The sequence below is a fragment of the Canis lupus genome, chromosome 24, assembly GCF_003254725.2.
Source record: "Canis lupus dingo isolate Sandy chromosome 24, ASM325472v2, whole genome shotgun sequence".
Taxonomy (NCBI): domain Eukaryota; kingdom Metazoa; phylum Chordata; class Mammalia; order Carnivora; family Canidae; genus Canis; species Canis lupus.
The window spans coordinates 3,458,056-4,577,209 of record NC_064266.1 but is presented as its reverse complement, the minus strand read 5'-3'; the positions used below and the strand labels follow the sequence as shown (position 1 = coordinate 4,577,209).

Here is a 1,119,154-nt window from a genome sequence, read left to right as displayed (position 1 = left end):
TTGTTGAGAAGACAGACAGATGGAGAGCAGAGCACAGTGGCGAGTGCTTCCGTACAGGGAGAAACAAGGGCCTTACTGGATGGCTAAGCAGGCACTCTGGAGCATCCAGGGAAATGACATTGGAGAGGCATGCTGCGTCTCCACGGGCATCCTGCTAACTTCAATTTTTGGGTTATTTTTTGGCACACATTGATGCAAGTGTTGCTCAACAGGAAAACAGAAATTCCACATGGATAACTGGTAGCAAAGAATGTTCTCTTCATATTTCTCACTACTTTCTGAAGAAGAGATGCTTCCAAATAAGGACAGGAAAAGAAGATGCCCTCCTTGTCCAGTGGGGGTGTCCCAGAGAGAGCCAAACCAAGCTGTGCTTTGCTTGAGAGCAAGGCCTGAGGCATAATTGTGATTCTCCAATCCCAGAAATCATTGACCTCTGAATAGTGAGGCTGGTCTCCTTGACACACAGTATTCTAGATGCCCCTCTTTCTCCAAGATGGCAATAATCCATTTTAGTAAACTCACCCCTCTGAAAAGCAGTCTATATTACCAAAAAAATAAACTATATTTTGGCATTTTGGGGCCAGTGATACAAAGATACTAGAAATATGGAGAAAAAAAATCCTTGGATTTCCAGGAATGTAGAATTACAGCCTATTATTATAATATGGGGTTTAAAGGATTACTTTTTTAAAGTTTTTTATTTGGAAATAATTTCAAACTTAAAAGTTGCAAAATAGTGCAAAAAAAACACCCTTATATCCTTTTTCCAGATTTGCTTGCTGCTGCTATTTGCCCCATTTGCTTTATCATCCCTCCCTGTGATATATATACATATATATATCCTCAGCTTAATGCTCTTTCTCTAATTTATTGTCCTTATTCTAATTTTGTTTAATGACCCGATAATGTCCTTGTTGGTGCATTTTACCTTTTAGTACTGGATTCAGTTTAAGATCAGGCTGCCTTTCTGTAGCTTCTTTTTCCTCCAGAGTAGCTCACAAGCAGAGCACTCCCCCACTGTTTCCTCATCTCTAAGATAGGGGCCAGAGTGGCTGCCATCTGTGTTCTGTGATTATCTCATAGCCTGGGATGCCCAACAGTGCTTTATATGACAGGTGTCCTTTAGATGTTTAATGGAAATCCTGCTTTCCAGAAGGACTGGGAGTACCTTTCTATTTGAGGAAGCTTTTGTCTCCCCTCCCTCTCTAAATTAGTACTGCTAGCATTGGAAACAAATCTAAAGGCTCTGTCCTGGTCTCTGAAAGATCACAAAAGTAACTATTTAAAGTAATAATGGTAATAATGTATTTGGTGATTGTAGCATATGGATAAGTGAAATGAACAACAGCAATGTCACTAGGCCTGGGAGGGAGAATACTCTGTTACAATGTACCTGAACTACATGTGAAGTGGAATAGTGGTTTTTGAAGGTGGACTTAGATTCACTAAAATGTATATTTTACTACTTATTTATTTACTTGTTTACTTTCTTAACCAGATTGTTGGTTTGTTTCAAAAGTATATAACTCAGGAACAGCCAAATGGCAGAGATGCATAGGGCAGGTGTGGAGAAAAGATACAGTGCTTCTGTGCCCCTCTGTTCCTGGTACCACCACAAGTTCACCAACCAGGAAGCTCTAAAATGTGCATTTTAAACTCTAGGGCAACTACCATATGTTTTCTTTCTTTCTTTCTTTCTTTCTTTCTTTCTTTCTTTCTTTCTTTCTTTCTTTCTTTCTTTCTTTTAATAATAAATTTATTTTTTATTGGTGTTCAATTTGCCAACATACAGAATAACACCCAGTGCTCATCCCGTCAAGTGCCCCCCTCAGTGCCTGACACCCAGTCACCCCCACCCCCCGCCCTCCTCCCCTTCCACCACCCCTAGTTCGTTTCCCAGAGTTAGGAGTCTTCCATGTTCTGTCTCCCTTTCTGATATTTCCTACCCATTTCTTCTCCCTTCCCCCTCTATTCCCTTTCACTATTATTTATATTCCCCAAATGAATGAGACCATATGTTTGTCCTCCTCCGATTGACTTACTTCACTCAGCATAATACCCTCCAGTTCCATCCACGTTGAAGCAAATGGTGTGTATTTGTCGTTTCTAATGGCTGAGTAATATTCCATTGTATACACAGACCACTTCTTCTTTTTTTTTATAATAAATTTATTTTTTATTGGTGTTCAATTTGCCAACATACAGAATAACACCCAGTGCTCATCCCGTCAAGTGCCCCCCTCAGTGCCTGACACCCAGTCATCCCCATCCCCTGCCCTCCTCCCCTTCCACCACCCTAGTTCGTTTCCCAGAGTTAGGAGTCTTCCATGTTCTGTCTCCTTTTCTGATATTTCCCACACATTTCTTCTCCCTTCCTTATATTCCCTTTCACTATTATTTATATTCCCCAAATGAATGAGAACATACAATGTTTGTCCTTCTCCGACTGACTTACTTCACTCAGCATAATACCCTCCAGTTCCATCCACGTTGAAGCAAATGGTGGGTATTTGTCATTTCTAATGGCTGAGGAATATTCCATTGTATACATAAACCACATCATCTTTATCCATTCATCTTTTGATGGACACCGAGGCTCCTTCCACAGTTTGGCTATTGTGGACGTTGCTGCTATAAACATCGGGATGCAGGTGTCCCAGCGTTTCATTGCATCTGAATCTTTGGGGTAAATCCCCAACAGTGCAATTGCTGGGTAGTAGGGCAGGTCTATTTTTAACTCTTTGAGGAACCTCCACACAGTTTTCCAGAGAGACCACATCTTCTTTATCCATTTATCCATTTCATCTTCCATCTTTCTTGTTTTCTACAAGAAACCTATTTTTTTCTTTTTTTGAAAAAGAGAACAAGCACAAGTGGGGGAGGGGCAAAGGGAGGAGAGCATCCGAGGTAGACTTCATGGACATCACAGAGCCAAATGCAGGACTTGATCTCATGACCCCAAGATCATGACCTGAACTGAAATCAAGAGTTGGACACCTAACTGACTGAAGCACCCAGGTGTCCCTATAAGAAACCTATTTTAAAAATAAAGACTGATAGGTTAGAAGTAGAGGTATGGAGAAAGATGTACCATACTAAGAGTAATCAAGAGAAAGCTGGGGCAGCTATATTAATTTCAGACAGAGAAGACATCTGAACAAGGAAAATTATTAACAAGGATAAAGAGGGGCACTACATCATGATAAAAGGGTCAGTTCTCCAGGAAAACATAACAATGTATGCACCTAATAATAGATCATCAAAATATGTCAGGCAAAAATTGATAGAGCTAAAAAGAGAAATAGGCTATTCCACTATTGTAGTTGGGGACTTCAGTATCCCCCTGTCAGTAATTGATAGATCAAGCAGGCAGAAAATCAATAAAGATAGAGTTGAGCTGAACAGCACTATCAATCAACTTGATCTAATTGACATTTATAGAACATTCAATGTACCTGCCGCAGAGGACATATTTTTCTCAAGCTAATATGGAATGGTCACCAAGATACACCACATCTGGATAATGAAACATACTCTAATAAATTTAAAAGATTCTCAGTCACACACAATCATTTGTCAGACTGCGATGGCATTAAACTAGAAACTAGTAACAGAAAAATATTTAGGAAATCCTTGGTCAAAAAAGGGTCTTAACAGAAATCTAAAAATATTTTTAATTAAATGAAAATGAACATACAGCTTACTAAAATTTGTGGCATGAAGCAAAAGCAGTGCTTAGAGGGAAATTTATAGCATTAAATGCATATAATAGAAGAAGGAGCTAAAATTAATGACCTAAGCTTCCATCTTAGGAAAGAAGGAAGAGTAATTAAAACCTAAAGCAAGTAGAAGAAATTAAAAATATATTCAGTACCTGCCTCCCCACGTGGAAAGATACTAAACAGAGGTAGTTCCACTCTTAGAAGAATAATTGTTATAATAATAGTAGTAATGGGGATCCCTGGGTGGCGCAGTGGTTTGGTGCCTGCCTTTGGCCCAGGGCGCGATCCTGGAGACCCGGGATTGAATCCCACGTCGGGCTCCCAGTGCATGGAGCCTGCTTCTCCCTCTGCCTATGTCTCTGCCTCTCTCTCTCTCTCTCTGTGTGACTATCATAAATTAAATAAAATAAAAATTTTAAATAATAGTAGTAATGACATCGATGATGGGAAATACTTCCATAGTACCCTTTATGTACCAGCTTCTCTTCTAAGCAGTTCTCATGTACTTACACATTTAATACCCTACGAGGAAAGTACTATTAGAATCCCCATTTCACAGATGAGCCACTGACACACAGAGCCAGTAGGTAACTTGTCCAAGGACACACAGCTTCTCAGGGGAGGAAGAGGACCTGAATGAGGCAGTCTAGCTCTAGCAGAGGCAGAACCACTCAGTTCCTTTTCTGTGTCTTCTCCTGAAGAACAATGACTAGTCTTCTAGGACAATTTGTGTAGGCTAGAAGTATGTATAGAAGGGGAAGGCTAAGATGCCATCATGGGGTGTACAAGAAAACCAGATGCAGTTATGGCCCTAGGAAAACTTATTAATGTCTGAGAATTCATAGAAGATAGGAATGCTGCTGGGAGGTTTGTGGCAGATAAACTCTCCACAGGAATTTGTCTGGGGAATGCCACAGGGCTGTGCTCCAAACAGCACATTTATCAATGCCTTGGATGAAGTCAAGCTCATCAAGTGGCAGATTCCAGAGTTGAAAGGAGAGCCTCAAGTGATGCCAGCATCTAGAGCCCACTTTGAATTCAAAACCATTCAATGAAATTTGGGTAAAGCAAAACTTGCAAAATATAGACTATGCAGGACCTAGGTGAAGAGCAGTTTCTGTGAATACGAATTTGGGTTTTAGCAAACCACAAGCTATAAATGAGTTGCAAGTGTGATGCAGCTGCCCAAACATCTGGTTCCATCTCTAGCTGCACTGAAAGGGATGTGGTGTTTGTGCTGGAGGCTCCTTAGCTGGACAGCACAGCAGCATAATTTAAAAATTTCAGATGCCTGGGCCCTGCTCCCAGAGATGCTGACCTGATAGATCTGTATTGAGAATGTTGAAAAGCTCTTGAGGTGTTTGGAATGGCAGTGGGATTGAGAGCTACTGGTCCCACAGGTCTAATAGTTGTTAGTTGCCTGCCAGTTGTTCCAGAAACAAAGTCCAGGTGGTTCTGAGCATCAAAGTGGGGGGAAAGTATGAGGAGCCAGGCCTTCCAGGGTCAGTCTGTTTCATGGCAGAGGCTGGAGGCCACACAGGTATTAGCAGTCTGTGTCCAAAGATGCCTTTCAAAGCTACTTCACTTCAGTCTTGGGCCTTCAAAGTGCTCTTAACTTTAGTCAACTCCACAAGCTAGTGGGTCCTTCCTTACTTCTGGCTTTTCCCAGCTTTTATCAGAGATGTCAGGAGACGGTTGACTTGTGGCAAAGTGGAAAGTATCTCAAGGGGAGCCTGACACACAGAAGGTCCTCCCCTTGGAGCCCTGTCTGCCTTGCCTTTCATTAGCTGTTCAGATGTGAGGCATGCACTGTAGCGATGCAGCCTTTTCTAGTGGTATGGTAGTGAGCTTCAGTGATGGCCCTTCAGTATCATCACCTCCTGGTATTCAGGCTCTTGTGTCTCTTGTGTAGTCCTTCTTTCACTGAATCAGGGCTGACCTACGTGAGCAGTAGAACACAACTCTATTGCATGGGACTGCAGTAGTAGGTCAGTAAAAGCATTGCAGCTCCAACCCTGATGCCTTAGGTTGCTTGCTCTCAGGGGAAGCCAGGCACCATGTTATGAAGACACTCAAGCAGCCCCATGGAGATTCCCCACAGTACAGGAACTGACTATAGCACTAACTTGCCAGGCATATGAATGAACCACCTTGGACATAGATCCTTCCGCTCCCAGTTGAGCCTTCAGATAACTGCAGCATCAGCTAGCAACTTGCCGAATTGTCACCAAAACCACAAACCTAATGCCTTTTAATTACATGAAAAAACAAAAACACACAAAACCAAAAACCTTGCTAATTTGTCTAAGCCAGGGGCTGTCAAACTATACCCCATGGGCTGGTTACCTGCTTTTGTAAATAAAGTTTTACTGGAACACAGCCCCATGCATTTTTAAATGTATTATGTATGGCTGCTTTCACATTACAGTGGCAGAGATGAGTAGTTGTGACAGAGACTGTGTGTCCCATAACCTGAAATATTTACCTTTTCTTCCCCTGTTGAGAAAAAGTTTGCCAACTCTCTAAGCCATTGCTTTTTTTTTTTTTCTTCCTACCAGCAGCTGAACATAATACCTAAGTGATAAATGGTCCGAAATCCACAGAACATTTGTTGTTGAATATTCAGGTGACTTCAAAGATCTGGAAACTCATGAAGAATCTTGTCAGAAAGACTATCTGGCTTTCTAAGCTCTACATTGACCAAAGGTTTAGTTCATGAATAGCACCATTCAGGAAGTGGAATCCATCTTAACTGCTTTAACAGACTTTAATGAAAGGACTTATTACAGAGATGAGGGAAGGTCAAGAGAGAAACACAGGATATTGGGGCACCCAGAAACCAGTGGGAAGCTATTGACTCCTGCAGACCTCACAGGAACAGGGAGGAAGTGGTATTTACCAGAGCCCATTGTGTACTCTCGAATCCCACTGGTACATTAGAATCAAGTAATAATTATGACTCAAGCTACTCTAAGAATTCAGATCCAGTTTGAACCAGCTATGTTAGAACAAAATTGGGTGCTGGAACAATCACCCAGAAGAGGCAGCCTCTGGGGATCCCTTTTTACTGTGAATCTACCATCTGAGTAATTATGCAGAATAGCTTGTGTCCTCATTGGTCTATACAATTGTTTCCTCTTGACTTGATTTTCATTGATAAACTGTTTTTTTTTCCATCTTAACCACAAATGCCCAAACTATGTTTTGGTTGTCATTTTTTGGCAGATTTTTTTAAACCATGAGTATTACCTATAATTAAAGGGGAATCTGAGTTTTTGTGGCATTTTTCACCCCAAGAGAGGCTCAAATTGTTCAAACTCTCTCCAAAGTACAAGTAGTTTTTTGTCTAGAGATTTTTGATTTTATGTTTTATGTGTCAGGATAAAAGAGGTCTTGACAAACAGAACCAGACAGAGTCTTCTCCCATTGCCTTCCCCAGTGGAGCAGAGCCAAACCCTCAAAGTGGTCTCACCTCATGATTTGAAAACATTGCCATGCTGATTCTTATTTTGGGTGTATTAGTGGTCTTACCAGGTAGTACATGCTACAGTGGGACAGCCATCTTCCTTTCTAGGTGGTAAGACCCAAGCCCAACCTCTATGACAGTTCAGATGTTTCAAAAGAGGGGCCATAGATTTCTCCCCCTAAGGTACTCCCAAAGACTCTGCCGCATTACAAGAGGAACTTCAAAGTACCACTCTGCTATATACATATGTTTGTACTGTAACTTGCCATTCAGTTATGATTGCTATTTAACAAATTACCCACAAACTTAGCTGCTTAAAACAACCATTTTATTGTACTTAATGGATTTAGTTGGTCAAGGAATCAGACAGAACATGCCAGGGATGAGTTGTCTCTGCTCTGTGATTTCTAAGGTCTTACCTGGGAAGATTTCAGTGCTGGTAATGACTCAACATTTGGGCGTTGGAATCACCCAAAAGCTCCCTTGATCTTATGTCTAACTAATGCCTAAGATGTAAAGACTTGAAGTCTAAAATTAGAGCATTCACCCATAGCTTCTCTATGTGGCTGTGCTTCCTCACAAGCAGCTTGACATGGCTGATCTTCTTACATGGCAGCTCAGGCTCCAGTGCTGGTGTTCCAGTGAACAGGGTGGAAGCTGCATGGACTTTTTTTGGGATCCAGTCTTGAAAGTCATGCAGCATCATTTCTGCTTTTGTTTTTGCTCTAAGCAGTTACAAGCCCACCTATATTCAAAGGAAGGAGAAATACTCTCCCACCCACTCTCCATGAAGGGAGTGTCAAAGAATTTTAGAATTTTAAAACCACCATACTTACAAATGGAGGAGCAGTTTCATTTGCCTGGTAGAAAGTGACATAAAGTTAAACATAACATTTTCTCATCTGAAGGTTGGAGAAACCCCACCCAGATATATGCACAGGCCAGGCTGAGTGAAATTTTTAACTGGACTGCAGAGGCCAGAACTTTAAACTCCCAATAATGAATGTGTGGCAATGGTAGTGGTGGTATGGTGGAGTGTTACTAAAGAACTATGGGTTGCATTAATAAAAAAAAGATAGGAACCATATGATCCTCTCAATAGATGCAGAAAAAGCATTTGACAATAAAACATCCTGATAAAAATCCTGAACAAAGTAGGGATAGAGGGAACATACCTCAACATCATAAAGGCCATATATGAAAGACCCACAGCTAATATCATCCTCAATGGGGAAAAACTGAGAGCATTTCCCCTAAGGTCAGGAACACAACAGTGATGTCCACTCTCACCACTGTTGTTCAACATAGTACTGTAAGTCCTAGCCTCAGCAATCAGACAACAAAAAGTAGAAGGCATCCAAATTGGCAAGAAGAAGTCAAACTTTCACTCTTCATAGATGACATGATACTCTATGTAGAATACCTGAAATACTCAGCCCCAAAATTGCTAGAACTGATACAGGAATTCAGCAGTCACAGGATACAAAATCAGTGCACAGAAGTCTGTTGCATTTCTATACACCAACAATGAAGCAACAGAGAAACCAAGGAATTGATCACATTTGTAATTGCACCAAAACCCATATAATATCTAGTAATAAACCTATCTAAAAAGGTAAAAGATTTATACTCTGAAAACTATAGAACACTTATAAAAGAAATTGAAGAAGACACAAAGAAATGTAAAAACATTCTGTATTCATGGATTGGAAGAATAATATTGTTAAAATGTCTATACTACCCAAAGCCATCTACACATTCAGTGTAATTCCTATCAAAATACCACCAGCATTTTTCACAGAACTGGAACAAACAATTCTAAAATTTATATGGAACCACAAAAGACCTCGAATAGCCAAAGTAATGTTGAAAACCAAAGCTGGAGGTATCATGATTTTGTACTTCAAGCTGTATTACAAAGCTATAATCATCAAGACAGTATGGTAATGGCACAAAAACAGACACATAGATCAATGGAACAGAATAGAGAACCCAGAAATGGACCTTCAACTCTATGGTTAACTAATCCTCGACAAAGCAGGAAAGAATATCCAATGAAAAAAGTCTCTTCAACAAATAGTGTTGGGAAAGTTGGACAGCCACATACAGGAGAATGAAACTGGACCATTCTGTTACACCATACACAGAAGTAAATTTAAAATGGACCTAAATGTGGGACAGGAATTCATCAAAATCCTAGAGGAGAACACAGGCAGCAACCTTTTTGACCGTGGTCACAGCAACTTCTTGCTAGACATGTCTCTAGAGGCAAGGGAAACAAAAGCAATAATGAACTATAAGAAGCTTTTGCACAGCAACAATCAACAAAACTAAAAGGCAACATATGGAATGGAAAAAGATATTTGCAAATGACATATCAGATAAAGGGCTGGTATCCAAAAACTATGAAGAACTTATCAAACTCAACACCCAAAATAAAAAATCCAGTCAAGAAATGGGCAGAAGACATGAACAGACATTTCTCCAAAGAAGACATACGTATGGCTAACAGACACATGAAAAAATAGTCAAGATCACTCAGCATCAGGGAAATAAAATAAAAACCACAATGAGATACTACCTCACACTGTTCAGAGTGGCTAAAATTAATGACTCAGGAAACAGATGTTGTTGAGGATGTGGAGAAAAGGGAGCCCTCTTATAGCACTGATGGGAATGCAACCTCGTGTAGCCACTCTGGAAAACAGTATGGAGCATCCTCAAAAAGTTAAAAATAGAGCTACCCCATGACCCAGCAACTGAACTACTAGGTATTTAGCTGAAGAATACAAAAATAGCGATTTGAAGGGGCACATGTACCCCGATGTTTATTGTATTAACAATGCCCACAATAGCCAAACCCTGGAAAGAGCCCAGATGTGCATCATCAACAAATGAATGGATAAAGAAGATGTGAGATATATGGATATAGATATAGATATGTATTACTCAACCATGGAAAAGAATGAAATCTTGCCATTTACAACAATGTGAATGGAACTAAAGGGTGTTATGCTAAACGAAATAAATCAGAGAAAGACAAATACTCATATGGAATTTAAGAACAAAACAGATGAACATGTGGGAAGGGAAGGAAAAATAAAAGAAAAAGAAAAAGAAAAAAGAGAGGGAGGCAAACTATAAGCGACTCTTGATTCTAGGGAACAGACTGAGGGTTACTGGAGGGGAGTTGGGTCGGGGGATGAGGTAACTGGGTGATGGGTATTAAGGAGGGCACTTGATGGACTGAACACAAGGTGTTATATGCAACTGATGAATCACTAAATTCCACCCCTGAAACTTATATACACTACATGTTAACTAACTTGAATTTAAATAATTTTTTTTTTTAAAAAGAACTGTGGCTTGGCCATTTCTGTGCCTTCTTTCTCTTCTGCCTAACATTTGAGATCCATTGCAACCCTGACAGGAGAAACTTAGGTGATCATATAACTGTATCCTGTTGGGGTAGGGTAGATGGAAGAGCTGAGGAAGAAGGACAAGATTCTGAATAAGGTGTCACCAATTGCTGGTTCCTAAAGGAGATGGGGCTGCCGTCAAGCTGAGCAAACCATGAAGCAAGGAGAAGGAAAAGACAATGTCCAAAGGAGGCTGAAGGAATTTAGAACAGATTGAAAGAGAAAACCAGGTCAATGAACAGGTCATAAAGGGAAACTATGGTTTTGGTTATAGGAAGGAGGAGGAATGCATTTAATGGAGGCCATGGCTCACAGTTAAATGAGGAAGAGATTTAGAGACCCTCAATACAATCCCATGAACAATAGTGCTAGGGTATTGCTCTTGGTGTTTCGGGAGCAAAACAGAAATTTCACAGCTGACCATGTGACCAGCATGGACATTAGACATTTTCCAGGTATTCTAAGGGAGGAAACTGGTTATAAATATATATCAACAAGGTCATACTTTTGCCATACAGCATCTCTGCATCCCCAAGAGATAGAATTGGCCTTCCGGATACTGGCAGAAGCCCTTCTAATGATGTGGTTTGTAATTGTTTTCATGTCTGCTAATATTCTGAGTATAAATTAAGATCCAGTGATTTCTAGATGTTACATGACTAGATGGTCATAGCAAATTGGCTGTTAAGTTTACTTAGGGCTTTTACATTCATTGTCTCATTCTCTCTTATAAGCTTGTGAAGTAGGCAGGGAAAGTGATATCATGCCCATTTGGGGGATGAAGAAACTAGAAGGCTAAGTGACTTCTCCAAAGCAAGCAGCAGCAGGGCCAGAACTAGACTCCAAGTCTCACGCGTCCTGATATTGCCAGGGCCTCTGGCCTCTATCCTGCCACCTCCAATGCTGGGCCTGGTGTTTAGTTGTGCTGTCAGCTGGCCTCTTCCAGGGGCAGATGCAAGCAGTAATGTTTGACTGCTTCTTGTGGGTGGAGTCCATTTCAACTTCAGTCTTCTTTCCTTATGTGCATATACAGTCACTTTGAGCCCCACACATGACATTGCTTTTGCAGGTGGCAGAGTGTTTCAAAGGCTGCAAGGTCTGTGCTCCTTTTCTTTCCCAATTGATCTGGTGTCTACTGCTTTGTAATAAACCATTCCAAACCCTAGTGGCTTGAAACAATATCATTTGTTATTTTTCATATTTCTATGGGTTATCAGTATGGGCAGTTCTTCTGTTAGTCTCACTTGGACTCACGTATGTGGCAGAGATCATTTGATGACTAGATCAAGCCTGAAGAGCCCAAGATGCCCTCCCTCTCCGGATGTTGGCAGGATGCCTTGGTTTTCCTCTAAATGGCTTGTAATCCTTCAGTAGGCTAGTCCATGCTTCCTCACAGCATGGTGGTCTTAGGGTTCCAAGAAGGTGCAGGTGGAAGCTGCAAGTCCCTGTAAAGGCCTAGATTCATGAAACTACACAATTTCACATCCACCATATTCTCTTGGTCAAAATAAGTCATAAAGCCAGCTTTGATTCAAGAGGGATAGAGAAAGAGATTCCAAGGATGGAGTCTTGATGGGAGGGGTAGCCATGTCCTACTGCAAAGGGGAATGGATTAATTGAGGGCCATTATTATAGTGATCTACCACACTCCATGATCTGCTGAATGAGGATGAACCAAAACATGCCCCAATAGGAAAAAAAGCAAACCTCTCTCTACTATAGCATTTGCATATCAGCAACTTGTGTCCTTTGGTGACAAACAGAAACAGACTCTAGTTAACTTCAACAGAACAGTCCTATAGTAGGAGGGCATCAGGAAGCTTACCAACTCAGTGGAAGAGTCTTACAATGAGACCTCAAAAAGTGATAGGAGGAGAGCAGCTCTGGGTGGGGGGTGGGAGTCTCTGAAGCAGGGATTGATGGACTGCCTCTGTCAGGAACCACCACTAGAATAACTTAGTTCCAGCTGATTTTTTTTTCCTGGTCTTTGTGTCATTTGGCTTAAGATTCAGATTCCTTGAGGAGCTGACTCGTGACACGTTCGCATTGCTTGGGTGGGTAGTGGTGGCAGGGCAAGCTGATGGGTTGGACCACATGGAGTAGGGGACATGGGTGTCCCAGAGGAAGAGAGGAATGCATGAAAGGTGGGAGAGAATTTAGGCAGGCAGAAGTGCCAGTGGTCTGCTGATTCCTGACCACTCCCGTGGGTGCTTATTTGGATCTGTTGGGCCCAACAGTGACTTCTGTATGAATGACATCATTCTACCACAGGGCCTCTGCTTCCCCCTCCCCATCCTGCCCCCAAGAAGGAAAGCAATAGGTAATAAACTTTTTCCTCCTTCATGCAAAATGTAATGTCAGGTTAACTTTTGCCCTACTGGGCCTAACTTCTTAAATGCAAGTGTTCCCCAAGTTTCTATCATTCACTCTCCTTTGTTCTCAGCATCCTCTCTGAACTATTTTAGTCCCCATCTCCCTGAAGGTGACTCCTTGATCTAAGTCTTCACTATTGCTCATTTTCAGTTTTCTGTGGGAATCCTTCATCCAAATTCACTGGCCTCAGCCTGCTTTTCCTCCCAAAATATGCTATGGCAGATACCATATTGTGGCTCACTCAGCATCCATTCCAATCCCCTTATGCATGTCTCCCCTGCACTGCAGAGTGGAAAGATAAAAGTGATGTTTCTTAAACTCTTGTGCATCTGGTGAGCTATGCTTGATTGTCTTTCACCAAGCAGGCCCTTCCTCATGAGACATGTGAGGTAAGTGGGTGATGTGAGTGATGAGGCTCTATAGAAGCCACATGGATGGTCATGTGGGTGCCACATCTTGTGTCAGAGGCATCTGGTTCTTCTAGAGAAGCACAGGAGCTTCTTCTGTCCAGTCCTCTAGAGTCACAGGTCATGGACAGTGGCAGCAGTGGGGTTTCTGCTGGAACATTTCCTCTGGGGAAGTTTGTACATATCTCCTGGCTACATTACTCCAGCCATGTAGAACCCAAGCATGGTTCTTAGATTTGGAAATTTTGTGTAATACCTAATGGAATAAACCTTTTTCTGTTTCTTAGAGTGAATTCTCTTGTCTGCAACTAAGAACTCTGCTTGATATAAACATTCCCTATCTCTGCCAGTGCTGTAGTATAGATACTGAACAATAGGCTCTGTGGGGGGAAAAAGCCTGGAACAAGGGCACTCTTGGTTTTGGCTCAGGTCATGATCTCAGAGTTGTGAGATCAAGCCCCAGTGCATGGGACTCTGCTCAGTGTAGAGTCTGCTTGAAATTCTCTGCTCTCCCCCTGCTTGCCTTCTCTTTTTCTCTCTCATAAATAAATAAATAAATAAACAAATAAATAAATAAAAGCTAAAACAAACAAACAAACAAACAAAAAAACAGGGCACCTGGATGGCACAGGCAGTTAAGCATCTGCCTTTGGCCCAGGTCATGATCTCAGGATTCTGGAATAATCAAGCCCCATGTTGGGCTCCCTGCTCAGCGGGGAGCCTTCTTCTCCTTCTCCTTTTGCTCCTCCCTGATCCCCCATTTGTGGTCTCTCTCAAATAAATAAATAAATAAATAAATAAATAAATAAATAAAATCTTAATAAGAGAAATCCCTGAACCATTTTTTATTTTCACCAGCAGTGTGTGAGTCTCAACTGCTCTTTCTTCCTGCCAGCACTTGATATTGGTAAAAGAAACAGTATAATTTTAAAAAATGTTCCAATATCATAATGTAACATTAGGTAGGAGGTAAGATAACACACACATACACATCTTACATTGCAGTGAAAAAAAGCATTTTTTTTTTTTATTAACACTGGCTAGGTCTTTAGAGTAACTGGGTGGATAGGCATTAAGAAGGGCACATGATGTGATGAGCACTGGGTGTTATACTATATGTTGGCAAATTGAATCTAAGTAAAAATAAAAACCACTGTTTAGGTCTTTAGAGTACAGCTTTTTTATTTTATTGACTTACATTGTCACAGATCAAGAATCTAGGCAGGGATCCCTGGGTGACTCAGCAGTTTGGCGCCTGCCTTTGGCCCAGGGTGTGATCCTGGAGTCCCGGGATTCCTGCATGGAGCCTGCTTCTCCCTCTGCCTGTCTCTGCCTCTCTCTCTCTCTCTCTCTCTCTCTTTGCCTCTCATGAATAAATAAATAAAATATTTAAAAAAAGAATCTAGGCAAGTCTTTAAGGTATTGTTTTATTTTTTAAAAGATTTTATTTATTTATTCATGAGGGACACACAGAGAAAGGCAGAGACATAGGCAGAGGGAGGAGCAGGCTCCCTGTAGGGAGTCTGATGTGGGACTCCATCCCAGGACCCCAGGATCATGACCTGAGCCAAAGGCAGATGCTCAACCACTGAGCCACCCAGGTGCCCCATATTGTTTGATTTAAACTAGAACCACCTCTCCAAATTTATAAACATAGCTTCCTTTAATGTTCCTGTCTTCTCCCTGGTGGGTGGATGGATTGGGCACAGAGCTGTTTCCACATTAGCCCAGGACAAGTTTCTTCACACCCTGAATTGTCCTTGGAATGGGAGAGGAGATTATGCATAAAATGGCTCAGGTACCAAAGTTCAGTCTCTGGACCAGTCTGTAATTTAGTTGTTATCTTCATGTTGAATTAGGAGGCACATTCAAAGACAAGAGGCATACTGTTAGCAGCGAATTAACAGCCTTGATGGAATTCTTATCAGTTCAGGGTTGTGCTAATTTGAAACCATTGCTGGCTTCCTCTGTTTATAAGCTGTGCTCTGTACCCGCCCTCCCAGGTGTCTTCCCTGATTCCTAAAGTGTGTCGCAGAGCTGGGTGAGGATTTCCACCTGCACACCAGCCATGACCTAAGTCTTGCTGAGGTTGGAATCTGACCTCAGGACCCCAATTTTAGTTTTGTATCTGCAGGGAATTTTCTCATTTCACCTTCCAAGGCAATGTTCAGGACACATGATCCCTGACATCCACAGAAACCTTTGGTTATCAGTGTTGGGGTCTTTTATAGAGAGACTAGGGCCCAATGTTGCATTGTGTTCATGGGTGTGTGTGTTGCAGGGAAGATAGAGAATAAGATGGGTGGGGAGGGAGGTGGCAGAGGGAGGGGTGGTGAGTTTGCAGAGTACCAAATAAATTATTTCTGCATAGTCTATCATTTCAAAATTTCCTGTGGCACGAACTGAACTGCTCAGGTCAAAGCATCTCATACTCTTTGCCCCTTTGAAAGTAGATACAGGAATTGAATTCATTAACTTGTGCTCCACGGTTGAGCCTTCCAGAAATAGGAACTTTGCTGTCAGGTCTTAGTGCAGGGAATCCTTTCCTTCAATAAGGAAGAAACTAAAGCAGCACACAGTGGGGACTAAACTGTGTTGTTCTCATAAAATACCAGACCCAACCTGTTGTCTGGTTCAACTAAGTGCCAAAGTATAGGTGTAACTATAGGTATAACTCTGTAACTCACTCCTGAATTCCATGACTGCTGTATTATTGTCTGTTTTTTCATTTATGTATGTGATTCTGAGGTGACAGATATGTAATGAGCCTCCCCCAAAACTTAGTGGCATCGAATAACACATATTTTTAATAGACTTTAGTTTTTAGAGAAGTTTTAGTTTCACAGAAAAATTACATGGAAAGTACGAAGATTTCCCATATACTCCCACCCACCCTCTCATGCACAGCCTACTGTGCAAACATTCCCCCAAAGTGGTACATCTCTTGCATCTGATAAACCTACACTGACACATCATTACCATCCAAAGTCCATAGTTTACCTGAAGGGTCACTCTCCGTGTTGTACATTCTGAGAGTCTGGAAAAATGACATGTGTCTACCATGATAGTATCATACAGACTAGTTTTGTTGCCCTAAAATTCCACGTTCCACCTGTTTATCCCTCTTACCCACCTCCTCACCCCTGACAACCAGTCTTCACTGTGTCCATAGTTTTACCTTTTCCAGAATGTCTTATAGTTGGGATCATACAGTATTTCACCTTTTCAAGTTGGCTTCTTTCACTTAGTAATATGTACTTAAATTTCCTCAGTATCTTTTCATGGCTTGATAGCTCACATCTTTTTATCCCTGAGTAGTATTTTACTGCCTAATGTACCACAGGTTTTTGTCCACTGCCTTTGGCCCAGGTCATGATCTCAGGATTCTGGAATCGAGCCCCATGTTGGGCTCCCTGAAGGACATCTTAGTTGCTTCCAAATTATGATACTGAAGGACATCTTAGTTGCTTCCAAGTTATGACAAGTATGAATAAAGCTGCATTATAATATCCATATGTAGGTTTTTATATGGACATAAATTTTCAAATCATTTGGGTAAATACCAAGGAGCAAATTGCTGGATTATATGGTAAGAATATGTTTAGTTTTGAAATGGCCATTTCTACTATTAATGAATGAGAGTTTATGTTGCTCCACATTGTTGCCAGCATTTGGTGTTGTCAGTGTTTGGGATTTTGGTCATTTTATTAGGCATGTGGTGGTGACACATTTCTAAGCTCTTGATATTCTGTGGGTTGCTAGGTGGCTCTTTGCACATGGGCAGCTCAGCTGGGGCTGGATAGCCTAGGGTGTTCTCATTTTTACTTCTGGGGCCTTGGTCAGGATGGTGGGAGACCTCACTCCATATGATCCCTTATTCTCCAGCAGGCTAGCCCACCCTTCCTCACATGGTGGTGGAAGGGTTCTAATAGCAAGAGACAGCATGTCCAATTGTGCAGCACTTTTGAAGTCTCTACTTTCTTATGTTTGGTACATCCTCTTGTCTAAAGCAGTTCACATGGCCAGGCCCAGATTGTAGGGATAGAGAGATGAACCCCACTTCTTGCTGGGGGGAGTTGGGAGGAGCTGGGAGGAAGAAATTACCACAACCACATTTTCACATCCACAGTAGTCAGTGACTGTGATGTCTATCTAACTCAGCAAAGGAATCGTCTCTGACATTCATTTAAATCACTCTAAATAAATCCCCACCCCAGAAAAACAGTTTGTTCAGTTATGCAGGGAAGCATTATGGAAAGGAGATGAGATAATCTCATTCTTCTTTTCTAATTACCCAGTTGGTATTGTTCCAAAGGGGCAGTTATTGTTTCCTCAGACCCCAGAATTAGGAACTCACAGCCTCTGGTCCTATCCTAGTGTCCCATATAATAAAAGCAACACACTTATTCTTAACTGCTGGGAAAGAGGTTGTTGAGGTTTAAGGGCTAATAATTAATCATGCCTCTTCCTCTTCCATCTTTGGAATCAGTGGAGAAATAGATGCAATCATGGGAATTGGAGGTCAGAATAGCATCCCTTCACTGGCAGTGCTGGACCAGAGAATGTAGTTTGGGCTATGGCCAGACAGAGCTTCCTGCTTCTTCCCTTCAGGACAGACCTGGGTTGCCCATTGAGGGGAGTGTGGCTCTGCAGAGTGGTCGACTGGCCTGGACAGACAAAAGGAGAATTGTTGCCTCCTACTTTCAAGTCATGGCAGTCAAGACTGAGGGATCAGAGCAGGGCTCAGGAGCAGGGGGATGAAGGGCCATCCAGGCTGTGGGTGGCTTCCGCTCCTTCTCCCTCCTCAACAGCAGTCAGTGAAGAGGAAGTGGACAGAAGGTTAGGTGGAAGTTGTCTCCAATACTTTCCATTAGGACTTTTTTTTTGCAATTTTCCTTTATGTATGTATTTCTTAAACTTCTTTTTTGAAGCATAATGTACATATAGAGAAGAGCACAAATCATAAGTGTATGGCTCAATACATTTTCACAAATTGAAAACTTGTAATCAACATCTGGATCAAGGATTAGAAAATTACCAGCTCTGGGAGGCGGGGCAAGATGGTGGAAGAGTAGGGTCCCCAAGTCACCTGTCCCCACCAAATTACCTATATAACTTTCAAATCATTCTGAAAACCTACAAATTCGGCTTGAGACTTAAAGGGAGACCAGCTGGAATGCTATAGTGAGAAGACTTCACGCTTCTATCAAGAGTTACAAAATTTGGATTACAATTCAATGTCAGAAAGCCAATTCAGAAGCACAATTATAAAGCTACTGGTGGCTCTAGAAAAAAAGCATAAAGGACTCAAGAGACTTCATGACTGCAGAATTTAGATCTAATCAGGCCGAAATTAAAAATCAATTAAATGAGATGCAAACCAAACTGGAGGTCCTAACGACGAGGATTAATGAGGTAGAAGAACGAATGAGTGACATAGAAGACAAGATGATGGCAAAGAGGGAAACTGAAGAAAAAATAGAAAATCAATTAAAAGATCAAGAGGATAGATTAAGGGAAATAAGTGACAGCCTCAGGAAGAAAAATCTACGTTTAATTGGGGTTCCCAAGGGCGCCGAAAGGGACAGAGCTTCAGAATATGTATTTGAACAAATCATAGCTGAAAACTTTCCTAATCTGGGAAGGGAAACAGGCATTCAGGAAATAGAGAGCACCCCCTAAAATCAATAAAAACCGCTCAACACCTCGACATTTAATAGTGAAGCTTGCAAATTCCAAAGATAAAGAGAAGATCTTTAAAGCAGCAAGAGACAAGAAATCTCTAACTTTTATGAGGAGAAATATTAGATTAACAGCAGACTTCTCCACAGAGACCTGGCAGGCCAGAAAGGGCTGGCAGGATATATTCAGGGTCCTAAATGAGAAGAACATGCAGCCAAGAATACTTTATCCAGCAAGGCTCTCATTCAGAATAGAAGGAGAGATAAAGAGCTTCCAAGATAGGCAGAAACTGAAAGAATATGTGACTACAAAACCACTTCTCCAAAAAATATTAAGGGGGACTCTGTAAAAGAAAGAGGAATTCCAAGGGAACAATCCACAAAAACAGGGACTGAATAGGTATCATGATGACACTAAACTCATATCTTTCAATAGTAACTCTGAACGTGAATGGGCTTAATGACCACATCAAAAGGCACAGGGTGTCAGACTGGATAACAAAGCAGGACCCATCCATTTGCTGTCTATAAGAGACTCATTTTAGGCATAAGGACACATACAGCCTGAAAATAAAAGGTTGGAGAACCATGTACCATTCAAATGGTCCTCAAAAGAAAGCAGAGGTAGCCATCCTTATATTAGATAAACTAAAATTTACCCCGAAGACTGTAGTGAGAGATGAAGAGGGACACTATATCATACTTAAAGGATATATCCAACAAGAGGACTTAACAATCATCAATATATATGCCCCGAATGTGGGAGCTGCCAAGTATATCAATTAATAACCAAAGTTAAGACATACTTATTAGATAATAATACACTTATACTCGGTGACTTGAATGTAGTGCTTTCTACAATCGACAGGTCTTCTAAGCACAACATCTCCAAAGAAACGAGGGCTTTAAAAGATACACTGGACCAGATGGATTTCACAGATATTTCCAGAACTTTACATCCAAATGCAACTGAATACACTTTCTTCTCAAGTGCACATGGAATCTTCTCCAGAATAGACTACATACTGGGTCACAAATCAGGTCTTAACCAATACTAAAAGATTGGGATTGTCCCCTGTGTATTTTCAGACCATAATGCTTTGAAAATAGAACTAAATCATAAGAAGAAGTTTGGAAGGATTTCAAACACATGGAGGTTAAGGACCATTCGGCTAAAAGATGAAAGGGTCAACCAGGAAATTAGAAAAGAATTAAAAAGATTCATGGAAACTAATGAGAATGAAGACACAGCCATTCAAAATCGTTGGGATAAAGCAAAAGCAGTCCTGAGTGGGAAATACATCGCAAAACAAGCATCCATCCAAAAACTGGAAAGAACTCAAATACAAAAGGTAACCTTGCACCTAAAGGAGTTGGAGAAAAAACAGCAAATAGATCCTACACCCAGCAGAAGAGAGTTCATAAAGATTCGAGCAGAATTTAATGAAATAGAGACCAGAAAAACTGTGGAACAGATCAACAAAACCAGGAGTTGGTTCTTTGAAAGAATTAATGAAAAAAAAAAAGAATTAATGAGATAGATAAACCATTAGCCAGCCTTATTAAAAAGAAGAGAGAAAAAGACTCAAATTAATAAAATCATGAATGAGAAAGGAGAGATCACTACCAACACCAAAAATACAAATGATTTTAAAAAGATAGTATGAGCAGCTATACATCAATAAATTAGTCAAACTACCAAAATGGAACAGGAAGAAATAGGAAACCTGAACAGGCCAATAACCAGGGAGGAAATTGAAGCAGTCATCAAAAACCTCCCAAGACACAAAAGTCCAGGGCCAGAAGGCTTCCCTGGGGAATTCTATCAAACGTTTAAAGAAGAAACTGTACCTATTCTACTAAAGCTGTTCGGAAAGAAAGAAAGCGATGGAGTACTTCAAAACTCGTTCTATGAGGCCAGCATCACCTTAATTACAAAACCAGACAAAGACCCCACCAAAAAGGAGAATTACAGACCAATATCCCTGATGAACATGGATGCAGAAATTCTCAACAAGATACTAGCCAATAGGATCCAACGATACATTAAGAAGATTATTCACCATGACCAAGTGGGATTTATCCCCGGGATGCAAGGCTGTTTCAACACTCGTAAAACAATCAATGTGATAGATCATACCAGCAAGGGAAAAAACAAGAACCATATGAACTTCTCAATAGATGCAGAGAAAGCATTTGACAAAATACAGCATCCATTCCTGATCAAAACTCTTCAGAGTGTAGGGATAGAGGGAACATTCCTCAACATCTTAAAAGCCATCTACGAAAAGCCCACAGCAAATATCATTCTCAATGGGGAAGCACTGGGAGCCTTTCCCCTAAGATCAGGAACAAGACAGGGATGTCCACTCTCACCACTGCTATTCAACATAGTATTGGAAGTCCTAGCCTCAGCAATCAGACAACAAAAAGACATTAAAGGCATTCAAATTGGCAAAGAAGAAGTCAAACTCTCCCTCTTCGCAGATGACATGATACTCTACGTAGAAAACCCAAGAGACTCCACCCCAAGATTGCTAGAACTCATACAGCAATTTGGTAGCGTGGCAGGATACAAAATCAATGCCCAGAAATCAGTGGCATTTCTATACACTAACAATGAGACTGAAGAAAGAGAAATTAAGGAGTCAATCCCATTTACAGTTGTACCCATAAGCATAAGATGCCTAGGAATAAACCTAACCAAAGAGGTAAAGGATCTATACCCTAAAAACTACAGAACGCTTCTGAAAGAAATTGAGGAAGACACAAAGAGATGGAAAAACAGTCCATGCTCATGGATTGGAAGAATTAATATTGTGAAAATGTCAATATTACCCAGGGCAATTTACACGTTTAATGCAATCCTTATCAAAATACCATGGACTTTCTTCAGAGAGTTGAAACAAATCATCTTAAGATTTGTGTGGAATCAGAAAAGACCCCGAATAGCCAGGGGAATATTAAAAAAGAAAACCATATCTGGGAGCATCACAATGCCAGATTTCAGGTTGTACTACAAAGCTGTGGTCCTCAAGACAGTGTGGTCCTGGCACAAAAACAGACACATAGATCAATGGAACAGAATAGAGAACCCAGAAGTGGACCCTCAACTCTATGGCCAACTAATATTCGACAAAAGAGGAAAGATTATCCACTGGAAAAAAGACAGTCTCTTCAACAAATAGTGCTGGGAAAATTGGACATCCACATGCAGAAGAATGAAACTAGACCACTCTCTTGCACCATACACAAAGATACACTCAAAATGGATGAAAGATCTAAATGAGAGACAAGATTCCTTCGAAATCCTAGAGGAGAACACAGGCAACACCCTTTTTGAACTCGGCCACAGTAACTTCTTGCAAGATACATCCACGAAGGCAAAAGAAACAAAAGCAAAAATGAACTATTGGGACTTCATCAAGATAAGAAGCTTTTGCACAGCAAAGGATACAGTCAACAAAACTAAAAGACAACCTGCAGAATGGGAGAAGATATTTGCAAATGACGTATTAGATAAAGGGCTAGTTTCCAAGATCTATAAAGAACTTAGTAAACTCCACAGCAAAGAAACAAACAATCCAATCATGAAATGGGCAAAAGATATGAAGAGAAATCTCACAGAGGAAGACCTAGACATGGCCAACACGCACATGAGAAAATGCTCCGCATCACCGGCCATCAGGGAAATACAAATCAAAACCATAATGAGATACCACCTCACACCAGTGAGAATGGGGAACATTAACAAGGCAGGAAACCACAAATGTTGGAGAGGATGTGGAGAAAAGGGAACCCTCTTGCACTGTTGGTGGGAATGTGAACTGGTGCAGCCACTCTGGAAAACTGTGTGGAGGTTCCTCAAACAGTTAAAAATAGATCTGCCCTACGACCCAGAAATTGCACTGCTGGGGATTTATCCCAAAGATACAGATGCAATGAAATGCCGGGACACCTGCACCCCGATGTTTCTAGCAGCAATGTCCACAATAGCCAAACTGTGGAAGGAGCCTTGGTGTCCATCCAAAGATGAATGGATAAAGAAGATGTGGTCTATGTATACAATGGAATATTACTCAGCCATTAGAAATGACAAATACCCACCATTTGCTTCAATGTGGATGGAACTGGAGGGTATTATGCTGAGTGAAGTAAGTCAGTCGGAGAAGGACAAACATTATATGGTCTCATGCATTTATGGAATACAAAATATAGTGACAGGAAATAAAGAGGAAAGGAGAAAAAATGAGTGGGAAATACCAGAAAGGGAGACAGAACATGAGAGACTCCTAACTCTGGGAAACGAAGTAGGGGTGGGGGAAGGGGAGGTGGGCCGGGGTGGCGGAGACTCGGTGACGGGCACTGAGGGGGGCACTGATGGGAGGAGCACCTGGTGTTATTCTATATATTGGCAAATTGAACACCAATAAAATATAAATTAAATAAAAAAAGACAGATTAACAACAACAACAACAACAAAAAGAAAAAAAAAAAGAAAAAAGAAAAAAGAAAATTACCAGCTCCCTAGAAGCTCTACGGAATCTTTTGTGGTCTGGCTTCCTTTGCTCACAATTATGATTGTAAGGTTCACCATGTTGTGTATAGATTTATGTTGTTAATTTTCATTGGTTTGTAGTATCCTATTCTGTGAATATCGTATAATTTATTTCCATTCTATGCCCATGATGGACATATGTGTAGTTGCCAGATTTGGCTGATTTGAAACATTCTAATATGTGCCTTTTGTGAAAATACACAGTTATTTCTGGTTGATGTATGCTTAGAAATGTCCCCTGGGGCCCAGTGATTCCAAGAAAAATGCCTAGTGATTTTAGATACTAAAACTGTTTTTCAAAGAGGAACTGTTTGGCACCCTTGCTGGCAGCATCATGAGAGTTCCAGTCGCCCACCTCCTTGCCTCTTAATACTTCAGAAGAGGCCCAAGTTCCTGTTGTACGGATGAGGGTGAAATACCAGGAGAGGGAGGAAATGAGTTCCCCCATAGAAGAAGAATGAGAAGTGAAGACTTTTACAAATAATTTTTAAAAAAGAACTTCTAAAAACGTGTCAATTCATCTGATTTTTTAAAATGCATTTCAAACCAAGTTGCAGACAATTAACAAACGAGGTCTTTTTAGGTGCAAAAAACTACCCTATCAAGCAGGAGAGTGATTTATGATCTAACTTTAGAAACTCTAGATGCTCTCAAAGTCTCACGCAGCTCTGTGGAGGAAGGGTTTGCAGACAAAATGTTCCCTCCACAGAAATTGTGATAAAACACCAATTAGTGACTGCAGCAACGAAGTGGGAGTGTTTAACCTTTCAGGCGTGCCAACAATGTGCTCCTTAATTTGAAAATAGGGTACAAAGTGTTAGCAAGTGTAGAATAGTAATCGTTCATCACTCAACTTGACATATCTCTTTTGCAGCAGAGGCAGGAGAAGGAATCCTCTCTCCTCCACTTATTCTGGCTTTCGTCTAACTTCTCTAAGAAAGGACCAGATGCTCTAATGAGGGGTACCAGACACTGATAATATCCAGAGATCAGGAGAAAACAGCCTGACAGCTTTCCCCTCGAGAAGCCTACCTTCCGTCTGAGCTCCTCAGCGCACTTTATATGCATTACCCAGCAGCAAGTCTTATTATCCCTTTTTGCAAACGGTAGAAGAGTGGTGCAGGGAGGCTAAAAAGCTCACTCGAGGCTACAAGGGAAGCCAAATGTTCAGCTCAAAATAGAAACTGAGATCTCTGGGAAATTCAGACAGCCTGAGAGGGTCCTTTAATCTCTGGACCCTTCCATGTCTTTTTAGACAATAAGCCTTTCCTTGAAAGAGTTTTTATTCCCCTAACAACAGAGCTGCCAACTCTCCCTCCAGGATGTTGTAAAAAGGTGACATTTAACAGTGGAAATTGAAACTCTAATTGACTTCTCTTAAAACAGAAAAACAAGTGCCCTGTATTCCTTCTCTTGGCCAGATGTTTGTAATTGTCCCCTTGGGATTCTACCTTGAGGGAAGCTGAAGAGGCAAAATAGAACAGTTCACAGGAATTAGTATAGTTACACAGTCAACAATTGTTTTTACTGCATGGTGGAAGACATGGAGATCCCAACCAAGCAGAGAAAGGCTTCAGGAAGAGGGTTCTAGCCCACATCACTAGACCCTGGCAAAAAAAGAAGTCCCAGAATCTCTTGCAGTGATAAGTAAAGAGCTAGCTACAGGTGAACGCTTCATTTCCAGATCTGGGTGAATGATTATTTAGATTAACTGTGTTACTTGCCTTAGCCTAATGGAATTTTAACAGAGATCATGTGAGCAAAGTCTTAAAATGTACTCGTGCAGGAGGTCTTCCCTTCTTGCATTTCAGTCATCATCATGAGAAGAACATGCCTCAGGGAGTCTGCTGGTCAAGGAGGATGAGACACATGGATGAGAACTTGGAGCTTAGCCCAACTGAGCTCAGCCTAGACCAGCCAATCTAGCCTCTCTGCAAACATGTAAGCAAGAGACAATTGCTTACTGTTGTGAGTCACTGAGTTTTTTGGTGGTGCTATAACATAGCACACTGTATTATAGCTCACTGATACAGGCCCATTGAAAGGAGGATACACAGAGAGAGATTTTTAGAGACAAAATTTGCAAAAGCACTCAGCTTGGGGCAGTCATATAGCAAACACCTCATTACTGTGAGAGGAGCTGATTCAGTGGGGTGATTGTATTTCAGATATCTGGAAAAGAATAGAATGAACTATACTATGCATTCTGAATGTCTGGCCTGCTGGCTGATATTGTCCACGTAATTGTAATTTTTATTAATCCTTCTCTACTGCCTTCATTCTCATCTCTTCTCCAGTCAGTATGACTGAATCTTTATGATTCAGTCCTGGGCAGAACCATGAATACCCATATAACTGCTGCCTAGATGCTACAATTAACATTTTGTTGTATTTGTTTTGTTGCATGCCTGTCTATCCATCTTTCTTTCCATCCATCAGTCCATCTTATTTTTTGGTTCATTTTGAAGTAAGTTGCAGACATCAGTACACATCACCCTGATGGTGAATTTTGACCAAGGCATGTACTCATCACCCTTGAAAGTTTCTTCATGTCCCTTCCCAGTTAATCCCATCCTCACACCCGAGGCTAAAGACTATTTTGATTTTTTTCTAGTATAGATTAGTTTTGTCCGGGTTAGTGTATAAATGGAATTATACACTATGTAATCTGTGTCCAGCTTCTATTTGGCATAATATTTTTATATTCACACATGTTGTTGTATCTATCAGTAAGGATCCTCATTTTAAAACGAATAATTAGACAAAATATTTGCAGACTTTCTTACCTTAAGACTTTGGGCTTCTGTGATGTGTATAGTTATAGTAAACCACTGTTAAGTAATGCACTTGAACCAAACATCCTTCTGAAACAGGCATCTCTCCTGCTGTCTGTCAGAGATCTGGTCCTTTGGTATTCATTCCCTCCCTGCACTCCATATCCATATCTTTAGGGTTGGTAAATCTTTCAAAACTGCTGAGGGAATTTTTTGAGATTTGTCCCACGGGTACAGTGCGTTTGATTTACTGAGCTGAGTAAAATGTAGGGGCTGACTGAGCTCTTAGGATTAAGTAGCATCTGACTTTTTCCCCAAGGGATCGTCAGCAGTTTATCCTTCCCAGGACTCCCAACAATATGTCCAAACCGTGGGTTAGTGGGAATGACTGAAAGACTTGGCAAGTTGTATTTCTTTGCTGCAGTCTGGTTGGGCAACCAGAGTCTATAGCAGTGACTGGGGGGAAAATGAAAGAAAATGAGAAAAAAGTGACAATTTTCCTCCATAGTAGCTAAAATCCAGCGTTCATCCTATTCAACTACGTTATCCCTTATACTTAACCTGAGGAGTTAACTAATTTAACTAAGGATTGAAGCCACACTCAGGGTGGCTTGCTTCCGGCTTAGTTCCGTGTCAATTTGGCCAACCTGGAACTACATTTCCCAGAATTCCACTCCCAGATTTCCGGGGTTAGCGCGGACCACTGACCTCGCGAGCCTGAAGGCGGAAGTGACGCTACACTGTAGCCTTTCGACCCTTGAAAGGCCGGTTTGCGGGCCACGTGCCGTGGCAGGTCTTGGGGTTGGCGCCGACCTCTGGCTCCCCGGCGGGCTGGCGGGCGGGCGGCGGGCGGCCGTAACCCTCGAGCGGCCCTTCCGCGAGATGAGCCGGCGGCGGCGGGCCTGCAGCAACGTCCGCTCCCTTCAGCTCCTCGACCGCTGCCCGCTGGCTGGGCTCCGGGCACGGCGGCGACAGCTGTGCCACCAGCTCCCGCCCACAGGTGTATTACGTATCCCGGATTCCATGTTATTCCCAGTGGAGTTCCCAGCACACGGGCGGTGCAGCACGCACCGCTGGTTCTCTCTCCTGGCCCGCGCGCCCGGGCTCGGTTCCAGCAGTCACGCTGGTCCCCGCCGCTAGGCATTCTGGGAGAGCGGGCTGACCCCGGCGTCTCCCAGACGGTGCCTTGATGAACCCGAGGCGGTGCTGCTACGGGTGATGGGCCCAGTCCTAGCCCCTGAGGTGGAGGAGGAGTCACTGGGGGCTTCCGAAGAATCAGCCCTTAGAGTAAAGGGAGAAGCATGGGAGGAGGCGGCTTTTTGTTCTACTAGATGTTGCCCAAATTAATACTCCCACAAGGGACGCTGGCCTTAGGAGAACGTGTCGCAGAACAATGGCAGGACGGACCTCGGTCTGTGAAGCCCATTGAGCTGCCCAAGGGAGCAGCCCCGGAAGGGCCGGCTTCTTCCTGGTTCTCCGCGGCGGCGTCCTAGGTCTGTGAAGCACTGAAGGTGCAGTGCCCGGGGCCTGAGCGTGCCCAGCGGGTGGTCACTCTCGCCCTGCCTCGGGACGTGAATGGGAGATAAGAACTCCTCTCACTGTTTAAGCCCCGTGAGTTGTGAGTGCTCTGGGTGTGTGTGGCCGGAAGGATTCCCAACGGCACTGGGCAGTACGAGAATGAGCCTTTTGTTTCTGGCGGCAGTTGTAAAAGGAGCTCTAAACAATGTCTTGGGTAACGTCAACATCATCGGAAACGTGCTTCACTTACCTCAGAGACTCTAAGTTTTGTTTGTTCAAGGTCACTTTCACTAATCTGTGGGCAGGCATAACCTAATCCGTTTAACTAATTTTAAAAAGAGTTACCACTTGGGCATGCACGTGATATATTAAAAGATAAATAGGACGATTTTATTTTGGGTCCCTGCACGTCTTTACCCTTTCTTTAGCTTCCTCTTAAAACAGGAATGCCCTTAAAGCCAATGAAGTGATGTCTTTGGGGTATAGAGGGAGGGTGTGATCTCTGTTCTTTATGTTTAAAAATTTTAAATACTTTTAAGACTTCCTGGAACTTTAAGAATATATTTACAGATGAATTTGGTGGCATTCACTTGATTTTTATTTTTCCAGAAAGGCTTCCAGGACTTGACACTCTCCTTCTGTGGGTGTGATAGATTAATCGCATTATTGATTTTTACCCTTTCGTGTTTCTACACCTGTCTTAGCGTGGGCTACTATAACAAAAATACCATCCCAGATGGCTTATACATAACAGGAATTTATTTTTCACTGTACTGGAGGCCAGAGGTCCCAAGGTCAGGATGCCAGTAGGGTGCCAGCTCTGGTAAGAGCCCTCTTCTGGGTTGCAGACGGCCAGCTTCTCATCTTAGCCTCATATGGTGGAGAGCAGAGAGGGGAAGCAAGCTGTCTTATGATTGTAGTTATAAGGACACCAATCCCATTGATGAGGGCTCCACCCTTGACCTCATCTAATCCTCATTAGCATCCACAGGCACCATTTCTTAATACTATCACATCATGGGGGTGAAGTTTCACCATATGAATTTTGAGGGTACACAAACATTGAATCCATGACAATACCCTCTACCATGTAGCATGTGCCCTCCCACTGTGACTCTGGGTTTGCCTGTGTGTTGTTCTTTGGCCAATAGGTGCAAGCAGAGGCTGGAACAATAGTCAGTCACATAGTTGAGATTATTCCTGCTCTGCTTCCTCTTTGACAATGTGTGTACGTTAGCCGGCTGGAGAATGAGTGTCACATGGCATAAGCACATCAGTTGATAGACAAACTTCCAGGTGTGAATGAGCCCAGAGAAGATAGAAGAATCACTCAGTTGAACCCATCCCAAACTCATGAGCTAAATAAATGCTTACTGCTTTAAGCCAGGGAGTTTGGGGGTGGTTTGTTACACAGCATTATTGCAGCAATAGATAACTAGGACATCTTTTATCCATCAGGAACAATTCGGATGGGCTGTACGAAAGAGCTAAATATGTTGGTTTTACAGACAGTCATACCTTATAGAATTTAAATTGGAAGTTGCCCAGTAATTTCCCATTTGGGCATATTTTTGTCCTAGTCAAAGATAAATATAACAGTACCATTTGAAGTATGTATGTTGTCTTTAGGCCTTGAGCTTTGTCCAAGAATGGAGTGTCTTCACATGGGCCAGACCTTACCAATGGGAGCTGGGCTCTATTCCACATGTATGGTAGCCTCGAATGAGTTATTGGGGATTTTTGAATGAGTCTGGTGTAATTCAGCAATTAAATTCAAGAGCAGCAGCTACTAGATACCCATGTAACTTCCATATGGTGGTTAGGACAATAGTGAGGTTGTTTCCCAGGATGCTGATGTGAAATCATACGTGATCATTTAAATTTAAATTCCTTGTAGGGGCAGCTGGGTGTCTCAGTTGCTTAAGCATTTGACTGTTGATTTTGGCTCAGGTCATGATCTCAGAGTGGTGAGATCAAGCCTCGAGTGGGGCTCCGCACAATCAGATGGAGTCTGCTTGAGATTCTCTCTCTCTCCTTCTGCCCTTCCTCTTATAAAGGAATAAATAAAATCTTTTAAAAAAATTTAAATTCTTTGTAGCTAAATAAAGTCAATTCAGTTCTTCAGTCATACTGGCCATAATCATCAGCTCCACAGCCACAGATGGCTGGCTGTTGGCTACCGCTTTGGACAGCACACACAACATTTTCATTATCTCCAAAAATTTGATTGGGTAGTGCTGGGCTCCGTGCTTGTGTCCACATTTCTTATTTACAGCTTCTTTTCTGTCTAAACCTTTAGTTTCGGGATCCCTGGGTGGCGCAGCGGTTTGGCGCCTGCCTTTGGCCCAGGGCATGATCCTGGAGACCCGGGATCAAATCCCACATCAGGCTCCCAGTGCATGGAGCCTGCTTCTCCCTCTGCCTGTGTCTCTGCCTCTCTCTCTCTCTCTCTCTGTGACTATCATAAATAAATAAAAAAAAATTAAAAAAAAATAAACCTTTAGTTTCTGCTGACTACTTGATTCTGACAGCCCCTCAATCTATACCATTTGGGAAAAATGAATTATTGTTTTCTGGATTATTTAATAAAACTCAAGCTAACCTGTTTTGACATTTACAACATTCACTGTTCTCTTCATTCACAGGTCACAAAGCTAACTGACAGAAGGAGTATTCGTGCTGCCAGAGATGGGAGGCTTGGGGAGGAGTGAGGGCAGTTGAGAAAATTCCCCCAGTTTGAGTTGTGAAATCCCCAACAAAACTTGAGGGGGAAGGAGAATAAAATGAAGCATGAAGACAGACTATTGGGCAAAATCGTGCCCCACTGGTCAGGCTCTTCTGAACCTGCCCTATCCACACCCACGTAGCTGAGCTAGTGTTTGCTATGAGACAGAGCTCACAGCTTGTCTCTATCCTCTTTTCCTCAAGGAGGGATTTCTCCCCCAAAGCAACTTCTCAGATCACTTCTGGCCTCTCTTTACCCCTTTACTCGCATACATTAGATGACTTTTTAAAATTGTTGTGATTTTATTCTTTATCTTGAAACTATCTCAATTACAGAGAAAATTTGCAAGTCCCCTAATTTCCTGAATAATTTTTTTAAAGATTTTTATTTTAATTCTGGTATAGTTATCATATAGTGTTATATTAGTTTCAGGTTTGTAATATAGTGATTTAACAATTCTATACATCACCTGGTGCTCATCATGATAAGTGTACTCTTAACCTTCACTTATTTCATCTCTATCTCCCTCCACATCCTCAGCGGTAATCATTTGTTTTCTAAAGTTAAGAGTCTGTTTCGTAGTTTGTCTCTCTCTCTGTCATTTTTTCTTTTGCTCATTTGTTTTGTTTTTTAAATTCCATGTATGGATGAAACCATATGGTATTGTCTTTCTCTGACTGACTTCACTTAACATTATATTCTCTAGCTCCATCCATGTTGCAAATGGCAAGATTTCATTTTTTAAGGGCAAATAATATTCCACTGTATATGTATAGCATGACGTCTTTATCCACCATGGACACTTGAGCTGCTTCCATAATTTAGTAATTGTAAAGAATGTTGCTATAAACATAGGGGTGTATGTATCCCTTTGAATTAGCATTTTTGTATTTTTTGAGCATATTCCCAGTAGAGTGATTACTAGATCATAGGGTAGTTTTATTTTTAACTTTTTGAGGAACCTCCATATTGTTTCCTACAGCAGCTATACTAGTTTGCACTCTCACCAGCAGTGCACAAGGGTTCCTTTTTCTCTACATCCTTGCCAACACTTGTTTCTTGTGTTTTTGACTTTAGCCATTTTGACTGGTGTGATGTGGAATCTCATTGTGGTTTTGATTTGCATTTCTTTGATGATGAGTGACATCTTTTCATGTGTCTGTTGGTCATCTGGATATTGTCTTTGGAAAAATGTCTGTTCATGTCTTCTGCCTATTTTTAAATTGGATTTTTCATTTTGGGGTGTTGAGTTGTATCAGCGCTTTATATATTTTAGACACTAACCCTTTATCAGATATGTCATTTGAAGATATATTCTCCCATTGAGTAGGCTGCCTTTTAGTCTTAATTGTTTCCTTCACTGTGCAGAAGGTTTTTATTTTGATGCAGTCCCAATAGTTTATTTTTGCTTTTGTTTCCCTTGCCTTAGGAGACATATCTAGAAAAATGTTACTACAGCCAATGTTAGAAAAACTACTGCCTGTGCTCTCTTCAAGGATTTTTGTGGTTTCAGGTCTCACATTTAGCTCTTTAATCCATTTTGAGTTTATCTTTGTGTTTGGTGTAAGAAAGTGGTCCAGTTTCATTCTTTTGCATGTTGCTGTCCAGTTTTCCCAACACCATTTATTGAAAACACTGTCTTTTTCCCATTCAATATTATTTCCTGTTTTGTTGAAGATTAGTTGACCATAGAATTGTGGGTTTACTTACGGATTTTCTATTCTTTTTCATTGATTTATATGTCTATTTTTGTGCCAGTACCGCACTGTTTTGGTTACTACATCTTTGTAGTATAACTTGTGATGCCTCTAGCTTTGCTTTTCTTGTTTAAGATTGCTTTGGCTATTTGAGGTCTTTTGTGGTTCCATATAAATTTTAGGATTATTTGTTTCAGTTCTCTGAAAAGTGCTATTGGTATTTTGATAGGGATTGCATTAAATGTGTAGTTGCTTTGGGGTGTCTGGATGGCTCAGCCAGTTAAGCATCTGTCTTCAGCTCAGGTCCTGATCTCAGCGTTCTGGTATTGAACCCCATGTCGAGTTCTCTGCTCAGCAGGGAGTCTGCTTCTTCCTCTTGCACTTCCTCTGTGTTTTATCTCCCTCTCTCAAATAAATAAATAAAAATCTTTTTAAAACTATGTAGTTACTTTGGGTAGAATAGATATTTTAATAATACTTATTCTTCAATTCATGGGCATGAAATATCTTTCCATTTCTTTATGTTGTCTTCAATTTCTTTCATTGGTGTTTTATAGTATTAAAAGTATGGGTCTTTTATCTCTTTGATTAATTTTATCCCTAGGTAATTTATTGTTTTTGGTGCCGTTGTAAGTGGGATTGTTTTCTTAATTTCTCTTTCTGCTGCTTTAGTATTAATGTATAGAAGTGCAACAGATTTCTATACATTGATTTTGTATACTGCAATTACTGAATTTGCTTATCTGTTGCAGCAGTTTTTTTGCTGGAATCTCTAATGTTTTCTCTGTATTGTATCACCTCATCTACAAATAATGAAAATTTTACTTTTTACTTACCAATTTGGATGCTTTTTAATTTTTTTGTTGCTTTTGTCTGACTGCTGTGGCTAGGACTTCCAGTACTATGTTGAACAGAAGTGGTGAGAGTGGATATTATCTTGTTCCTGACCTTAAACAAAGGGGGAAAGCTTTCAGTTTTTTCCCATTGCATAGATGTTCCCAGTGAGTTTTTCAAGTAAGGCCTTTATTATGTTGAAGTATGTTCCTTCTTAACCTACTTTGTTGAGGGTTTTTTTCATGATGTTTGTGATGACTTTTTGGGTGGTCAATCTGGGAAGTATAAGCTGAACTCCTTCATGTCCATAACTTTCCCTTAACGGGCCCCTCACTACCAGTCTCATAGGCAGAGGCCCCCCAGGATGGAGGCTGATAGGTAGTTGGATAACTCTGCCTTGTATTATGGGATGTAGTTGGCAAGTTCACTGGGGCCTCATATTAAGTACTTTCATTCAACTATGCTTCCTTTAGTTATCACTTAAGTTTTATTTTTTTAATCTCTACACCCAACATGAGACTCAAACTCACAACCCCAAGATTATGAGTCCAGTGGTCTTCCAACTGAGCCAGCTAGGTGCCCCTCCCCCTTAGTTATTACTTAAAGGGAGAATTTTGGTTTCCATCTGCCATTCCTTGTCTTGGTTCTCAATTTTGTTATAATTCAGAGGGGGAAGAAAAATGATTTATTGGATTTCCCACTGACCCCATAGTCTTAGTAAAATGTTTTCTGGTTCTTTCCATGCTTGATTTGGGCTAAATCTATGCACCTGTCCCCCATTTAGCATGTGTCTGACCCCCAAAACCTGACATATATCTAGCTAGTTGTTTGTGCAGATTTTACTGCACAGGGGGTGGGGCTCGATAGAGGCTGATGTGGTTTAAACTGAGGTGTGAAGGAAAGACAGAATTTTGATGGAAATAGAGGGCAGATTGCACAAACCTAGAGGAAGGAAGTTCAAGGAATGTTCAGGAGGGAAGTGTAAAACCATTTGGTCTCCAGGGCTCCTATAGGTACATGATGAAAGAAAAGTCTGGAGAGATAGACAGGGATCATCAACTGGTGATATTTCTCTTCATCTCAAAGTCATCAGTATCTTTGCTCATTTTCCTTTGCTTGCTCTTTGTTGGACAGGAGCAAGGATCCTCTATGCCTCTTTGAGGCCCATCTTCCCTTTCCCACTACTTCCTGCAGGATCTTGTTTCCTTTTGTATCTCATCTTCTGAGAAGAGCTAACCTTGAAAAGCATTTATCTGTGCCAGACACTTTCTACAGATTATCTCACTTCATCCTTACAGCAAAAGCCTTGGCACTTGTATGCTGTTGTCCTCACTTTGTGGTGGAGAGACAGAAATACCACATGGATGGGCAGCTTGTCCAGGGTCCTACTGCTGGGATCAAAACCCAGGCTGGAGGGAAGTTCCTAGCTGCACTATAGCTTCCTCCCATTTCCCTTGCATTTTCCTGCTCATTTTCTACTTCCCTTCTGCATATTAGTGTGTTCATGCCTCCCTTCTCCTAAGAAACACTTCTTTCTATTGTCCTGTCTCCTTACTTTCCTTCCTGATTCTCTCCCGCCCTTTCCAGTGGAACCTTTTGAAGGGTCTGCTTAGGGCCAATGCTTTGCTGCCATCGCTGACACTTTGCTTCTGAAAGATGCAGCACACATTAATGGCATTTGTCTGGATTCCCACTTTGGCAGTTATTCTGAAGCTCAGACTCTTTTGACCATTCCTCTTCCTTTCATTCCATCTTAGAGTCTGTCTTGGGATTGCAATTGAGATGTTGGCCAAGGGCCAGTCATCTGAAGGTTTGAGTAGGTCTGGAGGATCTGCTTACAAGACGTCTCACTCATGTGGCCATAGGCAGGAGGCCTGAGTCCCTCAGCACATAAACCTGTCTGTAGAGCTGCTGGGGTGTCCTCACAACATGGCAGTGGTCTCACCTAGAGTGAGCAATTCCAGAGAGAGCAGATAGGAAGTTGTAATGTGTTTTGACTGTGTGAACATATTGTAAAACCACTACATGTCTCTTTCTTGGGCAGTTTCAATAGTTTGCATTGTATATTTATGTGTATGTTTTTCTCTCCTAAGCTAAACTGCTTTCTAGACATACTTATTTTTCTTTGTGTGTTCTTTTTTATGTGTTAAAAAATAAATGACATAAAATTTACCATTTTAACCACTTTTAAATGTGCAGTTAGGGCCATTAAGGATGTTCTCATTGTTCTGCAACCATCACCACCGTCCAGTCTTCAGCACTTTTTTTATCTTCTTGGGTACCTGGGTGGCTCCATCGGTTAAGTGTCTAGCTGTTGGTTCCAGCTCTGGTTGTGATCTCATGGGTCGTGGGATTGAGCCTTGCATTGCGCTCTGCACTCAGTGGGGAGTCTGCTTAAAGATTTTCTCCCTCTGCCCCTTCCACCTGCTTGCACACTTCCTTTCTCTCTAAAATAAATAAATGAATCTTAAAAAAAAAGAGAGAACTTTTTATCTTCCTACACTGAAACTATGTGCCCATTAAACAGGAATTCTCTATTTCTTTCCTCCTTTCAGCCCCTGGCAACCACTATTCTTTTTTTCTGGTTCTGTGGATTTGACTATTTTAGGTACTTAATATAAGTGGAATAATACACTATTTGTCCTTTTGTGTCTAGCTGATTTCACTTAGCATAGTGTCTTCTATATTGTAGCATGTAGGGGGATCCCTGGGTGACGCAGCGGTTTAGCGCCTGCCTTTGGCCCAGGGCGTGATCCTGGAGACCCGGAATTGAGTCCCACATTGGGCTCCCGGTGCATGGAGCCTGCTTCTCCCTCTGCCTGTGTCTCTGCCTCTCTCTCTCTCTCTGTGACTATCATAAATAAATAAAAAATTAAAAAAAATAAATATATTGTAGCATGTATAGGAATTTCATTCCTTTCTAAGACTGAATAATATTCCATTGTGGGTTTACCACATTTTTAAAAACATATAAGTGTTTTTATTATTTTTAAAAATTTAATTCCAGGAAGGAGGGGCAAGATGGCGGAAGAGTAGGGTCTCCATATCACCTGTCTCCACCAAATTACCTAGAAAACCTTCCAATCATCCTGAAAATCTATGAATTCGGCCTGAGAATTAAAGAGAGAACACCTGGAATGCAACAGTGAGAAGAGTTCGCGCTTCTATCAAGGTAGGAAGACGGGGAAAAAGAAGTAAAGAAACAAAGGCTTCCAAGGGGGAGGGGCCCGCGAGGAGCCGGGCTGAGGCCGGGGCGAGTGTCCCCAGGACAGGAGAGCCCCGTCCCGGAGAAGCAGGAGCTGCACCGACCTTCCCGGGCGGAAAGGGGCTCCCAGGGAGTTGGAGCAGGACCCAAGAGGGCGAGCATGCCCTCGGGCTCCCTGGGACACTAACAGACACCTGCGCCCCGGGAGAGTGCGCCGAGCTCCCTGAGGGCTGCAGCGCGCACGGCGGGACCCGGAGCAGCTCGGAGGGGCTCGGGAGGTGGCTCCGCAGAGGGGGCTGCGGGGCGGGGGCAGCTCGGGGGGGCTCGGGGGCGGCTCCGCGGAGGGGGCTGCAGAGGGGAGCAGCTCGGGGGGGGGCTCGGGGGAGGCTCCGCGGAGGGGGCTGCGGGGCGGGAGCGCGAATCCACCAGCGCAGGCCCCGGAGCACAGGGCGCCTGGACACAGCCCAGGATCCGGCCTCCCCCGGGACAGGCAGAGGCCAGGAGGGCCCAGGACAGCAAGGACGCTCCTGCCTGGAGCTGAGCAGATCAGCGGCCCCGCCCCGGAGCCTCCAGGCCCCTGCAGGCTGAGAGCTCCTTAATTACTGTGGGAGCTGAATCAAGGTTTCCAGAGCTGGCCGGCGACACTGTGGTGGTTCCTCCTGGGGCTTCACGGGGTGCACAACCCCCACTGAGCCCTGCACCAGGCAAGGGGCAGAGCAGCTCCTCCAAGTGCTAACACCTGAAAATCACAACAGGCCCCTCCCCCAGAAGACCAGCTAGAGGGACAAGTTCCAGGGGAAGTCAAGGGACTTAAAGTATACAAAATCAGAAGATACTCCCCCGTATTTTTTTTTCTTTTTGATGTCTGATTGCTTCCCCCACTCTTTTTTTCTCCTTTCTTTCTTTTTCTTTCTCTTTTTCTTCTCTTTTTTCCTTTTTTTCTTTTTCTCTTTTCTTTCCTTCTTTCTCTCCTCTCTTTTTCTCCTTTTCCCAATACAACTTGCTTTTGGCCACTCTGCACTGAGCAAAATGACTAGAAGGAAAACCTCACCTCAAAAGAAAGAATCAGAAACAGTCCTCTCTCCCACAGAGTTACAAAATCTGGATTACAATTCAATGTCAGAAAGCCAATTCAGAAGCACTATTATACAGCTACTGGTGGCTCTAGAAAAAAGCATAAAGGACTCAAGAGACTTCATGACTGCAGAATTTAGAGCTAATCAGGCAGAAATTAAAAATCAATTGAATGAGATGCAATCCAAACTAGAAGTCCTAACGACGAGGGTTAACGAGGTGGAAGAACAAGTGAGTGACATAGAAGACAAGTTGATAGCAAAGAGGGAAACTGAGGAAAAAAGACAAACAATTAAAAGACCATGAAGATAGATTAAGGGAAATAAACGACAGCCTGAGGAAGAAAAACCTACGTTTAATTGGTGTTCCCCAGGGTGCTGAAAGGGCCAGAGGGCCAGAATATGTATTTGAACAAATTCTAGCTGAAAACTTTCCTAATCTGGGAAGGGAAACAGGCATTCAGATCCAGGAAATAGAGAGATCCCCCCCAAAATCAATAAAAACCGTTCAACACCTCGACATTTAATAGTGAAGCTTGCAAATTCCAAAGATAAGGAGAAGATCCTTAAAGCAGCAAGAGACAAGAAATCCCTGACTTTTATGGGGAGGAGTATTAGGGTAACAGCAAACCTCTCCACAGAGACCTGGCAGGCCAGAAAGGGCTGGCAGGATATATTCAGGGTCCTAAATGAGAAGAACATGCAACCAAGAATCCTTTATCCAGCAAGGCTCTCATTCAAAATGGAAGGAGAGATAAAGAGCTTCCAAGACAGGCAGGAACTGAAAGAATATGTGACCTCCAAACCAGCTCTGCAAGAAATTTTAAGGGGGACTCTTAAAATTCCCCTTTAAGAAGAAGTTCAGTGGAACATTCCACAAAAACAAGGACTGAATAGCTATCATGATGACACTAAACTCATATCTCTCAATAGTGAATCTGAATGTGAACGGGCTTAATGACCCCATCAAAAGGCGCAGGGTTTCAGACTGGATAAAAAAGCAGGACCCATCTATTTGCTGTCTACAAGAGACTCATTTTAGACAGAAGGACACCTACAGCCTGAAAATAAAAGGTTGGAGAACCATTTACCATTCGAATGGTCCTCAAAAGAAAGCAGGGGTAGCCATCCTTATATCAGATAAACTAAAATTTACCCCAAAGACTGTAGTGAGAGATGAAGAGGGACACTATATCATACTTAAAGGATCTATTCAACAAGAGGACTTAACAATCCTCAATATATATGCCCCGAATGTGGGAGCTGCCAAATATATAAATCAATTATTAACCAAAGTGAAGAAATACTTAGATAATAATACACTTATACTTGGTGACTTCAATCTAGCTCTTTCTATACTCGATAGGTCTTCTAAGCACAACATCTCCAAAGAAACGAGAGCTTTAAATGATACACTGGACCAGATGGATTTCACAGATATCTACAGAACTTTACATCCAAACTCAACTGAAAACACATTCTTCTCAAGTGCACATGGAACTTTCTCCAGAATAGACCACATATTGAGTCACAAATCGGGTCTGAACCGATACCAAAAGATTGGGATTGTCCCCTGCATATTCTCAGACCATAATGCCTTGAAATTAGAACTAAATCACAGCAAGAAGTTTGGAAGGACCTCAAACACGTGGAGGTTAAGGACCATCCTGCTAAAAGATGAAAGGGTCAACCAGGAAATTAAGGAAGAATTAAAAAGATTCATGGAAACTAATGAGAAAGAAGATACAACCATTCAAAATCTTTGGGATGCAGGAAAAGCAGTCCTGAGGGGGAAATACATCGCAATACAAGCATCCATTCAAAAACTGGAAAGAACTCAAATACAAAAGCTAACCTTACACATAAAGGAGCTAGAGAAAAAACAGCAAATAGATCCTACACCCAAGAGAAGAAGGGAGTTAATAAAGATTCGAGCAGAACTCAACGAAATCGAGACCAGAAGAACTGTGGAACAGATCAACAGAACCAGGAGTTGGTTCTTTGAAAGAATTAATAAGATAGATAAACCTTTAGCCAGCCTTATTAAAAAGAAGAGAGAGAAGACTCAAATTAATAAAATCATGAATGAGAAAGGAGAGATCACTACCAACACCAAGGAAATACAAACGATTTTAAAAACATATTATGAACAGCTATACGCCAATAAATTAGGCAATCTAGAAGGAATAGACGCATTCCTGGAAAGCCACAAACTACCAAAACTGGAACAGGAAGAAATAGAAAACCTTAACAGGCCAATAACCAGGGAGGAAATTGAAGCAGTCATCAAAAACCTCCCAAGACACAAGAGTCCAGGGCCAGATGGCTTCCCAGGGGAATTTTATCAAACGTTTAAAGAAGAAACCATACCTATTCTCCTAAAGCTGTTTGGAAAAATAGAAAGAGATGGATTACTTCCAAATTCGTTCTATGAGGCCAGCATCACCTTAATTCCAAAACCAGACAAATACCCCACCAAAAAGGAGAATTACAGACCAATATCCCTGATGAACATGGATGCAAAAATTCTCAACAAGATACTGGCCAATAGGATCCAACAGTAAATGAAGAAAATTATTCACCATGACCAAGTAGGATTTATCCCTGGAACACAAGGCTGGTTCAACACCCATAAAACAGTCAATGTGATTCATCATATCAGCAAGAGAAAAACCAAGAACCATATGATCCTCTCATTAGATGCAGAGAAAGCATTTGACAAAATACAGCATCCATTCCTGATCAAAACTCTTCAGAGTGTAGGGATAGAGGGAACATTCCTCGACATCTTAAAAGCCATCTATGAAAAGCCCACAGCAAATATCATTCTCAATGGGGAAGCACTAGGAGCCTTTCCCCTAAAATCAGGAACAAGACAGGGATGTCCACTCTCACCACTGCTATTCAACATAGTACTGGAAGTCCTAGCCTCAGCAATCAGACAACAAAAAGACATTAAAGGCATTCAAATTGGGAAAGAAGAAGTCAAACTCTCCCTCTTCGCCGATGACATGATACTCTACATAGAAAACCCAAAAGTCTCCACCCCAAGATTGCTAGAACTCATACAGCAATTCGGTAGCGTGGCAGGATACAAAATCAATGCCCAGAAATCAGTGGCATTTCTATACACTAACAATGAGACTGAAGAAAGAGAAATTAAGGATTCAATCCCATTTACAATTGCACCCAAAAGCATAAGATACCTAGGAATAAACCTAACCAAAGATGTAAAGGATCTATACCCTCAAAACTATAGAACACTTCTGAAAGAAATTGAGGAAGACACAAAGAGATGGAAAAATATTCCATGCTCATGGATTGGCAGAATTAATATTGTGAAAATGTGAATGTTACCCAGGGCAATATACACGTTTAATGCAATCCCTATCAAAATACCATGGACTTTCTTCAGAGAGTTAGAACAAATTATTTTAAGATTTGTGTGGAATCAGAAAAGACCCCGAATAGCCAGGGGATTTTTAAAAAAGAAAACCATATCTGGGGGCATCACAATGCCAGATTTCAGGTTGTACTACAAAGCTGTGGTCATCAAGACAGTGTGGTACTGGCACAAAAACAGACACATAGATCAGTGGAACAGAATAGAGAACCCAGAAGTGGACCCTCAACTTTATGGTCAACTAATATTCGATAAAGGAGGAAAGACTATCCATTGGAAGAAAGACAGTCTCTTCAATAAATGGTGCTGGGAAAATTGGACATCCACATGCAGAAGAATGAAACTAGACCACTCTCTTGCACCATACACAAAGATAAACTCAAAATGGATGAAAGATCTAAATGTGAGACAAGATTCCATCAAAATCCTAGAGAAGAACACAGGCAACACCCTTTTTGAACTCGGCCACAGTAACTTCTTGCAAGATACATCCACGAAGGCAAAAGAAACAAAAGCAAAAATGAACTATTGGGACTTCGTCAAGATAAGAAGCTTTTGCACAGCAAAGGATACAGTCAACAAAACTCAAAGACAACCTACAGAATGGGAGAAGATATTTGCAAATGATGTATCAGATATAAAGGGCTAGTTTCCAAGATCTATAAAGAACTTATTAAACTCAACACCAAAGAAACAAACAATCCAATCATGAAATGGGCAAAAGACATGAAGAGAAATCTCACAGAGGAAGACATAGACATGGCCAACATGCATATGAGAAAATGCTCTGCATCACTTGCCATCAGGGAAATACAAATCAAAACCACAATGAGATACCACCTCACACCGGTGAGAATGGGGCAAATTAACAAGGCAGGAAACAACAAATGTTGGAGGGGATGCAGAGAAAAGGGAACCCTCATACACTGTTGGTGGGAATGTGAACTGGTGCAGCCACTCTGGAAAACTGTGTGGAGGTTCCTCAAAGAGTTAAAAATAGACCTGCCCTACGACCCAGCAATTGCACTGTTGGGGATTTACCCCAAAGATACAGATGCAGTGAAACGCCGGGACACCTGCACCCCGATGTTTATAGCAGCAATGGCCACGATAGCCAAACTGTGGAAGGAGCCTCGGTGTCCAACGAAAGATGAATGGATAAAGAAGATGTGGTTTATGTATACAATGGAATATTATTCAGCTATTAGAAATGACAAATACCCACCATTTGCTTCAACGTGGATGGAACTGGAGGGTATTATGCTGAGTGAAGTAAGTCAGTCGGAGAAGGACAAACATTATATGTTCTCATTCATTTGGGGAATATAAATAATAGTGAAAGGGAAAATAAGGGAAGGGAGAAGAAATGTGTGGGAAATATCAGAAAGGAGGACAGAACGTAAAGACTGCTAACTCTGGGAAACGAACTAGGGGTTGTAGAAGGGGAGGAGGGCGGGGGGTGGGAGTGAATGGGTGATGGGCACTGGGGGTTATTCTGTATGTTAGTAAATTGAACACCAATAAACAATTAAAAAAAATTAATTCCAGTATAGTTAACATACAGTGTTATATTAGTTTAAGGTGTACAATATAGTAATTAAACAAGTCTATATATCACCCAGTACTCACAATGACAAGTACACTCCTTAGTCCCCATCACCTATTTCCCCCATCTCTCCACCTACCTCCTCTCTGGTAACCATCAACTTTTTTTTTTCTATAGTTAAGAGTCTATTTCTTGATTTATCTCTGTCTTTTTTCCTTTGCTTCTTTTATACCACATTTTATTTATCTGTTAATATGTTGATAGACACTTGAGTTGTTTCCATCTCTTGGCTGTTGTGAAGAATGATGCTATGAACATGGATGTCCCAATATCTGTACAAGTGCCTGCTTTCACTTATTTCAGGTATGTACCCAGGAGTGTTACTGCTGGATCATATAGTAATCCTATGGCTAATTTTTTGAGGAGCTGCCATACTGTTTCCCACAATAATGTACCATTCTCCACTCCCGCCAGCAGTACACAAGGGTTTGGCTCTCTCCACATCCTCCTCAGCACTTGTTTTCCATCTGTGTGTATTGTTAACAATGCCAGCCCAGGGCTTTCCATGATCGATGCTCAGCAAATATGTTGAGGGGATGGATATGATGACAGACTTGAGGATCCCTGATACTCACATTGTCCAAATTCTTGTAGAACTTTTGGTGAAATTTAGTGAGGAAAAGATCTCAGGAATTCTGGAACATTTCCTCAGAACACCTGACACCTAGAAAAGTGTTATCCTGATGATAATGCTGACGGTGAATTGTGGGGAGCCCTTCCTGCCTGTAGTGAGCTGCCTCTCCTTTCTACAATGATGGCTAACTGTTGCCAGATAAAGATGTGGATCCAAGGTTGTGGATTCTTCCATGCATATGGAAAGCCACAAATCTAGATCTTAAAATGTGAACGTGTACGTCAGTAGCTGTGGCAGATTGCATTATCAGTCCCAGTTTTTCTTGTCTCCCTGCCTCTTGCCCTGTCATGGCCTCTTCAGGGGTAGGGCGTGCTTCCCCAACCTTTGACTTTGCGCCCAGCTCTGAGAGTTGCTTTTGCTGCTGGTTCATGGACAAGAGTGGCATTGAGTCAGGGCCAAGTCTGGGCCTTTCTAACTTGCTGCTCTTGTACTTCTGCCATTACCACAGGAGGGACATGCCTGGCTGGCCCATAGGTTGCAGACAGAAGGTGGGAGATATGTGTCTAGTAGAGCAGCCTAGCCAGTCTCAGTCCAGGGCAGCACACCCCAGCCACCCAAAAGACATTTGAGAAATAACCATTTAATGTTATATGCTGCTAAAACTTTGAGGTGGTTTATTTTGACACATAATACACATAGCAAGAGTTACTGGATATAAGAACTAATTAAAGCTTAAAGTTATGTATCATAGTGCAGTAATAGCAACTGATAGATATAGGAACTAATAAAAGAAAAAAGATGCAGTATTTCAGGTTTGACTTGTGCCCTCTGCTTTAGACAGAGCTCATACCAGTAGCAATGTGGAGCTGCCCATGCCTCTTTTTTTTGTTGTTGCATCTTTTTGTTTTTAAAGCCAGACTTATTGAGGTATAATTTACACATTTAAATGCATCCCTTTTAGTACATAGTTCTGGATTTTGACAAATGTATACAATTGTGTAACTACCACCATTCTCCCATCATTCTCCCCTACCCCCACAAAAAAAAATTATTCCCTTTGTAGACAAACTCACTTTCTACCCCCAATCCACTGGTCATTTTTTTTTTTTTTGCAGTTTTGCCATTTTTAGAATGTCATATGAGTAGAATCATACAGTATGTCATCCTTTGAATCTGGCTTACCATAATGCATCTGAAGTTCATTTGTGTTGTGGAGTGATTCAGGAGATTATTCCTTTGGGTTGCCAAATAGTGTTCCATTCTATAATTATGCCAATTAGGTTATCTAATCTTCAGTTGATAAACAGAAGATAAGGACCTAAGAAAAGATTTGGATTTTCTTCTGTGTTTTTGCTTTAATGGACAATGCTTCTGGGAATACTTATTATTTATTATTCTATTTCTCTTGCATAAATACCCAAGAGGAGAACCTATGAGTTGTGTGCTGAGTGTATGTTTGACTTTTACCACCCTACTAAGCAGTCTTCCACAGCAGTGGCAGCATTTTGCACTCCCACCAATCCTGCCACAGGAGCTCCAGTTGCTCCACAGCCTTGCCAACGCTTGCCATTGTCAGTCATTCCAGTATTAGTGAGTTTGATGGGTGGGAAGTGTTGTCTCATTGTGTTTAAATTTGCATGTCCTTGGAGACTCATGATGTTGAGCACCTTTCCATGTGTATGTTGGCCATTCATACTGGACTTCCTTTAATGGTAGAAATACTTATAAAAGATCGAATTGCATAAAAAGGACACATGTGGACTTAGAACTGTGTTCCCATTCGACATGCTGAGGCAGGAGTGGCAGCCTAGTTGGGAAGCTGTCTGAATAATTCAGAAGGAACAACCCTGCCCTGAGGAAAAGCAGATATGGGTAGCTGGTGATGATGGGGCTCAGTTTGCTTTTGGTGACTCACAGCAATTTTATCAAGGATTTCTCACCTCTTCATTTAAAATTCTTCATGCAGATGTCTATACCAGGTGGCTTCAGGGTAAAGTCTTGGTATTGGGAACCACTGGGTTTTGTTTAACTGCTCCATGTTGATCATACCAGCTCATCCATCAGGTACCAAAGGAAATAACCATACCAGATCTTTTTTTTTTTTTTAAACCTGACTACACTGCTTACTAGTTGTGTGACTTTGGGTAAGTCACTTCATTTCTTCTTGCCTCGGTTTCCCCATCTGTAAAATGGGAATAAAAAGAGTACCTACTTCAGCAGGTTATAATAAAGGTTAAAAGTGTTAACACATGTACAATGCCTTCAACAGTACCTCAGCTCAGAATAAGGGCCATGTTATTATATACAATTATCATGTGAGGCTAGCAGCATCTTCTGTTGATCTTAGGGATATTCCTTTCCTCCTACTCTCTCACTGTGTCTCTGAAGCTTTCTGATGCAAGTCCTGGTGCTGATTCTTTTTCCAGTAAGCATTTTTTCCCAAAAGCATTTCCTGTTCCACCAGCAGCCAGGTAATGCCAAATCTAGCATCAGGATTTGTGCCTTAAGGATTATCCACTTTTATTTTTTTTTTGTTTTTTTTTTTTAATTTTTATTTATTTTTTTTGATTATCCACTTTTAAAGGAATCAGAATAGCTGCTCTGAGTTAGGATTATTACCGGGATAGATCTGCATTGGAAAGACAGAGTTCATATCACCAAAGAACCTTCTGGAGCCATTTCCTCTTATTCCCAACATGGGGTCCAGAACTTTCTGGGCTTATGAGACCAACAGCCCTGATTGGTTTGGGGTGGTGGTGGTGCGGATCTGCCTCACAATTACCTGAGACCTCATCCCATGTCACATTTTAGTATTTGTTTGACCAATAAGACTGCAGCACACACACCAGCCTCATTCCCTACTTGGGCCTTACCTTTGATGTCACAATCTGACTTGTGGATATTAATCTGGCTACAGCTGCTGACAGACCAGACGGGAAGGTCAAGAGGACCAGCACAGTAAGATGTGGAAGAGAATCGACCATCAACACAAGATCAAAGCAGGGGATGGACCTCAGGCAGGCCAGTTCAAGGAACTGGGTGCAGCTCGGGAACCTGCTGTGCCACACCCTCTAGAGCTGTCAGAATTCCAGAGCTTCCCTGTGTTTGAGGACATTAGCCATCACATCAAAGAGGTGGGGGCCCAACTGGTAAAGAAAGTCAATGCCATCTTTCAGCTAGACATCACCAAAGATGGGAAGATCATTCTGCAGTGGACCATTGATCTGAAGAATGGTTCTGGAGACATGTATCCAGGATCTGCCAGGCTCCCAGCAGACACTGTCTTCACAATCCCAGAACCTGTCTTTATGGAGTTGGTTTTGGGCAAGATGAACCCTCAGAAGGCTTTCCTTGCCGGCAAGTTCAAAGTGAGTGGCAAAGTTCTGCTTGGTCAGAAGCTGGAGAGGGTTTTCAAAGACTGGGCTAAATTTTAAGCATGTAAAATACCAAGGAAATGATCAGAACTTCTCTCCAATTATAATGTTGAGTGGAAATCATGCTTAAGCTGAAGATTAAAACAAAAAATACCCAATATTTTTACTCAAATTCTTCCTGTTCAAGTTTGATTAATTTTCCTGCTGATGTGTTAATTTTCAGTAAGGGTTCTAGAGCAGTAAAGAGTGTTGGAGTGTATCACCTAAAATCTTTGTCTTTTTCTTTTTTTTAGATTCATGTATACTATAACATGCTTGTTTGAAAGCCACACATAGAGAAATGGGTGGTTTTGACATTCAGATTTAAATGCTTTCATGATTGAGTTCCTAAGAATTTTTTTTTTTTTTTTTTGTGCTTTGGGAAAGAAGTGCCAACCATTATTGTGTTGGTTTGCATTCCATTTGGTAACTTGGTTCTTTGAAGAGATTTTACATTTGCAGAGCTCTAAGAGGGTGGGCTCCACAGCTATGTGGGTGGAACAAGGCATAGAGGGGATGAGTTCTTTGTGTATCATGACTTTGGATGGATTTAATTCCAAGAGAATCCAAAGGCTTAGAAGATGTTCTAGGCTACTGGATCTTAAACTAGAGCATACATCACACCACCTGTAAGAATAGTGAAAGCTCAGGTTGCTGGGCTCCACCTCAGGGTTTCAATGCTATAGGTCTGGACTGGGGAGAACGTGCATTTCTAACAAGTTCCCAGGTGATGCTGATGGGATCACCCCTGCTGAGCACCTGCCCTAGTTCATGTTGCAGCTTTCAGTATTGGTCAAAAGTATTCTGTTCTAGACAAATGAAATGTCACCATTATTTAAATGATATGTTGCTATTATTTAAAGGATCTCCTGGAATCTCATCCTCGCATGGGCCTTTTCTGAAGTGTCAAGAGCTTGTGCTCTGAGTGTGTTTCAAAACGATAGGTCATCCTGGGAGATATTCCCTTCTGGGAGCCCTGTCCATACATTAGGAGGACTTAAATGAAGCCAGCTGCAGCCTGATGTGACCTCTGTGGGTGAGTGTGATGCTTGTTCTCGTGTGACCTGTGCATACCTTTACCTTGTATACCTTTATACTCTGAAACCCACATGGAAGGGATTCCTTAAAACAGCCATACTCAAAACACATGCCTACCAAATGATCCAGCTATTCCATTCTCAGGTATTTTCTCAGGAAGAAAGCAGGCATAGGTACAAGTACAAAAATTTGTACGTGAGTGTTCACAGTAGCTGTATTTGTGATAGTTCCAGACTGTAAATAAACCAAATGTCCATCAATAGGTGAATGGATGAACCAATGGTGCTGTGTCATACTCTGGAGTACTACTTGGCAATAAAAGGGAAGGAATTATTGTACATACAACAGCATAGGCAAATGTCAGATTATGCTGAGTGGAAGAAACCAGGGAAAACCAAGTATGGACTGTGTGGTTCTATTTATGTAAACTAGAAAACCCACACACGGGACTGAAAGATCAGTGGTTGCCAAGAGACAGGGATGGGGAGTGGGGAGGGTTGGGAGGAGGGATTATAATTGACTATGAGGAAGCTTAGGGCTGATGGATAGATTTCATTATCTTGATTGTAGTGATGATTTCATAGGTGTATGTATAGGTAAAACATCAAGTTGTATACTTTACATACCCATGGGCAGCTCATTATGTGTCAATATAAACTCAGCATCACTGGAAAACCTGCCACATAGTGCAGACTTTATAAAGAAGATTTAAAGCTCTATGTCTTTCTCAGCATGAATCCTCTGACCTCATCGTGTGCCTACAAGTCCAAGCTGTTAACTGATTTCGATGGCTCTGTAGAGGCCTTCCTAAGTTCCCCCTGTCAGAAAAAGGTAGAGTCGAGGCTTGTTGCTAACAAAATCTCCTCTCTCAGAGGAAAACAAAGAGGCCCTTTGTTTAGTCCATGTTCAATTCTCTGGGAAGGGACTGAGGGTCCCTTACTGGGGGTTTATGAGTGGGGACATGGAGCACTCCCTGGTATCTTTCCTCATCTGGTCATTAGATGTATGATATGTGTGGTGTTTCTGCTAATGTCCCTGCCCAGGGGAGCAGTGGGCATCTCAGAATCTTCAGATTGATGCTGAGTACTCTTTTTTTTAATTTATTATTTTTTTATTGGGGTTCAATTTGCCAAAATATAGCATAACACCCAGTGCTCATCCCTCCAAGTGCCCCCCTCAGTGCCCATCACCCAGTCACCCCAACCCCCCGCCCACTTCCCCTTCCACTACCCCTTGTTCATTTCCCAGAGTTAAGTGTCTCTTATGTTTTGTCACCCTCACTGATATTTTCACTCATTTTCTCTCCTTTCCCTTTATTCCCTTTCACTAATTTTTATATTCTCCAAATGAATGAGACCATATAATGTTTGTCCTTCTCCAATTGACTTATTTCACTCAGCACAATACCCTCCAGGTCTTTCCACATCGAAGCAAATAGTGGGCATTTGTCGTTTCTAATGGCTGAGTAATATTCCATTGTATACAGAGACCTTCCTTATCCATTCATCTTTCGATGGACACTGAGGCTCCTTCCACAGTTTGGCTATTGTGGACATTGCTGCTAGAAACATCGGGGTGCAGGTGTCCCGGTATTTCACTGCATCTTTGTCTTTGGGGTAAATCCCCAGCAGTGTAATTGCTGGGTCGTAGGGCAGGTCTATTTTTAACTCTTTGAGGAAACTCCACACAGTTTTCCAGAGTGGCTGCACCAGTTCACATTCCCACCAACAGTGCAAGAGGGTTCCCCTTTCTCCACATCCTCTCCAACATTTGTTGTTTCCTGTCTTGTTAATTTTCACCATTCTCCCTGGTGTGAGGTGGGATCTCATTGTAGTTTTGATGTGTATTTCCCTGATGGCAAGTGATGCGGAGCATTTTCTCATGTGCATGTTGGCCATGTCTATGTCTTCCTCTGTGAGATTTCTGCTCATGTCTTTTACCAATTTCATGATTGGATTGTTTGTTTCTTTGCTGTTGCTGTTGAGTTTAATAAGTTCTTTATAGATCTTGGAAACTAGCCCTTTATCTGATACGTCATTTGCAAATATCTTCTCCCATTCTGTAGGTTGTTTCTGTAGGTTGTCTTTTAGTTTTGTTGTCTGTTTCTTTTGCTGTGCAGAAGCTTCTTAACTTGGTGAAGTCCCAATAATTCATTTTTGCTTTTGTTTCTCTTGCCTTCGTGGATGTATCTTGCAAGAAGTTGCTGTGGCCAAGTTCAAAAAGGATGTTGCCTGTGTTCTCCTCTAGGATTTTGATGGAATCTTGTCTCACATTTAGACCTTTCATCCATTTTGAGTGTATCTTTGTGTATGGTGCAAGAGAGTGGTCTAGTTTCATTCTTCTGCATGTGGATGTCCAATTTTCCCAGCACCATTTGTTGAAGAGACTGTCTTTTCTCCAGTGGATAGTCTTTCCTCCTTTGTCAAATATTAGTTGATCATAAAGTTGAGGGTCCACTTCTGGGTTCTCTATTCTGTTCCATTGATCTATGTGTCTGTTTTGTGCCAGTACCACACTGTCTTGATGACCACAGCTTTGTAGTACAACCTGAAATCTGGCATTGTGATGCCCCCAGCTATGGTTTTCTTTTTTAATATTCCCCTGGCTATTGGAGGTCTTTTTTGATTCCACACAAATCTTAAGATGATTTGTTCCAACTCTCTGAAGAAAGTCCATGGTATTTTGACAGGGATTGCATTAAATGTGTAAATTGCCCTGGGTAACATTGACATTTTCACAATATTAATTCTTCTAATCCATGAGCATGGACTATTTTTCCATCTCTTTGTGTCTTCCTCAATTTCTTTCAGAAGCGTTCTGTAGTTTTTAGGGTATAGGTCCTTTACCTCTTTGGTTAGGTTTATTCCTAGGTATTCTAAGCTTTTGGGTGCAATTGTAAATGGGATTGACTCCTTAATTTCTCTTTCTTCAGTCTCATTGTTAGTGTATAGAAATGCCACTGATTTCTGGGCATTGATGTTGAGTACTCTTGTGAACACTTACCTTGCCTGGTCCAGGCACCTCCATTACAGCCATATTTACAAGTGTCAGGCATTGTTGGGCAGGTGTTTGGGATGTTGTGTTTATGGAAATGGCTTGCCCAAGTGCCTTTCCTGAATTGGTCCTAGCCTCTGGGGATTGGCCTTGAGATGGCGGTTGCTCAGAGACGGGTTGGAGGTGAAAAGGGGTGTGAGGCAGGGAAGGGTTGCAGAGGGACACATCTAGGCTGCCATCTGACCAAAGGGAGGCCATCTAGATAGGCTGGCCAGTGACATGACCCTTTATGGCTTGTGACAAAAACGTGACCAGAGCCAGTTAGATCCTTTTCTCCGGAATTTGGACCTGGGGGGCAGAGAGACTGAGCTACAAGTGAGCAGTGGGAACAGAATCTGTCTGAAAGGCTGGGATGTGGTGTGTGTGTGGGGTGGCTGAGGGAGGTGCTGTGGGGGGTGGGCAGCCACCCTGGTAGGAGGTGGAGTGGGAAGAGCCAAAGCTTGAATAAGGAGAGAGATCTGGTTCACATCTGAGAGAAGATTCCAGACGTTGGGAAACAACAGCAAACTCTTTTCAAAAGGAACAAAATTGCTTGGTGCTAGGATGCCATGTGGAGCAGCTGAAAGGACTCAGATTTTGGAATCAGAAACAGAGTTTTGAGCCCTGGGTTATAAGCACAGGGAATTAGCACACCACTCTGTACTTCAGCTGCCTTACCCAGGAATGAGGCCAGTAGCTCTTATGATATCAGGTTGTTGGGATGCTTCTAGTAGGTCATGCCCAGTCTAATCCCTGGCCCAGGGGCTTTCCATGCATATGAGTGAGTTCCTTATCTCTTCTGGATGAGAAGGAACAGGGGACTCTCCTTGGCTCCCTACTGCCTCCCAAGAAAGTCCACACTTGGGGCTTTTGTGTTCTGCTCTGGGGACCTTCTTTCTGCCTTTTCATTGACACTCAATTGGGGCCCCAGCGGGTCCATCTGGTTCAAAACACACATCTGCATGTTGCTTAGTCTGCACAAGTTTGGTCAGTTTGAGTGAAGATATTTTATATAAAATTGGATTTCTGGATTTTCTTGAAAAATTGGATTATTTGGTCATAGTAAGCCTGTACTCCAGACAATAGCTCGGAAAGCAGGGAATGGGGTGGACTCTCTGGCAACCTGGGGCCTCATCCTCCACACTGCCTCCTTGACTCCCAAGCTAAATTTGGGGGCCCTCTATCCTTGAGCCTGCACTATTGTCTCTTTCAGTAGGCCCTGCTTTGCTGGGGCCCCAGCAGATCTTTGCCTTCATGACTGCACCCCCCACAATACACGGTCTTACTCTTCCCCCAACAGAAATACCCTGTGTTCATTTTCTATCACTGTGTGACAGATTACCACAATTTAATGGCTTAAAACAAAACCCATTTATGATCTCACAATTTCTGCAGGTCAGAAGTCTGGGTGGGCTCAGCTGGGTTCTCTGCTCTGGTCTTGTCTCACAAGGGCTAAAATCAAGGTGTTGGCCAGGCTGGACTCTCACCTGGGTACTTGGGGAAAGAATTGGCTCCAAGCTTATATCGTTGTGGCCTTATACAGTTCTGTGTGGTTGTAGGACGGAGGCCCAGCTCCAGGCACCCAAGAAAGCTCTCAAACTGGCAGTCAGCTGGAGTAGACAGTGATAGTGAGACCCGAACCTGGACCATAGCAGGTGCTGAGTTTGGCCACTCCAGGAAGGCTCTAATTTGTTGGGGGTAAGAGCTTGGACTGTGGGACCAGACTGCCTGGGGTTGGGTTTTGTCCCAGCCTCTTCCTAACTGTGGGAACTTGGGCATGTTGCTTTTATTTTCTTCTCTTCTCCTTTCTTTTCTTTTCAGTTTGCCAGCATATAGTATAACACCCAGTGCTCATCACATCACGTGCTGTCCTTAATGCCCATTGTCCAGTTATCCCATCCCCCCCCACCTCCCTTCTGCAACCTTTCGTTTGTTTCTCAGATTCAAGAGTCTCTCATGGTTTGTCTTCCTCTAATTTTTCCCTCGGTATATATTTATTTTTTAAAATACACTTTTTATAGAGGAAAGCCTACACCTAGGAAACCCTAGGTGTGCACCTGGCTTGGGAAATAGGACATGACCAGCACCCAGGAACCCCCCTCTCATGCCGCTTCCTCCCTCCTCACAGGTGCTCACCATTCTGGCTTCTAACATCATAGGTTTCAGTGTTGCCTATTTTTGTGTTTATATAAATGACTTCTTCCACAGCATTTTGTGTCTGAGACTCATGTCCTGTCATGTGTAGTTACAGTTCATTCACCTTTGAGTGGTATTTTGTGGTATTTGAATGGTTTCCAGTTGAAGGTATTTCGAACAGTGCTGCTGTGAGCCTTCTTGTAGGTCTGCGTGACCGGAAGCTCCTTTCTGTCACTTAGTATCTGGGTTTGCCCTGACAGACAGCCATGGCATAGCATCTTGCACGCAATAGGTGCTTTGAGAATGTTTGCGGTGAGAATCAGGAGGCAGGACGAGTCCAGAGGTAAGGTAACAGCCCATGTTGGGGTTGGGTGTGTGATTCCCCCAGCCCATGTTGGGGTTGGGTGTGTGATTCCCCCAGCGTCTGACCTGCTCCATGGTCACAGACTTTGGACCCTGCTATGCTGGGTTTTGGAGGGAGACCCTCACAGCTGGAAGGAATTCTTCTGGGGCCTGTGCTGTCCCACCTCACCAAGAACCCACAAACAGCTACTGAAGATTGTTTTTCTTATTTTTCTTTGGCAGAAAAAAATTCTTCCAGACCTGTGACTTGGCTAATCACAAGAAACATCTGTGACCTCCTAAAAATATCTGCTTTGTACCATTTTGTGGAGCACAATATCTATATAGCCCAGCAGTATAATTAAGTTGATGTTTAGTCAATTCTTGAAAACAGTTGGGGGCTCCTAAAGCCCAGCACTAGATTTGCAGGCAGCCAGTGAAACAGGCTGGGAAGGAGGCCCCTGGGGATGCGCACATGACTTTGGTGGGAGAGGAACCTGGAGTGGCCCTGGACATGGGGGCAGGGTGAGGAGTCGTGGGAAATATTGTGATGGAGGGCTGTCGGGCCCACTGGGGCGCGTTGAAAAATGCTTATTTCCATGTCTCTGTCTGGCAGCCTCTGGAACATTTCCTGCTGAGGAAGATTTCCCTTAAAGAACTAATCGGAAAGTGTCCCATCCCAACATACCTTTTTTTGTCCTTTTGTAGCCAGAGTAGATTAAATGGGGGTACTCATAGATTTTTCTGGAGATGTTCATGCTTTTTTTTTTCTCCAGGAAACCACATATTTTAATCAGGATTTTAGCCAATAAGGGGGAGGAGTTGTGTGTACTCTCTTCTCTCACTGATAAAGAAAAGAACATGGCTGAAGAAATTTTTTAAACAAAGGAATCCCCCAGCTTTTCAAGTTTCTTTGAGTCCCTGGTGCCCTCCAAGGCAAGATTGGAAACTGTATGGGCAAGTGATCTCAAAGTTCTCTGAAACCTTGAGGACCCCATTCAAACATGGGTGTTTTCAGGAATGCCTTCAAAGCAGAAGCTGATTTGAGGCATGGCATTCAAAGGGCCTCTAGGGGAGTTTGATGAGAAGTCTGGAGCTAGGAAGACAGTCCAGAGACTGCACCTCTCCCTTTGACCACCTCCTGTCTTTGGAATCCTGATATTTGCATGAGGAAAAGGGACAACTCATTGATATTGCCAGCCCCTAAGCATGTATTCATTCATTCAGTGATAATTACTGAGCATCTACTCTGTAATGTGTTTACTCAGCCTTGTACTGAGTGTAAAGGATACAGTGGTAAGCACTGGATGGACACCTCCTGTCCTCAAGAACTTCCAATATGGCCCCTGGCTACACATTGTGGTGAGGGCTCATAAGGAAAAGCCAAAGGGGTTCTCATAGACTGATTGGGGGCCAGGGCAGGCTTCCTGAAGAATGAGATCAGAGAAGTGAGTGGGAGGTAACTTGAGGTGGGGCAGAGATGAGGTTATTCCAGGCAGAGGAAATGTGCAAATGCTCTGTGGCTAGCAGAATAGGATACGTTCCAGGAACAGAAGACCAGGCCCAGTGGGCCAGAACATGATGGTCAGTGATGGTTATTGTGAGAAGCCTGGTCAGGCACAAGAGCTATCCAGAGCACTGCCTTCTAGTCTGGGGACAGGACTTTGCTTGTCCTCCTCATATAATCTGAGTCTGAGAAATGCCTGGAAAGATCTGGACACCATGTTGGCTGGCTCTATTGATTGGAAGAGTAGTTTCAGGTGGGGGTGATTCTCCAGGTTGGGTCCAAAGACTGATAAAGCTGGGATTTCCAGAGGATTTAGTTTCTTCCCCTGTCTTAAGATCTGTGACCCCAGACTCCTCTAGGCTCTGTAGTCAACCCTCATGATGGAGGTGGTTCTGTGATATCACTGAAAGGACAGTGATCAAAGACCTAAATATAAGACTCTGCTCCAGGAAACTGAGGGTTTCCTATCAGTGTCTGTAGTCTAATGAATAAGTAAATAGATTCAAGAGGAGAAACAGCTGAAGGAAGAAGGAAATCTACCCACTCTACCCACTTGTATTCCCAGTGGCACCATCTTTTCTCCTAAGTCCAAAGGAATCCCGAGGCCATGAATCTGTGGCCATCCAGTGGTGTGCAGTGGGCAGGCCAGGGGATGTGGGCAGTGGAGGCTCAGAGAATGCTGAGGATTCCTGGTTCTATGGCTAACCAGGTGTATGATGTCATCCTTTCTTCTCCAGTGGGCTTCTTTCTCTTCAAACCCACCATGGGAGTGATGACCCAGAAGATCCCAATTTGCCTTGGATATTTATCATTCTTAAAAAAATGAGTTGATATTTGAAAATTAACTGGAAAAGGGGTGGTCAGCTCAGTGATAAGAGTGAGGTGTCATCTTGTGAACATTTATCTAGGTGCCAGACACTGCATTAAGTACTTAACGTGTAACATCTTAGTTCCTTGTCACCCCCACTGGGAGACGTCCTGAAATTATTCCCATTTCTACTGGGAGGGTGAATATCTGACAAGGTCTAGGCCTCAGAGACATGATGGTGCTTCCCCCCACCATTTCCAGCACATGTGATTAAAAATAATGTGCTACTGTTGGTGGGAATGTGAACTGGTGCAGCCACTCTGGAAAACTGTGTGGAGGTTCCTCAAAGAGTTAAAAATAGACCTGCCCTACGACCCAGCAATTGCACTGCTGAGGATTTACCCCAAAGATTCAGATGTGGTGAAACACCGGGACACCTGCACCCCGATGTTTATAGCAGCAACGTCCACAATAGCCAAACTGTGGAAGGAGCCTCGGTGTCCATCGAAAGATGAATGGATAAAGAAGATGTGGTCTATGTATACAATGGAGTATTACTCAGCCATTAGAAATGACAAATACCCACCATTTGCTTCAACGTGGATGGAACTGGAGGGTATTATGCTGAGTGAAGTAAGTCAGTCGGAGAAGGACAAACATTATATGGTCTCATTCATTTGGGGAATATAAAAAATAGTGAAAGGGAATAAAAGGGAAAGGAGAGAAAATGAGTGGGAAATATCAGAAAGGGAGACAGAGCATGAGAGACTCCTAACTCTGGGAAACGAACTAGGGTGGTGGAAAGGGAGGTGGGTGGGGGGTGGGGGTGACTGGGTGACGGGCAGTGAAGGGGGCACTTGATGGGATGAGCACTGGGTGTTATGCTATATGTTGGCAAATTGAACTCCAATAAAAAAAATAAAGTAAAAAGAAATAATGTGCTAAACCATGAATCAAGTGCGAGATAAACTGACCAAGTTCTGGGTTTTTCTCCATGATGACTAGTTTGATGTCTTTTGAAATGTTATTATATATAATCTTAGTTATATTTTTTTAATTTTTAAAATTTATTTATGATAGTCACAGAGAGAGAGAGAGAGGCAGAGACATAGGCAGAGGGAGAAGCAGGCTCCATGCACCGGGAGCTCGACGTGGGATTCGATCCCGGGTCTCCAGGATCACGCCCTGGGCCAAAGGCAGGCGCTAAACTGCTGCGCCACCCAGGGATCCCAATCTTAGTTATATTTATTTATTTTTATTTTTATTTTTTTTCTTAGTTATATTTTTAAAGATATTTATTTATTTTAGAAAGAGAACATGCAAGTATGAGGGGGCGGGGCAGAGGGAGAATCCTTAAGCAGACCCCCAGCTGACGTGAAGCCCAATTAGGGGCACGGTCCCACTATCCTGAGATCATGACCTGAACCAAAATCAAGAGTCAGCCACTTAACTGACTAAACCACCCAAGAGTCCCTAATTTTAATTAATTTTTTAAAAATTTTTATTTATTATTTATGATAGTCACAGAGAGAGAGAGAGAGAGGCAGAGACACAGGCAGAGGGAGAAGCAGGCTCCATGCACCGGGAGCCCGATGTGGGATTCGATCCCGGGTCTCCAGGATCGCGCCCTGGGCCAAAGGCAGGCGCCAAACCGCTGCGCCACCCAGGGATCCCTTTAATTAATTTTTAAAAAAGATTTTATTTATTTATTTATTTATTTATTTATTTATTTATTTATTTATTTATTTATTTGAGGAGGGGAGAGGCAGAGAGAGAAGGAGAGATTCTTGAGCAGACTTTGTGCCAAGTGCTTCAAGGCTCGATATCATGGCCCTGAGATCATGACCTGAGCCAAAAGCAAGAGTTGGATGCTTAACTGGACTCAGCCATCCAGGTGCCCTTAATTTTATTTATTTTATTTTTTTATTGTTTTTATTTATTTTATTTTTTTTTAATTTTTTTTTAATTTTTTAAATTTATTTATGATAGTCACACAGAGAGAAAGAGAGAGAGGCAGAGACACAGGCAGAGGGAGAAGCAGGCTCCACGCACCAGGAGCCCGATGTGGGATTCGATCCCGGGTCTCCAGGATCGCGCCCTGGGCCAAAGGCAGGCGCCAAACCGCTGCGCCACCCAGGGATCCCGGTGCCCTTAATTTTAGTTAATTTTTATGAGAATTTGAGTGATGTGATTCTGAAATCATTTAATATTAAATAATAAATTCTTAGTTTATGATACAAATATAAAATAGAGTATCAATAAATTAAAATTGGTTGGGAATTGCAAAATTTGAAAGCTGCCAAGATAGAAAGGTTTGTAAGTTGTGTTTAAGATACTGCCCATGGCAGGGGTCAGGTTGAGCTGGTGAAGGGAAAACCCACCATCCTTTGTGAGGGTCTTGCCTTATGTGAGCTGGGATTTACATGGGGTCTTCAGGAAAGCATCTTTCCAATAAATACAACTTTCATGTAGCAAATTATTTTTAGGGAAAAAAAGAACCCAAGTGCCTGCCTCTGAACTGCATGTGGCCATGCTAGGGACTCACTTTGCCTGCTGGATCATCTAGGGGAAGAGAAACTGAGTAGGGGTATAAGGCTATATAAGATCAGGGTGGGGCCAGGATTTGAAAACAGGGTTATTTGATTCCAAGCGCCTTGTCGAGATTGGTTTAGGGTTCTTGACTTCCTCCCATATAATTGTTTAAAAAATAGCAGTGCCAGGTAGACCAATTGGTTAAGCCTCGGACTCTTGGTTTTGGCTCAGGTCAGGATTTCAGTTATGAGATTGAACCCCATGTCAAGTGTGGAGTCTGCTTGACATTCTTTCCCTGTCCTCCCTCTCCCTCTCTCTTTACTCCTCCCCATGCACCTGCACCCACTCTCTCAAATTAAATAAATAAATAAATAAATAAATAAATAAATAAATAAAATCTTTAAAAACAAATTGTTTAAAAAAACGAAAATCAAAGAGCTAGACAGGACTTTGAAATTTACCTGGGCTTACCTTTTGGAATGGAATAAATTGAGATCCAGAGAACTGAAAGGAAGCAAGGTCATGGGGTAATTCCAAGGGGTTTACCATTCTTCCAGGGAATCTTCTGAAAGTGGACCTAAGTTCTATTTAAAGCTGGTTCCCAGCCTCTCTGTGTGCCATTAGGAGGAAACTTGCCCTCTCTGGGATTCAGTCTTGCCTTTCTCAGGGAATCAGATGAGTTGGATTAGGTGGACCCCCATTTTCCAGGCAGCCTCAGAGTTCTTTAACTCCAATCCAGGTGCTTCTTCATTGAGCTACTTCCTGTGTCTCTTGGGAAGAAAACTAGGGTGGTGGAAAAAGGCAGACCCCGTAAGTGATGAGGTGGTGTACACAGTAATGCAGAGGTGATCACTTTTTAAAGGGAAGTTTAATAAAGATCCAATAAATATTTCTTTCGCCTCTTATTTTAAAAAATAGCCAGTGTCCGAGCTCAAGAAAATGGACTAGTGACTGATGAATTTGTTCCTCATTACAAAGAATCATCCAAAGATGCTGTCTCATTTTCTTTTTTTAATAATAAATTTATTTTATTTATTTTATAAATTTATTTTTTATTGGTGTTCAATTTGCCAACATACAGAATAACACCCAGTGCTCATCCCGTCAAGTGCCCCCCTCAGTCCCCGTCACCTATTCACCCCCACCCCCCGCCCTCCTCCCCTTCCACCACTCCTAGTTCATTTCCCAGAGTTAGGAGTCTTTATGTCTCATTTTCATATCCAACATACAGAACACAAAATGGACTTGCACGGACCGATGCATCCCACACCCTCTGGGGGCTCAGGCATCACAGTTAGTGGGTATCAGTGAACTGGTTCAAGGCATCCAGTTCTGAGCAGGACTCAGGCAGTGGCTTTGATGGGAGCCTCTGGACAAATCCATCCTGTGGGTTCATGGGCACAGGACCTTGGAAAACATTCTAGAATGTCATTGGCCAGCTTGGCTGACATATTAATTTGTCTTCTATTTATGTTTTCTTCATCCTGAGCAGTGTTGTCGTATACCATTAGTCATAGAGCTTTCTCACATCTCCTAAATATTCTTTCTGAAATGAGTCCAATGTTTTTGCATGGCAGTGCACCCTTTACTTATAGCCATGAAAGCACAGTGTTACAAGGCATCTCAACATTCTGTGGCTTGAGAGATGCTGAATTATTCTGCCCAATCTGCAGGTTGGCTGTTGGTCCTCTAATCTAGGGTGGGAATGGCTTTGGTCCCTATCCCTTCTTCCTCCTCTGACCAGGGGGAGGGGGGCTGCTCCTGCCAGGTGTGTTTCTCCCATGGTGATGGCAAGGAAAGCAAGCCAGCTTTTATAAGCCTGTTCTGATCTCACATGCACATCACTGTGCTAACAGTCCGCTGGTCAGAGCAAGTTGCATGGTCCTACCCAGAACCAGAAGGTAGGGAAGTATAATACCCTATTGGAAGTGGGGGAAAGAGAGTGAAATATTAGGACAAAGATTGTTGTCAATATTCACTATTATAATGTACAGATTGTGCTTTTTTTTTTTAAACCATGCCTACAAATTCTTCAACATTCCTCCCATCTAAGAGGTGGGATCTAGGTCCCCTGTCTTTGAACCTGTTTGCGGGGATGGGGGGGGGGTGCTGGTGACAGCCTTGATGGATAGAAAATAGCAAAAGTGATGCTGCATACTTTTGCCAGTGTCTTGAGAACACATACTCAGCCCGTGTGAGAGGTGCTCCCACCCAATGTTGCTACATAGAGCCACCACATGGGGAGACCAGGGAGACCTGCCTGAGGACTCCAGACCCCCAGCAAAGAGTCTGTGGAGATGAACGCAATCACGTTGCATCTCTCTGCAAACGCATGGGAGACCTGGAGTGAAGACTGTTTGGCAGATCCAGTTAACCTCCAGACTCTGAGCAAAACAAATGACTGTTCCTGTTTTAGCTGCTGTTTTGTGGTGGGTGATTATGCAGCATGAGACAACCGGAAAATCACGGTTATAATTCACAACAAGGAATGGAACTCGGGAGGAATCACAGTTCTTCCACTTGCCACCTAGTCTATGCTTGGATAAGGTCTGCGAACCCTCTGTGACTCAGTTTCTCCATCTGTAAAATGGTCGTGTTTCCAGCCTCACGTGCTTGCCGTCAGATTACATCAAACACCTAGCACAGGCCTGCATCATAGCAGGTGTCAGTTAATGTTGACCAAATAACTACTTGCTGTTAAATTTGGCTCACTGGAAGGAGGGGGAAGTAAAAACTGCCAAAGAAGATTGGGAGCCACAAAATGGACAAACGGAATGACTGTAAAAGAGCTATGATTATGGCTACCAGAGGTTGTGAGTGCATTATGTGTGTGCGCATGTGTGCATGCATATGCTTCAAGTCTTTAACAAGGAAGCTAATAACAGTAGATTTTAAAAGTTCTCATCACAAGAGAAAACTTCATAACCATGTGAGGTAACGGGTGTTAACTTACTGTGGTAACCATTTCAAATATATACATACATCAAATTATCATGTTGAACACCTGAAGCTAATAAAATGTTATGTCAATTACAGCTCACTACAACTGGGGTCTGGGGGAAGGAAGCTGACACCTTGACACCTTTCAAAGCCTTGATTGACACATGTGAAATGTGTTTCCCAGGGCTGTCAAGGGAGCTCTTTTTTGTTTGCTGAGCCTTGTTTCATTAAGTTGTGGTGACATACAATATATAATTTGAGCATTGATGCTTTAGTTTCGATGCAGTCTGATGAAGGTGGAAGCCAGTGAGTTGGGATTGTCTCCTTTCTCTAGATCCTATAGTCAGCCTGTTTGGGTTTCTCTCTAGTCTCAGCAACCAAAGGAATCTTCCCTTTAAAAAACCTTTTTATTTAAAACTAAGATGACCAACCATAAGACTCCTAACTCTGGGAAACAAAGGGTTACAGAAGGAGAGGAGGATGGGGGAAAGGTGTAACTGGGTGATGGACACTAAGGAGGGCTCTTGATGGGGTGAGCACTGGGTGTTATACTATCTATATATGTTGGCAAATTGAATTTAAATAAAATATTTTAAAAATAAAAATAAATAAAACTAAGTTTTAAGACTTAAAAAATACCTTTAAACATACATGCAGAAGGTGCATACATTGTAAATGTAGAGCTCAATGAATTTTCACAAACTGAACATATCCATGTAAATGCACCCAGGTCAAGAAACAGACTATTCACAGCATCCTGGATGTCCTGCTTATGCCCCCTGATTTCCTCACCAAGAGAAACCCAAATCTCAACTTAAAACAGCATTGTTTAGTCTCCCCAGTTTTTGCTTTTTATATAAGCAAAATCATGCACTCTTATGCTTTTGTATCTGGATTTTTTTTTAACTCAATATGCTATCTGTGCAGTTCATGAGTTTCTTGCACATTCTTTGGCTTGCCTTTCCTGCGTGCTGCACCATATTTCATTTTATGACTATACTGCAATCTGTTTATCCAGTCCACTGTTGCTTCCTATCTACTTATCTCCCTAAACAGATTATTTAACAGATATTTGCAGATTATTTAACATTTTCTGAAACACCTACAACATTTACTTGGAACCTGAGGGTAAGAAGGAAGGTTTTTTTGTAAATTCAAATCCATTCACCACCTCCCCTTGCCCACGCTGCCCATGTGTCTTCATTGGCTCACTTGCTTGGCCAGATTTTAAGGAGTGGTATGTAAGATTCATTTCCTCACCTCTCCCAGCTTTCCCTTCTGACTGCTGACTGGCAGTACCTGAATCCCATTCATAGAGGCTCTTTTCTTCCCCCCTGCAAAAATGCAAGGATGCTATAGGGAAGGCATGTTCTCTTGAGCCTTCTGTGTCATCTGTCTGCCAGGGAGGAGAAAGGAACTGTGCTTTTCCTGAGAACTGACCCAGGTGAGGGACCCAATGGCGCTTGATATCTGAGGGAAGAGGTTTTTCATTTAAGAAGGAAGAGAGAGGGAAAGTACCATAAAGTGAGGATAGGGATGTGGACTACGAACTCAGTCTGGCTCCTGATTCTGCCTGTGTCTGGCCCATTTTGGGGCACTGCAACTGGAATGAGAGATTAGATCTGGGATCTGGTAAAGCCCAGTACAAAATACTGTCTGGGGACGCCTGGGTGGCTCAGTGGTTTAGCACCTGCCTTTGGCCCAGGGTGTGATCCTGGAGACTCAGGATCGAGTCCCACGTCGGGCTCCCTGCATGGAGCCTGCTTCTCCCATTGCCTGTGTCTCTGCCATTCTCTCTCTCTGTCTCTCAAGAATAAATAAATAAAATCTTAAAAACAAAAACAAACAGACAAACAAAATCCAAAATGCTGTCTGTAGCCCCACCTGGTCTTAAACTGTACTTTTACTACTGTCTCACCAAGGAGGAAAAGCATTGCAATTAAAACTGTGGCATCCTACTTTCTTATCATTTGGAATTTATCTTTAACTTATTGAAGGAGCTCTTTCAGTCTAATTACATGAAGATTTTATCATCTATTCCTCTTGGGTGAACATAAAAAAAATGCAAGCTCAACAAATTGGTTAACATATTCTAGATTTCTCAACATTTAGAGTCTGATGATTCTGGCTCACTTTTGACTACAAGTTGATTCCTGTGGTTCCCTCTACCTGCCCAACAGTACTGTCCTCAGTATCATCAAGAGCTATGCTGTAGCATCAACTGCTATGGTGTAGCAGTTCTAGGTGTAATCCAGACAAGGATTAAGAGCCCTTGGCTTTGCACTCATAAGCTGGCTTTGCCATTATGGAAGGCTAACCTGCTTTCAATTCTTGCTTTGCAGGGGCTGCTACACCCAAATTTTACCTTCTCCCCATCCCCACCCCAATCAGGTGCTCTGCTGTCAGCTGCCACTGCTCTGTCAGTTTCGATGCTGGTACTTTTGATAGTCAAGCATGTGCAGACCACAGTTACTACATGACTACTTGCTAGAGGAGCTGGTTTCCAGGAACCTTTGATGATAAGATGAATCCCATCCTCAGGGCTGTTAGAATGGGAAAACAAGTCTGTCTCAGAATCAGTGCTTCTCGTGGCTGCCTCCAGGCTGGCTCCCTGGCCCCCCAATCCGAGACCTTCCAGAAGTCTGCTGCCTTGTCATGATCACAGCCTGTGTCTGCACCCTTGACTTTTCTACATCTTCTGAAAATATCATCCATAGACAGATTATGTCACTCCAGTCACCACACTCTTCCAAAGTGAGCCTAGTAACACAACTCAGTGATTGTTCTGGAGCAAAATAGAAAGGCAATGTCAGCCTTCAGACCCAGGGGAGCTGTGGGTGTGTTCATTATCTAGCTGTGAAATGAGTCAGCATCATTTCACAATCAGAAGTGCCCCTGGAGGGTCAAGGGCAGCACTGCTTCCCGCTCCCCTCCTAGCGTTCAACACACTGACCCTCCTTGTAGGGTGAGCCCAGTGTGCACTGATGAGGGATGGAGCCTGGGAGAGGAGCTAGAGCACAGGCTGAATTTTCTGCTTAATTTTCCAGTTTGCCCGGAGATATGCTTTAGGACTGGCAGATGGAGGTTCTGTTCTTCAGTGCTGCTCCATTAAAGCATTGCCCCTGAGACTCTTGTAAAAACAGTTTGTGTTGTTTGTATTTTTGGACAGAGGTTCATTCAGGAACAGACTCAGGCAACTCCCCAGGGGAACTTGACTCTTTATTTTGAATGGCTTGGGAGCCTGGAAATTCGATATTCATCTCCCTGACTTCAGAGCTTGCCAGAGAAAGGGTTTAGAGGGTGGAAAGGTGATAGCTTATTTTTCTTTGTAGAGTTTTGTAGTTGATGGCTCGGCAGCATCAGAGCCACAGATGGAGAGGGGCCTGTCTATGCTACGTGTACATTTTAGGCAAATTTAGTTTCTGAGCAAGCTTTCTGGAGACGTGTGGGAGAGGTTCACTTTCACTGAGGAGAGGCACTGAGCTTCTGGTCCCAATGAAAGGGAAACCATCCTGCGGAGATGAAGAGAAGGCTTTTCCTGGAGCCCTGGAGAGACATAAGTGCAGAGAGGAAAAGAAGGAGATGATATGAGGCTGGGGGATGGCGGGAGACTCCACAGTAGGAGTTTGAATAACTGATCTCAGTTCTCCCCTCTAGTATTACATACCCATACCCTTGCCATGGCCTCATGGATTGGGGGGCTGAGTATTTGCCCTACCCCTTGACTTTAAGTTTGCTCACTTAACTTGATTTGGTTGATGAGATGTTAGCAGATATGACATGAATGGCTTAAAATGCTCGTGGGCAGGGATTTTGCTCTGTTGCTCTCCTCCTGTTCACCATGGTAAAAACATGCCCAGATATTTGCAAGATCAAAGGAACATGCAGAACAGACCTGGACCCAATCTACAATATGTGCCACACCCACCCAAAGTCTACACTCAATCAGCCAAATCCCAGGCAATCCACTGATATGTCATCAGGGAATAAATTCTTATTGTATACTGCTGTGTTTTGGGATTGTCTGTTAGACAGCATGTTGTGACAATAGCTGACTAATATGAAAATTCATTTTTATGAATTTAAAACTCAAAACTTTAGTAAAGTCAATAAACTCATGAAGGGCTTGAGACAAATTATTTTTTAATGGAAACCAGGGAGGGGTTGGGCTTAAATATGAATTACAAGACAGTATTAAAGGAGAAAGAAGCATTTGGAAAAAAGCTCTAGATGAAGAGAGGCCTTAGGGAGAGCTTTGGAACCTCACATGGGCATGGAAATTGGGGCTGAACAAAGTTTTGCCAGCTCCCCAAGAGGCATAGACCACTCAGCTGTCATCCAGTTTAATAAGAAAGAACACAAGGTAGGCACCAAAAATATGGGTGTATTAGTTAGGGTTCTCCTTTTTTTTATTTTTAAAGACTTTACTTATTTATTCATGAGAGACAGAGAGGCAGAGACATAGGCAGAGGGAGAAGCAGGCTCCTTGCAGGAAGCCTGAGGTGGGATTCCATCCCCAAAATCACGCCCTGAAAACAACAACAACAACAACAACAACAACAAAAAACAAAATCACTCCCTGAGCTGATCACGCTAAACCGTTGAGCCATCCAGGCTGCCCAGTTAGGGTTCTCCTGAGAAACAAAATGAATAAAATGTGTATATGGAGACAGAGAGAGAGAGAGAGAGAGACAGGGGTGTGTGGGGGTGGGGGAGAAAGGAAGAGAGAAAGAGAGAAAGAGAGAGAGAGAGAGAGAGAGAATATTAAGGAATTAGCTCACATGATTATGGAGGCTGATGAATCCAAAATCTGCAGGGTGGGCCAACAGGCTAGGACTCAGGGAAGAGCTAAGGTAGTTCATGTCCGAAGGCTTTCTGCTGGTGACATTCCCTCTTGCTTGGGGGACATCTGTATTTTTTCTATCTAGGCTTTCAACTGATTGGATGAGGCCCACCCACATAGAGACCAATCGGCTTTACTCAAAGCGCACCAATTTAAATGTTAATTGGATTAAATGTTAATCTTATCCAACAACACTCTCACAGAAACATCCAGAATAATGTTTGACCGTATATCTGGGCACTGTGGCCCAGCCAAGTTGATACATAATTGTAACCATCACAGTGGGCTTTAATCTTTTTCTGGCACTGAGGAAAAAATCCCATTGGCTCCATGCTGACAAGTTGTAAGTTAGTGATAAGAGGGCCAGCATCCAACCACAGTGCTTTTATTCACCTTAGGATCATATATTCCAGTAGAAGTGACGGGTTATTGTTGAGGAAGCTTTGGATTGGACCCACTGAATTCACCAAGCTTTGTCAAAATATCATTCCTTACATTCTTAAAAATATCTCTTACTGAATTATAGTATACATCCACAAAGTGCACAAATTATGTAGCTTGATGGATTTTCACAAAATGAACCAGGGCTGGATAAAAAAATAAAACATGAACACCCTGGCACCTCCTCTCATGTTCCTGTCTAGTTACTACTCTCTTCCTAAGGGTAACAATTGTCTTTCCTTTTAAAACCTCAGATTCGTTTTGCCTGTTTTGTACTTTATGGCAGATGTATTTTTCAAAGATGTCTATACTAATAATGTATCCCATCATGCCTCTTCTGAAAAGGTGATGCTGACCTTTGTCCATTGAGAGGTAGGTGGAGTCTCCATTCCCTCCTTTTGAATATGTGTGGACCTGTAACTATGGTAGAACCATGTGGCTTCTGGAATAAAGTTGTAAAAGGCAATATGACTACATTTCTGATTCTTTTGGGATACTTACCCTTGGAACCCAGCGACTCACAAGGCTATGTGTATATGTTCCAACCATAGCCCCAGTTGAGGTTCCATCATCAACCACCACACATATGAGCAAGGAGCCTTCAGATGGTAGGTTTCAGCTTTCCAGTGTCCCCTTTGCCTCAGAGTGAAGCAGAGATGAGCTGCCTTATGGAGCCCAGCCCAAATTCATTAGCAAACAAATGTTTAAAGCCACTAACTATGGTATCATTTGTTACACAGCAAGGCATAATTACAACGTGATTTATGCATATGGCATCATACAGTATGAATACTTTACTTACATTCAACATTATGTCTGTGAGACTCTTCCATGTTGTTGCATGTAGTTGTAGGTTGTTTATTCCTATTGCTTTATAGTATGTGATATTATATGAATACGGTGCAATGTATATATTCACTGTGCTGTTGCCAGACACGAGTTGTTTCTAGTTTGGGGGCTACTAACAAAAGCCAAATATTATAGTACATGTCTTTTGGTAAACATAAGTATGTATTTCTGTTTGGGTATGTACTTGGAGTTGGGATCATTGTGTCCTAGAGTATGTGTATCTTCTACTTTAGTGGTTACTGCTAAAAGGTTTACTAATACTTTTTCTGAACAAAATATTAAAAACAATTTTCTGCACTTGTTTATAGACCAACCTGAAGTTTCATCCACATCCACTATAGGGAGGGAGGTCAGATCAGAGGTGTCCTTGTTATCACTAGAAAAGGCTCTGGCTCAAGACTGTTTGGTTTATTCAATCTGAAACCCCAGGGCCTGGTAGACTTGCAAGGAACATAAACTTTAATAGCATCGATTTGCAGAATGGGAACCTCCCTGTGTAGCATGACCTTGGGGTAGCCCTTTCTGATATTCCTTCTTTGCTTTCCCTTTAACATATCTGTGAAGACACAGAAAGTCTAAATGTTGTCTCATCTTTGGAAACTGTCATTGCCGCAGTCCAAGGAAGTTAGTTGTGGGTGTTTCATGATTAAGAAGATTTCTGAACCACATACCACAGGCTCTGCTCTCTAAAGCAGATTAGTCCAGAGAGATCCTATTGAAGTAGAAAAGTCTACATTGATCTTCTATGTGCCCCTTAGTGTGCATTTTAAATGCAAATTATACTGGGGGTCTCTGGCTGGCTCAGTCAGTAGTGCATGAGACTCCTGATCTTGGGGTTGTAGGTTCAAGTCTCATATTGGGTGTAGACATTATATTAAAAAAATCTAACTAGTAAAAAAATAAAAATATATGAAAATTATAACCAGCTGGCATTGAACCCTCAATGCACAATTGAAGTGATGGCAATGGGAACCCTGACCAAGATCACACAGGCACAGGCAATGACTATTAACACTATTGCCATCTGGCCAGTAACAATTGTGAAGATGCCACAGAATGGTGGCTTTGATTTCAGGGGTGATGAAATGTGAAAAGAAGTGCATGTTAGAAGTGGTACAACATAGCCCTTTCAATATCACTCCCAGCCACAGCTCCTCACTAGGAGGGCAACTTACCTGTCGTACATGTTGGTTTTTACCTTGATCAGCTTATGATGATTAAAAGATTAAGTTGAACCTTATTTCTGATTCTATTAATGGCTTAGAAAAAGTACCAGACCTTCTTAATGTCTCTGTGTCTGAATTCATCAAGTTGGCAGATAGGGATTTTCCTGAAAAGTAACAGGAAGAAGCATTCCTTGTTCCTTACCACCACCAAAGAGCCTTTGGGATGTTACCAGCAGGGACTGTACCCTTGGGTTTTAGATTTAGGTTATTTGGGTCTGGATATCACCCCCAGGTCTAATAATGCCCAGAGAATTTCCCAAGCGATGTGAGCTATGGACAGGAGAGACAGTAGGACCAGGAAGTGAGAGGGAGATAAAGATTGAGAAGAGAGAAGGTGTGAGAAAGCAGTAGGCCAGGATGGAAGGAAAGAGGAGAGAAAGCTATCTATAATAAAGATTGGTGGAGGCCTCAGTGGTCACATAGCATAAAATAATGAACTTAAAAGATTCCTGTGAGCTTATAAAATGGGATGATGATGATCATCATCATCAACATCCTCCTCCTCCTTGTGTTATTATGAGGATTCATTGAGGTAACAACTATAAGGTTCTTACCTCAGCATCCCAGATGTGGGGTAGAGGGCTAGGGAGACAAATGCTTAATTAATGTAGTGAATGTTAAAATTCTACACAGACAGTGATCTAGGTAATAAAGAACAAATATTCCTCTGATAAATGAACAATAAGTGTTTTCCTCTGGGAAATATTCTGGTTAATTTTTCCATACTACCACATATAAATGATCATTTTTCAAAATAGACTATCATCAGGTAAATGTAATTGAAGCAAATACAATGACATATAAACCACCTTGGAATTTTGCAACACCCCAGGGCACTGTTAGGACTTCCATTTGCGTGGGTAGTACAGTCTGTTGCTCAGAAGCTTGTGCTCTGCCTGAGTTTGAATCCCAGCTCTGCTACTTACCATCTGTGTGCCCTTGGATAAGTCCTTAACCCCTCTGAGCCTCTGTTTCTTATCTGTAAAAGGAAAATAATGGTTGTGTCCATTTTACAGAGTTGGTGTAAAAGCTAAATGTGATTAGATAGGTAAAAACTTAAGCAGGCCTTGGGCACATAGTTAGCACTCAGTACTTACCAGCTTTACATTTGTAGTGGAGGGGTAGGTTAGGGTCAGCTTCCTAAGGCATCCTGGTTAAATGAGTGCTAAAAACCATTTATTCCAGTTCAGACTAAAGGGGATGGAATGCAGATTCTAAATTAGCCCTCAAAGTCAGCCCTCATTGCTGATGCCACGTGTCAGGATGAGGCAGGGGACACATGGCTCATCTCGGAGAAGTTGTAATGAGCACTGAACACAGTCGGCAGGCAGCAGGAAGCAAGTTGTCATGCCAGGATTTGGTCAACAGAAGCAGCAGCTTCCTGAATAGCCACATCAGGCAAAAGATGAACATGTTCTGGTTTCCCAAGGGCCATGTCACTCTAGCAGAGTGTTACATAATTACTTTTATTTCCTTAGCTTTCCTATCAAGAGACCATTTGTATTTCCTTTGAAGGGCAGCTGCTCCCTCCTGCCTGCAGCCCTGCTCTCACTAGTGCAGCCAAGTGACTTACAGATGGTAAGGAAGTGGGTGTCTGCAGATAGGCTTGACCAAGGAGCCACTATCCCAGGCTCCATTGTCCATGTGAGACCTCAAGGTTGAGGTGAAGGGAAAAGGTGGGCCTGGCCTACTACACACAGCAGACATGCAGCTAGCTGCTCAAGGGAATTGTATAGAGGCCTTTCTTGTCTGTCCAGCATTAGTGTGACTTCTTTTCTGGGTTTGCAGAATGTTCCACCTGCTTCCTCTGTCCTGATGGCTCTGTTGCTTTTTCAATGGAAGCAGCTGCTCCTGTGCTTATGGTATGTCTGCATTTCAAAGCTAGTGCTGAGCTAGTGCACAAAAGGCAGATTCCAGAAGCAAAGACTTTCCATGTCTTGACTGTTCAGCTGTCTTCTGAGCCATCCAGGAAGTAGTGGGAACCTGCCTCGGTGTTGCTCTAAATGGGAAATTAGCAAACACAATATGATAAAATTGGCTTAAATTGGGAGGATTAGTGTTAAGGATATGAGATGGAAGGGAGCAAAAACTGTAATCAGGAACAATGGCAGGCAATGAATGGAGGGAAATGAGAACCCCCTGGTGGTGCCCAGAGCCCAGTCCTGCTGGTCTTCCCCCACAGATTCCTCTTCTCCAGGCTTTGAAGCTGATTTTGTTTATCAAACACTTGCTGCTGGCTTCCTTGCACCAGACTCTCAGCCACAGGACTGGGTAACTTGCGGGGGCAATCAGTCCCACTGGGCTCTGGGTGGCCCAGACCCATGATCCTCCATGAAAGGATGGTGCAAACCCAGTCTGACTGCCCACTGGTCCCCACTTCTTCCCCCAGATGACCTGACTGCTCTTGAAATCCACCATCTGTGCCCATAGGTATCCTTAAGATGGATGCAAGGTTGGTGTGCCTGTGTTGTCTGTGAGATTGGTGAACTGGCAAACTAGCAGACTCAACTGAGAGGGAGGGAGAGGGGAGAATGAGCCTGCAGAAAACAGTGGGATTGGAGCAAACAATGAAGAGTTCTCTTTTTGGCAAGTTTCTGTACTTGGGGAGTCCTGAACTCAATGATTGCCCCTGGTCAGAAAGATCCCCAAGAAGCCAGGCCTCACCTCAAAACTAGTATCATCACATGAGAAACTGCCTTAAAAGGAATCTAGTTACAACTCTGAAAAGTCATTGAGCTCAGTACTCCCTGCCTTGAGTCAAACACCTCATTGTGGGCAGTTAAAAAAATACCCTTCTGATTGAATCAGAATAAGTAGGACAATGTTGTTTAGTCAATTGACCAGGAAGTGGAAGTGGGTAGAGAGGTTAGCTTTGCTGCCCTCTGATACACTATTCAGGGTTTACTACTTGCTTCAACAGGTATAATTGGAAGGAAAACACTATATAAAGAGGTAATAGCTCCGTGAAGAATAGAGTTCTTATTGGTTTTCTATGGGTTCTGTGAAAAATCTTCACAACCAGAGTGGCTGAAAATAACACAAAGTGATTCTCTTAGATTTTTGGAGGTCAGAAGTCTGAAGTCAGCCTTACTAGGCTAACATCAAAGTGTCAGCGGTGCTGGTTCCTTCTGGAGGCTCTGAGGGGAAAATCTGTTTTCTTGCCTTTTCAGCTTCCAGTGGCTGCCTATCTTCCTTGGCTTACAGCTCTTCTGTCTTCAGAGAAAATCACTCCAGTTTCTGCTTTCATCATCATATCACCTTCTTGGACTCCGGCTCTCCTGCTTCCCTCTTACAGGGACCATTGTGATTACATCTGGATCCATGCAGGCAGTCTAATCTCCCCATTTCACACATTTGCTAAATCCCCTTTGTCATGGAAGGTAACACACACAGGTGCCATGGATTGAGATGTGGACGCATTAGGGGGTAATTATTCAGCCAACTATAGGATCACTTGATCAGCCTTTTGGAAAATGAATTCTACATTCAGTTAAGGCTAATGGTTCCAAATAGACCATTTCTCTCAGGACAGTGGTGATGTCTTTAAATTTGAAATACATTTCCTGATTTATGAGGGAGAAATGGAAAGCAGCAAGGTCCTGAAACAATGTCTCTTGGCAGCTTCTTATAGGTTGCACATTTTAAAAGCCAGTGGACATATTGGTAGAGGTAGAGGTCATGCACCCAAGCAGATGGCACCATGGGGTAACATATGTGCAGAAAGAAAAACAAGTTCTCCAAAGTCAGATAAGTCACAGGTCACAAAGAAAGCAGTAGAAGACAGGCCCCATGTCATTGTGGGTAGCCCAAGGTGAGCAGCCAGATGGAAGCCCTCAGAGCTCCTGGAGGAGACTTTCTGCTTTTCCTTGAACACAGCTGGTGGGGTTTTCAGAGGTCTGGACTGATTTGTTTTCTCTCCTAGCTTTAGAGCACTAGTTTTTCTTCTTGTGTTCTGTCACTTGCTCTACTGTCTGCAAATATGTAGGAGGTTTTGTATAATCCATGTCAGAGGGAATTTCACAGCTGTCTGTGCTTAGTCAACAGCCAGCAGACTGGAGAGGAGTGACACAACTGGCTCCTTCCACACTACCAATGCTTTCATGTGCATGACAACAGAGTTAGCAGATGGCCAAGGAGGGACAGTGCAGATCTGCTTCCTTAATGGGGAGGACCTGGAGGACCTGCTGATTCAGGGTGGGACAGGGAAAGCCCAGATCCTGCCCAGATAGATTAAAAATAGAAAATGCAACCACTATGGAAAACAGTATGGAGGTTCCTCAAAGATTGAAAATAGAGCTATCACAGAAACAGACCCATAAATACAGAGAACAAACTGGTGGTTGCCAGAAGCAAGGGAGGTGAGGGGGAATGAGCACAATGGGTGAGGGGGAGTGGGAGGTACAGGCTTCCAGTTATGGAATGAATAAGTCATGAGGATAAAAGGTTCAGCACAGGGAATACAGTTAATGATATTGTAGTAGTGTTGCATGGTGACAGATGGTAACTACATTTGTGGTAAGCAGAGCATAACACTGTAGGCTTGCTGAATCACTATGTAGTATCCCTGAAACTAGTGTAACATTGTGTGTCAATGTCACACATGAATAAAAAAAAGAGCTACCATATGATACAATTCTACCCCTGGATATATCCAAAGGAAATGAAATCACTATCTTGAAGAGACAGACACTCCCATATTCACTGCAGCGTTATTCACAGTAGCCAACATATGGAAACAACCTAGGTGTCCATTAATGGATGAATGGATAAAATGGTATATATATATATATATATATATATATATATACATACACAATGGAGTATTATCTAGCCATAAAAAGGAAATTTTTGACAGCATGGATGGATCTTGAGGGCATTAGACTAAGTGAAATCAGTCAGACAGAGAAAGATAAATACTGTAGGATCTCACTTTTATGTGGAATCTTTAAAAAAAAACCCTTATAGATATGGAGAACAGATTAGTGGTTGTCAGAGGTAGGAGGTGGCAGGTGGGCAAAATGGGTGAAAGTAGTTAAAGGCACAAACTTCCAGTCATAAAATAAGTAAGTCCTGGGGATGTCATGTGCAGCAGGATGACTATTGTTAACAGTACTGTACTGTGTATTTGAAAGTTGCCAAGAGAGCAGATTTTAAAAGTTCTCATTACAAGAAAATAAATTAGTAACTATGGGGTGATGGATGTTAACAAGACTTAGTGTGGTGATCATTTTGCAATATATACATGTATTAAATCATTACATTGTGACTTGAAACTGATACTATGTTGAATGTTAATTATATCTCAGTTAAAAAATATATGCTTTGGGTAGGAAGTGAAGCTCCCAAGACTCCATTTGGGGCATAAAAAAGAAAATCCTGGGGGAACTGACCAAGTGGATGGTCTCCTCTCTTGTTCTGTGCCCCCACCAAAATCACACACACACACACACACACACATACACACAACCCTTTTGACCATGCAAGTGGATTCATGGCCATGATTCAACATACGGCATCAGGAAACTATTACTTTCCAAGTGGCCAATATGAGAGAGTGAAGGTCTAGGAGATACTATTTCTGGTCTGAATTGCCCTTATTAAGACCCCAAGCTTTAAGGACCATCTCTGAAATGAAAGCTTTATCTAAATCAGTGGGTTTTGATATTTTTGGGTGTCAGGACCTCCTCAGGAATCCCATTCTCATAGCTGCAGTGTTCAATGGAAAGGGTGTATAAAACCATGATGTTCTGCTTATATCCCACGAAAAGCAGACACTCCAAGACAAGGACTTGAATGCTGGGGGTTTAACTGGGAGGTGAGTCAAAGGAAGTCCAAATAAGGGAATGGGGAAAATTAGACTAAAAAAGAGAGAGAAGCCACGGAAGTGTGTGCTAATGAGCAGGAGTGCCTCTGTAGCAGAAAGGGCTCTATGCCCCTGGAGACCCCTGAAGAACTGTTTCTCACGGTGTGATCCCTGGACCAGCAGCATGGGCATCATCTGGGAGCTTGTTAGAAATGCAGATTCTCCAGTACCCACCCAAGACCTACCAAACTGTCCCAGTGGTGGGGCTCAGCAATTCATGTTATGAAGCCTTCCAGGTAATTCTGATGTATATTGAAGTTTGAGAGCCATTAATATAGGACATGCCACAGAATTGTCCTATGGAGAGGTTGAAGGGTGGGGAAGCTGGCATGATCATCCACCAATCCTCTCTGCTCTTACTGGTTGAGGTTGCTTGGTGACCTGGATCCCTTACCACTCTGAGTCGCCCTGTGCATGACCTGAGCAAAGTCCCCTGATGCTTTCTCTAGCTCTCAGGTACAGAAAGATACAGATGCTTCAGGTGTATGCTGCTAGTGTACACAGGAGCTCTGCACCACAACTGCAGTCAAACTCTAGAGGTTAGCCAAGGGGCTCTGGATCTACCCCACATACTAAGAATTCAGTGGCATTATACATGTTTGCAAATAGAGGTGCAGGTAGTGTGCACATACATATATAAATTAGATTCATGGTAAGGGCCTAGTTAGATGTCGAGAGGATACTTATGCTCCTTGCTTATTGAAATTATTATAGAGTGTACCCATCCATTGATTACCAGTCTCATGCTGTATCATAACATCATTTTGCCTCATCATCCATGCAATAATTTGTGTAGAGAGACATACATTTTATTTTTCTGTGAAAAATGGCTCAAGAAGGAGTCATCAGCTAATGTTTGTCATGTAAGTGGAGACAAGGTTATTTTTTTAAAAAAAGATTTTATTTATTTATTCATGAGAGACACAAAGAGAGAGAAAGAGAGAGAGAGAGAGAGAGAGAGAGACAGAGAGGCAGAGACACAGGCAGAGGGAGAAGCAGGCTCCATGCAGGGAGCCCGATGTGGGACTCAATCTCGGGACTCTGGGATCATGACCTGAGCCAAAGGCAGGTGCTAAACTGCTGAGCCACCCAGGGATCCCCAAGGTGAAAGTTATTAGCTAGACAAGAGAAATACTATCAAGAAATGGTAAGTAATGGTGTCATCTGTGTGTTATTTGGGGTGTTGGGTACAGAAAGGTGTTGCACTGTGGCTTTCCCACAGCGTCAAAATATGCTGCACTGTATCCTTGATGGTTCTCATTTACTCTTCCTATCTAGCATAGGGAGGGAGGTTGGTAAGAATTAGGCAGGGTGCTGGCTCAGAGAACTGGCATACAAGGCACAGTAATTGTCTCAATAGAATTGAGTCACTAAAAAAGAAGCTGAGGCAAAATCCAGCTGTCTGGTCTGAGCCATGTGACAAAGACTAGGTGAAGGTTGGTGGACATGGAGATCTGGACGGCTCACCCAGTAGGACACCTTCCAGGCTTACAATTCCACAACAAATTGCTAGCCCGCTTGGTAGATGGTGGGGCAGGAGTTTCCCAAAGGCTAGATGGTAGCAGAAGTGACCCATGCAGTGTTTCTTGTTGCCTCACATCAATCTTCATGCCAACCTTTGTCTTCCACTGTGGTGGCATTTTGCCTTCTCTGGGAAGCAGGTACTGGGCCTGAGGTAGGAGTGCAGAAGGTTTACTGCAGAGTAACAACTTAGAAAGGAAAAGGAAGGAAGCAAGATTGAATAGGGAGCCGTTAGAGCCCAGTGCAGACCTGGAAAAGTCTATACCAGCCAAGACTGCCCATCAGAGGAGTCCCATATTGGATGGAAATGTCTAGGCCCTTCCTTGTATCACGGCCTTGCTCAGTCATTGGCTGGGCATTGACCCAAGAACAATGTGAATTTGACTTGATAGTCAAGATGGACCCCTGAGTAGTTAAAGCTTGAGGCTGTTAGTAGGACCAGGGACATACTTTGCAGGGCCTGTAAAGTGTAAAATGATAATGTGTAAAATGATAATGTGTAAAATGATAATGAAGGCCCCTTGTTCAAAAACTACTAAGAATGTCAAAATGGTGGTAGTATGGCATTAAGCCAAGGGTTGAACCCTTCCTTCTAACTATGGGATCCTGTGCAACTATGGGGTCACACACCGATGAAATTAGCTCTGGCTGTAGCTGACCATGCTGCTTGCACCTGCATAACATGTCCTACTTTCAAGGGGATCTGAGCAGTGTACCCTCACTTTGTTGCAGATCAAGACTTTTCTGTGAAGTCAGGAGAGGTAACTCAGCCTGTCCCTGGGTGCTACCCACTACACTACAAAGGCAGCCCTCAATCTGTAAAGGGACAGTTCTGCAGTATGTTCTAGGTGGTTCCTCAGAGGGATCCCAGCAAGGCTGGTCTGCAGTTACCCCACAGCAATAATCAACTCAATAAAATGCATTTTATGGGCTTCCTCTTCTTCCATGTTCTATTCTGTCCACTCAATCACCCTGGTGTCCTAAGGTCACCTCCCTGATAAACCCCTTGCACCCAAGTCCTTGTCTCTGGCTCTAAAATATATGCCCTTGTTCAGGACTAACTCAGGAATTAGTGCTCCTGGCTGAACGTAGCTAGAGAAGAAAGAAGCTGATGTAATTCACAGAATAAGTGATATTTTTTCAAATATGTGAAGGAAGAAACTAAGAGAAGTAAGTTTTTTTTTTTTTTTTTGAGAAGTAAGTTTTGATTAATAGACTACACTCATTGCTGGGAGCAACAAGGCCTCTCATTTGCTTTGGCTACCATGAGGAAAGCACCTGCCTTCTGAAAGACCCACATTGTCATGGCCAGTCGTCCTTGAGACCATGGGACAACCTTGAATTGAGGCTTTATTGCCAAGTATTGACTATCCCCTCTATGTGATGGGAGAATAACATTTTCTTTAGAGAATGGAAATTGAAATGGGAAATTGAGTAATTTGCAGAATGAAGGAGGGTATTTCCAAAGAGCTCTTAAAATTAGGACTATTGTGGATTAATTTTCCCCTAATCTTATTGAGATATAATTGACATATAATATACTAGTTCTAGGTATATTACATAATGATTTGATATATGTGTATATTGCAGAATGACACAGTATGTCTAGGTAACATCCCTCAGCTCACATGGTTACAAATTTGTTTCTTGTAATGAGATTTTTTTTTTTTTTAAGAAGTGGAGAGGATTAGAGAAAGACAGAGAGAATCCCAAGCAGGCTTCATGCCCAGTGCATAGCTTGACACAGGGCTCAATTCCACAACCCTGAGATCATGACCTAAGCCAAAAATCAAGAGTCAGATGTTTAACTGAGTGACCTGCCCAGGTGCTCCATGATGAGAACTTTAAAGAACTACTATCTTAATAACTTTACAATATACAATACATATTGCTACCTATAGTTACATGCTCTATATGACATCCCAAGAACTTATTTACTTTATAACTAGAAGTTGGTATCTTTTGACCACCTTCACCTATCTTGCCCACCCCCTTATCTCTAGCAACCACTAATCTATTGTTTGTTTCCATGAATTTGTTTTTTAGGATTCCACAGGTAAATGTGATCATACAGTATTTGTTTTTCTCTGACAGATTTCACTTAGCATAATGCCCTCAAGGTTCATCCATATTGTCACAAACAGCAGGAGTTCCTTCTTTTTTATGGCCAAATAATATTCCTTTGTGTGTATGTATGTGTGTATATATCACATTTTCCTAATCTACTCATCAATGGACAGTTAGGTTATTTCCATGCCTTGGCTATTGTAGAAATGCTGCAAATGAACATGGGGACACGGATATCTCTTCAAGATAATGATTTTGTTTCCTTTGGATATAGTCCTAGAAGTAGAATTGCTGGGTCACATGGTAGTTCAATTTTTCATTTTTTAAGGAATCTACATACTGTTTTCCACAGTGACTGTACCAATTTGCATTCCTACCATTGGTGTATGAGGGTTCCCTTTCCTTTACATCCTCACCAACATTTGTTACCTCTTGTCTTTTTGATGACAGCCATTCTAACAGGTGTGAGATAACATCTTGCTTCTAATTTGCATGTCCCTGATGGTTGATCTGGGTTTGTTATTTTCAATGTGTGTGTATACGTTGATCATTCATGTCAGAGTGAATACTATTATTCACAACAAGAATATAGGTCAAGGAGAGTGGGGCTGGGATCATGCTAAAGAAATGAGGCAATTATTGTTATAAATGAATTTTTGAGACTGTGGTGGGTTCTCTGATGAGCTGTCCAGATCCATCTTGTGAAAAGCTAATTCTCACAGCTTCTGGGCGTGCTGCTGGCCAATAGCCTTTAGCTGTCAGCCCTTGTGGGGACTGGCTGATTCAAGGTCAGTCTTCCTGCCAGGGCCAGACTTCATCCAGTGATTGTTCAATGTAGGGTATGAATGCCTGGCCCTCTGGTTCCTGAGGAGTCAGCTCTGAAGGCCACTTGAGCACTAGAGTTCCCCATGGGATTGGCTGAATGTGAAGACTGTATTACAGCTCAGCTTTTCCCTCTGCCCCATCCTGCTTCCATCTCTTTTCTACAAACATTGACCTCAGGAGCCCTCCCTAGAAAGCCTCCTGCAAGCTAATATTCATTCCAGAGTCTGCTTTCCAGGAAACCCAACCCTTAACAGTGACATTATCCATGACATCATGTGTTAATAGCAACTTTCAGCTAGAGAAGTGCTCTGTTTCATTTGCAAATTGGGTTTGTCCTAGGGTCAAACTTTGCTGTTCAACAGCCTTTCTTCAGTGGAAATTCCAAGAAACCTTGATGTTTAGAACACTGCTCTTCTTAAGTTTTCAGAGAGAGGGCTGACGTACACTTCCCAGTGACACATCTGTTCTGCAGCTAGGGAGAGAGTTTGTTTTCTTTTAAATTGAGGTAGAAATTATATACAGTAAAATGCAGATTTTAAATGCATAGTTTAATGAGTTTTGACAAATGTTTATGCCTGTGTAACCAATACCCCCATCATGATAGGAAACATCCCCCTTGCCCCCTCCCCCCACAAAGTTTACTTGTGCCCCTTTCCAGTCAATAACTTTACCACCCCTTTCAGAGGCAACCCCTATACTGATTCTATCACCACAGCTTTGTATGTCCCCTTATGCAATTTTATGTGAATGAAATCATATGGAGTGTACTCTTTTGTATCTGGTTTCTTTCACTTAACATAATGATTTTGAGATTCATCTATTGTCTCAGTCAGTTTGGGCTGCTTTGCAAAAATTCCTTTGACTGGGTGCCTAAGTAACAGACAGTTATTTCTCACAGTTCTGGAGGCTAGAAACCTAAGATCAAGGTGCCAGGGTGGTGAGTTCTGGTGAGAGCCCTCTTCCTGGCTGTCTTCCTGCTGGGTCTTCATATGGCAGAGAGAGAGAGAGGAAACAATGCTCTTTCTCATGTCTCTTCCAGCAAGGGCACTAATCCCATTATGAGGGCTTTATCCTCAGGAACTAATTACCTCTCACAAGTTCCATTTCCAAGTACCATTACATTGGTCATTAGAATTTCAACATAGGAACTTTTAGGGGACATCAACATTCAGTCACTAGCATTCAAGTCATTGCATATATTATTAGTGCCATCCTTTTACTGCTGTGGAGTATTCATTGTTGGGATGTCCTGTAGCTTATCCATTTTCCTGCTGATGAACATTTGGGATATTTCTAGCCTTTGTATATTTAAGCACTCCTGTACAAGTGTTTGCGCAGGCATGTTTTCATTTCCTTTGGGTAACAAGGAGAGGAATTGGTGAGTTATAGGCAAATGAATGGTTGACTTACAAGAAACTGCTGAACAGTATTTGAAAGTGGTTGCATTTATTTACCCTTCCCAGAGTCAGAGTTTGGCTATTTGATCATCTCTTGTTTTATAGGCTCCATTTAATGCTGGAACAAATGGTGATCTTGTTGTTTGGTTGCACTTTTCTGTCAGGCCCCTCTAATGTTAGAAGAGAAAGTCGTACTTTGGAAATGGAGAGTGGCCTGAAGTAGCTCACCAAGCACTGGTGAGTCTCATGGTTTATCCTAAAGGTTCATGGAATCTTGAATTCTACTCCGTGGTGTATCTGTATTTTTTTTTAAAGATTTTTATTTATTTATTCATGAGAGATACAGAGAGGACAGATACATAGACAGGGGGAGAAGCAGGCTCCCTGGGGGGAGCCTGATGTGGGACGCCATCCCAGGACCCCTGGATCATGACCTGAGCCAAAGGCAGACACTCAACCACTGAGCCACCCAGGTGCCCCTTCATTTTAAGCAAAAGTATTGGAGCTACATTCCCTGTCCCCCACCAGATCCTCTGAGGTATACTCTGGAAATTTAACCTGTTCTTGATAAGCACCCATCTAGCCACCTCCTTTGTTTTACAGATTGCAACTTACTTGCAGGAAGGTCAGGTAGTTTCTAAGGTCACACAGCCATCTAATGAAAGAGCCAATTACTAGAACCTAATTTTCTTAACCAGCAGCCAAGAAAAATGAACTTCTACAGAGCTGGGTCACTCCTTATACCCTTGTCACTCCTTCTTCCTCAAGTAGAGGCAGTGAGAGATTTGGCTGAATGTTCTTTTCTTTGCCAAGGAAAGTTTTGTAGTGTTTTAGATCCATTCTCCAAACTGATGAGGTCATTGCCCCAGTTCCTCTGAAGGGAGAAAGGGCTTTAGTTCTCCAAGCAAATAAAACTCACCTTTCCCTTTAAGCAGCTTCAGGATGCAAGCACATATGGAATTCACATGGAATTCATGTTAATACACCAAAGGGGATGCCAGCAAGTGGCAATAGTGATTAGAAACACAAGCATCAAACTATGGGAAACTGCCCAGAAATAGCAGCTTCCTCCAACCCCCTGATGGGGAGATTAGCATGTAAGCAGGAGTTAACAGTGAAGTGGGAAACATCTGGCTCTGTGTTCTATCTATTGTTGGAGCAAGTGTCTCTTCTTCCCATTGTATACAAGAGTTTAGCAGGAGCTAGCCAGACTCACACCTTGGATGGATTCATATCATGGCAGCTCTGCCGATAGGACTGTGCTGTTTAAGTAAGGGCTCTAAGCTGGCCAGTAGGTGTCCCTGGCAGACCCAGTGTACAGAGGGGTGAGTGCCATGCCACGATGCTTTCATCATGAAGCATCTTGTGATGACGGAGAAGATGGGAATTCTATTTGTGAGTCTGCCATGAATCGTGTGACTTTGGGCAAGTCATTCTACCTCCCTGGAAGGGTTTCCTCATCTATAAAATAAGAGTTATTTATTTACCCATTCATTCTTCCTCTTCTGAACTCAAAAGACAGTGATTAAGCACATGCTGTGTACCTGGCACAATGATAAGCTCTGGGGACACAAAATAAGTAAGACAGGGCTCATAACCACGGGAACCTCATTACATTACATTATATTAATGCCCTAATTCTTCTTCCCACCCTGTATCTAATCTATCCCCTTCATGTTTGTATTTTTAGCTCCTCCCACCTCCCTCTTTAGAGATGGAGCCTATTTCCTTAACCATTGACTTTGGCTAGATCATGGGACTTGCTTGGGGTCACAGAATGTGGTAGAAGTAACAGTGTGCCAATTCAGAGCTTAGGCCTTAAGATGCCTTGGCATCTTTCCTTCTTGCCTCTGCTATTGCCATGAGAAGTACATGCCCAGGCTAGCCCACTGGTTCCAGGAGGAGGATGAGAGACACATGGAGCAAAGCCATACCAGCTGAGGCCAATCTGATCAGCAGACCCTCAGCTTACAAAGAAGCAAGCCAAGCCAGGATCAGTAGAGCCCCTCAGCCCAGATCAGCACAATATGCCTACCTGTTGGTGGCCATAGTTAGCTGTGCAGAGCTCTTGGGCCATCAGACATGCTCATATAGTGAGATTGTTCTCTGATAGAGGGAAATGGAATGGTGAGGAGGTGGAGGTGGGCTATGTAGGTACAGAGGGGCACTAAGCCCTAGGTGGGACTCAAGGAAGGGCCAAGGAGAAGATACAGCCTTTACTCAGTCCTGGATATAATAAGTAGAACTTAGATGGAGTGGAGGGAGAGGGAACTGGATCAAAAACTGGTTGCTTGAAGTGTGAATACAGTTCAGTTGTATTTTATTTGACCTGCACCGCATTTTGGAATTTTTAAATTTGTTGCCAACATTTAAAAATAGGAAGGTTTCTTATTAAAATACACATTTTAGGGCAGCTCGGGTGGCTGAGTGGTTTGGCATTGCCTTCGGCCCAGGGCATGATCCTGGAGACTGAGGATCGAGTCCCACGTCAGGCTCCCTGCCTAGAGCCTGCTTCTCCCTCTGCCTCTCTCTCTCTCTCTCTCTGTCTCTCAAGAATGAATAAATAAATAAAATCTAAAAAAAAATACAGATTTTACCTTTTCTAGAAAAATGGAAAAATCTGGTGGCCCTGAGCCTGCTCCCTTGCTTGGCAAAAATGTCTTGGAGGGGAGTACTGAATGCCTCTTTAAAAAGGTTGTGTCCCCTCTCATTCTATAGTCCCTTTGTCATCCCACTTCACTCATTTATGAGACTTCCTACTCCTGTAGATATCTGAGTCTGCATATCCTTGACATGATCATCTTCATGGTCCCTGCTGGTTCAAAGTCACTTATTCCCTTGACTCTGTCCATTTGAGGCTATCTTTGTGCTTTTCGCCATGGGTTTATCTTTTTTTTTTTTTATTTCCAAGATTTTGAATCAGTCTTTTTACATGTGTCTGTTCTTTTTTCATATCTTTTTAAAATTAAAATTAAAATTTTGAGGTAAGTATATATTCACATGCCATTGTAAGAAATAATACAGAGAAAGTTTGTGTACACTTAATCCAGTTTCCAACAATAATAATGCCTTGCAAAAATATTACAATCAAGATTTTGATACTGATACAACCTACCCACTCACCCATCTTCTTTAGATTTTCCCTGTTTTGCTTGTACTCATTTGTGTGTGCGTGTATGTAGTTCTATGTAATTTTATCACATGTGTAGGTCTGTGTATTTACCACTGCCATAATGATACGGAGCATTTCCATCTCCACAAAAACTCCTCATGTTGCCTTTTACAGCTATACCTATTTTCCTTCTGTTCCCTGACCCCACCCCTCCATCCTTACCTCCTGGCAAACATTAGTCTGTTCTTCATTTCTATAATGGGATTTTATAGTATGTAATCTTTAGGACAGACTTTTTTCACTCAGTATGGTTTCCTGGAGACTTGTACAAGTTGAGGTGCATATCAATAGCTCATTCTTCTTTACTGTGAGTAAAGAAGTTTAACTGTTCATGTTGAGGACATCTGGGCTATTTTCAGCTTTTGGTCATTATAAATAAAGCTGCTGTGAGCATTCATGAGCAGATTTTTGTATGAACATATATTTTCATTTCTCTGGGAGAAATGCTCAAGAGTACAGTTTCTGGATCATATCAGTAATTGCATACTTAGTTTTATATGAAGCTATCAAACTGTTTTCCAGAATGGATGTGCCATTTCACATTCCCACCTGCAACATGATCCAGTTTCTCCATGTCATTGACAACATTTGATGTTGTAACTCTTTTTCATTTTAGTATTTCTAGGTTTGTAATGATATACATGTGGTTTTGATTTATGTTTCTCTGATTGCTAATGATGTTGAACATCTTTCAACATGTGCTTTTCAGCGTGTGCTTTCTTTGATCTGTGTATGCTCTCTGGTGAACTGTCTGCTTTTAAGGAAGCAAGTGACTTGATTTGGCTCCTGGAGTCAAGGTGGATTCAAATTTTTCTACCTTCTTCCTCCCTAAAAGCCATAATCCCAAGCAGCAGCAGGCTGCTTTCTTTTGGGCAGTCTGCTTGGAAGCCCCATTCTTTCTCCTGCCTTCAAGCTATGAACCTGGAATCTTGTCTCTGAACACCTTTGTTCCAATTACCCCAGCTGGGAAGTCCCAAACTGTGCCTGGGAAAGCCCATACTGAAAACACTTCCTCTGCATTCATCAGGGCTCCTCAATTCTTCATTCCATGTGCATCCTTGTTTTCCAGCAGAACATAGATATCATGTTCTCAACTCAAAATCGTGCTTATGTGTGTTTTTTTGGTTCTGTGCCTGACAGCCCTTTGGGTGATAAAAGGTTGGGTGGGGATGCTCTGCATGGAGAGTGGGAGTTAGGTTGGGTTACTCTAATGGCAGACTGAAAGTGTTGGGGAGTTTATGTCCAGAAGCAACTCTCAACCAAAGAGCAAATGTTGGTGAATTAATACCCCCTACTTCCTCCCCTCTCAGTAGTACAAGTTTGAGGAATGTTCTTCACAGACATTGAGGTTCCCTAGCAGGACTGAGTATCCCACCATGTTTATACACAAAGGCCCAATGCCCCAAATGTATATATCAATATACATTTCCCATAAAAACAAGAAAATCCTCTTACATAACCACAGTAAAATTTTCTAAATCAGGAATTAATATGGTTATAATATTGTTGGCTAATCTGCAGATCTTTTTCTTTAAGATTTTATTTATTTATTCATTCATGAGAAACACAGAAAGAGAGGCAGAGACATAGGTAGAGGGAGAAGCAGACTCCCTACGGGGAGCCTGATATGGGATTCAATCCCAGTACCCAGGGATCATGACCTGAGCCAAAGGCAGATGCTCAACTACTGAGCCACCCAGGTGCCCCTAATCTGCAGATCTTTTTTTTTTTTTTAATCTGCAGATCTTATTCAAATTTCTCAATTTTCAATAGTATGCTTTACATCAAAAGAAACATTTTCTGAATCGGGTTCCATCCAGGATAATGCATTGTGTGTAATTGCTGTGTCTCTTTAGTCTCCTTTAATCTGAAACAGTTCTTCAGTCTTTCTTTGGCTTTCACAGATGAACTTGATCTTTTCTTTCTTTCTTTCTTTCTTTCTTTCTTTCTTTCTTTCTTTCTTTCTTTCTTCTTTCTTTCTTTTTCTTCTTTCTTTCTTTCTTTCTTTCTTTCTTTCTTTCTTTTCCTTTTCTCTTGACATTTTTAAGAATATAGGCCAGTTATTTTGTAGAATGTCCCTCAATTTGGGTTTGTTTGATGTTTCTCATGATTAGATTCAGTTGATGTGCTTTTGGGAGGAACACCCCAGAAATGATATATGTCCTTCCACTGCATCCTATCAAGAAGGAGGTGATATCCATTATTTCTATAATTTTAATGTTAAAACTGATTGTTTTATAGAGTAGGATCTTACAAGGGAGTTACCAAGTAGGACTTCTGTATTTTCTGTTGACTGAGGATTCAGGTGCTGTAGCCTGGTGGAATCAGATTTCCTTTAGAAATTCTCTCATTCTCTCATGCATAGCATGCAGATTATTTGTGCCTTGAGGGCAGGTCTATGCACATGGAAGGTGATGGCTAAGCCCATGTATTAGGCCTGAGCTCTGGTCTCAGGAATTGTGTAGAATAAGAATTCTGCTCTCCTCTTCAGCCTCTTGGATTCAGAGGCAGCTGGGGAAAGAGGTGATGGGGTAGAGACAGTAATGCTATGTCCCTAAGGCAATTTCTGTTCCACTCAGCTCTGGTCTAGGCATATTAGGCTCACAAATTTGATTGGAACTATGCCTCTCCATGTAGGTTTTAGCTTCTTTGACTACAGACCAGGCATTCCTGCTGCTATGTCACAGTGGTTTTCTTTTCTTCTTCTTCTTCTTCTTCTTCTTCTTCTTCTTCTTCTTCTTCTTCTTCTTCTTCTTCTTCTTCAAGATTTTATTTATTTGAGAGAGAGAGAGAGAGAGAGAGAGAGAAAACAAGAAGGGGGAGGGGCAGAAGGAGAGGGAGAAGTGGACTTCCCACTGTGCAGAGAGCCTGATGTGAGACTCCATCCCAGGACCCTGGGATAAGGACCTGTGCTGAAGGCAGATGCCCAACCGACTGAGCCACCCAAGCACCCCTGTTTGTGGTTTTCTAATGCAGTGTTGGGTGCAGCCATTCTTAGCAGAATATCATGTGAGTTTGGACAATTTACTTAAACCCTTAAAATTCAGTTTCTTCATCTGTAAAATGATAATTCTAATATATACCTTCTAGAGTAACAAGGTAAAGGTGATATAATTGATATAAAATGCAGCATAGATCTGGAACACATAAATGCCCAATAAATGCTATCTATTATTGCTAATGATGATAAATAAAAAAAGCCCACACTGGGAGTTAGGGAATCTGGGTTTGAATCCCAACTCAACCTTTTTCCCAACTTTGAGACCTTGCATGTCTCCTAACCTCTGAGCTTTGATTTTCTTGTCTGTAAACTGAGGATAATCCTCTTTCCTGGTTGCCTCATTGGGCTACTGGAAGGATGAAGTGGGCCACTGTGTGTGAAAGCCATTTATCCAATGAAGAACTAGGTAAACTGAGTAGACCCTGGAATTTCCTCTTCTACACCAGTCTAGGCTCTATACCCATGAGGAGGTGCTGGGCTGTGTCATAACTAGATATGATTGTTGGTCTAAGGCCCATCAGTGAAACCACTGAAAATCTTGCCTTGTCCCTTCCCTGAGCCCTGATTCTCCCTAAGTTTAGCCCCAAATGGCCCTGAGGACATCTTTTGTGGTCCTTGGCCCCTTGGTCACTGGCTAGTTGCTTACTCTGGCATTGTGTCTCGGTAGGCTCATTTCCTATGTGGGTGGCTGCTAGATCACTGGGGGGCCTTGGGCCATACAACTGAAACTGTTCTGGCCATTTGGCTGCCCCTGGAGTAAAGCAGACTCCTCCTTTCATTTCTGTAATTGATACTGTTAAGCTTTTTCACAATTTTTTACAGATCATTATATCAGTTGTTCTTAGACTCCACTACACATTGCTATCACCTGGGAACTAAAAAAAACCACTGGGTAAAACCCAGACATGAGTCTTTAAAGCTATCCCAGTGCTTAAAAATGGAGGACTACTGCTTTAGACTAAATTTTTCTCCAAACCAGAATTTTAAGGCTGTGGGGACTCAGAGGCAAACTGCCCCACATGGATTTGGACCTTCCTCTAGTCCAGCTGCAGTTAGATTATCTGGGTAGCCAAGGGACCAGCATATAGTGGAGTGGGACATCCCCTTAAGGGCATTGCAAAACATTTTGTAAGGACATTTCAAAACAATAACTACTATTTATCAGCCTTCAGCCAGTTTTGACTCTACATGATTTGGGCCTGATGGCTTGAACTGGGAATCTTCCATGTATAAAAAGTATGACTCTGCTCTGCAAAGTGATTTCATAATTCATTCAATCCCCCGTGTGATTCTGTGAGGTGGGGAACTCATATAAAACTAGCTTAGCAACTGGAAAGACAGACTTGGGTGATGGTGACTCGATCAACAGCATTAATTGCTGAGTGGTGTCATGTCCAAATTTAGGTCCTGTTATTACAGTTTTTACTCAGCTACTTGTGTCTCCAACTTTTGTCACATTTTCTATAATTTCTAGCACAAGACTGGGCATATAGTGGGTATCTATTATGACTGTTAAAATAATTTTTATCAAAATGACCAACATTTGTAAAGCATCTTATGGATTGCAAAGAACATTCATATCCATCCTCTTTCTATTAAAATGCTTGCTGACAGGGTGCCTGGGTGGCTCAGTTGGTTAACTGTCTGCCTTTGGCTCAGGTCATGGTCCTAGGGTCCTAAGATAGAGCCCTACATTAGGCTCCCTGCTCAGTGGGGAGCCTGCTTCCCCCCCCTCTACCCTTCCCCCTCAGCTTGTGCATGCTCTCGCTCTATCTCTTAAATAAATAAATAAATAAATAAATAAATAAATAAAATCTTAAAAAAAGATAAAATGCTTACTGAGGAGTTATGAATAAGTGAATGGATATATGGTTTGAAACAGTGGTTAGATGTTTGTACCAGCATCTTTTCCAACTCCCTGAATATTCAGAAGGGCAGTTTCATGGTTCTTGCCCATGGATGGCCTGCATCTCTAGTCCAGTTAAGTTCATGTCTTGGTTCTTCCTTCTTAATGCTCATTCTTCCCAGCATTCATCCTGTAACATCTCGTGGAGTGGTAAACCTACATCCTAACTGGCTGCTCAGAAAACACTTAGGTTTAATCATGCCTCTGCCTCTGACTACCAGCATGAAGTTAGGCAAGTCATTTCTCTGGGCTTCAGTATCTGCATGTGAAAAAGAGGAGAGCTGGACTAGATTGGTGGCAAATACAAGGCAATTATATGCATCTCTCCTCACCCAGGCACAAGCCAGACACTGCTAATTGATTGTACAACTTCTCGCCTACTGTGTTTGGATACAGGCTCAGATCTTCTGAACCAGAATGCCAGGCAGCCATTGAACTGAGTTAGCTTTGAGGATGAAAACAATTAGCCATTCTGGCAGTGGATGGTTTCTGAGTTCCCTTCTATCTATTCTTTGTTCTCTGGTTTTAAAAGGTCGAGACTACAGGGAGAGCATCCTGTAAGCTGTTATGATGCTAAGGGTGGAACTGGCAGCTAACTTAGGATGTCCAGGGCATTGACGGGGCTCAGTAATTTCTTTAAAGCAGTGTTTCCCAGGTTTGGTTGAACATTAGAAGCATCTTGACAGCTTTAAAAAAAAACTGAGGTAGAGGTATATCATGCATATGGTAAAGTGCATACATTTTAGGTGTGCAGCTAAATGTATTTTTTACATGCATATATAAATGATTTTTACATGCATAAATATCTGTGTAATCACTATCCTAATCAAAACAGAACATTTCAAGCAACCCCAAAGGAGACCTTCTATCCTTTTTCATTAATACCCCAGGAGGAACCACTATTCTGCTTTCTCCTCCACAGTTTAATTTCTCCTAATTTTGAATTTTATATAAAGTGTGTAGCCTTGTGTCTATCTTCTTTTGCTCATCTGAATGATTTCAAGATTCACCCATGTTGATTGCATTGGTAGCTAGCTTAGTTATATTGCCAATTAGTATTTCATTGCATGAATATATCATGCATTATCTATTTTTCTATTGATAGGTTTGGATAATTTCCAGGTTTGCACTGTTGTGAGGAGAGCTGCTCTGAGCATTCCATACTTACCTTCTGGTGGACATATGCTCTCATTTCTCTGGGAGTGAAGTAGCTTGTTGGGTCTGATGGCACAGGTAACAACAGCTAATGTTCATTATTATTTGTAGATTCTGTATTACAAATTTGCCTATTTGCTAAACTATATTTGTAGCTCCAAAAGTTGATACCCCCACACTTTGGCAGTCATTTGTGGGCATGTGCAGAGTGGCAGATAATTTGAGTTGCTCTTCCCAGCCGAGGTTAAACAAGGGACCTGCCTTCTTGTTTCAGCTCTCATTCTGAAAGCAACTGTCATTTTCACTATATATTTAGTGCCATGTTTTTTTTTTTTTTGCATTTCTGTGCTTTTTTGTTGGTAATTTCCATGTTTAAAATGGCCCCAAGCCAAATGCTGAAGTTCTGTCTATGTTCCTAAGATCAAGAGGCTGTGATGTGTGCCTTATGGAGAAAATATATGTGTTAGATAAGTTTCATTCAGGCATGATAGGGCCATTGGCCATGAGTTCAATGCTAATGCATCAACTATATATAAGTTGTCTTTATTTTATTTTTTTTATTTATGATAGTCACACACACACACACACACAGAGAGAGAGAGAGAGAGAGAGAGAGAGAGAGAGAGAGGCAGAGACATAGGCAGAGGGAGAAGCAGGCTCCATGCACCGGGAACCTGACATGGGATTTGATCCCAGGTCTCCAGGATCGCGCCCTGGGCCAAAGGCAGGTGCCAAACTGCTGCGCCACCCAGGGATCCCTATAAGTTGTCTTCAAACAGAAACATGCATAAAGCAAGGTTATGTATCAATTGGCTGACAAAAATGTTATGATGAGGCTCATGGAAGCCTAAGCCTGTATTTCCCCCAAGAACAATGGTTCAGGATTTACTAACTCAGCATTCATCAAGACTTTATATAATGTAACTACCACAAAAAATGAGAATTTACTGTATGTTCAACTTTAATAAATACCATTCAATAATTTGCTAAAGTGATTATATCATCTGAGGAGCTTTAAAAACTCCCCTTCGTCAAGCCACATCTAGACCAATGACATTAGTATCTCTGGTTGGGGGACCCAGAGACAGAGATCTTAAGGCCAGTCACTGTCAGTGATAGAAATATTAGGAGAGAAGACAGGGTAGTCACAACAGGGAACGCAGCCTGTATGTATAGCTGTTATCAGATGAATAGTTGTTGCTTTCACCTGCATGTATTCTTTTGGGTTCTCTTTATTAAATGTTTCACACTCTGTATGGTTCATGCATTTAAAAACATACAATCATGGGAAAAAACCAATCACTCGCCTGGAAAATAAATGACAAGAACCATCCCCATAGCAAGGTGCAACTCTAACTCACAGGCCTGGGCTTGATTATAAAGAGCAAACAACTGCTTAGCCAACAGAGATAAAGAATTACCCACCAGGCATACATGCATTTTGAGCAAAGGGAGAACAGTGAAATCATGTAGCATTCAGAAAGTTGCTGCAATGGGAAGCCAAGGTGAGGATTCATTTCCAAGTGCTAAAGAACAGCTCTGTGTTAATAGGAAACCAATATCTCCTGTCAAAGCTAGCAGTGTCAATTTCCACCAGAGTCTTCACAAACTTAGCTGAAAAAAAAATCAAACTTAATCCCAAGAGGATTAGCTATTGTTGAAATACTTGGGTTAAATGGTGCAAATGTAAGATCCACTCCTCCTTTACCAAGACAACCAATAGCTGCTAAAGTACTTTCTTTAGCTGGGTTTCTGGTACCACCTGAAGATATCCAGGTATCTGCATCAAGGGTGGGAAGCCCCAATCATTATACTCATGATCGAATTGGAAATTGCTGAAGGCGTGTCTGAGTTGTCTAACAGTTCTCAAAGTGTGGTTCCCAGGCCACCACAACAGTATCACCAGGGAACTTGTTAGACATGCAAATGTTCAGGTCCTACCCCAGTAGGGTTGCCAGATAACATACAGGATGTCCAGTTAAGTAAGAACTGCAGATAAATAATAATGATTTGTTCAGATAACAACGACTTTTATTTTTTTAGTATAAGTATGTTCCAAGAAATATTTGAGATTGAATATTTATAATATTTGGGATGGGGTTACTGAAATTCAAATCTAACTGGGAGTCATGTATTTTTATCAGCAAATCCTATGACCCGACATACTAGACCTATGGAATCAAAAACTCTGGGGGTGGGGCTCAGCACAATGTATTTTGAGGAACCTTCCCAGTGATTTGTTTGCATGTTAAAATAAAGCTTAAGGACTGAGGGGGAGGTGCAAGACGGCGGAAGAGTAGGGTCCCCAAATGACCTGTCCCCACCAAATTACCTAGATAACCTTCAAATCATCCTGAAAATCTACGAATTCGGCCTGAGATTTAAAGAGAGAACAGCTGGAATGCTACAGGGAGAAGAGTTCGCGCTTCTATCAAGGCAGGAAGATGGGGGGAAAAAAGAAATAAAGAAACAAAAGGCCTCCAAGGGGGAGGGGCCCCGCGAGGAGACGGGCTAAGGCCGGGATGAGTGTCCCCAGGACAGGAGAGCCCCATCCCGGAGGAGCAGGAGCTTCACCAATCTTCCCAGGCAGAAAGGGGCTCGCAGGGAGTTGAAGCAGGACCCCAGGAGGGCGGGGATGCCCTCGGGCTCCCTGGGACACTAACAGACACCTGCGCCCCGGGAGAGTGCGCCGAGCTCCCTAAGGGCTGCAGCGCGCACGGCGGGACCCAGAGCAGCTCGGAGGGGCTCGGGTGGCGGCTCCACGGAGGGGGCTATGCACCCGGGAGCACGAATCCAACAGCACAGACCGAGAGCACAGGGTGCCGGGACAAAGCCCAGGATCCGGCCTCCCCCGGGACAGGCAGAGGCCGGGAGGGCCCAGGACAGCAAGGACGCTCCTGACCAGAGCTGAGCAGATCAGCGGCCCGCCCCGGAGCATCCAGGCCCTGCAGAAGGAAAGCTCCGGAGTTCCTGCGGGAGCTGACTCCAGGGCTGCAGAGCTGGCCGCTGCCACTGGGGTTGTTCCTCCAGGGGCCTCACGGGGTGCACAACCCCCACTGAGCCCTGCACCAGGCAGGGGCAGAGCAGCTCCCCCAAGTGCTAACACCTGAAAATCAGCACAACAGGCCCCTCCCCCAGACGACCAACTAGACGGACAAGTTCCAGGGGAGGTCAAGGGACTTAAAGTATACGGAATCAGAAGATTGACTTACTTCACTCAGCATAATACCTTCCAGTTCCATCCACGTTGAAGCAAATGGTGGATATTTGTCGTTTCTAATGGCTGAGTAATATTTCATTGTATACATAAACCACATCTTCTTTATCCATTCATCTTTTGATGGACACCGAGGCTCCTTCCACAGTTTGGCTATTGTGGAAAGGTAATATAAGGGAAGGGAGAAGAAATGTGTGGGAAATATCAGAAAGGGAGACAGAACATAAAGAGTCCTAACTCTGGGAAAGGAACTAGGGGTGATGAAAGGGGAGGAGGGCGGGGGGTGGGGGTGAATGGGTGATGGACCCTGAGGGGGGCACTTGACGGGATGAGCACTGGGTATTACTCTGTATGTTGCTAAATTGAACACCAATAAAAAATAAATTTATTATTAAAAAAAAAAGAATCAGAAGATACTCCCCCGTGTTTTTTTTCTTTTTCATTTGTTTGCTTCCCCCACCCCTTTTTCCTTTCTTTCTTTTTCTTTCTCTTTTTCTTCTCTTTTTTTCTTTTTTTCTCCTTTTTTCTTTTTTCTCTTTCTCTTTTCTTTCCTTCTTTCTCTCCTCTCTTTTCTCCTTTTACCAATACAACTTGTTTTTGGCCACTCTGCATTGAGCAAAATGACTAGAAAGAAATCCTCACCTTAAAAGAAAGAATCAGAAACAGTCCTCTCTCCCACAGAGTTACAAAAGCTGGATTACAATTCAATGTCAGAAAGCCAATTCAGAAGCACTATTATACAGCTAATGGTGGCTCTAGAGAAAAGCATAAAGGACTCAAGAGACTCCATCACAGAGGAATTTAGATCCAATCAGGAAGAAATTAAAAATTAATTGAATGAGATGCAATCCAAACTAGAAGTCCTAACGATGAGGGTTAACGAGGTGGAAGAACGAGTGAGTGACATAGAAGAAAAGTTCATGGCAAAGAGGGAAACTGAGGAAAAAAGAGACAAGCAATTAAAAGACCATGAAGATAGATTAAGGGAAATAGACGACAGCCTGAGGAAGAAAAACCTACGTTTAATTGGGGTTCCCGAGGGCGCGGAAAGGGCAGAGGGCCAGAATATGTATTTGAACAAATCATAGCTGAAAACTTTCCTAATCTGGGAAGGGAAACAGGCATTCAGATCCAGGAAATAGAGAGATCCCCCCCCCACCCCCTAAAATCAATAAAAACCGTTCAACACCTCGACATTTAATAGTTAAGCTAGCAAATTCCAAAGATAAAGAGAAGATCCTTAAAGCAGCAAGAGACAAGAAATCCCTGACTTTCATGGAGAGGAGTATTAGGGTAACAGCAAACCTCTCCACAGAGACCTGGCAGGCCAGAAAGGCTGGCAGGATATATTCAGGGTCCTAAATGAGAAGAACATGCAACCAAGAATCCTTTATCCAGCAAGGCTCTCATTCAAAATGGAAGGAGAGATAAAGAGCTTCCAAGACAGGCAGGAACTGAAAGAATATGTGACCTCCAAACCAGCTCTGCAAGAAATTTTAAGGGGGACTCTTAAAATTCCCCTTTAAGAAGAAGTTCAGTGGAACAGTCCACAAAAACAAGGACTGAATAGATATCATGATGACACTAAACTCATATCTCTCAATAGTAACTCTGAATGTGAACAGGCTTAATGACCCCATCAAAAGGCGCAGGATTTCAGACTGGATAAAAAAGCAGCACCCATCTGTTTGCTGTCTACAAGAGACTCATTTTAGACAGAAGGACACCTACAGCCTGAAAATAAAAGGTTGGAGAACCATTTACCATTCGAATGGTCCTCAAAAGAAAGCAGGGGTAGCCATCCTTATATCAGATAAACTAAAATTTACCCCGAAGACTGTAGTGAGAGATGAAGAGGGACACTATATCATACTTAAAGGATCTATTCAACAAGAGGACTTAACAATCCTCAATATATATGCCCCGAATGTGGGAGCTGCCAAATATATAAATCAATTATTAACCAAAGTGAAGAAATACTTAGATAATAATACACTTATACTTGGTGACTTCAATCTAGCTCTTTCTATACTCGATAGGTCTTCTAAGCACAACATCTCCAAAGAAACGAGGGCTTTAAATGATACACTGGACCAGATGGATTTCACTATATCTACAGAACTTTACATCCAAACTCAACTGAATACACATTCTTCTCAAGCGCACATGGAACTTTCTCCAGAATAGACCACATATTGGGTCACAAATCGGGTCTGAACCGATACCAAAAGATTGGGATTGTCCCCTGCATATTCTCAGACCATAATGCCTTGAAATTAGAACTAAATCACAACAAGAAGTTTGGAAGGACCTCAAACACGTGGAGGTGAAGGACCATCCTGCTAAAAGATAAAAGGGTCAACCAGGAAATTAAGGAAGAATTAAAAAGATTCATGGAAACTAATGACAATGAAGATACAACCGTTCAAAATCTTTGGGATGCAGCAAAAGCAGTCCTAAGGGGGAAATACATCACAATACAAGCATCCATTCAAAAACTGGAAAGAACTCAAATACAAAAGCTAACCTTACACATAAAGAAGCTAGAGAAAAAACAGCAAATAGATCCTACACCCAAGAGAAGAAGGGAGTTAATAAAGATTCGAGCAGAACTCAACGAAATCGAGACCAGAAGAACTGTGGAACAGATCAACAGAACCAGGAGGTGGTTCTTTGAAAGAATTAATAAGATAGACAAACCATTAGCCAGCCTTATTAAAAAGAAGACAGAGAAGACTCAAATTAATAAAATCATGAATGCGAAAGGAGAGATCACTACCAACACCAAGGAAATACAAACGATTTTAAAAACATATTATGAACAGCTATACGCCAATAAATTAGGCAATCTAGAAGGAATAGACGCATTCCTGGAAAGCCACAAACTACCAAAACTGGAACAGGAAGAAATAGAAAACCTGAACAGGCCAATAACCAGGGAGGAAATTGAAGCAGTCATCAAAAACCTCCCAAGACACAAGAGTCCAGGGCCAGATGGCTTCCCAGGGGAATTTTATCAAACGTTTAAAGAAGAAACCATACCTATTCTCCTAAAGCTGTTTGGAAAAATAGAAAGAGATGGATTACTTCCAAATTCGTTCTATGAGGCCAGCATCACCTTAATTCCAAAACCAGACAAATACCCCACCAAAAAGGAGAATTACAGACCAATATCCCTGATGAACATGGATGCAAAAATTCTCAACAAGATACTGGCCAATAGGATCCAATAGTACATTAAGAAAATTATTCACCATGACCAAGTAGGATTTATCCCTGGGACACAAGGCTGGTTCAACACCCGTAAAACAATCAATGTGATTCATCATATCAGCAAGAGAAAAACCAAGAACCATATGATCCTCTCATTGGATGCAGAGAAAGCATTTGACAAAATACAGCATCCATTCCTGATCAAAACTCTTCAGAGTGTAGGGATAGAGGGAACATTCCTCGACATCTTAAAAGCCATCTATGAAAAGCCCACAGCAAATATCATTCTCAATGGGGAAGCACTGGGAGCCTTTCCCCTAAGATCAGGAACAAGACAGGGATGTCCACTCTCACCACTGCTGTTCAACATAGTACTGGAAGTCCTAGCCTCAGCAATCAGACAACAAAAAGACATTAAAGGCATTCAAATTGGCAAAGAAGAAGTCAAACTCTCCCTCTTCGCCGATGACATGATACTCTACATAGAAAACCCAAAAGCCTCCACCCCAAGATTGCTAGAACTCATACAGCAATTCGGTAGCGTGGCAGATACAAAATCAATGCCCAGAAGTCAGTGGCATTTCTATACACTAACAATGAGACTGAAGAAAGAGAAATTAAGGAGTCAATCCCATTTACAATTGCACCCAAAAGCATAAGATACCTAGGAATAAACCTAACCAAAGATGTAAAAGATCTATACCCTCAAAACTATAGAACACTTCTGAAAGAAATTGAGGAAGACACAAAGAAATGGAAAAATATTCCATGCTCATGGATTGGCAGAATTAATATTGTGAAAATGTGAATGTTACCCAGGGCAATATACACGTTTAATGCAATCCCTATCAAAATACCATGGACTTTCTTCAGAGAGTTAGAACAAATTATTTTAAGATTTGTGTGGAATCAGAAAAGACCCCGAATAGCCAGGGGATTTTTAAAAAAGAAAACCATATCTGGGGGCATCACAATGCCAGATTTCAGGTTGTACTACAAAGCTGTGGTCATCAAGACAGTGTGGTACTGGCACAAAAACAGACACATAGATCAGTGGAACAGAATAGAGAATCCAGAAGTGGACCCTGAACTTTATGGGCAACTAATATTCGATAAAGGAGGAAAGACTATCCATTGGAAGAAAGATAGTCTCTTCAATAAATGGTGCTGGGAAAATTGGACATCCACATGCAGAAGAATGAAACTAGACCACTCTCTTTCACCATACACAAAGATACACTCAAAATGGATGAAAGATCTAAATGAGAGACAAGATTCCATCAAAATCCTAGAGGAGAACACAGGCAACACCCTTTTTGAACTCGGCCACAGTAACTTCTTGCAAGATACATCCACGAAAGCAAAAGAAACAAAAGCAAAAATGAACTATTGGGACTTCATCAAGATAAGAAGCTTTTGCACAGCAAAGGATACAGTCAACAAAACTCAAAGACAACCTACAGAATGGGAGAAGATATTTGCAAATGACATATCAGATAAAGGGCTAGTTTCCAAGATCTATAAAGAACTCATTAAACTCAACACCAAAGAAACAAACAATCCAATCATGAAATGGGCAAAAGACATGAACAGAAATCTCACAGAGGAAGACATAGACATGGCCAACATGCATATGAGAAAATGCTCTACATCACTTGCCATCAGGGAAATACAAATCAAAACCACAATGAGATACCACCTCACACCAGTGAGAATGGGGAAAATTAACAAGGCAGGAAACAACAAATGTTGGAGAGGATGCGGAGAAAAGGGAACCCTCATACACTGTTGGTGGGAATGTGAACTGGTGCAGCCACTCTGGAAAACTGTGTGGAGGTTCCTCAAACAGTTAAAAATATACCTGCCCTACGACCCAGCAATTGCACTGTTGGGGATTTACCCCAAAGATACAAATGCAATGAAACGCCGGGACACCTGCACCCCGATGTTTCTAGCAGCAATGGCCACGATAGCGAAACTGTGGAAGGAGCCTCGGTGTCCAACGAAAGATGAATGGATAAAGAAGATGTGGTTTATGTATACAATGGAAGATTATTCAGCTATTAGAAATGACAAATACCCACCATTTGCTTCAACGTGGATGGAACTGGAGGGTATTATGCTGAGTGAAGTAAGTCAGTCGGAGAAGGACAAACATTATATGTTCTCATTCATTTGGGGAATATAAATAGTAGTGAAAGGGAATATAAGGGAAGGGAGAAGAAATGTGTGGGAAATATCAGAAAGGGAGACAGAACGTAATGACTGCTAACTCTGGGAAACGAACTAGGGGTGGTAGAAGGGGAGGAGGGCGGGGGGTGGGAGTGAATGGGTGACGGGCACTGGGGGTTATTCTGTATTTTAGTAAATTGAACACCAATAAAAAATAAATTAAAAAAAATAAAATCATGAATGAGAAAGGAGAGATCACTACCAACACCAAGGAAATACAAACGATTTTAAAAACATACTATGAACAGCTATACGCCAATAAATTAGGCAATCTAGAAGAAATGGACACATTCCTGGAAAGCCACAAACTACCAAAACTGGACAGGAAGAAATAGAAAACCTGAACAGGCCAATAACCAGGGAGGAAATTGAAGCAGTCATCAAAAACCTCCCAAGACACAAGAGTCCAGGGCCAGATGGCTTCCCAGGGGTATTCTATCAAACGTTTAAAGAAGAAATCATACCTATTCTCTAAAGCTGTTTGGAAAGATAGAAAGAGATGGAGTACTTCCAAATTCGTTCTATGAGGCCAGCATCACCTTAATTCCAAGACCAGACAAACACCCCACCAAAAAGGAGAATTATAGACCAATATCCCTGATGAACATGGATGCAAAAATTCTCAACAAGATACTGGCCAATAGGATCCAACAGTAAATGAAAAAAATTATTCACCATGACCAAGTAGGATTTATCCCTGGGACACAAGGCTGGTTCAACACTCGTAAAACAATCAATGTGATTCATCATATCAGCAAGAGAAAAACCAAGAACCATATGATCCTCTCATTAGATGCAGAGAAAGCATTTGACAAAATACAGCATCCATTCCTGATCAAAACTCTTCAGAGTGTAGGGATAGAGGGAACATTCCTCAACATCTTAAAAGCCTTCTACGAAAAGCCCACAGCAAATATCATTCTCAATGGGGAAGCACTGGGAGCCTTTCCCCTAAGATCAGGAACAAGACAGGGATGTCCACTCTCACCACTGCTATTCAACATAGGACTGGAAGTCCTAGCCTCAGCAATCAGACAACAAAAAGACATTAAAGGCATTCAAATTGGCAAAGAAGAAGTCAAACTCTCCTCTTTGCCGATGACATGATACTCTACATCGAACCCAAAACCCAAAAGCCTCCACCCCAAGATTGCTAGAACTCATACAGCAATTCGGTAGCGTGGCAGATACAAAATCAATGCCCAGAAATCAGTGGCATTTCTATACACTAACAATGAGACTGAAGAAAGAGAAATTAAGGATTCAATCCCATTTACAACTGCACCCAAAAGCATAAGATACCTAGGAATAAACCTAACCAAAGAGGTAAAGGATCTATACCCTAAAAACTATAGAACGCTTCTGAAAGAAATGGAGGAAGACACAAAGAGATGGAAAAACAGTCCATGTTCACGGATTGGCAGAATGAATATTGTGAAAATGTGAATGTTACCCAGGGCAATATACACGTTTAATGCAATCCCTATCAAAATACCATGGACTTTCTTCAGAGAGTTAGAACAAATTATTTTTTTTAAATGTTTATTTATTTATGATAGTCACAGAGAGAAAGAGACACAGGCAGAGGGAGAAGCAGGCTCCATGCACCGGAAGCCCGATGTGGGATTCGATCCCGGGTCTCCAGGATCGCGCCCTGGGCCAAAGGCAGGCGCCAAACCCCTGCGCCACCCAGGGATCCCTAGAACAAATTATTTTAAGATTTGTGTGGAATCAGAAAAGACCCCGAATAGCCAGGGGAATTTTAAAAAAGAAAATCATATCTGGGGGCATCACAATGCCTGATTTCAGGTTGTACTACAAAGCTGTGGTCATCAAGACAGTGTGGTACTGGCACAAAAACAGACACATAGATCAATGGAACAGAATAGAGTACCCAGAAGTGGACCCTGAACTTTATGGTCAACTAATATTTGATAAAGGAGGAAAGACTATCCATTGGAAGAAAGATAGTCTCTTCAATAAATGGTGCTGGGAAAATTGGACATCCACATGCAGAAGAATGAAACTAGACCACTCTCCTGCACCATACACAAAGATACACTCAAAATGGATGAAAGATCTAAATGTGAGACAAGATTCCATCAAAATCCTAGAGGAGAACACAGGCAACACCCTTTTTGAACTCGGCCACAGTAACTTCTTGCAAGATACATCCACGAAGGCAAAAGAAACAAAAGCAAAAATGAACTATTGGGACTTCATCAAGATAAGAAGCTTTTGCACAGCAAAGGATACAGTCAACAAAACTAAAAGACAACCTACAGAATGGGAGAAGATATTTGCAAATGATGTATCAGATATAAAGGGCTAGTTTCCAAGATCTATAAAGAACTTATTAAACTCAACACCAAAGAAACAAACAATCCAATCATGAAATGGGCAAAAGACATGAAGAGAAATCTCACAGAGGAAGACATAGACATGGCCAACACGCACATGAGAAAATGCTCTGCATCACCGGCCATCAGGGAAATACAAATCAAAACCACAATGAGATACCACCTCACACCAGTGAGAATGGGGAAAATTAACAAGGCAGGAAACCACAAATGTTGGAGAGGATGTGGAGAAAAGGGAACCCTCTTACACTGTTGGTGGGAATGTGAACTGGCGCAGCCACTCTGGAAAACTGTGTGGAGGTTCCTCAAACAGTTAAGAATAAACCTGCCCTACGACCCAGCAATTGCACTGTTGGGGATTTACCCCAAAGATTCAGATGCAATGAAACGCCGGGACACCTGCACCCCGATGTTTCTAGCAGCAATGTCCACAATAGCCAAACTGTGGAAGGAGCCTCGGTGTCCATCGAAAGATGAATGGATAAAGAAGATGTGGTTTATGTATACAATGGAATATTCCTCAGCCATTAGAAATGACAAATACCCACCATTTGCTTCAACGTGGATGGAACTGGAGGGTATTATGCTGAGTGAAGTAAGTCAATTGGAGAAGGACAAACAGTATATGTTTTCATTCATTTGAGGAATATAAATAATAGTGAAAGGGAATATAAGGGAAGGGAGAAGAAATGGGTACGAAATATCAGAAAGGGAGACAGAACATAAAGACTCCTAACTCTGGGAAACGAACTAGGGGTGGTAGAAGGGGAGGAGGGCGGGGTGCGGGGGTGAGTGGGTGACAGGCATTCAGGGGGACACTTGATGGGATGAGCACTGGGTGTTATTCTGTATGTTGGTAAATTGAACACTAATAAAAAATAAATTTATTAAAAAAAAAGCTTAAGGACCAATGCTCCTGTTTCAGCTTTCTATCCTACCTAGCTGATCTAAGAAATGATTAATTTCATTGTAGTCTTATCTCAGTGGTTGGATTTTACCTGTAAGAAATATCTGAGAGCTAAGTCCAGTTTTTTTCCCTCTCAACCTGGAGCTAAATAACTTATTATCTGTGTCCCTTTGTAACTTACATTGGGCAGGTTCTGATAGCAGTCTCAAAAACTGACTTTCTCTCTAGGTATGGGTGGATGCTTCAGGAGGAACATTCCCTGGGTTTTGGTGGCTGAAGTCATTGCAGTTTGCTGTTGTATGGGATCTCTGACCAGACAGGTGTCAAGTTTGTCTGTGTCTGTGATCTATGTAAGACTGAGGTACTTCTTTGTCTCCACTGCTGCCACACCACAGTAGCTATTGTACTTTTTTTTTTTTTTTTTTTTTTTTACTTCTGGGAGCCCACCCAAGGCTTGTCTCATCTGAATAAGGTGACAGTTAATATGATGCCATCCATACACTTCTTTTCACAGCATCACCTACCTTTTCACTATAGGAACCCATTATTACAGAGTGTCTGAGCAGGGTAAGTCCATGGCAAAACAACTAGAGTCTGAGCAATGGTGATAACTAACAATAACCACAATTTATTGAGCACCTACTATATGCCAGGCAATGTCTTAAGTGCATAACATATAACATCCCCTCTTCATTATATCCCTGTGAATTCAGAACTATTTTCCTCATTTTAAGGTAAGGAAGTTGAGATTTAGCAAGGTTTTGTAACTTGCTCACATTCTCACAGTGAGGGAATGAAATTTTTAAAACTGCATCTGCCCAACTCCACAGCTAGTGCTCTAAACCATAATATCCATTGCTTTCCCCTTGGGAACTTTGTATTAGTTAAAAGCCTCTGTGCTAAACACCACATTCATTGACCCATATCAAGCCCCTACTATCAAGCAGGTACAATGCTAGGTGCTCTGGGAATCAAAGTACCTTAGATATAGTCCCTGTACTCTGAGAGTCATACGTGGATGATTGGGCAATATATTTGAAAATATAACCATTATCTCTCCTGTGTATTTATCCTCCCTTCTGGAGCCAGCTCTTTGCACACATGCAAGAACCGGGGCAGCAGAAAATACAAAAGAAAGGAATCTCTCTTCTTGGCTCTTGAAATTCAGAAGTTTAATACTTTGGAGAATGGGAAGGACTCCCAAAAATGGATAAAATATTTAGGAGAATACTTCATAAAAGGAGAAAGTCTTTCCCATCTTAGACTAGAAAGGGATTTCCAGGATAGAAGAGAGGGAGAGGTGGCTCACAGAAAGTGAGGGTTCTTGGTCCTGTGTCCTGAGTCATGTCCTATGATGGTGATAGACACCTCCATCGCTCACTCACTGATGCTTGTGTGGACTACATGAACAGGGTGGCCTTGAACACTACCACCAGAGTGGGGCTCAGAAAGATGGCAAATTCCAGAGTAGAAATGACAATACTAGTGTCTGGGTAGGCAAGGCTTTGGATGTTCTTCCAGAGTTTCATACACTTCAGCATGGCACAGTCTCAGACGATGAGCTTTTCTGTACCCCAAATGGGCACTGAAATAACATAAAAAAACTTCTAGACATAAAAGAGTCACAGATGGGGGATCCCTGGGTGGCGCAGCGGTTTAGCGCCTGCCTTTGGCTCAGGGCGCGATCCTGGAGACCCGGGATCGAATCCCACGTCGGTTCCCGGTTCATGGAGCCTGCTTCTCCCTCTGCCTATGTCTCTGCCTCTCTCTCTCTCTCTCTTTCTCTCTCTCTGACTATCGTAAATAAATAAAAAATAAAAAAAAAGAGTCACAGATGGGAACTAAAGATGTCTCCATGGCAATGTATATGGACCAATGCCTACCTTAGGACTCTTCAGTGTGGAAGGATGACACTGAAGATCAGATGGTCCTTCCCCAGTAATGGCTGTAATGACAATACAGTAATGACCAACCTTAACTCCCTCAAAATTTAGATACCATCCTTAACTGAGGTTAAGTTAACTGAGATAAAGTTTCTGCTATCCAGGCTGGATGGGGACTTGAAATAGAAATTAAGACTACTGATAAGAAAATAGCAACAGTTGTCTGGATCAGTTGTGCCAGAAAATTTGTGGAAGACTTTGGAATTGGTGAAAAAGATCACTGGGTATCCTGTCCAACGCATCCTTCCAGGCTATTTTAGCATTTCATTGCTTTTGAGCCATTTTTACAGTTCTGTATACTATAGCAAAACTATAGTGATTCAAGTGATCCTTGTCCATAGAAATATAAATAGTGTCAATTAATTGCTATTCATGCAATTGTCAATGTAATTAATTATTGCCCAGTGGGTATTGGCCAGTTTTGCATCTGTTTATAGATTCATTTCAGCATTTTTGATTTCCTGCATATGTGAATGTTTTTTAAATTATCTTTGAGCTGGTTACAGCATCTTACTGGTTCCCTCATTAATTGATGAGTTAAGTAAATTCTTGATGTGTATTCATTTTATAACTGTATGAGAATCATCATTTTACCTTTGAAAAAAATGACCTTTGACTATGTGAGGAGCTTAGGAGTCTTCACTCCCTCTAAACAACCAGTAAAAAATCTGAACAAGATGAAAAATCAAAAACTCTTCTTAGATTTGTCAGAGAAGTGAGGTCACAGGGCATACTGGTACACCCCAAATTGGGGAGATGGACAGGTGGATACAGAGAATCACCACTTGCTGATTCAGAAACCCTCAAGCAAAAGCCTGAATTATAATTGATGATTTGCTGAAGGCTCAGTGTGGACAAGTCTGAGAGATAAAGACATCAGGGAGGCACAGGCATTTGGGAGCCCCCACGCTTTTGCAAGTTTTATTTCCAGGAGCTCTACAAGGTTCTCACAGTGAAGAAGGAGAAGAATCTCCTCAGGTTTCCCACTGGAGGAGCCATTTTGAAATCCCAAGAGCATTCTGGTTTTTTTTTTTTTCAAGAAGGTTTAAGCTAACAGAAACTATTTCATCAGAGCCTAATCTATTGGGATTTTATCAGAACCTAAGCAACCTGAAGGAAGCAAAATACCCAACTCCAGGCCCCTTTAGCCATCCTATGCCATGCAAAGGGTTGGGGAAAAAAACAGAGAAGTACTTCTAAATTTCACTGACAATGATTGTAGAAATGAAATGAATAACAATGATATGAGGGATTGAAAGGAGGAATTAAGAGTGTTTTGTTATTATAAGGTACTTGCACTACCTATGAAATAGCACAGCATAGTATCATTTGAAAGTAGACTTGGATTAGTTATAAATGTGTAGAGCAAATTCCAGGCCAACCGCTTAAAAGAAAAAAAAGTAAAAAGGAATTATAATGAATATGTTATGAAAGGAGAGAAAATGAAACATATAAAATGCTCAATTAAAACCACAAAGGTAGGGCAGCTGAGGTGGCTCAGCAGTGTAGCATCACCTTCAGCCCAGGGCACGATCCTGGAGACCTGGGATCAAGTCCTGGGATCAAGTCATGTTGGGCTCCCTGCATGGAGCCTGCTTCTCCCTCTGCCTGTGTCTCTGCCTCTTTCTCTCTTTCTGTGTCTCTCATGAATAAATAAATAAAATAAAAAACCCCACAAAAGCAGATGGAGTAGAAGACAAAAAAGAAACAATGAACAAAGTCGCTGACTAGAAAACAGTAACAAACATGGTAGGTATTAATCCATATATTATTGATATCAATACCAATAATCACATTAAATGTCAATGGTCAAAATACACCAATTGAAAGACAGAGATTGTCAGAATGGATCAAAAAACAAGACCCAAATATATGTTGTCTATAAGAAACACACTTTAAATATAAAGACACATATAGATCAAAAGCAAAGGGATGGAAAAAGATATGCCATGCTAACATTAATCAAAAGAAAGATGGAGTGGCTATATTAATTTCAGATACAGTAGACTTTAGAGCAAGGAAATTTATCAGGGATGAAGAGGGGCATTAACATAGTGACAAATGGGACATAATGGTCCTTAATGCACATACATATGACAACAGAGTGTCAAACTACATGAGGCAAAAACTGATAGATTTGCAAGGAGAATTATATGAATTCATTATTATAGTTGGAGACTTCAAACCTCTCTTTCAGAAATGGACAGATCTATCAGGCAGAAAACCAGTAGGTATTACTGACCTCAACAGCATGATCAGTTAATTGGATATAATTGACACTTATAGATCATTTCGTCCAATACCAGCAGAATATACATTTTTCCAAGTTCATGTAGAAATTTCACCAAGATAGACCACATTCTGGGCCATAAAACACATCTTAACAAATTTAAAAGACTAGAAGTCATGCAATGTATATTCTCAGACCAGAATGGAATTAAACTAGAAATCGATAACAGAAATATAGCTGGGAAATATAAAATTACTTACAGATTAATCAACACACTTCTAAATAATGCATGAGTCAAAGAAAAAAATCTCAAGAGGAGTTAAAAAATACTTTGAACTAAATAAAGATGAAAATACAACTTTGCAGATTTTTTGGGAATCAGGGAAAGTAGTACTAATATTGAAATTTGTAGCATTACCTATTTATATTAGAAAAGAAGAAAGATCTAAGCTGAATAATCTATGTTTACTCCTTAGGAAACTAGAAAAAGAAAAGCAAACTAAATCCAAAGGCAGAAGAAAAGAATAATAAAAATAAAAGCAAAAAGCAATGAAATTGAAAACGGGAACTCAATATAGAAAATGAATGAAACCAAATGTTGATTCTTTGAAAAGCCTCGATGTCCGTCGAAAGGTGAATGGATAAAGAAGATGTGGTCTATGTATACAATGGAATATTACTCAGCCATTAGAAACGACAAATACCCACCATGTGCTTCGACATGGATGGAACCGGAGGGTATTATGCTGAGTGAAATAAGTCAATCGGAGAAGGACAAACATTATATAGTCTCATTCATTTTATAAAAAATAGTGAAAGGGAATAAAGGGGAAAGGAGAAAAAATGAGTGGGAAATATCAGTGAGGGAGACAGAACATGAGAGACTCCTTAGTCTGGGAAGCGAACAAGGGGTGGTGGAAAGGGAGGTGGGTGGGGGGTGGGGGTGACTGGGTGACGGGCACTGAGGAGGGCACTTGATTGGATGAGCACTGGGTGTTATGCTAAATGTTGGCAAATTGAACTCCAATAAAAAAATAAAATAAAATAAAAAAGTATCAGTAGAAGCCCCCCCCGCCCCCATAAATAAATAAATAAATAAATAAATAAATAAATAAATAAATAAATAAAATCAATAAGCCTCGGGCAGCCCCGGTGGCTCAGCAGTTTAGCGCCGCCTTCAGCCCAGGGCCTGATCCTGGAGACCTGGGATCGAGGCCCACGTCGGGCTCCCTGCATGGAGCCTGCTTCTCCCTCTGCCAGTGTCTCTGCCTCTCTCTCTGTGTCTCATGAATAAATAAATAAAATCTTAAGAAAAACTTCATCTTTAAAAAAAAATCAATAAGCCTCTTCTAGGCTAACTAAGGGAAAAAAAGACACAATTAACTAATATTAGAAGTAAAAGAGAGGACAGACATTAAAAGGATAATAAAGGAATACCATGAACAACTCAATGCCAAAATGAAATGGACCAATTCCTTGAAAGACACAATCTGCTCAAACTCACATAAAAAGAAATAGATAATCCGAATAGTCTTTATTTTTTTAATAATAAATTTATTTTTTATTGGTGTTCAATTTGCCAACATCAGAATAACATCCAGTGCTCACCCCATTAAGTGACCCCCTCAGTGCCCGTCTTTATCTATTGAATCAATCAATTTATCAAATTGAATCAATACTTAATAACCTTCCAAAACAGAAAGTGCCAGGCCCAGATGGATTCACCAGTGAATTCTATCAAACATTTAAGGAAGAAATGATACAAATTCTCCATAATCTCTTCCAGAAGATAGAAGCAGAGGGAATATTTCCTAACTACCTTTACGAGGTCAGCATTATGCTGTACCAAAACCAGACAAAGACATTACAAGAAAAGAAAACTACGTACCAATATGAACATACATGCAAAAAATCCTCAAAAATATTAGCAAATTAAGTCCAACAATGTATAAAAAGAATTATTTATGATGACCAGATGGGATTTATCACAGATACATAAAGCTGATTTAACATTTGAAAATCAATTAAAGTAATCCATCATATTAACAAACTAAAAAGTACATGATCATATCAATAGGTGCAGAAAAAGCATTTGGCAAATCTAACAGCTATTCATGATTTAAAAAATCTCACCAACTAAGAATAGAGAAGAACTCTATGTTCCTCAAAACATATTCCTCAAAAGAACATCTACAGAAATCCTACAGATAACATAATATTTAATGGTCAGAAATTAGAATTTTCTCAATCAACTTAGAACAAGGCTACTTCTTTTCAACAGCAAATTGGAGAGCCTTTATAGTGCAATAAGACAAGAAAATGAAAAAAAATTATACAAATTGAGAAGGAAGAAATAAAATTGCCTTTGCTCACAATTTACATAATTATCTATGTAGAAAAATCTAAAGACTTGCCAAAAACATAAGAAAACCAAAAAATCTCCTGAAAAAATAAACAGTTACAGCAAGGTGTCAGGATACAAGATTAATACACAGACTTGATTACTTTCTTCTATACCAGCAATGAACAAGTGGAATTTGAAATTAAAAACACATTGCCATTTACATTAGCACCCCCAAATATTAAGCTTATATAAGTTTATCAAAATATGTATTAGACCTATATGAGGAAAACTATAAAGCTCTGATAAAAGAAATCAAAGAACTAAAGAAATGAAGAAATATATATTTATGCATAGGAAGACACAATATTGTCAGATGTCAGTTATTTCCAACTTGATCTTCTTTTTTTAAAAAGATTTTATTTACTTATTCACAAGAGACAGAGAGAGAGAGGCAGGGACATAGGCAGAGGGAGAAGCAGGCTCCCTGTAGGGAGCCCATTGTGTACTCCATCCCAGGATCCCAGTATCATGCCTTGAGCCCAAGGCAGATGCTCAATCACTGAGCCACCCAGGTGCCCCAACTTGATCTTTAGATTCAAGCCAATCCCAATCCGAATTCCAGCAAGTTATTTTATGGATATAAATAAACTGATTCTTCAGTTTATATGGAGAGGTAGAAAACCCCAGAATTGGCAACACAATATTAAAAGAGAAGAACAAAGTTAGAGTACTGACACTACCTGACTTTGAGACTTACTGTAAAGCAACAGTTGTCAAGACAGTGTGCTATTGATGAGATAATAGACAAATAGAGGGATCCCTGGGTGGCACAGCAGTTTGGCGCCTGCCTTTGGCCCAGGGTGATCCTGGAGACCCGGGATCGAATCCCACATCGGGCTCCCAGTGGGTGGAGCCTGCTTCTCCCTCTGCCTGTGTCTCTGCCTCTCTCTCTCTGACTATCATAAATAAATAAAAATTAAAAAAAAGACAAATAGATCAGTGAAAGAGACTAGAGAGTCCAGAAATAGACCCACATAAATATAACCCCCCCCCTTTTAAGACTTATTTATTTGAGAGAGAGAGTGAGAGACCGAGCAGCAGGAGGGGCAGAGGGAGAAGAGAGACAAGCAGATTCCTTCCTCATTGAGTGGGGAGCCTGATGTGGGGCTCAATCCTAGGATCCTGAGTTCAAGCCAAAATCAAGAGTTGGACTGTTGGAGGGAGGGGCAAGATGGCGAAAAAGTAGGGTCCCCAGTCACCTGTCCCAACCAAATTACCTAGAAAACCTTCAAATCATCCTGAAAATCTACGAATTCGGCAAGATTTAAAGAGAGAACGCTGGAATGCTACAGTGAGAAGAGTTCGTGCTTCTATCAAGGTAGGAAGACGGGGGAAAAGAAATAAAGAAACAAAAGGCCTCCAAGGGGGAGGGGCCCCGCGAGGAGCCGGGCTGAGGCCGGGGCGAGTGTCCCCAGGACAGGAGAGCCCCGTCCCGGAGAAGCAGGAGCTGCACCGACCTTCCCGGGCGGAAAGGGGCTCACAGGGAGTTAGAGCAGGACCCAGGAGGGCGGGGATGCCCTCGGGCTCCCTGGGACACTAACAGACACCTGTGCCCCGGGAGAATGCACCGAGCTCCCTGAGGGCTGCCTCGTGCACGGCGGGACCGGGAGCAGCTCCGGGGGCGCGGGCGTAGGAAGAGGCTCCGCGGAGGGGGCTGCGGGGCGGGAGCGCAAATCCAACAGCACAGGCAGGGAGCACAGGGCGCCGGGACACAGCACAGGATCCGGCCTCCCCCGAGACAGGCAGAGGCCCGGAGGGCCCAGGACAGCGAGGATGCTCCTGCCCTGAGCTGAGCAGATCAGCGGCCCTGCCTGGAGCCTCCAGGCCCTACAGATGGAGAGCTCCTTAGTTCCTGCCGGAGCTGACTCCAGGGCTCCAGAGCTGGCCCCGCCACTGCGGTTGTTCCTCCTGGGGCCTCACGGGGTGCACAACCCCCACTGAGCCCTGCACCAGGCAGGGGCAGAGCAGCTCCCCCAGGTGCTAACACCAGGAAATCAGCACAACAGGCCCCTCCCCCAGAAGACCAGGTTGACGGACAAGTTCCAGGGGGAGTCAAAGGACTTAAAGTATACAGAATCAGAAGATACTCCCCCGTGTTTTCTTTTTTTCTTTTTGATTTCTATTTGCTTCCCCCATCCTTTTTTCTTTCTCTTTTTCTTCTCTTTTTTCTTTTTTCCTCCTTTTTTCTTTTTTCTCTTTCTCTTTTCTTTCCTTCTTTCTCTCCTCTCTTTTTCTCCTTTTACCAATACAACTTGTTTTTGGCCACTCTGCACTGAGCAAAATGACGAGAAGGAAAACCTCACCTCAAAAGAAAGAATCAGAAACAGTCTTCTCTCCCACAGAGTTACAAAATCTGGATTACAATTCAATGTCAGAAAGCCAATTCAGAAGCACTATTATACAGCTACTGGTGGCTCTAGAAAAAAGCATAAAGGACTCAAGAGACTTCATGACTGCAGAAATTAGATCCAATCAGGCAGAAATTAAAAATCAATTGAATGAGATGCAATCCAAGCTAGAAGTCCTAACGACGAGGGTTAACGAGGTGGAAGAACGAGTGAGTGACATAGAAGAAAAGTTCATGGCAAAGAGGGAAACTGAGGAAAAAAGAGACAAACAATTAAAAGACCATGAAGACAGATTAAGGGAAATAGACGACAGCCTGAGGAAGAAAAACCTACGTTTAATTGGGGTTCCTGAGGCCGCTGAAAAGGACAGAGGTCCAGAATATGTATTTGAACAAATCATAGCTGAAAACTTTCCTAATCTGGGAAGGGAAACAGGCATTCAGATCCAGGAAATAGAGAGATCCCCCCACCCCCAAAATCAATAAAAACCGTTCAACACCTCGACATGTAATAGTTAAGCTAGCAAATTCCAAAGATAAACAGAAGATCCTTAGAGCAGCAAGAGACAAGAAATCCCTGACTTTTATGGGGAGGAGTATTAGGGTAACAGCAGGTCCACGGAGACCTGGCAGGCCAGAAAGGGCTGACAGGACATATTCAGGGTCCTATATGAGAAAAACATGCAACCAAGAATACTTTATCCAGCAAGGCTCTCATTCAGAATAGAAGGAGAGATAAAGAGCTTCCAAAACAGGCAGGAACTGAAAGAATATGTGACCACCAACCAGCTCTGCAAGAAATTTTAAGGGGGACTCTTAAAATTACCCTTGAAGAAGAAGTCCAATGGAACAATCCACAAAAACAGGGAATGAATAGATATCATGATGACACTAAACTCATACCTTTCAATAGTAACTCTGAATGTGAACGGGCATAATGACCCCATCAAAAGGCGCAGGGTTTCAGACTGGATAAAAAAGGAGGACCCATTTATTTTCTGTCTACAAGAGACTCATTTTAGACAGAAGGACATCTACAGCCTGAAAATAAAAGGTTGGAGAACCATTTACCATTCAAATGGTCCTCAAAAGAAAGCAGGGGTAGCCATCCTTATATCAGATAAACTAAAATTTACCCCAGAGACTGTAGTGAGAGATGAAGAGGGACACTATATCATACTTCAAGGATCTATCCAACAAGAGGACTTAACAATCCTCAATATATATGTCCAGAATGTGGAAGCTGCCATATATATCAATCAATTAATAACCAAAGTGAAGAAATACTTCGATAATAATACACTTATACTTGGTGACTTCAATCTAGCTCTTTCTACGCCCGATAGGTCTTCTAAGCACAACATCTCCAAAGAAACGAGGGCTTTAAATGATACACTGGACCAGATGGATTTCACAGATATCTACAGAACTTTACATCCAAACTCATCTGGATACACATTCTTCTCAAGTGCACATGGAACTCTCTCAAGAATAAACCACATACTGGGTCACAAATCGGGTCTGAACCAGTACCAAAAGATTGGGATCATCTCCTGCATATTCTCAGACCATAATGCCTTGAAATTAGAACTAAATCACAACAAGAAATTTGGAAGGACTTCAAACACGTGGAGGTTAAGGACTATCCTGCTGAAAGATGAAAGGGCCAACCAGGAAATTAAGGAAGAATTAAAAAGATTCATGGAAACTAATGACAATGAAGATACAACCGTTCAAAATCTTTGGGATGCAGCAAAAGCAGTCCTGAGGGGGAAATACATTGCAATACAAGCATCCATTCAAAAACTGGAAAGAACTCAAATACAAAAGCTAACCTTACACATGAAGGACCTAGGGAAAGAACAGCAGATAGATCCTACACCCAGCAGAAGAAGAGAGTTAATAAAGATTCGAGCAGAACTCAACGAAATCGAGACCAGAAGAACTGTGGAACAGATCCAGAAAACCAGGAGTTGGTTCTTTGAAAGAATTAATAAGATAGACAAACCATTAGCCAGCCTTATTAAAAAGAAGAGAGAGGGATCCCTGGGTGGCGCAGCGGTTTAGCGCCTGTCTTTGGCCCGGGGCGCAATCCTGGAGACCCGGGATCGAATCCCACGTCGGGCTCCCGGTGCATGGAGCCTGCTTCTCCCTCTGCCTGTGTCTCTGCCTCTCTCTCTCTCTCTGTGACTATCATAAAAAAAAAAGAAGAGAGAGAAGACTCCAATTAATAAAATCATGAATGAGAAAGGAGAGATCACTACCAACACCAAGAAAATACAAACGATTTTAAAAACATATTATGAACAGCTATACGCCAATAAATTAGGCAATCTAGAAGAAATGGACACATTCCTGGAAAGCCACAAACTACCAAAACTGGAACAGGAAGAAATAGAAAACCTGAACAGGCCAATAACCAGGGAGGAAATTGAAGCAGTCATCAAAAACCTACCAAGACACAAGAGTCCAGGGCCAGATGGCTTCCCAAGGGAATTTTATCAAACGTTTAAAGAAGAAACCATACCTAATCTCCTAAAGCTGTTTGGAAAGATAGAAAGATATGGAGTACTTCCAAATTTGTTCTATGAGGCCAGCATCACCTTAATTCCAAAACCAGACAAAGACCCCACCAAAAAGGAGAATTACAGACCAATATCCCTGATGAACATGGATGCAAAAATTCTCAACAAGATACTGGCCAATAGGATCTAACAATACATTAAGAAAATTATTCACCATGACCAAGTAGGATTTATTCCCGGGACACAAGGCTGGTTCAACACCCGTAAAACAATCAATGTGATTCATCATATCACCAAGAGAAAAACCAAGAACCATATGATCCTCTCATTAGATGCAGAGAAAGCATTTGACAAAATACAGCATCCATTCCTGATCAAAACTCTTCAGAGTGTAGGGATAGAGGGAACTTTCCTCGACATCTTAAAAGCCATCTATGAAAAGCCCACAGCAAATATCATTCTCAATGGGGAAGCACTGGGAGCCTTTCCCCTAAGATCAGGAACAAGACAGGGATGTCCACTCTCACCACTGCTATTCAACATAGTACTGGAAGTCCTAGCCTCAGCAATCAGGCAACAAAAACATTAAAGGCATTCAAACTGGGAAAGAAGAAGTCAAACTCTCCCTCTTCACCGATGACATGATACTCTACTTAGAAAACCCAAAAGTCTCCACCCCAAGATTGCTAGAAGTCATACAGCAATTCGGTAGCGTAGCAGGATACAAAATCAATGCCCAGAAATCAGTGGCATTTCTATACACTAACAATGAGACTGAAGAAAGAGAAATTAAGGAGTCAATCCCATTTACAATTGCACCCAAAAGCATAAGATACCTAGGAATAAACCTAACCAAAGATGTAAAGGATCTATACCCGTCACACATCCACCCCCACCCGCGCCCTCCTCCCCTTCCACCACCGCTAGTTCGTTTCCCAGAGTTAGGAGTCTTTATGTTCTGTCTCCCTTTCTGATATTACGTACCAATTTCTTCTCCCTTCCCTTATATTCCCTTTCACTATTATTTATATTCCCCAAATAAATGAGAACATACAATGTTTGTCCTTCTCCATTGACTTACTTCACTCAGCATAATACCCTCCAGTTCCATCCACGTTGAAGCAAATGGTGGGTATTTGTCATTTCTAATGGCTGAGTAATATTCCATTGTATACATAAGCCACATCTTCTTTATCCATTCATCTTTCGATGGACACCGAGGCTCCTTCCACAGTTTGGCTATTGTGAACATTGCTGCTAGAAACATCGGGGTGCAGGTGTCCCGGCGTTTCACTGCATCTGAATCTTTGGGGTAAATCTTCAACAGCGCAATTGCTGGGTCGAAGGGCAGATCTATTCTTAACCCTTTGAGGAACCTCCACACAGTTTTCCAGAGTGGCTGCACCAGTTCACATTCCCACCAACAGTGTAAGAGGGTTCCCTTTTCTCTGCATCCTCTCCAACATTTGTGGTTTCCTGCCTTGTTAATTTTCCCCATTCTCACTGGTGTGAGGTGGTATCTCATTGTGGTTTTGATTTGTATTTCCCTGATGGCCGGTGATGCAGAGCATTTTCTCATGTGCGTGTTGGCCATGTCTAAGTCTTCCTCTGTGAGATTTCTCTTCATGTCTTTTGCCCATTTCATGATTGGATTGTTTGTTTCTTTGGTGTTGAGTTTAATAAGTTCTTTATAGATCTTGGAAACTAGCCCTTTATATCTGATACATCATTTGCAAATATCTTCTCCCATTCTGTAGGTTGTCTTTTAGTTTTGTTGACTGTATCCTTTGCTGTGCAAAAGCTTCTTATCTTGATGAAGTCCCAATAGTTCATTTTTGCTTTTGTTTCTTTTGCCTTCGTGGATGTATCTTGCAAGAAGTTACTGTGGCCGAGTTCAAAAAGCTTGTTGCCTGTGTTCTACTCTAGGATTTTGAGGGAATCTTGTCTCACATTTAGATCTTTCATCCATTTTGAGTTTATCTTTGTGTATGGTGCAAGAGAGTGGTCTAGTTTCATTCTTCTGCATGTGGATGTCCAATTTTCCCAGCACCATTTATTGAAGAGACTGTCTTTCTTCCAATGGATAGTCTTTCCTCCTTTATCGAATATTAGTTGACCATAAAGTTCAGGGTCCACTTCTGGGTTCTCTATTCTGTTCCATTGATCTATGTGTCTGTTTTTGTGCCAGTACCACACTGTCTTGATGACCACAGCTTTGTAGTACAACCTGAAATCTGGCATTGTGATGCCCCCAGCTATGGTTGTCTTTTTAAAAATTCCCCCGGCTATTCGGGGACTTTTCTGATTCCACACAAATCTTAAAATAATTTGTTCTAACTCTCTGAAGAAAGTCCATGGTATTTTGATAGGGATTGCATTAAACGTGTATATTGCCCTGGGTAACATTCACATTTTCACAATATTAATTCTGCCAATCCATGAGCATGGAATATTTTTCCATCTCTTTGTGTCTTCCTCAATTTCTTTCAGAAGTGTTCTATAGTTTTGAGGGTATAGATCATTTACACCTTTGTTTAGGTTTATTCCTAGGTATCTTATGCTTTTGGGTGCAACTATAAATGGGGTTGAGTCCTTCATTTCTCTTTCTTCAGTCTCATTGTTAGTATATAGAAATGTCACTGATTTCTGGGCATTGATTTTGTATCCTGCCATGGTACCAAATTGCTGTATGAGTTCTAGCAATCTTGGGGTGGAGACTTTTGGGTTTTCTATGTAGAGTATCATGTCATCAGCGAAGAGGGAGAGTTTGACTTCTTCTTTCCCAATTTGAATGCCTTTAATGTCCTTTTGTTGCCTGATTGCTGAGGCTAGGACTTCCAGTACTATGTTGAATAGCAGTGGTGAGAGTGGACATCCCTGTCTTGTTCCTGATCTTAGGGGAAAGGCTCCCAGTGCTTCCCCATTGAGAATGATATTTGCTGTGGGCTTTTCGTAGATGGCTTTTAAGATGTCGAGGAATGTTCCCTCTATCCCTACACTCTGAAGAGTTTTGATCAGGAATGGATGCTGTATTTTGTCAAATGCTTTCTCTGCATCCAATGAGAGGATCATATGGTTCTTAGTTTTTCTCTTCCTGATATGTTGAATCACGTTGATTGTTTTACGGGTGTTGAACCAGCCTTGTGTCCCGGGAATAAATCCTACTTGGTCATGGTGAATAATTTTCTTAATGTATTGTTGGATCCTATTGGCTAGTATCTTGTTGAGAATTTTTGCATCCATGTTCATGAGGGATATTGGTCTGTAATTCTCCTTTTTGTTGGGGACTTTGTTTGGTTTTGGAAATAAGGTGATGCTGGCCTCATAGAATGAATTTGGAAGTACTCCATCTCTTTCTATCTTTCCAAACAGCTTTAGAGAATAGGTATGGTTTCTTCTTTAAACATTTGATCGAATACCCCTGGGAAGCCATCTGGCCCTGGACTTTTGTGTCTTTGGAGGTTTTTGATGACTGGTTCAATTTCCTCCCTGGTTATTGGCCTGTTCAGGTTTCCTATTTCTTCCTGTTCCAGTTCTGGTAGTTTGTGCCTTTCCAGGAATGTGTCCGTTTCTTCTAGATTGCCTAATTTATTGGCGTATAGCTGTTCATAGTATGTTTTTAAAATTGTTTGTATTTCCTTGGTGTTGGTAGTGATCTCTCCTTTCTCATTCATGATTTTATTAATTGGAGTCTTCTCTCTCTTCTTTTTAATAAGGCTGGCTAATGGTTTATCTATCTTATTAATTCTTTCAAAGAACCAACTCCTGTTTCTGTTGATCTGTTCCACGGTTCTGGTCTCGATTTCATTGAGTTCTGCTGGAATCTTTATTAACTCTCTTCTTCTGCTGGGTGTAGGGTCTATCTGCTGTTTTTTCCCTAGGTCCTTCATGTGTAAGGTTAGCTTTTGTATTTGAGTTCTTTCCATTTTTTGAATGGGTGCTTGTATTGCAATGTATTTCCCCCTCAGGACTGCTTTTGCTGCATCCCAAAGATTTTGAACGGTTGTATCTTCATTGTCATTAGTTTCCATGAATCTTTTTAATTCTTCCTTAATTTCCTGGTTGGCCCTTTCATCTTTCAGCAGGATGGTCCTTAACCTCCACGTGTTTGAAGTCTTTCCAAACTTCTTGTTGTGATTTAGTTCTAATTTCAAGGCATTATGGTCTGAGAATATTCAGGAGATGATCCCAATCTTTTGGTATAGGTTCAGACCCGATTTGTGATCCAGTATGTGGTCTATTCTTGAGAGAGTTCCATGTGCACTTGATAAGAATGTGTATCCAGATGAGTTTGGATGTAAAGTTCTGTAGATATCTGTGAAATCCATCTGGTCCAGTGTATCATTTAAAGCCCTCGTTTCTTTGGAGATGTTGTGCTTAGAAGACCTATCGGGCGTAGAAAGAGCTAGATTGAAGTCACCAAGTATAAGTGTATTATTATCTAAGTATTTCTTCACTTTGGTTATTAATTGATTGATATATATGGCAGCTCCCACATTCTGGACATATATATTGAGGATTGTTAAGTCCTATTTTTGGATAGATCCTTGAAGTATGATATAGTGTCTCTCTTCATCTCTCACTACAGTCTCCGGGGTAAATTTTAGTTTATCTGATATAAGGATAGCTACCTCTGCTTTCTTTTGAGGACCATTTGAATGGTAAATGGTTCTCCAACCTTTTATTTTCAGGCTGTAGATGTCCTTCTGTCTAAAATGAGTCTCTTGTAGACAGCAAATAGATGGGTCCTGCTTTTTTATCCAGTCTGAAACCCTGCGCCTTTTGATGGGGTCATTAAGCCCATTCACGTTCAGAGTTACCATTGAAAGGTATGAGTTTAGTGTCATCGTGATATCTATTCATTCCTTGTTTTTGTGGATTGTTCACTGAACTTCTTCTTAAAGGGGAATTTTAAGAGTCCCCCTTAAAATTTCTTGCAGAGCTGGTTTGGAGGTCACATATTCTTTCAGTTCCTGCCTATCTTGGAAGCTCTTTATCTCCCCTTCCATTCTGAATGAGAGCCTTGCTGGATAAAGGATTCTTGGTTGCATGTTCTTCTATTTACGAACCCTGAATATATCCTGCCAGCCCTTCTGGCCTGCTAGGTCTCTGTGGACAGGTCTGCTGTTACTCTAATACTCCTCCCCATAAAATTCAGGGATTTCTAGTCTCTTGCTGCTTTAAGGATCTTCTCTTTATCTTTGGCATTTGCAAGCTTAACTATTAAATATCGAGGTGTTGAACGGTTTTTTTTTTATTTTAGGGGGGATCTCTCTATTTCCTGGATCTGAATGCCTGTTTCCCTTCCCAGATTAGGAAATTTTTCAGCTATGATTTGTTCAAATACATATTCTGGCCCTCTGTCCCTTTCGGCGCCCTCGGGAACCCCAATTAAACGTAGGTTTTTCTTCCTCAGGCTGTCATCTATTTCCCTTAATCTATCTTCATGGTCTTTTAATTGTTTGTCTCTTTTTTCCTCAGTTCCCTCTTTGCCATGAACTTTTCTTCTATGTCACTCACTCGTTCTTCCACCTCGTTACCCCTCGTCGTTAGGACTTCTAATTTGGATTCCAGCTCATTCAATTGATTTTTTAATTTCTGCCTGATTGGATCTAATTTCTGCAGTTATGAAGTCTCTTGAGTCCTTTATGCTTTTTTTCTAGAGCCACCAGTAGCTGTATAATAGTGCTTCTGAATTGGCTTTCTGACATTGAATTGTAATCCAGATTTTGTAACTCTGTGGGAGAGAGGACTGTTTCTGATTTTTTCTTCTGAGGTGAGGTTTTCCTTCTAGTCATTTTGCCTAGTACAGAGTGGCCAAAAACAAGTTGTATTGGGAAAAAGAGAAAAAGAGAGGAGAGATAGAAGGAAAGAAAAGAGAAAGAGAAAAAAGAAAAAAGGAAGAGAAAAACGAAAAAAGAGAAGAAAAAGAGAAAGAAAAAGAAAGAAAGGAAAAAAAGGGTGGGGGAAGCAAACAAATCAAAAAGAAACAAACAAGCAAACAAACAAACAAACAAAAAAACACGGTGAGTATCTTCTGATTCTGTATAAAGTCCCTTGACTTACCGGGGATCTTGTCCGTCTAGCTGTTCTTCTGGGGGGAGGGCCTGTTGTGCTGATTCTCATGTGTTAGCACTTGGGGGAGCTGCTCTGCCCCTGCCTCGTGCAGGGCTCAGTGGGGGTTGTTTACCCCTTGAGGCCCCTGGAGGAACAACAGCAGTGGCGGGGCCAGCTCTGGAGCCCTGGAGTCAGCTCCCGCAGTAACTCCAGAGCTCTCCCTCTGCAGGGCCTGGAGGCTCCAGGCGGGGCCGCTGATCTGCTCAGCTCGCGGCAGGAGCGTCCTTGCGGTCCTGGGCCCTCCCGGCCTCTGCCTGTCCCGGGGGAGGCCAGATCCTGGGCTGTGTCCCGGTGCCCTGTGCTCCCGGCCTGCGCTGTTGGATTCACGCTCCCGCCCCGCAGCCCCCTCCGCGGAGCCGCCCCCGAGCCCCTCCGAGCTGCTCCGGGTCCAGCCCTGCGCGCTGCAGCCCTTAGGGAGCTCGGCGCACTCTCCCGGGGCGCAGGTGTCTGTTAGTGTCCCCGGGAGCCCGAGGGCATCCCCGCCCTCCTGGGTCCTGCTCCAACTCCCCGCGAGCCCCTTTCCGCCCGGGAAGGTTGGTGCAGCTCCTGCTTCTCCCGGACGGGGCTCTCTTGTCCTGGGGACACTAGCCCCAGCCTTAGCCCGTCTCCTCGCGGGGCCCCTCCCCCTTGGAGGCCTTTTGTTTCTTTATTTCTTTTTCCCCGTCTTCCTACCTTGATAGAAGCGCGAACTCTTCTCCCTGTAGCATTCCAGCTGTTCTCTCTTTAAATCTCAGGCCGAATTCGTAGATTTTCAGGATGATTTGAAGGTTATCTAGGTAATTTGGTGGGGACAGGTGATTTGGGGACCCTACTCTTCCGCCGTCTTGCCCCTCCTCCCTAAAGTATATTTTTAAAAAGTCACCCCACATGAACTCTTATACTGTGTTAAAATTGTTTTATCTCGGCCCTTGGAGTATGGAAGGCTTGTTGGACCCTTGTTGATATTTTCAAGTTTGAAATCTAAAATCTAAAAGTGTTTACACCCATAAATATGAGGACAGTAGCATGTACTTTCTTTCACTATTCATTTGTTCCAAAGGAAGCTCTGATAGAAAACTAAAACAAGGAATCATCTAGTATGCATGCATCTGATTAAGGCATCAGAAACAGACTTGTTGGATTGCATGGTTTATCAGTTTATGTGGACAGAGGAGACAAGGTTGGGAATTGACATTACGAAGACATAGCATCTACTGTAGTTTTGTTTTCCCCAGAGGATGAGTCTGAGACAGAGGGTTAAGTCCAAGTCCTTTATTTGGACAATGAAGGGAACCCCAAAAGGAGAGTTGAGAAGAAATGAAAGAAAGGGAAATCAACCAACAGAGTGTGTCATCAACTCAGCCAGTCCTCTGGGCAATTGGGGCTGGAGTCTGCTGAAGCAGACTGGGGTCTGCACAGGGTTCCAGAGCCCTGTGGTAGGTCAGGAAAACAAGGATGGTGATGCTGAAGGGCCTCAGGGGAAGTTTTGTGGGTAAGAGAAGAAGGGTCTTTCAGACAGAGCAAATGGTATGCTGAGAGGGTTGGAAGTGGGGAACAGCATGGTGAGTCTGGGGGATGATGTATTATCTGGTCACCCCATCATCCTGTGGAATCATGGGCTAGAGAAGGGGCAGGGGACAGAAGGACAGGCCACTGCTGGTCAGAGGGTCTTACGTGTCTGGACTTTGTTCGGGAAGCAAGGGGGGGATGGAAGGTTTTAAATAAGTTCAAATTTGCCTTTTAGAAAAATCATTTTGGCCAGTGTGGAGGTGGCTGGGAGGGGCAGTGGTGGGCTGGCAGTTGGGGTAGAGTATTGGAGGGACACAGGGGGAGGGAAGTCAGCAGGAGGTCACGGAAAAAGCCCTAGGTGAGCGGGTGGACGGCAGCAAGCAGAGGAAAGGATGCAGGGTTTGCTGAGTGAGAAGGACTCTGGGAGAGGGGGGTGGTTGTAATGGCTTCACTTTTAAAGTAACAGCAACAAACACGGCGAGGTGGCTATTGTTTTTCTGACTTTTTCATGTTGGTGCAATTTCAGATTCATTGAAAAGATGTAAGAATTTTTTTCTCTGGCTGTTGAGAATAAGTTACAAATGTGTTGTCCCTTTGCCCCTTTATTCTTCACCCCTTTAGTCTTCAGAGTGTATTTCCCAAAACCCAAAACCCTCTTATAGGACTACCATGTAATGATAAAAATCAGGAAATCAACCATTTGTAGAATACTATTACATGCGCTATAGGTATTATTCGGATTTCAGTTTTTTAATATAACAAACCAATCCTGGCTCAAACATTGCCTTCAGTGGTTGTGTCTCTTTAGTTTCCCACAGCCAGTAACAGTTCCTCTGACTTCGTCTCTCATCACCTTGACATTTTTTGAAGAGAATGGACAATTATATTTAGAATGTCTCTCATTTTGAGTTTGTCTGATGTCTCCCATGCTGAGATTCAGGTTGTGCATTTCTGGTATGAATGCATGGAAGTGCTTTGTGTCTCCCCGAGGATGGTGGTGGGAAGCCCTGATGCTGACCTGTCCTATTGTGGGGAGTGATCACGTTGATCACTTGGTTAAGGTGGTGCCCGCCAGGTGCCTCCATTATGAAGTGGCTATTTCCCCCTTTACATTTCTTACATATCTTGTGGGGAGATACTTTGAGACCAGGCAAGTGTCCTGTTAGTCCTTACTGCCCCTACCCCCATCTTGGGATTACATTTAACACGCACTTTACAGAGGCTGAAATGAATGTTTGGAGAAAGAGCAACTTGTCCAGCTGGTGAGGTTAGCAAGTAAAACTCAAGTGCCAATTTGCTGACTCCAGATCACACTTCTTTATCTTCTCTTCTCCTGGCTTAACTCTCAGACTCTAAAACCATCCCTAGAATAGCAGATCTGCTAGGGCCTCAGGCCCTCTCCCCTCAGCTCTTACACTTGAACCTCATTTCCAGAAGCCAGCTCTCAGTGCTTTGTGCAACCACCAGCACCTGCTCTGCCACCCTGCGCCCACCAGAAGTGCCAGGGGAATAACACCCCTAGGAGCAGCCCTCAACTAGTTCCTGACCACTTGAGCACACAGGGGGTTGCCGCACGAGTTCCTCAATGACCCTGCCCATTAGGTGGAGAGCTCTGGGGGATGAGTTCTGTGCTGTTTCTCAGATGTTCCCAGCAGGATCAAGCTGTAGGTGCCATGGCAGTGACCTGCTCAGTAACTTAAACTTAGTGGCTCCCTTCATCTACCTGTATCACCACCCCCATTGTTTCCAGGGGTCACTTCCTAAATAAAGTATTTGCACTTAAATCTTTGCGTTGGGGTCTGCATCAGGGGGGATCCAAACTAAGACTCCCTGTGAAGTGTTCTGTTCCCTCACCATTCTGGTCCTCCTCACAACCTCCTCTCAGTGTCCCTTCAAAATCAGAATAATTTTTTTTTATGGAGGGGAGGAGCTGAGGGAGAGGGAGGGAAAAACAGATTTCATGTTGAGTGTGGAGCCCAATGTGGGGCTCAGTCTCAGGACCCTGATCCAAAACCAAGCGTCAGATGCTTAACCAACCAACTAAACCACCCAGGTGCTCCCAGAATAATATATTTTTTTAATCCTCAAGAATGGACACAGCTTCTGGAATGGGGTTTGAGCAGGCTAAGGTGGGGCATGCTGAGATCTCAAGAAGGGACTGGGAGTGTAACAGGGCAGTTTGTATCCTTGCTAACCTCCATGGAGCTGATCCAAGGCTAGATCTGCTTGGACAGTCAAACTGAGACATGTTTGAGAACATGAGTGTGCAGGCAACTGGGACCAACTGAGACCACTCTGCCCAACAGACTGGCCCTTGTATTTCCTTTTAGGAAAAAGTAGTAAGCAGAGTATTAAATATCAACTTGGCTTGAAGCTCTGATGTGGGAGTGTACATGTCCTTTGGGACAGTTAGGTGGGGCTCCCAGGAAGCAGGCCCTGAGATGATAATCCGCACAAGTGTTTCATTCTGGCAGGATTCTGGAGAGAAATTGATAAGAGTTAAGGCAAGGCGGGGAGGGAAGAAGTGAAGGTGTAATTTTGGGTTATGGCCAGCCTCAGCTTGATCCTGTGGTTCCATCTCAAGTGGGGCTTGCATAATTTACACCAGGATGGGCGCATAAACTCTAAGGCCCTTCTTACCTTTTGCGTGTGGGCAGTGGTTCTAGTCATATACAGGCCCTGAAGTAGGTTGCAGGTGTGAGCAACAAAGGTAAAGGAACAGAAATGGGAGCTGGGCACAGAGAAATTATCTTTTAGCTCAGGCTGTCACAGCAAAATACCACAGACTGGGGAGCTTAACCAACACAAACCTATTTCCTGTTCTGGGGACTGGAAGTCTGAGCCTAAGGTGCCAACAGGTTGGTTTTCAGTGAGCTCTCTCTCCTTGGCTTGCAGACATCTGCCTGCCTGTGATATTCTCGGTTGCCCTTTCCTCTGTGGCCATGTGCCCCTGGGATCTCTTCCTCTTCTTACAAGGGACACCTGTCTTACTGGATGACGGCTTCACCCTAATGGCCTCATTTAACCATAACTACCTCTTTAACAGTGATGTCTCCTAATTATAGTCACATTAGGAGTTAAGGCTTCAACCTGTGGACTTTGGGTGGCACAGTTCAGTCTGTACCAAATGGTGAGAAACATTTGAAACCATCTAGTTAAAGTCCCAACAGTGTCTATCAGTAAACACCTCATGGTGCCTTCTTTATTGGTACTTTACATTGTGATTGTGGAGTGAGCATCTTGTCATTGGGATTCCCCAATGCAAGAGCTGTCCCACTCCATTCCTGTACAGTTGGCCATTAGCGTGTTCTCAGTCTTCAGTCATCTACAGGGCTGGGTTAATTTGTTAGAGTGGATACGACCTCTGAAAAGGCTGAGGGCATGGTCTCATTTTGCAGGTGCAGGAAACTGAGGTCTGAACATGCCAAATGCCTCCCTGGAAGTCTACCATACTCATGATAGAGGAGGCTCACAGTCCAGGCCTTTAGACTCAGCAGGGGATGAAAAGCCGTAGTTTCATCGGATGGTGCTTCTTTTTCTGTGTAGAACATGTGGCTTGTCTTCCCCCATCAGATTTGGGAATTTGCTTCTGGCTGCCAGGGATGCAACGTTTTTCTCGGTGTTAAAGGTATTTATACCAGTATGTGACACCAACTGGCACTCTAGACAGTCTCTGCAAGTAAGGTGCTGCATAAGCAAACAGGAGCTTGTGGAACTTTCTTGACAGGTTGAATATTTATAAGCAGGTTTATCTTAATTGAGATTGCTGAGTCACCAAGTTGGAAGTGTGTTTTGTTCTCTTACACAATGTCTTTGAGCTGGGAGGTAACTGGAGGTCAGATTTCTGGGGCTGCAGATGGGAAGAGACTTGATGATTGGGTGAGCTGGCTGCACAGGGTGGGGCAGGGTCAGCAGTTCATTCACAGGCAACCCAAAGGACACCTCTTGAGAAATCCTTTTCCCTTAACCAGCTGGTTCACACTCAGCCTGGGGCCCAGCACTAGCCCCCCCTCTTGAAAGAAGCAACTTGTATGATAAGCAACATGCTCATAGGGGCTGTGGTTTATGGGGGCTTCTGTCTTGTGGGGGTAGAGGGATGTCATCTTATCAGAGAGATCTCTCCTTCAATCCTGTTGTCCATGGCCAATACTCAGTGGGAACTTTTTTCAATGATTTATTTATTCATTTGAGAAAGAGAAAGAGAGAGAGAGAGAGAGAGAGAGAGAGGGAATATAGGAGGGAGGGGAGGGGGAGAAGGAGAGAGAGTCTTTAAAATTTTTTTAAAATTTAGATTTAATTAGCATATACTGTATTATTAGTTTCAGAGGTAGAATTCAGTGATTCATCATTTGCATAAAACACCCAATGCTTATTACATCAAGTGCTCTCCTTGATACCTGCCACCCAGTTACCCTATCCCACAACCTCACTCCCCTCTAGCAACCACCAGGTTGTTCCCTATAGTTAAGAGTCTCTTTTGGTTTGCCAAAGACTGTTTTTGTCTTATATTATTTTTCCTCCCCTTCTCCTATGTTCTTCTGTTTTGTTTCTTAAATTCCACATATGAGTGAAGTCATATGGTATTTGTCTTTCTCTGACTGACTTATTTCACTTAGCATAATACCCTCTAGTTCCAGGGTTCTTGAGTGGCTCAGTCAGTTACACATCTGCCTTCAACTCAGGTCATGATCCCCTGATCCTGGGATTGAGCCCCGAATTGGGCTCCCTAATCAGTGAGGAGTCTGCATCTTCCTCTCCTTCTGCCCTTCCTCCTGACTTGTACTCTCTCTTACATGTGTGCTCTCTATCTCAAAATAATAGTTTAAAAAATACCCTCTAGTCCCATCCACATCATTGCAAATGGCAAAATGTCATTCTTTTTGATCGCTGAGTAATATTCCAATATACATATACCACATCTTTATCCATTCATCTGCATTCATCTGTTGATGGCACACCTGGGCTCTTTCCATATTTTGGCTATTGTCCATATTGTGCACATTGCTGCTATAAACATTGGGGTGCATGTGCCTCCTCAAATCACTATGTTTGTATCCTTGGGCCGTTTGTATATCTTCTTTGGAGAAATGTCTGTTCATGTTTTCTGCCCATTTCTTGACTGGAGTTTTTGTTTTTTGGGTGTTGAGTTTGATAAGTTCTTTATAGATTTTATAGATGTCATTATCTGATAGACATTTGCAAATATCTTCTTTCATTCTGTGGTTTGCCTTTGAGTTTTGTCTACTGTTTCCTTTGATGTGCAAAACTTTTTATCTTGATGAAATCCTAGTAGTTCTTTTTTTGCTTTTGTTTCTCTTGCCTTTGGAGATGTGTCTAGCAAGAAGTATGGAGAGAGTTTTAAGCAGACTCTGTGCTGAGCCTGGAGCCAGACACAAGTCTCTTCCACAACCCTGAGATTACAACCCTAGCCAAAACCAAGAGTCAGACACTCAACCAACTGTGCCACCCAGGTGCCCCCACAGTTGGAATTCTTTACAGGATGAGTTGGTCACCTACCTAAAGAATTGGGACTTTCTTGGTTTTAAACTATAAATTCCTACATCCTAGAAACTCCCCAGCCCTGATTGGTCACTCTATTTAAGCCAAGAAGAGGAGTACCTTCACATTGAAATTATATTGCATTCCATAGTAGCCCATTACATCTCCAGTGATCTCTAGTTTACAATTTGGCTGGAGGTCAATTCTAGAGTATGGCCACCTTTACCTTTCCATGGCCATTTTCTTCATAGAGTCACTTGTCTCTTCCCAAAGAAAACTCTTTCCCTTCCATCTTACTTTTCTCTTCTACCCCAAGCCCAGGCTAGGGCTTCTCTGGGCAGACAGAATCCAAGATGGGTTCTCACAGGGCTGCCATCTGGGAGCAGAGCTGGGTTGGTGGCTTCTTTGGAGTGGTGGTCTCAGGGTAGGCGACTTCTTAGTTGGTGGCTATCTCCCAATCCATTAAGAGGACCTGTGGAGCTGCAAGACCTTTTCCGCTTGCCTGGAAGTTACTCAGCAACTCTTTTGCTGCATTCTGTTAACAAGATGAGTCCCTGAGGTAAGGTTAGGCTCAACAGTAGGGAATGCAGACCCCACCTCTATAGGAGTAGTGCTGAACAATTTGCAGACATGCTCTCTAACCATACCAGGAATGTCACATGAATTTTTCACATTTCCTATGTTTATGTAGATATTTTGGTGGAAACTTGGGAGAAGCCAACTAGATGCTACTTTTAGCCAGTGGAGAATCCAGTGTTATCATCATACTTAGGGGAAGACTCTCCTCTCTGCTGGTTGTTTGTTGGATCCTGGTGTGTGCTCTTGAAAGCAGAAGGGAAGCAGAGTGCAGGCCACACCAGAGGGCTTTCCATTAGCCAGTTAGACACACTCCCAGAGAACAGAGGGAAGTTGGGTGCATGGTCTACACGAGGACTTATTTAAGTCTGGAGTGGACCTGAGATTTTGCATTTTAACAAGCTATAAGGTGGTATTGATTTTGCTTGTCCACTGACCACACATTGAATAGGAAGGGGCTAAACCAAGGGTCAGCAGACCTTATGTCTTTGTGGGCCAGATCCTGCCAGGAGTATGGGCCATAGGCTAAGAATGTTTTTTTTTTGTTTTGTTTTATTTGTTTGTTTGTTTGTTTTTCAAAGGTTATAAAAAAACCAAGAAGAATGTGTGACAGAGACATAAGTAGTTTACAAAACTCTTCGGGTCTTTGCAGAAAATGTTTGCAGACCCCTGATCTAAGCCATACAGTTTTCTCTGTGATGGAGGCATGCCTTTTCTGCTCTTTGGTTTGTTCCAGCATGTGGTGGGGGGTGCTTTAGTCTTGGACCCTTGAGACACTCTGCATTAGGCTACCAACTCAAAGATGGCTGAGAAAACTCTTCTCCATTTCTGCCCCATGATCCTTGAACTTCCACCCTGTGATTTTTCTCATCATAGTCTTTCTCTTAGTACTAGGTCAGCCTTCAGTGGGAGTGTCCAGCCACTCAGCTCCTCCAGGTGCTGGAAAGGGGCTGGGTTGGGCCAGGGGTGTGGGTGGAACTTCTAGGACCCCCAGGGTGGAGGAGGCATGGGGAAGAGGTCCTTCTGAACTTGAGATGTAGTTTCTGAATGACAAAGCTAAACTTTCACCCTGCCAGGATTAATTTCCAATGCTTCTATCTCCTATATGTAGCTGTGATAATCGTAAAACAAGGTTCCCAAATTTTTTTTGATACTCCTCACATTGAGAGGTAGGTTTATGTTCCCCTCCCTTCTATCTGGTTCTATCTGGTCAGAACACAGTTGACTTCACTTCAGTTTTACAGCCCAGGGAGTTCTCTCTGCCTCTTGGGATATTCCCTGTTGGAATTCAGCTGCCATGCTGGAAGGAAGCCCACATGGCCTTGGAGAGGCCAAAAGGAGAGAACCAAGGCTCCTAGCCACAAGGGGCTGAGCTCCCAGCTGACAGGCAACCTCACCTGGAAACAAGGGGAGTAAATCATTACAGTGGACCCTCCACCTCCGACATGCAGCAGAGATGAGCTGTCCCACCACACCCTGCCCAAATTACAGATTTGTGAGCAAAACAATTGGCTGTGGCTGTTTAAGTCACCAAATTCTGCGGTGTTTTGCTAAGCTGCAATCAATAGCCAGTAGATTTAAACTGAAAGATCATCTTTTTATGGGCCTAAGATCACATGACGGGGCTCCTAACTGCTCCTAAACCTTGAGATGTCAGGACCCAGGAAACTTAGGATGACAGAGAGAAAACACAGGCCTGCAACAACAACAGATGGTTGGGTAGAGATCACTTTGATTAGCATGCACATTTTGTAATTTCCTGCCTGCTTTTGGGCTGGCTTACTTAAAGACAAGTGGAAAATGCTCTTGTCACAAAAACAAGGCAAAATAACCTCCTAACAATGTGCAACACTACATAGAGAACATTAGAGGAGATTCCATCTGCCAGTATCTCCACCAGGGGCAAATAATTTCATATAGACTGTTTTCCCTTTATAAATGGAGTTGTGTAATGGTTTTCTCCCTCCTAGTATTCAGAGATTTGAAGCATGCTTTATCATATCCTAGTGTTCCTTGCTCTGAAACTGATCTTTGGGTATTCATTTGTAAGAGATCTGTTGTACATGCATTTTAGGGGTGTGTTTTCAGTTCAAAGTGAATTTCCTAAACTATGCTCCCTCACTGAGGGGTGAACTGTATTCACCCATATGATCCCACCTGTCAGGGCACAGTTGATTGGATTGGTGGATGCAGGGAGGCATTGAGCCCAAACTGTGTTTGTATCTCTGAGGGTGGCAGGGAAGGGGGTGTTCAAAGAGAAGAAAGCAGTCATGTACAGAGAGAAGCAGGAACTGGGAATGAAGAGAGAATCCTGCCAGGGCTCTCTAGGACTCCATTTCAGCTGTTCCTGGCCTGACTGCCATTCTTGCTCAGGATGCTCTAGTTCCTAATGCTGAGCCCCCTGTGTTACTTGAATCCATTTCTGCTATTTTTCACCACATTGTTGCATACAGAATTACTTCCCTAGGGTCATTCTCCTTTATAGATACAAAGTGGGCTATGAGACATGATCTGGGATCACATTTCCCCATATTTGCTGAGCCCTTGGCTAGGTTCAGGGGAGACAGAGATGGCACAGCATCTGCTGTGTGTTCCATCTGCTCAGTCCCTGTGAGTGTGCAGAGAACTGCATTGTGGGAAGATCCTCCAACCCTCACAGGACAAGATACCATAGCAACCATGGATGCCTGGTCCCAAGTGTACCAAACATTATTGTCTTTAGTTCCAAAGAAGAAAATGAAAAAGCCCCCCAAATTTGTTGTATCCCTTCAAGGGTTGTTGTTGTTTTTTTTTTTTTTAATTGAGGGAAAAATAATAGCACAGTAACTGAGTTCTTTTTTGTAAGGTAGATTTGGGGACTTAGAGACCTTTTGAGTAGACGGAGAAGCCCAAATAAAAACACAAAAATGTAACTAAAGTTCTAAGACTGGTGCATGAGGCCCAAGTAATACTTTACCAGAGGGGAGGGGGGTAGGGGTATGAGTTAACTAGATGATGAGGATCAAGGAATGCATTTGTTGTGATGAGCATAGGTGATGTATGGAAGTGTTGAATTATTATGTTTTATACCTAAAACTGATATAACACTGTATGTTAACTGGAATTAAAATAAAACTTAAAAAAAAAGGTTGCCATCAATGCCAAGGGCAGAGGTTGATGGATAAATTAATTAATTCACCAAACAAGTGCCTACTATATCCCAACAATAACCAGGCCAAGGGAGTCTAGGTATGTAGACACAAGTGTCTGCTCTGTGCATCTATGTGGTCTCACCTTCCATTTTCAGTGTCAACAAAAATGCATGTACTTGCCATCCCTTTGCTAGGAGCTTAGAGAAGCAAAAGGAAGTGTGAGATACTGCTCATCTCCTCCAGGGCCTATCATCCCAATGGGCTAAGAAAGCATATATAAAATAATGAGCTCCAGCACAAAATGGTGTGTTCAAAGTCTGCATGGGTGATGCAGGTGAGACCTTTCTGTGGGACTCAAGAGGGAGGGCCCAGTGGGCTGGAGTGATCTGGGAAGGCTTCATGAAGGAGGAAAGTCTTGTCCCTTAAATGAGGGAATTTTTGCTGGACAGAGAGATGGAAGGAGGGTGTTCCTAAGGGAGGGTATTGGAGATAACACAATTTATTCCTGTCTCAGCAGCCAGTTTGGCTGGATCCTGGCCTGGGGTTGGCAGAATGTGTGGAGTGCTAAAAGCTGGAGCCCTATATAGAGGTATAGCCATAGTTAGAGTGAGAAGTGCTAGGTATTTTCATGAGTGTTAGGGCATTCTTTAAATGACCTAACAAAAAAAGCTGCAATTGAAAGTCTGGAATCACCTTGCCTTCTGGCTCTGCAGGGTTTTCTTCCAGGGAACCAATTTTATTGTTTGATATGATGGAGCTCAGGACACGCTAACCCAAAGTATGGCGCCTTGGCGTATGGAGTACCTCAAGCTGAAGGAGTCTGAGAAAACAGTAGAAGGAGGGAGGTCACTGTGACCCCCCAACCCTACCCACCCCTCACCCTTCTTCCCTGAAATATGTCATAAAACTTCCATGTGAAACATCCTTCCTGTATCAGGAGGAAGCAAGACATTCTTATTACCAGAGACTTGGATTTAGGGAGTCAGGAAATCTTACAAACAGATCTTAAACTTACCCTTACCTTTTTAAAAAATTTTTTTATTGGAGTTCAATTTGCCAACATATAGCATAACACCCAGTGCTCATCCTGCAAGTGCCCCCCTCAGTGCCCATCACCCAGTCACCCCCCCACCTCCCCTTCCACCACCCCTTGTTCATTTCCCAGAGTTACGTGTCTCTCACGTTTTGTCACCCTCACTGATATTTTCACTCATTTTCTCTCCTTTCCCTTTATTCCCATTCACTAATTTTTGTATTCCCCAAATGAATGAGACCATATAATGTTTGTCCTTTTCTGATTGACTTATTTCACTCAGCATAATACCCTCCAGGTTCATCCACGTCGAAGCAAATGGAAACTCACCCTTATCTTCATGATTACCTCTTCACCATTTACTATCCCTAACCTAAAACCCCGTATCTTGTCAATTCCTCACAAATTTATTGTTTCTTTGTCTAAAAGGCATAAAAGCATCCTGTTTCTGTCATTTCTTCAAGTCTTCATTCTCTAGGGAAGGTTCCCATGTACACGTAAAAATTCAATAAAATGTGTATGCTTTTCTCTGTTAATCTTTGTCAGTTTAAATTTTGGACCCATCCAGGGACCCTAAGAGGGCTGAGAAAAATGTTTTCCTCCCCTATAGATGCCAATACTATTTAAAGACATCTCAGTGACTGAGGATATATGAATGGGGAGGCTGTGGAAGAGCAAATGAACCTGGCCTGAGCAAGGCCACAGTAGTGTCCAAGAAATGGTGTTGAACTATATTCACCCAAGAGAGGAGACCAGGGTAAATATATTGCTCAGGGGGCTCAGAAAACCCAACTGTCAAAGTTCACAAATCTAACCCTATCTGCCTCTGTGTTCACCATTCATTGCATCCTGAGGGCTTTTTACTGCAAGTACCTTCAGCTCTCCACCTGAGGGCATTCTCTGGTATGCTTGGTCAAAGATGGGTAAGTGGAAGTTAATACCCCTGGAAAAAGCCCTCAGCAAGCTATGGTGGTATTTGATAGGTTAATGCCCCCACTTCCTCACCACTGTCCCAAGGGTGGGGCAGCTCTGTGCCATGTTCTACACCACCTTGATTGATCCTCAGTTGCCCATAGTAGTGTCCTGATCTATCTCACATCCTTTATTCTGGCTGGCTTATTTTCCTGCCTCATTTCTCCATTCCTTTAGTGGTACTTTTGGAACTACCTCCCAAATAAACTATGTGCACTCAAATTCTCATTTCAGGGTCTGTTTTTAGGGACTCCAACCTAAGACAAATCAATCAAAATCACATAACTGGTATTCTGCATCTAGACATTCTCTTTTAGCAGAAGGGAAACTGGAATCACTGCTTATTGGACCATGAGCTTTAATTCTTAGCCTTTATTGGGGAAAGGACTCTTTGGTCTACTTGTCCAGATGTAGATGGTGGCTTGTTGTGGGATGTCCCTCAAGTCCCGTCCTTGCTCTAGGCCACCACCTTCATTTTGAGTGTTGTAGTATCTTCAGGTTTCTATCAATCAAGACAACATGCAGGGACAGTCAGCTTTGCATTGTTCGGTAGCTCTGCAGATGGAAGAGGGTGCATGGTCACTGTGTAGCATTTGGAGGTAAGGCCAGATCTAGGGATAGAGGATAGGTGGCAGCAAAGTCTTGGTCATATATGTTGGAACTTAATATCCTCTCTTCCTTATGTTGGAAATGAATTTCAGGCTCACCACTCTAAAAGTTTTAGGTTTTTTTCTAGTCATGACTGTTTTTGAACAAGCTGACATCTGCATCCTTGAATTCAGCACGCTCTATGGCCATAATGTTTCTGAAACTGTTTATGCAGTCAAGTTGAAAAATGTAAAGCCAGGAAAGAGATGATTCCAATAAAAGCAAATTAGGGAAGACTCTTAAATCTTACAAATCCATTTGTCTGCCAATAATTTTTAGTGCATGTGAGTAAAGTCATTGGTTAACTCTCAGTGACTTTTCTTAGATCCTTTTTCTGAGCCTGACTCTTCTGTGGCTCCTTACAAAGAGAAGTCAATGGGACTAAAATGGTTTCTAGTAACTGATCCCCAAGTAGGCAAATTAGACCAAACCAGAGAGCCTATAAAACATCAAATGTGCATCAAAAAAATAGGAAAGATGTAATTATCGATTTTAAAGATCAATAAGTGATTCTGAATAACTGATAATATTCATACTATTGTCCTTTAGGTAACACAGTCAGTTGTAAAAAGAGCTGTGAGAACATTTTTCTTGGGCAATTTTATTTCCGCTAATGTTTTACAATTTCTCTGTAATGTCACAGTTGAGCTCCAATCGCAGCTTGTTTGAGTGAGATGGGCCTTCATAACCACAACCATCATTATGAAGTCTTTCTTCTTGTTATGTTCTCTCTGGACTTATGCTTATTGAAAGGATGACTTTGAGGACAAAGCTAGCAGTGACATAAGTAACCAGTCTATCTGTAATTAGTTTTCATGGTGAGTCAAGGGAGCTTAGGCAGACAAGTTTCATCCCAGACAACCCAGACGTTCTAGAGTTAGAGAATGTGTCCGGCACCAGAAGTTCTTGATACCATACTAAGAAGACAAAGGAGTCTCCCCTTGGGGGTGGTGGGAACCTTTGATAAAGGATTGAAATGACTTATCTGGTAGAGGAGGGGATTGGATCAAGGTACCAGAAAGAGCACACCTGCAAACCATGCCCCCATCTGCACTAAATCTCTAGAAATTATAGAAAAGACATAAAACACATCCATTTTGCCTCTGTAAAATGTCACGTATTGCCTTTGATGGACCTGAAATTATAAGGAATGCACAAAAGCCAGTAAGGAGATGAGATCAGGTTGAAAGTGAAATTCACCAATCAAAACATGTGCAGGTGAAGATTCTTTAGAAGATGAGAGCAGTCATGGGTATTGCACGAGGGCTCCAGCAGAGCTCAGAGCTTGAGGATATCAAGCAGAGAGAGAGGCCCTTGGGGTCTGCTGACCAGTAATTGATAGGGTATCGCTAGAGCAGCCAGATGGGTTGCCACTTATCTTTGCAAGCAGCAGCAGGCAGGTGGGAACAGTAAGCATACGTAATTGGGAAAGAGGACAGTGTGCCAGGTAGATGCTGCTGCCACAAATTGACAAACTACTGACACATACCATCTTGATATGAAGTATCTCCCAAACACCTTTAGTATTTCCATCAAATTTGTGATCAAGGCAAAGATAGCACAGACATCACTACTATCGAAGGTTATACTAGAGGCTAATGCAATAAGAAGTAAAAATGAGATATTTGAAGATGATATGATTACGGAGAAAAATCAAAGAAAATTGAGTGACAAGTTATTAGAACTACTTAGATTTCTATAAAGTGGTCTGATGTATGATCCACCTAAAAAGTCAAAAGAAGGTGCCTGGATGGCTCAGTTGGTTAAGCATCTGCCTATGGCTCAGGTCATGATCCCAAGGTCCTGAGATTGAGCCCTACATCAGGGTTCCTCCTCAGCAGGGAGCCTGTTTTTCCCTTTCCCTCTGCCCCTCCCCCTGCTTGTGCTCTCTTGTGCCTGCTTTCTCAAATAATTAAATAAAATCTTAAAAAAAGAAAAAAGTAAAAAAATTTCATAGACATTAGTAATAATAAATTAGAATATGTAACTCAAATTGTGATTCCATAACCACAAAACTAGGAAATACCTAGTAATAAATATAACAACAAATATGTAAGATCTACATGAAAAAATTTACAAATCTTATGAAACGTCACTGGTAGAGATCTGAGTTAGTGAAGAGCCATATTGTATTTCTATACTATTTGTCAATTCTCACTAAATTAATCTATAAAACACAAACGGATTTTTAAAAAGCATAAGAGGGAGTGCATTATAGATTCTTGCTGTATCCACTATAAAAAATATATCATGATATGTATTACATATATATTATATACAATAAATTAAAAGCCAAATGCATAAGTTGAGCAGAAAAGTATTAGAAGAATATATGAGAGCATTTGCTAATAATCTTGGGATAGAGAAATTTTCTTAAGCAAGACACAAAATGCAAGGAGGGGGAAACATAACTGATAGATTTTAATAGATTACATCAAAATGAAAACTCCTGTATAAAGAGTGGTATCATAAATCCATTCAGTTGCAATAGGGTAACAACCAGCAAATATTTGTAATATATGACAGTTAAATGATTAATATCTGGATTATATGAAGCACTCAAAAAGCAATCAGAAAAAATATAAAACAGTGCTATATAAAAATGAGCATGTCTGAATCACAGAATTACCATACACTTAGAAGTGCAGACAAAATATATTTTACTTAATTTCTCTATGCTTGATCTTATCTCCTCCATTGGAATCCCATAATTTTGTGCACTCTAATAAGCTTACCATGAACTGATACATTAAGTAGTTTATTTAGGTAGATGCCAGTCTCATTTGGATAAGTTGCCTAGGCTTTCTGATTTCTATCTCTCCCGCCTTGCTCACTAAGATGCACCTGAGTGTGGGGTGAGTCTGTGGCTTGTGTGGCCTTGTGATGATAAGACAAGTAGAGGATTTACAGGGTGCCTGTGTGGCTCAGTCAGTTAAGTGTCTGACTCTCGATTTCGACTCAGGTCATGATCTCAGGGTCATATTGGGCCCTGTGCTCAGTGGGGGAGTCTGCCTGAGATTTTTTCTCTCCTTCTCCCTCTGCTTCTCTCTCTCTCTCAAATAAATAAATAAATCTTAAAAAAAAAAAAGAACAAGTAGAGGATTCATATGTTGACTTCTGCATCCTCTCTCATGTTGCCTCTGTTTGTGGATTGTGACAGTCCTGGTGCCACCCGTCCCATGACCAAGTCTTTGATTTCCATTTGCATCTGTGGCTAAACTCTGCATTGATGTCTTGGGTTCTGGTCTCTCTCTCCCAGCTGGGTCAACACCTGTGGCCCATTCTGGCAGACCAGACCTCACTGCCGCCTTCATTACGGTCCCTCTGAGGTCTACCTATGTCCCCAAGCCCTGTGGCCCATCCTGTAGCTCTTACCTATGAATAAAGTACTTCCCCTCATCAGTGTCCTCCTCTCCCTTTGGCATTCTCCCCAGCTAGGCACCCAGATTCCTTGGCCCTCAGAGAGGCTGTAAGAAACTCTGGGTTCCATCAGTGCCACAGGGAGGGTTGCCAGATAAAATACAGGCTATCAAGTTAAATTTGAATTTCAGATGAACAAAAAATAGTTTTTAGTATAAGTATGTCCCAAATATTGCATGTCTTAAAAATTGTATGATGCATAGTCACACTAAAAAATTATTCATTCTTTATCTGAAATTCAAAGTTAACTGGGCAGTCTTTATTTTGCCTGGCACTTCTTCTGACACCTTGCACACTGGGTTGAATTGGTTGTGCCAACCCCTGCTGGGACTGGGGTTGAGCATGAAACCAACCCTTTCCACAGCCTGGAAGGGAAGGGAGGTTGAAGTTCTCACAGCTTTTGCTTTCTCCCCAATTTATACACACTTTTCTACTCCTTTACCCCAGAGCAGTTGAACTACACACAGGCACCTCTTGACAAGCTACTGGCCTCTCCTTTGTTCTCTTCCAGGTCTGCACCTCTTTTCCTTAAGCCCTCCAGGCTCTTGATAAGTTAAAGGAGGGAGATAAAGGGGTTGAGTAAAATCTCTTTCTCTCTGCCCACAGCCTGACTTTAGAACCCATTATCTTGCTGTGAACTCCAACCTTACTTTGAATATCAGAATATGAATATTAGTTCCTGGTATCTCTGCTGTAGATAATTCTAAAATCCCTCCCTGGAGTCCCCAGGCCCAAGTGTGCCTGAATTCCTCAAGCTCACTAGGGAAAGTCCACTAAGGTATAATTTCCAAGAAGTTAGAAACATGACTCATACAAATATAAAATGAACATATGCCAAAGGTTTTATTTAACTCATTAATTCTTAAAGGAGTTAGTCAGTTGTTACAGCAAGTTCAAATCAGAATTTGAGTTATAGAAAGTTATATCCTCTCTGGGACAAAATCCATTTATACTGTTACGGACAGGAACCATTTACATTGCTACTACTTGTCTTCGATTTCACTGCTACCCTTACAGGTCTGTAAAATAGCCTAACCAATGGAAAGTTAGCCAGAGGAACACACTTCTATAGAATTAGATAATCCTTGGAAGGTCCCCTTGGCTATGTCCAAGTTGCCACTGAGAAGATATCCAGTGATTTCTTGCTCATTCCCAAATCCTGAGCAATTTTTCCTAAAAAAATAATATTCTCAAAAAAATTAAATATTAAAAATATTTAATTTAAAAATATTTAACTTAATAATAAATTCAAAGAAGAGGAAATATGAATGGCCAATTAATATAAGACTTTTGTATTATGCTCAATCTCACCAGCATATGCATTGGAAATCCATAATAAAACAGCATAAGAATATTCATCAGTTGATATCCAGTTAATATGGAGAAGCAAAGATTCCCATGCATTGATGTTGGAAGTGTAAATTGGTTATGTTTCTTTGGGTACAGTTTGATAGTGTCTACTGGAATTTTAAATGCATGGGTGTTTAACCCAGCAATTTCACATGTAGGTATATTTCTTAGACATTCACAAACACGCAAATAAACAATCATGATAATAACATCATTCATTCATGCACCAAATATTCATAAAGTGCTTATACTGTATGACAAGCTCAGAGATGCTAAAGATAAATCAATGAGCAAACCAGGCAAAAATCCCTGCCCTCGTATTCTCATGGGGGGAGATGGACAGTGATTAATTAATATAAGGAATATGTAAAATCTGTAGTATTTCAGAGGATAATTAATATAAGGGAGGAGGAAGTTTTCCTTGATCCTCTTAGGTTCCCTGGCTGGTCTGAAGATTAAAGTGACAAAGGTTAACAGGAGAAAAAGCATATGTATTTATTTAAAATAAATTTTATGTGACATGGGAAACTTCATTAGGAAATGAAAACCTGTGTATTTTTTACGTTAGGTTTGATGAAGAGGGGATGGTCATGGAGGAATATGGTAGGTTAAGGAGTAGGAGCTAAGCATAGTAAACTGAGGGAAAAACATTGTTAAATTCAGATGCTTCTTGCTATTCCTCTGTCTTTGGAGATAAGAATGCTCCTTCCTCTGGATATAGGGAGGGTACCTCTCGTGTGAGGATTTATGACCTGTTCCAGGGGAGAAGGTCAGAGTGACCTTCCTGCTTTACTGTTATCTCAGACTCATTCAACTTAACATATTCAAGATGTGAAGTTGCCTTATCTGGGGTAATGTGTCCTGAACCCCATCAGGAGAATTAGAAGCACTTGGGGCGGGGGTGAAAGTTTAATTTATTCAAAATTAATCAGGAGGTTGGCATGGATCTCACTGAGGTGAGATCTGAGAAAGCCTTGGAGGTGAAGGAAGGAGTCATGCGGGTATCCAGGGGAATAGCAAGAGGAAAGATGCTGAGCTGGGAGTGGTAGGCTTGGCATCTCTGAGTAATAGCAAGAAAGCCCATATACTTGGAGCAAGGTGGATGCAGGCAGGGCACTTCTTGTTTCATTAAAAAAAAATAGCATTTATTTTAAGAAGCTAAAAATAAACTAAAAAATTTTTGATAACTATGGTCATTGACTTTCTCAAACTCTACATGATAATGCTTCCATCTCATTTTTTTTGTCATAAGAAGCAATTTGTTGTACTGATGTACAACAAAATTTTAAAGGTTCCAAAAAGTTTAAAGTCAAGTACCACTTAGAGATAATTATTATTCACATTTCAGTGTATTTACTTCCTACCACCCCCTCATGCATATGTTGTTAAAGAAAGAAATTATTCTGACACTTTTTTAAGATGGTAGAGAAGATTCTATTCAGGACTAGTGTAATAGGTGACAAGGCTATTGCCATAGCAGACAGAGATTGGGCTCAACTCCAAATACAGCAAGAACAGGTAATGGTTTCTCACTAATGAGCAGAATGTGAGGGGTCAGTGGGTGGAAAACATCTGGAGGAGAATCAAAGGTAGAGTGACTCTTATGACAGGTCAGAGTGATCCCATATCACAATTCTTGCTAAGAGTGGGCCATGCAGGCCCTTGCAAGGACAGGGCCTGATGTCAAGACCTAATTGAGAGGAGCCCAACTGAAGTTTGCTCAAGGAGAGCCTTGTTAGTGCAATGGAGAAATGAAATATTTATTTGGAAAGACCCCAGCCCCTCTTCCATCTCTTGCCATATGAGTGCTCTTTGGCAGAATGGGGAAAGCAGAGAAACAGGAGGACAGGGATAGTAGATTCTGAGTAAGCCAGTGAAGGTTAAGTAAGCTGAACAGAAGGTAAACCCTACATGCCCTAAGGGAACAGGGGAAGGTTGTGTCAGACAACAAGGATGGGAGCTTGGATATTATATGCAATTTCCCCATAATACTGCATAATAAAAAGTGAAGCTGTAACATTAGGTACTGGGAAGCACTGATTTTGACAGATAACCGAGTAGGGAGCTCTTAATTAGCACCTAATGAAGTTAGCCTGACTGTTGAGACACAAGATCAACTTTGTGCTGTGAGGCAGGCAGCTTGGTGTTTAGTTTGCTATTCAGGTACCACTCTATTGTGTAACCTTGAATAAGTCACTCAACTTGCCCAAAGCTTTACTTTCTGTATCAGAGGGTAAAGTGAATGAGTGGAATTGGTTCATTTGTAAGCATCTATGAGTCTATAAAATTAAGGTTGTTGTGAAATAAGATCTGTGCTTTCCCCTTGTCTCGAGCAGCCTCATCCCATTTCACTTTGGCAAATGTATGTGTCTTCCCATTTCTTCAGAGTGGTGGCTGGCTCTTTGGCATCTGTTTGTTCCTGTGGTCTCTAGAAGAGTTCTTTCTGTTGTCTCATTGCACCAACCTCAGGGTGCTCAGAAAGAGCAGACTAGTGATTACCAGGATGTGCTATGGTGGTCAGAATATCAAGTCTGGTCTAGGGTGAACCTGAGGGAAAGGATTTTTTAATGAGTTTGTGTGGGCAGCGAGATGATCCATGTGGTGGTAAGTAGAATTTAATGGAGATGTTTCCTCCTTTCTCTTCTTCCATTCTACACTCTCCTCCAGCCCCTGCTCCTCACCAGAATTGTACTACTTAACTATCCTTGCTGATAAAGATTAATCGTAATCATTCAGCTTGTGAATGATTACAAAGAGAAATTGCATGTGAGTCACCCAAGGTCTTCTTCCAAACCTTGCTGGAAACTAAGCTGTGTTTTTATGACTTCCGTGCTTTGCAGGAACTCTAATTATACCCCCTTTGGTGACCATTACGGTGCTTTATATAGAACAGTAAAACAACATGGTGCATTAATCTTTGCGAATGGCACAGTTCAACACCACCTTCATAAGCAGCAGGCTCTGATGCAAACATGGGCAAATGAAACACAACTTAAGCTTACCTGCAACACTATTGTTTTGCATAGCTTTCCCACTGTGGCCCACACAACACTTTTGAAGCATCATGGACAATGCCAGCTTTGTCCCTAACTCCTGGAGGTAGGGAAAAGGGGCTGTCACAAATAGCCAGTTTAGAGCAGGATGTGGACATTTGACCTATAATCATGGCCCCCTCTGCTGCCCTCTGCTCTGGGCCACCAACTTTCTGCTGGATTATTGCAGTAGATTTGTGACTGGGCTCCCTGTTGCTACAGCTGCCCCTAGAGTATATTTTCAAATCAGCAGTTAGAGGAATCCTTTGACAATGTAAGTTAGATCATGTCACTGATCCTCACTCCTCAAGGCCTACTCAGGCTTCCCATCCCATTCTGAGTAAAAGACAGTCTTTACAATGCCCCAGTTACTTCTCTGCCCCCTTTCCTAGCTCACTCTGCCTGGAAGAGTCTTTGCATGGCTGTTCCCTCTGCTGGGAATTCTCCTTCCCTCCCCGCCTTCAGGCTTTTACTCAAATGATGTCATTTCAGTGAGGTCTTTTCCACTATAAAGATGCACAGTTATCCCTCACACTTCACTACTTCTTCCCTAACACCTATCAACATCTAACATGCTGTTTTTACATTTAAGGCAAACAATTCATTGGTTATGGTGATTTTCAAAATTGTGCATTTTACATACTATATTTAAATAAATAAATAATATATCTATATTTATCTCACAATTGACTGTTGAATAACATGGAGATTAGGGGTGACAACCTGCTATGCAGTTGAAAATCTGCATATAACTTTTAAATCCCCCCAAATTAAACTACTAATAACCTATTATTGATTGGAAGCCTTACCAATAATGTAAATAGTTGATTAACAAATATTTTGCACATTATATGTATTCTATATTTTATTTGTAGAGTAAGGTCAGCTAGAAAAAAGAAAATACTATTAAGAAAATCATAAGGATATATATTAAATCATTGTTTTCTATCTAAAACTAATAAACTATTATATGTCAATTATATTTCAAAAAAAATAAATGGATATCTTAACAAATCAGAAGGAAGAGAAAATGTTTATAGTACTGTGTTATATTTATTTTAAAAAATGCACATATAAGTGGACCCATGCAGTTCAAATCTGTGTTGTTCAAGGGTCAACTGTGTACTTACTACTATTATTTACTCTTTGTCTTCCCCAAGTGAAATAAGCTACCTGAAGTTGGGGCTTTTTGTCTGTTTTGTTCCCTGTTCTTGGGATTATACCCTTTCAAACAGAGCTCCACAAACTTTAACATGCCCAGGAATCATCTGGAGATCTTTCTAAAATGTAGATTCTAATTTGGTAGCTTTGGGATGGGAACTGAGAATCTGAATCCCTAATAAGCTTAGGTGGCCCACATCTGGAATAGCCAGTCTGGCATCCATGTAGATTCCCACCTACAGGCAGGGCCACCAGTTATTTTCTTTCCAAAGCCAACCAAGTTCAAACTCCTTGGGTTGGGTTGATAGTATAAGAATCATTGGGAGATCTTTCAGCTGGATTCCTGAGTGCCTACCTTGAGGCTGTGTGATTTAGTAGGTCAGAAGTAGGGCCTTGAGATTTTGTTTTGTAAAGCTCTCTAGGTGACTAGAATGTGCAGCCAGCATGGGTAACCACCAATATAGAGAAATGAAGAACTTCTTGCATGTACAGATGTGATTCTGATTTTGCCAAATTGTCATCTAGAGAATACAAAATGAATACTGATGTCTTGATTGAAAATTTAAAAATTCTCTTTTTTCTCATTTGCATCATTTGGTTGGTCTCCAAAAGAATCTAATGATTTCAACAGAGAAAAAAGGAAAATGTGGGATGCCTGAATGGCTCAGTGGTTGGGCAGCTGCCTTCAGCTCGGGTCATGATCCCAGGGATCTGGGATCGAGTTCTGCATTGGGCTCCTGTGAAGAGCCTGCTTCTCCCTCTGCCTATGTCTCTCTCATAAATAAATAAATAAATAAATAAATAAATAAATAAATAAATCTTTTTTTTTTAAAGAAAATGTGTGTAATCAACTCCAAATATACCCATTCCTTCCTTTAAAGTTCTATTTAGTATTATGAAAATAACACAAGCACATGGTAAATAATTCAAACGATAAAAAGGTATGCAATGAAAAGTAAGCTCTTCCATCCTGGATTTCAAGTCTCATTCCTTGGGGGAAATGATTTTCAACTGTTTCTTGTGAATATTTACAGAAAGTTACTAGACATATACCACCCACACACTTTTTTTTCTTGTTAAAAAAGGGGAAAGCACTTTGTGCCAGGCTTTTCCTTATCACTGTGTATCTTGGTTGGCCACATTTGCTAATTGTATTTCCTAAGACGGCCACAACCCTAAGTTGCCCCTGATGCACCACCCACTGAGATGTGGGATTTGTGATTCATTCCTTGGAATCTGAATGGGCTTGTGACTATGTTGGGAGTGACACTATGTTGTTCTTAAGGCTAGATCATTGAGAGTGATACAACTTCCCCCTGCTCCTTTGGGATGCTCACACATGGAGCCCAATCACCAAGAGAGAGCTGTAGAAGCCATGTTTAGGTTTTCTGGCCAACAATCCTAGGCCTAGTCTGAACCAACAGCTAGCATCACCTTCCAGAAATGTGTGAGAGTGAGTGTCAGATGATTCCAGCCCCCAGCCTCAAGCCACTCCAGCACAAAGCAGAAAGGAACTGCAAAAAAATTGGAGATTTTTTTCCTGATCCTGTTTAAGGGTGACAAAGTAAGAATTACAGAAGGATGCTATAACTTGAGTGACATTTGTGGGTGATCTTGAGTAAGTCATTCTGTGTGAGTTATGCTAGGTTAGGCAGTGCAGCAAAAGCAAACAAATTTCACATCTTAAAACTTCACATCACCAGTGTTTATTTCTCACTCACATGACAGTTCGAGGAGGAGTATGTGGCTCTCTTCCACATCATGACTCAGGGATGGAGTTTCCTTCCATATGGTGGCTCTTTTACCTTTGAGAGCCTCCTTGGAATCCTTTACTGAATCCTCTTTGTTCAACTGGCCTATAAGTAAAGAAAGAGAATATGGAGGATCACATAGGAAATTGTATGGCTTGACCTTCAGTGAGCTCTACCATTTCTGCCAATAATCTACAGCCCAAGACCCAAACATATGGCCTTGTCCTAGCTGCAAAGGAGTCTGGAAAATATGGTCTTCTTGACTACTCAGGGAGCGCATCTAGCTGGTTTCTGACACATAGTGCCTCAATTTCCTCTCTGTGGATGAGGATAATAATAATACTCACCTCACCAGCTAGCTGTGAGGACCAAAATGTAAGAAGTTGTTTTAATTCTCAAGAAGTTGAAAGGACTGTACACATTTTAAGTGTTATGGCATTTCGCATCAGAGAAATTACCTGAGGTGATAGACACTTTACATCACCATTCTGGGGTCCTTGTGGATAATGGGCAATGATAAGCCATTGCCCCTGCCTCAGGCTGTCTTATATCCTCAGGCTGTCTTATATCTAGCACTGGTAACTATTGCCCTATACCAACAATTGCTTCTCCCTGGTGGAGAAACATGTTATACAAAGCAGCTCAACAACATGCTATTTAAGCTCAAAGAAAGAAATATCAGGAACACAGTTGGTCCCTCACCAGGCAACATTCAAGTAGGACATTAAGCAAAGATGCACTTGTTCTTTCTATCTTCAGCTTTGTACTATGCTGATGGCCACCAAGGCTCTGTTTCCATAGCAGCATATAAACTTCACATAAACAGGAGCATGAGAAAGATTAAGTAAAAGGAGCTGAAAACAAATAACATCCACAAGTCTTTCTTGCCCACTTCTTCAGTAAGGTACTTAAACTGGGGGAAGCCCAGTCTTTTCATCAGTATAATGGAAATAATAACTGAGCTGCCCAGCTTAAGCACTGTTGAGAGGATCACTTAAGGAAACGCTCTGGACAGAGCCTTACAAACTGCATACAATGTATAGTGTAGGGTGGTGCACAATGTGCTTCTCCTACTATTGCTTGAGAAACAGTGGGCAATGGCCTTATTGTATAACTCTAAAAAATTATGGCCATTTTACTGATTATGAATTTTCCATATAAAACTTGGAAAACACAGGAAGGTATCATTATACCTTCTGTTACTGAGTAACTTCTATGTCCCATTGATTCACCTTCATGGAATGGGCAGTAGGATCCTGTCTTCCTGTTTGAATAACAAACAGCTGAGCAAGCTTATTAGATTTGAAGTACTAATGCTGCTTGCATTATCTGTTTATTTCCAAAGCAAGGAGCTCAGCAGTTTCATGACATGTGTCAGGGTCTGAAAAGTGTTCATTTCCTTTGGCCCTATATGTTTCTTCCTAAGAATCTTTACTGAATATATAAGCACAGCCCAGATTTAAATATCCAAAGATGGCTGCTGCAGGGTTATTTACAAAAGTGAGAAGTTGAAAATGTAAACACCTGTCATTAAAGCAATGATTAAGTAAATCATGGAGCATTCCTGCAGTAGAATATAATGGGATTCCCTAAGAATAATGTTTAAGTTATACTTATAGTGATATGGGAAATTGCTTATTACATAAATATTCACAAGATGGTGAATGCTATATAGTTTTATCTCCACTGGGTTCAAAATGTGTGGAAAAAGGATGGGGAATAAATAGATCAAAAGGAACTGCATTACTTCTAGATGGTAAAATTATGAGAAAGTTTCTTTTTTTTCTTTCTTTTTGTGCATTCGTTATCCCCACCAACTGCTTTGTCATAGTACTTTTAAAAGTTGCTACATGGAAAAAAGAAGTTTCTACTTGAAGCAAGATTAGAAAAAAAAGTAAAACATTGAGTTAACTTTAAAACTCTGCAAATTATAAATTCCTCTCAAATGGACATTCCCTATCTCAATTCCTTTTGTCTCACTTGTTTACAGTTACATTTGCCTTTTCTTATAAATGCTTATGTAGCCATTGGTGCCATCAACACTAGGTGAAATTCAATTCCAAATATGTAAAGACTGGAACCAGCCACTCACCAAGCTTTCATCTACGGAGCAGATCTTCAAAGGAACTAAGAAGTAAGTGGTTCTCATATTGAATTTCCACCTTCAGGCACGGGTCAGAAAGCACAATCAAATGTTTTCCATAATGGCAAGCGTATCTTTCACAAACAAGATTAAGAGGAAAAGGAAGTATTAACATGGATCCAATTATAGCTGCAGCCTGTTGGAGTAATTAACCCTCATGAAGAATCAGGTCAATTTAGAGGACAGGTTTGTTGAGGATGCAAGCAGACTTGGTTTCCTTTAAAATTTGGTAATCCCTGTGAAGGCTCACGGGAATGAGTTTCATATGAATGGAGACTGATTATCCTTTTGAGGAGTTTGCAAGGAGGACAGTCAATGAAACAACCTACAAGTGAGATTTCCATCATCAGAAGTGTACTGTCCATATGGGACAAAGTATTTCCGGGATCATCTTGCCTACCTCACCTGTTCTTGCTGGTTTCCCCTAAGGGCCTCTGGAAGATTAAGTCACATATGGAGTGACTTCTGAGTAGAAGCCAATAAAGTCTGATGCGTACTATCCTTTTGTGTCAGATATAAACACAAGGATATTATTTGTTCTGAATGTATTTCATGAGACCTTGCAGAACTCTTAACAACTAGAACCCTACAGATATTCACCTTGCATCTTTCCTGGTGAGGAAGAAGAGTCAAGCACAGATTTCTCTTATTAGAAATTTCTTTAAAACTCAAAATTTGGGTTGTGCTTGGAGGGTAGAATTAGTGAATGCAATGGCGTTTGCTGATTTTAGGAATCTCAGAGATATCCACACTTGAAAGGGATCTTTAGGTTGAACACATTTTGTTGTCCTCTCATCTTTTGTGACTGTCTGATGTTGGTTCATATATCAAGTAAGGCTAGTATTAAGTCTATCATCATGTGGTCTTGAACTTTTCTGGGAGTATTTGTTAAGAAGGATGTTATACATGGGTTAGTTTAGTTGTGCGACCCGACCACAATTTATTAGTGCCAATAAGACTTTCATTTCCTTGTCTCTCATGATGTGGTTCCTGGCTGTTCGCTTTGCATTTCTCCCCCTTTGTCCCCATGAGGAATTTACCAGCTCCCCTTATCTTCCTGGGCTTGTGCTCAAACTTCCCTTGTATCTGTCTGACCAATTCTGGGTAAAGGTCCTGCCCTTCTTGTTTGGATCCCAGAGCTTCTGCGCACATAAGTTCTTGCCAACCACTCCTGCCATGTCTCCTGTCATGAAGTCCCTGCATGGTGACCTGACATATACCCCTGCACCCTCCAGATCCTGGAGACCAGCTCTGCTTTTTCAGGATCCGTGCCAAATATTAGAGCCCTGACTTTGAGCCCAAGTCTAGCCTTTATTGTGCCAACCAATTCTAAATCTCACTATTTTCCTATCCCTCCTGGTCGGGGTACCTACAGAATGGTTGTCATCTCTGCTATTTCACTCTGTCTCTCCAGCTTTCAAATATTTTTCTGAAATTCAGCATAGCCTTGTTTTGCTGGGAGGGAGATACTTGCCCCTTGAGTAGAAGCTTTACAGGTGACTCAGTTTCACCCCTCAGATCTAAGAGATGAGGAAAACTAACTCAGTATACTTCCACCCAGAAAAGTAGATCAAATTGAAGAATGGATTTTCTGAGGTAGAAAACCTTTCTCAATGACATCAATTTCTTGCCCCCAGCTTTCTTGAGGTATAAATGACAAATAAAATTATATATATTGAAAGTATATAATGTGATGATTTGATACATAGATACATTGTGAACTCATTACCATGATCAGATTAATTAACACAACTGTCACTTCATATACTTATCTTTTTTTTTATGGTGAAAACATTTAAAATCTACTCTCTTAGCCAATTTCCAGTATACATTATTATTATTGTGGTCACTATGCTGTACATTAGATCCCTAGAATATATGCATCTCATAACTAAAGTTTTGTACTCTTTGACCAACATCTCCCCATTTCCTCCACTTCCTAGCTTCTGGAAATCACCATTCTATTCTCTGTTTTTTTTTTTTTAATTTTTATTTATTTATGAGTCATAGAGAGAGAGAGAGAGAGAGAGAGAGGCAGAGACACAGGCAGAGGGAGAAGCAGGCTCCATGCACCGAGAGCCTGACGTGGGATTCGATCCCGGGTCTCCAGGATCACGCCCTGGGCCAAAGGCAGGCGCCAAACCGCTGCGCCACCCAGGGATCCCCTATTCTCTGTTTTAATTAAACTTTTTTTTCTTTTTGTATTCCACATATAAGTGATACTGTTCAGTATTTGTCTTTGTCTGGGTTAACATTAGCTTTGCTCACTCTGTGTGAGCAAGACTGAAACCAGATTTAGAAGCAGATAGATCTCCTTGCATGACAGGCAGGTCATTCAGGAAGGCAAGACCAAATTACAAGGATGGCCTTGCAATCTCTGGTGTTTGGAGTTGTACTATCGAAATATCCTCACCAACATCACGTGGTTTCATAGTCAACAGTGAAACATGTGCTCCTTCCTAAATAGAAAAATGAAGCCCATATTATACAGGGAGAATATCCTTCATGTGTGGGGTAACTGGATCACATAGCTCAGATCTTGTCCTCAAATGTGACCTTTATCTTGAAGATTTCTTACTCATGTTCTGGCCTGAGTAGGGACACAGCTCTTCCCCTTAATAGTATAATTGGAAAAGTCTGACTCTCAATAGAGTTTTCCTAAAGTTTTCTGGATTGCAGAATGGAAATATACACTGAAATTAACCACAAATTAGATAATCTGGCTATAAAGTACAGAGTTTTCTTGTTTTGTTTGATTCTTGGGATGCTTTGCAGGGGATATATTCTTGTTGGACCCCAGCTATCTGATGTATCAAATGATGGGTAGATGTTGAGAAAGTCAGTGGATGAAATTCAGCAAGGTCCATCAATACTTTGAAATTGCAACTGAATGTGTGCCTGTGCATTTTTCTGGGGATTGAATCTACAACTTTCATGAGATTCTAAAAGATTCCTTTGTATCTCTAAATGGTAGGTACTATCTTAGCCTCTATAACTGAGTCCCACAAACCTGGACATCTCAAAGTTAAGAGATTAAAAGTAGGAGACAACGGATAAATCCTCTCTCCAGTTTCCTTCCTTGGGTGGTTGGCCCCAAGAGCAACCATCTTTTTTAAGGGGGACCAAACCACACTGCTAGCCAATTCAAAACACAACTTCATCTGAAACAGTACCCTAACATTTGGGATCATGTTTATTCTATTTATTTTTATTTTTTTATTATTTTTTTAAGATCTATTTATTTATTTATGATAGACAGAGAGAGAGAGAGAGAGAGAGAGAGAGAGAGGCAGAGACACAGGAGGAGGGAGAAGCAGGCTCCATGCCGGGAGCCCGACGCAGGACTCGATCCCGGGACTCCAGGGCCAAAGGCAGGCGGCAAACCGCTAAGCCACCCAGGGATCCCCCGGATCATGTTTATTTTAGAGCCAGCCTCTGCCTGGCTGTCAACAAGGTCCCATACAGACAAAAGTTTCTTATTTTACGCCTGTAAAAACAGGAAATGGTTGTTTAAAGATATCACATCTTTTTCTCCCTGGATTTCAATTGAATTGGGTTTTTAGAATGTTTAGCAAATTTTGTTTTTATAGACACCCAGTGGGGAGAACTTTAACTTTAATCCATTTTACATCCTCAGAAGGTTAGAACAATTACTATTGTGGAAACAATACCACATATAGTCAAAGGGATAGCCATGAATATAAAATGATACATTAGTTTAATTCCACCAATGAATGGCTTATTGTTTATGTCAGCAAATGTGGCTTCGTGGATAATTGGCAAAATTACACAGATGCTTTCCCAAAGAATCCACATTGGGCAAGGAGGGGATCAGTGGCAAAGTAACTAGTTCTGACTTTATTGATTAAATGTTGATAGTGACTGATAGGGTCCTTGCAAACTAAAATAACACTTTTGAGTTCCCATTGGAAGAATGCTACCCTTGGGATGGAGAGGCCAGAGTTATGCTGTTGTACTGGGTACAAACAAAGTGTGTAAACTTAGGTGAGTTACCTGGTCTGTCTGGATTCTCACCTGGGTTCTCATCTGAGAACAAGGCTCTCTAAAATCCAGTGCCGGGGATCCCTGGGTGGCTCAGCGGTTTAGCACCACTTTAGGCCCAGGGTGTGATCCTGGAGTCCCAGGATCGGGTCCCACATCGGGCTACCTGCATGGAGCCTGTTTCTCCCTCTGTCTGTGTCTCTGCCTCTCTCTCTCTCTCTGTGTCTCTCAAAAATAAATAAATAAATAAATAAATAAATAAATAAATAAATAAATAAAATCTTAAAAAAAAAAATCCAATGCAGCTCTGACCTCCATGAGTCTATTGACTGTACAAGTTTGAGTGGTCCTGAAAAGGCCTTACTTAACACATGGCATTAAGTATGGGCAAAAGGAGCCAGGGACAGGGCACCAGAACTACAGGTTGGGGTGATGCTAAAACAAATTTCAATGGTTGAATTGAAAAATATTGGGACAATGATGATTTTTTAAAAAATTTTATTTATTTATTCATGAGAGACACACAGAGAGAGGCAGAGACAGGCAAAGGGAGAAGCAGGCTCCTCGCAGGGAGCCTAATGTGGGAATCTGAGGATCCCAGGATCCCAGGATCATGACCTGAGCCAAAGGCAGACACTCAACCACTGAGCCACCCAGGTGCCCTGCAACAATGATGATCTTATTTCACTCTCTGGGTTGTTCAAGTGGACAGTCCAAAATTTATCCGATAATTATATAATTTCCCATCTCTCTTTGGCTTCATGAAGGCAAGCAAACTTGAGCTGATCTCCAGAAATAAGAAACAATAAGCACAGTTGTTTATTAGGGCCAGATTTTCACTTCCACTATCATCCATTTGCCCCAGTGCACTCTCTCCTTTACTCATGGTAGTGATCTGAAATTGAAATAACAATTATATGCTGGACAACTATGGAATGAACATAGACTAATATTTCTCAGGAGGACTCAGATTCACTCAGTGTCTGCCTTCAGAGACAAGGCACAAGGTCCCAAGCTAGGAAAGTATTGTCTTTCTAAATAGCTCTACATGGGACCTGGGTAATGGACATGCAGAATGGTCTTCACTTGAAGACATTAGTCAGCAGTTTAAGCAGCTTGCACATAGTCCAGTAACAAACCTGCTTCTCTCAGTTCTCACTTGATAATTGTTTGTAAAACCTGTGGTGATTGAGCAAAAGCTGAGTGTCCCCATTTGCAATGCCTACTAGCAAACTCAGGTTTGAACTTCAGAAATGTTTTTGATAGAGGAAATTTACAGTGATCCCATTAAGACTGCGAATCAATAGAAGGCACCATTTATGAATATTTCCCAATGGGGCAAAGGAGAGCTGAGTATAGAGCAGTGAAGAGACATCCAGATGAAAATAAAGCTCAATAATTTTATCCCTCATGTATTGAATATTTTGCTTAAGCCTAGCCAGTGACCTAGAAAGTCATGGCCAGAAAGGTGATATTTCAGAATGATTCAGAATGAAATGATTTCTAGTATATACTACCATCAAAGACAAGTTTTATGATAAGCTTGACACAAATGCAAATCAGATACAGAAAGCCTATCCTAAATGACTTTAAAGGGAAGAAGAGTTCATAAATAATCAGGGTATGTAGTGATATGGGTAGAGATATTTGAGGAGGTGTGAAGAGAAGGGGCCATGATACAGTGGTGGAAGTTGCCAGAATCTCCATAAGATATTGCATAGGAAACTATAAGCTCAGCTTGGTTGGAAACAAGGTTGAAAGGGTAAATTGGACTCAGGACCTGTTAGTGATATTTTTGTTGTCACAGGCTGGGACAACTTTAACCGTTTTAAAACTAACATGGTGGCCTATTGTCTCATGGAGAGCTTTGGGGCTGTTAGAGGCCCCTGTGGTCAGGGGGCTCTCAGGAGGCCATATCCCAACTGGACTGTCTTTTGAAATTTTCGAGATACTCACTGAACCTCCTATATAAAAAAAGCCCTACAAGGCATTACAAGAAATCCTAGGAAGGATCACTTCTAAGAATCTTGGGGTGTAGCAACAATTGTAAGTATCTTAAAAAAGATGTAAAGATAAAGAAAATAGATGCTGAACAGGCACTTGAATGTTAGTAGTTTCTGATAAAACTCTTTGAACTAGGATAAGAAGGATGAATACTTAATTTGATAAAGAGGATTACAAGGGACACTTACTGTTTGGGGTCACTCCATGCCTATTTTCTAATTGGCTTAAGCCAATTAGTTTACCCTGTCTTCTTGGCCATAGTGACTTGTTTAGGAATGAGTAAGTGACTGTCCATTGGGCCAATGTGACATAAAGATGTTTCTTCTGGCCCCTGGGAAAGCAGCTACCTGGAAGGATGTTTTTTTTCTGTGAACAAGAATACATACAGCCCTGAGAGGCCTGTAGCGGCCATCTTGGGACCAGGAAGGACTGGGCCTTGGACCTAAGACTGAGGAGAGGGATGATTGGTTGGAACAAGCCTCCCCTGAACCCTCTGTAGCTTTTCATTTGTTTCATAGGCCAATTTGAGTTTACTTTTCTGTTACTGAAAACAGCTGAAAAATTGCTAATTGATTAAACATCAATCTTAAATTAAGAAGAAACGTCACATTCCATGGAGAAAACTTAGAGACATTCCCACTAAAGTCAGAAACCAGAAAAGGTTCCCACAGTCCATTCTGTAATTCAACATTGTTTTACACTGCATTAGCCAATGAAGTACAACAGATTACGGAGAATGAATTTTGGAAAGGAAGACTTACAGATGATATTATCATCAGTTACACATCAAACTATTTCCATTTAAAAAACTTAAAATAAGCAACCAGAAAACTATTGCAAGGGAGTTGACATATATGGTGGGAAATCAAATACAGGAGGAACAATCTATGATTCTCCTCTCTACCAGTAATATTCATCTATAGAATATAATGAAAAATGAGTTCATAATTGCAACAAATAATATGTGGAACCCATACTTAAAAATTACAGCATTTAACAGAGGCAGACATTTTAGAAATATATTTGAATAATACACAATGTTAGTGGGAGTGCAGGCCCACCAAACATTGCTATCAATTTTAACAAAAATGGTATATTCATTTTTGGAACTCAGTGAGACAATGAATACCAAAAGCCTTAACAGCTTAAGAAACAAAACAAAGTACTTTGTTTCTTATCATTTATTTGCCCAGAAACTTATCCAAAGAAAATTATAAGATTTGTTTAAAGATTTAATTCCAAGGAAATGTTTTAAAAATACAAGAAATAATTAAAATTTAGCACAAAATGGATTAGGCAAATTAATCCTGATGTATTCATACACAATGGAATTATTGAAAACATGCTATAAAAGCGTGTTTGTTGGTTTAGAAAGATATATATGATACAGTAAATGAAAAAGCAGTTTGCTGAGCAGTATGTACAGTGTAATCTCATTTTATTATTTTTTAACTTTTTGCAGTTTTAAGTTTTTATTTAAGTTCCAGTTAGTTACCATATAGTATAATGGTTTCAGGAGTAGAATTTAGTGATTTGTTCACTTATATATGACACCCAGTGCTCATCACAAGTGCACTCCTTAATACCTATCACCCATTTAACCCATCTCCCTCCCTACTACCCCTCCAGCAATCCTCAGTTTGTTCTCTATAGTTAAGTCTGTTTTTTATGATTTGCCTCCCTTTTTTTCCCTATGTTCATCTGTTTCATTTCTTAAATTCCACATATGAGAGATATCATATGGTACATATATCTCTCTGACAAACTTATTTCACTTAGCATAATACCCTCTAGCTCCATCCATGTAATTACAAATGGCAAGACTTCATTCTTTTTTGTGGCTGAGTAATATTCCATTGTATCTATACACCACATCTTCTTTATCCATTCATCTGTCAATGGACATCTGGGCTCTTTCCATAATTTGGCTATTGTGGATAGTGCTGCTGTAAACATCAGGGTACCTGTATCTCTTTGAATCAGTATTTTTGTATCCTTTGTGTAAATACCTAGTAGCGCAATTGCTAGATTGCGTTGTTCTATTTTTAACTTTTTGAGGAATATTCATACTGTTTTCCAGAGTGGCTGCAGCAGTTTGCATTCCCACCAACAGTGTAAGAGGGTTCCCCTTTCTCTGCATCCTCCCCAACATCTGTTGCTTTCTATATTGTTAATTTTAGCCTTTTGACAGGTGTGAGATGATATCTCATCATTGTTTTGATTTGCATTTCCGTGATGTTGAGTGATGTTGAGCATCTTTTCTGTCTGTTAACCATCTGAGCCATCTGTATGTCTTCTTTGGAAAAATGTCTATTCATGTCTTCTGCCCATTTTTCAACCAGATTATTTGTTTTTTGGGTGTTGAGTTTGGTAAGTTCTTTAGAGATTTTGGATATTAATCCTTTATCTGATATGTCATTTGCAAATATCTTCTCCCATTCTGAAGATTGATTTTTAGTTTTATTGACTGTTTCCTTTGCTGCTCAAAAGCTTTTTATCTTAGCATAATACCTTGACGAAGTCCCAGTAGTTGATTTTTTGCTTTTGTTTCCCTTGACTCAGGGAATGTATCTAGTAAGTAGTTGTAGTTGATGTGAAAGAGGTTGCTGCCTATGTTCTCCTCTAGGACTTTGATGGATTCCTGTCTCACATTTAGATCTTTCCTCCATTTTGAGTGTATTTTTGTGTATGGTGTGAAAAGTGGTCCAGTTTCTCTCTTTTCCATGTTGCTGCCCAGTCTTGCCAACGGTATATGTTGAAGAGCCTGTAATTTTTCATTGGATATTCTTTCCTACTTTGTAGAAAATTAGTTGACCATATAGTTATGGGTCCATTTCTAGGCTTTCTGTTCTGTTCCATTGATCCGTGTGGCTGTTTTTGTGCTAGTACCATATTGTCTTGATGATCACAGCTTTGTAATAGAGCTTGAAGTATGGAATTGTGATGCCTCCAGCTTTGGTTTCCTTTTTCAAGATTGCTTTGGCTATTTGGGGTATTTTGTGGTTCCATATAAGTTTTAGGATTGTTCTAGCTCTGTGAAAAATGCTGTTTTGATAGGATTGAATTGAATGTGTAGATGGTTTTGAGTAATACAGACATTTTAACAATATTTGTTCTTCCAGTCCATGAGCATGGAATGTTTTTCCATTTCTTTGTGTCATCTTCAATTTATTTCATAAGCATTTTATAGTTTTCAGAATACAGATCTTTTACATCTTTGCTAATGTTTATTCCTAGCTATCTTATGTTTTTTGATGTAATTGTAAATAGGATCAATTCCTTGATTTCTCTTTCTGTTGCTTCATTATTGGTGTATAGAAATGCAACAGATTTGTGTACATTGATTTTGTATCCTGCAACTTTACTGAATTCATGTATCAGTGAAAATCTGACTTCTTTCTTTCTGATTTGGATGCTTTTATTTATTTTTGTTGTCTGATCACTGAGGCTAAGACTGGTGGTACTATGTTAAAAAGCAATGGTGAGAGTGGATATCCCTGTGTTGATCCTGACCATAGAGAAAGAACTCTCAGTTTTTCCCCATTGTGGATGATCTTAGCTGTGGGTCTCTTGTATATGGCCTTTATGATGCTGAGGTATGTTCCCTCTATCCCTACCTTGTTGAGGGTTTTTATCATGAATGTTAAGGGGTTTTATACTTTGTCAAATACTTTTTCTGCATCTATTGAGAAGATCAAATGGTTCTTACCCTTTCTTTTATTAATGTAGTGTATCGCATTGATTGATTTGTGAATATTGAACCACCCTTGCAACCCAGTAATAAATCCCACTTGATTATAGTGAATGATTCTTTTAATGTACTGCTGCATTCTATTTTCTAGGATCTTGCTGAGAATTTTTTCATCCATGTCTTTTGGGGATATTGGCCTGTAATTCTCTTTTTTAGTGGGGTCTTTGTCTGGTTTTAGTGCTGGAGTTTGGAAGTTTTCCTTCCATTTCTATTTTTTTTGGAACAGTTTGAGAATAGATATGAACTCTTCTTTAAATGTTTCGTAGTGCTTGCTTCGGCAGCACATATACTAAATGTTTCATAGAATTCCTCTGGGAAGCCATCTGGCTATTGACTTTTGTTTGTTGTGAGATTTTTGATTACAGATTCAATTTCTTTGCTGGTTATTGGTCAGGTCAGGTTTTCTATTTCTTCTTATTTCAGTTTCAGTAGTTTATATGTTTCTTCCAGATTGCCCAATTTGTTGGCTAGTAACTTTTCATAATATTCTCTTACAATTTTTGTATTTCTGTGGTGTTGATTGTGATCTCTCTCATTCATGATTTTAATTATTTGGGTCTTTTCTCTTTTCTTCTTGATAAGTCTGATTGGGGCTTATCAATCTTATTAATTTTTTCAAAGAACCTTCTCCTGATTTCATTGATCTGTTCTCCTAGGGTCCTTTGTTTGTTTGTTTCTATATCATTTATTTCTGCTCTAATTTTTATTATTTTCCTTCTTCTGCTGCTGGCCTTAGGCTCTATTGTTGTTCTTTTTCTAGCTTCTTTAGGTGTAAGGTTAGGTTGCATAAATGAGATTATTTTTTGCTTCCTGAGATAGGACTGTATTGCTATATAATTCCCTCTTATGACTGCTTTTGCAGCATCCCAAAAGTTTTGGACCATCATGTTTTCATTTTCATTTGTTTCCATGTATTTTTAAAATTTATTCTTTAATTTCCTGGTTGGCCCTTTCATTCTTTTGTAGGATGCTCTTTAACCTCAATGTATTTGTGTTCCTTCCAATTTTTTTCTTGTAGTTGACTTCAAGTTTCATACTGTTGTGCTTGGAAAATATGCATGGTATGACATCAGTCTTTTTGTAGTTATTGGGGCCTGATTTATGACCTAGTATGTAATCTATTCTAGAGAATGTCCCATGTACACTCGAAAAGAATGTGTATTTTGCTGCTTTAGGGTGAAATGTTCTGAATATATCTGTGAAGTCCATCTGGCCTACTGTGTCATTCAAAGTCATTTTTTCCTGGCTGTTATAGCCTTTGGTTTAAAATCTAGTTTGTCTGACAGAAACATTACTATTCCGGCTTTCTTTAGACAGCCATTTGCATGACAGATGTTTCTCCATCCCCTCACTTTCTCTTTTTTTTTCTTCCAAATAATATTTTATTTATTTATTTATTTATTTATTTATTTATTTAATAAATTTATTTTTTATTGGTGCTCAATTTACCAACATACAGAATAACACCCAGTGCTCATCCCGTCAAGTGCCCCCCTCAGTGCCCGTCACCCATTCACCCCCACCCCCCGCCCTCCTCCCCTTCCACCACCCCTAGTTCGTTTCCTAGAGTTAGGAGTCTTTATGTTCTGTCTCCTTTTCTGATATTTCTTACCCCTTTCTTCTCTCTTCCCTTCTATTCCCTTTCACTATTATTTATATTCCCCAAATGAATGAGAACATATAATGTTTGTCCTTCTCCGATTGACTTATTTCACTCAGCATAATACCCTCCAGTTCCATCCACGTTGAAGCAAATGGTGGGTATTTGTCATTTCTAACGGCTGAGTAATATTCCATTGTATACATAAACCACATCTTCTTTATCCATTCATCTTTTGATGGACACTGAGGCTCCTTCCACAGTTTGGCTATTGTGGACATTGCTGCTAGAAACATCGGGGTGCAGGTGTCCCGGCATTTCATTGCATCTGTATCTTTGGGGTAAATCCCCAACAGTGCAATTGCTGGGTCGTAGGGCAGGTCTATTTTTAACTCTTTGAGGAACCTCCACACAGTTTTCCAGAGTGGCTGCACCAGTTCACATTCCCACCAAGAGTGTAAGAGGGTTCCCTTTTCTCCGCATCCTCTCCAACATTTGTGGTTTCCTACCTTGTTAATTTTCCCCATTCTCACTGGTGTGAGGTGGTATCTCATTGTGGTTTTGATTTGTATTTCCCTGATGGCAAGTGATGCAGAGCATTTTCTGATGTGCATGTTGGCCATGTCTATGTCTTCCTCTGTGAGATTTCTGTTCATGTCTTTTGCCCATTTCATGATTGGATTGTTTCTTTGGTGTTGAGTTTAATAAGTTCTTTATAGATCTTGAAAACTAGCCCTTTATCTGATTCGGCCACAGTAACTTCTTGCAAGATACATCCACGAAGGCAAAAGAAACAAAAGCATAAATGAACTATTGGGACTTCATCAAGATAAGAAGCTTTTGCACAGCAAAGGATACAGTCAACAAACTAAAAGACAACCTACGGAATGAGAGAAGATACTTCAAATGACTTATCAGATAAAGGGCTAGCATCCCCTCACTTTCAATCTGCAGGTGTCCTTAGCTCTAAAATGAGTCTTTTATAGGCAACATATAGATGGGTCTTGTTTTCTTATCCATTCTGACACCCTATGTCTTTTGATTGGAGCATTTAGCTCATTTACATTCAGAGTAATTATTGATAGATATGTATTTAGAGCCATTTTATTACTTGTTTTGTCATTATTTTTGGAGATTTTCTCTTTCTAGTCTTTATTGCTTTTGGTCTTTCTTTCCTACTCAACGAGAGTCTCCTTTCATATTTTTTGCAGGGCTATGTACAGAGTAATCTTATTTTAAAGCAGAGGTGGCATGACAGAGGTAGGAATGGGAATAGAGAGACTGGACCACATGTCCTAGGGGATGTCATATGGCAGGGAGGCCACACGTGAGTCTCTAGAAGGTGACAATTCTAAGAGGGAGGACATGAAGAGAGAGCCAACAAAAAGGAAGCTACCACTTGCTTCTGTTTCATTCTTCTCCCTTGAGGCTCCACACATGTTCATTAAAATACATCTGTTGTCACTGGATTTCCTGTAAAAGGCACATGGGACTGAATTTTGCACTATTTCCTCATCTTCCTACCAGCATTGGTTTGAGACACTTTCCTGAATTCTGAAAAAAATGTAGATTTCCATAAAAATTCAGTGTTTGTTTGGTTTGGGGCGGATAGAGGAGTTTGTGCAAGGGAGGGAAAGCAGTCTGATGCCTGGAAATCTGATGAGGAATAATTATCCTCAACGGGGCCTGGGTATAGATTAATCAACAGTGGACAACATGTAGTCCAGATGCAGAGCTGATTACCTGACCTTCAAATCACCCCTCCACACTCTCCACCAAAAGTGTCAAGGGATAGGTTGGGGTCCCCAAAGCTGAGTGCGTGCATGCATCCGCCTGACACATACCAGTTGCCCACACACATACTCACATGCACATGTACATGCAGACAGAGACAGGTGGTATACATGATAACCTGGGGGTAATTTTTATTTTATTATGTAATCTATACATAAGATCCAGGACCTTCAATGGCCCAGTCTCAGTACTTTGTCAATTCAAAGAAACACAGTCTAGCAAATAAACATAATACAGAAATAAATGTAATCCTAATCTTTGTAAGCATCTGCCAAAAGAACGTTACAGGGCATCTAAGTCTTAATTGATAGAAATTTTTAGAAATTCCTTCCGTGCTCCTCCGTCTTTGTCTCTTACCCCAAGATCATACTCCTGACCCCCTTTTGTGCAAACTCTCTTCTCTTGTCCTTTCTTTCTCTATTTCCTTCCCATCCCCTACAGGACTGTGTCTTTCTGTCCTTCCTTCTTATTAAAAGAAGTGAGAAGTTAAAGAGTGGCATTGGGGATGTTCTTTGAAGAATGCGGTGATAGAGAAAGGGAGAGAGGGTATGAGCAAAGAGAAGAGATGGGGAGCTCACAAATTGCCTCAGAATCCCAGAACCATGGGCTTTGGAGCCGGAAGGGTGATCAGGAAGGTGCAGGGCCACAGTGCAGCTTGAACAAAGCTCACCAAAGTGCATGTCATGGGACATACTCTCTAATATCTCATGTGAACTGGACATAAACTGCAGTGTGGCAAGGACACTCTAGAGGCATGAACAGGGTGATTTAGGAGGTGTGCACAGAGTGATTTAAGAACACAGAAGACAGAAGAAGGACTAGTGGAGGTCAAGGAAGGTTGCCTAGAGGAAGGTAACATGGAGGCAAGACAGAGATGTATGACATTAATTAGGCAACTGGGGTTTTTTCCAGGTAAAGGTAGGAAGATGAGGATGTTCAGGGCAAGTATTATTTGAGTATAAAGTATAAAGAAGGTAGTGATGGGAAAGGTCCCCAGAGAAACAAGCTTACAAAACAAGGGAAAGTCTTGTCAGTCTGCTAAGTAGTTCAGACTGTGGCCTGCGGGGGACTTTTGGAGATTTTCCACAAAAAGGAGTGTAGCTAGACTTGCACTATACACACAGCTATCCAGGGACATGTGGGGAATGCAATGGGCAATGGGAGAGGTGTGAGAGAAGCATGGAACAGCATACAGATTTAACTGGGGGGACAAACTCTCAGGGCTTGGAGGCAGAAAGTAAGAGAGTAGGAAGGCTCAGGGATAAATCTCAGGTTTCCAGTTGGGGGCACAAGTGTATAGTGAGGTTTTCAGTGAAAGGCAGGGAAAACAGGGCAGGTCCAGCTGTGCAGGGCAATGTGGGTTTGGTTTTGGCCATGTTGGCAAAGGTGTGGCACAGTGTCAGGTGCAGAGTCTAGCAGAGTGCAGAATATGAGCACAGGGAAAAAAGAGAGTGACAAACCAAGAAACAGACTCCTAACTAGAGAACAAACTAATAGTTACCAGAGGGGAAGGGAGTGGAGGGATGAGTTAAATGGATGTTAGGTATTAAGGAGGGCACTTGTGATGAGCACCAGGTATTATATGTAAGTGTTGGATTACTAAATTGTATACCTGAAACTAATATTATATTGCAGGTAAATTAACTGGAATTTAAATAAAAACTTAAAAGAAAGAAATAAGGAAAGGAAGATAGGAAGGAAGGAGGGAAGGAAGGGGGGATGGTGGAGGGAAGGAAGGAAGGTCAGCTGGGGTCAGGCTGGCCATGGGGATGCAGAAGCAGCCATTGTTGTTGAGTCCAATAAGGAGTATGGAGGAGCAATGGGTAGCATGGGTTGCAGGAGAGGACCACAGGGACACCAGCATCTAGGTGTGGGTAGAAGGAGAGCTACCCACTGCAGGGCAAATAAGAAGTGTGGCAGCTGGGTGGGCAGTAGGGTGAGGAGGAGTGGAGAAGAGGCACCATAACGCTGTAAGGGCTGCTGGTTCAGCATTCAGAGAAGCTTCAGTTCCTGGGGGAGGATCAGGGTAGGGCTGGGACTCAGTCTGGCTATGGTGGAATATGACTGGGAGGAAGATGGGGGAAGAGCTGTTTTAGTGTCTAAACATGGACTAGAGAAGAGGGACCCTAGTGGGACATCCCCTGATGTTAAGAGTCCAGGTGCTAGAATTGCACTGCCTGAGTACCGGCCCTGCCACTTGCTGGCTCCATGACCTTGGGCAAATCCTAGTTGTGCCTCAGCTTCCTTGTCTGTAAAACTGCAGTAAAAGTACTGTTGTAATGAGGGTAAAATGTGTCAATAACTATATGTTATGACAAAATACATAGTAAGTGCTACATCAAAACAGCTATTACTGTATTACATATGGCCTGTGTAGAATATATATATATATAGTATATAGAATATAAAGTATGTATTAAGCAGTACATATAGTATATATATGATATATACTATAAATATGATTATATATGTAATTATAATAAATACTACCATTATAATGTACTATTTACAATATTATCATTATAATATAGCATATTATACACAATAATAGACGTAATATATAATATATTATGTATAAGATATTTAATATCTTATACATAGATAAATTGTATATGTTGCTGGTAGAGACACACTGCATATACTGATATCATAACAGGGATTATTATTGTCATTATTATAATTATTGTTAAAATCTAGTCAATGGTATAGATGCTGAGGTAGATAGAAAAATAGAACAACAGAACTTGAGAGCCCAGGAGTCTGGCAAATGTTGATGCGTGATATTGTGACTAGGAATAGATGATCTGACGAGTGTGTGTGTGTATGTGTGTGTGTGTGTGTGTGTATGTGCACATACAGGTAAGTAATGAATTTGGCTTTAAACATGAAATCATAGAAAGAGTTGATAGAGATATATAAGCTAGCTGGTTCAACCTGCTCATTTTACCAATGAGAAAAGTGACTCCAGTGCTTCACTGAGCCACCTGGGTCATTGGGGGAGGTCTCCTGCCTCCTCTCTTTTTGCAGGAGCTGAATTTGGATAGAATTCAGCAGACATGGTAAGCCTGGAGGTGAGGGTGTAGCCCTGCAGGAGGCTCCTCCACTGGAATTTTTGTTGTTCTTCCTTTACTTAAGATCCAGCCCAACCTTCTCTCCCGCCCACCTTGCCCTTCTCCACTTTCCCTTACCTTTTTGGCATTTAAAGATCCTGTCCTCTGTCATCCAGGGTTGCTCATATTTGCCTCTGGAGAGACTCCTGATAGAAGGCTCTGAGAACTCTTAAAAATAGTAACAGATGAATGCTTCAAAAATCTAACATAATACAAGAAGGAGCCAGTCTTGTCCTCTAACTTGGAAATGGGGAGTCACTGTGTCCTCATGGTCAATTTCCTGGGAGAAATCACCTTTGAAGATGCAGGCAGATGATGAGCTGCAAGAGCTCCAGAGCTGTTTTCTTGGCCCAATGAGTCCCAGGGATTGTTTAGTATCTCTACCAAAGACCCTATAGATGACCAAAATGTATTCTCCGTGAATTTCTCACACCATCTTGGCTTGAAAGAAAAGAGTAATTTCAGGTAGTTTATGATTCTAGAAGTGTTATGAAAGACGTCATCCAGATTTTGGGATATTGTCAGAATAAATTAACCATTGCCTTTTCTTTTCTTTTTAAAGATTATATATTTATTTATTAATGAGGGTCAGAGAGAGAGGCAGAGACATAGGCAGAAGGAGAAGTAGGCTCCCAGCGGTGAGCCTGATGCAGGACTTGATCCCAGAACCCCGGGATCACGACCTGAGCCAAAGGCAGACGCTCAACCACTGAGCCACCCAGGTGCCCCTAACCACTGCCTTCTCTTCCCTGGTACATTGTGAGGCAACATGTGATGGCTGCGCCTTTGTCCTTATGCCATCTTGACCTTCCTCGCCATGCCCTGTTCTTCTCAGGGACCAGGGGGCTTTTGTATGCAGTCCAACAACTGAAGTGAGAGCCTAATGAGTCTGTCCCATCTATTCAGGCTCTTTTCTCTAAGAGTGAAAGCACCAAAATCTTGACTAATTTCCCATTCAGTCCTCCCAATATGGATACCTTTTCAAACTTAGGAGTTTATGGAGCATTAGTTTGGAGTGATGGAACCTGCTTCAAAATGTACTAAACAGTTAACTAAAAATACAGCTACACAAAAACCTGAGGAATGCTTTAACCATAATGAAATTGAAAAATAAAAAATTTCAAATTTGATTAAAGTTAAAAAAATACAGCCATACACGACAATGTAATATTCAGTTTAAAAAGCCTCAAAATTGTGTACACTGTGACACACTTTTAATAAAATTAAAAACAACTAAAATGAAACAACAAACTTTTAGAAATACATATGTGTTAAAATGGTATGTAAAATAAAGTAGATGTGAAACCGGTGGCTACAACAGTTGTGAAGAGGTAGGGGATGGATTGGGGGAGAAGCATGTGGATAGATATGTAAATTATTGTATTTTGGGTCTTATGTTCATGATGTATTCACACCTATGAGTTATAGTCTATTATTAAAATAATATAAATTATAACAATATAAATTAAAATGTACCAGACCAATTACAAAAATGTTGATTGATCTAGTTAACACTCGTATGCCAGATATTGTTCTAAGCACTTTATGAGTAGTTGATAATACTTAAGTCACTGAATTCTCAAAACAACCCTATACAGTAAGTATTAGTATTATTTCCATTTCCATGAAGAAACTGAGGCACAGAGAGGTCAAGTAACTAGCCCAGCATCACAAAGCTGAGCTGGAATTCTAACTCAGGCTGTGCATCTCCAGAGTCCTGCTCCTAACACCAATGTTATGATTAATGTACTTGTATGAACTCAAAGTCTATAAAGAAAGGCGAGCAAGGTAACTGAAGGAACCAGTTTCTGGATGAAGCAGGTGTGAATAACCACAGGAGGGATTCCTGGCTTTAACCTGGGCACAAAGCAGATGGTTTCAAGTAGGACCATCATTCAGTTGGTTACTGTCTCCACGTTCCCAGGCAGAGTATTTGCACTTTACAGGTCCTTTCTGGATTGATTCTAATAGTGGGAGTTTGGGCAACATGGCTGGCTAATGTGGCAATGTATTGATTGGATTTCCTTCATGTCCCAGTGCTGAGCCAGCTGCTGGTTAGATGGAGTTAGTGCTTTTCTTTGTTTTGCCTCAAGATTTATCATCTATTGAGCAAATATTGACTTCTTGAATTAACTTGTAATGTCTCCAGCAACAGAATTCAGTATTTGTTTGATAGCATATCTAGTGACTGAACACAGTGAATAGTCTGCCATCAATAGGAAGACCCATGATGGAAGCCTCCTTTTCTCTTATTTTCTTAATGTTAATAATATATTTTAATTCATCATATACAAAACACCATTTCAACATGAAACCAGTATCAAAATTATTAAGATATTTTACATTACATTTTGAATTAAATCTTTCAAATTCGATGTATATTATATACTTTTATATCACGATTTCTTTTAACTTTATTGAGGAATAATGAACACGTATAATTGTATACATTTAATGTGTACAATGTGATGATTTGCTATACACATACGTTGTGGAATGGTTACCAAGATCAAGATGATTAACACACCTGTCACCGCACACAGTTAACTCTTGTTTGTGTGGATGTGGTGAGAATGTTTAAGATCTACACTTGGCAACTTTCAAGTACACAGCATCATATGATTAACTGTAATCCTCATGCTGTGCATTAGGTCCTCAGAAGTCATTCTTGTTATAACCAAAAATGTGTACCCTTTGGCCTATATCACCCATTTTGTCCTCTACATGGCCCTTGGCAACACTCGGCAACCATTCTATTCTCTTTTTGTGAAACCAACCTTCTCTCTCTCTCTTTTAGATTATTTTTATTTTTTAAAGATTTTAAAAATTTATTCATGAGAGGTACACAGACAGAGGCAGAGACTTAGGCAGAGGGAGAAACAGACTCTCTGCAGGAAGCCTGATGGGGGACTTGATCTCAGGACTGTGGGATCACGACCTGAGCCAAAGGCAGATGCTCAACCACTGAGCCAGCCAGGTGCCCCTCTCTTTTAGATTCTACATGTAAGTGAGATCCTGTAATATTTGTCTTTCTCTGCCTGACTTATTTCACTTAGCATAATGCCTTCAAGGTCCACCCATGTTGTTACAGATGGCAGGGTTTCCTTCTTTTATACATCTGGGTAATACACACACACACACACACACACACACATACACACACATTTTTAAATCACATTTTTAAGCCATTTGGTTGTTGATGGACACAGGTTATTTTCATGTCTTGGGTATTGTGAATAATGCTGGGTATAGTGAAATGAACATGGGAGCGCAGATATGTCTTCCAGATATTCATTTAATTTCCTTCAGATAAATACCCAGAAGTGGAATTACTGGATCATGTGGTTTTTAATTTGTTTTTAATTTGGGGGGAAGTTACCTCCATACTGTTTTCCACAGTGGCTGCACCAATTTACATTCCCACCAATAATGCATCAGAGTTCCCTTTTCACCACATGCTCACCAACACTTGTTATCTTTTGTCTTTTTGATGAAAGTCCTTCTGACAGGTGTGAGGTGATACCTCATTGTGGTTTTAAGCCTCCTTTTCTTTTAAGTCAGAAGTTCTCTATTCTCTAAGAGTGATCTCCAGAACAGCAGGGCTAGCATTCTTGGGGATTTTTTTAGAAATGCAAATTCTTGGGCCTTTCTTTAGTTGTGCTAAATCTAGAGCTCCAGAGGTGGGGTCCAGCTTCCAGCTGGTAGTGTGCAGGCAAATGACTCTCTGGAAAAAAATGCATATATTTATGTATGCAAATTTATTATAAGTTTTACTGGTAAATAGAATATGTAGCACATGATTTACAAATAATTATAATAATAAAATAGTCAATACTCATTTTACTTTTGAAGTAGGAAATTGATTTTCACAGAATACTTTCAGTGGTCTTTGCCACACTTCTGTATCAGAGACGACTTATGGTTGCAACTGATGAATGAGTGTAGTTCCAACATGAATGTTTGCTGGTATTTTTGTTTACATTACAGGGTAAGATCAAAGCAAGACAAAGGAAGATATATGTCAGACTATTTCCTTAAAAAAAATTTTTTTTTTTGGCTATTCACAATGTAATAGCTACAGGCTGACATACATCTAAGCTTAATCTGTATTTTTAAGCTTTTCTCCATCACTTTCTTAAGTCTAGACAATCAATGAAATAACCCAAGTCCAGACGTGTAGCATTTGCCTACTGCTGTGGTGTAAATTCTTCTACCATGGCCAATTTGAAGCCACATGACACCGCAAAATAGGAGCTAGGAAGAGAGGTGTAGCAGCTTGCCATGTACCCTGTTTCCTTCCTATAGAAACAATAGACATAGACATCCTCCAGGACAGACATAATAGAAACATGAAGAAGTTCTTAGGAAATGTCTTTTTTGTTAGTTTTTTAAGACATAAATTTTAATCATAAATTTTTATGATTTATTTTTTAGTGACAGTTGTGTTTCACAATTGGCTTGCAATATTCCTGAAAATTTAACCATCAGCTCTCATGAACTGTTATGAGTCATTCTAGTAAACCACTGAGCCCAGTATTGCATGTTTCAATAAGCCCTTCAGGTGATTCCAATGATGCCAAATTCTTTTTTTTCCTCTTTTTAAAAATTCAAGGAAAATTTACATACAATTTCAGGTGTACAATATAGTGATTTGACAATTAGATACACTACTTGGTGCTCATCATAAGTGTACTCTTTTTTAAAAGATGTATTTTTTTTATGAGAGAGAGAGAGAGCAGTGGGAAGGGTAGAGGGAGAGGGAGAGAAAGAATCTCTAGCAGACTTCTTATTGAGTGAGAAGCCTAACATGGGACTCCGTCCCATGGGTACTGAGATCCTGATATCATGACTTGAGCTGAAATCAAGTGTTGGAATCTTAACTGACTGAGCCACCAGACACCTGATAAGTGTGCTCTTAATTTCCTTCACCTATTTCACCCATCCACCTCCCCTCTGGCAACCATCAGTTTGTTCTCTACATGTAAGAGTCAGGTTTTTTTTCTCTTTGTTCATGTGTTTTGCTTCTTAAATTCCACATAATGAGTGAATTCATATGGAATTTGTCTTTCTCTGACTTGCTGTTTTCACTTAGTGATGATGCAAAATTTTGAGACCCACTGGCTAAGCTTTGACGAGGACAAGACATGCAGTTAGCTGTAATTAACCTGGTGCCACCTGCTTGGGTCTGGCCAACCAAATGTTGTACTTAAATGTTTAAGCAAGTTCAGATTTTGGGAGGAAGTATGTCTAAAGAATAAGATAGGAATGAGAAAAAGTTCTAAGTTTGAAGTTTTGATTTCTTTCTTTCAGATGTGGCCCAGTTTGGTAAACAATTAATAGATATCCAAATAAACCTTAAACCAAATTATAGCTCAGTTTATCCTCTTGAGCCAAAACAAAATGATAGCCAATGCAACTGTTCGAAAGACATTTCTCCTAGAGTCTTAAAGTATTGATTGATTGATTGATTGATTCAATAAGTATTGATTAAACTTCTATAATGTGCCAACCACTGTTCTGGATATTAGTGATGCAGGACACAGAACAAGATAGATAAGGACCCTCATCTCAAGGAGTTTATATTATAGGAAGTAGAGAGTAGACAAACAAGACAAGTAAAAGATAAGCAAGGTAACTACTAGAACTATTTCATGCTACAGAGTAAATAGAAGAAAATCATGTTGTGGAGGGTGATGTGTGAGAAGGTACTATTTTTTGGCTCGAGTAGTCATGGAGGGTCTCTTTGAGGAGGTGACAGTTCAGTGAAGAAGAATCCAACCTTGGAACTACCTGGGTGAAGAGCATCCAGGCAGAGGGTATGATAACTGTAAAAGTCTTGGGGTGGGAACAAGTTTGATGTGTCCAACGCCTGCCTGGCAAGGAAGACAACATGTCTGGAGAGGATGATAGGAGATGTGTCAAGAGGCAGGCAGGCAGGGCCAGATTAGGTAGAGCCTTTTAGGCGACAGCAAAAGTTTGGGATTTTATTCTAAGTAGTGTTTGGGAGGCTTAAAGCAGGGCAATGGTTGGGTTAATATCTGCTTTAGAAAGATCACTGGCTGCTGAGGGGAGAATGAGCTGTGAGAAGTAAGGGTTAGAAGCAGTGAAAAGCAATGGGAGATTGTTGGAAGAGTCCAAGGATCAGATAACATGGCTTGGAGTGAAAATAGCCAGGTTTGGGAGGCATTACAGGGGACAAGCAGATTGCCTGGCTAAGAGGTTGTGACAAACTCTAAGAACAAATGGGATCATAAATCTTACCATCTTTAAGGAAAGTGGACTAGAATTTTTTCTAGCAGTCGATGCCTGCTAATCTCTTACCCACTTTGGTCCACTTATGAGTTTCTACCTTCTTTACAGAATCATAGGCACAGTGTTTAAAAAGGGGTGCCTTCTCACTTGGGTGGGACACTGAGGGAGGAGGCATCCATCCAAACAGACTCCATGGAGATGAAGTATAATCTTAAATCTATCCCCAGGAGCTTAGGTCGATAAGGGCCAAGCAGGAGTTAAGAATGAGATCACCCCAATAGCTCCTTGTGCCTGAGTGTGTGTGTGGGGGATCAGCTGTTACCAGTATGTATTTGCAGCATCCCCACCCTGCTTATAATGGGAGGGAGTGCCCTGCATGGGTCTAGAGAACTTCACCTTTCCCGTGCAACCTGGCCAGGTTTGTATGTGCATTTTGCCCCCAGTGGGTTTGGAGGCTCTGTCCATCAGGTTGCTTACCCTGTGGTTGACCATAAATATCCTTTTATATATAGGGAATAGGTGTTGTCATTGGGAGATTCACAGGTATTCTCAGTCTGATGCTCAGGCCTTTACTATGGTTCACACTCTGTCAACTATTCAGCACATACTTTGTATTCACTGATTGAAGAAAATTACGAACACTGGAACACCTTGTTTATCCAGGATTCTCTGAGAAAATGCCATTTCATATAAATGCATTTTTCATATATGCCTTTAAATGTCAAGGCAACTTTTTTTCTTTACTTATTTATTTTATTTTTATTTATTTTTTAAAGATTTTAAATTTTTTTTATAAATTTATTTTTTATTGGTGTTCAATTTGCCAACATATAGAATAACACCCAGTACTCATCCCATCAAGTGCCCACCTCAGTGCCCATCACCCAGTCACCCCCACCCCCTGCCCACCTCCCCTTCCACCACCCCTAGTTCGTTTTCCAGAGTTAGGAAGCTCTCATGTTCTGTCTCCCTTTCTGATATTTCCCACTAATTTTTTCTCCTTTCCTCTTTATTCCCTTTCACTATTTTTTATATTCCCCAAATGAAGGAGACCATATAATGTTTGTCCTTCTCCGATTGACTTATTTCACTCAGCATAATACCCTCCAGTTCCATCCACGTCGAAGCAAATGGTGGGTATTTGTCGTTTCTAATGGCTGAGTAATATTCCATTGTATACATAAACCACATCTTCTTTATCCATTCATCTTTCGATGGACACCAAGGCTCCTTCCACAGTTTGGCTATTGTGGACATTGCTGCTAGAAACATCGGGGTGCAGGTGTCCCGGCGTTTCATTGCATCTGTATCTTTGGGGTAAATCCTCAGCAGTGCAATTGCTGGGTCGTAGGGCAGGTCTTTTTTTAACTCTTTGAGGAATCTCCACACAATTTTCCAGAGTGGCTACACCAGTTCACATTCCCACCAACAGTGCAGGAGAGTTCCCCTTTCTCCACATCATCTCTAACATTTGTGGTTTCCTGCCTTGTTAATTTTCCCCATTCACACTGGTGTGAGGTGGTATGTCATTGTGGTTTTGATTTGTATTTCCCTGATGGCAAGTGATGCGGAGCATTTTCTCATGTGCGTGTTGGCCATGTCTATGTCTTCCTCTGTGAGATTTCTGCTCATGTCTTTTGCCCATTTCATGATTGGATTGTTTGTTTCTTTGGTGTTGAGTTTAATAAGTTCTTTATAGATCTTGGAAACTAGCCCTTTATCTGATACGTCATTTGCAAAAATCTCCCATTCTGTAGGTTGTCTTTTAGTTTTGTTGACGATATCTTTTGCTTTGCAAAAGCTTCTTATCTTTATGAAGTCCCAATAGTTCATTTTTGCTTTTGTTTCTCTAAAAGTCAAGGCAACTTTTATGTCATGAACATTTTGAGCATTTTGGAAGGAAGGCTTTCTAAAGCAGATGAGCCTCTTAAGCAGAGTGTCTACATGATTTACCTTCTCTTGGTGACTCATGTTCACCCATTGTGACCATCAATCACTCCTTCATACTGTACTGCGGTGACGCAGTGACTCCATGCCCAATGAAGCTAACTATTGTGTGAATTCCTTCACTCCCTTACTTCCTATGTGAAGAACTAGACCTCTGTTGAGGGTTTTATGTCATTAACACTTATTAATGGTACCCACAGTGAGGGTACAAGCAAACCCTTCACTGTTTGTTAGAAAATTGGTGCTTTTAAGGAGATAAGATAGTTTTTATTTGGGAGGTTTTTGTCTAAATTAGGTAGCTTGCTGTACTGAAAACAGATGTCTCCAAAAGCCATGCTTATGTTTTTGTGAGTAGTGTGCACTATAAGTGACCATATTTCTGTGCTATTAATTAATACAAAAAATTTTAAGCGGGGTAGGGCAAGATGGCAGAGGAGTAGGGTCCCCAAGTCACCTCTCCCACCACCTTACCTAGATAACTTCCAAATCATCCTGAAAACCTATGAATGCGATCTGAGATTTAAAGAGAGAACAGCTAGAATGCTACAGAGAGAAGAGTTTGCGCTTCTAACAAGTACAACTCGTTTTTAGCCACTCTGCACGAGCAAAATGACTAGAAAGAAGAACTCACCACAAAAGAAAGAATCAGAAATGGTACTCTCTCCCACAGAGTTACAGAATTTGGATTACAATTTGATGTCAGAAAGCCAATTCAGAAGCACCATTATAAAGCTATTGGTGGCTCTGGAAAAAAGCATAAAGTATTCAAGAGACTTCATGACTTCAGAATTTAGATCTAGTCAGGCCGAAATTAAAAATCAATTAAATGAGATGCAATCCAAACTGGAGGTCCTAACGATGAGGGTTAGTGAGGTAGAAGAAAGAGTGAATGACACAGAAGAGAGGTTGATGGCAAGGAAGGAAGCTGAGGAAAAAAGAGAAAAAACAATTAAAAGACCATGAGGAAAGGTTAAGGGAAATAAATGACAGCCTCCCAAGGAAAAATCTACATTTAACTGGGGGTCCAAGGGCACCAAAAAGGACAGAGGACCAGAAAGCATATTTGAACAAATCATAGCTGAGAACTTCCCTAATTTGGGGAGGGAAACAGGCATTCAGATCCAGGAGATAGAGAGGTCCCGCACCTAAAAAATCAATAAAAACTGCTCAACACCTCGACATTTAATAGTGAAACTTGCAAATTCCAAAGATAAAGAGAAAATCCTTAAAGCAGCAGGAGACAATATCCCTAACTTATATGGGGAGAAATATTAGATTTTTTTAACTATAAGCTTACAAATGCGGTTTATTTATTTACTTTTTGCATATATATACAATAAAAAATTTTTTTATTGGAGTTCAATTTGCCAACATATAGCATAACACCCAGTGCTCATCCTGCCAAGCGCCCCCCCAGTGCCCATCACCCAGTCACCCCAACTCCCCACCCACCTCCCCTTCCACTACCCCCTGTTCATTTCTCAGAGTAGGGTGTTTCTCATATTTTGTCACCCTCACTGATATTTTCACATTTTCTTTCCTTTCCCTTTATTCCCTTTAACTAATTTTTATATTCCCCAAATGAATGATACCATATAATGTTTGTCCTTTTCCAATTGACTTGTTTCACTCAGCGTAATACCCTCCAGGTTGCTCCATGTCGAAGCAAATGGTGGGTATTTGTCGTTTCTAATGGCTGAGTAGCATTCCATTGACCACATCTTCTTTATCTATTCATCTTTCTTTTTTTTTTTTAGATTATTTATTTATTTATTCATAGAGACACAGAGAGAGAATGAGAGGCAGAGACAGAGGGAGAAGCAGGCTCCATGAAGAGAGCCTGACGTGGGACTTGATCCTGGGTCTCCAGGATCACGCCCTGAGCTGCAGGCGGCGCTAAACCGCTGCGCCACCAGGGCTGCCCGTATCTATTCATCTTTCGATGGACACCGAGGCTCATTCCAGTGTTTGGCTATTGTGGACATTGCTGCTAGAAACATCGGGGTGCAGGTGTCCTGGCGTTTCACTGCATCTGTATCTTTGGGGTAAATCTCCAGCAGTGTAATTGCTGGGTCATAGGGCAGATCTATTTTTAACTCTTTGAGGACCCTCCACACAGTTTTCCAGAGTGGCTGCACCAGTTCACATTCCCACCAACAGTGCAAGAGGGTTCCCTTTTCTCTGCATTCTCTTCAACATTTGTGTTTTCCTGCCTTGTTAATTTTCCCCATTCACACTGGTGTGAGGTGGTATCTCATTGTGGTTTTGATGTGCATTTCCCTGATGTCCAGTGATGCGGAGGATTTTCTCATGTGCTTGTTGGCCAACGTCTTCCTCTGTGAGATTTCTGTTCGTGTCTTTTGCCCATTTCATGATTGGATTGTTTGTTTCTTTGCTGTTAAGTTTAATAAGTTCTTTATAGATCTTGGAAACTAGCCCTTTATCTGATACGTCATTTGCAAAAATCTCCCATTCTGTAGGTTGTTTCTGTAGGTTGTTCTTTAGTTTTGTTGACTGTTTCTTTTGCTGTGCAGAAGCTTCTTATCTTGATGAAGTCCCAATAATTCATGTTTGCTTTTGTTTCTCCTGCCTTCATGGATGTATCTTGCAAGAAGTTGCTGTGGCCAAGTTCAAAAAGGGTGTTGCCTGTGTTCTCCTCTAGGATTTTAAGGGAGTCTCACATTTAGATCTTTCATCCATTTTCAGTTTATCTTTGTGTATGGTGTAAGAGAATGGTCTATTTAATTCTTCTGCATGTGGATGTCCAATTCGTAGGTTTACAGGATGATTTGAGAGTTATCTAGGTAAGTTGGTGGGACAGGTGACTTGGGAACCCTACTCTTCCTCCATCTTGCCCCGCCTCCCCAGAAATATTAGATTCACAGCAGCCTTCTCCACAGAGACCTGGCAGGCCAGAAAGGGGTGGCAGGATATATTCAGGGTCCTAAATGAGAAGAACATGCAGCCAAGAATACTCTAACCATCAAGGCTCTCATTCAGAATAAGGGAGATAAAGAGCTTCCAAGACAGGCAGAAACTGAAAGAATATGTGACCACCAAACCAGCTCTGCAAAAAATATTAAGGGGGACCCTGTAAAAGAAAGAGGAAGCCCAAAGAAATAAGCCACAAAACAGGGACTGAATAGGTATTATGATGACACTAAATTCATATCTTTCAATAGTAACTCTGAACGTGAATGGGCTTAATGATCCCATCAAAAGACGCAGGGTTTCAGACTGGATAAAAAAGCAAGAGCCATCTATTTGCTGTCTACAAGAGACTCATTTTAGACCTAAGGACACCTAGAACCTGAAAATGAAAGGTTGGAGAACCATTTACCATTCAAATGGTCCTCAGAAGAAAGCAGGGGTAGCCATCTTCATATCAGATAAATAAGTTTATCCCAAAGACTATAGTAAGAGATGGAGAGGGACTCTATATCATACTTAAAGGATCTATCCAACAAGAGGACCTAAGAATCATGAATATTTATGCCCCTAACGTGGGAGCTGCCAAGTATATCAATCAGTTAATAACCAAAGTAAAGACATACTTAGATAATAATACACTAATACTGGGAGACTTCAACACGGCACTTTCTGCAAATGACAGATTTTCTAAGCACAACATCTCCAAAGAGACAAGAGCTTTAAGTGATACACTGGACCAGATGGATTTCGCAGATATTTACAGAACTTCCATCCAAATGCAACTCAATACACATTCTTCTCAAGTGCACATGGAACTGTCTCCAGAAGAGACCACATACTGGGTCACAAACAGGTCTCAACAGATACCAAAAGATTGGGATTGTCCCCTGCATATTTTCAGGCCATAATGCTTTGAAACTTGAACTCAATCACAAGAAGAAATTTGGAAGAAATTCAAACACGTTAAACATGTTTAAAGAGCATCCTGCTAAAAGATGAAAGGGTCAACCAGGAAATTAGAGAAGAATTAAAAAGATTCATGGAAACTAATGAGAATGAAGATACAACCATTTAAAATCTTTAGGATACAGCAAAAGCAGTCCTGAGAGGGAAATACACCGCAATACAAACATCCCTCAAAAAACTGGAAAAAACTCAAATACACAAGCTAAACTTGCACTGAAAGGAACTGGAGAAAGAACAGCAAATAAAACCTACACCCAGCAGAAGAAGAGAATTAATAAAAGTTAGAGCAGAACTCAATGAAATAGAGACCAGAAGAGCTGAAGAACAGATTAACAAACCCAGGAGTTGGTTCTTTGAAAGAATTAATAAGATAGATAAACCATTAGCCAGCCTTCTTAAAAAGAAGAGAGAAAAGACTCTAATTAATAAAATCCTGAATGAAAAAAGAGAGATCACTACTAATACCAAGAAAATCTAAACGATTTTAAAAACATATTATGAGCAGCTATATGCCAATAAATTAGTCAATATAGAAGAAGTGGATGCATTTTTAGAAAACCACAAACTACCAAAACTGAAACAGGAGGAAATAGAAAACCTGAACAGGGAGGAAATTGAAGCAGTCATCAAAAACCTCCCAAGACCCAAAAGTCCAGGGTGAGATGGCTTCCCAGCTGAATTCTATCAAACGTTTAAAGAAGAAAGAATACCTATTCTATGAAAGCTGTTCCAAAAGATAGAAAGGGAGGGAATTTTTCCAAAATCGTTCTATGAGGCCAGCATCACCTTAATTCCAAAACCAGACAGAGACCCCCCCCCAAAAAGGAGAATTATAGACCAATATCCCTGACAAATACAGATGCAAACATCCCCAACAAGATACTAGCCAATAGGATCCAACAGTACATTAAGAAGATTATTCACCATGATCAAGTGGGATTTATCCCCAGGATGCAAGGCTGGTTCAACACTTGTAAAGCAATCAACGTGATAGATCATAACAAGAGAAAACACAAGAACCATATGATCCTCTCAATAGATGCAAAGAAGCATCCATTCCTGATCAAAACTCTTCAGAGTATAGGGATAGAGGGAACATTCCTCGGCATCTTAAAAGTCATCTATGAAAAGCCCACAGCAAATATCATTCTCAATGGGGAAACACTGGGAGCCTTTCCCCTAAGATCAGGAACATGACAGGGATGTCCACTCTCACCACTGCTATTCAACATGGTACTAGAAGTCCTAGCCTCAGCAATCAGGCAACAAAAAGAAATAAAAAGCATTCAAATTGGCAAAGAAGAAGTCAAACTCTCCCTTTTTGCAGATGACATGAAACTGTACATAGAAAACCCAAAAGACTCCACCCCAAGATTGCTAGAACTCATACAGCAATTTGGTAGTGTGGCAGGATACTAAATCATTGCCCAGAAATCAGTGGCATTTCTATACACTAACAGTGAGACTGAAAAAAGAGAAATTGAGTGAATGCCCTTTACAATTGCATCCAAAAACATAAGATACCTAGGAATAAACCTAGCGAAAGAGATAAAGGATCTATACCCGAAAAACTACAGAACACTTCGGAAAGAAATTGAGGAAGACACAAAGAGATGGAAAAATATTCCATGCTCATGGATTGGAAGAATTAATATTGTGAAAATGTCAATGCTACCCAGGGCAATTTATACATTTAATGCAATCCCTATCAAAATATCATGGACTTTCTTCAGAGAGTTGGAACAAATCATCTTAAGATTTGTGTGGAATCAGAAAGACTCCGAATAGTCAGGGGAATATTGAAAAAAAAAAAAAAAACAGAGCAGGGGGGCATTACAATGCCGGATTTCAAGTTGTACTACAAAGCTGTGATCATCAAGACAGTGTGGTACTGGCACAAAAATAGACACATAGATCAATGGAACAGAATAGAGAACCCAGAAATGGGCCCTCAAGTCTATGGTCAAGTAATATTCGACAAAGCAGGAAAGATTATCCACTGGAAAAAGGACAGTCTCTTCAATAAATGGTGCTGAAAAAATTTTACAGCCACGTGCAGAAGAATGAAACTAGACCATTCTCTTATGCCATACATAAAGATAAACTCAAAATGAATGAACGATCTAAATATGAGATAAGAATTCATCAAAATCCTAGAGGAGAACACAGGCAACACCCTTTTTGAACTTGGCCACAGCAACTTCTTGCAAGATACATCTATGAAGACAAGGGAAACAAAAGCAAAAATGAATTATTGGGACTTAATCCAGATAAAAAGCTCCTGCACAGCAAAAGAAACAGTCAACACAACTAAAAGACAACCTACAGAATGGGAGAAGATATTTGCAAATGACCTATCAGATAAAGGGCTAGTATCCAAGATCTATAAAGAACATATTAAACTCAACAGCAAAGAAAAAAGCGATGCAACCATGAAATGAGCAAAAGACATGAACAGAAATCTCACGGAGGAAGACATATACATGGCCAACAAGCACAGGAGAAAATGCTCCACATCCCTTGCCATCAGGGAAATACACATCAAAACCACAATGCGAAACCACGTCACACCAGTGAGAATGGGGGAAATTAACAAGGCCGGAAACCACATATGTTGGAGAGGATGTGGAGAAAGGGGAACCCTCTTGCACTGTTGGTGGGAGTGTGAACTGGTGCAGCCACTCTGGAGAGCAGTGTGGAGGGTCCTCAAAGAGTTAAAAATATAACTACCCGATATCCAGCAATTGCACTGCTGGGGATTTAACCCCCCAGAGATACAGATGCAGTGAAATGCCTGGACACCTGCACCCCAATGTTTATAGCAGCAATGTCCACAATAGCCAAACACTGGAAGGAGCCTTGGTGTCCATTGAAAGACAAATGGATAAAGAAGATGTGTTCCTGCTTCTCTTCTTATATACAGTAGAATATTATTCAGCCATTAGAAATGACAAATACCAACCATGTGCTTCAACGTGTGTGGAACTGAAGGGTATTATGGCGAGCGAAGCAAGTTGATCGAAGGACAAACATTATATGGTCTCATTCATTTGGGGAATATAAAAAATAGTGAAAGTGATTATAGGGGAAAGGAGAGAAAATGGGAAATATCAGAGAGGGTGACAGAACATGAGAGACTCTTAACTCTGGGAAACGAACAAGAGGTAGCAGCAAGGGAGGTGGGCAGGGGATTGGGGTGACTGGGTGACGGGCACTGAGGGGGGCACTTCAAAGGATGAGCACTGGGTGTTATGCTATATGTTGGCAAATTGAACTCCAACAAAAAAACATACAAAAATAAAAAAAAATTAAATTGGTTCTGATTCATATAAAGCAAAAAGTAAAGAGGAGTCCTCAGGATGAAAAAGTAAGATGCCTTTTGGATCACCCAAGCAGAAACCAAGTAAGAAATTTGACTAGAGAAGACCAGGAAACTCCAGTATGTAAAATAATGTCAGAGAGACCCCTTTCCCAATGTTGGGCCCATCCACTCTCTCCCAGCCATGAGTGGACCCTGATGGGGAGCTTTGGGGCAAACAGTCACAGCTGCAATGCACACAGATTTTTTTTTAGAACTGGTTTGTGTACTAAAGAGAACCTGGCTGATAGAGGAGGTTTCATCATGGATTCTTCTAGAGATCTTACTTCCTGCTACAGTGTTAAGATCTGCCTTCCTCTAGAATTTGTGGTGGGAAGAATTTGATACAGTTATTTACATGAAACCATAAGTGGTGTCTTTCTTTCTTTTTTTTTTTTTTTAAAGATTTTATTTTTATTCATGAGAGACACACACACAGAGAGAGAAGACATAGGCAGAGGGAGAATCAGGCTCCCTGCGGGGATCCTCATGCAGAACTCCATCCCAAGACCCTGGGGATCACGACCTGAGCCAAAAGCATCTGCCACCCAAGTGCCCCAGGGGTGTCTTTCTTACAGTCCCCGGACCTGGCAAACAGAAAGCTACTCCAGTACACTGATGATGTCCTTATCTTTAACAACAGTTAATCCTCCATCAGTAAAATCACAGGCAGCACAGAAAGAAATTTCTTCTGATAGTCCAGATACTGGAAGTGTAGGTGGGAAGGTTCAGGGCTGCTTTTTGAACCAAAACAGAAGAGAGTTGAACCAGAAAAGTGTCCACATTTGGCCTCTTGTTTTGTTTCCTTTGTTTGGGGAAATAATATGATTATTTTGTAACTATTTATACAGAGATGCAGGTAAGATTGTCACAGTCTATGTCACATCAAACTGAAACAGCTTCAGCCTCTTCCTCTATATTTCTGTGATAATTAGCTCCATGAGCTACAAACAAAGCACACAAGGGTTGAATAGGATGAGGCCATCTGAGCTTGGGTAACATGTGCTTTTCTAGGGGAGGGAAGGAATAGGGCTGCCTTGGGATGTTGGCTCTTACTTGAAGAGAAATCCATGGTCCAAAGACTTTTCCTTTGTTCCTTGTTTCTTCACCTAGACCCAGGGGACATGTACTCTGCTTGTCCTGAAGGGGAGGCTGTTGGCAAAGTCTTTGTGTCTTGTAAGTGGTCAAACTGAGCCTTCTGGGTCATTATTGACAAAGATTTGTGGACAGCCTCTTGGGTAAGATCCTGTGCTTGGCTGGGAGGATGATGCATAAGATCTATGGGGCCATCCCCTCAAGGGGTTAGTTTGGTTAGACAAACAAAGAGGAATCAAGACAAAACCCAAACAACCAAACAAAATAAAAAACCCTAGAACAGCCATCAGCCCACCATTCCTTTCCCTCTTACCCCTGCCATGTAAGCATATTCATTTCATTGCTGATCTTTTTTCTTTTACATGAATGTTTGTTTGGGGAGGGCACTGTGGATTTCTTGAGTTGGAGATTATTAGCACTTTATGACCAATGAATATGGTCAGATCTCTCTGTTTTCTAGGTGTAGGGAATGCTGTCTATAAATCACAACCATCCAGCAAATGTTTTACAAAGAGCTTTCTGAACACCGCATTTCATTTGTGGAGGGGAAAAATGCCTGCATTTGACTTCTGGCTCCTAATCTTTGGTTGACAGAAACCAGGAAACTGCTCAATTTCATATGTTTACTTCAAAATACCCTATCTCAGCCAACTGTCTGGCTGCCTCATTCTATAAATGCAAGGCACCACCATCATGCCTTGTATTTCTTTCCTCTCTCCCTATGTTGGCTGATGCTTGTGTCCAAAAGGCAGGCTTTCAACAAATTGCATTCTGAGTGACTGACCTGGTTTTCTCCTGGGGAGCTGAACACTAAAGCCAAATGGATTTGACCAAGACTTGCTTTGCTGGTTTTTTAAAGTCTCTTTCAGAAACAGCCTTGGACATGTTTTATGAAGAGATGAAGAATATTTTTTAAAGACAATGGTACAAGCCAGAGTCACAGCAAAGAGGTTTTAGAGTTGGGTGAAATCTCAGGTTATCTGTCTGAAGCTTTTAGCTATTCAAGAAGACTCTTTTGCAGTATCTGTTGAGACCAAGCTTCTAGGTTCATAAAACCACAGACCTCTGAGTGATTGGAGCTTGTCTTTTGATTATACACCTTGATATTTGTTTTGAGCTTGAGTCTCAGAGAGCCATTTTAACCTGCCTAAGCAAGGACCCTGGTATCCAAAGTGAGATATAGTCCTGTGGATTTCGTAATGATACTTGATGGTGCTGGGGTAAAATACGGTGATCTGTAACTTCCTGATTGTTCTCAAGGACACCAGTCAAGACCATTACCATTTCAGCTGACCTGGCTGACCTCAATGGCTTTCAGATGATTTCTTGGACTCTAGCCATTTCTTATTCCAATACAACCACAATGGTTTTCCAAAGCCCCCCAGGATTATCATGATACTTTCCCCAATATAAGCACTTTAATGGCTTCCTTTTATTTTTCTAAGTAAACTTTTATTTCAGAATGGTTTTAAATTTAGAGGGAAACCACAAAGGTACAAAGTTCCCAAATAGTCCAAGCTCTATTTCAACAGTCTCCTTAATCTTCTCTTAACTGTGGTATTTTGTCAGAGTCTCCTTGTTTTTGATGATCTTGACAGTTTTGAGGAGTGCTAATAGGGTATTTTGTAGGATACCTCTCCATTGGGATATGTCTGATTGTTCTTCCTCAGAATTAGCCTAGGGTGATATGTTCTTGGGAGGAAGCTCACAGAATAAAGGGCCATATTTTTTCACATCATCTCAAGGGTGCATACTATCAAAATTGTTGACATGAGCCTTGATCACCTGGCTGAGGTAGTGTTTGTCAGTTCTCTCCATTGTGAAGTTCCTCTTTTCTTTATTTAGAAGGAAATCACTGTGTGTAGTCCTCACTCAAACAATATATAGTTAAGCTCCATTTCCTTGAGGGCAGAATGTCTATGAAAATTAATCAGAATTCTTTTGCATAAAGATTTGTCTATTTTTCTTTTCTTTTCTTTTATGCAATCATTTATTTGTATTAGTATGGACCCCTGGATATTTTATACTTTTGGCTACAATCCAATGCTAATTTATTTTGTTCCTCAAATAGATTATTAGAAGTTGTTTCAGTTGGCTCCTGTGTCCCTTTCACATATGCTTATCACTGTGGGGATTATTTTGGAAAGCATTTCCTCCTTTTATGGTACAAAGATGCTCCAGGTTTGTCTTAAAATTTTTCTAACTCAGTCCTAGAACCAGCCATTTTTTCAAGGAGCTCTGGCTCTCTTTTTAATTCTAAAGCTACTCAGATATTTTTTCTTCCACCCCCTTTAGTGAGGTTGCTTCATACATTTGTAACAGTTAGATTGTTTTATCACATTCTGCACTCCATCCTGGGATCTCTTGACATCCTAAATAATACTTAAAAATTTGCATAACTAAAGTTTACCTTTGTGCTGTAAAGGCTTATAGGTTTTGGAAAATGCATAGTGTCACATATTTACCATGAAAGCATTGTGGCTGTCTGAATAATGAGCCATTGAGGATGTCTACATACTAATCCCTGGAACTTATGAGTATATAAATTTATGTGGTAAAAGGAACTTTGCATATGTGATTAAGTTAAGAATCTTGAGATGGGGAGATTACTTGGGGTTATCTGGATGAGCCCAATATAATCACAAAAGTTCTTATAAGAGGGAGACAATTAGTAGTTGGAGATGAGATGGAAGCAAAAGGTTAGAAGGATGTGACCAAAGGAATGCAGGCAACCTTGGGAAGCTGAAAAAGGCAAGGCATGGATTCTAGCCTAAAGCCTCCAGAAGGGATATAGCTATTCTGACCTGTTGATTTTAGGCTTCTCACACCAGAACTGTAAGAGAGTAATTTTGTATTTTAAGCCACTAAATTTGTACTAATTAATTGCAGCAGCAATGGGAAATTAATATAGATTTTAGTGCTTGAAATGGGAAGCTGCTGTAACAAATACCAAAAAAATGTGGAAGTGGTTTTAGAATTGTGTAATGGGTAAAGGCTGGAGAATTTTTGAGGACTATATAGAAAAGGTCAAAGTTGCCTTGAACTGACAAACATGGACTTCTAAAAAATTTTTAAATTTACATTTGATTTGCCAACATATAGTATAACACCCAGTGCTCATCCCATCAAGTGCCCTCCTCAGTGCCCGTCACCCAATTCCCCCATCCCTCCATCCACCTCCCCTTCTATAACCTTTTGTTTCCCAGAGTTAGCAGTCTCTCATGGTTTGTCTCCCTCTCTAATTTCCCCCCACTCAGTTTCCCCCCTTTCCCTTATAATCCTTTTCACTATTTCTTATATTCCATATACAAGTGAAACCATATGGTAATTGTCTTTCTCCAATTGACTTATTTCACTCAGCATAATACCCTCCAGTTCCATCCACATGGAAGGAAATGGTGGGTATTCAACCTTTCTGATGGCTGAGTAATATTCCATTGTATATACACCACATCTTTTTTATCCATTCATCTGCTGAAGGACATTGAGGCTCCTTCCATAACTTGGCTATTGTGGACATTGCCACTATTACTTGCACTTGGGGTGCAAGTGTCCCAGCATTTCACTACATCGTATCTTTGGGGCAAATTGCTGGTTGTCTATTTTTAACTTCTTGAGGAATCTCCACACTGTTTTCCAGAGTGGCTGTACCAGTTTGCATTCCCACCAACAGTGCAAGAGGGTTTCCCTTTCTCCACATCCTCTCCAACATTTGTTGTTTCCTGTCTTGTTAATTTTAGCCATTCTGTCTGGTGTGAGGTGGTATCTCGTTGTGGTTTTGATTTGTATTTCCCTGATGGCGAGTGATGCAGAGCAGTTTTTCATATGCTTGTTGGCCATGTGTTAGTCTTGTTTGGAGAAATGTCTGTCCATTTCATGACTGGATTGTTTGTTTCTTGGTTGTTGAGTTTAATAAGTTCTTTATAGATCTTGGATACTAGTCCTTTATCTAATATGCCATTTGCAAATATCTTCTCCCATTCTGTAGGTTGTCTTTTAGTTTTGTTGATTGTTGCCTTCACTGTGCAGAAGACTTTTATCTTGATGAAGTCCCAATAGTTCAGACAAATATTGATGTTTGCCTGGGTGGGTTCAGGAGGAAGTGAGGAACATGATAGAGAAAACCTGTATTGCATTAGAGAATGCCTATATTGTCATAAACAGAACATAAAAATATGGACATTAAAGGTGCTTCTGATGAAGAATCAGAAGGAAATGAGATCATGGTATTGGAAACTGGAGGAAAGGAGATCCCGGTTACATAGTGACAGAAAACTCAGTTGAGTTTTGTTCTACAGTTGTGTGGGATGCAGAAAAGCAGAACATGTAAGTGAAGAATTTAGATATTTAGCTGAAGAGATTTCCAGGCAAGTATTTTAAGTGCAGCCTAGTTCCTTCTTGCTGAGAAGAAAGAGATAAATTGAAAAAAAAATTTTTTATTAAATAAAAGGGACCAAAGGCTTGAAATTTGGGAATTTCTTAGCCTATCCAGATTGTAAAAGACATCAGAATTAGGAGATCCACTGTTGGGAATGTGTACTTTGGAGAGAAGTCAAGGTGTAGCTGGACAAACTTTTGCTACTGTTTCAGAGGAGAAAAATAAGAGTACAGGACTTAGCCACCCATAGGGCCCTCTGAAAAGATTAGGTTTGTGACTTATGGATCTCCTCAGTCATCTTAACAGAAGCCAAAAATAAAGATGAAATTATCCAGGAGAGATCTACGGAAGAATCTCTTGTCTAGTGAAGTGAACCCCCATGACATAATGGGAGACCCACTGTTTTTTTTAATGTTATGCCAGCAGAAACACCATCAGCCATTGTGTTTGTGATAATTTGTTTTATAGCACTATAAAACTAATACACCTACCCAGCATCCATGTTTCCTTTCTTCATCAAAGTATCTTGTTTTTATTTTTTGTTTTTTAAATACTTTTTTGTTTAGAGCAGTTTATTTGCAGCAAAATTGAGAAGACACAGAAATTTCCCATATATTCCTTGCATTCTTGCTACACATGCACAGCCTCCCCCGTTATCAACATGCCCCCCAGTATAGTACATCTGTTACAATCGATGAATCTGCACTGACACATCATAATTACCCAAAGCCTATAGTTTGCTTCTTGGTTCACTCTAATGTCGTACATTCTATGGCTTTGGATGAATGTATAATGACATATATCCATCATTATGGTATCATACAGAGTATTTTCACTCCCTAAAAATCTGATGTTGTCTATTCATCCTTCCCCTAACACTCCAACCTCCGGCCATCACTGATTTTTGTAAAAAAATATAGTAAATATATTCATAATTGCTTTTTTTCAGAATGTTTATATAGTTGAAATTATATAGTATGTAAACTTTTCAGATAGACTTCTTTCATTTAGTAATATGTATTTAAGTTTTCTCCATGTCTTTTAATGGTTTGAAGCTCATTTCTTTTCTTTTTTTTTAATAATAAATTTATTTTTTATTGGTGTTCAATTTACCAACATACAGAATAACACCCAGTGCTCATCCCGTCAAGTGTCTCCCTCAGTGCCCATCACCCATTCACCCCCACCCCCTGCCCTCCTCCCCTTCCATCACCCCTAGTTCATTTCCCAGAGTTATGAGTCTTTATGTTCTGTCTCCCTTTCTGATATTTCCCACACATTTCTTCTCCCTTCCCTTATATTCCCTTTCCCTATTATTTACATTTCCCTATTATTTACAATGTTTGTCCTTCTCCGATTGACTTACTTCACTTAGCATAATACCTTCCAGTTCCATCCACGTTGAAGCAAATGGTGGGTATTTGTCATTTCTAATGGCTGAGTAATATTCCATTGTATACATAAACCACATCTTCTGTATCCATTCATCTATCCATGGACACCGAGGCTCCTTCCACAGTTTGGCTATTGTGGACATTGCTGCTAGAAACATCGGGGTGCTGGTGTCCCGGCGTTTCATTGCATCTGTATCTTTGGGGTAAATCCCCAACAGTGCAATTGCTGGGTCGTAGGGCAGGTCTTTTTTTAACTCTTTGAGGAACCTCCACACGGTTTTCCAGAGTGGCTGCACCATTTCACATTCCCACCAACAGTGTAAGAGGGTTCCCTTTTCTCCGCATCCTCTCCAACATTTGTGGTTTCCTGCCTTGTTAATTTTCCCCATTCTCACTGGTGTGAGGTGGTATCTCATTGTGGTTTTGATTTGTATTTCCCTGATGGCAAGTGATGCAGAGCATTTTCTCATGTGCGTGTTGGCCATGTCTATGTCTTCCTCTGTGAGATTTCTTTGAAGCTCATTTCTTTTCAGTGCTGAATAATATTCTATTGTTTGAATGTACCACAGTTTACTTATCCATTCATCTTCTGAAGGGCATCTTGGTTGCTTCCAGTTTGACAATCATGAATAAATATGCTATGAACATCCATATGCAGGTTTTTGTGTGAATATAAGTTTTTTACTCCTTTGGGTAAATACCAAGAAGATTGGTGCATTGTAGGATAAGAGTGTATTTAGTTTTGTATGAAACCACTACTCAAATGTCTTCCTAGGTGGCTGTACAATTTGCATTTCCTACAGCAATGAATGAGAGTTCCTGTTGTTCCACATACTCATCAGCATTTTTTTTGACTCAGTGTTCTGGGATTTGGCCATTCTAATAATTGTATTTTGTTTTAATTTGCATTTATCTGATGACATGTGATGCGGAACATCTTCCCATATGCTTATTTTTTATCTGTATCTCCTGTCTTTTTAAAAATATTTTATTTATTCATGAGAGACACACAGAGAGAGAGGCAGAGACACAGGTAGAGGGAGAAGCAGGCTTCCCGCATGAAGCCTGATATGGGACTCAATCCTGGAACCCCAGGATCATGTCCTGAGCCAAAGGCAGACACTCAACCTCTGAGTCACCCAGGTATTCCGATCTCTTCTTTGGTGAAGTGTCTGTTAAGGTCTTTAGCTCATTTTTTAATCAAGTTTTTCTTTTTCTTATTATTGAGTTTTAAGAGTTCTTTGTATATTTTGTGCAATAGTCCTTTATTAGATGTGTCTTTTGCAAATATTTTCTCCCAGTCTGCTGCTTGCTTTCTCATTGTTTTGACAGTGTCTTTCACAAAGTAGAAATTTTATTCTTAATGAATTCCAGTTTATTAATGATTTTTTTCACAGAAATGTGTTGGTGTTGTATCTAAAAAGTCACTACCACACCCTAAATCATCTAGGTTTTGTCCTATGTTATCTTTTACCTTTAAGTCTGTGATCCATTTTGAGTTCATTTTTGTGAAGGGTATATGGTCTATATCTAAAGGCATTTATTTATTTATTTATTTATTTACTTATTGATGTCCAGTTTTTCCAGCACCATTTGTTGAATAGACTATCTTTGCTCCATTCTTTTGCTTTCACTCCTTGTCAAAGATCAGTTGATTATATTTATGTGGACCTATTTCTGGGCTCTATATTTTGTTCCATTGATCTGTTTGTCTATTATTTATTTCACTAATACCACACTGTCTTGATTACTGTTGCTTTATACTAGGTCTTAAAATTGGGTAGTGTCAGTCCTCCAACTTTGTTCTTTTCTTTCCATGTTATATTGGATATTCTGGGTCTTTTACCACTCCATATATACTTTAGAATCAGTGGCAATATCCACAAAATAACCTACTAGGATTTTTATTTGGATTGCATTGAATCTATAGCTCAAGCTTGGAAGAATTGACATGTTGAAAATTTTGAGTCTTCCTATCTATGAACTTGGAATATTTCTCCATTGCTTTCATTCTTCTTTGATTTATTTCATTAGAGCTTTGTAGTTTTCTTTATATAAATCTTGTTCATTTTCCTTAGATTTATACTTAAGTATTTAATTAAGGAAAGTGCTAAAGAAATAGTAGTGTTTGTTTTTAAAATTTTAAATTCCACTTGTTCATTATTGATATATAGGAAATCAATGGACTCTTACATATTAACTTTGTATCACCATATTCTCCAATCTTGCTGTAGTTGCTTATTAGTTCCAGAAGGGTTTTTGTTGTTGTTGTTTCTTTAAGATTTTCTATGTAAATAATAATGTCACCTGTGAACAGAGACAATACAATTTCTTCTTTCCCAATCTGCATATCATTTATTTCCTTTTCTTGTCCTTGTCCTTGTATAATAATATTAGCTAGAACTTCCAGTATGGCATTGAAAAGAAATGGCGAAAGGGAGTATCTTTGCCTTGTCCTTGATCTTAGTGTAAAGTTTAGAATTTCTCAACTTTAAAAATGATGTTAATTGTGGATGCTTTGCAGATATTCTTTATCAAGTTGAGAAATATTCTCTCTATTCCTAGTTTGCTAAGAACTTTTTTTTTTCAGCAAGAATGAATGTTTGTTTCTAAGAGCAGCAAGTGTGTGCAGATACATTTCCCAACCTCCTTCCAGCTAGATATAACCATGTGAATAAGTCCTGGCTATTGAAAACTAAGCAGAAGCTATGAGGTAAGATTTTTAGAATTGTTCCTTGAAGTAAAGGAACAGGGGATGTCTTTTTCTCTTTTTTCTCCTTCCTTTTTCCTATGTCTGAAATGTAGATAAGATGACTGGAGATTAAGCCATCATTTTGGATCATGAAGATAAGCCATATATAAAGATGAAGGTCATCTGATAAGAAAGTGGAACAGAAAGAGCTAAGGAACCTATGTCTTCAATGATTTTATACCACATCTGTTATACTCATTGTAGAAAACCAGTCTTCTGGATTAGGGTCTGTAATGGTTCTTCATTGTTATGTAATAGATTACCACAAATGTACCAGCTTAGAACAATTTATTATATTACAGTGTCTGTGAGTCAGGAGTCCAGGTATAGTTTAGCTCATCTCAGGGTCTTGTCAGCCTTCAGGCTGTCATAAAAGTGTCGGCTGGGGCTACAGTCTCATCTAAGGCTTGGTTAGGATCCTCTTCCAAGTTTATTGGTTTTTGGCAGAATTAATTTCCTTATGTTGTGGGACTTAAGTTCATATCAGCCAGGGACCACTGTTAGTAACTAGAAGCTACTTTCAGCTCTTTGCCATGTAGCTACCACAGGTAGTTTGCAACATGGATGCTTGCTTTCTTCAAGGACAGCAGGAGCAAGTTTATGACATCTAATCTCTCTTTGGTCTATTATGATGGAGGCTTACATAATCTAACCTAATAAAGAGAGTGATTGTACTATCATATTCATACTAAAGGAGAGGGGGTTATACAAGATGTGTATGACATGAGTGGGAAACTTGGGTCCATGTTAGAATTCTGTCCATCACAGTTGACAACCACCAGTATGCCAAAGAGTGCTTAAGAATACTTGTTGGTTGGTTGGAAAGGTGACTTTTTTGTCTTAGACCTGGCTTTCTGGCCATTCTATTGCTCCTTTGCTGCTGGAATTGTTATAGTCACGCTCCTCAGCTCTTCAGAGAAAGGGTGCTACAGGCAGAGTAAGAGTTAGAGTTTTCTCATATTTATGAAGAATTTAGACAGGTCAATAAGAATAATTATAAAAACAAGAGCCATTAAAATCTTCCAAATTCGTTCTATGAGGCCAGCATCACCTTTATTCCAAAACCAGACAAAGACCCCACCAAAAAGGAGAATTACAGACCAATATCCCTGATGAACATGGATGCAAAAATTCGAAAAGATACTAGCCAATAGGATCCAACAATACATTAAGAAAATTATTCACCATGACCAAGTAGGATTTATCCCCGAGACACAAGGCTGGTTCAACACTCGTAAAACAATCAATGTGATTCATCATATCAGCAAGAGAAAAACCAAGAACCATATGATCCTCTCATTAGATGCAGAGAAAGCATTTGACAAAATACAGCATCCATTCCTGATCAAAGCTCTTCAGAGTATAGGGATAGAGGGAACATTCCTCGACATCTTAAAAGCCATCTACGAAAAGCCCACAGCAAATATCATTCTCAATGGGGAAGCACTGGGAGTCTTTCCCCTAAGATCAGGAACAAGACAGGGATGTCCACTCTCACCACTGCTATTCAACATAGTACTGGAAGTCCTAGCCTCAGCAATCAGACAACAAAAAGACATTAAAGGCATTCAAATTGGCAAAGAAGAAGTCAAACTCTCCCTCTTCGCAGATGACATGATACTCTACATAGAAAACCCAAAAGCCTCCACCCCAAGATTGCTAGAACTCATGCAGCAATTTGGTAGCGTGGCAGGATACAAAATCAATGCCCAGAAATCAGTGGCATTTTTATACACTAACAATGATACTGAAGAAAGAGAAATGAAGGAGTCAATCCCATTTACAGTTGCACCCAAAAGCATAAGATACCTAGGAATAAACCTAACCAAAGAGGTAAAGGATCTATACCCTAAAAACTATAGAACACTTCTGAAAGAAATTGAGGAAGACACAAAGAAATGGAAAAATATGCCATGCTCATGGATTGGCAGAGTTAATATTGTGAAAATGTCAATGTTACCCAGGGCAATTTACACGTTTAATGCAATCCCTATCAAAATACCATGAACTTTCTTCAGAGAGTTAGAACAAATTATTTTAAGATTTCTGTGAAATCAGAAAAGACCCCGAATAGCCAGGGGAATTTTAAAAAAGAAAACCATAGCTGGGGGCAGCACAATGCCAGATTTCAGGTTGTACTACAAAGCTGTGGTCATCAAGACAGTGTGGTACTGGCACAAAAACAGATACATAGATCAATGGAACAGAACAGAGAACCCAGAAGTGGACCCTCAACTTTATGGTCAACTCATATTCGATAAAGGAGGAAAGACTATCCACTGGAAGAAAGACAGTCTCTTCAATAAATGGTGCTGGGAAAATTGGACATCCACATGCAGAAGAATGAAACTAGACCACTCTCTTGCACCATACACAAAGATACACTCAAAATGGATGAAAGATCTAAATGTGAGACAAGATACCATCAAAATCCTAGAGGAGAACACAGGCAACACCCTTTTTGAGCTCGGCCACAGTAACTTCTTGCAAGATACATCCATGAAGGCAAAAGATACAAAAGCAAAAATGAACTATTGGGACTTCATCAAGATAAGAAGCTTTTGCACAGCAAAGGATACAGTCAACAAAACTAAAAGACAACTTACAGAATGGGAGATCTTTGCAAATGACGTATCAGATAAAGGGCTAGTTTCCAAGATCTATAAAGAACTTATTAAACTCAACACCAAAGAAACAAACAATCCAATCATGAAATGGGCAAAAGACATGAACAGAAATCTCAGAGGAAGACCTAGACATGGCCAACATGCAGATGAGAAAATGCTCCGCATCAGTTGCCATCAGGGAAATACAAATCAAAACCACAATGAGATACCACCTCACACCCGTGAGAACGGGGAAAATTAACAAGGCAGGAAACCACAAATGTTGGAGAGGATGCGGAGAAAAGGGAACCCTCTTACACTGTTGGTGGGAATGAGAACTGGTGTAGCCACTCTGGAAAACTGTGTGGAGATTCCTCAAAGAGTTAAAAATAGACCTGCCCTACGACCCAGCAATTGAACTGCTGTTGATTTACCCCAAAGATACAGATGCAATGAAACGCCGGGACACCTGCACCCCGATGTTTCTAGCAGCAATGTTCACAATAGCCAAACTGTGGAAGGAGCCTCAGTGTCCATCGAAAGATGAATGGATAAAGAAGCTGTGGTCTATGTATACAATGGAATATTACTCAGCCATTAGAAATGACCAATACCCACCATTTGCTTCAACGTGGATGGAACTGGAGGGTATTATGCTGAGTGAAGTAAGTCAATAGGAGAAGGACAAACATTATATGTTCTCATTCATTTGGGGAATATAAATAATAGTGAAAGGAAATATAAGGGAAGGGAGAAGAAATGTGTGGGAAATATCAGAAAGGGAGACAGAACACAAAAAATCCTAACTCTGGGAAAAGAACTAGGGGTGGTGGAATGGGAGGAGGGCGGGGGTTTGGGGTTACTGGGTGACGGGCACTGAGGGGGGCACTTGACGGGATGAGCACTGGGTGTTATTCTGTATGTTGGTAAATTGAACACCAATAAAAAATAAAAAAATAATTTATTATTTAAAGTAAATAAATATTTATTATTAAAAATCATTTATTTTTAAAATATTTATTATTAAAAAAACAAATTTAAAACTGATATGAAGCTCAGGGGCATGGCATTACAGGATGGTTATAAGTGAAAAATGAGGAAGCTGATTTATAGCTGATTTGCAATGATTGACTATTATAATGGGATTTCCATATAGCAGAGGATTCATTGAAAGTGACTATCTCATCCTAGTTTTAGGAAGATGATTTAAGCTTCTTTTATGATGATCACAAGCATATACAAAAAAAACAACAACTAAGTTTTGCTTTTGTTGATAAAATAAGCTCGATTTAGTTTGTTTATATGGGCAAAATAGTTTTGTCTTCTCAAGGAATTCTTACACCTGGTCTCCATTTTGTACTTAATTTTAACAGGATACAAAGAGACATCTAGACAGGTAAAAAATTTAACAAAGGTCCAAAGTGTGTTTTTTCTATAGAATGAGTCACCTCAAGTTCTACCCAGGTTCCTGGGAAGCCCCAATCTAAGAAAGCACTCCTATGTATACAGTGAGGCCAAGCCTGCATCTTTGTCTTCTGCTGTAGGTGCACAGACTGGCCTATAAATGCCCAGGGGTCAATTTATTTAACATACATTTGTTTGCTAAGGCTGTGGGACCTGGGTCAAACCCTGATCATGACATTACCTTTAAAAGCCATGAAACTCTTCTAAAAAAGAACTGAACCTCAGAGAGATGCTTTGATTAAAAATAGGATGAAATCTAGACTTTCTCCTTCTTAACCATAAGGATAGCCCCCAAGACACCCCAAAATGTTTATTCACATCCACCTGGGTTTTTACAATCTTAAATTATTTCCCAGTTCCAAGATCCTTTACCTCAGCACATTCTCAGGCTGAGATGAATTGGAGAGGGCTGCACATTTCTCAACATTCATCTCATGGAAAGGTAAGGTCTGTGCTCTGCCCCTTAAATCTGGGCTGGCCTTAGTGACTTGCCTATCCAAAAGGATGTGGCAAAAATGATGTTCTGAGAATTCTGAGCCTCAGTCATAAGAAGTCTTACAGCTGTTGCCTAAGGCACTAGGAACTCTCACACTTGGGATGCTCTTACTTAGAGGTAGCCACTATACTGTGAGAAGCCCACACCGCAGGGACAAGCCACATAGTGCTTCAGTGACAGCCCCAGCTGACAGCTGGCATCAGCTGCCAGCCATGTGGACGAGGCATCTTGGACGTCCAGCCCAGTTAAGCCCCCAGATAACTACAAACCCAGCCACCATCTGACTGCAACTGCAGAGGAGATCCCAAGCAAAATCTGCCCAGAATAACCTAGCCAACCCCAACCCACAAAAGCCTGAGAAATAATAAATTACTGTTTTAAGCTACTGTATTTTTGTGTCAGTTTTAACCAGTATATGGGTAACAGGAGTATAAGCACAGGGAAACCTAATGAAAACCAAGTTCCCTGACCACAGTGAGGGGCTAGTTCCCCTAATCCAGCTGCCCCATCATTTGTGGCTCTTCATATCTCCTGGGGACTTGTGGGATTCTTAGGGACTCAGGCTGTACATTAGGGTCAGGAGTGCCTGTGGAGACTCTCAAATCCAAGAGCCTCATTGTACAAAGATCCTGAAGCTCAGTGAGACAGAATGAAAAGTTGGTGACAGAGCCAGAGCTACAAATGGGCTCTCTTGTCCCATGATCCAACTATATATGCTGCCTCTCCATCTATTCTGGAACAGAACAGGCAAAATCTCTAGCAGATTCTGCCAAGCATAACTCCTTTCCTGGGAGAATTACTCTGAGAACCACAGGAATGCTGCTTGCATGAGACCTCTGAATTAATCTGCTCTCTACAAGCTCATCATATTGCCTAGAAAGGAGGATTGCCAAATGATGCCCTTTAACATTCACTCATTATACCTGTTTTGAGCATCTACTTTATGCCAAGAAATGAGTTAGGCTTAGATATAAGGGATACAAGCATGAATAAAATAAGGTCATTTCCCTAAAGCTATCAGCAAGGTCAGATCACAGACACAATCTGCTACAATGCTATGAAACAAGTTTTCTAACAGTAATACCATGAAGTACTATTCAGTCATACATGGCACACTTCTAAGTGGTGGCACTTGAGCCAGCTTTGAATAATCAGTAGGAATTGACAAAGCAGGTATGGCATAAAAATCCAGGCAGAAGGAAAGACAAAACAAAGGTATGAGGGAATCAAAGTCCAAATCATCTTCAAACCTTCAAGTATTCTGGATGGTAATTGAGTCAGAGTCATGGTAGAGTGAGATGGAAATAAGAACCTGAGGTTGGGCAAGGCAGGGCTTCCACGCCAAATGTTTATCCACGCCAGGATAAACATTTGGAATTTTATCCTGCAGGAAAAATCAGATGCTGTATACCAATAACAAGATAGAGCTATATCTCACAATGGAGACTAGGCAGTAAGGAGAACAGATGGAAACTGTGTATTAGCCTGCTTTTGTTGAGTAACAAACACTCCAAAATCACAGTGGCAAACAGCAATAAACATTTACTTCTCACTCTCACACCTGTGTTTTAGCTAAGTATAAATGACCTCAGCTGGGATTGACTAGGCTTAGCTCCAGACTGTGAATGGCGTCCAGGTCTACCTCATGCATCTCTCATCCCTCTTGGACCAGAAGCTACCCAGAGCATTTTCTTCCCATAGTGAAGGCAGAAGTGCAAAAAAGGAATCCCAAAGGCACAAGAACTTTCCAAGCCTCTGCTCAAATCACTCTTGTAAAAATCCCAGTGGTCAAAGCAAATCACATGACCAAGCCTTACTTCAAAGGCCATCCACCTTGGTGGCAGAAGGATAGGTGAATGATTCTATTACAGAGGAGTAAAGAATTGGGACCAATGATGAAATCAACCACAAGCCAGGAGAAGCAGAAAGAAAAGAGACTCGATGGGAAGACCATTGGAAAGGCCCAGGGAGGTATAGAAGAAAGAGCACACAGAAACAACAAGGTGACTTCCAGCTAAGCAACCAGGTAGTACCTGATCAGCTGGATGAGGTCAAGAACCCAAGCAGAGCTCAGACACGAGATGGGGTTAGTAAGGCATTCTAGATGTAACTCATTTGGTCATTGAGGTCAGGCAATGTTCAGTAGTCAAATGAAATTTTATGTGGAGGCTCAAGGGAAAGACCTGGGTTGGTGGCAGCAATGTGAGAGTTGAATCTAGATCTACCTTTTACAATATGGTAATAACCAGCCACATGTAACTATTTAAATTAATTAAAACTCAATAAAATTCTAAATTCAGTTCCCTAGTTGCATTAGCTACATTTCCAAGGCTCAATAGCCACATGTGGCTAATGGCTACCATGTTAGGCAGCATGGATATAGGACATTTATATCATCACAGAAAGCTCTTTGGATGTGGCTGCATAGTGACTGAAGCCACGAGGAGTTAAGATAGAGGAGGAAGAGACTGGATGGCTTGAAGGAAGAGTGGTGATATTTGAGTCAAAAGACAAAATGGTTTGGGTAAAGAGAACATCTACAGAACGTTGTTGGAACGCTGGGGAGCCAAGCTACTCTCTCTTGCCAGGATATCCCTCCTTCAAGCACTCAGTAAAATATAGATGCTAAAGACCATGTTAAATTCACTCCCAATACCAAATATAGCTAACAACTGAACTAAATCTGAACACTCACTCACTTGACATTAGATGAGCACCTAGCTTATACTGGGAGCTCATATTACAGAGAGAAATAGAGCAGGGTTTCTGCCCTCAGAAAGCTTACTGTTTGACTAAAAAGATGAGATAAACAAGAAAATATGAGCGCTTCCAGAGTTAGCTACCTGAGATCTTGGCTAGGGTCCAGTCTCTGCCTGCCCTAGCCTCTTGGATAAATCCCCCCAACTTACTAAGCCACAGTTTTCTCACCTGGGTAAAACAAGAATGTTTGTCCCCATCTATTAGGGTAGAACTATAGTTCAGCAAACAGACTTCAGAGATACAGGTTGAGATTTAAACCTTAATCTCACCATTTACTAGCTTTACGATCTTCAGCAACTTTCTTAAGTTTCCTGTATCCAATTTCTCCACATGTAAAATGAGGATTGTACAAGGCATAGATGAAACAATGCACCTAAAAGTCTCTGGGTTAATGGTAAATACTTAATACATAATACCGTCATTGTTTAGCTACATTCTTTTTTGCTTGCCCATGTTGGGGAGTGCTGCTGGCTAACTGGGGAAAGACCTTGGAATCAAAAGAATGTAGGTGCCTGTTTGCGTTGGCCAGGTTCATCTATTTAAATTCCACCTCCCATCTATCCCTTAAACAAACCAAAAGAAATCAATTGAGAATTGCATTCTCCATGGGAACCACTTTCTCTTCTGACTCTCACTACACGGCTCACCCCCTCTCAGATGCAGCCCAACCACACTGAATGAAGCCTCTCTCCTTTCTCTTTCACCACCTTTCATCCATCTCAGAGTTTTTAGCAAGTTCACAACTCACACCTGACTAGTAGCTGGGAGCAGCTCACTCTCCTAGGCTCTGATCCCTGAAGAGCCACCCCTAATTTAATCCACTTGACCTGAGAAAGTTTATGATCTCCCAGTTCTAAGGCTATAAGCAAAACCATAATAACTGCTCCCACACCCACCATCTGAGGGTACACATCTCTGCCTTCCCCATACGTCATCCAGGCCACAGGCAAATACTGTGGACCTAGCTTATTCCTGGGGGTATTCTTGAGATATTTCTGTAAAAAGTCTGTGTCTAGTAGATTTGAACAACCTGGGAAAGTGGAAGACAAGAAAATCCAGAATTGGCACTTCCTGAAAATCTAAAATCCTAAAAATTCCTCTCTGTCATGACTCCTTATATACTTAAAGCTCAGCTCCCAGTATTCACTCCTACATCTCCCATCTGGAGAATTTGAGGATGTTTGTATCAATTTCTACATTTACAGGTTCTACTCCCACACTCAACATCAGAGTTTGACATGCCCACAACAAATGTTGTTGGACAACAAAACACAGCTTAACAGTTTATATACCCTTGCTACTCTAAGTGTGGTCCTTGGATCTGTATCATCTAGAGCTGGTTAGAAATGCGGCATCTTAGGCCTCACACTCAATAACTTTTTTTTCAAGACTGTGTTATAAAGATTTTATTTATTTATGTGAGAGAGAGACCACGCACACATGGTGGGGGAATGGCAGAGGGAGAAGGAGATGCAGGCTGCCCACTAATCAGGGAGCCTGACACAAGGCTCAATCCCCAACCCCAGGATCATGACCTGAGTGGAAGGCAGATGCTCAACTGACTGGGCCACCCAGGTACCCCAAACTGAATTAGGGAGACTGGGTGTCTCAGTTAGTTAAGAGTCTGACTCTTGAGCTTAGGGCTATGAGTTTGTGTGCCACATTGGACTCCATGCTGGATGTGGAGCCTACTTTAAAAAAAAAGAACTTCTGAATTAGAATTTGTACTTTAGCTCCCAGGTGATTCATGTGCACATTAGCATTGGTTTGAATACAGGCATCAACTTCAGTCTATCTGGGTTTAAAACCTGGCTCTGCTACTTGCTAGTTGTGTGAACCTGAGAAAGTTATTGGTTTCTCTGTTTCTGTTTCTTTTTTTTTTCATCTGCAAAATGGGGATAATGATAGTACCCACTGCTTAGATTTATTATGAGGATTCAATTAGTTCACACATGCAAAGTATTCAGCAAACCACCTCAGTTCTTGGTAAATTTTATTTTCTTTTTATTTCAGAATTCTTTATTTTATAATAAATTTACTTTTTATTGGTGTTCAATTTGCCAACATACAGAATAACACGCAGTGCTAATCCCGTCAAGTGCCCCCCTCAGTGCCCGCCACTCAGACACCCCCACCCCCCGCCCTCCTCCCAATCCACCACCCCTAGGACTTTTCCCAGAGTTAGGAGTTTTTATGTTCTGTCTCCATTTCTGATATTTCCCACACACTTCTCCTTCCCTTATATTTCCTTTCACTATTATTTATATTCCCCAAATGAATGAGAACATATAATGTTTGTCCTTCTCCGATTGACTTATTTCACTCAGCATAATACCCTCCAGTTCCATCCACGTTGAAGCAAATGGTGGGTATTTGTCGTTTCTAATGGCTGAGTAATATTCCATTGTATACATAGACCACAGCTTCTTTATCCATTCATCTTTCGATGGACACTGAGGCTCCTTCCACAGTTTGGCTATTGTGAACATTGCTGCTAGAAACATCGGGGTGCAGGTGTCCCGGCGTTTCATTGCATCTGTATCTTTGGGGTAAATCAACAGCAGTTCAATTGCTGGGTCGTAGGGCAGGTCTATTTTTAACTCTTTGAGGAACCTCCACACAGTTTTCCAGAGTGGCTGCACCAGTTCACATTCCTACCAACAGTGTAAGAGGGTTCCCTTTTCTCCGCATCCTCTCCAACATTTGTGGTTTCCTGCCTTGTTAATTTTCCCCGTTCTCACTGGTGTGAGGTGGTATCTCATTGTGGTTTTGATTTGTATTTCCCTGATGGCCAGTGATGCGGAGGATTTTCTCATGTGCGTGTTGGCCATGTCTAGGTCTTCCTCTGTGAGATTTCTCTTCATGTCTTTTGCCCATTTCATGATTGGATTGTTTGTTTCTTTGGTGTTGAGTTTAATAAGTTCTTTATAGATCTTGGAAACTAGCCCTTTATCTGATACGTCATTTGCAAATATCTTCTCCCATTCTGTAGGTTGTCTTTGAGTTTTGTTGACTGTATCCTTTGCTGTGCAAAAGCTTCTTATGTTGATGAAGTCCCAATAGTTCATTTTTGCTTTTGTTTCTTTTGCCTTCGTGGATGTATCTTGCAAGAAGCTGCTGTGGCCGAGTTCAAAAAGGGTGTTGCCTGTGTTCTCCTCTAGGATTTTGATGGTATCTTGTCTCACATTTAGATCTTTCATCCATTTTGAGTGTATCTTTGTGTATGGCGCAAGAGAGTGGTCTAGTTTCATTCTTCTGCATGTGGATGTCCAATTTTCCCAGCACCATTTATTGAAGAGACTGTCTTTTTTCCAGTGGATAGTCTTTCCTCCTTTATCGAATATGAGTTGACCATAAAGTTGAGGGTCCACTTCTGGGTTCTCTGTTCTGTTCCATTGATCTATGTATCTGTTTTTGTGCCAGTACCACACTGTCTTGATGACCACAGCTTTGTAGTACAACCTGAAATCTGGCATTGTGCTGCCCCCAGCTATGGTTTTCTTTTTTAAAATTCCCCTGGCTATTCGGGGTCTTTTCTGATTTCACAGAAATCTTTTTTTTTTTTATTTCACAGAAATCTTAAAATAATTTGTTCTAACTGTCTAAAGAAAGTCCATAGTATTTTGATAGGGATTGCATTAAACGTGTAAATTGCCCTGGGTAACATTGACATTTTCACAATATTAATTCTGCCAATCCATGAGCATGGAATATTTTTCCATCTCTTTGTGTCTTCCTCAATTTCTTTCAGAAGTGTTCTATAGTTTTTAGGGTATAGATCCTTTACCTCTTTGGTTAGGTTTATTCCTAGGTATCTTATGCTTTTGGGTGCAACTGTAAATGGGATTGACTCCTTTATTTCTCTTTCTTCAGTATCATTGTTAGTGTATAAAAATGCCATTGATTTCTGGGCATTGATTTTGTATCCTGCCACGCTACCAAATTGCTGCATGAGTTCTAGCAATCTTGGGGTGGAGGCTTTTGGGTTTTCTATGTAGAGTATCATGTCATTGGCGAAGAGGGAGAGTTGACTTCTTCTTTGCCAATTTGAATGCCTTTAATGTCTTTTTGTTGTCTGATTGCTGAGGCTAGGACTTCCAGAACTATGTTGAATAGCAGTGGTGAGAGTGGACATCCCTGTCTTGTTCCTGATCTTAGGGGAAAGGCTCCCAGTGCTTCCCCATTGAGAATGATATTTACTGTGGGCTTTTCGTAGATGGCTTTTAAGATGTCGAGGAATGTTCCCTCTATCCCTACACTCTGAAGAGTTTTGATCAGAAATGGATGCTGTATTTTGTCAAATGCTTTCTCTGCATCTAATGAGAGGATCATATGGTTCTTGGTTTTTCTCTTGCTGATATGATGAATCACATTGATTGTTTTACGAGTGTTGAACCAGCCTTGTGTCCCGGGGATAAATCTTACTTGGTCATGGTGAATAATCTTCTTAATGTACTGTTGGATCCTATTGGCTAGTATCTTGTTGAGAATTTTTGCATCCATGTTCATCAGGGATATTGGTCTATAATTCTCCTTTTTGGTGGGGTCTTTGTCTGGTTTTGGAATTAAGGTGATGCTGGCCTCATAGAATGAATTTGGAAGTACTCCATCTCTTTCTATCTTTCCAAACAGGTTTAGTAGAATAGGTATCGTTTCTTCTTAAACGTTTGATAGAATTCCCCTGGGAAGCCATCTGGCCCTGGACTTTTGTGTCTTGGGAGGTTATTGATGACTGCTTCAATTTCCTCCCTGGTTATTGGCCTGTTCAGGTTTTTCTCTAGCTCCTTTAGGTGTAAGGTTAGCTTTTGTATTTGAGTTCTTTCCAGTTTTTGAATGGATGCTTGTATTGCGATGTATTTCCCCCTTAGGACTGTTTTTGCTGCATCCCAAAGATTTTGAACGGTTGTATCTTCAATCTCATTAGTTTCCATGAATCTTTTTAATTCTTCCTTAATTTCCTGGTTGACTCTTTCATCTTTTAGCAGGATGGTCCTTAACCTCCACGTGTTTGAGGTCCTTCCAAACTTCTTGTTGTGGTTTAGTTCTAATTTCAAGGCATTATGCTCTGAGAATATGCAGGGGACGATCCCAATCTTTTGGTGTCGGTTCAGACCCGATTTGTGACCCAGTATGTGGTCTATTGTGGAGAAAGTTCCATGTGCACTTGAGAAGAATGTGTATTCAGTTGAGTTTGGATGTAAAGTTCTGTAGATATCTGTGAAATCCATCTGGTCCAGTGTATCATTTAAAGCTCTCATTTCTTTGGAGATGTTGTGCTTAGAAGACCTATCGAGGGTAGAAAGAGCTAGATTGAAGTCACCAAGTATAAGTGTATTATTATCTAAGTATTTCTTTACTTTGGTTATAAATTGGTTTAAATATTTGGCAGCTCCCACATTCGGGGCATATATATTGAGGATTGTTAAGTCCTCTTGTTGGATAGATCCTTTAAGTATGAGATAGTATCCCTCTTCATCTCTCACTACAGTCTTCGGGGTAAATTTTAGTTTATCTGATATAAGGATGGCTACCCCTGCTTTCTTTTGAGGACCATTTGAATGGTAAATGGTTCTCCAACCTTTTATTTTCAGGCTGTAGGTATCCTTCTGTCTAAAATGAGTCTCTTGTAGACAGCAAATAGATGGGTCCTGCTTTTTTATCCAGTCTGAAACCCTGTGCCTTTCGATGGGGTCATTAAGCCCGTTCACGTTCAGAGTTACTATTGAAAGATATGAGTTTAGTGTCATCGTGATATCTATTCAGTCCTTGTTTTTGTGGATTGTTCCACTGGACTTCTTCTTAAAGGGGAATTTTAAGAGTCCCCCTTAAAATTTCTTGCAGAGCTTGTTTGGAGGTCACATATTCTTTCAGTTCCTGCCTGTCTTGGAAGCTCTTTATATCTCCTTCCATTTTGAATGAGAGCCTTGATGGATAAAGTATTCTTGGTTGCATGTTCTTCTCATTTAGGACCCTGAATATATCCTGCGAGCCCTTTCTGATCTGCCAGGTCTCTGTGGAGAGGTCTGCTGTTACCCTAATACTCCTCCCCATAAAAGGCAGGGATTTCTTGTCTCTTGCTGCACTAAGAATCTTCTCTCTCTCTCTCTCTCTTTTTTTATCATTAGTCTTTGTCAATTTATTTATTTATTTTTTAAAAATAAATTTATTTTTTATTGGTGTTTAATCTACCAACATACCGAATAATACCCAGTGCTCATCTGGTCAAGTGCCCCCCTCAGTGCCCGTCACGTCATTCCCACCCCCCACCGACCTCCCCTTCCATCACCCCTAGATAGTTTCCCAGAGTTAGGAGTCTCTATGCTCTGTCTCCCTTTCTGATATTTCCCACACATTTCTTCTCCTTTCCCTTCCACTATTATTTATATTCCCCAAATGAATGAGAACATATAATGTTTGTCCTTCTCTGTTTGACTTACTTCACTCAGCATAATACCCTCCAGTTCCATCCACATTGAAGCAAATGGTGGGTATTTGTCATTTCTAATGGCTAAGTAATAGTCCATTGTATCCACAGTAGCTAAACTGTGGAAGGAGCCTCGGTGTCCATCGAAAGATGAATGGATAAAGAAGATGTGGTTTATGTATACAAGGATCTTCTCTATATCTTTGGAATTTGCAAGTTTAACTATTAAATGTTGAGGTGTTGAACGGTTTTTATTGATTTTAGGGGGGGATCTCTCTATTACCTGGATCTGAATGCCTGTTTCCCTTCCCAGATAAGGAAAGTTTTCAGCTATGATTTGTTCAAATACATATTCTGGCCCTCTGCTCCTTTCGGCGCCCTCGGGAACCCCAATTAAATGTAGGTTTTTCTTCCTCAGGCTGTCATCTATTTCCCTTAATCTATCTTCATGGTCTTTTAATTGTTTGTCTCTGTTTTGCTCAGTTTCCCTCTTTGCCATCAACTTGTCTTCTATGTCACTCACTCGTTCTTCCACCTCGTTAACCCTCGTCGTTAGGACTTCTAGTTTGGATTGCATCTCATTCATTTGATTTTTAATTTCTGCCTGATTGGATCTAAATTCTGCAGTTATGAAGTCTCTTGAGTCCTTTATGCTTTTTTCTAGAGCCACCAGTAGCTGTATAATAGTGCTTCTGAATTGGCTTTCTGACATTGAATTGTAATCCAGATTTTGTAACTCTGTGGGAGAGAATTGTAATCCAGATTTTCTAACTCTGTGTTTCTGTTTTTTTCTTTTGAGGTGAGGTTTTCCTTCTAGTCATTTTGCTCAGTGCAGAGTGGCCAAAAACAAGTTGTATTGGGAAAAGAAGAAAAAGAGAGGAGAGAAAGAAGGAAAGAAAAGAGAAAAAGAAAAAAGGAAGAAAAAAAAAGAAAAAAGAGAAGAAAAAGAAAGAAAAAGAAAGAAAGGAAAAAAAAGGGTGGGGGAAGCAAACAGAAATCAAAAAGAAAAAAAAAAAACACGGGGAGTATCTTCTGATTCTGTATTCTTTAAGTCCCTTGACTTCCCCTGGAACTTGTCCATCTAGCTGGTCTTCTGGGGGAGGGGCCTGCTGTGCTGATTTTCAGGTGTTAGCACTTGGGGGAGCTGCTCTGCCCCCTGTCTGGTGCAGGGCTCAGTGGGGGTTGTTTACCCCCTGAGGCCCCAGGAGGAAGAGCCCCAGTGGCGGCGGCCAGCTCTGGAGCCCTGGAGTCAGCCCCTGCAGTAACTCCAGAGCTCTCCGTCTGCAGGGCCTGGAGGCTCCGGGGCGGGGCTGCTGATCTGCTCAGCTCGGGGCAGGAGCGTCCTTGCTGTCCTGGGCCCTCCCGGCCTCTGCCTGTCCCGGGGGAGGCCAGATCCTGGGCTGTGTCCCAGCGCCCTGTGCTCCTGGTCTGCGCTGTTGGATTCGCGCTCCCGCCCCACAGCCCCCTCCACAGAGCCGCCACCCGAGCCTTCCGAGCTACTCCCACCCTGCAGCCCCTTCCGCGGAGCCACCCCCGAACCCCCCGAGCTGCTCCCGCCCCCCAGCCCCCTCTGCGGAGCCACCTCCCAAGCCCCTCCGAGCTGCTCCGGGTCCCGCCGTGCGTGCTGCAGCCCTTAGGGAGCTCGGCGCACTCTCCCGGGGCGCAAGTGTCTGTTAGTGTCCCAGGGAGCCCTAGGGCATCCCCGCCCTCCTGGGGTCCTGCTCCACCTCCCTGTGAGCCCCTTTCCGCCCGGGAAGGTCGGTGCAGCTCCTGCTTCTCCCGGACGGGACTCTCCTGTCCTGGGGACGCTCTCCCCGGCCTCAGCCTGGCTCCTCGAGGGGCCCCTCCCCCTTGGAGGCCTTTTGTTTCTTTATTTCTTTTTCCCCCCCGTCTTCCTACCTTGATAGAAGCGCGAACTCTTCTCACTGTAGCATTCCAGCGTTCTCTCTTTAAATCTCAGGCCGAATTCATAGATTTTCAGGATGATTTGAAGGTTATCTAGGTAATTTGGTGGGGACAGGTGATTTGGGAACCCTACTCTTCCGCCACCTTGCCCCTCCTCCTCAGTTTTAAATTTGAAAGCTCCAGTTCACAAATTGTTCTTATATGCCCAACAAACTCTTACTAAATACTATTCATTGACCTGATAGGTTTAATTTTATCATTTTTGGATTTTTTACATAATTTTTTTTTATTTTTTATTTATTTATTATTTTTTAAATTTTTTATTGGTGTTCAATTTACTAACATACAGAATAACCCCCAGTGCCCGTCACCCATTCACTCCCACCCCCCGCCCTCCTCCCCTTCTACCACCCCTAGTTCGTTTCCCAGAGTTAGCAGTCTTTACGGTCTGTCTCCCTTTCTGATATTTCCCACACATTTCTTCTCCCTTCCCTTATATTCCCTTTCACTATTATTTATATTCCCCAAATGAATGAGAACATATAATGTTTGTCCTTCTCCGACTGACTTACTTCACTCAGCATAATACCCTCCAGTTCCATCCACGTTGAAGCAAATGGTGGGTATTTGTCATTTCTATTAGCTGAGTAATATTCCATTGTATACATAAACCACATCTTCTTTATTCATTCATCTTTCGTTGGACACCGAGGCTCCTTCCACAGTTTGGCTATCGTGGCCATTGCTGCTATAAACATAGGGGTGCAGGTGTCCCGGCGTTTCACTGCATCTGTATCTTTGGGGTAAATCCCCAATAGTGCAATTGCTGGGTCTTAGGGCAGGTCTATTTTTAACTCTTTGAGGAACCATAATTAACTCAGTTTCTCAATTGAAACCAGGGTCCAGAGATGCACCCTGTCACTTCTATCATCTAGTTTTTATGAGATTTGAAGGGAGATACAAACTGAAGCCCCCCCTTTTTTAAATGCTTGTTTTTTATTTTTTTTAAAGATTTTTATTTATTTATTCATGAAAGACACACACAGAGAGAGGCAGAGACACAGGCAGAGGGAGAAGCAGGCTCCACACAGGGAGCCGGACCTGGGTTTCGATCCCGGGACTCCAGGATCACACCCTGGGCCAAAGGCAGATGCTAAACCGCTGAGCCACCCAGGGATCCCCAAACTGAAGCCCTTTTTGAAAAAGCCCAAGAGCCTCATCTTCCTCTGTCCTTAATTGTCATTTGCCTCATTAGACTGAAATCTCATTGAGGGTAGGAAGTGAGTTTTCCTCATCATCTTTATGTCCCCCTGCCATCCTATTTGTACAGAGGAGACTCTCAATGATGTTTATATCTGGGCTGGATGAACTTAAAAGCTCCAAGCTGATCTAATGACTGTTTTCTTGGGAATCCCTTCATGAATCTCTGAATGGCCTTGAATTCAATGCTCCGATGGAAATATTTTGCACTTAAAAAGGAGAGGGCTATCTTTTCTCCTTTGATGGATTGGTGTCTGGGCTAGGGTGAAGAAAGATGACTCACTACAGAGGTCAGGGTGGACAGGGAGGGGAGGAAGTCTTGGCTGGTCATGCTGCTTGGGGAACTACTCCAAGGCTGGGCTAGTCTTTCTCCTTGTCTGCTTGTAGTCACTGGGGTCATTAGGTTCGGTTGCACATGGCCCTGACTCTCAACTCTTAGAAGCGTGGAAAGATGGTTTGAGAATAATCCAGGTCCAAAACTTGCCATAAATTTGTCATGGTTCAATTTCCCTTTTCAGGCACCACACTATATATGTATATTTGTGTGTATTTGATGGAAGCCTGGGAATTAGATAACTCTAGGGCAGTTGGCTGTTCAACCACATGTCCTTGGCCCCACTAGGGTGTAAATATCAGTGGGAAAAAATGGAAAAGCAATAACTAGCCACTGTAGAGGCAGCACTAACCCTGCCACTGACCTCTCCCTCAAACTAGTGGTTGGTTCATCTCTTAAGAATGACCAGATTTGCTGACACGTTGTGTTTCGGTGACAGACAGACAGGCAGACAGAAAGAATGACCAGATTGAAGGGTTCTTCCGTGTGTGTGTGTGTGTGTGTGTGTGTGTGTGGCTGTTCACTGGTGAGGACTTGCGGCAACAGGACTGAATATTTCTGGACTGATGAAGCCAGAAAAAATGGAGGTCCTGAGCCTTCAGTAATGGAATCTGTCTTCGTTTGCGTTTCCTCTCAAGAGTAGAGTTTGAGACTAGGGCTTGGGTGCAGGTAGTTTTCAGGTAGGTGATCTTAGGAGGCAGGAGGGAGGAACCAAGGAAGATGAGATGAGGAAGAGAAAAAAATTAAAATGAAGGTGTATTACTGTGAGCATCAGGGCTCTGTTTTGCAAAGACCTCTGAGAAGCATAGGGAATGCCCCCCTGAAGGATAAGTGCCTGGGGCACTTGTCCACTGGTCTCTTGCTTCCCCATTGGTTGTGGGTAACCCTTGGAAGGTTGATGTCCCTGCCATCTTGGCTGCTCTTGTGCTGAGCCTAGAAAGGTCCCACAGTGTTTTAGAAGGCTCTGGGAGAAGAAAGTGGACATACAGGTGGGATATGCTTGAGGATATGTTTGTCAGTGAGAGGTAAAACTCACAAGGAACTGCCCACCAAGAAGGTTAGAATCAGGGGTGAGCTAAGCAGATGTGATGGAGGAGATCTTCCACTTTTGACAGGGGTGACTTCTGATGTTGTCTTGAACCATAAGGATTAATGGGTCCCTACAACTTACTCATTGAGAAGCAACAGGAGCAATGGATTAGGTGGTAGACTTGATTAATTCAGGAATGTTTAAAATAGAATTGTTGCTAATTGGAAGACCTACCACTATTTGTCTACTCCTGGCTCTACTTTTGCCAACTTGAGGTATTTTCTCATCTGAGACCAAAAATATACTATTAAAAACACATGCTTTATATTTACCTTAAAAAAGTTTTACCATTTTTCCACTTCATTTCTATAAGTGGAAATATTTGAAGAGATAATGGCCAAAAATTATCTAAAATTAATGAGAGACCATAAGCAAGAGGCTCTGTGTACCAAACTGGGATAAATATAAAACATACATACACACATACATGTGCACACCATAGTCAAACTGCTGAAACCTAGAGATAAAAACTTGAAGGCAGCCAGAGATAAAATAAAAATTATATAAAGAAGAATAAAAATAAAAGCATTTCTTCTGTTCCATTCTCTCTCTCTTCTTCTCCTCTTGGGACTTCAATTTATATGTATGTTAGACTGCTTAGTGTTGTCCCACAGCTTTTGAAAGCTTGTTCTATTTTTCACTCTCTTTTTTTCTTTTTGGGATTGAGTCTTTATAATTTTTATTGACCTATCTTTAAGTTCATTGATTTCTTGGTCAGCTGTGTGCAGCCTGTTGATAAGGCCAGAGGAAGAATTAATCTCTAAAATTGCATTTATATTTCCAGCATTTCCATTTAACTCTGACTTACTGCTGAAATTCCCTGCTAGTTCATGTTTCTATTAAATTCATCAGATTCATGTTCAGTGTTTCCATTAGATTTCTTAACATAGTAATCAGTTATTTTAAAATCTCTGACAGTCCTAACATTTGAGGCATGTGAGTCTGGTTCTGTTGGTTGTTTTATCTCTCTACGTTTGTTTGCTTTTTTCTTACCTTTTTTTTTGTGTGTGTGTGTATCTCAAAATTTTTTGTTGCATGCCAGATATCGATTGTAGAAAAACAGAGACTGAAGTAAACAGTATTTATACCCAGAAAAGGATGTGTCTCTTCTTTCAGGCTATCAGCATGGGTGGTTGAGTTAGTTTACATAGGAAGTGAGCTGGGTTTTGATTTTGTTTCTGCTGTCATTTCCTTCAGTACACCATAGACTTCATATTCTTCTATTGGTGAGGTGCTGTTATCTTGTGCTTAGTGTGGGGATTCAAATGCTTGCAGTGGGGGAAGGGGTGGGGGGGTTGTCTTAGTGTTCCTGTTTCACACTCTGCTTTCAGTAGTAACTATGTGGTCAATTTCTCCAAGATCTTGACCTCCCAAATAATAGACACTTTGTTGCTTATTACTTGATGCTCTTGACAGGAATTGGGGATGGGAGGTGTCTCACTTTCCTAGTCTAGCCTCAGGCTTAGGCAGGGGCTGTGTACCTGAGTCTCAGAGATAGGGGATTTATCAGCATACCTCCCACTTCCATGGAAACCAAGCTCTGCAGGGTTTATCTGTGTTGGATCTTGGTTGGGAGGGAGTTTTTTGCCCCTCTTCAGCAGTAGCAAATATCAGGTTTATATTGGTGTAGTATTCTGAGCTCAAGAGCATTTCTTTCCCATACCTCAGCAGCTTAAGACTGTTGTTTTATCTGAAGGAGGGTCTGGGAAGTGTGTAGGGTATTATGCTTACACTGTAGTGGTAGCAGATCATTACTTGCACACATGCACCAGGTTGGGGGCATTCATTCTAGTATCTTCTTTTGCACTGGTCTTTCCATGTGCTTCTGGTGAAGGCCCATGACAAAGAATTTGTGAGCAACTTGGAACTGTTTGTGTCTGGGACTCCCAGTATTTCTAAACTGATATTTTGGCCCACACTTGACTTTTTATGATTCACTAAAATTTTAGCTGATTTCTTCTTACCTACTTTTGTGGTGACCTCCTTTGTCAGTCTGTTGTGAGCTGACAAAGGCTAAACAGTTCGTGTGATCTTTCTCTCCTTGGAGGGGTTTTAATCCTTTGGAATTTAGTTCAGTTGTTTGCCTTGTGACCTTAACTCTTTGATGAGCTCAAAAGAGTTATGTTTTTGTAGATTTTCTGGCTTTTCCTTATTGTTAGAGTAGAAGAAGTGTTCTCTTGTGACTTTATACATTTTTTTGTGGAAGTGGGGCAGCTATTATTTGAATGTCTATTATATGCAGGAAACTGGGCCAGGCTCTGTTTGTTGACTTTGCACCATGACTTGTCCTTTTTGACATATCCCTCTTGATGGACAACTTTTTGATTTGTGGAAAAGCCACTTCCTGGGTTTCTCCCTCAACTTCAAACATCACAGTCTTTGTGAGAGCAAGGACCCACCCTGATTCTGTACCCAACATTCTGGGATACCACCCTGGCCCTGGCCCAGCATCACTTGTGTGGGAGGAGATGGTGGGCACATCTATTTTACTATCTAAGGGTAGTGTGGCAGAGTAGGAGGAGATCAGGTATGTTGTCAGAACTGCTAACTCCATGAGAATGTTGACCAGATGTTGGGGCTGAATTCAAGCAAATCTCAAGTTCTCATCTCCTTAACATTAGAGGTTGGACCAAATTTCCTTAGAATTGATACCCCCGAGACAATGGTGGACTAGTGATTCCTGGAGTTTGGGATTTATGTGCACATGCATGTCTTCTCACTCAAGAGGGGCAACTGCTGTCATGTGGGGTTATAAGAAATGCTCTGTGTTAAAAGTGGTGCTCAGATTTGGGAAGGAGGAAATCATTCCTGAGATTCTGTGGTTTTCAAGCAGGACACCCTTGTCCTCCACCATTTCATCCAGGTCATCTCAGACTTCACATAGCTTATTTCTTGGGCATATCAGTAGTTACCTGGGGTCCAGGATTGAAGGGAAGGAGGTGAGAACTTTTTGGGAGATGTAAGTGTTCTGCATCTTGATTGTGGTGATTATTACATGCACATTGTGTGTATTTAGCAAGACTCATCAGACTCTTCTTATTAAAATAGGTGAAATGTGTGGGGTGCCTGTCTGGTTCATTTGGTAAAGTATGATCTTAGGGTCACGAGTTCAAGTTCCATGTTGGATGTAGAGTTTATTTATTAAAAAAATAAAATGGGTGAAATGTGTTGTATGTAAATTATACTTCAATACAATTGATTTAATAATTGAAAATTGCTGCTTCATATTAGTGTTTCTTAAATTTTAAAATATCCATGCTCCTTTTGATTAGGCTAGCACCCTCACGCTGTCCTTTAATTACTTAGAATTTCAAAATATTATTTGTAATGGGAAAGAGCAAATAAAAACAATAGTAATTTTAGAATATGCTCTGTAAATTTGGAGGTAAGACTAATAAGATCTAGGTGCCCTGCTTCAAATTACTCAGAATTTGTATTTGCTTTTTATTGTTTTTACTTAATTTTGTGTGTGCAAGTGTGCATGCGTATGTATGTGTGTGTGTGTAGGAAATACATAGTATTGATATATTTGAAGTTCCCTTGGCTATAACCATTTCATCCCAATCTCACTCTGACCTCTGTCCTTGCCTTTGTTCCCTTTCTTCTTGGAGGTAATAGTACAAAAGTTTGGTGGACATTCTTCCTGTCTATTTTTTGACATCTTTTTATATACTTATATACACCTAGCAACAACTCATAATATTGTTTTGAACTTTTGTCAATATACACCTAGCAACAACTCATAATATTGTTTTGAACTTTTGTCAATTTGTGCATTCAGTTTCAGAATATATAGATCATTCTGCAATTTGCTTCTTTCAATCAAAATTGTATTTTTGAGACCTACTCATAATGATATGTATCTAAACCTAGGCAATTTCTCTTATTGTTGTGCAGATTTCCATTATACTAATATACCACAACTTAGTTTATAATTTTCCTTTTTTTGTTATTGTTAGAAACATGTAACATGGCCTTCCTTTTACATGCAGAGGGTTTCTCCAAGTTATACATACAAATGGATTTCCTTGGTTATGGGACTAGTTGCTTTTCTAACTACACAGTGCATCCCAAATTCCACCCAAAGATCCTGATGTTCACAATTTCCCCTTTCATTACTTTGACTCTATTGAAAATCACTATTCTAGAACAGGTGTTGGCAAATGTTTTCTTAAGGGGCGAGGGCATAAATATTTCAGGCTTTGCTGGCCAATAGATAAAACTGAGAATATGCTGTGGGTATTTATATAACCATTTTTTTAAAAAGCCAGTAGAAAAAGTAAAAACCATTGTTAGCTCATAAACTCTGAAAAAGCAATGACTTGGTAGGATTTGGTAGGATTCATGCACTGTAGTTTGCTGATCCATATAGACGCTTACAGTTCTAGATAATTTTCCAGTTCTAGTATGAGTTTACTACTTAATAGATCAATTAATCCCTGTGTTAGCCACACACACACACACACACACACAGACAGACACACACTGTAAGAAGTTAGGTTGTTGGCATATTGGCATATCTGAACTTCTGATTGAGGAAAACCCTGGGGGAAATGGTATCTTATTTCTTGCAAAGTTGCAGTTGCCTTTGGTTTTTAGAAGCAACAGTTCTAAGAGTGGCTTCATTTTCTACCTCCAGGATGTTTCAAGTTTCTGTGCCCCCTCAGCTGATGGTGACTAGACACACAACAGTGATGCTTCTGTTTTCATGGCTGTTTGTAGTTGTAGGAACAAAAAGGTACAATCTCCTTCACACCCTGTGACTCTCTTACAAGGAGTGTGGTGTATGTACTGGGCAGGGTCTCCGTGATCTCAAGGACAAAAACCTGTGAGGTGTCTGGAGGAACAGTAGAAGGCAGAACCACACAAATGGGCAGAATTCTGGAAAGCACAGACATTAGGAAGCATCAAAGGGTTTGACTTCCTGTTTCTTTTTTGACCATGATGTTCTGAGGGGGTAGGAATGGGGTCTAGGCAAGATTGATCTGGGGGAAACATCTACCCCATGTTGTTCCCCAAGACAACTAGGAAAGCAAGATTAATGGAATAGATGACAATAAAAAACGACTCAGATTAAGTCAGTTTTTCATAAGACCCAAATCCTAAGTAGAATTTGGCATAGCCACTTTCTGTCCTTTCAGTAGGACTACATTGAGATTCACTATGACAATTGACCTCCAATCTGCTCTACCCTATTTGGGCAAGGCATCCTTAGAGTTTCTTTCTCCAGTGACCTTGAAGGCATTCTCTGGGAGGTGGGGGACTATGTAATGTTCCTTACCGGCACAAGAATAACCATTTTGTGTGTTGGGCAAGGAGATAACAGGGAGGGGCAAGGAGGGAATTTGCTTGTGTGTGTACGTATATATTGGCAGTGGGAGGGGCAGATAGAGAAACTGTCCCTTTTCAAAATGCCAAACACACATAGAAAACACTTTCAGATCCCAGTGCCCTCTCCAATTCTATCAGTCCACCTAATTTGGACTGGCCCAGCACTGCAGTCTTCCACTTCCACCATTCCCTGCCTCTTATTAAAGGTATCTATCCATCTCTCCACCCTCCATTTCACTCCAGCAAACATTCTCCCCACTTCTGTGTCAACCACTCTGATCAGACAGAACCCAGAGAAGATAGGATGATAAAGAGGAACAATTTATTGATGTTTAGGATCTGATTTCCCAAAGGGGTGCCCCTACCCACCGAATGTCTTCCAGGCCCTGAATCTGAACGATGAGGCTTATGCTGTGGCTGAGGTAGGCAACCCCATGAATAGATGAGTGGAAATAGGAGAGCTAGTAGATGAGGTAAGGCTCCATGCTTTGTTTTCCAGAACTACCTGTGCCTGGGGCAGGTAGCTGTCAGAGCTGGTAATCAGTGCAGGTTTTCGACCACTGGTTTTATGATCTATTGACTCAAACATGCTACCTTTTATCTGGATCAAATAGCTCATCAGTAAAGCCCCACAAGCCCTGGAGCTCCAGTTTGCTGCAGCCCACACAGAGGGCTGCATCAGACTGTTTGTACCTCTGCGATGTCTTCTAAGTGGTTCTGTGGATAAAGGTATCTATCCCCTGCTGAGATGGAATGATGCAAAAGGAGGAACTCACAGGTAGGATTCCATAAGAAAACAAAGCTCGCTAGTGAACCAACCATCCACAAGTTTAAATATTTAAATCCAATTTTCAGCTGAGAGGAGAATGTGCCATGACATATTGCCAGGCTCTGGTGTTAATTCCCCGCTCTATAACATGGAGTGTCTCTTGTCCCCTCTGACCTCTCCACACACTGCTCCCTAAACCACATACATGCATCTCCCTCCTACTCTTCGGCCAGTGAATGCTCATTCATGGCTGGGGCACCACTCTTAGTGCCTTCCTGTGCTATCCTGCCACTGGACTCTCTCTCCTGCCACACGAGTTGGAATTGCTCATGCATTCACCTGAGTCCTCCACTAGTTCAGAAATAGTGTCTTCACTACTGTCCTCACAGCCCAGCACTGTGCTTGGGACAAGGTTGAATGGAGCCTAAATGACCTCTGGAATAGCCAAAGGCACAAAGACTCAAAGAGAAGACCCCCCAGAACATCATGGTCAGAAAAGCAAGAGTAATCATCAAATGAGGAGGCACAATGTGCCATGGTGAGGAAAGGCAGGAGGTCGGAGCTGAGGACATTGAGGACTGGCCTTGGGATGAGTTCTGGGGACTGGAGTTCTAGATGCAGACTGTCAAGAAGACTGTCAAGGTGTCTTCACTCATTCCCTACTGGCTGACTGAGGATGAGGAGGTCAGGGAGGGGGTTCAAGGTGTTGGGATGGCCAAAGGCTCAGTACGGGGCATGTAGGATTCTAAGCTGGTACTAGAAGCTCAGGGGTTCTGGGCTTCCAGGACAAGTCCAGAGGGTATGCAAACCCAAGAATAGCTCCAACATGGACTTTCCAATAACTCAATCATGTGGGACAGAGTAGGGGATGCTGGACACCAGGCATGTTCAATTCCTGACAGGGTTTATCCAGGGCTGGTAATGTGCAATGCAGGATCCAGGACCCCTACGGTGGAAGAAGATGAGGATCAGTGGGTTTCAGGGTCCAGGTGAACCTGGAGAGAAAAAATAGAAGGCTTTTTTTTTTTTGTATATTTTTTTATTGGAGTTTGATTTGCCAACATATAGCATTACACCCAGTGCTTATCCCATCAAGTGCCCCCCTCAGTGCCCGTCACCCAGTCACCCCCACCCCCGCCCACCTCCCTTTCCACCACCCCTTGTTCGTTTCCCAGAGTTAGGTGTCTCTCATGGTCTGTCACCCTCACTGATATTTCCCACTCATTTTCTCTCCTTTCCCCTTTATTCCCTTTCACTATTTTTTTATATTCCCCAAATGAATGAGACTATATAATGTTTGTCCTTCTCCGATTGGCTTACTTCACTCAGCATAATAATAGCAAGGCTTTTATTAGCTAGGTTACCCCAGACCAGAGTCGCTGGGACAAGGACACCCTATTTTGATTCTTCTACATTCCCTTGTCTCCCAGGCCTGCTATGAAGAAGACCCTGAAGAAGTTTTGATTGAACAGATCTAAAATACAGTCCAAGAGGAGAGGAGGCTGATTGAATGCCCAAGGACCCTGAGGCTGAGGGCACCATCAGTGACCGGTATTCCCAGGTAGATGCCTGCCTCACCTGAGCCCCTATGAGCAGCAGTAGCCGACATCCACAGAGGACTTTCTACCTGCTAGGCACTGCACTCCAATCCTTACATACTTTCTTTCATTTAGTCACCAGTGTCTTTGGAGGTAGGTACTAGAAACATCCACATTGTACAGATGAGGAAAACTTGAAAGTCTGAGGATGTAGTTTGTCCCAAACGTCCGTTCTTTGAGATGGGGTCCCTATGGGATGCTGACCTTCATTTTACCTCTTCCTGTGAATGGGCAGCTTGTCCCAAACCTAGTGCTGGTCATACTGGGTGAGCTCACAGCAGGATCTGTGTACTTTGGAGAGCAGAGCTTCCCAGATTCAAGACCTCATGGAACCCAGCCTTCATTTTACAGCTGGTTTCTCCAGCTAGGTCTAGAGCCCCTCTAGGATTCTAAGACCAGAGATGCATTCATTTCATCACACTGCCTCTCCTGCTGACAGAAAAGCAGTTTCTAAAATAATTTTGCAGGCAGCCCTGGTGGCTCAGTGGGTTTAGCGCCATATTCAGTCCAGGGCGTGATCCCGGGGACCTGGGATCGAGTCCCACATCAGGCTCCCTGCATGGAGCCTGCTTCTCCCTCTGCCTGTGTCTCTGCATCTCTCTCTCTCTGTGTCTCTATGAATAAATAAATAAAATGTTTAAAAAAATAGAATAAAATAATTTTGCTTATGCAACCCATTTTCTAGGTTGTATTTTCCCAGATGAATATTTTGTGTGTGTGTGTGTGTGTGTGTGTGTGTGTGTATAATGGATGCCTTATAGAATTGTTATACAATGTTTAGTCTAGGACAAAAAGCTAATTTTTGGCAAGAATTCTATAACTATTAGAAAGAACTTCTTGGTTGGACCAAGGGCTGGGCCTTGGGAAAGAAGGCTGAGGGAGACTGAGGCAGCCCCGCCTTCCAGATCTGTAGCTGCCCATGAGCCTGAGGTGAGGTCAACCTGACAGTGGTTTCAGAAGGCCTGCTCTGTCTGATTCTTTGGGTTCACAAATTCTACATACTTATTCCAATATTTAAGGCATTGTCCAGTAAAATGATTTTGACTGCTGCTAGAAAGACCTCTTTCTTTCCTAGAGTTTTGGATGTATATAATTTTCCAATTTTAAAAAGTGAGAGTGATATTTTCTCAGCAGGGTCTGTGGAAGGAAGGAACAGGGTCACGGTCACTCTCTGGCTGTCTGTCCTTTCCTTCTGTCCCACATATTCATCCCTGCTGTTGGCCTGGGAGAGCCCAGGTCCTTACCTAGCTCTCAACCTTCTCCTTCATGGCCCTAGGATGTGGTATCTCTGTCCCGTCAGATTCGTCCTCTCTCAGCCTCTGGTTTCCCAGAAACAGAAAACTTGATTGTCCCATTTCTTCTAGTTATCCATATATGACAGGGAGCCATTCTGAGGTTTTTATTCTGAGTATTCCCCAGTGTCATCTGTCTCTGCAATTAACCTGAGAAATGCCCAACCTCTCTGTCATTTTCTGACCAATGTTTCCAGGCCAGGTCTCATTCTGTCTGGGGCCTGAGATTGAGTGGGTATAAGGCAGGGTCCTCCCTGGGGACATCCCTCACAATAATGCCCCACTCCTCTGCAAAGCCACAGTGGTGCCCACATAATAACACCTACAGAAAAAGGCAGCAGGAGGCAGTGGTGATAAAAGTAAACACGTCATGGGTTTCCAGACCTGATTGCACCACCAGATACACCTGCAGGGCTTACAAAAATACAGAATACTGGCTCTAAATCAGTTAGCTTTTGCTGTGTAACAAACAGCTTCAAACGCCTGGACACCTGCATCCCGATGTTTCTAGCAGCAATGTCCACGATAGCCAAACTGTGGAAGGAGCCTTGGTGTCCATCGAAAGATGAATGGATAAAGAAGATGTGGTCTATGTATACAATGGAATATTCCTCAGCCATTAGAAACGACAAATACCCACCATTTGCTTCAACGTGGATGGAACTGGAGGGTATTATGCTGAGTGAAGTGAGTCAATCGGAGAAGGACAAACATTATATGCTCTCATTCATTTGGGGAAAATAATTAATAGTGAAAAGGAATATAAGGGGAGGGAGAAGAAATGTGTGGGAAATATCAGAAAAGGAGATAGAACATAGAGACTCCTAACTCTGGGAAACGAACTAGGGGTGGTGGAAGGGGAGAAGGGCAGGGGGTGGGGGTGAATGGGTGGCGGGCACTGAGGGGGGCACTTGAGGGGATGAGCACTGGGTGTTATTCTGTATGTTGGCAAATTGAACACCAATAAAAAATAAATTTATTATTTAAAAAAACCAAACAGCTTCAAAACTTAATCCACTTAAAACATCATCCACTTTTTAACTCATGATTCCATGGGGGGTTCTTTTGGTCTATGCTTGCTCACCTGATGTTGGTAGGGTTCCTTTAGGCACTGTGGTCCACTGGCAGGTTGACTGAGGTCTGGCTTATCTAGGAAGGCCTTCCTTGTATCCACTAGGGCAATCAAGGTTACTGGACCCCATGTCTCTCAGCTTCTGGCCAGCCAGCTCAGGCTTGTTCACATGGAGCCACAGAATTGTGAAGCACAAGCTCCTTTCAAGTCTCTGCTTGTGTTATTTGCTCATGTCCTATTGGTAAAGCTCGTTACATAGAAAAGCCCAGAGTCTTTGTGGGATGGGACTGCTCAAGGTCATGGATATGAGAAGTGTGAACAAATGGAGGGAATTGCTGCAAACATCTACCACAGACTTACTGAATTTTGAGGGTGGCCCCAGGAATCCCTAGTTTTAACCAGTGCCCTGGGTAATTCTCACATAGGAAGTCATTTGGAAGTCGTTTGGAATTCTCACATAGGAAGTCAACCACTGAACACAATGATGAGTTGTGAATTCAGAAGCCTGCTGAGACAAGGAGAGTAACATAAATGTTTGACATCACAGGTGTAGGGCAATAGGAGACGTTCAGTCTGGGCAAACTGGATGGTCCCTGAATGGGAGGAATTAAAATTCAGTTTCCTTAACATACTGACTAGGCCAAACCACTTAGGTCCAAGTGGCATATGGCTGTAAGGCGGTGGCCCTGTTTTATCATGATGACTTCCCAAAACTGTTAGGAAAACAGGTAGCCCTAGAAGAAGGGGCCCCACATCAATCCACAAAGACCACTACTGGCCTCCCAGTTGTCCACTTATGCAGAGTAGCTGGCACTCAGGAGGCCTCCCTCTCTCACTCTCATCTTAGACTCAAGCTCACCCTCCTGATGAGATATTCCCCAAGCAGCTCCCACTTTATTTCCCCTTACAGCACTTCTCACCATGTGTTTTCTGTTTATGGATTTCTGCCCCTCTCTCCCAAAGGAACATAAGTTCCAGGGACTATTGTCTGTTATTACCACTTCATCTTTGTATCTTTTTTCTTTTTATTTATTTTAGAGAGGAGGGAAGTTCAGAGGGAGAGAGAGGATCTCAAGCAGACTCCACACTGAGCCCAGAGCCCAATGTGGGGCTTGATCTCATGACCCTGAACATGAGCTGGAACCAAGAGTCGGACGCTCAACTGATTGAGCTTCCCAGATGTCCCCTGTATTGTCCACTTCTGGACCCTCGGAGCCTGGCACTCAGCAGGCACTTAATGAATTTTCTTCAATGAATGGAACTCCCTTGCTCTCATTTTTCATTTTAATTATCACTGTTTGTTGTTCAATGTCTGGCCTCAGGAACAGTGTCAGCATGGCCTCCAGTGTCTCTCCCAGTGCTCTGTGCTTGCCTGTGGATTGAAGTGTGTTGGAGAGACAGTTTCCTCCCACATATGCCCTTCTTCCCCCCAAACCATTCAGACTGTAAGAGTTTTCTCTTGAAGATTCCCAGATATGGATGAAATCTCCCCATTCTCTGTGAATCAGGCCTCATCTGGAGGTGGAGCCAGGAGGATGGGAGGGACTGTGAGACTGGGGAATGAGCAGATGTTTGGAGACCTTTGCTTTAAGTGTTCCTCCACTCAGAATTTATTATTATTATCATTATTATTATTATTAATTATTATTATTATTGTTGTTATTATGGTGAGGACATTTAAGTTCAACTCTCAGCATTTACAATTATACAACACAATGTTATCAGTTGTAGTTGCCATGTTATACATCAGAGCCTCATCTCAGAGCTGAAAGTTTCTACCCTTTTACTAACCTCTCCCTCCTCCTTCATTCCTCTAGCAGAGGCAACCACTTTTGTACTCTCCATTTTATGAATTTGTCTTTTTTTTTTTTTTTTTTAGGTTCCACATACAAGTGATACCATGCAGTATTTGTTTCTCTATCTGGCTTATTTAATTTAGCATAATGTCCTCAAAGTCTATCAGAATTCCTTCTTTTTCAGGTTTAATAGTATTTTGTTGCATATATGTACCTCCTTTTTATGCATTCATCCCCTGATGCACACTGAGGTTGTTTCCATGTCCTGGCTACTGTGAATAATTCTGCACCACCTGGTCTTTAGAACACAGACCATTAGGACCAGAAGGACCATACTTATGAGAGAAATGGAGGGGGAGATGTGTGTGTGTGTGTGGCCAGCACGGAGCATGCAGCTCAGTGCATCACGGTGCCTCTTACTTACTTGGGGAGCATCTGACTTTGCTCCCCCAGATCTTACAGGGGAGAAAATAGAGCTTCAGAAATGTTAGAAATTCTACCCACGGTCTCAGAGCAATTTGAGACCCCACCTTCCCACCTCTCAGCCCATTGAAATCCTACCACCCTGCCCCCTTTTATCCTAAAGGGGTGAGCAAACTAGATTTTTCCTTACCAAACCAAATTCCATCTTGACTGTCCCTGAAGTAAACAATATATATGGGCCCCAAAATGCTTTTAGAAAAAGAGAAAAAGATTTAAGCATTGTATAAATAGAAACTCCCAAGAGGCTGAGGATTGAATTTTTCAAGAGTGAGACAGAACTGCTCCCCCCCACCCCAAATGGGCTTTTGATGAGTTTGTTTAAAATACAGGGGAGCAGGAGAACAATGTGGCAGGACCCAGTCTCTTTAGAAATGTGGTGTTGTTGGAGCTCCTGTAGGGTATTTGGAACGAATCTCCTGCAGCACATATCTGGCTCTCTGTTATTGCTTAGACAAAATCATTCAACCACTTGGGTTTGTATCTCTCTGGAAGCCGGAGGGGAGCAGCCCAGGCTGTTTTAGATCACAGTTTATAGGCTGGAGATATGGCACTTTTTCAAGGGCCAAACGTTCGAGGCAGATGAACCATGTTCCCACTTGGAAATGCAGGACTTATTGAATGAGAAATCTCACATAAAACATGAAAATAGAGCAGTTCCAAGTATCATAGGAGTTGCAGATCCAGGTCTTTTTCTGATATGCCTCAAAACATGTCCAGATGGTTCACTGGAAAAAGCATATTGCTTTGTGATGCCAAGAGATGGGCCTGTAGGGGTCTCCTTTAGTCCAGTCCAGGTGGGGTGGGTGGCATCACTAACTGGGCCTGGACCCAAATGACACTTTTTCAGAGGAGATGCTCTGTGCTTCATTTGTGGGACAATGGGTGTTCCACCCCAGCCCCATCTCTTTCCTGAGGATCTGGCAGGAGAGGAGGCCTGTCTGTCCCTGTCAGAGCATCCCAGAATGTAACCCAATCAGCCTGTGTTGCACCAGGAGGACATTTGCTCAACCCAGCTTCCCGAGTGTCTTAGCTTTTAAGGCCAGTGCCCAAGGCCAATGAGATGCTGATTCTCCAGAGGAGTTGGTGGGAGATAAAGTAGCCTTTTATAGGTGCCTCTCAGAGGTGTCAGGCATCTAGTGGCAGCTCTTGAGAGGCAAGGCTGGGAACAAGAGACCAATAGGGGTAAGCCAAGGATAAACAGTGGTATGAGTGAAAGCCCAGCCCTACATCCAGTAATTTGGGAGCTGAGCAGAAATTGGAAATGCTTCTCTACTAAAGGAAGTCTACTTCATTGTCTGAAGAGCTGCCAATAGGACTCATTGTCAACTTCAAAAACAACTTTCTGAGCCCAGTGACGATTACCAAGGGAGGCAGAGGCACCTTCCAGCTTAATGGGGTTATTTCCCATTTTTACCTTCCAATTTATACGTGCAACCAGACCATGGTTCTGAATTCCAGGTCTACCTTTCCAACTGCCTATTCGGCATCTCACATTTGCCATATCCAAGACAAGTTCCTAAGCCTTTTTGTCCACACCAGACCCTTTCTGTCTTTCCCATCTCAGTCAATGGCAATTCTACCCTTCCAGGAACTTGGACAGAACATCTTCCATTCACTCACGACTCTTCTCTTGTTCACACTGTACACACAGTTCATCAGCAAGTACCAGTGACTGAACATTTGAAACATACCAGAGTCTGCTCATGTTTATGGCCCCTACAGCCACCATTCTGGTCTGGGCCACTGTCACCTCTTGTCTGAAGTATTGTGGCAGTCTCCTAACTGCTCAACCATGTATTTCCATCTTTCCTCAGCAAGCAGAGGGATTATCTTAAAAACATAGGTCGGGGCACCTGGGTAGCTCAGTCAGCTTAGCATCTGCTTTCAGCTCAGGTCATGATCTCAGGGTCCTGGGATTAAGGCCCAAGTCTGGATCCTCGCTCAGTGGGAGAGTCTGCTTCTCCTTCTCCCTGCTCGTGTTCTTTCTTGTCTCTTTCAAATAAATAAGTAAGTAAGTAAGTAAGTAAATAAATAAATAAAATCTTAAAAACCCCTCTAGGTCAGATTGTGCCATTCTGTTCCAAATCATCCATGACCTTTCTTTCTTTTTTAAATTTTACTTTTTAATTTAAATTTAATTAACCAACATATAGTATACATCATTAGTTTCATTTTCTAACCACAGTAAAATCCAAATCCTGACTGTGGTCCTGTATGCTCTGGCTTACCACCTCCTCTCTGACCTCCTTTCCAACCTGCTTTCCAAGTCCCTACCTCGGGACCTTTGTTCTTGCTGCATACTTCCCATTGAGCTAACTACATTGGAGCAGTTAGATGATGACACTGTGGTGCCTGTCCATACCTTGCCCCCTGTATGCATTTTTCTCATGTGGGTTGATGGCTTCCTGGTGGGGGCACCTCCCACCCCAGGTGGTGTGCTCAAGGCTTGCATGAGATAGGCTGGTGATTTGGAAAGTACCTCAGCTTCCTCATCCCCAGGATATGGCAACTCTGAAGCTTCTAATCTGCAAAAGACACTTCTGCAGGCCACCAAGGGCATTGGCCAATAATGGTGTAACGGGGATCTTGGCTGGACTGGAGCTGGGCCATGTTCTTCTGCAGGGAGGTCAGGCTACCTCCCAGCCCAAGTGTTTGCGTGAGTTCCTAGACATACATTGCGTGCTTGAAGGAAGTTGGAGGGAGAAGGAGAGACAGAAAGACAAAAGCAGGAAGGCAACAGCAGGGGGCTGGTTCCCTGTCTGGCATACGGGACTATTTGGGACCCTGGTGGGAGACCCTGAGACAAAGGTACAAGTAGCTGTGCTTCAGGGTTCAGGTGATGAGGTGCAGTCTGGCATTGAGGAGCATGGAATCTTGCCTGTTCTGGCACCTTGGGCATGGGGCTCTAGGAGCCCTGAGAGGTGAGGTGTACCTGGGTATGTCCACGGAGGGCATTGACAGTGACTGCCAGGAATCTTAAGAAGGGGCTGGAGAAGAACAGGGGGATATTTATTCCTTTGCATCTGTAAACACCATTCTGGGCACATCCCAAAAGGATGGGAGGAGATGGGGGAGAACCTGTGTCCTTGTGTCACCAGTTACAGAGTTACAGAGTTGGAGCTCGGAGGAGTCCGGGAGTGACATGAGTGTGCCCTCCTCATGTTCATGGTCAGGTTGTTTGGGGAGGGTTATAGTATGGTAAAGAGACAGTCGTATCATAGCCATGTGCAATGAATTGTGGTGGCAGTTGTGTGTGCACATGAGCAAGTGTGTGTGTGTCTGCATGTGCATAGCTAAAAAATGAAAGTCAAAAGTGGAGTGGGTAAGGTCAACATGTTTACTGAGTGCCTCAGTTGTTTGGCCGCACACTTTGATACAAACGACCACTCTTCCATGCTGTGGCTACTACACTAAAGAAGTAGTCATTTCCGGGGCTGGTGGGCGAATTTCAGGAAAAGAAAACAGGATGGGGGGATCCCTGGGTGGCGCAGCGGTTTGGCGCCTGCCTTTGGCCCAGGGCGTGATCCTTGAGACGCGGGATCGAATCCCACGTCGGGCTCCCGGTGCATGGAGCCTGCTTCTCCCTCTGCCTGTGTCTCTGCCTCTCTCTCTCTCTGTGTGACTATCATAAATAAATAAAAAATTAAAAAAAAAAAAAAAAAGAAAACAGGATGGGAATTTTTAGTTGAAAAGAGACCATAGGGCTTCAGTGTTTCACTAAGGAAGACATGACACTCCTGGAGACATCCTGCGGACCTCGGAGCAGTCCTGGGCCTACTGGGAAGGTACTCACTATTTCAAGGGCATGAATTTTTAACAACATTCACGGGCGACTTTGTAATTTCTTCAAGGCAAGTCATCAGACTTCTAAGTGCTACAGTGTCCCATGGATTTTATCATTTAAGAAAAACCTTTCCCTCTTTATGTGGAAAAATACTTATTTACTTTTGAAAATCTAAGAAAAATCTGAATAGGCAAATAAAATAAAATTACCCCAAATCTTTTTTTTAAAGATTTTATTTATTTATTCATGAGAGACAGGGAGAGAGAGGCAGAGACATAGGCAGAGGAGAGAAGCAGGCTCCATGCAGAGAGCCTGACGTGGGACTCAATCCCAGGTCTCCAGGATCACGCCCTGAGCCAAAGGCAGACGCTCAACTGCTGAGCCACCCAGGCATCCCAAATTACCCCAAATCTTAACACTCAGATATGTCCAATATTAATATAATATAGTATTATAATATGGTATAATAATATAATGGTATAGTATAATAAATAATATATAAATAATATAAAATCATATATTAAATATTTTAAAATATTAGATTATAAATACTTTTCTCCCCTCCTTTCCTGAGAAAGGAAGCCTTTATTATGCTGGGTAGGGAGATATGGGGGAAAGAAATTTGGACAAGTGAAAGAGGCCAAGCTGATCTATATATGGAGGGACATGGAGATACCCTAAGGAAGAAAAGATAAGAGATGGGGAGGAATTTTGAAAGAGAAAGAGAGAAAAGGAGAGAGCTAGAGAAGGTAGGGAAGGAGAAGGTGGGAAGGAGGAGGGGAGTAAAGAGGAGAGGAAGAGAGAAAGAGAGAGGGAGAAGGGGAGAAGAAGGGAATGGGGAGGGAGGGGAAGAGGAGAGGGTTAGCAAGGAGAAGACACAGTGGTGAGTGAGGAGGAAAGGAACAAAGGCTGTGAGTTTCGGGGGGATGAACAAGATCAAAAAGAGAAGGAGAGGTGTGTATGTAGCTGTAGCGTGGAAGCAAATGTTGAGGAAAGGGTGGTAAAAGAAAATTTTTTAAAGAAATATTTGTCACCATACACCATCAGAAAGCTTTAGTAAAGAAATGCATTCCTCTTCAATTATGGCTTGATAATTGAAGACTTAGTTTTTAAGTCTGAAGATAAGCCAGTTTTATTTGGGATATTTATATCCATCTGTATAATCCCATATCATTAAAAAAATCAAAGTAAGGTCTTTTTCTACATGTTATTTTATAACCTGCTCTTTTCACTTAACGGTATATATAGAACATAATTCTTAATGACCACATAATACTCCATTGTGGGAATGTACCATAATTTAACTCCTCTCTCAGCTATTTGAATCATTTCCAATTTTTCTTTTTATATTCTAAGCAATATAGCAATGAATAACTTTATAAACTAATCTTCATGCACTTTTATGGTGATTTACATATATGATGATGTCCTTAGGATATATTTCTTTTTTTAAATTTTTTTTTCTTAGGATATATTTCTTGAAGAAGATTTGCTGAGCCAATTGGAATATAAAATCTTATTGCTTTTAATACCCATTACTGAACTTCCTAACAGAAAGGATAACTAATTACTCTCTTATTGGGTGGATAACTTCTGAACTATTGATCCTAAACCATCTTCCCTTTGTTCTGTAACTACATCCTGAGGGTAATTCAACTAGAATGTAAGCTACAGGAAGGTAGCAGTCCTTTGTGGCTCTATATAGCATGGATCTCAGTAAATACGTTTGAAAGAAAAAATGATTGTTGGACAGATGGATGGACTCAGACTCTTCAAGGTCAAGGTTTCTACTTGTCTAAAGCCCTTTGATGTCTGATATACTGCCAAGCACAAGGTAGGTGCCTAGTACTAAATACCCTAAGGAGGATGGTCTCAGTCTAACCAAACTGCTAATCTGGAAGTAAGTAATTTCTTCCAATCTAAGAAATCAGATTATTCACTTGAAGGTCCCTGATTCCAAAAGAAATAATGAACCCAAGAAGAAGTTGTAATCCCTGGAAGATTGGGTCCTAATCTTCACACATCCTGCATCCTAATGACCTCTACTGATAAATTTCTTTTTCGGTGGACCCAACCTAAGTAAATCCTTATCGTCTTCCAAAAACAGATCAAGCCACCTTTTGGACATTCTTTTAAAATGTTGAGCTCTGAGGGTGCCTGAGTGGCTCAGTTGGTTGAAGTTCTGACTCTGGATTTCTGCTCAGGTCATGATCTCAGTTGTGAAATTGAGGCCCGCGCTGGCTCCTTGCAGGATGTGGAGCCTACATAAGATTCTCCCTCTCTCTCCGCCCCTCCCACCTGAAAGAAAAGAAGGAAGGAAGGAAGAAAAATAAAATGCTGGTTGTGAAGACTGAGGAAGAAGATGGATGGGAGGCATCTGGCACAGTGCCAAGCACAGAGTTGGCTCTCAAAAATGGCAGCCATTCCTGTGATTAAATCATTACCATCACTCTTCAGCATCACCTCCTGGTCTCATCTACTGAAGGAAAAAAAAAGTAGATAATACTGTATTAGTTTTTGAGTTTAATCTACTCTGTGCTGCTATGAGTTTGGTGTACTTTTTCCTTTTTTTCAGTTCCAGAAACTGGGGTTGGAGAGGTAAAGTGGCATTCCTGCTATCTCACAGTTGTTAGTGGTCCATCTGACTCTAGGCCAGAATGTGTGCCAGGTCAGTTTTAGTCATTGGGCAAACTCAACCCTTTGACCAATCTGCAGAGATGAAGCGCAGGGCTGCCTGGGTGCTTGTTATGTTCCTGAGGAAGGCGGTGGGCATTTTCGTTAGAGTCCCTCTGACAACAAAGGAGGCAGAGGCCAGCTAGGTTTAAGAAACTCCACTGAGGTCAGCCAGACAAGTTGTGGTAGCTCAGGCCAGATGCTGTCTATGAAAAGGAAGCCAGTACCTAAAGATTCTCTTGCCAACATTGGGAGGAAGGACGTTCCTGTGAGGAAAGACAGTGTCAGGATTTGCTACATCTGGTTGGAAGTAAGATGAACAAGTGCTTGTGGTGAAAGTGAAGCCATACAAAAGAGTCTAGGTTTTTGTTTTGTTTTGTTTTTTACTTGATTTGCTTCAAGGTGTGGATCTGGCACATCATTTGGTCTGGATTCTTGTGCTTCTCAATCAACCCCTGTGCTGAAAGAATGCAGGGAGCTTATCTGGCTGGGCACAAACATGAATTATGTCCTCCCAAACCCCACCACCTGGATCCCCTTTCCATTTTTGTAGTTATGCCAGTGGCAATGGAAAAGGGAAGTAGTTCAAATTGATTGGGTTTTACTTTGAATGTGCAGATTTTTGCTATTGGGGCCTTTGCTGTAAACCTGATCTCAAAGTTTAAGCAGGGCTGTGCCTACCCTGGTGTGCAGGATAAAGCTTGGTATCTTTAGTGGGGGAAAGGGCACTTTGGTGTCCTCATGTCAGCACTCAGATCTTGGTTGCTGTGGGGGGAGATTACATATGGCATCACTGGTTTGTCTAGAAGACTGTGATATGGCCCCAGCAGACCAAAGCTGGGATGTAAGAGGGGCATGCACGTATCCATGCAAACACCACAGGCTGGTTTCTTTTCACAACTCTTCAAGCCTGATCTTTGTGTGTCTAGATACTTGAAAGATGGCATCTATGTGGCAGACACCATGCTTCCAGGCTTTCCAAGACTGCCAGTGTGACTTTGAGTGAGTTATTTGACTCTGTGGAACTTCATTTTCCTAAAGTATAAAGGGAGGAACAGTGGTGTCCTAAGTTATGATAATACCTGGAAAAGTAGCCAGCATTTAGTAGGTACATGATACGTTCCTAATTCCATCTTTATTTCTTTAGCATTAGTTTCCTTTCCAATGCCCTTGACCACCTAACATGGATGCCTTCCAGATAGCTGATTGTAAGGACAGTCATTGCAATCTGTGTTGGCTTGACTTGCTCTCTTTCCTAAGGCATCCAAGGTCATCTTCTTAGGAAGTCTGAGAGACAGACCTCAGACTGTGTTCATTCTTTTCCAGATGGAAAATGGAAAAATGTGGTCAAGCATCCAAATGTTTGGTCTATAAAACACTCAAAACGTTCAGATGTTTGGTATTGGGAGGGCTGCATGCCATCTAAGCATGTGAGTGTCATAAAGTCACGACTGGCCCAGCCATTGGAATCTTTGGTTTTAATCAGGTAATCCAGGAGAAGTAACCCAGGCTTTGTGGTTTGACTCATTTCTTCTTTTCCCTAGAAAAAATTGTATTTTACCCTTACTCCAGAGGTTAAAAAAGAAGATTGCTTTGAAATTAGTTGATTTGTAGTGGCTGGATAGGATTCTTAGAAATTATAAATATCTGCCTTTATGAGGATTCAAATTTGGATACTGGCTGCTTTTTTAGACCAAACTTGGTCCAAAGGAAATTCTGAATTTACCCTAGAGAAAAAAAAATTATTTGTTTTCAAGATGATATAGGGTCTTTTTTTTTTTTTAAAAGCTAGATCTTTGTGTGTACATTAAGTGAGAAACTTTCTTTTTTTCTCTTCCTTAGAATATAGTCTTAGTTTCGATGCTGTTCACAAATGAAAATTATAATATATTTTTTAAAGATTTATTTATTTATTCAGAGAGAGCGAAGAGAGAGGCAGAGAAGCAGGCTCCATGCAGGAAGCTCTACGTGGGACTCGATCCCGGGTCTCCAGGATCACACCCCGGGCTGCAGGCGGCGCTAAACCGCTGCGCCACCGGGGCTGCCCTGAAAATCATAATATTAAATATTTCTCTGAAAAGCAGAAACAGAATGAAAGTCCTCGCATCAAAGCTGCCTTCAACCATGGAGTGGAAAGAGTGCTAAGAATGTGAGATCTACCTGTGGCACGTTGCTTGCATTGGTGGTCTCAAGCTTTCACTCCTGTCATTGTGAGCATTCTGCCCCAATCCTTAACTCCTGGGTCTGCCATGTGACTTGATTTGGCCTGTGGGATGTTAGCACGTATGACATAGTAGAAGCTTGAAAAATGCTTATACATTGGGGCTTGCTCTTTTGCACCTGAGCTAGCTAAGTGGAATATTACACATGAAATATAGTCACATCTTCCCTCATCCCAGCTGATGCCATAATGACAGATATGGGAGCCTAGCTGAAAGTAGTCACAGCTAACCAGATGCATAAGCAGGACTGATCAAGACTGTCATAATACCCCAGATGATCCACAGAGTCAGAAGCAATAATAATGGTATAAATAAATATTAAAATAATTATTAATGATAGTAATAGTTATTATTTTAAGCTATTGCTTTTTGGGATATTTTGTTATAGAGCATTATTGTGGCAATTGAGAACTCATACATTGCTGTACACACAGCCCTGTGCTCTGAAAACAAATGGACCTACCTGCTTCAGACTAGCTGTGTCACAAGGTGCATATTAATTTATCTTTAAGGTCACTATTTTCCTTACCTGAAATATGGAGAAAATAAATCCTGTCTTGCTGAATTGTTGATCAACTATGAACTATTGGTTCATTGGTATGAACTACTAATAAATAGTCTCATTAATTAATAGGGACTCTTGCCCTGCTTTTATCTTTATCAAGACCAAAGGGAGTCAGCAAGGCAGTTGATGTCTCATTGGGTCAGCGTATGGTTTTTACAGAGATTCTTTTTAAATCCTTGGGATGAACCCTTCCAGAGTTCTCTCAGTACAATGAGATGTACTGCTTGGAAAACAAAAGAAAATTTTCAGCCAAGAAATAACCTTTAAATCTGGAATACCATTTTGACCGCATATATATATACATTTTATCTCTGAGAGCCGATAGGGTAGGTGCCAAGGAAATCCAGCAAAATATCTAGACTAGTTTTTTTTAATCCTGAACTTCTGGTTAACCATGCAAGATCTACTGACTGTCTCTTAAGCAAGGATATTTGTGTTGCAGAGGACAACTTACATAGTTTTGGAAGATAATTTCCATTGTCTCAGTGGGTTTATTGAAGTGGACACAAGGAATGAAGCATCTAGAGCTCAATGCCCAGTTAATAGAGTTATGGAACTGGGCCTATTTTTGGGCCCCTTCTAGATTTGTGTTTCTGGCTAAGAGATAAGAGAGCTGACCAGTGAGAAATAAGGCCATATCTCCACTATGTTCCACTATATTTCCATGCGATGAGAGCTCTTTATTCCATAAATACTGTTCAACACAAGTTTCTATACCTCCATGTTCTGTAGAATTTACCCAGCATCAGATCCTGCCTGAACATGCTTAATGAATGACTGTTGGATGCATAAATGAATGGATCAATGAATGAATGAATTCTCCCTTGCTACAAGATGGTGGTCTTGGGGTGCCTGGGTAGCTCAGTCGCTTAAGCATCCAACTCTTGGTTTTGGCTCACTCAGCTCATAATCTCAGGGTTGTGACGTCAAACTCCACGTTGGGCTCCATGGTCAGGGGGTAATCTGCTTGAGATTCTCTCTCTCCTTCTCCCTCTGTCCCTCCTGCTGCTCTAAATAGATACATACATAAATAAATCCTTTAAAAATGGTAGTCATCCATAGAAATGGATGAGATAATTAATCTTAAGGTATATACACAGAAAGGGGCTCTAGCCTCCACTTTGTCCAGTTCTCTCAAGTGATGAGGATGTTGGAGAGTTGATGTAACTTGCCCTGGGTCACCAGGCAGGTATGTGCAGACTTTGAAGATATACCTAGGTGCAGGAATCCAGCACTCCTGTGCCATGTTGGCACTCTTGCCATTCTGGTCTGCTGGTCCCTCTCCCGATATTCTCTTTTTATATAGCCAAGTTATAATGTGTGGCCCAGGCAGTGTGCTGGGCAGGTAACCAGATTCCTAGCATTTTAACTTCACCGTATACTGTTTCCTTTGGAAAGTTCCTTAAGTTATCAGAGTTTTCCTAAAGTCCTGGATTTCATAGTTATATATATTTGTATACTTATAATTATCATAATACAATATATAAGATATGAATGTGTATATAATTATTACATAGATATTAATACAAATATGTAGACATAATATCTAACCATTGCTCAAAATGACTTTCTGTGTCAATAGTTAAACTACTCTCATCCCACTGGTGTGCCCATTTCCATAGTAACTAATGCACTACAAAGTGGGGACACAGGGAGGAACATGGTGTGGAGGATTAAAAAAAACAACACCACATATGAGCATAAATAAAATGTACCATTGGATGGGGCGCAGGAGAGGTCCATAATGTTTTTATTTGATGCCTGCCTAGGAAAACCCTTGTATCTGACTTACAGCTTTGCTCTTCACTCATAGTAATCAGAGCCTCTGTAGCGTCCAGGGCACCAAATCCTCTCTACAAACGATGCAGGGGAACAGAGAGGTACTGGCATAGGACTTGAACTGAAATGTTAGGATTTTAAATTTTCCATTTGTCTGGAGTCTTAAAAGAATGCAAAGAAGTTCCAGTTTCCCTCTTTGAGCAGGTGCTTGCCTGGTAACTAACTCTGCCTTGCAAATTAGCACCTGCCCACAAGCCTGGGCCTTGTTGGAGAGTAGGCCAGACTCAAGGAATGAACTGGGGAACTACCATGACTATAAGGAGCTGGGGTCCCAGCTAGCCCCATCGGGACTTCTTTCTTCTTTTCCTTTCTTTTTTTTTCTGTTATGTTTGGATTTTTCTCTCTGTCAGTCTGCCTTTTTTTCTTTCATTTCCATCTTCCGTTGATTTTTCTTTTCTGTGAACGCTTCTAGCACCCCTTCTTGTGACCCCTTACTTTTGGGCTGCCCAAATGGCTGTTCTCCCTGGTATTCTGCTGTGGCAAGCACTTGCCTCACCCTCCCTGTGACACCACAGCTCCCGGAGAACAGCAGCTCTGCCTTCTCCCAGCTCCCAGCACATGAGCAATGGCTGCCTCATTTGTTAGTCTGTCGGTGGTCCTCAAATTTCAGCATGCCTCATAAACTCCTAGGTTTCTGGGCTCCCACTGGATAACTTCTGATTCAGTAAGTCCAGGGTGGGTGGAAAATTTGCAATTCTAATAAGTTCCCTAGGTTATGCTGCTGCTGGTGTTCCAGGGAGCACATTTTGAGAACCATTGGTTTGAGTCAAGCATAGACTCTTGATCAAATGAATCTTGTGATTCTCTTTATCTCTCTCTCTCCTTTTTAAAATTAATTAATTAATTTGAGACAGTGTGCATGAGAAGGAAGGGCAGAGGGAGTGGTAGAGAGAATCTCAAGCAGACTCTGTGCTGAGTGTACAGCCCAATGTAGGGCTTGATCTTACAACTCTGAGATTAACAACCTGAACCCAAACAAAGTTGGACACTAAACTGGCTGAGCCACCCTTCTCCCTCTCCTTTTTAAGCAGTGCCTCCCAGACTCATCTTGCTGACAACCCATCGAGGGTCCTGGACAGTCCAGTCCTCCACCCTAGAGCATGGAGGAGCTGGAGGTGGGGAGTCATCAGTGTTGATGTGTGAGTCAAGGTTTAAAGAGGCTGGAATGAGTATGGAGACTTACCTCCTCTGTTTCAAAAGTACATCCACAGGATGGGTGTTTTTGCATGAAGAAAGTGCTGAAAGAGTCTCATCTCAACTTTCCATGGAGTTTTCGGTAACCAAGTATGTGATTTTACGGGGATCATCTTATCCTCAAAAGAGAGCCCTATGGCATCTCCGAGAACATCTCCTTTATGAACATCTTCATAAAGGCTCATGTCTGATTTCAGCCACTGTTGTGGCTTCAAGGATATATGTGCATCCCAGATGCATGTGCGTGCATATGTACATGTGTGAGCATAGTGTGCATGTGTGTGTGTGTGGGGGGGTAGTTAATGCCCCTAGAGCAACTCTGACTCCAGAGGGTCCAAAGCTGGTGGATAAATGCCTAACTGCCTCCTTTCAGGTAGATAATTCTGGGGGGCACTGTGTATGGTTCCCAGTGGGATTGAACCCCTGTTGCTAGCAACAACCTCAGTATATACCCTATCATTGACCTTTCCTCCCTCTCTTGTCTCACTCTTAAGATTACTGCCTTAAGTAAATAATCTGTGTCTAAGTCCTTGTCTCAAAAGCCCTTACTTCTAGAGAACCCTAAATTCAGATAGGGGACAGGGTTTGTTCGACTTCTCTGGCAAACAGCCATGAACCTCCATTCTGCTGCCTTTAGACATATCCCCAAGCCCCCCAAAAGCCACTGAATGATAGAGAAGGGCGGCAAAGACCACAACAGTGGTTTGAACCAGGTGTCATGGAAACCAAGAACTCCATGCAAGGCACAGGGGCTTCTGTGCATGTGAAGGAAGGAGAGGCTACAGGAAGACCCTATCTGTTTAGGGTATGGGATTTCCAAGTAAGAACTTTGTAAACATGATTCTGCTGCTTAAAAATGCTCCAAAGTCACTGGATTAGGGTCTAGAGCCCTCCTTAATGAGGGTGAAAGCTTTTATCCAAAGCTGTTGTGAACAGCACTCTCCTCTTCATGTTTCTGCTCAGTATTTGTATTGCCCTTGGCCATAGGAAGTGGGTGGCACATCTTTGGGGACAGGTGGGAAGTTGAGCCTTTAGCTTCATATACTACCATTCTTTGTGATGGAGCAGGTGAGCAGGTGGGAAGATATGGGTCCTGATGATGGCCATACACGGAGCCAGCCATCCCTGTTGGGTGAGGCCAGGAGAAAAACCTTGCGATGCTGCCTCCCCAGTATGCTTGTTCACCTAAAACCAGGTTAAAGCAATTGTCAGGGACAATAAGGAAGAGGTAGAGAAGTCACAAAAATGTACTACACTGCTGGAACTGGGCTTAGAGAAAAGTCTGAATCCATAAGGTAGAGAAGGATTGGAACTTTGTCATGGTGGATTTGCTTTGCTTACTTAGAAATGTGCACACTAAGGTTAAAAATATATACCTCACAAAAAATATGTAGAGGATGTGAATGAAATTGGAAAGCATTGGCCAAGGAGGACTTCTGGGAGGTAGATCTCAATGTCCTTCCATTTCTAGATATCAAGTTCCTTCAGGGCAGTGCTTCTCAGAAATTAGCAGAAGGGTATTGGCCTGGCTGCCTGGACTCCACTCCTGGATAGTCTAATTCAGTATGTCCGGGGTGGGTCCTGGCATGTAAATGTTTCTTCTATGTTCCCTAGGTTATTTTGAGGTGCATCCAGGCTTGAGAATTTGCACTACATTAGGGCATACTGGTTTCATTTGTAGGTCATTCATGTCAGGAGCCACTGTGGCCAATTCCAGCATCTTGAAGGCTGTGGGGCAACCAGCTGCATGTACCCTTCATCCTCTGGTGCCTGGGAGACACAGCAGCCCTCGTGCTCACAATGCAGGGAAGGGGCCAGAACTCTCTGATGGGAGCTTCCTGTGATGGGGACAGAAGAGCTGGTTAAAGCCCAGCTGGACTGAAATAGCTGCCAGTGACCTTGCTTGCAGTTCTTTCATGTCATTTGAAATGTCTCAAGTTCTAAAGTTTCTCAGGGGAGTAATCAAGGCAACCTGCTCTCCTTTCTTCTATAAAGCCATGTACATAACCTCCTCCCTGATGAGATGTTCAAGGACATGTCTGCACTTAGTCCTGTTTCATTTTGGAGAAAATAGAAGCGTGGACCAGGGAAGGCTTTGCTCAAAGTGGAGGTGAGGTCCCAGGGCATGAAGAACCAAGAAGGGAGGGGGAGAGGAAAGAGGTCTGTGACGAGAGGGAAAAGGGGTGTGGAAGGAATGAAATGGATAGAGAAATGGAAAAAGAAATGAAGGAAAGGGAGCATGAAGAATGGAAAAATGGGGGATGCCTGGGTGGCTCAGTGGTTGAGCATCTGTCTTTGGCTCAGGGCATGATCCTAGGGTCCTGGGATCGGGCTCCCCACAGGGAACCTGCTTCTCCCTCTGCCTGTGTCTCTGCCTTTTTCTGTGTCTCTAATGAATAAAAAATAAAATATTTTTTAAAAAAAGGAATGGAAAAATGAAAGGCAAGTGACACTGGTAGCTTATTCTAGATTCCACAGGCAGGAACTACAGGGCAGGTACTTTTCTTCTGTATCCAGGTAGGATATGATATCTGCCATTTCCTCTAATTCATGGGGGTGGGTAGAGCTCCAAAAGTGCCACTGACTAGCTGGATCACAGTGGAAAGTACTTTGATCCTTGCCTGCTATATGCAATACCTAGATACTGGGAGACAAAATGGAAGGAGAGATGTGGGCACCCTGCTTTTTAAAGAAAGGACTGAAATAAAACCAGAGTACAGCTTTCAGTCATTGCTGGTGCCATTATGAACCCAGAGGATGGCAACTCTATGTGGACTGTGGATAGATAGCTGCCCTCTGTCAGCTATTTCCTTTTGGGACTGTGTTTCTCTCCTGGTATTTGATTCATTGCAGGCTGAAAGATATTTTGCTTGAGATTAGCCATGGTAGCCATGGTTATCTCTTTAGCAATGACTTATTCCTTTTTTTTAAATTAAATTTTTTATTTAAATTCAATTTGTCAACATATAGTATAATACCCAGTGCTCATCCCATCAAATGCCTTCCTTAGTGAGCAGTGAATTATTCCTGACTGCTGACTCTCTACATGTTCCTCTGCTCTGAGGGGGTATCCAACTGGCAACCTGGTTCATCAAAGGTTTTGGGTCATTGCTGTTCATTCAACGCATATGTATTAAGCATCTCTGTTGGGCCAGACACTGTGTTGTTACTGAAGATGGAATGGTAAACACATTCTTGCTCTTTTGGAACTTATGGTCTAGCACATCAGTTGCCAACCCTGCATGTAATGTACATGCACCTCAAATGACTGTAATGTACAGTCACCTCAAAATACCCCTGCCCAGGCCCTGTCTCTGACTTACTGTATCAGAATCTTCAGTGGAAAGCCAACAAATTCCAAGGCTCACCCAGCCTTAAGCTCCACTGAGAAAGGATGCTCTCTAAGCATTAGTAATAATTCTAGGATCCTAGAATTCTACCTTAGTCCCTCAGTGGGGACATGAAAAACAGCTGATTTCCCATTTTTGCTCCTATTGATGCTGAATGCTCCTCCTTCCATTGACCTAGACTCAGTGCTCAGACCAGCCATGGGTTCAATTTCTGCAGCTTCAACACCATTTCCTGGGTTTAGCCTCCTAACCCTGAGGCTGGAGTGACCTCTAGCTGTAACTAATTTTTGTGTGGTTTATCAGCTGTTCCATCACCCATGTAACTAACTCCCTGTAATGAATTCCTTGTTTGAAGTGTCTGGGGTGGCTTCTGTTTCCTGAAGGGACACTGACATACACAAAGTAAAATGTAATGGAAAGCATCTATAAAGTGGCAGATTCTCCCATCCCTTATGAGTGAGGCATTTGGTGTACAGGGATGCAGAGACCAAGGTTGCTGGGAAAAGGGTGTTCATATCCTGCATCTGAAGCATATGGCACAGAACTTCTACCAGGTGGTCTATGGCCTACCTGCATCCAAACCACTTGGGGAGGGCTTCCTGGCTGCCATCTCCAACCTGCTGAGCAAAATTATCTGGCTGGGTTCAGAATTTGTCAATTTAAGGAAGTTTCTCCAGAGGTTGATACATTTAGCTATGCTGCTGTAGAAAGCTACGAATGACCTGAACCTCTCAGAGTCAGCTGTGCTTCTTCAGGGTCCAGTTTCAGTTCCACCTCTAACTTGTCATCTCTCAGAGCAGAATATCTTCTCACCATATGGGACAGCTCCACGAGGAACAAGTGACCTGTGTTGGCAAAACACCAACTACCGTGCATCTCTCTTGAAAATCACGGCATTTTGGAACCGGAGGAGAGGTTCAGTATATGAAAGCAGTGTGGCTTGTCAGAGAGAAAAAGACGTGAAAACTTCAACTCTTTCGGGTCTGCCTTACAATCCATGCTCAGGAAACTCAGCAGCATATTGACAGTAACCTTTTCTTGTAGAGTAGCTGTGAAGAGTAAATGAGAGAATAGCTTTCAAAATCCCAGCACATAGGAATGCCTGGGTGCCTCAGCGGTTGAGCGTCTGCCTTCGGCTCAGGGTGTGATCCCAGAGTCCTGGGATTGAGTACCGCATCCGGCTCCTGGCATGGAGCGTGCTTCTCTCTCTCTGCCTGTGTCTCTGCCTCTCTCTCTCTGTGTGTGTGTGTGTCTCTCATGAATAAATAAATAAAATTTAAAAAAATCATAGCACATAGTAGACATCAAAAGCAGTATATCCTTTCCCCCTTTTCTTCTTTCTTCCTTCAAATTGATCTAAGAGTCCAGCAGAGGAGACTGAGTTCAAGAACTACCTGGGCTTCCACTTGGCTTAGTGATTCCTACTTCTCCTTCCTGTCATGGCAAACTGAGAATTCTGTTGCTTACTATGGATATTTCCTTCTTGTAAACTCCAATGACCCTTATTACTTACCATTATTGTTTTCCTTAGGTATTTATTGCTTCTTTTCCCAAGCATCTGTAAGATAGGAACTGCGCTCCCCATAGCTTGAAAGCATCTTGCTGGGGGGCGCCTGCATGGCTCAGTCGATTACTGCAGCTGGCTCTTGGTTTCAGCTTAAGTCATGGTATCAGCATCCTGGGATTGAGCCCCACATTGGGCTTCACACTCAGCAGGCAGTCTGCTTGAGTCTCTCTTCCTCTCCCTCGGCTCCTCCCCCTGCTCATGCTCTCTCTAAAATAAATAATCTTAAAAAAAAAAAACATCTTGCTGGGAACATTATATATTTTCACTTATAAATACGGATTTATTTCAGTGACTCACTCAGTGATGAATACAACCTCTCATATAGGGTTCAATTTGCAAAATGTGTGTCCCTGGAAGTGGAATAAATTATCAGATATTATGCCTGCAATTCAAATAGCTGCCAAGAGGTTACAGTGTAGTGCTGTGGGATGCTGTTGACATAACTTGGCCTCTCATCAGGCTTAGGGCACTGATGTGGCAATGCACTTGATCTGATACTGGGGGAAAAGACCCTTTATTAAAACAACATTGTAAAGCACTTACCTAATTATCAATTAGCTGCATACCCTATGATTTCTTTGCCCACTTTTTTGCCCCTGGCTCGCAGTTGGTATTTTAAATTACATCTTTTCACTCTTTTCTTCATTTATATTCCATCCACATCTCCAAATAACTCTTGTCGTGCTATGGCCCTTAAATCTTTATTAAATGCCTGAGTTCACTTACCTTTTAGAGTGAGGTATTTTTTCCTATATTTTTTTTAAACCGCATGAATCATTTACTAAAGTTCTCTTTTTTTGGAATAAATGCCTAATCAATACAGTAATATCCTTTCATTTTCCTACAAGAAAATTCCAGACTTTGTATGTGGAAAAGCTATAGCCATTCGGTACTACTAGGCTGTTTTTATTCTTTTTTTTTTTTGGTGTATTTTTTATTGGAGTTCGATTTGCCAACCTATAGCATAAAACCTAGTGCTCATCCCGTCAAGTGCCCCCCTCAGTGTCCGTCACCCAGTAACCCCACTGCCACACCCACCTCCCTTTCCACCTCCCCTTGTTCGTTTCCCAGAGTTAGGAGTCTCTCATGTACTGTCACCCTCACTGATATTTCCCCCTCATTTTCTCTCCTTTCCTCTTTATTCCCTTTCACTATTTTTTATATTCCCCAAATGAATGAGACCATATAATGTTTGTCCTTCTCCGATTGACTTACTTCACTTAGCATAATATCCTCCGGTTCCATCCACGTTGAAGCAAATGGTGGGTATTTGTCATTTCTAATGGCTGAGTAATATTCCATTGTATACATAGACCACAGCTTCTTTATCCATTCATCTTTCGATGGACACTGAAGTGTGAACACACTTTGGCTATTGTGAACATTGCTGCTATAAACAACGGGTTGCAGGTGTCCTGCCATTTCATTGCATCTGTATCTTTGGGGTAATCCCCAACAGTGCAATTGCTGGGCCGTAGGGCAATTCTATTTTTAACTCTTTGAGGAACATCCACACTGTTCTCCAGAGTGGCTGCACCAGTTCACATTCCCACCAGCAGTACAAGAGGGTTCCCCTTTCTCCACATCCTCTCCAACATTTGTTGTTTCCTACCTTGTTAATTTTCCCCATTCTCACTGGTGTGAGGCGGTATCTCATTGTGGTTTAGATTTGTATTTCCCTGATGGCAAGGGATGCAGAGCCTTTTCTCATGTGCTTGTTGGCCATGTCTATGTCTTCCTCTGTGAAATTTCTGCTCATATCTTCTGCCCATTTTATGTTTGTTTCTTTGCTGTTGAGTTTATAAGTTCTTTATAAATCTTGGATACTAGCCCTTTATCTGATATGTCATTTGCAAATATCTTCTCCCATTCTGAGGGTTGTCTTTTAGTTTTGTGTCTTTTAGTTTTTTTTTTCTTTTGCTGTGCAGAAGTGTTTTATCTGGATTAAGTCCCAATAATTCATTTTTGCTTTTGTTTCCTTTGCGTTCATAGATGTATTTTGCAAGAAGTCGCTGTGGCCAAGCCAAGTTCAAAAAGGGTGTTGCCTGTGTTCTCCTCTAGGATTTTGTTGGATTCTTGTCTCACATTTAGATCTTTCATCCATTTTGAGTTTATCTTTGTGTCTAGAGTAAGAGAATGGTCCAGTTTCATTCTCTGCACATGGCTGTCCAATTTTCCCAGCACCATTTATTAAAGAGACTGCCCATTTTTCCAGTGGATAGTCTTTCCTGCTTTGTCGAATATTAGTTGACCATAGAGTTGAGGGCCCATTTCTGGGTTCTCTATTCTCTTCCATTGATCTATGTATCTGTTTTTGTGCCAGTACCACACTGTCTTGATGACCACAGCTTTGTAGTACAACTTGAAATCCAGCATTGTGATGCCCCCTGCTCTGGTTTTCTTTTTCAATATTCCCCTGGCTATTCAGGGTCTTTCTGATTCCACATAAATCTTAAGATGATTTGTTCCAACTCTCTGAAGAAAGTCCATGGTATTTTGATAGGGATTGCATTAAATGTGTAAATTGCCCTGGGTAGCAGTGACATTTTCACAATATTAATTCTTCCAATCTATGAGTATGGACTATTTTTCCATCTCTTTGTGTTCTTCCTCAATTTCTTTCAGAAGTGTTCTGTAGTTTTTAGGGCCTAGATATTTTACCTCTTTGGTTAGGTTTATTCCTATATATCTTATGCTTTTGGGTGCAATAGTAAAGGGGATTGACTCCTTAGTTTCTCTTTCTTCAGTTTCATTGTTAGTGTATAGAAAAGCCACTGATTTCTGGGCATTGATTTTGTATCCTGCCACACTACTGAATTGCTGTATGAGTTCTAGCAATCTTGGGGTGGAGTCTTTTGGGTTTTCCATGCAGTATCATGTCATCTGCAAAGAGGGAGAGTTTGACTTCTTCTTTGCCAATTTGAATGCCTTTGATTTCTTTTTGTTGCCTGATTGCTGAGGCTAGGACTTCCAGTACTATGTTGAATAGCAGTGGTGAGAGTGGACATACCTGTCGTGTTCCTGATCTTAGGGGAAAGGCCCCCAATGCTTCCCCATTGAGAATGATATTTGCTGTAGGGCTTTTTGTGGATGGCTTCTAAGATGCTGAGTAATGTTTCCTCTATCCCTACATTCTGAAGAGTTTTGATCAGGAATGGATGCTGTATTTTGTCAAATGCTTTCTCTGCATCTAATGAGAGGATCATATGGTTCTTGTGTTTTCTCTTGTTGATATGATCTATCACGTTGATTGCTTTATGAGTGTTGAACCAGCCTTGCATCCTGGGGATAAATCCCACTTGGTCACGGTGAATAATCTTCTTAATGTACTGTTGGATCCTATTGGCTAGTATCTTGTTGAGAATTTTTGCACCTGTGTTCGTCAGGGATATTGGTCTATAATTCTCCTTTTTGGTGGGGTCTCTGTCTGGTTTTGGAATTAAGGTGATGCTGGCCTCATAGAACGAGTTTGGAAGTATTCCATCTCTTTCTATCTTTCAGAACAGCTTTAGTAGAATAGGGATGGTTTCTTTAAATGTTTGATAGAATTCTCCTGGGAAGCCATCTGGCCCTGGACTTTTGTGTCTTGGGAGGTTATTGATGACTGCTTCAACTTCCTCCCTGGTTATTGGCCTGTTCAGGTGTTTTATTTTTTCCTGTTCCAGTTTTGGTTGTTTGTGGTTTTCCAGAAATGCGATTATTTCCTCTAGATTGACTAATTTATTGGCATATAGCTGCTCATAATAAGTATTAAAAGTCATTTGTATTTCCTTGGTATTGGTGATGATCTCTCCTTTCTCATTCAGGATTTTATTAATTAGAGTCTTTTCTCTTTTGTTTTTAAGAAGGCTGGCTAATGGTTTCTATCTTATTAATTCTTTCATAGAATCAACTCTTGGTTTTGTTGATCTGTTCCACAGTTCTTCTGGTCTCTATTTCATTGAGTTCTGCTTGAATCTTATTAATTCTCTACCTCTGCTGGGTGCAGGTTTTATTTGCTGTTCTTTCTCCAGTTCCTTTCAGTGCAAGGTTAGTTTGTGTATTTGAGTTCTTTCCAGTTTTGTGAGGGATGCTTGTATTGTGATTGTATTTCCCTCTCAGGACTGCTTTTGCTGTATCCCAAAGATTTTGAACTGTTGCATCTTCATTCTCATTAGTTTCCATGAATCTTTTTAATTCTTCTCTAATTTCTTGGTTGACCCTTTCATCTCTTAGCAGGATGCTCTTTAAACGTGTTTAACGTGTTTGAATTTCTTCCAAATTTCATCTTGTGATTGAGTTCAAGTTTCAAAGCATTATGGCCTGAAAATATGCAGGGGACAATCCCAATCTTTTGGTATCTGTTGAGACCTGTTTGTGACCCAGTATGTGGTCTCTTCTGGAGACAGTTCCATGTGCACTTGAGAAGAATATGTATTGAGTTGCATTTGGATGGAAAGTTCTGTAAATATCTGTGAAATCCATCTGGTCCAGTGTATCATTTAAAGCTCTTGTCTCTTTGGAGATGTTGTGCTTAGAAGATCTGTCATTTACAGAATGCGCAGTATTGAAGTCTCCCAGTTAGTGTATTATTATCTAAGTGTGTCTTAACTTTGGTTATTAATTGATTGATATACTTGGCAGCTCCCACATTAGGGGCATAAATATTCATGATTGTTAGGTCCTCTTGTTGGACAGATCTTTTAAGTATGATACAGTCCCTCTTCATCTCTTACTACAGTCTTTGGGATAAACTTTAATTCATCTGATATGATAATTGCTACCCCTGCTTTCTTTTGAGGACCATTTGAATGGCAAATGGTTTTCCGACCTTTCATTTTCAGGCTGGAGGTATCCTTAAGTCTAAAATGAGTCTCTTGCAGACAGCAAATAGATGGGTCTTGCTTTTTTATCCAGTCTGAAACCCTGCGTCTTTTGATGGGATCATTAAGCCCATTCACATTCAGAGTTACTACTGAAACTGCAGAGCTGGTTTGGAGGTCACATATTCTTTCAGTTTCTGCCTATCTTGGAAGCTCTTTATCTCTCCTTCTATTCTGAATGAGAGCCTTGCTGGATAGAGTATTCTTGGCTGCATATTCTTCTCATTTAGGACTCTGAATATATCCTCCAGCCCTTTGTGGTCTGCCAGGTCTCTGAGGAGAGGTCTGCTGCTTATCTAATATTTCTCCCCATATAAGTTAGGGATCTCTTGTCTCTTGCTGCTTTAAGGATTTTCTCTTTATCTTTGGAATTTGCAAGTTTCACTATTAAATATCAGGGTGTTGAATGGTTTCTATTGATTTTATGGGGGGATCTCTCTATCTCCTGGATCTAAATGCCTGTTTCCCTCCCCAAGTTAGGGAACTTCTCAGCTATGATTTGTTCAAATATGCTTTCTGGTCCTCTACCCTGTCGGTGCCCTCTAGAATCCCAATTATACATAGATTTTTCCTTCTGAGGCTGTCATTTGTTTCCCTTAACCTTTCCTCATGGTCTTTTCATTGTTTTTCTCTTTTTTCCTCAGCTTCCTTCCTTGCCATCAACTTGTCTTGTATGTCACTCAGTTTTTCTTCTGCTTCATTAACCCTCATTGTTAGAACCTCCAGTTTGGATTGCATCTCATTTAATTGATTTTTAATTTTGGTCTGATTAGATCTAAATTCTGCAGTCATGAATTCTCCTGAATCCTTTATGCTTTTTTTCCAGAGCCACCAGTAGCTTTATATTCATGCTTCTGAATTGGCTTTCTGACATCGAATTGTAATCCAAATTCAGTAACTCTGTTGCAGAGTACTCTTCTGATTCTTTCTTTTGTGGTTAATTCTTCTTTCTATTCATTTTGCTCAGTGCAGAGTGGCTGTATGAGCAGCCTGAGTCAAGAATATCAACCATTACCTAAGTAAATTTCACCCTGGATGATTCTGCCAAGGTCAGAGACCAGAAATTAAAAACAAAGATCAGAAGAAAATAAAACAGAAGGACCACTAAAGTGGAAAACAAAATTTAAAACAAGTAATAAAAAATAAAAGGCCAGAATCCTAAAGAAGTAGGGAAGATAAAAAAAGAAAGAAAAAGAAAAAAGAAAACAAAAAGGGAGAAGAAAGATGTGGGGGAATGGGAATTGGTGGTGGTGAAGAAGTTGTAGTGGAGGGAGAATGCAGTCTACCTGAGGGGTTCTAGAGGGTACTACTCTTGTTTTTGAGTATTTTAAGTTCCGTATTTTAGAAGATGCTCAGTCCCAAATTTATTTAAACCAGAAATACTTGTAGAGGACTCCAACATTGACCACCAAAACATAAATGAGAGAAAAGAGGGGGGCAGAATGGGAATGAGGAATTTCACAGAATGAACCCGCATGGTATACCACTTAGTTCTGGGTGCACACTGGTCATGTTTTAGAAGGTATTAACTTCATCCATTGTAGAACAAAATAAGGCAGAGAAAACAAAAAACACAAAACAAACAAACAAAAAACCCCTATGTCTTGTATATCTCCCAAAATTAAGCTGAGTACGTTGAAGGGAATCTAGAAGTGCAAAATGTATCTAGGACCTGTAATTGTAGAAACATGAAAGTTAAAAAGCAAGAATCTTAAAAATGAAGAGGTGGTAAAATATTATAGTTAAGGTGAGAAAAAAAGTTAGGAATTGACAGTCTGATATAAAAATGAGTTGTACTGGAAAAAGGAAGAAAAGGAGGGGTACCCTCTGGTTCTATATACCATAAATCCCTCGACTTCCCCTGGAGCTTTCCAGCACTGCTGGGTCAAGAACTTGCTCTTCCCCTGTCTTTCCAGCTGGTCTTCTCGGGGGAGGGGCCTGTTGTGCTGATTCTCAGGTGTCTGCACCTGGGGGTGATGCCCCGCTCCCTGCCAGTGTGAGCTCTTTACCCCATGAGGTCTTTGTTCCCTGTCCCCCCCCCCCCCCAGGCACAAGGTGACACCAGGAGGAACGACAACACTGGCGGCGGCCAGCTCTCCAGCCCTGGAGTCAGCTCCCGCAGTAATTACCACAGCTCCCAGTCTGCACTGGCCTGGATGCTTCCAGGGCGGGGGGCGCTGATCTGCACAGCTCAGGGGTCCTGGTGGCAGGAGCGTCCCCACTGTCCTGGGCCCTCCCCGCCTCCGCCTGTCCCGGGGGGAGTGCAGGATCCGGGGCTGTGTCCCCCGGCACCCTGGGATCCGGGCCGCGGAGCCCCCTCTGTCCAGGGCCCCCTCCTGAGCTGCTCCCGGGGCCCCGCCGGGCGCTCCAGCCCTTTACCGCTCTCAGCCCACGGTGTGCGGCGCGCTCGCCCAAGGGCGCACCTCCTCTGCTAGTGACCCCGGGAGACCGGGGGCTCCAGGCCCCTCCTGGGGTTCTGCCCGAGTACCCTGCGAGCGCCTTTCTGTCCGGGAAGAATCCGGTGCTGATTCTTCCTGCTTCTCCGGGGCTGGGATTCCCTGTCCCCGAGGCTCTCACCTTGGCCTTAGTCGGCTCCTCGTGGGGGGCACTTCCCCCACTTGATTCTTTTTAATTTATTTTTTTTTTCCGCCTTCCTACCTTGTTAGAAGTGAAAACTCTTCTCTCTGTAGTGTTTCAGCTCTTCTCTCTTTAAATCTCAGGTCGAATTCGTAGGTTTTCAGAATGATTTGAATGTTACCTAGGTAAGTTGGTGGGGACAGGTGACTTGGGGACCCTACCCCTCCACCATTTTGCCCTACATCCTGTTTTTCTTCTTTAATATTTGAAATGGAGCAAAATAGAGCATATAGAGAGAGAGCATGCACTTTTTGATATGTGTGACCAAGGGTTTCTTCATAGTGGCCTCACAAGAACTTTGGATTAATGAGACACACAACTGTAATGGTTTTCCTAAGACTTGCATATAATATTATTACAAGGAAAACCTCTCTATCAAAATGCAGTCTGAAAAATTTTTGAGTGTGAGAAAGTGTGTGTGTGAGTGGGGGGATGAAGTTCAAATACAGAAGTCAGTGTCTGCCCATAAATGCCTTCATGCCTTATGGAGCTTATTCCTTATCCTACCATCCTTGAGTTCTGAAGCCTGATCCTCTCTCCGCCTATTTATTCCTTGGGACATCATCTCTAAGAGAAGAGAGAGAATCCATTTCTAATTCATGAAAACACAAACATCATTTACATGGTGCTTAATAGAAAGCCCCAGCTTTGAAAAGGTTCCTTTCAAGGGAAGGCTAGTGAAAAATACCAATAGGGGTACTAATAGTGGATGCCATTTTGTGGCAGCTGCCCTAGGAGTTTTGTATACATTATATCCCCCCATTTACCATCCCGTTCTCTTGTTATGTAATAAATCATCCCAAAACTGAGTGTCTTAAAACCCTAAAATAAGTTTTATAAAATTTAAAAATCAATTTTATTATAGCTCATAATTTTGTGGATCAGAAATTCAGGTGATGAAGTCCCAATAGTTCATTTTTGCTTTTGTTTCTCTTGCCTTCATGGATGTATCTTGCAAGAAGTTACTGTGGCCAAGTTCATAAAGAGTGTTGCCTGTGTTCTCCTCTAGGATTTTGATGGAATCTTGTCTCACATTTAGATCTTTCATCCATTTTGAGTTTATCTTTGTGTATGGTGTAAGAGAATGGTCCAGTTTCTTTCTTCTGCATGTAGAAACAGTCAGCAAAACTAAAAGACAACCTACAGAATGGGAGAAGATCTTTGCAAATGACGTATCAGATAAAGGACTAGTATTCAAGATCTAAAAAGAACTTATTAAACTCAACAGAAAAAAAAAAACCCTCAACAGCAAAGATATAAACAGTCCAATCATGAAATGGGCAAAAGACATGAACAGAAATCTCACAGAGGAAGACCTAGACATGGCCAACACGCACATGAGAAAATGTTCCGCATCACTTGCCATCAGGGAAATACACATCAAAACCACAATGAGATACCACCTCACACCAGTGAGAATGGGGAAAATTAACAAGACAGGAAACCACAAATGTTGGAGAGGATGCGGAGAAAGGGGAACCCCCTTGCACTGTTGGTAGGAATGTGAACTGGTGCAGCCACTCTGGAAAACTGTGTGGAGGTTCCTCAAAGAGTTAAAAAAAGACCTGCCCTACGACCCAGCAATTGCACTGTTGGGGATTTACCCCAAAGACAAAGATGCAGTGAAACACCGGGACACCTGCACCCCAATGTTTCTAGCAGCAATGTCCACAATAGTCAAACTGTGGAAGGAGCCTCGGTGTCCATCGAAAGATGAATGGATAAAGAAGATGTGGTCTATGTACATAATGGAATATTCCTCAGCCATTAGAAATGATGAATACCCACCATTTGCTTCAATGTGGATGGAACTGGAGGGTATTATGCTGAGTGAAATGAGTCAATCAGAGAAGGACAAACATTATATGGTCTCATTCATTTGGGGAATATAAAAAATAGTCAAAGGGAATAAAGGGGAAAGGAGAGAAAATGAGTGGGAAATATTAGAAAGGGCGACAGAACATGAAAGACTCCTAAATTTGGGAAATGAACAAGGGGTGGTGGAAAGGGAGGTGGGCAGGGGGTGGGGGTGACTTGGTGATGGGCACTGAGGGGGGCACTTGATGAGCACTGGGTGTTATACTATATGTTGGCAAATTGAACTCCAATAAAAGATTATTAAAAAATAAAAAAGAAAAGAAATTCAGGTAAGGCTCAGGCAACCAATTATGCACGATACCCATCAGTTCAAGTCATTTGATTGTTGTCAAGGGGTGGATGGCCTGATCTGGAGGGTCTAGGTGGCTTCATCCTTTGTCCAGGGACTTGATGGTATGGCTGGAAAGCTGGATGCAGCTGGATGGTTGACCAGAGCACCTACACAGCACCAGTGTGTAGATTGGGGCTCTCAAAAAGAATGTTCCAAGATATCCAGAAGGAAGCTGCTATGCTTCTTCTGATCTCACTTTTCCATGGAATCCCCAGAACATCTCTCTCTGCCATGTTCTCTAGGTCAACAAGTCACTAAGAAAAGCCCTGTTACAAGGAGGTGGGAATTAGTATGCAATTCTCTCTGGGAGGCATAGCAAAGGGTATGTGGACATTCCTTTCTCCCTACCCTTTTTACATTTCCTTTTATGTAGCAATTATCACCTCTGACATACTATATAATTTACTTATTTATTAGGTTTACTGCTTATTGTTCATCTACCCACACTTAAACATGAGCTCCACAAGGGCAAGTGTCTTTGTCTGTTTTCTTCACTGGCATGTCCTAAGCACCTAGAATAGTGTCTGAAACATAGTAAGTGCTCAATTAATAATTGTTGGATACAGAATGATTTCATTTAATCTTCTTATTGCCCTTCAAGAAAGGAACTAGTATTATCACTATTTCTCAGATGAGAAACTGAGGCACAGAGATGGGAAGTCACTTGTTCGAAGTCTCACGTAGCTAGTGCATGGAAAAGCCAAGGCTTGAACCTCAATCTCTCTGATGTACTTTTAGATCAAAAACTAATTCCACATCAGGAAAGAAATCCAGCACACAAGAGAGCAGGCAAAGAATTGTACTCGTGGATTTTCCTTACTTCTTAAGCCAAATCGATGACTGGCTTAGGGTCCATGGTTTTCCCTTGAAATGGTTTATCTGTGCTGGCTTCACCTTCTTTTTACCAGAAAGACCTATGGGAAGACTGCTGTGGAGAATTGAGTGTGGGGTGAGCTTGTTGCCTCTCTCCCAGCATTGCTGGTACTGATAGTCCAGGACTCTTGGATGTGGAAAAGGCTCTTCATTTGACTGTGAAATCAAGCCAGCCTCAACTGTGATGAGCAGCAGCTTTCTGCATTCCTGTTGAATAATTCTGTGTAATATCCTCCTGGCTATATTTAGACATGACACACGGTCTCTGTTGGTTAAGACAATGAGACAAACTAGAGGACAATGTCACAAAAGCCACCCCATGCAGGCAGAGCCCAATGTCTACAGTCATACTGCCTTTCTTGTCCCATCCCCCCTCTTCTCCCATTGCAAATTTTATATTCTGCCCCCCACACCCCTTCCCCCACCCAGACATCTCCAGGGAAAAGCCAACCTCCCTGGACACTTTTATTTTGTCATCTCTGGAACCGCTTCAGTGAAATGACATCATATGACCTTGTCAAATCCTATGAAATCTTTTCCTATCTAAATATAAGTATTTTGATACATGTAATTTCTTTCAGGATGGAGGGGCCGGATTCTGGCAGTTGGAGAAGCTCTCTATGGCTTGTTGTGTGGTTCTCCTTTGTCCCAGCTCTGTCCTCCCACCCCCATCCCCATTGTCTCCTTTGCTAGATGTAGCCCCGTGTGGGGGCCAGCCTGAAAGTGATGCTTGGTGATGTGGGGCCCCTGTGGGCAGAGCAGAGCTGGGCCATACCAAGTGGAAGATGAGAAGCATGGCTGAATGGGGTGTGTGTGTTGTAGCTGGGGTCGCAAATAGGGCCTGCCCTAGGGTGGAGCCCTCCCCTGAGGGCAGAGCCATGGGTCACATTTTTTTTTCTGTCACCATATTCCTCTTGGCCCACTTAAAAAAAATTGAGGTAAGATGAAATTCACCACCAACCATCACCACTATTTCTAGAACATTGCTCTCAGCCCATGGAGGATCCTGTACCCATTAGCACTCATTCTCCTCCCCTAGCATGTGGCAAACCCTAATCTGTTCTCTGACTGTGTGACTCTGCCTGTTCTGGACGTTTCATGCAAGTGGACTCATAGAGTGTGTGTCGGCCAGTTTCTTGTTCCCTCTGTTAGGGTGACAGTGAGCTCAGGTTAGGGGTGATCTGCTGATATTTTCTGTCAGCTGTATGAGGCTTCCCACGAGCGACACTGGAAGCCACTCAGCTCTCCTGATGCTCAGGAACAGGGCCTAGGGGAGGATGCTCCCCTCCTCCATGTTTTGGATGGACAAGTCAAAGGTACTTGGTTGCTCATGGCAGTGACCAGCTCAATAAGGCACCATTGGGTGGCATTCATCCCCCCTCAGGGCTGCCAATCCTCTTCCATTAGCTGACTGCCTCACCTCTGCAAACAACAACAAACTGAACAACAAAAACAACTTCCTGCCTGTGAGCCCTTTCTCAGGCACTGCTTTTTTGGGGGTGATGGGGAGGCAGGCCCCAGAAAGGAAAACTCCCAGAAAGAGACTTTGCAGCCTTTGGACACAGCTGTCTGGGCCAGTGTGGATAGGCAGAGGGGGTGAATGCAAAGGCACCGGGGTCTTTCTTGCTTCTAGCCTAGCTCTGCTCCTCAAGGGACTCTGCATAGCCTTTCCCATCCCTGTGCCTCAGTCTCCTTATCTGTAACATGGATCAATAATACGTACTACCCTATAAGGATACAGTGAGGTATCTGTGACCAGTGATGCATGCAGGGCCTGGTCATAGCAAGCGCTGATGGAATTGTCAGGCCCCTTGAGCTCCAATACTCTACTGAGCAAAGCAGATCTCCAGCCTCGCCCTACTTGAACCCTCCCTGTACCCAACCATCTAAAGCTGTGCTGTCCAGGCGGTAGCCACATGTGCCTCTTTAAATAGCAATTATTTAAAATTAATCAAATAAAAAATTCAATTCCTCTGCAGCATTAGCTGCCTTTCAAGCACTCAATGACCCCACATGGCTAGTGGCTCTCACATTGGTTGGCACAGATACAGGGCATTTCAGTTATCGAAGAAAGTCTTTTAGACAGTGCTGCTCCTGATGCTCTGAGCTATTCATTCTTTAAATCTTTCCTGTCCTTTCCCACCCCCATGCCTTTGTTCGTGGCCTTCCTCCTGTCTGGATTGCCCATCCATTGGCTATTTCCTCTCCCCCAAATGTCAATATCCCTCTGGAAGTTGAGGGACCTCCGCGCTCTGATCAGCATCAGCCCTGGGCTGTCAGGGTCAGCTGGCAGCTGGCCCTGCTCCATGCTGCCTAACCTCAGCTGCACTGGGGTCCTGGCTGCCACTGTGGCTCACGTTCTGCTCCACATGGGTTTGTTCTGTGTGCCAGGCTGGGGTACAGCAGCTGTCTTTGGGAGGGTACTGTTCTTACAGTGATGGTAGATGTCCAAGAGGCTGGGGACAGACACACTGTCACTTCTGCTCATATCCCATTGAGTAAAGCAAAGCTGTGACTGAGCCCAGATCAGGGGCAGGAAGTCTCCTCTGCCTTATGGGAAGCACTTGAAAGTTGAAAGACCAGGGGTATGGATACAGGGAGGAACACAGAATTGGAGCCAATTGCTTTATCCATGATTTAGGAAGCCACTTTCCCTCTTTCAACTTAGTGACTCAGCTGTCAGTTCTCGGACTTCCAAGGGGCTCCTAATTCTTTTCCCCCCAACTCTGGTGGTGCCCCATGGTCACGATGACTCTCTGCATCTCCCTCCACATCACACTTCTGTGAAAACCACTATCTGTTTGATTGTTGGGCTCTCAGCTTCCAGGAATGCATTGCCTAAAAATATGAATCGCTGAGAATTAATACTTCCATCAAGATATTTGCAGGCTGACCCAGGATCATATTTACTCAGATCAGGGAGTCTTTACCGATGTGTTATAGGTGATCTGAGAGGTATTTGGGGGCTCTGTTTATCGTCATCTCTTTGTTGATAAACAGGAGCTCAGGCCAAGGACATTTCTCTTGCAAGGAGCTCATTAGGGCACTGGTCTGGGAGTCAGGAGACCTGGAGTGGGCTCCAGCCCTGTCAGGTCACCTTTGGAAATGTTTCTCCCCATCTCTCAGCTCCAGTTGTCTTATACGAAGAGTAGGTAATCAAGCTAATGGTTTCTCTGTCCCCTGATGGCCCTGAGATATTATGGTCTTGAATCCTCATTCTGTCCCTGGTTGGGCAGCAGTTGGCCTTGAGAGGATGTGCCCTGCTTTCTGATTGCTGTGTCTACAAACTTTTCCAGCCTCTGACTCTTGTTCTCTGCCAAAGAAGCAGACTTCTATCAAAAGAATTTCAGGGTCTACTTTTCCCAGAAGGTGTGGCTGTAGAGACCCCAGAGGGGACTGGGCCATGCATGGACACTACTTGACCTAGAATTCATTGACCTTCATCAGAGTGGGAGAAGACCTCACTGAGCATTGGTGCCATATTGCAAACTGAAGTCCAACTCAATCAGATCCTAACCATGTTCCCAGGGCAAGTTCAGGATTACCCCCAAGGCACTGGGCTTTAGCAATACAGAAGGCCCTGAAACTGGCTTCCAGGCCTTGTGCCCATCCCTGCTACACTCACTCAAGTTTCAGAACAATAATGTTTCATTTTTTGCAGACAAATCCTGGACTTTTCTTTCCCAGGAATCAAACTGACTATCATCCAGAATGATTCGCTACTGGTTTAGAAGTTCGTATTTGGAGACAAGGATGTTTCTGAAAAGGGCCCAGAAACAGCTGGAGAAAATAATCTGTTTCGTTGCTTGCCTTGGACAATAATGGAAGCAGGCAGAATGACCCATGGCTTCTGGGGAAGACTGCTCCCTGAAGGACCCTTACCTAGGCAGCACTTCTCCAGCAGCATTTGTCTGGATCAGGGTGTCTTCATCAGGCTGGGAACTAGATGGGAGGTTTGGAGAGGGAGGTTGGGGGAAAATAGTTTGGGGGATGCTGAAGGATGCAGGTGCTCTGGTCAGACAGGTGGATGCCAAAGCGGGGTACATTCAGACTGAGACCACTGGAAGGAGCAGGAGAGGAGAGGAAGCAAAGTATTATCATCTCAACATGTAATCTATATAAAGGTTTTTAATGAGCTATTTTATTCTTTCTTTTTTTGCACAAAGTTATTGAAATTTGGTGTGCATTTCACCCTTACCAACACATCTCAGCTGGGACATGTCACATTTCAGGTGCTCAGCAGTCACATGTGGCCAAGGCCTTCATACTGGACAGTGTAGTTCTAGAGGCACCCATGGAGTTTGATGGAGGCTGGGTGGGAGCACTCCAGAGAAGCCCCTTGGTCAGAGTTGACTTCAAGGACAAAGAGCCACCAGAGCTGGACCTCCAGACACAAATGCTGCACCACCAAGTTTAAACCCCAGGGGGTGTTCTTTTCCACAAAGTGCTTTCAGGGAGCATCTGGTGACCCTGGGGGTTAGGCAGGCAGAGAAGGAGGGAAGGGTGTGCCTGCAGAGGAAATTATCATAGGGTAAGGGCACAAATCCTCCAGCACTGCCACCTGTTTGATGGAACTGCAAGCACCTGCCATGGGGGATGAGGGGGCCAGTGGGGGTTGGACTGGGGAGAAGGGAGAGCAGGTTATGGCAGGCTTTGTGTGCCACTCCAAGGAGACTGAGTTTCATTCTGCTGCTGATTTGGAGTTGTGATGAGGTAACATTGACCAGGGCTTGCTTTTCAGTGGACGACTCAGGCAGCCACAAGCAAGCTGGGGAGGAGCCGAGACAGAGGGAACTCTCAGATAAGCAGGAGAGAAATGTTGAGGGGCTGGGCTGGGGCAGAGGGTGAAGGGGAGCATGGGTGTGCAGCAAAGAGATCCAGGACCTGACATTGGGGAGGTGGATATCAGATTAGAGTGAAGCTGAAGGAAGAATCCAGCAGGCTCCCATCTGCAAGGGTATGTGACTTTCCTGCAGAAATCCCCAGCTGCCTGGGGCAGAAGTAGAGGGTCAGGACTTTGGGGCACACCATGTCTGCTTCATAGAAATAAAGGCGCTGATTTGACACCAAGGGGCAGCTAGAAGCACCTCAAATCTCCTTGCCACCTGCGTTATCTGCTCCCAGCACAAATGATCTGCCTTCCTCTGTCCTCTCATCTCCCTGAAGTTCCAATGAACATGCCGGTTTCTTCCCATTTTTAGTTCTCCCTATGGCCTGCTGTTGTATTGGGAACATCTTTCCATGGAGTCACCTGGAGGTACCCCTTCCAGAACACCTGTGGCAACAAGAAGCATGCAAGACAGCTCCAGCATGGTTCCTTCTGGCTGAATTTGCCACGTGTAGTGACAGTCCTGGTTCCACTCACATCAAAGCACTCCCCTGCTGTGAGGGGTTTGAGATTCCACATTTCCAACAAACTCCCGGCAGCCTTTGCTGGTGGTTCATGAACCACACTTGGAGTATTAGGGGCCAGAGCCAGGATCCTCAGCCTTGGCTGTTCATCACAGAAGCAGCTGGAGAGACTGAGATGCCCAATGCCTGGCTGCACTCCACACCAATTAAAGCAGAATATCTGGAAATGGGACCCAGCCTGAGTCATTTTTAAACATTTCTACTGCTCCCTTGGAATCCAGCCATATGGGAAGAAGTGTACAGTCTCTAGCTGGAGAGAAAGGGGCTGGAGTGTGAGACACCAATGTCAAAAGAGAGGCCACAGAAAGGAGAACCCAGGCCCAGATGTGAGCCATTGCAGCTAAGGGCTCAGAAACAATTGAGCCTGATCAGCCCCAGGCCAGCTGCTCCAGCCAACACCACATGGAGCAGGGATGAGCTGTCCCCACAGAGCCCTGCCTGGATTCCTCACCCATAGCATCGTATTTTTAAGTCCTTAAGTGGTTTGTAAGCCACTAAGCTTGGAGCAATTTGCTACACAATTGATAACTGATACAACATGCAGGACCCTGGGTGTCTTCCTTGAGAGTAGGACCTTGGTTTATAAGCCCTCCATGCTTAGCATTTAAGTTGAAATTCGGAGAATACTGGAGAAATGCTGAATGCCAGGGAAAGGCCAAAGTGAAAATCATGGTGTTGTCCAGGCCAATTAAAGTCAGGAAGTAGTTTGTTGTTTGGACATATATTCAGTGAAAATCAAAGCAAAATAGACGAGGCTCCCTTCCTTCCCTTGAGGAGCGATCATCCTTCTGCTGGCTTCAACTGACTCTTTCTGTTTCTCCCCATTTAGTGCATTCCTCATGGTTCCAGCTTCCAGACATAGCCTGGCCATCGGAGCAGTGATCAGTGAGAGGTAAATGGCTTCGGGGTCCACAAGATGCTCAGCTTGGCTTCTTGTGATGAGGCTTTCCAGAACTCAACTCCATCACAGTTCTGGGTCCTGTGCTTTTCCCAGGGCCTGTGGCTCACCTGTCATTGCCAAAGATGCCAGGACTGGTGGCCTCAGACCTCCCTGAAGGTGAGGGATTGGTGAGTGCCCCAGGTGGCCCAGGGAAGGAGTGGGCAGCAGAAGTCCAGAAGAGGAGCATTACCACATCCCAGGCAGATATGGGAGCCTTTGAGGGTAGCAGCTCCTGGTCAGGCAGGCCTGACCCTGCTCTGAGACATAGGCACAGCTTGGCGATGTGGTATTGGAGATGCGGCTTTAGCTCCTCTCGGGGGGGGTCTTGTCAGGGCTCTTCTCTCAAGCCCCAGTGCCTGCTGCTGCCTCCAGAAGCATCTCTGTTAGCCATGAAGAATGATGGCCCAAGGGCTGGGCTTAGGGATGGAGGGGTGGGATCTGTCCTGCCCTCTACCCCAGGGTGGATCTGAGGCTGCAACTTTCCTTTGTATTTTTCCAGCAGGTTCACATTTTCTTCCAGAGAGCAGTCCCAAAGAAAACACCCACTTGGCACCTCACTGGCCTCCAGCCAGTACCAGGCGCTGGGCTGTGTTCAGGGTGGACGTGTGAAGACCTCTTGGGAACATGGAAGCTACTGGGCAGTACTGCTCAAAGTGGCCCATGGGCTGGTGCCAGGCCATGAGCTCTTTGGTACCAGCTGGTGACAAGACGAGCATTTAGAAACTTTCATGGCACTTAAACATTGCTGTGACATCTGTGACTGTGGCTTTGTATTTTACAAAAGTATTAGTTCACGATGGACTGGGTGGAAATGGAATAAAACAGATCAATCACTGCGGAGAAGAAGTGGTGCCCCAGGAAACTTGGGCCATGAGGACAGCAAGAGAACTGTTTCCGGGAAGCTCCCATCCACCACATGCCCTGGGTTTTATGCTTACGAAGCAGTGAGGAAGGTGTTCAGTTCCCCAGTATTTCCACTGGCTCCGGGGTCAGCCCTCATTCTCTGAGGTCCTGCCATCTCTGTGGCTCTCACCATATGGCTTTCAGGCCAGCAGTGTCAGCAAGACGGGAACCTTTAGAAAAAGGCACATTCTTAGGTCCCTCCTGAGACCCACTGCATCAGGACCCCTGGGCCCAGCAGCCTGCTTCCACAAGCCCTCCAGAGCATTCTGGTGCTTGCTTAAACGTGGCATTAGAGACGCTTTTATGCTGTGCTTCCTTTGAATGGGTCACTCTTCTTCACAACTATATTCTAAGCTCTTTGAAGGCAGAGGTCCAGAATTCTCCTTCTGCTGCAACTCCCACAGCTGCTAGCCCAGCATTGAGATTGGAACTGAATAGATCAACCAGTGATATATTCTTTGTCTTCAAGTTCATCGCAATGGCTGTGCCCATTATACAACTGGGCAAACCAAGCAATGAAAGGAACTCTATAAGACTGATTTTAGGGACCACACAGTGGAAGATTTGGGGTGATAATTCTCTTCTCCTTTCTTCTTGGCATTGCTTCTGCCAGGAGCCAGTTTTGGCCCTTTATAGGGCCTGCCAGGTCTTCTAAACTAAAACAAAATATTGAGGGTATACTGGAAGGAAGTGACTAGCTCTGTTGGCAGTTTGTGCACCCAGAGAACCCTGACATCCGTGGACGTCATTGCTCTCTACAGGCAAAACAGGCAGCTTGGGGCATTTCTCATGTGAAAGGATACTGAAACCATCTGTTCTAGAACCTCCCACTGGCCCCGAGGTCATTAAGTGGTATTGTGGCACATCTCTTCAGAGCACTTAAGGAGTGGGACCTCCCAATCCTGGTGGTGGCAGGGACTCCAATGGCAGGGTGGGAGGTGGGCCCCCACGGCCTTGCTGCCCCCCTGGGGTCAGATCTGGGGGAGTGAGCGCACCTTCTTGATCTGGGTCTCTAGCTCTGTCCTGCTGATGGCCTGCTGAAAGGAGGGACAGAAAGAGGGGTTTGGAAAGAGTATATCTGAGCTGGAACATTTCCTGTACTTACCAAAAGACAAGTTGTGGTAATATGTCAGGAGAGGTCCTGGGACAGACCTATGGCAACAGCTGGCTTCTGTGTTGAGGACTCTGACACTGCACTGGGGCCTGACCCCGAGTTCTCACTTCTTCTTCTCATAGAAGACGGCATTGGACTTGGGCATGTCATGGATGTTTCTAAAACAAGGCCTTTTTGGCTCCCCAAACCCGCATGGTCAGCATGGGAGAGTGGGCTGTCTCTGGCAGAACTTGGGGGAAAGCTCCATGCAAACCGGGCCTCTTGGCAGGGCGGCTCTCATGTCCTCCACCTCTGCACTGCTTCCTTCTATGAAGATATGATGCTCTTGGGGCACCTGGGGGGCTCAGTCAGTGAAGCGTATGCCTTCAGCTCAGGTCATGATCTCAGGGTCCTGAGATCCAGCCCCACTTTGGGGGAGGGGGGGGGTCCCTGCTCAGCGGGGAGCCTGCTTCTCCTCTCCCTCTGCCTTGTTGCTCCCCCTGCTTGTGCTCTCTCTCTCTCTGTCAAATAAATAAATAAAATCTTTATATATATATAAATAAAATAATGCTCTGTGGCTCCAGACAACTGTTCTGGAGGGGGTAACACCCAAAAGCAAGTGTCCCTCCGACTCTGTGTTTGTCCCTCCTGCTCTGTGTAGTGTGGGGAACAAAGTCAGGACATCAAGTATTGCAGGGCACTTGTGACTCACTGCTTGCTTGACACTGTTTTCTTAGAATAAAAGGCAACTCCTACTCTGTCTCTAGCTGACATCCTACGCTCACCTCCCCACTGGGTCCTTGCTGATGTGCCGGTGGTGATTTCTGCAGAGCACCAGGCTCCTGCCTGCCTTGAGGCTCCACAGGGCTGTTACTTCTGCCTGGGTCATCCTGTGCTCATCTTTCTATGCCTGGATTCTTTGTCCTATTTCAGTCTGAGCTCACACGTCATCTCCCCAGAGGTGACCACATCTTGTGACCACCTTAGTGTCACTTGCCTTCCTTCATCTGCCTCTTCCATTGCCCTAGCCCTGGGCACTCTCATATCCTTCTTTATTTTCTTCACAGCGCTTGCCACACTCTACCTTTTCTTCCACATTTGTGAGAATGCTTACTGCTGTCTACCTCCCTGGGATAAATACTCCAGGGAAGAGGGACTGCATCTGGTTTATTCCCTCCTGGATCCCAGTGATTTCATCCATGGCTGGCATCCTGGGATTGTTGCTGGAATACATGATGAATTTGGAGATGAGAGGCTGTATTAGCTTTCTGTGGCTGCTGTAACAAATTACCACACACTTGATCACTTTAAATAAAATAAATGTATTCTCTCATGGTTCTGGGTCCAGAAGTCTGAAATCAGTTTCACTGGGCTAAGGTATTGGCAAGACCATACTCTCTCCAAGGACTTCCAACATGCTGTCTGCCTCTTCTAGCTTCTGATGGCTGCTGGTATCCTTGGCTTAGGGCCTTTCACTCCAATATCTGTCTCCATCTTAACTAAATTGCCTACTCTCTTGTAAAGATCCATATGATTGCATTTAGAACCCACCATAACCCAGATTAGGTGATTCCTCTCAATATCCCTAATTTAATCATACCAGTTGCCACATAAGTTCATCTCCACAAGTTGTAGTGATTAGGAGCTGGAAATAGGATTGAAGTCAGCATTGAGCTCACGATGGATGGAAATCACAATGTGGCCTAGCTCACTGCACAAAATTGTTGGCAATACTCAAGGACATTTGCAATAGGATATGCATTGAAATGAACGATTCCTTTAAAAAATTCATTCTTAGTGACTTCTAGAAGAATGCAAGATGCAACACACAAGTGAGTTATTGCACTGCCAACCAAGGGTGCTTGTATATGGAATATGGAATGGTGCAAGAGAAATTTGTTCTGGCCTTGGTCTCCTGGGTGTTGCTGGGCTGATGGCCTCTGCTGGTGTCACAGCCATGCTTTGACAGCAGCAGCTGCTTGAACTTATGGGTGTTTTGCTGAAAAATTAGATAAAACTAAAACAATCTGAGGGTTGTAGCCTGCTCACAGTTTTGCAAGTTCAGCAAAGATAACCAAATTTGCTTTGTGTGCAGAATACCATTCCCTCTCTGACAGGAAGCTCATGGTATCTTTCCAATAGAAGAATCCAGTGTCTAACTTAATGACAGAGGTAAAGGATGGACGGGCAAGGAACCGAAGGCTCCTTGGGAAGGCGGTCAGGGGAGAGAATATGGAAGATTACTGTAGGGCTCTTCCACCCTGAATTGCCTGTGAGTCTGGGTGTTCTCTGGGCAGCAAAGATATTTTAAAGCTGCCTTAGTCATTCTAGTGTATAGGCCATGCACAAGATCTCTATATAAGGCTCTGGCTAGGACCAGGCTATGATTCCATCCAGGCACACTGGACGTGATGGTCTCGGGTTTGAGGGTTCAGCCAGGTCATTGGATGGGGAGAGCAAATGTTGGGGATCTCCTTCAGTGATTTTATGTATAAAACACACTGCTCCAAAAAAACCTACACAGCTCACCAGGTGGTTCATGTATAAAACAGTTGCACCTCAGATTCCAGGGCTCTCTGGATTTGGGGAGCTGATGATATGGCCCCCAGAAACAACCTTGGGCTTGAGCAGGTTTTGCCTCCCAGCCCCTACCAAGGTCCCACCGCAGATCTGTGCTTTTGAAATGTTAAAGTGCACATGAATCATCAGGAGATGTTGTTCAAGCACAGATTTGGATTTGATAGCTCTGGGGTGGCGTCTGAGATCTGGCATTTCTCAAGGTTCCCAGTGTGGCTCCTCATCCTCAGGCCCCACTGTAAGGAGTAAGGAACACAAATGTGGTTTGGTTTTGTAGATCACTGCCGTCAGGCTTTGCCCAGGAATCTTCTGGATCTCAGTGCTGCTACTTCTACTTGGGATTGAGTGGCTTCTGGAGAGGTCGGTGAGGCCCACTGTCTCTACTTCCTCATCAGTCACAATGTTACACTGCCTGGTGCTGTGCCCTATTTTTCCCCAACGTGCTCTCTTGACTCCCCAGAGCAGCAGGTCTCAACTTTGGCTGCCATTTGAATGATCTGAGGAACTTAAAAAAAAAAAAAAATACAGATGCCCGGGTCCCACTCCCATAAAATCTAGTTTGATTCATCTAGAATTTGGCCTCCCCGCGGGGATTGTTAAATCTCCCCAGCCCATTCTAACATAAAGCCAAGGCTGAGAACTGCTGGCCTTGAGCAATGGCTGTTAAGTGCAGAACCCAGGCAGAAGCAGCAGGATCTCCAGGGAGTTTGTGATAAATGGGAATTCTCAGGCCTCACCTAGACCCACTGAGTCAGGGATCTGGGGTGAAATGTGGCAATCTGTGGTCTATCATCATTCCTTGTTATTATGATGCACCTTGACTTTCTGGATATCCAGGTGGCATAAATAAAGCTTGTTTCTTACCCACCCACTGCTGAGGAGCACAAAAGGTGAGCACCTCGGTGTTCTCTTGGGAAGCCCTGAGCAAAACCAGTTGTTCCCGAGGAGGGGGGCTCCTGGGACTCTGAGAAGCCAGGAGTAGGGTGATTCTGTAGGGTGATTCAGTAAGCTTCTCAGGCCCCACACGTTTGGGGGCTGGCTGCTCTGGCTGCCTCCACAGGCCACCTTCCAGCCCCAGATGCACCAGCTATTTAAAGTCTCAACTGAATAATATTTTCCATCTTGTGGCATATAGACTTTACTTAGGAGTCCTTTGGGGCTTCTAGGGGGTTCATGTTTCTCAGCTTATCTATGACTGTCTGGACTCGAGTCCCCGTGACAGATCACTTGTTTCTGTTTTCTCTTCCTAATTGGGGCGGGGGGGGTGGTGGTGGGAGGAAGGAGAAGAATGACCTGGAATGTCCCCTGCCCTTGCAGGAAGCCTCCCAAAGTACATGAGGGAGGGTGAGCCATTGCCCAAATTCACAACACTCATCCGTGACAAACTCAAATCTTAAGTATAAATCTTGGGCCCAGCAGACTCATCGTCCCGGACCCAAATGTGGCTAGGGGAGGCCTCTTGACCTCCTCTACATTTCTCCCTCATGGGCTGTGAGCCTGCCACCTTGGGGATTCATTACAGACTTAAGGTCAGGTGATTTAACTGCTGAGTGACAGGAGGTCCCTGCCTGCTAACTAAGGTGTAGGGAGTTGAGTCTGCAGAACACACCCTGTCAGGAGTGGCACCCATCAGCCTCCCTGGGCAGGACAGGAAGAGGCCCAGAATGCCCCTTAGGCTCCCAGCAGACCTAGCTGATGAGCCCTGTTCCCAGATCCTACTAGTCTGTTCAGGCACCTGGGGGAGATGGCCTGCTTTCCAGACACCCTCAAAGAGGGATCATCTGCTTTCAGGATCACTGTCTTCGGGTAGTACCTGGGACAGGCCCTGAGCTGGAGATGAAGTCTTAGGTATAGCCCCTGGGGGAGCAGGGTAGGCAGAGGGGGCAACTGGCCTTCTACATCATCCACAAAGTCCTCAGCAATTCTTGGTAAAAGCAGAGGGGCTGGGCTTTATATTCCCTCCATTGCCAATTTTGGGAAGGGTGTGAATGTGGGTGAGGCACACAGGTGGGAGCTGCCAGCCAGTGCTCAAGTGGCTGGGTAAGCAGGTACCTTGGCCTGATGGAGGGGTCCAAGTGGGAACACAGCACCCACCACAATCACATGCCAGTTAGCCAAGCTCAATCAAGGCTAAGAGTGGGCTTTTCCTGAGGGGCTGTGTTGTGGGAGGGAGCAGAACCAGCATGGCCATGAACAGAGTCTAAAAGTACCTGTGCTTGACTCAGTCTCACTATTCATTAGCTGTGGGACCCAGGGAAGGCTACATGATCTTTCTATTACTCAGTTTCTTCAACTGTAAAATGGAAATACTATTGGCCTTTATTTCATTGTGAGGACGGAAGGAATTATCATCATGTGGAGAGAATTTAACTCAGTGGTTGGCAAAGTGCTTAACAAATAGCATTTTGTTCCTGGAGAGGGTTTGGTGTGCTGAGGAACCTCCCTGAGTATAAAGAGTGCTGAGTCTGAGGACAAGAATGACTTTGGGGTAGGAGAAGATCAAGAGAGTGTGCCACGTGATAGAATGAGCACTGGGTGTTATATGCAACTGATGAATCACTAAACTTTACCTCTGAAACCAATAATACACTATATGTTAATTAACTGAAGGTAAATAAAATACATCTTTTTAAAAAGAGGAAGTGTCCCTGCTTGGCACACATATGCACACGCACACACACCACCCCCAGGGAAAGACTGCCATGCCATGGCAGGATTGTGGAGAATAGTAGGCATCTGTGCTCAAAGTTTGAGTTTCTACATGAACTTGTGAACCCCATGAAGTGACTAGAACTCTCAGGGCAGGGCAGGGCAGGGCAGGGCAGACCGAACAGGCTCCCTGCAGGTAGGGCACCAGCGAGGCTCTTCAGAAGTTAGGCAGATGTATGGAAGGGTTCTGAGGCCTCCTGGAACTTTTCTGGGCTCCTGAGATAGATGCAGATTTGATAGTACCCCCAGTGGGGAGGACATGGAGAGTTTGGGCTGTCAACCTAAGTCTGCTAGGGACATGGCAATGGCTGAGAACCAGATGGGGATGTGTAGCTCTGAAGACACCTAGATGCTATGCCCACCTCCCCACCCCTTTGGCCACTGATTTTAGAAGCTCCCCAGAAAAGAGGAAGGTGAGGGAGAAATTCAGCTTCAATCTGGAATGACTGAGTGAGTTTACCTTGTAATGTAGATAAATTAAGTTTTCACCCTTGGCAGGAGGAAGGGGGGTAAAAAGTAAGGACTAAGTTACATCATTACACTGTTGTAGAAAGAAGGTTGCTTTGGTGTCCCTTCTGGACTGAGGGTTCATACCTGCCACCTTTCGGTCCTCTTTGGATCTCTTGAAACCTGTCACCCACTTGGCATTCCCATTTCTGAAGGTTTCTGCAGACCCCATCCAAAGGACAGGGGGCAGTATGTTTTGAAGTCACATATGGAAGGACATTTTACCAATGGTAATGCACTGTACAAATCTAAGAGATGGGGATAATGAAAATGCACAGAATTTGTCCAGAAAGAGAAAAGCATTAAACTTAGTAGGGATTATCCTGAGAGGAAATTCCTAGTGCTACTTCAGATTGTCTCAGTCACCGTGCCACATAAACTCTTAAAAATCACTTCCAGTCGCTGTTACATATGGCATAATGCGGTTGTTAAGTAGATCTTGAGCAAGTCATATTGGCTAATTCTAATGTCTAGAGCTTTTCTTTTCTGTTCTTCTAAAAATTTAAAGCCCATGGACATTGCCTTGGGAAGCTTCCAGCAGGTGATAGGCTCCATATCCAACATAAGCCTGTCAAAAATCCCATGCCTACAATGTTAGAGCTCATGTTTCCAAATGTAACCTTCCTTTCATTGGTTGATTGTTATTTGGGTTGTATCCATATTTTTGCTGATTGTGAGTAATGCTGCTGTGAACATTTTTGTACAAGTGTTTGTGTGGCTATGTTTTCACTTCTTTGGGTATATACCTAGGAGTGAGATTGTTGGATCACATGGTAATTCTGTGTTTAACCTTTGAAGAACTTTCTCAAAGTGGCTGTACTGTTTTACATTCCCTTCAGCAGTGAATGAGAATTCTGATTCTTCATGTCCTTGTCAATACTTATCTGACTTTTTAATTATAGCCATCCTAAGTGAGTATGAAGTGGTATCTTATTGTGGTTTTGATTTGCTTAATGATTAATGATGTTGAGTATATTTTCATGCGCTTGCTAATTGTTTGTACATCTTCTTTAGAGAGATGTACAAAGAGCCTGTTCAAGTTCTTTGCTTATTTTTATTTTTTAAACTTTTTTTTTTAAGATTTTATTTTTAAGGGACGCCTGAGTGGCTCAGGGGTTGAGCACCTGCCTTTGCCTCAGGGCGTGATCCCGGATTCCCTGATTTTAGTCCCATGTCAGGCTCCCTGCATGGAGCCTGCTTCTCCCTCTGCCTGTGTCTCTGCCCCACCCCTCTGTGTGTGTGTCTCTCATGAGTAAATAAATAAAATCTTAAAAAAAGATTTTATTTTTAAGTAATCTCTATACCCAACATGGGGCTTTAACTCACAACCCCGAGATCAAGAGTCACATGCTCTACCAACAGAACCAGCCAACCCTTTTTGCTTATTTTTTTTAAGATTTTATTTATTTATTCATGAGAGAGAGAGAGAGAGAGAGAGAGAGAGAGAGAGAGAGAGAGAGGCAGAGACCAGGCAGAGAGAGAAGCAGGTTCCACACAGGGAACCCGATGTGGGACTCGATCCCGGGACTCCAGGACCACACCTTGGGCCAAAGACAGGCGCCAAACCGCTGAGCCACCCAGGGATCCCCTCTTTTTGCTTATTTTTAAAGTTAGGTTGTTTCCCTTTTGGTGGTTGAATTGTAAGCATTCTGGATACAAGTTCCTCATCAGATAAAATGAAGATGACCTTTGATGCACAAAGTTTTTAATTTTGACAAGGTTTGATTTATCTATTTTTCTTTTTTGCCTGTGCTTTTGGCATCATATTTAAGAAACCATTGTCAAATCCAAGGTCATACAGATTTGCCCTTATGTTTTCTGATATGAATTTTATAGACCTCTTACATTTAGATCTTTGATCCATTTTGAGTTAACTTCCATATACGGTGTGAAGGATCCAACTTCCTTCTTTTGCATATGGATATCCAGTTGCCACAGAACCATTTGCTAAAGACTAGTTTTTCCCTGTTCACTAGTCATGGCATCCTTGTTGAAAATCAGTAGACTGTAGATGTTTGGGTTTATTACTAGACTTATTATTCTATTCCATTGATCAATATCTCTGCCTTGATGCTAGTACCACACTTTGTTTTCATTACTGTTGATTTGTAGTAAGTGAGAGTTCACAAAATTCTTATCCCCCTCCAAAGATCATTTTGGCTATTCTGGGTCTCTTGCAATTCTATATAAATTTTAAGATCAGATTTTCCATATTTGCAAAAACACTCCTTGGAATTTTGTTAGGGATGGCACTGAATCTGTAGATCACTGTAGGAAGTATTGCCATTTAATCTTCCAATCCATTAACATGGGATTTCTTTCTACTTATTTAGGCCTCCTTAAATTTTTTCACTTTTATTATCTTTTACAATTATGTACTAACCTTTATTGGTGCTTTTTATTTGGATAAAAATTACTGTGTCTGTGGTCACTTGCATTTGGTATGAAGAACTATCATAAATATTTTCTGTAAGGTAATCTACTAACAACAACAAATTTGCTCAGTTTTTAATCTGACAATGCCTTCATTTTGTCTTTATTTTCTAAAGAAATCTTTGCTATCTTAGGATTCTTGGTTGACTGTTTTGTTTTGTTTTGTTTTGTTTTGAGTACTTTGAACACATTATCCTACCACCTTCGAACTTCCATGTTTCTAATGGGAAATTAAATATTAATCTTATTGTTTCCCTTATAAGTAATGAATCATTCTTTTCCTACTTGCTGATTTGTCTATTTCTGGATCTCTTTGTATTTATCCTATTTGGAGTTTAATATTCTCAATGCATAGGTCAGTATTTTTCAATAAATTTGGGAGCTTTTTCAACCTTTGAATATTTTTTCTACTCCTTTCTCATCTTTTTCACTTCTGGTCCTTCTATGACATGTATGTTGGTGTCCTACATTTCTCTGAGATGTTTATTTTTCTTCATTCTTTTTCTCTTGTTCTTCTTCAGATTGCACAATCTCTATCAGTCTATCTTCTTAATTCTTTCTTCTGCCAGTTCAAAGATACTGTCAAGTCCCTCTGCTGAATTTTCATTTCAATTATATCCTTCAGTTATGAATTGCCATTTGTTTTTTTTATGATTTCTATCTCTTGATTGTTATTTTTTTATTTGATGCAACATTGTCATCATGCATTCCTTTAGCTCTTTAATAATCGTAGCTTCCTTTAGTTCTTGAACATATTTAAAATGGCTAATTTGAATTTTTTCTCTTAAATATGACTTCTGGTCTCTCTCAGGTAGTTTCTATTGCCTGCTTTTTTTTTTTCCTGGTGTATGAGTCCTATTTTCTTGTTTCTCTGTATATTTTATCTTTTTTTTTTGTTGGACACTGGACATCTTAGATAATACATGGCTGCAATTCTGGATATTGGTCTCCCCTTTCCATGGCTTGCTATTATCATTACAATTTTTACCTGTTTAATGATTGGCTGTATTATTTTAGTGAAGTCTATTTCCCTCTCCCTCCTCCCTGCTACAGCTTGAAGCCTCTGATGGTGCTTCTTGGGAACATATCCTGGGGGAAGCCCACAGTCACTCTGGAATGACACCAGTTTTGCATAATTTCAATTATTTTTTAACATTTGTTAGGTTTGTTATATAACTCAGGTTTTGGTGTACCTATATGAATGTTCCTTGTGCTAGAAAATAATGTTGTATGGGAGTGTTCTATAAATATCTATTAGACCCAGTTGTTCAATGGTGTTTTTCTATTCTTCTCCATCTTTGGTGATTTTCATCCTAACAGTTTTATCAGTGACTGAGAGAGGAGTGGTGGAGTCTAAAACTATAGTGTGTCTATTTATCCTTTCTGTTCTGTTTTTGCGGATAGGTATTTTGATGCTCAGTTATTTGGTGTGTACACATTAAGAATTATTATGTCTTCCTGATGAATCTACCTTTGATCATTATATAGTGTTCCTCTTTGTCCTTGTAAGTTCTTTGTTCTAAGGTCTACTTTGTTTGATATTAATAGAGACATTCCTTCTTTCTTTTAATGTTTACATTAAATATCTTATTCCATCCTTTTACTTATATTCTACTTATATCATGTTTGAAGAGAGTTCCTTGCAGACAGCATATAGCTGTGTACATGCTTATTTGTTTTTCCTATATATTCTGACAGTATCTTTCACTTTTAACTGGTGTGTTTGAACCATGTATACTCAATATCATTATTGGAATGTTGGATTTAGGTCTATCATTTTATTATTACTTTTTATTCATTCCTACTCTTTTTCATTCCTCTTTTCTGATTTCTTGCCTTCTTTTGGGTTATTTGAACATTATTTAATACGCTATTTAAATTTATCTATTTTGACTGTGTCTTCGCTTAGATATTCTAGAGGCTGCTGTAGGATTACAATATACATATTTAATTTTTCACAGTTCACTTAGAATCAATATTTATTACTTTTAGTGAAATATAGAACTCCTTACTACTAAATAGATCTTCCTCTTTATGTGATAGTTGTCTTATGTGTTACATCTACATACATTGAGAATCCCTTGAGAAAATGTTATAGTTAGCTCAATTCCCAAGGTCTGTGAAATACTTTCTATGGTCAGATTCATGCATGTACATCTTGTGGCTGAGCTCAAGAATCAGAACCAAACTATGCGGTCACTTTCCTGAGCTCTACTCTCTGTGACCTCCTTAGTAGTTTCTTTTCTCCTAGGGGCTCCCCTATTTTAGTCCTCCAGACAGAAACCTAGGACTTTATCTCACTCTGCCACACCCTTTCCCCAAATGCACCCTTGTCTGGGGTCAGGTGGCAGGAGGGCAGAGAGAAAAGAAGTAATAGGGGTTCACCCCTCCCACAGGATTACAGTCCCTCCAGTTGGTGAGAAAAGCTCTCTCCCTCAGAGTCGTGGGCTCCTGTGGGCCCTCACTGATGTTTCTGTTGGTGCCACCATGGGCACCAGGCCATTTAAAGCTGGTATTTAAGAGAATGGAAAAAAGAACAAAAAGGGATAGTTTCCATGCTCTCTCTGACTGTTAGAAGATTCCTTTTCCACTTTAAAGCCAAAACTAGAGGTTTCTTCTAGAGCTGTCCTGTCTATACCTATGCCCACATCCAGGTTTTAGGCTGCAACTTAAGTCTACGCCTGAGAGTACTGGAGGAAAATAAAATGGAAAATCACTGCGAGTTCAATGACATTTGAGTTCTGTACTTCTTCCCTCATCTCCTTGGCAGTGTTTACTTTTTGTGGTTCTCAAATAGCTGCTCCTTGCATCTGTACAGATTATAGCTGCATTCAGTGGAGGCAACACACTGGAGTATACCATACCACCCCTCCATCTTACCCCAAACTGGAAACTCCTCTGGGTTATTTATTTATTTATGTATTTATTTTTGCCTTTTGGGGGACACTTCCATACCTCTCTCATCACTGAGAAGTACTCTTGTGACCCCCTTCCTCTTATACTGCTCCTTTACTCCTGAGGCATCCTCCAACAACTAATACATTCTAGTACAAAAATCTGTGGTAAAGCTCAACTGAAAATATCATCAACCTTAGAAACTCCTCTGCCCACAATGCAATAAAAGATCCAGGCCCCTTCTCCTGTGATGGTTTGTTAGCCAGGTTCTAACTCAAACATTTGCTGATCAAGAATGACATAATTGGCATGATACTAAAGATGGAGGCCTTATTTACCATTGGACATTTACCACTTCTTTATACAGACAGTACAAACAAGATAAAGATGATGATGGGATACAGTTGAAATCCACCCAATCAAAATGATAGGAGAGAAATATTCAACCAATATTTGTTAAATTAAAGCCCCGATGTTTATAGCAGCAATGTCCACAATAGCCAAACTGTGGAAGGAGCCTCAGTGTCCATCGAAAGATGGATAAAGAAGATGTGGTTTATGTATACAATGGAATATTACTCAGCCATTTGAAACGACAAATACCCACCATTTGCTTCAACATGGATGGAACTGGAGGGTATTATGCTGAATGAAGTAAGTCAATCGGAGAAGGACAAACAATGTATGTTCTCATTCATCGGGGAATATAAATAATAGTGAAAGGGAATATAAGGGAAGGGAGAAGAAATGTGTGGGAAATATCAGAAAGGGAGACAGAACATGAAGACTCCTAACTCTGGGAAATGAACTCAGGGTGGTGGAAAGGGAGGAGGGCAGGGGGTGGGGGTGAATGGGTGACGGGCACTGAGGGGGGCACTTGACGGGATGAGCACTGGGTGTTATTCTGTATGTTGGTAAATTGAACACCAATAAAAAATAAATTTATTAAAAAATAAAGCAGTGTAATTGGTATAACCTTCTTAGAAAGGAATTTGGAATAAAACCAAAAAAATGTTAAAGCATTTGTACATACTTGGGAATTTATCCCAAGGAAATAACTCTAAAAATGAAGCTATATACTAAAAAGATAAATAATTATCTCTAATAGCCAGGCATTGGAAATAACCCCAATGTACCCAGACTAGGGAACATTTCATTAAATTATGGTACATGAATAGTATGTCATGGAATATAGTCATTCAAAATGAATATTTTGAGCATTATGTAGGTGGATACAAAAATGGATCAGTTATCTATTGCTGTGTAATTTTAAGACTAACTAGACCAGATTAAGCTTCTTGGTCCTGAAAGGGACCAAAAAGCTATGGATGCTACCCAAATGAAAGGGAGAGGAAAGGAAGTTTCAACAGAATATTTTTGAAGCCTGTAATTAAATAAAAATACATTTCATGTTTATATTTCACCCAGCATGTTAAAAAAAACCAAACACCTCCACTAGTAACATGTACTTTTCTATTACCACTTTATTCAATCCTTATTAGAGGTTAGTAGAGGTGTAGTAGAGGTTTTTTTTTTTTTGCCGGAGGAGGTTGGGTGTTTCTAAGTATGCAAGCATATAATCTTCAAGTGAAATAGATTTTGCCTCTTTAATATTAGTCCTGAGTATTTTATCTTACAGCATTAGGAAAAACCTCTAAAATAATGTTTAATAGCAGTAGTGTTATAATTTTCTATATCAGAATCCTTAACATAATTTATTATATGAATAATGCAAAGAAGAAAAAAATATGATTACAGCAAATGATATTTAGCAAATGTTAAAACGGTAAAAAATTCCACATTCAATCTTTAGGAAAGATCTAAGCATAATTAGAATAGAAGGGTACAAAATATGATATTTTCTCAAACTAACACTATTTTGTACACCACTACAAAAATATGTTCAAAATAGTAATTTAAAATATCCCTGGTAGTGTTTGGGTGGTTCAGTGATTTAGTGTCTGCCTTTGGCTCGGGTCATTATCCCAGGGTCCTGGGATGAAGTTGCACGTCAGGCTCCCCACAGCAAGCCTGCTTCTCCCTCTGCCTGTGTCTCTGCCTCTCTTCCTGTGTCTCTCATGAATAAATATATAAAATCTTTAAAATATATCTTTGTACCATAGCATAATATTTATGTATCATAATTTGATGAAGTTAGTTCAAGGATTATTGTGTTAAATTGAATATCCTTAGAGTTCTCAATACCTTTCTTTTCCCTCCCAGATTCATCTTTGATGCCATGTCATGAACTCTGCTTAACCTCAGATCATAAAGACTTTCCTCTATAGTTTCTTCTAAAAGTTTTATAGTTCCATGTTTTAAACTTAGAATTATGATCCATTTTGAGTTAATTTTTATTAATTAAGGTATGTGACTTAGGTTAGTATTCAATTTTTTTGCATGTAGATGTCAGATTACCGCTTTTTGAAGACTGTCCTTCCTCCATTGGATTGCTTTTGCAATTCACTATTGCTTCTCTCAGTTTCCCAGAAATTAGCGGCCATTTTGGTGAGTCTGCTTTTGGACTCTCATTTTGATCTACTGCCTTAATTACCATAACTTTATTAAACATAAGTCTTTTTTTTTTTAAACATAAGTCTTAAAGTCAAGTAGTATGAATCCTCTAATTTGTTCTTCTAAAAAATAACTTGGCCATTCTAGTTCCTTTGCTTTTTTCTATGCATTTTAGAATCAGCTTGTCTATATCTGTAAGAAATTCCATTGGGATTTTGCTTTATATTGCCTAAATTCCATAAGATATCAACTTATCCACCAAAAGAATATATTCAATTGGGAATTTAATCATAATTCCTAGAATAAATCCTCCATAGTCATGGTTCATATCCTTTTAATATACTGATGAATTCAATTTCTCAATGTTTCATTTATAATATTTTTGTCTCTGCATTCATAAATAAAGTTGACTTAGAGTTTCTTTATTTTGTTTTATTTATTTATTTATTTATTTATTTTAATAAATTAGCCAACATACAGAATAACACCCAGTGCTCATCCCGTCAAATGCCCCCCTCAGTGCCTGTCACCAATTCACCCCACCCCCCGCCCTCCTCCCCTTTCACGACCCCTAGTTCGTTTCCCAGAGTTAGGAGTCTTTATGTTCTGTCTCCCTTTCTGATATTTCCCACACATTTCTTCTCCCTTCCCTTATATTCCCTTTCACTATTATTTATATTCCCCAAATGAATGAGAACATATAATGTTTGTCCTTCTCCGATTGACTCATTTCACTCAGCATAATACCCTCCAGTTCCATCCACATTGAAGCAAATGGTGGGTATTTGTCGTTTCTAATGGCTGAGTAATATTTCATTGTATACATAGACCACATCTCCTTTATCCATTCATCTTTCAATGGACACCGAGGCTCCTTCCACAGTTTGGCTATTGTGGACATTGCTGCTAGAAACATCGGGGTGCAGGTGTCCCGGCGTTTCATTGCATCTGTATCTTTGGGGTAAATCCCCAACAGTGCAATTGCTGGGTCGTAGGGCAGGTCTTTTTTTAACTCTTTGAGGAACCTCCACACGGTTTTCCAGAGTGGCTGCACCAGTTCACATTCCCACCAACAGTGTAAGAGGGTTCCCTTTTCTCTGCATCCTCTCCAACATTTGTGGTTTCCTGCCTTGTTAATTTTCCCCATTCTCACGGGTATGAGGTGGTATCTCATTGTGGTTTTGATTTGTATTTACCTGATGGCAAGTGATGCAGAGCATTTTCTCATGTGAATGTTGGCCATGTCTATGTCTTCCTCTCTGAGATTTCTCTTCATGTCTTTTGCCCATTTCATGATTGGATTGTTTGTTTCTTTGGTGTTGAGTTTAATAAGTTCTTTATAGATCTTGGAAACTAGCCCTTTATCTGATATGTCATTTGCAAATATCTTCTCCCATTCTGCCCATTCTGTAGGTTGTCTTTTATTTTATTTTATATGTTTAATTTATTTTTTATTGGTGTTCAATTTACCAACATACAGAATAACCCCCAGTGCCCGTCACCCATTCACTCCCATCCCCCGCCCTCCTCCTCTTCTACCACCCCTAGTTCGTTTCCCAGAGTTAGCAGTCTTTACGTTCTGTCTCCCTTTAATTTTATTGACTGTATCCTTTGCTGTGCAAAAGCTTCTTATCTTGATGAAGTTCCAATAGTTCATTTTTGCTTTTGTTTCTTTTGCCTTCGTGGATGTATCTTGCAAGAAGTTACTGTGGCCGAGTTCAAAAAGGGTGTTGCCTGTGTTCTCTAGGATTTTGATGGAATCTTGTCTCACATTTAGATCTTTCATCCATTTTGAGTTTATCTTTGTGTATGGTGCAAGAGAGTGGTCTAGTTTCATTCTTCTGCACACAAAAGTCCAGGGCCAGATGGCTTCCCAGGGGAATTCTATCAAACATTTAAAGAAGAAACCATACCTATTCTACTAAAGCTGTTTGGAAAGATAGAGATGGAGTACTTCCAAATTCGTTCTATGAGGCCAGCATCACCTTAATTCCAAAACCAGACAAAGACCCCACCAAAAAGAAGAATTATAGATCAAGATTCCTGATGAACATGGATGCAAAAATTCTCAACAAGATACTAGCCAATAGGATCCAACAGTACATTAAGAAGATTATTCACCATGACCAAGTAGGATTTATTCCCGGGACACAAGGCTGGTTCAACACTCGTAAAACAATCAAAGTGATTCAGCATATCAGCAAGAGAAAAACCAAGAACCATATGATCCTCCCATTAGATGCAGAGAAAGCATTTGACAAAATACAGCATCCATTCCTGATCAAAGCTCTTCAGAGTGTAGGGATAGAGGGAACATTCCTCAACATCTTTAAATCCATTTACGAAAAGCCCACAGCAAATATCATTCTCAATGGGGAAGCACTGGGAGTCTTTCCCCTAAGATCAGGAATAAGACAGGGATGTCCACTCTCACCACTGCTATTCAACATAGTACTGGAAGTCCTAGCCTCAGCAATCAGACAACAAAAAGACATTAAAGGCATTCAAATTGGCAAAGAAGAAGTCAAACTCTCCCTCTTCACTGATGACATGATACTCTATATTTTGTACATCCTGTATAATGTTTTGCCAGTATGGCTAAGGCAGCTTCATTGAATGCATTTGGAAATTTTTTCATCTTTCTATGGTTTGGAATAGTTTGATATACAAATTATCTATATTTTTATAGTCTTTCTGAGGCTCTGCATATCTACAAATATTTTTTTCTTGACAGGTGATTGATTTTGTGGCTGCATATAAGATTCTTGGAATATTGTCCTCATTCAGTCATCTTAAAACATTTTCCCACAGTCTTACCTCTGGTGTTGCAGACAGAGTGTCTGATGCCAGCCTTTTTCCCTTTGAAAGGAATCTGTCATTTCTTTCTATAAGCATGTAATATTTTCTTGAATTGGAATTCAAGAATGTCATCAGGAATTGTTACTGGAGGTCTGGATTCCTTTTTTTAAATTATGATTAATTTTACTTGGGACTCTGTCATTCCTTTAACCTGAAGATTCAACCTTTTTTTCTACCCTAACTTTCTTTTATGATTTCTTTATTACTTCCTCATCTGTTCCCTTTTTCTCTCCTAGTAAAACTTTATTATTCACATTCACGTATCCTGGTCTGTCTCCCAAGTCTCTTTTCTTAATTCCTTAGAATTCTACATCATTTATAAAACACTTCTAACACTTGACAGTCCAAAATAGTAAGTTGGTTCCAACAAAGAATATTCTTGTCTCCATTAATTTATTGAATTTGTGATTTCAGAAGTAAGTATTTTATTTTTTTAGAGATTTTATTTATTTAGTTATGAGAGACACACACACACAGAGAAAGGCAGAGACACAGGCAGAAGGAGAAGCAGGGTCCATGCAGGGAGCCTGACCTGGGACTCGATCCCGGGTCTCCAGGATCACATCCTGGGCTGAATGCAGCGCTAAACCGCTGAGCCACTCAGGCTGCCTGGAAGTAAGTATTTTAGTCCTAGATATTTTGTTGTTGTTGTTCTGTGTTAAATTGAATGCCCTTGGAAGTTCCCATTTGCCTTTTGTTTAAGTTCATCTGCTTCTCCTATTAGCTCAATTTTAATCATAGTCACGTGTTCTCCTTGTGAAACTTAGTCTTCTCCCCCAGGTTGCTAAATTTCCTTAACTCAGAGATTCTTGACCTTGGCCAACATGATAATCACTCCAAGAAGGATTTTAAGATCCCAGTGCCCAGGGTGCAGAGAAACCAATTAATGAAGAACCTCTGGGGATGGGATTCAGGTACCAGGAGGTAGCTTTTTAATGATCCTCAGGGGACACTACACTCTTAAATGGTTCTCATTTCATTCATCTATTTATAAGTGTATATTCCCTTAGAATTTGTAGAGGTAATAGCTTGGTGTCTCAAGCACAGTTTTTTCTCTCATGGGGTGGTGGTGAAAAACCTGGAAAAGTGTTCACACTGCTGGAAAATGGGAGGAAACTCTATTCCTAGGTCTCTTTGGAAATGAGTGACAGCATTTCCCCATCTACAGGGACTTCTGTCAGTGCATTTCAGTGTGCACCACCCCTCTAAGTTCACAATAATCTGTGGACTAGAGAGGCTTTTGAAAGACCACAAGCATCAAGATGAGCAGGGACAGGCAAAGTCCTTTTGTTTAAGGGTGATTTTTGGTTTCACCTTGCTAGTTGTGTCAATCCAGATGGAGAGATGGAAGAGAAGTAGACAGGCATGCATGTAAGCAGCCATCTTGCCAGAATCTCCATTAAGATTCTTCTTGGTAATTAAAACTTTATTACAATTTAGATTTTTAGGATCAGATGGTTAATGTAAATGTCAAATATCCATAGACTTAAATTGAGCTAAAAAAAATCTCATGTATACACATAATGTGGATGAATCTCCAATGCACTATGCTGAGTGAAAGAAGATAGACACACAAGGTAACATGTAGTGTGATTCCATTTATATGATTCTGGGAAAGACAAAGACAACCCATAGGGACAAAACTGATCCGTTGTTGCCGGGGGCTAAGAGTCAGAGGCAGCGATTGTCTACAAAGGAGGAAAACTGAGAGGGGGTGGAACTCTTTTATATCTTGATGGTGGTAGTGATTACATCATTACATGCATCTGTCAAAACTCAGAACTGTGGACTAAGAATAGTATATTTTACTGCATGTGAATTGTACCTCAGTAAATCCTCCTGGAAAAAAACCTAACATACCTCTCCCACAGTACTGAACATTGTTCAGGTCCCCCAAAGGCTCAAAGACCTCTCAGCCTTTGTCCATTCTATTTGCTCTGCCAAGAAATTCCCATTTAATCTTTATGACTTGGATTAGATGTTACCTTCCCTGGGAAGTCTTTCCCAAGACTCCTCCTTGTGCTTCTCTAATGACTCCTACTCTCCTAACCCTCCTCTTGTGGTATTGCAGGAGCTTATCTATGTATTTTTATTCCCTGGTACGTTGTAAGTCAACAAAAGCAAGGATTTCATCTTATTTATCATTGTGCCCCCATATATAACTCAGTTCTAATTATTGAACCTGTAACTTGGCTAAGCAAGGTAGCTGCCAGCCAGCCCATGTACCTGTTCACTAGGAACTTATGTTTTCAGGAAACTTCCAGGAAGCATCTAAAAAATCAGGAAATGTTCTAGAAATTACTTGCAAAATCCTTGCACTAGAGCATGTGTGCTCATCTGTGGAGCTCACAAAGCAGATAGCCATGCCACTGAGTTTTCAAACATAAAAGGTACGTGTCTAGAGGAAGATATTTTGAGAAGACGGAAGTGAGTTCCCTGAAAATCCATGGTCCATAACACCTCATTCATTTTTATAGCTGCAATCAACAAGAAAGCTTGTTCTATTTGCCTTCTTTGCTTGACAATATAATTTCAGAGACTGATGAACAATGTTTTTAGCACTAGAATCAATACTTCTGATTACAGCTGCTTTTGTGCTAGTGTCTCGCCAGTGGAAATATTGCCAGGCAAGATGGGAAGATCTATGGGAGCTCCATGATCATGATTTTTTAGCTCTCAAAAACTGTCTGTTCTAATCAAAAGCTGCATTTATTTTGAAAATTTTTAAGTCCTGAATAGGGGTAAGAGAAGAGAATTGATAGCTTTGAGACACTCATAATAAAGCTGTTGTGCCTGAAAAAATAAGGGCCCATCCACCCAATTCTGCTTCAGAATCACATTTCTTTTGCTTGGTTCCAAGCCAAAGGTGTCTTGTAAAAGCTCTTAGAGTAGTTGTACTTTCAGTCTGTGCTCCCAAGGGATTCTTGCTCAAGATGGAAGATAGAACACCTCCATTAGGATGAGAAGCCTTTGTAGCCTCAAGCACGCTACCAAATGAGCAAGAAATGCAACATTGCTTGCTTGTCTTTAACTGAATTAATTTCTCTTTTTTATTTGGCTCTGTGGTGGAACCTTTCAATTGATCATTTCAGGGTTTCTCCTCCTTTTTACCTCCTGCATCTAAGTTCTAGGAGGCTGCAGAGGGCCAACGTATCCAGAGGTGAGGGGGAAGGAAGACTGTGCTATTGTGATTTATAATAAGAAATACACATATTGGTTTTTGCTCCTGGTTCCTGGCATGGAGCAATAACCCTTGTTATTTCCTAAGTGATAAGAGCACTAAGAGTATCTTTTACTCTAATATTTGGTCTTTGAGCTTGGTTCTTGTTCCTGATGTGTTGTGATTTCCTGGGTGATAGGAATGTCTTTTGTTCTATTGAGGTGACTCTGGGTGGGCTCCTGGATGGCTCCTGAATGGGGGGCTGGTCATTAGAAAGAACAAGCCATGATTAGAAGCTTGGAATTCTCAGCCTTACCCACCATTCTCTTGAGAAGGGAGAAGGGCTGGAAGTGTAGTTTATGATCCATCACACCTATGTGAGGAAGCCTCCCTGAAATCCCAGTAGTATAAAGTTCCAAGAGCTTTCAGGCTGGCAAACATGTCCACACCCGGAGAGTAATATACCCCAACTCCAGGGGAACAGAAGCTTCGGCACTCAGGCCCCTCCCAGCCCATGCCTTATTTCTTTATCTGGTGGTTCATCTGTACCCTTTATTATATCCTTTTTTTTGGTATAATTTTATTGGAGTTCAATTTGCCAACATATAGCATAAGACCCAGTGCTCATCCTGTCAAGTGCCCCCCTTAGAGGGGCCGTCATCCAGTCACCCTGTACCCCTCTCCCCTTCCACTACCCCTTGTTCATTTCCCAGAGTTAGGAGTCTCTCATGTTCTGTCACCCTCTCTGATTTTCTCCACTCATTTTCTCTCCTTTCCCCTTTAATCCCTTTCACTATTTTTTATGTTCTTCGTATGAGTGAAACCATATAATGTGTCCTTCTCCGATTGACTTACTTCACTCAGCATAATACCCTCCAGTTCCACCCACGTTGAAGCAAATGGTGGGTATTCGTCCTCTCTGATGGCTGAGTTATGTTCCATTGTATACACAGGCCACATCTTCTTTAGCCATTCATCTTTCGATGGACACCGAGGCTCCTTCCACACTTTGGCTATTGTGGACATTGCTGCTATAAACATTAGGGTACAGGTGCCTTGGTTTTTCACTGCATCTGTATCTTTGGGGTAAATCCCCAGCAGTGCAATTGCTGGGCTGTAAGGCAGGTCTATTTTTAACTCTGAGGAACCTCCATACAGCTTTCCAGAGTGGCTGTACCAGTTCACATTCCCAACAGTGCAAGGGGGTTCCCCTTTCTCCACATCCTCTCTAACATTTGTTGTTTCCTGTCTTGTTAATTTTCCCCATTCTCACTGGTGTGAGGTGGTATCTCATTGTGGTTTTGATTTGTACTTCCTTGATGGCAAGTGATGCAGAGCAGTTTTTCATGTGCATGTTGGCCATGTCTATGTCTTCTTTGGTGAAATTGCTGTCCATCTTTCGCCCATTTCATGATTGGATTGTTTGTTTGTTTTTTGCTGTTGAGTTTAACAAGTTCTTTATAGATCTTGGATACTAGCCCTTTATCTGTATGTCATTTGCAAATATCTTCTCCCATTCTGTAGTTTGTCTTTTAGTTTTGTTGACTGTTTCTTTTGCTGTGCAGAAGCCTTTTATCTTGATTAAGTCCCAATAATTCATTTTTGCTTTTGTTTCCCTTGCCTTCGTAGATGTAAGTTGCAAAAAGTTGCTGTGGCCAAGTTCAAAAAGGGTGTTTCTTGTGTTCTTCTCTAGGATTTTGATGGAATCTTGTCTCACATTTAGATCTTTCATCCATTTTGAGTTTATCTTTGTGTCTGGTATGAAAGAATAGTCTTGTTTCATTATTCTGCATGTGGCTGTCCAATTTTCCCAGCACCATTTATTGAAGAGTGGATAGTCTTTTTCAGTCCTTTTTTTCAGTGGATAGTCTTTCCCGCTTTATCATATCCTTTTATAAACTGGTAAATGTAAGCAGTTCCCTGAGTTCTGTAAGCTACTCTAGCAGATTAACTGCATCTGAGGAAGGGGTCCTGAGAACTTTTGTTTTGCAGCCAAATCAGACAGAAGCTATGGGTAACCTGGGGATCTACTCCTTGAAACTGGCATCTGAAGTAAGGTTGGAGCAGTCTTGTGGAACTGAACGTTTAACTGGTGGGATATGACAATTTCTCCTGGTAGATTGTAGTTATGTTGTAGGACACCCAGCTGGTGTCTCAGAGAATTGCTTGATGTGGGAAGAAACCATAGATTGGTGACCAGAACTGAATTGTTTTATGTGAGTAGTAAAAGAGAGACCCAGGAAAGAAACACTCAAACGGGAAGAACTGGGTTTTTGCCTACATCGGTGGCTGAGTTTTCCCTTTTTTAGAAGCATATTTCATTTTCCATTTCTCATATCTCTGCCACACACTTCATCCCATCTGGCGCCTTGATCACTGATTCATGCAGGTTATTGCCTTCCCATTCCTGTTCCTCCTTCGTCCTGTTCCATCTCTGTATTCTCCTTCAACCAACTACTTGATCTCTTCTGTGTCTCCCTTTGCCATACAGAAATATTTTCAATTTTCCTATCATTGTGCAAGAGATCTCTGAGGTTTTCTTGGTCCATCTACTTAGATACTCTGTGAGAAAGCTCTGTGTTTCTTCCTCTTCTTATAAGAGTGCCAATCCCATCAGAGTGTCCCAATCTCATTACCTTATCTAAAATTGTTAGGCTCCCAAAGACCCCACTTCCAAATGCCATCACAGCATCTCCTCTGTCTTAGGTCCTAGATGCATGGAACAAATCTGTGTAATTCCCAGATCCATGAGAAATGAGGCACAGTGTTCTTGGCTCCCTGAGGTTCCAGCTACTACCCCTAATTCCTAATTTACTCAAGTGGAGGCAGATGATAGATGGATTGTGGGATCCAAGTCCATGTCTCAGGGCAGCCATGAGATTCTATCTAGGCCACTAGATGCCACACAAATATATATATATAGTCAAACCATGTATATGAAATAAAAAACTAGTTTAATGGTAGCAATTTCATGCTAAATGGAATTAAATTGAATAAATACCTACCAAATCACAATCCACAATTTTCAATCTGCCAACCTTTCAAAGATTTTTGTTAAAATATTTCTAGCAAATTGTATTTCTCCTTGGTGACCTTTAGTTGTTCTTGTGAACTAATCAAAAGGTATTATGTTTGTATATTTTGAGCAAATTGTTTCTAAGGCACTGACACTCTTCATTTGGAAGACTGTTTAACAGATTATAAAATGTTTCCAAGTCTTTAGAATGTGGACAGAGTAGACTTTTTATAGATAATATACATGATTTTAAAAAAATCATATAACGTTGAGAATGTATCCAAATATCTTTTATAAAATGCTGTCTTCATGATGCACATTTCTTTAAAAAAATTTATTTTCCCTCTTTATTTAAGTGTCATCTTCACCTTGAATGGACAGGTATGGCACTTCTTTTAAAAAGAAATACTCGTTAGATAGCAGAACAGTGACAGTCACTTGTCATCTCAGGAAAGGGCAGCAAATTTGAAACTCTCGTCTTTTTGTAAAAGAAAAGTATATAACTCATCTTAAATCTGTCACATCTTTTAAGTACTTTTCTGTGACATAATTTATAAACTGTATGTGGCAAGAAAAGTTTCAGTCAGCTCCTTACTTTGCTCAGGATACTATATGACAAGATGCCATGGACTGGGTGACTTAAACAACAGAAATTCATTTCTTACAGTTACAGGAGGTTGGAAAGTCCAAGACCAAGATGCTGGCAGATTCAATATCTGATGAGAGCCTACTTGCTGGTTTGTAGATGGCTACCATCTTGTTTTGTGCTTACATGGCGTCTCCTTGATGTATGCTCATAAAGAGAGATAGAGATAGAGAGATACATACAGAGAGAGAGAGAGAGAGAGAGAGAGAGAGAAACAGAGAGACAGAGACAGAGAGCTCTTACATCTCTTGCTTTTCTCACAAGCACACTAATCTCATCATAGGGGTCCCACCTTCCTGACCTCATCTAAACCAAATAGTCTCCCAAAAGCAGGCCCTACCTCCAAATATCACATTGGGGGTTTATACTTCAACACACGAATTTTGGGGAAGAACATTCACTCCTTAACAGTCCCCTTCTATTATAAATAAAGTATTGTCAGAATTCTACGTGATATTAAAGGTCTTAATCTTATAAATTTGCCAACATCCTTGATAGTCTATAGTCTTTGGCACACTTTTGGTTGCAACATATTTGCTGCAAGAGTTTGGTTGTGAATGAGGCAGTGAGTGAATGTGTCTCACATCTTCCCAGAATTTTTTTTTAATTTCACAAATCCTTGTATTTAATAAAAGAATTCAATTGTTGAGATTATATCTTTCCTTGCTCATCTTTACTATAGTGACTCACCAAAAGTACTTTCTGTGGATTTCATTATTGAAGCCAATCTGGCAAATCCCATAAGGTAAAACTTGTTAGAAACATCTGTACTTAATCTGCTCTGCATGCTTGTTTTTTTAAAAATATTTTATTTATTTATTCATGAGATACAGAGATAGAGAGAGGCAGAGACACAGGCAGAGGGAGTAGCAGGCTTCATGCAGGGAGCCCGACGTGGGACTCAATCTTGGGTCTCCAGGATCATGCTCTGGGCTGAAGGCGGCGCTAAACCGCTGAGCCACCCAGGCTGCCCTGCATGCTTGTTTATTTATTTATTTTTTTAATAATAAATTTATTTTTTATTGGTGTTCAATTTACCAACATACAGAATAACACCCAGTGCTCATCCCGTCAAGTGCCCCCCTCAGTGCCCGTCACCCATTCACCCCCACCCCCCGCCCTCTTCCCCTTTCACCACCCCTAGTTCATTTCCCAGGGTTAGGAGTCTTTATGTTCTGTCTCCCTTTCTGATATTTCCTACCCATTTCTTCTCCCTTCCCTTCTATTCCCTTTCACTATTATTTATATTCTCCAAATGAATGAGAACATTTGATGTTTGTCCTTCTCCGATTGCATGATTGTTTAAATGCTTGTTTCTTCCATAGTATTTTCTTTGAGTATTCCAGTGGTGTTTGCTGACAAAGGGATGCATTTTAGCTTACCATATTGTATTCTGTGCATTATTTCAGTCATTTTTTTTATCACTGTAGGAAGACAAGTGTTCTTCCAAAGCTATGTGACTTTTTGTCCATCACTAATAGATTTTTGAAATTTTCTATGGTACTGGGCACGGACTTTAAAAATCAATGAAAAATTAATATTTGTCTTCTCAGTTTTGATACTATTAAAAATGTCTTGCAAAACATGATGGCTTCATTCAGCCATTCTCAAATTAATGAAGCTCCACAGACAATGATTTGAGTGATTTTTCTGAATTCTTCTAGGGAAGGTGCAGAGCTAGTTAGTACCTACCATTCTAGATGCATAGGGAGAAAGTAATCTATTACCTTCAGTGAATGTTTTAGGGAATTAATTTATTTTCTTGGAACTCCAGCCAATAAATACTGAAAAAATCTTAAGACAAAAATATAATTTAGGGTTAATCCATCATTAATAATAATATATATAAATGTTTATTTTAAACTAAATAAAAATCACTACTAACCCTTCTGCATTATAGAATTCCCATCCTTCCTTCTGGATCCCTGGGGACATGGCTGGCATATGGATCTATTCAAGACCTCATGTCATTCCATATATTAACTATTAGAAGGCTAACATATTTTCTATGTTTTTGAAAAAAAGAAAATACAGGTTTAAGTATAAGTTAAATATTTTATTCCCGTATCTCCAAGGAAGTATCTCATTTTGGAGATCAATGGTTTAGGAGCACAAATATCACTGTTTTGTATTTATTTAATCTTTTTTGATTCATCATGTCAGTTTGCAGTGAGAATTAGAAATTGAGAAGAAGAGGGTGATTATGACATCTAATTTACATAATAGCAAATGCAAAAGCTAGACGCGAAATCCCAGGAATCTGAGGTTGATTGTTCTATTTATTATGTAACATTGTTGCGACAGAACTAATTCATTGGGGATGCCCCTGTAAAACAGCTGTAGCTCCTTTATTCAGGTAACAGAATGAAAGGCCGACAAACCCAACTTGGCACCTGGAGCTGAGCCCTGAGGAACTCACCACAGGCACAGCTGGCCTGCAGATCCAGGAGTAGTATCACAGCAAAATAATGGGAAATAAACTTCTGAATGGAGTGTATGAGTGTGCTCAGCATTGATTTCAGCCTCCAGCCTCTTGTTTTCTTCTACCCTAAGTTCTATGAAGACATTAACACAGAGCACTCAGGTGCATATATACATTTTCTGAGCAGTTTTCAGAATTATTTGGTTATGACTTAGGTCCAAAATATATTAGTGTTTGGCAACCATGCTGGACTATGAGCCAGTCCCCAAATACACCTTAAAAAGTTATTTATTTATTTATTTATTTATTTATTTATTTATTTATTTATTTTAAAGGGAGCGAGAGCTTGAGTGGGGGAAAAAGCTTGAGTGGGCAGAAAGAGAGAGAGAATCTCAAGTAGAGTTTGTGCTGAGTACAGAGCTCAATATGGGGCTCTCCTCATGACCCTAAGATCATGACCTGAGCTGAAACCAAGAGTCAGACTCTTAACCAATTAAACCACCCAAGTACCCCCTACCACTTGCAATACACCTTATTATTTCTCATTATTCATGTCTTTGGGATGAAAAATATGTCATTCTAGGTTTGGTGAGTAAAACAGACTCATTATGTTACAAGAAACAGGAATTGGGGTTCATGTGAATGTGGAAGTAGCTGAGGGACCCTGAAGGCTGTAGAGGAAAGATGAGAGAGATAGTCATTTGTCACTCACAGCTGGAAAGACTGGAATTCTCAGAGGTGTCTGAGAAATCACTATGTGTGCCTGCCAAAGTGCAAGCTTGAGATGAGGTCTGCTAGAGAGCCCCGTTCTACAAAACTGCTGAGTTTAACAACATGCCTTCCTAGGAACTACTACCTCTGCTTTTACTTCTGCCTTCCCATGCAGCTCTTCTTGGTAATGAGATTTTCTCATTCAAACCAGGAGCCTCTCAGAGAACAGAGTGCTAAGAAACATGGCTGCTGATCTTAGGTGGGATTCCTGGTGGTGCCAGTTGTGACCACAGACAATTCAACAGAAAGACTGATGTTTGTTGTGTGTTTTCTCTATGCCAGCTACCAGCTGAAGACTTTGCTTACCCAAGTCTGTTTAATTCTTGTAATAACATAGAGGAGTAGCAATTCTTCCAGATACTCAAATGCTAAGTGACTGAGATAGGATGGGAGCTCCAAAGTCTATGCTCTTAGCATCATAGCTCAATGTAGTTCATAACCACCCATGTGATTCCCTCCTTGCCACATGGTGTTATCAAGGGTTTAATGTGTCTCCTCTGCTGGACTCCAGGTTCCTTGGAGAGGGGGATCTCTCATCTTTGGTTTTTCAATTAATTGGCATTTTTTTGTATATTTCAGTATTGCATCTGTGTGTAGTAGGAATTCAATAAGTATTTTTTAAAATTTTTATTTAAATTCAATTTGCCAATATATAATATAATATCCAGGGCTCATCTCATCAAGTGCCCTCCTTAATGCCTGTCACCCAGTCACCCCATCCCCCCCCCCACCTTCCCTTCTACAACCCTCAGTTTGTTTCCTAGAGTCAGGAGTCTCTCATGGTCTGTCTTCCTATCTAATTTTTTCCCCACCAGTTTCCCCTCCTTCCCTTATAGTCTCTTTCACTATTTCTTAAATTCCACATATAAGTGAAACCATATGATCATTGTCTTTCTTCAATTGACTTATTTCACTCAGGATAATACCCTCCAGTTCTAACCATGTTGATGTAAATGGTAGGCATTCGTCCTTTCTGATGGATTTTAAAAATAAGTATTTTTATGGACACCGAGGCTCCTTCCACAGTTTGGCTATTGTGGCCATTGCTGCTAGAAACATCGGGGTACAGGTGTCCCGGCGTTTCACTACATCTGTATCTTTGGTGTAAATCCCCAACAGTGCAATTGCTGGGTCGTAGGGCAGGTCTATTTTTAACTCTTTGAGGAACCCACCATTTGCTTCAACGTGGATGGAACTGGAGGGTATTATGCTGAGTGAAGTAAGTCAATCGGAGAAGGACAAACAGTGTATGTTCTCATTCATTTGGGGAATATAAATAATAGTGAAAGGGAATATAAGGGAAGGGAGAAGAAATGTGTGGGAAATATCAGAAAGGGAGACAGAACATAAAGACTCCTAACTCTGGGAAATGAACTAGGGGTGGTGGGAGGGGAGGAGGGCGGGGGGTGGGGGTGAATAGGTGATGGGCACTGAGGGGGGTACTTGACGGGATGAGCACTGGGTGTTATTCTGTATGTTGGTAAATTGAACACCAATAAAAAAATTAATTTATTAAAAAATAAGTATTTTTAAATTAGATTGTTTAGATCTAGAAACAAAAAGCCAAAAATGTGGATAAGAAGGTGGATAGTTGTACTCACCAATAAACACCATGCTTTCTTCTTGCCATTTAGGGTATGTGTATTTTGAATCAGGAATTCTTGCCTCATTCCCCAAAGCCATTTTCTTGAGAGATATGCATCTGGTTTGTCTCCTGGACTCCATGCAGGGTTCCATTCCAGCCAAATGTAAGACCATCTTTTACTTACTCATTTAATTAATTCATTTTAAAAGTCTCACCGTCTCTCCTGAATTTGCTTAGGAATACGGAGAAAAGAACTGCAATGGAACTGAGCATTCTCGGTTGTGGTCCATCCTCAAACAGCACATAACTTCCCTATGATTTGATGGAATATTTGCATTTAAGAGAAGCATCTGTTAGCTGGTTTCTGGAATGTGCTTTCAATCTCAATTCATCCAGTCTGTCTCTCCCAGCTTCTAAAAATATGATCTTATTTTTACTCTCCTTTCAACTTGAAACGGACACAGAATACAGACATCTCATACCATTTACACCCAGAAGGCTGTCAGCAGAGGCGCTTGGGGGAAAGCATGTTTAATCTTGAGAAGGAAACAGAATGTATACACACCCAGCAAACTGACATGTTTTACCTTGGCTCTGGCTTCTTCCGCCTCCACGTGTGGTAGCAGCTACCAAGATTTAGCTATGAATCTCCATCATCGTCAGAGTCCTGTTGATGGGAATAATTGCTAAGGTTTTCCTGCTTTGTAGACTCAGGGCCAAGCCAAGTTACTAAGTCATCATTAGCCTGGGCTGCTGGTTCAAACCTGTTTGCTGACTCCACTTGGCGTAACTATTTCATGGCCAGTTTACTGGGAGGGTAGTAATCGAAAGTACAACCTTACTCCTTGTTATTCTCTTCCCTTTTTCTGGTCCCTTCCATCCTTACTCTTTGGTCTTTGGTGCATGACACAGTCACCCCAGCTCCTGTTGGTCCTTGCAGTGGCTGGGAGGTCAATGGACATCAATCACAGACAAAGTCATCCCTTCTTAGACTGTGGACCATATCATTGATGCACCCGGGCTTCTGTCTAAATCGCATGTCAGAAGGAATCATTGGCATCCCTAAGGGCAGAAGTGCATGCTGCCTTGGGCTCTAGGGGTTGTCACTTGCAGGCGTGACATGTCCTTAGTAGCGTCAGACAATTCAATAACTATCAATATCCTCCCCACACCCAAAAGCCAGACCCCTATAGCAAGAAATTGTGCGTGTGCTTTTCCCTCATAGCCTTTGAGAATGGCTAAAGCACTCACATTTTCCAGTGACCTGAAGAAGGAAGAGAAGCCATTTTTACATTTTTATAGAGTTGCTGCTACTAGTTATTCCTCCTTCTCCTCTTCTTCCTCCATCCCTCTTTTCCTTCTTCCTCTTTTTCCTTCTCTCTTTCCCTTCCACCTCTTTTTTCTTTTTTAAATGACTTCTAGGTTCAAAACTAAAAAGCCCACAGGTTTTCATGCATAGGTGGAGGTGCATTTGGTATGACCACTTTGGTATGCCACTGTTTAATTACATCTAACAAAATGGCACCAGTAATGGATAAGATTCTGTGGCTTTTTTAGTTTTTATTTGTAATATGATCCAGGAATTTCACTCCTAGGAATAAACCCAATAGGAATGCATACATTTGTGCATCAAGAGACATGTACTAGAACGTTCTTAGCAGAGTTATTTATAAGAGCCCCAAACTGGAATAACACAACTGTTCATCAAGGGTAGAATTGATGATTGATTTGTGTGATATGCACACAGTGCCATACAACAGCAGTGAGAATAAATAAAATACAACTATTTAAATAACATGAATGAATCACACAAATGTATTGTTCAGCATAAGAATCCAGGCACAAAAGAGTGCATATATTTTTGCTGAGTCCAGTTACATAAAGTTTGGAAACAGGAAGCATTAATGTATGGTGTTAAAGGCAGGACGGGGGTGGTCTGAGTCTGGAAGAGGTAGAAGGAGGCTTGGGGGTAGAGGCTGGCAATGCGCTATTTCCTCATTGGGGGCTGGTTCCAGTTGTATGTTCAGTCTGTGTGGGTTCACTGAGCCATACACTAGTCATTTGTGTACTTTCCTGTATATATGGATCTTACTTCCATAATTTTAAAAGATATGAAAAACAAAAATGTAAAGTCCATGGAAACAAAGTTTATGTATGTGTTGTTTCTCCCCACCAGCCCGTGACAAATTAGCTATCTGCAGAGAGGAGTGGTTGGCAAGCACCCCACTCATTCTCTGGACTTGGCAAGGTCCTCTAGCTGGTGGGTCCCAGCTCCTTTCGCCGGTCCTCCACCCCAAACTCACATTTCCCCCCTTCTGTCTAATCCACTTCACAGATGTACATCAGCCTCTCCTCCAAATTTCCCCTCCACCGGGATCCCAAAGGGTCCTGATTCATTGCCCTAACTGCTGTCCCCTGCAGTTCTGGGCCTTAACAGGTCCAGCCCGATGCATCAGTATCTCTGGGTACATGTTGAGGGCCTGGAAGCAGAAACATAGCTCTCTCTGTCTCTCCATATCCATGTGCTATCTGAAATCCTCATGTTACTTAACTCTTTTGGGTGATGGCATTGAACGTTCCTACTTACATGTTAAAATGGAAGTAGCATATTTATACTGTTTTATAATCCCCTCATCAATAAGACTTTTCTTAAGGCTTCCTGTGAGCTAGAGGACCTTCAACCAACACTTCTTGGGGAAAGGTCATCAGATATTTGACCTTAAAGTTTTGAAGAATGGACAGAACATTTTGTTTTCCTTTGTGTTTAATAATTGTATTCTGAAAAAAAAATAATTGTATTCTGTCCTTTCTTGACATAAAGTGTGGGCATCAGAGATTTACCTAGTGCAGTGATTTTTCAAACTGCTTTTTTATCTGGCAAATTCTTCAAATGCTATCTAAATTAGAAGCATAAGCATTGGGATCCCTGGGTGGCGCAGTGGTTTGGCACCTGCCTTTGGCCCAGGGCATGATCCTGGAGACCCGGGATCGAATCCCACATCGGGCTCCCGGTGCATGGAGCCTGCTTCTCCCTCTGCCTGTGTCTCTGCCTCTCTCTCTCTGTGACTATCATAAATAAATAAAAATTAAAAAAATTAAAAAAAAAAAAGAAGCATAAGCATTAAGCAGATTAGGGTAGAGTTCTTGACCTTTCTGGGGGTTTCTGTGTTCACATCAGTATGGAGGCTCTGATGTCTCTGGTCAAAATGGCAGAGCCATATCAAGAGTCCCCTTCCCAAACCAGAGCTCTTATACCTCTTCGTCATGAAAGGGGTCCTGTTTTCCTGTTTTGCCTCAATGGCTGCAACTGGCATCTCCTTCTGTGAGTTTTGAGTTCTTGAAGCCTGGTCCCTCCTCAGATTTTGTAATCTTTGTTTTAGGCCTAGGATTTTCCTGCTAGAGCCAAGTGCTGGGAAATTAGGGCTTTCTACAAGGAACCGGCTTCAAAGTTCAGAGATCCTGGAGGACGTTCTGTGCAGATAGGGGACAGAAAGACCAAAGGGGCTTGGAATCTGGGAGAGTGATCCAGGCTTCCATCTTCTGAATTAGTTGCATGAAGTGGGTAAAATTGGTGTACAGTGAGTTTCATCTTTGAATACTCTATTTAGTCCATTAAAGCGTATGTATACATATGTGTGTGGGCGTGTGTGTGCGAGTGTGTGTGCGTATGTGTGTGTGTGTGGTCAAAGCCCCACTAGCCAAAGACTCCAGGAACACGTTTGGAGGAGCAAAGTCAATTTCTTTTAACTTTCTACAGCAGGAGAAGGGGAAGGCCCACATTGGAAGACCTGGGGTATCTCAGGAAGAGGAAACTGAGAGAAGCTTCCCATGGGATATAGGGCTTGTTGGGTGATTCTTTTTTTTTTTTTTAATATGTGTTTATTGGAGTCAGTTAGCCAACATATAGCATAACACCCAGCATAACATCCTGTCAAGTGCCCCCCTCAGTGCCCATCACCCAGTCACCTGTCCCCCCGCCCACCTCCCTTTCCACTACCCCTTGTTCGTTTCCCAGAGTTAGGAGTCTCTCATGTTCTGTCACCCTCACTGATATTTCCCACTCATTTTCTTTCCTTTCCCCTATAATCCCTTTCACTATTTTTTATATTCCCCAGTGAATGAGACCATATAATGTTTGTCCTTCTCCGATTGACTTACTTCACTCAGCATAATACCCTCCAGTTCCATCCACGTTGAAGCAAATGGTGGGTATTTGTCATTTCTAATGGCTGAGTAGTGTTCCATTGTATACATAGACCACATCTTCTTTATCCATTCATCTTTCGATGGACACTGAGCCCCTTCCACATTTTGGCTATTGTGTACATTGCTGCTATAAACATTGGGGTGCAGGTGTCCTGCCGTTTCACTGCATCTCTATCTTTGAGGGGGTAAATTCCCATCAGTGCAATTGCTGGGTTATAGAGCAGATCTATTTTTAACTCTTTGAGGAATCTCCACACAGTTTTCCAGAGTGGCTGCACCAGTTCGCATTCCCACCAAAAGTGCAAGAGGGTTCCCCTTTCTCCACATCCTCTCCAACATTTGTTGTTTCCTGTCTTGTTAATTTTCCCCATTCTCATGGGTGTGAGGTGGTATCTCATTGTGGTTTTGATTTGTATTTTGTTGGGTGATCCTAAAGATAGTTTAGGGAAGTGGAGGCTAGTTTGAGGTGGGGTGTTTTTAGGATGTAGGAACAACTCTGTTGTTGAGTGTCTTGGCAATTGTTATGTAGGAGGCAAAAGGATTAAAATGGAGCTAAAGTTGTCACTGGTAAAAGAACAAAGGCGAATTATTAATTACTTTTGTGGTTGCAGAGTATCTTTATCTCTAATGATGTTTAGATATGATTATGGAGAGGTCTTGTTTCATGTAGTATCTTTGTCTGAATATTATTTATATTCTGCAAAAGCTGTTTACAGTCAGTTGGTAGCTCTAGACCCTATTTGCTGCTTGATGTCAACTGGAATGGCTGCTCTTTAAACACACACAATACACTCATACGTATAGTTATGTCCAGACCCATATTCATATTTATATAATGTGGGCATCATTAATTGAGGTAATATATTTCCAAGTACCTGGCATGGTTGTCTGAGATATGCAATCTGGAGAGACTGTCTTGCACAGAGGCTAATCAGAGGCAGACCTGGGGTTCTACTCCCTTAACTAAATTTCTTCATCAAAGTCTCAGCTTTCTCATCCATAAAATGAGAATAATAATAATATCTATGACATAGGTCTATGAGAAGTTAATGGGCATATACCTACAAAATGTTAGAACATGCCTGGGAATAAAATGAGCATATACCTGGATAATCACTAAGGTGGGGACTGGGATGACTGGGCCCGAATTTTGGCAGTGGAGCATGATGCCAGAGCCTAGTTCTCACAATTACATATTGTTCCCTGGTACTTGGCAGGGAAAGCAGACGCCCAACAGAGATGTGTGTGTCCCTATGAAGGCAAAGCACTGCTCCCACCAAGACAGGAAGGTCCAATGCAGTCAACTTGTCATGGGGTAGCTGACTATTATCATTGGATGAAGCCAAATGTAAGCCAGAGATGTATTAAGGTCATCATTGCTGTCCAAACATATCACTTTCTAGGGAGAGCTATTTAGAAAGGGTAGAGAGTCACATGTTGGATTGTGAAGTCCCTAAATCCAGGACCCCTGCTCTGAGATTTTCTTACTAGTCTGTGATATTTTCACAGTTCCATGCTCCTCTCCTTCTGTCACAGTGGAGCCTTCCTAATAGTCTTTTCCATCTTGGTGAGAAAGTAAGCTGCTCCATGCCCTTTCCAGGAATGTTTGCATTTTAACATTATTGTTTAAAGTGCTACTGTGTCAAGCATGGCTCATTCCTCTGGGACCACAAAGTTGGAATTGTAGGAGCTGAGATCATTATTTGATTTGACTTCATGACTCTTGAGAACCACACCTGGAGTAGCTGGCTTGCTTCCTGGGTGGATGTAGAAGCCCTGTGTTGATTCACAGAGAAATTTGGAGAAAGCTTGATTTGCAATAATTCTCAGCAAATTTCCATAAGATAAGCTGAGGAAGAAGAGCATGGCACTGAAGTCTGGAAATCCTGGATTCAAAGTCAGGTTCTACTAAGTCCTAGAGAGAATGATTTTAGGCAAGTTACAAACACTCAGAGTTAGCTTCCTTCCTCTGTAAATTAGGAACAATTTAGAGTGACTACCCCCAAGGTTGTTAGGAAGTTAAATTTGATTGTGCACATCTATCACAATAAAGTTCCTGTGGACATCAGCTATGCTCCTTCAGTCCCACCCATAGCCCTGTGATGCACCAGACCCCACCAGCCACCTCTGCATCATACTTGTCCCTTGTCAAAATACAGAGTTGATAGTTGATATCTTGTTAAGGGGTCTCAAGGTCTGAGCCTCCCAAGAGGAAGCCAGACATAAAAAAGTAGAGATGTTAGGTAAAGCTGTGGTTTTTTGCCAGTGAAGCCCACTACATCAATCTGCAAATATGTGGTTCATTATTGTCAGGATGATGCAAATAGTCTTAATGACATGGCAAGGACTCTGAGCAATGATTCTTAATAAAGTTTCCAGGGCTAGGGTCAAAACCACCCACTGCTTGGGTTTATTCATCTCCTTCCCAAGCTTAGCCATGCATATCCAAACTGTATTTGTGGTTCCTAAATCCATCTGAAGGGGGGATTGTTTCGTGATTTTCTATCATGAGCATGCTGGCCTGTAGCTAAGACATGGGCCTGCCTCCTCCAGCAAGAAAAACAGGCCAAGGTGGAGAGAAAGCAATGAGCTGGTGTTCCTCAAGGAATACGAGCTAATGGCCTGAAATAGCTTGAACTGAATGATTTCTTTGTGCACCACCCACAGTTTATTAATGTGTTAAGAGGATTGGTTCTGTGCCCCTTCTAAGGAGTTAAATGATCGCAAACTTACTCTGCCATGAACCTGTGTCTGACTAGCAGAGCCTCATGGAAAGCTCTCTACTTTAAATATTTATAATTCTCTTCGTAGGTTAATAACTGATACTATGCCTAGCCAGCGGCCATCCTCTGTCTTTTTTCCTTACTGGAAGAGGTATCACTCCAACATCTGCAGAAGGCCAGATGCTCACTTTCCCAGACATCCTTTTACTCAGACATGGGCATTGACCCAGCCTTGACCAATGGAACCAGAGGGTTTGGGAGAAGGGTTTTTCTCTGTATTCAAAGAGTAGCACAGGGGAAGAATCACCCTGCTGCCTGCACTGAGATTGTATATGTGAGGATGCAAAGTCAAGTGTCAAAGTGTCTGAGAAGGAAAAGCCAAGATAATCAGAGAAGTCACACTGGAGCCTGGACATGAATGAACCAGCCTTGGAGCTGCCTACCCCCAAATTTCCTGCCGCATGAGCTTATCCACACACTTTCAGTTAATTGTGGCAGACACTGCTATTTATGTAAAAGTATTCACCCACATTCCTTGCTAAACGAATCACAATTTTATTTATTTGGAAGGAGATTCCCTTAGCCTCTTTGCTGGGTGGGTGGATGGGGGCGCGGTATCGCACATACATTATCCTGAATAGTAGGATGTAAAATAAAGACTTCTGGAGGGCTCTGAGAAATATTTTTTTCTAATAAGAGAAAAATATGTGAGCAGAAAGGTCTGCCACCTTCTTCCCTTTTGAAAACAGTTATTTGAGGTCACATTCATTGAGATTGTAGCCATTCTCTTAGGACTGACAGAAGGTCAGAGAGAACTGTGGAGGAAGCATCAATGAGTGGCTGAACTGACCCCCAGCCAAGTGCATTTAGAGTTTTCAATAAAAACAATTTAGTATTATTTGATTTGTAGCCATGGGTTGGGCATTTCCCTGGTAAAGAAGTGTTGTATTACTTAGGCCTACCCCAGGGCCCCAGAAGACTGGTGAAGAGGAAGGGATAGATTTTAGGAGTGATGCAGATTAGTTTTCAGGTCCAAACAAAAGGGATGCACACCATGTTCTTAAAGAGGAAGGGGGAACTGGAATAAACCAAAATGCCTAGTCAAGTGACAGAACGGTCCCCTGGGTTCAGGGACCTGAAACCCAAGGCTGCCTGGGACTATGGCCTGGCCATGTAATGTGACACAGAATAAGAGACTTCCCAGAGGACCACTAGAATGGCCAAGGACAGGAAAACTGGGGTTTTAGCACCGCCAAATCTGGGGCTGGGCACCTAGTGACCTGTGGGCTGCATCACAAATGGTGGGAGACTGGAAGCAGCTGTTGTTTCCAACAGGCTGGACACAGCCACCTTTAAAGGAGTAGATCAAAGTTGAGGTGAATTTCAGTGAATTGCTGATGAAGGCTAAGTCAGTGACCATTTTATCACCCAAATCCATAGCCCTGGACTGTGCCACCAGACTAGTATGATCTGGGAAAGTGATGGATGCCCCTGTGTTTATCTTCACCTCCCCCACTAGTTTGTAAACATCTTGGAGGCAGGAACTTTAGTTATGTTTCTCTGATTGCCCTGTGTGTGGGCATCAAATACTTGACTTTTTAATTTAATCAACAAATATTTATTGAGCCCATACTCTGCCCCAGGCACTAGGTCACATGCTGGGGATTCAGGAATGAACGTTCATCGCAGACAGGTTTGTGCATCAATGCAGGCTAACAGATAACCCCTAGTGGTGCACCAGGGGTGCCTCTGCACTGATCTGTCTTGACCCATAGAGGCCAGAAGAGGAGGCCCTTTTGAAAGAGGGTACCATCCATCCATGGAGGCACTGCAAGGAGTCTGAGGGGCCAGGCTCAGGACATCATAGACCTCAGGACATCTAAGACCTATGGGGGAGGCAGAGATGGGAACACATCTCTTTGTGATTATTTCTGAGTGGTATGCTTGGGGCCGGATTTTGTTTTTTCTTTCTTCCCAAGGCATTCTGCAAATTGGAAAATCACTCAGTCATGCTAATTTTGACAGCGTGAGACCCTGTCAAATTACTGCAGTGCCTGTGCTCTGGGGAACACTGCCTTTTAAGTTGCAAAATGTCTTCTTTTACAGTAATGAACAACTTTACCAGCATAAGAATGCATCAGAGGGTTCCCAAGAAAATGGAATAGGCTCTTTCCCAGGGGCAGCTTTCTGCCTCTTACTTGTTCTCCACCTACCTTCGTCTAGAGGAATTATACAATGATTGGACTTTCCCTAGTGATGGAGGTGGTGGAGGGTGGGATCTACTCAATATATGAGCCAGAGCCTCAGATCATAACCAGTTTCTCAGTCCTTAAGCAATTATGGCTAAAGAGCTGATTAAACAGTTCTGGGTGTTGAGAAATAGCCACACTCTTTTATTTCCTTCTCAGTTTTGTCAGTCTTTTACATTAATTAACTTCTGTGCTTGGTTGCTTTATAATGAATAGGAAAATCAGGAGCCTGTTTTCCCCCTTTTGTTTGTGGGATTTGCTACCTGCAGTGGGATGAGCCCAACTTTGCCAGCGGGGACTAACTGGCAGAGGTTCTGGAGTTCCTGCATGATGTAGAGGACTTGATAGTACTTGTTAGTACTTGTTAGCGTTTGGACCAGGAGCAAGTGGAGTTATGAGGCTTATAGGTATGAGCTCCAAAAAGTCAGAGACAGAATTAACAGTCCTGTGGTCTTATTTACATGAGGCCACATGATTTGTTGTTTAAGCTTCTCATGGAATTGTCTCCTGTGAGTGACTGGCTACATTATTTCGGAATTATATCCTAAATGTTTAAGGAAAACATCAAAAGCAATACATTTAATGGAAAACCACTTCTCTCCAATCATTAACTGTTCAGTTAATAAGATTTTATTGAGCATCTGTTAAGTGCTGGTCAATGTCTGTATCCGGGAAAAGTAGAAGGCAGACTGGCCAAGAGTATGGGGCTATGCTAAAATCAGAAACACAAGAAACAATACATGTTGGTGAAGACGTGAAGAAAAAGGAACTCTTATCCACTGTTGGTGGGAATGCAAACTGATGCAGCCACACTGGAAGACAAAATGGAAGTTCCTCAAAAAACGAAAAATAGAATTGCCATATGATCCAGTAATTCCACTATTGGGTATTTACCCAAAGAATATGAAAATACTAATTTGAAAAGATACGTGCACCCTATGTTTATTGTAGCATTGTTTACAACAGCCCAAATATGGAAGCAGCCCAAGTGTGCATTGATAGATGAATGGATAAAGAAGATGTGGAATACGTATACAATGGAATATTACTTGGCCATAAAGAGGAATGAAATCTTGCCATTTGCAATAATGTGGATGGAGCTAGAGGGTACAATGCTAAGCAAAATAAGTCAGTCAGAGAAAGATAAACACCACATGATTTCACTGATATGTGGAATTTTAGAAGCAAAACAAATGAACAAAGAAAAAAAGAGACAAAAGAGACAAAACCAAAAAACAGACTCTTAACTATAAAGAACAGGTTGGCAGAGGGGTGGATGGGGGAATGGGTGAAATAGTGAAGGGGATTGCGAGTACACTTATCATGATGAGTTTTGAGTAGTGTAAGGAATTGGTGAATCACTATATTGTACACCTGAAATGAATATAACACTGTATGTTAACTATACTAGAATTTAAAAATTAATATTTTTTTAAAAAAGGAAAAAAAGAGTACAGGGCCATGGAGTTAGACATGATTATGAATCTTCACCCCACTACTTCCAGCCTGTGACCTTGGGCAATTTATTTCATCTCTGTCCCTGCTCCTTAGTGACCCTCACCACAGGGTGAAGGATTCTGGATCATGAGTCACCCCACAGAGAGGAACTGCTCAGAGAGCCAGTTGACTTATATCACACTGTGGTGTGAGTGAGAAGCAAAATGTTGTTATGCTAAACCACTGAGATTTTAAGCTTTGTGTGCTATCACAACAGAATCCTAGCTGACAGTAGCTGTAATGGCCATTCTTGTTCTCCTGACCTCTGCCTATCTGTTGCACACTCCTCCTCCAGCCCTCCTCACTGCCCCAATCCTCTCCCAACTATTACCCATAGTCTACCTCCTCTGCTTCTTCTCTCATTTCCCTACTCTTCTATCCATTTTTCATTGCTGTGAGCACCCTGGTGTCTCTCATCCTACCATATCCTGGCACTCTCTATGCCAGGCAGACACCCAGGTCGCAGAGGTGATACTCAGAGGACAGAGGTTAGAGTTGGGTAGGGCCAAGGAAACACAAGGACATACCCCACCTTCTGTCTCACAGTCTCTGAATCAGAAACCAGGCTTTCCCAGAAGAGGCAACCTTGCATAATCCTACAATGTCATGAAACATGGTGGCCTTGCATGGTGGAGCTAGCCCAAGGTGGAAAGGCCTTCATTTTACAGACCTTTTGAAATAGAAAAGGATTACTTCAAGTGTGTTCTAATAGGCTTCTAGGCACCCAAGGTGCTCTGTGAAGGTTGTGGGGGCAGAGTTAGCCTGGACAATATCATACAAAGCATTCCCATTTTGAAATTTCCCATGCACATCAGCACAATAGGGTTTTGACAAGTCCTATGATAAAATCACCTCTTTAACATGGTTTAACCAAACTTATTCTACTCTTAGACACATCCTCTCCTTTTGCTCATTAGCATTGATAGGAACAAATTTATAGAAATGGTGAAATGAAGCATAAACACTTATTTTCACAGCCTATGACCTTCACAGCATTGATTGGAGCTATATTCCAGGAATTCTATATAGATTGTTGGGACAGTAGAGAAAGAATAATTCTTTAAGATTCCTATTTTAATTTAAGTGATTTTTACAGTTTTACACTATTGTCTCCTAATGATGATTAATATCACATCATATATCTAAATTCAGTAATTACCAATAAAATGAAGCTATTTTTCTTAATGTAAGAGTATCAGAACTTTTCATTTGATGGGGAAGGGGATGGCTTACTTTTATGCACCTAGTTGTACTTTACTTTTCACAAAAATGGGCTCTGAGAATATGTATAAATCAAACTTTTAAAAATAGCATCTCCCTTCCTCAATGGTTTACATTATCAGTATTGCTTTAATCTTAGTTGATACCAGTCTATTTTAATTCATTTTTTCTGTCTTTGGCTGCCTAATATTTTAATCCATTAGCTAATAATCACTAAACTGCTAAATACACACACACAAAAAAAAAACCTAGCAGGTAATCGTTAAATAAGTGATCATTCTCTACAGATGCCTTTTGTAGCTTCGGATACAGAACCTTTTATATTATAAACATTTAATAAATACTATCTAAATGAATAAGTAAATTTGTTCTTAAACTTAGTGCCAAGTATATCTAAATATAGGACTATTTGAGCAAAACCCAAATTTATGTCTGTAGTCAGAAATGTATATCCTGGTTGGAAATTACTTCATATTTTTAGAAGAAGTGAGAATATATGCAGAAAAAGTAGACATAAAATTTTACAATGATTGCTAAAGTAGTTCTGGAAAACAATTTTAAGTAGAAACGGTGTTATGTGGTGATGTTGGGGCAAGAGAAATGAATTATACCAAGATCTGTGTAGAGAGCAGAACAAGAAAGATAAGTTGCATTTCTCTGAAGCAACAAGACGTGCTGCAATGTCCTGTTTTAAATCATTTTATTCTTTGTGTTAACTCTACATTGCACAATGCATCTGCCTCCTGTTGTGTGTGCCCAGCTCAGAATCATTTGGACAGGTCCTGGTGTCCATCAATAGCCTTTGGTGTTGTGTGACACCATGCAGCACTGGCCTGCTGCCCCAATATGGCCCTTCCTGTCAGCTGTTGACAAATCCTGCCTCTCCAGGTAATGCCCATCCTCATGCAGGGTGGGAACAAGGGCAGGCATCACTAATGGCTTGGCTGTGACAACTGGCAGAGGCTCTCTTGCCCTGCTCTGCCCTGCCCATCAAACCTGGCCACTTCTCCAGCCTCCATTATCTGAGGGAAATGGAAGAGATTTCCTGCTTGCACAGGTACCAGCAACCTGCTAGGTGGTTGGAAGGAGGTCCCTGCTGGCATATGCCATGTTACATGGGAGTTGCTTATCTAGACACAAAGTCTAGATAGATACAGGAGAGGCACTAGAAACTAGGCACTAAAGGCTATTTACCTGGCTCAAGTATTTCTCGCCAATGATGCCTGGAAGGATTCTTTTATTTTATTCTTTATATTTTCTATTAGGATATAGCGTACACAATGTGCCCAAGGTACATTTAAGAGTGTATGGCTCTGTTAAACTTTACATGTTGTATTCTGTAGAGTCAGCTCAGGCTGCTGTAACAAAGGACCACAGGCTTGGGGCTTAAACAACAAGAGTTTATTTTCTCACTGTTCTGGAGACTGGAAGTCCGAAATCAAGATGCCAGCAGTCAGTATCTAGTGAGGCTCTCTCTTTGGGTTGCAGATGGCCATCTTTTCATTGATTCCTTGCATGGACAGAGAGAAAGAGAGAGCCAGTGGCATCTCTTCTCATAGAGATGCTAATCTTATTGGGTCAGTGCCCCATTCTTCTGATCCCTTTTAACCTTAATAGCTTTATAAAGGTTCTATCTCTGATGCAGTCACATCATGGGTAGGGCTTCAAGATATGAATTTTTTTGGGAAACACAACACAGTCCATAGCACAAGTATATATCCCTGTGTAAACAAAACCCAGATAAAGATTCAGAACCCTGGGACACCTGGGTGGCTCAGCGGTTAAGCATCTGCCTTTGGCTCAGGTTGTGAGCCTAGGATCGTAGGATCCTAGCCTAGGATCGGAGTCCTAGGATCAAGTCACTCATCGGGCTTCCTGCATGGAGCCTGCTTCTCTCTCTGCCTGTGTCTCTGCCTCTCTCTCTCTCTCTCACTGTCTCTCATGAATAAATAAATAAAATCTTTAAAAAAGAAAGATTCAGAACCCTTATAGCTACCCAGAAGTTCCCCTAGTTCCCCTCCTTGTCACTCACCCCCACAAGTAACCACTATTCTGACCTCTATTTCTATCAAAATGGAATCACATCATATATGAACTTCTGTACCTGGCTTCTTTCTCTCAACATTATGTCTGTGAGATTCATCTGTATCATCGTGGGTGTTCACAGTTGATTCCTTTTTATTGCTGTGTAGTATTTTGTTATACAAATGTACCCCAAGGTATCCATTCTTCTGTTGATAAAGCTGATTTGAATGCTCTTAGGTATGTCTTCTGTTGGGCATGGATGCACTTTCTTTGGGTACATACTAAGAGTGGAATTACTGGGCCATAGAGTTAAGAATTGATTTTTAATTCAGTTAACTTAAGCATATGTGAGTTGGCATGAGTGACTTTTAGCTATAAATAAAACATGAGTGTCCCAGTTTCAATCAATTGCAAGTATAAATGGAAGTTCATTAACATCTCCGAGACATGATCCCCATAGACTGCCTGGCCTTGAACCTTTGCTCTGCCACTTAAGCAAGGCTACTTAGACCTCTGTGCCTCAGCTTCCTCATCTATAAATGATTGATAAGGATAATAGTAGTTACTTACCAATAGTAGTCTGTCTATTTGATGCCCAGAGAAGATTGTTTTAATATTCCCTCTTCTAGATGACAAATTAGATCCCAGTATCAGCTATGTCATCATCAATAATAATCATTCATTCCTTAATTTATTCTTCAGTTTTTAAAATAATTAACAATTTAAAAATAATTAAAATTTATTTTAAAGGTGTTATTCAAATTTGAAGACATATTTCACGGATGAACTAACATTTTCACTCAAATAGAACTAGTGAGTCTTAAATGCTGCACTCAGTTTCACCGTTTTAAGTTTTAGTCATAAGTAGAAACCCCATCTGGACACAGAGGATGGAATTGACTCATGTTCTGTCTCCTCACAATCACTGTGCCATTCTTGTTTCATTAGAATCTTCTGGCTACATGCAGGCACATGCAGGACCTCAGGAGTCAGAGACACAAACAGACCCCCAAGCCCCAAGCCCCCAGAATCCCCAACAGTTATGGACTACTCTTCGAAGTGAACACGTGGCTGAGTCTGCACATGTCAGAGGCCAGCTCTAACACTGGGAACTCTCCAAATTACTTTCCTATGGAAAACAATGTTTATTAAAAGGCCAGTAATGAAAATGTGCTAATTTGAAGCTTACATGTGTAATATTAAAACTCAGTGGCAATTATTTTGGACACAGACAGATATTTGGAGAGAAGTGTTTTATTGTGGAAACTCTTTTGGATGGCTAGTTCATTGTAATAATTAAAAAGGAGGTGAAGGGGGCACCTGGGTGGCTTAGTGGGTTAAGTGACTGACTCTTGATTTCAAGTCAGGTTGTGATCTCAGAGTTGTGAGATTGAGCCTCTAGTTAGGCTCCATGCTCACTGAGCAATCTGCTGGAGATTTTCTCTCTCCCTCTCCTTCTGCCCACCCCACCCCCCACTGTGTTTCTCTCTCTCTCTCTCTCTCTCTCTCTCTCTCTCTCTCTGAAAAAAAAAAGATGATGAATCTCTGGTTAGTGTTATTTCGGCTTAACATTCTCTTATGACAATGTATTTGCTTAATTTTGTGCACCTGGGGCAGAGTTCTCTACCACTATGTTCTTGGGACTCTCTCCCATGGCCACCATGAGTCATTCAAAAAACATGTACTGAGCACAATGATATATAAGGCATCACTGGCGACACAGCCCAGAGAAGTGGGGAAATAAGGGCCCCTGACCTCAAGGAATTCACGTTCTGGGGAGTAGAGAGAAGATAATAAAAAGTAAATGAATAATTATATCATTTATCAGGAGTGATAATGTGGTTAACACTAATCAAAAAGGTTAAGGAGGACAGAGAGAGATGGGTGGTTGTCCAGTTTTTGGTGGATAGTCAGAATGCTTCTCTGAATAAGTGACATGTGGGCCATACGGACTTCCAGGTAGTACAGAGGCGTAGGCCAAGGGCCCAGGACGTGCCAGACCCTAAGGGGGAGTGTTCTTGGGGACAACGAAGAGACCCATGTGACCAGCCTTAGGTCAGAGGACAAAGAAGTGGAAGATGAAGTCATGGAAGCAGGGCTGGGCCAGGGGCAAGTCCTTGTTGCCACAGTGGGGACGTCGAATGCTACTCTGAGGGAGGTGGGAACTCAGGGGCTGAGATTGGAGAAGAGGAAGGACATGTTCTGACACACTTTAGCAGAATCACTCTGGCTGCTGTGTTGAAGACAGATGCATGGCTAGATGAGAGGGGAGGTCAAGGACAGGAGTAGATGTCTCTCGGCAACAGCCCAAGAATGACCAAGAGAAATGAAAGTGGCTTGGACCAAGGACTAAGGATGGATGTGGGAGAAATGGATTGCTGCTGGTGTGTGTGTGTGTGTGTGTGTGTGTGTGTGTGTGTGTATGTGTGTGTGTGACAGAGACAGATGACTGGTTAAGGATGATCATCTCTGAGACCTTTGGCCTTGCCTCTGGAAGGATGAGGGCACCATTGACAGATCTGAAGAACACCAGAATAACGTCTGCTGGACGTGTTGGTTTGAGGTGCCTCTTAGCTATTCCAGCAGGGGAAGCTCTGGGCTAGGGGTAAGATCTGAGCTGTTGTCACTTTAGTCCGTTTATACACTGTGCATAAAGCCCTGGGACGAGCAGCGGTCACCTCAGAAGTGATGAGAAGGAGGGGCCCCAATGTTTAGAGAATTAGGGAGGGGAGGAGGAGCCAATCCAGGCAACTTAGAGGAGTGGCCAAGAGAGGGTGCCATCCCAGATGCTTGGTGAAGGAGGAAAGAGTGGCTCTGTGTCAGGTGCTGATGGGGCAGAAGGAAAGGAAAGAGGTGACACCTGACCACAGGGTTCCGGAGGACTGAACGAAGTGGTGCATCTGAGATAGGACCCGGCCCACACAAAACTCAGCGATCATCACCATCCCCAGTATGGCCTAATGATTTTATGGTTCTTAACATTTTAATAAGTGTTAGTATAATAATGTTTCTCTATTGTTTACAAGTCTTGGGATGTCATAAGGATGCTGGCTGTTAGGGGGATGATTAAAGCCTTTCTACCATTTGAACAAGACAGAAGAATTTGGGTACCTTCTTTACCGTGATTATTTCTAGTGGCTCATTACGCACTGGCAAGGGCTCACTCCCTCCAAGTATAGCAGCTGAGGTTCTGTGTTGCTGGTATGTTTAGCTCTTGTGTCCTCTATGTAAGCACATTATGTGAGCACATTTCCGTGCTCTTTATGTTTTGTATTGAATGTGGTCTACCTGGATAAACTGCGAAGTGCACCTCTTTTCCTTGGCTGCCTCTTCTCAGCACTGATTTTTCCTGTCAGATGAGTATGCTCATTTATTTGAGGACATGGAGGTAGCCCCGACAAAAACAAATACTCAGGTGTCAATGACGCATATCACACAAATACTCCAGGGGCAATGTCCTTGGAGGGCCTTGGTCCCTTGTATGGGGCCATGAAGAGTTACTCCTGATGCCTCACAGCTGGGACCCTGCATCCACCAGGTACAGGGAATGGTGGACAGCAGGCTGGTCACTTATTTCCATCAGACAGGGAGAGCAGGGGGTATCTTGGTGTGAGAGTAGAGTCAAACTTTGCTGTTCCCTCTTCCTGTGAGCACAACAAGCTACCCTGCTTGGCTCTGTCTAGGCTTCTGGCCACTGCCATGCTCAACACCATCTCCACTGGTGCATCTTTAGAACAAAGAATATGGATGAACCCATATCCTCTCAAGCCCAGGGGACAATCTCGACTCTTGAATACAGCCTTTGGAAGCAAATAATAGGCGTCATGGCTATTGGCTGCAGTAACACTTTGTTATTTGAGATCCAGGGACAGAAACACCGACCAGTTGGAGCCCGTGACATAATAGAGAGAAGCTTTAGGTCATTTATCTGTTCACGTGTGCTTCTGTACCTGAAACAGACTGCAGAGACTCCTGGCCTGCATACTGAACGTGACTCTGCACCCAAATGTCTGCTTCATATCCCCACATGCGTGTTCAATAGTCATCTCCAAGCAAACATGTCCACAACTGACCTCTTGGTCTCCCCTACTCTGGAAGTTCTCTCCCTGTGGCCTTCTCTGGCTCAGTAAATTGCAACTACATCACTGCAGTGGGTCCTGCCCAAACCTTAGAGTCACTATTGACTCCTTTTTCACTTTTCTCATAGACTGCAGAATAAATCCAGAATCTAGTCATGTCTTAAGATGCCTGAGCTACCTTTCTCGCTCACCTGGAAGTTTCAGTATCTTCATAACTAATCTCACAGCTTCCATCCTTGCTTCTGTCCACCTGTGCTCACCCCCCCCCTTGTCCATTCTCCAACAAACAGCCCCAGAATGATCTATTTTAAATATAACAGATAATACCCATTTCCTGTGTAAACCCCTCTGATTGTTCTCATCTCCCTCAGACAACCTCCAAAGTCCTCACTGTGACCTTCAGGCTCTATGTGACCTGGCTCCATTACTCCCCAACTTCATCTTCTGGTCTCCTTCCCCTTCGTGCCAACTCCATCCTGGCCACCCTGCCCTCCTTGCTGTTCCTGGAGCATGTCAGACACAGCTGGCCTCGGGACCTTTGCTCCTGCTGTTCCTGGTTCATGGAGCACACTTCCCCACTATTCACATGGCTCACTTCCTCTCTTTTGCTGGCACCTTCTCAGTAGGGACTTGCCTTACACCTGATGTCCAATTCAGCCTCTGGCTGGATTTCATTATAGAGCAGCTGAGTAACCTTGGGAAAGTTGGCTATCCTGTGTCTCAATTTCCTCATCTGTAAAACAGGGATACTCGTACCTAGGTCATAGTGAGTTAAGATGCATATAGTCTTGTATAAGTGTTGGCTATTCTTCTTATAATTATTAATTTTTTAAATTTTTTTATTTATTTATGATAGTCACGCACACACACACAGAGAGATAGAGAGAGAGAGGCAGAGACATAGGCAGAGGGAGAAGCAGGCTCCATGCACCAGGAGCCCGACGTGGGATTCGATCTTGGGTCTCCAGGATCGCGCCCTGGGCCAAAGGCAGGCGCTAAACCGCTGCGCCACCCAGGGATCCCTTATAATTATTAATTTTTAAAAAGATTTTATTCAGCATAATACCCTCCAGTTCCATCCACGTTGAAGCAAATGGTGGGTATTATGCTGAGTGAAATAAGTCAGAGAAGGACAAACATTATATGTTCTCATTCATTTGGGGAATATAAATAATAGTGAAAGGGAATATAAGGGAAGGGAGAAGAAATAGGTAGGAAATATCAGAAAGGGAGACAGAACATGAAGACTCCTAACTCTGGGAAAAGAACTAGGGGTGGTGGAAGGGGAGGTGGGTGGGGGTTGGGGGTGAATGAGTGATGGGCACTGAGGGAGACACTTGACGGGATGAGCACTGGGTGTTATTCTGTATGTTGGCACATTGAACACCAATAAAAAATAAATTTATTATTTAAAAAAACAATACTTCCTAAATATGTATAAGACATATTTTCAAATATATTAAGATACTACTGTGGATGAAGAAATATAAATTCATATATTGTGGGACTCACACACAAAAAAAGATTTTACTTATTTATTCATGAGAGACACAGAGAGAGAGAGGCAGAGACACAGGCAGAGGGAGAAGCAGGCTCTATGCAGGGAGCCTGATGCGGTACTCAATCCCAGGACCCCAGGATCATGACCTGAGCCAAAGGCAGACGCTCAACCACTGAGCCACCCGGGAGCCCCCTCTTCTTCTTATAATTATTAATTATTTGTATTGTCTATCTCCACTCATGACAGTGTAACCTACCATGAGGGCAGGATGTTTTGTCTGTTTTGCTCACGGCTGTATTCTTCATGCTTAAAATAATGCCTGGCATATGGTAGGTGACCAATTAATATGTATGGAATAAATTAATAAATGAAATACATAAAGGAGGCAATTCATTATCTGTTACTTTGTAAATAAATGTCTATTTTATGATGTGTTTCTCTGTGGTGTGTCTTTCATATTTTAAAAAACTCCAAGTATAGTAGAATAGGGCATCCTAATTGAAATTCAAAACAATTCAGCAGAATTAACAATAAAAATAGTGAAAATCCTTTTTCATATTATCCTCCTCCTTTCCCCAGAAGTATATCCAGTGAAGTTTGCTTTGTATCATTTTTGAGACTTTTTATCTAATTATATATATATGTGTTGTAAATAAATATATGGTTTTACTTCATTTCAGGCTTAAATAAAATGGGAAACTGCAGGAATGTGTAGTCTTATGTAGTCAAGTACGTCAGTCATTTCCTTCATGGCATTGGGGGTTTTGTGTCTGGCATAAGATCTTTATAGCTTCATATTTTTTTCTTTTCAATAAATTTATTTTTTATTGGTGTTCAATTTGTCAACATATAGAATAACACCCAGTGCTCATCCTGTCAAGTGCCCCCCTCAGTGCCCATCACCCAGGCACCCCCACCCCCCACCCACCTCCCCTTCTACCACCCCTAGTTCGTTTCTCAGAGTTAGCAGTCTTTCATGTTCTGTCTCCCTTTCTGATATTTCCCACTTATTTTTTCTCCTTTCCCCTTTATTCCCTTTCACTATTTTTTATATTCCCCAAATGAATGAGACCATATAATGTTTGTCCTTCTCCGATTGACTTATTTCACTCAGCATAATACCCTCCAGTTCCATCCACGTTGAAGCAAATGGTGGGTATTTGTCGTTTCTAATGGCTGAGTAATATTCCATTGTATACATAAACCACATCTTTTTTATCCATTCATCTTTTGATGGACACCGAGGCTCCTTCCAACAATGAAATGCCGGGACACCTGCACCCCGATGTTTATAGAAGCAATGTCCACATATTCTTATTTTTAAGACATTTTTTCCCTTCAGAGCTTTTAGAATTTTCCTCTTTCCCTGAAGTTTAGAAATTTACCAGTAGAGGCCCGTGATTTTAAAATTATCATGCTTTGTAGCATGATACAATCTCTGAACTAGTGTGGGCTACACTAGTTACAATCTCAAGATGCATGCCTTTCTTCAGTGCAAATACTCTTATTCACATTCTTCAATTTTTTCTTCCTTTCTGTCTTCTCTGATGCTTCCTTCTGGAATATCAGACCAATGTTATATCTTCTGCATGTCTCCTGCAATGTTTCTCCTGTATTTTCCATCTGGTTGTGTCTTTTGGCTCTTTGTTTTGGCTACAGAGACTATGATAAAGAAAGGAAGTCCGTGAGTAAAAACATTTCCTGGTCTGCAACATGGCTTATCTGCTAACATATAATGTCTTCTGTGGGATGAGTGTTACTCAAGAAAATAGTCATCTTTCCATCCCAGGGAGACTTTATGTCAGTCGGGGCTTCTTAGCCCTTGAAACTTATGTAAGATTGCCTTGAATCCCCAGTCCTTGGCCTGTTGATCCCAGGATGTCTGAGTTCCAGGGTGTGCTCATGCGCTGATAGCCTCCTTGGTCTGGGCTCATTGTTTTGTTGCCTAAAATACTGTTCTTCCATGTGAGTGAGCAGTCGAGAAACTAAGCCCTTGCTTCAGTTTAAAAGTTATCTTTTTGCAAAATTGTCAGATGTTACTAAAGAACTGGTGGAGGGGAATTGCCTGATGGATGACGCAACAAATGATTCAACCCTTCACACCCTAATCTCTTTCCTTGAAAGTCCATTCCAGACATTTAGCCACCTAGGGGTCCTCGGTGACCCATTCTCTCTGCAGCTTCACTGACCCCTCAACCCTCATTCTCTCCAAATTTTCCCCTGTGTAGGCAGGGTCACACAGCCGCCTTCAGCTCCTGGTCACACAGCAAGCATAACCAAGTGCTTCCACATCCAGGGCAGACAAAGAGCTTCCCCTAATAGGATCTCTTCTCTTTATCAGGCATTTTGGGTTACAAAGACAGTATTTTTTTCTGTTTTATGTGACTAGAAGCTATGTCTGGTGATTCTAAATGAATGATTTTAGCATTTCAAAGATAGAAGAGACCTTACAGTTTTCTAGCAACTGTAATGTAATTAATTACTCTTCTAAGTTCTATGTTTGTTGCCTTGTAACTTCCCACTAAGTACATTTTTTACCTATCAGAGAACCCCTCCATGCATAGCTGACATGTTTAGACAGTTTTCACTGTTTATATTCCACTGAAAATCTGGCTTCCTGTTGCTTCTAGTTTTTTCCCCAGATGAGATACAATCAATAGTATGTGGCAATTGATCAGTGATGGAGAGTGAGTCTGTGGGAAACAGTAAGAAATGGTAAAGTTCTCTAGTTGACCGGAAAGCTGGTATATCTGTTAGGAATTTGGCTACAAGTAATGGTAGATTTAAAAAGTAGAGGCCTGTCTGTCTCATGTAACAGAAAGTGTAGAGGTGGACAGCCCACACTAGTTCAGCATACTGAGACATCATCATTGACCGAGTATCCTTTATGCTATTCCCTCCTTACTGTGTGGCCAACTAGAGCCACAATTGCAAAATGGCTGCAGCAGCTCCAGCAATCACCTGCTTATCTATCATTGGCCAAGGATGTTTGCATGAACCTCTTAGCAGTGAGAGAGCCTAGGAGATTCAGTTTTTAGCTTTCATAGGTTCCATTGTAGAGGCAAGAAAATGAGAGACGATTGTAAATAGAATCTGGATGAACTAATACACAAGGTCTGCCACATATTGTAATAGCTTCTAGGGACACAGGAGGAAGGAAGCATGTACTCTAGTGACGAAGGAAGATTTGGTTTGGGGCATATTGAATTTGAACTGCTGGCAAGGTTATCCCAAAAGACTGGTGATTAGATATGCTCCAGTTTGACCATTCCTTACCATTTAGTATTATTTAATATTTAAAAAGTGGTACAGCTAGAAACCATTGAACTGTGGCTGCTTATTTATAAACAGTGCACAGCTGCTTATTTATAAACAGTGCACAGGACACAGCCAGGAAGTAAAGAAAGAAGTCGAGACACAGTTGAAGCTGACTAGCTTGTTTCATGTCCTTGGCCTTTGTAATTGGTCAAGGTTACGCATGAACCAAACTGGACCAATAAGACTAATTTCTAAGACTCTGATGGGGACTGTTGGGAAAGGGAAATGTATTTTACACTTAGATTGTTGATAGAGCTGCAGAAGGCCACTTGGCTAATCTATGGCAAGACGATGCTAAAATGGTACTGTAGAGATGGCCCTGCATTCACCACATAGCCAATGGACCAGACCAGATGGTACATGAGACAAGAAGGTAGCTTCTCCCAGGCACAAGTAGTCACAGCAAGACGGGGTTGTGAGTCTCTGTGGTGCAGAAACTTTCCTAATGCAGTGATGTCAAAATAACAAGAATGAATATGATTTAATTAGAAATTTTATAATCTCTTACAAATGTTTGACCATTTTTACAGAAGGCAGACTCCATGCAAGATTTGAGAAAAATAATACACAACAGTATATATTGTGGTATTGCTTTTAACAGTAAAACTTGGCAAAATGTGAACATCCAACAGCAGTATTCAAAATGTGAATATCCAATTCACATGTAAAGTGATGGATGAATTATGGCATGTCCATGGATAAGCATGTTAGGTAGCCTTTAAAAATTATGTGCCAAACAATTTTTAGTGATAATGGAAAAATGCTCATAATGTTGATACAAACAGTATAATTCTAATTTTTTTTTCTAAAAAGCCTTAATTTGCGGACAAAAGAGATTGGAATGAAATATATCAACATATAATGTTTTTCTGGATGAGGAGACTATGAATAATTTTAATTTTCTTCTTTATCCTCCTGGTATTTTCCAGTGCTTGCTTTCTTTTTCTTTCTTTCTTCCTTTCTTCTTTCTTTCTTTCTTTCTTTCTTTCTTTCTTTCTTCTTTCTTTCTTTCTTTCTTTCTTCTTTCTTTCTTTCTTTCTTTCTTCCTTTCTTTCTTCTTCCTTTCTTCCTTCCTTCCTTCCTTCCTTCCTTCCTTCCTTCCTTCCTTCCTTCCTTTCTTCTTTCTTTCTTTCTTTCTTTCTTTCTTTCTTTCTTTCTTTCTTTGAAAGAGAAAGAGGGAGAGAGAGAATCCTCAAGCAGACTCCACACTGAGTATGGAGCCTGACATGGGGCTTGATCCCAGGACCTGGAGATCATGACTTAAGCTTAAATCAAGAGTCATTATTTCAAATTTATCCCCACAATTCAGCTGTCTTTCCCTAATTATAGCACATGGAATTTTCCACAAGGAGTCAGGGTTGACTCATGTGAGATTCATCTTCATCGCTGGGCTTTAGACTCTTTAAGTGGGGCCCTGGGCCTTCATCTTTCCTGACCCCATGCTGACCTATCTGGGATACACTTGAAATCTGAGATGTAGTTGCTAAGTTGAATTACAGTGTGCAGCCCAAGTCTGGTGTTAAATCTGGAGCTGGAAGAGAAAAAAAGAAACAAAAAAGAAGCCAAAAAGTTATCCTATAGAAAATTATCTCCAGGCAGGATGTGAGAGTATTTTGTTTTATCTCTCTGTGCCTCACTCTGTGAAGTGGAAACAACAGCAGCATCTTCCTTATGGTGTTGATATGGAGATTTCATGAGTGAGTGGAGGTGAGGAGGTCCTCTTTAAGGGCTCTGGGCACATAGGAAGAGCTGCACAATCATTTGCTCTTTCTGTTAGATGTTCCAGCTCATTTGGGCTCTTCCCAAATCCCTGCCAGTCTTACTGTGGGAACTGTCTTCTCCACACTCCATACCTGTGTACCTGAGGCTGTGCTTGGGCGCCTCAGTACCCTCTCCATCAGCTCGCAAACTTCTATATCCTCTGGGATCATGAACCCCCAGAAAGTGGGGATTTCTTAAACTTTATATTCCCTTCCCTACATTGCACCTGGCAGGTACTAAATAAAGCATATTTAATTAACTTTGAAATAATGTGTTTCCTTCTCCTTTCAGGTGCCCTGATTGTTCTTTTTAAATCATAGCATCACACAAACTTCAGTGTGAACATTCCCTGCTCTTTATAGAGCCAGTTCCCAGAGAAAGGTAGACTCAACTTCCTGACTAGGGGTAGGACTTTGGGAATGGAACAAGAAGTCATTGATCCCAGGCACGCAGTTGGGCCATGCGAAGGACACACTGGAAGGCAGACCCAAAGCTGGGATTCTCTCATTGCTACCCCTCCACCCAAAAGCTAATCTTCCATGTAGAGAGGAAGGTGTACACTTCTCCATTCTTATTTCCAGCCTGAATTATTTTCTATGATCCACATGAGGGTGGATTAGCCATGTGTGCACACAGCTCCTGGTCACTCAGCACATGTTCTCATGAATGAATATTTATTAATCATAAAATTCTTTCATGGCCCGGGGCTGCTCAGTTACCCTCACCGCAGTTCCCCGGCAGGTTTATAGGGAAGTGAAGCCAATTTTTTAAATTATTCATAGCTCTAGAGTCCTATTTGAGGTCCTTTTTTAGAGTCATAGTTGGGGAGACTTACATGCTGCATTCTAGAGCTGGAATCAGGAGTTCTTTTGGTATCCATGCTCGACACTACTTCATACAGGTCATCACACAGGAGGTGTTCAGGAAGCAGAGAGCCAGCCCCCGATTCGAATTCTGTCTGTCCAAGTCAGTTGCCAGGTTACATCAGGCAACCCCATTCATTTGCTCGGTCTGAATGTTGTCCTCCAGCCTAGGGAGAAGTCAATCTCTGTTGTGATCTGCCTTCTCCCTTCCTGGAGCAAAGTGAGAATTCACATGTAAATGATTCCTAGCATTTTTCAAGCATAAATGTGAATTGGCAATAACCCTTTTGCCATATTGATTTAGGAGCCTCTGGAGAAAGCTTCCTGTTTAATCTGCAAGGAAAGCCTCCACGTTTGATCGTGGGGTTGCTCGTCATTTCATAATGGCATTGGGGCATATGTCTTGCTGACATATGACTCACAGGCTGAATTGCCTGCTACCGGCTATCACAAGTAATACTGCTATTCAAAAGAGGAGGGATGCTATCGGCAGGGCTCAGTAGAGATTTTTAAAATTAAAAACCTTATTTATGTGTCCTCCAGAATATTCCAAGCCCCTCCAGGAGGAGATACAATACTCTTTGTTTAGCTGCTGAGGCGAAGGAAACAAAAACCACATTATGTATAATATCCCTGAAGCTAAATTACAATATTTACCTCCGCATGTTAACTTGACATGCATAATTATCTGTGCTTAGAACAGAAAATGGAAGAAAAGGTTCAGTGAACACCCACCTGGGTGTTGTGAATGATGTTGTTCCAACAGAAACAAAAGTTGAGGAGGGGGATTTAGAGAATGAAGGAAGCTGTGGTACTTGAACATCCTTAAAGTGAAGAAGGAGCAAGACCTCAGGAGAATCATTTGGAGCATAAGGATCTCTCTTGTCTATCCCATCGGAGATGACTTGTGTCATTATTTCCCCCCTCTGAGCCACCAATGGTGTCTTGAATGCTCCTCTATCAAAGATCAGGAGAAAATAGCCCTGATCCAATGAGACAAGCTCAGAAAGCAACCGGAACCTTTTGGCAAAAAACTGAGGCCAATTCAGTGGGCTTTGTGATCAGCTTCAGTTGGGTTGGGCAGCTGGGGCCTATGGCAGCACATGATGTAGTGCTTCACTCACACCCCCTTCTCATCCTGGTAAGGTTCACTCCCAGCAGCCAGCACCTGTACCTCTCCCATGATAGACCATCCTAACCTCATGTCAAGGACACATGGGAACACATAGTACCTGGGAATTTAACTTCTGTAGTGGCAGTTCTCAACCTATGACCAATGGTGTACATGTGTAGATTCTCTGGTGCTCTTGTCTTACCCTCCTTAGACCCACAAATTGGACAACCCTGATGCATCTCCTGAGCTCCCTTGTGAGAGTGAGCCAAAATCCCACCATAGGACTTTGCTGGATGCTGCGCACAGGTCTCAACTTCCCATTTCCTTACCAGGTTTCCTGGAATTCTTCTTAGCAAATCACTTTCACATGAATCCATGGATCGTTGCATGAGAAGCATTCCCATGTGCAAGAACATGAGACTGGACTATTCTGGCCATATATGGTTGGAGCAAGGAAGAGGGTCTGATTCAAAGCAGCCAATTAATAGAATGACTAAGCCTGAAGAGGTCTGCCTAATGGTACGAGTCCTTGATGTCAAATGGTTACCCCAGTAGTATTTGTGCTTATTCAATTCAAATGGGAGATGTACAATTAGTTGATAACCCTAGGAAAAGCAGAAGCAGCAATGGCAAGCAGTTGTCTCACCAAAATGGGGAAGCACTGGACTAGTGATCTGAGGAGTCATGGGACAGCATTATATTGTTTGAACTCATTTTACCCTGAATGGCTTCGATCTTGTGTTTTTCTAAGGCCAGTCTCTAAGGCCTGGTTGTGGGGAGACTGCAACTATTTTCTATCCTCTTTACTTGCTAATACATTTTTTCATACCCTTTCATTCCCTACCCCACCTCTCACTGACCAATATGACCATGTTTCTGAAAAAGCTTAAATAAGTACAAAGAAGGATATGAAAGAAAATTCCCACAATTCTAGGTCCTAGAAATAGTCCATAGTCCCTATTAACATTTTAACATTAAAAAAAAGATTTTATTCATTTATTCATAAAAGCACAGAGAAAGAGAGGCAGAGACATAGGCAGGGGCAGAAGCAGGCTTCCCGAGGGGACCCTGATCCAGAACTTGATCCCAGGACCCTGGGATCACAACCTGAGCCAAAGGCAGACGCTCAACCACTGAGCCACTCAGGTGCCCCGCCCCCCGCCGTAAACATTTTTAAACTTATATAATTATGTGTACATATTTTACAAAGTTAAGGTTATATATCTCCAGAGAATATTCTGATGCCCTGAAATATTCTTTAAGTACACGTCTACCATATTACATAATATCTCAAAGCAGGATAAATCATAACTTACTAAACCAATCTTCTATTGGACACTTACGTTGCTTGCAGATATTTACTAGCATAAATATTGCCGCAATGATCTGTGCTTATTCAATTCAAATGGGAGATGTACAATTAGTTGATAACCCTAGGAAAAGCAGAAGCAGTAATGGCAAGCAGTTGTCTCACCAAAATGGGGAAGCACTGGACTAGTGATCCAAGGAGTCATGGGACAGCATTATATAGCTTGAACTCATTTCACCCTTACACGTGAACCTTGATACTCATCTCTGAATGGTAGACTTACAGGCTCAGGAAATATGAATTTTCTATGAGTCTTCTTTTTTTTTTTTTTTTGAGCCTTCTTTTTTTTTAAAAGATTTTATTTATTTATTCATGAGAGACACATGGGGGGGGGTGCAAGAGAGAGAGAGAGAGAGAGAGAGAGAGAGAGAAGCAGGCTCTATGCAGGGAGCCTGACATGGGACTTGATCCCAGGACCCCAGGATCACACCCTGAGCAGAAGGCGGCTCTGAGCCACCCGGGCTGCTGGTCCTATGAGCCTTCTTATGGCCCAGTCCATGGTTCCTACATCAAGCTACACACTGGGGTCCCTGGAGGCCTTCAGAAAGTACAGAAGCTAGACCCTACCCTCAGAATTCACGACTTGATGTTTTTTTTGGGGGGGGGCAGTCAGGGCTAGGAATTTAAAGATTTTTAAGGAGCTTCTCAGGTAGTGCTAAGATGTGGGACTTACCCTGCTTCATTGTTTTGAGGGCTGCTTTTAGCCTTAGAAAGAGAGAGATTTTATTTTATTTTATTTATTTTATTTTATTTTATTTATTTTATTTTATTATTTTATATTATATTATATTTTATTTTTTTAATAATACATATATTTTTTTATTGGTATTCAATTTGCCAACATACAGAATAACACCCAGTGCTCATCCCGTCAAGTGCCCACCTTAGGAGAGATTTTAAATAGAAAAGAAGGCCTGATGTGTGTAAGGAAAGAGAGTAACTGAAACATTTCCTTTGTTTTATGCTCAGATTTTGCGGCCAAGGCTGATGCTGGTGACTGGCTTGAAGGTGCCACATGCTAGGGAGCATCCAGGTACCGACTTCCTGCTCCATATGATCTCTCCGCCCCCGCCTCCTGCCCCTGCCATCCACCCATTCTCCCAACCTCCCTGTCTCCTGCTGCAGGGCCAGTGGCAGCTCCATGGAAGTTGATCTTCTAGCAGTAGGTTGCTGTAGGTCATTCAAACAATCATAGAATCTTGATGACACACAATAGCAACCTGCACATGGGCTGAGGTGGCTTGGAGAACCCCAGCTGGGCTCATTCTTGGATCGGCTGGTGTCCCCTTTGCTGCTATTCAGTCGGCCCAGCTGCCCCAAAGGAAAGGGAATGATTTCTTCTGGGTTGGATATCCCCCTTACACTCTCCCCAGGTCCCAAGCTTTCCCATGGTTTAAACCTTGAAGCCAGCTCTGATGTTGAGGTGATTTTGGAGGCATGCCTTCACAGCCCAGTCAGATCTGCTTCTTCACTCCCATGCCTGGTCCTCCAGGAGGATATCTGGAGTTGCTGGTGACTGGCTGGACATCTCTCTCTCTCCATGCAGCTAGCCTGCACTGCCAGACAGCACCATGTCTCAGGGTAGTCAGAATTTTACCATCTTGGCTGGCTTCCTCCACAGCATGTGTCCCAAGAAACCCAAGTGGAAGCTGTGAGACTTTTTGTAACCTAGTCATGGAATCTGCATAGTGTCACTTCCATCACAGTCTGTTGGTCAAAAGGTGAGTCACAGGGCCAGCCCAGATTTAAGGGGTGGGACTACACAAGAATGTGAACACAACTGGAGAGCCATCTTTGGAGATGACTTAACCACAGCCACCTCACAGGATTGAGTGAGGTTATTAGAGGTGTCAGGAGAAGGTAGCTCTCCCTACAGGTGATATTCACATCATTCTCCTTTCCTTTCTTCCTGTTCACTGGACTGTCATTTTTCCAGCAAATTCTCTTACACATTTCAGACGGAGTGGTAGTAGGATGAGGTTTAGGCAAAAAGCAAGAGTGACCTCACCCAAAAGTCAGGGAAAGAACCTCCTTTGGCCCTGAAATCCAGTGCTTCTTTTTCAGTACCATGTCCTCCCAAAACAACCCACTGGCTCCCTGATGCCTTATGAGTGAAGGCTGAAGTTTCTGAGACCTGATATACCCAAGAAGACAGAAATACCAGGGGCCTAGGAACCAGACTCCCCTATAAGCCAATAAGGCTTCTGAAAAAACAGTATCCAAGGGAAGTTGCCTTTGTGGAATCCAATGACCATGTTATTAATGGTGGGTTAAGGCAAAACTGTGACTTCTGAATTATCCAATGGGGCACATGGGAGATATGTTCTTCAGTAAGAGTGCAAAAATCTTTTTTAGGAGCAAAAAAACAATTTCTAGCTTAATCACTCACTCCCTAATCTCCCAATCCATTCCCTATTAGAGGCCCTTAAGCCTTTTGTGTATGTCTAGTCATTCCAACGGAGCCAGAGACCAGACCTGGGTATATTTCAAACTTCTCAGAGTAAGAAACCCATTGAGTGTGGTACTTCCTGTCATAGAGGTCATGTTTGACCTTGAGTGAGCGTCTGGTTAAGACCACTCCATGGACAGTTCCAGGGGGGACATCTAGAGTCCTGAAGAGCTTAAAACCTCTGGTCACCATCTTCAAACTTGGCCCCTAAACCTGAGCCTTGGAGATCTTGCCAAGTACTTCTAGTTCAAATTTTAATCACGAACCCAGATTTTAAATCACAGTGCCAACCACATGGCCAGGGTGACACACAGAAGGCAAGCAAAAAATACTTGTTGCATCAATGAATGAATGAATGAATGAATGAATGAATGAATGAAATCTGGAGATATAGTGACTTGGGTAGGTTCACACAATGAAATAGCCAAGTTGTTTCCTTTTCCCTCTCGTTGTCCCTTGGAAGTACTTAGTGTGAGGTTGATATAACTCTTATGATGCTGATCTCTCTCGTATCCCTGCAGGTCCCTTACTTTTCCTGTCAGGCAATACGCTCCTCAAGGGCAGATGTTTGCCATGTGCTCCTCCATACCAGGTACGGAGCCAGGCTGAGCATCTTGCATATAGTAAGAGGTCAACAATGTGTGTTGCCTTTGACGCCATAGGTTCTGGGACTTTGAGTTGGTATCTAGGCATACACATGCACACACACACACAGAGTCAATTCTTATTATTTGTGGTAGTGGCTATGTTCTATAAAGTCATCATGTGTGCTGAATTGGCCACTACTAAACCGCTGCAGGAAATACAGAGTTAGGTGCCTGCCAACCTTTGGTCACAACACAAAACAATCTAGAGCCAGAGGCAGACAGTCTGAGGCCTGACAATGTGGTCCAAACCTGATCTACCGCCTTGACATTTTAACTTCCTGAGCCAGCAAATAAGTCAGTATGAGTGAGTCACCTTTTTTGCCATTTCTATGTGAACCAGTCCTGATTAATTTACCCACTTAATAAAAAAGAATGCCTTTTATTACATTCTAGAAATGAGATACAACCAATGTTGCTTTATCTCCAATGATAAAAAGCTCTCTACCTAATGAGGCATTTATAAAGATAACACTTAAGCAGTCAACCTCCCTGACACATGGGCATACGGAAACATTTATTGTGCTCCAACTGTGCACTGGGCACTGGAGTATGCTTTGGAGATTACAAAATGAATACAAAAAGCCTAAATCTTAAAAGATTTTATGGTTTAAACTCTTTTAAACATCCAAGATTTTTTTCTTATAATGAATAAGGAAAAGATAATTTTCTTCTTATTGCTTGTTTCACTTAGTTATTGCTACAGGAGGAAAACAATCATAGAATCTTGATGACACACAATAGCAACCTGCACATGGGCTGAGGTGGCTTGGAGAACCCCAGCTGGGCTCATTCTTCTGTCTGAGGTTGACTGGAGTTTGACTGGAGGCTAGACTGAGCTTCACTGGGTAGCTCTACTTCTTGTAGGTAGATGAGCATGTTTCAGCATCAAGCTACAATGGCTCGTGGTGGGAATATGTGGGAAATACTCTACACATTTATCATACTCCTTAGACTAGTGGTCTAGCCAGGAATGTTCTCATGGTGATAGCTGAGGCCTTCTAATCCGTAGGTTCACTTTCACCTTGTTCTGTTGGCTAAAGCAAGTCATATAGACAGGCCTAAAGTCAAGGGGGGGCAGGAAAATAATCTGCCCTTTTAGTGGAGAGACTGTAAGGACCTATAAAGTGAATGTTGAGGGGTGAAGAATTGGAGCCAATAATGCGATCTACCACACTCATTTATTGGTCTTAGATCTGCCTCCAGAAATCCACTAGAGCTTAACACAAGGGAGAATTGTTCACTTAGAGTGACTTCTACATCTGCTTTGGGGTTGCCCCTCAGATGAACTTAGAGATCTTGCTAGGGCTCTCTCCTTTCTGGATCTCACCGTCCTTGAATGCGAACCACGGCAGAAGCCATCTGTCTGTGAAAGGGCCAGAAAACTGTCGCTGGTGCCTTCCTGATGTGCTTTTATCATGAGCTCCCTGGAGGTGGGGCTCTGCATCATTCCAAGCTGCATTCTATAAATTGCTAGGCTCCAGATGAACCAATATTAATGGCAGTGCATTAGGTATGAGGTTACCTTGAATTTGTGGACTCCTTTCCAAAACTATCCTGAGAAACTGTTTGCATCAGGTTGGTTTTGCTCATTCCTTTGGTAGGACTGTGATCTGGTAATAGGATTAGACAGGCTACATTATTGCCTTTAATGTCTTGCTAGAGAGAGATTGATTTTCTTGAAGTGAAGAACGAGGCATCCTTTCCATTAAGCAAATTAAACTACTTAGGTCAGAAAGGCTATAAGAAGGGCCAGTGGTGTGCTGATAAATGTTTAACAACCAATTCTCTGGATGAAAAACCCCTAATTTGTAGTATTTGTCAATTTCTGTGGTCTAAGCACTCCCACGATGGCTGCTTTCAAGCTGCCAACATGGTAATTTCCATGAACACAGCCTTGAGAGGAGATGCACCTGAGCGGGTGTGCTCTGCCACCCTGCTGCCTGCATGGCTGTGCTGTTGAGATGGGAAAATGGGTTCATTTCCCTAGTGTTCCTTGAGGGAGAGGAGGTGGTATTTGTGTCCTGTTTGTTTAACTTTCTTAGAAGTTAAAGTCAGCACCAAATCAGTCAGGATGAATCCAGAATGCTGACAAAAGGGTTTTGCTGGGATGGGGCTGCAAAAAAGTAGTAGTAATACTGGCTACCTTTTTTCCCCCTGGTGTCTACACACCCAGCACTGTTCTCATTACTTGGTGTGCATCAGCACCATTTTCACCACAACCTTATTGGAGAATCTGAGGCACGAATAGTTAAATGGCATGCCCCAGGGTATGCTAATTAAGTAGAGACTGAGATTTGAACCCATAGTCCTTGTTTGGTCCTGAAGCTCTCCTGACACCCTCTGAGGAGCCGAGGAGCTTCAGGATGGGACTGGTAGCTCCTGCCCGCCTTCACATGTACTGCTCCCTTCTTCAGCTGCCCTAGTCCACTTTCTCCATTTAGCAAATGAATACTTCTCCTGCAAAATGCAGGAACGAGAATCATCCTCTCCAAAGATGAGTGAGTATCTGCCTGCCTCTGCTATGACTCATACAGGCCCAATCCCAGGCTACATCCAATGATGAGCAAACTGGGCTCATACTAGCCAGCTCACAGGAGCAATTTGGCAAATCCTCAGGAATTCTGCATGCCATTATTAAAACTCAATTATATAAACTTACAATGAAATGTATTATGTTAAAAATAAAGAGAACAAATACTGGTCACTTGTCACTTCCTAATTATTTTACTATAACCTCTTGGGGTTCTTTACATCTATAGTATCTACATAGTAGAAAAGCCTATCTCATGGTGGCTAACTATGCATCTCTTCCTGACCCCGTTGAGTGACATCACATTGGTATCTTGAAATCATTTATGGCGGGAATATTTATACAATGGAAATGAGCAAATGCTGCAAAATAGGGTTTAGTTTGCTGTTTTGTTGATTGGCTAGGCTCTAACAAGTGGTGGAGAAAATAGTAATGAGGCAGATTAAACTTAAAAGCGTGTCACAGGGATCCCTGGGTGGCGCAGCGGTTTGGCGCCTGCCTTTGGCCTAGGGCGCGATCCTGGAGACCCGGGATGGAATCCCACATCGGGCTCCCGGTGCATGGAGCCTGCTTCTCTCTGCCTGTGTCTCTGCCTCTCTTTCTCTCTCTGTGACTATCATAAATAAATAAAAATTAAAAAAAAAGCGTGTCACATTTGTAATTGCTATGTTGTAAATAGCAAAAAAGCTTAAAAAGACATTTTTTTCCAATGTTTGAAACCTATTATTCATTTCAGGAAAGAAGTCGCTCATATCATTGATGAACAAAATGGCATTCCAGCATATAGCTTTGTACCACATTTGTCTTATTAATGTGAACAAAAATATCAACTAGCAAGCACAATAGAACTGTATTCATATGTCAATTGCAACCACAGGTACAAGAGTTAGACAAAAATCAATGAAAGCAGCTTTCATTTTTATTCAAGATGGGGGACCAGGGACCAGATTTACCCTCCCACCTAAAACAACCACCAAAAAATGGATAGCATATGTGCAAAATGGTTCATTGTACATCAGAAAGGATAGTGAAAAAGAGGAAACATATGATTACCCACTTTGCTGTCTGAAGAGATTTCATGGCAGTGAAACAGAGGAAGGGGCTGGTTGTCAGGGCTGGAGAGACACAGAGCCTGTGGGCTCTCTGAGTTGAAGAGATGGAGGTAGAAGTCTGGAGAGGCCAAGGGAGTGGTCCTTGCAGAGTACCAGGGAAGAGAGCTGTCAGCGGGAGCCCTGAGGACATCGTCAGAGAGCGTCCCTCCAGTGTTCAGCTGCCTGCTGGTCAGCATGATAGCTGTGCAGGACCTGGCCTTTACCAGAGTTGGGTTAAAGCCCGCAGGGTTATCCATAAATAGTTGTTACAGACTCTCTACCTTGGTATGATGGACTAAAATTTACATATGATTAGTTTCAGGTTGGCTGTCTCCTTGCACATTATAAAATATGGTAGATTAGGTTTATGTATCAGTACATGCCCTTTAGGCCATGAAAAAGCCACAACACATCTGAGATGCAGCATTATTAAAGAGATAGGTAAAACAACATGCAGTAATTTGCAATATATCAACAGCTAAAGGAAATATATATATGCAAGATGCAGGTGTCTATAAACATACAGATGTGGGGGGCAGCCTGGGTCAGGTAGCTGGACATGAGGCTGCTATTCCTCTGGATTCAGAGTCATGGACAAGCTGGACAGAATTCTTATTTCTCCATGGCACTTATTTAAAAGCACTTACTGAGACTTGTGATGATGATATTAGTGTGCACAGGGATAGACATTGCCACCCAGGTTGGGAGCACAGAGTCCCAGTACTCCAGCCTCTGAGCATGGGAGGGAGTAAGTTGGCTTTTATCATTTCCCTGGAGTGTCACTCTTAGTTCTTGGCTGCTAGAAATTATGTTTATATAATGCCTCTAAATTCCAGTCATCAAATTTGTGTGTAAAGCCACAGAGTCACACAGAGACTGTAAATCCTACTGCTACCAAAACTACCTTTTTTTTCTGGACTATGTGTCAACTGTGCCATATGCTTTTCCACCATACATCATCTCAATAGGGGTGAAAGGTTACTCCAGGCTGAAAATACAGGCTCAGAGGGAAAGTTACTTCCCAAGATCTCCCACAATCTCCCAGTGATGTCTATCTTATTCCAAAGCTTTCATTTTTAACTTTCATATTGCATAATGGTTCTTAAGGAACAACACTAGAAAGAAACCATTATTATTTGTATAGTCTTTTACTGTTAATCATCTACACCATCTGATTTAGTCATTTACACATGCAAAACCAAACTGTTGTGTAGGTACCTCTAACCCCACTGTATAGGTGAGGAAGCTGAGGCAGGTTATGTGTCTTGTACTTTTAGGGGTACATGGGATATAGCAGAGCTAGGAGGAGTGTTCTTATATAAAAGCCTGGATCAAGTTTGGTGTGGTTTATTCAGGAGAATATTAGAATACAGAATTGTTCTCAACAGCAGTTGGAGAGAAAGGGGAGAGGTTATCTCAAACTCTGCGATGTCCACAGTGCTGTTGTCACTCCAGTGAGCCACTTGGAAAGGACTCTTATTTTACACCATATTCAAAAATCAACTCAATAGATTAAATACTTAAATATAAGTATAAATAAATAAAACTCTTAGAAGAAACAATGGAGAAAAACTTTATGACACTAGTTTTGGCCATAATTTCATGGATATGACACTAAAAGCACAGGCAACTAAAACAGAAATAAATATCAAACTAAAAAGCTTCCATACAGCAAAGGAAGTAATCAGTGGTGAAAAGGGAACCTATGGAATGGGAGATAATATCTGCAAACCATCTATCTGATAAGGAGTTAATTTCCAAAATATATGAAGAATTCATACAATAAAAAACTAATAACCCAATTAAAATATGAGCAAAGAACTTGAAGAGACATTTCTTCAAAAAAGACAAATAGCCACATATATGGCAGATGAGAATACCACTGAATCACCAACGCTCCAGCTGAAAAGTGGCCGAGTGTATGAAAAGATGCTCAACATCACTCGTCAAGAGAAAAATGCCAATCAAAACCACAATGAGGGGGATCCCTGGGTGGCGCAGCGGTTTGGCGCCTGCCTTCGGCCCAGGGCGCGATCCTGGAGACCCGGGATCGAATCCCACATCGGGCTCCCGGTGCATGGAGCCTGCTACTCCCTCTGCCTGTGTCTCTGCCTCTCTCTCTCTCTCTGTGACTATCATAAATAAATAAATTTTAAAAAAAATTAAAAATTAAAAATAAAAAAAAAAACCCACAATGAGATGCCATATCCTACCTGTAAGGATGGCTATTATCAAAAAACAAAAGATGGCAAATGTTGGCAAAGACGTGGGAAACTGGAACCCTTGCACACCATTGGTGGAGATGCAAAATGGTCCATCAACTATGGAAAATAGTATGGAGGCTCATCAAAAACTTAAAAATGGTGCTATCATATGATTCAGACATCTCACTTCTGAGTACTTATCCAAAAGAATTGAACTCAGGGTCTCCAACAAGATATCAGCACTCTCATGTTCACTATGGCTGGGAAGTGGAAAGAAACATTCATATCCATAGACAGATATACAGATAAAGAAAAGGCAGCATGGACACACAATGGGATACCATTCAGCCTTACAAAGGAAGGAAATCTGCCATTTGCAACAACATGGATGGATCCTGAGGCCATTTTGCTAAGTGAAATAAGCCAGTCACAGAAACACATATCTGTGTTTATATTTATAGGATTCCATTTATAGGAGTTATCTAAAATGGTCAAATTCCTAAGGTCAAAGACCAGAATGGTGGTTACCAGGAGCTGGGTGGAAAGGGAGATGGGAAGTTGCTAACTGATAGGCATAGAGTTTCAGTTATGTAAGATGAGCACATTCCAGAGATCCACTAACAGCATTGTATCTGTCATCCACAGTAAGGTAATTGCTCCCTTAAAATTTAAGAGGATAGAAGAAGGAAACACAAAGACTCACCTACTCAGATCTGGAATATTTTCTTTGGCCTCCTGCTTAAAAGAGCTGGGCCTCCAGGTTCAGATGGTCTGGGTTACAGTTTTATCATTGCCTCTTCTGGGCTGAGTGTCTTGAAGCAATGTACTTAATCGCTCTGAGCCTCAGTTTTTCCAAATGTCAACTGGGAATAACTGTGCCTCATAGGGCTGTTGGAGGTTTAAACGGATGATCCATGAGATCAAGCATCTAGTGTGGTCACTGTTTGGGGGAGTGTTGTTTCCACACTGTGTTTGGGCTGAGCAGGCTCTGCAGGCCAGAGAGAGCAGAGTCACCTGCTATCTTGTGCATGGCGTCCATGGGAATGGTGAGTTGCTGAGGGGCCATGGGAGGGGTGCCAGCAGCTGGCAGTATCTTCTCTGGATGCATTTCTCTGATGGATGATGGGGGCCTGTTCTCAGAAATCTGTATCAGGCGATGGATGATGGGGCCCATTCTCAGAGGTCTGTAATCCTGGGAGGTGAGACATCCTACAAAGCTGGCATGTGTGGGTGTGGAGGCACGTGAGCTATTAGTGCCAGTGTGTCCCCACCATCTTCCTGAAGGTCTGACCGTGTGACACCCCAACTCCACTTCAGTGACAGTGTGGTGTGTTTAGAGCTCTCCTCTTTCTCAGTGAATATAGCTCAGCGAACATTCTCTACCCCATTAAACATCCAGGCTTCCATTCTACCTTCTGCTTTTTCAATATCACATGTGGTCCTTGATTATTTTAAGGAGTGAAATTATTCAGCTGAAATTTCTTTGAAGAATACTGCAACTCAGAGGTGTTGGAAGAACTGAATAGGGAATCCCAATTATTTTTACTCAAAAGTAATAAGGCTTTAGGTATTAAAAAAACTCTAAGCTTAATCATTTCCATTTTGATTGGCTTCACACTCCTACACAAACACATCACAGACATTTAGAACCTGCCAGGGAGTACCTTAGCATCATCACATAATATTCTGGGAATCTGGATACCTGAGTTCTGATTGTGGCAATGATTCACTCCCTGGTGCTCTTGGGAAAAACACATTATACCTCCCAACTTACTTAAGAGGAGGGACTTGGGAGCACCTTTTGTTCAATCTCTCTTAAGTTTTTAAAAAATTAAATAAATGCAAAATATTTTTGTAAGAAATGGAATGAAAAATGCATGAGGTCTTATACTCACTACCCAGTTTAAGAATTGAAATCTTAACAATTTATTTAAAGCTCCTGCAGATGCTCCCTTGTTCTACCCACCTCTGACCCCTACCCAGAGGCAAATCTTGAATTTTATGCTTATGGCTACTTTGTTTTTATTTATATTTTTATTGCATATGTAAGTATCCCTAAGCAATGTTCCGTTCTGCATGCCTTTTTACTGTACAATTTGATTCATATGTACATGTTCTGCTGAGACTTGCTTTGCCCCCTCAACATTATGTTTTTGAGGTTTTCCCATTTTGTTTTGAGTTGCTGTAGGTCACTTGTTTGCATTACTCTGTAATTGTCTGTTGGATGGCTATGTCATTTGCCATCTAATTTTAAGTTTTTTTGTTTGTTTGTTTGTTTTTTGTCCACTGTTTTTTTTTTTCTTTCTTTTTTTCCCCTTTCTTCTTGTATTTTTTTTTTCTGGATTATTTTCCTTCCCTGGCCTCACTCCACTCCTTTCTAAAAACTCCTTCAATTGATTTGGAGGTTCTGAACTCCACATTTATTCTCTGTGACTTCCTGTTTTTCTATCAGTCAGAGAAGTCTTTCTGGTTCTGAAGGGGCCAAGTGATTAGATCAGAGACCTGGATAATCTCCCTATCTTACGGTCAACTGTGGCATCTAATATGACAGGATCATAACAGTGAGACCTCATCCTCACAAGTTCCATGGATTAGGGCAGAACATCTTTGGGGTGTCATTTTAGAAATTATACCAATACAATGCTTGTGACAATTTGACTGATAGAGTAGGTCAGAAAGGCTCTATATCACATCTAGGTCAAGAGAGATGGCCCAGTCTTCCTCCTCGCGCACTGGTATACCATTGCTTGGAGCCCTGGGGTACTATGTAAGAAGCCAACTATCCTGAGGCCACCATGCTGTGAGGAAGCTCAGCCACACATAGCGATTCCAGGCAGGCATTCTGGCTAGCAGTCCTAAATTCTGTGGCAACCCAGGCCAGGCCCCAGACCTGGCAGAAACTGGCCTTAGGTGACTCTAGGGCCAGCTACTGAGTCTCTCCCAGTCTTCAAGTTCCCCTGGTTGAGGTCCTGGACATAGAGGAGCCAAAACAAGATACCACTTCCGCACTTTATTCAAACTCCTGACTCATGAATTGGAAAACATAATAAAATGATGGTGTTGCTCTCTACATTGGGAGTAATCTATTATGCAGGAATAGTAACGGGGCAAATCCGAAGGTAGAAAAGACATTCAAAAATTCTCACTGACCGTTACTAAAGGGCTAGATAGGGATAGGGAGCACTGCTGACCAGAACCTCTTCCTCAGGAGTTCTAATATGTGGTAGAAAATTCCAGGAGCTAAACTCATTTTTAAAATATTTGTTATTTACAGTTACTCTATGCTGGACACCAGGAGAGGTCCTGGGGGTGTGGGTGCTAGATAGCGGGGGACACTCCCCTCACGGGGCTTGAACATTATGAGGAGGAGCTGACTGTGAAAATCCAAAACATATCCATTCAAGATAATTTTATGTAATCGCTACAGGGCAAATGAAACCTTCAGGTAATGATAACTCCTACAGCGTTGAGTGAGCCTGAAGGAGATGAAGAGGAGGCCACTTCTGATTGGGCGGTGAAGGAAGGTCTGTCTAAAGGGGTAGCAGGTGGGCTCTGAGTGTGTCACTTCTGCTATCACACTTGTTTTGAAAATGTGAATTTGTGGGGCACCTGGGTGGCTTGGTGGTTGGTTTCCTCTGGCTTAAATTCTCTTCTTTCATGTTGCATCAGGACCTAGTCAAGTCCTCAATGGCTGACTAGAAGAAATGTGGCATTCATCATGGATGGCATCTTCACCATTACCGGATCCCACCCCCACTCTGAGAGGGGAAAGTTTTACCCATATTCACAGTGGTGAAGCTGGGACTGGAAACCAAGTCTAATTTTTAATTGATTGATTGGCAGTGTGGATAAAGGCACACATTTTCAATGTTCTGGGATGGGGGGAGCAATGTCTTAGTTACTAAATATTTAATAATACCCACATTGAAAAAAATAAAAAAAATTAAAATTAAAATTAAAAAAAAAGAAAAAAAATAATACCCACATTGAAGGAATTTGAAGAAAACATGGTCTTTACTGCTAATATTTGTTCATAATCGTTACAAACTCCTTTGGCTACATACTGGAAATTTTCCATTGTGGTGTGATTTCCACTCAGAAATGTTTAAGTCCTTGACTTTCTAATGATCTGAAGGACAAAGCGGTGCTCTCTCTTTGATCTCTCTTTGATTGGCATTCTGTAGCAGTCCTGAGAATTTTTTTTTCTCAGCACTAGGATGAAGTTTTAACAGGATTGATAGGTAATTGGTAGAGGGACTCCTGATGACCCACAAATGGTTGAAGACGAATAACAATAGCTTTATCTTCTAGATGGGGGAGGTGAGGCAATGGGAAACAGGGAAATGATTGCACAGTAGAGTTCCAGGTGTCCTATGATGGCTCAGACATAATGCATTACCTCTATTCCTATTCCTTCCTCCCCCCCGATTCACTTGCGAGGCTACTCCTTACCCAGATTGACAGAGACCAGCATTCTCCAGGGTTAGCTCTCTGTTGAAGCAATAAAAGATGCTGATGAGCTCTTCCTTGAGCATTTAGTTTCTTCACATTCTATGGTTACCGTTCAGAGTTTCCATGATGAAACAGAAGTCTCTCTTGGTCTTCACTTGCTCTTGCTCCTTAACTGTTAATATCTCTCTTTCTTCAGAAGGGTGGGAACTCATAAGGATCTTTGCTCAGATCTGCCAAGCTCATTCTGTCATTACAGCTTGTCTTCCTGCTCATCCATCATCTGAATCCCACATATCATTTAAGGCCTGAATATTTCCTGATTTCTCCATGATTATTCCCCCAACTATTCCAACACACTGACTCCCTCATCCATGCATTTCTGTAGCCCTTATATTCAACTTAGAAATTTTTCATTTGGAAAGAACAGACTGACAGATGAGTTCAAGAAAAACAAAATGCAAGTGGTATATGGGAAATTTATATAAGAATACAGAAAGGAATGGCAGAATAAATGGGCTTCAGGATGGGTGTGAACTGGTCAGTTCTGAGAATGGGGTCCGCCTCTACTGCCTCTCCAACTCTTTTCCCTCCTTCATCCCCCTCCTTCTCTACCTTTCTCTGTTATCTTTACTCAGTCCTTCCTTCCCAATATCCTGCCTCTGAACTTTACTTTGTCATATCTTTGATGTGCAAATTGCCCCAGATGGCTCCCCTGTCCTCAACTCTCTATGTCCATTGGCACCTACAACTGACCAGGAATCCACCTCTTGTTCTCTTATTCTAATTCTTGGGACAAGAAGATTTTAGTTGACCCAGATCATTCTTTTGAACAAGGGCCCACAGACCATGAGTCTGGACAGTCAATGGCTCACTTCTCTTGGGTCAAATGTCCATCCTGGTTCAGTTAATTGTGACCCCCAAAATTAGGGTGCACAGTGTGATGCCCATTGATCTGGGAAAGTGGAAGGAGATTTCACTAAAAAAGTGTCTGCAGAGTGGGGGATAAACTGGCATCTTTAATACAACTTAAATTCTGTTTCACAGACTGTAATACTTAATGGTCCTTGTAATGCTTCATATGTCTTAGTCCTATCTCCTTTATGAGATGGGTTCCTGTTGTCCCATCTATCAAACAGTCCCTATTTGACCCACATTCTTCACAGTATTGTTGGAAGGAGCAGCAGAACTGGTGTCTGCTTTAAATATGAAATGTCAATCTGAGTGTCCAATAAAGAGCACTGATGAAATAAATTATGTCAGGACAGTACAATGGAAAACTGTTCTACCATTAAAATGTAGTAGCATCAGAATATTTATGTGGTGAGATGTTTAAGACACTGTTAAATGAAAAAAATGAATTCCAAAAGTATATACACTTAGGATTCTATTTTTGAGTGCACATGTACACACACACATATTCATTCTCATAATTAGAAAGATGCTCACCAAAATATCAACAGTATAAACTGGGTGGGGAAATTATTGATGGTGTAAATTTTACCTTGTTTTCTGAGTTATATTTCTAAATTTTCTGCAATAAGCATTTATCACTTTTGCAATAAGAGAAAGAAATAATAGTTACCAAAAAGAAACTAAAATGTAATGCAAGACTGTTGTTTCCTTAAGGATAAACTTGTTTTTTAAAGATCTCACTGCAATAAATAATTTTGTGTCCCTTTAAATTCTATGTGGAAAGGTTGTATGTACATATATACACATCTATGCCTGAATGTGTGTGCATGTAAAAATATGATTACCTGTCACATTACATTGAATGGCTTTCTTAGGCTGAGCTTCATGGAAGGCAGTAGTTTACATGAGAAGCGATCCCAAGAAGCACTGGTAGGACAGGAGGAAAACAGAGAATGGAGAGAGCAAGCAGCATGTGTATTCAGTGAACACTGAGCATTCCATCCCCCTGAGGACCTCTGAGAGTGGGACAGATACACCTCAGAGTCACCCTGCCTGAGGAATGAGCGAGCTCATGCATTTACCCACTGCTCCTATGTGCTATTGGTTTAAAGGCCTCTCCCAGAGAGTGTCCCTCTGGCACTTCTGGTCTCCACGTACCCAAGCAGAACAGGCTCCGGGACCAGGGAAGCCCTTTGGTTTGGCAGACATACCAGTGCCTGCAGTTGGAAGGCATTGTGTTGACATGCACAAGAACAATATGTGTCAAGGGCATGTGGCCTGGGTCCCAGCGGCAATGACATTCTGCTTTTTTTGATAAACATTACCCCAGCGGATCTTGCTTGCATTTCTGTCCTTGTCGGCCTAAGACCACAGCAGGAAGGGAACGCAAGTGTTTGAAATGTAGAAAGTCTGCAAGGGAAATCCCATGACTGTGCTGGTTTGCTACCCTATCACCCACCAACCAACCGCCTGAATGTTCATGTAGAAAGATGGCCACTCTGGTGATGCTGGGAATATTCAAAACAAAAGTAATGAAATCCAGATTTCAACATGAAGCCACTATGGCCAGTGAAATTGAAGAATGCACTATGAAAACATGGTATCAGAATGTAGATATCTTTACTTATGAGTTGGGCAAGGCCTTTTCATTTTTTATGATGTGTTTGAACTCTTCTGTGTATAAGGCAGATTCCATCAACCCCAGTCTATAAAATCCTTCACTGATGGGGAAATACAAATCAAAACCACAATGAGATACCACCTCACACCAGTGAGAATGGGGAAAATTAACAAGGCAGGAAACCACAAATGTTGGAGAGGATGTGGAGAAAGGGGAACCCTCTTATACTGTTGGTGGGAATGTGAACTGGTGCAGCCACTCTGGAAAACCGTGTGGAGGTTCCTCAAAGAGTTAAAAATAGACCTGCCCTATGGCCCAGCAATTGCACTGTTGGGGATTTACCCCAAAGATACAGATGCAATGAAACGCCGGGACACCTGCACCCCGATGTTTCTAGCAACGATGTCCACAATAGCCAAACTGTGGAAGGAGCCTTGGTGTCCATCAAAAGATGAATGGATAAAGAAGATGTGGTTTATGTATACAATGGAATATTACTCAGCCATTAGAAATGACAAATACCCACCATTTGCTTCAACGTGGATGGAACTGGGGGGTATTATGCTGAGTGAAATGAGTCAATCGGAGAAGGACAAACATTATATGTTCTCATTCATTTGGGGAATATAAATAATAGTGAAAGGGAATAGAAGGGAAGGGAGAAGAAATGTGTGGGAAATATCAGAAAGGGAGACAGAACGTAAAGACTGCTAACTCTGGGAAACGAACTAGGGGTGGTGGAAGGGGAGGAGAGCGGGGGCTGGGGATGAATGGGTGACGGGCACTGAGGGGGGCACTTGACGGGATGAGCACTGGGTGTTATTCTGTATGTTGGCAAATTGAACACCAATAAAAAATAAATTTATTATTAAAAAATAAAATCCTTCACAATTCATTTTATGATGTGTTTGGAGTAGCACAGGCTGAATTACTTGTTGATGATTTGTCCTTTCTTTTCAACACTTCAGCTGGGGATCATCCTCCTAGAAACAGAATTGTTAACTTGTTAGAGACTTGTGACCACTGTTTGCTAGCAACATCAGTATGTCAGGACAAATAAAGTATTATGTATTGGGACCAAAGGAGTAGACTCTGGACATCAGAAGCTCTAGGAGAAACATTGACCTTAGAACTAGAACCATAAACTTCTCATTTTATGGTTGAGGAAACTGAGGCTCAAGAGCACCCAGCTAGCGTGAGGTGGATCTGGAGTGAAACTCTACTACCTCCAATGTGACGGCCTGGGCACGAGAGGTGGCAGGTGGCACATACTGGTTTGCTGGTACTTAATACTGACCATATCTTTCTGTGACTCACGTGATTTGTCCCATCAGACTCTAGTGGTGGACTCTGATGGAATCTCCCTCTCCCTGGCCACGGGTGCTTTGGCAGTGATGTCACCCTCTCTGGCATTCCTGGGTGTGTTACTCTTTTAGATTCTCCTTCTTTGTCTCCTTCAGGAAAAACTAACCATTTTTTTTTAAAGAATATTGCCAATCATGGCTCCTGGGTGGCTCACTTGATTAAGTGTCCAACTCTTGATTTTGGCTCAGGTCATGGTCTCATGATCTTGAGATTGAGCCCCACACTGGGCTTTGTGATAAGTGTGGAGTCTGTTTCTCTTCCTTTCCCTCTGCCTCTCTCCCAACTCATGCTCATTATGTGTGTATGTCTCTCTCTCTAATTTAAATAAATAAGTCTTAAAAAGAAAGAATATTGACAATCAGCCAGAACAAGTTGTTCTGGGTTCCTTATATAATATTTTGGAGTGCAGGGGAGAGAGAGAGAGAGAGAGAGAGAAGAGAAGGAGAAAGAGAAGAGATGGTTGGAAGCCTGCACACTTATGCTCAGGCCCTGGCTTCTTTCCATCCCATTGAAGGCACTTGTGAAGACATATGCAATAACGTGTATGAGGAAACCACACCAGAGTGAGGTTGAACTCATTGGAGATGAAACGTTCAAAGAAAGAAATTCATCAGAGATTAAATGTTCAAAGAAAGAAAGGGGAGTTGGTCTCTTTGAGGATTCCAGCAGGATGTCAGAGGTCTAGGTGCAATGTGTCAGGGCTAATATGTGGGCTTGTGGAGGGAGACAGGGGCCTACCATCTGGAAAGGACAAGATGGATGAATAATCTAGAGCCTTTGCTTGGCTGCATGTGTGTGCAAATGGGGCTCAGAACTTTTAGGTTATTAACTAAGAAAATAACCTTTCTCAGCCTCCATGCATTCGTTGGAGAAATTGAAATGATTTGCCCTGCCTTTTATTTCTGGTTGGATTAATTAGGACAAAATAGAAAAAGCACATAGGACAGTACCAAGATTGTAGTACATGTTCAACAGATGTTGTTTAGCTCTCTGTATTTATTATCTATCCATTTATTTCTCTAATGCATCTATCTTCATTCATCACCATCAGCAATAAATAAAGTTATGACCAACAGACACAATTTCCTGTTTCATCTCCTCCCTGAGGCTCTAAATTCTCCTCTTTACATCATGCTGTGTGCTTGTGCTCCCCAGAGCATTTCAAGCCGAGTTTTGGCTCACCTCCCATGGCTGCTCCTTCACTTGCTCTGCACCCATGTAGCCATGAGGCTCAGTCCCTTATTCTGGCTTCCACCACCCAACCACTCATGCAAAGTCTCTCAATGCAGACTTTACCGAAGGTTCAGGGGAGCTAAGGGGGCCTGTGCAGTGGCAACACTGGGGCAGACTGCTTAGTACCTAGTAGCTGATACCCTTTTTTTTTTTTTTTTTGTTAATTACAGAAACCCAATTTTATGTATGGTGCTCACATGCTTAACTAAGAGTAATCATTTCCTCAGACTTCATAGCTGGGAGTGTGGTACAATTTGTCTAGCAGGGCAAGACTTGGCTTTCCTAATACAGACTTACTCCTTTGCTTTTCCATGTTCTTTCTTCCTGGAAGGTGAATGTAATGTGGGGAGGTACAGCAGCTACTTTGTGACCATTAAAAAAATAAAAATAAAAAAGCACATGGGAAGGAAGACAGAAAGATCCTTTGTTCTTGTGGACATTATACAACAGCCAAACCATTTCAGAATTGTCAACTGTGCACTTACTGCCATGAGAGAGAGAGAAAAAAATATTCCTGTCTGTTTAAGCCTGCGTCAAATGCTATCCTAATAAAGACAAATACTCTCCTAAATCAAAAGCTAAGCTTCCTCTTCTGTTACACTGGCCTCTGGTTGTTTCAGTGAGGGGTCCAGTTTCCCAGTACTTTCCTCATCCTATTCCTCATACAATTTCTCTACGATTCCTCATCCTATTTCCTCCACCCTTTCTTCATACTATTTCCAGTTCCACTCTGGCTAGAAATTCCAAAATTTCCTTGTGCTTTGTTATCCAGAGAGATTCAACACTTTTTACACTTTATTTCCCAGTCTCTTTGTTTCCTTAAAGCTTTTGGAGACTTTCAAGGAAAAAGAGCCATACTACCATGCATGGGAACCCTTTGGAAGAGAGAGTTAATTAAAGCCAGTATTATTCTATATTATATGTATTAGATAAACTGGTAAGATGATTTACTATGATCATATTTTTTAAAAATATTTATTATTTATTTAACAGAGAGAGAGGAGAGCGAGCAAGCACAACAGGGAGAGCTGCAGAGGCAGAGGGAGAAGGAGGCTCCCTGCTGAGCCGGGAGCCTGATGCGGGCGGGACTCCATTCCAGGACCTTGAGCCAAAGGCAGACGCTTAACCAGCTGAGCCACCCAGGTTTCCCCATGCTCATATTTTTAATTTTTAAGTGAACTTGCTCCCTGATTGGACAGTTAGTGTGCAGAGGGGGCAAAGAGGATTCACGTTCAAAGAAAAGGACTAAGGAAGGATATCAATTCTTGGCTCTGATAGACAACCAAGGAAATAAAAAGGTGTTTTTTTTTGTTTTTGTTTTTTGTTTTTGTTTTGTTTTTTTTTTTTAGTAAGGAAAAGCAAACCCTCTGTTTCCTTATGCAAAACCTGACAATAATTGTGTTTGAAAACAGAGATATATATTCAGGGATCTATACTACTTTAGACATTGCTTTATATAGCTCCATTTTGCATATAATTAGGAATTATAGTTATCAATATACATGATTCTTTTATTTTATTTTTTAAAAGATTTTATTTATTTATTTGAGAGAGTGAAAAAGAGTATGATCAAGGTGGATGGGGAGAGGGAGAAGCCAACACCTGCTGCGTAGGGAGCCCTAGGTGGGGCTCGATCCTAGGACCTCGGGATCATGACCTGAACTGAAGGCCGATGCTTAACCGACTGAGCCACCCAGGTGTCCCTGGATTCTTTTAAAACAAAGATTTTCAGGCTGCTAAATTCATGGTAGATGATATATCTGTTTCTCTTGGTTCCACGCTTGACAAAAAAATCGTCTAATTTCTGGACACACGTGAAGGTATTAGATGTCTCTTCTCCCAGGATGGGAGGGAATTTGGGGGCAGAAGGGCTGGGCTGCTGTCAGAAGGTGGGCTCTGTGTGACTCCTGAGGCTGAGGACCTTGCGGCCCTTGTTTACCGCTGCTAGTAATGGACAAGCTGGCTTTTCCTGAGCACCTCCTCTGGGCTGCACCTCTGGTCTTGGCAGTTCTGCCCTGCACCCCCACACAGAGAGCACCCTTTGTCCTGGCCCACCCAGATCCCAGAGGGGCCATTGACTTTTCCAGGTCATTGGTAAAGTGGCTCAAACCCAGGCATGGCAGACTCCAAAGCCTTTTAATCGCCATGGTGGGATGACCTGTTTGTCTTTTAGTTTTATTTTCTGACCACCTTTTTTATTTCAGAATACTTTGATGTATGCAGATGAGCTATCATAGCTCGGTCCCCATAGGCTTCTCACTACTGGCCTCCCCCTCACCGTTAACATCTTACATTGCCATTCTTTCTTTCTTTCTTTTTTTTTTTTTTTTTTTTCTTTTTTAGCATTTCTTCCCCACTTTGAATTCTAGGTTTCACCTTTTGGTCTATGAAAAATAAATAAATTCTCCGTTTTCAGGGTCTGGTTTTTTCTTTCACTATAGCCTGTCCCATCCCTTCTTTCAAAGGAGAGGCAGAACTTGAAACATGGAAAACTTACTTCTTTCAAGAGGTGCACTCGGCCTGGCCCGGGGACAGAGAAGGGTGATGAGGTGCCCAAGCTGCTGGATGCCTGGCCTCCTGTGGCCCTGTTGGCACCTGGGGGAATGCACACAAGTCTCCACCATCAGCAGGACCTGTGCAGAGTTTTCCAGGGGGAATGCCAAGGAGCTGCTTTTCTGGAACAACTTTGTTTGCTTTAGACTTGTTTGTACCAGCTTTTCAACCCAAGACAAAGTTGTGTTCATGACCGCTAGAGTAACACCACTTTGTTCTTGCACTGTTTATTTAAAATGGCAAAGCTCTCCCTAAGGGCATGGGGACCCTGGGTCTCCTGATGAGGCCAGTATGCCAAAGACCCTGTGCAGTCTGCCCTGTCCCTTGTTTAACAAACTCTGGAAGAAGGTAGAAAACTGCCTTCATCCTGGTTGCTGGTTCAGCTCATACAGCTCCGGTAGAGAGAAGCCAGAGTGTTGTTACATTGTACTGTCCCCACGCCTCCATATATCAGTTACCTCCCCCAAGGACAGCTCTGATTTTTTTTTTTTTTTGCCAGGTTGCAATTTCGCACAATCACACATCCCAGCAGAGGCAGTGGGTCTGGAATCCATCCTTTAGCTGGAAATGCAATCCATATCCTCATGCCTTAGCCTGGCATCCAAGCTTTTCCCCATCCTATGGGGTGTGTTCCACACCCTTCTGTGTATATTTTGACTCACTTGGGATAAGGAGGTAGGGTCTAATGCCTTGATACCAGGGCCTGGTAGCAGGGATGACCATGGGAGGGGTTGTGGGAAGGGCATGCAAAAATAGGAGATTCTTACATACGTGGGTGCTTTGAGGCACAAAAACACCTTCAGAGAAAGCAAATCTGTAGGGCTTTGTGGACTGTACTTTCATAGAGCATTCACATAAAAAGAGCAAGAAAAGTTGGGAGATTATCCAGTGTATTTTCTCCTTCCTAATCACACCTAAACTCTTTATTTTTTTATTTCTTAAAAAGATTTTATTTATTTATTCATGAGAGACACAGAGAGAGAGAGAGGCAGAGACACAGGCAGAGGGAGAAGCAGGCTCCATGCAGGGAGCCCGATGTGGGACTCGATCCGGGGTCTCCAGGATCACGCCCTGGGCTGAAGGCAGTGCTAAACCCCTGAGCCACCTGGGCTGCCCACACCTAAAGTCTTTAAGCTCTTCCCAGTGCAGAACCCTATTCAGGGTTTGATTTCACGACCCTGAGATCATGACCTGAGCCAAAATCAGGAGTTGGACGCTTAACTGACTGAGTCACCCTGGCACCCCCAAAGTCCTATTTTCTTAACAGTTCTGTAACAGGAAGATTCCACTCTCTCCTCATCCCACTTTGTGGCATTAACAGTTCGCTAACAGTTAGCCAAACCAAAAATGGCTGAAAGCTTTCATTGGGCAAACACCAGAACTCATACTCTGTAGGGTGCACAGGGAAACCTTCATGATTTGAGATACATGACTTCCACCAGATCCTTCTACTTCCTACTGAAAATAGAGCTTGCCCTCTTAAATAATAATGGTAATGTTAACCTTAAAAATAAAACTTCCAGGTATTTTACCAGCAGAAGATTTTATTTGGGAAGAACAAAGAACTACAATCCAGGACAAACTAGCTACAGTGAAGCCACAGGCAAGTCTGACAAACAAAAGAGAGGAACATTATTTTATGGAGAAGAAAGAAGAAATTGGGAGGGGTTGAACAAAAGTCCATTGGAAAGAAGCAGGAATTCAGGGTGATGATGATTTTTCATTGGCCAAATTGCAGGGATGGTTGATTTCTTCTAGGAGATGCAAGGTGAAGTGCCTGGGTGGCTCAGTCAGTTAAGTGTCTGCCTTTAGCTCAGGTCATGGTCTCAGGGTCCTGGGATGGAGCCCTGCATCGGGCTCCCTGCTCAGTGGGGAGTCTGCTTCTTCCTATGCCTCTCCCCCTGCTTGTGCTCTCTCTCTGTGTCAAATAAATAAAAGGAGATGCAATGTACATAATTCCCTGTTGGGGCCTGTAATTGGGTCTTTCCTATTGAGATTCTCTTTTTAGGGGTCTGTAGTTGATAATTCTTCCTGTAATTGATGTAGAGTAATATGCTTCCCCTGCCAACCTCTGCCTTTAGCATATTAGGTCCATACCAGGCTTCCAGATAAATGGAAGTGTGTGTGTGGGTGTGTGTGCATGTATGGGCACAGGTGCACACATATATATGCATGCATGTGTATATGCAAGTGGCACTCGTCTCCAAATGGCATGTTTTGGTGAAAGCATGTGAAGAGGCAACAAGACTCTTGAAAGCAGATATACTTGTAGAGCATATGATCATCACTTAAGAGTATCTGCTACATGCCAAAGAATTAATCAGTGGCTGGAATCCTCACACAGCCTTCGGAGTGGGCATTGGTGGCAGGTGATATTTGAGGGCTTGACCATAGCAGATGCTTCTGTCAGTACTCCACCCACCACCTGGAAGTTTTGTTCACCTTTTTCATGCACACCCAGTGTACATTCACCTCCATCAAACAGTCCCTGTGTGTCTGTTGAAGGACTTCCCTCCAGCTGCTAGGACACACTCTCCCTGCATGTGGAGACTTGGAAGTTCTTGGAAAGTGTATTTTATTTTGTAATCTCACAACAAGTGGGCAGATTTGACAAGAAGCAGTGAGATGGCAAATTCAGACCATTGCATTTTAAGACAATGAGACAATCTATGTTCACCACAGCTTGCAAGTCTGTATTGTGACAAATGTAGACACCTGCAAAACTCACACCCCCGTCAAGATAATGAACATGTTTCTCAACATAAACCTTTCTTTGTATGCATCTTTCCCAATCACTTCTTACTCTCCAAGACCACAGACAACTGCTTTCTGACTTGTGTTAATATCATTTAATTTAGCCTGTTTTACATTATGTTATCCCTTGTGTCTGTTTTCATTCTTCCAACATTTTGTTTGTAAGATTTATCCACCTCATTGTGTGTAGCAATAATCCTACCATTATCATGGCTGCATAGTATTCCATTGTATGAACCCCCTACAGTCTGTTTATCCATTCTTCTGTTAATGGACATTTGTGTTGTTTCCAGTTTGGACCATCATGAATAAAGCTATTATGAACATTCCCATACAAATTAGCCTATAGACCAATTATTTTCTTCCATATCATTTTTCTTCCTTTCTCCTCTACTCCATTATGTGCTTGGGGTGTTCTTTTGACAATTCTAAATCAGAGTTTCCTTGACTTGACTTCAAAAGGTCCTGCATTTACATTGTAGCATGCTGAAACATTTGCAGCTTAGAGGAGATGGGACTTCCTCTGCCTAGACTCTGGAAGACCTGCTTAGGAGTGAGTGGTGAGGAGAGAAAGAAAAGGCAGAGATATGCAAGGGTCAATGGACCCCAGAGGAAGCAGACAGGACTCAAGGCGGCCACAGGGCCAGGAATGAATGAAATATGAGCAAAGGGCCTTGGAATTGGTCCAGAGTCTTGGTTACAAACAGAAACTGAGCTCAGTTAAATTAAGCAGCAGAAGAATTTATTGATTGGATATTGAGTAGCCAATAAAATTTAGAGAAAAGCTATGAAACTACAATCAGAAAGTGGAAAGAAGCTAATAGAAGGCTACACACTTAGCTACAGTCATATCAAAAGAGCAGCCAGGACAGGATGAGATGTGAGTCCTGAATGTTGGAACTGACACTATGACCTTTGCCACCTATTTGGATCCATGCAAGGAGCTGATGCCACTGCCATCTACACTGGAACTCAGGTTGCTAGATGCCGGAGCTTTCTTATCTGGAGTTATCACTGGCACTGGAACAACATAGAATGCTCCCTCACCCTTGTATTGGCTAGAATGGCTTATAAGGAATCCCTGCCTCCTTGAGACTCCATCTCTAGACCCTAGAGCTGACTTTTCTGAGGTCAGCTCCACACATCACTTAACAGAGAGTGAGCACCTGATCTTCTATAATTTACCTAGTAGGAGACAAGTGCTATCATACAGTATGGATTTCCATATAGAATGTGGGGTGCAGATGCTTGTCAGAGCAAGGCAGTCCAACACCCAGCACAGTCATCTTAAGGGGCCTTGTTCGAGCACTGGGAACTGTGAGTATGCCACTCATGTCCGACTCCATTCAACAGGCACCACCCATGACCAGCACCAGGGTTTTCGTTGACTGTACTTGGATGTCCAGTGAGAACTTACCCTTAACAGCCAGTGGGTCCCCAAGTACCTGCTAATCAGGACTGATGTCTGCTTGGTATATTTTAGGCCACCCACATGGATCCCTCTCCACCTGTAAATCCAATATTTGGCAGTGGGGCTCAGAGGTCCTAATGGAATGGTGGAGACAGAAGGGTAAATCTCTATTACTTAAGTTGAAGGGGTTTGCCTGAATAGAGTAGCTAAATTATTTAAACATTTAATGATAGGGGATATTAAACACACAAGGACCTTCAATCTGTGGATAAGTCTGCTCCTTCTACACCCCTAACCATATACCTCAGGCATTATATCATCTCATTTATAAATAATATAGTATATATCTGTGATATCTGAGGGCACACAGTATGCCCAAGACCACCTTCACTTTGGACACCCATTACAAAATTAGAGAGGGCACCGGTTTATTACAGACAAAGGATTAAAATCAGCCAAGGGTAGAACTACATAGATCAGAGTCCAGGAGAGTTCCAAACATGGAGCTTCCAACTGTCTTCTCCATGGAGTTATGGACAGCCTAATATTCCACAAATTGATGTGTGACAATATATACAGAGTGCTGGCAACCAGGGTAGTCCACTTGAGCCTTGGAGTCCAGAATCTTTACTGGGGCACCCTGGTCAACTGCCCATATGGCTGACCTCAGTCTTCAGCCCCTCAGGAGATGAGTTAATACAGCATGCCTCAAAGCTCCATAATAATTCATATTGTTAGACTTGTTAGTGTGGCCAGCCCAAACCCTAGACAAAGACCCTCCCATTTACCCATGATATTCAAGGGCTGAGAGATTATCTTTCAGAAGCTGAGGGCAAAAGCCAGATATCCCTTAGGGCAAAGTTAAATTCCTGACTACACAGTATCTCTGAATAAATATAACTTGTGAAAAAAAACCATAACCATGATATGATTATTGAACCTAAAAAATGTCCAATTATCCCTTAATAGCATCAAATATGTAATCAGTATTCAGATTTCCCTTTATTTCATGAATTACAATTTTTAACAATTGTTTTTGTTTGAATTAGGAACCAAATTAAGGACTACATGCTGGTTGATAGGAATTTATTTATTTAATTTTTTTTCTTATTAAAATATTTTATTTATTTATCCCAACCTCACTGAGCTTCTCTCCAGTGGCAGAAAGAATGGAGGTCTGCTTAACTCTACCATTCTGCTGCTGTATGGCTGAGAAACTAAAGACATAGAGAGGCTGAATGACTTGCCCAAGGTAACACAGCTGGTAAATAGTGAAGCTGCAATTTAAACTCAGGTTTGTTTCTTCCCAAAGTCCATACTCATTTCACTCCAACCTTTTATGTAATGAGTTATAGACCTGTAATTAAGAAGGAGAAGGAGATTGTAGGTCAAAAATTTGACTTAGTGGGTTTTTTTTTTTAGATTATTTATTTGAGAAAGAGGGAGAGAGAAAGGGAACAAGCTGGGGGAGAGGCAAAGGGAGAGGGAGAGAGAGAGAAGCAGACTCCCCACTGATCAGGAAGCCAGATGCAGGGCTCCATCCCAGGGCCCTGGGATCATGACCTCAGCTGAAGGCAGATGCTTAACCAACTGAGCCACCCAGGTGCCTGTGGTGTGTGTGTGTGTGTGTGTGTGTGTGTGTGTGTGTGTGTGTGTGTTTTACCGTCCAATTAAAAGGCAGACTCAGGGGCAGCCCTGGTGGCCCAAGTGGCTTAGCGCCGCCTGCAGCCCAGGGCATGATCCTGGAGACCTGGGATCAAGTCCCACATCAGGCTCCCTGCATGGAGCCTGCTTCTCCCCCTGCCTGTGTTCCCTGCCTCTCTCTCTCTCTCTCTCTGTGTGTGTGTGTGTGTCTGTCTGTCTGTCTGTCATGAATAAATAAAATCTAAAAAAAAAAGGTAGGCTCAGGGCACAAGTGGCCTGGGTGAAATGAAACAGATGGCTGAAGCTGATGCTGCATAAAGTGCTGCTTCTCTAGGTGAGTGAGCCATTTGCAGAATGACCACCATGAAGCTTCAACAGGACACACAGCAGTTAGGACAGAGAGGTGAACTCTGTACTCAGCTGGACTTTGGTGAAAGGTACATTTTTAAAAATTTGTAGCCAGGGAAAACTGGAAAAACAAAAACTAGGAAATTCAGAATTACCGAAGAGTGGTAATCCTTTTCTGTGGTGACAAGTGACAAAAAGAAAAGTGCAGGTGGGCCTCACACTTATTTAGCTGTATTGCCAGTGTGAATCTTGAGAACCACTGGACACTCTGGGCTTTAGGAACACCTGGAAAATGTACTCAAACCTTAAAACATCCTCTGTAGGCTATCCTGGGTACTGGTCCCCTAACATGGGGACTAGCCATCAGGCTGGGGACCTGACTAGCCTGACTGCCCCATAAAGCCCATGTTCTGAGGGTGGGCAAAGTACCTGGTGTCGGGCAGAGCCTCTGCCTCTGAGCAGATATGAGCAAGTGAAGACAGCCAACTGTTGGGGTGGCAAACTGTCTGAATTACCTGCATAATTACAGGTCTCCTGTAGCACTACATGGTTGAGGGAGTCAGTCAATGGGTTTGTATTTGTGCTAAAAAATGCTATATTTATCAACATAAAAATATTGATGGGAATAAATCATTCTTTCCATGGTAAAATGATCAGTCTTTGGTCTAAGCTTCATTGTCATCAATATGCTTCTGGGAGAGGAGCACCTGGGTGGCTCAGTTAAGGGTCTGACTCTTGATTTAGGCTCAGGTCATGATCTCAGGGTTGTGAGTTCAAACCCCCTATTTAGTCCCACATCAAGCCTGGCGCCTAGCCTCCCATTGGATTCCATGCTGGGCAAAGAGCTGCTTAAGATTCTTTTCCTCCCTCTCCCTCAGCCCCCATCCCCTACTAAAAAATATGCTTCTGGAAGAATAATGTTTTGAAAGTAAAAAATCAGTAAGATTTTTATTTCTATCCCCTGTATATCATTCAGCAGACATTTTGCAAAAACAACCAGGTGAAAGGGGAGGGGGAGATGCCCCTCCGGGAAGCAGGCTTTGATATAAAGATGTCCTGGCTGACAGGAAGTGGAAATGGGAGCCCCCCAGGGACTTGTGGGAAGGAGAAGAGGTGGTGATGAGGATGATAGTGAGATATACTTCTTTTTCTTTTTAAAGATTTTATTTATTCATGAGAGATTTCATTTATTCATTCAGAGAGAGAGAGAGGCAGAGACATAGGCAGGGGGAGAAGCAGGCTCCATGCAGGGAGCCCGATGTGGGACTCAATCCCAGAACTCCGGGATCACGCCCTGGGCCGAAGGCAGACATTCAACCATTGAGCCACCCCGGGGGGCCCAGTGAGATACACATCTTGACCCTCCTCCTGCCCAAAGCCAGGTGGTTATTTAGAAGCAGAGGGACATTGGTCATGTTTCTCACTTGGAGCATTAGGTCCTTTGATTAAGCAAAGGGGGAAAAGAGACTTCAATATGAGTTTAATTACTACAAGCTAAAAACTGCAAGCAGGTAATCAGCAAGCAGTGTATATTGGCCAGAGTGAGGCATTGAGGACTTGTGGTAACTATGGCAAACTAAAGACCATGTGTCCTGTCCTGCTCAGATTTATTTTTTAAAAACAAAGCAACACATTGTGCTTACCAAACAGAGGTGACTATGGCAACATTTAGGTTGCCAGTTTGCAGCCTCACTTTAATAGCCAATGTTTTAGAATTTTTGAGGCGTAAAATGTACACATAATTTTAAAAATGATTTACTGTTGGGCAATAACTTCTTTTTATATTTGTCCTTTCATGTCCTTATACTTTTTTGAAACTCTCAGAGGTTGTAGGGTCATAAGAACCCCAGACTACCTTAGGAAAGAATTAGTTACTATTAAGAGATGGGCCAAAAGAGAGGTGAGTTCACAGCCTTTGAAATTTCAGTCTGGCATTTTCATTCACCAGGAGACATGGGCTGAGGGTCAGTTTTGTGGATATTAAACTAAAGTGCTTCCCTGTTGATCCTTGAATGAAATAAAAGGCTGAAAGACAAGCACCACGAAAAAGTTAGAAATTGTGTGTAAAAGACTCTCAAGATCAGAGAGGCCAGTTGGTGAATATAGGCAGTCTGTTTCCACACAGAGGCCACTTTGAGCTCTGTAGCTGTCAAGGCCCTGGTCTGAAACTACTTAGAAATGGGTACAGTGGTCCTGGACACTTTGGGTCTCCTCATCTTAGGGAGAGGGTTGAGCATCTGAGTTGTACGAAGTAGTTGCAAATTTTTAGTTGGACACATGGAGTTCTCTAGCTGATGTACAGGATATATTCAGGGGGCTGTGTGTGGATGCTGAGTAGCTAAAGGGGTGGACTGTGCCAGCCACAAAGCTGTTGTGTCCCAGATCCCTTCTATAGTCTGCTCTGTGGGTTGGGCCGAGACCCATCTCTACCCAGTCAGCTCTTAGGCTTTGTCACGAGGGGCATGAGCGGGAGACTGCAAGGCTGGGGGGAAAAGGAGTTGCTCTTCCCTATGTGCTTCTTGCTCCTGTCAACAATGTTCCACCCTTCTCTCCACAGCACCATCAACAGTTTGTTCCTATAGCAGCTGTGTCTAGCTGGCAGTTTGCCTGATGCCCACAGAAGCAGATTTCTCATGTCCCTCTCAGAGATGTGGACACCGGTTGGTCATTGTCCTCTCCTCTGAGGTCTTGGCCACACGCCACAGGGACACTCCTCCAAGATCAGAGACATGAACGCCACCTACCTGATGTCCCCTCCTGAGGAGTATGAGTTTCACCTTTGTGGGATCTCTCCTTGAAGCATTTACATTTTAGTAATTCCAGCCTCTTCCCTGTGCTCCTCCAGCTCTGGGGGTGTTTGCTGCTTCCTGTGGGTGTTCCTCCATGCCACTTCCATGATCTTTTTGCCTTTTCAGTTCTTCAATACCTAGTAAACAAATTCTTTATACTAAGGTCTCCTTGTGAAGTGAACCACTTTAGTTTCTATCTCCTGACTGGACCATGATTAATAAGATGAGCATTCAGAGTTAGGGAGTGATGAACAATGCAGAATTGTTTATGATTGCAATTCTGCATGTATCTATGCCTAGAGACATCTGGCTCCAGGGTAGTTCCTCTGTTAGGGGTATTAAGGATAAGCACAGAATACAGACTGGATTTTAGAATTCCTTGAGCAGACAAAACCACCTAAGCCACATAAGTGAAATTTAATTTAGCTTTTTGTCAAAACAAGTGCAACTTAACTTGGGCCACTTATTGTAAATGTCTCTGATAATCAGAAAATAAGCATAAGTCAGTCTATAGACTTGTTGAGTCACTATGTTGCACCTGAACCTAATGTAACATGGTGTGTCACCTATATCTCAATTTTAAAAAAATTGAGTTGTGCTGTAAGCAGAAAATACATACTAGATTTCACAGATCTATCATGAAAAAATGAAAAAAAAATCTCATTAATAAGGACTCCTGGGTGGCTCAGTTGATTAAGCAGCTTTGGCTCAAGTCATGATCTCAGGGTCTTGGGATTGAGTCTGGTCTCCAGCTCACTGCTCAGGGGAAGTCTGCTTCTCCTTCTGCCTTCCCCCCTACTGCCCCTGCTCTCATTCTCTCTCTCTCAAATACATAAATAAAATCTTTAAAAAATATCTTTAATAAATGTTGAAATCATAGTTTTGCCAAATAGGTTTAGCTAAAATGAGTTATTAAATTTACTTATATAAAGAAACTTAAGTCATCTTCCTAAAAAGGGTGATCACTACCATAAAGAAATTCTGTTTTAATAACTGACCATGCAAAGGTTAAACAACTTTCTCATTTTCATTTAATAAGCTATCCTGCAACATTCTGTTCTGAGCTTCATATTGGTTTTAAACTTGAAAGCTCCCAGCTTTTCAAGTTTGCACAATTAACTCTTAATAAATACTATTTATTGATTTGGTGGATTTAATTTTACCATCTCTGGGTTTTTGACAGGGGTGATGCTGGATGTTTGCCTGCCTTCCTTCCCATCTGCTGCCAACCTTAAGGGGGGTAGGTCAATTCTTCCTAGTAGGAATGCCCTCTACCCTGCTCAGCCTCAGGGCGCCAACAACCCCATCACCCCAGACAGGGAAGACACTTTTCTTTTCATCTCAGTGTAAAACCTATCTTCCCAGGTGATGCGTTCCATCCAATACAGACCTCTTTGCAGTGATTTAGAGTATAAAGACTCTCCAGATAAACACTCTACGTGCTAAAGTGTGAGTTTGTTGCCTGCCTGTAATAAGACAGTTGTACTAGAATATAGTGAACCAGTATCCAGATGCACTGTGTTATCAAGGCTTTAGGATATTAGGGGTTGGATGGACCATCCAGATTATGCTGGGTTCTCCCAGCCCAGAGAGATTGTCATTTTCACATTAAGTGTGAAGTAAAAACAGGTTTCCTTATTCCCACTCTTTCTGACCTGCTCATAGCAAACTATACATACCTTCAGAAGTACAGGCAATGTTATGGAGCAGTTTCAATTCATACTGGGAATATGTGCATTTATCCAGAGTAAGCAACAAATTCTGTAAGCCCAGTTCTGCTAGAAGTCAACTTTACATTCCCTAAAAGAATACTTAGCCCCTCATTCCCAACAGCATTCAGGTGAAAGGTGATCCCACCCCTATGCCAGAGAATACCAGGTGAACATTTGACTTTTACACACCCTATTTACAGGGTCACAGTGTTAATTTTCTCTAAGAGTAAAATCGTGTTCTACTACTTCTTACAGAGTGGCTGAGACCTTTAAATAACTTTTTTTTAGGGTTAAAGAATGAAGAAAAGTGTTATTCTCAAGACTGGCTATAGTTTGAGCCACCTAGTATGGGTTAAAGACAGAATTCCTTCCAGGGGGAGTCATTCTGCAATTTAGGTAAGTAATTGTAATGAGTGTGTGTACTGGGTTGAATGGGGTCCCCCAAATTTATGTTCACCAGAACCTCAGGATGTGACTTTACTTGGGAATAGGGTCTTTGCAGATATAATTATTTAAGATGAGGTGATAATGAATTAGAATGTAGACTAATTCAATAAATGGTGTCTGCATAAGAAGGGAAAACAGAGCCACAGGGAGAATGGTGTATGACAACAGAGGGAGACTTTGGAGTGTTGCCTGCAGAAACTGGAAGAGGCAAGAAAGGACTCTCCCTGGATCCTGGAAGAGGCATGGCCCTGCTCATACCTCAATTTTAGATGTCTACCCTCCAGAACCATGAGAGAATAAATGTTTATTGTCTAAAGCAACCCACTTGATCATCATTTGTTACAGCAGCCCTAGGAAACTAATATAATGTGTTGATTTAAAATTTTTTTTATTAGATTTCAATTTGCCAACATATAGCATAAATCCTAGTGCTCATCCCGTCAAGTGCCCCCCTCAGTGTCCATCACCCAGTAACCCCAATGCCACAGCCACTTCCCTTTCCACCACCCCTTGTTTGTTTCCCAGAGTTAGGAGTCTTTCATGTTCTGTCACCCTCACTGATATTTTCCCCTCATTTTTTCTCCTTTCCTCTTTATTCCCTTTCACTATTTTTTATATTCCCCAAATGAATGAGACCATATAATGTTTGTCCTTCTCCGATTGACTTACTTCACTTAGCATAATACCCTCCAGTTCCATCCACGTTGAAGCAAATGGTGGGTATTCGTCATTTCTAATGGCTGAGTAATATTCCATTGTATACATAGACCACAGCTTCTTTATCCATTCATCTTTCAATGGACACCGAGGCTCCTTCCACACTTTGGCTATTGTGGAATTGCTGCTAGAAACGTTGGGGTGCAGGTGTCCCGGCGTTTCACTGCATCTGTATCTTTGGGGTAAATCCCCAGCAGGGCAATTGCTGGATGTAGGGTAGTTCTATTTTTAACTCTTTGAGGAACCTCCACACAGTTTTCCAGAGAGGCTGTACCAGTTCACATTTCCACCAACAGTGCAAGAGGGTTCCCCTTTCTCCACATCCTCTCCAACATTTGTTGTTTCCTACCTTGTTCATTTTCCCCATTCTCACTGGTGTCAGGTGGTATCTCATTATGGTTTTCATTTGTATTTCCCTGAGGGCAAATGATGCAGAGCATCTTCTCATGTGCATATTGGCCATGTCTATGTCTTCCTCTGTGAAATTTCTGCTCATATCTTCTGCCCATTTCATGATTGGATTGTTTGTTTCTTTGCTGTTGCTGTTGAGTTTAATAAGTTCTTTATAGGTCTTGGATACTAGCCCTTGATCTGATATGTCATTTGCAAATATCTTCTCTCATTCTGTACGTTGTCTTTTAGTTTTGTGGACTGTTTCTTTTGCTGTGCAGAGGCTTTTTATCTTGATGAAGTCCCAATAATTCATTTTTGCTTTTGTTTCCCTGGCCTTCGTAGATGTATCTTGCAAAAAGTTGCTGTGGCCAAGTTTAAAAAGGGTGTTGCTTGTGTTCTTCTCTAGGATTTTGATGGATTCTTGTCTCACATTTAGATCGTTCATCCATTTTGAGTTTATCTTTGTGTCTGGTGTAAGAGAGTGGTCTAGAGTCATTCTTCTGCACGTGGCTGTCCAATTTTCCCAGCACCATTTATTGAAGAGACTGTCCTTTTTCCAGTGGATAGTCTTTCCTGCTTTGTCGAATATTAGTTGACTATACAGTTGAGGGCCCATTTCTGGGTTCTCTATTCTCTTCCATTGATCTATGTGTCTGTTTTTGTGCCAGTACCACACTGTCTTGAGGACCACAATTTGTAGTACAACCTGAAATCTGGCATTGTGATACCCCCAGCTATGGTGGTCTTTTTTAAAATTCCCCCGGCTATTCAGGTACTTTTCTTATTCCACACAAATCTTTTTTTAAGGATTTTATTTATTTATTCATGAGAGACACAGAAAGAGAAAGAGTGAGTCAGAGACACAGGCAGAGGGAGGAGCAGGCTCCATGCAGACAGCCCGATGTGGGACTTGATCCCGGGACTCCAGGACCATGCCCTGGGAAGAAGGCACGCACCAAACCGCTGAGCCACCCAGGGATCCCCTAATTCCACACAAATCTTAAGATGATTTGTTCCAACTCTCTGAAGAAACTCTATGGTATTTTGATAGGAATTGCATTGAATGTGTAAATTGCCCTGGGTAGCATTGACATTTTCACAATATTAATTCTGCCAATCCATGGACTGGCACACAATATTAATTCTGCCAATCCATGGAGCATGGACTGTTTTTCCGTCTCTTTGGATCTTCCTCAATTTCTTTCAGAAATGTTATGTAGTTTTTAGGGCCTAGATCCTTTACCTCTTTGGTTAGGTTTATTCCTATATATCTGATGCTTTTGGGTGCAATTGTAAAGGGGATTGACTCCTTAATTTCTTTTTCTTCAGTCTCATTGTTAGTGTATAGAAATGCCACTGATTTCTGGGCATTGCTTTAGTATCCTGCCACACTGCTGAATTGCTGTATGAGTTCTAGCAATCTTGGGGTGGAGTCTTTTGGGTTTTCCATGTACAGTATCATGTCATCTGCAAAGAGGGAGAGTTTGACTTCTTCTTTGCCAATTTGAATGCCTTTGATTTCTTTTTGTTGCCTGATTGCTGAGGCTAGGGCTTCCAGTACTATGTTGAATAGCAGTGGTGGGAGTGGACATCCCTGTCATGTTCCTGATCTTAGGGGAAAGGCCCCCAGTGTTTCCTCATTGAGAATGATATTTGCTGTGGGCTTTTCGTAGATGGCTTTTAAGATGTTGAGGAATGTTCCCTCTATCCCTACACTCTGAAGAGTTTTGATCAGGAATGAATGCTGTATTTTGTCAAATGCTTTCTCTGCATCTATTGAGAGGATCATATGGTTCTTGTTTTTTTCTCTTCTTGATATGATCTATCATATCGTTGATTGCTTTGCGGATGTTGAACCAGCCTTGCATCCTGGGGATAAATCACACTTGATCATGGTGAATAATCTTCTTAATGTACTGTTGGATCCCACTGGCTAGTATCTTGTTGAGAATTTTTACATCCATGTTCGTCAGGGATATTGGTCTATAATTCTCCTTTTTGGTGGGTTCTTTGTCTGGTTTTGGAATTAAGGTGATGCTGGCCTCATAAAATGAGTTTGGAAGCATTCCATCCCTTTCTATATTTTGGAACAGCTTTAGAAGAATAGTATTGTTTCTTCTTTAACCGTTTGATAGAATTCCCCTGGGAAGCCATTTGGCCCTGGACTTTTGTGTCTTGAGAGGTTTTTGAGGACTGCTTCAGTTTTCTCCCTGGTTATTGGTCTGTTCAGGTGTTCTATTTCTTCCTGTTCCAGTTTTGGTAGTTTGTGGTTTTCCAGAAATGCATCCACTTCTTCTAGATTGCCTAATTTATTGGCGTATAGCTGCTCAGAATGAGTTTTTAAAATCGTTTTATTTCCTTGTTATCTGTAGTGATCTCTCCTTTCTCATTCATGATCTTATTAATTAGAGTTTTCTCTTTTGTTTTTAAGAAGGTTGGCTAATGGTTTATCTATCTTATTAATTCTTTCAAAGAATCAACTCCTGCTTTTGTTGATCTGTTCTACAGTTTTTCTGGTCTCTATTTCATTGAGTTCTGTTCAAATCTTTATTAATTCTCTTCTTATGCTGGGTGTAGCTTTTATTTGCTGTTCTTTTCCAGTTCCTTTAGGTGCAAGGTTAGTCTGTGTATTTGACTTCATTCCAGTTTTTTGAGGGATGCTTGTATTGCAATGTATTTCCCTCTTAGGACTGCTTTTGCTATATTCCAAAGATTTTGAACAATTGTATCTTCATTCTCATTAGTTTCCATGAATCTTTTTTAATTCTTCTCTAATTTCCTGGTTGACCCTGCTCTTTAACCTCTCCGTGTTCAAGTTTCTTCCAAATTTCTTCATGTGATTGAGTTCAAGTTTCAAAGCATTATGGTCTGAAATTATGCAGGAGACAATCCCAATCTTTTGGTATCTGTTGCTACCTGATTTGTGACCCAGTATGTGGTCTATTCTGGAGAAAGTTCCATGTGCACTTGAGAAGAATGTATTCAGTTGCGTTTGGATATAAAGTTCTGTCAATATCTGTGAAATTTATCTGTTCCAGTGTATCATTTAAAGCTCTTGCTTCTTGGGGATGTTGTGCTTAGAATATCGGTCTTTTGCAGAAGGTACCATGTTGAAGTCTCCCAGTATTAGTGTATTATTATCTAAGTATGTCTTTACTTTGGTTATTAATTGATTCATATACTTGGCAGCTCCCACATTAGGGGCATAAATATTCTTTTTTAAAGATTTTGTTCATTCATGAGACACACACACACACAGAGAGAGAGAGAGAGAGAGAGAGAGAGAGGCAGAGACATAGGCAGAGGGAGAAGCAGGCAGAGGGAGAAGCAGGCTCCATGCTGGGAGCCCAACATGGGACTTGATCCCAGGTCTCCAGGATCACGCCCTGGGCTGAAGGTGGTGCTAAACTGCTGAGCTACCCCGGCTGCCCTAGGGGCATAAATATTCATGATTGTTGGGTCCTCTTGTTGGATAGATCCTTTAAATATGATCTATTCATAGATCATCCCTCTTCATCTCTTACTACAGTCTTTGGGATAAACTTTAATTTATCTGATATGAGGATTGCTACCCCTGCTTTCTTTTGAGGACCATTTGAATGGTAAATGGTTCTTCAACCTTTCATTTTCAGGCTCTAGGTGTCCTTAGGTCTCAAATGAGTCTCTTGCAGACAGCAAATAGATGGGTCTTACTTTTTTATCGAGTCCAAAACCCTCCATCTTTTGATGGGATCATTAAGCCCTTTCATGTTCAGAGTTACTATTGAAAGATATGAGTTTAGTGTCATCGTAATACCTATTCAGTCCCTGTTTTTGTGGATTGTTTCTTTGGGCTTCCTCTTTTATGGAGTCCCCCTTAGAATTTCTTAAACAGCTGGTTTGGTGGTCACATATTCTTTCAGTTTCTGCCTATCTTGGAAACTCTTTATCTCTCCTTCTATTCTGAACGAGAGCCTTGCTGGATAAAGTATTCTTGGCTGCGTATTCTTCTCATTTAGGACCCTGAATATATCCTGCCAGCCCTTTCTGGTCTGCCAGGTCTCTGTGGAGAGGTCTGCTGCTAATCTAATATTTCTCCCCATATAAGTTAAGGATCTCTTGTGTTTTGCTGTTAAGGATCTTCTCTTTATCTTTGGAATTTGCAAGTTTCACTATTAAATGTCGAGGTGTTGAATGGTTTATATTTATTTTTTTGGGGGGGGAGCCTCTCTATCTTCTGGATCTGAATGCCAGTTTCCCTCCCCAGATTAGGGAAGTTCTCAGCTATGATTTGTTCAAATATGCTTTCTGGTCCTCTGTTCCTCTCAGCGCCCCCTTGGAACCCCAATTAAACGTAGATTTTTCCTTGGGAGGCTGTCATTTATTTCCCTTACCTTTCCTCATGGTCTTTTCATTGTTTTTCTCTTTTTTTCCTCAGCTTCCATCCTTGCCATAAACTTGTCTTCTATGTCACTCTTTCTTGTACTTCTTAACCCTCGTCGTTAAGATCTCCAGTTTGGATTGCATCTCATTTAATTGATTTTTAATTTCGGTTTGATTAGATTCATTTTTTTAAAAGATTTTATTTATTTATTTATGAGAGACAGAGAGCGAGAGAGAGAGAGAGAGAGAGAGAGAGTCAGAGACACAGGCAGAGGGAGAAGCAGGCTCCATGCAGGAAGCCTGAGGTGGGACTCGATCCCAGGTCTCCAGGATCACACCCTGGACTGAAGGCAGCACTAAACCGCTGAGCACCCGGGCTGCCCTCCGCTTGATTAGATTTAGATTCTGCAGTCATAAAGTCTCTTGAATCCTTTATGCTTTTTTCCAGATCCACCAGTAGCTTTATAATTGTGCTTCTGAACGGCTTCCTGTCATCGAATTGAATCCAAATTCTGTAAATCTGTGGCAGGGAGTACTGTTTCTGATTCTTTCTTTTGTGGTGAGTTCTTCTTTCTAGTCATTTTGCTCAGTGCAGAGTGGCTAAAAATGAGTTGTACTGGAAAAAGGAAGAAAAGAAAGAAAAAAAAAGGACGTGTATCCTCTGGTTCTATATACCATAAATCCCTAGACTTCCCCTGGAGCTTTCCAGTATTGCTCAGTCAAGAACTTGCTGCCCCCTGTCCTTCCAGCTGGTCTTCTGGGGGAGGGGCCTGCTGTGCCGATTCTCAGGTGTGTACACTTGGGAGCTGCTCCCCCCCATGCCAGGTGCACGGCTCAGTGGGAGCTATTTAGCCCTTGAGGCATCTATTCCCTGGCAGCCCCGCTCCATCCCAGGCACAGGGTGACACCAGGAGGAACGACAACACTGGCAGCAGCCAGCTCTCCAGCCCTGGAGTCAGCTCCCGCAGTAACTACCGCAGCTCCCAGTCTGCACTGGCCTGGATGCTTCCAGGGCTGGGGGAGCTGGTCTGCACAGCTCGGGGGTCCTGGTGGCAGAAGCTTCCCGCTGTCCTGGGCCCTCCCCGCCTCCTCCTGTTCCAGGGGGAGCACAGGATCCTGGGCTGTGTCCCCCGGCGCCCTGGGATCCAGGGCCACGCAGCCCCCTCTGCCCAGGGCCCCCTCCTGAGCTGCTCCCGGGGCCCGGCCGGGCGCTCCAGCCCTTTACCGCGCTCAGCCCGCGGAGTGCGGCGCGCTCGCCCCCGGGCGTACGTCTTTTGCTAGTGACCCCGGGAGACCTGGGGCTCCACGGCCCCTCCTGGGGTTCTGCCCGAGTTCTCTGCTCAGTGCCTTTCCGTCTGGGAAGAATCCGGTGCAGATTTTTTAAGTTCCTGCTTCTCCGGGGCTGGGCTTCCCTCTCCCCGAGGCTCTCGCTGCAGCCTTAGCCTGACTCCTTGCAGGGACCCCTCCCCCACTTGATACTTTTTATTTTTATTTTTTTCCTGCCTTCCTACCTTGTTAGAAGCACAAACTGTTCTGTTTGTAGTGTTCCAGCTGTTCTCTCTTTATCTCTCAGGTTGAATTTGTAGGTTTTCAGGATGATTTGAAAGGTATCTAGGTAAGTTGGTGGGGACAGGTGACTTCGGGACCCTACTCCTCCACCATCTTGCCCCCCCCCCCATTGTGTTGATTTTGAAGATAATGTCCCCTTGGGAGTAGTTTAGTTTAGTTTTTTTTTTTTTAATAAAACTTGGAACTTAAGTGGTTTTAAAAGTTTAAAAATACAAATAAGAAATATACAAAAAACAAAACAAAACAAATAGTTTAAAAGTAGAGCTCCGAATAGTAAGACAGGAATTTTGAAGGTTTCTTTTGCTGGTGATTCAATGAGGAAGGTGAGAGTTCAGGCAGAGGAAAATGTGGAGGGACAGGTGAGCACAGGAAGATAAATGCCAAGAGAAAATCTTAGGGTTCACTTTCTCCTGGAATACTCCCTGACTTAGGATACAAAAGTAATGCTTTTTAGTTAATGAACTAAAAACTGAAGAGTTATGATATCATGCTCTCATGTCAATGATCAGAATCAAGGATATGCCATTGAAAAGAAACTAGCAAACCAAAGTTGCTAACTCCAAGTATTATGGGACCATGTACTACACAACCATGTCTAGAGGGGGAAAATGTCTGGCCAGACCATCTGTGTTCCTTCTCTTTGTCTGAGTGTGTTTGCTGCAGAAGAGATATTGTTACACAAGTGAAATGAAATAGAAGGCATGAATCTCTCTTTCTATGTACTTATTGCATGTTCTGTCAGAGTCCTTGACTCAAGTCTAAACTGACTCATCTGGGCCCTTAGGTAGGAAGAGTAATGGCCCCACAAATGTGTCCATGACCTAGTACCCAGGAACTGTGAATATTACTTTACATGTCAAAAGGGACTTTACAGATGTGATTAGAGTTGTGGACCTTGACATGGGGAGATTATACTGGATTATATCCAGATGGGCTCAATCTAATCATGCAAGTCCTTAAAAGTAGAGTAACTTTTCAGCTGTGGTTAGAAAGATGCAACATTGCTGGCGTTGAAGTTGGAGGAGAGCCATGACCCCACAAATGTGGGCAACTTCTAGAATCAGGAAAAAACAAAACAAAATAAAACAAACAAAAAAGCATTTTTCCTATATTAGTCTGCTGAGGCTGCCATAACAAAATACCATAGACTGAGTGGCTTATACAACATAAATTTATTTCTCACAGTTCTGAAGCCTAGAAGCCTAAGATAAAGGTGGCTGCCAGTTAGGTTCCTGGCTTATAGGTGGTGTCTTTTCATTCTGTCCCCATTTGGCCTTTCCTGGGCATGTGTGCATAAGGTGAGAGATCTCTTCTTCCCTTCCTCTTCTTATCAGGTCACCAATCCTATTGGATTAGGAACCCACCCTTATGATCTCATTTAACTCTGCCTTCTTAAAGGTCTATCTCCAAATACAGTCACATCGGGAGTTAGGGCTTCAATATATGAATTTGGAGGGAACACAGTTGAGTCCTTATCATTCCATAAAGGAGCCCTATTCACACCTTGATTTTAATCCAATGTTTTTAAATTTTTTTTAATTTTTATTTTTTAGATTTTATTTGACAGAGAAGAGGGGGAGAGAGAGAGAGAACAAGCACACAAGCAGGAAGAGTGACAGGTAGAGAGAGAGAAGGAGAAGCAGGCTCCCCACTGATCTAGGAGCCCAATGTGGGTCTCAATCTCAGGACCCCAGGATCATGGCTTGACCTGAAGGCAGACACTTAACCAACTTAGCCACCCAGGTGCCCTAGCCCAGTGTTTAGCCACTTTGTTTGTGGTCATTTGTTATAGCAGCATTAGAAAACTAATACAGACTCCTATCCATCTATTTGGCATCCTTTCATCTTTCATAGACTGTGTTTGCAAAGCAAACTGAATTACAATGTGCCAGGCATTGCATTATACAAAGTGCTCCTTGTCCTTAAGCACCTACTGGGGCTGTGATTATCCTTACTATGGATCAGTACTATAAGCCCTTGGAGGGTGAAGATTCTGTTGGTCATGACTCTGCTGGTTCAGTCTAGTGCCTAAAACATAGTAGATACTCAGTAAGACTTTGTCAAATAGAACAAGGAAGGAGATTGATGTTCAAAGAGATCAGAAAGGATGGCTTTCTCAGGATCATGGGATGATATGGATCCAAACCATGTAAATGGAGATCATACATTTTCTACAAGATGTAAGCCCTCAAATTGCAGTACATACATATAAAGCAAGAAAAGATATATTCAGTCAGTTCCCATTGTTGCAGATTGTTTTCATGCACTATTTCATGTAGGTCTTGAGAGGAAGACATTAACAGTATTCACTAGATGGATGAGGAATCCAAAGCTCAGAGAGGTTAATAAATGTTCTCAAAGTTTTGTGAATTGTTGTGGCAAAAATTATTTCAAAACCCAAGTCTTTTAGGCTTTTGCAAAGTCAACATTTTTCCAACTGCCTCACCCTGGAAATATATTATTTATTTTCATTTGTCTGCGTTCATGAGTTGCCTAGGAAGGCAGGATCTATTGTTCTTTTTAGATCTTCTGACTGTTCATTGCAACCATGATTTTTTTTTTTGAAGGCAGGAGCTACATCTCCTTCTTTTCTTTTACTCCCTGTGGCAGCCCATTCCATGTAGCATATCACACATGCAGATTCTATTATTAACTGGCAGCAGACTTCCAGCTTCTGGATCTCAGAGGTATGCTTATACTAATTAGAGCTATTTCAAAATTTTAGAACAGCTGGAAGTATTTTGTTCTCAAGAGTCACTCAGTGAAGACATTTTGTGTGTGTGTGTGCTTGTTATTCAAGAGATGCGATGTAGGGGCTAGAACAAAATCTACCTGGAGGCACTGTGTATGGCCTGGTGGTTAAATGCATGGGCTCTAAAGTCAGGCAGATTTGGCTTTGGATTTCTGGATTGCCATTCACTAGCTGTTGGGCTTTGGCAAGTTATACCACCTCTCTGCACCTCAGTTCCACACCTATAATCATTGTTATTTCCCAGGTTTGTTTGCTTTTGCCTTGTTTTTGTCCTCTTTTGGGTACAGATGAAGCAAAATGAATCTGATAAATCCAAAGAGTAATGTATGATGGATCTAGAAACCAGAAGATATGGATGGGCAAGGGGAATGGATGTCTGAAACCAGTGGGATAAGATAAATAAGTGTTTGATGCAGAGACCTCCTCGAGATTTTGATAATGTTGGAGAAGTAGCTTTTACTTGAAAAGCAAACTAGAGAGGTGGAAGAGAATGCATTCTGGATGGTGCTGAATGCTATGTGTGTATGGAAGATCTGATTGTGTGCTTACGTAGTATGCATTCTTCCCTCCTCTTATTAACAAGCTCTCATTTTGTTCTGATTTTGGCTGACTGTTTTTGTGAGGTGCGGGACTCCCCTCAGACCCCTGGGGGTGCATTTCTCCACATCCTTGCCAACACTCGTTATTTCTTACCCTTTTGGCCGAGGCTGTTCTAATAGGTATTCACTCAATAAGCAGCACAGAATAGCTACACTCAAAGGGATTCTCTTGCTTTTCAGACTCACTTTAGAACCTTAAAAGATGTCTTGATATTTTTTTCTTAGCAGTTTTATGTATGCCATACTGAGAGATCATCTATCTACCTAGGAATTGGAGAGCCTGAAGAAGGCAGTGTAGAGAAAACTTGGAAAATAGAGGAGAATGTGGTGGGGGAAGTGACAAGAAGGGGAGAATGAAAAGAAGGGTCAAAGATGGAAAGGCAAAAAGAGAGAAAGTAGAGCAGAGAAGAACATGCAAGAACTGGGAAATGATGACTTCTTGACTTTCCTGTAGATTGCCAGACCCTTGCTCCTGGGACTGTGACGTTCCTGTCCTTGGAATTTGGGAGACAACCTGAATCTTTAGAAACATCCCCATATTTACTTGTTCAGGCATCTCAACTTAATTCCTATTATTTCTCACAAAAAGGACTTTCTGGATACTCCATCAGCTCACTTTGGGGACTAAGTAGACTGGCCTTCTCTTCAGGTGGTTGGCTCTCTACTTTCTTTTAAGACACATAGGACTGTAGTCAACAAAAAAATGTAGGGGCTTTCCAAGTCCTGGCCACAGTGTATAATCTCAAATTCATAGTCCAGTTTAGAAAAAAAATACCCAGTGAAGATTGCTAAAGAGTAGACATCGTTTCAGTTGTTCTAAATTTTTACTCCCTGATTAAACCACAACTAAAGAAAGTAAGGTTCTGGGTGGCATCATTCAGGTTCCTCCTAATATTTATTTTGCTACATAGCATGTTGATTTGATGCTACCAATCTATACCTGTGTATTTTTTACTTAAATAAGAAATAGGGTCTATGTGGTTGATGGGTACCTTGCTTATTATTGTGGGTTCGATTGTACCTCCCCATTCATATGTTAGAGTGCTAACTCTGAGCACCTCAGAATGTGACCTTATTTAGAAATATGATAACTGCAGATGTAACCAGTTAAATTAATATGAAATCATTAGGGTGGACCCTAATCCAATATGCCTGGTATCCCTATAAAAAAAAGTGAAATCTGGACACATATAAAAATGGAGGCAGAAATTGGGGCTATATATCTACAAGGCAAGGAACACCAAAGATTGTCCACAAAGTACAAGAAGCTAGGCAAGAGGCAAAGGACATTCTTCCTCACAATTGTAAGAAGGAAGCAACCTTGCCAATACTTCAATTTAGGACTTCTGGCCTCCAGAGCCATGACACAAGAAATTTCTGTTATTTAGTACCCACTTTGTGGGTACTTTGTTAGAGCTCCCCTAGCAAACTAAGACTGTGAGTCCAACACTGGCTCTTTACACAGGGATGGCTAATGGTGGTCTCTAGTAGAGACTACACATGCATATTGCTGTGCTCAGTCACAAGTGTTCATGATGACAACTTCTCATGACCTGTTCAACTTGAGCTTAAGTACAGTCGTGAGTGTACTTAATATTGCATTACTGCCACTCACTCACTAGGAAAGAATGGCTCAGGTGTGACAAAAAAAGCATCAATCACTCACCTGAAAACTTTTATTCATTTAGAAATGCCAATGGGAGGCTGCCATCTAGAAAAAATCCAGTCATGCTTGAAGTGGGGCCTGTTCAAGAAAATGGTTGAAAGGTCACCAGATTTCTCAGTGGGTTATTTCCCTCTCTTTGATTTTTATCCAATAGTCAGAGTAGACTTTTTCTATCTTCTCACATAAATACATGGCAAAATAATTCTTTGCACTAGAGAGGGACTTCCAGCAGCCCTCAGAGGGTCAGGGGCTTGGACTTCCTATCACAGTAGAACACAGCCCTCAGCGTGCCCCTGGTGTGGAAGAAGTATACTGCTCTCACATCTTGTGATAAGGGCAGACCCAGCCATGTTCCTGGGTGGTATAATCTGTGGTCTCAGCCAACCACTATACTGCTCCTCCAGTGCCTTCCATGCAGTGGACATTTTTGGTTACTTTTCTTAGGGTGGGCCTTAATTCAATTTGACTACAGTCCTTAGAAGAAGAAGAAGAAATTAGGACATAGATGCACAGAGGGAAGACCATGTGAAGACACAGGGAGAAGATGGCCATCTACAGGCCAAAGTAAAAAAAATAAATTTCTGTTGTTTAAGTCACCCATCTGAGGCACTTTATTATGGCAGCCCTAACAAAGTGATAGAGTGCAAATCAACCAGTAGCTTTAAGGAGTAGGGTTTTAACTGGTTCTTATCAATTAGGGTATTCATATTCCCATGAAAGCAGTGGCTGGTTTACTTGTGAGAGTAATAGATTGAGTTTTTGACTTTAATTTTCACTTGTATTTACACCTTTGTTATGTCTTCATTGTGTGCAGAATGTACTTTCCTGTCCCTTGATGGTGGTCTTGGTCATGTGACTTCTTTGACCAGTAGCTTTGTGGGTAGAATTAACAGGAGATCAGTTTCAAGCAGAGGTCTTAAGAAACTTTCTGTTTTCACTTCCCCTCTTGAACCCCTGTCATTTCCATAACAATAATGAATTCAGCTAACCTCAGATCCTAGGAGAATCAAGGACAGTGAGGCAAAATCTCCCTAGCTTGAAGTAGAGCCACCTAGGCCATCCCAGCCTAAATCATCAGTACACCCCTACCCAGCCTATAAGCATGTCAATGAGCCCAGATGACATTAGCAGAAGTTCTAGACAACCATCAAACACATGAGTAATACTTAATATTAAATGGCAAGAGATTCTGTAGTTGTTACACAGCATCTGTCCAATAGTTAACTGATACAATGAACATGTGACCTGAGATGCTCAATCAAAATTGAAGAAGTTTTTTTTTTTCAGTGCTGGGAAAAGTCAGAAAGTTTTTTCTCTCTGAGATAATGTGGCCATGGAGTTTTGGCTGTGATACTCAGATTGTAGATGATACTAAGGAGATAGAACAGAGAAATGAAAGGAAATTGTGTTCTTATTGGTGTTTTTGAGCCATGGATCAAGCTATATATAAGTCTTGGATTACCTCTGAATTTCCCAATTATATGAACAAAGAAACTCCCTTGTTGTTAGATTTTTCAATTACTCCAAAAATGCGGATACAGAACTTCTGATTTCAGCTCCAACATGTAAGGACCTTGGAAGTAATCCTATACTTACAGTGCGAAAAATTCTGAACAAATTGAAAATAAACAAAATTTTCTTGGAACCATCAAGGATTTGAGATCAGAAGGGAATCCACCACCCCAAAATATAGAGAGATAGTAAATAGAGAAGCTTCTCACCTGGAGCAGAAGCCACTGGAGCCATAAATAGGTAGGAACAATTAAGTGATGATTTTTATGAGTTGCTGGAGGCTGAGGGTGGACTAGCTAGAAGGTGAAAAACTACTGGAGTCTAAGGTCTTAGGGAACCCACCGCACCCTTGTGGATCTACTTCCAGGAACTCCACCAGGATCTTAATGGTGAAGATCCAAGAAAGATCCCTCATGGCTGTGGCAGAAGGAGAGGAGAAGTAAACCTTGTGAGATATGCCCAGAGAGTCCTCCATAGCAAATGCTTACTCTCAAAACCCAAAAGGAAGAATTCTGCCAGAATATGAGGGGAGGAAGAGAAGCTAAATAACACTTGTGAAAGTCAGGGCACAGGAACATGGGCCTACTAACATTTTTGTGTGTGTGCAGATTTATTTGTTTATTTTAGTGGGGGAGGCAGGGGCAGAGAGAGAGTCTCAGACTCCCCACTGAGCATGGAGCCAGAAGTGGGACTCGATCCCAGATCCCAAGACCATGACCTGAGCCAAAATCAAGAGTTAGATGTCCAACTGATTGAGCCACCCAAGCACCCCAACATAGACCAATTAAAAGCCTGAGATTTAATCCAACAATTATGGCATGCTTTGTCACCACATCAATAGGACTCTAGTCTAACAACACTGGATTATAGCCAAGAAAGCTTCAAGGCAGAGATTCTATTTAAGGAGCCCAAAGGCAACAAGAGAGACAAAAACAAAAACATTAGACATTTGAAGTCTCTGACATCTACAGTTACAACAAACATTAAACACAGCCGAACTCTTAGATGAACAAAAAACCTTACACTAAAGGTTTTACCTCAGTACTTATTACCCAATTCATCATGCCTGGCTTTTAATAAAGTATTACAAGCCACCATAAAAGGCAAGAAAAAAAAAAAACAGAGCCTGAAGAGGAAAAAGAAGCATTAGAACCAGACTCAGATATGACACAGATTTTAAAATGGTTAGACAGGGAATTAAAAATAACTATGATTAATATGTTAAAGTCTGTAATGGAAAAAAGTAGACAACACATAAGAACAGAGGGATAATGTAAGCAGAGAGAAGGAAACTATAAAAAATAATCAAAAGGAAATCTTACAAATAAAAAGCACTGTAATAGAAATGAAGAAAACCTTTGATGGGCTCATCAGTATACTCACAATAGCCAAGGAAAGAAGCAGAGGTTAAAGATAGACCAATAGAAAGTTCCCAAAATTGAAATATTTGCAAAAAGAAGGCAGAACAAGATATCCTAGAACTGTGGGGAAATTTCAAAATATGTAGCATATAAACAGTTGGAATACCAAAAGAAGAAAGACAATGAAGATAAAAAATCGGAAGTAATAATGACAAAGAATTTTCCAAAATTAATGACAAACAAAACTAGAGATGCAGGAAGCTCAGACAACACCAAGATAAATACCAAAGAAATCTACACTTAGGTATATAATATTAAAACTACAAGAAAGCAATGAAAAATCTGGAGAGAAGATGGGGGTGTGAGAAGGACCTTGTCTCTGGAGAAACAAGGAGAAGTACAGACAACTTCTTATAAGAAACCCTGCAAGACAGCAGAAAGTGGAGTGAAATATTTTAAATGTTGTAAGAAAAATGTGTAGAATTCTTTGTGTGTGTGTCTCACATATTTGAGTTTATTTTTTTCCTGCTTTTCTTTTTTTTAATAATAAATTTATTTTTATTGGTGTTCAATTTGCCAACATACAGAAAACACTCGGTGCTCATCCCGTCAAGTGCCCCCCTCAGTGCCCGTCACCCATTCACCCCCAGCCCCCGCTCTCCTCCCCTTCCACCACCCCTAGTTCGTTTCCCAGAGTTAGGAGTCTTCATGTTTGTCTCCCTTTCTGATATTTCCTACCCATTCCTTCTCCCTTCCCTTCTATTCCCTTTCACTATTATTTATATTCCCCAAATGAATGAGACCATATAATGTTTGTCCTTCTCTGATCGACTCATTTCACTCAGCATAATACCCTCCAGTTCCATCCACGTTGAAGCAAATGGTGGGTATTTGTCATTTCTAATGGCTGAGTATTATTCCATTGTATACATAGACCACATCTTCTTTATCCATTCATCTTTCGATGGACACTGAGGCTCCTTTCACAGTTTGGCTATTGTGGACATTGCTGCTATAAACATTGGGGTGCAGGTGTCCCGGCATTTCATTGCATCTGTATCTTTGGGGTAAGTCCCCAGCAGTATATCCAGCCAAATTATCTTCCAAAAGTGAGAGAGAAATAAAGATTTCCCAGTAAAACAAGAATGGAGGGAATTCATTGCCAGCACACCTGTCCAGAAAGAAATGTTTTAAAAAGTTCTTCATGTCTCCCTTTCTGATATTTCCCACACATTTCTTCGTAAAGACTGCTAACTCTGGGAAATGAACTAGGGGTGGTAGAAGGGGAGGAGGGCGGGGGGGGGGTGGGAGTGAATGGGTGACGGGCACTGGGGGTTATTCTGTATGTTAGTAAATTGAACACCAATAAAAAATAAATAAAAAAAAAGAAAATATCAATGAGGGTGACAAAATATGAGCAACTCCTAACTCTGGGAAATGAACAAGGGGTAGTGGAAAGGGAGGTGGGCGGGAGGTTGGGGGACTGGGTGATGGGCACTGAGCGGGGCACTTGGTGGGATAAGCACTGGGAGTTATGCTATATGTTGGCAAATTGAACTCCAATAAAAAAAAATAAAACTCTTAGGTGAAAAAAAAAAGTTCTTCATGGAGAAAGAAAGTTATAGAGATCAGAAATTTGAATCTTTATAAAGAGAGGAAGAACAGCATAGAAAGAATACAAGAAAGTAAAATTCTTTAAGATTATATTTCTCATTCATTTTTCTCCATTTTCACCTACCCTTATGCCCAGCCTCTGGCAACTACCAGTCTGTTCTCTGTGACTATAAGTTCAACTATTTTTTGGGAATCCAAATATAGGTGAGATCACATAGTAGTTCTCTATTTCTGCCTGACTTATTTCACTTAGCATAATACCCTCCAGGTCCATCCATTTTTCTCAAATGTCAGGATTTCCTTCCTTTTTATGACTGACTAATATATATATGGCACATCTTCTTTATTCATTCATCCATCAATGGATAGTTAGGTTGTTTCCATGTCATGATTGTTGTTAAGTAATGCTGCAGTGAGCATGGGAGTGCAGATATTTTTCAAAACAGTTAATTAATTCCCTCCAGATAAATACCAGAAGTGGAATTGTGGATCATATGGTAGTTATATATTTAATATTTTAAGGGTCTTCCATACTGTTTTCAATAGTGGCTGCATCACCTTACATTCTTACCAATTGTGCACAGGGGTCCCCTTTTCTCCACATCCTCATCAACTCTTATTATTTCTTTTCTTTTTGATGATGACCATTTTAACAGAGGTGAAGTGATATCTCACTGTGGTTTTGATCTACATATCCCTGATGATTAGTGATGTTGAGCACTGTTTCATATACCTGCTGTTTATCTGTATGTCTTCTTTGGAAAAATGTCTATTCAAATTCTCTACCCATTTTTAATCAGATTGTTTGTTTCATATTAAGTTGCACAAGTTCTTTATATATTTTGGATATTTGAGCCTTATCAGATACATGATTTGCAAATATTTTCTCCCATTCTGCAGGTTGCCTTATTTTGTTGTGATTTTCTTTGCTTTATCCAGAGGCTTTTAAGTTTTGTATAGTTCTTATTTTTCTTATTCTTTTTTTAAAAAATATTTTATTTATTTATTCATGACACAGAGAGACACAGAGAGAGAAAGAGAGGCAGAGACATAGGCAGAGAGAGAAGCAGGCTCCCCATGGGGAGCCTGATGTGGAACTTGATCCCAGGACTGCAGGATCACGTCCTGAGCCAAAGGCAGACACTGAGCCACCCAGGTGCTCCCCTATTTTTCTTATTTTTAATTGATCTAAAAGATAACTGTTTAAAGTAATAATAACAGTGTATTGAGTGATTGTAACATATGGATACATGAAAAGAATGACAACAATGCCAGAAAGGATGAGAGGGAAGAGCTGGGAACACTCTGTTGTTCTAAGGTAGCTGCACTACATATGAACTTGATATAGTGTTATTTGAAGGTGAGCTTAGATTAGTTGTAAATGTATATTGCAAACTGTAGGACAACCATTAATTTTTTTTGATGAAGTGTAATTTGTATGCTAAGAGAGGAAACAAAATGGAATCATAAAATGTTCAATTTAAACTGGAGAAAGGAGGAAAGAGAAGAAAGAAAAGAAACAAAGAGTAAATATGTTGAACAGAAAATTGTTACAAACATGGTAGATATTAATCTAACTATATCAATAATCAATAAATGTGAGTAGTCTAAATACCCAAATGAAAATACCAAGATTGTCAGTGTGGATCGAAAAACCAAACTCAAATATACCTTGTCTACTAGAAACCCTCTTTAAGGATAAAGACTTGGATTGGTTGAAAGTAAAGGGATAGAGAAAGATATACCATACCACACTAAAACAAGAAAACTGGCAACTACATTAATTTCTGACAAAACTGACTTCAGAACAAGGAAAGTTATCAGAGATAAATTGGGGGGGGGGTGGATTACAGAATAATAAAGGGCTGAATTCTCCAGAAAATGTAACAATTCTAAATGTGTATGCACCAGCAATACAGCATCAAACTATGTGAGGCAAAACTAATAGAACTTCAAGGAGAAACAGACACATCCACTATTATAGTTAGTGACTTCAACATCCCTCTTTCAGTAATTGATAAACAAAGCAAGCAGAAAATCAGTAAGAATATAGTTGATCTGAACAGCACTATCAATCAATTTGACGTTTATAGAATACTCAATCCAACAATAGCAGAATACACATTCTTCTCAAACTCCCATGGCTCTTTCCCCAAAACTGACCACATTCTGTGTCGTAAATCACACCTTAACAAATTTAAAAGAATAGAAATCATATGAAGTATGTTCTCAGACCACAATGGAATTAAACTAGAAATTAATAACAGAAAGATGGCTGGAAAAATCTTAAAATAGTTGGAAATTTTTAAAAAGTACTTCTAAATAACACACAGTTCAAAGAAGTCTCAAAAGAAACTATAAATATGAAGAATGAAAAACAAAGTATAACTTATCAAAAATACATACTCCTCACTGCCCATCAAGTTATATTCCCAGAGAGTTGCTTGTGAGAGATACTTCTTTTATCTGTTTGTCTATCTATCATCTATCTATCTATCTATCTATCTATCTATCTATCTATCTATCATCTATCTATCCATCTATCTATTTTTTAAGTAATCTCTATGCCCTTTGTGTGGCTCGAGCTAACTACTGTGAGATTGAGTCACATGCTGTACCAACTGAGCCAGCCAGGTGCCCCAGGAAAGATACTTCAATGAAACGGTACTTAATCTAAATGTAAGGATATGATTCAATCAAAGACATGATAAGACCCCTCCAAGATGGCTAAGGGCATTCAGACAGGCTTTGATGGGTCTTAGGAGTAGGTACACTGTAGCTGAAGACTTCAGAGAGCTCTTGGAGAGTGAAGGAACGCATCTAGCTTGTTCCATACAGAACGTTCAAATGCTGTCTGTTTTTGATTATAAACACCCCAGCAAAGCTGTAAAACTTTTCAGATCATAAATTTAAAATATTCTAAAAATGACATCGCGTTCCTCAAAAGATCTGAGCCTCTGGTTGGCTAGTCCCCACTTGGGAATTTTGTAGTTTAAATTGGGCTTACTAGTAAGTGCTGGCACAAAGCGTAAGGATGCATCATAGTTTAGCTTTGACTTCAATATTGGGCTGTAATCTACTATTTGGTTTTGCCTTATCTCAATTTTTGAAGTCTAACTAGCCTAATTTGTCTATTTCACCACTCTATTTTGCAACCTGATCTTCTATTTGATCAATGATCATCTGATTGCACAGGGAACACATATCTAATTGGAAACAATGCCAGGAACAGGAAAAGACATGTCCTTTAGATTGATCTTTAATATTTGAATATTTATTTCCAAACATAGGCATTTTAGCATAACTTAGAGTGAAAAAGTCTCCAAAATTTGGAATTCTGTTATTTAGCTAAAGTATATGTTTATTTTTTTAAGACTAAAGTGTTATACTAATTAATGGTAATTGTGAGGCATTACATCTATGTATAAAAGTAATTAGTGTCTTCAAGTATTTTAACAGGAAAGAGATAAATAATTATTATGAAGTTTTAAAAAGAGAAGGTACTACTAGCTAAATTACTTTAATATATGACCAGCCATCTCATCCTTCCTGAGCAGACAAATGTTAATAAAAGTTTGAATAATATTTGTAATTGGTCTGCTTGAGCTGCCATAACAGGATACTAAAGATAGTGTGAATTAAACAACAGAAATTTATTTATTTCTCACAGTTCTGGAGCTGAAAAGCCAAGATCAAAGCACCAGAATAATTGGCTTCTAGTGAGCCCTCTCTACCTGGCTTGGAGATGGGCATCTGCTCATGTGTCCTCTGTGCCCATGCTCCTGGTGACTCTTGCTATCTTATAAGGACATCAGTACTATTGGATTAGGGTCTCATTCATTACCTCATCTTAACCATAATCACTTTCTTAAAGATCCTATATTCAAATATAGTCATCTTGGGGTTTAGAGCTTCAACATAGGAAGTTGGAGGGAGGGACACAATTCAGTTCATAACAATAATGATAAGGTAAAACAATAAATAATGTAAGTGATATACTAACATCCATAGCATTAAATAAGATTAACTTTGTGAACTATACTATTTTTCAGCTATTTCATGCCACATGAGGTATCAGAAAAGTCTTATGTGGAACTTCTTCAAATCTTATGATGTTAAAAGCAGAACTTCAACTTTGCTACCTTAAGATTCCACAAGGAAGAAAAAGATTCAAAACCCTGTAATAAACCATCTTCACTCAAAATGTAATTTTAAAAAAGAGAGAGAATGAAGAAAAATACTTTGAAGACTGTAAATAAAAATACCAAGTAACAGAATTCCAAGTGCTTTACGAAAACAACTCTTTATAATTTTTAGTTAATAGGAGCTTAAGGTTAAAGCAAAAATAGTTCACAGTAGTTGTTTTGGATGGAATTCATTCTCAGTAATAGAAGAAGCTATGGATCCTATGTGCAATGTTGTTTTTAAAAATTGGTTTTAAAAATATTTTACTATTCAAAAGGGGTCATAATATTATTTAATGTGCCATTTCTGTACCTTGCATCAGGCATTTGGATATATAGGATCACAGTCCCTTCTTACATTTGATAGCAATGGTGAATAGTTTACTAAAGATTTTCAGTTTCTGCTAGTTAACATATGAATCTGCTGAAGAACTACTTATAAAATAGAAATTTGATGAAGGAAAGGCCCTGCAACCAGTGATGGAACATACGTGGCCAAGGTCAGGAGTGACGAGGAGCTCACAAGCATGCCAAGTTTTATTCACATCCTCCAGTTGTGTGTTCAAAAAGCAGTAAAGCAGTGTAATGAAGGGAGTTACTGGTCAGTTGTAGACAGATTGTGGGCCATGTCCACCGTCTTCTTTAATCGCAGGCAGACTACAAAATGTGCAAGAGATTACAGGACTCTTGTTGAGTTTTAAGAGTTTATGTATAATTTGCATGACAGTGTTTTATCATGAGTTTTGCAAATATTTTCTCCTAGTCTGTGGTTTGTTTTCTCATTCTTTTGACAGTGTCTTTTGCAGAGCAGACGTTTTTGATTTTAAGGAAGTTCAACTTATCAAGTATTTTTTTCATAGAATATACCTTTGATATTATATCTAAAAAGTCATACCCATAACCAAGATCACCTAGATTTTCTTCTATTTTATCTTTTAAGAGTTTTATTTCCTTTTTACTTAAGTCAAGGATCAATTTTGAGCTATTTTTTGCAAAGAGTGTGAGATTTATATCTAGATTTCTTTTTCTTTCTCTCTCTCTTTCTTTTTTTCATGTGGATGTCCAGTTGTTGCAGCACCATTTGGTGAAAAGACTATCTTTAGTCCATTTTATTGCCTTTGCTATTTTGTTAAAGATCCATTGAATGTATTTATATGGGTCTATCTCTGAGTTCTATTTTTTTCCTACTGAAACATTTCTCTATTCTTTTGCAAGTACTGCACTATCTTAATTATCATAAATTTATAGTAAGTCTTGAAGTCTGGTATGATCAGTCCTCCAAATTTGTTCCCTTCTAAAATTATGTTGGCTATTCTGGGTCTTTTACCTCTGTATAAGAGGTAAGCTTTAGAATCAAAATTTCAATATCCATGACATAACTTATTAAGATTTTTTAAAATTGGGATTGCATTGAATCTAAAGATCAAGATGGGAAGAATGGATATCATGACAATATTGAGTTTCCTATTTATGAACATGGGCTAGCTCTTTATTTATATAGTTCTTTGATTTCTTTCATCAAAGTTTTATCATTTTGCTTGTATAGTTCTTCTACATATTCTGTTAGATTTATGCCTACTTAATTTTTTGAGTGCTGTAAGTGTATCATGCTTTTAATTTCACTTTCCACTTATTCATTGTTGGTATGTAGAAAAGTGATCAACTTTGGTATATTAATTTTGTATTCTGCAAATTTGTTGAAATTACTTACTAGCTCCAGGAGATTTTTTGGCCTATTCTTTCAGATTTTCTCCATAGACCATCATGTCATCTGCAAAACAAAAACAATAACAAAAACAAACCTGTTTTATTTCATCCCAATCTGTTTACCTTTTTATTTCCTTTTCTCATTTTATTACATTAGCTAGTATGTCTATTATGTTGAAAGTAGTGAGAATGGTGAGAGGGGACAGACTCGCCTTTTTTCTTATCATTGTGCGAAAGCTAGTCTCTCACTTGTAAGTATAATGTTAGCTGTAGGGTTTTTGGTAGATATTCTTTATTGAGTTGAGACAGTTTCTTCTTTTCCTAGAAGGCAGAGTTTTTATCAATATCATGTGTTGGATTTTGTCTTTTTTTCCCTCTGCATCCATTGAGACAATCATGATTTTTTTTCTTTAGCTTGTTGATGTGAAGGATTACATTCATTGATCTTTGAATGTTGAACTGGCCTTGCATACTTGGAATAAATCCCACTTGGTCATGATGTATGGATCTGCTTTGCTAATGCTTTTTGAGGATTTTTGCATCTATGTTCATGAGAGATATTATAGTTTTCTTGTAGTATCTTTGTCTGGTTTTGTTATCATGATAATGCTGGCCTCATAGAATGAGTTAGAAAGTCTTCTCTCTCTTTCTATCTTTTGGAAGAGATTTTAGAGATTTTGTATAATTTCTCCCTTAAATGTTTCGTGGAATTCACCAGTGACTCTATCTAACTTTAGTGCTTTCTGTTTTAGAAAGTTATTAATTATGTATACAGTTTCTTTTATAGATGTAGGCCTATTCCAGTTGTCTATTTCTTCTTGTGTGAGTTTTGGCACATTTCAAGGAATTGGTCCATTTTATCTAGGTTATCAAATTTGTGAGCATAGAGTTGTTCATAGTATTTCTTTATTCTCCTTTCAATATCCACGGGGTTAGTAGTGATGACCCCTCTTTTCATTTTTTGATATTAGTAATTTGTCATCTTCTTTTTAAAAAGATCAACCTTGCTAAAAGCTTATGGATTTTTGAAAAATTAGCATTTTATTTTGTTGATTTTCTCTATTGATTTCATGCTTTTAATTTCATTTTTTTCAGCTGTCCTCTTTATTATTTCTTTTCTTTTGTTTACTTTTGATTTAATTTTCTTTTTCTAGTTTCCCAAGGTGGAAGCTTAGATTATAGGTTTTAGGTCTTTCTTATTTTTTAAATATATGCGTTCAATGCTATAAAATCTCCTCTAAACACTGCTTTCCCTATATCTTACAAATTTTAATAAGCTGCATTTTTCGCATTCATTTCATTCCAAATATTTAAAAATTTTTTTTCTTGAGATTTCTTCTTGACCCATATGTTAATTGGAGTTGTGCTGTTTAATCTCCAAATATTTGGGGGATTTTCCAGCTTTCTGTTATTGATTTCTAGTTTAATTCCGAAAGTATACTTTATATGACTTCCATTCTTTTAAATTGATTAAGGTGTGCATTATGGCCCAAAATGTGGTCTCTCTTGGTGAATGTTCCATGTGGCCTTGAGAAGACTGTATATCCTGTTGTTAGATGAAGTAATCAATGGATGTCAATTATATCCAGTTGATTGATGGTGTTGTTGAGTTCAACTATGTCTTTACTGATTTTCTGTCTGCTGGGTCTGTGCATTTCTGAGAGAAAGATGTTGAAATCTCCAAGTATAATAATGAAATAATGAACTCATCTCTCTCTCCTTGCAATTCTATCAGTTTTTGTCTCATGTATCTTGACACTCTAGGCATAAACACATTAAGACCTGTGATATCTTCCTGGAGTATTGACCCCTTTATCATTATGTATGTCCATCTTTATTCCTGGTGACTTTCCTTGCTCTGAAGTCTGATCTGCCTAAAATTAATATAACTACTCCTGTTCTCTTTTTGTTAGTGTTACCATGGTATATATTTCTCTATCTCTTTATTTTTAAATCTCTATGTATGTATCCTCATATTTTAAGTGTGTTTCTTAAAGACAACACATAGCTGAGTCTGGCTTCTGATCCTCCCTGACAATCTTTGTCTTTTAACTGATGTATACCATTGATGTTTAAAGTGGTTATTGATACAGCTGGATGGATATCTACCATATTTTTTTATTGTTTTCTACTCACTGCCCTTGTTTTTTGTTCTTTCTTTCTTTTTTTTTTTTTTTGGTTTTCCACTCTGTTACTGACATTTGTGATTTTTATTTAGCATTTTAGATGATTCCATTTTCTTTGCTTTCTTAGCATATCAGTTAATACATTTTTCCTCATTATTCTAGAGGTGAACTATACATTTATAACTAATTCAAATTTATTTTCAAACAATGCTATATGGTTAGTGCAAATATCTTATAATAACAAAATTATACGAATTCTTCCTCTCCATCCCTTGATCCCTTGTATCATTGCTCATTGCCGTGGTTCATATATATATATATATATATATATATATATATATATATATATCAGAAATTGGATCTACATACAGATATAGCATCAAAGAAGGAATAAGAGAAAGTAAAATAAACCCTTCTTTCTTATTCTTAATTGATCTAACAGGTGACAGCAATTTCTCCTTCCAGAAATTTGGAAGTCCTCGATAACTGTGTATCACTATGAGTGAGGATGTGATAACTCTTTATCTTGGAGAGAGAAAAGAAACTGTTTTTTTTTTTTTTTTTTGTAAAGGAGGAAATGAAGGCACTTGGGGGTTGTAACATCCTCCTAATCCTGCAGATGAGTGGAAGGGCCAGAAATAACTCTGGTTCCTTTGAGTCCTGGTTTTAGGCTCAATTCACTTATAGTTCTGGAACCAGAGACTGTTGATTAGGAAGGAATAAAAGTGATTTGCTGTGCCCTTGTTGTAACTTCAGGGTCTCTGAAGTTTCTTTTAAGAACAATGAGAGAAGAACACATGTTTTAAGAACAAAAGAAAACAAAACACCTTTGCACCATGACATTTTGAAGTTGGTGGTCACCAGTAGCATCATATCCAAAAGATCTGACCAAAGATTTCTTCATGGAAACCATTTGAAGTAATTAAAGACAAAATTATATCTATCAAATACTTTGTTAATACTAATAGAATATGGATGACTAAATAAAAAACACAACCTGTTTGATTGTAAATAAATACCTGAGCTTGAGTTATGTACTTTACTAACACTAGGTTTGGGATCATATAGACAGTTATTAGTTCTTCTTCCCCTCTTATTTTTTTATTAAATTTTTAAAATTATTATTTTAAAAGATTTTATTTATGTATTTGAGAGACAGAGCATGAAACAGTATGAGCTAGGGGAGAAACAGAAGGAGAGGTAGAGGCAGACTCCCCACTGAGCAGGGAGCCTGATGCAGGGCTCCATCCCAAGATGCCAGGATCATGACCCCAATTGAAGGCAGATGCTTAACCTACTAAGCAACCCAGGTGCCCCTCCCCTCTTTTATTTCTTAAGCATGCTTGTTCTTTTAAAGACACAACGCTGAATTATAAGCCTGTATTCTTTGACTGGCAGAATCATATCTATGGACAGGTTGTGAAATCTGATCTAGGAGGTCTTGAAGTTGGGTGCTGCACTCCATAAGTAGTTCCCTGGGATACCAAGACAAGATGGAAGTGCAACTTGTCTTCCTCTCTCCTCCCCTCCTGGTTTGTTTGAACACAGCTCGCCTCCCTCCTCAAATTCCCACTTTACTCACAAACACTCAAGTCTCCTCTGATAATTATTCAAGGCTTCAGGGAGATGGTAAGTAACTTTTAGATAAAAGTGGTTAAATAATGGGGTGCCTGGGTGGCTCAGTGTTTGAGTGTCTGCCTTTGGCTCAGGTCGTGATCCCAGAGTCCTGGGATTGAGGCCCACATGGGGCTTCCCGCAGGGAGTCTGCTTCTCCCTCTGCCTCTCTCTATGTGTCTCTCATGAATAAATAAAATCTTAAAAAAGTGGTTAGATACCGCACTAATCATTATAGTGGATAAGATCCACCAATGGATATTAAAATGAATAGGTAAAAATTTGAAGTGAAACAAAATTTCACCTCAAAATAGTTTTCACCTTCAAAATAGTTGTTTTTTAACACATTAAAAAAATTCATTTATTTATTCATGAGAGACACACACAGAGAGAGAAGTAGAGACACAGGCAGAGGGAGAAGCAGGCTCCATGCAGATGCCTGACATAGGACTCAAACCCGGGTCTCCAGGATCACACCCTGGGCCAAAGGCAGCGCTAAACCGCTGGGCCACCTGGGCTGCCCTCAAAATAGTTTTGAAGTATCTCCCCCCACCCCCAGATATTAACTCCAAGTGATTAAGGTTTACATCACCAGGAACAAAACACCTTGACATCATAAACCCCTGATAGATTCAATATCATTCCCTTGCCAAAAATGTATAAACTCATGCAAATCATGAGAAAATGTTAGACAGACCTAAATTGGGGAACACTCTGTAAAATAAACCATCAGTACTTTCCAAAAGTGTCAAAATCATGAATGATAAGGAAACACTGAAAAATTGTCATAGATTGGATGAGATTAGGGAGACATAATTAAATACAGTGTAGGATCCTGAATAGGATACTGGAACAGAAAAAGAGCATTAGAAGGAAAAGTGATAAAGTTTGAGCAGGGTCTGTAGTTTACTTAATAGTGTTGTATCTGTGTTAATTTTGTAGACTTATTTCCATAGTGTAGGTAGACAGTAAAATGATAACATTAGAAGATGTTCATGGGGATCTTTTTGTACTGTTTTTGCAACTTTCTGTAAGTTTAACATTAGCTCACAACAAACAAGCAAAGGAAAAAACAGAGAGAGAAACCAGAAAACAGACTGTTAACCGTAGAGAACAAGCTGCTGGTTACCAGAGTGGGGTGGGTAGTGAGTAGGGGGAAATAAATGATATGGATTAAGGAGGGCACTTATCATTTGAGCACTGAGTAATGTACAGAATTGTTGAATCACTGTGTTGTACACCTGAAACTAATATAACCTTGCATGTTATCTGTACTGGATTAAGATGAAACAACATCAGAAAAAAACTAGCTCAAAACAAAAAGTTAAAAAATTCATTGCACTCAATTTTTAACACTCAAAGGATTATTTTTTCCGTTCCTTTAATTATTTTGTCATCCTACTCAAAAACTTGGTATTTTCAGACATAAGATTCTAATGAGAATGTGACTAATGAAAATGATGGATGGAAACATTTTGAAAGAAAATAAAAAATATTATACCAAGTCAGGGTTGTATTCTCAAATTCTCATGCTGCTTTTTGAAAGTTTAATTTATACCCTGTTTTGTGTTTCAAATGCATTCTAGTGGTGTTATGAACTAACATAGTTTATGATAGGTATGGGATTTAACTTAGAAATTCTTCTTTTGAATATTTTCTGGAATGGAAGGACTTACTATTTACAGCTAAATGTTTAATGATGTGGCTGAAATTCTTATTCCTTGGGGACTTAAGAATATCTTGCTTGTAGATTACTTTAAATGTTTAACCATTTGGAATTTGGCTTTGTTGGTTTTCCTTTTTTAAGAGGTGTTTAAAAGCAAATGAGAAACTGCAAGTTCAAAAAATAAAATCTTGAGTGTTATAATTTGTAATAAGCCACAAATTCGGGTAGTTTTGAAGTCCTAGAGGAAGTACCGACCAAATCCATGTTTCTCATCTTTCCTCCGCATAGGAATCTTGAGTGGATTCTGTTAAAAAGCAAATTTTGATTTAGCAGGTGTGCAGTGGGCCCTGAGATTTGCATTTCCAAGCAGCTCCCGAGGGATGCCATGTTCCTGGCCCATGGGTGACATTTTGGGTAGCAAGGACTAGAATGGTTGGAAAGGAGATGGTGCAGATGAGTCCCGTCTACCTCAGGTATAAATTTTCAAAGAAAGGATCTAACATTAAACAAGTGACATTTAAGTACCTGAAGGCAGTACAACCATAATAAAAATTTGAGGAAATCTCTCCAGTGAATCCAACTCTGGAGACAGAGTGTGCTACAGGTGACTCAGCAGTCACTTCAAAGTCAGATGTTGCCTGAGCAGGAAGGGTGGAGACTGGATTCAGTCTGAGATTAAGTTGAACCAGTCAAGGGCAGATCCGGTGGGAAGGAACCACTTCTTTCAGGCGGTCAGAAATCCCCCCAATGTCTACCACTGCCACCAGGGGGCACGCTGCCACCGCTTTTCAAGGTCAGCTTGCGGACTGTCCCCTGCCCTTGGGGTGGCTGGTAGCCTGGGGGATGAAATGAGAAGAGGAAATGGATTCAGTGCTGTACCTCGTGGCCCAGCCCACTGTCTTAGAGCCTGACCTCGAGTCTCTCTGGTGACAAGGGCTTGGTGATGGGTCATGCGTTTACAGCTCTTAGGGTGTTAGACTTGGCAGTTGAGCTAGGCTTGAAGTGGACTCTGATCCACAGTTAGATTTCTGGTGTTGGGGAAGAGGGGGTTGCTGTGATTACTCTCATTACAGATAACATAGGGTTACTCTAGTGTGAAGAGCGACAGACTTTGGCGTTTCTTTCTTTGGGCTGTTCTGGATTTTCAGAAGGCTCCCTTGCTGCCAACACCCTTCGGAGGAAGGGTTGGCAGCATCTTTCTAGTTATCAGCGAGGACACGGAAGAAGAAGGAAGAAACGCTTGCACATTATTAGGTCTGTGGCCAAGTTAGAATCTCGAGTCCAGCTTCCTACCCCAGCCAGCTAAGGCCGAGCACCTGGGTGGGCTGCCCCTCCTCTGCCATCCTTGGGCTGCTCAGATATAGGCCTCAGGTCATAGGGCAGCCAGGAAATGCTGGGCAATGCCTGGAGCCCCCCACCTAGCCTTCTGCTGGGTACCCCAAAGTCAAACCATGTCAATTCCTCTAATTTAAGTCAACTGTCTTAACTACTTACTCACAGATTAATTTTTCCTTATTTTTTTTAAATTAGAAAAGAATAGGACATGCTGATGCCCAAAAAATAATTCCAAAAACATAAAATGGTATGATATAAAAAGTGAAAGTCCCTCTTTATTCACTGATCCCCACCCAAAATCATGTAATCCCACCTCCAGAAGTAACCATTGTCAACCATCTAAAAAATAGATATATTTCATATTATAGAAGAGTAATTTTTATATAATACAAGTATATTTATATTTATATTTATATTTATATGTTTATCTATTTCATATATTTGCATCTCTCTATATAAGTATAGAGTGACCTATATATTTTATATCCATGTATATTTGTATCTCTATATATTTTGACATCTATTTGTCTATGCAGAGACACATATGGTTTTACTTAACTTGATAAAAATGACATAACACAATACATAATACAGCTTGCTTTTGCTACTTAAGATGTACACCATATCTATGGGGATGAGGTCTTGAAATGTAAAAATGATAAAACCTTTTGTAGATCTATTTTCTTGATTAAAAATATGGGACTGCTAAGCCTAGTATTTACATGTTAACAAAAATAAGCCCCCTGAGCCCTCCCTGCTATACTTAGGGTCCTATGTGCCCAAGTTTATATCAACAAAATACAAAATAAAACTAGTGGGGTTTATGTGGGTTTTTTTTTCTGAATGATTCTATTTCTTTCTTCTTTCTTTCTTTCTTTCTTTCTTTCTTTCTTTCTTTCTTTCTGAGAGCGAGTGCACTCATGGGAAGGGGCAAAGGGAGAGGGAAAGAAAATCTCAAGCAGACTCTGGGCCAAGTGCGGAGCCCAGTGTGGGGCTTGATCTCATGACACTGAGATCATGACCTGAGCTGAAATCAAGAGTCAGCCACTTAACTGACTGAGCCGCTTAGGCACCTGTGTTTCTAAATGATTCTGATAGAACTAGCAAATTGCTCAAATTGTGAATACTCAATTTTTGTTCTCTAAGGATTTAAAATTTGGAACTCTCTCTTATGTCTATGGCTCTGGATTATTTTTATTTTATAGGAATCACTTTCAGTTTTGATACCACTTGTGTGAAACAGAAGATAGATATACCCATAGCTATAGGGTATATTTGTATACCCTGTCTTTGTTTTTTCCAAATATCCAAAACAAGTCAATTAAAAATATTGACAAAAAGGGGTGAGGTAATATACTTTTCACTTTCAGATTTACCCTCCAAGGTCCACCAGAAATACATGCCAACCTGTATTGTCTAGAACAGCAGATCTCAAACCTTAACGCAGAAGAACCCCTGAAAGCTTGTGAATACTGCAGATTTCCAGGCTTCCTGAATCCCATTTCCCTTGAATGGGACTGAGAATTGACATTTCTAACAAGCTCTCTTGTACTTTTTAAGTCCACTGACATTTGATTGAAAAGCAACTCCATGGCTCTGCCACAGACTGAGTGGGAATCTCTCTTGATGGTACCTATTCTACTTTACTCTCAGAAGAATCAGATGGTTGAATGAAGGCACGAGAAATGGGTTGTGCTTTTTCCATTAAAAGTTGCATCCAAATCTTAATGCACATCTGAGGGATTCTTCTAGGCTTGTCTTTAAAAGCTTGGCCCCTGAAGTTTGCTGGTTGACCTGGTGTCCTGCAGCTACCCTGGGGTGGTGTAACCGGTTTGAGAAGCAGCCGGTGACTGTTTCAATTTCAGCTGAAGTTCCTTATAAAACTAGCCAATCTGGGAGGTCATTTGTCTCTGATCCAGAGGCAGTTGTTTGGTTATTCTTGGCTTACACTAAACTTGGAAGGGAACTGAAGCATCAGGTAAAAAAAAATCTACACCGACTCAGCATGAAAAAAAAAATCACAGCTCTACACACCAGTGTGGACGGATCCCATAGAGACAAGCGTCCATGTACCTGAAGTTCAAGGACAGGCAGCAATGACCTGCGAGGGGTTATTTTCAGGGGTTATTGTCTGCTGGAGGATTGGTGCAAGGAGCCTTCGGGGGGTGGGGTGGTCAGGAAATGTTCTAAGTCGTGATGTGGAACCCATGTAGGCTGTACATACATATGTACAATCATTGAACTCAATGCTAAAGCTGAGTGTATTTTACTGTGTGTGTGTATATATATATGTGTGTGTGTGTGTGTATATATATATATATATAAAATACCTATTTAAAAAAAAAAGGATGGATGGCACAGTCGGTTTAGCATCTGACTCTTGGTTTCAGCTCAGGTCATGATCTCAGGATCGTCAGGTTGAGCCCCATGTCAGGCTCTGTGCTCAGCTTGAGATTCTCTCTCCATTTCCCTCTGCCCCTTCCACTTGCACGTTCTCTCTCTCTCTCTCTCTCTCTCTCTCAAGTAAATAAACAAATCTTTTTTTAAAAAAGGATTTTATTTATTTATTAATGAGAGACACACACAGAGAGAAAGGCAGAGAGACACAGGCAGAGGGAGAAGCAGGCTCCATGCAGGGAGCCTGACGTGGGCCTTGATCCCAGGTCTCCAGGATCATGCCCTGGGCTGAAGGCAGTACTAAACTGCTGAACCACCCGGGCTGCCCTAAATAAACAAATCTTAAGAAAAAAGGATAATGGGCAGCTGTGAACATGTAAACTTTTTTCCACAAGGGGAAAAAATCTATAGCCATATCCATGTAGCAAGTCAAAATTGACAAACAAATGCAGACAGTTGGGCAAAAGGAAAATAAAAAAAAAGGAAACCATCATACAATAAGCTGTTTCTTTTAACTCCGGTTGTAAACTGAACTCTTAAAATAATGTGAGCCCTGCCTTGCAGACTTGGTGCTCTGAAATGCCTCAGGATGTGGAGTGTGGATTCACACTCTTACAGGGGTGATTATTTTGTTTTTCTTCAAAACGCTGACAGTTCAGGGAGAGTCTAAAGGAGCAGTTTTCCTGGCTTTCAAGAAAGGCAGCTGACAAAAATGGAGAGGGAAACAAGAGTCAGGCTTTCCAGGAGAAAGTTGGGGTTTTGTCCAAATCTGGGTGACTGCATTGTGCAGGGTGACACGTATGCAGGTGAAGAGCAGCGGGTCAATTTGCTCAGTGCTGTAGTTTGCCATGGTCAAGCAGTGGCAGGAGGCCTGGGTGGTTGTCTCTAGGCACATGGAAGGGGTATTATACCTGAAGACTGTTCCAGAAGCATTGCACAGGAGAGTTTCTCTCCCCATCTGCCAACATTTGGCCTTATGGTATTTAAAAGTTTTCTGTGAGGGGCACCTGCCTGGCTCAGTTGGTAGGGCATGTGACTCTTGATCTCAGGGTGGTGAGTTCAAGACCCTCGCTGGGTGTAGAGCTTACTAAAAAAAAAAAAGAAAGAAAGAAAAGAAAAGAAAAGAAAAAAAAAGTAAAATAGATGTAAAAAGCTTTTCTGTGAACATCTAGTGGTTGGTCTTTTGTCTTTGCTTGGGCCATGTCTCCCTGTGTTATGGTGTAGCCGTGGTGAGCACCTCACCTGCACTTGGCTTTCTTCTTGGATTTTCTCATTTCTTCTCTTCCTTCCTTCTCAATAGGTGGTTTGTCTGACATAACTGGCATTGTTTGGTGTTATGGAGATACAACCTTGTTTTATTGTGGAGCTACTCTGCCAGGTCTGGGTGCTGTGGGCGGGGGAGGGGGGGGTAGGCTGGAGACCTGGAAAGAGCACAGGGAGGCCCAGATAAGGTTGTCTGGGCACAGATAAGGCCCCACTCACTGGCTGATGTAAGAGGTCTCCCAGGCTGAGCATCAGCGCATGTGGTCACAGGAGGCTTTTAATTCTTTGTTATAAAGGCAGAGCTGGGAGAAAGATGAATCACTTCTATGACCCCACATCAGGCCCAAAGTCTCTGCACAGAACGGAAACTGGAATGTCGACGGGAGGTAAGAACAGGGGATATGCCTGGTGACCCCCAACACATAGCCCAGGGTGAGGAAGCCCCTGGCTCATTCCTGGAGGGATGAAGGCCCCAGCACATCTTGGGCAGATGCCCCTCTTTCCAAGTAAGCTAATCCTCAGACTGATGATATAGCAGGGCCTGGAATTTTCTCCCTATGGCTCCTTGCACAAAAATGTGAGATCAAAAACACACAGATTAGGAAATAGAAGGCAAAAGCCACCTCAGGATTGATGATGGTCCTGATGGTGAAAGATAAGTAGCACATTAGTTGTTTCAGTTCCCTGCCTTGAGCAAAATTCAGTTTCAAGATGAGACAGCAATAGGGCGGGGGGGTGTGTTCTGAAAACTAGGAGAGACCAGGTAGGACAAAAATAATAACTGTTTTTCCTGGGAAGAGGAGCCCCTGGGGTCTGCCTTCCTTCCCTGGTGGTGCTGATTGAGGACCTAGGAGTTGGCTTTCCCCCCACCCCCAAGTGTGCCTGTTGAGAAGAGGGGCTTCCCTGACTCAAGACGGAACCTTCCTTCTCCTTCCTTCAGAGAAGCCATCCCCTCTTGGTAGAGTGCAGCAAGGAACCCACCTGCTGAAGGCCTTATCAGGCTGGGGAAGAGATCTCTCCATTTTTCCTCCCCAGGTGGCAACTGGCTGCTCAGGGGCCTTTTTGTTTTATCTCAATATCCTCTTTGCTCTGAAATGTTATAGTGAATTTTTTAAAAGATTTAATTAATTAATTAATTAATTAATTAATTAATTAATTAATAAGGGACACACAGAGAGAGGCAGAGACACAGGCAGAGGGAGAAGCAGGCTCCCTACAGGGAGCCTGATGCAGACTCCGACTCCATTGGACCCCGAGATCATGACCTGAGCTGAAGGCAGATGCTCAGTCACTGAGCCACCCAGGTGCCCCTGTCACAGTGCATGTTAACTGAAAAGTCATTTCTGTGTGCCCCGGGAGTCGTCTCTTTGTCCCCAGCTCTCCCTCCTGTCCTGTTTCTTTCTCTCACTGCAGGTGCTGGGAGAATCTCTGGGGAAGAGCCAGTTCCTGGTTTCTCCTGCCTTGCTCCTTCTTCGATACCTCTCCCATCACCAGATTACACAATTTCTTGTGCCTGTGGCCATTTCCCCCTGAGCTCATGTTCTTCCCTAATTCAATTAGTTCTGGGTTCCCCCTTTCACTTTTATTTTCCCTATTGACACTCAGTACGTTCCCCAGTTAGCTGAAGGAAAGTCAGTGTGTTCTGCACTCCTAACTTTCCATGTCTGTGTCTCTGAATGTCTGAGGGAGGTAACACCACTGGAGGATTCGCCCCACACTCCAGCCAGGAGGAACTTCCATAGTTGTAAATCCTCCTCAGTACCTGGGAACCAGAGCAAAAGGACAACCAAACTGGCATTATAGGGACGGCTCCGTGTGTCTGGGAAGATGCCAAGCTGAGAACAGGGGTGAAGACATGACGCGCCCAAGGAGCAAAAGTCTTCCAGTCTCCGTGAGTGAGATGGTCCATCTGTGGAAAGGAAACCACCTTTGAAGGTTTGCTTTGTCCTCTCCTGTGACCCTGCTGTCCCCAACTGCTGTTTGGGGTGATCTGAGAGGCTGTGGGCTAGGAGATCACCCACAGGTGAGGACACACTTGGACACTGGGTGCTCCCAGGTCTAGGAGTGGAGAAACCTCCTTCCTGCCCACCTGTCTAGGTGTCTGCGGCAGGATAGGATTCCGTGGAGACAGTCATCCAGACAGACCTCGGGTTTCTGAGTGATCCTTTTCTGACCCTGCCCTTTGTTTTCAGCATCTCCTTAGGGCCCTTTATCAGTCATCCCGCACACAGACCCAGGGAGGCACCTGGAAACGCGAGGAGGGATGGTGGGCGGTTCTGAGACCACTAGGTGTCCTCTGGAAGTGAGCAAGCACCTTCTGCATGGCTGGGGGCCGGGCTGGACTCTAGGACAGTCACCACCTTAAGTAGGTGAGGGCAGGAGCAGAACTGGGGACAGGGGAATGGGGGAACTAGGTTCTGTGACCTCAGGGGGTAGAGGCAGGCTGATGCTCCCTTCGGAAAGCCAGGGTCCTCCTCCTGGGGCTGGCGACCCTCAGGCCGCCTCACTCAGGGACAGTGCGGCGGCACCGCCCCTCCCCCCCCCCCCCCCCCCCCCCCAGCTCCTTCCTTCAGCCACAGCACTGGATTGGGTCCAGCGCGATCGGGGAGTGAAGTGTGAGCCGGGTGAGCCGGGCCAGCCAGAGCACCCGCACTGAGCCAAGAGCCTCCAGAGAGTCGGGTTCCAGGTCCAGAGCCTGGCGAGGGGATCCCCGCAAGGGGGCGGAGGGAAAGCCAGGAGGCCCGCGGGAGGAGGCGCGGCCGCCGGCTGGGCGCGCGCAGCGGGGCGCACTCGCGGCTCCTCGGCCCCGGGCGGGGGGGAGGGGGCCGAAGAGACCCTCGGTTTCTCCGAAGTTTCGGACGATCCCTCCCGCCCGGAGACCCGCCTCTCGGCGGCGCGCTCCCCAGAGGGGGCCCTCCACGCCGCCCCCTCTCCCTGCAGCGCACGGCCGGAGGATCGCGCGCGGGGCTCGGCCCGCAGCTCCGTCTCCTCCTCACGCGCCCCCTCTCCGCCGCGCCGGCCAGCGCGGGCTGCATCCCCGGCGCTGCCCCCCGCCCGCGCCCGCGCCCGCGCCCGAGCCGCCGAGCCGCCGAGCCGCCGAGCCGCCGAGCCGCCGAGCCGCCGCAGGCTGCGGGAGCTGCGCCCGCCGTGCTGCAGCCTCGCCCGAGCTCCCGGCGCGCTCCGGCCCCGCTCCCCGCTCCCCGCTCCCCGCTCCGGCCCCGCTCCCCGCTCCCCGCTCCCCGCTCCCCGCTCCGGCCCCGCTCCCCGCTCCCCGCTCCCCGCTCCGGCCCCGCTCCCCGCTCCCCGCTCCCCGCTCCCCGCTCCGCGCGCGGACAGGACATGCAGTGAGGGCGCGGGCGGCCCCGCGACGCGCTCCCGCAGCCGGAGAGGCCGGAGCCAGCCCGGGTGGCCTCGCCAGCCCGCGGAGTTGCCAGCGGCGGGCCCTCCTCCCGCCGGTCCTTCCCCGCTCCTCCTCCTCGGCCGCCGCCGCCCCCGCCTCCCGGCCGCCCCCGCCGCCCCCGCCGCGCCGCCGCCCGAGGCCGAGGCCGAGGCCGAGCGCGGACGCCGAGCGTGGGAGCCATGGCGCGCGAGGAGGACCGGGACCCCGAGCGCCGGGAGGCGGCGGCGCGGGCCAGCGGCGAGCAGGAGGAGGAGGAGGGCGGCGAGGGACTGAGCGACAGCGACGACGAGGACGAAGACGCCGCGCCCGGCAGCGGCCGGGAAGAGGCGGCGGCGGCGGCGGCGGCGGCGGCGGCGGCGGCGGCGGCCGAGCGGGAGCGCAGCGAGGACGCGCGGCTGCAGCGCGCGGGGCTGCCTCCTGCCGCCGTCCCCGCCGCGGCCGCCCGCGACAGGAGCGGCCGCCGCCCGCCCGGGCCCCCGCCGGGGCCGCTGCCCTGCCGCCCGAGGATGCCGTCGCCCGACGACGAGGACCGCGAGCGTCGCCGGAGCCGCCGGAGGGACCTCCTGCTGAGCCAGCTCTGCTTCCTGGCCTTGGTGGCGCTGCTGCTCTGGTCGCTGTCGAGCATGCAGGAGCATAATGGTGAGTGCCCGCGGCTCGCCCCGAGTGGGCGCTGCGGCTCCGGCAGCTCGGGGCTCCCGGGCCGCGCGGGGCGAGCAGGCTGGCGGCTGGGGGGGGGGGGGGGGGGCGGGCGCCACGGCTCCCCGCTGCCGTCCCGAGGGGCGCGGAAGGAGGGAGGGGGCCCAGGGGCGAGGACCGCGGGGCGGAGACGCGCCGGCCCGGGGAACCCTTACCTGCGCCCCTTGGCTCTAGCCCTCTTACCCACCGGCCCGCGGCGGGTGGGGGGCGGGCGGTGGTAGAGGCGGAGGGGACCCTGGCCCTGAAGAGGTCCCCCACGGCCAGCAATAAAGTTGTCCTGGTGAGATTCAGAACCTGTGCAGGTAACCAACCACCTGTACACCTTTGGCTTGTTGAGGCCCGAGGGGGACTGGTTGACTGGTGAACACGCTATTCTGCAGTGTTCCCCGAATAGAACAGGCGGTATGGACCAGATAGAGAGCTCCGTACTCGCTTTTCCAGAACAGGTGCCCGGAACTTCGGGTGGGTAGGAAAAAAGTGTCCGCCACCTGGCTAGGGTTTAGGAATGTGCTTGTTGGCTCTCACTGGCCACTCACTGGGAAGACCGATTCCTTTTGTGCACTTGCATTTCTGGAAGAAATCTTTTAGATTCCACACCCCCCCCCCCCCCGCAGTGGGTCTGCCCTTTACCCACAACTTTTGTCTTATCTTTGTCCTTGGCTTTTCTTGAGCTAAAATAGACCTTGTGGAGAAATGTGCTCAGAACACTTGTCCACCGAAAACAGTTTGGATTTGGGGGGGCAGCTGTCTAAATAGCAGAGGGGAAGACTTGGAAGAATAACTGTTGTAAAAACGGTTTTATATCCCAGCCCTTCAAGTGGCATGGTTCGTGGGAAAACAGCCATAAAAATGGTTGTGAGAAAAAGCCGTTACAAATACGTGCCTTGGTGTTAAGATCGATGCAGCTCTGCTACCAGGCGTTATGAAGTGCAGAATAAAAGCATTTTGATAGTGACAGTAAGGGGGTGGCATCAGTTGCAAAAGGGATCTCCCCCAAATTTGGCTGGTCTCAGGCTTCATGGGGAAAACAGATGGTCGGTCTTGGTTCAGGTCTTAACAGACCTCTTGACAGCCTTCCTCATATATGGTAATATGAGAGAGTCTGCCCGGGTCTTCCGTGGAGCCGTCGGGACTCCACAGCTCTCTCCCTTTCTCTTGAATCCCAGCTCATCTGGTGATGGGGAGTGACATCAGGAAGTGGGCTGTGCTAGGGAGGGAAGCTGGACCTCTCTCAGAGGGCAGTGCCAGACCTGCCAAAAGCAACTATTGACTGATTCTCACGAGGAGGGCTTTATTTAACCCCCTTTTAATCTTGATTTTTACAAGTGCAAAAGCCAGTCTGTACTTGATGCCACCTTTGGAAAGGACCATGCCAAGTCAATTACGTGCCAGCCATTTTTCCTGCGTGCCAGGGCTCTGTGAATCTCAGAGTTCCTACCGCTGTTGGGGTATAAAAGACATTTTTCTGGATGGAGATATAGTTAAGTCCATCATTGGCAGGGGAGTGCCTGGGCCCTGGGAAAGCCGGGATGTTCAGGGGAAAGGGGGGGCGGGCAGAACTCTGCAAACTTGGAACCTGGTGACTCAAATGTCATTTTGAAATGGTTTCCCAAACAAGTGCCACCAACGCAGTTCCAGCTCTTTCCCCGGTCCCTTCCCTTGATCTCTCTTCTCCCATATTCTTTCTGCCCCTCTCTCCCCTCCCATAAATGTAGGGCTTCAGAAGATTCTCCCCCACCCCAGCAACTGGAGGGGAACAGTGAAAAGCCAGCAGTGGGAAGAGGGGATGCCATCCAGCCATTCCAGTTGTAATTCTGTCTCCAGTCACCTTTTCTTCAAGTAGATACTCATAATTTCATTACGTGATACCTAGCCAACTCTCAGCAAGGCCCAGGTTTTTTGAGCTAATTTTAAGATAGAAATTAGCGTGTGTGAAATCTGCAAGTGATCATTTAGCTTGGGGGGTTGTCATTCAGCATACTTAAGCATCTGAATAGTGACTTTTACCTGGGTGCTCTTCTATGTAAGGGTCCTTTTCAGTATGGATAAAAAGTTTAGAATTTAGCCTTGTTTTAAAGACACTCTGTCTGGGAGAGGCTGAGTGATCCGCTTAAGGTCACACAGCAATTGAGGAGTAGAGGTGGCCTGGCTCTTTGATCCCACCCTTGTTCCCTGGTATTCATGCCACCATCTGCCTGCAGCTCTGTAATGTTTATATAACCACTTGGGGGGTACCTTCCTAATGATCAAAGGAGATATTTTTATTTATTCACCTTGAAATCCATGCAGTGATTAAATGTAACTTCTCAGAAGCCTGTTTTCTAGCACATAATTGATTTTCTTTCTTTCTTTCTTTCTTTCTTTCTTTCTTTCTTTCTTTCTTTCTTTCTTTCTTTCTTTCTCTTTCTTTTCTTTCTCCTCCTCCTTTTTATAAGGAGGACAGTTCTTTGACCAAACCAAAATAGAGTGTGGTGTGGCAGTTGGGTTACATGGTGTTGTATAACATTTCCGATCATATGGAATATGAGCTCCCTTTCTTCACATCTGATCAAACTCCAGTATAGATTCCTTTCTGCTGAAATGGGTCACCAGCATTATTAAAGGGAAGGTTAGCGCTGGAGTCAAGACAAGGGTTAACTCTCACGGTAACAAAAGCAGTAATAATAACTGGAACTTGGTGGACCTTTAAGTGCCAGGCGCTGTGCTAAAGTAACTACACTTTATGCGCATGGCTTTATTTAAGCCTGCATATACTCTGTGTGAACGCTCAAGCCTTCAGCGGTAGAGAAAGCAAGAGGTCCTAGATGCTCTAGTTAGTTGTTGCTGATAAAAATCTCATTTTTGATCTGTTTTCAGAGTCAATTGAAATAAGGCATCAGATTTGCTAATGAGGGTTTTCTTTTTTTCTTGTTTTTGCAGCGAGAATGGATTGCTTTTGTATGTTTCGAGTGGTTCAAAAGTGTTTTTCTTTGAAGTAAGGAACCTGGTCCTCTTTTTATTCCAAAAGTCATGTGAATCAAGCCCAGAGATTCTAACTTAGGAGTGATTATAGACATCTTCTCTAGGAAGTTCCTAGGTAGGTGAATAATGAATAAGGGGGAAAATATGTAATACATATAGCTTAAAGAAGTTTATATATATACTCTGGCCCAGTTACTATTGCTAATAAGAAATCATCCCACCCAAATGTAGTGGTATAAAACTACCTTTCTTTCTTTCTTTCTTTCTTTCTTTCTTTCTTTCTTTCTTTCTTTCTTTCTTTCTTTCTTACTTCTCATGGATACTTTGGGTCAGGAATTTGGACAAGTAGGGATGGCTTGTCTCTGCTCCATATCTGGGGCCTCAGCTGGAAAGAGTGAAAGGCTGGGTGACTTGACAGCTGGGTCTGCAGTCATCTGCAGGCAACATTGCTCCCATATCTGAGGTTGATGCCAGCTGTTGACTGGACCCTTAGCTGGGCTGTCAACCAGAACACTTATGTGTGGCCTCTCCATATGGCTCTGTGTGCCTTAGTTTGAACTTCCTCGAGCACAGCAGCTGGGTTCCAAGATGATGAAGTGGAAGTACACCGCATTTTCCTGCCTTAGCCCCAGAAGTCACATGGTCTCACTTCCACTGTTTTCTTTCCGCCAAGGCAGTGGCAGATGTCAACCCAAAGTCAAAGAGCTTGGGGCGGGAGAGCATAGATGCCACCACTTACTCAGTGGAGGAGCATCCGATTATGCTGTGAAGAGAGCATGCGGGCATGTGTGTTGATGTTTAATATGGGTATACGTGTTGTGGCCGTCTTTGGAAAGCCAGGGGTCCAAGGAATAATAACTTAGAGATCAGAGACATTTCCCAAGGTGGTAAACAGTGAATAATACACACATATTTGAAATACCTTCCAATCATGATAACATTGCAGTGCATTTGAAATCAGGTGGTATTTGGAAAGAGGGCTGCGTGCATGTGGGAACTGCAAATTTCAGTTACAGTTGCAGATCTGAGAGGCCATCTTTAGCTTTGTGGCTTCCTTTTCCTCAGAGAACAAAGGTCACGGCCTCTTAATCTCTTGTGTGGGTTACAGAAATGCCTCGCTGGATTCTCCAGCTTTATCTTCCCTCTCCACCCTCCCTTCCATGCTTCACTGCCTGGGTCTTCTGCTCCTCAAAGGGGTGATATTTCATCTGGCCCCAGGCCTGCCACACCTGCTGGTTCCACGGTCATCATCACAGCTAGTTCATCCTTCACTGACAGGTCCAAGATCTTCCTGACCTCAGAGAGCCCCCGTTTGGCTCTCTGAACACCCACAATTTTCTCTTCATAGCATTTATCACAGTTGGTTATTATGTATTTATTTGGCTGTGGTTTGAGTAACCTGTCCTGCTCACCAGATGCTAAGCTCCAGAAGGTTAGGGACCCTTTGATCTTTGCTCACCTTTGTCATCTGTGTCACCTGCCCAGAATAGATGCTCAAAAGACACTTGTTAGGTAGAGAAGCTGTTTTGATTTCTGATCTACAGTACCCATGGTAAAAACTAGCTACCATGTGTCAGGAGCTCAGTCACTGGCATACATTTTAATTTCATGATTTATAATTCTTCCCCCCATCCATCAAATTCAATATTGTTACCCATTTTTCATAGGCTACCATGGAGCTGTAGGTTGAGTGCTTTGCCTAGTGTCACCTACTTAAGTGGTAGGATTTGAGTGCAAGCCCACTTGTATCTGAGCTGTATGCCACTGCCTTCCCTAGCCTCAGCTTAGGAGGACATGAATAGAAAATGGGAATCACGCTGCCTTTTTCAGTCTTCTGGGGAGAGTAAAGGAGTAACAGAAGGTTGCTTTCATAGAAGCAGTATTTTAGAAACACATTGCTTTTCAACCTTTTCTATTTTCTGCCTAAGCATATATAGATGTGTCTCTCCTGGCTTTTCTTAGCTGCTCATCAACCCAGATTTTTCTCAAAGATTTCCTGTACTTGCAGGCCTTGAATCCTTGTGGGAAGATTTCTTTTTTCTTTCTTTCTTTCTTTTTTTAATACCCCAGAGGGTTGGCAAAGCCAAAAGAATTGCAAAACCAGCCATTTGCTGAGAATTTCAAGGCTTGGTGGAAGTTGGCTGATAGGACAGGATTTTGGCAACTCTCTTTTTCCTTGAGGAGATTCCTTTTCCTTGAGTGATACAAGTTTTCTGGGGGAGTAATAGTACACAGACTCTTGTATTGGGAAGACTGAGGTACAGAAAGTTCAGAAGGCATCCTTGAAATCACATGGCAAACGAGTGATCCCACTAGGAAGGTAATGCAGGTTTTTCTGCTCTTTCCCTGCCTTCACTTTCTGCCTTCAGAGCTTGTTTGGTATTGACCTCTGTTTATCTTTGCAATGGTTTGAAGCATGGTATTCTTCTGTAGGATTTGAGAATTTGATGTATTAAGGGTCCAGTGGAAGAAGGTTTTCTCTGAATGAAGTGGTTGGTGGTGGCACTGTCTAGCCAGTTATAATTATAGAGTCATAAGTTCTTAGACATGGATGGCATCTCTTGGACTCTCTCCTGGAAGGTGCACTTGTCCTGTCCTTGTCCTCATCCATGGGGGCAGTGATGCTCTTCATTGTTGGGAGTCCTGGGGGCTTCATCCTCCCTTGTTGGTTTTCCCACCCCTACCCCCACCTTTGTAAGTAGTCCTTTAAGAAACTCTTCAGTGGCATCTCTAGAATGAATTCCTGCCTGGACCCTATTGGTATAAGACCCAAGGGCCTCCATTAATTCACTGAGTACACATGTGGCAAGCTTTTTGTGAGTTATTGGGGTAATAGTGGTATCTGATCAGAATACTGTCCTTGTGGTAGTTTACACTTTAGTGGGAAGAGAGGTATTGAACAACTGATTTTCAAGAATTATGGGAGAGATGAATGAGAAATATAGAGGAGGCGTTGCTGGTAAGGAGAAACTGGAACTTGGAAAATAAAAGGAATTAGGTTGCTAATGAATGGGGGACAAAACAAAATTATAAAAAATGGGCAAAAGATATGAGCAGGCAGTTCACAAAGCAATTGCAAATGATAAGTAGAAAAAATCCTTAGTCTTAACAGTAATAAGAGAAATCTAATTTTAAAGATTTATTTATTTGGGGGGGTGCTGAGGGAGAGAATCTTCAAGCAGACTCCCTGCCAAGTGTGGAGCCTCACATGGGGTTAGATCTCATGACCATGAGATCATGATCTGAGCCAAAGTCAAGAGTTGGACACTTAACCAGCTGAGCCATGCGGGCACCCCTCAGGGAAATTTAATTTTAAAAATGATGAAATACCATTTTTAACATCAGATTGGCAAGAATGAAGATGTATGATAATGTCCAGTGTTGGCAAAGGTGCAGGAGAGGTGGCTTCTTTCATTCACTGCAGGCGAAAACATAAATTGGTTATATAAACATCATGGGGAATTGCAGGGTGAGGACCTTTAGGGACAGACCCCAAATGAAGCCTTGGCTAATTTTTAACGAGATGTATAGAAAGGGGAATGTTGGGATTAGAAAGGCAGTGCATAGACTTTGGAGCCTTGGATAGATACTCGACTTTCCCAGACTCATCCATGACTGTGGAGCATGTTGGTCATGATCTAGACTAAAGACATTAGGTGGGAGTTCCAGCAAGCAGGGGAAAAGGCCTTTGTCATATCTGGAGGCGTTTTTACCATCGCAAATTGCTTATTTGAATATGAAATCTAGCCATTATTCCTTGCTTCTCAATCACACTTTATTTCTATGAGAGTGAGAATAATTATTGTCTGCTCATTTGTGACCTAGTTGGTGAAATTTCACATTTGCAACCTGACTCATTTCTCTCTTCATGTTTCCCTCTGTGCTTCCACATTGTTTGACCACAGCAAACATCATTTTCACTTGAGTGACATACCATGGACTCAGAACCTATTGCAGGATAGGAAGTAACAAGCAGGTTTCTTGAGGAGGACTTTGATGTAAGAACAAAGGGGGTGGGGAGGATGGGCCCCCAGGAGAAAGGGGGTGCCACAGGTTGACATCAAGAAGTCAATGGCACCATTTTTGAGGAACACGAGATAATCACTTTTGGATGTTTTGATTTTGATTACTGGTAGGACATCTAGGTGGAGTATAGCTGATCATTAAAGGTCAAGGTTCAAAGCAGTTGCTACAAAGACCAGAGAAGAGTATGCATGAGGGTGAAAATTGTCTTTTTTTTGCGTAGCTCCGTGGGTCTCAATCTTCTCTGCACATTGTAAATACTGGGGAACTTTAAACTCAACTTAGGTCTGGGTCCTGCCCCAAAGATTCTGACTTAATGCTTCAGGGTGTAGCATGGGTATTGGGATTCTTTACAAGTGAGGCACACGGTTCCAGTGTGTAGACTGGGTGCCCTGGGTTAGATCAGTGGTCAGCATTTACCTTATCACGGCCACGTCATAGCTGAGCTGTGAAGTCCACTGGGCTTAATTTTTCTGTCCTAAGCATGAATGAGTATTTGTCTGCTTTGTTTTTTAAGCCTTCACCACTAATTTAAGCCCAAACTTTCCTCTGTCGTCTTCATTTTCTCTGCCTATGTTCACTGCCATTGGATAGTCTATCCAGGTCTCTTTTTGAAGAAATCTTTCTTGGATTCTTCCGGCTTGTTCAAGTCTGGACAGGTTGCTTGTTAAATCTGCTGCCCAGCTGTCATTGTGTGATCTCCCTGCCTGTGGGTTTTTTCCCCCAGTTCCCTCTATATTGAAAGGATCCCATGTAAGTTTCCTGTCTTTCTTGGCTTATCCCTTCATTTGTGGTATGTTTCTGGCGATCACATACTCCAGGTGCCTTCTAAGACGGGGGATGTGGAAATTACAATACAAAGGTTTGAGACATTGTAAATTTGAAAATACATTAACACTGGCCCCACATTTTGAAGGTGGGAGTGGATCAGGAATTCAGATTGGAACACAATTTCCACACAGTTTTGAAAGCATTGCTTTTATAACTGGAAGGCATTGTCTTATAACTCTTATAACTTGCCCCTGAGAAGTCTGATGCTATTCCACTTTTAATTCTTTCTTATGAAACCCCCCCCCCCCAAAAAAAAAAACAGAAAAGCATGTGTGCTTTTTGCCCCTCTCCTAATGTTCAGGTGTATCACAGTTAATTCGGTGGTGTGGTTCTGTTTTCACACATTTTCCTGGGCACTGACCTGGTCCTTTTAATCTGAATGCTAATGTCCTTTGGATCTGGAGATCCTAAACTCTGCATCCTAAACTCTCTCTTCTCTCTGAATTGTCTGTATTTGGGTGTTTTACTCCTGAGATTGAGCTTCTGATTTTCTTATCTCTTCTCTCCTGTTATTTTTCTCATCCTCTTACTCTAATTCCCATAGGTTGGCTAACCACATCTTTTAATTCTACTGAGCTTTTAATTTCTTCCATCATGTTTTTATTTTTTTTTAATTTTATTTTTTTATACTTCATTTTAAAATATTTTATTTTCCAACATACCTGCCTTTTTTTTTCTTTTTACAATATCTGGTCCTATTATGATGATTTTTAAAAGGATTTCCTTTTTTATTTTATTTTATTTTTTATAATAAATTTATTTTTTATTGGTGTTCAATTTGCTAACACATAACACCCAGTGCTCATCCCGTCAAGTGCCCCCCTCAGTGCCCGTCACCCATTCACCCCCACCCCCCCCTTCATCATGTTTTTAGTTTCTAAGGGCTCTTTTTTTAAATCCCTGTGAAAGATATTTTTAGTAGCAACCTGTTCTGGTTCATCAATACAGTATCATTGCTTATATCCTGACTTGGTTTCTCCAAGTTTCTGTTGTCTATTTGTTTCATTTTCCATGTTATGTGCTTTCTGTGAAAGTCAAGTGATTCTTAGTGTCTGCTCGTATTTATGTGAAGCCATTGACATGATGCTTGGAAACTGTGCAAGGAGAAGGATCTGTTGACTGTTTCTCTGTAAGGTGATCTGGCTGCGCCATGTCACTGGGTAGTGCTCCCATGTCTCTAAGTTCTGGATCTTTATCATTGAGTGGTCAGATTTCTCAGACAGGAGATGGGTCACCCTGTGTCTGGAGGGAAATCCAGTGGGAATCCAGTAGGAGAGGAAGCGGGGTTTTAAGGGGTGTTGTTCAGTGGAAACATTTTCCAAGGCTCAATGTGTTGTCTCAGGGTGGTTATGAGTATGACAGAGCTGAACAATTTATTTTGATACATTGCAGGACCATCCTGAGTTATTTCAGGCTCCCTTCCTCCTGCCCTCCTCCCCTCCCTTCCTGCCTTCTTCCTTTCTCTAAACTCCTGTACACTCAAAACTGATAAAAGTTGTTGCCTCCTGGGAGGGCTTATCCTCAGGGGCAGGGGGAAGGCATAGTTTTCACCATCTTCTTAATTTTAACTGAAATTTTTATGGAGATAGCTGTAGATTCACATGGCAGTTGTAAGAAATAATGCAGAGACCCCTCGTAAATTTTCCCCAGTTTTCTTCAGTGGTAACATTCTGCAAAACTCTATTATAATATCATAACCAGAATAGTGCCATTGATGCAAGCTACTAACCTTATTCAGATTTTCAAGTTTTACTTGTACTTATGTATGTATATATGTGTGCAGTACGTGTGTGCATTGTGTATGTATACAGTGTGTGTGGTATGTGTTTATGTGTATACAAGTGTATATGCCTGTGTGTAGTATGTGTGTACCTGTGTGTGTGTATGTGCTCTATACAGCTTTATCACCTGTGTTGGTTGCCATAACCACCACAATCAGAATATTGCACAGATCCATCATCCTGAGGGTAACTTGCATTGCCCTTTTCATAACCACACAGACTGTGTACCTTTTTATGTGGAAGGAAGAGTCTAAGTAACTCCTGTCACCTACTCCAAAAGTAAAGTTAAAAGATTATAACTTCTTGAATTAAAGGCAATTTCACTACCAGTCATGTTGCTCTACACCAAAGGCTGCTTGTAAGTTGGGGGGTAGGGAGAGGAGTGTGAGGTCAGTGGACATTCATGAGATTGGGGAGTAGAGATCTTGCTCAGTTGTTGCATTCTTTTCTTCCAGGGATGGCAGTGTGTGCTAAGTGCCAGATAAAGGCCGCTCAGGGCTGGTGACCCATTTCTCTGGTGGATAATGTTGTGAGCACTCTGTGCAAAGTTTATCCAAGACGCTTGTTCATTCAGGCGGGTTAGCCAAGCTTTCTGAAATACTGTTTCACTGTTATGTGTCCCCTAAAGTATCAGAGATGGAGATCTTGGGGACCGTGGTCTCTTAACATCTGACTTTATGTTTGAGGAACCTGATGTGAAAGAGAATCACAGTCAGGGCCAGGACCCCGGTTTTCTGACTCTTTGCTTAGTAAGTACTTAACACCCCCCCCCCCCCCCCAGAAAACTGAGGTTAAAAATATATTTAATGCAGATGGACTCAGTGGAATTATTTCAAATTCTGAAATATTTCTGAAGTGTTGGAATCTTGCTGGGAATTATCTGGCATTCAATGTAGTCACTAAAAGGGGGAAAATTAGGGAATTTCAGGGGGAGCTACTTCTTTTAACAAAAGATTTGTTTTTTTCAGAAAATACTGGCTCTTAGGACACTTGTAGCTTGCTTCAGGAGAAAATGAACATCTTTGGTTTACCTTCCATCTGGGTAGTCACCTCCTACAACCTTGAGAATGATTGGTCATTTCAAAGATGAATGCCCATGAATTTTTCTTGTTGGGAGCTTTGAATTGACAAGATTTCAACATTTTTCATACCTAGTGTTGCAATTTTAGTCTGTGATCTGAACACCACTTCCAAACAAAGCAAAGCTTCCTAGGACCTTAACACCTTAGGTTTTGAAAATCCAATGATCATCACCTTCTTAGTGGGATTTCAGTGTGGTCATTTGAAATTGCAAGTGTTTGTTGGGGTCAATGCAGAGAGAAAACTCATGGTACCTACTTCAATAAATCTGGATATGAGGACAGGTCAATTGCGGTATTTTCCAACATTGTGGTATACTTCCTCCCATATACATTGCAAAAGTTGATAGACTCCTATATAAAATGTCTTGGATACTGCTTTTGAAACTAAAAAAAAATTAATATACAATAAAACTGATTGACAGTCAGGATGTGGAACGAAATGTCACCCACCCCCAGAAACATTCTCAAACTAACCCTTTGTAATTATATACTTCCTCATCCCTAATCCCAGATCCATTCTCTGTCAACATGGTTTTGTCTTTTTGAGAATGTCATACATATAGAATCCTCCAGGAAGGAATCTTTTGATTGGCTTCTTTCACTTGGCAGGATGCCCCTCAGATTTGTCTACATTGTTCCATGTGTAGGTAGTTCATTCCCTTTATGGCTGAATAGTATTCCATTAAACAAGATGTACAACAACTTGTTTATATATTTGCTTGTTGAAGAACATTTGGATTGTTTTTAGTTTGGTAATTATGAATATAGTTGCTGTAAACATTCAGATCCAGTTTTTTTTAATTTCTTTTTCTCACCTTCCAGTACAGTGTTGAATTTGAGTGGATGTGCTTCCCTCATCCTTGATCTTAGGGGGAAAGCCTTCAGTCCTTCATCATTAAGTATGATGTTTGCTGTAGGACTTTCATAGTTGAAAAAGTTCTCATCTGCTTATAGATGGATATTGAAATTTGTCAGGTGCCTTTCCTACCTCAATTGATATGATCCTATGATTTTTCTTCTTTAGATAGTTAATATGATGGATTACATGGCTTGACTTTCAAATATAGAATCAGCCTGTGTACCCTGGAGAAGCCCCACTTGATCATGGTGTGTTTTTTATTTTATTTTCCTGGATTTTAATTGGTCACATTTTGTTGAGGACTTTCACATCTGTGACCACCCGAGATATTGGTCATAGTTTTCTTTTCTTGTACTATCTTTGTCTGGTTTTGCTGGCCCTGTGAAATGAATTAGGAAGTATTCCCTTATTCTCCATTTCCTGAAAGAGATTGTGTAGATTTAGTGGATTCTTCTTTTTAACTTATAATAAACATTTCTTCATGGCATCAAACTTCAAAAATAATTTTTAGTGTCTGTATAATAATCATACTAAAAATCATGATATTTTTCTTAGTATTTATAGCAAGCTGTATTTATTGAATACTTTGCATGCTTGAGGCGCCATTTAAGTGCTTTCATCTGTATTGGCTCCTTGAATCTCCACAATATCCAGTGGAGTAGGTACCATTATAATCTCCATTTTACCAACAAAGAAAAATAAGACAAAACATGTAAGTAACTTGCTTAAAGTTTCTATGTGTCCAGATAGTATTTGAATTCAGGCTGTCTGAATCCAGACCCATGGTCCTATTACATTGTATTCTCTGGTGATACAATAATTTATTTATTTAGGTCTCCATTTGGGATATTTAGGTATTTTCTGTCTTCACTTTGAGAATGTTCTTGTACTGAAGTCTTTGATAATCAATGACAATTCCTTTAGGCTGGATTCCTAGAAGTGCTATGTCAGTGTCAAAGTGCATGCCTATTGTAAAGGCTAATATCCTGCTATGTAATTTTCAAGGAATTTGAACAAATTAGAAGTTCCAACAGTAGGCTTTGAGAGTGTTCAATTCAGTGTTCTCTGACAGAATTGAATATTATGATTATTTTACATATTTTAAATTCAGTTTGATTGGGAAGAGATAGTATTTCATTGCTTTACTTTGCTAGCAAAGCTGAATGTTTAAAAAATCTTTTTGGCCATTTATATATCATGTAAGAAAAACTACATCTGTTCTCCATTTTTTTCTAATGGGATAACTGTTTTTCTTAGTGATTTGCAAATCTCTTTATATATTCTATATATTCATCTTTTATCCCTATGAAGTTTTGCCCCCTTTTTTTGGCATACTGAAAATTGTCATTTTTATCTGGTCAAAACTATATCTCTTTTCTTTTGTACTTTTTCATTGTCTTATTCTTACAATCAGAATCTCAAATGTGTGTTCATTCCACATAATCCTTTATGTCTTTTCCCTCCTATTTGTATGATTTAATAGGAAAAACCCCATCTTTGTTTCATTTGGAACTTATCTGAGTTAAGATGAAGATTTAACTTGAACAGATGAACAGATTTAACAGTTAAATTGTTTATTCAATAATCTTTCCTTTACCCGCACGTTTGTGGTCTGACCTTTATTCCATGCTTGTTCTCTTATGTGTCAGAAGCAGTTGTTGTGATGTCTGTTTTGTTCTATTTTCTCATTAATTAATTGTTGTAGTTCATTAACATATTAATTATCTGATAGGGCAAAACCCCTCTCCTCTTGTTCTAGGAAAAAAAAATTATTTGCTGTTATCACTTGTTTATCCTTCCAGGTGAACTTTAGAATCTCTGTCGAATTTTGCTCAAAAGCCTCTGGGTTTTGACAAATCTATAAATAATTTGTGGAGGAATGACATTTTATAGCATTGATTCTTTTCATTCCTATGTGCTTCTTCATTTGATCAAGGCTATAAAACAAATCTGTCAGGGTTCATAATTATTTCCCTATTTCTTTCTTACGTTTATTTGTTAAAACTATTCTATTATTATTTATTGTGACTGTTGTTTCATTCTTTCTATCTTTTCTTAAAATATTTATTCTTTATGATTTATTCTTAATTCTGTTCTTTATGTTTTATTCTTAAGTTTTGAACTTGTAAGTAATAATAAACACAAATTTGTAATACAAACCAATACCTTATATTTTCCAATAATATTCTATTAAATGGAATTTTTGTTTTTTATTTTTTCAATTAATGAATTAATTTTTTTTATTTAAAATCGATTTGCCAACATAGAGTATAACACCCAGTGCTCCTCCCATCAAGTGCCTTCCTCAGTGCCCATCACACAGCTAACCCATCCCCCCCACCTCCCCTTCTGCAACCCTTCGTTTATTTCCCAGAATTAGGAGTCTCTCATGGTTTGTCTCCCTCTCTAATTTTTCCACTCTGTTCCCCTCCTTTCCCTTATAATCCCTTTCACTATTTCTTATATTCTGTGTATGAGTGAAACCATATGATGATTGTCCTTCTCTAATTGACTTATTTCACTCAGCATAATACCATCCAGTTCCATCTGTGTCAAAGCAAATGGTGGGTATTCATCTTTTCTGATGGCTGAGTAATATTCCATTTTTAAATAAAGATTTTTATTTATTCATTAGAGAGAAACAGAGAGAGGCAGAGACACAGGCAGAGGGAGAAGCAGGCTCCCTGCGGGGAACCCGAAACCTGATGTGTGGCTCCATCCAAGGACCCCAGGATCATGCCCTGAGCCTAAGGCAGATGTTCAAACACTGAGCCACCCAGGCATTCCTGGAATTTTTATTTTTTAATTTTTTTTATGATAAAAGTGCTCAACAAAGTGGGTTTATTTTTTCTTTTCTGTTAAGTTTTTATTTTATTTTTTAAAAATGTTTTATTTATTTATTCATGAGAGACACACACACACACACAGAGGCACAGGCAGAGGGAGAAGCAGGCTCCATGCAGGGAGCCCGACGTGGGACTCGGTCCTGGGTCTCCAGGATCACACCCTGGGCCAAAGGCAGGTGCCAAACTGCTGAGCCACTTGGGTTGCCCCAAGTTTTTATTTTAATTTAGTTAATATACAGTGTGATATTAGTTTCAGGTGTATAATTTAGTGATTCTACACTTCCATACAGGTGCACTTGGAGGGGATTTTTATTTTTTTATTTTTAATTAATTTTTGAAGAGAGAGAGAACATGAGCACATGTACAAGTGTGGGGGCGAGGAGCAAAGGGAGATGGAGAGAGAGAATGTTAAGCAGGCTACATGCTCAGTATGGAGCCTCATGTGGGCCTTGATCCCATGACCTTGAGATCATGATCTGAGCTGAAATCAAGAGTTGGCTGCTTAAAGGACTGAGCCACCTGAGGTCCCAGATGGAATTTTTAGATTCATGTTATAATTGGGGAATTTTTACTGGTGGTTCTTGGTAATGTTAGTTGCTTTTCATTATGCTATGGAAGTTTCCTTTAATTAATTATTTTCTGAAAGTTTTTTTTTTTAATCAGTCATGGTTGTTGTATGCGGTCAAATGTCTTATTAACATTTATTGAAATGTTTAGCATAACATATCATAAATGTCCATGTGAAGCTGCTCCTGTGGTAAACCTCAGATAGCCATGATATTTTTTCGTTTAATAGGATATCAGATTTGATTTGTTCATGTTCATTACAGAATTTTTGCTGTTATATTCTTGACAGATATTGACATACAGCTTCTCTGCCAGGTTTTGGTATTAACAATACACTAACTTCAGAAAACTCATCGATGATTTCCAAGTTCTCCTATGTTCCAAAATATTTTATGAAGCATGGAGATTATTTGTAACTTTAAAATTTGAAAGAACATTTATATAGTACTGCCTGGCTTTTACTTGGCCTGTAGCAATCTCCTTAAAATTAATTTGGAGAAACTTTTCAGTTTCTACCACTACTTTTCCAAGGAGCTACTATGTTTTCTCAGAAGTGTCCATTTCATTAAGATCTTTTAGATGAACCAAATTATGCATTGCATTTTAAAATTTCAACTTGTTCTGTAATTGTGATTATGTAACACTTTCTAATTACTAACGTGCGTGTTTCTTTTTTCCTTGATCAGAGCTGACTGTATTTGGCTTATTTTATTATTTTTGGAAGATCCATTTTGTGTATCTTTAACAGCTTTGCTTTCTCCCTGTTTTCTGAATCAATTATGGATTTAATAGTTCTTTAAAAATCTTCCTTAATTAGTTTGTTTTCTAATATCTTGAATTAAGTGCTTTATTTACATATTTTTATTCCTTCTTGCTAATGGTGCATTTGCCTTTGAGGGCAGCTTTAGACTCTCACCTTATGAGTTTCAAAGTGTCAGGTAGTGATTATTGTACTTTTCAAATAGTCTTGTCATTATAGTTTTATTTTTTTCTGCAATTAATTATTTAGGAGAGTGATTTTTAATTTCCAAGTTGTCAGGGTGCTTTTTGTGTGTATATTTTTAAAATACCAATTTCTTTTTTTTTTTTACAATTTCTTTTTTTAAAAGATTTTATTTATTTATTCATGAGAGACAAAGAGAGAGAGGCAGAGACATAGGCAGAGAGAGAAGCAGGCTCTATGCAGGGAGCCCGATGTAGGACTTGATCCCAGGACTCCAGGATCACGCCCTGGACCAAAGGCAGACGCTCAACCGCTAAGCCACTCAGGCTTCCATAAATACCAATTTCTAATTATCCTTCAGTTTGTCTGGAGAATGCGACCTTTGATTGTGGTTTTTTACTTGCTTCAGTCGTTTTTCTTGGTACATGAACTGTTTGTGATCGGACAGCTATTTGTCTGTCTTTCATGTCTGTCATCCTCTTGTTTTATCATTTACCTCTTTTTGTCATTTCCTCTTCATTATTCAAGAGTCTCTACATTTTCCCCCTCCTCTTCATTGGTTTTATTTTCAGCACTTTGGGTTCCATTTAGGTTTTGTTTGTGTATTTTCATCTTTTTAATGATTTCATATCGTGTCCATCCCCATATTAGCTAGCTGCTATTGTAATCTTAGCCTTTCTGTTCATTTTAAATTTTCTTTTGCATAGCCCATGTTTTCTTTGCATGCTATTGAGATTACAAAATATATTCTTTCTAAAATTTACTTCTACCTCCTTTAACAAATTATTTTTGGAAGCAAAGATCCAGGCCCTGTATGTGCCTGTGAAGGGGCTCTTTTATTTCTCCAGTGGACTCAGCCTGTCATATGGTATAGTGTACGGTTAGTGTTAGCATGTCTTCAGCTGAAAGTCTAGTTGCTGTTTGTTCATGGTCTTGGCCAAATTCCCTGTGTTTATGTGAACTTTTCTGAGGTGACTCAGCTTGCCTGAGAGGAGATCTCCTGGTAGTTTGAATATTTAGATGGAGCTTTATTCATATACTTTCAAAATCCACTGCCTACTTCGTATCTTCCTGTGGTTTTGTCTGTCTCCTCTCTTTTTTGTTTTTCTGCAGAAGGCAATATTCCCCCATCCATCTACTCTTTCCCCTGGTTGCGTTGCATTTCCAGGAATTGGATCTCTGCATGGGTGGATATAGAAAGATACCTTCATGGGGTGGGGGTATACTTAAAAGCAATTCCTTTCAGCAGCATGGTTATGAAATAGGGGTTCACACCTGGTTTCAGTGTGCCATAGCCCAGCTCTCACATCCCACAGCCCACCTGTCGTGTCCCATTCTTCTGTTTCAGGGGCTCATCCACACTCCATGAATGTAGGAAAGGGTGAACCATGTATTATTGACTGATGATCATAGCATCCCAGGATACCTGTTGAAATTTCAGCTTTACATTTTTAGTTTGTTACCAAGAAAAATAAATTTAATTTATGGATGTAGGGATTCAGGAACAGCTAATCTATCTAACATTAACTTCCTGATCAGTGTTTTTTCTATGTCACATCTCTTTCACATATTTTATCTCACTTAATTATCTTCGCAGAACAATGGATTATATGATATTATCCTCTTTGGTTTAAGATGACTTACTCAGAGTCACTCAGATAGATGATGGTAGTTTCCACTGTGCTGAACATCTCTGAGGAATGTTTCCTTCCAAGGAGTTCAACAGAAGCTATCCTAGCTTGGTAGACAGAATATGGTCCCATTCCCTGTCGAAGATGCCTGTGTCCTAATCTTGGGAACTTGTGACTCTATGGTGCATGGCAAGGGGGAATTAAGTTCACTAATAAGCTGCTTTTGAAATGGGAGAGTATCCTGGATTATCTAGGTGGGCACATTGGTTTTTTAATTTTCCAGATTTATTTATTTATTCATGAGAGATAGAAGCAGAGACATAAGCAGAGGGAGAAGCAGGCTCTTCATAAGGGAGCCCGATGCAGGACTTGATCCCGGACCCTGGGATCATGTCCTGACCCGAAGGCAGACGCCCAACTGCTGAACCACCAGGCACCCCGGGGGAGCCCATTGTGATCGTGGGGCTCCTCATAAGTGAAAGAAGGAGGCAAAAGGGGCAGAGTCAAGGAAAGTGAGGGCAGAAGCAGAGGTCAGGGTGGTACATTTACTGTCTTTGAAGATAGAAGGGGCCATGAGCCAAGGAATGTGGGCAGTTGCTAGGAGCTGAGAAAGTGAGGGATGGGATTCTCCTGTGGAGCCTCCAGAAGGAACACAGCCCTGCTAACACTTTGAGTTTAGCCTACTGAGACCCCTGTTGGATTTCTCACTTTTAGAATTTTAAGATTTTGGTTTGTTTTAAAGCGACATAGATTGTGGGAATTTCTTTTTGTTTTTTAAAGATTTTATTTATTTATTCATGAGAGATACAGAAAGAGAGGCAGAGACACAGGCAGAAGGAGAAGCAGGCTCTTTGTAGGGAGCCCAGTGTGGGACCCCATCCCCCGACTGGGATCATGCTCTGAGTCGAAGGCAGATGCTCAGATACACTGAGCCACCCAGGCATCCCGATTGTGGGAATTTCTTGCCACAGCATTGGGAAACTAATACACTTTGAGTATCAGACTTTGTGGTCTGACTTTTTGCTTTTTTTTTTTTAAGTTTTGTTTAATTATTTGAGGGGAGGAGAAGGACAGAGGGAGTGGGAAAGTGAGTCCTAAGCAAACTCTGTGCTGAGTGTAGAGCCCGAGGTGGGGCTTGATCTCATGACCCTGAGATCATGACCTGAGCCAAAACCAAGAGCTTAACCAATTGTGCTGCCCAGGTCCCCTGTGGTCTGATTCTGAGAGGCAAAAACAGGAAGTCCTGGCGTGATCCACTCTGTGTGCACATCACACAGGCATTTACCTGGGCAGTTAATGTGTCATCATTTGATATGCCGTGTATTTATCTTCTCACCGTGCTGATGCTATCCTCCTAGGGAGAATTTCAGCTCCTGGGAGTAAGAACTTCATCAGTTGTGTTCACCGTTTTATGCCCAGTGCCTGGTTTGTAGGAGAAGCTCAATAAATATTTGTTAGATTATTCCTTTTTGTCCAGATGATACTGTGCCAACAAAATGGCATCTCAGTTGCTTCCTTGATGGAATACTGCCAAATGTATAAATAGAAACAAAAATAAAAAGAAGAAACTGAGTAAAATGATTAATGTTTTTAACCTAGTGTTTTTTCTAGTGTTTAGTTATATGTATAGTTTTTTTTTTAGAGTTAGCAGATACTCCTCTCACTCTCATATGATCCTCTCATAAAATAAGTGGTCATCATATGATAAATACAGTGTTGTATGTTACATTTTTGATTGATAAGTATGATGTTCCATGTTGCATTTTGTCACCTAATGTATTTTAAATAATGATAATTGTTAGTTCTTGTTAAGTATCATTTCATGGGCTGGTTGGCATTCCATTGAATATTTAGGATATTCTATTGAATATATAAAATATATGTATTTAATTGCTTATTGTTATTTAAAATATTATAGGTTACTTAAAGTATCTAATTGTTACTAATTAAACACCCTTGTGCCTGAGTCTGTTACAAGTCACTGTACTCTCTAGTTATTATTGTGTTCATAGTAATCGGGTAGATCTGCCAGAGCCACTGGCAATGTCTATGGTTATGGGGCTTCCACATGTTTCTGTATAGAGCTCTGTCCACTAGGTTGCCTGTCTTATTTTTTTTCAAATGATTTATTTACGAGAGAGAGAGAGAGAGAGAGCATGAGTACCAGTGGGAAGGGCAGAGGAAGAAAGAGTCTGAAGCAGATTCTATCTATACTGAGCAAGGAGCCCAAGGCAGGACTTGATCCCAGGACCCCAAGACTATGACCTGAGCCAAACCCGAAAGTTAGACACTTAACTGACTGCGCCAACCAGGCGCCCCTGTCTTAGAGTATTTCGAATAGCTTTTTAATTTCTGTTTACTCTGAGGGCATTCTCTGCCTGGTATCAAGTGTCCCCGCCTTGTCTCTTCAACCTCAGATTGCAGTTCTTTGTAAAGTTGTTCCTTGTTGGAAAGCCCTAGAACCTCTACAACAACTGGAGGCAAAGAGACTGTTAACATGTCAGTGATGGCAAGGAAGTACCAACTTAGAAAACACATCAGGAAGTTCTGGGAATCCAGTGTAAGCATCTCTTTAAAATACATCACCTGATGACCTTCCCTTTTATAAGTAGACATTTAGTTTTTCTTTCTCTTCCCTTCTTGACAATCTCTTTGGTTTCCCAACATGCTGATTTCTTCTCCAATAACAAAATAAAAAGGAAAAAATGTTAACCATTGACTCCATTTCACAAGAGCTACAAAAAAATCCAGGGATGGGGGAGGGGATCTCTCCAGACTTCTTTTGATTGTACAAGCCAGCAGTGTTAACTGAATTACAAACAACAGCTCTCAGCCTGGGGGTGGAGGGTGGGAGTCGGGGGGAGAAAGATGTCTACCCTGAGGCTGATCTGGAAAGTTGTTTTGCCTAAGATGGCAAAAACATCATCTTTCGATCTTGAGCCAAGAAAGCCATAAATGGGCATATCTTTGTCCTGCCTGGCAAGGGATGCTCCTGGAAGGTTCTGGGGTGCCATAGTGTTTCTTGATGATCCTTCCCTTTCAGTGTTTGCTTTTTCAGTGTTTTCTCAGTCCATTGGGAAGTTGAGTAGGACGAAGGGAAGATAAGAGGAATGAATGCTTGTTTGGGATCACTGTCTTCCGATGCACATTCTGAGTATCAGCGCAGAATGAGGGTTTATTTTAGGAGACACCAGGAATGATATCTTTTATGTTGATATTGTACAGGACTGATCTGTATTGTTCCACCATGATGGACAGTAAAACTTCATGATCCTCCTGCATCTTTATAGTTTCTGCCGTGAGAACATTCATGGGTAAGAAACTTGGCTCATCCTGTCCATAGTAGGAGTACTGGACAGTAAGTCTGGAGATGGTTTCTAGTTTCACTTCTGCTAACTTGCTTGTTCCGTTTCCCATCTATAAAATGTGGGCGTTTGTGCTACATTGTCTTTGCATTGGAAAACACTAAAACTCTCAAATTTTATCATTAATTTCAAATTGCTAGCCTCCTGGAAGATGTTGGAAACCTGCTTCCTTCTAAGGCTGATTTACAGCCAGAGCAGTATAGTTTTGCTTCTGAGCATGCCCTGAATCATTATTCATTTTTATTTCATAGAATCACTCTTATAAATGTGATTTTCTGTTGGTTTCACCGAGCCATTGAGATTGCACAGCTCGATGGATTTCTTCAGCATGTCATAAATTTTTGCTTGAAGTAGAAGCCAGTGGTGTTCAAAGCAAGATCCTCAGATCCCTTTGAGCTTGCTAGATATGCACAGTGAGGGGCCCTAGCCCAGCCTCTTGAATCGGAATCTTTGGGGATGGGAGCCAGGAAACTTTGTTCTAACAAGGTTTCTTACTCTATGTGAAAGAAGGTTGAGAAGCATCTACAAGCCAGGGCAGCAGATGGGTGCTATGGTTTTGCCCTGTGCATATGAACATACCCCAAGCATGTGGTCTGCTCCTTGAGTGATTCTGCTTCCGACAGACCTAATAGGCTTTATCTGAAATGCCAAGATAGAGACCTTTGTATTTGTGGAGCTCGGGCTGCTCTGTCAAGGGCCTGTGGGTGTTGAGAGGGAAATACAGACTTTCTTGGGGTAGAGAGGAGGATGCCTTTTCTTTAAGAGGTGGCACCCATTGTCCTTGGTACCCCAGGCTTACCTCCACATGTGGAGTGCTGTAAAAAGAACCATAGGATTTTTAGAAAGGGGACAGCAGCTCTGACTGGTAGGGTTGGGATGCAACACACACCAGAGGTGGCTCATGCATTCACCTTTTTAAATTAGTGGTTATTCCTAACTCTGGGAAACGAACTAGGGGTGGTGGAAGGGGAGATGGGTGGCGGGTGGACAGACACTGAGGTGGGCACTTGACAGGATGAGCACTGGGTGTTATTCTATATGTTGGCAAATTGAACACCAATAAAAATAAATTTAGAAAAAAAATAAATTAGTGGTTATTAGGAAAGTAATTCATGGTTACTTCCTGCTTATGAAAACTTAAGACCCCACAGATAACAGTAATGTCTACTTTGAGCACCCTGTCCCTGACCCCAATATTTATAGCCCTGTTCAGGACCACTGATCTGGCTCATCCTACTTATTCTTATTCAACAATGTGTGTTGGGGATTGACCCACCTCCTCCTTTTCCATGCCAGGATGGTATCCCAGGATATCCTGTGCATGCTATGATCCATTTCTTACCCTTCCCCCGCCCTCCTCTTGTCACAGAGAGCTGCTTTTCCCAGCCTCAGTGCCCTTTAATTTCCAGGCACTCTGGCCACTGAGTACAGGATGGAGAGAGAAGAGCATCTCCTTTGCCTGCCCTTCCTTCCCCTCCCACTGTACTTCAGGCGGCCTCTCTCCATAACTGCATTCATGCTGGAAGCCGCTCCTTTCATGGGCTGGCTCCCGACCTCTAGTAACACCTCCTATTCCCCCTTGCCCTTCCTATCCCCTCTTCTCTAATCACTTCCTGCCATCGGCCATCTCTGGGTTGCCCCACCAGCCTGTTCAAGCCTCTAATTGTATAGTCTGTACAGCCTGGGTTCCCCTGTATGACTTTCTCTCCATCTGAAATACCCGATGTGCTTGTTCTCCTCACTGTCTCATTCACATGGGTATATCAGAAATGATTTTGCTTTTTGGCTCTTCCCGCTGTATTGGACATATCATTGAGGTGTTTCATTATTTTTCCCATCAGAAGAAGTGCTGGAGTTGAACATTCTTACCCATAGCTCCTGTGCGGAACTGGGGCCAAGTAGTGAGATCACTACGTCAGTTACTCACCTTTGGTATCTCTTTGAATACGTTCTTGATCTCAGGTGCCTGTACAACCTGGCAATACATAGTGAACTGCTCTGTAGAGAGGAACTTACTAATTGTTAAGTGAATGAATGAATGAATTCCCATATGCCAATGGAGAAAGCATTGCCTCATTGACTTCACATGAAATACTCTCCAGGCCTTTTGGCTCTGTTCCATGGCCTGTTCACTTTGAACAGAGTACAGGTTATTTTGGGGTCCCCTTCCATGGAGAAGCCAATCCAGACTCCAGCTAAGCATGGATCTCCAGGTGCCCTGTCTTGGTTTGGGTGAAATGACTGCTACAGAAAAAGTTCCTCAGTTTCCTTATGATAGGGTTTAGGAAACTAGGCATCTGTTGATGATTCTGGAGGGTATTGTGACTTTGAGGGTGGGTGTAGATGTTGATAATGAGCGATGGGGGTTAAGAGGAAAAAACGGGGGAAGTGAGCAGCTCATGCCCACAGATGATTGGGGTCTTCCTTGCTCCCCAAAGAAGCAAAAGGCTGGCCCATATTTCATTGTACACTTCTTTACTCCACCCCAACAGTGTTTTTAGACAAGAAGAGAACTCAAAATGAGCATCAGGGGCCATATTGAAAGGTCAGCAGATGTGACAGACAGAGATGTGTGTGTGGAAAGGAAGAAGGGAGGGTCCTCTGGGGATGGTGGATGTTTACAGCTCACTGTCTCCAGGTTTATAAACCTGCCTTTTCTCTGTTTTTAACAGTCAAGCTGGTAGAGTTTCCCCTCTTCTTCCTTAGGCTGCCATTCCCCAGGGAACTAACTGCCCAGACTTCAGACACTTCCAAATCCTGCAATTAACTTGAAAAAGTAAGATTAGTTCTACTTTATAGTGCTTGGCCTATAAATGATGATAATGAGGAGTTAGGGCCACACAATGCACAGTTGATGAGCTCAAGTCCTCGTAAACACATTTGGCAGTGACCACACTGTGCCTCCTTCTCCGAAGGATCCTTTACGTTTTGAGTTGAGAGACCCTCCCAGTTGCAGAAGCTGCATCTGCTACTTACGTTCCTCCCAAAGCCAAGCTCTTTCTGCAGTGGAAGGGGATGGCATGACACGGGGACTCAAAGTGCCCTCTGTCACAGGCCTGGTGTGGCACTTTGGGGTTTGGTGATGGATAGAGTGGTCAGGATTTGGCCTGCCAGCAGCACTGTCCACTCCTCTCCTGCCTTCGCCCACTTTGTCATCTGGAGGTCATCGTGGAAAGGGATTTCATGAGAAAGTACCTTATAAGGAGGCTTATGTCCCGTGCAAGCTGCTTGCATGTCCCGTGCAAGCTCAGCCTGGTTCCAGGCTCTGCAAGACATCAGAAAACCAGCAGGGCCAGGCTGGAATTTGGGGTGCAGATTCTGTCCTGCATATACTCTCCTTACACAGTGCCCTGACCTCTAGTTCTGTGTCACGTCACTATGCACGCATTGTCATTTGAAGGAGACATTGACAGACTGAGCATCTGTGTGTGGCTGGACTCAGATTGTGACTAGCCCCCAGTGAGAGGAAAATTGGTAGAGTGGAGAAATGTGAATCACACAGCTGTCCCTCAGGACTCTGGTTTGGTCCCCTTTTCACCAAATCGCACCCACAGCTTTCTCTCCCAGCCTCGCCTTGCTCTCTGATGTAAGCCAGAACCTGTGTCTCTCTGGCGTTGATTGATCCCTAGAGCCTGAGCCCCTCTGACGTTTTCTTGCTGACTTTTCTGTTTTCGACCTCAATAGAAATGACAGGGATGGTTTCCGTGCAGAGAGAATAGGATTCATGTGGTTACTTTTAAAAACTCTTTTGGAAGTTTAATGTATACACATACATACATATACACACATACCAAGGAAAGTGTATCTATCATAAGTGTTTAGCTTGATGGATGTTTACAAATGAACAGCAGCTGTCAGATCAAGAAGCAGAGCAGTGCCTGCACCTCTGAAGCCCCCTCGTGGTCCTTCATAGCCACCCCCCCAAGAGTGACTGCTGTCCCAGCTCCTAATGACATAGATTAGTTTTGCCTGTTTTTGTATGTTACCTTCATGTAACCTGTGTAAACATTCTTTTGCTGAATATATATTTGTGAGATCCATCTACATCATTTTAACTGGTCGTAGATTACTCACTATTGTTGCTGTTGCATATTTTATTATGAAAATTGATGGGCATTTGGGTAATTCTTAGTGTCTATCTATTGGTCATACTGTTCAGTGCATTCTCAGATCTGCCTGTGATCACGTGTGCACATTTCAGTGAGGTCCATACCCCAGCGTGGAATCACTGGGTCTTAGGATGTGCCTACATTTGCATTTTGCAGGTCCTAATAAATAGTTTTCCAAAGTGGGCATACCTATTTAAACTATACCTTGGATTTTAAAGCAAAAAGGATAATTGAGTTTAAGCTTCATGGTCACATCTGGTTGAATTAAAGGTTTTGTGGCAAATCATAGCTAAGAGAGAGTACAAACCTTTGGGATGGAGAAGTTGCTGGCATCGTGGCATCTTTATGCTTGTTTGGTGTTGGGTCCCTGCAGCAGGCAAGAGGTGGCCAGACAGGCACATGTCTTGCCCTCTCTGAACTGAAATAACAATAATTATTATCGTTTTTAACCATTCTCTGCACCTCCCTCTTCCTGCCCCTCTTCTTCATGGACTTTTCTTCTCTGCTCTCAGAACATTTTCAAAAAGGAGTTGTATCTGCATCCTTGACCACCCATGCTCACATTCGTGCACACACAGCCCTTGCCTGTGGGAGGACCAGCTCCTAAGGTAGAAATGCAGTCAGGGGAAACAGCATGAAGAAGAGTGTTAATTCTACTGGAGAAAGTGTGATCACAATAACTGCAGCTCTTCAGAGAAAAGCTTATTTAAGAAAAAAAGTAATAAGAACAAGTCTTCCCAAAATTACTGTGCCTGAGGCCAGGCCTGTATGAGGCAGCCCTGCTCTTGCTCTCATGCTCTCCTCGCATGTTCGTGAAACAGCAAGCCTGTGTGAAGCAGGCTGGCCTGCAGAAGCAATCCAGAGACGCACACATGAAAATAACAGGGCGGTACATTCTCTGTATAGTGCATTGCCTTTCTAGCCAGCGCCTCCTGTGATTGGGGATTGCACAACCAGCTTGCTCCCCAACCTTGGGTCTGGCCTGAGAACCCACCTCCCACCAACCGCTGTCGCATGGCTTGGAGTGAAGGGCCAAGAATCTGGGCGCCCATCTGGCTGCTGTCCCCAGCTCTCCTCAGGGTACCTGTTTGGGGGAATGGAGTGGAGGCATGTCCAGGGACCTCTGCAGAGACCCAGCTGTCAGCCAGATGTCAGGATCCTACTGCCAACTCTGGAACTCCAGTGTCTCTGTCGTGGTGGCAGTGTCTCCTGGGAGCCAGTGCAGTGAAGGCTTCTGTGCAGAAGCTGACTGGACACCACCCAGGGGGCCTGTGGGCAGCCTTGGCACTAGTCCAGTGGCTGTAGGTGCAAAGGGATGTCCTGGGGAGCGGTACCAGCCTGGTTGAAAGTGAACATGCTAAGCAAAGGCAGGTGACCTGGTGGAGTTGTGTATCACTGTCACTGGCTCCTCTCTGCCCCCTGGTCTTGCAAAGCCCTCTCTCCTTGACCACCACAAAGCCCAGGGCTGTGTGGCCACCTCTCTGAGTTCTGTGTCCTGCTCTTTGAGCATTGTAGGGTACCTTGGGGGTAGAACGACTGGGACCATCTTTTCTCTGCCCCCCGAGGACTAAGAGAGACAGCCACTCTAACAAGGTGTGAAGATGGTAGTTTTGGTACCTCCTGTTACCATTTTCTTCTATCCTTAGAAGATTTGTTGACTCATAAAGCCGTATTCATTAAGTACCAATCTGTTCATTTTTCCCTGAAAATCATCAAAGACTCATGTGACTGCTTCTGGGGGCTGTGGTCACCTTGCAGTACCTGGGCTGCCACCCGGGTTTATATAATTGCTGCTGAGAGCAGAGGCTCGTGGCATTTCCATTAGCCATCACAGCCTTAATTGGAGTGGATGTGAGGGTTCTGTTCTGACAAAGCACAGTGACCCTTAGTACCACCTCGTCCTACTGAGAGACGAGGGCGGGCTCTGCAGTATGAGTGTGCATTGTGAAAGCAGAGTGTTCCCAGTGTGCTGGGGGCTCCAGGGCCAGTGACACTCTGTTCAGGGTAAATGGAACTACATGTATGCAGATGTGTAGACCCGCCCGGGGAGACCAGGGAAGCCAGCATAGGTGCTACTTGCCTGCGGTAGCTTGTCCTCCTTGGGAAGGACTAAATGGATATGGGGTCCTAGACCTCCTTCCACAGGGTGTCCACTGTCTCTGGTCGGCAGAGCCTGGTTCCTGGGCAAGTGAGTCACTGAGGCGGGGAGGCAGGATAAAGCAGAGTAAGCTGGGGGGAAGGCCAAGCTGGGATACAGTCTCTGCTGGGGTCCTCTGATCCCCCAGAAAGCCCCCCAGCACAGCTCCGTCCCAGGGTCGATCCTGTCTGGGTCAGGGTCAGCCATTCACTGGCCGCTGGCTGCCGCTGGCATGAGAGGAGCAGAGGTGGCCTGCCAGGCAAGGCGGCTGCCCTGGAGGAGAGGGAGGTGTAGCCAGCACTCGCAGCAGCTGGGGTGGTGCCTGTGAGGTGCAGGGGGTCTGAGTGGGCACCAGCGAGGAAGCGCCATGCTGCCCATGGGTCTGGCCGGTGATGAGCTGCTACTGGGCTTGGCTCCTTGGCCCCACTGATGGCAGAAATGAGGCCGGAGCACAAATGTAAAGGCACAGGCAAGGCTTTGTTGGGGCAGCAGCTGCAGCTGAAGGGAGACACAGTGAGGACAGTGGTGCCAGGCTGGCACTCTGGACGACAGCCCAGGAAGTGCTAAAGAGGTTGAGGGGGGAAGGAGTGATGCATAAGCACATAGAGGGCGTGGAGTCCAGGAAGGTGGGCGCACAGGTGCAGGGGGCACACCTCTTTTTTTTTTTTTAAGATTTTATTTATTTATTCATGAGAAACATACACACACAGAGGCAGAGACACAGGCAGAGGGAGAAGCAGGCTCCAGGCAGGGAGCCCGATGTGGGACTCAATCCCGGGACTCCAGGATCATGCCCTGGGCTGAAGGCAGGCATTAAACCGCTGAGCCACCCAGGGATCCTTGGGGGCACACCTCTTATATTTCATTTGTACGAACCTCTGGGTGTTTCTTTTAGCAGGAAAGTGAGGGAAAAAGTTGATAAAAGGTCAGATTTGGCGGCTGTCCTGTCTCAGTTCACTTTGAGCCTGTTTAGGCTTGTTCCATGGTCTGTGCTTGGCTTTGCCAGAAAAGTGATAACAGCCAGCAGGGAGTGCCCCAGGTGCATGGGGACTTGTTCTCAAGGTTCCTGTCTCAGGGCCACTACCTCTCCCAACCCCATCCCTGGGAATGGGTCCCCTCTGGACCTGCCAGTTTGGATTATGCCAGTTGGACAGGTCTGTGTGGCCCTGCCAGCACTTTGCAGCAGATTTTGGCAAAGCAAACAGCTTTATGTGTTTGGATCCAAGAAGACCATGTAAGTGGGCAGAGCCAGGCTTCCAAGATGTGACTGTGAGAATAAGGGTTTGGGGGCTCCAGATGTTTGGAGAGGTGTTCCTAATTGAGATCAGAAAAAGATAATTTTTTTATTGGTATTTTTGGGCAGCCACATGTTCTTGCCTTGTCTGTGTGCTCTGGGGCACCAGGATCCATGCAGATGGTCAGTGGGGCCTGGAACCTCCTTCCGTTCTCAGCACACCCACAGCTCTGTGCTGTTCGTCCCTACCACCTCTGTTCTGTCCCTGCTCAGGCCAGGGACCCTTTCTCAGAATTGTCTGGCTTCTCCACAGACCACTTCATTTCTCTGTTTCTCCATTCTTGAGGTGGAGTTGTTGGTTAGGAAATTCTCTCCTGGTCTCACTGGGGTGGAGGCAGGCAGGCCAGGTCTGAATTCCAAAAAATGAAAATATGCTTCTAGATTGATTTGCTGAGCACATCTGGGGGATTTCCTAGGGCTGGCATTGACGAGTAGATAACAGTGATTGAAAACTAGCACTTCCATTGGTCTGTGTTAGTGGCTTGTGGAGACATAGTGGCATTTTGAGCTGTGTCCCTTTTTGGCCAAGATGCTTCTTCCAGACTTGTAGTGGTGGCTCTGAATTCAGAGCTTTTGGCACACTTAGCTCTCATTCAGGGCAATTGCAAAGAATAGTGAATCAACATCCCCAGACAGTGAGGGTCATTTTACTGCAGAATGGCTGCCCTTTGTCTTTCTGGCAAAAGGGTGCTGAGAAATGAATGTTCAGGGCTATAGAAATGCTGAATAATAAGTGAACTTGATCCCATCAGGCGGCAGGGGCTGAAAGGCTCCCTCTGATTGACCCAGTTATACCTTCAGGGTCCCTAGACTGGTGCTGTGGAAAAAGTGATTGGCTTAAGTATATCTCTCTGTGCCTTGATGTTATCAGATTCCCCACTGTGGACTTTCATCTCATTAGTGAGTTGTAGGTTTTGAGAATAACTCAAAGGATTTCCTGCAAAAGTCAGAGGAGAGTCGGTAGGCTGTGGGATTGTGAATGGGTGTACTGGAGACCCAGATCCAAGAGGAAGATTAATTTACATATAGAGGGAGGGGTGCTGGCCCCTGATGGGAATAAATAAAAAATCCAGTTCTTATAGGCAGTTCACCTTCATTTATTCTTCCATTCATTCTTCATCTGTTGAGTCAACAGCCAGTGAGGGATGAATGAGGTCAGTTTTGCTGGCATTGTGTTTGAGAAGGCCAATATAGATTGGGGTTTGGACAACAGAAGTTTGGGCTCTGGGAAGGAACAGTTCTCCACTCATTTCCCAGGACCAAATTGCAGGTGGCTGGGATTGCAGCTGACATTTTCTAAACATTTCCATGTTATCAGAAAACAAGGTCAGTTTTTTTTTTCTCTAAGATTCATGGGGGCAAGTTCCCTCACTGCTTACTGAATGATTTTCAGAAATGGTAAACCTCAGCTCTCATACAGATATAAAATGAACATATGTTAAAGATTTTATTTAACTTATGGAGGAGGAAACTGGTAAGATGTGAGGAACATTTTAAAGGGGAATCCAAAGAACAGACAACTTTATAGATCAGGAATATTGAAATGAATATGCAAGCAGAGGTAAAATTGGTTTCTTCCACAGTAGGGAAGAGAAATCAATTTGCACATATAGATAATAGATGTTGTACATCACTGTCAATTTACACAATTGTAAAATAGCTCAAGGGCCATGAAAAGTGAGAGATGACTTGGAAAGATGTATTCTAGACAATGCTTGGTTTTCTGTTGAAGTGCAGATTTCCCCCTATACTCTTCTTAGAAAAAGTCCAGTGTTTTAAGCATTAAACTTGCTCCCAAAGTGTCTTTCTTTCTTCTTTTTGATATACAAGTGGCAATGATAAAAGTTTTTTTTTTTCATTTTTGGATGCATTATGGTTGTTTTTATGATTCTAAGGCCAAGCTCATTACTTTCCAAATAACTTCAAGAGTTATTTTGAAAGAGAATTACTGACCTCTTACTCTGTGTAGTTTCCTAAGACCTATATTAATGAGTAGAAGGTAGGATTTATAGGAATTATGTATATGATTTGTAAGATATTGGGTATATGAGTAGCATGGAAACAGTGAATCTGTGAACTGGAGATGAATTGGCTCAGACAACTGGGAATATTCAAAAGCACAGTGGGGGATGGGAAGCAGGGGATGAGGACACTCATAGAAGCATCTAGATAATTCCAGAACACAGTTCCTGAAAAAAATACTTGGGAATTTCTTCATGCATTACTTCTCAAGGTCTGAAGACTTTTAATGGAATTTAATGGAATTTAATATTTTTCACAGTTCCAAAGAATCTAAAATCCTAGATGTTTCTGTCTCGTTTGCCTTTCTGAAGTTTATCCTGAAATGATGTGTAGTTGTTATGAAAAATGGAAGGACTACGAAATTTATGGTGGGATTTAGCTTATATAGCCTCTTCTGGTTTATTGTGAAAGTATTTCTCCATGACCCTGTGGTAGCCCTTGACATTGCTGACCCACCTCTCATTGGAAACCTGTCCCTCCTTTTCTTGACCCTCTATAGTCCCTGTTTTCCATTGCTGGGGTTACTGTCTGTTTTTCACTGCCCTCCCACCCTTCTGACCCCCTCTCCCTTTGTTTGTAAGATGCCACTGAAGGCGCACTGTACTCCTCTTTTCTAGCCGCCTCCCCCTGGACACTGCATCCTCATCTAGAGAATGGGTTCTCACCTTGGTTCAGATGGTCATGATCCTCATTCCACTCCAGGACACCATACACATTTCCACCTGCCCTGGATGTTTCCACCCAAATATTCTTACACATCATACTCAGTATGTTTGAAATGCAAGTAATCAGATTCGTTTTAATGAAATGTAGCTCTTAAAAAAAAAGAAAGAAACTTAGCTCCTTTTTGACTTCTTCTCCCAGTCACTTGCCAAACACTGTCAGTTCTTTCTTCTCAGTATCTCTATAATTGAACATATTATGTATGTCCATATAAATGGACATATTCTTTCATGTCCATTTTTACACCATAATCTAGGCCTTTATCCTCTCATCACTGAGTTGTTACCCCCGCTTCTACATTATCTTAATTCAGTCAGTATCCCTTTAGTGCCTTGTGAGTAGATACCGTGAGCCAGGTCCCATTGCAGCTATCAGGGGTCCAGTGTTTCTCAGTCTCCAGAAAAGATGGATGTCAATTAGATGCTTACACTACTAAGTGTATGATTATAAGCTGAGATAAGTGCTAGAGGAAAGTGGTGTAAGAGCATGTGATGGGAAACCCTAAATTAGCCTTCAGGGCCAGACAAGCCTTCTTGGAGGAAGTGATCACTGAGAGCATTGAGGAATGAACAGCAGCTAAGTACATCAAGGCAACGTGAAGAGCATGAGTTTATCAGAAGAACCTAGTGTTTCCCAAGTCTTGGAGGTGGTTGGAGGCCTGCTGTATTAGCAAGACTGGTCCTGAAACACCCATATGCTAAGGTGAAGTGAGTGAGGACAGAATGATGAGGGATGAGCTGGGGGCAGGGGGTGGCAAGGGCAGGTGGATACTAAGTCATCCTACAAATTCAGGTGTCTACATGGATGAACGTTGAGGGCATAGGCTAAGTGAAATAAGAGAAAGACACTGCATGATCTCACTTATATATGGAATCTAAAAAAAGTTCATAGGAATGGAGAGTAGAATGGTGGTTGACAGGGGCTGGGGAAGGGGGCAATGGGAAATGCTGGTCAAAGGGTACAGACTTCCAGTTATGAGTAAATTCTGGGGATCTGATGTGAGTATACTTTACAATCCTGTATTATATACTTAAAAGTTGCTACAAGAGTAGATCTTAAATGTTCTCACCACACAGATACTTAAGGTAATTATGTGAGTTGATGAAGTATTAACTAATGTTATTGTGTGGGAAGCATTTTATAATAATACTAGTAGCAAATTATTACTTTAAACTTCCACAATGTTATAAGTCTGTTATATCTCAGTAAAGCTGGGAGGGGGGGAATCAGGTGTCTATCTTCAGAACCAAGGGGAGTCTTTGAAGGGTTTTAAGCAGGAAGGGAATGGCATAACCAGATAAGCCTTTTCAAAAGGTCATTATGACTGCTGTTTGATATCCAGAGATGTCCAGAAGACAAGATAACCTGAAAATCTTCTTGATCCAAAACAACAGGAAATGCTGGATAATATCATACTGGAGCTGCACTTATTAGGAAGTAAGAGATATCACTGGATCTGTGAATAAAAGGGAAGCTGCATACTCAAGGAGCATGCTGTCCCTGTCTGCTTCATCTTCCCTAGTGGCATTTGCCCAAAATGCCACTAAGCAAAAGATGTGACTTTGTAACTACGCAGGGACAATAGACAAAGCAAGGAGAGTAAATGGATTGGGGAAGTAATCTGAGACTCTGACATGAAGGAGGAACCCTTTGATCAGTGAAAGGGGGACCATGCACTAAATCTGTTCCCCACAAAAGAAAATGCTAGGAAATTTATCTTTTTTGAGCTGGGCTCTGGTTGAGGCTGGGATAAGTCTTCTGCAAAGATCTCTTACTGTGGACAGTGCCCCAAATGGGTGTGGAAATCTTTTTTATACTATTTTCATGGTCCTGGAACCCCATGGCCAAGAAATTAACATAGTAAGAAGTCCCACACTGGTAATTACCTGGGGATTCCTAGAAGAAGCATGACAGTTTTCTTTGATATTATAAGTAGATTTAAGCCTTGAAGATTTTCATGTGATTGTATTCTTTTATATATGTGGCTGTATATATATACACACAGATATGGATACATACACAGATGTATACACACATGCATATATTCAATATATATACATATACATATGAAATTTGACCATATTTTAGATTGTATAAAGCAATTTGATTGTGTAAGTACATGATCAATTTGGGAAGGTGATCAGTAAAGCATTTTAACTTATTGTACTTTTGCTGAAGAGAGTGATGTATTGATTACAACTTAATTTTATTAAGTTAAATGTATATGTTAAATGTGTATGGGGAGTTACCAAAATACTATGAATAGGGTATAAGATTTCCTACCCAGTAGAGGAGAAAATTGGCATGTAAAACCCTTTCAGTCCAAATATGGGAGAAAAGAATAAATAGAAGGAAAGGGTAAGAGTAAATAAAAGATACCAAATGAGATGGTAGAAACATCTAAAATATATGAATAATAGTAAATGAAGACGGACCAAATTCATGACAGATTGCTAGTTAAAAAAATTTCACCTTTATGCTGTTTTCCCTAGGGGACACATCTACAACATAAAGGCACAGATGGTTGAAATAAAAAAGGATGGGAAAATATGAAGGCAAATACCACCTAAAAGACACCATTGGGTTGTATAAGATTGGATATTATTATCCAATAAAATATATTTAAAGGCAAAAACTATTATTTGGGATAAAGAGATAGTATTTAATGGTAAATGATACAGTTAACTGGGAAGATAGAATAATTCTAAACTTCCAAGCAGTTAAAAACAGTCTCAAAATAGCATAAAGCAAAACTGATGGTTTTTCAAGATGAAACAGACAAAAATGACAAAGTTATAATCATATTGAGGGATAGTAACACAATTTTCTTAGTAACCCACAGACCAAATAATAAAAGAATCATTAAAGATACAGAGGATTTGAACAAAGTTTTGATCTGATGGACAGAATGTTATAATATTCTATACAATATGTAATACATACTATTTGCAACATGTATAAAATGGAACATAAATAAAAATTCACCTTGCAGCAGGCCGTGATACAAATCTCTTCCGTGTCATGGAATTGATATCACACGGATTAAATTTTTTGATTACAGAGAGACATTTTTAACCTTGTTAAATATACAATATATTACATTATATCATAATACATTGCATTTTATTATATTATGTGAGAATAAAGGAATATTTTTATAAATTTTTTTTTTATTTATGATAGTCACATACAGATAGAGAGAGAGAGGCAGAGACACAGGCAGAGGGAGAAGCAGGCTCCATGCACCGGGAGCCCGACGTGGGATTCGATCCCGAGTCTCCAGGATCGCGCCCTGGGCCAAAGGCAGGCGCCAAACCACTGCGCCACCCAGGGATCCCAGAATAAAGGAATATTAAAATGAAGTATGTTAACTGTCAGTTTAAGAAGGAGGAAAGAACAAGAAGTGTACTCAAATTAAAAGGAAAGAAATAGTAAAAAAAAAAAAAAAAAGAGTAGAATATGAGAATATGTATGAAATAAGAAACTGAGTTATAATCAATAGAATTACCAAAACCAAACTTTAGTTCTTACAAAGAACAGTAAAATACACAGACTCGTTGACAAGTCTGGCCAGCACAAATTAATGGTGGTAGGCATGAAAAGGAGGACATAGGGGATCCCTGGGTGGCTCAGCAGTTTAGCGCCTGCCTTTGAGTCAGGGCATAGTTCTGGAGTCCTGGGATCGAGTCCTGAGTCGGGCTCCTGGCGTGGAGCCTGCTTCTCCCTCTGCCCGTGTCTCTGACTCTCTCTCTCTCTCTCTGTGTCTATCATGAATATATAAATAAAAAAAGATCTTTAATTTTTGTCCTTCTCCGATTGATTTATTTCACTCAGCATAATACCCTCCAGTTCCATCCACGTCGAAGCAAATGGTGGGTATTTGTCGTTTCTAATGGCTGTCATTTGGGGAATATAAAAAATAGTGAAAGGGAATAAAGGGGAAAGGAGAAAAAATAAGTGGGAAATATCAGAAAGGGAGACAGAACATGAAAGACCCCTAACTCTGGGAAATGAACTGGGGGTGGTGGAAGGGGAGGTGGGTGGGAGGTGGGGGTGACTGGGTGGCGGACACTGAGGTGGGCACTTGATGGGATGAGCACTGGGTGTTATTCTGTATGTTGACAAATCGAACACCAATAAAAAATAAATTTATTAAAAAAAGATCTTTAAAAAAAAGGAGGACATAGGTACAGCTATGGCAGAAATGAAAAAAAGTGACTCTCAGTATAGTGGGAAACTCAAATGAAATTGACTTTCTTTAAGAAAGATATAACTTAACAACATGACTGACGAAGAAATTGAAGACCTGAAGAGATTTGTTATATCAAACATTTTAGTATTATTTAATCAGTGTAAGATGTTTATTTATCTGTTTAGATAAATTAATGTAATTTTCCTCATGAACGTATTAAAAAGGATTTAAAAAGTGACCATCTCAACAGATACAGAAAAATATTTAAAAACTCACACCACTATCTACCACCCTTTCAGTTTCTCTCTTGGGAAATCAGACCAAATAGGCAGTAAAGTATATCAAAACCTAACAATAAATAGGTGATCGTTAATTAAGAAACATTAAAAACCTATTCTTTAAAGTCAAAAATAAGCAAGAGTTCTCTTTATCTTTTGTGGTCAATATCTTTTCTGAGTTTCTGGCTAATTGTAATAAGTAAAAAAAATCATATTAAAAGTGGTAGAGGTAGTCCAATGCAAAAAATAAATTTATTTACAAAGGCTATGATTTTCTAATTAAAAAAAAACAGAGATTATTATAGATTTTTAGAATTAATAGGAAAGTTCTTCCAGATTGCTGGATATGGGATCAATATACAAAAGTTAATTCTGTATCTGTACATTGGTCATATCTCAGTAGAACACTGTATACTACTTAGAAAGCAAAACCAGTGATGATCTCATTCAGGTACCATCTCTCTCTGTGGGGTGGCCCCTGATCATACAGTCTTCCTACTTAGGTCCAGAAGCCATTCCTTGTACATCGGTCTGTCCAACCTCCTACCCATCCTTACCAGAGTTACTTCCTCGGTTGCCTGGCTTAATAGTTTTCTGACTAAAAAAATAAAAAAACCTAAAAAAAGTTAAATCCAATTTCTGAAATGTCTTCAGCTCTTTACGCAGATCTACGGCTTTCTCAGTACATTCTCTGCAGGCAAGGAAGTCATTGCCAAGGTAATAATTTTATGGTTGAGAATATGAGGTCAGAGCTATTGAAAATTTCATTCCTCAAGGCAGAAGGCAGTTACCAACCCCATTCCACATGGTAGCCAAGGGCCACATGCAATCTGACGAGCACTTGAGATGGCCTTTGAGTGTGAAGCACCCACTGGATTATGAAGACTTAGTTCAAAGGAATGTGAATATCTCATTCATACTTTTATATTGATTATGTGTTAACAGTAATATTTTTGATATATTGTGTTAACTAAAATGGATTATTAAAAATTAACTTCACCTTTCTTTTTTTACTTTCTTTGTCTGAATGCTAGGAAATTTGGCATATATGTGACTTGCATTTGTAGGCATTTTCTTTTGGCTTTTGAGCAGGGTTCTAGGTTTCTCATTCTTACTGGTGTGGTTTGGGATGAATGCTTCATTTTCTCTGAGTGCTTCAGTTGTCTTCTTTGTAAATAGGGGTAATAAGTGCCTTATGTACCTTGAGTAGTTGAGAACATTCAGTGGAGAAACCCATTCCCCAAAGAAGTACTTGATAAATGACAAAGCTCTATAGCTTTGGATGGATGATTTTATTTCTTGTTTGGCAGTCCATCTTTGTTCCAGAGCATAGCATAGTTCCAGAAATAGAAAAAAAAAAAAAAAAGGACTTGGAGAAAATTGACCACATTGCTGGTACCTTGCCTATTTATTGAAGCCCCAGGGATCAGGACCAACTTCTAGGCAGAAGTTTGCTATTTGTCTTCTTTATGGGCTTCTGCTTTTAGAGAGAATTCTGTGTGCCTGACATCCTTTTAATCCTGCCATGGTTGTACAAAATCTTAATACTCAATAAAAAATTATGATGGTTTTGTAAACTTTGAAATTTTTTGGTTACATCATTAAAATGTGTCAGTATCAGTTATATGTGTAAAATGAAGTGAAAAATAATAAAACTAAAAGTTGTGTAGTACACTTAATTTGTTTTTAGAAATATCAATGATTAAAGTGCTTTATTTTTTATAAATAAAAAACTTACCATGAGAAGTTTAAATAGTGCTTAGGATACAGCGAAGCATCTTTTCTGGACCATGGAAAGTTGTCCTATTACTTTCTAAATTTGGATCAGCTTCCAACGTTTTATCCCTTCCCTCCTTTCCTTCCTCCCTCTCTCCCTTCCTTCCTTCCTGTAGAGAGGAAGAGAGAGAGAGAGAGAGAGAGAGAGCAAGCGAGAGTGAGGAGGGGCAGAAGGAGAGGGAGAATCTTAAGCAGGCTCCATGCTCAGTGTGAAGCCGGACACGGGGGCTCCATCTCACAACCCTGCGATCATGACCTACACCGAAATCAAGAGTCAGATACTTAACCAACTGAGCCACCCAGGCACCTCTTTATCTTCTGTTTTTAAACTGAAGTACAGTTGACACACAATGTTACATTAGTTCCAGGTGCACAGCATAGTGATCGGACACACTGGTATGTCACTTAGTGCTTGCCACGAGGAGTGTTGTCACCGTCTGTCCCCATACATTATTATGTATCATTGACTTTCCTGGGCTGTACTTTTCATCTCCCTGACTTACATATTTTATAACTGGGAAAACAGATAAAAGAGATTAAGAGGGACAACATTTTATCTTTTGAACTTCCACTATTGCAGAGTATCTCTAAGAGCTCCTTCAATGTGAAGGTTTTTGCCAGCATTACTTCCTTAGAATCATCTTCATCCTTTTGGTCATAACCACTTTCTTCATTTGTGCTGATGAATTTATTTGCACTGAGCTCCTCTGGCTGCGCATCTGGAGTCTCTGAACCACACTACTGCTGAGCCACTCTGAGGCTGGCTGTTCCTTCTACAATGCCCTTTTATGCTCTGGCCACGTTTGCCTTCCAGCGCTATCACTTCTCATTCCTTTGCTGCATTTTCATCTTATTGGCCAGTTCCATCTTTCAGTTATTCATCTTACAGAATGTCATGTGGGTTTATTACTGGGAGACAGGGGGAAACACAGCCACATGATTTGCAGTCTCTTGGCAGACCGAGTCACCAATGCAGTGACCAGTCATGATGGACTTCAAAAGCCTTGATGTGTTGGTCACTGATCATGGTGTGTGTGATATTTACATAGCGGTCACGGACAGGAGAGCTAGCAGTGAAGTTTGCACTTTTAGTAGTTCCTCATAGTCTAGTATGTCATGGTAACAGAAACTTAAACTGTTGTTGGGTCACTACTGGTTTTCAACTAAACTCTGGTACCTAGAACTAGCGCCTCTCGTAACTATGCATAATAAGGTCTTCTGTTCTGTTCTGTTCACCAACCCCTCAACTTTTGTCTCTTGTCCCTTGTCTGATCTGAAAGACTACCTTTCCTATTTGTAGGTCTCACATGTTACCTTGAGGTCATGCCAAGTGTGCAGGGGGAAATGTGCCGGGCTCAGTGTTCATTAGGTCATTGGACAGCTATGCACTCTGTAACCGTCTGTGCTGGGCACTGTGCTAGGCTCTGGCATATTTGCTGGCAACTGAAAGTGCCTTAAATTGCTCTCATTTTTGGTTTTTGGCAGCTAACTTTCCAGCATATTTTTCAGACCACCACTTATACCACTTTCACAAGGTTTTAAAGTGACTTCTTCCTTGCACAAGTTTTCACTGTCTGGATTGTCGGGATACACATGCTATCAGGGCATCAGGTTCCTGAGATTAGTATATGGTCTGCATCTTGGCATGCCAGATAGGACAGTCCCTTTCTAAATACAACAGTCAACTAATAGACATAGTCTAAACTTGCATAGTTGCTGCTTAATTATTCAAAGCATGTTTCATCAAAGCCAGTTTCATTTCTCAGCATCTTCTTTCTTCAGTGCTTTTAATTCACCTGGGAATTATGGCTCCTCTACTCTAAAGTGTGTGTGAGGGTTTATTTAGAATCAAATGTCTCTTCCTGGCGTGTTAAATTCCACTGAATAACTGCTTCAGCCGGAAGAGAGGTGTGGCCAGAGGGAGAGGTTCATGATCTTAGAGCTTTAAAATGTTTCTAAAATCTTTTTGAGATTCTTTGCCATTAAATGCATTGAATAGTTTTGGCAAATAATATATTTCTTAAGAAATCCAAAGAGGGTTTTTAAATTTTATTTATTTATTTTTTTAATAAAACAGCTCTCTGGCTCTAGTGGTGATGGGAACCAAACACTTACTGAGCTCACAGTGTGCCAGGAACTTTTCCATATCATCATTCCTAATCCTCATAATAGCCTTATAGGATGGGAACCATTTATCTGCATTTATGCAGTTGAGGGACCTGAGGCCTCAGCAGGAAAAAAAATTAAGATGCCCAAGACTTAACATCTGTTAAGTGTTAGGGTTGAATTTTGAGTTTTGAGTTTTTCTGATTCCAGGGTGCTTATCACTTTCTGTATAGAAATGGTTGTAAATGCCTGGCATATTGACCACCACTGACCTAGCCAGATCCCATTACAGACATTACCAATTGATAACCTATTTATTCTCTCTGCCTTATTCTCTCCTGCTGCCCATAAAGATGCTGAATGATACTGAGAATGGAAAAATTCTTCTTATCCCTTAAATGAAAGGTCATATGAGTAAAAATATTTTAAGGATGCTTAGACTTAGGCAGGCACTTGTACAGCTGGTGGGCAGCTTTCAAACCAGTTTGGCCACTCACTACTAAGGACCAGAGAGAGGTGTTCCCCCCTCCTTCTAGCATTTTCCCTGTGTTTTCTATATTTGGGATTCTAAGAGAGAGAGCTAAAGTGTTCCCTGTGGAATAGGCACAGACAGGAAGAAAAACAATTATGAATTTAAATTCTGTCTCAGTTTGGGTTTTCTTAAAAGTAGACCCTCACACCAGGACTTGGGCTCAAGAGGTGATCCAGGACTTCTTTCCAGAGAGGGCATGAGGAAAGTGAGACAAAGTGGGGGAAGAGCCAACTCAGGGTGTCTTCTTAAAGCAGAACATTGCTGTGGGCAACTGGGGTCAACCCTAAATTTCTGGGAGGCTGTGTGGGACAAGCCACAAAGGCACGAAGCTGGGATATTTATCCACCATATCCACTCCCCTGCTGGTGGACAGCTGCTCACACACACTCTTCTCCCCCAGAATTAAACCTTCTGCACCTCTCAGTGGCCTCTGCTGAGCAGCCTCCCTTGGTGCTAGGGAAAACCCTCAGGCCAAGAAGCTGGCAGGTGCAGTGCTGCAGGTGGGAAAGTTTTGAGTGGACCCTGCACTAGGATACTCTATCCACACAAGGGCCCTGGGGCCGGCCTGGAGTGGAGCTTCTCCAGTACCTGCTCCAGCTGATATCAGTTATGTCATTTCCCCACATGCTGGGTTGAAAGTTAAGCTGATCCCACTTCTCTCCCTTTAGAAAGTCTCCCAGATTCTTTATATTCCAAATGCCTAATGTCATGGGATGGATGGACCCCAAATGGCCTATCTCTGTGGCCAGGCTGCATTCTTAGTGGTTGTAGTCCAGCAGTGTGGATTTGAAATTTATGGTGGTGGTTGATTCCATCAAAGACAACACAGAGTGCTGTGTGTAGCTCCTAATAAATTCCTTATTATCTTTTACAACCGTCTCCGGCAAGCATTGTTCCTCTTGATGCAGCAGGCCGTGTCAGCCAGGGCGAATGTTATCCCAGACAACCATGAATCAAAGACCAGTGTTGAGGCCAAAATAAGTAGTTTTGAAATGGAGCCAAACAGTCTTTCACCAGTGGCAGGGGCAGATCCAAGGCCCTGCAAACTTTGCCCTGATGGGACCCTTAGCTTTGAGAGGCTTAAGAAGTTGCAGGTAGCAAAAATCTCTGCCCCCAAAGCTTGGAGCAAGAAGAAAAAATGTCATGGTGGTGACAGGGTAACGATATATTTGCGGTAATAGGCGCTAATTAACCCAGACAGCTGATTTTAATCATTGCTGTCATCTGGTGAAATCAGCTAGCTGACAGAGTGGTTCAGTTTCATCTTTTCCAATAGGCAGATACTCAAGAACTATTCTAACTCTCTTATTTTAGCTTAAGAAAAACCAGCCTAAAATGAGAATGAAGAGTACATTTTCAAGAACCCCCTTACAGTTTCACTTGAGTTGTCTTGGGAAATTTTTTGCTGTGTGGCTTTGTCTCACTGGATCATGTGAACCAGGCAGAGAACAATTACACGTTTCCTGTTTGACTGTGTGTGTGTGTGTGTGTGTGTGTGTGTGTGTGTGTATGTGTGTTTAATGGAGATCCCAGGATAAACTTCTTTGGATCCTCTAGTAGAGCCTCCAAAATGGGGGAAGGGTCAATGTATACTCAGAACTAATGTGTTGTTAGCTGTCTGTTAAATTCTGAAGAGATCCATGAAGCAGTGGTACTTGATTTCACAGTCTCATGGTAGGATGTGTATATGCATTTAAATTTATAGAATTATGCAATGGGTGCTTTGCCTCTCGGAGTGAAGCAAGATCATGTGGAAACATCTGGAGCAATTCATGTATGCTTGGTCTTCCCATGGGATTAGGCAATAGTGCTGGTTCAAATATGCCCCCAGGCAGTGGACAGAATGGTATCATTTATAGAAGGCATCCTGGCATTTGCCTGGCAATCTGTGGGCTCATCTGCCTTTTCCTATAGGAATGGGTGGAGGCAGGAGACAGACCTGAAGCTTCACATCTCCAGCTTCCATCTGGATATCCTGGGGCCCAGATCATGTCCTGGAAATCTCCATCAGTGGCCCAACATGTTAAGTGTAAATGACCTGCCACTGTTAATGTTAGAAGTTTGTCATTTTTAAGGCATTTCCACTATTGGAGAGGTATGGAATTATTTCAGACCCCAGGATGTGATGACTGTGTATGTGGTACATACTAATGAATCCCTTGCCAAGCATCACCCTGACCCAGCCCCACTGTTGCCGCCAGGGCCTGAGCTCTTCTGAGCACTCAAGTTGGAATCCTCTGAACTTCCCAGACCCTTAAGCCACGGAGTCTGGCATTCACTTCTCTGTTTCATGGTTGTGGATTTTGAGTCATCAGCATCTTTACTTGTAGGAGCCACGTCTATACATCCTTCATGGTCTCCCGAGATGCTGTGTAGAGTTGTGCCTCTCTGCCCTTTGTCCTTCCAGGCTCTCCTTCTCATGCCACATTACACTTGTTGGGTATCTACCACAGGCCCAACCGAATTAGTCAGCGAAAGGAATCAAGAGAAGTGTAGGAAATGTTCCTTTCCTCAAAGAGCTTCTGGCGTGGCTGGAGAAATGAGGCATTCACATGTGAGAAAGACGCAAGATCTGACATTCCAGAATTAAATGTGAGCAAGAGCAGCCTGGAAGTGGGAGGGCGAGGAAACAGGGCTTGGGGGCAGAGAGGGAAGGTGTCACAGACAAGGAGGGAGGCAGGCTGACCATGGCTCTAAGTGTGGTATGAATGTAGAGGATGGGTAAGAACGTGTGGTTTGATAAGCCAGGGGCCTCGCTGTCCTGCCAGGAGGCAGGGTGAGTGACAGTAGGGCTGTTGGGAACTCTACTGAGGGCCAGGGAGCTCTCCTTGCCCAAAGTGGAATAGATACTCTCCTAGGTGTCCACAGGGTAGAACTTTAGGCTCATTTTGCTTGCCAGGTCTTCCAATTTTTCAAGAGAAGCTGGAAATCTGGCTTTTTCAATGACACTGGATGACTTTTCTAACACTTTCTGAACTTACATGTCTGTGCTGCCCTCTGGCTCCACTATAAATCTGGCCTTTGCCATCACAGTGTGCAACTTCTTCAGGGTGACTATGCCTAGGGGCCTGGTATCCCCCCATAGCCACCTGGAACCAGAGCCTGGCTGCCTATGTATGGCCACCCGTAGTGCCCTGAGAGTTCCCAAATGGGTCATGGGATCCTGACTTCATCTTCAGTGCAGGGGGAAGAGAGTTCCCTTGTGGGGAAGCTGCCTTTCCCATACTCAGTGGGCTGCTTGCTCTCTTGTTGTAATGGGATTTCAGGAAGCGGGGGTGGGGGTGGGGGTGGGGGTGGGGGAGCATAGTTTTGGGGACAAAAGCAGTGAATCCAAGTGTTGTAGTCTGTCATTCCTTAGCAACAAACTCAGCATGCCTCCCACTTTAATAAATCTAGACCTTTGTGGCTCATATGACAAGCGTGATGACAAGTAATAATAGCTCATAAGAAAAAGGAAGTTTTTTGTTTGCTTGTTTGTTGGGGGGTCATTCCTGACTAATGCCTCTAGAAATCTAGGCAAGGGTGGCCACAAATATTCTCTGAAGCTGGAAGGTGTGAACCCAGAGGTGGTACCTCATTGGCCAGGAGGTCTGAGGGAGTCCATTGAGGAGGAGGAGGATGCTCCACAGGGAGGGCCTTGGGCTTCTTGGATGTCCCAGGCTTCTCGAGGGCACGTGGTTGTCAGGAGCCCGGACTGGAGCCAGACTGCCTGGGTTCAGATGATTGCTATACTACTTCCTAGCTCTGTGACCTTGAGTAAGTTACTTAAACTCTTTGTGCCATCTATTCATCTTCAGCTGCAAATAATAATAGTAACAATAATGATACCTCCCATACACGGTTGTGGGAATTAAAGCTGTGGGGAAATTAAAGCTGCTCTATGTGAACCATTTAGAAGACTGTCTGGTGGGAATCCCTGGGTGGCTCAGTGGTTTCGCGCCTGCCTTCAGTCCAGGCATGATCCTGGAGTCCCGGGATCGAGTCCCACATCGGGCTCCCTGCATGGAGCCTGCTTCTGTCTCTGTGTCTATCATGAATAAATAAACAAAATCTTTAAAAAAAAAAAAAAGAAGACTGTCTGGTGCAAGAAGTGTCTGCTATTATTTTTGTTACAATACCTATACACATACAGAAGAAAGATGCACCTACCCTTACCTGTAAGTAGTAAATGCCTTTGACTCCCTGAGTGGGGACCCACGGGGCAACATTATTTATAAGCGATGGAAGATCCCTGACTCTCATTAACCCAGCAGACCTCTCCTCCTCAGATATGCCTCTGTCTCCTCTCCTGAGCACCCCATAAAGTGGGGGATGTATGTACCATCCCTCTGTCAAGGAGTTTTGGGGAAGTTGAGTAGCTTATTCACAGTGACCTGTCAGTTTAACCTTTGTCGCCTTTCACAGGTTGTTGCTTTTGGGAATCAGCTCATCTGGAGGGTGGAGACGGTGGGTTTGAGCTCTAGACATCTCAAACCTAAGTGTTCCCAGGCCCATCCAATGGCACTGTGCTTCCTTCTTCTCGCTGACACTTTGGGCCACATAGGACAGAGATGAAAGCCCAGCGGGCTCTTCTCTCAACAACACTCCAAACCCAGCTGACCATCATTCTGTTTTCAGCCAGGGTACAGGCCCAGAGGGACAGCGGCTGGGCATCCAGCCCCAGTAACCCCCCAAAGAAAGCAGAGTCTAGCCCTGCACAATACCGGAGTCACCAAGCGCTTGAAATGTGGCTTGTCCCAATGAGACATGCCGTATGGGTAAAATACACAATGGCCTCCGAAGGCTTAGTACAGAAAAAAGAATGTAAAAATAGTTCACTAACAATTTTTATCCACACAATGGAATATTATTCAGCAATTAAAAGCAAGGCAGGCCTGGTGTGGCAGTCTATAACATGGATGAGCCTTGAACACATTTATGTGAAGTCAAAGAAGCCAGTCACCAAAGACCACATACTGTATGATTCCATTGACATGAAATGCCCAGAGTAGACAGATCCTTAGAGATGGAAAGTACATAGTGATTGCCTAGGGCTAGGCATGAGGGTAATGAACAGTGACTGCTAATGGGTGCAGGGTGTCTTCTCCGGGTGCTGAAAATAATCTAAAATTACATCACGCCAATTGTTGCACAACTCTGTAAATGTATTAAAAACCATTTAGTTGTACACTTTAAATGGGCGAGTTTTATGTCAGGTAAGTTATATCTCAAAAAAGGTGGTAAAATAGCTTTCATATTTATTACAGGGTGAAATGATAATATTTTTGATGTATCAGGTTAAGTAAAATATATTAAAATTAATTTTGCCAGTTGCGTATACTTTTTTAATATGTTTGGGGAAAAATGTGAAATTGCCTAGGCAGCTCACAGTATATTTCTGTTGGACTGTACTAAACTGCACATTCTCGAAGGACCTTCCCAGTTCCAAAATTATATTCTTCCACAAAATGATCCCCAGGTTTGGACTTTCTGATGACTCATCTGGTACTGTGGCTAAAACCCAACTTGAAAGAAAGTTCATTTGGGTCTTTTTTTAAAACCATTTGCAAAAATAGGTTTTTAAAGAGAAATCCTGGAAGGAGGCACAGAGTCACATCAGGTGAGCCTGAGCACTGAGATTGTCACTCTGTCCTGTCCCCATGAGCCACCAAAGCCATCTATAACTGTGGATGGGGCTGTTTTAAAAAATTTACAGTCTAAGCTGGAACAACAGTTTTCTCAATCGATCCTCCTCTTGGAAAGTTGACTCTGGGACCAGGGTGGCCCAGAGGAAGAGGTTTAACTCCCTGATTGGCAATAAGGCTTAACGGGAGCCAGTGCCTGGATTCCTCACACCCTTATGGCCCAGCTGGAGACAATGGGAGTGTCTTTCATTTCCCCAAAGTCTCAGTGTCAAAACACAAACCTTGGCCTCCAGTGTCATCTACAAGGAGGGCTCTAGATGACCTCAGGAAGTGTCTTTTTGCTTTAGTTTCTCCAGGAGCTGTTATTCACCAAATGCTGGTTGTCCAATGCCCTCATCAGCCATCACTTACTCAACGAGGAGCCTATCCGCCTCGCCTAGGGCCTTATGGTTGTGCTCCTTCCACACTGCCCCTCACTGCCTGAGGGCTCCTTCTGGCTGCTGGATCCTGCTGGCCCCATCAGAGGCCACTTTGCTGCCTTTTTCTGGATGCTGTAGGGAAATGCCGACTTCCAAGTAATTGTCTTTGTGGGAATACTTGACTCCTGCAAAAACAGGGAAGTATCAGAGTGCACTTTTAAAAAAAGCCCCTGGAAGTGGCTTGTATTACCCCTGTGAGGTGGTCTTTCCCTTTTGCTCCATCAGCTGACCTCTGGAAGACTGGCAGTCTCTGAGCCCTTGTCAATTTCTGCATTCTTCAGCACCCAGTCTTGCGTGGGTCCTTGTTTGGAATGTTATCCCTAAACTCCTTTACCTCTCTTTCCATCTCTTTTCCTTTAAGTGGTAACTGAAAGGGACCCAGCTGCTGGAGGCTGGTACCCCTGTCCCACCTGTTCCTACCTGTCACCCCTGTCTGCGATGGGCTGCTTTCTGCACGCTGAGCTCTTGCTCATTGCAGCATCTGGGCAAGGGCATACGGAAACAAGAGCTTTCCATAAAAACCTGTTTTGACATTTCTCCAGGGAGCAAGGTAAAAGCAAACTTCTTTAGTTCCTGGGCTTTTTATGAAATAATCGTGATCACAGAGAAATAGTAATAGAAACAGTAATGATGAGGGGGCTATAAGAACAAACACTTTCTTCTAGCTTTTCCACTGAGTATGAGCTTCCCAGAGATCCCCAGAGAAGAATAAGCAGACACTAGAGCTTGCACAGGGGGATAAAGCACAAGAGACAGAAAATTCGGCAAAGGCCAGTGTCTATAGAAGTCCATAGAGTGGTTTCTGGGATGCTAGGCAGATCATATGGAGGCCTTATCCTGTCTTGGCAATGATGCACCAAAGAAACCTGTCCTGTCACCAGGTTTCCATTTTAATATTAGCATAGGGAAGGGACCCATATCATGATTAAATAAGAGTCAGGTACATTTTATTGTAACAGGGATATCCAGAGGAGGGATTGAAAATAGAGCTGCTTAAAGATAATCTGCCTCTGGGTTTCCCAGGAGAGGACACTCTGCCAATGTGGCTTCGCTACTGAGGGAAGGCCTCTAGCCCTTTGATGAGAAGATACACCAGACTGTGTGTCCAGAAGAAGGAAGGAAACAAGTATGTGGCCAGCCAGGCAGTGAGCCTCTGGGATGTCCTCCCTCTGATGCCTGGATGTCTCAGGAGCCAAGGCTCTGGCATTCACAAGTGTTAGTTCTGGAACAGATGGCTTCCACCCACTGGACACCACCAGGACATTCTCTTCTTTGTGACAGGTGTTTGCAGTGCATTTGGCCACTGTGTCGGTACCACACCAGTCTGGTGGTGACAGTGAGGTCCCCGAGGACTTTTAAGCTTGGGGGTACTGTTTTGGAGGCAGAGCAGTTCTGGGCTGCAGCACTTCCATCATGCTTCAAAAACAGCAAGGTATTGTGATCACAGCCCCCTGCCTTGTCCACATGGATCTTGGCCACATTGCCATTATCTTTCTTTTTCTCACACCCAGATACTATTAAGGGATGGTGTTAGTATTCATGTGTCTCTGGTACCTTCTTTAACATTATTTCCCTTCTAAATTTTATATGAAAATATGCAACCATAGAGCAACATGGAAAGAACACTTAGATACCACCTTGACTCTACCATTAACTTTTTACTATAGTCACAACTTTTTTTTTTTTCGGCCATGGTGAAACAAAACAAAACAGAACAGCACAAACAGCCCTATCCCTCCCATGTCTCAGATGGAAACCTGGATGGGAATATAATGCAAAAGAGCACCTTAGTGAAACTCAGGCAAGAATCCAGGTGTTCTGAGTTTAGGGCAGGCCTAGAGAAAGGAAAGGTTCCCAGAGTGGGAGCTAGAAGGTGTGGGTGCCAGGGCAGGCTCTGCTGCTAAAAAGCCTGCGTCTCCCAGGGGATCACTTTCATTCTGCCAAGACAGTCTTCATGCTGACCTTGGACGAAGTGCTCTCTGTAGTCTCATCCAAGGCAGGGGCTACACGTGTAGCGTGGGACCTTTGGCAGATTATTGGCTTTGATTCTGAGCTGTTGGTTTCTCATTTGGGAAGTGGAGATAACAATACCCACTTCACAAAGCTGTTGTAAAATTAAGTGAGGTATTGAGATACTAAGAAAATGCCCTGAATGATTCCTGGCATGCACAGGGTTGCACATATATCATGAATATAGATACATGTACACCTTTGTATGGTGTCCAGCACATGTTGCTCACAGGAGGCCCATTTATTATATCAGTGAAGGTACCTCTGCTCTGTATTTAGAAACAGCAGTAGTAACAAGAGCAGTAGTTATTGTAGAGTTAAGGAAACCTGAACCAAAGACAAAAAGCGCAGAGAGAAAAAATTTCTCAGTTCAAACCCTGAGCATCCTCTGCATACATCTGTAGAAAGAGCTGTTACACTTGCCTGTGTGGATGAGAATTTTCTGGTTTATTGCTTCTCATAAAAGACAGAAGCCTTGGGAGCACTGTTCCCTCCAGCCCTTTGGAGAAGCCCTCTGGGATGGATGGACACATTCCCCTTACTCAGTGACTTTCCCGTTTGTCATCTGGCCGTAGCAACAGCTCACGCCTGTCATTGGAGGGGATGGGACCGACTCGAGAACACACACTGCAGTGTGTTCCTAATTGAACACTGAGTCAGGGTGGCCCTGGAAGCAGGAGGTGGTGGAGAAAGGCTTTCCTATAAGTACTTCTGGAGCCTCCCACCCCTCCTGAGGCTCATCACATGCTGCCACCTCCTCGTAAATTAGATGACACCATTCACAGCACCTTTCATGGCTTCACTGAACTTTCTGAGGCAAGGAATCCTCTCAGAGAGGCGGAAATTTATTCCAGGACTACTCCTGTCTACTGTTTGGGGCTGAGAGGCAATATTGCTGACTGTTGTTAGGCTGTCGTGATGGGCGACAAGGAAATGGGTGGGAATGTGCCAGTGCCACCACTTACTCCATCAGGTGGTTTGACCCGATGGATAATGGAGCCCTGAGGCGGGGAGGCAGGACTTTGCAATGAGCTTTCACTGCTTTTATTAGGAAGCTTTGTGTCTAGGTAGGCTCCTTTATAGAGCAATTCACATGTGTAGGGCCAGCTTCCAGGAAGAAGTTCTTGAGTGGTTAGAAAGTTGCACAGCTATGGTTTGGATGAGTTTGGTATTTCTCATGATGGTCATTATCTTCTTAACAAAAGGCTTAATCCAATTTATCAGTCATGGCACTTCCTGCTGTTGGAAATAAAAAATTGAAATGCCTAACATGTCAAGGGATATTTTTTGGAGGGTGTATCTGCAGATAGGCCTATCGGTGGACCTGTGATGTCATCAGGGCCCCACTCTTTCCCTTTCCCTTTTCTTCCCTTCCTTATGTGAGTTTCATCCTAAGGCCAGCTTCTCCCTGGCAGAAAATGGCTGTAGAGGTTCAAAGAGTTGCCTCTTCACCCAGAGGGGGAGAGAAATAGGACGTGAGCAGCTCTATCTGGAGAGTGAGAGGCCTTCCTTCCCAGAAGCTGCCAGCATACCTCCCCTCACATCTCACCAATCTCAGTAGGGCGAGCACCTACTGAGCACCAGTCCTTTTAGTTGTGGGCACCCCCGCCTGCCCGAGATGAGGTGGGGTTAAGCTACCCTTTCTCTGTAACTTGCTACTGCTACCCAGAGGGGAAGAGTGGAAGGGGTCTTGAGAAAAGGACCACCGTGTCTCCATGATATCTAACCTGAGGAGCATTTACTGACCTCACCTGCTGTGCTGGTGACCCATCTGCCCTTCCATGGCCCACTCATCCTTCTGCCACGGGGTGACTTGTACGTGATTCTGGGAGTGAAGGGCATGTTCCTCTGTTCCGAGAATCCCTCGCTCCATCACCACCTCTCCACCTGTGTGCATACATGTGTCCTTTTGTTCCCCTCCTGTCTCTTGTTTTCTACTTCCTTCACTTTGAGAAACAGTGGAAGAGGCCTTTTCTTTTTTCTTTCTGGCACCCTTTCAGAAGGCTTACTGACCTTGGCTTATGGTGGCCATGACAGAGGAGGTCTCTCTAAGTATTTGACCTGGAAGGGCCTGGTGTCAGGCAGAGTGTGTGGGCTGGACAGGCGGGGCGCAGACAGGCATGCATGGAGCAAACTGCAAGGAGTGTGGTGAGAGGCCACTGGGTAGGTCCTCAATACTGAATCTTTTTTTTTTTTTTTTTAAGATTTTATTTATTGATTCATGAGAGACACAGAAAGAGGCAGAGACACAGGGAGAAGGAGAGGCAGGCTCCCTGCAGGGAGCCTGATAAGGGACTTAATCCCAGGACCCCGGGATCATGACCTGAGCCAAAGGCAGATGCTCAACCACTGAGCCACCTAGGTGTCACCTAAATACTGAATCTTGATTGTCCTCGCCAGCGAGCATTTCCAGGGGGGAAATTATTGGCACTCTTCTTTGGTCATGACACTAGAACAAAGCCTGATTCTTGAGGCAAATCCCCAATCCTTGGACGTTAGTTGGCGGGCTTCGCTGGGGATAGGGTGAGGGAGGTGTTGCTCTCTGGCTGGAAGGTGAGAAGCCATCTTGCCCATTCCTCAGGTAGCAGGTGGAGGCCTGAAGGTCCCACATGTGTCAGCCTGTCCTAGTCTGGCCATTCATGTGTTTCCTCCCTGTCTTTCCTTTCCTGGTGCTGGATCTCTGACTCAGGACTGAAACCTGAGAGGGAATGAATGGATCCTATCTTTCTTTCCACTCAACCTTAGAGCCATTTCTCTCTGATGGCTGGCTTTAGTTTCCAACTTGGAAAGGGACAAGCTGTGGGCCAGCAGATAGGAAAAAGTGAGCAGAACCAAGTGGCTTTGTGCTTTAGTGAAAACCACCCTGGCCGTCCTCTCTTTGGTCCTGTCCCTCTCATTGTGAAGCATCAAGAGAATATTTTAGTTCTGGTGTCAAGTTCTCTGATGTGAGAAGAGGGGAGAAAAGGAAAACAATTATTGGCACATCTCCATGTCTATGGCTCTAGACCAATCACATCTTCCCACTTGCTTCAGGAGGCATTCTTTCCAGGATGCGGCCAAGGTTACCTTCGGTAGCTGACATAATTTGGTGTCCCTTGAGACATCCCTCAGCCTTCCTCAGGTTCTAGCCACAGCTTGCAGTGGGCAGTTCAGCATGACTCCAGACTCCTGTTGTGACGGCCCTCAAGCATGGCCTGGGGTCTTTCCCACTAGGTGGGAACTGACTTGGCCCACTCAAAGGTGCAGCCCAGAATTTGCAGGGTTTCATGGTCCTGGGGCAGCCCTCAGCTGGTGGGCCATGAGAATCACAGCCCTCTTTCTTCACGTAGGCATCTCAGATGCATCTCCAAACTTCTAGTGGGTTTGTGCCCTAGTTGCCAGCAGAAGCAACCTCTATAAGTGTGTCCTTGTATATCTTATGTCCCTTCCCCTGCTTTGCTTTCCACCCTCCCTTGCTCCTCCTACCTGGGATCCCTTTCATAGGAAACTACTTGCATTCAAGTCTTTATTTCAGACTTAGCATTTGGGGAACCCAAACCAGGACATCTCCCAACATGGTAAACACTGCATTGCCTTCTAAAGCATTACTGTAGTGTCACAACAATATCTGAAGCTTTTGTTTGTTTGACTATCGTCTGGCCAAAAGTGACAGGATATTCTGGAGGGTGACAGGCTCCCTCTTTCCACCATCAGTGGCCAGCCTTCATCCCTTGCAGCCTGCACTTGAACCCCTTATGCTCCAAAGCCATCTCAACTCCCAGACAATTTCATGGTGCTCCTATTGCTTTATTAATCTGGTTCATAGAAACCTTTGGGAGACTCCATTCATGGTGAGATGAAAGACACTTACACAGAGAAAGGAACGGGCTCTCCATTTGTCAGTACACCCCATGGACACCATGAGGATGAAGGCCAGGGAAGTTTTGAGAACTGGTGTGTGATACAGATGTGGAGGTTTTCATATTTCCTTCCCACCCTTCAATAAGTCATACAGCCCATCTTCTAAGAGGGCATGACTCTGAAGGATTGGGACAGATGTACTATGGGGCTCTGTCAACTTTTGATCAGATGACTCTACCCTGGATTTAAAAACATCCAAGCTCAAGGAACTTTATTTTTTTAATTTATTTTTTATTGGTGTTCAATTTGCCAACATATAGAATAACACCCAGTGCTCATCCCATCATGTGCCCCCATCAGTGCCTGTCACCAGTCACCCCCACTCCCCGGCCCACCTCCCTTTCTACCACCCCTAGCTCGTTTCCCAGAGTTAGGAGTCTCTCATGTTCTGTCTCCCTTTCTGATATTTCCCACTCATTTTTTTTCTCAAGGAACTTTAGAGGTTGGATCATTCACACCTTTCAATTTTTAGATGCAGCAACTGACATAAAGTGGCTTACCTTTTCCACCAGCCTAGAGCTAGTTACAGAACTGGCACTAGAATCTCAAGTCACTAAATGCCCAACATGGTGAATTCCTAGGACCACAAGCCTGGGGTCCTTGGAACAGACCCACTTACTTTATTTAGTAAGCAATGGAAGAAGATGGAGCAGTTTTGAAAAAAGAGAACTCTGAGACCAGCTGCTGGGGCTGGATCTTTAAAGCTTTTCAGAGGATTCTGAAGATGGATGTGGGGAGGCAGATGTGGCAGGAAGCATCTCAGGGTCCCCGCACAGCACCATGGAGGCCAAAGCACCACCTCTGGCTGTGGCTTATGTAGTGCTTACAGAGGGGCTTTTCTGGTCTCTGAGGATGTTAAGAAGTCCCTGCATTTCTGACTTCAGAGGTGGTGAGACCAATCTGGAAACCGTGTACTGGGAGCCATGCCAGCACACAACAACATCTGTGAATGAGTTAGAGTAGGAGATTGCACACAAATCACCTGTATATTTATTTATTTATTTTTAAAGATTTTATGTATTTATTCATGAGAGACACAGGGAGAGGCAGAGACATAGGCAGAGGGAGAAGCAGGCTCTTCACAGGGAGCTGAATGTGGGACTTGATCCCAGGGACTCAGGATTGTGCCCTGAGCTAAAGGCAGATGCTCAACTGCTAAGCCACCCAGCCATCCCCAAATCACCTGTTTAGATGCAGCCTTTCATTCAGTGTGAGTCTGAGTGGGGGGTCCTGGATTCTGTATTTCTAGCAAGCTCCCAGGGGATGCTCATGTGGCTGGTCCCAGGACCACTATGAGTAGCAAGGCTATTATGAGAACAGTTTTGTCCAGGAACCTGGAAGACCTTAATTTCTGGTTCAGGTTTGCCACTAAAATTCTCAGTGTGTCATTTAAACATGACCCCCTCGTCAAAGGGCATGACCCCTGAGGGATGATACAGAATCACCCGAGGGTCTTTCCTGGGGATTCATTGATTACTCCCAGTCCCACCCAGTGGCCTGACTGAGATACTATGACACTGTGGCTATCCAGCATCTCCTGAGTTCTAGGCCAGGCAGATATGGTGAGGAGGAAAAGACAGAAAGGCTGGATATTCCTGGACCTTATGTATGGGTTGGAGGGTGAGGAGGAGCAATAAAGACAGGTTATGATTCTGACTGTGACAGGTGATCTGAGGGAGGAATGGGAGCTTGTGGTGAGAGAGGCCCAGGAAGGTCAGGGAAAGCTGCCTGGAGGAAGGGCTTCCCTCTGGAAGCAGTGAGGGACTCAGAGTCTCACAGCCAGGCCTGCCTTGTTTGCACCATGGCAGAGTCTATATCTGGGGCCGGTTTGGACTCTTGGCTCATGCCTTTGGGCTGGGTGCCCTGGGCCATCCTTTGTCCCCATGGGCACTCTTGCAGGGGCTCAGCCTCTGTGGGCCTGGGGTGGGTGTGTGAGCTGGGCTGTGTAGGGCTCGATGTGAGAAGGGAAGAGGGAAGGTGCAGTAGTGGTGGGGACTTTGCAGGGGAGTAGAGGGATGGCTGGGTTTTCCTTTCTCCTCCTGTGGGTTAGTTTGCACCAGGACTGGTCATGGGACCAGTCTTTCTGATGCAGGACATGACTGGGCAGCAGTCTGCTGTGTGCTCCGTGCCCTCCTTTTCTCTGTTGGAGGCCCCTGCTTTCCTGCATCCTCAGTCCTGCAGGGGCAGACAGGGTCGTTTCCTATGCCCTGCAGGTTCCCTGTGTGTGTTGCCAGAGGACTGCCCCTTTGGGCATGGATGCAGTGGCTTCGGCTCCAGTGTGCCCCATGCAGCTCCTGATTCTCCCGGGCCTGAGATTTGCATTACCGTCCAGCCCTCAGGAGGTGCCCATGCGTGGCAGGAGACCTCCAGAGGACAGGGCATCAGCGGCAGTGCCCATGTTGGCATGGCAGGTGGTTTGGGGCTCCTCTTCCCCTCTGAGTGAAAAGGAGGCCCAGGAGAGGTACTAGAAGGCTTCAACTCTTGGAGAGGTGTTGTGCCTCGGCGCTGGGAGGTTTTAATTCAGTGTGAAAGCTACAACTTGCGAATGCCATGCGTGTTTGGAGCGCAGGAGAGGGGAGAACTTGACCCAGTGCACCAGGTTTTCAAAGTCCCCCACCCACCGGACAGCGTGTGTAAGCAGCTAGAGAGACGAGGAGTTTATTTTTTTTATTTTTTATTTTTTATTTTTTTATAATAAATTTATTTTTTATTGGTGTTCAATTTGCCAACATACAGAATAACACCCAGTGCTCATCCCGTCAAGTGCCCCCCTCAGTGCCTGATACCCATTCACCCCCAACCCCCGCCCTCCTCCCCTTCCACCACCCCTAGTTCGTTTCCCAGAGTTAGGAGTCTTCATGTTCTGTCTCCCTTTCTGATATTTCCCACCCATTTCTTCTCCCTTCCCTTATATTTCCTTTCACTATTATTTATAGTCCCCAAATGAATGAGACCATATAATGTTTGTCCTTCTCTGATTGACTTACTTCACTTGGCATAATACCCTCCAGTTCCATCCACGTTGAAGCAAATGGTGGGTATTTGTCGTTTCTAATGGCTGAGGAATATTCCATTGTATACCTAAACCACATCTTCTTTATCCATTCATCTTTCGATGGACACCGAGGATCCTTCCACAGTTTGGCTATTGTGGACATTGCTGCTAGAAACATCGGGGTGCAGGTGTCCCGGCATTTCATTGCATCTGAATCTTTGGGGTAAATCCCCAACAGTGCAATTGCTGGGTCGTAGGGCAGAGTTTAAATAGTATGTGGGCTCCCTGCAGCAACGAGGTGCTTGGATCTGCTCTTCTCTGCCTTTCTGGAAGCTTTGAGGCAGTGGAGAGGACCCGGTGCACAGCCCATTCAGCCTCTGGCTTCTTCCTCTGCTGGTGGTTTTGGAGAGCTCGCAACCTCCCCGCGGTTTGTGTTCCTTTCCAAGGACCAAGAACAGTGCAGAGACACACTCTTCTTTCAGCTGGAAGATCCATGTGAAAATCCATGTGCAGAAGGTGGCGCCTCCTTTTCTTCCTCTTCACCCCCAGAGGGTGAGAACCACTGGGCTCACCCTCGAAAGACTCTGGGACTGGGGTCAGGAAGGGGGCCATGTGGATGATGCTGCTGGGGGCTGGCACATTCGCCCCTGCTCACCCGAGTGTGCAGAAGGCGGTCTGCTGGCTGCGGGCTTATGCAAACCTGACCTCCAACCCTGGGGTGAAGACCCAGGGCGCGGAGAGTGGAGACAGCTGTGTAAACTGCAGGGTGGGGTATTTATAGCCATGGTGAGGAGCGCTGAGCCAGCCTGGAGAGCCAGAGCCAGCCACTGTGGCCATCGGCTCTTGTTCTCCGTTCAGTGAGCTTTCTGGAGGTTATTTCTTCAATGTTGCATTAGACATTCCAGACTCAGTTTCTTCATCTGCAAATGAGGGCGCTCTTGCCCTGATCCTCTGGATGTTTCAGAGTGGTGGCTCTCCCCATCCAGTGTTCAAGAAGAAATGCAGTATTCCAGTTTTCAGGGAAGGGAGAGTTAACACAGCCTCTCAAAGGGAGCCTGCTGACCCCTTGAAGCTGTGTCCCCTGGGCTCCCGGAGCTCCTGGGACCAGGTGAGATGCTCTGGGCTTTGGAGTCAGATCTGGGATTAATTCCCCGCTTGACCTCCAATGCCATCAGCAACAGCAATGAGACAGTGGAAACGCCCCATGAGAGTTCGGAGTGCCTTGGTGCCTAGGCAAGGGGCACACAGGACAGTCGTGATGCTGCTGCAGCAGACCCCTCCCATCTGTTGCCTGTCTGTGTGTCTGCGGGAGTCCCTCCCTCAGAGAGCAGACAGGCCCCCCCTCTCCAAGGGGCCCAAGGCCAGTATTTGGAAAGGATGGAAGCTGTGTGGGATCAGGGTACACATAGGAGAAAGCGTGTCCATCTTAGGGGGAATGCCGGGATGTGGGGCACCCAGGGAAATCCATTCTTGATTTGGGAAAACTTTGAGTTCTCCAAGACCCCGTCCCAGGGAGGAAGAGGGGGGTGCAGAGAGAAAGAGAGAGAGGCGGTAGTGGGGGAGGTGGTAAGAGCAGGAGAGGGTGAACACACAGCTCTGTAATGGAAACTTGGCACCCAGCCTCCACTTCTTTCCTTCCTTAGTGCAATGTGGCTTGAGTCTCGGGTTGAGAACGTCTTCCCCTTTAGGCAGGCTCCTTGCCGGATCGCCACAGTCTGAGCCTGTCCCCCCTTCTCAGAGCCCGCGGTCCTCCAGGCTGCCTCTGCTGGTGACACAGGACCTGTGAGCCTCCTGCCTCCCTCCTCACGCGCCCCCTTCCCCCCACCCCGACTAATTAGGCCAACATGCAGCTTCCAGGGCTTGGCAGAGTAGGAGCCAAGAATGTGGTGGACAGGCGCCAAGTGTTTTTGTTGACATTGCTCAAGTGCAGTTTTGTGGAGCAGCCTCTGCCGGAGCAGAGAAGCGCAAGCAAGCTGGAGATGAGAAGGGAGTGCAGTGAGAAAGCCAGTGTGGGTGCCTCTACCAGCGCCCTCTGCCTACCCCCTTCCCATCCCCGGGCCACCCTCTGCCCCCCTGGTCCTGAATTCAACAATGGAGCCCCCCAGCTCCTGACCCACAGGCCTGGCTTCAAGCTATAAACCAGCCAGCCACACCAAGTGGGGCGCCCCATGTTCACTGGGGTTTGGGGAACCATTCTCTTTTCTGTTGGTGGTGGCTTCATGCAGTTTAGGGAGCCTATCTTCACCCCTAACCTGGAAGAAGGTGCAGGCCGCATTGTTGATCTGCCTTGCAGTAGCTGAATGCTGCAAGCAGGTACACTTCATCCTCTCTAGGATCACCAGACCTGGGTTCACATCCCCATTCTGCCCCTCGTTGCCTGCTGTGGGACCTTTTAACCTCCTCTTTCTTTAGTTTCCTTATTTGAAAATGGAGCTGATAGTTCAAAATAAGGCTGCTGGGATGCCTGGGTAGCTCAGCGGTTGAGCACCTGCCCCTGGCTCAGGGCGTGATCCGCAGTCTCAGGATCCAGTCCCATGTCAGGCTCCCTGCCTGGAGCCTGCTTCTCCCTCTGCCTACGTCTCTGCCTTTCTCTCTCTGTGTCTTTCATGAATAAATAAATAAAATCTTAAAAAAAAAAACAAAAAAGAAACAAAATAAGGCTGCTGTTAAAACGAAACATGAATGGAACAGAAAGTTCTTTGCACGTGATAGACATTCAGTAAATGGAAGCCATGACAGCTATTAAATGGTAGTTGATGTGGCTGGCTATGGATTGGCTCTGATTTTAGGCCAATTTCTTCTCCTGTGACTTATTTGCTCCAACTGTAAGTCTAGCACCAACTGCCCCTTCCTCCCTTACCAGGATTTTGTGAGGACAAACAGAATGGAGTATAATATTGTCACACTTGGTTCTCCGTGGGAAGGAAGTGAATGCAATGATTGCTGTCATCACTCTGATTTTCTCAGACTCTGGTCTCTGCATTAGCAGATCCATGGTTAGTGGTCAAATATATTTTGGTTAAGATAAAAATTTGTAGGTTTTGGAATCTGGAGGTGCCACCTTAATAGTCTCTAATGCCTGAAGATATTGAATCATTGTGTAAAAAAAATCCTCTAATTTTCTGCTACAATAGCTGGCTTTACTTTTACATCTCTTAATTGGTATCAGCTTTTCTTTCAGAATTAGAGAACCATGGAAACTTGGCTTAAGAAAGAACTTTGGAAGTCATTGGAAGGGACACTTGCTTCTTTGCAAATCTTTGGAGTCTTCCTAAACATTCGGATTGCAGTACAACCAAGCACTTTTCTTTGACCCAGATTATGAGAACAGCAGAGTGGCCAATCGGTTGGTCCATAGCCACTCTATCTTTGGATCATGCCCTTCCCGTATCTCTTCATTCTTGCCTCTTTAGTGCTCATGGGCACCGTTCAACTTTTAGCACCTGTGTCTCATTGTCTAAGGCCTTTTACTGGGTGCTAGAGCCCACCTCAGACACGTAAGTGGTAGGTTAGAAGTGCCAGGGAATTCACGTCCCCTGGGAATAGCCTTCAACCAGTGGCAGACCAGGAGTAGGTGGATACCTACCTAAGCTTCCTCCCCTCCAGTGGCTGAGATACTTGTCTACCCTGACCCCTAGAGCTTTCCAGGGGAGTCAAGCTCTGGTTTACATTTTAGCGACTGGTTCGAAGTGTACCACCTGTTGGCTGGCTCCCAGTTCCCCATCCTATTTTCCTGTCCCCCTACATGAGCTTGCTGGGACCACCCCCACCCGCCATAGGAAACATCTGTGTTTAAATCTGCATTTCAGGGGCTGCTGTAGAAACCCAGCCTGAGACAAATGGGATGTCTTTTTCCATGCTTATAGATAATTTGTGACAATACGGGACTGTATTCACATTTCAGGGCTGCTTGTTGGATTTTCAGGCCACTGACCTTACTGTTTCTTCATAACTTTTTGAAACATTTTTCTCTGCTTTTTCTCCATTCCTAATCCTAAGAATTAATTATGGGGGTGAACCAGATAATGACACGAATGCCTTGCTTTCACCTTGAATTGTCTTTGGTATTGTCCTCTCAGTTGTGACTGAACTGATGTATGTGGCCATCACGTAAGCTTTTGCCTTTCAGAATCTAAACATATTTAGATTTAGATGTAGAATGTGGAGCATTCTACATTTTTTTGTGTGAATATGGCCAGAATAGCTGTTCTGGCTAATATGTATAAGTTGTAGTGAGATATGTTGATAATTTAATATCTGAGAGCAGATTCCCTTTGATTGAGGAAGACTGCAGTGCGTGAATTGCTGCTTTTACCTGTGTCTTATGGCTTAGGTGAGATGCCTACAAACATTGTGACTTCCAGAAACTTCCATGAGTCCTACTTTATCCATCCCCAAAGCGGGAATAGTTATTTCAACACATACTTACTGAGCACCTCCTCTGAGTGATTTGGTGTTAGAGAGACAACAGCGGACAAAGTGGACAACATCCTTGCATCCTCTTGCTTTCCCAAGCAGTGTCATGAGGTTCAAATCCAATCATGAAGGTGGAATCATTTGGGAACCTAAAGTCACTGTGGAAATAGAGGAATGAGTATGATGACATTCAGCTCCTCATTGCCTGTTTCAGAACACCACACTGATGTGGCTGGGTGGGGTGCACTCTTTGGCCTTTTATGAAGACCACTTGGCCCCTGAATTAGGCCCTTATCTTGTACTTAGATCCACTGTCTGGCCACTGCAAGTCTGGGCGCTCAAGGGGCATCCCTTGCCTCATGCCACATCTTACTTTAGTTCCTGGGAGTGAAGAATTAAGGCAGGGAAGGACAGCAGGTCATAAATTGTGCTTTATCAGGAAAGTTATACTGTAGACAATTGGAGCCTAATACCAGTGGAGAGAACTCTGTGATCCAGTTTAGAATACACACCTCATAGTCATCCCACTGGGGCGGTGAGGTGATTCTGAACCACTTCCTCCCAGTCCATGGCTGAGGGTAGCATCTGTTGGGCCCAGTAGGATCCAGCAGTCAGTGGAAGCCCTCAGGCAGTTAGAAGTAGTGTGGATGGAGTATAATGATAAGTTCCAGGGTTGGGGTTGGGAGGTGGGTAATAGGCTCACCATTGAGCAAATGATGGCTAATTAGGGCACCGGACACCCAGCATCGGTAAAGGCTAAACCCCGGCTGTTAGTGATGTGTGGTTGTGATCTTTTTCTCCCCAGACCTTGACTTCATGGACCTCCTAGGGGAAGACAGACAATGGACGGTGGGGAGGAAGTTAATGCAGGTGAATGACACTCTGACTTCAGAGGATGCAGGACCCCGGAGCAGCAAGAACTGCACAGAACCAGGTAATGGGAACAGCTGTGTTGTGGGCAGTGGCTGCCGTTTTCTCTGCTGTGGCTAAGGAAGAGCTGGATGCCATGCCTTCCCTTGGAGTTCTCATCCAGAGAGATAGTTAGGGCAGGCATCTAAGAAACCAAAAGGTGACATTCCTGGGGACAATTCAGGTGTGATTCTACCTTTGTATTCTTTTTCTACAACAGGAGTGAAAAGGTAAGTCAAAGTCACTGATCCTCCGGACTCTGTGCTGATATCAATCGTGGAGCCTAGTGCTCTCTCAGGTGGGAAACTAAGTCCGGAGCATACTGGGTGAGGATGTTCTGTGGCCATCTTTGCTTTGATCCCTAGAACCCACTCTGGCTGGTTTTTAAGCAGGAGCCTTGTGTCTGTCTCAGTAAAGACATATAGGTTAAACCTCCTTACCTATGTTGTTGGTCTTCTTGGGAGAAGTGAAAACTCATTTCTTAGTTGTTATATTTGATATGTCATGTCTTTCCTCAGAAATATAGGGTACATTTTATCTCCAGTGTATTAAACTTAAAAGGAAAGCAAACAGAAAAGGAGTGAAGGGGCTTGGAATTGTACCAACTAGCTCACCAAGTCTTAGGAAATGGTGAGCACCTTCTGCAGGGATGAGGGTCTTGCTAGTTTAGATCAGAGCTCAGCAACTTTGTCTCACAAATGGCCAGATAATAAAAATTTTAGCCTTTGTAGGCCATATGCCATGTCTATAGTTTTTTTTAAAACACCTTTTACAATCCTTTATACATTTAAAAATCATCCTTAGCTCACAGACGGTACAGAACAGGCACTGGGAGGTATTGGCCTGTGGCTCTGCTTTGCCAACCATGACTTGGACTGCTTGGCTCTCTGGGGCTTACCTTCCGTGTGTGGTGGGGACTTGGGCCCTATGTGTGCCTGCTCTGAGGGGTGAACAGCTCAACCATGTGTTGATCTCACATCCAAAGGCCAGTCTTCATTTTTAGGGTCATGCTGGAAAGATAGAAACAGTCTTCATTGCAGCCCAAGGAACCTTAGACCTTTGAAAACAGAAGGTGCTCTGTGAAGTTCTGTGCCTACTTTTTTTGGGGAGGAAGGTGGGTAGAGGTATCCTTTATCAGCATACTGAGAATTTTAACAGTCTATTCCCAAGCAGAGCTGGAGAGAATTAAAAATAGATTACCAGCGCCGCCTACCCCCCCCAAACCCACAAGAACCCACAATGCTACATAATCTATGTTCCTCAAGCTGGAGAATTCAGGGGTCACGGTACCTATTATTAAATGCTCTGAAGAAACACTCTTGAAGGTTAGCGAAGCACATGACTGCAACATGAGCTAGAAGCCAAAATGGGTGTGATGGGTTTGAGCACCACATTGAGCACACAGAGTCCTTTGTAGAGAGATGTGCCAAGAGCCCTGGTTGCTGATCTGGTTGTGTAGCCAAATATTTTTCAACATCCTCCTATAACTAAAAGACAGATGGTGAGTGAGATATCAGAAGTCAGGAAATACAGCATTAGGGAGTCCAGTCGTTACCTTTGGTATACCTTTGGAATGAGAAAGAACGGAGTCACACACTGGACAGTGACTGGTTGAGTTTAGCCACCATGCTGTTCCCTGTTGGGAGATGAGTGTTGGGGGAGGTGATGCTGTCTCTGTGAGTGGCATTGCTCACTGTACCAAGAAGTGTCTTTCTCAGAATGATAGGTATAAAAGAATAAAGCACATTAAAAGCCATTGCAAAAGAGGAAATGACTCAGCTTCCAGATAGAAAGGAAGATGTTCAGGTTTTTAAAAAGAACACAAGCCCAGCACCTGCTGGTGTTGGCAGGGAAGGCAGAGGGGGAGAGGGGAGGGAGGGCTTCTAGAAGGCAGCAGAAGGAGTGAATAAGAGCTCATAATGCTGCTTAGGGCTAGTCCAGAAAAAATAAAGACCCAGAAGAAACATTCTTGATTTGTTTGCAGGCTATGGGAACTGGACTTGATTTCTGAGGCCCTTGACTCTGAGCCAGATGCTACAAGGAAGGTGATAGTGTCCCAAACAGGAGGGGGTCTTTTTTAAGTTCTGACACATCAAGGGCCTGCCTGGAGTCTCTGTTGTTCACCAAGCCTGCTTTGACCACACCAAACTGCTGTGACCATTTTGTTTGCCAAATGTTTTTGATACAAAATGTCTCTAACTGTGCTGTCCAATATGGACACTCAGTGGCGACTTAAATTCAAATTAATTCAAATTAAATAGATTAAAAGTTCAGATTCGCACCTGCACTGGCTACATGTCAAATACCTAATAGCTGTATGTGGCTCATGGCTACCATATTGGAGAGCACAGATCATAGAACATTTCTATCATCATAGAAAGTTCTATTGAACAGGCAGGTCTAGAACTTCCATGTATCTTTGCACATACCTCCCATCTCTCCAGTTTAATTGCCAACACCTCAAAGATATAAAGCGGGCATGTAGATTTTGAGAGTCCCATCTCTTCCTGGGTTTTGGGGTCACCCTCACCTGGATTTCACTCCCAGCTTAGAAGCTGTGGGCCTGGGCAAAATAGGCTTTCTGAGCCTCTGTCTGCATCTGTGAAAAATTGAGATAATCATTCTGATCTTTCATGACTGCTGTGAGAATTGGTAATGAAGTAATAAAGTATGACCAGCCTAGTGCCCTTGTGTGGTAGTTCTATAGTTAGAGCTCGCTCATGAATTTCTCACTGCTGCTGTCTCTCTATTACAGGTGGGTTGTGGAACTGCCTTCTCCAGCCCCTCCTCACAGGACTGGGCACACTCAATCCATCTGGTTCTGTCAATAGACCATGTCCTCAGGTGGCCTGGGTCTGAGCAGTCAGGAAGCTGGGCTGAGAGGTTCAAGCACTATTTTCTAATACAGACAAACTTGAAAGGTCTCACCACGGTAATGAGCACAGCACCTCTGAGGAATGCTCTCTTTCTACAAGAATATGGTCAAAACATGACCACACACACACATGACCCCCGGTAGCCTTGGTGCTCTTTCCAGAATGCTGTTGGAAGTCTGCTTCTCTGTCTGCATGGAACAGATACTTTACACAAAAATGTTGAGAGCTAAAGCACTCATAAGGTCAGGATTTGGAATTTAAATTCAGTAATATTCATCTTCCCTACCTTTAACGTACTGAGAGGGCGGAACTAAACTGGACTGAGCCAGGGCTCAATTGCCAGAGAATAGCCTTAAGAGGTCAGAGCAGCCCTGTAGGCAGTGAATATTGCTTGTCCTGGTTGAATGCAGTGGTGTCTACTCTCAAAAGTCTTAAGTGTATGGTCTAGGAAGTGAGCCATGTGGTTTCTGGACCAGTTTCCCTTCTGCTTTGTGATGATGTCAGCAGAGCAAGAGTCTACTTCCAAAGATGATGCATTGGGGTTCCCTCTGTGTTCAGAGGGGGTGATTACTTACTTGGGGACCCGAACATTTAGGGTGCCAGCATGCGCCATGGCCATGTGAGTAATGGTACCAGGGTCATAGGCAGGAGTTAACTGGGCTCTTGTCATAAGGTACACCTGGTGCTACCTGTGATGTCACTGAGCTTCTCAGACTGTGTCCTTGGAACCCCTGGCTTTGGGAGCCATTAGAGTAAGTATATTCAGATCCTGGAGATGCAGTGACCTCCATCCTGGTTGTATCCTCTGTGCAGGATAGGGGGCTGGTTTGCCTCTCAGACATCAGCTTCCTCATCTGTCAACTTGACCTGCAACTAGTTCATCCTTACTACTCCTTCTACTGGACAAATCCAGTAGTTCCACGACACTTCAAAAGAGAGATTAATTTTCATGAAAACCTCCACTCCAAGATTCCCTGCTCCTCTTTCCTGAATAATTTCTTTGCATTTGCAAAATTCCATGTCATACCTCACCCCTCCTTGGACCCTCTTTCCCCTTTCCTATTCTCCTCTGCCCCATCTCCCTCTCTCTTTTCCTTCCCCTGAAAACCAGGTGCCCAGAACCCCCAGCCAGGGGTGAGGATGCAGGGTGCCCATTATAGGGTCAGTGCTGTCTTTGGTTGGTATGACAACACGAAATGACACACTCTTCATATGATAGCTGCCACTTTAAAGATGTGTGTTTTGCAATATTTTGGATTTTTAAAAAATGGCATTCTCCTCTTGCCCTTCCAAGACATGGTTTTGGTGGAAATTGGTAAATTTTTTTTGTCTCCAGAACTGCAGGAAAGAGACTAAGCTCTGGGCTCTAATTTTTCTGCAACTATTCCAGTCCTCTGCAAAATTTTAAGGTTGTTTTCTTAGCCTGACACTGCCGATTTCATCTAGAGCCGGGAAACATATTGTTTTTTGGCAAAAAACACTTGAAACTGTTTACTCAGATGACCTATTAAGTGAAATTTAACTTTGAATAAAATTTATCCATGGAAAATTAAGTTAGCTAAATGTAATATTGAGAGTGGTGGACAACTGTAGCAGAAATGAACTCTTTGTAGTATTTATTTGTAAACTTCGCAGAATTTTATTTATATACTTCTCTGTCTCCAGAAAAATCTATCATCTTTTGGTTTTTTAGTTCTTTGATGTTTTAAGGAAATGAGCTTTTCCTCAGAGTGCGTCCTTCAAATAAACTTTGAAAGAAAGAGCTATTTAAAATGATAGCCTTCGGCGTGGGCTTCACTCTCAGATCATTGGATGTTCGTTTGAAAAAGAGCTTATCTCCCCCCCTCTACCTGCTTAGTTGGGTCTGAGATCCTTGGGCCTGTGCTGTAGGAACCTATGGGGCCTTCCAGGAGTGTTTACTGGATCAGGTGTCTACTGGATTGTCCAGAAACTACACAATCTGAGTGTCAAATATGAATTATAGTAGAGGAGGGAAGCCAGAGGTCCATATAAGAGAAGCAATATGGGATAAGTTCAATGGGTGAATGTGGCCACAGATCAACCAGCAGCAGACTAGTTCGAGGTACAGGTCATGAAGAAAGTTAAGTTTGGCGTTCTACTGTTTTTTTTTTTTTTTTTTTTTTTTTTTTACTTTAAACCATAACATCAAGGCCAGTTGGTCTAGGGAAGTGGCCTGGGAGATGGGTGAAATAGGTGATGGGGATTAAGGAATGCATTTGTCGTAAGCACTGGATGAATATGGAATTTTTGAATCGATATAGGTACACCTGAAATTAATAATATACTGTGTGTTCACTAACTGGAATTTATTTTATTTTATTTTATTTATTTTTTTTAATTATTTTTTATAATAAATTTACTTTTTATTGGTGTTCACTTTGCCAACATACAGAATAACACCCAGTGCTCATCCCCTCAAGTGCCCCCCTCAGTGCCCGTCACTCATTCACCCCCACCCCCTGCCCTCCTCCCCTTCCAGAGTTCGTTTCCCAGAGTTAGGAGTCTCTATGTTCTGTTCTCATTCATTTGGGGAATATAAATAATAGTGAAAGGGAATATAAGGGAAGGGAGAAGAAATGTGTGGGAAATATCAGAAAAGGGAGACAGAACACTAACTGGAATTTAAGTAAAAACTTAAAAAGATAAAAGGCCAGTTGGTGTATAATTATAGGGCTGGGCCTGACCAATCTATAAAGCATGGAAAGTCCAAATTTCTCATCCTTCACATGAAAAGAAAAAAAAAGATCCAGAGGGGAATAATGACTTGCCTGAGGTCACAGCACTTGTCAGAGCAGAGTAGAGGCCCCCCACTGTAATTGCTATATGTAGATACTCAATATATAATGATAATTAGATTGAAAGCCTGACATCTGCATGATTTAGAGTAGCATTGTCCTGTAGAATTAGAATACAAGCTACAGATACAGTTTTAAATTTTCTAGTAGCTACATTAAAAAATAAAAAGAAAGTGAAATTAACTTTAATTACACATTGTAGGGGTGCTGAGTGGCTCAGTGGGTTGTGTTGGACTCTTGATCTCAGCTCTGAAAAAAGTCCATGGTATTTTGATAGGGATTGCATTAAATGTGTAAATTGCCCTGGGTAGCACTGACATTTTCACAATATTAATTCTTCCAATCCAATTCAAATTGAAATGAGCATGGAATATTTTTCCATCTCTTGTGTCTTCTTCAATTTCTTTCAGGAGTGTTCTGTAATTTTTAGGGCATAGATCCTTTACCTCTTTGGTTAGGATATTCCTAGGTTTATTCCTAGGTATCTTATGCTTTTGGGTGCAACTGTAAATGGGATTGACTCCTTAATTTCTCTTTCTTCAGTCTCATTGTTAGTGTATAGAAATGCCACTGATTTCTGGGCATTGATTTAGTATTCTGCCACACTGCAGAATTGCTGTATGAGTTCTAGCAATCTTGGGGTGGAGTCTTTTGGGTTTTCTATGTACAGTATCATGTCATCTGCAAAGAGGGAGAGTTTGACTTCTTCTTTGCCAATTTGAATGCCTTTGATTTCTTTTTGTTGCCTGATTGCTGAGGCTAGGACTTCTAGTACCATGTTGAATAGCAGTGGTGAGAGTGGACATCCCTGTCGTGTTCCTGATCTTAGGGGAAAGGCTCCCAGTGTTTCCCAATTGAGAATGATATTTGCTGTGGGCTTTTTGTAGATGGCTTTTAAGATGCTGAGGAATGTTCCCTCTATCCCTACACTCTGAAGAGTTTTGATCAGTAATGGATGCTGTATTTTGTCAAATCCTTTCTCTGCATCTATTGAGAGGATCATATGGTTCTTGTTTTTTCTCTTGTTGATGTGATCCATCTATCATGTTGATTGCTTTATGAGTGTTGAACCAGCCTTGCATCCTGGGGATAAATCACACTTGATCATGGTTAATAATCTTCTTAATGTACTGTTGGATCCTGTTGATAAGTATCTTGTTGAGAATTTTTGCATCGTGTTCATCAGGGATATTGGTCTATAATTCTCCTTTTTGGTGGGGTCTTTGTCTGGTTTTGGAATTAAGGTGATGCTAGCCTCATAGAACGAGTTTGGAAGTGTTCCATCCGTTTCTACCTTTTGGAACAGCTTTAGGAGAATAGGTATGATTTCTTCTTAATGTTTGATAGAATTCCCCTGGGAAGCCATCTGGCCCTGGACTTTTTTTCTTGGAGGTTTTTGATGACTGCTTCAGTTTCCTCCCTGGTTATTGGCCTGTTCAGGTGTTTTATTTATTCCTATTCCAGTTTTGGTAGTTTATGGTTTTCCAGAAATGCATCCATTTCTTCTAGATTGCCTAATTTATTGGCTTATAGCTGCTCATAATATGTTTTTAAAATCGTTTGTATTTCCTTGGTATTGGTGGTGATCTCTCCCATTTCATTCGTGATTTTATTAGAGTCTTTTCTCTTTTGTTTTTAAGAAGGCTGGCTAATGGTTTATCTATCTTATTAATTATTTCAAAGAACCAACTCCTGGTTTTGTTGATCTGTTCTACAGTTTTTCCGGTCTCTATTTCACTGAGTTCTGCTTGAATCTTTATTAACTCTCTTCTTCTGCTGGGTGTAGGTTTTATTTGCTGTTCTTTCTCCAGTTCCTTTAGGTAAGAGGTTAGCTTGTGTATTTGAGTTTTTTCCAGTTTCTTGAGGGATGCTTATATTGCAATGTATTTCCCTCTTAGGACTGTTTTTGCTGTATCCCAAAGATTTTGAACATTGTATCTTCATTCTCATTAGTTTGCATGAATCTTTTTAATTCTCTAATTTCTTGGTTGATCCTTTCATCTTTTAGCAGGATGCTCTTTAACCTCCATGTGTTTGAATTTCTTCCAAATTTCTTCATGTGATGGAGTTCAAGTTGCAAAGCATTATGGCCTGGAAATATGCAGGGGACAATCCCAATCTTTTGGTATCTGTTGAGACCTAATTTGTGACCCAGTATGTGGTCTATTCTGGAGAAAATTCCATGTGCACTTTAGAAGAATGTGTATTCAACTGCATTTGGATGTAAAGTTCTGTCAATATCTGTGAAATTCATCTGGTCCAGTGTATCATTTAAAGCTCTTGCTTCTTGGGAGATGTTGTACTTAGAAAATCTGTCATTTGCAGAAAGTGCTGTGTTGAAATCTCCCAGTATTAGTGTATTATTATCTAAGTATGTCTTTACTTTGGTTATTAATTTATTGATATACTTGGCAGCTCCCACATTATGGGTATAAATATTCATGATTGTTAGGTCCTCTTGTTGGATAGATCCTTTATGTACGATATAGTGTCCCTCTTCATCTCTTACTACAGTCTTTGGGATAAACTTTAATTTATCCGATATGAGGATTGCTACCCCTGCTTTCTTTTGAGGACCATTTGAATGGTAAATGGTTCTCCAATGTTTTATTTTCAGGCTGTAGGTGTCCTTAGGTCTCAAATGAGTCTCTTGCAGACAGCAAATAGATGGCTCTTGCTTTTTTATCCAGTCTGAAAACCTGCGTCTTTTGAAGGGCTCATTAAGCCCTTCATGTTCAGAGTTACTATTGAAAGATATGAATTGAGTGTCATCATAATATCTATTCAGTCCCTGTTTTTGTGGATTCTTTGGGCTTCCTCTTTCTTTTACGGGGTTCCCCTTAATATTTCTTGCAGAGCTGGTTTGGTGGTCACATATTCTTTCAGTTTCTGCCTATCTTGGAAGCTCTTTATCTCTCCTTCCATTCTGAATGAGAGCCTTGATGATAAAATATTCTTGGCTGTGTGTTCTTCTCATTTAGGACCCTGAATATATCCTGCCAGCTCTTTCTGGCCTACCAGGTCTCTATGGAGAGGTCTGCTGCTAATCTAATATTTCTCCCCATATAAGTTAAGGATCTCTTGTGTCTTGCTGTTAAGGATTTTTCTCTTTATCTTTGGAATTTGCAAGTTTCAGTATTAAATGTCAAGGTGTTGAATGGTTTATATTGATTTTTTGGGGGGGACCTCTCTATCTCCTGCATCTGAATGCCTGTTTCCCTCCGCAAATTAGGAAAGTTCTCAGCTATGATTTGTTCAAATATGCTTTCTGGTCTTCTCTCCTCTCAGCACCCTCTGGAACCCCAATTAAACAGATTTTTCCTTGGGAGGCTGTCATTTATTTCCCTTAACCTTTCCTTTGGTCTTTCAATTTTTTTCCCCCATTTTCCTCAGCTTCCTTCCTTGCCAACAACTTGTCTTCTATGTCACTCACTCTCTCTTCTACTTCATTAACCCTCATCATTAGGACCTCCAGTTTGGATTGCATCTCATTTAATTGGTTTTTAATTTCGGCCTGATTAGATCTAAATTCTGCAGTCATGAAGTTTCTTGAATCCTTTATGCTTTTTTCCTGAACCACCAGTAGCTTTATAATGGTGCTTCAGAATTGGCTTTCTGTCAGGAATTGTAATCCAATTTCTGTAAGTCTGTGGTAGAGAGTACTGTTTCTGATTCTTTCTTTTGTGGTGAGTTCTTTCTAGTCATTTTGCTCAGTGCAGAATGGCTAAAAACGAGTTGTACTGGAAAAAGGAAGAAAAAAAAAAGAGAAGAAGCGGTATCCTCTGGTTCTATATATTGTAAATTCCCCGACTTCCCCTGGAGCTTTCCAGCACTGCTCAGTCAAGAACTTGCTGCCCCCTGTCCTTCCAGCTGGTCTTCTGGGGGAGCGGCCTGCTGTGCTGATTCTCAGGTGTGTGCACCTGGGGGAGCTCCCCTGCCCCCCTCCAGGTGCACGGCTCAGTGGGAGCTGTTTACCCCGTGAGGCCTCTGTTCCCTAGAGCCCCGCTCCATTCCAGGTACAAGGTGCCACCAGGAGGAACGACAACACTGGCGGCGGCCAGCTCTCCGGCCCTGGAGTCAGCTGCCGCAGTAACTACCGCAGCTCCCAGCCTGCACTGGCCGGGATGCTTCCAGGGCGGGGGGCGGTGGGGGGCGCTGATCTGCACAGCTTGGGGGTCCTGGTGGCAGGAGCGTCCCCCGCTGTCCTGGGCCCTCCCCGCCTCCGCCTGTCCCGGGGGGAGCACAGGATCCTGGGCTGTGTCCCCCGGCGCCCTGGGATCCGGGCCGCGCAGCCCCCTCTGCCCAGGGCCCCCTCCTGAGCTGCTCTCGGGGCCCCCCCGGGCGCTCCAGCCCTTTACCGCACTCAGCCCACGGTGTGCGGCGCGCTCGCCCCCCGGGCGCACCTCCTCTGCTAGTGACCCCGGGAGACCGGGGGCTCCAGGCCCCTCCTGGGGTTCTGCCCGAGTTCCCTGCGAGCGCCTTTCTGTCCGGGAAGAATCCGGTGCCGATTTTTAAAGTTCCTGCTTCTCCGGGGCTGGGATTCCCTGTCCCCGAGGCTCTCGCTGCCCGTCCTTAGCTTGGCTCCTCGCGGGGCCCCTCCCCCACTTGATACTTTTTTATTTTTATTTTTTTCCTGCCTTTCTACCTTGTTAGAAGTGCAAATTGTCTCTGTAGTGTTTCAGCTCTTCTCTCTTTAAATCTCAGGTCGAATTCGTAGGTTTTCAGGCTGATTTGAAAGTTATCTAGGTAAATTGGTGGGGACAGGTGACTTGGGGACCCCACTCCTCTGCCATCTTGCCCCACCTCTCTCCTCAGCTCTGGTCTTGATCACAGGGTTATGAGTTCAAACCCAACGTGGGGCTCCACAGTGGGTATGGATCCTATGTAGGAATATATATGTATGTGATACCTATATTATGTATTTTATATATAATAAGTATATATATTTAATAAAGATGTTAAATTATATATATTCATATTAAATTACTTAAATATATATTTAACCAAATATATACAAAATATTAAGAATGAAAAACCTCAAATCACCTGGTTTGAACCCAAGAAAGAACTAAAATTTTTTTAAAAAGTCTTAAAATCTGTTCTTTATGTACTAGCTTACGTAATTTCACCAGTTTATCTCTGTAGTTATGATTTTCATAATGAGTCAGATAGTAGCTGTTGACACTCTTAAGTGCAACAAGTTAGCAACTTACTGTTATCTGCTCTTTAATTTGTATCAAAGTCTTTACTGAATTAATTAGATAGGGAATTAGTAGCTGTTGTTAACAAATAAGTGCTGCAGATTTGGTAGTTTAACATAGAAGTTTATTTCTTTCTTGTGGAAGGTTCTGGTCTTTGGGTGGCCCTATTGCAAGAGGTGGTCTGTGTACTCTGAAGCCTTCCATTTTGAGGCTTTCCCATCCTTATGCTTGTTTCCCAAGGGTGTTGTGTTTCTCTGCTTTCAGAGGCAAAGCGATAGAGGATTGTCTATAGCTGAGTTTGAGCAACTAGAGTCTCACTTCTACTCACATTCCACTGGCCTGGGCTCAGTCACATGACAACTCCTCACTCCTAGGGAGGCTGGGATTTCTATGTTACCAGAATGACCTGGAAGAAGAGAGAGCAGATCTGGTGAACAGCTAGCTAGTCTCTGCTACCTCATTTCCCCTCAGACTTATTTCTTTCTGAAAAAACAGGCTTCCAGTTTTCCTTTATCCTTATCTTATTACAAAAACATTTTTAAAGCTTCTACAGAAAACTCAAAACCTAGACTGATATCTGCTGAGGTGGACTTAGCTCTTGGTTTGACCTTCATGATGCTCACTTGGTCAAGGTGACTCAATTCGACTCTCTTCTCTCCTTGGGAGGGTCACAGGTGAGGTAGGAATTGTCCCAGTTGTGCTTGTTTGCAGATTACATCTCTTCTTTCTAAATATGAGAACCATAGGGAAAATGATGAATGTTTGATGCATGAAGTCATTGGCAATAACGCGAGGACTCAGGTTTCAGAGGAAATCCTAGATCTCAGTTCCATCACTTTTGTCCTTTGGGATGCCAGGTGAATGTCTTAAATTCTCTGAACCTCATTTCCACCATCTGTAAAATGCAGATTAAGATGCCTACTTCACAGAGTTGTGGTAATCATGAAGCCAAGTAAGCTCCATAGGCAGCTGAAACCTCAGTCATCGTATGTGCTTATTAAATTCTAGCTGTGTTATCTTTGATCCCAGAAATATAATGGAAGGCAGGCCAACAGAGGTCACTTGTAAGGACTTTGCCACTCTAAGGCACACTAGGACTGGTGGGATTATGAAGACTATTTGAAGGATGGATGGCTTATTGAGTGCAGTTCTATCCCAGATGTGTGAAGGAGACATGTCAAGAGATTAATCAGGAGGCTTCTGACTAATGCCATCTCTAGGCCTCAGAGGCCACAATATAGACACACAGATAAAGAGTACAGAATTTTCTACTTCACACTAATGAAGGGTTTAAAAGTCTCCAGTTCCAGGAAGAAAGGGCCAGACGCTATTCATTTCTTCTGGCTTCGGCATCCCTTTAGGACTTATTTCTTGAGACTTTCTTAAAAGCCCCATTCTTTAGAAGTAGCCCGGGCAGATCAATCTGGTGAATGGTGTGTAGAATCCTCCCAAAGCAAGTAAAGAATGATAAGCTCTGCTCTTAGATGCTTTTGTGGGTCTGCCTATTTGCGTAGGGCTTTAGATCTTCAAAGCATTTTTACGTTAACTAGCATAATCAGAACATGTTTGGCTCTTGAAAGAAGAACACCTGAAGGCCAGGAATGACTGTATTGTTGATAGATAAATTAGACCTAGATGGAGGCAAGTTGGGTTAAAAGAATTGAGCATTCATGGTCATAAATGTGGAAAGAAGCTTAGAAATTCTTGATTCCAAACCTCTGTTCTCAAGCCAGGGCTCAGTGAACGATGGTCTTAGACCTAATGTGGCCTGTTGACTGTTTTTGTAAATAAAGTTTTATTGGAACCCAGCCATACACATCCATCTGTGTGTTGTCTGTTGGCTGCCTTTGCTATATGAAGGCAGAGCTGAGTAGTTGCAGTACAGACCTCAGGTCCCACAAAGCTTAAAGTATTTACTTGGTGGTCCTGTACCGAGTACTTGGTGGTCACTCCCTGCTCTAGGCCCTGGGACTGGTGTCTCATGTGGCTTAAAAGAGAGGTGAAGGCAAGGATGATATCCCCACTTCTCTTTCTGCTCTCCCTAACCCCTCCCCTAGATGATGCCTATGCCATATTAAAACTAATATCCTATTAAATATTTTTTTTCTATTAAATATTTTTAATATCACTCCTGGGCTGGGGGCCTGTGACTCAGGTACTCCCTGCTTTCTGTTTTCCCTCTTATGCATAGACATGTAATCAACAACCTTCAACGTTGTCTGTCCACATGTTAGGGATCTGTTTAAAGTAGAAGAGTGAAGGAGTCTTGAAAAAACCACTGGTCTGGACCACCTTCTTGTTCCAGGGTGCCCGGGTGTCTGGACCACCTGCCCAATCTTTATTATACTTCGAATTGCTTCCCTTCTGGGTCAGAGGCTGAAGAACCCATGGGGGCAGGCTGCTGATGAGCACCGTCAGCCCACACCACATGCAGGCACTTTGCCCAGGGGTTGCAGGTACACCCTAAGCAGTGAGCAGTGAGCTCATGTGTGTGTGGAGGCCACGGGCATGGGATGGGGTGGCTGGGAACACCTCCCGTGGGGTCAGCTCCAAGGGCAGTCACCTCCTGAGACTGGTGCACCCGTTGGCTATACCTGCATGGCCTTTGAACAATGACAGAAATAGCCACTTCTTGTGGTTGAGGAGCCCATGGGCCATGGCTCCCTCTCCAGTGCTGAGGAAGTTTATTCCTGCCTGCCCCCCAATTTCTCAGTGGTGCCACAGTACCCCTGAGGGTGACCTGGTGACTTTTTTCTTGGATTCCACATTCCAAAGTGATCGTGTGCCACAGATAGACTCATTTCATGCATGAAGCCAGGACTAGAGTCTAGGGGCACGAAGGGACATCTCCAGGGGCCACCTCTAGTTGGCAGTAGAGTGAGGACGAATGCTGGAAAGCTGGCCTGGGAACCTGCTGGAGAGGAAGAGAGCTGGACTGAGGAGCCCAACCACCAACCAACCAACCAACCAACTAACCAACCAACCAACCAACTAGAGGGAGGATATCAGCCAATTTTAAGACACCAAACCTGTCTTGCTATAGGTTCTTCATTCCTTCTACATTCCTCGTGAGCCACACAGTTGTTCATTTTTAGACTCCGTCTTGGGGGTCCCTGGATTTTGTTTCTAAGATTTCTTTCCCTGAGAAACACCAGGATGGAGTTTCACCTAGCTGTATTTTAAAATGTACATCTGGGGTGCCTGGGTGGCTCTGTAACCTAAGCATTCAACTCCTGATTTGAGCTCAAGTCATGATCTCAGGGTTGTGAGGTTGAGCCCTGCATCAGGCTCTGCATCTCTGGGATATGATGCTCTGCATCTCTGGGATAGCCTACATAAGATTCTCTGTCTCCCTCTCTTTCTATCTCCACTCTCTCTCTCTTTCTCTGAAAAAATAGAAAAAGAAAATGTATGTCTGCGGGGATTGGGTGGGAACGTACCTGCCTCGCCTTTCAGGGGATCTAATCTTGTGTTGTAGACCTTGGTTGGTTGCTGAGTGTTTGCCTGTCTCATCCACTCCTTCCCTCCTTCTCAGACCCCTGGGCTCTCTGACACCCCTGGGCTGACCTAGGGCTGATGGTGGGCCTGAGGCCAGGGCCTTGAGATGCTGACAGCCCCTCCCTGGGCACTCTAATCCTGACCTGACTGAGACACACTCAGGCCTGGAGTGGACTCAGAGCTTCAGGGTAGGATGAGGCCCAGGCGAGACCTCTTCCCAGAGGCTCACAGAAGCTCCTCTGGACCTCAGATATTTTAAAACAGGCTCTGTGGACTAATCAGGGCAGTGTGGTTGAGGGCTGTAGTGAGGGCATATCTGGGTTGTGCACTGAGTGTGCCTTCCACAGGCCGCACACTTGGGTGTCAAGGCACCCAGCCTTTTGCTTCCTCCTACCTTCTACCTGGGCTGATGGCCACCCTGCCAGTCTGCATTCACTGGGATAGGCCCCATCTACGCCCATTACAAAGTTGACATTCCACCTTGGAGAGTAAGGTTAAGTAAGTAGATGTCTGGATTTTCATTTTGGTGCTTCTGAGGTTCCTGATATAGTTTCAACCATTAGCTTGGCTGAAACTTCTATAATGGAACAATAAAATCCCTAAATTAAAGATTAGCAGCCGTTTTTAGAAGCGGACTCTGAACAAAATAGACATGAGCCCAGCTCAGAGGCTTGTCCAGCCCTGCCAAGACCTTGGTGCACAGAGCCGAGCCTGGCTCCACAGCCTGGAGCCAGCAGTGGAGTCTGGGGGCTCACCCAGTGTCCACACCATGGGAATCAGGGGCACTGAGCAGAGAGAGGAAGAGAACAAGAGGCAGAGGATGAGAGACAGGCCATTCTAGAAGGAGCACAGGACTGGGGTCTGAGGAGTCAGGCTGGACTCCGTTAAGCTTCCATCACCTCAGTCACCAAGAAGGCACTCAGGATGCTCACCCTTCCCTGGGATCATTGAGAGAATGGGGAGATAGGGGGTACCCAAGTTTTATAATTAGAAAGTACTTCTGGGTAGAGGGTGGAGGTGGGGATGCAGACCAGGATTCCTCAGACCTAGAGATGAGTCCTGCTTTGACGCCAGTGGGCTAAGGAACCCTAGACCAGTCATGAAACCTCTCAAAGCCTTGGTTTCCTCCCTTGGGAAGTGGGATAATTCAAACAGAAAGGGTTGCCGTAAAGAGTCCTTGGAATAAAGTATGTAGAGTAACATACAGCGGATGCTCAACTCATGAATGGATGTCCATATTTCGAGTACCCACTATGTGCTATGGGGTTTCACACACGGGGCCTCAATCAGTGATGCATAGGAGATTGTGGTTATTAATCATGCATTGATTTAGTGCATTGAGATTTCTACCGTGGGAGGAGAGTGAATGGATCTGACACATACTAATATCATGCAGGTGCACCTCATTTGATTGTACTTCAGTTTATTTTACTTCACAGATACTGTATTTTTTTTTTAATTTTTTTACAAATTGAAAGTTTGTGGCTTGGATGCTGAGCAAGAAGTCTATGGGCACCATTTTCCCAATGACATTCACTTGTTTCATGTCTCTCTGTCACATTTTGGTAATTCTCACAATATTTCAAACTTTGTAATTATTATATTTGTTATGGTGGTTAGTGATTACAACTAGCTAAAAGCTCAGATGATGGTTAGTATTTTTAAGCAATAAAGTATCTTTTAATTAAGTTACACATTTTTTGGCATAATACTATTGCACAATTAATAGACTACAGTAGAATATAAACATAGCTTTTGTATACACTGGGAAACCAAAACATTCACATGACTCACTTTACTGAGACATTTGCTTTATTGCGGTGGTCTGGAATTGAACCTGCAATATCTCTGAGGAATGTCTATAATACCTAGGCAGAATGTAAAAATATTCTTAATTGTCAGGTCCTCCATACTGGTACATGAACAGCCTGTTAGCATCAGCCTCAGTCTCCCAGTGGGTCTTTCTTGGGGAATGGGAATTCCAATTAGCTGCATTCTTGTTGATCTGTCCTGGGAAAATCCAGAGAAAAATCACTGGTAATGGGAATTTTGGTCTTAATACACTGAGATGTGAGGTTGGCTGTACAGAATGGACATCATAGGAGGAAGGAAGAGGGAGTGAAGGGCAGTAAGAAGGTGGAAAAGAAGCTGGACTTGTTCTCTGCTTCATTCTTGTCTGAGTTTCACCAGGCGAGTCTGCCCTTTGCATGTAACTTTAAGTGAAATCATGAGAAAAGAGGTGACCCATGTTCCACAGGCAATGATCCTTCCATATTCCAGAAACTGCCTATGCCATATTCCACTGCCTGGGCCATTTTAACCACAAGTATTAGACCAACTTATTAAATTAAATTCTAGTTTAATACTGAATTTAAAGTAAGGAAGATCATAACACAGCTTTACCCATCCCTCTAATCAGATGTTTTTATCCACTGACCCTAGTTTCATGCAGAACATTGATTCCCCTTTGCAGGAATCATTTTGTGTTTGTGGCTCACAAAAGAGGTTTCCTTTAATGAGACTTAGCACACATACTTTGACGCCTGGTGTTTCTCAGGGATGCACAGTCTCTCAATAGTAGCCATTATGAATCTAGAATGATTGTCTTTTCAATGCCACAATTTCATGTGCTGTTTTTTGACAAATTTGCATGCCCTCTCTCCCCATCTAGGCTCAAGAACCTTATCTTCAGGTACTTTTTTTTTTCTACTCTAGCATTTTATTATAAAAATTTGCAAACATACAGAGAAATGGAAGAGAAATTTACTGTGAACACTCACAGACTCAGCACCTAGGTTCTGTAACTTGTGTTTTACTCTACTTGCTTTCTCACATGTTTACTCATCTGCCAACCCTGTATCCATCCATCAATCTGTCCTATTTCATATGAGTGGATTTCAAAGTAATTTGCAGAAATAAATGCACCCCCTCTCACATAGTTTAACATGCATATCATTCACTAGAGTTTATTGTTTGTTTGCCCTTCTTTTGGGGTAACATACATACCCAATGAAGTGAGTTCTGACATATGCATATGGCTGTGCTCTCAAACTTTATCAAGATCTAGGACATACATCATCCCAGGAAGTTCCTTCATGCCCCTTCTCGGGAAAACCTTAGCCTACCCCTCCCATAACCACTCTTCTGATTTCTATTACCATAGATTAATTTAGGCCTGTTCTAGAATTTAACTTACAAGAATCATAAAATATAAACATTTTGATATAAGGCCTCTTTGTTAGCACACTGTTTTTGAGATTAGTTCATGTTTTTGTGTGTAGATACATCCTTTATGTGCACACACACATGTTGACAAACCTCTCTGTATATGGATTATACATACTCACATGACAAACTTACGTAAATGTTAATATGTTGGGTATATTTCTCTCTAGGAAATGCTTTGCATATTCTGGTCACTTTTCTTACAAATTTATTTTAGATCAACTTTCAAAGAGAACTTTATGATGTCTGGAAAATTAGTAACAATTTTGGTTGACCAGGTGCTGGTTATAGCCAAAAGCCAGTTATCCCTAATCCCTCTCTCACTTCCCTCCAGAGGAGAACCCTGGACTGGCCTCAGAAGCCTTCCGGTTGTAGGAAGACAAGGGGGAGGGGGCGGGGGGGCATTTCCCTGTCTTTAAGGCTTATGGATTCAGTACTGCACATTCAGTTACTCAGTTACAAAAAGAAGTGGGAGAAGCAGAAACAAGAAGGTGGAAAAAAACGGTCTGGCTCACTGAGTAAACAGCCATGTGTGTTCTGCTGTGGCAGCTGCTTCCAGGAGGCCTGTGTGGCATTCTTTCTTGCTGAAGCTGGGCATGCTCCTCTTCACAAACAGCATCAGAAAGAGGCATTCTCTTTCCAAGTATCTCCTTGGGGACTAGATGTCTAGTTAGGGAACAGGATCAGCCCTGCATTAAAGTGGGATCTGTGCGTGTGTTAGTGTCTTTGGAAAAAAGGTGAGGCAGTCATTTTCCCAAACAAGTTCTGTCTCTGTAGAAATCTTCATTTGTTTGTGTTCCTTGTCCGCTTATCTGTACTTCTTGACACATAAGTTGATTTGGAGTGGGTAATTGAGTGGCACAAGCGAATGTAAAACAAGGAACACCCTTGGTGATCGTTAATTTCATGTCGTAGGCATCAACTGCCTTGACTTAGTTCTGGTTCCCTCAGAAGCCAATGCTGAGACAAGAGTCTGGGTACCTGTAGTTTATCTGGGAGGTGATCCCAGGTAGCACCAGTATGGAGTAAGGGAAGTGATCCAGGGGAGGGAGGGCAAGGAGGCCAACCACCGAATGTCAGTCAGTTATCACTGGGGACAACAGAGTATAGAAGACACCTCTGAGCTCTCCCACCCCAGGGTGAGGGAGCTGGGCTATATATATTTCAGCTCCCACCATTTGTACCCAGTCTGCCCCTCACCCAGGTGTCCATGACCAGAGACAGGCCTGAGGTGAAGGGGAGCAGATGCAGGCTGCTGGAGGTTGGGCCCCGTGCACCCAAGTGGTGAGAAGAGGGAAGGTGAGTGGGGCACCAACCATGGTTGCTAAACACTGACTTTCTTTCTTTCCAACTACACAGTTTTGTGTTGTAAAACAGTCTGGAAAACAGGTTGGAAAGCTCATCCTAAACCAGGAAGAGTGTGTAATGGCACTTTGTACTTCCTCTGGGTATGCATGGGTCTGTCTCACAAGATGCAGGCACTCAGATTCACACCGTTAGTTTTCACTGTGTCATAATGTGTGTTTGTACAAGAACTGACTGCTTGCCAACCCCTGGTGCCCCAAGCAGCAGCTCAGCTGGATGAACCAAGGAAGCATTTCAGGCCTGGGTGGGAGAGCAGAGGGCCTTCATGAAAACCAGGAAACATGCCTTCCTTCCTCATTCATCTTTGATTGCTTCTACACACATGTTAGACTTCTAAGGACCCCTGGGAAGCTCAGAACATGTCAAAATCAAAAAGAGTAACCCACCAAGGGAATCCTGCCTAGGCTCCTTCCATAAGAAAATAGAACCTTTTCTCACCAGGCAGATCTTTTTATTTTGCAATCAATTAAAGTAAAAGAGTTGTTTCTACAAGTGTTGCTGGGGCCTTGGGCCTGGAACTTATGTAAATCCAGGGAGAAGACTCAGTTTAAACTCTGAATAGAAATGGGAAACATGGTGTCACTACCAACATGTGGCCCAACTTTAGTCTCTAGCATGTGTATTATTTTGGGGGAATACATTGGCTTTTCTGGCTTTGGAGAAGAAAAAATATATCCATATTCTCAGGCAATCATTTAATCCCTCACTGGGCTCTATCTTGTGTCAAATGTAGTCCACATTTCACACCAAATCATCTTTCAAAGTGACTCAGTATGTTTAAAGTAGAGAACCTTTTAGCCCTGGTTGTTAGGGCCTTTATGCTTCATATTTCAGAGCCCCCAAAAAGTGAGATTTCCAAAGTCTTCTGGAGAAAACACATCCAAATATGTAAGGCTCTTAAACCCAAAGCCTGGCACAATGGGAGGTAGTTCCCACCTGGAATTGGAGGTACTTATTTTTTTTTAATAATACATTTATTTTTTATTGGTGTTCAATTTACCAACATACAGAATAACACCCAGTGCTCATCCTGTCAAGTGCCCCCCTCAGTGCCCGTCACCCATTCACCCCCAACCCCCGCCCTCCTCCCCTTCCACCACCCCTAGTTCGTTTCCCAGAGTTAGGAGTCTTTATGTTCTGTCTCTCTTTCTGATATTTCCCACACATTTCTTCTCCCTTCCCTTATATTCCCTTTCACTATTATTTATATTTCCCAAATGAATGAGAACATATAATGTTTGTCCTTCTCTGATTGACCTACTTCACTCAGCATAATACCCTCCAGTTCCATCCACGTTGAAGCAAATGGTGGGTATTTGTCATTTCTAATGGCTGAGTAATATTCCATTGTATACATAGACCACATCTTCTTTATCCATTCATCTTTCGATGGACACCGAGGATCCTTCCACAGTTTGGCTATTGTGGCCATTGCTGCTATAAACATCGGGGTGCAGGTGTCCCGGCGTTTCATTGCATCTGAATCTTTGGGGTAAATCCCCAACAGTGCAATTGCTGGGTCGTAGGGCAGGTCTATTTTTAACTCTTTGAGGAACCTCCACACAGTTTTCCAGAGTGGCTGCACCAGTTCACATTCCCACCAACAGTACAAGAGGGTTCCCTTTTCTCCACATCCTCTCAAATATTTGTGGTTTCCTGCCTTGTTAATTTTCCCCATTCTCCCTCGAAGGCTATGGGATGCAGTTTTTAGCCAGGGAGGAAGGATTGTACCTTATGGTGTTTTAAAGCATGATCACAAGTTCTTTGATATTTCTTTGGGTATGGGATAGGATCTCATTCTCCTGCTCTTGAGTATGACTGGCCTTCATGACTCACTTCTAACAGATAGACTATGGCAGAAGTTGTGTGGCTTCCAAAGCTACATTATAAAAGGCAATAAAGCTTCCCCTCAACTCTCTCCCTTGGGACAGTTGCTCCTGGAACTGAGAGGAGGCCTGGGCATCTTGGAGACCACTTGCAAGTGCTCCAGGTGAAAGCCCCAGCCATGGTGCTGTCTGATTGCTACAGCCAACATTGACAACCAGACATGTGAGTGAAGACACCTTCTGGATGACTCCAGTCCTAGCCACTGTCAGACTGCAAGCACATGACATCCCGAGTAAGAACTGCCTAACTGAGCTACGTCATCCCCAGAACCACAGAGATAAAAACAGTGATTGTTGTTTGGAATTGCCAGTTTGGGCTGGTTTGTTATGCAGCCATGGTGACTGGTACACTCATATGCTTACAGCCATGTTGTCAAAGAAGTTACAGGGCCAGAAGGATCTCTGCTATTCACTCACTTCTTTCATCTGGTGCTGTGACTCACTTCTTGCTCCCTGGGAAATCAGTGTCTGGGGAGAAAAGACAAGAGTGGGCATGTTTCTTGGAGTCTCCAGCTTACTACTAGCTTGGCAGCCTCAAGACACATGAGGTTTCCAGCTGTTTCAACCTCAGTAGGTTGGGGATTGAGGGCCTGTTCTAGGTCTGGCTGTAGGCACTGGGGCAGAGTGGTGAGAAGCAGTGCTGCATGTCCTCCTGACGCTCTGGGAATCTGTGGCTGCCTCTGCACACCTGATTTGCTTTTTTGTCATAATCTCCCTAACCTGGCCTCCTCCAAGGGAAGGAGCCTGATAGAGGGTGCATGGCAGCACGGCCCTACCGTCTCTTCCAGTGTTTAGTCCTGTGGAGGGTGGGTCCCCTTCCCACTTCTCTGCACTTCTCCTTCAGCCAGGAATGGCACTGCCATTTCTTCACTGTCTCAGGAGTGATGTGAAAATGCATGTGGGAGAACTTTGAAAGAACTTTGCAAGGTCTTAAGAAACCAGAGGGTACTATTAAGAGATTTGCAAACAATTACTAGGTCAGGCAGGAGCAGCACACCTGTGTGGTGGTTTTATCTTCTCCAAAGACCATAAGTTAAGAGCCATAAACTCTCAACACTCAGAGACTCTAAAAATTTATGTGGCCCGTATAACATTCGTGTTCTCTTTATGGCCTTGCCTGAAAGTGGTTCTCTGTCTTGTCCTTAGATATCTTCAGTCAGGGAGCTCATCCCCCACCTCCTTTTAGAGGCCTTTTATTCCCTTGGGCTGCTGGGATCATTAAATTTGTCTTCCTTATGCTGAACGGAAGTGATCTTCCTCTTAGTCATTCAGAGTTCTGTAAAATAAATCCTCTTCCTTTACTGCTTGGCAGCCCTGGAAGGTTGAGTATCAAGGCCTTTTTTGCTCAGGCTTTGGTCTCTTTAGTGTTTTTAGCTCCTCCTTCCCACCCCCACTTCATATGGCATGACTTGAAGACACCCCCCCCCCCACCATTCTGATTACTTTCTAGACCAACTCTGAAAAAAATCAGTATCCTGTCATCGTGTTTGAACAACATGTGAAGAATGGGACTTGATTCAGTCCATTCTCAGCTGTGAGGTGGAATTATTTCAGATGCACATCCATCTAATGAAAACCCATTTGCAGAATTGCTAAGCTAGGATTTACATCCATAGGTTCCTTCCAGAGACAGAGTCGAGTGTCTGCTTGGATTCAGGGCTGGGCTAAATGCTCTGCCTACAAGTCTCCTTAGTTCCAACCCCCTTATGAATCAGGTATTCCTTGAGCCCCTAGGGATGGCTCCCGAGCCGGAGTTAAAACCCAGCCTCACCCAGGTGCCCCTTCCCAGCACCGAGCTCCCCTCTACGCTAAACGTCAGGCACAAATGTTGAGTTGCCACATGATTTCCACAAGTACTAGTCCTTGCCTGCAGGTGCTAAACCCTGTGTGGGCAGGCACCAGGGCTGTTTTGCTCACTCTTCTATCTCCAGGGTCTGCAAAATAGCCCAGACCTGGTGGTTGCATCTCAGATATTTGTTGATGTTAAATCTTAGTTGAATGAATGAATGAATGAATGAATCTTTGTACTTGTAACTTCTCCTTGGCAGTTGTTTTTCACTCTCCCCTATCACCCAGTATTTCATTTTGAGACAATAAAAGATGAGTACAGGTCACTGAAAGGGGATATACAACAAACTTCAGTGTATTTACTGTTAGAATTAATAAATGTTAACATTTTTATTTACTTCTGATCTCTTTCTATGTTTAGGAAATACAACATTGTTGTATAAGATCAAGTTAACATTCTTTTTTCTGCATCATCAGGTCTTCTTTTTTTATTTTTTAAATTTATTTTATTTTATTATTTTTTTTTTATCATCAGGTCTTCTACCTTCAGAAGCAACCATCATCCTTATTTTGGGCATGGTTGACCTGTGTTTAGTGTTTCTATTTCATGTAGATACTTGTATGCAGAAGCAATAGCGTGCTTTCAAATGCACATGAGTGTTATTTGACTATATTAATATTCAGTGATGTTTTTTCCCACTCATATATTTTTGAGATCTGTGTGTACATATGCACTGGTCCATTCATTTTAACTCCTTTTTTTTTTCCATTGTAAGATTCTATTGGTGTTTATTTAGCCATTCCCCAGTAATGCATATGTGGCTCGTTTTTAGTTCCTGGCTGTGGGTAGTTCAACTCATTATCCTGAGTTGTCAGGCAAGGAGATGTAGAGGCAGTGGTGAAATGACCCATCTAAAGTGCCGCAGTCTTAATAGGTAGTAGAACCAGAGGACTGGGCTCTATCTTCCGACCTCAGGCTGTGGTCTTTCTCACTGCACCACAGCTGTCTCCCTTTGGGAAAGGAGATGACATGTCATAGGAAACGTGGGAAGGCTCTATATCCTAAAAGCTCCAGGAAGGGAAATGACCATTTTTAGAGATAAGCGTAAGTGTCTGATGCAAAAGGAGGTCACCACGACGTGTTTCAAGGAAGAGAAAAGAACTGTGTGTGATAGCCCTGATATTGGCTCTTGTGTCTTTTGTCAGGCATCTGGTAGCCTCCTGAAGAAACAGGTCAGGATAAGTGTTACAACCACCTCAGAGTCGGCCAAATTTCACAAAAACAGCAAAAGGCTGTGGGTGGCTTTATCTCCCAGCTCAGAGGGTTCTAGGGTGTGGGACCACTTCTGTCCTAGGGGTTAACATCCTTTTTTTTTTTTTTTTCCATTTCAAGTGAGAATATATAGTGTCACTGTAGAACCAGTTTTAAAACCAGTTAACATAAAAGGACACTTTTCTGTCCTCGTTTCTCTCTAAAAATTTGGTCTTTGAAAACAATCAAATTTTACAAGTTTAGTAAAAGATGTTCAAGTTTCTGAGACAACAAAGACCTTCTTGTCCTTTCTCCAGAAATGGCATAATGGCCTTTAGGCCACCTGGCTCTGAGACTCGCAATAGAAAGCGAGCCTCTGGGGCAATTTGTGTAACTTCTCGGTTTCCTCATCTTTCAAAGAAGATGATGTCTATAACTGCCTCATTGCCAGTACAAATTTTTAGGGAAGTGGGAGCCTCAGGGCTCCTCACTTGCAGGAGCCATTCCAAGACCTTCTGTATAATTTTTATTCATAATTCGGTATGCTTTTTCATGAAGAGGGTCCACCAAGTTGTGAGAGCTTCAGCCCCATGTGCTCTGGATTCACCTCCTTGAACATCAGATGGTTATAAAGATGCCCTATTGCATCATTAGTACACAGTGATTGTTAGCTATGATTAGGATAATTATTTAATTAATAGCATGCACCTTGAATGTAACCTCATGCCTGGAACTGAGTGGGGCTCAATTAGTAGCAGCTTTAGTTATGCTATTCTCAAATTTGGCACAGTTTGGTTTTTATAGTGTCTTTCATCTTCAAGGACAATGTGAGGAGGACCAGAGGTAGCCAACCTGCCTGGCCAGTGGCCCCAGATTCTCTGTGATACAATAAACAAAAATCCCTTTAAGGCCTTAAAAGTTTTCTGCCCATCTTCTCCATCACTTGGCTCCCCTGAATGGTCTAGTTGACCTCTGTGTACCACGGTAAGATGAGCAATCAGCTTGGCAGAGACACCGAGAGGTTGACCTCATCTTCTCCCATGCTTTTTTCCTCAAAAGACCATGAACATGAAAGTTCCTCAACTAAAAACCAATGGCAAACAATTTTACAGCAGAAAAAAATGCTTATAAGAGAATGCTGCTCGCTAAACAAAAGCTGAGAAAAAGAGTGTCTTCAAAGGAGATAAGATTGTTAAGGACAGGGCAGCAGTGCTGAAAGTCTAGTCTTAGACATTCTCAGAGCTTTGGTTTGTAAATCCTCCACACTCTGAACCCTTGGACCAGGAGACACCTGATTGAGCATCTGCCTTTGGCTCAGGTCATGATCCCAGGGTCCTGGGATTGAGTCCTGCCTCAGGCTCCCTGCAGGGAGCCTGCTTATCCTTCTGCCTGTGTCTCTTCTTCTCTCTGTATTTCTCTCATCAATCAATAAATAAAATCTTTGGGGAAAAAAAAAAAAAACTTGGATCAGGGTATTTGGGCCCCATCTGAATTTTATGACCTGATGAGTTATTTTGTTCTTTCCTTCTAGAATGCAAATTTAGAAACACAACTGTGTTTCTAAATTTAACTTTTCCTGTTTTGGCTGCTTGGAATATTTGTTCACAGAAGACCTGTGTGGGATGAGAGCAGCCCTCCCTGGGGCATTAAGCCCACCATGGGCTGTCACATCCCTGGGGAAAGAAGCCTGGGAGGCATGGCCTCACTAGCCCATGGGGTTAATGGCTTGTGGATGTCACCTTTCTTTTATTGGGAATGACATAAGTATATGTGACATAAATAATAAATATATTTATGTCCCCCCCCCCAAGGTTAGTTTCCTTGGCATTCTGTTACTCAGTCTTCTCGTGGCACCCATTTTTCTTAGGAAGTTCTGAACACTGACTCTTTCATGAGGAAATGTGAAAGATGGTTGCTCTCAAGGCATAATTCTGAAAGCCATGTCTGGAATCTTCTTCCAGTTTCTAACCTCTTTAAACTTCTTCTCAGAGTATTTTTTTTAATAAATTTATTTTTATTGGTGTTCAGTTTACCAACATACAGAATAACACCCAGTGCTCATCCCGTCAAGTGCCCCACTCAGTGCCCGTCACCCATTCACCCCCACCCCCTGCCCTCCTCCCCTTCCACCACCCCTAGTTCGTTTCCCAGAGTTAGGAGTCTTTATGTTCTGTCTCCCTTTCTGATATTTCCCACCCATTTCTTCTCCCTTCCCTTATATTCCCTTTCACTATTATTTATATTCCCCAAATGAATGAGAACATACACTGTTTGTCCTTCTCTGATTGACTTACTTCACTCAGCATAATACCCTCCAGTTCCATCCACGTTGAAGCAAATGGTGAGTATTTGTCGTTTCTAATGGCTGAGTAATATTCCATTGTATACATAAACCACATCTTCTTTATCCATTCATCTTTCGATGGACACGAGGCGAGTCAGAGTATTTGTAATTGAGGCACCTGAACTACAGAGAAGGTGAGGGATTTGTCCAAAGTTACGCAGCATGCAGAGAGCTGACGTGGTGGCATTACTGCTCTTGCTTGGACTTCTAGCCTTGGATAAGCTTGGCTGTTTGCCCCTGCTACATCTACTTTTGGCTAGTGGGGTCAAAAAGGATCCCATGTAACACATGTAGCATTGGTGCTAACGGAGGTGCTTCCCATTGACCGTTCATTGAGCTTTCCTTTGAGGGGGTGGTATCTGGACCTTCCAATGACTGGAAGTTTCCTGAGCCAGGCTCCGTCTGTTCTCTGCCTTGGTGAGGACTTTGGTTGGAGCAAGCTGGCTATAATGAGGGGAAGGATTTACAAAACAGTTTGGTATGGAAACAGCAACTTTGATTTCTGTAAACTGGATTTTGGTCATTGTGGGAACTCGAGTCCTCTCATCTCAAGATGGGGATATAAATGACATAACTGTGTTGTAGTGAAGAGTAAATAAGATCATATTTGTAATCACACCTTCTATTCATGGTATAGCAGGTGTACAGTAAATGCTCAGTCAGTGGTCACCCCCTTTGAGCTCCCCATTCTTTGTCTCTGCAATGCATGGAGTAGACTGGGTGATCCTTAAAGTGCCTCCTAGCACTAAAATGGAATGATTTTATTGTGAGGAGATGTGAAATCTGTCCTTATGTAGATGAAGAGCTTCCAGAAATGTGAAAAGATGGCAAGCCCCTCAGTAAAACAATGCATCTCATTTGTGAGGTACTTTGCACAAGATGATTCACCCCAGGACACCCCCTGAGGTCTTGATCTTGCAGTTTATTTTCAGTCCTCAGGGCCTACAACAGGCCTTGGCACAGTGTGGGCTCTAGTTGGATATTGGGTGAATGAGTGAATGGATGGCATGACTGTCTTAGTAGCACATGAAACCCCAGCACCATGATGTCCACAGAGCTGGAAAGAGAAATGGCTGGCACCAGTGAAGGGCAGGGCTTTTGATGAGGAATTGGCTTCAGTTATCAATTCTCCTGCTCTAGGATCCACTGGTCTAACTTAAATAAAACAAAAAGTTAACACTTGCATTATACATCCTGAAAATGTGTCCCATTTTGCAGCAGTCTGGCTTGTTTGGAAAACAAAATTAGGAGGAGAGGCTTCCATGACCACCTAAGATTGGGAGACATAGCATCATATTCTTGAGGGACCTAAGACAGTCCTATCAAAGCCTCAGAGAACTGAATGAAAGCTTGTCTGAATTTGCTTAAGCTCATGTTTTCCAGACCAAATGGGGAACAGAACCTCATTCTGGCAATTTTTGTTAACTTCCTAGGAATCTAGGATTGGGGAAAACACACCTGGGGAAATGCCCATGTTGGTGAAGATGAATTATGTTGCAAGTCATACTTTTTATGCAAGACATGCAGTTCCAAATTTTCAAAACCAGGTGGTGGTTGGTCCTCTGACACATCTCATGTTGGGCAACCAATTAAAATTGTAGATGTGCATCTTCAGTGCCCTGGGGAACTCTGAACCAATCATACATCTGTGGTGACCAAGCAGATGCTGGTGTACTTAACTGAACACAGCACAGGAATATTTGCATTTTTTCCTGTGCCTGGTCCTACCAAATTAAAAAAACCAAACAAACAAAATACAAGTTTTGAAAGTGAAATATATACAATGGAATATTACTCAGCCATCAGAAAGAACAAATACTTAGAATTTGCTTTGATGTGGATGGAATTGGAGCGTATGATGCTGAGTGAAATAAGTCAATCAGAGAAGGACAGTCATCATATGGTTTCACTCATACGGGGAATATAAGAACTAGTGAAAGGGATTATAAGGAAAGGAGGGAAAACTGAGTGGGGAAAAATGAGAGAGGGAGACAAACCATGAGAGACTCCTAACTCTGGGAAACAAAGGGTTGCAGAAGGGGAGGTGAGTGGAGGGATGGAGTGACTGGATGACGGGTACTTGATGGGATGAGCACTGGGTGTTATACTATATGTTGGCAAATTGAATTTAAATATATTTTTTTTAAAGTGAAATAGCACCATCTTTCTTTACTATACTTCATCTCATATCTACCTAACACAGAGCTTTCCCCACAGGAGTATAAAAAGGGGCCTTGGGAAGCTTTCAGATGGGGGTGCAGGTACATGAATACCCAGTCAATCCTTTCCTCCCTTCAAGCTTGGCCATTGTTTACATTGAGGGTGGATTATATTAAGCCGATCTGACTTCCATGCTGTGAGATTTTCCAATGGGCAGATAAAGAAATGCTTTGAAAAGAGATCTCTTTCAAGGTGTCTTGGCCCACTTTGGTGTCACCAGCCCCTCCATCTTTAGCTTCTTTGACTCCACAGCTGTTTTGTGTCGCTCAGATGGAAAGCAAGAAGAAAGAAAGAAGAAAGCTCCTACTCAAACTGGGAATGGCTCCATTTTGAAATTGCAAAAGGCTGAAGATGCTTTTGTTTGCAGTCCCCAGACACTAGCTGATGGCAGGTGACATCTGTGGTATCTCCCAAAAGCAGATGTTAGAAAACCAAATCACATGGAGTCCCCCTGGCCATTTCATTTGCCTCATTGGCTGGGGGTTTATCAGGGTAGATTTGATTCATGATGCACTCTGTGAACCTTTATTAAGTTATATTTTGTAATTAAAATGTCTAAAATCAGCCGTGTCATTTGGGATATGGGCAAGAGAACTATTAAACAGGACTGCAGTGGGGGGCTTCACTTATTGTTAAGGAACCCGTGTTACAACCTTAACATCTCATTTATCTGTATCATTGAGAAATCTTTCCATCTCAGTGGCTACTGCTGATAGCAGGCTTGCACATCTAGAAAGTCAACAAATGTTTGTTGAATATGGTTGAATGAACTAAATGAAACATCCTTTCAAATGCCAGTCATTTAAACAAGTGGTAAGCATGTGATTGATGTCTTCCTAAAGTAAATTCTGTACATTCTTGCCTCTTAGACACTGCACTGAGTGTGGATTGGACTTCTTTGTGATAAATTTAGGCCATCATTTTGTTAAGGAAAGAACAGTAGTTTTGGTGTCAGGCTGACTAGACTGAAAATCCAAATGCTCCCATCTTCTAGCTGGAGACCTTGATCAGATTTTCTAATCTAGATGGTTGGCTTCTTCATCTGTCCGGTGGAAGGTGGTGCCTCACTTAACGGCATTGCTAGTCTAGTAGACTAAATTAACTAATGTAAATTAAGTGCCCAACTAGGTGGCTAGCACATCTGCTAGCCTTTTGATACTCAAAGTGAGGATCAGTACAGCAGCTTCAGCATCTCCTGGGAGCTGGCCGGGAATGAAGAATCACATCCCACCCACAATGCTGACTTGGGGGGTGCCTGCTGACAGGCTCCCCAGGTGAGTCCTAAAGTTTGAGAAACACTGGCCCAGATCTTCCCTTTTCTCTCCTATTCGGAGGAAAAGCAATGAACCAGCTTTAGGTAGTTAAGGCATAGGCTTTCTGGAGGGGTGCCGGATCCTACCTAAGCATCATGAGAGTGGCCTAAGGAAGGATCATAGGAACTTCTTTCTGATTCTTCTCCATGTAGGCAGGTTAATGTGAGATAGCCTTGTGCCATTCATTTCCCAGCCATATACAAGCAGATGTAGAATCCTCCTCTGGGGGATATACAGACAAGAGAGGTCCCCTTCCCCCAGGAGCACTGGGCAACCACGTGTGCCCCATGCATCGCATGCTCCTGGGAATGATTCTGGGTCATCTGGCTAGATGGGCAGTAGAGCACCACTGTCTCTGTTAAAACATCCAGCCTACCCAAGTCCTGACCCTGAATAGCAAGGAGGGTCCAGCAGGTCCCAAGGGCCTGAAGCAAAGCCAGGTTCAAAGTCAGAGGCAGCCCGTGGAGATGGGCCTGGCCTTGCTTGCTCCTGACAGAGCTGGTTCCCCCTCCCGGCTACCTTACTTGTACTCCTGACACCCAGCCACTGATTATGCAGGTTCTTGAATGGATGGACTCTTGCTTTCATACTGCCCCCTTTTAATATTTTTCACTGAATTCTAAACTCCTGTTACTCAGAGTGTGATCCAAGGATACAGTGGCATCGGAGTGCTTAGGAGCTTGTTGGCCACCCAGAAGCCCAGGTTCACCTGGACCCACTGAATCTGAATGTGAATTTAAGACACTTCCAGAGGATTCATGTGCATGGTAGAGTTTGACAAGTGCCAGGCTAGTGTGTGCTCAGTAAATACTAATTCTCTCTTCCTTTATTAACCATTATGTATAAAATAAAAATCAGTAAGTGTCCCCATGAGAGCTTGAGAAGTGAGGAGCAAGATGTCAGGGCAGAAATTTTATGAAAACTGTCTCTACCCTCTCTAGATCAGGCCAATTCTCTGGAAGGCTGGGACCACCCCACAATTGACCCGTGGCTACCGGGGGAGGCACCTTACTGCTCCCGCCCCTGTTCTTCCTTGTGGGTGTCTGCAGCCTGGGCAGGAGACAGCAACGCTTTGTGTTGCAATCGTTCGGGCAGCGAGAGTATAAACAGTGCGATGCTGCCTTCAGTTTTGTTACGTAACTTCGCTGGGGAGTCATATTTTCCAGATGTTGTGTATCAACATGCTCCCTGCTTCTTGCACTACCTGTTTCTTTAGCCATGTTCAGCTTTTCTGGGGAAAGGTTAAAGACAAGCTCCTAGGACAGCCCGGTGCTTTACATCTTCCGGGAAAGATGCCTTTTTTTGAGCTCATTCTAGGTTGTGTTTATTTGCTTTACTGGAGTCTCTCTAAAAAAATTTTTTTTTCCTCTCTGTAATCTTCCTCCTTCCCTGCCTCCCCTCTTTCCTTCCTTCCTTCCTTCCTTCCTTCCTTCCTTCCTTCCTTCCTTCCTTCCTTCCTTCCTCCCTCCCTCCCTCCCTCCCTCCCTCCTTTCCTCCCTCCCTCCTTTTTTTCCTTCTTTCCTGAAGAAGCACAGTTTGGGGCCATTGGAGCCTTGGTTTCCATTACTCCCATGTATGTGTGGACTTGAGTTTATATCTCTGAGGAATTTGGGCATGAACCTAAACCCATATTCAAGGGCCTAGGGCTGGGGGAGAGCCCCCCAGAGTTGCAACAGGCAGCTTTGGGACAGTGGGGGACAATGGTAGTTTGTCACCATGTGATGAATCACTCTGGGGCCACACACAGGAAATCAGAATGAGGAGACCCACCCCATCCTCCCTGAGCTTTCTTGCTGGTCCAGGCACTCCTCTGGTGGCAGGGAGGCTTGGAGATAGAAAGGACATAGTTTCAGCCCTCAGGAACCCCATTCTGAATGTAGGGGGAGAGAAAGCAAGCTACTTCCACACAGAGTGTTAAACACCCCACTAAAGGTGTGCACGTTGGGTTAGGTGGGGGTCCCAAAGAGGGTCAGACAGATGGGAGGGTGCTGGTAAGGAAAGGCTTCCAGGAAGTGGTAGTGTTTGAGTTGATGAGTATCTCCAAAGGAAAGTGATTGGATTATGTTCCCCCTGGGAATGGGGGACTGATGAGACCAGGACAGACTATTGTATGTTAACAGCAACACACAACTCCTTTCTTTCCACTGTGGTCAGCACAGAATTCATTTTGCAGTACTTGCTTCCTATCTCTCAAAAGGATTGCACAAAAGTAATATGGCTGCAGTTGCCTGGTATAATCCTTGGTCTATCTGGGAACATGGCTGCCTGTGCCTGTGTGTTTGTTACATGGGAACTTTTCCGTATGAATTCTCTCTTTTTTTGTCTGCTGTGAGCAGTGACTAATTTTGCACCCATTTCCTGCTCTCATTCTAATTAATGTTCCAAACATTTAGAATAGCAAATGGAAGGGAGCCGATAATATAAGAACAATAAATTCAGGGGTAACTGGAAGGAAAATTGGATATAAAAATTGCAATGTGAACCAAAATGGCATTTGATTAATTTGTGAAGGTGACGAGTGTATTTTTAAGTGTCAGTGGATGTCTCTCAGGTCAGAGTATTGGAAGAGTTCTTTAGGAATGTAAGACATAGGGCTCTGTTTTCCCCTCAGTGCAGGACTTCATTCTTGCTTCTAAGAAATCTGTCTGTGATGTCAGCAGGCTGCCCAACATGTGGACAGGAAGAGGGGAAGACATTCTATGAATCCACCCAAAGCTCCAGTAATATGGAAGCTTAGAACAGCTTAAGTATATATAGGTTTTATATTAGTCTCTTTGACTTTTTAAAATTACAATTCATTTAAGAATACAGACTTAGCTTAGATAATCCAAATTGTGTATACTGAACTATGTAGAGAAGAAGTTAAAATCTTCTTTACCCACACCTTGCCTCTTCCAAATATGTGCTCCAGGAAGATGGCCATTTGCAAACAAGGGCAGGATTCCTCATGACTTCCATTTATTCACTCACAAGTATGCATATATAGATTATAATAACGTAAATCATTAATATCCAAAATATGTAAAGAACTCAACATCAAAATATAAAACCCACAGATGATCCAATTAAAAATGGCCAGAGGACCTCAATAGACATTTTTCCAAAGAACACATCCAGATGGCCAACAGACATGTGGAAGAATGCTCAGTATCACTCTCATCAGGGAAATGTAAATCAAAACCACAGTGAGATATCACTTCACAACTGTCAGAATGGCTAAAACCAAAACCATAAGAAATAGGTTCTTGTCCAAATTGGTGATCTGGGAGGACCCTGAACTCACCCCTTCCATGGAACACACCAAATTAAACCTTGCTATAGAAGAGTTCCTTCTAAAGTAGAGAGCTGAGGGCTCAATAAACAGTGTCTGCACAACAAATGACAGAGAAGACCAAGGGAGAAGAGCAAGAAAGACAGACATGGTGGATGCCCCTGGACCCCCAGCCCATGCCAGCCACAATACCAGCCCACCAGCGGGAGTCAGCAGGCACACACAGCCTGCATAGGGTTGACCATACACAAGATCATTCCTTTAAGTCTAGAAATAGCTGGTCCACCTCAGCCACAGAAACAAACACAGAAAGCCAAGCAGAATGGGGGAGACCAAGGGGTATGTCTGCTCCTAGAGGAAGAACAAGAAAAACACTCAGAATAAGAACTAAATGAATTGGAGATAAACAGTATACCCAATAAAGAATTTAATGTTCCTAAAAATGCTCAATGGACTGGAAAACCACAAGAAATAACCAGTGTTGGTGACGATGTGAAGAGAATGGAACCCTCATGCACAGTTGATAGTGATGTAGACTGATGCAGCCACTGTGTCAAACAGTGTGGAGGCTCCTCAAAAAATGGAAATTACAACTACCCTAGGATCCATTAAGTCTACTATTGGGTATTTACCCAAAGCAAATGAAAGCACTGATTCAAAAAGATGTATGTACCTTCATGAGTATGGCAATGTTATTTACAGTATAGGAGGAACCCAGGTGTCCTTCTAAAGATGAACAGATGAATGGCTGAAAGAGGGGTTTGATAGATAGGTAAATAGATAGATGAATATATATAATGAAATATTACTGAGCCATAGAGAAGAATGAAATCTTGCCATTTGCACCAACATGGATGAATTTGGAAGGATGGATAATGCTAAGTGAAATGAGTCAGAGAAAGACAAATACCATATGATTTCACTTGGCTGTGGAATAAGAAAGAAAGAAAGAAAGAAAGAAAGAAAGAAAGAAGAAAAGAAAAAAAGAAAAGAAAGAAAAGAAGAAAAGAAAAGAAAAAAAGAAAAGAAAAGAAAAGAAAAAAGAGACAAACCAAGAAAACAGACTCTTAAATTCAGAGAACAAACTCACTTTGGTTGTTGCCAGAGGGGAGGTGAGTGGGGGTGAGTGAAAATGATAAAGAGAACACTTATCTTGATGAGCACTGAGAAATATGTAGAATTGTTGAAACATCATGTTATACACCTGAAACTAATATAACAGTTAATTATAGTTCTGTTTAAAATAAAGGAAAAAAAAACCCACAAACAGGTTAGATCTTACACCTTACTTTGCTATTTACACCTTACTTTGCTACTTGCTAACCTTTTGCTCCTGATATTTTTTGTTTTGTTTTGTGCACACCTTTTTGTTTAGATTTTTTTTTTTTTGAGAGAGAGAGAGCGAGAGAGCGAGAGAGCGGGCAAGTGAGCGTAGAGCAAGTTGGGGGGGGGGGTGGAGAGAGAGAAAGAATCCTCCAGCTGACTCTACCTCTAGCATGAAGCCAGACGCAGAGCTCCATCTCAGACTCTGAGATCGTGACCTGAGCCAAGATCAAGAGTCAGATGCTTAATGGACTGAGCCACCCAGGGGCCCCTTTTGTCTGCATGTTATGTTGACACGTGTGATGGGGAGAACAAGTTTTATTTCAGCAATCGAGCGAGGGAGGTGCTGCGCACTCATGTGGTCGCCCAGGGTCTCAGAGCTCCATGGCGGGCTGCAGTTATGCCGTGCAGTGTGGGTGTTGGTGCTTGGGGGTGACTGCCCGGTGGCCCCTGGAGCTGGCACAGCCCGGCCAAGGTGTCCCGGGTGCCTCCCTCGCACGTGGTCATGCTCCTGCCAGGTTTCCCTGGGACTTTATAGGGGACTGCGGCCTCAGGACCAACACAGTGAGGGCAGGAGTAGTGTTCTTTGGTGTTTTCACTGATCTCTCCTTTTCTCTTTGCCTTCTTTTATGCCTACTCCTTCATCCCCTGGAAAGAGACACAATGAAACAGAAGGTGTTTCAGGTGCTGCTCCTCCACCCTGAGGTAGAATGAAGTTAGAGCCTCCCAAGGAAGAGCAGGGGGTGGCTGGTTCTTTCCAGTATGCCCTGGGCTCTGCACCTGCACACCACTGCCTGGGCCCCGCAGCCTGAGCCAGTCTGGAACCTAGACCGGTTCTGGGCCATGTTCAACTCCAGTACCCCCACTTGCCTCTCTGAGGCCTTTCTTTTCTTTGTTGACTCGGCAAGTGAGATCATAACTAAGAATCTGAGGCATTAAGTCTACTGTGGCTGCTAATTCCAGGTGGACACACAGCAGCTTCTGTTTTCAGAGTAGGTCCCAAGGATTCCTGTAACATTGAGTGAGGTTCTTTTGTGCTTGAACCTCATCTCCCACCTTTTTGAGGCTGGTAACAGGGAAATGTCTTGATGACAGTTTAATCCCTCTGTGCAATCCTTTTGTGCAACCTGCACAACCCCCAACCCTTCACTGGGAGATTATATATTTTATAGGGTGGGCAGAGGGACCGGGCATGCTGGACATGTGGGATGAACTGTAGAGTTTCAGATATGGGGGTGCAGAAAGGAGATTCTCCTGTGGGCATTTCCTGATACAGCTCATGGACCAATCATTTTGATCATTTACCCAGCTCACACTAGTAGGTTGGGGGACTGTTGATGGATGACAAAAGCCTTTGACTTGAAGATTCTTTGCCCCCAGGTTTTTCTCTGCCTTTATAGCAGGGTCCTGGGGCTGTAGACAGGGTCCTTCCAGAGGCAGTATTTCCTGAGGAAGGTTGGAGTAAAGCTGTTTCCTGGTCCTGTTCTAAACCATCTTTCCTGGTGTTCTGGCCACTTGTGGTTCTTACTGAAGAGTAAGGGTTTTCCCCATCTGCAGGGTGCAGGGAGCTGCAATGGAAGGGTCTTGGCTGTGCAGGCAGCCACACCAGCATGCTGCCCATCCTCACAGTCTTCCAGAAAAAGAGTCAGCTAAGGCTTATAATAACATACCTTAGCATTTACCAGGCCTGTGTCTGCATGTGGGCAGGAGGTCTGATGTTCAAATGTGTGATTTACAAGGGATGTCTGCAATGCACAGAATTACAGTATCACCCTCTTCTCTGAAAACACTGTGTGCTTTGGTGTTTGGTTGAAGGCTATGTATAAAAAGTATTGAAGGAGAAATTTGCTTTGATTTTATGGGTCATGGGGCTTGTATGCTGGCAATCAAGTCACTTGTTTCTAGGGTACCCACATTCTGCCCCAGCTCAAAGAGGTCATCTGTTTTGTTTCTGTCTTCCTGAAAAGAATAGACAGGTCTATTGCTCACCCTCATAGCCATATCTGTTTCTAGCACTTTCACACATGATAGGTCAGTTTCCTGTGGGCCTAGTAGAGTTGTTTTCCCCTCTTTTCTACCAGACCAGAATGAGGAATGGAAAGGAGCCTCTGGGAGGTAGCCTGGCAGTGTCCTCATTGCAGGTTTTCCAGAGCATGACCATTTTAGGAGCAGTCATCAGGCTGGGTGTCAGAGACTCCCACTCAGGTACAAAGTAGGAAGAGTTCATTGAGGGGTTTTCCATCAGGCACCAGACAGGAATAAAACGGAATGTTCTGGAAAGAAGGGGAGTCACAGTTCCACCCCAAGCAGGCTGAATGGCTGGAGGCAGATGCTTTACCTGGCAGGGCTGAGGCCTCTCCCTCCTACTGTCCTGGCAGTTAAGTGGGATGGTGTACCATGCTGGAGATTTTACCAAGAACACATATGCTCACGATTTTTATGACCTGTATAGATCCAGTGGCTCTGCTGGTAGGAGGGTCACTACTCTGAGAGTTTTATTTTATTTATTTATTTATTTTTTAAAGATTTTATTTATTTATTCATGATAGTCACACAGAGAGAGAGACAGAGAGGCAGAGACACAGGCAGAGGGAGAAGCAGGCTCCATGCACCGGGAGCCCGACGTGGGATTCGATCCCGGGTCTCCAGGATCGCGCCCTGGGCCAAAGGCAGGCGCCAAACCGCTGCGCCACCCAGGGATCCCCTGAGAGTTTTAATACCATAATCAGAGTTCACAGTTCTTTTGTTCACTCATGCATATAAGTTCTTGGAAGGTGCTAGCGTAAGGGGCGTTTGCAAAGATGTGGCCCCAGGTCCAGTCTCCACATACTTGCTGTGTAGCTGGAGAGAGAGAGAAAAAGAGAGGGAGAGAGTGTGGGTGAAAGAGGGATGAGACAAAGCCTCAGACACAACCAGAGGAGGTAAGCTTGTCATCAGGACTTATAAAAACAACCAAGGAAGGGTGTTGGCCTGCAGCCACCTTGGGGGCAGCATACTGTAAAACACCTGTATTTGTGCCTCATGCAAGCAAGTGTGGTGGTCCACTTGACAGGACAGGGTTTCCCTGTTTAATCTGAGCTATGGTTCATAAATCAGTCAAATAAAAAAAATTCAATCTTAAAAACGTCTAGCAGTTCAAAAACTCTGGGATTAAGTTATGCCAATGGGACCCATAAATCAGCTAGAAGCTAAGTCATTCTGATTAGCTTCTCTGGGCAGGAGGGAGGAGGGTCAAGGCCAGATTGGCTGGGGGAGGGATCACGGGGAGGGGGAGATGTGGTGGGGACCTCACCTGGCCTGAGGTGGGCCTTGCAGAGGAGGTGGTGGGAACGGCCTCAAGGTCTTTGCCAGGGAGAGGTGTTAGGTATTCCCAGATCTCTTTGCAGAATTTTTTTTTTTTAAGATTTTAAAAATGTATTCATGAGAGACACACAGAGGCAGAGACACAGGCAGAGGGAGAAGCAGGCTCCATGCAGGGAGCCTGATGCGGAGCTTGAATCCAGGCCCCCAGAGATCACAACCTGAGCCAAAGGCAGACACCCAACCACTGAGCAATCCAGGCGTCCCTCTTTGCAGGATTTTAAAATGTGGAGTCCCCTTGATTTCCAAGTGATGAGTGAGTGTGGGTGCTCCCCTTTGTGGGTATCAGGACCATCTTGTTTCTGTTTCTCCTCAGTCACCAAGTGATGCTTTTATTTGTGCTCTATTTCCCACAATGATTCCTCTATGCCCTGCTGTATTTAGAGAAAAGAGGCAAAAGGGAAAAGAAACTTTTAGGGAAGAGCAGCCATGAAAGGCCTGTGGGCCACTGCCCCTCACTCTTGTGACCCTAAATGATAGAATGGATTCGGATCCCCAGCCACACCTCAGACTTGCCTTGAACACCTGCCTGTAGAAAGCTGACGGGAAGGAGCTGCCTTTCCTCACTGAGCTGCTATGACAGGGACATGCTCCTTTGGGGGGTCCCTTTTGTTCTCTACGAGCTCTCCCCTTCTTGTCGGGGAAACAGAATTGCTTTTCTGGGTGAATGCTTCCACCTTGTGTTTTGGGGCACCTCTCTTCTGAGGAGCGCAAGGCCCTTGACATGTGAGTGACCTCAGGCACCCTAGCTGGTGCAGTAGCAGCTGGATTGGGGCCTTTCAGGAAGCAGATGTTGCCTTCACTCTGCTCCTGCCTCTTCTGCTCTTCCACCTAGTGCCCTCGAGCCGTATTCCACCTGCTGCCCCCTGCATTCCTTTGCTGAGAGGCTATCCCTGATGTCAGAGTTCACTTTGCTCCATGAGTCGGTGACCCCTGGAATCAGCCCTCACCCAGTGACTGATGGGAGCTGGTGCATCGCCTTGCTGGTGGGACCCACAGTGGGCACCTGCTTGATGACACAGGCTTTATTGACTGCCTTCCCCCTACGTCTCAATTTCCCATTCACTACTTGCACGGAATATTTTTTTTCCTGAGTGTCTGCTCTGTGGAATCTTTAACCAAGACATTTGCGTGCATCCTTTTGTGCAGGTAGGTGATGGTGTATATAGGGAAGAAGTGATTATCCATGGTGAGCACAAGAGATGCCCAGAGCAAGGCCTGGCGCTTCTGCCTGCGGAGCCATGTTGTTTCCTCACCACTGGCATTGATGTTCATGGCTTTTCCAGAAAAGCCAAGTTAGCTCCCTCAAGCCCATTTCCTGAGCTTAGCTGCTCATAGTACCAGACATGAAATCAAGAGTGGAAGACACAGGGTGTGCTTTTCCAGGTACAGAGTATTCTGGTATTTGAATAACTGGTACATCCATTTCTACTGGTGTATATCAGCTGGCCTGTGCCTGTTTGATGGTGGGGTCATGCACCACTCACACATAAGGAAGTGGTGCACGGGGCTTGCCTCCTGAGCTGGGGGTTGGGTGGGGAAGGATTCCCAGAGCTCTGTCCTGCAGACTCCCAGGAGTAGTTGTCCTGGGCCTGCCTCATGCCTGGGCAGCTGTAGGCATGAATTGGAAAGCAAGGTCCACCCAGCTGGCTCACCTATAATTACATTTGCTTAAATCTGCCATCATGCCAAGGCTGGAGCCAAATGTGTTTCAACAGAAACTGCGCCAGAGAAGCACCAATGCCTGTGTTCTGTGCTGCAGTCGTTCCGTGGCTTTGTTTTCCATCAGGTACAGAATGGTCAGACTTGATGTTTGGAGAGGCAGCGCATGTATGGGTTTTTTTTGTTTGTTTGTTTCAATCAAAATATGGTGATTTACTAACATTATAAAGGTCGAGTTATGAAATTAACATGAGGGGATGCCCGAGTGGAACTTAGAAGATTATTTCCGCCTCATTTAAGAGATTGTTGCTGAATCACTGTTCTGGAGCTCTTGGGTTTGGACATCTGCTCATTTTTCTGGGAGAGATGTTGTCCCTTGTTTGGTTCATGCTGTGGTCATTCTTCCTGGAGTGAGCTGGTCTTACTGACGCTGTGCATTTCTAGCTCTGTGTCAACATCCTATGGAGGTGGCATCACATTTGCATGCTACCTCTGTCCTTATATGGACATACCCAGGCATGTGTGTTTACCGTGTATGTTTTTCTACAATACCAACCCATTTCTCCAAGTCTAAGTGGACATTTGTATGTCCTACATATTTAATTCAGTACTGACACTGCCTGAGGATAGTGTCAGATCCTGCAGCTGAGGGCTCAGTGCCACAAGACTGTCTCCACTTCACATGCCTGTTGCCAAGTCCAGGTTGTCACCTATGCTTCTCACTGACTGGCTGTAAAATCAGAGGTACCCACAACCCCTTCCTGAGTTCAGTTAATTTACTACAACTAGAATTTAATAGAACTCTGAGGAACATTTACTTATGTTTCCCAGTTTATTAGGATATTATACATGTCAATTATATTTTAAGAAAAAAATTTAAAAAGATATTGCAAAGGATAAAGATACAGACAGGTGAGGAGGTAGGTAGGGCAAGGGCCAGAGGGTCTTTTTTTAAAAATAAAATATTGTATTTATTTATTCATGAGGACAAAAAGAGGCAGAGACACAGGCAAAGGGAGAAGTAGGTTCCCTGCGAGGAGCTCGATGTGGACTCGATCCTAGGACCCCGGGATCATGCCTGGAGCCAAAGGCAGACACTCAACCACTGAGCCACCCTGGTGTCCCTAGAGTCAGAAGGGTCTTGTGTGCAGGAGTTGTCCCCATGGAACTGGAGTCTACCACCTTCCCAGCATATGACCATGTTCTCCAACCTGGGAGCACATCAACTATTGCTGTTTAAGAGTTTTGGTAGAGTCTACTCTGCAGTCCCTGCCTACCCTTTCCAGGAGGTTGGTGAGTAGGGCTAAAATTGTCAACACTAATCACTTGGTCTTTCTGGTGACCATCCCCATCCTGAGGCTTGCTGGGGGCCCCACCCTGAGTCATCTCATTAGCGTATACTCATGTGTGTTCAAAAGGGGCTTCTTAGGAATGACAAGACATTCCTGTCACTCAGGAAATTTCAAGAGTTTTGGGAGAGTTTTTGCCAAACCAGGGACAAGGACTTTTTAATATATATTATGTCCAATGTCATATATGGTTAGTCTTTGTGTCTTGTGTGTACGTGTATAAAACACACTCCTGTGTGTGTATGTGTATAAAACTTGTTTCTTTTTTTGGCAAAATTACTTGGAAGTAAGTTGCAGGTAGACATCAAGACCCTTTGTCTCGGGATCCCTGGGTGGTGCAGCGGTTTAGCGCCTGCCTTTGGCCCAGGGCGCGATCCTGGAGACCCGGGATCGAATCCCACATCGGGCTCCCGGTGCATGGAGCCTGCTTCTCCCTCTGCCTGTGTCTCTGCCTCTCTCTCTCTCTCTGTGTGTGACTATCATAAAAAAAAAAATTAAAAAATTAAGACCCTTTGTCTCTAAATACTTGGGACTGATCTAAGAATAAGGGCACTGTATTCCTATCCACAAATACAATACTGCTTAAGAAATGGAACAGTCATGTTGGAAACTTTTGAAATGATACAAGTGAAATCTTGATCAAACTACGACGTATCAGAAGCATGCAAAATTATTAGTAATTTATTGTACACACATTTACCAAATTACTGGTATACAGTGATCTCTAGGCGTGGAGCCAGGGTAGCAAAGGGCAAAAGGAAGACTGAATTGGTGAATAAACTGGAAATATATGAAGGATATAAAGGACTTCATTCTTGGAAAAGTAAAAGCTGCTTCTACTTCCAGGCCGTCAGATAATCCGGGAATTAAGACAGATCATCGTAAGGAGTGAGATGGTCTTATTCCTTGGGTCTCTAAGACATGTGCTACATTTAAATGTGTTTAAAATAACTAAAAGTATATGTCAAAGGATAGCAGTGGCTATAAAGTTTTGTATAGTTCCCTCCCGGTGTTAAATAAATACAGTTAATTTTCTGACCCCCAAAGTAATGTCAATAATGGCTAAGAAACGCCCATTTTAATATTTCTTCCAGTTGTCCCCAAAAGTGTTTTATATTTTCATATTTTAAATCTGGGATCTAGACAAGGTTATGTTTATCAGATTATGTTTATCTTTAATCTGCCTTATTTTTGAACTCTTTTCTTTTCTTTTCTTCTTTTCTTTTTTCTTTTTTCTTTTTCTTTTTTGCTTTTCTTTTCCTGCCATTGACATTTTGATGAACTGAAGTGTGTTAACTTGTAGAATGCCCACGCTCTGAATTTGTCCAGTTGTCGCTCCCTGGTTAGGTGCAGGTTGGACATTTTCAGCAAGAATTCTGCCTAAGGGGTATGGCGACAGTGTATCACATTGGGAGGCACGTGATGCCAGTGTGGTCCAAATTCATTATGATCAGTACCTTATGGTATCTCCCGGACTGATGCTTTGTATCTGTGTGGCTATCCTGCTTCCCAATAAACTTATACCCTATGTGGCTTTAGCATCTGTAGATCATCCTTACCTAGATCAGTTTGCAAAATGGTGATTTTTCTATTCAATCACTATTACATTAGGTGGCATTCCTCTCTAAAAAAAGAGCCCTTCTGCTCCATTTAGTATCACTATGGATTCTTTTTTTGTCTATTCATCATCATATTTTTTTTCATGCTCAAATTGTCCTAATTTTGGCCCTAAGAGCCCATTCAAGCTGATATATTCACTAATGACTTGCCACACTCACCTTACCTTGTTCTTTCCAGCAGAGTATTTCAGACTTTCAAAGACATGCGGTTTCTCTCTAGCCTGCACCTACCTCTTCTGTGAAATCCAGTTAGACTATCACAGTTTTCTTGTGATTACTAGCAATGGTTTTAAAACTCTGGCGCTCCTTTGTGTAGGCTCCTGCCAGGCCTGGGCCCAGCAGCCACAAGCTCGTGAAAGTTAGCAGATCCAAGCTGAGCCCTTCTCTGAGCTTGTCCAGATTAATTCACACTGTCAACTAGAACTGATGAATTGACAGTAAGACACAAAAAACAGGGACATAAAGGAACCTGTTTTGGGTGAAAAGTATTTTCCTTTGAGGAGAAATATAATCTCCTTTATCCTTCAGGCTTAGAAAAGTTTGAGAAGGATATTGTGAATAGAGTGACCTGGAGCAAAGTTTGACTTTAAGTATGCTAGTGGATGTTTGGAGTGTAAGCAGGTGTATGACATAAACTTTTGGATGGCCCAGCCTAAAACGTTCTAGACTTCTCCTAGGACTGGAAGCTTTTATTGAGGGTAATTGTTTCTGGCAAAGTTGATCACTTCTTTTACATTCAAGACTTTCTTTGGTTAGTGCACCTCAAAAAGGAAATGGGATCAGGCCCTGTGGAGTCACTAGGACTAGACCTGGACGTTGAGGTGACCACACACCACAAGGCCAGCAGCGCTGTCAGCCTGCCTATTGGAATGCCCTCTCTGTCCACTTGCTCCCTCACTGTGAAGCCCACCCACATCCCACATAGATGGGTTCTCTGAGGTTAATACGGAGGTTGAGGCCTAATGGGGGCTTTTGCTACCATTTACACATGTTCTGCAACTTTCTGCCAGAACAGTCCTGGAAACCATACTTCACGAGAAACTAAAAGCTTGTGACTCATTTGCCAAGATGGCAGAAGAATTGGCTTTAGCTGGAAAATTGCTCTTTTTCCCAGCTCAGTTTGAAACCACTTTTTTATTGCTTTGCAGACCATTTAATTGATCTTACTGTTATTCACACCATTGCTAGCATTTCAAACCAGTCTACTGAATTAAGAATATTTGCTTTCAGTATGTCATAGATGGGAAGAATACCTGCCTTGCGAGATGGCTGAGAGGCAGGTGAGATCAGACCCAGAAAGTTCATAATGCAACACCTGGTGCAGGATAAGAGCTCAGACACCAGTTTTGATTATGGAACATATTTGGTAGCTGTGATGATCTGGCCTTGGAACACTTCAGCATGAAAAATGCTCTTCCTAAGTTCCTAAGTAATTCCACTTATTTCAGTCATTGGAAATCTCCTGGCTGACTGCTAGAATGGATAAGTTACAAATGGATGTCAGAGGGCACATGGGCCTGCCCGTTCTCCTCATTAGAGCAGAGGAAGTTAGCCAGAATGCTGCTTTCCTTGGTGTTAAAGCTGCACTCGGATCAATTCGAAACCATTTTTAGTTCCAGTGATATTCTCTTGTACTGATCATATCTATAGCGAGATTGGGCTGCAAACATATCCGTTATAAACCCTTTGATGTTTACCAGGGGGCATTTTTCACTGCTTTAATTGATGGTTAGGAAGTTCTGTTTTTGAGAAACTGGCTCTCTCTGATTCACACCAGGAGGTGTTACCATTGCACAAACCCCCGAGTTCGCCAGTGCTCCTGGTCACAGGGCTCTGTGGTGGCGGCTGTCTGGTCAGTCACCCTCTCCCAACTCCACACCATGATGGTTTGATGTTTTCACTCATCCATATAATTGGAGAAAATCAAGTTGTTGGTGCTTAATGAGATGCCTTTAGGCTGTGTCTATAGAATGTCAATTATGTAGCAGGAAATAGGGGAAAAGTCAATTATCTTATTTTTCCCCAAGAGTTTAACACAATCTGATATTTGCATTAATATTGTGACACATGCTGTCCTGGGGAATGTCTCAGACTTTTGTTTGGTGACTTAATCCTCCTGGTATGTTCACTTTTCAATCTTCACCCAGGCAGCTGACATTCCAGAAGCATAGCTTTTCTCTGTTGTGACAGCTCTTGGAGGTGAATGGAAGATGGGACTTTTTCTTTCCTTGAAATGACACCTTCTCATTCTTACTCCTATTCATCATTCTCTTGCATTCCTGAAATAGCTTAAGTGGCCTTTGGGTCAAAGTGTCACCTCTTGCCCCGAAAAGAGAGAAGGAGCACAGACCACAGCCCCGAGTCTTCAGGTTCTGTTCCTGCCTCACCCCAGCATGGGAGATGAGGCCTGGTTGCCTGGGCTGTAGGGATGTATTTCCCTCTGAAGGTGGTGTTCCTCTTGAAGCATGAATTCTTCCTTAAGCCAGGGCCTGGGAAGCCACAGGATGGTATGCTCCAAAGGGATGACTAGGGGGTTGTTTGAAGAGGGATATATTTTTTACCAAGAAGTGGGCAGGATGGGGAACCAAGGAGCGATGAGAAAGCTTTCAGAGAGTAGCCATGGTGGGGGCCATCACCAACCCTGTGCCTAAGAGGACAAGGAGGGGCAGGGACACCCCCACACTGAGATGAGGGCTATGGAAGGAGGACTTGATGGGAGCTCTGGGCCAGGAGAGAACTAGAGGGAAATAAGTGTCCTGCTCTCTCAACCTTTAATCTCCAGCCACTGGCCAAATCCACCTGGAAGCCAAAGGCCAAGGGATCTGGGTTTGGCCTTTTATGGCACAGAGTAAGAGGGGGGGTGGGGCTTGTGGGTTGTGGGTCAGGAGGGACAGGGGGAGAATTTCCAACACATTCAGTTTTCCTTTTTTTTTTTTTTCTTTTTGCACAGAACAAAGCTTGTTTCCTTTGTTTTACAGAAATGGATACTTCAGAAAGCCAGGAAAAATAAATCCTGCCAATAATTAGGTACTGTTTAGAGATTCATTAGAACCAGACTTTGCACCAGGAGAGAGATGTGGCCTGACCATTTTATGAAGGTTTATTGTTCCCTACATTTATTTTGATTAACATTTTTTTATGTCTTTAATTTTATTTTTAAAATATCCTATTAATATTTAACTATACACAGTATTGGATCATATTGTTCTGTTATGATTCACACAATGGGAAGATAATTTCTTTTCTTTTTTTAAGAGAGAGAGAGTGGGTACATGGGTGAGGTGGGGGGATGATCAGAAGGAAAGGGAGAGAAAGAATCTTAAGCAGGTTCTGCACATGCCCAGCATTGGGCCCAACAACCATCGGGCTTTCACGACTGTGAGATCATGACCTGGGCCAAAATCAAGAGTCAGATGCTCAATGGATTGAGCTAGCCAAGCGCCCGAGGAAGAGGATTTCTAAAGGCCTTCCATCTCATGATTGCCGGAGTGCTAGATTAAGGGAAATACCTGGAGTTTTTCCAGGTTTTGAGGTCATCGTTGGCTCCTTCTGTCTTCCCATTTCGTGGCCAGGCTGCAGATGGATGGAACAGCAGCGCATGGTTATAGTTGCTTTGTCGCTGAAAGCCATAGCACACTGGTCACCATTTACCATGCAATAGCCCCCCAGGTAGAGCGCTGCCAGCGGGTGGAACGTATGAGGTGATGTGGATGTGTAATCACAGGATTTGTTACCTACACAGACTTCTTCAGAATGAGGAAGAGAAACATCAGTGTGTGCCCTACCCAGATGCTGCTCAGAGTCTCAGGGTGAAATCTAATGCACTCCAATCTCAGACTTCACTAGAGTCTGTCACACCGTTGCAAAGCGGAGCTCGCTTTGGCACATGTTCTGCCCTGGATAACTACTTATTCCACTTATAGATGGTCTTTGTCATTGTAATATCTTTAGGATGGTACTGATTTGAACTTGTCTGCCTCCCTGGCCTCAGGACCCTGCACTGCATCTTGGCTTACCATACTTTAATAGTTTAAATGTATATTCCTTGTTCTGTCCACTTTTCTATAAGATTCTATAGAGACACGTTCAGTTAGTATATATTTATTGGGCACCCACTACATGTCACCCACTCTGTGTTCTGGGACATGAGGAAGAGGAACAGAAAAGCCAAAATGCCTATCCTCTTGGAGTTCCCATCCAGGCTGGGAGCAGGGGGTGCTCAAGACAAACAGCAAACAAACACCAGTAAATGTAAAGTTTGCTAGAAAGTGCTAGATGGTGTGAAGACAATGAACAAGGTAAAAAGGGACCAGAAGTGGGGAGAGTGTAGGGTGGGTTGCAAATTTAAATGAAGGTAAAAATCTTAGAGAAGGTGGTATTTCATTCATCTCTGAAGAAAGTGCAGGAGGGAGCCATGGAGATATCTGAAGGTGAGACTTGCAGGCAGAAGGACAGCAAACAAAGTCCCTGAGGTGGAAGCATGCTGGATGTGTGCATGGAATAGTGCAGAGTCAAAGTAGCTGGAGCAGAGTGAAGGAGGAGGAGAGGAGCAGGAGGGAGGTTAGAGAGGGGCAGCAGAGCCGGATCACTTAGGGCCTTAGAGACTAATGGAGGTCTTTGGCTTTTCCTGTGGTTGGGGAGCTATTTCTTGGTTTGAGAAGTTATGTGACCAGGCTTATGTTTTCAAACAATCAACTGGAATGTTGGGTTGATAATACAGTGCAAAGGTCAAAGGTAGAAAATGAAATCTTAATAGACTATTAAAATGGTTGTGGCTCAGAAAAGGTTGGGAACCAGGTAGGGTATGAGGAGGCATCAGGTCCTGGCTACAGTCTGAAGACAACAGTGGGGTTTCCTGAAGGAGTAGATGTGGATGAGATGGAAATAGAAGAATCCAGGATTCTTGACCTGAGCAGGAGCAGGTGAGGCAGCTGGTACAGCAGGCTTTGTGGGGGAGATGATACGGTGTTCTGTTTCAGAAATGTCAGTTTGTAGATGCACATGAGGCACCCAAGTAGAATGAATGAGTAGGAGGCTGAAGTGTGCACCTGTAGTTCACTTCACAGGTTAAGGCTGGAGATCTGAAACTGGGAATTCTGTAGCATGTAGAAGCTTATATTTACAGCCACGAAGTGGAGGAGATGCTTCATGCAGTGACTATGGACAGAGAGGGGCCCTACTGGGCGCCAGCAAAGAAGGCTTCCCAAAGAAGGGAAGACAGACAGGAGGAGTCACCAGGCACAGGGGAGGAGAGCCAGAGGCTGTGGTCAGTCTTCAGAGCCCAGCACCTGGACAGGAGGGAGTGAACAAAGGGGTTGAACGCTGCCCACACAGCACACGTCTTTGATGACATACACAAGAGCAGGTCTCGGTGCTGGTAGAGACAGATTGATTGGAATGGGTTCAAGGAAGAAAGGAGGGCAAGAGTTGGAGGCAGATAATATAGGCATCTCTTTTGAGAAGTTTTGTTACAAAAGAGTAAAGAGAAATTGTATAGTATCTCACAGGAAAAGTGAGAATATCAAGAATTTTTACTGTTTGGAAAAAAAAACAACCCAAGAATATATTTGTACAGTAATGGAATGGTCTTTGTTCATCTGAATATATTGACATCGCAGAGTCTTTTTCTTTTTTACGTAATACATTTACTCTACTACTTCATTCCACAGAGGTGCATTCCCCTCTCATCAGTAGATGGAAATAGTCCTTATTCCTATAAGAGACACACCATAAGGCATCCTTGAGCTCCAGTTTTGTTCATCATAACTGAATTTGTTATTTAATTTACAGGACAGTGGGAGGTGTAAAATCATTCTTTGGGGTAACAAATAAAACCTCTCCTTCTAGATTTTCTATTCCAGAAATAGCTCTTCCCTTTCGGAGCTAAGTGACTGAGGTCAATTAATTTGTGGTCAAAAACATGTTCATGAATCCTGAGTTTGCTGTCCGGCTCATCCCTGTCTGCTTAATACATAGAGAGTGCTATCCTTTTGCCTGTCTTCTTTTAAGATCAGGGGTTTGACTGTGGCAGCGTACATTGAATCTCTGTGATCTGATATATGTGAGATCTTACTTGTTCCAGCTTGGAGCCCTGTCACATTACTGGACACCCCCTTGAGCTGGTTGAATCAGCTGATAATAATTTGATAATCTAGAGTCCCTAAGCATGATTTTACTTAAAAGGACTCCTTAATACACATCATAGACCATCTTAACACATTCATTGTAGCATGATTCTTAGGATAACAACCACATCACACACTTTTATTTTGAAATACAATTAGGCCTTAACAAAGAATTGTTTTAGCTGTTTGCAGGGACGAGGTGCTAGTATCTCTTATCCAAAGATTTCCCTGGGCAGGGCTGCCTGAGGGGTATGAGCATTGTCAGACCCTATGGGGCTGGTTTCACTGCTCCTGAGGAGGTAGACAGGGACTTTACAGAACTGTGGCTTGGCCAATTAGATGACCCCCAACTGTCTAGAGCCTCCATGTGGGATGCTACAGACTGCATGTTTGTGTCCCCACAAATTCATATATTGAAGTACAAATTAGGTTTAGATGAGGTCATGGGGTTAAAGCCCCCATGATAGATTTAGCACCCTTATAATAAAAGGAGGAGCTCAGAGCCCCCTCTCTATGGTGGCCAGGAATGGGCTCTCCAGACAGACACTGAATCTGATGGCACCTTGACCTCAGACCTCTAGCCTCCAGAACTATGAGAAATAAATATTTGTTCTTTAAGCTCTCCAGTCTATGGTATTTTGTTACAGCAGCCTGAAATGACTATAATGCAGAGGAATGCTTATGTCTCCATTAAGTCAAACTTAATGGAACAAAAGGCATCTTTCAACCAGCTAGGGACTTACAAATATATTTAAAAATTAGCTCTCTTAATATAGGACCCAGCTTGAAGGGGCTCTGCTGGGACAAATCTGGGACAGTTTGAGTCCCAAAACATATAAGGACAGGAATGAAGTTAAAAAAATAAAAATCCATGATCCAATACTTATAAAGTACTGGATAAATAGATAAACCAGTAAAGAAAGAAATCTGGGAGGAGGGAAGGCTCTTGCTTACATTTGACTGCTGATTACTGATTGGTAAATGTAGAGAAGGTGCTGGATGGGAAGATCATAATTTTGCAGTCATCACAGTAAGGATTGAACCAGGTAAAATTTACCAGTGGGTGCAAAATCCAGGGACAGATTTGATGAGAAAGAAGATATTTGCCCACTCTTAAACTATCTCCCCAGAAATTGCTAATAAGTAGCAAGAGAAACAAAAGTAACTATAGTGGATTAAATCCAATGGTATATTAACTGAAATCACCTTAATCAAAGTGAACGTTATTGATGAAACCAGGTGGTCATATACCCTGTAGAAGTGATACCCCAGAAGGCACTTTTGCCTCCATGGTGTTTTCACCAGGAGTACACAACCCAAATACAGTTATGAGGAAGCACCAGAATACCCCAAACAAGGAATTTTTCCTTCAAAAATGCTGATGTCATGAGCAATAGGAAGGCTGATGAGGTGCCCCAGAGTAGGAGAAACTGGGAAGATGGTACAGCTAAGCATGGATTTTGACCAGATCCTGTACTGGGGGCGGGTGTGTGTGTGTGTGTGTGTGTGTGTGTGTTCTGGTGGACATTACTGGGTCAGTTGCCAATGTTTGAATACAGACAGTAGACGAGACAGAAGAATTATATTAACAGTAGACTTAAGAGGTTCATGAGTGTGCCATGGTTATGTAAAAGACTCATTTTGTTGACAAATAAGCTGAATTGTTTTAATGTATAGAGGCATGGTGTTTGCAACTGACTGCAACAGTTCAGAAATAGTGATGGATGGATGGAGGGATAGATGGATGAGGATAGAAATTATGTAGATGGATAAACAGAACAATAAAGCAGATGGAGCACAATATTGACAATAGGGAAGACGGTTTATGGGAGTTCAGTACACTACTGCAATTTTTGCATAAGTTTGAAACTGCTCCCAAAGAAGAGTTAATGATCCTTGTTGGAGGATTGATGGACCCATCCGTTCATGCAGGATTTATTGAGCATAGGTTTCCTGTGCAGTGAGGCATGCAGACAAACCCCTGGCTCTCAGGAAGCTTCTGCTCAAGGGGGAGATGACAGAATAGAGTATGAGTACAACGAAGAACCACCAAAAGGTGTCAGATGGTGATCGATATTTCAGAGAAGGGAAACAGGGTCATAAGGTGGTGATTGGTTCAGTGGGAGGGGTCCTCTTTATATCAGAGGCCATGGCAGGAAATGGTAGCCTGATTGAATGAGTCAGTCCTGTATCTGCCTAGGGAAGAACATCCCAGGCTGAAGGAGCAGCCACTGCAAAGGCCCATTGGCAGGAGGGAGGTGGCATACTTGAGGAACAGAAAAGGACATTGTGATGGGGTGTTAGGGACAGGGATGAGGAGTTGGAACCTGGGACAGGGCAGGACCATCTAGGGTCTCGTCAGCCAGAGTAGGGATTTCAGATTTTATTCTAAATAGGAGAGGGATCCAATCAAAGGTTGGAAGAATGGAAGTGACATTAATGAATTCATGTTTGCAAAAATCACTGTGGTTCCCTCATGGGGTATTACTTGTAGGGGGATGCTGATGGGGGAGGAGGCCTCCAGGAGGGACCCAGAAAGACAGCCGCCCTCTCCAGCCCCCACTGGTGTGAATGCTTGTGGGAATCCAGGGCAGCTGTATGAGCACACTGGTTTTGTTTTGTTTTTTTTTGTCTTTAATACCAAAACGGATCTTCAGTGCAGTCACTCAGTGCTTCTCAGCAACTCTAAAAATTGACCAGATTTCTTTTTCCAACATTACTTTGACACATGCCAAGAATGACAAAAATGCATCTCTCTTTTATTTATTTATTTATTTATTTATTTATTTATTTATTTATTTATTTATTGCTCTTGAGCTACTTTCAGGCCCGAGTTGGGGAATAATAAATAGAAACCGAGAACATGACTAAAGAGGCCCAGTTCCACAGGGAGAAAACCACTGTGAGGTTCCAGAGAGGTATTAAGAGTCTCACCAGAGCCCACAAAATAGGAGGTGTCAAGGGGACATAAGCCCCATGGCCACTCCAGTGCTACCTGGAATATTGTAAAAGAAATAAAGACTAGCTTTTCTTGCTCATGGTTTCCCACCACTGCTTCTGCCCTCTGCCACCAGTACCCTTTCAGGAGTTTGGAATTCTGTGATCTGGAGAGGAGCCTGAATAGCCCTGTCTCCCTCCCTGGTGTCAGGTGAACTGTGGTTTTTCTTTAGCTGACTGAGAGGGCTCAGGAATGGAGTTCTTATAGCTTGTAGGTGGATGTTTTGTTGAGGCACATCCTGCCAGAAAGCAGAACTGTGAGGCTTAGGGAAAGGGTCCTTCAGTGAAATGATTGATTGATTCTTTAAAGAGTGGGCAGACTCTTTGGAAAACCCTTGGAAGACCCTTTAAACTACAGGTGTGTGTGTGTGCATTTGTGTGTGTGTGTCTAGAGGTTGGGGAGATGCACTGTGGGACAGTGTGCGTCCCTGGAAGAGTATTGACCCGTGATGTCAATAGTTCTGGTAGATCTTTTGATGGTTATACAGAGTAGTGCTCTTTTATTTTCCCTCTGGATGTGTTTAGCAGCTCTCAGTCACTCTTCCACTATAACCAGGGGGCTCAAATTAGGGTCTGGGAAGCAGATTCTGGTGGGGGCTTAAATGGCTTAAATGGCCCCAAACACATTCAAAGTGTGTGGGGGAAGGTGGGAGACTTGGTTCATTGCAAGGAGCAGTGTAGGAAGAGGAGGGTAGTCTTTTACCGAAGTGGTTTGTGGCATTAATAAGAATCAGAGAAGTAGGGAGGAATGGAATTTTTAAAAAGAATACATTTTGTGTGTGAATTTGCACTTTGTTGAGCAAACAAAACATTAGAGTCTAGTCTTCATGATCATTTTTAACAGTGTAAATAGATAAATTGATAATTGAACATGGTAATCTTTTTGAAAAATGGAAAGGAAGAAAGCAACACTAGTATAACTATTGCTTATTTTCTATATGCTCAGTGATAGTAAACGATCCTTCAGTGAATATGACTTTGATTTTTGGATGTAGCCATCAAGTCACTGAGCAGGAATAATATATGTGAGAGAGCTGACTGCTCATTACCATTTTGGAGAAAGAAGACAGGAGAGATATTTGTACAATCCTGTGAACATACTAAAATCTGTTGAACTAAACATGTTAAATGGGTAAATGGTATGATATGTTAATTACACCTGAATAAAGCTGTTAGAAGTACACAGGCAGACAGATTTAACTATGAAGAAATCAAATTTTAAAAAGCCATACAGGAAACAGAACATACAAATGGGCACTCATCATCTCCATGGGACTTGGACCACATATTTTAATGATTTGAAGTGGGCCCAAAGGTCCTTAAACTGAACTATGGGAAAGCTTCAGAACCAGAGACATACTGCCTTCCATATTCTCAGTAGGGTCAAATGGCTTCAAAGAGTGGTTTGATTTTTGGAAGCAATCAGAGTGACTCCAAGGTAAGTTTAACAATTAAGCATATGATGAAACTGAGAAATATCAACACAGTAAAAATAATAAAGAATGCTATAAGGAAAGACGACAGACATTTTCTTTTGGGGCTCCCATTTATTGACTCCATTAATGACCATCTTTTGGTCAGTGAAATTAGCTAGTTTTCAGACACCAACATTATAGGCCAAGGGAAATGAGACTGTCTTATGATTAGTGAACGACTGTAGCTAATTGTCTTGGTTGGGTTCCTCCGGAAGCCAACTGGATTAAGCCAGTGAGGGGAATGTTTATGGCAGGTGATCACTGTGGGCATCTGGGACTCACTGTCACCAGTAACATTCCTCAAAGTTGCCCAACCTAGCCAGCTTTGTCTCATCTGTCACTTGTTGAGCACTGCTTTTGGGGGTTTTGTTGTCTAGAATTTGTTTGCTGGGATACCCTGCACTTGGGCTGAGCATGCTCTTCTAGGGAGAAACACAGCACTCAGGCAGAGTTAAAATTGCTAGCAGCATCTACTATGTTATTCTAAATCAGTATTGTTCAATAGAATCTTCAGTGATGGACACGTTCTGTAAGCTGAACCATAGCCACTAGACACTTTGAAAGATGACTAATGTGACTTGGATATGCTTCATATCCCAAGCTTCATTTGCTATCTTCTTTCTGTTGAAGGTAAATATTGTATATTTTTTGTCTTCTTTATAAAGCTAAACAGCAATAACTGAAGATATTTGCATACCTGACTTCAATCATTCACAGAAATGAAAGGCATGGTATCTGTAGTGGCCAGCGTGGCTAGTGGCTACCAGCTGGGGCAGTGTAAGTCTAAATAGAATATTAGAAAATGAATCTCTCAAAGGCTTATAGTCTCAAAGTCTCAAAATGAGGTATCAAGAGGACTAGAATAAAATGAGTAGTACATTTTATCTAAAGATGTATTTTCATGGACTCTTTAGCCTTCTGCACTTTGAACAGATTTTCATCTGTGCTTAGCTGATAGGTAGGACTCTGTGTGCTCAGCCAAAGATAATTGCTAATTAATGCAGTTCACATTTTTCAGTGCCTGCTGTAGGAAACTTTGGTGTCTCTGAATCCTAGCTCTGTTAGGGTGGCTAACATGCTAGAGCCTTCATTGGTAGGAATCCGTGCCTGCAGGACTGCCCAAGTGCTTGACTCAGCCCAGGTCAAGACTGCTAGGGGTAAATATTGTTGCAAGGGGATTAATGGAATTATTCATTTGGTTTGATACTTATAGTTGAAACAAAGTCATTTGGTTTGATGCTTGTAATTGAAATAAAGTGGTTGGGCAATTTTGATTAGTCTTTTTAGCTTCTTTGTATTGGCCAGTTTTTACTTGGGGATGATATGTTTGAAGATATCAATCAGATCACTGGGTTATAAAGGCATTCAGAAGATTATTCACACCTGTGTCTGAAAAGCACCATGAATCATCAACAATTAATTTTTATTGAAAACAGGCAGCGGCATTGTAGACTGTAAATGACAAATAAGTGGGACATCTGACTTACTGATTTTTCTCCCTTTCTTTGCCCAAGGCAGACATGGCTAATCAATCACAGTGCTCTTTCTTGTGGACCCAAAATATAGCCTCTGGGTCTTTTCATAACACAATGCTCCTGACATATACCGCAGGCCAACCAAGATTAGCATGTGCAGTAAGAAACAATGAGTCATTTCAGTTCTACCTGATAGAAAAGAATGAGTGATTCAGAAATCACTTATATGTATGAGATTGTAATACACTTGTGGTTTGGGTTTTTTTTTTTTTTTTACTCTCAGGATTAAAGGTACTAACATTATAATTTATGCCCCCCACCCCTAGCCCTATCCCTTGGGCCAAGGCTCAGCAAACTACCTGTTTTTGTAAAGATTTTATGTGATGCAGCCACACCAACTGTGTGTACTGTCTGTTGCTACTTTTTTGGTTTAGTAGTACATTTGAGACTACGTGGCCTGCAAAGCCTAAAATATGTACTATCTGCCCCCTTACAGAAAAAGTGATGCCATGTTAGACTCTTCTTTTGAGTTTTGTTCAGGGAGAAAGCCTCTCCTTCCTGTTGGCATAGGAATAGAGTTAGATTAGCCTGTGCTTGTCCCCTCTTGCACTGGGTGAAGCTGATGAAGCTTATTGCTCATGAAACTTACAATCTGTAAAATTTATATGAACTTGATATAGGGCCACAGTGCAGAGTTGTTAGCCCCAGCACATCATAATTAATCACAGAGATTGAACTTCTTTTTTTAATTATTTTTTATTAGTGTTCTATTTACCAGCATACAGAATAACACCCAGTGCTCATCCCGTCAAGTGCCCCCCCAAGTGCCCGTCACCTATTCACCCCCAACCCCCACCCTCCTCCCCTACCACCACCCCTAGTTCACCTCCCAGAGTTAGGAGTCTCTATGCTCTGTCTCCCTTTCTGATATTTCCCACACATTTCTTCTCCCTTCCCTTCTATTCCCTTTCACTATTATTTATATTCCCCAAATGAATGAGAACATATAATGTTTGTCCTTCTCCAATTGACTTACTTCACTCAGCATAATACCCTCCAGTTCCATCCACGTTGAAGCAAATGGTGGGTATTTGTCATTTCTAATGGCTGAGTAATATTCCATTGTATACATAGACCACATCTTTATCCATTCATCTTTCGATGGACACCAAGGCTCCTTCCACAGTTTGCCTATTGTGGACATTGCTGCTAGAAACATCGGGGTGCAGGTGTCCCGGCATTTCATTGCATCTGTATCTTTGGGGTAAATCCTCAGCAGTGCAATTGCTGGGTCGTAGGGCAGATCTATTTTTAACTCTTTGAGGAATCTCCACACAATTTTCCAGAGTGGCTGCACCAGTTCACATTCCCACCAACAGTGTAAGAGGGTTCCCCTTTCTCCGCATCCTCTCCAACATTTGTGGTTTCCTGCCTTGTTAATTTTCCCCATTCTCACTGGTGTGAGGTGGGATCTCATTGTGGTTTTGATTTGTATTTCCCTGATGGCCAGTGATGCAGAGCATTTTCTCATGTGCTTGTTGGCCAACGTCTTCCTCTGTGAGATTTCTGCTCATGTCTTTTGCCCATTTCATGATTGGATTGTTTGTTTCTTTGCTGTGGAGTTTAATAAGTTCTTTATAGATCTTGGAAACTAGCCCTTTATCTGATACGTCATTTGCAAATATCTTCTCCCATTCTGTAGGTTGTCTTTTAGTTTTGTTGACTGTAACCTTTGCTGTGCAAAAGCTTCTTATCTTGATGAAGTCCCAATAGTTCATTTTTGCTTTTGTTTCTTTTGCCTTCGTGGATGTATCTTGCAAGAAGTTGCTGTGGCCGAGTTCAAAAAGGGTGTTGCCTGTGTTCTCCTCTAGGATTTTGATGGAATCTTGTCTCACATTTAGATCTTTCATCCATTTTGAGTTTATCTTTGTGTCTGGTATAAGAGAGTGGTCTAGTTTCATTCTTCTGCATGTGGATGTCCAATTTTCCCAGCACCTTTTATTGAAGAGACTTTCTTCCAATGTATAGTCTTTCCTCCTTTATCGAATATGAGTTGACCATAAAGTTGAGGGTCCACTTCTGGGTTCTCTATTCTGTTCCATTGATCTATGTGTCTGTTTTTGTGCCAGTACCACACTGTCTTGATGACCACAGCTTTGTAGTACAACCTGAAGTCTGGCATTGTGATGCCCCCAGATATGGCTGTCTTTTTTAAAATTCCCCTGGCTATTCGGGGTCTTTTCTGTTTCCACACAAATCTTAAAATAATTTGTTCTAACTCTCTGAAGAAAGTCCATGGTATTTTGATAGGGATTGCATTAAATGTGTAAATTGCCCTGGGTAACATTGACATTTTCACAATATTAACTCTGCCAATCCATGAGCATGGACTATTTTTCCATCTCTTTGTGTCTTCCTCAATTTTTTTCAGAAGTGTTCTATAGTTTTGAGGGTATAGATCCTTTATCTCTTTGGTTAGGTTTATTCCTAGGTATCTTATGCTTTTGAGTGCAATTGTAAATGGGACTGACTCCTTAATTTGTCTTTCTTCAGTCTCATTGTTAGTGTATAGAAATGCCACTGATTTCTGGGCATTGATTTTTGTATCCTGCCACGCTACCAATTGCTGTATGAGTTCTAGCAATCTTGGGGTGGAGGCTTTTGGGTTTTCTATGTAGAATATCATATCATCGGCGAAGAGGGAGAGTTTGACTTCTTCTTTGCCAATTTGAATGCCTTTAATGTCTTTTTGTTGTCTGATTGCTGAGGCTAGGACTTCCAGTACTATGTTGCATAGCAGTGGTGAGAGTGGACATCCCTGTCTTGTTCCTGATCTTAGGGGAAAGGCTCCCAGTGCTTCCCCATTGAGAATGATATTTGCTGTGGGCTTTTCGTAGATGGCTTTTAAGATGTTAAGGAATGTTCCCTCTATCCCTACACTCTGAAGAGTTTTGATCAGGAATGGATGCTGTATTTTGTCAAATGTTTTCTCTGCATCTAATGAGAGGATCATATGGCTCTTGGTATTTCTCTTGCTGATATGATGAATCACATTGATTGTTTTACGAGTGTTGAACCAGCCTTGTGTCCCGGGGATAAATCCTACTTGGTCATGGTGAATAATTTTCTTAATGTATTGTTGGATCCTATTGGCTAGTATCTTGTTGAGAATTTTTGCATCCATGTTCATCAGGGATATTGGTCTATAATTCTCCTTTTTGGTGGGTTCTTTGTCTGGTTTTGGAATTAAGGTGATGCTGGCCTCATAGAATGAATTTGGAAGTACTCCATCTCTTTCTATCTTTCCAAACAGCTTTAGTAGAATAGGTATGGTTTCTTCTTTAAACGTTTGATAAAATTCCCCTGGGAAGCCATCTGGCCCTGGACTCTTGTGTCTTGGGAGGTTTTTGATGACTGCTTCAATTTCCTCCCTGGTTATTGGCCTGTTCAGGTTTTCTATTTCTTCCTGTTCCAGTTTTGGTAGTTTGTGGCTTTCCAGGAATGCGTCCATTTCTTCTAGATTGCCTAATTTATTGGCGTATAGCTGTTCATAATATGTTTTTAAAATCGTTTGTATTTCCTTGATGTTGGTAGTGATCTCTCCTTTCTCATTCATGATATTATTAATTTGAGTCTTCTCTCTCTTCTTTTTAATAAGGCTGGCTAATGGTTTATCTATCTTATTTATTCTTTCAAAGAACCAACTCCTGGTTCTGTTGATCTGTTCCACAGTTCTTCTGGTCTCGATTTAGTTGAGTTCTGCTCGAATCTTAATTAACTCTTCTTCTACTGGGTGTAGGATCTATTTGCTGTTTTTTCTCTAGCTCCTTTATGTGTAAGGTTAGCTTTTGTATTTGAGTTCTTTCCAGTTTTTGAATGGATGCTTGTATTGCAATGTATTTCCCCCTCAGGACTGCTTTTGCTGCATCCCAAAGATTTTGAACGGTTGTATCTTCATTCTCATTAGTTTCCATGAATGTTTTTAATTCTTCCTTAATTTCCTGGTTGACCCTTTCATCTTTTAGCAGGATGGTCCTTAACTTCCACATGTTTGAGGTCCTTCCAAACTTCTTGTTGTGATTTAGTTCTAATTTCAAGGCATTATGGTCTGAGAATATGCAGGGGACGATCCCAATCTTTTGGTATTGGTTCAGACCTGATTTGTGACCCAGTATGTGGTCTATTCTGGAGAAAGTTCCGTGTGCACTTGAGAAGAATGTGTATTCAGTTGAGTTTGGATGTAAAGTTCTGTAGATATCTGTGAAATCCATCTGGTCCAGTGTATCATTTAAAGCTCTCGTTCCTTTGGAGATGTTGTGTTTAGAAGACCTATCGAGGGTAGAAAGAGCTAAATTGAATTGAAGTATAAGTGTATTATTATCTAAGTATTTCTTCACTTTGGTTATTAATTGATTTAAATATTTGGCAGCTCCCACATTCAAGGCATATATATTGAGGATTGTTAAGTCATCTTGTTGGATAGATCCTTTAAGTATGATATAGTGTCCCTCTTCATCTCTCACTACAGTCTTCGGGGTAAATTTTAGTTTATCTGATATAAGGATGGCTACCCCTGCTTTCTTTTGAGGACCATTTGAATGGTAAATGGTTCTCCAACCTTTTATTTTCAGGTTGTAGGTGTCCTTCTGTCTAAAATGAGTCTCTTGTAGACAGCAAATAGATGGGTCCTGCTTTTTTATCCAGTCTGAAACCCTGCGCCTTTTGATGGGGTCATTAAGCCCGTTCACGTTCAGAGTTACTATTGACAGATATGAGTTTAGTGTCATCATGATATCTATTCAGTCCTAGTTTTTGTGGATTGTTCCACTGAACTTCTTCTTAAAGGGGAATTTTAAGAGTCCCCCTTAAAATTTCTTGCAGAGCTGGTTTGGAGGTCACATATTCTTTCAGTTCCTGCCTGTCTTGGAAGCTCTTTATCTCTCCTTCCATTTTGAATGAGAGCCTTGCTGGATAAAGTATTCTTGGTTGTATGTTCTTCTCATTTAGGACCCTGAATATATCCTGCCAGCCCTTTCTGGCCTGCCAGGTCTCTGTGGAGAGGTCTGCTGTTACCCTAATACTCCTCCCCATAAAAGTCAGGGATTTCTTGTCTCTTGCTGCTTTAAGGATCTTCTCTTTATCTTTGGCATTTGCAAGCTTCACTATTAAATGTCGAGGTGTTGAACGGTTTTTATTGATTTTAGGGGGGGATCTCTCTATTTCCTGGATCTGAATGCCTGTTTCCCTTCCCAGATTAGGAAAGTTTTCAGTTATGATTTGTTCAAATACATATTCTGGCCCTCTGGCCCTTTCGGCGCCCTTGCGAACCCCAATTAAACGTAGGTTTTTCTTCCTCAGGCTGTCGTCTATTTCCCTTAATCTATCTCATGGTCTTTTAATTGTTTGTCTCTTTTTTCCTCAGTTTCCCTCTTTGCCATCAACTTGTCTTCTATGTCAGTCACTCGTTCTTCCACCTCTTTAACTCTCTTCGTTAGGACTTCTAGTTTGGATTGCATCTGATTCAATTGATTTTTAATTTCTGCCTGATTGGATCTAAATTCTGCAGTCATGAAGTCTCTTGAATCCTTTATGCTTTTTTCTAGAGCCACCAGTAGCTGTATAATAGTGCTTAATAGTGCTTCTGAATTGGCTTTCTGACGAAAAAGAGAAAGAAAAAGAAAGGAAAAAAAGGGTGGGGGAAGCAAACAGAAATCAAAAAGCAAAAAAAAAAAGCACAGGGGAGTATCTTCTGATTCTGTATACTTTAAGTCCCTTGACTTCCCCCTGGAACTTGTCCGTGTAGTTGGTCTTCTGGGGGAGGGGCCTGTTGTGCTGATTTCCAGGTGTTAGCACTTGGGGGAGCTGCTCTGCCCCTGCCTGGTGCAGGGCTCAGTGGGGGTTGTTTACCCCGTGAGGCCCCAGGAGGAACAACCGCAGTGGCAGGGCCAGCTCTGGAGCCCTGGAGTCAGCTCCGGCAGGAACTAAGGAGCTCTCCATCTGTAGGGCCTGGAGGCTCCGGGGCGGGGCGGCTGATCTGCTCAGCTCGGGGCAGGAGCGTCCTTGCTGTCCTGGGCCCTCCCGGCCTCTGCCTGTTCGGGGGAGGCCGGATCCTGGGCTGTGTCCCGGCGCCCTGTGCTCCGGCGCTTGCGCTGTTGAATTCGTGCTTCCGTCCCGCAGCCCCCTCCCCGGAGCCGCCCCCGAGCCCCCCGAGCTGCTCCCGCCCCGCAGCCCCCTCCCCGGAGCCGCCCCCGAGCCCCTCCGAGCTGTTCCAGCCCCTCAGCCCCCTCCGCGGAGCCGCCCCCGAACCCCTCTGAGCTGCTCCGGGTCCCGGGGTCCCGCCGTTCGCGCTGCAGCCCTCAGGGAGCTCGGCGCACTCTCCTGGGCGCGCAGTTGCTGTTACTGTCCCCGGGAGCCCGAGGGCATCCCCGCCCTCCTGGGTCCTGCTCCGACTCCCTGGAGCCCCTTTCCCCCGGGAAGGTCGGTGCAGCTCCTGCTTCTCTGGGTCGGGGCTCTCCTGTCCTGGGGACACTCACCCCGGCCTCAGCCCGTCTCCTCGCGGGGCCCCTCCCCCTTGGAGGCCTTTTGTTTCTTTATTTCTTTTTCCCCGTCTTCCTACCTTGATAGAAGCACGAACTCTTCTCACTGTAGTGTTTCAGCTGTTCTCTCTTTAAATCTCAGGCCGAATCCGTAGATTTTCAGGATGATTTGAAGGTTATCTAGGTAATGTGGTGGGGACAGGTGATTTGGGGACCCTACTCTTCTGCCGACTTGTCCCTCCTCCGAGATGGAACTTCTTCTGCGTCTGCCTGTCTGTCTGTCTGTCTGTCCCGGAAACACAATGTGTCAGCCGAGATAGAACTTCTTAAGCACACTCTGTAAGGATGTGAACTTGGGATAAGTCGGCTTTGGTATCGCATTTTGGATCTGCCACTTAGTGCGTGGCCTCGAGGGAGGTAGGCTCTGTGAATATCTGTTCCCTCATCAGTAATATTGTATTATAAAATCACAATCCTTGTTGTGGCTATAGAGATAACATTGCAGTGAGGAATAAATAAGAAAACGAGCTAAAACACACTATCCTAGTGCCTTGTACACGTTAAAAGTCTATAAATGGTAGCTCTTCTTACAGCAGCACATTTTAGTAAATAAGGTTTTAGACTAGAAGAATGGGCCTGTTCAGAAAAAGCCCACATCTGCCATGTGAGAATCTCGGCAAAGAGTCTCCATTCATATCTTGGGAGCCCTATTGTTATCAGTTGGCTATAGCTGTGTAACAAGCCACCCTAAGACTCAGTTATTTAGAACAATAGCATTTACTATGGCTCACGAGTCCATGGGCAAGCTGCATGATTGTGCTGGATCAGGCTCAACTGATCTCAGCTGAGTTGGTTCATGTGTCCATGATCATTGGTGGTCAGTGGGGGTGGGGGGGTTTCTGCTGGACTAGGATGATGTCATGTGTCTTGACGCTTATGCTGAGAAAGTGGCACAGCATCATTTCCACCACATTCTCTTGGCCACATCAAGTCACAAGGACAGTCCACGTTTAAAGGATAGCTCTTCCAAAAGATGGGTCAAGCTGAAAAATCTTTAAATGGATGAATGAAGAACTGGTACTTTTTTTTTTTTTTTTGCAATTGCTCTATCACATCGGCCACTTGAATATGATAAAAATTTAAGAAATTGCAGACATCATGCCTTTCATTCAGATGAATTTTTTTTTTTAAGATTTTATTTATTTATTCCTGAAAGACACAGAGAGAGAGAGGCAGAGACATAGACAGTGGGAGAAGTAGGCTCCCTGCAAGGAGCCCAATGCAGGACTCGATCCTGGACCCTGGGATCATGACCTGAGCCAAAGGCAGACACTCAACCGCTGAGCCACCCAGGCATCCGTCCCTCAGATGAATTTTTAAAGTCAAGTATCCACATATTTTCAGCTACTTCTGTTGGCTTGATAAAGAAAACAATGAATATACAATTTTTACCTTTGATAGAAGTTAGAAAACAAAGCTTTTGATGAGGAAGTTCCATGTGGCAAACCCAGGATTTTCCTTGCCACATCGTCTTTGCTACAGACTTTGGCCAGTGGAGCCTTTGAAGTGACAGGATATTAGTTTGGAGCTTGCCTCTCACAGTTTTTTGTCTTAGGGTCAGCAATCCTCAGGGCCTGTTGGCTGGCTATGTGTAAGATTTCTTTGACATTTGAGTAAGTACTGCGACCCTTGGATTCTTTCAGGAAGGACCCATCAAGTCCCCTGTTTCTCAGACTTATGGAACTCCCTGAGGCCATATCTGCACATTGCCACTAAGGCCACTCAAGAAGCAAAAGTCATGACTGTACAGTGCACTGTCTTGGCCTCTGGAGTCAGGCCACTGTGGATGCTCTGGTGGTTTGATCTCTTGGCTATTCAGTTTCCATCTGGGGTTGGACTACCTATTGAAAACATGAGGAATTCAAGAAATTGGGCTCTGGAGCCCAACAGAACATCGAGACCTGGCTCTATCATGTGTAGGTATGACCTTGGGTGAAATGCTGACCTAGAGGGCTGCAGGTTCTACATTAATAAGATGGGAGTGTCATGGCCCTTCTGATATGGGGTTGTGAAGATGACCCAAGCTAAAGCTTGTGAGGCATCTGACTTCAGTTTGTGGAACAAACACTCACTTGGTGACAGATCTTATTATCAAGACTATTTTAAGGGGTCTGAGTCCACCGTAGTGTGAGGGCCTGGGCGATTTTTGAGTCTGACCTACATGCCCGGTTTTGCCTCTTTAAAGGGGTCTTCGCTGCCTGTCTTCCGCTGCCTCTGGAGGGCTCAGTTTGAGTGGAAACATCCATGGTTGCCATGAAGATGTAACTTTTGATTCACACAGTGCCTTTCCATATTTTGAAGGGGCTAGCTTCTCCTCAGCACAGGGACACTTGCCAAGCTTCTAAAGAGCTATAAACTTGCTGAATCATGGAAAGGCATTCTTGGACACAGAGCTTCTAACAAACCAGACCCTGTTTGTAATTAATTTGAATGTTTCCAGAGCTTCATGTTATACCCTCCCTGTTGTATTTCCATGGGGAGTTCATTGGGCCGTAGCTATGGTTTGGAAAACCATGCACAGCCCTCATTTCTATCCTGTGGGCTACATTTTAATGGAGGGCAGTGATTTCTTGGTCTCAGGATACCTGTTTTCATTTGTCTTTTTTTTACCTGCTCAACACCTGTGTGGGTATTTGCCCTGCAGAATGGAGCTTGTAAATAAATACATTTGATGAAAAATACCATGAGAATATTCATTCTTAAACTGTCTCTGAGCCCATCTAACAATTTATAGGGAGAACAAAATGTCAGTTTACTCATTTAGCGGTTCAAAAATTCTGATATTTGCTGTTTTATAAGTACAAGTAATAGGAAAAGGTTAGGAAAACTGAACATAAGGTATGGCTGTGTTGGAAGAAGCAGAAATTGTTAAACAAATACTGGAGTTCACATTTCACTTGGCTCCCACCTGGTGTTCCAGAGGGACTCCACCCTGACTTACCTGCTGGGTAGAACTGTGTTCTTAACTCAGGGCCGTGAGGTTTGCCAAGTGCTGAGGGCTGAGGGCCAGCACCAAGAGCAGGAAAGAGGACAGAGCTGAGTGGGGATGGCCCTTGTCAGGTCCTGACCACAAGCCGGGTCACCTGGCTACGACTCTGAGATAATGACACTCCAAGTGTTTGATCAGTTTAGGCAGCAGTTGATTGGGTAGACGGAGGCCAAGGAGTTCCAGGTGGGAAAAAAGTGAGTTTTGTGTAATCTCCACAGGACTTTCTTGTGATGGTTTGTGAGGCAAGGAGTTGTGATGAAGTGATGTCTTAGCTAGGACCTCATACTCTTGCATGTGTTTTGCAGCCTGTCTGTCAGTGGGACTTGGGGTGTGTGCCAGACCCCAGGGGTGGTCTCAGATCCATAGGTCAGATCCATAGGTTTGGGAGGGTATTAGGGGTTGAATTGTGTCCCCCTGTCAAAAAGATATGCTGGCTTCCTAATCTCCAGTACCTCAGTATGTAATCTTATTTGGAGATAGGGTTTTTTCAGAGGTTATTAAGCTGAAATGAGTTCATTGGGGTGGGCCCCAATGCAGTATGATGGGTATCCTTTTAAAATGGGGGGCATTTGGACTATATAGGCACACTCAGGAAGAATGCCAGGTGAAGATGAAGAAAGAAATAGGGGTCAGGATTCCTCAAGCCAGGAAATGCCAGAGTAGCAGCAGGTTCTCCCTCAGAACCCTCAACAGGAATCCACCCTGCCAGTACCATGATCTTTGACTTCTAGCCTCCAGGATGATGACACAGGAAATTTCAGTTGTTTAAGCTACCCCATTTGTGATACATTTTTGAGGCAGCCCTAGCAAATGAATACAGCTAGCATGATGACAAAGGGCATGGGTGTTTTCACCCGCCGCCCGATTGTCCTGCTTACCCTACCCCTGCAGCCTCTCCAGGGAGCACAAATGGTGGGGAAAAAGCAGCAGTGATGGAGCTTGGGACCAGATAGTTCCAGGTCCTCTCAAATGAGGCTGGGAACCACTTGGCAACTGAGACTTAGGTACATAAATAAACACCCAGAAATAACATGACAAGGTTCAGGTTTCTGCCTCTTGTCATCTAGGTTTTCTGTTTGTAATAAGAATGGTCAGGTAAAAAGTGCAGTTTTATGGTGTGAATCAGAGTGTTGCCAGGGCATCGGGTAAGGTAATGATGTTCAGGCCACCATCTTCACTTTCACTGAAGGAGGGTCTTATTGGAGCTGAGGCTCCAGAGGGCCAGGGAACTTGCACAAGGTGAGTGATAGGACCAGAGTTCTAGTACAGAACCCCCCATTTGCAGGGTTGAGGACCTCCCCACTGTTCTGTAGGATGAGCGCACATTCCCTGGCTAGGGTCACTTGAAGAGTTCTGAAGATACTGATGCCTGGACTCTCCCCCTGAGGGGATAATGTAATTGGTTAGGGAAGTTGGTCTGGGCATGGAGATTTTTCACATCTTCCAGCTTGTGGTGCACCACAGTAGGCAAACCCACAAAGTATTTTAGTTTGAAAATTTTAAATCAGCTTATAGAGAAGTTCTCACAGAAGTCGCTGAGAATCACCTGTGAAATTTTTCCTTGAATACAGATTCTTGGGCCCCACCTGGGCACACTAGATTAGAATTTCTCGGAGTGGAGTCCAGGAGTCTGTTTGTTATGAATGCTCTCAAGATCATTCAAGGATCATATAGGTTTGGGTTCTAGAGTTTATTCTAGAGGGATTCTAGGCCATGAAGGACTCTGTTGCCTTCCCATAAAGCTGGTGCTGTAACACCTTACCTAGTGACCTAGGGAGCAGGGCCATGTGCTCACTTCAAACACTCTAAAGGTAAATATTCCAGTGTCATGCTAGGAATGATCCAGGACTTAAAGATGGAGTATATACTCCTTCACTCAGTAACTGGGTATAACTCCATTTCACCTAGGAACCGTGCTTTGGAATTTTACAGTTTCGTCCAAGTCTGCCAAATGGAAGCTGTTCCCATTCTGTAAGAAAGCCATAGAAGGCAGCCTTTTTGAAGACCTGTGGCAGATTTCTTTCTTCTACAAATGAGGAAACTGAAGCCCATAGAGGGTATGGTTCTTGTCCAATCCGTGTGAAGAAAGGAGAGTATAGGATTGGAGGCTCCTCATGCCAGCTGTGACATTCTTCTCATTGTCTCTGTGGTCTTAACTCTGCATCCACTGACCACATCTCCAACAGATCCCTCTTCAGGTGCGGAGCCTTCCTGCACGGGTCACAGGAAAGCTGTTTTTGGTGAGGATCTATGCTAGAACCTGGGGCAGTCTGCCCATCGAGAGCAGAAACACGTGACACACTTTGTGGCTTAGGGCAGGGGGAGTGCATGTTTCCATTCAGGATTGTTCTGCGGAGTGAATGATATGGCCTTCTCTGGAAAGTTGTCCACACCACCTGGAGAGCCTCCTGAATCTGCATCCTGTAGACCTGTGCATGTCATCTTGCATGTGTCAGGGGCCATGTATCCTGGGGTGGTTCACTGTTCCCAGTGGGAAGATAGCATCATGTGGTGGAAATGAGCACAAAACTTGGGCTTGGGATCCTAAGGTTTAAGTCCCAGCTCTACCCTTTAACTTCACTGGATAAACTCATGAGGCTGCTGGGCTTCCATTTTTTCATCTCTAATAATATCTGCTTTGGAGTATAGCAAGCATTAAAAGCACTTTAAAGTTTTATAAAATATTAGTTATTACTGTTATTACTATTATTAGAATGTTAGTCCGAATTAGGTTTATATGGAAATTCAAGGTAGGGCACCAACTTCAGTTTGTACCTACAAGAGCAGTTAAGTACCAATTTCCATTTGGGGGCCTGGATTTCTCTTGCTAGCCTCCAAATGATTTAGTAATATAATGCCTTATACAGTGAATTAAGCTGATTATCTCCCTGTCCTCTTGAAGCTTAAAATCCAAGACATAAAATAAAGGCAGTGACAAAAGTGACTGGGCCATTGGCCAGAGCAAAGTCATTAGTTCATCCGTCTTTGTATCTTGCCCAAGTGCTATGGGAACCTGGGACAGAGCCATGGCACCTGTGCTGTGCCCTAGATATTCATCATGATAAGTTTATACTGAGCTGGACATGTTAATCTTTGGATCAATTAGATGGTAAGATTTATGATCACATTAAATTATAGACCAATCGTATATTAGAATATTAATAATCATTAAAAATTGGGTAGCTGGGCAGCCCGGGTGGCTCAGCGGTTTAGCCCCGTCTTCAGCCCAGGGCCTGATCCTGGGGATCAAGGATCGAGTCCCACGTTGGGCTCCCTGCATGGAGCCTGCTTCTCCCTTTGCCTGTGTCTCTGCCTCTCTCTGTGTGTCTCTCATGAATAAATAAAATCTTAAAAAAATTGAGTTGCTGAATATTGAGTGAGGTAGGGACATACGGTAAATGTTTTAGGTACAAAAAGCAAGTTACAATATGGAAACATATGTATCAAATGTTAAGAATGGGTTTCTTATGGCAGAAAGAAGATATTTTTATTTTCATCTTTGTATCTTTTGGCGTTTTCCAAGGAAATACTAATTCAGTCTGATATATGTTGCCTCACAGATGAGGTAACACATGAGTTGGGTCTTAATGGATGTGTAGGAGTTTGAAAAGGCAGAAAGGCCATCTTGAGAAATAGGAGTAGCATTTGTGGAGGCATAGGAGAAAATCTTATAACTGTTCTGGAAAGGGTCAGTAGTTCAGACTAGACCATATGGTCAGCCAGTTGGGGTTTGCACCAAGGTCTGGCTGGGAAAAGAGAAAGACTTGGGAACATTGGGAAGCAATGTTGGATAAGTTCAGTGAAGCCAGATTATGGAAGACCTTACAGGCCTGGTGATAGATTTCTTACCCACAAAGGGAAAAGGGATTAGAGTGTGATTTTACAGGTGTTCTATGCTTTGTAAAAGTATTGGAGCATAAGGGAGTTTCTTCTGCCATGTTTTTCAAAGTCATTGGGCCCCGGACCTCACCTGTAGCCAAAACTGATGTGGAAGTATTTTGGATCTCTGTTTTGCCACAGGCGTGAAAATAAGCCTTAGCACTCTAAGCCTGGAAAGAATCATGGCAGACTTTACTTGTAAGCATTGGTTTCTGGGTTGGGGAAAGCAGCCAAGTATCTGTGGACACCTGCTCCTCCAGTGAATAAACAGGAAGGTAGTCAATGGAGAGAGCAGTGAAATTATTGAGGCCATAGTTAAGTGTATTGCCACATCATTTAGATAAATGATTTGCCTTTTAAAATTTAATTATTTATTACCTCATTATATTTGAAGCTTAATAATATGGTTGAAACATACACCTGGTTGGGTTTCTAATGGAACTACCACTCCATTTCTGAGCAGTGTGTACAAACATTTTGAATCTCAATTTCTACACCCAAAGATAGAGTGAAACCAGTTATGTACACATATATACATAGTTTGGTTTTGAGTTGGGTTTCCCAAAAATCAGATTCTGAGAGTAGGATTTAACTAGTTTATTTGGGAAATGACTCAAGAAAGACTGGTACAGGAGATGGAAGTGACACAGGCAAGGGATGGAAGCCAGTAAATGAGGTAATAATAAGTAGGTAACTTTTTTTGGCAACATGGCTTCAGCCTCTGGGGACCACAGGGAGCCTACATAAAACACACGTAAGATTGATCTCAAGGAATGAGGACACCAGAGAGCATTTAAATGAACTCCTGTATACCATTGATTGAAGGTTACTTCTGGGGGAATGGACTCTCCAGCACTCCTGGCCTTCTCTACATAATGGGCTAAATATGCTCTGTGGCCAGAGAAAGCCCTCAGAAATGGAGGAGTTAGTGCCAAGGGAATATGGGTAGACTCATTTCTCCATGCCATATATAAGGTTTAAGAGTAAAAGTAGTGCTGAGAAACTAGATGCTCTTCCCCTAAGATTAGAACAAGTCAAGGGTATCTGCTTTCACCATTTCTGTTCAACAGCCTCCTGGAGTCCTAGCCAATGCAATAAGATAAGAAAAGGAAATAAAAGGCATACAGATTGAGAAGGAAGAAATAAAACTGTCTTTGTTCACCAATGTCATGATTGTCTATGTATAAAATCTTAAAGAATCAATAAAAAAAATTTGTGGATCTAGTAAGTGACTCTAGCAAATTTGCAGGGTATAAGAATACAAAAGTCAACTGCTTTCCTATATACCAGTAATGAATAATTGGAATTTTATATTAAAAATACCATTACATTAAGAGCCAATAATGAAATACTTAGTTATAAATCTAACAAAACATGTTCAAGATCTATAGGAGGAAGTCTAGAAGACTCTGATGAAAGGGGACAAAGAGCTAAATACATGCATGGAGAGCTATTCCATGTTTATGCATAGGAAGATGCAATAGTGTTAAGATGTCAGTTCTTCCCACCTTAATCCTGACTAGCTTCAGTGCAATCCCAGTCAAAATCCCAGCAAGTTATTTTATGGATATCAACAAAGTGACTCTAAAGTTTACATAGAGAGGCAAAAGACCTAGTATAGCCTACTCAGTGTTGAAAGAGAAGAACAAAGTTGGAGGACTGACACCACGAAACTTCACCCTTATTGTAAAGCTAAAGTCATTAAGGCAGTGTGATACTCTCCTAAAAGGGGCACAGTGTTTGTGATTTATAAATAAATGCATGCATACATACATAAATAAATTTCTGTTTTGGTTTAAGTAGATATTGGTTAAAGAACAGGTAAATAGACTAATAGAACAGAATGGACAGTCCCCAAATTGGAGGCAACCAAGATGTTGTTCAATATGTCTGTGAATAAGCAAACTGGTACATCCACGCAATGGAATATTATTCAGTGATAAGAAGAAATGAGATATCACGCCACAAAAAGACATAGAGGAACCTTAAAAGCATATTGTTAAATGAAAGAAGTCAATTTGAGAGGGTTATATAGTGTATAGTTCCCACTATATGCATTCTAGAAAAAGCAAAATTATAGAGAAAGCAAAAAGATCAGTGGTTGCCTGGGGTTCCAGGGGATAGAGACAGGGAGGGACAAACAGCTGGAACATTTACCCATCTATGTAAGAAGTCCCAGGTGGCTCAGTCAGTTAAGCATCTGACTCTTGATTTTGGCTCAGGTCATCATCTCAGGGTCCTGAGACTGAGCCCTGCTTTGGGCTCTGCACTGGATGTGAAGCTTGCTTAAGATTCTCTTTCTCTGTCTCCTCTGCCTCTCCCTTGCTTTCTCTCTCTAAAAAACATTAAATTAAAATCTTAAAAAAAAAGATTTCTAGGATGGTGAAACTATTCTGTGTGATACTGTAATGCTGAGTTCATGACATTTGTCAGAACCCACTGAACTGTACAACATGAAGAGTGACCCCTTATGTAAACTGTGGACTTTAGATAATTAAAATATATCAGTACTTGTTCATCACTTGTTACAGATGTACCCCATTAATGCGAGCTGTTAATAATAGGAGAAATTGGGGTGAGGAGGGGATGTATGGGAACTCTGAGTTTTACCTTCCACTCAATTTATTTGTAAACCTAATCTCTCTACAAAACTGTCTATTAATAAAGGAAAAAAGGGGACACCTGGGTGGTCAGTTGTTAAGCATCTTCAGCTTAGGTCATGGTCTCAGGATGCTGAGATTGAGCCCTGCATTGGGTTCCTTGCTCAGCGGGGAGTCTGCTTCTCCCTCTCCCTCTACTCCTCCCCCTGCTTGTGGTCTATTTCTCTCAGATAAATAAAAAAAAACTTTAAAAAAATTTAAAAAATCAAGCCAATAGGTAGATTGGAGTTTTAGAAATATTAATATTTGTAATTATAAATTAGAACAGAGTCCAGATTTTTCCCATAGAACAATGATTCCAATATGAAGATGAAAGGGGGTCTTTATAGGAATCAAAGACACCATGTTGGTGATATGTATGGTGTAATAGAGGACCCCAGGCTCAGGAGTCACTCCTGCCTCAGTCCTGTGCCAGCCTGTCTCTTAGCAGCAGCAGGACTGCAGATAAGTTATAACTCAGATTTGTCATCTACAAAGGGGGGATGGTAAGACATACTCCGTGGGATTGTTGTGGAGGTAAAGGGAGGTAATGTCTGTAAAGTGGTTGGACAGCTCAGTGCATGGAGCTCAGTTCCTGCCAGCCTCGCCTTGCCTCCAGACCTCTCAGAGTGCTGTACAGAACGTTTCACTTTGATGCAAGCAACGGTTGTACCATCTTTGGCTTATGTCCTGTGGCTGGGTTGCCAACTGATGACATACAGCTACTCTGGCAGGTCACAACAAACAAAGTGGTAATTGACCTTGTTCCCCCCCACCCCTAGGACATCTCTTCATGCTCTGCTAGACGCCATCTATTCCCTATGTGGGGTTTCAGTTTCAACCTGTGGCACTCCAAGCATTCTTTATGGGCTGGCAAAGGTGTTTCACACTTCAGATGGGCCTCTTGAGGACAATTTGCTTTCTACAAGGAGGATTGGGAATTCCCAGCTGATGGGAAGGTTCTGTTCAGTCTCATTTTGGTACCTCAGATAGCCTCTCCTATATGTGCATATATGGCCAAATCTGGATGAGTGATCAGTATGTAGGGCGTAAGCTGTCACTGGATTGGAGAGTGCAGGCATGGATTATTTCCATCATCTCAGAGAGTTCTGCTGTACAGCACAGGTATGGAATATTTGTGTCTCTCACTAGCTGTCTTTTTTTTTTTTTTTTTAATCCCTTGCATGTATTGGTGCTTTGCTGTTTTTGCTGCCACCACCACAGTTCTGGCCCTCGATGCCTATTAACATGTTGACAGACTGATAGAGATATCCTTTAGCAAGTCTGGTGTAATGCTATACTTCTGGTTTCTCAATCGACAGAGTGACTCCTCTGCTGGGTACTCAAGCCCTTACCCAGGATCCTAGCTGACCTGTGCCACTTTATTGCCTCCCACTCCCCAGGATTACTCAGAGTATGTGACATGTATGCACCAGGCTCTTGGTATTTTGGGGGCTTGTTGGTCCCCTCCATGCCACCATGCTAGGTGTCATTTCACTCTCTACTCTTAGAGTGATCTCCCTCCTCTCCATCTGTCCTGGCCAGAGTCTTCTCCATCTTGTGGGACACTTCTCAAATATCACTCACCCCTCAAAGAAGGCCTGCATACCCACTCAAGCAGAGACAATTTCTCTATCAGAGAAATGCTTTAGGTTTCCCTTCCTTATGACACCCAGCACATCTTGCTTCATAGGAAATCATCTGTGCGCATCACTCATCATCACTTCCTCCTGGAAATATATCCCTTCAAGGACAAGTGCTCTACCTCCTTCATCTGTGTAGGCTAGCCTGGTGCTTTGCTGAGCAATGCATATTTGGTGAATTGTAAGACCCTCCTGCCAAGAAACATTCTCCAAAGTCATTCTTCCATGTTCTTTCCTAAACCACCATAAGAGCAAGTCTGCATACTTACCCATCTCCATGTAGGGAGATCCTGCAGAATCTCTGTCTCAATCCCTAATATCTGTGCCTCTAGACCAACTTTTAGCCACACTGGTCATGTGCCCCCTTTTGCACATTAAGGGGATCACATCATGTACCAGACACTACTGATGCCCAGCTTATGTTCCTCAGGCCTTAATATGTCTGTACTGCTCAAGCTTCTCATGACTTAAATCTGAATCTCTTTGCCGGAGGATTTTTGGAGTTTTTCCAAATCCTGGGGAAACTCACTGTGCTCCACAAAGTCAACCAGAAGTTCCAGGGGATGAATATCCTTGGGAACAGTCTTCAGCTGAGAACTGATGTGGGTTAGTATATAAATACCCCCAGCTACCTCTCCCATCTGGTGGGAAGACTATGAGGTACATACAGTAGATGGTTTCTCAGGGTTTCTCTGGAGGATAAGTTTCAGTTGGCCATAGCATCATTAACTTGATGACTTAGCCCTTTGTTGGCTGCCTTTCTTCCTTGTCCCATGTCCTCACTATCTGGATTCCCTTTACCTCCCAGTAAACTAGCTGCCTTGAGTCTTTGTTTCATATTATGCTTCTGGGGAACCCAAGTTAAGATTGAATGACTACAAAGTAGTCTTTATCACTGACAGTCTGGCTTGTTTGGTTTTCTTATTCTTTAGTTTGCTCTGGTTGGTGTTTTGTCTATAGTTTGTCACCTGTGAGGCAAACATCCCTAAGCTCTTAGCTGGAATGTTTGCCTTACTTATGTCATGGGACTAATCCTTGTAAGTAATATGTTCAACCAGGGAATCAGCAGGGTGAAGAATGTGCCTTGAGAATGTGGGCACAGTTGGGCCTCTGTAGAAGTTCTGGAGAAAAGGTTACAGAGATGTTCTTGGCTATAGTAGCCTCTCTACCTAAAGACAGAGATTACTGAGAGTTACCAGCTCTGCTAGGAATAAATTCAGAGGTAGGGAATTTATATATGAAGAATGGGAAATACTTTTATAATGTTAAATATAATTTTGTCCTGAAGCTGGTAAAAAGAACATTTAATTAGAATAGAATTTGGTGGAAGATATGAAAGTTACTTTGCAAAGTTCCAGACTTACTTCTTTTCTTTTACAGTCTTATATCTATCTGAATTTCTGCTTTCCTGTCCTCTCTTTCTATGCTGTTCCTCCTTTTCTCTCTTCCTCTCTTTTTAATATTATTATTTATGCTATTATGTTTAGACAACATTAAGGTGTTTTAAAAAATTCATATGCAGAGATAATTTGATTTAACTGTTTAACATTTGAACTCATTATAATTTCCTAAATTAAAAAAAGGACAAATTTATGGCACACGTGCTGCCAGATGCCCTCCGCTGATCTTGCCAGACATCAGTAATCAATCACAGCACCCTTTTCAACCCACAGCTCAAGGAAGCCATTGCCAATTGATTGGTATTAGCATAGGAGATGAAATTTTGTAATTTAATGTGAATGATTATATTTGGGGAGACCAATTTAGACACACAGTTGATATGCCTGCTCTTTGCTTTGTCCTTTGTTAGAAGTCAGAAGAAAGAATGGTTCTAGGACAACTTCTTCTTGGGCTCTGGGAGTTGTATGTCAGTCTTGGGTGCAGCCCTGTTTAAGTTTTTCATTAGCTTGGGAAAACTCCAGGAAAGATAAGAACCACAAACTGAGTTTTATTCAGGAGCAGTTGAATAAAGACCTTTCAGGTCTTTACCAATGGGTTTCTTATCTGTTCTCTTCTCCCATTGATTTTACACATATCAGTGCCACTGATATTCCCCATAAACTACCTCCCATGTCCCTTGGTCATTGACATCATCCCTCCTCAGATGCTTTGATGTTTGGCTGGCCCTGTGATGGTCTTCCAGGGCTCAGGTCCAGGGCCCACCTCCAGAATCTGTTGAGGAAGGCAGAGAATTCCCCACATTCATACCTCACTGGTCTTCTCTGGAAACCTAGTCTTGGCAATGTGGGTATCTCTAATTGCTGCTCTCCAAGTTTACACATAGAGGTGGGCTAACTCCTTCATTCGTGTGGAGATCACTTCTCTCTTGCCCACCTTTCTACCTGACCGTCCTTTTTGAAGTCAGAGCTCATTCTTATTATTCCCTCTCTGTCTTATCTCTGCATTGTGGGTCAGTCATGGGACTCAGTTGCAGTGTGTTCTCTATGTCTGCATGTAGGACTAAACAAGACCCCCATCCCTCTGAGTCTCTGGCTGTGACCACCCTTTCCAGCTTCTCCTGTAGTAGACATGCCCGCATGTCCCAGTTTGACAAACAACATGGAGAACTTTTCCAGTGTCTGCTGTGTAATCCAAGTTATTAAGCTTCTCATAAGCACCCATGTGTATCAACAGGGGTAGTCACATTAGTCACTGCAAGCCTCCCCAGAATGCCTCTCCTGGGGTATTTGTCAGCATCTTTTATGCCATTGACACACTGACTAGAGGTTTGGTTTTGGGTAGCTCTCTCCTGTACACATCTTAAGGCTTCTGAAAAATATGTTTGGTCGCTAAGTTCACCAGTTTCCCCCGGGTGATTGGTTTGGGACAGGCTGAATGCCATCATCTGCAGAGATTCCATGGGTTTAAACCAGCACAGAATTCATGGAAAACCTCTGTGACTGTTCACACTCCATTGATCAGAGAGTGTGGTTTAAAAAAATCTTATCCTTGTGTCATTAACACATAAGGAAGAACATGGTGCCTCCGTGTTGTGGGTTTCTAGGAGCAGAGCCTGCTATGGGGATCATCCCATGAGCATGTGTTTTACTGAGGGAGAGCTCTCAAGAGAAGTCTATGAAAGAGAGAGAGAAGCAGGACATGGCATGGGAAGGGGCCAGAAAGGATGTCCTCTAAGGCAGGGTTAGCCCTGACCTAATCCAGTATGGGGTGGGTTAATTCTGTAGATGAAATCATACCCAGAATTATCCCTCTTGAGTCAAAGGCCCTTAGGTTCTGTTTACATAACTCATTCCTCAAACAACCCCAGAGGCCTGGGGAGCCCAGACTTCCGGGGGACAATTCTGCAGACAGACTCCCAACATTAGCCCCAAGAGCTAGGGGGACACAGTACTGGCCAATAAAGATCTTGGCTGGCACCATGGGCAGCGGTCACCCCAAGTATTGTGTGGGAAGAAGGAAGCTCACGTTTATTAAAAGGCTGCCATGAGTGAGTATGTGTGGAGAGCCTCCACATCCATCTCCTCATTTAATTCTTAAAACAGGTCATAAACAGGGATGCCTGGGTGACTCAGTTGTTTGAGCGTCTGATTCTTGATTTCAGTTCAGGTCATGATTTCGAGTTGTGAGATTGAGCCCTATCAGGCTCCATTCTCCATGAGGGGTTTCCTTGAGATTCTCTCCCTCTGCCCCTCCTCCAACTCACATGTGTTCTGTTTCTCTTCTCAAGTAAGTAAATCAATCTTTAAAAAACAACCCATAAACACAGCATTGTTTGCCCTCAGTGGGGTTCAGGAGATTTCTAAGGTCAGGAAAATAATGAACAGAGGAGTCAAGATTTGAACCCAGGCCCCGCTTTTTCAGTTTCTCTCCTCAGGGTCCCAGTTACCTATCTTGAACCTCATGGCCAAATTGTTGCCTGTGCCAGGGACCCCTGTTTCAATATGTCAGTTCTCAGTCCTTCATGGGGAGAAACACCATACACCAATTTCCTAGGACATTTTCCTCAAAACCATTTTTTAAAACCTCGAAGGTCTTTTTTCAGTCCTCTTTGCCTTTATTTATACAGTTGTGCATTTAGAAATCACACTTCTTTGTCTGCTTCCCGTACAAACCCACAACAGATTCAAACCACCAGTTTGGGCAGTGGGTCATCTATAGGCAGTGGGAGGCTGAAGGTCTGATATGAAGGGAGAGAGTATAATCACAGCAATCAGAAAAAAAATTAAGTCTTGTGCCATTCAGTATAGAAAAGCCTGCAGCTTAACACTGTAACGGGCCCTAAGAATACCATTATATTACATCCTAGAATTAAGTGGAATTTATTTGCTCGTTTCTTAAAAGATTTTATTTATTTATTCATGAGAGATACAGAGAGAGAGAGAGAGAGAGAGGCAGAGGGAGAAGCAGGCGCCCCACAAGGAGCCCGATGTGGGACTCAATCCCAGGATCCCAAGATCATGTGCTGAGCCAAAGGCAGACGCTCAACCACTGAGCCACCCAGGTGTCCCGATTTGCTCATTTTTAACAGGCCTCTATTGAGCTCCTACCATGTTTCAGATACCATGCTAGAGATAACAAGGGTTATCGCGACACAATCCTTGTCCATACAGAGTTTGCATCATTAAAAGCTGCTTAAAGCAGAGCACGAGACAAGAGCAAGAGTCTTCTATCACCTTAACCAGAGTAATAAAAATATATGCCTGCATAAACTCATGAAATGATGCTCAGCATTGTTAGTCACTGGGGAGACAAAAAGTAAAACCACAGTGAGATACCGCTGCACACCCACCAGCATGGCTCAAATGTAAAAGCCAACAACACCGAGTTGCCAAAGATGTGAGGTAACTGGACCTCTAATATATAGTTAATGGGAATAGGAAATGATACAGCCACTTTGGAATTTCATATATGTTAAGCATACTCTCAGCATATGGCCCAGCCATTGGGCACTTAGCTGTTTACCCAAAAGAAATGAAAATGTGATTAGTAAAAAGACCCACACCCAAATGGTCACCACAGTTTAATGCACAGTAGCCCCAAACTGGAAAAACTCAGCCACAATCAGTAAATGGGTAAACAAATAGGGCTGCATGCATGTAATGGAATACTACATAGCATTTAAAGGAATGAGCACTGAACATCCTTGAACAGATCCCAAAATGTCATGCAAGACGAAGAGTCCAGACATGAAAGCATACATACTGGATGAGTCCAGCTGTATAAAATTCTAAAAATGCAAATGAATCTATGGAGTCAGAAAGCAGATCAGTGGTTACATGGGGGTCAGGTGTGGAAGAGACACGGCACAAAGGGGCACAAGGAAATTTCGGGGGTGATAGAAATGTACACTTTAAATGGCTACAATTTATTGCAAGTAGATTACACTTCAATAAAGTTTTTTTATTTGTTTTTTTGTTTGTTTGTTTTGAGAGAGAGAGAGAGAGAGAGAGAGAGAAACATGTGCTTGTATAGGGTTGGGGAGGGCAGAAGGAGAGGAAGGGAGAGAATCTTCAGCAGGCTCCATGTGCAGCACAGAGCCTGATCTGGGGCTCGATCTCATGACCTGAGCCGAAATCAAGAGTTGAATGCTTAATGGACTTAAGCCACCCAGGTGCCCCAACATTGATTTTTAACAACATCCAGCAGCATGTCTAGTACATCAAAAGTGCCAATAAATGCTGGACTCCATGAAATGTGTGTATATATGTGGTCCACTGCATGCTGGGTTCCCACCAGCCTCACTCCTCAGATAAGTCACTTCTCTGGTGGGCAGCAATGAGGGATAGAAGCTCCCCACAGTCTTCCCTGGAGGGCAGAAGAAACATTGACCCACCTCCCTCTCCTCAGTGAAGCAGACAAGGCTGCTTTCTGCCTGAAGCAATTGTGTTGTCTTTTCCATCTTGGCATCTTTCGCCTCCATTCAGATTTCCTGAGGCCTGGCCACACCTCGGGTCTGGCTGAGTCAGAAAACCAGCTGGTTCCTCACGCCTTTCCACCCAGGCATCCTTCTGGCCTGCAGAGGGAAGCTGCACGTGATTCCAATCATCAAATTAAAGACTCAACCTTCACTTGGGTTTCTGTTCATTTTGGAGGCACCCCTCTGCGCCTTTCTCCACTAGCTCAGTTCTTGTGTTACATTTTGATCTGGTTTCAGAACACTTCACAGGAGAGCCCCTGATTAAAATCCAATAAAACTAGGCAGAGAGAAGATGGGGTAAGAAGGATGGCACACTTGAAAATAGCTCAGCTTAATTCCTGGGCTCTGCCTTTTACATTTGCTAAGATAAACAAGTGCCACTTGCCTCTCCTTAAATTGAGATCTGATTTCTATCTCTGAGCTCTCCAGCCTGGAGCTCTGGGGTCCCCCAGGAACCTTCCAGAGCCACTGACCCAACTCCTTGGAAACCCCCCAGTCCCTCCCCTCCTCTAGGGGTACAGAATCCCCTTGGCAGTCTAGGGAAGGATGTTGATTTAAATACATTGGACAAAATACACAGGGCAACAGAATCTCAACTACACTGAAATACAGTTACCAGCACAGTGAGTAAACAACCTGGTGATGGAGTAATAATCCATGTGTTTCTTTATTCTCACATCCAATAGCAAGATCTGGTGGTGGGTCTAATCACTACTGTTGTTTTGAATTGCTGATGAGGGGCTGATGAGCATAAATGCTACCTGGAGGTATCTGCCACATTACAATGGGCTGTAAAGTACTTGACAGCTATGGGTGATAGAGTCAAAGAAATTGCTATAATACCATGTGGCTTGCTGCCTACAGTGGCGTAAGAAGGAAATGCTACATTTCAGTTAGAAGTCAGTTAAAAATTTTTTTTCCTCATCAAGTCACAGGTCCCCTAAATTCTACCCACAGATCCCTTGGTTAAGGACCCTTAAGACTAAGGCCAAATTTTGTCTCCTGCCAGGCCCTCCCACTGAGATGAATCATCTGTCACCACTGCTGCTGGCCAGATAGGTAGGCACCTAAATTGAAAAAAAAAAAAAAAGTGACAAACTATTTCAGACATGAAAGCATATAGGGAATAATATAATGAGCATCCATATATCTATCTGAGAAATAAACTATTGCAAATACATTTGGAAATCTCCTCTGGACGTCTCTCACTGCTCGTATTTACATTCCGTTCCCTGCCTCCCAGGGGCAACTTTTGTCTCAAGTTGGGTGTTTGTGGTTCTTGTATGTATCTTTAGGCTTCTACCACAAATGTACATATCCATAACCAATACCAAGTATCAGTTGCATGTTTTTGAACCCGGTATAAATGATTTCTCACTGGGTGAGTCCTGCAACATGCTTTTTGCCCTCGATGTTATATGTTTGAGATTTACCCGTGTCAATGTATGAGTCTCAGTTCGCTTTTTTCTTCAAAGCTGCATGGTATCCTGTTGCCTGACTACATCATGGTTTAGTTAGCTCTCCTCCTGTTGATGGACATTTGGATGGTTTCCAGGGTTTCGACGTGACCATGCCGTGTTGAACAGTCTTCCGGGTGTCTCCTGCTAAGACGAATTTCTCTAGCTGTGGAATGGCTGGATCATAGGGTATGTGTATCCTTAGTGTTTAGGGATTCTACAGACTGTTCTGCAGCTTGGTTGTACTAATAGATTTACATTCTCACCAGCAGGAGATGTGAGTCCCTATTGTTCTCCATTGTTGTAAATACTTGCTATTGTCAGACTTTTTAATACATGCCAGTCTGATGATGTGTCTCAATGTGGCTTTAATTTGCATTCCCCTGGTTTCTGGCTGCAGTGAGATGAATGGTGCCCTCCAAAGATATCAGGTCCTAACCCCCTGGAACCTGTGACTATTACTTCATGTGGTAAAGTTTTTGCAGATATGATTCAGGATCTTGAGATGGGGGGATTACCTTGGATTATTGGAGTGGGCCTTAAATGCCATCACAGGTATCCTTATAAGGGAGGCAAAGTGAGGTCAGATAGACACAGAGCAGGAGGTGATGCAGAGATGGGGGCGGAGACTGGAGCAATAGGCCATGAGCTGAAGAAGGCCAGAAACTACTAGAAGCTGAGAAAGGCAAGAAACACATTCTCCCTGAGAGCCTCCAGAGCAGGTGTGTCCTAATGACACCTTGACTCCAGCCTTCTGGTCCCCAGTGCTGTGAAAAGATACATGTCTGTTGTTTTAGGGCCCTAAATATATGGTCATTTGTTACAGCAGCTCCAGGACACAAATACACTGGTCAAGTTCAACTTCCATTTGCAAGTTTATTGGGCATTTGTAGGCTTTATTCTATGAATTGCTTAGTCATAAACCTTGTCTGTTTTTTTTTTTTTTTTTTTTTTTTTAGTAACTGAGAGAGAACTTTACAAGTTCTGGATATCAATTCTTTGTTAGTGTTATATTTTGTTTATGGCTTGTCCTTTTATTTGATGGGTTTTTTGTTTGTTTGTTTGTTTGTTTTAGGGAGCAAGCGAGCACAGGAGTGGAAGGGGAGGGCAGAGGGAGAAGGAGAGAGAGAATCCTAAGCAGGCTCCATGCTCAGTGTGGGGCCCTACAATGGGATGGATCTCATGACCCTGAGATCATCACCTGAGCCAAAATCAAGAGTTAGATGCTTGACTGACTGAGCCACCCAGGCACTCCTGATGATGATTTTTGATACATGGAAGGTTTATACGTTAAGATGGTTAAATGCATCATTTTTTTCTTTATATTTTGTGCTGTGTCTTGTGACTTGTTTAAAAAATCCTTTACCACCCTGAGATCAGGTATACATACAGCTCCTGCTATTATCTTGTAAATATCTTCTGCTATTTAGGAACCTTCTTTTGGGTGAGAGACCACAGCTGGGGAGGTGTCAGCAAAGCCTCTCAGACCTTCCAGTGAGCCTGCTGGGGACTACTGGCCTGGACACTGGTGTGGCCCTACCTTGATTTTCCCAGATGGCCATGCAAACTATTTTGATGTTCAGCCCTCATAGCTGTACCCACTCCTACCCTTTTTGTTTGTTTGTTTTTAAGTAAGCTCCTTGCCCAATGCGTGGCGTGTACTCCCAGCCCTGAGATCAGGAGTCATGTGCTCTCCCCACTGAGCCAGCCAGGTGCCCCTATTCCTGCATTTTGTAATCCTCACTTATAACTGGCTGCTTCTCAGCTACCATGCCTGTAGATCCAACCAAAGTACATTTGCCCTCTGACTCCACTGTGAGTTGTTCACTCATGCTATTTTCCCCTGTGTTCCAACTATATCATTATTTTGTTCATTGTTTGCAGTGCCTGCATTTCCAGTAGTAATAGTGTTAGTTTTTTTTCCTGCCAGTAATCCATACCAGGGGCCATGACCTCAAATGCCTTCAGGATGAGGCAGGTAACATAAGAGGGAGGAGGTTGGGGGTGCCACCTAGGAGGTGGCTGCAGGGGGCAGATCCCACCTGAAATCTAGTGTTGTCCACACATATCCCACCTGCCCACCACACCTGGGCACATCCCTTCTGTGTACATTCCACCTATCTGTCACACCTGCGCTCTGGACTCCATACTTAATGGCCTGTTATAGACTACCACCATATAAGCTTTCGTCTCATTTTGGGAAAAGAGAAGTAGAACCTCCATCAAGTGAAGTGACTCCTTCTGATTCCCCCTTTGTGACCTTAACCGAGTCACTGACTACTCTGCATCTTTCTTGAGTCTTAAAATTGGATTACACCATAGCTTATCCCCAAGGTGCATTTGAACTCATAAAAGTGTCTGATAGCACTTCAGAAATCCAAAGATGTCCACATTCACAGACTTCTATCTTCCTTTTTAAAAAATTATGGTAAAATACACATAAAATTTACCATTTTAACCACTTTAAAGTATACAACTTAGTGGCATTTATTCTGTTCACCATGTTGTGCAACCACCACCTCTTGCTAGTTCCAGAACGTTTTCGTAACCCCAAAGGATATCCTTGTACCCACTTGTAATCACTCCCTACCCCTCTTTGCCCCTAGCCTCTGGCAAACCCTAGTCTGTACTCTGTATCTATGATGGATTTGCCTATTCTAGATATTTCATATAAGTGAAATAATATAATATGTGACCTCTTGTGTCTGGCTTCATTTAGTACAATGTTAACAAGGTATGTTACATATGTACATATATATAAGGAATATATTGTTGACCCTTAAACAACAGGGTTTGAACTCTGCAGGTCCACTTATATGTGGATTTTTTATGGTATAGTACTATATATGTATTTTCTTCTCTTTATTTTCTTACCAATATATTTTCTTACTCAATTTTTCTCTAGCTGACTTTATTATAAGAATACAGCGTATAATGTAACATCAAAATGTGTGTTAATCAACTGCTTATGTTATTGGTCAACAGGAAGCTATTAGTAGTTAAGTTTGGGGGGAAGTCAAAAGTTATACACAGATTTTCAACCATTCAGGGTCATTATTCCAACACCCGCATTGATCAAAGGTCAACTGTATATATTACTATGCATAAATACTTCATACCTCTTTGTGGCTGAACTGAATAACATTCCATTGTGTGGCTATATCATATTGTGTTTATCTGTTCACCTGTTGATGAATCTTTGGGTATTTCCCCCTTTATGCTTATTGTAAATAGTGCTGCTTTGAACATTAGTGTACATTTTTTTGTTTGAACGTCTCTCTGGTCAATTTTCTGAGCAACTGCTGTTTTTCACAGCAGTTGTACCATTTGTGTCTTTCTGAATCCATTGTTTTTCCATGAAAAATATTTCCTATTCTTTCAGATTGCCCATGTTCTAAGAGGCTTCTGTCTCTGATGCATCCTTCATTTATGCCTACCCAATGGTTCAAGGAGAAATTGGTTATGAATGGCCTACGTGGGGCTCCAGCATCTTCTCTACTCACTGAGGGCACCATTCTGGGAGCACCCACCTTAAAAGAGAGCAGTCAGCCCTGTGCCACTGACTCACATGGGCATCTGAGTGTGAAGGGAACAGAAGGACCCTTCCAGATTACCATGTGGTGGAAGGTGAGCATGTCCTAAGCCCAGGAGGGATGGTAGTAGAAGTATGAGGCACTTCTATAGATTTCTGTCATCTGGTGCCTCTTAGTCCTCAAGGAGCAGGTCCCCAGCCCTGCCTGCTTCAGCAAACTTAATGAGTAGCTAGTAACCTGGAAATCTATGGAAGAGGTAGTGTGTCTTCTGGCAGAGATGAATGTACTGGCCTTCTACTTTCTACTTCTTATATTTGGAGACAGTACTGGTGCTTTAGAGAGCGCTTAGTTTGGGTTCCCACCAAAGTCAGCAACACAGATATGGGTGCATATAGATTGTTTGGGAGGTGATCTTAAGAACACCAGCAGGGGATGATGCCAATACTTTGTTTTGGGGAAAAGGTTGTAGAAGAAGTCTATCAGATATTGCTGAAGAGTCAGTATCTATATATTAGGCCCAGCTAAAGCCATCTGATGGTCAAAGTCAGATGTATGAATGAGAAGATCTTAATACCTCCACCTGTAAATGTCGCAACATCTCAACATGTGAATGTCTCAAGTGATCCTGTGAATATCTCTACACATCAGCATGTGAGAAGTTCAACATCCAAATCTGTGAATATTTTAATATGTCTACCTGTGAATGTCTTAATTTCAGAACTTATAAATATCTTAACACCTCATTGTGCAGATGTCTCAACATCTCAACATGTGAACATCTCAACATCTCAATATACCAATGTCACATCTGAACCTGTGAATGTTTTAACATCTCAACATATGAATGGCTCAACATCTCAACATGTCAATGTCTCAGCCTTTCAACATGCAAATGCCACAAAACTGAATGTGTGAACGGTACCTCAACATCTCAACATGACAAATGTCACAACGTATCAACATGTGATAGGTTGACATACAAACTTGTGAATGTTCCACATCTTAACATATGAGTGTCTCAATCTGTGAATCTGATTGTCATATCTCTACATGCAAGTGCCTTGATATCTCAACATGTGATTGCCAACATCACAACATATAAATATCTCAACATCACAACACGTGAATGTCACAACATCACAACTTCAAACAGATGAATAAGCCATTATCTTCTTTCTAAAACAAAATCAGTGTTTTTATTTTTAAGTTTATTTTTAAAGTTTTTATTTTAATTCCAGTTGTTAACATACAGTGTTACATTAGTTTTAAGTGTACAATATGGTGATTCAACAATTCCATACATCACCCAGTGCTCATCATGACAAACAGTCCTTAATCCCCATCACCTATTTCCCTGTCTTCCCCCCACATCCCCTCTGGTCATCATCAGTTTGTTCTCTAAGTTAAGAGTCTGTTTCTTGGTTTGTCTCTCTCTCTTTTTTCCCCCTTTGTTTATTTATTTTATTTCTTAAATTCCTCATAGGAGTGAAATCATACAGTATTTGTCTTTCTCTGATTTGTTGCCCTTAGCATTATACTCTCTAGTCTTTGCAAATGGCAAGATCTCCTTCTCCCTATGGCTGAATAGGATTCCATCGTAGATATCTACCACATCTTCTTTGTCCATTCATCATTCAATGGATATGTGGGCTGCTTCCATAGCTTGGCTATTGTAGATAATGCTGCTAGAAACATCGGGGTATATGTATGTTTCTCTTAATGCCAATCTCACAGAACCTAGTGAAATACTAGCACACAGAAATTTTAACTCCCGAAGAAATTCTCCTCTTTTACAGATCAGCGCTAGATCTTACAGATGGAGAGAGAGCTACTCAAGCTTTATAACAGTCCACTAGCACTCTATTTATCTGGAAACCAGGATGTTGGCAATATCATATACTTACAAATCCTTTTTTGGGGGGAAATGCCTCTCAGCCTCATGAAAAAGACAACCCGAAGCCCAAAGCATTTTCCTGAAATGGCTTTAGAATTTCTCTCACAATCCCACTCAGATATATAAAAACAAGGTCACAGATTACAAACAGAACCTCTGACTTTTGTAAAGTGACAATTGACAGCAGGGGGAGGAGAAAGAAGACCGGTAGAAAGTAGGCTCCCCAGGAATGTGAGTGACTGGGGGAACTTTCTGGGGCAGTACCCATGCTCTGCATCTTGATAAGGTTTTGGGCTATACAGATGTGTTCATTTGTCAAACTTAGTAAATGTTCACTTAAGATTTGTGCATTCCATTGTCTGTAAATTGTTTCTCAATAGAAAAATCCCATAAATATTGATACAACACACATGCTGAAATTATTCGGAGTAGTGTATCTGCAATATACTTTTAAATGTGTTCTTGAAAGGACAGATTGATAATGGGTAGATGGATATATGTGTGATCAAACAAGTGTTTTATAGTGTTATATAAGTATCTAGATGGTGGGTACATTCTTTCAACTTTTCTACACATTTAAACATTTTCATAATAAGGTATTCTGGAAAAAAGTAGGCTTGGAGAACTAACAAGTCTAGCCATTTGGGGCTGCCTTACCCACATCACAGACTCTGAAAACATTGCCCAATTGTATCTCATTTTCATGCCTGATATTCATTAATGTCCTGGATTATTTTTAGAAATCTTAAAATTCTGATCCATGTGTATTTAAGACACACATAAAAAAAGAATGTAATTACTCTTGGAAATTTTCCATTAAAATTTTTTACATTAAAAAAGAGTTCAATTCTTAATTAGGGGTGAAGTTTAGATACCTGGAAAATGTAAGTGAAATCACTTATTCCCTGATGATGCAGAATACATGAGATATCATTTTGAAAAGTTAGTGAATGATCCCATCATCTTACCTCTGACTTGGTCTCAGGGTTTTCAGGGCATTTTTACCTGTGTTCCTTCAGGACTTTAGGGAAAGGATTTTGGGGCTGCAGTCACCTGACTTCGGGTTCTGTCTAGTTCATCCATTTGTTGAGTGTGTGACCATGGTGACATTTCTTGATCTGTTTGAGCTTGATGTTTTTATGTGACAAGTGGGAATGATGATGCCTAAAATATAGGCTTCTTGTACAAAATAAATCAAATACAGGTTTTCTTCACCATCCGAAAGTGTAGAACATTTCTGTGAAACCTTTTGTAAGCTCAAGTGGCAAAGTGAAGAAGCAATTACCATTGCTTTATACAAAAAAAAAAAAATGCTTAAGCATCCCCAGACCCCCAAAATAACCTCTTTGGCTTTTCCGGTACCGGTACCGTAGGACATAACTTGCTAAGGGATGCATAAAACAAGTTGAGATAAAACGCAGATGCCCACAGACACAGGTCAAAGCTCTGGCGGCTTGGTGCTGAGAGACGGAGTGTAGCTCCCGGGGGAGGCGCTGGGCGGCGCTGGGCGGCGCTGCTCGTACAGCTCGGCGTGTGCTCTGCCTCTCTACAAACAAATGCTATTTTCACGTTTCGCCTTTCTTCAAATAGTGAAAACCCTCTTTGGATGTCTATCGATCAGCGAAAACAGGTATTAATGTCAGTCTTTCATAAAAGTGAAGCGGTTAATGTGAACTTTCGAAAAGCAGGGGATACCTGTCATGCAGGCAAAGCACATTAAAGAGACTGACACATATTAGGTTCTTAGTCAAGTGAGGTTCTCAGCCTTATGAAGTCCCCATGAAATTTCTGTGCAGCAAGATGAATATTGTCCTGTGCATTTCCCAGAGAAGATGACTGGCGTTTGTGGAAGCCCGGTGGCCTGTAGACCCCTCACCGTATTGGTATCCCAAAGTAGATGGAGGACTCATACCAACCTATGTGAGTCCATTGCTGTTTTTTCCCTTCAGCCAGTGGTGGTGGGTCAGTAGGGCAGCAATGGCCTCCCAAGGAGCCCTGGGTCTTTTCTAAAAACATTCCCCTTTGCTGCCCTTCCTTTGGCCAAAGCCGTGGAGTCTCCCCACATAGCAGTCAAAGAACAGTGTTACTTACAGGATCGTTCCCAGGAGACCTCGAATCTGCCCCACACCTGGTTGTCCCGGACAGCCTTCAGCAAAGATTTGCCCATCTCTTTAGGTCCACCATCCAGAATTGGCTACTGGCCTTATTGGCAGCCATAAAGGAAGAAAAAAGTGCCCACATGAAAATAGTGATCAGCCGTTTGAGTGTTCCAACAGTGCTGAAAGAGAGAGCCCAGCATGTGTGTCTGCTGGGGGATGCCCATTCAGGGTGTTTTGTGGCAAGATAGAAACCATGGTAGGAACAAAGTGCAGTCAAACCAACCCCTGGGGAGCAGTCACAGCCAAAGAACACACACTCTCATGGGGCTTATTGTTTTTAGAGCCTGCTAGAGAATTACAACAGACTGTTCGGAGCCTTAACAATCGCTTATTTTGTATTGGATGTTTTAGAAAAGCAAAGGATTTTTTCTTTGTATGTGACACATATGCCAGGAAAAATAGTTCCTGAAGAATGAAAACATCTCGAGGGGTAGTTTGCAACTTGAGAGGGGCAGTCGGGCCCAGTTGCAAAGATGCCATTTTCTCCCAAGCAAGGGGTGTTCAGGGAGGAAACAGATGTGGCCAGGCAGATGGGCTGATGTCAGAAGGTTACTGGTCTTGAGTTAGGGCCCAGCTGGGTCTTCAGTGGGAGCTGTGGGTGCAGCAGTGACCCAGCCCCTGGCCACGGGGACATGGGTTCCGGAGCAGCTAGGTCCACAACCTAATGGGGAACAGGACGATGGGAGTTCTACCCTGGGCTGATGTCCTGCAGCCTGGCCTGGTATCCAGCTAACCTCGAAACCGCGTGTTGCCACAGCACGGTCAGGGTGCCACCCAGATCCCAGTTTTTCTGTGGGCAGTGAGATCATCTGCAGGGCTGAGAATCTGCCAGGTCAGGGGCTACAGGGGAGTAGGCACAGGGAAGCAGCAGGAGAAATGAAAAGAGGAAATAGCAGGAAAAGCCCAACTTGCCGACTACCCAGGGCTGCGTGGGGCAGCCCCTGCTGGAGACAACAGAGATGGTTTCTCAGGGCTTGTGTACACCACCTACTAAGAAGGATGCTCACCACACGGCTCCTCGGTGCAGCCACGTGGCCATGCTGGGTGCTGACAGATGCTCTCCTAGGAGGCCTTGCATTTGACACCAGTGACAAGTTAAGGAGGAGAGGGATGTTCCCCTAATGACCCCTTCAGCTTGATTTGCCTTCCAGAAGTGCAAGGAATCATTAAAGCAGTGAGCATTTCTCAAAGAGCACTTCCTGGACCACCGGCATCAGTTACCCCTGGGAGTCCGTGAGAAATGCACGTTATCTGGCTCCTCCCCAGACCTACTGACTCAGCAGCTCTGGGGGTGAGGCCCGGAGAAGACTAGTGCTGGTAATCCTTGTCTTTGGGAGGTAGTGCTAGAGCCCCCAGTTCCTCCTGGAGGCTCCATCATGAATGCATCCAATACCAGAATACCAATACACATTGCCTACTGTGTTGTTCAGGACACTGCCCTGTAAAAATGAAGATCCTTGTTTTTGTCTTTCTGATTTTTCCTTGACATGTAGGCCCAGGTATTATTTATTATCTGGTTTTGCTCCCTGCCTCCAGGCAAGGACTATATTTAAGCCAATTCAAACTTTGCAGGTCTTAAAAATAACTCTCCCTTTGCTAACCCCTTCCAAGATTGGCAAGGCTTCCTTTCAAACAGGAAATCCATCTTTTTCTACCTTCCCAACCCTCGTAATTAACGCACCCCATGATCTGTCCTTACTTTTGCAAGCTGCAAGTCAGTGGGGTGATTTTGTGCATGTAAGGGGGTACAGAGTCCTGTTTTCCCCTTCCATTGCCAACAGTCCTGATTTTCAGTGTGGAAGATTAACTTCTTTAAAGGCAAAACAGTTGTCAGTGATCCCTCATGAATAAACCCACCTTCAGTGAGTTCATCTTCAACTAATTGTTCCTAAAAGTCATCCCAGGCTTCTGGAAGTAAAAGTTACTGTGACTGTTTTGAAGAGTGACTTTTATTTTATTTTATTTTTTTAAATTTATTTATGATAGGCACACAATGAGAGAGAGGCAGAGACACAGGCAGAGTGAGAAGCAGGCTCCATGCACCGGGAGCCCGACGTGGGATTCGATCCTGGGTCTCCAGGATCGCGCCCTGGGCCAAAGGCAGGCGCTAAACCACTGCACCACCCAGGGATCCCTGAAGAGTGACTTTTAAATACTGCATGCCCACGGCATACATTTAAGCCAATAATGATCTCCAAAGTGAATTACTCTCATCCTGAGAGGTGGCCTTTAGAGACTTGGCTTTTCTTCTAGTTCCTTCATTTTAATGGATTTCTTAACCATGAGTGTGGGTTCTAGTCTCTCTTTGCCTACTGCTCTGCATCCATCCTGATTAACAAAGTCCTATGACTTCTTTCTCTCCTCCAAACATCACCATAATAAACCAACTCTCCAGCCCTGGAGGGTCCCCCGAACCATGCCTTTTTCCTTCATGAATCCCTGAGTAATAATGAGGTGGAATCTTTGGTCTCAGAGAGACTTTTGGTATAGGTCAAAGTTAAAATTTAAAAATTTTAAATTAAAACTAATTAAGGAAAAAATTGGGACCAACAGTCAGACCCCATATTGAGGGGGAATGTTTCTGCTTGTTGAGAAATGAAGAGTGGAAAGTATGTGGAAGGTATACGGTCAGTAGAAGAAGGGTAAAGATGGAATGCCTCCCATTTCTATTTCTCCATCACCCAGGTGTTCATCCTCTATACCTGCTCTGAGCCCAAGCCTTCTCTCCTTTGAAATAGGTGGGGCCATTGGCCAGCCCTGCCGTCTAATAGAACTCCCCAAGACAGAATGTTCTCTGCACTGTTCAATGCATCTACTGAGCCCTTGACAGGTGGCTAGATTGACTGATGAGCTACATTTTGAATTTTATTTCATTCTATTTAATTTACTTTTAAATGGCCACATGTGGCTGATGGCTGTCATGCTGGGCAGCACAGAGCTGGAGGGAAGGAAATGAAGTTGCCCCAGCAGTGCCTGCTCCAGATAATTCCTCTGGACAGTGGTAACAAGGACCAGACTAACTCCCCGAAGAGGACTTCATCCCCAAATTATTAAACCTGGAAGCTGAGAAAGGAGAAGATCATTGTTTTACAAAGGAATTGAAATAATTGAGGCTTGAAATTTTCATTGAGGTGAAACAGAGCCTTCCTTCATTGGTAACAAGTAGGCTTAGGATAAAAGCAAAGGCTTAAGTAGGAAGCCCTACATTTTTCTTTCTTTCTTTCTTTTTAAAATCCTGTTTCATCAGCCAGGGATGAATTGCAGAAAACTCTGTGAGTATGCAAAGGTTTTTTGTTTTGTTTTGTTTTGTTTTGTTTGGGTTTTTTTGCCTAAGAAAAGGGTGGAGTAAAAAAAAAAAAAGGGTGGAGTAGACAATTGTCCAGTTAGATGCCCAAGCTCTCAGAACCTGGTGGTCTGCTTGCCTTGAGTTTTACCATGTGCTGAGCCACATTTTGGGAAGGGACAAGAGAGGGAATTAGAACCAGCTGATTGAATTTGTTGGCCAGGGTCAGGAGAGGTTCTGGTGAGAGGTGCCTGAAACATCCCATGGTCAGGAAGATCCCACAGAGCCCTGCACCCAGTACTATTTGACATTGGCGTGTTGGCAGTTTTTGTCTGAGAAAACTAGTTCTCTTTTGGAATGCTCCTTAGTAATGATCAACCAGCATCCATCATTGGATGTGTTGAGTAACAAGCTCCATGTTTCATGCTGTGAGCTTCAGGAAAAACATCATTTATTATCACAACATATAGTACTATAGAGTAAGAAAGATAAAATATCTACTGTTGCACAAATGGCAGAAAAGATAGTTATGGAAGTGTTAATTTTTCAGTAAAGAACAAGTGTGTAAGAGTGTGTGTACAAATTTAGGTGACACAATGGTGGCAGCAAGTGGGACAAAAAGTTTATTAGAGGGATGTTGGGTTCCTTTTGTTTATTTTTTTAAAAAAAAGATTTTACTTATTATTTGATAGAGCGTGCACAAACAGGCAGAGCAGCAGGCAGAGGGAGAGGGAGAAGCAGACTCCCCACTGAGCAGGGAGCCCGATGTGGGGCTCTATCACAGGACCCTGAGATCATCACCTGAGCCGAATGCAGGTGCTTAACTGACTGAGCCACTCGGTGTCCCTGATGAGTTCCTTTTCAACTGAGAGCCATCTTGCTGGTGTCTTTGCTCAGGACAGTCCTGTAGTGGTGACTATGAATGCTGAATACTTTAAAACAGACAAAGTAGGGCCTGAGAAAAAACAGGGCAGACAGAGTTAAAAGCAGAAAGGCAAGGTCCACAGACTGCCCTGGGAACCTGGCACCCGTATTTGCCTGTCCCTCCCCTTTATGTTGGCTCTGAATCACGGTCCTTCTTGGCACATGCCTTTGGCTTGGTGTCTCTGCAAGCAGCACTCTCCAGCTAGGCTCTGGCTTCTGGGCTGGTGTGTGCCCTCTGTCCACACTCTTGGCTGGCACCCTAGCAGTGGTCCTGGCAGTGGCCCTCTTTCCTGCTCAGTGCCCCCCACCCCCATTCCCTGTGCCATCCCAGGCCCATCTGCTTCACCTCTCTCCCTGGGGCAAGCAGCCGTGACAGCTGTTGGCCCCAGTTCCCAGGAGTGTAGCCAAATGATGGTTTATTGAAAGGAAAGCATTTAACAAAAAGTTAAATCTATTCTGGAACAAAAATGAGGCCCATGGTTTCTCAGCATCCAGAATTTTTCAGTCCTAACATGTTGAAAGGGCACAGCAGCCAGCCTGAAGGAGCTCTTGCTGGCCAAATCTGGGACAATTTGAACATCAAAATAATAACAGTAGCAAGTAATATATAATCTATAGAATTAAATAAGAATCTGTGAGTCCACATTTGAATGAATGAATGAATGAATGAATGAGATGGAAATAACTCTTCCTGTGAATAGGAGAAATGATGGAATTAGAAAAATCCCTGTATGGCAATGTCATAATAATTGGTTCAATCAAGAACCATAAATAACACCATAACTAGTGGCTACTTGCTTGATAAGCAGGGTATTTACATTGTCTCAGAGTGCATTTCCATGGGATGCTTATTAATGCCAAGGATGAAGTAGTACCTTTACAGTGGAGGAAAGTGGGTTGACTGACTCCACCTAACCAGAGGAGTGATGGGGCACATTGGGATTGTGTGCTTCGGGATGCACTGCCCTGAGAAGGACACAATGTCATTTCTGGGGGCTCCTTTCAAGAGAAATCAGCAGGAAAACCCAAACTGCAGGGCTTTCTACAAAATAATTGGCCCGGAAGGACATAAAAGACAAAGGCAGAGCAAGAGTGAGGAGCTGTCCTCATTTAGAGATGAAGGACACAGGACAGTTAAGTGCAACGTGTGACCCTTTGATAATATCCTATGAAGAATTTTTTCTTTTCCTATGAAAGATATTAATGAGATAATGAGCAAAACGAGTAAGGTCTGTGAGATTAGGTAATAGCGTTGCAGTCATTATTGGTTTCCACAGTTTGACAGTTTTGCCATGCTTACGAGAATGTCCTCGTGCTCAGAAAATACACTAGACCAGGTGGATGTGAAGGACATAGTACCCAGAGTGACTGGAGTGGGGCACAGAGGAACTGTGTGGAGTGACGGGGAGCTCTGACTCTTGACCAGCTTGTGGATTACAAGGGTGTCTACATTTGTCGAAACTTCCTGAACAATACACTGAACATCTGTGCATTTTCCCACATGTAAGTTATGCCCTGCTTAAAAGTTCAGTCAGAAAATAACTATTTTTTTTAAGATTTTATTTATTCATGAGAGACACAGAGAGGCAGAGACACAGGCAGAGGGAGAAGCAGGCTTCCTGCAGGGAGCTCAACGCGGGACTTGATCCCAGGACCCCAGGATCACACCCTGAGCCTAAGGCAGACGCTCAACCACTGAGCCACCCAGGCATCCCAATAACTAAAATTTTTAAAAATATAGTTCTAAAATTGTTCAGTGTGTAAAGCCATTGAAATGAGTGTAAATCTTTCCAAATGGCTCCTTTGAAATTCCAAAATATTCCCTGATCTAAGCATGTTCATTTTGTTTGTTTTTTTGGTTATATGTATATTTTTTATTGGAGTTCGATAAGCATCTTAATTTTTTAAAAAATAATTCGCTGCTTCATGGTCATATATTGTTTCTCCTCATACCGTTTGGCACCATATGGCCACAAAAAGTATTAGCCAGTTGTCTTGATAGCTGGTATCTTGGACTTTATATAACAAACACACTTCATCCTGTTTGAGACCTGGTGGACAGGAAAGACATTTGTGTTTCTAGAGTGGGAGCAGCAGGAGACCCCAGGTAAGAACCTTCCAGCACTCACAACCTCAGTGGAAACTTTTTTTCTACCGTAGGAAATGCTCCTGCCACCCAACAGACTGTGGAATGGCAAGCCTGGGTTTGGAGCGGACAGTCTGATTTTTGGAGTTTCTTTATTTCCTATTAAGGATCCCCAGCCAGCTTCCCACCTTATTTGCAGAGGTTGTAAAATGTATCTGTTGCTTCTTAAATCACCCTCCTGTACCAAGAAGCCTTAGGATGTTGTAATCCTTCTACCTCCAGAGCAGATGGAGTAAACATGTCATGCCACCCTCCATTAGGGAGAGAAGTCAGGCCTCCGAACCAAAAGCAGACTTGTGGTCTGGGAAGCAGGGTCAGGGTCTCACCCTTGCAGTCTCTCCCTGGCTCTGGCTCTGATTGCTTGGAAAAAGAAACCCACCTCTCATGTCTGGTTAGCACATGGTATCAGGGGTCTGGCAGGTCATCATGGGGGGGCCCCAACCTTTATCACACACTGGAGACACCCAGGCAACATTGTGACCCTTACTGCAGGTGACAAAATGGGCTCAGAGATATCAGGTGCCCTAGAACCTGGGCTTCCTTCCCTCTTATCCGAGGATCTTTCCAGCATATCACATAGTCTGTCTTGGTGGAGGTCTCTTTGGAAGTAGACCCCAAATGAAGACTTGAATGTAGGTCATTGTTTGGGAGGAGACCCAGGGAATGGAAGGAAGCCCTGACGGTAACTTGCCCTTCTGGGGGCCCTGGAAAGCACTGCAGAACCTGTATGGGAGCATTTTTCCACCCATGGGGATAAGTAGCAGGGGTACATATAGCCCGGCTCTCATTACTTGTTCGTTGAGGGTGGCTGGGAGCGGGGTTGTGTTTATTCCTGGTGTATCTCTGTCCATCACACGTTTGGATGGAGTGATGCTGGTGCCAGTAGGTGGAGGTGGGACTGGCAGGACTGAAATGGTAGAGACTGAGGAGGTATGGTGGCAGGGGCACAGTGTCTGTCAGGCTACCTTCCAAGCATCAGACCACATGGAATTGACTTTGAGAGCTTTGAGGTTTCCCCTAGAAAACTGAGTTGGATCTTGGAGTGGGCTCACTCTGCCCAGGCCACCAGCAGAGCAGGGAAGAAAGGATTTTCCAGTTAGTTCCTTAACACGGGCAAATGCCTCCCAGTGACTTTCATTAGGGGTAACCCTCACTGTCCCGAAAATGTGGGGCAGGAACCCTAACAACATCCCCTCCATGCCTTCTCAGGTGGGATAGCCCCAGGCTACCATGCCTGCTGGTGATGTGGTGATGTCCTTGCCCAGTGCTGTGTCCCAGTGTCACCTAGCCGTGGCAACCCCCCAACGATGCTCTGGGAGGCTGGAGAGCACATTGAAAACAAAACAACAACAGAGGTTCCTGTGGGGGGAAAGGCTGTGAACTTGGCCTCATTAGTGCTCCATGGCAGCAGATCCAATGATCTCCCTCATATGCGTATTGTGGAAATGGTGAAACAAACAAACAAAAAACATATTGACCAACAGACAGCTCAGCCTGGGGGAAGCTTCCAGTCTGTTTACTAGCGTGGGATTGTACTGTGGTGAGAAAATCGGGGTCCCCAAGTCTGTGCCCCACTGATCCCTTGTTATTAAAAAAAGACAGTTAGGCCAGGAAGTAAGAGTCTCCACAGAAACATTAGGTCCGGCAAGGCTTTCACTTCATGTGCTCAGCACCATCAAGAAGAGGACATGGGGAACCACCAGCGAATTTCCGCCTTTCTCTGTGGTGGCCACAGATTTAATCAGGTGGCATCAGGAGGCAAATATTTGGACCTGTCTATGGAAAGTTCTTTTGCTCCAGCATTTCCTGTGGTGGCCTGGGGCTGATTGGGACCACAAGGGAAGTGAATTACATAGAGAGGGCACATGCCTGACTTATTTACCAAAAAGGAAAGAAAGAATTCCTTTAGCTTTGTGATTTTTTTTTTTTTTTGTCCCTTTTCATTGAAGGGAGATCCTGGCAATTAGCTCCAGTCAGGAGCCTATGGGTTGGCTCCCTGCCTTTGCCCCACTTTGTCTTTTCAAACGGATGCTTTTCGGTCTGGTTTTTGTTTGCTGCTGGTGTTCTGTTCCTGAGAGAGGATCTGACTTATACAACCTAATTTCTCCCTCAGCAGACCCCAAGGGAAATCAAGTCAGAGTCAAAGACCTCTTGTGGGGGTCCTTGCTCTGTCCTGGCCACATTAACCCTCTGCAAAGGCAGGGCCCTAAGCTGGGCAGAGCTCTTCCTGAACCTGGTGGGGAAGTTGGGTGGAGGACCATAATGCACCATAATGGTTTATGGCATCAGAAGTTCAGAACACCAGAAAAGAATGAAAAGAGACAGACAGAGAGAGAGAGAGAGAGAGAGAGAGAGAAGAGTCAGAAGATAGGGCTGTGTGACCTCTGAACCCCAAAGGATGAACCAGGGAGAACAGGGGCAAAAACCAGGGCCCGGGCAGAGGGCATGGGCCAGACTTGCTGTCAGCCTTGACTGGGTCACTTAACTGCTCAGAACCCTAGTGGGTCTCCCTTGTATCTTCCTTGAATGCTGGAGACATCTTGGGGGACCCTCCGAAGATCACCAGTGATGCCATGAGAACTGCTCACACTCCTTATCTGCAGGGTTATCTGCCTGTCCCTCTCTGGATGCATGAAGCCAATAAACTCAGACTGCCTTCTGAAGTATCAGATTTACTGGAAGGTTTGAGAGAGAAGAATCACTTGTTAGGCCAAAAGAAACAGTGGTATATTATGCTCTTCATATAAAATGTGCTTAAATTATAAAGACAGATGCTTGAACAATAAGGGCTGGAAATGGATTCTGTGCCTACCTTAAACCACTTTCTACAAGAGCCCAGTCACTGGCATACTTGTCCTTTTCAGGGACACCTGGTGGTACATTAGAGAAGCCACCCCTTTTCTCAATGTCTTGGAGATCAGAATAGCCCTTGTGTGCCTAAGTGCTTAGAAGTATAGAGCATGATCCAGCTCCATGGCTTTCCAGCCGTTACTTTTGTCTAGGATGGTGGTTAATTCCTGAGGGACACTGCCTACTTGGAAGATCTGGTTGTAGGAACTTTAAATTCTGACTTAGATTTTGTGTGGAATTTGGAGGCACTCAGAGATCCATTTTAAGCACACTCAGTAGACTACTACTGCCTGGATCCTAGCTTAAGACTTTGTCCAGAGGAATATCGATAAGGGGAAAGATGGAGAGGGGAAGAGTTGGGATGCTGGTGCAGGAGGTTGGATTTACAGCTTCGAAAGTTTTAGACAGAGTGCCTGCTCCCTACACACCCCAGCAAGTGGGATCCTGACAATGGGATCAGGCTCCCCTTAGGTGCTCTGTGTAAGACACAGAGAAACAAAGCCCATGCTCCTCTCTTCTCTGTCCTGGAGCTCTGGGCACATGTAGGTTCCCAGCCCTCCCTGTAGGCTTGCAAGAGTTTGTGATTTCACAGGGCTTTCTAAATTGCACAGTTATTTACAGAATCATCTGACTTAATTCTCACTGCAGGCATGGGGGTGAGTACAATGGCATCATTTTCTTGATGGGGAGTTTAGGTGTAGGTTTGTGAAGTTAGGAGGTATTTCTCAAGGGATGGGGAGCCTCAGTGTAGGTTAGGGAAGTTAGGGGGTATTTCTCAAGTGTCCTGCCACTGATCAGGCAGGACACAATGATTCAGTGACTCCCGGCCCTGCCCATATCTTTTACCCATACCCATCAGGGCACTTGGGTTCTTTGCCTGATGACTTTGGCCACCTCAGTGTGCTTTGCCTGCCTTTGTGGTAGACCAGAAGTCAGAGGAATGAATGCTTCCTGAGGCAGCCCAAAGCCTGCAGCAGGTGGGAGTTGACTTATAAATACCCCAGATTCCTCAACCCTTGGAGGAGATAACTGGTCTCTGCATTTTCCCCAGAATTCCCTTGGGGTGGGATTAAAAAGCCCTTTGCCCACAGTGATAACTGGCTTGCCAACCAACTGGCCACCTTCCCTTCCAAGTGTCACTTGCACACTTCCCTGCTGGCTCTCCTCTACCTCACAAATTAGCCACTTGTGGCTGCATCCTTGTCTCAGAGTCTGCTTCTAGGAGAACCTAAAGTAAGACCCAGATTCTTGGCCACCAGATCCTGGCTTTTCCCATCTGGACAGCAGTGCTCTCACTTCCTTCTGGTGTAACAGCTTCCCAGCCTCCTGAGAGAGAATCCAGCTGTGTTCTGAGGCTAAGAACAGCCTGTCAGTGCTGTGGTGCATGGCATATAGTTGGTGAATTTTCTTTCTTTTATTCTGAGGAGAAAGAAAACTGATTGGCACTCCCTGGTATGTCCCCCCACGCACCCCTAGATCAGCGCTGTTTCTTATCCATACAGAGAAGTTGTCTGAAATGGAGATGGGAAGGGCAGAGACCCAGGAGAAAACCCCACTGTCAGAGCTTCTGGCCAGAGAAGACAGATTGGGCCCAGAGAGGGACAGAGTTCACCAAGTTACTGCATTTTCTGCATGTTGCCTACATTATGGGAGGGGAGGAAGTGCCATACCAGACTCCACGGCAATGTCCTAAATCATGGCAAGTGTGTTGTGGCCACCTCTGTGGGCTGGCTTGGAAATGAAGCCATGTATCAGACCAGGAGGCCAGGCTGCCTGGCCCTCACTTTGGTGAAGAGAGGGGGCGCTACTGAGGCATCGGTTGGGGGTGGGATTCTGCAACTCCTTTGAACATCCTAGAGAATCAGAGAAGTTGAGAAAAGCATGTCAAAATTTCCTGAGAATTTTTGTCTGCATTTGGCAAAGGTGAACTAGAATTTGTCATGTGAGTGAGGAGGGACTTTTTAAATAAAGTAAGATCTCCAAAATTCCTATCCTTGTCTGGAAGCTTCTCTTGCATATCTTAAAAAAGATCAAAATAGAGAGATGTTGAGGACACCCTGGCTTTCTTATTTAAAACTGTTTATCAAAAGTTGACTTATTCTAACCCAGTATGAGAAGTGTGTGTGTGTGGGAGGAATGTGTGTGCATGCACACGCAAGGTCAGGCATTGGGAGAAAATCTACGAAGGTGAGGAAAAGTGGCATATTAGGATATTTTCTGAAATACACTGTGTACCACAGTTTGTATTTCCTGTAATATTATCATTTTATTTGTAACTTTCCTTATTATTGATGAAACTCCGAGTCTGGGAATGATGTTTTAGGTGCTAGGTGCCATTTTCAACAAGAAACCAAAAAGTGGAAGAAGAAAAAGTGGAGGAGTATCTATCTGTGTTCAAGGTTGCTACTTGCTGGTTGTTCTGGTGAATGGTAGTGTAGAAAGGATAGATAGAAGAATAAATGGAAGCAATCATATGAAATGAGGCATGGGATTGATCTCTGGATTGCATATTCCCTGTTCTTTCTGTGTGCCCCTAGCATGGATAATTGTGGGCAGGCTGTCATTCTAGCCTTCCTGGGAGGCTGTTCCCAATTTATTCTTTCACTCTCTGCCATGAGCAAGCCAAGGGAAAAGATTATTCCCAGAACCAGAGTGTTCCAGGTTTTCTGAAAGGTCATTACCACCCTTTTTTTTCTTTTGGTAGCTCCCACCATGGCAGAAATGTTTGGATGTCAACCCTGTTCTTTTAACCGCTGCTGCAAGCTTACTCCATTTATTTGAGATAAAACTTTCCTCCTGGTCCAGTAGCATTCAAGACTGAATTGGCCATGAGACAGAGGGCCCTGTGTTCCTAATTATTTCTGGATGAAAAGTCCTGTAGGCGAGTGGAGATTCAGGGCAAGGATGGCCAGGTGGAGCAGTCACCAGTGTGCAGTGGATTGTAGAAATGGAGAGATAATTAAATTAAGAGTGCCAGGTGCAAGCATTGAAAAATAACCGTGGGTGTTAATTATGCAATCCGGCTTTACAGTCCAGTGTTAGCAGAGGAAATGCCACGGGCCGGTTTGTCACATGGCAGCTTGAAAGGCTTGGAGAGACACATTCATGATTTCTAGAGAATTTGCCAGGGCTGCCTACTTGGGATTCTGGTGGAGCAAGATTATATATTAGTTGGAGTGTCTGTATTTTTTTCTATTTTACACTGAGCCAAGGTGGGCACTTGGTGTGTGTGTGGGGGGTGGGGGTTAGGTTTGATCCACATGGAAATCTGAGTGTAATAGGGGTCATGGTGGAGCATGATGTTTCTGGTGTAGGCACTTCTAGAAGTACCTGTCCTCTTCCCGATTTGAAATTATTTTGGTTTTTGGGATCTGGGGAAGTATGTCCCTGTCAGGAAGATGAAGGGGTAAGTTGTGGCATGTTCTTACAGGAACCACATCACAATAGTCATTGCATTTTGAAGTTCTAGATCAGGTGAGACTGAGCTATGGGAATGCATGGTGGGGCTGTAGTTGCACAAGGGAACTTTATAAGGTGATGGGGGAATGTTCTGTGGCTTTCTTGGGCTGAGGGTTAGATGATGTGAACATTTTCAAAAATACACAGGGCAGATGCTTATGAATCTGTGCATTTCATTGTGTGTAAATTGTTCCCTGATGAAAGAAATGTGAAGAGACCTTCCAGCGCTCCACCTGTTTGAGCCCTAATCAGTCTACCCCACGTCTCGTGTTCACCGTCTCCCGACCACCCAGCCTGTCCTTGTCCACAGAGCTGTTCACAAAAGCCTCTCATTAGAAGGAAGCCGAGTCTAATGCGGGGACAGCACACCGTGGCCCTTGGGCCTAATCTGCTCACTCTCATTGTTGTAAATACAATTGTATTGGAACACAGCCGTGCCCATTCATTTACGGTCCTCCGTGCCTGCTCTCATGGCTCAGTGACAGAGCTGGATGCTGTTGCAGAGGCTGCTGGTCCACTGGCCTGAAATACTTAGGTCTGTCCCTTTGCAGAAAAGGTTTGTAGCACCTTGGTCCAAAGGACCATTTCTTTTTTTTAAAAGATTTTATTTATTTATTCATGAGAGACACAGAAAGAGAGGCAGAGACATAGGCAGGGAGCCTGCTGGGGACTCGATCCCAGGACACTGGGATCATGACCTGAGCTGAAGGCAGACACTCAACCACTGAGCCACCCAGGTGCCCCTAAAGGACCATTTCCTTCAGAGCTTCTCACTACAGCTCTGCACGGGTGGAGGTTGTGGAGGTTTTGGGCAGAGAATGCTGTCCTGGAAGGGGTCGGGTATAGCTGTGGAGCTGTGATCACAGTTTGGATAAGTCGCTCTTTGTCCCCTGGACTTTGCTAGGTATGCATGGTGCCATGGATCTCCATTGGAGTACAGCTTGGCCTATATAGAGTTTTAAAAAAAGTTTTCTGGGTCACTGCGTTCAGGGAGGGAGAAGTAAGTAAGGTCTGGAAACTCTCCGTGGCCAAAGCAAGACTCCTGTTTTAAACTCAGCCTTTGGCTGTAAATGATCCCTGCTTAGAAAATGAAAGTCAGCTAATGGATTTTCACAGAAGTAGATGTAGTCTGGGGAGACCTGGTCAGTGTGATGGGTTGCGTTCGTTAAGTAAATGAAAGAACTAATTGAACGTAGGAACTGATGTCAGAATTCGGGTTTTCATTTGGTGCTAAACAAGCCATTTTGTTGAAGATAATCTTTATATTGCTTATTTGTCGAAGATACTCTTTTAAACTGTTGTCAAAAAAGGTTTACATCCCTTTCTCTCCTCTACTTTTTCCCCAAGATGAATGCTTGTAACCCGGCTGGTGGTCCCTGAAGGGTCTGGTATAGTGAGGCACATGAGTCTCAAAGCTTGGGCTTTTTTCATTTTGCAGTTGTTATTTCTTTCATCCATCTGGTTTTCCTATTCTGTGGGCACCAGTGATTTTTTTTTTAATTTTAATTTGCCTTTATTTCAGAATTCTGTTTTGATTCAGGTAACAATATTTCATGTAAATTTATAATGTCACATGTAAGTAATTGTCCCATTTTATACATACAGAAAGAAGCAATAAGCCTGTCCCTTGACCTATCTTATAAGACAATCTGACTCTCATCATCCTCCCTTTTGCAATAGAATAAGAGAACAGAGCAAAATCTAATTGGATCACATCTTAAACTGTAGTTTCAGCTACTTCAAAGTTGTGATTGCGTCAGTGCCCTGTACAATACCTGGCCTTTAGGAGGCATGTAATATAGTTGTTAAAAAAAGAGATTTGAGATCACCAAGAGTCTTAAATATGGAATTTTAAAAATATAAAGGAATTGAGTCCCAGTGAAATTAAATGATTTACCTCAGATTATATGAAACCAGAATGTGAGGGTATCATCTTCAGATTTCCTACTCCCATCTATATTGATCTCAATATCTAGAGAAAGCTTTTTCAGAACTATAATTTTAAATCCATAGTGATAGCTAAATAGTGTTACTAAGAACTGAAAGAGTATGGGAATATAAAAGTTAAAGGGTAGAATAGAAAAATGCCTTAGTCCCTATCCATTCTTTGAACACAAAATGCAAAAGAGCAGAACGATGCAGAGGATAGGATGGAGGAAGATAGGTAAGTGATTTTTAAAATATTTTATTTATTTATTTATTAGAAAGAGGCAGAGACACAGGAAGAGGGAGGAGAAACAGACTCCGTGCCAGGAGCCCAATGTGGGACTTGATCCTGGGACTCCAGGATCACCCCCTGAGCCAAAGACAGATGCTAAACCACTGAGCCACCCAGGCATCCCTGTGATTACCAGTGATTAAAGGGTTAGGTCTTGAGGACGAGGGGTCAATAACTTTTGTAATGAAAATAAATGTGAAGTAGATTTCTGTTCTTAAAAATGTGTGCGTATATATATTAATGATGCATGATGTAGAAATATGTAAATGATACATGTATATGTGATGAACATGTCAATGACAAATATAATAAGGATACATCTATGTAACTGGGGCCCTAAAAAATCTGGGCAGTGCTTCAGGGTTACATTAGGCTGTTCCTTTATAGCCTCAGGTTGTAGGACTGCGAGCAGGTGGTGCAGAATTGCGGGAATTGACAAATTGCTGTCTAACCAAGAGGAAATCATAAATCCACAGATGAATTGTGAGTCCTGGAGATGTGTTCCACGGAGTAGAGAATTACCGATTTGATCATGTGTCCTGCACTATGGGGTTCATTCATTTAGTCAGTCGCATATACTTAGGACCTCCTAGATGGGATGTGTCTCATGTCAGTCGAGGTGAGAGGCCACAGGTGTGAGCTCATATTCACTCACCTCGCAGCTACCTCTGTTAACTGGGAAATAGTCAAAGATCAGATGCTTGGCAGAATTAAGCCAGTCACTCTCTGCTGCACGGTAGTGTCAAAAATAATTACATCTCTATGAAGGCCTCCCCTCCTCCATTTAGATTGCTGTGCCTGACAGTGAGAATAGCACCACTACCACCAACACACACACACAACACACACTCAGGCATGCACGCATGCACACACACACCATAATCTGATGTTTCTTTTTATAGTTTTTATAAAGTGTTTATTTTGTAAGCATTCTTATAGGAGTGTTAACAATAACCCTGTGATACAGACAGTGACTGGGTAGTATGTATATGCATTCATTCATTGATCCATGCATTCATTAACGCATCTTTATAGATCACATTGCCATCTGCCAAGGGTAGATGTTTGGTACTGGGGAAGTAATAGTGAACAAAAAAAAAAAAAAAAAGGAAAAAAAGCTCAATTCCTGCTCACAGAGAACTCACAGCATCATAAGAGAGACAGATAACCATCAAATAATATTGAAATATATCCTGCCAGTTTAGACAAGTATTGTAAATTATCCAATGCCATAAGATCACACTGTGGGCCTGGGGGTTAGGAGATACTTCACAGAGAAGAAAGTGGCCCTGGGGCTAGAACCTTGACCAGGTGAAGGTTGAAGGAAGTTGTGCAAGGGTCCTGTGGTCCAAAGGAACAGAGTATGGAAGAGGAATTGAGACAAGGCTGCAGAGTGGGAGAAATGGAGAGTGTAATACAAGATGGCTCCAGTACGGCTGAAGACATTGGCAGTGACCTGGCAATGCAGGGTCCTTGTGGATTATGTTAAGGAGGTGAACTTGAGTCCAAGGATGGTGAGCAGTTGTTATAGTGTTTTAATCAAAGTGGATTTACATTTTGAAAATGGACATTTGGATTTACATTTTGGAAAGTTCCCTCTGGCTGTGGTGCTGGTGTGGACCAGAAAGCGAAGATTCAGCCTGGAATGAACGCTTTCTGTGGATTTGTTTTTCTTCTTTCACTTTTCCTCTGGGTTGTGGGGCTCTGGGATGATTTAGTCTCTGATAGTCTTACAGCAGAAGGACTGGTCATAAAAAGGTCATAAACAGAAGGAAAGGTGGGATAAAATATTCTAGAAAGGTATTCCTTGGGCTGTGGAATGAATAAGAATGCCATCTGCCAGCAGCAGTGGGCTGAATGGGGGAATTATGGTGCTAACAGGTAAACTGATGCCTAAAATGATCCTATCCACCAAACCCTAGCCATAAAGAATAAGTTCCTGTTTTAAACTAGTTTTTCCTTTGACATCCAGAATGAAGTATAAGAGGTTTCCCTTGACAGCAGCAACTCTTAAGCCATAGAGCACTGGGGAATGATTTCTGAGTCTTTGAAATAATGATCCAGGCAGAGATCAAAATAAGTAAGACACATAGGTTACCCAGACACTAAGTAGGGGGAAGAAGTATAAAAGTGCTTAACTCAGCGTTCTGCACAGTTGTTAGCTATTATTATATGTCTATTATTAATATCAGTACCACTATTACCAATAGGAATGTCCTGCATTACTCTCTCACTTTTATTATTCATTCATTCATTCATTCATTCATTTCAACACTTTTAATAAACATTATTGAGAAGCAACTATACTGGGTATTATTATATAGGTGTTGGAGACATAGCAGTGAGCAAAAACTACATTCCTGTCTGTGTGTAGCTTACATTCTGGTTCAGGAAGGTGAATAAGTAATAAAAGCCAAATAAATAAGTGCATTATCTGTATGATGAGAGTAAGAGCTGAGAAGAAAAATAAGGGAGGAAAAGAGGCTGGAGAATGATGGATAAGATGGTCCAAGCAGTGTCTTTGAGCCAAGAACAGAGTGGAGGGCATGAACTCTGCCAATGACTAGGGAAACTGAAGAGCCAGTGCAATAGTCCTGTGGCAGGGAGTGCTCTCAGGATTGAGGGAGGAAGCTAGCTAGCATGGCTTGGGGAGTGCTCTCCGCAATGTGCTCCAGGCTTCCATTCTTACCTAACCCTAATCCCTAATAACTGGAGTGGGCTCCTCTTTCAGGTGGAAGAGGTAAGCAACTCTGATAGAAGTGACTGGCACCTACTTTCAATATTCTTTTTTTGTTACTTGGGACTCTGATTCCATCTCCTTCTCACCGCTTCTGCATAGGTAAGACCTGCAGCCATTCATATACTAGGCAGAGGTTCCCAGAAGAAATGTCTTGAGAGGACTAGCAGGTCAAGAGATTATTGTCTCCTTTCTGCCAAATTTCAAGATTGACAAAGATCCCACTTGCCTGGCAGTATGGTCGCTGGAGGGGCAGGTGTCCCATTAAACATGGAACGCAAAAATAAGCAGTGGGAATTGACATGCTGAAGTAGACATTGAAGGAAATCCATCTTTGGATGAAATGGAGCCACTCAAGTGACATTTGGAATGTCTGCTCTGCGTTTGATAGATGATGTTCTCTACCATGAGCATCCCTTCCAACATTAACGTGGACATCTGCTACGTGCCTGTTCTCTGACGGGGTGGGAAGTATTCTTCAGTGTGTCAGCATCTTGGTAAACATGTCAACAATTTGTGTGATTCACTGCACGTGTGTAAATGCTATGACTTTGGCTGATGGATTGGTATGCGAGGGCCCACACACGTGGGAGAAAATGCCACTTCTTATCTGTGGGCGGACATGCAGAAACACAGAAGTTCTCCCCAGGATGATAATTACACAATGAACGATGTGTTGGTGAAAAATTCCAGAAACTCGATTACTGTTGATGGTGATAATATGATTAATTAAAGCTGGTCAGGAGTTAGTCTAATTTACTGCGGTGGGAGGAAAGGAAAAAAAGTAGGTTTAAAAGGAAAATAAAGTGAGTTTTATTTTTTTTTTACATCTAAGAGTCAGAATGATTAAAAGTAAGCAGCTTTCTCATCTTTTTAGAAGGGAACCTGGAAAGGCTGTTGTCTTTGCTCCCAGGGCCTGGCAGCTGGCAGACATTCACATGTCCCTCCTGACTCAGGAGCTGTCCAGGCGTTGGTGTGACCAGTCTCTCTGCATGGCATCCCTCCTGGCCTTGTCAGGCAGCACAGAAACCTCCAGAGTGCATGCAAACGAAATAATCAGACTGCCTAGATGTGAAGGGGAAGAAGAAGGTTTAATTCCAGCTTCCCTCCATTGCTTGTTCTGTCCACTCCCACCTAGAAATTAATTTGTGAACAAATAGCATTTTCAGACTTGAAGAGGATCAATCAGGAGGCTGTTGGCTGCAGCCGGGCTAGGTGATGGGGCTGCAGCTTGCTAGAATGCTCTGATACATTCACTCGAGTGTCTGCCCCATGTCTCTATGGCAAAGCCTGCAAAATTGCAACCATTCAGTTCTTGCAATTACCACTGACTCAGCTGCCAAAACATATTTTCCGTCCATTTCTGACAGAGGCTTCTGTTTAAATAGAGAGGAGGAGAGATGATCTCTTTTCAAAGTGATTCCAGCCTTCTCTGAGTGCAAGTGGTAAAGTCACCAAGTCCAATTGGAATGAACTGATTTATCTTTTTTGGCAGCCCTGATCAGCAAGCACCCTCCCAAGAGTCTGGGCTATAAATGGGAGGTAATCATGATGATATACATATTTCTCTGGATGCTGCTTGGCTAATCCAGTCCATTTTCCATAGATATTATCACTTCAGACAGCTGCTATTCCATTGCTGGTCTTGAATTTTTTGTTTAACCCTGTACTTCAAGAAGAGAAATCTGGTGGTTTTTAAAAATACAGTCGAATTGCCAGAAAAGATAGAGGAGGAGCTCATTCTCCTTTAACATTTTTCTATAGAAGTTTTATTCTTTCACCTGGACAAAAATGTAATGATATGTGAAATGACATAAGCACATGCAAAACATGCATTTTGTAATCAGTTCACATGCATGTACTGATGTTCTGTGTTTATACTGCAGATCTACGGAGCCTCAGGTTGTCATTTTGCCTGTTTTTCTTGACCCGCTGGGTTAGAGGCTTCACCGTGCTGAAACTTGGTATTTGTATGACCCCCTCATCATCCTTGCTGACTCCTGGTTAGAATCCTTGAGAACTGTTTGCGTATGACATGTTTACCCACCACCTGCTTGCACCACAAAGCTAAAAGCTGTCTTAAGGTGTTATGACCTCAGCACTTTCAGCTTTTCAGTTCTTTGTCTTCATTTTCCTTCTCTACCACCAGATCTAAAAGCTCCATGGAATTTGCTATGGTATCTTAATCATCTCTGTGCTGCCTCCACTCCCAATAGCATGGTTAATACAGAGCGATTAAGTCAAACGTTTGTCCTTCCCCAGATAGCCAGTGGCTCAGTTCATTTCATCGGAGGCTTTCCTGACCCCTAACCCAGATTGTAGTTCCCATAATTACAGGCACCTTCTAGGTCTGCTTTGTCCGCCTCATGGAATGGATGGAGGATCACCTCTAATATCACATATTTATATGTTAATTTTTCCCTGCCCTCCTACTACAATTTTTATGAGAAGTAGGGATTTGTTTGGTTTATTGCTGAATTTCCAACTTAGGGCAGTGTCTGAAACATAGCAGATGCCTAATATGTAGTCAGTGAAAAAAAAATAACAGCTCAATTAAAGGAAAATAAAACATATAAATCACCCATATCCAGAGCTAATATCATACTCAGTGGTGAAAGATTGAAAGCTCTTTCTCTAAGATTAGGAACAAGACAAGGATGCCTTCTCTTGCCACTTCTAACTCGACAGAGTACTGGAAGTCCTAGCCAGAGCAGTTAGGCAAGAAAAAGAAAAATCCAACCACGTTGGAAAGGAAGAAGTAAATTTTTCTTACCTTACAGATGATATGTAGAAGATTTCACAAAATAACTATTATAACTAATAAATGAATTCAGCAAAGTTAAAGGGTACAGAATTAACACACAAAAATAAGTCATGTGCCTATACATTAACAATGAACGACTCAAAAAGGGGATTAAGAGAACAACTCCATTTGCAATGGCATCAAAATAAATGAAATACTTAGGAAGAAACTTAACCAAGGAGGCAAAAGAATTGAAAACTATAAGACACTGCCGAAAGAAACGAACTAGGGGTGGTGGAAGGGGAGGAGGGCGGAGGGTGGGGGTGAATGGGTGATGGGCACTGAGGGGGCACTTGACGGGATGAGCACTGAGTGTTATTCTGTATGTTGGTAAATTGAACACCAATAAAAAAATAAATTTATTAAAAAAACAATAAAATAAAATAAAAGATATGAATGAATGGAAAGACATTGTTAAGATGTCAGTACTGCCCCCAAATAATCTGCAGATTTAATGCAATCTCTATCAAAATCCTGATAAGCATTTTTTGCAGAAATAGAAAAATCCATCCTAAAATTTATTTGGAATGTCAAGGGACCCTGGGACCCTGAATAGCCAAAAAGTTTTTTTTGAAAAATATGAACAAAATTGGAGATCTCATACTTGATGATTTCAGAATTTATATAAAGCTACAGTAGTCAAGACAGTGTAGTACTGGCATCATGACAGGCATATTAACCACTAGAATAGAAGAGCAAGCCCAGAAATCAACCCTTGCATATATGGTTAAATGATTTTGGCAAGGGCATCAATACCATGCAATGGGAAAAGGACAATCTTTTCAACACACAGTGTTGGGAATACTGGGTATCCACATGCAAAAGAATGAAGTTGGACCCATACCTTATACATACATAAAAATTAGCTCAAAATGGACCAAAGAGCTAAATGTAAGACTCAAAACTATACAAATCTTAGCAGAAAATATATGGCACAAACTTCACAACATTGGATTTGGCAATGATTATTTGGATATGACACCTAAAGCACAGGCAGCAAAAGTAAAATTGGGTACATTGGTCTTCAACAAAATTGAAAACTTCTTTGCATCTAAGGACACAATCAGTTGAGTGAGAAGGTGGCCTATAGAATGGAATAAAGTATTTGCAAATCATGCATCTGTTGAAGATTACTAACCAGAATATATAAAGAACTTCTACAAGTCAAAACCAAAAAAACAAACAACTCAATTAAAAAATGAGCAAAGGACTTGAATAGATATTTCTCCAAAGAAGATCTACAAATAGCAAACAAGCATATGAAAGATACTCAATATTGCTAATGACTAGGGAAATACAAATCAGAACCACAATGAGATACCCCCCTTTTTTAAAAAACAGATTTTGTTTATTTATCATGAGAGACACACAGAGAGGCAGAGGGAGAATCAGGCTCCTTGTGGAGAGTCTGATGCAGGACTCGATCCCAGAACCCCAGATATCATGACCTGAGCCAATGACAGATGCTTAACTACTGAGCCACCCAGGTATCCAGAGATACCACCTTATATCCATTATGATGGCTACTATTTAAAAACAACGACAATAGAGTATAAATATGTGAGGATGTGGAGAAATTGGTAACCTTGTGCCACTGTTGGTGAGAATGTAAAATGGTGCAGCTGCTATGGAAAATGGTACGGTCATTCCTCAAAAAAATTAAAAATAGAATTACCATATGGTCCAGCAATGCCACTGCTAGATATATATTCAAAAGAATTGAAAGCAGGCTCCCAGAGAGGTATTTGTACACTCATGTTTGTAGCAACATTACTCACAGTAGCCAAAAAAAAGCAACCTAAATGTCGAACAACAAATGAATAGATAAACAAAATGTGGTGTATACATATAATGGAATATTATTCAGCCTTTAAAAGGAGGGAAATTCTGACATATCCTACAAAATGGATGAACCTTGAGGACATGATTCTGAGTGTAATAAGCCAGTCATAAAAAGAAAAATATGTATGATTTCACTTACATGAGGTATCTAAAAGAGTCAAACTCATAGAAACAGAAAGTGGTATGGTAGCTGCCAAGGACTAGGGGGTGAGGGAGGGGAGAATAGTCATTGAATGGGAACAGAGCTTCTGTTTTGCAAGATGGAAAAGTTCTAGAGATTTGTTGTACAACTATGTGAATAACTTAACACTAATGAACTGTACCCTGAAAAATGGTTAAGGTGATACAATGTGCATTTTACCACAATTTTTTAAAAATTGCTTGTAATCCCCACCATAATTGACCATTCTTAACATTTTGGTATGTAACTATGTTAGGTTTTGTACATTTTTTCCTATGTGTGTGTGTGTGTGTGTTTGCAAACGTGTACATGTGCACACACACCCCAACACACCCCAACACACCATTTGTCGTGTTGACCTGAGGATGTTGTAGTCACATGGAGAAATACAGATGAGAGGAGAACAGAGAGGCAATTGAGTAATTACAGTGAAACCTAGTTGTACTCTAGTAATTAAATGCTAAGAATATTGAAGCACTGTGGCAGCAGAATAGGATGACTTTGCCAAGGAGGAGGTATCTAAGTTAGTTGGGTTTTAAAGTATGCATAGGAGTTTTATGGCAGAGAAAGGGGATTAGGGATTGCATGTGAAAAGGCATGTAGTTGCAAAAGGCAGCAAAGAGCTTGGACAACAGTGACTAAGTCTATTGAGGTGGTGGGAGTATCAGGAGAAGGAGGCAACAGCAAGGCCCGTGCCTAGGGAAAGTGATTCAAGGACATCTGGGGGCTTTAATCTAGCAGTCAGCCAACAGAGGTGTCACCCCTCCCTGCCCCAGAGGTCTTTGTTTGTGTGTTTGTTTTTTTAATAATAAGTATGACATTTGGACTGTATGACATTAAAATGAACACCACGAATCTGTCATCACTGCAGGAGTCGCAAAATAACCCTTGAAGATGACCATTTACTGCTCTGAAAGAGGAAATTACCCATAACATGGTGTTTCCAGAGGATTAAATTTTTAATGTGTATGGGGATTGACACAAAGTGTAGTCTACTTTTTCTGGGGCTTTTCATATCTCATATACTTAAAAATAGACCATGCAGTGAGTCCAAGGATTTGTTAATCTTTATTATCTAGAATGACACTATCTAATAAAGATATAATGCAAGACACATATATACTTTAAAATTTTCTAATAGTTACATTAGGAACGGGTGAAATGAACTTTGATAATGTATTTTATTTAACCCATTTTATTGCGAGTTGAAATACCATTTCAACATGTAATCAATATAAAATTATTGATGAAATATTTATATTCTCTTTTTTATACCAAGTCTTCAAAATCTAGTGTGTATTTTACACTTAGAGCATGTCTCAGTTCAAAACCACTACCATTTTTAGTGTTCAGTAGCCCATGTCATTGGTGACTACTGTATAGGATAGAGCAAGACTAGAATATGCCATAGTTTAAAAGAAATAAATAATAGCCATGTATTCTCTAAAACATGATCAGGATCATCACCTTTTTTTAAAGACATTGCTCACAGCACAGATCAAATTACTTCTCTGGCATTTAGGAAGGTTTAAGCTGATGGAATATAATTTTCACTGACACTCTCATTTGCCAGGATCATATGGTGTTGCAAAAAATATGCAGTCATGTCAAATCATGGTAATTAGTGCCAGAAAAAAAACTTGTCAGGGCTATGCATTGCAGACTCTATCACCTCCACTTGCCAACCTTGCATACGGATGTTCTTTTGCATTTTCATCCCAGCCAACAGAACTGAGTTCTGCTTCAGGACACATACACATGGCCTGTATTAGTATGGGTGGGATTGAATTTAGAAGAGAATTTAGCCTGAAGGGTAAATGAGAAAGTGATCATTAATGTCGCTGAATATTTGAAGTAACAAACATATGAGGATATATTAGACATTGGATGTGTGTTTGTATGTATATGTACATTTCAACCCAGCTCAATAGAATTAATCCTTTCAGTCTCAAGGTAGGCACATTCTAACCACTTTACAAATTTTCTCTCATTCTACATCTTGCATATTTTTAACATACAGATTTGGAACTCTAAAATAACGCATTATCTTTTTCTCATTAGCAAAATTTCTTCCGCAAGCCATATGTTTTTCTCTCCTCAAACTACAAATGATTTGTTTTTCATTGTAACCAGTTAGGTCTTGCCAAAGGTATATGCAATAATCATTTGAGATGCATATTGTGAAGCTCAGTCCTCCAATCAAGATAACAAACTAGTTGGAAACCGCAGCAGTTGGAAGGAAAATAAGACCTGGGCCCAGGAGTTTAGCAGTGTTTTGAAACTTTGAATGAAAACAAAATCCTAAAAACAACTTATTACACAAGAGACATTTGTTGTCTTTAAAAGAAGGACTGTTTTTTTTTCCTTATTTCTTATTTCATTTTACCTTGAAAGTATCAGGCTTTCTTAAGATGTGAGTGATTATAAAGGGAAAGATTGTGCTTTAAAAGAAATATGGTTGTTAAACAGATAAGGGGAATGAGGTGAACGAATCTAAAGTTGAGCCTGGAGAAAACAGTGAGGCTCTTTACATCTGTTGTAAAAGGTAAGAGATTTTCAAAAAAAGAACACCAGCGAGAACTATTTTTGTGATGATAAAAGGGGTATTCCAGGGCACCTGGGTGGCTCAGTGGTTGAGCATCTGCCTTTGGCTCAGGTCGTGATCCCAGGGTCCTGGGATCGAGTCCCACATTGTGCTCCCTGCATGGAGCCTGCTTCCTCCTCTGCCTATGTTTCTGACTCTCTGTGTGTCTCTCATGAATAAATAAATAAAATCTTTAAAAATAAAAAGGGCTGCTATTTCTTGATACAGTCTTATGAGAACCCAGAAGATGGGAAGGAGGAGGAGTATTACATCACTATCTTAAAACTTCACAGCAGGAAGTAAGATTCCAGTAGGAAATGAAATGCTAATAGGAAATGAGAAGCCCTGTTTTAATGTCGTTTTGATTGTTGCTAGCACTTAAAAATACAGTAGATTTTTGCATATTGATCTTATTCCTGCAGCATGCTACATTCACACTTAGTTCTAGTAGCTTTTTGTGTATTATTACATTAGATTTTCTATGTAGAGGATCATGTTGTCTGCCAATAGACACAGTTTGACTTTTTCTCTTCAATCTAAGTGCCTTTTATTTCTTTTTCTTACCTTATTGCACTGGCTAGAACTGCTGTAATTTGAACAGAAGTAGAGATAGTATACATTCTTGTCTTGTTCTTTACTAGGGGAAAAGTCTTTCACCATTTAGTATCATATAAATTATAGACTTTTTCTAGATGTCCTTTATCAAGTGAGGAAGCTCCCTGTGTTTCTAGTATGCTGGAAGTTTTTATCAAAAATGGATATTGGGCTTTCTTAAGTGCTTTCAATGCATCTACTGAGATGATCATGTGGTTTATGTTTTTAATTTGTTAATATAATGAATTATATTACTTGATTTTTCAATGTCAAACCAACCATGACTCCTAGGATAAATCTCACGTGGTCAATAAATATTATCCTTTTACATATTTCTTGGGTTTGCTAAAATTTCATTTATAATTTTGCATCTATGTTCATAAGTGATATTGGTCAATAGTTCCTCTTTTTTGTAATGTCCTTGTTTGGTTTTGGTGGTAACAGGATAATACTGGCCTCATAATATAAGTTGCATGGGAGCTGGAAAAGTTTGTGTAGGATTGGTATTTCTTTCTTAAGTATTTGATACAATTGCCAATGAAGCCATCTGAGCCTCCAGTTTTATGTTAAGGATTTTAACTACAAATTCAATTTCTTTAATAGTTAGTTAGCTGTTCAAATCATCTATTTCTTCTTGAATGAGCTTTAGTAGGTAGTGTTTGTCAGAGAACTTGTTCATTTCATCTAAGTTGTCAAATTTATTGGCATAAAATTATTCATAATATTTACATAATATCTTTTAAACATGTATATATAGGCATATATACATACACACACACTCTACTTATGTTACCTCTCTCATTCCTTATGTTTGAATAGAGGATTATCAGTTTTATGACCTCTAGAACCAACTTTTGGTTTCATCAATTTTGTCTACTGCTTTTTTATTTGTTTTGTTTCATTTATTCTCACTCTGCATTTTATTATTTTCTATATTCTACTTTGAATTTAATTTTCTTTTCTTTTTTAAAGATTTATTTATTTATTTATTTATTTATTTATTTATTTATTTTAAAGAGAGAGAGAGAGCACATGCACATAAGCATGCCAGAGGAGGAGCAGAAGGAGAGGGGAGAAAGAATCCCAGGCAGACTCCATGCTGGGCTCAGAGCCTGACATGGGACTCAATCCCAAGACCCTGAGATCATGATGTAAGCCAAAATCAAGAGTCAGATCCTTAACTGACAAAGCCACACAGGATCCCCTGCTTTTTTTTTTTAAACCACTCTATTGAGGTATGATTGACATACAAAAATCTGTACATATTGAATGGATACAACTTGTTGAGTTTGAAGATAAGTACACATCTGTAAAACCATCACTCAGTCTATGCCATAAACATATCTATCACCTGCAAAAGTTTTCTCCTGCCCTCTTGAAGTATTTATCATTATTTTTGTGTGATAAGATCACTTAACATAAGATCTGTCCTCTTAGAAAAATTTTAAGCGTACAATATAGTATTCTCTTTTTTTGAGAGAGAGAGAGAGAAAAAAATGCTTAAGTTGGGGGTGGGCAAAGGGAGAGAGAGAATCTCAAGCAGGCTCCACACCCCACATGGGGCTTAACTCGGAGCTGAATCTCATGATTCTGAGATCACGACCTGAGCCAAGATCAAGAGTTGGATCCTGTATACAGGCAACCCTATACTATAGTATTCTTAACTGTAGACTGTATGCTGCAAGGTAGATCTCTAAGACTTACTCATCTCACATAACTGAAACTTTGCTTCCACCCTTTATTAATACTTCCATGTTTACTACTGCTCATAGCTCCTGGAAGTCATTTATTTACTCTCTGCTTCTGTGAGTTTGACTATTTTAGATACCTCATGTAAGTAATGTCACACAGTATTTGCATTTCTCTGCTTGGTTTATTTCACTTAGCATAATGTCCTCTAGGTTCCTTCATGTTGTCTCAAATGGCAGGATTTCCTTCTTTGTTAAAGCTGAATAATGTTCCATTGTATGTATATGACATATTTTCTTTCTTCATTCATCTGTCGCTGGACCTTTATGTTGCCTCCTTGTCTTGGATACTGTGAATTATGTTGCAATGAACATAGGAGTGCAGATAGCTCTTTGAGATCATGATTTAATTCCCTTTGGATACATACCTAGAAGTGAGATGGCTAGATCATATAGTAGCTCTCTTTGGGGACTACAACAAAGTAAAATGCATCTGTACAGCAAAATAAATAATTAACAAAATGAAAAAGCAGTCTATGAAATGGCAGAAAGCATTTGCTAACTGTATATCTGCAAAACAATTAATATTCAAAATATATAAGGGAACTCCTACAATTCAATAGCAAACAAACAAACAAAAAACAACACACACACACACACAAACTGTACAAATAATCAAATTTTAAAATAGGCAAATGAACCAAGACATCTTTCTAAAGAAGATATACAGAGGCCAACAGGTATATGAAAGGTGCTCAACATTACTAGACATCAGGGAAATGCAAATAGAAACCACAGTGATATCACCTCACACCTGTTAGGATGACTGTGAATTAATAACACACACACACACACACACACACACACACACACGCATAAAGGTAAGTGTCAGCAAGGATTTGGAGAGAAGGGAACCATCGTGCACTATTGGGCAGGACTGTAAAATGGTGCAGCCACTCTGGAAATCAGTATGGAGGTTCCTCGTTTTTTTTTTTTTTTTTTGCTTGTTTTTTTTTAAGGTAAATTCCAAAGTCATTAGTTTGAGACTTTTCTTCTTTCTCAACATAGATATACGGTATGTATTTCCCTTACCTGGTAGCATTCACAAATTTTGATACAATGTTTTTCTTATCACTCAGTTAAGAGTGCTTTCTAATTTCCCTTTTTGTTCTTTGACATATACATTATTTAGAAACGTATTATTTTGTCTCCAGGTTTTTGGAAGATTTTTCAGATACCTTTCAGTGATTAATTTCTAATTGAAACCCATTGTGGACAGGAACGAACTTTGTATAACTTAATTCCTTTCAGATTAATTGAGACTAGTTTTATGGCCCAGAATATGGTTTATTTTGATAAATGCTCCATGTGTCCTTGCAAAGAACATGCTTTCTGCTGTTGCAGGGTGGAGTATTTCACAAATGTCACTTAGGTCATGTTGGTTGATAGGATTGTTTAAGTCTACTGTCTCCTGCCTTATTTTCCATCTACTTGTTATATTAATTATTGAGAGAGGGACGTTGAAATGACTCTATGTTCTGTTTTATTTTAGTTTCTATGACTATATCTTGAAAGTCACTAATCTTTTCTCTGAAATGCTGAATCTACCATTAATCCTGTCCAGTTTGTTTTCATCTCCAATGTAGTTTCCATCCAGAGAAGCTCAGTGTGAATCTTGTTAACATCTTCCATGTCTCTATATAACTTTTGGAACTGCGGAATGCAGTCGTAACAACCGTTTTAATGTCTGTCTGCCAAGTCCAACATCTGTGTCAGTTTTTGGTTGGTTTTGACTGATTGCATTTTCTCTTCCTTCTGGGCCCTATTTTCCTGCTCTGTTGCATTACTGCTAATCTTTGACTGACTGTACAGACACTGAATTTTACCTTGTTAGGTGCTGTGTATTTTTGTATTCCTATAAATATGCTTGAGTTTTGTTCTGGAATTTGGTTAAATCATTTGGAAACTGATCCTTTTCGATCTTGCCTTTTTGGCTTCGTTCGGCAAGATCACGGTAGTCTGCGCTCAGTAGGGCTCATTGTTTCCCACTGCTAAGGGGAGACCCTGCTGTGTACTCCACCCACTGCTCCATGAATCTTGAGCTGCTCCAAGCTGGCTGGTGGGAATAGGCACTGTTCCCACCCCTGTGTGAGCACCAGGCAGGCACTGTTACCTCTGATTCTTTTGAGTGGCTCCTTCTTGGCTTTGGGTAGTGTGTGCTGGTCAGTACATGGCTGAATGCTTGAGGCTGGTCCTCTGCAACCCTCCAGGAGGCTCCTTCTTTGCAGCTCTCTTCTATCCTCAGTACCCTGTCCTGAGAACTCTGGCTGAGCTGTCTCCTCCATTCAAGGTATCTGCCAATCTCTCTCCATATTCTCCCTCCCTGTGTTGTGACAGCCTAGGAACTGTCTCAAGGCAGCAAGCTGGGGTTGTTTCTAGGGCCCATGCCATTTGTTTCCCATCTTTCAAGATCACTACCCTTCCATGTCCAATGCCCATTGTCTTGAAAACTGTTACTTCATATATTTTGCACATTTTCCTGTTTGTGTCAGGTAGGAGGATAAATCTAGTTCCTGTCACTCAATCTTGGCCAGAAGCTTAATCTTGGGCAAATGTTTAACTCTGTGCCTGAGTTTCTTCAGCTTCCACCCATATTCCATAGGGCTGTTGTGGAAAGGGAGCAATGTGAAGCACTTAGCTGACACCTGGCACATGTTAAACCCTCTTCCTATTTTGGGAGGGAGACTGGGTGGGGTCTGAAGGGACAGTGGCCCCTGAGACAGCACCTAGAATGTCAAGAAAAGCTCTGAGGTCAACAAGGAACTGAAGAACCACTCCACAGAAGTGGGTGGGTGCCAACAGTGATGGTATGAGTTTCTGTCTTCTTGTAGGGTACTCATGGAGAGCCAAGAACCATTCAAGCAACAAATGGCCCCCAGGTGGCTGAGGTGACTATGAAAGATTTAGAGACCCAGGGGATTGTTGCATCTGATGTCTATCTCAGGCTTGGGATGAAGTGGGGCCCTGTCTTAGCTCAAAGTGCCGTAACAAACATACCACTGACCAGGTGGCATAATAGGCATTAATCTGTCACAGTTCCAGAGACTTGAAGTCCAAGACCAGCATGCATCATGATCAGGTTCCGGTGAGGACTCTCTTCCTGGTTAGGTAGACAGCTACCTAATTTACTGTGTCCTCACATGGTAGGAAAAAAATCAAGAGAGCTCTCTGGGGTCTGTTTTATTTGTGCACTAATCTCATTCAAGAGGACTTCACCTCATGTCCTAATCACCTCCCAAAGGCTCCATCTCTTCATATCATGACATTGGGGGGCTAGGATTTCGACATACAGACGTTGGTGGGGGGGATACTGCACACACATTTGGTTTATAACAGGCATCCACTCAGGTATCTGTTGGAAAGTAGTTTAGAGCCTGAGAGAATTAACAAAAGCTCACAGATCCTTGGGGATCATTGACTTTGGACCCTCCTTTGGGCTGATGAGAATACTGAGACCACTGGGCATGGAAAAAGCATGATGTGATTTGTCCCACAGGATTTCCCAAAAGAGATTGGTTAGGAACCAGTTTGGGGGTAGCTGCTCCCGGGATCCTGCCCAAAGCCACTCAGCCTCACCGGTCCAGGGCATGGCTATCTAGTTCTCACTGCCAGCCCCTGCACTTCTTTGTCTGAGGGCATTCTTTGGCTGGTGATCCATGTTTTGCTCGTCTAGTGGAAGCTGAAAATGTGGGAAATAATGCCCTTGTCTCGGAATCAGCAAACTTGTGAGAGTTAGTGTGTAAAAACCCCAGCTCTCTTGCCTCAGAAGCAAATGGCTTGTATCACCTCCTGCAATGCCCCAGGAGATTCAGTCCTGGCTGGTTGGCCATAGTGGTAGCTGGCTTTATCACACACCTTTAATTGAAAGCCATGATTCCTGATCTCATTCTTGTATCCCCTACTGGTGTTTCCTGGGCTTACTTTCCAAGAGCATTATTTTCCCTTGACTCTTTGTGTCAGTGTCTGCTTCTAGAGGAACCCAAACAAGGCTGGAGGAGGGGCTGCATGAGGACAATTTATAAGCATCAGGAAAGGCAGGAGCTACTAAGGCAGAAATCCCTTTTTAATGTAATGTTATGAAAGAGGGAAGAAGGAATTACAGCTCTAAAGCTCTAATCTAAAGATTAGACAGAAGGCTGGGAGGAAATGATCACAAAATAATCAAATCCATGGTGATCTCAGTAGGAATAAGCCAGAAAATGAAGAGACTCCATCTCAGGAAAGCAGATTTGCTTAGGCTTTCTCTCCAGCTGTTTTCCCAACAACGATATGAAAAGAGACAGATGAATGCAGACATTGGAGCTATTCTTCAACAGCCTAAAGTTTTCTTCAGAAACAAACGAACCCGGGTCTCAGAAGCACAGAACTGTTGAGAAATCAGTCAAGGATTTTAGCCCAACTCCATAGAGTTAGGACTCATAGAGAATGAGGCCAGATCCTCAAAGAGGGGTTCAGTGGGCCCACAAGCCAGGCCCACAAGCACAGCATCAAGAGGCCAGCCTTGAAAGGAAGTGTTGCCTAGCAAAGATCATGAAAATAATGAAAACAAACAGAACATTTAAAATCTATTGGGCAGAAGGAACGGATCAGAGAAGTTTCTTCTTTGACAGATGAAAGCTTTTAAAATCTCACTTCTGTCCTTTCAGAAAAGATCCACTCTGAATATCCAGCTGTAGCTAGTTCCGGTTTATGATGTTAGGAAGGAAGGCAAAACCCAGACAGAGAATGGTGTGGTCTGAGATGACCCAGAAATATGACATGTGTTGAGCTTAGCAGATGCTAGCACAGTGCTGTCCAAAAGAATTATCTATGGTGACAAGAATGGTCTCTGTCTACACTGTCCAGGACAGTAGTCACTAGCCACGTAGGGCTGTTGAACACTTGCTTGGAAGGTGACTATTGTTACTGTGGAACTGAATTTTTTAGTTTATTTAATTTTAATCAACATAAGTTTAAATAACCACATGTGACTAGTGGCTTCCATATTAGACAGCCCAGGTCTGGAATAGGTACCCTAAGCCATTCCCAACTTGCCACTAGCCCATCACTTGGAGATGCCACATAGGACAGAGCATGAGCCAGGGGCCATTATTGCTTCTCTACCTCTCTCTGAGGTATGAGAAGTGTGATCCTGGCCTTGTCTTGTCCAACTTCTTAAGGTACGTGGGATCCACTCGCACAGTAATTAACTACGATGCAATTTATACAACTCCCAGGCAGCATCTTAATGTCTGTTAAATTTGTCACTGATTTATTCATGCATTTATTTATTTAAGATGTAGTTACTGAGTAAGATGTATGAGTTCAGGCCTGAGGACAAGGTGGTGAACATAACAGACCCAGTCTCTGTCCTTATCCTCAGGGAAATGATAATCTAGCAAAAGGAACAGTCTTCAGACCAATGATCACATTGATTTATTTAATTTTAACTTTCGGTAGTGCTATTAATAAGTCGGACAGAGCTCCATGAGACAAATAACAAGGACTTTGATCCATCTGAGGATAGCAGGATGCAGAGGGAGTTATTTTGGCAAAGATGTAGCCATAGGTGGCCAGGGAAGGGCATTCCAGGTAGTGAGAATAGTGGATGGAATTTGGGGTATCCTGAGAGCCATAATGTGCCAGTGTAGCTAGATCCAAGGAATTATAAATACTGTTGGGTGGGAGAGCCTGTAGGAGGGAAAAGAGTCAAGTGGTTTTAACAACCTTTTATTACTGTTATCCGTGGAATCCTTCAGTCAAACAAAGAATTGTGGGAGCTCTCATGATAAAGCAGATGAGGGCAAGGTTCATGTGTATCTCATGCACGGAAGCACCTCTGCTAATCTTTGGGGCTCAACATAGCATAGTTGGAAAATATTGCTGGATCAACTCCTTTCTTTGCACAGATGAGGAAAACTGAGAATCAAGGCAAGTGTGTGACTTCATTAAGATCCCATAGTTTGATGAGGGCCAAGGGAAACCAGCCTATGGTCACCTATCTCCACTCCCTACCACCACGTGTTCTTTCTGCTTTACTACAAAGGGAAAATCCCCATTACTGGGGATTCCTCGGTATCTCTTTCAGTAGTTAGTTCTGTTTAGCAAATGTTTTTGAGCATCTCTTATATGTGCCAGGTACTCTCCAGGGAGCTGGGAATATATTAGTTAACAAAACGGGCTATAGTCCTTTGTGGAGCTTACTTTTTGTGTGCTTATATTCAGACAACGAACTGTTGGGCTGGATCAGCCGATGGCTTTTCTCCTTGTTGAAATCCTTAGGTTCTTAGGACATAGCAATACAGGCAAATAAAAATGCCTTTATTGACTTACCATGGTGGTGCAGGTAAAAGTGGAAGAGTCAGTGGTCACTGAGGGCCATTGAGTACAAGGTACCCAATAAGTAGACCTTTAATAGGCATTACCAGGAAACAGGAGCCAAAAGGGGGTCCTGGTTTCACCCTAATTCTTTCTCTGCACTTCTATTCACCTCCCTCCTCTTGAATTTCTTAATTTGCCTCAGCCCAAGCTGATGGTTTACCAAGCTGATGACTTGGGCATGAGTTTTCATTCTGTTCCATGCAGACTTCAGTGTGTTATGGCATGGTGCTGATGGGCTCAGGAGTCAGGTTGGTCAGTTGTAGCCTGTTGCAGGTACAAGCCAGTTGTCTTACAGCACATGCCCCCTCCCAGGAATGATAGTGCAGTTGGAGTAGTATAAGGGGCTACCCCCTCACTGAGCTCGGTTGCTTTCACCTGACTCTCAAGCAAGATGGTCCTGGACTCCTGCTTTCTTTGAAACCTATTAGGGGTGACATAGCTTTATTTTGTATTTTGTCTTTCTTATTATTTCTTAGTTTATATATTTTTTATATATAAGTATACATGCTCCACATTCAGCATGGAGCCTAACATGGTGCTAGAACTTACTACTTTGGGGTCAAGACCTAAGCTGAGATCAAGAATCAGACACTTAACCGACTGAGCCACCCAGGCACCCTGACATAGCTTTATTTTTAAGAGCCCGCTCAGTTTCTTTCCACCTGTTCTCTCAGAGTATTGAGAACAGAGGTAGCAGGCAGAATGGCAAATCCCAAAGGGATCCCTTCCTGGCAGTGGTCCTCTGGCCTTTTGGTGAGCCTTTGCTGGCATGACTGTCCCTGAAAGTCAGGAATCCCTTTTGCTCCTCTGTCCGCCAGCTTGTCTGGAGTCTTAATTCCAAGATCAAATGTATTTTACTACAAATGTATTTTACTACAATCTCAGTGACTATTTTAGTCACTGAGACAGCCCACTCCCAGCATCCCCTCCAGCAAGGAGGAGGCACTCAAGCAGCTGCGGGTATGGTAACCAGGCCTTGGGACTCCCCCATCTGTCCTTCTTCCAGGCTCTTCCAGAAAACCAGGACCCACCAAAACCACTAGACTATCTGTCTTGATTCCATCTTCCGATTCTGTCTGTGAAGTAAAGTTTATAGCTAGGAAAATAGATTCATGTTTGAGAAAACAACATTTGGAGGAGTCTTCTATCAGTGGCCTCCTAGCTGCTTCAGATTCCTTTTTATTTTCAGGCAAGGGCACAAGTGAATCATCACATGCCATTGGTACCCTGGCCATGTGCATGGGGGCATAATTGAAACATACAAGGCAGAGTGACAACTTGGGATTGACGGCCATGGTGGAAGCATAATTTCAGCTGCATCCACCTTCACAGTGGGTGATTTCTCTACATTTTCATCAACAATCATCCCGACATCAATAACCTAATTCCTGGGAGTACATTTGACATCAGCACTGTTTTCCAACTCGCTTAAAACAGAGCCCCAAACCTTTGAAGTATTTGAGGAATTTAAATTTTATTTCTACCTAGGAAAATTACCTAAAGGTGCAGCTGCTGGGGCTGATGGGACTGTTCTGGCTGGACAGTGTAAAATTATGGTGTTTTTTTTTCTTTTTGTAGAGGGAAATTTGGGTGGGAAAATGGGACTGTATAAACGCATAGATTTGGAAATATATTCATGTTTGTTCAGTGAATGATTTCCTGTGCTGAAGGATTGTATTAATAAATACTCTGTCAGCAAATGGAATTTCAAAAAGGAACCTCTCAAAAATCTGATTTTGAATTGCTTCATAGAATTCACTAAAATCTTGTGCCTGCCTTTCTTCTTTAATTCGATTGCTTTGGAAAACTCTTAGAACTCAGCCTGAGAGGCCTGATGGCCTTCAGTGATATTTGGGTGGCCCAACTCAAAGTACTCATATTTTAGTAGAATGTCTAGTGTTCTTAAATATATATGATTAGAGTGTGTGCAGGGTCGAGGGGATTTGAATGTTAGTGCCAAATCATAACCCCATCTGGAAGATTCCATTTTCTTTGAAATTCCACATGAGTATCCTTGTACTTACATGTGAGAACAATTGTGAAATTAGGATTGGCACAGTTGATTTAGAAATGGTGGGGCTTGGAGCTCAATTTTACAGCTTTTCTGCCTCACTTTTCCTTTAATATAGGGACTAAGAGAATTTACTTTTATATCTTTGTCCTGAGATTCAGTCAAATTCCATTCAAAACTGTTTTTTGAGAGCCCTTTCTATGCCAGTCCATTTGAACAAACTGGTGCCTGCATTAACTGTCCTGATGGCCCTAGTAGGAGATAAAGGCCACATGTGATGGATTTATTACAATATAGAGACATCAGTGGAACAAGAAGAGTAGGGATAAGTATAGGGGTATAACAAGAAGAGGGAAAGGCAGCACTAAAGAGGAAAGGATCAACTTTGAGGGTCTGGACACAGCAGGGATCTATGGCATTCTTTGTGTCCTCAGTGGCCAGTTGAGTCCCCCTGGCTGGAATGAAGCAGTGCTATGTTTGGGGCATCCCAGTGCATAGGTGGGGTTATTCAGTTGCTTTCTCTGTTGTATGTGGGAGAAACCTCCCATCCCCTCTAAAGATATGAATGAAGTGACAAAGATAGAAGCATCAGCCTCAGGGAAGTCTGAGGGGATGGATCCAATAAGAGATAGCAGTTGGCTGATGTGGTACTCTTGGGTCCCCCTCACAGACAGGCATCACCAACCTATCATGGCACTCTTTTCTGTTGGCCTCCGACAAGACGGTGAACCAGGCACTGGCTTCTGGTTGGTGAGGTTGACCAGAGGACCTGTTTCTGAAAACTGGGTAGGAACATGGTCATGAATTGGGTTTTTTGGTCCAGAGACAGCAGAGTCTCCCAAGGACCAGAGCCAGTTCTTGTCATTGTGTCTGTGGGCAGAGGGCAGCCATCTTGGGGGAGGTCTTTTGGGCAGTGGTGTTGAGAGGCTGCCTAAGAAGGCCCAAGGGTGGTTTGTGGTGATCAGTTGAAATGATGGAGGTGGAGGGAAACTTGGGGATGAGTTCCAACATAAGTTGGAAGGTGTTTGTTATCCTTAGTTTCTCTGTGTCCCAATGCCATGTCCCAATTTCTGTATTCCTCTTGGGAGTCAAGGAAGGGGCAGGTTGCTCTGATGGTGCACACTCCAGCTGCTTCAGGCACTGATGGAGGCCACCTGGCAAAGTGGAGCTGCCTTTAATGTCAGAAACAGAGAAGGGAGAATAACAACAAAGTTTTCCTGGCTTTAGAAGAGAACCACAGGAAAGATGAGCAGGAAAAGATCTTCGAGGAGAAAAAGTGAATCATAAAAGGGTCTATTTTAGGTGGCTGGTACTGGTGATTAATATCAGGCATGGGAAGAAAAAAACAGGACAAACCAACCCACCACCACAATAATAATGAGAGTAATCCTGTGTAGATGTGTCAAAGTCGTCCCTTGTGTTTTATGTTAATCTATTTTCCCTTTCTCCACCATATTAGCTGCTCAACCTTCCACAGCTCGGCAAGGAAATGTTGGCAGTAGTGTATTTCTTTTGTGGTTTCTGCACCCTATAACTACCTAACCACCCCAAAATAGTTTGGCAGAAATTGTCATTGAGACAGGAGTTAAGTCCTTGCACTTCTTTCTGCATTAAGGGGGGTGGGAGTAGGACAGGGGTGGGGACTGCTACCCATTCCAAAGGAACATAGTAGTTTTATGGGACTAACCCTGTAAAACCAGTTCCTTCTTTGAACATTCTTTCGGTAACACTTAACAAATACCTACTGTTTGCAAAACACCTCTAAAAATAGAAGAGAAGGAGGAGAACTCAAAAAAAAAAAAAAAGAAGTGGGAGAAAAATGTTGAGTACTAATCCTTTTAAACTCAGATTCGGGAGGATTTTTTTTTTATATATTTTACTTTATCTATAAAAGAAACACATTCTCATTGAAGAAAATTTCTAAAGCACTAAAAGTAGAAAGGAAATTGTCATCCTAAATTTATCTCTCAGAGATATACCACTAACATTTGGTACATTTGTTGTCATTGTCACATCGTTAAAAACTCTTGGGCAGCCTGGGTGGTTCAGTGGTTTAGCGCCGCCTTCGGTCCAGGGCATGATCCTGGAGACCCGGGATCCAGTCCCACGTCGGGCTCCCTTCATGGAGCCTGCTTCTCCCTCTGCCCGTGTCTCTGTCTCTCTATCTCTCTCTCCACCCTCTGTGTGTCTCTCATGAATAAATAAATAAAATCTTTAAAAATTTATTTATAAATATGGTTTTTGTTTTAAAGATTGTTTATTTTGGGGAGGATGAAAGGCAGGGGGAGAGGGAGAGAGAGGATCTCAGGGAGACTGCTCACAGCATGGAGCCCAACTCGGTGCTCAGTCTCATGATCCTGAGATCAGGACCTGAGCTGAAACCAAGAATCAGATGCTCAACCAAGTACACCACTCAGGTGCCCCTATAATAGTGGTCTTTTATGGCTGCATCATATTTTCACCATTTTCATATGATATTAACATGTGCAACAATTTTCCCATTTTTATTTTAGAATTACTTTCATTTTTTTTTTAGTTCCAGTATAATTAACATGCAGTGTTGTGTCAGTTTCAGGTGTACTGATTCATTCTCAGTTTTTCAGATTATAAATCATTGTCTGGTGACCATTCTTTGTCAGAATTGGGATTTGGGATCTCCATCCCCTTTCATGTCATCAGGAGAGATTCCTTGAAGCAAAATGCTAGCCAAAGGTTTCTGGATATTTTCAAGATTTAAGAAATTCTCTGGATATTAAAGTACATCCATATAATGTGGCAAATAATATATAAAGCATTTCGCCAAGGAAATGAGATTGGCTTTCATGTTGTCATTCATTCATTCATTCATTCATTCATAAGGAAACATTTATTCAGCTTCTGCTTTGTATCTTCACTGTTCTGGACAAAGTGTCATGGTAATGAACAAAAGAAACTGGGTTTAGCTAAAGGGAGAAGACAATCAAAGAACACATTAAAGAAGCAGATATTTTCAGAGTGCTGGCTGAGGAGCTCATTGAGAATAATCAACAGGGAGGGGAACCTATAGCTTCTTTAGATTATAGATCCAAAGAGGCCTTTGAGAAAGTGACCTACAGGCTGGGCCCTGAATGATGAAGAGACACCTTGCAGAGACCTGAGGGTTAACCTTTCCAGGAAGAGGAGCAACAGGTGCAAAGACCTGGCATGGGTCCGCTCTGTGAGAGTCAAGGGGGTCAGAACCAAGACTGGAGGGGAAGCTGGGGCCAGACTCAGTGGAGTTAAGAAAGCAAAAACATGAGCACAGATGTTGATGTTGAGGAATCTGGAGGCAGGATGTACCCCATCAGGTGAAGACTAGGATATGCAGCTTTTGTCCAGGGTACATACCCTAAGAGGAAGGAGAACATTCTGTGCCTGTTCTGACCAATAAACTGGAAAGGGTTCAGGGCATATTTGTGGGTAAGACATTGAGTCAGAAGGATTGCAGCCCAATTAAATTCAAATGTTTGTTTGGAGAAGGGGTTGAGAGAATAAATGTATTTCCTTATACAATTATAGCAAAAAAGGGAAAACAACCAAGTGTCAAGCTAGGAAAATGATGCAATAAACCATGATAGACCCATAGTATAAGAATAATTTGCCACTATTAAAAATCATAGCTGTGAAGAATTTTAATAGCATGGAAACATGCTAATGATACCATATTAAGTTAAAAAAGATCTAAAAGTATACATATACATAGTAGCACAGTTATATAAAAAATATATACATGTGCAAGATATGTATGGACACAGTGGTTTCGGATGTTAACAATGGAAGTCTTGGGGTGGCAGGATTAGAGTTATCTTTCATTTTTGTCTTTATAATTTTCTGCATCTTCTAAAACTTGAGTGATACAGGCATTACATTCTCTGATCTGAAAAATAAAATGTATAGATGCTTTTTTGAATTTGAGAATTCAGATGAAACTCATTGCACAGGTATTCAGTTGTAGGACAAGAACAGCCATAATAAGAATAGGAGTGTTAGAAAGATGTTGCAAAGAGCCACAGGACAAAGGAAGTGCCTTATAAGGAGCCAGGAGACTATCAAACACCTTACTAAAGGCCTAGAAAAAAATACTTACAGAAAAGCAAAGAGATGTACCCAGAAAAGGAAAAATATAAATTGCCACCTTGATAAAAAGGCATTAGATAGTGTCCTTGAAGAAAGTGACCCACTGTGTGATGCCCTCCTCCCAGCCAAAATAAAAAACAACAACATGGAAAGAAAGAAGGAAGTCACTGCCTTGCTGTGCATCTCAGCACACATTGGAGAGAAACATGAAATGCTGTGCTGCATTCTGAGCTACTCCATCCTGGACTTAGGCCATTCCACCATAAGAAAGAAGGGGCAGAGGAAATGGGAGTGGGAGGTGAGGTGGGAGAGGGAGTGGGAGTGGAGACAGCTGTGGGTTTTAATATTTAGTCAGACTCCATGAGGCACACCTGCTCTTCTTCCAGGTCTGAGATCCAAGGTACGGAGCAGGCAGGCCCCTTGCCCGGGTCTGATTTCCAAGCCCAAGAAGGTTAAGCCACTTCTTACTGGGTAGTTGGGATGGTGAGGCACATGCAACCCCCAGTGGATATGGTAGAGTGTCCCCCGTGAGCCAGGGAGCTGGGGCTTGGGGCCATGGGAAGAGAGGTGGTCATTAGAGGACAGACTTAAAGATGGACAGCATTTGGTGTGGAAAGACAGTAAGCATGTATCAGATCATGAGTTCACAAAATGGCAGAACTTTGGGGAGTATGCTGCTTCATCCTTGGTTCTGTCAAGTCTTTGTATTCCAAGAAAGCAAAACCACATCCAGTTTTGCTCTCCACCACAGCTCCAGCATGAAGAACACCATCTGGCACATGCTAGGTGCTACACATTGATAATAAGGGAATAAAAGAATCCAGTGAACCACGAGTTGAAGGTACCTCAAGAGCTAACACTATAAACATCTTCACTCACAATTCACTCCTTTCTGCAAATAGCTATTGAATATTTTCCTGTTAAAGGTACCATCTTCAAAATAGAAACAAGTCCATGATCAATTTGACTGAATCAGTATGCCCAGAGTGGGCTGTGAAAGGGAGCTAAGGTGGATGATCTTCCTGGAAACATCTCTGCCCTTTAAAGATGGAGGCTAGTTCCCCTGGGCATTTCTTGGACCTCAGCATGGCCATGCATTTGTGGATCTGGTTCCTGAATCTCTTCTCTTCCAGTCTTGGCCCTTCCTCTCTGCTGTTTAGGGCAGTGTCCTGAGCAGAGCAAAAGATGGACAGTGCTGACTCTGTACGTTGACACCACTTTATTTCTCTAGCGTGATTCTGCAGACTCCTCTGGTGTCACGTTAGTTGGCAGGGAAATAAAGTCAGTATTTTGGAAATGTCAAGATATCTTTGGATTCTACCTTGGCTCTCCCCGAACAACTTGGTGGTAGCTTTGACCCAATTTTAGGGTCTGCATCTTTCAGGGGCACCCAGCAGCAAGAAGTTGGATTTCTCAAGCAGCTGAGGCTCTGGCTGTCAGAACAGTCTTGTTTTGATGCATGAAAGAGTCAAGCAATCTTGAGGTGGAAGTGACAAAATACATAGGAACAATGGAAGGTCACTTGGGGAGCATCTCATTTGCTTCCCCCCTCCAAAGGTTTGGCAATCTTTCCATCAGTTTGAATAATTGTGAGTTACGGTTTTGAGAAGTGAAAACCCAAATTGTCCCCTTTAGCAACCTTCGAGACCATTAATCCCCAGTGGCTATGCACTGTGGCTTTGGCCACAGGGACATGAAATTTCCCTCGACACTTCCGAAAGAGTGGAATTTTGTTTCTTACATATTTGATGAACTTATCTCGTGTTCATCTTGGGACCTACCAGGGTGTAAGAAATTCACAACGTGAGCTAGAAAAGGTAGTCAGCCTCCATTCCCTATACTTGTTTTTCAACATATTTTGAGCTCTGAGTATGCACAGGGTCATAGCCTCTCCTTCTGCAACAATTGGGGGAAACTTTTGGAGATATTAAACTACGGTATTATTGATCTAGGCAGATTTCAATCCCAGAAACTAGGAATTTAGAGCATTTGACCTGTGATTTTGCTCAAAATTCATCCAAGGCATCTTTGTTTCAAGCCTAATGAAATTAAGTCCAAATGAAATTATTCAGGGAGAAGGAGCGACACAGACAAAGAAAAATACTCTGGCTTGGGTGGTAAGACAGAGCCAGAAAGCTCATGGAGAAAATTTTTCTATAGGACAGGGATGGGAAAATCCTAATATTATGACTATTGAATTTCCCTCATAAGTGTAATGCCAAATTGGAAAAGAAAAGAGGAAGAGGAGGAGGAGGAGAAGAAGGAAGAGAAGGGGAACCACCCAAAGGCAACAGCATGGCTGGCCTCACCTGATGAAATCATTTCAGAATCTCTCACAGCACAGTATAGGAAGCTTACATATCCCTATATCTTGCAAGAAAGAAGGAAACGGGTCATATGCTCACAGCCTGAATCCCATGTACTTCCCAAATGTGGAGTAATGGTTTGCAAATCATTACCTGATCGTCTTCTAGATGAAACTCCCAGTAACTGGCCAATTCATATTATTTGGTAGGCCTTCTACTTTTCTGTAATATCTCTGTTGAACACGTTGTGGTGTTTTCAGTATAAAAATAAAAGATAATCAGAATTGGGACAATGGCTTAACTGGGGAAGAGCCTTGTCACCTGCCACTTGTCTTGGGAATGCATCATTGGGTATGAGTGATCTAATTAGGGAAGTCTACACATTTCTATCTGGAACACTCCCTCAGTCTGTTAGCTTCTGAAGTAATGATCAATTCTTTCACCTTTGGCCATCAACTTAGTAATTGAGCGAGGTCAAACCCAGAAGTCTAAGGATGGGGAGTTGGCCTAAAACCTGTGGTAGTTATATTTCCATAGGTCAGACCCTTTTCTGAACACAAAAGAAGAAAATGGGAAAATGATGCCTCATTGAGAGCCTTGGGCAAAACCGAAATGCAATGGGTATTTGTTGTAGCCATAAATAAATGATACCATGCCTTGAGCTCTCTGGTCTTGGTGACAATAGAAAAATGCCAAGGAACTGGAGAAAAAACTGAAAGGATAGAGGAATTTCCTAATTCCTCTTCAAGGAGAAGAATACCAAGTTCCAGGTCAGCCCTTTGGGCTGCCCAGAGGTGTGACCAGTCTTTTCAGAGCTCTGCCCAAGAAGCTGCCTGAAGTTGTAGGTCACAGCTACATTGATTACCTCCTCTGGCTGCTGCTTTTGGTTTATGTCAAGGATTCTGACACATAGTCATCAGCGTTTACTTTACCCTTCATCCACCTTTGCCGCACAGACTAATGATGATGTTGTGATTTGTAACTTCCTATTCCGAAGCAAGCGAACAGAAGGAATAAAATCTCTGTGACATTCTACCATAGCTCTGTAGAGTAGGAATATTTTAGTACACATTGCTGCTGGAGTTGCAGAACATAGATGTACTCACTGAAGGAAAGCCCAACAGAAGCAACCCAGAGGTTTGGCTTCATCACATTTACAATTTCTCTCCAAAACACTTTCACATTAGCAGAATTAAGGGGTAAATGCCAACTTGGGAAATGTTTGAAATAAATGGGGCAGAACAAAAAGATTAATATTCTTACTATGTAAAGAATTCATGCAAATCGATAAGAAAAACATTGAGACCCAAAATAGATACCCAGGTAAAGGACAAACAAGTCTCCAAAGAGTAAATGCAAATGGCAAATCAACATAGAAGAAAACGTCCAGTCTGGCTGGTTTTTAACAAAATGCAAATTGAAATAGCAAGGGAACAGACTCTCCCCTATCAAATTAGCAGATCAGATTCTATGATGATGGTCCAGAAAAAGGTGCAGTGAGACAGAATGGTATGTGCTACTCAGGAAAAGCACAGACTTTCTGGAAAATCATTTGTCTCTACAGGTCAAGAGCTTTAAACCATGTGGCTGGCCTTTGACCCAAGATCAGCTTCTAAGGAATGTCTGTTGAAGAAGTCATCAGAAACTTGGATCCTTGTTTATGTATGAAGGCATTCATAATGGAAGTATATTTGGTTTATTTAAATACTTACTAAAAAGAGCCAAAGTGCACCAAGTGATGAGAATATAGCTCAGTAAATAAGGCTGATCTGTTCCATGAACTATACATCCATTAAATGTGAGGTGTAAGACAACTTTTACATGGTATGGAAAAACTCTGAAGATAGAAATCTATTAGGGACACCTGGGTGGCTCAGTGGTTGAGCATCTGCCTTCAGCTCAGGGTGTGATCCTGGGGTCCCAGGATCAAGTCCTGTGTTGGGATCCCTGCAGGGAACCTGCTTCTCCCTCTGCCTGTGTGTGTGTGTCTCTCTCTCTCTGTGTCTCTCAGGGATAAATAAATAAAAATTTTTAAAAAAAAAATATATTAGAAAAAAATAGGAAAATATCATTACATATGATTTCATCTGTATTTTTTAAATGGGAAGACAGTGGGAAAAAGTACCAAATCCTCACCCCAGTTATCTCAGGGTAATAATATTATAGAACTATTATATTCTTTTTAAATATCTCCCCCCAGGTTTTCCAAAAATAGGCAAATAATAATGATCCCTTATAAGTGTCGTACAGCATACATTCCATCTGTGGACGACTAATCCATAAATTACACAGTGTATTTGATCACTTGGCCTTTCTGCCTTGCCTGTCAGAAAGTGGAGACCAGATTAAATGCTCAACCAAAATAAATAACAGCCTTGACAGTGTATCACTTCCCCCCCACCTTTATCTTACTTTGTATATTTTTATTTATTTTTATAGTGTGTATCTTTAATTAGAAACCATTTTAAGTTCTTTTTATTTTTTTAAGTTCTTTTTATTTTAAAAATACTTAGCAATTACATTACTGATACACACAAACATTATTAATACATACAAACAGGAGGCTTTAGAGTTAATGAAAAGCATTGAACACCTTTGGAGAGAGAGAAAGATAGAGAGAGAGTATGTGTGTGTGTGTGGCTCAATAGTCCAGACACATCTGGGATTTTTTTTTTTTTAGTGTACTTGACACACAGTGTTACATACAGTAGACACATTTGGTTATAATGTGTCCTCTAGCAAGAGGAACATGTGAGAAGTTGTGTAAAGATCCTAGCAGAGTTGAAGTATACACACTGGTAGGTAGGTATGCTAGCACATACATAATATGCATACCCATGTGAGCGCACACACCCCTGCTCACATGCGCAAGCACACACACACACACACACACACACACTGCTAAACCTTCCTTATTCAGCATATTCTAACCCATAGCCACATCCTTGATGTGCTACTTCAGAACTGTGTAACCTCTATGCCTAATCAGAACTGTGTAGAATCTGTGCCTTTAGTTCATGGTCTGAGTGACAGAAGCCACTTAACAAGGGTACCATCAGCCTTTTTCCTTCCTGGAGGAATTCTGTCTTTGTTTACATAGTGTGACAACATCATATTACAGACCCCAGGCCAGTCCCCATGCATCTTTGCAAAAAAGTCGAGGTAGAAATAAATGCTTCAACCACATCATTCATTTTCCCTAAAATAAACAAAAGAAACTAAAAAGGATTCAGAGTTCACCTTAGAGAAAAGGTTAAGATTGAAACAGCCTTTCAGAACTAATTCTAGAGCTCTGTCTGGGAACTAGTGCTTTCTGTTGAGGTGAGTTGTTTTAAACCTGTAGGTGTTTCAGAGAATCTGCTGTCAATGAATTCTGTCATCATATGCCCTTTCCAGAAGGGGAAGCAGAGGGTTTACTGTTTCAGCCTCCAATTAATGTATTAAATTAAAAGGAAAACCCTCCAAAGCTCTTTTCTATTTTGGATCTTGTGTACCTTCTGGATGGGAAAGGTGGTTCGTTGTGATAGCCAAGTGTAGATTTGTGGGGTGTTAGGCCTGGGTTTGTGAGTTTTAAAAAAAAAATGTGTATATTTAAAGTAGAAAGCATGATGTCTTGATATACATAGAGAAATGATTATTATATTCAGACTCATTAACATGTCCATCTCCTCACATACTTATCTTTGTTTATTTTATTTTATTTTATTTTATTTTATTTTATTTATTCATGAAAGACACAGAGAGAGAGGCAGAGACACAGGCAGAAGGAGAAGCAGGCTCCATGCAGGGAGCCCAATGTGGGGCTTGATCCGGGGTCTCCAGGATCAGGCCCTGGGCCAAAGGCAGGCACCAAACCACTGAGCCACCCAGGGATCCCCATTGGAGGTGAGAATACCTGAAATCTACTGTCTTAGCAAATGTCCAGCATACAAGGCAGGATGATTAATTATAGTCCCCGAGCTGTACAGCAGAACTCTAGAATTTATTCCTTCTGTGTAACTGGAACTTTGTACCCTTTGAATTATAGCTCTCCTGCTTATCAGCTCTGTGAACTTGGCAGTGATATTTAACTCCCCTGAGCCTCAGTTTCCTCGTTTGTAAATACAAACAAAAATCGCAGTTCATGTTCTTTGGATTTACTCTGTGCTAGGGCTGGGTGGCATATTGACTCACCACAGCCTCCACTCCACCAGGTGGGCATCTTGTGGACTCCATGGCAAAGAAGGAAATCCAGTCACGAAAAGTGAAATCGTTTGCTGAAGTTCACGTGGCCTGTGAGTGGCAGGGCCTAGGTGGCTGTTGGAAAGCCAGGCCCTGGAGCCTTGGCTGGTAACATCTACCTCAAAGGATTCCCCTGGGAATTAGGTGAATTTGGGCAGGTAAATGATGATTGCCCTTTCACCCTCAATTCCAGACAGTGACATCCAGGGGAAGTCATACTTAGGGAAGGAAATGTTTTAACACACTGCCCCACCCTCACCCTCACCATGCAGCTTGAATAATGCTCTGGTCTCCAGTCAGGTGTTCCTTTAGCAAGTCGGAAATTTACATTCAGTATTTCTCTAAAGAGTGTTACAGAAACTTGATCATACCTGGGATACGCTATAAAAAAAAAAGCACCCCACCCCAAGATATGCTTCCTAATCTTCAGAACCTATAAATATTACCTTTATATGGCAAAGGAATGAGTATTAACCTTCAATGGCCAAAGATGTTAAGGGTTCCGAAAGGAAGAGATTATCTTGGCTTATGCAGGTAGCCCCCTAAATATCATCACAAGTGTCCCTATAAGGTAGAGGGAGACAGTGGCTGGACCCACACAGAGAAGGAGGCCATTTGAGGACAAGGACAGAGATTGGAAGCTGGAAAAGACAAGGAAATATTCTCTTCGGGAGCCCATGGAGCGAGTGTGGCCCTGTTGACATCTTGATTTTGGACTTTGGGTGTCCAAAACTATGAGAGAATAAGTATGTGTTGCTTTAAGGCTCCCAGTTTCTGATGATTTGTTACAGCAGCCCCAGGAGGCTAATACAGTGTGCCCCATTCCTAACAGGCTGAGGGTATTTCCTTTTATTTCTGTAGAGGCAACCACAGTCATCCTCCTGTGCTTACACAGATGGCAAGAGGATTTGCCTAGGCTTCTGTAAAAAAGAATGCCATCCTCAGACATGTCAGTTGAAGATATTATAGAAGTGAAGGTGTTCAGGGCATCTGGGTGGCTCAGTCAGTTAAGCATCTGCCTTCGGCTCAGGTCATGGTCTCAGGATCCTGGGATCGAGTCCTGCAACAGGCTTCCTGTTCAGGGGGGAGCCTCTTGTCCCTCTCCCTCTGCTGCCCACCCCCAGCTTGCTCAAGCTCTCTCTCTCTCAAATAAATAAAATCTTTTTTAAAAAAGAAATTAAGGTATTTAAATTATATTAAGATGTGAGTTCTATACAATGTTTTGCCTGTCCACTTTGGAAAATGTTGGGAATTTTGCTCTGAGTATCTGAAGATCTCCTTGTAACATCTTCTAGAGTTGGGAGCAAGCTTCTGACAGATGATGCCACAAAAAGCTAATATCCCCATTTTACTGATAAGGACTCTGGAAGCCAGAATGTCTAACTAAGTTACTTCAGCAGATGATTGAAAGAACCTTCTGTGTGGATATGGATAATTGCTTCCTAAGTAATTATGAAATGTATTATTTGAGCTTTGGAAAGAATGGTCATTTGATTCAGGGAAGACAAATTCCACTAATTTCATTTGCATCCTCAGGTATTATTGAGTGTCTACCATGCACCATATCTACTATCACTGTATCTCAGCAAGCATGAGGGACTCAAAAGAATTTAAAATCCCAGTCTCTGCCAGAATGAGATTGATTTGGGAGATGATCTGTTGGCACATAGAACAAGTCAGATCCAAGACAACTGTTTGAATGTGAGAAACCGATACATAGATGAATAATTCAGGGAAGGGAGTGTGTGGTTCTAAGACCACTCGATTGACAAGTCAAGAACTTGCTGCACGGCCCAGCTCTGCCATGAACACCCTTGTGGTACCTGGACAAGTTCTCTCACTTCCCTAGATCTTGGATTCTTATCTGTAAAATGGTAGGACAGAGTGGGCTCCATGATTACTGAGGTCCCTTCTAGCTCTAGTAGAGATCCCAGAAACTAGTGGAGCTAAGAGATGGAACATTATGTCACACCAAACAGCAAAGCAGTTACTGAAGTCTGTTTGGGTCATGTCAGTGGGATTCAGAAGGCAATTTGGGAGGTTCCCACTGACTAAAGATGTGATGTTCTGAGCCCCACGTAGAGAATAAAGCTTGAGTGGCTGCACCATTTCACATTCCCGCCAACAGTGTAAGAGGGTTCCCTTTTCTCCGCATCCTCTCCAACATTTGTGGTCTTGTTAATTTTCCCCATTCTCACTGGTGTGAGGTGGTATCTCATTGTGGTTTTGATTTGTATTTCCCTGATGGCAAGTGATGCAGAGCATTTTCTCATGTGCGTGTTGGCCATGTCCATGTCTTCTTCTGTGACATTTATCTTCATGTCTTTTGCCCATTTCATGATTGGATTGTTTGTTTCTTTGGTGTTGAGTTTAATAAGTTCTTTATAGATCTTGGAAACTAGCCCTTTATCTGATACGTCGTTTGCAAATATCTTCTCCCATTCTGTAGGTTGTCTTTTAGTTTTGTTGACTGTATCATTTGCTGTGCAAAAGCTTCTTATCTTGATGAAGTCCCAATAGTTCATTTTTGCTTTTGTTTCTTTTGCCTTTGTGGATGTATCTTGCAAGAATTTACTGTGGCCGAGTTCAAAAAGGGTGTTACCTGTGTTCTCCTCTAGGATTTTGATGGAATCTTGTCTCACATTTAAATCTTTCATCCATTTTGAGTTTATCTTTGTGTATGGTGCAAGAGAGTAGTCTAGTTTCATTCTTCTGCATGTGGATGTCCAATTTTCCCAGCACCTTTTATTGAAGAGACTGTCTTTCTTCCAGTGGATAGTCTTTCCTCCTTTATTGAAGATTAGTTGACCATAAAGTTGAGGGTCCACTTCTGGGTTCTCTGTTCTGTTCCATTGATTTATGTGTCTGTTTTTGTGCCAGTACCACACTGTCTTGATGACCACAGCTTTGTAGTACAACCTGAAATCTGGCATTGTAATGGCCCCAGCTATGGTTTTCTTTTTTAAAATTCCCCTGGCTATTTGGGGTCTTTTCTGCTTCCACACAAATCTTAAAATAATTTGTTCTAATTCTCTGAAGAAAGCCCATGGTATTTTGATAGGGATTGCATTAAACGTGTAAATTGCCCTATGATCCAGCAATTGCACTTTTGGGGATTTACACCAAAGATACAGATGTAATGAAATACCGGGACACCTGCACCCCAATGTTTCTAGCAGCAATGTCCACAATAGCCAAACTGTGGAAGGAGCCTCAGTGTCCATCGAAAGATGAATGGATACAGAAGATGTGGTTTATGTATACAATGGAATATTACTCAGCCATTAGAAACGACAAATACCCACCATTTGCTTCAACGTGGATGGAACTGGAGGGTATTATGCTGAGTGAAATGAGTCAATCGGAGAAGGACAAACATTATATGTTCTCATTCATCTGGGGAATATAAATAATAGTGAAAGGGAATAGAAGGGAAGGGAGAAGAAATGTGTGGGAAATATCAGAAAGGGAGACAGAACATAAAGACTCCTAACTCTGGGAAATGAACTAGGGGTGGTGGAAGGGGAGGAGGGCGGGGGGGGGCGGTGAATGGGTGACGGGCACTGAGGGGGGCACTTGACGGGATGAGCCCTGGGTGTTATTCTGTATGTTGGCAAATTGAACACCAATAAAAAATACATCTATTATTAAAAAAAAGAAAAGAACAACACACACACACACACACACAAAAAGAAATAAAGAATCCTATCTTAAGAAAAAAAAAAAGAGAGAGAGAGAGAGAATAAAGCCTGCAGTGCATGGAACCATAGTCCGTAATGATACTTGAAAGGAGAAATTGATCACCTTTGGAAGATGCCCGGTAACCAATTCCTTATTTTGAAATCTGGTAAATAGCAAGAAAGAAACATTTATTTTCTCTTTCTTATGAAACTGTATCTCAGGTAACCAAATAGTTGATGAGAGACATTTCTCTTTATGAAAACATTTGAGCTAATAAACAAGGAAGGTGTGGAAAAAATGAGAATGTCACTATGTTGTGTTCCCCAAATGAAAGGAAGGATCCAAGCTAAGATCATTGGTGGTCACTGAGATCACAAAAAGAGTGACATCCAGACACATTGTGCCTCCAAATAGAAATACCTGGGAGGTGGTATGGCCAAATTCCCATCTCTGTTGGCACAAACCAGACAGTAAAAGTCCAATTTCTCATTTTCCTGGCTCTTTACGATAGGAGAGAATATTTTAGGTTGAGGCTCTGTTTATACTGAGTGTAGGGACTGGGGATCTGGCATAAAGGCTTTTGTAATTGATTTAATTACTTAATGAGTGACCCAGTGCCTTCTCCAAGCAAAAGTTCCTGAATCTCTGCCCAGAAGGAATGTTAGGAGGTTTAACCCAGAGTCCATCCATCAAGTGGACTGTGCTGCAGCCCCTCTGGAACCCAGCAGGGAGGGACACAGAGGAGCTGTGAAAGGAGAGCTCATTCAGGGCTGGGCCGCTGGCAGCTGACCTTTCCTACCTCTCCCCACTGCAGGCAGTGAGTGAGCTCCTCCTGCAGTGTCACCTTTTGCTTTCACAGGCTTTTAGAGGCTTGAGGCAAGCCAGGCTCAGAGGCGTTAATGCAGAGTCTCACGACGACGTAGTTTGAGTGGGTGCCCCCAACAGCCAAGCCTGAACGAGGGATCCCAGGAAGCATGGTGAGGGGGTGAAGAAGTGAGACAGGTGCACCCTTGCACGGTACATTAGGAGCCAGCTACCCCCATAGGCACCCGGGGCTCGGGAGACAAGGAGGAGGGAGTTTTCTTCCACCAGTCATTTTCTCCCATTAGCTGAAGGCTGTCTCTGGGGGGCCAGTCCCTGAGCATGCTCTCTGGCCAGAGAACCCCTACAGACAGACCTGGGGAGCCATCTACCTGTAGGTAGCCATCTACCTGTAGCTTTCTGCAGGTGATCTTCAGGGTGAGTGGAGTCCAGCAGAACCAGCCCCAACACTGTGGTGGGAACTGCTGCAGTAGATCGGTGTTGGCGGGTCTTTTATAAAGCATAGACCTGGAAGTCAGGGAGAGAGGACCGGCTGACAATGACTGGACTTGCTTAAGTCCCCAGGTGTCATGTGTTGATGGAGCAGACCCATAGTACTGTGCCGAGGTGATTCTGACATGATGTGCCACATAAGGAAACGGGGACACTTTTCTGCTCAGTGTGCCGGCAGGAACCTGGCTTCTGACCCAGGCAGTACTCCCAAGTTCGGCATCTTTTGTGGCCATTTCTTAGGGAGAATTCTGCTCCTCACCTGGCAGCTTTGGTGGTAATGCTTCCAGTGGATCTCAGCCTTGACTGCCCATTACAGTCATCTGGGGACCTTTCAAATGACGGATGCCTCTGTCCCATCGCCAAAGTGACAGGAATAATTGTTCTGCGGTGCGTGCTGGCACAGAGAGCTTTAAAAATCTCCCCAGGTGTTTCTAATGAGCAGCCACAGCTTATAAGAAAATTCTAAAAGCTGAAGCAGGAAGTCCCTATTGCAAGCAAGTATTATTTTAGCAATCAAGAAGGAATTTCTCACTTGTTTATGAAGCTCCACCCACTGAGTCCAGGAGAAGTTGAGACCCAATAGAGGGGTGTGTGAATAAGTCCCTTTGCCTGCAGGCCTCTGATGGATTAAGAAAGTTCATGAGTGTAATTGGTTAGTGGTTGATGGATAAGCAATTTGGAGAGATTCGCTATTGGGAGCCCCGTCTATCACCTCCTGGCCATGAAAGCCTGCTTATCAGCTGTGCCTCTTCAACTCCCCAAGCCTCTGTTTCCTCATCTCTAAACTAGGGATCTGTGCACCCAAGAAAACTCACATAAACCATGTGCCAACCATCATCAGGGCATGCAAGGGCAGCCCCTGCCCCACATCCAGCTAAACAGGCCGAGGGTGCCCATGCCAAAGCTGCTTTCATATAGGTGTTTGTTCTCTGCAGTTGGGCAGCCAGATGTCAGGTGAAGGAGACTGTTGAGGACCCATATCCAGGAGAGGAGATCACACTTCCTCCAGCTTTTCCAGCTGCCCTCTGCCCAGTCCCAACTACAAATGCAGAAAGCCAACAGCAGGGCAAATGCTATGTGATATAAGATCTCCACTCCATCTGAAAGAGATGGCTGTAATTAGGACAGAAGAAAATGCAGCAAGGCCATTTGCAAACTTTGCAGGATGCTTTCCCTCCCAAAAAACAGCTAAGCAGGAGCCTCCCCACCCCCTCCGCCCCCACCCCAGAGGTGTTTTTAATGGGCCTAAGCAGCAGGAGGGCTTGCAGAATTGTTTTCTCTGCTCCCAGGGTTTCAATTTCTGTTTTGGTGTGGGCACTGAACGGTATTGGTCTCACAGAACTCCTTTTGTTGTTATTAACAACACTGCATCATCCGGAGTTTGAGCAAAGGACAGGCAGCCAGGGAAGCAGGAATCCTGATATTTAGAGAGCAGCCTGTCCACAGACATCCCTGCCCAGCTCCCACAGTAAGACCAGGCCTGTAGATGTGTGAGGGTGCCAGGTCCCAATGGTGCAGTCACAACTTGAAGCCAGTTCTATCTGGGACCATACTGTTTAGTGCAGGATGCTGGGTACATCAGCAGTTCATTTCGTATTACATGGTGCATGATTTAATAGAAATAGGCATGGTGTGTGGAGGGAGAGGTGGGGAAGTGCAGAAAAGGTGTTTGCCCAGCAAGGAGTCTTGTCTGAGATGAGTTTAAAGGAAAAACAGTTACAATATGAAAAGGAAGGAAAGAATCTTTAATGGTGGAAGGAACCGCATGACCTGTGGTAGAGCTAGGAGGAAAAGCATGGTGTGATGGAGGAACAGCAGACAGAGCAGTGTGGCTATACCAAGAAGTGCCAGGGCTGGGGGTTGGGGCAGTAAAGAGAGAGGTATTATATATATAATATATATATATATATATATATATATATATATATATATATATATATATTATTGGAGTTCAATTTGCCAACATATAGCATAACACCCAGTGCTCATCCCATCACGTGCCCCCCTCAGTGCCCATCACCCAGTCACCCCCACACCCCACCCACCTCCCTTTCCACCACCCCTTGTTCGTTTCCCAGAGTTAGGAGTCTCTCATGTTCTGTCTCCCTTTCTGATATTTTATTTTAAAACTTCCAAACCTACAGAAAAGTTGAAAGAATAGTACAATAAATAACTATGCACCCTATATAGGGATTCTCAAATTGTTAACACCTGTCCTATTGACCTTCTCTCTGCCTTATTATTTTTTTTCAAAATCTTTGAAAGTAGATGATAGACATCATGACTAAATAATTGAGTCTGGTGTCCAGGAAGAAAGGACATTCACTTTCCCACCTAACCACAATGCCATTATCACACCCAAGGACCGAACATTGGTGTTACAAATGTGTTATCCAACATCCGGTCCATAGTTAAATTTCCTCAGTTTTCCCCCAAAATGAACTTGATAGCTCTTCTAGCCTTTGCCTAGAGTCTGATCAAGAAAACATGTTGTCCTTGGGGACACTGGCTCTTTAGTCTCTTCCACGGTGGAATGTCCCCCACCTTTAGTTGTTTTGTGTTTCTTGACATTGTCATTTGTTCAGAGTACAGGCCAGTTGCTTTGTGGAATGTCCCTCAGTCTGGATCTGTGTGATGGTTCACTCATAACTAGATGAAGGTTAAACATTTTTGGCAAAAGCACTGCTCCTCTCCATTGCACCACTTCCAAAAGCTCATGATGCCAGCCTGTCCTAGCATTCTGGGCTAAATTGTTCACTCGGCTGTCACCACAGTCCCTCCATTGTAGGGAAACATCTTCTTCTTTATAGCTAAGGATGATTTTGCAATTCTGTCTTCTCCTTCCCCGTTTGTAGATTGGCATTCTCTCTCCGCCACACCCCACTTTTGAAAAATCATCATTTGAGGCTCATAGGATTCATTGTTTAAATTCGGTGTGTTAGAAAAAGCCATTATGTTTGTTCATGTTCAAATTGTCCCAAACTGGGCCAGTGGGAACCTCTTCAAGCCAGCTCATGTGTCTTTGATGGGTCCCCATTTGACTTTGAGTACTTTGGGGCTTTCTGCCTCACTTGATACTTTTGTGTTCTACGCTTGGGAATGACCACTTCTCTGAGGAGCCCTGGTTTCTTTTAGCGAGGAATGCTCATTGGAAATCATGGCCTGGGTGCAAGCTTTGCTCCTCAACTACAGAAATCTTGTTTCTAGGCCCTTTGAGTGGGGGGAGTGCTAAGGAATATGTATTTTTGAAACCTTACAAGTATATGAAGATAACACCAGTTCATTACAAGATTCTTTTTTCCCAACTTGCGTATCCCTGCATGGATCTCCAATTATATGAACTCGTATACTTCTTTGCTCTATCCTGCAATATCCACAGTCATTCTGGACTATTATACTAGCAATGCCACCACTAACAGTAGGCTTTCTAAGTAAAATGCAAGATTTCTTTGCAATTATTTTCCCTTTTGGAACATAACTTACCAAGGGTGTGTTAGCGGAGTACCCAAATTTATTATCTGTGTGTGCAGCTGTATTACCAATGTATACAACTAGATGCGTTTAAATACAATTTTCAGTTTTTTATCTTCAATTTTATTTTTTGGAAACATGTATTTTGGAAATTTTTATGTGACTAATCTCCTAGGGATGGGCACTTGGTCATGTTCAATATTTTGCTAATATAAATAATGCCGTGACAAATGATTTTGATTTGGGGACATGTATCTTCCAGGTGAACTCCTGCACATGGGCTTCCTGCATCAGAGAGCAAGTGTATGTGTCATGTCGTGAGATGCTGCCACGTTTCCTTTGTACTCATTTGAGTTTTCAGTAGGTTCTGTTGGAGAATGGACTTGAGAGCAGATGAGGTGGGACATAGGTGGTCACTGTGGCCGTCCAGATGAATGATGGCTAGTGCCTCAGCCAATGGCAATGAGACCAGAAAGGGAGATGGGGACTGGTTGGGGGCTTAGCTCCTGGCTGGTTATGGGATGGAGGGAATAAAGGGACTCCGAAGTGCTTGATCTACAGTAAGGAGGCAGTTCAGTGTCCACACTAAGGCAGGGAACAGGAGGAAGAAGAAGACGTGTGTGCACACGTGTGCACCTATGCATGTATGTGTACATGCATAGTTATGATGGTGTACATGGGTACATGTGAATGAATGTGTTTGTGCCCATGTATGCATACATGCACACACGTGTGAATGTGTTAGGGAAACAGATGTGCAGAGGCCTGGAGCGCAGAGTGGGGCTAGGCTGGCAGCAATGAGCCACCGGCATGATGAGGACAGCCAAAACCACGCCCTTGGCTGAGGTCAGTACGTATGCTCCTGAGTGTCCCCAACCTCTGGCCTTACAGGGAAAACAGGGCATTTTACATTTCTCAGATGTACTCGTGGACCTGCTGCCTTAGACTTACCTCGTGGTACTCACCTGGAAGGGTAACTGGAAGTTGAGGGAAAAAGTATAGCGAGCACAGTATGTGAAAATGTAACTGGCAACTATTCAAAAAACTGGATTTGATGTTTCTGGGCTTCTCAGACATCACGCAGGCTTTAGCAGCCTCGTCAGGGGCGGGTGGATGCACACTGGGCTGACCAGAAGCCTGATGACTCTCACGAGACAAGCTGCTGGCCGGAAACTTCAGGAGCCATTCCTCTGGTGCTGCTCTCTGTTCTAGACGATCCTAGGCCTGTACTGGGCTCTCCTGGGCTGACCTAGGCACGATAAAGATCTCACTTGGAAAAAAGTTATTTGCCAGAGGCTGAGAGCACTAGAAGGCAGTGGAAATCAGTTCACAGATAAACTCCTGTGGGCTCTACAAAAGTTCCCTGGAAAGGGGTCCTTATCCTCCATCAGGAAACATGCCCTTCATTTCTAGAGGGTACTTTATGTTTGGCTAAAGGTGCAGCCTGTGGATTCATGTGGAACTTCAGTAACAGTAGATAATCCCCATTTTTAGGAGCCTATCAAAAATCCCGTTCTCTATACGCATGTAACAAATGAGCACATTTGCCGTGACACGTCAGGAATTGGGCCTTACTGTGCTCCTTATTATAGTTCAGTTACTCAAATCATTGAAAAATTCTTTCAAGCACCAGCTCAACAGCAATAAAACACAACCCCCTTCAGTTCATTCATTCCAGTGCAATCTTTCTAATATGCTCTCCTGCCTCTCTATACTGGGTCCAGGGCCCATTACTTAGTTATTTCTTATAACTCAGTAGAATTCATATAAGCCTTAGCCCAGCCTGGTTGTAATTACTGTAGTTTCTGTTTGCTCCTTCCAGGTTTGGCTGCCAGTGGCCACCTCTGTTCCCTTCCGGTTTGCTTCTAATAAGTCTTTTCACATCCATAAAATCCAGTCATTCTCCTTTGTTTGCTGGCTTGAACATCCATTGGGCTTGGACACAGCTCCCCAGTCTGTAATAGTCTTAATACAGTGTGTTAAATAGGAGTCACGAGACTCTGAGAGACTTCTTGAACATAAATGCCCGACTAGTGTTCGTGGCACTATTAGCAAGGGGTGAGAGAGTCACATTGAGAGCGAGGATGTGGAGCAAGTGTGGCTTCTGGAAATGTTTTTTTTTTTTTTAATTTTTATTTATTTATTCATGAGAGACACACAGAGAGAGACAAAGACACAGGTAGAGGGAGATGCAGGCTCCATGCAGAGAGCCTAATGTGGGACTTGATCCCAGGACTCCGGGATCATGACCTGAGCCAAAGGCAGGTGCTCAACCACTGAGCCACCCAGGCATCCCTGGAAATGTTCTTTTTCCTCAAACTGATAAAACCTACAATGCAACTGATTAATTACTGGTATGAATTCTCTCCTTTGAGTGGGTAGGGATGGCATGGGCAAGCCCTCATTGTTACTGGGAGGCAGAAGAGAAGGTGCCACGGATTGGGGTTCTGAGTTCTTATCCACCCCAGATTCTATCACTTCTGGACCACAGGGACTTGGACAGGTTAGAAATTGCTTATCTTCCCGTCTCCTCCCTACAAATGGAGCTATGACCTGCCTTGCCCAGGTGGTAACTGTGGAAGGGCTTTATATAAGCAGCGTGGTCTACATACACAGAATGCCGTTGCCTGCAGTTTGGGGATATTTTGGATGTGTAATAGACAAGTTATGGTATTCCAGTTGTGACTTTTCTCAGCTGTAGCAAACGTGGGACGTGTTCTTTCCATCTTCAAGTTCCTCCTTCTCCTTTAGGGATTTCTTTTTAACCTCTCTCTGCCCCTAAGAACTTTAAAAGGAAATAGAATACTGTTCTTTAAAAATCTGAAATAATCCCCCCCTACCTCCCCACCCTGACGTGAGCTGCAGTTATCAGCGGCCAGAGTTTCATTTCTCTGAAGGTTTCCCATTGTAGGAAGTGTGTGAACCACATGGACAAAAGCTAACAGCTCAGCTGTCCCCCCACTGTCCTCACCTTTATCTCTATTATCCTTAAGAAAAAAATCAAGAGGCTGATGGATGCAGAGGGCTGGTTGGAAGCTGCTGGCATTTGACCACTTTTAACATGCAGAAAGGCCAGTTTCCAATGATTTAACCTAATGATTTCTGGAGAAAGGGAATGACACACATGGTTCAGGGTTAGTCAATCAATACTGCAGCGCAATGCTGAACTCATTTTTATGGTTGAAAATAATCTATGAAATAAACCGCAGGAGTACCATGTAAATAAATGCAAAGGTAATAAATACACACATGGCATCTCAACTACTCTCTTCCCTGCCTCCTGCCCCCCTGTTCAGTAGATGCTGTTCTTTCTTGGGTCCAGGATGCAGCCACATGTTTGTGTGGAAGACGATGGGAAATTGGACTCAAATTTACTGTGTCATTTTAATCGACTGACCCCTTTACTTGACAGTGAGGTTCATCGAGGGCTTCTTTGAAGCCCTCCCAACCTGGTGAATAAGTAATGTGCCAGGGTGGGGTGGGGTGCATCCCAGGGGCTCATAAGTAAACTGTCACAGGAGAGCGGCAGGGCGATTACTCCATCCTCATTCCTGGCTGGCCCATAAAAGGCATCCTCCATGTGGCTGATTATGAGCCCGCCATCTGATTTGAAGTTATGTCACCCTAAAGCAGGGAGAATTTCCTCCCAATAATCTCATCTTTAATCCAGAACTGCAGCAGGGAAAGCCTGTCCACACAGTTTAGAGGGAGTGGATTAAATAGGAGGGCAGCTTGCTGCTTCTGGCTGCTGGAAGGCACTTCTGGGGTGCCTGGGGGTCTGAGGTCCCAGGGAGGGAGGCAGGCTGGGGGATGGGGATGGGCTCTGTTTGGTCTCTTTCACCTTCCCCAGGTGCCCTCTCCTTCCTGCCCCTTCCTCCTTACTCTCCCCAACCCCACTACTCCCCCACCCTTCCCTTCCTGAACCTCTCTTAATCTCCTCCCCCCACCCCCAGCCTTTTCATTGAGCTAAGAGTCCCTGTGGCTCTTGCTGGGTAAAGACCATTTCTGGGTTTAAGTCCTAGAGCTGTAGCGTCTGCTGGCCTGGGTTTTATAGGGATATGCCACAGATACCCTTGTTTGTTTTCTGGGCTCACTGAGAAGACAAGTTTTCCTTCCTCTTTAAAGCAAAGAAGGAAGTCTAGAGGGGGTTCTCCTCTGGTCCTCTGTTCAGGCAGGTGCTACCTCTAGTCTGACCAAGAACCTGGAAGCCAAAGAAAGGAAATAGGAGCTGAGAGGGAAATTGGGTGAGAAGGAGGAAGAGCAGAGAGGGAGGGAAGGGAGGAGGAAGGGGTGAGGGAAAGGGGAGAAGAGGGACAGGCCATTTTCCCAATTGATTTGTGTGGAAATGAAAAACAGGACCCATACTCCAGGATTTCTGCAGCCTTCAGGGAGAGAGCTAATGGGGAAAATAGTGCAGAAAAATGCGGCTGATCCTTGGTAGCAGCCCTGCTCCCTGGAGATGCCCCTGCCCTGGCCTGTGACTGCACACATATATGCCAGCACATGTGTACACATGCACAGACACACACATGTTCTCACACACACACAGCCACATGCACAGCCACACACATGCACACCTACGCAGTCATGCATGCCTGAGTACATGTACACGTGCACTCACAGGTATACACAGGCACACACATTACCACACACATGCAGCCATGCACACATACACAGAGAGACACACTTGCGTAAAGATGCACACACACACAGATACATGCCCACTATCACATGGGCACAGGCACACACAGACTTTATACGTACACACACACTCATGCACATATACACACAGACACACAATCATGTGCACACATGCACACGCACTCACACAGGCACAATCACACCCTGCCCCATTCTTCCTGTTTTGAATCTTGCCCTCTGTGGTTATCTTCACCCTTGATCCAGGGGTGGGCTCTCCACTGGATTGTGTCCTCTCATCCTCTGCCTGCCCTCAGGACCTCAGGCCAGTCTTGTACTTCTGCTAGGCATGAACAAGGAGTACTTTGGACTCTGGGGTGGAGTGGAACACAGCCTTGATACACCTGCGCAAGTTTGAATTGACCAGTTAATTAATGGGAAGAGAATGTTGACATGAGTCTGGTGAGGCTGTGGGAGTACCCTTGGCTCAGCCTCCATCACACACCCCAAGGTCATCATGGAGAGCCTCTGAGAAGCAGATGCCAGGATGGGATGAAACCTGTAAGAACTTTCCTAGGGAAGTGCCTGTAAGGAAGGTGGAAAGGGGAGGGAAGGTTGTATAGAAGTGTCCTGTGGGATGGCCGTGCGCCCTAGGGAAGGTTCTGTAGAACTGTCACAGAATCACCGAGCCATGGCTGGCCTTTAGGGAAGTCCCACACCTCCTGGAGTTGGGCCCACCTTGGTATCTCCACTGACGTGGCCATGGATCCCATCAACCTGTGGTCAGTGGGTGAGTTGTGTCAGGTGCATGACAACAGAGAGACAGGGAAAGAAGTTGATAGAAACTTTGCACCAAGTCAGAAGCAGTGACCTGACTCTCTTTTGTACTGATTTGAAACAGAAAATCAACAGTTCAAGAAATAGGTTCCCTTTTAAAATAATGATGTATTTAGCCCAATAGTCCTTTGCTAATAAGGTTTCTGAGTTCAAAGGGTTTTCTCTGCATGTCCAGCTTGGAAACATAGAGGAACCCCTGTTATCAGCACCAAGGAATGCCAGGCCTTCAACTGCACAAGAGAATTCCTGGGTTGGAAATAGAGAGGTCTTTCTGGACAGTGAAGGGAACTTTCAACATTGCACAGGGTTATAGAATCATTTCATTTTAGGGTCTTTAAAAATCAGGTTTGAGGTAGGTTGAGTGACCCTGTCTGAGGGGAGATACTTTGTCATTCTAACTTCCCAATAACCCCACTCCCCTCATGCTGGTATGGTGACAGGAGGTAGGGTCCTCACATGGAGTACAACCATATAAACACAGCCTGTAGCAAAAGCTAACCCCCAAGCTGATATCCTAAGAAGATTGGTAGTCACCTGACATCATTTTTATGAAATTGGAGAGGTTTATATGTAATTTTAATGATTGTCCTAATAAACAATGTAAAATCTCAGAATTAAAAAATACCAAATCAATCATAAAAGACAAGAAAAAATGCCTGAATATTTCCTAGTCTTTGGTGGTTCTTTTTCCGTGACCATTTTTAAAGTAACCTGTAGAACTTTTTCTCACTGCCTGCAGGAATTCAAGTAGAGGCAAATAATCCATGAGAATTCCAAGTGAAGGTCTAATTCCAGCACTACACACATATCTCAAGCCGCAAGATGTTCATAAGTGAAGTGATAAATCAACAATAAACATGAAAGGAAGTTTTCATCTGGGAGCTGGGGTTTCTGGTTTGCCTGGGGTACAGGGTGTGTACCTTCTTGGCTGTGTGGCCTCAGCTACTGAGGGGAATGATCTGCTAACTCCTAGTAGCCAGATGCCTTATTTAATGTGCCTTCACCAAAGCATCTTCAGCATCGATTTAGTGCCATAAATTATGAGCACTTAAATCCACGTGGAAGTTGAAGCTTTCCGTGATGAAAAGTAACGGCTGTCACTCTCTGCAGCTTCAGTAATTTTAGAAGGGGTATAGTACCATTCTTCAGCTAGTTCCAGTGGAGATACAGATATCTTATCCGGTGTGAGTAGCTATCTTTCTGGGAGGTGCTCCTGCTCGGGATTTAATGGAATGTGTGCTTTCCTGATGGTACATCACATGGCACATTTCAAGTTCTGTGTGGGACAATAGGGCCCCACATTTTATTAGTAGACTAATGACACATGACCAGATCCTTATACAGAAAACATTTACATTTTATATTCAGACCTTGGGAGTTGAAACTGGGTCAAATCCCAGGGAGCTCTTCCACAAACTAATGAGGTCAAAAAATCCAGATCCTCAGAAATCATGCTTGCAGTAGTTTTAATGAATGTTCCATGGGGAAAATGCACCAAGAATTTTTTGTTTGAATCAAGCAGTGACTAAACTTAGGTCACATTGGGTAAATTTCCTCCAATATGCAGAGTATTAGACTTGCATCTTCATTATCTTTGATTCTTTTTTCTTTTTTCTTTTTTCAGTCACAACTGGAGGGTTTTTGTCTTCGAAAAGCATGATGAGGCCACCCAATTTTTTTCTCCTCTTGTAGGACATGGGCTTGGAGCTTGGTGAGAATGACTTCATAGAAATTCCCATCTTGGTTTAAAATATAATCTGTTCAGAGAAAAATGTGATGTAGGGCAGGGCCAGCAGATTAGAAGCGACTGCCATTGGAAAGGCTCATTCCTCACAGTTCTGAGAGAAGGGGGCATTCCACACTGTGCAGGACCATCTGGGGAGGCACCAGGGATGCTGGAGAATCAGAGGGCAAGGGCACACCTGGGGGCAAAGCCTTTATTGTGGTTTCAATGGAAGGAATGGGTAAGGTAGGGTAAGCACGTTTAGGATTTGCTAGTGTGGATAATTTCAGTATAGCAGTAGAATCAGTAGATTCAGTAGAAGCAGTAGAATCAGTAGATCCTGGGGAATAGGGGCTGCCCTAAGTTGTTTTGTGCCTGGCCCTGGGTCCCAGATTAGTGCAGGTGGACAGTGGCCCAGAGTGTGACAGCATAGTAAAGGAGGTAGGCTTTGGATTGACTGGTTTACACTTGAAAAGTACATTCCTTATTTACTATTCATCATTCATGTGTTTACTCAAGGAATTGGCTTCCCCTGAGAGAGGTAGTCCCTCCAGGGTCAGTGGGGCCCCAGATATCAAACCATTAGAATTTAGAAAATAGAAGACATGATTAATGCTCATCTCCAATCTGAAAATCCTGTGGTTTATTAAACAAGACAAGTAAAGATTTAGGGCTGCATCTGTGCTCACAGAAACTCTCATATGAGGGAAATCTTGGATATTAAAACCGAGAAATCAAAGAACCTTATTCTCCCATGGAAGTCCATGGCCTGAGTGTGCACCAGCCCCTGCTGGTCACTAAGTCGAGAGGCTCTGGAAGGCTCTGTCCAGAGAAGCGGGCAGCTAAGCAAGCCTGGAGACAAAAGGGAGCCCAGCTCTGAGTTTGAGGGCACGATGAGAACAAATTTGAAGATTTTTTTTTTCAGATGGCCTCAGCCCAGGAAAATTTACACTGCAGGAATAATATTTCTGGTTGGTGGATAAGTTGGAGAGTTTTGTAGAACTGCAGCCTGGACCATTAGCATTGTGGACTAATGACCTTGTTTTGGAGACCTTGCTATTTGCTTAGAAAGATGGGAAGGTGAGCTGTTGGTAATTCCTGCAGTGTAGCCACAGTATCTACCCTTCTCTCTTCACCTGCCTTCAGCGGCTTGCACAGCTGCCTCTTGGTGGTTATTTGTTCTTGGCTAATTACAGTAGGAAGGGCTTTTACAGCCTTACAGCTAGGAAAGCGAGGAACACGCCCTTTTTCTTTTTTCTAAGAAAAATGGAACTCGTCTCATGCCTAATTAGAGAGTCCTGGATGCAGGGGAGGGAATATGCTGACCACGCAACCCCCAGGGGTTCCTAGGAACCCCTTTCCTTCTTGCCGACTGGGGATTGCACTGCTTATGGAAGCTGTATAACCACCAGCCCCCAGGCCAGGAGTCCCCTTTCCTTTGTGTGGCCATGGAGCTCCGGGGATGCTTGCATATCTTCCAGCAGGTGCTATTTGAGCAACTGATCCAGTTACTCTGCTATTGGATTTTTGCCAAAAAGTGATTACAAGATGCTGCCCTCTCTATTTGGGATAGTCTGTAATCGAGAGATAACAGACTTCTAAGTCCAACAAGCCCAGATGCAAACCCTGGCTGAGCTGCTTAGCAGCTGGACAAATTTAGGCCCATTACTCAATCCCCTTGTACCTGAATTTCCTCCTGTGCAAAATAAACGTAACAGCACCTACCCTGTAACTTCACAGGCAGGTCAGATGATGCTGTTGGTGAAGGCCCTACCATGGTGTAGACTTACTGTTTTGTATATTTTTAACATTTCCAGCCCAACCAACATACCAAATGTATTTTAATAAAAAAAGATATTTAGGGATGCCTGGGTGGCTCAGCAGTTGGGCGCCTGCCTTCAGCTCAGATTGTGATCCTGGGGTCCTGGGATGGAGTCCCACATTGTGCTCCCACAAGGGGGCCTGCTTCTCCCTCTGCCTGTGTCTCTGCATCTCTCTGTCTCTCTCATGAATAAATAAATCTTTAAAAAAAGATATTTATTGTCACCATTTATATTCCATGCTATCGCAGTCAGTACAATTTCAAGGTGGAATATGTTGGGAGGAGATGGATCTGCCTGCTAAAGATATCAGGAACCCAGCATGATCTACTTGGCTAGGTGCGGCATTCACAGATGGCTGCTGGTTCCATTGGGGCATTTCAGGGCAGTTAGTAGTGCCCAGAGTACTCTGGGGTTACACAGCTATCTGGCCAGGCACAGGGTGACCCAGTTGTAGGCCGCACTAGCTCCTGACAGGCATGGGCCGGAGGTGACTGCAATTTTCTCAGGTGTCCCATGAAAGTCTGTGACAGCTTTCTTTATCCGTAGGATGTCTTCTGTCTGCAACAGTCAGTGGCTACAGGAGAAACCTAGAATAGCGAGAAGTTTTATTTTACCACACTGTAATGGTTGTCCGTCCCAGTTCCAGGAATGAATGGAAAGATGACCTGGATATTCATTTTGATCACCTAAAACCCCCCGTATCAAGTGACATACTCGGATATAAGATCTCCTTCCTATAGATGCCGACTGGTGCTTGGTAAGGAGGTCCGAGGTCTTCCTCAGTCCGAGAACACAACACACATCCACTCACTCAGCCCACATACTCTATATGAAGTGCGCATTATGACATCATATGCTGACACCATAGCACTTGTATCTGCCCAGATAAGGAAATTGAGGCCCAGAGAGGCTCAGTGCCTGGCCTCAGTTATACAGCTGGGGAAAGGAAGCTGCAGACATGGATTTGCACTTGAGCTTCTAATGGGTCTTCTGTTTGACCTGAGACTCTTCAGAGGTTGTGAGGGGTCTCCTCTGATTTCTTGTCTAAGAGCCCAGACTAACGGCCCAAGCAGAACTTCAGCTTCTGCTCTTGGCACTGTGGCGCATGACTCTCTTTCTCTCATCAGGATCTCTGAGCCTCCCACACACATGGGAGAGAATGCCTACTCTCCATGGGGAAAGAAAATCCATGTGCTCGCTTGGATGGGAGGCCCTGCTGTCAGGAACTTTGTGGCCAGTGGTCAGCTGCTGCAGCAAAGGCCCCTGCATGATCGGATGGCCACACCTCTCATTGTACTGGCCTCATTCTCCCCTGCAATTCTCCCAGCCTCTAGAAAGGGACCCTCTTCTTGGCTGCAGTTAGGAGAACCCCAAGAAAGGGCACTGATTGGTTACAGCAGTCACAGTAGCCAGTGAAGCGAGGGTGTATTTTTGGTCCAGCACAGACCACATTCCCACCTTTGACCAATCACTGCAGCCAGAAGAGTGGGGTCACATCAGAAGATAGCAGCCCCCTTTTTTGGCTGGCAGGATTAGAGGAGGGGTGAGGGATGAGATGTCCCCTGAGAAGAAAGAGGTAAAGTTCCAAAAGACAGAACAAAGAGATGGGTAGACAGAATAACAACGTGAGTAGCAGATATAGAAACAGTCCTCATAGGGTGTATTAGAATGAAACCAACTGAGGGCATAGCCCTCTGCCACTCTGCAGCAGAAGTTTTGGAAGTGAGATATTGGGGACCTTCAGAAAGAGGAAGAGGGAGAGAAGGTGTGTGTGAGGGGTGATTGGGAAGCACGGAGGAGGGGTTGGCTCATATACTCCAGCTCTACTAGTCTTCCTCTGCTGCTCAAACTAGCTGAGCCTACTCACCACAGGACCTTTGCCCATGATGTCTCTTCTTTCATAATGCTCACATTTTCACACTAACTGTAGCTGCCTCTTTTTTCACCCTTCAGATCCCAGTTTAAGAATTATTTCCTCTGAGAGGTCAATCTTGAGCCCTTGAGAAAAGTGAAGTCCCTCTTTTTCCTTCTCTTCCATAGATCCTTCTTTCCTTCAAAGCACTTCAAATAAATTTTAATCATTTATTGAATTATTTCTTTATTTGTTCCATGTCTGTGGACTGTGTCTGTTAGCTCCCTTGTATATTGCCAATACTTGGCAATCAGTAGGCATTCAATAAATATTAGAGGAATATTGTCCTTGTATGAATGGTGGTTTTACGGAGGTGATCAGAAGCAAATGGGCTGTGCCAATACATAGAGGGAAGAGAGGAGAGCCTGAGAGTCAGAAGTCAGCAGGAAGCAAGAAGGGACTGGGCCAATATGATGCCTTTTCATGTGGGTTGAGAGGTTATCTATGAACGTGAATGTCTAAGATGATGATTCTAGTGGGCACCTGGGTTATGACAGTGTGACCCCAGCTCCATGGTTGGGGTGACTAGAAATGGGTTTTCAACTGGCTGACAGATGCCAGGTGGACCATGATGCTTTGTGTGTTGTGGGCTCTCTTCTGTCTCCACTCTCCTCTGCCTGCCTTCCACTGCTTTTGGGGTGTAGCTGTTGGCCATGCTTGCGCTCACATAATGATTCCAGAAAATTCCTCACAGCCACTTCAACACACGACAATGAAGGCACGTTAATGAGCCCACCCAGGGACCTGCTGTGTTTTCAGGGCACACGTCGAACTCCCAAACCACCCAGTGGAGATTCCCCTGAAAGGTTCTGGCACTGGTGCCCTGAGCAGTCTCCTCGCTTCAAGGTTGAACCCAGTGGCTCCTTGTTTTCAAAACGTGAAATGATCATTGAGAAAAAGAAGTCAGTTGAGCTTGGTGAGTCCCCACTGTCTGGGCACCAAGCCCTCTGCTATGAAAGGAAAATGCCGGCTTTTGAGCACACAAAAGGCATCTGGCAGTTGGGAGAAGTGGCTTTCACCACTTTCAGGTAGGATAACTTGAACTTTTAAAAGACCTTCGGGAGCAGGGCAAGATGGCAGAGGAGTAGGATCCCCAAGACACCTGTCCCCACCAACTTACCTAGATAACTTTCAAATCATTTTGAAAACCTACAAATTCAACCTGAGATTTAAAGAGAGAACAGCCGGATGCTACAGAGAGGAGTTTGCACTTCTAACAAGTACTGTTTAGCCACTCTGCACTGAGTAAAATGACTAGAAACAAGAACTCACCACAAAAGAAAGAATCAGAAACAGTACTCACTGCCACAGAGTTACAGAATTTGGATTACAATTCCTGTCAGAAAGCCAATTCAGAAGCACCATTATAAAGCTACTGGTGGCCCTGGATAAGAGCATAAAGGATTCAAGAGACTTCATGACTGCAGAATTTAGATCTAATCAGGCCGAAATTAAAAATCAATTAAATGCAATGCAATCCAAACTGGAGGTCCTAATGACAAGGGTTAATGAGGTAGAAGAAAGAGTGACATAGAAGACAAGTTGATTGTAAGGAAAGAAGCTGAGGAAAAAAGAGAAAAACAATTAAAAGACCATGAGGAAAGGTTAAGGGAAATAAATGACAGCCTCAGAAGGAAAAATCTATGTTTAATTGGGGTTCCAGGGGGGCCGAGAGGGACAGAGGACCAGAAAGCATATTTGAACAAATCATAACTGAGAACTAACCTAATTTGGGGAGGGAAACAGGAAACAGGCATTCAGATCCAGGAGATAGAGAGGTCCTCCCCTAAAATCAATAAAAACCATTCAACACCTCGACATTTAATAGTGAAACTTGCAAATTCCAAAGATAAGGAGAAAATCCTTGAAGCAGCAAGAGACAAGAGATCCCTAACTTATATGGGGAGAAATATTAGATTAACAGCAGACCTCTCCACAGAGACCTGACAGGCCAGAAAGGGCTGCCAGGATATATTCAGGGTCCTAGATGAGAAGAACATGCAGCCAAGAATACTCTATCCAGCAAGGCTCTCATTCAGAATTAGAAGGAGAGATAAAGAGCTTCCAAGATAGGCAGAAACTGAAAAAATATGTGACCACCAAACCAGCTCTGCAAGAAATATTAAGGGGGACCCCGTAAAAGAAAGAGGAAACCCAAAGAATCCACAAAAACAGGGACTGAATAGGTATATGATGACACTAAATTCATATCTTTCAATAGTAACTCTGAACATGAATGGGCTTAATGATCCCATCAAAAGACGCAGGGTTTCAGACTGGATAAAAAAGCAAGACCCATCTGTTTGTTGTCTACAAGAGACTCATTCGAGATCTAAGGACACCTAGACCCTGAAAATGGAAGGTTGGAGAACCATTTACCATTCAAATGGTCCTCAGAAGAAAGCAGGAGTAGCCATCTTCATATCAGATAAATAAGTTTATCCCAAAGACTCTAGTAAGAGATGAAGAGGGACACTATATCACACTTAAAGGATCTATCCAACAAGAGGACCTAACAATCATGAATATTTATGCCCCGAATGTGGGAGCTGCCAAGTATATCAATAAATTAATAACCAAAGTAAAGACATACTTAGATAATAACACACTAATACTAGGAGTCTTCAACACAGCACTTTCTGCAAATGACAGATATTCTAGGTACAACATCTCCCAAGAAGCAAGAGCTTTAAATGATACACTGGACCAGATGAATTTCACAGATATTGACAGAACTTTACATCCAAATGCAGCTGAATACACATTCTTCTCAAGTGCACATGGAACTTTCTCCAGAATAGACCACATACTGGGCCACAAATCAGGTCTCAACAGATACCAAAAGATTGGGATTGTCCCCTGCATATTTCCAGGCCATAATGCTTTGCAACTTGAACTCCATCACATGAAGAAATTTGGAAGAAATTCAAACACATGGAGGTTAAAGAACATCCTGCTAAAAGATGAAAGGATCAACCAAGAAATTAGAGAAGAATTAAAAAGATTCATGCAAACTAATGAGAATGAAGATACAACGTTCAAAATCTTTGGGATACAGCAAAAACAGTCCTAAGAGGGAAATACATTGCAATACAAGCATCCCTCAAAAAATTGGAAAAAACTCACATACACAAGCTAACCTCGCACCTAAAGGAACTGGAGAAAGAACAGCAAATAAAACCTACACCCAGCAGAAGAAGAGAGTTAATAAAGATTTGAGCAGAACTCAATGAAATAGAGACCAGAAAAACTGTAGAACAGATCAACAAAACCAGGAGTTCGCTCTTTGAAATAATTAATAAGATGGGTAAACCATTTGTCAACCTTCTTAAAAACAAGAGAAAAGCCTCTAATTAATAAAATCACGAATGAAAAAGGAGAGATTACCAATACCAAGGAAATACAAATGGTTTTGAAAACATATAATGAGCAGCTATATGCCAATAAGTTAGGCAATCTAGAAGAAATGGACGCATTTCTGGAAAACCACAAACTATCAAAACTGGAAGAGGAAACAATAGAACACCTGAACAGGCCAATAACCAGGGAGGAAACTGAAGCAGTCATCAAAAACCTCCAAGACACAAAAGTCCAGGGCCAGATGGTTTCCCAGAGGAATTCTATCAAACGTTTAAAGAAGAAACAATACCGACTCTGCTAAAGCTGTTCCAAAAGATAGAAAGGGATGGAATACTTCCAAACTTGTTTTATGAGGCCAACATCACCTAAGGAGTAGGTTCCATATGCCAACAAAATCTGTACAGAACTACATGAGATATAAGTCATTCATAAGTGTTTCACGAGTACATCTCTAAGGAGAATCCAGCCAAATCTACCTGTTTGGGAGGTGCTATGCTATTCTCCCCATATAGCTTTATTTGTGTGTGTTTTTTTTTTCTACAGAAGAACAAATTAAATAAAAACAAGAAACAATGTAGGAGCAAAAATTTGGTGCCATGCTCCTACAGGCGTTCAAAGTGAAAGATGAGTGAGTCTTGACCCTCAGACCTGGGACAGCTGCCCAGTGGGATCACATGCCTCTCTTGACACAGGACAAGGTCCCAGATCTAATGGAAGCCACAGTATGCTAATGGGCCGTCAGGCCTGCTGATGACCGTAGATGCAGCGACGTTCACATGGAAAGGTCTCATTCTTTGTCAACTCATACACTCAGGTCATGAGGAATTCTGTTTAATGAGTTTTGATTCATTCAGAGATCTCCGAACTTACGACACGATCAAATCCACCAGCTGCTCTGACTTAAGTAGATATAATTTACGGACAAACAAAAAGGAAGAATGTGAGAAATTTGGAAGTCCTTGGAAGGAAATGAGTTCTGATTTGTTTTTGGTGAATTCTGGCCACAACTAATCATTATTCTTGTGGGGTCCTAAGGAGTAGATGCCATGATGGAGACACGAACATCTGTATGGTGGAGAGGAGTGCTCACTTAGAGGCAATGAGCCCAGTTTTTTTGATCTGTGTCGTAAGTTCGGAGATCTCTGAATGAATCAAAACTCATTAAACAGAATGCCTCATGATCTGAGTGTCTGAGTTGACAAAGAACGAGACCTTTCCATGTGAATGTTGCTGCCTTCTTGGGGGGGGAGGGGCAGAAAGGGAGGGACAGGTTGAAGTAGCACTGGTTTTTGCATTTAGCCAGCTGTTGGGTGGATGTGTATTGGAGGGGGTGACGTTGAAGGGGGTAATGTTAGTGGCTGGGATCTAATTGGTAGATGTAAAGGTTTTATTCCTACATAAGAAGAAGTACATATTCCTGTGGATTTATTATATTTCTCTCTTTCACGTACAGGGAAAAGAATCAGACCTAACGTTGACAATAATCTTTGCGAAAATACATGTGAATCCTTGAGCATTAAAGTCAGACATCACTCTGGAATTTGTATTTTCTTCCTGTTCTGGTAAATTTCACTTATTTCAAAGCTCAGAAATACCACATTTAAATTTAAGAGCAACATCATCCCCCATACTTGACTTTCAGCATACCAGAGCCATCTGATCACCTGGCCTCCCCTACACTTGCTGAGCACTGTTTGTCAGGTGTTGAGGCTCTTGCCTGTAATCTAGGAGGGAGCTGGTGGGGTGGGTGGAGAGAAAAGGGATAAGAGTCTAAGGAGCTGTTACATCTCTGATTCTGGTAATCCTCCAAAGTCCTATAGCCCATACGAGGAAAATAATAACCCAGCCCTACAGGTTGCTTAGTGAGGGCCAAACTGTCTTCAGTATCACTAACTTGGCTTCTAAACTGTGAGGCCAGAGAGAGATGGTGGCCACAGTTGCCATTCCCACATTGTGCTAAGCAGAAGAGATCTATGTACTTGAAAAAAGGAGGAGAGGCCCGGCTGAGTTACTCTTTAAAAAATGAGTTGAAGGAATCCCTGGGTGGCTCAGCTGTTTAGCGCCTGCCTTCGGCCCAGGGCGTGATCCTGGAATCCCAGGATCGAGTCCCACATCAGGCTCCCTGCATGGAGCCTGCTTCTCCCTCTGCCTGTGTCTCTGCCTCTCTCTCTCTGTCTCTCATGAATAAATAAATAAAATCTTAAAAAAATAAAAAATAAATAAAAGTTAAAAATGAATTGAGTTTCAACAACCAGAGAGAAGTCCAGGTTCAAGAAGCAGTGTCAGAAGAGGTAGGAGACAATGATGATGGTGCCCAGAGCTCTGCCAGGTATTGAGGAGGATGGACAGAAGGTGAAGTCCAAGGCCCCTGGGGAGGAGGGCGCTATTACCAGCCCAGCACTGGACTCAGACAGGAATTTCAGCAGATGGGCCTGGCAGGGATATTAGGTGGTTGTGTTAACAGCAAAGCCACTGGCTCTCTAAGTGGGAAGTAGGCTGGATCCTGAGACTCTGCTGGACATCATGTTGCATACCTATAGCACTATTTCAGACCAGACTGTGCAATAATGCTTGGGTCAGGCCATTTTGAAATCAGGGTTGGAAGCCTTAGCCTTCCTGCTGTCCACTGAGCCAGGCTGACCTCTTTCTGAGCTGTCCTTAGCTCACACAGTAGGAGCCTGCTTCTAATCTCAGCTCTGATGCTGACAGATTGTGACCTTGGTTTTTTCACCTTCATGGGCCGTGGCATCCCTACCCGGAGACCGGAAGTAGTGACAGTCAGTGACTCACAGCCAAGTATAGGAACTTTACAGCCTACTGCAGATGAACAACTCTTGTTTCCAAGTGAGGGACCCCGTGCATCCAGAAGCCAAGGAGCCAGGGTCAGGGAGGGCTGAAGTTGACGTGGATTCACTCAATTCACAGTCCCTACTTTATCAGGTCATATTTCTTAGGATCCCAGAAGATACAAATACATTTATAAATTTAAAATATGTACACATGTAATATATAAGCATATTTACTTAATGCTTATTTAAGATAGTTTAATAGCCTTTAAATTTAAAGCTTTAGGTTTATAGAAAATGGGTGGAAAACAGCAGGTACCCCTTCACTTCCACCTTCCAGTTTCCCCCCTCTGTTAACATCTTGCATCACTGTAGTTCGTTTGTTATAACTAATACAACATTACTAGCTAATGTGTAGTTTAGAGTTCACCCATGGTGATGGGCAGGTCTATGAGTTTTGTCGAACGCATAGTGTCATGTATCCACCATCAAAGTATCCTACAGAATAGTTTCCCTGACCTAAAAATCCTTTGTGCTTTGCCTCTTCTATCTCTCCCTCCCCCTAATCTCTGGGAACCACTGAGCGTTTACTGCCTCCATAGTTTTACTTCTTCTAGAATGCCATGTAGTTGGAACCATACATGTAGTAGTCTTTTTAGATTGGCTTCTTTCACTTAGCCATATGCGCTTAAGGGTTCTTACATGTCTTTCTGTCAATAGCTCATTTCTTTTTTTTTTATTAGTTCATTATTTTTTTAAATTTATTAATTTATTTATTTTAGTTTTTAAATTATTTTTATTGGAATTCAATTTGTCAACATATAGCATAACACCCAGTGCTCATCCCGTCAAGTGCCCCCCTCAGTGCCCGTCACCCAGTCACCCCAACCCCCCGCCTACCTCCCCTTCAGCAACCCTCCATTCATTTCCCAGAGTTAGGAGTCTCTCATGGTTTGTCTCCCTCTCTAATTTTCCCCACTCAGTTTCCCCTCCTTCCCTTATGGTCCCTTTCAGTATTTCTTATATTCCACATGAGTGAAGCCATATGATGTTGGTCCTTCTCTGATTGCCTTATTTCACTCAGCATAATACCCTCCAGTTCCATCCATGTTGAAGCAAATAGTGGCTATTCATCGTTTCTAATGGCTGAGTAATATTCCATTGTATATATAAACCACATCTTCTGTATACATTCATTTGTCGAAGGACACCAAGGCTCCTTCCACAGTTTGGCTATTGTGGACATTGCTGCTATAAACATTGGGGTGCAGGTTTCTTGGCTTTTCACTACATCAGTATCTCTGGGGTAAATACTGAGTAGTGCAATTGCTGGGTTATAAGGTAGCTCTATTTTTAACTTCTTAAGGAATCTTCACACTATTTTCCAGAGTGGCTGCACCAGTTCACATCCCCACCAACAATGCAAGAGGGTTCCCTTTCTCCACATCCTCTCCAACATCTGTTGTTTCCTATCTTGATTATTTTAGCTATTCTCACTGGTGTGAAGTGTTATCTCATTGTGGTTTTGATGTGTATTTCCCTGATGGCAAGTGATGCGGAGCATTTTTTCATGTGCTTGTTGGCCATGTTTAAGTCTTGTTTGGTGAAATGTCTGTTCATGTTTTCTGCCCATTTTTTGACTGAATTGTTTGTTTTTTGGGTGTTGAGTTTGATAAGTTCTTTATTATTTTTTTGGTAAGTTCTTTATAGATCTTGGATACTATCCCCTTATCTGATATGTCATTTGCAAATATCTTCTCTCATTCTGTAGGTTGTCTTTTAGTTTTGTCAGAAAACTAAAACTAAACTAACTAGTTTTGTTTCCTTTGTTGTGCAGCTTTTTATCTTGATAAAGTCCCAGTAGTTCATTTTTGCTTTTGTTTCCCTTGCCTTTAGAGTCATACAGCATTTCAGCAACATGGCAGGATACAGAATTAATGGTCTTTTGTCTTTATCACTGGATAACATTCCATTGCATGGATGTACCACAGTTTGTTTATCCATTCACCTCCTGAAGACAATCTTAGCTGCTTCCAAGTTTTGACAATTAAGGATAAAGCTGCTAAGAACATTTATGTGTAGATATTTAAGTTTTCAGTTCGTTCCATAAATACTAAGAAGTAACTACTACTGGATTATATGCTAAAGGTATGGCCATTCTAATAAGTGTATAGTGGTATTCTTGTTGTTTTAATTTTCACTTCCTTAATGACATATAATATTGAGCATCTTTTCATATTCTTATATGCCATTTGTATGCCTTCTTTTGTGAGGTATCTAGCCAGGACTCTTGCCCATCTTTTAATCAGGTTGTTCATTTTCTTATTGTTGAGTTTTAAGAGCTCTTTGTATATTTTGTCTAACGGTCTTTTATCAGACAATCCTTTGCAGATATTTTCTCCCAGTCCTTGGCTTGTCGCATTCTCTTGAAAGTATCTTTTGCTGAGCAGAAGTTTTTAATTTTAAGGAAATCTGGCATATTAGTTATTTCTTTCGTGGATCATACCTTTGGTGTTGTTTCAAAAAAGTTATACCCCAACCCAAGGTCACCTATGTTATCTTCTGAAAGCTTTATAGTTTTTCATTTTGTGTTTATTAGATATTCTTTTTGAGTTAATTTTTGTGAAAAGTGTAATGTCAGTGTCTATATTCATTGTTTTGCAGATGGATGTCTAGTTCTAGCACTTTTTGTTGCTAGAACTTTCTCCATTACATTGCCTTTGTTTCCCTTATCAAAGATCAGTCGACTGTATTTGCATGAGTCTATTTCTGAATTTTCTAATCTGTTCCAGTAATCTATGTGCTTGTTCTTCCCTCAATAGCACACTTTCTTGATCAGTATTGCTTTCTAGTAAGTGTTGAAGTAGGTAGTATCAATCTTCTGTCTTTGTTCTTTTCTAGTAATAGTTGACTATTCTGGGTCTTTTGTCTCTCAATATAAACATTGGAATCATTTTGTTGATATTTGCAAAATTATTTGCTTGGATTTTGATTGGGGTTGCATTGAATCTGTAGATCAAATTGAAAAGAACTGACATCTTAATATTGAGTCTTCCTATCCATCAACATAGAATTATTTCTACACTTATTTAATTCTTTGAGTTCCTTTGTCAGAGTGTTCTAGTTTTCTTCATATAGATCTTGCATATGTTTTCTATTAGATTTATACCTATGTAGTTCTCTTTTTTGGGTACTACTATAAATGTTACTGTGTTTATAATTTCAAATTCCAATTGTTTATTGATGCTATTTAGGAGAACAATATGATTTTGAATATGAACTTTGTGTCCTGCAAGCTTGCAATTATCACTTATTAGTTTTTGGAGTTTTGTTTTTGTTTTGAATCTTTGGGATTTCTTACATCTAATCTCTGAAAAAAGACAGCTTATTTCTTCCTTCACAGTCTATATGCCTTTTATTTATTTTTCTTGTCTTATTGCATTGATTTCGACTTCCAGTATGTTGAATCTGAATGGTGAGAGGGGACATGCTTGCCTTGTTCCTGATCTTAGGGGAAAAGCACCTAGTTTCTCAACATTACTCTTACTGTTAAATCCTCCATGTGACATGGAGTTGTGGGTGTTCTGTCCATACTCCCTTGCCACCCACTCTAACTTGTGAGATGGTTTTCTCTGGCTACAGAGCAGATTCAGTCCATATCCAGGAAAGGCCAGGAATGCTAGGAGTTAATAAAGCACCTATTTCCTCACCATTAAGTATGATGTTAGACTTTTTGTAGGCGTTCTTTACCAGGTTGAGGAAGCTCTCCCCTATTCCTAATTTGCTAAGAGGATTTTTTTCCCCACTATGAATGGATGTTAGTTTTAGTCAAATGCTTTTTTTGTTTTTATTAATAATGATCATATGACTTTTCTTCCTTGGCCTGTTGATATGATGGTTTACAGTAGTTGATTTTTAAATATTGAACTGGCTTCCATACCTAGAATAAATCCCACTTGGTTGTAATGTATAATTCTTTCTATACATTTTTAGATGAGGTTTGCTAGTATTTTGTTCAGAATTTTAAAAAAGGTTATGAGAGATGCTCTGTAGTTTTCTCTTCATATAATTTCTTTGGCTTAGTAGTAAGGTAATACTGGTCTTACAGAATGAGGTAGGAAGTATTTGGTGTACTTATATTTTCTGGAAGAGATGGTGGAGAATTTGTATAATTTCTTCCTGAAATATTTAGCATAATTCACCAGCGAACCAACCTGATCCTGGAGCTTTATCTTTTAGAAGGTTATTAATTATTGATTCAATTTCTTTAATAGATACAGGCTTATTCAGATTGTTTAGTTCTCCTTATGTGAGTTTTGGTAGATTTTATCATTCAAGAAATTGATCCTGAGTTACCTGAGTTATCAGATTTTATCTGAGCTATCAATTTGTAAGTAAAGGTTATTCATGATATCCCTTCATTATCCTTTTATGTCCCTGAGATCAGTGGTGATCCCCTCTTTCTGATATTAGTAATTTGTGCCTTTTCTCTCTAGAGAAAATCTGGCTAGAGCTTCATCAATTTTAATGATCATTTCAAAGAACCAGCTTTGGTTTTATTGTTTTTTCTCTACTGTTTTCTAGTTTTCTTTTTTCTACTGTTTATTTCTGCTCTAATTTTATTATATCTTTCCTTCTGCTTACTTTGGGTTTAGTCTGTTTTTCCTTCTCTGGCTTCCTAAAGTGGAAGCTTAGATGATTGAGTTAGAATCTTTCTTCTTTTCTAGTATATGCACACAATGCTATAAAATTCCCTCCAAGAACTGCTTTTTGTGGCATCTCACAAATCTTGATACATTTTTTTATCATTTTAACTTGAAACACTTATAAAATATAGAAAAGCACCAATATAATTTAACATATTCTGTGTAATCACCAACTGGAAATGACTTTGGCAGTAACCTTTCATTCTTTCTCTTTTTAATAAAAGTTAACAAAACACTACCTGTGATTTGGGTGTCTTGACCTTTTTACCAGTCCTGATCTACTCCCCACCCACCATTCCCAGAAACAACTACTGTCATGAAGGTGATGAGTTTCTTTCCAACCAAGTTACTTTTACTGACTTAGATGACAACCTCGATTTGTCTTACATCAACAAATGTAAGACATGGTGTTGGAAAGGAGAGCAGTCAAGACAGAAGATAGCAGAAGCAGGATTCATAATGAGTTCTCTAGACTGGAATGCACAGATGTGTATTGATGCACAATGCATCCATCTTAGTTTGGGTTCTTCTAGAAGCAGGGCCAGGGGCAAGGATTCAAGGATAAGTCATGTGTTTGGCATGTAGCTTGTGGAGCAGCAGAGTTAGACAAGGAAGGAATGGACACATCATCAGGGAAGTTGTAACTGGTGAATGAAGCCCTGGCCTTCTGGCATACAGGAGGTAACACAGAGCACACAGGAGAGATGAGGAAGTGAGATGTTCACCACAACTGCTATCAGCCAGTGAGTGAGGGGGGGCTCTGGGGTCCATTTAGCCTCTGGAACTTCTGGCCATGGACAGAGTTGTCCCTGACAACCAGAAAGAGCAGTTGGGCACAAAGGTGTAGGTGCTGGCAGGCACAAGAAGTTAGACAGGTGTGCTCTGCATTGGTCAAGTGAGGGGGTGTGGGTCATCCACTGACACCACCTATTAAAACCTCTCGTAAAATATCTTTTTGCTAAAGCTTAGCTTCTTTAGTCATTACATAAAAAGAAAAAAAAAAAGAGCATATGCCGTGTGCCATGTCCTGGGATCTTGTTCCATCCTTGTAAGAACACTGTGAAGAAGGTTCTCACAGTTGTAAGATGTGGAAAATGGGGCTGGCCAGCCTTCCGCACTCAGCAGTGGCTGATGCCTGCACCGGAACTCTGACTCACCTGTCAGGACCCCATGCTGCCTCTCAGAGAGTGTGGCTCCAGTAACCCTTAAGAACATTCAGCAAAGGGAAGGCTGTGGTAGGAGAGGAAACTTATTTTGAGCCAACTTTGAGAGGGCAGCATACAATGAGTGCTGGGAGCCTTTTAATTAAACACTGAAAACCACAGGAGATTGAAAGTAAGCTGCTTCAATGGGAAAGCTAATATTTACAGATTTAAAAACATGTAAAAGTCTGGAAATGCAGGTCTCTCGTTAGGGGTGATATAATTACCAAGTTCTCGTTTCCTAGCAATAAGGACAAAGATGTCAATTCTTGGTGCACAGTTTGCTTTCAGGCGGGTCTTGGATTTGGTTGCCGACTAAGGCCTGTTGCCAGGGGACTTGTCTTTGGGTGTTCTGTTGGAGGCAAGTGTTCCAGGCCATCACTCTGGAAAGGATGGAGTTACTCGTATTCTCTGCATTCAGGTGACATGGATGAATCATTTAAGCAGCAAGTAATGGAAGGGAAACTATCCTTTAGTGACCTTGACTCATCCTACCAGAATGTCTGTCTATGGGGAAGATTCTTGGGCTAAAACACAAAAAGATGTCAGTTTAGCCACTAACCAGCTGTCAGACTTCAGACAGGTCCATGGAACTCTCTGGATTTAGTGAATTTTCAATCCATCCTGTTCAGCTCTAACAGCACATGGCAAACAGGTGGATACATGGATGAAGCCTACATCTGAAGCCTTGTGTGCACTCACAGTGCTCAGTGTCTGCTACTAGTTCGTGCCACCTTGTGTCATTAAGTGGGTCCCCCTGGGCCAAGCCTGGTGGTTCCCTATAGGGCTCCATTGTTACACATTTTCCCTGTGACTTGGGTGAGGGCCCTGAAAACATGCACACCTATGTAGGGACCCCATAAAACTGAAATTATGGGCAGAAATACCTTGTTGAATTCTATAAGATAATTGTAGCTTCTGTAATATGAAAGATCTCAAATTTCAGTGGCTTAGCACCATGGAAGGTCTTTTCTTACTCTGACAAGATCCTATGCAGTATCCAGCAGGCACCCTTCCATACAATGATTCAGAGACCTAGGGACCTCTGCCTTCAACTCCCCATCTGCTGAGACCTCAGGTATTCCCCTCCACCTGGCAGATGGGGAAGGAGAAAGGGTGGAGGACCACAAGGGAGTTTTGAAAGGGCCAGGCTTAGAAGTGTTGCATTTCACTTTAGCCTGTGTATTATTGGCCAGAACTCAGCTATGTGGCCACACATTGAAGGTGAAGTGGATGGGCATGGGTCTTGCTGCAATTTTAGCCAACTCTTGTTTCAATCATGTGGGAGCAGAAGCAGGATTTAAAAGGTCTGAGAGCCTTTAATAAGGCTGCATATCTTAAAAGATGAAATGTGGTGGAGATTAATATCTGAAGTCTGGTGCTTAGTTCAGTGAAAGCCTTTCCATAGAAGTATGAGATGGAAAATGTGTGGCTGAAGAGCATCACACCTGTAAATGGCCCTAAGCTTCCTTGGGTCCACCCTGTATATACTAAGTAGCTAATGTTTGTCAAGTGCTATGTCAAGTCTGTGTGGCAGGCACTGTACTGAGCATTTGTGTACATTATCTCATTTTCACAGCCACCCTCAGAGTTGAAAGTCTCCTCATCCCCACTTTACAGGTCGAGAATACAGGGCTCAAGGAGATCAGCTAATTTGCCCAAGGTCACATGGCTGCTATGGGGCTAATGAGATTCAGATCCATGTCGGCCTTGTTCAGATTTCATGTCTCTCTAAAGGATTAGATTTCTGAGCCAGAGTGGAGTAATCCTGCTCTCCTCCATGCTAGATAGACACCCTGAGATATGCATGGTTGCTCTCAGTGCCATACTCTGGCAAAAGGTGAAGGGCGAGCTCAGAGGCGAGGGGCAGGCAGGGTGTCAAAGCCCTGTCCTGAAGGCTGGATTCCTAGTGCTGTTTGGTCTGGAGAAAGGGCATTTTGGGTGGTACTCCCTCTGCTTGAAGGAATGAGAATCTCAGTGGACTATTTCTTAGAGCCCTGAGCATTAGGTCCAGGGCCCACACAGGTAAAGTTCTGGGAGGCAGAGCTCTGTTCTGTATAATGAGCGTTTTTTGCATTTTTTTTAAAATACAGATACAGGAAGATGGCAGGGTCGATATCACTGGAAGTATTTGGGCCAATGCTGGACATGATTTGCTGGTGGTGTTTTGAAGGAACTCAGACACCCCTTGGGGGTGATGAACATTTCTCAGTGATGCTGCTCCAGGAAGCCCCAGTGGTGGATGGTCCGCTTTATCCCTGGCATGCCTTTGAAAGAGCTTTGTTGTTGTTTTCCTTGGGACACCTTAGTGAACTTAATTTCTGCAATAGATTTAATGTACCTCACGTCTCCAATGGTTAGCACAGAGTGAGGACTTAATAAAGGCTTGCAAATGAATGAATGTATCTTGGTTTGGGAGGTAGGGACACATGATTTCTTGGGTCCCTTCCAAGCCCAGAATTTCATACTTCCATGCACAACATGAGCCCCCCTCCTCCCAGCACTAGGCAGTGCATTTAGTTCCTCCTGCCCTGGCTGGTTCTGAGTCCTGGGCAAGGTCCACAGCACTAGTTAGCTCCACCTCACAAAATGCAGGGTCTGAGGTCACCACCAATCCTGCACAGGCTAGGATGCTGGAACCTAGTCTCCAGAGCCTTGGCTCACTGCTAGACACAGTGCCAGACTCAGTGTTGTGAGATGATTTTCACATTACTAATAACAGGATCCATACTGAGAGTGGCCACATATTGGATGCTTATTTTGCACAAATAACACACGGTTACTTGGCATAGTCTCTTCTAAATTGTCTTTATAATCTACATTTTCCAACATGAAAACAGAATCTTAGGTTTCAGAGAAGATATGTGGCAGATCCTGGACGCGAGCCTAGACCTCCCTCGCATCACGTTTCCCCTGCAGATTGTCACACAACTCCGAACTTCTGTGAAATCACACTATCAGACAGGTTATGATTTGCCCTTTCTCCCCAGAAGCAGCCTTTAATGGTTCTCCGGGTCAAGGTTGTGTTTATGCTAACAGGTAATTGGAGGAGGCCCCCACTGTCATAGGGGTGTGAGGCTGTTTGGACTCAGACCCCATTTGGGTCCAATCTAGGCCTCATCACCTGGCAGCATGTCACCTTGAAGTGACCCTTATGCCAATCACACAGTCAGTTGTCAAGAATTCAATCAGATAAACCACGCAGAGTAACTCAGTGCAGTCTTGCCACCTTGCAAATTCTCCATAAATTATTAGTTTTGGAGCAAGAGTGAAAGCCCAGAGATCATTTCTCCTCTTCTGATCTTTACTTTTTTTTAAGTTCTAAGTATCCTATTTTATTTTATTCTTTACTTTTTATTTTAATTTTAATTCCAATGCCGTTAACACATAATGTTATCTTAGTGTCAGGTGTACGGTGTAGTGATTCACCAATTCCTTAACGGAGGGAAAGCCACACTTTCTGGGCAGGGCTTGTGCAGTAGAACAGCCATCCTTCAGCACCCCTGTGTGGGGAGCCCTGGGTTGGATACTGCCCATTGCAGAACATTGCAGATACTCTCTGTGTTGAAACTTTATTGGAGGGATGCCTGGGTGGCTTAGCAGTTGAGCGTCTCCCTTTGGTTTAGGGCGTGATCCCAATATCTGGGATCAAATCCCACATTGGGCTCCCTGCATGGAGCCTGCTTCTCCCTCTGCCTGTGCCTCTACGTCTCTCTCTGTGCCTCTCATGAATGAATAAATAAAATTTAAAAAAAGAAACTTTATTGGAAAGAAACATTAAGTAGAAAATAAGGGGAAATTAAATGCCATTATTATTATTATTATTATTATTATTATTATTATTATTGAGAGAGAGAGAGTGCATGCATGAGCAAGGGGTAGGGGGGCAGGCATCAGGAGGGCACTAGGGGCAGAGGGAGAGGGAGAGAGAGAGAACCCCAAGCAGGCTCCACACTCAGCACAGAGCCCAATGCAGGGCCCGATCTCATGACCCTAAGATCATGACCTGCACCGAAATCAAGAATCAGATGCTTAACCAACTGAACCACCCAAGGGCCCCAAAATACCTTTCTATTTTAAATAACGTTAATATTCATGCATTCATTCATTATCTCTTGAGTGTCCTCACTTTTTCCCAAGGAACAAAGCTCAGGGGCCAGGCCTCAAGGTGTAAACAGTCTGGGGAGAGGGTGCAGAGGTGTGTGTCAGTTGGAAACGAACCACTGTTGTGGTTCAGAGGACCTGTGTCTCCCCAGGTTAATGTGATCGCAGCACAAACCTTTCCTCTGGCTCAGGAGAGATGATGAAGCTTCGTGACATGATGGGGATCCCTGCCACTAAGCAATGGACTGGATTCACTCCCAACATGCAGATAACAGTAAACTGGTGGCATCCAAACTTAAGGCAACTCTCAGTAACAGATAGGACTGCATCCCCTGTGCTTGGTCCATCTTTTTTCTGCCCTAACTGCCAATCTGCTCCCCCTTCTGATGCCACCTCCCCAGCCCTGTAATAAGCAATAAAGACTCTTACTGGGGAGTGAAGGAGAAGATGGAGGGCACGCAAAGAGGAGGAGTGTGGGTAGAGGAGGGAAGCCCTCCCTCTGTGCATTGTCACTTGTCGTGTTCTGTGTCAGAAGATTGTCATCTCTGTACGTGCCCACACCCTTCACCGGATGCTAAGTTCCTGAGGTTAGTGACCACTTTTCTTGGGACCCCACTAGCCCATAGAAAACATTTGTGCAGACAGGAAAAAGGTCCCCTTTATTCTAGTCACAGCCTTGTGGTCACTGGCATAGTGAGCAAATGGCACCTTGGTTCAACTTTTTTTGAAAATGCCTTTTGGAAGTCATTTCTGGAGTTCATGCTAGTGTTCTGTTTCTTGACCTGGGTGCTGATTACATGGGTGTGTTCAGTTTGTAAAAATTCCTCACACCTGCAACTTACGATTTACATACTTTCCTTAAATGTGTGTGATACTTCAGTGACATTTACAAAAACAATAAAAGAATAAGAAACCACGTTTTTAAAAATACTCTTTCCTCCATCTCAGCTTGGCAAGGGCACCCAGTTGCTTCTTCAGCCAGGGTCCTTTGAGTACTGCACACCCTGTGCAACTGTGCATGGCTGCCCTGACCTTGCTCAATGTCTTATGTCTCGGGTGGGCTTCCTGAAATTGTTAATGGGCGTCTACTTGAGCTATTCATCGGTTGTATTGAGCCTCTGTGGCCCTCTGAGTAGAGACAGCTCTGTGTCTCCACAGCTCGGCTGTGTAGCCCAGTGGAGAGGTCACTTGTGCAAACTTGAGAATTTTGTCACTTGAGCTAATCCTGCTTTTGCAAGAGCAAATCAAAGGTTGGCCAGCAGCTCCCTGTGCATGAGACATTTTGAACGATGGCTGCAAATGCATGTAGGGTTGGGAGATTCTCAAGGTCACTGGGGAGGTTGCATTTTCAGCTGTTGATAAATGACTTTCAACTGTCTCTTAGTGACTCCATCCCTTTCTGGTGCTATTTTCCTCTTCCCCTGCACACTTGTCACAAGAGTGGACTACATGGTCTTTGTCATGCAATGGGAATCTCAGATCTCAGACCACCAAAAGCAAGTCAGACTTCAGCTTGTTTTTTTTTTTTTCTTCCTTCCTAGCAATGCTCAAATGGGCTTTCAGCCCCAGTAAAGTAAAGATTTACTAAGAGCCTCCCTCTCCATTCTTATTTGCTTTTCCTGACATCCTCAGTCTGTGCACATAAGACAGGATTCTCTGCGTGGCTATTTTCAGGAACCCAGACCACATCTCATCACAGTGCAAGAATATAATTCAAAGAAGGCCAGCTCTGCTCTGGGGAAGCATTGCGTGTGAGAGATAAGACGCTCGGGGCTTATCCCACAAGTGCAATAGTTTATTTCAACCACAAACCAACAGTTGAGATGCCAAGGGGAAGAGATGGTGTACTTTTTAAAGAACAGGGTTAGAATTTTCCAAGGGGGGGGGGGTTACAATTTATCAAAGGTTCACATCAGAGCCTACTATCTGGCCATCAGGCTCCCAGCAGTATTTCTGTTTTAATTGTATTTACTACTGCCAATGGCAAAGTTTAAAAAATGGAAAGCACGTGGCTGATGTGGGACCTGAGGGGTGTGTGTGTGTGTGTGTGTGTGTGTGTGTGTGTGTGTCTTGGAGAGAAGTGAGGTGGTGGGGAGATATATCATTAGAGAGGCAGGGAGGATGTTGAGAAAGGTGGGATACTCTGGAGGCTTAACTGGAAGAATTGAGGTACTCGGGGGGACTGAGAAATAAGCAGAGGATAGCAGTTGACCCTCCGTGAGAGGACCCACTGGGAGACTTAAGTTCCGCCTGACGGCAGGGCATCATAGAGGGGCTGTGGATAGAGCCCTTGTGTCACACACCCTGCCCAGCCCTTTGGAGAGAGAATGAGCTGATGCACATGAGGAACATGCTGTCCACCAGAGCCCTTTGAGAGCCTGACCAAGTGTTGGAGGTCCTTGGCTGCTGGTATCAAATGAAAAACTGCCAGATGTCCCAGGAGACCTGAGGAGCAATGAGGGGTGGCAGGTTATGGTGGAGGAGAGGAACCTGGAGACAGGTGGCGAGCATTCAGGTTCTGATTGAAGCATATTTGTAACATGTGCTTTAGATGCTCTCAGTCTCTCTGGTCAGCCATTGCCCTCCGTATGCCCAAGCCCCACCTATCTTTCATGCAGGACCCCTGTGTGCTCTCACTCCCCTCTGAGCTGCCCCCTCTCACCAGCTCACTTCCAGCCCTGTTTTGTCCCTGTCCAATGGAGGCATCGAAAACATGCTCAGGAGAAGGATTTGAGGGGCTGAGAGTATTCCCAGGCTGCCCTGTCCACCTTTAAAAAAAGACTAAAAATACACCTGAAGGCTTTTCTTCCTGCAAGCATTTGGAAGAAGGATCACCAGCACCACCAACAGGGCCATTTTCCATTTTACAAGCCACTGTCTCCAAATTTTAATGAATTACTCCTTTCAGAAATCTGACCACCTTAGTAACATTACCATCTTCTAGTTCAAAAGTAGAGATGCCAGAGATTACCAAGTGTACTCAAAGCCAGTGATTTAGATTTAGAGACAGGTCTAATGTAATTGAATATTTATGAACCCACGGTGTGGGGAGAGTCTTGGCAGCCACCTTGTGTGCTTCCCGACCATCTAGAGAGTCGACTGTTACCAGGTCAGTGAAGGGAAGGCATGTCTGTGTTGTGTGGTCCCCAGCCTGTGACCCCCTGATTCACGATGGATTAAAGGTTCACTGAGGGCATCTTTTGCAGTGGTGATTTATTTCCTGTTCTGTAGTAGGATTTCCAGGTAATCAGGACTATGAGATAGATATGGGGGGGGAGGGGGTCTTGAGTTACAATATGAGATCTGTGGAATCTGTTATTATTTCATTGGAGGCCAGAGACAGATAACTGGACATGAATACAGCTGGTATGTTAGTAGCTGGTGGACAAACTGCTTCAAAATGTGATTATTGGGGACACCTGGGTGGCTCAGTTGGTTAAGCATCTGACTCTTGACTTTGGCTCAGGTCATGATCTCAGGGTCCTGCGATAGAGCCCCACATTATGCTCCACAGTCAGCAGGAAGTCTGCTTGAGATCCTCCCTCCACCCCTTCTCCTCACTCTCATGTTTAGTCTCTCTCTAAAATAAATAAATCTTTTTAGAAGTGTGATTAGGGCATCTGAGTCGCTCAGTCAGTTAAGTGTCTGACTTTGGCTCAGGTCATGATCCCAGGGTCCCGGGATTGAGCCCTGAGTTGGGCTGCTGCACCATGGGGAGCCTGCTTCTCCTTCTCCCTGTGCCTCTCCATCGCAGCTTGTGCTCACTCTCTTGCTCTTCTGTCTCTCTCTCTCAAATAAATAAATAAAATCTTTTTAAAAAATTTAAAATGTGATTAATAATGTCAGTGTGGGGAGGGGTCCTCTGTCATGGGATGTCTGCACTTGACTCTCTGGCAAGTTCAACAGTTTCACAAATGATAGTGAATTAGAAAAGTCAAGCCATAAAGAATTTCAGCGAAGACATAAAAGGCATAATTATCACATTTGCAAGAGACCCGAGGGTTGGAGTGGTAACCACAAAGTGTAACGAAGAACTGAGATGCCAGGCTGCCTCCACAGCCTGCAGAAGGGGGAGATGAAATTTAATTGGGATAAAATGCAAAGTCCCTCTCAGAGGCCCAGAAACCTGCTACACGAGGTGGGGTATGGGGAGGATGGTGACCTCTGAGTGAAGCACTATCTGCAGAGTGCTTGAACCTTCTGGTTTTGCTCCTGTGCATCTGATCCTATAGGGCTGAGGACGTGTGTTACTAGAAAGAACCCAGGTGATGGCACTGCTGTCAGACTTCCTTCTCTTCCTGCCTCCACCTCCCCCACCACCCTAGTTTTGCTCTGTGTGCCTGGATGTCAGCAAGGGGATTTTGAACGCCCCCTCAGAGACTTCCTCCTTGTATCTCAAGGCTGTCTCTGAGCCAAGTATTTGTAAGTAGAGTGGAAGCACCATTATCCATTACTGAATGGCTGGCTGTGAGGAGAACCCATCAGCCCAGTAGAGTCAAGAGCCTGAGAGAGAAGGCGGGCGGCAGGGGGTGGGAGCTGACTGCTGGGCAGGCAGCAGAAAATGTCAGTGACTCTAAGATTCTGCAGTTATTTTTTATTTTCCTTAGAGCTGGCTAAAGGTGTTGGGTCATTGGTGGGTTGATTAATGAACTATGGGATTCTCTCTCCCTTGTGGTGCTCTCTGGTCAGGGCTGTGTGCTCAGCCTGAGTACAGAATGAGCTGAAAATGCCTGGGAATCAGGCCCCCAGGAGCAAGCTTCGCCGGTGATGTACAGGAGTTAGCAGGTCTGTGCCAGCTTCCCTGCCCCTTTGTGGAGCAGTTCAAAGGCCATTCAGCATCGTCTCTGAGAGCGTCCTTGGTGGGGTGGCCCACCGTGGTCACCAGCTGGGGACTACACCCTTCTCTCCCCATGTCCCCTGCCCACACCTTCACTGCTGCTTCCTGCCACTGCTCCCCAAATCCACGAATCATCTCAGGGTCAGCTGCTGGGGGAACCCAGATGAAGATAGAGGCTGAATAATCAGAACCATATTTGTTTGGGAGATGAAAATGATAAGGGTCATTGTCACATATCAATTCCTGAAGTGATGGTTAGTGGGCACCTATTGCATATGAGGAACTTTTTTACACTGAGTGAGCTGTGAGTTTATAGTGTGCTGGGGAAGGTCAAGTATGTACATCCCACCCTGAAAGTTCGCTCACGGCCAGGCAGTGCCATGTCCCCTGAGAATCCTGTGTTCTACTCTTCTGTTCCATCTTTATTCGTAAAACTTTTTTTTAGCCTCAAAGGAAGAGTCCTTAAGAGAAGACACATGGAAGGATGCTATTGCTTTGGGCCTACAATTAGGAAACTTATGTTTGTTCCCTGCATCCCATTCTTCTAACCTTGCCACATGGGCTTATGATGGCCAGCATTTCAGTGACCACACTCTCCCTTAGTTTGTCCCTCCACAGCTAGCAGTGGCTCAGACATCCTCTGTCAACCTACAGATCCCAAACCCTGGTCACAGGGCAGAGCAGGCCGTGGGCAGAGACTTTAGGTTGGCAGGGGTGGGCGTGGGCGACTTTAACCTGAGAGCCAGTGCCACGTCCCGGCCACTAGCCTGGGTATGCAGGGCTCCCCAACCTCTGGCAGGCACATTGTGTCTGCAGACACAAAACACGACACCAAGACTATGTGCAGAGCCTCCCCATTAATGTCTTGGAAGCTTAAATATTATAGCCTGAGTTTTCTCTTGGGATTAATATAAGGGGAGGCATGTGCCAGATATGGCTCTTCCATGAGCTCTCTGGTGCTATAAAAAGAAACACTGCAAAGGGCATCCAGAAAAACGTCTCAACCCAAGAAAAAAATGAATAATGCAGCACTTACCAACATGTGGCCTGGGATGTAAAGGGAAGCCCTCGTGGCATAATCCCAAGGTCTTCTTGGAGCCCTACGTTTATGACCAGAGTCTCCAGTGGAGGCAGGGAGAATATGCAGGAAGGCAGGGTTCTGGTGCCTACTTGCTGTGTGACCTGGGGCAGATCCTTTTACTGCCTTGGGCTCTAACTTTCAATAGAGGGAATGAGACTGGGCCACTTTCAGCCACTTTTTGCATGATACATATTCTGCCTATAATATAAATTATTCATGGCCGCCTTCTTTTTAACTCAAAATGAAAATGCTCTTATTAAATTCTATTTGAAAAAAAAATGTATACTCTGACAATTTAGATGTTTTACTTCACCAAATAGAACACAAATGAAAAAGTCAGAGCTACTTTTCTACCCTCTGAAATGTTAATAGCTTGGTGTATTTGAGACGTGGTCAAGTGGGCAAAGCTTCCCAGTGTTGTACCATAAAACTGACTCCCTGGGCTGTCTTGTAAAGCCTGGAAAATTTATGCATCCTGATGGCCGCAGATCACTCATCATACGATCGAAGTCCCCTTTGAGGACAAATACTCTCTGGGCCTGTGACTCTGGCCTGCTGTTGTCCCATCTGGAGGAAGGTGAGGGAATCAGCTGGGAGAACAAGCAGGCAGTCCCCAGAGAAAGAACCCCATACAGCTTCTCCAGGAATTTCCTCCAGCTCATGGTAATCCAGAGTGGCAGCTCCAGCCATAAAGCTGGGAGGAAGCAAAGCCCCAGGACTAGGTGCCCCCAGAAGAATCTCACAGAAGCTGGGGAGCAGCAGTGGATTTGTTCCCCAGATTTTTTCTCCAGAAAATCCAGATTGTGCACACTGCAGTTACGTAGTTATCCTTCTATATGTGACTTCTGCACACCTGGGGTGGCGGGACTGGCTAAGAGCTGTGACACCACAGAGGTCCAGGTGTGTTCTGGACTCATTCATTCTACATCCTATGAGAAGGAGTGGCTCCCGGCCTTCCTGTCACACACACGTACACACACAGACATGCACACACATACACTACACACATGCACATGCCCATGTGTGTCTCTATCCTCTCCATTCTTGGTCTCACTTGAATAAAATCAAAGTCAGCCTTCCTACACAACCTTTAAGTGTAGCTATGTAAACATTATTTTTAACCAGCTCCAGCCTTATATTTGACATTAGTCCAAGCTGGTTTTTTTTTTCTATTTCAACAGAACAGCTTTTTTACATATAAAATGTATCATATTAATCCCCTTTTAATGTATAGCCCAGTAGTATTAAGCACATGCACACTGTTGGGCAATTGTCACCACCATTCCATCTCTAGGACTTTTTTCATCTTGCAAAACTGATACTCTGTCCCGATTAAACAAATTCCTCATTCCTCTCCTCCTCCCAGCCCTTGGCAGACACCATTCTGCTTTCTGTCTTTTCATCAACTGGATGAGTCTAAGTACCTCCGAGAAGAAGGAATCATATGGTTTTTGACTTTTTTGTGACTGGTTTATTTCACTTAACATAATGTCCCCTACGTTCATCCATGTTATAGCATGGATTTCCTTCTGTCTTAAGGCTGATTAATATTCCATTGTGTGGATATGCTACATTTTGTTGATCTCAGACTGGTTTTCACTGTTGAACAGTCTCTTTCATGATGATAGACAAACAGCAGTCATCAATGTTTGAAATAAGAATTACATTTAATTTGTGAGGAGGTGGAGAAAATTGGTGAGTTTTTGCTATGTGAGCTTTATCAAGAAGGCACTTACCTTGATGGACTTGAGAATTGTTACCTGTAGATGCTGGAGAACTTGGGACTAGTGAACACATTTGCCTTGGCTCATGAGAGTGGTTAAAATAGTGTGTTTTTCAGAACTCACTTCTCTCCTCCAGCAGGAACCCAAGGGTCATGAGAGTATCCTTAGATTTTGGAGGATTTAGGTGTGTAGAGTGCAAGCATGGGGGGTGATAGACCAGTCTTGGTTGACTTGATTGGGTTGAAGAAGATGGTTTATAAGTTGGGTTGCTTTTAATAGAAAGTATATATGTGCCAATATATTTACAGAGATACTGATCATAACCCTGAACATCCAGGCCAGTCTTGTTACAGTTTCAGCAACTTCTTCCTAGCATCAGTCCCTTTAAGGCTCCATCAGGTAAAATAGCCAAGTATAAATGGATTTCTTGCAATATTTCCTCATATTAATAACCTACTCATTGCCATTCTTCATATCTTTCAGTTGTGAAAGGAGTGGGAACTTGGGCCTGTGCCTGACACATTGCTGTTTTAAGTTCTGGATACATTTGAGACACCATGTAAATGTTTATTGATTTTTATTACACTGAATTGACATAATGCAATATTAAATAGACTCTTAGTCCTGGATGGAACTTTAGAGAGTGGTTGTTCTTCTATCCAAATACAACGTGTGAGCTTTGTTAAATATTTAATAAAATGGTCAATAATGATTTCTTTTAATAAAACCAATGTGATGTCTCGCTGGAAGTTGAATGTAGATTTGTGTTCTTCAGTAGTTGAGAGAGACTCAGGGACCCCTGGCAGTATCTTCCTGATACCAGCCATCCCCACCCCCACCCCAGTACCACCAAGGCTGAGAAATGGCAAATGCCAGATGACCCTGCAATTTCTGTTCCTTAGCCCTGCCAGCTCTCAAACATTAATTTTGCACACACGAATAATCTGGCATCTTGTTTTTCTACAGCTTATGACTCAGAAGGGCTGGGGTAGACCTGAGGTTCTGCATTTCTAACCATCTCCTAGGTGATGCTGCTGCTATTGGTCCCACCACTCTGCATAGGCAAGGCTTCTGGTAGCTCAAGGTTTGTATAAAAGGAGCAGGGCTCAGGGTCAGGTGAGTGAGGCATCCAGGGGACAAAGTACAAGGGGCCACTGGCTCTCAGTGTTATTTCTCAAAAGGCACCTAGGGTGGCCCTTCCTCTCCGGGTATGCAGGTGCAGGGCTGCCTTGACCCTGGGGGCCTCCTTATGTTCTATGCCCCAAGTTCCTATCTCACCCCATGCTAGTCCTGAAAGGAAGCTTTTGGTCCAGGGCATTGGGGTCATGATGTGCTGCTCTAAGCTGAGTTACCCCAGGGCTCAGTGCCCATTTGATAAGAGATTCCCAGTCCTCCTTGCTCCCTGAGCTGACCCTGTACAGCTACCTAGGCATATCTAAATGACCCACCACCTACCCAGGTCAGGGCAGGACTCCCCCATAGCTCAGTCTGTCCTTTTGCTGGCTGGCTGGAGCAGTCTTTTAAAAAGCAGGTTTTCTCCCAAGCACTCCATGATGTGATGTGTGCAATGCCCTCCGAGGCAGCAAGCTGAGGGGATATGGTGTGAGTCTATGCCAGGGCCATGGCTTGAACCCACGTGGATTTTTCACTTGCTGTGTCTTAACCACTTGCTCAGCTGAAGCAAGAATGATGGAGCATGCTCAGTGTAAGCTGTCTTATGTTAAGGTTTTTCTCTCCAGGTGCTTATCATGGGTAATGGGCTCTCTCCCATATGTTAGCAGCATGACAAGTCACTGCAAAGCCCCTACACTTTCCTCTCTGTGAGCCTCTGACTCTCCAGTGATATTAAATGATCTGAAGGCAAAAGAAGAGAGGGATAAGTCATTAGCCAACAACTGCATAGCATGGGCTTTCCTGGTGGATGGTTCTGGTGGGTGGGTGGCAGGATGTGCATTTCCTGGTGGAGTCACATGACAGAGAAGACTAGACTTTGGTGGTTCTCAAGCTAAGAGTTCATTTCTCAGCCCATAGAGAGACTGAGACTCTTCTCATCCCACTCCCAGGTCTGCTGGTCGCTGAAAAGGATGAGGTGAGGCTAATGACTTCCACACCTGGGGAATGCCCTCAACATCCCATACTTTTCCAGATGCTGCTTCTCTTTTCACACTGTGTTAGTTTCCCAAGAAGGATCATGGGGTGCTAACTCTGAGTTCACTTCATTTCTCTAGATGGTCTTGGATAAGGGCACCCTCCCAGGGCTTTGTGCCCTGTCACACTCCTGGTTCTTTTCTCTTCCATACTTTCCTGCTAGCAGTCACTGAGTGATCCTACAGAAATCCAGATCCACTCTTATCTGAATATGCCAAGGGCACATGCAGAGCCCAACAGTGTCACTGATGGAAGCCAGATTAGCTGAAGAATAAATGGTAGGAAGCAGAAAAAGAATAGTAAAATGACTGTTTTCAGACAATGGATGGCCAGGGGTGTCTTGGGAGTTCCAGTACTGGAGGCATTTATAACTGAGCTTCAGAGAGGTGGAAAGGAGTCCTCCTCAACCAAGCTGTTGTGGCAGGGGAGTTGTGTGAAAGGCACTTCTTGCTTCTTGTTTTCTGGAGCAAGGAACCAGCATGCAGAAAGTCATGGGCCTTCTACATTCCCTGGATCCAGAGGTGAACCTGAACCTCCAGGAACAGGTGCCATCCTTCCAGAGCATTCACTTGGGTCCTTTGGCTTCTGGAGCACAAATGATGTGCCCTCCCTGCATTCAGGGGGGCTGGTGGAGGGCTAAGTATTTTGGCCTAATTCCTTGGGCTTCAGCCCCTGCCCTGACATCTGGGCCATATGTCTCACACTTCACCACCTGTAGTCTCTTGCCTTGATCCCACTCACCATGGAAGTACTTTACACCAATGATTTTTCCTTCGTAAAATACTCCCATTGCATACTACTGAGCCAGCATCTTGGTAGATGATGGCACACCCCTCGCCACAGCCTCCTGCTTTTGTGGTAGTCTTAGTGCTGTTCCTCCAAGACTCTCAGTCCTCTCCTCCAGGCACTTGGATGTCATCCCCATACCCTTGAAGCCAGGCGTGGTCATGTGGTGTGTTTTCAGCAAAAGCGCTGTGTGTTGTCGCATGTGGGAGTGGTAAGAGCCAATGGTGGTTCATCACATCCTCCTTCTTTGCTTGGCTGATTGTAGGAGCAAGGGTTGAGTTGACGCCTCCTAGAGTAATTTCAGGGAGTACAGCCTCCTGCTGACCAACACTGGGCATGTGGTATGAATGAGAAGGAAACATGTGCCGCGTTGAGCTGTGAGATCCCAAGTTGTATGTCACTGCAGTGTAACCTCACCTACCCCGGGTGATGCATTGTTAGGTGCAGGATGACCTGCTCACAGGTAACCCAATCTCTCTCCATTAGGCAAATTCAAGTTCCTGATCACTTTGTCCATGCTCTTCCTGGAGTGACTTGTCTCCTGACTACTGTGGGCTTGTTTCCTTCCTCGGGTCTGGGCTCCTACAGGGCACTCCAGGCACTCCCTAAAATGTGTTTAGAGAAATTCTTCAGGTCAAGTCTGTTAGAAGTGCCCATCTCCCTAAAAAGGTCCCTCTTGATGTGAAATGGTGCAGCCACTCTGGAAACCTGTGTGGAGGTTCCTCAAAGAGTTAAAAATAGACCTGCCCTACGACCCAGCAATTGCACTGTTGGGGATTTACCCCAAAGATACAGATGCAATGAAATGCCGGGACACCTGCACCCCGACGTTTCTAGCAGCAATGGCCACAATAGCCAAACTGTGGAAGGAGCCTCGGTGTCCATCGAAAGATGAATGGATAAAGAAGATGTGGTTTATGTTTACAATGGAATATTACTCAGGTTTTAAAAATGACAAATACCCACCATTTGCTTCAACGGGGATGGAACTGGAGGGTATTATGCTGAGTGAAGTAAGTCAATCGGAGAAGGACAAACATTATATGGTCTCATTCGTTTGGGGAATATAAATAATAGTGAAAGGGAATATAAGGGAAGGGAGAAGAAATGTGTGGGAAATATCAGAAAGGGAGACAGAATATAAAGACTCCTGACTCTGGGAAACGAACTAGGGGTGATGGAAGGGGAGGTGGGCGGGGGGTGGGGGTGAATGGGTGACGGGCACTGAGGGGGGCACTTGACAGGATGAGCACTGGGTGTTATTCTGTATGTTGGCAAATTGAACACCAATAGAAAATAAATTTATTATTAAAAAAAGGTCCCTCTTGTTAATTTTCAAGCAAGCACCTCTTAGCATTGCCTTGAAAAGAAAGTATCCGTGTACAGAGTTGGGATTCTGTTTGAAGAATTCCATTGTTAATTAGGGGGAATCACTGACAAATCCCATACACCATCACTTGTGATGTTCTCAGTGTTGAGAAGAGTAGATCCATCTTCTCCAATGGACCACTTTCCAGGTCTCCTAGGGCTAGCATCTCAGCATTTTTGTTCAGCTTACATGTTAGGAATGCCTTTCCTTGTCAGCATGAAGAGAAGTAATCCATGGCTTTTAAAAATTGTGTGGCATTTCCCTGTATGGAAGTTCCATATGTATTTACATAGACGGCTCCTGTGAGGCACTTGGTTCACTGACAGGTTCTCCAGGTCATAAACACCACTACATCCTTGTCTGCCCACCTTGCCTTACAAGAGATTCCCAGAATGCTTGCTGGATCCAATAGGCTGGTATTCCCCCAAGTGAGGTGGTGTGCATGGGGGCAGCTCCCTCTTTGCCAGAACACACGCGCCCACCACAGCCCCTATATTATTAAAATTTTAGTCTTGATGGAATAACGTTGAAGGCGAATATTCATATATTTGTGTGGAGAAACCCCCAGAATCCCTCCACCAAAGCATTGGTCCCTCATCATGGTGTTTTTCTAGTAGTAAATACCAAGATACAGGAGAGCATTTTATGTCTTTTTCACAATTTATTCTGAGACAGCTGCCCGGGGGGAATGTAGAGCATGAATTAGATGTTGGAGCAGGAGAAGGGGAGAGAAGAGGGATGTGGACCGTCAGCCATGGTGGGTGCCAGGGTGGGCTCAGCCAGGTCACTAGATCGGGGGGCCCTCCTTACGGCCCTGAGCGTCCTGCTGAGAAGCTAGGACATGCATACAGGAACCCTGGACCCTACTGCACATGCAGACTTACACGTTCAGGATAAAATCCATCTGCTAGGGGTGGCATGGAGAGAGAATTAGGGCTGAGAAAGGCAAGGGGAAGGAATGTGAGCAGCTCATCCAGGCCTGGTGGAGGTCTCCTGGGGAGGAGGCTCAGCGCAGACTGCACTGGCTTTTGTGGGACCCAGGAAATTGAACAAAACCCCCTACCCCTGGACAAGCAGAGCAGGACTGACTCTATTTTGGGCTGCACCCGCCTTGTGCTGACCTGCTTATTACTTAGGGCACTGCCCGCCCTAGTCAGAGACCAGGACACACCCTCACCGGAAATCTGGCTCAGTGGACCAGCATGACTGCGCAACTTTCTGCGTATCCCATTGGCCACTGGCCCCTATAAAGTTGCTAAGCCTCTTAGTCTCGGGGTCCAAGTCCCTGCTCCGCTGCATAGGGTATACTTGGACCCAGGCTCGGGCTTGTAATAAACCCTCGTGTGATTACATCGGTGTCGGCTCCTTGGTGGTTTCTCAGATTTGCGATCTTGGGCACAACAGCTTTGTCATGCAACTCTCTCCCCAGATTGCTGGGAGGCAGCCCCAGGACGGGTGGGAGGCAGCCCGGTGCTGGCTCTGTCCACTATTACAGCGCTGCCGAAAACAGAAGGCTGTTTGCACGGCATCCACAGGCCTGGACGCTCACTCCTGACTCGTGAAACACTGAGAAGGAAATTGCGACATGCTGTCACCAAGGCCATTGGGAAGTTAATGGTTTTCTATTGACCTTTTTACAGGTTTTTCCACTGCAGTGGAAGTTTCTTCATCATGTGAGCTGTCAGGGCCTGCCCGGCCTCCTGGCCAACCCTGGCTGCTGGAGGTGGGCTTTCCCGCCTCCTCAGAGCTGCTGCTGCGGCTTGCCTACGGCATACTCACCTTCCTCTGTGATCACATGCATGTGTGCACCCCCGCACCTACACATGCACACAGGTACACACACACACTGCCAGGGGATGTGTGGATAGATATGAGCCCATTCAAGCACATGCCCAGAAAGACAGGGGCAAAGAGAAAGTGATCCCAGGATCATTGGGAAAGGAATGATCCTGTGGAGCTCTGTCTTGTGGAGAACACCACTTGGAGAACTCATGTGCTCACTCATTTGTTTACAGTAATTCTTCCTCCTGGGCCTGGTTTCTGAGGAGCTGTTTGTTAGTACTCGCTCTTGCTAAAATTAACAATAATAATGGTACATTCTATGTACCGAGTACATTTGTTTCAGGAATTTAAGCCTTCCTTTTTAGCAAGCCTTTAAATATATTGAAGCTATTGGGGGTTGGGGAGGAGAGAGTGTGCCTCTTTTACAGATTAGGAAATTAAGTAAGGCAAACAAACACACCATGATTTCCTCCGCTCTTTATCCTATCTATTAGAGAAAATATAATCCCATATTTTCACCATGTGTATAAGTTTGGATATGGGTTTGGGTTTCCTTTTCCTGTAAGGAGCCCAAATTATAAATCTGAGCGTAATGTCTGTAAAACGTCAAATGATGGCATCATTTCAGCCCCTCTACTGCCGCCTACAATAGGTCTTTTGATCAAAAGTCTCATTGCCACAGGAAAGATGCTATGAACCTCTTCTAAATGAGGATTAAGTAAAACATGCCACAGAAAAGAGGACAGTGAGCATCTGTGATTCCTGAAGAGACACGGGGAAAGGAGTCCAGCCAGAACCACCGCTTTTTTCAGCTTCTCTGCAGTGGAGGTGGCTCGTGGGTGTTCTGTGTTTGCCATGGAGAGCAAAACATAATCCCTACTTGAAGGGGGAAGCCTCTTCTTATGCTTCTGGAATATTGCCCTTGTCACCCTTCCCTCAAAAAGTAATAAACTATATTCATTTTCTGATTAGAAACAAATGTCAAAGTGTCCACTATGATGGAAGTCTCCGATTTCCACGGCTCTGATCTATCGCAGCAGGAGCTCATGAATCTTTAATGGCTGGCCTATATTTAGGGGCTTTCAGTTTCTGAGGGTGATAAAAGGTTCTGCAGAGATGGAGTCCTCCTAGTGCCCTGTCTTCTGCCAAGGCTGTTGCCTATTTAAAGCATATTTTGTCTTTCTAATGTACAGAGATTCTACTGACCATAAGAAAGTATCCTGGATCTGAGATTATAAGTCCTTCCCCTTCCAAAAGTGTTGATTAATTTAGGCAGCAATATGGTAATGATTGTCTGTGATGGGTCAGGCCTGTGCTAGGCATGGTGGTGAATAAGACAGGGTGCCTGGCCCCTGAGCATATATTCTAGTCAGAGGAGATGGACAACACACAAGAAAACAAATCAGGTAATCATGGGCTGCAATAATTGCTGTGAAAGAAATAAGCAGGGTAGTATGACATGTTCTAAGCACAGAAATGACATAACCTGATTTGCATTTTGAAAGATCACTCTGGCTGCTTTGTGGGAAGATGGATCATAGGAGCACAAACATGAAAGCCAGGACAGCAATTAGGAGGCTGTTTCAGTGGCCCAGGGAAGAGATGGTGATGGTGATAAAGGTGACAAGAAAGGGCGAATTTGCAACATATTTGAGAGCGCAAGAGAGAGAACTGATTTGGACGGGACGGCAGAAGAAAGAGATGTAAGAAATACTCCTAAATACGCAGCTCAGCAACTTGGTGGATTGTTGTAACATTCCCAAGGCAGAGGAGATGGAGGTGTGAGTAGAAGGGGCAGGTTTGGGAAGAAATATTGAGTGTACTGTCATCTAAATGATCTAAACATGAATCTAAACATGCAGATGTGCATAGAGTTCTGGCAAGAGGTCAGGCCTGGAGATACCCCTTTTGGAGACATAAGCTTATAGGTGGTATTTGAAGCTATGGACTCACCTGGAAAGATAGCTCAGTGAGAGAATGAGCCCTCTGATCCATCACCTCTTAGAATCCAGTAGGAGAGGTACAAGTGATGGAAACCAAAGAGTGGCCTGTGCGGAAGAGGGGAAAAAAAAGTATGGCATCCCAGAAGCCAAGAGAGGTGGGGTGCCACCAGGGACATGAGGTCAGAGAAGCACTCAGTGAAGTATCCTGTACCACTGAAGCCCAATAGCAGTCTTGACAAGAGCAGTTCTAGAGGGAGCCAGAGGATGTGAAATGAGTTGAATGAGTCAAAGAGTAACAGAGTCAACAGAGCAAGGTGGGCAAGTTGAATTTACACTTTCACAAGATTTTCTTTGGAAACTGAACAAAGAAATGGGATAGCAGCTGGATATAGGATGCTAAATAGGGGAAAGATTTGTTTGTATTTGAATTTTATTTATTTTATTGAAAGAGAGAGAGAGCAAGTGATCAGGGGGAGGGGCAGAGGGAGAGAGAGAATCCTAAGTGGCCTCCTCCTTGATGAGCATGAAGCCCGATGCAGGGCCCAATCCCAGGGCCCCGAGATCATGACCTGCGCTGAAACCATGAATCAGATGCTTAACCAACTGGGCCACCCAGGCGTCCTGGGAAGGATTTATTTTAAGTGATATCTTTGGGTGGAGATTCTATAGCATCTTTGTTTGCTGTTGGAAATGATGGAGTAGAAAGGGAGAATTTATGTTTCAGAGCAGAGAGGGGAATGATAGGGGTAATGCTGTCAAATCAAGGGTGGCACCCAGGACACATATTCACCAGTCTTCCTTCTAAAGCAGCAGGGCTGTTCCCATTGTCATAGCAGGCAAGGGAGAATATGGGTGTAGGCACAGGGAGGCTTGGGGATTTGGCGAAGGAAGACAAGAATTTGATTGCTCGTCTTTTTTTGAACATAAGGCAGAGTGATGAGCTAGTGGAGAGGTCGTGTTAAAGAGCACCCCAAGGAGCAGGGAACAAATTCACATAGAAAATGTAGTCCCACTGCTTGGCTCCCTAGGCCACCCTTTGAGTTTCAGTGGACCCTCTAAGGTGAGGCCTGCCAGCCCGGGAGTGTCATTTTCTCTGGTCAAGAAAGTTGCTCAGGTATGGCCCAGAATAGGTAGAGAGTTAGATTGAACCACAGTCTAGCATTGTGCCCCTTGAGTACTTTGCAAGATATGAAGGGCAAAGAACTGAGGGTATTTGAAAAGGTGGGATGAGAAGGATAGATAATGATGGCAGTGAAGGAGGGAAGGTGATGGATAGTGAAAAGAGAGTCGTGGCAGTTGGGGTTCTAGATTAAGTGGCCTGGACAGCTTGGTTGGGGGGTCAGAAAGGGTGCTTGAAACCAGGATGTTGGATGTTGTGACATTATTTATGATAACAGGAGTTAAGACTTAGCAGGGGCAGAGTATGAACCTTGGGGGTGATGAGGTCAGGAAGGGGAGAGGTCAGGGCTCTGGATGGTTGTCTGCCTGGATGTTGATGTCACCACAATTATGACAGGAGCAGAGATGGAGAAATAGGGATGAAGCTGGAAGTCGAGGAAGGAAGACAAGACATGGTTTGGAAGCCCCGGTTGGGGAGCTTTGATAGAAATGAAAGCTATCTGGAATGTTGGAGTTTTCTCACTGTTTGGGCTTCAAGCCTGTGTGTGCTGCAGAAGCTTCTTGGAGAACAACATGTCCCTGAGCTTGAGGACTCCCAGCTGCCCCAACCAACTTGCAGTGCTGAGGAATGAAAACACCTGATAGTGCTGAACTGGAAGTGCCCCACATGGATGCCTCTGTGCTGCATGGCCAAGTCCATGGTCACCTAGTGCATTCACCTGGGGACCTCAGGGAACCAGAGGACCTGCCCAGCTCTGCATATGTTCCCATATGACTTTGGACATGTGATGCCACCTCAGTTTGCTCTTGTGTAATAAAGAGAGTAAATGCACTCCTTGATCTAGAGGCATTTTTGCTCTAGCCTTCCATGATTTTTCACATCTGCACCTGGCCTGAGGCCTCTCTCTAGAGTCTTGAGAAAAACCACACACTAAAGTTGTTTACAGTGATAAAGGACACCATCAGTTTATGAATATTAATAGGCCAAGCCCAGCGAAGCATGTCACCTTGCCACCCTCACCTCTGCAAGCCTAAAAAGATTCCTGTGCAAGAGGGACACCAGTCACGCTGCTGAGGGGTATCTGTCCACACACATCCTCCCTGTAACCTTAGAGGTGCTCTTGAGTCGGCCAAGGATGCTTGCTTGAGGAGCACGTGGCAAACCAGGTTGCTTCTACAGTCTAAGGCTATATTCGTGTCTGTGGAGTGGCCCCAGTTGGTCCTTTGGGGAGTCCGGCTCTACCTGTCTTTTCTAATAGGGACTCAGACTAGGGGCTATGCCGTGCTCACAGAGGTTAACCGAAACATCTTCCCTTTCCTTTCTCTTCTAGAACTGCTGAGGTATTGGGCTCCTCAGAGTGGCTTGGCATATGGCTCAGACAGTGCCCAGGTTTAATTTAAATAGGGGGCCTGGTGGGTCTCTGAGCAGGGCTCTTACCTCAATGACTGCAGGTATGGGATTTTAGGGCCAGATTTCCTTCTCTGAGAAGGTAGTGGATTGCAATTAGCAGGCCCAGCTGCACTGCTTAGAGTGAAGAGAGGGCTCTTCTCTCTCCTGAGTAGCACTTGCTCAGACCCAAAAATATGGATCACGTCATAATCTGGGAGATGACTACTCAGATACGCAGTAGTTAAGTGTGCCCACTGAGTGTGTGTACATGTGCACACATGCATACACACACACAAGACTACTCTTGGCCAATGCTGAACTTAATGACACAAAATCCCAGAATCAGACACAAAGGAAGACTGACCCACTCTGTGTCACCAGTGCCTTGCCCAGGACTTGAATTAGATAAATCACATATGCACACATTTCTTCACTGCTTTGTTTATTCTTCATTCACATGTTAGTGATGTAAAACCCATATAGCCATTCATGGAGGTGCATTCAGGGGGGTGCAGGCAAGGGGAGGCCGCACACACACACACACACACACACACACACGGGTCATGGTGCAAATGTACTAAGTGACATGTGATACCTACCTGCAAAACATCACGGGAGCTCAAAGCAGGTTGAATTTCTCCTAGAAGGAGGGTTCAGGAAAGGCTTCAGAGTGAGGTGACATAGTGCTGCCCGTGATTACAGCAGGCAGGGCCTGGGGAAGGGCAGGAGCCCAGCACAGTACGTGTCAGGGCCTTGGAGGGCACATCAGGGATTCTCTGCCTTTTGTGGTGTTTCCAGCTCAGGCTATCTTTGGGAAATTTGAGGGAGACGCAGAGTAAAGGGGGGAGCCTCTCTGCTGATGCCACAAGTGCCCTTCTGGCTGGTGGTGTCTGCAGTTATGGCATCACCGTGAGGCTTCTTGACGAGGGATCTCAGATTTGCCTGGTCTTCGCTCTAGACTACTGTTCCCATCACTCAAGAATGTAATCCTGAAACATTCACAGAAACTGCTTCAAATTTCAACCCTAATTAATATGCCATTAAATTCAAGTCTGACACCAATTTCTTGCTTAGGGTTCACTGCTAATGCATTTCTGCTTTCCCTCTGGAAAGCAGAAGGCCAAGTGCTATCTCTATAAACACTTCTGGGTGGTGACTGCATTTATGTAACTGGGAGTGAGGCAGGGGTGTCCTGACAAATTGGTTCTCTAAGATGGAAAAAGACCTACTTTGGGATTTGTAGCCTTTTTTGGTGTAGGCTTTTTTGGCCCCACAGTGGCCAGTGTTACAGTAGAAACAATTTAACCAATGTCTTGTAAAATTTCTGAATGTTTGGCATACAGCCGGGGGCCTGGCCCAGGATGGTCCCAGCCAGCCCATCATTGGGTGGTTGGAAGGGTGGCATGAAGAAATGAAAGTACATGAAGTAAAGTTGGAAGAGTTTCCTTTCCTTGGTGTCATGTTATCTCTGATAGTGTGCTGTATCCAGAGTTGCTGCTTGCCTACATGTAAAATAATAAAGTTGATATTGTTTAAGCCAAAAAAATGTTTTTTAACTGAGCACATGCAGCCAGTGTATTTGCCTATGCCCAAATTTCAAAGCGCTTTTTTAAAAATACAGCAACATCTGAAAATTTAAAATAATAGTCTGTAAATCTCTGCATAACAGAGATTATTGCTGTACAAAGGAAAATGCCACACACTTCTTTAAATGCCAGGGAGTCTTGAGACTTTTAATTACTCAATTTTGCAAATATTTTGCTTACTGTTTCTTTAAAAATTATTCTTGTATAAAACAATGGTTCCTGGGATCCAGGAATCCCTGGAAGGAGCCACTGGGGTGAGAGTTTAGGGAGTTTGAGGAGCTTTCAGCATATCCTTCAGTATGTCCATTACTTAGAAGGTGATAGCCCGTCACTTGCCACATAGCTCTGTCATGCTTGTCATCAGGGCATGGATGGTCAGGTCTGTGGATCCAGCAATGCATGTCCAAGTTGAGGACACATTTAAAATCGGTGCAGACATAGTCTGTAAATGGTCCCTGATTCCTGCTAGAGATGCCGAGCTGCCCCTGGGATAGCAGGCGGGACCTGGGCTCTGCAAGGAAGGTCTACAACAGGTTTCTGATGATGACAGTGACAATGATAGTGACACCTCAACATTACATACATAATATGGGAAAGGAAATCAAACGAGACAGAATCCAAGCTAAAGGCAAAGCTCATTCCCTCCCTTCATGCACAAGGCCACTCTACATGTTGATGCTTGAGTTACAGGGTGCTACACATGTTCATCTCACCAGGGCTTGAAGGACATCTTCCGAGACCGCATCAATCATGATGGTGGGGTTTCTCAAAAAGCTGATCTCCAGCTCCTTGTGAATTGGGGGAGCCAAGGCCTCTCTACCTGGCCATCCCAAGGATGGAAGGATTTTCTGCAGGAGGGAGGGGATTGTGGCTGGCTGTCTCCTGTCCTGTTGCCCATCACAGTGAGGTGTACCATCTGCTACCAGTCACACCTGTTCACACCCATGGGCACACAGGCTACACAGGCCCTCACAGGGTCTCCCTGTCAGCTTTACCCTCATGCGTGTAGAGTGAACACTACATCTTCATACAGTTAGTGTATAAATGAACTATATTCTCAGGAATATGATCATTTCAGTCTCAATACAGTTGCTATTTGAGGAATATATTCTCTTCAGTGAATTGTGTTCCTGAACTAATGGGATAATTTCTTTCTTTTCTTTTCTTGCTTCATCTTCAGGACTTTAAAGCACTTGCTCTTTAGAACTCTGCAGCACAAGATAGACTAATTATTATTTATTTAGATGATAAAGATGGGAAAACTGAGCTGCAGAGTTTATGGAATTGGCTAGGGCAAGAGCTCTAGATTGCTAACTAACAATCTACTCCAGTCTGCCAAGGAGAAATAATAATAATAATAATAATAATAATAATAATAATAATAAATAGTGATAGTCATAGTACTAACAGTGACAGATGGCCTTCCTTGAGCACTTTCTGGAACTGTGCTCTGTCCTTTATGTGGCTTTTCTTCTTTCATCCCATAACAACCTCGGACACACATGAGTACTGTTATTCCCATTTCCAAGGTCACACAACAAGTCGCTCACCCATAGCCAGGCAGCTAGGGAGCTGGGAAGCCAAAATCTGAACCAGCTCTCCCTGACCTTACTAACTGCCTTCTAGTAAGTTCCATGTAGGTCTTGGAAGACCTACAAGACCATACAAGACCTCTCTAGGGGAGCTGTTGTCACTGCCACTGAGGCTGAGCTAGCTCCTTTGCAGATGCTGATGGAGAGCTTGGGGAAGTACCCTCAAGGTGGCGCAGAAGCAGTCAGGTTGTTGCATGCCTTGGCACCAAATACCTCTCCTTGTCCTTTCCAATCAGATCAGTCTGTAATTCGGAGGCTAGGTCTGCAGAGACTTCTAATTAGAAGATGGATTTTTTAAATGAACTTTTATTAATTCAGCAATCTGACTGAATGCTGAATTGTCATTTTTGCTAATAGAGAAAATGGTTTGGTTTATTTTCCAGAACAGTGAAAGTCACTCAACTTAATTAAACTGTCTGAGGAGATTTTCTACTTGTCTTACTCAACACAGGCTAGGAGTGCGCTTCATAAAGCCTGTCAGCCACAGTGGCAACTCAAGTGGAGCCTTCCTTTTGAAGTTGGAGTGGATTTGGTGTCAGCTACTTCTAAAATTCCCTGTGTGGTCTCCAGTGGCACCCACCTGAAGCAAAGCGCATGATTGCTACATGACTTCAGATTACTGAGAAAGCCCTCAAGTCCACAGAGGATTCTCCCACCACCCCTGGGCAGGATAGCTGGGGAATGGCGGAGAGTAGCATTTATTTACCGATGGCTTAGAACTTCATAACCCAGATTTTAGAATCTGTTAGGGAGCACCATGAAAAGAAAATTATTAAAAATTCAGATCTGCTGAAGAAAATACTAACTAAACTTGGCAGTACGTGAAAGAAGAATTTCTCACAAGCAAGTGGTAGTTATCTTAGTGATGCAAAAAATAAGTAATAGCAGACTATCTATCAATGCCATATTTTATAAAGATGAGACTCCATGGGGAAAAAAATCATGTGAAAAAAATATTTGATGTTGAAGCGAAGGTCATCCCTCAATGTCAAAAAGACCTCTCTCTCTCTCTCTCTCTCTCTCACTCTCTCTCTGACACCAACAGTCAACAATGGAGGTGACCAGGAAATATACATGATACATAAAAATCATATCCATAACATAATATCTACTATAGCCATTTTTATTTAACATATTTGCTTTTTAAAAGTCCTGGTGAGGGATCCCTGGGTGGCGCAGCAGTTTAGCGCCTGCCTTTGGCCCAGGGCGTGATCCTGGAGACCCGGGATCGAATCCCACGTCGGGCTCCCGGTGCATGGAGCCTGCTTCTCCCTCTGCCTATGTCTCTGCCTCTCTCTCTCTCTCTGTGACTATCATAAGTAAATAAAAATTAAAAAAAAAAATAAAAGTCCTGGTGAATAGCTATTGTCAATAGAAAGATGAATGTTATTTACAGATGATATAATTGTATACCTAGAAAATCATAAGAATTTACTGATAAGCTCTCAAAATTAGTAAAAAAGTTTTAAGTGATCAGACACAAGACAAATATACAGAAATCAATAGCTTTCCCAAATAATTACAGTGACTAGTTAGAAGATACACTGAATCTTTTATTCAGATAATAACAATAAAAGAGAGGTAATATAACATATTAAGTAGAATTGACTGTAACAGTGCATACCTCTATAAAGGAAATCTCAGCAGGTATCTAAATACATATTAAAATATTTTTTAAAGTAGATATTCTTGGGTAGAACATGGAAACTTATTTTTAAATCCTCAGTCCAATTTAACTTAAAAATGTATAGGGCCTGTTTTTGGATTTACCCGAAGACTTAAAAATCTTTTGAAGAGCCATGAAGGAACATTTTCCCCCTCCTCTATACTGAAATGTGTTTCACATTTTGTTAGAGCTGCAGCATTATACCAGGAAGATGAGTGGTACACAGTAAATAGCCCAAAACTGACATCAGGATAGGATCCTAGTCTCCAACAAAGGAAATAGCCTTGACTGAGCTGGAAGGGAAGGATTTTTAGCAAAGTGCATGGGGAAATTGGTAGATTACTTGGGAAGACTCAAGTTAGAATATTTATAAATAGTGAGGTGGGATTCTAACTTGAGTTATATATATATATAAAACCTCCTTGCTCTTCCACCACTTTCTCAGACCCAAGCAATCCACTCACAGATGGGAAAAGTATGAACCATCTGCCCTTCCAGCCTCTTTCTTGCTAGAATTGCAGCTAGTTATGTGAATGTACCCAGAACCTCATTTTGAGAAGCAATTGCTGTAAATCCAAGATGCTAGTGGTTAATAATGATAAGCCTGAGCTTGCCTTGGATGCAAATCCCAGGTTTGATTAAAGAGGGATAAAGGCAGTCCTGCTGTTCTTACTACTTAGCAAATGACTTCATTTTTCTGCTGCACAATATAAAACAGAAGGCTAAATGTAAAATGCAAAACTTTAACTCCTAGAAAATAACACAGGAGAAAAATCTAACTGGCTCTGGGATTGGCACTAACTTTTCAGATAGAATCCCAAAAGCATGATCCATGAAAGAAGATGGTAAGTTGGACTTTATTAAAATGAAAAACTTGTTGAAAGCCACTGTTAAGAGAATAAGAAGACAAGCCACAGGCTGGGAGAACATCTTTGTAAAGCATGGATCTGATAAAGGATTGTTATCCAAAATACATATAATTCTGAAACCCACTGCTGGAGAGGGCTGGGTGAATGCATGTGGAATGGCAGCTTCTCCACAGTGGAGAGGGTGCAGCCTTCACAGCACCAAGAAAGGAGGAGGCAGGGGTACCATCATCCAGTGGTGGGAATCCTGAACACAAAGAATTCCAAACGTAGCCCTTGGAGGAGTGATGCCAGCAGTACAGGCTTGTTAATCTACCTTTTCTCTGTATCACTGTCTGGACTCTTCTGGGCACTGGATGGGATTTTTAGGAGCTGAGTTAGGCAGAAATGACAAGATAAGTGCTCATTTCCTTCCTGTGGATGAACCCTTAGGGTGTCAGCTGGGGCATGGACTGGCACACAGCCATGGAGCATTTAGAACATTGCATTAAGGACTCTGGTCCCCACTTGGTTGACACTTGAGCTGAGCCATCGTTCTTATCTGGGTGGAAGTGAGCAGGAGAGATTGAAAAAGGAATATTTATGGATGGAGAAACGTGCTTGTAATGTCACAAGCAGGTGGACCTCCTAAGACTCTCCCCCCGTGGTACTGAGGGGAAGGAGAGCTGAAAGGTAGAAGAAATTTGGCAGGAAATAGGCCTCCTGACTGGGAAGGTGGCTGGACATGGGCATGGGGCAAGTGTGAGGATGCCAGTTGATTCTAGACCTTCCGTTCTGCACCTGTGTAGGTGTTGCCAGTGGCAGAAATAATGAATGCCGGAGAAAGATGCAGGTGTTTGCAGCTGGAGGGACCTTCAGAGAGCAGATTGCCAATTTAGTTGAAGGCGAGCTAAATCCGCAAAAAGGAGGGATTTTAATAGCAGATAAATTAATTACCTGGAAGTATTTTTGAGTTACAGAGTTTCTTTTCTACAGTGGATGTGTGTGCTAAAAAACTCTTAACCCAGAGTTAAGAATTACAGGTACCACAGTTCTGGCATGGGGGAAGGTTTTCAGGCAACAGGTCAGGCTCCTCCTGGCCAAGCCAGCCTTGCCTGTCAGAAGAGTACCACCTGCCATGTGCCTAAAAATCAAGGGTCTCTGACATCACAATCAAAGTAAATGGCTTGGTTATCTTCTTCGTTCTCTGTCAGCTTCTCCCATTTGCCAGACTCCAGACTTCTACATGAATATAGAATAAACTCTGTATACACTGGATACTGTATGTAGGTTGTAAATGATCTGTATAATATAAAACCATTTAGACTTAATGCTGAAAGAAATTAAGTAACTAACATTACACCTTGAAGCTATTGGAAGTGAATGAAAGAATCTAGTTGTCATTTTTCACAAAGGACAACCTATAGAAAAGATTTTTTAAAAGCCTACAGAGAAACAGAATCCGCAGGTGTCTGGATATTAATTACCTCCTTTAGAAGACCTTCAGGAATCCCATCCATGGGGTCAGCAAGAAGTTCTTGTTTACTCTCTTTTATTGCCATCTGTCTCCTTGATTATTTGTAGGAATTTCAGTCAGTGATCTAAATCCAGAGATTGTCCATTGGAGTCAGGAGCCAGGGATGACCTCGTAAGGCTGCTTTGGGTCCTGTCCCAGCTTTTCTGCATTTGATAAATGATACACCCCTCCTCCACCTCCTGGGAGAAATGAAATGTAGGCTTAGGGCCTTATTGATTTTCCATGACAACAGAAGCATCTTTAGGACTCTATTTTTATTTAAGAAGTAGCCTTCTGACCTGGTTCAGGCCTATAAATCACCTGACAAAATGTATTGCTGCTGTGCTTCTTGGCATGACCATTTGTGCCATGGCTATTGCTTATATATAATGTAGAGAATATCCTTGGGGTTCAGGTACACCCCTTTATTCACTGGGGAGCACTTCTGAACTTTAATTTCAAAGATTTTTTTTTGGAGGGGAAGTGAAGGGACCACAGCTCTTGATCCACTATGGTTTGAGTCAGACTCAGAAAGCTACAGTGTGCCCCAAAGATGACTGTACTCCTGGCCACCAGCAGTATTTCTGAGCCCGGTTGGGGTCAGGATGAACATTTCCACTAAGAGCCTCTAGCCTCCTTTACTGCTCTGTAAGAGCCATCCGTGGGTAAGTTCAGGCTCAGCAGGCCATTCCCATTATGTGACAAGGAACTGTAAACCATGAGTACCTTGAGGGCGGGAACTGAATGAAGTTCAACTGTGTCCCAAAACACAGCCCCGTGCCTGGTGCCATCAACTCCTGTTGGCTGAGTGGGGGCACAGGTGGCCTTGGTTGCCAGCATCATGACTCCTTAGGGCATTGTTGGTACCCTGGCTGTAGAACCTTCGTTTCCTCCTTTGTAAGTCCACTCTGCTGTCTTGGAGCACGTGATGGGTTTCTGAGGTCGGTATGGCGTTCTCCCAGGCTTTGGGCAGGCCCGAGCTAGGTTTGCTGACTGGCTACCCCTGAGGGGAGAAATGATCAGAGTCCAGAGGGGGTCGCAGCTCGGGTGGCCTCAGTGCTCCTAGGCTAATGTAACGGCACACCTGGCTTCCATTCCTGCCAGGGTCCAGTGGGTTCAGACCTCCGTTGGGGAACAAATGGCCACAGGCAGGTCCTCATGTTAACTGCTTGTTACCAGAGTCCTTCACTCTGTCCCTTTTGCCTGTAGCTCTTATTGACTTTGTAACTGCTCCTCCTCCATGTTTGTGGGAGAAGCCACCAGCTCCTGCCTGGCTTTCCTGACATGGCTCTTAGGTGTTCCAGATGCCTTCTGTGCTCTCCATTCTCATATGGAAAGAGAATGTTCTACTCGTTTCTCTCAGTCTTAGCTTGGTTCCTCAGGGAGCAGATGCTGGGCTCAGATGCAGGTGCTAAAGGTTTACCTGGGAGGCACCCTCCCACTCCGGGAACTTGGTGGGCAGTGGTGACATGAGATGGGTGAGGAAGATGGGACTGATCATCAGTGCAAGGCATGTCAAGACACAGATGGGGCTTGGTCTCACTAGGGAGCTCTGGGAGGTGGTTTGTAACCTCCAGCGCCCATCTGTCACTGGCTAGGGCTGCCCTTGGACCATTAACCCCCAGTTCTCTGGTCTGTCCCACTGTCCCACCTACAAGATGGGAGAAAGCACCTGGGTGGAAGGTCTCAGGCTCTGGCACGAGAGCTGTGAGTGCTCAGGACACGTGGTTGGGACAGAACACTAGCTACACTCAGGTTTTGAGGCTCATCAAAAAAAATTCCAAAGGGCTTTGGCTTCCATACCTGCAGGTTCAGCACACTGGGGCGAGCAGCCCAAACTCTGTGAGACTCACTTCTTCCCTCAGAAAAGCAGGAACAGTTGTGGCAGACACTCCTATGTGGTTGTCAAAACTAGGAAGTGCATGTAAAGCACATGGGGCCTGGCTGAGAAAATTCAAGGACATTTTAGCTTCTAATGGCACTATTACCATACCTGTCTTTCACTGATTGTTTCAGACTGAAATTTGCTCATTGCAGTGTGATCAGGTGTCTACAGAAAACAGACAGCAGGAAGTTGCAGTTACTAGGAGACGGGGTTGGAGGTTGAGGACGAATATCTGGCCTTAAGATGTGTGAGATAAGGAAAGTCATTTCTCACCTTTGGGTCCCTTTTCTCATTCGGTAATTGTGACGAGAAGGTTCTAATCACTAATGAGTCTGTGGAATGGCTCCTCACGGAAGACTATGCTTTACTTCCTACTGATCTTTTTGTCTCCCAAACCCGTTTTTACATACCTTAGTGACCTTGCCTTGGGAACCATATTTATGTCACTGGACACACAGCAGTCTGATTTTCCTTTTCAAAAAAAAAAAAATGGTGCCTGATTTGAGGTGCACTATTGTCCTACCTTATTAGGGATTGCCCGGCAGGTTGCCGAGCTGACAGATGGTGTGGTACTTAGCTCTACACTTGGCTCTTTGTCAGACAACTAGCCCACTTAGCTCTTGAGCCCCTGCTCACAGACAAGTCCAGAACATTCCATAGACCTCACACTCAGCTACATGCAGGTCCTGGAGAAGGAAAGATTCTCAAGAGGAGCATTGACCTACCTGAGCTCCCTGGGTCAGTGGACTCAATCTGAGAGCTGCATTTTTTGTTCAAGAACAGTTGGGTCATGGGAGACCTATCTTTCCTGGCATTGAGGCTCTGGTGTTCTCCTAGAAAGCTCTGAAACAGTGCAACTGAGTTTATTGATGTAAGAAGAATCAGTAGAATTCAACAAATGCATACTGACCACCCTGTTTAATAAAAAGCCTCTGAAAATACTCTGGGTTCTTGACAGGAACATTAGAAATGCTTACTTTTCCTACTACTTACCATCTGCTTGGACTTGTAAACTTTCTTTTGGCTACATAATCAGTGAAAGAGCAGTCCTTTATGGAGCATGCTTAGGCATTGCAAGGGGAGCTTGGGAGTCAAATATACATGAGAAATAGGTCTGCCTATGAGGAGTAGCTCGAGAGGAAGAAACAGGTATTTGAGGCAGCACCTTCAAAGAAGGTGCTACGTTGCCATGCCTTGGCTGTGTGCACAAAGTATATGGAAAGAGATACTAAGATGATAACCAGTATTTTAGCATTTTACTTATATTAGTACTTCACACAACTCTATAAAGTACAGGAGGAAATAGTCACAATTTTAGGTGAGGAAATTGAGGCCCAACATTGCCCAGGTGGAAAGAGGTAGAGTGAGAATGAGAGTCTGGAAGGTTTGGCTTTAGACCTTACTGAAAATCCATCCTACTGATATGACAAGAACCTGAGGGGAATTGTGAGGAGGGGCTGAGAGAGCTGGGCCTGCGGTGAGGGTATCAAGGGTCAGGAAAATTTGGGCTGCCTCTGATTTTTCACTTGGGTCCCTACCAATCCATAAGGTGGATTCAGGATGAGGGCCCAGAGGGTAGCTCTGAGATGGGGGAGAACAGAGTGGATCTCAGTCATGATAACTGGAGTGAGTCATTGATGGGATAGTGGATAAAAGGTCCAAGGGTGGGGGGCCTGGGCAGCACAGTCGGTAAAGGCATCGGACTTTTGATTTTAGCTCAGGTTGTTATCTCAGGGTCATGAAATCGAGTCCTGTGTTGGGCTCCATGCTCATGTAGAGCCTGCTTGAGACTCTCTCTCCCTCGGCGCCTCCCTCCAGTGTATGCTAGAAATAATAAATAAATAAATAAATAAATAAATAAATAAATAGTAAATCTCTTAAAAAAAAAAAGAAAAAAAGGAATGTCCATAGGGGCTCCCTAGAGAAGTCAGGAAGGTCAAGGCTACATTTCGGTCTACCCAGAGATGATCAATGAGTGTTCACCAGGTAACCTTCCCACGTGACACTCTTCTTTGGAGACGAGTGCTAGAGCCTACTATATTTGCCCCTGCTGTCTAGTTCTCCTCTGAGCTCTAGACTAGCTAACACCTGTCCTGGAAAGCCACACTCCACATGTCCAAACTGCCCTTCTGATCGTCCCCTGTACCTGGTCCTCCTCTCAGGTTCCTGTTCTCTGAACACCCACCCATTGCTGATGACAGAAATCTAGACATCCTCCTAGAGCCAGCCTCTCCCTCACACCCTGTGTCATCCACTAACAGACAATGAGGCTATATCTCTTCATGAGCTCTCAGATCTGGCCACACATCCTCCATAGCACTGCCAAGCACTTCTTCATCTCTCCTGAAGTGTGCCATAGGTCGCATGGCCTCTGTCCCCTTGAGTGCTCTCACCACACAACAGCCAGAGTGATCCCTCTTAGCCACGTAAGGTCATCATGCACCCCCTTTTAGAAAATGCATGAATAACTTCCCATTGATCCAAGGGCCAAGGACAATACTTCTAACCTGGTCCCCCCACCTCTAATGTCTGGCACTTCCCTCTCTACCTCACCTCTCTCCTTGAATTGCACAAACACGTGTTGGCCTCCCATCCCCACTCCAGCATTTCTAGACTTTTTATCTTCCTCTACTTATTTCCTGTTTCCCTCCTACTTTTCTTCCCTCCCTCCATAGTCAAGGGAACTACAGCCCTCCTTTCACAAGCACTTAGAACCCCAGGGAGCATCTTCCTGTGCTCATCACAGTTGAAATTTTATATTCCCTAGTGAACTTAAATTATCAATTATGAGACAGCAATCTCCCAGTACTCCAGCACCTGGCAGATGACAGGCACATAACAGACTCAACAGATGTTATCTGAATGAATGAATGAATGAATGATGAGAAAGAAAGAAAGAAACAAAGAAAGAAAGAAAGAAACAAACAAACAAACAAACTTGGGACAGTCTCACTTCTCTCCTATTTGGAGATTGTTCTTGCCTTCTGAGAGGACAGAGCCACACTTTGCTGATATATTCTGGACAGCATGAACTCCTCTGCTGAGGAAGGACCCTGGCCAGAGTTTGAGGACATGGCTCAGCCAATGCAAGGCTCTGCAACCATGTGCCCTGGATTGAATTGCAGAGTTTATGATTCAAAGTGAAGACCAACTTAGCAGACAGAAAGTGTGCTGAGTTCCAGCAAGGCACTGTGGAACCAATCTCCACCAATCTCCTTGGCAGATTTTGCCAACCCCTGTGGGATTGCCAGGGTCTTCCCATCTCTGAAGCATGGCAGAGCCAGCCCAACCTTCTGGTTGAACTCACATGTCAGCACACCTTCTGTCTCCACCCCAGGGATTGAGGCTCTGCAGCAAGAAATTACCTACTAATCATTAGCTTGTTTGCTCGCAATTAATGACTGCTGAGGGCAGGCACTTCAGGGCCAGTGATCAGTCCTGATTCATTGATCAGCCTGTCCTGCCGACCAGGGACTCCAGGAAGCAAAGCACCTGCACTAGGTCACTGATATTTTTCCTCTTACCTGTGTAGCAGGGAATTGGCATTTAACAAGCAGTAGCTCCTTGGCAGATTTTTGACACCAAGTTGGGCTTTCCAAAGCAGTGAGAAAGGAAACCAAAAAAGAAAAAGTTATTTGCAGCTGAGACAAAAGGAAGAGATGCTAGAGGCTGCCTGCCTAGGACGCTGGGCACAGAACTGGCAATTACATTTCAGTGGCTTGTGGGACTGCATGTGTATGGTTTAACCAAACCTAAATTTTAGATTTGGAGTATTTTGGCAAGATCTTAAGAGTAGGTGGCATTGGTATCTGCTGTACCAGCTGTTTTACTTGCACTGATGTTAAATGATATTCCAAATGCCCGAAAGAGCCACCTGCTTTGTGCATGTACCCGAATCACTGTAGCCGGGAGCAGAAGAGAAGCTGCTGGTCACCATGGCCAGGGGCCTGAGCCAAGTGCCCTGTGGCCCGAGCACATGTACCCACCATATTAGGAGCTTTGAGAGGGGGTCTCTCTGCCCATGGCCCAGCCTCTTGAAACTGCCAGGCCAGGTTGGGTCCACACTGCTGCAGCTGGTTCCCGCTTAATTCTGAGGTCTTAGAACGCAAAAATCCCGGAGCATGATAGGAAACTGAGGACAGATTCAGCGATGGACATAAAGACTGATGAGAGAGGATTCCTGGAAACAGGCTCCAAGGGTGTTGAAAGGTCATCTGGAAATAAATGGCATTAAGCCATACTGGAAGAGTTAAAAATAGAATTACCATTTAATCCAACAATCCCACTTCTGGTATTTATCCACAAGAATTGAAAGCAGAGTCTCAAAGAGATATTTGTACACCCCGTGCTCATAGCAGCATTATTCACAGTAGCCCACAGTGGCTCTGCCATCCACCGACAGTTGAACGGATAACCAAAGCATGGTATGTACATACCATGGAATATTATCCAGCCAGAAAAAGGAAGAAGATTCCAAGATTCCAATATGAGATATTCCTAACTAATATCCTTCTGGATATTAGGCTGGGTGAAATAAGCCAGTCACAAAAAGACAAATGTATGATTGCACTTGTATGGTATGGGGTACCTGAAGGGGTCCAGTTCAGAGGGGCGAGGTATACTGATGGTTGTCAGGGGCCGGGGGAGGGGGGAATGGGACATTATTATTTAGTAAGGACAGAGTTTCAGTGTCACAAGATGAAAAGATGAAAAAGTTCTGGGGATCTATTGTACAACAGTGTGAATGTACTTAACACTACTTAACTGTGCAATTACAAATAGTTAATTTCTATTAACTATTTCATGTTATATGTGCTTTACAATTTAAACAAATTAAACCTTTAAAAATTATATGGAAAGGTGTACAGTCTCATCACTTATAAGCAAAAGTGCAAATCAAAACTCTTTCAAGCAACAATTTCCCTGCCTCATACTGGCAGGGGTCAAAAAGCTAGATAATTCACTGCTTTGGGAAGCAGGCACTCTCATACATTAGGGTGGGTGTAAAAATTGGCACAGACTCTTTGGATGATATTTTATTCCTAATAAAGTTTTAAAAATGTGCATTGCTTTGAACAATCAATTTCCCTTCTGGGAGTTTATCCTATAAATATGCTTGTCCAGGTCCACAAAGGAGTGCACAGGGAAATGCTGCAGCCCTGTTTATAGCAGATGACAGGAAGCAATCTAGGTGCCCATCACTAGGACACCGCCAAGGAAATGGGTCTTTCCTTTGCACCAGGCAGTAAATGAGGCAGCTGAGGTTGATGTACCCACACAGAAAGATTTCCAAGATGTGTTAAATGAAAATAGCAGCATGAAGACCACCATGTTCAATTAGGTACCATTTGTGTGAAAAGAAAGGAGGCCGGATTTATGCCTTAGTACTCACATGTACATAAAAATATTCATGCCAGGGGCCCCAGAGAGACTGGGCACTCTGGTGTCTCTGAGCCTGGAGTTGGGTGACCGGAGACATCATTCCTTCCTTATGTCTCCTTATCATTCCTTATGTCTTCAGGGATTACCCTTCCATAAACTCATGTTCCTGGTTCTCAACAAGTACCTGCACATATACCATAACCATCCAAACACAGATGCGCTTTCAGAATTGGCTGTGGTCATGAAGGCCTGAGGCCTAGCAGTTTCTCTAGAGGCTTATCTGGGCACAGCTCTGCAGGCTGGACCGCTGGGATTCACCCACTTTCAGAACATGCCCCCATTACGACAACCTTTGCGTTTCCAGAACCAGACTGAAATCTTCACAACTAGAGATACACGTGGTGACTGTAGGTCAGGATCTTTTATCTCTAAAGAGTGTCCCTAACTTGTCACACCAACTACCAAGTGAATTTATAGGAACAAGATGTAGTTACTGATTTCTGGAAATATTTTCTAATCCCCAAGGTGCTGATACCACTCTGTACTAAGCCTCTCAGAACGACGTTTCTTTTTTTTTTTTCAAAAGTTTTTTTTTTTAATTTTTATTTATTTATGATAGTCACAGAGAGAGAGAGGCAGAGACATAGGCAGAGGGAGAATCAGGCTCCATGCACTGGAAGCCTGATGTGGGATTCCATCCCGGGTCTCCAGGATCGCGCCCTGGGCCAAAGGCAGGCACCAAACCGCTGCGCCACCCAGGGATCCCAGAACGACGTTTCTTTGTGGTTAGCTGCCACTTCAATTTTATTGTCAAGTGCCCTACAGAGCTGTGTTCTGTTTGTCTTTTCTTGATGAGGCTAGATATGTGGGATGCTTCCTTCTTCAAATTTAGGCTAAATTGAGGGATGTATCCATAACCTTCTCTGCATGTTTATGTCACCACATGCCAAACAGACTCTAATGTCCTTATGCCCCCTTCTCCAGAGACTGATGGGGATAGGAAGGCATCACCAAGAGGGACTTTAGAATAGAGAAGAAAGAGGAGAAGCTGAGTGGGGAAGAATCATAGAGGGAGACAAACTATGAGAGACTTTTAAATCTGGGAAACAAACTGAGGGCTGCTGGAGGGGAGGTGGGGAGTGCTAGGGTAACTGGGTGACGGGCATAAAGGAGGGCACGTGATGTGATGAGCACTGGATGTTATACTCTCTGTTGGCAAATTGAATTTAAATTAAAAAAAAAAGAATACTAAGCAAGAGAAATTAGCGTGGCCCGGGTAACGTGACTATTCCTATTTACTCTGGCATCCATCCCACAGATATAACTGCAATCATGGGACTTCAAGCAGTGCTCACTTCCCTCATCTGGGCCAAGCAGAGGCCAGAGGGCAAGTGCTTTGGAGCACTGCTCACCTCCGAGAACTGATTGTACTGCTTCCTTCCTGCCTTGAGCCCTTGGAGGACTAGACTGATGGCATCCACATGGGCTCTCCGCACTGGACAGTATTTCTTTAAAGAATTCCATGGGTCGATTTCTGTTGTATATCATCCTGTGGTGCAGTGAGGATTTACTAGGTTCTCAGTCCCTTTCTCAGGAGACAACTGAGTAAAGACACAGCTCCCTTTCTCCATAGGACTGGCTCATTGACTCTGCAAGCTTTTCTGTTTTCTCAGAGGCTATGACTTTTCATGTTTCAGAATCCTGAGTTAAGATCACAGGCTTTAACAGCAAGTATCTCATTTTATTTTATATTATATTAATTATGATTTCAGAGAAATCATGACTACCCAATTACATAATGTGTGACTTGAGAAAATTAAATGAACACCATAGTAATATATTTGACAGGGGCTTGTAGCTTCTGTTTTCAGTTCGTAATTTACATTTGCTAAATACCTGAAGTTTAGACCTAGTCTAAACATTTACATATTTTGCTCTTTTGTGACCTCTTTTTCCCAACTTATTTTTTTCAAAAGAGGTCAAGCATCTTTGGAAGCAAAGTAGAAGTGGGGTGTTGTTCCAGAATTCTCTTGATGACTATTCAAAGTCACCTTATCAGTAGAGTGGCTGCTTATCAGTAGAGTTTTAACTTAAGGAGTTTAATAGTAGCCCTGAGGATCTGTGGGTCCTGAAATGTCTTTTGAGCATGGGAGAAAAATCAAATTGTGTCCAGAAAAGTATTAGTACTGAGTGTATTTTACAGCATGTGGTCTTTTTATTTGGTGGCTTGACTATTAACACATAGAAGGTAGCTCGCTCTCTCGCTCGCTCTCTCTGTAGTATGCCATTCCCTTTATCATACTGAGTAACAGAGTTTAATGTTGGCCCATTGCCTTTCTGAATTCAATGTAAGATCCTGGAACCTTTGGGGAGAAGGTAGTAGAAAATGTCTTTGGGGATAAAGTCTCTATCATTTGTGTATATTCATGTGATCCTGAACGGCTCTATTTTTTCTAAATTTATAAACTTCCAAAGACTGCCAGGGATCACAGAAACCATGCTTCCTGATCATCAGTGGCCCTGGACTGGCCACATGAACAGTTGCCAGTTCACTCAACTGTCCTCTTGACCCCAAGGCCACCTCTCTTCTCATCTGTCCCTAGGGACAGTAATGAGATGGGATTCACAGCTTGTGGCCCTTTGGGAATTGAGACAGTGGCTCTTGATCTACTTCCCCAGGACAGAAACTCTTCTGAGACTCGTGAGAAAGCCAGCAGTTGAAAACTGTCTCCTAACCCTCACTCAGATCCTACTCCATCCACAAAGCCCAAGAGAGAGGCAGGTCGGAGCCTGACGGTCCTATTGACTTTCTTCGTTACTGAACTACCTACTTTTCTGGGGAAAGAGCTGAGTGTTATCATTCAAGTATGTAACTACCTTAAACAAAGCTCCAAGACCTGGACACCTGCTCAGGGATGCTAAGGACTCAGTGATGGACACTGTCAGAGCTCTTAAGATCAGGAGGTAGGCTGAAGATTCTATTGAAGATGCTAGTGTTGAAAAAAACTTTGTTTTTGGGTTTCGTTGTTCCATATCCTACTTTCCCGGCCCCATTTCCCTTTCCTGAGGGACACAAGATTGCATGGGCTCCAGGTGTTATACTGTATATTGGCAAATGGAATTTTAATGTTAAAAAATATATCTGGGAAAAAAAAGATTGCATGGGCTCTTTGCACAAAACAACATGGGCTCTGCCTTGGGGAGCACTTGGAGACTGCTCCCTCTTGTTCTTTGCCTTCCCATCAGAGGGGTTAAGAATATACATGTGAGGATGTTACATAGGTGAACGACAGGCTCTGGAGCAAAAAATTATCTTTCTTCCCTCAGCTTCCTGGTAGCAGTGATGCCCCTGCCACTTTTCAAACTCAGATTGTCTCTGTTTTTCTTTTCAGTGAGCAGAAAGCCTCTTTTTTTTTTTTTGATTTTCAACTTTTATTTTTTTTAATAAATTAATTTTTTATTGGTGTTCAATTTACCAACATACAGAATAACACCCAGTGCTCATCCCGTCAAGTGCCCCCCTCATGTCCGTCATCCATTCACCCCCACCCCCCGCCCACCTCCCCTTCCACCACCCCTAGTTCGTTTCCCAGAGTTAGGAGTCTTTATGTTCTGTCTCCCTTTCTGATATTTCCCACACATTTCTTCTCCCTTCCCTTATATTCCCTTTCACTATTATTTACATTCCCCAAATGAATGAGAACATACACTGTTTGTCCTTCTCCGACTGACTTACTTCACTCAGCATAATACCCTCCAGTTCCATCCCCGTTGAAGCAAATGGTGGGTATTTGTCATTTCTAATGGCTGAGGAATATTCCATTGTATACACAGACCACATCTTCCCCTTTTATTCCTATTTTAAAATATGGAACTTTAATAAATTCAGTTTTGCCTTTTCTGCACTTCCCATGCTTTGATAACTCAGTTATGTCAATAGTCATTTGGAAGCACAGGTACTTGGCCCCACCGTTCCTCAGGGAGGATGGGGCCTTTGTGCCAGCCTTGTATTTGGGTGCCAGGGGTACCAGCACCAACTGCCTTCCCCCAAGTCCCTCCCCTGAGTTGGGCAGGACCATCCTGCCCTTCAGGTGTGGTAGTCCTTGATCTGTGTTCTCTTGGTCATTGTTTTCTCCTGTGCATTGATCCCCCTACCCTTTCTTTTAGCTGGACCGTCTGTGTTAGCCACTTCAGTGCTCCCTTCTCTAGCACTGCCTGCCTCGTTTGCCTCATTCTCCAGGTAGCTGAGCAAACTGTCTTCTGCACCCACAGTAGTAGCCTCAGGGCCAAGTGCTTGATGTACAAAGGCATCCTGATGGGGGCTGAGCCCCTGGTCACTCTGGCACACATGTCCCCCACCTGCCCCTCCTCTGCTCCCACTGTCTCCAGAAGCAGCCCCAAAGTGAGGGTTTGTGTGCTGTCACTAAGGATGGATATTCTAGTAAGGGAATGGGGCAGGAAGAGGACAAAAAAGAACCAAAGTGAGGTGTAACCCCCAAAAGTCCTGCCCAAAGTGGCCTCCCCTGAACCCATGGTGGCTCTCAAGTACAGATTATGCCCTCTCTATGTCCCAATCTCAGGCAAGTTTGTGGCCTCTGTTAGGGACCAGATAAGGGGCCTGGACAAGGGAAGGGTAATGTGGTAGCACCCAGACTCTTCTGCAGGTGCCTTAGGGCCATCTAGGTGCTGGCTGCAGGAAGCTGGAAGCCCACACATGGGGTACACATCAAAACAAAGGGGTGGCAGGTTTTCGCTGGTGTCCATTGTGAACCAGGAAAGAGGCATCTTTGTGCCTTCTTGCCTTGACAGACTTATACCTGTTCTTCCTTATCCTCTGGGCCAGATGGTTTTTGTTTTTGTTTTTGTTTTTTCTGAATTAGGACAACATTGTGTTTAAAAGTGTGGGTCTTAGGATCAAAGGAAGCTGTGTTTTAGATCTGGCTCTGCCACTTAGGAATCTTGTGGCCCTGGGCAAGTTATTTGCCTTTCTGGAGTCAAATCTTGGCATCTGTGCAATGGTGACAGTTCCATCTGTCTGCCAGGATGTTCAGAGGACCATTTGAAACAATGTGTGCAGGGCCTAGCACTGGGACTCAGCCCAGGACACCCGCTCGATACATGAGAGGTCTTAGAATCATACATCTTTCCCAGTTTGAGAGCAGAGGAACTACAGAGGTTAATGCTTCTGTAGGATCCTCACTCACTTTGGACCTTTCACCCTTGAATTCTGATGCCAAGGTGTCCATACCTTAGCTGCTTGTATCCCATAATAACCTGTTTGCCATGGACAGTTATTTCTTTTATATTTTTTGTAAACTCACTTTTTTTTAAAAGATTTTATTTATTTGAGAGAGAGACAGAAAGAATGAGCAGGGAGAGGGGCAGAGGGAGAAACAGATTCCCGGCTTAGAGCAGAGCCCGATGCAAGGCTCAGTCCAGGACCCTGAGGTGATGACCTGAGCTGAAGGCAGACAAGTAATTGACTGAGCCACCCAGGCACCCTTAAGCTCACTTTCAAAGAAAAAGAATTTTTTTTGACTCCCAACAAGAATTTTTTTTTTAATTTTAGTAAATCATAATGTCAACTTTCCCAGCATTGTAGAGAATAAGATTACCCAAGTATACAAAGTTAAGGATTTATTTTTATGCTAAAAATCCCTGTGGCTAACTGTCCTTGTCTGTGAATATATCCAATTATGGTCACTTACTCCTGAATTATTGCAATGCGCAAATGATAAAATTCATTTGTGTTAGAGGGTTTGAAAAGCAGTCATGAACAGACATCTGCACATGCATATATGGTCATCATGTATGGGCACTGCTCTTCTCAATCCATTCCGAAATTGTATCAGCAGAACAAGACTGCACAATAGAAACTACTGCTTTAAACATATACCAGAAATACCCTGACAGTACAAGTTTGGGTAAATTTCAGTGCTCACAAGAAACAAAGGTTTCCATGCCACTATGAATGCAGAATTAAGGAATTTATTTTTAAAGGTGATTTTATGTATCTGCCATAAATGAACACAGGTATTTTTATAGTAACATTAAAACAAGCATTATATAACCATTGACATAAAGTTTGTTCTTATGTGGCCCAATACCATTTCACATATCCCCCAAAACACACCAGGCATTTCCGCTGAAAATACTTTATGCATCAAAAGCCATCCAACCACAGCAATGGACCCCAAAAGGCTTAAAGCCCGGGGAATAGTCACAAGTATGTTATTCCTCATTTTTTGCAATAACGTTTGATATTTTTGATTGCTAGTGTCTGACTCTAGGTAGAGAATTATTTTTGGACCTTAATGTTGCTAGTGGGGCTGGCAGGTAGCTTTTGGAATTATGTGGTTTGGTCTGGCCTCATCACCATAGTGATAGGAATCAACATGAGTTGACCAGGTGACCAGCTGGGTGGAAGCTTTACAGGTGGGAGCTATTTATTTATGTCTCAGTGACTCATTGAGAGGGATTCCCATCCGGAGTGGGTCACACCAGCAGTCAGCATCCCACATGTCACCTCTGACATCTCAGTTGGGAGGACCTGAAAACCATGGAACATAGTCTACTTTGGTTACCTTGGAAGAGGCACATGATGTAATAATTAAAAAGAGAGAGAGAGAGAGAGAGAGAGAGAAGCAAACAGGATAAACGCTGCCTGTTTACTTAGTGAACATAGCGCCTGGTGCAGAGTAGGTATTCCAGAATTTTTACTGAATGAATGTAAACCAAGTACTGAAACCATTCTGCATAGTAGTCAGGCATCCACTCCTGCAAACAGCATCGACTGTTTTCTGCACTCTTTAGAAGCAGGTCGAGGATAAAAGAATAAAGTAATCTGGAAATGCCAAGTGCTGTTGGAATGTGAGGGGGTGGGCGGAGGGGGCGGGAAGAGGAAGAGGTTGTGGGAGTTTTTTGGGGGAAAGTGGGCCAATCAGAAAACGGGAGGGGTCAGGAGTCTGAGTTAGGGGTCCAGTGTGGGGAGCACACCTATCATCCCAACTGGCCTCCTCCTGCACCGCCCAGCCCTCCCACCACCGAAACACTGAAATGCAGCTGATGAGGGGCGGGCAGCAGGCGGTCCACTGTGCTGCCTGCCTCTTCAGGTCCTCAGAAGAGATGTGGTTTATTGGGAAAATGCTCTCTTGGGCGTGCTTGCTGTACACTGTATCTCTTGGCTGTGGCTCCTTTGGCCTGGCTTGCTGCATTCCAAGTTAAAATAGCTCACACTCCTTCCGGGTGGGAACTGGGAGCCTCCCCAGGGCTTGGGGTGTAGATCTGCATGGAAGAAGAGAAAATCCGTGGCTGCTGTTCTTTTGATGGGCATCTCTCTGTGCCTCTCATCTTCGACCAACCAGGCCATCGTCTCTCAGAGACCATCTCTCGCAGAGATGCCACCTGTATCTGAATATCTAGACCTCGGTGTGGCCCATCTGCTGTCCCTCCCACTCAAATCAATCATGCTAATGGAAAGCATTTTAAACATTTTTCACCCTTGCCATGACGGAAAGCAGTGTTTCCCTCTAGACATCAGGGTGGGAGTCCTGCGGTAGAGAAGCACTCCTGTGGTGATAGGGCTGTGTCTTCAAGAGCTACAAAATTAGGGGATCCCTGGGTGGCGCAGTGGTTTGGCGCCTGCCTTTGGCCCAGGGCGCGATCCTGGAGACCCGGGATCGAATCCCACGTCAGGCTCCCGGTGCATGGAGCCTGCTTCTCCCTCTGCCTGTGTCTCTGCCTCTCTCTCTCTCTCTCTGTGACTATCATAAATAAAAAAAAAAAAAAAAAAATTAAAAAAAAAAAAAAAAAAAGAGCTACAAAATTAGCCCAGGAAAGCTTTGCAAACATGAATCTTTGGGGCACCTCAACAAGGATGCCTGGTTTTGTCCAAACTAGTTACTTTCCAAGTGATGGAATCATCTGGGAAATAAATTTCTTATTAAAATATAAAACTTCCCAAAAATCCATCTGCAAACTTCAAAGGGAGATTTGGGGGAAGGAAATCCTACTTAATTTTAACTATTCCACGGATGTTTGTAGGAGGTTGGAGGGAAAGAAAATCATTTTTTGGTGCCAAATCTTAATCTGGTTCCGTGCTGTGGGTCAATTTCCAGGGCAAACTGCCTGGGCGGCAACTTTTCTCAGGCCGGGCGCTCAACTTGGAACAGAAGGAACTAGAACCCCTGGTCTAGCTCTAGGCTGTGGTGCTTTGGAGGGATTAAAAGAGGCCAGGCTTGTTTAAGCCATTCCTAAGTACACAGGGATTCACCTTTCCCAGCTAGTGTACATTTTCCATTTCAGTGAGGTGCCCCATTCCCTTGGAGTCTTAGAAGCAAAAGCCAGCCCAAGGGGCTGTCTCAGATGGTGTCCCCAAGACAGAGATTCTTGTGTAGGGGATTTATGGATGGAGAGTTCTCAGGAGAAGGCCTGCAAGAGAAGCAGGATCAGGCAGGAGGACGAGTCAGCAAAGCTGTGTTCTCAGCTGCAGACCAGCCTCAGCCTGATCCCACAGGACCATGGCATATGAATAGCAGCACGGAGCTGTCCCAACTTGAAGCAGGACATTGGCTGAACCCCACTCTTGGCACAAGGACCTAATCTTCCAGGCATTTAGGGTGAGGTAGCACCCATATGCCAAGAGCAGTTCTCAGGGAGAAGCACGCTGAGTGATTGGACCAGCGTTCTTGCCACCTGGGGTGGCAGGGCGCGGCGGGGGGCGGGGGAGGCAGTCCACCAGCCTGGTTAAGGAGGTCGTGCACATGCATCAAAGTGTCCGCTCCAGTGGTACACAGTCACCCTGTTGTCCTGCTTGACTTCGCACAGATTGGGTGTTATAAAACCACAAGCTTTCGTTACCTTTACAAGGACACACCATTCAGCAGTCTGAGAGATTCACCTCCCTTTCCAAGCCATTATACCATAGCAGGTTTTAAACGTGTTTTATAGAGGGCTGGGGAGGGGAGTGGATGCATACGTAAGCTAACATAGCTGGGCAGACATTATTGCCTCCCCCGGCATACAGCACCACCAGCCGCGGACGTAGCCACTCAACTATTCAGCCAGGCTTGTTAAAAATGAGGGCAAAAAAAGAGCTGATTTCATTTTTTTATGGTAGTATAGTTCCCCTCCCCGCCCCAGGAAAGGCAAGGTTGGCCAAAATGTGTGTGGTCCATACCTTTCATGTGGAAGATGTTTTCAAGACTTCACTCCCTAGTATGCACCTAGTCTTGCCCCTGACCACCTCTTAGGCTTCTCCCCTTTTCTAAGGTTCTTGCCTTTCTATTATTTGGAAATGGTCACAAAAAATTACAGCCTTTCCCATTTTCAAACCCATGCTGCCACTTTCTTTCACACACACACACCGGCAGGTTCTACACAGCTTCTCCACAACACCCCAGATTTGAGGCTGGGTGTTCTGTTGTCACCTGAGTCCATTTCCACTTCCAGAGGCACATCCACAAACTCTCTTCTGTTGACTGTTTGGATCCAAGCTTCCTGGTAAGAACAGTTTTTTTTAAAAACGACGTGACAGGAGAACATAAAAATATCTAGAATGTGTTCAAGATCAGTGAAAACCCCATAAGAAGACATTCTCATTGCCGGGTCTTGGTTCAGACAAGTCAGATATGCCCCTGGGACACCCCTGGCTCCCATCAGCTGGCACCAGGAATGGAAACTTTGGCCACGGATAGTTGTTTCTGTGGCTTCTCCACTCCCCGCCTTACCCTCGTCCCACTCCCCTTCTCACTGACGATTTCCCAGAGCATGTCCCGTCTAGCATCAGTTGTCCTAAACATCAGCCAGCTCATCTGTATGCAGCAAGGACCCAGAGGCATGCTGTGATCTCAGAAAAAATGCTCATCCACTGAGTTCACATGGGCCCCCTAGGAGTTAATGGCTGATGAGTGATGTGTGTCTCTTGTTCGGGACCCTGTCATTTGAAGGGAAAGGATAGAACACCATACCCATACCCACAGGCGTGGGGAACAAGTTGCTGCCCACCGCCTACCCTCCAGCCTCCACTCATGTGGTCTGGACCCCAATCTCTGTGGTGACTTAGTGTAAGATTCCTTTGGGTTGATCAAGGGAATGTTTGTGGAAGAAGCAGCATTTGTGTGGTTCCTGGGTTAGCCTGGGTTCCCAGAAGCTGAGCCTGGCTTGAGTGTTCAGGCGAAAGTGATTTTGAAAGTGCTCCCTGGAAAAACTGGTAGAGAGTGAGTGGTGGGACCAGGGAAGGAGGAGGAAGGGGAAGGATATAGTGTCAAGCAGACTCGCAGTGGCCACTTTAGCTCAAGACAGCCCTGGGTGCTGGCTGTCAGATATAAAAGCACCCAGGGAGCAGGGAGCGACAGGAGGAAATGGCAAAGGGATTTGCAGGGAGGGAGTCAGAGCATGAATATGGCTTCAGTTCCCTTCTAGCAACTTCTAAAGGAGTTTATAGGAGCAATAACTGCCCCAGATTAGTTCTTCCCCAGTGTCTAAGCCTCACTGTGTTGTAAGTTGGAATCTTTTGGGAACCCTGAAACTAACTTTTTTCTGCCTTACCCCTGAGGGTCCTGACATACTAAGCAGATACTGGGGTACCAGCATCCTATGGCCACAAAATGTGCACATGATAAAATGGGGCTCAGGGCACAGGTAGATGACTTCAAAAGGTGCCAACATGCTTTCCATCAGGATGTATCTCAGGTAATGGGAAGATCTGAGTTAACTCTTAGTTTTTTTAGTCTATAGCAAATGCCAAGATGCAAGTAGACATTCCCAATACTTAAATAAGGCAGAACTCCAAACCAGTTCCCTTTGGGTAGAAAGGGCTGGAAAACATTGGGTCTGGACAGGAAGCTCTATGTGGATAAAGCTGTCCACCATAAGGCCTGCGAGTGGAGCAGAATCCCAACACATGCCAGACCTATATTCTCTAGCCTGTGGCTTAGTGAAAAGGCTACTCAGGAGCACTGACCAATTTTAGTCGTGGGTCCCATGCTGGGTCCTAATGCAGTCATGAAATTGAATGCAACCCCATGAGCTTCCTTAGATTCTGGGTGAAGTCTTTTCCTTTGGAAAAAAAACAAAGCTGGGCTTTGCATAAGTGCATGCGTGATCTCTCAGAGTCTTGAGCAAACATGAACTAAGCCCTGACTCACATTGACCCCAGGAGACTACCCATCGTGTAGAAGAAAGGGCACTTGACATAGATAAATGTGGTCCCAGGACCATTCTTGCTAGACCTCAGTTTCCCCTTCTATAAAGCACAGAGCTCTTGGGATGGCCGTGAGGATTAGGAAAGATCGTGTAAGGGAAACAGTGATATGTTAACACATTAGTAGCTATTCATGTTTCCTCTGGAGAACATGAGTGTCCATTTGAGGAGGAATGCTTTGAAAAGTATCTACGTCATTAGAACAGAGGGCTCTGCTCCTTCCCACCTCCGTCCCTCCATCCTTCTCCCTATCCACTTGGAATGCCTCCTCTGCAGCTCTGTAAGCCCTTCTTTGAGGCTTCACACATCTCACTCACTGATGCAGTCCTTATCCACCATGCTGGTTCATGCCGCTACTTTTCTTCCTGACCCAAATACATCCACTGTCTGGTTCATCTTCGTCTAGATAAAGATATGTTCTGAACGTGGCCACAGATGTGGTTCTCATTTTCAGATAGTGGCAGGTTGCATCTTCCAAAATGACCCCAGCAATAACCCCAGGACCATGTGCTCTTCCAGAATCTTGTTCCTCTCCCTGGAAGTCAGCCATACCTTTGTAACTACCTGCTGCGTGACTTCCCAGGCTTGATCATAAAAGGCCATCCTTCTCTAGCTCTTTGTCTTGAAACTTGTGCCTTGTAGCTCTGAGCCACCATAGGAGAAGTCCACATGCCAAAGAGATCTTGAGGGCAAACCATGTGGAGAAACCACATAGAGAGACAGAGAGGCTGAGGAGTCCAAGTGGTTCCAGCCTCCAGGTGTTTGAGTCTCCCCTGTACAGGTGTCAGAAAGGCAATGAGTGAGTAACTGTCATGTTTCCAGTTCTGTAAGTTATTGCAGTTGCATGAGCAGCTACGTAAGAGCTACTTACTCCTGCATTCACATACATACATGCTTAGGTGTTTGGGAGGGTATATAGCCTGCTTGTTACCATCCTCCGATTTGCGTATTCGTGCACTTAAATCTGGCTTCCTCAACTGGTCTCTGTACTTCACAAGGGCAAGACTGTGTAGTATACTTCCTAGTTATCCCCTACCAGAGTTAGAGCAGCATGGCAGATGGATAACCACTGCACCGTGCATCCTTGAGTGAAATTGACAGGGAAACATCTGTGTGCACATCTGCGTCCCTGGAAAGCTTGCTATCCTTACGGTATTCAGCTGTGATCATGAAGGAATCAGAGTCTCTTTGGTACTTGAATCTTTCTCAAAGGAACCCTGTTTCTTTGGAAAGAACTGTTTGCCTGAAATCACTGAGAAGAAGCCAGCTAATTTGCTTCTGTGTCACAGACTCAGGGAAAGACAACACTACTCTCCCCAGCCCTCCCACCTGTGGCCACTTGACAGCCAGCCTCTTGGAGGAGATTAGGCAGGACCTTGTTTTGTGGGTCCAGGACCCCTGGGGGATTTGCAGCTTCCATCTTCAGACTGAAACATAGCCCCTTTGCCTGTCTTCTCATCTTAATGTTACCTAGGAGATTGGAGACTTTTTATGCAGATATCTGTAAAGTCTGGTCCTGCTTATTTGAACTATGGCAAGAAACTTAAACATTGGAGTCTTTCATAGAAGAATAAAGTTATTTGCATCTCTCACCAAAAACAACAACAAACCATATATTTCAAACATTAAAAGGGTCGTTTTAAAAAGATTATTTTTAATAGATTTTTCTCCTTAGGTCTATATGAAATGCCCTGAAATTCAATGTTTATGTGAGGAAAGATCGAAGGAAGTGATAACACAAACTTTTCCATCATCTGAAAGTGCTAAGTCGTCTTACCGACCCACAGCATGACCTCACTGTCCGTGCAGCTCAGTATGCCAATATCTTCAAGTACAAGTTAAACCAGTCTTTGGATGGTGGGGATGGCAAAGGGGTCTTCATTTTCTCTGACTGGCCTTTTCTCAAGTGATATCAAGATTTGTCCTGGTTTATGACAGTAAATACATAAATTTGCATCCAGCTTCTGTGACATGCATGATGACCGAGGTTAATGCATCACAGTTTGTTACCTCTGCATTTTTTTTGTTCTCAAAATCATGATGTTGATTTCTTTAAGGTTTTCTTTGAATGTTTTCAATTCCAGCAATCCTACAATGACATAAAAGCACTTGAAAAGACACGAGCTAGCCAGCAATGACACAGAATCCTAAGTTTGGGGTAGTGGGGGAGAGCAAAAAGTCATTGGCTTGTAACAGGGAATATGATGGAGTTCTAGGGCAAGAACAAGTAGATCTCTCCCTCCTCCTTCATGTTTGCCTTTCCACTTTACTTTGAACAGAAATTGTAGTATTTATTATTTTGTTCTTGACTCATTCAGGAATTTAGCATAATTTTCCTTTTCTTCCTTTTAAAAAAATTAAACATTAATATGTTTATGTTCTTTATGTAATGGCCAGATTTAGCCAGAGGTTTGTTTGGCTGCCTACCTTTCTTTCCTGTTTCTGAAACTTCACAAATTTGTCTGGACTTGAAAGGCACTTATTAAACACCTACCTTCTATTGCTGTGAATTTCAATTTGCCAACTTCATGTAAGATGTCAAAATTTGACACTTAAGGGAAACATATAAGAGAGCCTCCGGACTCCAAAAGAAGTAGAACATGATTTCACTCCCTTGGCAGTAAGTGGTTTCCAATATCATTTGTCCCCTAAAACACATTCTTGCCTCTGAGCCTTTGGGAATCACCTGTCAGAGACATCAGAACTGCCACAGATGCTTTTTTGGGTTCCTTGACCTTGAAATATTTGTAGTTGAGGGCTGTGGAATGCTGCATCATCTCTTCCTATAAGCTCTGCTGTATTGAGGACCCTCTTCATCCAGTCCCTGGTTTATCCATATAAGTTAGTATGCAATTAGATTACCCCAGCCCTTTATCAAATCTTGCCAGCCCATTCAAGTGACTGGTCACTTTCCCCGGGCCTTTAGTTACTACTGGGGCACATGGTTCCTTCAGGATGCCTTAGTTCTATGGAGAACTTAATGTAGCTAATAGCAAGTTTGGGGAATCTTTAATGTGAGTTTAATGTCCTGTAAATTTTTTGTGGTGGCTGATGATGTAGAATATATTCTGGACTTTAGACTTCCATTCATAGTAGAGAAGCTTGCATTGGATTAATGCTCCTGTAGGAACAATTATGGAATCTAGACAAAATAAAGGAAAACAATTGTTTAAAAACTCTGGAAAGGAAGTAAAGCAAACAGAGACTGGAGGAAGTATGAAATTTGAAGGAAGGAAACCACACCTACCGACTTTTCCCCTGTGAAACTCCCTAGTATGTACAGTGCATGGGTGATAGAGCCAGAACAGAAAGCAGTGACCTTAATGGGCTGAGGTCTCCGAGATTAGAGTTTGGAGTGCCTGCAGGAAATAGAAATTCAACACTCTTCTGAGAAAGACAACAGAATCCAGAGTCTCCTCTGCACATCATCTGTAAAGTCAAATATGCAATAACAAATGACTAGACACATATCAAGTAGATTCTAAATTCTTTTGCTTTAATCTTATTGGCTCCAAACTGTAACTAGTCTTGCTCTGCTAACTAAAAGACAGCACAGTGACCTTTTTGAGAGATCTCTCCTGTTCCTACCCTTGGTCTATATACCCTTAAAAGCCTAGTTTGGAGAACAAAGCCAGTTGTGAAAGCAGAAGGCAGTCAGTCAGTTTCATTCAAAGCCATAAAAGAAGAAGAAGAAGAAGAAGAAGAAGAAGAAGAAGAAGAAGAAGAAGAAGAAGAAGAAGAAGAAGAAGAAGAAGAAGAAGAAGAAAAATTGATATAGGAATCACTTTTAGTCTCAAATTAATTACACTTTTTCTTAATTTTCATTCAGGTGGAGCCATCATATTTGGAATCTAGACTTTGAATGCACGAACTTTGTGATCCAAAAAAAACCCTGTTTTCAGACCTATCCTTTTTTTTTAATTTATTTTTTATTGGTGTTCAATTTACTAACATACAGAATAACCCCCAGTGCCCGTCACCCATTCACTCCCACCCCCCGCCCTCCTCCCCTTCTACCACCCCTAGTTCATTTCCCAGAGTTAGCAGTCTTTACGTTCTGTCTCCCTTTCTGATATCCTTAAAAGAGTTTCAGATATGTTGGCAAATTGAATTTAAATAAAATAAAATTTAAAAAGAAAACTGTTACTGAAATAAAGAGTTTCAGATGTAATTAGAAGATTGTTTTGACCCCAAACTATAGGTATCTAATATTTAATATATGGCAACATAAAAAGGAAAATGATTTCCTCAGGTAACATGTTAATTTTTCTTCCAAGGAGAAGCAGAGGCTGCCAAGTACTAAGTGAGGAGTAAATACAGCTTGTATTTTGCCAACTGAATTAGCCAGTAGTTTATCTGTTTATTTACATCTCTTCCTACAACTAACTGTGAATTTTTTTAGATATTTATTTCATTGTCCTAAGCCAGACTTCGAGCTACTATACTATGGGTGTGTAACAACCTAATACATCTGCTTTAATATATTTGATTTCTTTGGAAGATTGTATTTTAATACTTTGAATGCTCCCCAACCTTTAAATAGATGCTACCCAAAGAGAGATACAGATCAAAGGAAATTATGGCAATAATCATCATTATTAGAAGCAAGGAGTGCCAGTTATTCTTTCATTTTAGGAATTTGTCAGCAAAAATTCAGTGAAGGAGAATAAGAAGCACATGTGTCCCCATTCCCATTCCCATGACTATGGCAGACATTGTTAATAGATCAAGTTCCTCTACCACACTATACCCTATCTAAGAGTCAACCTAACAGCCAGTCAAGTCATTACCAGTCAATTGATGAACATGTGAGATGAGATCCATTTTCTTTCTCTGAAACTGATGATCATGGAATATCATCAATGGTGAAAGAGGAAAGATAGGTTTTAAAAGGGAAACAGAGAAAAAACCTTAACTCTGCTTTTCATCAAATCATTCTTTTATCACCTTTCCATCTGTAGACCAATAGAATACTGAAGGTTAATTCTAACTCTGAAATTTGATGAACATTTTAAAAAAGTCACTGATTTTGGAGTGTCCAGTCATGTAGCATGCACAGTTCATCTCTGCTATAAAATAAAGCTGTAAAGAGTGAATCTTGTCAATGTATATTCTTATGCGGAATTACTATATTCAGAAAGAACTGTTTTAATTGCATTTGTCCTAAGAAAGATTTTTCATGCACACTCATCCCCTTCAAGGGTGCTGAGGAGGAGTGGCCACTTCTGTTAACAATGCACATTCCCTTAAGGAGCTCTGTAGTGGATTTCTGTGTGCATCAGCTTGTTGGTCTGAATTTCTCTGCATCAGTAAGCAGACATGAGAGTATGAGAGATGCAATACCTGGGCCAGACCCCAGCCCATCCATCTACATGTTCTCTGACATCAGCACCAAAGGACATTTTGAAAAACAGAGCAGTCCATGAAGGGCATAAAGTTCTGACCACCACAGGGCTATTTACCATACATATTCTACTTCCCTTATTGTGAATTCATTACTGACACAGTCATGGTAAACCCATACGAGCAACAGATACAGGTTATAGGCTCTTGTCCCTACAAATAGGCCTCCTTCTTTGTGCTGCCATGCTTGTGGCCTGAGAACACTAAATTAGTCATGGGATCACTGTATTTTCTACAGTAGCTACTGGCTTGGAAACATGAGCAACACTGATGCCATGACTTTTTATTATTGATAAAGAAATATGTTTCCAGTTCATCAAATTACATTTCAGTGCCTTGCCAGGCCAAAAGTCTATGGTAACTAATGATTGGGGTTCTTTAGTTGCAAAGAATGTCTGTTCTCTTCCAGGAGAAAAGCTTGTGGGATGATTTTTTAAAATCTCCTGCCAATATGGATATGAGAAAAAGAGCTCTGAAGTGGAAATCAAGGAGCTTCTCATGGGTGTATTGGATCAACTTCAGCACCATCAAAAAGGGACAGATAGTCTTCCAACCTGCATTCAGGACTTAGGTGGTTCCATACTGCTGTCAACAAAGCACAATGCATCATTCTCCTATAAATGCACGGAAATAAGGCCATTGAAAACTACTGCCGTTATTGGGTGGGTGGGGGGGAATTCACCTGAATATGGATGAGTCCTCTGCTGGAAAAACTAATCTTTGTTGAAATGGAGAGGTGCAAAAGTGCAAAATTCTTCACATCTCTTGTCTAAATATGGGTTCATCAGAAGTAGGCCCTGAGGCAGATTCAAGTACAGGTTTATTTGGGAGAGGATCCAGATAGGGGAGTCAGGAAGTGAGACAGGGAAGGGAAGGCAGCCAATCAAAAGAGTATTAAAGCCAGTTGTCACAGTGAGCAATGAGAGCTTAATCTAGCTGAGAATGCTAGCAAGCAGTGCAGGACACACCTGAGAGTTATCTCACCTACGTGGTGAGGGAGCTGAAGTGTTTATATACCCACCCTTTCATCAGGCTTTGGTTGAGGGCTTTACCCGGGGGAAAGAGCAGTGTTAATTCTCCAGCATATCCAGCCTGCTGTATCTGAGCAAAGAACCTTCTCTTCTCTTTGGGGAAAGCCCTCAGGCAAAAAGATGGACATGCTGGTAGTTGCTTAGCGTCAAGTGGTAAGACTCCAGGAATATGAGCAGGGCATTGATGTCTTGGGAAACACCCATTGTCCATATTTCTCCTCTACTATTTAATAAGGTAAAAGGACCTATCATTTGATAATTACTTGTCTGAGTCTAGGTACTACATATTTCGTAAACATCATCATAATTAATTCTAATAATAATCACATTAACTGGTATTGTTTTCATCCTCCCATTTTGCACATTAAGAAATTAAGACTGAAAGAGATTAAAGAATTTCCCCAAGGCCACAGAACTCTTAAGTGGTGAAGGAGGGCTTCAGGTCTAGGTCTTTAAGCTCTTGTAAAATCCTGGCTGCCTATGGTAAACAAATGTCACCAGCAAGCATTTGGCTGAAACAACCTTCCTCAGCAAATTTGATTGGTATTATCTTTTTGATTGACAGTTTGTCCCACACTGAGGCTCTTGGTTACCATGACCTGTGGTTATATCCTCCTTCACAGAGATGCTGTTCATGGTCTTATTTCTATGTGCACATCAATCCATTTGAATCCACACTTTGTTTCTGGCTTTCGAAGGAAAAAAATTGTGCCTTTGGAAGTCAAGGGGGGAAGAAAAGGTCAATTTGCCCTTTCTGTTACAAAAGAATCGACATGCTAGAAATTCAGACCCCATTTATGATCTCAGCTCCTCCACTACCATCCGTGTGAACTTGGGCTTATTACATGCCTTCTTTGGGTCTTGGTTTACTTATCTTTGAATCTAGAATAAAGATTCCTATCATAGAAACCATGAAAAAGTGAAAAATAGACATTTGCAGTTCCATCTTTACATATTGGGTTGATTGAAGAGAGAGCTGACCCCTCAGTGACCAGGACTGTGCATCCTTTGCCTTTCTATAACTGCAATTGAGTATGGTACTCCGTGCGTGCTAAGGGCTGAGTAACTGTGTGTTTATTTGCACATGATTGATTTGTTAGTACATCTCCCAGTGTTGTTGAGATGCAGATTCTAAAGACGACCTGCCAGCAGCCTGCAGTTCTCTGGGACACCCTGCACTCTCCCATTGCCATATATGTCCCACCCCCACCCCTGCACTTTTGTGGCTTGCTGAACCTCACTGAGTGTAAGAGGAGGGCACCAAAATGTCTCTGAAACTTTTCCAGAGACTAAATATTTAGAAAGTTAAGTTGAGAATATATCCATTTTCATGCAGATTCTTTTATGGATAATTTTGTTCAGGGGACTTCCGTTATGACATATGTGTTCATTTAATCAACAAACACTTTTAATTAAGTGACTCTTCTGTGCCAGGCACCTAGCTAGGCACTGCAAACACAGAGAAGACAAGGATAAATTCCCTCCAACCTTAATCATCCCCCCCCCCCAGTCCAGTGGAAAAGACAGAAGGAACCAAAAATTGATGAAGCAAGGCCTCATGTGCAGAAGGCAGTGGGGATGCTGAGCACCATATTAGCAATCATGTTACTCAGGGTAGGCTTGGCTACACTGAATAACAAACAGCCCCAAATCTCAGGGGCTAAGAAAATAAACATTTTATTTTTTTATTCATGCTACATGTATAAAATGTGTGTGTTGGAGAGAGGAGGCAGATTCTGATATGAGTTGCTCAGGGACCCAAGCTGATGAAAGGTTCATCATGACTTATGTTTCCATGAATATTTAGACAAGAAAATGCAAGGTGATGGATCAGACACTTGCTATTAAAGCCTGCCTAGAAGTGTGACATAGGTCATTTTCTCCTATTTCATTGACCAAAGCAAGCTGCATGGTCCCACCTACCCTAAAGGAAACCTAGAAGTGTATTCCTTCCAGGTCTCCAGAACAAAGAGAAATAGGTTATTTATGAACAGCCCAAGTGGCCACTCCCAGTTGCTGGGAGTTTTACTGAACTATTTCTCCTAGCATCATTTCTTAATTAATAATTCTGTCTTGTGTTTATACAAAAACCATCCCCTGGGAGAAAGTCCCTCTAAGTTTCTTCACACTTGTCTTCACTTGATATTTATTTTTCTCTTTCATGGCTCCTGGCCCAGTGGGTACTGGCCACAGAGAAAAATGCAGGGTTCCTGTCCACAGGGAGCTCACAATATGGGAATCAAAGGTGACTACAGTTGGGCTAGAAAACCACTTGTTGGGTACTTACACAGGACAAGGGCACCACAGGAAGAGTCTGGAAGGTTTCGTGGGAAGCCAAGTACCACCGCAGCTGGCTGACAGTGTTCTCCCAATGTTGACTCCAGAGGAAGAGGAGGCAGAAGGCTTTATAGGGTGGAGCAGATGAAGGTGTCTAATGCAGAAGCATGAAGTCACCCATCATGCATGGGAGAAGTTGGGCAGTGTCAACCCAAAATTCCTGGGGCAGCTCCCAAGAGGCCAGTCAACAAGATGCGTGAGGTACTTTGTTATGAAAAAGCCCCTGGGATGAAATGCCAGTGTTCTGATTCCTTGCACTCAGATGTGTTAAGCTAGTTGAGCTTTTGGTTCTTCACCTTGGGCTGCTCCATTTGATCAACATGAGAGCATAGGTCTACAGATGCCATGAATGTCCCTGATACATTCTTTTCTCCAAATGAAAGAGAAAATACTCTCCATCCCTTGCAAACCTCCATTTGGACTCATCAAACTCAGGCCTCAGGAAAGCAGCCAGGAGAAGCAGGACAGCTGACTGCTGTTGCCTTGGTAAGGGGAATCTACTCCCTTCAGGGCTCTGTGGTTTCTATGGGAACAGCACTGCTTGCCTTTGCTGGCTTCCCTGAGCTGGTGAGATGTACTAAGAGGAGTATCAGGAGAAAGAGAGGAGCAGAAAGAGACTTCGAGGATTTTGAAGGTATTTGGGGAACCTTCCACTGGATGTGGGCTATTTGGCTCCAGCATGCACGTAGGCTATTTGGCTCCAACACAACCTGAACACAGGAAGGCATGTACCGAGAGGCACACGTGTTCATGTAGCTCCCTTGGACTAAACACCACCCTGGAGAAACAGATGCCAGTGCAAAGCAGGCAGGAATTGGCAGTAGGTGGATTTTGACTCCCAAGACGAGAAAAAAACGTACTTGTCCACAGGCTGGACCAGCATTCCATCATTGTTATAATTACAAAGAATTTCAGTATGTGGCCCAGGAAGATGGTGGGAGGCATTTCACTTACTCTGCCTGCACTCTTCTCAGCCACCCTGCAAAGCTGGCATTCACACGCTCATTTTACAGATGATGGAAATGAGGTTCTGAGAGAGGAAAGGATAACCCATGAGTAGTTATATATATAGGTGGGATCCGAATCCACACCTGATTCTCTACACTGGGCCCTTTTGCAAAATCTAACCTACAGCCCAAGGACAATGTGAGGTTCCTAAAGATGGTAACCATCCACTCCCACCTTGACTAAGAAATGCCTCTAGTTCTTTGGATTTGGGTGTCAAGAAGTACACCCAGATGAAAGGCAGCTGGGATGACATCAGCTTTGCCATTAGCTCTTCAGGAGGCTCTAGCAGCCCTACCTTGTTTTATAGATGAGGAAACTGAGACCAAGAAGCACTGAGAATAGTCTTCTAGTCCAGCGTGCCACACTGTGTCTATAGACTCCTGTCTTGGACAGCTGCAGCTATTCTGAAAACCCATTTCTCAAGTGTATTTGGGGCCTCAGAGTCTGTGCCCACTAGGTAGAGGGTTTGCTTGGCCTCAAGGAAGTGAGCTCAGCTGCTGCTGGCAGCCCTTTTCTTGACCTGTTGGGCCAGGTGGACAAGACAGACATACTCTCTTCCCAGTCTGCATCCAAGGTCTGCTTCCTTTAGTGTTCTGACACTTATTGGATACCTGCTGTGTGCACTGACAATACCCTGAGTTTAGCCTGGAGGGAGCAATGAAGAGGAATTGCAGGACATTTTTCAGATGGCCAACAAACATGCAGGCAGTTTCTTGATGTACCTGTGACTCTGTCTGGGGCCTTCCCTGGTCCCACGAACACACTGACTTGGCCAGTGCAGATCTGAGAACTGCTAAGGGTCAGCCCTAGGTTTAGGACAGCCTTCAACAGTGATGGATGAGCATATGTACACAATACAGAAACATATTCTACACCATCTCTCAGAGAGGCCCCAGCAAGTCTGAGCATACTGTATCAGCCCTTTCCTGGTTTGTCTCCCTCCTCTCCTGTAGTAGGATCACTTCCCGCATAAACTGCTGGCATTCAGATCTCTGTCTCAAGGTCTGCTCTTGAAGGATCCAACCTCACATATAGGCTTGTAGAACCTATGAAGGAAGGCTTATTGCATGAAGGGTAAGAAGAGAGGGCCTCCAGCTCAAGTTTTAAAAATCTTTTGTGACTTCCATCAAAAGGTGATGAACCTATAGGAGGAAAATAAAATGTACGCATCCCTCTTTGCAAATTGTGCGTTAAGTCTTTGAAATTATTGTTATAATTTCATCACCAGCCTGATACATGTTTTCACAGGGACCTGTGATGAATAAGTGGCCAGAATGGGATCCACATCAGAAGCTTCCTGGGGAATACTTAACTTGGTCATTCTTTCCACATTGCTGGAAACCACCAAATAAGAATCTTGTTGTTCTTAAAGCATATTGATTTGAGAACATTTAGCTGACTCTCCTCTGCCTATCCCACCAACCTCCAACACACCTACCCCATATCACAGCCACTGAGCAGCCACATTCAGTTTCATGAGGAAGTCCGCCAGGGGCCTGCTTGGCCAGGACTTATGACAGCGCCTTAGCCCTTCCTGAGCCAGCACTGGGCTCTGCAGGTCCCACCTCATCCAAAGGCATAGCCTCCAGCACAGTCTTCTCTAAGAACTCCAGCCAGGTCCCAGGGTTGGCTGGGCATCAAGACCTCTGCCAAGACCCTTCCCCAACCAAACCATGAAGCCTAGTGGGTCCGCTTATTCACGGTCATTACACTCATCCACTTGGCTGTTGAGTGTCAGGTGGATTTAAAATCAAAATGCCTGGATTCAGAACATAATGTATCACTTACTGACATAGTACCCTTGATTGAATCATTACACTGTGGGCCCTGTGTCACTTCACAGATGAAGCCACAGAGAAGGAGGGAGGATGGAGCCGGCACAAAGTGGACACCTTGCAGATGCAGAGTGGTGGGGTTGCTGTACCATGGACTCTACTCCCTTCACACACTACCCTCCCATATTTGCTCAAAACCACATTATTCCTCATGTAGGAATAATTCCTCATGTAGTCAGCTCCCACTTCCATACCCACCTCTACTCCTCATTGATGACAAGTGGTCCCCACGTGCTTGCTTTGCGTGGCACTCATCACAGGGTGGCTTCAGTTTCTCAAGAGTGATGGCTGTTATGATCCATACATGAACTTAACATACTAGTCCTGCCTCTGATTCTCTAGGGGTAGGAGGGCAATAGGAGTGTCACATTTAAACCTTGAACTGGCCAGTGTGGAAACGCTGTACAGCAGCTACACAGAGAAATGTAAAGGAAAAAAAAACAGCCTACCTTTTCACTCTGGTTCATGGGGCAGAACATAGATCTAATCAGATCTCCTATCTGGAAGAAGTCCCAAGAAGAAAGAGGCCACCTAGCAGAGTAAGATTGATAGATGCCAGGAGCTGGGCAAGCAGCAGTGAGGGGCGTTCCCAGGCCTGCATCTGCTCTGTGCATGCCCCTCCTCTGCAGCTCTCCAGCTGGGGATCTTCCGGTATGAAATCTATTCCTCTGTTCCTTGGGTTCTTGTCTACAAAATGGGAACGAAAGCTTTCTGTGAGGACAAAATAGTGGGTGTGAAGGGCAAGGCACGGTACCTGCCAGGAGCAGGTGCTCAGTGAATGCGTCATCTTGCACAGGTTTGTCATTGGCCATCAGTCCATCAGAGCCTTCACCAGCCAGCCCATCCCAAGCCCCACCTCCCTGGGCACTGAAAAGGAATGTCAGAAAGGAGAAAGTTGCAAAGATGTGGATGGTGGTGGTGGTTTTTTCAGAATCAAGGACTGGGACACATGGTCTGGGCAAGTCCAGGTGAATGCAGGAACCAGTCGGGCCTGAAAAATCTCCAGCCCACCCTGCAGAATCTTTCCTTTCCTTGCCTTTGCCCTCCCATAAGGGCGGCCCATGGAGACCTTCAATGTCCTGGGTTTGGAAAGTGGACAGAAAGGGGCATTTCTCATTGTATCCATACTGAATAACTTGGGGAGGGGAAAACAATGTGAGAACCATGGGATGGTTATTTGGACAAAAATTTAATCAGGTAAGTTCAAAGATAAGTTCAAAGGAGAAAGTATGAGAAAGCATGTCCTAAGAGTGTAAGATATCCCATGTGCACAGGGAGAGCCAGGAGGTGGGGAGGGGAGGACAGACAAGGCATGACTAGGGACTGTAAAGGCTAGGTCTCTCCAGGTCCAGCCTGCTGTGGGCCCTGTTGCCAGCAGGGAAGTTTCAAGGAGGAAGTAGAAGGCTGGAGGGCTTCCTCTGGCTCTGCTCATGGGACAAGAGTACTGCAGCCAGAACATGAGGCTTGTAGAGGGAAGATGCTAGAATGGAGACACCTCAGTAAAGTGGCTAGAATCCATGCAGTGCTTGTTCTCTGAACTCTTGTCCCTCCTGGTAATTTCCAGACTATAGTGTCATTTGATCTTCCAAGTGAAATCCTCCAGGCTTGCTCTCATTTTTCCCATCTGATTAGGAAGACTCAGTGTAGCCTGTCTGGAACAACTCTAGCTTGGAAAGCCACTTAGGGGGATCGTGACATCCCTGTCTTTCCTTATCTCCCCCATTTCATCAGATGAGGGATCAGACAGAACTAGAAAGCATGGTGACACTAGTGACATGCACAGGTGATTTGTGCCTAATATGCTAGGTGTATACTCTGGCCACCTCACCACCACCACTTCCACAATCCAGTGTGGCCCTGGAAGCAGAGAGCAGAACTTTTTCAAAGAATAGTTAAAGGCTTGTGTCTTGGGCAAATCCTGTGGCCAACAAGCTGCAAAGCAGAGGCATGTTCTGTGCCGTCTTTCTGGGTATGCAGCAGGACTGGGCCCCAGGTGTCCTGAGCCATCACCCACTCACCTGTTAATGTCACCATCTTTGACTCTCTTCCCTCCCCGGCCTCCTCCCCTTCCTCACTCATGGTGTGTACAGGAATCACCTCCAAATAAACTATGTACCCCCAAATCCTTGGCTGAGGGTCTACTTTGGGGAGAAACCCAAAGCAAGACAAGTGGCAAGCAGATGTCATCTTGTACATCCTCCCCATTGGCTGGTGCTGGTTGTCCCGCTTGTGAGCTGGAGGAGGACAGAGAGCTCAAGGAGCTCTGAGACAAAGGCTGCTTTCATCAGCTGGCCACATTTGTTGAAGATGAGGCCAAGGGTAGGGTAGTCTGCACAGCTTCCCACAGAGCCTGGTCTGATGCGTCTTCCAGAGAGGAGAGCCATGGGTCCCACAGAAGGCCTTATGAAGGCCCTGGCCATGAAGCTGATTGGATTTTATGAGAGGCAGAGAGAGACCATTTGGGGATGGGGGATATCCCAGGCTAGTGGTATAATCTGTCAGATAGAGATATAAAAAGAAAGTAAATACAGGTTTCGCTCAAGGAGTGGCAAATGATCCTGTCTGGCAAGAATATGAGAGCACATGTAACAATGCTGACTGTCAAATTTCCAGCAGTGAGAACACAGTAACTGCTCAGTTAGTAATTGAGTGACTGAGTACATGCAAAGTATAAAAGGGCAGAAGAAGAGAAGTTCTGGTGGGGAACAGCCAGGACCAGCTTGGCTCTGCCAGTGTCCAGACTGGAGCTTTTATCTCATAGCAGGGAAGGTTTTGAGAGCAAGGAGAGGGGCACGAGCAGCTCTGCACTTAATAACCCAGTTCAGTGGTGGCAAATGTGGGTCAAGTTCCAAAAGGGAATGAGGGGCAGCCTGGGTGGCTCAGTGGTTTAGCGCTGCCTGCAGCCCGGGGTGTGATCCTGGAGACCCAGGATCGAGTCCCATGTCGGGCTCCCTGCATGGAGCCTGCTTCTCCCTCTGCCTGTGTCTCTGCCTCTCTCTCTCTGTGCCTCTATGAATAAATAAATAAATAAATAAATAAATAAATAAATAAATAAATAAATAAATCTTCACAAAGGGAATGAAAGAGCAGGAGGGTATTATACCATTCCAAAGCCTAGGCCCCAAGCCAACGCAGTCCTGGTGGGAAGAATATAAGGGCTAATTTAGAGCAGGGGCCTTAACCCTGTGTGTGTCAGGGACCCCCTTGGTAATGAATGAAGCCTACAGACCTCTGCTCAGAAAAACATTTCTTGATGCAGGTGATAAAATATACTAGCATACAAACAGGAAACTGATCATATTGAAATGAAGTTGTCAGAATATTAGAAAATAAACTTCCATGCAGTTGGTTCATGTAGTTCTTCACTGACACTTAAAGCACAAGGGGTGATCTGAACCCGCCCCCTCCCCCATGTCGAAGTAGTGAGTGAGAGCTGCCGTGAGTGTAACAGTAGAATGTATCATGAGAACACCTGTTGGAGGAAGAGTCCCCGGTGCTTCTCACACTCCTGTGGTTTGTTGCCTATCTTCTTACCTGGAGGAACCACTAAATTCCAGTTAGAGATATGTAAACATAAAGATGGTAAATTTTTTCTCATCCAAGTGCAAGGATTCTGTATTAAAATGAGGACTGAGGACACCGTCCCAGACCTCCAGCCCTGAAAATATTGTCATTTCTTCTGAGCTGCTGTTCTCTCTCCATTCTTCAGCCCTGCATGAATTCCCCAATGACATCTTCACCAATGAAGATCGAAGACAGGGGGCGGTGGTTCTCCACGTGCTCTGCGTAAGTACCCCTCTCGGGGCTCTGCCTGAAGGGTTTAGAGGGAGGCCTGGCCAGTGGTGGGTGATCAGTGAGGTGCACACCTGGCATGGGTGCCCTGAGCCCTGTGAAGGACAGTCTCCAGATGTGCCCTCTGGAGAAGGCCGCAGGTTCCTGAGCTGGAAGACCTGTACACCTGTACGTATTCTTCCCTTCATTTCAGAGCCCAAACCCTGGGCTCCACGGTCAGACTTGCTCTCTTCTCCAGTGCCACTCTCTTGGGGAATCCTTTCCTAACCAGCCTCTCTAAAATGTCATCACCTTTCCCCTTACTGGGCTTTGTTTTTCTCCATGCCATTGATCGCTATCTGACATAATATGCTCTCATTGTTTGTTTATTGTCCATCAACCTCACTCACACAGAAGCCTCAGGAGAACTGGGACTTTGTTTTGCATATGGCTTCTTTCCCAGACCTGTCTGTGGCATGGGGTAGGGACAAAGTATTTGTTAAATGAATGGATTTCATGTTGTGGCATGAAATGATGCAGTGTCTGACCTATAGATGCAACCAACAGAAGTTTGTTCTGGTTTTTTTTTTTTTTTAAGATTTTATTTATTTATTCATGAGAGAAACACAGAGAGAGAGGCAGATTCACAGGCAGATGGAGAAACAGTGTCCCCACGGGGAGCCCAATACAGGACTCGATCCCAGGATCCTGGGATCACGCCCTGAGCTGAGGGCAGATGCTCAACCACTGAGCCACCCAGGTGTAGCTGCTCTGGTTCTTAATGTCCACCACTGCCCTAGTGCTTCCTCAGCAGACCCAGTGGATGGAAGAACTTCAGTTTTCCTTGTCCCTGTTCAGAGAGTTTGTGGAGGGTGCATGTATGAAAATCTATCTAAGGAGTGGCCACAGGATCAGAGAGACCCAGGCCAAATTCTGGACTAGGTACATCACTATGCTTTCCTGTCTCTATGGTATTCACCCTCCCCCAGAATGCTCTTAATTCCATTTTGGTTATTTATTGCTGTGAGACAAATTCTCCAAATTTAGTGATATAATCAATAACCACTCCATGTTGCTCATGGGTTCCGTGAGTCAGGAGTTCAGAAAGGTCACGGAGGGAATGCCATGCCATAGGACCTGGACGTAGGAGGGAGTGATTCAGACAGCAGGCAGTGACACCAGCCCCTGGGGCCAGAGATTCTCCATTCTCACGTCTGCTGTCTGGGTGAGTGTGAACAAAGAACCAGCTCAACGAGGACTGTTGGCCGGAGAACCTCTGTGTGGCCTCTCTGTCATGGTTCTGTGTGGCAGCCTAGGGCTTGGAGAAGGATACTAGGTGAACAAGGAGAAAGCACTGTGGCCTGTAGTGCCTTGGCCTCGGAAGTCACACACGTCATTACCACTAGATTGCATTATAGTCACAAACCCACCCTGACTCAGACAAGGGACAAAGACCTTACTTTTCAGTCCATACCCAGAGAGGGCTGATGGGCACACCCTGGTCTCTGGAGGCAGACCTGGCATGGGTTTGAGCCCGGTTCCACTCTACTTGTTCTGTCTGTGGCTTCTGACAAGATGTTTAGCCTCCCTGGACAGAGTAGCTGCCCTAAGCCTGACTTCCTTTACAGTAGAAGCAGTCAGCTCTTCAGCTCTTTCTCTGCTTGTCCCAACCCCTCAGAACCCTGCCCTTGAAGAGAAGGCATGAGAAATCTTTCTTTTTTAGCAAAGACATTCTCTGAAAACCTCACATAAAATGGACTCTGCTATCCTCCCTGCCCTTAAGGAGAGTCACACAATTTTTTTAAAGATTTTATTTATTTATTCATGAGAGACACAGAGAGACAGAGAGAGGCAGAGACAAAGGCAGAGGGAGAAGCAGGGTCCCTGCAGAGAGCCTGATGTGGGCCTCGATCCCTGAGACCCCAGGATCACACCCTGAGCCAAAGGCAGATACTCAACCACTGAGCCACCCAGGTGCCCCACATGCAGAACAGTTAATGTAGATGCCAGCTACTGCTGCTGGCACTAAGGAGGCTCCCCTGTCTCCGGGCTGAGGAGACCCAGTCATTGAGCTGGACCCAGAAGTTCCCTGTAGCCATTAGCACCCGGAGGCCTTTGTCAGCTGAGACAGGAGATTTCTACTCCCGACACAAACAGCCTGAGCTTCCATCCTTCCAAGGTGAGTTGTCACCTGCAGCAGGTAAGGCCCCTATTCCCACTTCCCCTGGTGCATCCTCCAAATCCAACAGAAGGCAGAGCACAGTGCATTTGCTTTGGCACCTCATGAGCCAAGAGTGTCCATAAGGACTCCGGTCTCCGTGATAATACAGTTCTCAGGGGAGGGACATGAAGGCAAAGCAGACAGAGACAGGTAAATCCCCCTTAGATGCTCCCTTGTGAGAGTGCACACGAGCCAGCAGGTTAGCACTTTGTCATCACTAGTATCTAATACCACAGGGAGCTCCAGCCCTGGGCCCTGCATTGTAAAAATCACAGACACAAGGAGTCCAGGGACCAACGTCAGCATCTGCCCCTTTAAGACCACGCTCTTGGCACATGGACGTTTGCAATTCTCTGTTCAAATGGCCTATGCCTGTATGGGCCTCCTCCTTAGATCTGCCTCTTGGAGGGAGGAGCTTGAACTGGCTGCCTGGGGCATATACATACACACATGTGGTGCGGGGTGGAGCCGACCTGAGATGGGGAGGGGGCACCTCTTATGTGGCAGAGGCATAGGGCGGGATGGGCCTGCTGGTGCCCTCCCCAAGGTCAAGGGCCAAATCTTGTGTTATCCTGCCCACAGGGATATAAGGACAGAAACCTCATGAGGAAGCCTTTTTGTACAGTGTCTGGCATGTTGAACAACAAAGTTTGCACAGTTTAGCGCAAGAATGAGAGGCTCTTTTTATCCCCTTCATGTAACATGAAGCTCTTAGGAAGTTCAGGAACTGTTAGATGAACATCCCTGGATGTCGGAAGAAGCACTGCTAGGGCCAACCTGTGGCGTTTTGGGGGCCAGATGAATGCATGAGTCAAAGCTGCAGGGAGCTTAGTGTAGATGCCCCACTCTTAGCCATCTGGAAAGCATTTCTGAGCTCCTGCATACAGCTGTGCTGGGATGGACCCCTCCAGAAGCCCAAGATAGAGCCTCACCCTGCACCGGCCCACAGCCTTATGGGGAAACCCACTTATGGACAGCTCCTGCCACATGCTAAGTGCTGGCCATGATCTGTGCCATGCTGCGGGAGAGCAAAGGCCACTTCCAGCATTGGGAGGTGCAGTTGGTTGGATCTTCTCCAAAGATGGGAGAGAAAGAACTCTAGGCAGGAAAGGGAAACCCATGATCAAAGATCCATAGACTCAAGAGTGCAGGACATCTGGGAAGGTGGGAGGCAGGCCTTACCTGGGAAGCACCATGAGGTGACTCAGCTGCTGAGTTGGAAGTGGGGGTAAACAGATTCCTGATCTCGCCATCCCTCCTTGCCTACAGAGTAGGGACGGGCATGGCCAGAGAGAACCCAGCATGGTCTATGCTCTAGTCAGGTGATGAAGAGCCAGGCAGGCCACAGAAAAAGGCTCAGGGTCATTGGGCAGAAGTCTCAGAGTCCCAGTACCCCAAGAACACCCCAGGCCTGGGAAAAGGGATCGAGAAGCAGGTAGAGGGTACTGAATGACATCTAGCTGCCTCTGGGCCCCTGAAGAGCAGGGTCTGCCCATCCATGGAGGTGAAGACTTCAGAGGTGTGTCCTATCACCCCAGCGTGTCCCAGGAAGAGGACCATGGGGCTGTCCTTTCACTGGGACTCACTGACAGCCATTTCAGATCTACGCTGGGAAACCCCGTCCTTTCACATCTCACTCTGAAACCTGATTAACGTCACATTTGCCCTCAAACTCCAACTTCTCCATTCCAGACTGGCCCCAAGGGTTTTCTTTTCCTGTGGGGCTCCGTAAAGCTCATGGCCTTCAGCCCTGGTTGGCCCTTGTTCTGTGGACACGGATGGTTCTGAGGGATGCCACAAAACTGTCTTTTAAGTCTTAGCCATCACAACTTGTTTCTCTTTCTCCTTTACTTTCAGTCAAATACTTTCCTCTTGTGTGTGAGCTTCGTGAAAATCAAATAGCCATTTCTGGCTAAACTTTCCAAATGCTGTAGCTTGAATTTTCCCTTGGATCTTTCTGGTTTTGTAAATTTCAGAAACCCTAAATTCTGTGATTGCCCTAAAAAATATTTCTATTCCTTCTGACTATTCTTCATGTTGGGTTCCTTACTAGTGTGGAAATCCATCATTGGTATAACTTCATCAACAGTAAATATCACCAAGAAAATACACTTGTCTTAGAACCTGCTTTGTAGCCAAATTATTATAATGCTTAGACCCTAAAAGCAGTATCCTCTGTCTGTGAGGAGATTTACAACCTATAAACTCATGGAGGCTGCCCTAAATAGAGAGAGAAGCCTGTGAATAATTGTGGATTTAGGAATATCTTGTGAAATTTGCTAATTATCCCACTGGGAGATAGTTGAATCTTTGAGATTATAAACCAAGCTACACATTTTCTCATCTAGTAAAAGAAACTTTAAATAATCAATATTTGAAATTCATTCTCAATATGGGTCTGTCCTTCAGAAGTCCACTTCCATTGCAGAAATAAATACTGTCTGTGTACCTTGTCAGCTTTCAAAAATATTCTTCCTAAGCTTCAAGCCTTCTTTTCCTATTTTTAATGTAGTTCCCCTCTTCCAGCAGACAGATATTTCTACATGTGTGTGCATGGAGGTGGTATAAAGGATCACACTCCTGAAAATGAAGCGATAGCCCTTTCGAAGACAAATTCCTGCTAAGTGAGTCTGGCTGGAAGAGGGGCTCCTTAACTGGTCCAGCAGCTTAGACCCATCCATGGACCAGCCAGGAAATAAATAGCAATGAGAATGATTCTCATGTCCATCTTTGTATTCTAAAACCTGGGTATGGGATGCCTGGGTGGCTCAGCGGTTAAGTGTCTGCCTTCAGCTCAGGGTATTATCCTAGAGTCCCGGGAGCCTGCTTATCCCTCTGCCCATGTCTCTGCCTCTCTCTGTGTGTGTCTCTCATGAATAAATAAGTAAAATCTTTTTAAAAATTAAAAATAAAACCTGGAGTGTTTTTTATTTTGTGTTTGGAGAAGACCCTCGGGAAACTTGGGCGTCAACTGTGCATGCAGAAGGGACTTCTCCATCGCGAGCATTAGGGCAGCACCATGGAAGCCACACCAGGCTTCCCAAGGCAGCGAAAAGAATGCACGGGCCACTGGGGGCAGGTCCCTGGCATTCTACCTTAGGCCCACTCTGTCCAGTGGTGGAGACTCCCTTTTCCACATAGCCATCTTCACTACATGCTAATATCCAGTGCCATTTTAGGGGCTTAGGTGTATTCACAGGAGGTGGGCTCTATATGAGGTGGGGCACTTCAGAATTACAGGCAGGATTTTTTTTCTTTTTTTTTTAAATAATAAATTTATTTTTTATCAGTGTTCAATTTGCCAACATACAGAATAACACCCAGTGCTCATCCCATCAAGTGCCCCCCTCAGTGCCCGTCACCCATTCACCCCCACCCCCCGCTCTCCTCCCCTTCCACCACCCCTAGTTCATTTCCCAGAGTTAGGAGTCTTTATGTTCTGTCTCCCTTTCTGATATTTCCCACACAGGCAGGATTTTTGTGCTCGTTGATCAAGCCAGGGCTCCCCCACATGTGGAGGTTCTCCAGGAATGACAGCAAGGGCCATCCCTGTGGCGTCTCTGTAGGATGGTATCTGGGGCTGGATCCCAAGTGTGGGGATCTTCCCAAACCCCCAGCTCCTGTCCATATTTCTTTCCTCCTCTTCTAGCCAATGGACTTTTTAATCTGGTCTAGGAATTTAGGGAACCTGGCTCTGTGAGCCGGAATCCAGATTCCATCTTACTCCCAGATCCGCCTGCTTTTTAAACTCAAAGAATTTGCTAATTTCTGTCTTATGGTTCCATTGAGACCTGCTTGTTCTCCAAAGCTGCAAAGCAAACCAGTTGGCATCAGAGGAAGGCCCTTGGAATACAGGTGCTGCAAAGTGAGGGAGATGTGAGGAAAGGGAGCTAATCAAATACGAGGCTCCTTCTGGAATTGTGTTCTTTCTAGGTGGTTCCCTATTGCCTCAATGTTGCTGTGTTCCCAGGGCTCCCAGCAGGCAGAGCACCTAGGTGACCTGGATGTGTCCATCCCATTCCCCCTTTCCACCTCATCTCTGTTCCATGCTGGCACCTCTACTCTGCTTGCTCCTTGCCTGTACTGTTCACTCTTTCTTAATTCCCAGCCCCGGAGTTGGCTCATTTCTTCCTCTGACCATGGATCACCAGCCAGCCAATGGGTTGCCCTCCCCTGGGTCAGGTCTTAACCAAGTCAGCCTGATTGAAGCACAGGCCTCCCTTAGCAGGTGCAGAGGGAGAGGCAGCTCCTTCAGGAGGAGTCTGGGCTCTGGGATCCCAACCCCAAACCAACCCCCTCCACCCAGAACGAAAAGTGAATGCGGACTTATTTGGATGTGTTCTTAGAGTGTCTGGGTGGGGGGGAACCCACATTCCAGGTGGGAAGGGCTCCCTTATGCCTCTGAGCATTCTGTTCCCCTTTCAGTCCTGGAGGAGAAAGCTGCCTGGAAGGGGTCTCACCCAAGGATGTCATTTCCTTGTGGCCTGAGCTGCTTCCAGTTCTCTATGCTATTTAATTTTAATATCTGGAGTAGTTTATCTGGATGTGCTCCTCTCCCTGGGGCCCAGATTGCTTTTGTTAAGAGCCAAGGAATAAACTCTTTGCTGCAACAGCCAGTTATTAGGGGGCAGAAAGGCCAGGCTACCAGCAGGAGGTGGAGGGGGGCTCCTACCTCTGCCCTCCCCTCACACCAGCCTTGGGAAGAGGCAGCTTTGCATGTCAAAGCTCACAGTCCACCTCCGCCCCAGGGTGATCTTTGTCTCTCCAAGTCTGTTCCTTTGCATTTTAGGCTCTGAAACAACTCAACTTTTGTCCACTAGCCCTGTCTAATAGAACTTTCCGTGCTGGTGGAAATGCTTTCTGCCTGCATGGTCCAGGAGGGCAGCTGCTGGCCTGTGTGGGGCTGCTGAGCACTCAAAGTGCAGTCAGTGAGATTTAGGAGCAGATTCTTTATTTTCATTTCATGTTAATTAACATAAATTTAAATAGCCACTTGTGGCAGGGAGCTGCCCTAGAAGGCCTTTAGATAGCGTCTGATTTAGCACCTTTCTCTTCCTTTCTTTTTATTTATTTATTTTTTATAATAAATTTATTTTTTATTGGTGTTCAATTTGCCAACATACAGAATAACACCCAGTGCTCAACCTGTCAAGTGCCCCCCTCAGTGCCCATCACCCATTCAACCCCACACCCTGCCCTCCTCCCCTTCCACCACCCCTAGTTCGTTTCCCAGAGTTAGGAGTCTTTATGTTCTGTCTCCCTTTCTGATATTTCCCACTCATTTCTTCTCCCTTCCCTTATATTCCCTTTCACTATTATTTATATTCCCCAAATGAATGAGAACATACAGTTTGTCCTTCTCCGGTTGACTTACTTCACTCAGCATAATACCCACCAGTTCCATCCACCTTGAAGCAAATGGTGGGTATTTGTCGTTTCTAATGGCTGAGGAATATTCCATTGTATACATAAACCACATCTTCTTTATCCATTCATCTTTCGATGGACATCGAGGATCCTTCCTCAGTTTGGCTATTGTGGACATTGCTGCTAGAAACATCGGGGTGCAGGTGTCCCGGCATTTCATTGCATCTGTATCTTTGGGGTAAATCCCCAACAATGCAATTGCTGGGTCGTAGGGCAGGTCTATTTTTAACTCTTTGAGGAACCTCCACACAGTTTTCCAGAGTGGCTGCACCAGTTCACATTCCCACCAACAGTGCAGGAGGGTTCCCCTTTCTCCACATCCTCTCCAACATTTGTGGTTTCCTGCCTTGTTAATTTTCCCCATTCTCACTGGTGTGAGGTGGGATCTCATTGTGGTTTTGATTTGTATTTCCCTGATGGCAAATGATGCGGAGCATTTTCTCATGTGCGTGTTGGCCATGTCTAGGTCTTCCTCTGTGAGATTTCTGTTCATGTCTTTTGCCCATTTCATGATTGGATTGTTGTTTCTTTGCTGTTGAGTTTAATAAGTTCTTTATAGATCTTGGAAACTAGCCCTTTATCTGATACGTCATTTGCAAATATCTTTTTCCTTTCTTTTTATGTTGTCAGCTTGAAATCAAGAAGCAGAGACAGTAAGAAAGAGGTGCTGCTCCCTCACTCCATCCTCTTTTTTTTTTTTCTTTTTGTAGTGATCCTTTCTTTCTTTCTTTTTTTTTTTTTTTGGTATATATATATTTTTTTAATTTCTTTTTATTGGAGTTCAATTTGCCAACATATAGCATAACACCCAGTGCTCATCCCATCAAGTGCCTCCCTCAGTGCCCGTCACCCAGTCACCCCAACCCCCCCCCCCCACTTCCCTTTCCACCACCCTTTGTTCGTTTCCCAGAGTTAGGAGTCTCTCATGTTCTGTCTCCCTCACTGATATTTTCACTCATTTTCTCTCACTCCATCCTCTTAAGAGCTAGCCTGAGTTTAGGAGTTCAAAAAAACGGGATGCAGAGAAGGCATTGCCAGGGTCCAGCGGGATGTTTGATGAGGAGGAAGGACACCCAGATTAGGAATGAGGACATTCGTGTATCACCCACAAGCTCAGCACTTTGGAGCAAGTCATAGAACTTCCAACCTCACTTTCCACATCTGTAGAGTGGAAGTGCATAGTTGGTGCTCAGTAAATGGTAGGGTTTTCATCTTCACCTTCTCCCCATCCCACACCCCTCTAAGGGCAGTTCACCTGTGATTAACCTGTTATAAACAACTGTCATGAGACCAGAGCCAGACCCATTGGGAGACAGCCCTGTCCTTGTGAGCAGCCAGACGGGCGGTGTCAGGGAGGCTTCTCTGCAGCTGATGTTTGGCCAGGCCCTGATGTCTGGGAGAGAGGCTGCTGTGGGGGTTTTGAAATTTAAAGGAACCTATATGATCTGGTCAGCAAGGTCCCAGCTGCAGTTCACTCACTGGGCAGACATGTTTAGTTAAAGGATTTCACCCTGGAAGAAAGAAATTATTAGAAGAGCTTGTGGAATTTGCTGTTTACTCTTAGAAAAGTGCTGAGCATGTCCTTAATTTGTCAATGTCAACACAAAGCTAAAACTGGCATCCAGAGAGGATTATTAGCACAAAGAGTAAATTATTATGTCTCAATAGATCATCAGTTATCCCCTCCCGTCCTCACTCCTGGGATGCACTTCAGAAGGCCCAGGTTGAACCATGAGATCCCTTGGGCTCCCTGGGAGATGGACTTCCTCAGGACCCCTGGGCTGGATACAAAGCACAAAGATGGGTTAGAGCACGCTCTTGGAATGAATTCTATCCGCATTCCAGTCCTGGTTCTTCATTTATTAGCTCATAGCCATGGGCAAGCTGCTGTGCCTTGCCAAGCCTCAGTTTCCCTCATCTCTCCCTGGAGGTGAATACAGCACCCACCTCATCAAGTTGCTCCAAGGAATACAGGAAGGCAGGATGCCAAGCTCCCACAGAGTGTCTGGCACTGTGTAGATCCTACCCCACTTCTGGCCCGTTAGTCCTCGCAACTTGCATGTGCCCAGCCACCTCCCAACTTCCAAGCCCCGGGCTTTTTCTGGACCCCAGAGCCCCTTCTACCAGAATGCAGGACAGCCCAGAGGTAGCCCTCAGATGGAGTGGGCTTGGTGGGTGAAGCTCTACATTCCCTCATGCCTCACTGGGGCTAAGTGAAACCCGTGTCCTGCGTGGTCTACCAGAATTGCTGGAGCAGGAAGAAGCTCTAGGTGGCCAGCAGTGCCATGCTGAATGACACCTGGATTAGCTGCCCAGTGTTCCCCAGCTCCTTTTCCTGCTTGTCTGCTGCTGCCTTCTGGGAACCGCCGCTTCCAGATGAAACTTGCACTGGGATCCTGGGATCCAGTTCTGCTTCTGGGGCACTGGTGGAATGGATACAGTCTACCCTTCCTGTTCAGGAAATGAGGTCCCTCTCTACAATTGGAATTGCAGAACTCAGAGACTCTGGTCCCTTTGAGCCACCCACAGACCAAGGGGTGACATGACTTCATCTCCTATCCCTGTGGTTCATGTCATATAGAAAGAGCTGGGGAATGAGCTTTGGAGCAGGCAATATGAACTTGGCCCCGATGAAGAGCCCCAGGCAGTGAGCTTGCACACGACTTAAACACCTAATGTTTACCCATGGAGGCTGGACACCTACAGCCTGCTGTATGCTCCTCTTCCTCTTATTTATCTATTATTTGCTTCACTCATTCCCACTGTCTCTATTTTTATCATTGATTTTGTTACGTGGCAAGTAAATTTTATTTATGTGTTCCTCTTAGATGATTTTGCCAGCCGTCACAAGTTGTACACAGTGGCTACGTGTTGACTATTTGAAATTTTGTAGTAGTTTTTCCTTTGAAAAGTGTAAATAGCAGAGCAAAGTAAACAACGAGGTACTGCAATTTGGTTGTATCTTGTGTCCTGGTTTGGAGAACTAGCATTTAACAAATATTCAACAAGTCATTCTGGATACAAATGGTCAATTAAGGGCTCTAATTTATCAGAAAATACTCTGTGTATCTTCAGTGCTGATGCCCAGTGGTGTGGATCTTTGTCAGTAGTTTCCTGATAAGTCTGTTCTCTGGAGAACTTCAGTATAAGATCCACTGTTTATCATGCTTTGAGCCAACAGAATAAGTGCTCTCTGGAGGGAACTTTGTTTTTTATTTCCTCCATCTATCATTCCTCCCACCCTGACCCTGCCTCCGGTATGATGTAGAGACTCCAGATGGGAGTTCCAAGTTTAACCAGAAAACCTGACCCTAGAGCCTAGAAGCTTCTGAAGCCTGTTCCACAGTCTGAGGAGCCAGTTTCCAACCCAGATCTATACCAGAGGAGCTCCTGTGGCCAAGACGTGAGTCTCAGGCAGGGATCCCCCCAAAAAGTTGACCCTGAGAGAAGGAGTCCAGGACAGGTGCTTCCTTTGAGGGATGATGCTGGGAAGCATCGTGTAGAGGAGGTGGGGGAGAGAGGTGAGGCCAATTATACAACATGGTCACGGTGCCTGGAGGATAACCCCGGGGGGCTGGCGGAGCCTGGTGAACCTGCCCCTCCGATTACTCTAACTGAGGTGTGGGGATCTTGTGGGGACCCTGCACTTCCATGGGAGCTGAGCTGCTCCAAAGCCCTGATCAGTAGATGGCAGCTGTATGGTTGGTGTGCCAGAACCACGAGTGCCAAGGACCAGGGCAGGCACCAACAGTGTCTGCCGTGACACAAACCAGCCAGGCTGCCCCAAGTAGGAGCGGACTTGCACCTGTGCCCACATCCTGACCTAATCCTGCAGATCCCAGCCAGCAGCCTTCCCTGCTTTGTCTCCCCAGCAACACCTTCAGAGTCAGATGCCAGCAGGCGTCCTCTGCATGAGTTCACCTGGGCGGGAACTCCTGAGGCCAGTTGTTTGGCAGACTGTCCTGGAGCTCTCCATGGGCTATGCAAACCCACTTGGGTTGATAGGGAGCCGAGCAAGCTGTTGTTGCTCTCACTGAGTGAACTGTGTGGAGTGTTCTGGTGTCTCCACAGCAAGACCTGGCCGCACTCTCCTCAGGTGGGCAATGTCATTCTCCCTTCCCCCACATGGCTCCTGTCTTGTCCTAGAGCATTTAGTCCTTTCCACGCATTCCCTCCAGCACTGTGGAGTTAACTTGAACTTAAACTTGACTTTGAACTTGACCAAATTCTGTTAGTTCTGCCATTTCTGAAAATTCGTGCGATGGTTAAGAGGGCAAGCCCTGACTCTGCCACAGACTACCTGCATAGCTGTTATGACTCAGAGAGCCTCAGTTTCCTTATTTGTATATGCAAATGAATCTAACAGCTTAGAAGTCCTACTGCAAGGTAAGAGGAAGCAGGTAACATGCTTGGTCCAGGGCCTCAGGTGTAATAGGAACAAGAAAACGATAGCTATCACGTTACTTTCATTGTTCTACCTTGGATCAGTCTTTGGTCCCCTCTTGTCTGGATGGTGGCCCTCAGAATGATCTTCCTGGCTTCAGACTATTTCCTTTCTATCAAAATTCAGCACTACGCACACTATGCACACCAGATCACCGTCTTGAGTGCAATGTCTTGGTCACGCTCAGAACTCTTCCCCCGGTCAAATCCCCCACCAGCAAAGGGCTAAGCAGGCTTGGAAGGGAGGGGATTGAGTGTCAGAGTCAGACCAACTGGGTTCAGATGCCAGCCTCACCGCTCTTTTTAGGTACATTAATAGCCTTGGGCAAGTTAACTTCCTTCTCTGTGCCTTAGTTTTCCATAGCACAAGGATAACTACCAGCTTCTGAGATGCTATCTTAGTGCTTAGAGCACAACCTGGCACTTAGGAAGTGCTCATAATTATTAGTCATTGTCCTTATTGTTATTTCAGAGTCTCCCCACCATCCCTGTGTCAACCACTTTCAGTCTTTTTTCTTCTGTATACTGGCATATTATAGCTTGGCAAGAGTGGATTCTTCACTGCCCAAGTAATCCCAGGAGCCTTTATGCCCTTGGTTCCTGGCCAGCTCCCCATCATTTTTAGTCTCCTTGTAATTCTCCTATGGGCTCCAGCTGTATGTCATCTCCTTGCAGCTTTCTCTACTTCCCATAAGGAGATGGGGACTTCACATTGGCTCAGATCTGCCTCCTAGGCAGCCCTCTATTAGTAACGTGCATCTTACCTCTCCCGCTTTTCCCATATGAGTGTTAGCGAGCTGGGACCATGCTCTACTCATCTTTACATTCCCATAGCACCCAGCATGGTGCCTTGCATGCAGGAGTTGCTCACTGAAAGTGTGTAAGTAAATGAGTGTGTAAGTGAATAAGTGAGTGGAATGGGCTTAGTATCTTAGCTCACTACGCTGTTAAGAGTTAAGCAATGGCAATAATATGATGCTTTCAAAGGCTCTGGGGTTCATTAATCCTGGGTTAAATTAGATGGTCTTTTGAAGATAGATCTTCATTGAGAGAAGTGTACTGAGTTAAACACTCAGGACACGGTAGTATCCAAGGCAGGAATGAGTAAGTTAAGACAAGAACTGAGAGGCTTCCTACTTCAGTGGCATGCCTTTTTCTCCAGATGTCCATGCTGCCCAGGTAGCTTGCACATTACAAAGATCAGTGACAGCAGAGACCTTCCCCCACAGAGATGTGTCTATTTCACAGTGAGTCAAAGTCGTTTCTGAATATTTGCACAAAGACATAGCAACCAAACAAACATCATCGTTAATGATAATCACAATGTTCTCTAACTCTGTTAAGCTAAATTCTTTCTCTCAAGATTTGTCCTTGATCTACTGGCCATTATTTCAGCAACCAAAGGCAGTGCCCACAAGTGAAAGGCACTCAAACATGTTATCAGTTAAGAATGAGCAGAGGTGGGCTTTGGGAATGCGGCTTTGGTTTCCTAAGCCCATTCAGCTTGGCGGACCTAGTGATGAGAAAGGCCTGTTTGCCCCAGACACCAGGATTCCACTGGGAACTCTCCCTTTCCCTGAGATCCCAGGGAACTTCTTGGTCTCTTCAAAGGCTCCTGAAGATTTTCTGGAACTGTTCCCATTGCTGCTGGTACTCTCTTTTCTTATGCTTTGAGGACCCCCAAAGATAACTTGCCCTTCCTGTGCTTACTAGCTGTTTCACTGGGGAATTTGAAGCCAGTTACCCTGGTTCAGAGGACATTTGAAATAAACTGTCAACCATCAATTCTCCCACTCACAGTAAACCAGGCCCAACATGGCACCATTTACCCAACTCTTCACCCTCGTAAAGGTATGGGTCCTTGACAACCTACGGCACTCTCTTCAAGGGTTTTATTTCCTAAGGTTCTCTTCACATTTCTCCCATCAATTCTAGGAACGGTTTGAAAATAAATTTCTTAGGGACATGCTTTTTCACCTATAAATCTCAAAGCAAGCATGCAAATTAGGTCCAAATGTGGCCCTCATTCGTGGGCCTTTGGTTGGAATGCTTTTCATTGATTCTCCTGATGTATCCTTAGCTCCTTGCCAGTGAGTAGATTCCAGATGTACTCATGGAATCTGTCCTGTCAGCTATTTCATTGGTGCTCTGATGGTTCTGGTCTTATGCACAAAGGTAGAAGCCTAAGGATCTATTTTTTCCCTTCCTAAAGTTATGAGAACTGTCTTTTCCTTTGTGCTGGGGACTGCAGGGATTAAGGCAGACATGTATTTTTGGCAGTTAGTGTAACACTTTTCAGCATCTGAAGCTGTGATGTGACCAGCAATTTTGGCATTTGCTGAGCCCTCTCATCCTCTCCTGGACACAGGCCCAAGTTCATTTGACTTCATCACTTTTTTTGGTTTTACAGAGTTGGCTTGAGGCAAGATCCATTACTCTCCTCAGTAGAGGGCAGGGCCTGGAGAGTGATTTATCCCCAGGCTATTAGGCATCAAAATGGACATTTTCAACACACAGATACATATCTATGAATTTTGTTACCCTTTTTAGAAAGACAATTGGAAATATTTTTTAACGTATTAGGCACAAATACTTAAAGTGGGATTCTGGAGAAAAGAAGGTTGTGTGTGTGTGCTTGTAATATCTCCCTTGGCAACTCATCATGGGTTGACATGAAGTGAGAATATAGTTTGAATTGGAGCTATGAATTTCTAAGAGACAGCTGCTTTCCACTCTCCCCTGTAACTGATTTACCACTTAGTTTGGCCACCTCAGCAGTTGTCACCACCATCCACTCCCCCTGTTGCTCAGGCTGGACTCAAGAATCAGTGTTCATTCCTGTCCTACCCCCACACCATCAACAAGTCCTGGCCATTCCATCTTCAACCTGTATCTCCATCCCATCCCTTCTCTCCACCTCCTCTGGAGTGGCTGTCATCCAGGCTACCATCCATCATCTCTCACCTGGGCCAGGATCTCCCCCTCAGGTACACATTGGTGTCTTTTAAAAACATACATGGGGATCAGAAGTGCACTTTTTGGCCTTTCGGACCTCTCCAAAATCTTCACCGTACCCGAAGCACACTTCAACCCCACATATCTGCCTCCTATTCCTCAAACGTTTCAAGTTCATCAAACCCCCTGATTGTACTTGGACCCTCTGTGCTACTGTCTCATGCAGATAGTCACCCACATCTCAATCCTGGCTCGCTTGTGAATATTCACTGATGACCAGCTGCCTGAACATTCTGCTACACTTTTTGCTCTGGTGGCAAAAGTTTTCTATACCAAAAATGGCAAAAAAAAAAAAAATTTAAAAAAAAAAAAGGGAATTGTCTTGTCTCCCTTCTTATAATAAATAAACAAGTCATCTCAGAGAGAAATCTATTCAAACTAGAAAGAGCTCAGCATGACTGAAGAGATAATTTACCATGTCATTCCTTATCAAATTAGCTGGCCCTCTTTAAAAAAAAAAAAAAAAAAACTCTTGGAAAGGACGGGAAATGCTTTTCTGTGAATGTATTCATATAACATGATTTAGTGATGGGGTTGGCATGGAAAAGCGGCATGGAAAGGGAAGGGAGGAGAGTGTCCTGCACTGTAAGGCATGGAAATACTTCAGTATTTCCCCACTGTGATATTTCTAATAACAAGATGCAAAGAAATCCTCCTCACTGGGTGTCAATAAGTTAGTCCATGCTCCTTTGGATGTCTTCAAATCCGTTGCATGCCAGGGGTTCTCTCTGTCTTTAGGATAATTGGGTGTTGACAGTGGGACATGGGGAGCCATTCACCAAAGGAGGGAGGGTATGGCTGAGCGAGGATGTCAGTATCTTAAGATTGTTGAGTTCCATGATGGTTCAGTGGTGGGGGGCCTTCTGTCTAGAACTACCAGTGACCAGCTCTGTGAATTTGAGTAAGTCACTTGCCCTTTGGGATCTTGACTTCTTCAACTTTATTTATTTATTTACTTTTTGCTTCTTCAACTTTAAATGAGAAAAATATTCTCAAGGTCCAGTCTGATTCCCAAATCCACCCTTCCCCCACAAAAAGACTCTGAGAACCATAGTTTGTACAGTAAAAGCCCCCAAGTGACTTCCCCATGATACAGCCCCTTCTGAGGAGCCTGGAAACACGCAAGAGTCTTGATATTGCCCAGCTAATACAAGACAGGCAGTCATTGGGAGCTTCAGCCCTGGGGTATAACCAGGTATTCTCAAAGGCTCTGTACCTTCTTTTCATGGGAGAACGAGCATGTCTCCATGGCTCTGGGATTAGATCAAGTCACATGACCAGCATGGGCAGAAGAGAGGCCCACAGGGCTCTAATAGGACTCCTGTAAAGAAACAAGAGCCAGTGCCCCCCAAAGTAATATTAATGGCTACAGGCAAGATGCCAGGTGATGCCAGACTCAGTTTGCCAGTGGCTCACTGCATCCACATCACTTCTGTGCCAGCCCACAGGCCCTAGGTTGGGACCTGAGTAGACAGGTTACTGCTGTAAGGGGGCCACCAGGTTTACAGGCCAGTGATGCCCCATTGTATTTTTTAGCTGTAGGTGGGCCTAGCAGCAGTCAGGTGCATGAGAGTTTCCCTGAAATTCAAAAAAGCAATCAACCAAGTCATTAGGAACTTATCTCCTACTAAAAGGCTTGCAGGGGAAGGTGGGAGAAGGAAACGTGACAGGTGTGAATAAATAATGTACAAATCCAGCTGTCCAGTTGTTTTGCTCACAGGCCAAGGAGAGAAAGAGGAGAGGAATGGCACTGATGGGAGAAGTATGCTGGGGTCTTCTGCATACCCTCTCCTCTGACCCCTCCCCCCACCTGGGTGTCTGTCACCCTCCCCATTTTATAATTGAGTAAACCAAGGCCCAGAGGATTTGTCCGTGGGAACAAATTTCTTACATCACGTTTAGACCAATGCATGCATAATACCTCGGGCTCAATCAAATGAAGAAATACTTACTGGGAGCTTTGTAAATGACCAGTGAAGAATGAACACAGGGTGGGATAGATAAGCATTGTCTTCACCTCCAAGAGTTCGACATCCTGTAAGATATGAACTGGGAAACATTACCCAGCAATGAAAGGCTAACAATGTGTGCATTAGTTTGTCCTGCCATGTGGTGTTCTCATTCCCATTTTGCCAATGGATGGGTAAGGCTCCAAGATGTAAAATGACTTGCCCCATATGATGTAGGTATTATCTTCCTCCATTTCACAGGTGAGGAAACTGAGGCACAGAGAAATTAAGTAACTTGCAGGACACATAGCTTAGGAGTCCAAGCTGGAGTTTGACCCCAGGTCTGAAGGCTTCAGAGTGGAGGTGGCAGCGGGGAGAGCTCCTGTCCCATGACAGTGATTGAATGGCAAGTTTGGAAGGGACTCCAAGCTTGATCGATGGACATGATGTCTGATCACGGTTTTCAGCCTTTATTCTAGATATGGCTTTAGATACAACCCCCTGATGCCTATAAGCTGCCAGAGAAGCCAGGGTGTCCTGGGGAATGGACATGGGGCCTATAGCCATGCTCTCAGGGAAGTGTCAGCCAACCTCAAGTCCAGTACTAAGTGGGCTGGGATTCTTGGATAGGCTTTGCATTCCTCCGTATCTAGACCCCTGAGTGACTAGGGTCTGTCCTCAGCACTCCTTTATCTACACCCCAAGGAGAAGGGCCACCAGGCCAGACTCTGATCACCACTTGGGCCTGGGCCCTGCTCTGGCCCTTTGCTTTGTCTGAGCAGCTGGGCTGTGTGAGAGAACTGGGGGCTGGGGGCTGGTGGTGTTTGCTGGGCTCAGCCGGCTCTATCTGTTACTCTCATTTGTCTGAGATTCCGGAAGCCTTTGAATAGCATGCGTGTTAATTACAGAATTCCCACATATATTGATGAGAAACAGCTACATAAATAGCATAGCTTGGTATTTACGAAGTGCCAGTTTTCTGTAAATATAGAATTTTGGCAATTACTGCCAAACAGCTCGTCCACCTTCTGGAGCTAGCACTTGTCTTATTTCAGCTCTTTCCAGGGGACACGTCACGTCATCTCTGTGGCCAGTCTGGTGGCGTCAGCAAGCACAAGTCCATGAAGCAACCAGGCAGTCTGGAATCAGTGATCCCCAATCTATTTTGGAGTGGGGATTCCTTTTTGACGGCCACGGAGGGTGTTGACCACTCCTCCACTATCTATGCACAGATGCCCACCCACATTTCCAGTAAGTCAGGCTTCTCAGTGGGCCTGTGGTCTACAGATTGGAAACCAAGGCTCATTAACTGACCCAGAGCAGCATCTCCCACACTGTTGTCTCCGGACACTATTTAAAGGAAGATCGCCACGGGTATTATGCGGAAATAATGATTATTTAATCCAGTGTTTAAGAAAGGCTAAGGTACTGTGTGTTTATTTCTGAATGCAGGATTTCCACAAACTCTAAATGTGCTGATTTGGGCCATAGCTCTCCATATCAGAAGTACAAGAGCAGGGCTTTCAAGACTGACCACAGAATTCTCCTTTCCACAGAGTATTTTATAGGTGTTTGCAAAGCATCCTACGTTAAGTAATAATGACTAACCATCCTCAGGACTCATTAATTGATCTTGGCTCAGCTCTCAGAGGAATGGTATTGTATCAGTTAGCTTTCACCATGTAACAAATGACTCTACATTTTAGTGGCTTACACCAAGGCCCATTTATTCAGCTCTGGTTCTGTTAGTCAGCAGTTTGCGCTGAGCTCAACTGGACGGTTCTTTTGCTCCTGGCAGGCCTTCCTCATGCAGCTGTAGTCAGCTCTCAGCAGCCAGATATCTTGGCCTTAGGCAGTTGACCAGCTGTCAGCTGGGGCAGTGAAAGCAGTTTGGCCACACGGTATATTAAACTCCATTAAGCTAGCCTGGGGTTATTCACATAGCAGCTGGACAGGATTCCAGCAGAACAATCAGAAGCTGCACTACACTCACCACTGGTACAGTGTCACCTCTGCCACATTCTGTTGTTCAAAGCTATTCACAAGGTCAACTCCCATGAATTCTAAGCCAGGGAGAAATGAACATGAGAAATGGAAGCTTCTAAACATCTAAGAGTACTTAGAGAGGTGATTTGCTTGGGAGTACAGGACCGGGGTTATTGTTGAAGCTTTCTTCCAAAGAAAAAGAGTTTTGGACCTATATCGTGTGTTCATGGGGTGCCAAGGGGGAGGGCCGCTGATGAAGATTACACAACTAAAACGACCCTGCAGTCCACTCCTCCATGCTCCCACTAGATGGGAGTCCAAACTTCTCTCTCCTAATAAAATAGTATTCTTAGGCATCGAAGCCCACTGATGAGAGATGACCAGAAATATCCTTTTAGTCAGCCAGAGTACAAACTTAGATTTTTTTTCAGCGTGCTGCAGCAAGGAAGAACATGCCTGGAGGAGCTTTGGGAAGGTCTTTGGAAGGGGGAAGTTAGCCTTGGGCCACATGACTCTGAGGAGGGATGGAGGGAGAAGAGGTGGTGGGATCCCAATAGGTGGGATGGGGGTTATTTGGGGCTTGGGGTTCAGTTTTGTCTATGTGCTGTTAGACGCATTGCTTAGAATTTATTGGCGTGTGTGGAAATGTCAGAATTCTATTGGCATCATGGTGATTTGGTTGCTGATGGGTAGATTTTTATTTCATCACAGGCCAGGATAGAAGCTGGTCAGTAAGAGACTTAACCATGTGCTAGCCTCAGCAGTGCATGGCTCTGGGCTGCTTCATCATGGAGGCATGGCGATCTCAAGAGTGAACCCCCAAATGGGGCAAAGAGTTAAGCTAGCAGGTTGCAACCTTGGCCCTCCCCTGATACTTCCTGTTGCCTAAGGGAAACACTACACAGGTGGCCATTACTCAAAGGAGCCCTTATCCACCCTAAAAGCTGCACTTGGATTGGAGGAATGACTCTTGGATTATCCTTGGGCAAGCCATGTGACCACCAATAGTAAAACCAGTGAGTGGCTGGCTGCCTGCCCCTACCAAGCTCATTAGGCTTTCAGGGAAGTTTGTAGAAAATCATACCGGGAGTGTTTTGAAAGCACATCAGCACACATGGTGCCTCTGGATGACTGACAAAGGACCAATGGCAAAGTGGCACCCCTTCCTGAGTAGAACATGCCAAACAGGGCATGGGACTTAACCACAGAGTGGAGGCCGGCAACTCACACCCCTCAGCTGAAAGCCTTATGCAGTGCGCAAACTGCACAGCTGTTCGCAGCAGTCTGCCTTCTTTGGAAGAAAGTTTTCTGGTCGTCATTTGTTGCAGGGTGAAGAGTGTGAGCGTTACTCAGCTTAGTTCAGGACTTTATGTGAGATTATTGTTTGTTCTAGCTAATAGCACTTAATAAAGAAGATTCTTTAGCCCACATCCCTCAGTCAACAAATATACAGTTGATTCTCATTAGTCACAGATTCTATATTTGCATATTCACCTACTTGCTAAAATTTATTTGTAACCCCGAAATTAACATTCACACTCACAGACATACACAGAGTGATGGCTCCACATGTACGTTCTCAGCTGAGGTCGCACAAGGCAATGCTCTGCCTTCTGGTCTCAGCCGATACTGTCAAGAAGCATCCTCTTCACATTCTACTTAGTGCCAGGCTTTTTGCATTTTTGTGCTTTTTGTTGGTGATTTTGCTGTTTAAAACTGCCTCCGAGCATAATGCAGAAGCGCTGTCTAGCGTTCCTAAGTACATGAAGGCTACCATGTGCCTTACAGAGAAAATTCACGTGTTTGGTAAGTTTCATTCGGGCATGAGTTATAGTGGCTGTTGTCTGTAAGTTCAACGTTAATGACTTGACAGTATTTAATTAAGTGAGGTGTTTTTAAACAGAAACACACATAACGTAAAGTTATGTGTTAGTCATTTGATGAAAATTGTGTGACTTGGGGCTCACAGGAACCTAGCCTTGCATTTCCTCTGTGAGGAGTGGTTCAGTATTCACAAAGTCAGTGTTCACAGCGAAGTTAGAGGACAAAGCCACTGCAAATAAGGAGAATCAGGAATGTGGCCACTGCCTCCATGAAATTCACCAAGTCTTCAATGGCTGTTAATGGAGGGGGAACCCCAGCCTTCCTCAGCAGGGAACAGAGAGCAGGGGCAAGGAGCAAAACAGAAGTGTATCAGTGAGCTCATTTTATTTCAAGCATTTGGAATTGCCTGAAAGGCAGAGACACCTGTGTTCATGTGCTAATCCCAAGATACATTCAAGATCCAAATATTAAAGCAATCAGGATTGTCTGTGTTAATGTTCCTCTCCATTAATGCAAATTTGAGAGTTAACAGTATTCTCATTTGCGTTGTAAATTTTGAAACTGGGTCTCTCTCTTTAGTTAATATACTCCAGATTCCTTCATCCCCGTAATGATAAGGTATTCTCATACAAACGAGCTTTTGGGGGCACCTGGGTGGGTCTGTCGGTTAAGCATCCAATTCTTGGTTTTAAGCTCAGGTCATGATATTATGAGTTGTGAGACTGAGCATCAGGCTCCATGCTCTGTAAGGAGTCTGCTTGAAGATTCTCTCCCTCTGGCCCTCCCCTCCTCTCAAATGAATAAATAAACCTTTAAAAAAAAGTTGGATCTTTGGTGCAAGAAGGCCATTTCTCCTACTTTTTTCTTTGCCCTAAATCATATTTGCAGAGCATCCTTTTTAAAAAAAAAAAAAAAGTATTTATTTAGAAGGAGAAAGCATGCAAGCAGTGAGAGGGACAGAGGGAGAGAGAAGCAGATGCCCAACTGAGGGCAGAGCTTGACGCAAGGCTCGATCCCAGGACCCTGAGATCATGACCTGAGCTGAAAGCAAGAGTTGGATGCTCAAATGACTGAACCACCCAGGCACCCCTTTCAGGGCACCCTTACAGACAGTCCCTGAGAGAAAAGGCTACTTGGGAAATGTGACATGTGCTCTGCACAATTGTCGTTCTTTTTTGTCTAGATTAGGGGCACTTAGATTTTGCAGATTGTAACAGATTTTCTTGTTTCTAATTTCTCATCTGACTCTGCATCTCTGCATCTCTTCACTCTTCTCATTCCTTTTATGTCCTTTCCCTTCTTGCCTGGCATTTTCAAGATTACTTTTCCTTGTTATATGCCTACTTTAGTAGCAAGAATTTCATTAACCATGAACAAAAAAAACACCAATTCCCCAACTGTGTCTTTCAAAGAGACTTCCTGAACTGTCACTTCTCTTACTCCTCAGCATGTTCATGTCCTCCTCCAGGCTCAGGAGTTTGGTTCTAAGTAGAGAATCCAGTTCCAGCCTCCTTGCCCATCCTATCTCCCTAATGTCCCTTCCCAGACTTTTCTCTTATTTTCCTTTTATACCTCTGTATCCAGTGGCACATTCCCCAACCTAGTAGTATTTTCAAATCATGATAATATATATATATATATGTGTGTGTTTGTGTGTGTGTGTGTGTATTTCATCAAAGGATGCATATCCAGAATATGTAAAAACCCTGTTATATATCAAGAAAAAGATAGCAACCCCATGAAAGGAAAAGTACAAAAGTCTTCAAGCACTTTCATAGAAGAGAAAATTCAAATGGTCAATAGACATATGAAAAGTTGCTCAGTCCATCATTCATCAGGGAAAGGTAATTAAAACCATAATGAAGGGGACGCCTGGGTGGCTCAGTGGTTAAGCATCTGCTTTCAGCTCAGGGCGTGATCCTGGAGTCCCAGGATCGAGTCCCACATCGGGCTCCCTGCATGGAGCCTACTTCTTCCTCTGCCTGTGTCTCTGCCTCTGTGTGTGTGTGTGTGTGTGTGTGTGTGTGTCATGAATAAATAAATAAAATATTTTTTTAAAAAACCATAATGAAGTACCATTCCACATCTACTGGTGTGGCTGAAATGAAAGATGGACAATCCCAAGTGTCAACAAGGATGTAGAGCCATGGGAACTCTCCTCGGCCACTGGTAGGAATATAAATTGATGCAGTCACTTTGTGAAACTACTTACAGCAATTACTGAAGCTGAGCAGCAACATGGAGTTGCTCAGTGACCTAGCAACCCCGCTCCTGTGTTATCAACAGAAATGTATATTATGTGTGTACCAGTGGCACTAGAATGTCCCTGAAGCACTGTTCGTAATAGCCACACACTGGAAACTACCCAAACACCCATCAGTAATGGGAGAGAAAAATAAATCCTGCTATGTTCACACTATGATAATGATCCACACTGATCTCTAACCACTTGCAACAATGTGGTTGAATCTCACACACACAGTACTGAGTCAGACACAAAAGAATGGTGACTACGATGCCATTTATATTAAAGTACAGAAACAGAAGTCAGGATAATGGATGGCCTTAGGCATTGTTGACTACAAGGGGGCTTTGGGGTTGCTGGTCATGGTCTATTGTTTCTTGATCAGATTGCTGATTCCATAGGTGTATTCACTGTATAAAAACTTATTGACCTATTCAGTTATAACATGTCCATTCTAATAAGCAGGGAAACGTAAAATGAGAATCCCTGAGTCAGTGGTGAGATGGTGGCTGTAGCCACACCAGAGCAGCTCAGAGATGCTCCCTGCCCTGCTCAGGCTAGTTCTAGGCAGCAGTTCAGGGAGTGATATATACCATACACCTTGTAATCTGCCCCATTATACAGATGAAGAAACTAAGACTTGGAGAGGACAGATGGCCTGTACAGTGTCATTCAGGGGCTACATTCTTTGCAGGGCTAGATTTGGAACCAGTTCTAGAACTTGCCTTCCAAAGGAAGGACCCTTCTACCCTGAAGAGGAGAACAGCGTGCCCAGTTGGTGCTCCTAGCTAGGGTCCTGCTCTGGCAGAACCAGGACAAGCCAGAAGCACCCATAAGCCTTCCACACAATTGTCTCTGCTTGAGTGCCCATTTTCAATGCAAACGAATTCTGTAATCTGCCTTGAAAATGCAAAAGCTGTTACTTTACACAAACATGAAACCAGAAGGTTCTCAGAGGCCGGTAACACCAACTCCTCCACATCTTACATTCCAAACAGTATGTGAGGGATGAAGCCAGCGCCAAAGTGAGGAGTAAACATCACATGTGTTACGGGTGGGTGGTTAATGTTGCATGGAGACTGGCAAAGCGGATTTCCTGACATTCAGCTTCTATAGCAGTGCTTCGGGAATGGGTGCACTTGCGTTTGATTGGCCTTATTTCCAGAATTATCTTCAGAAATGAGAAAGGATCCTGGGAGAACAAAGCATCTCCCTTTATGGCATGGTCCTAAGTCATTTGTTACACTCACCAAAGATCAATGACCAGTGTTCACAAAAAGAAAATCAATCTGTGTAACACTGCCCCTGCAAGTGTATTTGAAATGTATGAATGCTGAAGTAATTTAAAAATTACAGAGAATTTAGTACTCATGTCCTCCCTGTGCCCAGAACTGGCTTCTTGTGGGAAAACCCCATGAAACCATCCTGGGTGAGAGCCTGAGACATTGAAGGCTTGAACCCCAGCTATTTGAAGAAACGCCCACATGTACAGCTCGCATCCTGATTTTATAGCAGCTATTTATTCTTTATAGTGAATATATTTCACTTAAACATTTCCATACAATAGACCTTTTAGGCTAAATCCGTGATGGAAACTTTTCAGATGGAAAAGAAAAACTTTTGTGCAAGATAATCATAGTAATAACGGTGATGATGGTGGTGCACTAAGGAGACACTTCTAGAAGACATTGGCACTGCCCTAATCCTCCTCCACCCCATATGTGTTTTGTTCTTCGGGAATTGGTGTCCTGATGCACCCAGCTCTCTCTCTCTCTTTATCTTTCTTCCTTCCTTCCTTCCTGTGGTCAAACTAACATTTTCATGCACAAGCACCATTAAGTGTTTACCCCTAGGTTAGGATAGGCTCTGCAGGAAGAGGATTTGGGGGTGTGATCCAAAGACATGGGACCTCCCCTCCCCCACCTGCCTGAAATCACAGACTCCTCACATCTCAGGATTAGTCTTAGGATGCATGGGTCTCATCTCTTATCATTTATAGGGAGACCTGTAGGATGGGAGCTGTGTGTGGTCAGTCTAGGTGCGTTCCTCTTCTCCCATGTTATCCTTGATTGCATGTCCTTGAGTACAGCAAAATAGTCAACATGTATCATGATGCTCCTACTGCAAACAGGCTGCCAGGCCTGGGGGATGAGAGGTGACAGGGGTGGGATGAGGAAAAAAGCTTCCAGTCCTACCCACCAAGAGTTTACTGTCTGGCAGAGATCCCAGCCAATGGCAATTCCAAATGAGAATCCAAAGGACCATATGCAGCAGAGCATTATCACATCAACCAATCTGGGGACCTGCAACCAGACTGGAAGGTGGCATTGGGACGGGAGATGAGGGTTTCAAAGCAGAACCCCAGGAGACATACTTCAACTGGGTGCTGATTGTTGAGGCCCAAGCAAGAATTGCATTCTGATCTATTGTTGAAAACCTAGTGCTTCTAAAGTTGGGAGATTGTACATGCATGTATTTATTAGGTGCTGAAAATACATAAGTGAATAATAGCTGTTTGGGATCAGGGTAAGCCACTGGTCATCTTTTTCACAAACTAAGCCTCCTGTTTTCAGACTTCCTCTTACTGAGAATGCAAATGTCAGGTACGGTTCCTACATTGAGGATGGTAAATTGGCTAGAACCCAGGATCAGTGCTTTGAGGTGAAAGCACCACTGTTTTGTTTTTGAAGGTGTGAACATTTCACTTTTCCTCTTGTTGTTGTTCCTTATGACTGCAAACTCAACATTAGAGATAGGGTAAAATCTGAGTTTGAGCCGATTTAGGCTCCTGGACTCAATTCCAACATGTTGGGAAGAAGCCAGGTGATGGGGGCTCTTACACAACAACCAGCAATTCAACTCAGTTCTGACGCCTCTACCCAGAGACAGCATCTGAATCCACAGGTTAAGGGCTCAGTCCTTACAAGACTGCACCCCTTCCCCACTTCAGATATCACGCACAAGCCCATGGTGTCTCCTGTGCTTCTGAACAACCACTTATAAATCAGAGGTCCAGGAACCCCCGCTCCTTTAAGTTCAATTAATGTCCTAGAGCAGCTCGGGAACTTAAAGAAACATCTCATTGATTAGATCACTGGCTTATAAAAGGACATAACTCAGGAACAGATGGGTGGAGGAGATGCATAGGGCAAGTATGGGGAAAGGGGGCAGACCCCCCATGGCCTCTGTAAGCACCCTACTCTGTCAAATCTCCATGCGTTCACCAAGCCAGGGCTGGTGCTGGGGATACAAAGGTGAATACAAAGGCTGTGTGATAAGCCGTCTTGCAAGAGCACTGGGGAAGGAGTCCACCCCACATACACATTCCCTCCCTTGAAATGGGAAGTCCTCACAAGCTGTGAGAGGAAGCACAGCATTTTGTGTTCTAGGAAAACCAGTCACTGTGCTTTGCGGATATCAGGCAACTGATAAATGTTGGTTGAATTGATAAGTAAACCAGGTTTCCAGGAATAGTCTGCTGTGCTATTCTTGGCGACGAGAATGGCAGAACTCAGCATCAGAATCCAGTGCTGCCTTAGGCAGAATTTATGGCTGTAAGCAGGGAGGTTGATCTTCACATACATTCCAGAATGTATTCATTGAAGTGAATCATGCCCTCTTCAGAATGGTAACCTGGGAGGCCACACATTTATTCCACTGATGCTGTTATTGTCTTGAGTATTTTTGGAACTTTTCTTTTTAGGGTGAAAATTTTGGGAGTTTATGAGTCCCAATAGAAAGTCAAAGTCCTGGTGTTACAGTCATACTTTGCTTGAACCACAAATGTGACTACCTGGCCATCTACTTGAACTCAGATATTTTAACTTTGGAGGGTTTTTGGCCAAAATCAAACCCCTCCTGAGGACCTCATTTGCTGCATTGAAGTTGTCAGAAAGGACCAGCTGCAGGCTCTGAAAGCAGTTCCTGAGGACTGTAGTAATAGCACAGAACCCCTTCCTCAAGGGGTTCAGTTCACTAAGAAGTGTTCAGTTCACACTTGGCCCTAAAGAAGCCAGCCAGGTAACATGATGCTGTAGCTTCCTGTGGAGACCTAAGAAAAGAACAGCATGGAATGTGGACATTTTTCCATTCTCTGTCTTCATTCTGAGATTCCAGACATCCAGGCTTGACATAGCAATAGAATCGAGAGGGTGCTTGAAGGGGGAAAAAAAACAATAAAAACAATATAAACAGTGAAAAGACACTTGAGGGGCACTTGGGTGGCTCAGCGGTTAAGCATCTGCCTTTGGCTTAGGTCGTGATCCCAGGATCCCAGGATCAAGTCCCACATCAGGCTCCCTGCAGGGAGCCTACTTCTCCCTCTGCCTATGTCTCTGCCTCTCTCTGTCTCTCATGAATAAATAAATAAAAATCTTTTTTAAAAAAGACACTTAAAATTCTAGTGCTTGTGCATAGATGTGCCAGGGAATTCTGCCCCTGAGACATTATTCTGCACCAGACTAAAATTCACAAGGTTCAAGGTTGTGGGACAGGAGGCTGGTAGTCATAACCCAACACCTGCTCCTCCTGTTTTGGGCATGTCTTAGCCAGGGACAATAGCAAAGTTAGGAATTAGGTATACCTATAATACCCACCAGTGCAAAACTCTGATAGATAATGCAGACCCCAGGTTCAAGAGCAGCTTCCTTCTCTCCTGGCCATATCTAAGATTCCAGTTTCCAGAATGGACCTGACTACCCCTGTGGGACAGAAAGAGAACAGTCATTCATTCATAATGAATCAACAGCCTACCTGCCAATAGCGCATGCTTACCAGATTCTTGAACTCGTACATCAGATTCCTTGCAAGAGACAGCGAGAGGAATGGGGAAGAAGCACAAGTATGGGAAGGGAGTATGGATGCTTCCTCCTACCACCAGATCCAAGGATTAAGAAGAATAAAGTTACATGGCACTTCGGACCATAATATTCACAATTAAATTCATAATTAAAAGAAAAAATTTCATACTTAAAGAAAAACTTGGTAGGAGAGAGACCCAATGGGTTTTAAAAACAATCCCACTTGTTTGTTACATCTTGTATACCTACTGGGTTCAAAGTGGTGAAGGAGAAGGGGGAAAATAGAAGAAGTGGTTAGCTATAGTGAATGACCACTGGATGTTATATATAACTGAAGAATCACCAAATTCTACCTATGAAACTAATAATATATTATATGTTAATAATCAAATTTAAAAAAAACTAAAAAAAGTGGTTAATGATGCAAAATGCTTCTAAAGTAAGTGGGAAGACAACACATAATTATATAAAATTACTAAACTCTGTAAGAGCAGATATGAGTTAGTGAGCAGTTCAGACCGCAAGGGCAGACCAGGTCTGGAAGAAAGGAATTCCCAGTTTCCCTGTGGATGACAGGCAGTGCGAATGCTCAGCTGCCATCAGAGATGCTCTCCCTGGAGTCGGCTGGCCTCGCTTCCACGCTTGTACAGAGCTGCCCCCTCTATGCAGATTGTGTTTAATTAAGACCAGATAAAAGGGCTTCTTTTTCTGACTCTTGCTCCCATGTGGAGTCAAAAGGAATCAAACATCTAGGTCAGCCACACTTCCTGGCCCTGGGAAGGCAGTGATGTCATTAGCAGGTCTCCTGAGACAGAGTTGGTGGTGCAGGGGTCTGGGCTCTGCTGTTTTGCAACCTCGCCATCCCTCAGTGTATTCATGAGGCCACCTGCTCCCCACTGGAGGATGTCTGGAGTGTATTTCTGCAGTGCTGGGGCAAAATGCAATACCAGTTTGGAACCATTACCTTTTTGGGTTCCTGGAGGAGACCAAGGATTTATTTAAGCATTGTCTTCATTTTACTGAGACAAATTAATTGACAAGTAGGGTGCTTTCATTTCCTTGGAAATAAATACCATTCTTAAAAACCTGTGAATCAGGTAGCTCTGCCCAGGATGCCGCCGGGAGAAGCATTTTGTGGCTGGCTAAGAATCCTTCACTACACCATTCCTACACCCCTGATCTTGTGCAGGAACCTGGAACCAAGATTATCAGAGCTGAGAAACGAGTTTTCTGTGACTGCCAAGAACCAGGCCACATTCTCTTGATACCACATGATACAAACCCTTTCCCTACCCCCTCATCCTTTTTTTTTTTTAATTTTAGCAATAAATTACAAACTAAATTTCATCAATGTGTAAAACAGACTGGCATCACAAAAGTTGGCTGGAAGTACCCAAACTGCTCCTCCCATCCCATCCCTCCTCACCTCTCCCCCCATCCCACTCCTATCCCCACCCCCACAAGGCAGCTCCATAGAAACTGAGACCGAGAGCATAGTTTGCCTTCATTTTCAGGGATGACAGATTAGTGATTTTATGGTCTTTTCCAATTTGGAGATTTTCTGATTCTCTACACATAGTCACACCATCCAACCATAGGAGTAAATCCCAGCCTTGTCTCCCAAACCTGGCCCTTTTGTGGCCTCTCCTTTCTCTGAGAGTGGAATTGCCCTTTCTACCATGCTGAGCCTGGAAACCTGGTACCATATCCCTTGATGAAATCACCACCTGGCCTGCTGCATCCTGGCTACTCAAAGTTTGGTCCATGGACCACCAGTATGGGTGTCAGCTGGGTGCTGGACAGAGTGCAGAATCTCTGGCCCCATCCCAGATCTATTGAACCAGAATCTGCATTTTACCATTACAATGGGAGAAGCAGTGGCACTCAACTCTATCTACTTTCCATCTCTACCACCCATTAACCCATGGGCTCTTGCCTGGACCTTTGCAGCCACCTTTCCTCCAAGTTGGACAGTTCTCTGGTGCCATTCATACCATGAAAGAGTCCTCCATGGGATCTGGCTGAGGCTAGCATCCCCCCTCTGCCCCTCCTTCTCCAACCACCTACCCTCTGCACCGCAGGGTATGTCCAACAATCCTGAGCTTCTTCCATTTCTTCAGACATCCATTCTCTCTTTGGAAGGTTAACTACTGTGAATTCCTAAGATCTCAGTAGAGTGGCCACCTCCTCTCTGTAGTATCTTCGGACCCAGATCAGATTACATCCCTTTTGTGTGAACCAGTAGCACTCTATGCCTTTCCTATGATAGCTGTTATCACAATATGCAATTATACATCTATTTATGGGATTGTTCAGTTAACATTTCTCTCCCTACTAGTCTCTGGTCTCCGTGTGGGTAGGGACCATGTCCATTTCACCCATCACTCTATCCCCAGGGTCTAGTTCAGTGCCTGACATATTAGAGATGCCCCACAGGCAATAAGCTGAACAAAAGAGGACTGGTAAAAAGGACTAGACACTGAATGATACTAGGTATGTGACGCTTCTAAAAAGGGGAAACTAGAAAGAGAGAAAGAAGCCCACTAGTTGCCTTCAGATGGAGGTGGAAGTAAGGAATGGCTGCAGATGGACATGGGGGAACTTCCGGGGGTGGGGGGAGGATGGAAGTATCCTAAAACTAGACTGTAGTGATGGTTGCCCAATTGTATAAATTTGCTAAAAATCACCAAAACACACAGTTAACAGTGGATGAGCTTTGTGGTATGTAAATTATAACTCAATAAGGCTGTTCAAAAAAAAATGAATGCAATGAAATGAACAGGGATCTCATGGGTGACTGCAGGGACATGGCCGCTGTAATATCCCCCTCTCTCCTTCTTCCAACTAAGAGATGTGCATGCTCAGCAGCAGCTGGGGGAATGACCAGGCCAAAAACAACTCCCTCCCTCACCCTCCCCTTGCCCAGAGCTGAGCTCACATACAGATGCTGAAATTGCAGTTCCTTTGATGGGGTCCCAGAACCAGGGCAAGAGAAGATTCATGATTTCTAATAACCATTGGCCCTGGTTGTAGCTCTGTCCTCTCTCTAATTAGGCAAGTCTCCTTTGGACACAGCCCAGAAATCAGAACATCCTTATAGTTATCACTGCTAAGTTTAGCAAAATAATCAGGTATTGGGAGCTATGGTACAGGCAAGGCTTTTTGCCCCCAGATTATCAAAAATGCCCAAACAGTGTTAGTTATGTCAAAATTCTTCTCTTGATGACATCTTTTCTCCTCTGAATTTACATGGTTTCTCAATTACCATACAGATCAGCTCGGACCCTGTTCGTGAAAGAATGGGGACCTGGCCTACAAGTCAGGCTGCCATGCAGTCCTTCTCAGCTCTGATTGGGTCGCTAACTATTCTGATTTGTTTGTGCTCATTCTTACCTGGTGTTGCATATCTAGAACATTCCCTGTGTTTACAAGGACCACATTTGGCACACATTAGCAAGCTTCATCTCCATTGTTAAATTGTTTGTTTGTTTTTTTTTTTTTAATTGTTTGTTTTCATTTACCCTAACACTATAAATAATGTCTTTGGAAAATTGTGTCATTAACTAGGAATACATTGCTAAGTTTTCTAAATTTCAGTGATATCCAATATTCAACTTCTCTAATCATTTTCATTCCTTCTTATCAGGGAAGGTGTCTTGAAGAGAAATACAAATAAAGGCTTTGGGTTGCCAAGACAGCATTTACTAAATTTAGCCTTGACAAATTTCTGCAAGTTACTTTTGTCATGCTATTCTAGATGAAACTTAAGAATTATAGCAATTTCCTTTTATTCCCCACTCCAGACTTTTCTACTTTATATATATATATCTTTTTGGCTCTTTAAAAGGCAACAGATTAAAGAAAAGAAAAAATTAAAGAAAAAATTTAGATAAAAAACATTTGGTCTATTAATGTGCCATTTGAGAAGCCCCAAAACACACATAGCATCACTGAGCTAAGTTGTATTGTGTCTTGTAAGGCTTGACATTTCTTGTAAAGAGGAGGGGAAAAGGAAGATCTGTTGAGAGGAAGTAGCTGGCAGTAGTTTTGGAGGCTTTCCTTGGTTCATGCAATGAAACAAATGAACAACTAGCAATTGTAAGGAATTCTACCTTCTTGACTTATGCACAGCAACACAATTACAGCTAGAGAAAAATGGAGTTTGATGCGTGGTGTGTGTGCACAAGGAAAATGGAAAATGCATTTCTATATTTTGAATTTAAGTTAAAGACTAGCAGAATGATATCAAAATGAAAGTAGGTTCTTGGCCAATGTATTTTCCTTTTGTCTTTGCACAAAGAGATTTAGTCCCCTGGCCTTCTATTTGTAGCTGGATTCATCTTTCTATTGGACCTGAGTAGAAAGGTGATCACTAAGTCGGTTGAGAGAGGAAGTGCCTTCAAAGTTGCAACCAATTTAGGAACTGTATTCAAAAAGTTAAAAATTAAGAGCAAATTAGAATAAAAGTGAGAGTAGTAAGTATATTTGACCCAAGTTGGCAATGAGGTCTGAGAGCAAATTAAATCCTGAGAGTGATGTGGGGGGTAGATTACAGTAAAGCACAGACCAAATAGGCTTAGGCTCTGTGTGGTTCCAGTTGTGTCCAGCTGCATGAAATAGAAAACCCAACCAGCAATGGCTTAAACTCATAGGTGCTTGTTTTTCTCAAAGGAAAAAAGAGTTCAGAGGAGTAATTTAAAGGGCTTGTGTAATGGCTTCGCAGTGTTATTAATGTGCCAGGACCCTTCCATCTTTCTGCACCACTTCTCTTTGGTCCACATGGTTTCAAGATTGGAGGCTCCACTGAGAGAAAAGGATTGATGAATGTGGGACATTAGATGGAACACAACGGGGAGGCAGGAGGCACTGATCAGAGAGGAAGGCATGAATCTGAGACTGAGAAGGGACAGGAGGTATTAATAATGACAGTGTCTACTCTGGTATGATTATAGAGGTGCATATCTGAGTTAGAATGGAAGACAAGACCCTCTGAGAGGAAGAATTTAAGAAACCAAAAGGATTGAAAAGATCATGTGCATGTATAATGAAATCTTTGAAAATTAAAACAGAAGTTGTATTATTTTAACATTCATTTTTGTTCATGCTTCCCCACCCCACATCTGTATGAGTCCCCATTGCCCTTATGATGGGTATAGAAAAATAAATTCCTGAGTAGAGTTGCTATGACATGCCATGAGTCTTGTTTATTCTTCATGTACTGTGTCCTCCCAGCATCCTTTAAAGACCACGTACTGCCCTGTATTGGAAGTACAGGCGATGGTGAGCTGGGGTGTGCCCTGCTTCTTCGAATCCTGGGGACTGAAGCACTCCAGTGCATGGCTGTTCCCTGTTTATCACCCGCCCTGGGGGACATGCTCAGCTTTTCCTCCTAATGAGTCCTAGAATCCATTCCAAGAGGCTGCTTCATTACCTTCTTTCCTCCTTCCCTTCATTCCCTAGAGGCCCAGATAGCCTGACCTTGGCTGTTTGATCCATTCTTGGGGCTCAAATTATATCAAAAACCAAAATGTGAAATAATAAAATAAAAACCAAAACCTGACAGTCGATTTTGCTGACCAGGCAGGAAACTGCTCTCACTTCTTTGCTTGCTTATACTTGTTAATTTGCCCAGAAACAATTTTCAATTTAGTTCCCTCTCACCTAAAAAAAAAATGTCTCTTTCCTTCAAGATCTACCTTTATGGAAACCTTTTTCCCCCTCTCCAAATTTCTTATTGTTGGTATATTCTGGGAATACTCCTCTCTCCATGAAGAAACAGTTGGGGCAGTTTGTTCTCAGGCTGTAGCCAGGAATAGAAAGGTAAGCCAGTGCTTCTCAGCCTCTCCCAACAGACAAGAGCAGCTCTTCTTCCACGCCCACAAATATCCACAGACAGGCCAGTTCTTCTTGTTGTCTCTAAGTAAAACTCAGCCCTGTTGTGTTGCTGTCTACACACTTGCTTCCAAATCGGAGGAGAGACCAACAGTGGCATTCTACAGACTGGGACTTTATTCCAACACCAAATCATCCAAGTCTTTAGAGGGTAGCTGCTCCTCTTTATGCACCATGGCCATCTACTTGGAGGTTTAGGAAACTCAAGGCTGTACTTCTCCTTTCCCCAAGTGATGACCTTCCTTTCCATTATTCTGTACACTGACAGGAGCCATTCCTTCCCTGCTTACCAGCTGGATCTCTGGACAGCAGCGAGAGGTGACTATAATTTCATTATGAAATGACATCTGATTAGCTGATGCCATTTACTTTTTACTTTGAGGTTAAACATTTCAAAAGATCTGGGGTTTTTTCATTCTGTCCCCTCTTGAAACCCCCTGTTTTCTCAGCTGCCTCCACTTTGCCTGACCTGTAATTTTCACTAACGTGAGACTTCCTCTCCAGCTACCTTGAGTGTCAGCTTCTGAGAGCAAGAATGGACGGGATTGGGGAACAGCCTATGCCTGTGTCATCTTGCTTCATCAGAGGAAGAGAGAGGCTGTATTTACCAAGGTCAATACATCCCAATTGGCAGGAATTTGTCATGTACAAAATAGTAGGCAAATGCCAAGGGGTGCAATTCTCAAAGCTTGCAAAGACTCCATAGTGGCTTGCCTATACCTATTTGCTCTTCTTTCCTTTCTTTCTTCCTTCCTTCCTTCCTTCCTTCCTTCCTTCCTTCCTTCCTTCCTTCCTTCCTCCTTCTTTCCTTTTTCTAATACCTGTAGGGTTATTTTGCTAAATCATAAGCAATTTATAGCAAATGGGTGGCTTGTGTACCTGAGAATGCACCTGTGTGCATATTTGCTCACCTATGTGTGTAATGAATACAGATGGTGGGTGGTATTGACAGAACACCGTAAAAGCTATGGGGGTGGGGGTTGTAGATTACAGTTACTGTAAAGGTAAATCACTACATCACAAGAAAGTAAGGCAACTTTCATGGTGACGGGGATACACTGAGCTCGGAAATGTGAAATCTCATGCATCACAGGGTAGACCAGCCTCTCTATTAAACAGCTGTGTAAACTTCAAGAGGCTGGAGTCCAGATGTGAATAATCCTTATTTCTCTGTCAGCCCCTCAGAATGTGTCTTTGACATTGTGGGTTCTAAGTAAATATTTAATAACAGAATGACTGAGAGGGTACATGAAACTAATGCTGATAAAACCATTTATGAGCAGTGATGCTGTCCACATCAGCCGCTGTGGAATGGCAACCTCAGGCCCTTTAAATGATGCCGGGAAACCCCCAAGATCAAGTGGATGTGCTGAATGTACAGGTCTAGCTTAGAATGCTTCTAGTGATATACACCTTGAAAATAAATTATTTGGGGACAAAGAAGAGGAGGCACTTGGTGAGCCACACAAGCCTGTGCATACTTGGGTGACTTTGAGGAGGACTGTGCAGGCTAGTGGATAGCATGAGGATAGTAGGAAGCAGGCGGTACAGCCAGTAGACAGAATGTGGGAAAGGAAAGAAGTGATTCAGGAAACACAGAGAGCGAATTTAAGATGGCAAATGCAGAGCAAGAGGAATGGAGCCAACAAGAACAAGGTAATTTTTAAGAAGAAAAAAGCTGGAGATAGGAAACAGGGCATTCTCTGTACTGTCCAGCATGGTGGCCACCAGCTACAGGAGTCTCTAGAGTGTGTGAAAGATGGCAAGTCAAAACGGGGGTGTGCTATAAGTGTAGAACACACACTGGACTATAAACAAGATGAAAAGAAAGAATGTGACATATCGTATTGATATATGTTCATATTGATATTCAGATTACATGTGTTCAGTATTCAGATTACATATTGAAATAATAGGTGGGTATGTTCAGTTAAATACAACATTTTTAAATTAACTTTGCCTGTTTTTTTTTCTTACATTATTTGAGCTAAAAGTTTTATATGTAGCTTACATATTTCTCTCGGACAACTCTACTCTAGACACGCTTCTAGCAAAGTTTGGGGAGGAGAGAGAGGGTGGAGGAGAGAGAATGTTGTGAGAGCATAAATCACTTAGAGGTCACATCTTTGCTGTAGGTCATTGGGCAAGTTACATAATCGCTGTGAGCCTTGGTGTCCTCATCTGTCAAATGGTGCCTACTGATAATATCTGTTTCATGGAGTGGTCATTAACCATGCAGAGCCTCTATGGGATTCCTTACATGTAGCAGGAGATCTTCAAAAAATAGTTGCATTATTCCCTTATTTTCCTTCAACCAGAGTAAAACACCAGGAGCTCCAGAGGCAGCAAGGTGGAAGTACATTAGATATTAATAAATTCTGAATATGTATTTTGACTTTCTGAATAGTTTGGTTTGCAGCAGACTGGGCAAGTGAAAAGAGTAGTAAATCCAGTGGAGAAACCAAACAGAGGCAAGGAAGGACTGCACCCAGACAATGATGCAAAGCCATTCTGATTTGAAAGGAGGCTGGGATGGCAACAGAGAGTCCTGAGAGTAGGCAGGGAAGCAAGGAGGGTATAAAAGTGCCGTATCCGGTTTTGATAAAAGCTCTTCTTAAATACACCTGGATTAAGGAGATACCATTGTTCCTTTTAAGTAAAGAAGCATTCTTTTCTAACTCTTTGCATTTTTGAATAGCCAGCTTGCAGTTAGCCATAGCCTGAGTCACCAACAACATTAATAACATCCCCAAATAGAATTTAGCATCCCTGAAAAAGACAATAAAACCCATGCTTATTGTTCTACTCCCAAGGAGAAGAACGCATGTACCTGCTATTACAAATAAGTCAATTGTCAAAGGGACATAAAGTAACAGCGAAAAAAAAAAAAGTAACAGCGAATGTGAATGTCCCACAATCCTGGTGAGGCTGGGTGGGAGCAAAATGAACTTATTTCAGAGGCCCCTGGTGATGATTAGACACTTCTTAAATAAAGGAAACTGAAACCAAGGATCACTGATAAATGAGAAATTCTGTACTTCAGTTCCAATATATTGGGTTCAAAGTTCAAGAATGGCGATGGTTCTCCTGTTTATTCCAATGAATGGAAAAGAAAAATAGACACATGGGTAACCTAGGACAGTAGATACTTGCCAGATTGCTCCAGGCAGTATTCTAAAAACCCGCGATCTAGAAAGATTTCAGGAGACCCACTTCTACTGCAGTGGCACCAGAGAATTGCACCATCCCCTTAAGACCATCCTATCTCCCTTCAGTGGGCCTCAGTTTCTCATTTATAAAATGAAGACCACTAACGCATGAAATGACATCATCAAGCCAGTTCCTTTATTTTATCATGGGGAAAAGAAGGCCCCCAAAGTCATCTTGTAAGTCACTGGAGGGGATTGTGAACTGCTCTGCATTTTAAAGGACCCCTCTCCTCTGAGGAGCAAATATACTATGCAGAGAAATTCAGCAACCTAAGCTGAGTAAACGCTGATAGTCACAGAAACACACAAAACAGATACACCACAAGCATCAAAAGTTACCTGTTACTCATCTCCTTCACTGTGTGCCTTAGGCATAAGGCAAATCCAAAAATAAAATTCCTTTCATACTGGCAAAGCATTCTAGTGGGAAAATTGGTCATGTGTAATAATCAGTTTGTCTTATTTAATTGTCCTCTCCCCTGTCCCTATCACCAAAACTGGTATAGAATTCAGAGCCAGCTGAATAATTTCACCATTGAGTTAAGCCATTTAAGAAGTGTGGGATTTCTTCCTGCAAACCCTAAATAATTATGTTGCATTGAGAAGGAGGCATTGTTTTTAGCCGGAGTGTAAAAATGTTGCTGTAGTAGTCAGTATGTTAAAAAAAGAAAAGACAAATTCAGCTTGGCAGCTCAAACAAAACATGTGTAACCTGCTTCTACAACAGGTTTTTGTGACAGGGAGTTAGGACACCTTTCCCCAGACTCCCAAGTGACTAGGTTCATGTAATCCTTCCTCTGTGTAGCGTCTTCTCTCTTACTGCACAGACAGGTCTGTGCTATATCCTTTCTGACCACAAAACCCAAAGTTATAAGTCAAGTTAGAAAATACCAGGTAACCGTTAGATCTACAAATGGCTTATGGGAGCTGAATATTCCCTACATTTCCCAGAACCCATTTAAAAAAGTCTTCTTTTCATTCCTAGTGGCCCAAGAAGTAGGGTCCTCTCCATGGTCTGACTGCTCCTTGGGCCTCTGCCACATGCTACCAGCAAGATGCCCAGGCCCTCTGGGCTTATCCAAAGCCGGAGCCCTTTCAAAATCTCCAAGCAGCTCTTCTCTGACACAGCATTCTTCCGCTTGGCTCAAGTTCCTGGATGACCTGGAAGTTAGTAGCTCACACAGTCTGAGGGCATAGTAGCTCTTCTCTCCCAAGTCTTCTTTGCTCTTCTGTGATGTCAATGTCTTGATTCTTCTTTGGCTTTTATAATACAAAAGAGGCCTCTTCCACACGCAAACACTTGTGAGATCCTCTGTCCCATTTATCAATATAGCAAGTCCTGCCTCTTCCTCAGGCATATCTGTCCAGGAGTATACTGGAGATGGCTCGTCCTAGCTCACAAGAGCCAAGATCTCCCCTGGCTTCTCCAGGTAGCCTAAGATTGGCCATGGTGGTAGTATTTACACCATGGAAGTTGACAAATGCTATCCATCATGACTTTTCTCCCAGAGGGTCAGGCATTAAACACTTACCAGCTTACCACCGGGTCCATCTATTGACATTACCACCTCAAACTCAACACCTACCCACTTCAATTTTCCCTAAAGATGAGTTTCTTCTTAAAAAAGACACATATAATTTGATTTTTTTTTATTTATGATAGTCACACAGAGAGAGAGAGAAGCAGAGACATAGGCAGAGGGAGAAGCAGGCTCCATGCACCGGGAGCCCGACGTGGGATTTGATCCCGGGTCTCCAGGATCACACCCCCGGCCAAAGGCAGGCGCTAAACCGCTGCGCCACCCAGGGATCCCCGACACATATAATTTGAATGCTTAAAGATATAATCCTATTGTTGAAGGTTTTTTTATTCTTAACAGTAATATTTCCCTTTTTGAATGAAGTCATAAGCAAAATAAATATATGTGTATGTATATAACAGAGAAAAATGGAGTTGAGTTGAGTTGAGTTGAGTTGAGTTGAAGCATGACCTAAGATAGGGGATGGGGAAGAGAAATGAGGACCAAGCTCCACATGCTTACCATTTCCTTATCTTGGGCCCCTTGAAGAAACGTCACACTTTCTGAGCTACAGTTTGAGAAATGTGGACCTGCTTACTTTTTAATCACTTCAATTGAGGTATGATATGTATGCAATATATGTGTGTGTGTATATATATATGTATATATATATTATTTTTTAAAACTTTTTATGGGACACTTGGGTGGCTCAGTCAGTTGACTGTCCAACTCTTGATTTCAGCTCAGATGGTGATATCAGTGTCCTGAGATTGAGCCCCACTTTGGGCTCTGCTGTCAGTGCGGAGTCTGCTTGGAATTCTCTTTCTCTCTTTCTCTTTCTCTCTCCCTCTCCGTCTGCCCCTCTCCCTACTTGTGCTCTCTATCTCTCTCTAAAATAAATTTTAAAATCTTTTTAAAAACTTAAAAAATAAAAAATATTTTTATTTTGAAATAATTTTATGCCTACAAAAAAAAACTGCAAAAAGAGTACAGAGAATTCCCATATGCCCTTCACTTACCTTCCCTTCATGATAACATCTTCCATAACCATGGTAAGATCAAAACCAAGAAATTAACATTGGCATGATGCTATCAACTAACCTCCAGAGCTTATTCCAGTTTCATCAGTTTTCAGTAGCTCTTATATATGACAGATCCTTGGTCTTTATTTTTCATGACCTTTACAGTCTTGAAGAATCCAAACCAGTTTGGATTTGTTTTCTCATGATTTGATTGAGGTATACATGTTCAGCAGAATACTGCCATGACGTTGTATTCTCTTCAGCATCTCCTATCAGGAGGATGAGATGTTGATATGTCTTTTTACCAGTGATATTAAACTTCATCCCTTAACATAATGTTTTTGATATCTATCTGTGCAATTGTGTGTATCCATTGTACATACAAGAAATTTATCCTTTTTTTATTGCTTAGGAGAACCTCGTTGTACAAGGGTATCATTTGCATATCCATTTGCCCGTTGGTAGACACCTGGGTTGTTTCTAGTTTATTATGAATAAAGCTGCTATGAATATTCATGTGCAAGTGTTAGTGTCTACAGATGTTAGGTAAATACCTGTGAGTGGTATGTATTAGTTGGATTTTATAAGAAACTGCCAAACTTTGTTCCAGCATGGCTATACCTTTTTACATTCCCACCAGCAAGGTGTGGGAGTTCAGTTGCTCCATTTTTTCACCAACACTGGATATTGTCAGTCTTTTTTACTTCAACCATTCTAGTAAGTGTGTAGAGGTATCTCATTGTGATTTTTATTTCCATTTCCCTAATGACTAATAAAATTGAGCATCTTATTATAAACTTCTTTCTCATTTATTTACCTTCTTTGATGAAATGTATGCTCAACTATTATGCCCATTTTAAATGTTTACCTTCTTGTTTTTTGAGTTGCGTTTTTTATATATGTGGAATATAAGTACTTTATAAAATGTATATTTTGCAACTTTTTTCTCCCAGCCAGTGGCCTGCCTTTCATTTTATTAACAGTGTCTCTTGAAGAGTAGTTTTGTTTTTGACGTTGCATTTTATCAATATATTTACTGTCTTGGTTTTTCATTTTATATTCTATCTGATAAACCTATGTGTAACCTAACCTCACAAAGATTTTCTCCTACATTTTATTGCAGAATGAATTTCAGGCATCAATAGCTCCTCATATTTTTTTGTTCAATTTTAATACCTACTCCCTTAACTGCAAATTCAGAAACAAATTCTTTTCCACTCATTAAGCACACTATGAATCATTAATCCTTTGGACAGTGAAGGAGTGCTTATAAGCATGATGGCAAATTTGATTCTTTTGTTACCATAAATGCTCATGTGTTGGCTTCTGTGAGGTACTTTCTACTCACACTCTTAGTCTGGGTATTCCCCAGAAACAAATCCTGAGACAAATCTAGAGTGAAGACAGTAGTGTGCTGGTCAATATTTAACAACTGATCCCCCGGGGGTGGGGAGAAGCCCTGATTTATAACACTTGCCAATATCTATGGTGTAAATACCTACACCATGACTGATTTTAAGCTATTGGTACATCAACAGACATGCAGATTTCCTAAAAATTTAATTACTGGCCCTTGTGAGCTGATACAGGCCTGCTTCAGTACACCACCAGGTGCAGGCAGGTTATTTGAGGATGCAGAAGTGAGGGAGTAGGGGGAACAAGATAGAGAAAGGAAGGGAGCCAACAAAGGGGCATTAAAGAGCTGGTTACCCCTGTGAACAACTGGGCTCAATCCCAGTGAGGACTCAGAGAAATGGTGTAGACTCTGACTCAGAACTGTCCCAGTCAAGGTGAACAGGCTAGCTACTGATTCACAGATTCCTTCTTCCGTATCTCTTTTATTGATGATGGTCCCTGGGTTGTTAAAGCCTGGACTGTTTCAGGCCACTCTCTGCTCATGGCCTAAGGAAAGTTCTCTAGTACTGGTGGCTTCCTCAGGCAGAAAAGCAAAGAGAGCCACAGATTAGGTGGGGAGCTGCCCTGGGTAGGAAGCTGCATGTGTCTTAAGTTGCTCATTGTCAGAGATGGGGCAAGGGTCCATATACCACATATGTTTTTCTAAATACTGAATTCCCAGTAGTCAGCAGCACCTCCCATTAGGTCCACAGTCAGAGGCTCAGTTCCCTGCCTAGTGCAAACTTGGGTAACCCTTTCTTTATTGGCTCATATCAGTGCATTTAAAGTCACCACCAGACCAGACTCAATGACATTGTCATTCCCTATAGGAGTCACAAGGTCAGTTCCTCTGTTCAGTTGGCCTGTTCTGTTTAGAAAGGGAAAAGGGGAATCACTTCCTTGTCAGTTCTTAAAAACACAGAAAATGTTAAATATGAGTAATAGAATCCAATCAAATAATTTCCTCATTCAGGCCACTTACTAAATGAATTTCTATATGAGAGAGAAAGCCTGGTCTTACGAACCAATAGACAAGTCATGTTCAAACACTTTCTTTTCCGACTGACTTACTTCACTCAGCATAATACCCTCCAGTTCCATCCACGTTGAAGCAAATGGTGGGTATTTGTCATTTCTAATAGCTGAGTAATATTCCATTGTATACATAAACCACATCTTCTTTATCCATTCATCTTTCGTTGGACACCGAGGCTCCTTCCACAGTTTGGCTATCGTGGACATTGCTGCTAGAAACATCGGGGTGCAGGTGTCCTGGCGTTTCATTGTATTTGTATCTTTGGGGTAAATCCCCAACAGTGCAATTGCTGGGTCATAAGGCAGGTCTATTTTTAACTGTTTGAGGAACCTCCACACAGTTTTCCAGAGTGGCTGCACCAGTTCACATTCCCACCAACAGTGTAAGAGGGTTCCCTTTTCTCCGCATCCTCTCCAACATTTGTGGTTTCCTGCCTTGTTAATTTGCCCCATTCTCGCTGGTGTGAGGTGGTATCTCATTGTGGTTTTGATTTGTATTTCCCTGATGGCAAGTGATGCAGAGCATTTTCTCATATGCATGTTGGCCATGTCTAGGTCTTCCTCTGTGAGATTTCTGTTCATGTCTTTTGCCCATTTCATGATTGGATTGTTTGTTTCTTTGGTGTTGAGTTTAGTAAGTCAGTCAGAGAAGGACAAACATTATATGTTCTCATTCATTTGGGGAATATCAATAATAGTGAAAGGGAATATAAGGGAAGGGAGAAGAAATGTGTGGGAAATATCAGAAAGGGAGACAGAACGTAAAGACTACTAACTCTGGGAAACGAACTAGGGGTGGTAGAAGGGGAGAAGGGCGGGGGGTGGGAGTGAATGGGTGATGGACACTGGGGGTTATTCTGTATGTTAGTAAATTGAACACCAATAAAAAAAAAATAACTTCAGGAAAAAAAAAAAAAAACACCTTCTTTTCTCCAGATTGTCTCACTTGTGGTGACGTCTTGAGCAGCTGTCTCCATTCTCGAGGTCATCCCACTGACCTTCCCTTGTTGGATGTCTGACCTAACGTTTCTGTGGTTATGTAGATGAGAGAAAGTCTTATCATGACAAATAATGTTTTCTGAAATGCAAAATCCAGTCTTTTTCTTGGGGCAAAAAGAAGTTGGCTATGGCTCTGTCTTCTCTGCCGGGGGGAAACTTCCCACAGATGGGGAACAGATGGGCCTAGATTGAGGCACCATCTGCTTTTCAGTTGTAATTAACATTGGATCCAGGGGTGGATTGGATTTTACCATAGCGTTGGCCATCCCCTTTGACCACCAGGGAATCCTAAATCATGTGTTTGTTGGAATGTGAAACTTGGGTTGGATTGCTTCAGATGGACAACAGCTCTTATGAGACAAGAAAAGGAAGCCAGGCTGTGCAGCAAATCATTTCTATGTGCCTACTTCCATGCCACAGTGGCCACTACAGATGCAGCCAAAGAGGAAGGGACTTGCTACTCTTTTCTTGTGATACCTTGATTCCATTTCAGTTCAACTGGCCCCACTTTTCTAACAAGTTGATTGAAATAATCCTCTGGCAGCAATAATATTATTCAGCATTTATTGAGTGCTTGCAATATTCCTGACAAAGAATTTTGCATGAATTATCTAGTTTTAAGACAACCGTATGAGATAGGTACCATTATTTTTCCCACTTTACAAACAAGGAAAACTGAAGTCTTAATGAGGTTTAAAATACTCATTTCAGGTCACACGACTCAGAAATGAACCCAGGCTATAGATTTTGCTTTGTAACCATGGTTAATCACAGCATCCACCAACTTATTTATATTAGAAGAAAGCAAAAGTTAGTGGCTGGCAAATTTCTCCCATTCCTGTTTTGTAAGTTGCAGAAGACAACTGCAGGAACTCAAAGATAATTAGTGTCCTTCAGTTCCTTCAAAATCACCTTGTGGGAATGTATCTCTCAGTGTTTCAGTGTGGTCTGGCCCCCATGCCATTAGGTGATCTCCTAGATCCTTAATTGTGACTCTGCTTTTTACTTTTTCTGAGCCCTGGGAGAAACAAGTGAAAACATGATTATATTTTAGCTTTCTGTCTTGAAGCCACAGCTCATAAAGTTGATGTCAGCATCTACAAACTGCAAGAGTCAGTCCTTATCTTTATCAATGACATTGTTCCTCCAACAACAGAGAGAATTTCTAGCAGAATGGTCTGAGAGCATCTTTGCCTTGATGGACTTTGAAGGGCACACCAACTGAACAGAATGCAAGAAGCACATCCCAAGACTAGCAGTCATTTGTACTCTTGTCCAGGGACACAGGATTCCCCAGAATACCCCCTGAACATCAAGCCAGCCTATGTCAGCCATGGATAAAGGAGTCCTTGTGCCCAGCTCGGCTAATTGTCTGGCAAGAGAGATTTTGAGCCTCCTAGTTAAAAGTCCATTGTAATCATTTGGTAATTATTTTAATGGATTGTCATTGAAGTATGAAGTTGGAAATACTGTAATATGAAGCTTCAGTCTGGCTTCGTTAGCTGCACTAGATCTTAAGCAGTAAAATGAAGATCAGAGTTTAAGCCCCACACCAGCCTATTGGCTTTGTTCATTTATACACGCAGTCCCAGACTGGACCCCTACCCACAGGCATCCATTCGTTAGCCCTTTATACCATTCACAAGCAGTATTAGGCTGGGGATGCTAGATGACCCAGTAGAGCCCTTCCCCACTAATGGCAAATCGACTTCTCTTCCAGGAACATATCCTGTGATACGGAGTCAGCTATGGTAATGGGTCACAGTAAAGACATACAGTTAAGGAAGTAATCCCAACCTGGGAATGTTGCCGTTGCTTTCAACTGGGTGCCCAAAGCTAGATTGCAGGGCAGCCATCTGGGCACCTTCTCAAGAGTGCCAATCTACCAAGAGTGCACTAAAACAGCACTATAGTAAATGGGAAAGATGGCGCCACTTAACTCAGGCTTCTACATGACAGAACCAAAGGCAAATAGATTGATCTCCTGCACCCGAAGCAAACATCCACTTAAAGAAAAAGGACGTTTCTGTTTTTTTGCTACTGCTTTCCTTTTTCAATTACACATACTCTGTAAGTGCTCATATCATCCCACCAGCTGAAATTTTAAAATGGCACAGAGCATGATATCTGCCAACATTGAATGAAATGTGTTTTATTATCTAAATATTAAATACTAAAACTTCTAATTCGCAACAGGAAGTTGCCTACTTTAGAGTAGTTCTTACCAAAGAAACTCAAAAGAGATAACAATTACAGAAAAATGGAGGAAGATTTTTCAGAATATTTTTCAAAACATTGGCTTTGCTTACACCAGTAGAAATGAATTATTAAGGGGCTTAATTTATATATATGTATATATTTTATTAAGAGAAGATTTGTTTTCTCCTCTCTTCTCCACTAAATAAATGTTGCATAAATATTTAAAGAACATGGGTTTGAAGAGGCGCCAGATTATGAGCCTGGCTGGATGACCTGTGTCTCAGGCCGATTCTGTGTTTGGAAGTGCTGGTTACTCGCCCATGATTGGCTTGCAGTTCCACTGTTTGATGTTATTTGGCAGTTGCAGTGCCCACTAACTCCCAAGACTGTTTGGGGAGAGAATAATAAGAAAATGACAAAAAGGCAAGAATGCAAATATCTTGATAACTTCAACCAGCCTGGTGTCTTTCAAAGGCATAGTGTTGTGCAATAAGCTTAGCTCTAACTCTGGCATGAAAATCCCTACCCTATTGTGGTTTTCTTCAGAAGAGCTTGGCACAGGTTACGAATAAAAACCTTGAGGCAAGAAGCAGGTTTCTCACCAACCTTGAAGTGAAGAGTTCCACCATCTTATAGAGAGTTAGGAAATCTTAAAATTTCAAAGTCCTCCAGAAAAATTAAATTCTCTAATATTTAGTATATCTCTAGGGGAGAAGTCACTGTCCTAATTTTCTCAAACAAGCCTGAAGAGGAAGAGGCCACTCTTGGCAGACAAGCCTGTTGTCAACCCATCTCTATGTGGCATTTTGAAAATTCCCACAGGGTGTGCCACTAGGCTTTAGCAGGGAAGGATGAGGTGGGGCTGTCACTGAGAAATGGGAGAGGAAGAAAGGGAAGAAAAAGATCTTAAGAAACCTTCAATACAGTGAGCATTCTACGCCTTCATACTATTCTTCTCTTGCCACTGAAAGCAATTGGAGCTAGAGCCATGAGCTCTGGCTTGGATTGGATTCATACAAATGGGACTGAAGTCCAGTTTCAGTTATTCACTGGCTCTGTGATCTTGGGATTCTATTCCCTCTGCCTCAGTTTTCTTGTCAGAAAAGTGGGAATGACAACAGTTTCTATTTTGTGGTGTAGTTGAGAGATTAAGCTTTAAAGCAGTTCTAAGCCTGTGTTCAATACTCAGTAAATGTCAGCCATCATAATTATCACCATCATTTTCTGTCTTTGCATCACCATCATCATCATCATTGTTTCTATCACCATCATATCATAGTCACTATCGTCACCATCATCACCATATGGTCAAATGATTATCACCATCAACATCACCACCACCATCACAGTCATCATCATCACCACCTTCACCATAATTACTATCACCATCATCATTATCAATTATCATCATCATCATTACCATCACCATCATTCATCATCATTTACCATTACCATCATCATCACCACCACCATCGCCATTACCACCATCATCATCACCGTCATCTTCATCACCATCACCATAACCATCATCACTATCACCATCAGACCATCACTGCCACCACTTGTCATTATCATCACATCATCAAATCACTATGTCTGCTGTCATCATTATCATCATCACTATCACTATCACTATCATCACCACCCTGACCACCAATATTACCATCACAATCACTAGTATCACCATCATCATCATTGTCCCCATCATCATCACATCATAATCACTGTTATCACCATCATCATCATCTCCATTACAATCATCATCACCAGCATCAAAACCACTTTCATCATTATAGTATTCAGTTACTGGAGTCAACAGTGACTCTTGTTCAAAGCAGATAGTCTGCATTTATGCACCCAAATATCAGCCACCCAAACTGACCTTTGCCTATTTCTGCAGCCTCATCTTTCTGCTTTCTCGCCCACAATCTACACTGCAGAAATAGTGAATAATTTATAATTTTAAGCACAAACCATGTTAATTTATGATACCATGCTTTTATTCATGCTGTTCCCTTATCTAGCCATTTCTTTCCTGACTTCTTTGCTCGGCTTCTCAGACATGATATACCATCTACTCCTCCCAAGAGTCCTACCATACCCTTCCTCTCACTCTCTAAAATGTAGGTTAGGGATCCCTGGGTGGCGCAGTGGTTTGGCGCCTGCCTTTGGCCCAGGGCGCGATCCTGGAGACCCGGGATCGAATCCCACGTTGGGCTCCTGGTGCATGGAGCCTGCTTCTCCCTCTGCCTATGTCTCTGCCTCTGTGTGTGTGTGTGTGTGTGTGACTATCATAAATAAATTAAAATTTAAAAAATAATAAAATAAATAAATAAAATGTAGGTTAGGGATCCCTGGGTGGCGCAGCGGTTTGGCGCCTGCCTTTGGCCCAGGGCGTGATCCTGGAGACCCGGGATCGAATCCCACGTCGGGCTCCCGGTGCATGGAGCCTGCTTCTCCCTCTGCCTGCGTCTCTGCCTCTCTCTCTCTCTGTAACTATCATAAATAAATAAAAATTAAAAAATAAAATAAAATGTAGGTTAAATGTCCTTCCTCTAAGCTCATGTAGAATCTTGTGAATAGCTCTGTGTTTGGCTTCACTATCAAATGCTCTGCTTACATATTTAGCAGACATGTTGGTGTTGCATCAGACTAACCTGAGTCCTCCATACTAGTTTGTGGCTTTTGGATGCTCTACTTTTTAGGGATCATCCCTGTGACCTTCTAAGATCTTGGGCTGTTGGAAGTACTACACCAGGGTGCACTGAGTGGCAAGTGCCTGGTAATTTGCAATCTCTGGGGTGGCACATAGCCACTAATGGCTGGTTGGTACCGAAGTATGAAAGCCAAGCTCATTTGTTTCAAAGAAAGACAAAGTCCAGAGTTCTCTGAAGGATCAGGTTGAGGCTAGGTATCACCTGGCATCACACCTTTCCTTAGTTTCTTCTCCCTCCTTATCCTGTTCTACTACTATCTTATCAGGCTCCCATTGTATATGGATTCTCACCTGAGGATTTACTTTTGGCAAACACAGCCCAGATCCAAGAACCCTTTTCTTTGGACCGGTTGATACTACCTGAGCGCAGATTGCTCTTTCACAGTAAATGTCATGTTTAAATGAATAGATGGAATGGCTACCAGTCAAGTAGAGAATTTTCCATTCTCAGTTCCTGGAATCTACTGGGAGTAGAGACCATGTGATGAAGTTTGGAGGATTTGAAGTTACACAGTGATAGATTTGAGTGATTGTTGATTCTGCTGATAAGTTTTGATTCTTATTTCTTCCAGACCCCTGTTTCCTCTTCTGTAAAATGGAGACTCTAGACGGCCAACCTCTGTGGGTTATTAGGAGGGTGAAATGAACTAATACATTTTACATTACATGAGCCTAGGGCCTAGCCCATAGAAAGAGCTCATTCCTTCATTCAGGCATTCATTCAAGAAACATTCCAGAAACAATGTCAGGCACTGATATAAGCCAGAGAATACAGAAGTGAACAAAACTGTCCCAAACCTCTGTCCTGGTGTGCCATCCAGATGTTGTTGATGTTTTCATCAGCACAGACTCTGGGCCTGAGGTTATGGGTCACCTCTGTGTGGGACTCTTGAAGTTTACACATGAGTTCAGTCTTTCAGCCACCAGGTAGTTAGCACCTATCTCCTGGAACAAACTGGAAAGGAGGTGGAAAGATGGTGCCTGTTAACTTGGATTTCCACATGAGGCAAATCTTAGGAGACAGGAGTCATAGGTCTTCATCTGAGCCCTGTTGGGAACCTTGAGATTGAGCATGAAACTGTGGGAAGATACCTGACCCAACAGTCCAGGGATAGGAGTTTCAGAACAAGCCAGGCCACCATGGTAGAGTGACTACAGGAAAGTTATTTAGGTGCCTAGGGCCTTATTTTGCTAATCAAAGAATTGGGCAGCTGGACCTGATCTGAGATCACCATTCTGACTGCTGACAGACTTTATTTAGTGGCTTTACAGTTGTTGCTTTACAATTGTTGAATTCTATCATTCATTCATTCAGTACTTATTGAGATATACTATGTGCCAGACTATACTAGACACTTGGAATACATCAGAGGATGAGACAAGCAGAGACCATTATCTTCACAGAGCTTATATTCTAAGGAAGGAGGCAGACTGAAAAAAAAAAAAAAAACAACCATAATAAAGTGTTTATTATGCTGAAAGCCAATCCATACAGTGGGGGGAAAATAGTGGAGCAGGGTTTGGACATCGAAAAGGGAAGGTGCAGGCGAGGCATGTTGCAGGGTGAGGGGGTAGGTTCAAAGAGAGTGATATTTGAGCAAAAGTGAAGGAAGTGAGGGAATGAGTTACGTGGATGGCAGGGAAGAGAATGGGCTAGTCAGCGCAAGGCCCCTGAGGTACAGCAGACCAGGTTTATTCATGGAACAGCCAGGAAGCCAGAATCAGGAAAGAATAAGAGGTGAAGCCAGAGTGGCTACATTAGTTTCCATTACTCAGAATCAGGAGATTTTACCTAAAGTCCAGATTTGTAGCTTCTCTCTTAGAAAATTGAAAGCTCTCACTACACCAAGCACATTTTCTCATGCAACATTGGCTGGGGCAGAGCACAGGCTGCCAACTTAAGATGGGCCTCCACTGTCCAGCAAGCCACAGACCCTACCTCACCCACTTCTCTTATTCCTGCATCTTGTGGACTCCTGTGGGCAGTTGAGGCCATGGTCCCAGGCAGCAGCCTGTGACAACACCAAGGTACCCAAACTCATCATCACTCACTGAGTCCACCCCTTCCTTCACAGTCATTATTTCTCTTAGCCCTGACTCTGTGCTTATTCTTGTGTGAGCTAAACAAAAACTCTTCTGGGGAAGACTTTGAAAAGGAAGCTTATATAGATGTAGGAAAATTATCATTCCTGATTCTGCAAACGAGGCTCTTCCTTTGGAAGGAATTCATGGACTTCACAGAGTTTGTGTGTGCGTTTGGGGGAAGGCTGTAAGGGAATAAGAAAACATTTTCCTCTTCCACTCAGACTTGTCTCCTGTCCTGACAGCAAGGCTTCAGGGAGATTTTATTTACTTTTTTTTTTTGCCAAAAATGAATTTATTAACAGAACCCCAGACTGTATTGTGATCACACCACCTCACACACATTCAGATGGCTACCGTCAAAAAATAAAATAAAATAAAAAACAGAAAATATCAAGTGTTGGTGAGCATGTGGAGAAGTGGGAACTCTCATGCACTGTTGGTGAGAATGTAAAACAGTGTAGCTGCTTAAAAACAGTATGAAGGTTTCTTGCAAAATTAAACATAAAATTACCACACAATCTAGCAATTCCACTACTGTGTATTTACCCAAAACAATTGAAAGCTGAGACTTGAACACCTGTGTTCATTGCAGCATTATTCACAATAGCCAAAAGGTGGAAGTAACCCAAATGTCCAAACATGGACGAACAGAGAAACAAAATGTGATACATACATACAAGGGATTGTTGTTCGACTTTTAAGGAAAGAAATCTGACATTTGCTACAATGTGAAAGACCCTTGGGAACATTATTATGCTAAGTAGGACAGGCCAGTCACAAAAGGATGAAAAGTGTCTGATTCCATGTCTATGAGGTCCTTATAATAGTCAAATTTATAGAGACAAAGTAAAATGATGATTGCCATGGCCTAGGAGGGAGGGGGAATGAGGAGTTAGTGTTTAATAGGGACAGAGTTTCAGTTTGGGAAAATGGAAAAGTTCTCAAAATGGATGGTGGTGATGGTTGTACAATAATCTGAGTGTGAATGTGAATATATGTAATGGTATTGCACTGTGTACTGGGAAATGGTTAAAATGGTAAACATTGTGTTGTGTGTATTTTAAAACAATAAAAAGTCAAAATTAAATTTGAAAAATCAAATATACATAATATGTATTGTATATCTATAGAGAGATATGGAGAAAGAGAATGATCCATTCCCTCTCAGAGAAGTTGGCTCTTCTCTCCCCCAACCGAGTTTGCTCTCTTATTTGAGAAAATGCCAAAAAAAAAAAAAAAAGAACGAAAGAATGAAAGAATGAGAAAGAAAGAAAGAAAGAAAGAAAGAAAGAAAGAAAGAAAGAAAGAAAGAAAGAAAGAAAGAAAGAAAGAAAGAACCCCAGGAAGCAGTTCAGCCTGTGACCCCACAAAAATGGGTTGTGTCAGGGAGCCTCTATTGGGGTTCAGACCTAGCCATCCAGAACACACCTGTCCCCCAGGCCCCCAGCAATTTTGGGGGTCCTATGGGGTACAGCGTGCATGGCGATCTAAATGTGTTTTCTTTCTTCCTGGTCACAACTTCCTACTTGTATTTTTATTTTCCTTATGTTTCGATGCTTTACACTTATTTGTGTTTAGCATTATTCTATTGTTTCTGTTTTTATTGTGAGTCTTCACAGATCCCCAGGGGAGGGAAGGAGAGAGTGAAGGCTGATGTCTTTGTGAGATGAACTGTGGTTGGCTTTAAGAACCTGTTTGTGTCCCCTTTCCACCTGCTTCTCCTCTGGCCACTCTCTCCCACCACTGTTCCTTTTTCTTCTTTGCAACCTTCCCCAGTTTTCCTAGATGGTTATTCTCTGTCAGCACCCCCACTTGTGTTGTCCACTCTTTTCTGCCCCACTCTGTCTCCAGACGGCCAGGCTCTAAGGCCTATATCCCTGGAGATTCCACGCCCCTAGAGAAGGATGAGAGAGGTCAGAGCATTTCTTCCCTGCTCCATCTTGGCTTTCCAGACTCTGGCAGCAGCTGCTTCCTTCACCTTCTGTGGGAACCCACCTACTCAGCAGCTCATCCCCACTTACTGGGCTGCAGCACCACAGTTCCCGCCTCTTGCACTTTCAGGCCACTTGACGGGAACAGATTCCGGTGTTGCTAGCCACTGAGTGCCTTGCTTTCTCTGTGGATTCCCTTAGCCCTGCCTGTGCTACTATAAGCAAACACTTCATCAGACTCTCTGCAGTTAAAAAAGGAGTTCTTTCTGGTTAAATCCTTTTGAGTGACCCTCTGCTTCCTCCGCAGACCCTGATAGATGCACAAAGCCTCCCCACTATTCCGGATTTAGCTCTCTCTCAATGGGTCCCACTTGGGGCTGGTAGAAATTGACCAGGGAATGCCTGGACCACCTGCATCAGAACCACCTGGTGCTGATTAGAAATGCAGATCCCTGGGCCCCAACCCAGACCTGCCAAATAGATCTTCTGGAAGTGGGGCTAGGGGACCTTCATTTTGTATGCATTTCCCAGATGACTCTGGTTACTTTAAAGCACACAGAGATCTAGAAACCTGCATGATTCTTTGTTAATATGTTAAACACAAGATCTAGCATCAGATCTCATAACTATTTTTGAAGTCGTGACAAATAATGCATAATGGTCTCTGCAGTGCTTGTCATGTGATATGAAAGGTCTGTGATTTCCATTGGGGACATATTTCCAGGTCTTGCCAATACTACTGTGACTTTATTGCCTATATTCTTACTGGAAGGAAATGCTGAATTTTACTCAGAGGCTAGAGAAAACAAAGATGCAACCCCTGGTGGGGTAGGGAGTTTAGGGACCCCTGGTTAAGAGCTCCCATCTTATAAGAGGTCTTCAGAGAAGGGGATTTGAGCCAGGTTAGAGAAGTAGATATTCCTTATACAAAGGGCAGACAGTTCATTAAATAAAGTGACCTCTTCTCCTGAGATGCTGTATGGTGTGGTGGTTAGGAGCATGGATTTGGGAGGCAGGTCTCCTGGGTTTAAATCCTGCCTCTAGCACCTACTAACTGTATAACCTGAGCCAAGTTACTGAGCTTGATTCCCACCTGTGAGGCTGGATTAAATCCAGGGTCCCATCCTGTACTATTGTTCAGGTCAATGGAAGATAAGTGTGCCTGGCACCAGTGGGCTTCCTGTAAGGCCCATGTGGGCATCAGCTCTGCTACACAAACCTGCCCCCAGAACTTTCCTTTAATGAATATGGAGGAGGAGTGGCAGTTATCCTCTGCCACTTTTTTGGAGAAGCTGACCACCAAAAGAAATAAATGACTTCCTCAGGGACTTATGAACTAGTATCTCATTGTGGACACCATAGAAGAGGCATCTGGGGAAAGGGAGAGAGAGAGAGAGAGAAGAAGTTGAGAGAGAGAGAGAGAGAGAGAGAGAGAGAGAAGGGAACACACAGGAAAACAATTGTTCTTCTCCCACCAAAATATTTCTCCTGAGACGGCAAATGTCTCATTCCCAAGCCTCCAAAATAGTCACTCCACTGTGGTGACTTCCAAGAACACTGATCAGCTCTGGGCCTTATATGGCCATCATAAAACTCCTTGCAAATAACATAATTATAGGATTTATGCTAATAGAGGAGGGACATTAACAAACTCAGTTCCTTTAGCATTTGAGTTTCTGCAAGAGAAACCCTTTCAGTTGACAGTGGTTTCAAAGACCTTCACTAGGGAATCCCTGGGTGGCTCAGCGGGTTAGTGCCTGCCTTTAGCCCAGGGCAGGATCCTGGAGTCCCGGGATTGAGTCCCATGTCAGGTATGGAGCTTGCTTCTCCGTCCTCCTGTGTCTCTGCCTCTCTCTCTCTCTCTCTCTCTCTCTCTATGTCCATCATAAATAAATAAATCTTTAAAAAAAAAAAAAGACCTTCACTGACAAAACCATCATGGGGATGCGACTAAGGGCTATTTTTTGTTGGTCTCTCAACCTACAGATAGTGATGGTCTCTTCTAGGGGTGTCTGGGGCACACATCTGGGCCCCTGCTACCAGCAGCAAGCCCTCACAGACATTTTCCCTGGCAGAAGCCAATGTTGCAGCTGAGTTGGCCTTTGTGATCCTTTCTATGAATGCAAGGCATTCCTCAGCTACAACCACCAGGGAACTCTGGAAAACAAAGATTTATTACTTATAGGTTCTAGAGGGTACACGGGACAGCAGAGCCACGCAGTGGGGGGCATGGGGCTCTGCCTCCACTGGGGTCAAGGATGGTATGCCTAGGTTTTCATAGGTTTACACTTTACTGGTGAATTTAAAATATAAGAGTGGGAATTAGGGCGTGGGAAAGGAGAAGCAGGGTCACTCATGCGGTCAGTCATCTAGGTCACCCAGGGTTTTCTAAAATGGAAACTTCATGGTGGGGCAGCCTGGCTCCTTTTCTAGTTGTGTAGCTGGCAATGTGTTTATCTGAGATGGATGTCTCTGAATTGCATGCCCTTACACTAGTCCCTCTGGATTTTTGAAAAACAGTTGTTTCTGAGAGTGGCCCATCTTGATTACAAACTGCACTTCATTCTTTCCATAGTCTTCCTTAACATCCTTCCTTCTTGTCTTAATTTGGGCTCTCCCAGAAGCAGACTCTGAGACAAGGGTTAGAATGCAAGTGGCTCTCTGGGGGTAGACAGAAACATCAGTAGTGCAGTGGGAAGTGGGGCAGAGAAAGGAGGATTGCTAATAAAAGATGGCTGGTAAAGCTTGCAACAGTGTGGGTACCTGAAGCTTAGTCATCTGGGGAACCCAGGGAGATAGCTCGGTTCCTCCAGTTAGTCCACCCAGAGGGCAGGGGAGCTGGGGTACTGATACACCAACTCTCATCAATCGTTGTGGGAGGGCTTCTAGGGGCGATTATACTCTAGCACATCCTGACCACTTTGTGTAAGGTTAAATCAAAAGTCTTCAAACAAATTGAGACATATTCTGACATTCAGAAGACACCAAATTAATAAGTCCCAAAGAATGTGATAGAGCCCACGTTGTCATCTGCTACATTCCTTTCCCTGCAACTCCCCTCCCCCAATCTTCTTATGCAAAATGCTGGTCTGGCTGTGAAGCTCAGAGTTTCTCTCTCTAGTCCCCAGAGAGGGTGAGTATTTCCAGGAGAATGTCGTCTGTAGCGGTAGCAGAACCCAAAAATTTGTGTGTATATTGGTCCCACCAAGGCATCATCGGGCTATCAGATACTAAGCCTGTAATGGGGGGAAAATGATCTTAAAAGAAATACCACCCCTCCCCCAAGTTTAATTATGTATTATCACTTGAAACTATGAAAAAGACAAAGAAGGGAAAAGGAAATCTTTTTTTGTTTAGTATTTAAACCATATTTAGAACAGTTTTCACCAAGGCCAGAGTTCCATGGATCTTCCCTAGAAATTGCTTGTCCAGCACCACCTTCATTGAAATTAAAAACAGAGCGACATGAGTGCAGATGATGTAGTAAAAGGAAATTGTCTGTGAAAACCGCTGACTGTAGATGCCACATAAAACAGCAGGGTTAATGTCACGCTGTTCAGAGACATTTGCCCTCACAACTCAGAAGCCCTTATGTATATTGACATTTCAGCTGGAGCCTGTTCACCTCCATTAAGCCACGGGCCATGATAATTTCCTGTTACTTTAGGTGCTTTCCAGTTTAACCACTATGGTCAACGTTTCTCTAGTTTTATTCGTCCCGCTCAACCTTTGAAAGCACCCGATGAGATGGTATTTATCTTCCAAAATCCCAGGTCAGTGGCTACTTCCTCTGTGATGCCTCCTCTGGCCTTAGATAGCCTTGCCCAGAAGAATGAACCATCTACGTCCAGAAATCAGATAAGGAGGGGCTCAGTCAGTTAAGTGTCCCACTCATGATTTTGGCTTAGGTCATGATCTCAGGGTTGTGAGATTGAGCCCCGTGTTGGGCTCCGTGCTCAATGTGGATTCTGCTTGTCTCTCTCTGCTTCTCCCCTGTTCGCACTCCCTCGCTCTCAAATAAATAAATAAAATCTTTTTTTAAAAAAGAATCAGAGAGGCACAGGGCTGCAAGTATGGAAACCTGACTCATGGCCATTGAGGCAAAGGGGGGTTTATTGTTCATTTTCTCACATAATAAGAAGTGCAAAGGAAGATGGCTTCTGGCATTAGAGCCACTGGTGAATGGTATCCTTAGGGATACCTAAGGGATGGCTGAGCCATCCCTTGCATGTTTGTGTGTACCTTCTTGCTTGTTGTCTCATGGTCAGACGATGGCTGCTGCCACTGCAGACATTCTGTTCAACTAACTGCAAAACTAAAAAAAAGGGTCACATTAGTTGCATCTGTCCCTTATTCTCATGGCCCAAACTGCATCACGTGATCATGTCTAGTTCCAGGGAGACTAGAAAAGCTGAGTATATTGTCACTCAGAACTTGGAAGTTAACTTCTCATTATTGTTTTCACCATGGCTGTTTATCATCTTGGCTGCATCTGTTGCCGATTACCATAATAATACCGTATAACAAATGGGATCAGAATGTCAGTGACATACAACAGTAAACATTTATTTAGCTTGTGGGTCTTTGGGGTTCAGCTGAACTTTGGGGATCAGTTGACCCATGTCTGAGAGTTAGCTGCTTGTCAATTCATGATCTCTGACAGCCTCAGCTGGGACGAGAGCATCTTGGCTGTGCTCCACACATCTCTTGTCCTCATGGCATTATTGTTGCTGTGTCAGGTGCCTGGCCACCCCCAAACCTCTTTGCTCCCCTGTTTCCACGTATGCCCCATAGTAGCCTTGTAAGCTAACTTGAGAGCGTGTTGTGATTGGTCTCACACTGAAGGCTAAGCAAGGTAAGGAGAGTCACTCAAGGTCATAGTAGCTTGGAAGTGTCAATTGTGGGATTTGATACGAGGTCCTTGACCCCGTTCTGGGCTTCCTCCAAGGCTCCAGGCTGCCTCTCCTTCTGCAGCTGCTGTGCTAGTCAATGCTATGCAGGCATTTCCCGTGATGGCTTCCAAAGGTGACACCAGCTACTCTGTGGGCACCACCCTGGTTGGCCTCATTCATTTCATATAAATAGGGCCTCCATTCTGCGCAAGGCTGCCCTGAGATGGGGTGGGTATGAACATGGGAAGAGCACAGCTGTGGCCCTCTTCAAGAGAAGAGGCACCAGGTACATGAGCCTAAAACACGGCTCACAGTCCACGCAGCACGTAGTCAATGCCAAAATACAGATTCTTGCAGCGAGTTCCCAGGAAGGGAAAACCCTGTAGTCATAAGCTTGGAGTGGAAGCTGGAACAGACCCCTCTTCCCTTTTCCTCTGCACACACCCCTCACTCATCATTTCCAGAAAACATCCCGCCATTACTTGTCCTTGTTGCTGCAACCAGCCTACAGGCTCAGATTCCAGGGTGTGGGGCAGCACATCTGTCATCCCAGGGTATTGGCTCACTTCAAACATTTTTGAGGGTTTAAATCTGTCTTGTATTTTTTAGCACACCTTGTAAAAATAATAATATTAAAAAAAGAACATCACTCAACGGTTTCAACATCTGGAAGTTTATCCTAGAAATGCAAAAAGATGTATCTTTAAAGATGTTCATTGCAGCAGTGCTGATAGACCATTTATTTGTAGAAGAAAACAGGAAGCCATCGCAAATGAAGAGGTAGCTAGGGTTTACTCCTGTTCCTGCTGATCACATTGATACATATGGTATATTTGTATGTGAGTATAGAATCAAAATAAAGCTTTTAAAATAAAAACCTGGGTGGCTCCGTGGTTGAGCATCTGCCTTTGGCTCAGGTCGTGACCGTGGGGTCCTGGAATCGAGTCCTGTGTCAGGCTCCCCTTGAGGAGTCAGCTTCTCCCTCTGCCTGTGTCTCTGCCTCTCTCTGTGTGTCTCTCATGAATAAATAAGTAAAATCTTTAAAAATAAAATAAAATAAATAAAATAAAATAAAAACCAGTAAGAAAAAACATCAATGAATCTGGCCAGCAGCCCCCAGAAGTGGATGGCTGGGATTCCAAAATTTGTATTTGCCTCCCTTTGTGTATTTGGAGAAGTTAGCTTATTTGTAGGCCAACTGAAAATAGAGGGTCTAGATTGGGCAGCAGTTCAGGAATGGCCTCTGTCAGGGGAGGCAGCTGGCCTTGGCAGGAAGGCTCGGAGGGTCCTGGGGTCACACTCCAGGATTGCCATTTGCCATCTGTGCATCCTTGGACAAGCTACTGTACTCTCAGAGGTATTTGGGACATGGGGCTGTTAACTCCCTGCCTCCCCCAGGAGTTAGAAAAATTACACGGGACAGTCCTTATAAAGTACTGGAGAGTACCTGCCATTCCTGGCCCAACAAATAGTGACAAATGTTAATAGTATTATTATTAGTCATTATCACCAATTATATTATTACATCCTTTGGAAATACAGGAATGGCTAGATGAATGTGAAAGTCCCTCACTCTAAAATATTCAGGCCAGTTGTATTGATGGTACTATCAATATTAGCAGGCTTTCTGTATCTTCAAGGTGGACTTTGTACATTTGTTTTGTTCCTTTGTTCTGTTTAGTTTTCTTTTATTTCTTAATAGATCCTTTTTTAGTGCATTTTTAGGTTCAGAGCAAAAATTGAGTACAAGGAAAAAAAATTGAGTACAAGGTACTGATTTCCTTATCCTTCCTATCCCCTTACATGCACAGCACCTCCCCTTATTAATACCTTGTTCTATTTTGTCTATTTTTCCAATAGGAACCTGATTTCCAGTAGGTAACAGGGCAACAATTAGAGTGGAGTTTCTCATAAACAAAGTGGCAAGCCAAGAGGGGCTCTATGGCTGGAAAGAAGCCCCATCACCTGGTAGGCCCCTCCAGAGGCACATCTGGTCGAGGGGGGGCATCCCTGTCTCATACTCCCTTGTGCATGGAAATTAACCTGATAGTCATCATCTTTGAAAGCATGGAGAGCATGGAAGATCTATTCGTGTCCCAACCTAATCCAAGTGTTGATTTGCAATACATTAGATGGAGCTTCTTGCCTTACAACAGGATCAATATATAATGTTGGAACACAGTCTTAAAAAGACGATTTATAGACTTGGCTATTTCAGTGAGTTGAGTATGGCAGCTGTAGACAGCTTATTTAGATCTTGGTGAATTCACAAATGTGCAATTCTGTATTCCAATTACTGCATCTGGCTGTCCTTTGAAGAAATGATAAAGCCCAGATATCATTGGATCAGCCAAGTCATACAGCAAAAGGAGGGTTGATTCCATTGCAATTTAAAAATGTATATTCTCACTCATCCACGAACCGTAAATACAGCATTAATTTTTTTAAATTGACATTTTCTTCCCAAAAAATTCCCAGACAAATAATTTTGATTATGAATAAGCCAATCAATAAAAATTATTTTTAAGGCTTCTCAGCATGCCAGACATCCCAGGCTCCTTGGAGATTAGAAAAGTGTAAGACAGAGACCTTGCTCTAACATCTCCAACACCTACAAAATACAAATTCAAGGTGGACAAATCAGAAAATATAGATAAGAATTATAAAAACAGAGTCACACCAACAGAGGGAGAAACTATTTTGATCAATGGCCTTACAAACTCTTATATGCAAATATATTTACGCAAGCATGTGTGTATATATGTATGTGCTTATACAATAGATAATAACCAAAAAGATTATACACGCTGTCTCATAATATTTTTCATTTAGCAATGAAATGCAATAAATGCCTTTCCTTGTTGTTAACTGTGGACTTAACCTCTTTTAGCAGGATTTCATTGAATGATGAACCACAGTTTATATAACCAATCCCTAATTGTATATTTTGTTAGGTTTTGATGATTTATTAAAGTCAGCATTTTGGAATGCATATCCACACTGCATATGTTTTTGTGCACTCATCTGATATTTCCATGGAATCACGTGTTAAGATACGTTTTAGAATCTTACAACTTTGTTAGAGAGCCCAAGCACACATGTGTGAAAAAGAAAACGAGTTCATAGAGTGGGGGAGGTATGGCTAAGTTAGTGCAACAATCAAGAGTCAAAGGCCAGAGAGATCACTTCATGCTTGGGTTGCTACAGAAGGCTTCATGAAGGACAGATACAAGTGACAGAAATTCTGTTCAAGCCATCTTACATGTCAAAGGCATATTATTGGCTCAAGAAATTGGAAAGTCCACTTTGGTTTCAGACTAAGCTGGGTCCAGAGTTCATGTGGTATCACTGAGCACCAGTATGTGTGTGTCTGCGTGAATGTGTTTGTATGTGTGCATCTGTGTGTGGGTCTGTCTACCTGTCCCATCCTTTGGTTGGTCTTCTTACTATGTGAGCGGCATTCTTAGGCAAGCTCGCTCTAAATGGCAGCCGCCCCCAGCAGCTCCAGACTTCGGTGGTGTTTACATCTCATAAGGAGAGAGCCCCTTTCCCCCAGCTTCTCTGTCAGTCCCGCCTTGGCCTCTTGCATACTTTTGGCCCGCCCACCACTGTGTAACAGAGTGGGTGTCCCGGTTGCTAGACTGGGTCATAAGCCTGCCTGCACCCTGTGCTGAGGGAAGTTGGGAATGTATGACTGAAGGTCTATCTGGGAGAGTGGTTCTCAAAATCAGATGTTGTTGAGAGATCAAAACATGAAATTGATGTCATAGCTGAACATACTGGAACTTGAAGGATGAGCAGCTGTAACCGGTCAATGCTTTGGGCTGCAAGTAGCAGGAAAACTCCAAATCAAACTGGCCTAAAATGCCATGGTACAAAGTCTGGAGGCAGGTGTGCTCTAACACAAATTGCTCAATGGCTTGATGACGCCATTAAGTTTCTCAGGATCAGCTTCATCTCATGTCCGATTTCCCTCAGCAAGTTTGCCAGGAAGCCAGGACTTGCAGCTTCCTTGTCCATAATCAGTGCTGGAGTTATGGACAAAGACTGACAAAGACTCTAAAACTTTCCTGCTATCTCTTCAGGCCAGCCCAGGTCATGTGTCCACCCCAGAACCAGTAACTCTTAGTGGGAAATTCTGCACACTGATTGGCTAGTCAGTATCTACTCCTGGAGGAAGGGCTGGGGTCACCTTCCAGAGGATATCGTGGATATTGGAATGAAACTGGAGTCCCATTAGGAAGGAGTGGAGGATGGGTGCTAGGTGGCCAACCAACAATGCTATCCAAATAGAATTTATTAATTTGATAAGAACCTTGGGTGTTAAATAGGTAGAAAGAGGATTTATGGCCAAGTGGTAGAATTCCATGGTTTTTCCTGGTCATAGCTGACAGGAAACAAGATTTCAGAGTCTGTCCTGGAGAGAACAGCACAGTGAACAACCTCAGCTGAAGTTTTTGTTTATTTATTCCTTCACTGCACGTGTATTTATTGAGCAACTACTATGCACCAGGCACTCTGCCCAGTGCTGGGATAAGTAAGATAGATAAAGTCCATATCTTTGTGGACTTCTAGTGAGGAAGACAGATGACAAGCAAATTAATATGTCAAGAAAAACAAATCAGGGTAAAGTGGATAGAAAGAAATGGGAGGGGGGAGCCCCAGTCCCCTTGCTTAGGTTGACATTGAACCATGGACTTGAAGGACATGATGGAGTGAGCCAAGGTCATCTGAAGGAACTGTGTTCGGGGCAGAGGAAACAGTAGGTACAAAGGCCCTACTGTGCTATGCAGTCATCCATAGTATGTTTGGTGGACAAGGGAGAGAGTGGTAGATACTGAGGTCAGAGAGGAGGGGTGAGATCGCAGAGGGCCTCCCAGGCATCACAGTCTTTGTCCTTTGAGTAAGATGTTGAGTCCATGATGCCAGAGGGCATTATTGAAGCAGGGGGGGGTAGCCAGTTCCTCCCCCAATGGCTCTGCTTTGACTCTGACTTTAACTTCTCTTTCCCTCTCTTCCAGGCCATGTACATGTTCTACGCGCTGGCCATCGTGTGCGATGACTTCTTTGTCCCCTCCTTGGAAAAGATCTGTGAGGTGGGTGCCCTGTACTCTCAGCATGTCTGAGTGGGTGGTGCAACTGTGCTGCCCCAGGTCCTTCCCTGAGGTCCTGGGGAGCCCTCCATGCCACCTGGGTGGGAGCAGCAGGCATAAGCATGCTTCTGAGCAGTGAATGATATTAGCACAAAAGCTCCATCAGTCCACTTAGAATATCAGGGTATGGTCCCGTAGTTGGGCTTTAACCTGTACGACCAGCTCTCCCTACTCCATTTGGCAACTCGAGATGCCATTTGTCTTCTCCTTGCCTGTTTTCTTTGCCTCTTTTAAATCCTTCTCTTCCTTTCTCCCTCTCCATTCCTCATATTACTCTCCCTTATTTTTTTCTGCATCTGTGACCTCCTTTGTGTGGTCCTCGCAGAGCACGAGGTCTTCAGCTATATACCTCCATCACCCTGCCCTCTGTACATGTGCAGAAATGCTTCAAGCAGGGGCCCGAGAAGTGAGAAGATGAAAGAACTGGTCACAGGGAACAGGAAGGGGACCCTGTTCAGAATCAGCCCAGGGAACCCCAGGTTGAAGACCAAGTGACATCCTTTTCATCAGAAAATATTCAGCATAATTTAGAACCCTTTCATCCTCTTGCCTCTTTCATTTCCGTGTCTGTTTTGAAATGCAGTTTCCTTTATCTGGAAGCTTTCCACTTTATTTTATTTTTAATTCAGAATCTGGTTTTTCAAAAGGATCTCTCCCAGACACACCTCCCATCTGGGACTCGTTTCCTCATGTAGTTCTCAAACTTGGTCATCCTTCCCCATCCCTCCCCCTCCCTGCCAGTGTCTGATTCTTGAATTCTTAGTGGGCAGCAGGGACACCCATTGCATTTCTGTGAAGTGCCCAGGTGATGCTGAGGCTGTTGGTCCAGAAACCACATTTGGAGATCTGCTAACTTAAGCAGTTTCTTCTACATCCTGGATGTCGGTTTGGGTTTTGTCCTTAAAAAAATAAAACTAAAAGAGAATTGTGTCATAGGAACCATGGAGGGGCTTCGGGAGGAAGTTCCTTTAAAAAAAAGAAAAAGATTTTATTTATTTATTCATGAGAGACACAGAGAGAGAGGCAGAGACACAGGCAGAGGGAGAAGCAGGCTCCCTGTGGGGAATCTGATGCAAGACTCGATCCCAGGACCCCAGGATCACGACCTGAGCTGAAGGCAGATGCTCAACCACTGAGCCACCCAGATGCCCCAAGGAGGATCCTTTATTTGGTAGAAGGAGAAGGAGAGCAATGAGGTTGCATCTGAGATGGACAGTGGGTATGTGCAGAAACCCTTTGTCTAAAGCAATGTAAGCTGAGCACAGGATCACCTTACGTAGTAGGAGAAGAGGCACTGAAGCACCCGTAACTGGAGTCATTTGTGATCTCTGAAATACCACCACTTGGTGCTCTGTTCATTCTACAAAGCAAACTACTCTCTCTCCCACACAATTTTTTTATAGGAAATTTATAACCCACTCTAGAAATGGAGGTATTCTTGTCAGGAGGTGCTCTACTCCATAGAGGAAATCCATAGCACCTGCAAGCATACTTCTTGGGGAGGAAATGGGACAAAATAAAGTGTAGTCCTGGCCATCTGTGTCCATAGGGCACAGAACAGCTCCAAGGTGATGGCAACACATTTCAAGGAAGGATATTTGTGCAAAGCAGAGTCTGAGCCCCCAGGACCAAGGGAGGAGAACCTGGGACTGGAATGGGCATGTCAGGGAGCCCTGGGGAAAGCAAGGCTGGTTGCATCAGTAGTTACCAGGGCTCGATGGGGAGCTGGGAAGGCTCTTGACAACTCTGTTTTGATAGATAAAGGTGCCAGAGGCAGGAAGACTTCATCCCCTGCCCCAGCTGGTGATTCTGAGCATCCAGCAAAATGCTGCCAGGGCCCAAGTGAATTAGGGATAAAAGACGAGGGGATGTAAGGAAACATGGAGAAAGAAGCAAAGTCTGGATGAAGGAGAGAAAGAGGAACTAGAGATGAGCTCGGGGTGTGGACTCTATACCTCATGCCCCATCAGGGACCCCTAAGCTGGCATGGACACAGTAGTTTCGGGTTCTCCTGGTAAGTCTTGGCCGACCACCAAGGAGCGTGAGTTCTGTTAATCTTCAGGGACTCTCTTCCCCAGGGGACTCACCTGCATCCCTCACAGCCATACCTTTCTACTTGAGGAATCAGCACTTCCATCTTAGAGTCTTCTCAGAACCCCACATGAAGTTGAGCTGTTCCGTCCAGAGCCAGGAATCAGCAGGATTCCAAATCAGAGTGCTCGAGTAAGGCTCCTATTGTAGTCTGTTGCCGGTCAGTGGAGCCAGGGGCCTACGCCAAAGCCCTGCTGCCCCTCCATGGCTGAGCAAGGAAGTGCAGCGGCCTGCGCCACTGGGAAGAGGGTCTGTGTCATTCAAGACTAGCATCTCCAGGCTGGGACCCATCAGGGAACCAGCTATTTACTGACAGCCAGCAGCTTACCTTCTGGGTAGTGATTGGATGCAGAAAGGCTAAACATGCTAACCAGCCTCTAGTATATATTTGTCTTGTCCTCTTGCAAATCACCTTTTGAACTAACTGACAGGGTAACCCAGAGTGTTCGTTGTATAGGACATCTTGGCAGGGCTCCTCATCCTTCCCACTCAGTCTCAATCCCACCCCCCATTCTTCCAACCCCAGGGCTTCAAGACTGCATTAATGATGAGCAGCAGGTTTCAGGAGGGTGACCCCTCCACCCCTAAAGCCTCTGTAACCTCCTAGCATCAAGACTTTCAAACTGATTACCATGAGCCTCATTTAGCTTATTGATAAGCATAAATAGTATTGAAAAAAAATCCGAATGTTTTACATAAAAATGTGATTTTGAGCACCTCTTAAGAAATAAGGATATTTGGCAACATGGAGGGAAGTGAGTGGCATACTCTTTAGAAAGGAGGCAAATGCCCACTGTGCCTTACGCTTGTATGACACCTGGGGCTTCTTGGTTGGGGATTCCTAGATCTTGTTAAGAACCTTTAACCCATAGAGATTTGCAGCCCCCTCCCTGATCCTGCCCCCAAAGAGGAGGCCCAGAGGAGCAATGGCCCATCTGGGGGCTGGGGGGAGGGGGAGCTACACCTGAGCTTGGGACCTTGAGAGTCATGGTCGCCTCTGTTTCCAGGGCAATCCCAACTTACCTGTGCTTTGTCCTTACTCCTCTGCAGCGCCTGCATCTCAGTGAAGATGTGGCTGGGGCCACATTCATGGCAGCAGGCAGTTCGGCCCCAGAGCTGTTCACGTCCGTCATAGGTAGGTGATGACCTGGGGACATCTCAGCCCTGCCTTCTCTTAAGGACAAGGGCTGTGGGGACAGACAGCCTTCCAGTGGCTTGGCTAATAGGAAATGAGAATCTCAAGACTCCAGGGAGCAAAGGCCACCTTCCCATCCCACTGTGGTTACTGTTATTATTTTAAGTGATGCTTTCCCTTGCATGAACGTGTCCCAGGTCCTGTGTCCAGGCTCCCATGGAACAATATCCCCAGTGCAGAGTTAAAACTCTCTCCTGCCCTTGGCTGCTTCCTGTAGACACTGAGAACAATCTAACTAACACTTGTGAAAACTCCCTTATGCCCACATCAAAAAGCAACTGGCCACAGCAGCCAGGCTGACATTAGGTCTGTTTCAGGGGTCTTCATCACCAAGGGTGACGTGGGAGTTGGGACCATCGTGGGCTCTGCAGTGTTCAATATCCTGTGCATCATTGGCGTCTGCGGGCTCTTTGCTGGGCAGGTAAGGCTGATAGCCGAATGCGGCATGGGGTTGGAGGGGACAGCAGGGAGGTGAGGCAGGAGTGGCATCAGCATGGGGGCCAATGGTCTCGGGCAGCGGTGACATGGGGTCTCACACCCCAGGAGGTTGGCTCAACTGGAAGTGGAAACAGTCAGGCCCCATTGTTTGGTCTCCGTGTTGATGGCATACAGAGCGCCCGGGCCACATAAATAATTAACCAGCTTCAAGGTGCAGGCTGCCAATCTGAAGGTGTTGAGCTCATTTTGAATGTCATGATCTGAACTGGAATGACCTAAAACCATTTAATATATAGCTTTGCCTCAATGGCAGTAGAGTAGATGAGAGAGAGAGAGAGAGAGGAAATGACAGGGTTTTCATTTCTTTTTTTCTGCTAAAAAGCATTCTGAGCTGTCACAGTGTAGGACAGTTTTGCTACAGCCATCAAGCAATTCAGGTACATGGCCACTTTAGCTTACATTTGGGATCACGAGGGGCTTTGCATGCCTTCATTTTATCTATGGAGACTATTCTACTGCCAGGGAGTGTCATGGGGTCTGGTGTCTATATTGGAAATCCTCGGGAAGATGCCCTGAAGTCACCTAAGTGTGAGGCTCGCTGAGAGCCCAGGCAACGTGGCAGCACCCAAGGGTTTGCCAACTCTGATGTCCCAACTCCCTCATAGGAACTTTGATCCTGAGCTCTACCTTGACACCCAGATTTTGAATATCTTCTAGGAAAAGCACCTTCCAGAAGCCCGTTTAGGGTACTCTACTTGCAATATTGAGGAACATGGTGATGCTAACTAGCTCCCCCACTGTGGAGGACACCTCAGGGTCCTGCTAGAGGTGGCTGGCTGATTTGAAGGCTAATAAGAAAGCTCCTTTGAGCTTTCTTCCACACCCTGTTCTGGGCCCCTGTGCTATCCAGTCAGCGGGCCATGGGCACCTACCTCCCACCCTGCCCATCTTTCTAACGCAGACTGGAGTCTATGCAGGAGGCATCTGGCACATGGTTGCAGTTCTCCACCGCCTGTTTCTAACTGCCATCATTTCATGCCCATTGATTTGTGAGGGCTGCCTGGTGGGTTCACCGCTTGTGAGTGACAGGCAGAGGGACACCTCGATCTCACCTGGAATTGGCTCCAGAGCCCACAAATGGAGGGTTACTTCTGGGGCTCCCGGATGGGTGCATCCATACATAGTGGTCGAGCTCCACCCAACTTGCCAGACTGACATTCGCCTTTTTTCTCATCCTTGTGATCCATTACCTCTTTTCTTAGATTTTGTGGACCTGCAATATGGTGGTCTCTAAACCTCTAAGAGGTTTAGACCTCTTAGAAATATAGCCAGTGCCTCCCAAAACAAAACAAACAAAACAAACAAACAAACAAACAAAAACTGACTCTCCGTCCTTGCTTTCGGGGCCATCTGCACTTGGGTGGATCTCATCTGTGTCAACCGTCTTCTCATTGCCCTGCGGAGAGGAATAGTCACATCCTGCAGAAGAGGCTGTTGCTGTTCACACTCTCTTAATTAACATTGTCACCATTAGCAGTATGATTATTAGCCTGGCCGTTATTCATGTTGTCATTAGTTCATTAGTCATTTGTACCTGCAGCTTGATGGAAAGGTGAGCCCAAAGGGGGAGAAGTAACATAAAGAAATGAAACAAATGACTGGGAGGTCTCTAGTAAATGCAGGCAACTAATTACATATGAAGTGGCTTGCATTCATTTGTATTCATAATTTATTAGCAATGCGGTTAATTGCTGGCTTGGTTAGAACACCTGCTTAAAAGGCAGATTGCTTCCTGAACTTCAGCACATGCTGAATTCCAGGCACTTGGCTCCCTCTGAAAGGTCTTTGCAACCTTATCTCACAGCCTTGCACCATTGTGGAGGGAAGTAGCCACCATGATGTTGGTAGAAGTCGCCCAACATGATGATTCTGGATGCCAGCATTTCCTTCTGTTTTTCCCTGTCTTGTGCCCACTTGGAGATTGCTAAGACCATCTACCTCTCTGCTTTCAGGTGTTTGTAGAATCCATGATGTCTTTGCAGAGGGAGCAAAATTATGTTTTGGAAAGAACATGGGTCTGGAAATCAGGCCTGGGTTTGAATCCCGATTCTGCCATTTGCTGGCTGTGAAATGTTGGAGAAGTGACCTTTTCACCCCTCCGAGCCTGTTTTCAAATCTATAAAGCAAGTGGATATAAGCCCACCTTCCACCTAGCATCACCATGAGGATGAAACATAACATGTTCAGCATTAAGCAGGAGTCAGCCCGCATGGTAAATGCTCAATAAAAGATGCCATTATCAGCTCTCAGAAGAGTAACAATCCATGCAGTCCTCACCTCCAAATCCCATCGTAAGTCACTGTGATCATTTGGCCAAGAAGTGGACAGAATTTACTAACTAGTGGAACAGTCACAGGGTGCCAGATGGGGAAAGAAGGGAAGGTCAGGGAGAAGTCTTCTAAAGGAAAGTCCAAATGAGGAGATGTTGATAGAAGAATGATCTTAGAGGACTGGGCTTCACCTCATGCTAGCTTGTCAGTGGGAGGGAAAGGAAAAAGAGGTGAGAAATGAATCCTGCCTTATGTACGCAGAAGCATTCCCAGGTGGTGGAGTAGGTGCTGTGAAACACCACAGCTAGGGATGGATATTGGAAATTGAGCTGATTAATAAATCCAATCATGGGTCTCACTTAGCTTGGTTATTTATGTGGCTCCGCACTTTCATTTGACTGTGAGAATTCCCCACGAGTGCCCCTGGGCCTCTTTCTAATGTATTCTGGCCTGAAGGGCTGCTCATGACCAAATCTGTTACTCATCTGAAATCAAAGTAATTAAGCAGTAAGGTTTGAGTTCCTGTCTCAATTAGGGTTCTGATGAATTCGATGTAATTAAATGTCTGCCGTATTTGCAGTTTGCAAACATACCCGGCGTTCTGGTGTTTGCCTAAGGTGCTTTGGGGAGTTTTATGGGACAGGAAGAAAATTGCTTCTTAGAAAGTGGCTTTTAGAGAGGTTCTTGGCATCCCCACAAGATAAAAAAATAATAAAAAATAATAAAAACAAAAAAATAATAGGAGAGGGAACACCAAACTCTCAATGCAACAGACTAATGTATTTTACATACTGTGTTGCAAAAACTTCATGCCAATTTTGCAAAACAATGAACTTATTAATTTAAATCCACCATCCAGAGCCTCTTAGGCTTTAAAGACATAACCACAAAGAGAGAGTAAACAGTTTAACTGCATCCTATATTAGGATATTCATATTCCAGTTATTACAGACCGGCAGATGGCTCCACTTTATAATAAAGAACTCTAGCATCAGCTCTCCTGGCATTCTAGAAATGTGCCTGACATTCTCTGGCAAGGGCCATCTAACCTTAGCTGATATCATCTTTGTCCACATTACACCCTGTCCGTGCTGGCCCCTCAACACAAACCCGAAGAGCACCCAGAGGTTGCACATCTGAATTGAAACCTGCCATCAGTTTGGTTTCCACGAAGAATCTAAGCAGTGTTTCCAAGGCAGGTAGTTTATCTGAAAGGTGATCCCAGGACATGCCAGAGAGGGGGTAAGTGAGACCAGGCAGAGAGTTACCAAGGAAAGTGTGTTAGCAAGGAAGTTACCACTGTGAGCAGCTGGGGTTTACTTCTGAGAGAATGGGAGACTGTCTAGAACACAGGTCTCCAAGGTATCCAATCCAAGAAGGGAGATGGGGTGTTTATCCACCAGCCTCCACCAATTGTTGGTAAGGACTGCTCCTGCTAGACATGGGCAGGGTGGACTTCGGGAGAAAACCTCCAAGCAAAAAGACATAGAAGCTAGGCCCTGGAAGGACCTGAAACGGTAAAGGTAGGAAGACATGAGTGTAGCCTACAAAGCATTCACTACAAACTCGACTTAAGCCTTTAAAAATAAGCCACCTAGTTGGTCTCATTTTCGACTCTCCTTAATGAAACACAAGCTTTAGCACTAGGCTGATTCTTAAAGAGTTCAGGACCAGGATGTCTTGCATTTAGGGAATTTCCTCCAGTGCTAAAAATAACAGCTACCATTCTAGGCGCTTGCTGCTTCCAGTTAGGACACAGAAGACCTTGGCTCCCACAGGAACACCAAAAACCAATGTGGGTAATATAAAAATCATACTCATAAATGGGACTACTGGAGAATAGTGGAGGCAGGAGAGACCTGATGAAGTGACTTCCAGAGAGAGAAGCCCTTTGTCAGTGAGCTGAGTCCTGGCTGGTCTGGATGCAGGGAGAGCAGAAGTCTGTGAACATCCAGAACTTTGCAGACTAGAGATGAAGCCAACCGGGCTCCTGGTGGTGCTGGAGACAGCTAGGATGTCCTGGAGTCTGAAAGATGATCATGTACAACAATAATTTGCTTAACAGAGGACAGTAGTCCTCTCCACCCCACCCAAATGTGCTAGTGAAAACACAAGTGAAGGCAGAACTGAGAAGCAGAAATTCCAACTGCGCCATCTCTCACATTCTCCCAGCACCTGAAACTGAGGAATCCCAAATCCAGTCCTTTGATCTAAGAGACTAACCCTTCCTGCCGAAGCTGGGTGGAGGACGTGGGGCTGACCACAGTGACCCACCATCCAGTCCCAGTCAGATGAACACTTGCTGAAATCTGAATAATCACGTCCTCGCTTTCAGCAGATGAGAGCAGAACTTGAAATTTCTAGGGGAGGAAAAATCAGTATCCTCAGTTCTCACTTTTCTTCTATATATGATTCCCAGGATGCAGTAATAAAATCCAAAACCTGTTTGAAGGCAGGAATAGGACTCATAACCAAGGAAAAGCAGCTGCAGAAGCAAACCACAGATGATACAGATACAAGAATTAGCAGAAAAGAATTTAAAATATCTATCTTAAATAGGGACAGATGGGAAAAATAAATGAGTGGATGGAGAATTTCAGCAGAGAAATGGAAAAAAATAAGAAAACTCAGATTGAAATTATATATATATATATAATTCCATATATTTATGTATATATATTATATATTATATATACATATATATAATATATATATCTCCAACCCCAGCTCTCATTTATTAAACTTCCCCAATGTGCAGGCATCACAAGGTGCCTTACAAATATTTGTAGAAATACACCTACTGAGTTATAAGATAGTATTAGCATCACTTACAGCAAGGAAAAGGGGACCTGGGTACAGGAGGTGCTGCTTTGAGCAGGCAAAGCCTGGATTGGAACCCATGTGTACTAATGGTAAAATTCATTCTCCTTCCTCATGGGGAGCCTATGGCTGAAAACTCCCAGATGTTATGCTTGCATTATTATGGTTATCTCTAGCATTTATGCGTTCTCTAAAAGTGGGTGGTGTAGGAGCTTGGGGCAATGCAAAGAAAGGACCTATCTGCACAATAGTGGTGACCAGGGATGGGTGATGGAGGTACTTAGCCCAGCCAGTGCTTGGCTAGAAGCTTCTCTAATAATAGATAGATGGCATCATCTACCACCAGACTTTCACTTCCATTAAACAGATGGAGGATTCAGACTAATAAACATGGTGAGAGACCCACAGACCACCCCAGCCTACCCTGTACACCTTGGTCCCTAGCTTATTGTTCTCCAGACAAAACCCAACTCATCACCTACCATGTTCCAGTTCTGAAGAGCATCCAGATTCCCCAAGACACTGGGGGACCCACCAGCTGAGACCGAGAAGCCCCACACACATCCCTGAAAACAGGGCCTGGAGTCCTGCCATTCCCCCTAGAAAGGGAGATAAAAGTGCACAAGGGAGAGTGAGAGGTCCATGGAGCACTTGAGGAGCAGGTCCCACCAAAGGCCTCGCTCTGGATGCAGGATGCTCTAGTACTTGATCCAATGAGTAGGAGAGGACAGTTTGTGCTGTGGGAGTAAACCAAGGCCAGGGTCAGGTCTATCTGGAGCAGTCACTGCATCCGTCACATTCCAGTGAAATAAGAACTTCTCCAAGTGACAGCTGCTGGGCACCTGCCTCAGGAAGACTTTGCTAGAAGGCAGATCCCCAGCCCTCATTTGAGACCAACTGAAATCAGAAGAGCAGATGTACCTGCTTGAGCCCCATCTGCAGGCTCAGCTCAGCTCAAATTCGTGGACCAAGCTTGGCCTTGGGCAGGAGGCAGCCATTGTTGGCCAGCTGGCCCAGGCAGCATGAACTGTCTCCTCTTGATGCCCCAGTTCTATAACTGGCTGTCTGCCCTCAGTGTCTCCTGGTCATTTCTTTTCCCCAGCCATCCCCAGTGCCCCTTCAAGGCCAGGTACTGACAGGACCCCATACCTGATCTTCCCCTGACACACACTTGTTCCCAACCCTGAGTTCCATTAAAGTCACCCACCCACCTCTGTGGTGCTCAATCTTGATGGCCTCTGCATCCTCATCCCAGATCTCTTTGTTAGCTTTGACTTTGGCTTACTGCACTTGTCCCTGGCTTATTTTGCCTCCTTGAAATGATCTCCTGAAATCAGATCCATTCCTGGACCCACACTTAGATTAGTTAAGAGGCCTTCAGCTTCAGGCAACAACAACAACAACAAAAAACCCACTTATAACTGGCTTCTTAAATCAAGGAAATTTATCAGTGTCTTTGAAACAGAGGAAAATGGACATCAGGCATGGTTTGCTCAGGGCTCCAGCCCATTTTCTGTGATTCTCTTATCACCAGCCTTCTCTGACTCCTTCCTTAGACTATCCTTTGAGGCAAAAGGTGACTGTAGCTGTTTCATGACTCATAAACACACACCACAATGACCAAAAGAGAAGGAGAATGTCTCCCTACCTACCCTACTTCTCATCCCTCACCTGACATGATCAAACAAAAATCTGAGTGGGCCAACTTGGGTCACCTGACCATCCCTGAACCAATCCCAAAGGAACTAGAGTAACCCTGTTGGCTTAGGGTAATCCAGAACTACCCATCCCTTATCTTCTTCTCCCCAGAACTGAGAATGTGATCAGTTCTACCCCAAATATATAGCTTTTGGTCCTTGACAGTTATCCAAAACAGATGAATGACCAAATGACAACTGCAGTATCACATGCCGCCTCAGTGGCTGCTTCCCCCTGACTGGTATAACACACCTGATAGATCTGTCACAGGTCTTTATGTGAATACAGGCTTTCATTTCTTTTGGGTGGATCATACAGAAGTGCAATTGCTGGGTTGCAGAGTGAACATGTTTGTAAGCAAATGCCAGCAGTTTTTCAAAGTACCTGAGCCATTTTGTATTTCCCACACTATGTGAGGATGCAGACACTCTGCATCATCAGCAGCACTGGGTATTATTTGTTTCATTTTGTTTCAATTTTAGCCATTCTAGTGAGAGTGGGTGGCATCACTATGGTTTTTCATATGCATTTCCCTGACGAGTCATGATGTTGAGCATCTTTCCACTTGCTTATATGCCATCCAGTATCTTCTTTGATGGAGACTCTGTTCAAAGCTTGGCCCATTTTTTAAATTGAAGTTTTGTCATTTTCTGCCACTGTTTCAGGCATCCTCTAACCATCACATTGGACCCCCTCCCCAAGCCCTTCTGTCCAGTTCACTTCCACTTTCACTAGAGCCTAGGGCCATTAGAAACTATTTAAAGTGGTCTTGGCCATGCTTTATTTCTTTCATTGCTGGCATGTGGGTTTGCAAAAGAGGTACTTAGAAGTGGTACTCTTCAGTTGTATGGGAGAAAATACAGAGGTCACCTCTCTTCAACCAGCTTGACTGTGTGTAGCAGTCACTGAGAGCTGAGATGCACAGTTCCAGAAATGTGAGGAGGAAAGCAGACATCTCTGGCAGCCGGAGCCGGACATTCCTCCCATATAATTCTCACGTTGCTCTTTGAAAGTGAACAAAGGGGATGGGGTTTCAGATCGGCTCCATCCTTGGAGGGGCTATTCTCAGGGTTGGCCAAGACTTTCAATGCACAAGGAGACCAGAACCTTACAGCCATCTCAGCTGGACACCGCACCCCCCACCCGCCAAAGAGAGTCCATCTTTTCAACACAAATGACATTTCTTTCCATGATCCTGCCCAAGTGAACACAGTGTCCTCCACACTGGTGTAGATGAGTGGGGCTCTTAGTAGGAATCTGCCCTGTGGGCTGGTGCCAAATTGAATCAGAGCCAAACTCCCCCTTAGTGAAATCACAAAAAGAGATATAAGCTGTGAACAACCAGCCCTCTCCCCGACCAGCAGCTGAAGCTGGATATTGATGGTAAATGTAGGGAGGATAGAAGCATCTCTGACAGACAGATACTTGTTTTATATAGTATTTCTCTTTAACCGACACGCTTTAGGTCCTTACCCTGTGCCAGGCACTGTCTTGCCACTCTGTGTATATTAACGCTCCTGGTCCTCACAACAGCCCTATGACGAGGACATTGTTTTTAGAAAAGAGGAAACTGAGCTCTGAGAGGCTGAGCAGTGTGTCAGCCACAGAACCAGGCTTTTAGGGTTGCAAGGATCCAGCCAGCAGCACCAAGCTAACTAGCTCTCTCTCAGGCCAAACTCAGAGAGCAGGTTTAGCCCCTGCCTTACCCAGCAAGCTCCCTCCATGTTGCGGTCATTCTCACCATCCCTCGAAGGATCCTCAGATGCCCCTCACTCCCAAATGGCATGTGCATGTGGCATCTGCTGAGCTTAACGTTCTTCTGGTGGACTCTGGTGTCTTGGGCCTGTGCACTCACACTTGGGCTCCATGGGGGTGCAGGCATCCCAGCACTTGGCACAGAGAGCCCCTCACCAAGACACTTGCCCTTTATTCAGTCAGAGCCTGCAGCAGCACTAGGGGAGGTGAAGAATTCTAATCATGACCTTCTAATTCCACCCCAGACACAAAGTCCTAGAAACCTCCCCATGATATAAGAGCACACAGAAGCGTAGCAAGTCATGAAAATATATCTGTAGTGAGACAAAGAAGGCCTTCTGCTGGGTGGCCATCAGAGTCCTCCCTGCTCTTAGCTCTTGTCTCCTCCCCCCACCACCTGGCACACATACAGAGCATTGCATGGGCAAAGAACAGACCAGATTTCATGTTTTGGATCCAAGCAGCTATGGTCAGAGTGCCCATGGCATGAGCCATAGCCAGCCCCTGACACTGAGAATCCCCAGGACTTACAATCCTGGGCTGCCTGCACAATAACGGTAATTAAAGGTAGCTTGTCTCTTTGTATTGTCATCTGTTAGTTTAAAGCCAGGGTAATAATCCATTGATTATCATCTAAGAGGAAATGTTTATTTTATATTCCTTCTTTGGTCAGTCAGTTCATTGAATGATGCAACATATGTTTACTGAGTGTCTAGTATGCACTGAAGAGATACTAGTGAAACAAAATCACATTCTAGCAGTGGCCTGTGGGATGTGAAGTACCCAAAAAAGATGATAGATTGCTAGATTAGATAGATGACAGGCAGGCAGACAGACAGACAGAGTTTGAGATAGCGAGGGAGTGAAAGGAGGAGATGATATATTATGGCAGGCGGTGGTCAGTGCTGTGAAGAAAAATAAAGCAAAGTAAGGGTCACAGAGAGGAGATGGGAGAAGAAATACCAATTCATAGAGAGTTTTCAGGAAAAGGACCTTTGAAACTGTTGATAGGTTCATGGGGTGAGAAAATACTCCTGTATTCCACTCCATGAAGAAAATGGCACCATCTAAAATGAAGACTCTGGTTCTGGGCACTGCTTTGAACTGTTAAGTCTCTCTGAGCAGAGAGAGCATGACCCCTAAGCACAAGACAGCTTCTGCCCGGAGACAGTGTAAAAGGCTGGTCTACTAACCTCACAAGGTAGAATAAGAAAAACACCAGTGGCAAGCGCAGCAGGAAGGGGTATGTGCAGTGACCACCACCATCCCCAGCAACCCTGAGCTTCAGGAGGAGGCTGCAGGCTGCAGAACTGTAGGGAAGCTCTACGTCACCTCCCTGAGCCCAGGCAGCTCACCTGTAGGGCAAGGACACCTGTGGCACCAAGCTGCTCTGTGGGTTTGGTGGAATGATGATCAGTGACATCGGCAACGATGACATCAGTCACCAAGTGGGCAGTGGCTCAGTGCCCGAAGCCATTTTCTGCCAGCAAGTATTCATGGCGACTCCATATGGAAACCTGAGAAAGAGCAGTGGGTGTTCAGACAGGTACAAGTGTGCCATGTTTGCGGGTCAGGAAAAGGGCCTATTTGGAGCCTAGGGAAGGCAGAGTGTGGCTGAGAGAGAGCTCTGGTTGGAAGCAGATCATGGTGAGGATTTGGGTGAAATGGGGAGCCACTGGAGAGTTGCAAGCTATAGAGTAACATTACCTAATTTATACTTTGGGAAATTTACTCCAACTACCCGGGGGGCGGGGGGGAGGCACCCTCTGGAGACAAGATGGTGGCAGGGAAACTAGCTCGGAAGTCTATGGTGAGGCATGAGTTGAATTTGGGGCAGTAACAATGATAAGAAATGGTTGTCAGATGTAGAATATTTTTGGAGACGGTGCCAAGAGGATTTGCTGATGAACTAGAAGTGAGGGTGACAGAATAAGATAAATCATAGAAGATTCAAGATTTTTGTCTTGACCCATATAAATGGGTCCTGGCAATACAAATGAGTACAAATCAGTCATGAGAACTGAGGAGGGTTCGTTTTCAGAGCATAGCCAGCGTATTATCTAACATATTCTAAAGTCTACCCTGGTGTGTCAGATCCAGAAACTTGGTAAGGAGGCCAAAATACATTGTGGGATTTTATTTTCATTTTTTTCAATTCAAAGCCTGATCAGCCATCTATTAGTCACCAGCCTCTTTGCTAGGCAGCTTTTGTCACACACAGCCGTACTCAGCCTGCCTGAGGAACCCAGCCCAGCTGTCCTACAGAGCCACTGCCCCTGCCGGTGTCACTGCAAGAGAAAGCCCTGATCAGCTCCATCTAGGACCTCAGATGTAGTGACCCCGGAGTCCTGGATTGCAATGCCCATCTCATGTTACCCTCAGTCTCTGTGAACTTGCAGCTGACACCTGGGAGCTCCATAGCTCGGTGGTAGTCATGATCTTGCATTTGGTGAAGTCAGGTAAGAACAGTTGAAATCCCCAGCATTTACTATGATGTGGCTTGACTCATGATTTTCTCTACCACTTCCTTTCCCCTACCTACCCTGGGTCCGGACAGAGCTGGGATATCTTATCAGATCATACTAGGCTGCGGTACCATGGGGCTGTCTTTACTCCAGGTTCTCTGAGTTCCCAATGAGCCCTGTCTCTACTTGCTAACCCGGCAGGACTCGGTTTGCAACTTTAAAACAGGAGAAGCAACCACGGAAAATTTTGTGGATTTCTTTTTTGCCTTTTTTTTTAATATAACAAAACACTTTTATAGTTCACTTTTTTCTATTCCAGGCCAATCTCCTTTTATTTATGTGAAGTAAGACATTTATGCCCTCCTGATCCAGCTGCTCTTTCCTGCAGGGGAAATATCACTCTGCATTTAAATGGAAACCTTAAGACTGGACCTGAGCCTGAATCTCCAAGTGAGAAATAAACAAACGTCATTAACCTTTCCGGATAGCATGCAGACCGGTTTGGGGCAACAAGAGAGCTCATGTACCAAATGTCTGGCTTTTACAGTCAAATGGCATAGAGGTTGGCCTGGGGCTTTCCTCCCCTTGACCCCCTTGACTCAACCAAGGGACGGCTTATGTTTACGCAGCAGGAAGGGGCACTCTCTTTCCTGCAGTGGATATACATGAGCTGCCACTCTTCAGGAGATAGGGCAAGAAAATAGCTTGGGTGTGCTTTATTTGTTTGTCATTTTTTTCCCCAACTCAAACTGTGGCTGCAGTTGGGGCGTAGAAAATCAGAATTAGGGTACTTGATGCAGTAGCACCCAGTGGGGGGATGCAGGGCGAGGTCAACTGTTAACAGCATGGGACCCCTAGCTTTCATCATGTCAAGATCTTGGTTATTATACAGTAAACCTTGTTTTTTGCACTCTCTTGCTCTGCCTCTGATTACTGTGACACTCTGCTGCTTAGAAACATGGGTTCTGGGCTCCCCGTAGCATCGTTGCCTTTTTTCCTTTTTTGTTTTTTTAACAATATGTAACATTCTTCTGCTTCCAGTTACCATCTATTTTGAATTTCAATTAAAGATAGTTTTAGGAGCACCTGGGTGGCTCAGTCAGTTAAGCCACTGTCTTGCGATTGAGCCCTGCATTGGGCTCCCTGCTCATCAGGAAGTCTGCTTCTCCCTCCGCACCAACCCCCTCTTTTGCTGTCTCTCTTCTCTCTCTCTCTCTGTCTCTTTCTCAAATAAATAAATATTTTTTAAGCTGACTTTAAAAAAAAATAGGTTTAGTATTAACACCTCATCTTTATTGGGATTTCATCTGAGTTCATATAAAATGTTATAGATCTAGATACAGATATCAACTCAGTTAATGCTTCCATCAACCCCATGGAGTAGCTGTTTATCTCATTTTATAGATAGGAAGATTGAGCCCAGAGAGCGAGGTGAGGAAACTTGTCCCAGAGCACACATCCAGGAACAGCAGAGTTGGGATTCAGAACTAGACAGTCCCGTTCTAGAATTTGTATCCTTAATCACTGTGGAACAAAACCCAGCGAAGCAAAGCCATGCAGGGAGGTCTCTCTTGGTAGAAGGTCGTAGAAAAAAACACGATTTGCGATTGAAGGAAGAGGCCACCCCAGATTGTCAGCTCTTCTCTCTAGTCTAGAAGTGTCTACATATATGGAATTTCCTTTAAGGCTTTCTGTTATAGAACTTTCTATAGAAAGTGCTGAGACCAGCAGCCTAGTCGGGGGCGGGGGGTGGGATGGGGGGGCTGTCTCTCAATGAAAAACCAGATGATGGCTCCTTGCAGAAGCTGAGACTGTTCTGAGCTGCGTGTATACACGCCTGACTACAGCAGGTAGTGAAATGTGTTATGGGACAAAATTGATGTCAAGACCCTTTCTAATGCCCCTGCTATTGTGCAGGAACTTTCCACAGCACAGAGCAGCAGAGGCTTGCCCTCCCACTGTCCCACGTTGCTTGGGGTTGCCCCTGATTGATTCGTGCAGCCCATTCTGCCCTTGGCCTACATTTTTCCTTTTAGAGGAGTCCATTCTCTTGCCGGGAAAAGGAGGAAAGATGGAGAAGGACAGCCAGGTGGGGTCTTACTTGCCCTGAGGAGGCAAAGCTCAGGGGTGTCCCTGGTGAGATGTTGGTTTCCTGCACAAAGCTGTAGACCAAGGTAAGGCAGAAAAATCTCTTGCTTTTATCCAAGTGATAGGTTCAACTTCTGGCCCTCTTCAGCCTTCTGTTGCCTTTAGATCCTGCTGTCAGACCCTGCCAGCTCCTCCTGGATGAACCCAAGTGTGATTTAGAAGTAGAAGGCTCCTTATGAGTGATCAAGTCTCTGGCCCTGATGTGGCCAGGATTGGGGCTTACTTCACTAGTCCTACATGGTCCTGGCCCAAAATTCTGTGGGGTTCTGGTCTGAGCACTCCTGGCCATGCCACAGCATCGGCCCACTGAAGGTCCCCAACTGATGAGCCAGGCCCCTGGTGGGGGGTGCATGCTGTTGGCTATTTATGTTTTCAATTTTGCATTCCCTAATTTCTCTCCTTTTCCAAAGAAAAGAGTGGTGTGAAGAAGTGGGGACCATAGTCGGTATTTCTGAGTTTGTTTGAAGGCTTTTGGTGCTCAGATGTCAAGCAAGCTCCACCAGAGACAGAAATCAGTGAACCCCATAAGTAGACCAGAATTGACTTTGTATTTGTAACCAGATCCTGTGGACGGTCTAAATATCTGTTTGCCCAAGTGGGCTGGCCGGTGTCAAACCACTTAGCCACTGTTTCAGAGGGAAGTCCTTTCTCTGTCAGAAGGAAGGAGAGGGTTCCCGGAGCTTTCAGAGTGTCCAGACACATTTTCCCTTTAGTTCTTTTCTTGTTGTTCATCGAATCACTTATTCATTCTGGAATTAAGTGTGATATTGCCAGCCTTGGAGCTATGCATGCTCATAAACCAAGAAAACTCTGTGAATTCCTGGGGTACCAACTGCTGCTACCTTGGGGCTCTGCTCCCACTGAGCCGGGTATGCAAGTGAGCCCCATCATTCCAGGTGTGTGGAAGAATTTCCAAGGAAGGCCTGGGGCTGCAGTGGCATCATCCCACAAAGGGCAGCCCCACACAGCCCTGGTGTGGTCCAGCCACTTACTTAATCCGTGATCATTTACTGAGTGGTAGGTCTAGTGCTTGGGAAAATGATGACAAGACTGAAAGGGCCCCTGTTATTCCAGCCGAGGGAAGACAGATGGTAAATAAGCACCCATTAAATCAACAAGGTCATTTCCAATAGAAATAGTCTGAAGATACTAAGACAGGGTAACCTTGGTGACTCATGGAGAGTAAAGGGCTGGAACAGGACTGCCTCACGTGCTACAGGGAGCAAAGGGCTCTTTGGGGCTGCGGCCAGATGGGCAAAGACCTAGAACATTTCCAGGCAGAGAACTTCTACACAAGGGCCATGAGATGGGAACTATGGGGCAACTTACAGGAACAGAGAAGAAGCCAGTGCTTCTGGAAAGGGAGGACCCAGATGGCAGAGCCAGGGGTGAGGCTGGCCTGGCTCCTGAGGGTCCCGATGAAGGGTTTGGTTTCATTCAGGACCCTGTTCTAGGGAAATACTTGGGAGCACTTTTCCTGGTGCGACATCACAAAGGGTGGAAAGAATCAGAAATCTGCATGTTAACCAAGGTCTGTCAAGGCATTAGATGGTTCTAAACCAGGTTCATGCCACACGGGCAACATCTCTAATACCACCCAAGTGTGAGTCCCCACCCTATCTGCCTTTGGGTGTTGGCTCCAAACCCAAATTGCCGCCTCTGAGGAATTTCTCCAGTGACTCCCCCCACCCTCCCTCACCTCTCTCCAGCTCTGTATCCTCACATCAGAATAACCCCTTTTCGCTCAGCCTTTGTTCCGTTCCTGAAAGAGTATGCAGTCCATTAGCCTTAGCCACCTTCTCCTCTTCGTCTCATTCCAAATCCTTTTATCCTTCAAATTCCCAGCATCCCCCTCTTCCAGTGACCATTCTGATTAGCGAGTCCCAAGTCTGAGTGTTTGCCTCCCCCACTCAGGGGTCTATTTCCCCTTCCTCCCACACCCATGTTGGAATACTTGGTCTGACCAAGGTTTATGCCACTTCCAGGTGAAAGAGTTAAATTGGGAAGCCATTTGGGTGCTGAAGTATTGGAATTTGCTTGAGTGGTTTGGTGGTTTGTTATGAACAACGGGTCAGAATATTTGAAACCAGAACTGTCTATAGGTTCATGCAGCCCATTCTGCCCTTGGCCTACATTTTTCCTTTCCCTTTAGAGGAGTCCACTCTGTCGCACAGTTTCCCTGCGAATCAGTCTGGTGAACATGCCAACATGCTATCTGTCTCTCACAGTTAAAGAGTCATCTCCCAGGTATTACTTTAAGGTTGTAATGTGACAGATTTCTATTCAAGCTGAGCTTCCCCTACTTTCCAGACTCTCTCTGTGGTGCCTGCATTGAGTGTACCCTGTAGTTTTCATCTTCCCCAGACTAAAGTTGGCCTGTATCCTAGTGAGAGGCGATGGGTTTTACTGAGAGCAAGGCACTACACGTGCATTTTCTTGGTTATCCCTCCTAATAACATCAGGGTATAGTTACCCTTAATTTGAGAAATGAAGGCAAATATTTGACAAATATGATAGCTGGCCTCCAAGGTGACGTACCACTTCCTGGTATTCAGGGGTCTTTATTCCCTTCCCACACTAAACAAGGAAAAGCCATGTAATCAATAGTATATTGTGGAAAAGGCAGTATGTGGCTTTGGAGGCTGGCCATAAAAGGCACAGTAGCTTCTGCCTCCCCTTCTCTCTTGGGTCACTTGTCCTGGGGGAAGAGGCAGCCATGCTGTGAAGACACTCAAGCAGCCTTGTGGTGAGGTCAACGTGGGGAGAAGCTGAGGCTTTCTGCCAACACCACCAATTTGCCAGCCCTGTGACTGAGCCACTTCAGAAGCAGTTTCTTCTACTCCTGGAAGTCATCAGATGACTGTGACCCCAACCAACATCTTCCTGTAACCTAATGAGACCTTGAGCCAGAATGACCCAGATGAGCCACTTCCAAATTCTGAACCCTCAGAAACTCTGTGAAATAATAGCGTTTTTGTGTTCAGTTGCTAAGTTTGAGGGTAGTTTGTCACAGAGCAGTAGATTAACTAATACAGTAAAAGTTATTCCATCTGACAAAGGACAAAGCAGGCTCAGAGGCGTCAGGGATTTGCCAGGAAATGGCAGAGCAGGCCCTCAGCCCTGCAGCTGTTTCACAGAAAAGTCAATGCTCCCACCTCCCTGCACAGCTGCCTGGGGCATCTGACTCCTGATAGGCAGATAATACCAGGTGAGAGCAATAGACTTCACTGACTTCATCTCAGTCCTGCAATGGCCTTGGATTTGGGGAAACCCAGGACCACGTGGAATGGTTAAAGACCAATTTGTATGAAGTGCTTGACTGAGCAGATTTAATTAAAGTTCCACACTCTCACCCAGTTCAACCGCAGCTGTCTGATGTTTAGACTTTCACCCTGTGTTTATTTCTAGTTTTTTCTCTACAATTTTTTCCATCACTTCAATCCACTGCCTAGTCTGTTTCCAAATAGAACTTTTACTAAGCTTTCTCCACAAAGATCTTTTCTTTTTTTCATTTCTTTTCTTCTTCCTTCTTCTCTTCCTCCCTTCCCTCCTTATCCATCCCTTCCCTTCTTCTTCCCTTTCTTTCTATAAAATGTAGCTTTGGTGCTAGAATGTAACAAGCAACATGTGAGTTTCTGAAGCTGACATCAACCGATTCTTAGTATTGTTAGCAATTTATACTGACTGCCATTAAGAGATACAGATTCAATTCCATGAGCCTGCCATTGGAATTATCACCAGATTTGTGCATCCTTATTTTGAAAAGATATTCTTATATCTTAACATGCTGTTCTTATTTTGAAAAGATATTCTTTCCAGCACAGGCTTTCTGACATCCCCCTGTGGCATCTCTGTTTAGAGACCTGATATTTCATCCTCTTCTCCAGCAACTCACAACCACCAAATTGTCAAAGCTTCAGTTTTCCCTGCGAATCAGTCTGGTGAACATGCCAAACCAAAAGAAAACTAACATACCTTAATGGCTTTGACAAGACCAAGGAAATTCTACCTATCAAGCTGCTTTTTCCCCAGATCTTCCACTGGATGGTGGCTGGAAGCAGCAGCAGGTTTAGTGGGCTGTGAAGGAAGAGGCTGCCTCTCACCTGTTTTTGCTCCAAACAGCTATGCCGCCCTCTGAAGCCTGTTCTGACGCCCAGTTCGAATTCCTGCCCTGGCAGTCATTGTTCCTAATGCCTGAAATCATCCTTGGGTTGGGCCTCCTGATGCCCCCAGCTGGGCTTTGCTGTTTGGCCCAGCAAAGGAGAGCTGGCCAAACTAGCCAGCCCTCCCACTCTTTCTGTCCCTGAAATAGAGTGGGCCTTGACATCATACCTGGGGCTCCGTGTTCAGCAGAATAACTCTCAGTAACCCTTGAGAGTTTTTCTGGGGTGCAGATGAGGATGGGCTGCCTGCTTGGGTTCCACGTGAACACACTGCTCACTGGTGTGTGTGGATTTTCTTTTTCTAATTACTACCTGCTGAGTGCTTAGGGCTTCCAGCGTGGGGGAAGGGGACTTCTGTCACTTAACAGAGCTTCTTACAGCAGGGATGATTCTTGCTGAGAACAGTTCAGGCAGTGCCCACAGAAGTGATGGCAGTTGGTATTGATTTTATTTTTTATTCCAAAGCTCAGAGTGTTTAAAAATTATTTGGTGCTGAAATGCAGAAACACATTCCTTATAAGGGATTTCAAGCTCCAATGAAGCTCTAAAACTTCTCTGTAAATTTGAATCTGAACTATTACTTTGCAAATTGCATTCATCTGACTCTGAGGAGTGAATTTTTAGAACCCAGGAAAGTATGCTAACTAACCTCTTCTCTGTCCATAAATACCAATAGAAAACATTTGTGTCTCCCTTTATGTGTAGGAGAGAGATCAGAGGGGGCATAGGGCATATAGGACTGAGGGTGGAGAGGGAAGAAAGCCAAGGAAGGTCATAAACCCCAGAAGAATGACCAGGGCAGATGGGTGGGCAGATGCTCAGAAGGGGGAGTGGCTTGTTCACACACAGCTAGTACTGGTCAAACTATGAACTGAACTTCACTGTTGTGCTTTGGGTCCAGCCTCCCTTGGCTATTCCAGTGTGTATGTGCTTTAAATCCTGGTTCACCTGTCAGTCCTGCCATTCTGTAGCCACCCCCCCAGGCTCCTTCGTGAATTAATGAACAGACATGAGGATGTAAGGAGGGATGGATAAGTTGAGTGGATCCAGATAGTTATCTTCAAGGAAGGCACCAGAAAGATGAGTCAACTCAAAGATACTCTTTGAGAACCTGTCAGATATGACTCGCCTCCTTCTCTGGCCTCCACTCCTCAATACACACACACACACACACACACACACACTCACTCACTCACTCACTCACATATCGATAAAGTGATTTACTATAAGGAATTGACTCACATGATTATGGAGGCCCAAGATCTGCAGGGTGAGTCAGCAAGTTGGAGACTCCAGGAAAGCTGATGGTATAGTTCCAAGTCCAATGGCCTGAGACCTATGAAAGCCATTGATGTAAGTTCCAGTATAAGTCCAGGTCTGAAGGCAAGAGACCAATGTTCTAGCCCAAAAACAGGTGAAGAAACATTTCTTTCTCAGTCCATTATTCTCTTCAGGCCTTCAATAGATTCAGTGAGGCCCACCCACACTGGGGAAGGCAGTCTCACCCAGAAACACCCTTGCAGACATACCTGGAAATAATATATAACCAAATATCAGGACACTCCATGACCCATTCAAGTTGACACATAAAAGTAGCCATCCCACCATCCCACCTGAGTTCTTCAGGTGCAGTGTGTGTGTACTTGGATTCTGTCTCACATTTTAAGCCCCAGCCTCATGGCAGATACCCTACATCCAGCCTGTTGTCAAATCTGATTGATGCCTCCATCACAGCATTTCTTGTGTCTGTCTTTTCCTTTCAAGTCCATTAACACCATCCAATGCAGAACTTGATTCTTGGGCAACTTGACTGCCAGAGTCCCTTCACCCCTGTCTTTCTGCCTTTTAGCTTCTCTTCCTCAAATCTATTTTCACATCGACTAACCTTCCAGAATCTCCTCTCTAATGTCATCTTTTAGCTGCAAGATCCACCTTCCATGGTCACATCCTGGTAGCCATTTCCCATTCCTGGCTATCTCTCAGCTACCCACATTTTTAGCAGAACCAAACAGCTTGGTGTCTATCTCCCATTTTTGTACCTCTGGACAAGTGTGTGCATACATATGTGTTGTTACTTCTAGTTGAAATGCCTTTCTCCTCTCTTTTCACTCCACACTATCTCCCAATTCTGAAAGTTCAAGTCATTTTTGTTCTTCAGGGCTCTATTTAGTGTCCCCCCTGCAAGAAGCCTTCCCTGATTTTACCAAGTGGACATATCTCCTCTTCTTTGAACTCTTGTAGCTGTCTTTCAATTTTGTTATTGAAGTGTGCAGATGATAAGCTCTAGTAAACTCCTAAACTTGGCTGTCCAAATGGATTCTTCTGATATTTGCTTTCTCTGGTGATGGTGATATGGGGGGTGAGGGTGTAAGGGAAATACGTACATTTGTGAGTATTATTAGCAGTATAAGGTTTACATACACCTTTAAGGCGACAAGCAATGTGAAATTATAGGTTGGTAAATGCCAAATGAATTATACCGTTTTCCAGATCCTAATGCATTATTCTACAACATGAGTTTAAATTGGTCCTTTGGTATCTGTGCTGTGTCTTATGTCCACACACACAGCTCAATGAAGAAGCATAACTAAGTCAATAGCTTTCCTTTGCAGATTAGTAACCACTTGCTCCATTTGTTGGGAAGGCTTTTATAGTCTCTGTGAAATCACCATATAACAATAAGATTTTAAAAAGAAGAAAAATGATATTATATTTTTTAAGTGGACAAAGAGTATAATGTATAATGGAGCCAGGGGTGCTCATTGATGTACAGGATACATTACCTGAGCCCCTGCTGTTAAGCAGTTTGCATAGGGAAGCAGAGTTGTGAAAATACACAATGTTCATTAGGGAATTGAGCACTTGAAAAAAAACAAGCCCCCCTTATATACCCTTCCCTGCTTATAACAGTAGCATCTTTCCACCTGTTATATCAGTCTTTTTATCCAGTTAATGGCTATTTGTTGAACAATGTACTATCACACAGAAATGCAAATCTCATGAAGTTGATGTGTTGGAGAATTGCTTATACCCTCCACACAAAGACACTATTAAATGAAGATCTCATGACTGAGAATGAACCTAAGAATGATGACAAAGGTTCTATATCATTCCAAAGAAAATGACTCCAATAGTAAAGGAGTGGGATTGGAGACTTGGAAAACTGGATGAAATCCTTGAATATTTCCCCCCAAACTCTCTTTGTGATTATGGGAAAATAGACCTGAAAGAGCATTGTTGGGACGCCTGGGTGGCTCAGTGGTTGAGTGCCTGCCTTCGGCCTAGGGTGTGATCCTGGAGTCCCAGGATCAAGTCCCACATCAGGCTCCCTGCATGGAGCCTGCTTCTCCCTCTGCCTGTGTCTCTGCCTCTGTGTGCATGTGTCTCTCATGAATAAATAAATTAATTAAATCTTAAAAAGAAAAAAAAGAAAGAAAGGAAAGAAAGAAAGGAAAGAAAGAAAGAAAGAAGAAAGAAAGAAAGAAAGAAAGAAAGAAAGAAAGAAAGAAGAAAGAAAGAAAGAAAGAAAGAAAGAAAGAAAGAAAGAAAGAAAGAAAGAAAGAAAGAAAGAAAGAAAGAAAGAAAGAAGGGGCATTGTTATCTCATGTTCTTCCACTGCTCTATGGGAAAATTATACCAAGGAGCAATCAACAAGATCCACCACCACCACCCCCATTCATAATAGCAAGCAGTGCATGGTTGCTCTTAGAACATAAATTTTTAAGGAAACGTTAGGTCTCTGCATTTTATTTTTCAAGATAAAATCTCAGTGCAGCCTTTTTTTGTGCAATTTTCCTTTATTTCAGGTAGTCCTATATGAAGTCATCTTTCTCTCCTTCTGGTTCTCCCCATGTTTATTATATTTAAATAACAAGAGAAGTATCTGTCTCTGTAAAAGGACTTCAAACAGCATTTGGTTTGGGGGCCTCTGGATTTCTGTAAGTCGGTGGAAGAGGTAACAGTAACTGAACTTTGTGGTGTTTGCCATCAAATGGAATAAGCATTTGCTTATCTTGATTTCCAACTGTGGATCTGTGATTTATACTCACTAAGTCAATATACCAGTGTTGGATCACATACCAGGAAACTCAAGTGGAAACTGTTCATTTGCTCAGTTCCAAAGAAAAAAAATTTTCCTGGAAGTTGGTGCTTTTTTCTTATTTTTTCTTTCCGTTTTCTTCTCTCCTTCCTCCATCACTACCCTCTTCCTTCTCCCCTTCTTTTTTTTTTCTTTTTGAGTTTTGTTCTGTTGTTTTTTGTTTTTGTTTTTTACCAAATATTATTTCACTTATGCAGAAATAGATTGGGATCTTCTAGCTACTCTTTCTGTTCTTCAAAATGTAGAACTTGAATACTGAAAATGACCTTAATGATGAGCTAGCCCACCCTGCTCATCTTAAAGATGAGAGAACTCTGGCTAGAGACTGAATAGTAGAGCTGGATTGGGCCCCTACCCCATTCATTCATGGCTCTAATCCATATTCCCTAAGCCACACCCTGCTTCCTGGTGGGAATGGCCATGAAGGGTAATGACACAGAATCTAGGGACACCAGATGTTGGAACCTTTTCCCCTATAGTCAAATTTGTATTTTCTAGAAGTAGACCTTCAGACAAATATTTAAGAGCAAGTAATTTATTTGGGACTGGAAACCTGAATGAGAGAGAGGCAAAGGAGACAAAGAAGCACCCAACAGTGTTCTGTCAAGCAGGCTACTGCCCTAGACAACTGGGACTCAGTCCCATGGGAAAATTCTGGGAGATGGTGGGGAACACGTGCATCAGGGTTCTCCCCCAGGAGTGAGAGAGTGGAGGTATGTACACATCTACTCCCATTAGTCACTGGTAAAAGACTCCAGCCTGTCCCATGTGAAGCCAGAGCAGAGAATGTCCCGACATAGTTGATGCTGGAAGTTGGAAGTACAGCCTATGTGCATGAAAATATCAGAAAGGGAGACAGAATGTAAAGACTGCTAACTCTGGGAAACGAACTAGGGGTGGTAGAAGGGGAGGAGGGCGGGGGGTGGGAGTGAATGGGTGACGGGCACTGGGGGTTATTCTGTATGTTGGTAAATTGAACACCAATAAAAAATAAATTAAAAAAAGAAAAGAAAATGGTGGATGCTGATGAGATATGGGCAGGAAATGAGCTATGTCTCCCACACATTGTATTGCAGAAACCCACCAGAGAGAGGATGGGATCCTCTTTCCTGCTCTCAGGGAGGAAGATACTGGTTTTGCAGATGCTAAATTCCTTTTTCAAGAAGGATAGGAGGAAGGGGGAGCTAGAACACATGACCACTCTAAATTTAAGTGGCCCCTTCTCAGCAAGAAACCTTCGGGGCAAGTCTTACCAACACCCAGAACCTCTACAAATTCAGTAGGTTTGCGGATAAATTTAGGATAAAAGACCAGTCTTAGCCAGTCTGTCTCCACTGCATGATTCTACACTTCTCTGCCTATTTCTCCATCTTTAAAATGTTGGTTAAATCCATCACTGACCTGGTTCTTGGGACAAAGAGGAAAGAAAGTAGTTGCAGTGTGTTGAGAGATTCTTTGAAAACAGTGATCTGTCTGAAACCTCATCTGAGATTCCTGATATCTCAGTCAGGACCCCCACCTCCAAGCAGAGTGGCCTGTACATAAATGATTACTGCCATTTTCACCCATAAAGCCGCTGGAGGAATGGATCAACAGGAGAAAATTTACCTGAGCATTCTTTGGACCTTTGGGATTTGAGGTAGTTTATGCCCCTTCAGCCATCCTCCACAAATCAAAACTTCTTCCGGAGTGAAAAGAGTAAGAATGTAGAATCTGAGGTTTCAGAGGGGGCACATCTCTCAGTACAAATTTTCTTCCAATATAGTATCCCTTGAATAGATTCTTGATCCCACTGGAAACCAGCTGGTGCCCCTTCACTTCCCTGTAACTGCTCTCGTAAAATCATGGTGCTAAATCTGAAGCTGATTCACAATCTTCTCAATTGCTGGAACAGCAGCAAGTTGTTCGCTCCTGGAGAGACTTCCTCTTCTTGGCTTCTGGGCTCCAAACAGCCCTGGCTCACCTCCCCATCGCTCCCCCTCAGACTCCTTGGTTGATTTGTCCTCATCTCCCCACTGGACAAAAAAACAACAACACTGTCTTCTGACCAGTTCTCTTTTCTCTCCACACTCACTTCTGGGCTTATAGCTTTAAATGTCATCCACATGCTGATGATCCTAGACCCTTGCCCCCAGTCACTATGGGACAGCTCAAATATGTTCAAGCGTGGGCTCCTAACCTCCTGCAAATCTGTTCCTCCCATGGTCTTATAAGTAAATTGTGTCTCCATCATTGTAGAGGCTGGAAGAAACCTTGGAGTCATCCTTGGTGACTCCAGACCCCTAGAACCCATGTCCAGGCTATCAGAAAATTCTCTTAGATGGACCTTCAGAATGCATCCAGAATTTGGCCACCTTTCACCACCTCTGCAGCTGTGGTCCTGGGTGAGCCACCATCGTCCCTCCTTAGGATTGCTGCATAGGCCCGTGGGTGGTCTCCTTGTTTTTCCCTCGTCTCTTCCAGCTCTGAGCCCCCACAGAGCAGCCAGAATAACTTGAAGGTCTAAGGGGGAGCATATTACCACTCTGCTTAAGCCCTCCATTAGGGTCCTGTCACTCTCAGAATAAATGGCTTCTGGGACCCTCTGACCTCATTTCCTAGAACTTGCCCCTCCTTGGCCTCACTGGCCTGCCACTGTTTCACAAACACATCCCATGCCCATGCCTTTGCACCTGTTCTTTGTCCCTTCAGAAACATCTCTGCCCTAGACATCCACACATTCACTCTCACACGTCCCTCAGGCATTATTCAAATGTTAGCTCTCAGAGCTTCCTCCATCATGGTGCTGAAAAGTTCACACATGTCTCCACCCAGAACTTTCAGTCCCCTTATTCTGCCTCATTTTTCTCCATAGTATATACCATCATTAATATGCTACATGATTTACTATATATTTATTTATTATACACCTTTCTCCCATGGGATGCAAGTATCACCAGTGCCTATGGTGATAGGCATATCACCTCCTACTCTATCCTCAGTTCCTAAACAGTGCTGGGTGTCTGTTTGGCACTGAACTGATGGAAGAACAGACAGCACAATCAAGTGTCCATCCATCCTCAATGGCGTATCATTTAGTGATACAGAGCTTACAATTTTGCAAAGTTCTCCTACTAAAAATTTTTGGAAGACTTCTTCCTTATGGTATTCAGCTCAAATGTCCCTCTCTGGAACATGTGGCAACTGGTCCTATCTCTCTGCCTCATGTGTCAAGACAAAATAGATCTCTTCCCTACTTAATCAACAATGCAAGCCAGATCTCAGATGGACCTTCAGGCTTCAGTTCAGAATGGGAACTCCTCCCTGGCTTTTTCAATTCACCAACCCCTCTTCTGGAACTTGGTCTCAAGACACTTGTCCTGCCTTAGGATGTTAACCCATAGTCAGTGTCTACACCCCAGAATGGGATCCAGATCAGAGGTATACTGTTCACTAAGTGTGTAATAATCAGTGCCGAGCACAGGAAGATATCACCTCCCACTTAGCATATGAGATGCACCTTCAGGCAGCTGGAGCCCACATTGGTCTGTGTGGCAGTTGGCTCTCTCTCTCTCTCTTTTTAAAGATTTGTTTATTTATTTGAAAGAGAGAACGGGAGTGAGGAGTAGAGGGAGAGAAAGCCCCAAGCAGACTCCATGCCCAGCATGGAGCCCAATGCAGGGCTCTCATGACCCTGAGATCATGACCCTAGCCAAAACCAAGAGTCAGGCACTCAACCATTGTGCCACCCAGGCATCCCGACTCACTCTTGACTCATGGGGACTCTTGAACAGTTCAATCTCCAGGTATTTTTTCCCATGCACCACCCTGTCTTATATTTAGGTATGAGATTCTTTGCATTCATTCCTCCCACACCACCCTTGTTTGTCTTGGCACAGGCTGCTAACATCATTTTAAATCATGATTCTCTCCTGCAGTGCATTCTCACCTCCCAGGTGTGTATGTCCACAGATCTGATAAGCAATTTCAATAGTATGATGAGGATGGAGGCAGTTTGCCTCTGGTGAGTTTCCAGGGAAGGTTGGTCTTCCTCCAACTCATAGAGAGGAGCGTTGATGAGAACAGGGCTGCAGCAGGTGGCCCAGCACTGCCCACCATGAATGTTGATCATTTCTATAGGTGGCAGCCTTGTAAATGGGCCTCTTCTATTCCCAACTGCAGGAAAGTAATTGACTGACCACCATGGCTGCTGTGTTCTGAAATCCATTACTGCATTTGGGCCAGGGCAACACTTCCCACCGGCTGCTCCCAGGGATACTAAGTATTTCTGGGAGACCCAGGACTCTGATGCCTGAGCCAAACTCTTATGATTTAGACTTAAATCCAGAGTATAGACCAGCCTCCAAGATACTTCTACAAGCAGAACTGGCTGGATCCTCCCTTGAGTCTGGGAACCACCTCTGGGGTCTACAGTCAAGCAAAATGTGCTTTTGTATTCTTTGCCATTTTTGTAGAACTATAGGGATTGGCTGTAGTGGCATCTTGAAAAGATTGAGAGTGTGATTAAGTGCTTAGAATATGGAGTCACACTGCAGGGCCTGAATCCATTTCTGCCACATGCTCCCCACATGACATTAAGCAAATTATTTAAGTCTTCTGTACCTCAGTTTCCTTATCTGTAAAGTGGGTTAATAATAATAGTTTTTACCTTGTGGAGTCACTGTAACAGTTGCATGAATTAACACATGTAAAGTGCCTAGAATGGCACCAGGTATATAGTAAATATTCAGTAAAAGACCTGCTGGTATACGTGTCCCCATACAGTATATTTCCCCTAGAAGGCCCTTCCTGCAGGGCTTGGCCCACAACCTTCCTCTCCTCAGCAGCTGTCTCTTAGTGCCACAGATCCCTTGACACTCCTTCATGCAGACATTGGTGCTTACCATATAACCTTGCTCTCGATCCCATTCTGCTCCTCTTGCCCACCATGTACATGTTCCTGTGGGTTGCCAAGCTGGCCTGTGGGCACTGGAAGAACAAGCATTGTCTCCCATACCTCCGTTTCCCATCCAGTGCACAGTACACAGCAGGCTCATATTTACCAAAGACCCAGTGCAAATGTAGAACCAGAGAAGTGCAGTCACACTTCGAGGCCCCTCTGGACTCGGATTCTGAGTCCCTCTGGCCCCTCTGGACATGGATTCTGAGTAAAATGCCACCTGCTCTGCAGCTGCCCGTGACCTTGCTTCTGTTGACCCACATGGATCCTGACTTGGATCACTGCTAAGAGCATGAAGACTGGTCCTGAATAGTGAATCTGAATTAGTAGGAGAGTTCAAGGCAGATCAGACGAGCCACTAGGTGTAGCATCTAACAACCCAAATTGAAATTTGCTGGCGGTATGTGTGTGCATATGTGTGTTTTGATTAGTGGACCTTTTGCTGTTTGCTCATCATCCAAGCCATAATCCCTTTTTTTAAAGCTATAATCTTTTAAGCTTTAATTTAATTATGAGGTTTGGAGCTTCATCCTCACAGACCTTTATGGGATAGAAGATCATTCCCACCAAATGGTTTAATTCCTTTTCCAGTTGGTTTTCTTGTTGTTCTGATCAGTTTGGCTTATGCTTCTTTTTGGGTCCTACTTTAAAATCAGGGCCAGATCAATCAGAACCCTAGGCATTTTAAATGAATTAATTACATGCTGCCACTGGTTGGGTCTTCTGCAAGCAGACACTGAGACACAGTTTTGGGTGAAAGAGGTCTTTAGGGATTAATACCTGTGAAGGGAAGAGCTCTCTCCCTTCACAGCCTGATTTAAAGTCAAGCTGCGATACAGACTCTCCAAAGCTTTAACTAACCAGGCAGAGTTCTAGAACAGATATGGCCCACATTGGGCCAAACTTTCCAGCCTATATGCCACTGCCTCTCTGTCAGTGGATGAGTGCCACCCAGAACGGATGTGACCTCAAGCAAAGCTGCTGTCTGCAGACCCAGCCTGGGGGCTGGAAGCCACTTGACCACACCTTTGTGGCTGGGCAGCCAGTCCTTCCCTGAAAGGGGTTGAGTGAGCATCACCTCTCCATGCCCACCACATGTGCTCAAGCAGAGCCATCCCAGGAACTCTGAGCACTCACATGCACCCAGTCAAGGACAGTGTGTTGGAGAAGTATGGTGATTCTTGGCCACATTTTAGCAAGTGCTCTGACCTTGCAGTTCCCAGCCCTCTGTCCATCTTGAGACAGCTGACCTAGACCTGCCTACCAATCCCAAGGCCATGCAAACAGTGGGCACCTGAACTAGAAGGGAAGTTTGTGTGTTCAAATCACCTTGAAGGAAATGGGTCCCAGGGAGGGCCTGGTTATCAAGAGGGCATTGAAAGGCCTAAGAGCCATTTAGGAATTTTGACCGATTGATGTTGAGCCACATCCATAAGGATGTCAGCTCCTTTCCAGCATTGCACTCCTGATGGAAATGGCCCCAGCCTTCAGAGCTGGTAGTCCTATGGAAACTGCTTTCTTCAGGCAACTTTGGAGTGGACCCAGCCCTTCGTCTGGACTCCAGACTCTGATGAGATTTGAGAATAGGTCATGGGGAGTCCCTGGTGAGTTCCATGCCAGTGTATTTGTACCCGCCCCCAAGTAGTTAAGAAAACATAGCCCTAGAGAGTACTTGAAAGTGTTACCCAGAGATGATGTTGGGTAAGAAGCCCACAGGACTATGGCAGCTATAGACATACATTTATGCTCTTCTTCCCACCACCCTCCATCACTGGCCAGTAGGGTACAGAAGCAGACTCTCAGTCTTGAATCAGCAGGGCTTTGAGATGTTCAGTGGAGGTGACCTTGACATGGAGGCCTTCTCTTCTCACATGTAGTACACAGGACATTGACCATGACATTTGTTTCAGGGCAGATCTGGGAGGGTAAATTGGTGAAACCAAGACTTGACTGTAGGAGAGCAGTGTTGGGGCTGCCATTCTGAGGTTTAGAGCAAGGGAAGTCTCCTGGGAGAAGTCTGCCATCCAAGGTCTGTACCCTGAACTACCCACCTGCCCACATACTCTCAGTATCCATTGCTGACCCCATATACTTTCTGCCTCTCACAGCAGCAATTATAAAAAGAGAGATTTAATAAAAAGAGCAGGGTGTCCCAGCAGGAATTTCTGGTGCCTGGTTCAGCCAAGGCCACATGTTATATAACTGCGGGGTAATGAAGTCGGGGAGGTTCCAAGAGGCTCTGTGACTTCCCTTTTTGATCTCCAACTTCAAGCCAAATCCCAGGGAGCTTTAAATCTCCCCTCATCCTATTTTAAATAATCTCATTTCAAGTGAGAATTTCCCCCCCTCATTTTGAATTGCTTTCTCCTACCATTTCCATTGAGCATCTACCTTGAAACTTGCACGTAAGGAGTGCCAGCCTGCTTTAAAACACATTGATTACCAATGGTGGGGGAAGTTGGGGAAGAGGATCACCAATGGAGACCCCCCACTTCCCAGACCCCACAGTAGAATGGATGGGAATGTGGACCAGGGTCTAAACCAGATATCCAGGTTCAGATTCCCATGTCACCATGCATTAGTCTACTAGGGCTGCCTAACAAAGTACCACAGACTAGGGGGACTTAAATAACAGAAACCTATTTGCTCACACTCGTGGAGGCTGGGAGTCTGAGGTCAAGGTGCCAGCTGGGTTGGTTTCTACTGAGGCCTCTCTCCTTGGCTTGTAGATGGCCATCAGTCTTCTTGCTGGGTGTTCATGTGGTCTTCCCTGGATGCATGTCTGTGTCCTGATCTCTTCTTAAACAGACACCAGTCGTATTGGATTGGGACCCACCCATAAGACCTCTTTTTCCTTAATCATTTCTTTAAAGGCCCTATATCCAAACTCAGTCACATTCTGAGATACTGGAGATTAGAACTAAAGCATATGTATTTGGAGGACACAATTCAGCCCATTGCAACCATATACCAACTAGGTAATTTTTTCTTTGTAAGATTTTATTTATTTATTCATGAGAGACACAGAAAGAGAGGCACACACACAGGCAGAGGGAGAGGCAGGCTCCCTGTGGGGAGCCCGATGTGGGACTTGATCCCAGGACCTGGGATCATGACGTAAGAGTGAAAGGCAGATGCTCAACCACTAAGCCACCCAGGTGCCCCCAACTAAGTAATCTTAAGTAAGTATTGTTTATGCCTCATGTGCCTCTGTTTCTTCATCTGAAAAATGAGCACAGTGATAACGCCTACCCCACAGAGCTGTTCTGAGGATTAACTAGGTAGATACATCTCAAATTAAGTCTCAGCTAGAACATTGTCAGGAACTGTTATTTCAGAAGGAAGCAGAGCAGATTCTTAAGACACAGCTTTTTCATTCTAGTTATCTGTCAGGACAAGGCACGCCTAACTCTCTCCTCAGAACTGAAAGGGTCTGTGGTCAGCTATTTTTACTCTTTGGGAGTACTAAATGGTTCAGATTCCCACAAACCAAAATGTAAAACCATGTCGGGGTAGACCATCAGGGCAGACCAGAGCTCCCAGCCAGCTACTCAGCATTGCTTCCTGGCACCCATACTCCATGCCACTCCTGCCCAACGGTGGTGGCTTAAAACGTGGCAGCAAATTCCTCTACCCTTCTCCTATCCAAAAATAATAGCTTCATTACCTTTTCCTTGACTGTGGACTGCCTAGTGCTTCACTTCTATAAAATAGAGTGAGATGGAAGTGACATTGCCTGGCTTTCCAGATTGGATCACAAAAAGCAATAGGGCTTCCCCTGGTCTCTCAAATTTCTCAGTACATAGACCTTTGGAGCCCTGACTGCCATGAAAGAAGCCCAGCTACCTGAGCTTCCAGGCTGGAGAATAGAAAGAAGCTAGAGGAGGCCCAGATTTCTTACCTCAGCTATTTGAGTATTTCCAGCCCAGAAGTAAAACATGAAAATAAGCAATCTTCATATGATTGCAGCCTCCAATCCTCAAGCCACATCAACCAATGCCAGCTACAGTGGATGAGCTCTCTCCATGGATCTATAGGATCTATGAGCATGGGAATGGTTGATTTATGCCACCACATTTAAAATAACTTGTTATGCAACTGACATATCTGGAGCACCTGCTTAGCTAATATTCAACCACTTTGGGCAGCCTTTGTGTGGGGTGCTTCTCCAGGCTGCAGCCTCTCCCTTTGGTATATTAGGTTACAGATCTATGATAAGGCTCTCTAGGTCTGATTTGGGTTTGGATTTGGGTTACTGGAAACTGACAGAAGGAACTTTTATTTATTGCCAATGACAGCTCATAATCTTAAAAGAAGAATGGTTTGGGCAGCCCAGGTGACTCAGCGGTTTAGCGCTGCCTTCAGCCCAGGGCGTGATCCTGGAGACCTGGGATCGAGTCCCACGTCGGGCTCCCTGCATTGAGCCTGCTTCTCCCTCTGCCTGTGTCTCTGCCTCTCTCTCTCTCTCTCTCTCTCTCTCTGTTTCTCAAGAATAAATAAAATCTTAAAAAAAAAAAAGAAGAAGAATGGTTCTGGTTATGGCTTGTCAAACAAATGATAAATCATGGGTGCAAATTAAATTATGGCAAGGGAATACCTTAATTGAGAAGAAAGTTATCAAAAAGGAAAAGATGAAAGGTGGGAGATAACTATGGTTTTAGGGCACTTTATTCTGCAGAGAAAAAAAAGACCACTTAGAACCCACCAAAAGGGTCACAAAACCCCTCTGTTACACATACCCCTGCCCCCCACTCCCACTCCACAAAGACCCTCCTTTGCATTTTCAGGGGAACTAAACCAGTGTTCCTTGGTTGACTCACTCCATAATCCCCAAAGTTAATTCAGCAACTGGGAATCCCATCAAAATCTGCCTAGCCTAAGGGTGTCTCGGTGCATCCAAGCTATAATCCTGCAAAGCCTCCTCACGTAACCTTGACTAGTTAAGCAGATCTTTTTATCATCAGGGCAGCTTCTAGCATGTTAGAAATAAGATTAAATGATGATTCTCTTCCCTTTAGGATAAAAGAAATGATGAATTGGGGAGTCTTAAGAGTCTATGCTCTGTCAGTCTTCTTTGGAGTGAGTCTTGAAGAGATAGTGATTACATTTGAGCATCTCAAGTTCAAAGCCCTTAAAACCAGTACATTCTGCAGTGTTCTGTCATGGGAAACCGTATAGATGGTGAGAGATTAGGCATTCTTGAGAAAAAGAGATGAGAAGAATAAGAACTGACATCATCAGAACCTTGGCATTGAAGCTTTGACAGCAAGGCTCATCTGGGGGGCAAACAGCTGCAGTGTCCATACCAGCTGTCATCCGATGTCACTGGGACACCCAGCACATTAGTGAAGGAAATCAGATGAGACCCCACCTACTGGGACATGATTGGATCTTCTGTCTTGTGTCTGCAGAGTAACTGGATGGGTAATTCACTCATTCCTTACCTGAGAAATGAGATGTGAGCTTCTATTATAGTGTGAGAAATCAGAAGGGAGAGTATTTGTTGAGCTGGGAAAAGCTGCAGCTCTGGCCTTGTTCTGAGTCTGTTACATGGAGAAAGAAATGTTGAGCTTCCCGGCTCCTATGATGTCTGCCACAGTAAATGTTGGCAAAACCCAAAGACATTTTTCAAGGGGCCTGCCCTGGTGTCCTGCAGAATGACAGTCTCACTGGCTCTGAAAAGATTTCTTATCCAAAAAGTACAAGTTTAAGAGCTGCTGGTCTCTTTCTAGTATGGATTTGATTTGAAAGGAGCCTGTAGGGTTTTTTTCTTCTCTTTCTTTAGCAGCTAATTGCAAATTCATTTGCCAGACTCTTCACTCTCACCGTCTGGAGGTAATAAAAAGAGGCAAAGAACATAATTTCTGACAACCTTTCCCCCCAATTCCACCAAACTTCCTATTTTTAAGGATCTCTCTTGATAGGCATCTGCCCAGTTGTGCCTTCCTCTGGCAGCAGTCCTACAGGGATGCTTGAGTGGATTGACATGACCAAACCAATAGAATCTAAATAGGTTCATTTTTCCCTATACCTTTCAGCTCCTTGAATAGTTATCTCCACCTGCTCCCTCACCAGTATCCCTTAACTCTTAGACTTAATTTCCTCAGCCATGTATATGGTAAAGGGTTTTGCTTTATTTTTTTTTAACTAAGGATACTTAATGTTTACCCATGTAAAGAACTGGATTTTGGCCTTCTTTCTCAGAATGTGTTACTTCTGGTCCCTTCAGGAAGAATATTTAGTTCTCAAACATGTAGTAAGATGAAGTATTCATTTTTACTAGGACTCACATTCCTTAGGTATATCCCAAATGTCTGTTTACTTCTAGACTAGTGTTTCTCAAAATTTAATGTGCAGATGAATCACCAGGGATCTAGTTAAAATACAGATGCTGATTCAGAAGGTCTGGGGCAGGGCCTGAGACTGCATTTTTAACCAACTCCTAAGCTGCTGCTGCCCTACCCCAAACCACACTAAAGAACAAGGCTGTAGGGCATATCCAGTCTTCTGCTCTTACTGCCCTGTCCAGATCTACCTGTTCCATTGCCTTTTCTTCAGAAATTCTCCTCTCAGCTGGTTGGCTCATGGCAGATCATTACCATGAGGCACCGAAACCCAGTATTGCCAACTCTCTTGGTTGCAAATGCAGACCTGTGGCTCTTATCAGGCCTTCCCTCTAATGTCAAGCATCCATTGAACTCCATCTTGCAGCAAGGAGGTGATGGGTTCCCAGGGGCTCCCTTAGGCAGCTCCTACAAAGTTCCTACTGTGTACTTGCGAAGTCAAGGACGCAGAAAGGGTACCAGATGAGCAAACAAGATGAGTACTGAAGCACAGGATTGCATTGTGCCAGCACCACAGCCTTCAGGAAATTAAGAAGGGCCTTTAGAGCTTGATGCAGGATGAGAAGCAGGAGCTACATGCTGAGATGTGCCAAGATGGTGACCAGAACGAACACACGTTCATTGGAGGGATGGAATGGGGCCATTAAAAGGCTAACTTGCAAAAAAAAAAAAAAAAAAAAAGGCTAACTTGCTGGTTAGCTGCAAGTCTATACAGATTTACAGGAATACAAAAAGGGGAAACTGAGGCAAAATAGGTAATGTCTAGAGTCTCTGAGTGATCTGTAGCATTGCTTAAATGTCATCAACCAGCAGCCGTAATTCACTCTTTGAGGAAGAGCTTCTGATCAGAAAGAGCTGAAAAATGAAAAATCTGTTTCAGGGAACATGGTCCAGAACATTCTCCCTCTCATTCTTGAAGTCCGTGTAGACTTCTGAGGAGGCCTTTCACAATACACCCCACTTTTGCCTAAACTGGTTAATAGCGCATCTGAAAGCAGACTTCACATTCCAACCATGCTGGATTATTTTCCAACCCTGGAGCACAAAGAGGAGTTCAGATGAGTTCAGTTATAAATGTTTTCTGCTTTTTGTTTTGGTTTGGTTTGGGGTTTTTAAACAAGAGGAGCCACCAAATGTTGTTACTGGATGTCTGAGTCTCTAGTCAAGCAGGAGAAAGGGGTTCCTATCAGCGACTGCTGCGTGCTCCAGAACTTGCCCAGGAGGCTTGAAAAAAAAACTACAGGCCCGTTTCGCTAGTGTCCATTTTATTTTGATGTTGGCAACTCCTTTGCCATAAAACCTTCCTCAGAAGGAGTGGTTCTTGGCTCTGGAAATTTAACCTCCATTACTTTATGTGCTAACCCCAGCACCTGGTTTGCTCAGCTCTGAAACAGCTGCAGGAGGGATGGCAAGCCTGTGTCCTTTTTGGAGAGGCTTAGCCTTTCAATAGGCTTCACATTTTAATGAGTAATTTTTATTAAAGCTTCATAATGTAGTGGGGTTTGGCCAGCACACTGCCCTCTAGAATTGTGCTGCTCAGTTTAGCAATCACTAGCCACATTTAAAATTAAATTAAATTTCAAGTGTGATTTTAATTAATTAGAATTTAATTTAATTTTGAAATCTGGTTCCTCAGTCACATCAGTTACATTTCAAGTGCTCAGTAACCACATGGTAATAACAGTTACCATAGGTGCAGACTATAGACCATTTCCATCATCAAAGAAAGTTCTGTTGGATAGCTGTTTTACAAGCTAAGCACACACGTTGTCTTGATACCCAGTGGTGGATGGGAGATGGGCCTTCCAGAATGTGAGCAGAACTTCTGGAGAAGAAGAACAAATACATGTCCCTAAGAAGAGAGACCATATCTGTATCACCCTGTGGGGCTGAGCTAACTACCAACAGGTACAAACACCTGGTGGCCAGTCACATTCCTGTGGCTCCAGAGGACGAGGAGGAGTTGAAGAGCATACTTTATCCTCCACTAAAGCCCCCTTTTTTGAACTGGCTTAACGACTCTTTCTCTTGTCAGGACTCAGGACACAGACTTCCCTCAAAAAAGCCAAGGCCTTCATGAAGTCTCCTCAGGTCTCACCTCCTACTACTTTTCTTCCAAAACTTAGTAGCTTTGCCTCCAGCTCTTGTTTTGAGGCCCTTTTACTTGGCATCTGCCTTTATGCTAGTCCCTCTTCTCTGATGCTTTGGTAGGACTCTCAGCTTGGTTTGATCTTGATGTGGCCTTTGAAGATCGTTTTTCCAAAGTTTCTCAGTAACTGTTCTGCAGGCAGTGGGCCCAGAATCCTGAAGCCCAGGCCTAGAATAGTGATGAGGCACTCATCTATCAGATACGCTCTCTGTGTCAAAATAAAGCTGTATGTTTGAGCCAGCTATTGCTGTGTAACAAACCACCCCTAAATCTCAGTTATAATAATCATTCATTTCATATATATGTATATTGAGATATATCTATATATATGTCTCAATCTGGGTCCCAGATTGAGACAGCAGCAGCTATCAAGGGAAAGTCTTCTTGTGGTGATGGCAGAAATACAATAGAGCAAGCAAAATATGCTCTTCATTCTAGGCTCAAAACTGATGAACCCTCACTTTTGCACTCATTCCAGCATCCAAAGAAAGTACACTCTACCTTTTATAAAAAGAATTGCAAAGTTATGTGAAATAGAATGTAGATCCCAAGTGAAGAATCAGAGCTCATAGTTCAGACTGAGACACCACTAGACCACTTATCCAGATTTTGAGAAGAGAAAATGAGCTGGTTAATCAGTCATACAGTTCACACTCATTGAGTTCTGACTCAGTAGATAAGTTCTGGATAATGTCAGTTATCTCTGGCTGTGTAATAAATGTATAGAAAAACTTAGTGGCTTAGAACAACCATCATATATAGCTGATAATTCTGTGGGTCAGCAATCAGAGCTTTGTTCAGTGAGATGATCCTTCTGGTCTGAGCTCTCTTGGCTGGGTTTGTTTAATGTCTCAGGCTGGGAAGGCTGCACCTTACATTCTCCAGGAGGCTAGTCCAGGCTTGCTCACATGATGATAGAAGAGTTCCCACTGAGAGTCAAGCTCAAGGCTTCTAGAGTCCAAGAGTTGGCTGCTGGTATGCCTCCACTTCTGCTGCATCCTCTAACTCAAAGAAAGAAGCCCAGATTCAAGGAAGGGAGCAGGGAATAGTTTCACCTCTTGATAATAATAAACAATCTTGGCTCCCTTGAGCAGTCTCTTAGATGGATCCAGCATATAAGGCTTACTTCCACATTCAAAATTTACTATATAGAGGTATCCTGAGGAGTACAAAGTAAAACTGTGGGTAAAATTCAAAGAAGGATATGCCTTTTTCTTCATTCTCCCCATACAGTGGGGAGATACTTGATGAGACAACATTAAAGGCATATTGACATTATATCATATATTATGATAGCAGCCAGTTATTACAATTCCCATGGATGTCCATCCTCAGGCAGTAGCACCTGTCAAGTCTTTTCTAAGAGATGAAGTTGCAGCTGCTAATAACAGCTGTCCACAACAGCTGTAACAATAACACTAAACCTCAAGTTTCTCTAATTTCATTCTTTCTGGGATCCAAAGTGACCATAAGCACGTCTTGTGTCATTGATCCTTACAGAGGTATATTTATTCAGGAACAGTTGGCCACAAGTGAATGCAAGTAATAAATCCTTAAAATACATATCTTTTCCATGGAATCCTAGTTTTCTGCTTCATCCCACCAAGAGTTTTAATGTAGCACTCGCCTACTTCAGACATTTTAAATCTATTCATCTGGTTGAAATTTATTTTGAACTGCTCTTTCTCCACCTTTGGTGAATTCTGTCTTTCTTCCCATTTATCTGTGGGATAATTTGTTCATTTTCCATCACTGCTCAGGCAATAGTGCATATAACTGTTTTTTTTTAAAAGATTTTATTTATTTAGTCATGAGAGACACGGAGAGAGAGAGGAGCAGAGACACAGGCAGAGGGAGAAGCAGGCTCCATGCAGGGAGCCCAACGAGGGACTCAATCCCGGGTCTCTAGGATCACACCCTGGGCTAAAGCAGCGCTAAACCGCTGAGCCACCTGGGCTGCCCCTGACTCTTATGTTTACTTGGCAGATGGATTGAAGATGGATAGAAAGGCACAGAATGAAAACTATTAAATGTTCTTTGGGAGAAGGGATTATGATAAAATAGATAAGGGAGCAATAAGCTGTAAGATTCAAAAAAGGAAAGAATAAGGCATGCCTGACCAACATTATTTTAATTGTTCCACTATATCAGCTAGCAGAGAAAGGAATACCATGTTGCCTTCGCTTAAGAATAATGTTCAGCTGAGTAATTTGTGAAATATTTATGTGTCACATTTGTTGAACAAGTATAAGCACTGAGCCATGATGAGTGACAAGGATTTTATAAGAAGACATGTATTAGCACAGATAGAGGCAAATTTTATGTAACTTTAATCAGCTGCCAAGATGAACAGATATCTTAATGAAAAACCTGAAAAAGTGTGAATGCTCATATCACTAACAAATACAGAAGAGATCAGAGTGACATTAGCAAGAAGATGAGTCTTTCCCCATGGAGATACTGATTTAACAATAATATGGACCAAATATAAACCATATAAATGTCTTTGTGAGAACATCAAAAGCCACTTGAGAAATTACAGTACCCCCAGATGAGTGTAGAGTCAAAAAGAGATACATTGGAGTAGGTAGGAAAGTCCACTGCACTTACACATGAAACTCCATCTCACTCCCAGCATGTGCATCATGACTGGAAGAAAACTCCCAACTCATTCTCTCTCCCTTCAGAGGGAAAAGAAAGATGGAATACGTGCCCAATGCTCTGGCTTTTCAGGTGCCTCTAAAGAGTGGTTTCTATCTTACTTGACTCAGAGCACTGACAGGAGAGGCAGTAGTACACTTTGGATGCCTGGGGGACAGTGAGAACAAAGGTTCTTGACTTGCTCTTGACTTGCGACAGCATCAGAGGGATTGCAGTACCACAGACAGACACCAAGGGAAGTTGATCAGTAGAAACAGACACGTTTTTTTCAGCTGGGAAATTATACACACAAACCCAGAGAAGACACAGCTCAGAAAAGGTTTGAGAGACCTATTGAATCTCTGGCTGGGCTAATTGGTAAAGATTTTCCCTACATGAAGATAATCCATAAAGACCTGAAGAAGTGGCCGTTCTTTTCAAATATCCAAATCTCAACAAAAGATCACAATGCATACAAAGAAACAGGAAAACATGCCAGGTCCAAAGGACCAAGATAAATCTCTGGAAACAAATCATAAAGAAATAGATATCTGTGAGTTATCTGACAGAGAATTCAAAATAACTATCATAAGGATGCTCATTGGGATACCTGGGTGGCTCAGTGGTTGAGCACTTGCCTTTGGCCCAGGGTGTGATCCTAGAGTCCCAGGATTGAGTCCCACATTGGGGTTCCTGAATGGAGCCTGCTTCTCTCTCTGCCTGTGTCTCTGTCCTCTCTCTCTCTGTGTGTATCTCTCATGAATAAATAAAGAAAATCTAAAAATAAATAAATAAATAAATAAAAATAAAAGATGCTTGTTGAGCTAAAAGAGAACACAACACACAACTAAGTGAAATCAAGTAAATTATGTATAAACAAAGTGATATCAACAAAGAGAGAGACACTATTTTAAAAATGCACAAACTCTGGAGCTAAAGAATACAATAAGTGAATTGAAAATTTCACTAGAAGAGCTCAACAGCAGACTATCAAGCAAAAGTATCAGTAAAGTTGAAGACAAGTCATTTGAAATGATCCAGAGAAGGAGAAGAAGAGGGAAAAGAGGAAGAACAAGAAGAATAAGATGAAAGAAAATTGAAGAGAGCTTAAGGGACTTACCATCAAGTAGACCAATATAAGCATTCTGGGAGTCTCAGAAAGTGATTGTGGAGGGGGCAGTAGATGATGTGGGAGTGGGCAGAAAGCCTATTTGAAGAAATAATGGCTAAAAATTTCCCAAATTCAAGGATGGAAATGGACATACAAATTCAAGAAGCTGAAAGAACTCTAACCAGAGTTAACCCAAAGAGGCCTACACTGACATATATAATCAAACTATCAAAAGGCAAAGGCAAAGACAGAGTCTTAAAAGTTGCTAGAGAAAAACAATTCATCATGTATAATGGGAACTCTAATAGGATTAGCCACAGAAACTTTGCAGGCCAGAAGGGAGTAGAATAATATATTCAAAGTTCTGATCGGAAACAAAATAAATAAATCAAACTGCCAACCAAGAATACTGTATCTAGCAAAAGTATTTTTCAAAAATGAGGGAGAAAACAAGACTCTCAGATAAGCAAAAGCTGAGAGAGTTCATCATTGCTATACCTGTCCTATAAGAAATGGTAAAAGGAGTCCTTCAAGTTGAAATGAAAAGGTGCTTGATAACAATATGAAAGTGTATGAAAATATAAAGCTCTTTGGTAAAGGTAAACACACAGACAAATAAGGAATCCTGTAGTATTGTAAAGTTGGTGCATAACCACTTTCAATTCTGACATAGAATTTAAAAGACAAAAGCATAAAAATGACTATAAATTATTGATGAGCAGAGAGAAATAATCTCAGAAGCTCCATGTGGAAAGCCACTTTGATTTATACTCAGAAAAGTTTCTGAGTGAAGTTGTCCAGCTGGAGATGAGGTAAAAGCATTAGATAAAGTTATATAACAAAAGTCAGATAGTGTGTGACTTTGAAGGCACATCTGTTCAGTAATAATATTAACAGCAGTACACTTTGTGACAAGATGAAGCTACCTGAATGCTCATGAGGACCCTCCATGTTTGATTTGAATGATCTGTGTTGATATGTGATATAAGACATGAATTTGCTCTGTTTCCAGAATCCTCAGGTCATTTGCTGCTTATGCTGACCAGGTAACTCTGGCTCTGTTTTTGAAAGACACTCTGATGATGAAAATAAATAACAGGTTAGGAACCAAGGAGATCATTTGAGAAAGAAAATGACCAAAATTCTGATTCTGGAACAGAATCCCAGAAGAATAACAAAATATATCTGTCCTGAAATATTCTCTAGCTAAAAGATGTTTTTTCTACAATGAGATGCAGTTTTCCTTTTTTTTTTTTTTGACTCAGCAATATTTAATCTCATTTTCTTATTTACCTTGTTTTTCATATCTATGACATAAGCCAAACTCCATTAAACCAAAAACATTTTTAAAGCATCTAATCAAACTACAATGGAAAAAGACTAACTTGCTGCATAAGGCTAGCCAGGGAAGTATTCCCCAGGGTGAAAATGTGCCACAGAGCCAGAAGAGCGAAGAGGGGATGGGTCTTCAAGGACAGTGCTTGAAAATGGCCTTGTGGAACTTTAGGTGCTGATCCTCAAAGAGGTAATTAATTGTGCAGATGGAATGTGTTAGCTGCTTAGAAGTAAAAGCTAAGTACATTAACAATTATGTAGAACATAATCATCATAACCATGTCACTATGTGTGTGGAATGTGGATTTTTAAGTATTTTTTAATAAAAAATATTACAAGTGATGAACCAAACATTGTGGTGTTTTACAAAATAATATAGGCATGTATCCATCATGGAAAGATCAACATAAAGTCAGAATATACCAACTCTTCATGATGTTTTTGAGTCTGTAGGGTACTAACACCTCTTGCTCCTCCCTCTGTCACATTTCAGACCATAAGGAAGAGCAAAGGAAATAAATGGTGGGAAAATCATTCTGTGTGGCATCTGTTTGTATAGGAGGGCAGGTGGAAATTATGAGCTGAAAGAATTTTGCAGCTATCTTTCATTCTCTTACAATTAGTAAGCCTCTCTGTGGGCAGTGCAGGGACTGTTGGACCATACTTTTAGGTTCAAAATTTAGTGTTACAGTATATCTTTTGACCAAAAAGAGTCCCAGGTTCTTCTGTAAATTTGGGCATTGGGTACTGAGTCAATCCACATGGCCTCCACCCTGAGCCATGCCAAAGCTTCCCTGTGGGTAGGTGAAAATGATGTAGGCTTCCGACATGATGAACCTTGTACTGAGACATTGTACTGAGAGAAGGAAGCCAGACACAAAATGATGACTGCCATAGGATTCTACTTCTATGAGGTACCCAGAGTAGTCAAATTCATAGAGACAGAAAGGAGGATGGTGGTTGCCAAGGACTGTGGGGGAAGAATGGGGATTTATAGTTAATGGGTACAGAGCAAAGTTTATTATGGATGTACAACACAGTGAATGTACTTAGTGCCACTGAAGTGTACACTTTAAAATAGCTAAGATGATAATTCTTATGTTGTATATATTTTACTGCAATAAAAAAATAAAAAAAAAAAAAAACTTGGGACATCTGGGTGGCTCAACAGTTTGGTGTCTGCCTTTGGTTCAGGGCATGATCCTGGAGTGCAGGGATTGAGTCCTGCATCAGATTCCCTGCATGGAGCCTGCTTCTTCCTCTGCCTGTGTCTCTGCCTCAATCTCTCTCTCTCTCTCTCTCTCTCTCTCTCTGTCTCTCATGAATAAATAAATAAAATCTTAAAAAAAAAAAAAAAAAACTATGTGGGCTTCAGGCTCTGGCAAATGGGGATCTGGACCTGATCCTGCCTCTTGTAGCTGTGGCAAGTGTCTCCACTATGCTAAGCCACCATTTACTTCTCTGTAAAATGGGAGCAACCACATGAGCCTGCACAGGATTATTGGAAGAGTTGGGAGCTGTGGCAGATTCATTAAAGACACCCTGCTCCCCACACACAGCCTCAGGCGCAGGGCTCTAGAGTCCCAGTTGGCCTAAGTAAAGTTGGACATTTTTTATCTCTAGGAAAACAATTTGAACTGTACTCTGATTCAAACTGCCCCTTTATATAGCTCCTGAGCCCAGCTCAAGGTATAAAGAGCAGCTATACTGTGGGCATCAGATCTGGGCATATAGTCCTAGACTAGTCTTTTAAAAAATGTTCAGGTCTGGTCCTGCAACTCCTTGAGCTCTTCAGACTTGACAGCTGGGCCTTGGAGACTGCCTCCTATTGCAGAAGCTTATCTTCAAAGTGAGTTGTAAGTTCCTGCAAGATAGGTACTTGCCTTCAATTTTATTTTTATTGCTTGAGAAAAAAAATAGTTTTATATATATATATATATAATGCTAAGAAACATGGGCTTTTGAGTCAGTCAGCTGGCCCCATTACTGGGCATACAAAACTTATTAGCAAGTTACTATGATCCTTGGTTTTCCATGTCTGTAAAATGGAGATATTATGTAGCACTGCATTAGTCAGCTGGGGCTTTCCTAACAAAGTATCCTGGCCTGGGGACTTAAACAAAAGAAATGTATTTCCTCACACCTCTCGAGGCTGGATATCTGAGATCAAGGTATAGACAGGCTCCTTCTGAGGCCTCCCGCTTTGCTTATAGAAAACCACCTTTTCCCTGTGTCCTCACACGTCTTCCCTCTGTGTCCCAATTTCCTTTTCTGTAGAGACACCAGTCGCAGTGCATTGGAGCCCACTCTTTTGACCTCAATTTTTTTTTGTATTTTATTTATTCCTGGGGGGGCCGGGGGGCAGAGACACAGGCAGAGAGAGAAGCAGGCTCCATGCAGGGAGCCCGATGTGGCACTCCATCCCAGGTCTCCAGGATCAGGCCCTGGGCTGAAGGCGGCGCTAAACCACTGAGCCACCAGGGCTGCCCTGTGACCTCACTTTTTACATAATTACCACTTTCAAGACTCCTTTCTTCAAATATAGTTGCATTCTGAGATTCTGGGAGTTAAGACTGCAATATACAGATTTAGGAGGGGGTCACAAATCAGCCAATAACAAACATCCATCTCAATGAGTTATGCGACTAATTAAAGCATGTAGAGAAAAGCTGTTAGGATGGTGCCTGGCACTCATAAATATTCCATAAAATGCCACTGTTGTTGCTGCTATTGTTTTTAAAGGAAGTTGGCCAACATTCCCTCCCACCCCTTTCTATATCTGTTGTAAAATAGTTCACATGTTTATAAATTTTTTTAAAAAAGCTTTTTATGTCTTCTGTTTCCTTTCGGGTTCCCTACTTATTTTTATATGCGTGGTCATTCCTGAATACTAAGACAGCATTGCCACAGAAAGGTATGCATTATCAGGCTTTTGCTCCAAGGCAGTGGTATTTATATGCTATTTAAAGGGAGGCTACTTATTTATTTGAAATGCTTATGACCAAGGCCTACCTGAGTCAACTTTTTCACTGCAGCAGTGTTGGCTTTGATTCTCACAAACCACTTTTAATTTGGTTCACTCATTCCCTATAACTCCTGGGATCCAAAGTTTTATCATTCATAGAAAAACTGAGAAATGAGTTGTTCATTTGTGGGTCCCAGTCACCCAGCTGGCACCAGGAACTCTGCCAGGGAAACTCCACTTCCTCTAAGGAAGAAGCGAAGGGCCTTAGAATATGTGGATCTAGAACATTTATCCAGGGTCCATCAAGAGACTTGTGCCAAAGGCGAGAGCAGCTTTAGTCACAGTACCTCAGAATCAGTAACATTCCAATAGCCTGTCAACAGTCAATGGGTAAACAAAAGGAATACTGTTCAGCAAGAAAAAGGAGTAAATTATCCATACACACAACAACATAGATGAGCTCAAGGAGCAGATGCAAAGGTGAACATACTGTGTGATTCCACTTGTAGGAGACTCTAGAACAATGAAAATTAATCTGTGGTAACAGAAATCAAATGAGCTGATCAGTTGGGGGATAGATGGTGTAACTGACAGGAAGAAAATGAGGACACTTTTATGGATGATAGACATGTTCTATCACTGAGCCAAGGTGGCTCAGTGGTTGAGTGTCTGCCTTCGACTCAGGTCGTGATCCCGGGGTCCTGGGATCAAGTTCTGCATCTGGCTCCCTATGTCTCTGTTTCTCTCTGTGTGTCTCTCATGAATAAGTAAAATAAATTTTAAAAAAATAAAATAAATGTTGTATTTCTTGACTGGTGTGGTGGTTAGGTTACACAGACATAGAAATCAGTTTATAACTCACTAAGCTATACATTTAAAATGTATGCATATAATTGCCTGTAAGTTAAGCTTTCAAATTTTATTTAAAAACCAATCAATAGATAAACAACATTGTGCTCCATGCAGTCTTCTCCAAATTAGAATTTGAGGTTATACTGACACAGCCCTGAAGCCAATTGGCCTTTTTGGCTCTCATTACATTGTTGTGTGCTTTACCCACAAAGGGCTAGATTGGAAATGAGAAAGTGAGGCTGAAAGCTCTCGAACAGAGAGAGCCATGGAACATTACATATCGGAGTAATGCATAAGCGACCAGAATGCCTGGAACAAATAACTTTGCTGATCCACTGTAGAAATTCAGCAAACTCAAAAGCCCTCTAAATTCCTCGTTTTATTCCTGAGGACTAAAATTAGGTTCTCGTACTTATTTGCTGACTAACATTCTGTCCAGAGCCTTTTAAGAAAGAATTCTTATAAATTATCAGCAAACGTTCTGCCTGGGTTCCAGTGCTTTCAATAGTGAGCATTGCAATTTGCCAGTAGACACTGTGCAACAGAGAATATTAACCTGTGCCATTCCCTGTTCAGAATTCAGAAAAATTGGGCACTGTTTCATACACAATATGCTATATATATTTGCTATATATATTTTACTAAATGATATGACTAGCAAATGGATCTAAATTCACCATATGTATATGGAAGATAATATCACCTTCTTTGCCTATCTCATGGCAGTTTGGTGAAGAAATAAGAAGTTGGAATAACTTGAGAAGATGAGAATCATAGTATTATGTCACACTTTCATGTAGGTCCATAAATACCTACCTGAACATCAGTGAAATTCCTGATCTCTTCTCTATGTGGTATGATTTCTGTCCTCTTAAAGCAAGCCACCTTAGACTGGTATTTTCTCCCCCCTCCCCATTAATATAAATCCTCTGTGCTCCCACTCCATTTTTGCTTTGGCCCCAGAGGAATTTTTTTATCTCTCATATGCTTGGAAGATTTTGTTCAATGACATGAGTAGGAAAAGAGGACTTAATTGGAAGAAAGAGCTGGATACCTGCCAAACACCTCGAGCTGGTTTTGGTTCTCAATGGAGAAAGGGAATTGAGAGGTAGAATCTAATGGAAGCAATCCTTAAAGATATGAAAATCCTGGGCATGTGCAGAACTGACTGTCCCAGGAGACAAAGCATGTCACAGAATCAGGAAGGCCCTTTTCCTTAGCTCTGAATGAAATCCAACACTATGCTGACACTCAGGACTTTTGGTAAATCAAAAGACAGAAACTATGGCATGCACACTAACTTTTCTAAGGCCCAGAGTGGCAGTAAACTTTTTTTCTAAAAAGATTTGCAATAAAGCAGTTACAGAAACTGGAAAAAGACAGAAAAAACAGAGTGCAAGTTGCATGACAATCATGGGTTAACAAGTGGGCCAGTACCACACCTGAAACCTCTTTGGAGTACTCTTAGTTTTGTAGGAGCACTTGGGTAGTGGGGCGGGTGGTGGGGGAGATGAGAGCCAGCTCTTACTGAGTTTATCCAACCAGGACACATGAGACTATCTCTTTGATGTCTCTATCCCGCTTTCTCTTTTTCCCTCTCCCATTCTCTCCCTCTTTCTTGTTCTCTTTATCAAGGTTCATTATGGGTGGCTATATGTTCAGAGCTATTTCCAGATTCATTTAACATTCTGGTTTTTCATCTGGTAAATAAGGAATCAGGGCTGTATCATGGACTAGAGTCCTTCCACAGTCACCAAACTATGATTTTCTGAATAGAAAGGCAGGGAACATGGTTTACAGAAGTGTACTACGTAGTTGCCCAAAGTGAGGCTTATATTCCCTGCACCTACTTACCAGGAAGAATGTTTAAACATGGTGGGGTGGGGGAGAATGTGAAAACTGGAATCTTACATTTCCTTCCCTATGTAAAATCATGGGTTGGGTTCTGGTGTGCATTTCTTCCAGATTCCATTCTGACAGGAGGTGACACGAAGGAGTGATGAAGGGCACACAACCTTAAGCAAGATCTATACGAAATCAGTTTTCCCAGTTACTAGTTTTATGGCCTTGACAACTAACTTTATTATGCTCTTACTCTCAACTGTAAAATGGAGATGGTTTACAATATGCCCTACATCAGAAATTTGTAGCAAAGAGTAAATGAATTTCCATAACTTTTTGAAAGAGTGTCTAGTACATAATTTATACAATATATTACTTATTTATACAGTATAAATACAATTTGATTTATACAATATAAAATGTATACAGTATTTTAAAAGCTACAAATTAGAGCATGTGTCACATTGAAATCATTGTCTGCTTATATTTCTAATGTTACCTATTAAGTCTGTGCATCCAAAGAAGACTAGACCAAATAGCACATGATAATAAATATTTTATTAATATTGGACAAATTTTAAAAATCTAACCAAGATAAAAGAAAATTAGTCAATTTCAAGGCCTGTGTTATTAGAAAAAAAGACATTTGACTACATTTTTAATATTTGTGCCTTTGTTGTCTCACAGACACAGGCTATTTCTAATTCATTACTGGCTATGAAATGTACCCATTTTTCTATGGAGGACCTGTCTCTTCCTCTGAACCACCTCATAATTGGTTCTCAGGAGGGTCATTTACCACCCTCCCCCTGCCATCTACAAGCTTGTTGAATCAACAGTTGTGACACACAGAGGGAATGAACCCATTATTATTTCCCAGAGACCAGAAAGGCATGCCAGAGTGGTCTAGACACTGTCATGAACTTCTAGAGGACAGAAGTCAGATGCAATTGTTTTGATCCAGAGCAGGGAAAATCTCAGTCTGGAGCACATGTAAGAAAGAGTTAAAGTAGAATTGGATCCACTTGAGCTCTCAGAGCTTTGAGCATAGAATCAGAAGGTGTGGTTTGGGCAGAGGTTAGTGAAGGAGGAATAATTAGGGTAATTAATTAAATGACTATCCTTATGCTTCAGGCATCTATTGTTGTGTGACTAACCACCCCAAACTTAATCGTGTAAAACAACAACCTTTTAAATCTGTTCTCCAGGAGTTTGGACAGAGCATAGCAGGGATGATTTATCTTTGTCCCACAATGTCTAGGGAAATATTGGAAATATTAGGAAACATGAAGAAAGTACGATGTCACTGGAAATTCTGAACTGATTAGAGGTGACTTACCTGGCTAAAGCTGGGATCTTCTGGAAGATTCTTCACTCACATTTAACCCTGGAGGCTGAGCTCAGGACTGTTATCTAGAGTACCTACATGTGGCCTCTCCCTGTGGTTTGGGCCTTCTCACAAATGGCACCCTTGAGCTATCAGATAACTTTCATGGTAGCTCCAGGATCTCAAGTTTAGTGTTCCAGAAAATAAGGCAGCCATTTTATGGCTTCTTATGACCTAGCCTCCAAAGTCATATAACGCCACTTCTGTCATACTGTATTGACAAGCCCACCTGGATACAAGAAGAGAGGATATAGATCTCCAATTCTTGATGATAAGAGTGGCGAAGAATTTGTGGCCATGTGGGAAAACCACTCTACTTTAGAACAAATGAATCTTCTGGTTCTTTCTCATATCCATCGGTTAACCAGTATCTTTTACAAGGCAGCATCAGAAAAATGGTCTTTATAGCAAGTGAATATCTGTCTTGGAAGGCTTATAATTTCTGCTATAGTTTATGGCCAAGAAAGAAAAATCTGAGATATCTCTGGACCATTATGATGTCTAACATTATAAAAGAATTCAACAGGAAAGAAGGCAAGTAAATCACACTCAGGTATTATATCTCCTCTTTATTTTGCCTTTTGGGGGCCCTACAACACTGACCACATACCTTCAACTGAAACTTGCCTATCTACACATCCTGTATACCTTCAGAGAGCCAGCAATCAACTTTCTCATTTAGGGGACTTTGGGAAAACAGACCTGTACATCTGTGAAGAAAATTAATGCTGGTTGCCAGATTACTCAGCCACTAGTTCCTGTGTATGAGTGCAATCCCAAAAACTGTCAGACATTTGAGAAAACTTCCCAAAGGAAGGATCAAAATGGATAAACAGAAGAATTTCCACCAAGTAACCAATAATAATTCAGGTGATAGAAATAAAAAGATTTTTAATTTGTATTCTCAAGAGGTCCACAAGGATATTAGAGTCATAAATTCAGAACAAAAAAAAAAGAAAAAAGAAATTGTTTTTAAAAATTTATAATGTAGAAGCTGCCTTCAAGGGAAAAAAATGTATAATGTGACTTCCAAAATGTAAAAAATATGAAAAGGACTGAAATAATAGAATTGATATGGCAATGACAAAAACAAAGACTTTAGAGACATAAGAGTAGTGGCATTTGGAGTAGAAAAAAAACATGATGGAAAAATTAAGAAACCTGGAAGATCAAGTGGGGCCTCCAATATGAAATTTAGCTGGAGTTTCAGAAGGGAGTACAGAAATTAAAGGAGAAGAATAAATATATAATAATAAATAATATATATAATAGGAATAATAAATATATAATAATAGGAACTGTCCTCTAAGCAGAAGGAAAACACAAGTCTACATATTGAAAGAGTTGACACAGTAACAGACAAAAAGAATGAAAATACATCTATACCTAGAAACATCTGCATCAAATGTTGAAACATTGAACCTAGAGATCTTAACATTTTCAGAAAGGGAACAGGTCATGTACAAAGGAATAGAATTGGACTAACTTCAGACTTTAACTGGCAACACTAGATGCTAGAAGATGACAGAAATATACTTCATTAGGGAAGATAATAAATTTAGACCCAGAATTTATAGTTAGCTAAACCATAAATAAAATGGGAGGTAAGATTAAAATCTAGTTCATCAAAATAAAGCTCCAAAATTTTACCTGTCACATAACCTTTTTTTAGGAAGGTTAAGAGCACTTAAGAACGTGCTCCAGCAAAATGAGGGTAAAACCTAAAAAAGAGGCTGGCAAAATTAACACAGAAGTCCAGTAAAAAGAAATTCCAGAAAGCAAGCTGAACAAGCAGGTCTAAAAAAGAAAATGATTCAGATTTTCAAAAAGAGTTCTGAGGTCTCCAAGAAGAAAAATGTAATTAATTGCAAGTCATATTTAAAAATGTGCTTTGGGGTGCCTTGGTGGCTCAGTCAATTGGGCATCTGACTCCTGATTTAGGCTTAGGTCATGATCACAGGGTCCCAAGATCAAGACCTGCATCAGGCTCTGTGCTGAGCATGGAGCCACTTGAGATTCTCTCCTCCTTTTCTCTCACTCTCTTTCTATATATATATATATATATATTTTTTTTTTTTTTTTTTGAAATGTGTCTTCACATGCTGGTAATACGGAGAAGAAGGCATGGTGAGTCTCCCAACAAGGAAAAAAAAATGTAGTTTCCAACCCCAAGACAAAAATCTATGTAAGAATAGTACTGGGAATATATAATGCAAACTAAAATACATAATCTCATTTTTTAAGGATGATGTTTAAAATGATAAACTAGGGGCAGTCCTGGTGGCTCAGTGGGTTTAGCGCCACCTTCGGTCCAGAGCGTGATCCCGGAAACCCAGGATTGAGTCCCACATCAGGCTCCCTGCATGGAGCCTGCTTCTCCCTCTGCTGTGTCTCTGCATCTCTCTCTGTGTCTCTATGAATAACTAAATAAAATGTTTAAGAAAAAATAAAATAAAATGATAAACTATTTCATCTTGATAAGAACATTATCTTTTGAATAGCAAATTGGTGGTGACTTCAAACTTCTAAGAAAAGATTACATGTTTAGCATGTTCTTTGGCGCTACAGTGAGCAATATTCACTTACTAGTCGTCCTAATATAACTGCTATTTATTGTCTTTCTACATTTACACTCAACCTTTAGATAAAACATGGACAACTGAAAAATGATGATAGATTAGAATGTGAATGATTTCATGCTGACAATGTAAAAATGCAGTTGTACTTGAGAGAAGTTTTTTTTTTTTTAAGATTTTATTTATTCATGAGAGACACACAGAGAGAGACAGATACATAGGCAGAGGGAGAAGCAGGCTCCCTTCAGGGAGCCCAATGCAGGACTTGATCCCAGGACCCCGGGATCATGACCTGAGTCAAAGGCAGACACTCAACCACTGAGCCACCCAGGTGCCCCTAGGGAGAAATTTAAAGCAGAAGGTGGGATATGAAGGTGGCTCAAGACAAGAATGTGAGCTCTCTTCTCCTACCCAATGCAGAATCAAGACATACTCCCAAAAGCTAATGGAATGTGAGACAGAGGAGGAAACCTTCAAAGATTTATTAGCCTTAATAATAATATAACTTTCAAACATTAGGAGTGTAAGATGATGTAGGGAATAATATAAATGAGCTAAATATTCATTTTTTCAATAGATGATATCTAAAGTGGGTAAGTCTAGAAAGAATTACTATGATCCCTTTATTTGGCATTATAGAAATAAGAACTAAAAGAACCTGAAAGGAAAATGATTAAAAGTGTATACTGCTGGGAGGTGGGAGGAATGAGGCAGGGGACAGTTGTTTTTCATTAATAGAGCCTGTAAGTACTACTTAGTTTTTTAAATATGTGCTATTTAATTTCCTTAATGGGGATATAAAGTCATTAACATAACTCCCTGAAGAATTAACTCAAGTATGGGGGGAGGGGAGGTAGGCAAGAAGCACAGCAGTAGCTGTCATTTTATTATAGAGACTTTAATGTTGTGCCAGGTGGATTCTAAACCTGGTACATGTATTAGCACATTTAATCCTGGCAGTAATCCTTGATGGGGGTGCTGTTATCATCTCCATTTTGAAGATGAGGAATGGGGGCAGTCTTGAAATAGCTTGCCCATGGCTATATATGACCAGTAACCACTGGCTAGAGCTGGGGTTCCAATTCAGGGATGCTGGCCCAGGGTCCTATCTCTTCACTCTTTGCTCTATGCTCTAGTAATTCAGGTGAGATTGTTGTTTCCTCCCCTTTCCTTTTTTTTTTTTTTTAATAAATTTTTAAAATTTATTTGAGAGAGAGAGGCAGAGCATGAGCAGGGGGAGCAGCAGGAGAAGGAGCAGCAGACTCCTCACTGAGCACGGAGGCAGGTGCAGAGCTCCATTCCACCCCAGGATCATGACCTGAGCTGAAGGCAGATGCTTAACTGACTGAGCCACTCAGGTGCCCTCCTTTTTTTTTTAAGATTTATTTATTTATTTTAGGGGGGCCAGAGAGGGGCAGAGGGAGAGACAGAATCCCAAGCAGACCCCCCGCTGAATGCAGAACCCACTGCAGGGCTGGATCTCACATCCCCGAGATCATGCCTTGAGTTGAAACCAAGAGTCCCATGCTGAACTGACTGAGCCACCCAGGTGCCCCTTCCTCACCTTTCCTAATGAGACATCAAAAGAAATGAAGACTCGGAGGTAGAAGCAAACTATTTCATGGTAGCTTTGTGACACCTAAAATAACTCAAAGCAGAAATGTTAAGAATGATTACTTCCAGTGAGTGAGCGGGGAATGGGGAGGTGGAAGGCACAGAGGCAAAAAACTTTTACTTCCATTCATGCTCAGTCTACTGCTTGATTTTTTTAGACCATGATCATCAATTTTATGTTTTAAAGTTTATGTTATGCAAAAGTTTATATTTCAGTGGACTTTTATTTTAAAATCAGAAGTAGGAAGACATTTATGAAAACTCAAATTTATGTTTCTTCTGTCTCCCAAGATTGGAGATAATTTGTATAAATGTGTGTGATTTATGCAACCAAATACACCCTTTGGAAATTTGATTTAAACATTTTATTACTTTAAGTGTTTGTTTCATCTGAAGGGAAATATATTAAAATTTTCTTGCCAATGCTTCTATCCAATTTAAAAGCTCCAGATGATGATTAGACTTTATCAGTCTTGTGACAATAAAATGAAGCTGTATGATCCCTGAGGCTGGTCCTAAAACTCTGTAGAGCTTCTGCTTACTCTCTCAGGACCCTTGAATTCAGAGCCCTGAGCCCACGTGGACAGGGCGTATCTGGCTGCCCTGAGGCTGCTATCCTGTGAGGAAGCCCCAGCCACATAGAGAGGCCATGTCTAAGTTCTATCAGTAGCCCCAGCTGAGATCCCAGTCCACAGCCAACAGGAACCACCAGTCACGGTGAACAAGCCTCCCAATGACTCCAGCCCCTAGCCTTTGCGTCTTTCTGGCTATGAAGTTAAATCCAGCAATCCTAAACTTTTTGTTTTAAACAGATGTGACTCTCAAAGAGAATTTTTATTATAAATCCAAAAGAGATACTAAAACAAATCTACTTTATAAGCAGAGTGATGGATGGCAAACACTAGTAGTGTGTAGACAATGAAATATTCATAAGGAATATATGAAATTCCTTGTCATTTCTCAAAACCTCACACACAGAGGTTGGCATTTTCTTTTATGTGGTATGGGACTGGGGGAGTGCTGGGTAGTTTCTCATTTCTCATTATCTGGACATCTGTCAGACTAACAGGTCATAGCAGCATGGGACAGTGGTGTCAGCCTCTGCTGGATGTTAGAATCACCTAAGTATGGAGGATCCTGGGTGGCTCGGTGATTTAGTGCCTGCCTTCAGCCCAGGGCATGATCCTGGAGCCCCGGGGTCGAATCCCACATCGGGGTCCCTGCATGGAGCCTGCCTCTCCCTCTCCCTGTGTCTCTGCCTCTCTCTCTATCTCTCTCTCTCTCTCTCATAAATAAATAAATAAATAGATGGATAGATAGATAGATAGATAAATAAATAAATAAATAAGAAGAACCTGAGAATGAAAACTTCCAGTGGCCAAACCACAGCCCAGCTCACCTAGGGTCTCTGGGGGTGGAACCCAAGAATGAGTGTTTCATGAGGCTTCCAGATGATTCCAAAAAGCAACCAAGGTTGAGAACCAGGCCTCTCTGAGTCTGATTCAGAAAGTCTGGGGTGAGCACAGAAGTCTGTATTTGTCCAACAGACCCAGGTCATTCTTAGGACCAGGTAAGTTGAGTCATGACCTGCAAGGGGCTGACAATGTGGGCTTCGCAGGTACTCACACCTAGTTCAAGATGTGGTTCAATCACTTTCAAACAGCGAGCCATGGGTAATTGTGTAGCCTCATTAAGCCTTAGTTGACTCATCTGTAAAATGGGAATATTGAAAGATTGGAAGGAAAAAAGCATGTAAAGTACTTGACATACTCTTTGGTGCAGAAGAACCAATTTTAAGACGTTGGCTATTATAAGGAAACAACCTCTTAGGAAACAACCCTACTATTGGCCCCTGGAGGTTCCAGATTGTTCAGAGAGGCCTTTTCTTGCCTAGAAATGAGATAGGATACTCCAGATAAAGCCACAACTTGCAAATGCTCTTTGTTTTGAATGCACACATATCCAAGATCACTTTCACCTGCAGATTAAAGGATTTTCTCAGACATTGTTGAATGGATCCTTGCACGTTGCTGAGGTTCTGGTGTGGGTAAATATTATCATTCCAAATAAAGAAATGTGGAAGAGCATAGGCCACACTCCCGATCACATAGCACAGGAAGGGTGAAGCTGGGGAGAAGCTCTCTGGAAAGTAGGGAGAATGAGAGTCAGGGAGGAGGGTGCAAGTGGAGGGGGAGGGTGCCATCCCCATTCCTGGCAGACATCTATAGTCCACCCCTTGCCTCGGCTTCCTCCGCATGTATCCCAACTGTGTACTTTCCCACATTGCGCTTTGATGACATTTCTCATTCCATGAACAGCTAAGGTACTAAGTGCTCTCCACTTACACGATCATCTGCAAAGTGAGAAAATTAACCTAACTACTAGATAACCTCTTCCCAATCTTTTGGCTAAGAACTATTCTTCGGCTCTTTGGGGGAAGAGGTTTTGTTTGGTTGGATGGCTGGTGTTACTGGCTACCCCCACCACCACTCCTTCCCTCAGTTCTCTGCTTTATTGTGTAATGCAGATGAGGCCGGGATGTGTTATTGATGTTACCATGTTTTAATTCTTGATTTACTTAATTCTTGATATCTTTAATGCGGGGAGAAAATATCTTCCAAGCACTCATTAAAGAAATGTTCTTGTGTTCAATTTGCCCTGGCTGCAGAATCGATTCATGAACGTCACCTGCTGTCCCTACCCTGAGTCACAGAAATTGCTTAAAATAGATTGCCTGACAGATCAACTGGAACTGGATGAGCCACACAGACATGGCAACCAGTATTTTTTTAGTATGAAAATATCACGGCACTGCATCCACTCATGAGTAGGGGACAGGAGCTTCCTTTGCAACTTACAGCCCCCACGGTGGTGAACTCCCACATCTCCTTTGAACACATACTCCATGATAAGTCAGATTAACTCTGATATTGCAGAAGTCCTAACCTCTGTCAAACAGTGAGTATAAACCTTAATTTTTAAAGTACACAATCCACATTGCCTCTCCTTGATAACTTGATGAAGCCAGAGAAACATGGATCCTTCCAGAGAAGAAAGGAATGCCTGTAAATCCATACCCAAGCCTGTGGGCTTAAAAAGAAAAAAAAAAAATCTGGCTCTCCTGTTTTTTTGTCCTCTTTGTCTTGAGTGTTTTAATGTTCAGAGACTAGAGGGAAATGGTGTGTCTGCCCCCCATGATTGCACTAACCAGCTTTCTGTAGCAAAGACAACATCAGCTTCTGCATGTGGCAGCATTATAGGCACCAAACACTAATGTAATCATGTGTATGGTTTTAGCCAGGATCTTAGTTCCAGAAGCCTAACTAAAATACATGGTCTTAGCTGTCTGATCTCTGAACTCAAGTGATACGTATGAACTTCCTTTTTTCATCAACACTTCAAATGCAGAGAAGCCCCACAGCATTGTGGGGACCCCACTACCAATGATGATATGTCATAGACCAGGACACTGAGATGATCCCTCAAGCTTGAGATTGTCCTTCTAGGTTTCATCATCAATGAAGTGAGGAAATACTTGCTCGTATGTTTGGCTACTACCCCCAAATGGTATAGATTTAAAAATAAATTCAGCACCACTCTGATTTGGGTTCTTTATATTGTCTTTTTAGAAGACGGAATAGGAGAGTGTACCAGCAAGCCAGAATTCTCTGACATGTTTCTACAAAGGGACATTACAAAGGGGTGATTCCCCCCAGCATCTTCAGCAGGCTCCATGCTAGAAATTGACAAAGTGGGAAACACCATACTACAGAAGCATCAGGTGCTTCTAATTAGCAGCTACAGCTCAAACACATCCAGTTGCTCTTTGGTGCAAAAATCCTAAGTGGCAACTCATGCCCACAGCATCGTGTCCAGCCCCACTGCCCAGGATGAAGGCCAAGGGCCACCCCATCAGCCGCCTGCTCTTTCCATTTCAGGTCCCCAGGTGTGACCCAGACTGAGAAATTCTCTGCCCTCTGGGCCAGCACTTGTCACACTGTCACGAACATATGGCCACCTGGGGGTCTTGTTAAGATGCAGATTCTGATGCAGCAGGTCTAGACTGGGTCCTGAGAGTCGCATTTCTAACAAGCCGTTTGGGACCACACTGGGCTTGAATAGCAGGGGGCTGCCTCTCCAGCCAGAAGACTGACGCCCATTCTGCACGTACTGGGCTGAGGTCTGAGAATGGATGTTCATGAGCCACTTCAGTTCTTCCTGGAAAACGATATAAATAGAGCCAAGTTTCTCTCCACGATAATGGATGAAACAGAAGCACACGTAATTGAAATCGTCAGAGAGCCCCAAACTGTGCTTTTGCCATTCATTTCAGCCCCCTCCATCCGAGTGTTTATCCGCACACCCGGAGGGAACAGAGAGCCACCTCACCTCCCGCGCCCTTCTGGCAGAGGGAATATTAAGGAAATGAGGAAAAGCCAGGAACCAACAGAACCTCACAGCTTCCTTCCTTCACAGACCAGATGAGAGGAGTCTGTGAACTTGAGTGAGAAAAAAAATTACATCTTTATTTTTACTGACCACATGTATTTATTAGCATTTCATTTCATGACTCATGTGGCAACAAACCACAGCAGCAGTAGCAATACCTGGTGACTTTGTCTCCAGCAGAAATACAAGTTATTTCCATGCTATATTACAGCTGTTGCAGATTGTCTTACTCATCACTACAGTTGAAATGACTAACTCTTTTTATAATAAGGAAGCTTCCTGGCTCTTGTTAAGAAAGAAGTACATATATTACTAATATCTTCCTTTCTCAGTGTTTTGATAACCAGATTTCAATGAATCAGTTTCTTTGTAGTTCTTTGTTATTTATTTTATATCTTTTACTACACAGTTCTGAAAAGGAGTCCATAAAGCATGAAGGCCTGCATCACACAAAATGTTTAAGATCCCCCAACACAATGTTGGGATGTGAAGAAATGGCAGCTGGTGCATTCAGCATTGTCAACACTAATTAAAATAATTCTTTTAGGTCAGGGATCACAAGTGCATATTCCTGCAGAGCCTAGGTATATAGAAAAATGAGTGAAGTGATCCACTTTAAGAAAAACAAAGAGAGAATAATATATGGCAGCTGACTTTTGCCTTTGGAGTTAGGACAGTGGAGTCAAGAAGAATGTGGCAGGCTGAAGAATGAACATCCTGTCTAAAGGAGGCATCCTGGGATGCCTGGGTGGCTCAGTTGTTGAGCATCTGCCTTTGGCTCAGGGCGTGATCCTGGGGTTCCGGGATCGAGTCCCACATCGGGTTCCCTGCATGGAGCCTGCTTCTCCCTCTGCCTATGTCTCTGCCTCTCTGTCTCTCATGAATAAATAAATAAAAATCTTAAAAAAAAATAAAGGGGGAATCCCTGACAGCTCCACAGTGATGTGAGAACACCCCCAGGTTGCCAGGTCTTCAGATTTTTTCCAAGAAAAGCCAAAAGTCTTAGTGCAGTGGAAATTCGCCCCCCACCCCAAAAATCACACGCACAATATTGTAATGCATATCTTGGCAATTACTGCAATTAACAAGAAACGAAGGAGGAAAGATACTCTGAGCAGGCCAACCAACCAGAATAAACAGCAATCAATATCCATCATGAGATAAATAGACAATATAGGAAAAATTCAGCTTTCCCTTTGCCTTGAGAATGTTTCACAATCACTAAACTTCCAGTTTTGTATTTAAAGAAAGGCAAAATAGTTATCTTAACCAACATCCAAAATTTCATAAGGAGGGTTATCAGATTTAGCAAAAAAAATAGAGGGCAGTCAGTTAAATTTCAATTTCAGATAAGTAACAAATATATTTTTAATATATTTCCCGGTGATATTTAAGATTATACTTATATTTTTTTAATTGCTGTTGTTAGCTGAAATCCATATTTAACTGAGTGTCTTGTAAATCTTATCTGGCAGCTTCACTAATAAGCCAGCGCCAACTGTGATGGAGTGGTTATTATTTAAATGAATATGTAATACTGACAACCAGCATTGCAATTGCATTTTTGTTTTGTTTGGGTAGCATTTTTTGGAGTACCACATTCATTCAGGAAAGTGCATATATCATCAGTACCGCTCAGTCACTTTTCACAACCAAGCACAATCAGTAACCAGTACCCTCATCAAGAAAGAGAACAGTCCTGACCTGCAGGCGCCCCTCATGCCCTTTCCTTGGCCCAAGGGAAATACCATTCCAGACTTAAAACAGCAGAAGTTTGGGGCGCCTGGCTGGCTCAGTCAGTAGAGTATGCAACACTTGATCTCTAGGGTGGTGAGTAGAGATTACTTAAAAATAAATAAACTTTAAAAAAAAAAAAACAGCATGACTTAGTGTGCTCTGTTTTCAAACCTCGTGTAAATGGGTTTGGGTTGTTTTTTAAGCCTACAAAACTGTGTGTTTACAGGGCGCCTGGGTGGCTCAGTTGAGTGTCTCAGATTGAGTGTCTGACTTCAGGTCAAGATCTCAGGGTCCTGGGATTAGACCCCACATTGGGCTCTGCACTCAACTGGGAGTCTGCTTCCCCCTCTCCCTCTCACCCTCCCCCTACTAGTGCTGGCTCTCTCCTTCTCTCTCTCTTTCTCTCTCTTCTCTCTCTCAAATAAGTAAATAAAATCTTAAAAAAAAAAACTCTGTGTGTGTGCATGTGTGAGAGAGAAAGAATGCTTATTCTGATTATTGGATTATTGTGTAAATCCACGTTTTGGGGGGTAGCAGACACTGCTGTTCCACACGTGATCCCTTGTCCTTGCAATTCCAGTTTCCACCAGCCTGGCTTCCAGCTACCAGGACCTACATTTCTCTGTCTGAAGGTTCTCCTTGGCCACTGCCCCTGGGCAGGAAGTGCCAGGGATTAACACTCCTGGGTACAGCCCTCAACCAGAGACTGATGGGAGTGGGTGGATAAATACCCCAGCTCCCTCACCCCAGGGGTGAGACAGGGGAGGGGCGGGTTCTCCCTGGCTTCCCAGGACTCCCCACCAGGAATCAGGATTGCACCCCAGTTGCATCTGCCATAACATGCTTCTTGTCTTCCTTCCATCGCCTGTCTCACTTCCCCCAGACCCTGGCACTGTTTCCCTAGAACCATCTCCCAAATAACCTTGGTACACTCCGTTCCTTGCCTTGGGCTCTATTTCTGGGTGGAACCAAGCTAAAATGTCCAGTGACATGAAATTACCCTCAGTACCCTACATTTATTCAACAAACTTGTTGCCAGATGCAGTGCTCGGTGCCCTCACAGAAATGCCTGGTGGTGAATGCAGACTCTACACCTTGTCCTGACATGGGCAGAGGACTCCAGAAGCACAGCAGGCCACAGTCCTGTGGCCACAAGTCTGGGATGTTCTTCCCTAAGGCAGAGCTAGCTGACTCCTTGTGAATTCTGATGTGTGTGATAACAGTTGGAGCTACTACATTTTGAAGACTTGCAAAGCGATAATTTACATTTAACACGAAAACGACCCACGTAATATTTTGGATGATTGAGAAGGCAGTCCAGAGTTCTGGGTGCTCCAGGGCATGATGAGCATCCGTGGTTCGTGTTCAGTACAACCAATAAAGGATGTACTGTCCTGGTACGGCCTCATTTCTATTTAAATATATCTCCAAAGCATCTTGTTTACTTGTCATTTGTTTTTTTCACAGAAATCTCAAAGTGAGAGTTCTTAGAAAAAAATCTAAAATTAAAAATGTAAGTTCATTTTCATATTCATGAAAATTAATAAGCAAAAGTTCACTGTATTTTGCAAAAGCATGGTATTGTCTTTTTACATGGCCTGATTGTTACTCTCCATTTCTGACAATAAACCAGAAAGCAAGAGCTATTTATATATCAAGGGCTTTTCCCAGGATCGAAGTATTTAAAAAGTATGCTTGAATAATACACAGATAGCACCAAGCCTTTCCCATGGGAGGAAAATCTGAGTCAGGCCCTCACCCAATCTCAGCACCACTGGGCATTCTCAGTCGGGTGGGGAACACCCCAGAGCCCCATCCTTGCTCCACATCGTGTGGCTGCCTTTCCTGAGATAAGAATTGTCTGTAGAAATGTCCACAATAGCCAAACTGTGGAAGGAGCCTTGGTGTCCATTGAAAGATGAATGGATAAAGAAGATGTGGTCTATGTATACAATGGAATATTACTCAGCCATTAGAAATGACAAATACCCACCATTTGCTTCAACGTGGATGGAACTGGAGGGTATTATGCTGAGTGAAGTAAGTCAGTCGGAGAAGGACAAACATTATATGGTCTCATTCATTTGGGGAATATAAATAATAGTGAAAGGGAATGGAGGGGAAGGGAGAAGAAATGTGTGGGAAATATCAGAAAGGGAGACAGAACATGGAAGACTCCTAACTCTGGGAAACGAACTAGGGGTGGTGGAAGGGGAGGAGGACGGGGGGTAGGGGTGAATAGGTGGCGGGCACTGAGGGGGGCACTTGACGGGATGAGCACTGGGTGTTATTCTGTATGTTGGCAAATTGAACACCAATAAAAAATAAATTTATTATTTAAAAAAAGACTAAAAAAAAAAGAATTGGCTGTAGAAATTGTGTCAGCTCAAAAGCTTGGAACAAAACTCATGTTATGATTTTTCAAATCCCTTTTCCGTGAAATCTGTGTGAAATAACAGCATTTCTGAAACGATAGTTGTATGTTTTATGTCATGTAACTATTATGCTGTTCTGACTGCTTCAATAGTTTTTCAAAAAAGCAAAAGCACTTACAAGTTGAGGATATTTGTGCCTTTTAAAACGTGTCTGCAATGTCAAATTCTGCTGTTCATAAAGAAAAATCATTATATATATTATATTGTATTATATATATTTATACTATATATCTCCGTATATACTATGTGTGTATATTAACATAATATGTGAATAGCTGTATATAGACTTATAATATATATACAGAAAATATATCATTTTATCATGAACAATTACTTTCAACCTCCTAGGAGGAGCCAGAGTTATCAGTCAACATTTGAATAAAGGAGAATGTGTTTTCCTCTGTTTTAGAAAGGTAGTTTTTTGGGGTATTTTCTTTTGGAATTATTGCCACTCTGAAACTAAATGAAATTATAAAAAGGAAACTAAAGCTGCATATTTAATAGAAAAAGTGTGAGATGCACTCCAGAAATAGAAAAGATGATCAAGAAATATCAAGATGAAATTTCAGTTGGGAGGGGTTCCTAGAACTAGGCGGAAAATAGAGTGTCTGCCTTTAATTTATGGGGAGAGCTTGGAAGCAATGGCCTTCTGTAATCTGCACCATCTGTATTATTGATTAATGGGGTCAAGGGCAGAATTACTCACTGCTGGTTTTCTCCCAGGAGCCCTGTTCTGGTCTCTTCGCCAGATTGACTTCTCTGGCTTCCTTGCAGCCATTTTGCAAAGTGCTAAGGAGGTATAAGTGCCTCCCCTGCTCTGAGTTGAGTGACACCTGCCAACAGATGACAAAGAGGCTCCCATTTTGATGCAGAGGTGATAACATGTCCGTCTCCGCCAATAAATGTGTTCAGGATCAGAATCCATTGGTTACTGGCGTCCATCTAGAGATAAGACATTTTTCACGGAAAAGCAAAGGGAACCACTTAGACTCCACACACCCCAATTTGTGGAAAAGTGAAACATTCAATCATCAAACAATGAGCTGTATTGGTGTCTGCTTGTTTTAATTAACCTAGCTAAACAGAGGGACACCAGGGTGGCTCAGTGGTTGAGCATCTGCCTTTGGCTCAGGTCATGATCCCAGGACCCCGGGATCAGGTCCTGCATCAGGCTTCCCACAGTTCTGCTTCTCCCTCTGCTTATGTCTCTGCCTCTCTGTGTCTCTCATGAATAAATAGGTGAAATCTTTAACAACAAATAAATAAATAAACAAATAAACAAATAAACAAATAAATAAACAAGCTAGCTAAATAGAGTAGTTTCCAATTTGTTTAGCAGACCCCCCCCCCCTTCCTGGAATATATCCATACCATATCCATATCTGTGGTCCTTATGGTAACTCCTTTCTGCTTGGATTACTTGGCCTCAATCTCTTTAAAACAATATATATTTTAAATTGAGCTGTGGTCACTGCTTTTTGTTTCTCACCTTCAGTTTTTCCCTCTGGCTACCAACTCCAACATACCTGCCTAAGGGCTTAAAGTAGTGGAGAAAAGATGATCTCCATGTGCCACAATCACAAATAGATGTCTGCCTTTCATCTCTGCCTGCAGTGAGGTATTGTGCCCTAGTACAAGGGGCAGGGGCTTGAGACCCAGGCTTCCTGGTTCAGATCGCAGCTCCTCCCCCCAGATTGCTGACCAGCGAGGGTGACAGTGCCCACCTTATTAGGTCACTATAGGATTGAATGAGATAGCCCTTCCAGATCCCTGGGTTTGCAGAAAGTGTCAGGTAAATATTTGCTGTTGTGATGAGTGGCGTCACAGAAGGGTAAGGTAGAGGTAGACAGGAGGTCATGGCCACAGCTCTCAATAGAGATACCACAGGCTCATCACTGGTGCTTTAATTCCCTCTAGAGTGTGGAAAGAAATTATTCTCTGGTTTGACTTGTCTTCCGGTTCATTGCTTCTATAGAAAAAAATTGGTTTCCCTCAAGTGTGGGCTCTGAATCTGAGGCTAAATTTGATGATGGTCCCACAACTGAAAGCTATTCTGGAGGATAAAATGATCACTACTCAGCCAGGGTTGGCAGGTAGGCTCAATGCAAGGTGTTAGCTCTTGCAGCAGTAAATCTAAGTGGATAATTTGTATTATACTTCCTTATTTTTTATTTTTACTTAAGTTATATACTCGCAGAGTTTAAAGAGACAACCAGTTATAAAAAGCTTGTTATGAAAGACAGCTCTCTTCCAGTCCACCAGCACCATTTCCCACTGTTTTGAGGCAACTGTGTTTTTTAAATGAGGTATAGTTGATGCACAATGTTTCATTAGTTTCAGGTGCACAGCATGGTGATTGGTGGGTCAGAGTCCTCCAGTAGCTCTTTGAGAAAGGATTCATGGGAAGTAAAGTTTTCGAGACAATTGCATCTTTCTTATTATTCTTCTCTCTTAATGAATAGTTTGGGCACAGAACTTGAAGCTGAAATCATTTTCCTCTCTGAGTTTAAAGACGTAACTCCATTGTCTTCTAGCTTCCAGTGCTTTTGTGGAGAAATAAAATGTCATTCTGATTTTGATCCTTTGTATGTAATCCCATTTCTTTCTTTCTGGTGGTTTCTAGGACCTTTTCTCTGTGCTGGTATTCTGAAAATTCACGATCTGCTTCAGTGTATATCATCATTCACTGTGCTGAACTCTCAGCTGGCTGTTTTACTCAGGAAAATGCACATCCTTAACTTCTAGGAAATTTTTTAAAAATTATTTATTTGATTGTTTTCTCTCTCCTGTTGTAACTTCTGTCTTCACGTGCCAGGTTCCCTGTGCCTGTTAAACTGAGGGAGGTACAGTCACTGGCCTGCTTGAAGTGAAGCAGATAGTTTGTGGATTAAATTTTGAAATAGTCTTGCCGTGATCCTGTCTGCAGACCCTCCTTCACCCTCACTTCTAGAAATGTGCCCACTGCCACCTAAGTGACCCACTGTTCTTCTATTTTCCTGCATCCAAAATTTTGTTCCTCTGATCAGCTCTTACATTCTCATTTCCTTGGGGGTTTATGCCTTTTAAAAAAATAAAAATCCCTACTATTATCTTGTTCTGGTATAACAAGAAAGAGCAGAGATCATGGTGTGTATCTAATCTGCAGTCTTTAACTAAAAGCCCAAGTGATTTTCTAAGGAAATGCAGAATTGATATTTGCCACATGTTTAAAGTCCATTTTCCTAATCAGTGTACACCAAATAAATACACACAACCTTTTATGACCTGCTGGAAAACAGGCAGTCTAGCCCAATGTAAGCTATTCCATAGGTGACCACAGATTCAAGAGTGTACAGCATAAGGAGAGAGCATGATAAGAGGGTAAAGGATACTTTCCATTCCTTCTGAAGTGATTTCTGTGGCATGAGCTCTCTTCTCAACAACCCCCTCATCTGTAGCTTAGATCTACAAATACAAAACCTAATAAGGCAAAATCAGCAACAGAAAAATACCTAAGTGTCCCTATAACAAGTGGAAGAATGTGTTCGTGGAAAGAGACCTCATTACTCATTTATGGTTCTATTTAAGTCATATCTTTCATGTTATTTGAATCCAGCAAGCCTTTTCTGGCTTCCCTTGGCCTGATCTTTTCTTTAGAGACTGGCACAGTAGTCAGGGAGAGAAGAGACCCCAAATGTTGCCTTGACCCCGAATCCCTTTTTCCTACTGTCTTTGGGACAGCATGTGGCTCCACTGGCCCAGCTGACAGCTGACATTTGCTGTGTCCTCCTTCACTTCTGAGGCCAAGGGCAAAGGCAGCTAGACAGGCACTGTGGCCGTGGGGTGGTAGACACCTGTCTAAGGGGCTGGGAGAGAGTTGTGAGCCACAGCCCAGGACACTCCCGACATGGCTCTGCAGACTCTTCCACCCTTCTTTCTGGAGTCTGCCACAACTGACCCACTCCACAAAGCAAAGAACAAGCAGCAGGTATCCCTCAAGAGGAGACTTGGAAGGGCTTACCAAGGAGAAATCGGAACCAGAATCTTAACCTGGTGTCTGCAGCACCCCCATCACAGCAGCCTCTCCTCCCCACAGCCCAGCCTGGCACTCTCACCTGCCTCTGTCTCACCTAGGGGCTGGCTCCTACCGCAGGAGGTCTGGACACACAGGCCAGGGCTGTCGTGGCCTCCAGCAGTGTGTCTCCTGGCCTCATCACAGCAGAGCCAACATATCCTTAAAGGGACATCGCCCAGCTGCTGAGCAGAACATGCTCTCCAGATAAATATGCAAATCAGCATTTTAAAAATTCTGATGAAACCAGGAGTCAGGTGCTGACAAGGACAGGCCTGTCATAGAGGGGAGAGAAGGGGGCTGCAGACTGGGCTCATCCAGGCCTCTTGTGAAGGGCAGTGGCTGCCCAGCCCCACAGTCCATGAGCCAAGGCTGCAGCAGACATTAGAACATTGACAAGGACATAGGGCAGGTGACTCCTCCATCCCCTTGACATGAGGGATGCTAAGGTTGGTAGGTTCCTGGGATACAACAGGTCTTTGAGTCGGCTTTGCTGAGCCTTCCTCATGTGGCCCAGCAGCCTGAGACGGCCACCTGACCATCCCTCTCTCCTTCACAGGGGTCAGACCCCAGGCATGATTGGGTGGTGCTCCTACCCCCCCCAAACTCTCATCTTCTCTCATGAGTGCCTCCCCCTCATAAAATTGTTGCAAGTTTGATCCCATCTTGGACTCTGCCTTCCAGAAGATCCAGACTAAGATGCCCAAAGACCTTCAATAACTTCCTGTCGACGGGCTGACTGACCGGAACCAGCACAGGAGACAGAAATACTAAGTTGCATTTCCGAATATCCTGTTTCTTACTGTCTTTTCCCCCCTTCCTTCAGGTTGTGGCTCTTTCCTCCTGGTGCCTGCTGAGGGATTCAATTTACTACACGCTGTCTGTGGTTGCGCTCATCGTGGTAAGTGTGTGATGCGCACCTCACCTGAGGGTCCTTGCCCTTTGACTCAACTCATCTTTCTCACAGGTGGAGCCTGTGGGCAGCTCCTCTGCACAGAGCACGTTCAAGGTCTCTGATGACGAGTGAGTGGATAGATGCCTGTCATGGAGGTGGCCTCTTGTGCTTCCGGCTGCTTTGATCACCCAGAACCCCAGCTTGTAGTGGGGTGCTCTGAACAAGCATGTTGACTCTGATGGTCTGGTCCTGTGAGAGTCCTCTGCTGTTTTCCTGTGACCCTCTGAGCATCCCTGCTCACTTTCTCATGGGCTTCTCTGGAACTGTCTTCAGTGTCAGTGTCCCCGGGTTTGGATCTTACCTCCTCCCTCCATGTGCTCTCCCAGGACGGCACCCATGGCCATTACCACTCATGGTGGACACCTCCACACTGCTTTCTTAGCAGTGGCGTCTCCTTGAGGTCCAGTCTCAGAGAAGCTCCTCTCTACTGGACAGCTTCCTGTCCCAAACTCAACGTCTCTAAAATTAGCATGACCTCCCCAAGATTGGACCCTTTTTTCTGTATTTCAATCCACATTTGTCTCCTAGCTACCAAACCTGTGGCTGATAATAAGCTGACCTTTCCCTGAATTCCATCATACCCACTTGGCTTAATTGTAGGTTTCAGTCTTGTAAAAATCTCCCCAGTGTGTCCCTTCTTAGCCAATTTTAGTTGAGGCTTTTTGTGTCTTTGGGCTGAACTGACACAGCCTGTCATGGGTCAGTATTACAAGAAGCATCGCTGCCACCCACCTTCCCCTGCCCCCTCAGTCAGTCCTCAGAGCATTCCCAGTGTTAGCTCTACAAAGAACACCTGTGAATGCCAGTCCCTCGTGGCTCCATGTCACCTGTGGGGACAAATCCAAACCCCTCAGCTTGACAAGCTGAGTCATCCAGAAGAGTGGTGAATCAGAAAGACACAGAATTAGGACATCTGACCCCTAATTGTGGTCCCCTCCCTTCTTGCTAGCTCTAATGACCTTGGAAAAATCAGTCTGAGTCATAGTTTTCTTACCTACAAAACAAGAACAGATCCACTGAAAGGCTGACTCACCTGTTTACCAAGTACTTACCTGTAGGTTATTTAATTATCAAGATCTATACAAATAAGTTGAAAGTGATGTATAAATAATAGTGAAAGGGAATATAAGGGAAGGGAGAAGAAATGTGTGGGAAATATCAGAAAGGGAGACAGAACGTAAAGACTGCTAACTCTGGGAAACGAACTAGGGGTGGTAGAAGGGGAGGAGGGCGGGGGGTGGGAGTGAATGGGTGACGGGCACTGGGTGTTATTCTGTATGTTAGTAAATTGAACACCAATAAAAAATAAATTAAAAAAAATAAATAAATAAATAAAAAAGAAAAAAAAAAAAGAAAGTGATGTTCAATACAACACTCTCTACAAGGAACCAGTAGATACTTCAGCCAACAGCAGTTCCTGACAATGAAGATCTTGGGTTGACAACCACGGTCCCCTCATTCCAGGGGCCACTGATAATTGGAAGGGTCAAGACCTGCCCAAGGCATTCAGATACACCATGTCAGAACCAAAGACATGCCTCCTCTGTTGAATTTCCGGTTGGTAGACTTAAGGACACGCATGGATTCTATGTTCTCATTCTCAATTACTACCTGTGGGAAAGGTATGATCATCCCAAATCTAGAAGATCCTTCTGTTCACACAGCGCAGATTTCTCAAACACTTGTTGCAGAAAGCTTTGTCCTGTGACGTAGGAACCCACGTTCATCACCTGCACCCTCTGCTCTCCTGCCTTTAGGGTAATTTGGGATGGTTTTTGAAAGTTACTGTTTCAAAAGGCATGATTTGGGGATGGCATAAATGGACGCAACTCTCTATTTTGCTGAATTCTGGAAAGAGATAACTATTCCCAGAAAGGTGAGGCAATGAGGCAGAAAGCAAAGACTGAGATCTCCCCAGAGCATGGATTCTGCATGTCCACTCTCATCTGTGAATGGCCTGCACTGGCTTCTTTCTGTGTTCTCAGCACAAACACCTCCAGACTCTGTGTGAAATAACTTGTCTTTGGTCAGGTTTATCTGGACATGCTCAAGACTTAAAAAAAAAAAAAAAAAAAAGTAATTGTTGCTAGTGATGTGAGAGGAAGTAAAGAGATTTTGCTTCCTGGGCTTCAGGTGACACCCACTCAAGTGGGGTCTTTGGGCAAAGCTGTCATCCGCCCCATGTGTGGTCTGTGAATCACAGAGCTGAGCCAGTTGAACATGCAGGCTGCCGCAGCTCTGTCTTCCCCTCAGATGGCAACAAGATGCAAAAGCAAGTGATTCTCCGCTGTTACCTGCAGATTTGGACTGTGTCTTTACAGCCCAGATGTCAAGAGCAGAGTTTTCTGATTTTGAGAAAAATGAGATTTCTCCACTGTTAGGAAGTAATGGCAGACATAAAGCTTGAGTCCTCAGGGTTTGGTCTCAGTTCTTATTTTAACCGGTGTTCCACCACCATCAGTAGGCCATGGAAACACCTAGCATGATTATCCAAAAAGCGCAACCCAGAACTTTTAATCCAGTAAGTTCTGGTAGGACCCAGGAAGTTCCACTTTAACCAGGATCTGCCCTGCCCCTCAAGTGACTCAGGTGCACCACACTCACTGCAGGAAACTCAGCCGCAAATACAGCTGGACACCATTTCCTTGGGATCATCACCTGCTGGGTGGCGGTAATCGCTTCCAGAGGAAAGATGGAGATTGTCCAACACAAGGCATCATGGCCGCTTGTTTGTCTGGATTGCTGACTGCTGTTTATTCTAGGCACATTGTCACATGAGACTTGAAACTGAGGTGAGGAGTAGAACAGTCTTCTACACAGAAGCACAACATTTAGCACAAATGCTAAATGTCCCCATATCTGTCCCAGGGCCCAGCCCCAGGCTGCTGCTCAAACCCGCTGTTTGTTTTTGTCAGGGTGTCCTGGGCTCCTCTTTTTGTGTATTCCCCAAATATCATGGTAACAAAATCACTTTTCTTCTGGCCTTCTTTGTATAATATTAGGCTTCTCTATTGGACCCTGTAGTGGGCACTTAAAATTCCTGTATTTAAAAGCCTTTCTCCTATCCACAAATAATTACCAACCAACCATACAATTTATTTTATTTAAAGTTTTAGGGTCTTTTTTAAACTCTCCCCATTTTTATGGTTCTGAAATGTTCAGAAGACAGAACTGCCAGTCTGCAGAGGTGATGCAATAAAGAACTTGTTTACCCAGAGGGCAAGTCAAGACTAAGTGGACGCATCAGAATCACCAGATGTCACTTCTTTGTACACCCCTGTGAGAGGCCCCACAGCCCCATGCAGAGGAGCCCCAAGGGTGAACCATGGGGCCTGGGGACCCAGAGAACGGGGGAGATTGCTATCATAGGGATGCTCGTGCCGCTGGGCCAGGAGAGCACAGACAGTGGGGATTACCTGGTCTGAAGCAGGCTTGACCTGGACAAGACCAGAACGCAAACACACAAGAATGAGACAAGCAGAAACCAGCAGAGCTTAAGACCATTAACTTAGAGACAAGGGATTCAGTTCCCTTGGGCATTTGGGTTTTACCTACCTTGACTCTGTGCTGTTTTCTGGTTGGTTTGTTGTCTTTAAGGGAGAAAGCAGAAGAAATTAGGGATGTGTTATTGTCAAAAGCAGTTACAATATCAAAAACATGCAGGGTGTGTCTCTGTCCTTCCTGCCCCACCAGGTATCCCTTTAGCCCTGGCGACATCCTGTACAGTGAAGCCTCAGCCTCATGACTCAAGCCTCTCTCTGCAAGACATGTCACCTTTCAGGTCCTGAAAGCATTCTGGGTTCTTTGGAGCATGTCCCTGTATGCATCTGCCCAGCAGATAGTTTGCACATCCTTACTGATCCACTTGCAGCTTCGCTCCCATTAACGGTGACCCACCCTGGACCAATGTCCCATCCCCCCACCCCCACCAGGCAGCTCTGCCTAGCCCTACTCTTTCTCCAAATTCCAGCAGGCCCCACAGCCTCTCTTATTGAAATGTTACTGTAATTTACATAATCATGTAATTTACATAAATGCAAATGATTCATTACATCCTCAGTCTCACAGCTGCCCTAAAAAGGAATACTTTATTTTTACTCTTCATCTCTGCTTTGAGCCATAGGATAAGGGAAACCTTCTGGGGGAGTGGATAGGCCTCAGAGACAGTTTCACTGGCTCACAACTCAGGTTTGGGAGTGCTGCCTACCTGGAGAGGGGCCAGGTGAGCTGTGGCACCAGTTGGGGGACCTCAGGGCCACCCGAGCACTGACACAGCAAAAAGCCCATGCGAGGTAACCCTTCCCTCTCTTCCTCTATAGGGCTGATTGCAATCGCCCCTCTCTCGAAGGGATTTTATGGGGACAGAGGGAGACAACCTGGCTGGCCCAACTGCCAGAGATGGCCTGGGCAGCACTGTCCTGCACTGTAGCCACTGGACACATGTGGCTATTGAGCTCTTGAAATGCAGGTAATGAAACCAAGGAACTGAATTTTCATTTAATTAATTGAAATTTAGGTAGCCACATGTGGCTACTTCATATCATACTGGATAGCACAGTTGTAGGGAGCAAATCCATCCCTGGAAAATATAGGCACAATCTTACAGGCTTCCCTAAGTTTTAACAAGCAGAGACTTGATACTATAGGACTGAGTACTATGCCAGGTCTGTCCATGAAGAATTTCCAGTTCAGCAGTCATGAGGCCCGAGGAATTCAGGGCTTTTTCCAGGGTCAGGGAGCTGAAGTAGCTCAGGTTTGCCAGGGCAGGTGTCTAAGATGGTACATCTATCTCCATTCTAAACCCCTCCCCACCCCAGCAAAGAATTTGGATTTCCCCTCCAATAAAATCTGCCTCTTCATCTTTGAAATCGTCCTGATTTTCCCTCACCCACCATGCAGCCCCCCAGTAGAGAGGCATGCCTGCTACACTTATTTACATTTTTAGACTCAAGGGAATCGCTCCTGCTTTCCCTCTTCTGGTTCCTCTTAAGACAGCTGAATGTAAATGATCCAGAAGTTTCCTTCTCTCTTTCTTTCTTTCTTTCTTTCTTTCTTTCTTTCTTCTTTCTTTCTTTCTTTCTTTCTTTCTTTCTTTCTTTCTTTCTTTCTTTCTCTTTCTTTCTTTCTTTCTTTCTTTCTTTCTTTTATCCAGAAGTTTCTTATGTCACCCTATCTGTAAGAGAAAAGACATCTCCCAGTAGCTGATGACTGTCCTTCTCCCCCACCTCCATGCTGGCCTCCAGGGCCTGCCCCTTTGGCTCAGCATCCTCTCTTCTCAGACCCCTTCCTTACAGGGTGTTAGCATTTCTCTCCAATTGATCCAGCAACACTGAGGATCTTACGCTCATGGTACCCCTGTTACCTCTCAGCTCTCCTTCTGGGAAAGATGAAACCCCTGTTACATCTTGTCTGCTAGGAGATTCTCAGAGGGAATGAATGTGAGAACTTTTAAGTTCCTTAAACAAATCAGCTATGGCCATACACAGAGTCACTGTGTCATCACCCCTGCCACTGAGAGGAAGAAGGGCATGCTCTAAAGGCTGTCGGGGTATACCAGGAAGCTAGGTCTTCCTTGTGTTTGCTCCCAGAGCAGGAAAGTGGGTCAACCAGACAGTGGGATGCACAGAGGACCCTTTTCTGTTTCACAAGGAAAACAGCTTGGGAGTTCCAGTTATGGACCTGTGTTTGGGTTTGCATGCTGGGCAAACATTGCCTTTTTGGTTGGACAACTGTCCTCCCCTGAATCCTGAATCCATCCCCTTGTCTGTTTTCCTTCATCTCGTGGCCTGCCCCTGCATATTTATATGAGATGACCAGCTCTGCTCAAGCCCTGCCTTCAGGTCACCTTTATCTCCTAACCCCTGCAGCCCCCACCACGGTCTTGGGCCTGTTAGAGATCCTGAGGTCGAAACTCCTATTTAACCTTCAAGTGTAAACCATACTGGGGCTTAGCAGCAGCTTTCCAGTGCGTTCCACTGGATTCCTCTCCCCAGAAGGAAAGCCATGGCCTCAGCTAAGCCATCTGCACCCCTAGACCCCAGAGCCGAGGAAGTCCCAACTCCATGTGGGCACATCTCCTGAGAGAGCCTCCAACTGCCGAGTGAGAAGTTGGGGGGCAGGTGAGGGCGAGGGGTGCAGATTCCATTTCCAGCTAGGGAGGGAAGATTCTTCCAAGATTTTAGTCTCTTGAAAAAGAATGGTGGCGTTGATCTTCTCTTATGACTTTTGCTGCTTCAAATTCTACTGGTGCCAGTGACACAAGCTCTGGAAATCTTAGGTTCTTTAGTGTGGCTGATTCTGCTCCTCTGTGGTTACAGCGTGTAGTATTCCAGTCCATAGACTGCCGTGCAACTTGGGGACAGCCACCTGCTTCCCTGCTCCGAAGCCAGCCTGGCTGTCTAATGCCCACACACCTGGGCCCTTCCTGGCCTGTGATCCCCCTGTTTTTCCGTCTTGAGGATGCCACTACCTTTGCGGTTCCCTGGGATGCTCTGTCATTCAGGGATTCACCTGCCTGGTGTAAGCCTGTGTCTCTTAAGAGAATTCTAGAGCAGACACCAGGACTGAGAGCTGGTTTCCATGGTACCCAACTGTTTCTCTGAGGCTTAAAGGAAAAGAGTGGTTTGTTTGTTTTTTCAAATTAGCTCCTGTATGTTCACATTTGGCTCATCTGTGGGACACATGGAAAGCTTAAGAACGAAGCCAAAGGTAGCTTTGGATGAACCACACTGGGGTCCGAAAGCAGGTGCCCTGACCTGCCATGTGCAGCGAATCTGGGACCCAGATACCAGTCAGCACCACCTGCGTGTGGTCACTGGGGGCGGTCGCAGGGTCTGGCACCAGATGCAACCAGCCAGCACAGAGAGCTGCCTTCCCAAGCAAGACTCAGAAACCCACCTGGGATCAGGAGGAGTCAGTTCCGAAGGCCACACAGCAGGTCCCTTGGGGTTTGAGCGGCGGCACGATTGGATGGGCCTGCCTGTCCCCGCCTGTCCCCAACTGAGAACGTGTCCTGCCTCCAGGACGTTGGCTGAAGACTCCTTTAGGAGGCCACCTGTCTTGAGGTGTTCACCCTCCTACCGGGAGGTTTAGCGGAGCCTTGCCTGGAAGTGATTTGACTTGGTGCCCGGGCCCTGCCGCCTGGGCGGAGCGCTCGGGCGGAGGGCAGGACGTGAGCACCACCTAGTGGTGACCGCGTGCAAGTGGGGGCGCGAGTGCTGGTTGGAGACCAGCACCCGCAGAGATGATGCAGGGGTTTTCTACCCTCGTAATGCCCCTGTAAGGGCCGGGACAGTTGTTTCGTCCTCTTTTACCCACAGATGGGGCATGGAAATACAGAGGAACGTGCAACATTTGTCTTAAGAATAGGATATAATGGGGTGTTGTATGTTGGCAGATTGAATCTAAATTTTAAAAATGTAACATGCAAAAAAATAAAAATAAAAAATAATATAAAATAAAATAATAAGATAAAATAAATCTGTTAGCAAAGTTACAGATCCATTCCCTGAAACCATCAGCAACAGCAAGTGAGAAAGTCACCTGTCCTTGTCCTCTTAGGACTTTTCAGACAGAGCGATTCCAAAGCCTGTCAGGGCGTCCAGTGCCATACTCCCCCATGGGAAGTTCTGTGAGCAGTGTCAATTTCCTCATTTTCCATCTTCTGAGTGGAGGATTATCAATGACTCGGCCTCATCCAGGTGCCACCACCAGGTGCCACATTCGTAACTCACCACCCACCTTCTTTCCTACCACAGACGAGCCTGTTTCCATTTAGATTTACGTAAAGACCTGACTTCTAGTTCCTTTTCTCCATTTTACCATTCTTTTTTTTTTTTTTTTTTTTGAGTTCTCTAATTTTTCCACCCAGTCCTCTTAAAGAAGTCAGATAAATCCCAGGCAGTGTAGAGTTGTTAGCCACAGGGCAGCTGAGGGCTCCTGGCTCTGACCAGTCAGTGAGGGGGTGCCACGGCATCAGTTAGTTGGAGGCTTCCAGATTACCTCTGTTTGTTAGTACTTGTAGCAAGACCATTGGTATTTCTCTGTCCTTGTTTGCCTGCCTCACCCACATTCCCACCCCCTGGCCCCAGCTGCTACCTTAGCTTCAGACTCACGATGCTCTGTCCTTAGTTGTGTATCTAGTGCAGACCCCACTATTCCCTGATTTATTGTGTCCTCTGTAAATTCCATTCTCATTTGGGGATCCTTTGCATAATTCAGCCTCTGCTGATTTTTTTCCCCATTGATATGATCCCTAAAATAACCAATCGCTAAGGACTTACTGATCTGTGCCATCACTCAGATGGCATAGAATAAGGGCTTCCTGAAAGCTGCTTTTATATTATACAGTATTGCCTGCCTTCCCTGATAGATGAAAATTAAATTGGCATTTTAATAAACTCTTTACCAGTATCTCATGCTCTCTTAAGCAGCGATGATTTGATGGCTCCAGCACACAGATACTAAATTAACTTCAATTAATAGAAATGTTTTCCAACTTAAATCATTTGTTCTGTTTCCTGATTTCTTGACAACAATTTTTTTTTAAAGCTGGTCATGGTACAGAAGGATCTGTGAGTGCCTTCCGGGGGTGGATGGCATACCACCCAACGCGGACCTCGGGATGGTTTCCTTTATTTCTTTAATTCTCTTCCTGTTCTGCTTTGACATTTTCATCCAAATGTCAACCTGTTGAATCCCATAAGAGTCACAAAGCTGCTGAAGCCAACGTCTTTTTCAGTGTCTTGTCAGGAAGTGCAAGCTACAAATGAGCAGGCCCCCTTTCTTCTCATCTTGTCTTTGCACCTTTGGGATAATTGGACAGAGGTCCTTTCTTGTGCCTTCAGAGCTGCACCTGCTCGGCTGTGTGGTTTCCTCTGCCTCTCTCATAACTACTGGTTATTATAATCTCTGGAGACTGAAGCAATGCCCGCATCTTTTGTTGAGTTTTCCACCTCTGTGTGGGGGTGACCCGTTGCCTACAGATATTTCTGCCTGACGGTCTCCAGAGGGCCACGGAGCCTGAAAGAAAAGCGCTCTGAGGTGGTCTGAGCCAGAGCAGTCAGATCCCTTGAAAGTGGAAAGAGCCAGCAACGAAGCAAACCTCAGCTTCCACATGTTCTCAACAGCTCACCGTCTCGGCACAGAAATGGTCATGGAAAGAAGACTTAGGTCAAGAGCCAGGCCTGAGTTCTAGAACCAACTCTGCAGCTAACTGAGTATCCTCAAGAAAATTCCTCCTGTTTTCTGTGGCTCTTTTTCCAGTCTAAATCAAAGGACCAGGATTATACTACTTATCCCCCAAAGTGAGAAGTGATTTGGGCTCGGGCTTAAGTGAATTCAATCCTTGCTTTGTATTCCCTTTGGACCTTAGCTGATTGGGGGTGGAAATCTCCTTTTGGCATGTGTACATCTTCCAGTTGCCCCTGACCCTTGCTAATGTCCTTGAACGGAAGGACAGGCCTGTGGTCCCGGGTATGGCAGCCCACGGTGCCCAGCTGGGATTCTCAGTTGCTCCTGTCACTGCACTGATTTTGCACCCTCTGCACATGGCAGCAGCAGTGCTGAGTCTCTGCTTCTGGTTGGAATGCAGAGTTTCCTTTGAAAGTAAATTCTTTTAAGGAAACACGCAAAAAAATAGGTCAACCGAAAGAAAAATATTGAGTACAGTAGAAGTCCCGAGGGCTTGCCTAAAAGCTTCAAGGTGCTGTAGAGTGCCCAGAGACCTGCAGACGTCTTCCAGGAGGCCCCCGAGTGGCTGATGTTTGGAAACACCTGCCAGAACCGCCATCCCCTTACAGATCTAATTCGACAGCGCGTGGGGCTCTGCAAGCAGGGTAGTTGTGCTTACCTCTCCCCTCACCATTGGACAGAAGCTACAGGAAGGATGGGATGACCCAGTGCCTCTCCTCTCCATAGCAAGCCACCCCAGCCTGCCACCTCCTGCAACACCTCCTTCCTCTAACATTAGCCAGAAACGAAACCAGCATAGACGGAAGCTAACCTGCAGATTGTTCGTGTTCCAGGCCAACCCCAGTCTGATTCCCACCAAACAAGCTACATGGGTAGACAGCGTACAGTGGTCAAGTGTGTGCATGTGCATGTGTGTGTGCGTTGTGCGTGCAGACACTGCATGTATGTATGTGTGTGTGTGTCTAATTGTCCTTTTTGTTTTTATTTTTTACAGTTCATTTATGATGAACAAGTTTCCTGGTGAGTATCTCTTTTTCTCTTCCAATTTCCCCTTCTTAGTGTTGCAGAGTCAAATATATTGAAGACCAGAATCAGGATTTAGGACAGAGGGGAATGCTATGGCAGCTTGGAAAAGCTGGCACCTCTTGGGACCCCTCTGTGGACCTCAACCAAGGAATTAAATTAGCTTTCACAGAGCGGAGACCTTTTTCCGAGGGCTGGTGGGGGTAGGGGGGAGAGAACCTTCCATTCAGAATGCTGATACTTCACCCTCTTTGTCATCCAGGTTAGACTGTGACTTAGCTGTGCCTTTCTGCACTCAGCCATTTGCTGGGCCCTAGTTAGGATCTGACTAATCTTTTCAAATCATATCCAAATGCATTGGCATATTCCAAATACCATGTATGTCTCAGGAACCAGAGATGGAGGCACTTCCATTATTTTTAACCCATTAAAGTTCTGCCTGACATTCCAGATGATCTTAAACCTCTGAAAAATCAGTGATTTTTTTTTTGATAGTTACAAAACTTTAACCAAATTACATGGATGGGGTCATTTGCATTTAGACCAAGTATCCAAATCCCCATTTTTCAGGGTGGGTTTTGAGCAAGTCAAATGTGTTTGGAATGGAAATAGAGACTGGAGTGTTGTGCATTCTTGCTACTTCTTACCACCATGGTATTATTTAAAGCTAAGAATGAGCCTTTGACACAATGAGCTCTAGTTCTTTGCTGGAATGCCAGCTCTTTGTTTTAGAATCTCTGATTTTCAGAATTTCGGCATGGTAGAGGAATTTGCCCCATTGATGGTAAATGTTATTCACCGTGCCGAAGTATTAAGTATGCTTTTGCCGATCTCTCCTCTGTCCAGGAGGGCCAAGGAGGACATGGCTAGGAGAACTCGCTTTAAGACACAGAATCTTTATATCAACCCATAAAAAATAAGAGGGTCTGCTTGAGCTGTGACCAGCAGGTTAAAAGAGACTAAAATGTCTGGGAGCACCTCGGGTCAGAGGTCAGGGAAAACCCCTTCGTGGGATCTGCCTGGACGTGGTCATCACCAAGTGGAGTGGTGACACTACCCCCCACCCCCACCCCATGTCCTTTGGGATTAAGTGCAGCACAAGAAAACTTGCAAAAATATTCTCACTCAGACCGACGGCACATTTAGCACAACCACAGCTCTGCCTCAGCAAACAGTAGGTGCTTAAATGTTGCTCAGTGCTGCTGCTCTTAGCTAACAATGCTGCCATAAAGACAAGTTATGATCACAGTTGATCTCAGAAACGTTTCTGCCGTTTTGGTGCAGAAAAATCTTAAGAAAGGATATTTATGGGTGGTTTACTGTTGGTTTTTCTTGGAGAGGGCTGTCTTTTCCACACCTTCCTGGCTTTGCTGATGAAAGCAGGCCTATTTCAGTCCTTACCCTCAAAATGTCTTTTAGGATATTTCAGATGGTATGGAGCAAGAAAGGAAGGGACCATTTTCTCTGCATTCCAAAGGTCAAATCTCCTGTAGACGTGACAAGATTCGAACCCCAGGCCTGCACTCAAGGGCTCAGATTCTGAGACTCCCACATGAATAAGGAGACTGGGTATTTTTCATACCCGGCCAACCACAAGCATTTGTTTTGCTGAAAGGATGTGTCTGGGAGCTGACTTCTCTGCTTTTCTCTTTAATGCCAGATTCTTCGACCTGTGTAGTTAGACCCAGGAATACCTTAAATAGTGAGTTCCATTCCTTGCTGTAGAACATTCCATCAGGTCCTAGTGATTTCAGGGGAGGTAACCCAATTCATTGCACATCCTCAAAAGGAAACGAATTTCAGTAGTGTTTCTTTTGAAACAAGAGTACTCTGTGGAACGAAAGGAGTCTTGTTGAGTAAAATTTGCAGGGGCAAGTGTTCCCCATCAAACACAGCTTGGATGCCTTTACCATACCTGAATCAGCATTCTAGCATTCTTTTTTTTTTTTTTTTAAGATTTCATTTATGAGAGAGAGAGAGAGAGAGAGAGCAAGAGAGCACGAGCAGGGAGGAAAGGGAGAAGCAGGCTCTCCATGAGCAGAGAACCTGACATAGGACTCGATCTCAGGACCCTGGATCATCACCTGAGCCAAAGGCAGATGCTTAACCGACTGAGCCCCCCAGGTGCCCCCTGAACAGCATCCTGCAGCGGGTCACAAGCAGCCAAGAAAGGGGCAGGCAGAAGGCTTTTAAATCTTTTTTTTTTTTTTTTTTTTTTTTTTTTATGATAGTCACACACAAAGAGAGAGAGAGGGGCAGAGACACAGGCAGAGGGAGAAGCAGGCTCCATGTACCAGGAGCCCGACGTGGGATTTGATCCCGGGTCTCCAGGATCGCACCCTGGGCCAAAGGCAGGCGCTAAACCACTGCGCCACCCAGGGATCCCTAGAAGGCTTTTAAAACCAGAAAACCAGCTCTAGTGGATTAAAGAAACAACGGCTTTTTTTTTTTTTTTTTTTTTTTTTTTTACATAACAAGTACCCCAGCTATTGATGGCACAATGGCTCCGAGCTTTTCTTAGCCTCTCCCTCACAGTCTGGGAGGGCTACTGGGGTCCCAGGGACCAAGTTTGTTTTGAAGGCAAAAAGGAGGAAGCAACCGAGTCGGCCTTGACCAATGGCCAGGCAGGATAGCACTCCAACTCTTATTATTGATCCCAGGGGTGGCCCATCTTCCTTCAGATCCAGCAGTCCTTATTTGCTGTCTCAACCTCATAGGCTTCTATTAGCAAGCAAGATGCAGGGGAATATATGTTTGGTGCCTTTCAGTTAGATGACTACCCCCAAAGACATTTAAAATAGAAAACATCAGAGATCCACTGGTTAGGATGAACGTTCAGGCTGAATCCATAATGACAGCGCAGCAAGACCCAGAATATTGCCAGAAGGAATATGGACTATGTCTTCAGTGAGTCTGAAGGCCTGACAAGAAAACAAAAGGATCTAGGTTGATGTTCTTGTCTCTTTTTTTTGAGCCTCTAGCTGTAACTTTGGGAGAGGTGGGTGTAAAGCACCTGGGACCAGCATTCACTGTCCTGGACCACAGTTAGGAAAGCAGAGCCATGCCTTCTGGGTGAGCACAGAGAGGACCAAGAAAGAAGCCTCCCAAATAGAAAAGAACAGTCTTTGGCAAGAGAACCGGGGCCAACTGAAAGTGGTTCAAAACATAGGTTTGCGGGAAGGGAAAGACCAAACTGAGATCATGCCACAAGGCCAGGTCCTCGGAGGACAGTAGATAGGCTGTGGTCAGGAGAGGTAGATGGAGATATGTCCCTGGGGGAACAGAGGGGGACAAGAGCTGTGTGACTTTAGAGGTCTGCTGTGGACTTTCACCGCTGCTTCCTAAACACCTCCTGCGTGCCAGGCTCTGTTCTAGAACCAGATATAGAACACAAAATCAAACTCGGCCCCAAACTTGGGGCTCTCTGGGACTACAGCAGAGGCAGATGGTTGATATGTAATCATGGGGCTTTGGGAGATACAGCAGGGCCAGGGATGGGGACCCTGAGACTTTGAAGAGCATTAAACCAAGACTAAACAGGCCCCAAAGCAGAGAGGACAGCAGGATGGCTAGTGCTGAGGCTCACAGAGCCTGGTGTATTTCATGCAGAGGAAGCACTGGGTGAGCCCCGTGTCTGGGCACCAACCAAGGAAAGCTGAAATGTTGGCAGAAGCAGGGAACCCCCATCTCACAGCACCCCCAAAACACAACAGAAGAGAACTTTACTTGAACATTGCAATGAAAGGGCTTATTTTGAGAGGAAAAAAAAACAAAGTTTAAAGGGATTAGAGGGTATACATCTACCTTTGTTTACAAAGTGCTGGACTATTTCACTGGTGTGGATCTGTTTCCTAGCGACTTCTCACTGAGCCTACTAAAATGCATCCACGGTTACATGTCATCCCTTCAGATCTCGAGTATTTCTTCCTTCAAAATGAATGCTGTGAATAAACTTCATTTTTCCCAATTAACTTTATGCCACATATACACTGGTTTCAACAAGGACCATATTCAGGAGGTGTTTTGCAACTGAAAATTGATTTTAAAGGAAGTCTCAGCCTGCACAGATGAACTGAGGGCTGCTCTGCGTGGGGAGAGGGGATAGTGGGCAGCCAGGGAGGGAAGGGGAATCTGCTGTCACGGGGTCCGCTCTAAGTTTCTGGGAAACAAGAAACCAGATAGCTGAGGCAGGGGTCAGGTATGAGGAGTGGTGTCTAGTGACTGCTGGAAACAGGCACTAACAAGCAATGAAAAATAAATAAACAAGGTAATCACAGACTGGCCAGTGGATTAAAAGAGCATATGCAGGGTCATGTGATAGAAAGTGAAGGAGGAGTAGACGGGGAAGACTTCTTGGAGGAGGTGGCATTTGAGCCAGCATTTGCAGGATAAAAGGGGTCAGCCAAGGAGTGAAGGGAAGAGTATTCTTGGCAGAAGGAACAGTAAGTGCAAAGGCCCGGAGGAGAAGGAAGGAGCTTCTGGCGTGTGCAAATGAAGGGAAGCTAGTGTGACGGGACTCAGAAGGGGCATGACAATTTGAAGAAGCCAAAGAACTGGGTTTTACAGAAAGGGGACATTTTCTGTTTTTTCATCTCAAGTATGTTGGAAAGCAGTTGAAGAGCTTGAAACAGAAGAATGATATGATCCTGTAGCCTCATGGAAAACTAGGTCAGGAGTTGCAGTCTAGGTGGACCAGCAGGTAGCCACGACAAGGGCAGAAACAAACCATTCAGGAAATATTTGGACCTACGGTTCTGAGGGATGTGGGGCAGGGTAAAGATTTGGAGCTTCTAGATTGGGAGCTTGACCAGGCGCGGAGTGTGCAGTTGACTGGGACGGCAGAGCCTGAAGCCAGGAAGTAGGAATTCCGAATTCTGTTCTGACTTTGTTCTGACGTGCGTTTCGCCTCCACGTGGAGAGGCCCCGTTGAGGGTGGAGAGAAGCCCCGGTGCCAGGATGCCGGCGGGGTGTGTTCGGCCCGCAATTACAGCGGGACTAGATGACATCACCTAGGGAGGACGTGTAGGCAAAAAGAGAAGAACGTCCTGTATTTAGAGGCTCACCTGAGGAAGTGGAGGAGGCAGAGGGAAGGAGAAGAGAAGTTAGGGGGATGACAGGAGGGAAACCAGCAGTGCAAGTCTCAGAAGTCAGGACAGAGTGTGGCATGCAGGAGGGCAGGCAGTCAGCCACGCCTGGGGTCACTGGTGCCCCAGACCAGTGTGTCAGGGCACGGATGGCAGTGGATGCTAGACTCGAGGAATTTGTGAGTGACTGGGAGGTGCTGCAGGGCAGTGCATGCAGCGCTTGAGATGGTTTGCTCAGAGAAGCTGAAAAACGTGGAGGGCGAGAGATTTGCACCCCCTGATTTCTTCTCTGAGTAGTGGCAAGAGCACTTTCTATCCCAGATACATGCACACAGTTTGCATAGTGACTGAACTGATGCACAGGAGCCCACTGTGTGGACGGACTTACTGTAACATGTAGACCCAGCCTCCTCTGACAACTGTCTCCTGCTCTCCAACACTTCACGGCCATAAACACGGCTGCAGCAAACCCCTGTGTGCAGCCTTTGTACATTTGACCACGTATTTCCCAAGGGTCCGTTTTTAGACATGCAACTTGAGAAAGAAAAAAGAAGAACCAGGAAGGGGAGACATAACCTAGAATTTCTTCATAGGCCGTTGTGCAGTAAACTTTTCTCGAAACCAGAATTACTCCCCAATTTTACAGCTAAAAGGGGAACCTAGAAATCAAATTCCCTGGTTTCGAAACTGAAAGTTACTCAAATGAAGAAAATAGAAGTATTCAAATTATCAGAAGTTCAAGGTACAGTCCAGTACCTTGATTTCATTACTTTTTTCTTTCTTTCTCTTGACTATTTCCCACTTGTCCGTTCTTATCCTTACTGCTGGTACCTTCCGTGCTCCCCCTTCCCCTTCCCTTTTCTCTCTCCTTCTCTCTCCTCTATCCCCCTGCCCCCCCATCCCTTCCCCTCCCTCTCTCTCTCTGTATGCCTTGTTACTCCTATCCAGCAATCCTTCGGTCACCCCTGTCAATTCCTCTAGTTTGCCCTTTGTAAATATATCCGAATACTGTTCGTGAATGATTAAACTGTGGACAGATTTATAAAGACAGGCCTATATTCAGCAATATTATGGGAGACTTGTACTCTCACAGAACTCTTTTGGGTGAGTGAATAACAGAAGATCCTTTTAGGTAGAGAAGGAAAAGAAAGCCCATGGAAAGCTGTGTGCAAGGTAGAAAATGTCTACGAACCAGGAAGTATTTGTGTACGTGGTCGGCACACGTACCTCCTCCTTGCCCTGCTTGCCTGCCCTTCACATCCCGTGGATTTTTAGAAATAGTCTGGTGTGTTGCACATCTGCCTGTGGTGACTTTCTTAACTAGCCGTTCTTGGTTTTACGCAGGTGGGAGTCTTTAGTCCTCGTGCTGATGTATCTCATCTATATTGTCATCATGAAGTAAGTAAAATGCCTTGTTGGTTTTCTTTTCCAAAACTCTTTCCTACATTGAACACCACGAGATAATGTGGAAAGAGGAACGGGGGCAGGGTAGGTTTTCGGTGCAGATGATCATAGACTCATTGGTTCCCTCCGCAACCTGCTGTGAATCACTGTGGCTCTGATTAGTTGCAATAGCAAAGCCCCTTCCAACCCACATGTGATGCAAGCTGTGTTTAATTTGAGACATCTCTCTAAATCCTGTACCCTCTTTAATACCTGGCAACTGAGCTTTTGGCTGTTTTCACTCTCTTTCATAACAAGAAAGGAGGTAAAACTCACTAAGTTATGCTTCTATATAGGGTGACGAAGATGGGACCAGAGCTAATTAAGAGGTGTCTAAAACCAAGGATGGAATCTCTACAGACTTCCATTATTCGTATCATATTCATCATCCACCACTATGTAACAAATGACCCCAAAATGCAATGTTTTAAAACTACGAGCATGAGTTATCTTCTTACAGCTTCCAAGTTAGGCATCCAGGAGCACTTAGCCAGAGAGTTCTAGCTCAGGGTCTTCCTCAAGATTGTACTTAAGAGGTTGGTCAAGGTGGCTGTCATCTACTTAACTGGGGCTGCAAAATGAGCCACTTGTCCTGTTGGTGAGCTGATGCTGGCAGTTGGCTGAAGCCCTAAGTTCCTCAGCAAATGGGCCTCTCCTTAGGTTGGTTGAGTGTCTCCACAGCACGGAAGCAGGTGAGCCAAGAGAGAGAGAGAGCAAGAAGGACCCTCAGTACCTTTTATAATCTGGTCTCACAAGTCACAAATCATCATTTCTGCCATATTCTTTTTTTTAAGATTTTATTTATTTATTCATGAGAGACACAGAGAGAGAGAGAGAGGCAGAGACACAGGCAGAGGGAGAAGCAGGCTGCATGCAAGGAGCCCGATATGGGACTTGATCCCGGGACATGACCCTGGGACTCCAGAATCACACCCTAGGCCAAAGGCAGGCGCTGAACTGCTGAGCCACCCAGGCGTCCCATTTCTGACATATTCTGTTTATTAGAAGAATAAGTCTAGCCCATTATCAAGGGATCTGCTTAACTATTTGGAGGGAGAAATGTCAAAGAATTTGCTGGTATATTTTAAAACCACCACTTCATATGTTCTTTTCCCCCCTGAAGTATGGGGAGCTTACTATTTGTATCAAGAGTTATATTGTTGGTGTTTCCCACACTCTAAGGCAAAATGTAAGCACCATGCCTGGGAACCTGCTGGTTCATCTTTGTACCAAGTACCATTGAGGTGAGGAGCTCATAAATAATGCAGAGACATTTCATGCTGCAGCTGCTGGACCCCATGGGAACTGTTCCTTTCATTCTAAATTAACCCATCCTTTGCCCAGCATTTGTGACTCCCTTCTCAGGGGGCAAGAAAGTACAATGTGATCAGAAATTGCCAATTTGGACATGTCAGGTAGTGGTCTGGAATGTGACATATCAGATTGTCTTTGCTGTTAAAGTCTGACAAAAACTAATTCTGGCCACTAAGACCTGAGACACTGAGAGACCTGTCTTGAGAAATCAGTGTGGCCATTGGCAAACATTACCTGGACAGTAAAGGTAGGAGCTGGCCTATGTGACATCCATGGTGGGCTATAAGCAGTCTGCCGCCAGTCCACCCAATATGGCATCCAGCTCTCACCTCAGGAGCTATCCAGTGGTCAGTGTTCACACCTGATATCTGGGTCTTGTTATTGGAAGAGGGTATTTCTGAAGTACTAGTGTGGGGTTACAATGGGAAAACTGATGAAGAAATCACGTTATTTACACCTAACATCTTCCATTTAAAAATACCCATTGATGGGCTCCCATGAAAACCAGAATTGGCTCAAAGGCCTTTCAGAGTTTCTAGATTCCAAAGGGAAAACCTTTGAAGGCATCTTGCTCCCCTTTGTCTCAAATAGCAAAACCATTAAGGGAACCAGTGCCATATGGGGAGGTCTCAACAATACACACATCGTCTTTCAGTGTGTTTTAAATTTGATTATTTCACCCTTTTTTTTTTGTTTTTTGTTTTTTACTTTTTGAAGCCCTGAATTTGCATTCCCAAAGAGTCAAGAGTCCTTTTCTTCTGCTTTGAAAAGGTGAATCAATTATTCCAGAAGAATTGACAGAGTGTCTGCTATTATGCCCAACATTGATCTTCGGTTTTGAATCTGAATTTAGATGATAGCATGTCCCATAGTGCATTCACTGAAGGTTTCACAGAATAAGGAGGGCTTACACAAGAACTGGTCTAAAGAGAAGGAAAGTTGAGGTACTTTGCTAGTGTGCATGTAGTGACCACTGCACCCCTCTATCAGGCCATTATAAAACCCAGGGGTTGCTGGCAGGACGTGTGGACATTAAGATAACACAGTGAACAATTTCTTTCCTCTCCCCCAAGCTATGCCCAGTGTGAAAGCTAATGAGGTGTGTTTCTGCTGATGCCTCAACTTTACCAGCCTTCCAGCTGTTCAAACCAGCAGGATACAAATAAAACAGGGAATGGCAGCTACTGTGCTCACAGAATTTTCTGCATACATTCTGGTTCCAAGTTCTAAATTGAAATCTCTGCTCTTTAGCCATCCCTGTCCTCAATCAGAGGCTTTAATCATGGGGTTTTATAAAATCTGATTTATAAAATTGCATGCTCCACAATAAAATAGCTTCAGGGTGCAAGCACAAAATTGAAAACATTCAATTAAAAAATTTAAAACTGAATAGCAGCAGTTAAAAACAGCATATATTAGAGTTGTCAGCTGCCTCCTGGGTGGATGACTTTAAACATTCTGTCTGAAGGTCAAAAGAGCAATGTCAGTTTGGCCAAGTAGATGGAAATCTTAAGGGAGCATGAGGCATACCTGGCCTTGGTGAGGATTGATTTCTGTACATCTGGGTCTCTTCTTTGGGATTTGGTCCCCAGGTGGTCCCCAGACCACCATTCTGGTGGTTGAGGTCAAGAGATTCACATTCAGCCCTGCCTGGTCACAGCTTCACACTCCACCACTTGCTAGCAGTAAGACCTGGGCCAAGTAATTTAGCCATTTTGAATCTCTGTTTCCTCTCTTACAAAACAGGGTTCATAACACCTCCAGCAAAGGTTGTTTGTAAGCATGAAATGTGACAGTATAGTTGAGTCATTAGCCAATATCTGATTTCAAGAAAGTTCATATAATAATACCTTGTTATCCAAATCCAAATAGATGTGTAACACGCAGTTGTGCTTTCAAAGCAAAGCCCTGTGCAAGTTGGTATCTCTGTGGGGAAATGGATTCTGAGTCAAGATGACAGAAATACTGCCTCTCCCCCATAGCTCTATCAGTGGGCAAGACATTCTTTAGTCTAGAAAGTGGGGAGACCTTTTAATTAAGAATTTGAATATTTTCTCTTTTTTTAAGATTTTATTTATTTATTCATGAGAAACACAAAGAGAGAGAGAGAGAGAGAGAGAGAGAGAGAGAGAGGCAGAGACACAGGCAGAGGGAGAAGCAGGCTCCATGAAGGGAGCCCAACATGGGACTCGATCCCGGGGTCTCCAGGATCATGTCCTGGGCTGAAGGCAGCGCTAAACCGCTGGGCCACCAAGGCTGCCCCAGAATTTGAATATTTTCAAAAGCCAACATATCAGTATGACAACCTCCCATGCTCGTCCATCAGCCCTAATAGCCACAGCCCACACCGTTTCCTTCCCTCCACATGATATGAAGCCCCAGACAGCATCCCAATTCATCTATAAAACTCTCAGTCTACATCTCTAAAAGGACTCACCTTTCACATAACACCACACATTATCACACTCCAAATTAATCATAGCCCAGAATGGTCTCTGAAAGCCAACAGCCCACCGAACCTGGAATTATGGCCCAACACTTAAACAGAGATTCATAGGACCCCAACCTCTGATCTTAGAAAGCCAAGCACCGACAGACCCAGAGTGCCAGCCAGCCTGTAGCACACAGACTGTGATGCACTGGGTAGCAGCATGGATGTAATGCCTGCTCCTTCTCCCACCCAGCACATCCCTGACAGCAAAGGTCCTGGAGACGTGGCCGAGAGAAGGGAGACCTTGCCCATCCTGCTAAGTCTCATCACGGCCCTTCCATGCATGGACTTCAAGCAAGGGAACTCAATCCCAGGGTTTCTCTGCTCACCTAGAAAAGTTGCAAAGAAGGCAGTGTGTCTCTACTTACTTATGTGCTGTTGGTTTTATTTTCACTTAACATAAATCAGAAACTAGGACAGACTGCATTTTTCTGTGGGGAAATGGGAGGACAGGATAATAATAATTATAACTTGAGGCACAGAGTCCCCCACAGTGTTCCTAAACTGAGAGCCACAGGGCACAGTGGGTGAGGGCTAGGAGATGGGGGAACAGCAAACACTGATGGACTCTTCTGCTCATTACTTTGTTCAGATATAACGCTTGCATCCATCAGTGCTTCGAAAGGAGGACGAAAGGCACTGGGAACATGGTCAACGGTTTGGCCAACAATGCTGAAATTGACGACAGCAGTAATTGTGATGCGACTGTGGTGCTACTCAAGAAAGGTAAACTCAGACAGCCTGGGTCCCAGGAGGGAGCTCCGGGAGGCTGCCTGGCACCCACTGTCACGGCCACCCCTGGGGTGCTGAGGCTGGCTTGGTGGGATGCCACCTGCCCCAGAGGAGACCGAAGGAGAGGAGCTCACGGGCCTCCCAGTCTCCCTTTGGCGACATCCTGGGGCAGTCATACCTGGTGATGAGCCACCTGGGAAAGCTTTGTGGAAGTTCTTGGGCAAAACATTTGCTGGCAGTGACACGGGGCAATTAGGACATGATGGTATAGGAGAAAAGACCAGGGATCTTGAGGTATTGACTCTGTCACATTTTGGCTGTGTGACCATGAAGCAAGTTAACTTAACCTCTCTGAGCTTCAATTTTCTCTTCTGCAAAATGAGGATAATTTTTGTAATGAATAAAGGAGATAAAATATGTCAAATACCCAATTAATGATAGTTGTTGTTAGTACATTTTTATATCCACATTTACTTTCAGGCTACATTACCTCAGTTTCCAAGCTATAAAATAATGTTAGAAAGTTACCACTCCCTCCTTTTTTTTTTCCAAGGTAATTATTTTCAATAGATTCTCATTAAGCAGTTGATAAACTAACAGAACTAAGATAGTGTTCGCTAATAAATAATATTCATTCCTGGAGGAACACAGAAAGTTATCATTTATCAGCCTTAGAATGTGTTTGGCTTTCATTCAATTTTTTTTTAACTTTCTCCAAAAATGTGTGGATTTATATCTTCTTGGTCTCATATGGTTGCTCTGCAGGAAAAAACAAAAAAGAAATTAGAAAATGTATAGGTTATTTTCAAAGTATATGTCTGAGTTTGAAATCTGTGGGTAATTACTAGAATTTGGAAATCAATTATTTGATACACTTTTCTAGTTATGTTTAGCAAAAAGATGAGTATTCAGTGCCATCCCACATATGGATTTCACTTATTCTGTTCTCTTCTGGACAGTTTATAACCATAAAAAGAATACTCTTAGGGAACTGAGAAAAGCTACCTCATATTAGTCAGTGTTTCCAGAGATCATTTCATGCTTTAGCAGCTTGGAAAACCAGAGTGACGACCAGGAGAGTGTGTGGCCAGGGACCTGTGAGCTGCATGCTCATGTTGCACATTCGTAGAGAGGAGGCCTGGCCCTTGCTGAAACGTTTTGATCAGGCCTGCCAGCAAATGTTGTGTAACAATTTGGGCTGCTCTGGACCTTGGGCCTCTGTAATGTGGCCAGCTCACCTACCCACCCCTTTGTCAGCCTTGCTCATAGGCTGGGCTATGACAATGTACACGTTCCCCCACAAAGCCCTCCACTTGCAGCTTTTAACAGCTCAGAACATTGAACATTGTTGACATTTGAAAGGCATAGAGGATTACTAAAGATTTTTGGGGTGTTTCCTGTGCCACAGGTCTGGGGAATGGGGAAAAAATCCTTTAAGGAGACAAAGGAATTCGCTTAGGTTATCACTCATTCTTACCATGCCAGTGAATGACACTTAATTGTTTCAAGTCATTTCAAAAGAGCTATCAATGAGCCTCATGGAAAGAAGAGTTTGACTATTTTCCATATGTTGCTCACTACAAACCTCCTTGGATGGATGGATGGATGGATGGATGGATGGATGGATGGATGGATGATTGGGTGGATGGAAGGAAGGATAGACAGGTAGATGTGTGGGTGGATGGAATCATAAATGAATAGGTGGGAAGGAGGGAGAGGCTAAGGGAGAGAAAGCTAAATGTCTCTTTTCTGCTCCTAGCCTCAATGTTATCTTTATTTCATGTTTTTAATTTCTCTAGCCAATTTCCACCGCAAAGCATCAGTGATTATGGTAGACGAGCTGCTGTCAGCCTACCCTCACCAGCTTTCTTTCTCTGAGGCTGGACTTCGAATAATGATCACCAGCCACTTTCCCCCCAAGACCCGACTCTCCATGGCCAGCCGCATGTTGATCAATGAGGTACCTGGAAAAGCACACTCTATTTGCCACTGTATAGGAGTGGGAGACTTTGGGAAGGGGGAAAAGTTTCTTGGTCTGAGAACAGAAATACCAAACTCAATATTTAACATCCCTTAGCTATTTCCCAGAATCTTTGCTCATGGGGCCAGCTGTGCATCCTTGTTCTTGTTCTTCCCTCGATATGTCAACAGACGTGATCAGGCTCCCAGGTATATAGAAAAACTCTATTTCCTTCTACCTACCTTTTTCTTTTCATCTTTCATTTGGGTAAAGCCCTCTGATATGAACTTGCACAGAGGTAATTGGTGAATCAAGGTTGCCTTACTTTAAAGTAATTTCATCTTGGACCTGAATTTTACTGTGTATCCCTTTTTCTGGAGTGGCAGCCTTATTGATACACTAGCCCAGACACATTTGTGTGACTTTCTCACGTATTGACCGAGGGATGCCTACAGTCCAGAGAACAAAGATAATACTGCAGCACACAGGGAATCAAGAACACTGGTAGGAAAGAAAGGTGTATCTAAACTGCATACGTAGGAAATTTCCTCTAAAGGGATTTGCAAGTTCCAGTGGGTCATGAAAAGTTAATCCTCCCTCCCAGAAGGAGGTTGTCTGAGTTCTTCTCACTTTGAGGAATCCCTAAAGACTTCACTGCAGAATCTCCTGGAAGCATCTTCTTATCAGATGCCTGAAAAAGATCCCACTAGCCAGTGTTCTAAGTGTAAGCATCTCCAGTACCTCTGACCGTGTTAAGAATGTGCCTTTCTCTTTCCAGAGACAAAGACTGATAAACAGTAGGGCCTACGCCAATGGAGAATCTGAGGTGGCCATCAAAATCCCAATTAAGCACACTGTGGAGAACGGGACAGGGCCCAGCAGTGCCCCAGACAGAGGAGTGAATGGGACTCGGAGGGATGATGTTGTTGCCGAGGCTGGTAATGAGACAGAGAATGAGAATGAGGACAATGAGAACAATGAGAATGACGAAGAGGAAGAGGAGGATGAGGATGATGATGAAGGACCATACACGCCATTCGACCTCCCCTGTAAGAGGTCCTATGTTCTAGGCTGGGGTTGGGAGCTGTTTTGAGGCCACTGAGTAGGTGTCCTTGATTTTGGTGATCTTTTTGACAATTCAGAGAACTATATATGAATATGGTAATATTTATATTATATTAACTTCTACAGTGGGCAAAACTCTGTTTTAGAGGATCCAAAGATGAACAAGATGGGAACAAATGATCACTGGTTGAAATGTGGGCCCTTTGACCAAATTTATAATTTGTTGGCCCTTTGTGAAGGAAGACCCTCTCTTAGCTGTTCCGTGGGAACTTTTGGTGCTAAGGAGGAAATGCACGTGACCTATGTTGGGAAGGCAGCTTGGTGCTCAAGGGAAGAGGTGCTTCATCCACCTTCACCCATCCCATTACATTTGGCTGGGGGAGCTGACCAGCCAAGGCCAGCCTGGGGGAAACATGCAGACTTCCCAGTTGGCCTTTGTTCTTTTGCTCACTTCGTGCCCCTTATCCCCATTCAGGTTTCTTCTCTCCCATGACCTGCTTGTTTCTAAGACAGACACCACAGGAGATACAGACCTGGGCAAATAGCATCCTGGCCCCAGCTAAATCTCACACAGTGATGCTGGCCAAGGGAATGTTCCCTGGTATCTTGAAGGGGAGGCTCAAGACATGTGTAGCATTCAGGACCCCAGCCACCAAAGCAGTGTCCTCCCTTGACTGCTACCCAACAATGAGTTGGCCATTCCAGAGACCTTGTCTCCCCAGCCCACCCTTTAGTGGAACAGGTGGACCAAGCCCAAATAATTCTACCTATTTACTACACTGTCCAGAAGCATCCAACTGTTTCAGGAAAGAGCACCCTGGTCAAGTGTAAGAGGCTTAATTAATGTGTATGACTTCTCCAGGAGTTTAAAATTATAGGAGAACTGTGAATTCTGGGAAAGGATTGCTTGACCCACTTCAAAAGCCATTTAATGATAGGATGTGGATGTGGAGTGTCAGAGTTCTGTGTTAATTTCAGATGTCAGGCCTTTCTGTCGTGCAGGGATTAGCAAGTGAAACTAGGACCAGAACTGTTCCCGTGTCCCCTCAGGGCCCCTCAGATCTCAAAACTAACTAGAGAATATTCCCTCGGATCCTATACCCCAAATTCCCAAGCCACCCAGCCAGAGTTAAATCATTACTTGTTAGCAGCTTATCTTGATAGAAAAAAAAAAAAAAAGCATGCTGGCTCTTTATCCATTTTGCCATCTTTGACTCCTTTTCTTGGTGACCTTCTTCCCTATGAACCAGGACAACAAAACATTTTAAGAATTAAGCAACCAGGCCGTTTCTCCCTTATGCACTTTTGTGTTCCTTTTCTATTGCTGTATAACAAATTACCACAAATTTAGCGGCTTCAAACAACACCTGTTGATTAGCCTCCAGTTCTGTAGGTTAGAAGTCCAGCACCGCCTGGCTGGGCTTCAGAGGCTCCGAAGGCCATACTGGAGGTGTAGACAGGGCTATAGACCTTCCCAGAGGCCCCAGGGAGAATCACTCTCTAACAAAGGCAGATTATTGGCAAAATCCAGTTCCCTGTGGTTGTATTGCTGAGCCCTGTTTCCTTGCTGGCTGTCACTTGAGGGGGTTGCTCACTGCCCCAGATGGCCTGCATTCAAATCAGCAATGGCACCTCCGGTCCTTCTCACACGTCTGGTCTCTTGGACTGCCCCTTCTGCTTTTGAGGGGCTTGGACCAGGCCCACCTGCATTACCCCCCATCAGGAGACTAATTTGGCTACACAGCATAGCACAGTCACCTCCTCTTCACAGGTTCCGAGAATCAGGGCACAGACTCTTGAGGGCTTACTTCTAAAATTCTGCCTAGCCTGGCCTACGCTTTCAAGAGTTCACCATTGGCAGCCCATAACCAAGCTCCAAAAAAATGCCTATTTTGCTGAAGTGTTTCACTGATTAAAGAAGCTCTCAGGCCAGGTGAAGAGTCTATAAGGGGCCAGAATCGGCCCCCCCGAAGGCCAGAAGCCCCATGCACACCCCCCCAGGCAGACGACTAAGGACCTGTAACACCAGACAACTCATCTGGTTGCCACAACTGGGTCTTATTAGTGGGATAAACGGGTCCCTCTCAGGTCAGTTGTTTCCTTTTCCTCACCTAAATGGGATGGATGCCAGACCCAACTATGAGGTTTCCAGGTATCTTGTTTGCCTCCCTTCCTCGTCTCTGTGGTTAGTTGCAGATGAGAAGGCCTGGGGCTTCCAGCCGCATCATCTTGTCTCCTTGTGTGTGGAGACATGGTTGCAGGTGTGGGCTCAGGAACCCCACCTGAGACATCCTGTATCCTTTGGAAGCACGGGGCCTGCCACTCCTTGGGGCCTCTGCTTCATTCCAGAGCCCCAAGCTACCGAGTAAGGAAATGGAACCAACCAGCCCTGTCACCTGGGTATCCTTGATAAAATGCAAACTCTGACTCGAGAGGTCTGATGAGGGGCTCAAGATTCTGCATTTATAACAAGCCCCCAGGTGACATTGGTGCTGCTTTTGTCGGTAGGCCACACCTGAGGCAGTGAGGGGGGTAGCCCCTTGGAGTCACACCAGCAATCTTCACAGTTCTCCTGAGCTTCAGGGGAGCCTCATTCAGAGCCAGGTGCTGCCTCTGAAATGGAGGGCAAGTTTGTCCAGCTATGATCTTCTGTTCCCACCAAAGAGGCCAAACCCCTTTCCCGGACTCAGGAACTTCCATCTGAGGCTAACAGGCTGAGTGTCCAGCAGGCCCTCCCTTGGGCAGGCGGACTCCTCACAGCAGTGAGCGGGCCAGCAGAGGCCACTTGAGGAGCCAGAACTCAGTCCAGGGAGCCCCACATTCGGTTCCTCTGCCCTCAGTTCCTTTGGCCTGGAAAAGCTCTGTCCACATAATGAGATCGTTTTTCCCTCTCATGGTAATCCTGCAGGTGCATGGCTTTCTGTGTTTATGTCATTCAGCTGTAGGGCTTTCTTCTTTCCAAGACTTGACTATAGTGAGTATAAGTAACGAATAGATAACTATGTGGAAGTATGTAAATATAGGCATATAGAGGATGCATGTACACACAGACACATATATTGTGTGTGCACATAGTGCACATACATGTGCAAACTGGAATATAGGTATGTGTGCATATATGTGCAGTGTGCACATGTATGGTTGGTATATTGTATACATATACGTGTTTATTCATACAAAATATACATTTTTATGTTATGTTGTATGCTTATATGCAGATATGCCAAGAGATTAGCATATCTGTGTTTTTATATGTGCATGAAATGTACATATAGGTTAAATTCATATATATTTGTATATACATCTAGGCATAGTATATGTGTATGTACATAGATATATATATAAATTGCACATGTATTCTTATCTCTTGCATGAGGGAAGCTTTACTATTGGCTGACAGAAGTAGAAATGTTTACATATAGGGGCTCCTGGGCTCCTGGGTGGCTCAGTTGCTTAAGCATCCGCCTCTTAATTTCAACTCAGGTCATGATCTCAGGGTCGTGAGATTAAGCCCTGCATCAGGTTCCAAGCTGGGCATGGAGTCTGCTTAAGATTCTCTCCCTCTCGCTCTGTCCTTCTCCCTCCCGCCTGCTCACGTTTTCCCTCTCACTCCAAAAAAAAGAAAGAAATGTTTATATGTGTACATAGACAAACATACTTTCACAGAAAAAGACTGCAAAGAAGCATACAAAAATATGAGTATGTTTATCCTAGGTGGAATTGTTTTTTTTTTTTTCTTTTTTTCTGGATTCTCCATCCTAAAACACTACATTTTTATTGCCTGTGTGGTTAGAATAAATTGGTATATTTAATTCTATGTCCATAATAATGAGTGATGGCTTTTTCTTCCCAATAGAATTAAGCTTCTTTATTAGCTCAATAAGGGATACAACTTAAGAACAGGTCTTCTGCTTTTTAGAGCCAAGTCCCACTCAAAGGGATACTGTAATGCTCAGAGTCCCCGCTTCATGTCACTGGCTTCATCTCCCAGCTGCTGGCTGCCTTCCGAGAAATCACATAATCACTGGTACATCAGGTTCAAGCACAGGGAGTCTGATTTTCCTAACTCGCTGTTCTATCCTCAGCACCTGGAGCAGCACGTGGCACAGACTGGCAGGGGCGGCATTCAATGAATATTTGTTGAGTGAAGGAATAAACCTGCCCCTGGTGGAGCAGGGTGCTCTGTTTGGACCACATAGCAATGGAAGAAAAGATGACAAAATGTCCAGAAATACTGTTGATTCAAAGAGAAAGGAAGCCATTCTACCCCTTTATTCAGAAGTGGAAATTTAGGTCAGCTAAAATGTGCACATATATTAACATCCCTGTGCTTATATATGTATATAATATACGTAGAGGTAAATACACATGACATATGTGTGAATTATATACACCTATGCATAGTATAATTTGTGCATATATTCTTTTGTGTGTGTATATATATATATTCTTATCCCTCGCATGAAGGAAAGTCTTACTGTTGAGTAACAGAAATAGAAACATTTACATGTGCATATAGGTAAAAACACTTTTCGGGAGGAAAAAAAAGACTGAAAAGAATACCCCAAAATATAAGTATGTTCCTTTTCTGACTTCTCCTGCTCCTCATAATCACTTAAAAAGCACATTTCTGTATCAGTTGGTTTGCTCAAGGAGTTATATTTGTTACATTATGTTTAAAGGTAGCTTCCAGATGATACTGATTGAATTTCTACTGTAAGTTTGTGGTTGTTACAATGCAGCTATAACTGATAGAAAGCACATATATCATGAAGGCACATATATAAGGCCCCTCCAGGGTCAAGTCAGAATTTTCTAAAGCAGCTAAGAGGAAATTCTCAAAATCCATTGGTGCTCACATGTACTGCTTGCAGCTTTACTTAATCAATATCATTTTCTAAGCTCCTGCAGTCTTAAGTTCTGATTTCTTTCCTTTTTTTTTTTTTTTTTAATTTTCTGGAGAATGACAAAGAGCCAGATTGCAGTTATTTCTCTTCCCATTTGAGTATCGCTTTGTAACTTTGATGGGGTGTGTATTTTAAACTGGGCCAAGTCTCTCTGTGTGAGGGCATCGGCAAGACTGGAAGGCCAGTGAGGGGATCCCCAGAGCCTCAGATGGATAAATGATATCACCACAGTCCTGGATTTAAGAGCCTGCAGAATCAGGACGCCTATGGGATCCAAGGGTCTTACTGTACTCTGGATTCTACTGCATTTGGAAGCCCCTCACAGAAAACATCTGATAGCTTTCTTGCTCTGAAATCCAGCCAGACAGTCCCAATGTTGTCATCCATCCATTCCCATCTTCATATCCGCATAGCAGCTAATTGGAAAAGTGCTGGATACTGGCATAAAATTACAAAATAAATTTCATTTAACATTTTATTAATCACTGTGCAAAGTATAATTTAAAAAATGCCTCAACTCTGGTAGGAGTATAAAATGGGACAATCATTTTGGAAAAGTGCTTGGCAGTTTCTTGCAAAGTTAAATAAACACGAACCCTGTGACTCAGCAATTCTACTCCTGGGTCTTTGCCCAAGAGAAATAAAAACATACCCACAAAACAAAGTGTACAAAAATGCTCATAGCCACTTGAGTTGTAATACCTGAAAACTGGCAAGAACTCAAATTCCCATCCACAGGAGGATGGATTAACAAATTGTGTATTCATAGGATGGAACACTACACAGCAATTAAGAAGAATGAATTCCTGACACACGCACGAATTAACCTCAAAACACATATTGACTAAAAGAAGGTGGTTGACTAAAATCACATACTGTATGATTTTCTTTATTTGAAGGTGGATAACAGGAAAAACTAACCTATGACCGTAGAGGGTGGAAGGTTGACTAGAAAGAAGCTGGGGGAACTTTCTGGAAGGCAGAGATGTTATCTCCATTGAAGCAGGGAGTATATACAATATACAATGCATATTTCTTACCAGAGGTATTAGCACTTAAGCAGGATGGTAATAAAGGGTAGAGGAGAATTGATATGTTTATGAGATCTGAGGCTACAAGGAACTCATGGCAATATAGTCACCAAAATAAGCATTTATGGGTGTCTGAGACATAGAGTTCAGGCAACACAGAGATGATAGGATCAGGTCATTACCAGCCGATCCATCACCTCATCCATGGCATCAGGTATTTAGAGAGCCAGAAATCAATGACTAATTTGAAAATTCACATTAGCGTGAGATACAAACTCCCAAGCAACCTTGACAACCTTGAGATCTTTCAAATCCTCTTTCAAGATTTTGGTGAGTTGACAGACAATGTTGAGCAATTCCACTAGGTGGCGCTGTGACCACTGACACCTTATAATCTGCAAGATCTTTGTTATCTAACTGCGGGGAGAACAGACCCCAAAAAGACTGGTGGTCTTCCAGCTCCCCTCCCCGACCTTCACCCACACCCCACACACTCCTCTCCCTTTGTGTCTGAGAATCTTCCTCATCCTTTCCCACCTGGCCCTATGTGCCAAACCATCCTCCCAGCCCTGCACTCAGAAGTGACTCCTCTGTCATTTGGGTGCCTAGCTAGCAGGTGAGCAGTGGATAATTGTTTTTATCCTGCCTGATTTTGTACACCAGGTTTTGTCGCTGGTGGAAAACTATTTGTGTCCTTTATGAAAAGAACAACATAATAAGGCTTATTTCACAGGTCATCAATTAGGATACAAATGTCTAGGGAAAATAGCATGGAGGGCTGGTAAAACAGAGAAATAAACTCACTAAATTTTTTTGCCTTTCCTATTTTCCCAGCTGGAAAACTGGAAACAGTGAAGTGGGTGTTCACCTGGCCACTGAGTTTTGTCTTATACTTCACTGTACCCAACTGCAACAAGCCCCGCTGGGAAAAATGGTTTATGGTGACATTTGCTTCTTCCACATTATGGATAGCAGCTTTCTCCTACATGATGGTGTGGATGGTGAGTGTATTGAGGACCCCATGGCATTGCTAGATCTCTTTAGAGAGAAAAAATGCACTCAATCGGAGGGGAATAGCAAGTGTGGTTTCAGCCCTGTAACTGTCAGTCAGCTATTGCCTCAATAAGCAGCATACCAAACAACCCTTAAACTCAGTGCTTTCGAATCACAAGAAGTTCTGCTCACATATCTGCAGGTTGAGTGTGGTTCGATGAATCTTAGCCAGCACTGACTGAGCAGTTCTGCTTTAGGCCACAGCATGGTTGTGTTTGATTCAGGCCGTGGGTGGGTTTCATGTCTACTCCATATGTTGGCTCATTGTCCGTGGACCTGTGGCTACCTGGGTAATGCTCTTCTCATGGCAGATTGTTTGAATGCCAGAGGGCCAGTGGAAACATTGCCTTGGCCTGTGGCTTTTGCTCACTCTCAGTGGTGGAGAAACTATACTCCACCTGCTCTAGTGAGAAGAATAGCAGAGCCACAAGGCAAAGAGCATGAAGGAAAGACATGAGGAATTGGGGAGTCATAATCCCAGCTGTCATAGCCACTTCCTCTAACTGAGTCACAGTTTTGTCAACCAGAAAATAAGGCCCTTGGACCAGGTGACCATCAAGGATCTCTTCTGAAGCTAAAACAAGGATTCAAGGGCTGGCATTGATTGTGGAGTTATGGCTCAAAACAGCCTCTGCCTGAAAGCCAGTTTAGGAAACACAACCCTCCAGAATTCATTGCCCATTTCTGACTTTTCTTTTGAACTAGGGAGCAAACCTAGTCCAGTGCAGCACGGCAGCCATCCATCTTGGGTTTCCCAGGACCAACCTAAGTTCAGATATTCTGTCCTCAAATCACCTTTTCCCAGGAACTGTTTCTTCTCTCTCAAGCTTCCTGCCTCACCTGAAAGGAACACGTATAAATGCCAATCTCTGGTTGGAAAACATGGATTCCATAATTGCACCCTGGTCCCCTGACCTGCAGTCCCAGTCTGCTCCACTCAATGTTCTTTGCCATCTACACTGATATGGAGAGCAGACATTTCCCCCTGGGCAGACCACTCAGACTGCAGCCTTCTGTTCTTCTTGGGCAGAGGATCCACTGGCAGGTAGAGCTGGCATCAACCCCCAGCTCACTACCTCTTCCTGCTTCTTCCAGGTCACAATCATTGGATACACACTGGGGATTCCTGATGTCATCATGGGGATCACTTTCCTGGCAGCTGGAACCAGTGTGCCCGATTGCATGGCCAGCCTCATTGTGGCCCGACAAGGTGGGATCTCCAGTTAGATGGGGGTGGGGATAGGGAAGAAAGGGGTCTCCTCTGGGTAGGGGGAGCTTTAGGGGATCCACATGGCAATTATCAAGGGTGATGGGTGACTTCAGTGCGCTGTTGGTTAAAAAGCTAACTGGAATCAAAAGAACAGAGGAAGAAGATCTACCGTTAAGAAAGGCAGAGATGGGGACACCTGGGTGGCTCAGTGGTTGAGCGTCTGCCTTTGGGTGTGACCCTGATCTGGGGATCAAGTCCCACATCGGGCTCCCCACAGGGAGCCTGCTTCTCCCTCTGCCTATGTCTCTGCCTCTCTCTGTGTGTCTTCATGAATAAATCAATAAAATTTAAAAAAAAGAAAGAAAAGAAAGGCAGACATTTCTAGGTAGCATGCAAAGCCCCATTTGGAGCTTGTGTTACCATCCTTCTATTATTAAAAATAGTCGTAAATGTAAAGATAGCTAACCTTTGCTGAGTGCCACACATCAAACAAAGCAGCTTAGGGACGTTATCTTATTTAAACAACTCTACAGGGTAGAGAAAATCAGACCCCATTTGATGGATGAGGAAACCAAAACTTAGAGAAGGCAGACTCCTATGGTCTACCCAGCTGCAGGACCCTGGCAGTGGTGGTTGCCACAGGTCAGTCCTCAGTGTATGGCAGAGCCTCCCCTCCTTCAAAACCAAGCTCACAGATGGATGCCCCTTCCAGATGGCCATGCCCTTCGCCGGCACCCATTCTAATTTATGTGACTGATTTGTGCTAGATTGCATTTGTTTTCAACAAACACAGTGTGCAGCTACAACACTTAGCACAGTGTCCCCTAGAAGTCCTCACAAAATTCCACTGCTTACATTATTTTTCTTAATAGTGCTCAACTACTTAGAAAAAGAATTAAAGACAGTGTAGAGCAGTTGGGAGATGGTACTAACATATGAGTTGGTGAGCTCATGAGAGGCTTAATAGCACTGTCGAGTTTGTCCTTTCTATAAGGATGCTTCAGAATTTGGGGAACTATATTTGGCTTTTGCAAACATTCACATTTAGCTAATGATCATGTTGAAAGGTCAACAGTTCAGTGGAAGGTGCATTTCATTCTATTCTGACCTGTTCTATTCCATCCCTTTCTACTGAAAATACATATTCTATTGAAAATAAGGGTGGTAGCCTGGGAGGGAACCATCTAGCAAATGAGCTAGCAAACCTGCTGCTAAGTCTCTGGCTGTCAGATCAAGGGTTAAGAGAGTCCTTTTGGAAGGCCCCTGTACTAGCCTCAGATCCCCTCTTCACTTAAGTGACCTCTTTTCTTTGCAGGCATGGGAGACATGGCTGTGTCCAACTCTATTGGGAGCAATGTGTTTGATATCCTCATTGGCCTTGGTCTCCCATGGGCCCTACAGACCCTGGCTGTGGACTATGGATCCTACGTGAGTTGGTTTTGCCTGTGATTCCTCTTCAAGTCTTGGGCTTTGGGGACACTGTTTTCAGGGCAAAGGTGATGTGGAAATACTAATTGTTGAGAGATAAACTCTTCCTCATTGAAGACCTTCCAAAATCAGGCTTGTGGGGAAATTCAGGCCTTGAAAACAGGATTGGCAAACTTATTCTGTGAAGGGCCAGATAGTAACACTTTGGGCTTTGTGGGCCAAATGGTCTCTGTCACAACTATCCACCTCTGTTGCCCTAGCTGTAGACAATGTGTAAATGAGCGAGTGTGGCTGTTTCAATGCAACTTTCTGTACAGAAACTGAAATTTGAATTCTTTATGATTTTTACATGTCACGATCTGTGATATAGGATTCTTTTCATTCTTCTTAACCATTGCAAAATAGAAAAATCATTTTTAACTCATAGATGATGCAAAAATAGGAGGCTGGCCACATTTGGCCTATGGACCATCATCTGCCACCCCCTGTCTGGTGTGTTTGCTTTGTGGGCAAAATAATTTCATTCATGAAGGAAGGGACAAAAAATGCAAAATGCCCTTCCTCCCTCCCAGAGATCTGATGACAGTCAGACCCCGAGATGATGGGCTCCATGCTGTTTCTCGAGGCTAAGCTGATTGTGATTTCAGATATATGTGTAGGTGAGTGACACAGTGGGTACGGCCCTCTTTCCCAATTTGTTAAAATATTCCCCTTCTGCTGATGGCAATTCTGTCCAAGACACTGTCTGAGGACTGACTGAGGAAGACGCTGCAATTCAAGATTTTTGCACAGGAAGACACAGGAAGAAAAGAATAATGTGCTCCAGAGTTTTTACACCCAGCCCAGTGCTGGTTCTCTAAATGTGCTACTGAGCATTACCTAGGTCTATCTACACAATTTGTTGTTAAGTAATTGTGTATCCTGAAGAAAATATGATGGCCTATTTTATCAGATGATGGTTGTCCTCCAAGCTCCTTGGTGAATGGCTGTTTCAACTAGGGAAGGTCCAGCCAGATGCAATGAAATTGAAATCCATGCAGAAAGTCCACGTGTTTTTGGTTCATCTGAAGTTACCTCTTGGCTGAGAAATTTCACCAGAGGGTGAAGATCAACACAAGGAGATGGAAAGAAGCAGAATGTGTTCTAAGGAGTGGAGATCTCTCTCCTCTATTGTCAGTGACATTGGGGAATACCATGGTGAGAAAGACCACATTCCCTTGGGGGAAGGCTTCTCTCAGGAGAGAACTATGACATGAAATCTGAATGAGTAGAGAGAACAGCCATGGGGAAATTGGGGCAGCATGGAGCATTCCAGGCAAAAAGAACAGCAAGTGGAAAGGCTTTAAGGCAGAGATGCAATTGGCATGTTGGAGAGACAAAAGCAAATCCAGTGTAAATGGAATAGAGTGACCCTGGGGGAGGGTCCCCATGCTTTGAGAGGCAGTTGGGAGACTAGGCAGGGTCAGATCATGTGAGTGCTCATCAGACAATAAACAAATAATGATATCCAAACTTCCATGACAATACAATATTGATTTAGAAAATGATGTCTTTGATGACTTTTATGAGAGATTCAGCAGCATGAGTTTTAATCCTGGGCCCTAAGCCCAGGGATAAGGACCACTTAGCCTTGCCTATTTGTAATGTCAACAGATTCCCACCAGAAAGGCCAGTTCTTCAATAGCCCCAACAGTGCACCCTAAACATTACACCTCCAGACTACTCTCTGTCTTAGACATTGCGTAAAGCCAAGCCAGTGCCCCTCAGAGTCACTGTGCCTGAATCTCCTGATCTTTCCCCTCCTACTAAAGACTACTCTGCCTCAGATGCACACATCCCAACCTCTTCCCATTGGAAATTATGTCCCTTCTTCCAGGTGTGTCTCATTCAGAATTCCTTTCTGGACCCTCCCCACCACCACCACCAATGGCATCTCTCTCCACAGCCCTTGTTTCTATTTCACTCACAGCCCTTGTCCTAAATCTTGAACTTGCTTCATGTTTTTAAGTGATGCATGTAAAATAGACACTGAAGAAATGTCCTCCAAGTTGACCACTGAAAGGACATCATCCGCTGGGTGGTCACAGGGTTCCAGATAATCTTCCTAAGATTTTATGAGTGACATTGTTGTCCATCAGGCAATTATGAAGGGACACACATCAACCAAGTTCACAAGAGTTTGATGTATATGCTAGAATGTAAACAGATGGTAGTAAGATATACAAGTGCCAGATAGGAAGCTCCAGGACACTTGTTTAACTGTGCATCAAGGACAGAGAGGACATGCAAGTGTCAGTGGGCACTAGCAGACTCTAAAGTCTAGGGTGTCAGGTTGAGAGTGGAAGCCCAACAGGAGGATTTGCTGGATAAAACCAGAGCTGCTGAGTTGCTTTATCTGAGACATCCACCCATATCATAGGGTTTTTCTCTCTGCCACAACGACCATCCTGGAGCACATTGACCAATCCTGCCTCTTTGAACTCCTTTTTCTGGGCCATGTGTGGACTCTCCAAGTTAACACACTATTCCTGTACTTAAGGTGAGGACAGTATTATCTATTATACTGAATATCTCTCATTAAAGTCACTCTTCCTTAAAATACAAGTTCACCTTGATTCTGTCTTGCCATTCCTCACATCATCTCTCAGGTTTTTCTACAGTCAAATCATCTTAACTTGACTTTGTTATTCCTTTTTTCTGATTAGAAAAATAGCACATGGTCTTCATCAAAAATTAGAGAAACTCTAATTATAGAATACTCTGGAGCAGTGCCTGCCCAATAGAACTTTCTATAATGATGGAAGTGTTCTATATTGTACTGTCATATAGAGTAGCCAAAAGCTCCATGAGACTATTTAATAACTTAAAATGTGGCTGGTTCAAGTGAAGACCTGGATTTTTTATTTTAATTTGATTCTAATTAATTTCAATTTAGGTAGCCACATGTGGCTGTGGCCACCCATGCGACTCTGTGGGGTCAGAGGATGCAATAAAAATTATGCACAGTTCAGTCTATAAATATCAATTGTTAATATGTCAGCATATTTTTCTTTCCACTTTGGTTTACATAGCTGAGACTTCGCTGTACAATTGTGTGCATTGCTTTTTTTTTCACTCCTTAATATAGCAAACATGTTTTTCTTAAAATCTTACTAGAAACATCATCTTTAAAGGCAACCTCATATTCTTATTACACTAAAATTTACGTAACCATGATGCTGCTGTTAGATACATATTGCTTCAAGATTTTCATGGTTATAAATAATGATACAATACACATCTTTGTACATTGATCTTATAGATTTTAGAGATATATAAAAATTATACATAAAACTGTATTAGCATTTGAGGTTATTTTCCCAGGGCTAGAGTTGTTATATAGAATATAAGCACTTTAAAGCTCTTTACACATGCCTAATTATTTTTCCAAATGACAGTATTCCTTACATTTTAATTTGTCTTTACTTCGTTCCTGAGATTCAGAGGACAGCTTCATGGCAATCTTCTATTCTTTTTTTTTTTTTTAAACACGTGCTTTACCTCGACATTCTGACCGCAAGAAGCTCCATGAGGGTAAGCTTCCCCATGGCACATAGTATGGGGCATGTACATACTTGAACTATGAAAAAAGTGTTGAATCAACTTACCTTCCTTTGGAAATACTAGTCATTGGTTAGTCATACTCAGGCTTGGGTGTATCCCTCCCTCCACAGGCTCAAGCTTTGCTCTATGAAATATTCTGTCTCCCACTTCACGGTCCACCTTTAGATTCCATCTTCATTGGCACCCCTGACTCTGCCTGTCTTCTGTGCCCCTTAACCCAAATCAGAGCACTGGGTGTGGATCTGCTGGAGAACTCAACAGATCCTGGTGTTCCTCTATTTCATTTCCCCACTTATCTCTTATTAAAGTTATGAATTTCAACTACTTTTTGTTGCCTCTGGTGAAGAGACTAGCAGGCAGCAAAAAGATGGAAAGAAACTGTGCTCTAAATATACTAGAAATTTGATCCATAAATAATAGACTTTTACCACATGGACTCTCTCTAGTGGGGAAATGCACAGACAGGGACAGGGGATGTACATCCTTCCTGTGTTCCTAAGACCCATTGTGTTTATTTTTTCTTTACTGTGGTTACAAGGCACCTCATCTAAGGTGAAATCAAAACCTTTCCAAATAAAAACAGCAACTCAAAACTCATTCTAGAAGCAAACCAGTTCCTCCCCTCCAGCTTTGAAATCTCCCTGACCGAACATGGATATCACACCTAAAATTTCAATTCAGCAAAGCACATTGTCTGCCATAAATGAGTCCCAATGATCTGCCCTCTTTTCCTGTCCTTCTGACATTCTCCCAACACTCTTCAGAGAGCAGAAAATTAAGCATAATTCTCATTCAGTAACACCCACAGCCATGAAAACATATGCTTTTCAGGTCCCAGACTTAGTGACAGGGTGAAATCATGGAGACAAAAATTCAGGCCCTATTAGATGTTTGGCCCAAATTCACGTTTTCCATCTGTAGATGACATAACTGGGTCACTTTGGTCATTCTGCTGGGATTGTGCAAGGAGCACATCTAATTCTGTGGTTTAAGATTGCCTTTAACTGAAGTGGAGGGGAAAATACAGGACAAGAAACAGGCTACTTCTGTGCCAACAGCCATGACACACAAGAGAGTGCTCCTGGGGGAACTTTTGGTCAAGAGACTGGAGAAAGACATGTTGTTGCATTTTCATCCAAATGTTGCTACTTCTGTACTCAGTTCCAGAGGGGTATTCATTTTATCCCCAGAATACAAACGTCCAATGCAGGCCTCTCTTTTGAAAGCAGAAATTCAGTAATGTAATCTATAAACAGTTCATGAACCCCAGGGAAATCAAGATTTTTTAATATATATATATGGTGTGAGGTAGGGGTCCAGCTTCATTCTTTTGAATGTGGACATACAGTTGTTTCAGAACCATGTGTGGAAAAGATTTCATTTTGAACTTTTAAAATTCAAAGGAAATTTTTTGTTAACCTATTTTTTAATTTATTTTTTAAATTTGAATATAGTTGACACACAATATTACATTAGTTTCAGGAGTACAACTTAGCGTTTTGACAAGTTTATACATTATGCTTTGTTCAACACAAGTATAGCTACCGTCTGTCCCATTACATCACTATTACAGTATCATTTACTGTATTCCTTATACTCTTTTATTCCCATGGCTTACTCATTTCATAACTGGAGGCCTATATCTCCCATTCCCCTTCACCCATTTTGCCTAGCATCCCACTTTCCTCCCCTCTAGCAATCACCAGTTTCTTCTCTGTATTTATAAGTCTGATTCTGCTTTTTGTTGCTTATTCCTTTATGAGATTCCATTTATGAGTGGAATCATAAGAGTATTTGTCTTTCTCAGTCTGACTTATTTAACTTATCCTAATAACCTCTAAGTCCATCCATGTTGTCAGGCATGACCCGATCCTTTGTTATGGCAGTATAATATTCCACTATATCTTCCTTATCAATTCATCTATTAATGAACACTTAGGTTCCTTCCGGGTCTTAGCTATTGTAAATAATTCTGCAACAAACATAGAATGCATATATCTTTTTGAGTTAATGTTTTTGTTTTTTCTGGGTAAATATCCAGTAGTGGAATTACTGAATCATGTGGTATTTCTACTTTTAATTTTTTGAGGAACCCTCCCCATAATGTTTTCCATAGTAGCCACACCAATTTACATTCTCACCAACAATGCACAAGGATTCCTTTTTCTCTACATCTTTGCAAATACTTGTTAATCTTTGTATTTTAGATTTTAGCCATTCTGACACAGGAGAAGTGATATCTCATTGTGGTTTTGATTTGCATTTCCCCAATAACAAGTGATTTTAGACATATATCTTTTCATGTGTCTGTTGGCCATCTGTATGTCTTCTTTAGAAAGATGTCTACTTGTTTTTTAGTAATATTCACAACTTAGGAGATATTAAGAAGCCCATGATGTATTTAGCTTAAAGCTATGTGGTCTAGAATCCTATATTTTATAAGTAGTAAAATCTTAACTTAAGGAAAATTTTTGAGCCTGGGTCAAAAAAAAAAAGTAAATGGTCAAAAAGCAGGGAAGTACAGCCAGGTGAGCTGATTTAGGGAGGGACAGAGTAATAAAACCAGCCTCAGATCCTAGCAGCATTCTTTAAAATGCTACATTTTTTTTGTATTTTAGTCAGATAGTTTGATCTCTTTGGTTGGGAGGGCATTCAACAAAGAGGAAATCCCATAGGCAACAGAATATTTCAAGTCCTGACCACATGCCTAGCTCTCTAGCCCTTCCATGTGCTGCCCAAATACAGCCTCACACTGCACATTACAGCATCTGTTCTCCATGTCCCTGTTGATCCATTCTCTTTCCTACATTGTCTGTTATGTACCCACATCATCTACTTGCTATTAGAATGTAGGGCCATATCCATTTTGTGTTTGCCATTCACACTGCACACTTTGCCATCTTGCACATAGCAGGACATTTTACTTGTTTAAATAGAAAATAAATCTTGGGCAGCCTGGGTGGCTCAGCGGTTTAGCGCTGCCTTCAGCCCAGGGTGTGATCCTGGAGACCCGGGATCTAGTCCCATGTCGGGCTCCCTGCATGGAGCCTGCTTCTCCCTCTGCCTGTGTCTCTGTCTATCTCTCTCTTTGTGTGTGTCTCATGAATAAATAAATAAAATCTTAGAAAGAAAAAGAAGAAAGAAAGAAAGAAAGAAAGAAAGAAAGAAAGAAGAAAGAAAGAAAGAAAGAAAGAAAATAAATCTTATTTCCTCAAAAGTAGGGGCAAAGCAACTCCTTGTGCATCAATAACTTCTGAGATAAATAAATAAATACACACATACATACATACGTACATACATACAAACTTCTGAGAGCTTTGCCATATTTCAGCTATGGTAAAAAGAATTTATATTTGTAGTGGTGATTCTGAGTCATCAAGAAAAAGTTGGGAAATATTCTCATCAAAAACAATTAAGTTGCTGTCCTATAGAGAAATGGACTTTAATTTTCTGAGAGACTTTACTTGTAAAGACTATATCTTTGCTAGTAATGGTAGACCAAAGTAGTGACCTAGGATTTGGCCCAATCAATCTCTGTCTTTTGGTTTTCCTGGAAACCAGGGGTCCCAGAAAATGGCCATCTGGAACCAGATCACCTCACAGAAGGGATAAAGGGGCTGCTACGAGAGGCTTCTTTTGTCTGCTCCAGCTCACCTTTAGGTGTCAGCTTGGATGTCTAATGTGATCTCCCAAGCTTGGATCAGATGTCGTTCCTGTATTTTTGAGCAGCTCCCATCAAAGCTTACCTTTGCTCCTTTGCCTGAGTCTCCCCCAGATAGGTGATCTCCCTAAGGGCAAGAACTATTCTCATCCTATACATTTATTCTTTCCTCTATGCCTGGTAGTGCCTGGAACTTAGAACATGCTCAACAAGTATTTGTTGGATGGATGGATGCATGCATGGATAGATGCACCGATGATCCTAAATTTCCCACCGTGGGTAGAAAACATGTGAATAGAACAAAATGAAAGGAAAAGGATGACCTGATAAAAGAGCAGAAGGGAAGATAACAGCAATAAGAATAGCTTAGGGGCGCTTGGGTGGCTCAATCAGTTAAATGTCTCTTGGTTTCAGCTCAGGTCATGATCTCTGGGTTGTGAGATAGAGCTTCATATCAGGCTCTGCACTCAGGGTGGAGTCTGCCTGAGATTCCCTCTCCCTCTGCACCTCCCCCTACTTACGCACTCACTCTCTCAAATAAGTAAATCTTAAAAAAAAAAAAAAAAGGAATAGCTTGATATTCATTGAGTACCTATGTGCTCAATGCACTCTAGGGGCACTCTAGGGACACCATGCCTGCATGGCTTCATCTAGTCCTGACAACAACTAAGTAAGGCAAGGATTATTTCTTCAATCAACACTGTTGTTTGTGCAGCTGCTAAATGTGTCAAGAACTTGGAGAGGTGCTAAGAACACAGAATTACAAGATAGAGGAGACTCTCCCCCTTAGAATATGCACCGGGGTGAGGGGGAAGTCAGACAGTTCATGAGTGACAAGTACATGAATGTGCTAACTTGGGGGAGCAAAAGCCTCATGAAGACAATGATGTGATAGGGTGAGTGGCACACATCACTGGATTCATTGGACAGGGAGGTGGGATCTTTGCTGAAGAGCAAATGATTAGAAAGAGGGCAGGAGGAGCATTCTAGAAAGAGGGGACTACAAGTGCCAAGGCACTGAAACATGCTGTGTCTGAGAATAGAAGGGAAGGAAGCCAGGCAATAGAAATGCAGGAGTGAGGTGGGCAGGAGTCATGGGTTTCACTCTTTGAGCATTGCTATCCCAAGTCCTCTTCTGCAGGTCAGAGAGGTTGTCACAGCCAGAAATAGGCAGAGAATATAGTGAGACTTTTTTTTCTTGCCACAGTAGGAAGGAGGAGACTATTGCCAAAAACAAAGAGCACCACAATGCCACCATGCATGGTTGAGGACACAGGAGCATGAGGGGCATCACTGGGATGGGATTTTAGACCAGATATATCTCTGAGTTTGAATCTCTGCTAGAAGAGAGGACAGGATCTGCTTTTAGGCTTAAGTGAGCTCTGCAGCTTTACGTAAAGAAGGACCTGGAAGGAATAAACAACTCCTGACCCCCAGATTCCTCACTGCCCAGGCCATGATGCCTTATATGTCTACAATGGATTTCTGACTAAAGATTGGAGGAAACATTTTTGATCCTTCCATGAGGATTACACATTTTTCAGTCCCTGGGTCCTACCTGGTTTTCATCAGGCCCCCCCAGCCTGGCCCCCAATGCCCAGCCACATGTGTAGGGCATCTGTGTAACCTCATGACATGATACCCAACTCACTTGGAAAAATAGTTCCAGGTACATGAAAAAGCAAACTTCAGGGTTTATTTGCCATGAGCATTTTGCCTTCCCTCTTCACCTCCAGCTTTTTCTGGGAAAGAGAGGCTTCATTTCTGTAAGGACACTCAGGGGCCTCCTTCCATTTAGCATGACAGTAATCCCATGGCATCTCTCTATATCTCTCCCATCAGAACCCAGAAGCCTGTGGGGGTTTAATAGTCTCTCCTGCCCTCACAACAGACCTGCTGACAATTCTGAAGCAATTTTTCCATCTCTACTAGTTGGAGTTTCCAAGTCATAATTATTGGGTAATTACCATCAAGACAGCTGTTTTGTGCATGGTATTAGGTTCAGGCATTTGATAGTGAGGAATAAATGCAGTTTTACAGATTTTGACATTTCTTAGCACTTGCGGTTTGCTCAGAAGCCAGCTAGCTACCTAAGTGCCTGAAATATTTTTAAAACTCAGAGTTTGGGAAATGAGCACTTCTTGTCCCATTTTGGTGATGAATGTCTGTTCCACATGCTCTAGCAGAACTAAGAAAGTCACCAGGCAAGCTCCAGGAAGCCAGAACAAAACTCAGATCTCTAAGCTAAGCCTTAGAAATGCAAAGCAAATCCACAAAGTAATAGAGGGAGGAAGAGTCTATTTTTTTTCCAAGCAAGAACCCATCTAACCCCAGAATCCACAAAGAGAAAAAGAAGAGGTGATCAGAAAGATTCTTATCTATACTTTCTGCCCAGTTCATTCTTTTTCTGATCAAACATTAACTGAATGCTTACTGTGTGCTAAACTGGTAACCACCATTGGGAATACCTCAGTGAGCAGGCCAGACACTGTCCTGTGCCCCTGGAACTGCAGCCTCTGTAAAGAGACAGTTATACAAGCAATTCCAAAACAAAGTGTGATGCATGACCTCCTAAGGGCTAGTGGTGTAGGAGTTGCATGGTATGTGGCAGGGGTTGGGGACCTCCAATGCTTGTAAGTGATGCTTATTGTGAGAACCTGAGATTATCGGGAGCCAAGCGGTAAAGAATGTAAGAGGAACAGCTTGTAGAAGATTGAGATCCAAGAAAGCTTCACACTCGGAAGGACCTGAGAATAGCACCCGGGATGGGAGTTGGGGGTATGTGGGAGCAGGAGGGATGTGGCAAAGTGGAGAGATGAGTGGCTGGGATGAAACAAGAGACAGAGAGGGACCCTGTGCTAAAGGATATGGTGAGCTAGAGCCATGGCAGTAGGAAACTGAAGCGTATGAGGGAGGGAGTGTTGTGATTATATGCGCCTTTTAGAAAGAAGATTCTGACTACTATATAGAGAAGGGGTGGGAGCCAGATCAGACTGATGATAGGTAAGACTGGCTATAAGACATTTGCAGGAGAGAGAAAACATAGTGACCTGGACTAGGGTAGCTGTATAAGTTAGCTATTGCTACCATAATGTTGCATAACAAACCATCCCCAAACTCAGCAGCCTGTCATACATTAGCATGTATTTCTCATTCATGCATCTGCAAGGTGACAGGTGTTGGCTGATCTAGGTTTGGATCTAAACTTCAGACGGGACTATTCCTTGTGTCTCTCATCCTCTTTGGACCACTGACTTCCTGAGACACATTCCTTCCAGGATGAAAGGCACAAGAAGTCATGTCAATGATGGAAATACATTTCAAACCTGCATTTGTGTTAAATCCACTAATATCCCATCGGCTAAAGTAGATCACATGGCCAAACCCAAATCCAAGAGGCAGAGAAATGCTCCTGTCTACCACAAGGCTGTGGAAAGGAGGTAGACACAGAACTCTACTACAGGGGAGAGGAATTGAGATCAGTGGCCCACTCCACTTCAGTTACAGCAGTAAAGCAGAACAATAAAAGGCACCAGAAGGAACAGCAGAATAAAAATCAGCAGAACTTGGTGGTTGCTTTAGCATCAGCCCCTAAATACATGTTAAAGGGGAGATGATTTGGGACTAAGCAAGGGTCTGGTCATCCAGAGATTTTGTTGGCTGTTGTGAAAAGTTTGGATTGTGCTTTAACTGCCATTGAGGATTCAAACAAGGTAAAGGTATGATTCACTTTATGTTTTAAGATAATATTTTATACTGTGTGAAAATGCATTACGAGAAGGCAAAGAAGAGGAAGACAAGTCAGGGAGCTGGTGACAAGATGCTGGCGACATGAGATAAGGTAGTGTGAGAGTAGAAAGGGATAAAAAGAGATTTTTCAAAAGAATTGACAAGGTTTTCTGATGGATGTATGGAGGGGATGAGAAAGAAAAATTGAAAGTAATTTCTAGTGCCCTTTATGGAGATGAGGAAGACAGGTGGTGGGATGGGGAACCTATTTAGGAGGAAGTAACAAGGGGACAGATTATGTATGATATGTGTGAGGGTCATCCAAGTGGAGATGTCAGGTAGACAGTGGGATAAATGGGCCTGAGTTCAGGGCTGAGGTCTTGGCTGCAGGCATAAACTTGGAAATCAGTAGCTTTAAATGGTTTTCGAGGCATAGAGCTCATAAAGGAAGTAAAGGTAGATATAGAAGAGAGCCCAGAACTATATTCTGATGTTGGGTTGGGAAAAATAAAAACATGTAGTGAAGGAGGCTGAGGAACAGTCAACCAGAAAGTGGGGCTGTGAAGCCAGGAGAATGTTTCAAGGGTAGTGTGGCCAAGTACATCAAGGCTTTCCTGAAAGCTTTTCTTCTAAGATCAACCTTCAGCCAACCATTTCCTCCTCCAAGAAGGCTACTCCTGCCAAATTTACTCCCTCCAGAATCCCATGGGACTGTTATCACTGATGTGCAGGAGCTAGATCTCTCTCAACTAATGCTCCCCAGAACCCAGGAGAAGGCCTGGGCCTGTGTAGCATAAACCAATGAGCTAGTCAGTTCTTAAGTACTTCCACATCCTTCCTTCTCATCTTTGGCAGTAAGCTTTCCCAAATCAGGTTCCCAACATCTAGATACTGCTCCTGCTGCCAGGTCCGGCTTTCCTTTGTTCTTTCCCAACCATGAGCAGACAGTGGGGCACTGAAACCTCCTCTTACAGGCTCACCAGAAGAGATTGCATGACTCCTTGTAACCCCACCTTCAGTGAGGCCATAATGGTGGCTAACAACCAGCCAGACTGGAGCATTTGCACCATGGAAGGCAGCAAAATGCCAGAATGCCAGGGCCAAACTGTTACCACAGCATCTGGATAGGGAATCTGGGGACTGTTGGCCAACATCTTACTGAATGGTTCTTCCTGAGGTTGTCCTAGCAGAGCTCCTGGGAGCTACAGTGATGCTACCCAATCCCATTAAGGGAAATTTTGTGTTAAATTCAGGCACTGTGTCAGAAAAATGAGGTGATATTTGGGGGAAGGCAAGGTCCTTACAGATCCCCTGTGGATGGGCTTACCTGGGTTGCCTAAGGCCTGAAGCCTATTTATTTCACTACCCCAGTTTAGATCCACCCCCAAACACCATTCAATCCTGAGACAAAGATTTGAGGTGAGGCAGGTATTGAGGAGAGGTGGGACACTCCAGCGGGGAAGCGGGGAGGTGAGATGGGTAAGGAAGGCAGACAATAGCAGTCACAGTGACTAGAGTTGAGCCCATGAGGTTGAGGGGCTCTAGCAAATGGTGCACACTCCTATCTCAGAATGACCCCATCTGAGGGGCAGGGGAGCCTCGTATTTATGTATCCATCGCAAGAGTCACTGATACAGGGCAGCTTGACACTTCGGGGACAAGCTCTCCAGGCATAGACACTAGTACTCATTGTGGAGAGGTAGCTGGTCCCACGAAAATGATAAGAAGGAGTACTGGGACATGCAGTCTCAAGGGCATTTGCCACACTGACATCTGTAGTTCTTACAGCTTATTCAGGGTGACAGTTTATTCAGGATGGTTTCAGAAATGATAGGCAGGAAGGACTAGGATGCCACTTTTGAGGGCTATTAGTGGGTGAAGAGAATTCTAGCATTTTCCATGTGCCCTTCAGGGTGCAAGGAAGAGTCTAGAATTTACTGTCAGAATTCCAATTCTCAGTCTACACTAATCCCTTACCAGCTCCTTGGTTACATGTGATATTGTGATGTATAGTAAGAAATACGTTTGATCTTCATCCCTGTTTCTAGAACAGAGCTCCTAAAATTTCTGTATTTTTCCAAAGAGCTATAGGTATCTTCTTTTATGTTAATGAGGTGACTTTTGGATCCCACCTAAGGATGGGAGCTGGTTGTCAGGAGAACCAACCATGTAATTAAAAGGCTGAAATTTCCAGTCCAAACCCTGACCTCCAGGGAGACGAGAGAGGCTGGAAGTTGAATCAGTTGCCAATAGCCAGTGAATTAATCAATTGCCTCTGCAGTGAAGCCTCCAGAGGGACAGGGTTCAGAGAGCTTCCGGATTAGTGAACATGTGGAGATTTGGGGACAGCAGTTTGCTGGGGACAGTATGGAGGCTCTGCTCCCTTTTCCAATACCTCACCCTGTACATTTCTTCCATCTGGCTACTCTTAAGTTATATCCTTATATAACATACCTGTCATCTATAACATACCTTATATAACACATTTTGGTAAAATGTGTCCACTCTAACAAACTAGTCAAACCCAAGGAGGAGGTCCTTGGAATCTCCAATCTAATATTGAAAAAGACAACCAGAGCCGGGGGCATCACAATGCCGGATTTCAAGTTGTACTACAAAGCTGTGATCATCAAGACAGTGTGGTACTGGCACAAAAACAGACACATAGATCAATGGAACAGAATAGAGAATCCAGAAGTGGACCCTCAACTTTATGGTCAACTAATATTCGATAAAGGAGGAAAGACTATCCATTGGAAGAAAGACAGTCTCTTCAATAAATGGTGCTGGGAAAATTGGACATCCACATGCAGAAGAATGAAACTAGACCACTCTCTTGCACCATACACAAAGATACACTCAAAATGGATGAAAGATCTAAATGTGAGACAAGATTCCATCAAAATCCTAGAGGAGAACACAGGCAACACCCTTTTTGAACTCGGCCACAGTAACTTCTTGCAAGATACATCTGTGAAGGCAAGGGAAACAAAAGCAAAAATGAATTATTGGGACTTAATCCAGATAAAATGCTTCTGCACAGCGAAAGAAAAAAAAAACTAAAAGACACAAATCTAAAAGACAACCTACAGAATGGGAGAAGATATTTGCAAATGACGTATCAGATAAAGGGCTAGTTTCCAAGATCTATAAAGAACTTACTAAACTCAACAGCAAAGAAACAAACATGAAATGGGCAGAAGATATGAGCAGAAATCTCACAGAGGAAGACGTAGACATGGCCAACAAGCACATGAGAAAAGGCTCCGCATCACTGGCCATCAGGGAAATACAAATCAAAACCACAGTGAGATACCACCTCACACCAGTGAGAATGGGGAAAGTTAACAAGACAGGAAACAACAAATGTTGGAGAGGATGTGGAGAAAGGGGAGCCCTCTTGCAGTGTTGATGGGAATGTGAACTGGTGCAGCCACTCTGGAAAACTGTGTGGAGGTTCCTCAAAGAGTTAAAAATAGACCTGCCCTACGACCCAGCAATTGCACTGCTGGGGATTTACCCCAAAGATACAGATGCAGTGAAGCGCCGGGACACCTGCACCCCGATGTTTCTAGCAGCAATGTCCACAACAGCCAAACTGTGGAAGAAGCCTCAGTGTCCATCAAAAGTTGAATGGATAAAGAAGCTGTGGTCTATGTATACAATGGAATATTCCTCAGCCATTAGAAATGACAAATACCCACCATTTGCTTCAACGTGAATGGAACTGGAGGGTATTATGCTGAGTGAAGTAAGTCAATCGGAGAAGGACAAACATATGGTCTCATTCATTTGGGGAATATAAAAATTAGTGAAAGGGAATAAAGGGGAAAGGAGAGGAGATGAGCGGGAAACATCAGTGAGGGTGACGGAACATGAGAGACCCTTAACTCTGGGAAACGAACAAGGGGTAGTGGAAGGGGAGGTGGGCGGGGGGATGGGATAACTGGGTGACGGGCACCGAGGGGGGCACTTGACGGGATGAGCACTGGGTGTTGTGCTATATGTTGGCAAATTGAACTCCAATAAAAAATATACAAAAATATATATATACAAAAAAATAAAATAAAATAATAAAATAAAATAAAATATAAAATAAAATAAAATAAAATAAAATAAAATAAAATAAAATAAAACGAATCTCCAATCTATAGCTAGTCCATCAGAAGTACAGTTGACCTCTGGACCTGTATTGTCATCTGGGGTGGGGGAGGGCTGTCTTGTAGGATAGAGCCCTTCACCTATGGGATCTGATGCTGTCACTAAGTAAATAGTGTGACAGCAAAAAAAAATTTTTTAAAAAGAGTTAAGTTGTAGGATACCCATCTGGGGTCACAGAAATGCTTGGGTGTGTGGGGAAAACCCACACCCACACATGAATGGAAATTGGTGAGCAGAGTCTTACCTTGGCCAAGTGCTGAACTCCTAGAGCATCAGTTGTGTCATCTTTGCATGAGGAAAACAAAACCCGCCCTACCTACCTCCAGAATCGCCACTAGAATTCCATGAAACCCTATATTTGTGAGAGCCTCTGGACAGGATGGGACTCATGCACCAGCTGTCATTAAAGTGCCTCTTCTCTGTAGGCTTATTCACTTTCTCTCCACATTTAATTGTTCAGGGGAAGAGATTCCCTCCCGGTGATATCTTACAACATCAAACCAAGGCTAGACACATCAATTTGGAGCCTACACCGACACAGGTGTTCCAGTTACCCAAATCTTAAAATGGAAAGTGACATGAAGCAGGTGTTCCAGGTCATACATATTTAGCAAAAATCCAGAATCTTCTTATTTTTCCTAAAAAATTGGCTGGTTGTGTGGAGCTGACCTCAGACCAGGGAAAGATTTTAAACTGTAATATGGGGGAAGTGAGAATCTTTGAAGCTGGCGATTTCTGACCCCCTAGGGTAAGATTTAGGGAACTATTTATGAACCACGTGCACACATAAAACTAGGTCTGAATGGGTGTCTGTGTGTGCATCCAGATGAAAAATATGCATGCATTGTGGGCTAAATTCCTGTTGACTTGGCAACCAGCCAGCCTTCTGTTTTCTCTGCAACAACTGCCATGAGGAATTAGAGAATGAATTCACATATTTTGAAGGCAAGAAATAAAAACAGTATTAAATGTCAGGGCAGTTGGGCCTTGCATGCTCTCTGGTGGGCATTGCCATGAAGATTTTCTGCATTTACACTTAATGGACCCTGCCTCAGTGACTCAGGAAGCAGGGAAACCATTGTTTAGATCAACACTATGCACAGCGAGGGCTCCCATGCCTTTTGCAAAGGTGGCCCAGAAATGAGAACAGTCTGTGCTATTGTCTGGCTTAACATGCCCCAAGAAACTAGTTTTTGAGGGGGTTGAGTTAAATTTGCTGCCCTCGGGGAAACTTATTGGGGTGATAGAACTGTTTTATTTTTTTTTTCATGGCTAGTTCGTATTTTATTGGACTGTTGATTTCAGTGCTTCTGTGATGTCAACCTAACAAAGGACTAAATGTTTAGTCGAGGGGATGAAGCCACCCACAAATCTGAGCAAACTTAAGGTAGTTGGAATCAGGGAAAAGTCTACTGAAGGGAGGTCCTTGGTTCCTAACAGTTCTAAAGATTTAATGATCAGTTTTATGGAAAAATTCAAAGTGTCCAGATGTCCTTTAGGCAGGAGAAACAGGAAGGACTGGAGGACATAGGCAGTAGGGGCAGACGGTCTGCAGCACGGACGGCTGGGCTGCAGAAGCTGCTTTCCCGTCGGTCCGTAGGATGAGGATGCTTTCCTCAGACAAGGGATGGAACTGTTTTATATCTTGTTGAGATGTGGGTTACGTGGGAACATGCATTGGCATTGATCAAAACTTAGCCAATAGTAGGGATTTGACCTTTACTATATGGAGATTATGCCTCAAATTTTTTTACCAAAAAAAACAAACAAACAATTTCGGTGCCCCCTCACTCTGTTCCCTAAAAAGATCAGCTTAGGGTGCCCAGGTGGCTCAGTTGGTTAAGTATCTGCTCTCCACTCAGGTTATGATTTCAGGGTCCTGGGATTGAGCCCTGAATCTGGCTTTCTATTCAGCAGGGAGCCTGCTTCTCCCTCTCCCTCTGCCGTTCCCCCTGCTGGTGCATGCTCACACTCTCTCTGTGTGAATAAATAAACTCTTTAAAAAAAATTTAAATATAAGCTTAAAGCCCCCCCACACACATCTGTCTCCTCATCCAGCTCTGCACTCTTGTCCCTTGCCACCCAGCCTCACTGCCTCCAACATGCACATGCACCCACGTGTGTGTACACATACGCACATACATCCATGCACAAGCATACACATGTGCTCAGCTTATTTAAGCACACAGTGTATGTAGACTAGTGGGAAGCTAGGTACTGTGTGGAAGGAGGAAAACCTGAAGACGTGGGCATCTGCTGTCAGAACAGTGGGACTAGCTGGGAGCTAAGAAGACTACCCAGGCAAGGTCAGCACACGATCTGCATCAGAAGTGGGGATAGGGCCAGCGAGGGCTCAGTGAACTTGGAAGAGACAAAAGGACTTAGGGAGGGATGAGCAGAATAGAGGTGGGGCAGAAAGGAGGTACGCACCCCATCTGACCAAACTGAGATTCCAAAAGGGAGACAGTGGTATGTTAAGGTGGGGAAGGTGAATCTCTCCTGTTTGGAGAGGCTCCCAAGTGCTCAGCTACAGAGAGGAGATGCTGGGGTGTGAAAGACTGTTTGAGGCCCCAGCAGACCCCCTGGCTATCTTCCTTATCTTCATTCCTGCTTCTCCTCTGAGTGAGAGGGGCCACTGTAGGTCTCTTTTCATTGTGTTTGTGAATTATAAAATCAATGCATGTTAATGGCCCCAAACTGGAAGCAACCCAGATGTCCATACACAGTAGAATAATTAGACAAATGGTGATATGTTTATGCTGTTACAAAAGGAAATGAGCTATTGGTACAATGAAAAACACAAAGGAAATGAAGAAATCTTTAAAAATTATGCTGAGTAAAAGAGAATACTGGTATAAAAGAATGCATATTATAGGGCTCCATTTATATGAATTTTCTTGGCTGAGCTAACCTTAGAAGCAGTGATTAATGCTGGTGAGACTGATGAGGAGATAACAGAACTTTCTGGGGAGGATGGAAGTGCTCTATATCACGGCTACAGTTTGAGTTACACAGGTATATATGTTTCTCAAAACACATTGAACACTGTAATTATGATTTGTGGATGTCACCACACAGAAATTGCATCTAGAAACAAAAGACCTGTGAACTAAATCCAGCCCTTTGGTAAAATGGTACAATAAACGGGTATAATTCTTTCCATTTTTCTGAATGCTTGAAAACTTTCATGATAAAATGTTAAGAAAAAAATCTATACACATTCACAGAAAAATAAAGTGAGAAAAGGGACAGGGAATATTGGACAGGATTGTATCGCCTCTGGAACACCATCTGGAAAGTGGCAGCCAGGGTCTCCCTGCTCCCAGCCTCTCTCTGACAAGTCCACTCTGCTCCATTTGACTTCTGCACTGAAATGGATTCATCGTCTGTTCAATGGTTATGCACTGAAGCATGTGGTCTGTGCTCAGCCCTGTGCCAGGCAGAGCATAAAATCTGACATGGTCCCCACCCTTGTGGTGATTGTTATCTACCGACACTTTGATCAGGGGACTGCTGGGTGGTGAGTTTATAAAAGAAGCAGCCAGGGGTAGCAGAGAAGGGATTAGATGGCTCATGAGTGAGTGGAGAATAATGGCCCAGACACATTGAGAACTCACTGTACGCTGGTACGCCGGGTCCTGTTCAAGCTTTTTTTTTTTTTTGCAAGTTGCTTTATTTTTTTAATAATAAATTTATTTTTTACTGGTGTTCAATTTGCCAACATACAGAATAACACCCAGTGCTCATCCTGTCAAGTGCCCACCTCAGTGCCCGCCACCCAGTCACCCCCACCCCCCTACCTTCCTCCCCTTCCACCACCCCTAGTTCGTTTCCCAGAGTTAGGAGTCTTTCATGTTCTGTCTCCCTTTCTGATATTTCCCACTTATTTTTCCTCCTTTCCCCTTTATTCCCTTTCACTATTATTTATATTCCCCAAATGAATGAGACCGTATAATATTTGTCCTTCTTCGATTCTGTTCAAGCTTTTTAACATGGATTAATTCAGTTAATCCTCACAACCACCTCATGAGGTAGAAATTGTATTATCCCCTTTTACTTCTCAGAAAACTGAGGCTTGGGGAAGTTAAGTCCCTTTTCCATGATTGTAAAGCAAGTGAGTGGCTGAGCAGGGATTCAGAACGGGTTCAGGTGAACTGGGTCTGAAGCCCATGCTCTAAAGCAGGGATCAGCAAACTTTTTGGAAAGGGCCAGAGGGGAAATACAAGTTTTGTGGGCCACATGGTTTCTATCAAACTTCTTGACTCTGCTACTGCTACATGAAGGCAGAAGTATACAATATGCAAATGCACGAGCTAAGCTCCAAAAAATTTCATCCACAAAATCAGGCAATGGGCCAGATTTGGCCCTTGGCCCATAGTTGGCCAACTCTTGCTCCAAACCAACCGTAGTCTCCAGTGATTGGGAGATGTTCTAGTTAGACCCAGGGGCATCTGAAGGAACCATTCCTGATTGCCATGTCCGTATGCAGGTGGGGGTTCAGATAGCAAGGAATACATCTAAATTCTGAGACCCCAGGTCTGTAATGAATGAAAAAACAAAAATTATCCCTGGGTGCAATCCATTACCAAAGGAAGATTGTAGAGGAAAAGGTGAAAATGTGAAAAATACTCATAAACCCCACCACGTCAGTTGTCTTTAGCCTTTGGAGCCAGATTTAGAATTTGAGAAGCACCACTCTTCGACATTTTATGTCAATGGAGGAAGAGTAAAGCTCCAAAGCTCTAGTTGAATATGATTCATTTTGAAAAGACAGAAGGCTTAGCCAAAGAGAATTTTCCAGCTTGGAGCTTGGCTCTCACTAGCTCTTTGGTTTCCTAAGGGCAGGAAATCACTTTACGCAATTCATATTGCTGACAAGGATTCAACCCTGGAGCTCAAAGGGTGAGTGGGGCTAGGATTGCATTGACCACATGCTTAGAAGAATCCATGCAATGTTGATAGTTAAGAGCTCAAAAGGGTATCTGAGTGTGTGTTCACAGTTTCAGGGTGAGCCCAAGGACTGTATGAAGAGGAGAGCCTCGCTGAGTGAAGTAAGTCAGTTGGTGAAGGACAAACATTATATGTTCTCATTCATTTGGGGAATATAAATAATAGTGAAAGGGAATATAAGGGAAGGGAGAAGAAATCTGTGGGAAATATCAGAAAGGGAGACAGAACGTAAAGACTGCTAACTCTGGGAAACGAACTAGGGGTGGTGGAAGGGGAGAAGGGCGGGGGGTGGGAGTGAATGGGTGACGGGCACTGGGGGTTATTCTGTATGTTAGTAAATTGAACACCAATAAAAAATAAATTAAAAAAAAAAAAAGAGGAGAGCCTCAGCGGACTCTTCCTCACTCTGCACAGCGGCTGCCATCTCACTCTGGAAGCCCTGCTTCTGCCCTTCAACTCTCTGGTCAGGGTACATGTAGGATTATTGTAGGTTCAGTATGGACAGAATACTTTTTCAGTAGAAGGCATTTGTGATATACTCCTGGATACTGGCCTCTTTATACCTATCCTGCTGATGGAAGGAGAAAATCTACCTATAGCCAGATGGAAAGTCTGCAGGAAGATAAGCTACCAGCTGAACAAGAATGGGTCTAAATCCCTCATTTTTTTTTACACTGATTTAACCAAGTCAACCCATTTCTTCAACATCACAGAGATATGACTGAGTCATTTGCTCTTAAGAAGGCATTCAATGGCTGGGAATACTTTCCCTGGAGTTCAACAGATGGTTGGCTCACATGGATTGTGCTGGCAGAGCGGAAGAGGGTCCAGTGAATTCCCTCTATGACAGACATTGCATAAGGAGATGTGTTACGCTCCTGGGTCCCCACACAAAAGTTTTGACTGTTAAGGGCATGGAGTTTTCTGTCACCAAAAGGTAAACCGAACACACCCACCTACAGAGATACCCACATGTGCCATTCCTACACCCTAGGGGTGAACTGGTAAAAGGGTGGCAAGGGGTGCCCTGAACCATGTCAGAATGGCCCCAGACCACTTCCACTCATAATCACCACTCAGTTCTCTAATGAAATGATCAACCTGCCTTGCTTTTCCTTCCTGTGGACACAGGCGAGCCTTTGACTCCCAGCTGGACAGTGCACATTGGTGGGGGCTCTATGGCCTCATTTCCAAACCTCAATGCAGATAAGACTTTCCAAGAGAACTGGTGAAAATGAATATCAAAGTCTGAGCCCCCAAATCTGTAGAGATCAGAAATAGATTTAGCCTCAGTACTTACTCAAAGTCAGTGGTTCTTAAACTTTCTCATGCATCAGAATCACCTAGGGGTTTATTAAAACACATGGACGCACCCATCCCCAAAGTTTCTCATTCAGGAAGTCTGGAGAGGATGCTGAGATCCTGCATTTAAGTACCCAGGTGATGCTGGTTCAGGGAGGATGCTTTGAGCATGGCTGCTCTAAGGCATACCTCCTATCTCGGGGTAGCTGACCTCATGACTTTGACCTAGGTCAAGGCAGAAGGAACATCTTCCCTACACTATGGAAGAAGCGCTATATAATCTTTTTTGGCCTGGTTGGCCTCTCAATATTCCCTACCTGCCCTGCCCAATACTGCAGCCAGTAATCACATATGGCTCTTTAAATATAAATCTGAATTAACTGAAGGTAAGATTAAAATTTTATCTGGTGTATGAGCCACAAGTGACTAATGGCAGCCATATGGGACAACACAGTTACAGGACGTTTTTATCACGGCAGAAAGTTCTACTTGACAGTGCTATTTTATAAGAATTCCAAAAATTGTTTCTCTCTTTCTCCTCAATGTTTGGCAGCTAACCCCACTCTGAAAGACAAACACAACAAAATCCTCTTCTGAATATCAGGAATGGGATGTTAACTCTTTCCTCTTCTTTGCTTGCTCACAATAGCAAGACTCATCCACCTCTTCCCATCAAATTTGGGTGGAGTTCACAGACAACTGAATGCAAAAGAGATAAAAAGTTTAGTAATATTTTTCAAAGTATGGCTCCCATCACTCATGTCATGAGATTTACCCTAAAAGTTGTATGTCAAGAATGTGCACACTCCCTGGAGATCAGGTCCACAGGGAAGTGTTGTGGGCAAATGAGAATCAGGCCACACACAACAGAGAATTCAAGTGGCCATGGGGCAGCCCAGGAAGCACTGCCTCTGGAGGGAAAGATGGGGCTGGGTTGGGAGTGAATGACACAAGTGAGCCCCCTGACTGTCCTAGGAAAGTGCACATCCCTGCTGCCAGTGGCAAAGCACTCCTGCCAAAGCTGCCTTTTGTTTGCCATCCTAAAGGAGAGATTTGACCTGACCACTACTCAGAGTTGGCTTGAGCCGCTGCACTGAACAAGTGCTTTTTGGAAGCCTAACTGTGCATCTTTTCTTACAGATTCGGCTGAACAGCAGAGGACTGATCTACTCCGTGGGCTTACTCCTGGCCTCCGTCTTTGTCACGGTAGGGCTAGAGCTCCTTCCCCTCTCCAGTTCCTGTGTTCCATCACCCTCTCCACCCCCGATCCCACCCTTGGGTTCTTTGGCTACAGTTTGTTTGGACACTACATGGGCTTGGCCTCCGGGTGGATGGGGATAATCAGCCTCCAGATGTCCCATCTCCTTCATGGCTATTTCTTTTAGAAGTGGATCCTAGCAACTCACTAGAAAGCCTTTCCGCTTTATGAAAGGAGCCAGCCCTCCTCTAAGAAGTGTGGCCCGGCCTCATGTCAAGCACAAGCCATTTTATCAAAAGCAAAAGGGAGATCCCACTTTTTCTGCAGGATTAGTAAAGAGAAGGGTAGATTCCAATTAATTATCTTTTCCAGGTTAATAAGCATCTCCATAAATCCATGGGTTCAACCAATACTCAGAGACTAAAAATACATTATTTTATTGACAGTGTACTTTTATGCCACTCCACTATCTTGGCCATTGTATCTCTTTGTATAATCTGGCATTCCAACTCAACTGACATGTTGGGGTAGGAATAGATTCACAACAACACATGGACTGGTCCACATAAAGTATCTGTTAATATACAAGAATGTGATTGAATTATCACATTAGAAAACATTGAGATGCAATGTGCCTTTTCCTGAAATTTTCAAGGAAACAGTCATTGAATTACACTGGCATGTGCTAGAGAATAGGAATTCAGAAGGGCAGGCAGGAAACTAGAGGTCATTGACAGGATCAGGCTGTGAGTCAAATGTCAAGGATTTACTAAAGCTACACTGCCTTACCCAAAGGTGGGAATCTGTGCAATTCTTTTTTTCTGTAGCTTAGGAGATTCTATGGGTCTTGTGTGACTTAGGGTTATGATACCTGTCATAGCCACACATAGTGCTCAATGCTCTGCATACACTTTCCCATTTGGAGCTCGCCACACACCCCTCAGGTAGCCACTACATCAGCCCCATTATACAGGTGAACATCTGAGGCCTTTAGAGAAATTGTCACCGAATGAATGAAGGGGCAAGCCATCTGACATCAGAGCGCATACTTACAGCTTCATCTGTGCAACCTGTAGCAGGTGGGGCTAGCTACCACCTGGGATGTTGAAATGGGGTTACTGGATAGTGGAAGAGAAGTAGGTTTGTTGGGAGTGGGGAAAGACCAACGTCAAACATCTTGAGCTTGCAATGCCTGTTTGACACATAAGGGAAGAGGTCGAGAAAGCCATTGGAAAGATGAGTGTGAGTTCAGGGGACACATCCAAGCTGGAGACCCCAGAATGTGGATGGTATTTAAAGCCTCAGGTGATGAGCAAAGACAGACAAGAGAAGAGCCCAACATCCGAGTCTTGGTGCCCTCTGGTCAAGATGATGTTAGGGAATGTCAGGGTGATGATAATAAAATGCCAAATGAAACAGAATGAGCAGTCAGAGAGACAGAAGGAAAACCAGCAGAGTATGGCATCTGGAAGCCAAGTGGAGAAGATGTTTCAGGGTGAAGGGAGTGATTGGCTCTTGTCACAGGAGTGAGTCCTGAGCTTTGGCCATTCGGGTTAGAAATACAAAGTTGTGGGTGCTCCTGAAGAGGGTAGTTGGTGGGACAATGAGGCAGAAGATTGGGTAGAACAAGCTAACAGAGAATGGAAGGACAGAAATTGGACACAGCAGTATTTACAACTCTTTCAAGTCATCTTACTGTAAAGAAAGAAGTGGGAATCCAGAAAAAAATGTAGTTGTTTTTTCAAATGAGATAACTAGCAGCATTCTTGTATCCCAGTTGGAGCAATCCAGGGGTGGAATGGGGATCAGATGGAGATGGAAGGGGGCAGCTGCTGGGGCCAAGTTCTAGAGTGTTGGGGGAGGCAGGATTGTGTACACGTGTGGAGGTGTGAGCCGTGGGCAGGGCTGTGGGCTGCAGGTCCTCACTACCAGGAGAAAAGGCGAGCAAGTGAATCTGGTGGTGGAGCTCTAGGGACAGGAACACGGTCAAGTGCTAAGGGTGAAGGTTAAGAAGGGGGTAAAGGGGTCTGAGAAGAGAGGAGAGGCTGGAAACTGTCATCCAAGAAAGGGAGAGACTATGCACTTAGGGAAATGTGGGATGATTGCCATAAATGGCCCCCTTCGAGGTTTGTAGGTTTGAATTTAAAGTGAGACCCTTCGGCAGGTATGGCCAGGCAGTTTCCTCCAGGCTGGGTCAGCACCATGGAAGAAATGTGGTGTAGCTGGAAACTAAGCTGGAACCGAAGGCTGTGACTTTACCACAGGAGGACAAGAGCACTAGAGAGAGGCCAGTGAATGGCGATGGATGTCCAGGGTGGTTCTAGTGATTGCTGGTGGAATTCCCGCAGGGTAAGGTGGGATGGAGGTGGGTACAGGGGGTGACGTGCAGTGAAATGGTAGTGGTAGCCATGAATTCTGGGTCCTGCAGGTCTGTGGAGTTGCAGGAGGAAGGGTAGAAGATGGACCAAGCAGGAAAGAGGAGGTGGCAGTCAGAGAGCGGGATGTTTGACGTGGAGAGGATGAAGTTGTCTCTGTTCTTGCTAACCATAGGGGTGCCATAGATAGGAGTGACAGTGAATGGGATTCGGGGATCTGGAGGAGGAGGGGGAAGAGACTGGGTTTGCAGCGTTGACTGTAGCCAGACGGGATGGCTTTGGAAGGCTTTAGATTCTACGCTTGGTGCTTTTGGGGAAGCAGCAGTAAGGAGCAAGGGGCACAGCTTCCTTGCCCCCAGGCATGGGAATGGAAGAGATGCGACCACTGCCTGCCAGGAGATGTGTCCTCAGGAAGAGCCAGGGACTACTTGGGGCAAGAAGGTGAGGAGTCAGAGCCAGCGATGCGACATAGAGCAGTGCTGGGCTGCCGTCGGGGGTGAGGAGTGGTGGCCGTTCACCATGCCTATGTCGATTGGTTCCATCATTATGATTTTTAAGTTTTTTTAAAGTTCTGACTTCCCAGGGCACGTGGGTGGCTCAGTCGGTTAAGCATTGGCCTTCAGCTCGGTTCATGATCCCGAGGGCCTGGAAACGAGTCCTGTGTTGTGCTCCCTGCCCCGTGGGGAGTCTGCTTCGGCCTCTCCCCCTGCTTGTGCTCTTGCTCACTCTCTCTCACCCTGTCAAATAAATAAAATCTTTAAAAAAATTAATAAATAAAATCAAAGTCTGGCTTCCCTTCTTGATTTTTGGTGTCCTGATCTTCCAAAATGTGAGCGAGGAGCTTGGGGGGCTCAGAGACCATCAGTGCCCCGCAGGGTCTGCCATTGGCGACCCCTGGCCCGGCCACCCCAAAGCCCCGCTCCCGGTGCCGCCTCTTCCCGTGCCCTCTGACCCCGGCTGTGTGTGTTGCAGGTGTTTGGCGTTCACCTGAACAAGTGGCAGCTGGACAAGAAGCTCGGGTGCGGGTGCCTTTTCCTGTACGGCGTGTTCCTGTGCTTCTCCATCATGACGGAGTTCAACGTGTTCACCTTTGTGAACTTGCCCATGTGCGGGGACCACTGATCCGCCCGGAGGCCCGCCGAGCTGCGGTCCTCCTTTTCTGTGCAATACGAAATCCAGCCGCACCCCGAGTCCCGCGGGCCCCCCACCCCGGCGCCGGGGTCTCCGGTTGTCCCGCGCGGGTCCCGGGCCTCCGCTCCTGCCTCAGTGGCCCAGGCTGCCCCCGCCCCCCTGCTCCCCCTCCTCCGTGGCCTCCGCCCGCCGCCCTCCCTGTCTCCTCCGTGTGAAGACTCTGACATCCGCGTAAATTTACAGGCTCCATTTTTGAACAGTGACTGAGATTCTAGAAAAAAAACAAAAAAAACACAAAAACTGGCTGCTAACTGGCCCAAGCCAGGCAACACTTCTTACAATCCCTCCTCCGTTTTTAAGTTATTGGATGGAAGACACACCTAATTTATGACGCGAGACTGTCAAAGGAATAGAGAGGAGAGGGTATATGCTGATGGTAGGGAGTGTTCGGGATTTCGTTATGTTTTGAGGTGATGCCTAGGTTACTGGATTTGGGAAGGTTGTTTCACTTTGGGGGTGGGCTTCCCCCTTTTCTTCCTTTTCTTCCAGAGATGGAGAGCTTCTCTTGCATCTTCTTTCCCTGGGCTCTGGATTAGCAGACGATCCACAGATTGTCCCCGCCATGTCTTCTGGGATCAAATCCCAGGCACAGTGGAAGATGCATGGATTTAGTGCTTAGTAGAGGAACATGTAGGCAAGGCCACCAGGAACAGATGCATAACGTTTCATACCCAAGGATGCCTCCCTGAAGTCCTATAGGCGTTACCTAGGGGGCATGAGCTTTCGAGGAAGAAGACAGCTTCCCACATATCCATTAGGATCATCTTTTTCTCACTAGGTTCCTTCTAGTCTCTCAAGCAATAGTTCTAGCCTGCCCCAGGCCTCCGATGAGGGGCCCTGGTTACACTCCCCATCCGTGAGGTGCCAGGCAGTCAGCGCCAGAAGCTTCCCAGCCCGTGAGTCCCTGAGATGCGCGCTCATCACTTGGTATTTGGGGTGACAAGGAGTGAGCCAGAGGCCACCACTGCTTTCGTGCAGGAGTTACAGACACTGGTTTCTTGGAAAATGGAGAGAAGCACACTTTGCACAGACGTCGTCAATAAAGTCCCAATTTGCCACTCGGTATTGAGTACACTGGACCCTGACAGCTGGCTCCTGGGCCAGCGTCCTTCCTCACAGGACGCCTCCACCAAGCTGCCCCGGCTCCGGCCCTCCCATCCTGGAGGGAGGGCAAGAACTGACACCTTTGGAACCGCAGAATGTGTTCAATGCAGACTCGCTCAAGGGCATAAGTTATTGTGAACATTGTTGCCAATCACCGCTCAACAGCCCTGCTAGATTTTGTATGATGCTGAATTATTATGCCACTAATTCCACCGAGTTAAGACCCACCCATGCTTGTTACACTTGTATTTATTGAAACTGTGGATTCTTGCCCCTGCTGCCCTTGTATTTACTTTAAGCACTGATCACTTATCATTCATTCAGTATGGTTTCCCCCAGTCCCTTGTACACATTCTGGTATGAAATGTAAAATTAACCTGCTACAAATTGGTTGAATGTTTCTGTCAATGGTGCAAACGGAGGCCAGCGTAAGCCAATGGGGCACCTGCCTGAAGGAGGAACGGGAAAGGAAATCACCAATTTGGGCTCTCAGAGCTAAGACACACGTATTGATTCTGTTGCACATTTTGCACTGGTTTATGGAGATTGTTTTCTTGGACGGATAGTGTAAAATAAACTTCTCTGTTCCGTATCCTTCCTTGAGCAGCGCGCTTTACTTCCTCTCCTAGAGTGTTGCCTGTTTTAAACTACACCGACCAGTGTGTGTGGAAGGAGGTGGCCAAGTATTCCTGCTTCTACACTTCCTGGGTGGACTCACCTGGAAAGCTGGCAGTTGTCTGGTGGACTGCAAGCATGAAGTCGCCAATCGTGGGTCTTCTCTAAATCTGGCAGAGACTTTGGATCTGTCATCCTGTAGAATCCATGCAACGCTCTGCTCTGTATTAGGAATTCTTTCAGCTGACGTGGGAGGAAGGGATTCCAGCACTGCTGATAATGCTCAGCAGCATTCAAGTTCTTTATCCTGTCTGATCTATGTTTCAGTTATGAAAATTCAGACTTCCCTAAAGCTAACTCCTCAAGAGAGAGTGACATATGGTTACAATAAGCCATTTGTAATAAGCATGACTCCCAAGAAATAATTACCCAGATCTAAAAGTAGACCAAGCTTAGTGAACAAGCCAGGTTTCCACCAGAAGCCACAGAAGTCATGTATAGGAATCAGAAGAAAATTACCAGTAAGTCACAGCACCAACTTTTATTAACTGTGTAAAAAAAAAACATATTCCCCTTGGGGCATCTGGGTAGTTTAGTTGGTTAAGTGCCCAACTCTTGACCTCAGCTCAGGTCTTGATTTGAGGGTCATGAGTTCAAACCCCACATGCTGGGCATGGAGCCTACTTAAAAATATTTTCCCCTAGGTTGGAGGGAAAAGATACTTAGCTTTGTTTTGAGTGTTGACATCTAAAAATGCTTTACAACTATATTTGTGCATTTTATAAATAGACACTGGACACAGACAGGGTATTTTCATTATTCTTGTTGGTGCTTTTTATACTGGTCTTAATTAGCTTTAGTCTTAGGCAAAACATTTGATCTGAAACTTAATTTTTTTTCAAGCCTGCTTTTTATGAAATCTTTAGAAATCGTAGCGCTATGCTAAATTTCTCCAAGAGAAAATCCTGGGATAAGGTAAAGTTCCCATGCATAACGATTGCTAACTAGGAACTGGGAAGGTTTCCTATATGGAATGAGCATTTAGCTTATTTCTGCTCAGATCCGTGCCATGCATGATTGTGTCTTGAATTGTGGACTGAGAATGTGGTTCTAAGTGAGCTGACTCTTCAGTAATGCAAAATTGCCAGTGTTGCTCTTTTTACTGCTCCCCCTGTCCTAGGATTTATTTGGGAAGGATGGATCTGAGGGTAGAACTTTGACTTAATATGCTGTACCCAACAGTAAAACCAGAAAACCCCCCAGCAGCTTTCTAGAGTGCTGGTTTGTTGACTCCCCAGGTTCTGGTCTTGTGCACAAGGGGACAAAGGGAAGATCCCACAAGGAAGAACTGCCAGAAAGACCTCTTGTTATGGAAAGTGTATTCCCGACCACTGCGCTGTCCTGCTGGGGGCACTGCCAGCACACACACCTGTTAGGTGGACACTGAGAAGCCATGACAAGAAGTTTCCAGATGGCTCCTGCCCCCTTCTCAAGGAAACCTCTGGCCCTACCTCTTTAGGAGTAGTACACTTTCAGAGGCACATGTTTCTTATCTACCTCCAAAAAGACCTGGATGGAGGATAGGTGGGTGAATGCTGCCCATTCTGTTTTCCTAAGTCTGTTGCTGCAGATGCTTAGAGTGTACAGCCATAAATTCGAGTGCTAGAGATTTGAGATTCTGTACATCTCAAACAGCAAACCTGAACTCACTTTAAGCACACAGGCTTCAAAGAAAAGCCTAAATGTTTAAAAATGGGAGAGAGAGGTTATAATATTCTAAGATCCAGACAGTTTTGAATTGTGGTATGTAAAATAGGAATAACATTCAATTTGCAATAAGTGTGATAAATAGCCATAGAGCTTGACCTAAGTGATCACGAAAATATTGGGAAAGATCAGAAGTGGGAAAATAGTGTTGGTGATGCTCCTTCTAAATTTCTTTATGTTCACCTTTTCAAAATAGAATAATTGTCCCATTAACAAGCTAATTATCCGATTATTCTGACCCAGAATAATTTTGATCAGATGGGACATTTTGAAGTTGATAGGACATTTCCATGCTGAATTTTGTGTAGGCTCATACTAATTACTGAGTCTCATTTATTTTTATATTTTCTGTAGTGGCTGCTCAGCATACACACACACATACACACACACACATCTATCTGACACCAAAACTCTCTATGAAAATAATCCAAGAGATCTTTGAGAACTTTCCAAATATCCAGCTGTCTGTTACGGTACAACTTCAGGAGGAGTGGGGTGGGTTCAACCAATGTTTCTCTGATAATTATAAAGGTGTGTGCCCATTGCGTCATCCTCTGGAGACGTGGGGCACTTAGAGAAGCCACTGACAAGCAGAGGATTAACAACATGCATAAGATAAATGATGTGATACCCCAGAATTGATTTCAATTGAGCCTATGCGTAGTTTCGAAACCCAGTGCAGAGCAGTAAGACTCCACCAAAATCCCTCAGATGGCTTCCTGTTGCACTCAATACATTTATTTCCTTAATAAATTGTGGCCAGTAGTCCCATTAATTTTTTACTGAGCTTTAATTTGGCAGGACACTCTTACCAAGTTGTGGAGACTTTAAACATGAATAGTTGTTACTACTCATTTTCGTTTTTGTCTTTGTCTTTGCAACAGGTGGGAGGGAAGGGAAGACTTAAGACAATGTTGGTGTGTATATGCCACTTAAGGCTTTTCCTGCTAAAATTAATTTACATAAATATATGCATATACATGCACATTACATTTCTTCTTTATAGAACTTCAAACTTACCCTGTTTGTCAAAAACTGTATTTGGTGATATCACGTATTCTGGTTGGTTGAGACAATTGATCTAGTAACTGATTGCAGAAAACTGCATATAAAAGTTGGAATGACGTGTGGTAAGGAATTTCAGAATCCTGGCAGTTTTGAGGAGTTCTGAGCCATGCTCACAGGTCACTGCTAAAAAAAAAAGATGAATCCATGCACAAGGGTGCTTTCAGCAGAAAGCTAATACTTTTAAATTCCTGCAGAAGAAAAGATGTACTCTCTTCACTTTTGTATTTTCTTTTTGATACATAAATCATATATATCATCTCTCTCCCATGCTTGATGCAGGGTGATACATTCAGATGCCCTGTTAATTCTCAATTCTCTATCAGCAATGGGTTTGAACCAAAATGCCCACTGCTATAGTTTTAGGAGAATTTATTTTGTCAACTTTTACTGGTCCAAACAACCAGTTCCAGAATATTTAAAAATCTATTGTCATACCAGGTTGTATATTCCTTCCAGTTGCTTGAAAGTCAAATACTCTATTCAACTTCATGTATGAGAAAATCCATATACCTGATTTGCTGGTGGTCTAAAATCCAAGTTTTCCAAATTTAAGCACACATCAGAATTACCTGGAGACTTAGTCAAATATAGATTTCCAGCTCGGTAGGTCAAAGAATTTGCATTTTTCACCAGCTCCCAGATGCTACCACTGCTGGGTCTGGGTACCATTCTGAGAACCACTGGTATAAATAGTATCCTTTGTCCAGAAAAACAATACCAGCCTCTACCTATATTATTGGTATGCAGCTTATGCAAAACACAGGCGCAGACATATACCATTTCTTTCATTTTTTCAAAATTCTTTTTTTCTAAAAAAAAAAAAAAAAAACTTTTTTCTTTCTACTTCCACTGAGATCTACTCATGGCTGAAAGCAGGAAAAGAAATTTGAGCAACTTCATAATCTACATTCTTTATCATTCTGCAGCATGGTTTGCTCCCTGCCAAAAACAACCTTTACATTAAAACCAAACCAGATCAAAGTCAATGATTTAAGATGAGATGAGGGAAATCCAAGATTCTAGGTGGAGTTACTAGGTGAGTAAAGATGGACACAGGCAACCACCAATTCATTCAAGGTGAAAAGAGGTTACTTATAAACTCTACAAGAGAGGAGCCCCTGGGTGGCTCAGTTGGTTGAGCGTCTGCCTTTGGCTCAGGTCAGGATCCAGGAGTCCTGAGATCAAGCTCCATATGATGCTCCTTGCTTAGTGGGGAGTCTGCTTCTCCCTCTCCCTCTGCCCTACACATGAACTCTCATTCACACATTATAACCATGTACAGCTAACTTTCTAATCTAAAAATGCAGAGACACAGGCAGAGGGAGAAGCAGGCTCCATGCAGGGAGCCCAATGTGGGACTCGATCCCGGTCTCCAGGATCACCCCCCGGGCTGACGGCGGCACTAAACCGCTAAGCCACAGGGGCTGCCAAAAGTCTTCCTTTCCATAAAACATTTTATGCTTACTTAGCCTATGCCAGCATAGAGGCATTCTGCCCAAAAGCAAGGAGATGTTCTAATTCCCTAAATCTCTGCGCACTGTAAACCTCTCTTCCTAGAGGGAGCATCACAATCATGAAACATGCTCCCAGGGTAGCAGCGTTAATGTGAGACCCACTCGTGTCACGTTACAATGCAAAGTTTCCTGTTTCCTGAATGCTAACACCCCTCAGTCCTGAAGGCAGCTCTTTAAATTTGAGGCAGAATTTAATCCACCACCTAAATATTAACTAACAACACGTCTTAGGAGGAAAACAAGATGTTTGAATATATAAAAGAGATTCATGCCAAGAAACTCATTCATCTGTTAGAAATGAAGCAAATCTGTTGTAAATGAAGTAAATCAATCCATTGGTAGCACTAGGTTTTAATGTGCCTTGGATGAACGTGGTAACAGAATTGCTAACATTATTCTCAAAAGGAACCTAATAGATTTCCAAATTTTAAACTACATTTTATTTTTTTTTTTTTTTTTTGTATTTTTTTTTTTTTTTTTTAAACTACATTTTAGTGTTTGTTTCAGAAAGATATTATGTCCCTTTAGTATTTTAACATGGGTTGGCTGGCTACACGGAAAGGTTCACACTCTTTTTATACGTATGAATTCTGGAACAAGAGAGCCTTTTGGTGCAAGCGGTAAGCTTTCCCCTGAACCTCATCATGGAAGTTGATGTCATGTATCACTGTTACTCCTGAGAGTCACCAGCTGTGACTCGGTGGTCTGGAAAACAATGAGGACCATCTCAAATATCACCTGATCCCTCTCTCTCCTCCTGAGCTTCACAACTGTCCACGGTCCTGACTGTTCCCACTTGGCATTTTTTCATATGTCATTGTCACTCTGGCCCAACTTCTCCCTTCTTCTGGCTCGAAGGTGGCCAGAGGTGGGTTTCTCAGAGCTTCTCATTTCCAACTGAGCAGTGATGTGATGTACACCATCCGAAGACATCAGAACAGCAAGGAGAGGTCATGGGATAACTATAGGTTATGTTTACCTGCATAATCATAGGTCCTGTGATACCTGAAATAAAAACTGGAACATTTTTTAAATTGAATTATAGTTGGCATACAAATTATATTAGTTTTGGTTGTACAGCATAGCGATTCAACATTTATATATATGCATTATATATACATTACAAAGTGATCACCATAATAAATTGAGCTACCATCTTGTCACCATAAAAAGTTGTTACCTATAATTAACTATATTCCCTATGCTGTACACTGTGTCCTAATGTCTAAAAACAGGGAACATTCAACCGTACAACCTTCGAACTCTAGATAATGACATGGTGGCTATAATAGTAACTTTCTTCCTGTAAAAGCCATAATTCAGAGGAACCAGCAAGGTCTGGACCCAAGGGCAGAAGTCCTGGCCTGGCCTGTCACATGGGCATCTGAATTTCTCCCACATGACTGTGTAGAATTGCATGCTCACTGAGGTCCCTGCCAGTGCAGACATTGCATTAATTTGGACCAGAGAAAATATGATTTCCCTCTTGAAATTAATATATATGTTACATAAAGACAGCAAGCTGGGTATGAGTTTTGAGATAAAAGAGTTTGCAAGTTATGCTGGATGCTACAGTTCCCCTGTAATTGGAATTCCATCTTTACTGTTGCTGGGATTTTTTTTAATGTATATAATTTGGATAGCATCTGTTAGAAGAATCAAAACTCTTTGACAAAGTCTTATCCCTTTTTATGCTCAGAAATCATTTTTAGGGTTTCAGAGACTAAAAACACATTCATTTTAAAGAAAAAGTGGCATATCTGCTTTTTGCTGGCAATGGGTGGAAATACATTTATCCTTTCAAAGCATCAAATGTAGCATGAGTTCTGGACCTCCAAAAAAGTCCAAAGAATTTACCGTCTGCGGGAACAAGGAGTTCCACAGGATGCATAGACTGCTGGGCTTTCGGAAGCCAGAGCAGCCAAGCCGTGTTGAGTGGCTCTGAACAGATGCCATGTGTCAGAACTTTCCAGTAGGGCTGGTGGAATGTGCTCAGCCTTAATCTGCTGGCCTGGAAAAGAGGCCAGGCACCTTTGATGAGGCCTTTTTAACATATATCAAAGTTGGAAAACTCTTCATGTAGTTGACTTCCCTTGTACGTGTAAGTCAATCTTGGGACAAAGACTATTTTAAATACAGATGCAATGAAATGCAGGGACACCTGCACCCCGATGTTTCTAGCAGCAATGTCCACAATAGCCAAACTGTGGAAGGATCCTCGGTGTCCATCGAAAGATGAATGGATAAAGAAGATGTGGTTTAGGTATACAATGGAATATTCCTCAGCCATTAGAAACGACAAATACCCACCATTTGCTTCAACGTGGATGGAACTGGAGGGTATTATGCTGAATGAAGTGAGTCAATCGGAGAAGGACAAACAGTGTATGTTCTCATTCATTTGGAATATAAATAATAGTGAAAGGGAATATAAGGGAAGGGAGAAGAAATGTGTGAGAAATATCAGAAAGGGAGACAGAACATAAAGACTCCTAACTCTGGGAAATGAACTAGGGGTGGTGGAAGGGGAGGAAGGCGGGGAGTGGGGGGGAGTGGGTGACGGGCACTGAGGGGGGCACTTGATGGGATGAGCACTGGGTGTTATTCTGTATGTTGGTAAATTGAACAATAAAAAATAAATTTATTATAAAAAAATAAAATAAAATCAAAGTTACAATATGTAGAATAGAGAAAACAGTGCAATCATTGCAATGATAGGTTATTCATTCTTGTAGGTCTTATGACCATCAGAAGGTCAGAGCTAGTATTTATCTTTGCTCACACTTAAAATTCATGATTTGATGCAGCACAATGACGAAATCAGTATCATGAGGCAAAAGTGCTTCATGTCACAAATGTGTATTAGGGCTTGGAAGGGTTGAGGGAGCAGCTGCCAGTCTCTGCACCCATCACATTCTTTCCTTGGAGAAAAAATGAGAATGCTTAGTTCAATGCTTACTAAATTTTGGCAGTTTTGTCCCAGAGAAAAATCATGGTCATAAATGATAAAATCTGTACAATATATTAATAAATATTAACTTGGCAGATTGTTAAGGAGATCTCTGGGCAGTTTTTGGACAAGGACCATCAAACATGTTTGTGATGGTCCAGCATAATGAGGGATAAACAGCCGAGGGAGATTTACAATCCAGAAGGCATAGCTACATAGATTCTGCTGAGGTCACATGTGCTCTCCATGACATGTCTTAGGGGCCCTTGACATGTCTTAGATCTTATTTTTAAATTGATAAGTATGGATTACACAGGTATAATATCAAACATGTCTAGTCCCCAAGGTATTTTCAACCTGATAAAAGATCATCCTTGTGGTAGCAGATGGCCAACTGCCCAAGGAAAGGACATAAGTGGTTCAAACAACATGTAAAAGGTGAGGACGCCGCAGAGATGTGTTGGGGTGTGTGGACATGTGACTCTGCTCAGATACTCACATTTATGTTGTCATTTGGGTCATGTCGTTACTGTAGGACAAATGCCTGTTCAGGCGAAAGGCCTAACTCTCTCTGTCCTAATTGGTGCTGTTTCTATACAGTTTTTTCCACACTCCCATTCCAGTTATCTGAATGTCAGTACATGAGTATAACACAGAAATCAGGACACTTTGCTTTCAAACCTTTCTAACGTGGATTTTCTTAATTGATGCATTTAGCTTAGAGCATCTAAAATCTCACAAGCAACCTCAAGTTATTCCTAACACCCAGGAAGACACCAGGTGGAGAGAAAAATCCAACTAAAGATGAAATTGGTTAACAATGACTGTTTTCACCATTTTCATGGGCCTTCCAGGCCCAGCACCATCTATGTCCCAGTGAGAGGGGGTGTTAAGGGGGCAGCAGATACAGTATCTTTAGAGGAATACTGATGGGTGTAAGAAATGTGTTAACATCAACATGCTATATTTCCCCCACTTGACTTCTGTGAATGAGGCAGGTTTCGATTTAGGGACCTTGAAACAAAGAAATGTCAAAAGGATGCCCAAGTTACCTTCGGTGGTCGCAAAACATCTCTTCTTGCCTGAGAACTGCGTTACCAGAGTCAGCAGGTTCCTGGGCCTGATGATGCAGAAATGAGACCTGGCCCAAATGTCTAAGGCACAGGCAAGGCTTTACTGGGGCTATGGCTCATCTGGAGCTGAAAGGAGACAGGCGGCGCCAGCAGAGGGCAGTTAGTGTGGCCTCTCCGAAGTGGAGGCCGTGTTTATGCAGAGAAAATGCTCACTCAGGTTCCCACCCCCCGTACAATAGGCTAATGAGGGAAGGAGAGGCGGGCCATAACGTTCTGATTGATTGGAAGAGCCTCGTCTTGATTGGTCGAAGTTGGCAGGTACCTCTCCGGGCAGCCCGCCGGTTGGTGCTTTTCGGAGCTTTTCAAGAGAAGCAGTTGAACAGTAAGAGCAAACAGAAAGCCACCCAGGTGCGTAGTGGTGTTCACTGACTCTCCGCTCCACTGGGCAGAGGCCCCAGGTTCTTAGTCTCTATTAGAATTCTCAACTAGTAATAATTTTTAAAGCCTCAGTCTTGTTTCTCAGAGACATCATCTGAAAATGGAGGCACTGAAAAAATCTGTGTGTAGACGAAACCAAGGGATCTGCGGGCTGCCCAGAGGCAGCCCCTGCACCCCACCCCTCCTGCCGCGGAGAGTCCTGCATTTTGACAAGCCCAGGAACATGTCCTAACCCTCCTCACTCTGCGCGTCGCCGCAGATCACGGTATCGAATTCCGGCCTGAAGCAGTGACTCCTCACCCTGTCCCCACGTTAGAATCTCCTGGGTGCATCTAAGACTACCAATGCCCACCCCACTCCCACCACCACCCCTTCCACACTTCTGATTCGAGTTACTGGTTACCTGTTTCCGGCTGCCAGGTGTTTCTACATGTGTCCATGGTTCACAACCAGAGCCCACGGAAAGTATAATCAGACTATTTGTGATATTGTACAGATCTAAAAAGAAATGCAGATTCATTGGTTTTTGCTACTCAAAGTGTGGGTGGGCCTTAAACTAGCAGCCTGGACTAGAAAGAGATTTTTGGAATTCTTAGAGAACAGCATGGTCAGGTAGCATGTTCTGCAGTGATAGAAATGTCCAACATCTTTGCTGTCCAGTAGGGTAGCTGTTAGGCACAGGTAACTGTTGAGCATTTAAGAGGTGGCTCATGCAACTAGGAATAAAATGTTTAATCTTTTAAAATTAATTTAAATCTACATTTAAAGGGCCCTATATAATTAGTGGTTGCAGTATAGGGCAGAGCAAGTCAGGAATTATTAAGGGGCCCACTGGGCCTGACAAAGATTACAGTTTCTTCCATAGTATAGAAAAGTACCCCTTCTGCTTCCCCCTCAGTCAAGAAGCCTGCTGTCCTAAACTAGGAGCTATGCCTTAGCCAGCCGTTCTCAAAGCCTGGTTGCTGAGCCAGCAGGAGCAGCATCACCTGGGGGCTTGTTACAAATGCAGGATCTCAGGCCCCACCCAGACCTTCTGAATCAGAACTTGCATTTAAACAGGCCCCCAGGTGGGACACCTGGGTGGTTCAGTTGGTTAAGCATCTGCCTTTGGCTCCCGTCATGATCTCAGGGTCCTGGGATGGAATCCTGCATCGGCCTCTCTGTGGGGAGCCTGCTTTTCCCTCTGACTAGATCTCTGCCTCTCTCTCTGTGTCTTTCATGAATAAATAGATAAAATCTTTTTTAAATAAATAAAACAGGTCCATGTACATGACTTGTACAAACATTGACAAGTGTAAGTTTGATGAAGCTCTGCATGTGGATATCTGCTCTGACCTCCAGAAGACACAAAACCATTTGCACAGATGCCCTCTACATTGTCACTCAAGATTGTCACTGGTAGCAGCGTATATTATAAGAATTGCCAATTGAGGTGGGGGCAACCTGACTGGCTCAGTTGTTTAACTGATCTTGGCTCAGATCTCAATCTTAGTGTCATAAGTTCAAGGCCAGTGTTGGCTCATGCTAGGCAAGAATGTACTTTAAAAAAAAAAAAAAAAGAATTGCCAATTGAGGATAGGCACAGATTATGGAGAACTCATCTGAAATTGGGAGTGGATTGATGAATTTGGAGGACAAAGGGTTATATTTTAGTTCCAGTAAATTTGGGGTAAAGGAAAAACTATAGAGAATTGAAAGGCCAAGATTTAATCCGGGATGTATCTCACCTCATCTTGAAATTCACCGCACTCTTTAGATGTGGATTCACAGTGGATATGCTGCCAGATGTCTTGCTAATATTGGAAATTCCCACATTATACTGATTGACTAAGCAGGACTGTCTCGCATCTACAATAAAACTTGGAACCGATTCTACCTTTTGCCTTCTGAAGTCCCACAAGATTTTGCTTCGCTTGCAAGATGAGAGAACCTCCTTTAAGGCTATTAAAAACAACAACCAAAAAAACTCAACCAACAAAGTCAATGCATGTAGCAAAAGGGGGCAGAAAATAGAACCAGGAGGAGAGTGGTTTATGTAACAGTAATTTTTTGTAATAAGCATGGGGACAGGTCCCACCGGGAGGACATTTAGGCTGTAATTTTTGAAACGAAAATTGGGCCCCAGCTGGATAGTGGTAAGGTTCGAAGCTAGGAGCCAGCACAGCCAGGAAGTGGAGTAGCAAATGACTCAGCCCACAGGGCACGGGAGGCTGGGATGATTACTTCACCCAGGGGAGCACCAACAGTCATCTGTTGTGTTGGTAGTGTTGTGTAGTCATCTCGCTGTGAGCGAGAATAAATATTGGTCTTTTCATAGCTCATGAGAGTAATTTAATCACAGTACTGCATGCCAAAATCTGGATATTTAACACCAACAGCCCCCAAACTTTACTTAGGGTTGAATATTCCTTGCCTTGGGACCTCCTGTCCCCATACTCATTTCCTCACTTAGCACCCCCAATCCAAATATAAAATTAAATAGCTGGGAATTGGTTTTAAATGCCTCTTCCACAGCTGTTCAGACCATCCCAAGTCTGAACTAGAAATCAGATTCAACTATTTTTTAAAAATATTTTATTTATTTCTCCATGAGAGACATAGAGAGAGAGGCAGAGACACCAGCAGAGGCAGAAGCAGGCTCCCTGCAGGGATCCCGATGCAGGACTGGATCCCCGGACCCTGGCATCAGGCCGTGAGCTGAAGGCAGACACTCAACCACTGAATCACCCAGGCGTCCCAGATTCAACTATTTAAAATTAACATTCATCGTTTCCCTCCCCTCCTTATACAAAAGCTATTTTTTTTAAAGATTTATTTATTTGTTTGTTTATTTATTTATTTATTTATTTAAGAGAGAGAGAGAGCCCAAGCACAAGCATGGGGAAGGGCAGAGGGAGAAGCTTGATCTCACAACCCTGAAATCAAGATGTGACCCGAAACCAAGAGTGGGATGCTTAACCAACTATACCACCCAGGCGCCCCCCAAAAGCTGTTTCTTAAGACTATCATTACAGAATTTCATTTGCAAATAAGCACAAGATGAAAACAAATGAGGTGTTTTATTCTGGCATTTTATATGATTCTACTCCCATACAAGAGCAAAGCAGTTGAGAAGACTTGATCCGTGGCTTCCTCCCCCAGGACCTACAAAGTCCTGGTACCAGAAAACACACCACTGGGACTTTGACAAATAACTTCTTATGTTCTGCCGCCAAAATAAGGATACAGATAAAAAGTCCAAATATGTGTCAAAGTCTCTATTCAAAAAAAGCTTTTCAAAATTACTCTTCAGCAAAGATAAAATAAGGGAATAAATATAGGTTGAAGATATATAAACTCACTAAAAGGAGACTAGTAAGAGGGTAAAGCTGGTCTCAAGAGTGTGGGAGGGTGTGGGGACTTGGAGGTATACACAAAGATCCTGAAGAGAAAAGTGATAAGTGCTCCGTATAAGACCAGTTAATGAGCACCAGGGCCACCAGACCTAGAAACTATTTGCCTCTCCTCAAATAAGACCCACAAGTTAATGTTCCGAGCTTAATCAATAATAGTGAGTCAAACAGAGGCACATTCCTCAATGTTGCTCCATAATCCCTGAATGGACTTGTTGAACAATGTCTCAGTATGACACCAAAAGGACAGACTGGCCTGAACCCTCATGCCAACCCTCTCTTGGCCTTTTTTCCAAGTGCTGGGTAATGTCATGGAACTCCAACTGGTTTCAACTGAATCACTCACTATACATGCATGTTCACAAGTGATCCAGGTAACAGGCCTGAGATTCCTCTAGTTTCCTAGCCTTTTCATTAAAAGCATGGCCTTTTCCTTCCCTAAAATGTCCCCTTTGTAGCTATCCTCCCACACATGGTACAAGATATTAATTCAAAGGAACTTCATGCAATAGCTGGGTTCCTCTTGCTTGCAAACATGCCTTTGTGCCTGTTACATGATACCCACATTTCATCCAAGGCAGCAAGAAAGCATAACAGGAGACGTTCAACTGAGCATGTTCTCTCCCATAAGCAGGTGAGAAATGAGGCAGGAATATTTGAGTTGAATTAAAAGTTCTTTTCTCTCTGAGTGTAATACATGCATGAAACAGTGTAAAATTGAAACACTTATGTGATTTAGCATTCATTTCTATTTAGGGAGGACTCTACAGTTTAAGGAAAGAAAGAAACTAATGAATTATGAAGGTAAAAGTTCATTCTCAAACACTACATTCCCCTCAAATAATTTTTCACCCTAAAGTAAGATGACATAAGAGAAAATCTTTGGTTATCTTTTTAAAAGAGATAAACTGATTTTTTTCATGCTTCTGTGAATATTTCTCTATATTTGTCTTTGCCATGTATTGTAGACAAATGTAGACAAACAGTATTGTGTTTGTCACTCTTTCTCTACTTGGATACTCTAATTAGGAGCTTAGAAGTGGGAGAAAATATTTTTCCACTTTTTGAGAATCTAAGTATTCATAAGCCTGTTTTTCAGTATTTGAAAAAGTATTTGTAAACCTAGGGAAGTTTCTCAACACTGTTGTTTAAAGAATAACGAGACTCGCCATATGTTACTATTTGAATTATTTCTTAATTTAGTTTGATAATCATGGATTCAGTTGTCTCCTGCCCCCAAAAATCTGTTCAAGTCCTCTCCTCTGCTACCTGTGAATGTGACCTTATTTGGAGAGAGTCTTCACAGATATAAACAAGTTAAGATGAGACCATACTAGATTCACGTGGGCCTTAATCTTTATAAGAGGGAAATTTATTTTTTTTATTTAAAGATTTATTTATTTATTTATGATAGACAGAGAGAGAGAGAGAGAGAGAGAGAGAGAGAGAGAGGCAGACACCGGAGGAGGGAGAAGCAGGCTCCATGCCGGGAGCCCGACATGGGACTCGATCCCAGGACTCCAGGATCGCACCCTGGGCCAAAGGCAGGCGCTAAACCGCTGAGCCACCCAGGGATCCCCTAAGAGGGAAATTTAGACACAGATGCCCAGGGAAGATGCTATGTGACCACAGAGCCAGAAGCGGGGTTATACTGCTACCAGCCAAGAAATGCCAAGGACTTCCAACCATCAGGAAGCTGAGACATTGGCATGAAACAGATTCTCCCTTGAGCCCCCAAGAAGGAACCAACCCAGATTGGTTTGAGACTTCCAGTCTCCAGAGCTGGGGGAGAATAAATATCTGTTGTTTCAAGACACCCAGTTTGTGGTCATTTGTTACGGTGGTCCTAGGAAACCAATTCCATGATGATTCAGATAGCAACATAAAAATAATACCAAGCTTATAAGCACACTAGGTCTCTTTGATTGGATCTTAACTAGTTAGGGAAAGTTATAAGTATTGGAAAATTGCACAACACTGTTTCTGTTCTCTGGGTCCTTTTCCAGGTGGGGCCATGGTATAAACAGGACAAATAGGACTCCCCAGTTTTGCCACCTCTGAAACAATATTTCTATGGGACATCCATTCCAGGTGACACCTGGAGATGTCAAGGCCACAGGGCCACTGCCCATCACCTACACACATTAACACTCCCTGAAGTCCCAAAGATAGGAACAGATCCATCCATGATTCTGCCAGAGGTAGTGGTTGGCCGTTGGTTTATGAGATGAGGCTTAGACACTGAGTGCGGGGGGTAGAGGTGGGAAATGCTGTCTAATGGGGGTGCGGTATGCATGAGAGACCAAGACTTTCTACAGCTTCTACTACCATTTGCTCTTATGTGAGTGGGCTGAAGGCCCATGCCAGAGAGTGGACAGAAGATGGAGGAGTGTTCTCCCTGTGAAATACCACCTCCAAGGGGTAGAGGCTGAGCCTGGGGCCAGGGTGGGACAGTAGCAGACAATCTCAGGATGAATGGGATGATCGCAGCCCCAGCCTTCAGACATCTGGAAGGCTAATAAGGACACAGGCTATTAGCACACTGGAGTGTGCAATGGCCACTTCTCATTCCTATGTGCACCAAATGTCCACCCAAGGGGTCTTCTAGCTTGAGAGAACCACTGTCCTCAGCAGTCATTTGCCTTCATTAGCCATGGTTTTGAAGACCAGCAAAAGAAGAGCCCAGCAGATATGATTCTCTGAGACACAAGCATGCCAGATCTGCCCTCAGAGGAGACCAGTGGGGGAAACCACATAGTAGTCAATCCCAGGCTCTGCCATCACTGCCCCCACAGCAGCCTTGAGGGTATATTCCAGGAGGCAGTTGGCCCAAGTGTGCCATGTTTATTCACTCTGGCACCTGCTGAGACATGCTCTTTTTCTCTACTTTTCTTCATTGGTCCATGCAGGTCCCTGCTGCCAGCTGGCAGGTGTGATAATTCCATGGATCTGTCTCAGGTCCACGAATCGCTGTCTCCTCATGGATATTTATTCTGCTTTCGTATCATGTCGAATGAGGGAGGACCCTGAAATCCTCCAACTTTGAAAGAAGATGCAGGGATCTATGATTCCTCCCAATCATAACCTGGACTTACCAGGAAGCAGAGCATTTACACCTTTCCTTCAGAAGGCTTACCTTACATGGTACCTGATCAGAAGCATCCTGGGTTGATTCTTCATTCGCATAAGTAGCATCATCTTCAGGTTCCTGGTGCATCTTATGTGCCAAGGACAAAGCGCACTAGAATATAAGAAATGTAAGATGTGTCCACTGACCAGCACCAGGCACATTCCAGAACTACTGGACACTTAAAATTCATACAGCAACTAAACAAACAAAAGCAGAAACATACCCATAAAGACAGAAAACAAACTGATAGTTAATAGAGCAGGAGGTGAGTTGATGGGCAAAATGGGTAACAAGGAATGAGAGGTATAGCCTTCTAGTTACGGAAGCATAAGTCACAGGGATGGAAGGCACAGCATAGGGAATACAGTCAGTGGCATTGTAATAACATTACATGGTGACAGATGGTGGCTACACTTGTGGTGAGCATGGTCCAACATACAGAGCTGTCCAATCACTACGTTGTACACCTGAAACTAATGGAACATTGTGTGAACTATACTTCAATTTAAGAAAAAAAAAAAGAGTTCCTACATTAAGCCACTTATTATGTCCATCCTTCACTTGATATTCTGAATAAACGTGGGCTAATTGAAACAATACAAAAGATATTGGAATATTCCCAATAATTTCTATTTACTAGAGAAGTGATGTCATAGCTTACTTAAGAGCAGAACACATGGGAGACACCTGATGTTACTTCTTCAAACCACCACTGGCCCCAATGAGAGCTAGTTTCCCCAGTGTGAGTCAAGGACCCCCAAGTCCCATCTTCTCGGGTCCCCCTTTCCTTTAATATCCAAACAACATCTCTGAAAGTAGAGTTCCATGTGGTAGACTAATCATATACATTTACTTCCCTCCCCTCCCCACACCCCCCTAAAATGCAAGTAAAGGCATGGAAATTGGAATTAAATCCATCATAACAAAGAGATCTGTATGAATTTCATCAGAAAATTTGAGCCAATGATAAATTTACCCAAGACAAAAGCAGATGAGAGGATGCAGGTGAAGAGGCACCCACCTGGGTGGCTCAGTTGGTTAAGTTACCAACTCCTGACTTTGATTCAGGTCTTGATCCCAAGGTCTTGGGATCAAGCCCCACATCAGGCTCCCTGCTCAGTGGGGAAGTCTGCTTCTCCATCTCCATCTGCCTCTCCACTCACTCATGCTCTTTCTCATTCTCTCTCTCTCTCTCTCTCTCTCTCAAATAAATAAAATCTTTCAAAAAAAAAAAGAGGATAAAAAGGTTTTTTTTAATTTTAAAAAAGAGGATACTGTTGGATAAAACAAAAGCAATGAATGAAAGATCCAGCCCTAGACATATTCCCATGAATTTTGCAACTTGGAAGATAAAGAAAACTTTCCAGAGGAAGAGAAAATCAGAACAATTTTATGAAGGAGATTCAGACTAACAACGTCCATTAGATAGGTCTCTTGTCAACAACACCAGATGGTAAAGCACAATGAAGCAATAAATGCCTTCAAATGAAGAGGGAAAAGTATTTTGAGCCCAGAGTGTCACTGTTAATCAAAATATCAATTAAGCACCAGAGCAAAATAAGTCTTCAGACATACACAGATTCTGAAAGTTAGCTTTCCAGAGCCCTTCCTGAGATAAAATGGGGGCAAACAATGAAGGTCTAAATCTAGAAAATAGTGGATCTACCCCAGAAGTGCAAAGAAAGAGCCTTGGAACAATAGTTCCCAGTAGATCTAGAAAAGAAACAATTCAGATTAGAGCAGAAATACAGAAGTCCCCGGAAGCATGGTTTCAGAAAGTGGATTCCCTGCAGCAGTTAGCCTAACTGAAAATCTGGACATTTCAGAAAACCTGTGTGAGAGTAAATGTGCTTTGTTGACAACATGAACATAAAAAAATAAAAATGGAAAGAAGGAAAGGATGAAAGGAGGAAGGCACAGAGGGAGGGAGGGTAGGATGAGAAATCAGGAACTTTGGGAGGTTCTCAAAGAACCATTTAAGAAAATAAAGCTCAAATATGAAGTCAGCTGAAATATACAGCACGATCATAATTTTGAAGAATTGAAGGGATGCAAGAAGAAAATTCATTTTACTTTGATGCTAGAGACATCTTCCTTTAAATGTCACAGGAATGTGACATTCTGTTTGATTCTTTAGAGAAGGAAAATAAATCTTAGCCCATTACGAAGCTGTAGAATGAACCTCAGTTATGATAAGGTTAATGTGGTTGGTTGTTGTTCAGTCTTTAGAATCAAACAGTAAACAAGGTCTAGAAAACTGAATTATGATCATAGAGCAGGATGTACAAGCAAAAGTAAAAATGTATCTGATAAAGATGATGGAGGAAAAAGTTCTATCCTGGAGGTGGTCAGAGAAGCCTTGTCCTCTCTGCAACTCCTCTTGCCCTGTATCTGCTGAGCTGTTTTCCATTGTTGCACAGGCCATACACACATAGTTCCCCTGCTCCACACCTTTGGCCTTGCATCCTTCCCTCTACTTCCAGCCTAGCTGAGTCTCTGCTCAGGCTCCAGCTCACATTTCAATTTCCCTGGGCTGTCTCCTTTGGCAACCCCAGTCTACAGTGAGATCACTGTACATTTGGGAACTGCTTTACAGTCAAACTGACTTACCAGACGGAGGATTTGAAGAATGGTCTCTTCATACTGCTTATAAAATCAAAACACATGCAAAATGTGGTAGCAAAGGGAAATTTCAACTGTTCATTTGGAAAACTTTCCTAAAAGCAAGGAATCTGATCTATCTTTGAATTCACATTCTTGGTTATTTTCAACTTTTGGAGCAAAGGCAATACAGATCTTTATTCTCTGGCTACCATTTTTTACTAATTACACTAAAACTGGGCACCTACCCCTTTCCTTACTGGGAAAAGAGGACCAAGCACCATTCTCTGTAATCACCTTGATACCTGGTTGTAGAATCAGTGGCCCTCATCCTCGGCTATGTGTTGGGCCACACTCCACATTAATTATATCAAAATCTCTGGAGGTAGGGGCTTGGACATCAGTGTTTTTTTAAAAGCTTCCCAATGATTCCATGGGGTGCTTGGGTGGCTCAGTCGGTTGAATGTCCAACCCTTGATTTCAGCTCAGGTCATGGTCCCAGGGTCCTGAGGTTGAGCCCCATGTCCAGCTCTGTGCTCAGCAGGGAGGCTGTTTGAGATTTTCTTTCTCCTTCTCCCTTTGCCCCCTCAACTGCCCTGTTCATGTGTTCCCCTCAAATAAATTAAAAAAAAATTTTAAAGAGCTTCTCAGTGGTTCTAGCGTGCAACAAGGCTAAGAACTGATTTAAAAGCTGCTACCTTTAGAACAGTGACTCTTCGAGAGCTTTGGCTGCATATCAGAATCACCTGGTAGCTATAAGCTGCTCATGGGGGATCCCTGGGTGGCTCAGCTGTTTAGTGCCTGCCTTTGGCCCAGGGCATAATCCTGGAGTCTCAGAATTGAGTCCCACATCGGGCTCCCTGCATGGAGCCTGCTTCTCCTTCTGTCCATGTCTCTGCCTCTCCCTCTGTGTGTGTGTGTGTGTGTGTGTGTGTGTGTGTGTGTGTCTCATTAATAAATAAATAAAATCTTTAAAAAAGATTTTAGGACCCTGCTCATGCCAGGTCCTACTCTAGAGATCCTAATTTTATAGGTAGGAGGTGGGACCTGGGTGTTTGAATGGTATAAAACTCTCCAGGTGATTGCAATGTACTGCCTAGGTGGAGACCCACTGCCTGGCATGTAATACAGCATTAATAGTGAGAGTGAATTAGGTAAGGGACCCCATGGCAGGAGCCAGAGGTAGTGGATGCACAGAGAGGAAGCAGTGGAAACCCCTTCCCCCATAGAAATCAGCCACAAGAGTCTGGATGCAGATACTAGAGATGGACAGGGCAGCACAAAAGCCTGCTAAGGTGAGGAGTCAATGGAAAGAGGGACACAGGGACCAATGGCCCTAGGGTACCCCTTTCCCCTAGACTCAGGGGCCATGGAGCATAGTAAAGGGGAAATGGCTTTCTCCCAGTATTGCTCCTCCTACTGCTTTAAAGGTGAAACCTGGTGGGGATGTTGTCTGGTGGAAGGCAGTAAATGGGAATGACCAGCAACTGTTTTTCAGGGCCTAGGGAGCTGCTCATGGGGCCCATCCTTTCCTACATTGGTGGGAAGACTCCTATGCACGATGAAAATGCCCATGATCTTTACCCCTGGAGTTATGTCCTGTAATCTTCTCCTAGTCCGTTTGGGCAGGACCTGTGATTTTCTTCTAGCCAACAGAATATGAAAGCTTGTCATTCCTGTGATTATATGTGTGTGTGTGTGTGTGTGTGTGTGTGTGTATCTCCATCTTACAGAGCATGCTAGAGATACTGCCTGCTGACCCTGAAGACACAAAGTGGCATGTGAACTGAAGGTGGAGAAGGCCATGTGCCATGGAGCCACAGAGAGTCTCCAGGAGCTGAAAGAGTGAATATACCAATGGACAATGGCCAGACTGAGTGTACAAATAGAACTCTGACCCCAGCCTGCAGCAACCAACCCAGGAAACCAACCCATCATCTACAGTACCCGGCCCAGGAAGCCAGTCACTGTTTATAAAGCAGACTTGTAAGAAGTCAGACTACGATCTCTAGCAATTGGTCCAGGAAGCCACACAATAGTCCCTGTAATGATGGTCCCAAGTGACCAGAACTTGATTTATAACTGACAGCTTCCTAATTTTGTTCTTGTTTCCAACTTGAGACCAACCAGAAAAGCCAAACATGCGCCCCTAACCAGTCACGCAGGACGCTGTCTGCTAGCTGGACACCTCCAGTTCTCCAGGCCAACAGCCTGCAATCAGGCCACACCTGACCTGAAGACTTCCCTTTTTCCCCCAATACAAATCTTTGCAACTTCTCTGCCTTCCTTTGAGTCTTCACCAAACACAAATAATGGTGACCAACTGCCTTGCTCTAGCAAGTTCTGAATAGATAGCCTTTGCCTTGTCTCACTTGGTTGGGCTTAATTTATTTCCCCAGAACTGAGAGCTTCAGGCACACAGCTGCGAGGAAGTGCATCCTGCCAACAATCACGGAAGCTTAAGAAGCAAACCCGGATAAAAGTTCGGAGGTCTCAGCTGAAGCCACAGCCCCAGCCAATCCCTGGATCGAAGCCTTGTGAGACCCCAGAGCAGAGAACCCAGCCAAACTGTACCAGAGTCTTGACCCAAGGAAACTGTGAGATGATAAACGGGTGCTGTGTTAAGCTACCACATTTGTGGTCATTTGTTATGTGGAAACAGAAAACCAGTACATATATCCTTGAGCTCACAAGAAGCGATAAAGCCTGGAGCTAACCTTTGGCCCTTCCCAATACACAGACCAGTTAGAATAGCCAGTACTCTCAGAATACCATGGATGCTCAGGCCAAAATATTTTTTGTCTGAGGAGTATGGCAGCTGCAAAAGGACAAAATGTAACAACATTTACTACCTGAAGGAAGGCCAGAAGTTGAGCACACAAGATGGAGAGAACCCCAGGCTAGAGTATGAAGACTCTGCGAACCATGAGAAAGAATTACAGAAATGGTGATGCCAAAAAATGTAAATAGGCATAATAAACATATTGAGAACATAGGGGAAGAAATTGGCCATATGAAACAAGAATCAGTGATCACACAAGTGGGAATATTAGATATGAAAGACTATTTTAATATGGAAAATGATAGTGGTGGAATAAAGAGGTGGAATAAAGAACAGACAAAGTCCAGGAAGCACTGTGCGGGAGGATGTGATCCAAGACCTCTCCAAGAAGGCAGCTAAGGAAGATGGGAAAATTAAAAGTAACAGAAGACAAAAGTAAACATGCAGATCCAGGTGGCAGGAGATCCAGAAGGAGAGGAGGAAAGACTTGAAATAATGTCCTTAAATTCCCTAGAATTAAAAAAAGATGATAGTCTGCAGATTTAATGGATACCAAGAATACTGTAGAAGAAGAAAGATTCTTGGACCCTATTATGGTGGAATTAAAAGCATTAAAGGCAACACTATTATTTTTAAGCTTCCAGATTACCAAAGCAGATCACCTTTGCTTCCTTGCTTCTTGCTTGCCATGGAGCAAGAATAAAGTTGACCTCAGACTACTCAACAGCAGTCTTAAGCTCAAGAAGACAATGAAATTCTATTTTGTGAAGTGTTCATAAATACAACTCTGAACCTAGAACTTTATAATTGGCCAGACTATGCCTGAACTGTGAGGACGAAATAAAAACATTTTCAGGCATTTAAAGTCTCCAAAGGGGGGATCCCTGGGTGGCTCAGCCGTTTAGCACCTGCCTTCGGTCCAGGGTGTGATCCTGGAGTCCTGGGATCAAGTCCCACATCGGGCTCCCTGCATGGAGCCTGCTTCTCCCTCTGCCTGTGTCTCTGTCTCTCTCTCTCTCTCTCTCTCAGTCTGTGTCTCTCATGAATAAATAAAATAAAATAAAATAAAATAAAAATAAAGTCTCCAAAAATGTGTCCTGTGCTAGAAGTGCAGATGTGCGAAGGACCAGAGAGAAAACAGCTAGGGCAGAGTCTCTGGGGCTGGATGAGGCTCCGTGTGTTCAAGGAACCAAAAGAAGGCCAGAAGTTGCTGCACAAGAGGGAGTTAAAGAGAACCCCGAGCTACAGTATGGGGACCCTGCGAACCATGAGAAAGATTTTAAATTTCTTCTAAGAATAGTGGAGTAGCTGGAGGGGTGATCAGGAGAGAGACAGGATCCCTTTCCCTTCTAAATACAGCATTCTTCCTGCTGTGCATAAAATAACCAGTAGGGGGCAGGAGTGGATGCCAGATTCCAGGCTTACTGCCTTCCTGCAGTTGATGGCTTGGCCTGGGTTGGGGGCAATGGAGGAACAACTAAAGGGTGACATTATTATCCAGATACAAGGCGGGAGGGGTATGTCACAGAACACGCCCAGTGCGCCCTACCCTCATAGTGCAGGGGAGGCAAACGTTTCCTCTATCCTCTTAGAATCTCTGGCAGGGCCCGAGTATGAAGTCGTCGACATGAGACAGAAGCATACACATTTTAATTTACATTTGCATAGGAGCCTACCCAGGAAAACGAAGCGCCCCCTCTACACCCCCCAGTGGTGAGGCCTAAGTGCTTATACAGTAGGCTGAGCAAATCAGTGCTTTAAAAATAGAGGGGAGAAGAGGAGAAGGCGCAGGGTGCAGGGGTTTTCACACGGTGCAGGGGTTTATAAAACCCCCAAAGCATCAAACATGGTGACAGAAATTAAAGCAATTTTACCAGGTGGGTTTAAAAAATAAAATTCGTGGTATACATTGCTATGGTATACATTGCTCCAAAAGGACTCATCTACAGCAAAATGATGCAGAAAGTTTTACAATAGAGGATAGACAAAAATGCCTTGGTTGAATGCACACACAAAGAAAGCATGACTCATGATAGGAATTTCTGAATCAATCGAAGCAAACACATTGAAAGGAGGTTTATAATAAACTACACAATCCAGGGTGAAAGTACAGTAACAGGAGTATTTAGGTACTGGATGATAGTGCGAAAATGCCAGAATACAAATAATTGTAAGTCGTAATAGATCATACAGGTTGTATTGTAAATGTAAATAGGTTGTAAATTTTAAGAAAAATATCAGAACTCCAATTGAAATGGAAGATTTTTTTAGATTGTATTTATTTTTAAAGATTGTATTTATTTATTCATGAGAGACACACAGAGAGAGGCAGAGACATAGGCAGAGGGAGAAGCAGCCTCCCTGTGGGGAGCCCCATGTGGGACTTGATCCCAGGACCCTTGGATCACACCCTGAGCCAAAGGCAGATGCTCAACCCCTGAGCCACCCAGGCATCCTGATTGTATTTAGTTATTTTAGAGAGAAAAGGAGAGGGAGAATCTAAAACAAACTCCACACTGAGCGCGGAGCCCAATGCAGGGCTCTATCCTGTGACCCTGAGATCATGACCTGAGCCAAAGTCAAGAGTCAGATACTTAACTGACTGAGCCACCTAGGAGCCCCAAAATGGGAGATCTTACACATCCGTCCTAAGTCCATTATATTCCAAAAGGGGAGGAGGGGAGGAAGCAGGATATAAATTAGGAGACTGGCAAATAAAAAAGTAAAAATAAGTGACACCATGAATTAGAATAAATTAAAGGATGAAATGACATTTAATTAATTGGCGTTCAGGTTCACTAATAAACAGTTTTTGAACACCTGCTCTATACTAATTGTAGAACTAGGTTATGCGGTGTTTAATATGCCTTCCTTTCTGATAAATACAGAACTATTTTTCAAGATGGATTATATACTAGATCACAAAGAAAACCTTTATTAATCTCAAAGAGCAGAAATTATATAAGCAACATCCTTTATCCACAATGCAATAAATCTGGAAATTAATGACAAAAATTTAAAGAAGAAAAACCTTAACACTCAGACATTTTTAAACGGCCTAAATAATAAGGTCAGAGGAAAAATTACAACATCGGATAATTATATGTAAGTTCACCTTTACACTTATACTTCTAAATCTCTGTATATCCAATTTTATATATAAAATTAGTGCTTTTTTGATTAACAAAGTAATACACCATTTTAAATGCTGAGGCCTGTCATGTACCTCTTTCTGTGAAGAACCACCTCCCTCTACATGAACTGCATCTTTGGAAAGGGAATTTATAACTACCATCTAACTAATAGATAATTCCTAACACTAGGAATTGGTTAACTATCCAATGGACACTCTCTTTTTTTTCTTTTTAAAAATTTTATTTTTAAGTCATCTCTATAGCCAACACGGGGCTCGAGTTAACAATCCAAGATCAAGAGTTGAACCCTCTACCAACTGAGCCAGCCAGGGGTGCGGACACTCTCTACTTATTTCCCAGGGTGGCGTTGGGGATGGACCAAGCTAATGTCACCCTGTACCAGTGCAGACCCATGAATAAAGACTTGCCATCATTATAAGGATGATTGTTCTAAGGCTCAGACCCTGGGATATAGAAGTGCTCTTTTCAAGTCATTTTCTGTGCAAAAGACACCTCTACTTCTACAACAGAGAAGAGTAATTGCTGAGTTTCCAGCTCTGGGCAATGCTTTCAGAACCAGTGCTGCTGGGTTTACTTTAGAGGAGAAATACCTTCATTACAAGTGACATTTTCTTGGCTAGTGGGTCCCAACTGACCAAAGTGCCCCTAGAGCACTTGTGATCTCTGCAGCTAACTAGAGGGGTCATTTCAGTCCCCAAGAACCTGGGCTAGGAAGTCAAACCTGCCAAATGCGAGATAAGTCCATGAGAGGGTCAAAAGTTTATTTATTTTTGAAGAGTGTATTTATGTATTTGAGAGAGAGTGTGTGTGAATGCGTGCATGCGTGCAAGAAGGTGTGGAGTGGAGGGTCAAAGGGAGAGGGAGAAACAGCCCCCCCACTGAGCAGGGAGCCTAACATGGTGGCTCGATTCCAGCACCCCCAGATCATGACCTGAACTCAAGGCAGTTGCTTAACCAACTGAGCCACCCAGGAGCCCCTAAAGTCTGTTATTTTAATGTTGTTGTTGTTTTTTTTCTTGGAGTTTTTTCTGACTACCTGTTTTTTTGTTTTTTTTTTAAGATTTTATTCATTTATTAGAGACAGAGAGAGGGGGAGATCGAGAGAGAGAGAGAGAGAGAGAGGCAGAGACACAGGTAGAGGGAAAAGCAGGCTCCATGCAGGGAGCTCGACATGAGACTCGATCCCGGGACCCCAGGATCACACTCTGGGCCAAAGGCAGGTGCTAAACCGCTGAGCCACCCAGGGATCCCCATGACTACCTGTTTTAAATTGTAGCCTCCCACCACCCTATTTCTCTTCTAGGGCTAATTCTTCTCCATGGCAGGTATCATCAACCTTGCTACATGTTGTCCTTGTCTGCTTTATTGCCTCTGTCTCTGCATTAGATAGAATGTGAGTTCATGAGAGGATAGCATTTTGTCTGTTTGGTTTATTGTTCTAGCCCCACTGCCTACAATAGTGCTTGAAATATAGTGGCTTACTCAATAGATAGGCTTTTGTTTTGCTTTGTTTTGTTTGAGAGAGAGAGAGAGAGAGAGAGCGAGCACGTGCATATGGCGGTGGAGAGAGGGAGAGGAAGAGAAAATTTTAAGCAGGTTCCACACCCAGCAAGGAAACGGATGTGGGGCTCAATCCCATGATGTTGAGATCATGACCCGAGCCAAGATCAAGAGTTGGACGCTTAACCAACTGAGCCACCTAAGCGCCCCCAGTAGATAGTTTCAGGTGAATAATCTCCAAATCCATCTCTACAGTAAAAGAGGTTTTCTCGAGGGAGGACAGAGCCAAGTAAGCTCCAAGTTTTAAAACAGATTGAGCCTGTAGGGCCATCCATGGGGCCACAAGAGGAAGGAGATTTTCAAGAGGGTGAGGGAAAAGAGAGAAAGGGGAAGGGACGGAAGGAAAGGAGCAGAGGCCATATACCTTTGACATTTACTCCGGGAGCTTTGTATATAAAATGGAATCCTCTAGGGGCAGAAGGGACAGAAGAGGGAAGGACAGGGAGCCAGGTGGGCCTCATTCCACCTCTCTCGTTTACCAATATATTCAACCTCTTAGGAATTTCTCCTGTTGTTCTAACCTTCAAAATCAACAAGGATCCAACTAATTCTCACTCTGTGCACTGCTATGCCCCTGCTCTGTGCAACCTTCCTCTCCAGCCAGGATTATTTCAATAGCTCCTAACTTGTTTTAACTTTGCCCACACAACTGGCTCCCCATATGGCATCAAACTAATCTTTCAGCAATATAGATCAGATCATGCCACCTCCTGCTCAGACCCTCATGAGCTTCTACCTACCCCCTCAGAGCCCTTGACCTTAATGTTCTTCTCAGGTATTCCTACCTCACCTCATCCAGATTCTTGCTCAGATCCCATCTTCTCAGCCAGGCCAACTGTGACCTCCCCACATATTTCAGTCTACCCTCTGCACCAGACACCAGCACTCCTCAGCCCGCTTATTTTCCTTTTCCTTTTTTTCCCCTATAGCTGACCTCTTCCAACATTCTAGGTAACTATTTGCTGATGCTCACAATTTACCCTGTCCCTAGCTCCTACTTCCCAGGATGTCAGCTCTAGTAGGGCAGGGAGGCCTGATTTGTTCCCCAAGGTATCCCAAACAGAAGAGCAGTGCCTGGCACATATCAGGTGCTCAATTAATTATTGAATGGGTGACTTGGAACATGAAGAGAAGTACAGTGGATTATGATCTCCTGGGAGCTGAGCTGGTTATAAAGGATAAATCTTGGGATTATACAAGGCAGGAATCACAAGAACCAACACCAATGCAATCCTCCTCTCTGGCAACGGGCCTTTTTCTGCTACTATCCCAAACAGGTGTCTGAGGCTCTTTTTGTGTCTCTGGCTACTTCAATAACTCTAACACCATTAGCAATGTCTCCTCACAGTTGCGCTCCTTGGCAGGGGAGTGAGAAAATGCAGCAGCTCACCCAGGACAGGCCTGACTCCCAAGAAAAAATGACTGCTGCTTCCTGGCAGAGCACCAACCCACAACTCCCAGGCAGTCCCTGTCGCTGTCCCTAGGATCTAGTTTTGGAATGTTGGTGAGTCTGGAGCCAAGGCCAAGAAAGAATTCTTGAGACATTTTTGGTGCAAAAAGGTGATTTTATTAAAGCATGGGGACAGGACTGGTGGGCAGAAAAAGCTGCTGTCCTGGGGTTTTGAGGGGTGGCTGATTATATACTTAGAGGCTGGAGGGGGTGAGGACTAAGGGGGTGTGTGTCCAAAAATGCTAAAGAAGACTCTCAGGATGCTGGAGCCTGGCCATTGTCAAGCTAACGTTGTTTTTCCTTCTAGTAAGGCACTAACAGGAAGACGGTTGCGAGTTTCCGGGAGGGGTGTTCTACTCTTCCTATCTCAGGTCCCTGTCCATGGGCTTCAGGTCATAAAGAAATTTAATTTTGTTTACTTTCCCTTCTGCCTCTCTGTTTTCTACATCACTATGGAGGGGAGGGTGATGTGAGGGCTCCAAGGAAATTGAGTTTTGAAGATCTGAAAGTTGGGCTATGGGTAAGAATGCTTTTTCCTCGTATTCTCTCTGGCATTGGTGAACTGGTTCCTGTGGGACTGGGGTCTTTATCAGCTAACCACTTGTTTTTCCCTTCCCTTAGTTCTAGGGCAGCCAGGGGCGCCCGGGGTACCCCGCCCGGGGGGGGGGGGGCGATGTCAGCTCGTGCCTTGTCCGGCCGACCCTCCGCTCCCTCATCACCTCGCTCCTAAGGGTGGCTGAGACTCGGCTGAGCCGCTCCGGCTCCCGGCTGCGCGGGCTCCGGGGGTCCCGGCGGGGCTGGGCTGCCCTGCACACGCACGAGCCGCCCCGGCCAGCGGCTTCCCGGCGGGGATGCAGCAAACGCGCCGCCGCCGGGAGCGCTTCGGGGCCGGGGACAAAGGGCCGGAGCCCAGGCGGGGTCCCCCCGGGGGCTTCCCGGCCCGCTCGGCCGAGCGCGGCGGGGGGAGCCGGAGGAGACCCTCGGAGGACAGAGCCCGGGTCCCCCCGGGAGCGCGGGAAAGCGGGCGGCGGCGCCGAGGCTCGTCGGGAGCCGCTGCGGCCGAGCCGCTCTGGGCGCGACCCACTCTCTCGGCCCGGACTCGGCCCGGGGGCACTCGCAGGCGCCTCGGGGGCACGTCCCGGGGGGCGCAGGGGCGGCGGGACCGGGGGCTGCGCAGGCGCCCTCCGCGCCCCTCGCCTCCCCCGCAGCCTCCTCCCAGGGCGCCGGGGGCTGGCGGGGGCGGCCGGCGCGGAGCAGGGGAGGCGGGAGGCAGACACAAAGCCCGGCGAGCCCTCCCCCGCCCCGCCCCGCCCCGCCCCGCCCCGCCCCGCCCCGCCCCGGCTCCCCCCCCCTCCCCTCCCCCTCCCCCTCCTCCCGCCCCGCCCCGCCCCGCCCCGCCCCGCGGGGAAACCCAGCCCCGAGCCGGTCGGGCCACCGCGCGCCCCCGCCTCCGAGACCTGCGGGGAGGGCCTGCGCGAGGTAAGGGGCGGCGGCCGCCGAGACCCCACCCCGGGAGGCTCCGGGGCGCGGAGATCCGGCGCGGGGCCACCCGCTTCGGAGGGGAGCCGGGGGCAGAGAGCGAGCGGGCGTCCTCGGGGAGCTGGGCACGGGCGGGGGCCGCCTGGACAGGGCAGGTGACCTTCCGCTGCGGCGAGGCGACCGCGGGTCCCGGCGGGGTCTGGAGCATCCTCAGCCGACCTCGGCGGGGGGCGCGGGGGGGCGCGGGCGCCGGGGCTCCAGGTGCGGGTGTGGGCGCGGCGGGAGCAGTGGGCGGGGACCCTGGTCGAGCTCGGCCTGCGGGGTCGCCTGTGGGTGGCGAGTGCGCCCCGCGCCCGGGAGCGCCGGCGGGAGCGGAGGTCGCAGCCCCGGCCCGGGCGCCTCGTCCGTGCACCTCCCCGGCCGGGGCCGCGGCTTCCTCCTCCCGGGGCGGAAGACCCCAGCGGGAGGGGCGGCGAGTCCGACCTGCGGGCTCGGGGCTGTCGCGGGATCGGCGGCTGCGCAGGAGGAGGAGGAGCCCGGGGTTCCTGCCGGGAAGGGCCGGGGCCACTTTCCCACCCCCAGGCCTCCCCGCCCCCTTCTGGGCTCCATCTCCACGCTTGGCCCCGGCTCCCCCCGGCGTGGTGTCCACCCGCCCGCGCTGGGCGCCCCTCCACGGGCCGGGGACGGCAGGATTTGCAGAATCCTGCTTTAAAGCCTCTGATTTGCTGCCAGGAAAGACAGGGCGAGACCCAGCCCCGGCCCTAAGGGGCGCCTTTCTTCGCAGAGATCTCAAATCCTTTGGGTTGTCCTAATTCCGCAAAGGAGGCTGCCGCCGACCCGGGTGCACTGTGGAGTCGCGCTTTCTTGCAGGCCTGATGGTTTCCCGAACGTTGGGGTTTCTTAGGAACGTGCTGTCATCAATAAGGAAACCTCAGAGCCCTCTTCCACCAACAGGACTTCGTGAATATTGAGCAAAAATAAACACTTGGCAGTACTCAGTAATAACATAGTATTTTTAGGCAGTATTTAAAAAATAAAGTTCAATGTAAAAAAATCCACAATCAACAAAATACCGGCATTTTAAATAAAGGCAGCTTTTGTTATGCCCCTGCATTATTGTGCAAGGGCGACTGTGGTTTCCAATCATCCTTGGTTTGCCTGGTCCCCACCTGGGGGTTCAGGAGGTTTGACAATGGCCTGCAGCAGATTAGGCAATACTGGCTTTGTAAATGGTCTTTTTTTTTTTTTTTTTTTTTTGACTGTACAGCTTTTATTAACTTTTTACCTAGTTCAAATATGGGAGAATATTTTGATAGGTGTTACAAACAAGTACACGTTTTCCTTTTGGCCTCAGGTTCCCATATGTTTCTAGAACATCTTTGCATTCCCTGTGCTGGGGTCCTGAGGTGTCTCCATAGAGGGCTTCAGGGGTGGGGGGGGGGGGCTGGGTAGAGCCAGGAACAGTAAGGGGCCCTTGCATTTGGGACTGGAGAAGCCTGGTGGTTTACAGGGACTGCCCTCAGCAGTTGGAGGCTGGGGACATGAGAGAAGGGCTCCCTGCCACTGAGACCTCCTTTGTCTGGCGGCATTGTGCAGCCAGGTTAGCTAAGTAGAGAAGGAGACCTAAAGGAACCCACACTTGACCCCTGTGCACAGAGAGATGGGAGGAGCTTCACTCTCTCTAGAGCTCTGGTATGTGCTTTTTTGTGAGAGAGAGCTTCCCAGCAGCCCTTCTATCCCCACTTAAGGCCTCTCCTCCCCTTCTCCAAAGTCAAGGGCCACTACCCACTTCAAAGAGGAGTTCAGTTCTCCAGAATCAACCTCTTTACTGGGCTGAATCCTCTTCCTTGACGTGGAGGAGACAGATGACTTATTTCTCTCTGTGTGAGGGCATGTAGCATGGGGAGGTCAGCCTTAATGGGGCCCATTCTTCACATATTCCCCACCTTATGGCATCTTGGTGTTATGTCCCCCTCCCTGTATATAGCCTGTGCTCCTAATGAATCTTCAAGATTCTAATGGTTTCAGCAGGGAAGGTTTTCCTGACTTCCCTCCTTTCCCTGATAAGAAGACACTCCTTCAGTGCCACCACAATTCCTTGTGTATCACTTATGAGTAGTATGCAGGGGACCCCACTTGCCCGCTGTGAACAGGGTCAAAAGCCAGATCCTAGTCTCCTGTTGCCTAGCCTCCAACACCTGGGTGGGAGTGGGTGTTGAAAAGAATGAACAAAAGTAGTCCTTGGTTAAATGCATAGGAAGAAGTCCATCCTTTGCAGATCATCATATTTTTATAGTACTTGCAGAATGCTTTTATAGATAACACCTCAGTTGTTTTACACCATAGTACTATTAATTCCGTTTGTTAGGTGGGAAAACAGAGGCCTGGAGAGGTCAAAGCACCAGAGCTGGGACCAGGACTCCAGGCCCAGTAGGCATCTCAGTGAACCACAGCTGACTTGCTAGAGGTGGTTGTGCTCCGAAGTACACCCCAGACAGTGTCTGTCTAGAGCAGAGTTTAACCAAGTTTTGTTTTAGGGTGTAACTTTACTAAAGAATTACGATAGATAGATGATAGATATATACATACATAGCCACCTGGGTGGCTCAGTTGGTTAAGCATCTGACTCTTGATTTCAGGTGAGGTCGTGATCTCAGGGTCATGAGATTGAGCCCTAAATGGGGCTCTGCATTGGGTGTGGAGCCTGCTCAAGATCCTTTCTCTCCCTCTCCCTCTGCCCCTCCCTGCTCATGTGGTCTCTCCACCCCTCCCCCTCCAAAAAAAAAAAAGAAAGAAAGAAAAAGAAAAAAGAATTACTCAAGAGTTACAGTGATAGAATGCATTAGAAAAATGTTAATGTTGAGCAGGGTTTCCTCTGCAGGACTTTTTAGTGCCTTTATTATATTGTGCACTGGGACTCTTTAGGATAATGTCATAATATGGACTGTTGGCCAATTTCATTTGGCCACAGAACACTCTTCCTCATGAAGCATCTTTAGGATCCAGTGTTCCAAGGAATGTACTTTGGGAAATGTTTAGTTCACCCCAAATGCTTTTTTAGTTCACCTTCTGACATCTAAGCAATTTCCAAGGAGCATCAGTGCTTCGGATAGCAAAACATCAATATTCTGGACATTAAAAAGGCACAATAATCCCCTCCTCCCTCTTGTAAAGTGTTGGTTGGCAGCTGCTTCGTGCCTGATTAACAGGAGTCAGTTTTCCAGGGTTTGGTCAGATCTGAGGGAACCGAAGGAGTCGCATAAACAATGCAAACAGGCTGTAGGGAACTTGTCTTCATTCTGCTTAGAAGCTGGCAGATGTAAACCAGCTTTCCCTGAGTGTGCCTTCAGTGCTGCTGGGTATGTGGTATGGCTACATAGGGCGTCTGGAGCTGAGACATATCTTGCTTGATCACCTCCATTGAGCAGGAAGGTGCACCCAGGGTTTTCAGTTGTCTCATTTCCTCTCTCCCTGGGAGCAGTGTGGTGGATTCTGTAGGAGGTCTACATTTACTCTGGAAAGGTAGCTGCTGGATATGGAACAAAGGACTGCTGATGGCAGCCGCCAGCCCACAAATACCCATTGTTTGAAATCTGATGATTTTAAGAAAGAGTTTGCCAGCAACCAGCTCTTCCTCACTTTTCACAGTTGGGTAACCCTGGCTGTTCAGGCCTTTTTTTTTTTTTTTTTTTTTTGCGCTGAAGGGAGGAGGTGAACAGGGGAAGCTAGAGTTCGTATTTCAGGGTTTCAAGGGAGAGTGGTGGGCTAGCAGGACTAGCAGAGGAGCCCTCGGAAAGGTGACACCACCATCAGAGAGGGCACAGCCACAAGCAGACATTCAAAGGTCTCCAGGGCTGAATGAATTTATCTCAAGATTTGTTTCACAGATGTTTCCAGAGCATGAGAAGGAGGTAGTCTCTAGGACCTCTTGATTAGGGTGGTATCACAGAAGTCAAGGAAAGGGGTGTTTTGAGAAAAATGGACCTATCAAGTGTGTGTGTGGGGGGGGGGGGGTGCATGTGTGTGTGCGCGTGCATTTACATACTTCTGCATGTGGGGATGTGGGGCGGAGGGAGAAAGTAGGAGGGAATACCGAGTGTGATTTTTTTTTTTTTTTGTAATATTTTGAATTTAAAAGTGTTGCAGTGGAAGAATTTCCTCTGCCTTTCAGGGTCCTTCCAGTTGGACTAAGAGTCCAGTAGATGGGTTCTTGTGAACCACATTAACAGGAGAAAATCAAATTTAATTACATATGTATGGGGAATCCACACAGACATGAGATTCCTAAGATAGTTTAGGCAACATGAGGCTAAGAAGAGGGATAGGAGTCTGAGGTTGTCCTATTATGCAGGTAAGTTTCTTAGGTACAGAGGCCTCTCTGGTAATAACTTTCTTCCTCGTACCTGCAGGCAATTGAGGGGGAAGTAAAGAGCTTTTCCCAGGTCTGCTGGTTTCATGCCTGGTGGCACATCTTGGGGTGGCCTGCCCTTGACCCCTACAAAAGTCCTGTATGTTATCCAGATAGAAATTTTCAATTAGCAGCTGGAGACAAAGTCATTAGGGCACAGTGGGGACTGAAACAAAGGAGCTGATGAATTTACCCATGAAGAGACCACAGGCCAAGCAGAAGGGGATCAAAGCAGAACCAGGAAGCCCACCTCCAGGAGCCGGGATGCAGTTTGTGAAGTCAGGGATGAGGAGGAAGAGAAAGAACCTGCACCAATGAGCCAGATAGTCCAGAACTTTCAACCTCTGAGTTTGTGGCCAGCATCTATTGTGATTGATCAAGACCCAGGCTGACCCATGTCATTAAGTATTTTTAATATCATTCTTGAGAAGTGTGGAGTGTCAGCTGAGATTGTGAATAGAACCACACAAGTTAATATAGTCACTAGCAAACTGACTCAGAAACATTATTATGTTGACTGAATGCATTGCTTTTTGTGGTGGAAACAGTTTTTGAACTTGTTAATGGTTTGATGAAAGCCTAAACAGAGTCATTTTAAAGAAGACTCTCAGAAAATAAAGCTGGATATGGCAAAGGGGTTGTGGGGATGAGGCTATTGATATTCCATCCTGCGGGACATGTCTTATTCTGGTCAAGAATCTTTGGTGGTAAGGACCCCCCCCCCAGTAACTTTAAATACCCCCAAAACTTGTGGGAAAGGTTAGAAAGCTGCATTGATTTGTATTTAGGAAGCATCTGTTAAGAGTGATTCAGATGATGTTGCTGAGCTTCATTAGTATCCAAATGAAAAACAAATGCAGGCGATGTTCTGATTATTGCTGTGAGCTTATTTCTCATTTTTATTTGATTATGCATGTAGTCAAGTGATAGTAAATGGAGGTATTAACCTGTGATCCTGCACTCCCTTGAAATTCTCAAAAGTTGAGTAATTCATAAATCAAACTTGGTGGAAATATTTGTATCCTATGATTTTTAATGAATTAACTGTAGGTTAACATAATAGGTTAACATAATAGGTTAACATAATAAATGAACTAAATGGATACTTTGGTTTTCACATATATGATGTGAAAATATATCATTTCACACAAAGTATAGAAAATTCCTTTCTCAGAAATATAAAGTACCAAAATCCACTTAGCTACTTTAAATAGGAAGCTGAATGAACTTTATTTGCTTTATAAGACTTTTTTTTTCTTTTTCTTTTTTTAAAAATATTTTATTTATTTATTTGAGAGAGAGAGAGCGCGGGAGTATGGGGATGGACAGGGCGAGAGGGAGAGAATCCTTGAGCAGCCACTCCACTGAACAAGGAGCCCAACACAGGGCTTCATCCCAGGACCCCAAGATCATGACCTGAACTGAAGGCAGATGCTTCACTGACCAAGCCACCCAGGCATCCCAAGACGTTTTTTTCTTTATTGATAAAATAGCCAGTTTTTTCCCCCAAATAGCTAACATCCCTTTGCATTTAACTCTGATTTGATTACAAGAATACTTAAAAATGAATGGAGACAGGTAATTTCTCCTGTGTGGTAAGCAAAGGGCACCTTCATAGGTGGGATTGCCCATGAACCTTTGAGTCCTCGGAAATGAGCCAAGGTGTCACACCTCGCAGCAGGGGTGAAACCAGCTGCTGTGTTTTGGAAGACAAGTCTATGTTTTGTTACTTCAACATATGGTGCTAGGGTGAGGTGGCACCTAAACAGCACCCCTCATCTCACTATCCGGACTTTTCTTGTCTAACTACAGAGTGTTCATGACTTTTTATCCTACAAAAAATTCAGCATTTTGTAGAGTCAAATGCTTGTACTTCGCCTTTGGATTTCTTTAATGGCTTTTGTACCCAAGAAATCTTTGTGCATCCTCAAACAACTAACCATTTCCTTCTGACTTTGATAGTGTCCATTTTACAGATCTCTGTAATCATTTGGCAAGAATCAACTGAACTCTTTTCCCCAGTAGTTTACCAAGCATTTGGTGAATAGATCCACCTCCACGTCTTCCCCGGCTCTGTAATCGTGCCGTTTGGCAGGCAAGTCCTCCTCCACTTACCACACCTTTATCTTTCTTTCTCTTTTTGTCCAAATTCTCTTAGCAGTGTTCACCATTCTTCCAGTCAAATTTTATTCTATGGGGTTTGTCTGGAATTATACTAAGCCTGGACACTGATTTGGGAAGACTTGATCATTTTTGCTCCTCTTCTAGTAAATCACAAACTGAACGCAACCTGTAGGTATTGACTGTGCATATTCAGGCTACACAGGCTTCTGGTTTCAGCACTGTTGGCGAGTGTGGGATCCTGGTTGACTTCTGAGACTCCATGGTCCCTTTGGGATCTGAGATCTGACCAGTGCATGCGTCCTTTTTTAATTCCTGCCTCCTTTTATAATTCCTGCCTCCAGGGCCCTCCAGCCTAGCAGGGATGCTTAGGGATGCTAGCAAGGACAGGATAGAGTAGTCAGTGCTTGCCTAGGGAGACAGACTTGTGCCAAATTTGACCCTGAAAACTCCTAATTAAAGTGCTTTGTTATTTTCCTTTGCGATTGTTTTTCCTTTGGCAGCTTAGGGGCCTGAATGAGAACAAATACAGAGGCTCTGTCTTTTTAAAGAAGGTAGGTTTGGGTTTGTTTGTTTGTTTTTTTAAGATTTTATTTATTTGAGACAGCTGGAGTGTGCACTTGTGAAAGAGAGGGGGCAGAGGGAGAAGCAGACTCCCTGCAGAGTAGGGAGCCTGATGCGGGATTCCATCCCAGGATCCTGGGATCAGGAACTGGGCCAAAGGCAGAACTTAACTGACTGAGCCACCCAGGCACCCCAAGAAGGTGTTTTCCTTTTTATTAGGTTTTTATTAAATAGACACGGGGTGAGGGGTATATTTCAGAGGCTCCTCTGGACCAGCACCCTGAAGGAAGGAGACTCCATTTTGTGGCTATTTTGTGGCTTCTGAGCAAAGGAGCAGAAGGGAGAGAGGAAGGAAGGGACCAGTGAGATGAGCATATAAGAAGGGCCCTCCGGGATCCCTGGGTGGCGCAGCGGTTTAGCGCCTGCCTTTGGCCCAGGGCGTGATCCTGGAGACCAGGGATCGAATCCCACGTCGGGCTCCCGGTGCATGGAGCCTGCTTCTCCCTCTGCCTGTGTCTCTGCCCCTCTCTCTCTCACTGTGTGCCTATCATAAATAAAATAAAAAAAAAAAGAAGGGCCCTCCAAGGCTGATGAATGTCTTCATGTAGGGTGATTTCCTCAAAGTTTTTAACCCCTCGGTATGACAAAGTTTGATGTAAAAAGTTACAGTCAGACCTGACAGCTCCTTGTTCCTCCCCCAGAGTGGGAGCCATCTCCTGGCCATCTGTCCTTGCCCCACCACCCATTGTCTCTGGATTCTGGGTTTCCTGTCCTGACACAGACTTAACACATACGTGATATTACACACAGTCTTCTTCTGGGCACATCTCATACCCCAATTATGCCTAATATTTTCATCTAATGGCTTTCCTTAAACAGTGTACAGGGTGACCTTGGGCCATAAGACATTGTAAATAATACAGGCAACCTACATTGTAATGTTGGCTTGAGCAGTCTCTTTCTCTTACACTGAATTTTCACAGGACTCTGGTACCTACAAGGGGTGGGGTCATCAAAGAGTGGGGGCTAGGAGAGGACACAGTGACCTTTTTCTATTCAAGGTTGCTGTGGTTGCATACAGAAGGCACACCTTAATCCTGTCCTGGGCATCAGAAAAGGATTCACAGTGGAGGGGATCAGCCCTGACAGGTGGGTTATTTGGCGATGCTAGTAACCAATAGCTTTCAGGCAGAGGAGTGTCAGGTGCAGAGAATGAGAATCAAGAGGAGGGAGGTGCATTTGGAGAAAGAGCTCTCTTGATCATTTAGCTCCACTTAGGTTGTTAACGTTCCTGCTTGGGCTCTGGAGAGTGTGGAGAGAGGGAAGGGAAGGTGTGGTCTTGATCCTCTTGTGGCCTCAGCCCAGGGAGGAAGGTGAGAGCTGTATGTGTGGGACCTGTGGAGGACAGTTTAGGATAGTGTCATGTCCTGAAGAATCAGACTGAAGAGATGAAGAGAGTCTGAGTCCTTACAGTCTTGTAAGCCTTGCTCTGGCTCTGCAGGGAATTATGCTCTAATGTAAGGTGAATCTCAGATTCCTTGGTCTAATAGGAAATAAGGGGAGATCTTCATGGGAAAGTTCTGGAGACTATGTGGGGCCCATAGAGTGGCTAGATCAGAGGCCAGGAGACTGGAGTGATTCCACCCCTGTGCCGGTCAGTCTTTGGCCAAGGGCTGCCCTGACCCTTCAGCCCTCTTTATATGCAGTCAGAGCAGGTTCCATCAGCCTGAAGCCATCCTCCCACAGAAGTGAGTGCTGCTCTCGGGAGGGAAAATGGTGGAGGGGCCTGAGGGCACACAGGCAGACCACTGGCAGCATCTACTACACTCTGGGATGCTTGTTCTTAACCTCACAGACAGGGGAGGGCACACAGTTGGGAAAAATTAGCCCCCTCTTCATTTCTTGTGATGTTAGGAGGAGCAAGAGTTCCTTCCTAACCCTCTGCCATGAGGCTTATCCCTCTGTGGCCCATGAGTGGGCACACTGGCCCACCAGAAACCATCTTAGATGCTTCCTGGCTGTGCTTACTTCCCACAGTTTTACTGCGGACTATATGTCCTCAGAGCATATTGGAAATATTTGGTGTAATCACAGGATGCCTGTAACTGTAAATGTCCTTCTTGGACATAGTTAGCTCACTGTGTCTACGATCATTGGCTCCCAGTTCCTTGAAGACTAATGAAGTGTAGGATGGAGGACATTGAGAACTGTGCATCTAGGAAGCCAGAGAACATTTACATCTGACAGAGAATTTCTTACATCAGGAAAGGGCAACCTATACCCTCACTGTCCAGGCCAGTCGCATGTCACATTCTTACCCTATAAATACACGTAAGCATCTGAAGGCATATGCGCCTCTCACCTCCATCCTTTCTGCCCCATGACCACCATCATCCTCTCCTATTCTGGTGGGTGCACGACCCCGCCAGTTGGAAGCGTAAGATGGTGGGATATGTGATTTGTTTCAAACTAGCCAATCAAGGATCCCTGGGTGACGCAGCGGTTTAGCGCCTGCCTTTGGCCCAGGGCGTGATCCTGGAGGCCCAGGGCGTGATCCTGGAGACCCAGGATCGAATCCCACGTCGGGCTCCCGGTGCATGAAGCCTGCTTCTCCCTCTGCCTGTGTCTCTGCCTCTCTCTCTCTCTGTGTGTGTGTGACTATCATAAATAAATAAAAATTAAAAAAAAACAACTAGCCAGTCACAGGCAGCCTCAGAGGGAAAGTGCACTATTGCCAGGGGTTTGCAATGTAACATGTAGATCCTACCGGTGATGTCCCACCAGTAAGAACTCCATGCACCTGCTCTTCTGAGTATGCAGCACCTGGAATGGTGGTTGAGACAGAGAAGTCAGAATAATATGGCAGGACCCTGTGGAATCTGAGGAGACATTAAACATTATGGTTCAGGATCTCAAGAGATAAATCATGATAGGGTGTGATTTGGATGATCGATATAAGGTAAAAATTAATCTCTTTTATTTTTTTTCTAAGGCACTTTTCATTTAGTGTAAGAATCAAGAAACCATTAAAATCGCAATTGCAAGAGGAGAAAATGATCAGCTGTAAGAATGAAAGAAAATGAATAGCACGACGGTGTAACATTTTAGCTACTATTTTACCATGAGTCCATGTAAACTTGTGGACCTTAGCTGGTCTTTTTTTTTTTTTTTAAGATTTTATTTATTTATTCATGAGAAACAGAGAGAGAGAGAGAGCGCGAGCGGCAGAGGGAGAAGCAGGCTCTGTGCAGGGAGCCCGACGTGGGACTGGATCCCGGGTCTCCAGGGTCACGCGCTGGGCTGAAGGCGGCGCTAAACCGCTGCGCCACCCGGGCTGCCCCCTTAGCTGGTCTTTAATATGGAGGGATTCTTTATCTCATCCCATGAATGATGATACAGCAAAGCTGTGAAAGGCTTCACGGAAAGCTGTACTCGATTCTGCCAGAGAGGAAAGGAGCCTGGTGTAAGAACCAAGACTTTATACTTCTCAGGGCTTATGATGCTTTTATAAGATAAACACCATTCTAGAAATAGTGGTACAAATCAATAAATATAGCAAAATAGCTGTTGAAGGCTGATTGAACTGAAGATACTTTATAACAGTATGATTTAGTATTATTTAATTTAACAAATCTGCCTTTGAGGGACATTTCCTTTTGGTGGATGCTGGAAAACTGACCAGAATATGATACCATTTGCTTTCAAACATTTTAATACACCATATAAAAAGCCCAGCACAGAAGCAAGGAGAGCATCTTCTGACCAATAAAACATTTTCTGATAAAACTATTCAAAAGAAAATCTCTGCCAATGAACGTTGGTGAGGGAACACAGTTTGCCTTGCCCTCAGTCTTGAGGAGGAATTAGGAAATCTTGTTTTCCTTGCAGAGTTGCTTTGGCTCAGCCACAAACATGCTCTGCAATCCATTGGCCCTGCATCCTGGTCACTGCCCCTTATCTGCATCTGTTCGCATCTGTCTCCTTCCCAGCGTGGAATCCATGGTCGGGGATTAGAATCCTTCCTCTGCATATACTTTCATTGTCTTTCCCTCTGTCTCAGAAGACTCCCCTGCCTAAACCCAACCCTGGCTGAGACGCACCTTCCCTAGTCGGTGCCCGCACCAGGCAGGGGGATGTGAATGCTCCATTTTTCTGAGCCTACCCACTCTCCTGCTCAGATCAGTCTTCGACAAACTTTTTTTTTTTTTTTTTTTTATCACATCCATGTGTATATAGGAGTGATATGAAGTTTGGGGAATGAAAGCTTACTATGATATTTCCCATTCCCTCTGATCTGTCCTGTTTCGTTTTCTTAAAATGTCCCAATGGCAACCTTCTAAATCGATTTCACAACCCGCTAATAGGTTTTGAAAAAATATGCCTTGGATTATTATTTTATTCAGATTTTTCTCTTCTCAGACCTCCCAAACCCTCAGTTGATGACCTTCTTATTTCACCAAGAAACTAGAATTAATCAGAAGAACCTCCCTCACTCCTGGCTTAAAACGACCACCACACCTGCACCTGCGTCCACATGCTGCCCGACTGCCACAGAGCATTAACATCTGTGCTCCAAGAGGGGGTCCACCCCTCCACTGGTACAGCAGATTCCAACTTCTCTTGCATCCTCAAGGACATGACTCCAGCAGTTGTCCTCCTGTCTGTCCTGGATCATCAGGTCTCCACCACCCCCCTCTGGGTCATTTCCATCCAGGCACAATCATCCTGCAATATTGCCCATCTTTAGAGACGCTACCTTGACCCCACTTCCACCACCAGCACCTGCCTCCTCAACTTGGCTTTATAACAGAGCCTTCCATTCTTTCCCATGTTCACTACCATGAAGATGTTGCCCGCTGAACTGATCTCATCAGGGTCCCCCACAGCCTCCATATTGGCAAATCCAGTGGCCAGTTTTTGGTCTCCATCTCCTTTGCTTTTCCAGCAGCATCTGACACAGTACCTGAACTTCCTTCTTACTAACACTCGGCTGTGAAGACCACACTCTCTCTTGCTTCTCCTACTTCACTGGGGGACATCTCAGCCTTCTTTGCCAGCTTCTTATTTCATTGATCCCTACATATCAGAGTGCCTTGGGGGCTTGGTCCTGGGTCTCTTCTCCTCCCTACTGATACCCGTGCTAGGTGACCTCATCCTGCCCCGCTGCCTCATGTGTGTGTATGGTCTCCAGGACAGTCATATTTTAAAAACATAAGTTAGAACCTTTCATGTCCCTCTCATTTCCATCTCATTCAGAGCAAAATCTGCAAGGTCCTTTGCCACCCGCCAGCCCCCCTGTGCTGTGGGCCCTCCTGACCATAATTGCCCATCCGCCACCCACAAGTCCAGCCACACCAGCGTCCTCACTTGAGTAAGTAGGCCTGCACCCCTTGTGCCTGCACACTAGCTCTTCCTTGGCTTGGGATGTACCCCTTCCACATTCCCACATGACCCGCCCCTCATTTCCTTCTGGTCTACCCCAAATGTCCTGAGAAAAGGTGGCCCTGACCTCATAATAAATAGCAAACCTCCGTCCCACCCTCCTGACCCATTCCATCCCCATGCCCTGCCTTATTTTTCATCAAGCATTTATTCTCGCACAATACAGATTAGGAAAGTCAAGATGTTGTCTGTTTTGTCCTCCTCAACACCTAGAATAGCACTGGCATGTTTGTTCATAAATACTTGTGATGCCACATTTAAGTCAAAAAGATGCCTGATGTCTTGGGCAGTGTAGCTACAGAGGCCAAAATATCTTTTTATGCTAAAAATAAGAATGTGCCTTGTTCTGAGGAAGCCTTCACCAGTTGAAGCAGGACACATTTCACACTCAGTTCCATAGCGCAAGGTCTCATGGCTCACCCCCAAGAATCAGGAGGGAAACAGGCTACGAAACTCCTCCCTCTTTTTTTTTTTTTTAAGATTTTATTTATTTATTCTTGAGAGACAGAGAGACAGAGACACAGGCGGAGGGAGAAGAAGGCTCCTTGCAGGAAGCCAGATGTGGGACTCAATCCCAGGATCCCGGGATCACGCCCTGAGCTGAAGGCAGACGCTCAACCACTGAGCCACCCTGGTGCCCCTGAATCCTCCCTCCTCATCCTTTGCCCCAAACCCCAGGAACAATTTCTGCAAGGGAGATTTTTTTTAAAGTACATGTCATATTCAAATTAAGTTTAAGATAAATTTGGATATTTAAGTGTAACCCACGTCTGAGGGATGGCTCTGGGGGACAGCAGTGCTCTGAAGCTAGCAAAGGGCCAGACTCCTGAGAGTCACTTAACTTCTGAGGAGAAATTGCTCCTGCAAATGCTGCTTGTAGACAGGTTTTCAACCCTCACACCTGGCTGGTGGAGCAAGGCAGGACCAGCCACATTACTTGTGGGCTCAATGCAAATGGAAATGGGAGCCCCTTGCTTAAAAATAATTAATAATTTCAAGGTGGTATCAGCAGAGCATTAAACCAAGAGTGGAGCCTTTCTGAACACAGAGCCTGTGTGGCTACATGGGTCATGCACCCCAAAGCTGGCCCAGGTGCTCTGCAGAGCCCAGGTTGCATGAGACATAAGCTTCCCCTGACAGGAGTTCCCTGTCAGGAACAGATGAATGACATCAGCTGGGGGTATGGGAGTGCCCAGCATGTGGCAGCCTCTGTGCTCACCTCACACATGCTGACCTCATTTCAGAATCTTAACCAGTCTGCCTGTGAGGTGATCACCTCATGTATCATCCCCTTGGTATCCATGAAATAGTTTTAATATCCCTCATTTTTCATATTGTAGAAACTGAGGTACAGAGAGATTAGGTAACTTATCCGTGGTCACAAAGAACAGAATGAAAGAGCTACAATTCAAACCAGGTCCTAAGCTCTTAGCAACTACCCTGTAATATCTGTACAGATATCTCCATGAAGAAAGATGAAGGTGTTTCCTAGTCCTAGGGCTGCCCTAACAAGTACCCCAGACTGAGTGGCTTAGAACAACAGAAATTTCGTACCTCCTGATTCTGGAGACCAGAAGTCTGAAAGCCAGGTGTTAAAAATAACGTCATGGGGTGTATAAAAATAAAATAATAAAATTATTTTCTGTAGGCATTTTCAATTCCTTCATGTGAAACAGAGGCAGAAGACAAGGAAAAATCATAGCTTTTCCTGACTAAATATTCCTCTCCCATCTTCTGCAATCTCTGGCTCGTGATCTTTTCCCCACTTCTCTCTCTGGTTGCAAAAATATTGCTTTTATCATTTGCAGCTCCAAGAAAAATACAATGTGCCCAGTCCACATTCTTATCTGACTTCCTCTGGAAACATAGGTCAGGGTTGGTTGAGTGCCTTGTGCTGCTCTATGGCTCTATCCTCTCGAGCAATCCCCAAGCTCCCTTTCCTGCTTCAATGAACTCTGCTTGGTGGCTGGGGTCAGGAAGGGAGAAGTGACACTTGAGTTGGGTTATAGATACACTGTTTTAGCTGAATCCAGGAGCATGAGCTTTGCCTTGACCAGTTCTCTGTGAGAAAAAAAAGAGGGGAACCTGCAAAAGCCTCCAAATCCTGCCTGTGAATGAGGGTAGTTATTCTACAGACAGAACCCAAGGGTTAGAACAGAAGAACCCCTATGGAGGCTGGTGCTGGTCAGCAGAAAGCAAGGGCATGACCATGAGTTTCATATAAAACTAAATTTAGGGGCACCTGGGTGACTCAGTGGTTGAGCGTCTGCCTTCAGCTCAGGGCGTGATCCTGGAATCCCAAGATCGAGTCCCACATCGGGCTCCTTGCATGGAGCCTGCTTCTCCCTCTGCCTATGTCTCTGCCTCTCTCTATGTGTCTCTCATGAATAAATAAATAAAATCTTTTTTTTAAAAAAAAGCACCCTAAATCTATCCCTTTTGAATTCTATGTACATAATGAAATATCAATCATATAATATTGTATAATGCATTTTATTATTTTATTTTTACACACCCCATGACGTTATTTTTAACAGGGACTGTGATCACAGTCCCTTGTATTATTAGGAATTCTGAGGTTCTGTTACTCATCTCCCAAACTCAGTCATCTGGTCTCTGGCACACCCTAAGTCAGCAGGAGGTGAAGCAGTGGCTCATCTAGCACCTGCTTCTCAAGAGGCTCTGGCACCCAACAGTGCCATCAGGAGATCACTGAAACTAGCCACGGAGGTAGAATGGACAGCACATCTCCAAATCAATGGTCAAGGACCACCCACTCTGCCCCTTCTTTAAGCCATCAACGACCATGCTTGGCATTCACCCACTCCTGAGAGGGTGCTAAGGGCTCCCTGCCCTGGCTGAATAGGGCAGCAGAGAGGCATTTCCTCCTACCAGGCACTTAAGTCACGCAGTCAATGATTTACTACCGAGAATGCCTCTCCTGATTGTGTGCCTTGGTCACCATTCCCAGATACGTGATCAGTCTCTACATGTGTTATGGGTTGAATTGTGTTCCTCCCACTCCAAGCCCCACTGAAAAGATCCACAGGAGTCCTAATTGCCAGTACCCAGAATGTGCCTATATTAGGAAATAGGGTCTTTGCAGAGTCAGTCAAGATGAAGTCACGAGGCGGTCCCTCCTCCAATGACTAGTGTGCTTATATAAAGGGGACACCTGGATAGGTGACTGCAGGGAGGGAAAGTGATCTGGAGACACAGGGGGAGAAGGTCCTGAGAGGATGATGGCAGAGGCCACGAACGCTTAGGTCTATAGGCCTAGGGAGGGCCTGAGGCTACCAGAAGCTGGGAAAGGGAAGGAAGGAACAGTTACCTCTCTGCCTCCTTCAGAGGGAGTTGACCCCTGGCTTTCAGACTTCTGGCCTCCAGAACCAGGAGGCAAGTAATACCTGTTGTTTTAAGCCACTCCGTCTGGGGTACTTTGTTAGGCAGGTCAGCAGTCATCATGTGACCCACCATTGTTTAGGTGGGTGTGGGGCTTGGCATGCAGGAGCTTTCCATCCCAGCCTGCAGCTCTGCTCCTGCCTTGGCTGTAGAGTGATGCCCGGGATCCGGTTTTACTGTTTCCCTCTGAAATAGAAACACTAATGCTAACATGTATTTCTGTGATGTTTATAGTTCATTCAAGACTTTACCTAGCATTCTCAAGCCTCATTCCTTTCTGTGCCCTAAAGTCTACCAGTAATGTCTTTGAGGTTAATTGGTGATAAGGGAAAAGGGGTTTGGGAAGGAGGTAGAAGTGTGAAGGGGAAGGTCAGGGAGGGAACGCTCCCCACGCCCCATCTTTTATTTGTAAGGCTCTATTGCTGGTGGACACCAAATTCTCACCTGTTTTTCTTATTTATTTATTTAAATTCAATTTAGTTAACATAAACTGTATTATCAGTTTCAGGGGTAGAATTTAGTGATTTCTCAATTGCATGTAACACCCATTACATCACGTGCCCTCCTTAAAGCTCATCACCCAGTAAGCAACCTAGTTTGTTCCCTATAGTTAGAGTCTCTTATGATTTGCCTCCCTCTCTGTTTTCATATTATTTTATTTTTCCTTCCCTTCTCCTATATTCATCTGTTTTGTTTCTTAAATTCCACATATAAGTGAAATCATATGGTATTTGTCTTTCTCTGACTGATTTCACTTAGCATAATACCCTCTAGTTCCATCTACATCATTGCAAATGGCAAGATTTCATTATTTTAGTGGCTTAGTAATATTCCTATATCTATCTATATCTATATACATATACATATACATATGTATATGTATATAGATGTATATATACATATACATCTGTATATATACATATACATATATATTATATATATACATTTATATCTATATATATACATCTATATCTATAGGAATCTATATCTATATATCTATAAATACATATATACATATATATCTCACATCTTTATCCATTCATCTGTTGATGGACAATCTTGGCTCTTTCCATATTTTGGATATTGTGGATATTGCTACTGTAAACATTGGGGTACATTTGCCCCTTTGAATCCCAATTTTTGTATCCTTTGAATCAATACCTGGTAATGCAGTTGCTGGGTTGTAGGGTAGTTCTGTTTTTAACTTTTTGAGAACCTTCGTACCATTTTTCCAGAGTGGCTGCACCAGTTTGCATACCCACTAACAGTGTAAGAGGGTTCCCCTTTCTCTGCATCCTCGCCAACATCTGTTGTTTCCTAAGTTTTAATTTTGGCCATTCTGGCTGGTGTGAGGTGGTATCTCATTGTATTTCCTTGATGCTGAGTGACATTTCATGTGTCTGTTGGCCATTTGTATGTCTTCTTTAGAGAAATGACTGGTCATGTCTTCTGCCCATTTCTTGACTTGATTTTTTTTTGTGTGTGTGTGTGTGTGTGTGTGTGTTGAGTTTGATAGGTTATTTATAGATCTTGGATACCAGCCCTTTATCTGATGTGTCACTTGCAGAGATCTTCTCCATTCCACAGGTTGCCTTTTAGTTTTGTTGACTATTTTTCTTTGCAAAACCTTTTTATCGTAATGAAATACCAATAGCTCATTTTTGCTTTTGTTTCCTTTGCCTTTGGAGACATGTATAGCAAGAAGTTGCTGTGGCTGAGGTGAAAGAGGTTGCTGCCTGTGTTCTCCTCTAGGATTTTGATGGATTCCTGTCTGACATTTAGGTCTTTCATCCATTTTGAGTTTATTTGTGTATGGTGTAAGAAAGTGGTCCAGTTTCATTCTTCTGTCTGTGGCTGTCTAATTTTCTCAACACCATTTCTTGAAGAGACACTTTTTTCCAGTGGATATTCTTTCCTGCTTTATCAAAGGTGAGTTGACCATAGAGTTGAGGATACATTTCTGGAGCCTCTATTCTGTTCCATTGATCTATGTGTCTGTTTTTGTGCCAGTACCACACTGTCTTGATGATCACAGCTGTGTAATACAGCTTCAAGTCTGGAATTGTGAAACTTCCACCTTTGGTTTTCTTTTTCAACTTTCATTTGGCTATTTGGGGTCTTTCCTGTTCCATACAAATTTTGGGATTGTTTGTTCCTGCTCTATGAAAAATGGTGATAGTATTTTGATAAGAGTTAGCATTGAATGTGTAGATTGGTCTGGGTAGCATAAACATTTTAATAATATTTTTCTTCCAATCCATGAGCATGGAATGATTTTCCATTTTTTGTGTGTCTTCTTCAATTTCTTTCATAAGTGTTCTATGGTTTTCAAGAGTACAGATCCTTTACCTCTTTGGTTAGGTTTATTCCTAGGTATCTTATGGGTTTTGGTGCAGTTGTAAATGGGATCAATTCCTTGATTTCTCTTTCCTCTGTCTCTTTATTAGTGTATAGAAATGCAACTGATTTCTGTGCATTGATTTTTATATCCTGTGACTTTGCTGAATTTCTGTATTAGTTCTAGCAATTTTTTGGCAGAATATAGGGTCATGTCATCTGCGAAGAGTGAAAGTTTGACTTCTTTGCTGATTTGGATGCCTTTTATTTTGTTGTTGTTTTTGTTGTTGTCGGGTTACTGAAGCTAGGATGTCCAGGACCATATTGACCAACAGTGGTGAGAGTGGATATCCCTATCGTGTTCCTGAGGATGATATTTGCTGTGGGTCTTTTGTATATGGCTTTTATGATGTTAAGGTGTTTCCTCTATCCCTACATGGTGGAGGGTTTTTATAAGAAAGGAAGCTGTATTTTGTCAAATACTTTTACTGCATGTATTGAGAGGATCATTTGGTTCTTGTCCTTTCTTTATTAATGATTGATTCGCAGATGTTGAACCACACCTGCAGCCCATGAATAAATCCCACTTAGTTGTGGTGAATAATCCTTTTAATGTACTTGGGTTCTATTAACTAATAATATCTTAAGAATTTTTGTATCCATGTTCATCTGGGATAAGTCTCCTTTTTAGTGGTGTCTTTGTCTGATTTTGGGATCAAGGTAATACTGGCCCCATAGAATGAATTTGGAAGTTTTCCTTCCATTTCTATTTTTTAAAACAGTTTCAGAAGAATAGGCATGAATTCTTTAAATGGTAGGATTTCCCTGGGAAGCCCCCTGGCCCTGGACTCTTGTTTGTTGGGAGATTTTTGATTACTGATTCAATTTCTTTGCTGGTTATTAGTCTGTTATTGTTTTCTATTTCTTCCTGTTTTGGTTTTGGTAGTTTATATGTTTCTAGGAATTTACCCATCTCTTCCAGATTGCCTAATTTGTTGGCATATAATTGCTAGTAATATTCTCTTATAATTGTTTGTATCTCTGCAGTGTTGGTTGTGATCTCTCCTTTTTTTCATTCGTGATTTTATTTATTTGGGTCCTTTCTCTTTTCTCTTTGATAAGTCTAGTTAGGGTGTTTATCAGTCTTATTAATTCCTTCAAAGAACCATCTCTAATTATGTTGACTTGTTCTTTTGATTTGTATATATCATTGATTTCTGCTCTAATCTTTATGATTTCCTTTCTCTTGCTGGACTTAGGCTTTATTTGCTGTTCTTTTTCCACCTCCTTTACATGTAGAGTTGGGTTTTATATTTGAGACTTTTTTTGCTTCTTAAGGAAGGCCTGTATTGCTATATATTTCCCTCTTAGGACTGCCTTTGCTGCATCCCAAAGGTTTTGAACTGTCATGTTTTCATTTTCATTTGCTTCCGTGTATTTTTTAAATTCTTCTTTAATTTCCTGGTTGACACATACATTCTTTGGTAGGGTGTTCTTTAATCTCCATATTTGTGGTCCTTCCAAATTACTTCCTGTGGTTGACTTCAAGTTTCGTAGCATCGTGGTTTGAAAATATGCATGGTATGATCTCAGTCTTTTTGTACTAGTTGAAACCTGATTTTGTCACCTAGTATGCATGTGATCTACTCTGGAGAATGTTCCATGTGCACTTGAAAAGAATGTGTATTCTGCTGCTTTAGGTTGAAATGCTCTGAATATATCTGTGAAGTCCATCTGATCCAGTGTGACATTCAGAGCCCTCATTTCCTTGTTGATCTTTTGCTGAGATTATCTGTCTATTGCTGTGAGTGGAGTGTTAATGTCCTGCACTATTATTGAATTATTATCAATGGGTTTCTTTAATTTTGTTATTATTTTGTTTATATTATTTCACTACTCCATGTTAGGGACATAAATATTTACAGTTGTTAAATCTTGTTGGATAGACCTCCATTACTATGATATAGTGTCCTTCTTCCTTTCTCAGTATAGTCTTTGGTTTAAAATCTAGTTTTTCGGAATGCCTGGGTGGCTCAGCGGTTGAGCATCTGCCTTTGGTTCAGGGTGTGATCCCAGGGTCCTGGGATCAAGTCCTGCATTGGGCTCCTCTCAAGGAGCCTGCTTCTCCCTCTGCCTATGTCTCTGCCTTTCTCTGTGTGTCTCTCATAAATAAATAAATAAATAAATAAATAAATAAATAAAATCTTTTTTAAAAAATAAAAATAAAATCTAGTTTGTGTGATATAAGAATGGCTACTCCAGCTTTTTTCTAATGTCCATTAGCATGAGAAATGGTTCTCCACCCCTTCACTTTCAATGTGGAGGTGTCTTCAGGTATAAAATGAGTCTCTTATAAGCAGCATATTGATGGGTCTTTTTTTTTTTTTTATCCATTCTGATACCCTGTCTGTGTTTTTTTTTATTGGAGCATTTAGTCCCTTTACATTTTTTTTTTTTTTTTTTTTTTTTTTTTTTTGTCCCTTTACATTTAGAGTGATTATTGAAATATATGAATTTAGTGCCATGGTATTACCTGTAAAGTCACTGTTCCTGTAGATTGTCTATGTTCCTTTCTCATCTCTGTTCCTTTTGGGCTCTCTCTCTGCTCAAAGGATCCCCTTTAATATTTCTTGCAGGGCTGGTTTAATGCTCACAAATTCCTTTAGTTTTTGTTTATCCTGGAAACTCTTGATCTCTCCTTCTATTCTGAATGACAGCCTTGTTGGATAAAGTCTTCTTTGCTGCATATTTTTGCCATTTAGCTCATTGAATATACTGTGCTGGTCCTTTCTGGCCTGCCAGCTCTCTGTGGACAGGTCTACTGCCAGTCTTATGCATCTACCCTTATAGGTTAAGGACCTCTTGTTCCGAGCTGCTTTCAGGATTTTTCTCTTTATCTTTGTATTGTGCAAGCTTCGCTATAATATATCAAGGTGTTGATCTATTTTTGTTGATTTTGAGGCCAATTCTCTGTGCCTCCTGGACTTGAATGCCTGCTTCTTTCCACAGATTAGGAAAGTTCTCAGCTATAATTTATTCAAATAAGCCTTCTGCCCCTTTCTCCTTCTCCTTATCTTCTGGAACTTCTATAATACAGATATTAATGGAATCACTGAGTTGCCTCAGTCTACCTTTGTCATCTAATAGGTTTCTTTCCCTCTTCTTTTCAGCTTCCTTATTTTCCATCATTTTATCTTCTATCTCACTGATTTGCTCTTCTGCTTCATTCATCCTCATTTTTATGGCCTCCACTTGAGACTGCATCTTGGTAATAGTACTTTTAATTTTGGCCTGACTAGATTTTAGTTCCTTTATCTCTATAGTAATGGATCTTTAGTGTCTTTTTGCTTTTTTCAAGCCTAGCTAGTATCTTTATAATCGTTTTAAATTCTAGTTCAGACATCTTACTTGTATCCATACTGAGTAAATCCCTGGCAGTGAGTACTACCTCCTTTTAGTTATTTTGGGGTGAATATCATCATCTCATCATTTTGTCTAGGAAAGAAAAGAAGAAAGATAAAACAAGAACAACCACAGAGAAAGGCCAACACAACAAAACACTAGATTCTTTTTTTTTTTAAGATTTTATTTATTTATTCATGAGAGACAGAGACAGAGAGAGAGAGAGAGAGGTAGAGACACAGGCAGAGGAGAAGCAGGCTCCATGCAGGGAGCCTGACGTGGGACTTGATCTTGGGACTCCAGGATCACACCCTGGGCTGAAGACAGGTGCTAAGCTGCTGAGCCACCCAGAAATCCCCAAAACACTAGATTCTGAGTGTGTTTTGATCTGCTTATTAAAAAGAAACTAGAACCCAAAATAAGAAAAATGTGTGTGTGTATGAACATAAAATAAAATAAAAGGAAATGAAACAAAAAATAAAAAATATGTATAAGATATACATAAAAATTAAAATTAAAAAATAATTTAAAAAGTAAGAAAATAACTCAAAAAATAATACTGAAAGACTTAAGAGGGTAGCCCAGGTGGCTCAGCAATTTAGCATCTTCCTTCAGCACAGGGCACGATCCTGGAGACCGAGGATCGAGTCCCACGTGGGGCTCCCTGCCTGGAGCCTGCTTCTCCCTCTGCCTGTGTCTCTGCCTCTCTCTGTATGTGTCTCTTATGAATAAATAAATAAAATCTTAAAAAAAAAGACTGAAGAATAGAAAAGAAAGACAAAGAATGCTATGTACCGTTTTCCCCGAGAGCCTGAGCTTTGCAGCTCTCTGAGATCAATAAACTTGGTGTGACTGAGTTGGTTTTTGCCGGTCCTCTGGGGAAGGCAACTGTTTCTCGCTTATTCTCGCTTATTCTCGGGGGGACTAGCTGCGGTGGAGATACGCCTCCCGCTACAGGGAGGCAGGGTTTGGTGTATGCAGCTCTGACTCCACTAGGTGATGCCGTTTTGTTCCCTGCGGGCTTCCGCCGACAGGCAGGATGGATATGGGAGCACCTGCTCCCCAGCCCCCACTCTTCAGTGAGCCCTCACGGAGGAAGAGCAGTCAGACGCTCCGTGTCCCCAGTCTCCACCGGCACTGTGCGTTCACCCAGCCTGTGCTTGAGCGGTTTTACCTCAGGCACGCTGCTGAGCTTGCAAACTCCAAACTGCGGAGCCGTGCGACCGAGCCGCGCCATCCCTCCCCGGAGCGCGAGGAACTTCCCAGGCTTCTACCTTGTGCCGCACCGGCCGGAGAGCGGTGTGCGAGGGGCAGTGGTTGCTTCGCTGCTGGCGGCAGCACCAGGCACAGAGCCCACGCCTAGACTCGCTCTTCTCAGCCAGCTTCCCGCTCCAGAGCTTGGCCACTCTGCCACACTCAGGCACCCCCACTTTTTGTGTGTGATCCCAGGCGTCCTGAGGCCACTTGTCCCACCTGGGACTCTGCTCTGCTTTGCCACCTGAGTGCCTTTAAGCCAGGCAAGTCCCCCACTGTAGCAGACTCTGCTGCTTATAATACTTAGTGGCAGCCTCCTTAAGCCCACTCTCCCCTCTCTGCCGTATCCTTAGAAATATCTCCCCAGATTCAAGTCTCCATACCTCCTACCTTCGAAATGGTGGTTACTTTAATTTTTTTAAAAGATTTTATTTATTTATTCATGAGAGACACAGAGAGAGAGAGAGAGAGGGAGAGACACAGGCAGAGGGAGGAGCAGGCTCCATGCAGGGAGCCCGACCTGGGACTCGATCCCGGGTCTCCAGGATCACGCCCTGGGCCAAAGGCAACGCTAAACTGCTGAGCCATCTGGGCATCCCCTGGTGGTTACTTTTCTGTGGGTAGAGTTGCAGCATATGTTTTCTCAGATCTCCGATTGATTACTCATGTGTTCAGAATGATTTGCCAACTATCTCCCTGTAATCCAGGGACCAGAGAAACCTAGGGTCCCCTACTTCTCTGCCATCTTAACTCCTCCTCCCGCCAAATTCTCATCTTTTATTAACAAATAATTTCAAATAAAAGACTATAGTTCTCCTCCTCCTCCTCCTCCTCCTCCTCCTCCTCCTTCTTCTTCTTCTTCTTCTTCTTCTTCTTCTTCTTCTTCTTCTTCTTCTTCTTCTTCTTCCTTCTTCTTCTTCTTCTTCTTCTTCTTCTTATTATTATTATTATTATTATTATTATTATTACTATTTAAGTAGGCTCCACGCCCAGCATGGAGCCTAGTATTGGGCTCAAACTCATGATCCTGAGATCAAGACCTGAGCTGAGATCAAGTGTTGTACACTTAACTGACTGACCTATTATTTTTAATAGTGACAAAATATAACAAAATTTACCATCTTAACCATTTTTAAGTGTATGGTTCAGTGTCATTAAGAACATTCATATTGCTTTGCAACCATCACCACTGTCTGTCCACAGAACTCTCTTCACCTTCTGAAACTGAAACTCTCTACTCCTTAAACACTAACTCTTTACCTCCTCACCCCACCTCCTGGCGACCACCATCCTCCTTTCTGTCTCCGTGTATTAGACTATTTTATGTACCTCACCTAAGCAGTATCATAGAGCGTTTGTCTTGTCGTGACTGGCTTATTTCACTTAGCATAATGTCCTCAAGATTCAACCATGTTGTAGTATGTGTTAAAATACCCTTCCTTTTTAAGGCTGGATAATATTCCATTGTGTATATGTATACATACCACATTTTACTTATCTACTCATCTGTTGATGGGCATTTGGCTTGCTTTCACCTATTGGCTGTTGTAAATAAGGCTGCTGTGAACATGAGTGTTCAGATAATCTCAAAGAGATTGGACAAGAAGTGGAATTACTGGAACATATGGTGATTCTGCTTTTTTAGTCTTTTGGGGAATTATTCTGCTGTTTTCCACAATAGCTTGCATCATTTTACATTTCTAACAACAGTTCACAAAGGATTCCAGTTTCTACACATCCTCGCTAACATTCATTATTTTTCTCTTTTGATAGGAGTCATCCTAATGGGTGTGACGTGATGTCTCATTATGGTTTTGTTACCATTTCCTTAAAGATTAGTGATGTTGAGCCTCTTTTCATCTGTGTGTTGGCTATTTGTATACCTTCTTTGGAGAAATATTTATTCAAGTTCTTTGTCCATTTTTTAATCCAGTTGATTGTTTTTGTTATTACTGAGTTGTAGGAATTCTCTCTATATTTTGGATACTAATCCCTTATCAGCTATGTGATTTGCAAATATTTCCTCCCATTCTCTGAGTTGCCTTTTCACTCTATGGTTTGTGTTCTTTGAGGTATAGATGTTTTTAATTTTGATGTAGTCCAATTAAATTTTTTCTTCTTTTGTTGCCTGTGCTTTCAGTGTTATACCTAAGAACTCATTGCCAGTTCCAATTTGTATTTTCTTCGAAGAATTTTATGATCTTAGCTCTTATACTTGGGTCTTTAATCCATTTTGAGTTAGTTTTTGTATGCCATGTAAGGTAAGGACCAACCTCATTCTTTGCATGTGGATATCTAGTTTTCTGGACACGATTTTTTTAAAAGATTGTCCTTTGCTCATTGAATAGTCCTGGCACTCTTGTTGAAAATCACTTTGCCGTTTATGCATAGGCTTATTTGTTGGTTTTTATTGTTTTTTTTTTTTTTTTTGGTCTATATGTTTGTCCTTATGCCAGTACTACACTGTTTTGATTACTGTAGTTTTGATGTAAGTTTCGAAATTAGGAAGTCTTAAGGGTTTTATAAATTGTTTATTGGATCTAACCCCACATAACCTGGAGATTCCAGGAAATGACTATTTAAAACCAAACCTTCAAGTAAACTGGAGCCTTCTTCACTCACAGCAGAAACATTCCCCAATATTCTCTAACTTTGTATTCGTTTCCAGCTAAAAACTGACCTTCTTTACTATAAGGAGGATTTCCTGTTAGTGAAATCGTTCATTTTCTTTGGTGCAGTTTTCATTCCACATGAATTCAGGTGGAGTAGAACCTTACTCTGTGGCTTCCTTGGGCTTTTACTTTGCTTTTTCTTTTTAAAGTAAAATTTTACTTTTTTAGAAACAAATAACAAAATTGGGTGTTGGGAGGCTTGAGACCTATGATTACAATTAACGGGCTACAATCTAGCCCTACAAGGTGTGATTTTCCTCCAAATGTAATGAAATTCTTAGAAAGGCAAATAATGCTACAAAAGCTGTATTTAGGGACACCTGGGTGGCCCAGCAGTTGAACCTCTGCTTTCGGCTCAGGGTGTGATCCCAGGATCCAGGATCGAGTCCCACATTGGGCTCCCTGCATGGAGCCTGCTTCTCCCTCTGCCTGTGTCTCTGCCTTTCTCTGTGTGTCTCTCATGAATAAATAAATAAATCTTTAAAGTGAAAAAGAAGCTGTGTTTACAATGGAAAACAAAATTATGTTTCTGTTTGGAACCTACCTGAATATATTTTCGTTTATTGGGAAAGAAAAATAAAGTTTCCTGATACAGAAGTGATTAACTTTAGAAATGCTAAGGGTATTGCCCCTAAGCATTTAGAAATCTATAAACTTTCTACACCAGTGTGCTTCACTGCCAGGTGTTACAAAAAAGGGGCAGCATTCAGTGACCAAACAAAATGGTGAATTCAAGTTACATGAGCATTTATGTAGACAGAGACTTTTCAAAAACAGATACGCCCTAAAACTCAATCCTACCACCTAACTTTACAGAAGGGGAAACTGAGTCCTAGAATAGTTAAATTATATGTCCGAGCTCTTATAACTTGCACACTTAACATTTTGGGGCTGCTGTGCTGTGTGGGTCCTTTATTTAGCTGTTGCTGGGGTGAATAACAGTTATGTTTGATTTTAATCTGAAATCATTAGTTGCCTTTTTATTTTCTTTCTGAGGAGAAAACAATCTGATCTGGAAGGAAAACTATTTCATGTGTTTATATTTTTCTGAGATATGTGATGTTGCAAATTATACTTTTATAACTAAGTTATCGTTAGACATTTGGATTATTTTAGTTTGTTGCTCCTAGTGTGTTAGCTGCTCTACTTTCAAACTAATGGTTTTCTTTTTTTTTTTTTCAAATTAAACAAGTAAAAATTTAAGTTTAAAAAAACAGCATCATTTATGCTCTTTTTGCTATTGATGTCATAGGGGATGGTGTTAGATGAATAAAACCTGGCCATAAACCATTCTGAGTAGAATGATCCAGAAAAGTTGGACTCTGAATGGAAGGAAGTCTTAAAGACCTTAAGCAATTAATTTGGCTGGTCAGTTTCTTTCTCTGTGTTTCTTTTTATGCCCAAAAGTGATCTATGATTTTTTTTAAATGTCTAAGTTGAATAGAGCTCTTCTAATGAGAATAAAATACAAAAGCTGTTATTGAAAATAATAGTTCCCACTGTGTTGGGAACTTTATCTACTTTATTCCATTTGGGGCCCCGACATAGTTTTGTGAACTAAGAGCCATGATCTCCATTTTATAGATAGGCAAACAAAGGCTCCGAGAAGTTAAGTCACAAAGTTAGTAAGTGGTGCCACAGCCAGGATTTGCCACCAGGAGTAGCAGTTTGGAAAGCCCAGCTTTTCCAGGACACATCCGAAACATGCTGAATCCACATCCCTGATGCTTAGCTGGGCAAGGAGGACCCAAGCCCCAGGAAATTCACAGGCCCAGTGGCCAGTGCTTGGGCCACACCAACCAATGGAATATGTGTGCTGTGGAAATCTGGCGAAGAACATCCCAAAGAGCTGGGAATTCAGAGGATCCCTTGGGGTGCGAGGGAACCTGAAGCCTAGAGAAGCCACAGACATTGCCTGTTAGAGTCAGGGATTGGGTCCCAGGCTTCCCGACTTTTCTATGACCTCAGGGGTTTCCCTTCTCCCTCTTCACAGCCAAAGACCACCAGTGGAGAATCTGGATCTAGGATTGAGGGAAAGTTACAAAGTCAGAAAGTAGAAACAGCCAAAAGAAAATGGTAAGTACCTTAAAAGAGGAAATCATGCTGCACAGCTGGTCCAATGAGGGCGCTAATGGGAATATTTTGGAGGATCCATCCACTCACATCGCCACAAGGCTGGAAAAGGAGATCTGGTGATGTTCTTTGCAATTCTGCAACCAGAGAAGAGTGTCATGCCCAGGAGGGCACAGCAGTGAGGATTGAAGAGGATCTGATTCCTGGCTTATTTCTCACTGAAATCCTTAACAAATGCCAGCTCTTGTGTGTCAGGCACTCAAAGCCCAGAAAGAAATAACAATAACAACAACAACAACAGTAACAGTAGTTAATCTTTGCTGAGTGTTACCGTGCACGGAGTATTACAGGGGCAAACCTAAGGGTTCATGTATTGTAAGGGATTGGGATAGATTTGGAAAAAGAAAACAGCAAGATCAGATGTTAAGGAGCAGTGTTCAAGGAAGCTTGCAGTTTGTTTTTTCAGACTTGTTTCTAAGCAGAGCCTGGCCCACAGTTCATGGGTCAGTAGAACTGAACCAGACTGGTGTGATTAACTTATTCAGGATCCCAGGACTAAAAGACTGGAAAGCCAGGATTTGCATAAGAAATGTAATTCCACATTCCAGGACCCATGTTGCCTCCTATGATGAAAGCCATTGGGGCCACCCCTGTCAAACTGTAGCTGAACAGGGCAACTCTCTTGGGTTCTGCCCAGGTCATGATCTCAGGGTCCTGGGATCGAGCCCGGTGTGGGGGACTCTATGTTCTGCATGGCCTGCTTCCCCTCTCTCTCCCCCTCTGCCCCTCCCTCCACTCATGCTCTGTCTCTGTCGCTCTCTGAAATTAATAAATAAATCTTAAAAAAAACAAAACAAAACACATATCAACAGCTACTGCTGACAGCACTCAAGTTAATGCAACTGATTTGGTTTTTTATTGGTACCAGCATATCTTGTGCGCCTAGGGAAAGAATACAGCAAAACTGAAGTCTGCCAAAGCACAGCAAAACCAGCTCAATTCTGGAAGTCAGAGTGTTTGTCCTAAAGAGGCAATGTGGCTTCTGTGTTAGTAATAGTATCATTACTGCATAATACCTTCTATTTCTGATTATGAAGGTAATATTCACTTGTGTACAGTTTGAACAATTTAGGAAAATATAAAAACGAAAATACAGAACATCAAAGCTCATGGATTGAATCCTTGGGCCCTAATGTAATGTGATTCAGACCATGAATTGTTAATGAGGGAGATGTTCCTTGAGAAATGTCATTCACTGTGCAGGCGGCTAGGTCACTTGAAAGCTTTGTATGCCTAGAATTCTGTTCAAAGAAAAGCAGATACCTAACTCTGGGAAATGAACAAGGGGTAGTGGAAGGAGAGGTGAGTGGGGGGTTGGAGTGACTGGGTGATGGGCACTGAGGGGGGCACTTGACGGGATGAACACTGGGTGTTATGCTATATGTTGGCAAATTGAACTCCAATAAAAAAATGCAAAGAATTAAAAAATAAATAAAATAAAAGGAAGCATTAAAATAAAACGGTCACTGGGATCCCTGGGTGGCGCAGCGGTTTAGCGCCTGCCTTTGGCCCAGGGCGCGATCCTGGAGACCCGGGATCGAATCCCACGTCGGGCTCCCGGTGCATGGAGCCTGCTTCTCCCTCTGCCTGTGTCTCTGCCTCTCTCTCTCTCTGTGTGTGTGTGACTATCATAAATAAATAAAAAAAATTAAAAAAATAAAATAAAATAAAATAAAATAAAATAAAACGGTCACAGTCATAACCTAGGGCTGTTGGCAGAGGCCGTTTCTTGTAATGGTCATGAAATTTGTGGTTTTGAAGAAATAGTGCCTCCCTGAGAGTACACTCACAGGGGGAGATGGTGCTTCATTCTCTTCTGGGGTGTCACGTGCCCTGCCACACTCTGCACTCTGCACCTACTCTCTCTTACAGCAGAGCAGACCCAGTGTGAATGAATGAGGGGTGTCACCATGAGGCCACCATGCATCAGTGCGCTGTTAGGTGAGATGTGCAGTGCTCCAGGAGATGGTGCTGAAACCAAAGACCAGAGCGAGAGGTGGTGATTTAAGTCTATGTTCTAGAGCAGTTGTACCTACACTTGCTTCCTAGCTGTGGTTATCTAGGCAAATTAATGAACCTTTCTGAGCCTCAGTTTCTTCATATGTGAAATGGGAATAAGAACAGCCTCTGCCAGGAAGGAGAGTATCCAAAGAGTTATGCATGTGTAATATCTCACTTTGATTGACATGTTCTCATGATTTGCCCATGAAGTAAGGACAATAATAGAGGTCCTGAAGGGGAAGGCAGGGCTTTTATTCATTTGACTTCATGTCTTCTCCTGCTAGAGAGATGGAAGAGTGGTGGCAGGTTGGTTAGATAGTTGCATTTGTTAGGAGAGACTAAACAATAAACCTCCAACTTTCAGGAACTTAACACAAAAGCGAGTGGTCTAGCCAGTGTGGCTGGGATGGCTCTTCCCCAGGTGGTGACTCAGGTAAAAAGCCTGTTCCCACCTTGTAGAATGTCAGCTGGAAGACACAGTTTACAGGGTCATAGCAGAGGAGAGGGGGCTGGAGACGGCATGGGAGGGTTTTAAATATCATGTGTCGGGGGGAGGTGGCATATACTGCTGTCCACCCATATGAAGCTGGACAGAACCCAGTCACATAGGCTCTCCCGAAATACAAGAGCCTCAAAATAAAAGGCACATGGGGAGGCTTAGTGGCTTCTACCACAGGGGCTACCGTGTTGTAAGTAGTGATGTAGAACTTGCTTATTATATCATTGCCAAGAGCCAAGACTGATCATGACTTTGATTAGGTGACTTTCTAGAGGTTGGAGGAAATGGCATCCTGACTTTGGGGATCTGTCTAAACAGAGCCATGTTGCAGCACTCTGGACACCTTACATCTATGAGGGGTAGAAGCATCTACCCTTCACCATGCTTTTAGGAGGCTTAGAGGACGTGACTACAGAGGAAGATGATGTGCTGTTTGGTTTCTTCCCCAGGAAAAGTATTTCCAAGTACTCATCTGCAGCCAATCTTCCTTAACCCTGTGCTTGCACTTACGATGCTACTTAGAGCTAACATGTACTCAACAAACATTATTGATGACTCAGCTAATCAAAGAAAGATTACATTGTTCCTGATAGATTGGTTTCTTTTTTTTTTTTTTTTTAATTTTCATTTATTTATGATAGTCACACACACAGAGAGAGAGGCAGAGACACAGGCAGAGGGAGAAGCAGGCTCCATGCACCGGGAGCCCGACGTGGGATTCGATCCCGGGTCTCCAGGATCGCGCCCTGGGCCAAAGGCAGGTGCTAAACTGCTGCGCCACCCAGGGATCCCTATAGATTGGTTTCTAAGGTAGAGTGATGCAACACATTTTAAATAAAGCCCTGTAAAAAATCTGTTTAGTTCTTTGAGGTTTTAATGCCTAAATGGTTAGCCATTCTTTAAAAAAAAAAAAAAGATTTTATTTATTTATTCATGAGAGACACAGAGAAAGAGGCAGAGACATAGGCAGAGGGAGGAGCAGGCTCCTCTTAGGGAGCCTGGTTAGCCCTTCTTTTCTAGGCTCTGCATGTGACCAGAACCCACAGGCCCAAATAAGACAAAGTAGATATCTACAGGAGAATTATTTATAAAATATCCTATGGATTAATCACACTAGATTGGCTTGTCTTTCTCACTAAACATCTTGAGGGAAGGGGCCAGATGGAGCTTGCCTGTTCCTTGCTGTGGGCCTGGCACCTAATCCGATGCCAGACACGAAATATGTATCTTAAAATGGTGATTATTGTAAATTTAAAAAGTGTAAAAATAGCTGTTGATTTGATTCACTGATCTCTCCAAGAATCCCAAAAAGCAGTGATCCTGCTTATAAATATTCATCTTTTTCTCCTGCAGTCTAAATGGTTCCCTTGGTTTGTATGAGGCATGAACTTTGCATGGCTTCTTCTAAAACATGACGCAGGTCAGCTGTCCTTGTCTTAACCGTTCCGGTGGTGCCCAGCTGGCACACGACTGTCCTTATCTCATGGCCACTGGAAGAGTATTTCGTAAGCCCCGCTGCATGCCCGGGCCCTGGGACGGCACCCCCCAGCCCTTGTGCGCCCTTGTGTGGCCTAGTGTGCCAGCCAGCTTTATGACAAAGTGAGGGAATGATAAGATGCCCTAAGGTCATTTCCACTTCTTCACATATGACCTCTCCTCCTGTGTGCAACCTCACCAAGAATTCACGACAAAGAGGCTACCAGTGGCCAGTGTGCAGTTTTCTAGACCCCCCCACGGTGGCAGTGGGGGGAATTCTGTAGAATTCAGCCCATTCTGCCTTATTTCGTTATCACATCCTAAGACAATAAGTATGTCTATTATATTAGAGTGGGAGTTAGGCCTTCCATGTTTAGCAGGGTTTATATTAATGTGGTTTTCTCAAAATGAATTCCTCCTTGTCCATTCATTCCACAAATATTTACAGAGAAGTTACTATGTACACAGGCCTTGGCCACGGAATACGGAGGGGCCACCTCACCACTGTCCCTTTATAAACTCATCCCAGTGGTCCTGGAGACAGAGAGTCCTCCAGGCCGTGCCCCATTAGGACCTTCATATGTGCATCCCTGGACCCTTACATCCAAGACTCCTCCCCTTCTCACCCTGCTTGGATCAGTGACCAGGATCAGAGAACCAGGCTGCCTTCCTGGCTCTGAACTGTCCATGTGGAGGCTCTGAGAGGGGGCGGTCTCAGGCTGGGTTCCCCCAGGAGCAGGCCCTGAGCAAAGATATAAATGTAAGTAGTTTATTTGGGGGAGGGGCAGCCCTGGGAAGCATCGGCAGGGGCGTAGGGAGGTGAGCTGGGAGGGAGGCAGCCGATCCAGGGTGCATCATCAATCAAATCAGCCCCGTGGATAGGGCTTACTCTTGCCAGAGCATAAACTGTGAGTCAGTTGTCCTGCCCATTAGGTGGGGGATAAGGGGGCTGGGTATTCCTAGCCGGCTCCCAGAAGTTATGGATGAGGCCTGATGGGGGGTGGGGGGGGGAGCAATTCCCAGCACTTGAGGCTAGCTGCGCTCCTGGCACAGGTAGGGTCTAAAGTCTACCATGGCAGCTGGGAGTGGAAAGCCGTATGTCTCTGAGTAAAGGTGGCACCTGGAGCAGGAGAGCTCTGCTAGAGCTGAATTTCAGACTTGAAAATCTCAGGGCAACTTGAAACATGAGAGCTTCTTTTCCAATGACTTCTACTACCTACAGTTTCCCTCTGGATGGCAGACGCTGTCAAGGGCTCTACCCTTTGCTGGTATAGTTGGAGCAGGTTGGCTGTTTTGGTGATGGCTGACGATACATAAGAATAAGAATCAGCTTTGGGTGTCCATTAGGTCGTCAGAAAGTATTTTAAGCATCTGGTGTTTTGTGTGTGAATGCTTGTTCGTTATTACAGAGTTACTTGGTTAAAAAGTTATATATACTGTTGCTCTGAGACATTCCTGCATTGTGAAAAGTAAACAAGTCTGGGTAAAATGGATATATTTTTAATGCAGTAAATAGCATTATTATTTAAACACACAGAACTCCCAAGTTGTAGTAGAATAATGATGATTGCCTACATCCAAATATTTGTATATCTTCTCCCCCAAATCACCCAAATCAACAAACAGAGCAAATAAAAGCATCTTTTTACACATGTCCTCAGTATTACTAGGAGACATCATTTTACACACTTGAAGTTACCTGTAGAGTGAGAGAAACACCCAGGTCCAGCCGGGTGGCTCTGGAGCCCACCCCTGTCAGGACCACTGCATAAACAGTGGAGAACAAGTGGAGAAAAGGACAGGAATTGAGGAGCTTGGGGTGATGCAACCCAGGCAACATCACTCCTAGAAAGTCAAGTCCCATCCCCATTGGAAGTATTTGAACGCCAGTGGGACCCGTGGTGATAAACCTGGGAATGATGAGGCTTCAAGACAGAAGTGGTGGCCTCGGAAGGGCACTTACCGCTTGGAGACTGGGCAATGTGGAGAGAGAAAAATGAAAGCAATAAAATTAAGAGCCCCGCAGAGATCAATGAATCACAAATGCAGAAGAGACCCTCTCCCAAAAGCAGCGCCGTTCCATGAGGAAGCTGCACATCACTAAGTTAACAGCAGAGGGCGAGGTTGAATCAAGAAACCTAGGTAGCCGCCCAAGCCCTGTCCTGACTGCATGAACCCCTTGCTGGTCCAGAAAAGACAATATTGTCGGAGGAGCAGAAAACAGCACACAACATGCAAGCAAAGCCGCAGTTAGAAGAAAGTTTCAGAACTAAGCCTTTCAGAGGATGAATGTTGTCACCCCCTCTAAACATACACACACACACACACACACACACACACACCCCAAAGCAGAAGAAAACAGTATTTTTCACACATATATTCATATGTGTGTATATGCATGTACGCACATATACATATATATCATACATCTGTGTATATATGTACCTACATACACAGCTTTGTGATATATATATATATATATATATATTCCAAATCAAAAATTTAAAAAATCAGAACTAAAATGAACAGAAACCTGTAAGATGTGAAATGAGAGTTGGCTGAACTTGGGAGAGGAGATGAAGGATTTCGGTTTGCAGATGCTAATTGGACAGCAGGCTGACCAATAACCTGGCACCTGAGAGTTTCCCTTTTCCGTCCATGGTTCTTTCTCTCCTGAGCTCCAGGCCAAAGTAAGTCTTCCTTGCTGGCAACTGTACTCCCATCCAATGGGAAACATTTTGTCAGACCAATCTTGTTGATAGTTTTAACTTTCCAAGTTCTCCATTAAATATAAGTGTAGGAAATACCCAAAATCTTTCCTAGGGCAATTCAAGTGGTGTTTGTTTGTTTGTTTGTTTTTAAGATTTTTGTTTATTTATTTGACAGAGAGAGTATCAGCAGAGGGAGTGGGAGAGTGAGAAGCAGGCTCCCTGCTGAGCAGGGAGCCCAATGCGGAGCTTGATCCCAGGAAACCAGGCTCACCACCGGAGCTGAAGGCAGGTGCCCAACCAACTGAGCCACCCAGGCATCCCAAACACTGAGTAGGTTCCACTGAGACTTGAACTCAGCTGGATTCAGAGTCCAGAGTGCTAACCATTACACCATGGAACCCCATGGTGGTACTTGTTAAGTAGATAAATGTTTTGAAGGACAGCTTCATCTATCTTGGTAAAACGTCAGATTTTCAGAGAGAGCAGACTTTTCAGAGATGTTTCCAAATTGCAGTGAAACAATAAATATGCCATATTTTGCAGTTCACAAAGTAATTTCTACATACTATGTGATCTTTGGGTTGCATGTTTAAACAAATGTGATGGTTTCCTCCTCCTCCTCTGTGTAACCAGAAACAGCTTAGCAATGCTTTCTCTTGGTTTACAGATCTGAAAAATGAGAATGGCACGGGTTCCCTCATATGTGATATTTGCAGTGCATGACTAACTTTAGACTGTGGGACAGATTGTATTTTTCCAAAGGGGGCTACATCATTGCCCAACCCACATGTTCTCTTAGGCAGCTCCCCATCTAGAGGAAAGACTAATCCCTTCCCCATGGATCTGGGTACATTTGTGTCTCCTTGTAACAACAGAATGTGGCAGGAATGATACTGTATTAGTCTTTGGATCATTTGGAAGGGGTAGCGCAGTTTCCACCTTGTTTCTTGGAACAGCTGGAGCCCTGAGCTGCCATTTAAGCAGTTAGACCATCCAAGGCCACCATACTGTGAGGAAGCTTAAACTAGCTCATGGGAAGAGACCACACGGTCTGAACCTTTAGGAAGCTAGTTGACTATAGGCCAGTCTCCGACTCTGCCAGCTGTGCCTCCCCCACCCCACTGCCCTTTGTTCCAGCTCCAGCTAACATCTGGCAGCAACCACATTCAGAACTCTTGGCCAGAACTGCCCAACGAAGCCCTTCCTCAATTCTAGACCCTCAGAAACCATAAAGATAATAAAATGATTGTTGTTTTAAGTCACTAAGTCTTGTGGTGATTTACTCTGATATAAGAAACAACAATTATGAACGATGCCTCAAAGAATAAGGACTCTTTCTATACCTAATACTCTGCCATAGTTTGTTTTGGATAATTTTTAAAGAGACAGTTGATAGACCAGAACATATCTCTTTTGAGAAGAATTGTGGACTTTTCTAGATTTTGCATATAAGTTAACCCTTCCACTCAGAAACAATTGAATTATTTTCAGGTAATTATCTTTTGTAGTTGCAGAGCTTTACCTATTGCTTTTGGCAAAAGTAAATGATGGGACAGCATTTTAACTCTCTTATATTGATGGAGAGAATATATATTGGTACAAGATTTTGAAACAATGTTTGGCTATGTTGACTAAGCTGAATACACATCTATGCCACAGAGATTATACTGTGAAGGCTAAACAACAGAAATGAGTGTTGTGTCCACATGTATTTATTTATGATAGCCAAACTTCCGTTATCTACATAATGATGGGAAGGAACGAACTACTGACACATAACAACATGGATGAATCTTGCAGACATAATATTGACTTAAAGAAATCACAGAAGTACCTATTGCATGGTTCCATTTATATAAAGTTCAAAACAGGCTAATCTAATCTATGCCACAAGTCAAAACAGTGATTATCCTTTGAAGGTACTGAATAGGGAAGGCTTGAGAGAACCTTCTGGAACGCTGTGAAAATCATCAAGCTATACCCTTAACAATTGTGTACTTTACTGTAATAAGCTACACCTCAATAACATTTCCTCTTCCTTGTCTTTTGTTATGTGACAGTCTGAATTTTCTTCCTGTTCTTTTATGGTCTTTCAAGCTCCATCATCTTCTTTTCCCTCATTTTGCACAAAATTCTTTCCACAATTCCCTTGGGGTTTTTTGTTTGTTTGTTTTTTGGCTTTTTGTTTTGTTTTGTTTTTTGCTACAATATGTGTCTTGGTCATCTTACTTGTGGCCTCACCTGTTTGCTCTCTGTAGGGGACCCTCACCCATATATCTTTTGCTCCAGTCTACCTCCTCCCATGGGTCATAGAACTGATGGGGACATCTATAATAGCACTCACCGCCATATGCCTCAGTCCCCTCAATGGTATCCCCTTCGGTTGTTGTCCAGCCTGTGCTTCAGTTTCCTTGATGATGAGGCAATCACCTCAATGCCAAAGTGCTGTCCAGGGAGCCCTTACCTTGACTTGGACTGTGCCTTTCCCTCGTATCTGTCCCTTGGTTCTTACATCTAGCTCTTTCCTGTTACTAGTCAAGTCTGAATCCTCTTTGACAAGATACAAGGAGTCTTCCCTGCTTTTCCTTTTCTTCAAGTCAAACATTCAAAGGTCCTTCAAACTTTTCCCCAAACCATGGTCACACTTTTTATTTCTCTCCTCTTCTGGTCAGACCCCAATTTTATCATCTAAGTATGGCACTCAGAATTAAATAGAAGAGTTCAGGGTGATCTGACTTCTCTAGACCATCATCCCCTTCATTGTAGACGCTCTTTTCTGGATATATTGTTATCCATTTATCTGTGTTGGTGCTCCAACTGCCTGTTGGATTTCTCAACCTGGAGAAACTTCAGACTTGAGAACCTAATACTCACGTTTTGCAAAAATGAACAATAGTACACCTACTCAGAGCAGTGATTCCTCTATCTTATTAAGGCCAGTGGGTCAGGTTGCTTTCTTCCCACACAGGCGATCAGACCTAAGCTTAGCTATACTAACCCTGAGGGCAGCTGTCAATACTTTCTTACATTTTCTATTCTTCCTTACATTCTCTGTTTGCATATGTGGATTGGGAGAGGGGACTGCTTATCCTGATGCAGATTATGGGTTTGTTCCTATTCATTTTTCAACTGGTATTGAACTTCTCTGCTTGGACTCACCTTATCTAAAAATATAATAATCATGTACCTGCCCACACTAGCCCCTTCTCCTGACTTCCTTATCCTCTGGGTGTCTGTAATGGACGATGCTTCCTTGTATTTAGCATAAGAGCTCTTGTGTCTGGTGCCTTCTTTCCAAGTTGAAGTTTATAGTTCCCTAACTCAGTTCTTGGTTATCTGCCCTAAGTTGTCCTTCTACCTCCAGCATCCACCGAGACAGAGATTTCAGGGGCTCCAGCAGGTTTACCTCATGCAAGGAAGCCCTCCCCTGAGTTCATACCTTGGCCTGACTTACCTTTTCCTCCTAACCTTGTTCCCCTGGGGCCAGCCCGGATTCTCATGCCTTTGCCTCCATACATCCGCTTTTAGCCAAGTGGTTTTGTCTAAACTAAGTGCTTTTCCTTATGCTCCCCCAGTTGAATCTGCACCCATCTTTACCTCCCCTTCAGATGCCTACATCTAAAAACAGATCCCTCTTTGTGTCCTTACAGTGTCCATCTTAGACCTGGAACAAAATTCAGCAAATGTGTGTTAAATTGAATAAATACATGGGTTCCTTGCCCCTTTGATTAATCGGCAGAATAGAAATAAAAATAGTTGAAAATTACCATGGATGTATATGTGTTCCTAGAAATATTAGTCATTTCTTTAAAAAAAAAAAAAAAAGATTTTATTGGGACGCATGGGTGGCTCAGTGGTTGAGTGTCTCCCTCCAGCTCAGGACGTGATCCCAGAGTTCTGGGTTCAAGTCCCACAACAGGCTCCCTACAGTGGGCCTGTTTCTCCTGCCTGTGTCTGCCTCTATATCTGTGTGTCTCATGAATAAAATCTTTTAATAATAAAAATAAAATCTTTTAAAAAATTAAATTAAAATTAAAAATTTTTATTTATTTATTCATAAAAGACACAGGGAGAGGCAGAGACATAGGCAGAGGGAAAAGCAGGCTTCCTGCAGGGAGCCCGATGTGGGACTCAATCCCAAGACCTCAGGATCACACCCTGAGCCGAAGGCAGATGCTAAGCCACTGGGCCACCCAGGAGTCCTGAAATACTAGTCATTTTTGAAGATGAGAAAAGGTCTCTAAAATAGTAAACGTATTTATAAGAATATTATTCAAAATAATTTGTGGATCTTCCTTAATTTAATCAAATGTACTTAAACAAAAGTCAAGGTTTTAGATTGTTGGAGGTCAACAAAATTCTTAGCTTGTCCTTTGAAAGAAGACATTCCAGAAGGGAAAGAAAATGATGGACCTGAAAAGAAGATATGCCTCACACATGCATGTGAGTACACAGAAGTGAGGAAAACTTCATGTAGTCACGGCACCTGGCCTCTGGGGGAAAAATCGAGATCACTGGATAAGGAAAATTAGCCAGCGTGTCCATTTTGAAATGATCTGAAGTAATTTGAATGTTCTCCATTGCACAGAAGACTTTGGGAAGGTCATAAAAATATATCAGATCGAATCCTGGTTTTTCACATGTACTCTAATATTTACCAAAAACTGTTATCAAAAAATATTTCTCCAATTGTTGATATTCCTAGAACCATCACCAAGAGATGTTCTATTGGGAAATTTACTATTCTTGTGCAAATATCAGCATTTGGAATGACTTTTCAGTACAACCAGGGCCTTTAGTCTACTTTTATTATATTGTGCCCTTTTCAGACAAGAAATGGGTAAGGGATGGAGTCTTCTAAACTTTCTGGAAATGTGGATGTTTGAGAATCACCCCATAATTCCTATTTTAATTCCTTCCCTCTCTCCCCTATCAGTTTTTCTCGGACACTGTTGCATGGTTAGGGTAGGTCAGGGAGACAAGATCCCCTTTAGGGTCAAGGCCAGAACATAGGACAGAGTCAACTTAACAGTATGAGCTGAAAGAGAGAAAGAGAGAGAGAGACTACTCATTGTAGGTAGAGGAACTGGGCTGGGAGGGTCTTCAGAGATTTCCTCTACCAGAGAGGAAACTGGACTTCTGGGTGCTCTCTTTTGCTTTGCTTTTAGATTCCACCTGTCAGGAATAGCCATCCACATCAATTTAGCCAATTCTTATTTCAGCAACAAGATTTACATTTGTCAAAGGCATGAGAGGAGTATATAATATGTTTAAACATAGAATATGCTACGCACTAATCAAATACGGCCTGATGTCTCAAAGTGTTATTTTCCATGAAGATTTAAATGAGCCAAATTCATCTTGGTCTTCAGAGAGAATCATGCGGATCACACAAAATCGTGATAATGATAATACAGTGCAGTAATCCATGCAGTGAAAAAGGCATATAAAGTAAGATGTATGAAGGAAGTGCAGTGAGGACTCCAGGAAGGGAGGGATACATGTGTTCAGGAACTCTGAGCAGACTTGGAGCGTGATGGCAAGGAACAGCAGATGGGGCAATGGTGATTAATGAGGCAAAGATGAATCTGGGCTTTGCCACTGACCAGCTGATGGTACTGACCATGAGCACCTCTTCCAGCTATAAAATGAGAATTAAATGCTGCCCACTTCATAAAGCTGCTGTGATGGTTTAAGGGAGTCACATGAAATGTACTTAACATAGTGCTTTGCCTGTAATAAATTAGTAATAAATGCCAGCAATTGCCTGCTATAGTTTGAGAGGCTCTTATTGGATGGACAGGATTGTAGCAAGATAGCTGTAGACAGTAAGGTGTTTGGGGTTGAGCAGCCACTGTGTCTGTGTGTGTCTCTGTGTGTAAAGTGCACCAGACAAGGGATAGGGGATATCCATGTGGTGTTAGTGACCAGTAAGGTTTTGAGGGCTATTCCATAAGGAAATGCTGTCCAGTAGAAATATAATGTGATGGGGCACCTGGTTGGCTCATTTTGTTAAGCATCTGCCTTCAGCTCAGATCATGATCTCAGAGTCCTGGGATAGAGCCCTGAGTTGGGCTCCCTGCTCAGCGGGGAGTCTACCTCTCCCTCCCTCTCTGCCTCCACCTGTGCTCATGCTCTCTCTATCTCAAATAGATAAAAATCTTTTTTTTAAGGATTTTATTTATTTATTCATGAGAGACCGAAAGAGAGCGACAAAGACATAGGCAGAGGGAGAAGCAGGCTCCCCAAAGGGAGCCCAACTTGGGACTCGATCTCAGGACCCTGGGATCACGACCTGAGCAAAGGCAGACCCTCAATCTCTGAACCACCCAGGCACCCAATAAAATCTTTTTAAAAAGAAATATTATGGAACTTGGCCACAGTAACTTCTTGCAAGATAAATCTATGAAGGCACGGAAAACAGAAGCAAAAGTGAACTATTGAGACTTAAGGTAAAAAGCTTCTGCACAGCAAAGGAAACAACAAAACTAAAAGACAACCTACAGAATGGGAGAAGATATTTGCAAATGACATATCAGATAAAGGGCTAGTATCCAAGATCTAGAAAAAACTTATCAAACTCAACATCCAAGAAACAAAAAATCCAATCTGAAATGGGCAGAAGACATGAACAGAAATTTCCCCAAAGAAAACCTACACATGGCCAACAAGCACATGAGAAAATGCTCCGCATCACTTGCCATCAGGGAAATACAGATCAAAACCACAATGAGATACCACCTCACACCAGTGAGAATGGGGAAAATTAACAAGACAGGAAACAACAAATGTTGGAGAGGATGTGGAGAAAGGAAAACCTCTTGCACTGTTGGTGGGAATGTGAACTGGTGCAGCCACTCTGGAAAATAGTGTGGAGGTTTCTCAAGAAGTTAAAAATAGAACTACCCTATGACCCAGCAATTGAATTATTGGGGATTTACTCCAAAGATACAGATGCAGTGAAAATCCAGGACACCTGCACCCCGATGTTTCTAGCAGCGATGTCCACAACAGCCAAACTGTGGAAGAAGCCTCGGTGTCCATCGAAAGATGAATGGATAAAGAAGATGTGGTCTATGTATACAATGGAATATTACTCAGCCATTAGAAACGACGAATACCCACCATTTGCTTCAACCTGGATGGAACTGGAGGGTATTATGCTGAGTGAAATAAGTCAATCGGAAAAGGATAAACATTATATGGTCTCATTCATTTGGGGAATATAAAAATTAGTGGAAGGATAAAAGGAAAGGAGAGAAAATGAATGAAAATATCAGTGAGGGTGACAAAACATGAGAGACACCTAACTCTGGGAAATGAACAAGGGGTAGTGTTAGGGGAGGTGGGCAGGGGGTTGGGGCAACTGGGTGATGGGCACTGAGGGGGGCACTTGGCGGGATGAGCACTGGGTGTTATGCTATATGTTGGCAAGTTGAACTCCAATAAAAAAAATAAAAAATAAAAAATAAATTTTAAAAATTTTAAAAATTAAAAAAAAATAGTGAAAGGTATTTAAGGGAGAGGAGGGGAACTGAGTGGGAAAAATTAGGGAGAAAAACCACAAGAGACTCCTAACTGGGAATCAAACAAAGGGTTGTGGAAGGGGAGGTGGGTGGAGGGTTGGGGTAGCTGCATGAGGGGCTCTGAGGAGGGCACTCAATGGGATGAGCACTGGGTGTTATAGTGTATGTTGGCAAATTGAATTTGAATCTTAAAAAATGTAAAAAAAAAAAAAAAAAGAAAGAAAAGAAAAGAAGAAAAGAACTATCATGTGAACCAAACTTGTCATTTAAAATTTTGTAGTAGGGGATCCCTGGGTGGCTCAGCGGTTAAGCATCTGCCTTCGGCCCAGTGCGTGATCCTGGAGTCCCGGGATCGAGTCCTGCATCGGGCTCCCTGCATGGAGCCTGTTTCTCTCTCTGCCTCTCTCTCTCTCTCTCTCTCTCTCTCTCTGTCTCTCATGAATAAATAAAGTCTTTAAAAATAAAATACAATTTTGTAGTAGTTATATTTTAAAATGTTTTTAAAAATAGGTGAAATTAATTTTAATAACATATTTTCTTTAAATTTTTTTTAATTTTTATTTATTTATGATAGTCACACAGAGAGAGAGAGAGAGGCAGAGACATAGGCAGAAGGAGATGCAGGCTCCATGCACCGGGAGCCCGACGTGGGACTCGATCCTGGGTCTCCAGGATCACACCCTGGGCCAAAGGCAGGCACCAAACCGCTGCGCCACCCAGGGATCCCAACATATTTTCTTTAATGTGTCAGTTTCAACATGTGAGCAATGTAAGCATTTTTTAATGAAGTGTTTTCCTTTTTTTTTACTAAGTCTTCAAAACTTGGTGTGTATTTTCTACTTAAACACATCTGAATTCAGACTCCCCACATTATAGGCGATCAATAGCCATGCAGGCCTAGTGGGTGCTGTGTTGTACAGCCTGGACATACGAGGTCTTACTCTGATAATAGTAACACAGTTATCTTTGCAGTCTTTCTCTCTGTCCTCCTCCCTAAAAAGAGAGATGGCACGGCCTTTCTCCAATACAGTTAATTTAAGGAAATAGAAAAGAGAGGGAGAAAACACGCTCCAGGTCACCATCTTTCACAGCTGACCTAATCCTGAGATATTCAGTAATAAAAGCTCTTTGGTTAAAGAATTTTGGGAGATACCGAAACAGAAGTTAACCCTTCCAGATTATATTCACATAGAGGCTCTTGAAATCTTGCAACAACAACAACAAAAAAAACCTGTTTTACTTTGTGTAACTCCATGTTTCCCAGTTCATTAGGATTATAGAATAATGTTTTAACACTTTGGTAATATTGTTTGGCAGCCTGTTTTCTTCAATCTGCTTTTACCTTGAGGATTTCAGTTTTTAAATATTTCATAAAGGCTTTAGAGCTTCCAATGAATATCAGGTGTGTGCAATCACACCAAATAGATGCTTAACCAATATTTGTTTAATGAATAGTGGTGATCAAGATACTCTCCCATAAATTTAGCTTTTTCCACAGAGCAATGAAATTAAAACTTAAGACAATTTAAAGTTGTCAAGGTGAAAAACACTTTAGTCTTCCCTAAGAGAAAATCTGGTCGGCTTGGCAACCAATGTAAGTTTGAAATGAATTTGCATTTGTTTTAGGAACACCACCATATTAAAGTTCAATGACCAAGTGAGAACAGAAGCCCTTTGCTGAGGGAATGCCTCTGTACAACCAACACAGCAAGGGTGGGAGGGACAGCTTCCCAGGCCTTTCCAGTTACTTCACCCCCACCAATGAGAAGTGTTCAGTTATACTTTTCTGATACACAGATGATTTCTATATGGCTGGTGTTTTATGTTTCCGTATGTAAGATTTTATATATCCTATATGTCCACCATTAGCTCAGTTCAATATCTATACTTCTTAGGTTTGGTGAGTTACTTTATTTTTCTAAGTCAAAGGCCCTTTGGAAGTTGGCTAATAGCATTTTGCTTGGCAGATGTTTTCCCCCAGAGGTTCAAAACGCTTTGTCTAAGCACTTAGGGATGCTACTGCAGCAACATTAGTGAAAATTGAATATTGGCTGCAACATTTAATTCTATTTTGCCCAGGTGGTGAGAGCACCAGATACCTAAAACCATGGGCTAATGTTCCAAGCATGGTAACTGAGACACCATAGTGACAGCAAATCTCCTTCTTCCAATGGCCAGATGTGTTTGTCAACCTCCCTAGTACATTATTTTGTTAAATCAAAATTGGAAATTTGGCCAGAATGCTAGAACTCAATCAACAGTATTAATGCAGATTCCTACCTAAGGCTCCATATTGTATGATGCAGGATGGTGCATGAGCAAAGAAAAAATTAAGACCAGCACCCCTGAGCTACACATGATGAAACAAGTCATTAAGTTTGAAGAGTGGTAAGTTTGGAGGTCTACAATGTAATCATTTAAAAGTTTTTCAAATGGATGAATACACAGGCATATGTGCATACTAGAGGGAAATATATATGAGGTTGGCCTTTCCTGTTTTGTTGAATGAAAGATTTGGATTATAAAGATTTTCAAAATGGGCATCTGTAAGTATGGATTTATTCTCAGGAGTTCACACATCCTCTTTGGGAATTTTTGAAATATCTATATATTCTGAGGATAGTGTTTATTAGTTAGCTATCCTAGGTCATCTAAGGCAGTGTTTTTCAAACTGTGGGTCATGACTCCCTAAGAGATTGTGAAATGGAATGTTGGGCACCTCCAGCCTTGTTGTTTTTTTTTTTAAGGTTTATTTATTTATTTGTTGGAAAGAGACAGAGACAAAGAGTACATGCTAGTTGGGGGGAGGAGCAGAGGGAGAGAATCTCCTGCAGACTCCATTGAGCCCAGTGTGGAGCTTGATCCCACAACCCATGTCATGACCTGTACCAAAACCAAGAGTCAGATGCATAACCGACTGCACCACCCAGGGGCCAGTAGTTCCACTAGAGAAATGTGGAGGGAGAATGCAGACAGTGGCAAAGAGACTGGGATAATTTGAATTGTGTGAGCATTCCACTTGCCATTCCACTCTGTGAGTGAATGGTCTGGAGTCAGCATGATTTGGGACCGGTGACTGCTGTTTCCCCAGGTGATCCATTTCTGGGTACTTCCCATTACTGCAAGCCTCTCCACACAACAAACTGCACGTAAAGATAATTCGTTTTCTTTTTACTTTTTAATCTTATTTTTTTATAATTTTATTTTTTAATTTTAATTCCAGTAGTTAACACACAAGTGTTACACTAGTTTCAGATGTACAGTAGAGTGATCCAACAATTCTATATGTATATGTACACATATATATATTCATTATACACACACACAAACACAAACACACACCATATCTTTATCCACTCGTCTATTGATGGACATCTGGGCTGCTTCAATAGTTTGGCTCTTGTAAATAATGCTGCTATAAACATAGTTTATAAACATAAACTCCTTTTGAGTTACTGTTTTTGTATTTTTTGGGTAAATACCTGGTTCAATTCCCAGGTCAGAGGGTAGCTACATTTTTAACTTTCTGAGGCACCTCCATACTGTTTTCCACTGTTGCTGCACCACTTTGCCTTCCCACCGACACTGCACGAGGGTTCCTTTTTCTCCACATCCTCTCCAATACTTGTTTCTTGTGTTGTTAATTTTAGCCATTCTGACAGGTGTGAGGTTATACCGCATTGTAATTGTGATTTGCATTTCCATGATGATGAGTGTCTTGTTGGCTTTCCGTATGTCTTCGAAGAAATGTCTGTTCATGTCTTCTGCCCATTTTTTAGTTGGATTTTTTTTTTTGGTTGTTGAGTTTTATGTTATTTATATATTTTGGGTACTGAGCCTTTATCAGATATGTCATTTGCAAATATCTTCTCCTATTCTGTAGGTTGCCTTTTAGTTTTATTGATTGTTTCCTTTATTGTACAGAAGCTTTTTATCTTGATGAAGTCCCAGTAGTTCATTTTTGCTTTTGCTTCCCTTGCCTCAAGGGACATCTAGGAAAAGGTTGCTAGGGCTGATGTCAGAGAAATTACTGCCCCTGCTCTCTTCTGGATTTTTAAGTTTTCAGGTCTCACATTTAGATCTTTAATCCATTTTGAATTTATTCTTTGTGTATGATGTACTAAGAAAGTGATCCAGTTTCATTCTTTTGCATGTAGCTGTCCTGTTTTCCCAGTACCATTTGTAGAAGTGACTGTCTTCTCCCATTGTATATTCTTGCCTCCTTGGTCAAAGATTAATTGACCATATGTGGATTTGTTTTTGGGACTTCTATCCTGTTCCATTGATCTTTGTGCTTTTGTTCCAGAACCATGCTGTTTGAATTACTGCAGCTTTGTAGTATAACTTGAAATCTGGAATTGTGATATCTCCAGCTTTATTCTTCTTATACTGATGTAGGGAGTTTGATAGGAAATCTTGAGCATGGAATAAGCAAGGTACAGGATGGCTCACGGTGAATATTTATTTGGAAAAAAAAACACGGGTATATCTGGGTGGGTTGGGAAAGAGAGAGAGAGATTAAATCTTTGAATGCACAGAAGTGATCTGGAAAGATATAATCCCAAATTATAACAGTGTCCACCTCTGCCAAGGATGTGGGCTCCAGTTATGATGGCCAAAAGCCCTTGAGCTTTGACCTAATATTTGTGTCTTGTTTCTATTTGTTTGTGAGCAATTTGACTGCATTTGTGTGCTTAGGTAATTTCTGAAATGTTAGAGCATTGATAAAAAAAAATGAAATAGGGGGATAATTTGGAATTTCATATTCAGGTTGGTCCCATCTCCAAAGTCCTAGACGGGAAGATGGCATGACTCTGTAAATTTGTAGAAGCTGATATGATGCAAGTGGATAATGAAAAAAACTGACACTTAACTGAAAGAGAATACAGCTTGGCTGTTAATCAGCTCCATTTTTTTTTTAAGTGAAAGAGTATTTTGGAGTTTTAGAAATCTGAGCATTGGCATGGGGATTTAGAGAACATCCTGGTAGAGAAAGGCCCTCTTTAGGTACCTGGCCCAGAGGTGGGAATGAAGGCCAGAAAAGGAAGGGAAGGCCATTCAATGTTCTCCCAGCTGTCATTGCAGCATCCTTCCAGAACTTGACAAGATGAGTCCTCTATGCGGTTGTTCACAACATTATTAAATTGCTTCCAAAACTCTAAACAGCTGATTCTGTGTGTTGTAGATGGAAACAAGAGATCCAGACTTCTGAACTACTGGAAAAGAGAAAATGTGCAAGCCCTTTGGGACTCTGGGAGGCCAGGGCTGAACTGAAGACAAAGAGGAAGGCAGGGACATGCTGGTGTGAAGGGTATGTAACATCAAGATTATAAGACCCAGCGATTTTTCCTGATTTCCAGGTTCCACTGTGCTGTCATAGAGATTGTGTGCTCCAGCTTGGTTATGTTGGTGTGGGTGTGACTTCTCTGACAGGGGCAGCTGCTTACCTGATCCCAGGTAACTGAGGGATTCAGTATGCTGCATTGGCCACATAAACCTGGATGGTTATGGAGAACATAAACTATAGCTGCTCCCATCTATGGGGCATGGACTGACTACGTGCCAGGTGAGGCTTTAAGCACTTTAATGGATTAATTCATTGAATTTCCACACCACCACCATTAAGCAGGCATGGCTATTGTCTCCATCTTAGAAATGGGGCCACCAAGTTGCACAGAGAAGCTGGTTGCTTACTGAGGGGACATTGAGATGGTGAGACCTCATCCCAACATGAAAGCCTTACTCTCTCTGCTCTCTCCCTTTCTCATACATTTCTTCCTAACCCTACTTTTTACTCTCTCCCTCTCTCTTTCTTTTTTTTATAGGATTGTAGGTGTCTCCATATGACAGGGAATTAGAACCAGAGGGATGTCAGTATACATCACTGGCAGATATTATTTTCCCAAAATGGCTACAACAATATTGCTTAGGACCTTGCCATGCTCCCTCAGACAGGGAAGTCTACTTTCCCTCTCCTGGAGTCTTGGTAGAACTCAATGACAGAGAAGGTAGCAGAAGTGACACAGAGTGACTTCAAAGCCAGATCATCAAAGATAACATGGCTTGTACCAGGTTCTCTCATTCTTTAGGCACCCTTGTCTTTGATACCAGCCACTGTTGGCCATTCCCACAGAAAGGCAATGTGGAGGGGTTCCAGCCACCAGCCCCACCTAAGGCCATGCTGATATGTGACTGAGACTTTGGGTGGCTCTAGTTCCCAGCCTTGGAGCTGCCCCCAGGGATGCCAAGTAGAACAGAGACAAGTTGTCCATAATGAACTAACTGTTCCTGTTCAGCCCTGCCTCTATAGCAGATTCATGAGTAGCATTAACATTGTCATCATTTTGCACTGTCTCACACTCACTACAATACCATTTAAGGTAGGTGGCATTACACTCATTTACAAGTAAGGAAATAGGGCCCCATTTTGATTATGTGACTCACCCAGAGCCACACACTGAGCTGGGTTTGAATCCAGGTCTACTCTACCCAAGCTTGTGAGATCCTCCACTGCCCAGCTGTCTATTCCTTCTGATCAAGAGCTGGGGCCTTTGACACAGCTGCTTTCAGAGAAAAAATTGGCATAAGAGGACAAGACTGTAAAACAAGAGAAGTAGCTTTACATGATCTTGTTGTGACTCTGTTTCCTTAATTTGAATCTCAGATAAATGCTGCCAGTCCTGACTTAGACCTAAGGACGATCTTTCAGAAAGTCAGCTACCTTCTTTCCATGAGCTTAGATTCATTCCATGGGATCTGCTCGTATCACATGAGATACTTTTCCATATCATGTAAAGTCAAGTCATTTGTATGACCAGATACTTCTATGTCACCAACATTGCTATTTTTTGTTTGACTTCTGGCTGCATGAGGCCAAGGATTGGCCTATCTCCTGTTTACTCCTTGCCTCATGTTTACTAGCACAGATTCTGACTCCCAGTAGACCATGAATAAAGGCATGGGAAATAAATATCACAGAGCATCAAATATGAATTATCTTGGGATGCATGGGTGGCTCAGCAGTTAAGTGTCTGCCTTTGGCTCAGGTAGTGATTCCTGGGTCCTGGGATCGAGTCCCACATTGGGCTCCCTGTGGGGAGCCTGCTTCTCCCTCTGCCTGTGTCTCTGCCACTCTCTCTCTCTCTCTCTGTCTCTCATGAATAAATAAATAAAATCTTTAAAAAATATATGAATTTCCTTGACGATGATGACAGTAGGGTAAGGAAGTACAAAATTCCAGATATAAATACCGATATCTTATCTTGCTGTGAAAGATTTGTGTTTTGAGGTCAGAGGTTTCCTTTTCACTTCCATTGTCTTTCCTGTTAGGTAAAACATCTTCATGTTTGACTTCTATAAAAAAAATAACTTCAATGAAATGCAACAGTCAATTAACAATAGCAGGAACTGGCAGGGCTCTGAGACACTATTTCACTGCGTTGTTTATCCAAATGGAAAATATTTTCAGAAGTGCAACACTGGGGAACTGATTTGGGTGCAAATGTTGAAATATGACATGTGGCTTCTGCTTTCACTCTGGGCAGCCTTTATACATAGGAATGGTGGCACTTGTACTTGTGTCTTTCATCTTGTATTTAGTTATGTGCATGTCATTGCAGCTGCTCATGAACTGTGAATAGCTCTGATCTCTACCTTGCCCAGAATGTCCACTGTTTTACCCTACATTTAGTAGATGTAGAGCTCCAATAATAATGGAGGTGGCAGCAGGACCAGAATATGAGGATTTTTTATTATTATGAAGGATCAATAAATGCATGCAGAATATGAGGCAAGTTTAAGTCTTTAATCATATTTTTATGGCCCAATTCATCAGTTAGCTTTTGCTGCCTTAAAAAAACCCACCACCACCACCACCCCGTGCCAAAACGTATTAGCTTAAAATGAAAACATTGAGTTAGTTTAGGGTTCTACAGGGTGACAGTTTGGATCGGGCTCTGCTGGTCTGGCTGGCTCAGCTGGGCTGACACATGCATCTTCCATCAGCTGCCAGGTAGGACAGTGGCCTCACCTGGGATAACTCACCTCTGTTCTGCGTGTATCTCATTGCCTCCCCCCTTCCCCACCATATATTAAGGATCCAAGAGAACTAATACACCTGGCTTCTTGAGGCCAGGGCTTAGAAGGACACAGGGTCACATCTGCCAGGTTCTGTTGGCCAAAGCAGGTCATATGCCAATCCAGATTCAGGAGAAGAGGAATAGACTCCAGCCCTTGATGGGAGGAACTGCAAAGCTGTCTTACAAAGGGCAGGCATATAGGAAGGGTGGAGAACTGTGGTCATCTTTGCAACCCACAACATCACGTGAGTGCCAGTATTGTGCCGAGGGAATTAACAACATTACAATAGAGAATGGTTGAGAGGAAACCACGTGCATTGACTGACAACTTATGAGAAAAATGGCAGTGGGCTGAGAAGAGAGGACAGCAGGAAGAAGCTGAGATGGACACAGGCCATTTATTTCTCTGTTCCCTCTCGCCCAGCCCTGTAAAAGGGGGATTGAGAGGGAGGTGCGTGTCAGAGTGCAGGGGCCAAGTTGGTAGGAAAGGCTCTTTGCTTTCGCTGTTCCCTGCCCTCCCATTAGCAACTGGGGGGTGGCAGGTGATGAAGGTGTGGCTCTCTCATGTCTCCCTAGAGGGAGCCAGCAGAGAGGGAGGGGGAAGGGTCAAATGATCCAGTCTCCTGAATCTCTTTGTTCCCATGGAATTTCAGGAGGGCTTCAGTTTATGAACACTTGGCCTCATGAAACTACTATCGAGTTCACTGTCGCATTTCATCGTCACAACAGCTCCATAAGGATGGGATCATTTTTATTTTCACTTTACAGATGGGAAAACTGAGTGCTATGTGGTTAAGTAACTTGTCCTTGATCGCACTTGGACAGTGACAAGATGGGGTTCAAAGCCAGGCTGTGTGATGGCTTCCATGGTGCACTTGGCTGAACCCCCAAACCCTGCGATGCCAACATGGCCTGCGGGTTTGACAGAAATGGCAGCCCCAACAGAGATGTGATCAGAGCACATGGGGCGTACCCCCTTCCCTTCCCCTGGCCTCTGTCTAGATCTCAGACTGAGGAGCATGCTATAGAGGGGTAGGGCTGGTGGGATGACATCACTAGTGGAGAATTTGGCAAGCAGCAAGTAAGCAGCTACCTTTGGGAAGATCCCCACCTTCCCCTTGGGGAAGCATTTTCGAGCCCAACTGGCTGATCCGTCTCCGTCTCCTGGCTGAGTTCCAAGGCCCTAGAGGTGCGGTTTGAGTGCTCTATTTTGTGGTACCCAGAGGGTGCTCTGGTAGGGTCCAGAGCAAGCCTGCTTCTGCTCACCAGGCCAAAATCGTCAGGCCGGCGTGGAGCCCATCTGAAACAGCTCCTCTGCAAATACGTCTCATGCGCTGGCCGGCACACGGAGGAGCTGACTCGTATCTTCCACTGGACCCACTTGTATGTTCTCCAGTTCTCAGGCTTCTCCTCCCTCCAGGCTACAGAATCTCACAAATGAAATATAATCGGTGGAGAATGCCTGTTTTCCCTCTTGCTCTCCTGGCTCACTGTTTAAAAGCTCGTGCTGCCATCCACTGGCTAAGAATTTTAAAGTGGTTTTGTGAAGAATTTCCCTCTTTTCTCGTCATTGTTTTTTCTTTCTCGTATTTTCCTCCATCCTGCTGGTTCTTTCCAACATGCGGAAGCAGCTTAGAAGCCTGATACTAACAAGGATGAGTGAGTCTTGTTGGAAAGAGTAGCATTTCTTTAAGGCTTACTATGAGTCAGGTCCTGTTCTAGGTACATGACCTGTTCTTTCCTCACACATCCCTGAGAGGTAGAGAGGCACTGTCTTTGTCCCCATTTTACAGATGAGAAAATGGAGAGTGGTGAAGTCGTCGATGTGTCACAGTGCCTGGAACATTCGAGGGCTCGATGATTAGTTTTTACTTGTCAAAATGAGCCATATCTTAGCTTCAGTCAAGAATTTGTGTGCAATGATGCTTGGACACACAGTGAAGGAGCGGGTGGGATTGGGAAGGGTGGGAGGCCATCAGGATGTGACCATGAACAGGTGACAGTGAGTAGCTGAGGCTCAATCCCAAAAGGGTTCTGTGACAGATGGTATAGGATGGATACATCTTGGAATTATCTGCCAAGGGAACAGAAGCTGAGGGATTCTTGGAGAAATCATGGGGATCTTTTTAAAGTAATTTTGGACTTCATCCTTGTATCCTGCATGTTGCCACCCATTTGTCCAGGGAAGGAAACCGGGAAAAGCTATTGTGCGTTATTCCCCTTGGCTTCCCATACTTCCCCCTTTGTTCTCTGCCTCAGCTGTCACTTGCAGCATACCACCCCCAAACTCAGTGGAAAATTGATAATATTAATTAATAATACTTAGCTCATGCAACTAAAGGTTGGCTGGGGTTTAGCTTATCTGGGTTGAGCTTAGCTGGTTGACTCGCTTCTGGCATAGGTCCAGCTAGGCCTGACTTCTCTTGGCTGAGATATAGGTTCAAACCTGTTCTACCGGAGTGCATCTAAGTTATGCTTGTGGGCAGGTGCTTCCTGAAGAAGACTCTTCTCATGACTAGACAGGCACAGGGGTGCAAGTGCAAGTGGAAACCCAAGAGGCCTCTTAACGGAGACTTCTGTATTATCTTATTGAGTAAAGGAAGTCATATGTCCAAACTCAAGTTAAGAGGCAGAAAGGTATATCCTGCCTTTACTGGGAAAGTTTCTACTACTCGCCTTGGCTGAGAATCAATAAGGCACTCTACTGTGCTTCCTTTGCCTGCCTCTAAACTGTACAAATACAATGTGAAATTTAAAAGTTTTACCAGTGCCAGTTTTAGTTATCACTTTGGGCAAAATCCCAAATCTGTAACGATATTATAATTTGTTACTAATGGGCGATAACATGGTTATTAAAAGCTGTGCACCCTAAGGTTCCAGAAGCCTCTTTGGCAGTCTCAGACCTCAGCTGGGGATTGTTGCCTTATCTGTACTGTGACTGCTCATCCCGGACTCACAAAGTGTTTGGAGTCCTTGAGCTCTTCTGTCCCAGTTACAATTTGTACCACCTGGCCAGCTGCCTCAAATGGTGAGACCTAGCATCTGCCCCTACCAGTTGCTCAAGCTCAGAATGAAATAAGAGGAGCAAGTGGAATGATTAAGTTGTCAGTTATATTGATGTGTGTATTTTCCTACATTTTAGGAGAAGGCTGGAATCCTGTAAGAATCTCATTTCTCTGCTTTTCTCAGTACCTTGGCTCTCTCATCTGGCATGACTACAATTTGGCTGGAAGGAGAAGAGGCAGAGCTTTTATGTTGGTTGGAATTTGCAGCCATAAATATACAGGACTTTTTCCAAGTTAGCATGGAAAAGACTTGCCGTGTTATGCTTTCTGTGAGTTATAAGTCATAAACCATATGCTCAGGGTGGCTTGACTGTTGTGTTCTTGGCCCTGTGAAGAAGGTCTGCAGGAAAAAACCTAAGCCCTGAATGATTAAACGTCTTTGCAAACACTCATAAGTTATTTATACTGTGTCCACATACTGGGCAAGCAAGTGAACGCAGGCCTTAATGCTAATGTATTAGCCATGGCACCTTATTTGTCCCTTTAGAGCGTTCGGATTAATCCATTAGTGAAATCATGTGCCTCATTAATACTAAATCAAAATGCCTGTGAACTTAGTGGTTTGTTTCTGTCTTTATAAATGCACAAGGGTGGAGCAGAGGGTACCAGCTATGGGAGCCAATTACTAACTGTCATTTCTTAGTGGGAAGGATGGTGGGGGCAGTGGGTAAATGAGACAGGGAAGAGAAAGCAGTTGTGTTAATGGGCAGATTCCCACTGTGGGCAAGGAGGGGCTCTGTCCTGCGGGTTTGCTCTGAGAGATGATTCTACCTCAACTCAGAGTTGTTTCACCAAGTTGTGAGGTCACTGGAGTATTCTATCCACTTCTGTTGGTGAGGACCATTTCAGAGGGTAGTAACTCCCTGGTCTTCTGGTCTACCCAGTGGTGAGTCAGGTACACTACTGTCAGAATCTTCAGCAAGAGTGCCACTGATACTTGCTGTGGAAACTCTAGACTTGTAGGAGGATAGTAGGTGCTGAGGGGCTATGGGTGAGGCACTGTCAGCATCTGCTACAGGGCACTTCACAGATTTTCGGAAAAGGAAGAAGGGGATTTGTAGCTTTTGAAACCAAGCACAGCAGAAGCTAAATACCTCGAAGGCCTTTGGGCTGAATGAGGAAAGGTGAATATTCTTTTGCATGGCTATTTATTTACATTTTGGCACAGCCATATAATGAAACATTATACAACCACTAACAAAAGACGGAGAGCTAATGAGCTGATAGGAAACTCTTTTCAAGTTATAGTTTTGAGCAGGAAAAAAGCACAGTGTGGAACAATATGTAGAATATTCTGGCATTGGGGAATCCCTGGGTGGCTCAGCGGTTTAGTGCCTGCCTTTGGCCCAGGGCGCGATCCTGGAGTCCCAGGATTGAGTCCCACGTCAGGCTCCCTGCATGGAGCCTGCTTCTCTCTCTGCCTTGTGTCTCTACCTCTCTCTCTCTCTCTATGTCTATCACGAATAAATAAATAAAATCTTAAAAAAAAGAATACGCTGGGTTTTTCATGCAAACACTTTTATTGGTTTATAATTTACATGTCATAAAACTCACCCATTTTAAATATGTAAGTGTGTTTGGGTAAATATATAGTTTTCTAGAAATTCCATGTAAATGGAATCATACAATATGTAGACTTTTATGTCTGACTTTCACTCAGCATAATGTTACTAAAATTATTCACATCATAGTATATGTCAATAGTTTGTTTCCTTTTTACTGTGGAATAGCATTTCATTGTACAGATATATCACTTTTTGTTTATCCATTCTACAGCTGATATATATTTGGTTTGTGTTTAGTTTTATTATTCTGAACAATGCTCCTTAGGAACATCCACATGTAGTCGTTTTTTTAAAAGATTTTATTTATTTATTCATGAGAGACACAGAGAGAGAGGCAGAGACACAGGCAGAGGGAGAAGCAGGCTCCTTGCAAGGAGCCCGATGCGGGATTCGATCCCAGGACTCCAGGATCACACCCTGAGCTGAGGGCAGATGCTCAATTGCTGAGCCACCCAGGTGTCCCCATATGTAGTCTTTATGTGGACATATATTTTAATTTATCTTGGGTAGGTCCTTAACCAGCAAAATTTCTGGAACATGTGGTAAGTACATGTATAGTTTTTTAAGGAACACCAGACTGGTTTCCAAAGAGACTGTACCATTTAGTTGCATTCCTACCAGCACTGCATGGGGGGCCAGTTTCTCCATATCCTCACCAACAACTGGTATTGTCAATCTCTCTGATATTAGTCATTCTGATAGAAGTGTAGTAGCATCTTATTTTGGGTTTAGCCTTTCCTAGTGACTAATGATGTCAACCGTCTTTTCATGTGCTTATTTTCCATTCGTCTATCTTCTTTGGGGAACTGTCTACTCAAATATTCTCTCATTTTTGTTTCTCTTCTTATTGATTAAAAAGGGTTCTGGACTGTTGTAAATTTTGCTGTAAGGTCAATATTATTTCCAAATAGAAAGTTAAAAAAAGAAAAATCCTATACCCGCATCAGTGTTCCTATGCCCCATCAGAATGGTATACTCAGGAATTGTTCCATGGTGTTTCATCCTCAGGAAAAAAAATTAAAGGGAAGGGAGAGATCAAATTTTCAAGCTTCTGCCAGAAAGTCATTGTCTGGTAAAAACACAATGGATCTTTATTAAATCAAGACATACTTCCTTGACTACTTTTTTTCTATAAATGGGAAATTGGTGATTTACAAATGTCCAGATGTTAGATAAAGGAGAAACATGAGCAAGCTTATTATTATCTTTCTTTCTTTTGTCCCTACAGAAGTTACTCAGCTTCCTCACCCTTTTCCCTCCATGTATGGGTAAGAGACACTTGTGATATGTCCTCCTGCCAGTGTAGAGCCAGACCCTGGGAGCAGAGGAAAGAGCAGAGCTAGTCCCCACACGGATGTGGGAACTTGTGCGTTCCCCAGCAGTGCTCCCACACTCTCTCCACGCTGACCCTGATTGCTCACAGCCAGTGTATCCATGGAGTTGCCTCTCTTTCACTTCCCACCAAATCCACCACTTCTACAATTTCTCACATGACAAAAGTGAACTAAATACATTCCATAGCCAAATGTATTGAGTTCAAACAGAAATTAATGGGCCAGATACCGCCGCCTTCAGCCCAGGGCATGATCCTGGAGACCTGGGATCGAGTCCTGTCAGGCTCCCTGCATGGAGCCTGCTTCTCCCTCTGCCTGTGTCTCTGCCTCTCTCTCTCTCACTCTCCCTCTCTCTCAATCTCTCTCTCTCTCTCTCTCTCTGCCTCTCATGAATGAATAAATAAAATATTTTAAAAATATATGGGCCAGTTACCTAATAGCAGATGATGTAAAGAACAATGAGATGCAACAGAAAAATATTCCAGTCCACCTGCCATCTCCTTGACTTTCAGCATGTTGACTTGTACTTCCTGGAGTACAAGTTTCAGTTTTTCAAATATTTACTGTGTACCAACTCTCCATTCTTTCATTCATTCATTGAATCTTTAGGAAATCCTACTATGCATCAGACACTTTGTGTGGCTAGAGGGGGTTAGTAATAAGCCATCATGACAAAGTGCTTCCACCAGAGTTTCCCACCCTAGTGGGAGAATTAGATAATACATAAGCAAGTAAATACACAACGTATGTCAGGTTATAATAAACATTACAAAATGAAATGAAATGCAATCAGGATGTGGAGACAGATCGGTTCATAAAAATTCTGGAAGGATGTACTACAAAGGATTAATAGAGCTAATCATTTAAATTTATGTATTTTAGAATTTATTTTCGAACTTTCCTATAACAAACTTGTATTGCTTTTGTAATAAAAAGGTTATTCTAAAATTGCAGAAAAATATGAGATTTGAATGTCTACATGGTTAATCAGATCACTTGTATCCTAGTTTTATACCAAAAGTATTGAGGGGATCCCTGGGTGGCTCAGTGGTTTGGCGCCTGCCTTTGGCCCAGGGCGCGATCCTGGAGTCCCGGGATCGAGTCCCGCGTCGGACTCCTGGCATGGAGCCTGCTTCTCCCTCTCCTGTGTCTCTGCCTCTCTCTCTGTCTATCATAAATAATAAATAAATATATATTTAAAAAAAAACAAAAGTATTGAGAACAGTCAACTGGAAAATAACACATAGTCTTTATTATCTGGGGGTGTGGTTTCTGCATACATTAGGAATTTTGATATCTGGAAATAAAAGTTACGAAGGCTTGAACCAGGCTGTTTGTTGGAGGCCCAGCTCCATGGAACAGATGCCAGCATGTTTGGTATGTGGGGGTGTGGGGGGGTGATCACACTGTTGGTTCCTCCTTCCTTCCTCTCTGCGTTCTCTCATGTCAGAGTTCCACATGCCTGGACTCTGCCTTTTCATTGGTTGCTGCCACTTCCCAAAGGGCTGACATTTTAGTTCGTAACATCACACTTAGATCATAACAACCACTGGCGATAATAGTATGGTCACACAACGCCCCCACCCAAGACACCCACCCAAAACCTTCCTGCCCTACACTGTCAAATCATTTGATTTCTGGTCCATACCAATTTCAAAATCCATTTGGCCATCTCTGGTGCCAGAATAAATTAAATCCTATCCAAATATGAACTTCATTTTATGTTTTGTATACTTGATCATGTTTTCTTGTAACTAACTAATTCAGATTCATATTTATCTACTTAAGCACTGACAAAGAAACTCAAAATTTATGCCTACACAGATTATTCATTGGCTTATACTTCTAAGTCTAAACTCTATGGCTCTTCTCATAGTTTCTAGTAATTTCCATTGTTTCAAAGTGATTGATCCAAATAGCTTAGAGGCTTGTTTTTTGTTTCTCTGTTTACTTGCTTATTGATTAGGTTCTTAGGGACCCCAACCTTCACTCCCTTATTTTGTATTCCTAGGTAACTCCTTACTGAAAAATCAAATAATGCTGCTACAGAGAATGCTTATAGTAATGAGGCAAGAATTTTATCTACAAAGATAAAGTGTACTTTAAGAAAAGCTAACATCTTAAAGCTTGATAATATTTAACAAAAATTGAAGAAGGTGTCTAAAGGACTATTTGAGATTGAATGAAGAATAATATATTAGTTCCTTTTTTCTCGTAACAAATATCAAGTTCACTAAAAATAATTCATTTCTTTTTATGTAACTACTTTATGCATTATGCTAGTTCCATTTTGCCATAAGTAGATTTATTAGGCCTTGTTTTGAAAATCTGCCCTCTTTTTCCTTCTTTGGATTTTAAAAAAGCAGAAGTTACACTGACATGCTCAGTGTGATATTTGCTGATGTGTGAGTGTGTGTGTGTGGTTTTAATTTTTGTTGGTTTTTTTTCTCCCTAAACCTTTTCTTTTAGTTAATGTGAATCATATTATATTTTCCACTCCTGACCACTGTGATTCATGGCCATCTATTTCCTCCGGAGCTCACTGGCTCCACAGAGTCCTCTGGGAAACTGATTAGTCACCACCAAGCAAGGCACCTTGCGTGCCCCTGGACGGCATCTGCTCCAACAACTATGTCTTTTAGAGAAAGATGAAAGTCGCTATAGCATCTTCCTTTGGGGAAGTAATAGGGCATTAGTTCAGGGGTTTGTATGCACTCCTGGGTTCATCTTTACAATTTTATGGACAGACACGTTGGATATTATAGAAGACAAATGTCTCATTTGTTTAAGAAGCTTTTCAGGCATACTTCTGGCCTCAGGGACCAAATACAAGAGTTGGTCATGGCCCCTTGCCCATAGCACCTGTATATAGTGTTTTTTGGATGGATTGAGTCTTAATATATTAATGCAGTTTTGAAAAAGTTGGAATAGATTCATTTATGTCAAACATATTTTTATCTAACCCACTTGGGTCTAACTTTAGAAACTTTCAACCAAAGGATTTTTCTTCGTTGGTCAGGCCTGTGAAGACACTCCTAAAGTCAGACCTTAATCATAGCAATTATTGTTTTTAGGTTTCGACTTGCATTTATCATTGCTGATTGACAGTTTGTGGCTACCTATCAGCAGGATACCATTGTGATTTTATCTCCACTTGATACCACCTGACCTAAGAGCACTAGGGCTGCTATCTCTGCAGTTGGAAGAACTTTAATTGTCTTAACCAGAGCAAAGCCTCTTTAAATGTAAGGAACTAGAACAGTTGAAGAGCAGGGACAACTGGTTAACCAGGTAGATAGGTTGAACACAGTGTCAGAAAGTCCATTTCTGGGTTCAGCCCTGGGTGGCATTGGGAAACTACTTTTGCCTTGGTAGGCCTTAGGCTTCCTATGAGTCCATTAGCATGGAGAATTAGAAGTGGAAGTGCAACAGAAAATAGTGCACCCACACAAGGGTCAGACATAGGTGACCTGTAATCAGAACTGGGTCACATGATAAAAAAAATCCTGACCATATATCAGATGAATGCAGAGAAATATAAATCTTTAACCTTTGCTGTAAAAAAAAAATATTGCAAGTTCTATCTACTGAGACCACAGAGCTCTTGTCTGGATATCCCACTCTTGCCTGTCCTATTGATCATTTGGAAGCTCTGGGGGGCATACAGAACATAGTCACCTTCCCATTTGGAATAAAATCTAAGTGTTGGCCTACTGTCAAAGATAGTTCTGGAGAGCCACATTGCACCCCAGCTCTGATGTTGGCCAGCAGTGAGAACCTGGGTAGGTCATTTAGCCTTTGAGCCTCATTTTCTTCATTGACAGAATTCATTTGGGGCCAACTTTACCTGAGGGCTTTGGGTACTATATTGAAAATGGTTTTCTTTTTTTTAAAGATTTATTTATTTATTTGAGAAAGAAAGCAAGATAGAGAGTGAGCACCAAGCAGGAGGAAGATCAGAGGGAGGGAGAAAAGCATACGCCCCGCTGAGCAGGAAGCCAGACCTGGGGCTCAATCCCAGGATGCCAAGATCATGACATAAGCCAAAGGAGACGCTTAACCAACTGAGTCACCCGGATGCCCCTTAGGAAGGGTTCTGAGGTACTCCATCAGGATATGTGACCACAACTGATTATCAGTGTCCATGATGCCAGGGAGAGACTAAGTCGGCTATCTGCCATCCACACATTCAGTGATCCCTTAGCTTCCTCCTGGTGCTAACAGCACTCTGAGATGTTGCGACTTCTGATAGGTCCAGAAGGCCATATTTATTGCTAACTAGCTAGCCTGAACACTGCCCAGAAAACTTTAGAGGCCCAGAAACCCAGGCCACCACAAGGGGAGGCCCGGGCCTTAGATTGTTGTCCTAATTGGATTCCGAGCTCGGTTTCCTGTGTAAACCACAGTGCCAGGACATCGCTCCACCCCAGGAGCTAGTGTCTGGTAGGAAACTGGAATACTCCCTGCTGTTTGGGGATTTGTAGGCCAAGGAAAATACACTCCTTTTTCCAAAGGTGCTTTGATTGGCTTAGAACTAGAAAGAAAGTGAATGGTCTCAAGTAGTGATTCCCATGGATGACAGGACTGCAGCTGGAGGTCCTGGGTGCCTGACCGGTCCTCTCCACCAACAACCAATTGAGTCAGGGCAACTCCGATAATCTGATTTTCATAAAGCTTTTTGTTTCAGTTTCCATTCCCGCTGCAGTGTTCTGTTTTAATGATCTTGTCACTTCTGGCTCTTACAGTAAGGAAGAGTTTGTTTCCATATGAGTCAAATAATGTTTGTTCTCTCCAGCCTTTTATTTGTTTCATCTTTTAGACATTTTAGTGGAGCTTAATTTAGGGGACGAACTGGACACGCAGTGAGCTGCTTCCAGAATATTGCTGTAGGCAGAACTGATGGTGCTCGTTTGGAGGAACTCTCTGGCTTTCTACCTCATATTTCATCCATGGCATCCACTGGCCTTGCTGCATACCCCCCACAGGTCTCTGTCTCCACTGCCTGCCTGTGTCTGAGCTGCAGACTCATCTCTCTAACTCTCTCTTGGTCATCTCTGCTTTGAGGACCCACTCCTCAAATTGAGGTGGCCCAAAGTCAAGCTCTTTTGGTCCTCCCACTACACTGGCTATTTTTCTAGGTACCATATTTTGGCGAATTGTACCACTCCACCAGTTTCTTAGAGCTGAAACCTGAATGTTGTCTTAGACACTTTTTCTTCTTCCTACTACCTGCATGTATTAAATCCTATGCCCCCTAAATAGATCTCACATGCATCTATGCTCCACCCTTTATATTCATCTCACACATAGACTACCCTCACCTGGTTGGCTCTCACGTTGTCACTCTACTATTAAGAAGTATTCAGTGGTGCCTTGTCATCACCCACAGGGTCAAACCTAAGTGTGTTTGCATGGCCTACAAGACGCTCTTCTGTCCAGCCTCAGTTCCCCTTCCACAGAATATGTGGGGGCTCTTAGCAATAGTGAACAACACTGGATCTGTGGTTTCTCCAAAGCACAATGCCCCTCACTTTATATGGCACTTCTTGTGCTTTTCTGTGCATTTCTTCTGCATTTCTCTGGAACCCCTTCCAGAGCCTACTCATCCTTCCAGGCTCAACTCAGAGGTTGCCTTCCTTATAAAGCTCTTCTGGTCTCCCTCAGAGGAACTTACACTTCTTCCATTCCTGTTGCAAGGGTCACAAATCTCAATTTTAGCAACGGTCTTGTGAGTGTCTCAGTGCAGAGGGAAGTATTTTAATGGGCCTGTTATTTCACATTGACTGCCTGACTACTTATTGTAGGTACCCAATCGTGGTGCTTAAATAGAAGAATGGTTGAATGACTTGTGGGCCAAGATACACCCATCCTCAGGGCCTAGGTTGGGAAAGCAACACCTAGAAAGGTGAAAAGCAGGATTAGAGTTGGCTCATTCCTCTCTCACGTTTGTGGAGGATATTTTCACAATATGTAGGAACTTGGTCTCCAGGATCTTCAGGCCCACAAAGTCCATTCTATTCTGTGTTCCATCCTTTAAGGTGGACCCAAGTGTATTTTATTCTAGGTGGCCCAGAAGTCTGAGCTTCCTGAGAGCTTTGCAGATGAGTAATGCTTCAGGACAGGTATTTAAAATATGTTAACTAGCACATCAAATTGTGATATCACCATGATTATTGCTTAGGATGGGTTAGATTTATTTGTCTTTAAATAAGTTGATTTTTTAAAAGTGAATAAATAATAGAGCAGTATTCCATGGATGTGGCAAAAAGTAATGCAGGAAGACATAGATTTATGGTATATCTAGTTATAGTCAAGTATCCTTCAAGGCTCTTTTGGTGCCAGAGCCCTTCCAGGGGCCTGCAGGCATTTTGCATTAGTAATTTTGAATTCTTTCTTATAAACGGGGCTTCCAAAATAGAATAAACCTGACACTTGGATCTACCCCTGCATGAGTTGGACTTTATAAAAGTTATAGGAGCCTCTTAGAATCTCAGGAAGAGAGTTGTTTCTTGGGTTTTTGGTTTTGTTATTTTTTGTTTGTTTATTTTTTGTGTTTTTTTGCAAGTGCTGGCTGTCAGAGACACAATAGGAGTTGAGAAGAAAAATCGTCCTTAGTAGTTTTTTAAAAAAATGAACTCAAGACATCAGAGGGCAGCCCAAGTCACTGACTGGCCAGTAAAAGACAGAGTCAGACTAGGGCTAGACTTGACCTGTGAACACAGACTTGTTTGATCCTTTGTCTTTCCCTACTCCCTTTTCCTCACTCCCTGACAAGACACTGCCAATAAGCCATGTGCACTTGAATCCCCATTTCAAGTGCTGCTTCTGGGGAATCTAATCTAGCACCAACACTTCTTCAACAGCCCCTCCAAATTCCTGAACAGCCTATGCGTAGCCTCCCCAGCAAACAGGGGCTCTCTGCTTCCCAAGGTGTCCATCCCATTCGTAGGCAGACAGTGATCTTAGATCTTCCTTAGACTGAGCCCAGCAGGTTGAACCTCGTTTTAAGAGTGCTCTCCTGCCTGACCCTACTCTCTTCCCATTCTTCTTTTATTCTGAACATTACCAGGCCATTCAGCTAATTCTATTGTTGCCAGGTTTCTGTTCTTTTCTCACTTCCTGGCTTTTCTCTTTGCCTCAGTCTGGCGAGGCAGAGTACCACTGTTGGTGTCCCCCAAAACTGAGCCCCATGAATTGAGCTGTCATGTTTATACACTGATAGCTGAGGACTCAGAGCAGGACTTCCTTCAATGGAGAAACCACTTTCAATGAGCCCACATAGGATAGGCATCAGTGATTCAGGCGATGCTGCCATCAGTCATGGTGCCAACATTCAACTTTGATCCACATTCCCTTCCACATGTGTTCTTGGTAAACTACACCCTCCCTCACTATGTGCTGCAGCCATGTGTTTTGTACTCTTACTCAAAGGATTTCGTACTTATTTCTGCTAAATTTCATTTTGTGAGGATATTATCTCAGCCACTTAAATTATATTTTGTATCCCAATCATGTCACCTGGTCCCATTTTTCTGAAGCATGTTACAAATGCCCCTAGAGGTAGCCCAGAAATTTTTTAGGTGGTACTCAGGTGAGCATTTTCTATACTTTTATTTCATCGTTCCTTTTAATCTATACTTTGCAACATAATTATCACATCAAATACATAGCTACTTTTTATATAAATTTAAATTTTTAAAAGCTTAGCCAATTTAAAGAAATTCCTTGGGATCCCTGGGTGGCGCAGCGGTTTGGCGCCTGCCTTTGGCCCAAGGGCGCGATCCTGGAGACCCGGGATCGAATCCCACATCGGGCTCCTGGTGCATGGAGCCTGCTTCTCCCTCTGCCTATGTCTCTGCCTCTCTCTCTCTGTGTGTGTGACTATCATAAATAAATAAAAATTAAAAAAAAAAAAGAAATTCCTTAAGCCCATCTGGTACACAGTAATGGAAATTGTTAGGGTGGTACATAAACGACTGATGTTCAGGAAACATGGACTTAGAAGATTTGACATTTCTCTGTACTGTAACCCATTTGTCAGCTTAACCTTCACTCAACCCTTATCCTGGTTCAACTTATTAATAAACATCCTGAGCAGGACAGGCATCCAGGGATCTGCTCCAGTGTGGTTGCAACCCATCAAGTAGGGCTCTCTGTGTGTGGAATTTCACTATTGTACTGTCATCCTCTTAGGCATAATTTTCCATCTTGCTTGAAAGGTGTCATTATTTGTTGGTTCCTTTAATGAAATTCAGCTCCATGGGTAACAGGTTCTTAGTAATTTCCTAGTCTAATGGTTCTGCCAAAAACATAACAAGTATGGCTAAGCTGTCACAATTTGCCTTTGGAAACCCAAGCTGACACTGAGGATGAGAACTTTGTGCCAATAATCCCAACCATAGTCATGAGTAAGATGGCCCTCCATCTTACATCAAACAGCTGCATAGCTGCAAAAGTCCACTGCCTTCTCTGTTTGTGAAACCGGAGGTCAATATTAGCCACCAGCCTTGACCCAGCACCTCTTCAGTTTCCTATGAATGCTTGAAGATAACCACAAATAATCTCACATGCATTTTGTTTTTACTGTAGCCTGGCATGTGATCCCACCAGTTTGGGAAATGGAAATGCTTATGGACTATCCAGATACTTGAGGATTCAGTCCTGCATATTAACGCTGGCTTCTTCATCCCACTCTTACAGTCTTACCTCATTCCTTATTTGTTCATATTACAGGCATTAAATACTCCAGTCGACACAAAATTGAGTAGGTTTGCTTCTCTTTTATTCTGCTGCCAATCAACATTATCTTGTCCCAAACCTTTGAAAAGTTCCTTTATGGTTTTATTTAGCTGTGTTTTATTTACAAGATACTCCTTCTTGACATTATACTTATAGATCTGCCTCAGTAGATGGGATTCAGTTATGACTCTGGAACCTGTACCTATATTTTGTCCTTTCTGGTATGAGCTCATTGCAGAGCTGTCTGCGCAAATACACCAGCTTGTCATGATTCTTCTTCCTCTAGTTATGTGCTTACTTGTGTTTGTGGTATCAGAACCCCATTGCCAAGAACTTCCCACCCTACTTGATGTGAAGGAAGACATGTTTTATAAACTCCAACTCACCTTTAGTTTTTGAAGTCTGTGCTCATAACTACAAAATTCCCAGCAGACTAGGTTTCTCCTTCTGAGCTGAATTGAACGTAAGGATGATGTGCGAATTCTCTCTCTTGGTGCTCGTGACTGCTACTTCTCCCAGCACTTCCTCCTTGTGATTGGAAGTAAGACGAGAACAGTACCCCTTTCCTACTGCTTGCCCAACCTCCCGAGGGTAGAGTTTGTCAGGTGCGTTAGGTCAGGAGTGTGTTGTGTACAGTTTTTTATCACAACGATGCTATAAGAATGTGGGTGCACAGTTGAATTTCCCATCAGTTTGGTCTTCAATCTTTCTTCCTGATTTCTATAGCAGGAGTGAATTACTCATTTCCTGCATTTGACTGGGGTTGTGGTGTCCTGCTATTACAATAGCACTGTTTTTCATTCATCTCCATTATTTCCCAACATGAAAACTCATGCATGGATGGATGTATAGATTTGTTCTTGACTTACAGAGACAGCTTACTGAGTCTCCAAAACAAAAGAAACAGAATCCATTTCTTACAAACAACACATGACAAAGTATACCCTACCTTTGTCATATTCTAATTCAGAGTCTCATTCCTTGTGGTCTCACTGACTCCTATGAGGTTCTCTTGAGCTGATCATATCCTCCTCTCGCCCTAGATCTGGGTTTGCTTTTCCCTGACTCTGCCCTATGTTGCACCTGGACTAGCCCAGCTGGCCCTGTTTTCTCAGGCCCCCTTTGTTAACTGGCTTCCTGCCAGGTTTGAACAATGTAAAGTCTTGATGGATATTATGGGTGGAAGGAAGGGAAAAACCAGGGCAATTCGTGTACTAGTGACTCAGATATGTGCCTCAGCAAAATTACAGGTTACCTGGAGTCATCACTGGCAAATACTTGCATCTGAAAATGGCAGGCCCATAAATGGTAAGGACTACAGAAATGACCAGTCACAGGATGAAAAGAAGTATTGGTGAGGGCTTCATAAAGGTTATAATTGATCTGGGTCTTTTTTTTAAGATTTTATTTATTTATTCATGAGAGACACAGAGAGAGAGAGAGAGGCAGAGACACAGGCAGAGGGAGAAGCAGGCTCCATGCAGGGAGCCCGACGTGGGACTCGATCCCAGGACTCCAGGATCACACCCTGGGCCGAAGGCAGGCGCCAAACCACTGAGCCACCCAGGGATCCCCTGATCTGGGTCTTAAAGAGTCCATGAATGTTTTCCTGGCAGTCATGACCAACATGCTCAGAAGAGGAAGTGTAAATGAACAGTTATGGAGAAAATTGGGATTCATCAGGTAGGATTATAGAACAGGAGGCGTCAGTCATGAAAGATGAAACAGAAGAAAATATGTTGGGTCCAGCGTGTGAAGGACCCTCTAGAATAACCTTGCTAAAGAATTTGCAATTTCTCCTATAGGCAAATTCCCCGTAATCGTAGAGTTCTAGAATGGGGAGGGACAAGAAGATCAAACTATATTAGGACAACTTCATTTAGAATCTACTTCATGTACCAGGCTTCTACAGAATATCATATATGATGAAAGTGTGTTGTGGCTTAGAAAGTTCCAAGTGCACTGTTGTGGGTGATAGGAATGGTCAGGATATTTTGAGGCATACAACTGAATCGCTTGTGGCTGGCTTGTGTAGGAAGGGATATTGAGGAACAGAGTTCTCAGAATCATAAAAGGGTCAAGAAGTGGGCTTCAGGCTGAGCTTCCCAAGTGACTCACAGAGTGACACAATGGTCAGCTGGTAAATCAAAAGATCCCCAGTTACTCTCAGGGCCACACTAGCTCTGACACTGACACTGACACTGCCTCTGTGCCTGCATCCCTCGGTTCCTAGCAGAGCTTTGCATGAGCCATTCTGCTTGGTGCAACCTAAATCACATGACTGCATCCCAGCAGCAAGGAGGCCAGGAAATGAGGGTTTTGCTTTATTTTCACATTCTATGTTAGAAAAAGACTTACCGTGTAAGACATTATCAAAGGGTGGGGAACCTGGTCAAGAGATTTGAGGCATACACAAATGACAAGTGTCCAGTTTAGGAAGGCACTAATTTTTTTTTATTTTACTTATTTTTAAAGATTATTTGAGAGAGAGAGAGAAAGAGAAAGAGAGCAAGTGTGGGGAGGGTCAGAGGGAGAAAGACTCAAGGAGACTCCACGCTAAGTGTGGAGCCCAATGCAGGGCTCAGTCACACAGCCCTGAGATCATTACCTGAGCTGAAACCAAGAGTTTGCTGCATAACTGACGGAGCCCCCTGCACTAATGTTTTAAAGGGAAAGTGTATAAGATGTCTGTTTAGGCTGCTCTAATAAAACACCACAGTTATAAATAACAGAAATTCCTTTCTCATGGTTCTGGAGGCTGCAAGTCTGAGATCAGGCGCCAGTATGTTCAGGTTAGGCCTTCTTCTGGGTGGGAGACTTCTGTTGTATCTTCACATGGTGGGAGCATGAAGGAGCTCTGTGAAGCCTCTTTTATAAGGATGCTAATCCATTTATGAGGGCTCCACTCATGATCTGATCACTTCCCACCTAGTATCATCACCTTGGGCATTAGGTTTCCAATATATGAATTTGGAGGGACACAAATATTCAGACCATAAGAGATGAAATTTTCATTTAAAAATGTCATTTTGGGATGCCTGGATAGCTCAGTGGTTGAGCATCTGCCTTCAGGCTCAGGGATGGAGTCCTGCATTGGGCTCGTGCAGGGATCCTGCTTCTCCCTCTGCCCATGTCTCTGCCTCTCTCTTTGTGCATTTCTCATGAATAAATAAATAAAATCTTTAAATAAAATAAAATAAATAATAAATAAATAAAATAGGGATCCCTGGGTGGCGCAGCGGTTTGGCGCCTGCCTTTGGCCCAGGGCATGATCCTGGAGACCCGGGATCGAATCCCACGTCGGGCTCCCGGTGCATGGAGCCTGCTTCTCCCTCTGCCTGTGTCTCTGCCTCTCTCTCTCTCTCTCTCTCTCTCTGTGACTATCATAAATAAATTTAAAAAAATTTAAAAAAAAATAAAATAAAATAAAACCCCCTGAAATATGCAGGTGCCAACTACTCTCAACAAGATAACATCCTCGCACTCAGAAGTGGTTTCATTCATTTAAAAACTCAGTGTAGGGGATCCCTGGGTGGCTCAGTGGTTTAGCGCCTGCCTTTGGCCCAGGGCGCGATCCTGGAGTCCCGGGATCGAGTCCCACGTCGGGCTCCTGGCATGGAGCCTGCTTCTCCCTCCTCCTGTGTCTCTGCCTCTCTCTCTCTCTCTCTTTCTCTCTCTATCATAAATAAATAAATCTTAAAAAAAAAACTCAGGGTAAATTTTATATCAAAAGAAAAATACTGGAAGATGTTTGACTCTAGTTAATGATATACATAATGAAATATTGAGGAACAAGTACAGGTGTCTATAGTTTTCTCTGAAATATACCAAAAATCAGATGGATTGATAGAAAGATGGATAGATGGATAAATATGTGATAAAACAAGCACTGTAAAATGTTAATGGTAGAATTGCAGTGGTATGTATATAGGTGTTCACTGAAAAAAAATCCTTCTATTTTGCTCTGTTTGAAGTTTTCATTATAAAATATTGGAAAAACAACTAGGTATGGTCTTCCTAAGAAGGGCAGACTTGGGAACTTTTTATGAATTTATTTCCAAGATAAGGTTAAGCCCATGTAGTACTGAAGATCCTACCAGTGTAATTTCCCTGATAACTGGATCCATCATTTATTCAGCATTTACTGAGTGTGTTCTATGAACATGTCTATGCAGATGTTCCAGGAAGGATAAAGAAATATAAGAGCTTTATTCTACAGGGTTTTTTTTTTTACAGTAGATAAAATATACAAAACATTAGGTATTAATAGTTCATATCACATCACCCTTGACATAGATTTTTAAATTGCATTTATTAGTTCTACTATAGAGAAAATATTTCAGGCAATTAATAATAACAATAATAATAGCAGCCACTTACACTGTGCTTACCTCATGCCTGGCCATGTTCCAAGATCTTTACATGTCTTCATACATTTCATCCTACATTCGTGTGGTCATGAGAAGGTGCCTTACAGACTTCCAACTAATGGGGGTGAGATTGACCAAGGAGTCAACTTCTGCACTTGGTAATCTATCCCTGAATTTCCCAGCTAGGGAGAATATCCCTGCAGGAATATTAAGGCAGGTCCATTCCTAAGAGACACAGAACTCCTCTGACTGCCATCACTGCCTCCATGACTCTGGTGGCCTTCTCAGACTGCATGGTGATCAAGGATGCTCCCCCATTTTCATGGCTCTCCCAACTTCCCCAGGCTCCCTTTCCATCTCTTCCACAGGCATTTCCCTTCATAAAATCTTCACACAATTGATCCTGTCTTGGTGTCTGCATCTCCAAGGACCCAGACTAACAGAATGCTGTCCTATGAGTGGTATTATTATCATCTCCATTTTGCTGGAATTCTGACCTGTGTCTCTGATAACTTATTTCTAAAAAGAATGATACTCTGGGGCAGATCTTAAATGTTCTGAGTTGGGCAGGCAGCATCTAGGGTCTATAATTAATAATAATAATAATAATAATATTGACAACTCGTATTAATAGTGCAGGCGTGGTGCATTGCATAACTCAACCAGTTTAATCCACACACCACCCCACCTTGTGAGTAGGTATTATCTCCACCTGCATCACATACCTGCTAAAATAGCTGGGTCCTCCCTACTGTGACTCTGCTTTAGTATTTTGCTCTCTACTTGAGGTGCAAGCCATAGATACTCATTTTAGAGGAATTGGAAGATATTGGGCACCGTCATGGCTGCCTCACTATTATTACTAATATTTATTGCTTATCCTGCAGATATTTCCCTGTGAAGCTTTATTTGTCCCATTTTACAGATATGGTAACTGAGCCTCAGAGAGGTTAAACTAATACTAAACATAAAGCATGTGTGTGCACACACAAGCACACACACAAACCCATGTGCACAAATGATAAATTACAGAGTTGGGTTTTTAACCAGCTGGGGCTTCTGACTGAGTCCAAAGCCTTTACATGTAATAGTCACAAACAAGGAAATACTTGAGAATGAATTTAACTAAAAAACCATGAGGAACTGTTCAAAGAAAATTAAAATGCCTCAGGGGAAAATAAAAGCACTGAAAAATCAACAAATTTTAGCATTATCTCTTTCCTAATGTTGGCTGATTTCATAAGTAAGAAACAGCTTTTCATTGTCAGCCCAGTTTGCATGTTTATACTGGGAAATTTCAACAGTTTCAGATTAACTGCATATCTTTTCTATCCTGTGGCTTTTTTTTTTTCTGTTCATAACTTGTGCAGATTTCACCATTGGGATTTTAGAATTTTTTATTGATTTATCTGAATTAATTAGAAGTTAATTATATTATCTTCTTCACATTCCTAGCAACTGTCAAACCATCCGTTACTTTGCCTTTTGATTGTATTTATGACGTGTGTTGATGTACGGATACTTAATTTTTAATATAATTAGGTTTATCAATCTTTTCCTTTTTAATTCTTTTTATTCCCCCTGGAAGGGAGTATATGCTGACAATGATATCCCCTATTCAGAGAAGAGAGAGGTAAATGTCCGTATTTTCATCTGGTTTTATTATTTATATATTTAATTCTATAATTTCTGGAACATATATAGAGTGGAGGGGAGAAGAAAAACAAAGACTTTATTCAGCAGGCTGAAGCAGTAACTTTACAAAAAAAAAAAATCAAGTTTTGTTTTGTTTTGGTTTGCCAAAAATCCTCAGAGATGTTAGCTTGAAAATAAAATCACATCTTTTTTCATTGGGAGGCTATTTTGGTGTTTTAATATGAAGTAACTAAGACCATTACTTTTTTTTTTAACTTTCAAAAAATTGAGGTATGATCCACATGACATAAAATTTGCCCTTTCACAGCATACAATTTAGTGGTTTTCAGTATGTACACAAAGTTTGGCAACCATGACCACTATCTAATTACAGAACATTTCCATCAATCCAGAAAGAAATTCCATAACCATTAGCAGTCATTCCCCATTTCTCTTTTCTCCCAACAGCTGGCAACCATTAATCTACTGTTTTTCCCTGTGGATTTACCTATTCTGGACATTTTCTATACATGGAATCATCTAATATGTGGCTTTTTTATCTGTCTTATTTTGCTTAGCATACTGTTTTTTTGAAGGTTCATCTATGTTGTAGCATATATTAGTACTTCATTCTTTTTTATAGCTAAATAATATTTCATTGTATGAAATACAATGAGCCATCCGGGCTGCCCAAGGAATCCCCTTCTATTCTTCATTTGTTACCTCATTTGTTCAGTGTTTTTTATCATGGATTTGATTTTATCAGTTGCTTTTTCTGCATCTATTGAGATGATTTCTATTTTTGTCATTTATTTATATATTACATTGATTTTTTAAAGATTTTACTTATTTATTCATAGAGACGGGGGTGGGGGCGGAGAGGCAGAGGGAGAAGCAGGCTCCATGCAGGGAGCCCGATGTGGGACTCGATCTGAGGTCTCCAGGATCACCCCCCTGGTTGCAGGCGGCCCTAAACCACTGCGCCACCGAGGCTGCCCTATATATTACATTGATTTTTTTTAAGCTATATTGGGCTATAATTGACAAGTAAAGCTAAGATATTTAAAGTGCACATCACAATGATTTGATATATGTACACATTCTGAAAGGATTCCTCCCATTTAGTTCATTAGCAAGTCTATCACCTTACATATTTATCTTTTTTCTTTTTTGGGGTGGGAACATTTAAGTTCTGCTCTCTTAGAAAATTTCAGTTATACAATACAATGTTATCAACTATAGTTATGTTGTACATTGGACCCTCAGACCTTATTCATCTTATAGCTTAAAGTTTATACTCTCTTACCTACTTTTCTCTAATTTCTTCCAACCCCCAGCCCTTGTCAACCACTTTTGTTTCTATGGGTTTAACTTTTCTTTTTAAGATACTGCATATAAGTGATATGTAATATTTGTCATCTTATTAATTTATCTTAGTGTAATGCCCTCAAGGTCCATCCATGTTGTTGTTGCAGGATTTCCTGTTTTCGTGACTAGTATTACATTGTATAAATAAACCATCTTCTTTATTCATTCATCCACTGAGGGAACTTAGGTTGTTTCTACACTTTGGCTATTGTGAATAATTCTGCAATGAACTTGGGAGTAGAGATATCTCTTTAATATTCTGTTTTCATTTCCTTTGGATATATATCTAGAGGTTGGATTGCTGGATAATGTGGTAGTTCTATTTTCTAATGTTCTTTAAGGAACATCCATAGTGTTTTTCATAGTGACTGCATGAATTTACATTCCCATCAAAAGTGCACAAGGGTGCCCCTATCTCCACATCCTTGTCAATACTTGTACATTGATTGATTTTTTTTTAAGTTTTTTTTTATTTATTTATGATAGTCACACACAGAGAGAGAGAGAGAGAGAGAGAGAGAGAAAGGGAGGCAGAGACACAGGCAGAGGGAGAAGCAGGCTCCATGCACCGGGAGCCCGATGTGGGATTCGATCCCAGGTCTCCAGGATTGCGCTCTGGGCCAAAGGCAGGCGCTAAACCACTGCACCACCCAGGGATCCCTATTGATTGATTTTTGTATGTTGAACTAAACTTGCATTCTGGAGATGAATCTCCTTTGGTCATGGTGTTTAAACTTTTTTATATGTTGCTGGATTTGGTTTGCTGTTATTTTGTTGAGGATTTTTACAGCTATATTTATAAAGGATATTGATTTGTAGTTTTCTTGTGATAACTTTGTTATTGATATCACAAAATGCAGCTTCCTGGAGTGAATTAGACAATGTTTCTCTTTTTTTTGGAAGAGTTTGTAAAGTATTGGTGTTAATTCTTTTTAAGCATTTGGTAGGATTCATCAGGGAAGTCCTCGAGTCCTAGGCTTTTCGTTGTGGGTGGTTTTTGTTTTTCTTTTTTTTAATTACTAATCCAATCTCTTTATTTGTTATAGGTCTATTCAGATTTTCCATTTCTCCTTGAGTCAGTTTCAGTAGTTTGTGTCTTCCTAGGAGTTTATCCTTCCATCTAGGTTATCTAATTTGTTGTTATATTATTGCTCATAGCATTCTCTTGAAATTCTTTTTATTTATTTTTTTAAAGATTTTATTCATTTATTCATGAGACACACACACACACACACACACACACACACACAGAGGCAGAGACACAGGCAGAAGAAGAAGCAGGCTCCATGCAGGGAGCCCAACATGGGACTCGATCCCGGGTCTCCAGGATCAGGCCCTAGGCTAAAGGTGGAGCTAAACTGCTGAGCCACCAGGGCTGCCCCAAAATTCTTTTTATTTCTGTAAAGTAAATGGTGATGTCTCCTCTTTCATCCTTGATGGTAATAATTTGACACTTTTTTCTTTTTTCTAGTTCAGCATAACTAAAGATTTGTTGATTTTGCTTATGTTCTTAAGGAAACAACTTTTTGTTTATTTTTCTCATTTTTTCTATTCTCTAATTCATTTATTTCTATTTTAATCTTTATTTCCTTGCTTCCATTTGTTTTAGGTTTAGTTTGCTACTTAAAAAAAATTCTTGGGTGCCTGGGTGGCTCAGTGGCTGGGTGTCTACCTTTGGCTCAGGTTGCGATCCCAGTGGGATGGAGTACCACATCGGGTTCCCCGCAGGGAGCCTGCTTCTCCCTCTGCCTGTGTCTCTGCCTCTCTCTGTGTGTTTCCCGCGAATAAATAAATAAAATCCTAAAAAAAATTCTTAAGGTGAAAAGTTAGGTTTTGGATTTGAAATCTTCTATCCTTTTTAATATAACCATTTTATAGCTATAAATATCTTGCTAAGTACTGCCTGAACTGAACTCCATACCTTTTAATACATTGTGGGGTTTTTTTCATTCCTCTCAAAGTATTTTCTAATTTGCTTTATGATTTCTTCTTTGATCCATTGGTTATTTGAGCATATTGTTTAATTGTTTAATTAAATTGTCAATTTAATATTCGGAATTTCCCAATTCTCCTTCTGCAATTGATTTTTAATTTATCTATTGTAATCAGAAAATATACTTGGTATGATTTTAATCTTTTTGAATTGTTGAGGCTACTTTTTATGGACTAGAATATGATCTGTCTCAGAGAATGTTCAGTGTGCACTTAAAAATGAGTATTTCGCTGCTATTGGATGGAGTGTTCTACAGATGTCCATTTGATCTGCTTGGTTCATAGTGTTGTTCAAGTCATATATTTCTTTATTTATCTCCCAATTCTTCTACTCATTATTAAAAGTGAGTATTGAAATATGCAAACTGTTATTGTTGAATTTCTGTTTCTCCCTTCAATTGTCAGTTTTTGCTACATTTATTTTGGGGCTCTGTAGTTAGGTGCATATTTATATTGTATGTCTTCTTGACATACTATAGACTGGCCATACATAGATTGACCATATTATTTTTATAAAACATGCTTCTTTGTTTCTAGCTGGCAACAATTTTTGTCTTAAATTCCACTTTGTATGATAATAGTATAGCTCCGCCAGCTTTCTTTTGGGCACTATTTGCATGGTTTAATTCCCCCCCCCTTTTTTTTACTTTCAAACTATTTGTGTCTTTGAATTTAAAGTATATTTCGGGATCCCTGGGTGGCGCAGCGGTTTAGTGCCTGCCTTTGGCCCAGGGCGTGATCCTGGAGACCCGGGATCGAATCCCACATCGGGCTCCCGGTGCATGGAGCCTGCTTCTCCCTCTGCCTATGTCTTTGCCTCTCTCTCTCTCTCTCTCTCTCTCTCTCTCTCTGTGACTATCATAAATAAATTTAAAAAATTAAAAATAAATAAAAAATAAAGTGTATTTCATGGAGATCATATTAGTCAGGGTTCTTCAGAGAGAAATAGAACCAATAAGGGATAGATGGATAGATAGATGATAGATAGATAGATAGATAGATAGATAGATAGATAGATAGATGATAGAAAAATAGAACCAATAAGGGATAGATAGATAGGTAGGTAGGTAGATAGACAGACAGACAGACAGACAGACATAGACACAGCTATGGATACAAAAGGATATTTATTTTAGGAATTGGCTAGTGTGATTTTAGAAGCTGAGAAGTCACAGTCTGCAGTCTGGAAGGTCAAAAACCAGGAAAACTGGTCGTGCAATTTAGTCTTGAGTCTGAGGCCTGAGAACAGGGGAGCCAATGATGTAAGTTCAAGTCCAAAAGCCGTAGAACTGGGGGGTAGGGGCAACTTTTTTTTAAAGATTTTATTTATTTATTAATGAGAGACACAGAGAGAGAGAGAGAGGCAGAGACACAGGCAGAGGGATAAGCAGGCTCCATGCAGGGAGCCTGATGTGGGACTCGATCCTGGGTCTCCAGGATCAGGCTCTGGGCTGAAGGTGGTGCTAAACAGCTGACCCACCTGAGCAGCCCAGGGCAGCTGTTTAAATCCAGTCTGAGTCTGGAGGCCCAAGAATCAGGAGTACCAGTGTCTAAGGGTAGAAGAAGATGAGTGTCTTGACTTAAAACTGAAAGAGCATATTTGTTCTTCCTCCACTTTTTGGTTCTATTCAAGCCCTCAGTGGATTAGATGATACTCATCCATATTGGTGAAGGTGATCTTCTTTACTCGGTCTTCTGGTTCACATGCTAATCTTTTCTGGAAATATCGACATACACACATCCAGAAATAATGTTTTGCCAGCTATCTGAGCACCTCTTTGACCAGTCAAGTTACATACAAAATTAGCCATTACAGAGAACATACTTAGTTGACCTTTAAGCAATGTGTGGGTTAAGAGGGGCTGACCCTCACCTAGTCAAAAATCTACTCATAACTTTTGACTCTCCAAAAATTTAACTGCTAATTATTATTGGCCTTAATGATAAACAATTAACACAGTTTGTATATTATATGTATTGAGTACTGTATTTTTACAATAAACTAAGCTAGAGAAAAGAAAATATTATTAAGAAAATCATAAGGAAAATACATTCATGGAACTGTAGTGTATTTATCCCCCACCCCAAAATAATCTGTGTATCAGTGGACCAGCACAGTTCAAACCTGTACTGTTCAAGGTCTGCTGTAGTTGGATTTGTACATTTCTTCTGCCTATCTCTATTTTATTGAGTGTTTAGTCCATTTACAATTAATGTAATTACTGGTAAGATTGGATTTATATCTGCCATTTTGCCATTTGCTTTCTACATGTCTCAAGCGTTTCTGTGTCCCTCTTCCTCCATTATTGCCTTCTTTTATGTTAAATCAATATTTTCTAGTGTACCTATTTAATTCTCTTGTTTCTCTTTTTTAGTTATGTTCTTAGTGTTTGTCCTGGGGATTAAAATGACTATGTTAACTTGTAATAGTCTAGTTTGGATTAATACCACATTAATTTTCACAATATATAAAAATGGTCTCTCCTTTGTACTAATTTTGTCATATATATTACATCTTTATATGCTATAAGCCCATCAACAAAGTTTTACAGTAACAGTCTTATGCAATCAACTTTTTAAATCAGATAGGAGAAACAAATTCAAACAAAAAATACATTTGTACACTCCTTTACATTTTTCTGTATAATTACCTTTAATGGTGCCCTTTATTTCTTTATGTGGACTCAAATACTGTCTGCTGTCCTTTCCTTTCAGCCTGAAGGATTCCCCTTAGTATTGTTTTGTAGGGCAGTTCTGGTAGCAATGAATTCTTTCAGTTTTTGTCTATCTGTAAGTACTTTAACTTCTCCTTAACTCTTGGAAGACAGTTTTACTAGGTATAGAATTCTTGGATGACGGTGCTTTTCTTTTGGAAATTTTGAATATTTTATCCCACTGCCTTCTGACCTGCTTGGTTCCTGATGAGATCATATATCCAGGTCAACAGATAGGAAGTAGCAGAGTTGGCTACTTTCTCATTTCAGTTTTCGTTTCTTCACCTTTCATAAAGAAGGAACAAGAGTCTAGGGATACTCTCAAACTTTAGATGCCTGGAGGAGCCCTGAGTCCTGAAGAACTTGAAAATCTACTGGGGAGGGGGAAACAGAGAGAGAGAATTAATTATACATTAAGGATCCTGCAAAGAGGTATAAATTACTAGAAAGGGTAATGTCTACTTCTTTAAATATATTTAAGAAAGAAAAAAGGAGGGCGGGAGAGAAAAAAAGAGGGAAAAAAGAAAGAAAGAGAGAAAGAACGGAAGAAAAATAAGTTGGGCAACAAAGAATACATACCATATGGTTGCATATATATGAAATTCAGACAGGCAAAACTAAAATATGAGAATGGAAGTCAGAATAGTGGTTCTCTTTGGTGGTGTTATCTGGAATAGGGCAAGATAGAGGTTTCTGGAAGGCAGATGGTTTTTTAATCTTGGTGTGCAGGTGTAGACATGTATACAGATTTATAAAGCTGTCCAATTAAGATCTGTGCATATATGTCACACCAACCCCAAAATTAAGGGAAAAAATAATTTTGGAAAAATATATTCCAAACTATAAATAGTGAGGGGGTAGGAAAAGTAGAAGCATGGGTGGAAACAGGATGAGAAATGTCTCTATGTCCATCTATTTTGAAAAAAAAATTTTTTTGCAATGATTGTGTATAAGATAAAAAGTATTTCTGTTTTGGAAAAATGTTAAATGAATAAGTAAGTGCTGGTGGGGGGGAATGCATCCAATAGGCAATTTAGTGCTAGGAAAAGATGAAGATGGAGTAGGGAGTCTTTGAGGCAGTGGATGCTCTGAAGGGCAGGGGAATTTCACAGCACTTCAGGGAGGACTGTGGTTGTAGTCACTCCTTTCCCACTGGGCATCATCCTGGGGCCTGAAGCTGGCTGTTTCCATTCAGGTCTCTTTCCCCTTTCAGAGGAAATCATACTCCTAAACATGGAAAAATGTAAACTGATGGCCTGGATAAGTCTGTTGCAGGCAGTTTGACACTGTTTGTGGCCTGGGAGAATGAATAACCCAGCAGGTCTTGACACACCTATATTCCAGCATCTGTTTTTCCAATGTGTGATGTAGCTCTGGGTTCAGGGCTGATGCTGCGGGTGCCACCCCCACCCATTCCATAAACTGGATCCTGGGAATCTCCCACAAGCCTTCTCCTCTAGTCCCTGTAGCGCTATCCAGTGACCTGACAACAGAAGCTGGTCAGCTTGGTGGGCCTGTGAGACTTCCACCATCATTTTTTTAATCTGAACATGAGCAGACAATCCTGTTTATTAAGAGCAGGATTCCAGCAGGAACTGTTGGGTGAGATTGTTTTCCCAGCGGGATGGGCCCAATTCTAATTCTGTACTTGTGCCTATACTCATCACCTCACTGATGCACCTGACATTTGTTCTTTTCTGCCCTTGTCTGCTTTAACCAATGTCTCACTACCACATGATTTTCATGGGAGGAACAAGGCAACAGGTGAGGAAAGTTGCTGTGCACAGTCCTTCTGGTTGTGAGGAAACTTGTGAAGGAATACAATAAAGGCAAATATGGGAAGGGGCCTCCTTTCTTGTGACTGTAAAGATAACTGACCCTGTACATGCTTTAAAGCTTGCCCACAGCTTTCATGAGCTAGATCCCTACTACTGTCCCAATCCTGCTTTGAAATAGGAACTATTGTCTGTGTGTTACAGATGAGGAAATAAAAATTCAGGAAGTTTCAGTCACCTGCCCAGAGTCACAAAACCAGTTCAGCAATGTTGCTGGGCATGGCTCCTGGCTCCTGGCCTAATGCTCTTCCTCTGGTCTGCTGTGCCATAAGGAATTGTTGGACTAGAAGAAGCTCTGTTCTGGCTTCTCTTCTAGGCCTTTCTTCTCATGTCTCAGTACCCCCATCCCTCCTACCCTTCCCATTTCTCCTGGTATGAGGGTATCAGCAGGACCCTCCTCTTTGCCACTCATCCTCTGAATGAATGAATCCTCTGAATGAATCATGTATTTTTATAATGAACATGTATTATTTCTTAATCAAGGTAGCAAAACCATGCCACAAACTAATATTTCAAGACTGTCAATTTCAACTTCAAATTTCATAAGCAAAGGTGCCGAAACTCAGACAACATGCTTGGTCCAAGGTCATACAATATGTCACTGATGGAACTGGCTGAGTCCAGATCTCATGGCTTTTGTCCCCATGGCTCTTCCTCTGGTGCTATGCCTTGGCAAGAAAGCAGTCAGGCTTATCAGTGCTTACCTGGGCAGGAGTTTGGAGTTGGCTGTTTCTCTGTCCCTCATAAGGGGTCTGAGTTTCCTCTATGTGACATGGAGCTGGCAGTGTCTGGGGAGACACAATTTGAAACAAAGAGCTGCTCTTGTTTTCTTGTTGTTGTTTTTTTAGATTATTTATTTACTTATTCATGAGAGACACAGAGACAGAGGCATAGACTCAGGCAGAGGGAGAAGCAGGCTCCATGCAGGGAGCCCGACCTAGGACTCGATCCTGGGTCTCCAGAATCACACCCTGGGCCAAAGGTAGCGTTAAACCCCTGAGCCACCGGGCTGCCCTGTTTTCTTGTGTTTTTAATGTACAAACACACATCATCATTCCCTTTCCATAGAAAGCCCTTCCCCACAGTTTCCAGGAATGTTTTGAAATTGTTGACACAGCTCATTCATAGATTCCTTTCAAGGCTAAGTTGCCATGCCCCTTAGTCCAACCCCAAAATACTTATGAAAATGAAAATGCTTTTACATGCCTGGTCACACCTTGAATTGCTAGGAGAGCATCTCCATCAAGGATGGTCAAGACTCAGATCCGTACAGTTGCATTCCCTGTGGCCCAACAGTGCTTTTTCCCTGTAGATTTCTCAAGGTCCCATCGGGGCCCTTCACTGTGCTTGGGTACATCCAAAGCAATCCATCAACACATATCTTTTTGTTTTCTAGGAACTCACAAATTTAAAATCTTAAAATGTGGTTAGGGTATTTTTTTTGTTGTTGAGGAACACCTGGGTGGCTCAGTGGTTGAGCAGACACCTTTGGCTCAGGTCATGATCTCGGAGCCCTGGGACCAAGTCCCCTGAAGGGAGCCTACTTCTCCTCTGCCTGTGTCTCTGCCTCTCTCTGTGTGTCTCTCATGAATAAATAAAATCTTAAAAAAATAAAAACTTAAATTTTTTTTTAATTTTAAAGGTATTTTTTGTTGTTGAGAGTTGGCACATAAGTCAGATTCAAGAGAGTTCTCATCATCTCTGACATGAGACTTTTGGAACACTTCCTTCTTCTCTAGCTCCTCCCATTCCCTAAGAGGTCTGTTCTTCATGGGCATTTGGTCATATGGCCCTATTCAAGCTTCCAAACATAGCAGGCAAGGACTTTTCCTAAAGAACATTATTAGGGTTTTTTTGGCATTGCCACCTTGAACATGAATGGGCTTTTGTTCTTTCAGTTCTGTTGAAGTGACTCGACTGTATGTACCTTCACCTGGAGTTGGGGCTCACAGATGTAGCCTCAAGGGTTTTGCTGACATACAAAAATAAAAATGAAATGATAATTTAAACCAGAAGGTAGAGTTTTTTTTTCTGTACTAGTAAGTGTTCATATTTATCTTAGGTATTTGGCATGCCCTCATTGTGAAGGGGCTTAGCATGTGATGAAGATTTCCTTTACAAAGATCAAAACTTTTGGGAGCTTCCTGCTGTGGAAAATCAGGGGGAGACTCTGCACCTCATGTGGAAAGCAGGGCTCTTAGAAGAATGGGAGCACATGGAGCTTAGCTGGTGTTTGTCAGTACCTCCTCTGTCCCTCTTCCAAGGCAGGGTCCTGTCAAGGGTGTTCCTGTGATGTAAGTGCTGGCATGAAGAAGGGAACCCAGGAGAAGCAGGATGGCACAGTGTTTCAGAAAGCCTTCTGAAGGGAGGCAGGCCTGGAGAAGGCAGTTGACTGAGTGAGGTTCAGAAAAGCAGAAAGGAGTCAGGGAGAATAGAACACAGCACTGTCCAGGGCTGGAGGCACTTAGTAGAGGTGTATGTAGAATTTTTGCAAGGAGAGTGAGCACAGTCTGTGTAGTTCTAGAAGGTCTACCAGGGTACCCTAGGCAATTTTAATGATTGCTTCAGAAACTTTCTAACCTGGAAAAGGAATAAAAGTGTCTCACTCGGCCAATTGTGTTGAGACCAGTTGGGGCTGCCTGTGAGTAGACTGGGGGGGTGTCTCAGCCGAGCATCTCACACCCAACCCCTTCAGCCAACACAGCTTGACTTGTATCTGGTGAATTTCCATCTAGAATTTCACTTGAAAAAAGAGATGTGCTGCAAATAAAAATGTTGGAATTCACCAAGCCATTGTCACACCTTAAATATATGGAAACTGAGGCCCACAGGAGGGAGGCAAATCATTTCTAGATGATACAACTCATCAGACACATCCTCTAGATGAACAGGGCTTCTCCATTGTACATTTGGTCAAAGACAGCTCCTCTTACAGTCGATCTGGGAATCTCATCCAGCCACACCCCAGCATGTTCAAAAATAAAAAGGCAAGCAGCATTATAGAAGAGAAACACTTTCTTTGAGTTTTCTTTGAGAAGAACAAGTCTTGTTAGAAGTAGAAAATTACTCTGACAAAATCCCTTTCAGTCTTCAAGATGTTTTCAAATAAAAGGTGTTGACTTTCTAAAAACTACATTTTTTAGTTCCATATAACATTGCAATGAAATGTCATAGCTCATTTGTAACACTGTGTACAACAGGATTCAGATAAATTAACAAGATGCAGGGTACAAATAGCTTAAATGGGGATGCCAAGAGAATAAACTTAGTCTTTTGATTGTCAATCGTATTTAAACCCTCAAGTATGTCAAACTCCAGTGCCACAATAATTTAAGAGAGAATAACTCCAGAAATGATGTTGATGGAGTATTTTTCCAGTTTGGCTGGTAAGACTGGAAACAGTTCGTAATTGCAATCCTCTGCTCTTGGGAGCTACCCACTAAACACTTCATCATCTCAGATATTTAAAGGATAAAAAACATCACTTGCCTCTGAATCTGGGGTCAATGATTCTGCCAAGATAGAAGCTAAGGATCAAAGCCCCTCAAGATTGAACTGAAACCACTAGAATATAATCTGAAATGTAATCGTTCTTCTGCTAAGTTTTTCTCTACTGCCAATCGCTTGGAACTGTTGCTCTCAACATCAGCCTGTCATAATTCCAAAGTTATGTCTGTGTCTCAAAGTTATGTCTGTCTACTGCAGGATGCACAAGCTCAAAGGCCGGGTAGGCATGTAAAAAGGTACATGACTGGTGTATGATAACTGAGAATGGTAGAGACTGGCCAACTGGGGACTCCCATTCCTTCTCTGGGAGAGGAGACATCTGCTGTTCCATCCAGCAGGCTGTTTGTCACATGGGAATGTAGAACCTGTGTTGCCAGCCCTTGTAATTTTTCAAAAGATGCCAGAAATTCAGATTTGTTAAGTGTCATGTCTTCATTTTTCAACATTGGCAACAATTCAGTTTTTCTTTTGTTTCTTTGTTTTTGTATCACTGGGCAGCCCAGAATTAGTATTCAGCCCTGCAGCCAACCTTCTTTTATTGCTAAATAGAAAAATGACATTGCTGAATTGCCCAAGATATTCTTAAGGGATGCTCATCAAGTCCTCTTTTTTTCTTCTGTCCTTCATCTAAAGCATTGTTTGCAGTTTGTTTTAGCTTGTGTGTTAGCATCATCTTCCCCACTCACAAAAGTCCAAAGGGTTCTGATAGTCCCTCCCCACCAACTCATTCTGCTCTTTCTCATGAAGCTGTGAGTTCAGGCAGTTAATTCTTCTATCTTCTTTGTCCTAGGGAGAAGTTACAAGCACAAGTTGCAAGATTTCTGAATGTGATTTTTATTTCACATGTTAAAGAACAGGGAAGCTTATGCCAAAAAATGCCCATGCATTTGAGGGAGAGGAGCCCAGGCTGGCAGCTGGGATCAGCAAGGGGTTGGAGGTGTTGGGGCTTCAGCTTCGGAGAGCCAGAGGGTGTTCTAGAACTATGCTGTCCCACGTGGTCGTTCCTGGCCACATGGGATTGTTGAGCACTTGGAATGTGGCTTGCACAAAATGAGATGTTTGTTTTAAGTGTAAAATACCAGATTGGGAACCAGTATGGAAAAAAAGAGAACACATCTCATTCTTTATATAGATTACATGTTAAAATTATAATATAAAAAAAAATAGTAAAATAAAATAAAATGATAATATTTTAGATATGTTAGGGAAATGAAATATTAAAATTAATTTTACCCATTTATTTTTGTTTTTTAATCTGGCTACTAGAAAATTATTATATTCTACTATTATATTCTACTGGAGTGGTGCCTTAGAACAGCGGTCTGCCAACGTTTTCTGCAAAGGTCCAGGTAGTAAATATTTTAGGTTTATCAGGTCATAAAGTCTTTGTTGTAACCACTCACTCTGCCATTCTAGTGCAGAATCAGCGATAGACAATATGTAAATGAATAGGTGTGGCTGTGTTGCAATAATCCTTAATTTACAAAAACAGGTGGAGGCAGATTTGCTGCCTCCTGCTTAATGAGAAGATAAATGGGAAGGAGGAGATGGGGTCGCTTCTTATGGTCCGGTGGCTTGATGTTGGTTGGTCTGGATGCTGGTTAAGTGGGTTTGCCAGCTTTTTGAAAGTTCATCAGGCTGTTTATGTGTCGTTTGTGTATTTTTATAAAAAGCTGACTTAAGAGCCAGAGAGATATATCTGCTCTTGTCAATCACTGACAATCCTCCTCCCACTTTAAAAGTGACATCATTTTTGCCCATTCTCCCCTGGTAGTCAACCATTTAGTTGCCCCACATAATCTGGCTTTCCCCCCAAGTATCTGTAACTCTGTCCTACTGTACATTCATTCTGCAAGGCGATCCTACCTTCAAGAGAATTGTACAGGGGCAAAAGTCAAGCCCCTGGCCATTTGGGGAGATGTAAGGGGACATAACTTTTTTGTCATGTAAATATAGACAGTCAGCAAAGTATGATATTTCCTTCTGGACCTCGCTGCTAACCAGTGATCAAGCACTTGTGCGAGCCTGCTCAGATCTAAGGAGAGAGCCGAGAAGACAGGGGTGCCGAGGTGTGGGCACAGGAACTCAACACACACCCAGGTTCCGTAGCTGAGAAAAGATCTTTCTACCACACCCCCCACACCGCCCCCCCCCCCCCCCCGAGCTCTTTGCTCCTGTGCGGCCTCAAAGTTGCAGAGAGAGGGCTTCCAGAAGTGGAAACATTTTTAAATAAATCTTTTAACTTTTCGCCTGTGGATACAGCTGCGTTGACACAAAGCCACATTTGAGGCATGATGTCTCAGAAGCCTGGCACCACAGAGTGTTTTTCTACTGGGACCCGTAATGGCTGGCTTTTAAGAGTGGTCCTGTGTTCAGTGTTATCAATGTGGTGCTTGAACTGGGCCTTCAGCTGACCTCCGAAAGGAAATAGTTTTAAAAGGAAGAATTTTAAGTCTGCCAAGAGTCAGATAATGGCACAGCACAGAAAAAAAGCAAGGGTTTTGTGTGTTTTATATGAAAATACAAGTCTCTTAATGCCTCAAAACAGCAGCCTCTGGAAAATGTGCAGCTTAATATACCAGGCTAGAAATTAGAGTTTTAAAGATCAAAACTTCCCCTCTCTGTTCCTTGTGATTTACTGGAAAGAAACAAGTTCTTTCTTCCTGAACCTCTTCCTACCTTTATTTTTGGTTTTGTACCAGTGACTGTACTCCTTAAAGTAGATTTCAGAGCAGTCTGAAAAAGTCCATGCCATGTGCATAGCCTCATGCCTGAGAAGCTTTTAGCCTGGATGGCCTACGAAAATGTGCCTTGGGGAAAAAGGCCATTGACAGTCGGTTAATTTTGTACAATCAGCTTCTCTGCCACCTGTACATCCTTCTTTTTGCCCAAAGCGTCCTCTAGTGAGGACCCTGGAAAATGAGAGGGTGGGTTTGTTCACCGTCTCAGCACATCAGGCCTGGCTCAACGAGGCCAATTGTTTCTCCTTCAGGGGACCATTTGTAAGGAGATATGCTGTGGACTCCCCTCATCGGTGTGGACTCTGGCTGGATGCTTGGCGGGAGGACAAAAGCCAACATTGCAGATCACTGTAGGGGAAATGTGATCTAGAGTTCTCCCAAACCAGTTGGGCGTGATGGTCACCTTTCTGTTTGTAGCAGCCCCATGAATAAGTGGAGCTGCAGAGAACAGCTCAGGCTCCTAGTAACAGAGGCCTGGGAACCTTGAATTCAGCGGGATTGCCATGCACATTTTATCACCCACCATGTGCACCTGGCACAGTATGTCCAGTTACAGGAAGCTCTCAGAGGGTACACACTGGGGTTCGGAGTGGCTGGCCAAAGGGATTTTGTCTGCACCACAGTCTGACTCTGCACTCCAGGCCTGCTGGGAACTAGAACAGTGAGAGACGACAGTGAAGCAAGGAGGGCAAAGTGTGAGTCCGTGGCAGATGAGATGAAAGTGAGGAAGGGACTGGGATGGCATGGAGATGATACGGGCCACACAGGGTCCAGCCCCAGAAGGAGGAAGGATTTTCAGTTTCAGTAGTTCTAGAAACAGGGATGTTGGAGCCAGGTTTAAGGGAGAAGATTGGGGCAAGTTTCTAGCCACTGGAGAGGCCAGCTCAGGTGCCAGAGATCCAGAGGGACAAAGAACCTTGGGCTCCCGAGAGTTCCAGAAAGGGGTGACTGCATGTAGTTGGTGGGCACTGTAGTGACTGCTGGGACAGTGGGTTAGTGAGTTCTTGTCTCAATAATGCTGCCAGCAGAGCACCATCCAATGAGAGGCGAACAACCACCGGGATTTCTTTCTTGCTCTCCTGTCTGCAGGTGGGCTGGAGCTCAGATGATCTGGGCTGCACTCAGCGGGGCTTGTCTTCAAGCCATACATTGGGTCAGACCCTACATGCATCACTCATCTTCCTGGGCTCTCTGGGATGTGTTCTTACAGCTACAGCAGAGGCACTGGGATACAAATCCAACTGCACACGAGCTTTCAAAGCCAGTGCTCACATCATTTATTCTATTGACCAAGGCAGGTTACACAAACAAGCCCATCAGCAAGGGCGCAGGGAAATAAATATACTCTGCCTTTGCCTCTGCTGAAGGGAACTGCAAAGTCATGTGGCAAAGTGTGGGTAGAGAGAGGGGTAAAGAATTTTGGGAAAAAATCAATTCTTTTCCAACATGTAGGGTTTTTTGTTTTTGTTTTTTTTAAGATTTTATTTTTAAGCAGTCTCTCCACCCATCATGGGGCTCATACTTGTGACCCTGAAGATCAAGAATCGCATACCCCACCAACTGAGCCAACCAAGCACCCCCAGCACATGTAGGTTTTGATCACTGCTCAGGATGGATTCCACTAATGGAACTCACACAGCTTGTAATTATGTGAGAATGCCAATTTAATCATTTGTGATGAGAAACTTAAATATGTTGTGGACTAGTAACTCCTGTCATCCATTTAGTATATTCTTTTCTGATAGGAAAGCTACCTAGAGCATCAAATAATCATTCCAGTTTTGCTTATGAACGTGGAGACAGAGCAAGGGGCATTGATTGGGGCCTGGTCTCCAATGGAGACCTCCATCTCCACTATAGGAAGATTCCTGCCAAAGGGGTAATTGGGAGGATTGCCCCCCTTTAGGTGAAGATGGTGCCAACTTACTTTTTTGCCCTGCTCTTTTCTAACCTCTTCTGTGATCATTAATAACCTACAATCTTTCTTAGGTACAAAGTAACTGACTCAACCATAGCTTTAGAAATGATAATGAAATTATTCCACAGCGACTACCAGCTGATAAACATAAGGAGAATTAAGGCATTTTCCAAGACTTCACAGCCACCCAAGTACTGATCATTGCTTAGGACAGGTGCTTTACATTTTCATTAATAACTCTGAAATTACAATGAGCATTTAGAATATTTGTTGGCCATGTGGTCATGAAGTGTGTGCATACAAACTCCGTCATTTCCTGTGTGCATACAAACTTGTTTGTTATCCTTGGGGGCCTCACTGGATACTGATAGCCTCAACATTTCAGTCAACAAAGCACTTAAGAACCACTTGAGGAAGAAATAAGAGTCTAGCTTGTCTGAAAATCTTCCATTGGCCCTTACACACGATAAAGAAAATGTCAGCATTAGACTCGCACATTTGATGTCAGAAACCGGAGAGAAAATCCAAGAGACAATAATGGAACACTCTTAAGAGATTCTGCACAAAAATGCTCTTCAAAGATTAGGCTCTGGATATGAAAGAGTTTTAGTATTATATTAACCTATTTGTTTATGCCTTCCTTTTAAGGTATGCAGAAAATGATATATAATAGCACTGTGTGTCTAAATAAGGCTTCTAGCTTTTAAAGGCTCGTTCAATAAGAATAAGATAAATTCAAAAGGATTAGAAAGCATTGTGTCATGGTTTAATTGGCAATGTTTGTCCTACTAAATGGTATGTAATATAATGGTGGTCTTAACCATCAATGGTGATTTAGATGCTGTCAAATTTGATATTTTTCCACTAGAGCGTACTGCTGATTGTTCATCAAAAATGGAACTAGAACCATGAATGGAATAACTCCAGACCCGCAGGGTGGCTAATAATGAAGAAACAGGAAGAGAAACCACTCTTTGGCTTTTTAAAGCCTTTACATATACTGGGGTACTTTAGCACTATCCATCCTCGTTTTTTAAAAATTATTTTATTGAGGCATAATTTTCATGCAGTAAAAGTAAAATCTTAGATGTAAAGCTCAGTAAACTTTATGCAGACAGAGTTCTGTAGCATACTACAACTGTAGCTACCACTCAGATCAAGGTGTAGAGTATCTGTATCACCCAAGGTAGTTTGTCAATAGCGCACCCAAATAAGAACAGCCATTATTCAGATATTTGTCATGATAGATTCATTTTAGCTACTCTGTGGCATAAAATACACACACTTCTGTGATGGGCCCGTCTTGCTCAACATGTTTTTGAGATTCACCCATGTTATAATATATATATCAATAATCTGTTCCATTTAATTCCTGGGTACTTATGCATGATATATGAATATACCACAATTTATTTGTCCATTTCCCTATTAATGGATATTTAAGTTGTTTCAGGTTTGAGCTACTATGGGATTAAGATGCCATGAATATTTTGTGTGTGTGTGTGTGTGTGTGTATATATATATATATATATATATATATATATATATATATATATGTCTTTTTGCAGACACATGCATTCATTTATCCGAAGTAGCATTCCTTATGACCCTGCAGGCATAGATATCAGTAGACATTAGAGTTTTCTAAAGTAGTTGGACCAAATTTCACTCCCACCGGCAGTGTATGAGAGTTCCAGGTGCCCCGCATCCTTGACAACACTTGATGCGGCAGTCTTTTAAATGTTATCTGTTCAACTGGTTACATGGGTATATCCATTATGGTTTTAATTAAGATTTTCCTGATGAATAACAATATCAAACACCTTGTAATATATTTTAGAGTATATTTGTATGTTTTCTTTAGTGAAGGGCCCATTCATGTCTTTTGCTCCTTTAAAAAAATGTCTTTTATCTTTTTCTTACTGGTTTTCAACTTTTTAAAAAAAAACATATTCTGACCATAAGTTCCATGTTAGATGTATGTACTTAGAATATCTTTTCCCATCCTATGACTTTCCATTCACTTTTTAAAGATGTGTTTTGTTAAAGTTTCTAATTTTAATAAAGTCAAATTTATCTTTTTTTGCATGATTATATCCTTTTAAAATGTTGTTGCTGTTTTTAAGATAATTTTTGCTTTTTATGTCCTGGTTAAGAAATCTTTGCCTACTCCTTACTTCCCTGGTCTAATAACCCATTTCCCATGCCAGTTCAGCTGATGCCAAAGTCAATGTATTTTCTTGAGAATAGAAATCAGGTCAGGTTAAATCTGAGTGAAGCAGGAAATGTGCCAGAGGTTAAGTTAGGAAGGTGAAAACAGCAGAATAGATTGAAGCAGAATAGATTGCAGAATAGATTGAAGCAGAAAGAGGCCCAACACAGGTTTTTGGTCTGAAGAAAGATGAATTCTAGAGGCTTTGTGGTTGGGTGAGCAGATAATTTGCTGTGTTGCTGTCCAGCCCATGTTGTATCTCTTAGAGTATTCTGAGAGTCTTGTCAGACTCCTTCGTAACATTAAACTCTTCAATGTTCACAGTTTCTGATTTATTGCCTAGAAACAAAAAAGTTGACAAATTTCATGTTTTAGCGACATGATATTAATGTCTAGTGGCCATAATTTTTCTTCTAAGTGCTCAAAACCCATTATCTTAATAATCCTTTCTTGACCATATTCAGGAAATAAAACCTCCACTTAGAATAACATTTGTCCATCCCAAATCCTCTCACTCTTCTCCCAGTTTTTATAAGTTTTCCTAGGATGCCTGGGTAGCTCAGTGGTTAAGCATCTGCCTTTGGCTTAGGGTGTGATCCTGGAGTCCTGGGATCGAGTTCCACATTGGGCTCCCCATAGGGAGCCTGCTTCTCCCTCTGCCTGTGTCTCTGCCTCTCTCTGTGTGTCTCTCATGAATAAATAAATAAAATCTTAAAATATACATATAAGTTCTCCTAAAAAAGATCAATGTCAATAATTCCATAATCTCATCTGTTTTCCTACAGTCCTGGGTAAATGTTTGGGTTTACTTGTCATAATGAGACCCTGGCAGGTCCTGGACAGAACTTCCCAGGCAGAGAGGGACGAGTGCCAAGTGGAAGTTGGCAGGAAGCACAGGACATGGTGGGAAGAAGATGGGGCAGCTGTAGACTCTGTGGGGGACAGAAATTTATGTCACAAAGTGGGCTTGAGATCAGTAGCAGCAGCTGAGTTGAGACCCCACAGCTCAGGAGATGAGCTCTGAAGGCCATGGTTCTGTGAATCTTTCCTGGGAAGGAAGAATAGCTGTGCGGTGAGAACATATCTCCCTGCCAGCGTATTCCAAGAGTTTTATCCTTAGAATGTCAGGATAACAGAAATGGAGCTGAGTTTCCTAAGTGATAGTAATTGGCAGGATCAAGATGGGAGTAGCCACTTAACATCTAAGAAGGTGAACTGAATGAGGCTGCAGAGATGTCCTTGGCTGTCCATCCTCAAGACACGGTAGATGAGCATGGTGTAGTAGAAAGAGAGGACTCTTGGGAGTCAAACATATCTGCCTCTAATAGTGGCTCTACTACGTGCTAATTGTAGGACACTAGGCAACATGATATTTCTATCCTAAGAATGGCAAGAGGATCAAGTAAGGCAGTATGTATAAAATGCTGATTTTCCCATTTTCCTCCTATTTCTTCCCTATGCACCACCCAATGGATAGCTGTCAGTCGTTTGTCGTTCTTGCCCACTTTGGAGCACTGGGTCAATGGAACAGTCACGATATTTTGAAATAAAACTTTCCCTTGGTTCCCAGGTAGATCACCCTATTATATGATGACAGCCATCATGTTGTATAAATCTGCTAGGGCTGCAGTGGCAAGATACCATAGACATAGGTGAGTTAAACAATATAATTAATCTTTCCACAGCTCTGGAGGCTGGAAGTCCAGGTTCAAGGTGCTAGCAGGACTGGATTCTTCTGAAGCCCTCTCCTGGGTTTTTGCATATGGCTGTCCCCTTGCTGCCTCTTCACATGGTCTTTCCTCTGTGTGAGTGCATCACTGGTGTCTCTCCCTATATGACCTAATCTCTTTTTATAAGAACCTTCTGGGAGATCCCTGGGTGGCTCAGCGGTTTAGCGCGCCTGCCTTTGGCCCAGGGCGCGATCCTGAAGTCCGGGATCGAGTCCCACGTCAGGCTCCCTGCATGGAACCTGCTTCTTCCTCTGCCTGTGTCTCTGCCTCTCTATGTCTATCGTGAATAAATAAAATCTTAAAAAAAAAAAAGAACCTTCTTATAAGGTCAGATGGATTAGGGTCCAACCTGACAGCTTTATTTTAATTCATTTTGCCTCTTTAGAGGCTCTGTCTCCAAATACAGTCACATTCTGAGATGTGGGATTTAGGGTTTCAATATACAAGTTTTCAGGGACAAAATTCAGTCCATAGCACATGTCTGTGCTGACAAATCCCACACTTGTTTCTCCAGCATGTACCCCCCCCCTCCTTAAAAACCAGATCCATTGATGTACCTGTTTCCAGATCTTTCTTCCTAGAAGTTCTCCTGGTAATCCAAACCCAAAAATTCTAAAATCCAGCTCATTATATTTCTCAAAATCCTTCCCTTCCTTGCTTACTTATGAATTCATATAAAAGGAGCACTATCTCAGATGAGTCTTACCAATTTGTTGAATCTATTTGAATGGAAACATCAAGAAGAGCAGCAAGGATGTGCAAGAGGAAGGATAATATAAAATGCAGCATGGTTTAAGCGTGTAGCCTCTGGGGTCCTCACTTAGCTCTACCACTTACTTCCTGTTGCCTTTGAGAACATTATTTCACATATTTACACCTCATTTAAACCTTTTTAGTATGCCAGTCTCTTCTGGATGTTGTCAGAATTATATGAGTCTGTGTGCCCAGTCTGATACATTGGGCCTTATCTGTTCAGCTCATACCAACCTGACTTCTGGCTCCTAGCATTTGCATCTCTCTGTCCAAAGAGAGCAGGAGAAGCACTCAATCAATCACTGAGGAGTATTGGTGTATGAATACCCCAGTTCCCTCACCCTTTCAGATGGGATCACTCTAAGGCTTGTTATTGATGCTGTTTGCCAGAGTTTCTCTATGAAATTAAACTCCAGTGAAATTGGCTTGAAAACCATCCTCTCCTTCTGTGTCTCACTCCCCTTTCACCAACCAGTATTTCCTGGGATTCTCTGCCCTAGAAATTGCTTGCTCTGGGATTCTTTCCTCAGGGTTTCTTCTGGGGGAACCCAGCTACAGAAGTATGCTATGCTTAGAATATGTCCTCTCAAAAATCATGTTGAAATCCTGATGCCCACGGTGATGATATTAGGAAGTGGGGCCTTTGGAATTGCTGAGGTCATGAGAGTAGACCCTCATAAATGGGATTAGTGCTCTAACCTAACCCCTTCTTTTATGTGAGAGCTCCCTAACCCCTTCTTTTATGTGAGAGAATACAACAAGAAGTCTGCAACCAGGAGAGGGCCCTCACCCAACCATGCTGGCAGCCTGATCTAGCACGTCCAGCCTCCAGAACTGTGAGCAATAAATTCTTCTTGTTTATAAGAACTATGATACAGACAGTATGTAAAAGCTTGGCTCAGTGCCTAGCACCTAAATCGCTCAGAACTGTTGTTTCTGCCATTATCTAGTTGTTCAGCAATAGAAAGCAAAGATGCCCCTGGTGGGAAAGCAACCTTCTCCATGCTGCAGGGAGAAGCTCCATGTGGCCATCATGAGACTGTCAGAGCCCAGTTGATAATGGTCAGTTTATAACCTGTGCAACTTCTCAGTGGGGGTTCTAATGGCCCCAAGGAGCCAAAGATTGTTTTGGGGGTAGACAGGGAAAGACAACAAATGTTAGTCTTTCTATGTATAAATCACAGATTAACTATGACATAGAAATAAATATACAGTATATTTGTAACATGAAAATTGAATAGGAGGATCATTAGGAAAAAATGTCAGAAAGAGCTCCCAGGAGGGGAGAAATGACAAGGACAAGAACTCTGCTGGTTCTAACAGGCAAAAAAGTTACTACTGATGTTACTCTGGCTGTGGATCATACTGGGTGGCACTGTTTAGTTTGCAGGGTTCATGTCCTCTTTTCTGGAGCAGGGAGTTAACAGTTGAACTCACATAAAGTTGTTTAGTTATGTTTGCCCAGGGAGGCACCACCCTTTTGGCAAAATATCCATCTGTTTGTGGTTAAGATTGTCCTGGTTCTTATTACAACCAGACTTGGTTACATTTCGAGAACCATAAGGCTTGGCTCTGAGGAACAAGAGGACTGGTTTATCCAACATGGTGTGCTTTGAATCTTTCCTTCTGACTTCTCCAAAGCTTCTCCTCTTTGCTGGCAGCACTGAATTTGGCAAGAAGAAAAAAAAGACTGAATTCCTTCATTCCAACTCATGTCTTTTTTGCCAAAGTATGATTATTAAAAGAGTTTTAAAAATATAGCTTTCCTGCAGACATATAATGAACCTGGCTTAAGGATTTATTTCACTTATTGGGAAGGCATCAGCAGCATGGTCAGGCTAGTTCAAGGTAGGATATAAAAGGTGAATATGTATAAATGATTTCATTCAAAGCAAGTCGGCTGAAATATGCTCATCTATCTTAGGTACAAAATTAGTTACCGTTGTACAGGGCAGTCAAACCATAATCTCTGGAGTTGTTCTCTACTGGACAGATGTCACTTGTGAATTATATCTGCATGATTATATCTGGATGTTTTGGGCAGTTTTTCTTAAATTATCATCCAGATTCACCTTGACATTTTCTATACCAGTCTCTATGTCCAACAAAATCTTAACAAACTTCAATTCTTCTATTTTTCTTTTGAGTACCTGAAGGGCTACCTGAAAAACTTGAATTAACTCGTCCCTTTCACATCAAAGGCGCCTGGGAGCTGGGTGCATTCAGTGGTTTCCTGTGTTTACAACACCTTTCTATGCCTAGGCATCTGCCTATTTCCATGGTATAAATGCTCCAGCCATGGGGAATCTCCATTTACCAATGTGATGTCATTGAAGGCAGATTTGAGAAGAAATGTATACAGTCACTGTTGTGAGTCAGTATTTTCTAGTCCCAGTACATCTTTGAGTGTGTACTATGACATACATTTCATGGATTGTGGGCGTGGTATTCAAATTACTTTCCAAGGATGTAGAATTATGGTCACTAAGTAAATGTCTCTGAAGAGCCTAGAAGATCAGCTCATCTGATGGTCCTGAAACTATAATCTCTAGAATGCTAATAATATTCCTTGGGGATGCTTCACAGGTCATGCAAACTTTAATTCAAATTTCTTTTTCAAAGTTATATTTTTAAAAATATAATGAAAGAACATGCATGCATACACATGTAGCAAACATAAAGAAATATGTGGGACTCGTGAACATCAAGTATAGAATTTTTGTAACCTCCTGAGATAGAAAAGAGGATATGATGGTGAAGAGTTTGCAATGGTTGTGAGTACCGAGGTGTGTGATACTATCTTTAATCTTCATTGTATATCTTTTTTAAAAAAGATTTATATATTTATTTGAGAGACAGAGAGAAAGAGAATGCAGGGGTGAGGGGCAGAGGGAGAGGGAGAGAGAAATCTGTGCTGAGTATGGAGCCCAGCGCAGGGCTTGATCTCATGGCCCTGAGATCACAACCTGAGCTAAATCCAAGAGTCAGATGCTTAACCAACTATATCACCCAGGCACCCCAAACTTTGTTGTATATCTTAAATATTGTGTAACAAATTCACAAGACATGCCCCCACAAATACATTTTATATCAAATTTAAAACTTCTGAAAAACACTGTCAAATTCGCTACTGGGCTAAACTTATGTCCAAGTGGTAGAATAAAGCTTTCTCTTGCCTTCTCTGTTTAATTACACATTTTCCAGTGTTGCATGGGGAAGCTTTAATGGTCAAAACGTTAAATTGTCACTGAGAACCTTGTTTTATTTTATTTTGTATAATGAGACTGTATTTGTATTTTTAAGTTTTCAAGCAATTTCACACTTTTCATAAAGATTTACTTATTTATTTTGGAGAGAGTGAGAGAGCGTACACGCACGCCAGTGCACTGAGCCAGGGCACTAACGTGCCAGGAGTGGAGGGAGAGGGAGAGAACTTCAGGCAGACTCTGCGCTAAACATGGAGTCCGATGCAGGGCTTGATCCTATGATCCTGAGATCATACCTGAGCCAAAATCAAGAGTCAGACACTTAACCAGCTGAGCGACCCGGGTGTCCTGAAACAATTTCATACTAAATAAATGTTGCAAAGAGGACAAAAAAACAAGTATGCCATTTATTTATCCAGATTAGTAAATTGTTAACATATTACCATTTACTTTATCATTATCTGTCTCTCCCCTACACACACGCATACACACACACACACACACACACCACCTATTTCTAAATGATTTGAGAGGAAGTCACACGCCTCACATCTCAGGACTACTTAATACTTCTTTGTTTACTTCTTAAGAACCAGGACAGAAAAAAAAAGGAAAAAAAAAAAAAGAACCAGGACAGATTCTTTTTTTGTTTTGTTTTGTTTTTGTTTTGTTTTGTTTTTTGGTTTTTTGGTTTTTGTTGTTGTTGTTGTTGTTGTTGTTAAACCAGGACAGATTCTTATGTCAGCACCATATAGTTGTCAAACCGAGGGCATTTAACAATAATGTAATACTTTTATCTAATCTATGGTTCATATTCCAGTTTCCCCAATTATCTCAATAATGCCATTTTATAGCGATTTTATCTTTTACTTTTTAGACTCAGGATCCAGTCCAGGATCGTGCATTGCATTTAGTTATCATTTCTCTTTAGAGCTTTCCAATCTGGACCGGATCCTTTCCAGGTCTTTTAAGACCTTGACATTTTGTAAGAGTTCAGGAGCCTGTTGTTTTTGTAAAGACCTTCCGTCTGGAGCATCTGATGTTCCTTGCAGGTGGATTCAGTTCATGTGCTTTGCTGAGAATGCTACAAAAGGAATGCTGTGCCCTCTCCAGTGCCTGCTATCAGGAGGCCCACATGGTAGGTAACTCTGCTGGCCGTCTAAGGGGTGCCCTCCAGGTTTTTCAGTGGGAGATTTTTTACTAAAATGAGTGAGGAGTCCAGTGCTTATTTAGGCTTTCCTGGACCATAGCTCCACACTTGCTCTGCAAATGTTAGTCAGCGGGGTGAGCCAACCTGCTTTCTAAGCTGTGCTGCATTTTTGTGGCCCAGGGAAGGGGCAGCATCAGCAGCCTGCCATTGCGGGTGCTGCAAAAGCCGTCAGTGTCTGCATGTCTGGCTTGTGGCACCCTGGTGCTCAAAGAGCTGAAGGAAGTTCCACAACAGGAGTCTACACCAAGCTGGGCCTCCAGAATGGTGGCTGAGTGCGGTTGATCCCCAGTCTAGTGATGTCATATTTGTACAGTGTGGCTTTTCTGAGGTTTCCCTACTTTCCCGTGCAAAAGAAAGATGGTCTCTTCTCTGAGCCAGGGCTACTGAAGTGCCAGGCCACAAACTGTGGATGACCCAGCCTGGGACAGTGTGGCCTTTCACAGAAAAACAGGAAATTAGAACATAGGCACTTTCCACGTATCAGCTAAATCATGAGTTTCTCAATTGGTCCATGTGGCTTAAATAAGAGAGTATGATACTTTAACTAATTATGATGTATTTTATTAAATAACATTTATTTTAATGAATTTTATAGTGTTCAGAGCTGTTTTAAGTTCTCGCACAGATTTGCACAGGAATTCATCGCACACAATTTCACTGGGCCAAGGGGGTATGATGGTGTGGGCAGGGCAGATGTTAGAATCTCGTCTGTGTTTTATAGGCATGACCATATTCCCTAACTCTGAACGTTAGAGAACATGCAGGGCCTGTGGGTTATAAAATAGAAACATGGAATTATAATGTCATGGGAGGCTGTTCGAGGGGCTATGGTACCCAGAGAAGGGAAGGCCTTAGGATGCGGGCCAAGGAGGGTTACACAGAGGAGGCAAGGCGATCCTTGGGTTGAGTCTTGAGAGGCAAGGAGCATTTACACAGTGGTGAATGGGGGCATTTTAAACAGAGAGACTTGGGACACCTGGGTGGCTCAGTAGTTGAGCATCTGTCTTTTGCTCAGGTTGTGATCCAAGGGTCCTGGAATCGAGCTCTGCATTGGGCTCCCGGCAGGGAGCCTACTTCTCCCTCTGCTTCTGTCTCTCCCTCTCTCTGTGTATCCCTCTTGAATAAATAAATACAATCTTTAAAAAAATAAAAAAACAAACAAACAAGGAGACTTGCAGAGATCCAAAGCTATGGCAGGTGAGGGTGGCCTCATGGTTTGTGGGGGAATAAAACAGGAATAAAAGTTTGAATCAGGTTGGGGAAGAGCCTGCAGTATACACTGCATTAAAGAGCTTGGACTTCGTGTCCTAAATGTCAGGGTTGGCATCTCATCTCAATTAGATTTTGTGTTTCAGAGCAAGCAGGGTTTCTCAAACATGAGGCAAGGGTTTCTGGGAAAGAAGACCCTCACTCACCCTTCTGAGGGACCTGAGCTGTCTCTGGATATGTAGACGTGGGGGTGTGAAGGCAGGAGCTGCTGCTCTCTTTTCACTACCACGGGGCACACAGAGCACACACAGCCCTGAGCACAGGAAGGCAGAACCAAGACATAGAGACAAGCCAGGGAAACAGGGCCCTGTGGAAATCATGGAACCATTGGATTGGCCCATGCTTCGTGCAGCCTAGACATCAGTATATCCCTTGTACTGCTTAAAGAGTTTTAAGTTTTTATTTTGAAATGATGCCAAACTTCACTAAAAAAGTTGTAAGAAGAGTTCAGACAACCCCTGTTTAACATTTATGCAAATTCACCGATCTGTACCTTTTCACCCCTTTGGCTGTACCAGTCGAGAGCAGGTTGTAGTCCTCCCATCCTATTACTACTTACTACTTCCATAGGCTGTTTTTAATAACAGGGGTGTTCTCTTCATTCCCCCAGTCCGATCATCCAAGACTGAGGTTTAGTCATTGATCGGAACTATAGATACTAATTTTTAGATGTTCCCAATAACATCCTCTATAGCATATTTATTTCTCCAGTCAAGGGTCATGTGTTTTTCAGAGGTTTGCATCTTTTTAATCTGGAATGACTTTTCAGCCTTTCTTTCTTTGTCTTTCATGACATTGATGTTTGTGTAGAATCTGGGTTTTTATTTAATGTCCCTCATTTGGGGTGTATATGCTGTTTCTTTGTGATTGGATTCAGGTTTCACACCTCCTGTTGGAATGCCCTATAACTGAGGTTATATTCTTGGCGCATCACATCAGGAAGAATGTAGCATCTGTCCACCCTCAGTAGGGATTTTAACTCTGATCACCTGGTTGAGCATCTTATGTAGTTTCTTCTCTATATAGTTACTATCATTTCTTATGTAGCTAACGAGTAGTCTGTAAGGAGACATTACTGTTTATTTTTAAGCCAATTTGAATTGTATTTTCTGTTACTTACAACATAAAAGCTCCTCACTGATTCAAGGGCCTATTTATATTGTGGGATTAATTGTTGATGACCTTAAAAAAAATAAATAAATAAAAATAAATTAAAAAAATAAATAAATAAATAAAAATTGCTGATGACCTTGGTGAAACAAGCAAGGGATTATGATGAGAAGAATAGGAGTTTCTTAAAAGCTTTAATTGTGGTCAGGTGGGAGCAGAGCTGGACCAAAGTGCATAAGCATCTCAAGAGGATGAATCAAAGTCTTTGACTTTATTTTGGAAAAAAAAATTTGTATCGATAAAAATCACATCCTCTGTAACAAGTCTTTTAATTGTGGGAAATTTGCAACAATTTGAAAATAAGTCTTTCAGTTTTTTCATTAGTCTTAACTGGATAATATTAGTTATACTCACAAAGGGTAGCGGTTATTTATAGGGACACCCAAACTTTATTCAATATATGTGGGGTTTTTTCTGGATTTTATATTGGCAAAAATGTTTCCATTAATTGTAAATTCAGTACCAGCTGAGCGGGATTGCTAAGACAACTAGGGAACCAGACTCTATTTTTTTTTTTTTTTTTTTTTTTTTTTTTTTTTGGGAACCAGACTCTAAAACAAGAATTCCAGTATAGACCATTTCCTGGGAGGTGATCTCGGGGAATGCCAGTAGACACAGGAGAGATGGGGAAGGAAGCAGTCATTAAAGCGTGTTATTAAGCAAATGTGTATGTGTGTGTGTGTGTGTGTGTGCAAGCGCACGTGCACATGTGTTGGTGCTATTATGTGTGGTGTGTGCATGCACATGTGTTGTGTCCATGTCTATGGTGTGTGTATGTTCACATCCATCCATGATTGTCCATGATTGTCTTGGCATGGCTGCCCCCAGAAACAGACAAGGATAAGGATTCAAGTGCAAATAGTTTCTTGGGATTTGGAAGGGATGCTGTTGGCAAGTTTGGAAGTGAGAAGAAAAGATAGTTAGCCACTAAATAGTTTGTTACCAAGCCAGCCCCACTGGGGCACCTGAGGCCCAATCTCAAGAGATACCCCTGGGAAAGAGTGTAGAGTCTACACATCAGAACTCTCCCACCTGAGAGATGAGGGAGCTGGGACAAGGTGGGGCAAGTCACTGTTGCATCATGCATGGTGGCTTCATAATCTTATCCTCCCAGGATTGCCAATTTAGTCCATTTTCAACTCAAGGTTGGACAGTGTGACCAGGAGTGATCACCTGCAAATGTTCCCTGGGAAAATGCTCCGCCAGGATAGGCCAGTGCTAGTCAGGAACGTTCTCTCTCTCCACTCATGTGGGATCATTCAGATCTCTGTTCTGGAGGGAGCAGTGCCAATCTACATACATGTCACTGCTGAGATTAGAAAATTGGGCTGGAAACAGATCAAAAAGGGACCCTGAATACCTAACCAGGGAATATGGATTTTCGATTCTAAAAATTGGCTTGTGAGCAGGGCAGCAGGATGCTGGAAAAGGACGGTCCCTTTGGTATAGAATGTTCCTGTGGCACGGAATGGAGCAGATGCAGACAGTGGGGCTGCACAGAGCTGCAGAAATCATTGAGGCTGCCGTGGCCCAAGGTCTGAGTGGTTGTGGAGAATGGGAATGAAGATGACAGCCATCTCAGCAAGAAGACTCTGCAGAACTGCACAGTGATTGATGTGCGGAGTCAAGCAAGGTTTCACGCCTGGTGCCCTCGTTAACATAAGGGTGTGGGGACTTCAGAGGAACGGAATGTTAAGTGGAAAGTCAGCACTCAACATTCAGAGCTGCATTTCAGGAGAAGAAGCCAAAAGGAGTGCTGCTTCTTGGACTTTTTTGCAGACAGGTATTTCTGAGTTCAGAAAGCAGGAAGAGGACTCAGCAAAGACTGGGTTTTGTTAGCTTTGCTTTTTTTCTAAATTGGAACCAGACAAAATACATAGTTGCAATCTAGAAATAGTGCACAAGTCTGCCAGCTGAATGATTTGACTTCTTTTTTCTCTCTTTGTACACCTTCATGAAGTAGCAAAAGGGATAGAAAATAATTAGAAACAGGGAGCAGGAAGGAGAAGGAAACACTCAGGCCCTAACTGAGCAAAGAAAGCAGTTGGTTCCTGGAGAAGGCCTTGGTTAAAATAGAAGCTTCCAGCCAGAGGGGAGCCTCACATTTGTACATAGAAGTGCCATGTAACATGAGATGTCATAACAGGCAGGAAATGGGGATATATGGGTAAAAACCCTTTATAAATCAGAGTGCCATGTGCCAGCTGGGCCACTGTCCCCAGAGTCATGGGCATTAGCTATGTTATGTCTGGACCCCACCACTTGGGTGAGGCCAGTGGAGACAGAGAGGGAGATAGCTTGGCTCAGTACTGAAGCAGACATGAACTCTTTCTCCTGGCTTTCACACAAAGGCTTTCAGCCATCTAAAGAAGAGCAAGAGGGTAAGGTCTTCAGGGAGATAAAAGCATTAACCTCCACTCTTCGTTTTTGCTGGAGACCTATTATAGCCAGAGATGGAGGTCTTATTTTGCCAAGATAATCAGCTTTGGGGGGATTCTCAGGCATGTTATCCAGTTTCCTATCATCTGCAATAACCCAGAGTCAGGAGAAACTGATTGTAGAAGGTCATAATATATCCCCAAATATACACAGCCCAAAACAAGTGTGCATTTGGAGGATTGATCTCAGACACAAGGCTGAAGTATTTTTCAGTACCTACTGGGTACGTTTGGACCTCCAAGATGACGATGCTGGCAGGGGAAAGGCAGCTGGTTAGAACTGAGACAGGATTGGTGGAGGACCCTGAGGTGGTAGACCCATAGTGAGGGGCTATAGTATTTTAGAATTAGCCAAAGGGAGAGAGAAGGTGGAGGAAGGAGTATAACAGCCAGAATGCTTTTAAGGAGGGAGTGTAACCTCTTAAACTGAAATTAAGAGCTAGAGAGGAATTAGGAAGCCTTAGGGCTATTGAATACAAGCCTGTCTCTCTTCCCAAGTGCCACCAGGGTGTAAGTAGGGCCACTTAGCACTGAATCTTACACTTTTGCAAACCAAGGTCAGGTGAGCGTGGGCAAAAAGATCAAACCAGTAGTGGACTGTGTCTATTCTCTCATTGGTCCTAACATGATCCAACATGCCCAAGACCTGGGCAAGAGGGGCCTCTGTCCTGAGCTATGCATTTTGTTTCACTCCAGCTTCATCACTCCCTGTGGCATCAAGGGTTATGCCAGCCTGGAGCCTACATCTCCCTTCCCTTCTTGCTCTAGATGCACAGCACTCTGGAATCCCTGCCTGCATGCTCCAAGCCTTGTGGCACAACCTGCACAGGTTGGAAGTTTGGACAGGGAATTCAGCATAGACAGGAAAGCTGGGTTGTCCACAGAGCTGTCAGAAGAGAAGGGTAGCCTTCTGGGGTAGGTTCAGGTTTGCCCCATGTCCCCACAATCAGTACAGAACACTGAAGAGTCTGAAAATTTCAAATTGAAGCCTGACCTTCCAAGTCCTTATAAAGGATATTTGTCTTGACAGGAGGATAGAATGCATTTTATTTAACAGTTTGTAGTCTTGATTTATAATTTTTAAAGATTCAGACATATAGTATGTGAGCCTGCGAGCCTATGACCCTCCATTTGTCTTCTTAACCCAGGCAGGCCCCACAATATTCATGCCCACCTAGCATCCCATTAGGAGGAATTAGAGCCCAGACACAATCAATAGCTCAGTGCCTCCACTATCCACTCTAGAATCCTGATCTGTGCAAAAAATGAAAAAGTTGAGAAACATGATTGGATAGCAAATTGCAGAGAACAAAGTGGGTCTGTGTGTGATAGAAAGGAAAGGCCTCCATATCATAGACTCTGGTGGAAAAATCCAACAACAGAGAGAACATATGGGTGGCCTAAACCAACATCCTTGTGTTCCAAAGTAGCATGAAGAAGGATTTATTTCAGTGTGTTACGTGGGTTGACAGCACATAACAGGTGTTTGAGCTTATCTTGTCATTCTTGGCGTTACAGTTCATCTTATCATTTATGCTCTTGATGAAGCCATTTCTTATAAACCCTTCTTTTCAGCGTTGATGGCTTCTCTGTAAAATCTCATGCACTTACTTGTCCAAAAAACTGAGCATATACATGCCAGTCACTGTGTCATGTATTAGAGATACTATACTGAATAAAGCAGTTGGGATCCCCAATGTCTGGTTGGCTGAGGGAAGATCTTTTCTTCTCCTCTTCTCCAACGTGTAAAGAAACAGAGCCTGTTAAGTCTAAAATAACAGCCTAAACATACAGCTTCCGTCAGGTTTTCCTGATGGGATCACTCACCTTGGTTGAGATGAAAGCCAGACATGTCTCATGTCTTACTAGGAATGAGTATTGTAGTTTCATTTCAGTCTAGAGATCTAGTTTCTTACTTTGCTCTCTTTTATTACCTCAGTGTATGAAGAATCAAATGAAAGCAACCTCTTCAGAGACCACGGGGTTTAGAATGGGCCAAGGAGTCACGTCTCCCTGCTCAGTAGAGCTGATTGTCTGATTTTCATGAACTTTGCAAGTTTGTTGATGTTCGGTGGTGACTTGAGATTGGCCGTGATGAGAGTATTTACCCCATAAAATAGGCTAATGCTAAAGCTGGGGGCTTTTAATCCCCCCAAAAATCAATTGTTAAGCATTTTCCAGCACATCCCCTGATTAAAGGGGCAGGTAGGTGTCCTCACAGTGAAATGGAAAGTTTGGAAAGACATCAATATGTACAGGATCCAAATGAAGGAAAGAGAAGCAACTCAGGACAGGAAATTCTAGGCATTATGTGCCCCGGGGGCTAGTTTAATCTATAGGGATGATGTCCTTCTTTTTGTCCTTCAGTGGTGGTTGTCGTGACATTTTAATCTAGGACTATTTTATTTTATTGTGGCAAGAATACTTAACATGAGCCTTGCTTTCTTAAAGACATTTTTATGTAACCATTGAGATTGTGTGTATGTTCTTTAGTAAACAAAACAAAATAGAAGAATAAAGAACATTGAGATTGGAATTACAGTAGTCTATTGCTGAGCAACAGAGTATTCCACAAGTTCAAAGGAGAATTGCTTCCACTTTTCTCACTGATTATCTAAGAAATACAAAGTATCCAGTACTGTAACCAATTCATAATGAAGTAGGTGAAGCGGCACTGAACATCATTTGTTATAGATCCAAACCTGACTTATGAATTCATTTGTTTGGAATTTGGGGAAGTGAAATAAACCTTGGTCTGGGCAAAATTACACTGGTAGGAGAAAACCTTACAAGAGTTTAAACTATGCAAGTCATATTTGTTATTTTATAAAAATGTGCGGACTCATTGAATAATCTTGCAAAATGTGTATTCAAACTTTAACCCAGGGAAATTGGAACTTGATAAAAATTATGAAAATAATTACTGCCACCTTATGGGGCAGGAATGTTAAGCAGTAGAGTTTCATGAAGACAAAATTCTTTTTGCTCAATCACATCTTTAATGTAAAGTTTACAGGGATCCCTGGGTGGTACAGCGGTTTAGCGCCTGCCTTTGGCCCAGGGCGTGATCCTGGAGACCCGGGATCGAATCCCACTGTCGGGCTCCCGGTGCATGGAGCCTGCTTCTCCCTCTGCCTATGTCTCTGCGTCTCTCTCTCTCTCTCTCACTCTGTGTGTGTGTGTGTGTGTGACTATCATAAATAAATAAAAATTAAAAAAAAATAAAGTTTACAAAGAGCAGAATTCATCCCTAAAAACCATTTTCCTTAAAATCAAAATTAAATGGATAACCATGTGGAAAAGTAAAGACTCCCAACCCCCTACCTCCCACCATACACAAAAATTAATTTGAGGTGGATCATAGATCAATGCATAAAATCTAAGACTATAAATCTTTGGAATGAAACAGAATATTTGTAGCTTTAAATTCTTAGATCAGAAAAGAAGAAAGGTACAAAATTAAAAAGAATTGAAGAAAGCGGGATCCCTGGGTGGCGCAGCGGTTTAGCGCCTGCCTTTGGCCCAGGGCGCGATCCTGGAGATCCGGGATCGAATCCCACGTCAGGCTCCTGGTGCATGGAGCCTGCTTCTCCCTCTGCCTGTGTCTCTGCCTCTCTCTCTCTCTCTCTCACTGTGTGCCTATCATAATTAATAATTAATTAATTAATTAAAAAAAAGAATTGAAGAAAGCTTTAAACATTTTAACTGTAAAATGTGTAGTTAAAATGTGTAAAAAACTGACCAAGGACTTAAGACGGCTTAATGGAGTGTGCTCCAGAAAATATTTTCTCCATGGAAATGGTCAATATTGGTCATTCCAATTCCGGTGGAAATATTTGTGCTTGTTAAGCATTGAGTTAAAATGTCCTTGAAGACACAAAGACCAGATTAAAATAACAGGGTAAAAACATCTTTACGACAATCCACAACTATTTCATGATTAGAGAAGCTGAATCAATTCCATTTCATTCAACTCAGGAACTTAAATTTTTGGAAAGAGAGAGGTAGGGGCCCCTGGGGTCTCAATCGGTTAAGCGTCCTCCGATTCTTGATTTGGCTTAGGTCATGATCTTGGGGTCATGAATTTGAGCCCCCACATCCAGCTCTGCCCTGGGCATGGAGCTTGCTTAAAATTCTCTCTTTCCCTCTGCCCCTCTTCCCTCTCTATAAATAGATAAATACATACATGCATAAATACATAAATAAATAAAATAAAAGAGAGAGGTAAACACATGACAAAGCCTCCATTCAGCCTTGGAGTGTTGATATAAAAAGTAGAAATGTGCCTTTTGTTTGTTTTCACCCCCAAATTGAAGCATCTTCCCTTTGAAGGTTCAAAGGCTTCCTTGTCCTGTGTTTACCTAAAATGTCCCCACCAGAGGTGACACCAGCAAGTTCTTCTCTGATTTGATAGGACTTTTTCTTCAGTGTGTGCCTTACTTTATTCCAAGATCTTTGGATGAAATATTTGATAATGGGATGCCTGGATGGCTCAGCAGTTAAGCGTCTGCCTTCCGGCTCAGGGTGTGATCCTGGAGTCCTGGGATCGAGTCCCATATCGGGCTCCCTGCATGGAGCCTGCTTCTCCCTCTGCCTGTCTCTGCCTCTCTCTCTCTCTCTCTCTCTCTCTCTCTCTCTCTGTGTGTGTGTGTGTGTGTCTCATAATAAACAAATAAAATCTTTTTAAATAAATAAATAAATAAATAAATAAATAAATAAATAAATTAAAATATTTGATAAGATGATGAAAACATTTCATCTGAAAACTCATGGTTATCTTTCTGAAGCTATTCTGGTCCAGTATATTTGATGAAAAGGAATATAAATCCACTCAAAGTACTCAAGAAAAGGGAGCATTTATTGTCAAGATTTAAGATGTGTTGAACCTCGGCACTGCCAGGCCTGGTGGGAATTATAAGGCCAATGGCCTTAGGTCAAGATTCTCAGTTGCACATGTGCATTCTCCCTTCCTGGCCCACTGTGAACCAGTAGCCCTGCGTATCTGCTCACTCAGGATATATGCTCTCCATAAATCAAGTAGGCATATGGATGCAAATCCAACTTTCAAGCATAAGCACCTGCCCTGTGACTCTCAGCTCAAAATCTTCAACAGAAGATTCTACTTCATCCGAGAACAGCCAATGAAATAGTAGCCGGGGACAGTTGTAACATTGCCAGTCCAATCATCTGAGGGGATGGGGTGAACAGAATCACTCACACTGCTTATCAGGTACAACATGGGCAATGCAGGTGCTCTACAAGGGGTGTGGCTGGGTGGGGCAGGGCATCTGAATGAGGGGAGTAGAGGCAGTGTGAACTAAAAGAGCTTCTGTCCCATCTAAAGAGAACACTCAGAGTCAGCCAGTTGTGGCCATGCTGAATGACAGCTCAGTGTGACCAGAGAAGCTACATATCTACATTTTATGCAAAATGTCCTGATTTTTTAAAAGTTGCCAGTTGTAGCAGCCACTGTCAAGCTCTTCCCATATCCCTTGGGTACTTACCATTTCCATGCATGCCGGCCTGATTTCCAACTGCCAACTTTGCCTAAGGGCTCTCTTTGGCCACTAGAGCCCATTTTATCCACACTAGAGGCATGGTGGAAATGCTGGTGAATTAAGACCTCCTAGGAGCAGCTTTCAACCAGTGACTGGGCACATTTGGTCATCTCCTCAGCTCCCTTGTCCCTCAGTTGAGACTACTCTGAGGCATGGTCTATACGGGTTTCCAGTGTTCCCCAGAAGAGTTGAAGTCCAGTTGCCCAGTGGCTACATGCTTGGTCATGCACTTTGTATTTGCTGCTCTTCTTCCCCCATGTCACTTCCCCTCCCCACCTAGTGTTTCTTGAAGACACTTCTAATAAATTATTGGACATGAGTTGTTGACTCAGGGTCTCTAGAGACAGCTAATTCAAACTTATTTTTTTAAGTGTATTACTCAGTCCATTAAATCTGCAGTGTAGACTCAATTCAATAGCTGAGCTATGCTCAAGAGAAGCAGCCACTCATTGGAGTAATAGGGATGTCTACAGGGATATGGAAGAGGGGGAGCCAGGAAGCTAATTCTTGAATGGTCCAGGGGGTCAAATGAGGGCCTTGGGTAGGAGGTGAGAGAGGCAGTTTCCCATCCAAGAAAGGCAGGAATTTCTTGGCAGTTCAGCTGCCCACCTATTGCCCAAGGTGGCATGCATTGCCATTGGTGCAAGTGTCCACACCTTGACCATGTGAGCACCAGCAAAACTAATGCAGTGTGGATATTGCGAGAGGCTCTGTGAGGCACCAGTTTTCCAAGGATGGAAGGGCTTGACCTTCAGTGAAATTAGTCTCATTGTCAGGCTGGTCTTACAAGTGACAGAAATGCACCTTGCTTTAAAAAAAAAAGAAAGAAAGAAAGAAAGAAAGGAAAGAAGGAAGGAAGGAAGGAAGGAAGGAAGGAAGGAAGGAAGGAAGGAAGGAAGGAAGGAAGGAAGGAAGGAAGAAGGAAGGAAGGAAGGAAGGAAGGAAGGAAGGAAGGAAGGAAGGAAGGAAGGAAGAAAATTATTTTATGATGCTTGGCTACTTTTGGGAAAATTGAGGTATTGAACATTGCCCCCCATTTTATTTAAAAACACAGTTATTAGGGGTACCTGGGTGACTCAGTCAGTTAAGCATCCAACCCTTGATTTTGGCTCAGGTCATGATCTCAGGGTCCTGAGATTGAGCTCTGCATTGGGCTCCGTGCTGAGAGGGGAATCTGCTTTGAGATTTCTCTGTCCCCCTCTCCCTCTGCCCCCTTCCACCCCCCGTGCTTGTGTGCTCTCTCTCTCTCTCTCTCTCAAATAAATAAATAAATCTTTTTAAAAAATGAAAGAATAAAAATACAGTGATTAGTAAGAGGATGGGGAGTATAGTATTTTGCTTTTGATTTCTTCTCACAAACTAGTTTCCCTTTTCAATGAAAAAATATCATAATCTTAAAACTGTTTAATAAAAAAGTTTGACTGTCAACTGAGGGAAAATCAGTGCTGGACAGTGATACAAGGGAAAAAATGCTTAAAGGAAAAACATTTTTTAAAAATTCACATAGGTTGAAAAAAATTCACGTAATTTGATTGGTCAACCCAGAGCCTGGAATAGAGTTTTTCTGTCCAGCTTGTAAAATCCGTGGTAATACAAAGATAATTATGGAAATATTCAGAGACCTTCCCTGGATCCAGACACAGAGCCGCCCCACTGGCTTCTACCTCTTAGTAACGACGAAAAGCATTCACAAGGCAGACCTGCCGTCATCAGAGCCACTTAAAGGAACTGGGCAGAAAGGTGATGTGCACTTCTCAGGATTGGCCTTGACTTGACGGATCCCCAGGGGTGAGTCACTTTATCCTTCTTCAGTCAGTTTGGCTGTAAAATAATTATAATAACGAGATCTGTTTACCAAGAGCTGAAGTCCACTTTGCCTCGTCTCATGCAGCTGCTAGGAAGGAGAAGAAGAAAGGTAGTGGTTAGAAGGCTTTTGCGGCCACCTGTCAGAGTGGCTCGGCGCTGCAAACCCATGCCTTGAATAGGTGAAGCCTCTTCTAATTGTGAGTAGTGGATGCCAGTGCAAGTGTCCTTCTGCTTCTCCTGTGAGTCTGCACTTGTGACCTGAGGCCAATAAGGAGGAAGGGTGGTTTGACTAAATAAATGGAGGGGGGAGAGGAGAGCATGGGAGGAAGGTGGCTACACCACGGTCCCTCCTGTCTTGGCAAGATCTGGCCTGTGGCCCAGTAGCGCAAAAGCTGCAAGAGTGCCAGGGTCTCAGCCCAGCCCCGCTGATCAGTGACCTGGAAGCTAGCCACTAGGTGTCCGTCTGTCTCCCTGTGGCCAGCCTGCAGCCAGGGTCTGGGCGGCGGGGCCTCAGTGGCTGTCCTCGGAGGCTCTCGGTAGAATGGGCTCCACAGCCGGACCAGGCGTGGCCAGGTTGCTCAGTGAGTCCTTTATGCTGAAAATTCAGGACAGACCTTCACATCAGCAGTGGCTCCTGGGGCCACACGAAAAGCCACAGCTAGGTTTACTCCCAAGTGGTGGAGGCTGGTGTTTTCTGGGAGGGATATTCACTTCCTGCCTTTGTCCTTTAGCTTTCTGGAGCCACTCGCTTCGTTTACATTCCTTCGGTGGTGTTATTGAAAAGGCTTGGCAGCTCCCAAATGTTTACAGTGTCCCATTAGGGCTTCCCCCCCACACTTACTTTTTTGTTGTTTTTGGGAAGTTTTGTTTTGTTTTGTTTTGTTTTTTGCTAGCTAAAGCTAGCATCTGGAAAGATCCACTGGATGGACACAATGGGCTCATTTTTCAAGAATCCACTTTACCAGGAAAGGAGCAAGCTCCCAACATATAAATCTGGAGGAATTTTACAACCTCTTAAAACTACTGCCCTCCCCCCCGCCCCCCTTTGGTTTCTCTGTCTAGCCTGTTACTGGGATGGTTTTAGGACTAAATTGCTGGTGTAATACCTCGGGGCAGAAAGGGGTGTGGAACCATGAATAGAAAGAAGTTATCCCTTTAAGTTAGCTTCAATTTCTGTCCATTTTAAGTTAACACATTAGAGGTTATGGTTTAGGAAGGAAACTGTTGCTACAACAGGAAGGACCTTACACCAGAACTTCTTTGGGGTCCTTGAGAGGTTTTTTTATTTTTTTCAATGAGAACAATCAGGAAAGCACTGTCTGCTTAGATTTTATTTAACGGGAAGGACCCACTGTTGCGCTTGGCCACCTGCTCTTGTTGCCTGCTGTCACCTCCCTCCTAGAGCAGCCCTTTGAAGAAGGAGGGAGGCAGCCTGCATTTTCTTGAAGAAATGTGATGGGTCTATCTGCTTCGCATGCACAGAATCCAAACTGGATGTTCCACCGAGGACCATCGGAGGTTGAAGCGCAGGCACGCAATTTTCAGGCAAGCTAATTAAACTGGTAAACTTCTGGAATCCAAGCTGCTCCGTCTCTATAGGCAAAATTCCCTGCCTGTCATGGCTCATCAGAAGGGGTTTGTGGAAATCTTCGGAACAGAACAAAGAGACTTAGGCCTGGATGAGGAATGAAATCTTGGTTCTGGCCAGGCAGCTCCTCCCCTGCTGTATGATGTCAAATCCTTTGCCGAGAAAATGCCTGAAAGGAAAAGAATTACATATGAGGCTTGGTTTTGAGAGGCGTCCTTTGTTGATGTGTGTGCTTCCACATGGAAAGTTAATCATTTGCTCCCCAAGGTTACAGTGTGGCTCCTATTCCCCTCTTGGTTCTGAACACAGCACTATGTTTTCCTTCTGGAGTCGCTCCAATCTGTGGATTTTGCTAATATGCGATGAACTTCAAAGGCCTGGGAGCTGGGGCTGCTTTCAGCTGCTGAGTCCGAGAACCTAATGCTCTGAGGTCAGCAGAATTGCAAAGGAAAGCTCACCAGTCTTCTCAGGAGGCTTTAGAGTGTTGGCCTTCATCCCAGAGGGATAGCAAGTGGAGAGAAACACAGGGAAGGCACCTCCAAACCTTTAAAGTGACTGAACCTTCACTAATATAGGTGAAGGTTCAGGAAAGAGGGATGGGTGTGCACTGCATTATTATCTCCCTAGATGGGATTCCACAGATCAGTGGAGCCCGCGGTGGATGGGAACACAGAGGCCAATTTTAGGGCCAAAATGAGCCTCTTTCCAAAGAGCATTGCTCGCTAATGCACATGTAGTTCTCTGCTAAGTAATTACACTTTAACACTTGTTGACAAGTCCCTTGGAGCTGCTGGCTCCCTGTCTCCTAGCGCATAATGAGACAGCTTTAGCAAACTGGCAGCAGTGACCGTGGCTTTGGTGCCTCCCCACCCCCACCCCCGCAGTTGAACCCCTTTTAATATTCCTTGATGTGGTATGACGTGTTTTCACTTTACTGTCCTTACACCGTGTTGGTCATAATCAGGACGAGCTTTATTGTGGGCATGTTGTGGTGAGCGGAAGAGATCGTGAGTGGGCAAACAGTTTTGTTCCTGGCCCAGTCTCCCTGGGTAAGGAAGGTTCAGGAATGCTACCTAGGTTCTCGATGCACACTGCCTGGGATGCGGCCAGCTGCCTGGGTGTGTATGTATTTTACTTAGACGTGGACACTGAAGGCTTTGTAGCCAAGAGGGAGGATTATTGGGGTTTGATGCTCAAGTGAGGGAAATTCCAAGCTGAAATGGCCACAGTTATGATTCAGAATCATATCATGCCTTTACATTTTTCTGTGCATTCCAAAGTGCCCTGCCCCCCACCTTGGGTTATCATGGAGCTGTTTCCGGGCTCTTCCTTACGCAGACTCATCTCTGTCAATGGGGACAACAGGATTTCATCCCCATCTCTGATTTCTAAGGAGAAAATAAAGGGATTTCTTCCCAGTGCCCTTGTGTTGACCTTGCCTGGGGGAGAGGGCTAGCAGAGCTGATGATGACCTCATCCCATTCCAGCAGGATTTCCTGGGACATGCAGGGCCTCATTCTTCTGCCTTCCCTCTGTGTTGAGCCACATTAAGTCCATAAGCTTCAGAGCAGATTACGGTGACATCTAATATCGGTCCCTTTAGGACTCGAGCGTGAGGTCAAGCAAACACACAAAGCAATCATTATACTTTCCGCAGTGCCAGAGACCTTGTGCGTCAGCTGAGGAGCGGGAGGTGGGGCAGCGAGGTGGGGCGCAGGCTAGGGACTGTGCTGTCTGGGGCAGGAAATCAGCCTGAAAGGGGATGGAAGGGCTTTGGTGGGAAATAAATGGCACTGTGTTGTTGACGGAAAAAGATCTTGGCAGGACCGTTGTTGTGAGTGTTCTGTGGCTTAGAAAGGAATTTCCTACAGGCTGGACTAACCATTAATAATGTCTCTACCTTCAGGAGTCCCGGGCGTGCAGTAGAGTGTCGCTGGGGGAGATGTCAGCTTGGACCATGGGCGCCCGCGGTCTGGACAAGCGTGGAAGTTTCTTTAAGGTAAAAGGAAGCCTTGATTGGGGGATTGCTAATGGGCAGACTCACTCACTTTGCAGGGCTGCATGGGGAGCTGTGGAGTGGAGGGAAGCCTGCTCTGAGCCAGCTCTGGGGGGGAGGGGCAGCGGTGGGAGCTTGCCTGAGCCCAGCTGCGAGCTGTTATGGGGTTTTATAGTTTACAGTAGGTTGGAGGTTTTGTGACTTAGTGCTTCCAAGATAGGCCCAGGACCCAAGAGCTGCGAGATGCCACCCTGTGTAAAACAATCAAGGCGATCTTTGTCAACTGCTCAGCTGTTCTTTTGCTGCTGGATGGTTTTATGATAGAAGCCGAATTTGCAGTCCAGTGAATTGGTGCTATAGGCAAGTGTGTTTTACACTCTGCTTGATTGTATGAGTCACTTAAGTCCTCATTACAAATTAACAACAGTAAAACAGATTCCTGGGTCTCACCCTAGACTGATTGAACGTTATTAGCTGGTGTATTTTATCAAATACCAAGGGGCCTCTTGTGATCAGGCAAGAGAGAACCAAAAGCAGCATGATTAAAACTGTACCACTTTCCAATTTGCATATTGATGTTAATGGGTTAAAAGCACCTTGCTAGCTTAGTGAGTGAGATAAGATTCTCAGTGGGTGTTTGATGTACTCTGTGTGTATGTTGCAAATTAAGACTCCGTGGTCATTTCAAATTTGCACTTGGGCATTCATTTCCTCTTTATGGCTTTTACTTTGTATCCTTTCACCCTTAAAGTAATGCATACTCATTGTACAAAATTTGGTAAACACAGAATCATGTAAATGACTACAAAATGGAGGTAAAAGGTACATTTGACATCTGTCATAGGCAGGTGTTCAAACACCAGACCTTTTTCCTCAAAGGAGGAATGATATAGAAGCCTTTTAGTTAATGAGGAAAACTGACAATGTTTACTGATTATTCCATCCTGATGAGTTGTAAGTTTGTATTAACTTGCATTTATATGCTTCTCATTTGCAAAAGACTAAACCTGATTTATTGCATCAATTTTGGACTAAAAAAAAAACCCATCAGAAGAGCCTGTTGATATAGTAAAGCTAAATTCAATAAGCTGACTACAGTAATGACAGACATTACCACAATACAGTCCCACTGGGGTGCAAGTGGGAGCACAGGAGGCATCTTTATAGGGTCTATGGGTCTGGATGCTAACCCTTTGAGCTGCATTTTTGAAGAGAGAAATGATTAGATTTCAGCAGAGTATGTGACATCATGGTTCAGGATTGCTGGATGCAGCAAGAAACTGGTCTTGAATAGAGTCTTGGTGAGTTAACTATTGTTTGATAAGCAGGCTTTTCCCAGGTAAGCATAGTGTTTGCCAGGACAAATTGTTTTGTAGGAATTTCCTGCAGCAAACAGCAAAGTGATTTATTAGTTTAAAGCCTTAATATCCTGAGCAAGAATACCCTGGAAGAAATAGTTATGTTAACACAGATGGTCTCAATTCTTCATCCTCATAGTTATGTGATGTGGACTTATCAGTCTCCATTCTTGATCCATTTACTCAAGTGTGAATCAAACCTGTACATCATCCACCCATTTGAGCCAGACGAGAAGCTCTTCAGGTCCCCTGTAGACCAGCTATTAAAACCACCAGGCTCCTGATTCATCTCCAGTTCCTGAATCCCATATGTGGAGATACTTATTTCATCCTGGTAGAAGGGACAAGCCCATCCCTTAACCTAAAGCACTGTCTACATCAGCATAACTATTGGCTGTGTAACTACCACCCTTTGCTCAGGAAGTACGGTGGGCCTGAAATCTTACATAGCAGTTGGATTTTATAGTCAAAACCAAAGGAGAAAATTGAGTATGATCAAAATCGCCTTTGAAAATTCCTGAGAGAGGGTCCACATTGGACTCAATATTACCTGTTAAGTCCATGGTAGCCAGTGTGTCCTGCAGTTCTGGGGGAAACTTTAATTCTTTTTTTTCCCCCCATTGGACAGCAGGTAACAGTTAACTTATATTTCTGGGCTATGTCCTGTGAAAGAATCAATCAGGCAAGAGGTGAGAGGCCTGCCTGACTCCCTTGAGAACAAGTCCTGTTTCATCTTCCTTGAGTCAAATGCCCTTGAGGAAATGGCTGGCAACATGGCTTGTTCTACTGGATTTGGTGTTGTCTTTCTCCTTTTTTTTTTTTTTTTTCCCCAGTGCTTAAATTGTTTAGTTTGCTTAAGTTACATATTCCAAGTAAATGGTGTAGTTACTTTGTACTTCTTTTCTTTCTAGACGTTGTTATTCTTTACTATGGCTCTTCTATCATTAATGATAGAATACTATTATTATTAGTTATTATAATATTAAGTAAATAAATATTGTTAGTTATTATTGATGATTTCATAATTTAGGCATGTAGTTATCAGTAAGGATGAAGTCAGCTGCCCTTTGGACATTTAATGCTGACTCTTTGGAGGTTCATCTTAAAAATGCTAACATAGAGATCAGTTTGCTGGGATGGTTTGTTGCTCAACACCTTCTGGCACCCACTGGCTCTTCTTTCACTTTTCATGCTTCATTTCGATTCACATTTATCAAGCACCTGAGATCAGCCAGGCTCTGTACTAGTCACTAGGGAAATTTCAATCAGAAGTCATCCCTGACTCCATGGAGCTTTCAGTCTGGTAAATGAAAAATAAATGCCTTGATCAAATAATCACAATGCTAAACACATAATAATATCAAAAGAGACAGCAATGCTTCATGTGAGAAGCAAAAGAATATGTACCTCTGAGAATATTCCAGGTAAATCTTCCCTGAAGAAGTGTCCTTTGATTTGAGAGATGAAGTTGACTCCATATTATCTCAGAAGGTGAGGTAAGGCACCCTTGTGTCTTGCAACTTATCTGAGTCATTTCCGTGAGCCACGATAGACAGGAAACCACAAATCAAAGCTTGCCACCAGTGGTTAGCAACTCTGGTTTAAGAACACAAATTAGATAGGGGAAGATAATGATGAAAAAGAGGTCTGGTGGTTGTTTTCCAATTATCTGCACTTTACACAGAATTAAATGAGCCCTAATCAACAAGAAATGGATAATATGCATGTGAAATTCAGCTGTGACTCAAGAATGTAACCAAGTATGCTCACACTTCATGAAAGTGTCCTATCTGTTCATAGGACATCTCTAGTAAATGTGAAGATCAGCATGGCAATAGCATAAGAGAGTCATTCCAAAATTTAAGTCTACCCCACCTCCCCGTGGAGTCAACCTCAGCTTTCAAACCAAAGGCCATTTTCTCAGAAAAGATTTCTCTGGAACATCACATTGGGTTACATATTCCAGAGCCCCATTTGCTTCTCATATAAAGCATTATTTTCTCTTATGACTCATAACATGCTTAATATTATGATTATTTGGTTGGCTACCAAAGATTGAGCATTGTAGGGTGGTTGACAATGTCTGGTGGTTACGGTTCATGCGGAATCACACAGATGATGCTTGTAATCTATCTGCAGTACCACCAAACATATTTATTTGTTTGTTTCCAAACCATTCCATTCATCCACATTGACATTCGAGATCTTCCAGCTATGCTTCCCCCTTCTTCTGCCACCAGTCCTGCCCCTGTGGCATCTTGAGTCTGTTCCTGTGGTCCAAATCTGCCAATGCCCAGACTCCAGGCTTTGCCCATCCCTCCTCCTCCCCCTCTCTTTCCACCTCTCCCTGCTGGGCTCCCAACTACCCTTCCAGGCTGACATAAATGCACTTTATCCAAAGGAACTCACATGGTCTGAGTTGGCATCTACCCTTTTTTTTTTTTGTCTGAAGATAAAATTGTGGCAGGAGGCCTAGCTGTAGTACCAGGAAGTAAACTTCCATTCATAACTTGACTTCTGCCATGAGCAATTTGCTCTGTCCTTTTGACACTGTGTCCCTGACCCTGAGAGGGAGTCTCTACAGCAGAGGACAATTGCAGAAGAGGACCAGTGTGTATTGCCGTCGACAGTCCGATTTCTTCCAGGAATGCCTGGGTGAGCCTGCGCTGCACCACAAGTTGGTAGAGCTCTCTGTTTCTCAGTGATTGCTACGCAGCCTCCCTTTGCCTCTGGGACAGGGGAACAGTTTGTGTTAACTGATCAGGAAGAAAATGCATTTGACAACAGAGACCCTGCCGTCTTGTGCCTCCCAGGTGCTCATTCGTAAGGAGATGCCCTGAGCGTGGGCTCGCAAACCAACTGGAGGCTGCGCGGGCCCTGCTCAGCAACAGAGGCTAAGTTTGAGAGGTGTTCTTTTGGTCATTTGGAATAGTTTGGATAACAGGTGCATCATGTTCGTCTTTTCAGACAGTCCAGAGAAGCCATAGAAGAGAGAGAGCTCTCTGGCACCATAGAGAATAGAGTGTGACTAGCTCTGAAGAAATCTGATTGCTAAAACCTGACTCTACAAAACAGATAAAGCAGGGGTGACGATTACCTTGACTCCAACTCCCTAAGTATCCATCCCTCCTCAGCATTTGAAAAACTATTCTCTTTTCAAAAATTCCATCTGCAGGCAGATTTTTTTTTAAGATGTTATTTATTTATTCATCAGAGAGAGAGAGAGAGAGAGACACAGGCAGAGGGAGAAACAGGCTGCATGCTGGGAGCCCGACATGGGACTCGATCCCAGGTCTCCAGGATCACGCCCTGGGCTGAAGGCGCCGCTAAACCACCGAGCCACCAGGGCTGCCCTGCAGGCAGATTTTTAATCATCCAGAGCTGCCACAACCACAGAGCTTGGGTGTCCATGATTTCCAGCATTCAAGTTTCCAAACTATTCTTCATGTGGAGAGTCATTTCTTTGCATGCACAGCCCAAGACAGCAATTCACTGTTGGGTGGCAGCGGACAGAGAGAGCAAGGGCTTGAAAAATAATGGATGGAGCCAAAATCACAGTTTAGTCAGTAATTTCATTAAACATATCTTCCCGTGGATCTGTAAACGCTCACAAGCCACAGGCATGAGTGCCACGCCCTTGTCTCCTAGCCTGTGCGCTGAGCAGTGAATAGACATCACCTCACGTGCTAGGCGTCCAGGGAGGCACCATGCCACAGTCTGTAATCACGAAAGGACTAAGCACTGCAGAAAAAAACAAAACAGAGATTAGAGATTCGGTCGGAGTAGATGACGTATTGATAATTATCCATACTAATATTGCATAGCAGAGCTGACGTCAGTATTTGGTGTCTCTTTTATTTTCCTGGACACTTATACCTGGAGAGGCCTTAGAGCAGTGCTGTCCCATAGAAATACAAAGTCAGCCACGGGGGTCTTTCTAAGTGTTCTAGTAGCCACATTTAAAAAAAAAAAAGTGAAAATGATTTTAACACTCTATTTTATTTAACTTAGTACCTCTAAAATATTATCATGTAAATATGTAATCAATATAAAAGTATTAATCAGGTATTTTACAGTCTTTTTTTTTTTTTTTTTTTTTTGGTACCATGTCTTTGAAACACAGGATATATTTTACACTGAGCACCTCTCGATTCAGACTAGCCACATTTTGAGTGCTCAGTCACTAAGTGTGGCCGGTGAAGAATTACATGTTATCTGGTCTAAACTGCTTCCTATTACAGATGGGTAAACTGAGGCCCAGAGAGGTTGAACTGCAGCCGGTTAACCTATGGGAAGGAGGGAATTGGAGTTGTCCTCCATTTGTTGTGCTTTCCCTTGAAGCATCCCACCCTAGGTAGCGCGCCCCTCCCCCCCTCCTGGGAGATCCACTCTGATCCCTTCCTGCCTGTTCTAGTGAGATTTACCAGGAAATTCCTTCTGGAGAGGTCGTGGGGACAGTGACCCCTCTTTGGAAAAGCATTTGGCTTTTTTGGGATACTCCGTGCATCTCTCACCATCTGCTCCAGATCCCTCCAGGAAACAGATCAGTCCCTCGGGGCATGACTTTCTAGGAATGTCAAACTTACTGTATTGTGGACAGCAGTTCCCATTTGTGTTTTCAAAAAGCAATGGGTTTCGTGGTTTAATAGGGTAGTTTTTCTAGCACATTCTGGCCATTCATTTCTGATATTAAATATTGCCTTTGGGGCTGCAGTACTTTCTCACTTGCTTTAAGGAACTTTTTTTTTTTTTAATCCAGAATGAAATAAATTTCCCTGGTCCCCCTCAACCATATATTTCTCCAGGCTTACTTGTAACTCTGAGTTTCCGTTATTAGGGAGACGCCAAGGAGGGAGATGTAGATTTGAAGGACTATCACGTCATTGTATAATTTTCAGAAGGTTAAAACAAGACTCATATGTGGAATGATCATCTGTCAAAGCTTTATTCACCCCATGCATTAAAGCAAGAAAACACTATAAAGTGGGTCCAAAGAACACGTTGACAAGTGTTATATCTGTAGTTGACTTAAAAAGTCTTTCTGTAATAAATTTACTGGGTAAAATCAAAACTGGTTAAAGTCCCACAAGCAATAAAACTCTAACCATTTTTAATCTTTATTATTTAATTTTTATTATTATTTAATTTTAATCTTCTAATCTTTTTTTTTCCTGAACAGAAATCCCCAGGCTGACATGTAACCACCCAGTGCCCAATTCCTTCCTAATTAGCACATAGCAAAATCAACACAGATACACACCCCCAGATAATTAAATAACCTTTAGATGACTTTATTAAATAATACCCAAGCATAATGCTCAAAAACCAAAACAAAATTTCCACCTGGAAATTTTAAGACTTTCTAATAAAAAACTCTTGGGTGAAAGGGGAAATACAAAATGGATTTATAGAATTTCCAAAAAAAAAAAAAATCAGAACACTACCTGTCAGAATCAGTGGCATTCACTTAAAGCAGATAACAGAGGAAAATTCACAGCATTAAGCACTTTATCAAAAAAAAAGATATGCGTCACCCACCTTTTTGCCTTATTTTCAAGGGCTTTTTTAAAAGATTTTATTTATTTATTCACAAGAGACACAGACAATGGCAGACACGGGCAGTGAGAGAAGCAGGCTGCACGCAGGAAGCCTGATGTGGGACTCGATCCCGGGACCCCAGGATCACACCCTGAGCCGAAGGCAGATGCTCAACCACTGAGCCACCCAGGTGCCCCTATTTTCAAGTTTTAAATAGTGTTTCTTATTCTGCTGAAACAGCCTATTTCCTACCTTTCTACAACCTTCCTCTTCCCTTGTCCTCAGCTTTTTTCAACCAGGATTTGTACCTTGAAGAGTGAATTTCTTCAGTGAGGTTGTAGAACTATGGGAAAGCTTGTTCTGAGTTGATTGATTTAAATACTGTAGAAGAAAAATTTCCTGTTCACTGAAGAATTGTGTCTGTATTAATAGCACTGATTTCTGAGCTCTTTTTCATAATGTTAAAGCCTTAAGATGATGTTTTGGATACTGCTCTGACACCTAAAGTCACCTCCCAGAGGCTGACAAAATCCTTGCACGTGTGTCTGTCACCAAATTCACCAGACTAAGGTGAAATATATGGGGCCTAATTTCACAGGATAATAGTCTTTCTAGCTTCTTTCCATGGTAAGCAGAAAATCACCTTCAGAACAGAATGTGAAAGCTGCATTATCTGTTGCTATGTAACTAATTGCCTCAAACCTCAGTGACTTAAAGCAACGAATATCTATATCTCACCATTTCTGCAGGTCAGGAATCTAAGTTTGTATAACTGAGTGCTTCCAGGGCTAGGTTGCTAGGAGATTGCAGTCAGGTTGTTGGACAGGCTGCATTCTCATCAGACTGTTTGAACAGTGGGCACCCTACTTCCAAGCCACCTGGCAGGTCTCCATCCCTCTCTGCAGGGCTGGCCTCAGGCTGAGGGTGCTGGCTTCCCCCAAGGCGAGTGATACAGGAGAAGACAAAAGAGATGATGGCTAGAGTCTATCACCTAATCTTGAGAGTGCTGCCCCATCACTTCTGCTGTGTTCTGCTCAATGGAAGCCTGTCGGGTAGTCCAGCCTTCACTCAAGGAGATGTCATCTGAAGGTGTAAATACCAGGATGCAGAGTTCTCCAGCTATTTTAGAGACAAAAATGTAGGAAAATAATTTAGTCAAAGTCAGAAACCTTCAGGGCCAGACAGAATGACAGGAGTGATGTGAAATGAGTGGGCCTACGTGGTGTTGGGCAGGTAGTTTTTTGGTGGGAAAACAACTGACTGGAGAACACCAGGCCCTGCCGGGAGGGGGACGCTGCTTATTCAGTTTCAACCAGATGCTGACCCACAAGAACGAGTGTAGGTCCTCTGATATTTTTCAAGAGAGGCCAGAAATCCAGATTTTAATATGAGAGAACCCCAAATTAAAAGGTACAGTGAGGGAATGCTTGGGTAGCTCAGTGGTTGATCATCTGCCTTTGGGTCAGGGCATGATACCATGGGGAGCCTGCTTCTCCCTCTGCTTGTGTCTCTGCCTCTCTCTTTTTTGTCTCTCATGAATAAGTAAAATCTTTTTTAAAAATAAATGCATAAAAAATAAAAAGTACAGTGAGGATGGAAGAAAATGCTTCTAAGCACAGACTTTGGCCTGAGGGCTGTCAGTTTGAACTCCTATTTAGTTAGCTGGGAGAAGGATCAGCCAGGTGGAAAGTTCAGTCTCCCAACACTGCTGACTCCCCAGGAGGCCCTGGGGCTGTGCAGGAGAGATGGATACCACAGCTGCTCTTTCTTTTGTGGGCCTCACATTCAACAGTGACAGACTCTATGAATTCTAGCTGAGCCCTGAGAGGCAGGACCAACCATGGATGGACTGAGGGATATTCAGGGAAAGGAGCGGCAAGTTTCTCCAGGCCTTAAGACAGGGTCTTGGGTCAGCCATGATTACCAAGGTATGTAAGGACCTTAAGTTGCAGAGACTCCTCCTGCTACTTTTAGGAGCAACTTCTCATGTGTAGCTGATGGAGTGCTGACAGTCCACTGTCCCAGATGTTAAAGGTATCAAGAGAGGAACTAACATGGGATACAGTCTTCTTTCTCCTTTATCTTATCTTCTAAAAAGGAGAATGGCAAAAAAAAAAAAAAAAAAAAAAAAAAAAAAAAAAAAAAAAAAAAAAAAAAAAGGAGAATGGCTTGCCAAAAATACCCCTCCTTCCTTCCTGTAATTCCAACTGGAGACTCATGTTGAGTTAATAAGTAGCACTTAACTGGAAGAATGTCAGATGATTCACTAGTCATTCACATTAGTATAAACTAGGACTTTATGAACCACTAGCTGCAGTCAGCCTAGAGAAGAAATTTGAGTTCATGTGCACTGAGGAGAAGGGGGTTCGAATAAAGCAAATTGGGATTTCTGAGGCAAAGGATGGACCTTAGGGACCCCCTGTGGGTGGATGAGGCAGCATGGGCACCCATCACCCAGAGTGGAGAGGGAAGGGCGTCAGGAAGTAGTAGGTGGAGATACAAATAATCCTACCTTCTCGATAGTCTCCAAACACCATTGCCCTGAACCTGGGGACTGAGTGGTTCCACATGGGCCCTTTATTTAGAATATATCTTTTACTGTCAAAAGAAAATGCTCTGTTCACAAAACTCTGACACCATATGTATGGGCTTTTCCCACACCAGCCCATTCTCCAGTTCTCTATGGACACCAGCTGGGTATCCAAGTGTGACATTAACTACTCCGGGTAAGCACAGACCTCGCAGGTTGAGGGCTCAGGCCCACAAGACTGTCCCTACTTCAAACACCAATCAAAAGCAGTGGGCTCCAAAAAAAAAAAAAAAAAAAAAGCAGTGGGCTCCCAGATTCTCCAAACTTCTGTCCAACTTGGCTACAAATCAGTGGTTCCCCCAACCCCTCTTCAGGTTGTTCTTTACTAGATGGGCTCACAGAACTCAGGGAAACACTTTATTTCCTGTTACCAATGTATTATAAAGGATACCGATGGACAACTAGTGATGAAGAGATACATGGGGCAAGATCTGGCAGGGTCCTGAGCGCAGAACCTTATGTCTGTGTGGAGTTTGGGATGCACCACTCTCAGCCTCACCAATCAGAAGCTCCCCAAACCCTTGCATTTAGAGTTTTTAATGGAGACTCATTACGTAGGCATGGTTAATTAAATCACTGGCCATTAGCAATTAGCTCAATCCCCAGCCCCACTTCTTTCCCCATTCCAATACTCTAATCACAGGGTTTGGTTCCCCTGGCTCATCCTGAAGCTACTCAGGGGCTTTGCAGTGAATAACAAGACACTCCTAACATTTCTATCACTTAGGAAATTCCAAGGGTTTAAGGGCTCTGGGTCAGGAGGCCCAAGGGGAATGATAACCATCACAGACAAAGACAAACCCTACAGGTGCAAATCTTTCCCCTTAAGGTGGCACTGCTAATGGGCACATAGGAGTTTTTGATGACAAATCCAGCAATCTGAAAGGCAAAGCTTAACCCCATTAGCAATGTCCTGGGAGATACAGATGCTGACATTATCTTTCAGGCCAGTGTCAGAGTAAAGGAAAGAAAGTGAAGAATGTTTAGTTAAAATATGAAGTCTTGATCTGATGTCTTGGGAGGAAGCAGTCTACCTCCATGGCAGCTGCCTCTCTTCCTTGTCAATTTGATTTGGAGGTTTGCATCATCTGCGCAGGGCCAGATGTCAGGTGGAGCCTTCTTTGAGATCTATATTCAAGGTGTAAGTTCCTGAAGTCTGGCTGCCATCTGAGTAGTGAGGAGGACCTGGTTTAATTCCTTCCAAGGAGATTCAAGGGCAGTCTCTATTTTTACTGATTCCAAATCAGAACAGTAGGAGTAAATTGGAAACATTAGTCTGGAGAGTTGTAACCAGATTTTCAAGGAAACTAAAAGAATTCAGGATCCAGTCCAAATTGTTTTCCTGGACTATTTTAAAAGTTTATCTTATTTACATCTATTCAGTTTACTTGTTCTTCACAATTATGTTTAGACTACCCACAAAAAGCTTTATAAAAGATTAGACAAAGTCTTTATTTCAAGTTATTTTTTGCTGACAACTCTTAAAAATAACATGAATTTATTTGATTAGGAAACCTAGGTAGGCTAAAAGCTGTATGTCTAATTTACTGAAAATTATCGTAGACCACATGAACTTGAAAAACATTAGTATTAGTTCCTATTATATTTCAGAGATTTAGAAATGCTTTATTTATAAGTGTTTCTTTTTAAGTCAAATAGAGCCATTTGCAAAGTAATTTTAATGCCATTCAGAGGTAGAAAATATCACATATGTACAATAGACACACACAAGCATATAGAGGCCTATGGCTATTGTTTTTAAATTGAAAAGGGTATGATCATAAAAACTCAGTAGCTTATTAAAAAAAAAAAAAAAAAAAAAAACAGTTGGATCCAAACTGTTTTCTGGTCAGGGGAATAAGCTAAGTTTACCTGATCAGAAGGCTAACAATATTTGTGGAGAAAACAGGATTTTTCACTCATCTAAATTTTAAATGACCTTTCCCCCTTTTGTTTCACTTCCAATAAGAATTACTTCACTGAGGCTTATCTTTTAATGTTTTCATTTCAAAGTCAGGGAGCAAATGCAGGTTCCCCCAAGAAGGAGCTTGGTTTCCTGAGGCTAATAATTTACAAACCTTTTGAGATAGAGGGGAGGTTTTGGAATTGGTAAAAGGCACAGGTGAACTTTGAATGGCCTCCAAAGCTGCATTTCTAGTTTTGTAAAGATCAGAAAGAGGACAGTTGCTTTTGATTCCTCAGAGAACTGGGGTGTGGCTTGGATGTTAAGGACTGCCATACCCATCAATCCATGTTAGAACGTATTATTGTCCTGGCTTTGGTTTTAGTTTTCCTTTGGCTCTGAAGGGGAAAACCTAGCAGTTATCAGGAAAGCTCTGAGTCTCATTGAGTTTGGGAGGAGTTCTCCGAGGGCCCTCCTTCAAAGGTAGATATGGGAGTGATTATAACGTCATGGCCTTGGTGGACTTTTGTTTATGATTCGATAGAAGCAATTCAGACAGAGGATAACTAGGATGAGTATTCCAATAAAGGAGGATATTAGGTCAGCCTTTTGCATATAGTGTCAAGTACCTCTTGTGCCTTTTTAATTGATCAACTTTCAACGAAGCTACTTTGGAAATTTTGGAGCTCTAAGTGCACCTCTTAAGCGATCTTGTCTACCTGGAATGTTTCCCATTCTGGCCATCGTAATTCTAGGTTGTCACTCCCTTGAGGGCTGGCAGCAGTTTGGTAGGACCCTGGCCGCAAATGAGGCTTAATCCACATTTCTGTGCAGTCAACTGTAGCCTCAGATGCGGTGCGACTCCCATTTCTGTCCAGCCTTATTTGGGGGTTCCTAACCTGACGCCACCTAACCAGTTCTCCAGGACACAAAACAAGCTTAGGAAGATCGTGCCGTTTTTGTGGGTACCTATAGCTGTAGGGCTATAGCCCTTAGATATAAAATAAGCAGGTGTGCTGGACGGCGGCATACTTAGCTCTTCGGATCTTAAAGGATTTCACTTGACCATATGTGATTCGCCCAAGGCCTTCTCCCGGACCCAGTTCAGCTCAAATCGGATCCAGTCGGGCCCTGGACCATTCAGTTCAAGTCCAGCCGGGGACCGCCGCCCATTCTCAGGGTGCCGAGGGCTGGGGCTTCCGGTCGCAAGACCCGGGCGGGGCGACCGGAAGTGGGGGCGTGGCTCGGCGCAGCCAATCAGGTCGAAAGGCTCTCAGCAAGGGGCGGGACTTAACCGGCCTGGGAAGCCTGGAGACAGACCTCGGGCGGGCGGAGGCCGCGGGGCGACCACCTGTGTTGGTCACTGTCCCGGACGCCACAGGAGGTTCCCCCCCGGCTCCCATCGCTGCCAGCGAATCTGTGAAGCGACAGAAATTCAACTGGGTAATCCAAAAGATCAAATTGGCTGTATTGAACGATTCATGAAACAGGTGGCCCCCCTCTGGCCCATCTAAAGGAGCCCCGTGGAGCTGCAGCCAAGGTTTTTCAAGGTAGAGGGTGCGAAGAAGAAGTTACTAGCAAAGAATCCGTTGCTTTAGGCAAGCTTGCCCCCAGCTTGCCCTCCTTAGGGGAACACAAGGGGTCTGTCGGTAAATTTCCCAGTACTGCCCGGAAAAACTTGCCTGTTGACTGGCTGAGGGATACGTCCCGCCAGGGGCTGGGGGTGGGGGCGAGGGGGCGAGGGGGCAGGTGAGGAATCAAGTCTCCGTTATATGGGGCCCTTAACATAAGTGACTCCATTTAGGACCTGTCGTTTTCTTTTTTAATAACATACATATCAGGAAATAGTTGGTACTTGAAATATGGCCCCTGGCCGGGCAGCGCTGGCATGGCCCAGAGTTCGATAGAAGGCAGTCTGACTTCTGCAGCGTTCTCAAGGTGTGGTGCCGGCTTCCAGCATCAGCTGGGCCTGGAAACTGCTTCGAAATGCAGATTGTTGGATTCCACCCCAGACCTAGAGAATCAGACACTGGGGGTGGCGTCCAGCCGTCTGTGTTTTAACAAGCCCGCCAAGGGATTTGAGTTTGAGAGCTGCTATACTCTATATTTGAATGAGTAGACAGGACAGTACAAAAAGCATGGAAATGTCTGCATTCTAGAGCTGATTTCATGTTGCTGTCTGGAAAAAGGAGTGTATCACCTTCCCAGCTGGGCTGTGAGCATCCATCAATGCAGACATAGTGTTTTCATGATGACAGTCACACCCCCGTGGTAGGTGTTAGTGTCATTGCCACTGTCTGATACAGGTTCTGGCATTGGGCTTTTTTTGCCTGCTTCCCCACGACACCTCCACATATATTTGCTCCCTCTGAAGCAGCTGCACACAGACACACTAGTGAAGAAGACCCACAGAGGCAGGATGACACAGCCATGAAGAGCTCTGTAACAGACACAGTCGCCCCATCAGGCCCCCCCACACTGGCTGTGGCCATTTACCTGTAGGTTCTCAAACTTTCTCTGGGCTCAGATTCACAGATGTGGGCTCCTCCCTCCTCAGCGAAAGCCTGGGGAGAATGAACTCAAACTGTGTCGTTGGTATGCACTGCCATTTGCCAGAGGAAGAGAAGAACTAGCAGAAGCAACATGACTTTTACTAAAGGCCCAGGATTTCAGGGAAGTCAGCTGGTTTTGTTGTTGTTGTTGTTGTTATTTATTTATTCATGAGAGACACAGAGAGACTGGCAGAGAGAGAAGCAGGCTCCATGCAGGGAGCCCAATGCGGGACTTGATCCTGGGACCCCCGGATCACGCCCTGAGCCAAAGGCAGACGCTCAACCACTGAGCCACCCCAGGCGCCCCGGGAGCCGACTGTTTTGATGCCACTCCATGGGTGCAGCCCAGCCTTCCTCTTTATTCAATGACTTTTTAAACTTTATGTTTCTTTTCAGAGATGGCATTCCAGGCATTATTCTAGGCACTTTACACCCATTCACTTACTTAATCCTCTCGCTATCGTATGCCCATTCTACAGATGAGGAAACTGAGGCATGGACAGGTTATGATACCTGCCTAGGGTCACGCAGTTTGTGGATTCTGTAGTGGTTCCGTGGTGATGGCACTTCAACTGGGAAGGAATTTCAGAGATGGGACCTAGCACCCTTGGGGCTTTAAAGTGCTGACCCTGTGAAATGAGAAATGGGCCCCTCCCCCCTCCCCACTTTTCAGATCATGGTCCCTGTAGTGGATGCTTATTCGTTGAGATGTGAACCCGACTCTGCTTTCAATGCTGCGCACCCACAGCTGTCCCTTTCGGAGAGCCGCCTCTCAGAGTTTCCTGCCTTGTACAGTGAGCATCGTTCTTCTCAGAGACCACCCTGAATACATCCTTCACCTGAATTGGGTTTTGTAACTTGCTGCAGCCAGGGAGAAGACACCAGAAGAAGCATGGGGGTAGGAAGGGAAGTCTCAGTAAGAGGGACTTGGGAGGGGTTTGTTATAGGATTTGGGTTTGTGCTGGCTAATTCCAAGGAACGAAGGGTTGCAGAGGTGGAAAGAAAAATCCAGGATACTTAGCTGAATCTGAATTTCAGATTTAGCATATATAGAGGCAATGCATTTTATGCAATACTGGGAACATGCTTATACTAAAAAAAAAATGATCCATTGTTTATCTAAAATTGAAATTTGACTGGGTATTCTGTATTTTATCTGGCAACCCTGAATGAGGATTTGAGTGTTATCAGGAAGCTAGGACAATTTGGTTGATTGAGTAGCTTAATAATTTTTATCTAGAAGGCAGGAGGAATGAAGGAAGCCAGAGGTAGCTGCGGTGAAGCAGCCAGCACTCAGTGTCGGAAGAGGGGGCCATTTAGTCATTTTTGTGGTTTGGGCATCCTGTGTTCTGTCTTGTTTCAGACCTGGTGGCTAGTGGCCGTGTTACATCCATGTGTTGACATTCTGTGTGCATTATTAATGTTCACTTGGAAACAAGCCAGAGGCATTGCTTACTTTTGCATTCAACTTCCAGATTCTGTAGTTGTTTCAGAATGTCCCCAGATGCTAATGTCTCAAAGATGCAGCTCACTTGAGGTCTGCTCCAGGACAGCCAGTTCAGTTTAAGCCACTTGTTCTCTGAAAGTATTTTTTATTGTTACACCATGGGTGGAGGTGGGACTGGCTGGCTCCCTACAATGCACGGGCTGCCCCCAACAATAAAGAACTATCTGGCCCGAAATTTCCATCATGCTGAGGCCAAGAAATCCTGGTCTTCCATGTATATTAGGAAATAACTCATTTCTGAGGTCTCTCTGACTATCTCTGGGGTGTGCCTTCTGAAACTAAAGGAAACGAAAGCAAAAAAAGTGTGCATGTGTATTTAGCACCCACTATCCTGAATTGGCATCCTGTGGGACTAGCTTGGTGCCTGGCCTTTCTTTAATAGTAGGTGTTCAATAAATATGCTGAATGCATGAAAAATGTGTAATGTGTATATGTGTGTATTATATATGCATTATTCATTTATTCAGCACCCACAGTGACAGGGCTGGTCCTGGGTACTGAGTCTGCAGAGATGGGGGAAACATAACAGAGAAACCTGAGCTTGAAGGATGGGGAGGAGAGGCAGGGCTGCCTGTGCGGATGCTTGGGGAGGACTGGCATGCTGGCTGGACGAGGAGTTGGCAGTTAGTGCAGTTGGACACCATGAAGGGTTTTGAGGAAGGGCAGCCCTGATGGCTCAGCGGTTTAGCGCCGCCTTCAGCCCAGGGCCTGATCCTGGAGACCCGGGATTGAGTCCCATGTCAGGCTCCCTACATAGAGCCTGCTTCTCCCTCTGCCTGTGTCTCTGCCTCTCTATCTCTCTCTCTCTCTCTCTCTCTGTCTTTGTGTGTGTATGTCTCATGAATAAATGGGTGAAATCTTTAAAAAAAGAAAAAAAGAAAGCTCACTTGGGATTAGTGCTCTGTCTGTATTCCATTAACCAAGAAAACAGAAGTGCAGCCCAGATCTTGCCTGGGGTCCCTCAAAGGACCCCGAGCCACCTCCCACTCAGTCCACTTGCAGCTGGCTTGCTGGTGGTACCCTGCACCTTGTCCATGTACCCAGGAGTTCCCTTCCCTCCTCACTCTTTCAACACTCATCCCTGAGTCTCCTGATCCCCTCTGGTTTTCTTTGCCTCAACTCCACCTTCTCATCTTTATTGTGCACAGTGTCTTGGTCTCTCTGGAGTCTTGAGCTTTATTTTCTCCTTTTCAGTACCTTAGTTCGAAACCGCACAGCAAACAGGAGGCTGGAGCTGACACCTCACTTTTAGAAGGCGGTAAAGGAAGAGAGACTGTAAACTCTTACTTATTTGTTGTTAGGCCTGCTCCATACTTTTGAAATAACCCCTGTACCTGAAAGATGTGGTGAGAACTGGAGAGGAACAGCAGAGGAAGGGTGACAATTGGGACAAAGTCAGCAAACTGTGACCCAGCAAACACCTGTTTTGATCATTGGGACACAGCCACACCTATCCCTCTATGTATTGTCTACTGCTGCTTCTGTTCACAGCTGCAGAACTGAGTTCCTATGGAGACTATTGCCTGTGAGTCCTAAAATATTTTTTTCTCTGGCTCTCTATAGAAAAAGTCTGCTGACCGCTGACTTGGGAGATAATTGCATTTTTGCCACCCAATTCTCAAAGTCAATCTTGGGGATGGGTAGCCATGTCTTCACTAACAAATGAACAGATGCATGCACTGCCCATAAGAGCTTGGTTTCTGAGGGCTGGGCCCATTCTCTTTTTTGAATCACACTGCCTGCCTTATATGGGTTGTCAGAAACAGCTAGAATAAATACACCGGAGATTTCAACCTCTGATACATACAGGGGCCAGGTGGATTATGTAAACCAGTAAAGCCAACCCAGGCGAAAGTTGACAAATGGCAACAACAATTTGGCTGTTAGTACTAGGAACACTAGGGAATAGTGGAGACTGCAGCAAACTGAAGAGTAGATGTCCCACACCAAGAGGGTGACATCACCAGGATAGCACAGTGTTTCTAATTTTCAAGAAGCTAAAAGCCTTTGAACTTTTAAACTTGGGTTTTTGTGTAGATCTCCTGATTTTTGCATGAAATACACTTTATGTTTAAACGTTGGAAGCATTTTAACCATAAAGGTAGGACAGACCCATGTGAACAAGTTGGACAAAGCATAGCTGAGTATGTCTGGAGGTCACCAGGGACCTCTGATACCTGACATACACATTGGACTGACCATCAGAGCTTCCTCACAGCTCTAGATAAGGCAGCAGAGGGTTTTCCTGGGCACTCACCAGGAAGAGTTCCGTATCAGCCATCAGCCCTGACTTCCGGTCAAGCCTTCAGCTGGACACTCAGAGCAGCCTCAGACTCCACTTATCTGCAGAGGGAAGGAAGTGCCCACGAGTCAAAGAGGATACAGAAGTCAGGAAGGCTGAGCTCCTAGAGGAGGAAGATGGGTTCTAGGAGAGCCGCAGGGTCTGAGAGGAAGCTACTAAGTTCATCCTGGGTACAGCCAATACAGGCTTAGCAGGGGTGCACATGTCAACCTTTTCCAATGTAATGAAGCCCAGTTTTACTTTTAGTACATCAAAAATGGGTATCCCCTCGATACAAATCAAAATTACAATGGTAATAACCTTACACCATTGGCTACACAGAATGTGTAGCCACACCAGAATGGCTAAAATCAAAAACACAAGAAACAACAGGTGTTGGCAAGAATGTGGAGAAAAAAGAACCCTCTTGCACTGCTGGTAGGAATGCAAACTGCTGCAGTCACTCTGGAAAACAGTATGGAGGATCCTTAAAAAGTTAAACATTACTATTTATACAAAGAATACAGATGCTAATCCAAAGGGATACATGCACCCCTATGTTTGTAGCAGCATTACTTACAATAGTCAAAATATGACAGCAGCCCAAGTGTCCATTGATCAATGAATGGATAAAGAAGATGTGGGGTATATATACAATGGAATACTATTCAGCTGCAAAAAAGAATAAGACAAATACAATATGATTTCACTCATACGTGGAACTTAAGAAACAAAACAGATGAGCAAGTGGGAAAAAAAAGAGAAAGAGACAAACCGAGAAACAGACTCTTGGGGCACCTGGCTGATCAGTCAGTAGAGCATGCCACTCTTGATCTTGGAGTCATCAGTTTGAGTACCACACTCAGTGTACAGCTTATATAGAAAAGAAAGAAAGAGAAAAAGAAAAGAGACTCTTAACTATAGAGAACAAACTGATGGTTACCAGAGGGGAGAAGAGTGGGGGGATGAGTTAAATAGTTGATGGGGATTAAACAGTGCTCTTTTCATGATGAGCATCAAGTGATTAAAATAAGAACTTTAAAAAAAATGGGAGAGGTACTGTGGAAAGGTCATGGGTTTGCAAATCTGAGAATCCTGGCTACCAGTACCAGCTGCTTGCCAAGAGAAAACTCTCAGAGCCTCAGTTTCCTCTGCAAAATGGGACTAAAAGTCCCTGCCTGTCGCACCAGGACTATGTGAAGATTAGATGATATGATGTATAGTATAGTACCTGCTGCAGAGAAGGCCACTCTTTAAGTGGTAGCCAACATTGGCTAAAGCTAGCAAAGTGTATCTCTTTACCTTTCCTGAGGTGTGTGAAATGGACTTGCTGAGACTTCCCCAAAGTTAGGACAGCTTCAGCTTCTCCACCATCACATCCATAGTGCTATCTTTTCAAGACCTGACAAGAGTCATCCAAGGATTATGTTAGGTTCTGTATGTAGGACCTCTAGAAAGACTTTGGACATCAAAGCAATGGGGGAAAACATAACCCACTGGAAACTAGAATAACGCTGTGGAATGAATTTCTCATTCCCAGCATGCAAGTGAATGAGTTTTAGGAACAACTCAAGTAACCCAAAGACATCATTTATGACTAAGTACAAAGCTTTTCAGAATCCAGTCAAAAAGGCAGAAATTACTCCCAGGCAGAAGAGATGAATGTTCCACCTTCCCTTCTCTTGGAGAGATTGTAGTCATTTGTTGAGTACCTGCTGCAGTTGACCCGTGAACAGCTCGGGTTTGAAATGTGCAGATCCATTTATACATGGAGTTTTTTCAATAAGTGTATTATAGTGCTGTAAATGTACTTGCTCTTCCTTATGATTTTCCTAATTACATTTTCTTTTCTCTACTTCACCGTATTGTAAGAATACAGTATATAATACCAAATGTTCATTGACTATGTTAAGGCTTCCAGTGAACAGCAGGCTATTAATTAAGTTTTGGGGGAGTCCAAAATTATACTTGGATTTTCAACTGTGCAAGGGAGTCAGTGTGCCAACCTGTGTTATTCAAGGGTCAACTGTATTCGAAGGAGCCAGACTTGAGATGTGGGCAACAGAAAGAAATACACACAGGGATCACTGTGCTTGCTGCCATGTTTTTGCTAGGAATCTACCAGGGGACATAAAACAAATACACCTGTCACCAGAGCAGTCCATTCTATAATCTCCTCTGGGCTACCTTCACTGTCTCCTCCACCCCAGACACTTACCCCACAGTCCTTTCCTGCCCTACCCCCAAGACCATATTAAATGCATTTAGAGTTTCCCAAATACTGAAAAATTTTGATCCACCACCCTTTATTTGTAATTCAAAATAGATTTTTATTTTTCCCGAGAGACACAGAAGTTAACTCTGATGAAAGAGTTAAATTTCTGATGAAATTTAAATTGTTTCCTTTCTGGAAACATGGTAGCCCGAGTGCTGGGTGAGGCCATCAAAGATGAGCATTTTTTTTAAGTTTATTTCTTTTTTTTTTTTTAATTTATTTCTTTATAATATCTACATCAATGTGGGGCTTAGATTCATAACCCTGAGGTCAAGAGGCCCATGCTCTATTGACTGAGCCAGCCAGGGGCCCCAAAGATGAGCATTTATGAGTATGTGTGTGCTTCCAGGTGTTCCGCGCTGCTGGCCTGGGCTGACTGTGGTTGTGGTTCTCATGCCCACGAACGTGCTGGGCAGCTTCCTTATGCTATTTCCCTTCTATCCTCCCACCAAGTTACCCCTGCCCCTTTCCCAGATGGCCCCATAGGTCCTACAAGTGGGGGGATCCTAAGCTGGCCTTCTTACCAGGCATGTGTGGTTCCAGGGCTCAGCAGGTAGCTCAGCAGGCCTGCCCGGTGGCCACTGCCCAGTTGGCTCCACTGGGGGCTCTGCTGGGTGTGGCTGGCATGCACAGGGGCCGTGGCTCAGCCAGGTGTCCAGGCTCAGCAGCCTTAGACAGGAAGAGGTTCAGTCTGCCTCAGCTAACTTCCTCTGGCTTGTGTTCCAAAGGCAAAGGGATATAGATTTTTGAGGACAAGGAACATAGCTTACTGAGCTTTCCAAAGGACAGATTTCCCAACAATAAGAATGTGATAGTGAGCTTTGGAGATGTGCTAGCAGGAATTAGGGAAGTGGTTCCTGGCAGCTGGGTTTTCATTCTTGTGTGCATCGTTTTAATATTTTTCCCCCTTCAGGCTAGGTAGAGTAGAAGAAGGAGGTTATTGATATAATTTACAGAAGAGTTGTAAGAGTAGCACGAGCAATTCCTTGTATTATATACTTTCATGTATGTATGTATAATTTCATGTATATATATGTGTGTACTATATAATTTCAAATATCCATAGAAGTTACAAGAATAATACCAGGGACTCCTCTATACCCATTTTCCCAGTTCCAGATTCCCTAGTTGTTTATATTTTGTCCCATTTTCCTGATCACTCTCTTTCTCTCTTTATTCTTTCTTTCTTTCTTTTCTTTTTTAAGTCGGCTCCTTGCCCAACGTGGGGCTTGATCTCACAAACCTGAGATCAAGAGTTGCATACTCTAGCGACTAAACCAGCCAGGCACCCTCTCTTTCTCTCTTTCTACATATATACATGCACAAGCAATTGTATAAATATGTAACTATTCCATAAATATATAAGTTTTGCCTCTCTATATGTGGTCATATATGTAATATATTTTCTGACCCATTTGAGAACTCAGTGGAGACATCACACCCATTTAAACCCTTCCATGTGTATTTCCTAAGAGCAAGGACATTCTCTTACATATTCACAGTAAATGTTCAAAACCAAGCAATTAAACATGGCTACAACACTGCTCTAGCCTACAGTCCATTATCAATGTTTGGTGATTGCCCAGTTATGTCCTTATGGAATTTCTTTTCCTCTCATTCTGGATTCATCCCAGGTTCACATGTGCACTTAGGGGTCATGATTCTTGAATCTTCAAATGACATCATTTTATTCACTTTATTATTATATGTTTAACTTTTTGTTTCAGTGTGACATACATGTAGAGAGTGCTCACATCAGTATCCAGCTTGATGAATTCTCACAAAGTCAACCTGCCTGGTGCTGGTTCTAAATGGCGCTTTATGTATGATGTCAAAAACATCAATCCCTTGGTCATCAGAATAGACGATTCTCAGGAGGTGAGCCCAGTGCATGGATGTGCAGCCAACCATGGCCATGGGGCAGGTGACGTGGGCTGGCAGTGGCATTGATCAAAGGACCTGCAGGGCTCTCTCTTCAGCTCTTACTTCCTCACCCTGCAGATGTCTGTGGCCCCCTGCTCCCTTTTCAGAGTATCCACTTGTATTTTGGTGATTAAATTAAGCTGAACATTAAAAGCAGATTCTAGTGTTCCAGACTTCACTCCAGAAGTCTTCCTCCATCCCTTCCATTAACTGACCTAAACAAAAGTCTGGCCATAGACAACTTTCTCATCTGAACCAAAATGCACTGTTAGAAACAGGACAGGAGCTGCAGACATTGCTCATAGACACAAAAGAGAGACACATGGGGTTCCACCCAGCTCTCCTGCTCCAGGCCGATGCTTCTTTTTTTTTTTTTTTTTTTTTTTAAGATTTTTATTTATTTATGAAAGACACAATGAGAGACAGAGGCAGAGACATAGGCTGAGGGAGAAGCAGGCTCCCTGCAAGGAGCCTGATGTGGGACTCCATCCCGGATCCAGGGATCACACTCTGGGCCAAAGGCAGATGCTCAACTGCTGATCCACCCAGGTGTCCCCAGGCCTATGCTTCTGTGGGTGGGCCAGGTCTTTCCCCTTGGGCATCTTAACTCCACTACCTGACCCCAGAAGGCCTGTCCAACATGAGAAAGAATCCCAGGATTCTTTGCTAGGATGATAGTTCCTAATCTATGTGTGTGAACAGCAAGCCTTTCTTGTCCATTCCTGAGTGTCTGGTGTCATCAGGAAACAGGAGATGTCAAGATGTGGAAGAGGCATGGCAGAGGGGGCTGCTTTTTGCGCCTCCCTCCCATCAAGAGGCACCACCTGAATGTGCCTGCACACGGTTAGCCCTTAGTCCATATCTATATGGGATCAGTGAAAACACTGTCAAGAGGGTTACTCTGCTTTACATTTCATGCCTCTCTTGTGCATTGCTTTAGGTGATCGTTACCTTCTTAGGGGAACCCAGAGTTTAAAGAATGCTGCTGGGTTACTATAGATCATTTCCTCCAAAGATGGTTTCTACAGCATACATTTACAAAAACTCTGATACCCAGTTGTCTGACTTTCATAGATTCTGAGGCAAAACAAACACAACATAAAATATACAATTTTAACCATTTTCAAGTGAACAGTTTGTGACATAGAACAGCTCACAGTGCTGCAATCTCATTGTTGTGCCAATATGACTACCATTCAAATCCAGAACTTTTTCATCTTCTGGAGCTGAAACTCTGACCCTATTAAACACTAAGCCCTCCTCCCAGCTGCTGGTAAGCACCATTCTGCCTTCTGTCTCCATGCATTGACTATTCCAGGTATCTCATATGAGTGGAATCCTACACTATTTGTCTTTGTGTGTCTGGGTCATTTCGTTCAGTGCAATTTTCCTCCAGTTGTAACAAGTGTCAGAGTTTCTTTCCTTTTTAAGGAACAAGCACATTCCGTTGTCTGTATATACCACATTTTGTTTATGCATTCATCCATCGATGTCCATTTCGGTTACTTCCCCCTTTTTAGCTCTTGCAAGTAATGCTGCTACAAACATGGGTCAGATTCTGTTTTTAAAGAACATGCTCTTAGTTCTCTCGCCCTGAATCAGAATATTAAAACTTTTCTAATTAGGGGCACACAACCCACAAGGGGTGTGTGTGTGTGTGTGTGTGTGTGTGTGTGTGTGTATGTGAAGGGTCCAGGCTAGGGCTGAAGTGAAACCCAAGTCTGTCTTGCAAAATGCAGCTCCCTGTGTTTGCTAGCTAGGAGGAGCCAAGGTCTTTAGTAACAGTGCAACCTATTTAGTGATCCAAAGGGTCAGGTAGGTTATGTCGAGCAAATGCAAGTTGTTGGCATTACTAACGTCTGTGACCACTCACCAGGCATGTGTTCCTGTTCCTTATTTCTGTCTTACCTTCCCTATCACATTGTAAACCTTTTCCGGGACAAGGAAAATGTCTTATACGTCTTTACTTGTCCATTTAGCCCAGTACCCTAAAAGGAGCAGGTCTCCAGTAAATGAGTTGACAGTGACTCACATTTTTACTTTACTTAAATCCAAGTTAGTTAATATATAATGTACTATTAGTTCCATGGGTAGAATTTAGTGGTTCATCATCTGCATATAACACCCAGTGTTCATTCCATCACGTGCCTTCCTAATGCCCATCCCCTAGTTACCCCATCCCACCACCCACCTCCACTCCAGCAACCTTCAGTTTATTTCCTAGAGTTAAGAGTCTTTTATGGTTTGCCTCCCTCTCTGTTCTCATCTTGTTTTATTTTTCCCTCCCTTCTCCTCTATTCATCTGTTTCGTTTCTTAGATTCCACATGTGAGTGAGATCCTATGGTATTTGTCTTCTTCTGACTTATTTCACTTAGTATAATACCCTCTAATTCCCTCCATGTCATTGGTAAGATTTTTTTGATGGGTGGGAAATATTCCATTGTATGTGTGTCCTACATCTTCTTTAACCATTCATCTATCGATGAACATCTGGGCTCTTTCCATACTTTGACTGTTGTGGACATGGCTGCTATAAGTATTGGGGTGCCTGTGCCCTTTGAATCACTATGTTTGTATCCTTTGGATGAATACCTAGTGGTGCATTTGCTGGATCATAGGGCAGCTCTATTTTCAACTTTTTGAGGAACCTCCACACAGTTTTCCAGAGTGGCTGCAACAGTTTGCATTCCCACCAACAGTGTAAGAGGGTTCCCTTTCTCCGAATCTTCGTCATTATTTGTTGTTTCCTGAGTTGTTAATTTTAGGCATTCTAACCGGTGTGAGGTGGTATCTCATTGTGGTTTTGATTTGTATTTCCCTGAGGCCTAGTGATGTTCAGCATTTTTTCAGTGTCTGTTAGCTATTCGTATGTCTTCTTTGGAGAAGTGTCTGTTCATGGACAGTGACTCACTTTTCTGATTTACCTATCTACCCATGCTGTGTGTTGACATCATCAGTGTCCCAATGTGTACTTTCCCACCATCAGGAAGATTTATCTTTGCAAATTTGCACCGAACAGCTGCTGTTGTTTTATCTGTAGCTAGGCAGCTCAATTAAATTAGTGGACTGAATTATTAATATAACAATTGCAAGAATTGATTTCACCAGTATATGTTAGGCATCCCTTATGTGGCCAGTTGGACAAGATGCCGAATATGCTGACATCAAAAGCACTGGTTTTATCCTCTGGGCTCCCATTAGAACCTTGTTCCTTGTATAGGCTTTCAATCAGGCCAAGGAGTTTGTTAGAAATGTGGAATCCCAGGCCCTACCCCAGACCCAGGAGTCAGAACCTGCATTTTAATGAACTCTCCAGGTGATGCATGTGCATGTTCCACTTTGAGAAATACTGGTCTGGTGGATATTTTCTGTTAGTTTTATTTGTAATGGTGATAAGAGAGTTGCAAACCTCTTTATCCGTGTGTGTGTGTGTGTGTGTGTGTGTGTGTGTGTGTGTATGTGTGTGTTAGAGGAGATGAGACCAGGTTAGCATTGAAACACTGTGTCCAAATCTGGTCACACAAACTAAACCAAAACAGCCTTGAAATCATCTGCACCCCCATATACCCATTATGTGGGAATACTAGGGAGAGGTAAAGGCCCTGAGGGCTGGTGAAAGCACCTGGATGTCTAACGTGGAAGAAATAGCCTAAGAGGTTGTGCTGTGAATTTATAGCAAAAAGAAAAGCATTGGTTGGGTTTTCCAGTAGCAGATTCAGAGACAGTATGTGAATACCAGTAGACTATTTTGGAGGTGATCACAGGGACTCAGGTAGAAGAGTGTGACAGAGAAGGGAAGGCAGCCTCTGGGGCTTGGTCTTAGAAAACTGTGTAGTATCAGTGTAGTCCCTCCAGGGGGAAGAGGCTGGGGTATGTATGAACCAGATGTCACCCTGCTCTGAGTTCCTCTGACCAGAGTATCCACAGGCCTTGAGGAGAGTCTTCTAGGTATTTGCAGAGGAAAGCCATCACAGGCTACCGGAGCAGTGGCCTCCCAGGGTTATGGGCAGGGCACTAACCATACCTGCTAGAATATCCTATCTGAAATCCTGAGTCCAGGCTGCCTCCACGGACCTATGCATCAAAGCTCCAGTTCCAGATGAGGAACAAACAGAACTTTGGCATTTTAACAAGTTTCAAAGCCTCAGTGATTCATTGCCTCAGAGTTATTAATCATCTTCACAAGACCAAAATGACCGGCCTTCACATTTTCTAAAAGTCCAAATTCCCTTTTCATAATCCCTCCACCTTCTTCCTTCCCTAAACTAAATATATGTGCTCAGAGTACATTATCATACTCAATTTACAGAAAATAAGTTTTTAAGGTTCTATTTCAAAATTTTCACTTTAATGTTGCAAGTCACAAATTCATGCTTCCTCTTCAGTTCTCTCCCCTTTGAATCTTTACTCCATGCATTCCTAGTGGCTTTTTCATGGTTTTGTTTTTATTGCAATTAAAACCAAGATTCTGCATACAGCAGTTATTGTCTCCAGAGGCCATGTCAGCATCCTGATAAGTCAGCATTTCTTTAAGAGTTTCTGCAGAACATTGCTTCACTGAAATAGTCATCAGCAAAGAGTAGTAGGGCAGTAGGCCTGTGGAATCCTGCACGCCCCGTTGTTTTCCTGGTGGCCCACTCTGCACAGCAGCATCTTAAAGGTTCCTAGGAGCCCACCATGACTTTGTTCAAGTGAATGTTTAACCTGATTTCATTGGATGCTTCCAGGCATCCAATTTGGAAATCCCACCTGCTCACATCTTACACTGATGGCATTGGGCAAAAAACTCTTGGGGAAGTGCTAATTTGAACATATCCCTGGACTCTCTTGGCATTTGACCTTGGTAAGCACTTGGAATGGGTTGAATAGCAACAGTGGGGCACCGGAAATTATAGCTCAGAGCTTACTCCCTTTTTTTGTAACTAGAAAAAAAAAAAAAGAGAGAGAGAGAGAGAGAGAACACTTCCCTATATATAAACTGATGTTTTGGAATGAGGAGGGCCTTCTATTCCATATTGAGGTCAACCCTGGCAGGCAGCTGAGAGGATTCATCAAAAAAGTTTGAATCCACCTACACTGTGTAGGTGTGGTGCCACTCTTCTTGGTAAGGCCCTGGCCTCAGGAAATGAGGAATGTAATTCTGTACCTCAGCCATGGCCATTGGCAGGATATCTTATTTCCTTTGTTTTATTAAGGCCTACACCAACCAGCTGATGTATCACTGGCTCTAGGTTTGGCAAATCTAAGTACCTGTCAGCAGAGTAGTAGATCACAGGGCCCACATGCTCTCAAGAAAATTTGTCTAATTACTGTGCGGTTAACTCCAGTCTCTACATATGAATCCCACCCATTGAATTACTCTTTTACTTCTATTTTTCCTGAAATGAAGATAGCTATTTTTCCTAAGGGAAGAAAAATATGCTTATTGCAGAAAAACTGAAAAATATAAAGAAGGAAGACAAGATTACCACCACTAATTGCTCCATCTGGAAATGAGCCCTGTGTTTATGTGCTAAGGCATCTGGAATCTTGCTCTGTTATATTACACAAATCCATAGATAAATATATTACATAAATGGGCTCAGAGAATACATGCTGTTTTGCATCTTTTCTTCCACTTAATAATTTATCACTATATTGATATACTGACATGTATTATACATATCAATAAATATATAACAGAATCACCATTTTAAAATTTATTTTTGAGATAGAGTTGACATATAATGTTATGTTTTAGATGTACAACATGGTAATTCAGCAATTCTATATAGTACTCAGTGCTCACCACGATAAGTGTAGTTATCATCTACCCTTATATCACATTATTACAATATTATTGACCATATTTCCTATGCTGTGCTTTTATCTTCAGTACCTTTTTATTTTATAACAGGACGTTTATACCTCTTAACCCTCTTCACCTATCCCACCCACCTGTCCACCCACCTCCCCCTGACCACCATCAGTTTGTTTTCTATATTTAAGAGCAACAGAATCGCTATTTCAATAACTATGCAGTATTCTAATATATTGCTATACCACACTTTAACCAGTCCACTGTTGTTAGATATTTAGTCCTTGTTCACTATTATGAATGATACTGCCTCGAACATCCTTTACTATATGTCTGATTATTTCTTTGAATCAATTCCTAGAATTAGAAATGCTGAATCCAACAGTTTTCATACATAAATTGATGATGTATACATTCAGATTGTCTTCCAGAAAGGGTGAGTCATTATTTCTCCTCCACTGCTTGTAGAAAGCCCAGTGAAGCTCAGTAGGAAGCTAGAGGTGATAAAAGGGAAGTGAATGTGACAACATTCATGCCACTGCACCCTGAAATGCACAGAACGATGGCTGGTGATCAACAAGAATTTGAGTCAGAAGAGGCATTAAAAATTCATTGATCTCTTCATTAGTTTTTATTTAAATTCCAGCTAGTTAACATACAGTGTAATATTAGTTTCAGGTGTAGGATTTAGTGATTCAACACTTCCATATGACATCTAGTGCTCATCATGATATGTCACTCCTTAAACCCTATCACCCATCTAGCCCATCCCCCTGCCCACCTTCCCTCTAGTAACCCTCAGTTTGTTCTCTATCAATAGTTAAGAGTCTGTTTCTTGGTTTGCTTCTTTCTCTCTCTTTTTTCTCCTTTGCTCATTTGTTCCTTAAATTACACATGAGTAAAATCAGATGGTATTTGTCTTTCTCTGACTTTTTTCACTTAGCAGTATACGCTCTAGTCCATCCACATCATTGTAAGTGGCAAGATATTGTTCTTTATAACGATTGAGTAATATTCCACTGCATATATATACTACATCTATTTAATGCTTGAGGAAGCTGAATTCCAGAGAGGTTAAGGAACACTTCCTCCCTCATGCACACAGAAAGCCTGGGATCCACAATTGGCCAATGTCTTAGAATGGCCCTCAACTTCAGAGATAATTTCCAAAAGTCAAAACTGTAATTCTCATACAAATACTTAGTGACTGTGTGTCAAAGATTGATTTAAATCATTAAAGAAAAAATCAACAGGATGTTAAAGCTAATTCCAAATGGCAGAGACTGATAAATAGTCATTGGACAAAAGAATCCCGTGTTGAACCAGCTGTTACATCCACTGTTAGCCAGCTCTGTGTGTCTAACTTTGCAAGGTTAGATGTAAGCTTGATACTGCTAATATTCAACAGTTTTTTGGCCTTCAAACAATTGCAATTTCATTTGGCTCAGCCTAATACAAAAATGGCTAAAGATGTCCAGGGCAATAAAATTAAAACCTTTTTTTATGTTTTCTGCCAAAAAAATATCATTTGCAACTTAACAATCTTCCACGTGTTCCGCATCTGACTGTCCAGAGTTTGGGCTTTAATCAAAAGAAAAGAGTGAAACAAAATGACGTTCCAAGTGATCCTTAGGTAGGTTTCTTAACTATGCCTAACTATGACTTTGAAAGAGAACTTTTTTATATTGAGTTTTGCATAGTTTTGTTAACTGTAGGAACAAACCCTTTGTGGCTGAACTGATGTATGGATGGACAAGGTTGATCTCAGTGGTAAATCCACCCAAAGCTCTGTTGGCCTTGGAGGTCCTCTGAATGCTTGAAGGCCAAAAGGGCACCACATTCAGATTTTAGTGCATATTTCCATGGCAATGGGCTTCGACCTTTATGTTTCTCAGCGACCAGGGGGCAGAAGGACCTGTTCAAGATGCAGAAATCTGCTCTTGCCAGGCTTCCAGCCATGGTCAAGGTAGAATGCCTTTCATGAGAGCCCTATCACCTGGACAGGATGCCAGAAGGAGCCCAGAAGGCCTGAGTGCCTGCTGGTCATCTCACCAGCCCCCATTTTGTAAACTCCAAGATGCTAATCCCCCACACAGCAGGTTTGTCACTGATAAGACAGCCAAACAAGCCACTAAAAACCTCAGGCTTCTCCAACTTGAGCTCCATGAAGACATAGATCAGCACATTTGAGTTCCAAGAGTCACTGATTTCTAAATGTATCATCTCTGAAAACATGTGTATGCTACAGTCAGTGGTGTGTCATAATTATAATTGGCAGCTCTTTTTTTTCTTGATGACATATAAAATAAGAGTGTGCCTTATAATTAACAGTACCTTCAATTTGATACAGCATACTATGTCTTTGTTTTTCTTCCCCCTTGCAGAACCTAATGCTTACTACATACTCTATAAATATTTTGTAAAAATATAAAGAATCAAATGCAAAACCGGATTTAAAATACAAATGCTGAAACTAACCAGGACTGTAGCAGACATCAGTGCTGACTCTGAGAACTCTGTCCTTTGTGGCCCTTCTGCCATTTAGCTTATTACTTAACGTTAAAACTCAAAACCACAAGCAGTAGGATGGTGATAATCTGTAACTTCTGAGTCCTTGAAGAATTTAACACAATACTGGTCTCAGTCAACTGACCAAGTAAATTAGGACCTCAGCAGAATGACTGGTCAAGATGTGGCCACACAAGTTGCTTCCATGTTTCATATATTGAACTACCGACACTGTGTCTCTTTAAAAAACTCCCTCCCTCCCTCCACCACAGATACACTAAATTTAAAGTTACATCAGTGTTTGCAGAATCATTTCAAATATGGTGAAAAACAAAACTCAAAAAACTCTGAGCTCAGCCTCTAGAAGTTGCACAGAATGAGCAGCACCTATACCAGCACGGTCCTCCCAGGCTCTCACAGACTCTGTGTACTTGGTGTTGAATATCTGGTGATGTAGAGCCAATTTGGGCTTCTCTTAGATGCCAGTAGAAGCAGTTTACAACTTAGTCATTAGAGGGATCATGTTTTAAAGCCAATGGCTTCTGCTCCATGAGAACTTAACAGTGGATCAGAAAAGAGTGCATTCCAAATTGAAGCCACATAGATGGTTGTTGATGGTGAATGGTTGAAAAAGCTTGGGCAGTGCCTTTTAATGGCTATTACCATGTCAGTCACTTCCCCACCAGGTCCAGCTGAGCTTCTCATGGACTGGCTAGAGCTCCACCCACTCCGTGTCCTGATTTAGCCCTGGTCTAGGAGGAAAATGAACAGGGAAGTTATCAAGAGGAAGGCAGAGGGGGAAGAGCACTCATTCATTCAACAACTCATGTGTGCCAGGGACTGGCCTGAGCCCCAAAGATACAACAGAGAGCAAAAAGATGTGGTTCTTATTCTGGAAGTAACATCTAGGTGGGAGCATCTGAGAGAGCCTCTGGCTCTAGAAATAACCCACAGGCAGGAATATCCACTTCAAATGGTGAAAGAGGCCAAGAGTGAAGATTGGGGGCTATCTTAAGTCTGATTCCTCAGAAATAGGTGCAGAGCTAAAGATTTGTATCAAAGTGGCTTATCAGGAAATGCTCCCAAGAGAAACTCAAAGTGGAGTGGGGCAGCAAAGAGGTCAGACAAGAGTCCATTTCAAGCAAAGTCCCTCAAAGAAAACTTTGGCTCCATCTTAAAGGGAGCTTGGGGACAGTATAAGTCTCACCTCTCAATTGTCTCCATCAGAGGAGAAGTAGCTGGGGCATTTATACCTCAGCACCTATCTGTCATTAGTCAAGGACTGACTCTGGGTCCTTTTTGGTCTCTGTGCGCCAGACAGAGCAGGTTCTGGCTATCTGAAAGCCATGCTTTGGCAAGGGCGTTGGGGCTGGCTGTGTAAGGCCAGGTTCCCTTCTCCCACTCTTGAGAAGCATTAAGGTTCCCCCTCTGGTGGAAGCATTGGTCTCAGGAGAGGCCACAGTGCTGCCTGATATTGGTAGGGGTTTTCAAATCTAAGAAGGTCCGAGAGGCTAAAAGCTATGAAAACCTGATCCTTCAACATCTTGAAGTATACCCAGAAGATACCAATGCACACAAAGGATACCAGGTCTTGAATTTCTTGGAAATCTCCTAATTTCAATTGTTTCTATCCACTTTAAGAACACTCATGCTTGTTAGGCCCCAAGAAACCCCATGGAATTGAAGTGCCCCTAGGGGCATAGCATGTGGACATCTCTTTCATGAGCATTGTACAAGGAGCTGTGTTCCCCAACAGATACAATCAGCCAACACATCCTGCTACCTTAATCCCACTCTGTACTTCCAGTACCCTCTGATTTTTTGTTATGGTGAGCAGTGTAACCTGGTAAGCCTGCTCCCCACCAACAACATTTTTATAATGTGTATCTGGGGGGATCCCTGGGTGGCGCAGTGGTTTAGCGCCTGCCTTTGGCCCAGGGCACGATCCTGGAGACCTGGGATCGAATCCCACATCGGGCTCCCGGTGCATGGAGCCTGCTTCTCCCTCTGCCTGTGTCTCTGCCTCCCTCTCTCTCTCTCTCTCTCTCTTTCTGTGTAACTATCATAAATAAATTAAAAAATAAAAATAAAAAAAATAAATGTGCATCTGCTGTGGACTTTGCTTGCATCACCTCCATGGACTCTTAAACTGCCTCAAGAGGCAGGTCTCAACATATCCTCAATTTACAGATGAGGGAATTTAAAGAGTCAAATGATTTATTCAAGGACACATTGCTTGAAGCTGCAGAGTCAAAGGAATTCCAAGCCAGTCATTTAGCCAAATTCTGCTTTTAAATATTAGATTTGTTCACTTGTGTTTGTTTCCTGTAAGTACTGCTATTTAGGAAGCACAATTCAACTGAGTAAACTTGAAAGTCTAATTGGCCAACAGTTTCTGAATGGGCCAGCATCTTGACCAGCAAGTAGAAAGGAGCTCCAAGGAGCAGTACAACATGGGAGACCTGCAGAGGCAGAAGGGAGTAGGGACAAGGACATGATAAAGAAAAGAAAGATTTGTTTCAGGCTGGGTCACCTTCCTCTTGGGGAAGGGCTTGGGTCTGTCCTTCAGTTTACATTACCACTGTTGATTAGGAAATTGCAGACTGGTTTAAAATACCACTCCTGGGAGAGTTTGGAGCTGCAGTTAGGTTAGGCATTAAGTCCTGGTTTGCGACATGGGGCTTTGCACAAGTGACTCCATTTGGAGCCTCGTATTTCTATTTTTAACACTGCTCTTTTTTTACTTTGAGCTAAAAACAAAAGGTTATTAACATCAAACCATTTGTTTCACTTTACTCAGAGGATAGTATGGGGGTGTGTTGCTTATCACCTTTTTCTGTATGTAAGTATGTGGAGGTATTTTTTTCTCTTAACTCCAAAGTAGAATAAAAAGATAGAGGAATAAAAAGATAGTGAATGTTGTTTTTTAGTAAATAGGAAGGTTCTGTCTATGATCAGGGGATGTTTTGAATCAGCAAGGCTAAGATGAATTATTGCAAAAATGCTGTTGAGTTCATTTGCTCTCCATTTGGAATAAAGAAATCAAGGGCAGAATTCTGTCTTCTGCCTCACAGGTCATCCCTAACCTTTGGGCATGTTTGAAGGTGACAGCCCTCTGGCACATTCCTTAGCCTGTAGAAGGCACCTTGAGGCAGATATAGCCATCCCAGAGTCCAAGGTTTAGGGGTTTGGAGAACTAGCATGGGCCATATTAGAGTTATCCCTCCCCTCCTTGTCCTGACTTCATACCATACAAAAAATTATGCTCCAGATAAATAAAAAAGCCTACTTATAATAATATATTATATGTAAATGGGCAAAACTACATGTCCGTCTCAGCAGAAAAGAGGGGAAATTATTTATAACTTCAAGATAAGAAATGTCTTCCTAGGGGCGCCTGAGTGGCTTAGTTAGTTAAACTTCCAACTCTTTTTTTTTTTTTTAAGATTTATTTATTTATGATAGACCGAGAGAGAGAGAGAGAGAGAGAGAGAGGCAGAGACACAGGAGGAAGGAGAAGCAGGCTCCATGCCAGGAGCCCGACATGGGACTCAATCCCGGGACCCCAGGATCGTGCCCTAGGCCAAAGGCAGGCACCAAACCGCTGAGCCACCCAGGGATCCCCAACTTCCAACTCTTGATTTCAGCTTGGGTCATGATCTCGGTGACCTGGGATTAAGCCCCACCCACATCAGGCTCCATACTCAGTGTAAAAACTGCTTGGGATTCTCTCTCTCCCTCTCCCTCTACCCCTCCCCTGCTTACTCACTCTCTCTCTAAAATAAATGAATAAATCTTAAAAAAAAAAAAAAAGAAAAGAAATGTCTTCCTAGACAAGAGTCAGTAAACAAGAGCCAAAATGAAAAAATTTTGATTCTACTAACATTAAAAACTTAAGGAGATTAAAAAACAAAAAGAAGTATGAAAGAAAATCTTTTAAATAAAGAGAAAAGCCAAGAAACTCCAAGATGGGCAACAGATAAATGAGGAACAATTACAAATGAACAACAAAAATAGAATCCGAGCAAACCACATTAAAACAATAAGAAGCCACTTATACTCATCAGATTGGCCAAGCTTAAAAGTTGATAAAATTAAACACTGATAAATGAAAGAAACACTTCCAAAGATAATGGAGCAGAATAGTCTGGCACAGCCACCTGGAGAACAATGTGGCGCCACCTCATAACCTCTTACATGAATGGAGCCCAGCGTTTTCTGTGAGGTTCCCCACACAGTACACAAAGATGTTTAACACAGTCTGCTTGTGACAGCAAAACACTGGAAATGACCTAAATGTCAAGATAGAATGGCTACATGGTATATCCTTATTATATCCCCATGTGGTATGCCCCTAAGGTGGAAAACCATTCTCACTTAAAATGAATGAACTAGGCAGAATGGCTAAAAGAACAACTCAGGAAACAATAGATGTTGGCGAGGATGCAGAGAAAGGGGAGCCCTCTTACACTGTTGGTAGGAATGCAAACTGGTGCAGCCATTCTGGAAAACAGTAGGGAGATTCCTCAAAAAGTTGAAAATAGAGCTACCCTACAACAGAGCAATTGAACTATGGGAATACTATTCGGCCATCAAAAAAATGAAATCTTGTCATTTGCAATGACATGGATGGAACTAGAGGGTATTTTGTCAAGCAAAATAAATCAGAGAAAGATAATTATATGATTTCGCTTATATGTGGAATTTAAGAAACAAAACAGGAGTATAGGGGAAGTGAGGAAAAAATAAAACAATGAAATCAGAGAAGGAGAAAAACTGTAAGAGACTCTAAACTCTAGGAAACAAACTGAAAGTTGCTGGAGAGGAGTTGGGTGGGGGGATGGGATAACTGGGAGATGGACATTAAGGAGGGCACGTGTAATGAGCACTGGCTGTTATTATGCAACTGATCAATCACTGAACCCAACCTCTGAAACTAATAATATACTATATGTTAATTAATTTAATATAAATAAATTTTTTAATGCAAAAAAAAAAGAATGAGCTAGGGCTTCACATATCAATGTGGATAAATCCCACATTTCACTGAGTGAAATCAGGGAACTACAGGACAATTCATCAGTACAATTCCACTGGGTAGAAAAAGCACAGAATGATACCATTCAAGAATGGAGTACACAAAACTGCTAATAGTGGTTACCTCTGGGTAGGTGAAAAGGATTATGGGTAATAGTCAAGGGAGATTAGCTTTAACTACAACAATTTGTGTTTTTCAATGAGAATGTATTCATATATTATGTTTACAATTACAGCTAAATTTCAAAAATATAAATGCAAACACTCTTGGGGGATGTGACACACAAAATTTAGAAAGCAAAAAAATAACAGGGTTTTGAGATGCTCTACCATCATTTTCTAGACAGTCTTCTGCAAGTGGAAGGAAGGAGCCTTCATTATTTTGTTTGTTTGTTTTTGTGGCGACAGTTCCTGGGGGCAGAGATCATCTGAAGGTTCGAAGGTCAATAAGGAGCCCATTAGTGTACAGACTACTTTAGAGGAGCCCCAACATGGGATGTGCCCACCAGACCATGATGCTCCCCCACCTCAACAGAAACAGACAGGAAAGGGATTATTTGGGTAATGTGGTTTTTCATGACCTGGAGGTAGGTCTAATCCCACAGGGTTGATGGGACTGTAAAGGTTCATCACACCCCAAGGCCAAGTTGATGCACTGGAGGACTAGAAATTCCATAGCTGAGAGCTAAACACTTGACTTTTCCTATACCCTAGGTTTCAAGTCTTTGCCATATCTGCAGCACATCCCTTTTCACACCATGATAACATTCCTAGTTCGACTTGCTATTTGAAGAAGGCTGTATCAGAACTTGCTCGGTAAACACTTTCTCCTTTTAATTCAGCTTGGCCTTCAAGGGAATTTTTCTCCTTTATCTAACCCTAAAAGAAAGAACACAAGATTTGGAGTCCCTCCCCTTTCCCTCCCTCCAGCCTCCTGTGCGAGCAGGAATGGTGGCATCAAGACTTCTGTCCCCAGTCAGGGAAAAGAGGCATCTAGTGGGCAGATGTTGAGATTAGAGACTCCACAAACACTGGCCTTTTGTAGGTCAGGTCTGCCCCAGTAATGAAATAGCCTCTTTCCAGGCTAGGAGATGCCTGTGTCTATTTGAAGTATCTCCTAGTATCACTCTGCTTCATGGCAGTGCTCACAGTTAATAAAACAGAATTTAAATAGGACAAGAACTGTGAAGCATTTAGGTGCTTGTCACAGTGTGTTTTCATCTCACCATCCTTTTTAACCCTCCAACAGTGCTTCCCCCGGGATGCCTGGGTGGCTCAGCGTTTTAGCGCCTGCCTTTGGCCCAGAGTGTGTGAATCCTGGGATCGAGTCCCAGCCTGAAGCCTGCTTCTCCCTCTGCCTGTGTCTCTGCCTCTCTCTCTCTCTCTCTCTCTCTCTCTGGGTGTCTCATGAGTAAATAAATAAAATCTTTAAAAAACAAAACAAAACAGTGCTTCCCCCTAGTAGTATAAGCCTTTAGCATCAGGGATCTAAGGTGTGTGCCCACATACGTCCAGGACCCAACCAACAGGGTGTCAGAATGGGATTTGAAGGCAGCCCAAAGTTGTTGCACTCACCACTGGTCCATGCTGCCAAATAACCAGGCATTTGCTGCAACTAGACATCCTTGAAATTGTACAAAGCTGCTGCTTGCAGTGTGGCCCCTCAAAGGAGGTTCCCTCCTACGGGGAGATTACCAGAATGATTACAAAGTGGTACAAATTAGTGTAGACTCCCACTCTCGCCCGGGACACTGCAGACCCAGCCTTGCCCAGGCAGAGCCCTGGGTGTGATCTCAGATCACAGAGGAAAAGAACCTGGGCCTTCCTGGGCCTTCCTGATCCCTTCTCCTCCCAGTTGGCCTGGATGCCAGTTAGCATGAAAATCACCCATATGAACCATTCAGGCTTCCTGTGCTTTCTTATGTACCAATGCTCATCTGTGAGGGAGATGGAAGGACAGAGGTTTCTGAGTAGAATGAGGGAAGAGATCCAGATACCCAACTCCTGGCTTGCCTTCCTCTCTCCTGGTGTACACAGCAGCCCTCTCTGTGCCTGTGTGGGGATGTGAGCATGCCACCTCTGTTTCCCTGTGGGAGATAAAGAAGTACAGACAATGCCCTGGCTTTATCAGCGTGGACTCCATGATGCCTAGTGCTTGTCGGTGTCTGTCATGATTTGGGGACTTCCTCATGACTTGTAGTTTTCTGGAAATGATACAAATACTGTGTTTTTGATAGAACCACTGTCTCACTAATTTGGTGCCTTGGAACCTGGTGTCCTGTCTTACTCTGATTGCACAGAATAAGAGCCAGTTGGCTCTGTGGCTATCTTCCCAAGTGTCCACACATGTCCTAGGCAGAAAAATAGGGTTGTGAAGAGCAGTACTTGCTTGGCAGGTGCTTAAGCAGCCCCCTGTCTTGCAGGAATTCTGGACAGGCACAGGGATGAGGTGGGGTCTAGGCAGATTTGGAGAAATTTCTATTGCAACACCAACTTTGATAAAGTACTTAACATTGAAGCTGCTGTTGTCTTTAACATGGGAAAGCTTAGCTTAAAACTGCCCCCCTCTGTGGGTGGCAGATCATCTCTGTTTATCCTCAAAGATAAACAGCATTAAGAGCATAAGAGATGAGATCAAATATCTATATGTATTAAAAACAAACATACATGTATCTGGGAACAACGTGGGGAACATCTTAAATCCAATCATTCACACCAGGGCAGACCTCAGGGAGGAACAGATGTTTAGGGATGACTTTTGCTGGTGGAGGGGCCTGCTGGGTATAATGACATCATTCAGAGAGTCTGTGCCATCAGATGGGTGAGCTAGGGCCGAATAGAGGGTGAGAGTAGGTGACAAAATCCTCACCCGGTTGGGAAGGCTCTCATAGCCATGCAACCAGGTGCACCCTCTGTCCTCGTCCACCTTTCTATCACTGAACTTCCCTTCTATATTTCAGGTAAATGGTGTTGTTCATCATTTGCCATCCTTGTGCTGCCAAATGAGAAACACAACTGCTAGGTTCTTTGTGTTTGGTTAGGTACACCGAAGGAAGCAAGTATGGCATGTGGAGGTCTTGGGATGCTACTGAAGGTGTCAGCAAAATCAGCAGGCTGGCCAGAGAAGGCTTCTCCTGGGGAAGGCTATTTTTACGTTCAAATAAATATGGTGGCCATGAAGGGATGATGGTGCCTAGAGACCTGTCTCCTTGCTGGGGATGGGAACGCTTGCTCCTAGTTTTGCCTGAGGCTGTGGGTGACCCTCCTGTGTGTGGCTCCCCTGCCCAGGACCATAGCCATGGCCCAGAATGGGAGGGTGACCCAGCACAGAATGAAGGACTTCAGCACAGATACTCAGACTACACCTTCACTCGTCCCACTCACTTCCACCTTCTCGGTCCTTCCAGCCCCTTCCATTTTCATACACATCCACCCTTTTTATTTTCTCAATAATTTTGATTATAAATAAACATACAGAAAATCACAGAGTGCTAAACACATCATCAGCTCTGTCACATGTTATCATTTTGCCATTCCATTTTAAGAAAATCTCAAAAAAAAAAAAAAAGAAAGAAAATCTCACATGTAGGTGGTTGAACCTCTTTACCTATGAACATCTTCATCCATTCTCCTCCAGAGGTAGCCACTATGCTGGACTAAGATTATAGCCCGTATATCACACACTGGAGTAGTCTATGTGTGTATTTATAAACACTATTGAATTATATAGTTTGGGATAGATTTAAACTTTATATACTGGATGTAACCCTTTTCAAGTGCTTTTTCTTCTATGAAAAGTTTTTGAGCATTTAGTTTATATATGTGTTTATACTGCTAGCTCTGGTACATTAATTTTAACTGCTATATAGTATTTCATGCTTCAGTTTACTCATTCTTTTATTGATAGACATCTAAGTGCTTATAATTTGGTTTCCTTATGAATAATGGTGCAGCAAATATTCTTATAAAGGTCTCCTTGCACCCATGTGCATAGATTTCTCTAGAGAACATATCTAGGAGGTCTGTGTGTCATTGACTCTACAAGACATTGCCAAATTGCTCTTCAGAGGGTGCTCTACAAATAACACTCTTCTAACAGCATTTTGGATTCTTGTTTCCCCACATTCTCAAATATTGTCAGACTTTTAAATTTTTGCCAGTGGGGTATGTATAACAGGGAACTCCTGGTCATTTTCTCTTCCACGTCCCCAGTGCTTCTAGAATGTTCACCTACAGCTTGCATCCCAGGCACACTTTGGGGACACATTAAGCATGGAGGACTTGGCCAGCCCCCCTTCTTCTGATGTCCAAGCTTTGGGATCGTGCAGAGCTATTTGCAGGGACCTTTTCTCCATCTCTACTTTCTCCTCAGATAATCTCTCCCTGTCACAGGGCTTTGGAATGCCAGCACATATGCCAGTGACTTCCACATGTATAAATATCTCCATACTGAATGTTAAAAGCCACTTACCAAATTTATTTAATGGCCAATATGAAAGTCAAGACTTAACTGACCCAATATCCAAATTGATTTCTTCCTAAAACCTAACCCTTACCTATGTCAGTCAAGGGCACTGCCACCACCTATCTGATAATCAAGTAAAAAAATGTAGGAGTTGAGTTTGATTCCTCTCTTCCTACCACTTCTACATTAAGTCAATCAGCTTCTATAAATTTCTGTGTTAAATTGTTCTCAGATTTCCCCTCTTCTTTCTAATTCTTCTGCTACCACCTTGGTGCAAGCCACCTGGACCACTCTTGCTTGGATCCCTACAGTTGCCTACAAACTGGTCTTGCTGCTTCTCCTCTTGCCCTTACAAACCACCTCTAGCCAGTTGTCAAAATGATCTTTTTGGAACATACGATAAAGAAAATGCCTTTCTCTCCTAAAGCCCTTTGATGGTTCTTAGTGTAGAAAACTCAAATTTATAGATACTGTGATCTAGAATGCCAATGAGCCTCTGGTCCCCACCTGCCTCTCCTGCCAGTGCCCCCCCCCCCCCCCCGCCCAGCCTCTGGGACTTTCTTTATATGGAGGGGTCTTCTCTTGATCTTTTCATGGCTCCCTTGTCATTTAGGGCTCCATCACTTCCTCAAAGATCCACCCTCACCATCCCAATCTACCTACCCTAGAGTGGTGACAGCCTAGCTGCCTCGTACAGCATCACCTTGTTCTATTTTCCTTGTTCTATCCTGGCACTTCTCCGTGTTCAAGGCTGTGGTCTCTGCTCCACCAGAATGTCATCTGTATGAAAACTGTTAACTTTACTCTGTGCTTGTAGCATGAATTGGGTCCTCGTAAAGGTTTGTTGAATTAATGAACGAATAGATGTGGTCAACATTTTAGAACAGCCTGTAAGCTCAAATGAAGTTTCTGCCAGAGCCTGAGTGGGATAAAAGCTGCTTGAGACAAGACAACACTTGTCTTTAGCTACAATAGTGATTGTCAAACTTTATGGTCCTAGGATTCCTTTATCCTATTAAAAAGTATGGAGGACCTCATAGAGCTTTGTGTTCATGATGGATTATAGCTACAGATGCTTGCTGTATCAGGAATTAAAATGGAGAAAATTTTGAAAATATTTATTTCAAAACAATAATAAATCTGGTACATGATGACATAAATAATATTTATGTTAAAAAAATCGCTATATGTTTTTAAAAATTAGTGGGCAGCGACATACTTGGAGAATAGCTGCTCTACACATAGAGTGCCTACTTAGCACCAGAAAGGATTCTGTTTGAGGAGTAGTGAGTAGGTGGGCTCAAGAATTTAACCAGCCTTCAGGGACAGATGTGATCTCTTCCCAGGTATGTGGTTAAAGGATGCAAGCCCACATGAGCCTTCTGCAAGAGGAGGACACATCTCCCTCTCCATTCCTCCTATGGTTCACTCACTCTGCACCCCATGCAGCCCTCTCTTTTCCCTTTCCCCTAAAAGTCTTCTTTATTAAACAAAATAAATAAAAAGCAAAGACTAGGATGAGTAGTAAGCTTAATGTCTGGAAATTTATTACAAACTATATATGTATTTTTAAAATGCTTATTTCTGGAGCACCCAGGTGACTCCGTCAGTTAAGCTTTTGGCTCATGTCATGATTTCAGGGTCTTGGGACCAAGCCCCACCCCGGGCTCCCTGCTCAGCAGGGAGTCTGCTTCTCCCTCTCCCCCAGCTCACATGTGCTCTCTCTCTCTCAAATAAATAAATAAAATATTTTAAAAAACAAAAACAAATGGGCCTATTTCTGTAGCCAGACAGTGATTATATACATTTTAATTCAGGGAATTCCTCTTGAGTTTTGACTTTAACAAAATGAATGTGGAAGCCTGGTTTTACCCAGATTTGTTTATTCCTCTTTGTATTCATGTTGAGAAACCAAATTTGGTGTCATATCCTTTTTCTTAGGGCAGTACCGAAACCTAAGTTCTTCCTCTTTTTCTTTTAGAAAAAGCTGCTCCCACCCTCTTTATTTTTTCCCCTGGGTAGAGGAAATTCACACAGCCAGGGTTTAAAAAAAAAGGTGGTCTTCTCTGTGCTCCTATCGAAGTGGCTGAAGCTCCCTAGGCTCTGGGCACGCCTCTTTCACTGCCTGACGTCACACTATTTTTGTCTTTGAATAGCTCATTGACACAATCGTCTCGGAGATCGGAGAACTGAAACAGGAGATGGTGCAGACAGATGTCAGCCTGGAAAATGGACTGGAAGCCAGCAAATCCCACAGGTGACAGAGACGATCAGGTGCCGGGCGTCAGATGGGGGCTAAGTGGACCCTAGCAGCTACGAAGACTGTGATCTCAGTGGTTCCTTAGAAGTTTGGGACCTGGGAGCGTGGTGTCCTCTCCCAATGAAGCACTCTGTAGGAGGTGGGAGTGGCCTAGGAACCAGTTGTCTGTTTATTTTAATCACTTTGAAGGCACTTGAACTTTACACCCTCTCAATGCCTCCGGACACCAGAAGCCGGAAACCTAAAGTTCTATCTGTTGTATCCACCTACTCACAGTGATGGAAACAATAACGCAGCAGGATCCTCCGCGTGCAAAATAGAATTCAGTGTAGCCCGTGTCAGTCTCCAGAAGGTTTAAAGGGGAGCCCTAAAGAGGATGGACTCATTTTGCGTTCTCAGGTCAGAAAAATCCCTGGCGCTTACCATAGCCATTAGCCTAAAATGTGACCTAGTGTGTTGGAGGTTGGATGTGGTTGTAAATAACTAAGAAAGGGGGGAGGGCAATATGCTATGCTTGTCTAAGCATGACGTGTTATGCTTCGATCACACTTGATCTGAGTAAATTGTAGGCGACTGGCCTTTATCAGGAGAATGGGAGTGCAGAGGTCAGGGTGGGGGTGGTAGGTTGGAGGAGGTCACTCCAACCTCATCTTAGCTCTTGAATGCTGCAATTCTTCGCTAGCAAAAGGCAACAGAATATAATCACTAGAAAGTGACACAGACCCCTGGTGCTTTGGAGGCCAGATGCATTATTAGCTTTCCCCTCTTTCCCAGGAAATGGGTCGAGGCAGCGTTGTGCCCTGTGAGGGTGAGATTCACGGAGTGGGTTTTGCTTGCAAGTCATGAGACATGCAGGAATCCAGCAATGGCAGGCGAACCAGGTGCCGCTGGTTGCCCAGGCAAGTTTCAAACCAGCCCAACTTGTTCCTTGCCTTAGACTGCCAGCGGGAGCAGGCAATTGCCAGGAGGCACTTTGCAGCTAGAAGGTGGTGCTTTAACTCTCCTGTGTCCCTGGAAGAACCCTATTCCTCCTTCGCTGTGGAAATGTGGCAGGCCCTCCATTTCCTTCCCTTCTCTACAAAATGACGGGGTAGACCAGATGGTCCCCCGCTCCTTGCAGCAACATCCTGGCATTCTCTGATTTCCCTGGACCTTGATGACTAATTTTTTTTCTCCACAAACTAAACAAATGCACAGTGATTTTTGTTTAAAGACTCTCCACCTCGCATTCAAAATAATGCCAGACTCCCTGGAAGTGGAATTTTAGCCAGGGGATTTCCCTTTCCCCTTTGCATTCTTGAGCTAAAATTACACTGGGAGTCGGGGTTGGTGACAAGGGACAAAGAACAAAGCTTTAGTGGCTTGATTTCTCCTGCAGCCAGGGAGCACAACACTGCAAGGTAGTCCCCAAGCTCTGCAGATGACAGACACCAGTGGCAAGGCCCAGTGATGTTAGGTTTGCTGGAAGACGTGATGGTATGTCAGGTCCATCACATCACGATCTTGATGTCTGACTGCAGTAGATGGGAGAGTTGGGCTGCCATCTCGTCTTTACCATCTCTTTTTCTTTTCAAATTTAAGAATGACTGTAAGCATCCCATAATAGCTATGTTTTTCAGATTAATGTCACTTATTCTTGAATGCTATGTTGGTTAACAATGAATTTGTGAAATTTCAGACACATTTTACTTGTTTTTTTTTAGTGGGAAAGAAAGAGAAAAGACAAGATTGTCTTTATTGAACAATGCGTACGGTGTTTACCACATGTCAGCCACTGTTCTAAGTGCGTCACAGCTGGCATCTCATTGAGTCTCCTAACTAAAGATAGGAGATAAAGCTAAAGATGAGATAAAGCTTCAGTATGGCCCTCATTCTGCTGATGCAGGAGCTGTATGATTAATGAGGCTGTGGCTTCTGTGCTAGGGTCTCTCACTGATTTTGTCAAAACAGGGAGTCGTGACTTTGCTGCTAATTTGTCTCTTTTGCCTGATGATGTCAGGGTGTCCAGAGATCAGAGAGGTAGGGTAAAGGGGACCTTCCATTGTTTCCAAAATAAAAGTAGAGCAGAACTCTGGCCACAAGGAAACAGCAGGTCAGCCTAGCACAGAGCAGCCCAAAGGGGAAGAGTGAGAGAGCAGAGTCATATCAAGTGAAACCCCTGTGGAGAGAAAAAGCGTTCCACCACCTACCTCCTGGACCTTGGCTGGGTACGTTCTGGTGGCTGCACAGATGCACTGATATCACCTTCCTTTGGGGCTTCCTCAGTGAGTGGGAGCTGTAGTAACAGCCTCACCTACCCCAGCCGCAGTCACCGCAAAGTATCTGTGGTCTCTTCGTTTGTTGAACACTGGGTTAAGTGCCACACTGGTGCCCTACGTCAGGAGTGTTATCCCTCTACCTTCATTGGCTTTTGGTTGCTCCTTTGTGGTTAATATTGAGATAATCTTTAACATTTTCGTGTGTCATGGACCCCCTTCTCCGAATAATATTTTAAATGCATAAAGTAAAATATGCAGGATGACACAGGGAAAACAATTCTGCAGTAGAATGATAGAATTCTCCAAATGCATGATTTCACAGCATAGGTACTTCTTTATTAACTCATTAAATAACAAAGCCTAGGGACTACTGTCATCTATCTGAAAGCAAAGACGGCCAGAAACAGTACTTCCTCACCAACAATGAAATGTTTGGGGTTTCTGTTGGTGACAGCATCAACAACTACAGGAACTCCTGGGATTTGTTGTCTGCATTCAAAATGGGAGGAAGTTAGCTTCAGAACGTGGTTAGTGAAAGTAAAGATGTCGCTTTTCTATCCAAAGGTCAGTTCTTACCTCCTGACCTATCAGCGTCATCCCACACAGTTGATCTACCTCCCCTTCCAGGGACACTTGATTGGCTTGGCTTTGGGACACCATACTCCCTGGTTTCCTCTCTCCTCGCTCGCTGTTGCTGGTGGTCTCCAGCTGGTTCCTTCTCATCTCCCTCCCTTCCTAACCCCATAACACCCAGAGCTCAAGCCGCTTCTCCCCAGCCCCGCTTCTCTCTCCCTCTAACCTTGAACGAGATGCTTAAAAGTCTCTGCGCCTCAGTGAGCACATCGGTGAAATGAGGATGATGATAATAGAGGCTGACTTAAGGGTGGCAAGAAAGATTAAGTGAGTTTTTTTTTTAAGATTTCATTTATTTATTCATGAGAGACAGAGAGAGAGAGAGAGAGGCAGAAACACAGGCAGAGGGAGAAGCAGGCTCTATGCAGGAAGCCGGACGTCGGACTCAATCCCGGGTCTCCAGGATCAGGCCCTAGGCTGAAGGCGGCACTAAACCCCTGAGCCACCAGGGCTGCCCAGATTGAGTTAATAGCTGTAAAGGACTTTGCACAATGCTGACAGTGGACAAATACAGCATGCTGTTGACTAAAAAGAGATCTGTAAAGTAATTTCTTAGTTAATCCCATCCAGTCTTGTGGCTTTTATACCCTGTGTATATTGACAATTCCCAATTTATATCCCTGGGTTAGTCCTCTTTTGAATCCAGGTGTTTGCAGCCAGCTATCCATTCAGTGCAGCCTTTGGCATCTCAAGCTTACAAAGACCAAGACTAAGCCCTTGGTTTCCTTTCACAAACTTGCTTTCTCCCTGGTCTTCCCCATCCCAGTGACCATGCCTGCAGGTGCTTGGGCCTCACAGCCATTGCTCTTGCCTCTCAGTCTCTCATATCCATGCTCCATCTCTTAACTCCACACCTTGGCAGTTCTACCTATAAGATCCCCCAGCAGCACCACTGCAGGAGATGCCTGCCCAGTGCCTCTGCTTTCATCCATCCTGCCTTCCCTGGGCTGTTATTTAAGCAGCACAGAGAAGGATCTGACTTTCTTCACCTAAATCCAAGTCATGTCACTTCTGTTCAAAGCCCTTTGGTACTTTTTATTTAAAACCAAAGTCATCTGGGATGCCTGGGTGGCTTCAGTTGGGGCAGGCACAGGTTGAGTATCTGCCTTCAGCTTGGTTCATAATCCCAGGGTCCTGGGATCAAGTCCCACATCGGGCTCCCCGTGGGGAGCCTGCTTCTCCCTCTGTCTGTGTCTTTGCCTCTCTCTGTGTCTCTCATGAATAAACAAATAAAATTTTTTTAAAAATCACTATGGCTTTTCAGATGCTCCAGGGTCTGACTCCCCACCTCCCCCCTTGCCCTCTTTTCTCACAACCTCTCCCCTCTCTGTCCCTCTCTCCAGCCCCACTGGCTCCTTGGCCAGAAGGATCCTACCCCCTGGCCTTTGCACTTATTGTTCCCTCTGCCTGGAATGCCCTTCCTCCAGAAAGTATTCACCTTTGGACCATCATTTCTTCTGTTACTTTAGCTGACTTCATTTTTCTTCAAAGAACTTGTGCAGATTTGACATATATGTTCACTTGCTTAAATTGTGCGTTTTTTGCCTCCAGCACTTGGAGGGAAGCTCATTGAGAGCAGGGGTTTGGTCTCTGTTCAATGCTGTTTTTTCAGTGCCTTAGAATAGTGTCTGGCATGTAGCATACACTCAATACATATAAATATTTGAATGGACAAATGAAAGATGCCAGCCCTTTGGAGATTCTAAAGGTATTAAAGCATCAGAAGCCTCCTGAAAAGAAAAAAAAAAAAAAAGAAGAAGAAGAAGAAGCCTCCTGCAGAAACATAAACAAGACATTACCCTGTAAAGCAGATAGGGGACCCCAGCTGGTGCATAAAAAAATAGAAATTTGAAAATGTGCAATGGGCCTTAAGTTTGCTCCCTAGCAAAGAAGAGGGACCAGGGCATCTTCCCGCCCTGTGCCAGTGATGCTTTCTCTGTCACTTCTGGGTTATGAACTGTTGTAAATATCTGCCAATAGAGGAGCATCTGATCAGATCTTCTCTATACCCTCTGCTAGTGTTTTACCAAAAAGAAGCTAGGAAGCCAGAAGAGAGAGCTAGGATTTCTTGTTGCTGCTCTCTCTAAAGGCTATTGATTTCCTCCTTCTCTCTGCTTCATTTCCCCCTCAAGACTAGAGTGTGAGGGGGAAAAAGCTTTTTGCTTTCCTCTCTCTCCCCCATGATTTTGCAGTTCACTTTTAGTTGGGGCAGGCACAGTAGGCATGATGTAGACGGTCCTCCACCCTCATTGCCATCTGGACCCATCACCTCTAGGCTAAGACAAATCTCTGAAGCTTCCTTCATTGTCAGGTAGAATAGAGGAATCAAACAAAGCAACTTCATAAGATGAGGCTCAGGCTGGTTTTGCAGGATGTTGGGGGCCTGGTTGGATCAAGTCTTCAAAGGCTGAGGTTACCTTTGTTTGCCTCTTCCTCTCCTACCTTCCTCACTCCTACTGCCACCTCACTAGTACACGCCAGCCTGAGTGGACCCATGGGGATGAGACAGGGTCTTAAAAGTCTACCCCCAGGGGATCCCTGGATGGCTCAGTGGTTTAACACCCACCTTCAGCCCAGGGCGTGATCCTGGAGTCCTGGGATCGAGTCCCACATCAGGCTCCCTGCATGGAGCCTGCTTCTCCCTCGTCCTGTGTCTCTGCCTCACTCTCTCTCTGTGTCTCTCATGAATAAATAAATAAAATATTAAAAAAAAAACCCTAACTCTATCCCCAGCCTCCCCTCCCCTGCCCCGAATCAGATGCATAGAACTCAAAAATTCCTTGGTCAGTGCTGCCCAATACTATAGTATAGCAGTTGGTCACCACCACTGACTTCTTCTGCAAGGGTCTGTGTCCCCCAGGAAGTTCTCAGCTTCCCAACAGCTACACAATGGCATTGCTACCAAACCTGCAAACAGCTCAGATTCCTGGTCCCTAGTACAACCCTTCACTTTTTCCAGCTGACTGGATGTTAGAACAGAAGGTCAGAAAAGGAGATTAGTGGCTTACAGTCTGGGGAAGAGATGCCCAGTGTTCTACTCCAGTAAGTCTCCTGAAGTGCAGCAGAACTTCAGGAGTGTATGTAGCAAACACTCAATAAATATTTGAATGGACAAATGAAAGATGCCAGCCCTTTGGAGATTATAAAGGTATTAAAGTATCAGAAGCCTCTTGAAGAAACAAGACATTACCCTGTAAAGCAGATAGGGGACCTCAGCTGGTGCATAAAAAAATAGAAATTTAAAAATGGGCAATGGCCTTAAGCTTGCTCCCTAGCAAAGAAACTCTGGAGAAACTCATTCTCATTTAGTGCTGCCTTATAAAAAAAGAACTTTCCACCAAACTAAAACATGATTTAGAAAAAGCACACAGATAAGTATACAGCTAGGTGAATTTTCAGTGGTAAACATACCACATAGCAGCACCCCACAGGTGCTGTGCACCCCAAAGGTAACCCTTCTCCTGACTAGTATTGCCATAGATTAGTTTTGCCTGTTTTTGAACTTCGTTTCACTGGAATCATATAGCATGTGTTCTTTTAACTCTGACTTCTTTCGTTTGATGTTTTGTGTAGTATTTCATTGTATGAACCCAACATAATTGGTTTCTCCAGTCTACCATTACTGGATATTATTTCCACATTAGGGCTATTTTGAATAATGCTACTATGTACATTCTTGTACATGTTTTTTGGTGACACCCCTCAATTAAGAATATAGGAGTGCAGTTGTTGAGTTGTACGATGGTTAAACTTTCAGCATCAGTAAATGGTGCCCACGAATTTTCCAGTTATTATAGTCATTCATTCACACTTCCACCATCAGCTATGAGAGCTCCAAATGCTCTGTTCTGCTGGTCTACTCTTGGTATTGGCTGCTTTTTCATTTTAGCTATTTGGAAGGGTGGGTGGATTTAGAGCTTCTGGAAACATGATGGATGAAGACCGGTAACAGTACCTGTATGTTGTGACTCAAGTTCTGATCTCAGTGCTGTGGGAGTCAGGAATGGGAACTCTTTAGTTTTAACAGAGCATTATTTTATAATTCTTGCATGCTTAAGTTCAAGGCTAAAGTAGTGGGGCATGTTCATAGCCATTTCTTTGGATGATATTTATGGAAAGCATGAAGTTATGGAAAGGATTTTTTGGGAGGAGAAGATGAAAAGATAAAACAATCCAGAAATTATGAGAACGGTGTAAGTACATATGTACCTTTTATTGTTTGTATTTCTGCTTATGAATCTTAGATCATAAACTTGTAGCAGAAAAAAAAACACTAATGAAATTCTCCCCATGTCTTAGATTCTTTTGGTTTATGCTGTACTTTGTTCAGTACTTACATGCGGAAATATTCAACATCTCATGAATTAATTTGGCCAAGGCTATTAGCTGCATCATAACTAAGAAATGTATGTGTATAAATCTAGTAGAGCTATAGTTGGAGTTTTAATTCTTCTCTGCAACTCAGAATACATCTGCATCCAATGCAATTTCCCATATTTAAAAAATACATATGTATTTTAAAATATGTCTCAACTACAGTGACTTCAGACATAGAATTTAATGTCACTTCAAATTATTTCTTTCCATCTTTTCCTTTTGAAAGGAAAAGTGATACAAAGATACACTCAGATACAAAGTGATCATTATTCATTAATCTATACCTGCTTTCTTCTGAAGATTTTGGAGAGTATATTCATGTGGTCATCGGGAAGCAAGGTTAAGTCATCAGATTCAAAAATCAATTTGCATTTTGTCTTCTCACAGCATCTGTGTCATGGGTACTGATAACCAGCAAAACAAATATTTCCTCTTTTGCCATATCTGGAAAGCTGCATGCACCACAGGCCATTGGTTTAGAGCTGAGGGCCCATCCTCAAGTCCCACAGCATCTGAGAGTGGGCCAGTCACACCTGTCACAAAGGTTGGTTTTCCTCTTTCCTATGAGCTCCCATGGGAAGCTCACGATAATCACTGGCTACAGAGTGTTGGATATATCTTGCAGTATCTTAGGTCCCTGGAAAAGGGTGTTTGGTATTATCAAAATTTATGGTTTCTTTGGGAAACCAAGGAAACCTGGCTGGCTCAGTCAAAGAGCATGTGACTCCTGATCTTGGAGTCATGAACTAGAGCCCCATGTTGGGTATAGAGATTACTTAAATTTTTCTATCATGCCCATTGAGGATATTCTGCTATGACTATCTTGATTCATCCCCCAACACGCCCCCACGCCCCCGGCAAAACCCTTAAACTGTTTCTTGATTTGAAGCCACTGCTGAGTGTTTGGAATATGGTTTCAAGGAATTCCATGAAGACTGACCAACTCTTTGCTTATACTTTTACCAGTGTAGCTACAATTAAGTTCAACTTCAAGAAAATATGTATTATTTGTTAAAATACAGTGGAACACAGTGGAACAGTGCAGGGAGAAAGTATTGGTTTTTTTTAAGGCTATTTTTATATATTTTTTTATTAAGATTTTATTTACTTATTCATGAGAGACAGAGAGAGAGAGAGAGAGAGAGGCAAAGACACACAGGCAGAGGGAGAAGCAGGCTCCATGCAGGGAGCCTGATGTCGGAGAAAGTATTATAAACAAGTATCATATAATGCAATGAGGACATAATAGTGGAGTATACTAGATATCCTGAAAACTTGATGAAGGAAGCAGGTTATTCCAGGTAGGAGATGGTTTTAGGAAAGATGAGTCCCCCCACTTTAACCTTAAATAAAGAATCAGGTAAGCCTCCAGATCAAAAATTCTCCAAACACCTCTTTAGTCTGTTTTGATTGGTGACATCTATTACATTGGGGAAGGTTTTCAAAAAGGACATTCAAGATTTATTTTTTTTGCTGACCAAGTAGAACATGTACGTTGTAGAAAAAGAGTAATGTCTAAAAGAAAAAGATTACCATGAACCCACTCCCAGAGAAAGAACCACTTTTGATCGTTTGCCTATCGTATTTCTTTTCCTTTGCGTGTATCCCTCCAATGTTTTTCTGTGCTCTTAAATGGCAGATCATGCTTGATTTTCACAGATTTAACCAGGAGGTTTCTGATGGTCCTGAAAATGCACAGCATGTCCTAGAAATTGATTCCATTAATGTTGAGGGATAGCGCCTTCCAATTTAGTCGCTAGTTTCCCTGCCCACAGTACCCTTGGGTGCACAATTTTAAGATGGCATACTCTGGAGTTAAATACATTTTACCTTTTACAGACCTTGCCTCACTATTATATTGGTAGTGCATTCTGCCACGAAATATGTGCTTGGTTAGGATGCAGTTGAGATTTAGTCCAACTAACTAGTTAACTAGTATAACCAAAAGCACTTAAACACAAAGAATTGCAAATCCATGAAATGACTGCCTTTCCCTGAAGCCTCGTGCAGGCCACTGCTCAGGGTCAGAGGTCAGCAGGCCAAGACTTAGAGCCTGCCTGGCTCTTTCTCCTGTTTTCAGCTTTAAAGGCAGCCAGGACAACATGTTCTTTGTTTCTATTTCTTAGTTTTACAGGAACCAGTGAAGGTCCCTGCCAGCATTGGCTCCTTATCTGCCCTTTTCATCTATAGCTGGAGACTGAATGACAGGAAGTTCATAAGCCATAAAAGTCACCAGATCTTTCTCCTCTATGAAAATCGCAGTGCCTCCTCCTGCCTGGAGGCAGACATGCATTTCTGTTCCCATTTTCTGCCTTGTTCACTCCTCCTAGTCCTCAGTAAAGAGAGCTGAAAAATCACTGAAGGCCCTGAAAGTTCTTCACACACGTTCTTAGAAATCCTTTTGAGGAAGCTAAGACCTCCTCTCTCGGAAAGCAGAAGCCCATTGAGTGTGGGAATAAAACCTGCAACCCAAAACATATTAGTCTCTTTTCTTTTAGAGTTTTAAGGGACAAAGAAAGGCCTCAAGAGATTAAAATATCAACTTGTATGCTAGAGGAGACCATATGGGTCAGAGAGCTGAACCCCCATTCCATCAGTGTTTCTATCTAGTGTTTTGACCTTGAGTAAGCTAGAGAGTCTCTAATAACCCTGGGACTCAGATAAACAGGCAGTGATCCTTATAGGGATAGCCTCTCCTCCAAGCCTTCCCCCTCACTTTTCCCATCTCCAGTGTTGGGTAAAAGTTTCCTCAGCTCACCTGGCAATTTTTCTATCAAGCAAGAAATTAGCCAGGGCCCCCATGTGTAGCCAGAATGAATTTGAGCCTCCCTTCCTCTCCAGACTTAAATATTTCAGAGTAGGGGTTTAATTCAGCTTCACAAATACTAACAAAATGTTTTCATGATTGAAAGTAGGATATCGCTGGACATCAACTAGTAGGTATTTTTGAAATGGCAGGTTTTCTGGGAATTTTGCATTTGCTCTATGGGTATATATATGTGTGTGTGTGTGTGTGACAAAAATTGAAACTGGTCCTTGTACCAACAATTCTTATCAGATGGATCTCTTTTGTGTGAGCAGTTGTTTTCTCTGTCTCTCCACATAAGGGGCCTCTTCTACTTGTATATTTTCAGAAACCATTGATGGCAGACCCCTCACTTCTCTCCCCCAAAGATCAGGGAAGCCCTTGATTCATCTCACACCAAGCCTGGCATGTTGGCCACTGCTTGATATCTGGGGTATATTCGCTTTCCTTTGATATGTAGATGAGGATCTACTTCTACTGTAATAGCAAGGTTGTGGTGGACACAGGGTTCCCAATTTCGTCTGGTCCTTAATTCTCAAGATGATTCCTGCATTGGCCTCTTGTTCCTGGAAGCCTGAGCCTTTGGCAGTGCCATGACCCAGGCTGCACCTTTCTTGCCTTTGAGACCCGCTGAAGCAATCTCATGTGAAGAGGCTTTGTTAGGCTGAAGTCTTCACATGGACAGAATAAGGAAGGAGGGCCTCCATTAGTGAAATATCAAGAGAAAAAACTTTTCACCCTTTCTTTTGCCACATCTGAAAGTTGAGGATTGCAAGCACTAGAGTCCAGGTTGGGACTAGACCCTAATGGAGGATGAAGAATGCACCAGCTACAAGGACCCACCCCAGACCATCTGCAAGAAGGTTGCCTTTCTTTCTTTTTTTGAATTTCTGGAAATTAGGGGATAGTGAAAGAGACATCCTGGAAACTCTGCTGAACAGAATCTTTACTCATAGATCCCAGGACATTCTAGACTCTTAGAGTCCATTCTTTTTAGACTTTGTTTTAGTAACAGATTCCTTTTTCTAATAAGACTTCATCTTTAGAGACAGGGGAAACTGAGTCTGAGTGACATGTACTGACAAGCCAAGGCCTCACAGATAGGAAGAGTCAGCTGAGGCTTTGATCCCAGCTGACTACAAGTGCTGTTTCTACCAAACCATACCAAACCACTGGAGATTAGAAGGCTGAGGGGAGGCCAGCATCAAGCTTAAACCATGCATGCCTTACAAAACCTAACATCTTCATGTTGATTCACATATGCAGGAAATTCACATGTTGATGCATCCTGACTCCAGGTAAGTGAGAACTTTGCCGAGAACTGAATGTTAAAGTCCCCATAGGTGTGCGTGTGGGGTTACCATTCTGGATTTTTCCATACCTCTAAGAAAGGCAGCTTTACTGCCAATACTCTTTACTCGTATCTTCTCTGTGCTCCACCAGCTGGTACATGTCAACCCATTTTGTTGAAATTAAATCTCATTCTCAGTGTTGGGATAAGGCATTCTGTTTGGGGGAACCTTAAGTGAAGCATGTATCACTAATGCTCTGTGTCAGTGGGCATCAGCTAAAACTCAGTATTGACTTTTTTTTTTTTTCAGTATTGACTTTTATATCCAAAGCCCACCCCTTGCCAGCTGGTGGGAGGTTGGAGGGCCTGTCCATGAAATAAATTCATGAGCCATGAGGAAAGAAAACTTTAGATTTGTTGTTCTGGAAGGATTTGGGCTGCTTCCTTTTCTTGCCCCAGGCCATAAGATGGCCAAAGGCCAGGAGGATCTTGGTAGCTGTGGTGATTTTTGCCACCCATTTCCTGATAAACAGAGAGACAAGAACCTTTTGTCTTTTGAGACTGGGGCTGGGCAGCCAGATTCTATTGTTGGACCTGGCTGAGGGAAGGCCTGGATCAGATGTTATATATGGGGGACCCAGAAAGAAGCTAACGGAGAGACCTAGTGCGCATGATGTTTCTCGTTGCCCACTGAGCTTCTCTTCCTCATTCACAAGGAATAAACCTGTTGTTTGCAGATGAGATCTGAACCAGTCCCCCATCAGGCATACAGCAAGCATATGATCAATGCCTGCCTAGGGGTGAAGCTAGGCTAGTGAGGGAGTTAAGTGTAATGCAGAGTAAAATGGAGTCAGTGGCCCAGAGGTGCATATGTATACACAGTGGGTGAAGGAATTGAATGTGCCAAAAGATGACTTGCAGCTGCAGGAGATAGGGAGGGAACAGGATCTGACCTTGGTTTTGACAAGGAAGCTGGAGCCAGTATCCATTGGGCACTCAGAGTAGCCTGCACTCAGAGAAGAAGGGAGCTGAACAGTGGCAAATAGATACTTTTAGGGGATCATCTTCCCCCTTGAGTCCAAGAGCAAGCCTTGTAAACATTAACATAGGCAAAATATTATTATTTTTTAAATATTATTTTTTAATCCAGATTGTCTCAGCCCAAATTCCACCCATCATGCCACATTTTTTCTCTTATTCTTGCACCATCTTCCCTATTATTAACGTACCTAACATTCTTCTTTGAATTGACTCACCTTTGACATATATTTTTAAAAGTGTATTCAGTAAACCAGTCATGAAAAGACAAAAAGTGTATGATTCCACTTACATGAAATACTTAGAGGAGTCAAAATCATAGAGATAGAAAGTAGAGTGGTGGTCTCCCAAAGTGGGGGGAGGGTATTTTTTTTTACAAAGCTTGGGTTTCAGTTTTGCAAGAGAAAGAGAGTTCTGGAGTTGGATGGTAGTGATGGTTGTACAACAGTATGGATATACATAACTCCACTGAACTCTCCCTTTAAAAGTGGTTAAGATGGTAAATTTTATGCTGTGTGTATTTTTCCACAATAAAAAAAAATGGGGAAAAAAGTAAATTTAATATCTCTGCATCATTGGGAACTACACTAAATCCAGTAGCTATGTAAGTAAGTCCTGGACATTAAAATAAAAACAGTGCCTCCGTGTACTGACTTGGTATATCCAATATTCTTTGGGAAATATTACCAATTTTAATAAGCCATAGAGAATTTATAAAATATCAGAATTTTCTTACCGAACATGGTTTTGCTTTGTTTTTGAGTTCTACACTTTGTAGCAGGACTGCGCTGTTTGGTAGAGAGACAGACAGTGTGATGAATCTTAAGCCAAATTAAGTCCTGGACAAAAGCACCTCAGAAGCCAAGACTCTGCTTTTGTTGTTTATTTTTGTTTTGCTGTGTATTATTGATAGGGTCAGCATCCTATTGATTATAATTAACCTCACTGATTTGTCATGACTCATTCTAGGACAGTTTAATTAGACACTTACCATGTAAACAAGCAAAAACTATTAGTTTTCTTAAAGATTGGGAAGGTCCACTGGCGACCTTCAGGGACCTGGCACTCAGGCTGCAGGAAGAACACTGAGTCTCCCTCAGGGCTGAGTTATCAGGGAGCATTTTGCTGGAAATCCAGGTAAGACCTGGCTGGAGGCTGCCACTAACTGCTTTGGATCCAAATCTGAGGTGACCTTGGGTTCCTCAGCCCCAAGTTCGTTGCCAGGATTGGCCTGGAAGGAACAGGGAAAGCAAGCACAGGATTCCCCTTCCAAGAGAGAATCACCTTCCACACCTTTCTAAAGCCTGACATAGGAGACCAGGGGTGGAGCCTGGAGCCAGGAACTAGGAAGTAGAGAAGGAGACAGAAGTCAAAAGTGAAGCTGTATTATAGAAGGTCGTGATAGTCCTTCCTTCAACCCATCCTGCTTACCTCATCATCTAAATGACTCCAGATGTTCCAGTTTACAAGGCCATTCATTCTGTAAGTGGAAACAAAACATAACACCTCAATAAAATATAAGAGTGGCTTTTCCATGAAGGTAGACTGCATTTGGTAGTACCAAATCCCAGGCAGACAGAATAATGTTTGTGGGGAGGCACACATACTCACATATGCCAACATGCTTCTGCATGAACCAGAGAGCCATGAAGTGGTTTAGGAGAACATTCCTGGCTTAGAGTCACTGCCTGTGTTATTTAATTCCAGAGGACTCACCATTGATTTGATGAGAGGTTTTTAGAAGTTGTTAATTAACTAAATCCATCTCTTTTTTAGTTGAACTATGATCTAACAGTCTGCTTTGGAAAGAAAGATTCAGAGTACATTTTAAGTATTTAATTGAAACAGTGACTGTCTTTAAAAAATAATCAAGAATATCTTATCAAAGATGTTGATGTAAATTGTCCATTTAAAAAATATAATTGTTCAGAGACACCTGAGTGGCTCAGTCAGTTAAGCATCTGCCTTTGCACTCAGATCTTTGGGGGTTTTTTAAAAGATTTTATTTATTTATTCATGAGACACAAAGAGAGAGGCAGAGACACAGGCAGAGGGAGAAGCAGGCTCCCCATAGGGACTCGATCCTGGGACTCCAGGATCATGCCCTGGGCTGAAGGCAGATGCTCAACCGCTGAGCCACCCAAGCATCCCTGCACTCAGGTCTTGATCACAGAGTCCTATGATTGAGCCCCACGTCAGCCTCCCTGCTCAGTGGGGAGTCCACTTCTCCTCTCCCTCTGCTCCTCCCCCTGCTCATGCTCTCTCTCAAATAAATAAATAAATAAATAAATAAATAAATAAATAAATAAATAAAGTCTTAAATTTTTTTTAAATATATAATATTAAATTAAATAAGTAAATAAAAATTAAATATATAATTGTTCAGCTTAATGAAGGTGTGCTTTTAACATGCACAGGGAAGGCTTGACTTTTTGTTGTTTGTATTTCTTGTTTTGTCCCCATGTGCTGAGCATAGAGCCATCCAGAGCACTGCACCTTTGCTGAGACTCATTAGTCAAATGGAAGGTACCACCATGGGGCCCCTGGGTGGCTCAGTTGGTTAAGCGCCTGCCTTCAGCTCAGGTCATAATCTCAGGTTCCAGGGATTGAGCCCCACATTGGCTCCCTGCTCAGCAGGGAACCTGCTTCTCCCTCTGCTATTCCCCTTGCTTGTGCTCTCTGGCTGTCTCCCTCTCCCTCCTTCTCTCTCTCTCTGTTAAACAAATAAAATCTTAAAAAAAAAAATAAAAGGAAGGTAGCACATTGTTGCTGGTAATTATTTGGCATTATGCCTTATATCAAGTCTCCTAAAGCTACATTTCTGCTCTTCAATGGCTGAATTAAGATTCTTTACGTATAGAAGGTTGCTGGCTATATTTACTGCACCAGTGTTTTTCCCCACAAAGACAACCTACATCAAAGTTTTATGTAGTGTATATATTGCTTTGTTCTCAATGTCATTTGTTTGAAGAAAGACTGGATTGTAACGTGAAAGTATAGTTCTCCTATGTGATGTTTGGGACCATGGTCATTGGCAGGTGCAATGATAGGTCATGATCCTTGGGAGTTCTGGACTAGGACAAGAAAGAGCATCACTTGGAAACTCTGCTGATTATTGGTTTCTCTGAGGTGAATTTGATTCTGTGTGACTTAATAAAAGTAGATCTAGTATCTTTCTGTCTAGCCTACATTAGAACATGCTTTCTGTAGTCACTTGTTCTTGCCCCTGTCTAGGCTACTAACAGCTGGTGCTAGGAATGAAGGGAATATAACCAAGTGGAAAGGTTGTTCTCATCCCATACTCAAAAGAGCCTTAAATTGGGTGCAACCAGAATGTAGCTGGAGCTGGAGAGCCCTGTCCCCTAGAGTGGGTGTAATATCCACCAAGCTGCTTCAGAGCCACGAGGCCTGGGTCATTAGAATGAGGGCAGATACAGTATGTGAGTTGCCCAGAGTTTGTTCTCTCCCCCTAGAAGCACCCTACATTTATGGGGCATTCTGTGGTCTTCCCAGTATTTTCACAGGTAGATGTGGGTCTTACTGAACCCATACCAAAGCTTTATCTCTCCATGAAAGCAGGCCTAGATGCTTGGAAATAGTAGTACTAGTTGTATAAATAAATGAATTTTATACTCATAAACCCAGGGAGATAGTAGACATTTTCCTCCACCTATTGTTTTGAGAAATTTCAAATGTTATAGGAAAGCTGAGAATAGTACTGTCCACCTAAATTCACCAATTATTGAAATTTTGCCACATTTCCCTTACCTCTATATTACCTGCACTCCCCTATTTTGGAGGGGAATGGGAGGCTGACCATTTGACGCTTACTTTCCAACATTTTCATACTTTGACCCTAAATTCTTCAGTTTGCATCTCTTAAGAACAAGAGCATTTTCCTATATAAATAAAATCATCACAGTCAGGAAATTAAACATTAATACAATATTATGTTATATGCCCTTATTCAGAGGTCTGATTGTCCTTTATTGCTTTTTTTTTATTTTGATGCCATATGTCATCAATTCTGTGCACTCAATAGAGTTATCAGATCTCTTTATTCTCCTTTTATAAGAATCCCACAGCCTTTATTTTATGTTTTTTTCCCACAGCCTTTTAAAAATATTTCGTGACATTGATATTTTGAAGAGTTCAGGCCAGTGGTTTTGCAGGAAGTCCCTGAATTTGGATTTGTATGGTTGTTTTCTCTTGCGTAGATTCAGGTTAAGCATGTTTGGAGGCAGGAGGATGACCTCGAGGTTATTATAACCTTCTCAGAGCATCATATCAGTGGCACCTGATGTCAGGTGCCTGATTATTGGAGGTGTTAATGCTGATCACTTGATTCAGATGGTATCTCACAGGGGCGCCTGGGTGGCTCAGTCAGTTAAGCATCTGCCTTCAGCTCAGGTCATGATCCCAGGGTCCTCATGGTTGAGCCCTGGTGTCAAGCTCCCTGTTCTGCGGGGAGTCGGCTACCTCTCCCTCTGTCTCTAGCTTGCTTTCTCCTAAATAAATAAGTAAAATCTTTTTTAAAAAATGGTATCTTGGGCAGCCCCGGTGGCACAGAGGTTTAGTGCCTGCCTTCGGCCCAGGGCATGATCCTGGAGACCTGGGATCGAGTCCCATATCGGGTTCCCTGCATGGAGCCTGCTTTTCCCTCTGCCTGTGTCTCTGCCTCTCTCTCTCTCTGAATAAATAAATAAATAAATCTTAAAAAAATGGTATCTCACAGATTTCTCCATTATCAGGGTACATTTCCTCTTCCTAATAAGTAATCTGTAGGCTGAAAATTGGAGACTGAATATTCTGTTCCACCTACTGATGTTAGCACCCATCAGGATCTGGCTTGTATCAGTTCTACACCATGGTGGAGGTGTTATTTACCACTTTCTGATTAGAAAGACGAAGCTCAGAAGGGGAGGTATGTCTCACCTGCCAGCTGGGGCTGGCTGACCCTGACCTTGTCGTCATTAGAATCTCCTGAATTACATCACAATGATGTCTGGTTTACAGATCACTCATTCCTTGTTTCTCCCCCCATTCGGGATGCAGATGTCTGTTTTCAGAATCACTGGTTTCTATTCATCTCATCAGTTTCTGTTTTAGGTTGATTCCCCAGAAGCTGAGCCTCATGTAGTGATTTACTGAAATGGGTCTCAGGAGCATCCTGTGAGGGAGGGAGTGGTGCAGTCAGGGATGAGTAGGAAAGCAGGCAAAGCTAACAGGGCGGGCAGCCCCCATGGCCCAGCGGTTTGGCGCCACCTTCAGACTGGGGTGTGATTCTGGAGACCGGGGATTGAGTCCCACATCAGGCTCCCTGCATGGAGCCTGCTTCTCCCTCTGCCTGTGTCTCTGCCTCTCTCTCTCTCTGTGTCATGAATAAATAAAATAATAAAATCTGTAAAAAACAAACAAACAAACAAAAACAAAGCTAACAGGGCAGCTGCAGTGTCCCCTTGGCCTGATCCCACAGGGAGCTCTGCCTCAGGGACAGCACCCCAGAGTTGTCCCACCTTCAGGCACACAGGCCATTCCTCTATGCCCTGGTTCAGTATATTAGTAGCAGTGCAGCTGCTCCCAGGGGAGGACAAACTTCCCAGATGTGACCGGGCCCGGGGGCAGATGACACCCGTGGCAGGGGGGTAGGGGGGTAGGGTCTGGTCTGGTCTGGTAAAGGGGAACTGGGCAGGGCACCAAAAGCCTGCAGTTCACACTCCTTGCCCTCATTAGCTCTTTCCTGAAGGTTGTCTTGTCTCTGATAAAGGCCAAACTGCCTTATTTCATTCTTCCTTTCAATCTATCTATTAATAATATATTATAAACCTCAGATATCTGACTGTTAAAGAAAGGTGTTAGCTTGGTCATTTGCAAAGACAAGATCTAATCTATGGTTGCTCCTTTATGATGCCCCATGAAGCTTATTCACTGTCTTCCTGTCTGGGTCCTGGCTTTTTAGGCTGAGTTGGGTTGTCAGGACAAAGACTCTTTACTTCTTGAACAACTGAGGTGCACAGGATGTGCCCTTCTAAGGAAGGAAGACATGGCAACATATTTACTCACAGCACACATGAGTGTTAGGATTGCTGTATTAGAGATTCTAGAATTTTCTCCTGGTAAAATATCACTAGCCTTAGATGGCAGGGATGAAAGGCTTACTTAGGTTTGGAGAATTCTCAGTGGTATGTTACTACCACCCCCGCCTCCCACCAAAAAAACCTCACTGCACTTAATTGGTTCTGAGTTCAAGTACACATTTTGTTCCTCATGCTCCTCAGACTGTGGCATCAGCAAGTCCTGGAGCTCATTAGAAATGCAGAGCCCCACCCGAACTGCAGAATCAGATCCTCTGGAGCTGAGACCAGGAATCTGTAGTTTAACAAACCCTAGGAGATTTCTCTCTCAGGCTCAAGTGCTAATCCAAGGCAACGGTTGTAAACTTGGCTGCAAGTTGAGATTGCCTGGGGAAATTTTTAAAATTCTGATGCCTGTGCCCCATCCCAAAGTGTCTGATTTATTTGATCTCAGGTGCAGTCTAACCATCAAAACATGCTTAAGTTCTCCAGGCAGTTTTGCTTGGCAGTCAGCGTTGAGAATCACTGCTCTAAAGTTGCCTCGTTTACCTCACATGAAAGGAATTCTAACACCAGCTTCATTTTGAAGAGTATGTTCTTATAGCTGCAAAGATTCACTTCAAAATACCTAGAGGCCCTGGAATGGCATCTGCACAATGAGAAACTGCTCTTTTTTTGGCCCAGACTCTCCCATCTGGAAAGTTGTAGCAAATGTAAAGGAAAACTTAAAGGGGAAACAAAAATGTAAATCTTGAATGGAAGCACGAGATTCTTCAGAGCTGAAGAAAGTCGAACATGCATGGAAGACATTAGGTTGTGGGTCTCTGCCCAGCCCATGCGCTCTCTTTGTGGGTATTGTTACTGAGCCTGCTCACCCAAGGATGATCTTCTATATTCAACTCCAGCTCTTAGGAGTGGAGTGGGCCAAATGAGAAAGGTACACTTTTTTTTTTTTTAACATTTTCCCACTCTTGGCTATTTGACTTTATCATCATCATTTGCAATGTTAAAAACTTCATTCAGGGATCCCTGGGTGGCGCAGCGGTTTAGCGCCGGCCTTTGGCCCAGGGCGCGATCCTGGAGACCAGGGATCGAATCCCACATCGGGCTCCCGGTGCATGGAGCCTGCTTCTCCCTCTGCCTATGTCTCTGCCTCTCTCTCTCTCTGTGACTATCATAAAAAAATAAAATAAAATAAAATAAACTTCATTCAGGCCACACATTTGGGTTTCTTTCGATTTAGAAGTTTGAAGACCATTTGAACCCCAATGTGAACTTGACTCTTCAAATGTGAGTGATCAGGTTTGATATTTTCCACTGGCCGCTCCAGGACCGGTGTTGATGAGTTCAAGGACAGCCAGGACATGGTAGAGGAAGAGAGACACCAGAGCCAGGCACTCTTGGGTTGGAATGCCTACCTGCTCACTCTCACCAGAGGCATATACTTGCCTTGGGCAAGTTACTCAAGAAATCCGGGTTTCCCTGTCCCTCTACCCCACCCCACCTTTTTTTTTTTTAATTTAAAGATTTTATTTATTTATTCAAGAGAGACACACAGAGAGAGAGAGAGAGGCAGAGACGCAGGCAGAGGGAGAAGCAGGCTCCATGCAGGGAGCCCGACGTAGGACTTGATCCCGGGTCTCCAGGATCATGCCCTGGTCTGAAGGCAGTGCTAAACCACTGAGTCAACAGGGCAGCCCCACCCCATCTTTTTTTAAACACTGGATTCCTGGTACCTGCCTTTGGGGGCTGTTATAAAGGAAATGAGAGAATGTTTGCAAAGGGCCTGGCACACAGTAGACACTACGTAGATATGTGCTCACCTGTTTTCGTGATCTTTCTTGTTACCTGCAAAGTTGGAGGGACACCAGACCTCTTGAATTTTTAGCTCTGCCATTTCATGGGTGTTTATAATTCTGGACAGCCCAATGCCTTCTTGAGGCCTCAGTTTTCTCATTCATAAAATGGGATTTAAATACTCAGGCATAGGATTAGTGTTGGCACCAAAGGCAACTATGGGAATCAATATATTTTTAAATTGAGATTTCAATCATACATCATACTTTAAAGTGTGCAATTCAATGGTTTTCAGCACATTCACAGAGTTGTACAACCATCAGCACATCTTGGTCCAGAACACTTTCTTTACCTCAGAAAGGAACTCCCTGCCTATTAGCAACCACTACCCATCCTGCCCCCACCACTAGTCCCAAGCAACCACTAATCTTTCTGTTTCTCTATTTTTGTCTAGTCTCCATATTTTGTATAAAGTGTAGTCATACAATATCTGTGTCTAGCTGCTTCCACTTAGCATGAAGTCTTCACAGTTCATCCCATTTTGGAGCATGGATCAATACTCCATTCATAAAAAGAATGAATGATTATTATGACTGAATAAAATTCCCCTTTTTATTTATCCATTCATTAGGTGATGGAAATTGGGCTGTTTCCACTTTATAGCAATTATGAACTAATGTTAGTATGATCTTACGAATAGCACAGCATTATTCAACTGTGAGATTTTATTACAAATAATATTAGTAATAAAAATGCCAAGATGTGTGAAAAGAAATGAAATCCAGTTCACTTGGGTACAAATGAGGGTGCATAAATGAGTGTGAATGTTTTGGTTTTGCTTTGGTGCATGCCATGGTTGTGCTTATGATATATGCTTCTCGGTCATAGAACCTCGTGTTACCAGATTGAATGCAGCATTTAGGGTCCTGCACTCAAATTGTGAAATGATTTATGCCAGAAGAAAGACTCAGCAGCATTCAATTTAGAACTTTTTGAAAACTGGGTTAGAAATAGAAGGTCTGTTGGGTCTGTGGAGTATTCTGTTTAATAGTATAGACATGGAGTGAGAGCTTATGTGGCATCTACCTTCAGAAAGCTTCTGGGTTAGAGGGGAAGACAAGTGAGGTGGTGATGAAAGATGGCTGATGTGCTAGGACAGGCCTAGCCTAGAGACTGTAGGATGGTTTCCTTGTCAAGGAAATGGGACTGCAGCCATTTGATCCCTGCCAATTCTCTTTCTCCTAGCATGGTGAGACACAAGGATGATGGCTATTCCGAAGAAAAGGATATGAAGACCTGTCCGCGGGACTCTGGCTATGACAGCCTCTCCAGCAGGCTCAGCATCTTGGACCGGCTTCTGCACACCCATCCGATATGGCTGCAGCTGAGTCTGAGTGAGGAGGAGGCAGCACAAGTCCTCCGGTCCCAGCCTCCGGGGGTAAGACTCAGAATCCTGGGAAACAGGTTGAGAGAGGCAGGGCTGCTGCTTCCTTAAAGAAAAAGACTTGGAGTCCCAGTAAGTTCTTCCCAGGCTGTAGGGATCACGGCTTCCAGTATGCACCTGGGTTGCAATGCAAGGGGATTGTGGGATGTCTGAGGTAGCTCCAAGGAAAAGAGCCCTTCATGGTTTGTCTTTCTGTCTTCATTGGCTCTGTTACCAAGGGAGGTCCAGGACTTGGCAGGATGACAGGCATCTGAGTAATGAGGAGGGCCCTGGACTGACGTCTTGGGCCTCAGAACTGAGGATGACCCTGGTTGCCGGGTCTTCAGTTGCCCTTGCTATTTGCATCCTGAGCCCGAGATCCCTGCCAGGGTCCAGCCATTCAAAGAGGCACTTCCAAAGTTCAAAAGTTCAGTGTCGATAGGCTTGTCTTCTCTGGCTGCTGATGTGATCCCATTTCTCTTGGGCTTCATCAGTGGCTCCCCACAGGGCTCACAGTCCAATTTTGTTTCTTCAGCTACTGCCTACCCAACACCCATCTCTTAATCAAGACTACTCCACAACTCTGTAGAGGTTCCTCAAAAAATATCACTCAGTGACTGGTGTATCCTGTGCTGCTCAAGTGGTAGGCACTTGCCCCATGTGGCTATTTAAAATTACATTAATTAGAGGCACCTGGGTGGCTCAGTGGTTACGCATCTGCCTTTGTCTCAGGTCCTGATCCCAGGATCCTGGGATCGAGTCCTGCATCAGGGTCCTCACATGGAGCCTTCTTCTCCCTCTGCCTCTCTCTCTGTGTCTCTCATGAATAAATAAACAACATCTTTAAAATTAATTAGTTAATCAATTTACATTAATTAAATTAAAAATTCATTTCCTCAGTGGCACTAGCCACAGATGTCTGGATGCTACCATATAGGATGGTGCGGATATCAAGTTTCCGTCACAGAAAGTTATACCGAACAGTACTGTGTACCACGTCTACTTCCCAAAAAAGAATAAATACAAAAAAATAATAATAATAAATACAATAAGTCCACAGATAAAGTTAGAACAACTCATGATAAGAGATAGAAACTAAGAAATAGATGAAGAAGCTTGGGGAAAAGGGGGGGGGGATCCTCCCTCCATCCTAGCTAGCTGAGAATGTTGTAGCAATTGGGCACAAAAATAAACTTGAGTTTCTTATCAGCCAGAGCCTCTCTGTTATCACTTTTTGACTTATAAGTGAGTCTTTGTTTCTCATCTGACAGAAATAGAGGGGACTGAGACTCCTGTTGGATCATGCTCAGGGTGACGAGGTGCAATATTTGATCATCCTTGTGGAAAGTTCCATGGCCAGCATATGCCCGGTCCTTTCTTGCAGCCTGCATCTGTATGATCAGGACCCACATCTGTGCTGCCCCCTCTTCTTGGAAGTTGAGTTGTCTGCTCCTGCATTTCTGCACAGAAATTCTGAGGAGGGAGGTTGCCCTGTGTTGCCAGGCAACAATTCCCTTCCTTCCTGGCTTTCTTCCCAGTGCCGGGCACATCCATTCCTGCTGAGACCTGTGGGGCACAAGTCAGGAGAATGTTCTGTGTGCCCATCTACTTGATCCCTGGGTGGGACCTGCCTGACGAGTTAGGGCAGGCTGAGGGCAGGCTGAGGACAGGAGCAGCATGGAGCAGGAGAGGCCAGAGTGAACCAGAAGCCAGATGCTGAAGGGAAGGAAAGCGGGTTTGAGAGGAAGGAAGATTTGAAAGTCCAGCCGTGGTGGCATGGGTCCTTGGGGTGCCACCATCCTTAATTCATCTATGTCCTAGGGTAGGAATCAGCAACCTTTCTATAAAAGGCCAAAGTGTAACTATTTTTGGCTTTGTGGGCCGTATAATCTGTCACAACCTCTCAAATCTGCCTTGCAACCACACGCAATATGTAAATGAATGAGCGTGGCTTTGTTTCAATAAAACTTCATTTATAAAAATAGGCAGCAGGATAGATTTGGTGGCCCAAGATTGGTGCTGGGGGTTGGGTTGGTTTAAAGCACGTGTCTGGGGCAGCCCAGGTGGCTCAGTGGTTTAGCGCCACCTTCAGCCCAGGACTAGATCCTGGAGACCTGGGATCGAGTCCCGTGTTGGGCTCCTTGCATGGAGCCTGCTTCTCCCTCTGCCTGCGTCTCTGTCACTGTCTCTGTCTCTGTCTCTCTCTCTCTCTCTCCCTGTGTGTGTGTGTCTCATTAATAAATAAATAAAATCTTTTAAAAAAATAAATAAAGCACATGTCTGAAGACAGTATTAGAACCTGGAGGGAGATTATCACAGATTGGGGTGACTCAGGTAAAAATGAACCTGCAGTTCCAGCGTTGGCTTCAGTAAACCTCAGAGCATACCTCCCCACCTCCCTGATGGGGCAGACATTTTTATCTCCAGCAATAGTTACCCTACCTGGTCTTGCCATATCATCCTGTATTCCAAGAGAAGCTAGCAAATCAGATTTTAATTTTAAAAACCTGCTTTTTCACTCGGAAACAAATTTTCTTTCTTTCTTTTTTTTTTCAAGATCTATTTATTTATTTGAAAGAGAGAGTTAGTGTGTGGGGAGGGGCAAAGAGAAGCAGACTCCACTAAACGTGGAGCCTGATGTAGGGCTCAATCCCACGACCCCAAGATCATGACCTGAACCGAAATGAAGAGTTGGACACTCAACTGACTGAGCCATCCAGGCGCCCCACAAATTTAATTTTCTCTCATAAATATACCCATGAGCCAACTTAACCAGTGAACTCCCAATTCACCTGCTGTGGTTCAGCCATGTTACCCATGTTTAGAATCTGGGTTTCATCAACCGTAATGCCCATAAGAGACAAGGGCTAAAGGACATGTAACATGAACTATAAAACAATCAACAAACCGAAAATGCTGCTGCAGACTAAAGGAGCTCTTAGTCTCATGGAGAAGAGTCTGTCAAAGGGGAAGTAGGATTCTTTTGAAGCCAGTTATCAAAAGAAGGCAGCTGGTTCTTGATAGTCCCTTTCACTGGCAATAAAGTGTCCCAGGTTGAGCCTTGCAGTTTAGTTATAAAGGACATTCTTCCCATGGATGTTGGGTGTGCAGGAAACCATATGCCCATATGCCCATGTTCTTCTAGATATTTCCTAAGCTTGAGGTTTTTTCTCCCTCTGCTAGATCTTCCTCGTTCGAAAATCCACCAAAATGCAGAAGAAAGTTCTCTCACTTCGTCTGCCCTGTGAATTTGGAGCCCCACTCAAGGAATTTGCCATAAAGGAAAGCACATACAGTAAGTGGTCACCTGATGGCGAAGTCCTGGTTGATGGGAGGACCTCAGGTCTCCTGAGCAAGTGGAAGTGGAAAGCAGCTTGCCCTTTGCGACAGACAGATATGAGTCTGAGTCCTGGCACTGTTATTTATTCATTCAGTGACTGGGCAGCTAGACTATACAAGGAGCCTTGGTTTTCTTATCAGTATAATAGGGTGATCGCAACATCAGGAAGCTGTTAACAGTTTCATTGAACACAAGCCTGTGTGCAAAGTGTGTAGTCCACTGCTCAGCACATGGCAGGTTGGCTTTCTTGCCCCCTTCCCAGTTAAGTAGAGCATGGATTTGGTTCCTAGGTCTGCTGATGACTAACCACAGGACAAGCCACAACAACTGTGCCTTTTTATGGGATGTCATGCTAAAGCATGTGCCTGGACATCTTTGTGAATAATCCTTGAGCGGACGTGTTGCCTCCAGACAATTGCTGTTCAGTCTTGTATGAAACACAGCTAACTGGAGGCAGAATGAAGCCCTCTGAAAAAAATCAACTGGTGGAAGTTTTGAAGGGAGAGTAGTGGCATTGGTCTTCTCTCTGTTCTGCACATGAAAATGTAAAGACTTGGGAGGCCATGTTTTAAATATAAAAGGGAACACGCAGTGCTGGTGTACTGCGAGCCTCCAAGAAAGGATCCGTGGCAATCTGTGCCCCAAAGGGGAAGGCTTCATTGAAATCACAGGTTAGCAAGCTGAGAAGTGAAGGCCAGGAGAGGTGAGTTTGGCAGCTCATTGACTCTCTGAGACCAAGACTGAGACCAGGATTTTCCCTTGCTTCCTGATTTCCACCTGAGCAAGCCTCAAGCCCTGCATTTGAAGTAACAGAAGGTACTGAAGTCAGTTTAAGGGCAGATAAGGGATTACACTCAAACCAGAGTTCATAGTCTCGCTGAGCCAAATTGCCTTCATGGAGCCTAGAGGAGACGTTCCCCACAGAAGTGAAACCTGCCAACCTCTTTGTCGTCAGCCTCAGATTTGGCTGTGAATCTGGGCCTTGTGATGTTTTTCCTCTGGGCTTCACAAGGTCACTGATCCCGGGAGAACCTCCACGAGTGGCTTATACCAGTTTTATTTGCATTAGGAAGTAATCACAAGATAGATGGCAAAACCTCTGTTCTAAAGACCATGGATCAAATTTTAAGTGAGGGAAGGCAATGCTGAGGTGGCTTTTGGAAGTCGCTAAACACGAAGTGCTAGATATAACTGGTTTTTACATCTCTTCTAATTTCCAAAGTTTAGCGTGATAAATTAGCCTGGAAGCCCCCACTCTCTGCCCCCCTACATTAAGTACAGTTAATATTTGTACTTTAAAGCTTTCTTGGTGTTTATCTTAGATTCCTCCTGGCTGAAGATTTTTCCTCCCTGTTGTGTCAGGACTTGTATCAATTCCCTACTCCTAGCCAGGGGACTTAATGTGATTGAAAAAACTAGTCTGAACAAATCATTCACCTGTAACTAGTCATCACGTCTTGGTCCCACCATGATGGCCTCTTTTTGGCCGAGCTCTGGCTTCTCTGCGAATGGAGCTGAATTGAGAAAGGAAGAACTTACAAGAAAAACACAGATATTTTGTCAGACTGGATAATATGGTTTAGTGACAGAGACCGGCTCATATTTGTAGAGACTACTTTCACATGAATTATTCCATTTTTAAAATTTTATTTTATTAGATAATAAACAGGTTTTACTGGCATAAATGGTATTATGACAATCAAAAGTGCCTTTTGACTAAAAAGACTAAAGGCAAAAGGAACTGCACATGAGTACTCTAGTTATAAAAGTTGCTTCCCACAGGGGTACAGGTTAACAATTCTGAAACCACTGCACATGTATACTGGAGTTTACCAGTTAAGTAAATGATGGCAGGTGGTGGGAGCCGTGTTTCTTACCTTGGACGTGGGGGTTACAGAGCAGTAAGAGCAGGAAACTAGAATGATCCTTGTGGTAAGGATTAGTGTTGGAGACATGAGCGAGAACTCATGTCTCTCTTAGTATGGATAAGGAAGGTTACATATAGGGAATATTTATGTGTTTACACAGGTTAGTATACACACATATCTCTTCCTTTGGTCTGCCAGCTGAGACAGTAACACCTAAAAGAAACAATATCCCAGGAGCGGCCAGCATACCTATTGCCAAGATCTTCATGTTTCTTTGTTTGTTTACTTTAAAAATTTTTTAACTTAAATTTGACTTAGTTAACTTAGAGATCAGTATTGATTTCTGGAGCAGAATTCAGCCATTCATCCATTTACATACAGTTACTCCATTTTTTAAAATTTCAGTTCCCACTCCTACCGTCTGGGAGAGAGGGGAAAGTCCTATTCTTGTCCATTGTACAGATGAGAAAAAGAAGGCTCAGAGAGGTTCACCTACCCTACATCAGTTTCCTCCTACTTAATTCATTAATTGTGCACGTGTATGTTTCTATTTCTGTCGGTCTGTCATGGTGTATGTGAAGAGGCACAGGTGTGTTTAGGGGTGCTACAGAGATACTAAATAAACAAAATAATACAACCTAAGCAAATAACAAGCAACTTAAAATTGATTGCAGAACAGAGGAAATCTTCACAAAGCAGAGGATATTTGAAATGTTTTTGGAAAAGCGGCTGAGTGGCATTTTGGCTGATGTGATGTGAGGAGTGGTTGGCAATTCATAATTATTTGAAGTCAAACTGTTCAGTGTCCTGCCGCGTGAAAGATGTGCAAGATGGCTCCCCATCTTGCCAGAACATGGTCACTGGGAAGCTTGTGCACTTGGTGGTGGCAGCAGTGGTGGGTGGGGGCGCTCTAAGTAAATGGGTTTTAGAATCTTTCATACTGAACTTAAACAAAAGCTAATTTCCTGGAACTTTGTGTCTTCCTCCAAGATTTGTACTCCTTTTGTCTCGTGTCTTAACCAGAGGTGGCCTGTTTTGTAAAAGAAGAATGTGACTCAGTAGGTCCACCCAAGAAGGGTCAAGGGCAGTGAGGGCTTTTTCCCCAGCCCTGTTGTATGTTCATGGCCTCTCATGCCAGCCTGACTGGCCCCTCATCCCCTGCCCAAATTTGTGTTTGAATTTTTTTAAGAAAAAGATAGTTGTGCAATTTGAGCCCATGCTGATCTGTTTACCGAGCACCAGAGCATGTGCTCCCAATGAGTCAGGAGCTGAACTTCAAGGCCACGGACTCTTTACTGGCCTGCTTTCTGAGTGACACGCATCCTCCTCACATCTGGTTCTGATAAGCCACAACAGTAGTTGATTTGAGAGCACAGAGATGGTCCTGCGCAGACAGCAGACAACACCAGAGGGCCTTCCCTTTCCCAGAATAATGCTCTGGGTCACTCAGATGGTTTCCGAAATCTCTCTTTTGCAGCCTTTTCCCTGGAAGGCTCGGGAATCAGTTTTGCAGATTTATTCCGGCTCATTGCTTTTTACTGCATCAGCAGGTAAGACCTCTTCACCTCTTACAAGTTCAAGCACCTCCTTGGTGCATACAAAATGAACGGCCCCAGGGCTTCTTGATTGACGTAGGGCAGAGGGGTCTGGGATGCCTGCCTCCTATGAGATGACTCTGAAAGGATTGGCTACTGGAATAAAATGGTCACCAAGTCCCCTCTGCCAGGCTTCAGATCAAAATAATTACCCTGGCCCCTCCAAATTAATATGCCTGTGTCCTCAAGCTGTTCCCATGGCTCTTTTCACCTAGACCTATCAAGCAGGGGAAACAAACATGCATAGACACATACATGCACACACAGAAAGGGACTCATGATGTAAGCCTGTAACATTTAAAGATCACCAGTAATGTTTCTGAAAACTCTCTGAGGGATGGAGTTCATGCTAGAAATGTGGGCTCCTTATCCCAGCCCATAAGTGTTGCATCACTGTCATACAGGCCCACTTGCGGTGCTCATGCCCTTTTTGTAACTAAAGCAACTGTGTTAGGCTACAAGTAGTTCAGCCCCAAATCACTATGTTAGGAAGCGGTGGGGAGGCTGTGACTTGTTGAAGGCTCCCCCCTTTTCTTCCCTTTCTAGCCATAATAGTTTTTCAAATGGAGTGTTCTTTTGATGATTCAGAATCCATACTCTTCATCTGCAGAACCTGACATTGCCTCCATGTAGGGCCGCAGAGCTCAGTTGGCCTCCTTGGCTTCTCTATGTGCCTGTTGGAGCCAATAGAGCCCAGACAGGCATGCGTTACCGGGTTGTTTCCAAAGATCTTGTCTCATAGCCATCCCAGTCTGAAGCGGTGAAGCTTATTTGGGTTTCCTTTCCTTCTTTTTAATTTAAGGGTCAAGTTAGTTCTCAAAGACTGAGTTATACATTTATTGTACATGTTGGGTTAGGCCCTCCCAGGGGCAGGCAATGAGCTGTCACCCCAGAAGTCACCTGTCTGGTGAAGCCAGTGGCCTGAAGGTGGAGAAGCACTTCCAGTGGGGGCGTCCAGCACTGATTACCTGGAGGAAGAAACCAAGGGGCTTCATCTAGAGTTGAACCTCGTGGGCAAGAGCCCTTGGCCTGTGTGAGGATGAATATCTGCTGCCCAAAGGGAAAAAGAGGCTAGGGCAGAGGCCCCCACCGTCCCTAGGGATCCACACCTGGTCTGATTTGAGGCCAACCAGTTTGTAAAGTGAATTTCAACACTAACCTGTTGTTCAGAGGTGACGTTGGCCGATGCTTACTCTTAAGCATTGGCTTGTTGATTGTCCTGTTGTTGTGAAAGATCATTACATTTATTAAACAGTATTTGGCATCAGCACACAGAAGATACTATCTCTCCCCTCAGTATTCATAATAGACTGGCATACCTGCTGTCTGGGGATATTTGGTGGTTGAAGGAGATAAAGCACACAGAAGCCTTCTCTAAACTACAAAACATGATACCAATATAAGGTGCTTATGGACACATTGCACATTGACATTTTGTTATCTGAGAGACCTGAGATTCATTTTCCTGTTTGTTTTTCCCAAAATCCAAAGGTTCTTAATGTTTTGCTTCTCCTCTAATGCTTTCGGTTACTCATTTACCTAAATCAGTGTTCTTAGTAATCAGTACTTGATTTGACCCAGTCTCACCACAATATTCTTGAAATGTTGTCCTTGGTTATTGGTACATAAATATATTCACATGGAGAAAGTGGTTGGGTTGTCAGCCCCAGTGATCTCCCCAGAATGCATATGCACAGGTGCACTAGCTAGGGAGTTCATGAGTCAGTCAGCATGTGGTTTGACACATCAGGAAGGTACATGAAGAGTAGGGGATGAGGACACAAATGAGGTGCAAACCTTGGCCACCAATGCCAGGTAGCTCCCTGTCAGTTCGGCATCATCAGTGTTGTGGGGAGCACTGCCTTGCAAACTTTTATGCATGCTAGCATTACCTGGAATCTTGTTGGAATGCGGATTCTGATTCAGGGGGTCTGAGGAAGTGCCTGAAAGTCTGAGTTTCCAACGGTCTCCCAGGGAATTAAGCCAATGCTGCTGGTCCTACAATTATACTTTGATTAGCAAAGGGCGGCTAAAGGAAAATACATTTCTTAATTATCAGTGGTTAAGTATAATTATCATTTCAGGGGTTTTCTATATATATGCCAGGCACTATACATACATTATTTCTGATCCTCATGGCAGCCCTGAAATTAGGATCATGAATACACCATGGCTCAGAGAGTGAGACACTTGGCTGCAATCATTCAATTAGCAGGTGGCAGATAATAGATTTAAACCCAGGCCTGTCGGGATGCCTGGGTGGCTCAGTGGTTAAGCGTCTGCCTTCTGCCCAGGACATGATCCTGGGTCTGAGGATCGAGTCCCACATTGGGCTCTCTACATGGAGCCTGCTTCTCCCTCTGCCTGTGTCTCTGCCTCTCTCTCTCTGTCTCTCATGAGTAAATAAATAACATCTTAAAAAAAAAAACAACCCAGGCCTACCTTGTTGCCAGAGCCCACATTTTGCCATCATACAGTACCCCTCCATGCTCCAATACACCTGGGTTCCTGGCCCCCCCTTATTTCCACGTTAGCTCTGTGAGTGAGTGTGGGGACCTCCCCATCTGTCGTATATCCTGTGCTCCTCATCCATGGAATGGAGGACATCAAGCTTCTTCCCAGGGGCCTGTGTGGGTCCTACAAGAGTTACAGTGCTTGTGCCTTAGTAGGTACTCAATAAAGTCAGTGTTCTTCCCTGACATACAGAGAAAAGTTTAAAAAGTAGATGATATGAGTATTGAAACTCTTGAGTGAAACATTTATACCTAACCTGGCTTTATTTTGTCTGTTACACAGGTTCTAGAATCAGGGCCCCTTCTTTTTTTTTTTTTTTTAAGATTTATTTATTTATTTATGATAGACATAGAGAGAGAGAGAGAGAGAGAGAGAGAGGCAGAGACACAGGCAGAGGGAGAAGCAGGCTCCATGCGGGGAGCCCGATGTGGGACTCGATCCCGGGACTCCAGCATTGCGCCCTGGGCCAAAGGCAGGTGCTAAACCGCTGAGCCACCCAGGGATCCCCAGGGCCCCTTTCTTTAACAGGATACAGATGACAGGGAAGTGATTGCATGTGTGTGTGTGTGTGTGTGTGTGTGTGTGTGTGTGTGAGAGAGAGAGAGAGAGAGAGAGAGAGAGAGAGAGAGGAGAGAGAGAGAGAGAGAGAGAGAGAGAGAGAAAGATGCTATGTTATACCCGTAGCTGCTACAGTGGAAGAGGACTCATGTATAACATCTAATTTTCCAGTAGATCAAAGCCTAAAACCACCCATTAGTGAAATACAGGTGTGGTTTCCTGTCATATGTACCATTAAGAAAAATCAACACTAGCCATGTGATGTTTAGGCTCTAGGTACTGCATTAGACAAGGTAAAAGTTGAAAATAAACATAGGTTGGTTTTGTCATATGTGGCTTTCCCCCAAATTGTCTAAAGAAAGAAGATTTTAATTAAGTTTGTACAGCCATAGAAACATATATTTATGTGATGCTTTGGCGTTACAAACTTCTACTTCCCATTAATCTTCCTTTAAGATTATAATCTGAGTCATTGCCTCTCCCGGGTCAGGCAGCAGCTATTACAATCACTGCCATTCCCTGAGGCTCTGCCTGCTTCATCCAGAACAGATGCAAGTGGCCAAGAAGGAGGTGCTCACAACATCTGAAGCCAGAGGAAAGGGTCCCTGGAAACAGGGGGTGACCCAGGCTTGACACCTCAGGAAAGAACAGCCTCTTGACTGCCAACTTCTAGTATTTATGTGAGCAGTATATTAGAGCCTATGTGACAAATTACATTTTATTCATGTTTTGCTCTTTTCATTGACCTTACTAATTTGTTATTCATTGTCAATAGCTTCAGGGGTTCCAAAATTCTCCAGTCATCCAGATTTAATCTGATTCAATTTAGAATGTTGCCTAATCTTACTGTAAACAACAAGTTATTTGGGATAGTCATTCTCTTCAATGGAAATTTTCACAGCATCTTGTGTAGACAAAATACAGGTGGAAGCTCCAGGTATTGTCCCTCACTTACTCCACCTCAGCCATGATGTCCTACTTGCTGTTCTTCATACCTGCCAGACCTTCTCCCACCCCAGGTCCTTTGCACCTGCTGCTCCCTCTGCCTAGAAAGTTCTTTCTTTCACAGTGTACTCCCTGGCCCCTTTTAGATCTTCAGTCAGGCTCATGGGGCCTTCTCTGGCCAAGTCTCACTCTTGAATACTCTTTGTTATTCCCCTTTTGCACATTTTTAAAAATCTGTGGTACACATCCTGTTCTCATGTATTCCACAAATTGTGTGTTTGTTCATTGTCATTTGGTGTCCACTGGAGTGAAACTCCATGCAGGCAGGGTCTTTTGTCTGATTGTTCTCAGCACCTGGGACAGTGTCTGGCACATCATAGATGACCATAAACATTTGTTGAGTGAATGAATGAACTATTTTAAGGATTTGCTTATTTATTTGAGAGAGTGAGAGAGCATGAGCAGGGGGAGGGGCAGAGAGAGAGGGAGAGAGAATCCTCAAGCAGACTCCCTGCTGAGTGCAGAGCCTGATGCAGGACTCGATCCAAGGACCCTGAGATTATGACCTGAGCCTAAACCAAGAGTCAACCGCTTAACCGACTGAGCCACCCAGGCACCCCTGAGTTCTTTTTTGGTAAGACCAATACCATCACTGAAAAAAAAATTCTTTTTTGATAAGTCACCATTGTTATTTCATATTCATTCATTCATTTATTCAAAACACGCTTTCTCCCTGTCTGTATGAGGCAAGGTGTTGTGAGAGCCCTAGGGTGTGAAACATCAATGCTTATCCCCTGTATATGAAAATAAACAGAATTTCTTTAGGTCTGCTTTTGCCCTTTAGGAGAAAGCAGGAGATCATGGTCCATGCATTTAGTAGTGGTGACACTATGCCCTGGCCATGGAGAGACCCTGGTGCCAGCTCAGCTCAGCTCCTTCCTGTTGGGCCTATTGGTCTGTGATGTTGAGTGTGTGTGTTTGTTGGTCTACACACGGTGCCATACTGCTTGGGGGCAGGGTCGTTGCATAAAGTCTTTCCATTTGCCTCCCTACTCAGAGCACGGTGCAGGGGTGGCAGTAGGAACATTGCCTGGGAGTGTGGCAGAAATGCCTAGTTTCCAGCCTCACCCAGCCTCCTGAATCAGAGTGTGCAGTAAAACAAGACTCCCAGGGATTCGTGTGCACGTTACAGATAGGGAAGCATTATCTGAAAACAAGAGCAAGCTTTGCCTTTAGCACACAAAGAACAGGGCATGGGTTCTAGCTGGAAGATGTCAAAGTAAAACCAACAGATAATGGTTGAGAAGCTGCCACGTGTAAGGAAGTGAGGTCATAAACCTTAGTTTTGGATTACACATTCCTGCTCAGTGAGTTGGGGCCCAGTTTTCAGAACATGCAAATTAGTACACAATGTTTTACATGTATATCCACCAACAGGGGGATTCTGATATTAGTGCTTAGATACGGTATAGCGACCCAGGAGGGAAACTGGTTCTCACTACAGACACCAAAACCAGTCAGCCTGTCTCTCAGGCTGTCCCGAGTGTGTTACCACAGGCAAGAATAGTAACCCTGTGGTCTTGTCCCCAGTAAAGACAGATTCGGTCAGGCATGATGTAGTGTCTCCTTGGGACATTTCAGTTTAAGCTAAAACATCCCTAGGGTGGAAATGCAAACCAGAGATAGAAACAAGACACATAATTACAAATATTCTCTTTTTTGAAAAATCAGGGACGTTCTGCCGTTTACCTTGAAGTTGCCTTATGCCATTTCAACAGCCAAGACTGAGGCTCAGCTTGAAGAACTAGCCCAGCTGGGACTAAGTAAGTGGGTGCCCCCCGGCCCAGGTCTTTCTTGAAATGAATCTATGGGGCATAGTCCGTGTCAGGCTGGCTGGTGATACATTGTTCCATTGAAAAATCATCCCCATCTCCATTGGGAAGCTTGGCCTGCAGGCCCATGAGCTCCCTGATTCACACCTGTCCAGAGTCTTTTTTCTAAGCCAAACATTGATGACACTCAGAGGAAAACACCTTGTTTGCCCCGGTAACCCCCACATCTCCCCAGCATCTCCACCTACCCTAAAAGTCCAAGTCCTAATGGAACATAAACTTTGTCATGGGTCGTGTCTTTCCTTCCTGTGGTGTCTTACTGGGGAAAAGCAGTGCTTGGCAGAAAGGGAAAGCACACAGTACACCTCACGTGCGAGTTTTGTTCTGGAAGAACACATGGGCATTGACAGCACTTCTGTGCTCTAAGGAATTTGACCGTGCAGGCATCTAGCAGAACATCTGCCTCACTTCCTCTCTTGCTGTTCAATTTCAGTCCTGGTGTTCTGGGCCACATCCTTTATCCTGCCATGCATCCTTGCTCTGGCCAACTGGGCACTCGCTACCCCCTCCGGCCCCTTTGTCACCACCTCTAAACACAATATTGTGTTTCTGGACAGTGACTGACAATGGATCAGGACATACAGTTCACCCAATTTCACTTCCTTATCCCATTGCCATGTGGAATTTGTGTGGGTTTAACTTTTGAAAACAAACAAACAAGCAAGCAAACAAACAAAAAAGCTTTCCCTCGAGATTGGAAGGAGCAATTCTCTTAAGATTTTTAGGGCTTCAGTCTTCCAAAAGATTAACAATCAGGGCATAGTATTTGAATGGAAATGTGAGATTCTGAAATGCAAGTACAAGACCTCCTAGGACCTGTGAGAAGCCTGGAGGTAGATTCAGACTCCCTTCTCAAACTTAGATTGCTGCAAGAAAGTTTCCACATGTGTCTGAGGCCTGTCTGACAGGCAGTTAGGTAGTGGGATTGGGAAACCGATTCCTGGTAAAAATACCATGATAGGATAAATGTCCCTTCTGAAAAGTTACGCCATCTCTTGCAATGAATGGAGTTTCAGATGCCTTAGGAGAGAGCTTAAGACGTTTCCCGAATTTAAATGACTATAATCATAGCCTCTTGAGGACCTGCACCAGGTGACCTCGATCCACATAACACCTGGTTCTGTGGTCAGCGTGCAGTGCCTACTTTATGCCAGGGCTGAAGCACCGGAGTATCATGGTCAGCGCTTGTGTCCTGCAAAGATAAACGCAAAAATGCCTTGTTCTGGTGGCCACGGACCAAAAGCAAATGAGGTCTAATTAATATAAACTCAGTTTGTAATTGTCAGTGTACATATTATTCATTTTGTGAAGAGGCAGCCCTTTTGATAATGCTGAACTTCATTTATCTGTCCTTCCGACCAATGTTTCTGGAGGATCTGCCATGGGGCAGGCTCCCCATCGAGGGCTCAGAGGTTAATAGTGCCCGTCCCTCCCTTCCCCCACCACCCAGGTCTATAGTCCATATGGGAGAAACACTTACATGGGAGCTAAATGTACTGAGCGTATAAAGTCTAGTAGTGGTGGCAGTAGAAGCCTAAGAAGGATCCACAGGTGGTGGGAGCCATTCCACCAAAACATACACTGGGGGTTAGAAATGCATATAAGGCGAGGCAATGTGTGATTTCAAATTTTCTAGTAGCCCCCTAAAGAAAATTAAAAAGACAAGTGAAATTAATTTTTATGATTTATTTTATTGAATGTAATACGGCTGAAATATTTCAACATAGAAGCCATATTTTTTAAGTATTAATGCAATAAAAGCAATACTATAAAAACATTCATGAGATATTTTACATTCTTTTTTGTCATACTAAGTGTTTGAATCCAGTACATAATTATCCTCACAGGGCCTGTCTCAACAGGCATTAAATTTTCATCAGAAACACATGGTCTGTATTTAAGATTTCACTAAATTTACGGTTGAAAACTACATTCACCGACCCTAGTTCCAAAACTACTTAAAAGTTAGTCAGTAATCAAATTGCACATCTGTTTTAAAATTTAATTGATTGACACGAAGTGAAATTTAAAATCGAACGCCTCTGACACAATCGCTGGATTTCAAGCACTCAGTGGCTCTTGGGTGTTGGATGGCACAGAGCCAGAGAGAAGGAAAGGAAGGGCAAGAGGAAGCAGCTGACATGATGACAATATCAGGCATATTTACAACACAGAGAGGACAGGACAAGGTCTCCCAATGCTAGTCTCCCCACTGTCCCCCATGGTCAGCCATTCTGGGCCCATAGGAAAGAAACACATTTTAGGCAAACACAACAAGGCAAAGCTGTAGAGAAAGAGAATAGAGCTGTTCCAAATGGAAATCACAACAGAGACATTTACCACCATCACTGTCTCCCACGATTTGTGTGGAAACCCGAGTCCCGTATGTAGGTGACATAGGGCATTGCTGCGGTAAGCCATGTGCACTGCTCCAAAGAGTGTTGAGTGCATGTAGCCAAAGTCAGGAGGCCTAGAATTTAGGGAGTGTGGGCAACTAACCACTAAGATAAATGGTTGAACTTGCACTTAGCGTTTGCATAGGTTGGCTGTCCTTTTTTTCTGCTGATGGGTTCCATCAGTGTATTTTTCCTCCTTTTGGGGTTTTAATGCTGAATGTGTAAAACCCTAAGCAGATTGTGTAACATCCCCCAGGCCCAGCTGCTGGTCCTGCCCACTAAAGGGGGAACTTGCCAGGTCCTCTGTGGAGTGCATCTCCAGGAAAAGTGGATTGGAAAGGATGGTTTGCTTTGCAAGGAGGCTCAGATTTTGTACAGCAAGTCGGGGAGCCGCATGGCCTTTTCCAGGCTTCTCCAGTAACGATTCTAGTCCTTTCTTTCCTCACCTGTGCAAAGCCTGGGCTGGCTTTGTCTGTTGGCCAAGCCTTTTCTCCAGGGCTTTGAAGGTGAAAAGCCCCTGGAACCTTCCTGTGAGCCCACAGCTGGGCCTGGCAGCATTTCCACCCTTTCCAGTAAGGGAGTGCAGTCAAAGAAAAAAAAAAAAAAAAGAAAAAGGAAACACACACACACACACACACACACAAAGACAACACCCAAGCGTGGCGCCTCCCCCTCCAAAGACATGTGTTGTCATGCAAGTGTGCTTTTTTTAATTTGTGAAGGAATGGCCCTGAGAGTACTGTATTTACATTCTTGTGTTCACTGATAATGACTTTCAGATTTTTGGAGCTCTCCAGCTGACAACAAACCCCCAAACCCTCCACCTCCCCATAGGCCTCCCTCCTCAGACGGTGTCTGTCCTGCCTCGCGTCAGCTTTGCCTTATAAATGGAGTGCATTCTATAAAAACCAGGACGCCTTCGGAGCTGGAGTGCAGCCAGACCAACGGAGCCCTGTGTTTTATTAATCCTCTTTTCTTGAAAGTGCACAGCCAGGACCTCAGTGGGGGCCCGAAGCGGCCCTGCACAAGGACTCCCAACGCGAATGGCACCGAGAGGCCGCGGTCCCCCCCACCCAGGCCCCCGCCACCCGCTATTAATAGTCTGCACACAAGCCCTCAGCTGTCCAGGGCTGAAACCCCGGCGAGCATGCCAGAAACAGTCAACCATAACAAACATGGGAACGTAGCTCTGCTTGGAACGAAACCAGCCCCCATCCCTCCACCCCGGCTGAAGAAGCAGGCTTTTTTTCTGGACGCGGAAGGCAGCGCGAAGACCTTGACCGGAGGCCGGCCTCGCCCGGGCCAGGAGCGCCCTGAGCCCCAGGAGCCCCAGGCGCCCCAGGAGCCCGAGCCCGAGCCGGGGCCCGGCACAGCTGGCCGGCCAGGTAGGGCCCCGCCTGCCGAGGCCCCGGGGGATTGCACAAGGGCCGCTGGCCCTGAATCACGGCCCCCGTGGCATGGAGGCGGCCAGAGGCTGAGCGACATGAGCCTTTCCACTTCCTCCTCCGACTCGCTGGAGTTCGACCGCAGCATGCCCCTGTTCGGCTACGAGGCGGACACCAACAGCAGCCTGGAGGACTGCGAGGAGGAGAGCGACCAGGAGACCCTGGCCCCCCCGATCAAGTCCAAGAAGAAGAGGAACGGCTCCTTCGTGCTGCCCAAGCTGGTCAAGTCGCAGCTGCGCAAGATGAGCGGGGTGTTCAGCTCTTTCCTGACCCCCGAGAAGCGCATGGTCCGCAGGATCGCCGAGCTGTCTCGGGACAAGTGCACGTACTTCGGCTGCCTGGTGCAGGACTATGTGAGCTTTCTGCAGGAGAACAAGGAGTGCCACGTGTCCAGCACGGACATGCTGCAGACCATCCGGCAGTTCATGACGCAGGTGAAGAACTATTTGTCTCAGAGCTCGGAGCTGGACCCCCCCATCGAGTCGCTGATCCCCGAAGACCAAATTGGTAAGTCCCCACTTTGCCTTTTTTGTTCTCTTGAGACACAAAAAGCCCCAATAACCTCGTAGGACAGTACACCCTATTGGAGTTCCCTTGGATGAAGTCCTCTCTGGACTTCTAAACAACAGCATTGTCCCTGCCCTCCACCGTTCCCTGTGGCACCCGGGGTCCTGAAAGCAGCCCTCACCTTACGCACCTGCCTCTCCGGCTGCAACCCAGGCTTGCAAGTGTTTGAGGGAGCCACTGATGGGAACTGGCAGGATGGTTCTGTTCTGGGATAGAATTTGCCTTCTGAGGGTCCGATTCCCCACCTGATTTGGTGCTGGGTGTGTGACACAGCGGGGGAGCGTTTCCTGAAAGTGCATCCCTGGCAGGCAGTGTACGCAAACAGAAAGGTGTCTGTGCTGTCTTCTGATAGGGTCTTTCTTCTGCTTTGTTTGGGAAGTGTGCTTTTCACTGAGGTATAGCGTATGTTCAGAAGAGTGCAGGCATCACAGCTGTGCAGCCGGATGAGCTTCCATAGTGACCACAACTGTGTGACAAGTTAGAGCACAGTAAGCACAACAGACCCACATCTGGAAGCCCCCTGAGACTACCACCCTGTCACCCTTCTACCAAAAGGGTAACTGCCCTTCTGGCTTCTGATGGCGCAGAATTCCTGAAGCAACACGGTTTGGGAGTAAGGAAAAAAAGGGGGAAAAAAAGGAAAAGACAAGTTTATTTTGTAATCTTTCAAATAAGTAACATATTTGGTGGTCACGTGAAAGGTGTTTTCTCTGAAATCAAGGGGAAATATTTTCTTTGTAACCTCATTGAAGGGCTGAATTGCTAATAGTTACTTTGGCCAAGGAATATTTGAATTTGGCAAGGCATCTTTTTTTTCCAGGACAAGAGGGTTGCAAGGAATTTTTTTTTTTTTTTTTTTTTTTTTTTTTTTAATTTTAGAAGGTTGACTCTAAAAGGTTCATTTCAGAGACCTCATTCACTGGGCAGCCACAGCCAAAAGAGCTACCCAATATTTCCAGGCAGTTCACAAAGCTAAACCCAGATTTCTTTCTGATTGGGTCTGTTTGTTGAAAGTAGTAAACAGTAGGTGGTAGAGAGTGGTCTCTCTGTCCCTCTCTCCCTTCCTTTCTCTCTTTCTCTCTGTCTCTTTCTCCTTTAAGTAAGTTTCAGCAGCTCTTTGATTTTCTCACAAAGGAATCAAAGCCTTGTTTGTTTTCTCGCGGTTTGAGCCTGGTTGACGGGGCGGGGTGAGGGCTGGGTGTTGCTGAGGAGAGAGGCTGGAAGGAATGCGCCCTGGTCTGTGCTTGGAACTGACAAAGGTTTCTGGGGAGCAGAGTAGCCACGGAGGCCATCCTGTCCCCTGTCCCAGCAGAGCCCGCCCCTCAGGGGACAGCAGCTCACATGCCTTATTGACAGGGACCCTGAACCAGTGGAAGAAGCTCCCTTGAGGGAGCCCGTGGGGGGAGCCAGGCGGGTGCTGATGTCAGCACCGAGCTATGTGGCCACAGCGCCAACCAGCCCACAGAGACCAGGCTCCTGAGGCAGCAAGGGCCTTCCCTTCCTTCCTGCGACAGTAAGCGCCAGAGTGCTGTTCCCGGGACGCTCTTCTGCCAGATTCTTTTGAAGGGAAGCTCAGATACGGTGCTTGCTCTCAGAGCTCAAGGCCTCGTTTTCTCCAAAAACAAACATACGCTTTGCTGCTTTGGAAGGATGCAGCTTTTAATTTAAAATCTAAGGGCAATGACAAGGAGGGACGTTGACACATATGGAGCCTCTAATAGGAGCCGGGGTTCACCAGCGAGGACCCAGTAGGCGCAGCATGTGGGAGAGGAGGCTCACCCTTTGTTGAGACAGCTCAGACTAAATTTTTGCATGGAGATGTGGGTGTGGCCAACTAGGCATTGCCTCCCTTTTTTATTGCCTTGTTTGTTTTGGTTTTTAAACTTCCGCATTAAAGCGGGCACCTCCATGCCTCCAGTGAAAGCATCTTTCTGTGTTGAAGGTATGGTGAGTGTGCTGGCCTTTTGAAATTAAGAAGGTGGAGCAGCCTGGCTGGCTCAGCCGTTTAGCGCCGCCTCCAGCCCAGGGCCTGATCCTGGAGACCTGGGATCGAGTCCCACGTCGGGCTCCCTGCATGGAGCCTGCTTTTCCATCTGCCTATGTCTCTACCTCCCTCTCTCTCTGTGTGTCTCTCATAAATAAATAAATAAAATTTTTTTTTAAATGAGTTTTTTTTTAAGGTTTTTTATTTATTTATTCATAGACACAGAGAGAGAAAGGCAGAGACACAGGCAGAGGGAGAAGCAGGCTCCATGCAGGGAGCCTGACGTGGGACTCAATCCCGGGTCTCCAGGATCACGCCCCAGGCTGTAGGCGGCGCCAAACCGCTGCGCCACCAGGGCTGCCCAATAAAATCTTTTTTTAAAAAAAAAAAAGGAAATTAAGAAGGTGAACCAGAGCAGAGGTCAACCCGAGAAACTCAACACTTGGCCAAATGGAGAGAAAGAGGTGACCCTAATGATCAGAAAGGTGATCCCCTTCAATGTGTAAGTCACTCAATTAGGACTCCGACAAAAAAACTGGACTTAGTCTAATTGGCTGTTTTACCTGTTCATAAGTGAAGTGCTCGCTAGTTTATTGTAGACTTGTTCATATAGTCACTCCTTTGAGCCTCATAACCGACACAAGGTTGGTTACATTTATGTAGATATTGTTCATATTTTGAAAATTCAAGAACAGAGGCCATGATATAAAAACTGACTTGTAGAGGGTTTCACGGCTGATACATAGGGGAGCTTGGATTCAACCCAGATCTTTTCTCAGTTGTTTGCTCATGCCCACCATTTCTTACTTCCTGGAGGAAGTAATTAACTTTTAATGTATTCACTCCAAATGGATTCACTTTGAATGCCATCTCCGGAATACCAAGACTCAAGTTCGTTTGGAACAGGTGTCTGCTAATGCTCCTACAGCCTTTCAAGAATGCCAGTCTAGTCCTGTCCTCCTCTCCCACAACTTCTGAAGGTAATAGCTCTGCAAAAGGAGGTGAGAGTTTACATTTAAAGCCTGCATATACAGAATGTCCATCCTGAAATCATGGCAAATGGAGGAAGCATTTCACTGGCTTAACCCATGTAGAATTAGAGCTGTCGTTCATATGTGAAAAACGACCTTATGAATGTATTGTGTATATATTTAGTATATGGAGGTGGTGCTCATTTGTCTTCTTCAGTGATCTAGAGGAGAGCCAATGAAAACACCAAGCAGCTCCTACTCACTGCCACTTCATCCATGTACTCTTGTCACAACCCATTAGATCAGCACTTTCTAGGTGAGTATAAAATGATAAATAGCCAACCTCAGAAATAAAAAACTACCATTCTAAGTGGTTGTGTCCTAGTATGGAGAATTTACATTCTGTTGAGACTACTTTTTAAAGCATTGTCACCCAAAAGCCCTGCCATTTATTCAATTTATATTGAATAAATATTAGTTAACTGACATCAGCTTCACTTTCCTGGTTGGGGAATGAAGCCAGTGGGGATGAGACATGGTGAGTTCCCGGGTAACTCAGCTCCCTGTTCATTCCAGGACCACATATTGTTTCCCTTCTTGACTGCTCTCCACTCATCCCCTTCCCCCACACCCCACAAAGTGGTACATGAAAAGACAAACAGATGGTTTCACAAAACTGTACACACTTTCAGGTCCTACTCAAAAGTCTCAGGATCAGTAACTTCATCGACAGTGAGGTATACTCATTACTGGTGTGTCCCACCCTATAAAGTAGAGACCAGGTGTGACATTATTCATTATTTCATCATGAGTTCCTCACTGGTAAGCTTACACATCATCCCAGACTTGCTCCAGTCCTTTTCAACCAATAGGACAGATTAGTTCAAGATTTCTGATCATAAAATCTCTGCTCAGTAGAATTGGTTTCATTTTTGAGGTTAGTATTTTGATTTTATTCAAGCAAAAGAATCTTTATTTCTGATCTGATGTTAATCTTGGGAAATCCCTCTGTTTTCAAGTTTGTTTCAAGAAAAACAAAATTTCTCCAACTCCAAAAATCTTGGTAATCCCAAATTTTCTATTTCATTCAAACTGTCCCCCACGGACTATCAACAATAAAAAGAGCCAAGTGTTTGTATTCCTAAAAGCCAAGAGCAAAAAACAAAACAAAACAAAACAAAAAGCAACCAATAGTGTTCTGCTTTAATTGCTATATACTAACACATCTGAAGAACATTTTAATTATTTAAAGAAAAAGTATCTTTAAGCTCAATTCATATTCATGTGATTTTTTTATACCGAAACAATAATGAAAAGTGGTTAGACAGCAGAGAGTGTAACATGAATGAGAAGGGGGTTTTAAAGTGATCCCCTAGGAGTTAAACAATTACAGCTACTTTGCTTCATAAAGCTGCCTCAAGTTTCAATATCTAGTGAGTGTGACTTGCTTTTTCATTTTTAGTTCACCATTTGGTTCAAGCCCTTGAATTATTATCTGCTCTTTCTTAGATTAAAGGTCATTCTGAGAGATGTGACCAGAACAGCATGTTAGTGCCAAGTGGAGATTAGAACCTTGAATCTGACTTTTGATCTAGACCATGTGACCATAACACCTGCAAGGAAGGAATGTCCTGGTACAGTTAGCAAAGGGCAGAAAGGAGAAAGATTGTCCTCTTGCAAGATAAAAATGCCTACATTAGTTTTGAAAATTAATTTAAATAGAAGACCCCAGGAAGCACCTCTTTTTTCCTATGGGACATCATTTCTTGTACAGTTTTTACTTTAGGGCATCAAAAATTGGGTTAATTGTGTCAACTAAAAGAAAGGTCACCTTGGAGTTAAGGATCTGTGTTAGGAGTCCCTGACTCCATGATACTCTGTGCAAGGAAATGGGTAGCTCAGAAATTCAGAGTAAGAGAGCCCTTGTTAACGAGGTGAGGACTGAGATGGCATCATAAAATAAGGCTCATAGAGATGTCTGCACTAGAGTGTTTTCTGAGTATATCCTGAGAATCTTCCATCTCAAGAGAGAGGTCAGCCCCGACCCCAGGCAGGAAACATCACCAGGCAAAAGAGGAATCTCACAGCAGTTGAGAGCGTGAGCAAGGGGACACTTGAAAGGCTGTGCTAATTGAAATGGAGGCATCAGAACCTTTAAGAGTTGGACGCGTCTTCTGCTACTCCACTCTCGCCAACAGAATGGCCCCGATGGGCTGTCTTACCAATAGATGGAGCCCTCACCATCCAGGGACACCCCAGGCTCGCCTTGCTCCCCCGGTCTGTCTATAGGCCAGGGCAGGAGCACCCCTCACCTGACCTCTAGGGACAGTGTCCACTTTGGAGACTCTCCCTTACTGGCCAGACTTGGAGGCTTCTTTTAGAAACCAGAAGTCATAGCCTGCTCCCTCTGTCAGATTCAAGAGTATGTGTTAAATGCATACTGTGTTTTTAATAGAAGCAAGTGAAAGCCCCCATAATCCCTCACGGGTGTGTGGTTCTTGATGGTTTATGGAGCAACTTGATGCATTGAATCCCCTTAAATCCCCTTAATGCCTTGGGGGGGGGGTCCCATTATCCTCATTTTTAGAGATGAGGAAACAAAAGCTTAGCGAGGTCACGCCAGGGTACAAATGGGACTGAACCAAATCATGTAGCAGGCTTTTCACTTTTCACACCACCCAGGGCAGCTCCACTGCCTTTCGAGGCTGTTTATGAGGAGGGAGGAAGAGTGTGCTGGGGAGGTCACCATAGCAGAGGGGACCTGCTCTCCAGAGGCTTATCATTGATGTTGTTACCCTGAATTTAACAACTTTAAATGCTGGCCCTTCCCTCCACCCCCTCCATTCTCTGTTCTGCAGGAGCAATACACTAAGCACTGCCCACAACCGAGGGGTGAGGCTAGAATTCAGCCTCACCTCCCCGAGGCCAGAGGAGCTACATAAATTATTTAAAATTTTTCTGTAAGGAAGATTAGATGCTTCTCCAGTGCTTTGAGGTTTTTAAAAATATATTAATTTATTTGAGAGAGAGAGACAAGGAGTAGAGGAAGATGGAGAGGGAGAGAGAATCTCCAGCAGACTCCCTGCTGTGCATGAAGCCCGATGTGGGGCTTGATCCCAGGACCCCGAGATCATGACCCGAGCCCAAACCAGGAGTCAGACGCTTAACCTCCTGAGTCACCCAGGTGCCCCCTCCACTGCTTTGGTTTTTACTGTCCTTTTGCTAGAAGGTCCTGAAATCAGGCCAACAGATTCCATACATGAACAATGACATGAACATAACCTATACTTTCCATAACTCCTTTTCTTGAAGCACACCAAAATGAACAAAAAAGTAAATGAGTCACCACTCACCACTGATACCCAGCGCTTGGTATCTTTATTTTGGGTGGGATTTTCCTTGAAATGAGAAAGCACCCTTGGTTATTTGTGGGCCAAAGCTTGCATTACTTACAAAACTTAGAGTAAAACTCAGGTTACAGGACATCCCTGCAGGGTGATAGGAAGCTGTGCCGGGATGGAGCCGACTGCCCCACAGCTGGGGGATGGCTTCATTGCCAGAGTCCCGCCTCCTGTATTCTGCAGAGGTAAGGAGAAGAAACACAATTTTCATGTAGGGACATTCCAGAAGGGTTTTCAGTTCAACTCAAAAGTCACTTTCGGAGCACCTGCTACCTGTAGGCCTCCAGCCGGGGACTGCAGCTGGCTCACGTGACTGCCCCCAAGTCTGGTGCTCAGAGCAGAGAGGTCTAATTTGCTCTATGCCACTGCAGAGGCCTCAGAGAACACCAAGAACCCAGGGAGCAGGGAGGAGGCAGACAGGCAAGGCTGCAGGGGAATCTATGTTGGGAAAGGCAAGGAGCCCACCAGCCGCAGGGAAGAGCATGTGGAAAGGTGCAGAGGTACAGCTGGGCTGCAACACTGTTGCCTTCAGTGAGAATGTGGGCTGCTTCTTCAGGAGGATATGGAGCAAAGAAGGAAAGGCAAAGGAGGGCTGCACCCCCAGAAGCTGAGTCTTCAGGGTGGTAGAAAGCATTTTAGAAAAATCACTCCAGGTAAAGATTGAACTCTTTAAAGATCTCTGTAGCCCAGGTACCAACCAATTGAATCAGATGCCAGCCATAAACACCTGCAGGCCAGTGCAACAAACCAGGAGGCCAGGGGCATAGAGTAGACAGACACAGCAGCACAGCAGTGTGACCCGGCCTTCCCAATGAGTAGATCAAAAACTGTCAGCAATGAACCGAATCCACCCTTCATCTCTCACACTTGCTCATCCGAAATGGGGCTGGGGGCTCTCCAACTCTAACTTCCTCTGAGAGACACACCACTGCCCAAGGTGCTCAGCTCGTCTGTGAGTCTAAGCTGTTAGACAGGGGACAGAGTGAGACTGTGACAAAACAGGCAAGCTCAGGGCGGGCAGGGGAGCCAGACTGCACATCTTCCGCCTTTGTATGTCTCTGGGGGTGTAAAGGGCTGAGGAAGAGTAAGAGGGCATGAGAGAAAGAACAATGTACAGAAAGCCAGGCAGCTTTTCAATTAATTCATCAGTGCTTTCAGTTCCCATTTCAAACCGAGTAAACCACAGTTAACACAGAAGAAAACAAAACCAAACAGACCTGAATCATTAAAAAACCTGGAATCCCAATCCCAAGATATACACCTTGCATTCAAAAATAACAGGAAGCCAGTGATTCTTGCCATTTACAAGGCGACAGATTCATACGAAGTGCTCACCATGTGGGATCTCACCCTTCCCACCAACAATCCCACTGGGGAGCTGTAAGTGATCCCATTTTATAGATGAGGAAGCTGAGGCTTGGAAAGGTCATCTTCTTACCTCAAGGCTACAGAGTAGAAAAGGGCTCATTTGTTCTTCACATGGAACCTGAGAGCCACTTGAACACCAGGTGGTCCACTTTTTAGGAGTAGTGTGTACAGAGGATTAGCAAAGTTCTCTTGTGGCTGCCTGGGTGTCACATCCCAGCTTGACTAAGACAGAACAGATAAATTTCTCGGCTGAAGGGCAGAAGTGTGTGGTGGTTCAGAGTACATGCTCAGGTGAGACTGTTGGGTTTGCCCAGTCCCAGTTCTGCTGATGATGAGCTGTGTGTGTTTGGTCATGTGTCCTAACATCTCTGTGCCTCCATTTCTTCACATGTAACATGAACTAGACACTGTTGTGCCTGCCTCCCTGACACCCACTTACCTATTCAATTGCCAACTGCCAGGGCCTAAGACATCTTGCCTGACACTTTCTCACGCCACCAGAACTCTTGTCCCAGGCAGGTGAAACAGCTGGGAGATTAATGCCCCCTTCACTCCCACGGAGCCTGAAGGGAGCAGGTGTATAAATACCCCAGCTGCCTCCCCTCTGGTGGGACAGCCCTGAGGCACGCTTCTACACTGTGTCTTGGACCTCCCTCAGGGTAAGCTGGGTAAGCTCCGGCTGCCGCCAATACTAACTGGCTTAATAAAGCATGTGGCATTGGCTGCCTGTGTCCCATCTCACTCCCCTCACGTGCTAACAGCGCTTCCCAGGATCACCTCCCAAATGAACCACTCACACTTGAGTCCTCTTCTCAAGGTTGGCTTCTGGAGAACCCAAGCTGAAACAAATAGGGATTATGTACTCGTTTCAGCTGAAGGGTTGTTTAAATCCTAAATCTGTGTAAAGTATGTAATAGTGCTAGGAAGCTGAATGAACACCGGCAATGTCAGTAATAATCCTGAATCCAATTAAGCACCCAAAGGAAGATGGGTTAGCACAAAAAGAAAATACTGAACTTGTTTCACTGTGCTGGTACAAGGGAGGCCCATGGTGCCACCTGACTTGTTGGCAGCAGCCACCGGCTTGCAGTTCGTCTCCACCACCCACCCTGGGAGCCATTTGACTTCTAAGCCGCGTGTGCATCTTGACTTCTAAGCTGCGCGTGCATCTGCACAGCGAGGGCTAACATACAGTGGGGGCCCACCAGTGCCATCCCCTTGCAGAACTGCAGGGGCGGAGCCCGATACATTGTAGCAATTACACATGTGCAACTTCACAATGTGAAATCTCAAACATGAGCTGCAATTTATCTTTCCTATTAGAAAAAATAAATACCCAGAATGTCAGAACTCAAACCAAGAGGCCATGGGACCTCCTCTTTCATCTTTGTCAACTAACATTTGAACATTAGGTCGTTTAGATTCTGGGTACTGTTAGAATCTCCTGGAGAATGTCGATTATGATTCTGGTTTGGTCTGGCAATCATCAAGGGTCCTGGTTCTGTCTCGCCTTCCTTTGGGCAGTGAGTCAGATGGCAGTTCAGAAGTTCGAGGCAATGACAGAGGTGAAGCGACTTGGCCGAAGCCACTTAGGAAGATAGAGCCCGGCTGGCTGCCAGGCCCCCTGTCGCCCGGTTCTTTGTGAGGCCTGCCTTCTGGGCACTTCACCTTAACCTTCCCGCCTGGCCGCAGTGGGGAAGCAGAAAGAACTCACACCAAACTGACGCATGAGCCGATCCTGTGACGGTTCCCTGTCGGAACTCTGACCTTCTCTTGCGATCCGCTGATCAGCTGATCCTCAGAGCGAAGCCACAGAGACAGAGCGTCGGTCTCCCCTTCCCAGCCGGGGAGGGACGGCTTCACAGCGCTGGCGGGCGGCCCGGAGGGCTTCCTGGAGATGACAGCGCCGGGTCTCCTCAAGGCAGGGAGCAGCGACGCCTCTGGCCATGCTTTTTACCGTCGGAAACAATTGATAGGATCTATATGAATATTTTCAGAAAATGTGCTTCCAGTTTTGGTCATTCAGCTAACAGGGCAGGAGTAAGGAGTAAAGTCCTGGAAAAGAATGTAAAGAGACCAGTCTTATTTCTAAATTATGACCTTTAAAAAGTATACTTTAAAGAAAAAAACCATCTAACACTGGTCTTTTTTTTTTTTTTTTCTATTTTGAATTTTAAGAGTGGATCTGGCAGTGGATCGCAGGTTTTAACTGTCCTATCAAAAGATTTCCACAGCATCATTCCTGGGGGTGGGAGTCTGTGGCACAAAGACCAGTGTCCCTTCCCTGGTGTCAAAGATGAGTTGCATGAGGGTCCCCAGGAGCAGCACAGAACCTTATGTAGATGATTCAGGTTAGTGCTCTGGCTCTGAGGTGACCAGGCTCTCCTTGAAGTTAAAATTTGCCCTTGGGGGTCAAGGTGAAAACCTCAAGCTGATCTCCAGTTGTTTTCGGCTTTATACATGATTACTGTAGCTTGCATTTATAAAATGTGCAAATCTTAACTGCTCAGCCTGGCAGATGTTCACGAATGAGCACATACATGTAGCCCCCACCCAGATCCAGATACAGAACATCTCCATCTCCCCAGAAGGGTCCTCCCACAGCCTCATTTATTCCTAGGGGTTACTGCCATCCTGACTTCTGTCATCATAGATTCAATTGTGCCTGCTTTTGAATTTTATATAAATGAAATGCTAAAGGAGATACTCCTTTATGTCAGGCTTCTTTCACACAGTGTTCCATCTGTGAGATTCATCCAGCTGTATCTGGAGAAGCAGTGTGCTGTTTTTCATGGAATAAATCTTCCATTGTCTGAATTCCATTCTACGAAGATATCCTTGTCTCCATTCCATTGAGATGGGCCTTTGGATGGTTTCCAGTTTGGGGCTATCATGAATCATGCCGCTATATCCATGTTCATGTACAGTCCTAATTAATGATGAGCGTGACTTCTACCCACCCCCCTTTGGTGACCTCATTCTAACAGGGTAGTGGTCACTTAACATGAATGGTGCTTGTGTAACCTTGAGATAGAGTGTAAAAACCGGCAAATGTTTATAAAGCAACCTGAACTTGAGAATTAAGAGGTGATTTACTTTGGAAAGCAATGTGATTGTTTAAAATACTTGGGCAGCCTCAAGCAAGCCATTAGATATCTCCAAATCTCTGCTTCCTCAGTTGTAAAACAATAGTATTGTGCAAAAATAAAAGAGTTGTAAGAATTAGATGAGCTAATAAAGTAAAGCACATAGAGCCTACCCCAGCTGAATGCTCAGGTGTCAATTGCTATTACTGGCTTTTCAATGTAATGATCACTTAGGGTAAAGTCAAAAATGCTAAAACATCACACAGGTTTATTAACACAACAGAACCGTGTAGACCAAGTAGTTCGTTTCAATGCCAGATATCAAATGAAAATGTTGTTCTGTTTTTCTTCTTCCTCCATAACCTCTTTTTCTTCAACCTTGACTTCTGTAGTTATAGAAAGCTCTAAATTTAAGCAGCGTTCTCCTGGATAGAGGTGGAGGGGAAGGAAAAAACCAAAATTGGGCTGGAGAAGCAAATCATTGTCAGCATTAACTTTGACATGAGTGTTAACTCTCGGTTATGGGAAAATCATTTTTGGTGTTTGTGCATCTGGCTTAGATTTCTCTTTGTTCCCGACCTTCTAATAATAGGTGGTAATTTGGATGCAATGTGATCTGATCCAGGGTCAGGAATTCCCAAGGCCAGAGAGATAATTCAACTATTTCCACGTTTATAAGGAAGTAGATCGATGGGCTTCTAAAAGGGAATCACATTAAAGTCTCAGAGATGAGGTCTGGCTACCCAGGTAGCTCTGATGAGGACATGCAAACATTTGAGATTGGAAAGCTGATGTTGAAAAAGCAGAGAGATTGTTATTAAGTCTTCTTGGGTCTGGATCTCCAGATTTTATGGTCACATTACTGTCGGCCAAGAAAGCTACTTCATTGGGCAACCATTCAAAGAAAGAAGGAAAAATAATGCCTTCCACACCTACAGGTATTTCCAAACTCTGACCAGAAACGCATTTCAAAATTTTTTAAATTTTTATTTTGAAATCATTTCAGACATACAGAAAAGTTGCAATCGTGTCTACCCTTTACCCCGATTCCCTGAATGTTAGTCCTTTGTCATGTTTCACTCTTCTCCTTTCTGTTTGCTTACACACACACACACACACACACACACACACATACACCTGCACAGGCTTGGGCACACACACACACACATACACCCTTCTTTTTTTTTTAACTATTGCAGACATTGTGTCCCTTTAGCTCTAAACAAAAACAGAGACATCTTGTTACAAATTAACAGATAAAGTGTTCACACTAGTACTTAACTGCAGACTTCATTCAAATCTCATCCAATGTCCTACTGATGCTCTTTATAGCAAACAAAATAAAGAATTTTGGGTCCAGACTTCAATCTAAGATAACATGTGTATTTAGGCGAATTTATCTTCTCTGGAAATATTTGAAGAAATCTTGACTCTTCCCAATTAGCAAATCTTCCCTTTAACATATTTGGGACACCTGCGTGGCTCAGTGGTTAAGCATCTGTCTTCAGCTCAGGCCGTGAGCCTGGGGTCCTGGGATCAAGTCCTGCATCAGGCTCCCCACAGGAAGCCTGCTTCTCCCTCTGCCTATGTCTCTGCCTCTAACTCTCTCTCTCTCTCTGTCTCTTGTGAATAAACAAAATCTTTTAAAAAGTAAAATAAAATAAGATATTTACTTACCTGTCAACTGGATGATCAGTGGAGGGACTGGGTCAAAAGAATGCCTTTTAGAATATTCACCTGTGCGCATGGGCCAGGGGGTATAAAAGTAGTTAAAACAAATCTATTTCATTGTATTGACTGCAAAAGGAACTGTAAGAATTTATTAGGGAAGACTCATTTTCCTTGGCTTTACCGAAAAATGTGTTGGAGTGTGAGGAGCGTGGGGCTGCTAGGTTTTGCCGGTTGGGCGGGTGTGAAGTTATAACCTGTCTGCCCTGTAGCCAGTACAGAATTGCAGCTGTCTATTCTGAGAAAGCAGACCTCGGGTTTCTTCTTCCTTCAGACAAGGGTCACAGTAGCTGCATTTTCTTTGACAGATGTGGTGCTGGAAAAAGCCATGCACAAGTGCATCTTAAAGCCCCTGAAGGGGCACGTGGAGGCCATGCTGAGGGACTTCCACATGGCCGACGGCTCGTGGAAACAGCTCAAGGAGAACCTGCAGCTTGTGCGGCAGAGGAACCCCCAGGAGCTGGGGGTCTTCGCCCCAACTCCTGACTTTGTGGACGTGGAGAAAATCAAAGTCAAGTTCATGACCATGCAGAAGATGTATTCACCGGAAAAGAAAGTCATGCTGCTGCTGAGGGTCTGCAAGCTTATTTATACTGTCATGGAGAACAACTCAGGTGAGATTACCCAAAGTCCAAGCTCCTTGCACGTCCTACGGGGGCCAGGGACGTGGCTGGTGACATGGCTGGTGACACATCAGGCTTTTCGATTCCGGATTTCTCTTTGTTTCAATCTCTTGGTTTCACCAAGCAGCTCACAAAAATACAAGTGTTAACACTAGTATCTGGCAAATCTGTCACTTGTAACAAGTTGGTAACACCAAGAAAAGTAAGCAATTGAGGCAATAAGATTCTTTTATGATACAAGTTGATGAAAGATTTAGTTCAGGGCAGTAGATACAGATTCAGTCTCTGGAGACTGAATTCATATCCTCCCTCTGTGAATGAATTCATTACCTCTGGGGCTTTGGCAACCTTGATCTACTTCTAAACTGAAGTTTCTACACCTGTTGTTGAAACTGACCCTGTCCTTTATAAGATGGGGATTAGATGAGGCAATGCAGGCATAGCCCCAAGCATGATGGAAATATCAGCAGTTATTACTACATTCTGGCCAGTGATGGTTTGTGTAGATGATCTAGGTCCAGCATGTGTCAAACAGAGCATTCAGTAATGATGTGGCTTCATTACAACTATGTCATTGGTTCTCCCATTTTTGCTACAAGCTGAAGCAATGTAATTGAATTCGCAAAAGAATCACATGGTTCAAAAGTAAGTCCTCGTATTTCCTCAGTTCTGCTTCTTATGAAACCCACGAGTGACTGTGATCCGTAGCTAGTGATTGGGGCCCGTGTAGGTTTCAGTGAGCCTTTGATCAACTTTTCCTCATGGAGAAGCAACAGAATACACAGGCTGATTAACCTCCACTTGGGTAGACAGGAATGTGTGTGCACTTTGCACGCTGTTGGGCAAAGACATTAAAATGTGAGCTCTTGAGCTGGTCATGACAGTGTATGAACATCACCTCTGAAATTTGCAAACATATTTCACATACAAGAAGTATATTTTCTGTAGTTCAGACAAGCATTGGCATAATTCTAAAATGGTGTCTGCATAGGATTATGTTCTTCTGATGCACAGTTTTTCAACCTTAGCACTAATGACATTTAAAATGGATAATTCTCTGTTGTGGGGGCTGCTTCCTGTTTGGAGTTTATTGGCATCCTGGATGTCATTTGCACCCCACCCTCTAGTCATGACAGTGAAAAATGTCTCCAGACAATGCCAAATTCCCCTGGGCGGGGTGGCACAGTCACCCCAAACTAAAAACTCACTTATGTAATGAAAAGTAGCAATAAGGCCAAAAAAATTTTTGTCATATATTAATCATATGTAATCTATTCGACATATACTGAATTTGCACATTTAAATAAATTAACTGTGTGCTCACATTAACACAGAGCAAAGTTTTTTCCTGGTCTGAGCATGTTGATGATTAATTTCCACAGAAACCAGAAGGGAAAAAAAGAAAAAAAAAGAAAGAAAGCAGTAGGGAACACATTAGAATTCACAAAGGACTAAGGTAATAAGTGGATACTTAGTAAATGCTTTATGATATTACTTGCTGAAAGTTAAACTCTTTGCAAGTACTCTGTTCTGTTGTATAACCTGATGCATATCATGAAAGCATGGAGAAAATCTTTCATGTATTCATTGACTCATAGACATTTCATTCTGAAATTGTAGTTTGGGTCGGTCTCTGACATGAGCAGCCCAGAGGGTCACAGGCTGCTTAGGATTCCAGAAACACCCACCTCTGTTTATGAATAGCACATTTCCCCAGATGACTCCTAGCTATCTAATAAAAGCAGTATGCGGGGGATATAAAAGAAAGAAGTGTTGGTAAAAATATTCCCATCTTCCCCTTTCTTCTGATCCCAGGGAGGATGTATGGAGCTGATGATTTTTTACCAGTCCTGACCTACGTCATAGCTCAGTGTGACATGTTGGAACTGGACACTGAAATTGAGTACATGATGGAGCTCTTAGACCCATCACTCTTACACGGAGAAGGTAACAATCACTTGATGACATGGGAGGAATTGGGGTACCTTTTTTTGGTTTTGTTTTCATCTTGTTTTCCTTTTTTTTCCTCAAAGATTTTATTTATTTCAGAGAGAGCATGAGTGGGGGCAGGGGCAGAGGGAGAGGGAGAAGGAGAAGCAGACTCCCCACTGAGCAGGAAACCTGGTGTGGGGCTCCATCCCAGGACCCTGGGATCATGACCTGAGCCAAGGGCAGATGCTTAACCAACTGAGCCACCCAGGTGCCCCTCACTTTTTTTTCTTGAAGTGAAATTGACATAGCATCAAATTGGCTATTTTAAAGTGAACGATTCAATGGCATTTAGTACCTTCACAGTTTTGTGCTGTCCACCACCTCTCTTTTACCCCAAATAAATAAGAGATTTTCATCACCCCAAGATAAAACCCCATGCCCATTCAACAGTCATGTGAGTGCCTTTTTGACATTATAAGGGTTAACCATATTTTTTATTTCTTTTTCGATTTAAAAGAATGTGCTTTTTTTCTAGTTATAAAAGCGATACATATTCATTGTAGAAAATATGGAAAAGTCAGAAAACCACAAAAATAGAACCCACCCATAAATATACTTTACCTAGAATGGTTAATTGCGATAAAAAATACCATTCAATAGAAAAAATGTGTATTTTAAAAAAGAAATGGTTTCCTTAAGAAGGGAGGTATAAACTTTTGTTAGAGAATATTTTCACTACCAGATGAACATTCTGCTGTTCAACCAGTGAAACGGACGAAGGCTGGCCTTTTGTTTTCATCTGTTTAAAAAATGTTGTTTTCAAGATGAAAACAGCATTGATTTTCTTTCTATTTAAATAATTGCATCTGCTCACTGTTAAAATAAAACTGCAGTGGAGTACAATCTGAGCAGTTTGCTTTCAACTTACCTTGTCATTTCAGTCTCCTTGTATCTGCCTGACCCTGACATGTCTTAGCAGAAATTCCTTCTCCTTATACATCGGTTAGGTATTTTATCCTGGAAATAATTGGGATGTTCGCCATTGTGTTGCCCAGCCTTGAAAAGCAGAAATAACTGGGGCTCTTACGTGAGCTGTCCTTTTAAAGGAGAACGAATCAGGGTCTTTGCATTGTGAATCCTGTTAATCCATTTTCATGAGCCCAGATGGACCCTAAGTGGTGCATAGAACTGGTTTCTTTCTTTTTTTTTTTTTCTTTCTTTTTTTTTTTTTTTTTTTTCCTTTCTCTGCTGAGTTTTAGCCTGGCCTTGAGTAAAAAGATCCATGTGCTGATAGGCTTCTACAGGGAATGCATCACACTGGTATTTTCCCTGGAGGGAGACTGAAGTATATTGTCACCCCTAGAATGTGTCCCTTAGTCCCCTAAGTCCTCAGTGCTTGGCTTTTTTTTTTTTTTCAGAGGGTCTGTCCTCCCTGGAGACCCCGGAGGTACGACGTATACCCTTCCCACCCCTTGAGGGATAGCGCTGACTCAGGATTAGTGATGAATATTTTTTCATCCTCTCCCTCCAGCCTGAAGAGATATCAATGAACCTCTTTGATCCCTTTACCCCCTCCCCCATCTACCCCTCCCTCAGTAATATTCACCACCCTGGAACCAGACATTCCATGATGACCCACCAAGATCCTGCCTGGAGCTTCCCGGCCTGCTTTGCCTTGGCATTTAAAAGGAGAGGGGAAAGCTTGTGGTTTTGTCCAACGACTAATAGAAGCATAGTTTGTCTCCATGCCCTGCTTTACGTTCTTCTATTGTTGTTCTTTTTTTTTTAAGATTTTATTTATTTATTCATGAGAGACACACAGAGAGAGAGAGGCAGAGACACAGGCAGAGGGAGAAGCAGGCCCCATGCAGGGAGCCCGATGTGGGGCCATATCACACATCCCCGGACCACACCGTGAGCCCAAGGACGCTCAACTGCTGAGCCACCCAGGCGTCCCTCCTTTCTTCTATTGTATTTTTATTACTATTTCATATGCATCTGAGCGTTGGCTCATGTTTTGAGCCCTAATCATGCTTAATTCTAGAAATGAGTACATCAAACTCCTGGAGCTTTGGGGAACGGGCATGTCAGTTTACTGAGAAAGTGACCATTCTGTTGCTGACAATGTATGTTTCGGGCAAACACATGCTTACGTCCTGCTTACGTGTACTTGTTTTATTTTCTTCTGTTTTGTTTTTCACAGCAACTGGAAATTATTTAATGTATTTCATTTTAGCCTGTCTTTATATAATAAAGAGTTGATCAGTTTGTAAATATGTGATTTAAACCATGGTTGACTTACAAATGTCACTGCAATTTTTTAGAAAACATAGTCCCTGATATATGTTAAACACCTACTCAGAAAGCCCGGGTGAGCCAGTGGGCATGTGCTTTGTGTAAAGATGGAAGAAGCAGGGCAATCCATCATTTCTTTCAGGTGGACAATTTACTGTCCTAATAAGGAAGGGAGCACAATGGAAATACACCTGAACTGTTTTATTGCAGTAATTTTTCATATCTGAAATTGTATTATTTAATATTTTGAATAAGATTTTAAAAATAAATGGCAAAGATATTAAAAAAAAAAAAAGGACGCCAAAGGGACGGAGACAGCCACTTCCTGCCACCGTTCCCAGCGACCCCCCAGAGTGAGGCACTGCCCTGGGCACCGTTTTGGTGACAGATGGGCAGGTGGCTGTCCTCACCTCCAGGAATCACGTATGAAAGAAAGACAAGGACCCAGAGAGGGAACGTAGGGGGCAGCCGGTGAGCTTGCGTTTCAACTAGAGCCTGCCTCCACTTCACTGTGTCGCTCCTTGGCTTCTTGCCTCGGGACAACTGGCGGGCGGACAGGTTGGCGGCGGTTACAGACCGGGCCCGACCGTCAGGGATCTGCAGCTGCGTAGGCCAGGCCGGGAGGAAGACGTGCGTTACCAGCCCAGTCCTCTGCGGCCTGCCCGAAGCCCTCTTTGCTTTTCGGGGCAGCAGCCCACATCTCTTTTCTGCTGTTTAAGCAGCTAGTTTCATTTACAGAAAAGGCGTCATAAAATCCCTCTTCAGTGCACGGCTCTTGTGGCAGGGTTAGAGTTTTGCTGAAATGTAACCCTTCCTCTAATTGCATCCACATGTTTCAAAGTGTGGTCAACTTTGGGCTTCCAGAATTTTAAGCTTTCTCCTTAATGCCCGGAACAGATCAGAGCTATGGAGTCTGAAATTTGACTTCCAGAGGGAACACCCTCCCTCCCAAACTTGACTGCACTTGGTCCCTTCAAGTCCCAGTTCCAATACTAATACCTCCACGCAGCCTTTCTTGAACACTGACGTCCCTGTTGATTGGAAAACCTCTGGAAAACCTCTCTGTAGCATTTAAATTCTGCCCATTGAATTTCACACTCAGCCATGTGCTGATTTGTTCATGGGGCAAATATTTAGTAAAAATCAGCTATTAATACAGAATTCTGTACTAACGTGTGGGAGGTTCCATAAGGAACTTGCATCCCCATGGTTGGGCCATTAGGCTATGCAGGTGACTCTGAGCAGGTATCCCATTGTATGCATGGGACCTGTATTGCCCAGAGTGGGCTAGATGATGCTATGATAAATCATAACTCCCTCATATCTCTGTCAGTGACCTGAAAACCACAAAGGTGTGTTCCTTTCTAAGTTGCATGTCCGATGCAGTTTGCAGAGGGCTGTGCTCATTTCTCAGATGGTGGATCAGTTGCCACCTCAAAAATTTTTTTAAGATTTTTATTTATTTATTCATGAGAGACATAGAGAGAGAGAGGCAGAGACAGAGGTAGAGGGAGAAGCAGGCTTCCTGCAGGAAGTCCGATGCAGGACTCGATCCCAGGACCTCAGGATCACGTCCTGAGCCAAAGACAGACGCTCAACCACTGAGCCACCCAGGTGCCTACCACCTCAAATGTTCTCATTTGTTGACCAGAGAGAAAATTCTTCAGAGTTTTACATTAGCAGCTAAATACTTTGGCCAGTAACAAAACTCATTTAACCACAACTAACTTCGAATCCTGCATGAGTAAACCCACTATACCGGTTTTCTTTAATAAATTCATAAACTTCTGTAAAGCAGGGACTCAGATTCTGTTTCTTACAGACCTACCCCCTGCTCTATACCAAATTTGGGCTCACAATAGAAATTCAGTAGATATTTTGACAAAAGTGTCTCTCAAGTTAAAATATGCTGAGCCCGGGCCCCTGGGTGGTTCAATGGTTGAGCATCTGCCTTTGACTCAAGTTGTGATCCCAGGGCCCTGGGATCAAGTCCTGCATCGGAGCCTGCTTCTCCTTCTGCCTATGTCTCTGTGTGTCTCTCATGAATAAATAAATAAATCTTAAAAATAATAATAATAAAATATGCTGAGCCCAATTAGGGAATTTTTAATAAACATTGGGGGCGCCCCCTCGTGGTCCACTAGCGTGGCATTTACAAGTTCCACCAAAGGCATCTAATTATAGTTTAGGACAAAGTTCTGAACCCACTTACAGGCATCTTATGGTGTTGCAAGTCTTTTAATACTCGCTAAACATAAGAAATCATTCGTAAATGCACTCACTTTCTGTCACTTGTGAATTATTTTTTCCTAAATGTCATGTTACATTAGCCCCCAAGAAAGGGTTTTTTAAAAAGGGAATCAGAAAGGAAGAAGTTTGAAAAACCCATGTTATTGTGAACACACTTGTATCCTGTGCAGTTCTTTCAAAGTGTAGAGTTTACTTAAAACTTAGAATATATGAATTCCGAAAAGGAAAACCCGAAAGTGAGTATTGCCAAGATGTGTGTGGACTCCTGTTCCTAAGTAAATGATTCAGGCCTGGAGTGCTTGACCTCACCACGCTCCAGCGTCTCCTTGCCTCCATCAGACCTAATGCCCTGATCTTTCCCAACAAAGCACTTCCACAGTCGCACTGAAATAAGGGCAGCCCGGGTGGCTCAGCAGTTTAGCGCCTGCCTGGCTTTAGCCCAGGGTGTGATCCTGGAGACCCGGAATCAAGTCCCTCATCGGACTCCCCGTGTGGAGCCTGTTTCTCCCTCTGCCTGTGTCTCTGCCTCTCTCTCTCTGTGTCTCTCATGAATAAATAAATTTAAAATAATAATCTAGAGATTTTGTATGTCTTGCCCCAGTAGAATGGGAATTCCATCCATGAAAACAGGCACCCTCAGCCTGGCCCCACAGCGCCCCCCAGCACTGGCACAGGTGGTGGGGTGGGGTGGGGGGGTCCCCAGTACATGCATAGGATGAAGAGATGCATGGATGGAGGAAGGTAGGAAGGACTTGAACTTCTGGTCCCAGGAGGAAACCCATATGAAGACAATAGGAAGCATGACCTTGCTTCTGCTGTCCTCACCTGTCATCACCAGCATATAAACTCCTGGAAAACTCATTCTTTCTGCCCTTTCCAGGAGGTTATTACTTGACAAGTGCCTACGGGGCACTTTCTCTGATAAAGAATTTCCAAGAAGAACAGGCTGCTCGACTGCTCAGCTCAGAGACCAGGGACACCCTGAGGCAGTGGCACAAACGGAGAACCACCAATCGAACCATCCCCTCAGTGGACGACTTTCAGGTAAGTAGCTGGCAGGGGCGCCTCGGGGCCCGAGTGCCACCCAGTCCTCCAGGGAGGCACACACAGCACAGCGCACGGGGCTCAGGGCGCCTGAGGTCCCCCCTTTGTTAGATCATCCGGCGGAAAAGGGATATTTTAAACCACCCTCTGACCTTGTTGTTTCACTTCTCTGTTTTCTTTGAATTAGAAAAGAAAATACATGGGGGTTTGGTGCAAGTTTTGCTGCCATTAAGAAAACAAAGTCAGGGGGCGGCCTGGGTGGCTCAGCGGTTTAGCACCGCTTTCAGCCCAGGGCCTGATCCTGGAGACCCGGGATCGAGTCCCACGTCAGGCTCTCTCCGTGGAGCCTGCTTCTCCCTCTGCCTGTGTCTCTGCCTCTCTCTCTCTCTCTCTTTCTCTCTCTCTGTCTCTCATGAATAAATAAAATTTATTTTAAAAAAAAGAAAGAAAACAAAGTCAGATTAAGTGGAGATTTCTCTCAGAATGTGCAGCAGGGATGCAGAACACCTGGGCAGACAGGAAGTTAAAAAGAAGGAAGCTCTTGGCTCAGGCGGTGGGTATTTTATTTGATTCGGCCAGTGGAGTGGGAGTGTTAGGCATCGTAGTTGACCTGGTGTCCCTGAGAAGAGGGAGAGGTGCAGAGATGTGTTCTCTATTCTTTTTCTCCATCCGCCCCCTCAGAATGGAAGACATCAGAATCCGATTGGCAGCATCAGCTCTACAACCAGTTAGTTGGGACCAGAGTTTCAGAGTAATCATCTGAGCCAAATCCCGCCTAGATCCCCATCCAGAGTTTTCCATGGCCATGAGCTAGAAGTGTGGCCAAAATGCTGGTTTCTCAGGGAGGAAAGGCAGATTAAGGCTGCAGACTTCTTGCCCAATACAACTCTTGATTTGCTCATAGTCAGTGACATTATGAATAATTTTACAAATGTCTTTGAATAGTACTTTCAAAGTTTCTAACCGAATTATAAAACCTGGCTATGTTTTGTTGCTATGTGTCACGTGGTGAATTTCCAAGCAGGGCAGATTAGTCTCTGTGTCTGGACTCTCCTTTTTTGCCTCTTTGTCTTCTTGATGCTCTGAAAATACTCAGAGGTGTCTCTGGTTCAAAGTCAGCTGATGTGGAAAGGCAAGATTAGCAAGTCTTTCTCCAAGATAGCACTATTCTCAGAAATACATCCCCAAGCACAGAACTGCAAAGAATGCCTGCTGCCTCCCTCCCTCATCCCCTTGAAAGGGTTGTTGAAGAGCTATTCACGTGTCAAGTGATTTAGCTCATGCAGGCTCTTGGGATACTGTGATATGGGCTGGTGTCAGGAGGATTTCTGAGGTCCTACAGCCTCTGAGGAGAAGAACAGAGGACTTGAGAAAAGCTCATGTTTCCATTTCCCCGCTGGCCACCAGCCCCTCCTCCATCTGGAGCTGCTAATGGGAGACACTGGCCTCTGTCCACCTGGGATACGCACACCTTTTTTTTTTTTTTTTTTAATGGGCAGAACCTTTATTTCCTAACCCACTCCTTGGATCTCTGTCAGAATAAAGAACAGAGGCACAATAGGTAGAATGCCAAGTAAACCCTTCTTAAGCAACCCAGCTGAGACCGCACACCTGTACTCTTCATAGCAGTCCTTTTTCACACACCAGACAGAAGGGGAAGCCCGACAGGGAGGCCCACTTGCGCAGATTCAGGTCTTGTTGGGGATGTTGAGCAGTTACAAGAGGCTCTTCAGAGAAGGTAAAGCCATTCTTAGATAGTCATGCCTGGAAAATAGCTTGCTCCGCAGATCTTCAGGACCAAGTGTCTTGAACCCTTCTTCGGGGTCGTGGGCCACAGCTGGAGCTTGATATAACCCAAGAAAGGACTTGTCAGTGCTCTCCTTGTTTGTAAAAGGGAAAACTCAGAAGCAAAGCTCCACTTGGAACCCCTAAGTCAGGGGCACAGACACACTCAATGGTCTTCTCACACTGGAGAGACGGCACACAGCATGATGGTGAAAACGCCAGAGCACTGGCCTTCCCACTAACGAGGCAAGTTACTTAGCTTTTCTGTGCCGCAGTTTCTTCACTGAGTAAGTGGGGATGGTGTAGACTTCATTACAAAGTTCTCTTCAGGAGTCTGTGGGTTAATGCACACCAAGCGTGTGAGACAAATGTTGGGGGCAGTGGGCTGGGAGAAAATGGAACATGTGTGTACAAATTCAGGTGTTCAGATCCAAGGTTGTCAGAGCTATCCAACATGTGCAGAGCTCACCGTCCTTCCCAGGGGCCTTTCCTTCCATCTGCCAGTAAACCCTCAAGGTAATCCTGTGGGACTCTGGGCTGAGAGCACCTTCCCTTCACTCCTGAGTTGGGGCGCCAGATTTGGGAGAGGGAAACCTTTGTTTTCTGTCCAAGCATTCTCGATGTTATCTGGTAACATCCTCATTCCTGACAAAGTGGAAAGCGAGAAAGATCCCAGAGAGCCTGGCATGAGTGTCGGGTTCTTTGCAGCTTGACCAGGCTCTGTGTGCGTGAGCTCACACTAGGTTTACTGTGTGCCGAGGTGGCCGGTGCCCGGTGCTGTTGGCAGACCCATGCCTGCAAGAATTCTCTTTTATTTCCCTTGCAACAAAGCCTCGTTGCAGAGCCAACATTCTCCTTTGCTGACTTTTTCCACATCACCCTCCCCTTGGAGCCTCGGATTCGTCTGGACCACATGAGGTTGCCACTTGGGGAGGTGAAAAATGTTCAAATATCAGCTCTATCTTGTGGTCCTGTGTAATAGTCTTGGCCTTTGTTTAGGCTTCATTAAAAGTAGTCCAAAGTGAGTATAGCACATGCTCTTGTGTCCTTGTGTTTTCAAAATGTTATCCTGTTGACTTCCAGTGTGGACTCTTCTGCTGGCTGGTTTCCTTTTCAAGCTGGGAATAAACCCGGCACAGGATCTGGTTCCCGTCCTTAACCAGAGCTTTCTTAACCAGGCTCTCCGAGGGGCACTAAAAGATCAGAGCAGGGCTGCCAGATTTCCTGCTCCTTGGATTCACACTGCATCCAAATACAGCAACCCAGTGCCTATAGAAGTTGTGCCTCCATTGTCCAAAATCAGGTCGGCCTCTGTCCTCATCACACCTGAGGCCTCACGTCCTGACGGGGGCTGTCCTGACAGGCCAGGGCCTGCAGCAGCTCACGAGTTAGGCCTCTCCCTTGCATTATCACGCTGGCCTATTGCTCCATCTCACTTCCTCTTCTGATGGGTCTCCAACATCTCTCTTTCCACCTGCAGAATTACCTCCGAGTTGCATTCCAGGAGGTCAACAGCGGCTGCACAGGGAAGACCCTCCTCGTGAGACCTTACGTGACCACTGAGGACGTGTGCCAGCTCTGTGCCGAGAAGTTTAAGGTGGGGGACCCTGAGGAGTACAGCCTCTTTCTCTTTGTTGATGAAACGTGGCAGCAGCTGGCAGAGGACACCTACCCTCAAAAAATTAAGGCTGAGTTGCACAGCCGGCCACAACCCCACATCTTCCACTTTGTCTACAAGCGCATCAAGAATGATCCTTACGGCGTCATTTTCCAGAACGGGGAAGAAGATCTTACCACCTCATAGAAGAGATGAGACTCCCTGGCGGTGCATCCAAAAGGGGAGGTTAGGAACCTTGCCTTCTGGCTTCCACGTGCTTGTGCTTGAAAAGCAGTCACCTCCTCGGTTCGGTGACTGAGCCATCCACAGGCTCACTTGGCCAAGGGCATCATCTTTAGCTGCATTGTCCAGGCAAGGTAGCTGAGGTTCATGAGACAGTAGGATTCTCCTTCAGGGATGGGAGAATTGCATTTGATAGTTTAAGTGTCCCAAGATTGTGTGCCTAACCCCAGCCAGGTTCTAAGTTGGCTCACACGTATGTATATGTCCTGAATAAACATTTAAGGTACAAGCTCTTCTCTTATAATTCAACGGCAGGCGTTTGACAAGACTGTCTGATGCAGTGCATCAGGTATGTCTCAGTTCTGTGGATGACTCTGTCCTTCCTTCCTTCGTTCCTTTTCCTTTCTTTGCTTTCTTCTTTTTTCTTCTCCTTCTTCCTTTTTTTTTTTTTTTTTTACAAAGAGCCTTTGTGTTTTATATATTTCATAGAAATTTTTATAGCAGTTGCAGGTAAACTGTCAGGAACTGGTTTTTAAAATATTTTTGTAACTTTAAAATATTCTATAATTATGCATGTGATTTTAACATTTAATATTCAAAAAAATCTCTTGCTGGATTTGAGAGTATCGCATTTTTAAAATGTCTCTCTTCTGTAACTGGATGTTTTGGCAACTTTGTGGGGAAAGACTGCTGGATTTCTTAAAGCAATGTATTACTGACACTGGCCACAGAATGCCTTTGGAAATCTGATGTACTGTTACCTTTTTCATGCTCAGTGGTATTGTGTTCTTTTGTGTTTTAACCAAGTTATGCTGAGGATCAGGAGAGAAATGAATGTAGAGAGAGGTCGTGACAGAAAAACAGACTCTAACAAAGGACTAAGCGGTGTAGTCTGCTGGTTCAGACTCCTGGAAGGAAGTGGTAAAAGGAAATGGAAGGATCCACTTCCTCTGAAAATACTGTAAATATGCAGTGAGATTTGGCAAAACCTATCCAATGAAAACCCCACGAGGAGGAAAAATAATAAAGAGAACACTTTCCCCACCTTTTCCATATAAATCAAAACTAACAGCATCAAATTATTTGGGGGCAGAAACCATGTATGTATAATGTGACTTCCATTGAATTAAGTAGGATGCTGTTTCAAAAAGAGCTTGCAATGCCACCAAAAAGCCCATCTGTGTTATAAGAATGTATGGTGAAGTTAACCTCATGTCTTATAGACCTGTTTGGGAGTGTACAAAGTATGAGGGTCCTGTATCAATGTGACACAGGTAGTCACAAGAACATGTCATTGTACTGTGTAAAGATGCGTAGTCATCTAATTTGGTTGGCTTTGTACCCTGTACCTTTTTTAGCTTTTGCTGTACATCTAGAACCCTCAGCACACACTGTGTGTTGTACTTCCTTTTGTAAATGATTTTTTAAATGGAATTTTGCACATAATACATTGTAATACTGTATGATAATCATGTGTGAAGACTTTTGAAATAGTGAGTTGTGCTTTTTTGTCTTCAAGAAGTAGAGTATAATCATGCACCACACAATGTCATGCAAAAGTGAAATGCACACCAGTGTTTGCAGTTAGATAATCCATAGAGAGGAAATGGAAAAGTTTGCATTTCTTCAGGAGCCCATATACTGATGTGAGGCAAAAGTCCAGGAGCAGAAGGAAAATATAGTGTTCCAATCTGAAAGGATTTCCAGTGTCATCTAAGACAGTCCGTGGCTTAGTCGGACCTAGAGAAAAATCACTGTTAATCAGAAGGGAGTTTGGGACCTGTTTGGAAGTGTACAAAGTATGAGGGTCCTGTATCAATGTGACACAGGTAGTCACAAGAACATGTCATTGTTCTGTTTGGGAGTGTACAAAGTATGAGGGTCCTGTATCAATGTGACACAGGTAGTCACAAGAACATGTCATTGTACTGTGTAAAGATGCGTAGTCATCTAATTTGGTTGGCTTTGTACCCTGTACCTTTTTTAGCTTTTGCTGTACATCTAGAACCCTCAGCACACACTGTGTGTTGTACTTCCTTTTGTAAATGATTTTTTAAATGGAATTTTGCACATAATACATTGTAATACTGTATGATAATCATGTGTGAAGACTTTTGAAATAGTGAGTTGTGCTTTTTTGTCTTCAAGAAGTAGAGTATAATCATGCACCACACAATGTCATGCAAAAGTGAAATGCACACCAGTGTTTGCAGTTAGATAATCCATAGAGAGGAAATGGAAAAGTTTGCATTTCTTCAGGAGCCCATATACTGATGTGAGGCAAAAGTCCAGGAGCAGAAGGAAAATATAGTGTTCCAATCTGAAAGGATTTCCAGTGTCATCTAAGACAGTCCGTGGCTTAGTCGGACCTAGAGAAAAATCACTGTTAATCAGAAGGGCCTTCAGACCACCCCCTACCATTCTTATGTGACCTCTGCAGTGTCCTGTCCAAAAGGTGAGTGAGTGCTCTTTCAAAAATCCAGCAGGACAGGCAGTCTTTTTTACCACCGTATTCCTAGTGTTGGAGCCATCCTGGCAGATAACAAGCGCTTGATAAGTCCTTGTTTTTTATTTTTTTTTATTTTTTTTTAATTTTTATTTATTTATGATAGTTACAGAGAGAGAGAGAGAGGCAGAGACACAGGCAGAGGGAGAAGCAGGCTCCATGCGCCGGGAGCCCGATGTGGGATTCGATCCCGGGTCTCCAGGATCGCGCCCTGGGCCAAAGGCAGGCGCCAAACCGCTGCGCCACCCAGGGATCCCAAGTCCTTGTTTTTTAAAGATTATTTATTTATTGACAAGAGACACACAGAGAGAGGCAGAGACACAGGGAGAAGCAGGCTCCTCACAGGAAGTCTGATGCAGGACTCGATCCCAGGACCCCAACATTATGCCCTGAGCCGAAGGCAGATGCTCAACCACTGAGCCACCCAGGAGTTCCTGATAAGTCCTTGTTGAGCGAACAAACTTTCTAACCCATCAGTAGGATGGATACTTAAAGATCAGAACAACAGTTAAATGAGCGGCCTGCTTTTTATATTTACAATGAATTAAAAATGAGGACAGTTCAATCCACATAGCTGTACTCCCTACCCTCCAAATTTAGGTCACTTCTCCTTGTCCTTAGGAATCAGTGCACAGCCATTTAAAGCAAACCCCAACATCTGAATGGGAGGCAGCCTTCAGTGAGATGAGAGAGAGAGATCAAAATAGGAAAAATTCGTGTGAGCAGAAAAAAACATCACAAGACAGCCCCTGGTTTTGTCATTGGGCAATGCTTCCCTGCTAAAATTACAACATCACATGTGTCTTGACTTTTTTCCCCCCACGCAGACATTTCTCACTTCTCAAATTGCCAGGAAACAGATTTTGGTGAAATTTGGAAGGAATAAGAGGAGAGTAAAAATATACATGATGAGTGGAGGGAGAAGAGAATGTATTTCCAAATCTAAAATTATGTTATAAAAGTTGAATGCTAGCCAGAAGGAAATACATATATATATATATATATATATATATATATATATATATATATATTTATGTTGTAGGCACTGCCAAATATTCCCCCCTCAGGGACACAGAATAGAAATAGAAACTTGATAAAGCAGTTCAGTATTATGTGGAAGTTACAACTTTAGATCCATAAGAAAACAAAAGGCAGGAAACCCAACCGTGAATGCGTTCATTCATAAATGTGACTTCACTTCCACTGGGCAGCTCTTCTCTTCATCTGGAAGAGGCTAGAACTGAGAGCATTCTGGTTACCAACAGCACTGCGGGGTCACTCCCTGAAAGTGGGAGAGAAATGGCACAGTACATGGGACCCAGTATTTGAATCACCTGGCCGTATCTAATAGTGAAATCCTAAAAATCACCATTTTTCAGACCATGTTCATAATGGTGAGTTTGAAACCAAAAGTGTTGTTGATTATTTAGTTAACCCCAACCACGCTGGAAATGTGAAAAACTTATGTTGCAGATTCATGAGCAGACAATAAGAAAAAAAAGGGAGAGGCGGAGGGAGGAGGAGGCTCTTCAGTATTTGTCAGAGAACAGGCTTCTATTGGGAAAACATCTATTTTTCTCCAATATCAAAGGATGGGCGGCAGGTGGCACAGACTTCCCACGTGAACACCGACTCTGCCGGGAAGATGGACCCGGGAAGTGTTTGAAGATCCTTGGGAGAGATCCGGCGCAGGTTGGATGGAGCCTCGCAGACTGCCCTGAACCCCTACGCAGCGGGGAAACCTGCCCCTGGGCTTGAAGGCAGGCAGCGGGGGGACTGGGGGGCGCGGCGGCCTCTGGTCTGCCTTGTAAGGTGCTCCCGGCTGCGCGGGCCCTGGGGTCCGAGGCCTGCACGCGGCGGGCGTCTGCAGCTGCATCGCAGGAAGGAATCGGAGCATTTCCCTCGGCCGGTGCCAGCCCTTCTGTCCCTGTGACCGCCCTGGCCCTCGGGCTCCGCGGGGAAGCGGCCCCTCCCGCGGGCGAAGGCCGCTCCCGCTCCCCTCGGTGGCCTCCTTGGGGACCACGGTGAAGCCACGCCTGAGGGATCCCATACCGGTGTAGATCAAGACGCAGGCCTGAAGATACAAACACACCTGCGAGAGACCTTTCCTACGGCCGCCCTCACCCAACAGGTGGAGGCGCTCCCTCTTCCCCAGCTGGCAGAAGCCCAGGGCATGGGCGCCTCTAGTGGGCCAGGACTCCAGGGAAATAGGAAGCAAATCACAGGGGCCGCTTTAAATTTTCTAGTAGCCACATTAAAAAAAGGAAAAAGAAATAGGTAAAATGAAGACTAATATATTACCATGCTCTGAATAATGTGTTTGAAAAAGATGGTAGATTTAACTCATGACATCCCAAATGTCAACAATTAATTTAAATATTAAGTTAATATTTTATACCGTCTTTGACATCTGGTGTACATTTGACACTCATTCCGCAGCTCATTTCACACCAGCCACTTATTGAATGCTCAAAAGCCACACGTGGCTAGTGGCTCCCATGTTGAGTAGCGCAGTTCTAGCATATTAACTAGGAGTAGTTTAAAAAGCTAAAAAATATGAGCGTGTGTGTATAGAAAATTTAAAAAGCATCCACCTCGTATCCATTACAAAACACACATGCACACTGTCAAACAAGCACTTCTTACTGGCTGGGGTCGTAACAGCATCCTGGCTCATCCGAGTGCCACCGGCCAGCAGGAACTCATCTGTGCCACATCAGAACACTGCCTGGCACCCACAAGCATATTAAATATTAGTTGCTAATATCTTTACATATCATTAATGATCAATTTCTTTAAAATTTTTCAGTGCTGTTCTTTGTACTTCTCTGCTTCTGTTATTACCTGTTGGCAAGTTTCTTATGAAATAGAATAAAGGCAGTACGCCCGTCTCAAAGGTTTAAACAAAATGTATTGGGGTGAGATGCCTAGCGTGGGAGGAAAAAAATAGAGTGGATGCCATCCTTGAACCTGTTGATGCTGATGAGGGGGGTAGTGGTGGCCACTGTGCGTATGCAGGCACCTGTGTGTGCATGTGTGCACATATGTGTGCGAGGATTGGGAGTGTTTTCTCAGGATTCCCTTCTGGTTCAGAGTATCAACAGGGCCCATAGCCAGTAGGGAATTTTTTTTTTTTTCTTGCCAAGAAGGGTGAAGGGGAGGAAGGGAGGCTTGTCAGCTTCCAATCTGAGTGAGATGCTGAGAGGAACCATCTCTGCCTGCACAGAGTCTACAGCAGCCCTTCCCAGGAAGGAATTATTACTTAAGTAGAAGCATAACTCTAGTCAGTGATTATTTCGACAGCTTCTCCACATTTTATTTATTATATTCACTTGTTTATTTAGATCTTTATATAAGCATGTATATCATTTAACAGGATTATGCCTAAAAGCATTATGCTGTACCCAAAAGAATAAGGTATTTGATGTGAACCTCTTGATCTCTGCTGATCATGTTTCCCATCTCTTGCTCATTCTACAAATCATGAGAAAATGGACTTGCCTATCAGATTGCACTTCCAGTTGATTTTCTCTTCCTCACTTGGTTTCACCTTTGCAGTCAAGAGACATGCATATACTCTGAACAGAAAGAATGAAAACCTGCAAAGAACAATAAACTGACAAAGACTCTTCAGCCAATCAAAAGTGGATATATGTGAACTAGCTAGGACACTGGAAATATTGGTTTTTTACCGGCACAATACTTGGCAAATTACAAAATCTCATTACACAGATAGTTTAACATTTTGCTGCAAAATTATAGTCCATGGGCCAAGCATCACATCTCCTTGGAGCTGGCGTGTATATTGGGCCCCTCCCAGACCTGCTGAAGCAGAACCTGCATTTTAGCAAAATCTGCATTAGTTCCAGGCATGTCTGGGGCAGCGACACTTGTGTAGCTAATACAATTAAACAAATACATTTGTATTGTAGGGGAGGTTCCTGGGTAGCTCCGTTGGTTAAGTGTCTGCCTTCACTCAGGTCATGATCCCCGTGTCCTGGGATCTAGCCCTGCATCACATCGGGCTCCTTGCTCAGCGGGGAGCCTGCTTCTCCCTCTCTCTCTGCTACTTCTCCTGCTTGTGCTCTCTTTCTCTGTGTCAAATAAATAAAATCTTAAGAAATATATATATAAATGTAGGTGTGCTGCTGTTACCACACTGGAGGGAAGAAGAAAATGGCTGTGAGGCCCACTTTATTTTCTTATTTTTAAAGATTTGTTTATTTATTTTAGAGGGGTTGAGGGAGGGCAGAGGGAATCTCAAGCACACTCCACACTGCGCGGGGAGCCTGATGCGGGGCTCAGTCTCATGACCCTTAGATCACGACCTGAGCCAAAACCAAAAGTTGGACACTTAACCAACTGCCCCGCTCAGGTGCCCCTGTGGGGCTCACTTTATAAAAGGGCAAACTAAAATCACCTGCATTATCACAAAAGGTTCAAAAGGCAGATGTCGGGAAGTAGGTATTTACCTCAAGGTCACTTATTAAGTTCTTGCTTTTGTAGGAAAGAGACCAGAAGGGTCTGGAGAAAGACTGAAAAGGAGGTGGGTTGATGAAGTCAAGTTTACTGGTTTTGCTGGTTTTGTTGGATGTTGTCTTCTTTTACCTCTGACCTTGTGGGAGCAAACAAAAATTGGGAAGGCTCTTTCTGTCTGGGCCAGCTGTTCGCACATGTGTGTGTGTGTGTGTGTGAGTGTGTGTGTGTGCAAGGGCAGCATCACGTAGTCCAGAGAATTTAGTCACATTGTCTGCACGTGATGTAGGAAGTTGATGAGCTTTTTTATTCTCTGGAAGGATGGTATTCCTTAGGGGGCCATTTTACTCATCAATTTTGAAAAACGTGGAAGATATATTTAATTAAATATATTTGGTGACCAAGGAGCGAATTGTTCAAAGTGTCTTTGGAAGAGTGAACTCCTTTGGCCTCACCGGCCAGTGATTGCAGAGGGAAAGGACCAGGAGAATTGGAGGTGAAATGTTTGAGGCTTCCATATCCTTCAGATTCTTCTGATCTTCATTTCTCAGGGCAATCATTCCCAACAATACTGGGCCCTCCTGTGCTTTTCTCCATGACATTGGTTCATTCACATGACTTTGCCCTGTCTTTTCTGGGGGAAAGGAGGAAGGGTTTGTTTTTTTAAAAAAATAAACAATGCACAGTGTCAAATATCCCCTGGTATGTAACAGAGAAGCTCCCCACAGCCTGTTTCTGATGCCTCCTCCCCTAAACAACTTCTCCAGCTGCGTCTTCCATTCTTTATCTCCATATTCCTAAAAGCATATGTACATGGATGTTTACTGATTTCTTTTCCAACGTTAGACATTACTCAGTTCCTATTACAACAGGTGAGGATTTTATCTCTTATATCATGTTCTCTCCTCACCATATATACATACACATGCATGTTTTCTTCTCCAACCTCCCCAAATAATAACATAACACTTTGGACAAACTGATGTTTTTTTTATTATTATGACAATGTAAACATTGTAGAACTAACTTACAGTGCAGCTGTATTCCTTTTTTATACAAATCTTTGTTTTTCTTGGAGTTATTTCCTTTTTCCCCCCCTCTGTCTTGCTTACCTTTGATGTACCTACCATTAATTTATCCTTAACTTCTATTCCACAGCTGAGAAATTCCTTTTATTTTTTATTTTTTGAGAAATTCCTTTTAATATGACCCAAGAATTTGGAATAGCCCATCATTTCCTGTTTTATTTTTATCTTTCATGGACATATCTTCCTAGAACTGACTTCTTGTTGTAACATGAACCGTTTGGTCTTCAGGACTCAATAGAGCTGTCACCCTGAGAATTTCCTTTCCATTCTACAGAGTTAAACAGCTTATATATCCCATATCCCTTTTTTGTCTTTTTCTTCACTCATTTTTGTTGTGGTGGTTGTGGTTGTTTTCTTGAAGCACACCATCCAGAAGAATTGGAAGTGAAATATTTGAGGCCTTACATACCTTCTAGTTCTTTTATCCTTACTAGTGCTTGATGGTTTGGCCGGCTGCAGAATTCTACAATTCAACTAGAAATTGTCTCTCAGAATTTTGAAGATTAGAAATCATTTTCCTTCGTTTGACTTCTGGCTTTCAGAGATGCTGTTGACAAGTCTGATACCATTGATTTCTAATCCTTGTTTCTGTCAAGGTACACGTTGTGTGTACCTTACATGGTTGTCAAAATGACCAAAGACAGTCTCTTCAATAAATGGTGCTGGGAAAATTGGACATCCACATGCAGAAGAATGAAACTAGACCACTCTCTTGCACCATACACAAAGATAAACTCAAAATGGATGAAAGATCTGAATGTGAGACAAGATTCCATCAAAATCCTAGAGGAGAACACAGGCAACACCCTTTTTGAACTCGGCCATAGTAACTTCTTGCAAGATACATCCACGAAGGCAAAAGAAACAAAAGCAAAAATGAACTATTGGGACTTCATCAAGATAAGAAGCTTCTGCACAGCAAAGGATACAGTCAACAAAACTAAAAGAACCTACAGAATGGGAGAAGATATTTGCAAATGACATATCAGATAAAGGGCTAGTTTCCAAGATCTATAAAGAACTTCTTGGGATCCCTGGGTGGCGCAGCGGTTCGGCGCCTGCCTTTGGCCCAGGGCGCGATCCTGGAGACCCGGGATCGAATCCCACATCGGGCTCCCGGTGCATGGAGCCTGCTTCTCCCTCTGCCTATGTCTCTGCCTCTCTCTCTCTCTCTCTCTCTCTCTGTGTGTGACTATCATAAATAAATAAAAATTGAAAAAAAAATTAAAAAAAAAAGAACTTCTTAAACTCAACACCAAAGAAACAAACAATCCAATCATGAAATGGGCAAAAGACATGAACAGAAATCTCACAGAGGAAGACATAGACATGGCCAACACGCACATGAGAAAATGCTCTGCATCACTTGCCATCAGGGAAATACAAATCAAAACCACAATGAGATCCCACCTCACACCAGTGAGAATGGGGAAAATTAACAAGGCAGGAAACCACAAATGTTGGAGAGGATGCGGAGAAAAGGGAACCCTCTTACACTGTTGGTGGGAATGTGAACTGGTGCAGCCACTCTGGAAAACTGTGTGGAGGTTCCTCAAACAGTTAAAAATATACCTGCCCTACGACCCAGCAATTGCACTGTTGGGGATTTACCCCAAAGATACAGATGCAATGAAACGCCGGGACACCTGCACCCCGATGTTTATAGCAGCAATGGCCACGATAGCCAAACTGTGGAAGGAGCCTCGGTGTCCAACGAAAGATGAATGGATAAAGAAGATGTGGTTTATGTATACAATGGAATATTACTCAGCTATTAGAAATGACAAATACCCACCATTTGCTTCAACGTGGATGGAACTGGAGGGTATTATGCTGAGTGAAGTAAGTCAGTTGGAGAAGGACAAACATTATATGTTCTCATTCATTTGGGGAATATAAATAATAGTGAAAGGGAATATAAGGGAAGGGAGAAGAAATGTGTGGGAAATATCAGAAAGGGAGACAGAACAAAGACTCCTAACTCTGGGAAACGAACTAGGGGTGGTGGAAGGGGAGGAGGGCGGGGGGTGGGAGTGAATGGGTGACGGGCACTGGGGGTTATTCTGTATGTTAGTAAATTGAACACCAATAAAAAATAAATTTAAAAAAAATGACCAAAGAATTATATCTCATTTTGTCTATAACATCAGCTAATCTCCCTCCACCTTGACTATGGACCCAGCCATATGACCTACTTTAGTCAAAAGGACAATAGCAAACATGAGACAAGTAAATGTTTGAAAAGTGCATTGGGCAGGCCCTGTCTTGCCGCTGAGAACCCTCTCATCACCCTTGTGAACAAATCTAGACTCATTTCGTGAGAGTCTGAAGACAAGATATGTGAGTCGGGCAGTCTTAGGCTATGCATCCAGTTCAGACCAAAATTACCCAACCAACCCACAAATTGTTTTAAGTCACAAGTTTATATGGTTTGCTAATTAGCGAACCTGAACTAATACACCTCCCTTCCTTTTTTAAAAAAAATTAAATTCAAGTTAGTTAACATATAGTGTAGTATTGGTTTAGGAGTAGAATTTAGTACTTCATCACTTACATATAACACCCAGTGCTCATCCCAAGTGCCCTCCTTGAAGCTCATCATCCATGTAGCCCATCCCCACCCATCTCCCCTCCAGCAACCCCCAGTTTGTTCTTTATATTTAAGAGTGTCTTATGAAAAAAAAAAAAAAAGAGTGTCTTATGGTTTGCCTCCCTCTCTATTTTTATCTTATTTTATTTTTCCTTCCCTTCCCCGATTTTCATGTTTTGTTTTTTAAATTCCACATAGGAGTGAAATCATGTATCTGTCTTTCTCTGAATGACTTATTTTGCTTATCATAATACACTCTAGTTCCATCCATATTGTTGTAAATGGCAAGATTTCACTTTTTGATTGCTGAGTTATATTACTGTGTGTGGTGTGTGTGTGTGTGTGTGTGTGTGTGTGTACACCACATCTTCTTTATCAGTCATCAGCCTATGGATATTTGGGGTCTTTCCTTAATTTGACTATTGTTGCTGCTATAAACATAAGAGTCTATTTACCCCTTTGAATCAGCATTTTTGTATCCTTTGGATAAATACCTGCTAGAGCAATTACTGGGTTATAAGGTAGTTTTATTTCTAACTTTTTGAGGAATCTTCATACCGTTTTCCAGAGTGGCTGCACCAGTTTGCATTCTCACCAACCCTGCAAAAAGGTTCCCCTTTCTTCACATCTTCACCAACATCTCCGGTTTCCTGAGTTGTTCATTTTAACCATTATGACAGGTATGAGGTGATATCTCATTGTGGTTTTGATTTGTATTTCCCTGATGCCAAATAATGTTGAGCATTTTTTTTATGTGTCTATTAGCTATTTGTATGTCTCCAGTGGAGAAATGACTGTTCACGTCTTCTGCCCATTTCTTAACTGAATTATTTGTTTTTTGGGTGCTGAGTTTGATAAGTTCTTTATAGGTTTTGGATACTAACCATTTATCCGATATGTCATTTGCAAATATCTTCTTCCATTTCATCGGTTGCCTTATAGTTTTGTTGATTGTTTCCTTCACTGTGCAAAAACTTTATCTTTGGGCATCAGAGTGGCTCAGTTGGCTGCGTGTCTATCTCTTGATTTCAGCTCTGGTCATGATCTCAGGGTCATGAAATTGAGCCCTTGTTGGGCTTCATGCTGGGCATTGAGCCTGCTTGGGGTTCTCTCTCTCTCTCTGCTCCTCCTTCCCTCACCCCCAATTTGTATGTGTGCTCTCTCTTTCTCTTAAAAAAAAAGAAGTTTTTTATCCTGATGAAGTCCCAATAGTTCATTTTTGTTTTTGTTCCCCTTGCCTCTGGAGACATGTCTAGCAAGAAGTTGCAGCAGCCGAGGTCACAGAGGTTGTTGCCTGTGTTCGCCTCTAGGATTTTGATGGATTCCTATCTCACATTTAGGTCTTTCATCCATTTTGAATTTATTTTTGTGTATAGTGTGAGGAAATGGTCCAGTTTCATTCTTCTGCACGTGGCTGTCCAATTTTCCCAACATCATTTGTTGAAGGGACTCTTTTTTCCCATTGGATATTCTTCCCTGCTTTGTGAAAGATGAGTTGACCATAGAGTTGAGGGTCCATTTCTGGATTCCCTATTCTGTTCCACTGATCTATATGTCTGTTGTTGTGCCAGTACCACACTGTCTTGATGATCACAGCTGTGTAATACAGCTTGAAGCATCACAATGCATCCTGCTTTGCTTTGCTTTTTCAACATTACTTTGGCTATTCATGTTCTTTTCTGGTTCCATACAAATTTGGGGATTGTTTGTTCCAGCTCTGTGAAAAGTGCTGGTATCATTTTGATAGAGATTGCACTGAGTGTGTAGATGCTTTGTCTTTCCAATTCTAGAGCATGGAATGTTTTTCCATTTCTTTGTGTCTTCAATTTGTTTCAGACGTGTTTTATAGTTTTCAGAGTGTAGATCTTTTAACTCTTTGGTTAGGTTTATTCCTAGTTATCTTATGGTCTTGGGTGCAATTGTAAGTGGGATTGATTCCTTGATTTCTCTTTCTACTGCTTCCTTATTGGTCATTTACTTTGCTTCCATTTTCGAGAATCTTTTTAGAAGCTTTTAGAATCTTCTCTTTGTCTCTACTATTGGGAATGTCAGTGGTGTGGATTTTTTTCCCTCAACTATTATTGGAGACTCCATAGTCTCTTTTACTCTAGAGACCCATATTTTTATTTTTATTTTTTTAAAGATTTATTTATTTATTTATTTATTTATTTATTTAGAGAGAGCGAGAGAGAGGCAGAGACACAGGCAGAGGGAGAAGCAGGCTCCATGCAGGAAGCCTGACGTGGGACTCGATCCTGGGTCTCCAGGATCCCACCCTGGGCTGAAGGCAGCGCTAAACCGCTGCACCACCAGGGTGGCCCGAGACCCATATTTTTAAATTCTGAGAACATTTCTTATACTGTTACAATTATTATTTCTTTCTCTCCATTTTATTTTTCTTCTGGAATTCCTATTATTTGAATATTGGATTTACTAGATTGAGCTGCCTTTTTTAGCTTTAATCCCTACTTTCTGTCTTTGTTTCTTATACTTCCAGGGCAATGCTTGAATTATTGATTTTTTTCTATATAATAACATATTTGCAATATCCAAAAAATTTTTTTACCTCTGAATATAATTTTTATAACATTTTGTTCTTTCCTTCCATGGATACAGTATCTTCTTACCTCTCTGTGAATATTATAGTAAGATCTAATTTAGTGTTTGTTTTCCTGTTTATCCGGTTCTTTTTTTTTTTTTTTTAAGATTTTATTCATTTACCTGAGAGATAAGGAGACATAGCTAGAGCAGAGGGGAAGAGACAGAGAGGGAGAGAGAGAAGCTGACTCCCTGCTGAGCAGGGCTTGATCCCAGGACCCAGAGATCACGGCTCCAGATCATCACCTGGGCTGAAGGCAGACCCTTAACTGACAGAGACACTCAGGTGCCCCTCTGTTTATCTAGTTCTATTTTTGCTTAGTTGTTTGGATCGCTGCCTTTTGGGTTAGAGGCTCTACTCAAATGCTCAGTGACTTAACTATTCATAACTAAATGTAAAGCGCCACAAAATTTGTTGGAAATCGTGTATATTGGGCAGAGCTTGTGAACTGATGTCCCTTCTCTTGGAAGACTATGTGGCACTCTGCTCATTTTGCCAGAGGACTGAAAACAATGTGAATATTTGTGGGGGTTTTCTCTTGGGTCAGGCAGTTTCCCTACCAAAAATTCTCTAATATCCCTCTGGGGGTGGCAGGGCAGGGTTTAGTCTAGCTGCCAGCCTTCTGGGAGCAAAGCAGGCAAAGTGTTCGCAGGGGTTCATCCTTCAGGAAGCTGGGTTTTGCTTAATCCCCGTTGTCGGTAGGGTGTCTTAGCCTCACTCTTCATGCTCGTGCTCTGAACTCAAGGACACAGCTTCTTGTGCCTCTCCAGAGACCAAGGGTCTCCTCCTCTCCCTTTCTGCTGCTTGGCTTGTCTAGGTCCCCGAGCCTCCCTGGATTCTGCCCGAGGAGTTAACTGCCTGGCCTCTTGGCTTCTCCTCCCGCAGTTGCTGTCTTCTGGGCTTTGTTCTAGCTGCTCAATGAGTTCATCAGCATCCACAGCTTTGTTGCCAGTTCTCACTAGCTATTGTCTCTTCCTTCCTTCCTTCTTTCTCCTTGTTCTTATGGATTTATACCTTGAAAAACAATTTTTTTTTTGATTCTCACTTTAGTGAGGTGTTGGTAGGGACTAGATGTATACATTCTGTCTTGTTTAACGGAAACCTGTAATCAGCTCTTAATATGAGTGGTGAGCACACTTGAAAACCTGGTTAGCAGAACTGAACACAGATCATTACACTGATGATCAGAGTCAGTGCATCCATCCTGCTCAGTTATTATTTTATAAAAACTAAAATTGTTATCTGAAGGCCACCACCCACCAACGCTGTTTTATTGTCAAGCGCATCGCCTAGGATTCAAGCTACATCTTTCACTATGCTCTTTGTCCTTTCCTCTTGATCTGAAGGAAAAGAAACGAGCCACAACAGATGACACGCCAAGCCATTTTCTTGCTTAGATGCGTAATTCTCCCACAGTGGGTGTGCACCTGGGTCAATACTATTTATGCAAGAGCACGGGTGTTTTGTCTCAATGAGCAGGAAAACATTTTATCACATTGTTTTGTGATACAATGTGATAAAAGCTTGTAGTTGTTTCCAACTAAGCAGTAAAAGGAATTACACAATGTAAAATGATAAATAAAAAGTTCTATGAGTCATCTTTAATGTGGGGAAAATGTGCAGCCAGCACAGAGACAGTGTTTTTCCTGCATG

At 43.1% G+C, this 1,119,154-nt stretch overlaps 3 protein-coding genes and 5 long non-coding RNA genes across 21 annotated transcripts; 5 read left to right on the top strand and 3 right to left on the bottom strand.

Annotated features, from left to right (window-relative positions):
• Positions 1-36,201: 36,201 nt before the first annotated feature.
• SCP2D1 (SCP2 sterol binding domain containing 1) lies at positions 36,202-46,678 on the top strand. The gene is made up of 3 exons (XM_025469156.3): positions 36,202-36,346; positions 42,666-42,764; positions 45,953-46,678. The coding sequence occupies exon 3, from the start codon at positions 45,999-46,001 to the stop codon at positions 46,467-46,469; it is 471 nt and encodes a 156-aa protein (XP_025324941.1). The 5' UTR covers positions 36,202-36,346; positions 42,666-42,764; positions 45,953-45,998; the 3' UTR covers positions 46,470-46,678.
• Positions 46,679-337,882: 291,204 nt separating this feature from the next.
• LOC125753482 (uncharacterized) lies at positions 337,883-361,859 on the top strand. The gene is made up of 5 exons (XR_007405441.1): positions 337,883-338,020; positions 338,678-338,884; positions 340,093-340,149; positions 340,910-341,017; positions 361,666-361,859. It is a non-coding gene; the product is annotated as an uncharacterized LOC125753482 (long non-coding RNA).
• A 15,593-nt stretch (positions 361,860-377,452) lies between these two features.
• Positions 377,453-858,996, top strand: SLC24A3 (solute carrier family 24 member 3). 2 transcript variants are annotated; one of them, XM_025469153.3, is made up of 17 exons: positions 377,454-377,944; positions 438,289-438,417; positions 666,596-666,672; positions 728,483-728,557; positions 731,756-731,840; positions 732,218-732,321; positions 797,069-797,143; positions 807,384-807,409; positions 813,841-813,894; positions 818,337-818,470; positions 820,276-820,436; positions 821,215-821,485; positions 828,274-828,440; positions 829,588-829,702; positions 831,018-831,130; positions 853,677-853,742; positions 857,082-858,996. In XM_025469153.3, exons 1-17 carry the CDS (start codon positions 377,485-377,487, stop codon positions 857,229-857,231), a joined length of 2,262 nt encoding a protein of 753 aa, XP_025324938.2. In that variant the 5' UTR covers positions 377,454-377,484; the 3' UTR covers positions 857,232-858,996. The 2 variants fall into 2 exon arrangements, with proteins under 2 accessions (XP_048956239.1, XP_025324938.2); XM_049100282.1 differs by lacking the exons at positions 731,756-731,840; positions 732,218-732,321 and having other exon boundaries at positions 377,453-377,944.
• On the bottom strand, positions 589,548-590,644 carry LOC112673516 (uncharacterized). The gene is made up of 2 exons (XR_003144843.3): positions 590,063-590,644; positions 589,548-589,935 (listed from the first exon to the last, which is right to left on the bottom strand). It is a non-coding gene; the product is annotated as an uncharacterized LOC112673516 (long non-coding RNA).
• Positions 651,445-660,523, bottom strand: LOC112673519 (uncharacterized). Its single transcript, XR_003144848.3, has 3 exons — positions 659,994-660,523; positions 654,520-654,631; positions 651,445-654,414 (listed from the first exon to the last, which is right to left on the bottom strand). It is a non-coding gene; the product is annotated as an uncharacterized LOC112673519 (long non-coding RNA).
• LOC118352249 (uncharacterized) lies at positions 740,098-744,316 on the top strand. The gene is made up of 2 exons (XR_004809094.2): positions 740,098-743,400; positions 743,726-744,316. It is a non-coding gene; the product is annotated as an uncharacterized LOC118352249 (long non-coding RNA).
• Positions 858,997-887,289: 28,293 nt separating the features above from the next.
• On the top strand, positions 887,290-1,105,711 carry RIN2 (Ras and Rab interactor 2). 11 transcript variants are annotated; one of them, XM_049100279.1, is made up of 15 exons: positions 887,290-887,378; positions 914,974-915,056; positions 934,512-934,637; positions 983,141-983,226; positions 999,034-999,126; positions 1,041,015-1,041,115; positions 1,062,638-1,062,830; positions 1,065,999-1,066,110; positions 1,069,501-1,069,573; positions 1,075,367-1,075,458; positions 1,078,703-1,079,875; positions 1,092,782-1,093,087; positions 1,094,912-1,095,043; positions 1,100,454-1,100,617; positions 1,103,883-1,105,711. In XM_049100279.1, the coding sequence occupies exons 4-15, from the start codon at positions 983,170-983,172 to the stop codon at positions 1,104,204-1,104,206; spliced, it is 2,820 nt and encodes a 939-aa protein (XP_048956236.1). In that variant the 5' UTR covers positions 887,290-887,378; positions 914,974-915,056; positions 934,512-934,637; positions 983,141-983,169; the 3' UTR covers positions 1,104,207-1,105,711. The 11 variants fall into 11 exon arrangements, with proteins under 11 accessions (XP_048956236.1, XP_025324929.1, XP_025324930.1 ...); XM_025469144.3 differs by lacking the exon at positions 914,974-915,056; XM_025469145.3 differs by lacking the exons at positions 914,974-915,056; positions 983,141-983,226.
• Positions 1,003,668-1,057,278, bottom strand: LOC112673513 (uncharacterized). 3 transcript variants are annotated; one of them, XR_007405440.1, is made up of 7 exons: positions 1,055,133-1,057,278; positions 1,054,953-1,055,001; positions 1,018,155-1,018,254; positions 1,017,433-1,017,524; positions 1,016,829-1,016,914; positions 1,006,758-1,007,138; positions 1,003,668-1,004,222 (listed from the first exon to the last, which is right to left on the bottom strand). It is a non-coding gene; the product is annotated as an uncharacterized LOC112673513 (long non-coding RNA). The 3 variants fall into 3 exon arrangements; XR_003144839.3 differs by lacking the exons at positions 1,017,433-1,017,524; positions 1,018,155-1,018,254 and having other exon boundaries at positions 1,007,011-1,007,138; positions 1,055,133-1,057,273; XR_003144838.3 differs by lacking the exons at positions 1,017,433-1,017,524; positions 1,018,155-1,018,254 and having other exon boundaries at positions 1,055,133-1,057,271.
• Positions 1,105,712-1,119,154: the final 13,443 nt, after the last annotated feature.

What these genes read in the sequence shown, in the direction of transcription:
- SCP2D1 (XM_025469156.3), top strand. Translation starts at nt 45,999, where the DNA reads ATGTGGAAGAGAATCGACCATCAACACAAGATCAAAGCAGGGGATGGA.
- SLC24A3 (XM_025469153.3), top strand. Translation starts at nt 377,485, where the DNA reads ATGGCGCGCGAGGAGGACCGGGACCCCGAGCGCCGGGAGGCGGCGGCG. An exon ending in CCTTGGAAAAGATCTGTGAG is followed by an intron (nt 728,558 to 731,755) that starts GTGGGTGCCCTG and finishes ACTCCTCTGCAG; the next exon opens with CGCCTGCATCTCAGTGAAGA. An exon ending in TGTGGTGCTACTCAAGAAAG is followed by an intron (nt 818,471 to 820,275) that starts GTAAACTCAGAC and finishes TAATTTCTCTAG; the next exon opens with CCAATTTCCACCGCAAAGCA.
- RIN2 (XM_025469144.3), top strand. Translation starts at nt 983,170, where the DNA reads ATGCTACAAAAGGAATGCTGTGCCCTCTCCAGTGCCTGCTATCAGGAG. An exon ending in GCTATCAGGAGGCCCACATG is followed by an intron (nt 983,227 to 999,033) that starts GTAGGTAACTCT and finishes CTCTACCTTCAG; the next exon opens with GAGTCCCGGGCGTGCAGTAG. An exon ending in GAAGCCAGCAAATCCCACAG is followed by an intron (nt 1,041,116 to 1,062,637) that starts GTGACAGAGACG and finishes TCTTTCTCCTAG; the next exon opens with CATGGTGAGACACAAGGATG.